General features: G+C 43.6%; 130 protein-coding genes, 9 long non-coding RNA genes, 1 other non-coding gene and 2 pseudogenes across 230 annotated transcripts; 93 read left to right on the top strand and 49 right to left on the bottom strand.

Annotated features, from left to right (window-relative positions):
* Positions 1-3,502: 3,502 nt before the first annotated feature.
* LOC143428895 (LIM domain only protein 3) lies at positions 3,503-29,228 on the bottom strand. 3 transcript variants are annotated; one of them, XM_076904162.1, is made up of 6 exons: positions 29,122-29,228; positions 28,969-29,047; positions 28,910-28,923; positions 28,111-28,236; positions 10,822-10,978; positions 3,503-3,975 (listed from the first exon to the last, which is right to left on the bottom strand). In XM_076904162.1, exons 1-6 carry the CDS (start codon positions 29,202-29,204, stop codon positions 3,817-3,819), a joined length of 618 nt encoding a protein of 205 aa, XP_076760277.1. In that variant the 5' UTR covers positions 29,205-29,228; the 3' UTR covers positions 3,503-3,816. The 3 variants fall into 3 exon arrangements, with proteins under 3 accessions (XP_076760277.1, XP_076760274.1, XP_076760275.1); XM_076904159.1 differs by having other exon boundaries at positions 28,910-29,047; XM_076904160.1 differs by having other exon boundaries at positions 10,843-10,978; positions 28,910-29,047.
* A 68,475-nt stretch (positions 29,229-97,703) lies between these two features.
* Positions 97,704-152,230, bottom strand: LOC143429132 (LIM domain only protein 3). Of its 4 annotated transcripts, none has more exons than XM_076904588.1 (6): positions 152,182-152,209; positions 117,803-117,894; positions 104,950-105,061; positions 104,419-104,682; positions 98,260-98,500; positions 97,704-97,982 (listed from the first exon to the last, which is right to left on the bottom strand). In XM_076904588.1, exons 3-6 carry the CDS (start codon positions 105,036-105,038, stop codon positions 97,827-97,829), a joined length of 750 nt encoding a protein of 249 aa, XP_076760703.1. In that variant the 5' UTR covers positions 105,039-105,061; positions 117,803-117,894; positions 152,182-152,209; the 3' UTR covers positions 97,704-97,826. The 4 variants fall into 4 exon arrangements, with proteins under 4 accessions (XP_076760703.1, XP_076760702.1, XP_076760706.1 ...); XM_076904587.1 differs by lacking the exon at positions 152,182-152,209 and adding an exon at positions 151,584-151,700; XM_076904591.1 differs by lacking the exon at positions 117,803-117,894 and having other exon boundaries at positions 152,182-152,230.
* A 22,849-nt stretch (positions 152,231-175,079) lies between these two features.
* Positions 175,080-187,042, bottom strand: LOC143428753 (uncharacterized). Of its 2 annotated transcripts, XM_076903864.1 has the most exons (8): positions 186,247-187,042; positions 183,727-183,759; positions 182,928-182,993; positions 180,192-180,439; positions 179,827-180,091; positions 179,334-179,727; positions 179,060-179,242; positions 175,080-177,624 (listed from the first exon to the last, which is right to left on the bottom strand). In XM_076903864.1, the coding sequence occupies exons 1-8, from the start codon at positions 186,322-186,324 to the stop codon at positions 175,331-175,333; spliced, it is 3,561 nt and encodes a 1,186-aa protein (XP_076759979.1). In that variant the 5' UTR covers positions 186,325-187,042; the 3' UTR covers positions 175,080-175,330. The 2 variants fall into 2 exon arrangements, with proteins under 2 accessions (XP_076759979.1, XP_076759980.1); XM_076903865.1 differs by lacking the exon at positions 183,727-183,759.
* Positions 187,043-187,851: 809 nt separating this feature from the next.
* On the top strand, positions 187,852-190,800 carry Nup50 (nuclear pore complex protein Nup50). Its single transcript, XM_076904561.1, has 5 exons — positions 187,852-188,012; positions 188,448-188,618; positions 188,688-189,661; positions 189,722-189,862; positions 189,953-190,800. Exons 2-5 carry the CDS (start codon positions 188,451-188,453, stop codon positions 190,257-190,259), a joined length of 1,590 nt encoding a protein of 529 aa, XP_076760676.1. The 5' UTR covers positions 187,852-188,012; positions 188,448-188,450; the 3' UTR covers positions 190,260-190,800.
* Positions 190,801-191,754: 954 nt separating this feature from the next.
* LOC143429069 (protein lin-9 homolog) lies at positions 191,755-195,030 on the bottom strand. 3 transcript variants are annotated; one of them, XM_076904464.1, is made up of 7 exons: positions 194,971-195,030; positions 193,820-194,159; positions 193,447-193,749; positions 192,945-193,362; positions 192,512-192,861; positions 192,184-192,430; positions 191,755-192,103 (listed from the first exon to the last, which is right to left on the bottom strand). In XM_076904464.1, exons 1-7 carry the CDS (start codon positions 194,987-194,989, stop codon positions 191,912-191,914), a joined length of 1,869 nt encoding a protein of 622 aa, XP_076760579.1. In that variant the 5' UTR covers positions 194,990-195,030; the 3' UTR covers positions 191,755-191,911. The 3 variants fall into 3 exon arrangements, with proteins under 3 accessions (XP_076760579.1, XP_076760577.1, XP_076760578.1); XM_076904462.1 differs by lacking the exon at positions 194,971-195,030 and adding an exon at positions 194,734-194,785; XM_076904463.1 differs by lacking the exon at positions 194,971-195,030 and adding an exon at positions 194,352-194,482.
* Positions 195,003-198,170, top strand: LOC143429306 (uncharacterized). The gene is made up of 10 exons (XM_076904841.1): positions 195,003-195,013; positions 195,357-195,569; positions 195,633-195,868; positions 196,856-196,959; positions 197,025-197,183; positions 197,245-197,312; positions 197,374-197,556; positions 197,617-197,750; positions 197,821-197,925; positions 198,007-198,170. Exons 1-10 carry the CDS (start codon positions 195,003-195,005, stop codon positions 198,168-198,170), a joined length of 1,377 nt encoding a protein of 458 aa, XP_076760956.1.
* Positions 198,171-198,311: 141 nt separating this feature from the next.
* Positions 198,312-199,474, top strand: Rtv (QVR superfamily protein rtv). Of its 2 annotated transcripts, none has more exons than XM_076905109.1 (3): positions 198,312-198,535; positions 198,770-198,934; positions 199,018-199,474. In XM_076905109.1, exons 1-3 carry the CDS (start codon positions 198,466-198,468, stop codon positions 199,218-199,220), a joined length of 438 nt encoding a protein of 145 aa, XP_076761224.1. In that variant the 5' UTR covers positions 198,312-198,465; the 3' UTR covers positions 199,221-199,474. The 2 variants fall into 2 exon arrangements, with proteins under 2 accessions (XP_076761224.1, XP_076761223.1); XM_076905108.1 differs by having other exon boundaries at positions 198,321-198,535; positions 198,767-198,934.
* Positions 199,475-199,696: 222 nt separating this feature from the next.
* LOC143429434 (uncharacterized) lies at positions 199,697-203,196 on the bottom strand. Of its 4 annotated transcripts, none has more exons than XM_076905105.1 (5): positions 203,046-203,196; positions 200,532-200,649; positions 200,376-200,450; positions 200,087-200,254; positions 199,697-199,967 (listed from the first exon to the last, which is right to left on the bottom strand). In XM_076905105.1, exons 1-5 carry the CDS (start codon positions 203,088-203,090, stop codon positions 199,762-199,764), a joined length of 612 nt encoding a protein of 203 aa, XP_076761220.1. In that variant the 5' UTR covers positions 203,091-203,196; the 3' UTR covers positions 199,697-199,761. The 4 variants fall into 4 exon arrangements, with proteins under 4 accessions (XP_076761220.1, XP_076761221.1, XP_076761219.1 ...); XM_076905106.1 differs by lacking the exon at positions 203,046-203,196 and adding an exon at positions 202,625-202,666; XM_076905104.1 differs by having other exon boundaries at positions 199,698-199,967; positions 202,925-203,152.
* Positions 203,197-204,813: 1,617 nt separating this feature from the next.
* LOC143429433 (solute carrier family 41 member 3) lies at positions 204,814-211,128 on the bottom strand. Of its 2 annotated transcripts, none has more exons than XM_076905103.1 (9): positions 210,642-211,128; positions 209,562-209,672; positions 209,207-209,482; positions 207,941-208,095; positions 206,957-207,290; positions 206,365-206,659; positions 206,024-206,229; positions 205,781-205,929; positions 204,814-205,686 (listed from the first exon to the last, which is right to left on the bottom strand). In XM_076905103.1, the coding sequence occupies exons 3-9, from the start codon at positions 209,478-209,480 to the stop codon at positions 205,510-205,512; spliced, it is 1,590 nt and encodes a 529-aa protein (XP_076761218.1). In that variant the 5' UTR covers positions 209,481-209,482; positions 209,562-209,672; positions 210,642-211,128; the 3' UTR covers positions 204,814-205,509. The 2 variants fall into 2 exon arrangements, with proteins under 2 accessions (XP_076761218.1, XP_076761217.1); XM_076905102.1 differs by having other exon boundaries at positions 207,941-208,215; positions 210,642-211,126.
* Positions 211,129-223,756: 12,628 nt separating this feature from the next.
* Positions 223,757-231,409, bottom strand: LOC143428992 (uncharacterized). The gene is made up of 2 exons (XM_076904330.1): positions 231,215-231,409; positions 223,757-227,284 (listed from the first exon to the last, which is right to left on the bottom strand). The coding sequence occupies exon 2, from the start codon at positions 227,221-227,223 to the stop codon at positions 223,828-223,830; it is 3,396 nt and encodes a 1,131-aa protein (XP_076760445.1). The 5' UTR covers positions 227,224-227,284; positions 231,215-231,409; the 3' UTR covers positions 223,757-223,827.
* Positions 231,410-239,561: 8,152 nt separating this feature from the next.
* On the top strand, positions 239,562-371,886 carry LOC143429099 (cell adhesion molecule Dscam2). Of its 10 annotated transcripts, none has more exons than XM_076904514.1 (26): positions 239,562-239,741; positions 272,447-272,539; positions 315,829-316,149; positions 317,576-317,737; positions 327,322-327,471; positions 338,965-339,290; positions 344,666-344,915; positions 350,482-350,626; positions 351,712-351,974; positions 353,270-353,431; positions 358,888-359,232; positions 362,346-362,651; positions 362,758-363,057; positions 363,596-363,727; positions 364,084-364,223; positions 364,681-364,844; positions 365,343-365,557; positions 366,382-366,981; positions 367,085-367,354; positions 367,464-367,918; positions 368,089-368,362; positions 368,458-368,616; positions 368,887-369,041; positions 370,380-370,599; positions 371,090-371,180; positions 371,284-371,886. In XM_076904514.1, the coding sequence occupies exons 2-26, from the start codon at positions 272,482-272,484 to the stop codon at positions 371,546-371,548; spliced, it is 5,928 nt and encodes a 1,975-aa protein (XP_076760629.1). In that variant the 5' UTR covers positions 239,562-239,741; positions 272,447-272,481; the 3' UTR covers positions 371,549-371,886. The 10 variants fall into 10 exon arrangements, with proteins under 10 accessions (XP_076760629.1, XP_076760627.1, XP_076760626.1 ...); XM_076904512.1 differs by having other exon boundaries at positions 239,562-240,062; XM_076904511.1 differs by having other exon boundaries at positions 239,562-240,144.
* LOC143429305 (uncharacterized) lies at positions 264,956-268,759 on the bottom strand. The gene has a single exon (XM_076904839.1). The coding sequence runs from the start codon at positions 268,757-268,759 to the stop codon at positions 264,956-264,958; it is 3,804 nt and encodes a 1,267-aa protein (XP_076760954.1).
* On the bottom strand, positions 268,823-270,055 carry LOC143429304 (uncharacterized). Its single transcript, XM_076904838.1, has one exon. The coding sequence runs from the start codon at positions 270,053-270,055 to the stop codon at positions 268,823-268,825; it is 1,233 nt and encodes a 410-aa protein (XP_076760953.1).
* LOC143429140 (uncharacterized) lies at positions 299,250-492,044 on the bottom strand. Of its 3 annotated transcripts, XR_013102505.1 has the most exons (5): positions 491,786-492,044; positions 490,911-491,032; positions 489,744-490,240; positions 481,620-489,647; positions 299,250-299,285 (listed from the first exon to the last, which is right to left on the bottom strand). It is a non-coding gene; the product is annotated as an uncharacterized LOC143429140 (long non-coding RNA). The 3 variants fall into 3 exon arrangements; XR_013102506.1 differs by lacking the exons at positions 299,250-299,285; positions 481,620-489,647 and adding an exon at positions 371,041-371,050 and having other exon boundaries at positions 491,786-491,972; XR_013102504.1 differs by lacking the exons at positions 299,250-299,285; positions 481,620-489,647 and having other exon boundaries at positions 489,722-490,240; positions 491,786-491,966.
* LOC143428786 (actin-like protein 6B) lies at positions 373,701-376,306 on the top strand. The gene is made up of 6 exons (XM_076903910.1): positions 373,701-373,788; positions 373,878-374,072; positions 374,430-374,867; positions 375,501-375,841; positions 375,943-376,038; positions 376,121-376,306. The coding sequence occupies exons 1-6, from the start codon at positions 373,764-373,766 to the stop codon at positions 376,283-376,285; spliced, it is 1,260 nt and encodes a 419-aa protein (XP_076760025.1). The 5' UTR covers positions 373,701-373,763; the 3' UTR covers positions 376,286-376,306.
* Cln3 (CLN3 lysosomal/endosomal transmembrane protein, battenin) lies at positions 378,248-384,956 on the bottom strand. The gene is made up of 7 exons (XM_076904568.1): positions 384,159-384,956; positions 381,795-381,949; positions 380,879-381,037; positions 379,429-379,765; positions 379,011-379,160; positions 378,734-378,874; positions 378,248-378,587 (listed from the first exon to the last, which is right to left on the bottom strand). Exons 1-7 carry the CDS (start codon positions 384,351-384,353, stop codon positions 378,447-378,449), a joined length of 1,278 nt encoding a protein of 425 aa, XP_076760683.1. The 5' UTR covers positions 384,354-384,956; the 3' UTR covers positions 378,248-378,446.
* On the top strand, positions 393,224-394,928 carry Trm7-32 (tRNA methyltransferase 7-32). 2 transcript variants are annotated; one of them, XM_076903790.1, is made up of 5 exons: positions 393,224-393,413; positions 393,484-393,553; positions 393,639-393,838; positions 394,122-394,510; positions 394,583-394,928. In XM_076903790.1, the coding sequence occupies exons 1-5, from the start codon at positions 393,293-393,295 to the stop codon at positions 394,904-394,906; spliced, it is 1,104 nt and encodes a 367-aa protein (XP_076759905.1). In that variant the 5' UTR covers positions 393,224-393,292; the 3' UTR covers positions 394,907-394,928. The 2 variants fall into 2 exon arrangements, with proteins under 2 accessions (XP_076759905.1, XP_076759903.1); XM_076903788.1 differs by having other exon boundaries at positions 393,225-393,413; positions 394,116-394,510.
* Rbbp5 (retinoblastoma binding protein 5) lies at positions 395,638-397,587 on the bottom strand. The gene is made up of 7 exons (XM_076904200.1): positions 397,569-397,587; positions 397,473-397,498; positions 397,225-397,397; positions 396,917-397,145; positions 396,394-396,849; positions 395,902-396,310; positions 395,638-395,839 (listed from the first exon to the last, which is right to left on the bottom strand). Exons 1-7 carry the CDS (start codon positions 397,585-397,587, stop codon positions 395,754-395,756), a joined length of 1,398 nt encoding a protein of 465 aa, XP_076760315.1. The 3' UTR covers positions 395,638-395,753.
* Mrps29 (mitochondrial ribosomal protein S29) lies at positions 397,913-399,620 on the top strand. Its single transcript, XM_076904685.1, has 6 exons — positions 397,913-398,043; positions 398,126-398,449; positions 398,537-398,629; positions 398,704-398,840; positions 398,917-399,264; positions 399,344-399,620. The coding sequence occupies exons 1-6, from the start codon at positions 398,028-398,030 to the stop codon at positions 399,578-399,580; spliced, it is 1,155 nt and encodes a 384-aa protein (XP_076760800.1). The 5' UTR covers positions 397,913-398,027; the 3' UTR covers positions 399,581-399,620.
* Positions 399,756-401,546, bottom strand: Ref(2)p (refractory to sigma P). The gene is made up of 3 exons (XM_076904509.1): positions 401,301-401,546; positions 400,220-401,109; positions 399,756-400,130 (listed from the first exon to the last, which is right to left on the bottom strand). The coding sequence occupies exons 1-3, from the start codon at positions 401,482-401,484 to the stop codon at positions 399,909-399,911; spliced, it is 1,296 nt and encodes a 431-aa protein (XP_076760624.1). The 5' UTR covers positions 401,485-401,546; the 3' UTR covers positions 399,756-399,908.
* Positions 402,861-405,227, top strand: LOC143428922 (glutamate receptor ionotropic, kainate 2). The gene is made up of 8 exons (XM_076904198.1): positions 402,861-403,032; positions 403,120-403,632; positions 403,717-404,030; positions 404,105-404,273; positions 404,354-404,559; positions 404,626-404,715; positions 404,773-404,942; positions 405,011-405,227. The coding sequence occupies exons 1-8, from the start codon at positions 402,861-402,863 to the stop codon at positions 405,225-405,227; spliced, it is 1,851 nt and encodes a 616-aa protein (XP_076760313.1).
* On the top strand, positions 405,910-408,379 carry LOC143428921 (putative glutamate receptor). The gene is made up of 8 exons (XM_076904197.1): positions 405,910-406,075; positions 406,216-406,712; positions 406,776-407,102; positions 407,191-407,347; positions 407,429-407,634; positions 407,722-407,814; positions 407,894-408,051; positions 408,112-408,379. Exons 1-8 carry the CDS (start codon positions 405,910-405,912, stop codon positions 408,377-408,379), a joined length of 1,872 nt encoding a protein of 623 aa, XP_076760312.1.
* On the top strand, positions 412,871-431,341 carry LOC143429103 (uncharacterized). The gene is made up of 6 exons (XM_076904549.1): positions 412,871-412,958; positions 414,528-415,920; positions 429,368-429,604; positions 429,678-430,582; positions 430,668-430,950; positions 431,039-431,341. Exons 2-6 carry the CDS (start codon positions 414,618-414,620, stop codon positions 431,224-431,226), a joined length of 2,916 nt encoding a protein of 971 aa, XP_076760664.1. The 5' UTR covers positions 412,871-412,958; positions 414,528-414,617; the 3' UTR covers positions 431,227-431,341.
* Positions 433,667-436,624, bottom strand: LOC143428956 (uncharacterized). Its single transcript, XM_076904255.1, has 4 exons — positions 436,011-436,624; positions 434,970-435,197; positions 434,685-434,889; positions 433,667-434,573 (listed from the first exon to the last, which is right to left on the bottom strand). Exons 1-4 carry the CDS (start codon positions 436,084-436,086, stop codon positions 434,063-434,065), a joined length of 1,020 nt encoding a protein of 339 aa, XP_076760370.1. The 5' UTR covers positions 436,087-436,624; the 3' UTR covers positions 433,667-434,062.
* LOC143429210 (uncharacterized) lies at positions 438,572-442,657 on the top strand. 3 transcript variants are annotated; one of them, XM_076904713.1, is made up of 6 exons: positions 438,572-438,714; positions 439,757-439,845; positions 440,158-440,346; positions 440,501-440,590; positions 441,065-441,233; positions 441,317-442,657. In XM_076904713.1, the coding sequence occupies exons 2-6, from the start codon at positions 439,770-439,772 to the stop codon at positions 442,368-442,370; spliced, it is 1,578 nt and encodes a 525-aa protein (XP_076760828.1). In that variant the 5' UTR covers positions 438,572-438,714; positions 439,757-439,769; the 3' UTR covers positions 442,371-442,657. The 3 variants fall into 3 exon arrangements, with proteins under 3 accessions (XP_076760828.1, XP_076760830.1, XP_076760829.1); XM_076904715.1 differs by having other exon boundaries at positions 439,757-439,864; positions 440,183-440,346; XM_076904714.1 differs by lacking the exon at positions 438,572-438,714 and adding an exon at positions 439,225-439,443.
* On the top strand, positions 443,385-444,182 carry LOC143429196 (uncharacterized). The gene is made up of 2 exons (XM_076904684.1): positions 443,385-443,661; positions 443,771-444,182. Exons 1-2 carry the CDS (start codon positions 443,397-443,399, stop codon positions 444,130-444,132), a joined length of 627 nt encoding a protein of 208 aa, XP_076760799.1. The 5' UTR covers positions 443,385-443,396; the 3' UTR covers positions 444,133-444,182.
* Positions 444,944-445,708, top strand: LOC143429212 (uncharacterized). The gene is made up of 3 exons (XM_076904716.1): positions 444,944-445,197; positions 445,279-445,427; positions 445,523-445,708. Exons 1-3 carry the CDS (start codon positions 444,951-444,953, stop codon positions 445,706-445,708), a joined length of 582 nt encoding a protein of 193 aa, XP_076760831.1. The 5' UTR covers positions 444,944-444,950.
* LOC143429147 (uncharacterized) lies at positions 446,171-447,063 on the top strand. Its single transcript, XM_076904608.1, has 3 exons — positions 446,171-446,252; positions 446,334-446,468; positions 446,540-447,063. The coding sequence occupies exons 1-3, from the start codon at positions 446,171-446,173 to the stop codon at positions 447,061-447,063; spliced, it is 741 nt and encodes a 246-aa protein (XP_076760723.1).
* On the bottom strand, positions 447,160-448,204 carry LOC143428784 (putative U3 small nucleolar RNA-associated protein 11). 2 transcript variants are annotated; one of them, XM_076903909.1, is made up of 2 exons: positions 448,182-448,204; positions 447,160-448,006 (listed from the first exon to the last, which is right to left on the bottom strand). In XM_076903909.1, the coding sequence occupies exon 2, from the start codon at positions 447,996-447,998 to the stop codon at positions 447,237-447,239; it is 762 nt and encodes a 253-aa protein (XP_076760024.1). In that variant the 5' UTR covers positions 447,999-448,006; positions 448,182-448,204; the 3' UTR covers positions 447,160-447,236. The 2 variants fall into 2 exon arrangements, with proteins under 2 accessions (XP_076760024.1, XP_076760023.1); XM_076903908.1 differs by lacking the exon at positions 448,182-448,204 and adding an exon at positions 448,105-448,134.
* LOC143428997 (uncharacterized) lies at positions 448,415-450,599 on the bottom strand. Its single transcript, XM_076904337.1, has 4 exons — positions 450,574-450,599; positions 450,238-450,478; positions 448,989-450,155; positions 448,415-448,917 (listed from the first exon to the last, which is right to left on the bottom strand). The coding sequence occupies exons 1-4, from the start codon at positions 450,586-450,588 to the stop codon at positions 448,508-448,510; spliced, it is 1,833 nt and encodes a 610-aa protein (XP_076760452.1). The 5' UTR covers positions 450,589-450,599; the 3' UTR covers positions 448,415-448,507.
* On the bottom strand, positions 452,322-455,438 carry LOC143429127 (uncharacterized). The gene is made up of 4 exons (XM_076904582.1): positions 453,899-455,438; positions 453,532-453,722; positions 453,063-453,443; positions 452,322-452,974 (listed from the first exon to the last, which is right to left on the bottom strand). The coding sequence occupies exons 2-4, from the start codon at positions 453,631-453,633 to the stop codon at positions 452,432-452,434; spliced, it is 1,026 nt and encodes a 341-aa protein (XP_076760697.1). The 5' UTR covers positions 453,634-453,722; positions 453,899-455,438; the 3' UTR covers positions 452,322-452,431.
* Pde8 (phosphodiesterase 8) lies at positions 470,864-476,975 on the top strand. 2 transcript variants are annotated; one of them, XM_076904553.1, is made up of 18 exons: positions 470,864-471,091; positions 472,352-472,411; positions 472,570-472,760; positions 472,850-472,909; positions 473,005-473,071; positions 473,174-473,341; positions 473,445-473,659; positions 473,750-473,892; positions 474,165-474,295; positions 474,398-474,493; positions 474,590-474,789; positions 474,893-475,171; positions 475,238-475,364; positions 475,436-475,582; positions 475,734-475,856; positions 476,254-476,383; positions 476,457-476,524; positions 476,715-476,975. In XM_076904553.1, the coding sequence occupies exons 1-18, from the start codon at positions 470,906-470,908 to the stop codon at positions 476,796-476,798; spliced, it is 2,475 nt and encodes an 824-aa protein (XP_076760668.1). In that variant the 5' UTR covers positions 470,864-470,905; the 3' UTR covers positions 476,799-476,975. The 2 variants fall into 2 exon arrangements, with proteins under 2 accessions (XP_076760668.1, XP_076760667.1); XM_076904552.1 differs by having other exon boundaries at positions 470,865-471,091; positions 475,695-475,856.
* LOC143429133 (protein lethal(2)essential for life) lies at positions 480,127-491,245 on the top strand. Of its 2 annotated transcripts, none has more exons than XM_076904592.1 (3): positions 480,127-480,588; positions 483,513-483,764; positions 489,716-490,311. In XM_076904592.1, exons 2-3 carry the CDS (start codon positions 483,513-483,515, stop codon positions 490,172-490,174), a joined length of 711 nt encoding a protein of 236 aa, XP_076760707.1. In that variant the 5' UTR covers positions 480,127-480,588; the 3' UTR covers positions 490,175-490,311. The 2 variants fall into 2 exon arrangements, with proteins under 2 accessions (XP_076760707.1, XP_076760708.1); XM_076904593.1 differs by lacking the exon at positions 480,127-480,588 and adding an exon at positions 491,143-491,245 and having other exon boundaries at positions 483,495-483,764; positions 489,716-489,937.
* A 4,132-nt stretch (positions 492,045-496,176) lies between the features above and the next one.
* LOC143428825 (aquaporin AQPAe.a) lies at positions 496,177-498,246 on the bottom strand. Its single transcript, XM_076903970.1, has 6 exons — positions 498,034-498,246; positions 497,779-497,954; positions 497,427-497,570; positions 497,126-497,359; positions 496,959-497,039; positions 496,177-496,653 (listed from the first exon to the last, which is right to left on the bottom strand). The coding sequence occupies exons 1-6, from the start codon at positions 498,065-498,067 to the stop codon at positions 496,441-496,443; spliced, it is 882 nt and encodes a 293-aa protein (XP_076760085.1). The 5' UTR covers positions 498,068-498,246; the 3' UTR covers positions 496,177-496,440.
* Positions 498,247-498,842: 596 nt separating this feature from the next.
* On the top strand, positions 498,843-500,382 carry LOC143428765 (odorant receptor 43a-like). The gene is made up of 5 exons (XM_076903884.1): positions 498,843-499,636; positions 499,706-499,805; positions 499,892-500,002; positions 500,075-500,230; positions 500,296-500,382. The coding sequence occupies exons 1-5, from the start codon at positions 498,849-498,851 to the stop codon at positions 500,347-500,349; spliced, it is 1,209 nt and encodes a 402-aa protein (XP_076759999.1). The 5' UTR covers positions 498,843-498,848; the 3' UTR covers positions 500,350-500,382.
* A 1,044-nt stretch (positions 500,383-501,426) lies between these two features.
* Positions 501,427-502,998, top strand: LOC143428764 (odorant receptor 49b-like). The gene is made up of 5 exons (XM_076903883.1): positions 501,427-502,220; positions 502,285-502,384; positions 502,459-502,569; positions 502,630-502,785; positions 502,857-502,998. Exons 1-5 carry the CDS (start codon positions 501,427-501,429, stop codon positions 502,908-502,910), a joined length of 1,215 nt encoding a protein of 404 aa, XP_076759998.1. The 3' UTR covers positions 502,911-502,998.
* A 513-nt stretch (positions 502,999-503,511) lies between these two features.
* Positions 503,512-505,110, top strand: LOC143429303 (odorant receptor 43a-like). Its single transcript, XM_076904837.1, has 5 exons — positions 503,512-504,290; positions 504,356-504,455; positions 504,536-504,646; positions 504,726-504,881; positions 504,954-505,110. Exons 1-5 carry the CDS (start codon positions 503,512-503,514, stop codon positions 505,002-505,004), a joined length of 1,197 nt encoding a protein of 398 aa, XP_076760952.1. The 3' UTR covers positions 505,005-505,110.
* Positions 505,111-505,693: 583 nt separating this feature from the next.
* Positions 505,694-507,177, top strand: LOC143428766 (odorant receptor 4-like). The gene is made up of 5 exons (XM_076903885.1): positions 505,694-506,434; positions 506,573-506,672; positions 506,730-506,840; positions 506,918-507,073; positions 507,127-507,177. The coding sequence occupies exons 1-5, from the start codon at positions 505,725-505,727 to the stop codon at positions 507,175-507,177; spliced, it is 1,128 nt and encodes a 375-aa protein (XP_076760000.1). The 5' UTR covers positions 505,694-505,724.
* A 550-nt stretch (positions 507,178-507,727) lies between these two features.
* LOC143429302 (odorant receptor 4-like) lies at positions 507,728-509,223 on the top strand. The gene is made up of 5 exons (XM_076904836.1): positions 507,728-508,506; positions 508,604-508,703; positions 508,770-508,880; positions 508,953-509,108; positions 509,173-509,223. The coding sequence occupies exons 1-5, from the start codon at positions 507,728-507,730 to the stop codon at positions 509,221-509,223; spliced, it is 1,197 nt and encodes a 398-aa protein (XP_076760951.1).
* A 740-nt stretch (positions 509,224-509,963) lies between these two features.
* LOC143429301 (odorant receptor 43a-like) lies at positions 509,964-511,450 on the top strand. The gene is made up of 5 exons (XM_076904835.1): positions 509,964-510,742; positions 510,822-510,921; positions 511,002-511,112; positions 511,177-511,332; positions 511,400-511,450. Exons 1-5 carry the CDS (start codon positions 509,964-509,966, stop codon positions 511,448-511,450), a joined length of 1,197 nt encoding a protein of 398 aa, XP_076760950.1.
* Positions 511,451-512,255: 805 nt separating this feature from the next.
* On the top strand, positions 512,256-513,394 carry LOC143429300 (odorant receptor 30a-like). The gene is made up of 4 exons (XM_076904834.1): positions 512,256-512,770; positions 512,840-512,945; positions 512,997-513,107; positions 513,179-513,394. Exons 1-4 carry the CDS (start codon positions 512,256-512,258, stop codon positions 513,392-513,394), a joined length of 948 nt encoding a protein of 315 aa, XP_076760949.1.
* Positions 513,395-514,181: 787 nt separating this feature from the next.
* Positions 514,182-515,702, top strand: LOC143429299 (odorant receptor 4-like). Its single transcript, XM_076904833.1, has 4 exons — positions 514,182-514,960; positions 515,079-515,361; positions 515,426-515,581; positions 515,652-515,702. Exons 1-4 carry the CDS (start codon positions 514,182-514,184, stop codon positions 515,700-515,702), a joined length of 1,269 nt encoding a protein of 422 aa, XP_076760948.1.
* An 886-nt stretch (positions 515,703-516,588) lies between these two features.
* On the top strand, positions 516,589-518,167 carry LOC143428996 (odorant receptor 43a-like). The gene is made up of 5 exons (XM_076904336.1): positions 516,589-517,403; positions 517,517-517,616; positions 517,692-517,802; positions 517,878-518,033; positions 518,114-518,167. The coding sequence occupies exons 1-5, from the start codon at positions 516,589-516,591 to the stop codon at positions 518,165-518,167; spliced, it is 1,236 nt and encodes a 411-aa protein (XP_076760451.1).
* An 11-nt stretch (positions 518,168-518,178) lies between these two features.
* Positions 518,179-520,663, top strand: LOC143429298 (odorant receptor 43a-like). Its single transcript, XM_076904831.1, has 8 exons — positions 518,179-518,190; positions 518,235-518,362; positions 518,506-518,833; positions 518,933-519,825; positions 520,035-520,134; positions 520,204-520,314; positions 520,384-520,539; positions 520,613-520,663. Exons 1-8 carry the CDS (start codon positions 518,179-518,181, stop codon positions 520,661-520,663), a joined length of 1,779 nt encoding a protein of 592 aa, XP_076760946.1.
* Positions 520,664-521,430: 767 nt separating this feature from the next.
* On the top strand, positions 521,431-523,024 carry LOC143429297 (odorant receptor 43a-like). Its single transcript, XM_076904830.1, has 5 exons — positions 521,431-522,245; positions 522,348-522,447; positions 522,513-522,623; positions 522,731-522,886; positions 522,971-523,024. Exons 1-5 carry the CDS (start codon positions 521,431-521,433, stop codon positions 523,022-523,024), a joined length of 1,236 nt encoding a protein of 411 aa, XP_076760945.1.
* Positions 523,025-523,287: 263 nt separating this feature from the next.
* Positions 523,288-524,997, top strand: LOC143429296 (odorant receptor 4-like). The gene is made up of 5 exons (XM_076904829.1): positions 523,288-524,282; positions 524,366-524,465; positions 524,540-524,650; positions 524,725-524,880; positions 524,947-524,997. The coding sequence occupies exons 1-5, from the start codon at positions 523,288-523,290 to the stop codon at positions 524,995-524,997; spliced, it is 1,413 nt and encodes a 470-aa protein (XP_076760944.1).
* A 512-nt stretch (positions 524,998-525,509) lies between these two features.
* LOC143429462 (odorant receptor 4-like) lies at positions 525,510-527,086 on the top strand. Its single transcript, XM_076905164.1, has 5 exons — positions 525,510-526,327; positions 526,463-526,562; positions 526,643-526,753; positions 526,810-526,965; positions 527,036-527,086. Exons 1-5 carry the CDS (start codon positions 525,510-525,512, stop codon positions 527,084-527,086), a joined length of 1,236 nt encoding a protein of 411 aa, XP_076761279.1.
* Positions 527,087-527,656: 570 nt separating this feature from the next.
* Positions 527,657-529,150, top strand: LOC143429295 (odorant receptor 43a-like). Its single transcript, XM_076904828.1, has 5 exons — positions 527,657-528,435; positions 528,533-528,632; positions 528,702-528,812; positions 528,881-529,036; positions 529,100-529,150. The coding sequence occupies exons 1-5, from the start codon at positions 527,657-527,659 to the stop codon at positions 529,148-529,150; spliced, it is 1,197 nt and encodes a 398-aa protein (XP_076760943.1).
* A 606-nt stretch (positions 529,151-529,756) lies between these two features.
* LOC143429294 (odorant receptor 82a-like) lies at positions 529,757-531,284 on the top strand. Its single transcript, XM_076904827.1, has 5 exons — positions 529,757-530,574; positions 530,653-530,752; positions 530,825-530,935; positions 531,009-531,164; positions 531,234-531,284. The coding sequence occupies exons 1-5, from the start codon at positions 529,757-529,759 to the stop codon at positions 531,282-531,284; spliced, it is 1,236 nt and encodes a 411-aa protein (XP_076760942.1).
* Positions 531,285-531,692: 408 nt separating this feature from the next.
* On the top strand, positions 531,693-533,343 carry LOC143429293 (odorant receptor 43a-like). The gene is made up of 5 exons (XM_076904826.1): positions 531,693-532,513; positions 532,696-532,795; positions 532,912-533,013; positions 533,077-533,232; positions 533,290-533,343. The coding sequence occupies exons 1-5, from the start codon at positions 531,693-531,695 to the stop codon at positions 533,341-533,343; spliced, it is 1,233 nt and encodes a 410-aa protein (XP_076760941.1).
* A 442-nt stretch (positions 533,344-533,785) lies between these two features.
* Positions 533,786-535,444, top strand: LOC143429207 (odorant receptor 82a-like). Its single transcript, XM_076904709.1, has 5 exons — positions 533,786-534,600; positions 534,840-534,939; positions 535,018-535,119; positions 535,179-535,334; positions 535,391-535,444. Exons 1-5 carry the CDS (start codon positions 533,786-533,788, stop codon positions 535,442-535,444), a joined length of 1,227 nt encoding a protein of 408 aa, XP_076760824.1.
* A 540-nt stretch (positions 535,445-535,984) lies between these two features.
* LOC143429292 (odorant receptor 10-like) lies at positions 535,985-537,568 on the top strand. The gene is made up of 5 exons (XM_076904825.1): positions 535,985-536,787; positions 536,863-536,962; positions 537,070-537,180; positions 537,270-537,425; positions 537,515-537,568. Exons 1-5 carry the CDS (start codon positions 535,985-535,987, stop codon positions 537,566-537,568), a joined length of 1,224 nt encoding a protein of 407 aa, XP_076760940.1.
* A 495-nt stretch (positions 537,569-538,063) lies between these two features.
* On the top strand, positions 538,064-539,597 carry LOC143429291 (odorant receptor 10-like). The gene is made up of 5 exons (XM_076904823.1): positions 538,064-538,866; positions 538,939-539,038; positions 539,102-539,212; positions 539,294-539,449; positions 539,547-539,597. Exons 1-5 carry the CDS (start codon positions 538,064-538,066, stop codon positions 539,595-539,597), a joined length of 1,221 nt encoding a protein of 406 aa, XP_076760938.1.
* A 491-nt stretch (positions 539,598-540,088) lies between these two features.
* On the top strand, positions 540,089-541,958 carry LOC143429290 (uncharacterized). Its single transcript, XM_076904822.1, has 5 exons — positions 540,089-540,891; positions 540,968-541,067; positions 541,137-541,247; positions 541,678-541,833; positions 541,908-541,958. The coding sequence occupies exons 1-5, from the start codon at positions 540,089-540,091 to the stop codon at positions 541,956-541,958; spliced, it is 1,221 nt and encodes a 406-aa protein (XP_076760937.1).
* A 324-nt stretch (positions 541,959-542,282) lies between these two features.
* LOC143429289 (uncharacterized) lies at positions 542,283-544,337 on the top strand. The gene is made up of 6 exons (XM_076904821.1): positions 542,283-542,447; positions 542,510-543,309; positions 543,395-543,494; positions 543,873-543,983; positions 544,063-544,218; positions 544,284-544,337. Exons 1-6 carry the CDS (start codon positions 542,283-542,285, stop codon positions 544,335-544,337), a joined length of 1,386 nt encoding a protein of 461 aa, XP_076760936.1.
* A 447-nt stretch (positions 544,338-544,784) lies between these two features.
* On the top strand, positions 544,785-546,356 carry LOC143429288 (uncharacterized). The gene is made up of 5 exons (XM_076904820.1): positions 544,785-545,587; positions 545,675-545,774; positions 545,882-545,992; positions 546,069-546,224; positions 546,303-546,356. The coding sequence occupies exons 1-5, from the start codon at positions 544,785-544,787 to the stop codon at positions 546,354-546,356; spliced, it is 1,224 nt and encodes a 407-aa protein (XP_076760935.1).
* Positions 546,357-546,906: 550 nt separating this feature from the next.
* On the top strand, positions 546,907-548,505 carry LOC143429287 (odorant receptor 4-like). Its single transcript, XM_076904819.1, has 5 exons — positions 546,907-547,724; positions 547,829-547,928; positions 548,037-548,147; positions 548,220-548,375; positions 548,452-548,505. Exons 1-5 carry the CDS (start codon positions 546,907-546,909, stop codon positions 548,503-548,505), a joined length of 1,239 nt encoding a protein of 412 aa, XP_076760934.1.
* A 424-nt stretch (positions 548,506-548,929) lies between these two features.
* Positions 548,930-550,462, top strand: LOC143429286 (uncharacterized). The gene is made up of 5 exons (XM_076904818.1): positions 548,930-549,732; positions 549,817-549,916; positions 549,995-550,105; positions 550,180-550,335; positions 550,409-550,462. The coding sequence occupies exons 1-5, from the start codon at positions 548,930-548,932 to the stop codon at positions 550,460-550,462; spliced, it is 1,224 nt and encodes a 407-aa protein (XP_076760933.1).
* A 548-nt stretch (positions 550,463-551,010) lies between these two features.
* LOC143429285 (uncharacterized) lies at positions 551,011-552,558 on the top strand. The gene is made up of 5 exons (XM_076904816.1): positions 551,011-551,813; positions 551,898-551,979; positions 552,069-552,179; positions 552,273-552,428; positions 552,505-552,558. The coding sequence occupies exons 1-5, from the start codon at positions 551,011-551,013 to the stop codon at positions 552,556-552,558; spliced, it is 1,206 nt and encodes a 401-aa protein (XP_076760931.1).
* Positions 552,559-552,602: 44 nt separating this feature from the next.
* LOC143429284 (uncharacterized) lies at positions 552,603-555,485 on the top strand. Its single transcript, XM_076904815.1, has 7 exons — positions 552,603-552,673; positions 552,793-553,002; positions 553,115-553,861; positions 553,934-554,033; positions 554,111-554,221; positions 554,296-554,451; positions 555,435-555,485. Exons 1-7 carry the CDS (start codon positions 552,603-552,605, stop codon positions 555,483-555,485), a joined length of 1,446 nt encoding a protein of 481 aa, XP_076760930.1.
* A 394-nt stretch (positions 555,486-555,879) lies between these two features.
* LOC143429283 (uncharacterized) lies at positions 555,880-557,494 on the top strand. Its single transcript, XM_076904814.1, has 5 exons — positions 555,880-556,691; positions 556,790-556,889; positions 556,966-557,076; positions 557,151-557,306; positions 557,366-557,494. The coding sequence occupies exons 1-5, from the start codon at positions 555,880-555,882 to the stop codon at positions 557,492-557,494; spliced, it is 1,308 nt and encodes a 435-aa protein (XP_076760929.1).
* Positions 557,495-557,969: 475 nt separating this feature from the next.
* On the top strand, positions 557,970-559,561 carry LOC143428966 (odorant receptor 4-like). The gene is made up of 5 exons (XM_076904265.1): positions 557,970-558,769; positions 558,838-558,937; positions 559,017-559,127; positions 559,208-559,363; positions 559,428-559,561. The coding sequence occupies exons 1-5, from the start codon at positions 557,970-557,972 to the stop codon at positions 559,479-559,481; spliced, it is 1,221 nt and encodes a 406-aa protein (XP_076760380.1). The 3' UTR covers positions 559,482-559,561.
* A 776-nt stretch (positions 559,562-560,337) lies between these two features.
* On the top strand, positions 560,338-561,903 carry LOC143428965 (uncharacterized; annotated as a pseudogene).
* Positions 561,904-562,434: 531 nt separating this feature from the next.
* Positions 562,435-564,096, top strand: LOC143429095 (odorant receptor 82a-like). Its single transcript, XM_076904504.1, has 5 exons — positions 562,435-563,234; positions 563,306-563,405; positions 563,556-563,666; positions 563,737-563,892; positions 563,999-564,096. Exons 1-5 carry the CDS (start codon positions 562,435-562,437, stop codon positions 564,047-564,049), a joined length of 1,218 nt encoding a protein of 405 aa, XP_076760619.1. The 3' UTR covers positions 564,050-564,096.
* A 429-nt stretch (positions 564,097-564,525) lies between these two features.
* Positions 564,526-566,159, top strand: LOC143429194 (uncharacterized; annotated as a pseudogene).
* Positions 566,160-566,644: 485 nt separating this feature from the next.
* LOC143429118 (odorant receptor 82a-like) lies at positions 566,645-568,323 on the top strand. The gene is made up of 5 exons (XM_076904571.1): positions 566,645-567,465; positions 567,676-567,775; positions 567,857-567,967; positions 568,049-568,204; positions 568,273-568,323. The coding sequence occupies exons 1-5, from the start codon at positions 566,645-566,647 to the stop codon at positions 568,321-568,323; spliced, it is 1,239 nt and encodes a 412-aa protein (XP_076760686.1).
* A 493-nt stretch (positions 568,324-568,816) lies between these two features.
* Or35 (odorant receptor 35) lies at positions 568,817-570,364 on the top strand. The gene is made up of 5 exons (XM_076904569.1): positions 568,817-569,627; positions 569,698-569,797; positions 569,857-569,967; positions 570,051-570,206; positions 570,288-570,364. Exons 1-5 carry the CDS (start codon positions 568,861-568,863, stop codon positions 570,339-570,341), a joined length of 1,188 nt encoding a protein of 395 aa, XP_076760684.1. The 5' UTR covers positions 568,817-568,860; the 3' UTR covers positions 570,342-570,364.
* Positions 570,365-570,721: 357 nt separating this feature from the next.
* LOC143429282 (uncharacterized) lies at positions 570,722-574,623 on the top strand. Its single transcript, XM_076904813.1, has 12 exons — positions 570,722-571,524; positions 571,607-571,706; positions 572,071-572,181; positions 572,312-572,467; positions 572,552-572,606; positions 572,776-572,948; positions 572,992-572,995; positions 573,042-573,885; positions 573,984-574,083; positions 574,157-574,267; positions 574,350-574,505; positions 574,570-574,623. Exons 1-12 carry the CDS (start codon positions 570,722-570,724, stop codon positions 574,621-574,623), a joined length of 2,667 nt encoding a protein of 888 aa, XP_076760928.1.
* A 2,885-nt stretch (positions 574,624-577,508) lies between these two features.
* Positions 577,509-579,082, top strand: LOC143429122 (odorant receptor 13a-like). Its single transcript, XM_076904574.1, has 5 exons — positions 577,509-578,320; positions 578,439-578,538; positions 578,612-578,722; positions 578,796-578,951; positions 579,029-579,082. The coding sequence occupies exons 1-5, from the start codon at positions 577,509-577,511 to the stop codon at positions 579,080-579,082; spliced, it is 1,233 nt and encodes a 410-aa protein (XP_076760689.1).
* Positions 579,083-579,763: 681 nt separating this feature from the next.
* LOC143429123 (odorant receptor 10-like) lies at positions 579,764-581,332 on the top strand. Its single transcript, XM_076904575.1, has 5 exons — positions 579,764-580,572; positions 580,692-580,791; positions 580,862-580,972; positions 581,046-581,201; positions 581,279-581,332. Exons 1-5 carry the CDS (start codon positions 579,764-579,766, stop codon positions 581,330-581,332), a joined length of 1,230 nt encoding a protein of 409 aa, XP_076760690.1.
* A 948-nt stretch (positions 581,333-582,280) lies between these two features.
* Positions 582,281-583,979, top strand: LOC143429281 (odorant receptor 85b-like). The gene is made up of 6 exons (XM_076904812.1): positions 582,281-583,059; positions 583,171-583,270; positions 583,352-583,462; positions 583,541-583,691; positions 583,758-583,799; positions 583,879-583,979. The coding sequence occupies exons 1-6, from the start codon at positions 582,281-582,283 to the stop codon at positions 583,977-583,979; spliced, it is 1,284 nt and encodes a 427-aa protein (XP_076760927.1).
* A 400-nt stretch (positions 583,980-584,379) lies between these two features.
* LOC143429119 (odorant receptor 4-like) lies at positions 584,380-585,928 on the top strand. Its single transcript, XM_076904572.1, has 5 exons — positions 584,380-585,191; positions 585,268-585,367; positions 585,456-585,566; positions 585,640-585,795; positions 585,872-585,928. Exons 1-5 carry the CDS (start codon positions 584,380-584,382, stop codon positions 585,926-585,928), a joined length of 1,236 nt encoding a protein of 411 aa, XP_076760687.1.
* An 859-nt stretch (positions 585,929-586,787) lies between these two features.
* LOC143429120 (odorant receptor 4-like) lies at positions 586,788-588,365 on the top strand. The gene is made up of 5 exons (XM_076904573.1): positions 586,788-587,599; positions 587,724-587,823; positions 587,897-588,007; positions 588,080-588,235; positions 588,312-588,365. Exons 1-5 carry the CDS (start codon positions 586,788-586,790, stop codon positions 588,363-588,365), a joined length of 1,233 nt encoding a protein of 410 aa, XP_076760688.1.
* Positions 588,366-589,126: 761 nt separating this feature from the next.
* LOC143428793 (odorant receptor 13a-like) lies at positions 589,127-590,687 on the top strand. Its single transcript, XM_076903926.1, has 5 exons — positions 589,127-589,938; positions 590,042-590,141; positions 590,215-590,325; positions 590,399-590,554; positions 590,631-590,687. Exons 1-5 carry the CDS (start codon positions 589,127-589,129, stop codon positions 590,685-590,687), a joined length of 1,236 nt encoding a protein of 411 aa, XP_076760041.1.
* Positions 590,688-591,403: 716 nt separating this feature from the next.
* LOC143429280 (uncharacterized) lies at positions 591,404-595,160 on the top strand. Its single transcript, XM_076904811.1, has 11 exons — positions 591,404-592,215; positions 592,319-592,418; positions 592,492-592,602; positions 592,676-592,831; positions 592,899-592,951; positions 593,473-593,500; positions 593,559-594,400; positions 594,522-594,621; positions 594,695-594,805; positions 594,878-595,033; positions 595,104-595,160. The coding sequence occupies exons 1-11, from the start codon at positions 591,404-591,406 to the stop codon at positions 595,158-595,160; spliced, it is 2,526 nt and encodes an 841-aa protein (XP_076760926.1).
* A 3,380-nt stretch (positions 595,161-598,540) lies between these two features.
* Positions 598,541-600,480, top strand: LOC143429008 (odorant receptor 4-like). The gene is made up of 6 exons (XM_076904356.1): positions 598,541-598,906; positions 599,334-599,773; positions 599,850-599,949; positions 600,016-600,126; positions 600,190-600,345; positions 600,427-600,480. Exons 1-6 carry the CDS (start codon positions 598,541-598,543, stop codon positions 600,478-600,480), a joined length of 1,227 nt encoding a protein of 408 aa, XP_076760471.1.
* A 1,136-nt stretch (positions 600,481-601,616) lies between these two features.
* LOC143429125 (odorant receptor 4-like) lies at positions 601,617-603,227 on the top strand. The gene is made up of 6 exons (XM_076904578.1): positions 601,617-601,985; positions 602,070-602,515; positions 602,577-602,676; positions 602,740-602,850; positions 602,953-603,108; positions 603,174-603,227. Exons 1-6 carry the CDS (start codon positions 601,617-601,619, stop codon positions 603,225-603,227), a joined length of 1,236 nt encoding a protein of 411 aa, XP_076760693.1.
* A 335-nt stretch (positions 603,228-603,562) lies between these two features.
* Positions 603,563-610,942, top strand: Spg11 (spatacsin). Its single transcript, XM_076903735.1, has 23 exons — positions 603,563-603,678; positions 603,765-604,085; positions 604,161-604,327; positions 604,396-604,752; positions 604,833-605,636; positions 605,732-605,904; positions 605,981-606,255; positions 606,325-606,495; positions 606,572-606,796; positions 606,902-607,093; positions 607,160-607,279; positions 607,346-607,520; positions 607,609-607,832; positions 607,903-608,063; positions 608,133-608,451; positions 608,513-608,681; positions 608,757-609,113; positions 609,202-609,357; positions 609,433-609,581; positions 609,658-609,765; positions 609,846-610,139; positions 610,216-610,535; positions 610,616-610,942. Exons 2-23 carry the CDS (start codon positions 603,804-603,806, stop codon positions 610,815-610,817), a joined length of 5,400 nt encoding a protein of 1,799 aa, XP_076759850.1. The 5' UTR covers positions 603,563-603,678; positions 603,765-603,803; the 3' UTR covers positions 610,818-610,942.
* Positions 610,943-611,651: 709 nt separating this feature from the next.
* Positions 611,652-615,428, bottom strand: Dnapol-eta (DNA polymerase eta). Its single transcript, XM_076904555.1, has 7 exons — positions 615,120-615,428; positions 614,902-615,036; positions 614,625-614,833; positions 614,384-614,550; positions 614,099-614,322; positions 613,879-614,002; positions 611,652-613,806 (listed from the first exon to the last, which is right to left on the bottom strand). Exons 1-7 carry the CDS (start codon positions 615,257-615,259, stop codon positions 612,427-612,429), a joined length of 2,379 nt encoding a protein of 792 aa, XP_076760670.1. The 5' UTR covers positions 615,260-615,428; the 3' UTR covers positions 611,652-612,426.
* Positions 615,429-615,640: 212 nt separating this feature from the next.
* Positions 615,641-618,437, top strand: Nc2alpha (negative cofactor 2 alpha). The gene is made up of 5 exons (XM_076904594.1): positions 615,641-616,016; positions 616,236-616,308; positions 616,425-616,518; positions 616,594-616,773; positions 616,840-618,437. The coding sequence occupies exons 1-5, from the start codon at positions 615,975-615,977 to the stop codon at positions 617,144-617,146; spliced, it is 696 nt and encodes a 231-aa protein (XP_076760709.1). The 5' UTR covers positions 615,641-615,974; the 3' UTR covers positions 617,147-618,437.
* Positions 618,438-619,204: 767 nt separating this feature from the next.
* Positions 619,205-621,336, top strand: LOC143429216 (deubiquitinase DESI2). 4 transcript variants are annotated; one of them, XM_076904720.1, is made up of 6 exons: positions 619,205-619,661; positions 620,348-620,528; positions 620,594-620,666; positions 620,768-620,861; positions 620,929-621,070; positions 621,151-621,336. In XM_076904720.1, exons 2-6 carry the CDS (start codon positions 620,403-620,405, stop codon positions 621,334-621,336), a joined length of 621 nt encoding a protein of 206 aa, XP_076760835.1. In that variant the 5' UTR covers positions 619,205-619,661; positions 620,348-620,402. The 4 variants fall into 4 exon arrangements, with proteins under 4 accessions (XP_076760835.1, XP_076760838.1, XP_076760836.1 ...); XM_076904723.1 differs by lacking the exon at positions 619,205-619,661 and adding an exon at positions 619,757-619,869; XM_076904721.1 differs by lacking the exon at positions 619,205-619,661 and adding an exon at positions 619,799-619,940.
* A 1,473-nt stretch (positions 621,337-622,809) lies between these two features.
* Positions 622,810-637,406, bottom strand: Gek (serine/threonine-protein kinase gek). Its single transcript, XM_076904724.1, has 27 exons — positions 636,592-637,406; positions 636,129-636,313; positions 635,858-636,040; positions 635,489-635,760; positions 635,104-635,403; positions 634,839-634,982; positions 634,625-634,747; positions 634,333-634,541; positions 634,043-634,257; positions 632,970-633,973; positions 632,638-632,873; positions 632,422-632,528; positions 630,870-631,067; positions 629,899-630,062; positions 629,567-629,822; positions 629,171-629,457; positions 628,939-629,082; positions 628,736-628,871; positions 628,424-628,665; positions 628,146-628,326; positions 627,875-628,063; positions 627,607-627,792; positions 627,338-627,519; positions 627,157-627,255; positions 626,884-627,007; positions 626,642-626,799; positions 622,810-626,517 (listed from the first exon to the last, which is right to left on the bottom strand). The coding sequence occupies exons 2-27, from the start codon at positions 636,253-636,255 to the stop codon at positions 626,404-626,406; spliced, it is 5,580 nt and encodes a 1,859-aa protein (XP_076760839.1). The 5' UTR covers positions 636,256-636,313; positions 636,592-637,406; the 3' UTR covers positions 622,810-626,403.
* LOC143429217 (uncharacterized) lies at positions 637,032-640,560 on the bottom strand. Its single transcript, XR_013102511.1, has 3 exons — positions 640,287-640,560; positions 640,066-640,152; positions 637,032-637,457 (listed from the first exon to the last, which is right to left on the bottom strand). It is a non-coding gene; the product is annotated as an uncharacterized LOC143429217 (long non-coding RNA).
* Lin (protein lines homolog) lies at positions 638,183-642,504 on the top strand. The gene is made up of 2 exons (XM_076904719.1): positions 638,183-639,019; positions 639,333-642,504. The coding sequence occupies exon 2, from the start codon at positions 639,509-639,511 to the stop codon at positions 641,291-641,293; it is 1,785 nt and encodes a 594-aa protein (XP_076760834.1). The 5' UTR covers positions 638,183-639,019; positions 639,333-639,508; the 3' UTR covers positions 641,294-642,504.
* Positions 642,505-643,438: 934 nt separating this feature from the next.
* LOC143429145 (protein FAM98A) lies at positions 643,439-646,256 on the top strand. 2 transcript variants are annotated; one of them, XM_076904605.1, is made up of 7 exons: positions 643,439-643,561; positions 643,671-643,719; positions 643,915-644,281; positions 644,367-644,657; positions 644,745-645,043; positions 645,132-645,601; positions 645,707-646,256. In XM_076904605.1, exons 2-7 carry the CDS (start codon positions 643,682-643,684, stop codon positions 645,913-645,915), a joined length of 1,674 nt encoding a protein of 557 aa, XP_076760720.1. In that variant the 5' UTR covers positions 643,439-643,561; positions 643,671-643,681; the 3' UTR covers positions 645,916-646,256. The 2 variants fall into 2 exon arrangements, with proteins under 2 accessions (XP_076760720.1, XP_076760721.1); XM_076904606.1 differs by lacking the exon at positions 643,439-643,561 and adding an exon at positions 643,576-643,596.
* Positions 646,257-646,574: 318 nt separating this feature from the next.
* LOC143429474 (transmembrane channel-like protein 7) lies at positions 646,575-651,104 on the top strand. Its single transcript, XM_076905190.1, has 4 exons — positions 646,575-646,944; positions 647,036-647,265; positions 647,337-647,578; positions 647,673-651,104. The coding sequence occupies exons 2-4, from the start codon at positions 647,088-647,090 to the stop codon at positions 649,575-649,577; spliced, it is 2,325 nt and encodes a 774-aa protein (XP_076761305.1). The 5' UTR covers positions 646,575-646,944; positions 647,036-647,087; the 3' UTR covers positions 649,578-651,104.
* On the bottom strand, positions 651,105-654,067 carry LOC143429483 (ribonuclease H2 subunit C). Of its 2 annotated transcripts, none has more exons than XM_076905205.1 (5): positions 653,965-654,067; positions 653,757-653,870; positions 651,725-651,936; positions 651,337-651,569; positions 651,105-651,235 (listed from the first exon to the last, which is right to left on the bottom strand). In XM_076905205.1, the coding sequence occupies exons 3-5, from the start codon at positions 651,867-651,869 to the stop codon at positions 651,215-651,217; spliced, it is 399 nt and encodes a 132-aa protein (XP_076761320.1). In that variant the 5' UTR covers positions 651,870-651,936; positions 653,757-653,870; positions 653,965-654,067; the 3' UTR covers positions 651,105-651,214. The 2 variants fall into 2 exon arrangements, with proteins under 2 accessions (XP_076761320.1, XP_076761321.1); XM_076905206.1 differs by having other exon boundaries at positions 653,969-653,985.
* On the top strand, positions 652,305-670,777 carry Crmp (Collapsin Response Mediator Protein). 2 transcript variants are annotated; one of them, XM_076905192.1, is made up of 11 exons: positions 652,305-652,550; positions 659,225-659,319; positions 660,117-660,429; positions 661,538-661,717; positions 662,071-662,184; positions 663,428-663,660; positions 664,461-664,797; positions 665,003-665,158; positions 665,293-665,566; positions 665,684-665,762; positions 670,466-670,777. In XM_076905192.1, coding segments are annotated over exons 1-11 (1,821 nt in total). In that variant the 5' UTR covers positions 652,305-652,511; the 3' UTR covers positions 670,467-670,777. The 2 variants fall into 2 exon arrangements, with proteins under 2 accessions (XP_076761307.1, XP_076761306.1); XM_076905191.1 differs by lacking the exon at positions 670,466-670,777 and having other exon boundaries at positions 665,684-667,555.
* On the top strand, positions 654,467-659,126 carry LOC143429355 (uncharacterized). Of its 2 annotated transcripts, none has more exons than XR_013102519.1 (2): positions 654,467-654,993; positions 658,982-659,126. It is a non-coding gene; the product is annotated as an uncharacterized LOC143429355 (long non-coding RNA). Both variants share the same exon structure in this region.
* Positions 662,431-664,000, bottom strand: LOC143429482 (uncharacterized). The gene is made up of 2 exons (XM_076905204.1): positions 663,830-664,000; positions 662,431-662,832 (listed from the first exon to the last, which is right to left on the bottom strand). Exons 1-2 carry the CDS (start codon positions 663,900-663,902, stop codon positions 662,495-662,497), a joined length of 411 nt encoding a protein of 136 aa, XP_076761319.1. The 5' UTR covers positions 663,903-664,000; the 3' UTR covers positions 662,431-662,494.
* LOC143429472 (epidermal growth factor receptor kinase substrate 8) lies at positions 668,297-685,244 on the bottom strand. Of its 4 annotated transcripts, none has more exons than XM_076905183.1 (10): positions 685,093-685,244; positions 676,566-676,639; positions 676,204-676,439; positions 675,625-675,964; positions 674,277-675,490; positions 673,612-673,729; positions 669,782-670,393; positions 669,550-669,718; positions 669,335-669,470; positions 668,297-669,272 (listed from the first exon to the last, which is right to left on the bottom strand). In XM_076905183.1, exons 2-10 carry the CDS (start codon positions 676,609-676,611, stop codon positions 669,204-669,206), a joined length of 2,940 nt encoding a protein of 979 aa, XP_076761298.1. In that variant the 5' UTR covers positions 676,612-676,639; positions 685,093-685,244; the 3' UTR covers positions 668,297-669,203. The 4 variants fall into 4 exon arrangements, with proteins under 4 accessions (XP_076761298.1, XP_076761301.1, XP_076761299.1 ...); XM_076905186.1 differs by having other exon boundaries at positions 669,800-670,393; XM_076905184.1 differs by lacking the exon at positions 685,093-685,244 and adding an exon at positions 684,952-684,973.
* On the bottom strand, positions 681,426-682,585 carry LOC143428898 (uncharacterized). 2 transcript variants are annotated; one of them, XR_013102484.1, is made up of 2 exons: positions 682,378-682,585; positions 681,426-682,306 (listed from the first exon to the last, which is right to left on the bottom strand). It is a non-coding gene; the product is annotated as an uncharacterized LOC143428898 (long non-coding RNA). The 2 variants fall into 2 exon arrangements; XR_013102483.1 differs by having other exon boundaries at positions 682,409-682,585.
* Positions 685,245-685,958: 714 nt separating the features above from the next.
* Uqcr-q (Ubiquinol-cytochrome c reductase ubiquinone-binding protein) lies at positions 685,959-732,385 on the bottom strand. 3 transcript variants are annotated; one of them, XM_076905210.1, is made up of 4 exons: positions 732,376-732,385; positions 686,655-686,683; positions 686,295-686,457; positions 685,959-686,124 (listed from the first exon to the last, which is right to left on the bottom strand). In XM_076905210.1, exons 3-4 carry the CDS (start codon positions 686,443-686,445, stop codon positions 686,030-686,032), a joined length of 246 nt encoding a protein of 81 aa, XP_076761325.1. In that variant the 5' UTR covers positions 686,446-686,457; positions 686,655-686,683; positions 732,376-732,385; the 3' UTR covers positions 685,959-686,029. The 3 variants fall into 3 exon arrangements, with proteins under 3 accessions (XP_076761325.1, XP_076761327.1, XP_076761326.1); XM_076905212.1 differs by lacking the exons at positions 686,655-686,683; positions 732,376-732,385 and adding an exon at positions 686,710-686,735 and having other exon boundaries at positions 686,295-686,472; XM_076905211.1 differs by lacking the exon at positions 732,376-732,385 and having other exon boundaries at positions 686,655-686,702.
* On the top strand, positions 687,402-701,096 carry Kdm5 (Lysine demethylase 5). 4 transcript variants are annotated; one of them, XM_076904957.1, is made up of 18 exons: positions 687,402-687,929; positions 690,793-691,009; positions 691,097-691,257; positions 691,347-691,718; positions 691,800-692,078; positions 692,137-692,629; positions 692,713-692,840; positions 692,925-693,119; positions 694,059-694,519; positions 694,604-694,865; positions 694,948-695,770; positions 695,843-696,051; positions 696,144-696,368; positions 696,469-696,553; positions 696,634-697,034; positions 697,126-697,246; positions 697,342-697,484; positions 699,879-701,096. In XM_076904957.1, exons 1-18 carry the CDS (start codon positions 687,699-687,701, stop codon positions 699,900-699,902), a joined length of 4,830 nt encoding a protein of 1,609 aa, XP_076761072.1. In that variant the 5' UTR covers positions 687,402-687,698; the 3' UTR covers positions 699,903-701,096. The 4 variants fall into 4 exon arrangements, with proteins under 4 accessions (XP_076761072.1, XP_076761071.1, XP_076761068.1 ...); XM_076904956.1 differs by having other exon boundaries at positions 697,804-701,096; XM_076904953.1 differs by having other exon boundaries at positions 687,403-687,929; positions 697,735-701,096.
* On the top strand, positions 704,057-728,737 carry Fim (plastin-2 fimbrin). 2 transcript variants are annotated; one of them, XM_076905170.1, is made up of 4 exons: positions 704,057-704,422; positions 724,771-725,201; positions 725,435-726,653; positions 727,249-728,737. In XM_076905170.1, exons 1-4 carry the CDS (start codon positions 704,372-704,374, stop codon positions 727,450-727,452), a joined length of 1,905 nt encoding a protein of 634 aa, XP_076761285.1. In that variant the 5' UTR covers positions 704,057-704,371; the 3' UTR covers positions 727,453-728,737. The 2 variants fall into 2 exon arrangements, with proteins under 2 accessions (XP_076761285.1, XP_076761284.1); XM_076905169.1 differs by lacking the exon at positions 704,057-704,422 and adding an exon at positions 723,216-723,308.
* On the bottom strand, positions 732,083-733,984 carry LOC143429479 (uncharacterized). Its single transcript, XM_076905199.1, has 3 exons — positions 733,855-733,984; positions 732,640-733,310; positions 732,083-732,350 (listed from the first exon to the last, which is right to left on the bottom strand). The coding sequence occupies exons 1-3, from the start codon at positions 733,883-733,885 to the stop codon at positions 732,117-732,119; spliced, it is 936 nt and encodes a 311-aa protein (XP_076761314.1). The 5' UTR covers positions 733,886-733,984; the 3' UTR covers positions 732,083-732,116.
* Positions 733,985-741,161: 7,177 nt separating this feature from the next.
* LOC143429219 (vitellogenin) lies at positions 741,162-743,557 on the bottom strand. Its single transcript, XM_076904726.1, has 3 exons — positions 743,472-743,557; positions 741,519-742,225; positions 741,162-741,424 (listed from the first exon to the last, which is right to left on the bottom strand). The coding sequence occupies exons 1-3, from the start codon at positions 743,500-743,502 to the stop codon at positions 741,191-741,193; spliced, it is 972 nt and encodes a 323-aa protein (XP_076760841.1). The 5' UTR covers positions 743,503-743,557; the 3' UTR covers positions 741,162-741,190.
* Positions 743,558-744,724: 1,167 nt separating this feature from the next.
* LOC143429221 (vitellogenin) lies at positions 744,725-746,910 on the bottom strand. The gene is made up of 3 exons (XM_076904728.1): positions 746,751-746,910; positions 745,384-746,051; positions 744,725-745,244 (listed from the first exon to the last, which is right to left on the bottom strand). The coding sequence occupies exons 1-3, from the start codon at positions 746,785-746,787 to the stop codon at positions 744,957-744,959; spliced, it is 993 nt and encodes a 330-aa protein (XP_076760843.1). The 5' UTR covers positions 746,788-746,910; the 3' UTR covers positions 744,725-744,956.
* Positions 746,911-751,529: 4,619 nt separating this feature from the next.
* On the top strand, positions 751,530-752,354 carry LOC143428919 (uncharacterized). Its single transcript, XM_076904196.1, has 2 exons — positions 751,530-751,550; positions 751,691-752,354. Exons 1-2 carry the CDS (start codon positions 751,548-751,550, stop codon positions 752,141-752,143), a joined length of 456 nt encoding a protein of 151 aa, XP_076760311.1. The 5' UTR covers positions 751,530-751,547; the 3' UTR covers positions 752,144-752,354.
* LOC143428918 (uncharacterized) lies at positions 752,349-759,134 on the top strand. Of its 2 annotated transcripts, XM_076904194.1 has the most exons (6): positions 752,349-753,126; positions 754,008-754,064; positions 754,142-754,246; positions 754,494-755,218; positions 756,491-756,541; positions 756,637-759,134. In XM_076904194.1, exons 1-6 carry the CDS (start codon positions 753,042-753,044, stop codon positions 757,357-757,359), a joined length of 1,746 nt encoding a protein of 581 aa, XP_076760309.1. In that variant the 5' UTR covers positions 752,349-753,041; the 3' UTR covers positions 757,360-759,134. The 2 variants fall into 2 exon arrangements, with proteins under 2 accessions (XP_076760309.1, XP_076760310.1); XM_076904195.1 differs by lacking the exon at positions 756,491-756,541.
* A 7,595-nt stretch (positions 759,135-766,729) lies between these two features.
* Positions 766,730-767,172, top strand: LOC143429486 (uncharacterized). 2 transcript variants are annotated; one of them, XR_013102548.1, is made up of 2 exons: positions 766,730-766,770; positions 766,838-767,172. It is a non-coding gene; the product is annotated as an uncharacterized LOC143429486 (long non-coding RNA). The 2 variants fall into 2 exon arrangements; XR_013102547.1 differs by having other exon boundaries at positions 766,736-766,770; positions 766,819-767,172.
* Positions 767,173-767,259: 87 nt separating this feature from the next.
* LOC143429488 (uncharacterized) lies at positions 767,260-767,798 on the top strand. Its single transcript, XR_013102550.1, has 2 exons — positions 767,260-767,562; positions 767,689-767,798. It is a non-coding gene; the product is annotated as an uncharacterized LOC143429488 (long non-coding RNA).
* A 2,651-nt stretch (positions 767,799-770,449) lies between these two features.
* Kank (KN motif and ankyrin repeat domain-containing protein 2 kank) lies at positions 770,450-810,989 on the top strand. Of its 4 annotated transcripts, none has more exons than XM_076905179.1 (10): positions 770,450-770,590; positions 791,844-791,953; positions 793,018-793,217; positions 793,571-793,799; positions 804,308-804,426; positions 804,512-804,592; positions 805,468-805,698; positions 806,376-807,625; positions 808,404-809,001; positions 809,086-810,989. In XM_076905179.1, exons 2-10 carry the CDS (start codon positions 791,908-791,910, stop codon positions 809,530-809,532), a joined length of 3,201 nt encoding a protein of 1,066 aa, XP_076761294.1. In that variant the 5' UTR covers positions 770,450-770,590; positions 791,844-791,907; the 3' UTR covers positions 809,533-810,989. The 4 variants fall into 4 exon arrangements, with proteins under 4 accessions (XP_076761294.1, XP_076761296.1, XP_076761295.1 ...); XM_076905181.1 differs by lacking the exon at positions 770,450-770,590 and adding an exon at positions 787,955-787,975; XM_076905180.1 differs by lacking the exon at positions 770,450-770,590 and adding an exon at positions 788,751-788,846.
* Positions 799,637-896,844, bottom strand: LOC143429476 (organic cation transporter protein-like). The gene is made up of 10 exons (XM_076905193.1): positions 896,643-896,844; positions 894,719-895,002; positions 894,525-894,628; positions 894,263-894,417; positions 894,009-894,177; positions 893,574-893,899; positions 893,190-893,494; positions 892,986-893,122; positions 892,868-892,901; positions 799,637-799,647 (listed from the first exon to the last, which is right to left on the bottom strand). Exons 1-9 carry the CDS (start codon positions 896,662-896,664, stop codon positions 892,871-892,873), a joined length of 1,533 nt encoding a protein of 510 aa, XP_076761308.1. The 5' UTR covers positions 896,665-896,844; the 3' UTR covers positions 799,637-799,647; positions 892,868-892,870.
* Positions 811,522-812,775, top strand: Bet1 (blocked early in transport 1). 2 transcript variants are annotated; one of them, XM_076905207.1, is made up of 4 exons: positions 811,522-811,549; positions 811,868-811,945; positions 812,021-812,181; positions 812,268-812,775. In XM_076905207.1, the coding sequence occupies exons 2-4, from the start codon at positions 811,927-811,929 to the stop codon at positions 812,421-812,423; spliced, it is 336 nt and encodes a 111-aa protein (XP_076761322.1). In that variant the 5' UTR covers positions 811,522-811,549; positions 811,868-811,926; the 3' UTR covers positions 812,424-812,775. The 2 variants fall into 2 exon arrangements, with proteins under 2 accessions (XP_076761322.1, XP_076761323.1); XM_076905208.1 differs by having other exon boundaries at positions 811,528-811,549; positions 811,873-811,945.
* On the top strand, positions 813,271-814,956 carry LOC143429033 (putative ribosome production factor 1). The gene is made up of 3 exons (XM_076904398.1): positions 813,271-813,952; positions 814,051-814,315; positions 814,384-814,956. The coding sequence occupies exons 1-3, from the start codon at positions 813,379-813,381 to the stop codon at positions 814,559-814,561; spliced, it is 1,017 nt and encodes a 338-aa protein (XP_076760513.1). The 5' UTR covers positions 813,271-813,378; the 3' UTR covers positions 814,562-814,956.
* Positions 814,725-816,630, bottom strand: LOC143429032 (tRNA (guanine(6)-N(2))-methyltransferase THUMP3). The gene is made up of 7 exons (XM_076904397.1): positions 816,474-816,630; positions 816,278-816,390; positions 815,690-816,152; positions 815,443-815,621; positions 815,191-815,370; positions 814,983-815,120; positions 814,725-814,922 (listed from the first exon to the last, which is right to left on the bottom strand). Exons 1-7 carry the CDS (start codon positions 816,565-816,567, stop codon positions 814,725-814,727), a joined length of 1,365 nt encoding a protein of 454 aa, XP_076760512.1. The 5' UTR covers positions 816,568-816,630.
* Positions 831,020-838,715, bottom strand: LOC143429279 (uncharacterized). The gene is made up of 2 exons (XR_013102515.1): positions 838,534-838,715; positions 831,020-831,204 (listed from the first exon to the last, which is right to left on the bottom strand). It is a non-coding gene; the product is annotated as an uncharacterized LOC143429279 (long non-coding RNA).
* Creld (Cysteine rich with EGF like domains) lies at positions 854,869-856,748 on the bottom strand. Its single transcript, XM_076904664.1, has 4 exons — positions 856,333-856,748; positions 855,459-856,116; positions 855,301-855,396; positions 854,869-855,167 (listed from the first exon to the last, which is right to left on the bottom strand). The coding sequence occupies exons 1-4, from the start codon at positions 856,495-856,497 to the stop codon at positions 854,947-854,949; spliced, it is 1,140 nt and encodes a 379-aa protein (XP_076760779.1). The 5' UTR covers positions 856,498-856,748; the 3' UTR covers positions 854,869-854,946.
* On the top strand, positions 857,097-861,571 carry Alphacop (coatomer subunit alpha). The gene is made up of 5 exons (XM_076903736.1): positions 857,097-857,297; positions 857,496-858,720; positions 858,797-859,744; positions 859,820-860,974; positions 861,041-861,571. The coding sequence occupies exons 1-5, from the start codon at positions 857,218-857,220 to the stop codon at positions 861,275-861,277; spliced, it is 3,645 nt and encodes a 1,214-aa protein (XP_076759851.1). The 5' UTR covers positions 857,097-857,217; the 3' UTR covers positions 861,278-861,571.
* Positions 862,133-875,433, top strand: Hcf (Host cell factor). Of its 6 annotated transcripts, none has more exons than XM_076905174.1 (9): positions 862,133-862,448; positions 862,631-862,850; positions 863,664-864,371; positions 864,447-864,598; positions 864,675-867,587; positions 867,664-867,891; positions 867,962-868,343; positions 868,417-874,548; positions 875,188-875,433. In XM_076905174.1, the coding sequence occupies exons 2-8, from the start codon at positions 862,682-862,684 to the stop codon at positions 868,545-868,547; spliced, it is 4,683 nt and encodes a 1,560-aa protein (XP_076761289.1). In that variant the 5' UTR covers positions 862,133-862,448; positions 862,631-862,681; the 3' UTR covers positions 868,548-874,548; positions 875,188-875,433. The 6 variants fall into 6 exon arrangements, with proteins under 6 accessions (XP_076761289.1, XP_076761288.1, XP_076761292.1 ...); XM_076905173.1 differs by having other exon boundaries at positions 862,568-862,850; XM_076905177.1 differs by having other exon boundaries at positions 862,133-862,850; positions 868,435-874,548.
* Positions 875,136-878,283, top strand: LOC143429480 (uncharacterized). 4 transcript variants are annotated; one of them, XR_013102546.1, is made up of 7 exons: positions 875,136-875,469; positions 875,534-875,795; positions 876,079-876,379; positions 876,450-876,525; positions 876,800-877,019; positions 877,661-877,723; positions 877,826-877,899. XR_013102546.1 is itself a non-coding variant. In XM_076905201.1 (7 exons), the coding sequence occupies exons 2-7, from the start codon at positions 875,629-875,631 to the stop codon at positions 877,930-877,932; spliced, it is 885 nt and encodes a 294-aa protein (XP_076761316.1). In that variant the 5' UTR covers positions 875,139-875,437; positions 875,534-875,628; the 3' UTR covers positions 877,933-878,283. The 4 variants fall into 4 exon arrangements, 3 of the variants coding, with proteins under 3 accessions (XP_076761316.1, XP_076761315.1, XP_076761317.1); XM_076905201.1 differs by having other exon boundaries at positions 875,139-875,437; positions 876,800-876,970; positions 877,826-878,283; XM_076905200.1 differs by having other exon boundaries at positions 875,140-875,469; positions 876,800-876,970; positions 877,826-878,283.
* On the bottom strand, positions 879,046-882,070 carry Ric (Ras-related protein interacting with calmodulin). Its single transcript, XM_076904604.1, has 5 exons — positions 881,804-882,070; positions 881,669-881,725; positions 881,483-881,556; positions 881,192-881,383; positions 879,046-881,124 (listed from the first exon to the last, which is right to left on the bottom strand). The coding sequence occupies exons 1-5, from the start codon at positions 881,943-881,945 to the stop codon at positions 880,882-880,884; spliced, it is 708 nt and encodes a 235-aa protein (XP_076760719.1). The 5' UTR covers positions 881,946-882,070; the 3' UTR covers positions 879,046-880,881.
* On the top strand, positions 884,127-887,058 carry LOC143429027 (protein DENND6A). The gene is made up of 8 exons (XM_076904382.1): positions 884,127-884,276; positions 884,369-884,641; positions 884,718-884,903; positions 884,972-885,219; positions 885,294-885,484; positions 885,547-885,815; positions 885,884-886,096; positions 886,183-887,058. The coding sequence occupies exons 1-8, from the start codon at positions 884,127-884,129 to the stop codon at positions 886,381-886,383; spliced, it is 1,731 nt and encodes a 576-aa protein (XP_076760497.1). The 3' UTR covers positions 886,384-887,058.
* Trnal-aag (transfer RNA leucine (anticodon AAG)) lies at positions 888,459-888,540 on the top strand. Its single transcript has one exon. It is a non-coding gene; the product is annotated as a tRNA-Leu (tRNA).
* LOC143429478 (epoxide hydrolase 4) lies at positions 889,145-891,709 on the top strand. Of its 4 annotated transcripts, none has more exons than XM_076905196.1 (7): positions 889,158-889,218; positions 889,622-889,743; positions 890,312-890,436; positions 890,517-890,792; positions 890,871-891,028; positions 891,104-891,358; positions 891,433-891,707. In XM_076905196.1, exons 2-7 carry the CDS (start codon positions 889,666-889,668, stop codon positions 891,612-891,614), a joined length of 1,074 nt encoding a protein of 357 aa, XP_076761311.1. In that variant the 5' UTR covers positions 889,158-889,218; positions 889,622-889,665; the 3' UTR covers positions 891,615-891,707. The 4 variants fall into 4 exon arrangements, with proteins under 4 accessions (XP_076761312.1, XP_076761311.1, XP_076761310.1 ...); XM_076905195.1 differs by having other exon boundaries at positions 889,199-889,240; positions 891,433-891,708; XM_076905197.1 differs by lacking the exon at positions 889,622-889,743 and having other exon boundaries at positions 889,145-889,218; positions 891,433-891,709.
* A 167-nt stretch (positions 896,845-897,011) lies between the features above and the next one.
* LOC143429473 (WD repeat and HMG-box DNA-binding protein 1) lies at positions 897,012-901,176 on the bottom strand. Of its 2 annotated transcripts, none has more exons than XM_076905188.1 (13): positions 900,946-901,176; positions 900,623-900,737; positions 900,387-900,538; positions 900,190-900,298; positions 899,867-900,109; positions 899,581-899,796; positions 899,227-899,508; positions 898,936-899,152; positions 898,630-898,854; positions 898,339-898,571; positions 898,034-898,276; positions 897,574-897,946; positions 897,012-897,453 (listed from the first exon to the last, which is right to left on the bottom strand). In XM_076905188.1, exons 1-13 carry the CDS (start codon positions 901,020-901,022, stop codon positions 897,098-897,100), a joined length of 2,841 nt encoding a protein of 946 aa, XP_076761303.1. In that variant the 5' UTR covers positions 901,023-901,176; the 3' UTR covers positions 897,012-897,097. The 2 variants fall into 2 exon arrangements, with proteins under 2 accessions (XP_076761303.1, XP_076761304.1); XM_076905189.1 differs by having other exon boundaries at positions 898,339-898,559.
* Positions 901,177-901,537: 361 nt separating this feature from the next.
* Positions 901,538-902,991, top strand: Tom20 (translocase of outer membrane 20). The gene is made up of 4 exons (XM_076905203.1): positions 901,538-901,771; positions 902,092-902,183; positions 902,260-902,433; positions 902,507-902,991. The coding sequence occupies exons 1-4, from the start codon at positions 901,645-901,647 to the stop codon at positions 902,549-902,551; spliced, it is 438 nt and encodes a 145-aa protein (XP_076761318.1). The 5' UTR covers positions 901,538-901,644; the 3' UTR covers positions 902,552-902,991.
* A 1,292-nt stretch (positions 902,992-904,283) lies between these two features.
* L(3)02640 (porphobilinogen deaminase-like protein l(3)02640) lies at positions 904,284-907,202 on the bottom strand. Its single transcript, XM_076905171.1, has 6 exons — positions 906,720-907,202; positions 906,163-906,235; positions 905,650-905,833; positions 905,056-905,326; positions 904,659-904,975; positions 904,284-904,579 (listed from the first exon to the last, which is right to left on the bottom strand). The coding sequence occupies exons 1-6, from the start codon at positions 906,771-906,773 to the stop codon at positions 904,405-904,407; spliced, it is 1,074 nt and encodes a 357-aa protein (XP_076761286.1). The 5' UTR covers positions 906,774-907,202; the 3' UTR covers positions 904,284-904,404.
* Positions 907,203-907,522: 320 nt separating this feature from the next.
* LOC143428828 (uncharacterized) lies at positions 907,523-942,699 on the bottom strand. Its single transcript, XR_013102477.1, has 2 exons — positions 942,689-942,699; positions 907,523-907,977 (listed from the first exon to the last, which is right to left on the bottom strand). It is a non-coding gene; the product is annotated as an uncharacterized LOC143428828 (long non-coding RNA).
* On the bottom strand, positions 908,065-910,195 carry LOC143428826 (BRO1 domain-containing protein BROX). The gene is made up of 7 exons (XM_076903971.1): positions 910,061-910,195; positions 909,670-909,900; positions 909,496-909,591; positions 909,223-909,401; positions 908,967-909,142; positions 908,662-908,894; positions 908,065-908,582 (listed from the first exon to the last, which is right to left on the bottom strand). The coding sequence occupies exons 1-7, from the start codon at positions 910,159-910,161 to the stop codon at positions 908,336-908,338; spliced, it is 1,263 nt and encodes a 420-aa protein (XP_076760086.1). The 5' UTR covers positions 910,162-910,195; the 3' UTR covers positions 908,065-908,335.
* LOC143428827 (lactoylglutathione lyase-like) lies at positions 910,117-912,586 on the top strand. Of its 2 annotated transcripts, XM_076903973.1 has the most exons (6): positions 910,117-910,253; positions 910,322-910,417; positions 910,869-911,164; positions 911,240-911,307; positions 911,394-911,483; positions 912,388-912,586. In XM_076903973.1, exons 3-6 carry the CDS (start codon positions 910,869-910,871, stop codon positions 912,414-912,416), a joined length of 483 nt encoding a protein of 160 aa, XP_076760088.1. In that variant the 5' UTR covers positions 910,117-910,253; positions 910,322-910,417; the 3' UTR covers positions 912,417-912,586. The 2 variants fall into 2 exon arrangements, with proteins under 2 accessions (XP_076760088.1, XP_076760087.1); XM_076903972.1 differs by lacking the exon at positions 912,388-912,586 and having other exon boundaries at positions 911,394-911,866.
* Positions 913,571-916,183, top strand: Glo1 (Glyoxalase 1). 4 transcript variants are annotated; one of them, XM_076904986.1, is made up of 8 exons: positions 913,571-913,664; positions 914,018-914,200; positions 914,276-914,665; positions 914,750-915,031; positions 915,110-915,239; positions 915,313-915,601; positions 915,703-915,920; positions 916,001-916,183. In XM_076904986.1, exons 2-8 carry the CDS (start codon positions 914,019-914,021, stop codon positions 916,091-916,093), a joined length of 1,584 nt encoding a protein of 527 aa, XP_076761101.1. In that variant the 5' UTR covers positions 913,571-913,664; position 914,018; the 3' UTR covers positions 916,094-916,183. The 4 variants fall into 4 exon arrangements, with proteins under 4 accessions (XP_076761101.1, XP_076761099.1, XP_076761100.1 ...); XM_076904984.1 differs by having other exon boundaries at positions 913,637-913,733; XM_076904985.1 differs by lacking the exon at positions 913,571-913,664 and adding an exon at positions 913,719-913,856.
* On the bottom strand, positions 916,890-920,383 carry Xpd (general transcription and DNA repair factor IIH helicase subunit XPD). Its single transcript, XM_076904982.1, has 13 exons — positions 920,237-920,383; positions 920,059-920,158; positions 919,724-919,978; positions 919,413-919,646; positions 919,215-919,338; positions 919,047-919,143; positions 918,838-918,974; positions 918,210-918,739; positions 917,959-918,134; positions 917,610-917,889; positions 917,403-917,513; positions 917,234-917,332; positions 916,890-917,166 (listed from the first exon to the last, which is right to left on the bottom strand). The coding sequence occupies exons 1-13, from the start codon at positions 920,239-920,241 to the stop codon at positions 917,032-917,034; spliced, it is 2,283 nt and encodes a 760-aa protein (XP_076761097.1). The 5' UTR covers positions 920,242-920,383; the 3' UTR covers positions 916,890-917,031.
* Positions 920,604-922,804, top strand: Fib (rRNA 2'-O-methyltransferase fibrillarin). Of its 2 annotated transcripts, XM_076904989.1 has the most exons (6): positions 920,604-920,743; positions 921,124-921,207; positions 921,238-921,473; positions 921,550-921,723; positions 921,979-922,224; positions 922,312-922,804. In XM_076904989.1, the coding sequence occupies exons 1-6, from the start codon at positions 920,731-920,733 to the stop codon at positions 922,480-922,482; spliced, it is 924 nt and encodes a 307-aa protein (XP_076761104.1). In that variant the 5' UTR covers positions 920,604-920,730; the 3' UTR covers positions 922,483-922,804. The 2 variants fall into 2 exon arrangements, with proteins under 2 accessions (XP_076761104.1, XP_076761103.1); XM_076904988.1 differs by having other exon boundaries at positions 921,124-921,473.
* On the top strand, positions 923,059-925,810 carry LOC143429278 (uncharacterized). Its single transcript, XM_076904809.1, has 8 exons — positions 923,059-923,092; positions 923,165-923,274; positions 923,325-923,456; positions 923,932-924,099; positions 924,162-924,446; positions 924,529-924,719; positions 924,806-925,113; positions 925,263-925,810. The coding sequence occupies exons 1-8, from the start codon at positions 923,059-923,061 to the stop codon at positions 925,268-925,270; spliced, it is 1,236 nt and encodes a 411-aa protein (XP_076760924.1). The 3' UTR covers positions 925,271-925,810.
* On the bottom strand, positions 926,498-938,401 carry LOC143428780 (GTP cyclohydrolase 1-like). Of its 3 annotated transcripts, none has more exons than XM_076903902.1 (6): positions 935,073-935,207; positions 934,272-934,555; positions 931,636-931,845; positions 929,407-929,572; positions 928,160-928,276; positions 926,498-927,292 (listed from the first exon to the last, which is right to left on the bottom strand). In XM_076903902.1, exons 2-6 carry the CDS (start codon positions 934,456-934,458, stop codon positions 927,163-927,165), a joined length of 810 nt encoding a protein of 269 aa, XP_076760017.1. In that variant the 5' UTR covers positions 934,459-934,555; positions 935,073-935,207; the 3' UTR covers positions 926,498-927,162. The 3 variants fall into 3 exon arrangements, with proteins under 3 accessions (XP_076760017.1, XP_076760018.1, XP_076760019.1); XM_076903903.1 differs by having other exon boundaries at positions 934,272-934,514; positions 935,073-935,151; XM_076903904.1 differs by lacking the exons at positions 934,272-934,555; positions 935,073-935,207 and adding an exon at positions 938,271-938,401.
* LOC143428920 (uncharacterized) lies at positions 929,757-930,537 on the bottom strand. Its single transcript, XR_013102487.1, has 3 exons — positions 930,475-930,537; positions 930,220-930,322; positions 929,757-929,964 (listed from the first exon to the last, which is right to left on the bottom strand). It is a non-coding gene; the product is annotated as an uncharacterized LOC143428920 (long non-coding RNA).
* Positions 939,790-942,420, bottom strand: Pu (GTP cyclohydrolase punch). The gene is made up of 8 exons (XM_076904987.1): positions 942,355-942,420; positions 941,510-941,685; positions 941,259-941,434; positions 940,831-941,147; positions 940,603-940,749; positions 940,421-940,511; positions 940,088-940,350; positions 939,790-940,004 (listed from the first exon to the last, which is right to left on the bottom strand). Exons 2-8 carry the CDS (start codon positions 941,679-941,681, stop codon positions 939,899-939,901), a joined length of 1,272 nt encoding a protein of 423 aa, XP_076761102.1. The 5' UTR covers positions 941,682-941,685; positions 942,355-942,420; the 3' UTR covers positions 939,790-939,898.
* Positions 942,700-943,124: 425 nt separating the features above from the next.
* On the bottom strand, positions 943,125-957,990 carry Chd1 (chromodomain-helicase-DNA-binding protein 1). 5 transcript variants are annotated; one of them, XM_076904872.1, is made up of 21 exons: positions 956,808-956,947; positions 954,172-954,284; positions 953,049-953,330; positions 951,699-951,887; positions 951,454-951,623; positions 950,754-951,390; positions 950,407-950,614; positions 950,041-950,318; positions 949,193-949,919; positions 948,857-949,102; positions 948,600-948,767; positions 948,378-948,501; positions 948,135-948,292; positions 947,677-948,035; positions 947,304-947,538; positions 946,939-947,055; positions 946,631-946,858; positions 946,217-946,543; positions 945,669-946,147; positions 945,471-945,584; positions 943,125-945,412 (listed from the first exon to the last, which is right to left on the bottom strand). In XM_076904872.1, the coding sequence occupies exons 1-21, from the start codon at positions 956,811-956,813 to the stop codon at positions 945,193-945,195; spliced, it is 5,385 nt and encodes a 1,794-aa protein (XP_076760987.1). In that variant the 5' UTR covers positions 956,814-956,947; the 3' UTR covers positions 943,125-945,192. The 5 variants fall into 5 exon arrangements, with proteins under 5 accessions (XP_076760987.1, XP_076760988.1, XP_076760989.1 ...); XM_076904873.1 differs by having other exon boundaries at positions 943,125-945,400; XM_076904874.1 differs by lacking the exon at positions 953,049-953,330.
* A 641-nt stretch (positions 957,991-958,631) lies between these two features.
* Cdc37 (cell division cycle protein 37) lies at positions 958,632-960,798 on the bottom strand. The gene is made up of 5 exons (XM_076903779.1): positions 960,600-960,798; positions 960,115-960,248; positions 959,586-960,030; positions 959,201-959,506; positions 958,632-959,116 (listed from the first exon to the last, which is right to left on the bottom strand). The coding sequence occupies exons 1-5, from the start codon at positions 960,630-960,632 to the stop codon at positions 958,919-958,921; spliced, it is 1,116 nt and encodes a 371-aa protein (XP_076759894.1). The 5' UTR covers positions 960,633-960,798; the 3' UTR covers positions 958,632-958,918.
* A 238-nt stretch (positions 960,799-961,036) lies between these two features.
* Ints7 (Integrator complex subunit 7) lies at positions 961,037-965,072 on the top strand. Of its 2 annotated transcripts, XM_076903777.1 has the most exons (13): positions 961,037-961,256; positions 961,361-961,680; positions 961,755-961,979; positions 962,048-962,297; positions 962,367-962,440; positions 962,529-962,674; positions 962,751-963,096; positions 963,166-963,425; positions 963,503-963,703; positions 963,772-963,865; positions 963,948-964,051; positions 964,126-964,621; positions 964,716-965,072. In XM_076903777.1, the coding sequence occupies exons 1-13, from the start codon at positions 961,166-961,168 to the stop codon at positions 964,992-964,994; spliced, it is 2,886 nt and encodes a 961-aa protein (XP_076759892.1). In that variant the 5' UTR covers positions 961,037-961,165; the 3' UTR covers positions 964,995-965,072. The 2 variants fall into 2 exon arrangements, with proteins under 2 accessions (XP_076759892.1, XP_076759893.1); XM_076903778.1 differs by lacking the exon at positions 961,037-961,256 and having other exon boundaries at positions 961,546-961,680; positions 961,766-961,979.
* Positions 965,073-965,305: 233 nt separating this feature from the next.
* LOC143428834 (lachesin) lies at positions 965,306-988,098 on the top strand. Of its 2 annotated transcripts, XM_076903985.1 has the most exons (9): positions 965,306-965,453; positions 979,464-979,553; positions 980,639-980,760; positions 983,343-983,528; positions 984,186-984,378; positions 985,602-985,730; positions 985,823-985,942; positions 986,071-986,241; positions 986,711-988,098. In XM_076903985.1, exons 2-9 carry the CDS (start codon positions 979,469-979,471, stop codon positions 987,088-987,090), a joined length of 1,386 nt encoding a protein of 461 aa, XP_076760100.1. In that variant the 5' UTR covers positions 965,306-965,453; positions 979,464-979,468; the 3' UTR covers positions 987,091-988,098. The 2 variants fall into 2 exon arrangements, with proteins under 2 accessions (XP_076760100.1, XP_076760101.1); XM_076903986.1 differs by lacking the exon at positions 980,639-980,760.
* Positions 988,099-988,353: 255 nt separating this feature from the next.
* LOC143429214 (uncharacterized) lies at positions 988,354-989,930 on the top strand. Its single transcript, XM_076904718.1, has 3 exons — positions 988,354-988,629; positions 988,810-989,166; positions 989,538-989,930. The coding sequence occupies exons 1-3, from the start codon at positions 988,421-988,423 to the stop codon at positions 989,914-989,916; spliced, it is 945 nt and encodes a 314-aa protein (XP_076760833.1). The 5' UTR covers positions 988,354-988,420; the 3' UTR covers positions 989,917-989,930.
* A 1,592-nt stretch (positions 989,931-991,522) lies between these two features.
* On the bottom strand, positions 991,523-993,851 carry LOC143429172 (APOBEC1 complementation factor). Its single transcript, XM_076904652.1, has 5 exons — positions 993,144-993,851; positions 992,812-992,986; positions 992,392-992,714; positions 992,159-992,285; positions 991,523-991,760 (listed from the first exon to the last, which is right to left on the bottom strand). The coding sequence occupies exons 1-5, from the start codon at positions 993,849-993,851 to the stop codon at positions 991,660-991,662; spliced, it is 1,434 nt and encodes a 477-aa protein (XP_076760767.1). The 3' UTR covers positions 991,523-991,659.
* A 1,279-nt stretch (positions 993,852-995,130) lies between these two features.
* Positions 995,131-1,042,522, bottom strand: LOC143428714 (neurotrimin). The gene is made up of 11 exons (XM_076903762.1): positions 1,042,408-1,042,522; positions 1,042,226-1,042,303; positions 998,488-998,676; positions 998,027-998,394; positions 997,813-997,951; positions 997,431-997,706; positions 997,233-997,333; positions 996,947-997,136; positions 996,827-996,853; positions 996,630-996,747; positions 995,131-996,565 (listed from the first exon to the last, which is right to left on the bottom strand). Exons 2-10 carry the CDS (start codon positions 1,042,275-1,042,277, stop codon positions 996,656-996,658), a joined length of 1,434 nt encoding a protein of 477 aa, XP_076759877.1. The 5' UTR covers positions 1,042,278-1,042,303; positions 1,042,408-1,042,522; the 3' UTR covers positions 995,131-996,565; positions 996,630-996,655.
* Positions 1,042,523-1,044,258: 1,736 nt separating this feature from the next.
* On the top strand, positions 1,044,259-1,046,088 carry LOC143428791 (uncharacterized). 3 transcript variants are annotated; one of them, XM_076903923.1, is made up of 5 exons: positions 1,044,259-1,044,537; positions 1,044,623-1,044,697; positions 1,045,327-1,045,496; positions 1,045,575-1,045,712; positions 1,045,801-1,046,088. In XM_076903923.1, the coding sequence occupies exons 2-5, from the start codon at positions 1,044,655-1,044,657 to the stop codon at positions 1,046,062-1,046,064; spliced, it is 615 nt and encodes a 204-aa protein (XP_076760038.1). In that variant the 5' UTR covers positions 1,044,259-1,044,537; positions 1,044,623-1,044,654; the 3' UTR covers positions 1,046,065-1,046,088. The 3 variants fall into 3 exon arrangements, with proteins under 3 accessions (XP_076760038.1, XP_076760039.1, XP_076760037.1); XM_076903924.1 differs by lacking the exon at positions 1,044,623-1,044,697 and having other exon boundaries at positions 1,044,260-1,044,537; XM_076903922.1 differs by having other exon boundaries at positions 1,044,260-1,044,697.
* Positions 1,046,089-1,047,914: 1,826 nt separating this feature from the next.
* Positions 1,047,915-1,051,859, top strand: Edc3 (enhancer of mRNA-decapping protein 3). Its single transcript, XM_076903763.1, has 6 exons — positions 1,047,915-1,048,258; positions 1,048,452-1,048,622; positions 1,048,723-1,048,973; positions 1,049,051-1,049,199; positions 1,049,285-1,049,548; positions 1,049,632-1,051,859. The coding sequence occupies exons 2-6, from the start codon at positions 1,048,456-1,048,458 to the stop codon at positions 1,050,223-1,050,225; spliced, it is 1,425 nt and encodes a 474-aa protein (XP_076759878.1). The 5' UTR covers positions 1,047,915-1,048,258; positions 1,048,452-1,048,455; the 3' UTR covers positions 1,050,226-1,051,859.
* A 1,727-nt stretch (positions 1,051,860-1,053,586) lies between these two features.
* LOC143428717 (MAP kinase-activated protein kinase 2-like) lies at positions 1,053,587-1,062,643 on the bottom strand. 4 transcript variants are annotated; one of them, XM_076903769.1, is made up of 9 exons: positions 1,061,998-1,062,643; positions 1,059,730-1,060,018; positions 1,055,329-1,055,468; positions 1,055,187-1,055,251; positions 1,054,993-1,055,100; positions 1,054,796-1,054,894; positions 1,054,630-1,054,705; positions 1,054,352-1,054,562; positions 1,053,587-1,054,227 (listed from the first exon to the last, which is right to left on the bottom strand). In XM_076903769.1, exons 2-9 carry the CDS (start codon positions 1,059,883-1,059,885, stop codon positions 1,053,982-1,053,984), a joined length of 1,101 nt encoding a protein of 366 aa, XP_076759884.1. In that variant the 5' UTR covers positions 1,059,886-1,060,018; positions 1,061,998-1,062,643; the 3' UTR covers positions 1,053,587-1,053,981. The 4 variants fall into 4 exon arrangements, with proteins under 4 accessions (XP_076759884.1, XP_076759880.1, XP_076759879.1 ...); XM_076903765.1 differs by lacking the exon at positions 1,061,998-1,062,643 and adding an exon at positions 1,061,259-1,061,399; XM_076903764.1 differs by lacking the exon at positions 1,061,998-1,062,643 and adding an exon at positions 1,060,120-1,060,340.
* Positions 1,062,644-1,065,232: 2,589 nt separating this feature from the next.
* On the bottom strand, positions 1,065,233-1,070,988 carry LOC143428712 (orphan steroid hormone receptor 2-like). Of its 5 annotated transcripts, none has more exons than XM_076903757.1 (9): positions 1,070,830-1,070,988; positions 1,067,357-1,067,497; positions 1,067,162-1,067,269; positions 1,066,908-1,067,063; positions 1,066,564-1,066,828; positions 1,066,232-1,066,479; positions 1,065,960-1,066,156; positions 1,065,613-1,065,890; positions 1,065,233-1,065,546 (listed from the first exon to the last, which is right to left on the bottom strand). In XM_076903757.1, the coding sequence occupies exons 2-9, from the start codon at positions 1,067,489-1,067,491 to the stop codon at positions 1,065,287-1,065,289; spliced, it is 1,647 nt and encodes a 548-aa protein (XP_076759872.1). In that variant the 5' UTR covers positions 1,067,492-1,067,497; positions 1,070,830-1,070,988; the 3' UTR covers positions 1,065,233-1,065,286. The 5 variants fall into 5 exon arrangements, with proteins under 5 accessions (XP_076759872.1, XP_076759873.1, XP_076759874.1 ...); XM_076903758.1 differs by lacking the exon at positions 1,070,830-1,070,988 and adding an exon at positions 1,068,976-1,069,115; XM_076903759.1 differs by lacking the exon at positions 1,070,830-1,070,988 and adding an exon at positions 1,068,966-1,069,085.
* Positions 1,070,989-1,071,828: 840 nt separating this feature from the next.
* LOC143428719 (microtubule-associated protein 1 light chain 3 alpha) lies at positions 1,071,829-1,073,781 on the bottom strand. 4 transcript variants are annotated; one of them, XR_013102460.1, is made up of 5 exons: positions 1,073,563-1,073,775; positions 1,073,094-1,073,256; positions 1,072,824-1,073,011; positions 1,072,125-1,072,724; positions 1,071,829-1,072,050 (listed from the first exon to the last, which is right to left on the bottom strand). XR_013102460.1 is itself a non-coding variant. In XM_076903775.1 (4 exons), exons 1-3 carry the CDS (start codon positions 1,073,603-1,073,605, stop codon positions 1,072,849-1,072,851), a joined length of 369 nt encoding a protein of 122 aa, XP_076759890.1. In that variant the 5' UTR covers positions 1,073,606-1,073,781; the 3' UTR covers positions 1,071,829-1,072,675; positions 1,072,824-1,072,848. The 4 variants fall into 4 exon arrangements, 2 of the variants coding, with proteins under 2 accessions (XP_076759890.1, XP_076759889.1); XR_013102461.1 differs by having other exon boundaries at positions 1,071,829-1,072,391; positions 1,072,515-1,072,724; XM_076903775.1 differs by having other exon boundaries at positions 1,071,829-1,072,675; positions 1,073,563-1,073,781.
* A 1,367-nt stretch (positions 1,073,782-1,075,148) lies between these two features.
* Positions 1,075,149-1,095,558, top strand: LOC143428711 (dual specificity tyrosine-phosphorylation-regulated kinase 2). Its single transcript, XM_076903755.1, is given in 3 exon segments — positions 1,075,149-1,078,202; positions 1,094,282-1,095,220; positions 1,095,223-1,095,558. Coding segments are annotated over 3 exon segments (2,316 nt in total). The 5' UTR covers positions 1,075,149-1,077,041; the 3' UTR covers positions 1,095,439-1,095,558.
* Positions 1,095,559-1,101,800: the final 6,242 nt, after the last annotated feature.

Genomic DNA, 1,101,800 nt, shown 5'->3' with positions numbered 1-1,101,800 from the left:
AATAGGCGCGGAGAAGGAGCAGCGGGCGAGAGGGCGGGTGCCCAGAGGGTAACGGAAAAGTGTGCAAGGTATGGCAAACGGAAGGAAAAAAATATCCAGGAAGGCGTAGAAATATTTTTATGGCCGAACGGCTGCGAGATTGAATGAGAGCGAGAACGAGGGTAATGTGACAAACAAAGGAGAAAGAGGGAGAAACAGCGAAACAACGTGGAGGGGTGGCGAGAGCGGGTCGAGAGAACGGACAGAGAAAAGAAGGAAAAGACAGAGAAGATTGGTTGCTTTGTAACCCTCTGTACGCGCGATACGCTTACGATGCCGGGTCAAGAGAATAAACGCAGCGGCACCCACACACGCCGCCGCGCGATAACGTATATACCTATCTACGCACGGTCCGGTGGGCGAACGTAAAAAAATGCGAAAACTTTCGCATTTCGTCCAGCCTCCATTTTTATTCGCGTCGCTTTTTCACTCGAGCACCGCGTCCCCGTGAACGGCACCGCCGCGGCGGTGGAGGCCGGGACACGCGCGCTCATCGGCTGGATATTATTTCAGTCGGCGCATATTTCCGCAAATGAATTTTATGAAAACAGTTTTTGCTCTTTTAATTAATCGCTCTTCCGTCGGCGGACCCTCGGCCACCGGAGGCCACCGGAGGCCACCACCCTCGGCCCCCAAACCCTGCCCTGGCACCGCGTGTCCGCCGCCACTCTTTTCGTCATTCCGTCGACTCACGTGGATCAACGGGCCGCGCGCACAGCTTTTAATAATAATATTGTTCCAAGGACCGCGAGAGGAGCGACGATGCGCTCGTTCTTCCCTTTTAATCACGTCCACCGGACGGAATACGATTTTCGGACGGTACCCCGGCCTCGACCGTCACCGTTCCTCTTCCTATCCGTGGAAAAATATAACCATCGCTGGACAATCGACGTCCCCCCATTGTCGCCAAGAAAAATATCTTTCTCAAACGAGATTAGTCGAAATCGAGCCGGAAATTCGTAGAGGGTTTGTTAGAGGATTTAAGCACGATCGACGCCTTCAACTGGGGATGCGATAAAATGCAGTCTGGTTAAGTTGTTCGAGGATATCCCTCCGTGTTCAGTGCACATTAAATCGGTCCACGCGATTCAACAGAAAGTTTCGCCTGTGTGTTCGCGACGAGGCAAAGTGGCGCTTGTACCGACATTTTGTACAAACAGGAATAATCGCCGACCAATTAGACGGAAGGGGGAGGGTTTCATAGTTAGGCGGACGTTCGAGCAGCTAGGTGCGCCGCGGGTAATCGCGGTCGTAAATAACATTTATCGGTGGCCCGTGGTCTAATTGCCAATGATTACCGTGGGCCGCACGAGAAAAATTGCCAATTTACATCGAATGCTCGCTCTTTCCACCACCGCCGCCGCCGTCGTTTCCCGTTCTGGGTTTGCTCAACCCAGACGTTCGCTCGTAGATAAGCGGTTCATCTTACGAAACCGTCGTTCCGTCTTCGTATAGAAAATAATCCATACACCGCTCACCCCTCTCGATTTCTCATCCTAGACGTCGGCGCTCTTCCGCTTTTTGTTCTCGCGGCGGGCACACCGTGAAGAGGGGTTTTCGCGCCCGTAACCGAATAGAGTTGGATCCTTACTCTCCTGAATACGCAATGCGATTTATTCGAAACGTGGCGTATAAAACACAAAGGACCGCGTATGATTGGTAAATTATTGAGGCACGCCGGATTTGTCGGCCAATCACGTACCGGTCTTAAATAATTCAGAGGAAGCGCGAAGGATACGAGGAACGCAGGGAAAATCTCGAGACAGCGACCGGGATTACGAAACATTGACTCTAAACTTACCAAATCGATATTATTCGTACGCTCTTCCGTAACTTCGTTCCCTATCTCCATAGCCGGGGAATCGTGCGAAGGAATACACAAGGTTAACATCGAAACAGTAATATTATTTTAATTAATATTTCTATGATAGAACTATGATACAAAACATATCTATACTAGCGAACGTACACACTTCTTTACGTATTACGTTCGAAGTTTTTACATGCACCGTACACATTGCGTTTAAGACGAAATGGATTAGGTGTTTTATTTTTTTTTTTTTCTTGTTAGACAAGCAGCTTGGTTACATTGTTCGTCGATGGAGCATAATCGATGATGCACGATAGTGTGGCTAGAGATCGCTTTCCACAGTCGCTATTAATCGTAATCTACGCGAGTTTATTTGGTTAGACGTTCGGTTAGTAGTAGTCGTACGTGACGGTATAAGTTCCCATTTTGCTTACTGATCGCCAACGCTCTTCATCCAAGAGAGACGTTCGGCGTTAGGAACTAGGCGCGTACTCGCGAAACCGTGGAGTATCGTGGAAGTATACGTTACGCTTGCTACAGTGGAAACCATACGTCTCGATAGAAAAACTTGGCAATGGCGAACGATCATAGATTCGCCTGCAAACGATTACCTTGATCGCGCAGGTACGCAGAACAAACATGCAGAACCGGTAACGAGGAAGATATACGAGCCGAGGTACCACGTGCTGGCTCGTTCAAGGCGAAAAGTATTCGTTTGCCGCAGAAATAATCGTACCCGACAGACGTACAAGACCTATTATCGTACGAGCGATCGAACGGAACTCTTTCTAGAAGCGTGCCGCCGACAAATCTCCCGGAGCGTATGGCATCGAGGAAATAAAACATTCTCCGCTGCCGCTCCTCTCGTTTCTGATAGCGCGTTGCCCGGCCAATCCGAGAGAAAGAGAGAAGAACTTTCGGCATAACTCAGCCTCGTTATCTGACTCGCAAATAAGGCAACGGAAAAGTTCGCGACATCAATCTGGCCCTCTACAGGGAGATTCGAAGTTGAAACAATGCTTAAGTCACCCCCTAACGTATGAGCCCCAAGGGGTGGCGAGGCTAGCTAGCTGGCTGGCTGACTGGCTGGCTGGCTGGCTGGTTGCTACCGATTCGATCTGCCAACTCGACCTCGCTCACCAATTTCACCCCGTGGCCATTCCTCGAGTTCTACCGGCGGTAGTCCGTTGGTCCGGTAGTCCGGTAAAGCTAGATTTACCGGCGTTGCCCGCAACGGACAGCAAAGTCGACTACAAGAACGGGCAAACTTTGATCACCCCTGAGCATTCGGTTTACCCGCATCGTTTCCCGTCGCGCTCGCTACGCTTCTCCCTCTTTCTCTCTCGGTCTCACCCCTTGCTCGTCGATACGCTGTCCACTTACCATCCCCCGTCGAATTTTTTTTTTCACCATCCACTTCAGCCGAAATTCGAACAATCTAAACTTCGCCTAAACAGCACCAATGATTTCCGCACGCGGATCCGCCGACTCCAGCGACTCTCAGAGTCCGATCGCGTCCGTTGCGTCGCGTTATACGATGCGAAACTTGTCGAGAGACGATACATACAATTTTAATAGTAAATTACCGCGAGTAGTCAGTCCATTCGCCGTTGGTGAAGGTTATCGAACGATTTTCACCGGAATTCATTAGACGTTACCAAGTAGTAAGAGGAAATGTTTACATTCGTGAAGAGATACAGGTTCCTGGGAAATGCGTGACGCGTGTCTATGCCTGATTATTTTGCGACCGTTCGTCTGTTGTCGTTAGAGTTCGTTCGCCTGCGGGCGTTTTTGTAAACGAGCCTCGAACGCGCAAACGGACTCTCGTGACTTCAGTGACGAGCTAACCTTCCGAGTGGTTACTACGATAGCGACAATAGTGATAGAAGACGTTCGCGTGTGTGTCGTTAAACGAATTTGGCAACGCGTTAGCGGTACGATCGACACGCCGTCGCTTACTTCGTTTGTCATTTAGTGTCGTACGCAGTTTGTGCATTGATACCGTTCAAGTTGTTCATCGTGTTCAGAATGCTGTGGGCGCTGGAGCTCGCTGGCGCCGCGTACCCGTTGTGGCTGTGCGTCGTCTCTCCGTTCACTTGCCTCGGAGGCCCTCCAGGCGATATTATCTGAAAGCAAGAAGGTAAGGAAAGTTAGAACTGGTTCGGAGATCGAAATAACTACACGCAGTGCAAATAATTGATGTACGGTCAGTCGCAGTGTCTGCGTACACCTGGGCAAACATCGAACGCTTTGCAACCTCTGCGGATTCGTCGAGGAACTCGATCGAAATTTCCAAAGCGTGCGTCGACCTTCCACGACCGACCGTAAATGAATCTTGCCACGGTGCAGTTCGAAAATCGACGGATCGAAGCGTAGTCATTAAACATTTCTGTGTTTTCGTTTTCGTGTAATGGAACAGGTACGAAGTCAATTTGAATGCGTTAAGCGAATCTAATATAGGGTTTGAAGAAGTGGAAAAGAACTCCCGGTCCCATAATTACATTCGCAATCAATCGACCGGGCAACGCCTTAATCTGATTCGAGCAATTATTCACGACGGAGACTTAAAACTCGGAAGGAGGGAGGCGTTCGCGCGCAGCGAAAGGGGTTGACGCCACTAACGAATTCGTTTTAGACGCGGTGTACTTGTTCTCGTTTCGGCGCGTCTACGGTTCTACTCCAAAAACAAAAGGCCAGAAGAACGAACTTGTATCTCAGCTCAGCCGAGAGCAACTCAACTTGGGCGTTCCCTCCCCCGTTCGTTCATCCCTCCTATCTTTTTCCCTCACTCGATATCCTCTCCTCCTCGTTCCCGTTCTTTCTCTTTCTCCTGCGCCACTTGTCTCCCGGTGTTTAACCGTCTCTCTATCTGCAAGGCATATTCCACCGGGGAACGACAGAGAGGAAGAGAGAAAGAGAGAGAGAGAGGAAGAGAAAGAGTGCCGGTGGGAGCTGCGAGGGGGTACCACGGGGAGCAAGAGATACCGCTAGGATAGGTAAGTGCCCGTTGAAAACTTCAAACTTCGTATCTCTGGCTCCGTTGTTCCCTTCACCATCAGTTTCTCTTAGTTTCGCCAGGCAAAGGTGTTAAATTATACAGGCTTAAAATTCGGCAGACCGTGCCGCGCATCCCCTCCTGACGAGATCCTCTCCCTAACCATGATTTCGCTCCGCGAGAGTTGATCATGCCAACTTTCGCACGATGCGAACGAACTTGCCATTCTCATGATTTCCCTCACGCGCGGCAAACTTTCATGTCCACAAAGTGGTTGAACGGTTCCGAGGGAGGCACGGTTAAGGGAGGGCAAAAATTGTGCCGGCCCTTTAATAATTCTTTCGAACGTGATGCGCTTGAAAGATGCTCGTGAAAAATGTACCCCCTTTTTAATTGGAAAGTCCAAGGTGCAACACGCCGAGAGGGAAATTCGCGCGTAGACTCGGGCCCCAGTAATTAACCCGTAAATAATTACGATAAAAATGACAAAGTGCCGTTGAGGAAAATGCTTTATCACCGTTACAAGGGCGACTTTCTCCTCCCGGCGAAGAATTTCTAAATCTTCTTGCCGCAACGGGAACCCTTTTTCGCCTTCTCGCGAGCGGAGGACCGCGTTTTGCTTCTCCCTTTCACCTCGATACAAACGCCCTTCCGTTTTGTCTCTTTCGCTCCTCGCCTCTCGCTCGCTCCGTTTCTTTCCGCCCCAACCCTGGCCAGAGCCCCGCACGTAATTAAGAAATCTCCGTGGAAGGCTACGGACCGCTGTTGGTCGGTACCACGGGTTAAATTAAGTCTATGACTTATTCAACTTTTATCTACAATTGCCAGAGGAGGAATTACTGTCCCGTGGATTTACTGCCGTCTTTGTAATCAAACTGGCACGCGCTGTGCAAATCGTTTGCAGAGGCACAGATCTCTGGCGCACGGATATAAAACGCGAGACCAACTACTCGGATATGCGTTTAAATAAAAGAACAAATCTCATAATTTTCAACGCTTTCGAATTCTTTCCACGCGTCTTCCACTCTATTTATCGTAACGCCACGCAATAATACCAGAAACAAATAACTCGTCCCCTGTTAATCGTGTCGCGCACCTTCACCGTGCCAGTGGCGAACGTATCTTTACACCTCGGCCACGAATAAGACATTAATCGTGACTCGACGAGAAGGCGAAGGCAGTTTGTAACTGACGGTAAACGCGGAGCATCAGGGGATTCCCGGGGGGTTGTCGGTGGTTGCCGGGAGCTACGAGAATCGCGTGTCATTTGTCCGTTGATCTCCCGCGGCTGGGAACCAGCCAGGTGCGAGCTAGTTCCTCCACAGTGCCGGTTTTCTTAAGCGCAAAAATTAGCGCCACCCTCCACACCATTCTCCGTGCCTCCGATCCTTGCCCGGCTATCCACCGTCCTCGGCACGAGATGAGAATTAGGCACGTCGTTTATCGAAGGAGGATCATTTAGAACAGAATGCCCGGTACCTCGCTATTTTACCAGGGATTATTATATCGCGAAGGATTTCCTTAATGTGCTTCATCATTTGGAGTTCCCAACAGCCACGGAGTTTCTTGCGAAATACAGACTCACCCCTAATGGCCCTTAATTAACAGAAAACACGCTCGTTGCTATCAGTTCGCGGACTTTGCACGAAAAACATTTGACAGACATTTAACGATCTTTTCCCGTGTCTTTTTTCTAAGAAGGAATGATTCGACCAGTAAGTCCATCTTCCATTGCGAGTCGCATAATCGTTACAAAAGAGGGTAGAGACCACGTAGCGTTCCGTTGTTTCGCAACTAAACTCATAATCTCACATAAGCTCGCAAGCTGGGCTTTCCCATGCGAGCTTTCTCTGCGTGTACCGTACGGAGGGCTAGGCGGAAGCTTTACGTGAAATTCAGCCAAGCCCGTTGCATCTAATAGTACGTTCATTAACAAAAACGACGTACGTGCCAATGGTTCACTGGAAGTTCCGTTCCTTTCGTATTTTTTAATTAACTCTCGAAGTGACTTCCCTCTGATGTCGTGGCGGAATCATAGGTAACGCTTTCGTCGAGCGAATCATGCTTCGGTACACCTGCGTCCAATAAGAATGACGTATATTCTGAAGTTTAATCTAATTCAGGTCGTTTGCGCACGTCTCGCGAACTTGCGGGGGTCTAATCGTCTGGAAGAAGTATAGAAGACGTTGTAATACCTTATTCGCCGTACGAATCTCGTACTGCGCATTGATCCTCTTAAATTCCCATGTAGTCTCCGTCTTGGCATTAGCATATTATCTTCCGCAACCTCCTACCCGGCCTCGGGTCCCCGTTCCCCAGTTCCACCACCTTCAACCCTCTGATTCGCGGAGGACTTTGCAGACACTTGAGAGTTTGTTTTAAAACTCAGATAATCGTTTCGAGCGCCTTCTCCCCGGTGCCGTCTCCCTTTCTTTCCCTCTTCGGGCTCCGTTTCGCTCTTTCCACGTCTGAACCTCTTCGCGCCCCTTATCCCTTTCCCGCGCCGCATTCCGCTCGGTCTCAAGGGGAAAATTAGATAAAAATAAGACTTCTCGCCAATTTTTAAACGCGTTACAGTCGTCCCCCCGCGGGAGGGGGCAGATTACGTCGTTCGAACGAAGTTTCAACTCTACCGCGACGCGATAAAAAGGAGCCCTCGAACGATCTTCGAATCGATTAGAAGTTCGCCTGTTCGAACGGTTTCCTGAACGCGTCTAAAGAGCCGCGTGACGCGTTTGATAGATGAGCGCCAGGCCAAGCCTCTTTTCAACGAGGCGTCGCTTTCTTCGTGGAGAGGCAACAGCCGGAGAAACGGAACGAGCGCTCGGGCCCAGGGATACGACGACGGTAATTGAATTTATCGAGGGTGATGACCGTCGTATTTTTTTCCACTCACCCTCCGCCTTTCTTCACCCCCCCATTACCGGTTTACCTAGGATCACTTGGCACGCTCGAGTTATTCGTAAACGCCGCGCAGTCGGGCATTATTTACAAGAGCCGACGCGAGATCCTCTCGGGTGCTACGGGTGAGAAAGATTGGGACAGCTGCCTGTTCTCAGGCAATCAGAAAAACTACCGTCCTCCGCCTTCAGCCGTGGGGCAACTTCGCCATTCCCGTAGCCGCGCGGCTTAAGGAGAGAGTTAGGGGCGGCAGCTGCCACGGCCGGGATGAGCACCCTCTTCGCGGTTTTTAAGAATCTTAACGCCTCCTTCTCTCTCTCTCTCTCTCTCTATCTCTCTCTCTGTCCCCATCCCGCCTCTTTCACTCTCGATTTTGTCAAGTCGAGATAGCGCGACCACTTTGCATTCCGTCGCGACGTCTAATTCCACCAACGAGCCTGCTGTTCCGAGGGTCGAATTATCCTTTCCTTCCTAACTCCTGTTGATCGTCCTTCCCGCCGGATTCGTTCCCACGATCTTTACACGGTTCGATGAAATCTCTTCGAAGAATATCTTTGTAATCGCTCGCAGAAGAATTTAGAGCTATCAATAATCGACTACCAAACGTCGTTTTCGATGCAACGGTAGTAATTCAAAGCGTTGATCAGACGTTATCTAACGCGTCAAACTCACACCGGAAACCAGCTGTCCCGCGAGGATCGTCTTTTCCATTCAGATGCTAAATGTCAAAGCGACAATTCAACGTGGAAATAGAACGATCCCCGATGTTAACCGAGCAGACACCTTCGAGTGTTCTCCGCGAGCGAAGGCATTCACGCTCCAGGAACGACATGTCAAGAGGGATCCATCAGGCTTAGCGTAATAGATGCGCGAACGACATTAGCATGCCGCGGCGATTATTGGCATTAGCCTGACGTCCCGTTATTTCGCGGCATCGGTCATTTATAACCCTCGCCCCGTGAACCCTCCGATGGAATCGATACCCCTAGGCACCCATCGATCCTCGACGTCGCGAGGAACGCGTGAAAACGGTTAGAAAGCTGGAAAGTTTTCTCGGCTCGTGTTCACCGTGACGCTGGAATCACGCTCTAAACGTCATTGCGTGTTAGAAGAAGAAAAATCGCGAGGCGATTGCGACACCGCGATTTATGCGCGCCAACGTCGCGCGCAATATTTCTTCCCGACAGCGGAGAGAAACAATCGTTGACCGTTTCTACTTTCGCACGTAATTCCTCCTTCGGTCGCGATCACGCCGTTCCTGTTACCTTGGCGGATTTCTTTCCTCTCTTTTTTCCTCTCGTTCGAACGCGACGCGCACGCGGATTCCGCCACTTCGTCTCGCGAACATTACGTGCAAACTGATATTAATTGAACTAAACAGCCACGCACGCGGCAGCGAGAACGCGCACGCAGAAGGCCACCGCCGCCACCGCGGGAACATGAACGCTTACGTGGTGTAGAAATAGAGTCGCAAGGGTTAGCAACCCCTGAATTACACGCAGTTCCCTTGCAGGACGGTTAAGGGGAGGAAATTTGCATATTATAAGTAGTACACGCTGCCGAGTCTGATATCATCAGGCTGGGGACCTCGTTATTCTGTGCATGCGTACAATTCGAGCGTGTGCGCCGGCAATCTAGGCTCCTCGACCAGCCTTAAAAGTTTGTCTTGAAACTTCCTTAACGATAGTTTTAAGTAATCATGCGAATCGCCCCCTCGATGGTCAGGGTTTCAAACCGCTGGCTTACTAAAAATGAAGCAATTACTAAGAAAAATATCGACGCGACGGGAGCGAACGATCGGCCCTTTTAGATTGCGATTTGTCGGAATATTTATCGATCTCGACTACTGCGACTACTGCTAGGCTGTAAGGCGAGTTAGGCTGCGGTCGATCGGTAAATATTGCGCTTGGCAAATCGCGAGACGTGACGCAGCCATGTAAAGGGACGTGAACATCCTCGCAAGACGGAGGCCGGATTAAGTAGATCGGATCCTCCTTGGGTCAGACAGGCCGAGGTCCGCCCGTACAGCGGGGGCTTAAGATATTGTTTCGAAGCACGGCTGTTGCCTTAAGATAATCAAGAAACCCAAACGGCTTAACCCGACGACGAGTTCATAATTCCAACTTGTACAGTCCTCTGTAGACTTCCGTGGTTATCGAGAGATATCTTCAACGACACTTGCCGAACAAGTTCCCGTTTTATCTCTCATTCGCGCGCGACGGAATAGATTATCCTATCACCCGTTGGCGAGTTTACTCTTTAGTATTTTCTGTTCGAATCGAACGACATGCTTGAAATATTCCCGCGTCTATCGCGCCTGAGGATACTTTTCGAGACAGGAAAGGGCGGGAGCTTCGATGTCGCGTGAATTTTAGCCGAATAATTCCACTGGAGACGCTGGCAAATCCTTATTCAAAGAGTGAATTCTTTCGCACGTTCCAGTCCCGGTGAAGAGGACGGATCGTTACGGTATGCGATGAGGCTTGCTTAACGGGCGGGCTTAATTAATAAGGACACGCGATATCCCAACTCGTAAGACGATGGCGGGGGCGGTAAAGCATAGCTGATGCCTCGAGGGAGTCCTTTGTTGTCGAGAGGGTCAGGACGAGCGACCTGCCACTTTAACCCACCTTAAGGGGTTACATCTTGAGGAGTTTTCAGCCATCCGGAGGAATGCTCGACGATCGTAATCTCCGACAGATCGAAAGCGGACCGCGTCACGCGGTGGAACGCGATACGCTTGCATGGTCAGCATACATATTCTGCGGCGGAACAGGGATATCGACCACGTTTATAGCGGTATCGCTGTCAAAGGATGTCAACCGGTATTTCATGGGATTATGCAGATCGCGGGACCGCGTAATCGATGATTGCAACACGTGACGGTGTTTTTGATAAGTGCCAGATGGCGAACGCGTAACGACTCACTGTCATCCAGGATGAACTACTCGAGACAGTCTACCGAAAACACTTTGAATTTGCTCGTGAAATATTTGGAATGTAATTCTTCTTAGCCTCTTCCGTTACCAATTATTAAAATCCATCCAGCGAAAGAACACGCGAAATGTTTAATTACCTGTGGCTGGAGATGGGTCACCTGTCTCTTAATATGTGCCAGCGTCGCAGTCGAGGGTGGGTGCACGGCCATGTTCGCGAAAACCAGTCTCTCCTCGTAGTCGGTCTCGCAGAGGATTTTGTTCTCGCACAGGAAGAACTTGTCGCCTATGCAGAATCTGTGAACAAGACAAACGCGTGCCTGGGTTAAATTTTCCGAGGTAGTCGTCGCGACGATCGAGCCGAGTGTACCTCGAACGCGGCTGAGCCTCGAAGAAATTCCAGCTAAGAGTTGCCGGAGATAGGCGGAGTGGTAAAGCGTGCTAATTCCGTTTAAGACCGTTTTCCGTTCTGCCTCGTCGAGGAAATTGCGAGAAAATAAAAACAACCGGCGAAACGGCACCGGTGTCGTAGCTTCCGAGAGTGTCTTCGGGGTCCTTTAAATGTAAATTTCCACTCGATTCGCAGACGCTACATCGTACCTGGATTACCGCCTGGCTCCTTTCCTGCCCCTCGTAGACGTTGAATACCGGAATCGAAATCTTTTTCAACGACACGCCAATGGCACTTTTCATTTTTAACACTCTTCATAATATCGCAATTTAAACTTACATACAGTTGCAACGCGATACGATGCGTAATACCGTGTGACTAGAATATAAAAATTGTTCAGCCACTAACAGTCATTGAGGTTCCCATTTGATAACTCGGAGCGTCGAGGTAACAGTGCCTTAAAATTCACCGTATGAAATCCACGGTATTTTCCAGCGATCCAACGCGGTGCGTGGTATATATACACAGGAACGGAGATCTCGAAACGGTGGCGAAGTACGAACGTGCTTGGGTTGCGATATAAGAGAAATAAGGTTGCTGCGAGGGTTATACGCATCGACCAACTGTCGCCGTGCGGGCGGTGAGAGGGACACGCGCGTAGGAGGCGCCACTAAAAATCAAAGATTTCGCATTTTTCCCTTTTATTGCCGGCTTAAAAGTCAATTTTTTCTGTAACCGCGCGCGAGAACGGGAGGGGCGCAGGAAGGCGGTGGCGTCTTCTGGGTGTCCGCATAAAGGACGATACGCCGGAAATGCTAAAGAACCTTCGAAACGAGGACCGCGAGGGTGGCTGGCTTCCAACGAGCACAATAGATCCGCGCCGTAGACCACGAGGGACTTGAAAATCGTTTTGTCAGGATACCGTTGACGCCTTGAAATTCTCGTCAGGCGTCGTGAACATCGCTCTCCGCGTGTTACACGTACTACGTACAAAACGGGCGATATGACGAGTTCGTTCCCGCGATTTGTCTCTGACGAATGGGACGCCCTAGCTCTTATTATTTAATCCCGATGTACGTCACGTAACCGTATAATATGCTTTGCTGTCCGTGACCTACCGGATGTGCTCCAATTTTAAACGGAACGTTCATCAATGCGACGGTGCAATAGTAATAGGATTTTGGAAACGTCAATCGCGGAACGTGAATTTTTAAATTAATATTCGTTAACGCTGTCCTCGTTTCGTGCAGTTCGATGGATTTAAGCTCTCGACGAAAGCGAACCGGCGACGTGGCATGCAAAATACCTCTCGTACGTAGGTGTAAACGTAGGGGGTGTGTATATCTTAGTGTATCGTAACTCACCGGTGAATAATAAAAGCATTTTTTTTTCGAGTAGGGACAGTACATCGCGTACATACGGGCATTGCGTATTCAACGGATGTGCTGTCCCGTGGTGGGATCCTGTTTGAGTTTTATGTCGGGATTTCAGTCGAGTGGTTTATACCGCCGCTTATGTAAATGCAGACGTGATTTTTTTCAGCACCTACCCGGGGCCACCTGCACGGATATGCAGAGCATTTGCAGCATTCGAAACGAGCCAGCCATCGTGTAACGTGAGTACCACGCAAAAATGTGCACGCCTATTTTCGCGTAGCGTTATCAAAGATCCCCCGATCAAATTTTCCGTACAACCGATCTTTATTTCGCATTTAATCCAAGAGACGGTAGAACGCTTTCCGATACGTAACGCGATTGATAGCAAAGGGGATGATGTGGCGTCATCAAAATTGAATCGAGATAGCATCTGTTCGCGTCTGTAACCGATATCGCGAACAGCGATCACTCTTCGATTTTCCGTACCTTTAATTCCGTTATTTCGTACGGTTGAGACGAGAGAGGACTGTGGGAACCAGCGCGAAGATCGCGCGTAGAGAGCAAACAGGCTGGTTAACGGAGGATGGCAGAAAATAGCGAGAAAACCGAAGAGCGATCGGAACATCTAGCATGGACCGTCGTAAAAAGCAATGCTCCACCGTAACGGGGTACGATAAGTGCCATGGTGCGAAGTAAAATCGATCCCGGGGGCAGCGTCGAATCGTGCGCCATAAAAAGGGAACATTAGAGCGAGACGTCGGCGGTGCGCGACAGAGAGACAGAAGGAGACGCGAGCAACGAGATCGTGGCATAATGGTGTTGTGATTTTCTCAACTAGATACGCCATACAGATTGCCTCCGTGTAATGTTAAACGCTTCGGGCATTAGTGGCGTTAAATGGCGCCAAAACGATCGCGACTACGCGCGTCGCTTCGAGGTGCGTTCCCGAGAAAACATGAATCTCGCGAATTCTGAATCGTTGGAATGCAAACTAGCTGGGTATCAACATTTTTTCGCGATAACCACAGACACGCGATTGCATAGAAATCGGTAAACGACGATGGGCAAAGGGTTTGCGCCGCAAACTGTTATCCCCGCGTCGCGACTCGGGAACGCTGCTAAGTCGAGAGGAAGCCTCCGAGATTCGTAGGCAAACAGAGCGAGTCCTCGAAGCCAGGGGGTGAGAAACCCCAAACGGCAACACTTCGACGGCAATCGAGACCAGAGACGAGGCGGGCGGCGGTGCAGCAGCGGCACGGAGGTGGTTGCAGGGAATAAATTTTGTACCCGATCGCGGGTAGTCCCCGCCGGGGGTGAAGAGAAAGCGTCTATATTCTTGGTAGTTGCTGTTCCTACTCAATTTGCATCAAACTATGGAGAGACAACCACCCCCGCGGCTCGAAGCGACCTCCCACACCAACGGATTCTCGCCGAGCCACCGTTCTAGCACCTGATGGAGCTGTACGACCCAACCCCCTTCGACGTTCCACAGTCGAGACTAACGCGTTTAGCAGAGACTCGAACCCCTAATCAGATCTTCCGCCAGCACCCGGGGTTTCTAAGGTGCTGCTAAGTGTGAAGTTAATGGAGTCAAGACGCTGCTCCTTCGTGCCGAGACGTTTGCCCGGCGCGACGTTGGGCACGGTCTGTTTAAGAAACGATAAGAACGTTGCTTCTCGAGGAAACTTCTCACGCCGCTAACAATTTACGACGAAGCACCTTTCAATCGATCTCCACGTTTTATTTGCGCAATATCAACGTTCGGCTAGTCGTATCTTGTGATATTTTTAGGGTATCATCAATTCGAGCATACTTCGAGTATATCGATAAATATTCCAACCCCCCCCAGTCTGTCTCTCGCGGCGTCACCTCGTATCTGGTCGCTTTATTTCGATAATGGCTGCTTACCTAACGCGTCCTCCTGTTAATTAATTCAGACTGTCGGGGTATCAGGGAACTGTGACGCGCTAATTCGATCAGAAGTGAATTCGCTCGGTTCGGTAGCGAGGGCTGGTAGCCTGCCGCTTCGGGGGGAAGTGCGCTGCCTTTGCTTCCAAGACAGATTTACCCCCGGCAGACAGTTGACGTCGCTATCTAAATGTCGCCGCGGAGACGCGTCGGGACGCCACTCGATAATACACAACGCGACGTCTCGAATCGCGGGACTCATTGTCCGACCCGTACGGTGCACACTGACGCGGAGGTGTTCACGGGCTCTACGTCATGTCACGCGTCCCATCGACGTCGAACCAGGGTCCGGTCGCTCGGCTCAAGATTCCCGAGTGCCCTCGACCGGATCTCCTTCCTCTTCCCGCGTCAAAAACGTACGCTCGCGAGGCGCCAGGCTTCATTTGCCATTCCGTTCGGGCATTCAGCTGTAAATCGCGCGAAGGGAGCATTCGTCTTTCTATTAATTTCTATGCGCCGTGAAATTACGCGGCGTCGACCCCAAGCTATATTAATAACCTAGATTACGAAGGAAATTAAGACGACGATGGGTCGTTGATACCTTTGGGAGCGTGGCTTTGTTGCCACGGCCGAAGGGGTTGAAACGCCGGGATGAAGCTGCGATATTTCTACGCGACCCGCTCGCCGTCTCCTCGTCGTCATCGAGAAACGTCCTGTAATACCCCGTGTCTTATCGAACAATCGCAGGGCATCGTTCTTCATTCCGCGCCAGATGATCATCGTAACGTTCCCATCTACGAAACTGTTCGACATTTTTACGTACACCCGCCTCCGTCGTTCTTTCTCAACGATATTGGTCCGCGTTATGATAATGCGATTTGCATTAATATGTAACGAGCCCGGACAAAAGAGGAGAAAAAACACGTTATCGTAAATATGCGAGCCGAAGAGGCGGTTGCCGCTGTTTGAGGTTCAATCGGCTACGCGTATCGCGAATCGATCGGCTCGTTCGCCCCCGTGGCTGGTGAAAAAAAAAAAAGAAGTTCCAAGGCGAAGCGCAATCACATCAAAGATTATTTCCGCCAATAAAACGAAAGTCGAGTTTCGTTCGATGGGGGGAGGGAGGGTTGTACGAATCGTTCTCGGTCGCGGAACAAGACGAGGGCCGGAGAACCATACTAAGAACGCTGGGAGGGTAACACGGAGAGTGTGCGTGAGAAAGAGAGAGCGAAAGGAAGGGTGAGACTAAAGATAGAATGGGTAGAAGGGGTGGCAGCGAGAGGTTAACCGACAAGCTCGGCAATAAATCTACCGTTCGCCTGGAGCAGGTACTTATCAGTTCTCCAGGATCACCCGCGACATCGGTGACTGCGAGAAAAGCCTGCCGGGCTCTCCTCATCTCTCGAAATTGACGCTTCAGTTCTGAACAAGTCTGTCAATCTCGAACTATCCTCATCGGTCGTATCGTAGCGATCTTCGTTGCGTGAACATTAATATCGCAGACGGTGGTCTGTAAAAATGAACTTCAGATACGATCGTAGGTGCTTAAACTGCAAAATCGTTATGCTCTCTTTCATTTCTGAACGAGCAAAGTGGTTGCAGTCCGCGTAACACGGTTCGACAATGCATAGCTGAGATAGGTAGGGACTGGTTGAATGGAAGGAACGCTCGAACGTTTTCCAGCGTTCCACGCACGCTGAAAGGCGGAGGAATCGCAGCCCCGATTCTACGCGCGATTATCTCCGTTCCACGGACGCGTATTGGTTGGATACGTGGTAGCATAACCGTACGGATGGTCAGCGCGATCGATGCCCATTTCGAAAGGCTAAGCTCCCACTCTGCATAATTGCCAGTTAACGGCAACGAACTATAATGCTCTCGCATCAACGCACACACGCGCGGGCGACGCGCGCGTGCACGCCCGTGAACCATCGATTTTCCCGTTTTTATTTTTCCGCGCTCCTTCTTTTTCTCCTTTTTGTTTTTCATTCTTCGTTCGCTTTCGAACGGCGCGCGGACAAAACGCTTTGGTCCTTCAGCCCGCTGGAAACTGACAAAACAGTTTTCGGCGGATCCGAGCAAGAACTTAATTGGTAGATATAACGAGGAAATCTGCCAATTATGGCAACGGCCGATGGTCGATCGATCTGGGCTCGTAAGCACGTACTCGCGCCCATCGATGGGCATCGTGGAGAAGTACGGCTACCGTACTCCATAATTCCAGATAAACTCCGGCTAATTTGAATGGAGGGGGCCATACCGTGTATTCGAGAGACTCTACCGGAAGTGGAGGTCCGGGGTCCGCTAAGTCGCTTTGGTCTACGAGCTTTCGGGTCGCTAAGGGGACCGGGTTAAACATGAGTTACGTCCCTCGCCAAGTTTCCATGGTTAAGTAGCCCCTGGCAGACTGTGCAAGCTTGATCTTGGGAACATGAAATCTTCTATGTACCGATATCGAGTATCGAAAGTTATCGAGCAGCTATGGTCCTAACCGTAACCCTAACCGGCGGGCATTGTCGAGGTTTCGTTTCGGCTCGGTTCGTCGTCGTTTCGCGACCGAGCTCCAGGCAAGTTGCTCTAGACCTCACGTCTTGTCGTCGTGTTATGGTCTTTCACCGTGTTCCTCGACAATAGACGACGCTTTTTAGCCAGTTTTCGTTAGTAAGGCAACGAGTTTCATTAATTCTCGCGCGAGTCGCGTTTAGCCACGTTGATAAATGAAAATTTCACGTTCGTTCGTCGAGGGACGCGCGAGCGATTCACGTTTCCCATCAAACGCAAGGGAATAACGCGGACGAAACGCGTAGAAGTAAGCGTGCGGGATGTTTAAAAAGCGCTGATTCAATTTTACGCTCGAAAAGAGAACGCGCTGCCCTCGATGCATAGCCGAGTACTGTGGATGACAGGGATACCAGCGATGGTGTTGACGTTCCTGTAATTTGGCTGGAAAATATCCAAATCGTTCGCGTAATTCTACCGGAAACTGTAGATTGTTCCGATCCTGTTAATCCTGTCGTTAAAATCAATTCCAAAGCAGTTCACGCGAGTCATTTACTCGATGCCCGGTGGTGTAATGAAAACGGATGACGGAAACCAGTCGCGACTATTTCGCGATGTTCCTCCTCTTTTCGTGTTTGTACTTTATTTTTTCTTTTTTTTTTTTTTTTTTCGTTTAAAGCTCGTTTCCATCAGAGTCTCGTCCCTTTTCTTCTCGCGGGATAGACAAGCGCGGGATCTTCAGGCGCGTTGTACGAGTCGAGCGTACACCGGAACGGATTTAATAAATTGCACCCCACGGCGGAATAATCGCGACCCCTCGCCGCGGAAGGGTTATGAATGCAAACCCCAAAGTTAAGCCCACAATTAAAGAGATCCGCCAGTGCCGATTTAGCCGGGCGAAACTCATTAGATGACTTACGCGGCGCGTTTATTCCGGTAAGCTTGATCGATTTTACCCTGACGAGCCGTCCTTAAACGAGCGCCCGTACGGAAATAGTGACGGATCCGGCTAGACGGTGTTTTAAATATAACCACCGCGGCTTTCGGGCTCGGTAGACGGCGTGTCGAGACTCCGTGGAATTAGAAGGTAAGATACTTCGAAGGCTTAATCAACAAATTGGTCCCTTAAGAGTTCCCCGGCGCAGGACCGTGAACACGCATAATTCAAAGTTGCACGGGGCCACGGTTTAATTACCAAATCTTGTTCGTAGTTAGCTGCAGGAAGCAACCTCGCGAACTTCTTGGCTCGGTTAATGCGTGCTAGGCCGTGCTTTATTATCATACAGGGAAACGCGTGGTCGATCGCGCGTGTTATCGAAGCTATGCTAACTTGGTTGATACGATTGCCCGTTTACGAGAGAAAAATCGAGGGAGGAGAAAAAACGCGGGATCATTTCCTTATATGGTAACTTACGGGTCCGGTTAACTACCTTATCTCGCTTAGGGCAGCTTGTTTGACTTCTAACGGTGCCTCCTTCTGACCGGTAGCACTTGATAACTGAATATCCTGAATATCCTAGAGGGTAGAAACGGAGAGAGAGAGAGAGAGAGAGAGTTCTGCTGGCGAGGCTTAGCTAGCCTAATCCTTTCTGTGGGTCGGCTTTGCATTAAGCAAAGTCCATCAACTTGGCGTAAAGCTGGCGGAGTTTCGAAGACTGTCCATGGTCGAACATTAACACGGTATTATCCAATAATTGGTGAAAATTTAATCCCCCGGCTGGAGCTCTACGAACGCGAAAACGTTCAACGTATCGATTCCTCGGATTATCCCGACGGCAAAAATAATGATAGACGTACCGCTTTCGTCACGGTCCTCTTTTTTCCGTTCTCTCTGTATCACGGACTAGCCGGTCGAACGTTCGAAATGAGAGGAGGAGGGAAGGGGGTTAATTCTTAGGAGGCAAGTAACGGCCATATTTCTCAATAAACAATAAATCAGCTAGGACGCCGAGTAAGGTATAACGCCCCCTCTTATAGATCGAGTTTCCTCTTTGCTCTCTCTAGTGACACATGTCTTTACTCGCTTTTGCCCTCGGTTTTTCCTCCTTTCCCGACACGAGCTTTCTCTCCGCTCGTCTCCTTCCGTCGCCTTTCGAGTCTCCAAGCCCCATTAATCTATGGTTATCTACGGCGTGCGCCGGATAAGTGCGTCGGAATGAGCCATTTCACCCTTGGGAGTTCGAATCCATCCTGTACCCTCGAAGAGAAGACCATCCATAGACTGGCCCTTGGGCATCCTCTTTTACCCTCGCGATGAGCTGGCCGAAACTTTCGCTTTAACGAGATCATAATGACAATGCCAACTGTGCGAAACGAGAACGTTTTGCTTCCGTGACGGTTTACCGAACTCTCGCAATTCTACGTGTATTCCGCGTACCTGGTATCCTACAAATACCACCGGCGAATAGTAACCCGATAGTTAATACCGCCGTGCGTCTGCCATCTCCATTTCCGACAAAATGAAAAACGCAAATGCAAACCAATTGTAGATTGCAAATGAAAAAAAAAAAAAAAAAAAAAAGGTAGAGAATAAAAGCCCGTTCGAACGAAGGATCGCGATCAAGTTTTATCGCGTCACGTTAGCCGGACACGATCGACGAATTCGAAAACCCTCTTGTAACACCGCAGCGCTTTTCCAACGGTGAATAATGTCGTCGGGTTATCTTTTCACCTTCGAGTCTCATAAGTAAAGCGGAAAGCAGCCTCCCCTAGCTGTCTGTCGGTAGATCCGAGCTAACGAACTAAAGAACAACTTTACTTTGCATGCGTTCGAGCAACCCCTGGCCCGTTCTCCCTCTCGCTCGCGTCCCATCGCCGCTACGTAGTCGACGACGTCGGGCCTGCCCTTATCGCCCGGGAAAGTTAAGTGGAAGAAAATGCGTCTTTCTAAAAACGGGGAGACGGCGAGTAAAGTTGAAATTGATGCACTGGACGGGACCCTGAACCCACTGGGTTTACGTGTCGCCTGGGCTGTTCCCGGGGAACTTTTCTCAAAAAGTTGCCCCCGATGGACAACAATCTATTATCGTGCTTCTAGCACTTTGCGACAAGTCCGTAAAACGGTGGCTTTACTTGTCGGTTCGACAGCGTCGATATCGACGCAGCGTCGATTTATTAAAGGGATTCCCGTGTTTATAGATAAGAAGCAATGAACGGTATCTGGTAATCGCGAACTGTCGTGGAAACGAGCCGAGCCGGGCTAGCTGTCGAGAACCAACGTCGACGAGTACCACGCTCGCTTAGCTATGGCCGCGTTGTTATTGCAACCGTACGGCAAATAGCCGAATAGTCTGGGTTCCCGAACTGACGTTGGACGTGACAAGTGATATTATACCGGAGTCGTCTAACTCCGACGCGGCCCAGTAGATACGGGGTGTCTACCACAGACGCCTCTGTAACTCAGAAACCAACGTGTCACAGGGAGGAACGAGGCTTCAGATTGCGCCTTAGTTTCATTGTGACCTGGCGAAGACAGGCGGGCGAGGATGACGCGTCGCCCCCGTCCCGTTGTTTGGCTTATCGTCCCGTAATTAGGAAACGCGCTTTCGAACGTTTCCCGCGGAACGATCCGACGCGGACCCGTCGATTCCACCGTTGAACGACGGGCAAACACATTTTTCCAGTTAACCGTAACGTCGCGGGCATTGTTTCAACGCGACGCGTGATCGTGACGGAGCATCGGAAACGCAGATTATAAATCGCGGATGGTCGCGGGTATATGGCGTCGTTCGATAAATTGCGATTTTATTATCGCTAATAACCATACGAAATTATTGTCTAGCGATATTTACGCGGAGGCTAACCTCGAGCGCCGCACGTTCGACCGTTCCCGCATGCACGAACAGCGACAGAAGAGGACCGTCGATGTGTGCGCACACACTCGAACGCGATCCCGCGCGAACGGCGGAGGGACACGCGCTTTTCGCGATCGTATTTTCGCCATTATTTACGCGTCCCGTGCATACGGTTTTCGCTTCTACGCGGGCTTACGAATGTTTATCGGCAAAAATTAACGGGCAATTTGTACCGGGCGCATTGTCGCCGGTAATTATTATTTTATCGACGGTCACGCGCGAGAGCCCAACCCTCCCGATCTCTCGCGCCTCTCATTATTTATTGGCCCTCGTATTCGATTCACCCGGCCGCGACCGTCGCTTTGCGAAGAATTCGCTTACCAGTCGAACGTAAATCCGCGCGATATTATCGCGCCACGGCTATTAAAACGCTCGTCGCACTGTCTCGTCCAGCTAATTCCCGATCGAGCCTCCCCCTTTTTTCTCCGCGTTTCTCCAGCCGTGCGACTTCGTCTACGCGGAAACGAAGAATTCGACGACCGATAACGCGTACTGGTTCGATGGTTCGCGGTAGCTCGAGATACGAGTCTCCTTTTTCCTCTTTCACTCGCCACGGTTGCTTTCCCAAAGACCCGGTTCAATTACGTACGGGAACGCGTTGCGTCTCGCTCGAGTAATGTCGCCCAGACGCGCGTACAGCCGGCCGTTTTTCGTAATTGGCTCGGCTGATGCCAAGTCATGCACCGGGAAAAAATTACATTTCACGGCACGCCGGGTGTTGTTTATAAACGCGTGTACAACGGTGCGCGAAAACGAACGATGTTTGCTAAACGCAGCCGACCCGGCTGGTAGCGTTGCACGCGCGGAGGACCGTCCGCGCATCGAAAGGAATTTTTCAACGGGGCTGGAGGAAAGGGATGGCGCCGCGAGGAGTCGCGTTTCGCGCGTCACGCATCGTATGGACGCACTCGATTATATTTCGATCACGGTTATAGTAAATCTAAGCGGGGCAGGGTAGATAGCCCGAGGGAAATCGCATTAATTTCTATAACGACATTCGCCGCGGTGCGGCAATTTCGGTATCGTTTTATCGGCGGCCACGTAACGCAAATACTCTCGTCTATCTGTGCGCGGTCGCTGGCCTGTATATAATATGGCGAGGGTCTTTCGTGTGGGTGTGCGACCGGTCCCCGCGCGTATACACCCGCGTATCTGCCGTCCGCTTCAGCTAATTTCGTGTTTGCTCGATTAATTTCCCGCATTTAACGGAATTTGATGTTTCGTTAATTATTCTGTCGTGCGCGCCTCATACCGTACGCACGCCCGTACACGCATGCGGCTCTCTGCGCTCTCGTTCGCTACTTTCGCATCCACCCGTGTCGGTCCCGTTCGTATCGTATCGTTGCCGGAGAACGCTGCGACCAGCTAATATCACCGTTCGAATTGACAGCTGGCACCGATGTAATTTCTACCGCGCTGCATTTTCCTTCTACCTTCTCCTACTTTTTCTTCCCTATTTTTTGAACGAAACGATACGAACGTCACGATTCTCGTCATCGACGAACGAGAAACATCGTCGAGCAGAATTGTGGGCGAAGTTCATTCATAAAATCCTCGATTAGCTTGTCGTTATGCGCCGAAAGAAATACGAGGGACGCGTCGCTCGTTCCCGGATCGAATCACGTAGGAATCGGTCACGCGACGATGCACGCGATGAAATATTAAAATAGGCAGAAAGCGCCGAGGCGTCGTTAAGGCGGCACGCCGACGTTAACCGGGAGCGGACTAATCGCGACTTGTCAGAGTGATATAGGGCATGTGTATGCCTTATACGCGAGGAGTTTAATGCCCCGTTTAAGCCATGCGAGGCTCAGCTACGTCCATTTTCTAACAAGGCCCCTAAACCGGAGATTAAGCCATCACTTTGCACGAGAGCGGTTCAAAAATCCAAGGATTACGTCTAGACACCGGTACACCGGCGTAAGCGACGGCAACGGCTGCGAATTAATTATGACGCCATGAGCAGTATCTCTTCCGCGTACCCCACTCTCTGATAAGCGATCCTTTTTGCCGCTTATCCACTCGTTGTCCCACGCACCTGAATCTCGCTCGAGAAATTAACATTTCTTGCAAACCAGATTTCTTCCTACCTCCTCGACTCGACGTTGGATCGAGCGTTCGATCCTCTGTAATTCCATTCAACCCTTTGTTCGCGAGGGTTCGCGCGAGCGTGTCGCTCGTTCCTCCATTGAAATCAACGTCGACGCAACAAAAGCAAAGATTCAGCCGCGTATACATGTATGATCGCGGGCCAAGCTTGCAACGTTGCGTAGCCTATTATACGTACACACGAGCCGTTCTCGTTTGCTCGACTGTCGGGGTTGGAGGGCTCGAAGCGGGAGGGCAGCGCGGTGGGTTTTGTAATGGGTGACGGTGTGGGCGCTGGTACACGTTGCCGTGTGTGTACGCGTTTACGTGCTACGTTGCCAATGATTTATGTATACCGCTAATTACCAGCATGCACTGCACTGTTTTATCCGGCGATCATAGTTTTATTAGGCCAACCTGTGCATTGCGGTATTGTCAGCGCCAAAAGCACCGCCGGCGAACAATCCGTGCCGGCTGCGTGAAATGTGCCACGTTCACGGGCTGCCAGCGATCGATTAACGTTTCGCGCAAAGATTCCCAACTATCGAGCATTCAATTGCGACTGATTTTACTGGCTACGAACGAACTTGCCGCTCTGAACCGCTTGGAGCTATCAGCTTCGAGGATCTTCAAGGCGACACGTGTCCATCTTAAACTTCCGATGGTTTCTTTTATTTTAACTTTGGGTAAGAAAAAATTCGCTTCTCGTTTTAATATCCTCCACCCACGAGTCGTACGAAACGCATCCACGATCGAAGGCCCGTACTTTTTTCCCTCGTTCGCTCGGATCGTCATAACCTTTTATTTGGTATCTTCGGTTTAGCTACGCGCCCTTTACCGAACCTGTTGCCATTTGACCGCAATGTTCAATTTCCATCGGTTATCGCGTTCAATTAAACTCGGAGAGTTTTTGGCTCGGATTACCATGCACGGTGCGGGTGCACGCGCGCTGTGTCGCGGTGGCGCCGATGTAACGCGAGGGTGTATTCGTAGAACTGTGAAACGAACGTCGCGATCGACGACCGTCCGTATCCGTACTCTTCGCTTCGTGCACAGAGGGGTGGGAAAATTCCAAACAAGTAATTTCGAATACCCGAAATACGTGACTAATGATGCGCGTGGCGGTAGCGTCGAAACGTATATCAGCTCGTTACGACAGAAGCGAGCAGCGTTCGATTTCCCACAGCCCGACCATCGTTCCTGCAGAGAATCCGTCGATCGTTCAAGTAATTCGATCCCGTGTGTCGCGTGTTTCATTTATAATCGCGCTGGAACGTCTATTACCACGAGTTTGTACGTCCTGTGCGAAATAGGGGGGGAGAGAGAGAGAGAGAGAGAGGGAGAGAGAGGAAGGTGCGCACGGGCGCAGTGTTCAACTACACAGGGCCGGCGTTCGAAGGCGGCTTCGGCGAAGGGGATGAAACGGGTTGTTAAAAGGGGGTGGAACAGGAGGAGAAGAGGACGAGGCGCAGGAAGAGCCGTAGCGATAGGGGGTTGGACGGGGAGGGGGTAGGAAGAGGGGTCTATCGGTGGCGCTACCGGAGCCGGCAACGCGAGTCTAGGTTATCCGGTGACAAAGCTGGTTCGGCTCGTGCAACGAGGCCCTCGGTACGTCGGATTATCACCATTGAAAATGGTGCAACTGAAACCCCACTGTTCGGATGCAGCGGCGCTTGAACGCGATACGCGGGCAAGCTTTGCATCGAAAACCGGAAGCGAATTCCTTGCCTGTCGCGCGTTTATTGGCCGATCACAAAAGTCCGGCCCGGGTGTTGTTTTTCCCTGTTACCAAAATTTCGCTTCTGATCGATGCCTTTGGTGTACGATTACCGATCTGTCTGTCCGGATCCGCCGTGATTTTTCGCCGCGGCCAACACACACACACACACACACGCGGTGGCTGCGCGTAGAGAGAAATTCATCCCCCGCGGTTGGGTCGCAGGATTTTTCTAACAGGAACGATTATCGTCGAAACGATAGAAACAGAGCGGTTCGCCGGATTCTTCCAGCCGGGGTAAAGTCGGATGGTTGTCGGAGGAGGTAAGGCGAACCACCCTCCGGGGGGTTGTAGCTAAATTGGCGGCAGTATATTACCGGTCAGACTCCCGCATTTAATTTGAATATAATCGTGAAAGGAGATCTCAGGAGCTCGAGGGCACTTCGCGACGCAGAACTGCGTGACGGTGACCGGAAGTGCTCCCGGGACACCGGAAACAAAATGGCCGCTCCCTTCTACGCGGCTCGGCTCTTTCCATTGCGCGCGGGCTTCCTACCCGGCACCGGCGTCAACCCCTGCGCTGCTGCTCTTCGGTAGCCCCCTGAAGAGCGTGAATTGGTAACGCGCGAGTTAACTTTACATTGTGCGGCATCGCGGTCGCCACGGTCGAACATCGAAACGCTCGCCGAGCCAAGCCTCTTCGCGTACGGCCGCTCGCGGAACACACGCGGCCGATAACGAGGAGGGGGCCCCGTGTTCGTCGGAAATAGAGTCATAACCAGCCCGGATGATATATCACGCGTATCGTTAATTTCTTGCCCCGTGTTTTCCACATCGCGAACACCGCCCGCTGCGAGATTATCCGGAAACGTTTCTATTAATGGCGGGCGGCGTGACTCGGCCGAGCGTTTCGTACGCGCCTCGGTGGAAGTTTAATGATTTTCGAGTAATTACGAGCCCAGGCGATGACTCGCGTGGGAATGCAACAGAGCAGCGTGTTCGATAAGCGCCGCGGAACAATAACAATTAAACCGGCTTGACACGTAATGCCTAAATACAATATAAGCACGAACAATGGACTATAGCCCTGCGAGAGGGAGGAGCCGTATACCGCGCTCGACAATGCCCGCTGCGCTTTCATAGACAAAAGACGGGCTCGAAGTTTCGTCGGTTGGATCGCGGGACGAAAAAGCCTGTTATAGCCTCTAAGTCGGGATGTTTGAGCAAGTTTAATTGCCGTACGCGTCTGTCTGTCGCGTCGTAATTCTTGCGAAATACTCGTTTATCTCGATAAAATTTGATGGACAGTTCTGTTTCGAATTAAAATAAAAATGATCGATGGCCACTTCGTCGATCTCAAGTAATTAGAACGGGGGATTAGCTTTCTTGGCAATTGTATCGATTACTTTTATTGGTACCGCGAGCCGAACGGAACATACCTGTTAATGGATAAACGGGGTACTTTTATCCGGCTGTACATCTCCGCGGGAGAAGGCACGTAAGTGGAAGAGGCGATCGCGAGAGGGCAAAAGAGACGGAGGGCAAACCCTTACGAGTTTACGATGTACGACTCGGCTTAGGAGCGTATGATTAAACAACTCAGGTGTTTTATGCTCGGCTCGTGGAGATCGCGTGACCCAACGGCCACATCCGTTTCCGCTTTACCTACGGTCAACCGCTTCGACCCCTAACCAATGGTTCGCCTTAAGGGTTGCACGTTACCTTCGACCACGAAAGAAAGTATACTTTCGACGTATCTTTAAGCAGTAATCGGCTTCGCTCGATAGTCACGTGCGCGCTGCCCTAGGAGCATGCCGCGCCGCTAACCTTTGCCCGTGCACCTCCATGCCCGTCGCGTTCGTTCCTCCTTTTTCCCCCCTCCCCTCCTCCTTTCTCCTCTCTCTTTACTTTTATTCCCGACCAGCGCTCGCGATAGGGCTCGCTTACATGGTACAAAATTCTATTTTTAATAGCGGTTTATATTTTAAATTCCGCAAAGAACATGTAACCGGTTCGAGCCGGCGACGCCCGTCCGATTAATCCTGTCTACGATCGCACGAACGTGTGCCCCGCTCTCACGTGTACCTCGTTTGTATCCAAACCAGACGCGCGATACGATGCTGATATCGGTTAAACAGAACCCCGTTAATCCGGGGACGGAAGCGTTCGCAGGGAGAAATGTCAGAGAAATGCCGCAGTCTGACATTAGGCAGGCGAAATGCCGGCGTCGAACCCCTGTGAAACCTCGGGCGCCGGCCTCGAACAAGAACGACACGGTACGCGAACCCCTCTTTAGCTATTACTTTCGAAGCTTTCGCGCGATCGATGCGCTCTCGTTAATTGCGGGAGCATAGCGTTCGACGTCGAATATTCCGCGAATAATTCCAGCTGGGAAATTAATTAATTTGCTAATTTTGGATTATCGGTACGCGGTTACGCACGAAAACGTCTCCCGCGGATAGAGGTGTGCGGGCGGACGGCGGATATTTGGCCCGCGCGCGCCCTCGGGATTCGTTAGTTTTCCGGGGAATTAGTCAGCATGATTTGCATCTGACGTACACCTCGAGGCACCTACACGTCGCTCGCATAGTTCGCCAACTCTCGACTTTCCACTCGGATCTCCTCTGCTGCCTAGATGTCTCAACGGCCCGCCGCGCCAACCCACCCCCTCGCGTCAATTACGCCCGTCACGGCTGGAAATTTCATCGCGCTTCTTCGTTACCGGTATAATGAATCCATTTTTCAGGAATTTCCGTTAGATCGCGAGACTTACAAGCGTCAGCTGTTCCCACGGAAATATCGGAGAGGTCAGACCGTAAGGGGTGTTACGATGTACAGATTACAGTGCATAATATCGGTATAACGCGCGAACGGTTGTTGAGGGACGTGAAAAATTACGTCGCCACGAAATTAAGAAATAATCCGCGCAGGAGTAACGCTGCCAAGGTGGTCGATAAATAATTTCGGCTAAGAGTAACGATTATTCCGTGGGATAGAGGGCACGAAGACGGGCAGGGTGTAATTAATCCGACTTTATTGCTCAGTCCGGCGAGAAAGCGTGACGCTTACTCGCGGCTTCTCGATTCTTGCGCCGATTATCTTCATCCGGCGGATTCCACCGGGGTGTACCGACTTAAACACCGACTCGAGCCAGCTTCGAGCTTAACTTGGTTGTTGTGAATAAGTAAGCGAAGTGTTGCGAAGTGCTGCAGAAGTTTAGCCGAGGCGCCCCCCTCAGGCACACGGCCGGGTTGGCTCGAATTAAATTGTTATACGGATGAGCTGCCACGACGAATACTTCGCAGAAACCAGCGACTTCCCTCACCACCCCCGGGTGTGAATGTTTAATCATCCCCTCTCGTTATATTTAATAAAATAATATCGCTAGAGATAGCGAGGGAGAGAGACCGGGTTTCGAGCTATATACCCGTACCACCGACGGCTACGCGTATAGCCGAGAGCTTCCGTGCACTTCACCCCTCCCGCGTTAATCATTTATACGACGGGTGCAGCAAAAACTGATTAGGAGATGGCGATATTCATAGAACAGAGAACCTGGTGTTAATTAGATATTTGTAAATTGCGCCGATCGTTACCTGTAATTACACTGTTGACAGGCGAAACACTCCAAGTGATAGACGTTCGTTCTTGCCCTCATCACCATCTCGAACGCGGGGATGGTTTTGTTACAGGCAGCGCAGTGACCGGTGTGTCCGAAGAGTCTGCGCAAATAGAAAAACAGGAGGAGGTTAACTAATTTCATTGCGCGAAGGAGCTCGTCGAGTCGAATGTTTTCGGACGATATTGGCCCTCGTTTCTCCCCTTCGTGGGGGGGTGTGCACGGATATTATGTCATCCGATTCGCCAGGACGCGTCCCCGCTGCCGATGACATTAGAGAGGTAGACTTTTAGTTCCCGTAGAATGGGAAGCAATAAGCTTACGGCCACCACGAATATGCCATCCTCAAATATTGGGCCATTAATAAAGGCCACGGAGGTTCGATAGCGGGGCGCTCTTTGCAGACGCGCCACCTGCGCGTGTTCCCTCGGGACTTTGTAATCTCAACACGGTTTATTTGCCCTCGCCTGTTTATATGGGACGTGGGTGTATTCAATAAGGGAAACTCATCTGTAAAATTCGATTTGTTGCTTCCGTACGCGACGTCGAGCCCCGTACGTCCGCTAAACGTCTCCTTTTCCTCTTCGCCGTTTATTGACGTCCACAAGCGCCACGGCACAATGAAACGCGGAACGTCAACGCCGTCCGTAGCAGAATGGAATTATAATTTTACAGATCGACGATATTTTATATCCGCCAATACGTTATTCTGGTATACCAAATGAAACATATGAACAACAGAGGGAACATGAGTAAGAGAGAGAAAGGAGACTCACTTTAGATAGTCTTTCTTGCAAAGTATTAGATTGGACCTCGTGAAAAGCGACGGGCCAACCTCCACCAGTCTGCAGTTGCAGCTGTTGCACTTCAAGCAGTCCTCGTGCCAGAACATGTCCAACGCGTTCAGAAGGTACCTTCGATTTGAGGAGAACAATCTTCATGAATCGTTCGAGCCAGCTTTCGCATGGAATATTTAAGAAACATTTACTTTTCCGTGATCAGCTCCCCGCAACCTCCGCACTCACGTTGCACCGGCCCGTTCTTACTCGGCTCGCTTTTAGTCACGTCCATCGTGGCCTCGTTCACTCTTCGCGCGTCACCCTGGAACAGACCGGAACCACGATCAATCACCGCGGCTCGAAACAACGCTGGCGCAACGAATAACAATAACATCGGGAATTAATACGCGTAACGATTATTAGATCGGCAATCGGGCAATTAATTTTGGCCCACGCTATCAACAGTCGATTATACACCACGCGCAGTGGGGAGGGGGGTGGTAAATCATCGTCTAACGGAATCGAATGAGTAATCGCGTCCGCGTGCTTTTAACAAGTTTCAACGGCATCTGGCACTAGGACGTCGGCTTGTCTATGAGCAATTAGAGTTACAGGTTCAGAATTTAACGGCGCGGTTAGTGCCATCTGCGTCCATCCCCGTGTCGGCGTGGGCGGCTTTCCTCTCCGCCGCCGCTACCCCCGGCCGGGGACCAGTCCGCCTCTTTCTACGCGCGATGCGGTCAGAGTTTAGAATCGAATTAGTTTGACCCTCACTTCTCTCCACTTATTGCGCGTTTAAGCGGCACCAGCTCTGGAAACAACCACCGTCGGGTTGTCGGGCAACGGGTGCGCGCACCAGCCTTCCCGATAAACATTAATTGTTCTCGCCCGAAGACGTATGTATAATCCACCCCTTGCGCGCCGTTTAAACGAAATTTCGGGGCTTTAACGTTTATTTAATCGGCCCGGTTTCTCTGCCTTCGCCCGTTCCGTTATACCTCTCGCCCCGTCCCACCGTTTTCCGCTCGGTTATTGGACCGCGGCAGATATCGTACGCGTTGCCCGAAAAAAAGAGCGCGCAGCGCAAATACATCTGATTGGATATTCGTGCGGTGTTTCGCGTATCAATTTTTATTGCGCGCACGTAGAATTGAGAAATAGAGTTTCAACGTTGGAAAACTGCCGCTCGCCTGAAAGATAATACTGTAACTCAGAGCAGGACGGACACGCGAGTCCGCCCGTCACAATTTAATACCGATCGGCGAGCAGCATAGTTTTTCGTTAGAAATTGAATATTTTTATGACTCCGCGAAATTTTAGTTCGCTACTAGCGCGAGGGGATGGCATGGGATGGCGATTCGAATTATTTTAATAGAAAGGAGAAGATACGTTAAGGAGAAATCGTCCATTAACTAGTACGATACCATCGTCCTGTCAGAAAGGACTTAAATCCCGTCCACGTCCACTGGGACGTTCGATCTCAGCCACCCTGTATATTTACGAGTACCCGCGGATGCTATGAGCAAAGTTTGTGCGGTTTCAATATGTCCTCTCCCCTTAGCCTGGACACAATATTACAGGGACGTTAATATCTTCTATGCGGTTGAGGCTACGAAGCAAATATTAATACCGTGCCTTTGATACGTTAATTATTAAAGACTCGAAATATTAGAAACTCGTGCGTTCGCAGTCGGTTATCGAAATGGTAGCACCGTTTCGATCAGTAGCAGTTTCCGACAGCAAGAACCGGCCGAATAAGTTCTTTTATTATCGAGTTTCATCGCGAAATGCAATAATAGCCGCTTCTTGTTCTATTATTGTTTCGAAACGGGCGGTATCCCGAATTCGATGGCTACATCGGGGCGAGTTAATTAATCGTGTCGAATCCATTGCGTGCCGGCTCGGTTATCGATACATCGAATATGATATAAATAATGGTACAATTATTATGCGTAAGCTTATACTCCTACGAGTGCGGTGATTCATGGAATATCTAACTAGCCAGGTAAATTATGCAAACTATTAAATCCGAATGCGCGCAAAGTTTCCCACATAATAATTGGGCAACGATTCGGCCGCTTTCTCCCCCCCGTACAATTTATGTCGGGCGTTAATATATTTTATTGTTATTGTAGGTTGATTAAAGTCACCGTTAATATGCCGATCGGAAAAGTATCGAAGCTGGGAACGTCGGCTGGTCCCGTGTTACGCGTTCAGAATTCTCCGCGCGTCCCAATCGATGACGCGGTTCTAATTAGAAAACGTAACGCGATTAAATCGCGCGCTCGCGGGCTATGAACGTAACGTTTCTGGGGTACCGGATCGCTCGCGATGCAAAACCATAGACAGAGGAGCTGGTTTCCTTTGAGACCCGAACCGCGAACGCTTATACCCCGCCGCGCGCGTGTAGCAACAAAAGTATTTTCGCGGTAGGCAGACCGGAATTCGACCGCAGGGATTCCTGCGGAGGCGAAACCTGAATACCACCGGCGACCTCGAAAACCTTGGCCGCGACCTCCGCGCGCGGTCGGTCAATTTCCCAGTTCGTTCCGGAATTTTCAGTGGCCAGTCGGAGTCACCGCGGACGCAGGACGCACGGTCACCAGCACGATCGTATCCGGCGGCGAACAATAGGCGAACGCGTCACTAAGCATCGCGATGCCTATAAATAAAAAGCAGCCACCTCGTACGGTTCAGCCGTTTAATTAGCAATTTAAATGTAGCCTTATTACGGATGCGGTTCGCGCAATTGTAGCAACATTAACGCCGGTTATTCACCGATATCGCGGCAGCCCGGTTTTTCGTGCCTCGCGTGGCTTTAATTACTCTGGTAGAAGTTACCATCGTCGAAAAGCCAACGGAGCACAGTGGTAACGGTTCGTTGGAACGTAACCGTGAAGGGTCCATAACGAGAGGTTTCCCTTCGAAAGCCGCTCGCATCGCTGGCGATCTGTTCATCAGGTACGTGATCAGATCATCCACGGACGCTGCTCCTCAAAGCGACGATAATTCGATTACCCCGTACACGTTCGACGACCGCCAACATGTCCTCCAATCGGTGGATCTTCTTGGTTAACCAACCTCCTGAATGTAATTAAATTACTTCCGCGTAATCTGTGCCCGCTCGTCGCAGCGCCCGCTCTTTTCCACGACTTTGTTTAAATACCTTTGCGCTTGCGATTAATTAGCCGCGCGCGGTCCACCTCGTACCCATATCAATTCGTTGTTACGCGCGGGCAAACGGGAATTCTATTCACCTCGCATTTAATTTAACGCCGCGAGTCGCGCTCGACGATTAAACATTCGGAACGAACGGGAATAAGAACGAGCCGGGGAAACGACGGCGAAGAGAGTCGGGGGAAATTCGCTCGGAAGGAAAACCGTGGAAAGGAGGTCTCTCTATTTATCGACGTAACTGGGCAGTCTCGATGCAGTTCTCAAGGCTCCGCCCTCGCAGCATCCGCGACACTCCCAGGGCACCACCTCCCCGGAATCTCTTCGGTTGGAAAAACCAAATTTTCCGAGTTCCCTTCACGCGCGCGTGAACAACGCGATACACACCTACCGCGATGAAAACCGCGTCGCCGCGTTCCGCCGCTCTGAACGCCTTCTCGGCCTCCGCGCGCACCCGTGGAAAAATTACCCAGGCTGCCTTCGCCCGGCCGCGCACGCTTTTGTCTTTAATAATGCTCCTGCGGAAGCGTTATCTTTTACTTTTAGGACGAGAGCACGGGCATCCGGTGAGTCGGTCCATTAATTAGGCGGGCCACATTAAGCCGAGCATTAATATACTCCGCTGGCTGTTTTGTTTTATCCCGCAGGAAGGACGTAACCACCGCCACCCCCTCCGGAGGTTGAAAGGGGGGAGGGGGCGGCCAGGGCGAAGCCATGAGGGGGGAATTATTTCGACGGCGGCAGCCTGCTAATCCGACCTGCCATGCTACCGCCTTACCCCTGGAGACTGTTTAAATTCTGTAAATCGTCCTGAATGCTCCCCCTCGTTCCGCCCCTTTGGCGGACACGCGCCACTCTTGCTCGTTTCCGGGAAATTAAAGAAGTCGGTGTTACGACTCCTCTGCTCGTGATTCTTCTACGGGGGTATCCTTTTATCGCCGAAAACTACTTCGAGTTGAATAATATTTTCCAGCTTCCGTGTGGGTGATCGTTGCGAAGAAATTTAAACGTTAACCGTTGTTTCTGTTTCTACGAAATTCGTCGACGAATCGACTCGCACGCGTGTTTGGGTCAACACTTGGGCGGGGGTGGTCCGTAACGATGTAATTTAACGGGCGAAAGGAATATTTCCTACGGAATAAATCTCGCGTAACAGCGCCAGTGAAATCCTCGTTTACCCGGCATTCAGCCCTTGCTAATGGGGGTAATTTAAGGGATGTTTTAAGCGGGCCACGGCACACGTGAGTCGCACAAAAAGTTCACGTATTACGACCACGGCGGCGGCGTAATCACGCATTAGCATTCCGAACGGTCGGTGTCGACCGAAAACACACCGGCTGAGAACGCCGCTTAAACTTTTGCTCCGTTCCGTCCAACCGCCGACGAAAAACTACCCCACGATTACGTGAAATCGCTCTGAACCGCGGGCAGAGATTTAATGAAATAAAATAAGAGGCTGGCCAACTCGTGCGTTCACTGTTGCTATTCCTTTCTCGAAACAATAACGCGAGTACTCGAATTCGTTTCGCTCACCCGCGTAACTGATAGCGCCAAGAGTCTCTCGAGTATACACCGAAAAATGCTAAGCGGTCGAAGCAGTCATCCTTCCGGATAATTGCCGTCCAAAGACCGTTTAAGGACGACGGAAACGACGGAACGGACAAACGGTCTGTTTAACAAGTTCTTTCGCGCCGATAAACGCGGCCCGTCGTTGTCTCCACTCTTTTTCTCTTCATATTTCCCCTTCTGTCCCCTTCTGGCCAGACCGCGGTTAATGAAATTCTAGTCAGGTCGCGGAATTCTTTCGTCAGGTGGCGATGCCACCTACCCCCTACCCGTGGCTAAGCGTTGTTGGTTTCTGTGTTTCTTTCCGCCTTTTTTCTCCTCTTTCTCGTCTCCCTTCCTCTGTCCCCGGTTTTCTCTTCTCTCTCTTCCTTCCTTCTTTTTCCCTTCAACCCATTCGACTGTCTCTCCTTCCCGCTATCTCTCCATCTCCAGCGTTGTTCCTCCGGTACGGGCACGAGAGAGGGTGGGCCGCAGTCTTGTGGAGTGTAGGGGGCAGGGGTAACGGGGTGTGCGTACGTCGTGGGCGCGGAGGGTCGATGGCTGAAATGGGGTGGTGTGCAGTCAGATTACGCTAAGCTATGCCCGTACGTGCTCGCATGGAAGTTCCACCCCTCACCGGGTTTGCCACCCCGCCTGGGAAAATGTATTTATTGTTGTTTGTCCAGCGTTCTGTATATGGCTACTAGCGGCTGGAGAGGAAGGGAGACGGGGTTGGTGAGCGGGGGTGGAGGTACGGGGGCAGAGAATCGCCCGAGGTTGAAGTTGAAAAAAAATTGCCCGGGGACGACCGCTAGGACGCCGAGCATAAATTTAAGCGACGCTCGCACCTCTCCGCCCACCCTCGCCGATCCCCACGCGATCCTTTCCACGTTTTTTTGCTTTTCAATCCCGTCCTCCGCTTAAATACATCGGGATTACGCCGCGCGGATACGTATCCCATTCGAATGGAGGAGTTCCACGTGACGCGAGCCTCCGAGTGAATTTTTTTCCATCTCCTTCCCGGGTTAAAGCGAACTATCAACCCCCTCCGCCGGAACTTTAATCGCGCTGTTTACCAGCTTTCTCGTTTCACGAATTCGTCGTGAAGGTACCAGCAGCCGAGCGCGGCCACCCCCGGCTGCGTACGTCCGGTTCCTGCCTTTTCTACTAGCCGTGGTCAACGATTGATGGCCGTTCAGCGAACGCTAATTACGCAGATAGGAACCGATCGAAACGGTCCTTATCGTTCAGCCTGATCGGCTGAACGGTCGCGAGCCGATACGTTGTCGATGCCGACGACAAAGGGGCCGTAACTACTTCGGAAACTTTTATCTCGCAGGATTAATGGACGGATTAAAGTATTTGCGGCGGGATGCGGGCTGATTGGGGTAAATCGTGCTGGGATTAGAACTTGATTGGCTAATTTGTAAGTGTCCCCAGCAGTCGGGCACGAACTTAACGATCGATCGGCATCCTCCTTCCACATACGCGACCCAGCGATTCTCGCTTGGGAGACATTGACACGAGCGAAACGTTCTCGAGGACCGTCTTGCACGGAGGAACCGACCTCGTCGGCTATTTTACGTTCCGGATCGCCGCGAATAGCGTGCGAAATAAGGGCGAGCATTTAACGCGATCGTACTCCGAGTACCGTGACGTAGAATACTATAAATGATCTTGACACTCCAAAACTGTCGGATTCGGAAATGGAGTTATACCGGAATTAGCGAGTCAACGCCTTTAGTCTCGACTCTCTAAAAGTGTCTCTCGTCCCAGTGCCCTTTACTCTAATACAAAAATATATTTCACGCTGGATGTTCCTCCGTGCTAATTCGAACTCCATCGGAGTAATTGTCGGAGCGATCCAATTTGGTGAATACTTTATCAGCGGAGGCAGGCGGCTTGTTCCGCCGCTGAACGAAGGACCCTCGTACAGTCCGACTGTGAGATTAGCTTGCCTCCATCTCGAGTGGTCAAGGCTACTTAATGTGCGGTCAGTGCATGCGGCCAGGCGTTAGACTGATTTACATCGTATCCCTTTACCGAAAGCGAGTGCGAGCCAGGGAACTGCGGTCAGCCGAGAGATGTAGCCGGTGATCGAAAGGCATCGATTCGCATGTTACAACGCAGCCGTACAATACCCAATATATTTCGCCACCGAACGAACTAAAAATCCGTGTTCGCGATACGACGCGGAAGCCTGTCTAAGACGAACCTCTGACGAAGACGAATTCCCACTCGCATCGAATGAAAAAAATCGAACGTAGAAAAAAGAGTAGGAAAAGGTATAGAAGTGGCGGCAAAACGAGAGGGTGCAACGCGACGCGCGTTGCGCGTCCTCGCAGTTAGATCGACGCTGCGTCGAATGTAAAGGCACAAAGAGAGATGCAGAGGATACTTGCCATGGACGAAGCCCCATCGCATAACTCACGACCCTTGTTTCGCGGCTGATCGACGTTTCGAAATATTTCCCAACTGAGCGTCCAGACGTTCCACGGTGTCCAGCTTCCTGTCTCCTTACAATTCGCAGACAGTTCTACGCCAGAACCCAGTCAGGACAAAACCGGTCTCCGGTGATGGACTCGCGGAAGATAAGGGAGCATTCATGACAAAGACAAAACGCGCACACCAGTTGTATAACCGCGTCTCCTGCTGCCCGTGTGCCCGCGCTGTGTTCCTCTTCACCGCCTCTTTCCCTCTCCCTCGGCCCTGGCTCTCGCACCCTCTCACCCTGCCCCTACCCTTTTGCCACCCCGCCGCCGCCACTTCACGATCGTTCGTTTGCCGTTTACCGCGACGCCCGCGAGACAATGACGCGAAAACTTTTATTATTAATGTTTCGCGGCAAGATAACGCCAGTTGAAGCGAGCCACGCCACCCTCCTCTGCCACCCCCTTCGCTCGATTCATCGACGTCCGACCAACTCCTGCTCGAAGTCTTCTTCGCGTTTTTGCGTCCTCGTCCGTTTTCTCCCCCTTCCGTCGTAGGGGGATGAAATCACGACGCTTCAAGAGCAGGCCAGGGGACACGAGCCTCGATGACGAATACTCGCTCGTTCGAGCGTACCCTGGAAACGTATCCGTGGCGATCAGCCGCGGGAATTAGAATTTTGACAGCCTCGTTCCGGCGTTATCGTTCGCGAGGGCGGGTTGGAAAACTCGTCGAAAGTTTCCGGAGAAATTTTAGCAACGATTTAATTAGCATTCCTACGAGTCCGCGTAAATCAAACGCAAACGGTATGCAGTCTGGGGGGTGGGAAAAGAGCACGGGATCTCTCTTCACGAAGAATGTTTATTAATTGTTTTCCCTCACTTGCCGACGCGGTTGCGACCGCTTTATTGAGACGGGACGGGATGAAATTTCATTCGAGCCGAGGAAATCGTCAAAGACGGTCTTGGACTCGGCGCCTGTGCCACGAGCGTTCGTTAAATCCGTGCCCGAGCGGAGGGTATGATTAACTCGAGCCAGTCTTGGTTTCGACCGGATAACTCATTCAAGACGGTCTCGCCGCAATAAGACGAAGGTCCGGACACTCGGGACATATTCTCGGTCGTTGGGCGTGAGTTAGGACCGCTCGAGGAACGGTTAGCCGTTAGCAGTTAGTCGGTAAATAACCTGGACACCCTCCTCGACTGCCCTTCTACGTGGATGGATGCGCTATCTTCAACCTTAGACCTTTCTCTAACTTTGGATCGGTTCTCCGGCCAGCCTGGGCGTATTCACGCAACAGTGGTCAGCCGTGGTGACCTCGATCTTGAGGAATTGCTGGTGAATCGCGCTCGAATGATTTGCAGCGACTCGTTACGTATGAAATGTCTCATTTCCACGTGACGTATCATCGCAAAATTAAAATACGCGACGCTCGAGTCCGATGGACGATGAATTCGAAGGAAGAACGCGTCGACGAAGTCTCGAACGATTCGCAACCCCCTGCGCGTTCCGATCTCGAGAGGAATTTCGTTATTGACCGATCGAAGAGTGCAACTCGTTCACGAAAGCGGGAACACTTAATTCGAGTGGTGCTCCGTTAAAGCGATGACAGGAAACGTCAGGCCGCCACCGCGCCCCGTGATATATCGATATTCGCGAGAAGCGTCCGTGTTTAGGGGGCGGAACGGTGAAACGCACACCCTGGGCGTCGGTGGCACGGCCACGAAGAAGGCTGGCTGCTGGTCGCGTGTAAACGGTACTTGTTGATTCTTCGACGAAATGATCGATCGCGCGGAATTACTGCCAAAATACTTGGCCAACCTTCGGTCTGATTAATCTGCGCCGTTTCGAGCGGTCACCGAGCAAACTGGCTGCAACTTGCCAATTACAAATTCGACCCGTTCGACCCGTCCTCGTGAAGTTTGTTCGCCACTCGAATTGGCATATAATTAGTCGTGTCCCGGTATTCTTCTGGTATCGTACCAGTCGACGAGCCATAGGCGTTAATTAACTCTGAAATCGCTAATTTACCGGTGATAATGCACGCGCGCGCGGCTCTCTAACAGGCTTTATGGAGTAGAATGGGTACGGAGAATAATCAGACAGGACAGAGCAGTTAGGATAGCCTGTGAACCAGCCGATAGCGGCAAATGACCATTGCTGACACCAACATCGTCTCGGTGTACGCCTCGATAATTATATACGCGTCTACATAGCCGGGCGAGGAGTGCTATGTCAGCCTTTACTTAGGACTTTAATGATCGGGGCTCGTCGGGTGTCAGCCAGATAACGTAATTACATCAACAAAAACGCTGGAATATGATGAACGGAGTGCTCGGAGTCAGCCTCGATAACCGAACGAGCCACTGTTGCACAAAGATAACGTAAACGCCTCGTTTTGCTTCGATACTACGGAAAACATGGCTGCAATTACGAAAAACAGCGCGAACACAACCGTATGCTCGACGGTGTAGCGGGGCGTCGGTGGACTTTCGAAAAGTCGCGAATGGTAAATGGGTCGATGGTAGCGAGGGGAGGTATAGCTGCCGCTGCGATCGAACTGGCGCCGATCCCGATTTAGATGGAAAAAGAAAGGTCAACCGGAGTTATTGTTTTCGTGATGAATGCACATAAAATAATGAAACCTCGAAAGTACGCCCGGCCACTGGGAGAGAAAAAAATATATCGCGCGTAATACGAGCGACAGCGCCATAGGGGTTCCGCACGTTTCGCGTATGCCGCCACGGGGTATTTATTGTCCGTGGTCAACGGGGAAGATGATACGGCCACCGTGAACCGTCACGGACAAGAGATTCCAACCCCCGGCCCCGGGTACTTCGGATTTATCGCAAGTTTAACATTACACAGAAGTTGGAAACGGCGCGAGGGATTCCGCCGGATATTTATACGGTTTGAATGCACGTACGAGGATCATTCTAATGGTTTTATTATACTGATACCCGCGGGATTTCTTGGCGGACGCATTCGCACCCGCGTCCTCGCCGATCCCGCGGTTTCCACGGGTTCATCGTGCCCGACGACTCAGAAATCTCCGGCTAGAGAAACGCGCGCAGCATTTGAAAACGGCTATTCCTTTTCTTTTTTTTTTTTCAAAGGAAACTGAATTGTAATTAACTAATATTTCTGGATGAGTTGATGACGCGAGATGATAGATAGCTCGCGATACCAAAGAAGGTAAAAGAACAGTTCCAGTTAAGACGTTACTGGCCACTTGAACGGGATCGAAATCCCCAGGAGCCATCCGCTATTGAATTGGAACAGAGGAAACGGAGGTGGGGCCTTGGCTTGAGGCGCGAGTCGGCGGAGGTCCTGGAACGTGGTTCCAACGCATCTTTCCTATCGAGAAGGACGATTTATCATCCCGAACGTTCCATAGGAATATTGAATACGACAAGATAATCTCTCGACACCCTACTTCGTCCCCTGGCCCCTGGTCCCCGCCGCCACCCCCGTTCCAGCCAGCATGACCGACAGCATCCCCGTTTTGCGGTAGCGCCAGTAAACGGTCGTGCTTAATGTACCGCACCGACCGATAAGCCGTTATACCGTCGTGACGTAGCCTCTAGTTTTTGCCTTGCAAAACGCGAACGTGCACCCTTTCTTCGTTGACGATCCTCGTGACAGCGGCAGCAGTCACTGACAGAACTCGTTATCGGCGGCCACGTGTACTCGTCGCGCGCTCGCAAGAGGAAACCACCGCGTATATACACGCGCGCATGAAAAGGGGTCTCCCCCCGGCTCCCTCTCTGTCTCTTGACTCTCCAAATATTTCTGCGTGATATCATCGCTGTTATTATCGCAACCCCAATTATACCGCGGATGAAGTAGAACGCGGCGGCGTAATAATTGAAAATTTTATCGTTCCTCCATTACGGCGGATCTGAAACGTTTTAACCGATACGCTCGCGTGCGTGCAATCTGTCCGCGGCGAACTCCCGCCGCGCGGCATGGCTTTTCGATACGCGGACGTAATTATGAAAATTCACGGCGTCGCGCCCGGAGTTTGCCCGGCCGACGCTCGAACGGGTCTCCTTCGGACCGTGTAGACGTCGACTTATCTCGCGGTTGGAAATTCCACCGGCGAAGATAGCAATCGGCGCGGCTTAATTATGCGGAGTTCGGTCGACGGATCCGAGCAGCAGTTATGCTAATCCGACTTTATTAATAAGGACTCCAGCCAAAGCGGAGATCGTTGCGGGAAACGCGGCTGGTAGCCTTAACCCTTCGTTACCTGGTCTCTCGAGCCACACCCCCGCAAGTCGCTGCGATCTTTCGAGCACCCTCCACTCCATTCTCTCTCTCTCTCCTCTAATATTTTCGCGAGAAGTTCGTCGAACCTTGAAAAATGAATTCACGCGCCGTAGAGAACGTTAGGAAACCCAAGACGAGATGGCGGACGAGGCGCAGGGACGTTTGGAACGACTGATCAGATGATCGGAACAATAATAGTCGAGGGTTGAACCGCGCTCGCCACTCGAACGCGACGGACAAAGGTGCTGTCATCGTTTTGGACGACACGCCGGCGGGCTTTGAATAACCGGAAGTGACACAGGTGTCAGAACAAGTGGATTGTTCTGACAGCCAGTTATCGGGTATCGGCAATTTTCGAATTTATCGGTGCTCGACAAGACCAAGCGATCGCTTCCCCTATTAACGTAAACGCGAAACACACTCGACGCGACAACCATGACCGAAATCGATTTTCACAAATTTTTCAACTCGAACGTATATCTATCCCCAGCTCGACGATCCTAGAATCGCGTGGTAAGGACAATCGATCGCCGCGCGAATACTATGCTTACGGTTAATCGAACGGCTGGTAGGCGTAAGATGGCATCGAACGCGGACGGAATACAGATCTTGTTCCATGGTGGCCTCGCTGGCTCTGCAAACTCGAGGGGGGACGCGAGGGTCGATGCGAAGGGAACGGTGTTAGTTTCCGTGGCATTGACGTTCCACAATACAGGGCTGATGCCGTTGACACCCCCATTTGCAACCCCCGGGCGCAATCTCTGCCGTCGCGGAACTGCGCCCCGAAAGTGCGCCAGGGTGAATCTTATTCATCCCCTTCCGTCGCTCTCACGATATTTCCTGTCGACCTTCGTGCGTAGGTCCGCGAGAAGATTCGCTGCTGCCACTTTCGCGGCTGACTCGGGAGTCTTTCGACTCGTCGCTTAACCACGGAAACGAACCGAGACGCAGGAGAAAAAGTATAAAGAGGAGTTTTATTGGTCCCGTTTTGTCAGGGGCGGCCATCGACAGAGGAAACGGAGCATGAACTCGTCGTCCCCGTGAAATCTATTATCGGCCCGTTTATCGACTCGCGCTCGCAGGACAATGGATAATATCGGCGCGAACCCATCCTCGAACGAGCGGCGGTCGTCGATCGGTGCCGCGTCGCTATCAGTTGTTTCCGGCTCACCAGGCACTTTGGGAAGCTCTGGTTGTCGGGCAAGATGGCGTCCGCGTTCACCGCTCGCGCGCAGATGGTTTTTCCGCGGACGCAATATGCGCGTCGATCGCTTGGCACGGGAAAAATCGAAGGGTCGCAGGGTGGTGGACGCGTAGGATCCGTTGATGAGAGAGATATCGCGCGGAAGTATCACCCGTCGGCCGGCGGCAAGAAATATGATCGCTATAATTTAAATTCAAACGAACACCACCCCACCCGCGTCGAAACGGGCGCGTCCAGCGCGATGTTCGTTAACGCACCGCGACCGCTGTTATCGCGCAATTAAAGGGGATTACGGGGTTAGAATTTTAAGTATCGAATTAACGCCCGAGCGTGGCTCGCGTTCGCGTTAAAATCTCGTCGACAAAGGAACGCGAGATGGTCGGTTCGAACGTGAAACTCGAACGGACAATGGAGCCGAATAATGATCGGAGCCGTCGGTTATTTGTACGCGTGCACGCGTGTATGTACGTTCTCTGGCCGCGCGCGTTGGCGGGAGCAGGCTGGCCACGATACACCATTGAATCGGACACGCCGGTGCTCGTCTCGCGAGGCAGGCAAGAATCAAAGAGCGGAGAGCACGGCGGCGCTCGGTTCCCGCTCGATGATTTTGTTTATACCGAAATCGGCTCGCGGACCGCGGGGAATATTTTTCCGGCGATCCACCCTGCCCCTGGCCGCGGGTATTATCGTTCGCGCTCGGCCCGTGCCGATAATAGGCGGGGGTAGTCACTCGCGTATGATGCGGGCAGAGATAGCGGCGCGGGGGGTAGCGATAGGCGAGAACGGAAAATGCGGCCGGCGACCGAAATCCGGCTAATGGTTTCACTGAATCAAACCAGCGCGGCGGCGTTTAACGGAGCAAACAGACAGAAAATGGAGCGCAACCGCATATAAAGAGTCGATGATAACGAAATGATATATGACTCGGTGCGAATAACAGAGGAGAACCGAAACCGAGCGGGTTTCTACCCCGCTCCCTGGCTATTCCACCCTCGCCTGGCCTCGCCTCTCTCTTCTATTCTACGCGTCGCTATCCGGGCTCTCTCGCCTCTCTTTGCTAGGGGTTACACGGCTCCCTTTCCCTGTGATTGATCGGCTCGGAGATATACCACGGGATATTCACTACGGGATTAAGTGAATGCGCGAACACTTAATAATCCGTATAATATATATCTTTCTATCTTAGCTACGTTCGATCGGGACGTGCGCCCCGGTTCACCCTATCTGCGTACGCGCACGCGTTCCTTTTCTCCTCCTCGCATCTAATTCTAACGCGCGCGCTCCGCTCGTCGAGCGATAAACGCGTTTCGGTTACGCGTACGCCGTTTAACGCGTACGCAACGTCAGGGTGGAATCTGGTTTCGGGAGGCGAACAACGGAACAACGGCGAACGGAACCCCGATCCGGTTCGAGTGTTGACGATACGTTGAATTATTCGGGCGAAACATTTTATGACGCGCTTTACCGAACGCGTTGCCCCGGCGTTATGGCGCCAATAAAACTTAGCTTGTTCTGCAGTTTGTTCTCATAAAAGGTTATTGAGATGAACGCCGGCGGTGCGTGCTCGTGACATCTTGCAAAGTATAAAACACGATTAAGCAAAATAAAGAGCGATAACTTGTCGGTTAATAAACAGACTGCGCGTGAATATCGCGAGGTGTCGAAATTACACTCGAAAACGAGATTATCGGCCGGAATAGCCTCGATAAATATCCTCTATGGTGCGCATAAAATTCCTTCTCGCCCAGCTACCAGAAACTCGCGTGGAAAAAAAAGTTTGTATATATATATATACGCGTTTTCGTCGACGGGCGGCTTATCCGAGCGTCCCGTAATTATCCTCCCAGCCAATGGCGGGATAATTTGATAACAGCTTCGGTTAGTTATCGATTCGATTAGCCTAAAAGTACCATAAAATCGTGGCTGTGCCTGGCGCCTCGAGCCTGTGGCTTCCTGTCGGCGATTAACGCCTCCGAGGCTCGTATAATATATCTTTTAAGGAAAACGTTCGTTTCGCCTGGACATTAAACTGCCTCGTTCCGCTTGGCGGCCATCCACTGGTCGTGTTTTATTGCTCGAGCCAGATTCGATCGTGAGGGTGAACCGTGTACGCGGTCGTGAAACGGAAGTTCGATTATTACGAGCCGAGTCGAAAGCGGACAAGTCGAAAAGCAGCCCCGTCTGGTAACGATTAAGTATCCCGCGTGTCGCGTGTTCACGGGAAGGTAAGTTAATTCGCTGGCGTTACGCGGGTAAAGTGGGCCGTTAACAGTAAATAATACTGCAACTATTACCACCAAACGGCGCTCTTACCGAAGAAATATGGCGGTCGTACAAATCGTGCTTAAGAATCCGAGGTGCGCGGCGAGACCCTCGGAGAAGAATGGAGGCGCGACCGGCAGCAGCAGCCTCCACGGTCCCCCACGGCCGACTCAGACGATTCGTATCTAATTCTCGTCTTTATCGCTTCTCACGCCGTGAAAAACTGTTTTAAACGAACGATCCGGGGAAAGATCGTGTCCCCTCTTTTATCCGGCCGGTGTTCCACTCGGATTACGAGTCGTAGATCCGGCTGTAGAATGGGAACGTGGCATTCGAAAGGTTGTTCGAGACGCCGTGAGACGCGGCGGAGTTTTCCCCCGCGTTCCTCGCGCCACGATTTTCTGCTCGAATTCACGCGTCGATCGAGAGAGCGACTCGCGTTCCCGTTCGTCGTCGCGGAACAGCTCGTCCTCGGCGTGCACGAACCGCCGCGCGATCAACGCGCGGAAACGGTTCCTTTAATATTCAACGTTTGTAATAGCCGGACACGAGGTTTAGGATTCGTTCAATTATTCAATCCCGCCGGCTCGTTAGCTCGGTCTAAATCGAGATCTAGGCTATGTCCGGAATTTCCCGGGGAGGAAATCTAAATTTGCCCCGACGTTGCTTTGAATTTTGCAACGAACGTACACACGAGCCGGGAGCACCGCGATCCGATATGCGGCGGCGGTGCCGATCGGTGAGCCGTTCCAGAAAGGGCTTTCAAAGAAGTCGCGATTGATCGATGTTTCACGCGATCTCACCGCGGCCTCGCGATGTCTTCTATCTTCAACCTGTCTGCCAATCGAACGTAGGTCGCTTAAATCTTATTTACAGGTAAAATTGCCATCGCACAATTTTATCACGCGTTAACGTAAGAGGAGTAAAATCAGAACTGTGAGAACGAGATACACTCACATTTCGCGTGTATCATAAAGGGCGAGGTTCAGCGATCGGTAATTAGGTACGAGAACTTCCACCATCGAACTTAAGCCTGATTAGAACGTAATACGTAAGCAGCTACTCGGTTTATGGAATATTTATTAAACCCCTCGAATATTAATCATCATCTTGTGCATACAAGAAAAACGTATAACCGCGCGACTGTTTATGACTGTTTATTTAAATCACAAAGAACCCAGCCGTCATCGCTGGCGAAAATGAGAAACAGTTACGAATCGAGCTCGTTTCCGACGCGGCTTGGCGTAATGATCGATCTTAGGGCGGCAGCCGTGAGCGAGCACGGGCCGGAATCCACCGGTAGAGAGACTTTAACGCTCGTTTCCAAGGTCCGAGGCTTAAATAATGCATGAACCGGCGGCCGAAATGTGAGCAGCGGATAGAGCCGGAAGGGGAGTAGTACCTTTCTTTCTTCTTTCCTGTCCGTCCTGTCGGAAATGAGAGCGGAGACAGGCAGCGTGGCACTCATCACTGATTCAGGCCGGACGTCCGCCGGCGGAGATGTTGGCTCGGTGTACGCGTTCGTAATTGAATCGTAAGACCTGTCGCGATTTCCCGGCCCCCGTTCTCGTTTCACGTAGGCGCGCGTGAACGGCTCGCTGAGCTCCGTTCCCTCCATCGCGCGCGACTTTCCTGCGGAATTCGACGCGTGGGCGTGTAAAACTCGTCGACGAGTCGATGAGCACGGGTCCCGCTTTGGAACGCGTCGATTAGCAATGAACGATTAGCCGGTCGAGTCTGGTCGACCGCGGTTACTTCTTATTTGTTGAACGGGAAAACGAGCTGGCGGGAAGCGTCTACGTGTCGAACGCCGGAAGAATATCTCATTCGATCGCGCGCGGATACGAGGCACGGGTGAAACCAGGCTGAATGGTCGAGGACGTTAGAGCGGATGATTCGTTTAGGTAGGCTGTGGCCAAGGGACCGGTAGTAATCGAGAGGAGACGCAAGGTGGACGCGAGGGTCGCGCGTTAATTCTCGCCTACGATTGCCTATTAGGCGTTTAATCGATCGGCGATTAAAAATCACGGATTAAAGACGCCTGCGGGAGTTTTCAAGTGCGGCTGACCAAGCTGTAACTGAGTTTCGCGCCGACCCTCCGGCCACGTTGACCAAATTTCTGCTGTAGATAATTACGAGGGTCGGATATTACCCGTGGAACTTTCGGGCAAGGGTCTGCGAGAAGATAATACACTTCGGATGGCAGTCGAGCGTGGTCCGTGCCGCTCCTCCCGTCTTACTTGAACAACGTGGCCGTGCGTAACTGAAAACGCGGTGGAAAATCGTCCGCGGTGGCTCGTTCTTCGTGAAACAGCGATAACGACGTGTTCTCCAACGGCACGCCGCGCGTAATTAATCGGCGGCGCGAGTATAGACGACGCGCGTGGCGAGAGAGCGCCGCTTATTTAGCATAAAATGTAAAATAAGCCGCGGCCACGGGAATAAATTGTATTCCCATTAGGAGCGCCACAGGAGAGCCAGGCTTGGCCGCATTTGAATACGCTTGGATTAAAAATTAAATATTATACCGCGGGATGCGGCGGCGGTGGCGATTAGAGTTCGCGAAAAAACCACCGCGCGGTGGAAAAAAGGGATGAAACGCGCGCGATACACGGCCGCTCCCAGCCGCTGTGAAAATATTAAATACTCGTTAATTATTCGCGATCGGGATTACGATCAAGATAGCGAGCAGCCACATTAAATCGCAACAACGGCTCGCGTGGTAAATTAATGATCAACCGTGTCGATATTTACACTTGTTATTTTAGCTACAGATGCGTCGAGATACTAGAGACGAAAATAAAAGGGTGGAATTAAAATCGAAACGACCCAAAACTTTCCGCGATATTCCTTGGTTCGAACGGAAAGGTGACGTAAATGCGCGCGGCAGCTTTGATTTGTGAGCGCTCGCGGGATCGTATCGCGTGCAGGCTGCACCATAACCATCCCTCACAATTTCTAGGGGCGAACCGTGGTTGCGCGCGGCTGACACAAGTGCTCGCGTATCTCTCGCGAGCTTCTCCTTATTTTCTCTTTTTTCCCTCCCGCTTCTATCTCCCTTGCCGGCGTTAAAACCTCGAGCGTCTCGTCGGGACGGTTAACTAAGACATCAGTCATAATACGCGAGACAACCGGATGCGAAGCCAGAGGTATAAAGGGCCCTCGTAACTTCTCGTTTACCCAGCTTTTGTTTCTAATGCTCGGCAGTCGCGAGAATCTCCCCCGATACGACGGCTGCCTAACTTTATGGCGGAAGATTTCTCTCGGCTGGCGTGATTCGCGATTATCAGCCACGGTGTCGTCGAGCGGTTTCCCTGCGGATAAAAGAATCGCGGCTCGTTCCGACGATCGTAGAGACGCTTAACCCGAGACGTGTTCAGGACACGTGATTAAAGTTAGTTTCGACGGCGGGGCAATGAAGGCACGACTGATTTTCCGCAGGCACCGTTTACCACGCTCGTAAGATAGACAAATGCGTTCTGGTCAGTTGGGATAGGTTCCAGCCCCGCGCCAGAGCGAGCTCGGCCAGAGAGATTTACAAGTTTAGTTAGCAGTGATCACACCCGCGGGACTCGAGCCGATGGGACGCGCACCGCGCCGATACCGGGCATCCACGGAGGTTTTCGCGTTTTGTTCCACCGTTTATCCCCTCGTAACAATGATTTTCCGCCGGCCGCAATCGTGTTTTCGTAATCGCGTGTGTATACTTTCGAAACGGAACGCGGACATTACCCGTCCGTATCCATAAAACGCGTTACCCTAAATCACGCGAGGCGTCGCGGTAGTCCATTTATCGTTATCTCTTTGTCGTTATGGCGGTTCAATATTGCCGCGATATCGGCGAACGTCGAACGACAGCCTCTTCGTAGCGAGGAAGATTCCTTTTCCCGTTCTACCCCGCCGCGGCGACGTCGACAAATCTCGCCCACTCCCTAACCGTTACAGATAGCCGGCCATTAGAGCGTCACCTTTTTTTCTTTTTTTTTTTTTTTCCCACGTAATATGAATGACCGGACGCGGATAAGCCCGGCGGAATATATCGTCGCTGGGCCGTTCCTCGTGCGAGACCGCATTTGTTTGAATTATTTTATATCCCGCGATTTTTTATTATCAGTATCTCGTGCGGCCAAGCGGCCAGGCGGTACGCGTGTACGGAAAATCGGATCGTTCTCGATTACCGGGGACGCGACACCCTCGCCGCGGCGATAAACGCTTCCTGGATTATTTCACCGCGAAATCACGGAAACGCTGCCGTTCGATCGAACCTCGGATTTTATGGTGAACGCGAAGGGGTGCGTGGGGTAGTGACTATAAAAGTAAGAGAAACTTGAATCAGAAACGATGACTCGAACGGTGAAACGGAGAACGTTAAAGGGGGTGGCACGCGAGACGTCAACGTCAGAGTCGACGTCAAAAGGGGTGTTCGCGGTTTCGAAAAGCTCGACGCCGCCACCCTCGTGGCTGGAGAAAATGACGCTCGTTCCGGCGGCCTCGGCCCAGGATCGTCCCGTTTGCCGGGCCAGGGCCAAAACCGCGTCGCATAATGGGAAAATTTGCGTAAACGGCGGGGTCATTAAGCACCCCTCTTACGCGCGAATGTGCGTGGCGGTCGCCGATGTGGAGACGGGGCTATAACTTGCGGTAATACCAACCTAACCGTGTACCCATGATTATAACGCTACCAATTAGTCAAGCCGGCTTAGGATGGCAGCCCTGCCCCGGGACAAGGGACCGTGCGAATACATATACGCGTGTACACCCCTTCTTCGACCGCACGCGAACGTCCACCTAGACGGTCGCTTCTGTGCGAGCCATCGGCTGTAACGTACCCTGTTGTGCTACGCTGGCGCGGTAAAATTCTCGGTTAACTCTAGTCACGCGTCCCTGTGACAATCTCTCGCTCGTAACCAGAGATTTCTTCGTGCTGGACACGCGATTCCTGTCTCCGCTCGATTTCTAGCCCAGTCCTATACGACTAGTTCGAATAGGTTCTTGGGGGTTGTTTAATTAAAGGCAAAGAGAACGCGAAATTGTTACCGCGTTTCGTCTCTGGTAATTTATAGTAATTGACGATAATGCTTGGTAACAGGAGGTGGCAAACAGAGCAAAGCGACGGCGGTACGACTCCGTTACCAATGAAGTTTCGTCGGCGGCTGGCAATGCGTCGTCGTCCGCGCGGGGGCAAGTTTGGTAATTATTTAGCTAAATTGCGAGACAGTTGGCGGCGCACGGTAACATGTGTTCGCAACCGGCGAAAAATCTCTGAATTAATGCTTCGCCATTAATTATGTTTATGAGGCCAAATTGTCTCGGGGAGGCGCGGATGTATGCAAATGTAATTTGCGAATTCGGCGTGTAGGTAAAACAACGCCGCTATTAGGAATGGCGTTTCCTGCACCCTTCGCGTTCCCAGCGACAAATCTACTTCCAAGCACCGTTTTCGACCTGCGCCGCTGTTCCAACGGCTTCCTTTATTAAACAACCGGTCGCGCTATTCCCAACGGCTACCAAAATATAATCGTTTCGACGAGGCCGCGGACTACTCTGGCGTGCAAACGTGGCCGCGAACGTCCACCTCCGTTGGTGAAATCCGCGGGGGGATCAATCCGTCTATTTCGATCAATCCCACCGTGAACGCGAAGGCTCGACGGCAAAGTCAGTCGAGGCTTGCCGATTCGATTAACTCGTTCGTTTGACCGAATCGATTTTTACTTTGTTCGAACCGCGGGTTCTCCTTATCGCGGGCCACGTCGACGGGTATGCACGCTGACGTATTCCGCGCGGCGGAGCGGAATGCGTTTTTTACATCCCCTTAGAGAGAGAGAGGCCAGCGTAAATTGAAAATCTCTACCGGCCTGAGCCGGTAGAGAACCGATCCGGGATGGTGTTTGTTTAGCCGGCGTGTGCCCCTGCCTCCGGGCCAGGGTGCCTGCACGAGGTGGTTCTCTGCCGTTGGCGTCCCATACGTATCAGCTGTTTAATTAATTTTACGTCTCCCGCAAATGAAACGGAGAAATATAATATACGCGATCCCGCGTGTCGATTTAAACCCTTCGAGCGTTAATGCTGCTTGTCCTCGACCCCATCCCGCTGTTTCCTTTCTGCCACCCTCTATTCCCGAACCCTTTCCCCTGACTTCGGTTTCTGTCCGTTATAATTGTCCTTCTCTGCGCGCTCGCGTTCCTTTTCCTTCTTTTACGAACCGTTTATTCTCTTACGATAAATGTTTCCATTGCAAGGGTCGCGTTCTTTATTTTCTACTTTGCGTCCGATCAAAGTCTCTGGTGGACGTTCGAGTATCGGCTGGGGGGAGCTGAAATAGAATTCGCATCCTCGTTCGCATAAATATCCGCGCTCGAATTATAACGCGGCCGATATACATTCATAGGGGGAGAGCCGTTTCGTTACGACGATTGTTCATTTATCAGGGGACCTTGACAAACCCTACCAAGATCCGCGTACAATCCTACCAATCACGTCGGCCACTAATTTCCTTTTATCTTCGTATAGCAGAGCGGCGCCTGGACGGCCTCGTTACAGATTGCATTTTTAATTCCCGTCTCGCTGCTAAGCTTCCATCGGGGGTGGTGCGCGTCGTTTCGGTAGCCAAGACCGCATTGGCTGCCGCGAAAGATTTAAATCGTCCCCGACCGAGCGAATCGATTCCCGTTCAACAACGAGCGGACCCTTAGGGAACCAATAACGGGCGCAGAGTGTCGCTTCTTCGTCGCTCGTCGTCGTGTTTGCGCGAAATCATATCTCATAGGTGACAATTAACAGAATGGCTGGTTTTTATTACCGCGTGAATAGAGCTGGACGATCTAGCGTCGTTTAATTTCGTTTGTCGTTCATGAAATATGTATTGTCATTGGAGAAACATATAAATTCCCGACGAACGCGCGAAACGCGAAGACACGCGGTACCAAAACTATTTTCATCGAACAGGGGTTGAATTACGACCCTCGATCCCGTGGACGACGAATCGAAATAAATAATATAACGCGAATTAATGTTACCCATCCACCGTTAAAGCGACGTCCGCGCGTTTTCATTCGAGGCATTTTTCAAGCTCCTCGCCTCCTCGCCGCGACGCGAGGAATAAAAAACCAGCAACCCGCCCGATTCGCGGCAGCTGCTAATCCACGACTCGACGCGTTTATCGGTCACGGAATCGTGGCTGATCGTCGCAGCTGCCACGCACGGGCTTTCGAACGGGTTTTGACGCGACATCGAAATCCACGCCGGTTCGCTGCGGCTTTTGTAAAGTATGGATTTGAACTAGTCGCGGCGGTGGGCGCCGCGATACGGCTACCTATCGGTTCGTTCCGTAGAACAGCCGCGGGTCACGCTCGATACCCGGGTTTATTAGTTCGCGGTAATAAATCAGAAGGCAGATCAATTTTGCGCCGTTCCCTGATTTCCGTGCCCGTCGGAAAATCAGATATAAATTTGCGACTACGATCGTTGCTATCACGCAACCCCGTCCCGGTCGACAGCCACCGTTCATTCGCGGAGATTCGCCAGATATCGCGACGATGTCATTCGATGCTCTTAATTTCTCGAAGCCTGCCGCGGGGCCTCGATCGCGAAACATCGCGCGATTTGTCCTTGCGTATCGCGATCGAACGATCGCGCGGTCGCTCTCATCGTTCTTCGACTCTTCTCGATCTCGTGGCTCTCGAAAATTCAGTATCGAATATTCGTGGATCCTCGAAACGATTTGTCGGGAGGTAGCATAAGGCGTGGGAGTAAAGACAGATCGGTAGTTTGGAATGTTTTTTGACGGAGCAGCGGGACACGTTCCTGCAGAAATTAGCGTTACCGCGCGCACTGTTGACTAACGATGGAGGGGCCCCGAGTTCACGAGGGTGACCAGGCGGATGGGTTCCATATACATGCATACATATCGACAGGCGCGCATCGATTATATGCTCGATTAATTCGCGGCCGTACCGACCCTTGATACGCTCGTTCGCTTACTCGCCCATTCGTTCGCGCGGGCACGACGCGCGCGATCGATTTCACATGGGAGGAAGCGTGTCGCGGTCCACGCAACTTGCAATTTTTTCATTTCCCGTCCACGACCAAGGCTACACTTAAATCAAACTCGCCCACCATTTACCAGCGAGTTCCGCACGCCGCTTTTTTTCCCTCTTCCTTCCCCCCTCTTGTTTCTCGTCGAAACGATCGCGGTCAATTAGAACGACGAAGGCGATCGTTGGTAACCGTTCGCGTGGAATCGAAGCGGATGCCGGGACAAAATGAACGAGACCGCGAAACAATTCGAGCGATCCTAGATGGAATCTTCTCCCTTTTATCGCGATCGCATTCATACAGCCACCGGGCGGCGGATAGACGAGGCAATTTCGAATTCTAGCGGATCGTCTAGCGGAACAAGGGCCAGGGAGGGGGGCTGTACGCGCGCGGCCATGCGGGATCGATGAGAAATCTCGATCGCCGGGTCGCGTGCAGTTATTTCGGTTGTTCGCGGAGAAATTTCGTCGTTATACATACGCGATGCTCGAACGCATGCACGTAATTCTGAAAGGACCGGGAGAGAGTATCGGCCGTTACGAAGGGATGGATTTGGATTTGGATTTGAAGGGTGGCGCGCAACCGGCGGAGGCAGGGGCGGCACGGTGGATTGGAGGTTGGTCGAGCAATTAGCGAGCCGTCAGTGGCACAGTGGCTGACAGGGGCTATACAACCTACTGGCTGCCTCTACCACCGCCGTCTCTGGCTACAGCATCGTTTCCACCTACGATCTCAACCAGCCACGGCGTATGCCTTACTCAGCCACCGAAGTACCGGCTCGTGTTACCCCTAATTAGAATATCTAACGGCCGATCGTGCTATTACCACTCGTTACTATCGACGTTTCGAAAACCGCTTTGCCTACCTGCTGGAAACGCGCAACTACCGGCCACGCTCTCTACGTGCCTCGCCGCGCGTTCGTTTAATGATCGAATTTGTTGCTAGAGGCTGCCGGATACTTTTTTTCAAGGGACGGCTACACACGCGCACGGCCCTTCGATTACACGGTTCTTTCCATTGACAATTTTTATTTTCCTCCCTTGCCCCGTTCGTTTTTCCCCCGAGCGAAAGTTCGTAAGAGGTTCTTGTTTGTTTTTTCTACACTAATCGATGCACGCCCCTTTGATGCGAACGATCTTTCCCTATTTTTAATTCTCCGCAAATCCTCCGCGATAGGGGTCCCATGAAAGAGGGGAGCGACCGTGCAGAGAGAAGAGTCGCTGTTGAGTCACGGAGGGGTAGCGAATGCAATTATAATTTTAATTTCGATGGTATTTAATAAAGAGGCGCATTGCGCACCGTGCACCGGCGGCCGTCCAACCCTCGAGCCTGCCATACAGGCCTGTACGCGCTAATTAGCAGTTACGGCCCGCAGACCGCACGAATGCATTCTGCTGCTTGCTCGCGCGCTGCCACGTTGCACTTTCGTCCCGAACTCGTTCGCCCCCTTCGAACGCGAACCGGTCCACACGATCCGACGATCATCGAACCGCCTGTCCGCGCCCCATTCCGAGCAATCGCCGCGGCCAGTCGACGATTAAACCTCGTAAACCCATTAGATGCCTCGGAAATAAAATAGCCGTAACGAAGTTACGATCGAAACCTCTGTCGGAGAGGATCGGATTCGCGCGGACTCGATCGTGCCGCGTGCTCAGCGAGCCGAACCGGCCCGTCTGCTAATCGTCAAAGAATCGTCCACAGCCACGTCGCTCCGCAGCCACCGAGAATAATCAGATCATCGTGTTACGCGAGCGTTCTCGTATCGAGCCAGGAGACGAATTCTTTCTCCCCTTCGTCCGCCAACCAACTGTCGCGTCGCGGACTCACGACGACCGCGCGCGACGCCGCTCGATCCCCGTTTCGGTCAATTTGCGTTCAGAGCCACGCGGACACTCGCGGCGATTCGATTATACCCCGACAACGAAGTTTGTCCGCATCAAATGCCGAAAGGCTGAAAATCAATCCGTGCCGCGATCGGTTTAATGGGGGCACGCACCACGTGCCGCGGCCATTACGCGCCCCGCGTCCCGCCTCGCCCTCCGCGGACCCATCTCGACCTCGAGGCCACCCTATTTCACCCCACGCGGACCACCGCCACACGTACCGGCACCGCAGCAGCCGTTACCTCAAGGTACTTATGTGTACAGACCCTCGCAAAAACGCTGTTCGACGATTGCGAGACTCGAGAACGGGTTCACCGATCGTTTCGACCTGTTCCGCGGATCGATCGATACGCATCTTTACTCTCTACGCCGGTGTTCTCGTCTCGTCTAGACAGCTCTCTCTTGGAATTTACACGCGCGACTCGCCATTCGCTGGAAATCGGAACGATTTATAATCATACGTTTCGATGATATCGTAATTGACTACTTTTGCTCTCGATGTGAATCACACGCAGTGGTAACATCCCTAAGGAAGGATCTTCGAACCTACTCCGCGAGTGTACTCTCTCTTCCATCATCTCCACGTTTTCCCTACCGCGAACCGTGACGGTCCGACAATACCGGTGCGCCCACGCACCCCCATATTTCGCGGGTTATCGAGGTGAACTATTTCCAGCGGCGCCGTAACCCGTTCACTTATCACGGTCGACGAGATCGCGGATATTCGGTCGATCGAGGCAACACGGGCTCCAAGATCCATCAATCGGCCCGCAATCGAAGCCCCTTACCCCTGTTCGAAACGTTTAATAACCCCCAGCTGGCCGATCGGGCCAGCGTACGCGCGGGATACGCGTCGGGGAAAGGTTCGAGCGCGCCGCGCCGCGCGTTCACGTTCGCCGCGGTCGGAAGCGAGAAAGAGAGCAGCAGCCGCGGCGGGGGATGAAACGGAACAGGGATGGCAGGCGGTGGCGAGGGAAGGATCGCAGCGGCGTGGGATGAGTTTCGAAGGTGGTGGAGGGACGATCGCGGGGGTTGGGGGCAGTTGCATATGAGCGATTGCCACACACGGCGTGTAACGCCGGCCGTGGCGGCGGCATTTACGTTAATTAAATTTCCCCAGGCCGTAGGACCGATCCTCTAGCCCTCCTCACTTTCACCCCTCCATACCGGCCCGGCATGGCATCAATCATTGCACGCTCAGCCTCACTAGTCGGACTCTGCTATGCCGTAGGATCGAGTCGCCGGAGACTGTTTAAAATTGCTGAACCCCCTCTCCTCTTCCACACCCCCTCCCCCACCACCCCCATTTCTCTTTGCCTTCCCTTTTTTCCGTCCTGCCTTCTCTATCCCTTTCTCTACGCCCGCAACCCCTTTATTTCCAGTGGCACATACCCGGCTCGTTCCGCCAGCGGCGCCTTCCGCGACCTTCTGCTCGCGCCTCGTCACACGAGCCTCCCTCGGAACCTATCATTTCCCGTTAACCACTTCGACGACTATCAATTAGAGGTCGCGCGTCCCGGTGCCACCACGATCGTGGCCTCTTACTCCGGCGGCATGTTCTGATTTCGATGGAAAAAGTGCAGCGTGCTTGAACAGAGGGCACGGACGAGTCTTGATTGGCTTCTGATTGAGGGGCTGCTCGCGGGTGGAGAAAGTTCCGATTTCTCTATTAATTTATGAGAGTTTGTCGAACCCTTTGATTGCGTTTCAGTCGCGTTCCTCTCCCTCAAAGCTAGTCGTGACCGATTTGATTTTTGGCCTTCCTGTTGGTTTATGCGTCGGAGATACTCGAACTAATATTCCAATTATTTTTCCTTTCGCGCAAACAGAAACAGGAGAGAGAAAAAGGGAATCGGACGATCTGCTCCTTACTTAACGGTATTCGAGGGCGAAACGAACGGGAAAGTTGTTCAAGCCTTTGATTGTATTTTGCACGTCCCCTCCCCCACTCGAGGCTGGCTTTGCCGTGTTTCGCGAAATCCGATAAATTCCGGGCTGCAGAGGCTTCGCGTCTTGAAAACTCCCGGCTACTTCTTCGTCGCCCGCCCACCCGCCGGCCGTTCCAATCTCGTAATCGACTTTGCCAGGCAATTCTATAATCCCTTAAACCTAATTAGGGGCGAGTGAGCCACGGTTCAGTCGGAACTCTGGTTAACTCCGCTACAAACAAGAACAATATCTTCCTTCGTCGGAACTTCGTTACAGAGACGGGGGGTGGCTAGCGGGGGCGAGGCGATGGCACAGGCCATGCCACGTCGAACGATCGCTGGCGGATCGTTCTGAGTCGAGGAAAATAAGGTCGCCCCGGAGGATCGCCAGCGGCTGGCCAATGTAATCGCTTGTAAAAATGTAATAAAGGATCAAAGTCTGCCGTTGAAGCGGCTATTACGCGGGACACGCCGTATCGAGAAGAGTGCCTTCCTCTTGAATCTTCTCTTCGATACAGCTCTTCGCGTATCGATAAAGAAGTGGTAGTACCAGATAACGTTAGTATACGTTAAATGGTTCTGAACACTCGAACACTCTTACATTTTACCAAGTTTACTATACTTTTCAAAGCGATCGGTTGTTGGAAATTCACCGTGACTCATCGCGTCTCGCGGCACTTCATCAGGGGTGAATTCTCGGAAGGAATTTAAACGCGTGACATTCGTCCACGGCAAAGGTCCAAACATTCCACCGTAACGTATAGCGTAGCTCTCAAAGACCGGAGGCCTGTACCGTCCCTCCGCTACAGAATGTTCAACCTCGAGACAGGCCAAAGGGGGAGGAAAATATCGCCGCTTGATGCAGTCCGACGAGACGCTCGAGCGCACCCTCCAGCTGGGGCTGGCTGTCTTCGAAGGGGCACTCCTCGGACCGGAGTATTTCATATCTGACTATCAAAGGTGGAGCTTTGTGCAGTTTATATTAAATCACGGCACGGTTACGGGATGTCAATAGACGTGCCTTTCTTCTTTGCGCCGCGATACCCCGTACGAGTCCCGCCGGTGTACCGGCTAAAAGAAAAATTCTATTAAATCGTCGGTCCTAGCTCGGGAAAATATCCGGTCCTGTTATAAGTCCCGAGCGATTATTTTTGCCGTGACCCGCCGAGAGTAATGTCGGAATCGATATTCAACAGCGGCGAAGAATACGGTGATTAATTTGATCACCGAGGCGGCGCTCGAGCCGGTGATTCTATTTTAACAAAAACGACGGAGCTGCCTGCTCTTATCAAGTCGATAGGATACAAAGAATAACTCGTCGAGGGAACTATTCTCGCGGTCTGTTTAAATTGCTCTGTTAATTAAATCTTTCAAAAATACCGGGAATATTGTCGTCGCCGGATAATTGGCGTCCGAACGACCCGGTGTTCCGGGTTGAAAATATCCTGACGGCTGATTTGTTGGACGCGAAATTATTGCAGCGCGGCAGGAGTCGGTACTCGCGCGGTCCCCCGATGATCCAGAGACGCGGATGGCTGCGGACTTAAATCGTGGCGAACGAACCCGTCCGGAATTAATGAATGAAATCAAATCAGTCCCGTTTGTTGATTCGCTGCCGGTCGACGGAGGTAGAACGAGTGCACGGAAGAGCGGGCTCGAAACAAGAGGGGTCCGTTCGAGATTCCAATCGATATGATGCACACGCCCGGATACCGACAGCGTTATTACGTCGAGTGCTATTAAGACTTCCAATTAGTTCGATGTACCAATGCGCGGCTAGGCGCGTTTCATTCAGGGAAATCAGCGGAAAATCGGCCGGTTTGTTTGTAATATTCACCGGGACACGCGGCACAAGTACCGCCGGGGAACAACGTGTTTTTATTTTCCACGAGTCAAGCGCCGATCTTGTTTCCCGACGTTCCCGCCCGTGCGTTTTCCCGTCGCAACAAAAACCTGAATAAATTGGAGAGGATCTAAATAGGCGACTCGTACAATCGATACGTGTATACATATTTATTTATCCCGCGTGTCGACGTGATCGTAGGAAAAGAGCGATGGGTTCGAAAGGAAAGGAGGAATTCGTTCGCTCGACGAAACGCATCGATAATGCCTTTCGCTCCCGCAGGAATCTATCCGAGGCTTATCTCATTTATTACCCCCGCTGTTTTGCTCTCGTTCGACGGTTATTTTACAACCCCAGATAGGGGCGAGTAACGTCTTTGTTTTCACCGCAACATCCACCGGCCAGCGACCCTCGTTCTCCTAGCCAAGGGAACTTAGCGAGATAAGGAACATCGTGCTCTCCGATTTTCCGTATCGCCACCTTCTCCGTTCTGCTCGAGGAGCTTCGCGCGGCACAGAACTGCCACGCCGTAACAGAAGAAACGAGAGCAGAGAGCCAACAATTTTTTTTTTACTAAACTTCGATTCTTTTACGCGGCTGTCGTTTTTTGACTAAAATTTGGCTATCAAAGCGCTGGCGTACACTTAAACAAAACAAGTTTATTGATACGACGCGCGTGTCAATCGGCGAGCGCACTGAATTTTCGTTTCGAAAATACACGCTCGGGTACACAGGGGCCACGTCAACCGATGTCCTGGAGGTAGCGCGTGAAAGGAATATCGATATTGAACCAACCGAGCGAATAAAACACGCGTCACAGTGTTCGACAGGAAGTCATGGAAGACTTTATCTTCGTTACCCCCATTGAAGTTCATTAAAAAACCAACGGAGACTCGTCTGGCGCGTACAGTCGCCCCGATTTTCGACGATAGAAACTCGCGTAGGAACGGCGATCGTTCGTTTGGCATTTTAAAAACAACACTGGACTGAAGGAAATTGAAATAAACCCAGCGCGAAGCGGTGCAGGGAATGCGAGAAATGAATGACAAAAGCGGAGGCAAGTTGCTAGAGAGCGAGAGAGGGACGGGGTGAACTTAAGGTCGTTTTGTTCGGGGAAGGAGATTGGCTTGGAAGAGAGAATACCTAGTTGTTAGCAAGCACGAAGCAGTCCGGGGTTTCTAGATAAGGCGTGGGCATAAACGTCCGCAGATAAGGGTAGTTTGCACCCCCGTTGTGGACAGTTAGCCTTAAATGAGCCGGTGGAGGGGCGGAGGAGACGTGTAAAGGCTTTTGTTGCGCGGGTCCCATCTTCCCGCTTTTGAAATCAGTTTCGCTGATGTCAGTCCGCGGCGATAGCAAATCGAGCGTATCCACCGTGACAATGGGATCTTTCGTCGCGCAAAAAAGCTCGTTCGAGTGATCGATATCGATATTCCGAAATGGCCACGCGCGTTTCTTCCCTCGTGTACCTTTGTACCTTCGCGATGTTTATGCGGCGGCGAGTACGTCGAGTGTGAAAGGGACGGAAGACAGGGAGCGATTAAAAAGGTAAAGAAAAAACGTCCACGCCGGCGGTCCGGTGATTTTTCACGAACGTCGTCCGTACAAAAATCCTGTCTCGCCGTTCTAAATTCCGCTTATCTAATGGGGCTTCGACAGTAATGTGCCGGCGTATTATGTAGAACCATCCTGGCAGGACCATCCCTTTTACGTGGAAGGCCACGAGCAGCGGTGCCGTTTAGCGTCAGATAGCGGAAACGTATGAGGGACGGGGTGAAGCCACCCTTATCTTAAGGGTAGCTACTCAATAGCTAGTCGCGCCGAAATTTCTACCGTTCTATCTTTCCCGTTTCCATCTCCGTTGTACTCTCTTTCTCTCTCTCTCTCTCTCTCTCTCTCTCTCTCTCTCTCTCTCTCTCTCACTTTTCATCCTTTGCTTTCGTTCGAATTCACTTTCGAGTTTCCGTTGAGAACCAGCTAGATCGCTGGTCTCCGCGAAAGGAGGAGGTTTGGAGAAGGAATGCTGCTCATTCGTACCTGGAAGGCACGCGCGCATAATTTAACGTAGAAGACAGTGGAGCTCTAGGCTCTAGGCACCGTCGCTTAGGGTTACTTATACTTCGGTGCGGCTATGTGTGTAATGTGCAGGAGCGCCTCGGGGGTAGGTGCTTGCGGTAAATCTAATAACGTTGTAATGCTGTTACCCCCCTCAAAGTTGGCCCGTAAGTTTCTGCCGGGCCTGTTGGCTCCGACTGCCGTGCCGAGAATTCCTAACGCGTGCGTCGTTTCAGCTGCACACGCATACTTTCGACGGGAAAAGGGAACCGCTACTTTTAGTGCCGCTGTCGACGGATCCGCGAAACATTCGTAAAATTACGAAATTAGAAACGATTCCTCTTTGAGCGAAACAATGTTTCTCGGTTATCAAAAGATGGCTTCAACCAGCGACAGTTTCGATGGCGAAAAATCGGAAAAAAAGAATCGTACGCTCGAATTTTTCGCTGCCCAAAAACCAGAGACGTTAATAACGTAATTCCCAAGACCAAACACATACATCATTAGCGCCGCGGGTGCCGTGAATTTCATTAAAACCAGAATTATCGCATTGACCTGTCGATTGACGTGGTCCCGGGCAACAGGTAGCTGATACGAATTTGCCGACTTTTCCAGAGGGACGTGGTCGAAATCGAAAGAGAGGCGCGCGCGTGCTGAGCCGCGTTCTTCCGCAAATTTCGCTCGGCTCAGCCCCGCTCGGCACGCCGCGGCGGGGTCCACCCTCTCGGCGACGGTTTGTTCGAGAGCCAGCGCGTAGATATATGTCACGAGCCAAGGTAAGCCTCGCAGTCACCCGAGGGTGTTCCGCAAACTATGCTCGCGAAAAGTTCAACACAACTTCATAACATCGGTGTTTCGTGGGAGAATTAGAGGGGGTGAGAAGGGACTACTCGAAGTGGATGGTTCTGGAGTGGCATGGCCCCGTCTCTGGGGGGACCGAGGGCGAGGGGCAGGCAGAGGTAAATTTGTTCTAGCGTGAGCTTACATGGGTTACGTTAAGTACATAGGTGTTTGGGGGTAGTTAGCTGTATCCACCCGCGCACGAACACGCGGCAACTTGAAACGTCCTGTACACGCGAGCAACAATCCTCCTGTGGATTCGGTAAGTTTCCGTGCGGCGTCCGCCTAATAGCAATCGGAAGCATCAACGCCAACGGCTTCGAAACAATCCCCTTGCGCTAGCTGTTTGTCGTTCCGCAGCTGAGCGTCAAATTTTTCACATATTTTTCCGTCCTGCCCGGAACTCGCAGAGAGGGTTGAAACACGGAATCGCTAAAAATACGTTCCGATCGCTTCGAACAACGCGGCCAGTCATAATAGGACTACGGTTTATCGGGGGAAAAATGCCTCTGCCGTTTAAAATCGCAGTACAAAACGACCGGTGACCCGAATCCTATTCTTCTTCCGTTCTCTCCCTTTCCCTTTCCGCTCACTTTTTCCATCCCCCGCCCCGCTGCCCGTGCTCGAACGACTCTTTCTCATGGTACCGACTCGCGTAGATAAAAATCAGTAATTAGCCGGGACCATTATGGCGGCCGTTTGAAAAATTAGCGGGTCGTGGGGTAACCGGCCCTCTGGGCATAATCCTGCATCGGTAACGGCGCATACCAACGTGCATCCAACCTGTCTCTGATTTATACGGGTTTGCTATTAATTACACCCACCCACCGGCTCGCTTCACGCCGAGCAACCCTTCTCTCTGGACCCCTGCACGCGAGCCTCCCGATGTTCTTCCGTTTTCCAGCAACCGTTTTCAATTCTTCTATCCCTTCCAGCCCAGCTAATCGTGAAAAACGAAATTTTTCATATATTTTTCTCGCCGTCACCAGACATCTCGAGAGCCAGTAATCCCCGATATAATATTTATTCCCCATCTTTTCACGTCCACGGGGGTCGCAGTTTGATTTCGCGCCGGTGGACGCGGCTCTGTTTTTTTATTTTTTTTTATTTTTTTTTATTTTTTTCGTTTGTTTGCGTACGAAAGAATTCGAGTCGAACGCGCCGAGCCGAAAATTCCGGCCGGGTCTCGCATCGGTTGTTGTTTCAACTGACGCTGCCCGGTCTCGACGGGCTGCGGCGCAATTAAATTAAATGCTTCGGATTAATTGTTCGAAAGCAGTTAAATTAGTTGCGTTTGTTTTGCCCGATTTTTGCGCAATCTCGCTGCGGAATGCGCGGGGTTATACACGCACACACGTCACACCGGTGGAACGTGGTGTGCGCGTACCGCGTACCAGAGGGGGTGGGACGGAAAATTTTGTTCCGCGGCCGCCTATTACCCATCGCGCGTCCTCGAATCTCGTCGGGGTATCGCGACCGAAAGCGTCGAAATACGCGCGTGCTCTCGCGGAAAGGACACTTAAAAAATTCATTTGCTTGCGCCCGCGCGCGCGCGTGTTCGCGTGCTAAATGGGATTCGCGCGGTTCACACTTTTTCTCCGTTTTATCAAGCGCGCGAGCTCGAGATCGCCCCTCCTCGCTGAAGAGGCTGACACGTTCGACAGCGGGAGAAGAAATTACTTGTTCCATTCGCTCGTCGCTTGAACTCTCCGCCGTCGTTTCCATTCCGCGTACGCGTACGCCAAGTCGCGTTACTGGCATAGCACCCCTGCCAAATTGGCCAACGACTGGCGAGCCAATCCCCGCGGCCTACGAGCCGCATCTTGTAGTGCATCGTCAGCGGCGACGCGGACTCTTGAGCCGCATTGCTCAGATGCTGGCGATGCGTACGAGCGTCTGGCAAGCTTGCAAGTAAACGTACGCTAGACATGGTTAGACTGGCATCCGGCCGCAAGCTCTCAACCTCATTGCGACCGTGCACCCACCCCGTGATCCCGACTAGCTTTCGTGCTTCTCCCGTCGTTCAGTCCGCCGCCTACCACCCACACCCCCTCGCTGGCCCTCTGGCTCTTGGCTTCGCAGACCGATACCGGTCCGCCAGATATCGCATCGTCGAGACATTCAAGACATAACGGGCCGAGGAGAGATATGCATCATTAGGATTGCCGGACAGCCGACACACGCGCGCCCACTCGGCATCGCGTTCCTGTTATCCTTCGATTCTCGATCGGTCGAGATCGCTGGAATGCCGGGGGGTGCTCGCTTCCTAAGATGGCCCGCATAGCCGCGTACGCGTGCCTCCGCGTCTGTCTGTCTCTGCACGCAGCTGCACTCGAACATCAACCATTTCGCTGAACTTCACCTTCGACATTTTTTTCCCTCGATCCCAACGTTTCGCGGGAAACAACCAACTTAAATGTTACCAATCTCTCATTTATTCGCACCGACTCGTTTCGTAGAAACTCGATGCAATTATTTAAACGTCGTACAAGTGAAAGGTAGCGATGAGACGGTATTCAAAGTACCGCGGATGGTTTAAACGACCCGTACACCGTTTCAACCCCCGTTGTCCACGACGAGACTCGTTTCTCGGTGGAATTTTCTGAAGAGACAAACCACGTCTCCCTCCACCCGCGAACATTATCCACGGTGACGTTCGTTCGCGCATTCCTAACACCGAAATTGCATGCCTCCGTGTACGCGTGCATACGGGCTGGACACAAACGAACAGGGTTGTTCAAGCGTCGTGCAGCCTCCGTTCGGACGGGACCGTGGCGAAGGGACGCGGAGGAGGCGAGGGAAGGATTGTACGGAAGGTATACAGAGGGACGAAACGCGAGATACGGGGCAGGGAGAAAGAAAGAGAGAAAGATAGATGGTGATAGGGTGGTTTTGGGGGTGGGTGGGGGTGTAGATACGGTGGTGGTGCCAGTGGCGGTGGCAGTGACTCGGTCGAACGGCTAGGGGTTTCGAAACCGTAATCGTTCTAACCCCGCGCCTCAACGAACTGCCCCTACGCTTCGTACCTGGTCTCCCTGCGCCCACACACCCCCGATGCCCGGTCGCGCGCGCCTCGCTATTTATTGCCCGCACTCGGCCGGTTCACAACATAAATATGTTACACCTACGGCCACACCTATTGCCCACGGCTCGCGAATTCCTCCGCAAGCATCCGGCCGGACCGCGAAAAGAATTACGCGGATAAGCGGATAAACGTTGCTACGTTGTTTTACGCTCGCCGTCCGTTTCTCGTGACCGCCGCCGACTTTTTTCTCCGCTCGCTTCGTCCCCCCCCCACGTGTTCCGGGGTTCAGCGATCACTTTTGTTTCTCTTCGTCGCGAGAAGACATTGTAGTAGAAAATTCTTTTTCCTTCCCTTTTTAATCGCACGCGTTTCAATCAAGGGGTGAATAATTCTGGTTGCACGTGGTCGTAGATTTGTCGATGATTTTTTTTTCATTCAAGAGAGATTATTTAAGGGGGATGTTTGTATAAAAATAATTTTATTAATGGTACGGGGACATTGTCTACTGTCATCTCCGTCTGTTTGAAAAACGGAGCGGCTGTCAACAGCCGCTTATCCAAGAGAAACAGTTTCCCACCACTGAAATCGAGGGTGACGTAAGAACGAACCTGTTAAGGGCTCAACGCAGGGGTAGCGCGAAGGGTCGAGGTTTCGGAAGATAAAAGAAGGACCAACTGTTGAATATCAGCCAGACGCGTCGCCAACGATTCCGACGTCTACCTTCGCTTTCGACTACCATAGAAATCAATCTTATCCGCGTTCTAATATTAACCAATCTCTTACTTACGTTCTCTACGTTTCCCTGGTATCGTATCAAACTTTCTCGACTGCCACTGGCCAGCTACTTCTACGTCTCAGTCTGTCTTTCGGAGCCAGGAAGCGCCAGTGTTCCCTTTTGGTTCGTCGTTGGGCTCGCAACTTTCCTTCTCGGCATGCAGAGCGAAAACAGCGTAACTCGATTCAACCGAAACGAACGAATAATGGTAAACGCGACACAAAAAATCGCGTGCTTCGAGTTTTCGAGGACGATTGAAGGAAAATCGGGAACAAATACTCGATCGCGACGGTTCTCCCTCAAAAGTATACTCGATCGAAGGGCTCGGCTGTCGGGTAAGCGCGGCGCTTAAAAGCTCGACAGCTCCGCGGACGCACGTGCAACTCGGCCGCGTGGCACGTGGTGTTTGTCGGAGTGGCTCGGCTCGAAAGCCGCTCAGCAGAGCTTGCAAGCTCTCGTGCTTTCATTGGCCGATGGGTGGAAACTGCGCATGATTGCGGGTGTGGCCAGAACTTAAGGGGCGGAATAAGCACGGGGTGACGATAGGACATCCCGAAAGGGGCACGTCTTCGTGGGTGTCCACGTTCCCAGAGCTATCCCACCCCTAACGTGCTTTTTCCTTAAGCTTCTAACCAGCGTGAGAACCGCTCTCGCCCGTCCAAGCCTCGAGAACTTGCGGACCGACTTCTTCGATCCCTGGCCCCGACGCTGCCACCCACCGGGGGTAATTAAAGGAAACTAATGACGTCGAAGACTCCCGAGGACACGGGCTCGCTGTTAATGCGACCCGGTCCCCCTGGTATTATTCATCGAACTTCTTGCCACGTCGATGCTCTTCGGTGAACTTTCCAACGGTGCGTTCGAAGGGATCTCGTGGTTGGTAAAGGGTTCGCGTCGCTTGTCAGAGCAGCCTTGAATTTTGAATTTCGGCAAACGGTGCCTCCTCGAGGACGGAAATTTGATCCTGTGCGATGGAATTTTTTTATTTTCTCCACGCGATTCGAATTCATCGCGTCAGATTCAGCGCGTTGCACGTTATCGAACAAAGTAGCGAGCAAGTATCGTCGATCGATCGGACGTATTTTTCTTTGTAGCAACAGGTGGATGTTATTTAGCATTAACGGGGAAAGAAGCGGAAACGAGCGGTGCTCGCGGGCTGTACAAAGCGTTTTTCACCCAGCCGGGGGTTACGGTGTTCGTTAACAAATCAACCGGATCGGGGCGGTCAATGTTTGTCGCGGCCGTGTGTCCGTGGTAAAGCGAAAGTCTAATCACGGCCGACCGATAAATAAATCGGGCTGGCTAAACAGCGAATCAGTTAGGAGGATGGTGTGATTTCAGGGAAGTGCACGCGGCCGCCGTTTCACGGGGCCGTACAGAGAGGGGGCGCAGGGGATTTCCATCACGTATTTACACACGGTATGCCTGCTGATTGGCGTGCACGGCTAGCAGCGTTTTAACGATTTACCCTTAGAGAATGCCATTTGGCCTAGGACGGCTTAACGTCATTTATTATTGATCGTCGTTCACACCGTGTTATACGTAATTCGCTGCTGAACGGTACGACGTCGTTCGAGCTTTTCGCCCGGCACCAACCCCTTTCTCGAAGGTAAGAAATTCCGGATAACAAGTGGCGGTGCGTCGCTTGGTGTCATCCAGCAGAAAATTAACTCGACAAGCGCAGGCTAACGTTAACGACACCTGATTGACGTAATCGCGTAGATCCAGGCTGCGTTACCGCGTCGAGTCTCGAAGCTTTCCTACCCGAGTCGCGTCCTACCCTAAATACGTAACGAGCCACCGTCTCGACTCGTGCTCACGCCAATTATATATAACGTCGTATATATAACGGCCATTGATTGGAATTATGACGCGTGCAAGACTCGACCGATACGGATATAGGCGCGATCGGTGTTTCATAAATTCGCAATGACACACGGCCCGACCGTGAGTGACGCGTCATATATCGCGCGAACGGGCAACATTTATGCGCACTCGCCGGGCACATAATTGCAATTAGAGCGGAATTCATTTACATCGGGGGCGACGTTCGATTTGTTCGGGGAGAAAGCACGAGTTTACACCGTGCGATGGTGCACGCGCGTCTCCATTTATTTCCGTGCACGTCAATCCGTACACCCGCGGCGATGGCCTCCCGATGTAAATGGGATTAGATTAGCCCGGGGAGGTCGCGCGCGAACGCGCCCGCGAATCGTCGAAGAAGATAAAACGCGCGAGCCCGGTTTACATTCCCGCGGTAGACAAAACGAAAGGCTTCGAATCTGGAGCAGCAGAGTTGGACGTCGATATTGGATTTTCCTAAAAGTACCGCGGAATCGTTCTCCACTCCCCCCCCCCCCCCCCCCCTGGTTCGCAAATACCGTTCGATTTTAAATATTTACGCTGTTTCGCTATTTTCCCCGCGCGCACCCTCGCCATTCCGATCGCGATATTTTTCCTTTCACTCCGCGTCGATGGGAATTTATCGTCTGGAACCGTTTTTATGAAAATTAACGCTGTTTTTGCCGGGGCGATCCGGACGAATAAACAAATAAATAAATTCGCCGTGTTTATTATTTTAGAGGAGTCGACCGATTCCGAGCGCGCGCTCGTTAATGCGAACGCGGTAATAAAGGAAAATTCGGGGGTGGGAGCTGTTAACCGAATAGAAAATCAGTGGATAGGAATGAGCGTACGGAAGGTGGGAGATGCGAAGGACGAGAGAGAGAGAGAGAGAGAGAGAGAGAAAAAAAATAAAAGGAAATATATGGTACAGGGCGGTCGTTCTGAAAATTTCATTTCGATTTTTTCAAACACCGCCCACGCGCTACGAGCAGCGTCCGGGATTAAAAGCTAATTCGAGCGATCCAGTTTAATTGAGCGATTAACGGCTAAATAAAGCCCGTTCCTCTCTCTCTTTGGACCCCGCGGCACTCGTCCGACCCTCCGCCCCACCACCTTTTAGAACAAATCGTTCGTGATGGCGTCCAGCACGGTGGAAAATATAATTCAAAGATATTTATGGCTGGATTACCGCTGGAATTGGGTATCTAATATACATGACCGGTTCCGCGGCCCGGCCGGACTTTAACTGTCCACCAGGGGTTTGCGTTCCGCCCTTTTAAAACGTGCGCCGCCGCTCGCAATTACCGCGTAAACGCCGCACGATTACGCGACCGCGCGCCCGCTACCATAAAGCGCGAAAGTTCCCGCGGTGGCGCAATTATTTTGCGACCGAATTCACGCCCGCCGTCTCCTGTCGCGAGCAAAGGGACACGTCTCGGAAAAGGGACAAGAGTTTCCCGGCGGTTCCTGAAAAAGGATTAGCCGCAATTGATAGCCACGAGCGCGGAGGAACGTGCTTGAACCTGGCGTTACGCACCGGAGCCTCGACCATCCAACTATCCGCTTTACGCTCGTTTCGAAAGTTCGCGTGCTGCCCCATTTAGACCTTAACTCGTGTGTCCACCACGTAAACAGGCAAAAAACAACAACAAAAAAAAAAAGAAACAGCAAACGAATGACCGAATAAACTGACGCGAAAGTTCTGAAAAATTCTGAAAAATTCTGCCACTCCCGAGACAACGAGACGACGGGATAAGAAATTTATCGCTCGTTAAGGTTCTCGATCGTTCTCGGGGCTCTTCCCGATTACACAAGGGTGAGGGGGACCGTGGAAGTTGCCGAACGCGGAATTAATTAGAAGCAGCTGCCGACGAGGAGAGGCTGAACGCGATCGCGCAAGGGTAATTTTGATCCCGATCCAGAGTTAGGGCCAGGCTAGTGTCCAGTATTCAACGTTCCGCAGTGTCCGGTGGTTAGTGCCGGACCAGATGTCGCCACGGGCGTGACGTCACTGGTTAACTACCCTTTCGCGACCAACACCACCACCACCACCGCCACACGGCATCGCCACCGTCAACCAACCCGGTCCACCCCCACCCCATACCCGGTACCTTCACCGCACCCGACGGACACGATATACGGGGATGATTCTGATTAATTACCAATAGTTACACAAGCTGACGCCAGGCCGTTGACAACCCTCGTCAACAGCGCGGACCTTGCCTCCCCGTTGGCTATCGGAAATCGCATATCCGATTAACTTCTTCGAACCGAGGATTCCCGCCCCTCGTCCCGGGTTTTGCGAGCGAAAAAGTTCGCGCGGAAAAATCGATGCGAGCTTCGTTCGATGGAGGGCGATCCACGAAGGGCGCTTAGGAGACGAAGAGGAGGATGACCGTGATCAAGGAAAGGCTCGATGATTTTCAAAGACATTTCTCGAGAGACGCAGAGGGGTAGGGGATGAATCCATTTATCGATTCGTCGCGGTTTAATTCATTCAGAGGGCCGCCGGGAAGGATTGTTATGCGAGAAGGGATGAAAACGTGCGAGAGCGCTAGCATCCCCTCGCGAGATGCATCGGGCCACGACCGACCGATCGGACCGCCAATATTTGGCAATTACGAAATATGAGTTTACATTTAATAATTGCGGTAAACACCGGCGGACGCGGCGAGTGGCCACAGGGGGTGGGCCCAACGAGATATGGTCGCACGTTCGTTCGTTCGTTCGTTCGTTCGTTCGTTCGTTCGTTCGTTCGCTCGCTCGCTCGCGTTTGGGGTAAATTCCGATTTACCCTCCGTGATAGGCATTATTCGACGCAGCCCGCGACTACGTTTTATTCGCTCCAACACGCCGCGAACCTCTGTTTCCCTTTATCATCGTCCGCCGAGATAAATGCCCGCCGCGCCCCGAAACTTTTTGTTCACCACCCCCCCGTCGTGTGTGCTCTCGAACACACGCTCGCGTAACCGTGTGCACCCGCACAACAGCGTCCCTGAACTTTTCACGCTCGCGCCTGCCTTCGACGCGTGCATATTTGCTCTTTCTCCCCTCCCCAATTTATCGCGTCTTCTCCTGTTTGTTTCCTAATTCTCGTAGAACCGATCGAGAAACAATCAGAGCGCATCGTTAGGAATGGAATTTGATCGACGAGCGAGGATTTCGAGCTGGTCGCTGACAGGTCGAACCACGCAGTAGTACGCGGCGAGCTTGATCAGCCACGTCGGTCGTGTTAAGAATTGAATTTCTGTGCCGTTAAGCGAACGACTTCGAGGCATGGAATACTTGGGAAACTGTTCTGAACGTGGATCGCGAGATAGCGAAGGATAGTCGCAGACGATGCCAGGCAGCCCCTGTAACGCCTCCTAAAGCCATATACTATTAATGAGAATATGATCGATATTAGCAAACATTTCCCATGGGATGTTTACGCGCGACAGTTCGCGTAGATCGATACCGTATTTGCGATCTGTCGCGGTTATCGACGGCGACGTTTATTCAAATGTAATATCTCGCCCGCCGACGAAGATTACCTGCTTGGAAAATGTGTCCCACAGGTACGCATCGATTTGCCTTTGCGCCTCGCGGAGCCGCTTGTCTCATCCTCCGGCTCGCCTCCTCCCCTTTTTTTCGTATCCTCGAATTACCCTCTCCTGAACAAGCATTGATAAAAAAGAACAGCTCGTATCGGTTTTTTAACGTTTCCATTGGTTCCATCGAATCCATCCACTTTTCCAGATTTTATATTTTCGTCCTCCCTACCCGTGGTAATATCGCGGTTCTTCAAATTTCTATCTTACGCTCGATCACGTGGACTTTCATGGTTCACGGAAATAATTCCACGTTTCTTTTCCCATCGATCGTGTCTTCGCGATTGTCTCCGTAAGCAGACCGCGTCGTTTATTTGCCAAGAACACGAAACAGATTCCGCGAGACTCGAATCGCTGCAGGTTACGTAATTGCTGGGACGACGACGGATTGCAAAGCGCGGGCGAAGATATAAAAAGGGGCTCGATAAGCACGAGACATCTCGTCGACTGCTCGAAGGCTACGGATACATTTACGCCGTTACGTAAATCGACGAGAGAGAACCTTGTCACCTTTTATTCCGCCCGGTTCGAAGCCTCCGCTCTCCCTCTTTTCTGCCTCGTAGACGTTCCTCCGAAGGGCTCGACCGTGCACACCAGCCCGCGCACAGGTTCGCGCGCACGCATACACCCCCGGGAACCCTCGTTCTCCTCGCGTTTCTTTCACCTTCTCCCAGCTCTTGGTGTCCTATACAGCAGTTCAAAAAGTTCTCGAGCCACTCTCGACGCAAGCTGTTTCACCCAAGCATCTCGCGCCTTTTTCCAATTTCTTAAAGAGCTGCGACAATTTATGTGAAGCGTGTTCATAAAGTACCGACCAGCAGCACCGCCGGCTCGCCCGAGCCCCTCGGAAAACCCCGTGTCCCTTCGTGTTCGAGGAAACCTGGAAACCTGCAACTCCCTTCTCACCCCTCCGTGGTAGACTTCTTAAAAGTTACTTGGACCCCGTGTTTCCCGATACTTATTAGCTCCCCCTAGCCGATCGGTTCCTCGCACGTTCACGCGTCGAGAAAGTTTCCCAATATAAAAACGTGTGCGTTCGCGAACGCGTGCGTCCACGTTCGCCGCGTTCGCGGAAAAGCGAAGCTCTGACGAGAAACTGCGAGATTGGTAAAAAATCGAAAATAATCGCGGCAAAGTGTACGAGTGAGCTCGAAGAAACGCGATTCAAACTCGCGCGGAGTGACTCGAGAGTTTCACGATCGAATTTCCAGCGTCCCGTGTTAACAGGACGATTAACGCGATTACGTTTGCACGGTTAGCAGGGGCAGAGTTAAGAAACGAGCTGAATTCCTGAACCAAGATCGTGATCGTATGTGGATACTTTAGGAAATTGATTACGGGGGTGGTAAGGGGGTGGCTAGATGGTTTATTGCTTCTCCGCGACGTGGCAGCACCCGTACCTTGCTACGACGGAATCCATTTTAAAACGGCTCTTTAACCTCGTCGCACACGTTTCGTTGTTTACCTTTAAACTGCACATTTCTCTGCGTCCCCTTTTCTCTCCCATCCGCCAGAGCCGCCATTAACATTTTTACTGCAAACAATATTTCTAATCGCAACGCTATCGTCGCTGCCTAATTACACACGTCTATTTACATCCTCCAAAATCGTACAGGACGATGTTAACGATAATTGATAACAAGCAGGAAGGATTTTCACTCGTTGAGATCTAATCGCGTCGATAAAAGATTCGACGCGTCCCGATCGAAACCATTCGAAGGAGCGCGGCAGGGATCGGGAGGGAAACGAGCAGGCCCCGCTCCCGATAACTCTGAATAGCTAATATCGTGATTTGCGTAAGAGATTCAGCAGGTCGCGATTAATCGCGAGACTTAATGGGCGCGCGCTCCTGGCCGCGGGCTAACCCCGTGAAATCCTCTCATTTGGAATTCCACGGGAAACCCGTGGAGCGTGAGAGAGATAGAAAGAGAGGAAGACCTGCCACGGACAACCAGGGGGACCCGCGTATCACGCGGCGGCGTTTCTCTCCGGTCTATTCTCTGGTCTGCGAGCTGCACGGTCGCTCGAGCGCCGTCAAGAACAAAACCGGACCGGGTTTGCGAGTCGGTGGCCTCCGCGCACCTACACTCCGCTCGAGACTCCGCGTCGGTGGGCCGCGGGGCGTGCCGATAGAGCCGGCAAGGAGGGTTCCTGCTCGCCGCTTCTTTTCCAATTAAAATTCAACGCCCGTCGGACAGGCCGCGTAATTGGCCGAGATCTCTTTAAGCGGGAAAATTACCCAGAAGGGCTTGTCGAGCCGGCGAAGGTTTAACAGTCGGCTGGAAGATGGGAGAAGAGGGTGCGAGGCGGGAGCGGCCGTCCGGTCAGGCATCTCCCTCCCGGCCGCCTCTTGCCCGACACCCACGCAAGGGAGCAAAAATCCCGCCAATAAATAAATTTAAATACATGAATATCAAACCCATCCCCGCCGGAGCCGCCTGTGGCCTGATCGCGCGGCTTTACGGGTTCATCCGCCGCGGATACCGACGGTTCGCCGGATGGAACTCGAGCTCCCGTTCGTTCGACGATACTGTGTTTCTGATACGTTTCCAGTCACTCAAAGGAATTAACTCTAATGAGAAAGCTCATCGTTTCGCTCCTGTAATCGTGCGCCACCCCCCCCCCCTTTCTCTCGTTCCTTAATACCGGGAACGGCTTTGAATCTACGTGAACATTCGAATCGTTGCGAAAAATATCGCCTTGACACCGTCATCGGTGTACGATAAGCTGTGCGCACGACGTACCCCCCGTTTCCAACGTCGGTAATGGACTGGCTATTCACTCGGCACAAAGCCCGCCACCTTTGACGAAGTTTGTTCAAGAACACGTACAACGATTACTTTCATCGAGGTGCACGACGCTGGGCGCAAACGCCGGCGCCGGGTAATTAGCGCCGTCGTGATTCCCGCCAGTCGAGCGACGAGTCGTTTTTCCGCGGCGGAACAACATCAGAGAGGCGTCGTCGCGAAGAATGAAACGCGTGTGTCTCGATTGACAAAGTGCGCCCCGTCGACAGTGCGACGTATCGCGAGGCGAATTAAACGAGCGAGAGAAAAAAAAAAAAAGGATAGAGCGACGAGAACAGAGGAGACTGCCGAACGAAGTACAGAGGGGAGAGGGTGGCACGAAAAAAAGACGAAAGCAAAAAGAAAAAAAAGAAAGGAAACACACAAGAAAAGAGGAAAATGTTCCGCAACAACTCTTGCAACCCCCGTTCGACTCGATCCTCCCTCGCCGGAAGCTCGGATTGCGCCGCTCGCCACTGACGTCACGAGCGTCTCTGAACGTTCCTGTGCCGCCACCCCCCTTGGAATCCCATCGCGCACCCTCTCCTGGCTCCCCGGACATCGCCATAAAATCATGTAATTAGCTGTATACCTCTTGTCCGTATTGCTCTGTCAGTGGCGCGGTGCGGTGCACTTTAGCGGCACCGTGGAAGGGGTGCAGGAGAGAGGAGCGCGAGAGGGTGGGTCGACGTAGAGGAGAGCAGCGGGGAACAGGGTGAGAGAGAGAGAGAGAGAGAGAGAGAGAGGCTAGGCTGCCTCGGGAAAGGGGTACGGCGGGGGACAACCGGGTTGGAGTGGGCTAGGCTGGCAGGAGAGGCGAGCGGGGGGCCATGAAGTACCCGCTAATTAATACCCTTAATTGCACCGACCCCAGCCTACAGCCGCTGCCAGGGCTGTACGTAGCTGGAATGCTCCACGGTGAACTCGTTCCAGCCGATCGTCGCTTCGCTTGTCGTCTTCGACGGACTTTGTCGGTGTGGATGCGCTCCCACTCGAGGCCGGTCGAATTCTATGCCCCGGCTTCGATCCGACCAGCCACGGGTAAGCTGGTTACAAACTGGCTTCCGATTACGTTGTTCAGCTACGACTAAACGATATTCCGCTGTCCTCGTTGCGTCGAGCACGATTTTTCTGTTTTTTTTTCGTGTATTCCTTTGCTTCTTTACGTACACCCTCGCGTATCGAGTAATTGTCTGCTGGTTACGCGCGCGAACGTTCTCCGCAGCTAGGAATCATTTTTTTATTGTCATTTACGTGCGTCGCGTCGTACCGTGAAAGGAATTCGGTCATTTGTTTCGCACGTAATATCCGCACGGTGCGAAAGTTCCCCGTTCCGTTTGTCGTCACGGCGCGGTGCGTGTCGGGCGAGGGCCTCTAAATCGCCGCGACATATTCGCCATCGTTTCGGAAAAGTAGCTCGCTACTGGGCTACCCTTGGGTTCACGGTGTCGCAGGTACAGGTTACGAGGGGGATGGGGCTGAAATGTGGACGAAATCGAGAGAACGGCGGCGGGACAGAAGGGCAGGCAGGGAACGGGTCGTCTCCCATATTGACGACGGCGTTAAGTTATGGCGCTATCCTGGCAACATGTCGCCGGGCTTGTTCGACAAACTTTTCAATGTCGATATATATTTTCCGCAGCCGCCCTTTTATGAGCTGTTGAGCTAGTCTTTCGAACCGCTCAGCCGCCAGCGAACCGATTCACCGTATCGATCTCCCGCGAAATGCCTTTCTCTTTCCGCCGTCTCCTGTTCACGTGCATCACGTGTTCATTGTTCATCTAATTTCTCCGGGGAATGGAAAACAGCTGGTAACATTAAAATCGTACAGTTTTCAATTTTTTTTGTTTAATGCTAAAAGATGCGCCAGGGAACGCTCTTTACAATGCCGTTGGAATTTTTAATCTAGCTGCACGGGAAGGTACTTTTTTTTTAGTTTGAAATTTCGAAAACACCCAGATGGGGGGGTATTTGGCAATTTTTGGGAAATTTTTGTTTGCGTCTTGTATAGTCAGTTCAGTGTGGCAAGAATGTATTCCGACCCCAGCAATGGTCGGCGATAACCGCGCTGCATCCCTAGGAACCGTTTCGACCAGGAGTATTCAGAGCTCTAAGGGTTAAACAAGCAGATTTGATGAGAACGTTCCTCGCGCGGAGCGAAACAACGGTGCAAAAAAGCGAACGGGGTGCATAGGTTGTAATTCGACAAATACCACGACCAGATGTTATGGAGGCGCCGCGTTATGGGGCGTTTAACGAGTGCGGTTAACCAGCCCGCCGGAAAACACCGATGTCGTTCTCTAATATATACGGGTCGCGTTCGTGGCAAGCCTGTCTGAGCATATGTTGCCAGCTTCCACTAGTCTTGGCATCGTTCTTGCCCGCCGCCTGGCCCCGCGCCTCCTATTTCTCAAAGAAGATTCTAATAATCTCCGTTTCTCGTGTCACGCCATAAATAATATCCGGTAATTGCGCGCTAATTAAACGGGAATCGCCTTTTCGCGTTCTTCTCGCGAGGGCGATTTCAGGCAAAATGGGAACGCGGGACAAGCGATTAAGAAGATTCAGGAGCTGATATTATTAAACGTTGGAATCATTTGTCCGATTTTGTAAATTAAAAGAGAAGAAAAAAGAGGAGCACGACGATTAGAAAGATCAGTAATGGGTTAAAAGACTGTGGAAGTATCTCGTATCGGGACGAGGCAGCGAAAGAGTGGGCGGGCCGCGGCGCGGCCGATCGTTAGAGGATCCCTTTATTGGATGTGAATGTTCACCGACATTTTGATAAATTTCCGCGCACACGCGTACGCGCGCACTTCCACCAGACGCAATCAAATAGACACGATTAACGACGCGATCGTTAATTATCGTTCGGTAAATAACGAGAGCGATCGCATTGGCAAATTGTTCGAGGCGCTTTAATTGAACGCGAATTCATTTTCAAGTGCTTCGTCGGTCTGATTTTATCCTTTCCGCGGTGGTTGTTCCTCGTAATTGAATTTTTCACGAGGAACACCGTTGGTCCTCGCGCATTTCGCGACACTTACCAGCGTTTCGTAAACTCGTCAACGCTACCTCGTTCAACGACGAGGCATACGAATACCTGCAATTACCTGGCGACTGATTAAATTTCCTATTCGTCACTCGTTTCAAGCTCGACCGTTGGGCCGCAGCCTCGCAACGATGCGGCGCGTGGTTATTAATTGTTCGTACAAAACACAGGTCCGCTGCCAGTCAATTACACCGCGACCCACTGTCCGGGAAGAAAGATTCGAGTCGCGCGGAACGTACAATTACCGATCGATCGACGTAACACGGTTTGATTCGGTGGCCGCAGCCTCGGAACTCGTAGGCCGCGGCGAGATTACCCCTGAGCTCGGTTTTAATGCGCAAGTGGATTCGATTCGCCGGGTTTCCGGCGTGAAAGCGAGCCAGTGTAACTCCGCTCCGTGTATATTATTAACATGTAATTGAATGGCGTAAGCTTGCACCGGGTCCCTACACGTACACGCCTCTATGTACCTGTACACATAAGGGTAGGGACATATATATCTAAATATACATACATATATATACATATATATATTCCATTGTACGAAGTCGCGTGAGCGCCGCAAGTTAATTAAGAGTCTCTAATGAACCAGCCGCACCGCAAACGACGGCAGGCAGCTCGACGCTGGCGTCTCGATCGATTAATTAAAAATCTTGCACAGCATCGTCGGCAGGCAACGCCGCAGACGCGGCAGCCTCGAAACATGTCCGTCGTCGCGCATGTACCCGGTGAACGTCACCACCAACGATGGTTATTAATTCCGTCGGCCCGCGAAAAATCTGTCCGTCCTCTTTTTCGCCACCGTCTTCCACGCCACCCCCGCGCCGCTACCCCCTGTTTCCTCGTCGCGCCGCCGCCCGCTAATTACGCGGTCCCTGTGTGCGTCGATCCCCCTACCCATCGCCCCTCTGGGACGCGTAATTAACAATCGGCCGCGATTCCACTGCGCTAGTTGTAAACGGGCCGATTAACTCTCGCGGCAACGCTCGGTTAGGAAAGTATCGTCGGGGATTATTGATTCGACGAGCTGCTGGCAAGGATCGTTCGCGGGATTACCGAGACGGTTCCGACAGCCACGCGATCGCGATACACGTACGCGTGATAACGCCGTTTTAAACTTCCGACTTGGTTCGATCGAATTTTGTTCGCGAAATCGCGCGACATTTACAGCAGGGACCGTGCATCGTCGGTCGAACGACGAGGAACGCAACCCCTCCCGGTTATCGTGCACCGGTAGCTAAAAATAAGTGGCGCCTTTTAAACAGTGTCCACAAACGCTTGCCGACGAGCGTACAACCCAGTCATTGTACCCCCGGTGTTTGTACCTGTGCCGTATTATTTTTCCCTTTTTTTTCCTCTAGCAGCCGCGTAATTTCGCGCGAAGGGGGGTGGAAATGTCGATGGTTAAACGGGACGTATTTACGAGGAGAAAAGTGGCAGCAAAGTAGTATCGATCCGGATAATCCTATATAATTGGAACGATAGGATCTGGCAAGTTAAGAGGGTTAATCGCGATTGTCACGCGCTGCCGGACGAATCGATGCACCCGGCCTACGTTTACGCTTGCTACGTGGAACCGTCACCCGCTCCGGCAGGAACGATCGGGACCCGCGCTCGAACATTTTATTGGCCCGCTGTAGCTGCTTAACTCCATAAACTATTATACTTTTACGCGCGGTTTTATCGCTGCAATTTCCAACTTGCTGCCGCGAAGGGACGAAGATGGAACGCGGGGGTCGACCGTGGAATAAGAATCGCGGATCTGGGGGGTGGTGGGTTTCTCCGGCGCCGCGTTGACAAATGTCGCGCTACCAGGAGCCAGCAGTGTAACGAAAGACTTTTGTCGCGAGAATCGCTGTTCCAACGGCGACGTGCGTGGCACGTACACGCTCGTTAATCATTATCGCCTGCTCGTTTGCTTACTCGAGTAGTTGGATTGAAAGTAATCTCGAAAACACAAACGCGGGGAACAACAACTGATACCTTGGTCGCGCCAGCGAGAGAGGATCGCAGCGCGGGACAAACGAATTTACGAAGGGTTTACAGCAAACGGTGAAACCACGCGCTGTTCGGATTTACCTCTCCCTGGTTAACGTCGATTAGCGAGAGAGCGTTCCGACGGGACTCGCTCGTGCGAAAAGCTAGGCGACGCGAGTGGGGGGCTCTTTAACGAGGATCAAAGGTGTCCTCGCGAACAATTCTGACAGCGACGGTTCGGCAAAAAGTGAGAACGGCGATAAGTATGCGAGCCCGCGCCAGAGGGTGAGGCGAGCGACGAGAATGATACGAAGAGGGGGGTGGAAATAAAAGCGGGATGTAGCCGTGCCTAAGCCGAGCCAAATGAAGTAAATAGTCTGAATGCCAGCGGTACTAATTAGTTATATAAAGGGCTCCTTACAGGCCCGTGGCTCGGGAAGCTTATACCGTTAATTAACATACCCGAGCAGGGGTGCCAGCGGTGGCGCCACGGCCGATGCCACTCCGTAAACCAGGCCCTGGAACCGAACGAACAGTATCGTAACAACTTTCACGCTGTCGTTCGAATTCCCTACTTGCACTTGTTATCAATGGTATCTGCTCTACTGAAAAGGCAAATTGGCGCGAGTTAGCGGGCACTATCGCGTCCCTGGTTTTTGCTTTCCACAAATTACAGCCTATCAGTGCGCTAATGAAACTCTATCTGCGTCCATTTCAATAATTCCTTATCGCACGACCGAACATGCACGCCCATCGCGAACGACCATGTTAATAGAATGGTCGATAAACCGAGCATCATTACACGCTGGCTAATTTTACCAGCAGTATCTATTCTGAAGCCTGGAAAGTGTAGAATGTTCATCGTTGCACTTGAAACCGGCTGCAGTCGTTCGGTGCACACTGTTAGATCCTATCGAATAGCGTGATCCTCGTGACCGCGTCGAACCCACTTGTCGTTTGGCTTTGTCAGCCGAGCCACGGTGTATACGTCATAAAGCAACCCCTTTCGTGGCTTGTTCCCCATTCGATCCGTATCGAGAGCGACAAGAACGCGATTTTGCGGGATGCGTATCGTCGTAAAAACTGGCAGTAAGGCGTCGCAAGGTTTGCCAGAACGATTGGCACGAGAAGCATATTTAGCTGGGGATCGTGCGTCGTTCCATTTGTAAATTCTTTCAATCGAAATGTGGGATAATCGCGAGGAAATTTATTGCTCTCCGCTTGTTGTACAGTTGCTCATGAATTATTCCTGTTCCGTATAAATCTTGGACGCGTTTAGTGTATCCTTGGGCTTTCGGAACAGGTTTCGAATGGGACCAGTGGCGCGATTCGTACGGCACTCGTACCCTCAGGGAGCTGTAAGCGCCACTAATCTCTGTTACACGTGGAATCAACGAGGGACGACGCGAGACCGTGGACAACGACGACGGACTAAAGCGAAAATATTTCAAAATTCGCTAATTCTATGTGTTCCACGCGTAGAGACCACAGCCACAGTCTCCCAGCCCGTTACGCGTGTCTACAAATCTGCATAAAGCCGCTTCTCTCCTCCCTTCATCCGCTACGTAAGGCTGTAAATTTCGATATTTCGCGTATTTGAGAAACGGATTTTTTCTGGCCGTGCTTCATGCTTCGCGCCACCGGCAAACGGCCGATATTTATGGCCGGACTTAAGCGTCCGCGCCATACGTTCCAGAGATTCCGCGTTCCGCTCGTCCGGTTAACTTTTTTTTGTCGCTCGCCAATTCTTTTACCCGCCGCACTCCCCCTTAACTCCATCCGTTCTCTCCGCGATGTCGTCGTCGCGCTAATTGCGTCTGCTCGAATCAGAAATGGCCCCGGGAGCAGATTATTGAAATCCAGTTACTAGTTGGTCGCGACAACTCGTTACAAGTTCCCTGGCGGTCGTTAAATAACGGGGACTAGCCGACGAAACGAAGCTCGAGCGACAAACGACCAACTATAACACCGAGAAGAGTTTCCTTCTGTGCGGAGAAGAAAACTGGCCGTCGCAGGAGCAGAAGGGAAGTTCTTTTCCTCCGCGCCGCCATAGCGGAGGAACGATTCGCCGGAAGTTGCGGCCCACGGAACTAACGAGGCCTTAACTCACAGCGCTGCCATAAACGTTGCTCGCAGAAAGTCTGGTCCCGACTCTCGCTTCCTCTCCTTTTTCTACCTCGTCCTCTTCGTCATCCGTCCCCCTCTTTCTCTTGGGGATCGTTGGATAACAATGAGACAGGCCAGCCGTCAGACGAGGGTTGCTTCGCAGTCGTGAAGCGCCGTGGTTGATCGTACACAGCAGCGGGGAGCGTGTAGGTATCAGGCTTTAAGTAGGTTTTTGCGATACCTCGATGCGCGGGAGCCCCGCTGCTGGTCGAGAACGACGGGCAGCAAGAGGCGAACGCCGCCACCGCTTCGAGAGTTGGCATGGATTCAGCCCCTCTTTTGTGCCGCCATTTACTGTACCTAAGAGGGCTCGCAGGGGTGCAATGATCCTCCGCGAGATAGCGGTGTACAATCGTTGAGGCATGAGACGGTCGTCAGGTCGCTGGGGAGGATCAAAAAGCCTGTTGGACACGTCGCGTCGTAAAGGACACCGGCTCTATGCCTCTCCCTCCCTTCTCTCGTCGAGCGAACTACGCCACGGGACGGGGTTAAGCGAGCATCCACGGGGTTAAGTTTATGAATCGACAATGGAGAAACGTCGCTTGGAAATTCGGGTAAACTTGGGTTCGTTCGCGACTCAACGATAACGTCCACCGTTTCCGGTAACAATATTTCCTAAGTTTCGCGAGAAAACTCTCTCGCGAAAGATGAACATCTCTTCCGTCATCGATCGTGATGTCGCATCTTTATAATAACGATAAATTGCCTTCGTTACTAGATAATAATGGAACAGCGACGCGCGCTACGAACGCTGCCCTGTTACCTAATCCTATAAGCCAATTAACAGAATGATTGAATAGGCCGCAATATTAAATATTAAAAATTCTTAGCAATAATAAAATCGAGGTAAAAGCAGACACAAAAAAGACAGGAAAGGATTAAGGAAATTTCAAAGAGATCTGGAATGTGTCGCTAGAACGTTTTAAGGAATACATCTACGAACGAACACGTTGCTCGATGGACGTGGATTGTCGGAGCACCTGGAAATGTTGGGCTGTAAATCATGTTCGCGATCGAAGGAGGATCTTTCGACGCAGGTAACGGGAGCAGGCGACCGGGAACACGAAAGAACGCGAGGGATTAGGGCACGTCGCAGGTACAGGGGGGCGGAATGCTCGATATCCGCGGTGCAAGTCGAAGGGTGCGCGGCTCCTCCGCGCGCGCCGACACATACTCGGGGGCTCCGCGCGCGGTAATCCTGAGTTATGGCGGATTATATCATCAATTTAGCCGACCAGGATCAGGTGCAGCGAGTAGCATCGGCAGCCAGGATATATCCGCGTGCCTATATGGAGCACCGTACACCACCGTTCGCGCCTCCGCTGCGCCACCCCCGTATCGCTCGCGTCCAATGTCCCATAACACAACCATAACGCGAAACAACTTAACGCGCTGCCAACGCCAGAACACCAGCCCCACCAAATCCCCACGGTACCCCTCTGCCAGTGCCATCGCGGCTCTCTTTCCTCCTGCCTGCGCGTACGCGTCGCGGAATACGTCGTCCATTTTTTGACACGTGAAATCCCAACGCCGCGAATTGGAAAAATATCACGCGACAATCTATCCGCTCGCAGTGATTATCCGTGATATCGCGGGTAGGACGGTGGGCAGGCGGGTGCGCGCGGGGCGCATTCGATAATGGGGCTGACCGACGCGACGTAACGAGACGTATTACGGCTTAATAACGTCGTTGCCAGCTCCGGGAATTTACGAAAAAAATAAAAAAACCAAACTATACGAACGCTCTGCAGAACTTGGCTGCTTTTACCCCTATTTCCATCCCTGACGTTCCCGTTAATCCCTGTTATTCTGTTCGAACATCGATGCGCGTGCATACATCGCTGGTACGGTAGCTTCGTGCAGAAAGAGAAAGGGACGCGTTCGTGGGGGACGTAGCGGAAGAGGCGGAGGTCGACGACGACGGGAAGGGCTCGAAGGAGGAATGATATGCCTGTCGTACATTTCCCGGCAGATATCTCGGGGGATCGAGCCGCGACGGCGGCGGTGCAACCGGTGAAAATATAAATCCGCTAAAATATCGAGAGATTAGCGTTCGGACACGTCGCCCGATAGCCGGTCGGGGCTCAGGCCCAAAGCCAGCCCTCTCTCTCTTTCTCTCACTCTTCTCTCCTCTTTATCCCGTTCCCATTCGCGCGTTCAACCCTCTCTGCCCCATCTACGCGCGTCCACACAGGCGTGGAGGAGGACAGCGATAGGCGGTGGTCGTTGCAGAGAGCCAGGGCATCGGGATCGGGCGAGCGCGGCGCGAGGACGCCATTTTTTCTCGTAACAATAATTTGTCGTTATCAAATAAACGCGGGCGTAGAGAGGCCGGGTCGGCTTTGCCGTACGCAACAATAAATGCTGGCGAAATAAAATTTTACTGCCGAATAATATCCGCGGCAGCGAGTTTGTTGCTATTGAATTCCGCGGCTCTGTTCCGTAACGATTCCACGGTAAGCTACGAGCCCCGGAAGCCTCGACGTTGTTCCGCGGGATTTGCTCACCACGGCCCACCGCGAATCCCTCGTCGACTTCCCCCGCGGAGAATTTTCGGCTGTGATTTTTCTTCGCCACGAACGGTTATCCTCCGTTCGTTTCATCCCCCTGTCCGTGTATTCCATTACTTAAGAAATTGTCGTTCTTCGTTACTGAGAATAACCACATAATTACATTCTTACGAAGCATTCTTTGGACACGATGCTTATCAGCTTTCCACTTCGCCCTCGATTCGAATGAGAATAAAATACATGTCGTACGCTTGATGCTCGTTTGGTACTCGGGCATTGTGCACTTCAAGTAGAATAGAGCGTTGAACTCCGTTAAAATAAAGGAATAAACCTGGGTATAGGGTGACGCGAACAAGAGGCAGAAATTTAAATGGGACCCCGCGCGCAATCAGTTTCTAATTACGAGACTATAGCCGCGTCCCCGCGGAAGATCGCGGGCAAAGACGCCGGTGGAAAGGGGGCCTCGAACGCACAATCGAGCCCCTGCCAGTGGAGCAGTTTACCTCGTTGGGGTCTTGGCGGCGTGCACGGAACACACAGAGACGGGTCGAGTCTACGCTCGAGAATAATGTTAATGAAATACAGATATTATCTCTATACAGGGGTCCGTGGCATCCGCGGCTCAACTATTGTCCGTTTCACCGCGTTTCACCTGCCTCTTCCATCCAGCTGTCGCTCGCGAAACAGCCTTCGCGTTGGGGCCAATTTCGCGCGGAACCATCCTGCGTCGCTCGTGACCGGATGCACCGCCGTGCGAGAAGAAGAACACCGAACGAGTGGCGAACGAGTCTCGCACAGGGTGGATGACGGACAACAGTTTCGCTGGGGCAATCTTACGCCAGGGAACCAGCTAAATAACGTGTAAACCACACCGCGCTCGATACGAGAAGGTTATGAACCTGCTCGCTTCGACGATAACGAGAGAGTCGGATAGAGAGAGGAGAGAGTGGCATTCGCGCGAATTTCGACGATCACTGCGTGAAAATTTAATGGCGCGTAAGTATCGCGGCTGTGGAATCGTTCTTCGCTAAGCGTGATTCCAAGGAAACGATCTCGACGATACACGCGGTGAAATCGTTACCAGGAACGTCAGGAATCCTCGACGAAGGGTTCAACCGGAGATTCCCTTCGAACTCGAACATTCGTCTAATAGCTTCCACAGTTGGATAATTTCTTTCGCCAACTGATTCAATCGTAGAGAACGCTCAATATATACATCGCGATCGAAGGATAACCAGTTTTCCAATCGTTCATGCGAACAATTCGTCCTCTGGCTGGCCGTCTGGTCGAAGAGGCAAACATCCGGTTCCGGATGGAGCGACCGATGGGATCTCGTCTGCTCGCGGGTAGAGGGAAACGGGAAATCTCGGACTCGTCCCCGAACGAAAGCGCCCCCGGCGCGGTGCACCGGCTCCGGTGACTGATTTTTTCAAAAGCGGCCTAATTAAAGAACGGCTGACAAAACGTTAATTAAAGCACTCGAAAACGGAGTGCCATTAAAGGAGGAGGGAAGGCGGAGGCGGTGGGAAGACTAGGAAGAGAGAAATTACAAGCGCGGCTGCCGCGCGCATAAAGGAGGACACGGACAGGGCCGGCGCGACGAAGAGGCGGCGATGGTGCGCGACTGTGAAACGGAGGAACGAGGAGGAACGAAGGAAGGAAGGAAACACGGGAGAGGAACGGTGACCGGGGTGGAAAAAGGGAGGGCGGCGAGGGGAGCGTGGAGAAGGGCTTAAAAGTTGGAGTACGTCCGTGGTAGTCGGTATAGCCTGGTTAGGGCGGGCGAAACCAGCCAGCAGGCAATTCCTAACGGCTGGAAAGATATGCAAATGCGCGAAAGGGAGACCTAATGTCTAGCTACCTGGGCCGTGCGCCGGGGTGCAATAATCATTAAAAACTAAAACGCGAGAGAGGCCTGTCTCTCTCTTGCTGGCTTTCTCCCTCGTCTCGATTGTCGCCTGTTCGCGGGGGCCATCGTCGAAGTCTCGAGGCCGTGGATCGGGCTTGGAGAACGCGAACGCGTTAGGGGAAGACCGCGAACGAACCGGAGAGGAGCGAATGGGTTGGCGGAAAGACCTTAGAACTTGGGTCGAGCTTAGGAAGTTGGAGCTTCTCTTCTTGGAAGCGAATACTCGAAGCGGTGGGGCTTCGCGCTAATTTCGCAGTCGCGCGGCGAAGCTGCCGGCGTATCGAGCTACGGCACCCTTGGGATCGTTCAACGTGCACGCGTGTTCGATAACACCGAGATCGATGCAGGGAGAACGCGGTTGACTCTTGCTACCGTTTCCACTATCGTCTAACCAGTCGCGTTGCGTTCTGTATCGCTGGTGCACGTTCCTCTCCCTCTCTCTCTCTCTCTCTCTCTCTCGATCTGACGTTTTATATTTATTTGAACTATCGTTATCGTTTATTGATCACGCAGTACACGAATATCACAAATCTTGCCCCTATTTGCCACACGGAATGTCGAGACACGGCGCCGAAATTCAATCGGACGTGTAGTTCCACGCGTAACAAATTCTATCGTAACGCTAATTTATGAATATTAACCGAACGAGCTCGCTGCATTATTAGCGGTCCAAAGGTCCAATTATTTGGCCAATCGATACGCTGGGAAATTAATAATTGATAACAGAAAGTTAATGTAACGCGCTTTTGGAAATACGCGCGACACCCTTCGTCCTCTTCATTTCCATACGTCGCTCTAACGAGCGAGACGTTAACGAATAACGAAAGAAAAAAAAAAAAAAGAATCGGGAAATAACGTCGCGACGCGGAATTTCGCGCAAGGAAAATACGACAAAAGGAAACGGGATCCGTGGATCGGAAACACGTGAACGCACAGCGTTCGGGGATTAAACCGTCCTGCTCTCTTCCTGGGGGAACTTCATTTAAGAGTCCTTGTTTATAAACTGAAACAGGACGCGGCGGAATATAATTCCGCTTCTAATTACTCTGAGTGCTTTGCTTCTTTCACGGAGAGCGAGGCGTTCCATGGCTGGCCGCGGCAGAAGTTTCGTCCCGGCCGGAAAACGCGCGAATCCGATCCGCCGGCCGTCCGAGCGGGACGATTGTTGTACGGTCGCCGCCATAAGTAAAAACTTAATAAATAGCCGGAAGAAAGATCGAGACAGGAAGTGTGAGCGTGGACGAAGAGGGCTGACTCGAAGACCTGGCGAACAGACGAGGAGGAGGGTGGTTAACGGGAGCGAGAAAGGGGTGAACGAGGGCGGCGAGGTGGGCGAAGAGAAAGGAGAGCCTCCAGAGAGGGAGCGAGAGAAAAAGAGGGGCACCGAACCAACCGGGAAAATTCCCTGATAATTAAGACCGTTTTAAAGAAAAAGAAACCAAACGAGCTGTCCTTCTCCGTTCCAGTGTTCCGCTGGCTCTCTCGGTCGGTATCCTTGCATCCTCGAGGAGGCTAATTAATTTAATTACCGCCTTCGCCAGATTTAGCCCCGCGCCGCCCCACGGATGCCCGACTCCAGAATGGCTCTGTGTTCCACGGTCCTCCGAAGCGGGGAGTACAATGATTCCGACTGGTCCCCGGTTCTGGCTTCGTCGAGCTGGGAAACCTAGCCGCGGGTGGAGGAGGGGATCGAACCGAGTGAAATAAAGAGGAAACGATTCGATCGACTTTCCTCCCTCCCCCTTTATCCGCTCGATTTCTTCGTGCTCGAGGCTCATGAATGACGAAAGCGACGAGAAAAAGGTTAACTATCGAGCGCATATTTATGAGAGAGGCCGCGTCGCGGGCCAAAGGAAACGGGCCGGGGCCTTCGAGGAATTTAAATTAACGGGAGCCACTTACCATTCTTAATTGAACCGATATTCTTGCAGACGCTCGATCCAATTAACACTCGTCCTCCTCCGTGATTCGGTCGTTCGTAGTTCTCGTTTCTACCCCCCTCGTGGCAGTTCGCGAGCGCGCGACCCCTTCGGTCAAAATTGATATCGCGAGCGTTCGACGAGCAGAGGAGCTGTTAGACGCGAGTCGAGGATGCGATAGGAGAAAGAGAGAGAGAGAAGAAAGGAGGGACGAATAGGGGAAATAGAAAAATAAGAAACGACGACCTGGCCAACGAAAACGGGCAACGTTTCGCGTACGCGAGAACGTGTGCGTGTCACACGCGTTTCGAGTGGCAGCGGCGGCGCGCTTATAGACCGTAACGAGTAGTAACGGCGTGGCAGGAGCGGCCCGTTAAATTTAATGTTTATCGACGACAGAGGGCGTAAAATTTAATTAATCGAAAAGTGATTATGAGCAAAAGCACGGAGGCAGAACGCTGATTCTATCGGTCGCGATCAGCCCATAAGCCCACGGATGGCTGGCCATAACCCTTCAAGTCCATTTTACTTCACTCCGTGGACCTGACATAGCAGCCGGCCGCCGTTGTTACGCGACAGCCTTTTCGATTCACTGCCGCCCAGAGGCCTATACAGGACCTAATCGACCCGTACCACCGATTTCCGTTCCCGTCTGCGTCGATTTTTCTACCCCGCCGTTCCGCCAGCTGTTATTATCGGCTGTTTAGTCGCGGCGAAAAATCTCGCGTCGTCACGCGCGCAACTCGCGCGTGAGACTGTTGCTCGAGAGTGATCGAACGATCCGTACAAAGTGGGATGTCGGATCGAGCAGATGGCAATTGACAGAAATTGTTGTCGACGCGATATATTAAAGGAAACCGGGTCACCGTGTCTCTGTCTGGTATCGGGGATTCATTAGCCTCGGAGGAAAAGAATCCATTGGTCACTTGAATAATTCAATTAACGGAGCAGTCGGGACCCCAGCTTTGAATCCTTCTATCAGAAACAATTACGTACTCTTCCAGATAATTTGCGACTTAACCGGCGAGTCTGAAACATCCGATCGTTCATCAATTATTCGCAATCTTAATCCACTTAATTACCGACAAAGCTTCAAGTAGCGGCGGGGAAACATCAATCAATCAATCAATCATCCCCCACCCGGCGTTACCCGCGTGCCCGCCCTCTGTTTCATTTTTATATTCCCTTCTTTTATTTTTATCCTTTTTTTTTCTCTCTATTTTTTTCCCCCTCGCGAAAATGTTCGTTATATTGGTCTTCCGATCGATCGATCGCGCGGCGATCGAAAATATTCCCGCCAATCTAGCCGGCAAATATTGCAATTCATTTTTTCGGCCGGGGTGCTCGAAACGGATATTGTCGGCGCGCGGAAGCCAATAAAAATTATAACGCGGACCATGAAGGATCGAAGTAAATAAAAACGCAGCGGGACGAGAAAGAGTAACGGGCCGATACGCGCTAGGATACACGCGTGTTTACCGTCGAAGGCGCTCGCTCGTTAAGGGATGAATCGGGGCCGCGCGTGACGCGCGCCAGCGGAATCGCGTCCTCGCGATCCATCGCGCCTGCGAGAGGGGCAAAGGGAGGAGGGACGGGGCTAGGCAAATTGGAACGAATTGATTTTCCCCGGCGACATCTATTAAAGTGACGGAAGAGAATCGCGGTATTAACGAGCGTCGCAATATCGAAACACGGCCTCGGCCCTATCGGGCAGCTTTTCGGGCAAATTGGATTTTCGTGAGAAACATTATGACACCCCTCATAATTGCCGATCCGGCCAATATACGCGCGTTTCACGCGCGATCGCTCGTCTAGGAATTCCGTCGCGATCCCAGCGATTTTTTCGTCCCAACTGTTCCTTTTCATTTATTATTTTTTCCTCTGTAGATTAATTCAGGCATCGAGCGATCTCAGCGAAATTGCTCCGTGTCCCAACACCTTTATCGTCCAGATCTTCGATTACTCGTGGGCCATTTAAAACTGGAAAGTTCGGGTGTATCGCGGGGCAAGAAGGGAGACGCCACCCTCATATTAATTCCGTAGGCCTACCGGTGATAATGTCTCCGGCGTGCTGCTCCCAAGGGTGGCGTGAAAGCATTCCGTTTAACGAGGCCGAATCGAGCCGCGAGATAGGCGATCGTCGTACCCGATTACGCTAAGGAGAACGGGTCATTACGTGTCCGCGTCCCGATTTTCGTTTTACCCAGTCCCGAATCTCCCTTTGATTTACGTGACAAGTACCTTTTATTCTATTTTATTTATTACACCGTTGTCTGCGCGACCGTCGAAGCACAGCTATATCGGGACGAGAGGAAGGAAGTATCGGAAGATAAAGGTTTGCACGCGTGTTCCGGGCGGCAACGGATCGAGGAAGAAAAAGAGGAAAATCGATGGCACGTACGGGACGTTAAAATTAACGGCGCAGTAACAAAGTATCGTAAGTCTGTCTTTGCAGGGTGGCTGGAATCGCGTGCAGCGCTGGCGTTCCGGCTACTAACGAACAGCAACGGTGGCTCGTTGGACGCGTACGCGTTACGGCTTTGCAGGGTGGTAATCAAATGCTTAAAGCGCGACCCTCGGCCACGGGTGCGGCGGAAAGTTCAGTCGTGGCGAACGGCAAGCTCGATGATAAATCTCGATCGTTCCAAAGTCAGACGGACTCGTAAATTGATCTTTCTAGTTGTCCCACCGTCTCTCCGCGGTCCCAACTTACCAACGATTCAAGCGTTGAGCCTGGAAATAGTCGTATCTCGCGATCGTTAACGACCGCCAGAACCAGCGGAACGTGTTTCGCGCTCGCGGCACGATAAAGCGCCGCGCAAAGATTCTCTTTTTTTTCCCCCGCGGCTCTCCGCCGTTTCGTAGCGTCGTAGGGAATTATCAAAATTAATCGCGGCGGCTAATTCGCGCGGAAGAGAGATCGAGGACGGGGTCGAAGGGGCGCGGTGGTGGGCAGCGCGAAAAAGTTCACGCGACTACTTGGAGATCGTAATACGCCGGTAATGCCGGTGCTTAGCGGCGTATAAATAAGCATTAAATCCGTGCTTAGGATACCTTAATCTGTATTCTTTTTTTTCCCCGCCCTCTCTTCCCCCGTCGGCCCAGCAGCGGGAATATATTATCGCCCAGGGGATTTTATCGCGGCGGCGATAATGCCGTTAACGCGGGAGTATATACTCGGAAGAACTTTTTTAAAAGGAGCGCGCTAGCTATTTCACCCAGCAGCAGCGCTATTTCTTCCAACACCCCAGGATCCGTTGGCGCCTCTCGGTGTACCGATAATAGACCGTCGCGAGGGAACGGTGGACGACGCGCGACGGCGGAGGAACTCGAATTCGAGGCGACAGAAAGAAAAGCAGCTACGTCGGACGATTTAACCTTCGACGATGCGGTAAGGGGTGCGAGCTATTAACGGACCGTTTCCGTGATGCACGGACGTATCCCGCGCGCTCATCACCGTCCGCAGAGCGGCGGCGGCGGCGGCGGGTAACGGAGCACGGATTTGAATTAGGAGACGGTGCGCGGTACGTGCGCGGAAGTAAGAGCGAGAAGGCTTCGAACGACGGGGTTAGGATGGTAGGTAAGGGGGAGTAGATGTGGTAGGTGGTGCAGGAGGTTGGTTGCTAACGACCGTCGCCAGACCAGGGTTGTTAACTGCTGCCGGGTTCGGTCGTCCCGGGCTGGATGTGGTGGTTCTTCTATGTGGGAAGAGGTTCCGGCGTGGGGCGGGTGTGAGGGTGGAAAAGGGCCGCGGCAGGGTAGAATGGCTAAGCTATTCGGAACAATGTCTTGTTAGGCGGTTTGCTTTGAGGTAATCGCCGGGAAGACCCCGGCAGTCGTTAGACTTTCCCTCGCGGACCTGTTTGTTTCGCGGATAATTGCCCACCGATACTCGACTCTAGTCCCTCGTAAAATCGTGAACGATCCCCGTCGGGCTTGCCACGCCGCGAACCGGAGCACGGGGACGTGGTTCGAGGAGACGAGGATGAGAGACGAAATAGGAGCGGCGCGGACGAGACGAGAGTGGGAGGAGGCGACGAAAGAAAGAGAGCTCGGAGGACGAACGTCCCGGCTCTATTATCTGGGTCGGCGGGGAACGTTTTCGACCGGTGGAATCGTCTTATTACGAGGCGATCCGGCCGTTTTACGTACGAGGAACGGCCGGTTATTGCGTCATTCGATTAGCCAACATATCCCAATTACAGCGCACGCGAGTTGCTGCAAAAAGGAAAGCCTCTGCTGGCAAACTTGATCCGAACCGACGTGAACAGAGAGAGAGAGAGAGGAGGAAGTGAGGTCGTGAAACAGCGAGAGGCGGTATATACGACTGCGAGAGGAAAAAATGGCTCCAAGTTAATTAGCGCGAATTACATCTGCACGAGGACGCGGTAATTACAGATTTTCTATTCCCGACAGCTCGTTTCAGCATCAGAAACCCGTTAAATAGCTTCGCTTAAACGAGACGCATTAACGCAGGTATTCCTCTTTCGCGCGGAAGGGAGCGGGACAAGCGCCGCGGAAATCTTTTCAATTCAAACGACGCGGGGAGATGACACGCGTAAATTGTTCCTTAGAGATAATGTTTTATTTATCCGCGGGAGGAACGGACGACTCGTCAACGAGTCCTCCCGGTAGGTGCGGGTATAACGACGTATCCCTCCGGGAGAACGGCCAATTTCTCCGTTTTCATTGGCGAGTGCGTTTAATAGACTCATTTGGCTGGATATTTTCAACGATATCCGCGAAACGACGGGGCGGCGGGCGGGCGTTAAAATGTCAGGAGCGAACGATAATGGAAATATTGTCGCCACTTTTCTCGTTGATTATTTCCAATTTTCGCCGGCACGCTCCTCAATCGCGCCGCTCTATTGATTGCGCAAACGAAACTCCTGTCCCCTAAATTCGGAATATCGAGGTAGTTTGCATCGACCGCGCGCCCGGCTACGTATCGCCGGCTAATTAGCATGTACCACTTTTCCCTGGGACATACTTTAATCGTTGTGTACACTCGCCGCTGTCCCATTACTTGCGCAAACGTGACCGCTATTAAAATTGAAATATCGACGCGCACACCGTCTCGCCCTCCCTGGCCCTCGATCTTGACGCTGATACACTTTGATCGATTTAAACTCCTCTCACGGTAATTGAAATAAGAACGATCAAACGTTCGATCGCTTGCCTTTCTAATGGCACAAACCATCTCGCTACCGCCGCCAATTAACGTCCAATGAAACACAATTTATATTTCAACTTTCTCGCAGGAACGATATCCTTAAATCAGCCTCTGCCGAGTCCAAACTTAACACTCCACCGGAGAGAACACGAGCATTGTCCTCTGAAATTGAAATATCGCGGTCATTACTATCGAGCCAGCAATTAGTACGCACGGCTAACGCGTTCTCCCAATGGTAATATTCTTAGCTCGATCCTGGGGCCATTCTCCGGTCCTCGACGCTCGTATCCTCGCGGTTTAAGGACTCACGGAAGTGCGAGGTCGCGCAGGAAACTCGCTGGGCGATGGTCACGCGTTAATTCGTACTTTGGGGGCTCACGGACGCTAACTAGCCAGCCCCTAATGCCCTGCTTACGCGCGATAATCGTCTTCGACGAGTTCCACGGATGGACACCAGCCCCTCGATATCTCTCGATAAATCCTGCAACCCCCTCTCGACTCGTTAGTACATTTCTACGGTAGTATACTTCCACGGTACATTTTTCTGGTCCCAAGTCATAAAAGGTCATCGACACGAATATCTCCTTACCCCATCGTGTCAAAAGGAAACATCGTTACGATCCATTTCCAGGCTGGTTTCTTTCCGCGCAAACGTGTCGGAACTATAATTCCTGGCAGCGTAGGCGACGGTTGGCCGGGTCCACGGCCACAGATCACGGGTATCATCCGTGATTCGCCGCAAGATAGTTCATTCTAACGTATCGCTGGATAACATCGACGTCACGGGGGCGATCGTTATTTATGTAATACAATTTATCGATCCTCCGCGAGGCTGAATTATTTGCCCGCAGTCGCGATTTAACCAGCCGAATAATGTATACCGGGTATATTTAGCAGGGAGGGCGGGAGAGCAAGAAGGGGTTCGATGCATCGCGAAGTCGACCGCGACAGAGGATCCTGACCGTTGAGACGGGTGCGCTTCTTGACCGAGTCCTGCGAAACATTCCCCAGCGGCGGCTGACCCGCGCAGGGACGAGACTACTTGATACGCGCGGCCGGTCGATCGTCCTCGCAGCTCCCAGGAAGAAGTTGAACGCGAGTACCTCGCGCTGTACACGCGAATCGTACTCGCTAAATAATTCGCACGCGTCTGCGTGATCGAGCCGGATGGTCGACGAGCCTGGGGCCAACGAGGACACGGAGGCCGCGGAGAAAGGCCAGAAGGAGGACAGAGACGGGTGGAGGATCGGTCAGCGGATGGAGATAGAGGCAGGGCGTGGGAGCGGGATAGAGGGACGAAAAGCACGGCCATTAATAGAGCGCGAAATCCGACGGTCATGCGCCAATCAGCTTTCGTGACAGTGCCGAGGAAACAAGTATTTCCCATCAGCGCAGCGGCGCGTTCGCCGCAGCTCTCGCGGGCACCGCACGGACCGATCATCTATCCGGGATGGCTCGCGAGGCCAGCCGCACCGTTTCGATTCGTCCTCCTTGTTGCTTTCGCGTTTAGCGATCCTGTACCGGCCCGATAGCGGGTATCGATGCACTCGAACAATCCCTCCTATCTCGACCAAGTGCTGTTTTTACTTTCTGTTAATTGATTTTTCACACTCGGTTACACCCTGACGAGGTTGCTCCTTTATGACGCGGCCGCAAACGATGGGACACGCGCGTATCCATGGGAATGGTCCTCGTCGCTGGACTGGGAGCTACGATATTAACGACGCGACACGATCGCGAGGTTAAGTCTCGATTGTAATTGAGACGTTCGCGTGCGGTCTGTACAGAGGGACGGAGGAATCGGTTCGAAGACAACCGCTGGATGTAAGAGAGTTCAGCGACTTCTTTTGTCCAACCAAACGACCAGTCCAGCCTTTCGTACACGGGAACATATAGAATCCCTTTTCACGAGGCAACCCCTCATAAACTTTCTTTCGTACGTTTCCTATCTTCGTATCGCCATTCAGTTACCCTGTCCCCGCGACCGACGCCTCTCTCCTTCTATCGCTCTGCCGATTCGTTCGGATGGTCTCGACTATACGTGACGGTACAACGACACGCTCGAAACGTCGGCGGAGTAGATTTTTCCGCACCTCGATATGATTAATACCCCTGGCGAGATAGGGGTGGGTGGCGAGCCGGTGAACGAAGATGCGAGAGAAAAAGGGGGGTGGTCGTGGAAACAGAACGGTGAAGGAAGTCGGAACGAAGGCGGGAGAGGAAAGAAAAGAAAGGAACGTGGAAGAAGGGTGGCTGAGGGGCGATGGACGGAACGAGGTGGTTGCCGGGAAAAAAGAGGAGGACGGGCTGAGGGGTGGGCGAAGGCAGTCGGGGTAAAAGGGAACGGTTATGGGCCTGGTGGTCGCTTGCCGTACAGCAAATCCCCGTCAACCGCATTCAATTACGATGTTATCGCGAATACAGATGACGGTTATTTCCTTCGGTACACCCTATACGTAACGTTCGCGATGCGGCGTGGCGCGGAGCGGCGCGACGCAGGGCGACGCCGACGTCGCTCCTCCGGCCGAAGTTAAGGCAGTATATCGTGTAATGGTGGGTTGGCCGGCCGCCCGTATGATTGCTTTAGGATGCGCGCCGACAATACACCGGGATAAAGCGACTACGATTTCGACCAACGACAGTTACGCTCGCCACCCTTCCGTTCCCGCACCCCCTCGCGGTTTGATATTACCTCGACGCTCTTCTGGTGGTCACTCGTTCGATGAATTCTTCTTTCTTCCATTCTTTCCGACGATATCTCTTTCGAAAGAAATTACCATACCAAAATCAAGTGTCTATCCGATTATTAAAGATCTCTCTCTCTCTCTCGTCTGATTTTCCACACGAACACAATTGTAACGGATAGTATGCGATAGTTACGAGTACAGTGGTAGAGCGTGACGAGCAACTACCTAATGAGATAAGATCGTCGAGGGTGAAAGTAGGAAAAAATTGGGGAAAACTCGAACGCGTCGGAGCGGTTCTATTTCAGGGATTACGCACAATCGGTACGGTCGATAACCAGAAGCTCGATCGGGTGCCCTAGGTTATCTACCAGGATGGAGAGGCGCCGCGAGTCTCCGCTCCGTCTCCTTCGAGTCGCCGTACGCCTTTCGGGCTTTCGGTGCACGGTTTGTCGAGCACGACGGACCGGCCCACCCTCGACGTTTTCGAGCGATAAAACCTGAAATACGAGCGCCCACGCTGGTCGAACTTCTATTCGCCTCGACCGAAAAGGATGTCCGGATCATAACGCGGCGCGCTCCCGTGCACCCCGTTGCTTCCGTGAGTTACTTTACACGACCGTTTTCAAAAGGAGCCCCGCTGCCTCCTTCTCCAGCTCCTCGTCCCTCAGCCTCGATCCCGCCAAACTTCTCGTCTCGCGTACGTGACACTCCGCTCGTCGCACCCGCCTCGCAATAACAATTCGATTGAAATTTAAGGGGCGAGCGACCGGAACTTATCCACGTTCCAAACAGAATGGACGCGTTCGACGCGTCGGAAGCTCAGCGATCGCGAAACGATATCCCCGCGGATACTTTTGTAGAACCAGCGACACGGCTCGCGCGAGTGGTAACGGGGGTTGGAAGGAGAACGCGAGGGAGATTAATTGGAAGCTTCTTCGAGTGAAACAAAGACAACGAAGCGTGGCTTCCACGGGATGTGGAGGACGAACCAGAGGGGAAATTGAGAGGAGGCGGTGTAAGGGCGGAGGGGAGGATGGTGAGAACGAGACGCGGAGCGCCAGGATGGCCCGGGGGCGAGCTTTTTGCCGAACACATAATGCATAGCGAAGGATGACACCCTTATCTCGGGATCTTTAATTCCGTGGGCCGCCGCGAGGGGGTTGCCGCGTCGTCATTTGTCGGTTGCACCGCGGCTCGAATCAGGGACGGCACCCGGGGTGGATGGATAAAACCGACGGCGCGCTGTTAACATCACCGTCGGCTACGGGGGCTGGAAATTGCCTCGGCTGATTTCATTCCGGGCCAGATTATTTTAAGGGGGTTCTGCTTTTCTTTCCCTACCCAGGAACCACCTAGCCCGCCCGGCACGGTTCCCTATCCTCGTGGCTCCGACGTGATTAATGCAACTTCGGGTGGCAACGGGGCGAGGAGGCGGGCGAAACGCGACAGCGATCGAGAGTCGCGTCACCTTCTGGCCGCGCTCGCGCGACGCCCGATTAATTAATGCACGCTCGAGCGCCGTTGGATCACGACACGAGGAAATGGGGTGAGATCGCTGTGTATCGCTGGGCTGCCTGCGGCTCGCGCCCGGTTACTGACGCCCCTGCTTTGTCGCGCGAATCGATCTCTATTGTTACAAATTTACAAAAATAACGAAAAACGCGAAGCGATCCTTGGAATTTTTGGTCGCGCGATCCCTTGCGAGGGTCTACGCAACGAAGCGAAGAAGGGGAGGTTCGAGGATCCGCTCTCCGCGAGTTTTAAAGAGTCTCAACGTTCTATTATAAAGTCTTCACCGTGCATAATAACATTCAACTCCGTGGGCTGGAAAGCATTAGGGAAATCGCGTTGCCTCCCCTTCGCTGTTTCTTCCTCACCCCTTTCTCGACTTCCCTCCGCTGCATTCCCGACTGATGATACCACGTGGACGACACAGCCTCCGCAAATCGGTGGATCTCGTCACGGTGAGCCGCGATTTCGCCGCGACTTTTTTCTGAAAACCAAGCGGGACGATACGAATAAGGTTACGTCGAAGGAGAGCTGGGAGAGGGGTAGTAAACGTCGCGGAAAGATCCATAAATACGGGAATAAAAGAGAAGAGCGTACGGCGGTTGGTTACGTACGTCTTTCGAAGGCCCTTTGGATGATGAAATGAAGACACGCTTGAAACTAACCGTGGTTGTATTTATAAGAATGTTATATTTTCTCGGTAGTAATGGGAGCCCCTATAGAGGCGGCAAATATATTAATAGTGCGCTAATAAATGATATTTATATACAGATGGATAAAAAACGAGAGGAAAGTGAGTGCGTGTTCGCCTCTGTCGCGCGAATCACTCGTATAGTCTCGTCCTTCCCTTCTAATTTCCTCTCTCTCTCTCTCTCTCTCTCTCCTGTATACGGTTCACCCTACGACTGCCTGCTTCGCAGCGCGTCCTCTTCGCGTTAACTTCGCTTCTTTGTACTTAATCGATTCGGTAGTTTCGAACTGTGGTACCTTATAGAATCACGAGGTCCGACGCGATCAGAGAAATTGCTCCGACCGAGAGGAAACGCGATTCCGTTCCATCGAGATCGAGAAGGAGGGAAAGGTCGGCGAATTTTGTCACCGCGTTCGCTCGCTGTCGGACAAATTCCTCCTGTTCGCGATCTAAGCGTCTCGCTCGCGTGCACGCGAGCGAGACTCGCTTCGTCTGTGATTCAGAACGGATCGTTTATCAGCGCACGCAATGGTTGTCGGATTTTCAGCCATCTTTTGGTATCGAGGTTTCTCTCACCTCGTCGTCGTTCATCGCCTCTTCGCTCTCTTCTTCGTTCTCGTTCGTCTTTTGGCGTTAAAGCGTAAAGCCACGACTAAACCCCTCGCGCGAGCAAGCTCCCGCGAAGCTCCATCGAGCGCGGAATTACCGAAATCGAAGATCGTCTCGACTCGCTCGCGAGGGGCATCGAAAACTTACATCGTTAATCTTTGGTATCAGCCATCGTGCGCGCGTTCCACCAGCGCCTCGTGTATCGAGATTCTTGGAAACGTCTCGAGATTCGTCACATTCGCGTCGTTGCGCCGCGAGTCTCCTCTCGAAGGGGACGTGGCGTCGCCGCGGTTTCAACCCCCGACCCGGCCGATCGGCCGTCCGTTCCTCCGTCTCGTCGAGTCACACCGCAGACCTGTTCCCGCGGGTAGGACGATAAAATTGGAAAACAGCAAACAGTTAACTTACAAAGAAACTCGTACGACGATTCACCGAGCGCGACGTCCGAAACGTCGCCGCGCTTCCTTGACCGGCCGTGCGAACGTCGAATGGCGACGAATCGCGAGTACCCATTGGAAATTCATCGATTGGTCTGCGTATACTGATAGTCTTTCGGTGCTGCAGAGTCGACGGTACAGATATTTACAAGAGACCTCTGCCCACATTCACGCAACCCTCTCACTCTCTCACACGTCTAATCGTTCATCCTCTCGCTAGAAACGTATCTTACACGAATCGCCTATTTTTTTATCATGTTACATGTTGTACCGTATATTACAAGACGTGCGTAAAACGTGCCCCTGTTCACGCGGGACGCGTCCGCGTGTACATGCGATGTGCCCGCGTCCCGTGTGCGGTTCCTATAACGTATCTTTCCATAAATTTATTCATATAATTCGCGATCACAGTGATTATAACCTCTCGACCTCTCGACCTCTCGACGATAGTCTCCACGGAGAACGTTCGATCGTCCGGAACTGTCCGTCGAGTGTCCGGAACTGTTCACGGAGACCGTGCCCCCCTGTTCTTTCCACTCCCCTCGACAAACCATCCCAATTTTCACGCCCCTATCCACACCCACCTACAGTTACGTTTTTTTCTTTTTTCCTAACGCGTCACGTGTCCGTCTCTCCGTTCATCACTCTGGTTCCTCGCGTTCACTTCGTCCTCGTCCGTACATGATGCCTCCCAACTCGCGTTCCGCCTCTCGTCGTTCGAGCGTCAACAGCCTCAATAACCGCTGAGACATCTGAGCTTCTTCAAGGGGGGTGACACCTCGTTTCAGCTGGTCGGCGCCTGCATAGACATCGGCGGCGGTTTCATCGGGCCTAACGCTGGACCCGACAGCCCGTTATTGTTCATGTCCCCGGGAGCCCTGGGACCACCCACGCCTATGGCCGTCCCGTTCACCATCGGTGTGCTCCCTGACATCTGACCCTGCGCACGTAAAATCGTCATTCTGAATAAGAACCAACCGCGAACGTCGTTTCTCTTCCTGTCAGCTACCGACTGAATTAAATAGATTAATTGATACTATAAAAAAGAACATGGTCGAAAGTGCTACGGAGCTTTGGATCGCCTCGCGAATCATTTTTCTCTTGCAGAAACCATTCGATTAAATAAGATAGAGGGATCGATGTGGGACATCGACGTTTCTACGCGCATTGGTACGCACAAAACGCTCGAAATAGTCCAGGGTGGTCTCTTAACTTACGTTCGACACGTGATTATGTTGACCCACCGACTGGCCAAGTCCCTGATGAGGTTGCAGCGGATTGTGACCGGGATGCATGTTCTGGCCAGGCGGCGTCGGCGTCGGCGGCAGTTGCCTTTTGATGTACGCCAGCGAGGCGGGTGTTTGTACTGACATATTGGCGAACGCGAGCCTCTCCTCGTAGTCGTACTCGCACAGGATTTTGTTCTCGCACAGATAGAATCGATCGCCTACGCAGAACCTGCAATCAGAAAACGAGAGGCTACTGGTGTCGCGCCGTATGCAACTCGCGCGTGTTTCTCGGTCACCGGGGTGCGCCACGGGGGTGCTCGAGCTTCCCATCACCTGTTACGTTACAGGTGGAGGAAACCAGGTCTCTCCTCTGACTCGTTTCGCGGTCAGTTTCAGCGTGTCTCGAAAAAACGTTGCTGAATCGCGAATCGTTTTAACGACTCGCGAAAAATGGGACGAAAAAAAAACAGCTGCGAAGCGAAACAAGCAAGCTGGTTCCTTTCATTCGCGATCCACCACGGTCGAGTCGCACCCTCGCTCGCTCGTCGATAATCGCTTGATTGTCGCGACGGGTAAAAAAAATGGAAAAAATAGAAATAAAATAAAAAGAGAGTCGCCCACGCGCGCGCAGAAAAAAAAGGGAGAAACAATGGCAAAGGGCGGCGCAGGGGGTGAACGATGGATAACGAGCGTATCGCAACGTGTCGGACAAATAATTATTATCGGGCTTCTGTCCGCGAGCGGTCTCACATCCGCTTTGATCCCGGTAGGAAATACGAGAGCGAAATACGAGAGCGGCAGAGTCTGGTTCGAGGTAGATACTCTCATAATCGTACGGCAAATAGAATTATCGCGTTGCGCGCGGCCGTTCCCGACGAGCATAGCTTATACCGGGTTTCGCTCGTTTCCCCCATTATACGCGTCGTCTGCTAAATGACGCTGTACTCCGATCCATCTCCTCTTCTCTCGCTCGCGCACCCTTTCCCTCAACCCTGTCACCCTTCCGCCACCTCCCTCTGCCCCTTTCTCGCTGCCTCGCGTTTCTCTGCCCGGCCATTCAGCTGACCGTCACCTGCTGGCTTCCGGTCTAAGCCACGCGAGACGATCTCTCGCCGCGACGACCGGTCTGTCGCTCTCAAGGTGCCCTCTCTCTCTCTCTCTCTCTCTGCCTCTCGTTCTTTCCCTTTGCCAATTGCCTGTCAGCTAACCGCGCTCTGCTATTTACCCTCATCCCCTCTCTTTGTGAATTTTCACTCTCCCTGGCTTTCTTCTCCTTCTTTGGGGGCCTCTTTTCGAGGGTTGGGTTGGATAAAGGGTTGATATTTCGCTGTGACCGTGAGGGTTTGGTTGGTTAAGTTAATTTGTAAGGTAAGAGGTAAGAGGGGTTGGAGGGGTTCGTAGTTACGTATTCGACTGTGACACCACCACCTCGCTACGTCAATTTGTCGCGCGACGATTTCTGAAGACGAAGTGGCCACGCGCTGCAGGGGTGGTCCGTGTTTAATAGCTCGTAGATCGACTCCGAGTTGTCGAGAATTTAAATTCGATTCGACGATATTGAAATTCCCGTACGCGTGCGTTTTCATAATAATACGGTGTGAATACGAGGCGACAAGGACTAACGATTCGCCGGGACATTCTTTCAGCCGCGCCTCCGTCAGCCTGGATCGAAGCAGATATTCCCATAGCTAGCCCCAGCCGACGGAATTATCATGTTGCACGAGTGCACTCGTTCCAGAGCCTCTCTATTATGATCGCGCGAATAATGCCGTGCGAATCCCATTCCTCTAATTCTCGCGAGCCGCGCAGCTGTCTGCCGCGACACGATACCGCCGCGCGATACTCGCCGATTTTCCACTTTCGTCTAGCGTTTTGAACACGCACCGTGCCAGATACAGTTTAATCCCCCCGGTTAATTGTTCCCGTGTGCGCCGCCATTACGTGCCAAGGCTGCCTCTAACCGGCGGAACAAACGGCGAATCAAACTCGATCCCCTTTCTACAATCGGATCATCCCCAATTCCGCCACCCCTTTGTCTCGCGCTACTTCACGCTAAAAAACACCGAAAACCTAACACCCTGTACAGCGTGTCCTTTTCGTACGTTCGCGACGACCTCGAAATCGAGGGGAGAGAAGAACGCGACGTAGCTCTGCGAGAGCGGTCCAACAACGGTGAACCGCAACAGCTCGCTTAAAGTATTAACCAGCCCCCACCGGAAGACGAACAGGATCGCAAGACTGGTCCGCGCACGGAGCGGTCCAAAGACGAGGTTTCCACTCCACGAGCGGTGAAAAAAAATTTCAATCCACGGAGAAGGCTGGCCATCTCGGATCGCTTCCAGTTGAATGTTTAACGAGGGTCGCCGTGGCGCGAGCGCGAGCCTGGCCACGCTCCGTGGACGTGGGTGAATTCGTGGAAAAATCGCACGGGGCAACGGGAAACGAGGCTGAGACACGGCGAGGCTTCCCGTAAATAAGTAAAATAACCGGTGCCAATGCGTGACCCCATTAGACTCGCTTTACGGGGACTCGTGTTCGATGCAGTCTACGACGTTCCCCGGAGCGACGAGGTCCGAGGCTCGAGCTCACCTGCGACGAAATAAAACATTCACGGACGCTCCCCGTGCCTCTGCGAATCCTTTTCTTTGAAGGGACACAGGTTTCTTGAATAAAATTTGCATACGCGCCGCGTCGCAACGGCGCGATCGCGTATCCGGGGATATGTCCACCCGTGCCTGGCGCAGCGTTACCGGTTTAATTTGCTCCGGTGCCACGCAGGGACGAGTTTCCTCCGCGCAGAAAAGAGGATTAAGCTGGGCCGGCTGCCTCGCGTCCAGCTGCAAGGCGTTGCCCGGCAAATTAACCGTATCGGCTACGTACAACCACGAGACCGTGCCACGATTAATTGCTCGTTTCTAGCGCGAGTGTAGGTTTTCGAGGCCTCCGCCGCGCGATCGCAGCTCGATACGACGCGGTGCCCACGATGCGTCCGGCTGTATCCATCGCGAGATACCGCTGTTAGGTAACTCTTGTTCGCGTTATGTAGAGTGATCGAGCCGATAGATACAGCGGTGAAAAAAGTCTCGCGAGACTCGCGGTTTCAACAACGTATTTCGAACTGGTTCCGAACTCGTTAGTCGACTTTATCGCGTCTTCTGTTATGCTAATCCGCGCTACAGGCACCTCCGATGACATTATTTTACGCGGCTGGGTATACAACCGCGTATCTAAATGAAGAGATCTTCTTTAGCTGAATTATCCCGGTGCTTCGAGACGTTTAGCGTTTCACGCGTTTCTTCGTCCCTCGAACGGGACGCGGTCCGTTTCGCGACGAGCTAATACATTACGAGAGAGAACCGGCGCGCGACATTATCGTCGAGGTAGAATGCAGAATTTCAACAAGTTCTTGTAACGATCGTGCAACGGTCTGGCCGATGGCTCGATGCGCGCGTCGCGAGCACGAAGAATTAGGGAAGGTCGAATTAGCGCCGCCACGGCGGCAAACTGCAATTTGTAGTCGACGGGGGCATTAACTGGGCGGTCGTTAAATTTGACCGGACGTCTTCTCGAGAGGATCGAAGAAACGTCGAGGGGGACGCGTATTCCCGCTTGCTAGCCGCGCGTGAAACAGCGTGTACGTGTGCGCCCGTAGGCGTGTGTGCGCGCGAGACAGGAAGCTATCCGTACACGCGACCCAAGGAGGGGCCTTGTGTGAGTGCCCCAGAGTGCGAGAGAGACATCTAATTGGATCGGTAAATCATCCTCTAACCAGGAGGGTGGTAGGCTAGGCACCGCCACCGGCAACCCTTTATTCTGTGTTATTACAGTCTAAAGTTACCCCGTGTAATTGTTGCTGTTTAATTGCAAACTCTAAGTCGTCGCGTTACACGTCGCGGCGCCCCGCGTATAATTGCCCTCCTCGAGTTCGCCCGCTCGTTTTTTACAGGCGAAATAATTGGAAGCGATCCTCCGAACCCCGCCCGCGCCACCGACTCGACGAGCCGGGCCGCGGGAAATATCTAAATCCGACCGAGAAACGCCCGGAATCGTTTCGATCCGGCCCCTCGGTACGTTCGGGGGCTTCGATCAAACGGGAATAATTGGCGAGATTGCTGCTACGCTAAATTACCAATGAAACCTAATCGACGGCAATTTCGTTCGGTTAAAGTGAAAGATGGTTCCGTGGCTCTCGCGGCTTCCACGTTGCCCAACGATTTTTCCTAACAAATTCAGCCCTCGCTCGTAGATCGCGAAGAGGCACCGAACCGCGTTCAACTCCCATCGTTAATTAGGTCACCGTTTCGTTCGCGTTCGGTGGTGTAACGCGTTCAGGAACGAACGATTCCGCGAATCGAGCGAACCGATCGCTATCGGTCTCCGGGTTCGCAGTGAAAGGGCGTGGAGGGGTGGAAGGGTTCGCCAGCGAGCCGCAAGAATGTCGCGTGTGTGCGCAACACCGTGCAGACCGATGGTAGGGGGTGAAATCACGAGGACAAAGGCAGGTTTTCGTTGATTCCGTCGAAGTCGGTTGCGCCGCGGTGAACGCGACGATGCCTTGGGCATGGCGGCGCGGCGGCACCGCCGCTGCCCGTTCGCCGACCCATTGTCGAAGATAGACAATGCCGCGCGATAAAAACGTAAAATTGATGCTCTTTTGTTCGCATTGTTTGAGAAGCTGTACAACGTTTGTCGCACGCCTGGACGAGCCACTGTTATTGGCTCCAAACTACATTCTCCTGTTCCGTTTCGCCTTCTCTATCGGCTCTGCCCGGCCCCGCGCCAACCCTGGCGACCGTACCGCGCGCGTCCATCGCGTCCACCCTTACGTACAATCCCAGATCGCCCGCTCGCTTTTGCTACCCTCGAAACCTTTCGTTTCGTCGATAAGCCAGGCAGCATTGTGCTCCGCCACGGTTCCGTGGTTTCGTCGCTTTACATTGACCGCTACTCTCGAGAGCTTATTCTTCCGCCGCCTAGTCTTCGAGTCACCCTCGCGCCACTTTTATGCGCCTGTCTTTCTTTGTTTCTCTCTCTCTCTCTCTCGTCGTGGTATTGTTTCTCGTTTCTTGTCGTCGTCCTCGTCGCAGCTCAGCCAGCGGCCCGTTGGCTGGCGTTGGAAGGCACGCGAGTCGTGACCACCCGGAGACGACGGCTGGACGAAGTCGCGAAATTACTCGAGGCTCGTTACAGGCGGCAATAAAATTTCACATCCGCGGCAAATTACTCGCCGCTGTGTCCGTTGTAATTTACGCGTCAGATGGCGGACCGGATGACCCTGGGGTGGGGGATCGCTTTGAGCCAAATTGCGGGACTTTAATAAAACATGAACACCGAGAGGAACAGTGGGGAGAGAGCGCGCCGCGGCGGCGGAAAGAAGGGTGATCGCGCCAAGGACGAGAGAACGATCAACGTAGGGATTCGAGCCGCGTTTAATATCACCGAGATCGAAATGACCCGCTAACGAGTTCGCGAAAGTTGTATTACTTTTTCATTTTCGAGGGACGCGAGCACGGTCTACCCTGCGCGTAGAATTGGCTGAACGAGCGACCGCGAATACCCGCGTCCGTCTCATCGACCCGTCGCGAAAGTCGCGAGCTCCATTCGGCATTTAGGGACCGCGTCCCGACTGGCCGCGCCGCGCAATATGATACAAAAATGTCAGCAGTATCTGGATAATTATATAACTGGTCCCAGGGGATCGAGAACAGGCGGGAGGGGCGAACGAGGACGGACGCGACGAGAAGTTGGCCTCCTCCTGCGTAGAATGCTGGCGCAAGCGGAGAAAGAGGTCGCGACGGATAGAGCACGGGGTGATTTCCCAGCTGACCTGTAAAGCAACTCCCGGGCGGACTGTGACTCTCGCAAACCAGTATTCCCGTTTCTTTCCTTTCGTCCTCTGTATTTCTCTCCGTGCCCCGTTCCCCTAACCGTCGTATCTACGCCGTCCACCCACCCCCCAGGCTCGTCTTTGTTACTTTTGCATGCGTACCCGTCCCCTTTTCTTCGTTCGGGTCGACCGTTTCCTTCGTTCATCCTCGACGGGGGGTGAAACAAAGGGGTGGCGAACGGCGCGAGAGCGAAAGAGTTAACCGAGAGACGCGAATGGAAATCGTTTCGAGAGGATTCTCGTTTCGACTAACAACTTACCGATGAGTACACTGTTGGCAGGCGAAACAGTCGAGGTGATAGACGTTCGCCCTCGCCTTCATCACCATCTCGTACGGCGGTATGTGCTTGTTGCAAACCGCGCAGTGCCCCGGATTCCCGAACAGCCTGAGGTAGTCCCTCTTACAGAGGATAAGGTTGGCCCTGGTGAACAGACTAGAACCGACCTCTCCTAACCTACAGTCGCAGCACCCGCACTTCAGACAGTCCTCGTGCCAGAACAGGTCCATGGCCTTGAGGAGATACCTGAAGAACCGACCATAGTTTCCGTTCTTACCGACCAGTAGTCTACCACTTTCGGGGCTGATCTTTCGCCGCGATTTCTCGAGGAAACTTATCCCCTTATCTGACGTTACTCTACTCTTTTCAATATTCTTACGGTTATCTTATGGTTAAGTAAGCTAAGACTGTAGTTTTTCATATTATTTTGCTTCTATTTGTTTCTTATTTCTTTTTTTTTTTTTTTTGCGAAGGAAATTTATGGAATGATATTCGTTGTAACCGACGTCTCACCTTTCCGTGATCGCTTTCCCGCATCCAGCGCATTCCTGTTGCGTGGCGCCATTTTTACTCGGCTCCGTCTTGCTCACGTCCATCGTCATCGTGATTTCGGCTAGAACGGTCTCTGTAACACGTAACAAGAACGTCGACTCGTTAAACCCGCGACATCGTGAATCGTGTCTCCCTGCCATTGTGCAGGCGTAACAATGCCGCCGCGCAGACAGAGCCAGGCGCGTAATGTACACGTATGTACGCCGTGATAATAAGCGTCTGCTAAGTGGCCGACAACACGCAATAACGATCCACGCTAATTGGACCGGTCGTCTGTCGCCGCGCGCTAAATCTCTCGTGCCCGTATCATTCGAAGGATCAACGTTCAACGCGAAGTTTGGCATAGTATTATACTTCGAGGGGCCATCGCCTGGCTCTAATTTTCAATTAGCAGTTAATTAGGACCCCGGCGAGTATCCGAGCGAATTCGTAGAATTTATGGAACGACGAATTCTCGATCGTATCGATCGCTTCGAAAAAGGGACGCGCGCTTCAGAGAAATTGAAGAAGAGAAAAGGAGATTGCGTTCGTGGGGCCATCGTCAAGTTCGAAATAAACGATGCGTCGAACCAGACTGGACCAGTTTGATCGGCGGATACTCGATCCCCGATGCACGGAAACGTAGTTAGGCTCGAGAGCCGGCGCAGCATCCGATGGCCGCGTTTCAAAGATCCACGGCGACGTGGAGACGGGGGACGGCGGGAGCATCGATCGCGGGGAACCGTTCGAACCTCGACGTGGCCCGGCGCCGGTGAGAAGCGGTTGCGAGTTACAAGAGAGCAAGGGAGTAAGAAAGAGAGAAATAGAGAGACAGAGAGAGAGAGAGAGAGAGAGAGAGAGAGAGAGAGGGAAGGAGAGAAAGTAACACCGACAACCACATTCGTAGGAACGAGCGCGTTCTAAAGGCGATCCGAGGGAAGGAGGACGGCCGGCTAAAATGGTGAGTGGCTGCACGGCGTGGCGCGGGGGCTTAATTAATTAGCCGGATACTTTGAGTAACAATCCATTATTACATACAAACATCCTCGGCCCCGGGGCCGAGCTGTAGCTTTATGCTGCTAATTGGCCTTCTCAAAGCTTGGAGACCCGGGCACGAGTTATAAACGCCACTCCTCTAACTCGCCAGCACCCCGGCTCCATCCCTCTCCGCCAACCTCCCCATCCCTCCGTGCCCCTCCGCCGCCCCCACCCGCCATCTGTTCCCTTCTCTCTCCCGCTGTCGCGTTTATCGTCTCCCTCTGGCGAACCGTTTGTCTCCGTTCCTCTCTTTCCCATCCGCCACCCCTCTCCGCCATCCCCCCGTGTCCTCCCCCGTTGGACCCGCCACCAGCACTCGCGCACTTTGCGATGCACGTAAAACCCATACAACGGGGCCAGGCCACGGATACGGATACGCGGAACGCGGCCACACGCACGTAAAAAGCGAGGGTGACAGCGAGCGTGGGTGGTGGGATGCGGACGGTGGGAACGAAGAGGAACAGCTCGACTCGACGGGGATGGTGGGACGGGGGCCAACAGGAGTACGGGGCGGAGGGTCTCGCGGATGGAGGGAACGGGAGATGAGGGAGAAGGAGGGCAGGGAACACACAGGGGGTGAGGCGGTGCAAGAGGAACGACGGATAGCGCTAATAACGCGCTCGTGGCGCAAAAAAAAAAAAAAAAAAAAGGAAGGAGTATAATTGCCAGCCCTCGTGGCAGGTATTTTTCAAATAGGACCCCGTCCGTTAATTGGAGGGCAAATTAAAGAGGCGCCGCGGAGGAAAAAAACATCATCCCTCTACCCGCGTATCCCCTTGGCCCCCTCTTAGCGTGCCCCACCTACGCCTACGGTATCCGAGAGACGCCTCGCGATTCGTCAAACGATCTTGCGTTCCTCCATTTTTTCTACGCATTTATTTTTCCTCGCCTATCCACGCGTCTATCCTCTTCTAACGACTCTCTGCCCGTCGTAACCCTCTCTGCGTCGACAATAGCACCCTTCGATGCCACGTCGATCGACAGGATCGTCGCGGGGTTAGAACGCGAAACTACCGTCAGAGGGGTGGCTGAAAGAATTTGAACCGGGTAAGGGGACGAAGAATTTCGCGCGCCAAGTCGAACTCGCGCGAACGGACGCAGATCGTCCGGAAGAATCGTGACAAAATGAAGAAGGGAATCCTGCGTGCGGTAACGCGTGCCGATCGAACTCTCCGCACGGTTATTTGTCAGGCGCACGCAATATCCAACTCCGTCGCGCGTTATCGTTATCGGTGCCCCGCGTCCCGATATGATGCGCTAGATAAAATTTAATTAATCCCGTCAATTTACTGTCCCATTATTCAGCGACAATGCGCAACGGTGCATCGACGGACGGCTGACCGCGCCGTCCCGACAATTCTGATTTACGCGTTCCCGCGCTACGAGGAGCGTGGAAGAGAAACAAAAATTCTTTGGAGCGCCCACCGCTGGCCCACCGCGCGGAATCGTTCTCGCGCAAGGAACATCTTACACGAGCCGAAGGGACCCGTCGTCGTATCCCGACGAGAACGCAATCGTAAAGTGAAAAGTTGATTTATGGAGGGGTCGCGCACGGGGGGAGGCCATCGTTTCCGCGCCGACTGTCTTTCGTGGTCGAAGAAATCGAGCGACTCGTGGGAGAGCGTGGACCGCGTCGGCTGTAGGGTTGGATAGGCCGGGGATATTCGATCGACGAATCGGTGATGGGAACGAGTTTTTATTCGGTCAATATAAGGAGGCGGCACCCCTGCGAGATTACGAAACTGCCCTAACGGTATTATAGGATAGCGTGGCGGCCTCGCGAGCGATGTCGTCCCGAAATACGCTGTCGCTACGGACACGGGGCTGGCGGCTGGTTTAATAAAAATGTCAAATATAAAATAGCCGGCGGGGACGGACGTTTAGGAAATAAATAAATGTAAAAGACGGGGGTGGGAGGGAACGGTAGGGAACGGTTTTGATGTAGTATAGGGCCGTGCGGGGCGGAAGGGTGGAAGGTATTATTTGAGAGGACGAAACGAATTTGTCCGTAAGAGAATGGGCTTCGTATCATATGTTACTTGGTATCAGGAGGGTTTGGAGTGAACTATTAGATATGGACGTGAAAGAACGCGAGCGAGCTGCTGTACGTACAAATGAAAATTAGCTGGACAACCAAAGTGAAACTCGTCGATCTCGTTTGAATCACCTGATCGCATACCAGTCTCCCGTTTCAGGTTGCAGGACCGCGTTCGCGCTGCAATATTGACACGCAATTAAGAATAGCCTGGTACTTGTCCGGATTCCAGCGCGTACCGAGGGACTCTGTTTAATTGTGTTCAGCGTCGAAGCAATTAGGCGAGTAATTTCACGCGTATCCCTTATCCACTGGTGGTACTCGAAATATTTCGTGGGCCACGCGAGACGCGTCGATCGAATGTAAATAAGAACGTCGATCGAGTCGAGCCGGCGATGATACGAGCCGATGGGTTGGAAGAGGCACGCGAGAAATAAATGCGCGAGAAGGTGAAAACGGCGAGGAGAGCCGTGAGAGGAAGGAGGGCGCGCGCGAAAGGGGTTGAAGCGAAATCAGAACGCACCCTCGTCCTCGTCGAGTCACGTTCCGCATCTTGCCGCGTGTCCTTCCAGCCGTGGATCGAGCGGGTGGCGAGAGAGTATGCACGCACGCGGAGCGCAGGATAGGGCAAAGTACAGGGCACGAGGCGGTGCATAACACGAGGCGGCAGGCACGACTGCAATTTCGGGGTTTAATAATGATCCCAGCCGACGGCTCAAGGCTATATCCCGTGTCATTATACTGTGAAGTGGAGAGGCTGCTAATTAGTCATTAGCGTAGGAAAAAGACACCTTCAACGGGCTTGGTAGGTACAGGACGGGCAGCAACCCCATCCGACGGACGGTGGTGCACAGGTACGGCAAACTTGAGCAAACAGGGTGTAGCTTCTAGCCTACGTCTAATTGGACCCTAGCGACGTAAGTTCTACTAATTGAGACCAGGCCTGTAACTATCAGCCGCGCGACAAGGGCCTTCGTAAATTCGCCGAGGATCGACGGTCGTCGGTGTGCGTGTATATCGTTGCGAGCTACGAGCACAGGGTTGGTTTCGACGCGCGGACGTCTCCTATCTTGGAACACGGTACTTTCGCCAGGGGAAAAAAACAGTATCGCGCGGATTAGCGGAATCTATGGAAGGACGAGGCGAAGTAACGGAAGCGGCGGAAGTTGGAGGAAGAAGTCGCGGCGAGGAATACCTTCGGACGAGGTCGGATTACCACCGCGGAGGCCGAAATTTTTCGTATGCCAAGTGTTTCGTGAACGTCCGCTCGGCCGTGCGCCACTAATTTGCATCGTGTATCTATGCATATATTTCATGGTCTAGAAGTTATTAGTCTCGCTCCAGTAAGCGCGATACAGTTTGCAACCTATGACTAATTGGAAGTCGGTAACGTAGCTGCAAGTTTCGTTAATTGAGACGACCAGTTTAGTAACTACTAGAGAGCGCACGAAGGGCGTTCTCGGGGAAAGGAAATTTCTCAAGGAGAATTCGAATCAACCGGCGAGCCTTAATTTTACCCCTGCTACCACACGCTACTCTGCTTACCTCTCCCTCTCTCTTCGTTTCACCTCCCACCTGCAACCCTAAACGGAGCTACCGCGAACGCGAACGCGTTCGTTCGCCATCGCGCGCGAGATTAACGTTTAATTAAGCATCGCCGCTTAACTACTGCTGGGCCGTGCGTTGATTTCGTCAGTCATAGTTTCCGGCGATATAAAACGAAATCGCCGGCTGATACGCCACTTTCGAAACCAGGCTCGTCCAATTAACCGACGCGGCGCGAGGACGCGCTTAATCGTCGCAATTATGGGCGCCGCCTCGAAATTTCGACCCGCCGCTCGGCAGGAGGGTGGTTGAAGCTCGACGCGAGGGTGCGATCGTTCCGCGCGCGGCGCGGCTCGAACGCCGCGGATCGGTTCTTGATCTTTTAACGACGCTCGCGGGACGAGAGGGTGGTGGGAACGACGCGAACGACGGGGGCGGAAAAGAGGACGATGGCGTAACAAACGCAATCGAGCGATGCTCGACGAGGCGAGCCTTTCTAAGAAAGGTCCTCGAGATCCGAACAACGCGACGAATCTCCGACTGCTGCACGAGAAGACATATAAATTTCACAGCGGTCGCATAACGAATCCGCCGAGGGGAAGAAGAGGCAACCAAGGGACGCGAAGCTGCGCGAGGTGAATGGAGTGGATGGGATAGAAAGAGAGGAGATGGAAAAGTGAAGGAACCGGCGGAGCAGCGGCTGAGAAAGAAAGAAGATCGATAACTAGGAGAGAGAAAGAAGGAGAAGGAAGATAGAAGGCAGAGGTAGAGCCAAATTTTAATTTCACCCCTAACAAGGGAAGGTACGGAGCAGGGTGCTCCTCGGCCCCTTCAGGACCATGCTATTCCATCCTTCAGAATCATTATATCGCCAATTAGAAGATAGCGGAGCTCGCCGACGCCTAACAAGCTTCCTGGGGAGACAGATCTACTCCCAATCCTGCCGTTATACGCGCAGGCAACCATATCGGCGGTGCTGTTTTCGTAGTGAGAGCTCGTTATAAAATATTCTTCTCGCTGCTGCTCTCTGTCCTTCCCTCGTCCCGGCTGTCCACCGTCTCTCCTCGTCCGTGTCTCTCCTATCTCCCTGTTCAGATATTTTCGAAGCATCGCGATAATTACCCAGTAACTACGCTAACGATTATTGTCGCGAATAACCGCGGAATTCCCACCCCTTCCCACGCTGCGCCCGATCGTTCCGCTGTTTATTCAACCTCTATTGAATTAAAGAAACGAAACGAGCCGTACGAGCGAGCCGAGCGAAAGAAGGGGGCGAAAGATCGCATTGGGAAAGGAAAAGTTCCAGTTGGAGGTGATAGTTCTCCAGCGTTTATTTCTAATTTCTTGCAACGTAACTTCTTTCGACGAGTCTGTTCGATATTTTTTCTTTTTTTTTTTTTTATTTCTTTATCCCAGTCGTTGAAAAAGTACAACGCGTACCCACGCGAAACGTTTCCCGTTTGACGGTAGACCCATTAAATCGTCCTCCCAGAAACGAGGATCGCGCAACGCCACCTACTACCCTCCTTGGACGACGTATCGAGAGACGACAGCCTCGCGGCTGCTGGGAAAAGTGAAATGGAATTGTTCGATGGTACGAAGAATACGGGGATAGATAGTAGGTGGATGCGCGCGGATGTCGCCGCGGATAGCGGAGAACGGAATTCAATTTAAACTTATTTTTGTTCCTACGGTTGATCCGAAAAAGTGATCAATTTAAATAAGGAAATACAAAGTAAAATCGCTTCCCTCGATCGATCGTTCGTAGCGATTTTTTCTTATTCCATGCTTCTAACCTTGGTATCGTAGCGTTATTCTTAATCGTCACTCCACGCCAAGCCGATCACTTTAGTGCACGACGTCTGGGATGCTGTCCAAATTGATATGTCGAAGTTCAGGCGAAAATAGATCAATTTTAAGTCATCGTTTTGTTGGTCTCCATTTAATTAATTGATTCTCATGAAAATTACATTCTTTGGAGTATTTTTATCGTTTGCGATATTTCGTCGCTGAATAACTGTATCGTTTTAGTCTAGAAATTATTTTTATTCCGTCAATTAGCGCGATAAGTTTGGAACACCCGCGGGAAATGGCTGACTAACGCTTAGTTCAATCTACTTACGCTCTCTGAATCTACTTACGGGGGCTAAGTCTACTTCCAATCTACTTACAGTAGTTGAATCGCCGCGGCCTTTGTCAGATACCTGTCCCATTCACAATTTCAGGATAGATCGGAAAGACCTAATTTCAAGAATAGTTTCAAGGCGTACATTTATTTCGAAACTCTATTTCCACGCAAACACACAGATAAATAAAAAACATATAACACTCTGAACAAAATCCCAGACTTCGATGACAAGAATGATAAGAGGATGTTGAAAATTCAACAGTGTCGTTCTCTTACGCGCACGTTCGATCGTGGCGATTGATTTTGACGTTTTGAACGTTTATTAGTTTCCATCCTGGATTTATTCGGACCTTCGAGCCGGTTAGCCCCGCAATGTTTGCCGTCCGAAGTCCGAGCAAAATATTTGCGGTGCAAAACGGTCGCTCTGAATATTCCGTCCACGGCGGGTGAGAGGTCGACCCGATGACACAGTGGACGCGTGTTTCGAATTTCGCGATCGCCATTATCGCGGCGCGGGGCCAACATACGCGAGGCCGCGCGAGCGCATATTTATTAATAAGGTTTCTCCATTGTCGGCCGAAGGACCATTCATTTGGCGCGGTCGCTCGCGCTACCGCCTGTAATTAATAGTCGATGCGGCGATAAAACGCGAAATTAATTACGTCGTACGATGAAGAATAGCGCCGCGACCCGACGTGGTTTACAGCGTCCGCGTAATCTCGCCGATGATCGCCCAAATTCGTCGCATCAACGATCGACGATCGTTATCCCCCGCCATTGCCGATAAATTCGTTTCGAATTTTCAACTCCTCTTCACTCGACAATCGTATAGAAACACTCTAAACAATTTCGAAAACGATACGAACATACAGGCGATCAGTGTGATTTCGAAACGACGAGAGTCAGCTTAAGTCGATCGACACCCCTCGCAATCGAGAAGCCACCCCCCTCCGTTTTCCATTTCACCAGTCCCCGCTAATCGGAACGACAAGAATGTTATGGAAGAAAGTTCGCGTACGCGCTTCAAAGTCCTCCCAAGTCGGGGTAAAATCGACGCGGCTCGGCAGCGCGATACACTTTTCTCGGGTAGGCAATATTCATAAATCACCCTTCAGCCCACCCCGGGCATTCTCCTCTGCCCCTCTTATATACGCTTAGAATAAGCACCCCTTTCCCTGATAGAGGGATGCAGCGCCGGGGTCAACTCCCTTCCCCTTCCCCATCCTCCGTCGTGCCGGAGAAAGGCCGGGCAACGACGGCGGGACGAGAGGAAACGAAGCTTTCTGGCGGAAAAAGGAAACTTCAGAGATGGAACGAAAGGGACGGTGGCGAAGGAGAGAAAAAGAGAGAGAGAGAGAGAGAGAGAGAGAGACAGTTAGAAAACGAAGGCTACGGGGCTGTGTAGTCGAAGACGGCGTTACCCCGTGTGCTACGGGACTCGTTGAGAGGGGGTGGTCTCAGATTCTATTAAGATCTCAGTAAGTCTTGTTACACGGAGAGGCCACGCCGCAAATCTCGCAATAAAACAGCCACCGGTATAACACCGATTCGTGTACACCGTCTAGCGAGTCGAGGGGTGGAAGGAGGGTTGACTGTCGGTTCTGGTGCTTGGTCGCGTCGACGACGCCGGCGTCGCCGCCTCCTCGCGTACGTTGCCAAACGCTACAGGGGGTACGTTGCCCGCGTGGACGCGGCACGTAGACGAGCATCGGAAACGGAAGTCTCGGTTAATCCCGGGAGAAAGCCGCGGCAATCGGTTATCCGACCAGTTCCCCTCGAACGACTTTAAATCGCTCGCTCCTTTGATTTAAGCAACCCCTGAACTGCTGGCTGACTCCTGCCAGATTCCTTCTTCCTTTTTCCTCAAACGAGAGAAGGTTTCGAGGAAAAAATCTACGACTCGTAGAGAAAGCCAGTCGGCTAAGTAAATTACATTAAACGATTCATCGAATTGCGGTTGCTCGCAGCAGGGGTTGTCCCAATCGGTGAAGGTGTCGCGTGTTTCGATGAAAGTTTCTCGAGGACTAACGCGGAACCGTACGAACGTACGAGGCAATGAACGCTTAAAAGGTAAATATGAAGATCGATGACGCGAGCGTGGGAAGGAGCGGTTAAGGAGAAGAATCGCGCGCTGCAGAGGATCGAGCGAGCCGGAAGGGGGATGGGATCGGGGTGCCTCCGGGCGAGGGTCCGAAATCAATCAAAACATTAATTGAAAGAGCCGAGAAGACAACGGCGCCCGTTCGGCTAAGGCGGTAGCTACGGATGGTCTTGATAATCGAAAGATATCCTGGCCAATAGCCGGCACGCCCGACCAACGACCATCGACGGGGGAGCGAGAGGGTGGCCAGGAAGCGACGGACAAACAGAGAGATAGGATAGAGAGGGCTACCTACCGGGGAACGAAGTTTCTTTCTCGGTTCGTTTGTGTTTGCCGGGACGTCGAGGAAGAAGCGGGGAAAGAAAATTCGCGGCACGAAGAGTAGGAGACGCGAGGGGGGGACGCGAGGCGCCGATAGCGAGAGCAGTCCTGTCGGGGAGATGCGAGAACCGTTTAACAATGGGAACAAAGTCTTTTTAGACCGGTGACACGAAACGGGACGTCATTGTTCGCGGTTTAGGGCGCGGAAACCCGTCCACCGCCACGCGAATCGTCGCCCTATCGAGGCGGACACGTAAGGTGTACCTCATAACGGATCGTACGTCCGCGTACGCGACCGGGACCGCCGCCCCAGCGGCCGGATGGACCAAAAGGGGAGACAGAAAAATTGTTTATCGGCCCGATAAACTCGATCATTCGGGTCGGTTGATTCGATTCGTTCGTAATGTACCGCAACCGCTGCTAATAGTACACGGACAGTTAATGAACGCGATCTCTATTCAATTGTGGACCGACGTTATTAGTAGAAGCGAGCGTAGCCGCTTTATTAATTAATGAATCGATTTTAGTCGGTGGCCGGTTAATTATTCAACGTCGGTCGGCATTGGCGCAACTGCAAATGGTTCTTTAATGATCGAGAGGGGGGCCAACGGTATTGCGCGTCGCCGCTCGGCCCTGTCCGTTCTCTTCGACCTATTCTACTGCCCGTTGCTGATCCATCGCGCGTTACGTCCGATCGAACAGTTACGCGAAATCCTCACCGGAAACGGTCCGCTGTCCACCGCAATCCTCTCCTCCGGGACCCACGGACGCTCTTAAAACTCGCGTAAATCCTTCATTACCTTGCGTCCGACCAACGAAACGAATTACAAAGTTCGCCGCGCGTGGCCGGTCACGGTTCGTCCGCTAATGGCGAACGAAGGGTGGCAGATGAAAAATCGAGTCGATCTACGGATACGGTGACCTTTCGTGAATCAATTCTCGCGGAAGATATTTACGAGATAGCGAGCCGCGGTCGGTCGAGCCAGCGGGGAGGTATTAGAATGGTCGTGTGTTCCTGAAAAATCTTGTAAATGGGATATCGGGGGCCGACGCCCAGAAGGACTCGGCACTGCCACCTGGCGGAGTGCCCAAGGACCCGCGGGAAGCTTCAATCGCCGTAAAAGCAACGCCTCTGGATGGGAAACGGGAAACGGCGGGGAAAGGGCGAGGGGTTAGAAGTTAACTTAGAAGCTCGCGGGTGGATCGCGTGGACGGGACGAGGACGAGGAACTTGAACCATTGCCTGGGTGGAAGAAGCGAGGGAGATAGAGAGGTGAAAGAGTGAGAGAGAGAGAGAGAGAGAGGTCGAAGAAGAGGAGAAAAGGATATAGCGTGCGATGGTCAGTCGTGGAGATACACGTTCGACCGGTGCACCCGACTTAAGAGGATTACATTTGATATTTCGATCGGGCAAAGTGGCTTTTTATTGGACATTCGCCTCGGAATTATCGCTGACGCGTGTCGAACGACATTACGCGCGGCCGGCATTATTAAATTATATCGCAACTGACGGTCCCCTATAATTTCCACGGCATCGTCGACAGATACCTCGCGCGAGCGTATCGTGCCGACGCCGCCGCCGCCGCCGCCGCGAAACGATCAGAGATCGCCCGTAAAGATATTCAGCTGCCTTCCAAAATCAACCATCGGCCTTGCACCGTCCCTGCACCGCGCGCGGGAGAGGGAAATGAAAAGGAGCCGAGAAGAGGGAAAGTAATTAAACGTTAATTGCGATTTTTATCACGATCCGGTGCGTAAGCGCGGGCACAGGCTGCAGCCGGGCACGGATTCAATCGGAACGAGGGTACCAAGTACGAGGAGACGCGGAGGTTGCTCCGCGAGCTGCAACGGTGAACGCTGGTCACGGCGCGCGTCGCTTCTGCGACAGCGGCATCGGTGGCGGCGCGACACGAGGCAGGTCGTCACGGTCATACTTCTGCTTTTAGCCGGAGCTAATTAGCCGCACCAATTTGTCGGTGTAAAATAAACGTTTGCCTCGCTCGGCCGTCTCCCTAGCTCCAGTTTTCTCAATTTATTTGTGAGCGGCGCGGAGCGCATCGCAGAGACCGGATCGTCTGGCTGTGCATCGTCCAAAACCCGCCTGCTCCGCCCACCCTCTTTCGTCTCCCCGCGGACTTCAAACGAAATAATTAAGTCACTCCGTTCGGGAGGACGACTAACGAGACCGCCGCCCGCTACTAAAACTGGCGCCAATTATTGAAATTCAAACGACCGGATACCCTCGCGTCCCACTCTCTCTCTCTCTCTTTCTCTCTCTTTCTATCTTTCTTTCTCTCTGCTCGAGTGAGACAGCCAACGGACAGCCCCTTCGATATCCGGCCGTATCGGATCACGAACGGAGCGTCTTCAGAGAGAAACACGAACGTCGAGCAGTTCGAGTATAGACGGGAAAAAGTATTTCTGCATTTTATACGCATTCGTATACTCTAACACGCTTAAAGCGACTTGGTAACTGAAAAAAAGAGCTCGTTTATCTCTCGCATTCCTCCGACTTTGTTGCATTAAAAATGAACGTGCCGCGGAGCAAAATTTACGTCGTATCGCCTACGTCCTGCTACCAGTGAGGTACGCGATTTGAATATAAAAAGCGTGTCAATTTCGCGGCCGAAAATAGTGCTCGCATTCTACGGCTCTTTTTATTCCACGGTCAATTGTAGATAATACGGAGTAACCGGTGAACGCAATTTTCATGAATGAAACTTTTTTCTCTTTTTTGTCTGCCGTTCGCAGGAGGGGGATAAGCATCAGGCAGTGCCGCGCGGCGTATCAAAGTCAATTAAAGCGAACGACCGGTGTCCTATTCGTAATAACAAGCGGCATTGTGTTATGAACGCGTCGAAACGTCTCGTTTCGCACGGTAATTCCGGTTGTTGATTGAAAAATTCCAGCAGCCGCGAGCCGCTGGTAATCGAGCGCGCCCCGTCACGCAGCGCGAGCCAGCGCAGCAATGCGCCACAGCAGCATTTGACGGGATGCAGATTAACCTCGCTTCTAAGGAATCGGTATCGTTAACGGCAACCATACGAGCGCGTCGCCCTCGATGCCGCAATTACCAGCGCGGATGAAACGGAAAGGGAACTTGGTGCACGTTAGCGACTAAATATCGCGATAAATCGCGCGAGCAGACGAAAATAAATAAAAGAAATATCTACTGCCGATGGTAACAGGCTGTTGACAAGAGTAACGCGCCAGCATTCGAAACGGCGCGTAATTTTCCACCTTCCATTTAGCCGTCGAACAGTTTTTTCATCCGCCACCTTCCGCCGCGCAAAGCGGATCACGCGGAATTTTATAATAATTTTCGAACGACGAGAATTGAGCGGGAACGAGCGCGCGCGCACGTTAATCGGGACGGTACGGAAAGGGCAAAAGCGGTTTCCACCGGAAGCCTCTGCTAAATTGAACGTGTGATCGCGTTCAAACCTGACCGCTTGGCTCGAAATCGTGAAATTTAAATTCCATGCTTCGTTAACGATTCCTTCGACGAGCCTCTCCGTTCTGTTAGTATAATTAACGATAATGACTCGAGATAAAAGAACGAGGTGGCGAAAGCTACTAAATATTTGCGTATCAAGTGTCACGTACAAATTACCATGTACAATATATACGCGACAGGAATGGCATTAAATAATGTAGCGAGATTTACCTGACAAAACTCGAAGTCGGAGCCAGTTTCTCCAGACACCTTGTAGCGTGCACCGTTCTCCGGAAACCCTCCGTCACGTGACACTACACCAGCTGCACAGAACAACGTTCACTGTTTACCATCAGTGTGCTTCCAGAAAAAAATCGGAGTCGTTCGTTCCTCGAGCAACGGGATATCGATCGAATTTACAGATCTGACAGGTGTCCACGGTTCTGATCGCGAATCACGTTTACTCGATCGCGAAACCAAACATCCCGCGTCCTTTAAACCGTGAACGAGCCAGACGACGACGAACGACAGCTGCCACGAAACCGCCTGTTCGACGGTCGGTTGTAAACTGGCGAGTACCGCGTGCGACAGCGGCACGCCACCGAAAGTGATAAATCCCCACTATCCGAACCGTTCACCCCTTCGACCGCCCCACTCGTTCTCCAACAACCCCACCATTTCACAGTCTCTCCACCCCTCCATCGTTTCCCCTATGTTCCCCGCCAGCCACGATCGCCCCACTCTCTTTCGGTAGCACTCGACCGTCATCGCACCCGTATCCAAACCCGAGGAACTCGCGCGAGCCGAAACCCGTATTTGCACCCGCCATCAAACGCGACCCGCACCCCTTCCACCGTCGCTCCGCAGTCGCCTATCATCGAACCATTCGCGGCTGCCGCGCAGTTTAACCGCTACTGGAGCGGAATCCTCGGGAACGAAGGAGCGAGCCTGCCGCATCGAGTCGATTAAGGCGGTGATCAAAGCCGGCGGTCGTATCGGTTCCGAGTATGTTCCCACGAGTCGAGTGCGGGACCCGATCGGGATGAAAATAAGGGGATCTCGCGATCTGGAGGCAAAGGTTTTTTTTTAAGAGCCCGCTCGAAAGCCCGTAGATTTGACTTGTATATTCGATGCGAGGTTAATTAAAGGAGCGAGTAACGAAGGCGAGGCCATGCGGGTCGTTGGTATCGTAAAGAGAGGGGAAGAGAGAGTACGCGAGATGGAAACGTTTCCACGATGCGCGATTTAATAACCACGCGGGCATCGGTCGTAGGAACAGAAGTGTCTCTAATTACCGTCCTTTCGAGGATAAACCGACGGTGGAATTGCTTTTGTGCAGCCGTGAAAGTGTGCGGCTAAACGTGTGTGCAGAATCGGTGCGGAGAGAGAGAGAGAGAGAGAGAGAGAGAGAGAGAGAGAGAGAGAGAGAGAGAGAGAGAGAGAGAGGGGCTAGTAGAGCGCTCCGGATCGTAACCCGAGTCGAGACATAGCGACGGAGGATTAACCACCGAAGCGGCGTGCTCGCATCGTAGAATTCCACCCCTAAAATCGCCCCTACGTACCCTACCATTCCTCTAGGGTAGGCGAACGCAGGGATGGCATCCCTACTATATGTCCGGCTCGCCCGGCGGGAGAACGCGTCTACCACCCCTACGAGGCCACACCTCCCATTACAAAAATTACACTGGTCGCTGATTTAGTGTTCTGCGCCGGTTCTTGGAGGGTGCCCGCGGGGCGAAGGAGGAACAGAGGCTCCGGGGCCGCCGTCGAGCGCGAGGCGAGGGTGCCTCGTGGGGTCGGGTGGGGACGTAAGTAATGAAAGGGTTGCCGGCGGCTTCGAGAATCACGGAATCATTCGCCAGATTAAATTAGAAAGGCTACGACCTTTTTTCCACTCCCATACCAGAATCCACACCTATGAGCTATCCTGCGAAATGGATTAGGCCATGTTTACTGCCGCCATCGGCGAACGGTCTCTTTTAATTACCAGCTGATTTATGACCGGCCGCTGATTAAATCAGGGAAAAGAGTGGATTACTCCCGCGAAATGACATTCCCGTGAACTTATTCGATTCGCCGTTTTATACCACGGCCCCCTGCCCCCGGTTCATCCCCCTCGACACAGCCCCGTTTCATCCCTCTCGCAACCCCCACTCTGGCGAACGTTTCCGATCGGCGCGCGGCTAAATTTAACGTCCGCCAAGTTTCCGGTTCGCGGGAAACGTACCGCTCTATTTTTCGAATCAGGATTTCGACGCGTCGGTTTACAGTCCGCGTCCAGCCTCTCCCTCTCTCTCCCTCTCTCTCTCTCTCTCTCTCTCTCTCTCGCTTCTATTTTTTTTTCCTCGACCGACCCATCCCCATCTCGGCCGCGTCACCATCATCGCCGCTGCTACACGTACCACCGGCGCGTACAACCGGCCGCGTTCCCGTTCCCTCTATTTTTCGCGAGCACCGGAGAGATGAAATTGGAACGATTGCCAGGTTTCATCCGCAATCAAGAACGAAACCATGTACGTTGAATTTAATTTCGTAGAATGTCGCGTGTTGCTTGCCGGGGCTGGTCGTCGCGAGCCCCGTTGCTCGTTTTTCACCGCTCGAGGACGGCCTCGCGCGTCCCGGGGGTGGCGCGCGCAAAAAGCGTGCCAACGGGGCTGAATTTAAAAGCCGGGGCGGAACAGATCCACGGGGATGCCGTGGATGGACCGTTCGCGAGCGATCGCGAGGCTCGTCGTTCTCGCGTGACGCGCTCGTCGAACGATGGACCGAGATCTAGCGGCCGGCGAGAAGCTCGAACGGACGAACGATCTCGATTTCAGACCTTGGATTCTGGGAATTCGCAGACAGAACGGAGCACGGAGAGATCGGTGGTAAGAGGAAGGTAGGGATAGATGGAACAGAGAGGACGAGGAAGATGGGGAGAGGGTACTAATCACTTCTAGGGACTTTAATGGAGGTTTTCTGTACGCCGTCTACTTTGTCCACGACTTATACTACTTCGAACCGGTTGGAAGTAGAGTATTTGGGAGAAAAAGCAGCCGGAGAGTAGCTTTACGTGTATTAAACTAAACGGCACTCGGCTGGCTCGCTAGCTAGGCTACAGAGCCCTCTCTCTCTCTCTCCACCCTGTCTCTCTCTCTCTTTCTCTCTTTCTCCCTTGTCTCCCGAAGAAACGTTCCGTGTCGATGCCGAAATAAATTCTACGGTCTGCCACCCGCACCCCCGTGTACCCAGACCTATTCGAGTTTCGCCCCGAACGGATTTATTTAGCGTTCGTTAATTAAGAGTGCCCGCGCGCCGGGGGTTTCAACTTCTAAATTCGATCGAGCTTTTCTTCGATAAAACCTAAATTTCCCGTAGTCACGCGAGCTACACCCTGCCCGTCCCGCCCGTAATTGCCCGGGATGTTGCCCCCTGCGAAACACCCGAGCACAATTCAACGTCCGTTTCCGTTAACGAGACCGGCAACGATAATTACGTATTCGTTTTTAAACGCGAACCAATCCAAAGTTCCGCGCTGAAAATCCACCGTCCGTCGCCGGGACGATATCACGCGAGTGGCCGCGTACCCAACTTTCCATCGCGTAACCGGACGAAGAAGGGATCAGAGGGGGTGTTCGCAAAAATTCGACGGCCAAGTTATCCAGGCGACGTTAATGTCCCTCGACGATACGCCCATCGATATCCGGATGAAGGCACCCACGGATCGGCGGGCGTACGAAATACGCGAGCCACGGAGATGTCCACCAGCCCTGTTTTCAAAGTTCCCACTCGATTCGAAGTGCATCCCCCTGTCTCTGCTCCGTCGAACATCCGCCGGACCGATACCACCGAGAGCGTAGAGTGGAGCGCGTGTTCGCGCTCCTCGCGCTCCGCTACCGTGGATTTATTATGCATGGACCTGATGTATCGGACATCGGCTGGACAGCTACGTGGAGCGCGCTCACGGGTCCGCCGTGTGTTAGTGCCGCTCAAGTGCCGTTGCCCATCAACGGAGGTAGACGTTACTCTCAAGAGTGGACCCGGGGAAAGGACGACCGGAGCGAAGGATAAGAAGAAAGATGGTGCGCGCGACTCGCTGCGAGAGTAGATGAGAGTAGCAGTCGGACTACTTCTGGCTGATGCTCCTTCTCCGACTGCTTTTTCCTCGGGTACCACTCTCTCCTCCCTCTCTCGCCTCTTCGCGGACGAGCCAGCCTCTATCCGTCCACCTCGACGATCCTATCCACCGTGACACGCGAACCTACGCACGCGAATCAAATATATTTTCATTCCTCCCGGGTCGGTTGTTAGTTTCAATTATTCGTTAATTACTCGCGAACGGCTTCTTGTGTGTCTCGTCGCGTTTTTGCCTGCGAATCGCGACGATGGAATTCCTATTCGAAGGTGTATCAACGCTTACGAGTGGTCGGGTTTAAATGTTCCGCGGAGGGTTGTCGCGCGTCGACGAGGGTCGCCCGGTTCGCTTGAAAACACGTGTACCCTGTGTGTACCCTCTTAAAAATGCCCACCGTTTTGCATCTCCGCGGGAAAATATTTGTGGAGCGAGCGCTTGGTGCTCGTGCAACTCGATTTTGGTACACGCTACCCCCGTTGTTGTCCGTTGTCCAAACACGCGGGCACCCGAGCCTTCCTCCGCGCGACGGGCAATATTTTTTCGAGCACGAGCACGGAAAACAAAACTGGTCAGTTTCTCGCCTGTTAGGCGACGCTCGTCGCGCGATGTAGGGAAAACAGATCGATTCTGGGGGGAAAAGAGGAATCGAACGATCGTTCCGTGCACCCACGTTCAGAATCGGGAAACAGTCGAACGCCGATACGCGGTCGAGGATTTTGGAAGGACGCGACTCGATGGCATCGATGCTCGCGTGGCACAGATACCGAGAGGAGCCTTTCTGGGAGAGCAGGGGTCCATTAGCCGACTCGCCTGTCTTCTGAGTCCATTACAAGATGAGCCACCATCCCCCCGAACGTCCTACCCTCCGTTTCCAACTTACTCAACGATACGCTGCGATCTATACCCACCGTATAGACGACGCGTTTCTCCCTCTTTCTCGCTCCCTCCTACACCACCCCATCACGCTTCCCGCCTTCCAACCCTACCGACTGCTATCCCTTTCACGCCTGCTCAACTTCGCAATCCTTCTTGTCCGGCCTCTTAATCCTTTTTCTCGCGACTAGATAGCAGGGACGAGGGGGGGCTAAGAAGACATCGAGCGTTTACCTCGCGCGCGTTCGTATAATTTACGCGAGCCTTCTTCTCACCGGATGAGGCTGCGAACCGGATCCAACGGTAACCGTCTCTCAACGGTATTTCGAGACGCCTCGAATCTCGAAATTACGCGCCGATACGGGAACAGTTGTATCGCGATTATTAATGTCCCCTATTCTGCGAATCTCTCAGCGGCCAAAGGACCGAATGAAAAACGAGTAGCGTCGCTCGAGCGGAGAATAACGGGATACAGGACGCGTCGACAATGCCCTCGGCGCTCTGATATACATATGCCAGCGTGGCTAATCGTATTTCTGTAATAGAAGACAGGCGACGAGCGAGTGGCGCAAGGGGTGCCCTAAATCATCGCGCGCCTAAGGACGGATCAGAGGATTACGCTCGAAACGTATACGTGGGAATGTCCACGGTGAAACGGGAGGCTCGCGCGCGGGGGGGAACGGACCCTGGTCCCTTTTCACGCATTACTCGCCATAAAGTATGTACAAAAGAAGAGGATCGTCGGGATCGTGCCGCATCGGCCGCACTTACGTAGCAGCCACTCGTTTCTCGTGGCGGCGGTGCCCGCTTCCGCTGCTACGACGCTCCTTGATTTATTCACCCTCTGAATTTTTTACCGCGCCAACCTTTACCGGGGGCCTCAGCGGACCTCGCTGCCCCAAACGAACTCGTACATCCTTCCAGTCGCCTCGGACACGATGTATTACCGCGCTCCTTTTCTGCCCGCCTTTTGCGCCGCCGTCAAGTCTCCTCGGACAAACCGGGCCAGCCTCCGACACACACACTTCGGATAATTGAGTCCACGCGCGTACGTGCCTCGTAAGAAATTGATGGACACATCGGCCGGGATGAATGGATAGCCGGTGTGTTTAACGAGGAAACGAATCGAGCCCCGACACGCGAACGCGTTATTCCTACAAATGTAATTAGCTCGCTCCACTCTACGAGCTTTGGACCGCCTATCGTAGGGGGGTAAAAAAATTTCTGAACGCTGCTACGATCCACGCGCGTAAGGGGCGGCCCACCCCCTCGAGGTACTTCGCAGGCAGGCAACCAGACCCTATATCGTTGGCTCTGCTTGCAACCAATTTTTACAGGGTAACGAGCGTCTTTGGTTATCGATAAAACGGCTCGATACCCGGTTACGCCTTCGCGGTAAGGAAAGGCTTAACGATAAATCGATGCGGCACGCGCGCGTACGCGGCGCGCGCGCGCGTGTACACGCGATAAAGGCACCGCACAGCCTGTCAATCAAGATGGTGGCGCGCGACGTCGATGCCGGGCGAGCAATAATTTCAAAAAATGCAATAATAGTGCGCGCGCGACTGAGACCGTAATGGATAAATTGCTGAGAGCCCGTCTGTACACACCGATAATACGAACAGGCAGACAGGCAGGCAGGCAGGCAGGCATGTGGGGTGGATGGATATTGCTTAGCGGAGACTGGAGAAACCCCTCTTTCCTATATTATTCTCCCCATCCCCCGTATATTTCGTTCAGCGAGTGCGCCGAGTGACGCGCAAACGTTCAAGAAGTCAACGATGGAGAAAGTCCCGGTTTCACGCTCTTCTTCGACGCTGAATCATTTTTAACAACCCTCTGATGCATCTCTACAAATTGTAAAGCGAGAATAGAAAATTTTCGCGTCTATAATTGAGACACGTTCGCAAAGTCTCGCGGCGGTGTTACAACTATTCGCAGGGACCGAGACTATTTCCATTTTCCATCGAGTCGAGCCGAATGGGAAATAGAATCGAGGGGAATTCGAGGGAATTGTCCCCGCAGCGAGCCCGGAGGCTTGTTCGATTGGGGCGCGTGAAAGGCATCGGTTCGTAGCCATCGATACCGGCGGGGGGCAGGTAACTCGGCACGGCAGCGGTATGAGCGAGATACCCACCCACGCCATTCATCGACAATAATTGCCTTATTGACATTAATAAAACGAGCCAGATACCGACGGGTACGTCATCGGGGTCTATGCACGGGAGCGCACGCGTGCACACGTAGCGCGTAACCCGGTCCGCGGCTACGTGTAAAAGGGGTGAAGCGAACGCGCAGCTGCGACGCGAGGTGATTAGGTGGGCCTCCTCGCGTCTCCCGTTCAATGTCTCCCCGATAAGATAAAGTATGTTCCACGGCCGTTTTGTGCCCGATCAACGTGCCGCTTCAATTTTCCCTGCCGTAACCGCTCCCTTTACGTTCGAAATTGAATCAATCGCGTTACCCGCCTCGCTCCGCCGACCGATCTTGATTGTCTGCGGATTATACAGAGGCGTCCCCCGGACGGAGAGAGAAAATTTAGTCGACGAGAGAAAAAGAGGGTGAGAGAGGGGCTGAGAGAGAGAAGGCGAAACGGGCAATAATGCTCGGTTCGATAAGTCGACGGTAAGAATTCGAGAGTTTAACGCGGGTTCGGCGTACAATCGCGCACGAAACCGACACGGGGTTCGACCTGAGGGAGGCTAAGTAGATGCGTCGATCGTCTGGCGGCGTGATATCGCTTCCGGTCGCGCAGGAGGAGACAAGAACGTTCTTAATACATAAGCGCGGGATACGAGAGAGGGACGTGGGGCGCAGCCGGAGTGCCACCCGCGATGGACGAAGTAATACAGATAAAAGCATAGAATCATAAATAATCCATCGCGCAACGGAACGTTACTTTCGCGAGTGGTTCGCGAACGAGCTGCGATCCGGCAACCCCGTGCAGCCGGTTTTCCATCCCGTTCCGCGGGAACTTGAAAAATCGAAACGCGCCCCGTTGAATAGGAACACACCGCAGGAGTGGCGAGGATGAGAGCCGTAAAGACAGAGGGACGGGGAGGCGGTGTGGGCCGGTGAAACCGTGGCGTATTTACATCGCGGCTTACCCGTGATTATTTTTGCTTCTGGGAGAGTTCGCTACCGTCTCGAGTATAAGCTAGAGGCAGATAATAAAAGGCAGCGGGCACGAGAGCAGAGGAGGTGAAGGGTCTAAACGACGGCGAAGAGAGAAGGGACGCGGGCCGTCGCGATGGAGGGAAAAAAAAAGAGGGGCGCGAGTGCGGGCGGACGGGGCGAAGGGAGCAGCGATATTTCACGGGTTTCGCGTGCGGGCGAACTTTAATAATATTCGTTCCATCAGGTATGGCCGGCCTCATATTAAGTCGGTCCGCGGTGGACGAGGCGCTGCAAGGGGCGGCAGGATGTGACGAGAGGAGAGCCGGAAAAGAGGAAAGGAGAGGATCGTATAGACGGGGTTCGCCTGGGGGTGCGCGCGAGGCGGCCAGAGGTGGCCGAGGGAGCACAGAATGAGACGTGTAATAAAGTGAGTTTTTAATTTCCACCGGTGTGCCGGCGGTTGGCCCCACGAGTAGGGGTAGAAGGCACCGGGTTTGCCCCCGTGACTGTGCCCCCGGCCTCGTGGCCTGTCGGCTAGTATTACTAGATAAATCACCCAACAGGCAATAACCTCCCGCTCTGCCCGCTCTTCGTTCTTGCTTGCTAGCCACCTCTGCCCCTGAATCGCTGCCGTCGACAGCACTGATACGCGCCAGCTTCGTTGTTGCGCTCGCCGCGGAAGAGACTTTGCAAACAATTCCTAATTTCGACTGGCGATCCCACCGTCGATCAATGGAACGCGGACGTAGCGTAGGATATTTCGATTATTCGCGCGGCACTGTGAATTCACCGAGAACGAAACGCTCGGATGTATTCGTCGTTGGAGACTGTGCGTATCGTGTATAAGTTGAAGTCGGAACGGGGAAAAGTCGAAAGTCTGGACGGCGATAAGCGTTTATCTTCGGACGGGACGACGGATCGTCGCTGGAACACGTGGCGAAATCGAAAAATCAATATTTGTAAAGTATGACAAACGGTCGGGCGGAGAGTCGACGAGACGATCCGCCCCCCGTGTGTGACGGAAGCGCCGGCCATCGGGGAGGGTAAAATTTGACCGGGCACGGCCCGCGACCGTTTCCCGGATTCTTCCCAGATAACCTGAGAAAATACAACAAGTTCCCCGGGGAAACGGCCGGGTCAACACTCTTAAGCCCGTCCTGCCAACAAATTAATGTCCTCGGATTACAGAAACGGGCCGTTGGGAGAGATTTTCGTCCGGGGGCCGACGCGAATACGTTTTTAAAATTTACTTTAAACCTGGCTCTCGGCCTGCTCTCGTCCGGTATGTACGTCTAAAAATATACGACAACTCTCAGCCCGATGACAAAACGCACGGGTGTGCGTAAAATCTTCCGACCCAGAGTTTTCATTTTTCTCTCTTTTTTGTTTCGACGACTCTCGGCTCGCCACTTCGATGGAGAGGTGTAAATCCACGGTCAGTCGACTGACACGATCGACGTAGCGTTGCAATTTTCCCGCGACCGTGTAATAAGTTTCTCGCGATCCCATCGCTGACATTCATCCCCGTATCGATCCTCCGACCGTTCGTTTCCTTAACTAACAGGCATAAACGCACGGTTTACGAGCGCCGTGCACAAAAGCGGGAAAGAGTTAACGGCGGCGAGGAGCGAGGAGCGACGGAGAGCCATGAAAACAGGCAGATTAGCGGCTTTAATGCGGCACTTCCTGCCTGTGAGCCACCGCAGAGGGGACGAGGTCTGGCAACTTGACTCTGAACTTGTTCAGAAGCCGGGAACACATCTGGAACGTTTTTTACGTCGCACACCTCCTTCGTCGTCGTCTCACGATATCTCTCGGTCTTCTTCCTCTCTCGCGGTGTCTCCTCGCCGCCCTTGTCTTTTTCCAGCCGCTTTTTTCGTTCTTCCCTCGACCTTTCTCCATAATCGGTACAACGTCGCGAGTTCTCTCGTGTAACAGGCAAAAAGCCAGAAATTACGCTCGTACGTTGGCGTACACGCCGGAGCGTCGAACGACGCGGAGAGATTCTGCGAGCAGTTTCATCGGAGGCTGATCTATCCGTCACGCGGATGAGCAGCGATGAGACGATCAAACGTTCACGGAGTTGGAATTTTTATTATTACAAAGAGACAAGCGACTGAGAAATTTGTCGAAGAAATCGCGCGAACTCGAGCCATCGACCAAAACGGATCGCGTGTACATAGGTACGCGCGAGCAGAGAAAACGAACGAACGAACGAAGCGGAGGAAAGGAACGCGGAAAGAAAGGCGTCCAATTTTCAGGATATTTTCATCCGAATCCCCAGTAGCCGACAATCGTTCATTAACAGATTTTTTCTCGCGACACCACCAGGTTAAATTGCATAGACTCCGTGGGGCATTCAGGGTGTCGGCTCGTCGAGGGGGCGCATTTAAATAAAAAGCGACGGTGGCACCGACCGGTGATATGTCTGTCGTGCTTCCCAGTGTGCCGGGCTATGTACCCGGGGCGGTAGGTAGTACCTCGGAAGCGCGCCGGTGGGGTTTCAGGGGCGTCGAGGGGTGTCGAGGGGTCAAATGGCGGGCAGAATGCGCGGTGATTGCTGGAGGGCCGCATAATTGCACCCTTTGTGGTGCAATCAGCGGCGCAACTTGGCCGGCGCCTACGTCTATCGGGCCTCGTTCTCTCTCTCCCTCTCTCGCCATTTCTCTCGCTCCTCGTCCCTCCCTATTTCCGTCTCGTTCCCATCAGCCCCTTTTCATCGCTGTCTCCGTTACCCCTGTGATTTCTTCCCTAGCCAGGACTCACCCCCGTCCGATTCCCGTGGCCTTAACCAACGTCGACGCACCCCAATCGTCCCTTAAATTCCTTTCGAGTTACTTACGTCGTCGAATGTGCCTATTTCCGAACGAAGATGGATTTTTCCGTCGGCCCGCGGAACTCTATCGGAATTTAACCGTGAATTTAACCCTGGCTCGATTAGGCTGCGCGCCGCGCGGAATATCAACGACCGATGGAAATTCGCGGGTAGCCGTTAACGAACTTACGATTACTCGTTTCAACGGGCGGCGCCGCCTTCGTCCTCTGTGTCGGTCGCGCGTTGCTTCGCCGTCCTCGCGGTGGCCAAGAAGGAAGATACGAAGGGGAGAGCGAACAATTAAGCAGAAACGACATCCGTGACGACGGGATCTCGTCGGTCAAAACATCTTGCCACGGCGATGCACATGCTGCGCGCACGGCTGCCCGCATGTGCGCGTATACAGACACGGGCTCTCGCCGGAGCGTATACCCAAGAGTATTCACAGGAATGTTTATCTTTTCTTCGAGGCTCTCGTATTAATTCGGTGGGGCCGTGTCTGTACAAAGATTAGAGGAAACCGCAGCTGGTCCCCTTCTGCTCCATCTCTCTTTTTTCTTCTCCTCTCCTTCTCCCTTTCCTTTTTCACCTCCCCTGCGCCTCTCCGGTTGCTCTTCTTTTTCCTCTCTACCCGTTTGACGTTCCTCCCTTCTTTCTTCACCGATGTCCATTATGCTCGCCCCGTATACGTGTATACCCTAGCTGCTGGCCGCTAGCGACCGCATTTTATCCGGCTCGCGAACGACGAATTCAAATTCGTCGCAACAGTAGCACAGAGGAGGAGGACGGATCGACGGAATGGAGAGAGGGAGCGAGAGCCGAGAGTGCTGGCCGAGTTTATTTATTTTACAGTAGTTCGGAGGAAACGTCGGCATCGACGGAGCGGAAAGTATCTCAGCGTTTCATCCGCGGCGCGGACTTGGCGCCAACGCGATGGACACGGAGAATGGATTCGCGTGATTGAGAATCACTGGAGCTTTAAGCTGGCGACACGACGATGCCATTACCGCGTCGACCTTCCCTCCCGGTAACACCAGCGCGCGTTCCCTATCTCTCTCTCTCTCTCTCTCTCTCTCTCTCTCTCTCTCTCTCTCGTTTCACCTCTCCGCTCGCCTCATCCGTTGCTCCTCTTTCTCTCGCTCTGCCTACCCCCTTGTCACCCACACCCTTCCACCCTCTGTCGCCCTTTCTCTTACAGGTCTCATACCGCGGCACCCTCTCGACCGTCTCCCTCGCGCCGCCCGCCCCGTGCGCCCCCGAGTCTTGAATTATACAGACAGCGCCACTTAAAATAATACGCCCGGTATAAACTGTGCATCAACGCTAAAAGCTGTCATTTTCTGTAAGCCAGAATTATGGAGATTCCATGGCGCCGTTGCTGCACCCCGCGCCCCTCTCCCCTGCACGCTGGGCCGTCGTTACGCCGTGAAAAAGACGCCGAAGGGAAAGGTGAACGGGGTGGCGGCGCGAGGGAAAATAAATCTAGCCAGACCCGCCCTCCCCCCACGGTGCCGCGGTGGGAGATCCATTAATTTCGCTTTAAACGAGCGATTATTCGGCACTGATAATTAAAAGAGATCTGAACGAACGGGTCCGACGCGGTGGGACGCGGGGACGCAAACGAGCGGGGGTGGGAACGCGTCCCGCGGAAAAAAAATAAAAGGGGGCGGACGTTGTTACGCGGTCGTTAGGTCGGATTCTAGGTGCGTAAATATCGATGAGCACGGAAGAAACGCACGTTCGTTTTTGCACGTTTGCCTTTCGCGTTTGCAATTTTTCACGGCATCCATCCGGTCCAGCCTCGAATCGGAAAACCCTCGATGATACGACGAAGCGACGTATTTTGCCTGTAATTACAGTTTTCAATGGGACGCGACGTCGGAAAGAAACGGACGGTCGTAGTTGGAGAACGCGAGATCCACCGCGTCCGCTCGTTGTCGGCCATCGGCGATCGGTAGAAAAGCAACGGAGCACTGGTCGGGGAAAGGCAGGTAGAGAGAGAGAGAGTGAAGGCAGAGAACTATGCCAGAACTCCGTAGAATTCCGCGACGCTCCGGTGCGCGAGCTTCTTTAATCCCGGAATTTATTAATTACACGGCACACGGTGAGGACATTTATTACGTTGGATACAAACTTCAATTACGCTTGCCATATAAGAGAGACGGCGGCCAGCCTCTCCCCGGGGAGAGGCGAAGCCCGGAGAAGTTCATAGACAAGCGCGGATGGAAATAAAGAAGGACGGCTCATTATCCGCGGCGGTCTCGTTACTTTTAAATAAACTGTTGCCCGCGGATAAAGAATAATCCATCGTGGTCCAGCTGTCAGAGACAGATTTTAAAAGTCGCGCCGTAATGGGGTCTCATTATAACCATTGCTCTTAACTACTAACAGCTAGGCCACGTCACACGAGTAGCTAGACCCGGGGAGTAAGAGGAAAAACGTGGCGCGGTCGAAGGAGGGAAGAAGCACGGGAACGAGGTGGAACAGAAAGAAGGGGAGGGGTGGAAAAAAAAAAAAGAAGAAAACAGAGAAAAGGGGACCGAGCTGGAGGAGAGGGAGGAAGAAAGAGAAGGTGGGACGAGGAGAGAAATTAAATTGATTGCTCAACCTGTTTGCTCGTTACGCTCGTTATGCCCGCGATGTCGATGCGTAGACGCGCGAAAGAAGCTTAAAACGTGAACATCGAGGATTTATCGAGACGCTATTCTGCCGGGCGTACAATAGACTTTCGTCATCCGCGGATGGAAATATCGACGTTGCCGTTGACGTTGTCCGTGTACGTGCACGTGTACGGGACGTGTCCGTGAACGGTGCTGGGAGACGCGAGCAAGCCGACGTTTATTCTTTTACGTGGCACTCTCGGAAAACAGCGCGACGCCGGAAAGAAGAGGGGTTCCGCGCGGGGGTTGGTTGACGGGCGTGAGTTAGAGCCGCGATGTGGGAGGTTCGCTTAATTAGAATCTTCGTTAAGGGGTCGCGTAAGCCCCCCTCGAGACTCCCAGGTAAAAACGTAAGAACTATTTTCATTAAAGTTGCCGGGGCTAGCGGCTGAAAAGTCTTTCGCTTTTGTACGCGAGCGGCGAGTAGCTGCGCGTAAATAGATTAAATCGGCGAACGGGTGTAACGCGGACGGGGGAGGGTGTCTCGTTTCATTATTAATTTACTCTTATTAATTTTCGCTGCTGACGTATTCGACGTCTATGTAAATCGATCGATCCAATCGCATTGTGTCTCTCTCTATCTCTCTCTCTCTCTCTCTCTCTCTGGCCCTGTCGAATTTAGCTACGCGCGATCGCGTGGTTGCGTACGTACGCGAGTAACGTCCATCCAACAGATTGTATGGAAGACATTAATAGCTAAGGACGTCAAGATGGATCGCACCTAACGAGGGACTATCGAGAGTGTAAATCACCGATTTTGGTGAGACGTACGCGCAAAATAGTTCCCTCGGTAACACGCACGGTGAAGCGTGCGCGTTGAAGGAACAATTACGTCAACCGTGAGCCGCTAGATCGCGGCAGGGACAATTGCGAGATCGCTACGTAAACATCCGACAACAATTGCGCAATTGTCACCCCCTGCGAAACTGGTCCCACTAATTTGCAACTGTGTCGCATCCACGTGGCGTGAACTCGAGAATTACTACGGGCCGCGTACGAGCTGGTGGAACCCTTGGAATTTTCGTTAATCAACGCGACGTGCTCGCACGCAACCAACCCCTTGCGCGAAACCTAGCGGAGCGCCTTTCCCGACCAGGTGCGTCGAGACAGATAGCCACCCTCTGCGTCTTCTGGTGCCACGCGTGCGGCGGGGACCCTGTTTCCGGAAGTGCAACCGCCCCTCCTCCCATGGGCTGACGTGAAGAAGAACAGAGGCAGCGATGGATAAAATATAAAGGACGTGGCAGCGCCATTAGTAAAATTACCACTTACCGTGTTATCGATACGCGCGGGCAAGGGTGCAACGGGTATTAGGTAAGCGGCGTTCCGTTCGCCACGGCGGCGAAAATCGGAAAGCGTCGCGCGCAATCCTCATCCCCTACCCTTCCGTTCGCCAATTCACAGAGGAATGTAATTGCAAATGACATCGATCGGCCCGTGAAAGAGTAACTTTTAATACGTTCCAGCGACTATTTTAACGCTCGGCGTTACACTCGATCTCGAACCGAGCGGCGACGATGAGGAATTCGAAATGAATTCCCTCGTTTCCGAAATATTTCGCTCGTCCAATCGATTTATAAATTCGAAATTGAAATTGATGCTTCGCAGGACGGAACGAATGCTTTCCCCGTTGCGCGCTTAACGACACGCTCGAGCGTTCAAAGATCAAAGCCTGTACAAACAGGAGGAGGAAAGGGGTGATGTTTTTTTTTTTTTTAATTAAAAACGACGCGCGAATCGTCCGCGGACAATGAACGAGAGATAAAGATTTACGCGAATAATCGGTGTTTCTCCGGGCTGCGACGGAAACGGCGACGGAAGCTCTTTTCACGTCTTCCGCGAACGTCGCGGAGGACTCGGTTTTCCGTGCGCGCTGTACCCCGGAGTCGTTTCAATGAGCTGTGTCGTAGGAGTAGCGGATGGATAGACGCAGAATGGAGAACTGGCAGGAGAGTGCAGTCACTGATTTAACGCGGAACAATTGAATCCAATTACAACCGCCGCAGCAGCCAGTGGATCTCAATCGTGGCATAACGCGGCTCGTTTCTTCCATTGCCGCGGACACGCCGCATCGTTCGTTGTATTACCTTGATTATGCATCCCCCTCGCCTCCGACCCACCCCCTCGCGCTCTCTTTTTCCCGCCACCGTTGATGCGCGTCACTCTTTCGAGCGTTATCCGCCGACGATGGACACAAGCGCGTGTTTCGCAGCGGTTTTTACAATGTTAAAGTTTTTAAATGCACGCGCGCGTTTAATGCACCGTTGCACACCGTTACGTCAGCATCGTAAAGTCCCCGGGACGCTTTGTCGTGTACTCTGTACTTTTCTTCCTTTTTTTTTATTTTATTTTGCTCCAACCGGCGTATATTCTCGTCCGCGTTTAAGTAGACTTTAGCACCGTCGCTTTACAGCGACGATCTCACCAGGACGTTTAAATCCGCGACGGTATTCGATGCTAGATCGCGTACGTACGTAACCCATTCGTTACATCTTCCATGCGGTAACACGCCCCTCGTTAATGCGAAATTTCAACGACGTTACCAAAAGTTCGACGCGAACTTACGATTAATTTACACGCCCCTCGAAATCAACGTTCATCGCGGTAACCGCGTTACGCGACTACGCGAACAGATTGCTGCTACGTCCTCTTATGTACCACTTTCGGGAACATCTAAATCCAGAGCGATCGTGAACCAGAAGTCTCATTACTTTCTTCATCCCCTGAACACTCGACGCTCTCTCTCTCTCTCTCTCTCTCTCTCTCTCTCTCTCTCTCTCTCTCTCTCTCTCTCTCTCTCGCTCTCGAGTGAGAGACGCGATCCAACGCAACGCGCGACTCGAAATACCCTAATTAGCCCCGCGTACGAGATCATAAACGGCAAACACCGATCCCATCCGAGTTCTCGTCCGCCGTTCGCGGACCGAATCCGCACCGTGGAACGTTTTCACGTTTCAGAGCTGGCCGAACGGTACTCAGGAACCGTCGATACGGTTTACTCGAGTCGTAAACGGCGAAACGGTAGGCCGTAATCGAAATTGCCACGCAATGCGAACCTCGAATGCAACAGCCGGGGGTGGATAACGCGGTATAGCGCCACGCAACGTAATCTGTCTGTCTCAGACTAGATGGCGTGCTCCAGTGGCTGCTCTACCGGCCGCCCCTGGCTGTTCATTAGGGGCCGCATTGTCCGCTAACTAAGTATAGTCACCCCTTCCCACCCACCCCCCCTCGAACCAACCTACTGATCCCCGAGCCCCCTCGAGGTCCGCAAATCCCCATCGCCGATCGCCGTCCTTCCAGTTCGCGCCGCCACCCTTACGATCGCCTTCCTCTTCTTCTCCTACTTCTCCCTCTTTCTCTTACCCCTCGTTGCTTAACAGACTCGACCGCTGTTTGTCTCTCTCGCTTTACGTATTTCTTAAGCGATCTCCGTGAACCGTTTCCGTCTTGCTCCCACGTTTATCGCCCTCTTCGAGTCCTCGTTCACCCCTCTCTGGTGCACTCGCGTCGATTCTACCCAGCGACTGTTCCAGGTAGACAGGTAGCTCGCGTTCTCGTATTCGTTCGATCGTCGATCTTTCTGGGGGATGCGAGGAACGAGGAGATCTCAGGGAGATGGTGGGAAAGGGAATCCTGTGAGCCACGGAGAATCGCAAAGGTTATACCAGCAGAGGAAACCCAGTTCGCCGCGTCGAGGCAGAGAACCAGGACGCAGACGCGGTTGCCCAGCACACGAGTCAGATCGCTAATCCTTCCGCGCGCGAACAAGCGTCAATCAGTATCAAACTACTATGTGCGAGCGCGCCCTCGGAACGTGACCGATATACCATCCGCCTCCTGCTCCTTTCATTTTTCTCGCTTTCATCCAACCCCAACTTTCGTTCCCGAAAAACTGCTATTTTTTTTTTTTTTTTTTACTTTCTACCTTTTCGAGCAATTCCACGCTGCCCACTGAAAGGCGTCTCGCTTCGAAACGAGGCGTTGAAAGAAGAAATAGTTGCACACGTCGTTGAAGAAACATTCGCGCGGTAATTGATGCGAATTAATCGAAGCGCGGTCGCGACTCGAGCAGGAGAGGGTGAGTTCTCGCGCGGTTTCGTACAATGCTTCGTAATAATCTCTCACCTTCTACCGTTCTTCTCCTCCCTCTAAGCAACCCCCGCGGCCGTGTCTGCCTCCTGGCTCGATCACGTCGGATCGCGCGATGTACGGTTCATTGTGTCCAGGATAGAATCCAATCAAGGGGCTGGCAAGCCACTTCGAAGCGGCCGACGTCACGGCCAATCAAACCCCGCTACTCGTGCATGTAAATACACGTTCGAATGGCCGCGTGAATTTATAGCCGCGCCGGCTCGCTGGTTGTCTTGACCTTTCGACCTTGCCCCGGTTGATCGATCAGAAATAAGAGGACTGCGGGACGAGGGAGGTTCACCGTGTTTCCGGTACCGATCGAGCCTGGCGATTATGACCCTTCAGGGGAGAGGTTCGAGGGATGTTTGCCGCGTTTCGCGCGCAGATAGGCCAGAATAATTGAGATAGGATGTTGCGAGGAATCATTATTTTCTAATGGCACAATCAAAGTTAAATAAAGTTGGGAAAGTACGAGTGGAAGAAACGATCAAGTTCGGCAATGAAGTAGCGTTGGATAGGCGGGAAGAAAGGAAGTCGAGACGCGGTATTAAAAAGTACAAACGCAAACATGGGAAAAAGGCATGGGCAGCCGAACGCTAACTCGATCTATCGTCGTCGACGTCGTAGTCGTCGGCCGCTAAATGCGCATTACAGTCGCCGAGATATGGAAATTTAGTTACGCCTACCCACCGTCCTGGAAACACTGTGGGTATTACCGTAATACCCTCCTCAACCCGCTTCCTGCCAAGCTATCCTTCCACCGATGGACAGCCCAGGCCTCTTTCTCTCTCTCTCTCTCTCTCACCCTATCTCTTTTCCTCCCGCCATCCCTTGCTCGACCGTACGACCGACTCGACAGCGCCGTATTATCCAGCCCGTATACCTAACTATGTAAATAGAAGTCAGCGGAAATTGGTCTTTCGAGTCGTGGAACGTGACCTCGCGCCAGCGGCGTCTTAACAGAAAAACCGGCCGTCGATTTCCCATCGACGTATTAGACACGCGTCCGCGCCTATACGATTGCCTTTTGATAGTAGTCGGTCCTTGGCGCCCGATCGGTTCCCCTCGAAATCGATCGAGAGCAGAACCGGGCCGCCTTCGAACGTGACCGATTCGATCATCAGCCGGGGCTAATTCCGCGTCGAGCGGACGGATCGAGAGCGACTACGCGCGTCCGGCTCTTTGTCGAAACAACGCTCGACAGCGGGCACAACAGGTACGCAGGCGGGATTTGCAGAGGATAGAAAACCCGTGCATTATCCAGGCTTATCGTTTTGAAACCGGTACGGCTAGGCTACAGTTTAATCACTTATCGCGGGTCTGCATAAAACATGTTTCGCGTACGTACGTTACGCGACAGGATCCACTACTTAACGGGCCCGCATACACTCGCGCGGGACGCGTTTGTCCCACGTGAAATCGTGCTCACCATTTCTCTCTTTCCCTCTCTCTGCAAATACCATGCCTCCTATAGGGTTATAAATATTCCATCGCGAGGGAGTCCGATCGACAATCGCCGAGGCTCGATGCCGCGAAACCATCGACGCTTTCCGCGAAACACTCGCGGAAAACCTAGCTGGCCCCCGATATCTTCCTCTTAAACCAGTCGGCACGGAACGAACGAACGTGTCTCGCGTGTTTGCCCCGAGTATTCGAACGAACGCGAAGCGCTTTAGGCGCGCACGGCTACGAGGCTGGCAAATCCGCGAACAAAATTGATCTGTCCGACCTCCGGCGAACGACAGGACGTATTATCTCGTGATACGCGAGAATAATAGACGTGGCTGGCGGGAGGGGGGGGGGGGGGGGGTGGAGAGCGAAACGCGAATTGTGCATGTGAAATGCGATACAGAAACGTTTCGAATCGTCGACGATTGTTTGCCTCCAAGTCTCCGCGGGTAACGTACCGTCGCGTTACCCAAGGATTTTCGGTCGACACGTCGGAAACGCGTATCGCATGTCGTTCCTGCCCCGCGTTCCATCCTTCCCGCTCGAATCGAAAAACAACCGTCAATTCGGGAAGACGAAATATCCGCGGGACGGGCGCCCGCTTTAGAACGACTTTTCCGCGGTGACCGATCGGCATACACGTACGTACCCGTACGTACATATCTCACCGTATGTACGTACGTACGTAGAGATGTATGTATACACGTAGGTAGAAGTGCGCGCGGCCAGAAAAGAGCGACCTTCTCGCAATCTCCTCTCGATCCAATATCCGAGTTTTTTGACAGCAATTTCGGTCACGTCCGATAATATATCTGGATCATTAATATAAAGCTCGGACCACACACCGCGCGTCCCTCGCGGGGAAATTGCTTTTCAATCCCCTATACCGCCCTCCCTCTTCCCCACATGATAGGGAGCTCTCCTTGCCACCCCGCCATAGCCGCCGCCACCATCCGTCTTTGGCTCTGCTTCGGTCCCCGCTACCCTGCCGCCCCTGCTTCTTTCCCTCTCTCGCTCGCACCTTCGCTCGAACCACCCTCCACTACCCCGTCTCGAACGACCAACCCTCGCCCCCAACGACCGCCGCCACCCTCTTCTCCTTCGCCTCTTTCGATTTCGATCTCTACTGCCGTTGTTTTATTTCACGAATAGATCGTTCCTCGTAAATTCCAACGATTTCCCGGGGACGATCGCTGGCGCGACGGCTCGCGCGGACCCTCTACTCGGCTAAATACCCTCCGCTCGCGGCCACGCTGAACGCGTTCCGCGACGCGTCCTCGTTTCCGCGAATTTTCCGATCCGAGGAATAACGGATGGATCGCACGCGCGCGCAACGGTCGCCACGAGTTACCCCATTATCCTGCGACGAGGCCCCGCGAATATACTCGGTATGAAAGTGGAAACGTGACTGCGCCTTCGCGCGCAGCCGGTACGAGGGAACGAGGCACACGGTCCCCACGGAGGCACGGACAGAAAAAGTAGAAATACGAATACAGGATACGGGTACACGAGCTATTCGAGGAGCGGCGCAGGGTAAATGGTGGCGCGCGCGCGCGCGCGCTCGCGCGACCGTGTGCATATGCGACGATATAGAGAGAGCAACGGAGAACCGTGCACGGAGCGCCCTCCATAAAGAAGATCCCCTCGATCAGATAAAAAATGTATTATAGCCGCCATGATACAGGTCTCGATACTTCGACGAGACTTCCCCGGGAACGGACAGCGTATCCTCCTCCAGGATTCAACCTCACCCTCGAACGTGACCCTTCCAACCCCCTCCGTTCCCTCGATCACTCTCTCTCGCCCCCTCTGCTTCTCTCTTTTCGTCGTACGCGCGACAGCTTCACCCCTCCCCGCCTCACCTGGAAATTGCTATCGGCCGATTCAACCTCGAATGCAGATCGCTGCACTCTCTCTCGAGTCTCGAGGATGACATTCGACGAAATTAGATTCCGAGGAAAGGAAGAGGAAACACGCATGTCGCCGTCCTCCTCCGCCACCCTCCGCCAGCCGGCTCGAGCCACCCACTATTTCTGCTACGTATCCGCGCCGCCACCCCTACTTTCTCATTCAGAATCCTTTCCTCGGGCACGGACGACGAAAAATCCACTCCCCGCCCGTTACCCGACCAATCTATCGAATTGGATACGACCACGCTTCGCTCTGAAACTCTAAACAATCGCGTGCCACGTTACCCGGTCACCAAGCCTCTATCGGAATAGTAATTTATCCGAGGGGTAGTCGATCGAATGGTCGCTCGATTAAATCGTGTATCGATAGGTGGACAGTTTTTTTTTTGGTTATTCAAGGAGAACGAGAATCAACGAAGTTTGCTGGAAAGGTAACGGATCCTCGAGATAGACGCAGCAGCTTGCGAAACGTTGAAACCAAGAGGCAACGGACGGACCACCGACATCGATAACGTTGAACCAAGTAACGTAACGCTATATCGCGACCGCGTCGTTCGCGTCCGGTCTCGTCAGATCCGATTTTACCTTGTCGAGGTCGAAAAGAGGGGACACCGTGTTGAATGGAATTGAATCTTAGGAACGACGAACCGCTGATATAGAATCGCAGTTTAATCCGCGAGCATAATCTATGCTCCCAAGTATACACTCGCTATTCACGGGCGAATAAAACTGGTTTTACGCTCGCGTAACATCGTGTCGCGACATCGACGCGGTGCGGAAAGAGCAACCGTTGCCATCTCGGATGCTTACGAGCACGATAAACTCGTAGCGCGATAAAAATTTGAGCGACGAGCGGCTGCGCGAACGGAACGCGAGCAGCGGATACGAATTGCTCGGGATCAAGAATGAGATACGAGCGTCCCTTGCTAATTTCATCTTTTCGAGAGCAAGAGGCGAAGCCGCGTGGACAATGGAGGAATATTGAGATAAAAATGGCGGTCGAAGCAAGGGGGACGATGCCTGGAGCGAAGAACCGAGGAAACGGTGCCGCGTGAGACGAGGGTTGGTAATACCGGTTGGCAAAAGGGAACCCAACGGGGATGGCGCGGGTGAGAGAAGGAGGGATCGACCGGGGAGAGCGTTTAATTCATTACGGACATTAAAAAAGTAAATTGCCCCGTGTCTAGGAGAAAAAAGGAGGCGAGATGATCAGGGCGAACGGCGGACATTCGGCCAGGAAAATATTTAATTAAATTCATGACCGCAAGATACGCCTGTTTCGTTTGCGCTCGCTCAAGCGTACGCCCGAAAACCGAAAGTAATTATCTCGGTCTTTCCGTACGACCGACCTCGTCTCTTTTTCGTGGACAGAACGCGGGATCGGCCCCCGTCGATGGATCGTTCCTCCGATATCGCGGAGCCAAAAACGAAAACGTGGAAAAAACCGCCAAAACGAAACGAGGAGGGAAAAAAAACACGGAAGGAGGGCGCGCGAAAAGGAACCGGGGGGGTGGCAGCCAGGTTTCAGTCCACGCGAAACGCTTCCACGCTACCCGCTCTCTCTTTCGTTAATACTTTTTCCATCCGCGTCGCCGTCGTATCCGCTAGAGAAGACAGAACAACGAGTTTCGAGCGAATTAGGCGGATGACTAGCGACTTTCGTCTTCCATCACCGGGCGTCCGGTTCCGTGCGGTTCGCTTGGCCATGCTTGAACCCAGCCGAACGAGGAGACGCAGCCGTGGCACCGAGCATCGGTGCCACGTCGGCGGGATCCACGTCAGGATCGATCGGATTCGCGTGACGAAACGACGAACGGCGCCGCGAACTCGCGGCGATTACCGATATCGACGGGGCCGAAGCAACGAATTAATTATCGCGCACGCGGAACCGTCCCCTATTTACGTTACATTATTTGCCGCGTATACGCGACGCGTCGCGTCCTATACCCCCGGCAAATACACAGCTGAGTGAACAATGGGTTATTACGAACGAGCCTCGTAATCGACCCCCTTATATCATCGCCCTGGCGCGGAGCGCAATCTCATTAGCGGAGATCCACTTTCTGTATTAATATCGTAAGGAATTTACTTTCGAGACGTTACGGGATCGGGACGTCGTCAACTTTACGGGGAGCGATTCTTATACAACCAGGGACACGATCACAACGTCAGATTTAATTGCGCGATAGCGTAACGAAATTACGTGACTACTTTTAATGACTAATGACGAGAGGGGGTTGTCCCCCGACTCGTGGAGGAGGGCGAGTTCGTCTGTTATTTTTCATTTCGAAAACACGATTTCTATCTCTCGTTCGATAACAAGAGATCGTTTCAGACCACCAGAGCCAGTCGCTAATTTTCTCCGGGGCACCGTCGAATCGAATGGATTCCATCGATTTATTAGCGAGCGTGCCGCGTTGCAACGGCGAATAGTTTCGACCGATCAACCATCGCGCGGCAGAGAAAGAATTGCCCGCGCGTGTTGTAACTCGTCGTAACAAACGTTTGTCATCGGTGTCCGCGCACCCGATGCGTAAAATACGCCGCGAGTGGCCTCGCTAGGCTGTGCACCGAAATGCATTTTTCCGTCGAGCAATCCGGAGCGGCGGAAGAAAAACAACCGGCAGCGATCGCGCAATTTAGAGTAAACTTAATTGGGAAACGTCGTTCGATTGGACAGGAAACAAATCAGACCGCTAATCGAACGCGATACAACGGATATTAAGGGATACAGAAACGTAGCGTCAATCTTTCGGGGATAATTCCATCAACTTTGCGCGCGCCACCCCAACGCACCCTCCAACCTTGCCCAAATTTCCTAAAACCGTACTCCGCGTTAAGAACCACCCTCTCGACTGTTATACGGTTCAATTAGCAAAAATTACCAGCGGTAGCGCGATCCAATTAAAAGGCAAAGGAGAAACAAAGGAAGAAAATAAAGAACAATGGCCCCGTTCAGATATAAAGCCGATATCAACCGGATATTCGGTGGATCAGGGCCGCGTATCCGATAAGCCGCGGTCCCCGAAGGTGGCGGAGAACCCTGCGATTGGTGTATCGGCTGCAGCATCGCATCGCGCGTTCCTTCCCCGTGGTATGGGGATGCAACGCGGGATCACCGGCTGACAGGTTCCTAATGGAACCCATAAACAGCGCGCGGAGCACGTTATGTTTTCCAAATGAAATCCCGAAAATTGGTTTTGAGAGTCGCCTCGACGGGGTGGTCGTTCCCACCCCCTCTCCACCCTCTGAACCACCACTGGTACATATGTATGTGCGTACACACGCGTTCCTCCGGTTCAGCCAAGCGCTGCCAGCAACCCGCAGCACCGACGAGCTTTGGGGCTGGCGAACGCGGTCCCGCGTATCGGTCACGGTGAGCGTAATAAATAGTTTATCACGGATCGGCAGCGCCATTACTAATGCCTTTTATCAAACGACCGATTCCATATTTCCAATTACCGGGGAAATTACTTGGGTCGCGGAATCATTAAACGCGGAGAGCCGCCCTTCGAAAAGCGTCGCGTTTAAATACAGGTCGGAGCTATTAATGACAATAAAAGCTCGCTGATTTCGCGTAAGATTAATTAAACGTTCCAGTGTGTATATAGAGAGTGGGCGCGAGTGTGCGCGTAGGCGGTAATAGTAGTATTTCCGGGATCGTTCGCGCTCGCTTCTCGCTCGCGACGTGTGCGCACATACGCACGTAGACCAAACAACCGCGCGAGGGTGCCGTTCCGTCTCTGATTCCTTCTCTCTCTCTCTCTCTCTCTCCTCTCTTTCTCATTTCCTGGTTCCTTTGTCGGTTATACCCCGTGACGAAATTTCGGAAAAAGGTCGTTCCGCGCGCGCGTAATTACTCGGTTTTCTTCTAATTAGCGAGGCGAATGCCCGCCGCTTAGAAAGAGACGCGCGATCGTTTGCGAGGACGAACGGCGCGACGCTAATTCCAAGATAATTGGTCACCGGACCCGGTGAAATTTATGACCGGGTAATTGGTAAAAACCGCGTTTTCCAGCGTTTACCACGCCCGCGCGCGTGCACCAGCGAGAAAGACGCGCGAAGCGCAGTGCTGGCGGAGGACGGCGAACGAGCGATCGGTAATTCGACTTAATGTCATTGGAAATCAGCTCCGCGCGTACGCGTGTTGGTGGGCGCGTGCGAACGTGGCCGGGTATTAATTTATTGTTGGAAGCCAAACGGGGATGGCCGATCGATAATTATAATAACAAGGGGGTGGCCACGCGGAAAACACCAATTGGCCGTTTAATATTTGTTTAGAAATCGACGTTCGATCGAACCACCTGCGACAAGAATTAGCGTTCGTTAATGTATTGTCGACAGGAAGGAAAGGGTGAAAAAAGGAGGAGAGAGAATAAGGGAGATGTGCATACAGGAGGAAAGAGAGAATCGTCTCGCTGGGGATTTAATTCGTTTCGATTGTTCGAAACGATTTCGCTTAAAAAAAAAGAGGAAAAACAAGCGAGGTTGAAGCGGTGATTTTTCAGGACGGGCGAAATTTCGCGATACGCCGACGTGAAGCATCATCTCGTGCCAAGCGCGAGAGGGTCGCGGCGGAAAGAAGTCTCGCTTTTGTTCAGTGAAATGACATTGCGTAATTAGCCGGTTATCTCGCCGTTTAATTTAATTTTCCGTCCGATGACGCTTCTACTTTAATTACAAGCACCACTCGTACGTGCCCGATTAATATTCATCCTCCAATACTCTAATAACGTACTACTGTAATATCGTGCCCGCCGTAATGCCGTAAATGTAATAATAGCCCGATTATCGTCATTTACGCAGAAATAATTATTCCTCCCGTGGAAGCACTCGGTATTGTGCAATAGCGAAAATGGCCGCCCCCGCAACGGGACCGGTCGGAAACGCGGAAAAGGAGTCGAGCGACAGCCAAATTCCGCGGGATATATCGAATCAAACTGCGATAGACCCCGAGTTACACGCGTGGGATTTAAAAGCGACTCTATATGCACACGTAATACGTGCGTGGACGTAATACGCTAGTTGGAAAAGTCGTAGCGTCGCGGGCAGATGAAAAATTACGCTTAGAACCGCAACGGTGTGCCCCTTTGATGGAGACACTCGCCGGTACTTTGTACGATGCACGATAACCGGTTACGCGTTACAGGCATTGTCAATTAAATTTCATTCTCCACCGTCTACTTGGCTCGCACAGAAGACTGGCCGATATTAAAACCGCTTGCTTTGTAAAAAAAAAAAAAAATTACCTCAGCTTGTCGAGGCATCGCGCGAGACGAAGAGATATATACCTGGCCGTGGAGGCTGAAGCGTTTCAACGGCCGATGGAAGTTCGTAGGTAGAGGCTGATCGCGCGGAAAAAGAACGGGCAAAGATTTCACCGTTAACTCGTCGAACGTCCAGGAATCAGCGAGCGTGGTAACCGGTTAAGCGCCATTATTCGACGCGAACGCTCCTCGAGCGTACCGGAATCAGGAACGAAATTTCTTTTTATCGAAATGCACGTGCTCCGATGGCTCCGATTAGAGAGATCGCAGCCATCGGCTGAAAGCTAGCCGACGGACGATATTTCTCGTTTCTACTTGTGTAAACGGCGCCGACGGCAATCTGCGAGAAACTCGTACGTGTCACCCGGAAATGGGCGACGCGCGACATTGAAAGCGCTAACGAGTCTTCGCGGCGGAATATATTATCGGGGAGAAATCGCGCGGACCGCGTCACTGTCGCGCCCGGTAATTTTATTAATCATCCAATTACGGGCTGGCGCCGATAAGCGGGCTTGAAACGTTTCCTTATTGTTACCCGGCGCTCCGTAAATTTCAATGTTTCGCGCGCGCGCGCCAGTCGAGAAAAGAGCCAGGGCACTTCTGGTTGCCGAGCGAGCGAAATGCATTAAAGAATCGCGCCGGGAAAACCCCGGTGAAACTTTCTCATCGAACTCCGTAACTAACGCGCCGCGAAAGATTACTCCGTGGAAGGTTGGCCGTATTTACGCGGCAAAATGGATACGCGGCACCCGCCGTTCGATCAAGATCCCACACCAGCGGAGCCTCGCGAAATTATATTTGATTCTAATCTAACAAATGGGACGGGGATGCAATCTATTTATTTACACTTGGCTTCAACGAACCGCGGTGATAGTATTGTCGGCCAGCCGAGCTCTCTCACCCTCTGCCCTGTTGAACCTCATCGATTTTGCTCGCGAGGGTGGCGCGCCAAGTGTTCGTGCGATTTTTCAATAATACTGACCTTACAGCGCGAGGCTCGAGACGACGAGTGGCTTGGATCGTATTTCAAGACTAGTTGCCTGGTCTCTCAATAGTTTCTTCAAAAAATGCACTTCTCAGAATTATCGTTATCGTTCCAGATTTAAGTGTGAAAGATTTCAGTTAGAATTTACTTGGTTCAACGGAGAACGAAACGGTTGAGGGTCGATGACATCTCCATATCCATTCGTTTCATCGAAAAGTCCCTCGAGCGGTTGACAAGGAGGCTCCATTAAATGCCGTCGCGCGTACCGCAAAAACTTTCGTTAAACAACGCTCGCCACGTGAAAATCGGTAAACTGGACTAGCGAAGAATGGAAGAGCGAACGGTGGAAAAAAAGGGAGAGCCGGAAGAAAGAAGAAGGGAGACGCGGCGAGGCGAGCGAACGGAGCACAAAGCGCGGACCTTTTTGTACGCAGACGCGAGAGGAAGCGCGGCACCGTTCGCTCGGATGTTTTCGAACATCGGCGCGGCTCATTCTTCCCGAGTCGGTTCGCTCGATAAACGAACGAAGGGACAATTGTTTGGCGGTGGAAAAGACAGCTGCTGCTCGTGAGAGCCGGCCGCAGAGAGCGGAGGCGACGCGCTGGGACGAAGTGGCTATTTTCCGGCGACTGGTCACCGATTAAAAATCGAACCGCCCCTACCCGCCCGTCCAAGGAAGACCATTTGAATCTACGATCCCGCTCGCGAGGCTCGCAGCTCGACGTCTTTCGTTCGTGGAACCTGGGCGCGCGTCCTCGCGTCTCTCCATCGCGAGGCCACCCTCCGTGTAGCTCTCGTGGAGAGCACGGTTTGTTACGAGCGGACAAAGGCTTTCGAGACGATTGTGCGGACTAGACGGAGTGTGCGCGCGTATACAAATACGCGGACGGGCCCGATATATTTATACCGTGGCCATTATATTGCGCTCACGGACGCGATCAAAGGGAGAATCAAATTGAACTTGCACTTAAGGACACCGAGGGAGCGAGGCTGCGCGATTATTAATGGGCATCGAATAATGAGAATAATGCTCCGGACAAGCGTACGGGGCCTCTCTCTTGTCAGCTAATCCGGCATGGTTGCTCACTGTCCGATCTATTATTGGAGATCACGTTAATCTTGGTAATGCGATATTATTGCGGTCAACGCTCGTATCGTGACACCGGTATAATCGTCGAAGCCTCCTCTATACGGACGATGGACGCCGTACAGAAATCCGAGACATCGAGCCAGGCCAGGAAACGAGAACGGGCATTAATTACTGACAGATCGAGACGATCTTACGGGTAACCCCGTTGTCCGCTCCAAAAATCAGATTGCCCCGAAACGTTGATCGATCCGGTTCGATTCCAGTGCGCGGCCATCGCCGGTCGAACGCGGCGGAAGAGCGAAGCGAGGGGTTGGAGGGTGGTAAGCTCGAAGGCAAAATTGTAATCTCGCTCGAGTACGAGAGCGTCGCGACGTCCAGACGGAACGGCGCCGGAATATAATTAATAACCTTGAAATCCATCCGCTCGCGGATATACGCGGCTGATAACAAGCGGATCGGCGGCGCGCGTTACGTTGTTACGCATAATTAATCGAGAAACCGATATCGAATTGATAACTAACGGGGCAGTTCCTTTGTTTCGTTAGGAGCGGCGGCGTCGCTTTCAGGCGCGGTCGATCCAATACTTTTATTGATAAATGAACCGGGAGCGTGATTTCTGGCGGGGTCGGTTGCAGGGGAGAGAAGGGATCGGGGGACGTCAGTCGATAGATGCCGTGGCCGATGGACGATAGCCATTGTGGAAGTGGCTTTTCGACGGGGGACGCGAGAGGGGCGAAGGATTAAAGGGAAGAAGAAGGGAGGTTATAAACACGCGTTACGAACTCATTAGTAGGTCCATTAGCAGCGGGGCTAAACACATCCGCGTCACGCCATTATCGCGACTCGAGCTCTAATTAGACCGCTCATTATGTCGCGTTTAAATATTTCCTTACATCGATGCCTGTTCCGTATCTTCGGTGTGTGGCGCAGCAACCCTCGTTACGGGCTCGCGAGGCCCGGCTCGCGCTCGCTCGAGCCGGCCTCTCTCTCTCTCCTCTAACGTCGCCGGCAGCCACGTTGCGCAATTAATCCTACCAATTTACTTGAACATTTATCGCGGCCGCGAGAGGAAAGTGGCCCCGCGCGTAAAGTCGCCGCTGATTCGAAATTAATTGCAAACAGCGTGGACTCGATCACGCTCGTAATCCGCATATTGCGCGTGATTCGAGCGTAATTTGCGATTGATAAACGTCACGGTGACTGACAAGCCCGATTAAATAATAGGAAATTAAAACCGGGGAAACGCGGCAACGAGCTTGGCCAACAGCTGCCTCCGTTTTCATCCGTACACGTGTCCGCACCATACGTTAAACGCAGACACGACGCGAGCGTAATTTCGCGACATTTTTCGGCTAATTCGGCTAACCGAGAATAGTCTGACCCGGAAGGGTGGACGCCACTTGCTTCCGCAGCCGCGAACTTAAGCGCTACGTGGGTATCGTCGCGTTCGTTGCGAACAAAAAAAAAGGGTATTTTCGCTGTCCACTCGACGCGGACAAATTTTGATTTATACGAGCTCCCTTATGACATCGTCGCAAATGGTTGGAAAATCGTGCGACCCGTTAGAGGGAACGCTCCACGCGTACCTGCACGCGCGTATCTGGCGAATAGTTTATATCGAGGGTCAACCATGAAACGATGGCGATAGTGGAGCGTTTGATTAGCATATCGTAGCATCGGAATCGAGTGGGCGCGATCGAAAGCGCGCTCGTTTCTTCCCGCGGCAGCTTCTCGCGCTATTAACCGAGCCAAGATTTGTTCGCGAAAGGATCTCGACTCGTCGATCTCGGCCGGCATGATCGCATGCCCGCGATTTCCCGTGGATTTAGGATAAAGAAAAGCGGGGTAGAAGCGGAGCGCGGGTAGAAGAGGCGAGAAAGAGCCGAGCGACCGAGCGAGGGTAAGAGGGTAAGAGGGTAAACGGTTATAGGGGGCTGGGAAAGGACGGCCGTGAAGTAAATAGGAGTCCTGGCCGTTCTGCCGTAAAATTGTATGTGAAATTGTGCGATGTGTCTTGCGAATTGAATCGCCGGAAACGACATTGATTTTATTGCTTGTTTTCAGTGCTGTATATACACCCGCCGTTCCCCTTTCCGCCGTCGACCTGAAACCGACCTTTCTCCTCCGCCTCCTTTCATCCTTGCCCCTACCTTCTTCCTTCCTTCCTTCCTTCCTTCCTTCCTTCCTTCCTTCCTTCCTGCCTTCCTTCCTTCCTCTCTCCCTTTCTCTCTGTCTCTTTCCTTCTATCCGACTGTTTAAACTATCCGCCAACACACTTTCGACTGGTTCCTTTTCGTATTATTCGAGGAGCGAGTAGATCGCTCGCTGGAAGCGCTACACCGTCGACGAGAAAGAGGGAAAGAGCGGGGTATCGGTCGCAAGAAATCGACAGGAATCGTCAACGCACGAGTGATCTCTGATGCGGTGAATCATGCTCGGCAGGGAAGTTTTTTCGATCGGCGAATCGGTCGGTGTACCTCCCCTCGGCGTAGCGGCGGCGCGCGAATGCCGAGGTCGTGGCTCTGACGGGCGGTTACAAAAAGGAACATGAAAAATCGCAGCCGAGCGAGATTAATTGGGTTTATTAACGCGGACGAGAAAGAACTCGGCCGTATTACCGGGCGAAATTCCAATCTACACCGCACCCAGCCGCGCGAGCTGATATTTTTATAAAAACGATAGACCGGCAGGCTCGGCCGCGGGACGTGGAAGAGTATCGTAGCTGGGTCATGCAACCCGTCCGCGGGTTCCGCCCATAATTTGTTTTCAATGATTTACCACGGGCTAATTGCAGAATGCAGCGAGCGGTAATATCGCTTTGCAGCGTTACGTCCGGGAGCTAGCTATACTTTAGTTTGCAATTTAAACTTTACTTCCTCCGGAATTGATTAGCTTTTAGTAATTAAGCAAGCAACGCCTTGGACCACCCCGTACCCCCGACGATCCACTCACCCACCCTACCACCCCGCCGCCCTGTGTTATAACCCACCGCACCACCTTCACCCTGCCTCTTCTCCTTCTTCGCTTCCTATAGCCTCCTAGTTTTCCCTCTTCACCCCCCGTTTCTGTTCATCGTCGTCGGACACGCACACGTAGACACGTACAACCCCCTCGGATTCATCCTCCTGCGCCTGCGTCCCCAACACCCGCGCGCACCCACTCTCGTACACACAATTCCATACACGCACCCGTACAACAGCCGCACGCACCCACTTACGCGCACGTACGCGAGAGCCCACCCGAACTTCCTCTGCCCTCAAACCTTCTACCGCTCTCGCAACCCCTCTCGAACCCTACCACCCTTTCCGTCTATACACCCGTCTCTCTTCCACTACCATCCACCGCGGCTTCTCTCGTACACCCCTCTTTCTCCTTCCACCTTCGCCTCGTCCCTGTCCCACCGCATTGCACGGATGGGTTTTAATCAACGCTTTACGAGTGCGAGACAGAGGAAGTTAAGCCGAGGAGAAGCCCCGAAGAGTGGTACGCGGATGTGTATTCGCCCACCGGGTCGCGTGTATATTTTTTGACGCGCGAAAACGTAACCCCGTGGTGGAAGCCTCGCGTGTGTTTCCCCGTTGAATCGAGTGCGAAGCAATTTCGGGAAGGAATGCGTTTCCCTCGATACCTAGCGCGGCGGCGGGTATAGCCTGCCCAGACGGGACAGGCTCAACCAATTTCAACTTCCATTATACACCCTTACCCGATTCCGTGGACGTATTTCCAAAGTATGCAAAGCGACTGATCTGGATTTCCATGGTAATCTCGACGCTTTACGCTTTCCCTACCATCCCCGACCTGCCTCGCTTATCTTGTCGCTCTCTTTCTGCCCAACTTTCCTTCCATCTTAAACGTTTTTCTCGATCACGCCAATGATACATCGTCTCGTGACCAGTACTCTCAAGCGCAAATTTAAAGTCTCGCTCTCGAACCGCTCTCGAAACGCGTACAGACGTACGCGGGTGCACACGTATAGGGGTCGCGTCGCGAGTTTCGCAGCAACGCGCGAACCCAGCCACGTGCCGGCTCGACGAATTTAAAAACGCAATCTACGGACAATAGGAGAGAGAGAGAGCGGTTGGACGCGGAGGATAGGCAGACTGTGTAGAACAAGGACTACGTCAGGCAACGATCCTATCAGGGAGAACGATGGGAGAGAGAAATTCCCGCGAACCGATTCCCGTTCTTCGGCGTCCCCGTTCCACCCCGCCGCACCTCCGTCCACGGCGTCGTAAAAATGTTGTTTTTTAATTTAGGGAACGCCGCGAGGTTAATATACGGCTTTAATTCCAGGATTTCATTTAGGGGTTGGTTGCCTCCGCGTTTCGAGCGTCGCGGTGGTGGGAATCGCGCGGGGGAGGGTAACATCAGATACGCGAGAAAGAAGCGTACGCTCTCGAGAGACCGTGGAGCTTGACCACGTTCGTCGTTACGCTTAACCGAGAACGGCCATTCTCTGACGAGCCGAACCGACGAGGCGAAATTGAATAAATCTCCCGCTTATCTAAGCGACGGGGGCAGGGTACGCGATTTCCTAATTGTTTAGAGCGAGCTACGCAATTTCCATCGGTTAATCGAGTGATCGTAATCGTCGAAGAAATTGGTCTCGGGTCGGCGGACGTTAACGCGAGCTTCGAGCCACCCTTCTCTCCGGGCAAGTTCGGCGGGAACGGTGGTCGGTCGCGCTAAGGCAATTAAAGCTCCACCCAATTAATGCCTCGACGGACGCGGCGGGGGTTGCTGGCGAGCGTTACGAGGGCCGCTTTCCCTTCCTCCTTGCCCGCGCACCCTTCCTCGTCCTGTCCCGTTTCTCTTCTTTCTCCGCGGCCCTCCGTCTGGCAAACAACGCCTTCTCGCGCGGAAATTTCATTCGGCCATTGAAACGTAAATGCACGCCGCGGCTGATCGTATCCGCCGGTCGTTGAACAGCGCGGATCGTACGATCCGCGCCTCGGATTTATTTCGCGGAACGCCGAGTCGGCTCGAAAACGCACGCTCCATTCCGCTTCGAGTTACCCCGCTCGATGTTTAGACGCGAGATAACAAACGCGTCGATGGCACGCGTGAAATCTGACTTCGAACGACTGCGAACGATCGTTTCGCGGTAGAAACTAGACTCGAAAACAAGATATCGCGGCTTCTTCTTCTACTGGTGTCAGCTAGAATTCGCTACCAGCGGACGTAAACAACGCGTCAATTGCTGATACGTGCCGGCGTTACGATTTACGCATGCTACACACGCCACGAAGTCCAAACAAAGCAACGCGACAGCCAGAAAGTAACGAACGCGGCCGAAAACGCGGCGTCGCGGTGAAAAACTCGCCCCTGGTGACGTTAATTAAAACGTCCCGCATCGGAACCGGCGTCAACGGCCACGTTGAACATCGCGAGCACCGAGTACGTATCGACACCCCTGCGTCCGCGTCGATTCCAACCCGCACGACCTCCAACGCGCCGACACCGTAATAAGATCTATCAATTGGCCCGTTTCGTCGCATCGTGAATCGATTTCACATGCCCATCCGCCAAATCGAGGGTGTCTCGGTTAATTCTACACGTACGAGGCATAGATAGAACGCGCGGGGTGGTACTCACCAATCGAATGGAAGCAGGATCGCGGCGAAATCCTCGAGCTTCGAGCCACCGTGGGAGACAAGGTACTTCCCTCGATCCTTGGCGCGAGTGGACACTCATGAACACACTAAATCGAACTGGACCAAGTCCTCGAGCAACTGTAAGAGAGGAGTAACGCGCGTGGAACAAGCGCGAAGGACCGACTGACGGAAGAAGAAGAAGAGGAGGAGGAAGAAGACGAAGGAAGAGAACTCGTGGCTGTAAACAGGATGAAAAGAAAGGGAACCAGTTTGATCGGTGGTGGATGACGAGAAAAAAAAAATGGAATAAAGAGAAGTAGAAGAGAGGACGGGTGGACGTTCTCTCGATATCCAACACTTGGAAGTCACACTTGTCGCTTGATATCGATCGATCGAAAGGTACGCGTGCCGCGTAGTCTCGTGCGGTGGGAAGTCGCGGCACGGAAAGTAATTCAATTCATTAGCGGGTATATACGCGGTGTCGTGCACGCGGTGACGTATCGGTGATAGCGTGATAGCGGCGATGTCGGTGGCGCGCGCGCGCGCGTGCCGCGTCCGCCAGGGATTCTCAACGGGATCTGGCGAGGGCGACGCGTTACCGGAGGCGTCGTCGGAGCGGAGGCTGCCGGTTAGTCCGCAACGGCAGCTCACTTCGGAATGAAGAGGGACGGCGGCAGTGGCGGCGGCGGCGGCGCCGGCGACGGTGGCGGCGGCGTCGTCGTCGTCGTCAGTGGTGTACGCGAGGCGACGCGAGGCGACGCGCGGGACCGCTAACCACTCGGCGCACTCTCGGCTAGACTTTGCTCGGCACACTCGTCCGGCGTCTCCTCGTTTCTCGTCCTACAGCCGCCACTCGTCGCTCCATACTGCGACGTCACTTGGCACGTCACCCATGTCGATGCGCAAGCGCCATTGCCCGCGAGGCGCGTGTCGTTTTAACATTCTACCGTGCACCCGATGTACACGCACTTTGTACGCCAGTCATCTTTATCAATCGGAGCAGCCTCGCGACTCGCCCGGCCACGGCTATCGCGATTCCTTCGTTTACGCTGACGGGTATTGCACCGCGTAATTAATGACAAGAGAGCAACAACGGGTAGGTGGAGAACGGAGGGGGTGGAGGGAGGAGATTTTGCTAGTCGAATATTGGGGGGTGGTCGCGGAACGGGGTTGAAAGAGACTAATGATCTTGTTTTTGCGCGACGCGCTCTAGGAACGGTTAGAGGGGATATTGAATTAAGATAGTTAAGCGTTGCGTTTAACGATGTTACGGACTGATAAAGGAGTAACGCTGGTTTTTATATTGGATTCCGGGGATTCTCATTCTGTCCGACGTTCTTTTGTTCTATCAGATGGGGGTCGCGGTTAAATTTTGCTCGCCTGGGAAGAATACGGTCGTCGCCTGTTTCGAATGCCCTGCTGTGTGAATCAGATGATGCCGGCGATTAGTCGTGACGAGCGAAAATGCATTCGAATCGAGCGGACGGTCGCTCTGCCGGGGCCCCGCGATAATTACTGCTAATGTAAATGTTCGTTAATGGCCGTTATTAAATGCAACGCGGCAAAATAGTCACCGTCGGTGTCACGGCCGCGCAAGCTGCGCCCGCGGCCCGCTAACCGGTCCAATTATATTAATTAAATGAACATTATAATTAGCTAATTAAATCAAAAGCATTTCGGTCGCCAGAGCGACGCGGACGGACGCGTTGATTTTCGGCGCGCGTCCGTATTCACCCCTGCTCGCTTCGCGTACCCATGGACGGCGACAAAGGTTTCGCGATGACATTGGTAAAGGCACTGGGTATCGTCCAGCCAGATTTTCAATCGTTTCACAGAGCCAATGGTTTCAACTCGACTCGAGACTCAGCGACGATCAAACTCGGCCACTGGGTGACAAACAAAATGGCAGAACCAGTCGAGAATTTAACGATGCGGAGGATCGAACGCCTCGACTCGAATTCTCCCCCGTTTCCACGTCCGATATCGCGAGGCGAACGCTGCGGTAAACGAACGCGGACTTTTTAATCGAATTCCGCGGGTGGTATCAACGTTTTCCGAAAGAAGAGAACCGGGTCAATTAAAATTAATGGATAGCGTAATTAGGAAAGTCGTTACGCGAGCTCGCGCGAGATACGCTTCGACCCAATCGAGGAAACGAGTTCCTTCTCTCGTCTTTAAAAAACTATTAAAAATCACTGTTGGCTATACGACTGGCGCGAGAATAAACTCCAACCATCTCCCCTCTACGTTCGTTCGTCGTCGAGACGTTAACGCGTTTTCGTTCCATCCGTTTAACCGATCCCATTAACCGGGGGCGGAGGGGGACGCGGAATCGAGGGATGAAAGCGCGCGACGGGACGGGGTAGAGCCGACGAGTAGCATTTCGACTGTTCGTTATCGACGCGACGAGAGACATCGGCGACGACGGGAGAAGAGGTTCAATTATTTTAACGAACATCACGCCGGAACGTCTCGATCGCGTGATCCCTAATCGCGAATAATTGTAAGCCAAAGCCGTTGCTGCGGCTAACGATACGCGTGTACGTAACACACGCGGCCCTCGTAGCCTGGGTATACGTGCACGGGAAGCTCTGCAGGCCAGCCGGTTACAGTGACTCTCGAAAAGCACCTCGTGTCATTAGTATGTTAATTGGTAACGGTCTGCCTGCCTACCCGGCTGGCTGCCACACCGAGTCTCTCCTACACGTACGCACCTCGTCCAGGGCCCCGGCGTGTTTATACGTTAAGATGTTTAATCGCTTCTGTAATTATACTGTCCCTCAAAGGGTTAATTGTCCCATAAACCCATGAATACGTTAACGAGCGCGCCGTGCGCCTCGCGAACATCGCCAAAGAACAAGGAGCCACCGGGAGCCGTCGAGGGGTGCGGGATGGCAGCGAAGCCACGGCGGAGGGATCGACGAAGTTACGCGCGCACACACGCCGAGGGTGAACCGCGCACGGCGAAGAAGAGGGTCGGTAGATTGCGTCGTAATACAGATTTCCGCGGCTCTGATCGTGTAAATAGCGAAACGCGAGTTGTTCCGGCTGGAACGAGGACGTGTACCAACGAAATTGGATAGAAAAAATAAAAAAAAGACAGCAACGAAAACGTTATTTCCTCCGGCGCTTAATGCAACCGACATCGGTGACGATGGCCCGCGAGTAACGAATCCTTGGTAAGTTCCAGGAAAATGGAAGTGTCGCGAAAGAAGCGGCGGCGGTGGGCGAAGGGGCGAGTGCATTGTCACTCCGTTATAATTAAGAAGATAGACTTTAAATCCAGAATGCAAAAGCGAGGAAGATAAACGGGGGCGGTGTAGGACGACAGGAGGGGGGTGGCTGTAGGGAGAAAGCCCGAGTCGTTGCGGGCTAAACGAGTGGTAAAAGACCGGTCTCTCTGCGAGATGTAGAAAGGGCCACGGGACGGGAAAGGGGGTGAGGGAGGCTCGGATGGAAATTAATTCATTACTCTAATGCGTTGAGCGAGAGAATGGGCCGGGAGAGTTGAAGCGTCGAGTGCCAAGTATTTCGCGAAAGATGGATGTCTCGTTTTCATTCCGAAAATTAACACTCTCCGTTACTTGCCAACCGTCCAACAATTTTTTTTCCGCTTCCACCACGCTTCCTGACCCACCTTGCTCAAATTCCGCTCGCTTCCGTCTCGTCTCGCGCCCTCTCGTCGACTACGATGTCCGATCCCTTGCCCGTTTTTTTTATTTCTTTTCTTCGCGTTCGCCACTCGTGCTATTTAATTTCTGCGCGTGAGAATGTATCGTTCCTTCGTGACACGCGTGTAATAAAAAATGCGTTGCGTTTAGGCGATAAAAGTCTCGCGACTCTGTTGGCCTCGATCGATCGAGCTGAATCGGGAAGGCGAGCGCGTTTTAAATAACTTACTTGAAAATGTTAATCGCGGACCTCCTTAGATCGTTCCGAGATAAACGTCGTGGATACGGATGGATAAGGAATCGAGGGGTGGCACCGGGGGCGGGCAACGATAATAATTCCGTTCCGGGCGGCGAACGACCAATCTCCTTTTCCATTTAACATACATCGGTAATAATATCTGACTGGCGGGATCGAGCTCCACCTCTTCCGTTCTCTCTCTTTCTGGTTTTCAGGCTTTCTGGTCCGGAGCACCCGGCGATCCCTCGACGGGCCTGTAGGTGGATAGGAAGCCGGCCGACTGCAATCCGGCTATCAAGCGAATCCGGCGGACAGGCTGAAACGCGGCCGTGTCACAAAGTCGTCCTAAAGAGTTACCGTTGCTACCAATTTAAACCGAATATCGGCCGCGTTTCCACGGATATACGATTATCGACTTCCGTACCGAACCGATCCGGACAAGCTTTACCCGAGCCGCAAGCTTTTGCCCGCCAGTTCAAACAGCCGTCACGGACACGTGTAATTAAATTTAACGCGGCACCCTTCCCCCTGCTGACCTTCCCCGTGACCCACATATACCCCTTACTTTTCCGCCGTTTCCGTTTCCGTCTCGCCGCTGCCTGCGACGACCCACTTCTCCCTGCGCGCGGTTACGGCGCCAGGTAAATTCCTCTCGCAACGCCGCGTTTGATAGTCGAATCGAAGGTGGCCGGACGCGTGGCGAGGCGGCGAAACGGGGTTGAAATCGTGGGAGGCGGAGGGGAACGGTGGATCGCGTATGGAAACGGCGGTGGTAAACATCGTTCATCGATCAGTCTCGAATCGACGGCACACGTGACGGCTCGAGAGCGGATTCGGAACAGGGAAAAGGGAACGTGGAAAAGGAACGAGAGGGGAAAAAAGGCGGAGGAACAGAGGAGAGCGCGCGAGCTGTTTCTAGCGGGACGAGTTACTGGTTCGCGGGAGAGCAGTTACGGACATCGGGTATGCCCGTGAAGCAATTAAAGGGTGAGTTGCGCATTTGTTGGAATTTAAATGCGGCAGTTAAGGAAAATGACACGGTTTGCGCGCACGATGCAATTTATTCGCTCGCAGAGGAGGCGGTAAAGTAGTCCGGTCGTGTCGCGTTCGTCGTTTACGGTTCGATAAAGGAACGAGTTCCGATCGAGGACGATCATTGGGAAACGATAACACGCGGCGGGGCAGGAGGGGGCGGGCGCGCATCGATCCGTATTTACTTTTTTAAAATCGTCGGACGGTCTTGTCGGAAGGAAAGGGCACGCCGTGTCCTCGTCGCTGGTTGGTGATTGCGGATGCCTTCTTCACGGCCCCCGATGTAATTTTCTGAATGACTGCGTAATTAAAACTCTAATTTCCTGCGCTTAATTGACCGGAGTCTTGGTTCTCTCCTTGGTCGGTTTCTCTCGCTCCTTACCTCGCGCTGAGACTACTCGAGCGCCAGTCACTCTCTCCCTGCTGCCTGTCGTCCCTCGCCCGGTCTCGTAAAGCGAAGAACGAAGAAGACAGCCCGCCGTCCTTCGCGCCTTTAACGCGAAAACTTTTTGCACGCCACGTCTTACGAGGTGGCGGTGTTAATCGAAAGAAATTTACAGCTTCGTCCGCCCCGCGACCTCCCCCCTAGACCGATTCCCATTTGCTCGTTTCCCTTTCACGAACCGATCCATCCGAGATTCGAGGAGACGCCGAGAAAACAGGACCGTTGGGCTCGATTAAATCCTTCTCTTTTTCCTTTTTCATTTTTTTTTTTTCTCCTTTCGCTTCTTATTGCCCCAAGTTTTTCCAAACCTGGGACACACGGTAAAGTATACGACCCTATCGCCGACCGTGCCCAATTTTCACGACGCTCGCGTCGCGCCGCTTGGCGAGTGTTTGGATAATTACATCCGTCTCCGCTGGCCGGAGGCAATTATAATTGCCGACTCCTTTCGCAATTATAAGTTTCTGCGAGACTTGGCGTGGCGTGCCAGCGTGCCAGCGTGCTCGCTGGAACAGAGAGAAGGCCGGCTGCTGAGGGTACGAATGCTGGTGGCGGGCAAGGTCTGACAGAAAGAGAGGAGAGAGAGAGAGAGAGAAAGGAGGAAAAGCGAGGGGTCGGAGGGGACGCGCGTTGCACGTGAAAACGTTAATTGGGGTGACCTGCTCAGAAACTAGTTACGGAAGGACTGTACTGGCATTCCATGGACCCCACGCGACATTGAATACATACAAACGCGGCACGGCGATGCGCCGGCCCGCAATTTCATCCCCCGCCTAAGAATTCGTTCCGCGACGATCGTCGGGGTATTCTCAAAATCGTGTCATGGCGATCGTTGCTCCTCTCGCCGGATTGGTATTCGCGGACGGACGCTGGTCTAGTTAAGAACGGGCATCGTTCGAGCGTGGGCGCGAGCAGAACGTTCGTAACGGGCAAATGGTATTGCGAGAGCGGGCGGTGAAATATGCAGTTCGCCGAGGCTGTTTCTGAGAACCACTGCGAGAAGGTGGCAGTCGTGGAGGAAAGTGGAATTGCAAATAAAAAGTCGCAGAAGTAGCGCGTAAAGTATAAGGTAAACCAAAGTAAAAGGAGTGACTAGATGGTAGGGGATAGAAATGGATGTTACTTACTTAGACTTCGGAGCATTTCTATCCCTCCCCGTTCTCACCCGCCTCGGCTCTCTCTCTTTCTCTCCCTCTCTCTGTGTGTCTCTGGTACGGTTCCCTCGCCACGATCCTGCGACTTTTCTCTCCTTCCCACCGGCTCGTTTCTCCTTCTTCCTCCTGCAGCTTTCTCATCGGCTACCCGCGTGTCCCTCCGCACGGTGAAAGAGCTTTTCTTCTCGTTGCTGTCGCGTCTTCCTCTGCCGAGCGGCAGAGGCAACAGCGCTATCTCCTATGCCCCGTAAAATCCTCCTCGAACCCTGACGCACGGCTTCGCCGCGGTCCTTTCCAACTCGTTCAACCACCCCTAAAGGTGTTGGTGAGCTCATTTCAAAGGTGTTCGCCGAGAAACTTGCGGGACTACCAGATTTTCTCAAAGCTAATGATCTTCTTCGTTAGAGTAGCGACGCGCGTACAAAAGGTTCCAATTACGGTACCTAAGGAAAATTACGAAATAACGAGACCACCGTTCGACGCTCCCGGGCACACGGAATTTCGATCTTCCCCGTTAGACGGCCGGCGTGCAGCCGCGCGAGAGAGGTTAACGTTACGAATAAGAAACAAGAGGAGGACCGTCCACCCCATCGGCTCGCCTAACCGATTGTCATTGTCGTCGCGCCTACGAATCCTCCGAGCGCACCGAGTTTCGAACACAACCGAAACTTTTACCATCGCCCCCGAGCGCCGCCACCCACGCGGTTGCTTTTTAACCCCTCGCTCGCTCCATCTCTCCTTTGTAACCGCCTCTCTTTTTCGTGGACGCCGCGATGGAAACGGTGGCTTCGTGGCACGGAGAAGTTAATTATAAGCGATACCAATCTCTCGGGGTTGTTGGGCGGTTGGTAGAACTGGGAAGCCATGACAGCCAATTACCACCCCGTGCCGACCCTCGCGCACGAGCCACCGTTCTCTTCCTCTCTCCCTCTCTTCCTTTCCTACCCTTCCTTCTTCTTCCTCCTTCTAACTTCCACCTCTCTCTGCCGCTCCTTCTCCTTTACTTGAAACTTTCTCTCCCATTCTCTCCTACCCTATCTTCCCTACATCCGTTTCACACGAACGCATCGGTCGCGCGCGTGCACGCGAAACCGTACACACTAACACACACTCCTTCTCTCCCTCTCCCTCTCTCCTTCTCTCTCCGTTTCTCCAACCAGTATAGGAAATTAAAAGACTGGGCGATGATTGCGCGCGGCCCGGCCTGGCCTTTCCAACCCTACACACCCCCTGCCACCTTCAAGCCCTACCCGCAATCTACCGTGCCGGCTTGCCGCCACCGGGAGCCGGGGAAAGAAAAGAGAGAGGGCATTCGTTCTGCTTAGCGAAAATTACGGAATTGGCCGGGAAAAGTGATTGGGATTGGCCCTTTTACCGCGTTTCTCCGTGCCTCGTTTCGCCTCGTTAAACCACCCGAAACGGACACCCTGTTTAGCCTCCTCAGCCGTCTGGCCCGTTTCGTTCATCGGAAGACGGATCCTCGGTTCCTGCGTCTTCGACGTGGCCATGGCCCGTAACAACCCCTCTGAAACGTGCACACTGACGAAACAAAATCACAAACTCGAAACTCCACGATCATCGCGCTCGCGTCCTTCGCCAGGAAACCCTCGAAACAGGCTCGCGGACTAGCTTCGTTGTTCGCCGGTGAAAAAAAAAAAGGAGGGTCGAAAAAACACCCTTGTTCGCGCCTCGCAAACGTTTCGTCCGACAAACAGAGCGAGCCGAATACGCAGAGCGTCCGTCCCGCGGATCGGTTCCATCCATTAGAGGCTTATGTCAGCCGACAATAGGGATTAACCTTCGGGAGAATGCAACGAGAAAGCGGGAACGGCTGCCGTGACAGCGATCGTACCGGGTGTCGTTTTTAAGCCGCTTCCCGGCGACGGGTTGTTTACCGTTCCTGTGAGAAACTCGGGCTCGCCGGTTGCCTCAAGAAAATTCGAGCGACGCGTAGCCTCTGTTGGCGTCGATTGAACTTGTTTGCGGACACTTTATCCCCGCGACGCCTCGCGATATATCACGTTATTCTATTTTATATTTTCTACGGGTGGATCTCTGTTCAGGAGGCTTAATAGCCGGTGTGGCCAATGGGGGAACAAAGGACGAACAACGCGAGGAATCTTGGACAGCGCAACCGCTGCTCGATACCCATCAAGCGAAACGCACGGTTGCGGGTTGGCGCGTTTGGTAGGGTTAGCTTGTTCGCCAGTTAGGTTGAGTTAATTATAACCGATGGTTATCAACCAGTTAACTCCGACACGCCATTACCTCGCTTTGCCTCGCAGCCTCCAGTCCCGGTTGCATCACCGTCCGTGCCTCGTCTCCCTGTGAGTGTCATTTTGACGCGCAACCCCCCTCCGCGATCGAGATGCTAATTTCTTAAACACCGCTGCCGGTAAGGGCGCGTGCACACCCGCGGCAAAGCGTCCTAATGAAAGCTCGCCCCGAAACTTGCCGACGGTCTTTGTTTGTACGAAAACTTGCGAGCTCTTCGCGCGACATCAAAGCAACGGGTCATCGCACTCGAGGATACGACCCCCCTCCGCTTCTTTTCCTCCTCGAGGCTTGACACTTTTTCGTAAGTGCACCGCGCGCGAGCCTGCTCTCTCTCTCTCTCTCTCGAGTGTATATAAAAAATGGAAATCCAAATTTTTCCTTCCCCGTTCGAACAAAAGCGAGGAGAATTGCGAAACGTCGAAGAGCTCCCTAATGTCGCTCGAATCTCAGGGGTGTCTTAACCCTTGGCAATCATCCGAGCACGGCCGATGCTCGCATAATGTATTTGCCAAGTTTCTATGGTGGTCGTAGATAAGCCTAACGAGCGAGGGTATTCGAACGGTGACTGTGGGCAGGAACGCGGAATTGCTTGCTCCCCGTCTGACGCGTCACGGTTAACACCACTCGGAGGAAAGCACCGCAGGTGATTCTTAAACGGACTCGACGAAACAGAAAATTAACGGTCGATCGTTTCGACGCTTTGCGAGATTGTGCTTAGGCTGATCGCTTTGTGGGGGATATCAAAGGATATCAAAGCGGGGCTTGATTTCTTCGCGATGCCTGCCCGCGACGTACCGGCTCCCGGTTACGACGAAAACAAATTACTTCGCGCAATCAACTCTTCGCCAAACAATTTATTTCCCCTGCGACCCGAACGCCGGTGCAGAGCCTAGTTATCTGTTCCCAACAACGTAACAGGTATTGTTCGCGTGTGAATTAAGGTGATACGTCCGCGGAGCCAAGGGATGGCGATCGGGAAATAAATCAGCCCTTTGTTGAACGCGCGAAATACTCGGCGCAAGCCTTTCGCCAGCACCGCCGTGGCGGGCCCAGAAAGGATGGCGGGTCGGAATCGTACGAAAAGTTACTTCGCCTAGCGGAGCACGGATATCGAAGTTAACGGTCGTAGCGTTTCTCGAGAAATCAATCGGAGAATGGCCTCGTTAATCTGGCGGGGTGGTTTCTGGATGCTCGGTTGCTCTTACATCACGTAATAGTATCGGGCCATCCCCCCGTTGGCCTTAACCCCCACAAACCTCGTCCGCGGCAACTCTTCGGACCGAACCTACCCCCCCTTCTCCCCTTCTCTCTCTCTCTTTCTCGCTCTCCGACTTGTTCGGCCTCTCCGCCGTTTCCTGGCTAAGTCTGCGAGTGACTGAGTGGTTATTTAGGTAAGAGCCAGTCTCCCCGCGCAGAACCTGCCACCCGCCTCCGCCTCACCCTCCCGCTTAAGTAATGGTCCCGCAACATATTGTGCAAAGAAAAACTCGCTCGCTTATTTACGCTACTTCGCTCGGCTCGAAATGACGTAGGAGGGGTACGGATTATTTCACCACGGATCGAAGGGAGAAAATGATCGATCGCGATCCAGAGATAGAATTTTCTAACTAGATAGCGTTTCTTTAAAAGTCCCGATCCACTCGTTCCCTGTCCAAGGGTGAGACACTCGAAGCTCGACTACGGAACGTTCTCCAACGTTCAATTAATGGCCGATAGATCGAACGTTAAGCGTCGTCGAGCGCAGATTTGCATCGTAATGCGCGCAACCCCCTCGGCGAAGTTGACGCAACAAAAATAGCATCGATCAGCCGAGGGAGATTCATACGTGCTGCTCTTGCTAATGCCGGTCTATCCGTACAAATAGCTGCTTCTCGGCCGGCATAATTACGGATTAGATGATCGGAAGATAGCTGTTAACTGGGCGCGCGCGAAGGGTCCGGGCAGTGATCGCGGGATGACCGCCACCAACCGGGATCAATCGACGTGCCACGCGATTCTGCACGCACACGCGTGCCGGATATTCACCCGGTGAACGATACTTGCCCGCGTCTCGTGCTTCCCCGTCGCAGAGCGAACCGGCACGTGTCGGACCGTCGAGACACGTGTGCGAACCTCTGCCCAAAATCGATATTGTTCCGTGCCCCTTACAGCACCAGCCGCCACGTATATTATTTTAACGCGCTTTAACCTCCCCCTGTGCGATCCTGGGCCCCGCGAACCTTTGGACGCGCAAATTTGTCCGTCGTACCCGCGTCGCGCCACGGGTTCCCATGACGCGTAATCGCGTAATGATTTTCGCCACGCTCGCGATTTCGTAGATATCGGCTCCTTTTGTGTCGGAGATGGACCTCGCAAGGGGTGGGTTCGACCGTGCACCGATTGGTTATGCGTTCGGAATGGTATATCGATTTTGCGCCACCTCCGGTTTTTTTCCCGACGCCGGCAAGAATTATTAACGCAAAGCACGATATCGGTTTAATCGAAGGTCCGCCGTTAAACGGGCACAAAAGTAATTAACCGTCCCATTTTTCGGATTCGTTTTAGTATTTTCGTTATAACTCGAAACGGATAAGCAGGCTTTGATCGTGCACCGTTCGCGCTGGGCGGTTTTAATTAATTTTTAAATGAGAGCCAACGGGAACGGTGAACGGGCGGTGAACCGGTTGAACAATGGGAGCCACTTAAGCAATAAACAAAAACCGGGGTATGCGCGGCAGCGGCGGCGGCCGATGGAGCAGTCGGAGGGCGGCGGCGACACACGCGGGCAGAGGACGATGGGGTGGAGATGATCTGATTACGACCGCATCATGGGAAAGTCAACTCGCGAACCGAGGGTAGAAACTCGATTCATCCTATCGTATCCTATTGTTGGAACCACCGTCACCGATGCGTGTAATTCGAAGGGATGCAGAGCTAGCCTGCCTCCGCGCGCGTTTCGGCATTAATTTTCGTGCGCGCAAAAAGGTACCACCAACGGCGAGGCGCGCGCTGCGTCGCTCGCATCAACCCCGAATACTCGTTCGCCTATGGAATTCGAACGAAATTCTCGAGCCATTAGCGTTCCATCGAACGTTGCCGCCGTCGATTTTCGAATTCCGGCTTGGCATTGGGAATCGATAGGGATCGAGGGACCGGGTGGCTGGCCAACAACCGATCATCAATCGTTCGCCAGTGAAATTTCGGCAACGAAGAAACACGTGGTGGCCAACGGCGAAGAGTAAACGGGAATCAGACGCATTAGGAGATTCGAGGGGGAGAGGGGAACGTGGAACGGTCTCGCGACTCGGAAGAAACCACGAAGAAAGGACGGGCCACAATGGGCCGTTTATCAAAAGTCGTGATACCGCGCCGGCCGCCGCCTTTCCAACGGCCGCGGTCCATCAATAAAACCAAGTGATTTAGCGAGTCCCTGGCGGGCGAACCCGAATGAGGGGTGGCGAAGCGAGGTGGCTGGAGCACGAATTTCCAAGATAAAGGGGTCAACAATGGACGGTAACCAATGGTTGGTATTCGGCCAGTGTCGAAACGCCGCCTTCCAATCACTCGCCGATAACAATGCCCTCAGTCTGGTTTATAAATCCGCGCATTGTTGCCAACTTAAAAGCTCTCGCGACGCCCGGCGAGAAGAGGGTGAAAGGGAAGAAGGGACCGCGTGGAGGTGAAGAAAGAGGTGACGGAAAAAGGGGGGTGGTAAAGATGGAGAGGTGGGCCGGAGTGCAGGCTAAGACCAGGGAGGAGGGCGAAGGAGAGAGAATCTACTCAAGATCTCAGGCGTTGAAAGCACCGTCGGAAAGGTGGAAGAGAAGGTGAGGAGGAGAGAGAGAGAGAGAGATGCGAACGATGGTAAAGAGGGACGAAGGCGGGGAGCGTGGGTGTTTAAAGAGTGGGAGCGAGAAGATGGTGGCAGAGCTTGAGAGCCGTGTAAAAGCATTGAGAGCACTTTAATGAATACGATTAGGGGCGTTAACTGTGAAGGATTGCCAAGCCGAAGAAAGCACCGCGCCAGGGAAAGCTCCTTTCCGGCGCCTTCGACCGAGCCCAGGCAAAGGTCCTCCTCGTCCTGACGCTCGTTCTCTCCTCGCGTCTCGAGGAAATTTTCGGTCCGCCGTTGGATTGCTCGCACGGATTCGATTCCGATACACCGTGCCGCCGTTACCGTTAAATCCCGTCCGTATTTCCCGGTAATTCCCCTCCTCGTTTACCCGGGGAAGGCTGCGATACGCGCGAAAATCTTCTACTCCCGTTGAACCAGCGGCAACCACCGTTGCGTTTACGACCACGCGTCCGCGTCTTAGAGTTATCGAATCCTCGTCGTTTTATCCTCTCGACAAGTGGTCCCCGGCAGCGAGCCGCGGAGCAATTAAGTTTCGCAGCGGTTCGAGCGAATTCCCAGCGAATTTCAAGGCGTCCGGTCAGGCTGGTCGATTCCGTCGCGCGAGAGGAGCGCAAAGCTGGGAAACGTGCTCGGCCCCGGGACCGTCGTATCGCCGGCAGATGCACTTATCTCCGCGGCTGAATACGATGTCGCGTTATCGGCATACGAACGACAAACCCACTTCCTATGCACATTCTTGTTTCTTTCTTGTCAGTTCAGTCTACCGGGAATAATCTGCCTCATTAGCGTGCCGATAGAAACCCGGGGCTCTGCCTACGCGAGTCGCACGTACGTTCGCTCTTATTTCGCGGCGATGGAAAACCGGCCGGCTATCTCTAATAATTACAGTTAATATCGCTGGCGTAGAACTGTTCTACCTGTCTCTCCTCCGACGCTGACCGCGTATCTACGCGTGTCAAATGCATTGAATTAATGGAAAAAAATAACGGAGCCGTACCACGTGTTTAATCTGATTAATCATCCGAGAGGAGAAAGTGATAAGAACCCTGCGATCGACGTTAGGATATCTATCTTACACCTCGACTAGGATGAAATTGCGGACGGGCGACTGTTGGTAGCAATTGTACAGGGGATTTCTCGGCCGCGCGCAATAATCGCGCCGGTGTTCAATCTCGAGGTTGATCACAGCAACCGGCCGTATTACTTGCGGGCGTCGTGTCCAACTCCATTTCCGGTGGCGAGCGATGCACCCGCGCGTCGAGAGAGTCAGCCCAGCCGCGCGAGCGTCGGGCACAGAGAGGCCAGCGGACACGCACAGGGTCCAACACACCCGCGCCTCCTCGTCATCCGTCGAGGCAGCCGCGTAGGTACGCAAATGCGCTCGTATACGTGCGAACGACGTGACGCTGGGTGCCTGCCACTCGACTCAACCGCTCTAGCTGACTCCACGCAATTATAGATCCCTAATTACGAGCCCGCATGCCCTGCTCGGCGCACCTATCGCTCTCTCGTTCTCGCGCCCCCAACGTGCACCCTTCCCTTCGCCAACCCTAACTCCAAGCCCTCCTCTCCTCGCGCGCTACTATTACTACCCGCGCCCGTATCTCAATCCCTAACACGCGCTCCTCGCCTCTGTCGGCTCCGCCATTCTCTACTTCTTCGCCACCTTCCGTCTCCTTCCTTCTACTTACTCCTCCTCCTTCGAGAGAGCACCGTGATTCCTGCCCTTTTTTTTCCCCACTGTTCCGTTCCACGTAGAAGAGTTCCTCCGCCCACGATCGCTCCCCATCCTCTTCCCCGTCTGCCATATCACTTCAGTTCGGTTAATTAACTCCCACCTCATTAACGGAGCGAACCGTGCCAGCGTTCGCTCTCTTCCGCGAAGAGCGAACCGATCCATCGCCTGGCTCGCATCCCGTCGCGCGTCCCCGCGGTGCAGCTCGTGTTATTAATAATTGTTTTTGACCGACTCTCTCCTATGGCCGATCTCGTCGTTCGGTTACGCGCGCGCGCCGCCTTCGCGAAGGGTTGTTCCGTGGACGCGCGCGCAGGGGCGCCGTGCGGCAGCCTGTACGAGCACTCTTACGGGGAATCTAATTAAAGTTTGATCTTATTACCTCGGAATATAATGATACCTGGTTTATAACGCGTTTAGTAATTTTATGCGGGAGAGGGGCGAGAGCTAATTAAGCGCGTGCACTTAAACCGCAAGCAAGCCCGCCGCGGATGTCTAGGTACGCGTGCACACGTCGTTTCGTCACGTTCGTTTATTCCACGTATCATTTCCCCTCTCGTGCTTTCGCCTCTTTGTCTTTTTCTCATTACTTTTTGCCGGAGCCGCGTGCACACGCGCTCGTACGTCCGCGCGATGATATATTATTGAACGCGCTCGCGGATCGTCCTACGTCGTTCCACTCCTGTTTCAATCCGCTTAGATACGTATTCTAATTAAGCTCGCCTTGAGGATCCGCGCCGCCTCGCGCGAAGCGGACAATGAGCGACTCGCATCGTTTCCGATCCGCTTGTCCACCGATCCACCATCGTCGAATCCGACGAGTCCCAATGAAAGGGAAGCGAACGAAACTCGCGCCAATTAACGCGGAAGGCTTCGATGTCGAGTCGAGCGATCCAAAATTGATCTTGGAAACGTGCACGTCTATACGCGCACCTATATCGCGTCGGAGGGCATTAAAATTCCCTTCGCCTTTTTAATAAAAGAATCAGCGTTCCCCTTTTATTAAAACTCGCGAACGCCGGATTACACGAACGCTTGCACCCCGACACGATCGTTCCCGGTTTCGATCGAGAAACGGCGGGCGATGTTGCATATTGAATCGCGGGAGGAAAAATTGATCGACGACCCAGACGGATTAATTGACGAGTCAAAGAATCGGCTCGCTCGACTAAATCTTTTTCCGGGGTCTAAATCTCGCTCTACCGTGGAGCGCGGATAACGCATCGGTCCGATAAACGAACCGGCGAAGTTTTATACGGTATAACTCGCGCTGTCTCCCGTCGCGGATCGATCCTCTGCAACGTTAATGCGCCTCGAAACATTTTGATAGCCCGCGCGGTTATTTCGGTCTGAGAAAGTACAACGGGAGCCTGGAATATTCACGCGACTGGTTAATTATAAAACGTTCTCCCGTATTAACCGATGGATTTCCGCGACGCGTGAACGTCAACGAAGAGCGGCGGTATCGCGGCTGAAACGGGAATATCGACGAGCCGTGCAAAAAAAAAAAAAAAAAAGAAACAAAACCGATGTCCGTGGAAAAATAAGACGTCGCGTGACGGTCGGAAAATGAGCGAATTTAAATCAAGCCGCGTCCGAGCAGACAAGAACGCGGGCAGCGTATACCGGTTAAACGTGTTCCCAGCGACATTTCGAATCGCCTTAAATATTTATTCCCCGCGAACGCGCTGGATATTTCTCTTTTACATCGCTTTGCGTCATTAACGAGACGGCGTTAACTCGTTTGTGAGGCGGCCAGCTTGATAGCCTTTTGACGATAGCACCGAGCAACACCCGACGGATATTACCGGAATATCCACGGTTTCAAGATCGCTGCCTCGCCAGATGGTGGTGTTGCGCGTATCCACCCTGAACGACGTCGAGTAACCTTGCCCTATCGGTTGGCGAAAGAAATCGCGGCTCGAAAATGCATGAAAAATAGCCGAAGAATTATAGCAAAATTGCTTAGACTCAATTAAGGCGAGTTTATCTTAGAGCCGCGTAGCAGAGTTCGCGAGTTCTGCGTATCAAAGCGAGATAAAAGAAGAGAGCGAGAGAGGGGTTGGGTTGAAGACGAAGCGATCCAGCGGCGAGAGACTGAAAAGAGGAAGGTGGAGAAGGACGAGGCGAGTTCAGTATCCCCCTGCTAAGAGGGTTTGCTTGTATCCCTCGAGATGCGCATACGTCATCCGATTAAAATTAGTAATTAGCTAATTAACTTAAGCGCGCGGCACTCCGGGCTAAGTAAGTTGACCGCCTGATTATGATGCATCGCTCTCGAGTTCGAATCTGCGCGCGAGTTCGCGGTACTCGCGGCATCGCGGACGAAAAGAGCGGAAGGAAAAAAAGGGTGCAGGAACTGGTGATGGAGCGGTCGACGGAAGTAAGAAAACGCGGAGAAAGCAAACGCGGTGGAGGGAAGGTACAACGTTACCACGGACGTCCCGAGAATCGTTCCCGGCGATTTATTTCTCGAGCTAACAACGGTTATCGCGGTTGCCTCGGAGCTTCCTTAAAAGCAAAGTTACCGGTCGCTCTGTCGAACGAGCTTGTAACGCCGCGCGGAAATTCGTTAGCGTAATCGTCCGCGCGAAAGGCGCGCCTCGTTACGTCTCTACGAAAACTCTAGATGAACGAGGAATGGAAGATTATATTAAAAATTGGATAAAAGTCATTTCTGATCAACTATATCGCGAGGTTAAGTAGTCGAGCATCGTGTATGGCGAACCACATCCGTCTCATCTCGCTGTCTTCAACTTAACCTAACGATCCATGGTAGAGACAAAAGACAGGATGGTCCCTCGCTCTTAATTTCTTAGCGAAGATCCGATAATCTCGCAGGTTTCGAGACGGAAGCTGAGTCGGACTGAGCGAGCGTTTACGTTGGCGTCTAGCAGTCTACCGGTGAAATCGTGCGACCGCGTATCGGATTCCGCGTATCTCAGTGCCGCAAATTCCACTTTCGCCGTACGCTCGCGCGGCGGCCGGTGACGTGAGTGGAAAATTGATATATGCACGGGAGTGATATCTGGTGGAAAAGTGTACGGTATCGTGGTATCCGAAGTAGCGCGAGACGAAGGGACGCGCGTCGTCGGGAGTGATTCAGAAGTGCTTTCCCGTGTTCCTTAACTAACCGTTCGTCGGTCCCGTGGACGCGTCGCGTCGCGACGGCCGTACTCGCCCCAAGTAGGGATCGCGACGAGGACCTTTCCATGCCCTTTTTCTCCGCCCCTCGCAGCCGCGCTTCCTTCCGCCGGTACCCGCGCCTCCTCTCCGAGCTTTTCCTGATCTCACCCTCGTCCCGTTCGCGAATAATCGCGCGATAATACCGCATTTGCATCGCTGGCCCGTTCGTTAATGCGTTGGATAATTTTCGCGTGCTCGACGAACGATCATGCGGCACGATTTCTCTATTTACTGATATATATATGGTACCGCGTATCGTATACTATGATGAACGAAGCGGTTCTCGACGTTTCCGTTTTATCGTATAGTCCCAGAACGCACAGGTATCGGTGATACGTTAATTCACTTTTCACTGGTTTCGAGAAGAGCGCGGCGAGAATCCTCAGAGACGGATCCGCGGTTTCGCCCTCTAAGTGACAGTAACGCGGCCAGGATTGCGGCCATTGGGAAGCCTCCGAAGCAATGTATCATCGTTAAAGGATTGTAAAAGATGCGTCGCTGTCTCCCCTTTTCCCAGAGCCCTTTTCCCCGCCTCTATCAACGCCAGTCGAATAAACATTTATTCTCGAAACCAAGGATTACACGCGATCGAGAACAGATAGCCCGAGGGTAAGGTGCTCGGTTGAATTTTTACCCGAAACCCGTTCGCGCGCGTTTATATCCGTACTAACGAGCGAGCGGGGCGGAACGGAGGCAGCCAGCACGATGTTCGATCGACACTGGCCCCTCTCTCTCTTTCTCTCTCACGTAATAGGACCCGTATGTGTAATTTGCCGCGAGACCAGCGGCTGTATCTCGATTAGAATTTCTTTGAACCCTCATAACGCGACATGTACGCGCGGCTCGCTCTCTGTGACCGCGTCTTTCAGGCGAAATCCTCGCGGACCGATGCGGGCTCCCGCCGACGTCCCTCCGCGTCCCGGACTCGTTTTAACGAACTATTAACATTAAATCTAGCCGTGGCCATTAAACGAGCCCACATTTCGTGGCCATCGGAAAAATTCCACGCGGCCCGTAGCCCTCCTAACGAATCCAATATTTCTCCCTATTCTCCTCCACCATCCAGCGTCCCCCTCCGTTTCGCGGAATCTCGTTAGCCGGTGCCCGTTAGCAAAGTGACTGGTCGGGCGAAAAATGAGCAACGGACGAATCAAAGTTACCGCGCATCGATCGAGCCCGTGGAAACGAGCCCGCGAACGATCGTCGACGAGCGTCAACCGGGACCGTCTGCAGCTTCTTCCCCTCGGGACATCGTCGACGGGGCCAGCACCCCTGCGAAGAAACCGGATTGTTTCGCGATGGCTCGCGTCCGTTCTCGCGATCACGGCACGGTTACGAACTTCGAACTACGTTCGATTGGTTGGTTGGTTGGTATTATAGCTGGGCTGTAATTAGTGTACGAAACGGATAGGGGTGCCGGGGCGGAGTGACGAAGGGGGTGGCAGCATACGTGTAATGCTCACGTTAATTACCTGACATGTTTAGCATGCATTACATCCACGTATACGAGGTAGTATACGCCGCGACCCGTACTGGCTGTCTACCTGTTCGCCTGTTACGCTCCAGCTACGGCCTACCGTGTGCTCGCAACCGAACCAGCCGTACGGGCGCCAGGTAATGAGCGAGACGAGCGAATTTTCGGTAAGTTCCTCGCAGAAACTTCAAATTGGAAGGGGCCCGCCGACTGTTACCAAAAGGACCGCGCGTCGTTCCGTTACCGATGCTCTAGTTTCGCTCGGTTCTGCCCCTGCGTTCCTGCTTATCTGCACGACGAATCGGCTCGTTCCGATAAATTATCGTTCCAGTTGAACGTCGCGGCTATCACGCCAGCCAGCCTCGGAAAGTTCCGTCGTTAGAAACTTTCGCCGTGTCCACGTTCAGCTGGACCGTGGCGAGGAGATTCAACGAGTGGACAGATATACTTGCGACGATCGTCGATCTCGATCGAAAGGCGCGAGTCACCTGCGATTCCGTAGAATTCTTTCGCGAACTTCGCAGGTCTATTTGCGAGCGCAACTCGATCAATCTCCACGGAATACAGAAATTACTAGCGAACGGGGTGGAATCGTTCGACGAAGGGAAGCATCGCGGAGATACCCTCGGCGTTGTTTCATAATTGACGAATCGTCTGGATATAAACGCGGCGCGCGGAACAGCGCGATATAAAGATTTCACCAGGCTCGGCTCTCGTTTCAGCGAGCGGAATCCGGTGGAGGAACACGTCCGCGGGCGTAAACGAAAGAACGATTAATGCCAGGCGAACGGTAAATGGTGGACGGGGCGAAGGGTATTGGCGGACACGGGCGGCCGTTACGATCAGCTATCCGAAACAATGCATAGAACGTAGCAGAGAGTGCACGTAACGGAATAACAATTTCCTACTGCATTAATTAGAGGTCGACGAGGCGTGAAATCGAGGTTTACGAAGCGTCAACTAGTTTTACACATCGCGACGGAATAATAACACCGCGACACGGCTAGAATCCCGAATGCATTACCTACACGCCAGCGCGACCGCGGCCTATGCTGGATCGGTGAAAACCAAGGGATCGAGAGAGGCCGGGTGGACCGTAATGATTAACGACGAACGTTAATGCCTGAAATTCGATCGCCGCGGCAGCAATTATTGCGAACGTCCACGGGTCGGTCGCGACGCGTTCGATCCGTCGATGAGACGGGAGACGGTCGAAACTGCTACCCCTCGATGGTGGTGCAAACGGAAAAACCAGCCGTGAGCCGCGTTACTTCGCGGACGCTGTTGCAGTTTTAATCCGGCGCAAAGCCGAACGGCCGTTCGGGAAATTGCGATGTTTAATTGCGATCAACCGTGTAATGACCGGCAGCGGTCAATTAACACTTCGAAGACCGGCGCGGCGGCCGCGCACCCGCGCGCAAAACCGTCCATCCTGCACACGTATTGAACGGGTCACGCGCGTCCACGTAACACGCGAAGTAGACGCCTGGAATTGGCGTTTTTGTTTCCCGATATCAATTTCGGAGCGACGATGAGGGGCTTTTAATTGGGACCGCCGATGCTGCTCGGCGGTGGCGACGTTGCTGATGGCGAGCGAATCGTCCATCGGCAGTAATGGAACGCGATAAATGCAAGTAAATCTCGACGCGCGGAAATTCGTTATCTCATTTCTTTTTCCCTCCTCTCTGTTCGATGAATACGTGGTCCGTACGAAAATTTATCTCCGAGCGAGGACGGCGAATCTTTGAATCGAGGTCGATGGTCTACAGTTGTTAAGTTCTTGAACTTACAATTAAAGTACGTCGATACTTTTTAAATACATATGAAAGTCTAAAATCGTCGTTAAATCGTCGTCTTCGGTTAAAAGATTAATTGCGTAGCTGCGACGTGAATGCAAAAGCGGATAAATTCGATGCAAAAGTGTTGGAAGGTACCGTGACTCGAAGTGCCTTTGTCGTTCTCAGCGAAGATTGCTTCCCGCCGGCGATAGAGTCGGTACAATAGCCCTGCCCGCGTTCGCGGCTCCCTAATCGATGATTCTGGAAGTGGTTATATATTTCACTGCACACATTCTATTACGAAGTTACAATTTGATCGATCGTAGGATGCGAACGTACGTCTCCGACCCGCAGCCCGATTTGAATTTGACGTAGAAAAATGGCATCGACGTTCGTCCATCTGGCGAGAAAACGCTGAAACAGGTGCTCGAGGCTCGCACGATAACTGCCGTTAACAAGCGACTTTATCACCCGATCCAACGTCGTCACTTCCGCCGCTTATCGCTCGTGTAAACCCTTCCGGTTCTAAATATGAACAGCATGAATAAAGAAAACGTGATTATCGCTTCTACCGTGCCGCGCGGTCGTGGCGACATTTGAAAAGCAAATCGGAAAGGTATCGCAAACAGAATGCAAAGCGATCAGTCATCGGGATTCGCGTTTCGCGTGCGATCTCGATGATAAACGATTCGGCGTCCGGGATAAATTGGTTAAAATTAAACTCTGACAGAAACTAACAAAGGAGAAGGGCGTATAGAGAAAGGGTAACGAGAACGGCGGTAGGTACGGGAATGAAGCGTAGAATGGGGAATGGGCAAACAGAGCGCAATTAACGTGCGACCATTAAATATGTACGCGAGTTACTGCCGCGGCACGATACGTGTGTGCCGGCCAGCGCAAATGCATTGGCTATCGAACGCTCACACGGCACTACCGATCTCTTCTTGCATCCTGTTGGCACAGCCGCTTGATTAGCTCCGCCATATTTACATATCATTAGCCGAGTGTTTGTCCGAGTCGGGAATTCCCCTCCTGCATCACCGTTGTCCGTCAATATACGAAATAAAAGTTGTTACGTCGCTCAAAATACCGTGTCGTCAATATCGCCATTCTAATATTTACCTATTCCCGCGCATCAATTTAAAAAAGCGCTTCTTTGCGTGGCTGCGACGGGACGCGCCCGTCTTGCGTATCCGGTCTCTTCAAGATCAAAAATTGGAACCGTCGAACGGAACTTGTCGCAATAAATGTTTGGATTCGGAAATTCGTCATCTTTCACTTTCACTTTATTCATAAAAATACGAATTTCGATCTTGATCTCGTTGCCTACATTGCATTAACAACTTCTTTTCTTTTTTCCTTTTTTTTTTTTCTGTCATTTTATACAACTACTTAAATGTATTGGACAAGCTGGCGGTAGTGAGATTACCGCGAGAGGAGAAACTAAAACGGAATAAATAGATTAACGAACTCGACTGGTCAATTAACGACGTCCAAAATTTCCGATCGAACAAATTAACCCGACGATCACCTCGTGATCGCTCACCGCCGTATAAATCGCAATGTGCGGCACGATCGAACTCTTGAAAGACCCTATCCGTCTATAGCTCGGATTAAAGTATAGTAAATACTGCTACATCGGTTTATCGAAGGAAATGCTTATGAATTGAATAAACGATACGCTAAAAATAATGGTAATATTCTGTCCCGTCGAAGGAAGAAGCATTTACTTCGATGTAAAATGTAAAAAGAGAAAAAAACAGTAGAAGAAAGAAGAACAGAAGAAGAAAGAAAGTAAAAACGACTCTTTCTCTTACACTTCATTCGCAAGAAACTCTATCTCAATCGTAAAGTTTAAGATAGCCAGTTGCTTTAGTTACACATTATCTACTGCTTAACGTACACGCAACCTTAACGTCTAGGTTTTCGATTACGGTAACGCGTTTTGATTATCTTTCCCTTCAACTTCGTCCATCTTAATTTCAATATGGCGACATCCAAATCAGTCTATTGAGTCGTACACGTTCCTCGAGCTTATTCATAAGAAATTATTGTAAAAAGTATCATTTTTAAATTACTATTAAGGCAGTATGGTAATATGACTCGACTTCCGTACCGTAGAGTTCCTTACACCTCGCGAATCGCCCAGTATCTGTCGGATATGTGCGTGTTTCCTACTCATCGGGATCGAAAATATCAACGAAACGTTCAATGTTCAAAGCTCTTCGTAACTCAGTAAAATCATCGTATAATAACTCGTGGTCTTCATCAATTTTCCGAACCAACGTCCAACGCGTCCGATTCCTCCGCAACGTTCACACAAATGACCCTCCGTTAATTGTTCGCCAAATTGTATCATTGAATTGGAAGAAATTCAAACTTGGTCCTCGCGACTTAGTAAAACTACTGCGAAAAAAAATAAAAGATCGAGGAAAAGTCTAATGAACAACAATCAATAAATAAACGAATAGGTAACAGAATCAATAGATTGAGACAACGTTGTATCTCCGTAAAGTGAAACGCGATGGTAGTTAAATTACCATCATTACCGTCGTGTCTTTAGTAAACGTAGTGATACACGAACGACTGCTACGTTTCCCGGGGCAGTATAGAAAGTAGGAACTGCCTAAGAAGCTCGGTAACGCTTACGAGTAATCACTCCTAATCACCCCTTTTTACCTTTAGGTATCCTAGATAAGTAACGGATTCAAATGCAGTACTGAAAATACGCGTACGGATTCGAATTGAATTCGAAGGATATTCGTATGTGTGACCAATCGGTAGGTTTCCGAGAAATACGTAACGTGTTCCGCACGGGGAAAGCCTTAACGTTTAAGAACGAATCGAGTCGATCGACGAAAGGAATAAATGTCAGCAATGAGCATAATCAGCACGTCAATACCACATCATAGTCTAACTAACTCTAGCAAGTGGCAGCGTTGCTGCAACCAGTTTCCAGCATAGCCGACTCGAACTGTTCGAGGACTTGCATACTTTCCGGAGAGACAGCATTAATGCCCAGACGCTCCTTGTACTCGTTTCCGGTTAACCGTCGTCGGGAATATTTGACAGAATTGCTCATCGCTTGTTCCGGGGTATCGCTGTCGCTCGTGCTGCTGCTGCTACTGCTGCTGCTGCTGCTGGTTGAACGTCTACCACTGGATAAGTCTTGTCTCTCGGAATCAGCCTTATCATCAGGAACTGAGACCTCGTTACGGAGCTCCAAATAATTGCTTTGTGCGTTACACAGAGACGCTGAGTCTTGCCGATCCCTCCGATTCTCCGGCACGATTTCAGCGAGAGATTCAATGTGCCTCGTGTAAGTCGCGTCGGTCGATGCGTTGTCGTCCTTCTCGTCGTCCTCGGGTTCGCATCCGACTCTCGCGTACGTGTTGCCGCACTTACGCTCGTACGAGTCATACGAGTCCGCGTTCTTCGGCGTGTTGCTCTTCAGCCCCTCCGCTATCGAGTGCCAGAAGTCGTCGCCGAAAGTAGTGGGCGAAGATGATCGACCCTCGTCTACGATTTCCGTGACCCCAACCTCGTCCCTCTTGGAACTTGTGCCCCTCTTGTACGCTTGCTTCGCTCCGGTTGACGCTGGTGTATACGTCTCTTCCAACTTTGCTCCTCGATCGATGGTGAAATCGTCTTCGAAGGTACTGGACGAAGGCAATTGAACCTCGTCCGTGATTTCCGTGACTTCGAGCTCGTTCATCTTGGCGCTCGTGCCCCTTTTGTACACTAGCTTCACTCTGGTTGACGTTGGTGCACACGTTTCTTCCAATTTCGCCCCTCGATCGATGGCGAAGTCGTCCTCGAAGGTACCGGTCGACGGCAGTTGCATCTCGTCCGTGATTTCCGTGACTTCGAGCTCGTTCCCCTCGGAACTCGTGCCCCCCTTATATACTAGCTTCGCTCTAGATGGCGGTGGCGCGTGCGCTTCTTCCAGTTTCACCCCTCGATCGATGGTGAAGTCCTCCTCGAAGGTACCGGGCGAAGGCAATTGTATCTCGTCCGCGATTTCCGTGACCTCGAGCTCGCTCCTCTTGGAGCTCGTGCCCCGTTTCTGTACTAGCTTTGCTCTAGATGGCGCTGGTATATGCGCTTCTTCCAATTTCACGTGCTCGAAGAACTTTGTGAGGGCACCGCGTTGCGATTGGACCGTAGGCTCGTTTCGCTCGCCTGACTCCAGCTGGTAGCCTTGATGATACAACTGCTGCCGGTCGGCTGAGGTATCTTTGTTAGCTGGGCCGACGTCTCGTGGCTCTCGAGAATTATCGGTGAGGATATAGGACTTGTTATGGCTTGTGAACAATGAGTGGAGAAAACCACCGGTTCTTGCCCGGTACTTTGGACGACCACCGAACAGTGTTGTCTCCTCTGGCTCGCTGGACTTTGCGATTTGTAGTTGCTTATCGGGTTCTGCACTATCGTGGGAAGGCAGTAGGATATCTGTGGCTCTGGCGGATCGCAGCTGATTAATGCCAAATTTATTCCTTGGCTGTCTGGCCCGGGACTTTCTGCCGTTGAATGTCGATCGTTCCAATTGATACTCGGCCGTGATGGAGAGATTCTCTGTATCGATGATACGGTTGAGGGCGGGTACTGCGCGGTTGGTTTGTTTCTTGCGGTTACGACTGGCGAGGTCGGGCAATTGGTTGCCGATGAGCATGGAGGAAACGTTGGCGACAGAGATTTCGGTCTGAACGCAAGAGCTGTAGCCTGATGTGGTTGGCAGTTTGCAGTTGAGCATTGAGGCGTGACTTTGATCTTCGGAAGACTGACTTGCCCTTCTGGCGGCTGGTTCTGTGATTTTCTTGACGATAAGGTATGACTGGTGCTTGTCGGACTGAACACTGGTGACTGGTAGCTGATAGGCGTAGGACACTTGTGGCTCTGTTCTGTCGACATAGGCGATGCTCGATCGGGCCAACTGGTTGAGGACGATAGAGGAGTAGGGCACGGAACTTTCTCGATGCTCGCTGCTAATTGTTGCGGAAGCCCCGACGTCCGACTGGTTGACGGTTGATGTAGGGACACTGTTGGAGGAGATTGGGATGAGGAAGGTCGAGGAGGGAAGTTGGCTGATGCCGATGGAGGAGGAGAATCCCCGCTTTTTCTGCGTTGCATCAACTTTATGAAGTCCAGAAGCCGTTTTATAGATCTCTGCGTCTTCTCTTGCTTTCCTAATAATTCCTGGCGCGTGCGTTGCTGTAGCTGCAGAAAGAAAAAGAAAATTTGTTAGTCGCGTACCGTTGCCTTCGTGAAGTCTGAAAGAATATTGAAACTTAGGATACACATCGATCTGCTATCTGACAATACCAAGACAAAGATGCACATGCTCTCGGAACAGAATTTCACGAATTAAATTCAAATATTTCCCGGCCTCGCGTACCTCCCATACACGTCACATTTAACGTTTCTCGCGTATCGATCTATGCTCGATGACTAACTAGACCCACTAAGACGAGATACATAAGCAGTACATAATTGTAGTTTAAGAAATAAACACGACACATTGAAACTATTGGCTTTTTTTTTCTTTTTCACAGCACTAGAATTGTACGAGAAGGAAGCATCGTGCATACCGTATTTCCACGGCTTAACGAATAAACTTATTGCCATAGACAGTGTAAGAATATGTTTCACGAAATACAATGAACAATCAATCCGAAACAATAACGATCCAATTTGTCGATTTTTTCATAAACCAAAACCACTGTTCCGCTATAAAATAATCGACACGTGTTTGGAAAATAATACTGAAAATGAACAAGAAAAACGTAGAGATCTTGCAGGTTCTCACTGATGAAAAAACAAAAGATGGAAGACATTTGCGTATAATTTCATTAACTGAACGGCATTCCAAATAAAAAAAAAAGAATTATCTGTGAATTTCATTCTACGCAGGCCACAGGACGAACCTGAAGGGACTGGCCGAGTAGTTGTGAGCGTTTTTCCAACTCGTAAACCTGCAATCTCAGATCCGAGTTTCGCTTGCGCAGCTCATATCTTTCGCTCTCTTTCTCCTCTGCAAGATATTTCGCGTTCAATACACGTTGCTTTTTTGTGCCCTATTACTGACGATCGACCAAAAAGTTCTTCTTAATTGCAAATTCTTCTGCTGTATTCGAGGAGCCGGTCTCACTCGCGACACTTCTTCCGGCAGGCTGCTCTCTCGTTTATTCTCTCTGTGCGCTTACGTTCAATAAAGTCTGCGGCAACGCTGCGATACCTCGTTGCACGTTAAATCTAGAAATTGTGGACCCATGTTACACAATTTCCTGCTCCTCTTTCACACAGCGTGTCAGCATTATCTACAAGTACTCTTTCGTCTTACTTTTCGCGCGATACCTTTTCTTTTTAACGCATACATTTAAAACGTACGCTAACTTCTAGTTATCAAGTGTATAACCAAAAGTGCCGGTTTAGTTTCACTTTTATCATTAATATTATTACTTTTTTATTTTCTGTTATTAATAATATATCGCTATACGTCGAATAATGTCGAACGGTGCCGCCACGAAATGAGATAAGCGTGCCACGAACATTCATAAAAGCTAGTGTCTGCAGGAAACAAGAACTTTTTTGTCAATCACACGATCAACGTTACTACAGGTAGATATCTTCTCAAAAGCCAAGGACGATTTACCGAATTCTTCGTCCTTCTTAAATGGCGGACGTCCTTCGTCTTCCTCCTCTCCGTCCTCGCCGTCGTCGATCTCTTCCTCCTCGATTAACGCACATTTAGGGCATATCCTTGGCGGTGCCGGTGATACAGAGTGGCAAGACACGTGGTAATTCGATGCACAATTCTCGCATACAGTTAACGTACCTGTTTCGAACATAAAATTGTTATATACGGTTCAACGGATCGTTGCGAAAGATAGAAACGAAATAAAGCGAGACCGGGACCCCGTGTATACCTGGGTTTCTACAACTTATACAGACTGCTGAATCACTGCTGATCCTCTCAATAGTCAGGCTGGAAGGTAAGCCTGGTATGTGAACCGCCTTGTTGCCGATCGATTGAACGGTCTTTACGGTCGGTACAGGCAGCTGAATTTGACTGGGACCGTTCTCAACCTTGGTCTTACTCGGGAAAACTTTACTCTCCGCCACGTTTCTAAGTATGTTCGGTCGCGTGGTGGACTTTTGAACGGGGATCAAAGATTTCATCACCGTCCTTGAGGTTGGTGGTGACGCTGGTTTCGGCGGTGCAACTTTTACAGGAGGTGGCGATGGCCCGTTCATGCGAGCGGTTGTCTGACGAGTTTGCGGGACATTTCCGGATTGGAGATACGAGTGTCTCTTTCGTTTCTAAAACACCAAAGCAATCGTACGAAGTGTTAACGATATTACAATGCGCATAGAGAATATGCAATAAAAAAATGACCGAATTTCCAAGCGTTCGCCTACCGTTGGTACTTCAAGACTGGAATAAACAAATTGCGGATTAGCGGTACTGCGGCGTTTCCTTTCAGCCCTTTTATTTTGCAGTTCGGCACAGGTAGTAGTGGTAATGAGACCGAGAGCATTCAAGAAATTCATTTTTGCAGTCGAGTCGACTTTACACTCCTTTTTTGGCTCTTCCTTCTCGGATTTCTCGTTGGAATTCTCGTCCATGGAAACCTCGATAACGTCGTCCTCGCCGGAAATGGTCTCCACCGAACTGGGCCGTTCCCTGTGAACAACGATCCCGAATAAAGTATTGTACAAAAGAGCGCTGGCGTGATCCAACAACTCACGTGCGAGCTATTCGAAATTGGAGAACTGGGACTCACTTGATAGATACGGCACGATGACGCGTGGGCGAGGGTACATCGCCGTTTCTAACGATCTCCTCATAGTCCTCTTTCGAACTCTTCGTGGTGAAGTCGTTGCCATCGGTCTTATGCTTCGTCTCATTGTTATTCGTTATGTGATTATTATTGTTCAAGCCGAGAAGCGACGCGATGGAAACTTTCGCCCCGTTCGCGTTCTCCGCTTTGAACGTTTCGACCTCTTTGCGCAGCCTCTGGACAACCTGCTTCTGCGTATTAAGATTGGAAACTATGAGCGTGAGAGCTTCGGTCAATGATGATCGTGGAAAACTTTCTTGGCAGACTGTGTCTGTGTCGCGGATCGTTTTTAAATATGAATGCGTTCAAGTGCACTGGCACTCTCCTATAAATCAAGACAATACTCGTAGAGATGTCGAATGCGTGCTAATAACGTGAACGCAAGAGGAAGGCAGTAATTGTTAATAAATTAGGAGGAACGTATGGCTCGTTTGTTGTTACGCCAAGTCGGTGTGACGTACATTCTGCCAAGAAAATTTTCGACCGTTCCAGTTGCTTTAAACTATATTCTCGTATAGCGTATAAAATGAAAACTTCCAGAAACTCGTCCACGTCATAATTCTTAATTAACATCTGAAAAGGGAGGGCGGAAAATAAAAAATTTGCCCTCGTGAGCTGAAAAAGTATCCCCAGGTATCTTGTAGGTGGCAAGTTAATAATCTTTTAAGTTTCGCCGGACTGGGTTTCCATCCCCTGTATACAACACAGACACCGCCTCGGCGGGGTGACGAGCAACTTGCGAGAAGTTTTCAGAAGTAAAACGTTTAACTTGGAAATACAATGAACAACGATGGAAGAGTGATCCCGGTGAAATGAGCGTAGAAAGCGACAGAAAGACCAGGGGCAGACGAGGAGGATGTGCCAAGGTGGAGGACGAGAGGGTGCGCGAGAAGAGAAGGAGAGGAAAGAAAAAACGCGGAGATTTCGTAAAGAGCTGAAAACGTTTCTGCGGGACATTTTATTGATTGAGCCCCTCCGCCTCTGCCCGGCCCCTACCCTGCTTCCTTTTCACCCAAGTCCCATTCGCTCTCTCTCTCTCTCTCTCTCTCTCTCTCTCTTTCTCTCTCTCTCTCATCTTTCTCCGTCTCATTCTCCCTGTACACCATCCACCCACTCCCACTCTGTGTATCTGTGTACATGTCCGTCTCTTTCGCTCCGGTTCACTCCATCTTTATCCATTTTCTATCCGTTTACGTTTATCTCCTCTTTGCTCCTCGCAGCAATCGACCTGGATCGATCGTTTATTGCCAACAGAGGCAGGGAAAGAGAGAGTGAGAAAGAGGGACAAAACGGGAGAGAGGAAGAAAAATTGCAGACAGAAGAGTCGAGAGGGATGGTGATAGTGGCGATGGTGGTGGTGGTGGTAGAAGAGGCTATGTGAAACACGAGGGTACAAAGGGAAGAGAAATAGGCGCATCCGTGTCGACGGGATTACCGCGAGAATGTTTAGGAAAGGATGCTAGGCGATACCGAAGCGCATCCACCGGAGCCTCTCTTCGGGCTAGAGTTGCCCCGGTTATCGATCGGACGCGTCGATTCGCGAATCCGGAGAAGAAAACGCGTTCAATGCGGATTGGTAGAATTTCACGCGACGATCGCGCGTGCAACGGATGCAACTTGGCTTGGAGATACGATTCGCACCCTTTCGCAGCATTTTTTTGCATTAATCGGATCCCGGAGAACGGACAAGTTTTTCCCCCAACTCCTTCGCAGGGTCCAGCGGAAAGTTTCCCGGTGAGTCCACTAGCTACGTTTCCCGATTAGGTAACGGGATATTGTTATCGAACCGTGTATCCGATATATTGGATCTCGTTACATTCGATCTCGTAATGTAACAGGAACGATAATGCGGTCGAATAGGTTTACGAAAGAGCTGAAAGAGAAAGGATGTATCGTGCGTGAGCGAAGGGAAAAGGGCCTTTCTCTCTCTCTCTCTCTCTCTCGCTTTATCCGTCTCTATCTCCGAGGCGATCGACGAAGTTTGGAAAGGTGGTCGGTAAACTCGCTCAACGAGTTCGCTATTTAATTATAACTGTGCATTACTCATTCTAGCGAGCGTCCCACGAAGAAACTGCAAGCCTGGCGCGCGGGAGGTCGATACAGAGACGGTTGATTCGATAACGTTTGGGAAATTCGTGGCGAATACCTTCCGAAACTGACTTGTCCGCGTTTGGGTGCCCGATTGTGCAACTTCGTAACTCCCGCACCACTAACACACTTCAACTTTCCAACTTTAACGTTGCAAAGGGATGCACACTTTTCAAGCTACCACGCTGCATATCTGATAACGTTTAACACGTATCGACCGGATACAAGATCATTAGGACATTTCATTTCGTGGAATGTCTTTTTCCACGACATTGGTCTCTGCGATGAAAATGTTTCAAACTAAAGTAACAGGATCGCTCTAATTAATATACCATCTGAAACATTTCTCTCTCGCGCGATGCGTCTATCGATCGAGTTAGCGGGTGTTTCGTTTGTCTCGAATCAAGGACGCTGCCTGCCACGATCTCGAAACGTTTCCCTCTACGATCCCCGTCGCCGATAAGGGTATTTAATGTGACATCGTTTCTGTTCGCGCAAAACGGACAGTCATAAATATGGAACGTCCACGGACATGTCTGCCCTGGATCATAGCGAATGAGTGAAACGCGAGGAAATCAATTCTGAACTTACCTGGCACCTTCCCAACGACACGATGTGCAAGTGAATCTTTTGTATCTGACCGAGGATGTCTGTATTCTGTAAAACGAAAGGAAACACGTTTCTGGTTAGAGGTGCGATATACAGATTTTTAAACGCAGAGAGCGTTGCGTATAATCAGGCGCGGGACTTTCTCTGAACAGCAGGAAAAGAAACGGAGGAAACCTGCGATCATCTGCAAGTATAATTTCCTCGGTAAGGATGCACGCGACTATTACAATTGTGACATAACGTTTAGTCATTCGATGGAAAACGGACAATTAACCGGGCCCACGTAATCGATACGATCCGTCGTTGTTCAATCGCGTTCATATTCGTGCGGCAGTATAAATTGAAAGTATAATAGCAGAGACGAAAAACGCGTAACAATAAACATGAAAAATTTCATTTAAACGGCGATACGGTAAACGCGAACACAGGCTGACAACGTTTATGCTATCTAATCGAAACGAGTTAACGATTGCCGTGGAAACAATGGCCGCCGCGTTATACGAATTCGGAAGGGAACTTCCTCCCGAGGAATATCGATAGACGTTTGCCGACAGAAGTTTGTTAGACACACGCGTTTTAACATCCGCTAAATACAGCAAATCAATTGTAACGCCAAAAATAACCGGTGGCGAGGACTCGGTTTCCCTGCAGGCCTCGGGTGTACAGCGAGAGAGCAACGTCGTTATTGCGATCCCTCCGAGTTGCTCGTACATACATACGATCACGTGTTTACGGAGCCTCGGATTGATCCGTAGGATTAGAGGAAAAGTAAGCGACTTACGTTCGGGTCATCCTTCAGCTTGCCCACGCAGATCTGGAATTGAAAAAAAGAAAACGGCAAGATCAGTTAATACGCTTCGGAAATAGGAACGAAACGTCGATTCGTAGCATCCCCGGTCGGTGCACGCTTTTATAAACTCGTCCGCGGCGTCTCCTCTGCGGCGCAATGACGCAATTACCGTGACATTGTGTCTCGATCGTATTGGAGAACGTGTACGAACGGTTGCATCGACGTTTCCAGGTGACTTAAAGGCGTCCTCCTTACCTCCGCGCGTCTCTTCCGAGTTTAGAAATACATTTAAAGGGACCCTCCTGCCGGCGATTACTTTTTCGTATCGCGTGTGCGCGCAACGAACGAGAAAAGGAAAGGAAGATCGTTAATGGAAATCGTATCGGACGCGAATGCAATCGCGTTCTAAATAAAAATAAAATACGCACGTTAGAATATATATACGCGGCGCGTTATTAAAATAAACGCGCACGAAGTATTCAGTGTAGCATATCAGCATATCCCCCCCTCCCCCTCCCCGTCATACACGGCGAGATAAATAGTTTTTAATACACGTTAAAAATTTACGGATAGACAGCATTGCGCACCTGTTTCCCCGATAAACGTGCAACTGAAATGTCTATCGAGCCGTGGACAGGTTTGCCCTATCCGGTTGGCAAATACTCCATGCGCGAATATTGATCCAATATAATCTAATTGATAGATTCGTGATAATCTATCCGACGATTAATGGTCAAGCAACGAGCTAGGGGAAAAAAACGTATTTTTCATAATCACGATACACAATTAACAGGTTCGTTGCAAAAACGATCGAGATCGTTGGAAATCGATGTACGATGTAAATCAATGGAATGCGCGTCCCGAAGTGGTGGCCGATCGAAAATATTCGATTTCGAAGAATTATATAGACCGAACAAGGTCGGTAGAGCAGAGCAGAATGCCGATCGTGCGCCGACAAACTTTCCCCCGTTGCGCATATATCCCTCTAGCCGTTCCTACTATAGTTAATAAAAGTTCGCTGTAAATAGACGAATCGAGTACACGCGTTATGCACGATTCGATAATATCAGTTTACAGCGTCTGAACGTATACATCCGGATCTAGCCGATGGAATTCTGCGACCCTTTGGTCATTTATTATGCATGAACTTACATCACGATAGCGAAGGAGCATTTGGACAAAGGATTTTAAGCAAGTGTTCGCGTCGCAGGATATTGACCAGAACTAGTAATACTTGTTCGGAGCCACGAGTTTAAGCTAGCTTTACTTTGTACGTCGTCCAATAATAAATGCCTACGATAAAAATAATTAGATACATCAAGTGAAAGTCAATTATTTTGTTTGTGAAAACAAATGTCCAAGGCGCGTTACGCGGTCTGATTAAAGTTTATGGTGGTGCTTGAAAGAAAGAACGAACTAGGTGAAGACAAAAGTAAGAGAAGAAGGAAGAGAGAGTATAGGACTATAGTAGCTAGAGTAAACGAGAGGGAGATCAACCGAACAAGTGAGTAACTGAATGAACGAGTAAGAGAGATAGAAACAGAAGCGCACACATATACATAGAGAGAGAGAGTGAGAGAGAGAGAGAGAGAGAGAGAGAGAGAGAGAGAAAGAGAAGGAGAGAGAGAGAGAGAATGTTGGTTCTCAAAGTCATGCGACGCATCGGTCGAAGCACTCTACCAACAAAGGTTAAGGTCTGAACACTCGTTCACCTTCGAGTTTATGTGATTCGTACAAAAAAAATGACCACTGCACGGTTGTAGTATGATTGAAAGCAAGCAAAAGTTCCTTTGGAACTTGTTACGCTTCTTTCACTTTCGATAAGGCGCAACATCGCCCGTTTAACCGAAGAGGGAACACAATTTTATATACAACCGATATAGAAGGGAGAGAGATAGAGAGAGAGATAGAGAGAGAAGGAGAGAGAGAGAGAGAGATTAAAAGTAATATAATTTTATAAAATAAACGTATGCCATATTAGTGACTCGATTTCCGTTGGTGTCTAGCATATACCAGACATCTTTGATCGTTTCAGGAAACTTGAGGGAATCTACATTGAAATAACAAGTTCCGTAAATACAGTATAGGAGGTGTGCATTTATGCACGCGCGCGCGTGCCTGATGCGTACATGCGTTCATGCACGCATTGTGCGTGGGAATGCCAAAGAAACAGAATCAAAAAAAGAAACTGTCGAAAATGTTCAATGGGCATTCGGAGTTCCGAATTTGTTTCGCGGAGTCTAACGCCTTGAAAACAGCCAACTCTGTTCGAAGGATACAATGAAACTTTTCGAGAACTTTTTTTTGCCTTTCCAAGTCGATTATCTATCGAATGTGTTATCTCGATTTTTCAATCGATAGGGGATTGCGTATTAAAAGGAGGAAAAAAGTCGTTGGTCGGGCAAGAATCATTCGTTAACTTACTCGCTCGCTCGCTCGCTCGTTCGTTCGGCTTCGTACTCTCAATCTTTAAATCGTTATCGACATACATGCACAGTCGCGGGGACTCACCTGATGATCGCGTATGGCATTTTTCAGTTTGTTTTGCACGGTCAGTATTTCTTCCTGCAAACTCTTCGATATCTCCATATTTTTCTATCGAAATTAGTCGGTTTTCCTCCCTGTTCAAAAATCCGGCCGATTTTAGCGAGAGAAGAGGAGGACGGGAAACCCCTCCTCCCTCTCACTCTCACGCTCCCACCAAATTGACGAGAGCAGCGGTATACGCTCCGATCAACCGCACGCACGGCGCGCACCAGCCACCAACTCGTTTCGTCCGGCTACCGTAACGACACTCGACCGTTTTAACTTTGAGATATCACCCAGGTAAAAATCTCACAGACACATTTTTTATCGCCCCGTTACGCACGTGCATATGCACACCCTTATTTCACGGCACCGATCGGACGAAACAACGTCGCGAAACCGCGCACCAAAGTGAATTGTTCGCTCATCAACGAGCGTCTGTGCTGCCACCAGCACTGTTGCCTCCGTACACGGACGTGCCAAGTTGCTCGAGTTCCCCTCCCCACCCCCTAGCCCTAACTCTCCATCTTTCTCTCTTTCACCATCTCCCTCTCTTCGTCCCTTCCGCTCTGTTGTGTGCCCAGGGATCCGACGCGCTCCTTGAAAGAAAGTTTTCGCGCCAACCGAATATAACCAACACATGTACCACACGGATTCACTTTCCACTCGATGTCACGATATTCTTACGCGGCCCTCCTCCTCTGTGTTACACGATCGCTATCTGTGAACTGCGCTTACAAATTTACAAAAATACAGGACGTTCAAAGAAAACATTTCCTTGAAGTAGATCTTTTATGATAGTAAACGTTGGTAATACCGACGACTGTGGCGCCACGTACTCGCAATTACGAAACGAGACGCCGGGCTTACAATAGGAGGCGAGTTCATTCTGTGAAACACGGACGCTTGTTATCGAATTTCTGCGCATTTCTAGACACATCTTAACGTAATTAAATTACCATTCTCATTGCGATTTACCTTTATTACTTTCCACGCGAACTCATTTAAAATAACGTAATATGTTTCTTCGTATGAATTCTTTCATTCTTACATCAACTAGAATACCTTGCACTTTTTAATTTTGTTCTCTTATATTACATAAGGAGAAGTATACTTCAGATGTAAATTAAATTCCAATCTCTACGCATTAATATTATTTTTATAAAAAGAGAGAATACATTGAATATAAATTTTAAATCGATTATCTGCACGTGATGGCATATCACGTGATCACTCGCGCATCACATTTTTATAGGCTAGTTTAATAACTATAGAATGCAATATATTCAGTTCTTGATTTATAAAAAGCTACTTACGCGTTAGATGATTTTCATACTTATTTTAGATAGTACAATAGGAAATAGTAGCTAAATGTTCACAAATTTTGCGTTTAAATTATATGCACTGTTTGCGAACTAACAGTCTTCAATCTGTTTAAAATTACTTGAAAAAAAAAAGATTTGGTTACCTTACTGGATGATTTTAGATTTGAAAGGAGTCAATATCATTTGTACGAAACAAATATAATATAATTCAAGACTTAAATTTGCCATTTAACCTTCTAGAATTTGGTCTCTTGTTCCTTGCATCTATGGTACGACCATGATTGAAAAATGCGCACGCGTAAACTGTTAATTCTATCGTGTTCAACTTTGTGCGAGCCTTGTATACTCTAAATACATGTTTTGACAAACCTAAGTATATTATATATATTTCACTTAAACTTTTTTTATACAGAGAAATTTACCTTGGTAAATATTACGATATAATTTCATTTATTTTGCAATTACTTCAAAAAAGTCACTATATTGCTCTTTAACAGTTTGTAAGGTTATTTTGCGAGTGTTCCTTTTATATATTTAAAAGTACACATTTCATTATTTTTCAATATTAACATTATATTATAATTATATCCTTTCCCTTTATTCTATCTATTTAATATAAAAGATATATAAATTATATTTTTATACATTTTTTATAATTCCAATTTCTTCATAATTGATTAAACTGTTAATGTATATATTAGAATTGTATGCTAGTTAATATGTAAATGTGATTATTTAGTAAATATATGTATATTAATATATACATTGTTGCTTAAAATGGTACACAGTTAATTTCCTTGTCTCATTTCCCATAAAAAACAAATGTGTAAGCAAGTCATTTTGTATTAAATGTCTACATAGAATATGTTCGCAAAAATGGCTGGTAAGAGATCTGCAGCTACAGAATTAAATCATGATAATTGGGATGAAGAGGAGAATCCTGAAGAAGCTGGAACGTTTAAAAAAGCTTCTGACGATGTAATGGAAAAACGTGTAGTTAAAAGGGCAAAGCGACGTTTGCAAACTTCAGAGGTAAAAAACTTTTGGCATTTTTTGTATTTTTTCACATAATACATATACATTTTATCAAAAATTTTTCAGGATACCAGAAGTGCATTTGGTACATTTACAGGTTTCAAAACCTCAACTACAACCACAGCACAGACTTCACCATTCAGCTTTTTAGCTAATAGCAATGCAAACACTAATACTAATGATGCCTCTTCAAAAATGGTCTCAAACATAAATAAGTCTCCAATAAGTAATGAAACTCCAAAAAGTAATGAAAATGGTACAAAAAAGAAAGAAAACACAGAGATACAGATGCCAGCTACGGCTGGTACTAAAAAGGCTAATATTGATCAAGAAGATCAAAATATATTTAAAAAATCTTCTGATTATTTTGCAAAATTGAAAGGATTAAATGAAAGTGTAGCGCAATGGATTAAAACTCATGTTGATGCAAATCCGTTTTGCATTTTAACACCAATTTTTAAAGATTATGAAAAATACCTTAAAGACATCGAAGCTAATCATGGAAGCGAGGTAGAGAAGTCAACATCGGTGTCAGAACAAGCACAATCTGAACATACTAACGATAACAAAGAGACTACAAATGCAGGGAAAAAACTTGGAAGTTCTCTATTTGGAGGACCAAGCACAAAATCTCTTTTCGGTTCAACAAACAAACCACTTTTTGGCAATATTAATACAAGTTCTAAATCTGTATTTAGGAAGTCAGAAAATGCTGCAGACACTGAGAAATCTATTTTTAGTACAGATCAAAGTTCGGACACGCATAAATCTGTTTTTGGTAATGTAGACCAGAAAGCTGGTACCAAAAGTATATTTGGAAGTGTGAATGCTGAAAAAAATCCATTTTTGAATAAACCTCCTGCGGCATCCGATAACAAATCAGATGAGCCAGAAACAAAGTCCGATTCAAAATCAACTAGTACTACTACTAATACTACTACTGCTGTTACTAGTTCTTTCGCTACAACAAATGCGACCACCTTCTGCTTTGGTCAAAGTTCTGCAACTAGTAATACATCAACTGGTTTTAGCTTTGGAAGGTAATTTACTTAATTATTTCAATATAATCAGAAAATTCTAACAATATCCTGTTTCTATAGTGTCAAACCATTCTCATTTGGAGCTCAAGTAGCAAAGCCAGAACAACCTGAAGAAAGCGAGGGAAAAGATGATGAAGATGAAGAACCACCAAAAGCAGAATTCAAGCCAGTAAAAGAAGAAGGCGCTATATATGAACAAAGGTACTACACTTAACAACCTTAGTAAACATAAAAAAATAATAACCGCACACTGATTGAATATAACACGAATTATTTCCGTATTTTTTATAGATGTAAAGTTTTTATACAAAAAGATGGTAACTTTACTGACAGAGGCGTCGGAACACTGTTTTTAAAACCAACACCAAACGATAAAACACAATTATTAGTACGCGCAGAAACTTCTTTGGGAAATTTGTTGCTCAATACTTTACTTACCGAAAGTATCCCAACAAAGCGTATGAATAAAAACACAATAATGTTGGTTTGCTTACCAAAACCTGACTCTACACCACGACCGGTACCAGTTTTACTGAGAGTGAAAACAGACGAAGACGCCGATGCGTTATTGGAAGCACTCAATAAACATAAGAAATAAACGTACGTAGTAGAGGTTATAAATACTAAAATTAATGCCACCGAGAGAAAAAATGCAATAAACTCGTATTGAAGAGTAACCGATGAATGTTTAAAGACAAAAACAATTTTGCCATTGTTTATGACTTTACTTGATTTAAAATATCATGTAAAATAGAACTAGAATAAGAAACGGTAATCTTTTGTTTTCTATCACTCGAGATGGATGTTATGATACTATTACTGTAAGTAATGTTGATAGAAGAACGTGTAATTAACAAATAAACGTAAATTAAATTTAGAATATATAAAATACATGCTTGTTATTTAGAACTTGTACTACAGTTATTTGCAAAATGGCAAGTATAACTAATTGCAGTTAAATGTATATATTAATACAAATCCATTTCTCTCCTTACACAATATAAATATCAAAAGAGTAACTTTAAACATTAAAAAGTGATGTTCATATTCCATACTTCCTGTCTCATAATAATTTCTTGCTTTTAAAGAGTGATACATCTACGTAATGTTATATACACATCTAATAAGCTTATATAAGTGATAAGAGTTACATACATTCCTTTGGTGTAACAAATACATATGTGTATGTTTCAAACAATTTTGAAATACGAATAATTACTTGAAAGTATACTTTTTTAAAGCATCATGAATATTTGAGAGTTAAGTATTAAAAATGTTCCCAATATTTATTACATTAAATAATCTGAAGTCTTACCCTTTCTTTACATAATATTACTATAATTATATTATCATAATTATAAATACCAAGTTATATATTATAAATAAAATTGATTAAAAAGATTATTCAAGACTTTTGTGTCGACACAATGAAAAATACCTTATTACTACAAGTAATATGTTTATACTTAAATTACTTATATAATATGTGATGTAAATTTACATTTATTTTATTAAAAATATGAACTTAACTTTTTGGAATCTTTGATAAAAGACATTGATAAAAGATTATTGGTTATAAATAGAAATAAATGAAGGATTATTTCTGATCATTTATAGTGTATTTACAATTGACTATGCAATGTTTGTGCATATATCTAATGTACAGAGTAGTGAGAAATTATTTTTCAATATAATGTATTAATTATATATTAATCTTTGTAATTATTCACAAGCAAGAAAATATTAAATTCTTTTTTACAAAATAAAATCTATGTTCAATTGCTACTTTGATAACTTAATTATAAATTTCTGTTATAAAGTTAATGAAAGCTGTCATTGCGAAATGCATGCTTTATTTACAATAGCCACATTAATTTAACTTTGATTTAATAATCCACAGATACTTAATTTCTTATTGCATATAAATCACAAAGCTGACATGTAAATCTTTTAAACATGAACATTATTAGATGTTTAATGCAACCAACAGCACAGCACATTATTCTAGAAGGTATCTATACGTAAAATGACTTTTTAAAAAATAATTTTAGAATTACGGTATGTACAGAACAGACGTTTGTATTCTAATAATGTATATATATAGGTACTCTTTAATAATGACATAACCTATATAAAAAGATAATAAAATAAAGTTGGATTTTTATATCAAATGTTATAGTATTACATGTTTTATCTATTTTAATATTGTACATCTTTTTAAAGTATCAATGAAATTTACTTTTGTATCTGTTAAGCTCTTTGGGCCATAAATGGTGTTAAAGCACCTCTTTGCCCTAGACCTAATTGAATGTGTTGCATATGTATTTCGACACAATTTTGGAAAACTTGTTGATTTTGCGGACTTAACTTTGAACGTATCTGTTCCATAGTGCCTTGTAACACTTTTAATTCATATGCATTACGATCAGAATCCGACAAACTCTAAAACACAGATGACATTTCGCGATATATTATAACGTTAAGAGAATACCCTTTACATAAAAAATAGAACTTCAAATTACCTTAACTTGAAGCATTAGAGCTGTTAAGTCTGTAACTAGTTGGGTCATTTTCCCAGGTTCCTTATCATTAATAATATTATTTTTGGCAACCATATCTGTAGCTTCCTGCTTACACTTTTCCCGAAGATGAGAAGGAGCTAACATGGCCGCCACACTAGGTTCGGGAGCCATTTCTTGACATAGCTCTTGAACGTCATTAAGGAAGTTTTGCAGAGCAGTATTCATTTTTTCCAATTCAACTACAATTCTAACAAAAAGAATACGTATAAAGAAAACGGAAAGCATTAAATGTAAGATGACGATATTAAAATAGTAATCAGTTAGATACCCTGCATATCTTCTTTCAAAATCTGGCGGAAGTGGTTCTCCAAACGATCGTCTTTTTTCTGCCTCGCTGTTCATCTCTCTTAACTTCTTTATTTTAACCTTTTTCGCGGCCAATATTTTGTTTACTTTAACCATAAATTCCAATAACTTTAAAGGATAACCATTCATTGTTCCACCGATATGAGATTTCTTTGGCAATGATACAGAAGCATTAGATATCAAAGGATCACTGTTGAGACGTGGTGACATTAATTTCATGGCATATGGTGGAGATGGCACGTATTGCACATGTCGTGGTCTAAACTTTTGAGCAAACGAAGCAACACTTATTGTTTCTGGTGGTTCATTAGACTGTAAATAACAAATGAATATATATGAAAATTTGAGATAAGCTTTTAAACAATTGTTTAACTCCAAAATAGATGTATACGCACCAGAACTTCATAATCTGGAACACTATGCGTTCCAAGTCCAGCACGTTCAAATGTTATTCTATAAGTATTATTACTAGTGTCCACGGCATCAATACTTCCAGTGAATAAACCATCTTGCGGTTTTCTCAGTCTTGCTGTAACTTTGGTTCCTATCACCAGTTGTAATGGTATTTCTGGTGGCAAGTCTTTGAAACTATTAATATCCGCAGCTTTTCTCTGTTGTAACATACGTATCTTTTGCCTCTTCCTTTCTAGTTCTCGTCTTTCTTCTTCGAAAAATGACTGTGAACATCTCCGTGGTTTACCCATCATTCTTCTTATCTTACACCATTCAACGCGCGTTAATTTCCGAGTTTTCAATTGCGGAAATGACTCTTTTAAGCAAATCATAAAATCATTGTCACCCTCAAAAAGTGTCCTGCATATAGAAGAAATAAAATTTACCTATTATGTTGTGCTAAATAGTGTATATATATGAATTCACTTTTTTTTTCATACATACTTATCAATGTTACTATAAAACCACTCGTAACAAACCCATTTGTGTGCTTTTGGTAATTTCAATAAATTTCTTAATCTCATACCAATCTTTTGTCCAATTTTACGATCCGGGGAAGAAGGTTGCATTGGTTTATCTGGCTCTTTCTCTTGTTTAATCGGAGTCATTGTAGTTTGTAAAGGTTGACTTAATGTATTATTTTTTCTTGGCTCATTAATTACTCTATTTTGTTTTTTAGCAGGAGAAGGTCTAGGTACTTTTTTAGGAGATTGTTTTGTATCTGGATGCGAAGGATCCTTTTTGATCCTGGAAGATAAATTTATTGGAATGTTACACATATTAACAATTCCTCAAACATAAAGTATTAATTACTTACCTATGATGAGGATGATTAACTAATATATCATCATAAAATAATTTATTTTTCTTCCTGATTCTTGCTGGCATTCCTCTTCGGTTTAAAACTTGTACTGGTTGGCTAGGAGGATTTGGCTTTGGAGGAGGTTGTGTACCTACTCTTTGTAGCCCCAAAGCTGCAGGCCCAAGTTCAGGAATTGGATCAGATTCCTCTGTATCCATGTGAGAATCTGTCGAATTGTTTGAAATCTGTTGATCGTCCATGTCCATTGTGTCATCGTCCATCACTTCAGTTTTGATTTCATCAACTGATGGGTATCCTCCATTTTTCATAGATAACAATGTTTCAGCAGACTCACCTAAGACACATCATTGAGCTATTTATTTCAAATAATATTAATTTTTCTGATTAATTTGTTTTAGATTATGATCAGCCTATTACGATTAATGATCAAAGTTAATATGTTTTAGTGATGCATTTGTAATTGTTGTTTAACTAGGAAAGGATAAGATCAAATATCATTGAGAAATCTATTCTCTAGGAAAGTTACATTTCATGTTGTGTTCAAGATTTGAAACCTTCATTTCATATTACACATAGTAAGTTTCTGTAGATTCAAAACATATAAAAAAATTAATGTACAACACGGCTAATACGATCGGACACAATTACATTTTCGTACGTGTACAGAATATATTCTTTTTCAGTTTGATCAAAACTGAAAAGTTCGAACCAAGATTTCGAAAAGAAACAAGAAATCATTCTGCTCTCAGGTATGGACATAACCAAACTTGTACATAGTTCCGTAAACAGTATGTGTGTACTTATCGTATTAGAATGAAATCTATGGAATAACAAATATTATGAAAGTTATAAAATGTATCGCGAGGTATTTATATCAAAAGTATTGGTTAATAAATGAATTCTCAAACGGTAAAGGTCTTCATTGTCCCGCTTGAATTGTGTATTGGTCATTTTTGAAATTTTAAACCAGACCTTCCTGAGCGCAATTAAAAGACCAACTATAAGTCCGTAAACAACTTTCAAGCGAATGTTATTTATTAATGAAGTAAAATCTAAAACATTGCTTGCTCTTGTACAACCGCTTTCCGTTTTTAATTAGCCCTTGTTATATTAATTTTATCAAGAATAAGTTAACTTTTACTCACTTTCAATCATCTCCGCCATGTTGCTATCAATGATGCATTATGGGTATGTGTTCCCTCGAGCTCGCCCGCTTCGCGGTGAATTTCGTTATTGGTTCCTTTCCGTCGTTCCAAACGTTTTGATTGGCTGGTAAACAGCTTTGAATACTTGAAACAGATCATGTGGTATTTTTAAATTGCACTAAATCGAGTTGCAATTTATTCTATAATAAAACTAAAAAAAGAAATCACCCAGTCAAATTCAGAGATTCAATAGTATATTAAATTAAAACAATAAAATTATACGAGTCCATATTCGCTTGTACAATGATATTTGACCAATGTTATTTCTGTAACTACTAAATTAAATACTTATAGCTTTGAACTTTGCAGTTTTATTTCAATATCAGTACTAATCTGACTATCATGTTTCAAATTAATTTCTTATGGTTATTAATGATATCGTCCGTTGATGCGGACAATATTGTCTCGATCGATCAATCTGTGTCGCCTACCAAATACTGTAGGGAAAAAGAAAGATTAGTAACATCCGAAGAAAACGATGAATATTTACTTATAAGCGCTGAGATTGACGCAATCATTGTGATGGAATGTCGATTTTGGTACGAAGTACTATCTCATTAATTAAATAGAGATCTTGTCACTGTATTTGCTTTATACGATAGCAACGACAAAGAAGAGAGGCAGTCGAAAATATGGTTCTATCAAGATCGCTACAGGGAGAATCCAGAGAAAGAAGTCGAATTGGGAATGGATAATAACGCGTCGTACAACAGAGTCTATTCTACCCCAGAGCTATCGTTAGTAATTAAAGATCTGGCGTTAACGGATGCTGGCATTTACTTGTGCCACGGCGAGGAAGGGCAGGAAACTGAAAATAAATTCAACTACAGAATCGAACGTAATGATTTTAGTTTAATTTGCAAATTATCTAAATACAGGGTGATTCACTACTCATTTATTGATTGCATCCTCCAAACCATCATCCAAACGTTTTGCTCCAGTATGCATGCCTACAAGAAGTATGTACTGCTCCAAGGAAAAACAGCTCTGCCATTTTTGTAAATCGCACTTAAGTTTATGTAAACTTTTTTGTTGCTTTTGAGATGTAGCATCAGCTGTAAAAAGTTCTCTCAGTAGTGAATCACCTTTTATATTACATATCTATTGCCTTCCAGACTTCGTTTCTGCTTGTCTTGACTTCTCTCTGCTTCCCTCTCTCCCATCTTCATTACAGAATTTTAGATTACTGTTGATTAAATAAAGAAATTGCTTAATTTTCGTTGAATCGAGAGAGTAAGATAAATTATATCTCCCGCTTTAGAGGTAAGAGAGAGAAAGATATATATGAAAGCTATAGGAAGGAGTGAGACAGATGATACGGACCCTTCTGCGAAACCCCTGGCGTCATCTCTGTAAAAAGTGCTCAAACTGGTCGCACATCGTTATCGATGGCGAAGTGAACTACTGAAGAACTATTAGTGCCATCTGCTGGAGAAACTCTGAAACTAATTGGGTATTAGTTCTGGTTCTTTCCGCAGAGATGGTGCTAGTAGTCTTAAGTAGTTTACTTCGCCATCGATAACGATGTGCGATCAGTTTGAGCACTTTTTACAGAGATGGCGCAATGGGTTCTTGAGAGGGTAGGCAACATCTGTCTCACTCTTTCTTATAGCTTTTTTATATATCTTTCTCTCTCTTACCTCTAAAGCGGCAGATATAATTTATCTTACTCTTTCGATTCAATGAAAATGAAGGAATTTCTTTATTTAATCAGCAGTACTCTGAAATTCTGCAATTAGATATTAATATAATTTCACGAGTAGTGAATCAGCCTGTTTCAGTTAAATTCTGAATGCAGTTAGCCGAATAAATTTGTTTTATGTAGCAATTTTTAAAGAGCACGGAGTTTCGTACACTGAACAAGGAAACGCAACTGAATGGGAGAAATACCGTGAAATGCATTTAGCATCGGTTACCATGCGATTCGCTGTAAGACCTCTATTAATTTTGCTCCAGATTTATGCGATACGTTTATCAAATTGCCTCGAGATTAGGTTTCGCATATGCGCGAGATCGCTGAAATTCGAGAGGTCGGAATAACTCTGCAGATCATTTCTGAATGGATGCCTTGGGGCCCATGCGAACATTGCGTACGTAAACGAGGCTACAGGACACGTATTGGGAAATGTCGATTAAAACGACAAATAAATATGGTAAGAAGGAGGAATTACTCGATCGAGGGAAATGTTTTAAGATCATGTATCATTCTTATAGACAGTCGCTAACAAGAGCGATTCATTCGTAGTTAAATTTTTCCGGAAGTGTCCCTCGTTACCTTGCAAGTAAGCGAGCTCTCATTACGCAAAAAAATCCGCGCATTCATTACGCTGTGCTTTATTTAAGAGCGATCCTACTGGAAGAACAATTTCCTGGCGTCAGTAGCGCGATACGCCATTTACCAGAATTTATTTTGGAAGAACCGTGTAAAAAGTGTCCTCGAGTGAAAAAGATAAAAGGCCGTCGGTTCAAATACGTTAAACGATTCGTACTTGCAGAAGGAGCTTACCTTACAGTCGTTTGCCCTGAGTAAACAAATTTTTCTGTATCAGCGTAAATACTCTTTCCATCGAAACGCAAACATTCTAGGTCAACGATGGATACGCAGGTATCGTGGAAGAAGGATTCCATTACATTGGAAAAAGGTATCCGCCGATCCTTTCGCAAATTGGATCCGGATGCTCGCGTGATAGTGGATGCCTTTGGAACCCTTTATCTGATAGGTACATCGAGCAGATGAATCATATGATTTTCTACGATATAACACATTCCTCCTGTGCGCATGCATATCAGATGTTTCCACTCGCGAGGAAGGAAATTATACGTGCTACATCGATAAAGTTAACATGATGCAACTAAAAGTTATCGTTATACCTAAAGCTAAACTGTTAACGCAGGGTAAAGTCTACTCGGATGATTAATAATAGCATTAGTATCGGATAACGGAAGTTTGATCGTACCATATACGGTCTTTTATAGAATTTTTACGTCATTTGGGATATCTAGGGTTCATATTGTTGCTCTGTTCATTTTGTTACTGCAGTGGATTAATTTATACATGGAGACAGAAAGATAAATTCACCGTGGCTGCTAAAAAATCTAACGCCTTCGGAGAGGACGAAGAAACTCCGCTTACAGAATGATATGTTCGTGACACCGAAAAAAAGTATTAATAGTACAAATTGTTTACCAATCGAGTCATCGTTCTTGGGACAATTTTTTCTGCCAGGTCTTCTCCGAACAGGCGATGACCTTAAAGGTAGCCGAGTGAAAGGAGGCAGTGGTAGGGACAGCTGCATGGAGTACGTGTCCGTTTCTCTTAGTCGTAGCTTAGTTTCAAAATGGCTGAGTTTGATCATTCCTGTATCTCTGGCCCGGTTCACAAGTGAAGGAATCAATAAAAATTGCCAGCATCAATAAAAGAAAATTCGCGATAGGATGAATTCGAGGGCGCACCATCTCGTAGTGGCCACGATACTTTGTCTGATTCTACTGCAAAACGCAGCCGGTGAGTTCCATGCACATACCACTTATACGTATGCGCATACATAGTGAACAAAGTGATACTTTCACCGCGTAACAGAGCATCCTTTCTGTGAAGCGTGGTGTTTCTCTCTTTTTTTGTTCTTCCTTTAATTGCGAACCCATTTAAGAGCCTCGATGGTGAATTCTGACGAAACAAGACGTTGGTGCTCATAAGTCGCGAGTAGGAGTGTAATTTATCGGTGATCCCTTTCAGAAGCATCCCGGAGATGCGTAGAATGTAGATCGAGGGGAGAATTAGGATCGTGCAAGGATCCTTTCACCATGAATTCAACGCAGATCGAAATGGAGAAAGGTGTCGACGCAGTCCCGTGCGCGTCCGGTTGGTGCAGCAAGATAATCGAACAACACGGTTTGAACAACGGTAAGGAGATTGACGGATGTCGTTAGATATATATATATATATATATAGAGGATCGTTTCATGAAAGAATGTTCTCTCGCGTAGAATATGGTACCGCCACGCAAAGGCTTTGCCTGCAACGAGGTCCTGATGACGGCGAGGAAAGATGCGCACACACCGTGTGGAATTACAAGAAAGTGTACATGTGCCTTTGTTTGGGAGATCTATGCAATGGGGCAACGAAATCGAGCATCTCCAACGGGTTGATCCTTACGGCGCTCTACGCCTTATTTCGATGGTTCAATTGAGATAATCAGAACTGCATTCAATGTATATTATTGTATAAAAAGTTCCTTGTATCTAAGCATATATTGACGTGATATCTTTGATTTCCAAGTGTAGCCAGTAAAGTAACGATCTGTTGTCGAGCCTGAACGAACAAAAAGTCTGTAAAAAAATGTACTCTATTTTTTATTTATAAACTTTGTGTCTTACGCGTGACGATCACAAAACTGAGGTATACATGTTTCGTATAATAAATCATTATTGAACGTTGTACACATATAGATCAGTGAAATGTTTTATTGTATTGACAATGCAGTTCACCACCATTTGTGTACATCATATCTCTGCGATACTGTCGATTACAAACTGTACGTTGCGTTTCTTCCAAAATTTCGTAATAGCAAGCAAAATCGATGTTTTAAATCGTGGCAAATACATACATCTGTATATCATATACGGATACTTTTTTTCTCGTATCGAAAGTGGTTAGAGTCTATCTTCTTTCCTCGATCAAGGTTGTTGGTTAGCCAATTTTTAAGTAAATAAAATTAGTCACAAGCCCCTCTACATCAAGTTTCTATAGAATGGCGAGTTGGGCCTTAAACTTTTCAATATGTTATCGTGAAGGCCGTTGCGTCTCCTTTCTTCTTGATTGTTCAGTACCGCTCTTTCATGCGGAATGTCGTCGAAAAACAGTTCACCTTGGCTGTAAAGATATTTTACAATCTCCATGGCCTTTTCACCGGTCAACAAATACGGGTCGCTATAATCTGAAATATTATTGCAATGTAAATCGAACGTTTCTCTTTTTGCTGTTAGAATTAAACCGTACGTGTCCTTGCATTCTATTAGAGTATTCTTGCGTATCGAATACATATACATCGCTCACCAAGTCCGTTCGAAAAGTCAGGCGTCATGTGCCTCGATTCCCGCGAACTATAACCGAGATCATTGATATCTATTGGCGGAATGAAAACGCCTACTGGCCACAAGGATTCAGCGTTTTCCGGTTTGATGTAAACTGGTGCAGCGTTACCGTTGTTGCGTAAACGCTGCCCTGCGAACAGGTATAAACCGCAAGGGAACATTGATACGAGATCATAATTAAATCCATTCAGTTTGTTGGATCGCGTGCTTTACTCTTGGTACGAATAAAAACGAGCGAAAGAGTACCGTACCGAACTCTTGCGGGCTTCCTGTTGTACTTCGTCTCCCAATAGAAACGTAGGATCTCTGGTCGATCGTCCGATCCCCTGGAAGATAGAAATTAATTTTAATTGACTGTAACGCAAGATTTTCAACGATATGCCGTGTAATTACATTTATGGACTAACCGTCTGTCGTAATACCGTGCTCATAAATATGTGGAGGGGAGATAAATTTCACGTGCACTTTCGAGAGTGGTAAAGCTCTAGTTGCCGCTACCGCAACAAAGAAGATCACCACTTTCATCTGTAATTAAAATTCTCGAATGTTTCCCCGTTTGCCAGGCGCACCGTTGAGAAATGCGAATTCGAGACGAAACTGAAATTAAACTAGAACGTGGATTATTCGCGGTTTCGGAAATAAGAGTCCGCGTAGACGTTAAGGGATCCCTTTTACTATAGAAAGTATCCTTCCTACGATTATAGTATAAAATCAGGCCAAGGTGTTCGAGGTTAATATTTCCACGGCATATCGGAGCCAGGTCACCGAAACAAAACGAAGGAAAAAATGCTGGACCCCATTTACGAAACGATGACGACATCGATGGACCCTGCTGGGAGTGAAGCGGAATTGCAATCGCGTGAATTCTTGAATGGCTTCACCTGACAAAAATTAATTGCAATATCTCAGCGTGTCGCTGCCTAATACTGCCAGATAATCTGCCAGTCAGAAACGATAATCACACACCACGAAGCTGACGTGCTCGAGCGTATCTTGTTACGAATATGTACCAAGATAAGCACCTAAGAAGAGTTTCCGCGGTGGTGATTTGTTTGCGATCTCTAGTCGTGTGTCATCGTCATCGCGATATATATCATCCGGCAGCGTTGAGCAAACGTGGCTCGGGTGTTACCTGTCTGGCTATCACGTGGTGCATTGTTCACAGAAATAAACAATTACCCTTCGACGTGCACGCTTCATGCATCAGACGCGTTTAAAAGCCCAGCCTGAGAGCGATTAGAGAGAAGCAACATCCTCGAACGTTCATCACAGCGTATATCACGTGTATTGTGTTTGCGTTCCTGTGTAGGTGTCTGTTTGTACGCAATAGGTGACTATGAATTGGTTCGCTCATACATGACTCGCAACGGCGCGTCTTGCAAGGGATTACATAGATATCTATTCGCGATTTCGTCACACCGTTGTACATTCGAATGTACACGCTCGTAGAAAGCAAACATCCAAATGCTGTTCATATTTTAGGTGAAACTTTGCTCCAGTTCTACCTTTTGGGTCTCGTTGTCGTTTACCAATTTATATGAAAATTTTCATCCTTCGTTAAGTTATACAACGATATCGGCTAACTTGCATACGTCTCGAGCTCAGCGGCTCGCGGATGAACGCGGTGCATCGTGTCATTGTCGAGCAGCGAACGCATCGTCGATTGATATCTTGGGCATTGTGTTAATCCATAATATTTAATCCCAGTTAAAAGGCTGCCCAATTAACAATCGTCGAGCTGGTAATAATGAAATATCGATCGAGGAATGCGCTGTATGCATGTTTACCAAACCGATGCTGATCTAATACGTAACGATATCACGTTTGAAACCGGATCGCACATTTTCGTTACCCTCACATAGAACGAGTGCACTTGTGCCTGACAAGAGTGTTATTGTATCCACGGTAGACATTCGTGTGTTCAACGGTGCGTGTCAAACCACCCTTTCGCCTTCCTCACCGCTCACCTTCGTTAGTCAAGCGGTGGAAGTGGCTCCTACCAATTCTGGGCTCGTTCTGAGATATCGGAACGAAGTGCACTGGCGACGATGGAAAATTTTTCAACGCCAATGCATATCACATTCTTCGGACGTGCCTATTGTTTCACTTATATGCGCCTTTATTATACTCCCAAATAAAGAGAACCATCGGGACAAAGTAGAAAACGTGAGAGAAAATAGAAGCTAATGTTTTTACAGGATCAACGTGCACCACGAGAATCGCTTTGCATTGAAAAGGTTCGTTTTTAGAAAGTATCCTCTATTCTCAGATATGAATATACGAGGTATTGCGCAGTAGATAATGACAAAAACGCTAAATCACACGAACGAAAGAGATTAACGAGGAAACGAGATCAGTCGAGAAAAATCTCAGCCTCATATTCCTGTTGCGTCATATATAATAAAACTGGCAGCGGTCAATTGAATCAACGAGCGATATTTTAACTACTGACTCTGTCAAGCCGAATTATACGTAGAAACGATAAGCAATAGAAACGCACAGCCTTCGTTCTGTTGTACGAAAACATCTACCATTCGCGTACATACCACTGGCACTGGCACGTTTTCATTTTTTTCTTTCGGTCACGTCGATCAAGCTTCGATGCCTCGACAAAATCATTACGTACCATGACTTTGTAGCCGTACACAAGGAACTGTTTCGGAAAAAAATATCAACAATCGTCGTGTCACTCACCATCGACATCGCGGATAGGTAAACGTGAAATTTCTACCGATGACGCTTAATTCCGTCCCGAATCGTTGCGTTGTTTCGTACACTCGCGCGAAAATAAAATAGAAACGGCGTGGTTCTTCGAAAGGATTTGTGTAGCGTCTCCTGGACACGAACAGGAACTGTTCCAGTTTAAATGTCTCGGGTGAACGTCGCGCGTAGGTTCCAGCATCCCCCTTCTTGTTACGTACCCCACCTGCAGAGACCAAGTTGCGAAGGTTCCTAAGGACTCGCATGGGTACACGGTAGAACTTTCATTTCGGTGAACGCGATGGAACTGCCTTTTATACATTTTGAAGATACCGCGCGTGAGGATGACCAATAGCTGCGCGATTAAGTATGCGCAGTGCCGCGTGTTTCTTTGGCGGGTTGCGAGAGGCTTCGTCAAGCTGCTGCTAGAGAATCTTCGAAAAGGTAAAATATCTCGATTTTCAAACGAAAAATTGTCACATTCTTTGTCACAAGTAACGATCGTTGATGCAACAATGTGATTATTTGAAATGCAATCAGGAATTTGTCACTATTTGTATTTCTTGTCTCTCACTTTCGAACGCTACGTTGGTGCGTCTCACGAAGTGCAAAATTACGTATAACAAAGTACAGTTTGAGGTAATTCTTGTGTAAAATTACTTAGATGGATATAAGATAACTTGGATTTTCAATAATTGTAAATCCAAGTTATTAAATATGATTTGAAAATATGTGTCACGGTTTGCAATCGATATCACGATCTTGTATTGCAAATAACTGGAAAACTTTACAAGATATTGCGTTTGGCTCAATAGTTTGCAGAATGTAACGTTTTCGTTGATATTAAATTGTTAAATGTACATATTTCGTGAATCAAATTACATTCAGCGCCAGATTCAAATTCATTTTAGTATTTGGTGTCATGGCGGCGTAAGAGTAGAACTTGTTTATCTCGTGCATTATAGTTTAATGATATCGACTTAATTTTGCATAGAAATTTGTGTGTACTTGTTTATATACGTAAATTTTGACTATTTTATATATGTAATAATTGTACTATAATATTTACTTTGTATAATCGTATCAAAATTTACGCTAAAACAACCTAACCTTAAAGATGTGCACTACTCGACAAAGTGACAAAGAATGTGTTATATAAGAATAAGTCATTTCTTCTAGTTTTAAGTAGTATGCGATGTGTTGTTTAGAATGTGTATTTGAATTGTAAATGTTAAACATATGATAATACAATTCGCGAATATTTATGAATTCTTTACGGTTGAGTACGGAGTTCCTTTTCTTGCATAGTATATCATGTTTCACTTTCTACAGGAAGCATGTTTGCAAATATAGTATTACTTACGAATGATCTGTATTTATCGTCATCCATACAATACTTCCATCACTTAAATATTCATGTTTATTATCGATATTTGTGTTTATGAATAATTTAGACTGTTAATACAAAACCTATTGCTTTGAAGGTATTAAGTTTTCCTTGTCAAGTACAGTTTTTCAGTTTTATTATAAAAGATATCATTCTAAATCACAGATCGCTATGCTAGGCAGTTTACTATTATTTAAGGGTTATAATACTATGTGAGGTTTGAAAAATGCTATTTTGTTAACAAGTGGATCGTTTACATTGTACTATGCTCTTTGTATACAAACTGTACAGTATTAGAAACAGTTGGCAAGTTTTTGTAACGCATGGCACAGCTAAGCGTTTTAATTTTAAGTACCACTGAATTTTAACTATAATGTGCCATGATGTGGGGTGCGGAAGTACTTTGTTGGCCTATACGTAACATTAAAATTTTACTACATAACTTTTATTGCCATATAAAAAGCTATTAAGACTCCTAAGACTGATAGAACAATTCGAAGTTAATTTTATCTACAATTATTAGACGTTATATACCTATCGTGAAGATTGCATCTAAAATTCCTACTTTAAAAACTATCTACTATTGTACAAGTATGAATACGTATATCAATCAGTGTTAAAATACTGACTAGGTCTTCCATTGATATTAAGAGTACATTGGAGAGTACAATGCGCACAAACATACATAACTAGATTTAAAATACTTCAAATTCAGCTGCCTCGACTATTCTGCGTAATTAAAAAAAATCGTAAAAAAGTGTTGTACACTTAGTGATTTTATGCAATCGTCAGTCGACACGTTAATATTTTAACGATTCTTTTTCGTTTTACGTAGTTACGACTGCACGATCGTATTAGATCACAATAAATTACATCACGACAGAGCATATTGCTCGAGCTAGTAGTTACGTAGGAATCAGTATCATTGCACTTTATTCCTTCTATTAGTGTACCTATTTCAAGACCGATGGCATATTTCCTCGCTGCCCGTTACATTCAATCTGTGTGATCCGACTAATTAACGCGACTAACGTACCATTAAGATGTTCCCTTAGTGAAAGATAACAATCACCTTGCTCTGTTGTTCGATTCGGATCAACCAAATCGTTCCGTAATAACACGATATACTCGTTTCCGCGAAATACCTATCTGGCTCGTTCCCTTAATTAGTGTTGATCTTCGTTTGCCTCTTTCTTTCGAAGTACCTTTTGTATCGACGTGATCCAACGCAGTCTATATTCGTGCCTGATACTTTCGACGGAAAGTTGATATCCAATCTAGCTACTTGAACCGATCTCCTATTTGCCGTACTCTTGATGTATAGTTATTAGGAACCAGAACGCTCCTACTAGGAATATCGTTCCCGAAAGATCGCCTAAAGCCGTCAAGTACGGAATGGCCGAATTATCCGGGTCGATTTTGTATCGCCACATAGCGTGTATAATAATGTGGGCAACGTAGAGTAGCAGCATGACCTGTAACGAAAAAATTACGCGTTTTATCACGGTGGCCTAGAACCTTTCACTTTTTCAATATCCGTTACAACCGATTCGTGGGAATCGTACTCACCTGAAGAACGGCCATGACGAGATAACTGACTACGAAGTAAATGTGCAGCGTAGACCTACCATTCTCCACGTAATCGGCGATAAAGATGAAAATCAGTTCGCCGAAAAGCGCCATGCAAATGAGTATTCTGGCTGTTTTCGCGTACGGCGCTAGAGAACGGGAGCCAACGGTTATTATGCAATTGTGGAACTGCGAAAAATGGTGTAATCGCGTGGAACGTTTAGTTATAATTGCGTCACTTACTGCCTTTAAACAGCGCTGTCCACGGGGCGACGAACATTTTTGATTGCGGCGGTAAAATTCCCATGATCGACGTCTGGTGCAGCGTCGTTGAGATTCGTGATGCTTGCACGGATACTAAATTGCCACCAATTCCGTTTATGATGGGTTGGAAGATTACAAATCCGTTGAATTTGTCGACGACCCGGTTAAGAATCAGACCGCCGAATCTGTGCGAAAATATAACCGATGAATAGGATTTTGCACGACTCGCCTTCAAGGACTGTGCTAAGCGTTTATTAGCGATAACGAAGAGAAGAAGAAAAAAAAAAGAAGGGAAAAGAAGATGAACAAAGTATACGAACCCGCTGATAAATAAAGCCGATAAAACAGGCACCCATCCGGATGTTAAAACGTTTTTAGTGTATTTATTCTTGAGAACCACGTAAACCCAAAATGGCAAGATTGCAAAGTAAAAGCCGAGTATAATGTACAAAAGCCATGGCTCCTGTCCCATTCTCTCGAATAACGCCGACGCGATTGCTGATAGCACGGAGAGTGACACGACGTCTCCGAAGGAAGCAGCCAAAGGTGTAGCCAAATTGTCGGGATTCATTTTGCACCGGTACGAGACCATGATGACGGCGATCATTACAAAATCTGTTGAGCAAGAACGGTAATGAAACTCGCGGTCTGATATAAAGTCGTGTTAAATGTCAGACACGTTCGAGGAAAAAGCGGAAATAATTGAAGCAAGGAACCAACGCGTTAGGCACGACCTTGTCTTTCTTGTAACGTGCAATAGCAACGTAACGTAATAATTTATTGCATATACGTGTGGCTGGCGTCGTTTGGTGAAACGCGTTTGCCATTTGAAAACAGGAAAGATCGACAGATCTCAAGTTAATGTGTAATTGCGGCAGGAAACTGATCTACGGCCGATGATAATGGTTTTACCTAGAATGAAGCAAGAACTTGTGGCGGTGCATACGCTTGCGGTGGCTAATAACAGGCAATTGTCCCATTTGAATGCGTGCTTGTCGCTATTCGTTATCGCGTCGACCACGACTGCGAAAATCGATACCAAAACAGCCGCGACGATCGCCTGTATCTGCACCAACGCGATATTCCCAATAATCATTTTGCCGATCTCCCGCACCCCGTGCATGTTGCCCAGATTCGTTTGCGTGCACAACCGTGAGGCCAGACACATGTCGAGATTGCCTTTCAGCCCCAGCAGCGAGGGCACCAGAATGATCAATTGAGAAACGGCGACGAATACTGGCCAGGTCTAAAACAGAGACGACATTGAATTAACCCATTCAGTGCCGGTGACTCGGCCCGTTGCGTCACACGATGTTTCAATCAGATGACAGTGTAATTACAAGTGTCGGTTTCTGGGATGTGACCATGCAAACAACGCTTTGCCCCGAACGGGTCAAAGGGTTACATTCCACGGACTATTCTTACGAATGGAATGCAGCCCAGGAATCTAGATTGCGTTTCAAGAATTTCTACATTAGCAGACGCCGATGAAATTTTCGAATGTTTGTGTCGAACGAATTGTACACTATGCAGGTCGCGTTGAAGAGGAAACGAGGATCTAAGTAACAAGAAGGAAGAAACGGGGGGAATGGGTGGATAATTTACGTAAAAGATTCTCATCGTATATCATTTCGACGACAGGTAAAACGCGAAGACGCGATAAATACAAAAGACGCTACTGTCTGTATTAATATTATCATCGGGCTATAATAAAAGTGATGCGCGCGATCGATAAGCGAAACGTACTGTCGGAAAAGTACGCGATTTACGATCAGATCGGCGTGCGACTTTTCGATTCCTCCGACATAATCGAACCCGAGACAACGATCTCGTTTTAAAGTCTACATACATCCATCCATCCATCCATACACGTAGTTAACGTTTGAAAGAACGTACCGTGACCTTCGCCAGCACGAGGCCCGCCCCGATGGTACCTATCCCGGCGATGAAGAAAGGCACGGCGACTTGAGTGGTGGTCTGATACCATCTCTCGTTTCTGTACGTGTTGCTGCCATAGCCGGCCGCGTTATTATGATAATCAGGACCGGGATCTGAATTTGCGACGGAAGAGATCGTCACTATGGAACTTCCACTGGAAAGTGATCCACCACCGAGATTGGGCAGTGACATGTCCGTTTTGTTTGTTTGGCCGTTAGGGCTTTTTAGGCCCGCTACCAAGAAATCAACACATCTCACATTGCACCGTACGACATTTCAACGACATTTAACTAAACATCTACCGGGACGTCATCGCGGGTCGCGGAACGAAACGCGCGTCACCGTCGCGTTAATCGTTCCAGCTGCCGGATGCTCTTAATAAATTTCTTTATCGTCGCATTCTGTTTCGCTAATCCGACATCGGGAAGATATGTCCATCCACGATTACATACGCGACACTGAACCAACGAAATGTCGTCGTCGATCGTTGAACCCCGCGACGCCTTTCAGTTACTCCTTTCGGTATCGCGGCGTGAGACCAACGGATAGACAATAATGAACAAAGCTATCGCGCTAAGGACGATTGTTGTTCTTCTTCGATCGTTTTGCAATACGCTCGCTGGCGATATCTACTTATTGTTTCGTGTTTCCGCGGACGGAACACGGTCCGACGGATGATCCCGATCGACGACGCGTACTCGCAATTCCATTACACGATACGCGGTCACGATTAATTAACACAGCATCGTTAATATCGGGTGCGCTGTAACCGAGTGAAGACTTCGATCGCGATTGCCGAACGGTTGCCGAATACACAAGTACGAAGCAACGCGATTCTTTTTCGTTATCTTCGTACAGTCTGTTGCAAGTAAGTCTCGCCCGTGTTAAGTTATCGAGACGATGAGCAAATGTCTATAAAAGTCGTACGGTTTGTGACCTTTCGCACAGGCGATATATATTAAAGTCAAATATTCGAATGCGACAAGATTTATAGTTAAACGTCATCGGTTTTTTCGTTTAACCCATTCACGCGGATTAACGAGCCAGACGTTTGATGCGCGGTCGAAGACAAATCGTGCGGCTACATGTCAGTCGCGCGATTATTATTTCTTGTTATGCACATCTTGTTTGTAACAGGCGCGCGAAATAAATCCTGCGCGAATGGGTTAAACGGCAAACCACTACTCGGAGACTGCTAAACCGCGGATCTACGTATCTGCCTACCTGCCACCTTTTTGACTACGTCAGGTTCCGCCTTGATGTCCGTCGTTGTGTTCATCTTCTTACCAACACCATTCTCTATACAGTCGAAGTTCAACGCATAGTTATCCTTGCCGTTCGACATGTTCTCCCTCGGTATGGTGAACGCGTGATCCTTAATTCCAATGCGGCTAGGTCTGCTCGCTGATCGGTCATCACGATCCGCACAGTCGTTTAACTTTATATCAGTTACGTTCAACAGCGTCGGTTCAATCGACGAGTCCGGAAAAACGACCATACCTGCGATATATTTCCTCGATTATGCGACTAAAAATAGGTGTAGCTTTTACACGGTGCGATATTTGTTGCGGGCACGTACCGAGTTCGGTGTCGGCGAACGATCTTGTAGTATCCCCTTCGAAATTGGCAGAGTCCAGGATCCACCTGTGATATTTTTACGTCCGACCTGCCTATTTCGGTCAGCCTTGATCTGTTCGGATATGTAAAAATTAACAGAAATCCTCGTTAATACCCTTGCTATTTGTTAATCGCCTCGAAGCTTATCGATCGCATATCGATCGATTATCGTAAGATTCTGCTACTTAAAATATAAATATAGACAAATATCGATCCGTGATTTATTTGTTAAACTGATTAAAGACAAGGGGATTCACAGACAGCAGATAGCCGTCTCCCGCTACTATTTTAATGTCGTTGCTCTTGGTCTAGACGTTCTGATAGCATGTGAAACACTATACACGGGATCAGCACAGTATCATTAACGACACAAGGAACTTAGTTCTTGTATTACTATTAATCCGAGCCCACGTGTCGACGGATTTAAATTACGCGCACGCAAAAAAGCTGAGGACAGCTTTGCAGTATTTTACGAGAATCTACTTAGAGGGCAACATTTCATGTGAAATCGGTAATTGTATATTATCAGCGATTCCTTTTACCGGATCATGTTAGATTTCGCGCGTTCACTTTTTATCCCACGATGATAGATTTGCTTGCATTGCCCAGACACGAAACAAAAATTAACGCGATACACCTGTTTGCAGAAGTGAAATTGCTGCTAATTATATTTGACCGAGGCCAGGTACACGAACGTCCCGCGATAACAGCATCGATACCGCATATTTCCGAGTGACATTCTATTATCACCGGATATCTGTCAAGCACGGTTTTTCAAGTAACTATAACACCGAAAATAACGTTTTCCTTAACACTCTCTTATATCGTTATCGTTTAAAAGCCTCACCGCGGTTTCCTCGGTTCGGAGCACGAACTCGTGTTATTCGAATGACCGCTGCCGTAGACGTTTTACGATATCGATAAGTAAAACAACTTACTCATGGGTCAGAAGCAGATAAGCATTAAAAAAAAAGAAAAAAATATGATAAAAATGCAATAAAAACGAATCTAACGCCGACTAAATATTGTAATGTGTACTTACGTAGTAACGATATATTGGAGAATTTGCGCCAGCGTGTCGACGTTTCCTAGTATGTCGTTTATTGTTCCTTGATACTCGATTAACCCTGCCACTTCTGGCTGGTGCTTGCTCGATCTCGTTGTAGAAGTCGCGTGTGATTTCGCAAGGAACTCCTCTCGGCCCGTGATGCTACGTGAGTAGCAAACGAAACGAAAAACTGGTTTCGTCGAGCGGAGATTGGAAACTGTGATCGATGATCGATCCAGCTCGTAGTGAGAATCGTAGACGGGAAGGCACACACAGGAGATAGCGGAAAGCGGGGAAAAAAAAGAAGTAGCAATCGATGTGGAAGGCGCGATGCAGTTTCGCACGGTAAACCCACCACCGTCGTCGCGCGTACTCACTCGACTGTTTGCCTCACGCGGTCGTAGTTGACTGATAAAGGAAGCTTTAGGTCGTTTGTCGGCATTTCAGCCGTTCGTGTGGAGGGATGCGCTCGTGTTGCTGTCCGGACGTACGTACGAACTTACATACGTGTGCTATCTCACGCGACGATGGTGGGAGGGCTTATCGTAAATAGATGTAAATTGTAGATCACTTATTGATTCGCTACATTGCTCTACAAGGATTTTCGTTCGGATTGCAGTTGATTCAGAATCAGCGCCACGCTTCGCGTCACTCTATGCTTCTCTGGTAGTTCCTTTAAATTTCTGTGCGCGTAACAAGTAACACGAATTTCAATCGGTACGGTTCAACCCAATGAGAATGTTCTTGACACGGTGCGAGAACGATTGCTGGAAAAAAGAGAAAAAAAAGTGGAACTGACGTTTCTCAATTATTCTTCTCGGTAACAAGTGGTGAATATACTCGTGAAATCAAGGTTGCTAAGCGCCACCAATTTCGTCTCATTTGCATATTACATACGCGATGGAAATGCAAACACGCGAGTCATCCGAAATACGTTCTATCCACTTTTTCCAATTGCACTTTTATTCTTTTCTCGCGAGCCTTAATGTTTGCGAGGATTTTAAAACCGCTTGTTCTCTTGATTATTGCAATTCTTCTTCTTAATTATCTCCTATTGCACGCTCCTATTGCAGAGTGATTCAGCATCGGGATATAAAAAGTCTGTAATACCGGGAAGTGTTCTCTTTTTTTCCCAACGCGAAGATGAATACGCGATTATTGCACGGTATCAAGCGAACCGTTCGCTCGATATTATCCGATCGAGCGAGCGCTCGGGTGACCGAGAAGATGCATTCATTTCCATTTTACGGTATCCCATGCGAGGCGAACGCGATTGCACGAATGTAAAAACCGTCAGCTGCACCGCGCGGTCGTTTTCGAAGGAATTTCGTAACAATTGGTATTCCGTGCGTGCAATTACGCGGCTCGAATGGGATTTACCTTCCTCTTTTTCGATGACGTCACGCTGGACGATTTGCGAATAGGGAAGTACCTGCAACACGTACCTCGATCGCGTGTTCGTGTAACGTTAGTCGTAAATTTTCTACACCGCATCATCGAATGCTACATATGTAGCTACGAGACGTTACGATCGACTCTTATCGGCTGTTAAAGTAATTGCTCGAAAACCCGGGAACGAATACTATAGATTCTTCTATGCCTTAAGGCAATGTCAGAGTGAAATGACTTTCGACTGTACCGTTAGAATTGAAGGGAATTCGAAATGCTTGCAGTTAGTTTAGATTGACAAATCGATTATAACGCCGTCAATGACGTCCCTGACGCCTGCTGTCGTTTAAAGACGTTTCGATTATCACTGGCTCGCGACCAATCATCTAGACAATGTTATTGTTTTCCCTCGGCTTCTTGCACCACTTTCACTTCACAAATAATTTTATCAGCAAACGAGAAATATATCAGTGGATTTTCGTGGTATTGTGCCAATATAGATAATTGAAAATGTAATCGACGCAGTAATTTGAACTTCTCACGTTGAACATATTGCAATCGATACTGCTTACTGTTACTTAGTTGAGTGGTGCTCGACGATTCATCAGAAATCACTGTTAATCCGCGACTGGGACACTATTCAATGGTGAATCATTTGGAACTACGATTTACTGATTTGTCGCTTTCGATGGGTCTGCCATGTCCGACGCGCACGCGAACCGTCAGGACACTAATTTGACGAGACCGATTCTGTAAACGATAACACCGAAGTGTAGGTCGAGTAGGTGCCTTAATATTTACATTTCGATATGTAAATGCCCTACATTGGATCTCGTTTTCTGTTAAAGGGGTGATATCAGTCCCGCAAACAAATTGAAGCATAGTATTGTCTTTGTTGGTTCGTTAAACAATCGTAGAAACGTATTTCGATTGTGAACGTGTGCGACGAACAGGTCGCATTCGAAACGTTACGGACACGTTCATTAATGTAACGTTAATTCCAATGTTATTTGCTTAGATAACCAATTAATCCCTCTGATATGGTTACCGTGAAATAAACGAATAAACTGTCATTGTTGGTGAAATTTCGCGCATTCTGTTAACCTGAATACTATAATGCAAACAAACTTTATAGCAGCTTTATTGGTGGCTGTAAAACCTCATGCATCCACTTTATACGATTTTCGCGCTCTGATCAGCATTATAAAACGTATCATGCGCCGTTTGATTAGCAAAGACTTTCTATGAGATTACTATACTTGGATTTTTCGTTTTATTTGGCACGACAACAAGTGATAAGTAATTTTCTTGAATTTATCACAGTTTGAGATCTAGATGAATTTACTGTAGATTCCAAAGATTGACACATTCTGTACGTGTCTTTTTTTCGTGAGTCTTGATCATCGTATACATTTTTTTCCAAAACTATTCTAGTTTTTGTTGCAGATGCTATAATTGTTGTTGACTTATTTAATACAAATGGTATTGAAGGCATTATCGTTTTCGTTGTATTATTCTCGCTTAAACAATTACACTAAATCGAAAAAAAACATCGGCTTACTCTTTCAGAGATAGAAGGAAATAAAAATGCACGGTTTCATTGGTATTTCAGAGAAGTACAATCCTGATTTATTACCATTGTTGTCGCGCCTTTTTTTTCCCGTGATAGATATACGAATAAATAATTAGTTTCCCTGTAGGAATCCCAGAAGGTTAAAATTATTCTCCATTTACCATTCTACCCGCATAAATTTTAATTTACAGTCATCGATTTAAATTTAAATGTAAAGTGAACTCTCAGCTGCTGTGTATACGTTAGAGTATTGTATTTAAAATGTTACTTTTTTAGTCCCTGAGAAAAAAAAAGACAGTTACCGCCGACCTTCATTCGAGTGCACGTATATATGTACATGGAGAGGTTTGTTTGTTGCAAATGATGTTAGTTAAAGAGATAATGGAAAGCACTTCGTAACAACGTCAATTATTTTATGAATATGCAATCATGATTAAGTGAAAAGTATCGAATACACACTATTAATATAAATTAATGCGATAGCATGGACTAAGGTAAATTAGAAGATAATGTACGTATATTATTATCGGTGATTGGATTGGTTAAGATACCGGAAATCAATTTCCAAGATTGATGACGCAAACGATCTCTATGTTCGATCTTCCGTTTCTATCGGTGATCATTGTATTGACCTTGTTAAACTCATAACTTATCCGTACCTTTATCGATGTGTTCTTGATTGGGATTCCAATTCTTTGATAACCAACAAGATTGTACACCATTATTATTTAGGCTAAATAACATGTTACAGTAACATGAATCGAACGACGCGTTATCAATTAATTTTTCTCGATATCTAAACTGACGAACGCTGTTATCGATTTTTGACGTAAATAGATAATTATCGATTCGAATTGACGTATGCAAAAGGTACGAACGCGTACCGATTTGGAATTTCGTGATAGAGGAATGGTAAGATGGGGGGTGAAAGAAAACGAAGACGACACCGCTAATGATTATTATACTATATTATTGGACGTATCCAACTATTCTTGACTAACAAATAATATTTATCGACGAACAACGAACTTCTATGAACTTACATCGTAATTTTGATTCTCGAATATTTTGATTTTCGCTCCTTCGATTTTTTTTGTACCCTCGATCGCGTTTCAGAACGATCGCCAACAATTACATTAAAAGGAATGCCAAACATAGTTACAATGAACATTAATACAATGAAATTGTTTACGTGCCGCGTTCCGATCTGCCGAAGGTTCTCAAAAGATATTACTCGCATAGTAACGTTCGCCAAGGTATTGTACATCTAACTCATAAAAAAGAACTCGTTCTCTGGTAGAATCCAATCGATTTTCCTACAAATTGCTTCGTATTAAACTCAAGTAACGAGCGTGCGACTTTTCAGTTCTTTCGTATAAGTTAGGAATACCAATTAGACACGTTGCAAATTATCTTCTTCAATCATTCGGCTCAAGCATATCGCGTTAACTTCAGTTCTCTCACACACGTGTATTGTTGGGAGATACAAATCAGTATTCCATAATTTTCGACCTTGATTAAGTCATCGTTTCATTTTTTTCTATAATAATCTCTTTGCTCCTCGTTAAAAGTAAGTGAAAACGGAAATCGCGCAGAGCAAGGTATAAATATTATAACTTTTATCGTGTAAATACTTATAAGTAGATATATTTAGATGAAAGCATTACATTAGGAACATTCGGTCTGCTGTATTCTAACGTTACGTTACAGCTATCGTTACGCTTAAAGTTATGGATCTCTTTTCACTTTCTCTTAATAAACAGTCGGTATTCCTCGTTTGTTTGATAAAAGATTCTATTGAGTAAAAAAGCTATTCGTCTATATGTTGAAAAAGACTCGTGGCTCCGTCCCCCCTCCCTCTCTTCCCCTTTATTTCTCTTGTAAAAATAATAATCTTGTATATTTTTGATTCTCACAAAAAAATATTTTACTGTATACGTGCTCTTATTCTTTTTTCTCTTTTTTCGCGCGTTATATTTTTTCTTCTTCTCTCCCATTCATCGACGCTGACAATGAGTGGTCGGTTTATAGATTTACGATTACGCCAGACGAATCTAATTGTGTCTTCAGCTTTAATGTCCGCCGTCACAGTTGTTCATAATTACCATACTCGTCTGTATGCGATCAGATAAAATCACGTTAATTTCCAGCGATCACGTTCGTTATGTACACACACTCGCACACCCGCACACGCGCCTCTACTCCGTAAATATACCCATATATTTTAATAATTCGTAATCGAAACAGTGTTTACTTGTACTTCTGGTTCACCGAGTAGATACATTCACTTTAATTACACTATTTTCACCTGTTAACCACTAAGAGAGAAATAACTAGGGGACCCTGAATCGTGGTACTTATCGATCGTAGATTTACCTTAAATACTTGTAATCGCCGTTGGCTGGTACCGTTTAACAACTAATTTTGATTTTCTCTCAAATGACTTAGCCCTCTACGCACGTTACGTATTACGATATCCTTAGGTGTAGCCCCGACGCTTACTCGGTATTGCTTAACTTTATATGTGTACACAATTCGCACAATTCACACACGTACATACACATGCTATCGTGTTAGAGAGACGTACAAACAGAATTGCCAAACGCGTTTAATCGAGATATTGTTGGTCGAGTACTGTAATAGGGGCGTTCCTCCCAATTATAACATTAACGCGTGGCGCAACTTCGATTACTTAGGTAAAGCTTAACTTAGGAACATACGTACGTTTATACAATACGTTAGTAGGAACTTAATAAGTTTTCGTGTATCACGTTACCGTATTATGCACGTCATCCCCGCGCGAATCGTTCATCAATGGTACCTACATATGTACATACACGTTACAGTTCGAACGCCCGATTTAGCTTAACTTCCGTTCTATTTCTTCGTTTTTTTTCTTTTATTTTCTCGCGGCCCTCGAATCGCAATGATCATGACGCACGTTTCACTCGAAACTTAGAAAAGTACGGGATAATTAGCCGTTACGTCACTTAAGATGGTCGTATAATGCGATGCGCCGTGTACACATCTCTGTGCGCTCGGAATTTCTCATTGCGGTTGCGTAACGTTTTCAACCAGAGAGATATTATTGTCAGGCGGTTATTCCAAGTTTACGTAACTGAAAATAACATTTTCTATACATCGTCGATACATGTGTACGCGATATAATATGAAATATGATTGTGGTTCGAAGCGAGGGCGCGAATCGAGACTAAACTGAGGCAGGAAGTAGTCGAGGACTTAGGTGTTACACCTTTTGCGGATAACAGCGACCATTTATCAGTTTCAATTAAGCACCGTTACGTAAAACTGATTTTGGTTTTTCGTGTATGCTAAAAATAGTCCGGGTTCGAAGTTTTGTGTACTATCCGTCTACCGCATATTTTTCCAACTACCCTTTGTACCCTTTCTTGCTTCTGAACGAAAATGCGATACACAGCTTTCAGTTAGGGATCGAATTGGTATACTTTCGTGTTTCCCGTTTTACGCGATTTCATTAAAACGTCGGGAGAAAAAAAGAGAGGAGCGGATAACTGAAAGGCACGTGTCGCGTAAAAGGGGTGCACGCGGATCCGTTCACCCTTCCGGTCCACGGAGCCCATTCACAATGCCCATGTTAATTCTCCGCGTTTTTTTCCGGCATCGACCCTAATTTCACGATTTCGACGCGTTTTACAAACTTTTTTTTTTTCCTCCTTTCCTTCGTTTCCACGTCCCTCGAACCCTTGGTCGCGCGCGTGCGGTGCGCCTCGGAACAGCGGCACGTTCCCATCTGTCGTCGTGGTCGTTCGTCGACAGGTCGTTGGAAAGGAAACAGGGGAGAGGCGGGTCGGTTACAATGGAGTTCGGAAGCGGGCCAACGTTAAGCCAAGAGAGGGACGAATGGGACGGAATCTTATAAAAGATTTCCAAAATATTGTGTAAATCGGGCAGGGGTGCGTGCCAGCTGAAAATTTGGGGTGAAATTCGTCGAAAACGGTAAGCGCGCGACGTGGCGCGCACCCGGCACGCTTCACGCGCCACGGTGCTGCTAAACAAATAAAGGGTTATGGCTCCTTTTTCGCGCGGCCCCTTTTCCAGACTCGTGAAAAACGTACCTTCGAACAATGTCGATGGTTTCACCCCGTTCGGATAAGTTTTTCCCGGATCGCGGATTTCTCCGGGACGACCCACTCTCCCCTCCGCGCTTAGGAAATCGTTGAACTAGAAAAAAATATGGATATGTGTACGTGCACGCGACTCGCGGATAAAGAGAGAAAAAAAGAGCGTGCGTATTTGTCGCGCGGCGAAAAACGAGGGTGAGCTCCATGAAAGGATTCCACGAATTCCGGCCCTTTCATTTTACGCGGGCGCGCGAATTTTTTGTTCAATGTTATGCGATTCTGCTAACAGGCATTGTAAGGGAACTGGGCGGTGATATTTCATTCCTTCGTGGCATGGTTTCCAGGAAGGAGGTACGTTTGCATGAAGCTGGTTTATCACGCTGCTTCGAGTGCATTCAATCCGATCGATGGCAACGCTATGCGTTCACGTTCAAACGCGTCCGCGCGATTCCGATAAAAATCGTGTCATAGGGCGAAATATTTCGCTCTTCCCTCTCTCTCTCTTTCTCTCTCTCTCGACAAAAAGTTACACGGTACGATACGCTCCGGAGGAGATGAAAAATGTACGAGGAACGACGAGCTCCACGAATTTGTCTCGATATTTGTCTGCGGCCGTCGCCGTTGTCTTTGCCAGTGACGCCCTCATTTATAAGATCGAACAATACCGTTTCACGAAAATTCGCTACGTAGCGAAATATTTCGTCGACCCTCGCCCCGGCACGTGGATTCTTTTGATCGTCGAAGACGACGGCCACGACTGTGTGGTAGTGCCGGTGGTGGCGAAATTATTACGGGGGGATGAAATTTCCAAGTTGCCGGACGATAAGGGGAAGAAAGCGAACGGAGGATCGTAGAGGGTAGTGGCGAAACGGGGGAAAGTATCGAAAGTAGGGGAATGGATTCGAGAGGGAAGGGGGAGGCTTTGATAATTGCAATTCACTTCCTTGTCAAGGTATAAGCGGCGTTGCGGTTGTGGTGGTTGATGAGTAGGAGAAACAGGGTGGACCGGGATAAAGGAGGGGTGCGTACGGTTCGATACCTTTCTTAAATTTACCACGAACTTCGAGACGGCACAACCACCACCACGATCACCGTCGCCGCCGCCTTCGTAAATAAATGACGGGGAAACAAAAGCAAAGATCCCGATTATTTTATCCTACTTGGGGTGGAAGGAAATAAGTCGATGAACGAACATCGCCCACATTCGAAGGTTTCCACTCTGACTCTTTATAAAATGTTAGCACATCGTTCTAGCAAAATACGTATAATATTATGCCTCTAAAAATTTCATTGTTATTGGATTCTTAGATGAATGAAATCGATCAGAGATTTATTACACGATCTATTTGTTTCGCTATTTTATTTCTGTTTTTAAAGAGTCAACTTCACTGTTACGTACTGCTTTCTTTAGTTGAGAAAGAACGAGGTAAATTGGTATCGTCTGTAATTAATATCCGAAGGCTGACGGTAATGAAAAATTGGCGGTTCTTTTGTCTACAGGAGGGAATTAGATTCCCCTCGATATATATATTCCCCCGTTTTCGGAGCTCTTGGAAACCGCAAGATGTTATTGATTTTTATACATATCCCCGGTGGGTGTGGGTGGGTGGACGTCCAATTTTCGGTGTGTACGTGCGTTTGTGTGTTTGCGTACGAGAGTAGGGGCTAGCCGTGTGTCATTTACTCATTGGTCGTTGGTCGAAGGAAGATAGGAAAAGTTGCCTTCCGCCTTCCCTTTTCAAACCGTCGACTCCGACCATCAACCGAAAGGAAAACTCTGATATAGCGCAAGCGTTTCACGTCTCTGGATCGCGTTCTCCCTCTCGCTGAAAATTGACCAACCCGCTTTTCCTTTCGTTTGCCCATAAAATATTATCCCTCGCCACACTCACGAAGAATCGTCGAGAAAAAGAAACTCTCTCGCACTCTCGCTTTTTCCCTCTCCCGCCTCGCTTGTCCGCCCCTCATTTTTTTTTCCCTAGATTTCCCCTCAAACGCTATGCCGTTACGCGTATACATGTGGCGCGAAAAAAATTTCCACTGGAAAAAGAAACCGGATACGGTTATGTTTGACTTATACTTTTTGTTCGATAAAGGGACAAAAGCGCGGGACACGCGAGCAATTTGTCACATTTAATTTGTCGGAGCACCCTTTTGTTCCGCGTTGAAAAACTCGTAGGACAGGCGCCTTTTAAAACACGGAACGGTGAAACTGATCGATCCGGCGGACAGACGTCTGAGTAAATTGAATTATACAAGTTGATGTCGTGCAGAGGCAAACGTTAAAAATTTAATGGGAACGTAAAACGGGCTATCGTTTATATTGATGCGAGTACGAAACGAAAGGAAATGAAAATGATACGAAACGAAAAGCTGAAAGAAATGAAAAATGCTTTATTAATTTGTACACACCGCTCTGATCATATCAATGTATAGAAATCAGAATAAAAAAGTGAATAAAAATAAATATACAAAATAATACAAAAATATAAAGTAACAAAAGAAAAGCTTTTATAGTTCGCAGTCTTATATAAAAATATACGATTGATCTTGTATATCAATAAACCATTCGAGGCTAGTTGTATATAATATATATGTTTCTTCGACTATGTCATGTGACTAGATCAGCTTTTGGAATTGTAAACCGTGTCGAAAATGACTAGATGAGCTAAAAATAATTTCCCTAGCCGCGCGGAACACTTTACATGAAACGCTTATCAAAACACCCACGCTCATTTAAATAGTATAATACAGACCATACATTATGTATATATAACCATTTTCTTTTTCATGTACGAAACGTGTCTAGTCTGTGTCCAGCTTAATTTTTATATATATATATATATATCCTTATATTATCAATAATATATATAATATATATATATCAATGTTCAATATAATTTGTGTTTCTATCTTTTTGATTTAAAGGGGTAAAATTTGATTTTGCGCTCAATTACGTTAGTCAAGGCAATAATTGTTCCGGGACCCACCGCTTGCAGTGAAACTTGATGATCCTCGGATGCTAGGATCGTCATGATTTTCTTTCCGTGCAAATCGAGAACGATCCGCGAATATCCGTGAAATTGAATAGCTATGGAACCGAAAACGAGAGCCGTTCTGTCGAGCCACGATGCGGTTAAATCGCGGGAGCACTCGTACGTGGCGAGATACATAAATTACAGGCAGTTGGAGAAAAACCATGACGCCCCCGGCGTTGCCCGATATATTATCGACTGCGAGTCGTTACAATAATTAAAATCTACGACCCTCGTCGCCGCGCACGGGCCATTAAGTGCACAATACGCATAGTTCCATGGGATGCAATTAAGAGGGTGCCGATTTACATGGACGCACGCGTTTTGCATGTCACCGTACGTCCGTGGGGCGAGAAAAATGGACAAAAGGGGGAGAGGAAGTACGGGGAATACGTGCTCTCCACCCGTCTATCCGTCCTCCCTCTGATCACCCTCTTCTTTCCCCTTCTCGTTCAGCTCATTTCTCTGCTCTTGGACTTTTTCCGAAAAATCCCGGCCAAGGTCGTGACCTTTCTCCTCTCCGACCTTCCCACAAGGGGACCAGATGTGGGACCGTTCGCCCGGGTCCAACTCGTCGGCTCGACAATGCCGCTAAAAATTCCGTTTTCCCCAACCAAAATTTCGCCCCGTCCTTCTCTCTCGTTTTCTCTGACCGCTGGCTTTTCTCCTCATTTCCGTACACCCTCCTCACCTTTTCTCAATGGATTCGTAATGGCCGATTCCTCTTCTGGTCTCCCCTCAAAAAGTATGTTAATGCACGCGTGCGCGCATACTAATTCAGACGAATTTTCGCCGGGAAACCCGGGACGTGCCCTGTTAAATGACGCGGGCTCTCTCGAATTTCAGCTGTCCCGGGGAAATTTTTATGGCCACTGAGACAAAAGCTCGGCCGGGCACCGAGACCGCCGTTCTTGCTTCCGATGCGTCATAAATCCCGATCGCGTCCCGGCCTGATGAGCGTTCACAATTTACCGACCACCACCTTCCCCCGTAACGATATTCAATGGGTGCTCGTCTCGCGAGCAGGACGATCCATCGCGTTCCGTTCGAAACGCTCGCGCCGTGGACGTGGTTGAGTAAATAGAGGAAGGTAGCCGTAGACGAGCCGCTTGGATTATTATTTCATAATCCAAGGTCAACATTGCGTGGGCGTGCGTCGAGGGCGGAAATGTAACGCGGGTGTGTTTGTTCATCGTAGGGACCGCGAGGAACCCCAACGGTGCAAGGAACGAATTTTCGGTAGGCGAGTTAAAAGTCGGGACGGCTGCGCGTCTGGCTATCGACTGGACATGCACGCGGTGCCACTGTAAAAACAGCTGTCTTTTAAAATGTTTCGATCGAATGCTCAGTGACCGTAGCTCTCGAGAAATTTGCTAACTCGACTGAAAATACTGCAGGAACGATCGAGGTACGCATCGTTTTTTCAGCGTAGCTCTCTGTTAGTTTTTTAAGTTTTTATTTTATCAACTCTGCTGGCCGGGTAGTTGATTTTTCGAGCGTACGAAAATCGAAACGAAATAGGATGTAGTCGAAGAAAGAGAAATTTGCCATTACGAGGAGAGAGTTATCGTGGTACGAATTGTTTCCGGTACGTACGGACAATAGAAATAAATGGCTTCTAGTCCTCGTGGACGCTAGAATCGCGTTTGACTTCGATTCGATTCGTACATATATGGCGATAACGAAATTTTGATTCTCAGTTTCTTCAGCTGCAAGGCACGAGGTTGAAACAGCATTTCGAAAAGGAACCCTTCACTCTGCTATTTCTTGTAAACAACTATATAGTTTATGTATAGATATACAATCAGAGAGGCGTATAGGTTTTTTAATCGTAGATTTCAAGAAATGTCGAGTGCTCGAGTGGTCGTTCGATGTCTCCCAAATATCAGGGAAGGGATCGATCTGCGTATATTTGATATTCGCGGCTCGCGAAACGCTTTATCGATATTATATTTATTTTAATTCTAACTGCGATGCGTTGGCTGTGTATACGATTGTACTTTTTGTTGCGGGTTATACTGTGTCGACCCTGAGTTTTTTGGCTTTCACTGCTCATTGATATCTAAATATTGTAACCGTAGATTTAATCATGCTCGCCCCTCAAAGTTACAGTAATTACGTTACCACCCTCCTTCTTAAATCGTCGCATTCTTCGTTCCCCGTGTTCTCTATCGTATCTTAACGGCGTCTACTTATAAATACCTCTCTAAATCCTCTTCCCTATCTATCAACTTTGCTCTTATACGACGTATATATATATATCTATATATTTATATATAAAATATTGACTAGCACGATCGCGAAAATGAAAACCATCGGATACGTCACGCGACGCTCGGACATCGAGTTGGCGTCGCGTTTCCTTTTACCATCCTGCATTCGCTCGCAATTCCTGGACTTGAGCAAAAAGCAAAATAGGATTACGAGAATAATTAAAAGGAACAAAGAAAACTGTTTGCTCGAAGTATTAGACACGGTCTAGTATAAGGTCGGTCGCATTTAAAATAGGAACTTTTTTTCGATCACCCGTTCGTGTTAGTTATACGATTATACTATATGTACAATATAAGACGTTCCTCGATCGGAACAGTATAACAACGTGGCATTCAAACGTGGAACCCTTTTTCTTATCCTCTCCACCGTCAAAAGGAGGAATTTTAAACCAGGGTCCAGGTTATTCTGTTGGCCTTTAATCAATTTTATACGCTTTGAATGTTCATCGTAGAAAAAGAAATCATCGGGCAAGCAAGACTAATGATTAGACCGATATTATGAGTATTTTTAAAAACGTACTACTCGTTCACTGTGCGGTAAAGTGCGCGATGAAAATTCCTCAGCGAAATATCCGAAAAGTGGTCACAGTGAATCGTCTCTGTCGGGGTAGTAGTACGCGTATACTAAAAACAGGGGATGAATGGAACACTCCGGATGAGCCACGTATATGAAAAATATATATAAACTTTCGCTAACTATTTCCTTACACGTTAGATAGGAACTAATAACACGTGCTCAAATTGCAAACGCAGAAACGAGTTTGTAAAACTGAGGGTAATAGTTATGGGGGTGGGGAAGGAAGGGTTTCAAGCGGGGCTGAGGGTGAAGGACGCGGTGAGGGCGTTGTTGATCCGCGATTTCACCGGCAGATAGACCAAAGCCGACGCGAAACGTTTCTCAGAGCTGGATTCCTCGCCAGCTTGCATCGTGTCTTGCTCTTCAATCAGGAACGGCTGCATGATGGTCTTGTCCGGGTTCGAATTCATGTCCTGCGGCATCGCGTAGCAAGCTGGCACCTTGTGCCTATTGGCAACGTCCTTTAAACTTTTGCTGAGCTCGGCGATCACGCTGTCGGTTGGGTCGCCGATCGTTTTGTGATCCTTCCTCACGTGTTTCTTAATTCTATTCAAATTGGTCGTCGCGTAACCGCACTGCGCGCACTTATAGACACCCTGAGGGGTAACCTGGACCGCTGTATCGTCCTGTCGTTGATTCCTCACCGGCTCCGGGACGCTCTGATTGGCAGTGACTTGTGAACTGTTCCCTATACGGTCCTCCTTCGCTTCGTGATCGAGTTTCTCTCTGGCCTCGTTCAGTTTCTCCGTGTCCGTAGCTAAATTATTAAGCACCGGGGGTTGAAAATGAGAGAACAGAGTGGGAAATTGGTGAGACGTGAGGAGATGTTGATGCAACATCTCCGGTTGATGAAAGCTTTGCGAGCAGATCGGACATTGAAACGATTTCTCTCCCTCGGCGTTCTCGCGGGAATTCACGTGAGACCTCTCGTGAAGGAAGAGGAACGGTAACACGGTGGTTGTGAAATTGCAATAGGAGCAACGATAGCTTTTCAACTGTTGATCCTCGGTCGACGTACCCAATAAATTGGACAGCACTTGATTCCCGATGCCAGCGTAATCGGTCGACTTCAATTGTTGCGAGATTTCGAATCCGTTGGGTATCTTTAAATTCGAACACTGTTGAGAGCTTTTCGACACCGTGCCCACCGATCTGTTCCCCGATTTTTGCGTGGTTTGATACTGTTGCTCCAATTCGCGCCATTTGTCGATACCCGCCTTACCGTGGTCGCCCATCAAGTGAGCCTTCAGCCACTTAATGCTGCGGAACCTTCTGCTGCAGATCGGGCAAACCTCCGTGAAGTGAGTGAAGTATCTGTGACTCAGATCGCCGAGTTGTTCCGGTTTCAATGCGGCGTCGTCCACGGCGGTTGCCTCATGTGTCTCCTGCTTAACCGAACTGGGCGCACTCTCGTCGACGATGCCGTGTGTGTTGTGCTTGTGCACGCGCAAGAAGTATTTACTGCACAGCTCTTTGTTACAGATGTTGCATATCACGCCGCCGATCTGGGCACCGTTCTCGATCTCGATACCGTGCATCCTTTGCATGTGTGTCTTCATGAAGTACTTATTGCACAATTCCTTGTTGCATATCTCGCAGTAGCTCGACGTGGGCGTCATCGACGTCACTTTCCTCTCTATCGGTGTCTGGCTCGTCGAACTTGAATTGGTGGTCGTCGCGGTGGTGGTAGGCGTGTGAAGCGGTGGTACGGTGTTAGAAATCGTCGGCTGATGCTCCTCGGCTACGTGTCTCCTAAGAGCGTCCTGGCTCGCGTAATCCTTGCCGCACAGGGCGCAGAACGCGGTGGTCGCGGTTAAGGGTGACTTCCCTTGCGGCGAGGACGTCGCGTCTTCGCCCACGGCACCGTGCTCCGTCACCATATGAATATGCAAAGCCGCCCTGTTCTCGCATTCTTTTCCGCACACGCTGCACGACAATCCCTTGCCAGACTTGAGACCGTTCAATTGCAACAGCATCGTCTGCAGTTTTTGAAGATCCTCCGAGATCGAATCGCTCCGTTGGTCGGTTGGCTCCAGCTCGCACTCCTGCCGCGGTGACTGTTGCTCCTCGCTCTCGTGCATCTTCCGGCAATGCGCCTGGTACAGCCCGATCGTTTGAAATCGTATGCCGCACGGTTTGCACTCGTAATCGTCTCCGGGCCGTTCGTTCGATTCGCCGCTACCGGGATTCTCCGTCACGATCAAGTTCAACGGGCTCGTCTGCACTTGGTGCCAAGTGGGCGTCGAGCCTGGATTACTTGGCGATCTCTCGTTGTCCTGAACGACGATACCGTGCCGTTTCATTTTATGCGTTCGCAGGAAGTACTTGTTACAGTACTCCTTGCAGCATATCTCGCAGAACGCCTCCGGATTTATCACGCCCAAACGGCGTAGCCGATCGGCGTTGAAACCGGCGTCTCTTGCCTGCTGAATCGATTGAGGCGACAGGTGTCTCGGCGCTGGCACGTACGTCGCGTCCTCCTGCTCCAGTCCGTATTCCTGTTTGAAAAGCGTCTCCATACCACCCAGACTGTCCCTCGAGGTGTCTCGATCGTCTTCGCTTTGCGACAAATTGATCTGTTGCTCCTGCGACTGATCCACCGACTCCGTGTGCATCTTTTGCTTGTGCTTACGCATGGATTCCTCGTTCTTGAACCGTTTCTGACACAGATCACAGGCCACGGCTGGGGTAGGTGGTGTCGCGGGTGGTTCCAGTTTAACCATGCTGGCAGGAAAGCTGCCAGGGAACAGAGGCCCGGGAACGTTATTGTCCATGACGCTAGGTCCCGGTGAATCGACGTAGATCCCATGCTTGTTCGCTTTGTGCGTCTTGAGGAAATACTTGTTACAGAACTCTTTGTTGCACAGATCGCAGTACGCGTCCGGATTGAAGATCCTCATCGGCGTTGGCCCTAAGGAGGGTCTTGGGATAGGGCTGGTATCCGTCAGAGGGAACGCGGGCATAGGCATGTACTGCGCCAACGCGGTAGGAAAGCCGGAAAGCACATGCAAGTGGTTGGGTAACGCGGGAATTTGGCTCGCCGGACCCGGCCACGACGACTCCTCGTTCTGCGTTTGCATTTGCGCGTGCGATTGCACGTGTTGCCCGGCGGCCAACCAGTTTATCGCGAAGTTCTTCACGCTAAGCAAATTAACGGGATTCTCGGATTGGTCCAGTTGCTGAGACGGTTCCTCTTTGATCACCGCGCCCGGTGAACCGCTTCGACTTTGTCGCGACGCTTGATTCGCGGAACCGTGCTCGTTATCGAGGTGTACGTCCAGCGTTTCTTTGCTATCGAAAAACTGACTACAATACTGGCAGCGGAATTCGTTATTCAGGTTCTCGTCCCTTATCGACGACTGACTCGGTATGGGTGATTGCGACGACAGCTTACCTTCGCTGTCCACGTCCTCGTCCTCGTCCTCGTTCGATTCCTCGTGCAGGCCGCTCATCAAACTGGAGGAGAATCTGACGGGCGTTGTTTGTTTTCGCCTCTTCTTCGGCCCCGTCGAATCCGTGTCGAAACGAAGACGTTTCCTGGCGTCGCGTTCCCCGCAACTCGATCCGTCGCTGTCCAATTCCGTCAACTCCGGTATCGTCGTCTCGTGCGCCATCGTCGAGGACATGTTGCTTGGACGTGACGGAGTCCTCGGACCCGTGTCGCCTCGGACCCGATCACTCGACTCTCTGTCGAACAGAAATTGTTTTTTGCACTCGCATTTGCATCTCTGCGAAGTTATCGAACTTTCACGACGTTTTGTTTCAGTAACAAAGTGAGACCGTATAATATTTTACTTTTGCTAACGAAGATGATCGGATCGATTCATCCTGAAATTTCATCCGTGCTTTTGGTCTTCTCTATGGATCGGTACGCGCGTGCATTGTTTCCGTATATATCATCGGGACTAGAGCGATATACGGCTGAGAATAGAGTTGCCTAACAAGCAGCGAAGAAAGAAGTATACACACAAGTTGACGGGCTTTGCCTCGACGAGACACCCTACGCGAATGGACACGGTCAGAAAAGGGAGACGTTTGGGGAACCTACTATATGACTCATATATACGCCCATACTTTGGGGCTGAATTCGGAGGATAGTACGAATATGCATTTCAGAAGCTCGGTAATTACTAATTGAAGTTGACAGACCCGTGCCTCCTGTCACGAAATAATGGCCAGGTCATTGAACCGTGCCAGCTTCTGCTAGTGGTAGTGCACGCTACGAGGGACAATATCGAAGTCGGATTAATCGAACGTAATGAGAACGGGGCGATGGAATTATGATAAAGAAATTAATGAAATCACCATTTGAAAGTTGCTTACCAGTAAACGAAGTGATCCTCGAAAGGAATTGAAATCAGCCTTGGAACATTTTCTCTTGAAGACGATCCAGTGAACCTTGTCGTATGCGAATCAGTGGCACCGAAACGTCGCAATCCCGTTGAACGTCACGTGGAAGTTTATCGCGCATTTTCACGAAAGAGATCGCACATAAACACCAAGTTTTTTCTCGAAACCACACGTAACCGCACGACCGTAACAGGAAGAATCGTTTCACCTTTCTTTCCTTTAAAGACGTCAAAAGCGTTGGGAAGGCGTCATTGGCACGTGGCATCGGGGAGGGTAGGAAAACCGAGGGGCCACCTTGGGATGGTGCTGGTCAAACGAGCCTCCGAAAGAACGAGCCACTCGATATAAATTTTACGATTTCCACGGACCGTCTCGATCGAACGAGGGGACAGTGGAAGAGCATTTTTACTCGAGGATATTCTTTCGACCGTGCTAAAACTCGACGAAGGGATCAAATTCAAGTGAAGTCGCAGGATGGGCAAACGAAGGAAACAAGGTGGACTCTTGAAAGCACCGAGAAGGGAACAGCCACGTTTGGATGCCCTCGGCCGAATTTAAAGATCTTCAAAAGGTGCTAATCTATGGTCCTCGCACGCTAACGCCCATGTGAACTCTCCCAGGTTACTGTTAGGTGCAGACACGGTGCCCCATGAAGGGCCTGTCACGTCGTTTTTGTCCCTACCACCTTTGGATAGTCACCACACAAATATCCCCCACCACTCTAACGATACATCGTTCGCTAGATTCCCCGAACAGATGATTTTCGAAACGATTCGATCGATCTGGCCGCGATTTATGGATTAAGGGCCAATCATCCTCGATTTATATGTTTCTTATCGAAATTGCAAATGCAGGGTGAATAATTGCGGGTGGAGCAATTGATATTTTTGCATTGTTAAAATGTTTACTTCGATAATTAATCGTATCAATGTTCATTTGTTATCAAAAATATGAGCTTAACGACTGGTTATCGCAAAAGCCACCCTGTAATGCATACATCGAAGTTTCGAGCCTGCGACAAGGACGCAGGATCATTATTCGAAATTTGGATGGCCTGTCAGCCTACGGAAATTGGATTACGTGGGGGTTGGAAAATGGCCCGGGACAGAGGGGTGGAGGGTTGCGATGCAAAACCCGCATTTCTGCGCAACATTTGAGGGATTTTCGAAAAATACGCGTAAATACGCCCGTATGGTACGCTTGTGTGTCCTCGTATATTGTGGAACGGGCTTTGCACCGTTTCTAGCCAAAATTGGATGAATGACAGCGAATGAACGAATGGAAGGGGAATCGAGGGGTATTTCATCGTTCTCGAAAGGGTGTCGAGAAAAACATGTTGTTAGACTGTAGAGAGCACCGTGGCGGCGAGGGGGTAGGAGGAGAGAAGGAAATAACTATCGAGCTTTTGATGCGAAGGGATACCCAGTGAAAGAGGTATTATCGTGCGATGCACGTATATTGCATATGCCTTTTCTTTGCACCCTTAAATTGTTTCGCGGCGCTTGTCGCGTGGGCGTATCGCGTCCCCGTAAATAGCGTTTCAACTTGACAAAATAACGATGCTGCAACAACATATGCCGCGTGTAGCATACGCGGATGCCTGGCGGTCGCAGCTGGCTGTTTATAGAGTCGTGAAACAATGGCACGATAAATTATGCGTTTTCAGTGGGGGCTCGGCACGGTAATTAATATTAAATGCAGAGAATCGATATGATTCAACGAAACAGCTTGTACCAGATTGTTCGTCAGGATATTCAATACGTGCTCGCGTTTTATATCTGTTCCATCGTCTTTGGCTCGCAGCTCGCTTTCCGCTCGTGCGGAATATCTACTTGTTTAATTTGGTTTAAATCACTGGGACGATCGATTGTAAAATCCGCGCAAGATAACACCGCTCACCCGACGCTTACTGAAACGCGCCCAAATAACGATGGGAAGCGGAATTTCTGGAATCGATAACAGGACGGGGGAAGTAAATTATGGAAGTTCCGTGCCGGGCCGTTCGATCATCTTGGTTCTCGAAGTCGGAAAGAAAAGCTCGCGAACTTTTTGCGCCGGTTCCTCGCGTGCGTGTGCCCGTTCTAGGAGTAATGTGCGTGTGCGCGCGTGAGTGCGTTTATATGTGATTTCAGTAGAGGCCTATTGATCGAGCAGCGAACTTCACTGGTCCGCACACGCGCATAAGTCTGCCCGTAAACAAGACAAATATCATCGCGCCAGTACTGAAAATCTATCCACCCACCCGTCCACCCCTCTTTTCTTTAAACGTCCAACGCGAATCGTCGAGGCCTCTTCGACCTTCTCCATCACGATCGACGCCACTGCAATTGCAACATGCTGACATCTAGACGAACTGATTGTGAAAATTTCCGCTTTTAAAATAGAAAAGAAAAAGGAGACGAACTCGAAGAGATATTCACTGGTTCCACCGCGTACGCTGTCGATCTTGTACTTCGATTCGAATCTTCAACATTTATCTATTTTATAAAAATATATGATAAAAATAGCTTCAGGTTTTTTGCAAGACCGATTCTGAACATATTTTAGCATATTTTAAACTAGGTACACGTCAGAATGGATGACTAATCATACTTTTATTCGTGGTATCTTATACAATCAGGCTGGTAAGAGTTTCCTAGAGAAGGATTAAGCTGGTTCATGCGGCCGACATACATAAACTGAGTGACGCGTTATGTTCCTACCTTAAATAACTATGGTAAAAGGTGCGATTCATATAAAGGTGGGGATCGCGAAAAGTTGGATCTGCGCAATGCGTGTCGTCAGATGAACCACGTGGAGTATTCGCATGCAAAAGACGTCGGCGGATATCGGACGGCCTCGTAGTCTTCCTTGAATAGGCAACGGTGCAGGATCGCTTCGAAAAATTTCATATCCGAATAGCACTGGTTTCTCGTTACTCATCGTTAATCTCAGTGAATCAATCCGTAAATTGCAGTATTGGTATTTTCGAGTTACTCAATAGGGGGATAAATTAATCGCAAGATTGCGGAGGTCGAGCGTAAGAATGTGGACGAATGACTGCGTATGTACATTGTTCTATCGAGGAAACGTATTTTTTCCTCGCGAGACTATCGGTCTGGTAATGAAAAGAATATTCTTTGCCTATCAGCTAATAAAGTTTTAATGAACGATCGTATTTCCAACGTAAGCCGATCAATCTGAACAAGAGGTGTCCCGTAATTATGGCGCGATAAAAGATGTGCCCGATTATAATTGGGTTTATGACGTCTTAAGTTCAACACTCACCGTAATCAGTAGCGACTTGGCCACGTGAAGGAATCCGAAATATTCGCTATTGGCTGGCTCCTGGTCATTATCCATTTGATTACTGTCACGATGAGATGATGAATCGTTTTCATTGAATGAGGCACGAGCTCGCGGCTGATAACGACGCCGATAACGACGATAGTATCACTTTATTCACTGCGCACTGAAACACGAGAGAAACATTGGGAAACGTGTGAAACTTCGTCTCGTGTATAGAACTCGAAGAATTGAGATTTTGCAAAATGCGGAGGGGAGGGAAACGACAGCGAGGAATTACGGAAAAAGACGAGCGTCTACGGGGCTCTCTACTACTTACTATTGTTTTGGCCATCGTGCCACGATGGCGGCCATACTTGATATGAGAAAGTATCCCCCACATTGTCCACGGCCATCTACTAATTCCCCCATACACCCCCGCGCTGATTCAACCCCCCCATCCCCGCTACCGCTACCATACCCTCGCTTCTAGTCCCCCCAACGAACTCACCCCTTACTCCATGCCACCCTCTTTCAAAGTCAGGGACGACGTCTTGCTAGCTTTTCTTCGTTCTTTACGTATCCCTCGAATCTTAATTTTTTTACTCTCGCGAACTTTAAGCTCGTTCTCGTCAAATCGACACATTTCATCGACCTTCTTTCTACATCGTCGACGTCTTTAATCTCGTCACTTTTCGAGCGCGAAAACAACGTTAAAACTACGGCCACGATCTCGTAGTTCGTTCTCTTTGGAAATTCGGAACGCGATCGAAATGAATCGGGAACATTGCGATTTCACTATCGGTCAGAACGGAATGTAAGTGTTAGCGAGAGGTACGGAGGAAAGAGAAGGGGGTGCTCGTGGGATAGTAGCCGTCACTGAGAAAGTCTTTCTTCGTTAAGGCACTTCCTCCTCTCTCGGACTCACGCACCTGCACACACGTGCGTTAAAAAAGGCGGGTGTACACACAGCCGCGAACACCCACACGCACAGAGCCGCCGTGTCTCTAAGCTATCACCGTCCTCCTCGCGACTCAGCACGAGCAGTCTTTTACCCCAGTTCACAGTCCTTCGTATAGCCCTAAGGTAGGCCTGGTGAGGGTAAAGGGTCTGAAAGAGAAGGGAGACGGAAGGGGCGGAAGAGGGAAGAAGGCGAAGCGGAAAGAGAAAGTGAAGGAAAGAGGGAACGAGCGGGCAGAGGAGGGTAGCGTGGGGTGGCATTTTTACTGGTCACTCGGAATTCGGTTCCCCCACCACGTGGAATCAGATGACTCTCCCTTCGTCCCCCCTGAACTTTCCATCTGCCTCGACCCTGTGTCAACCCCACTTCAAGCTCTAACCCAGCGACTACCCTCGCGCAGCAAATTAGTTTAGCCTCACGGACAAGTCCGGACTGGTGCGAGCCTCCTCTTAGGAGTTTCCTTCCATTCCACGGGAAATGACGCGCAGAATCTCTCGCGAGATACACTCTCGCACCTACACGAAGGGGGATATTTTTTCGAAAAGTACTCGGGGGAGCCGGTGCGATGACGAGGCGAGGCTTTCACCACCCTTTCCACGCCGCCCGTTCCGATACTCCTTTGCTTGATTTCCTAGCCGGGGATCGCGTTTCCTTTTTCCTCGCAACAGGAATAGGACTTGCTCGCTGCTAGGTTTTACTTACAACCGTTCTCTCGCGCGGGGAAAAAGAAGCGATATTAATCATTTATGCGCGTTACGCTAACGCCGCTTCCGACGTTGAAATCGTTTCGATGAAGTCATCAGATACAGGGTTCAACAAGTGCAACACTTGTATGATAATCCATTCCACGCTATCCAAGCTAGAAAATTACCATACCGCGCCCGGGCGTGTAAATAATTTATAGGAACAACTCGGATTCGTCGCGAAGCACGAACGTTCACACGTGTATCGCGTTCGATGACGCCGCGATCCTTCTCCGTCGCAGTGAAATTATTCCAGCCGGGCACGACTCGACTTCCGGTCCTCTCTTGGTGCCGTTTCGTTCGCAGCTTAATCGCACCGCCCCGCCACCCGTAACGGCGCGTGTCTCGTTCCAAACCCACCTGCCTCGCGAAATGCTTTCTTTCGTTGCCGATCAAAAATCGACGGGATAGCCGGGATCGTGCATAATTTAAAGGATAAATTAGAACGGCTGGCAAGTACCGTCCAAGCGTACGTTAGGGCGTTCCGGTTTGCGGTCGCACGCTCGTCACGCGATTTCGGTGCGGCTACTGATAATGATAATGAAGTTACACCGTAACACCGTATTCGGTGTGGCAAATTAATGATATTACAGGAGGAACTCCGCGAGTACGTAGACCAATAATTTCGGATCGCATGATGCATTTCAATTGACGGTACGCGGCTGCTTCTGCCGGTGCTCGCTTTCCCATCCCTTTCCCTGCGACGTGCTATTTGTTCTTCCTACTTACGGTTGTTACAGTGCGTTACACCGGCAATCGTATCGTTGTTACTCGTAACGATGAGACGGGAGACTCTCTGTAAAATTCCCGAGCATCGAAAGCAAACTGCCACTCATTCGTACCGTATACGGTCTGGATTTGGAAAGAGAATTGGCTTTTTGTTCGACACACTCCGCTCTCCGTAAGTTTGTACAGTGAAAATGAACCGTCAGATACGTTTCTCGAGCACGCGTCCGATCGTACTTCAGTCCGCTTCCCTTTCAACATTTTTTTCGTGCCTTCCTTTTGAATAATCGAATCACGGACGGAAAAAAGGTGGTGAAAAAAGCGGGCGAGTAGCCGTGCTACAGGGACCAATGGCGACGCATGGATAGCCACGGATCCGACGATTCAATAATGGGCGGCTTTTTTTCTTAGCAGGATCGCGTGGACGTGTGCAAGTTGCACGGTGTGGTAGTGGAAAGAGGAACATATAAAATTTCAGTAAAACGGGTATCTCTGAGTGTGATGTACATACGTTTCGTTTGCCATGAACGATACCGCCAGATCCGTGGTTAAATGTTCATTTTTAGCTCGTGTATGTTTCAACAATGATATTTATTTTTAAATAAACTGCCGTTTTGAGGCATCCACAATTATTTCTAGATAACGCAAACGGGAAACGTTTTAAAATATTGCGAGAGATAACGCGGTCTGTTCAATGATCTTGGTATACGCAATGTATATTTATTGCGGCTGATACGTGCGCAAATGTTTCGCTATAAATTATGTGCATCTTTAACATGATAATTTTCAAACGTATTCCACGAGGATTTTGTTATACGTTGGCCCAGTTTTGTAAATAACGATACGATTTCACGCGCAGATGCCGGGGAAATGCGTAACCATAAACAGCCGGGCATGGAAAAAGTCCCTCAAAAAAATTTGCTTTTCTTAGTACGGATGTAATAAAAGGCAAACGTTCGGCATCGTGAAATATAATCACCAAAGCGTCCCGGATCAATTCGGCATTATTAGCTCGAGCCAAAAGAGGGTCGTCCATTACTGGACAGCTGGACAATAGTGGTCTTATATTCGATTTTTTTGTTCTCTATCCCTGGACAGGGTATAGGTACGCTATGCAGGTAATTTCGTGCACGTGATGTGTATTTTGCAGATGTACTATGCAAAATATATCGTAACTAATTTTGAGAGAATTTGAAAAGTATTTACTTTAGTGAAATTGATCCTGGAATCGATGATTATTCAGTTTTCAGTTAAATTTGTTTCGAAGGCATAAACTTATTATTTTTCCATTACTTGTTTCGAAAAGTTAAATTGAAGATAAATTAGTGTAACAATTTTTCTCGGCGCTAAAAAACTTTTTAAAATAACCGAGCGTTTTACGCGAGTGGGTTATGTGATATTACTTTATAATTTTTTTAATAACAGTAAATGATTTTTTAAATGAGTTTTGATGTGTTTGACAATTTATAAGGTGTATAAATACTATAGTGGAGATACAGTATCATTGCAATTCTTTTATTTTGCTAATTAAATGCGTCATGGAATATCTATTACAATTTTCGTGTCACTTTTATCATTATCGATTCGAAATGAAGTGATACTAGAGAAGTACAAAATAAGCCTTATCATCGATAAGGTATAGAATGGATCATTCACCCTCACGAGATTTACACCCTATGCTCTGAAATACCGATCGTGCGAAAGAACTGTGCCCTCTATGATTTAGAGCGGAGAATTCTGAAATACATTTGATATATTTATAAATTTTTCTACGAATAGTGTAATTCTCAGAAAAGTAAATTCCAAGGAGAAACTAGCTTTGTATTTTATTTTGAACAGGATAACGATGCCAGTGGAACATAGTGGTGAACTAGAAGGTCGGCGTCCCGTGGTTTGTGCGGGTCGCGCGGAGAGCGAAGCTAGGTCAGTTAGTGTGAGTCGTCCTCTCGTGCCAATCAGACGTATTGCTGTTGCTGAGGTAAGTTCACAAGCTTGCTTATCGACTATATATTTCATTCTTATATTTCATTGTTGTTTAACTATAATATTCACACTTAATAAATTAATGTTGCGAATCACTATGATGGAGCTTAGAAGTCAAAGGTGTACCGGTGTCTGAACATTTTCGTTGCTCAACTTGTATCGTGTATCAGTATGGTAGGAAACGTTTGTAGATACAATTGAATTTAACTTCTGCTGATTAAGTTCTTCCCTCTCTTGCTGATGATGATTATTTAAATAATAAATATTGAAATAAATGTGTCCAGTCGTAAAAGTAAATTTGTAAAATGTACAAATACGTTCAGTGAAACATTTCGAGTGTTGACAAAGAATAAAGTTCTACCTCTCTTACTTTTTATCGAACAGTGTACATTTGGAAAATTTACTATTACAGACAAATGCAGCATTTTTCTGAATCGAAATGATCGGATTCACCCACTCCTTATACGTTTCCGTAAAAAGTTCCTCGATCAGAAAAATTCATTCCCTGAAGTGCAACGAAATGTATGCCCAGTCGCGTTGTTTGCAATCGTTGAAGTATTCTTTGGAATCGAAACGGAAACCCTTCGGGGTAAAAGTAAGTGCAATCTCCGCGTTTGTTCTTGTCGTGGATAGGACCATAAATCAGTCAAGAAGCATGGTATCGGTAGATCTGTTGCGCGAAAGGGTTGAAAGACAATGAATCTCCCTAGGACAAGGGTAGCGTTACTTGATCCAGTTACTAGCGGTGTTCCTTGAATGATCAAGGGGTTAGCATCGTCACGTACACGGTGCAGAGCGATGATGCCTTTTGTGACGAGGGTGGCAAAGGACAAAAAAAAAGCGCTCGAGCGTGCTTTCATGGGCGCACTAAAATATTCATTGTCTGAAAATGGGCGTTTGTTAGAGTGTGTATAGTCGCTCTGTGCCTCAAGTGGCGAGAGGTCTGAAATACGCTGCGGCCGAGTAGGTGTGGAGGCGTTCTTATTATATCTCAAGGCACGAATCCACCCTAGACTAGGGTTCACAACCCCACAGAAATTCAATATCTTGTTACGCGGACGCGTAATGGGCGTTCTTTCGATCGGTCGGATGATGTCCACGACCAATTCAAAGTCAAGTACCTACGACCGAGCCTCACGATCGCAGAAAGCTAGCCTTGCGACATTTTCCTTTTTCTCGATTCGCGGCTATTCGTACCACCGCTGGAATACTTTTTTAATGATAACGTCGTTCAATAGCGCGCTCGTAGTTGTCTATTATTATTAGAGAGGATGGCGCGAAATTCGTTCGCGCAGGGCGATAATTAGAATCGTTCGGGGTAGGAGTTCTTTTAATTGTGTTCACTGAAATGCGGGCACTGTGCGCAATCGGAATACGATACAGCGTTCGTTCGCGCGCTTCCTATCGACGTAGCAATATTATCAGTGCAGCAGAATTAAGCTGCCTCTGAATGAATTATTCTTCCGTCTGGTAATAGGTCCACGTTACATTCCGCTGGGATTTTATCGAGACGTTTCAATAATCCATGCACTGACGAATCTGCAATTTATTTTCTCCGATACTTATGTTCCTTCGTATGCAGAGAGATATTAACGAAATGGACTGAATCCTGGAATTATTTAATTCGCCGCGTTACGTCCGACTTAGTCACAGCCACGCTTTATACGGGAGTTCCGAAATTATGGAGCTAGTAAGCGGGAAGGACGAGAATACAGAGCAAGATAAGAGCACAGCGGATATAAAGTAACTAAGTTACTCTCAGCGGAGCTAGTTGGAAATTTCCAAATAGCCACGCCAAAAATTTTAAGTTTTCGTGGTAGCCGAATACCCGGTGACGCTGCACGCCCGACTATAATCTCGACACTGGTACAGCAGAGCTTACAAATGCCCGAGGGTGGCGCGAGGGTAGGGCCGAAAAGGGTCGTGTCTGATACGACGTGGCGACAAGGCTTCCTCACGATGAAGCACGTTGTTTCCTCCGAAGAATATGGATTTTATGCATGAATAAAGAGAGGACGAGTTGATGCACCCCTTCGTCCCAACAATTTCCCCCGCCCGTCTGTCTTCGGTCGACTAATTCAGGTACATTGCGCCACTGTCACCACCACTGCCGCCATCGGCACAGGTGGCCAACGATGATGCTGCGTCGCAGCATCTGCACCTGCGAATTTGCATGCACGAGCACGACAATCCGCGTGTTTGCTCGTTTCGCATATTCGATGTAGACCGTGTCAACGCTGCTCTCGCAAACATTTTTTATTCCGTTCCCGTGTGTACATCTTAAGAGGAGGGCTTTTTTTCCACCCGAAATCCTGCCAGAGGTTGCATAATTTTCCGAGAGTCTCATCGAGACTCCGATGCGACATTTTGAGATCCATCTTTTGCATTCTGCGTGTACACGTGCATTTTAATTCCCGAAGGATCGCGTTCTTCGCGGAACCGACGTTAACTCCTAGGCATATACTCTTGATTACATAATTCGAGCGCAATAACGGCGCGAAACGCGAGCCGTATAATTGTAATCGATGACAACGAGCGACCTGGTTCAGCAATTAAACCCGGAACAGCTACGAATTCTGACAGAGCGATTAAAATTTATTAAAGCGACGATAATTGCGTTCACTCCGATGGCAAACGCGCGCGATCCTCCTCAAATTGGAAATCTGCGCCCGCGGCATCGCTGCGATAGCGGCGTTGACGGCTCCTGGTTTCGCACCGAAAAAAAAAAGAAGGAAATCGTTCAGTTTTAACGAGGTTTTTCCGTCGAATCGTACACGCCTTCCTTTACTTCTATTTTTTCGCGATTCCTCATGCAACACGACCACCTGAATCGTGCGAATGCAAATCAACCGATCTGTTGCACCTCGAAGACTTTCTTCGAACACGTAAACCATGCGCGTCGCCTGACAGATCGAGCTGGGTGTCGCCTAGCCGGTCCTGCCGATTCGATTGATTTCCGATTCAGACCTCAGCCTCTTCTTTTCTAACCGTGGATAGACCTACGAATAGCAGATCTCGTGCGAGCGAGACGCAAGGCTCGCCTAGGTGAGAGGCAAACGCGAGCTAAGAGACACACAGGGAGTCGCGTAGAGGGACAGAGATGTAGGTAGACAGGAAGCGAGAAACATAGGGCGGTGTAGGGGTTCGAGGTGAATCTACCCAGCGCAGTGTGTACCTCTATTCAGAATCATGCGGCATGGCTCGTAAATGGAATAATCAGTGACACGAGGGAACATGGAATACGCTGTTGTCCCGGTTCCACCCGCCCCCGCCCCTGGTTTCCCTAACCTCCCGCTTTTCTCTTTGCTTCTTCCTCTTTCCACCGATGCCGTTGTGTCCGCCATCGCCCCCCGCGACTCCCAACCCTCTATGGAAACCATCCCCCTTGGTAGTTGCGGTGATGAATAATCCTCAGATCCACGGCGAGACGGCAAGTTGCCGAGGTTAACAAGTGAAAACGTCAACGACGGATGCGACGAGAGAACCGGCAGTGGGGTAGACGTCGCGGCGCGAGACCCGTTTTCCTCGTTTTGTCATGGCTGAACGGTGACGAAATTCAATTCTCGCCGCGTGCCCTGGCCGACCGCCTGGTAGGTACATTCTTCGGCCCAGCGAAAGCTCGAAATGAATGACTTCTGACCGGAAATGCTCCTTCGCAGGAACGCCGCGTTGCGAAACTGCCGGTTCTGAACGACGACCCCGTTCAATTCCATTGTTACTCGACTACGGGAGTCCCGATATTGTTTCGCGGTCGGGTTCGTTTTCCCCTGTTTTTTGCCGAAAGGATATTGTTGTGTCTTTGGGGCAGAGAGAAATATCGACTGTTGTTTCTAAACGTCGACTCAATATATTAGAAATAGGGTTCTATCTGTTATTTGAAGATTGATTTAGGCGAGCGTGTCGTATAATTTCTAGTAAAACGGATCTTCGATTAATCGCGTGTGCCTGATCGAATTTGTCGCCCTCGTCAATATCGTCTGCGCTTTAAAAACGAATTTCCTTCGTAATCCGCTCCCGACGTGTGTCAAGGCGACGATCATCTCATCAAGCTACTGACAGCAATATCTGGAGAATGGAAACGCAAAATTTCTCACGACTCATCGAAAGGTATAGCCACGTGAGTGGAACGAAGAGAAACGGAGGGAGAACGATGGAAAGAGAACGCGGAAAACGGGAAAAGGTGATATCGTATGAAAACGGAAAAGGAAGGGGCGGAGGGATGGAATGGGACAGAGATAGAGCGGTAACGAAGGATGTGGGAGAAGAAGGAACGACCCCAAAGGAGGGGTTGAACCGATGGTACTTCCAGACGTAAATTGCAAATGTTCCGGAGAACCGGATAATCGGATAATCAGCCAGACTGTTCTGTCTCCGTTTGCCATTTCCAATATCTGCTATCCTCGAGACATCGACCTATGGATCAATGACAAGTTTTATTGTCGGAATAAAAATACTCGCTCCGCTGTACGCGTGCATCCGAAGCTTTTTATTGTCTCGACAGAAAGGATTTTTCTTTCGTCGTAGGTCCCTCTTATTTTCTTTGGCGTACTCTCGTGTTTCCCTTTTTTTCGTAAATCGCAATTATTCCGCGTCTAGGCACACGATAACTTTTGTCAGCGGAGCTCGACGAGATCGTTCTAAATAGTTACGAAAATGTTTCCCTTTCTCGTTAATGACCGTCTTCGGTACGATCTGTCTGGGGAATTGATGCGACGCGCTTGAAAAATGCGAACCAATTATAACCGAGATGGGAAACAATTAATCGAGCCCGTTTTTCTTCCCTCGAAAACAGACCCGCTATCGAATGGGTATGTCACCATAGTTCGGCTCGTTCGATATCGTAAGCCGCAGACCGCACGCCACAGACCGAGCACCGGAAGTCTATACTAACTGCGCTCGCAACAAGACGGTTGATTGGTTACTTGTGTATGTACTTAAATTCAATTCGCCTCTCTCTCTCTCTCCTCCACCAGCAATTGCTTCATTTTACCTCTGGTGAAACCACTTACGAGTCCCACTAGAACTTAACCCCTTTTCCACGATCGATACGTTCACCTTTCGTATGGAATAATTTAACTAATTAGCCCATAAACAGAAATCGTGCGTTTCTCAATTTTTCTCGTTAGAAACTTCGAGTGCGCAACAATTTCCATAAACCACGAGCAAGATAGTTCTCTAAAGGCGTTCCTGGGAGTTAACTGGAGCGTCGAATTGTTAGCAGATTCTTTTCGCATAACCCTCTCCGTTTATTGTCCTCGTTAGAGTCCATTGAAATGCACGCAGCCATAACAAGCAGCGCATGTAAATTACACGACGCGTTACACGTGAATGTGTCGCGGCTGCAGCCTGAGGAATCGAACGGCGCTGATAACTAGTAGCTATTAGCGATAACAACTTCTGGCCAGGACGAATCGTTTTGCATAGCGAAACTGTTCGTAACTGGCAACCGTCCCACAGTTTCAGATAAACTTCTACATCCCCGTTCGTTCGTCGCCCCGTCCGCTTTCCTCGAACTTCCCGCGTAAGCATTTCCTTGTGGTTCACAGCCGTCTCTTCTTTGTCTACTTTTCGCAAAATAGCAACCTGCAACGAATGGTACCAAGACGTCATACCTTGTATCGCTAGTATGTATACTCGACGATCCTATTCGCGAAAGTTCTTACCGGGAAAGGTGCAATAGCATCGCTTAACGTCGCTTTGGAACTTCTCAACTCTCCTTCCCGGACCAGTCGATTCTTTCCTGGCAAGTTTGAAACAATATTTCCGCAGACAGTAGCAGCGGAAAAGAATAGCGACAACTTCCGTTTCTCGCGTTTTAGAGACAGACCAGATACCTCTTCAGAAGGGAGGAAATGGCACGGACTACACGCGATTCGTTTTGATCAACGGGTTAGGCTCACGGTTGTTTCTCTCGTCTTCGCCTCCATATAAACCGTCTATGTATTTTCGTGGTATTCATGATCCTGTGCGTCCATCCCTTGACAGAATATGCAAATAATTGCGTCCCGTACATTTGTTACGACTGTCATAAATTTAACTAGAGAATTACTGTCGTTGGAGTATGACAAGGGTTCGACTACGCAGGTCTCAAAGGGTCGGAGGGGGTTGTGCTGTCGCGCAACTAGAAGTGCTCTCGAGGACTTGTACAGCTCGGTAACCGTGGCCACGGCGAGCTGCGCAATGTCGCCAGAGACTAAACATAATCGATAATCAAAGTGGTATTCCCGATAGATCGTACGTACGAAGATTCCTGCGATCTTCCCTACCTTTGACGGGATAAAGGAAGTCAAAGTCGAACGGGTTGTCGAAACGGGACTAAAGGTAAACCGCGAGCTTTTAAAAGGCTTTAAGAGAGGACGGTATCCGTCTTGGAGGCTCCCTCCGTCGTACAAGTGTAACTTCGTTATGAATATTTAACGGGTTACCTTCGAAGACAAGAATGGAGGAGGCGAATAAATCAGCTCCGCGGCCGACTGCATTGTTATTCGATTTTAATAAGCCGTATTGCGGCTTTGTCTGCTTAAATCAGAGCAGGGGGGAAGCAACTAGTCTGTTTACTTATATTCATGCAAGCTTACTACCGGGTAGTTGAGCGGAAATTCCCACGCGGTACGTAAGCTATCGCGATCTCAAGTTTCTAATTACCAGATGCTATCCGGCGCTGCCAGAGAAACTTGCGATTATGCCAGCGCAATAATCGTTTAAAAGTACTACAGAGCGCCGACCGGAAAACTGTTCGCGGTAATGAACTGCCTCGCCCGCGAATTCCACGTATCGACTGTTACGCACTGCGTCGAAAATCGTACGCAGCCGTCTCTACAGGGGAGGTGGATCAAATCGAAACGGTTGCAGGGAAACGGATCCATCGATGAGATCGCGTTAACGATACCTCTCACGTTTAACGATGGGCTCGCGTAGCTGCAGTTCGGATATGCATCGGATTTAATTTGAAACATATTCGCGATGCGAGACCACAATCGACCGACTTTCAGTAATTTCATGGAACAACGTTACCCGGTCGCTGAAGCGCCGCTCCAGCTTCAGTCTGATAATTAATTGCCGTCCCAGCGATCGCATTTACGTCGCTACTTACCTGAAAGCGTCATTAGTGCAGCCTGGCAGTCTGAGAATTTCTATTTGTCAACCGGTTGTCCCGATGCCACACGATATAACGTTTCGTTATTATCGTGAAATAGAACCTTGCGGCCTCGCCCAGCCGGTGAAAGGACATTTCTTCGTCGTTCTCCAGTTTTTTTACCTGTGCTTCCGTTCCTGTTTTTGATACCTTTGTCGTCCCCCTACCTCCCTCCCAGTTTTCCCTCCCTCTTTCTTTTCCTCTTTGTCCCCATGGCTCCGTATACCTACCGACGGGACTTCGCAACCGTTCCACTCATCGTCTCTTTCGGTTACCGGCGACCAACGCTACCACCCTTCCGCGTTTCTTCCACCCCGTACGCTTAGCTGTCTCAATCGTACGACTTCGTTTTACGACTTCCTCATCTCTCGTCTCCCTCTTTCGCTCTCCTTGGTTTTTTACCTCCCTCTCTGTTTCCATTCGGCCTTCTTCAGACAATGGAAAGCCCTCGCTCAGAGGTAAACGGGAAACGATAGAGAATTCCACGACGATAATTGTTGGAGATTTCGCTTTTATCGCGGGCAGAAGTAGATCTGGACGCGGTTGAATTTTAATCTCGAGCCTCTTTGCCGGCAGATTTTTCCTACGGATCGGCCCGGAAGAATTGCCCTTCGCGATGCCATCTTCCGTAACGCTTTTAATGCACCGGGTATAATAAAGTCGGCCTGTTTCCACGTTTGAACGCGAATCCTCGTTATCGTCCTATCCTACCGTGCTCGTTTTTAAAATACAAACCGTCTTGTTCGAATGGCACACACCGCGTTTTCATTAAAATACGAAAAATACACGGTTATACTCGCGCACCATAATTCCGTATCTGTGGCCGCGCGCGTTCCACGCGCACGCGAAACGCTGCATTTAATAATCCGGCATTTCGAAATTTGTAATTGCAATATCAGGAAGTCCTACATTCGCTAGGCAAGTAAACGCGGCTCTGCTCTAATTATCGTTGATTCCGATGGCATGCGCGCTGCTCAAAATTAATCTGTGCACGAATTCATTTCGATTTTACGTTCGCCAATTAATATTCTACGGGATAATAAAACCCGATCGCCGGGTATACGTATGAAGTGAGCACATTCGAAGTATTAGCGAGCGTATTCATCATGGGATTTCCGAGCTGTTAAGATCGATTTAGATAAAACGCAAACAGCTTAACAGGTCGTACCTGTATACTTATACGTTACACCCAGGGTCGCGCGCGCGCGCGCGTGTGTGTGTGTGTACAGCGTGGATGTTGGTATCTTTTGTTCTCCTGTGAATTATTTCATATAATGCACGTAAATGTAAATGGAGAACCATTGTAAGTTTTATTCGGATTTGCGAAACTAATGTAACAACGTGCGCGTCTCACGCGCGATGCCCGTAATACGTATAAAGCTTTGTAACGCCGCAAGTATTAAAAGTTCTCTGTCTGCCTCGCTTTACCACCGCGCCACGGTACGCGCTCTCTGCCGCTAAGAACGCTTTTAATGTTTCGAGTTGTATTAATCGTGACCATTTCGTGTTTTCGCGCGAGGTGTACTAAAACAGCGGTGAAATTTCGCGCCTTTCATCCCCGATACCGATGCGCGCACGGCCAGCCGACGTCTGTCGAACGGGTTCGACGTGTTAACCTGAAATTCGAATCGTACCGCTCTTTTGTGCGAGCACTAAAACAAATCCCCTCGATCCGCACCCGAAACAATGAATCCGGGACAAAAGCCGCCTTTTATCGCGGCAGCGTGGTGCATTAAACATCGGCTCTTTAAGAATAACAACAACAAGCGTGTGGAGTGTCGGTCACGTGTGCCGAAAAGTTCTCGCGGGCACCGCCAACACTCTCGAATATTAAACGCGTCGGGGCATCGCGATAGCGCAATATGGCCTCCATTGGCCAGTAATTATTAAGAAAAGTTCCAACCCCTCCGCGCGAGGTGCGAGGGTCGCGCGGACGAGATGCAGGGCTGTAAAGGGGTTGCCGGTGCGCTCGAGAGTGCACAAGGGTGAAATTTCGCGCGTACTCGCTTCCATATATACCCTTTACGCTCGCCAGATGCCGAAGGTCGGCAGAAATTAACTTTTGTTACGTGGCTGAGCACGTGAAATTTTCCATAATGCGACTAAGCAAAGCTTCCTTTCCATCGGACTCGCTTCCTCCTTGTTCTGTCGTAAAGAGACGTTCTTTTTTTCTCAGCGAGCACGCGTCAAGTATCGTAAAACGATTTTCTAGGAGAATAGAATGTCACAGTATCGGAGAATTTCGCGTTGAGTGGACACGAAACGTGGCCGTAGGCAAGGAGGAAGGGTTTCAAACGTCTTCTCTCTGAGAACTAGTCGGAACTTCTCCTCGCTCGCGAACTCCTCTGACTTTTGACGGACGATACGACGATGGAAAAATTCATGTCTGTAACTGGACGGACGAAACGTGGGACAAGGTTTAAACCAAACGCGTAACAATGTTTGGCAAGCGTTTTATTGCTTTCCAACATTAACCGATTCTTTCGTCGGGAATCCGGTTTTTCATCGAGGAAAAAGAACCACGCGACGACCAGCTATCCAACCGATAATTATCGGCCGGTTCGCCTTTCGTTTCACCCCTTGACATCCTTTTCTGGGTGAAGCGATGGCGCGAGGCTGGAGTCAGGACAAAACAGGTCTGTACGCGCGCGGCAGAGCGAGGGAAAAGCGCGGTCGAACAGGGACAGAGTATGGAACCGGTGGTGGAGGTTGAGGAGAAATAGAGAGAGGGTGGGCGCAGTACAGGGGCGGAATTTCGCGCGTGCTCCGCTTCATCCCCCTCGGTTACCGCCACCGTTGCCGCTGCTGCTGCTGCTGCCGCTGCTGCTGCTGGATGCTGAGGGTAGCTGGACCGCGCGCGTGAGGTGTCAGTTCTGCGCGCGACCTCTCCCCTGAAGGTGTCAACCTACTCGCGACCTACTCCAAGGTGTTTGCCAAAGTCTCGTGCAACTGACGTGTCTGTCCTCGCGCGTTTCTTTCTCTTTCTCCTCCTCTCTTTCTCTTTCTTCGCCTCTTATTTTCGCTCGCCCTTTTCCAACATCGCTCGCGCTCGGTGTTCACCGTCTCTGTCCGACGTTTTTTCTTTTCATCGAATAAAAGAGAGGAGGATCCAAGTGGACTTTTCTTTTCGAAAGAGGAACAACCGGAAGTTCGGCCGTCCATCTGGCACGTGACACGCTGCACCAGCATTATCATGTTCGCCGGGATGTCCAGAGGCAACAATGTACGTGAACACGTTTCTATCGCCATCGCGTGAACCACACTTTAATCGTTCTCCACGATCCATCGAACTCATTTTTTTTTTTTCTTTCCATCGTTCTCACCTCGTCTCGTTCACTGTTTCCAGTTCCTCTTCGTTTTCTTTTCCTTTTTTTTTCTATAACGCGCTTCTCTATTTTCGTTCTTCCGTTTCGTCGTTAATGAAGACGCAAGCGAGTGGATTATGCAGAACTTTTTTTCGGGACGTTGGATCGATCCCGCCTCGAGCCGGTGGAACGTTTTCGATAAAGCGTTGACTAATGACGCGCGAGACAAAATGTATTCGACCCGTCGGAATTTCGCTCGTTTATCTTGGTTCCACCTCGTGGAGTTTGGCGCATGAACCGCGCGCGTTATCAACGCCACGTAAACGTTAGTGATAACCGACTCGCGGCTCGTGTACATATATGGGCCACGGTTCAGGTGCGTTCGACAATACGAAATTGCCGCGTCGCGATTCCTTCGCGATACACGCCGTTTTCGCGTTTAAACGAAATCGTCTGCTCGATCGTGGTCGATCGATCGCGGTAGCGCTCCTTTAATTTTACGATTCTCACACACGCCGTTTCATCCGCGCGTATCGCAGCGCACGATACTCTAATTTTGTCCTCGTACCATTGAAAAATGCGAAGAGCGAAGTATCGCCAGTTTCTCGTTCGCTTAAGCTTGGTATCGGCGATGTATCATTGTCACGTTTCATTTCTTTTCGGCGGCACGGCGGATTTCTTGAAAGGGGCGCGAGGATCCTCGTTGGCGGACAGATATAAGGGGTATATATCGCGAAAGCTAGTTCCTCAGGTGGCGATAATTCATCAGAGCGGAGTGACTCGCCGGTCCTCGGATGATTAATTAACGTCGGAGTCAGTAGTCCAGCGCGTCACGCCGTTTCGCTTTTTCCTCTAACAATAGGGCCAGTTTCCCAGGCGATTCTTATTAGCCGCTCGAGCTTTTTGTCACGTACCGTTTTACCATACCGCGTTTTTGTTTACGGCTGTACGCTCTCTTACCCTTTCGCTCGCTTTGACCTCAAAACCAACCACGTTGTACCTTCAGAGAGCGTTCCTCTTCGAGGGAAGTTATTACTTTTAATATTCCCCCTGTGCCTTACATGTTTTCAAATTCCGTTCCCTTTAGTCGCACAAAAGGCGTTCTAACGACCAACGTCGCGCAGCCAATAACGCACTCCTCGAGGATTTTAATTTTCGCTCGTCTTCGGACGAGTAACGAGGCGGGTCGACGTGAAACAATATCGGGCGGAGTGCACGATCGTGAAATGAAAATTGAGCTCTCGGATCGAAGTATGCAGAGTTGGTAGGTGGTTTCGTTTCAATCGTTTTAACGCGACGAAGTTAGCATCAATAAATCGTGACTTCGAGAAGCAGTTTGTTACATTACTCCGAGAACGACGCTTGTAAAGCAGTTCGTGCGTTAAGATAAAATCGTCGGCTATTCTGGTGTACGTAGATTTCGTCGTTTTTAGTACGCGCAGCATGCTCGAATATGCTTGAATTATCAGCTGCGATCGTTTGCTCGCGTTCTGCGAGCGTGCAATTATGCAAACGAACGTAAAGGGTTCTCGTGCATTAACCATACGCGAATAGTTGCGCGTAGAAAATTCATAATTCGATTAATGAGCGTGTCCTAAGTATGGCTCTCGCGGGACAGTTCGTATCTCGTCGTAAGTTCCTCCCTTAAAAGCCATCGGGGCTTTACGGAGGGGACGTGCCAGTGGCGACCGGTTTTAAAACAATGAACGTGCAAGTTTCGAACGTCCCGTGCACGGTGAATTTATAGTATATTTCGATATAATGGAGACCCCAGAGAGAGAGAGAGAGAGAGAGAGAGAGAGAGAGAGAGGGAGAGAGAGAGCTTTCGCGGGGTTTCCTTAAATTAGTTTCCTCTCAACAAGCGTTTTCCTTCCGAGATAATTCCGCGTCACGTTTCACGGACAGTCGTCTGGCTAAGTGTTCTTAATTGAAAACGCGTAAATCCTGGAACGGCGCGACGGACACCTAATTCTATTCCGGCTGATCCTCGTAGACAAGCGTGGGCAATTTTCATTTAATCGCGCCGTCGCGGCGGTCTCTCATTGGTAAATGCAGTTAAACGGGGAAACGAAGGAAGAAAGGGGTGGCGAACGGAGCCCGCGGTGAGTCGCGCGAGAAAAGAATTTCCAGCAGCCACTCTTATCCGTAGCCGACTTATAAGAAATGCGAACAACCTACCGCTCTACCTACAGTTTTAAATCAACGCCCATCCCCAGCCCTTGCAGCCCCACTTATTTATTTCCGCTCAATTTCACCCCCAAGCATATTTCACCGTCGCTGGTGGGGAACGCACGATTCCCAGGCACGATGTTACGTTCGCGTGAACGTAATATCGGTGCCTCATTCGAACGACCGTCATCGACACCTCGTGATCGGCGTGCTACCCGTACAAGCCCAACATACCATTCGGGATAGGGGTAATATTTGCGGACGATGAAAGCGTTACAACCGGCCGGTGTACGCCATTCCTGGCCCGTTAATATTCATCGATCAACCGGCGTTGACCCATTATTTCTGTAACTTTTATCGATCGATCGGCGGTCGTCCGGAAACCCTCGCCTGTGGCTGTCGCAGCGATCGCGGGAACGTAATTACAGGGGACGACGGATTAATTAATTCTCTGATTGCGACATCAAACAGCGGGTGCTTCGAGTCGAATGATGGATTTATTAATTTTGTTCTCGTTCCTGGCGGCGCGGTTGAACGCGACACGGGGCATCGCCTCGTGCGGGGAAAATAGGGACAGAGAGGGAAGGGAGAAAAAAAAGTGGGAAAGGAGAGTGCGATGCGACAGACGCGAATAAAAGCTTTCGATGGTGGGACGATCAATGTTACATTCGAGGGGCGAGACGCTCTTAAAACGTCGTGCGTCAAGTGAATCGCTAGTAAAATGTAGGTCGAGCGAAATTACACGTCACTTCTTATTACTCGCGTCGAATGAACTCCGGCGCGCGTGATAGTTTATACATGCACGGTACGGTAACGAACCCGTCGATACCGAGGCAAAGATCCAAATAAATAGCCTCCCACTCCCTCGAGTTTCATATCAATCGCGAGACTGACGCGCAAATCACTCCTCGACGCACGATGAATGAATCTAAATTATGTACGCTCGTCTGAGATCGCGTTCCTTAATCGCTTTCCCCGTTCCTTTCCCCGAGCGACGATCATGCTGCGCGAGCACGCGTACTCGTATTTATCGTCTCAATCTGCACGATATCGAACGATTCGCTCTAAGAAATGTTCGACGCTGTTGATTTAACACGGATTCGATTTAGTGGGGCGTAAATATTACAAGACTACGAGTTAATTATTCAACCTGTACGCACAGTTCGTATATAAAATGGATTAATAGAATTGTTCAAGATATTAGTCTTCATTAGCCCGCTCTATACATATCAATATTCGACGCGGTTCCCCCTCGAGCGTTCACCTTTAAACTCCAACTATTCGAGCAGAAACATTCCACCCATTGCCAGGATGATTTAAGGGCTGGCGGTCGAAAGTGGCGTCTTGATTCGCGCGGCTGTGTGATTAAAGCGATATTCGTTGATTACGAGTGGCACTGTCCGATCTGGTGAAGTCTCCCCGGCGGAGGTGGTCCAAAGGTTTAGTCCCGTCTAGCTGCCCTCCTAATCCCTCTATCTCCGTCATGAACTCTTATCTGGGCTGTTAAACGGGTGGAAGTTGCGCGAACTCGTAAAATAAACACGCGAAGGGAAAGAGGGTGAACGGTGAACGTCTGACCGTGGTAAATCGGTGGCAGCCCCGAAACTCTCGGCGCCCCCGTTTCCTCGTAGCTGTCCGTGACCATTTGCAGCTGAGGCGCGCGCGTTACCGTGCACCGACGCGACGCTCGAGAAGTGGCGAGTCCCCTGGGGAAAGCGGTGCCCGTAGCCAGTCGGTGGCGGCGGATTCGAAGAGTTAAAGGGCATTACGCGGTACGCTCGACAAAAGTTCTCCGTGGGGCCGTGGCGCGGAGAGTGGACACTGCTCAATTCCTGCTCGGCCCTTGAAATTTACATTCGTCTCGGTACGAATATATATGTCCATATACCTCTATGCACATATATACGCGCGTGCACTTTCGAGCACACAAGCTATTTTCCGTTCTCGTGGTCCTCCTCGAGCAACCAGTCCCTCCACCCCGTTCGACCCTTTTCAGTTCCTCCCGGACGCGCACGTATTTTCCAGCCTTGGAGAATAGCAGGTGAGTTTACTCGGGCCAACTTATGCCATTTGCCATTGCTCACTTCCCTTCCTCCTCCCCGTCTGTGTCTGCCGTTTCCGAGTACACTCGTTCTTTAGTCTGGAAAGTTGCTCGGCCCATCTCGAAAGTAAGCCTGCAAAACAAGCGGTGGCTGTTCCCGCTGCACATGCGTGCAATCGAACGGCCGGTTTATTTTGCCGACTGGCTTCGAGAAGACGCTGAGACACGCTGAAAAGTTGCCACTCTGTTAGCAGAGACGACGTCACGGTTGCTTGGTAAACACGGATGACAGCTTCTGGCTCTTCGTGCAGCCACTCTTACGGCTTGATAAAATCAGTGGCCGTTGTCGCGGCGCGTATTTAATTAAAGAGATTCGTCGCCTCGATTGTGCGCGACAAGCGAACGGCACGCTCGACTTAACTTTCCTCGAAATTTGCATTCACGGGGAGCAAAAACAAGGGCGTTGCTCGCGTTGGGCCCCAGTTGGAAGCCTGGATAATTTGAATAGGGAATTTCATCAGACAGATGGATATCGCTGAAATTAGTAAATACTTTCATTTCCTCGGCAGACGCGTGGGAGGACGACGAAACTGGAATTGAACTTTTCGTCGCTCCCGGTCGTAGCTACATCGGTACTTTATGCCAGGGTATCTATCGAACGCGATGAATCGAGAACGTCTTCGAGAATCGGACGAGAAGATAGCATAGCCGAGCGACGACCACTGTCAGGAGTGCTTCTGAAAATCGCGATGAAATTTCGCCTTATCTAAGGAACGGGTCCGAACGAGGGTGAAAGGGGTGACGGAGGCAGAGGCGGAGGGAACAGCCACTGAAACACAAGTTCGCGTTCCTCGCCACTCGACGAGTATAACCTTCGCTCGACGCGGAATTAACCAAGTTATTCGCGAAGATACGGTAAAAGTTGGTAACGGCCCTCGGTCCGGAGTTTTGTAATTTGCGTTATTGTCGAAACGCCTTGGAAGTCGAAAAACAGAGATAGCGGTTCACAGTTCGCGAGTCGGTAGATTGGCCGGGAACAACGGCTTTGCTGCTCCTCTGTTAAATGCATTCAAAACTAATTCGTGAGACATCGACCGGCTCGGAACCGCTTCGAGGGTAGCTGCAGAGGGCAGAACTCGGTTGGACGGAAGCCTTCCAGACGAACGATATCATCGCGTCGTCTGTTTGCGCGTCGATTCTCCCTGAAAATCTGTCGAGTCTTTATCGACGATAAACGACTCTTTTGTACCAATCTTCGTTTAATCACGCGAAAACACGTCCTCTCGAGAATCATCCATAATATCGTCGCAAATTGTTTCGAAACTCACGGCGCGGTGGATGCTCGGTAGTTTGATTTTCAAAACAGCATAATTATCCCATTCAAAGAGACTCATTCACGGATTCCACGGACTACTAACGAAGAACCAAAGGGTACATTTACCCCTTTAAATGATCGCGCTCTTACGCGTCGACGTCAAAGGGACGCCTTGTAAAACGCGAATCAATCCCTAGTACGTAACCAGAGACGGGGCTGAATATTACGAACCGATACCCCGGGGTAAACAATATCGGAAAGCCATGAGAATGTACGAAGTTTCCATCATCAGGCTGTACAACACGTGCACGCGATACGCTCGCAATTAAACCGCTATATCGTAACCGTGTAGGCGTCCCGGGGTTAGCGTAACGTGCCGGTGTCTCGTAGCACGGGGGGGTGTCCTTAGAACGACATACCGTGTCTCTAATATAGCATACCGCGGCATAATGCAGCATAATAAACTCGGAGTAGACGACGTTCTACGGTCCCTGCCCTCTATAGTAGGCATCGCGATATAGCATTATCGGCTTGCTGGCTATAGCGCGTAGAGGAGGCCCGGTTAGCGCGGCATAGTTCCCCCGGTATATCGTATTCTATCCGTTAAGCTTTCCTCGCGCTCAGCCCCTCATTATCTCAACACAATGAATGCTCCCGCCCGGCCGGTATTGGCATTTGCGCGAATTCCAATAGAATTTAATTGGAGAAGATCGGGGTGGTGTGTGCGCGCGCGCGCGTCTGCACAAGCGGGCGTACGTGTGGACGACGCGCGGAAGGCACACACTCGCGGGCTCTCGAGCGAAAAACGAGCGGCTGGTTGGACGATCTGGCTGTTTGCCGTGCTCATCGTCCACGCTTCTCTCTTTCTCCGTCTCTTTCTCTCGTTTCTATTTTTTCTCTTCTTTTTTTTCGACGTTTAATAGGCGAGACGACTATGGTCATTTCGCTGGGTACATCCGCAGTTTCGGCGGAGTTTGAGCGAACGGTGTCAACTCGGCGAGTTTCTGAATCTAGCCACCGGTCTAAACATTATCCGGCACGGAAGCAGTTTAACTTTGCTAATCAGACGGGGAATTGTCGCGTTCCGCGTTCTACAATTGCCGACTTCAACTCTTCTGCGACATGTATCTGTTCGTCGGCGCCAAATTGCGTTACCTGTACCCACGTCGCGAGGACGTACACGTAGCTCGTGTTAATAATTTTCTTGGTCAAAAAGTCGCATCGAAATCGCTCTGAAACGGTTCGATTCGTGGTACAGACGGACGCGCGGTGTTTCTCATCAAAGACGAGATGCATGTCGTCGCACCGTGTACATTGTCTCCGTTCTTTTCGCGACACCTCCGTGGAATACAACGTTTACGGGGGACAATACCGGTTTTCTCGCAGTTGGATGGCTATTGTTCGAAACCGGACGGTTTTCAATGGGACGCGTCTTCGAGGTGGCGAAAATTCCTGCCGTTTGCCGGCTGGGCGCTGGTAACTGGCTTTGAAATCGAGAACTACTCGAGGTCGTTTCTTCCAAGTCGAACTGTCTGTCGGGTCAGTTCGTTTCCACGACGAGCTTTCGATCTCGTAATCGAGAGAACCGGCGACTGGCAGAAACGAGAGGAACGCCCAGCTTTCTAAATACGTGCGAGGAATCGCGAGAGGAACGATATTTAGATATTGTTTGGAGAACGATTTCGCTTGGTCGGCAGCATCGAACGGTCCGAGCTCCATCTCTTCGCTGTTTTTATAAAAACGCCGGGGAAACACCGACGACGACAACAGGCGAGCCTTAATCCACGATGTAACCGCCGCGATGGGCCATTTGCAATTGAGATGAAAGCGAACGAATCTGCAATTCCTACGGCATATCCTTTCGATGGAGAAACGAAATAATGGGAACGGATCGACCTTTGTCGGGTTCGCCCTCTCCCTTCGATCGCGAGCAACGAAACTGCGCCCGGGATTTTTCAAAGTGACTGGATTCAGTATTTACGTTGGCTACCGTCCCCCTCGTTCCCCTCCTGCAATCCCCCCTACCCAACTGGATTACAAGGCAGCTTTACATTAATTGTATAGAAGCGCGGCGTACAATCAGGTTCAGGAATTTAATTTGTTTTCAATTTGCCCGACGTACGCACCGCAAATAAAGCTCCGATGGAACAGGCAAGCGCATCCTCGTGCCTCGCGTTTAATTCGAGCAAAGTATAGAGGCTGCTCGCACCTGCCCGTGTGTGTAATCGTTCGCATCGCACGCTTCGTAGACGCGGTTAAAAGTGTTCCACCGGTGAAACGTATCGAGCGCAGGTTTTGGCCGACGCCGCCGGATCGATATATCGGAACGGGTATAACGCCGGCCATAATTCACTCCCGGTTATAACGTAATCCTTTAATTCGTGCCAATATAAATTAGAATAAGCTCCGATCTGTCCGGGGGAATCCGCCTTTCCGGAAAAATTCTAGCGAGCGCTCCCTACAGGGGCGAGCGCTCGATATCCCGCGGAACCGGCTCGAATTATGATTGGTAGTCGTTCTCGAGAGCCGAGAGGCGTGTAGTACATTGAATCGAGCGAAGATGAATCGTCGAACGTACGCGCTGCTCTGATGTAACGCTTAATAAATTCATCGTTTCTCTGGCCGAGCGAGTACGCGGAGAGGACGCGTTGTTCGAGGGTTGTCGAAGGGAAGATACGCGGCACGGCTACCACGGCCAGGCGTCGGGTTAATCCGCGGAAATGTGTATCGCGCTTATGCATTTATCGGGTGTCGTTCGAAAAGGCGATTACGAGTCGAGGATGAGGCTTTACGCGCGCGTAAATCGCGCCCGTGCATAACTTTTCAGCTTTTTAAGGGGATTATTCGTTTGCCTCCGTGGACCTTCGTCGCTTTCGACGCTCTATATACCCGAAATGCATATCGAGGGTAGCGGTCTCGGTTTATTTGTTCCGCTCATTTGCGTTTCTTCTTTTTTTTTTTTTTTTTGTAACAATTATAATTTATGGACGAATCGCGTTGACGATCTTATCATTTCGTTCGCGGCGAATCGTTTACCAGGGTACGATAATAAATTCTGTTCGTCGTAAAATCCTGCCAACGATAGCATTTTCGAAATGTGATTTATCGCGTTACGTGAATGGCGAACAAAAAGAGCGGTAAATAACTCATTTCGTTTTTGACGTTTCGTTCTTTGCCACGGCCGTGCCCGCGCCAAAAACGTATCGACGCTCGTTTGTAGACGTTTCATGCAATATTCAAACGCCGTGTCGAAACATCCATTTATCTTTTAGCGCGGGGGTAGAACGGGAAACAATTTTCCGTCAGCCCAACGTAAGACAGGGGCCTACCGCCGCGGATAAAACGACTCACGGCCGGTTATCGATTTAAACGTTTTACTACCTTCATAATCCCGCCGCGGTTCCAGAGAGACGTCGACGCCGAGACCTAAAAGTGGATGATCCTCTTCGCGTGCATAAACCACCTTAATGCACCTACCGTGGGAGTGCATCATCGTTCCCTGCAAATGACACCGGCTGTCCATTCGTTTTCTTTTATCTGTGTTTTGTCCATTGTGCGGGCGCAACAAAAGCGTCGTAACGATTTAATAGAAAGGAGCCCCGCGCGTCTTTTGCCGCGTTACTTTTTCTTCCCCCCTCTGAGAATCGAGCCGTACACGGAACCCGTTTTTACGTCCAATTCAACGACTCGATGCCCGCCCGTCGGCTTTCATCGCGTCCAGATTTGAAACGCGCGCGTAACGATCCGCCATTTCGAGGCCGACGACGGGAGGGCTGTTTCGTAACCGGTATCGTTATTAATCCGTACACGCGCGACGATAATGACCAGCCGACGGACAAAGTAGCTTTGACATGGAATACCTTTGAAATCGTGTATTTCGTTCGGTTCTTAATTGCATCGCGCAATGAAACCGAATCCAGCCGGGTGAACGCGAGACGTAAAAATCGATGCAACCGAATCCGAATTATCGCGAAATTCTCGAATCTCAGTGTCCATCGGATTCCCACGGCAATTTTTATCACCGATTCGCCTGGATAGCCTAAAGTACTGCCAGTTTTTCGGCGGAACGAGGTTATACTCCTCGCGGGAAATTAATACGACGGGAAATCTATAATCGAAAATCGCCCGTTCGACTTTCACGGCGTTTTAATGAACCATCCAAATTGATTATTGGACGTAACCCTACACCCGGAATATACTACTACGGTTTCAATGAAACCAGCGTTTGAGTCGGGTTAAAAGACCTCATACCTCTTCGCGTACATAAACCGCCTTAATGCACCCTCGGTAGCAGGCCATTACACCACGCACACCCCTCTACACCCTGCACACCCTCTAGTCTTCCCGCTGACTTGCCTGCGCGTTCGCACACTCGTAGCCGGCTCGCTTCCACACATTAAATCTGGCCATTGATACGGACGAACATACATGGACGCGAGCCATACCCTTTCTGTACCGCCATTCAGTTTCCCCCTTAACGCATATTTACGCTGTATCGACCAGGCTAGTGGGCGAAATTTATACTACCAGTAGCGATACATTATTTCCGCGAACATTAGCGTACCGACGTTATTGCATTCTCGCTGTTTCACCAGGTATCGCGTACAGGACTTCCGCGACAATAGATCCTCGCATACTCTTGCGCGACTTGGCGTGAAAAATTCCCTTTTTTACAGCATCACCGTATGAGGCGTCTCGTACTATATAACCGACGATTATTTAAACTATTCGATCATTTAAGAATGTAGACTTCTCATTCGAACGTCATGTCCTCTCATGTTCGTTCCAGGGGAAATTACTCTCTCGAAACTCGACTACCATCGATAGAGACGGATTGTTTATAGACCGTCCGCTCGTAGTTGATTGCAGGACGTCAGAACGTGGCCCAATATATTTCATCCCTGACGATATATTTTTATCCAGCGTGCCTCGTTTTTCTTTCCTCCCTGCCCCCTTCGTCTGCGGATTCAACGCGAGATTGCATCTCGGCTGTAGCTGCGCTTTTCAACCCCTACTAGAGTGGACCATTCTCGAGCACATACTCGCATGGTACACGCTCTTGCGAGAGGCGACCACTTGCAGCCATCGAATAATCTCGACTGGTTTGAAAAATTTAACCTTGGACCGTTACCAGCTCGTATCCGCCACGACGGGACATAGATACTTTGTCCGCCCCTATTATCCTCTACAGTAGACGCTCGCCACCGACGAAATTTCGCCGCTGGTTGAACGTCTCGCGACGACAACCTGTTCCGCGTAGCCCACATCCTCGAAATTTTCCTACGTCGCTGTTTCACTTCGGCTCTCGCAGCGCATAGGCACACCTCGAGAATCACGCGACGCGTAACGCCAACTTACTTTAGCGATGAGCTCACCCCCGTCTCTGCTAGCTGCACAAAGCTTCATTTCCTGCTCCCAAACTATAAACACTTCTCGAAGTTTCGTTCGCTTTTACGACTTCCTCCGAGCGTGTACGAAGAGTTTCTTAGCGTTTACGTTTCACGTTTGATCAGCGCGGAAGCTAGTTACCTGGCTCTGATTTAATCACAGCGTTCACTCCGAGAAACGGAACGGCGCTTGGATTTTTCTTCTTCCGCAACCACCGACCAGAGCGTAACCCCCATGCGCTCGCGTCGCGTACCAATTCGTTCCCGGTGGTTGATTATATCCACGCGAGCAGCTCGACGGAAGCGATTTCAAACTTTCGCCTGGAAATTCTAACGGCGCGAATAAACGAGCATAAATATTTTCGCGCGACGGCAAGTCGAGACGAGTTAATATTCCTTCTGCTTCTGTATTACGCTCGAGACATTGTTACTGCAACCAGCAGACACCTTCGAAAGTTGAGCGATGAATTAGCTGCATGCGTACTTGTCCCAACGTTTACAACTGCTGTCGGTTCTTCGCGCTGGAAAAAAAGTTACCCCGTCTCAGACGATCGAAATTTTCGTACTTTTCATCGATAAAACACTGGCGACAAATACGCTGGCAAATTCCCCGCTTATCCCGCTGGGTTTCTTTATCAACTTCCGGCTTTTATATCACCATCCAGCAGAGAGTCTCCAGCTGGTTCGACGGTGAACGTGGCCGAAGCACGCGCGACCTGTCCTTCGATATTATATTTCATACGGGGTAGTCAACTCGCATAAAGTTTATTATTTAGACGCGTACAGCTTTGAAAAACGGATATTCCGTGGTAAGTGTAAAGTTCGCCGGAGCCCGGTGCTCTGTTCCGCGTCGGGAACTGTTTACGGACGTTAAATAGAGAATGTCATTCGCGGGAAGTTACCGTGGAAAACTTCGTTCCCTTTCCCCTACGGTGATTTACTTCTGTTCGAAATTTTTTTCCGCCGCTAATATCTCACCGCAAAGTACCAGCCAGTACCTCTATTCGTTAACAGTGTACGCTTTGATATATTAACTTTCTATTCTCCCGTTCCTTCCACCCTCTTCCCTCCTCTCTCGCCGCTATTACTTTTCCCTCGTCGTCGTTAAAATGCAAAACGCTCAGCCGGTGGATTAGAGAAAAACTCGTTACCTCGTGGAACGTTTATCGCGTGTACATCGCGAAATTTAACCGCGCATCAAGCACCAATTACGCGTAAATACTGGTCGGTACAAAGGCGAGTTTAAAACTCGCGGCGAGATTCCGTGCTCTTCTATTAGCCGTTGTACGTTGCGGTGGGGGGTGACCAGGCGAAGGGAAAGGAAGAAGGGACGGAGGAGGAGAGAGAAACGAAATTTCCAAGCAACGGCCAATGGAAAAAACGTTTTCTGCCAGTTTCGGGAATTTAAACGGCGTACGAGAGGCTTGAATTTATGGTCTGTAAAGGCGGCCCGATAAAAGCCGTGCGGATATCTCTGACGCGGCTGGTGGACGCGCGCAATTTCCACGAAATTTTCCGGGGAATTTCGTCCAACGGCCTCCTTTTTCTCTATCAGCTTCGAGTTTATATTTTCGTTCCACGGCGCGGGCCTGACTTCTGCGAAGAAATCCCCGAGGGTACCCTGACGTTTCCGTATTTCCAGGATAGCCTGACAACGGAGCGATAAAGTGAAACGGTGCGGATTCCCCGTGAATGGCCGCAGGCTCGGATTACTGCCGCCTCCATTCGACCAGTGATCTTGCTCGTTGTAAAAATATATTTATTCAGCCCCGTAAACCGAACATTTCTCATCTCTGGCTCTGTTCTTCGCGCGTCAAATCTACGAGACTCCCCACTAATTCCATTATTCGATTCGATCGTTTCGGGATCGTAATGTGAAAAATGGATGCCTCTTGAATTTATGGGATGTTTTAGAGACTCGTACAGACACGGAACATTGACACGAACGGGTCTAAGACTCGTGGAACTAGTCGCAGTCGTTCCCAGATTAACAGAACCTGATACAGATATCCGAGGATCTCTATAATCCAATACAAACGTCATCAGACTTACGGGATTCGTTATGCGCAACGCTGGACTCGTGGGATAGGGTATAAATCGTATCGAACCCGTGATAGCTCCGAAATAGGGTACTCTGTACCCGATATAACATAACATTGATCACTTTGAGCTTGCACAAGTCAATCGGATCCGTTCGAAATTTGGAAAATGTAATTAGCATCAGCCGGGTTTCGTAGAACCTGATTCAGACCATCCTGACTTTCGAAAAGGCGACGAGCGTCTTGTCGAGTTTCCAGAACTCGATTAACGCTATCCCAGATCCGGAGAATTAGAATACGGCCATTCTGCGATAATTATAGAACTTGATTAGAACCGCAACGAATTTGCAGAACTAGGTACGGATCGTCGTGAACTCGCGCGTGAATGGAAAGTGTGTCTCCTGTGCTACGTATGGTAGCGCGGTACCAAAATGGACGACGACATTGGACCGCGCAAAGAAAGTGTCTCCGTATCGATTTAACGGTTTCAAAACTAGACAACGAGGCTCTGCGCGAGGGCAATGCTGTGTAGGGACGTGGTCACAAAGCACTGGTCGCTATACACGGCAGGTATATACATTCCACGCGTAGGGACATGCCACGACGTAGACTCGCCGAAGTCAATTCACGTCCCGCAAACGAGCCTTCACGCGCGCGCTCTAGCCGCGTTCCAATATCTAAGTAATAATTTTAATGAAATTCCACGGCCCGTCGCGGTCTTCGAATTTCAATTCACGATAAATAACAGCTCGCAGAGAAGAGCCCCGGTGGAAAATGTCTGGATCTCCGGGTACACGACCGCCTGGCTGCCGATATATTATTTCGCTCGGTCAGAAAACGCGGTCGAATCGGTCCGACTCTATTGGACGAGACGATGGCGGTATGAGTGGGAGGAGGGGAAAAAAAGAAGGCGGAAGGAACAAGTGGAGTTGGCGGAAATAGAAATAACGCGAGAGTATTCGAGGGAATGAAAATTCTCCGATGGATAATGGGAATTTTTCACGGCGAAGAATGCGGTATCTTCGTGCGGTGAATCGTATCACGTGGCGATACCTCGAACGGTGCATCGACGATTCCGATTTTCCTTGAGTCGCGTTTCGATATTCCAACGAAATGGACGTTATTTCCCGCGCAAACGCGAACCGCATCGCGTGTATGGAATATATCAGACGAACGATCCTCGTCACCGTCGTTTTCTTTCCATTCGAGGATCGTGAGCACGGATCACTTACCTCGATGACTTCCGGCTCCGTTTAATTCGTTTATTAATTGGCCGCGATCGAGCAGCGCGACGACCTGTTACGCGATTAATTTCACGGAAACTTCCAAGGGGTTGAGGGGGTGAAGTCTCGCGGAACGTAATTACAGACGATGTGTATTTGATACGCGACACGCGAGAACATTTTCTCCTCCGGCTTTCACGTTAATTAATATCAGTTCGTTCGCGGCAACGTTACAAGATTTATAGCGCAGCCGAGACCGCGGAAATTTCTCTGACGGGGATCACGAAGCGCCGTAGGGGTTCGCAGGGTCTTGGAGGTAACGATGGCGTCGCGTTGTTCCCAGGGAACGCGGTACCAGCAGGTGGTCCTGAAACTTTGCGTTAAGTCGTTCGACGCGCGGTGCCTTCAATTCCTGTTGCGAAGGTGGAACGTACGACTGGTTATTTTTTTCAAAGCACTCGGCTTCGTTCCTCGCGGCACCGCGCTTTTCCTGCCCGTCTGTAATTCAATGCGCGATGTTACGCCTCGCACGCGCTCATCTTCTCGGCAAATAATGAAGCTCGCGACTTACGGCCGTGCATTATTCAACGCGTACGCGTATTGCTCTTGGATCCTGTCCAAGCTGTTCCGTGCTAACGGCATGGCAATTAATTGCTCTTAATTGGACTTTATTATTGCGAGGACAGTCGAATTTTACATTTCGGTTTCCTTCCTTCTTTTTTTTTTTTTGTTTCTCGCTTCGAAATGGAACATTTGCTGGAAATTTAAGAGGGGGAGTAATTAATTACTCATTCATAAAGTATTGTGCAAGAGTTTCGGGCTATTCATGTCACTGGTCTTTTAATGACAGCTACAGGAATAAATTTTTGTCTACGCTCATTGTTCCACTGTTCATGGTGTGACGATTCTCAAATTCATTCTCAAAGTAAACTCCTGCTGATACATTTTTTTTATGGGCGCAGCCTTGGGAGATGAGAAAATTTTGTTCCTAAACGGACATTTTTCGCGAGACGATTAATTCAGCTCGATGAAGTCGTCGAGAGGGGTAGGAACGGGAGTCGAGGACAAGATCCTTGGTAGTTCGTGCAGGGACAAGAACGTAGCGAGAAAGTATCGTCGGTCCGTTGTAAGCGAGACCCAAGGTGATGAAATAGCTGGTAGAAAAAAGGTGTCGGGTGTGAGAGCGAGACACGGATGAATGAAGGTTGGAAGAGAGGAGGCGCTCCGTGGAGGAGGTCCGCAAATAAGGAGTATGGGGTGGAGAGTTGCGAACCAGAAGAATGCTCTTGACGTTGACAACGATGGAATGAAACTGTCGCTGGAGAACACCATAGTGTCTCTCTGTCCCTCTCCCTCTTTCTCTCTCGTCCTCTCTGTCTCTGTACCTTTCTTGTCGTTACCCTCGTTGCTTGCTTTTTTACCGAGGCTAGGCGTACTAATTTCGTGCTCGCGGCAAATGGACGTAGTCGTGCAAACTTTTAAAAAAAACTTGCAGATCGTCCGCCTGGACGCGCGGCAGCGTTTATGAACATTTGCAACGCGTTCTCGTTCGAGAAATTTCTTATCCCCTTCATCCGTTTATTTCAGCTTCTCGCCGCTGTCCAAAGGGTGGAAAAGAAAGTGGGCAGCTCTTGAACGAAAGGCTCGCGTAAATAATGATTGTTGTTGGATGCATTTATTACACGCGAACGCGCCGTTACGAGAACTAGAACTCGCCCATTGAAGGAATGATATATTAAGTCCAGTTACGAGGCTCCTTTGTTCGTACTTCGTTATGAATTCTGTATAAACAGGGGTTAACACGAGAGATGTGCACCCTCCAGCGTACATACTTACACGTACGGTACCAGCTCGGTTGTCCACTCGTGTGTCACTGGTTGAACTTTGAATATAACGCGAGCACATTAAATTATAGTTCACGGTTGACGCGAACGCGGTCACGCGCGTTATTCGCCGGAGCTTTTCTAATTACGAGCTGGTCTCAATCGTACGAGCTGACTGAGGACCAACCACCCACGCTCTATGGTCGCCCTAAGCAAGATGATTCAATTCGTGGAATTCGACGAAAGGGAGAAAGCGCCTATACGTAACCGCATAGTCGGCTCGCCTAATGGATCCGGGATACCCGATGATCGATAAATCGACGCGTGCAGTTAAAGCGCTTGGTCGATGGCCAGCGATTAGGAGATAGGTAGACAGCCATAAAGTACCGGCTTGGGAATGACTTTATTTTAATAAAGACTCGCTAAATTGCAAAGCACTTTGCTAAAACGATTACGCGCCGGGAAATTGCTTTTAGCGCCACAATTACGTTCGTACGTCGCCTTCCACCGCCGCGATGCGCCGCTCGGCGCAACCGTGAGGCGGGATCCTGGTACCGCGCTTCTTTCCGTTCCGCTCGGCGCCCCTCTTGGCCTTTTACGTCGATCACGTCCCGCGTCCGACACCTTCCTACCATGGATCCTCGTTTTCGCGCGTTACACTGATTTTCCTACATCGCGCACGTGCCTGGCATTCGCGAATGAAACCTAGACTTCCGCCCCGTCAGTCTGATGCGGAATCTCCATCGGAGGATAGCCAGCGAGATAAAGGCTGAGAGTTTTTTGAAAACTTTTTCCACGCGGTTTCTCATTCGATCTGAACTTAAGACGAAGATACCAGGGATTTTTAATTTCTTCCGGCAGGCTAGTAAATCAGCTGGCTCTTTTGATATCGCCTCGTTCGATTTCCGCCAGGCCAGTCGGAGACCTTGTCCCCAGTTCCTCGTAATGGGTCACGCGTTTCACAATCGGCAGTTTCTTCGCGACGGGGAAATGGCACGTCCATTCCCTGTTCGTAAACTTAATTGTGAACGGAGGGAATTGCTTCCCGGTTCCGTTTCATCGGCAGTCGGATAAAGGTAATTCCGCCGTAGCCGCGAGAACAATGTTACCCGACTCGATCCGACCGGGCAGATATACTCGCTGGATGACCCAATCTTCGGACCGGGTCCAAGTCCGTCTTCCATCTCCGGGCTTTATGCACCGTTTCTCGCGAAAACTTCTTTAATCCTGCGAACGTTCGACGTGGGGAGGCGTCTCTTTCCGATATCGGCCACTGTCTGGGGCGAGAGTCGAACGCTGGCGACGTGCAAACCGAAACAAAACCGGAAAGAGCGCGAGCGTTAACCCAGCCGGAAATTACGAAGCTTCAGAGAGAAGAAAAATGCGTCGCTGTTAATTGCGTTTAAATCCCTCGAATGAAAAGAACGGCTCTCCAACAGCCGTGTAGGCTTTTATCGTTATTCGAGCTGGCTTGTCTTTAATCCTGAAAATTAGAGGCCACTCCTCGCGTTTATTTTTCATTATTTTTGCCCCGCGGAAACACTGAAAGAGGATATTAGATAGGAGACGGCGGAAACGGTGGAGGACAGACGAATTTGAACGAGGGTGGAAGGACGCGAGGTTGCATATGACGTTCGAATGCGGGTGAAACCGGCTAGATGGTTGGCTGAAACGAAGGGTTACACGGGAGTGAGAGAGTGAGAGAGAGAGAGAGAAAGAGAGAGGGTGAGTGAGCGAGGGTGGTTGGTCGCGGGTGGTTTCTGGCGGCGGGATCAGCGAGTGTAAGACTAGAATGAGAGGCAGACGTGGCGACGGGGCCGTGAAGCGAATCAAACGATTTTACGCTCCAAATTCCAGCTCTTTGAATCAGCCAGCGTGGAGAAGCTCGTAAGAAATGGCAAAAAGTACAGTTATTTCGTTTCCCGCTGAAGTGCCTGTATTCGTTTCCCCGTATCGAGTCGCTCCTCCTTCCGGCGTCGCGATTGAAGATTATGGGTCAACGAGAAGCGAAACGATGCGTACTTCTTTACTTGCGAACGTGAAGTTTTATGGTGAATTAAATGTTCGTGGTTATGTCTGCGTCGAAGGAAACCTTTCGTCGCTACTCGAACGTGTCCGGATCGACGATTCGCGAATAAATCCCGATACCGCCGATCTATAGAATCAGTGTACCGTCAAACTTGTGTTTCTGGGTACTCGATAGCCGCCAATTAAGAACAACTATCTGTTTCAATTTTTGTAACGTATATTTAACTTCTAAATTACAACTATGTACAAGTATCTCGTGGTAAAATTGATGTGTGTGCTGATGCGTCGTGGAATGAATGATTTTGTAGAACTAACTGAGGGCGAAGATCTGTCTGGTTATATAGAGTCGTCGGGGGTGGTTGGGCTGGTGGAAATGGAAGTTGTGGATCAGTGATTGGTGAGGTCCTTGGTGTGAGGGTGTGTCGAGGTAAAGGAAAAGTAAGGAGTGGGAAAAGGCGGAAAAATGCTAAAAAACATGCGGGTAGGTATAGAAACAAGAGGTAAAGGTAAGTGCAGGTCTGTCGAATCTGTTGGAGCTGTCCATGTGGTCACAGTCTGTTTGGGTGATTTCGAGGGTTGTGGAAGGTCAGGAGATTTACGACACGGTGCATGCTACTGAGATAAGTTAGGGCCAGGAATTGCAAAATGTGTGTAAAGTCACGTACCATCTGAATTTGGCACCCAGATGGCGAAGGAAAACTAAAGACCCTTCTCAAAAATAGCAGCCATTCCGACCGTGGCATAAATCTCGTAATGAATTATGGGATGAGTTTTGAAGTATATGGTTTTCGGGAACCGAACATGCCGGCCCCCGTTGAACTATTGGTTCAACTAGAAGTATGAATGTGAGTATGGAGATGAATGAATCAATCAAGAGGTAGCGGTGCTAAACTTCTGGCGTTGCGCACGATGGTTGTCGTAGAGGTCTTCACTGTGACGGTTCTAACGATGCCATCACGTCCGGGGTGGATCTGGATGATTCTTCCCAGCCTCCATTGTAGTGGTGGTAAGTTGTCTTCTCGAATAACCACGAGCATGCCGTTTTGTAGCTTCTGGTCGTCACGGGTCCATTTGGTTCTTGTGTGAAATCCGTTTAAGTATTCCTTATGCCACCTCACCCAGAAATCTCGTCGTACCTTTTGGATGAGCTGCCACCTTGATAATCGGTTGGCTGGGGTGTTGCTGAAGTTGGTATCAGGTAGATCAGTAAGGGGTTGACCGATTAGGAAGTGACCTGGAGTCAATGCGGATAGGTCATTTGGATCGCTTGATAGTGGTGTCAAGGGTCGTGAGTTCAATACGGCCTCTATCTGCACCACGAATGTGGAAAATTCTTCGAGGGTGAACAATGTCTCTCCTACTACCCTTCTCAGATGGTGTTTCATTGATTTGACGGCCGCCTCCCACAGACCTCCGAAATTTGGTGACCGAGGTGGGATGAATGACCACGCGATGCCCTCTTGTGCTGTCATTGCGTTGACCTTGGCTTGGTGAACGTCTGATTGTAATAGCTCGAACAACTCCTTCAACTGGTTGTTTGCGCCGATGAAGTTTGTGCCGTTGTCACTGTAGATTTGGCTACACTTTCCTCGTCGGGCGATGAATCGTCGGAGCGCGGCTATGAATGTGTCAGTAGTCATGTCGGTGACTACTTCTAAGTGGACCGCCTTGACTGCCAGGCAAACGAAAACCGCTACGTACACCTTTACGCTGTTCCGGTTGCGATATTTCTTCTCCTTGATGAAGAACGGTCCACAGTAGTCCACTCCCACGACGTTGAATGGGCGAGTTTCTGTCACTCGGGCAGCGGGCAGATCTCCCATGCGGATGTTGGAATGCGGAGGGCAGAGGCGGTAACATCGGACGCATCGACGAACGATTTTTCGTACCTGATTTCGGCCGTCTAGCGGCCAGTATCTCTGGCGGATGTTGTGTAGCGTGGACAGAATGCCTGAATGGAGGTTGCGGATGTGTGCCTGTTCAATTATCAATGATGTGATGTGGTGTGATTGTGGAAGAATTATCGGATGTTTGCGATCGTAAGTGAGGTTTGAATTTTTGAGGCGCCCTCCGACGCGTATCAGACCATCTGGATCCAGAAAAGGACTGAGAGCATTTAGTTTGCTTTCCGGTCGCACCCTTCCTTCCTTTAAGTCTTGCATTTCTGATGGGAAACATTCGGCCTGGACCAAATAGAGAATGCGATTGTGTGCGGCCGCCAATTCTTCAGGCAACAGGTCGGATGAGTGGTTGTGTGTTCGTCGAAATCTCAGGCAATAGGCTATAACCCTGGTCAATTTTGCGAAGCAGGAATAGCGGTCCCAGATTTCGTTGGATTGTAATTTGGTGGTCAGACATACTTGCCTTTTGACTTCTGGAAGAGTTTCAGGTTCACTGAGTGGTGAGTTCGGCCACTGATTCTCATCCAGGGTCAACCAAGTAGGCCCGGAATACCATGACGTAAGATGCGTAAAGTCCCCGGGGGACACTCCTCTGGATAATAGATCCGCTGGGTTGTGCTCCGATGGGATATGTCGCCACTCCGCGGTGTTTGTTTTGTCCTGTATCTCTGAGACCTGATTGGCTACGAAGATTTTCAAAAGGGATGGTTGGGTATGTATCCAGTGTAGCGTGATGGTCGAGTCGCTCCAAAAAATTGTTCTCGTCGGTTTGATGTTGGTTGCTTGTTGGACGGAGTGATATAGCCTTGCTAGCGTCAGAGCGGCGCATAGCTCTAATCGAGGTAAAGAAATTACCTTGAGCGGTGCAACTCGTGTGCGACTACACAGCAAGGTACACTGCACTTGGCCTCTCTTGAACGTCCGCAGATAGATGCATGCTCCGAATGCCTTCTCACTGGCGTCGCAAAAGCCGTGCAATTGGATGTCGTCTGCCTCGTCCAGTGTTGTTTTCCGCGGGAAGGCGATGTTGTTTAGCTGACTTAGCTGCGTACGGTATTCCTGCCAGGCCGTGTGAATTGTAGATGGAACTGATTCGTCCCAATGTAGTTTCAGCAGCCACAGTTGTTGTAAGAGAATTTTTGCCTTGACGACCACCGGACCGAGCAGACCGAGTGGGTCGAAGATTTTGGCGATGTCGGATAGGATTGATCGTTTGGAAATGTGGTTGCCGATGGAAGCTGGACTTACCGAATAATTGATGGTGTCTGTTTGTGAGTTCCAGTAGATGCCGAGTGTTTTTATTGTCGCCTCTTGTTCTGATTGGAGAGGGAGCCGTATAGCCGCTTCTGGTAGGCCTTCCAGTAGTGTGCGGTCGTTGGATGCCCACTGTCGTATGTTTATACCGCCTTGCTTTAGTAGTCCAATAACCTGATCTCGGAGTTGTATGGCTTGGTTTCGGGTTTGTGTTCCGGTGATGAGATCGTCTACGTAGAGGTCTTGTTTTAATATATTGGCTGCCAGTGGATATTGCTCTGCTTCATCGTCGGCTAATTGGTGGATGCATCGCGTCGCTAGATATGGAGCAGCGGAGAGTCCGAACGTCACTGTGTTGAGGTGATATGGTTGAATGTTGCCGCTGGAGTTCCTCCATAGGATCTTCTGGAAACGGCGGTCCTCTTCTCGCACAAGGAACTGCCGATACATCTTCTCGATGTCGCCAGTCAGCACGTATTTGTATAATCGAAATCGTAGGATGAGTGAGAATAGGTCGTCTTGGATGGTTGGTCCGATCAGTAGCGTGTCGTTCAGTGACAAGCCGGACGAGGTTTTTGCCGACCCATCGAAGACAACACGTACCTTGGTCGTTTGACTAGATTCCTTTATGACGGCATGGTGCGGCAGGTAGTATCCTGGTTGGTCGTCGGTAGCGGGTGATAAGTGACCGAGGTCAAGGTATTCTTGAATTACGGCTGTGTATTCTTCCCTTAGCGACGTGTCTCGTTTCAGTTTGCTTTCCAATGAGTGCAAACGCTTCATAGCGGTCTGCCGCGAGTCGCCCAATTGATTGTGATTGTCCTTGAATGGCAGGGCTACTACGTACCTGCCGTTTTCTAGCCGTTGTATGTGCTGTTTGAAATGGTTTTCTGCTGCTGCTTCGTCGAGTGAGAGATGTGTTTGCGTTGCGCCTTCTTCTATTTTCCAGAACCTTTCGAGATCAAATTGTAGTTCGGCACTGTGGTATGTTTGAGATGCGGGTTTTGCCTTGTTGCCATGTTCGAGAATGCTGCCGCCGATTATCCAACCTAGCTGCGTCTTTTGCAGTATTAAATCTGTGTTTTGTGTGGTTGATAACTGGATTTGACCTACGCTGAGAAACGATAAGGTTGGTCCAGCTCCGATCAGCATTTGAACCGGTGCTGGCTTATCGAAGTTGGGGTCAGCTAGTTTAATGTTCGCTGGTATTGGAATGTGTTCTCGATTGATTGACTGGCTAGGAATGAGTGTTGATATGGTTTTGATTATATAGAAGGTGAGTGTCTTGCGAATGTTTGAGTGTTTTGATTGAATGGTGGTTGTTGTGTAGTGATTGCATGTGGTATGTAATGAATTTAGTGCTCCTACCGGGACCGAGCAGCGCTTCCTTTGCAGGTTGAGCTTGGTTGCCAGGGCTTCAGTGATGAAGTTGGCTGTGGAACAGGTGTCTAGTAGTGTCCTGCAGTCTAGAAGCGTACCTGTCCTGCCACGCACCTTTATGACTGCGGTGGTCATGACCTCGGCCGTGGTCAGGTTGGCGCTTAGTGACAGGTGCTGAGGGGTCCCGGGTTCCTTGAGTCACACTGTTGGCTCCGTGTCTGTTGAAGGCTCTTCAGTTTCTTGGTGTAATAGAGTGTGGTGCAAGCCATCGCATATCCGGCATTTCATGGATCTGCATTGACTTGATGAGTGACCCTTGCGTAAGCAGTTTGAGCACAAGTTTGCCTGTGCGATTGCTCTTGCTCGTTCTGGTACTGATTTGCTTCGCAATGATTCGCAGTCGTATATCCGGTGTGTGCTACTCTTGCATAACGGGCAGGCCATGATGGAAGTGTTGAATGTATGTTGAGGTCTGGAACGGCTTCTTGTAGCTTCCGTGGTATAAGGTTTTGAGGCTATTTTTGCGAAGGAGGTGGCTTGCCTTGCGTTGTGTTCTCCTGCGTCAAGGTGTCTGGCCTTGTCCATGAGGAAGTCGAGAAGACAGTCCAGTGTTGGGATTTGGTCGGCGACGAGTGTTTTCTCGAAGTCCATTCTTGTCTCCCGATCTAACTTGGGAAGCAGGTTCAAAATGATCACAGTATCCCATGTGTCGACCGGTTCCCCGAGAGATTTTAGGGATTTTAAGTGTTGTCGAACATTGTTGGTGAGGCGACGTATCGACGATGACGAGTTTCGCTCGATGGGTGGAGTTTCTAGTATCAGCTCGCCGTGGCGCCATACCATAACTCTTTTGTTCGCGTAGCTCCGGTTTAGTAACTCCCATGCATGTGCATAATTATCTCCCGTGGAGTCCACTGCGTTGATTGTTTCGGCTGCCTCGCCGGATAGTGCGGATTTGAGGTAGTGAAACTTTTGGGTGTCTGTGAGACATACCTGATTGTCAATGAGGGAGATGAATTGTGCCTTGAAGTTTAACCAGTGCTCAGTTTTTCCTTCGAATCGGGGAAGATCAATTTTCGGAAGCTTCACCCCGTTGGGTCCGCTAGATGTCATCGATGGGGAGATGCATGATGATTGGTTCCCCGTAGTAGTTGGATGCTGTAGTTTTTCGGCTGCTGTAATGAGGTCGTCGTACTGCTCCTCTATGGTCTCTCGTTCTGCTGCTTGATTGCTTGCCGTATCCAGCAATTCTATCGCTTGTTGCACTTCTTCGAACGACTCGAAGCTTTTTGCAAGTCGTTTCACCTTCACCGAAAGTTTGACTGGATCTGGTTGATTTGCGTAGTCGGACAGGTAGTTCTTGAATTGGGTCAAGTGACCCTTGATGATGGCACGCCGTGCGACGAGTTGTTTCATCTCACTATTTGCCATTTTGATGAATTCACTGTTTTATTATATCACTGTACAATTACACTGTGTATCCGGCTCGAAGGACCATAAAATGTACCGTCAAACTTGTGTTTCTGGGTACTCGATAGCCGCCAATTAAGAACAACTATCTGTTTCAATTTTTGTAACGTATATTTAACTTCTAAATTACAACTATGTACAAGTATCTCGTGGTAAAATTGATGTGTGTGCTGATGCGTCGTGGAATGAATGATTTTGTAGAACTAACTGAGGGCGAAGATCTGTCTGGTTATATAGAGTCGTCGGGGGTGGTTGGGCTGGTGGAAATGGAAGTTGTGGATCAGTGATTGGTGAGGTCCTTGGTGTGAGGGTGTGTCGAGGTAAAGGAAAAGTAAGGAGTGGGAAAAGGCGGAAAAATGCTAAAAAACATGCGGGTAGGTATAGAAACAAGAGGTAAAGGTAAGTGCAGGTCTGTCGAATCTGTTGGAGCTGTCCATGTGGTCACAGTCTGTTTGGGTGATTTCGAGGGTTGTGGAAGGTCAGGAGATTTACGACACGGTGCATGCTACTGAGATAAGTTAGGGCCAGGAATTGCAAAATGTGTGTAAAGTCACGTACCATCTGAATTTGGCACCCAGATGGCGAAGGAAAACTAAAGACCCTTCTCAAAAATAGCAGCCATTCCGACCGTGGCATAAATCTCGTAATGAATTATGGGATGAGTTTTGAAGTATATGGTTTTCGGGAACCGAACAATCAGCCTTGTATTTGAAATTGAGTTTAACCTCGTAATTCCTTGTCGACGCGTAAATCTTCGACGTACTCGCGTTAAGAGTTTCGTTAAACATCGCGCAGGGTTATCGCACCCGCCGGCTGTTAGCGTTATTTCGGCTGTATTTCACCATCGGCCGGGTGCGGCCGGCTCCTCCCATTAATGTGCAAAATCGTGTTTGCAATAGTAAAATACAGTTAAGCAAACACAGCTGCGCCGCGTTACGTTCTCTCAACGTAGTTTAATGACGCTGCAGGCGGCTTACTCTCGGTCTCTTTACATCTCGCTAATTAGTAAATATGTTGCGTATTTGCAGTGTACAGCTTTATAAAGCGGCGAGTGCTCGCGCGTCGCGGCCGTTTCCGATGATTTGCACGGCAAACGTTTACTGGTTTGGGGGAACTTTGTCCTTTCATCGTCCTTACGTAATCCGACCTTTCAAGATTTGCCTGTTGGCCGATATTTTCCATGCGCGCAATTGAATTCCGCCAGGCGAACTCGCAATTTCGACACTTCAAGGCCCTCAGTGGCAACCGACACTTTTTTCGAGCGGTAGCAATTTTTAAGCGCGAACGTTCAGCTTCACGCAACACGGCTGAGGTCGTTAACCGTGTCCCTTTCTTCTGGGCCTGGACCAATTCACCGGTTTCGCGAATCGTTGCAGTTAGCGGCGCGCGTACCACGTACACACGTACATTCGTGGCCATTCAGCGGACGAGTCTCGCGGAAAATCGGGGCGAGAAAAAATGTTCAATATTCAAGCGGCGCGCAGGATCGGAGAAAGGAACCGTCCGGGTGTGCGACGAACGGCTACACCCGTAAATAAAATAGAATGCCAGCGTTGTATTTATATTCTCTTTGCGGGGGCGACGATTCCTTTGCCCGTCCCCCGACAAAATTTATCCTTGCTCGTTTTTAAAGGCCCGCGCGATCAAAGCGACTCCCTCGTCCGGAATAAAGAGAGAAAGAAAAAAAAGAACGTTCCCATCCAAGCGCGATCTGTTTCGTTTACACCGATTACGACGTCGATACGCTGTCAGCTCCAAAGTTTCCTCCGCGAAATCCCTCCGCACGGTTTGAAACGGTGCTCGCACAGGGGACTCGTTACGTGTCTCCCGCACGCGTTACGAAAACCAGCGGTAACGAGAATAAAAGCCAACGGGGAACGTAGAAAAGAATAAGAGTATCGACGTGTATAGAGAAACGTTCTCCGCTGGCAGGCACGCATCGCGTGTTTCACGATTATGTACGACGCAGGACGCGCACCGTCTGCGAGGACTTTCATTGAGCGGACAAACCCCTAGGCACGGATTCGAGAGGGAAAAAATCGCCGATACGAAGCGTGGGGGGTTTGGGCACGAAGCAAACGGGAGGGACAGGGGTGGTTTTGGGGGTGGGTGAGAGCGTAGAACGGGCAGTCTGCCAGAAAGGACGGGGGAGAGGCGAAAGGTGGGATGAGGTCCGATCGTGGACTATGCAACGGAATAGAGATAGATGGAGATGGATAGGAGCGAGACAAAGCGTCGGAGAAGAGGGCTGATGGATCGAAGAGAGAAAGACGGGCTAGAGTTGGCTGGGATACGCGGATAGCGGATTGGGATGGATGGGTTGATTGATTGGGCACGCTTGTATTGTTTCAGGAGGAAGCTGAATCGACGTAACGGTCTACGCCAGGATGGCCAGTTGGCCGCTGAGAATCGTAGTTCTGTCCAGCGCCCTCATCCTTGTCCGCGGTAAGTAAGAACACAAATCCTCCCGGTTTCCGCCGGTGGAAATCGTTGCCGTCGGACCGTTTCGTTTCGTTTCGTCCCGTTTCGATAGTCAGCCATTTCGCCGTCCGTAGCCGAGCAATACCGCGAGGTACGCGTCTGTTCTACCAGAAAGAGGGGGTTGAAACGGGAAGTGCGTTTAGCCGGGTAAATATTTGCGTCGTTGAACGCTTAGCGAGAAAATGAGAGAGGCCACCGTGTTTTCGCGAAACAAGTAGATATTTGGCCAATAAAGCGACTCTCCTCGCGAGAGGAATAATTTTGCCATTTGCTGCCACTTAACGGTCGTGTTTAATTCTCCTATTTCCGGAGCACGACTCTCGTCGCGACTCTTAATTTTCCAGAATAACTGGAAAGACTGTTCCCTCCTAATAACTCTCGCTCCATAAATCAGTGAAAAAAGTATAGATTTAGAAACTTAATAGCTTTCCCCAAGTGTTCGAACGCAGCAGCGAGTAGATCGTTTTTCCTTCCGAGGTACAGGTGTTTCTTTTTTATCAAGAGTGGTAAAAGTTATGAGCAGACGAACGATACAAGAAAGTTTTAATATCGCGCAGTCGGCCTTCGTATCGAGTCGAGGTATGTCGGTTTACAGGGTCGGCAGAGAGAACGTGTATTTGCCTCGGTCGTTTTCGAACGCTCTTCCCTCGACAGAGATGAACTCCGAGTCTGTTTGCCGCCGAAGTGTCCAGTGATTGATTTTCTGCCACTCGACGGTCCGTTCGCCGTTGCTCAACCACGTGACGAAAGCACTACCGGGTGTCCGTTTGAATTATGTACGCCAGGCTCGCTTATCCAGAAATCCATCACGTCGTTAATAATAACTTCTCGTGTAATTTGTAAGCGAATCGAAGAAGTGTAACTTCCCTACGGCGCTCGGCTATCCGGCAGCCATCGAACTTTCGTCATTAATAACTTTCGCCTTCTCGAACCGACGAGGCGATCGTTCGTGCCTCGGTCATCGGTTAATAACTATCCAAAGCGTCTACGAAGTGGCAGTAATCGCGTTTCAAGCGAGCGATACTCGTAAATAAAGGTTCGCTACGGGTACCTTTTCCAACCTTTACGTTATTTAAATGATCGTCGCATGGCGAGCGGGACGGAGACTTTCCCGCTGTAATTCGCCGAAGTAATTTCGTTTCGCAACGATCGAGCCATCGAATGATGTCTTTGCCATTCGCTCGTTCGCCCGCTCGCCCCTTTTATTTATCGCACAGCCATAAACGTCCCTCGGGGTATTAAATCCCCGATAAATTCACCGTATTTCGCCCGTTGACAATTCGAGCTCCGCTGGAAAAACACGTAGACATCCGATCTGTGGAAGATACTTGTTGCCGTTGCATCTTCACTCTTGACTTCGGAGTCGTCGAGTTTTTTCAGTTTGGCCTTCGTATATTTCCTCCATTTTCTCGTCCACTATCATAGTTAAGGTCCCTTAAGCAACATTAAAGTAATGCCACGGCCTTCCGCGTAATTAAACGCCGTACTTTGAGAACTGAAACGACATAAACTTTCGAGTCGAGTTTACGAGGGTTGAAAAAGTTAGCTGATATTGAATATCATTGAGAACGCGTTTCAGTGTTGCGCAGCCCCCTCTCGCACCCCCTTCCCTTGACACTCGTAAAAACTTTTTAATCGACGTCACTCGCGAATATACCGTCCCCGTGTTTTCTTGCCTTCTTTCACTTTATCTTCCGCCTCGGACTTGGAGAGCTCCGAGCACTGGGTACGCGTTGTCGCGCCCCTTTCGTTCTCCTCTATCGACCCTCTATCCAGGCAGAAAACGCGGCGGACGCGCTCCTTCCAAAGGAATTCCTTCCTCGGATCTCCGAGAAATCGGCTCGCGAACATCGAACTTGTGTTATCCGAGCCGCGAACTTCGACTTTCGACGGGGCGGCCGCCCGCCGTCAACTCTCTTCCGCCAGCTCTTCTCACCCTCGAAAAGAGAGCGCGAGCGAACGACGAAGGGGAAAGGGACGTTCTCACACAGACGCGGGCACGGCTCGGATACTCGCTTGGAATGCAGGCTACGTGCACGGATCCGGTGGTTGCCAGTCGGTTTCCGACCGTGAGCCATCGCGAAGGGGAAAATAGTGGAGAAGAAGCGTGGAGTGATTTGGAAGGTAGTTGCACCTCGCCAGAGGGGATGGGGCATCGACCGAGAGTGAAACGGCCAGGGAGGGAAGAGATCGGTGGAGCGAAGGAGACAGTGGTGGGAAGAGGATTGCGGGGTAGAAAAAAAAAGAAGGAAAAGGAGCAAAAGGAAGAAGAAGACAGGAGGCGGGGGTGCGACGGTGGTGTTAGCAGCGGCGATGGTGGCTTAAACGAGGAAGGAGGGACGGGGTGCTTTCTTAAAGATGTGAGTCGGGGCGCACTTGTTGCGCGGTGAAGGAGTATGGGCTAGGAGGAAGGAAGGAAGGAAGGAAGGAACAGGCGTGTGCAGGCTCGGGAATCGTGCGAAAGGTGGGGTCGTACGGGGTGGCTCGAGACGGGCAGGGGGACGAAGAAAAACGGCGCGGCGAGCGGAGAAGGAGATTTGACGGTGAGAGTCGCAGGGGGTAAGGCGAGGAAACGATAGGGTGGCGCGGGGGTGCAGATACGGCTGGGGAATCGAATTGATTCTCTTTTACGGGCTCGCGTTACTTTTCTTTACCGCCCTGCGATCCTTACCTCTTGACCGTGCTCTCTTCACAGCCTTTTTCACTCCGCCTCGGCTCTCTCTTCCGCGCCTGTTATTTATTTATCAGCTCTCGCACGTAGCCTTCCTCATCCTCGCGTAAAGGACCACACGAGCCACCGTTTTCTACCTCGCCCCTCGTCCCTTCTTTCTTGGCTCTCTCGCTCTCTGACGGGTCTTTACCATTTTTCCACCCTGGTCGAGGCCACACGACCCGTTGTACCACCCCAGCTTCCATCCCCAATTTCTTTTGCCGGTCGTTCGACAGTGAAGGCCAGGTTTTTCGCATCGACGCGAGGAATCGACACTGGGCAATTGCGCCCGGGGGCCCAAGAAGACTTATTGCGATTCCTAGCGGACAACGGTCCTCTAAGGCGTTCACGATCGATTCTCGTATCGCGCGACCAATCGCGGCGGTCTATCGGTTTATGAATGAGTATCGTGTATCGGGAAAAAAAGTAATGGCCCACTCGGACGATCGATCGCGAGTGGACAACCGAATCGGTTTTCCCTCGTTCTACTCGCGAACAATGGACGAAAAAATAGTTACGCGCGCAACGGTTCGCGCAACGCGATAATTTATTAATTCAAGACGGATTAAGGGTAGGTGAAAAAGCTGAGGGAGAAGAATGGAGCTCTTAAGTTTATTAGCCGTGGAACAAAGTCGAAGGCGCAACGGCTACACCCTCGACGGGTCTGACAGTCCATTGAACTTCCGGCTTGAGAGAATTCACCACGTTACTTATTTATCAGCGTCTATACGTACGTGTAGTGGCCGAAGCCAACGGAAGCCAGTGCAAAGAACCACGCGACTATCACCTCCCGGGTAAAAGGCACTTTCCGCGCGAGCAGATAGAATCAGCCAGCCCGGATTGGATTGGAGCCTCAAGGAAAAACTTATTGGGATTCCTCACGGATATAAGGGTTTCTCAGGGATGCTTTCGTCTGGAATTTTGGTGCGAATCGATCGATATAGTCGCACGGCTTCGTTATATTAAACGAACGACTGACAATTACATGAATAATTTCGCGAAACTTGCTTGTTGCGTCGTGCCCTTCAATCGAGAAGAGTAAACGTGAAAAACGCGTGCGAGTTTCCCAGGAAATTCAACTCGCAGACTTATCGACACAACGTTGAATAAGAAGCGTCAAGTAACTACTTGGATAGAAAGTAGCAATTCCAAGGTAGCCATTCTTTTTTTTCAACCCTCTATCCTCTTTTCCTCTCGAGCTTGTCGCGAGAGAAACGGAGGTGAAATATTTCTCTGTCGCGTCTCGAGCGTCTCGCAAAGAAAATTCTTTTATACACAGCGACTATGCTTCACGTCTGTCTCTTAAAACTTCGTCTCCGTGTCTGAATATCGATGGTACACGGCATGCTTGTAAACATGCACACGTTCGTCGTTCCGCCATTAGTCACGGGAACTTTTTTCCCCCTTTAAACGCGCGAGAAATCTGTCTTCCAACGAGATGGTATTCCGTTCTGTTCGGCTCGTCGATCGGTACTCGATCTTCTTCCGGCAAGCGTGCAGTCGTGTCATCCGGTAAATTCGTCGTAAATTAACATAACACGGGCTTGCGCAGACGCTGGGCCACAACTGGGAAATTTGCTGTGGTGACACCTTTATTGATTTCAAGATAATCGCGGTCTCGGCGTATCACGCGACTTTGCCAGAAATGGCTCGACAGGACCGGCGAACGTGGATATTGTATTCGTGAGTTGGTAATTGCGACTAGGATAGATGTCCCCCCTTCCTCGCTCCACCTCTATTCAACGATCCGTCGATCTATCCAATCGTGAAACCCCACGCTGGAAACTCTCCAACATCATTTAGGATGTCTACATTCACCGTAGAGTTCGATTGGATTTGGTTTTCCGGAAATTTAACTGAGCGTGTGATTTCGAGAAGTTTTACGGGACGCACCCCAGTCGGAACCATTTTCGCGGCCTGGTCACCGATAATCCCCCGATAATGTTTGCGTGGATAAGCGCGCACGCGGGTCTACCACCCCCTCGATCTGGAGGAAGAAAATCCTCGGGAGAGGAGCTCGACGGATTTCCCTCCTCGCGAGTTCACCGGGATAAAGGATTTCTGTTTCACGTGGAATCGAGCAACCTCGTAAGTTCAATCCGAATTTATCGAACGGTTAATTGAAATGAAGCGAGTAATCCGGTTCTCCGGCGATTTTTCTGCCGCGTACTAGTCGGCGAAGAATCCGCCTTTTATCGGGCCGAGCGAACCTTCGAAGCGGCAGGAAACTTTCGCAAAAGAATTCAAATTAGTCGATCCACGGAATTTAACTATCCCATTCGAGGTTCGCTGATGAAATTTTCGCCCGAGAGTATTGAACTCGCCTCTTCTGCCCAACCCCCTGTTTCGCGCCGACGTGTGCCTTATTTTTACACTATCGATTTCCTTCGCCTCTTTGACGTTGGATCTTGCATTATTCAACGATCTCTCCAGCCACGCGCTATTTCGATTCCTCTCCTACACAGGACATTACAGATGCCCGCGTTAATTCCGTGCGCGCTGTCATTATATTTTTCCACCCCCCCTCCTCTTTCGTCGAACATCGATCTCCCGTTGTACGAGCTCGCGTCACGTTAATTATTTCATCCAGCCGCTCTTTGGTACGTCTGCGCGATCATTTCCCGGGTAATCTGATCCGGGAAAGAGGATTTTCGCTGGCCGTCCCTTTTCAGGAAGCAGCCACCGGATCAGCGGGGCTCCATGAACCGTGTACAATGCGTGCAACACCGACGTGAATTATGCTGTTCCAGGAACTTCTGAATTATATATCGCGACCGCAATTGTTGAGGTTCTCCAGACTCGCCCGGCGGATTTAATTAACCGATTTAATTATCGTAAGGCGAGCAAAAACTGCTGGCTACTCGCTTGATTAAACGGAACACGATTTTTACTTGACTAACCGAGATAAAAGATGATTTTCATAGCTGGAAATGTAATCGCAGATGTTTACCGTATTTCCATGATGAATGATAAACAGAACGACAGAGGGATGCGAACGTACAATGATGGAAAATAGCGTGAGAATTTATATGATGACCATTTCTTCTGGCGCAGTAGTATAGCCAAGGTTTTGTCAGACGGTACGTTATCATCGCTCTGCCACTTTTTCCAACCTGAAAAAAGAATTCGAACATCAAGCAAACCGCTCTATTAGCCTTGGAAAATTAGTCGAGGATGCATAACGGGAGGATGTAAAGATCAAGAAGTGAACGACGAAGGGAAACGTAAAATCCAGAGGAGCCGTGGAAAGCGAGGAGGCTCCTTGTAGATTCACGTCGCGAGAGCCATTTGAACGTCTACGCGCGATGTCTCGGGTCTAGTCGTGGACGTTTCCTTTCGCGGCAAGTGTTAAATAAACAAATTTACGGCGAGACGGCGCCACGGCGAAAGAAACGAGGGGTACGTGCCAGTATCAACACCGGCGGACGTTTAGTTTCGCTGGGTGTCGCGGAGTCGGCGCAGATGGCCCCGACACGATCCTCTGTGTTCAAGTGTCGCAGACATTTAACGAAAGGCGACCGTGAAAGAGGCGTCGGGCGATAAACGGGCGTCGTTTTCGCGCGACGTCGAAACGACGTCGCCTGCTACGGGTGCTAACGAAAAGGGCGCGCCTGTAACTGTGCTGCACGGGCGCAACCCTTTCTCCGCGTTTCTGTTGGAGCGCGCGGGGTTTCTCTTCCCCTCCCCGTCCTGCCAACCGTTCCGTCGTCAATTGACAAAAGGCCCAAGCGTACGAGTTCTCCGGCCCGTTAAAAGGGAACCGTGTGATGCACTCATTTATTTTAATTTCTACGCGACCTGTTCAAAGGACGCGGAACTGGTCGCGACTGTCGGATCGAGGGAATTTCTCGTTAATTTTCATATTATGCCAACGGATACGGGCACGCGCGATCCAATGGCTCGTGCGGGGCATTATTGTTCGCGCGGATGCTGCAACTGGCACGCCAGGCGGACGGGGGTTTAATGGAATATTTTTTTTAATTGCCTGTAACGATAGGAGGTCGGTGTTTGCCTTTGACTGGGCAGGTTAATAAATCAACACAAATATTGCTTCTACCGGTGATAAGAGACGATACACGGCCGTTGCGGGCTTTTCATTCGCGCTGGCAAGCCGAATCGATATTCGCGCACGCGAGCAAGGATCGGCAAAGGTTGAGCGTGGCGTGTATATTAAATGTTCGAAATTGCATCACGAGAAAGCTAATACGGTTTCGAGATCGTGGCGTACGTCTGCTCTTTAATATTACGATTTATTCGAACGAAATAAACTGGCCGTGTGGATCAGTGACAAGCCCGGGGCCACCGCGGACATGAACACGCGCGCGTATCCATTCCTGTGTTTCGTAATTGCTTAAAATTACATAATATTAATCATTTAAGCGAACCAGGACGAATGAAATTAAATCGGTCGACGTCACGTGATCTATATTAAATCACCGTGTTACGGACGACCGTGTACGAGCATTTTTCCAATTCAACGAAAAATTCAACCAGATATCCGTACCGATCAACGCAAATTTTATTTCCCATCCCGCATCGAACGACCAAAATTCTGACAGAAACCTCGCGAACGTGAAGTTTATCAGGGACGAAGGGTGTACACGGTGCGTATCGTTTAAACACACACACACACACACCCACGTACACATTCGACTAATTCTAATTCCAAACTGACCTACTACCGGAAGCATACTCTAATATCTTCTCGCGAGTTGCTCTTGGAACGCCGCGAAGGTAGACAAGCACGTAAAGCCGTTAATGAAAACATTTCTCGAATTACGTCCGCTCTAATTCCTCCGTTCGCACCGTCCCGCGATATGTTAATCGCTATCGATCGGTCGAGGAACTTCCGACTCCGCGAAACTTCTAATTAAACCGAAGAATGCCGCGGCTGAAACGAAACGGCGAAGGGTCCAATTCCCGTAGCCGGCTTAGCAAACGTAATTGCTACAGTAGCGCGTCTGGAGGCCCGCCTGTGCACCAGGGGTGGGCGCCGGTGCTCGTTCGGCTAATGACACGGGGGTCATTAATCGCGACGCGAACGCCCGACACTCGATCCGAGCAATTAAGCCGAATTTTTCATTCCTCCGCGAGCGGCGTCGCGCGCGCTCAGTTTCCCAGGCGATCCACGATTTTCATTTCAGCCAGGCGATATTTCATCGTGCCCGCGTAATTTGCAACATTAACGCGCCGCCACCGAGCACCGTATAAATCCGCGCGGTACACCCAGGCCAGCGCGAACCTCGCGGACGGTTCCGCCGCGTGGAGAACGGTTTTTCAAACGACCCCCGCCGTTTAAGCCGTGAGCGTGGAAAAGGGCTGGCTGGTTTTCATACACGCACCCCGAGCCTAGCCGGGCTCTGTTGTTTATAAATTTCCTTTCTAGCTGCGTCGCGCGATTGCACGTTTCACAGCCGTCCCGTTTTCAACGGAGAGTCGAGCGTTGCCCTTTTTGCTCGCGTTTCCGCCGCTAAACTCTGACGTCTGACGGCCAAAGGTCGACGCGGGCAACGAAACGGTCGTTTGGCGAACTCGCGCGATCTTCGAACCGCTTGGCGGCTGGCGAGGGTGGCTACGGGGCTGGCGGAGGGATTCGTCGTCGAAAAAGTGTCGAGTGCTGGCGGGTTACGTGTGCACGTACGTTATGCACGTTTACGACGGTTTTCGCCGGGGCTCTTTGTAATTCGGTTCGCCGCGTTCGCACGTTTCCCAGCGTCCTACATTGTCGGTGCAATTAAATCTAAGTGGGTCGCAATTTGAAAATTCTCGGCACAGCGACGTATTGTTTGCTCTTATTTAACGGAAAGACGTAATTTGTGGCCCCCGGCCGCGGACGAGGGTCCATTCACCGTGTAAATTTTAAGTAAAATACCGGGAATTAAACGCGGCACTCGTTCTGGGTTCATTACAGACCCAGGTCTACGACCTTTTTGCTCAATTATAACGGTACTGCGGATCGATCGTGATTGTATCGAATTTATTTAACTAAATATTGCGCTCGTCGTGCAGATACTCGAATGATACAGGGTGAACAAGGTAAACGTTGGTTAAACTCAGCGCATTTCGTACCGTAATTACAATACGGAAATTATCTGAAATCATTACGTTTCCGCGTAACGCAAACAAAAATAACGAGTTATCGAGGGGCGTGTAATTATTATTGTATGAATGCATCGCACCCTTTGCGATTCGTTGCTCGGCACGCGCGCTCGCGAATTAACGAGGAGGTGGCCATCGAGTTTATCCCTGCGTTTCTATTTCGACTCGTCGTTAATTTCTCGACCGCGCGGCAAGTGACTCGTATATCGATCCGGCTCAATTTCCGTTTCCTCTTTGCCGCGCTGGGTCTTGTAATATGGAAGACGCCCCCGCGACGCTTTCACCAGCACAATCCCCCGGCATTCTCTTCGCGGGACGCGGCATTATTGGTAAGGCATTGAAGTATACCGAGCCCCCGTACAGTGTTAGGCTTTCACGGGGCAACAAAAGCGATTAAACCGCCGTGACACGGTTATGACGTCTGCTACAATAAGCAGGAATATTCAATAGGCGCCGCGGCACCGTGCGCATTGATAATGCTAATCACGTACTTACGTTCGAGCGGTGTTATTAATACGCACGGACGCGCGACATTCTCAGCCAGAACACGCGTGCCTCGAAGCAATTTATCGTACCCAATTTCGACGTCGATGCGAGCTGTGAATAGCAACGCTAGCCGGCAAACGTGTCGCTGCGCCGTGGATCCGATGGATAATTTTTTTCCTTCTTTCATTTCTTCTTTTTTTTTTTTTTTTTGCTCTTTTTCATCAACAATCCCACGACTTCACGGTTCTCGATTCGACGAGGGGAACCAGCCACGCTGCAAAATTTTCTTCCCACGAACGAGCCCCGCCGTAATTGAACGCGGCCAAAGTGTGTCGGTGACACTCACTTAATTCCGCGTGTATGGCCGTTGAGAGGAACTGGCTGCTCCTTTTCGCATTTTATATTCATCTGAAAAGTTTCTTCTCCGCGGTGATACAAGCTGGAATAAATGTACCAGTCAAGGAAAGGCGAGACGATGAGGATCTCGAGCGTGGATCAATTTGGAAACGAAACGTTTAAAACGTCCACGATACAACATTATAAATAATTTTAATTGTCATCTCACTGTTCCGTGGTATGAAATTATGGCTATCTGTCTCGTGGAAGAAAAAATAATTCCATTAATACTTGTTATAATTCTCCACTTTCCTCTTTCCGCTATCTAAATTAGACTGTCCAAGAACAAAAAAAGGAGGAAAAAAAAACAGATTCGAACTATTTTGCATGCTGGCGCTTTTCAGACCCAGAGAGACATCATTAAGAAAGTCGGGAAGAGTTCGTCGATAACGTTTAACGTTAAACGCGATATCCTTAGCGAAGGGGTCGGCGAGTCGAGTGTTTTCCTCCTCGGGGCTTTTCAATTACCTCCGCGGCAAGAAGAAGCCGTGGAAATATAGTTTAAAGGATTTACACCCGGAGCCGGTTTTCACGAAGTTCCCGCCGGCGTGGCGGCCGAGTACGCGCTTCATCCTGGCCGAGTAGGACTTTGTTAATAACGCCAGCGCCACGAGCAGTCCACTCGACGGCTTATTCACGCGTTCCGCCAACTATTACGTTCGCAGCCCGCTGTATATACTTTGCGTAGGGAAATCGTAATGTCCGCGTTGAATTTACGGCTGCAAATTGAGGAAACGAGCAATTGCGCGCTGCCCTCGTAAATGGATATCGCGTATCAGTTTGCGTGCATTTAATGCACGCCTCTCTACCGACGCACGCACGCAGCCATCGTACAGGAACGGTCCGCGCGTTACCGCCCGCGTTTACTTTAGCTGAAAGCATAAACTTTCCGGTTGGCGCTCGCCATCTTAAATTAAATCTACGGGGAGAGCTGCGGAGCGAGTTGTAAAATCGCGTTGCAATTTTAACGGCGACTGCATCCATTTTCGTCCGTTCGCTCGATGTATCCCCGATGCGATGGAGAACGCGTCACGAATTAGCGCTCCTCCTGCGGGAAATACAGAGATTCGCGGTATCGATATTTACGGCAGGGTCGAGCGGCATTAAAGGGAATTAAAAGAAAACGGAATTATACGGAACGACGGAGAGCGCGGTCCCCTCGGATTCCTCATCGCCTCGAGGGGTCTCCGACCCTATGAGTTTCGACTTTTGACACGTTCTGCGTGTACCTGTACGTGTCTGAACTCCGCTCGGCTCTTCGTGTTGGTCGGTTCGTGCTTGTTAACTAGTTAAAGCCATTGTGTTCGTACGACGGAGCGTACGACGACAGCCGAGCCCCGGCTTGCCTGGCGGCGCCCCAGAGACGTATCTGGAGATTTCTGGAGACGCGCGAGCGACGACGTCGACGACCAACGTCGCGCAGTTCACCCAGGAACCGCTGCGGAGGAGAGATGAAACGCGTCGGGAACACGAGCCTCCGTGGGTGGAAAAAGGAAAAGTGATTAGGTCGGGCACGTCACCCTTTCCCCGTCCGCCATCGTTTCTGGCGCACCCCCCGACTCCCAGTCGATAATTAACAAGCCAGGCCAGTCGAGTCACTTAGGCGTGCTACATCGTCGTCTTCCTCCTCGTCCTCGTCGTCCTTGTTGTTGTCGACTTTGCCCGCTCCTCGTCGCACTCGTAATTCCCACCCCTTCTACCCATCCAACCCCTCGATCCTTCTCCACTTTCTCGTTTTTTTTTTCATTCTTTTTTTTCCACGATCCACCTTCGTTCGTCCTTCCCTGTTTCGTTGCACGTCGAAGCCGACGCTGCGAACAGCGGTTTAATTGTTAACGAGAAAAGTTTGCATTTTCGAGTGCAAATCCCCGTGCCGCCATTCGCTGCGCGCCCTTTGCCCTCTTCCGTCCCCTGCCTCTTCTCTCACCCCCGCCAATTCCCCGGAACCCCTCGCCCCTCCGTGTTCTCCACCGCCGCCTGCGTATTCCGGTAACAAATTCTGTGAATCGCGGATCGTTGTCGATCCCTCGGCGTTCTACCACCCCCGTCGCCACCCACGTTTCCCCGTACACAACCAATGGCCGCTGGATCGGCTTTCTCATTGTCCGCCGTGAATACGGCTCGTTTTAACCTCTCGCTCGGCACGATCTTCGTTGTTAGCACACCGGCTGGCTGGGCTAGCGCAAACGAAACGCGCGATCACACCCCCCTCGCCCCCGTTTTCTAACCCTTCCAACGCAAAACTCAGGCATCGTTTTCCGACGCTGTTGCGAAATTGTTACTAATTGGAGCACTGTTTCAACTTTTTCCACTCGCGCCCGTCTACCCCGTGCTCGCCGGAGCTGCTTTAAAATAATAATAAGTTTCAACGCGCGGAAACGTTAGTACACCCGGGGCAATCGCCTCTATCGTTTCCCCTCCCGGACGCGACTCGCGCGGCGTTGTTCGAGTCGACTCGCCGCGGCTTTTCATATCGCGGACGTACAAGGCAAGTCTTCCAATTCGTTGAACCTGGGCATGAGTAGCGAAATTAACTTTTTATGGGGAAATATAACGTTGAAACAGCTAGAAAAGCGGAGAAAGTACCGGGAGGGGGGTTAAAAGAACATCGTTTGGCGGTTCTAACGAGGCCGCCACGCGAGGCTGCAAGGGTTCACGGGAAAAAATCACGAATCAAAACTGAACTCGAAGTTTGTCAGTTTCTCTGATACGTGCATGTGTCAACGGCGCAGCCTGAAAAGAGAGAACGGGTCCGCGTTTTAATTGATTGGTGTCGTGGAAAAACCAAGCGGCCGCAGGCTGGCCTGGTGGAGGTGTCGCTTTTGATTCGAGGACACGACGCCTCTTTGCGCGTCTTCCCTTTTCGGAGCAAAGCCCACGGGGCAAACGGGGGCCCGCCGTGCAGCGGATTTTTCGTTTACACGGGCAGCGCGCGTCTGTTGTGTGCGAACCGCGCGCAATGTCGGGTCGAGTTCTTTGAACCCTCGCGCGCGTTCCCTCAACGCGAGCAACGCGCCGGCTTTTCCCGTTCCGTTGCAGCCTTGCCCGTCGATATCCTTGTTGCTCGTAGCCGTTGCTTTGGATCGAAGCCCCCGAAAATTCAGACAGAAAGAGAGCCGTGGTAGGATAGAGGGGGGGGGGGGGCGACGACGACGAGGAGGAAGCGGAGGATGTCTACTTGGGCGGGATAGAGGGGCACGGTCGATTCGTATCCGGTAACGAGAGCGTTGAGAGGGACGATCCACCTTCCGGGAATACTGGCGAGCTCCGGAACTCGTGTGACGCTCCTCTAGGCACTCGTTAACGAATACTCGATGAAAGTTGCACGCTCAGTCCGAACGCGTATCGGCTCGCGATTTTTTCCCACCCCTGCTCTATCGTTTCTTTTTCGCGGCGAGAGTACGCGCGCACGCGCCCAGCTTCCGCGAGCTTCGACGTTGATACGCTCGTGGGAAAAAATTAATTTACAGCTGCAGGTTACCGCAGCTATCGGTCGAATTCGATGAAAAAGCTTTAGTCGAGCCTGTACCGCGCGGGTGGTAGTGGAAAGGGGTGTCAGGGCGAGAGGAAGAGAGGTCGAGAGAAGAGGGATAGCTAAGAGAAAGAAGGGTGGAGAGAGAGACAGAGAGTGGCAGAAGGAGGGTGCGTCGAGAGTATAAGTGCACCAGAGGGGGTGACTACCGCCGCCATCCCCTGTTCCAGTCGCGAGGGTGGGTTGAGTTTCCTATGGTTTAATTGGGCGCGAAATCATTTCCGATGCAATGCGCGCGGATGCAGCCGCGACGACGAGTAATCATCGTAAAAGCTCGACTTCTCTCTCCCTCGCAGCCGTTTCCTATTTCTTCTCCCGCTGGTCCCTCTCTCTTCCTTTCACCTCGTTCAGTTCCCTACCCCTCGTTCTTACCGCGCTGGGCTCCTCTTTTTTTTTCAGTCGCTCGCCCCGCTCTTCGCGCGCGACCGTCTCCGTTCACAACCTCGTATCCTCGAGAACGAAGTCGTCAAAGAAAAAAACCGCGATCGATACATCCACTGTCACCCGTTACTCGTTTTCTGCTGTCTTATTTTTGTCATCGAGCGCTAACCATCCCCCGCACCACTTCCCAATTAAATATCTCGCGGAATAACGGGCTGCGGAATAACGTCAATTTCCACGTATCCGTGGAAAAGTACTAGTATCGATCCAGTGACGCGATCGCTCGTCGCTGTCGAGCGTAATCAGCCCGATTTGCATTCCAGGAGACGCTCGTTCTCGCGTTGTCACTGACCAGGAATTGTTTGCGCAAGCAACGCGGCGATCTCGAGTCGAACGAACGCGGTCGACGCGGATAATGTCCTCTGATCGTCCATTAAAAATAACCCAGCGAGTTCCACGAACGCGTTGGAATTAATTGAATCGACGCCGTTCCACGGCTATATCGCGATGCTTGCCCGGTTGGTTATGACGCGCAACATCGCGCGGCTTGATCTTTAACCGCGCTCTATCGCGGCCGTGGAACAACGCCGGTTGAAACTACACCGTTCGATTATTTAAATACGTCGCGTGATATGTGGAATCGCGGAACCGTATCTCCGTTTCTCGCGCGGGCAGCGATTATTTTTAAACGCGCCGCCTCGATTTATGAATCCGCCTGCCCGCGCGCACAGGCGGCCATTTAACCAGGCTCGATTTGCTTTTATCGTTGCCGTTCGTTGCGGATACTTTATTCCATCGTCGTTTAATATGACAACGCAGGCCGCGATATCGCGCGCGACTCTCGCGCGATTTCGCAAGGGGGCTGCTCACCCTCTCGCCGCAGAACGGAAACGCACAAATTGCGCGCCATCATCGTAGCTCGTGGATTTCCGATATTTGACAATTTCCGCACCCCGTGACCCGCGCCATTGGGACGTTATTACGGTGCCCATACGCGCCCTTAGTCGATTTAAAATTAATTAATGCAAATGCGAGTGGTCCCCCATGGAATGCTTGCACGCAGAACTGCGGTCGATTGTCGAGGGTGTAATTGCACGAGATTGCGTCGTCTTAGAAGTCCGTGTGTATACCACATCCATAGCGTTCCTAAGCGATATGCCTGTGATTAACACTAATCTCTAGTTCTCTGCTGAAAGCAACAAATTTTATTCAATTAATTCCACTCTCAAAAAATTAGTCAGTCTCAGTCTCTTGCGAGCGATCCATCGATCAGACGCCACGATGCGCCATACATTCGCTCGTCTGGCTTGTTTCACGCTTAATTTCTAACCTGCCTGCGTCGAGAGAAAAAGGAGCCACTGTACCGTGGCCATTTAATCGCGTATCATCGTTCAAAGCGAGACGCGCCCCTGTGCGAGCAGATTGCATCGTGCAGCGTGAACAGTGAACTTCGCGTGTTACCAGAGCGAGTTCGAGAGGCGCGCGTACGCACTGTGCACCTGACGCGATCCAACGTACACAGGTTCGTGTGAACGCGCGTGTATGAAAGGCACTGGCTAACCATCGCGTCCAATGGCTAAAGTAGACAGGTCATAACGAGCTGGACGGTTTTTACGAGCCAGTAGCTTTTCCGTTTCTCGTCCCGCGCTTGTCCTATCGTTATCGCGGTGAACTTGAACGGGAGGAAGGTAAAAGGTCGTTGACACCAGCCGCCGCAAGTGCAAAGGAGGTGGGAATCGCAAAAATACTCGCGGGACTATTGGGGCTGACGGATTTCAATAACGTCGCTATTCCTGGCCGGCTGGGAAGGAGCCACGACGTACCTCGCCGACGCGGAGAGATTAAATTCGATCAATTAAACATATCGAGTTACCCCGAGTCGACGCTCCCAGAAGGAACCCGGGTATATCGATCTAGACACGCGTACACTCGCTCGGATTATATGGATTATAACTCGCGTAGCCGGGTCGTTATTGGACGCGTCAGCGTTCCTTGGAATGAAATTTCTTTTCTCCGCGATAATTATGACCGACCCGGGGGGAGGACGCTAAGGAACGTAGAATTAGCTAAATCTTTGACCGAGGAAGTTCTTTCAGTTGGACAGAGAAATTAAAACCACTCGGATGTATAATGATCGAAACGAGCGTTACGTACCAATGGACGGGAAACCGATAATCAATTCCCCGAAATTAAACCGATTAATTATTAATTTCGTTGATGCACGAACTGATTTCCATTATATCCGCTGAGCGTACACGGTGGCAACTGGTCGTATTTCGCAACCAATCTTGTCGATTTCTTTTCGCTTATTATTAATTTATTCAAAAAACAGTACCTGCTGTTTAATCCCGCGATACCTTATTACCATTTATTATAACCATTGCCGATATCAACGTTCCACCCAACGTTCGCGATCGTTTTTACGAATCAGCTGGGGCTACCAGGCAAATTTCTTTCTCCGGTGGTAACGAAAAATTCAGACTCGATGGTAGAAAGGGTGGTATATACGGTTCGGACCCTCGAAATCAATTCCAACTGCTCGCAGTTACGATCGATCGGTTCGTTTCCCGCTTAATTCGCAGGGCAGCTCGAACAGGGCTCGATCGGGTTCGTACCTGTCTGTCGGTCGAAGAAAACGGTGTTTCCCCCGTCTGGTTTGGCGGGGGGCGATTTTGCAACGTGGTCGGAAACTTGGCGCAGCTGCTACCGTCGCCGCTCACCTTCTCGCCTGCAATTTATGCTAAGTGAATTAACATTGATCTGGCCGGGAAATATGGGTTCGTTCTGGCAGACAGAGGCGCGCTGGTTCCCCCGCATCCTTCCGGCAGTAGCGCGTTCGAATTTTACCCGCGCGCACAAGCCACACAGCCGAGGATCCGCCCCAACCCCCGTGCATCGTACGCGGAGCGTTACGGAGCCTTCGTTCAGTCGGTTAAACGCGAACAGGAACGAGCCATGAAAGGAGGGCGAGCGTGCCAACGGTTTGCATAAACGGCAGCGCCTGGTCGTGTAAAAATCAATTAAACCCGCAGGAGATATTGCTCGAGTCGCGGTTTCGACGAACCGAACAGCGGAGGTACGCGCTCGCTCGTTTTTTAAGGGGATGAAATTTAAACGCACCCCGCTGTATCCAGCTCTTTGCGCTGGATGTAAATTATTGTACAATTGAAACATTGTTTCGCTCGTTCAGTTTTTCATGGAAAAAAGTGACGGACGCAGCGGCTCGTGCGCTTTTCATTCGGATCGGACGAGGAAAAAAAAAAAGAACGCGTAGCGCGCGAAACATCAGAATTTCATGAAAGTTCAGCTCATGACGTTTTCAAAACGAGTGATTTAATTGACCTGGATAATTCGCGCGGGGCACACCGTTTGTTCCCCGCCTGTGATTAGCACAGCAGTCGCGTCCTCGCGCAACGTGTATCCGCGCGACGTCTCGTTTCAGTATCTATTTGACGGTACAAATTGACCCGGTGCACGGTTCAACCTGATCGTTAAAAATTGTCGAGGGACACGGTTGGTTGAGCGCGGCCGAAAGGTCACTGATATTCCTCGAAAGAATGTATATCGCGTCGCATGGAAACCAATTAACCTACATTCCGCCTGACTGCATTTCACCCCGTTGATCCCCCTAATTATTCGCGACAGTTCCCGGTACGTTTTATATTTAATTCCCGCTAAACGTCGCGAGTCCCTCTCATTGGCCATTTCAATCTTTCCATTCACTTCCCCCTGTTTTCCACTCTGTCGTCTATTTGTTATCGCATTTTTCTCTCTTTTCATAGACGGTTTCTTTTTGCTCCTTTCCTCGTTGGTTGATTTTTAGTCCAACCTTGGTGTCCCGTTTGGATCACTTAAATTATTAGTAAAAAAATTTTTAATTTTTGATAATTACTGCTCATAGTTGCATCCAAAGAATACGAACCACCCCTATAAAATACGTGTCACGTGGTATATCGTAGAGTCATCGAAACGACGCAGTCTGTAGGGCGGCTTTTTCTTCATCGAATCGATAACGGATCGCGGATAGGAGGTTGAATCGAGAAAAAGAGAAAGCACCGAATCCGTTACCCTTCTCCACGTGGTAACCGATACATTTTGCAGCCAGGTATCCCATCTGCGCTGGAAATGGCATTTTAAATCGTTCGATCGGCGAGCAGGTTTTACCCGGCTCGGCTGACTATGAGAAAATAATTGTGCGCCCGTACTTTGAGCATCGTTCACGCGCGTCCATAGATCCGGGACGCTTTACGAATTCCCTTTCCGCCCTGCGGAATAGCGCGGGCCAGCGCCGTAAATCTGAACGCTTCCGCCCCCTTTTTTCTTCCGCGCCCGCGTCTACTCGCGTTCAATAGAGCTACGTGGAGCCGATTTACATTGTTCGTTCAAAGAGCGAGAGCCGATCGGTTTCGACTTTGTGGCTGACTTTGACTCGGAATTACGTGAAAGTCGGATCGTTGGGGAACGATAAACTGAATTTATTGTCGTGCGCTGGAAGAGACTCCGTTTGTATCGCGGCACCGCTTCGTTTCACGTGTTGCACGGAGAAAAGAACTTCGCCTGAAGTATACGCAACGTAAACTTTCCCCGTTCACAATGAAACAAAGTACATGGGTAAACGTGGCTCCTCCGCGGGAGTTAAGGAACTACCTGAAGAAACAAGGAAATCAGGGAAACGAGAGGAGGATCTGTTTTCTTTGAACAACCCAGCCAATTGATTCGATTTCGCGAATTATGCAAAAAGGATTTCGCGCTAGGCAACCGAGAGGTAAAGATTACTCGAGCACCCGATAACTTCCCTTGGCGAAAGAAAATTTCATTGGCAACATAATGCGCCCTCCGCCTTGCGCCTCCGTTCGAATCGTTCCTGGTGAATAATTTAACGCAGAATTTGACTTGGGCCAGCTGCGATTTATCCGGGAAATTCGGTCCGCCTCGCGGTTAATTTTCTCCGTCCTTGCTTTTTTTTTTTTCGTTTCGCGTTTCTCCCTCCCGTATCGACTCGTCGTCTCTGTTTTTTAATCAAACAGACACACCGTGCCGCGTCCAATTTTATCGATCGCGCTGTAACAAGTTTCATGAATTTTATTAGTCGAGGGTGAAATGCACCACGGTGACGAACGGAGAGAAGTGTGCCAGATAGGTGGTGTCCGCTCGTGCCCACCTACCAATCGATACCAACTAACACATACCAACGAATTTCCCGCGATTTTAGATACGCTTGCTCGCTCGAAATGAACGCGGCTTTCCGCTCGGAAGAATATCGGCGATGGTACCGCGCTCGCTCGATAGAACACGACCATCGTCCCTGTGTCTCATTAGCCAGGTATTAACCGGGTGTTTCGCGACAGAACCGCGTGCGAGAACGATTTCATTGGTCGAGCGCGTGGCAATTACGATAGAACGCGAGTTGGTGAGAAAAAAAAAGAAATTTAAACAAATCACTCGCGGATGAATCGACGCGCGTTTTTACGTTCGACCCTTCGCGAAATTACGACAATCATCGAGTGATGTATGAGGGTAGTCGGATAATCCATTTCGGGTGAGAAAATTGAATGGCGACGCGAGGGGTGTATAATGGCGATGATTAAACGTTTCGCGATCGCGAAAAATCGCGCGATCGAATCGCTTTTGAACCGCGTGCTCGCGGCTACGCGGTACAATAAACGCGATCTTTAATTTCGCGTATCCGTTCCTGTAATGGACGAAAGCGGATGGCAGCGCTGGCTAATTTATACACCATATATCAAACGGAAATTCCCGTCGCTGGTGACCTCTCTCTCTCTCTCTCTCTCTCGCTTAACTGCGCGTATCGCGTCGATTACGACGGGACCAGACGCCCTAGAGCGTGTTCGTTCGATGAAAAATCGGAATCAATATTTGCCGGATGAAATAAGTGACGCGCCGAATAAATCTGAATAAATGCGCTTCCCTCGCCGGGAACGAGAGGAACGGGTCCAGAGCCCTTACAACCATGGGAGCGGCCGTTCGACGGATTATTCTGGACCGCCGTGAGATATTACGCGTGCGATTCGGCTGCGAAATTATAGGAATAATCGGGGGTGCATGATATTATGCGCGCGTGGCTACGAACAGGAATATCGATTCGAATCCCTGCTAGAATTTATGCAGCCGCAATCCTACGAAAATAAGAATTATCCATCGTTCGACCAACTGAATAATCGTAAATACTCGAAGGAGCGTTTAAAAAAGAATATCTTGTTCAGCAATCTCGAAGAGGAAATAGAAAAATAGAAAGAACTTCTTTGCCAATCTGAGATTTAATTTCATCAATTAAATTGTCACACCTCGTGAAACGGTCTTGCATCGATTGATTAACTCTTTCCAATATCCCTCTTTCGCTCGATCCCATCCGACGAGATTTCTATTCTCTGGCTGGTGAACTTGAATGGATGCAACGTCTTAAGTCGAGCACGGCTGAATTTGATTTTCTTTCGGCGGGAGCGGCGGTAACGAGCAACTCTCCCCTCGACAAAAGAAGGATTACGCGAATACGCGCGAACGATCGCGAACTATATCGTTGTCGGATGAGAAACGAGAGAGAAAAGTAGACGAATCGAGTGCGCGAGCACTTGTAAACGAACGAATCGAGACGATGAACGGTTCACGGGACCCACAGTCTGATCTATCGCGGTCCATTTCGACGCGATCGAAGCGCTTAATTATCAGACGTACGACGAACGCTGGCGCGATTACGCTGACCAGCTTGAAAGTGGTCCATCCGCGAGCCCCTAGGAAATTTGATTCTCATCACGTAATGGGGAGCCAACGTGACGTTGCATTTTCATGAAAACACACACCGTATTTGGGGAATAATTCCGGGGTCGCGTCCACCCTCGTTTTTTCCCTCCTTCGCCGTCCCAGTGACATTTTTCCCTTCTCCCCCTTTTTTTTTTCAGTTACGAACGAAACTCGAATAAATTTTCGCGTTAATGCTCGTTCGACCCAGATAACGTACGCTTACGTACACGTACGTGTACAGACAATGTGCGTCGTCGGTGCGAGACGCGGAACCGCTGGATCGTGCTGGTGAATGCGAGCTGGCTCGTAATGGCCGCTGCGCTTTCTTTCCACCCCCGCTCATTTACACGCGCGGAAGCCCTCGAACGCATCGATGTTTATTAATTAGCCGTTATGGTAACGCAAATGTTGCGTGAAGAGTAGTGATTAACCACCGTCGAGAGTGTATTGCGTAACGGGCAGACACTTCTTGGCAGCGTTGGCACGAGCCTGAGGGGGTCAATCTCCCGTCGAGCGATGGAACGCAACGGTACGAGGGGGTGGCTTTCCAATTATAACGAGTCGCTCGAGATTCGTTCGCGCGGAGAAGGGGCTAATTACAGAGCACGGTCCGATTGAACGTATTGGCGGCGACTTGATCGCTCGGTGGAAAGTGCACGGGCCGTGGGGACTCGAGGTCCGCGTCCCAAAGGGCAGAGGGGATGGTAAAACGCGCACTTACAGTGGCTACGATGGCGCGGCTACGTTTGTAGACGGCCGCTCGAGGGAGTGCGGTAATAATAAAAAAAAAAAATATCAGGAGGATCATCGTGGCTTTTGAAAAAGGGCGGGGTTACCACTGCGGAGGGCAAAAATGCCTTTGGGAGCGGGGCTCTTTGAAACGGGCGGTGACGGGATCCGTGCGATACCAGCGCCGATAAGTCGTGTCCCTCGACGCGTTCACCTCGGAGCGTGTTTCGAAAAACGGAGAGACGGGAGATGGCGAGGAGAAATTGATAAAGGACAGCGGAGGAGGGCAAGAAACGGCGAGTGGCGAAGAGGAGGGGCGCATCGGCGGGACTACAGAGTGACGAGGGGATCGATGCGGATGATGGACGGAGATGGGACCGGGAAAAACTGACGGAACGGATGGCGCTGGTGAGAGAGGAGGCATAGAGATAAATGAAGAGGATAGGGGGACAAAGTAGCAGGAATCAAGCGGGCGAGAAAGAGTGAAATATAATTGATAGGGAGAGAGAACGGTCCGGAAGAGGAGTGTACACGTATGCAAATGGAAGCGAGAAAGAGAGAGAGAGAGAGAGGAGGAGGGCGAAACTGTCGGTGGGGGTTGGTTGAAAGAGGAAAGCATCGATGCGGCTAGGTGCAGTCGGAGGCACGCGAGGGGAAACGTGGTTGGAATGGGGAAAGGAAGAGGGCCACGGCGGGACGGAGAGAGGGATATGTAATGGGTATGCATACGCGCGAGATGCGACGCAGACCCTGGGGACTGCGTTAATTCCGGGGACCTGATTAATCGGAAACAGGACTATCGTGCAAATAGGCGCGAGATAACCCCACGTCGCATCGCCCACCGCGTCCACCCACCTATCTGCGAGCATGTCCTCTCTCTGGCTCCATAATGCATCCTGATGGTGGCTTCGATCGACCCCATTCCTAGATTTAGAGTTAAGTCCATGGGGTATGGGCGCAGCGCGTCGGATCGCATCGATTTAATTACGATCGATCTGTCAAGCCGATGACGTTGCGCAACCAACACCACCCCCCGCCGCCTTCCCTACGTCTATGCCGGCTCTATATATCGCGGGTTGCCCTAAATTTCGAAAATGTCCGGCTCACATGGCTGCGCTCCGGTTCGTTGCGTTCTACCGCGCCTCGTTCCGCCTCGATTCGCCTCGTCGTGTCCTGACGTGCACGCGCGCTGATCCGGATTGACGAGTCCTTAAAATCCTGCTCCGTGCACGGGGAACGAGGCTAGCTGTAAGTGATTTTCCAGCGAAACCCCTGCCGCACCGTTGTCTCGCGTGGTATTTGAGTTGGTCAGAGCAGGGACTCCGCGTCCCAACTTTCTCATGGATTTCGAGGAAGTTACATAATATCCTAATGCATTCCCCGTTCGCACGCTTTATCGGTATCGAACTAATCGCGATAATGGAACAAACGAGTATGACGTGCTTCTTACCTACCAGAAACTCTGTATTCATTCGATGGATCCAACCTCTCCCTTTGAATCGACTTATTTAAACATTGAAACGTAGCGATCTATGAGAAGTAAAAAAAGCTTCCACCCCTTTTAGCATCTTTGAGCGTGCATTTTAAAAATGCACGACCCTTCCCAAAGAGTACCCCTAATTTTTCGAGATATCCACGTTGATTCGAACGTGGATTCCAATTCTACCGGAACTCCCACAGTTATGAACCGTCTGCATTCTCAAAGATACCCATCTGGTTGCGGTTCGCAGACCCGTGCTGGCACACGCGTCCTCGTAACGCCACGGGGTTGAAATAGAGAGCGGAACTGAACGCGAGCTCGAAAGAGCGTTTCGCATGGGAGGAGAAGCAAAGTTTAATTTATTCAGAACCATGTTGTAATTCGTATCGATGGGACCGCGAAACTGTCACGATTGTCCAATTTGATACGGCTTTGGTCGAATTACCAGAAAGCGTCTAGTCGCGTGCCCTCGTCGATGAGAGATGTGCGAGACCTCGAAGAACAATTGTAGCATCATTTTTGGTTAAGTTAAGCTTTCCCTCGATTAATTGTTCGACCACTAACGATCTACTTATTGTTGCTACCGCTCTTTTTTGGAAGGCTCTATACTATTCGTGAAAAACGCGATACCAACGAAAGATATCCACCATGAATTGATCGTTAGGAAAGGGGGAGGGCGGGGGAGAAAAAAAGAAAATTCGCAGACAAAAGACACAAAAGAGTCTGGTGGTCTATAGCCTGTACGGGAACACCTAGTCTCCTCTCGGTTTTGATCCATCCAGCTCGCCGCCTTTAATTATATTCGGAGCAATTAACGATGGATAGAGCACGATGAACAATTTCTGCGGCCAGACTGTATTTACGGGCTGACGGCTGCACTTTGTATGCACGCCATATTTAGACCGACAATTGAAAATAATTTACGATTTACGCGGGCACCATGCAGTTTGTAATTAGAATGCGAAGTGATGTGGAACGCCAGGTACCGATGATGGCCGCCAGACCTGCCAGCGTAAAACTGCCTAAAACGCTCTGGAAGCCCGCCGCGCGTGATTCGTCCCCGTCGAAATTAGAATGACATTTTAGAGTGCCGTGCACATCGCTGAATTTACAGGATACGACCGCGATTTCGCGGCCATCCATGTTCTCAGCGATTCACAGGCTCGTCCAGGATGTTGTTGCGCTTTTTACATTTCGCTGGAACGCCACATTTCCCTCTCGAATCAGCGCCATTGCTGCGAACACTTTTTCAAACAAATTGGGTATAAGAGTGGTTGAACTCTATTTCGCGTAGACGAGGTTCAATGTCACACGTAAAATCGTAATTGAAATTCCACATTTGAAAACAAAATTCGAGCATCAACCGAGATCGTTCTCTCTCCCTCTCTCTCTCACTCTCTTCCTCCATTCGAATCCGAGTGTTTTTAAAGCGAAACGAGTAAAAACCGTTGGACAAAATTTCCACGTGCCCAGAGGACACGCGTTCCATCCGCTGCAGCGAGACGTTAAGCGGAGAAATTAGTCGCAGTTTAACCCGCCGGCGCGAGCATCGCGCGGACGATGGCCCTTATAATACGCTCGTACATTTCTTCGTCGGACGGGTGCAGCGGGGGATGAAAAAATTCCACGACGAAAGCGGCAACGATTATTTCCCGACATTCCTCTTCCTCTGCGCGTTATTCCGCCCGTTTTTCTTCCTTTCATGAACTTCGCCGGTGTGCGACGCGTGCATTCTTTACTCGTTTACCCTTCCGTACGCGTAGCCCTTCCACGTGCGTAGCCCGGTGAACCGCAATTTTATTTTTTCCTACGGCTAAGCAAAGAATTGTTTGCGGATCGGTGTAACCCTTGGTCGCGCCTTTGTCTGGTCCCTTGGTCGACTCTCCCTCCTCTCCGGAGACTCCCTCTGCCTCCTTCTCTCTCTCTCTTTCTCTCTCCCTCTCCAACCCTCTGGTTTTCGCCCAGCGCTCTTTAATACGTCAAGGGTCGCGGCGTTTCACCGTCTGCACCTACGGCGAGACTTGCCTCTACCCGAGGCTGCGATCGATATTCCATTGTATCGGAGCATCGAAGCATCCTGAAGAGTTTCGCTGGCTCGTAACGACACCGATGCTATTATGCTAATTCAGCGCGTCGCTGGAGTGCGGATGCCGGTGAGCGATAAGCTAGGAACATCTGGCCGTGAGTAGCGACGGAAAAAAGAGGGACACGCTTCAAGCCCGGCGCGTCTATGAAAGCAGCCGTGCGCGCGCCCGGGGAAAAAGCTCGCGTGGCAATCGCTCGCGACATTCGTGATTAATTCCCCAGAAAAATAGAACGCGACGGCGGCGGCGACGGCGACGACGCAGGTGTGTCTGGTTAATTCTTTTGTCTCTCGGCCGAGCCGATCGATGCGTTCGAATTGTACAACCCCCTCGGCTCTCCGCCGATTTGTACCTGATTTATCGATGCGTTTATTGACATCGCTCCGTCGACGCCAGCCGTGGACCAAGCAGGAATTATTGACTACAGACCAAAGAATTATTGCCCCCCTGTATATCGCGTATCTCGCTTTCCTCTCGTCTCCCTTATTTTTTCCTACCCCGCTCTCTCTCTCTCTCTCTCGCATTCGCCTTCCTTCGTTGCTGGAATATATAATCGGCTTTACTTGATACGCAAATATTTGTTTTAACGCGGTGGAACGTCGCGCGTCGACGTTCGACAACCGGAAGATGGTATTCTTCGATCTGCGGCGAGCTAGCAAGCCATTAATCGCAGAGATTAACTCGGCTAAGAAGAGGATTAAGAAAGTTACTCCGGCAACGAAGGAACTCGGCCAGCCGCTACTATCCGCTGCTAAGCAGTTTACGGAGGAGCGACCCCGTGATGTCGTCAAACGCTTTCTTCGACCCGTTTTCTTTTTCTCCCGCCTCGCCTCTCTCAAGATGTTCTTTTCCACCCGGCGCTGAGAATCGTAAGAAGGGCTGAACCGTATTACCTTGCCGCGAGCCCATTTCCCGTTCACTGTTTCAATTACCCGGTAGCTCGGCTAATTGTATTTTGCGCTTCATTTTCTGCTCGACGAATCGACGCGTTTTCTCTCACTTTTCCACCGCGCTACGATCTCCCGTAAATCTCTCTCGTTTCTTCGCTACCTCTCGCGCGATAATATTTTACATTCAAACAAACTAACGCTCGATAGATCTTCGTGAAGTCGAACGATCGAGTGTTCCCCCCTCGGAACGATTCACGCGAAACCTTTCCACGGGATTGCAATTAACGAGCTAACGTCGGCGCTCCCGTCGAATGCGAGATAAAGAGGAAAAAAGCGAGCTCCCCAACGGTGCTACCGCGAGGTTAGATACCACAGTTTCTCTGTTCACCGCGACGGAAGAAAATTGGTTCGATCCAGCGTTTGGATAGAACCGTTGGCGATCGTTGATTGCGTTCGTCGAGGGTCGTTAAAAATTCGTCAGACATGAATTTCGTAGAACGTCGAGGGTTCAACGAGCTATAAATTTCTAGTTTACGAAGCGGCCCTCTTCATCGGCAGAAACTTAATCTGGGACGAGTATCGCGGTATCAACGTCTCCGCAATTGATGGGAATTTCAATTTCGCGATCCGCGCGGGGCTCGCCGCTCGACGTCTATCAATGGTATCTCCATCCACCATCGAATTACTTTCCCGGTGAACGACAAAAGGGGGCGGAAAACTAGAAACGGGAGAGCGGAAAAGGCAAACGGCGATTCGCGGAGAGGACGGGGAGGTATAACGTAGATAACTGACAATCCGACAGGCTTTCCGTAAGCTGCTTATGGTAACGATCGGGTCAGCGAACCGAGCTGGTGTACCAGCCAGACTCGAGAACGAGAAACGTTAAGAAACACGCGCAACCGCACGCAAGATCCTCCGGCTTCCAGCCCTATTACCATCCATTTATCGTGAGTTAGGAATCGACGAATCGATCGTGGACGATAATGCCCAGGGCGCGTGGTTCGCGCGTACCTTGGCTCGATCGCACGTACGAGAACGCACACGATCGGAAAGCGCACGGCAGAAGGCACGGATCCATGGAATTGTCAGCCATTCCAGACTCCAGGGATTAACTCGCCCAGGAATGCATTCCTCCTCTCTCTCTCCTTCTCTCTCTCTCTCACTCTTCCTCTGTCTCTCACTCTTGCTGGTTCAACCTGTCCGTTTTCCTCTGTTCTCAAAACTTCCCTCTTTCTCTATCTTCCCCGCCTTTCCCACTTATTCTCCCTCCCTCTCGTTCCCCATTCATTCGTCGTCCTCTCGATTTTCTCGCCTCGCCCCCACCTCTGCGATAAGGTGAAGCACTCGCAGTCATTTTCTCCATTTTGCGATTCGATTTCCGCCGATATTGCTCCCGTCTCGCTAGATTCTTCCATTCGCTCGGATGAAGACGCTGCCGAGGGAAATATATTCATCCGCGTCGCGAAGAAAGGGACGGAGAAACAGGGACGGCGAATGGAGAAGAGGGGGGAGAAGGAGACGAGAGGGAAGAAAGGGAATCGGAGGCAGAAAAATCGGTATGGTTGGACGCGATGCGAGTAGGAGAGAAGAAAGGGCTGGTCAGACGAAAGGGTGCAAGCCACTCGACGATAGGACCGACTAATTTCATCGTCGATGCCATCGATTTTTCCTCTTTGTTCCTTTCATTGGTTCAACGCGTTCTCGCTATCCAACGTGTTCCGCGACACGTGCATAACGCGTCTACCGATTTTTCGTGGATTCTTCTGGCTCGTCTCTGAACGTCGGGTCATCGACGTTGCCTCGTAGTGACTCGCAAGATGCCGACGCGGTAAATAATGTGAAGGATTGTCGTGGATAAAAAAGAGAGAGATAAGCGTACCCGGAAGTTGTGTCGCCACGTGCCCGGAAGCCGATCCAGGGTGCCGTGTCTGGCAAGTCTGTCGCTTGAATGTCGCACGTCAGCACTTTCCGTCGATCGTTCCTGTTTTCCTATTTCGCGTGCCTGCCAAAGGTGTACGATCGAAGGAAACCCTCGCGTCAAAGATCCAGCTACGAAACTCTGGTTACATCGCCTCTTGGCTCGCGAATTCTGTTAACGTCTGGGGAAACCCTGATTTATGGGCCACCCTTGTTTTTAATTTCACAGAAACCCCGGGAAAACGTTTCGTTTCTCCATATAGAATGGTCAGACAAGAAGCTTGTTTAAAATTTCAAATTTCCTCGAACAGACAGCATGCAAATCTAAAGAACCCGCGAGTAGCACAACGAGAAGGTTGCCTGACTCTGAGGCGCTCGTTCCACTGGGCAGATCGGTGGTCATCGTTCAAGAGATATCCTGCGCATCAAGATAATCCAGTTCAGTTCAGAGGAAGCAGACAGGTACACGATGAAACTGCAGAGAATTTCGAAGAACCGAGAACGTCTGGCTCGAGATGATTCATTCCAGCGAGTGATCGTTGACACGGCATCTCCCGGTTAAAAGCTCCGTCGCCGACAAAGTGATCTATCGTTCAATTTGCCCTATAATTCGGGCGTGTATCTGGCTGGATGGCGTTGTCGCGTTCCTTCGACGAGAGAGCCGAACGCGATCCACCGGCGAGATTGAAACGAAATCTAGCGCTTCGAAGTCGATGGCTTCGTCACGGATTGATCCGTCTCACGGCTTTATCTGCTCGCCGATTACACACGCGCCACCCTGTGAGCGACACGCGTGTACGTGTAAGCCTGTACACGCTCGACGAACCTCCCCGTCTAACCGTCGCGCGAGCACGTTGGCCACGATCGCACGATTCACCACTATCAGCCTTTCTCCGTGTACGTGGACAGTCACGGAGGGAACCAATCGGACTGCGCGACCCGGCGAAGTCACGGTGTGTGATTGGTACGGTATTGTGCTCCATAACCAACGGTGAAATTAACCATGATCCAGATCAAACGATCGAAACGGCGAACGCGTGCCGCCCTCCGCCCGTATCCGAGCTACTGCATTGCAGCTAACTTCGACCATCGCGTACGCGAAATATATTCGTATTTATGTTGGCGCTTAAGTCGGATTAGTCGAGCGAAACGCAAGGATAATCGCGATCCACGGCTGCCGATCCTACGACGGGTAACCGTTGTTTCAACTGCCGCCAATTAACGAAAGGAGCCGCGTCGATGATCGAAACTGATCGGTCAGGTTAAAATGCTGGCCAATCGAACGACTCCACCGCCAACACTGGATATTTCTCTATCGAATCTCGCGATTATTTTCTTAGGAGGCCTCGTTACTATCGATCAACCCCTGTGTTACGCTAATTACAGTTTCAATGAACGATAGAAAGAGTTACGCGGTGTGACGCGAGAAGTTGAAGATCAGCCCCAAGAGAGAATCGCAAAGTATATTCAGCGCGAGATAGGACGATATAGAATTCGATACCGCGATACATGGTTCTAGGCAAGAACGATCGAAGGTCTTAAAGCCCCGATGAACCATTCGTCGTAACCGTGGAAAGTGTACGTTCGAGGCTTCTGAACTCGTAGTGGAAGTAACCGGCGTTGAAGCACCCTGTCCGCCCTGTCGCCTGAAAATTCAAGTTCGGAAGTTCGACCGCGGCGGTGTGTTCGACGATTCTCCTTGAAAGTCGATCCAACCCCGAAATCCGGAGCCAGAGTGCTCTCTACCCGCTCCGCCTCGAGACGGTCTTAAATTACACCTGACTGCGGCCTCGGTCTAATTAGAATTAAACGCCCCCCAACGTTTCGCTAAACCGTCCGGTTTAACGGTACGAAACCAGCTCTCGATTTCCACCCCCGTTTCGTAATCAAATACCCGAACGAATCGCTGGCGATCACGTCCTTCCTCTCGTTCGATACCATCGTCGTCATCGTCGTCGCTCGCAATCGAGCGGGTTAATAATTCGAACGGTGGACGGCCATGGGGGTTGACGGGGGTGCGTCGTCCTCGCGGTTAATTCGTCAGTGACGCGCGGATTCCGTGCGCGGGATGATAATGCCGCTGCAACGTGACGGTGCTCTGTAATTAATCGGTTAGGCGCAACGCGAGAATAGAGGGTGGTGCCCGACATAGTCGCAGTGGCGCAACATTTACGCAGCCGATGCTCGCGCACGTGCATTCACGTTCCCCGCGTGGCGAACACCGAGAAGCGCTGGCAATCGGACCACGCGTAGCTGGAACGACGGAAAAGAGGGTGGACGACGGTAGAGTCGAGTGTATAAACGCGACATAAATTGCGCCGTTGCATAATTACGGACAGACACAGGTGTAACGCGTTGGTGGGAGGATGGAAACGACCCCCTGTAACATGGAACGCGTCCAGGGGTTGAAACGCGCGCGGAGTGGTACCACGGTTTTGTCCGTGTCGTCGATGTTCGCCACGTCGATCAACGCGTGACGAGAGAACGGTTCCTGCGCTATTTATTCGCGCTGGTAACCCAAATACTTGACGAATGGTAAATTTCGCGGTTCTCGTATCGCGTGCCTTTGAACGTCCGCGAGAAGTGGTTCGAGTTATTTCGTGGCGCGAAATGTTCTCGCCTTGTTCTCACATTTTTTAATAATACGCGGCACATTGGGAGGCACTGGTCTCGTTTCCGGGGAACGAATGAAAAAGCTAAAATAACTTTGATATCTATTTAACATACCGCGAGGGGTAGCACGTCGGTTCGAAAATGGAGGAAGAACGACGAAAAAGCGGTGTGTACTCGGTGGAACGAGTAGCAGAAGCGTGAAACACGCGCGACGGGCGGTTCTAAGGAAGCTGAGAGAGTCGACGGCGCGAATGCACGCCGCGAAATGACGTCAATGCATAAACGATGCGGACGCATCGCGATTCGGTGGATTCGTCGGTGGTGAAAGGTGACGAATTAACAGCACACCGTCGTCTGTGCGAGGGAATTTGACTGACGTCGACGCGGGCGAAGTTGCTCGACGCCACGGCAAGACTGCACAATATTTGGAATTTTCCGTGTCGCCTCGCGAACGCGAGGCAAACACACACCGGTAAATAGTCGCGTTTCTCGTGTCGCGGAAAAGGGAGACGGTGGCTTGCAATTGCGGCGGGCGCATTGTCGCCGTGTAATTGTCTCTGGTAACGTAGTTATCCGGCTATTACGCAACACCGGAAACGGCTCGCGCAAACGCATCGAATTTTCGCGACCCCCTCTTGTTACGCAATTACCGACTGATCCAAGGGGAAAAAGAGGCAGTAACGAAGGGTGGTACGCGGGCAAGGGACGGTCTGATAATCCGTGCAAATTCCAAGGCAGCGAAAAAAGAAGTTCGCCGACGAGCCGCGGTCGACGAGCGGAAGTTCAGCCTGAATCGCGTAACGGTGTTCCCTCGCGTAAGCGAAATTAACCCCGTTGCCCGAGGCCAGCAGCAACTGCAAACAAGTTTTAGCGCCGAATTTCGCCGTGATTAATTAAGCCGCGTTCAATCGTGTTCCGCGTAGTCACGTATTATGCGCGCTGTTATGCGCGCGGCAGCAGATGCACGAGGGGATGAACTTCGCGAGGCTCGACGATGCGTCACGCCCCGCGACGTTTAATGAGTGCCTTATCAAGTATTCACGAACGCTTGGGGCGAATATTTGCGCGTCGTTTCAGGGATTGTTCCCATACGACGTGCTCCCTTACGTGGCCGGATAAAATCGTACGCTGCATCCGCGCCACGGTCGTTGGCTTGACTCCCGTGTATCCGTTGATACGATATCGATTAACCAGTCTGTTCGTTAAATTCGGACACCTCTCGAGCGAGGGGGTTGCAAAGGGGGTTGCAAAGGGGGTGGAAATCCCTGTTGAGCATCGACGCGCGGAATCGAGGTTTGCGTGGCGGTAATATAAAGGCCAGTTGGTCAAACGCGCTCGACGAAATACGAGCGCGCGACGACGGATACGACGACGAGCCTTCAGAGTCGCTTCTTTGTCGACACGTTCCACGGAAGGGAACGGAATCACTGCGAGCATATTCCTCGCGCGTCTCATTCAACCGACCACGCTTCGCTTCCCGATAGATTCACGCGTTTCACGTGCTTTTGCCGTCGCAGTCGAGCGAACGGCGCATTCTTCCTCATTGCTGGTCGGCATGCGAGCGGTATGGAAAAAAAAAAAAAAATAGGGGAGGAAAAAATGGCAGAAAAAAAGCTACCGTTTATGAGAACCGAGCACTCCTGCTACGTACGCGTCCGCGCGGAACGATAAAAACGCGATGACGCGGAATTACGAGCGTTCAATTTATCGCCGAGCGATGCTTTTCTTCGTTCAGTTACCCGCGACTATCCTCGACACAGTGACACAACCGTCCAATTTTCATTTTTATCGCCGCTAATACTTTTCCTCCACTCGTCTCGATTCGTCCTTTGGTAACGCGTGTAATGAGGGATCCCTCTTCGAAATCCGACGCCACGTTTTTCACCCCTCGTCGCGTGTAACCGCGTCGAGTAACACGTGTACGAGCGTGCTCGAAAGTGTACAGCGCATCACCAGCGGTGACGAGATTGAACGCGTTCCACTGAAAACTGTGCGAGGGGATCTCGAGTGACGTTTACAAAAATGGCTGAGTCCCGCGATGACCGGTGTTACGGATACCGCCGGCTAAATATGATATCACTACGAGGGGAATAAAAAATGAAATGGAAACGCCCGTAGCAGCGAACTTTACGAGTGATTACGAAATAAGTGGCGGTAAAACAAAAATTCACGATCCACGCCCGCTGTTTCTCCTATTTCTATTCATACCCTCGAACTGTTCGTTCGCACTTTTTTAATTTATAGAGTATATTCATCGTCTCGGTTGTTCATTAACGTTGACGCGTAACGCGACTAACAAAAAGCCTGCGAGCGCGGTCAGTAACAGATGGGACGAGCTGGTCGACTTACTTATGGAAACGCGGTATCGCTGAATTAATCGACCTTTTGTAGAGTCGATAATTGGATCGTACGTCCGTTCATCCAGCTCTTGCTCCTTTTGCATCGAGAGGATCAATCGCAGCGACAATAACCGAACACGCACGACTGAATGAACGCGCAAACAATTTCGATCGACGTCGATATAGTTTGTTCTCTTTCTTTCGCGATCTTCCATTACGACGATCCTCGTTTTAAAACATCGCGCTTGACGATTGGCAAGAGGAAACGTCTCGACGACCCAGATCGTTTAATTAGCCGAGCAAGCACTCAATGAACGCAGGATCCGACAAGAGTTAATCCATCACTGAAAACCGTAAAACAATAATCCAACGAGAAACAAAACGCGAATGCACCGTCGCGTCGCGCAAGCATTCTTTCGTACTATATCCGTTTGGAGTTCTCGATGGTAAAGCGAGCACTAAATCGCAGAAAGCTACCGGTTATCGAGTTAGACGGAATCTCTATTGAATTTGCTCGCAAACAAGAAGAACGTCGAGCAGAATTCTCCTTTACAAGAGCGTAGCTCCTCTTAATAACCGTTTTACGGCGGTCCTCACCGGCAGCGACAAACTGCGTTATACGCGTACTAATTTAACCATATTTTCCGGCGTCGTCGACGTCGTCGTTGTCGTCTTCGCCGTCTTCGTCGTTGTCATTCGACGAGTTCGCTCACTCGCGCGAGTACAGGTCGCAGGAAGGGAAGAACGCCCTTCTGAGGAGGGTGCAGCAGATGCACGCGATACGTGGTGCACTCTGCGCCCCGAAATATGTGCATCTACCTAGTCGCAGGTAGTTGCACGCGCGCGGTCGTGTATGTAGACGCGTTCATGGAAAGCAACGCGGGCATAAATGCAGGGTAGACGTCGATGCTGCATAACTGTAAACCGGTGGCGCAGGTGCATCGTGCGCTCGTAGAGCGCAGGAAGCGCCGGACATAAACGTCTTTCCGGCACACACACACGCATATACACACGGTTCGACGAATGCAGGATGCAACGATAGAGGTTCGCGACGATGCACTCTTGGCGTTCTCGTGGATTTCCAGTCTCAAAATTCTGCTTATCAAATCGCCGTTCATACATAATGCACCGATCTCGCGTATCCGCGCTGGATCTCCCGTGAATCTTGCCCGCGCGTTCGGTTGCGAACCGATAATCGGAAAATGCGATACGCAGCCTGATTTTAGATAGAACAACTATGTTGCTAACAGGAATATCGCGTTACTGGTTTGATTCAGATATTCCTGTGGGCGCCAGCAAATCTCTGGGTTGTTACAAACGCACCCCTCGTTCGTATTAGAATCTGACACTGTGGATCTTCACTAAATACCCCTTATTCACGCCTCTCCATTCGCACGAAAAATTCTGTCAGCCCAACGCAACGTGATCCTGGAATTCCGGAAACAAAACTCGTCGATGATGGTCTGGCGTCAGCTGTGCTATCAAATTTGTTGGGTCGAAATAAAGATGAGAGAGCAGCCGCGGAAAAAAACAGAGACAGGGGCTTTAAAAGAGGAAACGAGTGCAGAAATGCTTGGGGTGGAAATGATACGATCCTGAAGAGAGGCAGAGAGAGAGAGAAAGAGAGAGTGTGCGATAAATGTTGCGATCGAGGCGGTCTGCGGAGAAAATCAACAATTCGCTCGCCATTTGGTGAACATGGCCGCCAAGTACGCGCGCGTTTTATCGTCGCGATGCGAATGATTCGGTTATCGTTATTTGGGGATCGTCGACGGCACGATTTCGTTATCGTTTCCCTTTCAACCTTTCAGGAAAGACGCATAGACGATCGAGCGCGTTTCCTCGAAGATCGAAAACGATCGTTTCCTTGGTCGGCAAGATTGAAACATTCTCGCGGTTACCCGAGCGAATTACGCGTTCATAAATCTCTCAAATTGCCCGGACATTTTTCTCGCTGCACCGTTCCGCGGTTGAGCGATGAACTGGCCGCATTCTCGCCCAGAAACATGCAAATGATTTCGAGCGCAGCCAGTAATAACTGACACGACGAAGATCGAATATGATCGATCCCTCTGTTATTGCTACATCGTCCGCGTACAGCCGCTTCGCTCCTCCGAGCGAAGCTCTATAACAAAATGAAAGTTCTTCGATGTTTACCAGACAGATATGTATTGTATATAGATATCTGTGTGGCTGTTATACGTGCGCATCGCGGATCACAGAGTTTCGGGTATTTTGCAATATAAACTGCTTACCGCAGATGCGAGAGGAATATCCAAGAAGTTGCAAAGCACCCGTTCCAGGCTTGCCCTCGCGGAAGGGAATACCGTTGGATCAATTGTTTCTTCCTTCCATCGAATATCCTTATTTCATTCGATATTCGCATGAATTATTCGGTTGAAAAGAATATCGCGACCCACTGGCGATTCAGTGGCGAGAACCCACACTTAACATTAACTAGAAGTCTAGCTTAAGCACTTACACAATTTGCGATCCAATTGAAAGTTCCAAAGTCCTGAAAAGGACTTGGAAAATTTCGACTGAATTGCAAATTACTTAAATCTAGGCACGTAGTCCTTAGCTTGGTATCGTTTTCGAAATGGCAATCTCTCGAAAATGGTACCAAGGGCCCAGGTCCACCAACGAGGAGGTGACTACGCAGGGACCCATCCCTATTTCCCTAGTCCCATCCACCCTCCATTACATACGTGTGTTCTCGGTACAGAAGGTACCGAGGACTGACTCTACTTTAATCATTTAAACCCGGAATCCATAATACATTCTCCAAAATCTAACACAGACTTCAGAAATTGCAGTATGGACTTTACGATAGGGATATTGGGAAAGGGATATGAAGGGAAATTACATACATATACAATATATAAATAAATCTAATTAAAATCCATAAATATATAATAATTAAAATCCCTCGGCGATCCAACGGCGATCCCTCGGCGCTCCATCGGCGCTCCAACGGCGATCCATCGGCGAGAACCTAAACTTAACTGAACTTAACTTAACCTACATTATAACTTAACTAATAATACAATTTGCAATCCAATTGACAGTTTCAAAGTCCTGAAAAGGACTTGGAAAATCTCAAATGTATTGCTAAGGACTCAATGCTAGAACAACCCGCGATAAAAGTATGAATTAGAGAAAATTCTTAATAACGAATGCACAAAATGATGGTCAAATCTACAGAATAAAAATTATTTTAATCGATTTGGTGGTTCTAGCGTTAAATCTACAATTATACTTATGTCTACGTGCGTAGTCCTTAGCTTGGTACCATTTTCGAGAGACCGGTCTCTGGAAAATGGTACCAAGGGCCCAGGCCCACCCCGTGGAGGTGACTACGCAGGGACCCATCCCTAATTTCCCTAATCCCATCCACCCTCCATTACATTCAGGTGTTCTCGGTACAGATGGTACCGAGGACTGACTCTACTTCTAACTTTCAAACAACCGAAATCCATAATACATTCTCCTTACATAGATTTTAGAGATTGTAGTATGGACCTTACGAAAGGGATAATAAGAAATGCCATTCTCTTAAACAAAGTGAAATTTCTAAAATGAATCTACAGACACTTTAGAAAATTTGAAGTGTTCTACGGTACGATATTTGCGATGAAATTAAACTAAAGTTAAGAAAAAATACTAATTCGAGGCAAGATTAAATTCGCGACGCGAGCAAAGCGAACAAGTACCAACGAACCTGCGTTAGATTCTCGCGAGAGGATTCTAACCCGATGGTCCAATACTAGCCACTAGTTGAACCATACCCGACGCGAATCGCGAGCAAATTATGTTTATGCCACGTCTTACAACGAAACAGCTGATACCACGCTCTCCCCAATGGTGAATGCGGCTACCATCAAGAATTCAGCGAGGCTTAGCAGTAGGACGCATTGCCCACCGACGAGAACGAACTTCGCAGACCGCCCCAAGTCGTCTTACAGCAGGTCCGAAGACCCCAGCGACACGGGGTAGGAGCTACTCGGAACGAACCGCGGTGAGCGCGTCCAATGTGCTAAGCCTATACCCAAGTCGAGTACCCAACGGGCGTACCAATCGACAAGGGCTGCGAAATCTCAATGGGCTCCGAAAACCACATCAGTTTGATTGAGCATCGACTATTTCGCTGCGTGGAAATGGAAGACTAAGTCTCGAACGAATAGAAAAGAAAAGAAAAATACGTGAAGCGATTGCACGTAACAGAAACTTAGAATACTCAAGGGAGAATGTAACGCATGTTCATCAGTACTGACTAAACGCGATTATAGAAATGGCTCTCTCACTTTGAATAAGGAAATGGATTACTTTATAATTTTATTAGAAAGGAGAAGATGGGAATAAGGGTGTTACATACATAATATAGATACATAATATACATACATAATATAAAACATATATAATATATATAAAAATATCTATAACTAAGGAGAAGATGGGAAGAAGGGTATTACATATATAATATAAAATATATAGAAAAATAGTTAGAATTAAAATCCCTCGGCGATCCAACGGCGATCCATCGGCGCTCCAACGGCGTTCCAACGGCGATCCATCGGCGAAAACCTAATTTAATTTAACTTAAACAATACCACAATCAATTATACAATTTACAATTACAAAATACAATCCAATAGAAATTTTCAAAGTCCTGAGAAGGACTTGGAAAATTTCGACTTAAATCTAGGCACGTAGTCCTTAGCTTGGTACCATTTTCGAGAGACCGGTCTCTGGAAAATGGTACCAAGGGTCCAGGCCCACCCCGTGGAGGTGACTACGCAGGGACCCATCCCTAATTCCCTAATCCCATCCACCCTCCATTACATCTGTGTGTTCTCGGTACAGAAGGTACCGAGGACTGATTCTACTTCTAACTTTCAAACAACCGGAATCCATAATACATTTTCTAAAATCTAACGTAGATTATAGAAATTGCAGTATGGACTTTTACGAAAAGGATGACGAGAAATGCCATTATCTTACCAGAAGTGAAATTTCTAAAATGACTCTACAAACACCATGGAAAAATTCAAGTGTTTCGCAAAAGGGAATACGATACGGTATGCTAAACTCTACTGAACAGTATAATGACTCGAAACTTTGTAAAAATAAGAATAATTATGATCGAAAGTTACTCTAATCAAAGTTAAAGCAAATAGATAGAAGCAAAAATGCAATTACAATTCGCGACGCGACCGAAACGAACAAGTACCAATAAACCTGCATCACATTCTCGCGAGAGCATTCTTACCCGATGGTTCGACACTAGTCACTAGGCGAACCATACCCGACGCGAATCGCGAACAAGTTATGCCACGTCTTACGTTGAAACAATCGAAACCACGCTCTCCCCAATGGTGAATGCGGGTACCATCGAAATCTCAGCGAGACTTAGCATTAGGACGCATTGCCCAACGACAAGAACGAACTTCGCAGACCGCCCCAAGTCGTCTTACAGCAGGTCCGAAGACCCCAGCGACACGGGGTAGGAGCTACTCGGAACGAACTCGCGTGAGCGCGTCCAGTGTACTAAGCCTATACCCAAGTCGAGTACCCAACGGGCGTACCAATCGACAAGGGCTGCGAAATAACAATGGGCACCGAAAACCACATCAGTTTGATTGAGTCTCGTCTGTTTCACTGCGTGGCGATGGAAAACGGAATTTCGAACGAATAAAGAAGAAGAGAAAGAAAAACTACGTGAAGCGATTTCACGTAGGAGAAAATTAGAATGCTCAAGGGAGAATGTAATGCATTTTCATCAGTACTGACTAATCGCGAACCGACAGAACAATTTGTTCTGTTTGTATAAACGGCGGTAACGGATTATAGACATGGCTCTCACTTCGGGTAAGAGAATGTATTCCTTTACAATTTTATTATAAAGGAGAAGAAAGGATTAGGGGAGTTACATACATATAAAACAAGTAAAACAAGTAAAACAAGTAAAACAAGTAAAAAAATTTATAATTAATATCCCTCGGCGATCCAGCGGCGATCCCTCGGCGATCCATCGGCGATCCAACGGCGATCCAACGGCGAGAACCTAAACTTAACATAACTTAACTTAACTTATACTATAACGTAATTAATAATACAATTTGCAATCCAATTGACAGTTTCAAAGTCCTGAAAAGGACTTGGAAAATAAAAAAGGAAAAGTATGAATTGGAGAAAATTCTTAATAACGAATGCACAAAATGATGGTCAAATCTACAGAATAAAAATTATTTTGGTCGATTTGGTGATTCTAGCGTTAAATCTACAATTATACTTATGTCTACGTGCGTAGTCCTTAGCTTGGTACCATTTTCGAGAGACCGGTCTCTGGGAAATGGTACCAAGGGCCCAGGCCCACCCCGTGGAGGTGACTACGCAGGGACCCATCCCTATTTCCCTAATCCCATCCACCCTCCATTACATTCAGGTGTTCTCGGTACAGAAGGTACCGAGGACTGACTCTACTTCTAACTTTCAAACAACCGGAATCCATAATACATTCTCCTTACATAGATTTTAGAGATTGTAGTATGGACCTTACGAAAAGGATATTAGGAAAGGGATATGAAGGGAAATTACATACATATACATTATATAAATATATCTAATTAAAATCCATAAATATATAATAATTAAAATCCCTCGGCGATCCAGCGGCGATCCCTCGGCGCTCCAACGGCGCTCCAACGGCGATCCATCGGCGAAAACCTAATTTAACTTAACTTAAACTGTACCATAATCAATTATACAATTTACAATCCAATTATACAATTTACAATTACAATTTACAATCAAATTATACAATTTACAATTACAATTTACAATCAAATTATACAATTTACAATTACAATTTACAATCAAATTATACAATTTACAATTACAATTTACAATCCAATAGAAATTTTCAAAGTCCTGAGAAGGACTTGGAAAATTTCGACTTAAATCTAGGCACGTAGTCCTTAGCTTGGTACCATTCTCGAGAGACCGGTCTCTGGAGAATGGTACCAAGGGCCCAGGCCCACCCCGTGGAGGTGACTACGCAGGGACCCATCCCTATTTCCCTAATCCCATCCTCCCTCCATTACATTCAGGTGTTCTCGGTACAGAAGGTACCGAGGACTGACTCTACTTATCAATTTCAAACCGGATTCCATAATACATTCTCCTTACATAGATTTTAGAGATTGTAGTATGGACTTTACGAAAGGGATGATTAGGACTGCCATTTTCATACCCAAAGCGAAATTTCTAAAGTGACTCTACAAACACTTTAGAATAATTCAAGTGTTTCGCAAAAGGGAATACGATGCGATAATCTAAATTCTATGTTTCTATAGAAAAAGATATTGATACTAAGGAAATTAAATGAAAATTAAGAAATGAAGCTAAGTTGAAGCAAGAATAGATAAAATTCGCGACGCGACCGAAACGAACAAATACCAATAAACCTGCGTCACATTCTCGCGAGAGCATTCTATCGCGATGGTTCAACACTAGTCACTAGGTGAACCATACCCGACGCGAAACGCGAGCAAATTGAGTTTATGCCACGTCTTACAACGAGACAGCTGATACCACGCTCTCCCCAATGGTGAATGCGGCTACCATCAAGAATTCAGCGAGGCTTAGCAGTAGGACGCATTGCCCACCGACGAGAACGAACTTCGCAGACCGCCCCAAGTCGTCTTACAGCAGGTCCGAAGACCCCAGCGACACGGGGTAGGAGCTACTCGGAACGAACCGCGGTGAGCGCGTCCAATGTGCTAAGCCTATACCCAAGTCGAGTACCCAACGGGCGTACCAATCGACAAGGGCTGCGAAATCTCAATGGGCTCCGAAAACCACATCAGTTTGATTGAGCATCGACTATCTCGCTGCGTGGCTATAGAAGATGGAATCTCGAACGAATAGAGAAAAAATAAAGTTACGTGAAGCGATTTCACATAGGAGAAAATAAGAATGCTCAAGGAAGTATGCAACGCATTTTCATCAGTATAGACTAAACGCGAACCGATCTGTGAGAGAACAATTATGTTCTACTTTGATAAACGGACGGTAATGGGTTATAGAAATGGCTCTTTCACTTCGGATAAGAAAATGTATTCCTTTACAATTTTATTAGAAGGAAATAAGAAAGGATTAGGGGAATTACATACATATAAAACAAGTAAAAGAATGTATAATTAAAATCCCTCGGCGATCCAGCGGCGATCCATCGGCGCTCCATCGGCGATCCATCGGCGATCCATCGGCGATCCATCGGCGAGAATTTAAATTTAACTTAACTTAAAATCTAGCTTAACTCTATCTTAACTGTACAATATACAATCCAGTACAAATTTTACAATTAACTCGACATTAGAACTACCCGCAATAAAAGTATTTCGATTTCATGCGAACAAAGTAGAATTATAGTTATGCGAAAAGGTAAAAATACTCGAAAGGGAAAGCAAAGAATAGAATATAAAAAGTGAAAAGAAAATTTGAACTGATGCAAAATTATAGAAAATTTGAACTGATGCAAAATTATAGAAAATTTTAAAAATTAATATATGATATCAATTAATATATGATAATATATGATATTAATATATGATAAAACAATCAGTCTAAATGCTTTGGTAGTTCTAGTATCGAATTTACATCAGTACTTAAATCTACGTGCGTAGTCCTTAGCATGATATCGTTTTCGAGAGCGCAATCTCTCGAAAACGTTACCAAGTGCCCAGGCCCACCCCGTGGAGGTGACTACGCAGGGACCCATTCTTTTGTTCACTCACCAGTTGACAGGCAAAACTCGTTGTCAGCTCTGTCCACTGCTGTCCACAATCGTTCATCAGTATTCACTACCCTTGGCTAGTCCATCACTGTCCACCACTGTCCACCAGTGTCTACCAGTGTCTATCAGTGTCTACCAGTGTCCACCAATGTCCATCAGTGTCCATCACTGTCCACCAGTGTCCACCAGTGTCCACCAGTGCCCACCAGTGCCCACCAGTGCCCACCAGTGTTCACCAGTGTCCATCAGTGTCCACCAGTGTCCACCAGTGTCCACCAGTGTCCACCAGTGTCCACCAGTGTCCATCAGTGTCCACCAGTGTCTACCACTGTCCACCAGTGTCCACTAGTGTCGATCAGTGTCCACCAGTGTCGATCAGTGTCCACCAGTGTCGACCAGTGTCCACCAGTATCCGCCAGTGTCCACCAGTGTCCACCAGTGTCCACCAGTGTCCACCAGTGTCCACCAGTGTCCACCAGTGTCCACCAGTGTCCACCACCCTTAGCCTCTCCACAGGTAGCCATCAGAAGCGACCACTCGCACTCTCATCCTGACCTTCTCCCCTCGGCGGCCAGACGGCCAAAAGGCCCTTTACGCTTTCGCACTGCTTTTATACACCCACTCCCACTATAGTCAGGCTCCCACTACCGTCATTCCCCCACTCTCTTCAAGATCAAAAGTTATCAAAATCAATTTGCATACTACAGTAGCCTGTAATTTATTAATTTTTATATATTTATTATAAATTTCTGTTATTTGCAACTTACTGGAATAGAATACATATCTTTTTACAGGTTTTTTACAAATTTAACCTACTTTTATACGGTAATTTTCTATTAATCATCGAATATTTTACTGAAAATTGCATCGTTTGACACAGTCCTCGTAATAATTAACTAGCTATCGAATAAATTAATCTAGTTAACATTGAAATATTATATTAAAATATTTACTCTGCCATGTTATTTTATAATTACAGCTAATACGATCCGGCTCACTGCGCGTAGATCCCTGCGAAACGTTTCATTGATCGATCACCGTCTCAACCCCGTTTATCTCAGCAATCGAAATGGAATTTCTATTCCGTACTGAGCTGGCTGCGAAAATTTTCCGCGCCGATGTATTGATATTTAGAGGTTTATTTCAGACGATTAACCGAAACGGTCGGTTTAACTTACTTTTAAAGTAAGTACCCTTTCAGAGTGGATATCCTAACCGTGCCGGCTTTTAAGAGCGCTCGAGTTCGATGTTCCCCATGGGACGCGTGAAACGATTCCCCTTTCTTATGCAACGACAGACGGAACACCTTTATCGCGCGGTGTTACTTCCGCGCGGATAACGCGCGTATGTAGATCTGGATAAGAACTCGCTCCCGACAAATGGCCGTTCGTTGTTTTTATCGGTACAAAACGACTCAATCAATTAATACTCGACGTACGATCTATCTCATACGTTGATCGATGGCACTTGCAGTTAAAACAAGTTCACGGCACCTATAACTAGGTCGTTCGTATAACAGGAATTCACTGCGAGTCTCCGCCATTGCCTACGATATCTCATATCGAGACGACGTTCCGCGGTAGATTTAGTAATACGAGTCCAGCCAGTAGTTTCAGTTAGCCAGACGCCTTGCAAAATTTCGTTCGAATAAAGTTCCGCTTTAATGGCACTCTGACGTGACCGTTGAAACGCGATACCGTGATGAATGGGGGTGCGGTGCTCCGTAGTAGAGTTTACAACTGCTGCTACGGTCCCACCGATGGATGACGGATTAATCTCATTAAAATATTCATTTACACTCGGCCAGGACCCTCTGCTATACGCGTACGTATATGATCGATCGCACGCCGCAGGCATTAACGGATTAATCGACGTATGCTGAACAGCTTGCCCCTCTGTCCCGTCTAATACAATCGGAGCGCGGCGAACGGCGCAATCACGGCCAGAGGCCATTAACGTCTTCCCAAAAGCCTTCGCAATTTTCCGCGTGTCCGAGCGCCGATCGTTCTAAACGGAACACGCCGCGCGATCCATGTTACAGGACGGGGTGTGGTACTGGATAGCCAGGGCCCGGTGTTGATCTCGGAGCCGCGCTCGTCGGTCGAGTTCTCGAACGAGACCGGGGCAATGATCCATTGTTCGGCCCAGGGCAGCCCCCTGCCGAGGATTGATTGGCTTATGGGCGACGGGTCACCGGTCCTCCCTATCCCGCACATACGCGAGATGCTGGTGAACGGCTCGATGTACTTCTTGCCGTTCGGAGCGGAGACCTACAGGCACGATGTCCACTCGGGCGTCTACAGATGCCAGGCGTCGAACAGCGTCGGAAGGGTGTTGGGCCGTGAAATAACTATAAAGGCGGGTGAGTACCTCTATTTCGCCTCCGTTCCTCCGATTTCCGTCTCTCGCCACTGGTCCCTCGCCCGGAACCTCGACTTTCCATCTAATTTCCACCCTCCTCTATTCCCATCCTCGCGAATCACAGATGGACGAGAAGATGGAGCTTGTTTCGCAGTCGCGACTATTCTCTCGTTTCGATGAGAATCGTTCGTGATATTTCGTGCGTCTTTAAAATAGTCAGAGGCTAGACGAGGGTAACGAGGGTGGGTACGATTTTGCCTCGCGATATCTTGTCGCGGAGCGAAGAGCTTCTTCGCAGAGGGGAAGCAGTGGAGAATTGTTCGAACAGAGTTTGAATGTGGGAAACGCGATGGTAATCCAACGAAAAATTGCCGCGAATCGTTTCCGGGTGTATCGTGGCTCGCAATTACGCCATCGAGCCGCGACGCGACCCCGTCGCGTCCCCGTTTAAACGTGGATGTACCGAGGATTCGAGCGTCGCGTTGCCCGCGGCTATCGAACAGAGGGATATTTAGCAGGCTGGAGCCGCGATTCGGCGCGTAAAAATCGAGCGTACCGCGGTGTGTGTCTCTGGGTACCGACTATATCCGCGTCGCTCGTAAACGTAATCGACCGTTCCAGGGAATGACGTTCTAAACCACGGCCTCGCGGTCGAGGCGGAAGAATGATCGCGGCTGAAGAGATCCGAGCCAACTACATTTATCGCCGCTTCGCTTCCGCCTCGCGGATGCACGGCCTGAAACGCGGCGGTCGTTTACGACTCTAACAAGCGGCACTCACTGCCAAGATCAAGATCCGTCCGCGCACCCTGCGCCAGCCATCCACTCGCGTTCTCGCGACGAACGCCACGAATGTTCCTGCAGTTGGTCGTTTTTAGGCGAGCAACAATCGAGGGCAGGTCCTGCCAACAATCGCTTATCGCGTTTAGCGGCTCGTGAATCGAGCGTGTTTCTGGAAAGAATCGTCCGGCTGGATTACGCGAGACGAGGGGGCTTGGAGGGTGGTTTGCACGCAAGGGGCGGAGAACAGAGATGAAAACGCGAGAGGGAGGCACTAATTACCGAAAGCACGGGTTGCAGACGGGCTGAAAAGCGGCCGTTGTTCGCGTGCAGAATAAAGAGTCTGTAATAGAAAATGCGTGGTACATTTTACGTTTTATTGTTATTGGAGTTAACCGCGAGGGGTGGATGGCCGCGGTTTCGAGTTCGTGCCCATAGGCCCTCTGTTCAATTTCCATGAGCGCCCCCCCTTCAGCGAGCGTCTGCGTGGAATAGTTGGAATTAAAATAACGAAAGCTGATCGAATAGAATCGTCCAGGTATTTCCCTCGAAAACCTTCCCAGTTATCGCTCCCCTTGCTTTGGCAAGCTTCAAACTCGAATAACTCTATTCTCGCCCAGCTAATCTCGGAATTTTCATTTTTTTCAGTGGTGCGTCAGAATTACAACGTCCAAGCGCGAGACGCATACGTTTTCCCTGGAAACACCGGTGTGCTCAAGTGCGAAATACCAACGTTCGTTAAGGAGTACGTGGCAGTCACGTCCTGGGTTCGAGATTCCGCCTACAACATATTCCCCACGCCGAGGAGCGGTGAGTGAAATCGCGGAGTAACACGTGGAGACGCGTTCGACGAACCTGAAACGTCGAACGCGTTATCCTAAAACTAAACGCAGTTCGTTCGAAGGTATTCTTTAACCGTGTCTGCGAGACCGGACCGTACACATTTTTTTATCGCGCACGGCGAGTTGATTTTTCCATTGTTTGCTTAATAATTGGTCGGGTTCCACGGATTGATTGAACTCGATCCGATGATTTTCATCGTTCATCGAACCCGTATAAAGGACGGCTAATTCGGATTTGCCCGCCATCGGTGGAACAAAAGGCCCGATATTTCTCGGACGCGCAACATGATTTAGGTACGCGCTCTCGTTGCGCGCTCGAAAAGGGGCCTTTATCGTATTGCGCACCAATGTCACGTCTCGGTGCGCGCGATCACGAACTTTTTGACGTTTACACTGCCCCGCAGTGAAGAGGCTCGTAAACATGGCGCGCCGATAAAAACGTGGGAGCCACTGATAAATCGGAGCCATTTTTTCGCCCGATTCTACCCTCCTCGTCGATGCACCGCGACTGGCCTCGCGCGCGGGGGTGGCTAAAAAAGTCCGTGTACACGCGCGGATACACGCGCCGCTCTGGTCAATATCCGAGTTAATTAGAGTCTGAGGGGACCGTTCGAGTATCCGCGTACACACATTATCCTGGTCGTCCCCTGCTGCACGCTCTAAACCCTAGATACGCGAGCTACAGTATTGCACGCGAAATGGGGGAAAAAAGGGCTCGCTCGAGCGCACGTGGATGAGTTTACGAGAACGCTGTCGACCGCCAGAAATTACGACGAAAGTTAACGTTAACGATGACTTCAGCGGTTGCGCTTTCTGGACGGTTCCTGTGGCTCTTGGACGGAACGAGGCAGCGGGAGGAAGCGAGGCTAGAAAGTTGGTCCATCGATAGAAGAAGGTACTCGTTGAGCCACAAACGAACGCTGATTGAATACGATGCGCGTTAAATTCTACGACTTTTATCTCACCGCGGTGCTCGACACCTCCGTGAGACGAGCAATTTCTGGTCTCGACCGTCTTCGCCATACTTCGCGAAACTTCCCTAACTTTTTTTCCCTTCCGCCGACATAATGGTCGCATTGTGCTATCCGAGGAACTCGCCAGCTTAGTACGCGCTCTTAGCCGAAACTTTGTGCATTATTGAACGCCGCGAGGCAAGCTTTCGATCGCATCTGGCGATTCGGCTCGAGGAAACATACGGGGGTTGGTGCATGCTAGCTACAAGAACCGAACAATTTTTTCGTCCAACTTCCGTAGCCACGCTTACGGAATTGTTTTAACCTAGAAAAAAATAACCCGCGCAAAGGAAGGACTCGATCGAATAACGAGAGAACGTGCCCCAGGGTCCCTGAAGTTTTACACGAACAACCCCATAAGCGCTACTCCGCTGCTGGCAAAGTCTACTAGGTTAACTGTTTCAGTTCCCCTCGATCGAGCACACGTTTCTCGTGCATTATTTTCTCTCAATTGGAACTAATTTAAGGGACAATATCGAAGAAATTGAAAGGTTGAGAATTAACGCGAGACCACCCGAATCCTCGCGCTTGTTCCCCTCTTTTTTCTTCGTTTCTTCACCTTTCTCTCGGTTCTTGGTCGAAACTCTCGGTTGAAACGGTTCAAGCAGGTTATACCGAATAAACGGGAAGTTTCTCGCATAGGCCACTGGCTGGCTGATCTCCGTGCGACTAAAACTTTTCCGAGTGATTCGTTTTCCATTCAGACACGGCCTTGCCTGCGCTCGCCCCGCCACCACCCCCCGTGCCCCTTCCGTTTCCTCTTCAATTGCAAGATTGGATTTTCCTCCGGAAACGGCCGGGTCGCCGTCTGTTGCCCCTCACGGCAACGCTCGCGCTATTTGATTTAATCCGAACGTTTGTCGTCCGCTTGTCAGACGTCAAGGGCGCGGGCAACGGTGAAGTTTTGGACGCTGACCAACGCGCCAGCAGTTAGACTCCCTTTGTGCGGCCAATTATGCCGAATATCGAGGCTGTGGTAAACGTTTGCGTTCGCTTCCACCCACAAATGTTCGAAGTAACACTGTTGAAAGAGTGGCTGGCAAAGTTCGAGCGTGTTTTCGAAATGCAATTGGAAATTTGTTGAAACGTGGGAACACCTAGTTGATGACTGTGAGAAGACAAAGGTGGAGTCTTGTCCGCGTCTTTGAGATACTCTCGTTTGGAAGCCCAGTCTGACTGAAATCTCCTATAGAAGGTGGAACTTTTGATGATTTAGCTAGCCTGGTTATAATAAGTCAGTCTGGCTCGACAAAGCGAAAGATTTCGCTTTGCGTCTCGATTCTGAGTTCATCGAATCGATTATTCTCATCCTTGTAAGTCCTTCGTTCGGATTACTTTTATATACTATCTCCTTGAAAACTTTGGTTATCCAAGCATTTTGGCTAAGTGTGTAAAACAGAACCAGGTTATCATCATATCCACCATAGACAAAACGTATCGAAGCTCGATACGAATCGCAATTCTAATTACTAATTAATAAGATAGACTCGATAGCCATTTTGCAAGATACAAATTGCCAATAGTCTCCTCGCGCGCTCTCACTTCCACGTCTGTTCCGTTCGTTGCACTCAAAATGCATCTACGTTCATTCGTGACGCTCGAAGCGTCCTCGTTCGACTCGGAACGGTCAGGCTTCGTTCGTTAATTTAACGATGAAACGTAACGATCGACGATGTTGGGGTTGTATCGACGGTTCTCCTCGAGGATTAAAGTGCGGAACATCGGGGGCAGACGCAGCCAAGAGGGAGGATTGCAGCGCTGCTCAAACAAGAAGCGTCCGGCCGCAATGCAAATTCGTCCGGAGCTGATCGTGCCCTCGTGTTACGGGGGTGCCTCGAACCGTCTTCTGCTTCGCGTTACCCCCGTACAACTTCTTCCGCGTCTAACTGCGCGCTTCCGTTGTCGATGAGAATCCGACACGGTCTTCCTTTATCTTCCTCGCCTCCCATTTCCTGCACCCTGGTCCTCCGTCCTCGTATTGTTCCCCTCGTGGATACCGCCAGACCAACGAAGGCCTTCTGTGCACTCGACGGGTCCCTCGATTTAAGTAGATTCCACGCAAAAAGCAGTTACATCGATGCAATTACGGGAGGAGATGCAAAGGGTAATCCTTGAATCGAGCGGAATTATTCTGTTCGCCCTTCCAACGCCACGAATTCGAAATGTTCCTCGAAAGTTGTGAGCGCGTCCTTTCGAGCACGGTTCCCTTTTTTAAATTCCGTTTCGTCTATTCTTCCCTTTTGGGGGTTCTTTTTTCTCTTGGTACACTTTTTCAGGGGCAATTTGACGCGTCGGAAAATTCGTTACCCGGTTCCAGATTTTACGTCACGTAAATCGAAGAGAAAACAGTTCATGACGTTCGGTGTTTGCACGCGGCCTGCGAGACTGGAATGACGCTGAAACGATATCGCAGTGATAACAGCCCACGGCTGTTTTCATTCACAGCACTCGCGAGTTCAGAGAACTTACTGGCTAGACAAACCGAAAGTTACTCGTTTGTAGGCTTTTCGCCCGGGGAGGGCCGCGCAAATCCGGGCTTGACACCTCTCGCACGACCTAATACGACGTGATGAATTTTTGATCGCGGTCGTCCCGATCCGCGAGACACCTATTAATAGCCAGTTCCATCGATTTCAGTATCGCTAATTGGTCTAATGGTACGCATCGTGCAGGATTATTGGATCGTGTTCTTACTCGATGCGTCGTTTTCCTTTCTCAAATTTCTTACACTCGTTTAGCAACTTTGTCAAAAAGTTTGGCATCGCGGATCTCTCCGATATCCTGAACGGTAAATAGACGATGACAGTTTGCAACGCGAACAGCTTAAAACCAAAGTTTTTCCAAGGAGTCGCTTTTCTAGGGAAAGTTTTCCAGAATCGCGAACGCGCAAAGAGCCGCGTGAAAAACGAACGTCGCCTAACAGATATCGATTTATCGTTCTCAGAAAGAACGGGAAACTTTCGCAACAGTTTTCAACAACGTTGTTCGTCTTTCACAGTGTTTTACCGTCTCCCCCCTTTGCTGGAAGAATAAGAATATCTTCTACAATTTTGGAAATCGCGCGTGCTCGATAATAAAAGTTCGAACAGACTTTTAACGAGATATAAACGATCGAATTCGTGTCTGCGCGAACGAATCACGAAAATGGAGATCACCGTACAATTTGAATTCCAGTAAAAAGTAACTCCCATGGGAACGACGCAATAATTTGCTGAATTTTATGAAATGGGATAGAAAAATCGACGCTTTCGTCGACTGTTTCTTCGGGGCGAGGTGAAAACAATCGCATGCCTTCGGTACGGTTAATCGTAATGGCGGACGGTCGCGGAGTTCCGTTGAATGCGCGCTCGTCGAGCGGAAGCTGTCGCGAGACCAGAGAAGGATTTATACGATGAAAGTTGGCGCGATTTAAAGCGTCCGTTTCATCGCGAAACGGCGCGCGCGAGATTCATAACCCCGATAAGCGAACGACAAGACACGAGAAAGGGTGCACAACGGCTCGCGTTTCGAAAATCCCCCGGTGATTTATCGAGTTGCGCTCCGCGAAGGTGCACGTGGCGAACGAACTTTCCTTAGAACCGAGAATCCCTGTTTGTTTGGTACACGGCCCTCTGGAGAACATCGAGAGGTAAATCGAGCACGGAACGTGGTTCAGTAATGGTCGAATATATGAATTACGCATTGCCATGAGGCTCTCGAAACAGAGCCGTCTTTCTTCCTATTCCACGGAATAAATCGAAGTGACGACACTGAATGCAGCTGCTATGCAATTTCTTAATTAAACGCTGGGTACGATCGATTCGATCGAGCTCGATCGTCTCGCCTGAAATACCGGGAGAACGTAATCGAGGAAGAAAATTATTTCGCCAGTCCAATAACGAAGTTTCGCCGTTGTTTTCAAAGGACAAGTATAATCGCGTCTTGAAGCGTCGAGTATCGCGTTGGGTATCGCGTCGAATGCCCAACCCCCTCGAGCGATGGCACTTTTGCTCAAGCAACGAACGCGGCAAATGTTGCTGACGTTTGGGACGTCACGTGCATTCGCAGCTAGTTTGTTGTCGGACAGATGAAATCGTGCATCAGACAGACAAAGTGTTCATTGTCGCTATTACGCTAGCCGAAACGATTATAACAGAACCGCGGGGGCGGCCATTGTGTTTCGCCTGCCGCGGTCCCGGCTTATCATCCCCCGCAGTCCCTCTAATACGATATTCGCTGAAAAATAGACGAGCATGGAAATAAAGAGAGAAGGAGAGAGAGAGAGAGGGAGAGGAAAAAATGGTTCGCTATACCTGGTTGACAATTTGCCGTCGTCTCTCGATACGTCCCGGTAGTGCACGTTAACGCGAACACACGGACTGACGGTATTCCTCTAATATCGGAACAATACGCGTTCACCTGGGGTATTTTCGCCAGGATTAAATGCTCGAGCGGCTAAAAGCTCGCCGCTGCTCGTGCATTCGTTCGCGTGCCATTGTATTCTCGATTTTCGCGTCTCAGCTGGGGAAAAAAAGAGTGATGGCGAAGAGGGACAGGGAGAGGAGACAGACAGGGGAGGAGGGAGGGAGGAAAAACACCGTGTAGCCCCATACAGGACGGATGGCGGGAGGACGTCGAGAGGGTGGGGGATGATTGAAGTGTGCCATCCCTTCTGAAACCAGTGCTTTCAGAATTATTACACCGGCTAAATGGCATTTCAGCTGGTTAATGGGTATTAAAAAACGTTTCATTTGACCCGGCTGGATATCCGCTGTCTCCATTCACTCGTGCCACCCCCGCGGGTTGCAACCGATACGCGATGGACGCGTGCATCGCCCGCCAAGACCCTGTGCCGGGATTAAATCCGCGGAATCGCCATCCCTTCCGACCATCCGTGCCGCCGTTACGTCCCTCGTCGGTTCTATGGGGAGTCCCGTTTCGGCTGAAGAGCGCGCGGCTGGTTTCCATATTTCACCAGCGAGAACCATGGCCAGAGCCGCGTTCTATTCCGTGCCGTGCCGCAGCCGGCTTACTCGAGCATATTATTCCGCGTGTACGTGCAAAAATATTCGCGTGGTCGAACCGAATGGTTAAATCCCGCGCCATCAGCCAAATAGACAGTCTGTCATTCTTCCGTGACCGCCCGCGTGTATACACGTACCCAGCAACCCCTAACGGCGCCAGTGCGTTTTGTGCCGCGAACCCTTTGCTGCCGGTCCATTACTCTTATTAACGCGAAATTCCAGTCGCGCCACTGGCTGATACCAAGTTTTCCGGTCGGTCGACGGAAAGGAAGTGGTCTACCCGTTGACCATCGACTGGCAGCTACATTTTCATGGACGACATCCGCATGGTTTTTAAGAGGGAAACGAAAAACGAAGGGAGACACTTGTAACCGTTAAACGGTGTATTTTCATGGATTCGTAACAGCAACTTCGTTTACTTGTGGAGAACATTTCGTTTGACCGCTTATACGTTGCATTCACCCTCGATACGTTCGCGCACGCTCGTCTGCTGGTCCGCGGGTGTTTATGCGGGCAGAACGTTTCGGGGTACACGTGAAATATAATTAAAATGTATGCAGTTTAATTAAGGAACGCTGAAAATGATATTCCACGTACACGCGCGTACGCACGACAGAGCATATTTCTGTATAAATTCCATTCCGTTATCGGTCTTCTATAAAACTCTATTTTGCATAAATATTCGCGCGGTGCTCGTCATATTTTATTCGAGAAAAAAAAAATACAGGACTACGTGCCGTGGCTGCGCAATTCTTGAAATGGAATCACCTCTTCGCCCGTTCGCGGACGCGTCGTTTAATTTCTCGCGCGTGTCACGCTGTTTAGACGATACCCGTTCGAATGCCTCGTTTCGAGATATCTCTCGAGGGATCAAAGAACGCTCGGCCAGGGGGTGGCACGGAATCGAAGTCCCGCAAGAGGCTGGAATAGTCGCGGGACGCGCGCCGTTCCGATACTTTCGATATTCGGTTATCGGTTTTCTGCCCGTTTGTAGCTATTGTTGGTGCCGCGCGGCCGGTAAATTATTCTGTAGAGTTTATAACGAGCGACGAATCGATTAGCGTACGGGGAGCAGCAAGTGGCCAGCTGAATTGTTGTCGGAGCTTTTTTTTAGCCATCCCACGTTGCGCTTATCGGAGTCGAACCGCGCGCGGGGCGTTCGCCTCTTGAAATATCGCCAGTGGTACAGCCAAGCGATGAGTCAGCCCGACCTGCATCGGTGGCTTGATCCCCTGCAAACTCGGACCATTAAAAATAGTCGATCAGCCAGGCTGGCCGCGCGACGATTTACAACGAACGGAACTTCCCAACGAACGAGACGTTCAACGCTTTCAACGGCTAATTTGCCGGATAATAAAATTCCCCCGTCAAGTCTGCGCGAGACGTATGCAAATAGAAGACGCAACGCGATTCCTCGCGCCCGCGAGGACATTTTTATAGCCATCCAGCTTCCACTCGTTTCCAAGGCAGTCTTTTTGGCGGACTGCAGATCGACCTTAAAGTAACTGGACCTACGTGCGTTACCACTTTCGTCGCGGTTATAACCGGGACGTTTCAACGGCTGGAATTCCGTGCAATTTCCTCGAGAATAATGTAATACCAGAAGTGAAAGAGGGAGAGAGAGAGAGATATAGGAGCAGCAGGGCGGTGGTATACGCGCGATTCAACAAACGACGAAATATTGACACTGGTACGCGAGAACCGGGCGTCGAAAAGCGGATGGGGTCGGGAACAAGGAGCGGTAGAGAGGGATGAGACGATGGTCCGGGACAACGAGCATGAATACTGTATTGGAGCAAATGCAGTCGTTTATACGTCGACGCGCGAACACGCGGGCAAAAACATTTTCGCGCGATGCATTTTCTACCGCATCACGCACGCCATGCACAGGTACACACACACACACACACACAACCGCCTGCATGTACGCGTGCCTCTGTGTGAACTGCGGAGCAGCGTTGAAAATGTTCACGGAAGAAGGGAATTTACGTAATATATTTCGCGTAAGCCGTAGGGGGGAAAAAAGCAGGGAAAATAGCGGCTAAAGCGGCCTTTGTGCCGGGGGTGGCGTTACTCGTGCTACGATTTCGCGTAATTTACATTAGAAGGCGCGGCCCGTATCGTTGCCCCTCTTTCACAGTCGTTCCACTCTCGCCCTGTCGCGTCCCATTCGGCCCAATTGTCCTCCCGTGTGCATCCTGGACTCGAAAACCCATTCGATCCGCTCGCTGGCTGTACCACCGATCGCGAGGATCCCCCGCTATCGATGCCTTGGAGAATAGAGGGCAATGATTAAACCGCGCGTCGTTATTCGTCCTCCCGTCGAATATCGTTGCTTCGTCGAGTCGCGGGATGCGCGATTCGGGATCTCATTATCCCTAGCGAGGCGCGCTGTTTCCGGGATTAACGATCACCAGCGAAGCGTCGATCGACGAGAAGTCCTGACCCGAATCGATGGATGCTCGTTGACGTCATCCAGCCGAAATTTTCACGTCCGACGCCCACTGACCCGGAATTATTTCGATCGCTCGTAATGCACCCTGTCCACTTTTGTTCCTCGAATGGACACGTTTCGGGCGTATTAAGTTAATGCGAAAGCAATACTCGCGAAACATCGTTCCGCCATTTACGCGCCGTTGTACGGGAAATTCGAACAAAGCGGCGTGTATCTGTTAATATGATGAGCCGCGGCGCGTTTGTCTGAAACGGGGCGAGCGAAAGAGAGGTAATTTCCGCGGGCGTGTACACGGTTCGTCGAAATCAATTAGCTTATTTTACGTTTCGGTTTGCCTTTGTGAACGTTTAACTCGATCTGCTTTGCCCGTTTCTTCGTCCCCCTTTCATGACAAATGATTTTACGCGCGCGCGGATAATTATAAAAATATCCGTTTAAAACGCGCGAGAGGCAGGACCGATCTGTATTAAATACAGGCCAGGGTTGTATTTCCACCGCGCGATCGCGAGTTCAGCTCGCGTTCAGGACGCGAGCCGCGCGTTTGACGCACCGCTGACTCGCTGGATTTTTTACGCAACCATCGACCCGCGCGGCCTGCTGTATGAAATTAACCGATTCGCCTGTGTGCATCCCCGCGAGCCACCCCCGGTTATTTCGTTGAAGCGCAGCGACGCGCCGTGACAACCGGGAAATTTTCATTTCGCGCCACCGCTTAATGGCGCCGCGTTGCCCTCCATTAAATGGTCCGAGCCTAGTTTCCAAATCATTCTCAACCGTCCGTCCCAACGCTTCTCGCGCGCGCGCGCGCGCTCATTTTTTATTATTCCTCGATTTACGACACGTGCACCGTCCACGCGGACAGCGAGGAGAATTTTCCATTAAAGAAATTTCCATATTAATGGAAATGGCGGTGCGCGGCGGCCGCAGCGAGGCTCGATTGGCCACGGAATTTCAATAACAAAAATAAAGGAAAGAAACGAAGATGGCGAGGGAAACGAAGGGATGGTAAACGCGGTGTAATATTTAAAACGACGCAGAGATCGTTGTCGACGAGAAGTGGCTGACGCGGTTCTGTTTTCAGATGACAGACATCACATGCTGCCAACGGGGGAGCTCCTCGTGTTCTCCGTGAGCTCGTCGGACGCCCAGTCCAGTTATCGATGTCGAACCGTGCACCGTGTCACTGGCGACACCGTGGAGAGTTCCTCGTACGCCAGGCTCGTGGTGACTGGTAAGTTCTCGCAACACGATACACACCTGACCGTGCGGTGCCATCCATCGCGGGACGTTTGTCCGCTGGTCCGACGAACTTTCGGCACGTTGAATATTTAATAAAGGCAAATGCACGGGGAATTTCACTGGCCACGCTGGCGAGTCGTGCTCCACGACGGGGTGAATCCACCCCCGCGTGACACGGGCCCAGGTGGAACGCTTTAAACCGCGATAATAGCGTGCACCGCGTAGCCTCGGTTGTTTATTTCTTAGCTCGCCGGCGTTGCAGAGAATTCGTAAACTGTTTATGGAAATTCGCGAAACGGGAGTGTACGTCGCATTATCCTCGAGGAACGTTGAATTAAAATCGTTTAATGTTAAAAATTAACTTCAACTGCGATTCTACGTAAGGGGTGCTAAACTATCCGCAAAGATACAGCAGCATCGGCGAGCTCGCTACGTTTTCATGCTTCCCAGACCCGTCGTGATTTAATCTACCATCTGGATATGTACTTCTGCATTGGTGGGTACAGTACCGCGATATTAATTCAATCAATAGTGAACCGTGTATTTAATATTCATGCGCTATTAATAAGAGGATATTGCTATTAGCAACCAATTTATCGTCAAGTTACATATTTCAGTAACGTTCATGTAGTATGTATTATTGCAAATTGACTAAACCGGCCGGATATTCGTGAACGCTGGTATATCTGGCGTAGGTTGCCATTACCAAATATTACCACGAGTCAACGACTCGTGCAGCCCAGCCTCTGTCAAGGCGAAGTCAACGTGGTCCGGCTGACTTCCGGTAGAAGGAATCATGGAGGCGGCTATTAGGATCGTCGTGGAAGCTATTCATTCGCGGCGTGACACGGGATTATCCGGGGAACGTTTCGCCGCGTCTACTTAAACAGAGGCGTTCGTATAACTATATCACGCATACCTTTTGCATAGTAAATCATAACGCATTGTTGCGCATTTCCCGTGGCGGTAGACAGGCCGGCTACCGGTCCGGCGGTGCGCGTGCTCGCGAGCGGTCTGGCTTCTTCATGAATAAATCATGAGCGTCCGAAATGCTAATGGCCGAAACGTCCGCCACGGGTCGTCGACTGTTCCTGCGCCAGCCGGAGTGCTTTCAGTCGTAAACAAAATAGACCGACATCGGTGAAAATACGAGCCGATCCGGCGTTGCGCCGCCAGCTTTTACGCCCGTTCATCGCTCGCGTCCCTCCAGCTCGCCAGTAAATAGGTTATAACCTAATTACGAGTATTGCCGCGCGACGATACTGGACCAGTTCCCAAGTAACGTCACGCGCCGTTTCCCTCCCCGGCCGGGGAGGGTTCTGCCCTGTCGCGATTCTCCTTTTATTAGAAACGGATCCGCCCGTTGTTGACGCGTTTCCTGGATCGGAATGCTCCCGAACGAGCAGGATGTTCGCCCGTAAAAGCCTCTCGCGAATGGTACTTGGACGATCTCTTGCCCCTTGTTTACCGTCTCGATGATGCACTTCTTAATGTGTTTTTAAATTCGACGATCTTCTCGTTTCACGAGGAACAATTTCCATCCGGTATATATAGGAGCAGAGTATCTTGGAATGTTCTGAGAAATTTCAGTGGAGAATTAAAGCGTTCGTTACTGAAGCTGTCGATAAGTTTGATGGGGAAAAAATAGGGGTTGATCCGTCGATGCGATCCGAGCTGTCATTTAAATTTCTCGTTTACGAGGGAATTTGATCGCGGGTCGAGCACCCAGGGGTCCTCTCCTCGGTGTACGGTGTACGCGCCATTATCTAAGCGATCGTAATCAACCCTTGTTAACAGTCTAGTTGCGAGCGCAATGGGTTCGCGGGGCGCACTTCGTCCAACGCCCTGGAGAGCTGCTGATTCATAAGACACAAAATGGGTCGAACGTGGATGAACAGCTGGAACAATGGTTGGCTAATGATGAAAGTGCAAGAGCAGAGATGCTCCGCCGGCTGAAACGGAGAAGACACGGAATCGAATGCGAGATGAACATATTGTTCGTTAGTCGCGCGCTACCTTAGACGGTGAAATCAGTAGTCTGTTGTTGGCGAGAGTACGGTCGAAGGAGAAATTTTTTCGGAGACTCTGATCGTACGCTTCTAGCGCTGAACGAAGAATACAGAGGGGAATTTTACAGCGTCAGCGAATAAAGCAGCGTTAAAAGAATCGAATGAAGGATCTCGAAGGACTTTAGCGAAAAGGATCTGCGCTAATTAAAATAATTGGACCTCGTCAAAGTCTAAAATTCCTTCCCGTCTCGTAACCTAAGAATCGAAAGGGCTTGGATTACGAGGAGGTTACGTTGCGGATATGGAGTTTCAAGTAAATTGAGTTTAAAGTTCGTCTGGCTGTGTTTAACAGGACGTAACATATTCCCTCCATTCATCCCTATTTCCTTATTCAACGATAGCGCCGAGTGAAATTAGATGCCTTGCGAAAGTACACCTCATTTCAGAAGTATTAATTTCACCAGCTATGGTAACTGAATTTGAGTAAGAAATATTTTCTGACACCCTCATCGTTTCACGTGAGATCTCAAGAAATCACCCAAGGAAAATTAATGAGACAATCGGAAAATGGATGAATTTCGCCAAGCAGAGGACCACGTTGCATGGTCGAGAACGCTAATATTCGCGAGCTTCGGTTCGCATCAGTGCCTCGCCATTACGGTACCTGTCAGACCATTTTACCATAGTCACCGTCATTATCAAGCCTAGCATTTTTCGCAAGCTCCCGCACAAGCTGCTCAGCGTCTACGCGACGCTCGAGCCAGCAGCCATGGCGCCATTTTAGGGAGACGCAGCCTTTTAAGCTGGCTGTCCATTAAACAACGCGGCCGGATGAGCCACGGAGCCGTTTAAAACTGGCATTCCTTAAACCAGATGCACCACATTTCGCCCGGTTGGTCTAATGGACCCACGCTTCGATCGACCGCGGATCTCGGCTCGCTCAACCCACGGACGCGGTCCTCTCCCGTTGCGGATGGAGGGACGAGTGGATGATTCCCGTCGAAGAGAAATCACCGTGGAAAAGAAACCCGAGAACGCTTCTTGCCCGCCTCGTTCACCGTGGAAAGTTTAATCTGTACTCCGCGTCGCGTTACGAGTGCTATCCCCCTCGCAATGTTTAGCGTTCTCCACCCTCGCGTGTGTCTACCAGCTGGGGGGGACGCGGCTGTTTTAGCTCGAAGCGTAGCTTTGTTCGGGGATGTTGAAGAATTGGTAAGCGAGGAAACGGGAAGTTCCCGCGTGTTTGCCTCCTGGCTTGACGGAACACGCTGCGATTTTATATTATAACGCGGGGAGGGTGGTCCAGGGGGTTGCTCGTTCCTCGCGATACACAATTTAGCGACACTGAAATAATAGAAAGCAAATATCGTCGATTATTCTCTTCCACGTCGGTGCACACAATTTAAGGGGTAGTAAAGTAATCGAGGGAGAACTATTTACCAATTATTTTCTTACGGTAGAAGTAAAATAATTGAAAGATAATATCTCGACCGTGGTAACGGGCGAAACTGGCTGGCTAAGGAGGTCAGAAACTTTCTCTGGCCGCGCTCGAAATCTCGATTACATTCGAAAAGGCAATCATAGCCGAATGTTGTCTCCGAATACAGGGTAACGTCGACCATCCCCGCAAACCGTCGAATTTCGAAGTTTTATCGGCATGCCCGGAACTTCCCGATTGAATGCCTGTATCGCGATATTCGCGATCAATTGATGATAGCGGACGCAGCGCTGCGGTACGTAGAATTCGATTCCGTGGGAAGTTCAGCGTAGAAAGAAGAAAGTTGAGAGAAACCCGCCCTCGAAGACTTCTCTTCTCCTCCGCGGGGCGTTCGACTTAACCGAGCGTCGAATTAGTTCCGCGGTCGAACAGCTTCCCAGGCAGTTTAGCATCTTCTCTTTTATTGGGCCAAGATCCCCCGGTCGACGCCGTGGTTTTTGCGCCGCGAGGAGCGCTCCACAGCTCGGCTTGGAACTCGCCACGGGTGCCGTGCTCGAAGAAGCACCGTACTTTCGAGTCCTCGGCCAAAATCCAAAGCGTAACTCACCAGCCAGCGTGCTTATCCGCCGTGGCAAAGAAGGGCCACCAAAAAGTTTCACCGCCTCGCTTTATTTACGATTCGACTTGCCACTGTTGCGCGGCGCTCGTAAATGCTGATGGCGATTGGAACCGGTTGTCGAGCGGAATCTGTTGTCACGCGTGAAACGTTTATCGCGTGGCGGAGGGAACGGAAGTTAGCGTGAAAGAGTAGAATAACGATGTTCCCTTGGGCGATGTACAGCGAATCGGAGCAACCGCGTAAATTAGGTTTTTAGTTTATCATCCTTCGGTATTAAGAGATCACGAGGGACTTAAAGCCGCTGTAACAATCGTAATTACGAGGGGTGCTGAACTCGAGGGTGTTGCATCGTGACCTCTCACTGTAAACCGAGGATAATTCAGGATTCTCTAATTCGACACAGTTCTCCGTAACGCCGGTAACGCTGATAACTAATTAACGCGTTAATTAAACGAGGAGAGAGGAAAAGATTCCGGTCTTTTTATACTCGCCTGCGAAGTAAGAGGGAATATATGTTGTACCGTGAAGTTATTTGCATAAAACAAATATGTGTAAGCGTTTTCATTTTCATGCTAGTCAGCGAAATGTTCCGGGAACCTGCCAATGTTACCCTGTATTACAACGAGTATAAAGCGAGCGGAATTAGTTAGCATACAAAGTAGAAGAATTTATTAGCCGAGATGAACGTGGCTCCGAAAATCAGTCCTCGTAGGGAATTCTAAAATTCCTTAAGCCCCGGCCCTACGCGAGGGCTTAAATGTTTGAAGCCAGAGGTGCGCCCTCCTTGGGCTATCCGCGCGAAATATACGCGATACCTTGCAGGTGCACGCGACGTACCGTGGAGAACACCCGCGAAACTTCGCCTGAGAGGGGTAGCAGGAGGTGGGGCGGTTATCGCGATGATAAACGCGCGCGCGTTGGAAATAGTAAATGCAGATTTATCGCAGTTTATTCGCGGGCGTCGGACGGAATGAAGGCGCGGGGGTGGCAGAAACAGGGGTTGGAAGAAGCTCCTCCGGTGGATAGCGTCGGAGGCACACGTTCTCGCGCTTGGTATTACTTCTAAGTACTTTAAAGACTCTGGCAGCCGGGAAAAATGTTGAACTTTCGTAAATCCGTGGAATAAGGCGAGCAGTTTTCTTCGCGGCGCGCTTTTGTGATACCCTCGGTGCCCTTTTTTTGCCGGTCAATGACGGAGATGCTCGAGGATAGGATAGGAGAAAGGGCGGGAAAGATAAAGGGTGGGTGGTCGGAGCTTGGCGAGGGGGTTGGGAGCGGAGCGACGCGGCGGATAGGAAGGAAGCTGAAGAAGAAGGAGACGCGGTAAAGAAAGGAGACGGACGAGGGGGTGGCGGTTGGATATCGCCCTATTGGAGACTCGACGAAAACGCAAAGTACAATCCACAGAGCCAGGATGCAGCCAGTCTGCGGAGCAACGTCGGCAAGAAACAATGCAGCCATCACGGCTCCAATCCGTTCGCTCGCTACCCCGCAATCTTATCGAGCTCAACCTACTTGTATCTCTCTTTTCCACTTCCTATGTAGCGTCTGCGTATCGCGTAACCGTCCCGTTGTGCATACAGGCCCGTGCACACACGTACAGGGGGTGTGCACACGTGTGCGCGTCTACAAAAGGCGAGTGCACCGAGTGTACAAGGAACGGCCCAATGGGATGATTTGTAAGGAACCAGACAAGTAATGCGGGGGGTTGTTCGAATTCCGCTGAAGGACTCGGCGAGCCGAATTGCACCGCTGAAATGCTCGCGGTTTCTCTTTCCTCCACGGCTCCTTGAACCCAACCGATTGTTATGGGGGTATATTTGAATGGTGGATGGGAATCGTGTTTCGGGGGAACATCTGCGAGAGCTAACGTTCTCCTGGCAATTTCCATATTGAACTTTGCTAATGAAGTACCCGCTCGAGGGTGCAATAATTTCGCCTACCGCGCGAAGCGCAGGGGGTTGGTTTACGCATACGGGGTAAATGAAAAAGAAAATTGTAACGTCCGCGATATTCAGTTTCGCCCAGCCGGAAGTGTACAAACGGGATGAAAAAGGTGGGGAATGCAGGGGGGGATGGAAAATGTATACGTTGACGAAGACAAACGACACAGCAAAGCGTCGTTGTATTTTTTACGTCAAAGTATATGCCGCGGTGATTCATTCAGCTAGTGAGTTATTTGTCTCGTTGAGTTTTGAATTTTACACCCGGGTATACCGGTTGCGCATCAATCTTCTTGGGTTTCACACTTCGCCACCGCGAATACGACGCGTTAATCCTCAAGCCGTGAGACGTAGTCGTTAATTTCGCGACGGGAAGGAGCCCATCGTCCACCCGTCGCCGTCACGGCGCCCACCCTCGAACAGTTTTTTGCCAACAGTTTGTTTATTTGCACGCTGTTTTTATACCACGAGGACGCTTCCAGCGGAGAATTTACATCCTCGCGAGCCAATAGACTCGACGCAAGTATATAACACAGCGAAGGGGTAGTAGATAAATACCGTCTGCTGCGAAGTGCAAACCGGAAGCCACGCGGCGCATTACGTCTGCTCGCAGCGGAACTTGGCGAAAAACCAGCCGAAGTAGAAACTCGGTGGAGGAAGAGATTTTTGCCAGCCACCTCCTTCGTTCAACCGCGCGACACTTTCCAAACACGTAAATCTTCCACGCCAAAAGACAAAAGTCGCGGAGGAGGAGGAATCTCGCTCGCGTGCGAGCAAAAAGAGACGCGAGGGAAGAAACGTTCCTCGAAGAGATCCATCGCGGAAGGTATTCCGTCGTCGGTTGGGGGAATCGCGTTAAACCCGGATCCGAAGTAGCTTAATCTGTGATTCTTTCACCAGCGACGGTTCACGCGTAGTAAAGCTGTCGTCGAGCGATCAGGATTAGACGTTAAGCAGCTTTTACAAGAACGCGGACACGTGTTCGCCGTGAGTAACGGGATCTACTTTCCTCTGGCATTGTGCTGCCGGGTAGAGTGATTTTTCCACGGTTCATCCGTCGAGATTGATATTTTTCTTCCCGATACGTGTACAATCATCGTGACGCGACCATTTCCACCGAAACAGAAGAAAAAAAAAAGGAAAAAACCAACGTCTGTCCACGAGCAGGCGAGCTGGTGCTCTCGCCTTGTTCCCAGAGGCAGAGCAGCGTCCTGTTAAACTTCCTCGTGGCATTTGCGCCGCGGTAAATCTTCATTCCCAACGAAAGAGCCTTCTAATCTAATATTCCCGCTGAGTTACAGCTTTGTTCGGGCGTGTACGCGGTGGCCGCCGGCTCCGATATCCGGTAATTTTGACGGTGCGACAGCCAGGACGGGGGCGGGCGGGAAACGAGTTAGACGGTGGCGCGTATAAATCAGAGATATAATTATCCGGAATTGCGGCCGGGCGATACGCAACCGGGAACACGTGTATACGTCTTGCGCGCAAATTGCGCTCGGTGTATCGCGCGTTGTGACCTGAATTCTGAAGCAATCAACGGCTGGCATTAAATTGCACGTGTGCCCCATCGGTTCGAGAGGGCCGCCACTTCGATGACGTAATTAGTCACCGGCGTAATACGGTTGCCGGTAATATAGCCATAATTAATAGAGAAACCCGACTTGCCGACTAATTAATGAAGCCCGAACGATCTACTAATTCACCTCCTCCGCGGAGCGCAGCGAATTCGATGCCCTTTCGAGTCGAACCACCCCCTGGGGGCGAAAGTTTCAAGTCTTCGACATCGCGCGCGGTTTGTCCGCTTCGTATACGTCTGACGTGGCGTGTGCGCGCGTACGGCGCGTGTAGCCACCTTCTTTCATCCCTTGATCGTGCCGTCGTTTACCAGGGTAACAGTTAAGGGCGGAAAATTCACTTCATCTCTCCTCCCTTCGACCAAACTCTCTCTCGCAACCCTCGCACAAAGGGAGGGGAAAAAATATTAACGCGTTACACGCGTTTAAGGAACCATTTAGAGGGTCGCAGGGGGTAGTCGAGGCTGGTTCGTAGCGAGCGATCGAGGCGGAGTTACCACGCGCAAGTGTTCCGCCGGCGGAAAAAGGCGAACGCGAAAAGCGGCCTCGCGTGTCTCGCAACGACCGGCAAGAGACACATTGTACGGCTAATTAGTGGCAACTTTATCACGGTGAAGTTGCTTGTTTCAGGTAAATACATGAGAAAGACCGGGCGCCATTTGAAATTCGCTTTACCAACGATACACACGGCCGGTGTATATTTAATAGAGTCTTAATTGGAGTCGACGGCTCGAAAGGTTTAATTGGACATCGTTCCGCCGCGGTTTCCGCTCCCTTCAGCCCCGTTTTTTTCCCGCTCGTCACTTGCTTCTCTTTCCCCTCGCTCTCTCTCTCTCTCTCTCTCTTTCTCGCTCTCTGGATCTCCTGTTTCACGTGCTCTCGCTCGAGGATCGAGCTGCTGGATTACGAAGTCAATGAGCGATGGCTCAAAGGATATCAGGATGTTCGTTTGAGCGTACCGTCTGTCCGTTTAAACATCGCGCTCCGCGCTACGCTTCATCTTCGATACCGAGTCCGTCTACTTGGCAATCACTTGCCGCTCCAGTCATTAATTAAACTTCTCTCCCTTGTTTAACTTTTTAACCGTCGTGAAACGCCGCTTCCGCGGTAAGAGCATTCCGACCGGGAACGCTTTTTCGAATTTTTTCGCCAGACATTCCCTTTGCCAGGATAATTTAAAACAGTTCGCAGTCGCAGAAAATTTCCTGGAGATTTCTCAGCGTGCACGAACGGAGCAGAGAGACGTAAGATCTCTCTCGTTCGTTTCGCCTCGATGTTCGTTAAACGGACGTCAATCTCTCCTGCAATTTCGAAACTGTTTTACATATTTAAAAATTATGAAACGATACTTGGAAGAGGATTGCAGGCTCTCTATTCTCAGATTAATAATATTCGAAATAGCTACAATCTACATTTATCCACGGCAAGTTCATTCACTCTCAGGTATATCTATACAGAGTGATCGATGCATATTCCGCAGTGAAGGTGGAAAGATTGATTGACAATCTACCCGATCAGCCATTTAAACGGCGAGGAGCCAACGAGGCGTAAGTAAGAACGAGGCACGCGGAGCCGTCGCGACCAGGAAGAGGGTGAAATTATTAACGCGTGAACGAGCCACTCGTCACCGGAGCAATCGATGGGTAGAGCGAACTTTTTCCTTTTTTTTTTCTTTTTTCAATTCGAGCGTCGATCGATCGTCGAAGTCGCGCTTTCTTCCCTCCCGTTTTTCCACCCCCTCGCTTTTTCTCCTTCACCTTTTTTTTCCCCCGTCCCTGTTTTTTTTTCTCCCCACACGCCGGCCAACGTCAACGCGAACGACGCTGACGTTCAGGCGTAAGTCGGATGTAAATGGCATAAAAAGTTTTGAGCGTGCATATGCACGAGCCGGTGCAACCAGAAGCGGGCGTACGAACAAGGGTGTGGTGGCGGGGGCGTTGCTGGAATATGGCAACTGGAATTGCACAGTGGCGCGAGGGAGAGAAAGAGGGACTGTTTGAGAGGCAGAGATAGAAAGAGAGAGAGAGAGAGAGAGAGAGAGAGAGAGAGAGTGAATGAGTGAGAGTGGCAGGGAGAACGAGAGGGATAGAGGGACAGAGTGACGGAGAGAGGCAGAGGCGAAAAGGGAGAGCGAGATAGAGGCGAGCGACGATCAATACGCCATCAGCTTAAATTACAATAATAACGCCGACCAGACAAAGCGAGCACGCCATTATAAAATAGTGCACCCGTAAAAAGCTCTGGCATCGCGGGATACCAATCGTTCGACAAACAACGTCCCGCGTTTAATCGTCACCGAAACTAGAATAAAATGTCCGTTTATCTGAACATTATGATACCTGGGATTAAGAACTCCGATCGATACCAGGGACCGTTTCGTCCGTTACCATCCGGACCAACGGAGGGCCGTCGCCATCCATCTATTTCCCGTCCGCGAAGGGCTTTAATTCCCAAGTTATTTAACGCGGCCGTCGCGATCGATCGCGGACAATCGATTTTAATGGCCGCGCGTCACGGCGTAACACTGCCGGCCGCAAAGTACGCCTGGTATCCGGGAAAAGAAAGCTCGCCGTTTCCGCAACAGCAATTACGCGTGAATATTTGAACGTAACCGATTCGATGTAACGGGTTCTACGCGGACGTTGAAATTATAACGACGCGTACGAGCGGCGTTTCGGTTCGTCGATGGGTTTACGTGTTACGGGATAAACGGCTCGCCCCGTGTACGCCACAGCTTTGTCGAATTAATAATAAAGATCGTTGCCCCGCGGCCGCGCGGCCCCGATTGTTCCGCGTATAATTAAAGCGGCAAAGTAATGTGGAAAATGTGAAATAAACGAGAGAGGAAGGAAATAAATGTAAATTTGCCGAGCATACCTAACTCGAATAATACGTAGCAGGGACAAAAGGTGGTCTTTCGTGGCCGTGAAAAATTGATACCGGGATCTTTGTCTTTTTCAACAAGTCCGCCGAGATTTCTTTCTCCCGCGATACGTCCGTGAGAGATTCAAAATGCATTTCAAGGCATCAAGTGGGAGACAGTTGAAGAAAAATTGATGAAAGAAAGAGTATCCATTCGCATGGACCTGGGTTCTGGCCTCTTTCTTTCCCGTTTTTTTCCTGTCCCGTTTCTTTTTTTTCTCTCTCTCTCTCTCTCTCTCTCTCTCTCTGCCTCATTTACCTCCTCGCCCTTTTCATCGTCACGATTCATTGGCCACTCTCGAGCTCTCTGAAGCACCTCGAGAGCGTACCCTTTAACGCAACCGGCGAATCAAGAACGTGGAAAGTTGATCGCGCGAACCTTGAAATAACACATCAATTCGAAACTTTCCACGGCGAACTTTTGCCATTTTCCGCCGCTGAACGCCGGAGGATTCAGCTGTTCAACCGACCAGCCGATAGTTCCGCGCACCAGTTGGGGTCCCCGGTCAGCGGTTTAGATCGAAACGTTTTGTTCGTCGAAAAACGGTGGACGTGTCTCGATCCTTCTGCCACGTTCGCGTGCAGAACTGAAATCGAACGAGCGTGTCTTCGAACGTTCGTCGCGAGGCAGAAAATTCCCAAAATTCGCTTGTTAAATTCGCTTTTTAACGGTAACGATAACGTAATTCGATGGGGTGGGAGGGGGGGGGGGGGGGGTGAGCGCGCGAATTTACGTCGTTACAAAATCTCGAACCAGATTGCAGAGTCGTTGAGAGATCTCTGGCTGGCTCGTAACAACCATAGGAAGGGTCCTCGAGGACTGCGGGCACTCGAGAATATTCTTGGAAAAATCCCAGTCGGAGATGCCGAGCAGCTTAGCGTGAAATAAATTTATCAAAGACCGCAACTATTAACTCGACGCGAGTTACAATTTTAATCACGGCCCCGTAACGTACAAACGATGTTTCCTTCATTTTCAGATCCTCACAGCCCAGTTCCGCCGAGGTTCAACGAACGTGTCAGCCCGCCGCCGGTACGTACCGGAGAAACGATCGTGCTCTCCTGCATTTCCCAGGGAATACCGCCGCCCATGTATCTGTGGTTCCGCGAGTCCGTCACGGGCACTGCGACGATCCACAATTCGGAAAGGGTGTACGCCAGGGCGGGCGTGCTGGTGCTACAATCGGCCAGGCCAGAGGACGCGGGACGATACGTCTGTCACGCGAACAATACGGCCGGTTCCGAGATGATCGAATTGGAGGTCTCCATTATAAGCAGCCTCTCCATCCACCTGGTGCCTCAACAGGTTAGTTTCCGCTACTTTTCCTTTGATCTCGCCGCTTGTATCGAGCACCGTTCCTTTCGATAGCTTTCTTTCGATCGTTCATCGGATTGCTTCTCTCTCTCTTCGCTTTGACTCTTTGTACGTCGCCTGTCGAATCGTATTGATAATACGTAGATGTACCAGAACAGGTGAGACACGCGATTTTAATTCGTTGCTAGTTTAATTACGACAAGGATGAGGTAAATAGTAAACGTTCGATGTTAAATTTACCTCGCGTATAATCGTATGTACTTTTAGAGCGAGGTAGATCAGGCGTGGTTCAAGTTCGTGGTTTGAATTTATATTAGGTAAAGGCTATGTAAAATTGATGGCTTCGTTGGGCTATAGCTTCAACAGGTTAGTATCCATTTCCCCTCGATTGGATATCGCCAGCGGAATCGATTCCTTTTTATCCGCTCGAACGACAACTTTGATCCACCTTCGCCGTTCGCGTTCAATCGTCGACGCGGAGATGATTATTTATTCGGAAGAAGAAGCTTCGGGAACGATCCTCGAAAAATGTACACACCCTCAACAGGTTCACGGCATGCCATCGAAGGGGGGGTCGATTGGATTCCTGTTTCATCCGCCGCCAGATAATCTCAATCCTTCGAGAAATCTCAGGGGCGCGCTGCCGATACCGCGACACCTCCTCGCCGTTTCCGTCGGTCCCGCGAACTTCCGGCTCCTCGAGAGGGAAGGACGGTCGTCGCGCCGTTCGGAGATAAATTCCGCTGCGACGCGGCTGTACGCTCGAAGACGCTGCAAAAAGGTTGCGTCCCGGTGGTTCTCGATGATAAGTAGCTTCTCTTCATCCGACTGATACCTCAACAGGTTATCCTCTCTTCGTTCTATTTTGTAAACAACTCGACAAGCCAACCGCTGGTTACTACTTCTTCTCTCCCTTTTTCCACGCTTCCGTTCAATGCGCCCCCTTCTCCCCTTTTACCTTCCAGCGAACGGGGGCTAAGGCTTCTCGACGAGCGTCGATTCTATTTCCAGCAGATCTGCAAACTACTTCTGGCGTGGCCCCCGCGCAACGTAACGGTTCGTTGCTCCGCGACTTTGTTAAGTCGATGAGATATCCTGCTGGTTTCTCTTAGCCCCGCGTACAGAAGATCTCTCGAGCGGCACCGGCTCGCGAACGTTTCGTGAATAAATTCGCATCGACTACGGAGACGGTGTGCGCGCGAGTGTCTGCGAGAAGAGGGCGGCTGGCGCTCTTGTTTGCGTCGCCGTCGTCGAAGTCGCAGTCGCGTCGCACTCGTCCTCGTCGTCGTCGTCGTCCCGACTGATTCCCATCGATGTGGATAATTGAGCATCTCGTCGAAGTAAACACGACGTCCGGGTGTAACGGTGGCTCCCATTTATGATCCGTGAAAGGCGGATTAAAGTCTTGGGAACGTCGCGGAGCGGGAACGGTTCGACGAACGCGCGCAAATATCGGCCGAGAGGAATAACTAGCCGCGCACCCGGTGACTGAGACTAGGCTGTTATTAATTAGTATTAACTTCCGTTAATTAGTGGAGCTCGGCTAGGTAGCGGGTGCTTCGAACTCGACGACGCGACGGAGTTTCTTCCTAGTTTCTTTGATCTCTTAACAAGCCCCGTTAATTGCGTTCGCGATGTTCCCTGGGACGATGAACGCGGCCATTGTTACTCCCTGTAAAGGGAGAGCTGAATGATCAGGAATCGATCGACGCCCGTCAGCCAACGATCCATAACGATCGCGCACGAGCGTCGTGTCCATGGACGAGGGCTGCTCGTCGCTGCGCGGAAATCATCGGGCCGCGACGAGGCTCGGATGAATCGCGAAAATACGCATGGCGTGGTGTTAAGCGTGACGAGGCCGATGATACCTGTTCGACCTCGCAAATCGCGTATAACGCCGAAACAGCGAATCGCAGGCGCTCAGGGAGCGGAGGCCCCGGTTTGACCTCCGGGATCGCTGTAAGCGTATTAACCGGGGCGTCGATTGGCCGTGCAAAGCGGAATAATTAATATCGTTCGGAACGAAATGTCAAAGGGGGAGGAAACCCGTTAATCCACTACGTAGCCGCCCTCTCCCCCTCGACCTCTCCGATGTCGATCCGATTTTCGTTGAAATTTTCAAACTTGTCACCAACGATTCGACGTTCGATCACGATACACAACGTACGCAATTCCCACCCGCGGCTATTGTTCCCCGAGCGTTCCTCCTCCGCCCACCTGCCTCGTGAATTACGGAAACGCTTCGGCTGCAATGGCGTCACGAATAAGGCCGCCTGTCGTCACGAGAATTCGTCAAATTCGAGAGCTCGAGTCAAACGAGAAATAAGCGGACGGTTTAGCGCGTGTTGAAATCCGAGGATGGGGTAGCAGGGAGAGGGTGAAAGCGAAGATGCGGTCGGTATGCGGACGATAGTCGGTGAATCTATAAAATAAGGGAATAGGGACCTGGCAAATGGTCCATATCCTGTTGGATGACGTAGACGGGGAACGGTGGTGGCGAGGTCGATGAAATAGCATTCATTCGCCGGAAGCTTCTCGCATAACTTTTGCAGTCATCAGCAAAGAATCGCTTATTGCGGACGGATTCTCTCGTATATTGGCCGCCATTCGACGCCGCTTGCTTCCATTAACGCGGTCGACTTTGCCGTCGCTTTATTAAAAGCATCGACGCGCCTTCGCGTCGCTACGTTTTTTTGCCTGGGCAATTAATTTTCGGTCACCAGTTTCGCGGATAATTCGTGGAGTTAGCATCGGTGAAGTTTATGCTCGAGAATTAATCCCCAGACGGTTTTCGGTTGGAAAAAGGGAAGCTCGTCTCGACGAGCGTCCTTGGGAAGCCAGCGAATCGAGAAGATTCAGCCGCATTCCGGTCCTCGATCCTGGAGAACGAGATCCACGGAAGGAGCGCGTCCCAAGGAATTTATGATTATTTGCCCCTATTTTTCTAGACATGCGGCTGCCCATAATTCTCTCTATTCTCTCGGTCGATTCGCCCGCGCCTGAGGTACTTCGTAGGAAGACATCGCGCCACCCCCGAGATCGCGGTTATATCGACAATGTAAACGTGCCGTTGGCCACCGTAATAACGCGAGGCGACGCGACGCGAGCGCAAAAAACGGGACGAAGACAGAAACAACGGAGACAAAGGGTGTCGAGGTGCAATCCTGACGCTTTCCCAGGTTTGCCCCTTTTTCTTCGCGCCCCTTTCGAGTCAACTCGTTCGCTCGGCTTTAAAGACGCCATCCTTGCGCATCTTATTTCCCATTCCTTCCTCCGGCTGCTTGAATACCGTATCAAAGGATATTTAAACGGGTCTTCGGTTTGAAAGAAAGTTTCCTTTAGGGGTCGTGGAACAAAAGGGGCTAGCCCAGAGCTACGCGCGGGATCCTCTCGACAATATTTAATGGCCGTCCTCGTGGTTCGATTCACCGCGAGGCGAAGGTCCGTCGCATTCTCCTGGCCTTGGACCAGTCTTCACGCCTCGTCACGCTCCGCGATCCGTCTCTCGATCGCTGGATTCGAATGTAGATCCTGATGCCTCCATCGGTTATAGTCGAAACTTCCTCGTCCTCCTTTCTCGCGGATCGCGCCACGCTCGACGTATCATGCGCTCGAGGAATCTCTTTTTCGTTTCCTTTGACGTTCGCGAACCTTTCGAAATTCATGACCGGAGGGGCGCTCGCGTTACAAGAATCCAGAGGCCAAAAGTCTCCATCGTACCCCTCCAACCATATCCACGTATGTCTATCGATGGATCGCTGGTAATCAGGGCGCAGAATCGCCCTGGCCGCGTATAAACGGACCTCTTCAATAATACATAAGACGGATTCCCGGATAGATCAAAGCCCGGCTCCCACGGATCGGTAATCAATTAAGCGACTCAAGATGCATATGGAAATGCCACTAGGCCCACTCCATTCAGCTGTGTTCCGGTATGCCGACGTGGATACGCCACGATACGCGGTCTACCATGTCTGACTAGGTCGAGTCTACTCTACTTGCGGTCGATCGAGCCTCGTTGCTGCGAATGTTTCGAGGTTTTTAACACGCGATCGGCGTACCTTAGTTAGCCGTGAGTAGTTGCACACGATTCTACGTTACATTCGATGCGATTTCTTCCAGCACTTAAATTAAATAATTCAAATAAACTTATTTTTGTTTGGTGATTCGATGAACTCTTTGTATTTTGGAGCAAATGAAAGGTTCGTGTAAAGGATATACTCGTTGATCCTTTGAATCGTCACTGCTTCATATTATTAATCCGCAGGAGGGCTGTTTAACAGGACCCGTTTACCGAGAACGATTCTCGTTAATGATAAATCAGATGTGCCGACAAACTGATCAAAGGTAGATGACCACGCAAACCCAGAAGCAATTAAGCCTTCGAAGGTGGAGGACGAAATACCCAACAGGAGATTCGACTTGCAGGCATGCCCGCGCTTCGCTGGCTCTGGTATTCGTCCCGTTGTGTCTGAGCACGTTAGGCGTTTTCTACTGGCGTTCCAGAACGATTGCGTGCCATCAGCGTTACCCTCTTTCCCGTGACTCCGTCTCTCGACCGTCTCAAAGCTGTTTCCGTCTGTTTTAACAGATTTCCCACGAACTGCTGGCACTTATCGCGTGTACATCGTCTCCATAGAACGCGTTCAAAGTATAACGAGACACGATCGAAGAAGAAACTGTACCTCGCGTAAACCCGCGATGAATGTACAGAACGTCCTATAGCCCTCGTAATTTCGATACTCCCCTCAGGGATCAAAGCGCGGCTCTGTAGCTCGATACTCGGTCAAAGTTTCCAAAATGGAGAAGGAAATTGCAGCGGGATATTAATATACCGATCCCTCGCCCCGAACGGCAATACCAAAGCACGGCCAGGCTATCATCCAGCTTCGTTTACGTGCACATAGCCACGCTCCGTTCCAACGATCCGTCTAACCTGATCCCCGGCTTCGCATTATTACAATTACAAGACACACGTCCCGCCGTGGCCACGGGAATAGGAATATCGCGCGTCACCCTTTGAACGGCGTCGCGTGTCATCGAGCATCGATGACTGGTGGATTCGTGTCTCGTTCGCTCGTTTCACGCGTTCAGGGACCATAGCGTGGAACGGAAAGGCGTTAAGCTCGTATCGGATGGTTAACTTCGCGGAATCCTTTCTCAGCTGTCCACGTACGGGAGAATCGATGTTCACGTTCGAGCGGCACAGCTGCTGTCGAGCTGGCAGATTCCACGGGAAATCGTAGCGCAGCCAACTTTATTCCCTGGCGACGATATTAAGTTTTAAGGACAGTCGAGATATTAAAAGCGACATTTATTGGGGGACGTGCGCCAGCTAACGTCGCTGGAATCGATAACTGTTGCAGGTCACAGTCGACCTGGGTAAAGACGCCGAGTTCCAGTGTTCCGTGACCGGCCAGCCTGCCCCGGTGATCTTCTGGACCAAGGACGGACTACCAGTGAGAGAAGGCACCTCCAGCAGGAGCAAGATCACTGGCAGCGATGGCTCGACGTTGCGCGTGTCCTCCGTGGTGAGGGACGACAAGGGGATGTATCAGTGCTTCGCGAAGAACGACTACGAGACGGTCCAGGCGACCGCCGAGTTGAGATTAGGGGGTGAGTGTGGCGTCAATTTTTAAATTTTCATTCCGCCCCGTTTCACGAGAAACGAACGAGGCATCGCGTGCTCGTTAACGCCCTGGGCCCCGTTGCGCGTAACTACCCTCGCGAAAGTTGAAAATTTAAAGCCAATGAAAATATACGCGCGCACACCTGAAGCAGGCCGGGCCACGGGCTCAGGTTATCGGCTAACTTTTTTTTCTGCGTTATTCGTGTACAACAGGAAGACGTACTTAAAACGTTACGCGGGTGTCTGGCTGGATTAGCGTTTCTAAGCGGTCGTAACCCGGCAACGCGCTGAGTACGACGAGTGCCCGGCGAAGGAAGTTTTATAAAAGTTCCGTCTGAAAATAATAAGGCTAAATTAAAGCTATTACCGGGGCGACTGTTAACCGAGGGCAGGGGCGCGCGCGTTGGCGATCTCTATTGCGAAACTTTCGTACGGCTACCTTGGCGACCTGCCTGCCGCTTTTTATCGGTCGTTCGCGAAAGTAAGTCCGTTAAACGCGATAAAAATACGTATTACAATGACACTTTACCCGGTAGCTCAACGGATAAGTTAAATATTTTTAATTAACGAGGAGGTTCGCCCTCGACAGTGACGCATTGCGCGCGCGCTTCGTTAAACTTCAACCCTTCGGGTAGGAGGACGTTTCTCTCCCGCGACCGACAGAGAACAGACCGAGACGTCGACCGATCGCTCGATACCTCGAATATCGAACAAAGTGTAAAATTTTCTGTACCTTCAGTTTCGTTCAGACTTTCATCCGGAATTTATATCCAGTCTGTTTTTATATCCACTCTATATCCGACACGATTCCACGCTTCGTGTCGCTCCTTTTGTTTCCTAACCGAGATGTCTCTCTCCCTCTTTCTCTTTCTCTCTCTTATTCGAAGCCTCGTCTCTAACCTCGAGAAACCCCTCGTTCAATACGCGCAACCGAATTCTTTCATTACCCGTTGGTCTCTCCCGATCTCTCTGGCGTCGCGGTTTAGCCTATTCTAGAGCGTGGAACCAGTGAAGGGAGTTCGAGGAGGGCGACGCGACAAAAAGGTCTGACGGCGGCGACGGGTGCCTGGGCGGGGAAATAAGACCGTGAACCGAGGACGAGGCGGGCGGAGGAATAAGGCGCAAAGGACGCGGACGTGATGAAGAAGGAAGGACGAAGAAAAAAGCCGCAGGGAGAAGCGTCGAAAGGAAGGGGAAGAAAAAAAAATGCTTAACGAGGGCGATGCATAATGGAGAAAGGAGAAATCCACTGGCTGGCGTGCCGTGAAATAAATACATACCATTTGTCTTAGTCACGAGGGTGGTAAGCCGACGATGCTGCCGCCGCCGCCGGCTCGCGAGCCCCAAAGAAAGAAACGCGTCGCCCCAGCCACCCCCGGCTGGGATAAGCGCGTTCGTTCAAGGTGTTGGTGTCCGTTCGAAATTCACGCGCGAAACCTCGAGGACCAGCGAACTTGGCCAAGGAGCTGGTACGAACACATCGCCTCCCATCCGGAATATTCTGCGAGCGACGTCTTTAAAACTTGGCACGGTACGAAAACCCCGCTCCCACGTGACATAATCCATTACCTTAAACGACGCTGTCAGTCGACCGTCTTAAGTGCACGTACATAACCGTCGACCATTTTCGTCTTAGTGTCACGTATACGCGGCTGAAACATCGGTCGACATTTCTCACCAGCTGGGTGCCTCGACGTCTTCGTTTACCATCCACCATTTACCAACCCCTTGTTCCAGTGGCTACTTCGAGGAACGCGAGAACAGTTCTTGAAAATGTCGTAAAAATTGCGGGGTAGCTACGGTTAATATCTCCTCCTCTCCATTCGCGAGGAATTTCCACGAAATTCTGACTCTCGATTCCTGTCTGACTCCGCGTAAGTCTCGCTCGCGTCATATATTCTAACATTCGCACGTTTCTTTGTTCCATTATCTCTCTCTCTCTCTCTCTCTCTCACTTGATCCAGACATTACTACAAACGTTCCCAAGCCCTTGGCTGGTCGAGCACCCTCCAGTCGTGCCGTAATCTCACGCACTCACGGTCTAAAATCTCTTCTTTCACGCTTTTATCGCTCTAGACTAAATACTCTTTATTCGCGCGTCTGTCGCCCTCGTCGAGCCATCCTTCGCTCGCGGGAGAAATTCTATCGTCCTTTCAACGCGTGACATTATTGCTTCTGACCGCGGAGGATCCCGCTTTTCCGTTTGCTCGTTACAAACCGACTGTACGTGTAAAATACCGTGCGATAACGACTGCGTGATCGACAGATATTAATTAGGACCGCGCTGGAAAAGGAGGTGCGAACGTTCAGTTTTAAACTCCATCCCGTAATTACTTGCAACTATTTTAACGAAGACGAAGGTCTCGTTTTATCCGTCGAACGTCCGTACTTGCCACAGGTATTGAACGATGTCCTCGAACAGCGAGGGGCTGAGGGGGTGGTACGAGCAGAGAAAAGACAGGCGTTCGTTTATCTCCTAGACCGACCACTATTTCTCAGTCGAGGCGTAGCGCGGTGGAAATTTTTAAACGTCGAAAAAAGTTGGAATTTCGCCGATCGCACGGTCCAGCGGCTGGAAAACACGTTCAATTCCCCGCGGTTAATAACTTTCCCTTTCCGTTCGCCGATAAGTCACGACGTTCCCCCGTTCGCTCGCTCCTTTTGTGCGCGAGGACTCGCGGCCGCCTATTCATCGACCGCCACTACTGTCCTTTATAAATAATTCATGCGCTCGCAACCGAACTATTGTAGGATGAGCAAAAAAAAAAAAGAAAAGTAAATGAAGGAAGAGAGGGAGAGGGAGAAAGAGAGAGAGGGGGTAGTTGAAATCGTTCTCGGTTACGTTCTACCTTCCTCTCTCTCTCTCCATGCGTATCGCTTTGTGCAACTCGAAATAATTGGAAGCGGACTAATCCTCTCGCGTAACAAAGGGGAAGAATCAAAGCGGCGAACTTTTGTAACGATGCCGAAACGACTTTGAAAAGGTTGGAAACAGACGTATGTGCGCGCGTAACGTAAAACGCTTCTATCCGCTGCGCGCTTGGTGTGTTTTCTTTTTTCCTCGCCCGTTTTGTTTCTCTTTTTGTCCCTCCCTCCTCTCGCCCCTTTCAATTTATTCGATCGGGGAAACCAGAACGTTTTATGGAACGCACATATGGCCGGAAAAAGAATTAGAGGGAAAGGAAACCGTCGATTTTGGCGACTGGCCAAATGATTCCGTGAGAAACTCTGTCGCGCGAAATTGCGAAATATTTTGCGAAATAACGGGCGTCGCATTTTTCACGGGACCGTAACGCGCAGTCAATATTTGACCACGATCCCGTTTTACTTTTAAACGCGCGTTACAGTAATATCCCGTCATTTTCATAGAATCACGGGCGAGAGGGGTCCCAGGACCTCTTTCGATGCTGGCGGGCGGAATTATTTATACCGCTTTAGCGCGTTTACAGGGCCGGCAATCACGGCACGGTAAATAATGCCTTCCTGTCGAATCACCGAATCGTAAATCGCCGCGTCCCGTGTCGCGATACGCTCTGCCAGCCATCAAGGGATTCCGTCGCGTTTGCGCGCGTTCTAAATAGTTGAAAACGGTGCCCAGACAATATTCGGTGTCATGAATTTTTGAAATCCCACGCAAATTATCTTTGTCGCGAGCGAAACAACTTTACGAGCCAATAAAAGCGTGGAGCGCGCCTCGATTTCGAAAAGTCCATACGTCCCGCGTCCATTACGCGAACCCATCGACCGGAAACACGGTTGCGCGGACGTGTATTCGCGACACGAAGCGTATGCGACGCGAGAAAGAACAATTAGCCCCGCGTTCCACCCACAACGGCATAATGACGACTATATGATCGACTGGTACCACTGGCGAACGTCTGACCGCGCGGACCACTTGGTGCCTCATCAAAGCCGCACGCGCAAAGCCCTACCGGATTCGATCCAGAATCTCTCGTCGTCTCGTAATAATCGTACATTGCTCCCAAACGCTGAAATGGAATTTCCGATACCAATCATCCCGAAACGGTCGAGGATAAAATACGAAAGAAGAGAGAAAATACAAAAGGGACGATCAAACGAGACAGGAGGGGGTGAGAAAAGAATTGCGCTAACCCAAAACGGACACCCCATTCTGTCTCCGATACATTCTTCCCGGGTACCAAGCGACGATATCTCATCGCGTCCTCCTCGTTCCGGTGCAAACAACCGACAAACCGTGCCTGGCTGTTCGAAACGACGCGCGAAACGGGCAGCCGCGCGGCGCTCGCTCGCTCGCTCGCTCGCTCGCTGGAGCTCGAAGTTTTCGATAACCGGTCAACGGGGTGAATGACAGCGGGCGCGGAAGACCCGCGCGCAATAATACGCGGCCTGCAAAACGGGGCGTGGCATCCGGCAATACGGTATCCTGATTTACTCCGTGAGCAAACAGCCGCGCGGCACCGCGCGCCTCGGTTATTGTCGGCTCTATAATTTGGGGTTAATTCACTAGGCGGCACTCGAGTTCAGGCGTCAAACCGCAGATCGATAGTTCTGCCCGCGTACAGGCCTTGTCATGTAAATGTTGCGTGCATAATACCCCCGCCTTGCGGCGAGCCAGGATCATTTCCACGGAACGTATGCACACGCGGACGCTGGGCCGTGTGTGAGGGTTGCGCCCGATGTGTTCGCCTTTCGAGCTACCTGGCTGGTTCCCGATGACCTCGCGACGCGATCACTCCTGCCGTTGGTCTCGAACTTCGCGATGCGAGCTCTGGTTCCAGCCGCGAATTGGTTCTCGTCGCCGCGACGCACGCGTTGCAAAGTTTCGTTCCACGCGAGGGTAGTTGGAAACGAAGAGGGGTGGAATCGAGCCGTGTAATATCAGAGGATCCGCATCAGAGGTTCGCTGGGATAAAGTTTCGTCGGAATTAACCGCATTTCGTTTTCGGTATTGCGTTCACCGCGATAAGGAGGAGGAACACGTGTCCAATTCGCGGGGATAACGGACACTGGCAGCCGCGAGTAATCTGCATGCATTTAGCTGCTTATAGCGTGTGTTGTAACCATGCGCCATTGAATTATTTCGAAATCTCGATGGATTCTAGGCGCATTCCAGCGCGGTCGATTCGCCTGGTGAAATTGAAACACGCTGGTCCACGCGTTGGTAATGTTGCCAGAAACGTCATTTAGTTTTCAATTGCACCGCAAGCGGTCCGCTGAAATGGTGGCGTGGATCGCGCGGACACCCTTGTTGCGATACGCTAAAGAGCGAGAGGGGAAAAATGCGATTTCCCATCGAGACGTGATAAAATGGAAAAACGTGGAATAAAATATCCGATTGAATTACGCGGACGTACTTGTTTCATCATATTTCCCGCCACGTGCTCGACGCGAGTTTTCGTCGAACGAGGTTACCTTCGGATACGTTCGCGCCCCGCGTCGACTTTATCCGCGCTCTCGCTCGCCTTCGACGCCGCTTCGACGCCCATTACGTGGCGACGCCATTTGCATAATTATAAAAACTTTCGAAACGATCAAGAACCATCTCGAATCGTTAACGATTGTGCTCTCCAGACGCGGCGCCCCAGCTTCTGTACAAATTCATCGACCAGACCATCCAGCCTGGGCCTTCGGTGTCGCTCAAGTGCATCGCCACCGGAAACCCGACGCCCCACTTCTCCTGGACCCTGGACGGATTTCCTCTTCCGCAGAACGACAGGTAACAACGTTGCTCTCCACTCGCTTGGTCAGACAAAAGATTGCAAATCAAAGAAACTCAGGTCGTCCGCTTTGTAGCGAGTCTAACGCGCGATCAATAATATCGTCAGTGCCAATAAATATGGGGGTTGAAGCATCGAAGCTGAATGGCAGTATTATTTTCAGGCTGAATTGATCGATATCGTTGATACGCGTATAGACTGCTCCGACCCTATATCACGACGAGTCACAACCCCCGTGCACGTCCATATTTTCCGACTCTATTTTACCCGTTCATTACCAGCGACGCATATTTAATCAAGCGAAATCATCGAATGGCCACGGGTAGCATAGTTTCCCGGATCAAAAATCGATGGATGGTGTGTACACAATTATTATCGGTTATTAAACCGCGGCTATTACGATCGACAGAAAATCAGAGCGGCTTGAACATTATAACGCCCGGTCCCCGGTGGGAACCGATACCACCCCTGCGGGCTTCGATTCTCTGGACCAATTGAGGGGAAAATTACCAATCAACCGGGGCTCAGTCTAAACTTTTTAGAGCCGCTCGATTTAGAATGATAGATTCGACGGTAACGGGCGTTGCGCGCTATTAATACCGCCGTGCACGAGGGGGTGTGTTTGCACCATCTTTTATATCGGCCTCGGTTGGTTTACGACGACGAGCGACTCGTGATCGACCTTGTAATGATTTCGTTAGAGGGGACGAGCGCCCGTGGTGAACTGGGCCTGCCTTTTGATTTTCCACGGTCCACTGGACCAGCAAAGTATCAGGATAACACGGGAGCAGATTCGATCCGGTTTACTGTATTAACCGCATTCAGAAAGTCGAGGCTGGTTTCGAAATTTCGTTTATTCAATTTTCGTTGGTAAATCCACGGTTGATCGATCGCGCGCGTACTTCCGCGGTAGTTCAGACAGTGAATGTATCGTCGAGCGAATTCCAGGCGAAAAAGCGATATCTACCTTTATTACTCGCGAGCGAGAAACGAAATGAGAATTGAACGGTCGCTTGTCAGCGGAACGAAAAATTTGTCAGCCGTACGTGACGTTACGTAAAATATGTCTGACGCTTGCTCGCAGGTACATGATAGGACAGTACGTGACGGTGCACGGTGACGTGATATCGCACGTGAACATCAGCGTGGTGCACGTGGAAGACGGCGGCGAGTATCGTTGCACGGCCTCGAACAGGATGGCCAAGGTTTACCACTCGGCACGTCTCAACATTTACGGCCTACCCCATGTACGACCGATGGGGAACTACGCCGCAGTGGCCGGCGAAATCACCGTCATCAAATGTCCGGTCGCTGGTTTCCCAATCACGAGCATCACGTGGGAGAAAGGTCAGTGATCGTGGCGCACAGCCCAGATGCACTTTAAAGCTGATGCGTCCGAGCATTGAATCCACCCTCATTCTGATCCCACTCGTCGATCCTCGTATCCCCTTCGATCCTCTCCACATTTGCATTACCGCTCGATGGTATCCGCGCGCTTAACTACCTGTTATCGAGAAGATTTATTATGAAACGGCGAATATGGATTCTCGATGCGTCGACGAGTGCAACATCGAATTTCGATGCGTTGTTCCCGTTAAGCTCGTGCATTTGTAACAAAAGTCGACAAGCTCCCGCCTACTGCTTTCCAATTTATCATTAATTCACGGATTTTGGGTGCACCCGCGCGATCAATCATTGCGAATCGATCAGAGCGATCGGATATTAGCGAGGGGCGCACCACTGTTTGCGCGCGTCCTCGAGTCTCGACCTTTCGATCATCGTTACCTTTACTAGGCCACGTTTTCCAACTTCTCGCGTTCCCACGCCGCGGAAAATAAGGATTAAAGCAGGAATTGAAATATTCGCGGCGGGTAAAGAGCCCGTAAATAAGTTAGCGTCCGCGTCCAGCGTTCCCTCGTAAATCTGCCTGGCAAGGAGACGAATGAAATTTCAGAGAAACTGAAAGTACCGTCGGTTTTTCGAGCGGCTTAAATGAACTTTTTCCAAGCGCCAGCCAGAGCAGGACAGAACAGAGAGAGAGAGAGAGAGGGAGAAAGAGGGAACGTTGGAACGAAGCAGAGCTGGTGAGGTTTTATTCCGTCTACCGGTGAAACTCCAGACTGCCACCGCCATCGGAACGGGAACGACCAAGTTCGAGCGTTTCTTTCCCCGGTAATGATGAACCGAACTCCTGTGAAAAGTTTGAAACGGTGCGCACCCCCTAACTTTCTCCCTTTTACGAGCGATGTAGCATAACGTCAGTCAGGCAATGCCTACCTTGCCACCCTCGTCGTGACACTTTCAAAGTCGAGCCCGGTCATCGCGAAAAGCGGATTGAAAGCTCGACAATCAAGCGCGACATCGACGGTTTCACGCGCCACGATCGGGGCGGAACTCGAGGATTCCCTCAACGGCGCGGTGGTAAGTCTTGGGGATGCTACTGTGTTTCAAGTTGTACGAGTTTATCGACGTGTAACGCGGTTTTCAAACAGTATAAAGTGTCCTTATTGTGAAAACATTGTACGATATTAAAAATTTACCTATCCAGACGCAGTCCAACCTTACCTTTCATCCCGTCTATCGACGACGAGACTAAGAATCGACTCGTCTAGCCGAGTAACCGTTTGACCCGGTACCCGCAGACGGGAAGATGTTACCGACCAGTCGACGCCAGGAGGTGTTCCCGAACGGCACGTTGGTGCTGCACCACGTCGACAAGAGCACCGATCACGGTGCGTACACGTGCACCGCGAAGAACCAACAGGGCCGCTCCGACTCTCAGACGGTCCACATCGAAGTGAAAGGTAAAGTTTACTTCCCCCTCCGCCTCTATACTCATTTCTGTCTGCCTCTGTTGCTCGAACCGAGATTCCAATCTGCTTAAATTGGAATAACAGCGTCGCGCGGTGCACGGTGCCTCTCGTCGCTCGAAGCTGATCCGCTCTGTCAGGATTTTCCATCAACAACGAGGCGGCTTCGTTCGCGACGGCCGTCCTTGTAATCGCGAGACCACCCCCCTGTGAAACGCGGCGACGTCGAGTCTTTACCGGGAGAAGTCATTCGTTTAGACGCGTCTACAGGGCGTACGCGTGCGTACGTCGCTCGCGAGGGGTTCAAGTCTCGGGAAACTGAAGACGTTCCCGTTTCTTGGAATTACTTTCCAGGCGAATTCGTTATAGCGTTGTTCCTGGACGCGTTTTCTTTCTTTTTCCTTGAACTTCGCGATAAGACTCGAAGGGAAGTTCTCTGCCTCTCGCAGTTTTGATAGGTTCGCGAAATTGATTGGCTTTGTTGCAATGTTTGCAAATTGAAATTGCTGTCTATATCGTCGAAGCGAATTCTATCCGGCTCGTTTTTCTCGGGGCACGTAAACCATTCCCATTTGTAGGTTTTCACGATTTAGAGTATGTGCATATACATATTATTTTTTCCTTTTTTTTTTGCTATTGAAATGTGGTCAGGGGAAGTGCTACGTGTAAATTCGCACCGCGCTGGACCGACACTCGATTTCGTTCCCTGATAACGCTGTTATTTCAATCGAGGCGTAAAATACCGATATCAATTTTACAAATGTTTAATCGATTCATTTATATCCAGTTGTAGCATCGAATCCGTAAGATTCGCGCCGAGCCGAGCCGTGACTCACAGGCAGGGCACGCGAAGCGTGTCGCGAACCTTTTTAGACAGAAAGAAAAAAAGAACGGGGAAAAAAAAAACAGAGAAAAGTGCGAGAAAAAATAACCAGCAGAGTACCCGTAGACGAACTGCGAGATTGGCTGTGCCATAGGCACGCGTATGTAATCAGCCTCGCGTTACAACTGTGTCGTTCAACCCGGTAGTCGAGAGGATAACGTTGACGCGACAGAAAGAACGATCGTTTCATAAGGGGGGGACACGCACGGGGCGCATTGAAAACGTAGCTCGCGTCGAATCGAACCGGCCGTCCTTCCGGTGGGGAGCCTGAAAAGAAAAGGACGAGCAATCGAACGATAACGATCGATGCGTGCGCCTTTTGTCTCGTTCGGATCGCGATTCTTTATGTAACCATGTAACCATCGATCGTTTCAAAAGCGAAGGAACAAGAGCAAAAAGGAAGTGAACAAAAAAAAAAAATTCGTTCTTCCCTCCCCCGATCCTTGCATCCCTTCGAGCCCTCTCGCAAAGTATAGCGTCGCGACGAGACCCGACCCGACCAAGACGAGCAGGTTGTTCGTTGCGAGGCCGTGATGACGTAAAAATGTGTCGTGATCTCCTGTAATTTTCAGTACCGCCTAAAATCGATCCGTTTAGCTTTCCTGCCAATATACAAGAAGGGGCGCGGGTGCACGTCGCCTGTGTGGTTAGCGAGGGCGACACGCCGCTGAGGATCACCTGGCTGAAGGACGGGAGGCCGTTGAATTCCACGGAGACGACCACCCATCATTTCGGCGAATACGATCTCACGTTGATGATACAGAGCGCGACCACGGCGCATAATGGCAACTATACGTGCGTTGCGAGCAACGATGCCGCCGAAACGTCTCGCACGGCATCGCTATTGGTCCACGGTATGCAGGGACGGGGCACGTTCATCACCCCAGTCGGGAATACATCCACGATCCGACGACATTTCCTCATTTAATAACCATGCAAAACCTCGTACACATACGTACATCCACCCTTAAACGCGTCGATGCTGGGTGATTACGGTGATTCGCGTTCCGTATGTTCGTTTCAACGGTGCCAAAGTGCTTCAACGTTTTGCCATTTAAACCACGAGGCGAGGCTCGAAAGTTGCGGACCTTCATTTTATTTAATCGCAAACTCCAAGTGTCGAATTTCCGTCACGGTAATCACAGAAACGGCATCGCGTACGATCGTCCGCGAACGAAACGTTCGCGCGCAACGTAACCCAGCTGAACGCGACGGAGCGTTCTCCGTTCGTCAACGGATAACTTTCCGGCAGCTGCGCGAACCATTTGCCCCGCCACCCCCATCTGCGAATCTATTTTTTTCTTTCTCTCTCTCTCTCTATCTTTCTCTACCTTTCTCTCTCTCTCTGTCTCTCCCCCTGGTTCTCTTTTTCTACGGTCACCAATTCCAGCAGCGATCGTCTTTTATTTCCAACCCCCGAAATTCCGACAACACGGTTAGGAAATTTTCGTTTCGGTCCCCAGCCCTGCCCTCCTATTCAAAACAGCCAACGAACACGTCGAGACTCGACGTATGATTTCACGCTCTATTTTCTTTCGTTCCTGTTCCAACACGACCGCGGATTCGCGATCTCTTCTCTATTTTTGCGTGCCCCCATCTGTCTCTCTCTCTCTCTCTCCCTCCGTCTACACGTTTCTCCCTCTGGTTTTCACCCTCGCAGCGGTAAATCCCGGAATTGCCGTTGACGAGGTACGCGGAACGGCCGTGAAACGGCCAGGGGAGAAAAAAACCGTAGGAAAAGTGTACCCAGGAATCGTCGATATTAATCGTCACGCCGGTACTCGACGGCAGGACCTCTCGACCGGTTGGAAACTCCCAACTCGGTGTAAAGCACGCAAGATCAATCGTTGTCACTCCACATCCTCGGGCGAGGACTCTGCCTCCCTTTTCTTCTCGCCCCTTCGCTCTGTCTGTCCACGTCCCACCCTCTCCTCCGTGCTCGTTTGCGTGACACACACGAGCTGGTAAGCCGTGTGCCTCCTCTCGCTCGCTCGCTCGCGCGCGCAGCTCTCCTCGTTTTCGTCGTCTGTCGGTAGGGGCGGTCGGCATTAAAAACCACCACCGCCAGCCGTGAAGTTCTCTCTAGACGAACAAATCAGCGCAAGCGGAACGAGCGAACGAAACTCTTGGCCGACGTACGAAACGAACGGCCTAAGGGTGATTTTAACGTGTCGCGTCCTGACAAGCGGCGAGCCGAAACAGCATCCTTGGTTACGCGCGTCGCGACGCGACGCTCTGTGCACCACGCGTGCACCGACTGTCACAATAAATGATCCTCTGATTTTTCTTCTCTCTTCTCCGGCTGCAGCTGTAGATATATTAAGAATCCACCTCGAAGCGTCTAACCCTGGGGCGGTTCGCGTTCGCTAATTAGACCGTTCGATGTTGCTCGCGTAGAATTAATATCAGCAGGGAACTATTTCTCCCCGAGTTTCGTTTATTCCTCTCCGTTTTCCGAGAAGGAAATACCGTGAAGCTTTTATGACGCTGCTATCGCGCGCATCCTTCTATGGTGACGTCAAAACGCCGTACCAATACACGCTGGCACGCGACACACGCTCGCACGTCCGTTCGAAAAAGGACGAAAGCCGGGATTATGCTTCCTTTTTTTTAATTATTAGAGCGTGCAAGGTACGAAACTCGTCACAGAAGCGCGGTTCTCTTTCGCTCGGAACAACGTCACCCGTGTTTATCGTCAAACACGTATGAATTCGTTTTGTTTGTTCGTTTATCGAACTGTCTCGCTGCACGTAACTCGGTTGATATCTTCCTGCTGGCAACGTACACGTTCAACGCGTACACCTGCATCTCTCTGTGTACGTCACATGCAAAAGCCCGCGCAACCCCCGTGCACCACCCCGGTAGCACTCTTTGGACATTAGTCATGTAACGTTGCGCTATCTGCCGCCATACCCCGGGTAGGGTTTCTCAATTATTCTCAAACAACCGCCACGTTCTGTTCTAATACCTCCGGGGCACTGAATATCCCGGTCTGAGCGCGTATATCTCGCCAACAGAGGCCAACGGGCCGAGTTATAATATTATTGTCGTTCTGCCGCATTACGACCACGTTTCCGTGCCACGACCAGTACCAGCTGGCCTGGCGACTCGTGAAATCCGCTCCTGACCAGTGAAATATCCGAGAAAAACGAACAGACCCGCGGTACCAGGTTCTCCAACGGTACCAGCATTCAAGGACGGCGAACAGGCAAGTTCGACGGCGCAGGACGGCTATTGCAATCGACAACGCAACGCGATGAGAGTTCCATTCGTGTACGTAATTATTCAGCTTGCTCGTCGATCGAACGTGCACACGTTACGCATTCAGATTCTTTGTACAATATTCACGTACCTGCCGGACGTTCTGTTTCGCGCGATAGTTCTAGATACCGAACAATCGGTCAGCGGACAATCGATAGATAAACCATTATGTCGAATCGGCTGGGATATAGGTGACGTCATTTAAGTCTGAAATTAGGGCATCAGGACCTGGAGTCTGTCGTCTCAAGGTAAGAAATTTACGCGATCGATTACTCAGAGAAAAAGGGTGGCGCGATTATGGGCGTGGGATTTAATTACAGCTTAAAGCGAACCACGTAGTTAAAGGGTCGACGTTGTTTCGTCGATCCCACTGGATATCCGTGAAATCGCAGAAGCACGGATAATCAGCCGAGTCCTCTAATGTTATAATTGTATTTCATTAATCGAGAGACCACCATAGATTCGCGCGATAACTGTGTCGAAACCGACCACCCCTCCGGTCCCTATGACTTCGTCCATATTAATACGATCTCTATACATACTATATAATGGCATACGCGTAATGACGCGCAACCGAGTTGATAAGCAGCGTTGATGTTATCTCATTACGTTGGCCTGGCGTCCATTACGGGCAGCGTAATGCGCGTGCGACCAGCAGTCGATACAGGCGAACGATAGATTCGCCAATTTCAATAAGGTTAATGGACTTAGGAAGGCGTAATCCTGCAAAGGATATCGGTTCGTGGCGGCATAAAATAGAACTCGCGGAACGGCTACACACTCAGGCCACATCCGACGTTCGCTTAACAGCTTTCTCAACCAGATTACAGCCATGGAAATTCCTTTCGCTCGCCATGTAACACGTACGGAACCGTAATAAGGGAGGAATTCGATCAGCACGTTGCGCCACGGATCGAGCGTTATTGCGGATGAAATTCGCAAAATGCACCCCCGTGCAAGATAATCCGAACCCCGCGCGGCGCAACCAGCGACGTTTCCAAAACGAGCCCAGGCTCGATAGGCTTTCGAACCCCGTGCACGCGATCGATCCTCCAACGCGTGCAACCCCCAACGCGAACTCCACGTTAGAAGAAGCTAAAAATTATCCTCTTTCAACTAATCCACGATGTAAAATGCTATCCACGGATTACCAAACGCTCGTCCATCACTCAGCAACGAAACGACGCCAACGCGAAAGCAGTCGAACAGGAAACTCCTGAGGCAGCCAACGGAAACCAAACTCGCACACGTAATCGAGTACCACACACAGTTTCAATCGTCTTCTCTCTTTTTTTCTGTTGCACAGTTCCACCCACGATAGCCCCCTTTAGCTTTAACAAGGACCTCTCGGAGGGCGTGCGCGCTCAGGTAACTTGCATGGTCGAGAAGGGCGATCCTCCGTTCACGATCGCCTGGTCGAAGGACGGCGAGCCGATCGCCGGGCCCAGCGGTCCAACAGGCTTCGGGAACACCGGGATAACCGGTTCGAGGCACACGCAGACACCCGCCGGGCTACGCGTAACCAACATTGACGCCCATTCCAGTACCATAGTTATCGAGCGCGTCAGCGCTGCGCACACTGGCAACTATACTTGCCTGGCGCGCAATTCGGTGGCCGAGGTCCTATGGACGGCCGAGTTGATCGTTCGTGGTAAAGTAGACCATGAGGATAGCTGGAATAGGCAGACGCACCTTTCGTGTCACTCACTTCGAACGCCACGTTTTATCACGACTCACGTTGTCACACTGTTTCTGTTCGATTTTCTTTTTTTTTTTTTCTTGTACTTTTGATTTCGTTTTCTGTTTTCTTGCACCTGGCAGCCGCACCACTATGTATCGTTGTATAGATACTTGTCGATATCTTCGCCACTGCACTGGCTGGCTCGTTCGGAGATGGTGGTATCTCGAAACCCCACGGTAATTGCGATTGGTACTCGTGGATTATCGATCTGTACAGAGTGTTTGCAATAAAACTTCAGAACGTGGACAGAGTCGTGCGTCGAGGTTTTCCATTATTATTTTGACACGAACAGTTACACGATTGTATATTTTTTTTTGACAATGAAGTCTGTCAACAGTTACAAATTATTTGTTCTATCTCCAAAGTTCACGGTCGCATCGCGTGTATTATACAAGAGAGCACGCTGTTTGTACTTCCCACCCTAATTGTTTTCGCACATTGCTCGCTCTTGCAAATAAAAACTCTCGCGAAACATTTTTCCGTGTCGTTAGCGTCCATTCGAGGCAATTAAACGTTCCAACGAGTCAGCCTGTACATATTTACTCTCTATATTATCACTGTTATCATTGGTATTGTGTAATCGCGTGTAAACGCAGCCGTGCAGCCGCAGCAGCCGCCGCAGCCATTGCAACCGCGGATTCGAAGTAGCATGGGAACGTATCAGCCAGGGTCGCGGATCACTTTGCCCTCCGTTAACTTCCCTTGCGAAGTCGTTGGTACCTTAAACCGCGCGGTCGATCGTCAAGATCCGTGTCACTTCGCTGGAACAGTCGTGTCTCCTCATTCGATTAAACGCAAAGTGGCTTATCGGTAACTCTCGACGACACGTCGATACGACGACGAACACGGACACGCAAGTACACTACACACACTCTGAGGGTAAAGGGGGAAATTAAAAGGACACGCTCACGGGTTAAACTTTCGTCACCAAATGATACGTTTCGATGGTAGTCGCTATGAACCGGGTCAAAAAAAAAAATAGAGAAAAAGAGTGAAAAAAAAGCGCAACTCTGGACCCGGGATGATCGTAAAAAACGAAATGCAGCAGCAGCAGCCGCAGCAGCAACCGCCCAGCCAGCAACGCGACGCACCAACGCACTTGAGCACAGCACAATATAATAGCGTTATCACCCACGGTCACACCGTATTTTGTCTAGTTGTGTATTTCACAGGCGCACAATTTTCTGAAATCGCACCTCTACCCCCGATCTTCGTGCTCGACGAGGTACCGCGATCCTGATGCGTGCCCCTGCTCTCCTAGCAACGCTTGAAACGTCAGCCAACTTGCATTAGAAAGTTCCGTGGGATTTACGTCCACCAGCGATCGCGGTACTCTCCGAAGGAAAGGGATTCTGCATGAAAAGGGCACCCAGCCACGTTTTTGCCAACTTCGGCTTGGGCGTAGCACCAGTTCGTCTTAAATTTGTACGAGTACCAGCAAAGCAGCAGCAACAGCCTCAAGAAGTACCATTTTTGAACGCCGACTCTCGGCTCGTTCACTTCGATCAAGCACACGCATATATGCACCGACACCTTGCGTTTCCACTTTTCCTCGTTCGACCTTATTCCTCTTCGCCTATTTCTCTCTCTCTCTCTCTCTCCTCGGTTATTCCTTGGTTATTTCGTTCAGTCGATTATGGAACACTTGACACCAATTCCAACCGCGAGACGCCAGCCTTATTGTTTCCCCGGAAATTGCTCCCGAACGGTTTCCTCTGGGCCACTTAATCGACAGCCACGTATCAGTTCCACCGATGCAGTGTGTTACGTGGCGGGTAATTGATACGAATTGTTACGGGACGCTTCGAACGGGCGCGGTAAATTTTTATAAACCGAACAACGCTCGCGGTCCCGTAATAACTCGCCGCGCGAGGGAAACCGATGCGCGAGAGCCGCGGGGCTACGAATTATTCGCCACGTACAATCGTGGTCGGTGATTCGAGGACCGAGGATAATTGACCGGTGCAAACATTTGAGCAAGAAACAAAAGGCCTGGTCCCCATCACTTGTATGTACGCAAATGCACAATCACCGCATTGTTCTTAAGTCGAGATGTCCGCACAGCACCGATTTTTTGTACTGCTCTCTATTTCGCTGTGACCCACGCGGATGTTTCACCGTTATTTAGATCTGTCACGAGTCACCAGGAGAATTATTCTCGACTGTCGCACTTGTCCGTTTTTCCAACGCGCACATTCTCACACCCTTTGCCTCGCTCTCTCACTTCTGTCTTTCTCTACGTTAAATCGAGTCTACCGTTCTGGTCTTGTCCTCTCTCACTCTTTCTCTCTTTGTTCCTGTTTCTCTTGCCTGCGTTATTATTATTATTGTTACTATTGTGGCGATCGACAAAGGGAGGGAATTGCCCGCGTCGCGTAGAACGATCGATACGATCCACGAGAGTCCCAGGAGAACGCAGTGCGTGGCCTTTCACCCTCCCTCGGTCGACCGCGCGCGCACCCCACAAAATTACGTCTTTTGTTTCACTTTTGCGCTGAAGTAGGAAGTTGCAGTAGGCCAATTCGAGAAGTTCGCTCTTGCCTCGGCGCAATAAGCTTAGACGCGAACGCACGTGGCATCTGAAGCATTCCTCCGTCCGACCTCTCGTCGAAAAGCGAAAAAAAAAGAAATGGGAAGAAGGAAAACAAAAGAAACACCCACCCTCGGCAACTTTTTCTCTTTCATTCCCTCGTTACTTCCGTCTACTCTTGATCGACGAATTCGCGGTTTCCATACGAAACAATCGTCGCAGCTCGTCGTCGAAACTCGCGGAACTAACGAGCGTCGACTGCGATAATTGCTGCGACGAACAGAAAAAGAAGAGCACGCGAAGGAGGGAAGATAGACGCGGGGTTGTCAGGCGAAGAAGGTCCATTAAAAGTCGACGAGATCGGCAATTAAAATGGGAGGAAGGAACGGGAGGGACGTTGAGATCTCAGATGCCACGGTCGTCGAAGGTGCGCGAAGAACTACCCGCGAAATGGGGCTAACTAACGACCGTTCTGTGTTGCCGCGCGAAACAGTGCCACCCCGTTGGGTGATGGAGCCCCAGGACGTCCGCGCGTCCGAGGGGATGTCGCGGCTGGTGCTCCATTGCCACGCGGACGGATTTCCGCCGCCAGCGGTCTCGTGGCGGCGGGCCAGCGGCAAGAAACCTGGTAATTATCGCGACATCGTCACGCACGAGCATACGCAAGACTTGAGGATACACTCGAACGGGTCCCTGGTGTTTGGTCGAGTGCAAGAGGACCACGAGGGGTTCTATTTGTGCGAGGCGGTGAACGGAATCGGCGCTGGCCTCAGCAAAGTCGTACATCTGACTGTAAACGGTAAGACCAATGGAACGACTGTGTTCAGGATTTGAGCAACGACTTTCGAATCGAAACCGCATCGGCTCGGAGATTGACTATCGCTGTTCTCGATAACGCCATGCAGTGCCAGCACACTTCGTGGACAAGCACCGCAATCAAACAGCGAGATTAGGCTCGAGCGCGTCGTTGCGTTGCGAGGCGAAGGGCGATCATCCCTTGAAGGTACTCTGGAAAAAGGCTGGCGCACACCTGGAACAAAAGCTGTCCGACTATCGATACACGCTGAAAGCGGAGAACACCACCGATGGGAGCATCAGCACGCTCGAATTTATCAGCACCAGTCGAGAGGACAGCGGCAGATACTTTTGCATAGCCTCGAACGCTTACGGCCACGACGAAATGACGATACACCTGTACATACAAGGTAAGACGTGGCTTCCTGGAGATCATAAAATTTCGAATGCAATCGCTGAAGATCTCACCTTCGAGGCGAGCTATTATATTAACGGCGTCCGCATTGTAATGACTCGAACGAATCCCCGGGAAGATCGCGGGTCAATTTTTAGAGATCGTTTTTTCCACGCGACCGATAATACCCGGTAAAACGACGTTATCGTTTTGACGCATCGACGCGACGCAACGAAACAATTTCGATGATGTTTCCGGGTTCTTGGTATTTGCATGGAACGCGTTGCAGCGTCGCGCGTAATTATCGTAATGTATGCCAAAGCGGCGCGCAGCCAGCGAGTCGTCCATTTAATTTAATGCGTTTTCGCACAAGTGCCGGCCGTGCGCTGCAACGACAGACGAGATAATCGCGCGTGGCCAGCACGGGAAATGAAATATGTTTCGGTCGGACGCTCTCGCATCGCGTAACACCCGCACAATGGACGCACGCCCGGCTGCGATAGAGCGCAGTTAACAAATGGAATTTTTTTCGAATGCCCCCCGGCTGCGCGCAGAGCCACCCGATTTCCCGCGGAACCTACACGTGATCGAGAAGGGGAGCCGCTACATCAACATCAGTTGGACCACCAGCCAGGACGGCAACAGCCCGATCACGCAGTACATCATCGAGTACAAAACTGAAACTGGTAACAAAATCACACTTCTTCTCAGTAATTACTATGTGGATACTTTAATTCGAAGTTTGAAATCGCAGAGAGAGAAGACTGTTGAACATCGCACACCCTCCTGAGCTTCGATTTTTTTTTACATTACATGCTATAATAGCTTCTGTAGTTTGTAAGTCGAGTGTTAATCTTTTAAGTAGATTCTTAGATGAGATAATAAGTATGGAGACCATGTCTCGAGACTGAAAGTCTGAGACAGTTCTTCGTGTTACGATAGAGAGAGAGAGTGGAGGTTAAAAAGAATGAGACGTCGAACGATAGTTCAACAGGTACTTCGATCCTCTTCTTCTTAAATAACCCCGCGATTGGTGTTACAGAAGTATGGCACGATCACACGTTTCACATGACGGTACCAGGCGCCCAAGCCCACGCTCACGTGAGCGGTCTTCGACCGGCGGTCACCTATCAATTTCGAATCTACGCGGAGAACGAACTGGGTCGTAGTCAAGCGAGCGAAGTAAGTGCATCGAGGCTTAACGCGCGGCAACGATTGCATCCCTCGAAAACCGCGCTAATCCCACGCGCGATGGGTGCACCCTCGCGAACGACTCCGGGTCCTCCTGCCATTCAGGGCTCGATTTATAACCGGATCGATGTACTACCGCAGCTATAGCCTGATCCGGGTGACACGCTACATCGAACTGCAATTTTCTTGCTCGCTGAATTCCAGCTCGTGCCCGCGTAATCGTCCTCAGCGTGATTAAAATTCCACGACGCCCGCTCCTTATCGCGTTCACGTTCGATCGAACGTAGGACGGGAGCCAGGAATCCTGGACGAGCCGCTCGAGGGTCGCGCAGGAGGGATGGAAACGTAAAAATTTAATCTCAAGTCGCGGCGACGGGTCCCGTCTTTTCTTCTCGTTCCCCTTCTATATTTTATTTCTTTTCTCTCTCTCTCTTTTGTTCCTCCTTAGATTTTTGAAACGACGACGGAAGGGGAGAAGCCGGGAGGGCCGCCCAGAAATCTCAAGGTGGAGCCTGTCAGCTCTACCGAGTTTAACGTCACCTGGGACCCACCTGATCATGATTTATGGAACGGAGAGATACTCGGCTACCACGTCGGCTACAAGGAACATCGGTAACGATCCAGAAAGGGGAAACGGAGCCTTTAACGACCGCGCGTTCAGCTTACGATGGCCCCGGATACGTTTCATTGCGTCTGCTGGGGGCGTACCGAATTCCACGCTCGCGTGTTTCTCGTATAACACCGATATCCCATACTCCGTGGACGGTGTTCTCCAGCGATCGTGATGAATAACCGCAGCCAGGGACCGCGCGGTTTTCCCGTTTATTTTGCGCCGCGAAACATTCGCGTTGAAATATCTGCCGCACGCTCGACGCGTGCAAATCGAACACACGGACGCTCGAATCGTGCCGATCGCGCTCGTCGACGCGTCGAATCGACGACACTCGCCCCGTGTTTTCCAACGTCAAATTCGGGTAAAGAAAATTATCGAACGACAGGTGGAACTAATGCTCAGACGAGGAATAAAAAGTTTCGCGATCTCCTGAGCGTATTTCAAGATCGTCATCGTTCGCGTGTACGCGCGAGAATAATTTAGAACCACGTGTCCAGGTTGGCTGCGGACCAGTACACGTACAGGACCGTGGAGAGGCGAATCTCGACGGCGAGCGTGGCCTTAGGACTGGCGAGAACGTCCATGCCAGGCAGACAATACCAGCTGACAAATCTGAAGAAGTTTACCAGGTACTCGGTGGTGGTGCAAGCGTACAACGCTCTGGGGCAAGGTCCCATGACGCCGGAAGAGGTTGCGACCACCCTCGAGGACGGTAAGGAAACAGCTCCGAACGAGCGCGTTTCTTCACTTTTTTCAGAAACGTTGCGTCCGCCCATGAATTTTCTATGGTCAACCACGAAAAGAGCCGAGCATTAACAGGAAGAGATTTAACAGGACGCGATTCGAGGACGTTCAAAAATTCATGGACGGAATAATACCAGAGGCCGGCTAGTCTGTCAGGAATTCCGCCATGAATACGAACCGCTGTATATCCGGTCGAGTTTCGAATAAATAATAAATTCAGCAGCCCGCTGCTTGGGACTGATCTGCTTGCAAATAAGTTCTTTAATCTCGGAGTCGCGTGAACGCGGCTCGGTTTAAACTCCGTAATGCTCTCTCCCGTGCCGCGGCGGTGGAACTTTCTCCCGGGTAGACCCCGCGTCTCTTGCTGACATCTCGCGATACTCCCGCGAAAAACGTGCCCGATCCAACGTTAAATCTCCTCACAATACAATCCACGGGACGAGTTTTGAAACAGTTCAGCAGCCGAGGCGGAGTTGCGCACGTAGTTCGCTCTGTTGAAAAATTCACCTCCAAGTTAAATATTGGTTTTTGGTCGCTCGAAGGGGTGGGGTGTACCACCCGCGAATAAACCCTGCCGTTTAGCTGGCTTGTTGCGATTTGTCTTGCACGCGAATGAAAAATTGTATCGCTCTCGAGAGGCTTGGTTCGTGGTCTGACAACTTAAATTACCATCTAATTCGATGGAGAGCGTGGCCCACGAAACGGCGCGCGAACGAAGCTTCAGTTCGTCAGAGAATGTCAGTAGAATCTGATATCGTCGAGAGGTAATTGACATCGTTGAAATGCATTCAGTGCCTAGCAGCCCGCCGCAAAACGTTCGTTGCACGGCGTTGTCCTCGCAATCGCTGCAAATCTCCTGGGACGCGCTGCCCGACTCCAGCCTGAATGGCATCCTGAAAGGGTACAAGGTCATATGGGAGAACATGGACGCCATCGCTGAGTCGCCCAAGTCGGAAATGAAGATCACCAGCGCGCTGACCGCAGTGATCCGCAGCCTCGAGAAGTACACCAACTACTCTGTCCAAGTGTTGGCCTTGACCAGAGCTGGCGACGGTGTCGCGTCCTCGCCGTTGTACTGCGTCACCAAGGAGGACCTGCCGGAAGTGCCAGCGGGCGTGAAGGCGGTGGTCAGGTCGGCGACATCGATTATCGTGTCGTGGCAGCCGCCGCTCAGGAGCAACGGTAACATCACGTCGTACAACGTTCATATCCGGTGGCTGAGCCCGGAGGGAAAACGGGAGACGCAGAAGCACACGCTGCCGCCATACCAGACCAGCTACCTGGCGGAGAGCCTGCACAAGAAGATTCAGTACGAGTTCAAGATCGCCGCCATCACCTCTGTGGGCGAGGGTCCCCAGACTCAGCCCATCACGGTCTCACCATCTAGCGAGGGTAAGTTCTCTATCGATCTCTTCACTCCAGTTGTCTTTTCTCATTGTTGTCTTTTTCATTTTCTGTTTCGAGTTGGAACTTGAGTCGTTTCGATGTGTTACAGTTCGAGCGTCGATATACTCGTTTGGCGCGGTACTGGTGGTCCCGTGGAAGCAGAACGTAACCCTGCCGTGTCAGACAGTCGGCAACCCCGAACCATCGGTTACGTGGAAACAATGGGGTCAGATAGTGAAATCGAACAGCAGGATGTCCCTTCTACCGGAAGGATCGTTGCAGGTCATGGACCTCCACAGGGAGGACAGCGGAAATTACACTTGCTACGTGAAGAATCGTTACGGATCGGATCAGATCACGCATCGTCTGACCGTGCAAGGTGCGTAACACCTGAAACGTTGAAGTTGGAAATTGCAGGCTGCCTCGCGCGAATTAACGAGCAGAATCGAGGCGCGCGTAAAGATAACTTGGTTACGTCGGTTCCGCAGTTCCACCAGCGGCCCCGTTGCTTCACGCCACCAGCGCTACCAGTAATTCGATCAACGTCCAGTGGAAGAACGGCGACGATGGCGGCGCCCCTATCAGGGGTTACATCCTCCACTACAAACGGGAGTCCGGCGAATGGGAGGAGGTGAAGGTCTCCCACAAGATCAACAGTTTCGTGCTGTCGCGGCTCTGGTGCGGGAACGACTATCAAATGTATCTGACGGCGTACAATCGGATCGGTATGGGCTCGCCCAGCGAGATCGTGAAAGCCACCACAAAAGGGTCGAAGCCGGACGACTCGCCCAGCAACGGGGACAAATTTATCACGGTGAACGTGTCGTGGATCACTCTTCATCTGGGCATGTGGAACGACGGTGGTTGCCCCATCACGTATTTCGAGCTCGAGTACAGGAAGAGCGGCGAGGACATTTGGACGTTGGTGTCGAACAACATCGAGGTATCGAGATCACGCGAGACAGTTGGATTCGATACGCGAGAGCGACTTCCTCGCGAAGTGATATCATTCTTCGCGGTTGGTCGCTCGTCGATTGCCCGCGGGCAATCGAACGACGTCCGTATAGCCTCGATGCTATGGTAAAATGGCCGTTGCTCGTATTCGTTGTCCAGGTACAAAAGACGTACACGCTCAGCGAGCTGCAATCTGGGACGACCTACGACGTCCGTATAAGGGCGCACAATAACGCTGGCTTCTCGGTCGCCGAGTACAGGATAACGACGCTGCAGCCGCACACCAGCAGCACGATCCCGTCCGTGGAGATCGATCACTTCATTCCTCAGCACACGTCCGTCTATTCCGAGCTGAAGCTGATTATCCCGTTGATACTGTGCTCATTGGCGATCATCACAGCCACGGGCGCCGTGTTCTATTGCTTCCGGAAACGTTAGTAATCGGGGTCGCCCACGATTTATGTACCACTCGAACAGGCACGCCAAATGACACGCGTGCCCGTAACGTTTCAATGACGATGACCGTAGGTCCATTTGTAGGGGAGATGGCCAGCCTACACGACGCCCAGACCGCGGCCGCCTTGGACAATAAGCAGAATATGGAGCAGCGCGAACAGTACTACGCGACCGTGCGGAAACCGCTTCGTTCGCCAATACACGAGATGGCTACCTTGGAAAAAATTCCAGGTAAATAGCGTGGGGAATACCAGCGTGCTTGGAGTGCTTCGTATAATTAACTGATTAACACCTGCTTTGTCGTGTTGTATTTTTGTATTGTATGATTAAATAAGAGAGAGAGTGGGAGAGAGAGAAAGAGAGTTTGATGGCTCGTTTTAGTCACAGCACACGAGAATCTCGAATATTGTTAACAAATGTACAAAAAATGTCTAGAACGTGAATCGTCGCTCCGAAGAATGAATAATTACGGAGAGAAACGGAGTGAAAAATTGATTGCAGAGTACTCGGAGGACATCTATCCTTACGCGACCTTCCAACTTGAGGAAAGCGTGCCTCCAGGAGGTGATAGCCGATGTAATTCCGCGGCGCCACTTCAGACCTTCGTCTATCACGATCCACGTCTGTCCACAGCCGACACTCTTCAATTACGAGAGGTATCGTCCTACGTACAGTTTGCTTTTGTCATTCACCATCGCTTTCCACCGTCCGTGTCTGTTCACCGAGTCAATTGGGAAACACACTTGCGCACACCGCATGTCTGCCCCTTTGTTCTCATCGAGTCCGCCACGTCTAATTACACGAGATAAAAGTTCCTAATTCCACCTCTCGTCTTGATGCTCTCGAACTATGATAAAGTGCATTCGATTCGTACGAACTTTTATCTCTCGTCGAAAAAGCTGCCCCTACCCAAAAGCTTCGCTTCCCTCCCGCCAACGTCGTTGTACATCTCCCCAACGATCGAAACAGAGCCGCAAAGAAACTAATTCTGCACGAAGCAGCAAAAGGGGAAACGTACAAATCCCGCTTTCGCATGTTGCACCAGTTTCTGTTCCAATCGCGTTCCGCATATAGCCCCAATCGCATTCCGCGCGTGCACATCGGCCTTGGCTACGTCGCGTTTGTTTGGAAATTGTCTGGCACGAAGATTATATTTGTACAAGTACATTTCTTCGTACTTTTTTCTCTCTTTTTTTTTTCTTACTTTATTTCCGCGAAAAGCAATCGGGAATCCAGAGACGCCGGGCAGAGCATCGACGCAGACGGCGACGGAATAATTTAGCCGCGGACGCGTGTTTTGTAGAGAGAACGCGCGCGGATCGAGTAGAACAGATGTGCATCATAGAGAATCGATCATTGTGACTGCTGGTCCCACCTTGCTTCGTTTCGCATCTGTCCTGATCAGTCCATCGAGGAACCGCAACACCGACGCAAACGATTAATTTCTCTTACACGTACTGTATACTCGCCATTTCTACACACCTTCTCGCCAAACTCTGGTCATAGCGTCGTCTAGCTGTAGAATAAGAAAACCGTACACCAGTATCGTACAACCGCCAATGCGTATCGATCGTACGATTCTAGAAAAAGGAGACACAGCAGCCGTACGCGGTACCAATCATTAAAGATCAGCGCCATTCGATCTCGTCGTGGTCGATCGGGTCAATAGATCTCCGAATAGTGCTCGTCAGAGACGCAATAAAAGAACGATCGATCATAAATACAATATACCAATCTACACCAATTGGATCGTGACGATTTATCTCGGACGCGTCTCTCGGTACGCGCAACACAGAAAAATCGGTATCGATGGCTCTGATCTGCGAGGTCTCCAAGCTAGCCGCGTAGCACGAAAACGAACGTCGAGCAGGGATACTCCGCGTGGGGATCGTCGTCGCGACTCGCGTTAATTGAAAGATCGGTGTAGCGCGTATCCTCGTCCTCCTCGTGCGATGATGTGCCAGATTCATCGAACCAATTCCGTCTGATTGCAGTCGGATTGCAACCGGTACACTAAGGTGCGCGGAGGCCGTTCGTCCTCTGCGCCATTGCACAAAACGCACAAGGTCAGTCAGGGCAAGTCCGAGTCGGAGGAATACGACACCCTGGGCTCGGATAGCGACACGGAAGTCGGGACCAGCAGCCGAACCGAGTCTTCCAATCACCTCGTCGATTCGCACCACTCGGTGTCTGCGGCCGACTCGCGTGTCCACAGTATGCAATCTTTCATCCTTCTAATCTCGGTTTACGCCTTCTTTCGTCCTCTCTCGCTATTTTTTTTTGTCTTTCTTTATCTTACTCTAACTTCTCTCTCTCTCTCTCTCTTTCTCTCTATCTATCTCTATCTCTGACTCTTTCTGTGTCTCACTCTGTCTGATTCTTTTAATCCCGATTTGAAGCGGGCGCGTTCCTCGTCCCTCAACGTCCTTTCGACCATAGTCCAGAAAAAAGCAAAAAAAAAAAAAAAAGAAAGAGAAAAGGACAGAAAGGAAAGGATCGTCGCCCAGTATCTCCATGCACCGCAGTACCACCGGACGTCCGTTCCCGTTGCCTGTCTATACGTTCATTAGAGTGCACCGAACATAAGAGTGTTTCACGCTTGTTTGTTGTCGTCGTGAGACGTTGGAACGGAATCGAGGGGGATGCTCTCCCGTACAGCCTGTTTCTAATTTCGTTTCATCGTTGAACACCGTTCTGTTCGCAGACTTCCTGTACCATGGACCAGAATCTAGCACGTCTACAGAACCCTCACCGATTTTTGAGAGAAAATCGTTTCCTGGAAGGGGAAGATCCAAGTAAGCAATCACACAGTATCTCTCTCTCTCGCCAAGTGCTTTTGTTAATGCTCGTTTAACGAACTGGTGGACTGAATGCGATTTTCCGTTGCGCTTGGCGAAGGATGTTACAGCTGGCGCGTCATACCAGCGAGGAGACCCGTTCCAACTTCGGCCCAATCTCCGGGCTTGGCAATCCCAAGCACCAGTCGGGCAATTCCTGTTCCAATCGGGACCAGGAGCGTGACGGATCAGGGAACCTGTTCGTCCCCAAGCTGGACCCACCCACGGGCTTCTCCGACGCGTTTGAGCTAAGCGAGGCGGAGTGCGACCTCGATCGCGGCCACAGTAGCCAACGAAACGTCCGTGACTTCGTGATCGCGGTGTAAATAAAATGAATGTAGAAAATCTACGGTGAACCTGCACGATGCTGCGCGAACCTGCGAATACCCGAAAGGAAACCCCATTTTCTCAAACTATCTCGATGTGAAGAAAAGAAAAAGAGCAAAAAAAAAAAAAATGACAGAAAGAAGAGAGAAGCCACCCGCGGTCCGTCTTTCGTTAATTGTCGTCGACCGTTTGCGCGCTCGCAGCGGCCGCTGACCGCGCGCCCCGTGTTTCGTGTTCCTGGCCTACATCGATAGGAAAGTGTCGATCGGTATCCTACGACAGGACAGACGCACCGAACTCGACTATATGTTCCACGACACACTGCCACTTCGTTCGAACTCGCCATGGAATCAGCAACCAAGCGAGATCCTGATGACCGTTCTCGTTTGGTTCTCGAGCGAACCTGCGCGCTACCCCAAAACTCAACGAAGGCCAGATCAGTGTGCTTTCGATCACGTCGATCAAACTTTTTATCGACTGCCACTCGACTATCCTATAAAGGGAATACCGTGACTCTCTACTTCGTAACTCAGAACGTTCGTCGTACCATTTGCTCGAGTTCGACGAACGTGTCCGTTTTGGGTCTGTTCCACGCGAAGACTGCCACATAACACACTCGACTGTAAGCGATCTTCCTCAGGGAAGATTTTCACTGCCCCACGAGGAAAGTCTCCTATTATCTTTATTAAAATACGTAACCGATGACTCGAGTTGTACTTAACTGCTAATACTTGAAGACGCGAATCGTCCTATCGTTAAGACTACGTTGCAGAAAGACATCCGTACGGTTTCATTCTACCGAGTACATATCCCAGCGAGCAATACGCGATTTGTTACGAGTTTACTTGGTCTTCCAATATTTCGTAGATCGTTTTAATCTACTGATTTTTACCGTCGTCCTTCGCGCGTACGAATTCTGCGAGATCCTGGGGGACGTTGCACGCGCGTCCTTCGCACCAGCGTTCCGTTCACGAGCCGTGTGTTGTGTACGTGCGCACGAAACTGCTAAACGGAGCTAGGACAGCGATGCGAAGAATAAAAGATGATGCTTCGTCGTTGCCGTCGATGTCGTTTCACTCGCGTGAAACCGAGACGTTTAGTAGATGATGAGACGTGTCTAGCGTATACTTTAGCGTCGAAAACAGAGGAAAATAAAGTAAACTATTGTCTGTAAGGTGTCTGTAATTACCGTGCTGCTAACCGTGTACGTATTTCTCAGCCGAACGCGCGAACGCGGACCTCGAGGACCGAGGAACGGGTTGGAGAACGCGAAGTTGAATTTCGCGCGTCGATTAACGATCGACGGACCGAGTGACACGCTAAGGAAAACAGACAAGAATACCAAAAAAAAGTAAAAAAAAAACAAAAACAAAAACAAAAAGTAACAAATAAAGTAAAGTAAAACGCAGAGTATTAATGAATTTGTTCGACTGTTGTTTAAGGAGAAACGCACCCACCCGCAGTCTGTAAACGCATGTGTTGCCATCGAATCAGTTTAACCGTACGCAATCAAATCGACACCGCCACTCGGGAACGTGGCGATGATTTTTGAGTCTGAGTGCTCCCTCGTTATGTCGGCCGTCGACCGATTGAAAAACCGGCCGGGTGCGCTTACGAAATAAGAGATATCGATCTGTTGACAAATCGTATACTTTATGATATATGAAACGAATGATTTACCACGAAATTCGTACTATTGTGTTTTTAGACGACTTTAGATTGTTTATATTCTATTTACTTTGTAAAATATACAACACTAATTCCATAATGGAACTCGGCTCGTTTGGCAACTTACTCACCTCTCACTCATTCCCAAAACTAGATAAAACCGTTGACACCTGTACGACACATCTTAGGGAGGAAACTTTTTCAGACGAACGACGAGAAAAGCGTCTCTCCTCGAAAAAAAGAGCGAGGAAGAGAAAAAAGAACGGCTCTCTCTCGCCGTCGTTTTACGTCCGACGAAATAAATCGTTCGTGACGAGAGAGAGAGAGAGAGAGAGCGGCGCGCGTTTGTCGCGGGTTTCGCTGAGAGCTGCCTGATCGATCGTCGATTCGGGTATGCAAAAGGTGGCGAGCGAGCAGGAGAGACGGACGGAGGGCTCGCAGAATCCTCGTTGCACCGAGCACGGGGGTGGAAGAAGGGAGCATGGACCGGTGAGGTCGAACAGGGTTGCTGGGCATGCGCCTACGTTCCTGTCCTCTCCAGATACTATGAGCGGTGGTGTCTACGGCGGAGGTATGTGATACGCGGTCCGCGATATTTCGCCGTGAAAGGAAACGGAACGCGGCTGAGAATTCCTTAAAGCGTTCGGATTTTTCCCACAGACGAGGTCGGTGCTATAATTTTCGACGTCGGACACCAGAGCCTTCGCGTTGGTTATGGCGGTGAGGACACGCCGAAGGCCGAGATCCCGACCACCCTCGGTGTCTGGGAGGAGGCCGTGGACGCGCCAGACGGCAGTCAGAACGTCAGGAAACACTACAACATCGATGTCACGGCCATTCAAGTGCGAAAGAAGGGTACGATCGTTTCTACACCGTGATCCGATTACCGTGAACGCGATCGCTCCTCGCTGGCTTTCTCTGTGACCCTTTTTCCCGCTCGTAAATTCGATTAGAATATGGGACAGTGATCGTGGAAATCGTTTCACTTAATGGCATTAGATATATGATCTCGTTGCTTACCACTACTTACGTTCTTACTCTGGAGACTATCAACAAGTTTGACACGTTTCTCGCGAATGTGCAATCGCACGCAATCCTACCGCGTTCTCGCAAGGTTTCGAACTTACAGCACGATAAATCGCTCTAGTAGCTCTAGAGTTTTTATTGAACGATGCAAGGATACTAACGGTGATTCGACCTTCTCTTTCTCAGATATGGAGATAGTTAGCCTGATGAAGGATGGCATGATCGAGGACTGGGATATGTTCGAGCGGCTGACGGAGTACACGTACAAGCAACGCCTCCACGCTCTCGCGGAACACCATCCGATCCTGATGACCGAGTGCCCGTGGAACACCAGGTTGAAACGCGAGAAACTGCTCGAGCTGATGTTCGAGAAGTTCAGCGTCCCGGCCATGTACATCTGCAAGAACGCGGTGCTGGCCGCGTACGCGAACGGAAGGTCGACGGCCATGGTGGTGGACAGCGGGGCGACGCACACGAGCGCGGTTCCGGTGCACGATGGTTATGTCATCACCCAAGGAATCGTGAAAAGCCCGCTGGGCGGTGACTTCATTACGATGCAATGCAGGCAGTTCTTCGAGGAGAAAGAGATCGAGCTAATTCCCGCGTGCCTGGTCGGGAGCAAAGGCAAACTTCCATTCGTTTCCGCTTCCCTCTTCTTTTTCTTTCTTCGCTGGTATCTTTGGATAGAGAAAAAGCTGCAATACACAAACAGAGAAAAGTAGCGGAGCAAAACGATATGATTGGATTAACGTATCGATGCGGAGATTAAACATTATCTTCAATTAACGCATACCGCGCTAGCCGGAATTAACGTTCCACGGAAAGAGATACTTAGCACGTTCGTGGAACAAAGCCTGTTACAGAGAGCACAAAGGGAGCAGTTAATCCGTTAAACGCATATTTCGAACGATGAACGCGCGCTGTGTGCAGAGCACTTGACTCGTAATGCGTTGATAGCATGCATTCGACCTCCGGTGCGCATTTGCCGCACGCGCTGGACAGATTTACCGAACACTTACGCTCGCTGAAAGAATTAGGAAGCGTTTGGAGTTGAACATTTTTCTCGTCGCTTTCCAGAATATCTTTTTCTCGCGTAACAAAATTATCCTCGCGTGAAACAGAACTTACAAACTTACACTCTGCCACTCGAAACTCTCCCTTCGAGTTCCCCGCTCCTTCTGCAGTCACTTTTTTCTGTCAGATTTCGCTGTCATAGCTCGCAACAGTAACAATCTAACGTGGTAACAAATTTCGCAGATGTGGTTCGCGAAAGGGACCCACCACGCTGGACCAAACGACCTGGTCCTCAGCCAACGTCTTCCTGGTTGAGCTACATGGTTCGAGAGCTGTTGCAAGACTTCCAGATGAACTGCCTGCAGGTCTCTGACAGCCCTTACGACGAAGACGTGGCCAACACCTTGCCAATGAAGCACTACGAATTCCCAACAGGGTACAACGACGACTTTGGTTCCATCAGACTGATGATCCCAGAGGCTCTGTTCGACCCAAGCAACGTGAAAGGTGTTGGAGCCAGTATTTTAGGCGTTGGCCCTCTAGTCACGACCAGCGTGGGCATGTGCGACATGGACATCAGACCCGTAAGCGTCGTTCTATTTCCATCAGCCACGCAACAGAGCTCGAGCGAAACCGATGACTCAAACATCGCGCGACTGATTCATCCGTTCCTCTTCTTTTCCAGAATTTGTACGGAAGCGTGGTGGTCACCGGTGGCAATTCCTGTCTGCAAGGTTTCAGCGAGCGACTGAACCGCGACTTAGCCAGCAAGACTCCTCCGGTGGGTGGCCAATGTTCAATTCGATTTCACGTTCATTCTCGTTACGGTTCGAATGGTGATTTGTCGCTTGCTTTCTGCGCAGAGTATGAGACTGAAGATAATTAGCGCGAACAGCTCGAGCGAGCGTCGCTACGGTGCCTGGATCGGTGGCTCGATCCTGAGCTCCCTCGGGTCCTTCCAGCAGATGTGGCTGTCGCGGCAGGAGTACGAGGAGTCGGGGAAATTGATTCTGGAGCGGTGCGCGTGATCAAAAGCACGAGCGTTGATCAAAATTATCGTTCGTAATTGTTTCTCACCGAGCGTCCAATAGTTTTCGCGCGCTTTACATTTCGTCGATGATAGGGCTCAATGTCTAACGTTAAGTTTCAGTAGCTCTCGAAGCGTAAGAAGGGCCAACACGAGACAATACGAGCGATCAATAATCAAACGATTCCACGCGAGGCGTGCATAGAGGTCTAGGATAATTCGAGCTGCGATTGTTCGTTGTGCCAAGCGTACATCTAACGCTGGACAATCGGTTTTTGTAGGCGTAGCATTCGTGGAGCTCGCTGAAAGGGGAGCTTACATCGACAGCGAGGCGATAATTGAAACGAAGGCGACCAGTTATTTGGTTCGATTGGTACGCGTGTGCAATTGACGGACGCACGCGACGAGCTTCTAAAAAGAGAAACACAGTTCCTAATTGCTTCAAGAACTTCCGTTCGATAATTCGTGTGTAGGTTCGATAATTCGTGTGTAGGTTCACCGTTTATTTCGAACGTAGTCAGAACAAGTATTACACGTTTTATACAGTTTCTCGGTTTCGTTTGTTTCCCACGCTTCTATGCCATTCGTTGATCCTTAATTATTTGTTTTTTCTACTAAAAAAAAAAAAGGAAAAGAATAAAATTAGCAGAATTGCGAACCACAACGTTCGTCCTTTCGAACGCGTCACGAGCAGTTCCAATTCCACAACGACAGATATACGTATATTATGGCGTAGCAAACAATATAATATCCCGCATATAAATATATATACTATATATATATTTATATTTCTCAGTAAATGTAGGAAACAGTATTATCGGTATATCACATATACAATATGTAATTAGGGGGAGACGAATTATTTTGATAGAGGAAAAGTTTGGAGGACCTCCTTCACGAACGCGACGAAGGGTAGTTTCGTCCAAGTTTCCGGTCCTCTCGCGTTTGCTTTGCGATTCGATTATACTTCCGATTAATACTCTCGTGTAAGTCGAACAATCACTTATCGTTTCTTTTTGTTTTTCAACGAGGAATGTTTGACATTTCGCTTGCAATAAAACTCGAATCGTGTTTTTTTACAAAAAAAAAAGGGGGGGAAACGCTATCTAAGAAACGAACATGTAGCTTGTAAGAAATATATAGAGATAATAACACTTAACTCGTGCTCAAATAACGATACGGTGTCGAATCAAGCGAAATGCGAAGTTCGCGTATAAATGTTGGTAGAAAAGAAGGGGTGAGTAATCTTGTCATCGGCGGTTTCGAAACGGTATCTACGAGGGTTGCGTGCAAACGCGTGCGTGCGAAAGGAAAGAGAAAGTGTCGCAAATCGAACTCGCTGTTTCCGTTCGTGAAAAATCAATTTCCAACACGTAACGAGGAGCACGTGTCACGCTAACTATAAATACTGGTGTCGTTCTTCTCATCGAACGAATATTAGGCAACTTAAAAATCTATCAACTATATATATAAAGACGTACTACATAAAACGCACGATTCTCCTGGTTGAATCCCACGTGAACTCAAATCGAAACGAGATCGCCTCGTTCATCCGCAACTTCTACACTGAACGCTCTCTTCTACCGCGCGGTTCGAGCTCTCTCATATTCTAAAACAGCGAAACTAAACCCAACCAGTTTGTAAGATAATCTTGTTCAAAGTCTTTTAAATATTTGTACCAAATAAATCTCAGAACGATCAAACTTATAGCCTAGCTAGTTGAAATTTCTCGATCAGGAATAACGGACGTTGCAAGCGCTTCCTCGCGAACCGTAGTCCGCTGTTTCGTACGTCATCCGTGGTTCAGGTTCGACGAGAAGCCAAACACGTGTAGTCGCGAAGCAACACGACGCGTTTCTTCTTGTTCCCGCATTATCTTTTCTTTTTTTGGCATTTTTCTACGTTTCTCAACAGTGTCTGCCAGTACTCTGGCATTGGAACTCTCGTCGATTGTCGTATTTCGCTGGCGGACAATATAAGTGGCTGGAAGTCATTGTTAACGACGTACGAACGACGTTACGTTCGGCTATCGGCGTTCACAAAGCCGGAAGGACTTATCGTAGCAGATTCGGTAATAAATAACGCGTACACCGCACGACGGTAACGATATGCTCGTGCTATCTCGCGTAATCGTCGTTAAAATACTGTCGTCTAGTTAACTCCTAGCTGCCAACTCGTGGCGGTTGTGGCAATCTGCAGATGGCATTGTGCACGGGCATCGACAGCCATCCAGCCATCGCGATACCAATCGCATCGGACATCGTGGCGATCCCCAATGAAATTTTACGGTCCGCCCTTGGTATCTGTCGATAGAAATGCGAGACGTCATTTTACGCTTGAATAAATTACAATCGCATGTAAATATCGTCTCTGAGACTATCTTTTCTAGCAAGCGCAGCATGACTCATGCATAGATTGCGGGTAATCCGTCGAAGTAAGGCTACGTTACCTCGGTGGACATTCGATAGAACGTGTTCACGTATGCGCCGCCACCCAGAAGGCCTTCCCACAGAACGAACGCGAACACGAGCCAAATGCTGGGCATGTAATAGTACAGCGTCTCGAACAGCAGAATGATGACGTTGACGAACTGAAACGAATACGAGGATGGACGGTAACATCGTGCGTAACTCGGACACGATCGTAAACTGGCGAACAGTCTGTTCGCATACGCTCGTGCGTGGCATCGATAAGAGGGTGGACCATCGAACGCGGTTCCGCTTTACCTGCAAGACAGCCATGATCCAGATTTTGTCGATCGTAACGAGATTCACGGAGGACCGTGAAATGAACACCCCTATCTGATAATCCACCTGAAGCCAACGGTACTGCTCAGCGTGCGACAGCCAAATCCCGTCGAACTCGATCAGCTCGTACTGAAAGAAATTCGCATTACGCGTGACGATAAGAAACACGGCTATTATCTTACACGGTGCATCTACTGGTAATTGTATCTATCGTCAGACTCTAAAACTAGCAACAGGACTCTGTAATCTTATAAGGCGACAGTGTAACCAAAGTCAAGGATCGAAAAGGAATAGAGGGAGACATAAAACAGGGGGTAGCTGCAATACGTATATAAGGTAGTGTTGAAGGATTATGCGAAAAGCTCGAATAGCTCGAAAAAGAAGAAAAAGGCATTACCAATCCTTGGTTAATGAAATATTCGAAGAGGTACACGAGCCCAAGAGGAATCATATACTTCAGCAGTCCTGGTACCAGCGTGATCTTTTCCCTAAAGCTCTTCCTGGGGACCTCGATGATGTGCTCTTGGCTGTCGATGCCGTTCTTAGTGATTGGGATGCTGGCCTGCGGCGGATGGACCAGGATCAACCAGAAAGTGATCCCTTGTATGATTGGTACGATTAACATAAGTAACAACGTGTCTTCGTTGCTTAACCACGTTGTGAGGGCGGCGTACGACAGCGCGCCAATTATTCCGGCGCCTCCAGTACCGGAAGACCATGTCGCGATTACTTGTCTGCGAAACAACGAATCGCTGTTCAGTTAACCGACGATGGCAAAGGTTAAACGGGGGAAGACTCGACGCACAGCTGTGCCGAGCAATGTCTAACAATATGCGCGCGAGCGTATGCGGCTATGATAATAAAAAAGAAGCGAATCGTTATCTGTGTATAAGATTAAGAACGCGAGACTTAAGCGTGAACTCGAGTGTCGCGAAATGTTCAGAGACGATTGTAAAATGCTTGTAACGCACGTGAAACGTGCCACGTGTTTTAGGTGCGGTCGTGCACGCGTTTGTTCCCGGTTGATACTTTCCAACTGGTGGAATTAAATTGTTAGTAACGAAGAGAACGACAATCGAAGGTGGAGGAGGAATAGTACATTGTGATTAAGAATTATTACATATAAGTACAGACGTACCTCGTGCTCGCAACGAGTTTTGTTTTTTTTTTCACAATCTCGTACTGTACTTTTATATGTATATGTACTTTTTTTTTTTTTTTTTTGCTTTATCTTATTTGCGTACCAGTTCTACGACATTTTATTGTGTTCTTTCTACTAGAACGCCGGCGGCCATTATCTTATCTATATTTTTCTGGAACAACGTTCTAAATCTGAACGTTATGATCTTTATATGAGCCGTTGCCATTACATACTTGCATCGACGGACTTTATACATCGTATTTCTTTTCTTTCTCTCTCTACTTTCACTCGTTACTCTTATCATTGTGTTACTCTTTTATCGCTTTTTACGTGTCTTTTATTTTTGCTCTCCCACGCACACGCTGTGTGATCCTCGAGCATCGCTAAGATCAAAGAGACACAGGTAATAAATTATTATCCTGTTCGTGGAGGAATACTGTGTGTGAGTAGGTCGAACGAAAAAAATACGATGCTAGGTTCTACTGAGCAACGTTAATTATTGAAAAAAAAAGTAAAAAAAAAAAGAGAAGAAGAAAACGCGATACACAGAACTCGTCTCTACGCGATCAATTGTTTGACAAAATGGCGAACAGAAAGCGACGCGGAAGAAATGCTATCGATGTGCAGAGAAACGTGAGAAAAGAAAAGAACAACTGCTTTTTCAACGATCGAGAAGAGTAAGGGGAAAGAGTAATGGTATACTTACTTGGGGTACTGGTGACTGTAACTCAGCAGAGTAACTTCACCCAAACCGGAAGAGAGTGACGTTATAACGACGCCCAGAATGGCGAGCCATTCAGTAGTGCTCAACGACACCACGAGGAATCCTGCAGCGGAAAATAACACACAGGTAGCCAGTCGAGCACTGTAATTAACGATTCGATTAATCGATTAGCGTTTCATTCACGGTTAATAGCGGCGTGCCCGCGGAGGGGCACGACGACTCCTGAGATGATCCGTCCCCCGAGAAACCGCGTGTATCGCGGCCGTACAGTGCCCATAGAGAAATCGACGTTCCCAGAAGTGTATCAGAAGGATAATATGCGTGCGACGAGAAGCATATGACGTCAACCGCCTCCTACGCTCCCTTATTTAACAGATACGCGTGTTACCACCCGCGCGTACAATCGACAATATCGTTCGCGTACCGAGTGGATCGAGCCGCTCGAAATTCAAGGCAATATTTACTATTTAATCCGGTTAATCGTGTTGTTACCCTATTTCTGTATTCATTTCTCGAACCATCTATGTAAATACCGCGGTTGCACGATGGTATCAGAGTCGATAAGATAAACCGCGCGTTCTCCATATGTCGCGTAGTCCAAGCATCAGGCTACGTCAAATGTGACTACAAGGAATCTCGAATGATTGGCTGACCACATCGCGATCTCGTTAACTGCGAAAAGCTAATCTCAGAATAGATGCTCGAAATTTGAAAAACCACACCGCCGCGTCGCGTTTCCTGTCGTCCCCCACTCGTTTGGCTCCCCTCACTGGCTCTTTCGCAGTGCTCTTACTGGCTTTTCACACACGGGTTACGCGGACATCGCGTGATGATCGAACGTATCAATGGGTACACAGTTTGGCGTGAGAGAAAATCGTAAGACAGAATGGATACTCACTGTACGTAAAACGGCAGGAACGGTGTGATTATTTTCACGACTAACGAGGGCAATATATCCGCTAGAAGTATAGCGCCAGTGGACAGCGTGTTGCAGGATCGAATCGTGGTGTTCACCACCGTCATCGTACTGTTCTTGAACTCCGTGGGAGAATCCTTTATACAGTCGAAACGAAACCAAAAGAAGAAAGAACAGAAAAGAAAAAGGAAAAGTTTGATTAATAATCGCTTGCGAACGACAAATGAGAGACCTTAAACTCTACGTGCATGTAATACGTTGTACATGAAAGTGAAAATCAGCTTCGTTTACATCGATTTCACGTAAAACGGTTCGCCAATGATTCAGACGCGACCAAAGTAGTTATTGGCATCTCTATTTTTTTTTTTTTTTCACGGACAGTACTACCTTGGACGAGCGGAATATTAATTTCCGCGAGCGCTCGCGGGTTACGTAAGTTAAATCGCGGTCGAAATGCTTGTCGAAGAGGACAGGAGGAGACGCGAGGGCGGCTTACAACACAATACGAATCGTACGCATAGATTTGTCGATGACATAACGAGAATTCCACGGAGCGAGGAATCTGTTCCATCTCGAAGACATAATTCGTCTTAATTGTCCGCTGCTCTAACGAGTTTTTCCCTTCCCTTTAACCCGCCAGCACCGTCGCCTCCTCGCGTTCCATACGCGGCTCCTTATTAATGGCTGTCTCGGTTTCGCCTCGATCGCGAACGAGAATCACGAGGTTGTTAAACGACGTTATCAATCGTCGAGGCAAACCGTCCTATTGAGACGCCACAAAACGAAACGCGGACTAATCAAATTGGCGATGTTTTACAGCCAACGCTTGGGATTCCTTCAGAACGGTACCCGCGCAGATAGCGTGGCTGATTGCACGATCTAAGCCTCGATCGTGACTGTTATCTCTCCACGTCTGCACCGTTTGCAGAAGCTTTTGAAAACGACTGAGAAAGCCGACGAAATCGCTCGCGACGCGGATCGCCGTCCGCCAGCTCGCTTAATCGCGTGACGCGCGGAAAACAACGCGAAGGTGATCGAAGGAACGTCGAGATAAAAACGCGTAAAAAGGATTCGAGCGGGAGCAAACAAGCGGGGCAAAAAAAGACGTTCCATTAACAGCTCGTCGATTAGTTGGCGCCCGTGAAAAATCGATGCCTTATTCAGGCGATCGCCGGAAAACCGACGGACGTGGAGCGTAACGACTTCGATGAATCTCCATTAACGTATTTTAAAATAGTATACAAGCTGCGTGGGTGTCAGCTAAGCCATCCGATCCGATCGACTCTGTCGCAACGTTTTAGGCTTCGTTTCACTATTGCGCGTTACAGAGCAGCAACGAAGTATTCGCCGACGAATGCATTCACTTTAACTCTGGAGGGGTCTAATTTTTCATTCGACACCCATGGATCGTTTTTGCAAACTTTTCCACAGGTCCCGCGTACTCCTTCGTCGATCGTCGCGTCGTCGCGTGACAACAGGAATCCAATCGATACGAGGACCTAATCGGCGTGCTGTAATACGGCCTGACGGCTCGATGATTCATCGTTCCGTATAGAGAGGCTAGGCGTTATTACACGATCGTGTGCACGGCTGAATAGCCTCGTCGCACTTCAGCAACTTCGATTCGATTCGATTCGATTCGGATCGAGCGTCGCCCGTGAGCGAACGCGAGCAGACAGACGTGCACGCGCAACGTCTTTTATCGCATATCGCTTCATCGAGTGGGTTACGTGAATCGTTAATTGCCCCTCGTCGCGGTTTATCGTCGCAGATAAAGAGAAAAATCTCGAAAAACTAGCGAGGCGTCTCGCGACGAAAGTCGAGAGTTCGTCTTCGAACGAGAGCTTCGGGGCGATCGACGCGCGGAACGATCGAGAGGTTTCAGGCATATTTAATTGGGTCGACGACTAGGTCGAGAGGATTCAGGTCGTTAAAGAAACTCAACGGAGCGAGGGAACGCGGACAATGCGGAATTAGCTCGCGGAGAAGCCGCACATGGCGCGACGATACCTGCAGACCGTCACGGTGCATCGTTACCGGAAACGGAGGATCCCGTAGCGTCGCTCGATTCCGCGATACCACCGCCGAACGGACTCTGTCCGCATTCTACGGATATGGTATTACGGTACCGTTAATTATAACCGCGCGACTACCGAGCGGACTTACGGCGTCCCCCTTTTCTTCGTTTCGGCTCGAATTAGGGAAAATTACTACGCGTACAGCTCATATTTCCGAGGAGTACCAATCGTTGCGAGTTGAAATTTATACACGTCCTCTCTATCAGAGATTCGACGCGAAGCGAAGCTGATTCGCCGAGATACGGATTAAACAGCAAACGGTACTCACCATCGTCGTGCCAAATTTGCTCTCGAGGATATCGTGCGCGGCGCTAAGCATCACCACGTATCCGTAATTGTTGCAGAGGCCAAGCACCCAGAAGGCGGCGAGGTTCCGCCATCGGGATCGCACGGCCACCGACTCCTCGTCGAACACATCGTTCGTCCGTCGTTCAGGAACCGTCAACGGTTTGCCCTTCGCCATCTTCAACGGTATATACTCGTGCCTCCTTTTCCGCTCTATCTCTCCACCCGTTTTTCTGTTCCACTCGCCTCTGTGCAATGTTGCTGGCAGATCTACAATCGTCTATCCCCGTTCGCCTCTCTCCTCTCGATACTTCTTTTCCAGCTACCGCCTCTTTTCAGAGCACCGCGGCTAATCCTGTTTTCCTTTCCCACCCCTTTTCTCGGCTCCGTGGGTACCCGTTCTACCTGGCTCTTTCTCTTTCAAGCTTCGATGTACCGTTCCTTTATTAGGACAGGCCTAAATAGGGCACGTGGACCTTCTAAATTTGTTCCAGGTTACTCTGCAGTCAGAAGAACCGTCTCTCTCTTTCTCTCTTCCCCCTGTTTTCAAAGATGACGCGCCACTACCATCGACTCCTCTCTTTCCAGTGCGACCTCACGGCGGTCTTCCCTGTCCCTGTCTGATCGCGGTTCTCCTTTTCGAGCGGGTCTAGAGCAGAGTCAGCGGCGGCAAAGCCAAGCTTCGAGAAACTTCTCTTCCTTTCGTCGCTGCGTGTATCCCTTGCAGCGTGCTCCGCGCTTCCGTAGCCCCGATTCTAGCCCGATTTCTGAGTAGAACTGGACTCGTTACGTGGTCAATGGAAACACGACGATCTCCCTCGCGTAGCTGTGTACTCTATTATTTTCGCTCTCGCGCGGAAGGAACGAATTTCTTCCTTTATGACTTATGTCACGGGTTACGTAAAGAGTCGTTTTATGCTTCTTTCCTCTTTTTTCTCTCTTTTCTCTCGTCTCGCAAGAGTTTCTTGTCGAAGTTCAAAATCAAGGTCCCTCGTGCGATAAGAGCGACGAATCAAGGCTCCGCGAAAGGGAATGGAAAATCCTTCGCGCTGGCGCCTAGTGTCTCAAGGAAATGGCTGAGAATACAGGCGAGGCTATTTATGGTCCCGTGTTGCCTGCGCGCTGTTTTATTCTCGACGATTTGGTCCAACCGTGGACTCTCGCTGCTCGAACGAATCGTACGAACGCGGGAAATTTGAATCGAACCTTGACGATGGACTGGTCCGTTAAAATGGACGGATCTCTCTCTCTCTCTCTCTCTCTCTCTCTCTCTCTCTCTCTCTCTCTCTCTCCCTCTCTCCCCCTCTCTGTGTATATCGATCGGAATTTATGGAAAATTACGTCACTTCGAACCGTGACCTATGCGAACGCAACAGATGTCTCTCCCGCTGGAGGAATGATGTTGAAGTCGATTGGGTTCGTTTTTACCCGAGAGATCCTCCCCTCCAACGTTCCGGGAGAGTCAGCAGCAACGATAGCAGTCGCAGCGGTAACCAAGCTTCGAGAAACTTCTTTCTCGCTTTCTTCACCACAGCCGCGCGCTCGATCCGAGCCGATTCTCGCTTTCTCGGCCGGGTTCCTGGCGAAAAACAAGCGGAATCCGCCTCGTTTTACTCAGGTACACGCAAACGATCGCGAACCAGCTTCGACACTTGCCCCCTTCGTCGTCTGTCCACGCTTTTCTACCTCGCAACGCTCTGCTCTTATCGTAACCGAGTTGCTTATCAATCGACACTGTTAACCGTCCCGATTCGTAGTAGGTCTAAAGATCTCGCCGTCCAAAGGTCTGTCTCTTTATTCCGTATCGCTCTGTCCTTTTTTTCCTTCCTTCCACGGCGATCAATGGCTGATTAGATTTCCAGCGATTACGATTCACGATCGCGTACCTACGATACCTCGCTGAGCGTTGGCAGATCGGTACCTTTGTCGAGAAATCGGCTGACGTCACTGCGATCGACTTCTCGCCAGGGAAACTGTTGAAAAAGTAAAGTCAACACGCGACAGCGTTGATTAAAATTGCAGATTCACCGCCGGCTAGGCCCGCGTATTAACGCACACGCGCGTAATTCGCTTCCGAGGAAGAAGAATTCGCCGAATTTTGCTCGAAACGCAAAAAAGGAAACAGCCAGCACGCGCATCATCGGCAGCTGGTCTTAAAAACCGCGATCGCCCACGAGCACTGCGTCGACGAATGTTGTCTTTTACGTCGAACCTCGTCGATTCGCCTATTCATAGACCGTTCGAGACGACCGGAAATGATTGAATCGCGATCTCAACCGCATACGATGAGATTAAGTCCTCTTTTCAAACGTGATCGATGACTATCGTTACTGAGAAATGAAAAAAACACGATCTACATCTCCTAACAACTTTGTCTGATTTTCATGGCGATCGAAGCAGGAAGAGAGATTCGCGCGAGTGGTTTCATTCCACGCTAAATAAACGAATATCGTGCTCCATAAATCGGATTAAATTGCATTAAAACGACGTCCTTGCGACCGTTTTCTCGTTCTAGGGACGACTAACCATGACACGGCGCCGCTCTAGTCTCTCGTACCTTCCCGAAGGATTATTTCGGTCGAACCGTCGACCTCGAGTCCGACACTGGTCGTTGCGAACCACCAACGAGCGTGAGCTAATCGTTAAATCGTTCCAAGCCTCGATCGCATCGATTTACAAGAGCCATCCATCGAAACCGCAGAAACAGTATATACATCAGTACATCGTTCTTCTGGTATCTCGTTCGACGTCATCGTTCGATACAAAAGGCTATTTTCTTCCTACGCGAAGGCTTATCGAGCTTCCATTGAGCACTGATTCACGATCGCGAACAGACACGTTTTATCGTGCTAGAGATTAACACGCGTCCCTTTCATTCGCGCGGTTCATCGAGCCGTTGGAAGCACAGTTTCCATCCACCGCGTTTCTGGGTCCTCGGCCCAGAGACTACGGCGTGTCTGACAATAATAGTCGTAACCTCCTGTGGACGCGCGAGCGCGCGCTATTGTCGGAAAGGCACGCGATTCGTTTCCACGATAACCGAGTTCAAACCGTTTCGCGGTCAGGCCCGTTTTCTTTTTCTCTTCTCGACACGATCGACGCGGTCGATGGGAACTCTCTTTCTGCCTTTGCCCTCCCCGCGTGGCATCGCCTCCGGTGAATGAGCTCCGTGAAAGGCGGCGCTAGATCTGGCCTGGTCGGCGCCATGACTCATTAACCGTTTCACGGAAGTGGCGTTTTGGAAACGAGCAACAAATTACGTTCGTGATAAGGATAAAGATAGAACGATCTAGAACGATGGATTCCTCAGCAGGATATCAAAGTGTTTGTTAAGTAATCGAGTGGCATCGACGCTGATTGCGACTGACGCTGTGGAAGAGTTCAGCTGTTCCGCGTGTAAACATCGGAAGCTGAAGAAGGGAAACTGAGTCGATTTCGAGTGGTCTGAATGCGAGCCGCTGTCGAGCAACGATTTCACGAACAGCTCGGGTAATACGCGATAATTCTCGACACGCGAGCGTGGAACACAAGGAACGGCGAACGTAGCAGCCAGCTGCTGATGCGAGCGGTGCAGTGTTTCTGAAAAAAGACGAATTCGCCACTCACCTGCACAGGATACGTTGCTCTTGGATCAAGATAGCGCGGTGTTTTAAAACTCTGCGTGGACCCTGACGAAAAGATCGTGACTAAAAGTCTATGGGGAGTTCTCGCGAAAAGAATAAATATCGTTATCACAAAACACAGATCACAGATCGGTAGAGGAGGATCCTGACGAAGCGTATCACAGAGTGGCAGGAACGAGGCTCTCCCTTTTCGATAGTTCCTTCCTCTCCCAACGAAGCTAACCGATCGCAGCACACAACACTGAAGGCTCCCCCTTAAAGTGTCCTAAAGGGAAAATCGATAGTTCCGACACGGAAGCGTCCACGGCTGTCGTGTGTGGTAGCTTCTGGAAGTTCGATGCACCGACGTGACTGTGTTAAAAAAAAAAAAAAAAGAAAGGGTTCGAACGTCTGTACGGTGTTTCCTTCTTTTCTCTCCTTTATTTCTCCTCTTTGAGCGCGTTGTTCCCTCTCGTTCTCCAATCGCCTCTCCTCCCGTTAGCCTCTGTTTCTCATCGATCGACGTCTGCACGCCTCGTAGGACTCGCGATCGACGATGGTGGCTCGCAAACTGGGAAGTACAGACCGACCGACCGACTGACTGACTTGACTCACAGCTGCGATCGCGGCACGTGGTTGCCGCGGCGAGTTTCAGATTCGAAATAAACAAGCTCCAGGCGAAATCAGCGAGTTATACCGTGGCGAACGCAGGCGCGAGCGCTTCGAACCCGGCTCTCGGCTCCGCTCGGCTAGGACGATCGGCAAATGAGCATTCAGCTCGCGTACACTGCCTCCAAAGCGTTCCGCCAGGAGGGACAGAACCGTGCAGTCGACTCACGACCGCCGAGCCGACCGATTCCTCCTCTGGAACACGCTCTTTCCAACCCCCTCTGGCCTCTGCCCCTTCGTCTACCCCGTTACTTTCCTCAGTCTCTTTACCAACGCGTCGTTGGAGGTCTAATGCAAATTTCTGCTTTTACAAATGGAACGCTGTTCGACAGACTTTCGTCGAGGGACGGCTTTAAATGTTACGAATAAGATGATTGATTAGTGGGATGTTCGTTCGTAAATGATTGCGAAAAGTGACACGAACAGTGTCGAGTACGATGTTGTAGGAAGAGAAGAAAATGGAGCAATGGCCAGCGAGCGAAGTAGTCTGTAAAAGGGGTACAGGCTATTATTGCTAGCAGTCGATACGCGGACTTTATGTGCAAGTAGAATGGTCCGCTACGGATCAACTAACTCCGATTAAACGGCGTTCCCCTCGATGGGTTTTTAATCGAATTTTATTAGCCGCGATGCTGTTTTATACTCTCCAATGGACGTTGTTGTATCACTTGCTGGAAATAGAGTAGCCACGCCTATAACGATTACGCCTCGCGACGCGTTTGACTTTTGATCGTGGCGCCCGTGATTCACGTTCTATCAATTTGGCCGCAACGAGCTGTCATTAACCATGTAATGACCACGATAATGACCAGCCGACCAATGATTACCTGATTCCGTCTTTGTGAAACGTTCGTCTGGCCGGACTTACGAAACGCTCGAGCGTTGCTCAAGGGACAGAATCGATCAACGTTCGTGGATAATCGCGAGGCAATCGCTGCGAGATCGAACAATAGAGAAACGATCTATCGAGCAGTAGATTTTGGCCACTGAAGACGCCACTTCGTCCACGATCTGTTTTCGCGAGATCCCACGCCAGGCTGGACACGCCAGCCTTGAGCTGAAATTCGTCTCAGGGTAGATTTCGCGCTCGTCTCGCGATCCTCTCGGTTGCAACGCGCAGGAAACGCAACGAAGAAACGTGAACCGTACCACACGACACCGGTAATCTTTCTTAATTCCGTTTCACGAACCACGAATGCTCAATTAGCGTGTCACTTTCGTGACGAACACGTGCTACTTGTTCTTCTACGTGCGCGTACCTACTGGTTTCCGCAGAGCGAAGGTCAGCCAGCGGGTACACTGAACAATTGTATCGTGGCGTGTCTTTTGCTAGCTGAACCATTAACTCCGTTGATTACAGCGTTATCTGTCGCATACCAGACACGTAGCGCAACGGAAAATCCGCGTACGCGAAAAGTTTCCTGGTACCAGCGTCTTGCCCAATTCTTCCTCCATCTTCTGGTCACGTGAATCGTCGAGGCTCAGATTTAACGTTGAACCTTGTAACGGACAACGTAAGTCGTACGACTTACTGCAGGGTGCAACGATCGTCACGCTGCAAGATTAACGGATGACATTGTCGACTGCTCGTTCGTCGCTGATTGAACTCGCTGACGAATGACAGGATCGAGCGTCGAGGTTCCTCGAGCGCCTTGGAAGGTCGTAATCACGTTTCCTGCAGTTTCAACTCTGCTGCGAGCAGCAATGCCGAGCGATATTAATTCAGAGCGGTGTGCTTCCTAGAGAAAACAGTGTCAGGGTTAAATGGAAACCTTCTTCGTACCGTGCATATCAATATTTCCCTTCGACGGGTTCCCAGAAGAATAATCGGCCACCGTGCGTGGCTCGTCTGCTCGCGAAACGCGTACCATGTTCTTTCCATGAACTCTTCGTAGTTCGTTTTCTACGTGGGACGAGAAACGACACGCTGGTCTCGTCTGATCTTTCTGTTCGGATGACTGCTAGCTCGATCGTCCCTTTGGCGAGTCGATTAACGAAGATCGATGGATTTATCACGGGTCGAATCAATTTTCTAAGGCGCCATTCTTAGACGAGACGATAGGGGAGTTGCGATGGAGATGTCGCTGGAGGCTGCAGTGATCGAGCAGAGATTGTGTCAGACGCGATACGTTTTCGACAATTTGTACTAGATCTTTGTCAATCTTTGTATTACATCGGTCGCAAATTTAATTCGTTGACACGTGGACTCGCGATGTAACGCGAAAGCGTTGGGTAGAATTTGACCACCGTCGTTCTAAGTAGCTCCGCTGTTATTTCAGCGTTCGTTTGAAACGGCGTGAAGTGTCCTAGCACGGGAAGGCGGTCGTTGCAAAATCGCTCGATTAAGGTCACAGTTGATGAAATGTATTAAGCCAATATCTTTTGAAGAAACCAAGCGGCCACGACCGCGCGTTATCAAAAGCATTGAAGGGCGAGCCGAGGATCCCACGCGGCAAAAATAACAACTGGGTCATTTCAGAATTTCAATTATTATCGATACGAGGCAGAGCGGACCTATCGTTTAGCAAGATTGTGTCGGCAACGGCACACAATGGAACGATGTCATTCCATTTGGCTGGGGTCGCGGCTCTAAGATTCGCTCTCTGCCAAACATTATGTAATTCCTCGACCAACAAATTCTACGAATAGACAAGGGACTATAAACGCTCGCTGATGCGATTCGAGGCATGTACGAACATTTATCTCGCGAGGGAAACGGCTCGATTGTTCTCACCTGGATTCGCGGTTATCTATCGTACGCTATCGAGTGAGCAGTGTATTTTAAATGCCTGTACCATAAACGAGATTACCCGTGCAATCATCGTCCATCAAATTGTTGTTGTTTTCCGCTTGTCTCACCATTTACTTCCTTCTCTGAAGCGGAGAACGTGAAAAAGTACCGTGGGCCATTTACTCGATACGATCGTCGACCAATAAATCGTCGTCTTCCATAAAATCCGGCCAGTTGTTGTTCCTCTTTCGTCTCTCTTATCATTTTCGTCTCTTTCCCTCGAGTGGTACACGTGGAAAAGCATCGCACGTCCTTGAATCGAGCTCTGTCGCACGCTAAGTTGTGCAAGCGATCGTTATTTTGTACTAATTAAACGGATTCCTGGAGGGGATCGACAACGAAGATGATTAACGGCGATAACGACGGCCGATCGAAGGAAAGCCGCCTCTTCGATCTGCAATTATTTACATTCCACTTGGTCAAATACTTGTCGAGTAATCGTATGCGCTAAATACCAAAGGTCTCTCCTCAGAAGTCGATGATAATGAAGAGGCTCGTTAGAAAACACGAGACGCGGCGTAAACGCGGTTGTTATTAAAATATATCGATCGTTGCGTCACGATCGGTTCGATCGGAGCCGCGAAAACAAAAACGAGCAGAGACGCCACGCCTCGTTCGGAATTCACGGACGGTACCGCTCATTAGAGGCCCCGTTTCCTCTATCGCGAGGATGCTCGTGAATTATGCAAAGAGCGCAGCCGATGCGCGTTACCAACGGAACCTTATCCCCGCGAAACATCCGCGTATTATCAAACGAAGGAACGCCTGGATGAACGCGGTGGTTGCACGACTCCGTCTCCTTATCGAGCGAATTTTTCGCAGACACGCGCGAAACGTGAGCGACCAGAGGCGGATGACGCGGATGTAATCATCGACGAAAGTTCGAAAAGGCCATCGACGGAAAATAGATTCCGCAACGCGAATCGACGGTTCTCCAAGCGGGCGCGCGGTTCGATTTACGCGCACGGAATCGGAACAGAATTCTTCGCGTTCCCTGAGAATGTGCAAATATGCGTTTACGTAAGATCTCTGCGGTCTCGACTCGCGGTTTCAGGCAAACCTTTCAGGCAATGGCAGGATCCTTGTCCGTCTCACGGAAGGCAGAGCGTGCCTTAATCGTGCGATGTAATCGCGGTTCCATTGGTTAAAGAACGAACGAAGATCGTGGACGATCTTTTTTTTTCTCGTGTTTGTTATTCAAATCAGGCTTTGGGCAAACATGAAACCTTCGTTGCTCGCTGGAAGACGAATCGAACGTTGTCGATCGCTCGCTGAAATCATAAATCACGGATAGAAGGAAAGGAATGCGATTGCATGTGTTTCGTTTTTATAATTGAAATCGGAATTCTTGAATCGAAAATAAATGGAGTAATCGTTGACGAGAGTTATGACGCTTGTGTTGCTTGCACGGATGAGGCATAAAAAAGTGCGCAATTTTGAAATACTTGTTGCGATGCATCAGCGTTACGTATGAAAATAACCGCGGCTGCTGTCATCGCGTCTATTTTTTACCCTTTGATTGGAAAACACGCGCGCAATTGGTCCCAATGAACGTGCGCGCAAAATTTGCACTTGAAAGAGCCTATTTGGCCTTAGTGCGCAATATTTTGCTCCACTTTAATCGCTTCATTTGGCAGCAGCACTCCGTCGAGCATGACGGGAATTTAATAACGCTCATGAAACTGTTTGTGTACCTTGATGCGTTTAACAATGCTGAAAGAAGAACGTTTATGCTCGTACACCAAATAATTGGATTTATTTTTAGCAAAGTTTATCGTCCATCAAGGCCCGGCACATTAATATCATTTCTTAATCTAAGAATTACGAAATGATTGTAGTAATGTTTACGTACGTACAGTGACGAACAGCGCTTAAATGAATATTGAATTTGAACTTATAGTTCGATTAGTGGTACCAACTGCTTAACACTGTATAACTCTAACGTATAGTTCCTGCGAAGATGTTAAGTTTGTCAACCTGTTGGTAACCCAAACTTAACCAATATCTATACGGAGTAAAGAGGATAAATATTATACACATATCGATTGTTTAATCATGGGAAAAACATCGAAAGACAAACGAGATATATATTATCGACGAGCGAAAGAAGAAGGATGGAGAGCAAGGAGCGCTTTCAAGTTGCTCCAAATAGATAACGAGTGCCACATTTTAGATGGTACGTATAGAAAAATAACATCAACATTGACACAAATAATATATAACACTTTGTTTGTGCTTTTGGGGAGGAGTGAACAAGGCTGTGGACTTGTGTGCAGCACCTGGCAGCTGGAGTCAGGTTTTATCACGCAGACTAAAGTAGGTCTTAATCCATTAGACAATGTCCTACTAAGAAATCATACATTGCAAAATATATGAAGCTTATTGTTTATCACATGAACAGTGAGAATTATAAGAAGGCTCTGGAGACAGGAAATGCAACACCTCCAAAAATAGTTGCCATCGATTTGCAAGCCATGGCACCATTGGAGGGAGTGATTCAAATTCAGGGAGACATTACCAATATTAATACTGCAAATCAGATTATATCTCATTTTGATAACGAACAAGCTGATCTAGTAGTTTGTGATGGAGCACCTGATGGTAAATTCGAATAATTGCACTATGTTTACCATAAAAAATTAATTATACAGGGTGATTCTATGTGAAAAAATAAGTCGAAAATGTAGAATAACAATTTTTCATTTGAGGCTTTGTTTTCGAGAAAATCGACTTTGAATTTTCGCCGGGTACGAACGATTTTCTCGAAAACAGAGCCTCAAATGAAAAATTGTTATTCTATATTTTCGACTTATTTTTTCATATAGAATTACTCCCCTTTCGGTTATACCACCAGTTACCGATCACCCTGTATATACAGTTACAGGCCTACACGATATGGATATTTATATTCAATCGCAACTACTGCTAGCGGCTCTGAACATTACCACTCATATACTCAGAAAAGGCGGCACGTTCGTGGCAAAAATATTCAGAGCTAAGGATGTGACTCTGCTCTACGCTCAGCTAAAGATATTCTTCCCTTACGTTTATTGCACAAAGCCGCGCAGCTCGCGTAATTCCAGTATAGAAGCATTCGTGGTCTGTAAGGATTACTCACCGCCGAAGGGTTATAAACCTCACATGCTGAATCCTCTCTTAACGCATAAGCCGTGCGATTTTGACGAGCTTACAGGAATCAACCGGGTCATTGTTCCGTTCGTTGTTTGCGGTGATCTCAGTCAGCCCGATTCTGACACGTGTTATCCGCTGGACGTAAGTTGCTTGCATTTAGGTCTATTTCCCGCGGAAAGTAATGTAATCCATGTTCTCTATCATCTCTTTTAGTACGAGGGAAAAGAGTATACGTACCACGAGCCAGTACAAACACCGATCGCTCCACCGTATCAAGAAGCGTTGTCTTTATTGGAGAACAGAGATACAGACTTCAGAAGGCCGGACGTTAGCGTAGTGGTAGACAATCTCAATTCCATGACCATCTCGGACTTTAAAAAGCAAGCGAAACAGGCGCAGAACACGATAAACGAGAAGAAAAATGAACCGCAGGCCAGCAAAGGGAATGACAGCAACGAAGATGTATTGGAACTTGATAAATTGATGTCCACCGAATTATCTGATAAATCTACTAATGAAGATAACAATAAAATATAAAACTTTGTGTATCATTTCGTATTGCATACCCAGACAATACAGCAATCGCTAGGATTATACGTATTGAAATACACCAGAACAGCACGCGGTGTTGCTCCATTATAAACGAATATTAAAAATGACAAAACTAAACAGTGTATTCGTTTTGATTCTAAAATAGATTAATATGGAACAAAGATAAAAGATTAAACTTGCTCTTTTTACAATTTAACTCGATACAGCGATTATTGGTTGCAAGTGAGAATGTAAAGTAACGTATAATTCAATAGTTTTAGTTTAATTCTTTGTATATCTCCCGCTTCAGAAGTAAGAGAGAGAAAGATATATAAAAAGCTATAAGAAAGAGTGAGACAGATGTTACCTACCCACTCTAGAACCCCTGGCGCCATCTCTGCGAAAAGTGCTCAAACTGGTCGCTCAGCGTTATCGACAGCGAAGTGAACTACTTAAGACTACTAGCGCCATCTGATGCCCAACTACTGAAACTAGTCGGGCATTAGTTTCTATACTTTTTGTAGAGATGGCGCTAGTAGTTCTTGAAGAAAAAAAATTGTATTATGCAAAATTTAATTGTAAAACTTTATATGTGCGTGACATACAAATACGTACCGAAGAATATTTATCTGCATCAAAGTTACACTTAAAACTGAAAGTGTTCTGTATCTATTCGAACATATATAACACATTCTTTATGATCCGAAGGCAACAATTTTCAATGTAAAAACATGTAAAATACATTCCATAGGAAGTAATTGATTTTATAGCATATAATTATAACTATAAAATATTATTGTAGCTTGCAATATGTTTCAAGTACTTCTAGTCATTCTGTACATTAAAAATACTCTTATTTTCCCTTCCTATGTTCTAATCGTGGTCTACCCTTTTTAGTCGTTGGTTTATCTTTCCCTTTATTCAATAATGGATGAGTTTCTGAAAGTAATTGGTAAATAATGGTAAATTAAGTATCGTGGATAATGTGAACGTATCCTTACCGTCTACTGGTGCACCCTGCAATTGAATATCATGAGAACGGTGTTTTTTCACGGGTGGCTCATGTGTGGTTGTTTGATTATCTTCCGAATCCTCCACATCTGGTGATATTGGCAAGAACTGTAGTGACCCGATATCTTCCATCTCCTCATCAGAACTACAGAAAGCCGCAACCCTATCTATAGAGGCAACGTCGACTTCTATCTCTTCATCTTGAGCTTCCTCCCCTTGCACCACAGATTTATCTTCGTCGCTTAAATCGAATTCACTCTCTCTTTCTTCGTATTCAACGTTCTCATCCAGCTCTTTGAAGTCCGGTGCAAAAGCAGACCAGTTCTCCACTTGATTCTGTGCCCAAATCGAAACGACTCCAGACGATATAGAGGCAATAATTGGTCGCACTGGATGCCACTGAATCAAAAAAAATTTTCGAAATGTTACATTACTGTATCGCTTTATTTTATCAGAATATAAAATAAATTAACTACGCTTACGACAACGTCAAGTAATAATTCTCCTTTAGTTCCATGTAAAATTTTTACCAAATTTCCAATACTTTTTTCCCATACGTATAAAGCGTGCTGCCTAGCAGATCCAGCGCACACATACTCTCCATCCCCGGAAAAACAACATTTCTTCCACATGGTTTTATTTACAAGATCTTGCAACTTTTGTATTGGTTCGGGTTCACCATCTTTCCCACAAGCCAATACCTCAGTACTGTCATATACGCGAATTACTCTGTCCGATGTATTTACTAAGAAACAAGAACCACGCCTAGCAAACTCAATACTCTTTACAGCTGTGTTACTAGCAGTGCCTTGCGATATTTTGTAAGAAGCTTTCACGTTTAAAGACTCTGCATCGAGAACTAAAATTCTGCCACGGGCGTTACCGGTATAAACATAGTCTCCTCGACGATCGAAAGACGCCACTATATTCAAATCGCTCTGAAATAAAAGAAGCATTTAGAATGAATGTTACAAATACCAAGCAACGAGATTGAACGCAACATACATCATCGTCAAGAGGAATAACTCTATGTGTACCCTCAACATCAACCATTACCGCTGCGTGTCTCATTGGACATACTAAAAATTTATTAAGATTTCTCGGATGAAATTGAACTTTTAAAATTGGAGAAGGAAATCTATATTTTTGGTCACACTCTCCAGATAGCACGTCCCATATGCAGACATTATTGTCTGTCGATGCGCTTAATAACTTATGTCCATTTCTAGACCAACTAAAGTTAGGAGAAACAATATAAAATAATTAAACTGTATTCATAGGAAATAATAATGGATAAAAGTTAAATCGTTTACCTTAACGAACATACAGGATGTACATGCGCGCTAATGATCTTCGCAACGCCGCGTGTTAGGAAATCCCAAATGACAATTCTACCATCGTTGCACCCCACGGCAAGCAGAGTTCCCCGCTTATTAAATGTACAAGTAACCGCTAACGATATGCAATCTAATGTGCCATCAAACTCCTATTGATTACAAACATTACATCTGTAAGGTACAGAATTACAAAGTGTACCATGTACTTGTAATAAATCTCTTACCTCTGGATAATTTTGTCCAAACGATTCTGCGAAAGAATAAAGATATCCATAAGTTTGTACAATTAAATTTAAGAGTAAACTTCTCAGAATACTCACCTAATAATTCCAAGTTCATTTTTGTTTCACTGCATGTGCATCTATCTTGTAAAACTCGTTGGTGAGAGAATAACAGTTATTGTTTTGCTATCGTGTATAGTGCATACAATCTAACTTGACAATCTGGAAGCTGATGTCCTCTAACCCTGGATTAAATCTCTTCAACATACGTACTAAAATGATATTACGTATGCATAGAAAAAAGAAGTGTAACTTCTATTTTTCTTCGTAGAAATTGAACTTTACTCTGAAAACAGATACATAAAATATAAAGTTAGTAGATGTAGAACTAGTTTTCATAGGAACATTTCGGTCGTTTCATGTAAAATGTGCGGACAGTGCGACAACAAGTACGACTATTTACATTTGTGCTAACCCTAGTGAATACATAACCAAAAATTTTTTATTTTCGATGTGAAAATAGTAATGTTATTACAGTTTTAAAATACCATAGACAATATGATGTCCTGTACCTGTACGTTTATCACAGTAATTTATATTGATACACACTTAAAATGCGAAGACATGTTAATTACAAAAACATTTTATTTTGTTAGATTCGTTATTTAGTAGACTGTACCTTGCAAATGCTCGACGAACGGTAACAAATGCTGTTGCAAAAGAAGTACAAGATCTGAATATCGCACCGTTTCGTATGGTGGATCCAAGCCCTGTGCGACACGATGAAAGTTGTTTGAATAGAATTCATACAGTGCCTCCGGATGTTACAATGTTATTAGAAGAACACATGCCAAGAGAATTATGGAAACAAGTATCAGTCTTTAGAGAATTCAGTATTTTAATTAGGAAGCCTGCAGTTGAACTGATATCGTATTTAGAACAAACAGATTTTACGAAACCTATAAATAAATATGTTCTATGTATCCTTTTTAATGTATCGTAAATAATGTTCATAATTGTACATTTATAACTTAATTACATGCAATTACACCTTCACTACTTGTTAGATGGTAGAACTGGAGTTGGAAAATCAACAACATTGATGCATTTAATTCATTATGGACTTACAAAACAGTTCGTTATAATTTATCTACCATGGGGTAAAATAAATGATAATTAAATGTGTATTAACTATGAAGCATATCCATTACATAGGTTTTTCTCTTGTTTTCAGTTTGTACCTGGTTTCGATATGCAAAAGATACTGTAGAGTCGCCGTTAAATCCAGAGAAATTAGACATACCTACATATGCAGTACGATGGCTGAACTTTTTCAAACGATTGAATCATTTATCGTTATCACAGTTTGATGTAAGTAATAGATGTAATACCATGCTTATTCTGTATTCTTACTTGACCTTACTTAACCAATGTGATTTGTTTCTAGTTGAAAGTTTCTAAAGAATATACATGGCCTCCTAAAGAATGTACAAAAGCTGGAGAATCACTTTCTGCTCTTATTGAATTTGGCATAGAAAGAACCAAATTTGCTTGCGGAGTTGTTGATGCTCTAATAAATGAACTTAAAATGGCTAGTACAGCAGGAAGGTGCAGAATGCTTGTTGTAATAGATGGTTTTAATGCGTTTACTTCTGCCCACACATTAATTCGTGATGATAATCGTGTATATGTACCACCTGATAGAATATCAATAACATCTACATTTTTCAATCTTGTAAATTATGACTGGTGCAATGGTGCTGCAATATTAACGGTGGACAAAAGAGCAAATAAGGTATGTAATAATGTATACAGTATAGTCTATTGAGTAGCTTAACTGATGATATAAAAAACAGATTGTTTTACATTTATAGGAACGAAGGGAGTCTGACTATCCGACATATTTACTTGGAAAAAAAGGATTCGAGCATTTAGATCCATTCCTTCCCATTTGCGTTGAAACTTATTCAACAGAAGAGTTCAAAACTGTTTTAGAGTATTACAAAGAGCGAAAGTGGATCAGAGATATCAGTCCTCAAGGAGAAAAAGAATTGGAATTGTTATCCAGTAGAATCCCACTTGAGCTTTGGCACTTGTCTAAGCCATTATAGTGTAATAATTTTATGTTTAAATAAATTTGATGATCACTAACATGTTTCATTAGTTACATGATTTTCCATATTTATCGTTTATATTCGCTTGCAGATTTTTATTACTACAACAAAAACATTACATTTTTTAGGGCTCTGTCTTCATATTACTTTATTAATACGAATAATACATTGATATGAAAGGAATAATTGAAAAAGTATGTGTTGCAGAACGTATATACGTTACGTTCTTCGTTTAGTTGTATTTAAAAAAGAAAAAGATATCAGCTATGTGTATACTATTATAAGTATAATAATAAGAAATTTTATTAAATTTCTGCTCTTGTGTCTATTTATATGTAGGCTGCAATATTTCTAAGATTTTATTAATGTCACCCTTTTCAGCTGCCACCACATAAGTCAATAATCCACCTTGATTTGAGAATCCCATTCCCATCATCGTTTTAACAGCTTCGTTAATCATTGGATCTGGGTGATATATTATTGTTTCTTTCGGTAATTCGGGATAAATCGTTTGAGTTGCAGATGTCTCTTTTGGTGCTGATGGTGCCTTTGAAAAGAGAGTTTTATAAAAATAAACTCTCTGTTATTCTTAACTATTTTGCAATATTTTATCAGTTTTTCATAAATTTCACTTACATTAGCTGAAACCGATTCAGCAGTATCATTTTTATCCAAAATGGTCCATTCATCTGTGGGTGCTACCTTTGCAGTGGAACTTTCCTGACTCGAAGTTGATGTAGCAAGGCTCTCACGCCTTGAGCTTGTTACTGTATCTGATCTGATATTACCTGCTGCGTTGTCTTGTAATTTTCTTCCTTCACCAGGAAATTTCCTGGATGCATCCTCATCCACATGTGTATCCATAGGTTCTGTATCCATAGGTTCATCTCTCTTTCCATTCTTGTGAGCCTGACAAATATTTAAATTATTGGTATCGATGGTAATACTTATATTTTCTCTGCTAATTTGATAAACTCTGAAAAAGATTTTGAATTTATGTTTGACCTTCCGGTTCAATTTTACCTCTGAAGAATTTGGTCCCTCGTGGCACTCTTTCTCAAATAATAGTGTAGTAATGAAATCGTTTAAAAATGGTATAGACGATTCTATCCATGGAGAAATTCCTTGGAATGTATAGTCACACGATCCATGTTTTCTGTTTGAATGTAGATTATTTTTCTTTAGACCCTTTCTCAAATGATGGAAAAAGCTTTTATTACGATGCCCTATGAATTGTTGTGGCATCCGGATCATATGATGATGGGGATGTTCACCCTTCGCTTCACATTGCGAACATAGATCGTAATCTTCGCATTCAATGCATTTGTATCTGAACCCAGTTATATCATAAGCATTACAACCATCGCAAGTTATACCAATATGCACAACATGTTCCTTCGTAGATTTTTGTGTTTTTGCCTCTTGTGAAGGAAGTTTAACATAGAATGTTTTGACAGCGCTGGTCATTAATTGCATAGCAATCTTATATTCTGGATCACTCGATATTGTAATGTCATCCTCGTTATCTACAATTTGTATTTAAACATTACATAGAATCAAATAGAGTTACTAGTTACTACGCACTTTACTAGTTAATTCGCATACACGTTACAAATAAATAATTATTATTTCGAATTATTAAAGGATCAAAGTACAAAACATCTGAACAGTCTTGTCCATAAATTTTCAAACGGTAAATATTATATATAGACATTACCTTTACAGTAAACAATAAAGGGTTTATCCTTCAATTTGGGAAACAACAGTTGAACCTGTGCACAAAAAGCTTGAAAGCTGTGGTACACTCTTGAAGTTTTATCTACGTTAAACCTACGAATTTCACTTTCGCCACGATTATCATCGCGTAAATGAATTTTAAAATATGTACTCAAGTTTTCCATGTTTAAGGATACACGTTAACGACTTGTAAGTAACACTTTTTTAGATTATACGTAAACTCCACTAGAAGACGAACTTCTCACAACGAACAAATCTTGACAAATTTTGCTGCCGTATGCTGGAATGATTCTACGCCGACCTTTATATACATACGATACACGGCATCTACATCGTCAAACTGGCTTTGTTATGACTCGAATCGATTTCACAAAATGGCGGCTTTGACAACTCAGTAACTTTTTTTTTTCACGTATTTATAGTTACACGTCAAAGATACAAGCAGATAATTACGTTAATTCGCTATTTCGATCAGCTGTCGTTACGATAAGGGCGATTACGCGTCTCGAATACTGTTTTCTACGCGCTGGGATTGAGTTTTCGTAGACACATGAACCGCGCCATTTTCGAATGAAATGCAAAATTCGATAGTCATGTGACCTGCGAAAAGCGATGATTCACGATATACACGTACGACTAATCGCGAGTTTAAACTATCGTTCGCTTATTGCATCATGCCATTCAAACTTTGATAATTGTTTTCCTGAATTTTCCACCAATTATTTAATTTAAATAAATAATAATACTGCGTAGATAACTGATTCCTCGTAACGATACGTAATTCCAATGAATAGTTATGAAACCGCTTCAATTCTAAAAGCGAGAAACTATATAAATTACCTTTACTTTCTATCTACAAAAATCTCCAGCCATATCGAGTAATTCGGGATACAATCGTTTGTAAAAACCGGATTATTAAGATGCAATTTTCTAATGGAATGTAGATCGATACACGTCATTCGTCGAGAAAGACAATGACAAGACGTTATGACAAATTGAAATTAACTTTACGCGCGATCAATATCTCCGCCCCGGATGCTTAGCTGGCGACTTTCACAGGAATTCATTTCGCCATTCGTTGTAATTAATATTTTTTGACGTGTTTAATGTAATTCATACCATAATTAAACAGTTTAGAAGCATCTAATAGGCGCGTCAGAAATACCGACGCGTCAGAGCAGTTTGTTATCCAATTGAATTACTATAATTACAAGTCATGTCGTTCCTTCATTGCACTTTCTGTTTTATCGCCTTATTTTGCTTGCTGTCGCAATAACGTTACATTCTACCCGATGATGGATTAATATCGTACCTAACGTAGTAATCTTCTTAAAAATGCATTTTTCACGTTAGAAGTCCGCATGAACGTTTTCTAAATATTTAATGATCATCCTTGGACGCACTCAAATTATCCAACATAAAAGTACTTGCCTCTACTCGCGAGCGCAGTCGTTTACGTTCCTCGCAGTTTTATGCGCAATAATCGATAATCCAAGACGTATTCCCAGAAAGGAGAAGAGAGGCTGTCAATTTTGACAAGATGAAACTCGCGGTTTATCTCAATCTCATTTGTTCTTATTTTCACTTAACGGGTGCGAAATCGAAATTTGATAGAGAAAATTTCATTCCTGTCATAAAATCGATTCGCAATTATTATTCAACGTCCCCTGTCTTCATCTTACATTGGACAGTCAAGCATATACAATACGATGGTACGATTAAAATGTATACATTTCGTTGTTTCAATTATTGCATTTAACGAGTTAACGTTGCGTAATACGTTCATTTGCGTTGTTTAGATTTGGAAATTAGACACTTATTGTTCACGTGGACCCAGCTTCTGCAACGCGAAGGAATTGCAACTATAACTACCTCTATCAAGAACATCAACGTGCTGATGGAACGTTCCCATTCTCTTCGACCGTTGATCATCCTCTTCATACCTGGACTTGACGCGATGCACGAATTCTCCAATTCTTCCAAGTCATTGCAGATGTCCTCTTTCGTATGGCTCATGATCTTCGTCCCCACGCCGATGAACAAAGCGCGCAATTATTGCAAGCATCCACCGAAAAATCTGTTCAATTTATTGTTCGACACCGAGATGTTGACAATGTGCTACAACGATCCTATTTTTCGTGAATGGTACTCGGTGGATGGGGTCAACATCGATACTTACGACTTGATGAAGGTGCATGCGGAAGGATCATCGTCGCAGACAATCGAGATGTTGACGAATTTGAGTTTGCACGAGAGAAGGAACAATATGAAGGGGAGAGTGCAACGAGCTGTTATTATCAAGGCAAGAATTCGTGTGCACGTTCAACGAATGAAACGATTTAATACGAGATCGCTGAATACTAAAAGTTATTCTTCTCCACAGAGTTCGATATTAGTCACGTTCAAAGATAACAAATTGGTAGGGTATCTTAGCAGAGTGGTCAACGAGCTTCAGGCTGCATTGAATTTTACCCTCGTGATCGCAGCCGAGGAGTTGATTTACGGAAGCTACAATCTGACTTCTAAAAGTTGGAACGGAGCATTTCGTTTGGTAGCCTCGCGAGAAGTGGACATCGGTTTGGCTGGTTTCTCGATGACCAACATTAGGCTCGATTACGTCGATTATACAGTTCCTATCCTAACCACTAGAAACTGTTTGTATTTAAAGCAGTCAGAGATGATGACGGTGAAGTGGTTCGCTTATTACAAGGCACGTAACAATATCACTTTGTTCTCGCCACTTTAGCCATTGATCCTCGTCATTTTACAACTGTATGCTTGCAGACTTTCAGTTTCACTCTCTGGATGTCTATACTTGCGATTATTATTATTTCTCCCTTCATTTTCGCTCTTATAAGATCTCGAGTCGACTCCACGAGCATAACGCGAGGTTTGTTCGACGAAATCGTTCGGGTTTGGGGAATTTTCTGTCAGCAAGGTATCTCTGCTACAGGTGATTCTCAAGTTTCTTCCTTTCGCGGAGAAAATCGAACGCTTAACGTGAACTGCGTTTTTTTCTCGCAGATTCAGAAGTCCCACGGACTTGGTCGTTAAGAATCGCATACTTCACTTTGCTGGCTACCGCTATTGTGATATCCGCAGCTTACTCTGCCTCCCTAATATGTTTCGTGACAGGATACATTCACGATGTACCCATCCGCACGGTCGACGAGTTCATCGAAGACGGTACATATGGTCTGATTGTTGTGAGAGATTCATCCGAGTACGACATGTTCGTCGTAAGTTTATCTGATAACCCAGAATTCGAACACAATATGCTTTCACTTACGATTACGTGTTTCAAGTACTCGAAGGACTCGCTGTCGAAGAAGCTCGCGAAGTTACTGAGGCCGTACGATAGCCTGCCGTATAACGTAATGGATGGATTTCAAAGCGTAAGCGTTCTTTAATGGCCCGTAAATTTAAAGTGTCTACATCGTCTATGCTTGTAGGTCTGCGACGATCCCAAGTTGGCGTTTTACTGTGGCTACAATCCGGAAATGCAGAGAAGATCGAACCTGAACATTCCTTGTAAAATCTACTGCGTCGATATCGGTCGAATAGACAGCCTGTCCCTTATTCTTTCCAAAGATAATCAGTACACCTCGATTTTCAATTACTAGTCAGTATCCAGTCGATACGGTATCGTTGTATCGATCGAATCGCGGCTAAAATTACCAATCGTTACAGCCTGCAGAAGTTACTGAACAGCGGCGTGCTGAACCGGTATAAGAACGAGGTGGAGTTCAAGCAGAAAACCAAGTTCGAAGCAGTTGGTATATTCAGCGTGGCATCGGTGCTGGTAGTCTTCATCTGCGGTGTCGTATTATCGCTCGTGATGGTTATCGTCGAAATGTACGTCAACAGTTACGAGCGATCCGAGAATTTTGTTCGTCCGTTCGATTGAGAGCGTCTTTAACGACGGTGGACGCAAATGCTTCGTCGACGTTACGCGTTTCTGGACGATTTAGAATAAAGCAAAATGTGCATTGATTCTCTGCGTCTTTTATTGGCAAAAGTTGATTAAAGTCTCTGCGTAGCACCCGACTGATGGAACGCGGCATGTACAATGTCTCCCACGTAGCGTACGAGGGACGTAAAAACGTCCACTAAATCATGCCGTGTAAATTTCCCGATGCTAATATACGAACACGTGTACAAAAACGCATCCGTATCGTCGATGATCTTAACGTACGTAACAATACGTACATAACACGTGCGATTGCACGATTGAAGCCATACCGTGGGACATTACGCTCCTAATGAGATACTATCCTCGTCCCTAGATCCGTGGATTCGATAAATACTAACACCCACAGTGTGGTTACAGTTGTTACTTTGTATTTTAGTTCAGTTAGTTACCTAGCATTGGAAACGGCCGTGCGTTGTGAAAGGGAAAAGGATACTATCGCGTTTACCGTTCCAGAAATTCGCGGACGCGAACGCGTCGATGAAAAACGAGCGAGCGCCGACAGAACGTGCCTGTTAGAAAATTAAAGGAAGGCTCGTTCGTCGTGTCGGGTACATTTTAGACCGCCATTCCACCACGATTACTCGATAAATAAACCTATACACCCCTTTGCCGCGATATGGCGCGTATGATCTACTGCACGATCATCGCGTTCCTGTTCCTGCCGGTTTCAGTATTCCTGGTGGATCTGAGCAACGCCTACAATTATATCCTTCTGATTAGAGAGGTTCGCAAATATTACGGAACGTCCTGCATCACGATCATCTATTCGAACAACCATACTGGTAAGTCCTGTTCGCTGCCCTCGAGAGCCTCGTCGAATTTTTTGATTAATCGAAACGCGTGTCTTACTTTCACGTACATAGTCAGCCGATTTATCCGTTGCTTCGTGAAAAGAGGCGAGAGCGAGCGGTTATCGTTTCAGACTTCAACCAAACGACCATGGCTCACATATGGTCGCGGGCTTTCTCGCGGGAAGGCGTTCTGACCATGATCATCAACCTGCCACAACTGTCGCGCGAGGCCAGGATGGCCCGAGGCTGCATCGCGCGGCGCCTGTACGTCGTGATGCTCGTCACAAACGACACCATGAACGAATTCTCGATGACCACCAGACAGATCGACGTGTCCTTCCCCGTTTGGCTGGTGATGTTTCTACCGCACATGGGGGACCCGATGCGGGGCTTCTGCCAGAACCCCGTTGGGAACCCGTTCAATCTGAAGTTCAACACGGAGATGCTGGTGCTCTGTTACGATCGCCCTCTTCTGGAGGAGTGGTACGTGGTCGGAGATAACCGTACGAGGGTGTTCGAGTTGGCTACCTGGAGATCTGGAGAGGGTTTCCGCTTGAAAACGACGCTCAGCCTCTACGGAAGGAGGAACAACATGTTCGGTGAAAAGATGCGTTTATCGGTCGTCGAGGTGGGCGTTATAAGAAATTTTCCCGTTTTTCGAAACGATACGAATAATAGCTTTCGATTAAAGGAGTCTCTGTTCTTCGAAGTGAAGAACGGAGTGCTTTTGCGGTTCTTGGGCCGTGTGATCCAAGAGTTGAGCAGATCGTTGAATTTCACGATCGAATTGACGAGCTTCATGCCTGCGTACGGCAGCTGGGACAAGAGGGATCAGATCTGGACAGGTGTGATTGGCGAAGTGGCGTCGAACAGAGCCGACTTGGGTGTCGCAGAGTTCAGCATGACCAATCATAGATTGAACGCGGTGGACTTTACTCTGCCTTTATTCATGTCGCACAATAGGATCTACTTTAAGAAACCTGATGGCTCGATCGTACATTGGTCCGCCTACCTTAAGGTTTTCCTCCTTAAACAGTACACGCTCTGGCGTATCGATATTGCTACGCTTACGCTCTCTTCGAGGTAGACGCGTTCTCTGTTTTCAGACGTTCAATGTGAAAACTTGGGCGGCGATCATATGCCTGATCGTGACCACTCCGATCCTTTTGACCGTCATAAAGACGAGGGGCGGTTTCTCGATGAACATCCTGGCGGATAATTACATATACGTCTGGGGGATTTACTGCCAGCAAGGCTTGTCCGGTAATTGTTACGCGGAAGGACGCCAGGAACGTACGTATTGCATTTTCCTGTTCACATTCGCTCGCAATCGTTCTGTTACAGTATTTCCCAGCGAGACCTCGTTGCGATTGGCCTTCTTGGCGATTTTCGTGTCGGCGTTGATCGCTTTCTCTGCGTACTCCGCTTCGCTGATCAGTTCCTTGACGGTTTCCACGGCCAGCCTGCCCTTCTCCACCATCGAGGGGTTCGCCAGCTACGGCTCGTACAAATTAATCGCGTTCAAAAATAGCGCGGACTACGACGCGATAGCAGTAAGTAAGACGTAGTATGCTGCTACTATGCATATCTACGGGACTAGTGACACCGAACAAGTAGTGCAGGGGGCATAATTTCAGTCTGCCAGCGACGATGTTGTATTTTCAAAGATAAAGAAACTGCTGAAAGGGCCGCAGGACCTACCTGTCACGACTCAAGAAGCGTTCATGCAGGTATCTCGAAAATTCTCACGAAGGTTCGTAGTATCCGTGAATTTATAGTCTGCGCTTGATTCACATCCAACGATCGCAGGTTTGCAACGAAAACGTGGGGTTCTACGTAACCGAGGCGATAAAGGATGCGATCAGTACCATGCCGTGTGAAACTGTGTACGTCGAGGCGGGCAGCATCGACAACTTGGCACTGATTTTGAATAAAGGCAACCAATACACGGGAGCAGTGAATTATTAGTAAATATAATGCAGCTCTGGTTGATTAGATTACGGTTGCACTTGTGAATGTTCTTGCAGTTTGCAGCGATTCAAGGACAACGGGGTACTGACCAGATTGCAGAAGACTCGAGTTCCTGTGATCACGAGCTCCCACGACAGCGGCTACATCGTCGTCACTTTGGGCGGAATCGCGCCGATTTTGGCTGTTCTAGCTGGCGGTATACTGTTGGGCTGTTTCGTACTGATAACAGAGAAAGTATGCTACCACCTTTGGTGCAATGAGTTCGATAAGAACAGACCTTCTGGTTTGCTTTATCAAAAGAAATCCTTTCATCCCAGAACTTGAAAAGTGTAAGGAACGTCATCTCGTAGAAGATACGTAGGTTAGTTCTAGCTTAGCAAAGGGTGGTGTTTTGGAATAAAAGTTGTTGCGCACAATAAGAACAAGATCGACTCGATCGACGATAAGCGCGTCCAGGATCACGCTTAAGGAAGCAGCGACGGCAAATAACGTGCACGCGTTCGTCGTCCATTGACAGGCTGGTCTCGTTAATGCCTAGTGTATTCCCATTCTACGCGTGAAATCACTTTCACTTATGCCAGAGCAAGCATCGCCAAGCCGCGAGTAATTGGTTGCAAATTTCCGCGTATCGCGCCTCTTCCATGAGCGTCTCGGCTAGATTCAATGAACCTCTCGATCACGATTCCCCCTCGTTGCGTTAATCACCATTGTAGCGCCGTTCGTATCAATTTATGCAACAGGGAGTGCGCAATTTTGTAACGTTTCCAGGCGAAGTGCTTGTTAGCACTTCTGGGAAGAACGATCCGGGCCCCACGATTATTCGCGCAATACCGTTTAAATATCCGGTAACCTTAACTAATTAACGCGCGAGGTAATCGCAGCAGCCGGAAAACGCGGCTTTATTTAAATGGCCGAATATATCGTTGGAGGGTTCGAGGATTGATGTTGTGCAAAATAAATTGGTGGATACAGCGATACAGCGTAATGGCTGTGTAATTACTGACTAATCGCGTTAAACGGCGAAGACACGTAGACTCGTACGAAATGCTTGACCTACAACCTTTCAAGAAATTCACTCACGTGACTATCTTCCCACGTGAGCCGAGCAACGTCTGTCGGTTGGCGAAAACACGGAGCTCCTGTTGCCTTTACCTCGTTCCTCAGTCCTGTCAAATGGGTACGTCTACGTTTAAACGCGCGGTTAAATTACACAGCGTCCCACCGTGGGAGCAGCGCATCCTGCGAAGGAGAAAAATGTCCTTCGTGCGCAGGTTCGAGGTTCGCATCGCAGGCGGGAAACTGGCGAACAGGGGACTGCTCGCGTGTTGCGACGAAAGTGAAAATGGAGCAACGAGGCGAGCGAAATGTTTCCTTCGAACGAATCTGTGCACGGACAGGCAAGGTAGGCCGATCGCAGCCAAGTTGGCACTCGCAGCAACGTACCAGCCGGATACAGACGAGCACGCGCTGCGTTTCCGGCTTTCCGTACGACCGGAAGTGACCTTTGCCTCATTAGGAAAACGCTACACGCGCTCCAAAGCGATCCACTGTCGTTCGAGCACAGATACGGGCAGGAGGGATCCAAAAGAGCCGATCGAATCTCGAATATCAACAGGCTGAACGACAGCTGATTACATACCCATCGTGTATATTTACCGTTTCAGCCAGGACGCCGCTGTTCGAGCGTTCCACGGAAACCGCGATATCCGAGCGGCGTCGAGATCGCGTCGCTCCCCATTCTCGTCGAGGCGGCTCGGATTAGTCGTTAATTCCGAACGATCTCTGATCTCATCCTCGCTCGAGGTAGGATCTCGCGCGGCACTTTTTTCTCTCTCACGACCGACGAAAAGAACCGGACAACCTTGGCGCGAGTCGCGTGAAATGCGCTTCGACAGGAATCGGCCGGCACCGTGGTGACTAACGCGTCGCGGCGACCTGCGTGTTAATCGAAAGCGACGTGGTACTCTCTGGATGAATTCTAGACGACGCGTGCAACGTTACAGAAGACACGAGATCGCGACGAGCGTATAACTGTCATTCGTGGTCCCCGCGGACCGGACGACCTCGAGAGCGATCCGATTCGGATGCGCCGCACCGTGAACGGATCCATCGATCAATCGAACCCGATCGACAGTCGGGCAGGACGTCCTATTTTAAGCAAATCTATTCGCCGTTTAGTCTACTCTGTGCACGTGGCTGCGTGTGCAGCCATTGTTGGCAGGTTGTGTCATCTCTGGGCTTGTCCAGAATGCCATTATTATCCGCGTGTCGCATACCGTCCGGCTACGCCGCGCCGCGTCGCTCTGGCTTTAACAATGATAGCGACGAGCGATTGCTAACCAGGAAACAATAAATGCTCGACGATAATGACTATTGTCAAAGGGTGAACAATGATGCGCGGCGGCGAGCCTGTTTTTCGCAGAAAGTTCCGCGGAGAAATGAAGCCGCACGGTAGTATGCGTATGACGTAAGTACTGACAGGATCTACCACACGGTCAGTGCATAGGTGACTGTGTGCACGCTGCGGAATAGACGCGGAACAGAACCATAATGTCGGACGGAGAACGGTAGAAAGATTTATCCTGCAGTAAGTTGAAGCGTTGAAACGTATTCGCGTGGCAGTTATCATGTACGCGGCCCGTTTATACGATCGGGTATAAATCGTCGATCTTTCAGAGAAGTTGTTACATTGGATCAAGAAACAATCGCTAACAGTAACTTACGCCTGGTACAACTTTATCGAGGGACTGGTAGTAAAGAAACGTCCAGTCGATCCGTTTGTCTCGTAAATCGGTGGCCGCGACTACCGAGGAGCTCATTACCAGGGTCTCGAAATCCGTGGGTGGCTATTAGCCGGTACATTGGCTCGTTTCAGCTCGATGGTGTTCATTTCAGCGGCTGATAATGTTCACAGGGGAACGTTAACGCCACGGGTACGTGTCGAGTGGTTGATGAAGAATCGCGCGCACGATTAAATACCGCGGCGCATGCATGGATCGACGACCGCGTGGGACTCTCGATGATCGTCGCTCGAGCGTCTTTGAATCGGGATCACGGTTGCCTCTCATTCTTCGAAACGTGGCTTCTTACCATTTACGCTTAATTAGGTTCGAATGCCTACGCTCGAGCGGCGTAGGCGACCCGTTGGGTGCATCGTTGGGACGTCGGTTTTGCGAAAGCTTGGCTCGCGCAACGCAGGCCTCGCGCGTCCCGAAGGACGTGCAGGGAAATTCGACAGTTGGCGGGCATCTGGGCATCCTATCCTTTCCTCGTCAATGCCAGCCACGATTGCCCACGTACGTATACCGGGTGTCGCGTGGGTGTATGTACGCTCGTGCTCCGCGCGTGCAACGTAGTGGGGATCCTCTGGTACTCGACTGGCTCGCATGGAAAGGAAAGGAAAAGAGTGGTGTACCTACAGCTGTGCCGTAAACGCGATTATGTTTCGGCGCTGGCAAACCCATTCAGTGCTCCTTACGGCACGAAGGAACTTGGTACTGTCGCCGCAAGCGTCCCGACGCCGCTCCACGCGACTACGTACCCAGTGATTCTGCGGTCGAGTTTCTGGGGACGAGGACAGAAGGGAGAGGAGGACACCGCCGCGGATGTTCCGCGAGAGGGATCAGACTTTAGCCAACGATCACGTGCACCCACGTCTAGTTCCTCTGCTAGTTTGTTTGCTCTCGCCTCTCGGAAAACAGAACCGCGTGTGGACGCTGCTTCCGTACCACGAAAGGTTCCGTGCCAGTTGTTGCGGCTCGATAGTGTGAACATTCCGTATTCCCGATAAGCGTTACGTTCTCGACCCTGTGGAAACTGTGGAGTCTGCTGTTCGTCGAGAAGAGAGGAAGAAAAAAAAAAGGATCCAGAGTGCGCGTGCAGTGCAGCTGTTCCTCTGTGGGATAGAAGAAGCATTCGACGCGGTGAGTCTGATTTTTTAAAGTCGATGCAGTAACCCTGCACAGTTCTGCGTCTGGATCGCGTTGAGGAGACTATAGATAGATTTAATGGAGGAAATTAGATGGGATAAACGATGCTGAACCGTCCAGAATTTGCGAAAAAAGGGGTAATTGTGACGTCTATTTCTGAAAGCCGGTATCATCGTTGCGTGCGGGACAGTTCACTTGGCTGGTTGGCTCGTAATTTGCGTTTAAAACACGCTCCGTACAATTACACAGGGGTGGCCAATATTTATACCCTACAGGAAGCCTTGAAACTTTATCAACGGCACAGCGTAAAAATAGAATATATTTCCTGGCATGCTCGTCGGTTCTCAGCCTCTTATATGGGATCGGTCTAGTTTACCGTGGATGGCTGTCACTAGTCGAAGGAAACGGGTCCGCTAAGTTCTCAACATAAATATGTATACCTCCGCGATCTCTGCTCCACGATAAACCGAGGAAAGCACGAAGGGTTATTGGAGAGAACCGTGCAATTACCTTCTATCCTGAGCTGTGCAAACTCGGCTGGCCCGATACACGGCCAATTAATCTCTAATTGACAATGAAAAACATCAGGAACAGAGGGAAAGCGTTACGCAATCTCAGCGAACCGTAGAAGGAGAATGAAAATAATGATAATGATAATAATAATAATAAAAAGATGGATGGCGAAGATCTCGACGAGGGGTTGATAAAATGGGTCGACGAAGGGTAACTCTGCGGAGAGTGGAGAAAGGGAACGGATGCGTGCGTCGTCGTAGGGAATTAAAGCGCACGATGTTCTTTTTATGAAAAATGCATGAACCATTTTTGTTTCAGAGTTAAAGAGAGTAGCGAAGAGTTTCCGTTGTTAGGACTGAACGGCGAGGCGAGAAGAGCAACGATTCGGACACCGCAGACTGCCGCAACCGTACGCGTTACGAGCATCCTCGCGTCGTAAAACGCTGCGTATAGCGGAAATGGTACGTAAATTATTATGGTTTTCTCTGATCGCGCGGTCGAACGAGCCCACTTCGCGATTGTCGCACATTCGTGCAACGGAAACGACGATAGACCTTGCTCCGGCGATCGCGTCGATAAACGCTTTACGAGAGACAAGACGAGAGGCGGCCGATTAAGGAAAAAGAGTAAGACGATTTTTTCCAACCGTACTTCATCTACCGTAACTAATTGACGAATAGGCTGGCAAAAAGCGGTCGTAATGAGTTACCGTGAACGAAATTACAGATTCAGCAAACACGTAGCGCGTACGAACCAGGGATCGAAGTAAAGGAGGCTGTTGCTGCGTGACGCGTTTCGTGAAACTGTCCGTTCTAACCGGAAGGAGATTTTCGCGTAGAAACGAGACGCTTGCTCCTTGAAAACATCGATTTCTCTCGAGTCGATGGAAAACCGCAGGAGCTGACGAGACGCAGTTACCTTTCAGCGATCGCGAGACCGCAAAAACCTGTATACGCAGTAATGCATGCCGATTCGAGTGCGCGCTAGTAGATACGGAGCGGCTGTGAAAGAAACGATGCAATTCGCAATCGGCTCGACGATAACTCGGTCTCGCGAGGCCGCCTGGCGATCGTCGTCAGCCTCGTTTGCCCGGCGCAACCGCAAAACCATACGAACGCATCGCGATCGCGTCGGCTCGCGGGCCTCGTCGATGGTGGAAGTGTCCGCGGGAATCGAAGGATGATTGCTCCGCTGCTCGTCGTTCCGCGAGTGGAAGACAAAACGCGGAGCGGGTTATGTAACGGGTTGCTCAGCGAACGCGAGGAAGATATTCGCGGCATAACAATTGCCAGCCGATCGACGCGCGTTCCTGGCAGCACGGAGCGCGCGGCGCTCACGATCGATCCTAATGGAACGTACGAACGTAAGTAACCGTTCCGTGTGATCGATCTTGCCGTCCATTTACGGCCGGCACGATCGTCAACTGTCACCCCCGACAACCCATCTCGCGTAATTAGAATGCAGCAAGTTAAGAACGATTAAAATACAGGTAGACGCACCGACGCACACACGCGTGTACGCATCGAAAACGGCCGCGGACTCTCGTATTAGCGACGCGACACCTACACGCCGATGTTACGCGTGTCGCAAGATGGCCGGGTCACTGCCTACACGGTGACACCCACCAACATCTCAGACCGGAGCCTTCGTTGGCGAATGACCGAGTCTCTTGATTGTAATTTACGGCGATTAATGGTTACGCGAGGTGGTCCGATCGTGTGGAAAACGTGCACGATCGCCGCGCCATTGAACGCGATATTCGATCGTTGCGATTCCCATTGATCGAACGACTCGATTAAACGGAGGAATTCCACCGTGACGAACTACCGGTACGATCGACGCGGCCGTATCGATTTGTCGCCGTCGATTTCGATCCGCGTGGCCGTCGAAACGGAAGACCGGCCTTCCCACGACTGTCTCCGTGGCAGTCGCGTTTAATGCGCGTTTAAGCAACGAGACAACGCGTCTGGTAGGACAGCCGAGCGCGATTCTATCGTTCGATACACACTTCTGGATCTCTGTTTTCCCAGGACGGAGGCACGTACGCGGGTATGACTTTCCAATGATCGCAAAAAGTGGATCGCGGTAGGCTGACAGCAGAAGCGGAACCGGTGGGAACGATGGTGTACAGAGGTAGTCTACAGACCGACGATCCCAGGGATGCACCGAAGCTGGTCAGGATGTCACCGCTGAGAACCAGCAGGCCGAGCAATCCTCTGCCCAATCCGCGGGCAGCGTCCTCCGTTAATGGGCCCGTGTACCACGGCCCGTTTATACCGGCAATCGACGTTCATCGGGCCAAATTGATCGATGAAAGACGTTTCGCCCGTGAAAGGGACATCGAGTCCATGGAGAAGGTTATTATGCGAACGACGGGCCTAAAACTCGGCGCGCCGCGGCTGAGGAACATCAGTCAGATACGGGACACCGTGTTCGTCGATCCGGCTCTGATACCCATGGAGAAGATCGGTCGGGTGGAGAGAGATCGACCGCGGACCATAGCCATCGACAGTTCCAGCAGATCGATCCGTGCGCCCAGTTCGATGCTGGCCGATTTGAAGGATTTGGAGAGGCTGAGGAACACGCCGCCGTCCCAGAGGTGTCCCAGAATCGTCACGAGGATCGAGGCGAAGTCCTCGACGCCGAACAGGAAGACGGAGCTCGCCAGCTCAACGAAGGTTCGATCGGATATTCTTAAGATTCAGCAGATGTTCCAAACGCCTGATGGCTCTCCGAGGAGCGCGGTGAAATGCTCGAGCGAGAAGCGGCTGGAAAAGAGGAACGAGTCTGAGAAACAGGAGAGGAGAACCGGCACGGAAATTAATAAAACGAGATTACTAGCTCAGAAGCTGCTGGAGGCGTCTCGAGGCAATCGGGAGTCGGTGAAGGATCGTTATAATAACCCGAGGAATGTCTCGAACGTGAGGGACGGTAAGGAGGCGAACGGCAGAGCGTCGGGTAAATCGTCGCAAAGGAACAGCGCGGATGCCAAGCAGCTGAGGAAAGGAAAGAGTCCTTCCTCGACGTCGGAGGAAGTACATCCGCAGCCACCGGTTCGTAAAAGGCGGGAGTCGAAGAGCAGACGCAACGGTGACGCGAATGGGACTGTTAACGATAGCAACGGAAGGAACGATATTATCAAGGAGGGCTCAAAGAACATAAGCAAAGAAACCGAGACATCGTCCAATTGCGACGATTACGTGGATTCTGCTGCCGCGACAGAAGCACCGAGAACCAAAACGAAGGAACTCGACAGACCGGATATCCTGAACGGATTGCTGAAAGAGTCTGATCAGCAATTAGCCGACCTTAAGTCCGACTTGCACGAGAGGGGAAGATCACGGAGTCACTGGAGAGGATTCGTGCAATCCATGAGGCTACACGACGTGGAACTTCACTCGGACAGCGAGGACCAGCGAAAGGGTGAGTGAGTCAATGTTTCCTATCAGGATATATTGTTCAAATCGCGGAACAGTCTCGACAAAGAGTTTTATCTATTTTATATCGATCACCCCGTTGAAGCCTTTTTTATTGTCCCTAAAGGAGCATTCACGTTCGTGTATAATAACGATCAGCGCACACGAACGCTGTGTCAGCGTTAAGTGAGATTTATTGGAATATCTGCTGGCCATTTCGATGACCCCCGCCGGTTGTAGGTTCCTCGTCCGCTTAAAGGGCCCGGCAGATTGGATTAGCAACGTTTGCCGAGGTGTTTAAAATTACAACCGGCGCGGTGGCCATTAATCCCTTAGCCCAGAGGCACCCCTATTTTTAGACGTAGGCTCTCCCTTTCTCACTCGCGCTGCTAGTGCAGGTCAGGGTAACCGTGTCTCTAACAACATATGTCCCAACATATGGATTCGGCCCAGAGGAACAGACACGTTTGCCTCTTCGCTTTTGTAACGCAACACGAATCATGCACGACGAACCGTACTCGCGAGGCTTTCTAGCGTTGCTCCACTTTATTGGCTCGTACGCGTATACGTATACGTGTACAGAAGTGCGCTTACCCGCTTACCTATCTGTCTATAATTCGTCGCGAAACGAGCGAACTGTTCGCGGTGAGGAGATTTCGAATTCGCCGAGCAATCGAGCACGAATGTGCCGCGTAGCGACTTCTGGTATGCCGCGCAGCTCGTTTTGCCTGCGATTCCAACGCGGTTTTCTCTCGATTCTCACGCCGCCGATCCAACGGATATCTAATTTCTCTCCGATCGTACAGATCATTTGCTTCGATTACGCGATGAAAGTCTCGGGCGGCGAACGAGGAATGCCTGTACGCGTTTTCCTCTCGATGTACGCCGATTCTTATCACACGGGTTATCTTCTTTACACGTGGATTTGTCCTATCTCTGGTTACGTGCTCGTATATCCAGATAGGTGGATGAAAAGAGGCTCGTTCTCCGCTGGCGTTCCTCCTCGAATATGTTTTATCGCGTTACAATTTCGGAGCGGCACTCGTAAAACCTCGACCGGAGATGGGAGACGAGACGGCGGGGTGCGGAGGGACTCCTATTTTGGAAAAGAAACAATCGTAAACCCGGGCTTTCTTCCTGTTCCCTTTAGCTCCTCGCAAGATATATTTGCAGATATGTTTGCGCTGCGATTCAATAAATTACGACACTGTCGTCGGCGTTGAAGATATACGGGCAAGATATACGTCGTTTTCGCGTGTCCCGTTAAATATTTTTTGCAACATTTTAATATCATGCATCATTCGATTCTAGCGCATCGGTTGCACATTGCGGGAAGAGAAAAGAAAAAACGGGAGGGACGAATTTCTCGCGTGCATTCTCGGACGGAAAATTTCATAAATAACGAAGGTGGTAAGCGTACGTGAATGCATACGCGCTTTTACATATGTCTGCGTGTACGTATCGGAAGGCGCAGTGTGTTTATTAAAAGTCCAATGACACGCAATCAATTTTGATTGCCTACCCGAGCTGCCTTTTTTTTTCCTTCCGCGAGCAAATCTTGTTGCACATCGACATTTACCTCGCCGCATATACGACTGAGGTTTGTAAAAATGGTTACGCAAAAAAAGTTGCGTTAATGGTACTACAACGGGTCTTGCGTACATTTCGTATTGCGTCACGATCGGCGAGGAACGCGAGGGAGACGATAAACGTTTATGAAACATTCGTCCCATGAAAATCGCTCCATTCCGAGCATACCTTCGTGTTCTATCGAAGGCCGCGAAATTTTCTACGAATTCATAGAGGTGCAAATGGAACGCGATGCAAAAAGGCACGCGCGCTGACCACCAGACTCCGTGGATTGATTATAAATCCTCCCTGGCACGGTCGCCCACCGGAAGAACGCAGATAACTTCGAAGAACAATAGGCGGCGAACTCGACAAGGATTCTACGGGCGATCGAATCGATCGACGCGCATCGATGATGCATCGCGGCGGTGCCCGACGCCGATGCGCCCGAATATGCCCCCGGAGTTTTCTTTAACCGCGCGAGACAAATTCACGCACGCACGCACGCACGTACGTACGCAACAGAGGCGGCGAGAAGGCCCTTGCCCTTGAGTCTACGCCCTAATATTGATCTGGCGTCCTTCCTGCCCCTTCCATGGTGGCCCATGGTGTGCGTACGTACAATGAAACGCAGCCTTCTGCCCCTCGCCCCTCCAACAGGCCGTAGACCCATCGTGGCCACCGTGAGTCCGGCGTATGGCCCGATGTCGCTCTTCAGTGCAAATCTAGCTGTCAAACCGCCAACACTCTTCGACATCGATCGAACATCGCTCGCAGCCCGCGTAATTCGTGCATCGATATCTGGTGCAGCCCCTCCGGTCTTTTCGCCACCCCCGTTCTCCCTACCACGCGGCTCTCTTTCCTCGTTCCCGTCGATGCATTCTGCGGTCTCCAGTCGCCCGACCACCGGTCCCATGCTCGTCTAAAACGTTCTTTTATTTCATTACAACTCGCACAACTCTCTCGTCTTACCCGTCTCCCGTTTCCCCACCCCGTCCCCGCGTTGCTCTCCGCCGCTGGATATACCGTACGCGTTCCTCCAACCAAGCCCGGTTACACATTATCGAACTTGGTCGATACGCGTGCGGCGTTCCTCGTCGTCTTCCTCTTCGTCCCGTTCCGGCCTGTCGTCGACGTGCCGACCAGCGTCCCCCGGGCGTGCCAAGTTGTTCAGTGCGGACGCGATCACGCGGTCGGATGCACACGCGAGCCAGTTACCCACGGAGATGGTACTCTGCGACGTCTGCGACAACAAAGGTGAGAGATCTCCACTTTGGATAACGCTTGGATAACGCGCGCTAACTGCACCAGGCGGTGGTGCGGCTTAACCTCTCCGCTCGCAAGCCACGGCGAAATTTGACGAGCTTACGTAAGGTATCGCGCGACGGTACGATAAGCTCGAGGCATCGTGACCGAGCCAGACAGGACTTTTTTGAGCTGAATCGGCCAATTTCTTACTTGGGTGTTCGATTCGAGCCGGATTCGATGACAGAGCCAGTCGTTCCGCCGGTTTTTCTCACCGCGTACGTAACACGGACGCCTCGGATCAACAGCGGGGATGAATGGTCGTCCACGTTCGGAGCACGGTCACGGGCCGCCACGAAGCAACGTGGTGGCTCGATACCGATCGATAAGGATTCCGTGTTCTAGCCCGTACCGTGTCTTGTCACGGAACGATATTTATTACGCGAGCAGCCGTTCGGTGAGAGACGCGCGTCCCGCTCCGAAAGGTGAGAGAAACCCGTGGCGAACCCCGTGGTAAATGCCTGACATTTCCACCCTGACGCGTTCAACGGCGTTTACCCGTTACGCGAGGCCCACCGACGTTCGTTCAACCGCTCCGTTCCGTATTCGCCACATTTTTCCATCGCCGGGTTCGATTGAACGCTGAAACTTTGCGCGGCTCTCGGAATAGCCAAAGCTTCAAATGTCAAACCGTTTGCAAGGCGCGGCGTTTTTTACCGAGTCAGCCATCCAGAAACACGTTACGTATCTGGGCTTACCTCCAGTCATGATCGACGAATGATTCATATCCAGCTGTCCGTCTATCTACCTACCCGACCTTCTCGAAAAATATGTCCTATCGCAATTAATCACAATTTGCAACGCTGAACGCGCGGAGGCTCGCAGCCAGATTTCATCGGACGTTTAGCCGCGCTATTGTACACCATTGGCCGCGCCATAAATTCCGTTCCGAGAAGAGTCCGATTAAAATGGCAGACTAAGCGGCTCTGGAGATTACGAGGACCCGACTCGGTGTAAACAAGCCTCGTTATGCACTTAATTACGAGCACTCAAACTGTACGAGGGCGAGAGAGAGAGCGCGCGCACACATGCGTGCAAGAGGACTGTGCTTCGTTATTCGGGGAAATTTTCTCACGCTCGGTGTCTCCTGTTTCGGAGGCTGACTTATTGCGACTTGGAGAAGACGGGAAATCGCCTTTCGAGCGCCTTTCGGAGAACCATGGACGCACGAACCATGGGTTTCCGTGAACGCAATCTGTTTCGAATTTAGGACTCACCCCCATGCGGGGGTGCATCGCGTGGTTCGTGGGTCGCAGCGATTTCAGAGAAATCGCCGGGACTTTTGTTCGACCACTCGCGAGATAGCGGTCCCTCGTTTACTGCTATTTATATTTGCGCGCGATAATGTCGAGTTAATCGATCAAACGCGCGCTTTGTGCGAACGCTGTTCTTTCGACGACGTAAGAATCAGCGGAAGACTCGTTGCTGTTGACCCCAGGCCGTGACGAGCACAGGCTGTCTCAGATGTTTCTTTTACGAAAAACGAACGTTAGTCCATGTACCTCGTATTGAAAAAATGTCCAGCCCCTACGCGTTCGAGTATTGAATGCATTCCACGAGAAAACAGGACAATGACAGAGGATAAAAAAAGCGGCCATTGTTCGTCGAGCAATTAAACGCGCGTTGCTCGCTGTAAAGGGAACTGACGCTAAATCGGGTAGAGAAGAGGAATGGCGTTTCGCCAACAGGCGCCTGCTTATCACCTTTCATTCTGTAGGAAAGGGTTGTTATCGCAGAAAAATTTATCGACCGTGTTATCCTGCGATGGTCGCATACCCGAGCGTCGGTTACCGAACAAGCGAAAAATTGTCTGTTGTGACTTAGTTTGAATCGCGTGCTCCAGTCCTGTATGAATTACGCAATTATTTTCGTTTTATTTAGAAAGCAGCTGATACGTACTCTCTTCGTTAGGGTATAAAGTGTACGCGAGATAAGCGACTTCGTAGAGTAATACGGGCAACGCGACGTTAATTTATCTATTCCAGTGTGAGACTATTATTCTCGGTTAAATAAGGGAATAATTGAAGTTCGATTTCTAATCTAAAATTTATCGATCCCACTTGGCAATTAATTTCCAGATGGGTATACACTTCACGATTCTATCGTTAAGATTGCTTTACAGACAGCTGAACGCTCCAATTGGAAACGACAGATTCCCCGTAATTGGATCTTCGCCAGTGGCATTCCGCGTTATAGCTGTTAGAAACTTTAAAAAGATCGTATCGAGGATTTCCGAGTCACTAACATAGACGAGACGCATCGTGCGTGAGATAGAACGCTCTCAAGAATCCCAGAGCCTCTCTTCGCTCCTCGATCTCGTTTCTCTGCCCCCACGGGCCCTCATTGTGATCGCGTACAAAGTTCCATCGATCGATTTCCGTGGTTTTTTTTCTGTTTCCTCTTTTTCTGAAGTAACATCAACGGGTTCTTTGTTCGACCGTAACAGTTCACGTCCCGCATGACATCGGTCGTCCCAATGACGTCACGGCACGTCGGGTTACACCGTAGGCTAACAAATTGCCATGGTAATAGAGTAATTTAATTCTTGGCGACCGCCAGCACCGAAATTATTACTCCCAGCGTATTCCAGCGCCGGAGCGGGGCGTAATTGACGAAATTTCGAGAAGCATGGCAATAAAGCTCTCCCCAATGGGGGAGAGGCGCGATCCGTCTCGCGTGACAGTTCGCCTGTCGCGATCGATGACCGGCTGGGGAAGACGGTTTCGCTGAAAATCCGCAATCTCTCGAAGTCACGCGACCGGTAATGATACATCTCGCGGTGCGCAAAATGGAAAGCGAGCGACTGCTTAATCGCGTGGCTCCGTTCGCACACGAACGTCCTCGATGAACTCGAAGGACCACCGGCCGCCCTTTGTTCATTTGGAACAAAAGCGTGAACCCGCCATCGTCGGCCAAGTCTGAACGGACGTTTGCTCGCATTGTGTCCGACATGAAAGGTGAAATCGCGATGACTGCCGGTTTCTTCGCGACGGGGTAAAAAGAAGCGAGCAATTCTGTTTTTCGAGCAACGACGCGAAATGATATCGATTTGATTCGTGGAGTTTCGAATTTTTTTCAAACAGGAATAACTGGACTCCTCGGTTTAGCTGTTAGGCACGGCACCATTCTCCGCGCATAAGTAATTGGTTGTCGCTTAAATCCCACCGAAATTTCGCACATTCACCGGAACACCGTTATCCGTTTTCTAGCTGGAACGTAATCGCACGGCAAGTCCGATCGATCGTTCGTAAACGCCGGATGGCCGTCCGTGGACGGACGATCGAGTTCCTACTGATTGAAATTCGGTGTATAAAGATAGTACTTCCTGTCGAATGATCCTGTTCTTTAGTCAGCGAACGTTGACACCGCTGCCTCGCAGGCTCGCTCACGATCGTTGGCGGCCGCTTAAAAAGCGTCGCGCCCGTGCGCAACGAGCCTCGTGCGTCGTACGCGAGTACCTTTCCTTTTCCTGCCTTTTAGCCCAGCCTCTTTTCCTTCTCCTCCGTCGCCTCGTTCTGTCTCTGTTCGTCGATCGTTTCGTTCGTTTCGCGGGACACTCTCGATACGAGAGCAGAGCTCATAAATATTTGAGCAATATTTCACTGCATCGATTGTAACGGTGCCGCGAGAAAGCGCGCGACTCGCAAAGGCCGCGATAATTCGTCCGGAAACGGGGAACAAGGTATTCGCAGGCATTTGCGTCACGCACCGTGCACCCGCACATAATTCGCGCGCTCTTTGAAAACGTCGCGTCCTCTCCCGCTCCGGAACCGCGATACAAAAGGTCATCGTTGCACAACCAGCGATTTATGCATCCATCTCGACTATTGTGACAGAAAAGAAAGAGAGAAATAAAGTCGCGGTTACTTTCGACTACCGCAGTGCACGCCTCGATGCAAATATCGATCGATACAAAGTCAAACGTTGCGCAACCTTTCACCGGTCTCGACAGTTTTCAATTAATTTTTCACATCGAGCCTGAATAGCCGTTGGGACTAGCCGTGAAAGGCATGGCCGTGAACGGATTTCTGACGGCTTTAAAAGCCTGCGTAAACGTCGGCTACGTGACGTTACGCGGAAACACACCGAAACGCGTCTGAAAATGATTTCGAATGGAACTGATGTCGAAACGATATTGAGAAACGCACGTGTAGATGTAATTGGTGAAAATATACTCGTTGCAACGTGTAGCGAATTCAGTCGGAAACGACGATTCTCCATAAAAGTCCGTCTCCGACGGCGGCCATTTTGGTGCATTACGACACGCACAGGCGAGCAAAGAATAATGGATATTTTATTACCCCGCTTTTAAATCTCCGTGACTGTCGTTACTTTCTCGTTAGCGTTCAGCGGTATCTCTCGTTGTAAACGATACTTCTTTAACCGACGCTGAAACAACTGTTAAGCCCCGCGATACTCCATCTTGGCGCGAAAGAGTAATAGTTTCGTAACGATGAAACTTCGCTGCAGTTCGACTGGAAAATGGTGCAAAAAACCGTGCACGCGTGATCCAATTTACGAACTGAACCTTTCACGAAGCTAGCCGACACGTTCGATTCGATCCAGATCTGTTATCGATAGACATGTGGCGCATGGGGGAAATTACCAGCGATTACTGGACCGATTTAGGCGTCAGGATGCTCGCAGGTCCGATAACGCACAGATATAGGCACTGTAATCGTGGCAGCGGCGCCAAGTTGAGAACTCCTTGCATAATTGGAGTCAACGATGCGTGCCGAGTGGCCTCAGCCATTGTCTGCATACAGTTAGCCGATTATTCCACGGACACGTTCTAAACTATTCACGCCGTCGACAAAACTGGTCGCAACGGGTGACATCCAACCGGAGACAGCATGTCGCTCGTACAATATCACCGTAAATTGACTTTTGTTTAGCTTCGTTATCATCGTTCCGACCACCGTTTCGTCTCGACTCTTTTCCTTGAAACATTTCTAACGTGGTAACGAGACCGCAGCATTGATAGAGATTCTATCGATCGCTCGACACGCATTTAAAAACGCCTTTGTCTTATAAATTAAGTCATTCGCTTGCGTAACGGTATAGGTGATTTCCTTGAATTCCACGGTGTTCTGTTTTTAAATATGATTAGTTTTATCACCAAGCGTCGCTTACTTTCTACTGTCGTTGTGACCGAGCTACGGGTCGCGAGTTACCCTTCCGGTTCTCCAACGCGGCTCAGACAATTCCTTTCCATTTTGCCTGGTAATAGTTTTGTAACAACGTGGCTCTTGGTTATTTCTTACAAGCCATTCACGTACGTTGCTCTTATTGTTTCGATAACGTTCAGTCTGGTCGCTGTTCTATCACTTAACCAAACCTCTTCACGCGAGATGAACAAACAACGTTTACGCAGCGATCGAAGCGTTATTATCGAGGTCGAGTAATTGGAATTAATCCACAGATAACCCCTGCTAGAAAACACGCTCAAGCTAAAGTAGCTAACAATAGCGTGTACATAAGTACACGTCGACTACGGTTACGTTTTCAAGCATCGCGGTAGCAGGGACTCGCACAGGCCTGTCGACACGTTTCGTTCATACGACAACGAGGCTAAAGAGGCATACATGCGACACGCGATATCTCGTATCATTGACGAGCACGGTGCAACGCACCGATGATACGTCATCGACCTTGCGCGATGCAAAAATACCAACGATACGCGAGTACTCGTGTATACCGGATCCGTGCCGCTTCCGGAAACGTTCGAAGCGCTCTTGGCGCGCGATATTCGAACGTGGACATCGTGGTAATTAGATAATTACAAAGTCGATACGGAAAAATCGTCGAGAGCAATCAGGAGCGACGAGAGACTAACTCCATTGAGCCATATCTTGCCAGGTCCCAGCGAAGAAAAGGGAAATGGAAGATTGCACAGGAGCGAGCGAGGTATTCGCGGTTTTTATCAAAATCGTTCGACCGTCGTAGGCAAGCGCGATGTTTTTTATCAGTGCCCCTTGAGCACAGTCAAGCTCCAAGCGGATTCTCTTTCTCTCTCCGCTCACAAAACGGTTCTACCGTTTACGCATTCCTCGCAGGCACTAGGCTACGCGTTCCCAACTGCGACTGTGTGTACCTACGAGCCCCTTTTCCCTCTTTCCTTACCACGCCTCGCGTGTCTCTCCACTCCCTCTCTTCGTCTTCCCATTTTCCATGCCCGCGGTCTCGCTCACCCTTTTCGTCCGCCTCTTCCTTCTCTCCCTTACCATCGTGCTCCTGGCTGCCCTTCCTTGTCCTCTCTTTCACCAGCAGACCACTTCTTTGAATAAACGTCTTCGAGCGATTCTGGTCTGCGTTGACGTGTACAAGAAGAATGTTCGCGCGCCAGCCGGTCATTTCGCTCGCTCGCTCGCTCGCTTTGCGGAATCCAATAGCTACCGGACGCGAACTGCCCAGGGAAAAAGGTTTAATTGGGCTTATGGGCGGACTTGATTTATGCGATCGATCTCGATCTATCGTGTCGCGCAAGAATGTCTCCCGCTCGTTTCTTGCGCGGCTCGATCGATATGTCCGTTCAATTTCCTCCTTTCATAACTTTCAATGGCTCCTAGCGAGGTTGAATCGGCATCGTTAGCCACCATGTCGCGTGTAATCGATAATTGGAGCCTTTCCCGCGTGAAACCGTCGAAACCTGCGCGCGGCATTGAACGTTCCAGAACAGCAGATGAACCAAACGTAACGCGATTAATTACGCATTTACATTTTTGCCGATTCATTTCTAAACCGAGGAACGCACGACCTTTGAAAACCACTTGCCTATGCAAACGCGCGAAACGTGGCTGACACGCGTCAAACGGACACGATTTTTGCATTACAAAATGTTTATTGCGCGTTACCTCTCTGTATGCCTGTTCGAAACTGCAGAACGCGATAGAACGACGGCCATGCGAGTCCCCGGGACGAATGAGCAATGAGAGAAATATTCGCTCGACTTGACCTCACGCGCAACGTGTCGCTTTTAATAAGCGACAACGATACTAATTATTCTTATTAAGGCACGATAACAATACGAGTACGCATATCCTCCAGTCGACGTCTCGCACCTCAACGACGCATGTTTCACGTATTTATCGCGTTCCACCATTGCACAATGCTCGATCCATCTTCTGGGTCGTTCAAAGGGTTCCCGTGGAATGCGGGTCAATCCGAATCAATCATCATCGTTCCAACGCGATTCTCCGCTCTTACACACTCAGAAGAGCACTTACAATTACAACGTGCTGCATTTTCACCTTTCGTTCAAACTCGAATCGATCTAGGATCGAAGGCGAGTCCGTCTTGCTTCCCACGCGAGTTACAGAAAATCGTGCGTACCGTTACGCGAAACAATTTGCGAGGCTTGCGAACGATTCGATGGGTACGAGGATTGTTAGACTACAGATACGAGCGACATGGACAGGCCATTCGAAATCGTTGGCCCCCTGGTCGACCGCGTGTCCACCTTCGCGTGGACCCGCATAAAGAACGGCTCTATTCGTATTATTGCAGAAAATAATGCGTCCCGCCCTGACCGTGAGGAGCACGAGTAGAATTGCATGTAGGGTGTGCACGCAGCCGTGATGCACATTAATAGGTACGTACACATGTGCACGCACGCTGCTTTTACCCTCGCACGCGTACAGCTTTCGGGGTTAGCGTGTATGCGACCAAGAGAACGGCGTGTTCACCAACACGCTGCGAAGGGTTCCCACAATCAGTACACAATCGGACTACGAACTGGTGGCATACTCGGTGAACGGAAAAAATCACCGGATTTTCACTTTTCTCTCGAAACCGGAATTTCTTACCGCGCGATCCGTTTAACGTTCGCGATCTATTTCGCCCAGAAACAGCTATAATTATTTTCATCTAAAAGTCTACGAATTAACGATTGTTTAACTAGCACGGTGTTCCTGTTCGTATAATTGGTGTACCATTAAATTGAGATGGTACACCGACTAGCTGGTAAAATCAGTCGTAAGCCGCAGGGTGTTACAGGGGGGTTAATTAAACAGCTCACGATCCGCGAAAGAAATCTTCGTGCAACGAATGTCCAAAGTGAAACGGGAGTGTGTGAAACGCCAAGTAAAATGAAACAGTTGCCGGGTTTACGTCGTGGGACGTTGAGCTTGTAAGTTCTTCCTCGTTAGCACATACAGTGTACTCTTCAGAGACAGCGAGCGCGTTTAACGTCCCTTATCAAGAGCGTAGTGGACCTCTCGATCCATCTTTCGTTACTTAACCGTACATCCACGCGGCGGTAAAAACACCCCGAACCACTCGCTCGATCGGATGCTATGCGTGCTCGAAAGTCGCCAGTCTGTCGCGTAAAAGTGTATCACCGGAAAAGGAATTCCTCGCGTGTCATTCCGTGGTAACGCGGGGTATCCGTGGCGGCGACAAGCCGGAGGGGATGGCGAACGTGGCTCGATAGTTTCTTGAGCGCCACCCTGTATGCACAGGTACGAGGGCCTGCACACGTGTGTACGGTCTGTTACGCACACGTACGTAATGCCTTACGCACACGGGCTAACCGTAAACCTCCAGTCTTTCAGTTCATGTCGAGACCGCGTACAGTGTGGACTCTCGTGGTTTTCGAAATCCCGGCCGCGAGAGCGTCGCCCGAGTTTTCGTTACGTCTGTCCGCCTCGCCCTCGCCATCCTCGCGTATCCATCGCGATTACGTTAGATCGTCGAGACGCGCAGACATCCTGACAGGCATGCTCGCGTACATCCTTGGCTACTTTTATTTTTACGCGGAGCTACTTCGATTAGAGTTGCAAATGCTGGTGCATCCGGAGGAGTACAAGCTGTCGAAGTTCATGCTGTGAAGGTGAAAAAACGAGGAGGAAGCCGGGACGGGGGCCTTGCGTGCCGCGGTGCGTAGGATGGGCTCGTTTCCATCGGCGAAGGATCGGTCAGGAGAACCGCGCGTCGCGTGATTACGAAACGGTGGTGTCCTTGACGATTGTTCCCCCGCGAACCGCTACATGGTGGAGAATCCCGGTTTCCAGTGCAATCGATACTAATTTGCATGGAGCTCGCCGATGCTGGTAAATTTTAATTAACGCTACCACACGCCGGCCAGGAGCGTTGCCGCGGCGAAATATCGGCCTCGCTCCGCCGACGGTGGGCGTTATTCCGCAACAATGAAACCGATAATGAACACCGATTCCCGTTACTCGAGCCGCAGAACGCGTGAAAACGAACGAGAAACTCCGCTTCCGGTAACACGCGTTACTTACGCGCGTTTCGCCCTGGTAAATCGCGCGGGGTGAATTGTATGAAACGTTGAACATCGCGAGGGGGTGCATCATCGATTAGCGCGCTGGATCACCTCGAACAGATTCTGCCGCGCGAATTTCGCTTACAGCTGTTATTATTATTTACATTGATATCAGGAATTCGCCACGAACGGATAGAGAAACAATTCCGCTTAACAATTCTCCGTTTTTGCCTGCGACTGCAACAGCGAAGAAGGAGTTCGACGATACCCCGTAATCGGTGTAGAAAAGAGTGGCAAACAACACAAAGCGCAACGTCCGGCGTTCGCTGCGGAACGAAAAAGGCCTCGCGAAACCGGGCGCATCCGCAGATACGTCGAGAAGTGAAAGTGCATTTTGCAAGATGACTGTAACTCCGGATAATGGCGAGTGCAGCCGCCACCGACGCCCCAGTGTGTCAGCAACGATCGTCGTGGGCAACGGCGCGTTCGTTTCTTCTCTTCTCTCGCCATCGCCGTCCTCGTCGTCGTCCTCATCGTCGTTGCCAACGTTGTCCTCGTGACACGTCGCGGGTCACCATGGATCGTCTCGAGGCGGGAAAAAAACGACGCGCAGTTGGAACCGTGATCAGTCGATTTGACGTAACGCGTAGGATCAGTGACCCCGCGATCATGTCCATCATCGGTTTCCATTAATTATTCATGACGCTGACTTTCCTCCGTCACTGAAGAAAACGACGCGTTGGTTATGCGCGTGCCTTCATCAAGGTCGTTAAAGCTGCAACCCTACAAGGAGGAAGAGGAAGCCGGGGGGTGCACGTCCCTTCGGGGAATCGGTGAAAGGAAAAGGACTCGTCGGTTCTAGCCACGTGGATACTCGAACAACAGCATGGAGACTATATTGAATTGTAATTACGGATGCTACTGAATAGTTATTTTTCGTGTCGCCAGGTCTCTTCGATCGTATTCAGCGTATGTTAAACCTAGCGTTCGCGATACCGATTCGAGGGTTCGGATACGCCCTTATCTGTATCACCTCGAATAGTTGTTCCCTCGATAGCATTATCGTCGCTGCTGCAGCTTTTCCCCAGACAGTTTTTCTACCCTTTCGATCGGGCTCCAACTTTATCTCCGATAAATAGCAACACGCCGTTCCACCTCGTGCGGGCAACAGATAACTGTTTCCTGTCGTTAAGCCTGATTGTTAAGAGGCAGCCAGCTCCTTGTCTCCTCTTTTTTTTTTCGAAGCAATTTTCGGTCGTCCTGTTTCCTTAACGAGCCTCGATGTAGCCGGCTCGTCACGAGATAGCACATCCTGTAGCCGTTAGTCATGCGAGATTTCTTCGCTTCTCTGTTGTAGACCTGAATTTATGGAACAAGAGCATCAGTCAACGATGGAGGAAACTGAGGAGGAGGTGTTCCGTGCAGGAGACCTCGGAGCCTCAAGAGGCTCTGATACAAGGTGGAACGACTCAGGGAGTCATCCAAGCGGTAAGGTCCAGCCCGGCTAGCAGGGAGTCTTCGCCAGCTGCCAAAAGCCTCCAGGATGGCAGTTCGCCGAAGAAACTGTTACAGACCAGCTCTCTGAGACTGCCAGGTGATTATTTGATTTTAGTGAGCATACTAACCGTCACTTATTAAACATCACGCGATGATCGAACTGCGCTCAGGTACTACCAAGGGGATCGCCGACATCCAGCACGTTCTACGAAGCAAGTTTAGCAAGATAAACGCTGGTATTAGAAAGAGGAAGGCCCTGAGCGTCACGGAGGTGTTCTCACAAAAAGACAACGCGTCGAATTTCTACGTTCCCAGTCCCCTGACCTCCTCCAGCAGCCAAAAGTTCGACGACGAGTACGACTCCAGCGAACCGACTTCCCTTCCGCCCTATCCTTTCCACGACAACCTCGAAACCCTCGCGGAGGGCAGCGTGCCGAACTCTCCGAACTGCAGCAGTCCTTTGAACAACGGCAGCAAGACGTTCACGTACACCCAAGGCGGCAGCGCGTACGAGTCACCGGTTCTTAGCCACGACCCAAGCCAAAAGGACGTGTACGAGAACGTGCTTTACGGCAACTCGTCGCCTGGCTGTTGCCCTAGGTCCAGGGGAATGTTGCAGCGTAGCAATTCCGAGAATCGTGACGCTGGCAGACACCAGGATCACTCGTACGAGAACGTACGGTACCAGCGGGGCCACAGGACGGAGCTGACGCAATCCGTAACCCCACATTCCGACAGGCATCTGGCGAGGAGCAACTCGGAGACGAGGGACCATCATTCGTACGAGAACGTCCATTTCCAGAAGAACGTGAAGCCGAGGAATCAGTCCGAGCCGTCGTTCGAGGAGATTCACATACCCAGGGTGACGCCCAGAAGAAGGGTGGCCGACTTCAAGGTCGGCGGACAGGTGAACAATTACTCGAACGGGGCTGGATCGACGTGCGCGAACAAAGACGACGGACCATCCAGCCTGGGAGCTGAAAAGAGCCCTGGCAAGAAGACCACCAGACGGATGAACAGTAGAAGCGTCGCCAATATTCCTAGTTCCTCCAGTTCCGGCTTGAAAACTTGGCAAGTGAGTGGAGAACAGGAAGAACAATCGACGTTTACCATTAAAGACGGTTTCTCCACTGTACGGTCTTTTCTTATTTTTTCCTAAGGGCGCGCAAGACACGGACGAAGGCCTGAATACCGACTCCGAACTCGAAGACATCGACGAAGCTGGCGAGGGTGAAGAGTCGAGATTCTGCACCCTACCGAGGCCAGGCAAGGGTGGCGCGTCATTCACGATACTGACAGCCAGATTTCTCAAGGGTCCTGGACACAAAGGACTCGGTTTCAGTATCGTCGGCGGTACAGACAGTCCTCGTGGGAATATGGGGATCTACGTGAAGACGATCTTTCCTAATGGCCAAGCTGCAGATCTTGGAACTGTCAAGGAAGGTACGTTGCGATTATGTTGCATAATTGTTTCACCATTGCCTGGATCGCGCTTGGAATTAATTTAAATCGCATCGTCGCGTTGTTTCAGGGGACGAAATTTTGTCGATAAATTCGAAACCTCTTCACGGTATGACGCACGCCGAGGCGATCGCCGAGTTCAAGTCCGTGAAAGCTGGGGACGTGGTCCTGCACGTTGGACGTCGCGTGAACAAGAAGAAACGGGACTCCCTGACGTTACCACCGGTTGGTCCAACGCCTCGTCAGCAAGTCAAGTGAACTGTTGATCTCTTCCTATTGCATTCCGCGTGTAAACGTCACGTTTCTACTCCGTATTCAAAAACGCCCCGGATGCGCGTGAATATCGAAGTCTCGACTATTAAGAAAATGCTCTTCTGCCGTTGGCAATATTATCGCCGTTTAATTTCTACCATTTTCTGGTAACACTTTTGGTTGTGTACGTGCGTTTCGATTCCTGGGTGGAAATCGCGACGGAAGTTACGTTTTCCGTCGCAAGGATTTCTGAACGTTCATTGCTCGAGGCCCTTATTTCGTCGGTGATCGTCAGCGGTGCGATTAAGAGGCGTGGAGGATTCGAGATAAACTGTTTGAAACGAATCGACACGACGCTGTTGAAACGAGGGACTTGTACGCGCGTTTATTTCCATGGAAGTGTTTGTTTAAATTTTCATGGAAAATTTCTTATCTTCGGTGATAACAAAGATCGTATCGTCGTTTTGAATCGAGGTGATGGATCGAGAGGTTTCGAAGGGACGTGGCCGAGAAGCTACGAACAAATCAAAAAGGTGTAATCCTATAATATCGTATTCTCTTATCGTACTCGGTGTAACGATATATCTGTATCGGTAATTTTTAATCGTTCTCTCAAATAACCATCAAAGTCACTATTAGTGTTATCAGCTGTTTAAGGCTCTAGCTTTCGTACAGTTTTCTCGTATCAAACTTTTTACAAGCAGAGAGTGTGTATTTTTGGTCGAAATTTACCAACGTTCTTATCCTCGTGTGAGGTCTATTTTCTAAAACGATCTTGATGTCTAATCGAACCGGTGTGAACCGCGGACAGGGGTGAAAAATCCGGGTCCATCGATTTAATAGCCGTAGCGGACGACGATTTATTTTTTTAAGAATCATCACGAAACCGTGAACTGAGAACTCGATACTGTCGCGAAACATCGAACGCGCGTCGATCGTACGCGTCAACGAAAATCGGAAAATGGAAAAACGGGAATGGGGGGGAGAAAGAAATGAGCGACGCTGAAATCTGTGAAATGGCCTGATCGAAGGGGACGCGCGACGTCCAACTTGTCGAACGCGTGTCGCGAGCTCAAGGATCGAATTATTTTTTAAACTACGTACGCATAAAAGAAAAAAGTGTAACGATGATCGCCCAAAGATGAAGCCCAAAAAATATTTTTACTACGAGAAGAATTGATCACGTATAGAACGGAGAGACGCATATCTATAGAATTATATATACATAGAAATATATCTATATTTTAACGGATCGAGCGAGACGCGTTTATTTTAAGGCGAATACATTGTTATTAGTATCTAGTCCATCTGTAATATTCCGTTCGAGAGAGGAACGATTCGGTTCTTTTCTAATTTCTCTTCTTTTTGTTTTTTTACTTTCTTCTCTTATCTCATATAATTATCGATATCGAGAAGATGCGAGCGAGAAAAAAAAATAATTATATATACACATACATATATCTGTACGGTGATATACATATGATTATATATTTCTTATATCGATTTTTCAAGGTGTAACGAAGCGAGCGTAAGCGATCAATAATTAAATTAGACATTAAGGAGCCGCCTGTCGGACGATGTTAGTTCGCGACAAACCAAGACCGATGGGGAACGAATAAATTAATTCTAACACCGCCTGCTCTGTTTTATTCTTCTCTTTTTTTTTGCAGCGCGAGACTCGCTGCATCGCTTTGGCAGCAAACCTCTCTTCTTCGTCTTCCAGGGATCAAAGCGGCGTCAATTAAGTTAGAATTAATTTCTTCACGAAGAAACGCGCGTGCACTCGCGCAGAATCGATCGATAGGGGAACGTAAACAGGATGAACGTGGGGTACTGAGTCGCTTCTTTTTGGCTTTATTAAACCGTATCCGTGTCAACGATGTTACAAAAGTACGATTATTTAAACATTTCTGTCTGTCCGTAATTTCTACCCTGTTACGTGTCAGCGTTTCGATTTGCTTATAATTGGAACTTCGCTCACGATCGCGTTGATCGATCGAATTCGTTCTGTTCGATGCTCCGCGAAGATCTTCCTTTTCAGTGCTCGATCGATGATCCACGAACGTCTGTTTGCGTATCTGCACGCGCGCCCTAGGCAATACGATTATTTTTCTATTTAAAAATACAAAAAAATAAGAAAGAACGAAGGGGACGAACAAGTACTGTCGCCAGACAGCGTGCATACATGTTTTACAATAAGTGTGTAAGTGCAACTCGATGTTATCGCATGCGTACGAACTAATTGGAGAACGTCATTGTATTTTCTACTTACTATGCGGAGTCGAAAACAAATAAATAGTTCACATAATGGAATCAAATTTGCGATCAAATAATCGCATCCTCTACGGAAGGAAACACCTTGCTCCACCTGTTCCCATCAAGTGCCTGTCCCGTTCATTTCAACAGGTATGTAACCTCTGAAGAACCTGCGAGCATCGATCGAATGGTACCTCTTAAAATAATGCTTCGAATGGACAAACTTTCCGGACAGAGAGAGAGAGGAAAACGATCACAATTGCGAGAGATCATTCTGTCGAAGCTGAAGAGAGCGTTCAGCCGTCTCTAAATGAAAGAACGATGCCCTACACCGACCTGCGCGTGTCGTAAAGATCCACTAGGTGATCCTGGTCGTTCGCCGGTGTCTCTTGGTTAGTCGAATTTCGTCGAGAATTAATAACGCGATAAAGAGGAGTAAAGAAATACGAAATAAGGAAAGGCAACGATAATAACTTTGCTCCTAACTCGTCACGAGAATACAACTTGGCCTACGTGTGAGATACCCTAAACTCTACTTGTAAATTTGATCCCCGTTCGATCGAGTCGAGTGAAAACGAGCGCCTCCTCAGATCTCGTTCACGTGCTGATGAATGTTGTACGCCCTGCCACCCCTTCTGGACTCTTTGGGCACCACGGCCAGGCGTTGAGGATCGATCTTCACCTCGTCGATCCTTCTCTGATCCGGATTCTTCGCTGACGCGAACAACTCGGACGGCTGCGAATAGACGAACGTCGTCTCGGCTCCGATCGACTGGCCGATCGTCGCTGAACCCTTGAGAACGTTATCCTGAGCGCTGAGCAGTTGCTTGAACCGTTCGTCGTTCTTCTCCTCCTGGTCCCAGTGGGCTCGCGACGATCTGGAGGTCGCGGACGGGACCGAGCGTTGCTGGTTCGTCTCCTGAGGGTTGTTTCTGTTGGTCAGATTCAGTTTGGGATTCAGATTGAGTCCCAGCCATTGAGAAAAGAAGGCTATGCTCTGTTCAGCGCTGGCTGACACTGCTGCTATCAGTTCCGCGGTGTTTAGAGGGTCATCCTCGTCCTCGGTGTTGTCAGTGGCCTCTGTCGTTTCCGTGATGCTACGTGGAAATTTGAATATACGAATATTAAGGGTGAAAGCGTTTATAATCGAGATACGACGGTAATCGAGTGGAAATTTTTTGAAACTGCCTGTTAAGGATCGTACTCACGCAGAGGCTTCGACCTGGCGCACCACTTGATTGAAATTGAAGCATCCCATGTGGTAAGTGGCCTGCGCTGTGCCCAGCAATGCGGGCTCGATCACCAGACAGCCGTCGTAACCGACTTCCGCTTGCTTGATCACCGTAAACTTGGCGCATATCTGCGCCAGGTCCGACAGAAGGTTCATGCACGTCGGCTTGTTAGCCGCGTCCACTGAAACACATCGCAGTTCGAGAATTATAATTAACTCGTATCGCTGGAATCGAGATCGGCTCGTCTATGTTACCGCTCACCGATTTTAATCGTGGCATTGTGCACGGGGTTGTCGCCGTAGCTGAGGTTCAACGAGACGTTCTGGTCCTTCTGCTTGATGTTGATGCACGCTGGTCCGCCCAGGTCGATCGTGGCCGTCAGATTTAAATCGACGCAGCACAGGCAGTTCGTCGTCTGGCAGAGGCATTGCGATTGCGGCGCGGTCGATCTGCCCACGGCGTCGGGCAGGTCCCAGGAGAGCAGCGTCTCTGTCGCGGGTAAATACAAATGAACGGCGTGAGAGAAACTTGTCGAGAGAAATTGGAACGAAACGAAAGTCGTCGATCGAAAGTCAAACGAAAAAAATCGGCTGCGATTTCCATCGGCTGACACGGTCGCCGTTCTAGAGTTTTCTCCGGACGCGACGTTGGTTGACACCGTTTCGAGTTCCCCCTTGGATATCGCGAGCCTCTACCACCACCGAAAAACCGTACGCGATTCTCCGTTTCGAACGGCAAACCAGACGCGCGTGTCCCCGCAGGTAAGTGTGCCGTGTCGATGAGTCAGAAAGATGTCTCTATCCGTGAACTTTCTCGCGTTACTGGGACGAGTGGAGCCGTGTACAGCGTGTACAGCGACTCGTTCGCTAATCAAAACAACCTAGACGAGATTCAATGATGAAAGCGGTTACTAGTTTATAATTTATTTATTTCTCACAGGCAGAAGACCAGCGTGCCTCCAATACAATAAGAGGAAGAATACGTATCGAAGCGTGCACACACATCATTCAATGAAATAACGAAAGATGAATCGAGCAGACGCAGCGGGGGCCAGGAGAAATCGCGGATTAATCGCACGCACGTTTCGAATCACGCACATGGTCACGTTCAGAATCAAGCCAGCCACGAAGAATGCATCTATTGCCAGGCGAAAACGGTCCAACGTTTGTTTACTCGCGCGTTACAACGGCGAGCACGCCTCGAACGCGTCGCAGGTACCTCCTACGGTCGCGTGTCCGAGGGATGCTGCGAAAAACCGCATGGGAACGTTCGCCACGAAAGCGTAACTGATCCGTCGCTCACCAAGCAGTCCAGCGGAAGACACGAAGGCCACGGCGGTGGTCAACAGCACCAGGATGATCGTGAACCTGACGTCCATCGCGTCGTGTTCCCCAAATGTTCTATCTCGATGCTGAGCGACGAACTGGTCCAGGCGTTTGAACGGGTCGCTGCTGGGAACGGTACGCGCGGACGGAACCACCAAGTCGGAACTGTCAAAAGGACACGCTTGTCGGACTGGCCTCGAGATCCTGTCCAGCAAGGAAGAAGCTTAAATCTGGGCACAAAGCCGGGCGCGGGTCTCGGAACGGCGATCGGCTGGCGGTCGGCACGAAAACTGGCGACAGGATTGGCCACGGCGACGATGAGGTGCCACGCCATTGGCCGAGGTGCGGAGGTAACAACGGGCAAAGAACCTCATCTGGGTGACCGGGTGACCTCCTTCGGCAACCTGGTACCAAGAGAACTTTACGCGACTGTCCTATCTACTGGCGCTCGTCGCTTGTCCGTTCGCAGGCCCCCGACAAAAAGTCGCCGCTCCTCTTTTCGGATGGCCACGGTACCGTTTCGTACACGCCACTAAAAGCGATTTCTTTCTTCCGATTCCGTTCTCTTTTGACGGTTTTCAGTCATCGATTTCTTTCACTCTTTCTCTCTCGCGTCTTCGTGGACTGTTTCGGGGACTTCCAACGGATAACAGCGAAGATTAGCAAACGCGAAAATCGGACGATCTCGTTTATGGATCGTCCCACAGATCGATCGAGAGTTCCAGACCCTCGCTTTGCAATAACGTCTCTTTTTTCTTCTGTCGTCGCTCTTGTAGCCTAGATCGTGACGCGAGCGTAATGACTGCGATACGTGTCCGAGATTAATGAGACCGCCTTCGAGATGAATCCCTTCCGCCTCTCCTAGCAATTATATTTTCATCAGCCGTGCCTTCGGTTCGAGCGTGCTCGCCTTTCTCCGATCGTTCGCGCGGATACGCGAATATTAAACGAAAGGGGAAGGAAAAGCGTGTACGCTTCGATCGTGTTCGTTACGCTTGGACACTCCGGCGAACGCGCTACTTCGCCACAATTACTGTCGCCGTTTCCCAGCAGCATCGGGACGTTATATAATTTATTTCGATACGATTATAATCACGAGAACCGCTGCTGCGCGTCGGCTTTATTAAAATCGTTTATTAAAACCCCGATCGAGCCTCGATTTCCTTTCCTGTTTACAGGCTCCAGGCTACACCCGATTGGATTACGGCTTCGAAACGGGGCCCACCATCCGAACGGATTATCCCGTGACGTTACGTAAAAACTCGTTCCCCTTGATGACCCACATCCTTCCGTCGTTCGCTTCTTTCGTCTCATTTAGAAGCCCGGAGGGTCGTACGTTTTCTTAAAATACACCCGGTTCCACGAATCGGTCCGTTGTATCGTCGACAATAATTGTCCAGGCTACGACGACCCCTGGACAGCTGAATCTCATTGTGGACCCCTTATCCTGTCGGACAACTATTAACCAAGGCAAACCACTCTTGACCACTACTTTCTCCGACCCACTAACCAGGGAAAAGTCCCTCCTCGACAGCCGAAACGCGCTTCTGCTTGGCCATTCGATGGATCTTGTCCATCAAATTAACGTCCGCTCATTATTCTTGGGAAACTCGCAATACACGGAGAAGAATGAACGCTACACGGTTCGCAACTCTTCCAGCTTCCTGGATACGAGCGAACGGAACTGAGGATAACGTCTCGCAGGACTCGTGGAGCTGACGCGCGGACATCTCGCGTGCGAGACAGACGACCATTTTGAAGGTCGGTGAAAAGGTCCGCGTGAATCGTAACGCGATCGTAAAAGAGAGCTGCACGCCGGACGAATGAAGAATTTCCGGCACGCTTATTGTGGATGCACCACGGTCAACTCGCGACCATGTAACTTTATGGCGATAGAAATTGCTACGAAGTGGGACTGGCTATTAGACCACCGCGATTGAGGTTTGTATTATACGTCCAAATAGGCGCGGGTCTGCACGAGCATCTCTAGGAACATTTAACACACACATCCTTATACTTCTGAGTACTGCGATTTAAATGATGGACTCGATGCTCTGATTATCGTTCCACCAAACCGTACCAAGCCTTTCACAGCCTGGCATTACGTGGTTCAAAGTACTGATACGTATTTTTGAAGGGTTGAGACGAATTTTTATGGTAAGATTGGAATGCTGTTACGAACAAGAATCATAAACTTCCCTACCCTCGTTAAGCGATTTCTCCATACTTTCGTGTGAAAAAGTGAATCATCGCGATGCTGGTCGAGAGTAAATCTTTCGCGAAGGACCAGAGACCGGTAGCGGTTGGTGCGGACGTACTTGACCCTGGTGGTACCGGTTCAAGGCTTCAACTTGAAGCGACTTCCGCGCTGGGAGCGACGAAGATCAGGTCGATGGTACTTCGATCGCAGCCGTTCCCAACCTGGTGGGGTATCGTTCTCTTATTTACGTAGCGCATATTAGAATGCTTAATAATCGTAGTCTTGGTCGAGGTAAGTGGTGGTGGCCTGACCGACTTTTAAAGAAACCTTGGGGGGAGTTGGGCGGCATCTTCAGTTAGACATTGGCCTCCGTAAGACGAAGAGTCGGAAAAAAGAGCCGAAAGGTGCGACGAGGAAAGACGTCCTTATCGTACGAGATTGTTTCCTGGATTCTTCCTCATTCTTTGTCTCTATCGCACAGGTGAGTATAAATTTATTATCCACTTTGATTAATTTGCGTGTCTCTCTCTCTCTGTTTTTTTTTTTACCCTGTTCCCAATTCCTTCGCAAACGAGACTTCGAACGATGGTCCTCGATGTTTCGATCTCTTAGTCACTAATATCTCGCGATATTCGTGTTCTTTTATCCAACGCAGATTTTAGTCCAGGTTTCAGTAACGAGATTAAATTTCCTCGCGATACTATCGATCATAATTACTACGAGACGATGTGTACAGAAGGATAGGTCGAACGACGACGCATAGCTACGCGTGCCGATCACCGTTCCTCGCGACGTGACCGCATACTGTTCGCCATAAATGTGATTGACGCAAGTGCGTGCTTCCTGGAGCGGGTTCATCCAAGTACCATTCGAACGGTCAACTCCACGGGAGAGACGTCTTTGACCGTGACCGGGATTTAGGTCAACCGGTCGCAGACGAAGAAGCCCGCACGAGCCGCTGCGCGACCGTCGCCCGAAACCTGAGAAAAAGTCGTTCCTCCCACGTGCTCGCTGCTCGAAATGATTGGCCCCGTCGTGGATCAACCGCGTTTCACCCTTTTCTGAGTTAGATCGTTAACGAGCGTGAACACGTGGCCGTATTGTTCTCAGAGGAGTAGTTGCATCCGGCGGTTCTGCGTGACAGCCGGCGTTCCGTTAGTTTTCCCGTCTTCAGGACCATTTTGCGGACCTCGCGAGCCTCTTCGCGTGGGTAAACATGTATTTCTCGCGCCTAGAAATCATCGAAACGCGTTGGAAGAAAGATTGGCACTGAAATTTCGTGGAATCGCGCGATGAGAGATAGTCAGACGGAAGAAGACACACTGAATGTCGATGCGCTTCGATACGACGTCGTGCCTTTGAGCGAGACCGATTCGTGGACGCGGGAAAAAGCATGGAATACCAATTGCACAGACGACTTTAGCGACTGCACGATGTAGAACCGCGGTAGCGCGTGTCTGTGCATGTTTAGAGAGTTATCTCAGCAGGTGGTAATCACGGGGTCGTCTTATTTTACGTTGCAGGAAGAGCAGAAGGATGCGGCTGTCGGCGGTGATCGAGTTGCTGCTGATTCTTCTTCTGGTCGCGTTCGCCGCTTACGGACGAGTGATCGGTAATGATTTCCAACAGTTCTGACATTCTCGTCGTCAATTTCTTCTAATAGCCTGGCAATCTCGCACGAAACGTCAACCTCCTTGTAAATAGGAAACGTTTAGCCAAGGATTAGAGTTAACGAGAGATACACCTATAATCTCGAAGGATTAAGTCACTTAGTTTAGAGATCCAGTAAAACGTCACTTCAAAATTGAATTCGAAAATTAGACAAGAACGTGTGGTGTACTTTAGATATTTCATCGAGTTAATATTCGTCTTGTCTATGTTAGAAAGGTACATTCGAAGAATGAAATAATTCGTATTTCCGTAGATCGCGAGGGAAATTTGGAAGGAACAGCAGTGAGGAATGCGAGCGATTCCAACGAGAGTAACCTTGGGATATCGACGTTGTCGTTGAAACAAGCGACTGACAACGTCAACAGGTACTGCACTTGCAACGAGAACATATGCAACTGCTGCAGAGACTTCCATATACCGCTGGTGCAACTGCAGGGGCCAGGTAAGCGTTGTGTAACGTAATTAAACATAACAGAACGTGGCCATTAGAAAGCATAACAGTCGTGGAAACGAGACGACGTATGCGTGCCACGGTACACTTACTCCTTCGCGTGTCCATCGAAAAACGTTCAACGAGAGAACACCATTCGTTCCAGGATGCGCATCCTTGCAATACCTGCAAGGCGACAATTTGGCAGTGCAGCTTAGCTTCGGGGACAACATCCTCACCAGCACCATCGTCAGTGGTAAGCGTTCGCGTTTATTACCTTGCTTGGTCATTCATGGCGTCGTAAATGTAATCGTCTTTTGTACGCCTCGAAAGACTCTGAGCGGTCCTAAAAAGCGATTCGCGTGAAAAGTGTGCTAATTGTCTGGCGACTCCGTTCCCAAGCGCCCCCAGAATTCAGGAAACACGAGCAGACTTTCACTTAATATGGCGTAGCCGCAGAAAATATCGAACTTAAAAAGTTTTACTCGATACTAGCTGGGCCGCTTGATACGTGAATGCGAGAAGATCGATTTCTCCTTTAAACTCGTCCGCCGCGAACTGGATGCCACGTCAGGGATAAAATATTCATAACGCGTGTGCGTTCGATCGACTTGCATGCTCGATCGTTCCGAGGTGAAAGTCCCGCATACGTTGAACGAATGAAGGAACCAGTTTCCTGAAAGATTCGATGCTCATCAACGATCAATGACACCCTGCGATGGGTTTTCAGGAAAGAATCCGAAGCCCGTGTGTGTCCCGTTGCCGGGAGGGTTCACCAAATTCTGTGGAAGAGTTTACTCCATCAAACGAGACGCGAAGAATCATTTTAAAGCCTGCCTTGGATTGGAGCTGCAATCGTCGACCGAGATCGAGGCTAGTTTACGCGTCAGTTGCTTCAGGTAAAACGATCTTCTTCCGCTATTACTTTTGTAGTAATTACAGAGAAAAAAGAAGAAAAATTTACGTGATCGTAAACTTACAGGTTTGGTCCTGATGGTTTAAAGCTGCGCCCAGCGGAACCACTTCCGGTCGTCGAGGCGGAGGTCCCAGAAGACGACGACGACGACGACTTCTTTGGTCTAGGCTCTGACGATGACGAAGATGACGATGCTGAGAACGATTCGCCGTTAGCTAACGCGGTGCCAAATTCTTCAGCGGAAGAAGACGAGGACGAAGACGAGGACGAGGATGTCCTTGGCTTTGGAGCGCTTTTGGACATCATAACCGGCGAGGATGAACCCACGACGAAGAAACCAAAAGGAACCACAGCTGCGCCACTTCTTCAGTTCACGATTCCTCTTCTGACGAAGCCCACATCCTCGCCGTTGGACTCTGCCGTCGAAGGCAACGATCCAGGAGAAGAGAACGAATACAATGAAGAACCTACGAACGCAGGTGAAGAAAGTAACACCGAACTGGAGGATCAACCTACGGCTATCGACACGACGGCCAACGAAGCCGATGAAATCGTCTCGCAAGTCTCCAATAAGATAGCTTCGTATGCGAAACCGGAGAAAATACCAACGAAGAAGTTCACCGTGTCGGATGCTGACAAAAAGAAGCCCAGCATCACGAGCACCAGCATCAATGCGATTCAGAACGAGGCGAACAAGAAGAAGAAACCTCTGAGGAAACCAGTAAAGGGTGAGGAGGACGATGACGATGATTTCTTAGGAGATGAACTAGACGACGACGACGATGATGAGGACGAAGAGCTTCTAAGCGACGATGACGACAAGGACAGCGAGGAAGATGATGAAGATGAGAAAGTCGATGCGAGCAATCATGAAAATCACGAGGACGAAGACGAGAAGGCCGAAGTCGATGAATTGGACGACGACGATGACGAGGAGGATGCTGTGATCAGTGCGCTGGTTTACGACGAGAAAGAGGATGGCAAGAAGAAGGGCAAGAAACAGCATCAGGCGTCCGAGGCGGATTACGACGATTCGGATTACGGATTGGGCCTCAGTGGGCTTCTCGCCAGGAGCAGGCATTCGAGGAACAGTCGTCAGAGCAAAGAGATGAAACTGTGAGGCATGCGACAGCCGCGAGATAATTGAAAGCTGCGAGATAAAGCTTATTTCTCTCGAATCCCGCGAAGGATCGATCGACTCTTGGGCAAGGTTTAACTCTTATCGTTGTTGGACAACATTATTAAATCAACGATCCGTCGTTGGCTATGTTAGGGAATGTGGAGACTGATAACTTTTTTCTTCTTTCTTCTTTATCTAACTGTAAGAGTAAAAGAATCGGACGAATCGTGTTCAGATAACGAGCGAAAGGGAGGAATTCTATCGAGATAGATAAAATGGTCCATACAAGGCCGTTGGAGTTATAGATTTAAGGAGAGGCCGATAACACGTGGCAACAAGCGACGAGAAACGTAGAGATAGGAAGTAGAACGTTTATCCCGCACACGATTCTTCCATTATAATTTACATTAAATTAAAATACAAATTTCAGGAAGAGAAGCACGTCGCGGAGCGTTAACCGCGACTACAAGCCATATCGATTTCGCTCGAATTAATTTAATATTATTTAAGACTCAGGCATGTATTTATGCGTATTTATTCGATTAATTTATTGAACCTGTAATATAATAAATATATTAAATAAACGTGAACTGCAAGCTTCGTTTACGCGTTTAGTAGCGACGCGTCGTCCCGTGTCCCTTCGATGCCCCCGGATCTTACTCCCGAGGAAAGTTTATACATAATTGATGAGTACCAAACCTATCGAGGCACGGTCTGATCTCAACCCAATTTCAGTCTTCGGCCAGAACCGATCAGCGACGGACCTTTCTCTTCTTTCCTCGTCAGAATCATGTTGTCCAAATTGTTCAATATACTAGTGTTGCTCCTCGCGATACAGAGTATCTGCAGTGTTACGTCGTTGTTTCATCGCAAGAAGCATGAGATAGGTAACGATTCCTTTCTAACGATCGGCTAAACCATTCAAAGCTGGACAATTAAACGTAATTTCATTCGAATCCAGAGATTAATTTGATTCTCGTTTGATAATTTCACGAAATTTTCACAGATATAAGTCAATACAATTCGATGTACTACGATCCAGTAACTGGGCTTGGTTTGAAAGCGAGATTGGAGTCTTTCGGCAGAAATCCTTTTAATACGAAGATCGCGTTCAGGGGCCTGTCGTGCAACTGCGAAGGGCTCACGTGTAAATGTTGCGGGGGTGTTAACATAACAGCCATTAGCTTCAATCATCTAACGTGTACGAAATTCGTCTACGATCCGGAAGAATTTGCGATTAAAATGACGATTATCATGAACGAGAAAGACATCTACAGCAACACCATCGCGGGTAAGTGACTCTTCTCTGCTAAGAAAAAATTTAACTGTACGTTCACGACCGATACGAACGGATAATTTTTCGAATTGTGTCAACAAGAGACATTTTACGATCGTTACAGCGAAAAACCCACCCCCGTTGTGCGCTCCACTCCCTTATCTGCCGATCGTAAACTTCTGCGTCCGATTCTTCGATATTTATACCATTGGCCGGAACTTGCACGCTTGCATAGACTTGGAGACGCGAATTATTGGCCAGCCGATCCTGGTATTGCATTTCAATTGCGTGAAAATGGGCGTGGATGGGATCTCCTGGACGAAACCGGAGGAGGCGAGCAATCACACCGTATCCGAAGTCCAAGTCAGCGAACCGGAAGTGTACGACGAGGTGGATTTCGAGCAGCTAGACTTGGAGGTTTACGCGAATTACACGTCGACGTTGACTCCTGAGGAAGAGGCGCAAATTGGACAATTAAAGCTGTGATTGCTAGGAGTTAATTGTTAAGTCTGCGAAACATTGTCGTTAATTGAACAATTGGATTCAATTATTCGATGAGACCATTTTTGATGGTAAACGAGAGACTCCGATATTGTTATTCGTGTCTGATTACAGGCACTCTAAAGTACTGATTTTAATTATTCGGTATTTATGTACTTTATTATGTACTGCAAGTTAAGCAACTGTTATTAAATTATGAATTATAAGATTTTTGAAACAAAGATTATGCTCACCTTTTTTACCATTTTCTCCTGTCAGCTCAGCCTTAAAGCTCTGCGTATCTATCAAATGAAACATAGTTTGGTATTATAGTTTAAAAATAAATGACATCCTTTACGAACCGTGGCGCGTTACAGCACGATGTTTTGTCGCGTCCACTCTCGCAATCAATCTTTTGCGGTCTCGTGGCCCATCTTTTTCTTTTCCTTCATCGAATCACCACGTGGCATCCACTAGAAAATAAAATGCGGGTGAGTAACACGAGGCGAACCTAAATTTCTCCATAAAACGAGGTCATAGTGAGATATCCGTTAACTGACCAGTCGAGTTTCGATCGTCCAGCAAGGAGCACGATCCTACGAGGAGATGTCCTCTCGCAGAGACTGATTCCGCGTCACCAGGGACAAGAAATGGCGACCGCCTGGTGGTTGCTCCTCTTCGTCGTTCTCTGCACTCGAGGCTCGTCGCAGCGGGTCGACAAAAGGGCCATTGATTCTGCGACAAAGCCAGGAATATCTGCGAACAACGATGCACTGTTCCAAACAACGAACGGACACGCGAAGACGAGCAGAAAAGAGGCGAGCATGAAGAAGTTACACGAGTTGCTGAGACAAGCGACCAATTCTACCTCGAATGAGACCAGCCAGGTGACTGCCACGCGACAAGGTCCCTGCCAATGCGGAGGAGGCGTTTGTGGTTGTTGCTCCAGACTTTTATTCGATACTTGGAAACAGAAAGCCTGTGTTAATGTGACGTATGATCCAGACGAGTTCAGCTTCACCGCGAGGATCTCGATGAATAACAGAGTTTTGTACACAAGAACCGTGTCTGGTACCGTTTACTCCAAAACTATATCCGTTCGATGACTTTCAGAAGAGGCAAATATCATTCGATGAGTGTTTTATCTTTCAGGAAAGAATCCTCGACCAATATGTGTGCCAGTGCCCAGAGTCCCAGTCGTTAGAGCGTGCGTTCGATTCTACAATATCTATTTCCAAGGGAGAAATATTCATATGTGCGTAAACATGGAGGGCAAGTTCAACGATGTGACGCTGTTCAAGGTAAAACGCGTCTGCTGACCTAAAAGAAAGGGACACCTCTACTTTCATTGTCTTGCACTTATGAATAATGTATGTAAGTATGTACGTACTTCCAGGTCGGACTGGATTGCATTAGATTCGGTGCTAACGGCCTGGCTATGGTAAAGCCAGAGGACGGAGGTGGATTAGGTCAAATAGAATTTTTGCCAGGTGACGACGACGACGATGATGATGAGGATGAGGACGATTATGATTACGACGATGACGACGACGACGACGACGACGATTTACTTGATTTCTGAGGAAACCTAAGATTCTGTTCGTGACAAGTGCAAAGAACTTAATAGTACAATTACGCATCTCTGCTGCCATTACGTGCCGACAATTATTATTTATTGTATTTTATTTCTATGGACGATGTTATAACCCGTTTATTGTAGAACAATCCTTGCGATATTTTTTACCAGTACCGTATTTGTCTTTTTTTCTAAATAATTTTTCATCCTTTGAACTGTGTGCGAGTGAAAATCATAGTGTGTACTATCGAGAAAAAGGGTCGAATAAATAGATATAGTCAAAAGCAATTTCTGTTATTATACTACGATAATTACATCCTGCGGAACAGCCACCGACCCGAGACAATATTGTTTAGTGGAACAACCAATGGTCGATGTTGGTCAGCACAGTCGTGAGAGATGAAACCTGTTCATGTAATAGAATTGTGAATGTGCCGCGGCGAAAAAGTCCATTGAAAGATTCTAAGCATGAATTTCAAAGTGTGCGGTGTCCTGATTTCATTCTGGTTGCATTTGTTTCTTTGCTGGGTGAGAGGCGCGGCGGAAGAAAGTTAGTTCTCCTTGCTTTTTATTCATAGCGATCATAAAGTATAAGTTTCACGTGATTTTTTAAATACAGCACGCGCATTAGGATCTCTTGGACCTAAAGGATTCCTGACGTACAGAACGGTTTCGACTGTTCAACGAGGTTGCATCTGTAGAACATCTTACTTTTGCTCGTGTTGTCAAAGTGTTCTTATTTTATACACTAAAGCTGAGAAAATTCGTAAGTTTTTTAATATAATAATTTTTATTGTTCCAACTATTCGTTTAAAATTTCTTCCACGTTCGATGCAGTTTGCGTTAACTTCACGTATCGAAGTACTGGCTTGAGCATCGATATAACTTTGAATTCTGAGATACTACGAGCCAGAACCTTAACAGATTATAAACCATTGAGGTTTTGCACCAATATACCAGGATGTTACTTCTCGTCTGCCTGCGTAAACGTATTGGAACTTAATGGATTTCCCAGGTATGACACAATCGATTGCAATTTTTTTTTACGAAATTATATAATTTCCACTGAACGTTGTTTGCTTTTTTTTTCTAATTTTACTGAAAGGTCGATTACTGCTTGTCCTCGATTGGAAATCTTCTCCAAGAAACGGATATGGCAATTAAATTATGACTGCATAAGTATATCGACAGAATTATCCACGATGCCAACTAACGGAACTGGAGGAATGACTTCGACAATGACTACTAGTTCAGTGACGATGACGACAACCATGGTAGAAACCGAAGAGACTACTACAGAAGGGGATGTGGAGGTAATAACAGTACCAGGCGAACCTACGACTGTCGTCGATATTGATTAGATAATGATCGTAATAATAAAAAGTAGTACGTAGATCGATTCGTGTAACTTTAGATATACACAAATATTTTCAGTTAGGAGGAAATAAAGGATGGAATAAAAAATTAAGGGTATTTTATTGTCTTAAAATTAAAATTTATAAAATGTATGTATACGCGAAGCGTAAAGAGCGAATCATCGTTTTCGCTCGAAATTCCACTTGTAGACTGGGGGAGTATCTTTTGTTCCTTTGCTAACTAATTTTGGTTTTGCAACTTTCTTATCTTTCAGTGCCCTTTCCACTTCTAATTTTTGCTGCACAACAGTTAATTCCTTTTCTCTCTCTATTCTACCCTGTAACTGCTTGTAAGCTTTCTTTCTCTCAAATTGCATTATTTTCAAGGTTTCCTTCTTTAAGTGCGGAACATTTAGCTCTTTTAATTTACTTAATTTTGGCCTATTTGTGCGTCTAGATATTAATTCTGGATGCGTATCTAATCTTTCAGCGAGATCAAAATTATTGACCTCTGCTGAATTGTCTACAAAGAAAGTATGTTTGTTCTTTATCTTATTGGCTGTATCGATCATGTGTAATTGGCTTTGAAGCTTGTCTATTTTCTTGGCTTCTATGTTTCTTTTGTAACCGATATATCTGATATCTTGGGTTTTCATTAATTGCATCTGTTCCATGGTATAATTATCGTTTTTCTTTTTCTCTTTGTGAACTCCATGATGAATTTTAGAGTTGATCATATGGAAGTAAAATTCATCCGGGTTCTTGTTTAAGGCACGTCTGCGCAAAAGTTTTAAAGTCTGCTCTTTCGTATGATAATCCTTAGCTCTGGCAACATAATCCTTCTTCTTCTCCAAAAGACCTAAATGTTCGCGAGATTTTGGTTGATGCCTCTCGCGATGAGTTTTCTGCGTAGCTTTTGCAGCCTTTTTCCACGAAGACATTTTTAAAGCTAGAGAGGTTAGAAACGTAACACAACATTAACATGACACGAATAATCCTAGATTGATACTTAACGGTATTACAATTTTAAACAGTAGTATTATGTACCTGAATAATATATACAACCAAATTAAAAACAACACGAAATCTCTCAGAATACACTTTAAAACACTGAAGACCATAACCTGAATCACAGTAACAACACAGTGGATCGATGCGACGTCTAGCAGCGTCACAGGAACTACAACGATCATTTCAAATGCTGCCCTTTTATTAACAAAAACAGAGAAACTTGTAGCCTTTACAAAAATAAACTAAAAAACTAGCCAACTCCGATGAAATAGTACAATTAAAATAAAATATTAAATCTACTCAAGCAATATACAAACCAAACCGCTTTAGCGAACGTCCGCAGGCATAGAAATCGAAATATCTTTAAGATACAAGCCTAGAGTTCTCGAATAAAATACATGCTAAAATCAATCAGTAAAATTCCAATTGTTATCGAATATCATTCGGTTTGGGTAGATTGATGCGCCCTATCGGGTAAAGGTAAAACAGTATCGCCGACTGACAACGATCCTTGATGAAAAACTTGCGTCTCCGAGGACACACCTCGAGGAGACGTTAATTGCCGTCTGTTTCGCATCCTCGCGATTGGTTCCCGCGCTTTAATGGCGCTGTACCATCCACGATGTCGTTTCGCGACAGGACTTCTCACTTCGACTGGATGTACAGCAGAGTCTGACTGCCTTACAGGTGCATTTTCAGGAGCGTCTCTCGGTCGTTTTGCTGACCTTTGCGAGAGAGAAGACGCGAAACTTGACAATGGATGGAACGTACTCGAAGTAGAGGGCCTTGAATCAACGTCCACCCTTGGAGACTCTTGTTCTTTATTAACATCCTTAGGGGATCCAACTCCTGTGGAAACATAAAACAAACGTGGACATCTCTTCGTGAGTTTGTCCTCTCGAATACTAGTAAATGCGTACCAGACAAATTTTTCATGACAGTTCGAACTGCGCTGGCGAACGCGGATAAGATCCCACCGGAGTTGTTGCTGTCGTTAGCGCTGCTCGATGAGGTGTTCGAAGCTTTACCAGCAGGACTGTCTGACTCGTTCTGCGGCAAGAAATTAGTATGACTCGAGGCGCTGTAATAACTATCCACGGATATTGCTGAGGTACTGGAGCCAGGAGTGTTGCAGCTGCTGATCGACAGATTCGTGCTGGATGTGATACGCTCCAATTTTTTCAGGCCAGAATTTATTAGATCAGAAGTCGAGAGGGAAGAATCGTTCTCCACGATCACCATCATTACCACTCGCGAAGAACTGGACGACTGTTGGCTACCGTTCGCGTTCACCTTATCCGGACTACGGTTCTCTTTTTCCTGGTTCTTCGCGTTATCCTCGTAAATCTTGATCTGCGATTTCTCCAGCGACTGTTTCATGTCGGACAACGTGTCGCAGGCCTCGTAGTACTCTTCGTTCTCAGTAACGCTGGACATGCCTGTCGAGCTGCGACCGGTACGGTTTTCGTATTCGTCTGAAAATCGAACCTTCTTCAGGGACTCCGACTTCTTCTCCACTTGACACGTCTCCAGACTTTGCGAGTCTGGTAGCATCTCGTTCTCGACGTTCGTCAACTCCATATCGACCACGTAATTATTGTCAGCGTAACATTCGTCCGTGTTATTGCTCTCTTCTTTCTTCATGATACCTAAAGTCCTCGAGTTGCCACGCGGAAGTTCATCTTTGGTCCCGCGAGTTGACGGTAGCGAACGAAATGGAGTGTCCTTGTTACTATCGTGGACAGCAGACGGGCAACTCATGTAATTACTCTCAGAATTGTCGCATTTCGACTTGGTGCTCTGCAAATCGCTACGAGTTAGGTTCTTTTCCAGCGATATGGAGTTAGTCTGCGGTGTCTTCAGCGAGAAGTTCGGGACGTTTGGTGTTTTGAAGTTCAGGCTCGTCTTTTGGCCGTCGATCATAGGCGTGCTTGTGTTTCTGTAGAGCTCCGGAGGCGAGGTCAACGACGCGAAGTTACCATTGCCCTGAGACGACTCCTTTCCTTCTGTAACGAAAGGCGGTGTTCCCAGCTTTGGCTCTGATACCAAGGAATGACGACGACGAGAGTTCCACCACTTGCACGCACCTTTGTTCACAGAAAACATTATGGCAGATGGTGAATTATGAACTTGTTGGCGAAATGAAATCAGAAAGACAGAGATGATTACCAAACGATTCCAGATCTTTGCCCTCCTTGAAAATCGCACCGCACAAACGGCAGTAAAGGGGTAGATGAGTGATTACTATGTGACAGAAGAGCGCTTTATCCTCGATGGACTTCAGTGGCAGCTTCTGAGACGCACAGAACGGACAGTTCGATCGACGTTTCGAGTGCTTCTTCACTTCGTGCTGTTCGCGGCACTGCTCGCAGCAAAATACCTTTTTGCACACGTAACAAGTCCGGTCTGTCTGTTTGGAGCGAGATTTTTGTAACTAATTGGGGGATCGTACGAGTCTCGTTCAAATTGCTGATAAGTGTGACTAGAAAATCATGGAATAAATACCTGAACCGGTGTCATGCTTGAACGAGGTCGCTACACTGCTATAATCCGGTGTTTACCATTTAATTCTAATCAACACGACGCGAGGTGTACAGGGTGATTCATTACTGGTGTGAGAAATTATTACAGCTGATACTACACCTTAAGAGTAACAAAAAAGTTGGTATAAACGTAGGTCCCATTTGCAAAAATGGCAGAGAAAATTGGGATTTTACTGATTGCATCTTCCAAACCGTTAGCCTTAAAAGAAAATGACGAATAATATTGAAAGGAGCAATAAATTTGCTATTATAATTGTCCTTATTTTACACTGAAACCTGAAAACAGGTGAAGTAATAAAAGTTCGAACTTATCTCAGGAGGCAAAATTTAATATCACACTAAATGGACTTAGAAACTGAACAATTGAAAACTATTACTTCTACACAAACAATAACACTAATTGAAAACGATTACATTCAATCTGATTCACGAAGCAAATATTAGTAAACAATAATTATAAATTCAGCAAACAATCGTGATCTCATTATTCGGAACGCTAAAAGAGAAATCACTAATGGCAGTAGTTTTATTATATTTTATTGGATATCTTAATAGTTTTATTGTACTTTCGTGTATATCTTAATAGTTTCATCATAATACATTGCATGTTTTAGTAATTTTATTGCATTTTCTGTCATATCTCAGTAGTTTTATTGCAATTTGATGTGTATTTCCCGCTTTAGAAGTAAGAGAGAGAAAGGTATGTAAGAAAGCTATAAGAAAGAGTGAGACAGGTGATACCTACTCCACTTTGGAACCCCTGGCGCCATCTCTTTGAAAAGTGCTCAAACTGGTCGCTCAGCATTATCGATGGCGAAGTGAACACTGAAAACTACTAGCGCCATCTGTGCAGAAAATACTGAAACTAATTACCGGCTTGTTTCAGGGCTCCTCCAAGAGATGGCGCTAGTAGTTCTTCAGTAGTTCACTTCACTGTTGATAATGCTGAGCGACCAGTTTGAGCACTTTTTACAGAGATGGCGCCAGGAGTCCTAGAAGAGGGTCTGTATCATCTGTCTCACTCTCTCCTATAGCGTTCTTATATATCTTTCTCTCTCTTACCTCTCAAACGGGAGATATAATTCATCTTACTCTTTGAATTCAGTGAAAATTAAGGTATTTCTTTCTTTAATTACCAGAGTACTCAAAAGTTGTGTAATTAAGGTGGGAGAGAGAGAAATCAGCAAAGAGGAGAAAAGAGAAGGGAAAATGAAGTTAGGAAGGCAATAGATGTGTGAGAATTTTTTACAGCGATACTACATCTGAAGAGCAACAGAAAAGATCGCATAAACTTAAGTCCCAGTTGCAAAAATGATTGTTTATTGAAAAAATATATATAAGATTGCTTATAGTTAATTGTGAAACTGGATGTTCGGTTTATATTAATGCTTTATCAATAGGAATTACAAATACAACTCAGTTTATGACTTTTTTTGAATTTTCTAAATAATATAATAATTTTCATAGAAAATAATAATTTTCCAGAGAAACAGGGATCTACAACTGTTTCTAATATATTTGATATATCATTTGTACATAAAACAATAGCTTTTAAAACACTAAGATCATTGTTTCAGCATATATATCGTCAATAATTATACTTGAGGAGGATTTAGGGAAAATATAGTACGTGGAAGGAAAAGTAAGAAGAAATGCAAATATTATAATTTTTTACGCAATATATTTATTCTTTCTTTAAAGGACAGTTTTAAGTCTGAAGTTATGAATCGAAAAACTCCTTTAGTAATACAATCTTCATATTACTAATTTGCACGTTACTCGCACGCGTCTGTGAGAAATATTCAATAAAAGCCACATTTTCATATCTTCAATAGAGTGCCATAAAATGTTCTGTCCGAATAGTTCATTAAATCTGAACTATCTTCTCTGTGCTGTGCCAAAGGCGATGACCACAATGGCTCTGCAGCGTTCGAAACAATTTTCTTCTCTACGTCGTCCCGTCTCGTTGACGAATGCGACTCCAACTTCTCGAAAATATATTTAAGGCCCTTCAGTAATTGACTTTCGTTGTAAGCGTTCGAGGACAGACAGTTCAACGCGACGACTTTGCTTCTGAGATCGTTCAGCCTGACAGACACTTGCTGCAGCTCGTCCTCCATTTTGGATCGTTGCTGCGCCTCCGCGTCCAACAGAGCTTTGTTGCTCGAAAGTTCACCCTTCAGTTCCAAATTAGACTCGATCAGATTCATCAATTGCGACTCGAGCTCGTGAAGTTTCTTTCCTCGACGATAATTCTCATCTTTCGTAGCTGATGCCTCTTCGTCCGTCAGTTTAACTCTTCTATCAAGCCTCTGGATCCTCCTCCAACGTCGATCTCGCATCGAACATCTCGCATGCCTCTTCTGAACGGATGAACAGATTTTTCAATGTCAAATATGTAACGATTGTATTTTCAGTTTGAATTAGAAAGAAATTAAGAGAAATATCTACTTGTCGATTTCGAAGATGTTTTCTGTCCCACTTCCTAGGTCTACGAATCTCATTTTTCAGCGTCTTCCGCCTCCAAACCCTTCGAAATCTCATCTTCAACGTCCTACTGTCCACCATTTCCCTTCTTCTCTTCAATATCTTCAGTATCGTTTGAAGAGCGTTAATAGGAATACGATTCTCAGTCAGATCCAACTTGGTAATCACAGTGTTCGATTGTAACAAACGAGTCATCATCTCCGCGCCCTGTTTAGTGATCCCACATCGCCTCAAGCTCAACGATCTCAACCAAACATCGCTTTTCAACGCGTTAATCAACTGTCTTACTCCAGTGTCCTGGAACTTCATATTCCCATCCAAGATCAACGTCCGCAAGCCTCGTAGCTGAAAAAATACCGCGTATCAACATACGGTTTCGCATTCCTCGTATTAAAAATTGCTGGTACATTGAAATAGTGAGATCGATTCTCACCTTCTGGTCGCCATACTCGTCGCGAGACGGCGAGGAGGACATCCCCCAAATGTTCTGCAACAGGTCAGCCTTCCTCCTCCTCAAGAACGCCGACAGGTGCATCGCGCTTCTGCTCGTCAATCGACAGGAGGACAGATTCAAACTGCAGAGATTTGGGTTGTTCGTCAATGAGCCCAACAGCAAATCACAACCTGGTCGAGAAGGTATACAAAAGAACGAATAATAATCAACACTATTTCATAAAACACCAACGAGGAGCAGCAAAAAGTTATCTGAAGGAAACAGTGCACAGAATTTACTTATAGAAACGCAAGATACAGCAATGATCGTTAATGCACGATTGAAAATGTTAAAAAATAATGCTAACCAGCGTCTCCTATGCGACACCTCGCCAGAGATAGGTTCACCAGCTTCTCGTTGACCTTCAGCCCAGAGCAGAGGATGTTCAGGTACCTAAGCGCCAGTGGAATCCCATCGAGAGCGATCGAGGCGACGACGGGGCTGTCTCTGACGGAAACCGCGACGGCGTCGACGAGGCAGCGCAACAGGAAGTTCGTGTAGACCACTGGCCGTGCTCGACTCTCCTTCCCTTTGCATCGCCTGGACGTGTCATCAATTGCGAATCTACGGTCTCAACATCTCCCTCTCTCTTTCGCCTCGTCCATTATCGATTTATTAGGAAAGCTGTTCACCCCTCGTTCGTACTCTCCAGTCCTCCTCCTCATCCACCATTAAATGTCCCTCCAGACGTTTCTCTTTCCACAAAGAATCTCTCTTTCTCCCGTTTCGTCCACTCTCGTTGGTCCAGGCGATGCGACCTGCAAGCTTAAACTTTCTGCGAGTAGTATCCGAAAGTGCGAGAGCATTTTTTAGGGTGTTAAATTATGCTAGCTAAGCGTTAGAATTCATCCTTTGTGTGGCAATTTCTTATCGTGACGAATCTCGTGTGAATGCAAAAAGATCGAATGTTTTTTAAGAATGTTGGAACGTGGAGACGCTAGGTGGAATTAAAGGCTACTCTAGTTTCCAATTCTAATTAGGTGCGAAGGGAGTTCTAGTTTGTCAAAGCACTCCAATGATCGAGTTTCGTAGTAGTACAGAAAAGTAGAAATTGAAATTGATGATAGGGGTCGAGGCGAAAGAAAAGGGTGTCGAGGGTGTCAAAAAAAGCAATGCTCGTGAAGAAGTTTAAGCTTGGGGATGCGATGGAACTGAACGGGGTCCCCTAACCAAGTCTGATAAGATATCGAATTTCAAGTACCTTAATTATACCGTCTCAATTATTCGAGCGCGATCCCCTCTCGCGACAGCGCCGTATTAATATTTCTCGTTACTCGAATCTCTAGTCGTTCGTGTCAAACTCTCTGGCATCCGGTCGCGTTCGCCATCCCCGGAATTATTCGATCGTTTACACCCCATCGTGCCGTCGAGATTATCGTAATTACCAGAACTTTTCTAGCTTCTCCTCCGTATTCACTCTCTCCCGCACTCGTTTGCAGCGACTTCTGCTATACAGATAGACTCTCGACAGACTTCGATTCTCAGCTATGCTCTTAAGTATCGGGGACCAGTCCCTCAGAGCGACGCGGTCCACGGAAAATCGCAAACAACCCTCTGGTAAATACGCTTGCACTGCGGGTAATGGTTTAACGCATCTTTCTTGGCACAGAACCTTGTTAGAAAATACACGTCTATATGCTAACTGTACGAAGAGTAACGTGCTCCTCTATCGAGCTTTCCTGTTCAATTATCCTCCTTGGGAATCAAATAATTAGCGCCTTTGAAAGATCAGATGTCTTTCTCTATTAAAATATTAATATTAAACTACATCACGTTACATCATAGATACTTAAATTGTTTTTTTTTATTCATTTTTCTTCTTTCATTTTATTATTATTTGTATATATATATATTTTTTTTAATCAATTATGCAAATCACAATTATTCTTATATATATATATTTCTTTTTAATAAATTATGGAAATAATTATTAATTAATTGCTACGAAATTAATACTGAGAGTGGTAACTAGAATTGTAAGTAAAAGATTGAAGAGTACTTTTTGATGGTTTGATGTTAACGAACCTTGTATAACCAACCAAACTGGCAACGATTGGTCCTTCCCACCTCTTTGCTATTTCGCATAATGCTAACTTCGATACACGTTCGCCTCTGGACTTATCATTGCACAAGCTTACGAAAGGCGACACGTTTCGGGCGTGTTTACTGAATTAATTGTACGATCGATCGAAACACATTTAATCTCAGTTTATAAACGTCTCGAAAGTGAAAAACACGACGGTTATATCAGAATGCATCGGGCATTCGACATATTTAATCTCTCCGCCCGCAACTTCACGTCACTTGGAAAAGTTTACGAAGTGTGTGTTCCTGGAACATTAAAATAGTCTCAAAGAATGGATTAGGGCGACAACTAAAAGCAATCTTTGTTTAATATATATATATACACACACAGAGAGAGAATTTAGTAAATTTCGTTTTGTAATTAATTATAGTGCATGCTTTAAATGTACGTACAGAAACGATTAATATACTTTACATTTTATATTGTATGTTAGAATAGTTGAGTTACATTCCAATTTAATTGAAACATAGCGAGATAAGAGTGTGGACTTACTTTCTCGTACTTTCTTACGCTATCTTTTATTCACGAACAGAGAAGGTCTCTGATAATTTCTTTAGACTGTAAAGATTACTTGATTTATTTGAAGAAATGCATGCCATTATGTGCTACCAGTTAAATACGAGTGTTTAATAATATTATAGTCTATTCACCCAGATTTTGCTCGGTTTACCCTTAATTTATTATTAATTATCTCTAGATCGTGTTTTAATACGTGTACACATACATATGACCGCATCAACTGCATTCAGCACGATTACGTGTTTGTTACAATTCGATTATTATTACCGTGTCCTGTGGAGTTAAAATTAGTAACATTTGCCTTTATAAATACGATTATAATATAGACAGCGTTTTACATTAAATAGATAAGGTTTAATATATTAAGTAAATTTGACTTACGCGCTTAACAATGAAGAAGCAAACATTGATGGCTATTTAGTTTCTCCTATACGTTAAAATATTTACGTGTCGAATCGTTAGAATTATTATGCTGATCGTGAATACTTTGGATTTACCTTCTCGCCTTATTAGAAAGATTAATTTGCGTTTCCTCTGAATTTTCAACGTACATGGTTGGTACACCTCGGTTATCGTTTTCTCCTCCAAATTGGTACCAATTCCTCGATACGTGTATTTGAAGCCACTTTTTGTATTTGTTCGAAATACTACAATTTTCTAAGTGGAGTAGTGTTTCTCGTATTGTTTCGATGAGAATAGAGGGTGGTTTTGTAGCAAACAAAAATTTAGCACGTCACGATGATTAAAATGCCTCGTTTTTAAATGCCTCGAAGGTACGAAACGTTAACAAAAAGGTGAACAATAAGAAATCGATATATTTTATTTATCATTTTTTATTCGGTTTTTAAGGTGTTTTACTGAACAATTTTAGCTTTGTTTTATTAATGTTCTTGTGCGTATTAATTGTTGGATCTTCGATGATGATTATCTCAATTCTTCTATCGTTTACTCATCGTCCTATTTTTAATTATTGACGATTATTATTGAAAGGATTTACAGTAGAATAGTTTAGAGATGGTTTTAAGACACATGATTACTTTTCAAAGGTTTACAGTCTTTTAAGTATTTACTGTTTACTTCGATTCACTATAATATTTTAACTCTGAAATTTTTAATCTCACTTTCGTCTTTCTTTAGAATATTATTCGAACAAATTAATTTCAAGGGTACACGTAATTATTAAATGGTGGTGTGGTTTGCAGGGGAACAGTTTTAAACATCAAATTTAACATCGTATTTATAATTTTCCTTGTTTAAAGTAGTCGATTAAACGCAGGAAGGTACTCTTCATTTTATCATATACAGTTCCTAACTTTACAACTTTTAATTAATACTTTTATCGTAGGTAGGTTTATCAATTTTTACCTTATTTCATAGATTACTTTTTTAACTTACATTTCACTAACTTTTATAAGCATTCGAATATATAAATCGATTCGAAGTTCGAACAATTCCATGGGTCGTTCAAATTTATTCTAATCTCTTTCCTTTAAGTTCAGGGGCTAAGTTCTTTTGCAATACAATTAAAAACTGCCTGGTTCCATGGGTCACGTGTGACTTTAATCGTATCGTCTCAAAATTAATCGAGTCAATCGTCGAAGCCAAAAAATTCGTTAACAGAAGACAGAATACGAAAGCTCTACTGCGTTCATAGACTATGTAACGTTCAAGACTCTGCAGCCGCGTATGTGCATCCGATCGAGTGCGTTTAATTTCAATTCAGTGTGCAAGATACAGTTCAACGTGGAAGGTGCAACGAGCGAGAGAATTTGCAAGCGCGTTACGATGAGCTCACAGCCAGAGATAACTTCTGTCAAGAAAAGCCTAAAGCGCCCCTGGACGAATTATCGCTTTGTGCCACCGCCGTGTAAACTTGCAGTGACAATTGTTAAATGATCCAACTATTTACCACGCGCAAATTCTAGATACATACTTGCTTTTAATGCCTTTGATTCGAACCGAGCTTGCTTACGGTTGATCGTCTCTCTTCGCTTCGAATTTATATTCTTTGGTATTTGAATAGATTGGGGGATGTTTCGGGGTGGTTTCGTTCTTTCGTTTGGACAAACACGTTTCAAATGTTTCTGGGACTACAAAATTCTTTCTACTGTCTCCTTGAATTTTATCTTTTGGGATATACGCGACTGGGTTTTAGCTTTTTCTTAGGAGAATTCTTTTAGGGGGATGTTTCGGGGTGGTTTCGTTCTTTCGTTTGGATAAACACGTTTCAAATGTTTCTGGGACTACAAAATTCGTTCTACTGTTTCCTTGAATTTTATCTCTTGGGATATACGCGACTGGATTTTAGCTTTTTCTTAGGGGGATTTTTTTAGGGGGATGTTTCGTTCTTTCGTTTGGACAAATACGTTTCAAATGTTTCTGGGACTACAAAATTCGTTCTACTGTTTCCTTGAATTTTATCTCTTGGGATATACGCGACTGGATTTTAGCTTTTTCTTAGGGGGATTTTTTTAGGGGGATGCTTCGTTCTTTCGTTTGGACAAATACGTTTCAAATGTTTCTGAGGGACTACAAAATTCTTTCTACTGTCTCCTTGAATTTTATCTCCTGGGATATACGCGACTGGGTTTTAGCTTTTTCTTAGGGGGATTTTTTTAGGGGATGTTTAGAGTTGATTTCGTTCTTGTATTTGGACAAATACGTTTCAAATGTTTCTGGGATTACAATTCTTTCTACTGCCTCCTTGAATATTATCTCATAGGATATACGCGACTGGGTTTTACCTTTTTCTTAGGGGATTCTTTTAGGGGAATGTTTGGGGTTGATTTCGTTCTTTCGTTTGGACAAATACGTTTCAAATGTTTCTGGGACTACATAATTCTTTCTACTATTTCCTTGAATTTTATCTCTTGGGATGTACGCGATTGGGTTTTAGATTTTTCTATTGCTTTCTCACTCTGATTTTTGAGAAATTTTATATGTATTACGCATACTATGAACTCGCTAGCATCAGGATATAGTTTTGAATGAAAATTTTACTTGTTTTTTATATTCTGGCTGTCAATGAATGTGCGATTGCTATATAATTTAATTTTTTTAATTACTTTCCTTTTTGTATATAAAAAATATAATTCTATACGTGTAATAGCGACTATTCAACATTTAAATGCTATCTAACTATATTTCCAGCTTTTGATGTTACGTTGCAGAAGCATTTTTAATTTTTGTTAGTTTCTTAACAGAGCCAACGACGTAAATTTATATTAATAAAGGCGGAATGCTTTGATGTTCGAGGGGCCGTTTTAATCGGGCAACTTTCTCTTTCCTCTTTGGTGGATGTTGAAATGTTTATCAGGCATCTAGAATTTCGTTGCTTCTGCGAAACAAACCGGGCCGCAATGTGCAATTGCTCTTCGCCATTCAAACAGCGTACAATATTAGCCTTTCAAATCGAATAATACCTTCAAGGAAATTCTACTGAATGTTTCATAACATGCTATTTAGAGTGGAGCTGCAAACGCATCGCACATTTCTATCGCGCGTTAATTCCAGCACCGTCAAATATCGTTCGAAGTCAAGCGAATTTTAAAAGCGTCAGATAATCTCTTTGCACAATTTAAACAATAAATCGCAGTGATTTCCTGTTTAAATATTAAACACTCAAAGCGCACGATCTTCTTTGCTCAAATGAATTTCTTCCTCTAAATACGGGACGTCTAAAACGTAACGCTATTTCTACCATATCAAGCGGTATTCTCTAAATAATCTACCTCGCACCGTTTAAAAACTTCTATCTAGTCATCTTATCAAGCAATCTATATTACTTCCTCAAACGTCATCGCAATCAATCACTGCCAATTTTCAACACGTTGCAATTTGGCTAACGACTCTGCATCCGCCTCCCAAACATCCTCACGATCAATTTCGCTGGACCATTTATATTACTCTCTAAAATATTGTCGACACGATAAATAACGAGCGTTCGTTAATCTTCCAATCATCACTCTAGAACTCATGCTACTCTCTCTTCCTCAAACATCTACGCCTGCCAATGTTTCACGCGTTCTCTTCGCTCAGAAATCTCCAAATTAAATTTACCAAAAATCTGCTCGAAATTTACTCCTCGAATCAAAGAACTCAAACACGCGATCGAGTCGTAAATCGTGGCGTCACGTAATAGCATCGCGTCTCCGTGATGGTCTTGGTAGCCTCATAATCGCGTTCCCAGAGAGGAAAGAAAATATTTGGCTAGGTGCTCGCGAAGAAGAGGGGCGAAGGCATCTCGATCTCTGGCCTCGTCGTCCTCGCGGGATCGCGAACCTCAGTCAGTGTATTCGAGGCCACTATGCCGTCTGCAACAGGGCCTGTCGTTATTTAAAAACATCGTGCACACCCCGGAACACCGTGTCGCTTGACAATGCATCGTTTGGCCGATCGTGAGTCGGGGGACGTCGGTGAAACTGGGATCGGTTCCGTCGTCGATCGACCGTCGCGTTGAAAACCGTCTCGTCGAGTCTCTTTCCGTGGTCGTACCGTGATCTGGTGAAACGTTGTCGTGAAAATTGTTGCCACACTCTCGTTTAGAAACTGTTCTGGCGATCGAAGAGATCGGGAATGCTCGAAGCTATTCAGGATGAAGAAGATCGGGGAAGATTGTCGGGTAAAATCGAACTGGCGATAAGAGAGATTACGCGTTCTCTCTGGGGAGCTTCCTATCGATGTCGAAACGCGATCTGGATCGCGATCAACCGCGACGGTACTTTAACTTGGCCATCGTCCAAACGGATCGATCGTTCATTGACAGCCTTGGGTACTCGATTTGCTCGCTGCGATACGTGTATTAATTTCGAGACGTACGTTTCTGGGTACGCATGGGTCGTGTTTACAAGCCTCGAGCGCTGTGTAATCCTCGCTGTTACGTATTTCGAGGTATCCGGTGGAATTGGGCGCGTGAAATGGTCGGAAGTCGAGTCGAGTCCTGGGGACGAGAGTCGTTGGAGTGAGTCTCGGGTTTGAGAATTTTTTTCATCGACGATTCAAAGGTTCTCGTGATAAGATAAAGGGAGTTGTGGGTGTTAAGAGAGTCTGGGAGATGTATCTGAGATTTTTGAGCTGGCGATCGTGTCAATTCGACTCTCAGCGTCAGATCGAATGAGTTTATTCGTGCCACGGGTCGATGGATAGTGGTTTCTCTTTCTGGCTCTGTTTTTATGAGACTCGATAGTATAGTTGGTTAATTGAAATTTTAATTAATTGGGTGCTGATACGTTGGTGCGTTTGGAGGACTGTGTTGGTGCTTGGTTCCCTGCGAGTGATACTTGGGGCTGTCATGAAGGGATGTACTCTAAGAGGTCTAATTTGTTGGAGTATTGAAGTTGCTGCGAGGCCTCTATTAAATCTTTTAATAGTTACGAGTATGTTTGCTAAATAATTAATTTTGTCCTTTTATTTCCTGATATTTTGCTAAAGTTGTTGCAATTTTTTCATCTAGCTACTTTTTTACTTTATTGTCAAATGCATTATCAATTTATTGGAGTATTGAAATTGCTGCGAGGCCTCTATTAAATTTTTTAATAGTTACGAGTATGTTTGCTAAATAATTAATTTTGTCTTTTTATTTTCTGATATTTTACTAAAGATATTGCAATTTTTTCGTTTAGCTACCTTTTTACTTTATTGTCGAATGCATTATCAATTTATTGGAGTATTGAAATTGCTGCGAGGCCTTCAATAAATCTTTTAATAGTTACGAGTACGTTTGCTAAATAATTAATTTTGTTCTTTTACTTTCTGATATTTTACTAAAGATATTGCAATTTTTTCATCTAGCTATCTTTTTACTTTATCGTCAAATGCATTATCAATTTTAATAATCTAGCTTCATTTTTACCAAGGAGTTTCTATTAAATTTTCTGTTTCGAAATTTAAACTTAACTACTTCCAGATATATCTCAGAATCGTATTCGATGGGGCAAATATTAATACGCTAACAAAATCGACGGTAACTCTCAACAATATTAAACGCGTACCAATTTTCCTCTCGAGAACGTGATCGGTTTGATCGCACGGTGTGATCGTGAAGGAACTCGTTACCATACAGGGCCGATATATTTGTAATCTCGATGAGAGGCTCGGAACAAAAGTAATTGTATGTCAACATGCCACAGTGAGACTTTAATTAGTGTCGATCAGTGTCGAACATCTTGAAACGCTCAAACTATGCAAAAATCTCACGCTGCTAATCACTGTGCACACCTCGTCAAGTATAATGGAACTCGAATACACTTCGCTCGTACTTTCGTGGTGAGTACTTCTCCACTTTCGATCAATTTCCACGTGCGCTCGTTTCAATACAGAACAGAACCGGAACCTCTCATGAATATTCACAACTTGCAATGCTCCTCCTCGTTTACTCATCCAAGCCAATCCTTACTCAACGCTTCCTGCAATGCACAGGCGCATGTACTCTCGTCTCTCATTTCACGAACTTGTCCCTCGACATTGAACAGGGACGTTCAACCTGCGCACAAACTCGAACACACACGGGGATTCTTGTTCTTCGATTAATTATGCGCGTCACGAGTCGCGTTTCCTGTCGTAAATCGTATTTACTGTGTCACGATCGTTTGCATGCGAAATTCGCGTGCGCCTCGTACGCGTAAACGGTGGCGTTGCCGATCGAGTAACGAATCTCTTTAATCTGTTGACTCTCGCTTTCAATAATTTTGTCTGATCGAATGGAGAACTTAAGTCTCGATGATCGAACCGATTTGTTGCAGAATTGAACGAAGAAGCAGCGGAAGACATGTTGAAGAGGAACGAGGGATCGTGCAGAAGGTGAGGCGGTGCTTCGAGGATGGGGTGCAAGAGTAGCATGTTGGAATGCATTGAAGACGAGGGTGAGACGGAGAAAAGGAAGCGATCTGATACGCGAGACGAGGGATCTTTACTTGGCAAGTTCTCGTTTTCATCTTCTGCAATTCTAACTCTGCACACTGTTCACTCGCTGACGTTTGGTCTTTTCCAATCAAAGTCTCAAACATTCCTGGCTAAGAGACTACTACTTTAGACGAAACATAATACACATAGCGACAATAAACACTTACTCCATAGAACAAATACTTCAAACAGATATAAAAAAAAAATTGCAATCTTCGCATCTCAATTTTCTCGACTCTTTTATCCATCTCACAGGACTCGAAAACCAAACAATTCTTCTCTCAATTTCATAATACGTACAAATACAATGCACTTTTATCCATCTTACAGGACTCGAAAACCAAACAACTCTTCTTTCAACGTCATAATACGTACAAATTACAATGCATCGATATTCTCATCTCTCAGAAATCCGTCTCGTCGATATATTTACCAGTCATTCCCGTGACAGCACGACAGATATCAAGCTACCGTTAAAACTCAGCTACCATTCTCATAACAATTCCACATCCAAATTACAGGGCTCCCGAATCGAACTTCTCGTTTATCTCATCGCGAATCTCAGGGGAAAAAGGAAGAAGAGATTGGATAATAAAGTATCGTCGTGCCCGGTTATTCGAGTGGCGATAATGATCTCGCGATCGGCATTACAGATTCGATAATTACACGTGGCGCATGACGGGAAAGCGAATTGTTGGGCGTCGAGGAGTTTGCGTGCGGGCATACGTGGACGGGGATAAAATAAATTGCAACCAGTTGGGGGGGCGTTCGCGTTTCGCAAAACTGCGGCCTGTGACAGTGCCTCGAGTGAATCGCCTTGACCTAGTCTCTCGCTGTGCTCTGTCACCGCGTATCGTATCCTCGGCTGGAGGCGACGTTCTGCACACGAATTAATCAGAGCCCTGCGGTTTCGAAAAGCGAGCCACGCACTCGAATTTAATGAATTTGTCGAGAGCATCGTCTTCGTTTCTAGGGTGGTGACGATTTTAATTTAGAGACGCGCTTGATCGCGACGCGTTTGCTTGGAACGTGATTTCCACCGATCCGGTTTCATAAGTAATCGAAAGTGTCGAGTATGGGTCTTTAAGACTCGTTTCTGTCCGAGAAATTGGAATTGTGTCACATCGCGATGAATAGATCGTGAATCGATTAAATAGGGGTTCTTTTGGGGGGGCAGAGTGGGTAGATTTAATTGGGGTGCAGGTTGGTTGAAGTGGACGTACTTAAATTTAAGGCGCTCTTCAATCGAAATTGGTTCTCTTTGGAAGCTTTTTAAATGCAGAATATTTTCTCAATGCGCAATTTTCTATTTAATTATTGTTAGCTAATTTGTTATATGAATGTTATCTAATCGTGTATATTGTATTTCTCTCTGTTTTCGTTCTATTTTCATTCGTGAATATCGTCTGAAGCTTTAGAGGTTTCCTTATTTGTATCTACGTACCATTTTGTCAGCGATTATTGGATATTAATTGATCCTTCTACGGCGAAAAGCTATTCTCGATTATCTTCGAAGCGAAATGAGTTGCTTTGGTTGTTTATAAGCAAGAGCCTCGATGCTACATGTACAAGGGTACAATGCCGAAATGCTATATTGACTGTTTGATAAGGCCGCGTATATTTGGGTCGATGGTTACGAATGCAAATCAGACACAGATAATGCCGAATAGCGATTCCGCTCGGACCTTCGCGAGCGTGCAAGCAACTTAACCAGTTATTCAACTCGAATCGTTCAAATCCAATTACTTAGTCGTTTAAAAAAGTAATTAGGTATCAACATTATGAAAACTGCCATTTTTATGGTACATTCGTTGTCAGAACATTGATTTAGCCACTTTTTTACACATCTAAAAACAAGACAGTAGCCATTGCGTGCTGAGTGGGAATTATTCGAGTATCGAGGACCATTAATTGGACACAAATTACGTGGAATTCAGCTGGGTTTTTTTTCACGAGCTACGTATTATTCGTTATTCGTCTCGTAATCGTTGCGATCTCAATCGCAAATGAGTTATTTCTTTCTCAAATAATTCGTTGCTCTTCTAAAACAAAACAGAGCGGCCATTACGAGTTTGGATGTGAGTGTGAAAAGGCTATTATTTCGACATAAATTACGTGGAATCGAGTCGGACCTTCGCAAGCGTGCAAGCAAATTAGCTACGTGTTATTCATTATTCAACTGGAATCCTTGAAATGAAATAGCGACAAAGTAGTCAAAGCTTCTGGAGACGTTGAAAAGTTTGCAAAGGCTCCAGGACGATTTACTCTTCTAATGAATCGATCGAATTCCTTGCACATCTAAAGCGAGACAGTGGATTTCGTTGTAATTAGTGTTGCATGTAAATCAGTGTGAATATATCGAGGGTTACTAGTTGGACAGAAATTACGTGAAATCGATAGGAGAAAACCAGATGTTAACTTCAACATTCTCTCGTTCTATTCATCTCAAAGCTATTTAATTAAAGTAGCGATCGATTTTTGTACAACTCGCAGAACATTCAAAGCTTGCCCTCTCGTCTTTTACTTTTAGCACTGTACCTTTCTATATGCTCAAATTTTCCAAAAGAATAGTGTGAATAGTATTCAGATCAAAGCATGAATTATTAGATTCTATGCACTGCTTCGTATGGTATGGAAAGAAACTAGATGACATTTTTTTTTTTTATATAAAATTATTATTTTCTGAAATTGGATAATTTAATCTGGACTGTGTTCGATTATTTTTGTTCTTCCGTCAGTTGTTCGGCTCGAATCAAGCCTTTAAAGGCAAACGTCTACTCAAACATAAGTTTCATGGTGCAACCTTGTAACCATTTTGAGCGTTCGTACAATCTACTCGAATCGTTCAACGAGGAATATTTATTGTCTCGAATTTTTTATCTCGAATTTCATCGGACTTTTCCTTCGAATTTTCACGTCCATCGTGGTCAAACGAAATATACAATAAACATCATCTTCATTTCTATGCTACGGCAATTCCAGTTACAGGCACATACGATCTCAAACATTTACTCAAACGTAAAGTTCCATTTATCTCATATCTCATCACTTCTACAAGCAATACCTTGGAAAACTGCATACTGTACACGTATAATTGATTAAGAAACAATCCGACTTCCACAATTGCCCACTTCAACCAATTAATAATGAAAACTTCCAAGCCAATTAACATCATCGAAATGAAAGAGCAGGCACACATCAAGCGAACATCTTCAACAGCGAAAGGAAAACGTTATTAGCGCCAGTGTATTAAATCTTTTAAATTGTCGTTAAAATCTACCTCTTCGTAACGATGATTATCAGGGCCATTGCGATCCAATTGTTGGTAAATTGTTGGTAAATTGAAAAAGGATACACGTAATCGTTCCGTTTTCGTCACTGGTCCAAAACTGCTATAACGAGCACTTCTGTCAGCAACCGTTTTACTCGAACGTGATTCCATTCCCGTTTCTTCGAACATGTTTTAACGAGCATACGGCCATTGTACCGCGAGTTTCTCCGGCAACCTATCTCGTTTCTGAGGCCACTCACTCACGAGTAGAATTTTAACCTGCACAATTTGGTTCTGTCGGCCAGTCGTTGCCTTTGAGTCGCGTACAACGCGTCGCACGTGCGCCAATACCTTTTCTCGCCCTCGAATCTCCTAATTGTGAATTTTGCTCTACGCCAAACTCGACACTGAATGGTTTCAAATCGGCTGTATCGTGCGGGAGAAATAAGTGGACGTGTACAGTGCAATCGAAAAAATTAAAAGTAGTGGAGGCTTCAGGGAATCTGACACAGTGCAGTGATTACATTTTTTAAATTGGGCTTTAAGTGCTTCTTAAATAGTTTGGAGGGAATTTGATAGATTTTTCTGAGGGTTTCGATTGGATCTCTATCAATTTAGATGCTTCTGATGAAGATTGAAGTCTATTAAGTATACGTGGCCACTGTTTTGTTATCTGTATTATTCCTTTATCTAAATTATGTATCAATCTTCGATGTATATTCGTCAGCTACTAAACAAATTGGATTTCTTTGCATATTTCGATGAACAGTGAAATTTCGTGAACTCTGAATAACATGAGGGCACTATTGTCAAGATATCGAGTAGTTTGATGGCTAAATTTGATTAATTCATATGGCATCCCCTCCGAACAAGTATTTTTTTCCAAACGAGAATGAAGATATCCTGGATGATATATTACTTGGCAATGGTACGCAATTTTATCAATTTTTTTTCTCGCTCAACTTTCTCTATTATCAATCAAAAGTTGCTCTTAAAATTCACAAACTTCTAACAAATTTTCATGACTTTGTGCAACAGATAATATTTGCTCTTGAAAATTTACTGATAAGTAATCAGCGATCGTAAACTCGAATTATCGCTACTCATCCAAAAAGTATAAATACTTCGTATAATTGGTTATTGATTTTAGTAAAAATTGTCAGCATTCGTTTCGACCCTATACTGGCAAGCTTGCAATCTCCAATTAAGGTGCCCTACTTTCGATCGACTATCTTTAGTCCGCTCCATTCGAATCGAACAATAAATGTTAAACGATCTCGCCATAAAAAGTGAACATAAACTTCGATTTCATTCGCATCCGTTCTCTTTCGACTTGCTCGATGTTTTGTACGATCGGTACTTGCAAAGTCTTTAACTATCATCAACGTGTCCAACTCTATCGAATCAACGATCTTAATCGAAGCAATTTAAATATGTATATTTCTAATGACGTTTACAATAAATTCGTGCAACGAATTAATTCGATTATTGAGATTGAAGGTTCAAGCGGATCAATTCGTTTTGCAATCCAGCCCGTGCAGTCGGTTTAACCAGTGATCCATTGACCTACTATTTTCCTCCCGCGACAGTCCATTGGTAATCTGATTCTTAAACGAACCTCGTTATTGCCAACGTACAGACTAATTGCTCGACTAATGAATCAATTTGAAGAGTCTTCGTTATCGCGACTCGAATACTTGGAAACGTATTAACGTATGAATCAGTCTAACATTAATTCCTTCGATAAACCTTGATAATATCATTCTGCTCTTTCAATTTTTTTCGATGTTAATTAATTAAAACGTAACTCTTTGCGCAGGGAAAGCAGAATACGACATATTGAGGCGCAAATCGTCGTTCGAGGGCATCGAATTTGACGACGAGGAAGGCGCAGATTACTCAACGTTAGTAAGTAAATTTGTTCACAGCAATATAAGTTTGTTTCAGGAAAAGTTCTCCAAATTCTTATCTCCAAATTAGTATCTTGTCACTCTTCGTTACGATTAAATTTCAGCTAACTGTTTTAATGATACAACACGACCAGTGGAACGGTTGGACGATAAATGAAGCTCGAACTATCTCGTCGTATCGATATCTTGATTCTCGTAGATCTAATCAGGGATAACTGCAGTGCAAGCAACGTTCCACTTTGTATTTTTCATAATTAACAAGAGGCAATTGAATCTACGCGTTTCAACTATCAGCGTCGACGGGACGTAATATAGTAATCGTTGCAATTTTGTAGTCAACAAAATGTTCGCGACAAATTCCACTGCTATCTTCAAGATAGCCCGTGATTTTTAATTGTACTTATTGACTTTCAAATTTTTTCATTTCGCACGATGCCCTCTGATAATTCTGGTTCTTTTTTTGGTCATTTGTAACGCGCTGTTTTCATCTATCCTTTTCTGTATTTAAACCATTGACTCGAAATATGTGTCACAGTGCCTGCAACGATCGATATCATTGAACTCTGCCCCCTCGCATACATTTCCACCCCATACTACACACATATACCTTTCAATCGTATACCTTCCAGATAGTAACAGTCTACAATTACATAGCCCCACTTATTAATCCTCTTCCTCTACTGATACGCGGAAACAGGAAGGGAGAAATCGAGCAAGAAAACGATAGCAGGGTAAACAGGTAAAAGAGAAACCAAAAACAAGAAGAAAGAAAAAGTAGGCAAAGCAACCCACATGAAAACGTGCAACGTCAGTCTTTCCCTTTCTCACGAAGTCTTTTTTTACTCGAACACCAGTAATTAACCCTTTTTGCAATAAACTGGAAACCGTTTCAGATAGGACAGGTGGCTGGTTCGCGATGGCTCATAAAAACTGCATCGAAAAATTTCATGGAAACTTACAGGCGAGGCGCGACGAAAGATCATAGACTAATAACGACCTGACCAACTTGAATACTTAATCTGGCGACTGGTCGAGCTTCGATCCTCGAACAAATTATTAACCATCTCCTGCCCCTTTTCAATCTGTTCTATTTTGCGTCCATTCGTGTCTATCTCTTCGTCTCTTCTTTTTTCTTTCTGCTACTTCTTTTTCTTTTTGCTACGCATATATGCTCGATGCATGCCGCTAAGTTCGAGCTTCCTCGACTGCTTGGTCAGACAGGCCGACCATAGACAGGGTATAAGCTACTTGCTGTCTATGGACGGTCTATAAGACAACTGCAGCGCAGCCGGGAAAGCTGGACGAGCGACGAGCCAGAACTGGTATCTTGCACAATTTCTTCGTGGCGAACATTTCTACGTGTTCACAGACTTTTCTTCGTTTAAACGAACCAAATTCAAGGGACACAATTGTTCGATTTTATTGGGAACGCGTTTTCTCTGAGCAAAGTTGCTGTGACGGGTTGCTGTTTGAAATTGGGAGGCTTTTAAGTGCGGATTAGATTCATTTTAATGACAGTAAGTTGCTTTTATGTGTTTTTTGTAGAGGGAATTCTAAATTTTCAATTTTTATGAGAAATTTATGTGCAAGTTTACTATGCTATGGTTTATCTTGGTTCCGCGTTGATTTACTTAGGATTGATTGGTGGAGTCTTTTTTATTAAGTGCTTTAATGAAACGTATATGTTAATTATATTTAGAAGTAGTTATATTTGTGGTAATTTAGTATGTTTAGCATAGGGAACTTTGTGTTTAGAAATACTTTTGATCGGAAAGATTATAGCAAGTTATCGGATAGAAATGTTTCTTTAATAGAAAAGATCTTTTTAATGAAGAATTTGGGAGCACCTTACTTATTAGTAGAAACCGTTAAATAAGGATGGTTTAATTGATAATTTAAATGGTCACTTTCGTTTACGTTTCTTTCATTAGATTCGTGTGAAACTGTTCAATTTAGTTTACCCGGTCGCTGTATCATAAAAATATTTATTTGCAATGGATTAAACATCGCAGATCGTGGCAGATATAACGGAAATACGTTGCGAGAGTCAGCTATCCGATCGAGCAGAAAAACGTAACGATATCGTTTATTTATAATCGATCGGCCGTGACGTGTACAGGTTTTATCGATTGTTTATACAGCCCACTATCAATAATCGTTGGGAGTAACTTTAGTTTCTGTCGGTGGTGCTTCCTTATCAAAGATAGACGGGCTTCTGCTCCTGATAGAGAACGGGAAGGATAATCTCTCGCGTTGCGCTACGATGCCTTCGATTCAGTATCTCCACGGACGTTTTTCTGCAAACGCGTGTTCAGTGATATCGGCGGTCAAACTAAAAACGAGGCGACGCCGTTACTTTTTCTTTAACCGACTCGAGTGAACGTAAAAATCCGATCGACGATGTGAAACGAGCCGCGATCGATGAATAGCAGGAACGGAGCGCGGAAAACACGCGATCAATCGAGCTCAATTCGAAGGATGGATTCGTGATTGACCCTGTGACCCAATTCGTGTACCATTAATTATGCGTAATTATTACCTATCGAGTGCGCGCTGTTCTGATCGATCGTCGGCGATCATTTATGCCAATTAACGTATTTCTCTCCCTCTCTCTACGCGCGCGCTATAATGACCGATAAAGAGCCGCAGCGGCGATCGACGCAGATGCCGATCTACGTCTGCCAGTCGATCGAAGAAACGGATGTCCATGGCGAGGCGTCTAGATCGTGGTACAGTTGGATCTTCGATGCTCTATGCGGATCTGTTAAAATACGGAAACACGTGGTGCCCTCGGTCATTGTGTGGCCTCCACAGGTACCAGAAACTGTTCTGTCACGCGTCATTCCGGTTAGTTTTCAAATTTAGTACGGTTTAATCGGATTCTACGTATCGTCGATATCGTTCACCTAGGGAAAATTCATCATTCTCAGCTCGTTATTAGAATTTTAATGGAAATAAACGACGTATCAGAGTGGAAAAGGTTCTCATCCTAGCTTGTAGGTATTTTGTTCTACAGGGTAAAATTTTGCTTCACGTATCGCGTTTACTTTTTACTATCTGATATTTGTTGGGAAATGCCCACCATAGAGTCTCTAATTCGTCTCGAATCTTTCTTAGTATCAATTCTAAATAGAATTTCTTTTATTACTAAGGGAAACTAGTCATTCTACTAATTCTACGAATACTCTACACCAGTGAATAGATAAGAATTCTATCTATCTCGACTCTGACGCTTCATTTATAATTCTGACATATTTTCTGCTAGAGTAAATGATTCAATCGGGCATGAATAATTTTTATTACAATTATAACGATGTACAGTAGAGAGTTACAGCTTGGAAAATTCGTAATTAATGTCAACTGGTGATCAATTTCGATGGATCGTGACGGGGGTACCTCTCCAGGAAGTGTCTTCGTTTTTCATCATCGCGCAAGCGTGCTCCGTGTTCGAGATACGATTGAAAGCGGTATCGAGGATGACACGAGATCATTTCGAAGCCGATCGATCGCTACCTCGTACTTGGAACGTTTAGAGCGCTCAGAATAAAGACTCGACGATCGGAGAGAGTACTTCATCGAACGACCCGACAATCCGACTGTCAATCAAAAGAAACTTCGATCGAGTGACTGAAAAATGTCGCGAGAGCTCTCTCAATTTAATCGAACGCTTCGTCGAAGCGTTCTCACCCCTTCTCGAGATCGTGGCCAACTTCATCTCGACGCGTTCGCGCGGTTCTTCAGGTTCGTTCGTCGATTTACCGTGACCCTATCATGTATAGGTTACACGGCGATCCCACGCCGTTCAGAATCAAGCGATACGTAGAGTCGAGCACGAATGCAAAGCTCGGATCATGAGAACGATAAAAATTTGAAAGAATCACCGCGCGCACGGCGGCGAGCCAAGGTTTTCAAGGAGCTCGAGTCGACGGAAACCTTCGTTAAGAAGAACACATTAGTACGCGCGTTTTTTAACAATCCCAGCGGATTTAATTCCGATGAAACGAGAAAAAAGAGAATTTCATATATAAAATTAAACGATCGATGTTTCTAATGGGTGTCCTCGTCGCTTTTCAGGAAGGACCGCAAGATATCGTTGCCTATCCGTTAACAAACAGTGTTCCTAGTCTCGTAAAAGTAAGTTGAAGATCTTCTGCTTCCTGCACACATTTTTCTTTGTATTCGATGCGATATAACGATCGTCGGCAGATAAAAGTGTTTGCATTGCCCGATTAACCGCATGATCCGCGCACGATTGTTATTTACCACGAAACGAATTCCCTTGGACGTGTCAGATATTACTGGTCTTCCCAAAAGATGACCAACAAATGGATATTCTCGCGAGCACCTCGAGGCGGCTGGGGTGGAGCGTGTCGGTGGCGAAAGACGCGGAAAAAGCGATCGAGTTCTTCCAGAGCCGGTGCCACGAGCTAGTGATCATCGATCATCGGGGCCAGCAGGCTGCAGAGGCCAATTCGATTTGTAGGTATGGCAAATTATTAATAGAAAAGAGAAATAGCGACACACTTGGCGATTTCTATTTGAATTTTAGTGATCGATTTGTATTCGTTGCAGGGCAATTAGGTCTAGTTCCGTTTACCACAATTCTATTATTATAGCTCTTGTAAAAAAATCGTAAGTAGATGTAGCTTCGTAACTTCTTCGAATATACTTTCTCGTTATCCTTCTTCACTTATTTATTTTCTTCTTTTTTTGGCGAATATCGATAGGTTCCTTATGCACGGGGAGAAAAATAAAATCGTGTCGCTGGATCTGCTGGAAACAGGCTTCAGTAGGGTAAGTGTCTCGAGTATTCTGATGTGAAATTCGATGAAAAATTTATCTTCGTCTGACGCGGAGTTTTTCTTTGAAGTGTACCTTGTCTGGGGTTGGTTTCAGGCTCTGATGGAATGCTCTCACGAAAGAATCCTAATAAACGAGTTAGTTGGTATCTATGCTAGCGCGATACTACCAAGGACACAACTGGCTGCTGCTAATGCGCTGTATTTGGCTCTTGACAGATGCCGTGACATGGTACACGTGACGAACGATAAACATATTGTACAGGTAACACTAATCGACGCAATCAACGAATACACTAAACACTTGTCACCACAGAGGTCCTCTTGACATTAAACTCTGACAGGAAACGATGATTTTCTTGTTACAGTTTGTTAATAAAATTAGCGAGAAACTACTAGGCTATAGGATCGACGAAATCATAGGGAGAATCATCACGGATGTCGTGATCTACGATAACTTTACGCTCATGGAGCAGCATATTAGTAAAGGTCGAGAGTTCGAGGGGAACATGAACTGCAAACGAAAGAACAATCAAATGATCACTATCAGCTGCAGGGTGATACCTTTTTCCATTACCTCCAGGTGAGTCGATATCGATTTTCTTCTATTCAAACTCTTCTGTACTTTCCACTTGCCTATTCTTCCACGTTGTTGAACACATTTTTCTTTCAGAAAACCGACTCACTACGTCTACATATACGACACGACGTATCTGTCGGAAAATATCGGTGCACTAAGTCCATCCCCGTCTCAAATCGGTTTTCAGAGAACCCTTGTGGCTCAAAGGAGAATGTCTGACTTGAAACCCAACGAAGGTATAATTTTCTAACATTTTTTCATCACTTCTCACCGTGTTTATCTATTTTTGCTTCTGAGATTTCAATACACTCGACGATATAAAATCAGACTATCGAAAAGCAAGCTTGCCGCGAGCGGAACTTTTTCGAAACAGCCACGACTAATTCTATAGTTGGTATCGGTATCAGCTATCACAATAAACAGAGAACTAGGACATTTATATTGCGCTTTATTTATACTCTTTCGTTTATCGTCGAGCAAATAACGAGGAATTTTGATTCGACCGTAGGTCGTAGACGAACCAGCACGAGCAAGCTGCACACTCTGCAATTAGAAGCGCCGATTACGAGGGTGATCAGCCTTCTCGCTAACTCGATCACGGATTCCACGTCGCCTGAGACAGCGGAGCAAATCGAGACGGTACACTATTTTCCTCTACTCTTCGATCTCTGATCATCTGACTTTTAAATTTCAATATTCCGTGCGAATTTATTTTTGAATCTAACAAATGTTCAATTCTAGGCAATCGAAATCCTGAAGACTACCGAACTATACGTGCCATCGTTGAAGGAGAACGTCGATCCAGTAGCAACGGACCTCGTTGGAGCTTTACTCGCGGTAATTTTGAGAAAAAGAGCTTTTCATTATTTTTCTGACTATCTTACGAGCGACCTTCTTTATTTTTTGACGTCTGATTGTTATTAATCGACACAGTCACCACGACCGGCATGGGAATCGAGGAAATCGTCGATAGAATCGTCAGCACGGCTCTCTACGACGAGGGTTCTCACTAGTTCTGCTGCGCGTATGCAAATCAGAGGATTCAGGGGTCCTCAACAAATCGCGGAACTTCTGGACAAATGTATGGATTGGAGCTTCGACATATTCAAGCTGGAAGTTTGGACCGAAAACAGGTGACACGATTTATAAGAAAATTCGTGAATCTAATCAATTCTAATTATTACTAAAATCGTACTGATCGAACGAATTCTCGACTGATCGACGGTGATTTTGTAGGCCACTGCTCTTCTTAGGAATGACTATCATGAACCTGTTTCACGTGCCGGCTACGCTTGGCTGCGACGAAAAAGTCATGCAGAACTGGTTGACCGTGATCGAGATGAATTATCAGGCTCAAAACTCCTATCACAACTCGACTCACGCGGCGGACGTGTTGCAAGCCACCGCCAGGTTCATGCAATCGGAAAGACTGAAACAGATCTTGGAACCATTGGACGAAGTCGCGACTCTGATCGCTGCCGCTGCTCACGACATCGATCATCCTGGTAGATCCAGGTAAAGTCGATCGTATTCGTACATTACACACTGAACGTTAACGTCTCACGATCAATTCGATTTCAGCCAATTTCTCTGCAACGCGGATAACAAACTGGCGATCCTCTACAACGATCTGTCTGTCCTGGAGTCGCATCATGCAGCGCTGACGTTCAAATTGTCGTTATCGGACGAGAACGTGAACATCTTCAAAGTGAGTCTTCGCAAGGCATTGATTGTTCTTTCGATCTAGAGGCGGGAAATGATGTGCGTTGCGCGTTGCAGAATCTGGAAAGAGACACTTACAAGGAGTTCCGTCAGGCGGTGATAGACATGATCCTAGCCACTGAGATGACCAAGCACTTCGAGCACTTGGCGAGGTTCATGAACGTCTGCAGCGGGAGGATCTCCGACACTCCACTCCCCAACACCGTAATGTTTCTATTCTCCTTCGTTTTTTTTCTTTTTATTTCTACTTGACGTTAGGTACAATGAGACTTTCTGTCATAGACGTTCTATTAATCTCCCTGAAATCTGAGTGCAGGCTTACGTGGATCCCGTGGATATGTCAGTTGTGTTACAGCCAGAGAACATAATGCTCGTGAAGAGGATGATGATCAAATGCGCGGATGTGTCGAATCCGACAAGGCCGTTGAAGTGTTGCGTCGAATGGGCCAGACGGATCGCGGAAGAGTATTTTAGCCAGGTACTTTTTCGTTTAACGCGTATTGTTTCTTCGATGACGATATCTCGTTTCTTCGCTGATGATATTTTCTTCTTTCGTTTATAATTATCTATGAATTAAAAAGGTAGAGAGAGACTGTCGGGAGAGAAACTGAAAAACGATAGCTTGAACGTTTAGCGTTTAGAAATGGAAAAATTGTAGTGTACGTTTAAAGAAGCGAAGAGTACAAATATTTTTGGAATGTCGTGTAAACGATTAAGATAGAGTAGAATTTGTAATATTTTATTGGGGTGTACGCGTCACCCCTTTTATCGAAACGTTGAAATTCCATCGAGCTGACAGGGCGCGCTAAGTTTTTCTACGTTGAGAAATGTTGCTTAAAAATAGTCCCGTTGAGTTGCGCTGCAATTTCTTGCAGACTGACGAGGAGAAGAAATTGAATCTGCCGGTACTGATGCCAATGTTCGACAGAACGACGTGCTCGATACCGAAAGCGCAAATCGGCTTCGTCGATTTCATTATCAACGACATGGTCGAGGCGTGGGACGGTCAGTGATGCATCCGAGTATTTCTGCTAGATATTTTTTATACAAAAACGCGGTAACTCCGTTTTATTTCCAGCGTTCATCGACATGCCGGAGATGGTGGGCTACATGAGGCAGAATTACGAGAAATGGAAAGAATATAACGTAAGGAGCTTCCAAATCTTCGAATCCTACACGCTTCTTTCTTCAATTATCTCTTCGTCCTCGATAAAACTGCGCTTAGAGATGGAATTCTTTTATATTTAGTTGATTAAAGATGCGACTGAAAAGAATTTGATCAAACTGGGTGGTGGAAAGATAGTTCATCGAGTCATTTCAGTGTCTTTCTTCGCAGGAACAAGGCATAACAACTATACAGGACATCGAGAGGATACAACAGCTCCCTGAACTTCAAATATACTCACATCTATCCTCGTGACCCATGGAAAATAATTGACGACCCTTCGAAACTCTCTTTCGTCCGTCGCCGATCGCGACAGCTTCCCTGCCAGGCGATTTGTAACATATTCGTAATGTATTTAAGGAACAGAGATAACACGACACGTCGTACAGTTGTAAGATTTTTTTTTTAGAAAATACACGCAATTCAACCATCCTCGGTGTGCTCCGTTCGTGACCAACCCTGTATTACCCCGTGTCTTTTCGCTACCTACCCAGTTGCATCCGGAGGCACCTCTCTATTTTCGACTTCTGACACCGCGTAACGAAACGGATCGTCGTCACGCAAATACGCATTTCGTTCTTCCCTCGTTTCTTCTTGGTAAATGTCAAGAACGCGTTATCGTTACGTAGCTTCAAAGTTGAGAATTACGAGTTGGCCTGTCGCCCGTTACTCTCGACGTTCGCTCGAACTTGTACGTTTAACACGTATTATTAATATTGGACCTTTTTAACCGTAAAATCATAATTGAATTTCCGTTTAAATTGGATTAAATCTCGTAAAGGTTTTATAGAACGTTTAAAAGTTTGACGTTCGACTGAAATTTTTCTTTAGGTTAAAATAGTTTTATTTAAGTATTTTGTAAGAAAAAGTATTTACTACCTTCTTGTCCCAAGGGAGGTGTGAGCTGGTGATCTAGAATTGAAAAGAACTCGGATTTTTTTTTTTTTTTTTTTTTTTACGTCGGATTTCACTTTATTATTTCTCTCAGCCAATAAAAGGAGTTGTTATGGTCTTAAACAGTTAGGCGATGTAGTAGTGCTGTTTACGCAAGTTACGGAACAAAGATATATTATATCGGAGTTTTTCTTTTTTGGACGAAAGCAAAAATTTTCTCGCGCGTATATATTATACGTATATACTTTGTCTTGTAATATGTAATAATAATTTTTCATGAGATGTACGACACGCTTCCTGCTGCGATTACATATAGAGAACGGTAATTTTTAACTGTACGATGCCTATCGAGGAAAATCTAACACTTATAAATATTGTTGCCGTAGAATGTCAAGTATATATATGTGTGTGTAGATACCATCGTGTAATTTCGTGTATAATAATATTAATAAGTAATAAGTGGGTAATTAATAATAATAATAGTAATAATATCGTAATAAGTGAATCTAAAGTTAACGGTTGTATCTCTTTCTTTTTCTCGTTAGTAACGTTTATAACTTAAGCAGCGAAGAAAAAAGTATGGCGCTCTCGGTGAAAGCCATTTGGATCGTTGAAGACATTACAATGGGAATTTTCAGTTTTACAAAAGTTCGATCACTAAGTCACAAAAATCAATACAAATATCTCTGGTTATAAATGACTAATTAATAATATTAATAATATAGTTGTGTGTATGTGTATACCACGCAGATTAGCTCCTAGAAATATTCTCTCTCTCTCTTTCTCTCCGTCTAAACACGCGAATAATCATAGTCGTTTTATCCAGTATCAAAGAGACAATTTAGCTCTGTGCTCGTAGCTTAATAATTAATAATGATGATATGGGCAAAAGAGGCAAGAGTTATTCACGCATGTTAATTCTCATTCGATGTGATAATATATAACGAAGTTCGTTTTCTTATCCCTTAGAAACCTCTGATTCGATTACAGATGCCGGACACATAATATTTGAAAAAGTACACGGAAATACAAGAATTATTTGAAGATTCGGAGCAATTACATCGATTACCGTAAATATTTGGTCGGTTACGCGTTACCTAACTGTTTTATTAAAAACTGTTAAGCTTACTATTATAATAGTACCACTATAATGCCGCCATAGTGAGTTAATTACTTATACCTCAAACGTGTTTAATTCAACTTAAACGATAGAAATTATAATTTAACATATCCCTCAAGTATATTAATTATAAATCTACTGTTCTTTCTTTGTATTTTTTTTTTTTTATATCCGCTAACAAGCGCTCTCGCGTGCGTTCTCTACTCTCTTCCGGGTTAAAAAAAAAAGGAAAATCAAAAGCATACTCGTCGTGGTTTTGTTAGTTGCATGAGTCTGCAAATCAACCGTTGTATCCCGATTCGTGTTACAGTGATTAATACGACGTTAGAACGGCGTTAGGATATATATAATCGAATGCTCTATTATAAATGGAATAATAAGTTGTGTTACAGAATATCTCCAAATATTATCCACACTTGTTTGCTAAGTAAGAAGTAAATTCGCCAAATAACACCCTAGCGAGTAACATACACACACTATTCAATAATAATAGAGATTACTCTGTAAACTCCGTAAATAGTCCATCCCTAATAGTTAAAAACACATATCCTAATCGTTTCTTTTCTTTTGTTCTTTTATATTTTTATTTATTTTTTTTTGTTTTTTTTTTTTGGTGACCGGAATCAAGTCGCGAGACTCGAGACCCGTCGGGTTTTCTTTAGCTCCACTTTATTTCACGTTTGTCGCCACCTCGCGGGAACGTTCGTGTGAAAAAAGTGTTTTTTTTTTTTATTTAAAATCCACGCCCTAGACATAATTATGCATCTCGTATAATATGTATGCAATGTATATGTATTATATGCGTTCAGATGTCAAAAGGCACCCCTATCGTTCCGGAGGAACGCAGGCAGAGGACGCGCGCGCGCTTCCTCGACCGTTCGGACACGAGAGACCGGAAACGGTGCTGCGCGCGCGCTAATTCTATCGCGAAAAGGTACACACACGTTAAATATACATTACACATCCGTTAACGGAGATCATTATCGATATCGAGGGAGGAATTTCAGGGGAGCGGCCGCGAGGTGACGCTCGTCGAGCGTCCTCGCGCCTTCCCGAAGTTACCCTTTTTTTCTCGAGGGAGCAGTGACGAGACATTCGCTCGAAGAGCTTCTTCCCCCATACGCTACCTCAGGAACCAGTTTGTCCAGGACATTTCAAGCCTCGCCCGAAAGCCGTTCAAAAAAGCACGCTTGCGCGTTTTTTTTTTTTTCTTCTCTAACGCAGCTCGAACTGGTTAGCTTCCCATCGAAAAGAAATCGAAAGGGGATAGATGTCTGGCGCTGCGCGCGATCGGGTGGATAACCTCGAATCGACGCGTGCTCACCACCTTTGCTCGGTTGTTGGAGGTACGATAGCACCAGCGTCTACGATTGGTCCGAATCGACACTGTTAATTTTACGTTCGAGGATGTAATCACGAGGCGTACACCGAAGGGTGACGTTGGAATAAACGGCGAGTGACGCCGCGTCGTTTTTGGCGAGACGTTTCCCCCCCAAAAGAGGACGATGGCGGTCTTTTGCCTTGGGAAACTGTGCCTTTGCGAAATGAAACGCGGATAGGAATCACACCGACCGATGGACTCCTTTTAGTCAGGGCTTAGCAATGCAGTGTCTCCTCGAATTTCGAAGGGGGTGGAGAGGGATGATGCAGAAGTGTTCCACACAGAGCGTGCCAAAATTATCCAGAAAACAGTGAATCACGGGCCGAGTTTACGCGCTCTTGAAAATTCAGCCCCTCCTCGTTTTAATACACGTTCGATCGAGTGGTATTTCTGGACGAGAGTCGAGTAAACGTCACGTGAACAATCGTGGGAGTATCCGAAAACTCGGTTTCTTCATTCTCGCCCCCTCTGTCTTTCTCTCTCTCTGTTTCTCTCCCGTATGTGGGCGCCTCGAGGGTGCCTATTTAAGCGTCTCGCGTTACCGCGGCTGAATCAGATAGTCGAAATTCGTGTCCCTGAACCGTTTCTCTTCAGCTCTACTCGCTGACTTCTTCTACAAGTGACGAAAAAAGAAGAAAAGGATTTCAAAGGTGTGCGTTGTTCTTTGCTCGAGCTTCAACGAATCTCTTCTCTCACGTCCCCAAAAATCATTGATCACGGTAGTACTCTGATCTGTTTGAAAGCTTTGTGCTGTGCTCGTTAGCCGTGCGATCGTCTCTCGTACCGTCGCATACGTCGTTTCATTATCAGTGAATCGGTCTGCGTTCTTACTTTCGCCGGACGAAGAAAGGGCAAAGGAAAAAAAGAAAATAGGAAAAGTATCGAAAAACGCGTAACAGTACCGCTTACCGTGAAGTATAATAGTAACCTAAAATAGTTGGAATCCTAAGCTGTACTTAAGGACTAGTGCACGACATCTATTGCACGCCTCTTATCCGTCCGAAAGCGTGCGCGTATCAGCTAAATCCGCCGATTAACGTTAGTGTAGAATCTTAAACCTAGGATCGGTTCTATGTCACTTCTTTTATTACTCCTCTTATCCACCTTCACACGTCTCGTGGTTCGATTGTACGACTTGTCGATTTATTTGTTCGCGCGCGTATGGAATGGCGATCGACGCGCGGCGTAATTGCGAAAAAGACTAACACGTTTTAATAGTTCTCGGTTCTGCTTCGTTATTTTTTTTTTTTGGTTTTTTATTATTATTATTATTATTTTTTTTTTAATCAAGAATCATTCTCCTATCACCCACGTATATACGATACACGCTACCTTCCCTTAGTAAATACTAACAAGAGTTTCGCGCATGAATATATCGAGGATACAGTAGAGTTTTCTTTCGTAACGTCGAAATTGTACGGTAGCAATAGCTACCAGTTGGAAACTTAGCGGACTAACTTATCATATTTTAAAGTACGATAATCGAAAAGCATGATTTAATAGCTAAGTGTATATCAATCGTCTCGTAGTTACGATACACCATAAACCCCATTTTCTTCTCCCTCTACGGACAACCCTAAACTTTCCCCGTCCCCAAAGACATCCTAAACGCGTATAGACGCTACGTATTCTTCTTCGTCTTCCTCCTAACAATCTTCTCGCTCCTCTAACTCTTTCCGACGGTATATTATTAATTTATTTACTTTGCGTTCGAGTGTTGTATTTCGATGGTGGAAATTATTCTTATCAAACAGTTTTAATGCCGAGATTACAGATCAAGGAACTTAACGCGATTGCTATGTCCTTCGATCAGAGTTCCGAACGAGTATAAAAACCACATTGTCCTCCGTAACATCTATCGTACCGCTATGATCCAGATCTTAACGTTTCGCATGCGTGATCGGAATATCTCTATGCAGCTTTCCGCCATTCTCTGTTAAATATGCATCGACTACTCCTAGAAACATGGCTCATCACGTCCTCTCCCTAAAAACACCTAGGCTCCTATGTGTAACCTAAAGCTAGAGCAAAAGTTACATTATGCGTATTCGATGGAAATGCAGTGTCTTATTAATTGTTTTTTTTTTTTTTTTTGCTTTTTAGTTATTTATTTACTTCGTTCTATCCTTATCCCTCTCAACACGCCTACAAACTATAGACGACGCGACTCCAGCAACCACTTCTCTTCGAAATTATACATCCGCGTCTTTTCTCCCCTAGCATCGAACTGTTCTTGATTTTTATTCTTCGTCTCTCTAGATCCTAGATAGAAATTAGTTCCGTATTCGCGAGCTGTTCACGTAAAGTCTACTGCGCTCTACCCGAGAAAAATTTCGTCGCTTTCGATGTCACGAATGTCTCTCGCAAGTCTCGTGTGTATTGAGAACGGCATCGACGCGCGCGTCGCGCTTGTTTCGAGTGTCAAATTTTCCCCGTTCAATTTTCCGCCCCTATTCACGTTCGATTGATCAAAATTCGTGACTCTTTTTTTTTCTTCGTTTCTCGTTCGACTCTTTTAATGCCTCGGTTGTTTAGTCGAGTGTTTAATTAGTTCGCGATTTATCTGCAATATGTATATATAGTCGAATTACGTTTACGTCGATGGTGATTATTGAATTGTATATCGCGCTTCAGAGGTACGACGAGAGATAATAGTGTCCGGTTTGCGCTGTCAGTTATCCGTCTCCAGTACGAGAATAAGAATTATTGATTATCATTGCGAAAAAGATTCGAAACGAATCGCTAATAACGGCGTTTTAATATTTATAGCTCCCTAAAGATCGCCTGTTGTGCGTGCGAATAATACTTATTTTAATATCGGATGGAAATGCGCTCGAGGATACGCGTAAACAATAATTTTGGGAGGATAGTGGCTCGTTTGCTTAGTTTAGAATCGAGATATTTTAGTCTATACTAGTCTGTAATTATAGCAAGAACTCTCACGGTGTCTCAGCGATATCGTTTCATAGTATTTTTTCATTTTATGTTGCCTTTGAATTCATCGATTTCCTTCCGTTTCTGTAGATCCGAAAACACCCCTTATTACCCTCGCGTGGATACTAATATAAGTCTCTGTCCTATCTTTCTTGCATCGTTATTAGGTATGTAATTATTTTCTCCTCCCTGTATTAGTAACGTTATTATTATTAATTACACGTTGCACAGAGATGAATCTAGATCTGCAGGATCGTGCCCCTTATTATAGTAGTAACAACACCGACGCTTGCGCGTATGATTTGTTTTTTATCTTTTTTTTTTCGTTTTTGTTTCTTTTAAGCTCAAGTGTGTCTCTTGGACCTAGCGACGTTCATAAGTGAAAACACCTTATAGCCTAAGTCCCCCCAGACTCCTATTCGCCTCCTATTTTAAAGGGTTAAAAGTGTGTTTAGTAATCCTCCCACCTCGGGTATTATTATCATTTTCTGCGATTTCGTTCTCTCGTCTGTTCGCGTCCTGGCTCGAAAAGCAAGAACCGACCGATACTCTCCGCTCGACGCTTCCGTAAACTGTCGAGACGTTTGCCGCTTAAACGCTTTCGCATCTCTCATTTTTATTCGTCTTGAACCGTTTTCAGATGTCGGTGGTGCCGTTGATATTTCGTGATTGGTGGGACGACTTCGATCGACCTGTGTCCCGTCTGATGGACCAGCATTTCGCCAGGGGGCTGAACCGAGACGACCTGATATCGCGGTTCTCCGATCTCAGCCTCGACAGACCAATGCGCTCGATACTTCGCGACAGGTACTACCGTCCGTGGAGGAACGTGACGCGTCACCACTCGAGCGGATCGAGCACGATTCAGATCGACGGCAAGGACAACTTCCAGGTTAGTAGAGACCTTCGCTTCGAAATGATCACCGCCAATCTCCTCGTGATCCCTGGGGTAACAAATCGAATTGGAACTTGCAAAGCCCTAGGAAGGAGTGTTGCACGTTGGGTGGTGAGCGTGGGTCGCAAGATTTCGTTGGATCGTTGGTCTGCTTCTGTGTTGCTTTTCTCATGAATGGTTCGCGGATGATTCACGGATGGCTCTCAGAGGTGTTCCTCGAATGATCGGAGTGGGACAAGACGGGGGGTGTTCGGGTGTTCCATTTTCGTCGACTCTACTTCTCGCTATCAATTTTCCGAGGAACAGGGAACGTGGGAAGTATTGCTGTCGTTAGTATTGTCGTTTTTCTTCTTACGCGAGAATCGATTCAGGTGTTGTTGGTGAGAACTATTGCTTGTGACAGAGAATCGCGAGCCATATCCATAGTTATCACTCGATGGTACCGAACCACACCCATTGCCCGAGGACAATAGGTGCGGTTGCAACTACCCTTTTGTTTCGAGTGGTAACTATGGATACGGGTCAGAAGTGATCCCTTGGAAGACTACTGTTAGTTAGTTTAGATGTCGGATCACCGAATGGAATGATGCCAGTAACCGGTTACCGAGTTACGATTCAGAAAAGTTTACCCTATCGTCGACGAGACTGTCGATTACAGGGGGATGGTTGGTCTTCTGTGTGTATCAACTTCGAATTCGAGACTTTCGCTGGATGGTGTCGAAAACAATTTAGCTGGCACGCGTTCTCAGATGATCTGATCCAGAGGAGGTCTTGATACCGACTGACGCTACTTTTACGTATGCTTGCAACGGATGAGTCTGCGCAGGGGTGGACAGTCGGTCTCCTTCGGTTGGATGCCGATTTTAGGGCTAAGCAAGCGGTGTCTCAAACGTATCGAACTCGTCGGATGTTCCTCGACGCAATCTGGGTTGGTAATTCTTTTACTGGTGGACGCTCATGCGAGTCTTCTAATGGTCTCTGAAAGTTGTCGATCGCCAAGTACGTACATCGTTACAAGAACGTATTATTCGAGGAGGAGCGTATGGCACGGTTCGATCTTAAACTCTGTATCGTCACTGCGGGAACCTTCGTACGTAAACCCTGATATGCAAACGCGTTGCACTGCAATGGAGAATCTGCTAAACGTGATGATCGTTCGAGTGTTGAATCCCACCACCCAAGGGTGGAGGAGAACCCGCACCCTCCCCTCGAAAGAGGGGAGGGTTCGAAAAAAAGGAAAAGTTCGGAGAGAGCCTTTTAGCGCGCGGTGTTAACTCGATTGCAAAACGAAAAACGTGGTCGAAGAAGTGACAACGAACAGCGAAGGCGAAGGGAAGAATTCGATACGCGCTCTCTTTCTCTCTCTCTCTGTCTCTATTCGGTCACAATGGCTGATACTTTCATAATCACTTCTCGAATACCTCGGCTTATTATCGTCAATAAATTTGATTAATATTATACAGTGTGTACTGAAAGAGAATTTGATTCGTTAATTCTGGATGAAGCTTCTTTGCGCGTCTCAAAAATCGTGCGAGCCGCCCAGTCCCGTAGCTACAAATATAATACGCGAATACACGCGCCGCGACTTGGAGCAACTCTACGATTTATTTATTATATACCGATGGATGTTTTTGGAGATTCGTTGAAGTTTTATTTTTTCCCTTCTTTTTCCTTTATTTTACGCTCTATAATTTGTATTGCTGTTTTGTTCGATCGATTTTGAAGGTTCACCGGAAGTCACCTTGACGAACTCCTTGACAGTTTATTGTAGCACCACGAAACGTTCACAACGACTATCCCACGACTTCCGGCGGCCACCGGGAAGTCATGGGATAGCCGTTGTTGGTCTTAACTGTACGTAAAGTTAATTTACAAGGAAGTCGGCTCCGGGTATGCTTGAATTAGAACGGATTCAGAGTATCGAAAACGGTAATTATTGCTAAACGTGGGGTCGAGCGTTAAAATTAGACGTTCAAGTTGCTGCGAGTCGAGGTGAAAGCTTGGAAAACGATATAGGTACAAACAAGCGATTATTTTACGTCGTAAGTTAGATTAGTGAAGCAACGGTGCTTATCAAGAGGATATCGATGAAAAAACCGATCACGAAAGAAGCGAACGTCCAAAAATTCATTGTTAAAAACGGCACTCTCTATACAATATATGTATGTATATATAATATATGTGTTTATATATACGTATATATACAGTTAAATATCGCAAAACGTTGTAGAATTAGAAATGTTGTCTCTTTGACCACGTGTCTAACTGGATAAAACACTTGGAATATTATCAACCTCTCGAGCTTTAAGAAAAGTTCGATGCACGCTTGCACACACTCGTTCCTTTCCTCTATTTCGTTCTCTCTCTCGCTCTCTCTCTCTAATTTACTGCCTCTCAACACCGAGTACAAGTTGCTTTTTACGTCTCTCTCTCTCTCTGTACGTCTGCTTTTTAAATGACCGTTCTGTAACTTAGTAACTGTCGGTTTAATTAGGGATATTACTCGGAAGCTTTTCGTGTAACAATACGCTGTGTTATTTTGATATCGCCGCGTGCTAAATGTTTAATCATTTTTTTCCGTTTTATATACTGGATAGAACTGCTAGACATTTACTGGCCTAATATTCGTGCATTTGGAGTTCTCCGATACAGTGAGCGAAATATTTCCTTCCACTATTTCGCGGATTAACAGTCGATTAACTTAGGCTGAGACAATCTAAAGTGATAAACCTCTCTTTTTTTTTTTACGTTTGTATCGTTTTATCGATTTTTATCATAGGTGTCGTCGATTAAAGTTCTACGGAACGTGTTTTACGCGTACGTTTACGCGTGTGTCTAGGAAAATCAATAGAACGGATGGTAAAGGCGAGACCTCTTCCGATGGTACGAGATCTCGCGGTATCGAATATTATTTTCAAGACCTAAAAAGAAATTTTATTCAAGGGACGTGAGGAAAGGGGTGGGGGGACCGGGATAAAAGAAGCGCATTCGTAAGAAGGGATGGGGGTGGAACGAACGAATCGAGACGCGTGGGTGGAGGGTATACGAAAAAATAGGGAACGAAATACGACTTTCAATAAAGGGTAGAAAGAGAAGGTACTGAAGTAATTGGAACCAAATGAAAAAAAAGTTAAAAAAAAAAAAAAGAAAAGAAGAGAAGAAAAATGAACGCTAACTAAAGGGACCAAGTATCTCTATACTCGAAAGATAACTGAGTCAACGCAACGTTTCAATACAGGAGTGTCGTAACGAAACCGTTTGGTGATCATGGAATTGAAAGCAACTGGAATCGAAGGAGCAAAGTAACAGACGAACGGTCTTAATTTCGGGGGTGTACAATTAAGGAAACGAACGAAAAAACTGGAACACCAGAAGGCCCGAAAACCGATTTCTGTTTCTGCCACTACTGCTACTACTATTACTACTGCTACTGCTTTTCCTCGGTATGTTCTTTTTTGGCTGCATTATTAATTCTCTCCCGGTTGCGACACGCGAGAAGTCTCAGAGATCAGCTTTCTCAGCTCTTTCACTCTCTTTCTTCCTTTTCTTTTCTTTTTTTTTCAAATGGTTCGCAGCACCGCGTAGTGCTGTTAAAAATTCGGAACGTTTTTCGGGACTATTAGAATTTTGGTTGCTTGGTTTGTTCAGACGGGAACCCCCTCCCTTTAGGGAAGAGGGGGGTTAAAAGGTGGATTTCTTTCTTTTTTTTTTGGCTTTTTTATCTTTTGGTGGGATTAAGTCAGGTCTCGAAAATTGCTCTGTTCCGTTTCCAAAAAGTGACTCGAGCGGCGAAAAATCGTTAAAATTCGTAGAAAAAGAAATTTGTTTGTACACTCCGATCGAACACGCGATTATTTCCTGACAGACACGCTTTTTATACCGGAAGTTCCTTTCTATAATCACAGTTTAACCGGCTTTCGCCATTTCTCCTTTTTTCTTCTTTATTTTCTTTTTGGTTTTGTCCGCCCGACAACGCTCCCGGAGGAGCGTCGCGCGCTTATCCTTCTCTCGTAATTGTTCTCAGGAAAGGAATCGTCGTTCCGTTTAACAAACGATGCCAGATATATTTAAGTATTCAAAAGGGACGACTTTTCTCTTTTAAAATCCGAAAAATGGATCGTGTCACGCGGATATCAGTCTTCTTTTGTTTGTTTCGTTATTATTTTTTTTTTTATACTTTTTCTTTTTTTATCTTCGTTTGCAGAAAGAACCGAGATACAAGTGTGGAGAGGTGTGTGGTGGTGTGTCGGTGTTGATGTGTGGGAGCACCCCCCCTGACACGGGGGCGCCGCTCTCGGACTAAAAAACGGCTTTCCCTTAAAAACCTTCGGATCTTTCTTTTCGCTATATATAATAATCTCTATATAAAAATAAATGCTTCTCGAATCATCAACGATAAGAACATAGAAAACAATTCAATACGAAATTTCATGTATATACAAAAATGCAGGCGCGCAATACTCTTTCTCTCTATCTTCCTTTCTTTCTCTCTTTCTTACTCTCTTTATACAATATGCAGCAGCACTCGAGATTTCTCAGGTCTGTGTGTGTGTATTGGTCTCTTTCTAACTCTGCTCGAGATACGAGGGGGCTGTGGTTTGAGGGGGTGGTAGGAAAAAAAAAAGAACAGCGATGGCCTCGGTAGTGCGTATCGCCTACGCGATTTTCTTCTCTTTCTCTCTCTATCTCTATCTCTACGTGTGTTCAACCTTGCGAGACAGCTCCCCGGGTCTCAGGATCACGCGAGGATCCCCCGAGGAACCACGGTTCGCCTTTTCTCCGCCGCTTTCAACGTGTTCCCCCTTTTTCTGTCGCTACTGTGTCAAAGTGAAGCTGCTAACCACGAGATAGGACCGTGTGCCAAAATAATAAAACCGGCGCGTGCCGCGCTTTCCCGGTCGCCCGTGAGAATCTTATGCCGCCAACATGCCTCGCCGCGAATGAAAAAAAAAAAAATAGAACGACATCACACAGGTAGGCGCACTCGGCAGCTACATCTTCCCGGCTTTGCCTCGCACGGCGGCTGGGTTTTTTTTAAACGGCTGCTGAAAATCGGGACCGCGGGATCACGGACGATCACATGAAAGCTGAGTGGTTGGTAAACGGAAGCAGAACGCTTTAGCGACGGGTGAGAAAAAAATGGTGAGAGCTTGGATCAGAACTGCATTTCTCTACGGTGCTCGCATGTCCTGTATGTGACTCCGAAACGACCCTCGTGATTAGAAGCTACTTTGCGGATAATTCGGAAGAACAGATTTCTTTCTCGCGATATTACTTTTCCCTGATCTTTACTCTCTTTCTCCTTTAGAATTCTCGTCGTGTTTACTATTTAATTTACTTTGTCTGGTATTCTTTTCGTTTCTTTTCTTTTTTTTTTGTTTAATGTTTCGCTTTTAGAAACGGTTGTGCGTATGGTAGCTAAGAGAGCCGACTGTCTTTTTTTTTATTTATCGTATCCAACCGGACCTAGATCTTCCTCCGGCCGTGACGAGTACGTAACTATAACTCGAAGTGTAGACAGGCTAACGAGTAATTTATACAAGTATGGTTGTGGTGGTGGTGGTGGTGATGGTGGAAGGCAGGCGAAGCTGCCTTCGCCTGCTTAAAGCAGCGATAACTTAAACGAGGTAGCTTTCTCTCGATGATGTGTAAAAAAGCCTGATACTTAACTGTCGCAATAGAAATGATGATGGCAGAAGTCAGCGGTTTACAGACGTGCGGATGCCCGAAACTGATGTGGAATATTTTCAATGGTCGTGCGGGTCTCTTTTAAAGCCTCTGTGACATATCGTATCGATCACACGTAACATCGTGCTCCCAGAAAAATTATTGTATCCCGTTCGCTCCTGATCTCTAACCTCCGCTCTGTTTTACCTGTTTCTATGTGTTCAGTCTCAATTAATAATCAACATTCACTAAGATAGCTTTGAATTTATATATGAATGCAGGTAATACTGGACGTTCAACAATTCTCACCGGAAGAGATCACGGTGAAGACGGTCGGTAACAACGTTATTGTCGAAGCCAAACACGAGGAGAGGCAAGACGAACACGGATTCGTCAGCAGACACTTCGTGCGGAGATACGTCCTGCCCTCATCTCACGATGTGACCAATATTACCTCGAGCCTTTCTTCGGATGGCGTCCTAACTATCACGGCACCCAAAAAGGTAACGAGAAGGCGCTCGTCGGCGAATCCGAGCAGTGGATTCGCCTGTCTGTTTCGCAAAGCTAGAGAGCGCCTAGTAAAATGGATCCTCTCTCTTTCTCTTTTCTTTCTAGACGTTCGTTTTGTATTTTTTTTTTTTTTTTGTATTTTTTTATATTTTTTGTATGTTTGTTTTATATTTGACTTTGTGTACTTTTTTTTACTTTCAATTCCAACGTTCCGTGTGCCCTTGTTGTAGATATTCGTTTAGAGAAGATGGTGGCGACGATATATTCTCGATCTCAAACTACGAGTCTGCTCTAAACTATAAAAAGAACGTCTTGCTGGATTAAAGACTTTCACGTGGATGAGGCACATTCGTAGAAGTATCAAAAACGTTTTATCTACTTTGATTACGGTATCGTTGAGAACTAAGACTCTAGAATCGATCGATCTACAATGATCCAGCTACGTTATCGCTGAACGACTCGAATCGCGATCGAATCGTAAGCACACAGCCGATAGAGCGAATTAGAAACAGGAATCGCGACTGGCAAAGGCTACTTCGAAGTAGTTTCAAATCGATAAGATTCAACTAACGAGTGCTCCTCATCGATGCAAAAAAAAAAATCGGTACTTTCCGATCCTCTCAGTATTGAGCAGACATCGTGAAAATACGCTTGTATAGATCCTATTAAACGCGGCGGTTACTAGTGGCGACATCTATGTAAGTGGTATACAGAAAAATCATAGTGCAGGCTAGAGTGGCGCTACGTTCCACCATTTTGTTTCCCGGAGAACGGATTCAAAGTTGCACGAAAAGAGTTTCAAGCACAGCGAAATTTTGCACAGCTACGCGTTCGATTTATGGCACTATTTCGTACGAAATAATTCGGTAGCGACACTATGAGCCCTAAATGTTAATTTTCTGCTCACTAATATTAACGTTAAGGTTGTAGTAGGATAGAAATACTGTCGGTTCAACGACCGCTTACCTAATTCATGTATCTCGAAGTGCTCTTCTCAAATTGTTCAAAATGTGAGGAAATTTCGAACTCTAATCAGACCAAATTATGGTTGCGTACGGATTGTTCAAGCACCGACCCCGTAGGGTGCACTATAAAAACAAATAGATAAATAGCCTGGTTGATTCGTCTCGTTCTCTCTCCTCTTATGATCTAACGAACTAAAATTTCTTATGCCCCCCCGTTTGCTTTCTTTTTTCAGGGCGAAACACCTAGCGGAGGCGAACGGTTCATCGAGATCGTGAAAACTGGAGAACCCGCGAGCAAACCCGTCAAAATAGAGACGACTACCGAGGAAAAGTAAACACCGGCCCACGACATATTTTTCTATACTTATCATGTACAATTTAACAGTAGTAATTCGTAACTTTTTTATACGTCAATGTAAATCGTATACGCATATAGTCTGATAAAGAATTTGATACATATCTGAAGAGGCAATAAACATAGTCAGAAAGCGCAAATATGCAAAAATGAGTCGAACACACGATAAATTGTTCGATGTCATCATATATCCCGTCACACAATAAACTTAACCTACATACTCTTACAACTAAACATCACGCTCTCATCGTTATTACTTTTATCCTCCACTAATTACACCTCTCGAACGATCGAACCACAATATAAACTCAACTCTAAGTAAACCTCTCGTATAGTTATATCATACCAATCTCAACAATTGTTAACAATAATTACAGCAACGATATATTATCAAACAGCGATAATAATCCAACTACGGTGAAGCAAAAGTAATAATCGTAAGAGCGTAAGCCTTCAAAATACCCAAACTCAAAAAAAAAAAAAAAAAATGTGTATAGTAAAAAAGGTCTGAGAATACCCACGGTAAACTGTCGCGCTCCGCACCGAATCCGTCTCGTCTACATTTTCACGTCGTGGTGTCAGCAGCCTCGTGGACCACGTAAAAGAAGTGGAGGTATGTTCACTGGTTGGGTGGGTCTTCGGGTGTTCGCTGCGTCCGAACTGAACGAAAGTTTCTTTACGAATGCGTCGAGCCAGACCGGCCGGCCCTCTTATATAGCCGCGCGGCGTCGCAGTGCTGAATGTTCTCGAACATGCACCGGCAGCCGGCGCCTAATGCGCACTTCCTTTCGACCTCGATTTTCGAAAGGTTCCCCAGAAATTTTTCGACGCCCATTTAGACGATCCTGTGCCCCGCGTCGAGGGCTATCCGATCGCTGCGCTGTTTTCGCGGTTTTCGGCGTTCTTTCGCGAAAAACAGCGAAAAACCGAGTATTGATCGGTGCGGCGCCGATGAGATTTCTGGCACGTTCTCTCACCTATGTATACCCCACCATAACAACGCGCACACAAACGCCGTCCCTCATCCTTGTCTGTGCGACGCGATCGGAGCGGGACCGATGGACGCACGATGGAAACGGGTATATATTCCCCCTCGTGTTATTTCGTTGTTTGTTTTCGTCGTTACACGCAGGGGAAAGGGCCATACCCTGGGAACGAGTGGTACCAAAAATCAAGGACAGCCCGGGCTCCGCATCGACCGTGCACGCATCTACGCTTCATTTCTAGAATCTTCAATTCTAGAGCGCCGCGCGTTGCCCCCGCTAATTGCCTCGAACGACGGACGGAAGAATGGAATTCTTCTGCGTTATTTTCGAAGGTCTCCCGCGGAGGCTACGCGTCGGCCTCTAGCCAACGAGGATATGACCTGCGAACAAGCAGCTCTCTCGTTCCTATCGTAAGAGATTAGATTACGTTCGCGTTGGATCGCGAGAGCAGACGGGGGGAACTGGTTTGACGTGGGTGATAAACAACGATTCGATGTTTTCCTTCGCGAGGCTTGTTAATCGAAGGGACGCCGAATAGCGACGCCATTTTGCGTAACGCACGCTTCACGGGTCCGCGCGATTATCCGAAACCATAAATCCGGGTCGTGCAACGCGAATCTGCTAATAATCATTCTATTTTTGGCCAAGCAGCTTTACGAAACGGATTAAGTCTGACACTTGCAATTGAACTATGCCAGTGACTCTGCTGTACTGTTGAAATTATGCTGGGTTAAGGAGAAGAGAACGGGAATGAATATTTTACATCTCGCGTGGAGGATTTAGAAAGATTTCCGTGCACGCCAAGATACGACACGCACTCGTGGCAACAGAAAGTTATCCAAGTAGAATGAGTCTGAAAGTTTTCAGTATTATTCGTCTACTAGCAGTAGACGTCGCATTTATCACGGGCAGAGTGTTTGTAACGTGAATTGTACAAGAAAATGAGGAAGAAACGTCCGTGGAATGAAGGTCAGCTACAGAATTTACAAACAGCTTCGAATACATAATCGTCCTAAGAAAAAGCTAAATCCAAAGAGCGTGAAAACAACTTCGAGCCTCGACGGAGACGCAGCGACGCAGTTACTTTTTAGTAAATACCCTGTATACGACGGTGCTTACCGTCATGCGACGCTGGTCCGCGATAAGGAAATCTAGCTAACCGTGGAAAACGTGCGTGGTTCCAAACTTTCAGCTGATAACGAGCACGCTGAAAAGCAGATCCCGGCTACGCGTTAAAAACCGGATAAAACAGACGGCCGCCTTGAGATAACCTGAAATCGTGGTCATAACATCGGCGCAAGTGACGCAACTGATGGCATCGTGTTTGCAAATACACGTGAGTCACGTCTATAGCGTGAGGACGGGTCAACATTCCGGAGTTTAATGCGGTTGGCCACGAACGGAAAAGTAACGCTAATCACGCGATAATTTTATCGTCCTCGGATCCTGTATCGCGTTCGAGTCACCTTCCGTTCTCGACGCGAAAATCTCCACGCGATTCCCAAAAAAGGAAACCAACGAACGAGATAAAAAAAAAAAAAACAACCAAATCGATACGACAAACAGTCGCAGCGTTGCATTATTGCGCAACACGGGTTTCAACGCGACAGCTGTAGCTCTATCGATTTTCCGTGCGCGTCTTCCGGCCTCCGTGCACGGTATCTCGGAGCTGGAAGGCGCTTAATTGATGCGAGTTTATTCATGGGAACAAGGGCCTGTTGCCAAGACGCTCCGCGTCCCAGCCAGTCCCTTCCCTCCATTATACACGACGCTGTATAATAGACGGGACGAACGAAACGCGAGGATCGACTTCGAAACGGGGGCAACGGTAAAAACGAGCCAGTCAGTCGGCTCGCTGGGCTCGGCTGCTCGTCATTGAGGCGAGAGTACAATGATGACGAGCAGATGCTCGCGATGGATTCGCACGGAAACAGGCGAGGCGAGAATAGAACCGGAACACGACTGGTTGGTCGGTCCCAGCGGCGTCCGAGCAGATGCAGACCGCGTGTCTCCCCTTGCGTTTTCAATTCCGCGCGCTCCCTCAGGTGCACGGGTGCGTGACACTCTCTGGAAGCGACACGGTCCCTGCGGCTCCAACTACGACGCGACTCGTTCGCAACTGCGAACGCGGTAAATTTAGCGTCGCGGTTTATGCAACCTGGAGGTCGCAGGTTATATTTAGAGGCTAGCTGCCAGCGAGTCGATCCTCGCCTCGCGTCTATGCGACTGCGACGCGTTCTGACATTTATAATGCCCACCTCGAGGGGGCCGTTCGCATTCTCGAACGGCTTTTTATCAGCGCCCGCCAGCCTCGATGCCTCCCTTTCCGCCTTTTTCGTCGGACGTGCGCCGCGGCTGGGCATGAATTATAAATCGTTAGGTGGACGAGAGGCTGGTTGAAACGCGTCCAGGTACGTTTTCGTACGGAGAGGGACGAAGGCCGTCGAGAGTGACGGGAAAAATTGAATTAAACGCGAAGACTGCGCATTTCAAGTGCTTCGGTCCGCCCGTACTCCGGAACGTTCTAGGGACAGATGCAGCAGGTAATCAATAGCTGCAGCGGTCGAGTTTTATACGTGTACGTGTATATAAAGAGCAGCGTACCAGCGTAGTGAATACATCGGGGATTTTTGTTTGTGAGCGTGGGCAGACGTGCTTCCGATCACGTACTCCGTCGTTCTTGCTTTAACTCGAAAGAGATGGATTTTTAAATACGCAATTAGCCGTATCGCTGGGAAAATAATCGTTTATCGTTGAACGCTTTTCAACGCGTTCTACGCGGGACGTGAGTTGCGATTATTTCGCGTACGTATAACTGTAGCGACCACGCAAGTTCCATCAATTTTCGCTTACGCGGAGAGATGTGTAGGCAGACCGGAATGCGATTAATGTTTCGCTGCGGTCGCAGATATCCTGGACACTGACTCTCAGTTTTGTATTCCATTTTCTCTCGTCAACGCGCTGCGGTTAAGTTTCCGGTTTCGTTTGCAGCAAGATGGCGAATTAAAAACAGGTCGTTGATTGAAGGAACGTCGCACGAACGGTTCGAGAAACGGGCAATTTTCGAGAGTCATATTTCCAGCGAGCGCGTTAATTACACGGCTGGAATTGACAGCGATTATCCGCGTCGACATTGTCCCTCGCAATAGAATGTCCATCCGTCCGCGGAGAAGAGATAATGACAGGTTTGCGTTCATCTCTGCGATGCACGCGATAAAATTCAACCAGGGAGAGGCGAACTTTTGTTTCACGTCCCGCACTCTCTGTTCCCAGTGGCACCACGATTGTTGTGCATAAATAATGGAAGCTGAGGGACACGTTGCGTGGAAACTTTATCCCAACGGACGTGGCAGGGACAACCCTTTCTCTAACGGATTATTCAGTGCGTTTGGATGTGTCACTAATTGTCCAATAATCGCGTTCGTATGAATCGAGAACGATGTACTGTTCAATTGGTAACAGATTATTTCTTCTGGTAACTCAACCCTTGGTAATAATAAAGAGGCGTAAATGGAGCTTAACATTCTAGAAGCATCTACGCCCCATTATTGATTCAGTCTCCCGGCGTACCTGTAGAACATCATCTGCGCAGAATTCGCAGAGCAAAAATTATATATTGCCACATTGATGAGGATAATTTTAAACTGGAAACCCAGTACGGGGTGTATCCGTGAACGATACCAAGAAGACGTGGGCGTTTTCACTCAGCATTTTTACTCAGTAAAGGAAAGGTCTTTGCGATCTTTCTAGATGGAACTTAAATATATTTGTCGAGTATAAACTTACGAATTTTTTCAGCTAGTCGTACACACTCTTACGCCAATTACAAATACATCGAATCGCCCTATTATTATCATGCATCCTTGCATTATAATACAACGTACGTTCGATAATTTGGATTAAATGCATCGTGACATTATCTGCTCATACACGTAACAACTGCACTAAGAGTGCAGCAATTGATCTAAACATTCACGCTAGTACGATAAGGTAACGAACAGGCAGTGCAGATGATATTTCGTTTTCGAAGGAGCGCGCTAGGACGTAAACGGAAACGAAATACGCGCCATTTTGTAGCATGCAACGACATCCGTGGTAGCGTCCTCAACTATGTGAAACATCACGGAAGATGTTTGCTGGCGCACGATAATATGCGATCGTACCTTAACGATTCTTATGCAGCGATTCTTTCACTTATCATGCACGAATTCGAGCTTCTCTTCTTTGATCTTCTCCAGCTTGGTGTAATTTATATCGTCGTCGTAGTCCGAAGTTGTCCTCACCGCCTTCATCTCCACGAACTCGAGCGAATCGATCGGTTTATCCGGGATCTTTTCCGTGAAAAACAACACGTAGACGTACGTGCCGAGTAAAGCACCGACGGTCGGTCCAAACCAGTAAACCTGAAGAAGTATCGCGAAAGTGGGGAAAAAAAACCGATTATCATCGATATATCCGCCACGTAACCTAATCAATGCGATAACGGACAAGTATTTGCACAACTCTTTTCTCGAAGCTATGAGGTAACCGTTCCAGCCGATAACGGCAACGAGAGAACTCGAAAGCATGGTAACCAACGTGTCCCTTATCGAATATAATGAAGATCGATCACGGCGAATCGTTGGATTATATCGAATAATACTTTACAGAGATTTGCCAATCTCTGAGAGGGTGTTATAAATCATGGCATTCACAAAATTCAGCTCACCCATTGATTCGTCCAGTTCCCGTTCCAGAAGGCGGGCCCAAAAGTGCGCGCTGGATTCATACTGCAACCCGTGTAGGGACTCTAAGGGAAGAATACGTGTCATCGTCGAATTCTATTCCTACTCATAAGTTTTCGATCGCATCGAGCTTCAATAATAAAGTTTTTACCGCTGCTAGTGAAATCCCAACAACAGAGAAACCGAATCTGATGGCAGTGGAATCCGTGGTATGCGCGCATCTCGGGTCCCAAGTGGCACACGCAGCGCAAAGTATGAGGGACGTGCAAAGGACCTCGATCAGAACTGCCTGAGTTATACTGACCCCAGGATGAATGACTGTCACGCAGTGGCCTGTCGATCCGTTCGAGTAGCCGTCATTGAACAACTCGGGCGGTGTTATCATCTGTTCCATTAAAAGCGTCATTGAGTGCGCGTTCGAGGAGACAATTAACTCAACGAGAAAAATGTACCATTAGCAATCCGTATCCCGCAGTGGCTCCAATGAATTGTGCTATCACGTAAACGATGCCTGTTGGGATGCTTTTGACGCCCACGATCACTGCTCCTATCGTAACAGCCGGGTTCATGTGCGCACCACTTATGTGGCCCAACATCTACGGGAGCAATCGTGTCTTTTACCATTTTAAAACCCTTAAAATTCTTTGCCATCTTAAATTTACATCTTAATAAATGCGGTAGCAGAATAAAGCAAGCGATTGTGTGTACTATCTTTCATGTAACGAGAAATGTTTCGAAGAAGGTAACTTTACTTCTCAATGGTTGATTGATTTTTGAAATTTGGGTAATGTTGGTTATTCTTACCATGATGAGAAGATTGACAGTCATACCAAACGCCATGGAAGACTGCAACGCGGGCGGTGGCGTGGGTCCCATGGCACCAAGGGAGCCCATGCACCCGATGAACAAGAGCGCCCCAGTGCCCACCACCTCAGCGATGAACATCGTCGTGGTGCCCTTCTGCATGGCCCACATCGAGCCTGAAAACGTATTTCGAAGCTCAGTTATTTCTCTGACGCGAGTGTTTTCTCGACGAAGATCTGGTTAGGGAAAACGCACTCTGGGAGTCTTTACTTTGGGCGTCCTTCTCCATGATGCACCGGTAAGCCACTAATTAACACTAACTGCTACTGTTACAGCACCGGTCGCCGTAATCAGCACTCGAATTACGCCCGACAATACTAGCGATTGGTGGCCTATCGCGGCTCGCAATGTTAGTTGGAAAGAAATTGTCTTATCGATGAGTGTCAACGATACGTTGCATTCTTCGTCGAATCAGTGCTTGATTATGGGACTCGAGAGGTGTTACAAAAAATTACATGTCTTTGCTATTAAAGTCAAGGCTAACGGAGCCGCACGTGGTAAGGCTGTGATATACGAGTACATCGAATCGAGGTATGAGGCAACCAAGAGCCTTACTATCCTCGTAACAGACATTTCTCTTCCACGATTAGGTACACGTGAGACGGATCGTACGGATGGTTTAGACGTTGCGAAAAATTGCACGCGCATTACCAGGAAAATACGAATAAACGCTCGAGAAATTTCTGCTCGCGATTTATTCATACGAAATGACGAACGATCGTACCTCAAAATGGCCATAGATCATAGCGTGCGCTTTACTTCCGTATAGTTTACGATTCGTTTAAGACGTAATAACGCGGTACTTTGTTGGGACGACGTAAATTTGCTCGAATCTTTCTTGTATTAAAGTTTCTTTTGAGATTGCACGAAATTGTCTGTCAAGAATCATCCCATCGATCTTCCTACGCAAGCGCCAATGGATGCACATCGAGACATCGTGCATAGTCGTGTTCAGTCGTTCAAAAGATCTTCTCAGCTACACACCAGAAACGAGAAGAACAGATACGACCATGAAAATCGAAAACACCTCGAATTACAGAAACGTCCATTACAAATCGGACACTGAATACGTGGTGCACGTAGCAAAGACATTGCTGACGCCAATAGGGATCTGGCCTAGAAACGATTCCATTCCCAATACTGTCATTCTGTACACGCACACAGGCGTGATCTTTTCTCTGGTGTGTTTTCTGCTGGTACCGCACGTGATCTACACTTACTTCGACTGCGAGGATCTTACGAGATACATGAACCTGATCGCAGCGCAGGTATTCAGCCTTCTGGCGGTCATCAAGTTCTGGACGATGGTCGTTCGCAGAAGAGAGATCGCATTTTGCCTGGCAGAGCTCGAGATACAGTACAGAGACTTGGAGTCTGAAGAAGATAGAATCGTGATGATAAATTGCGCGAGAATCGGTCGTTTCTTCACCAAGTTGTACCTGGGCCTCTCTTATGGCGGCGCGTTGCCTTATCACATCATTTTGCCACTGATGTCAGAGAGAATCGTGAGAGAGGATAACAGCACTCAGATACCACTGCCTTACCTGAGCAACTATGTCTTCTTCGTCGTCGAGGATTCGCCAATTTACGAGATCATTTACGTTTTGCAACTAGTCATCAGCAGTATCATACTGTCCACTAATTGCGGGATTTACAGCTTGATCGCCACCATCACGATGCATTGCTGCGGCTTGTTCGAGGTTACCAATAGACGGCTGGGTACCATTGTTCAGCAGGACAAGCGAGGCCTTCGTGATCGTCTCGTTGACGTTGTTCGATGTCATCTGAAAGCAATCGAGTAAGAGTGTTGGTTATATCAAATATTAATAATCGTACGGTTTGATCGCGGTAATTTGCGTTATTGTAGATACTGCGAGACGATCGAGCAAGCTTTGAGCACCGTGTTTCTATCCGAGATGATTGGCTGCACTATTATTCTGTGTTTCTTAGAGTTTGGTATAATTACGGTACATTGAGAAATATTATTTAATTATACGAGTAAATATACGAGTAAGTAAATGAATGGATGAATGGGTTTGGTTGCTGTTTGTAGGAATGGGAAGATCATCAGACTTTGAGCACGTTGACGTACGTCGTTTTGATGACGTCCATTTATGTAAACGTGTTCATAATATGCTTCATAGGTGATCGTCTTAAACAACAGGTAGTGTTTTTTTGTCGTAAATGATTGCGCTAAGTTTTATGATTCTTAAACGATGCTTCGTTTGTGGAAAAGAGCGAAAGAATTGGAGAGACGACGTACTTTCTACCGTGGTACAGCTTTCCAGAGGATGTGGCGAAGAACATGAGAACGATCATGCTTAGAACCAGTCGACCATCGAACTTGACTGGTGCTAAGCTGTTCGATCTCTCCCTTCAAGCATTTTGCGACGTAAGTTTCGATTAAACAAGCTTCGAATTAATAAGAAATATTGATTGCAAATGTGATTATCGTAGGTTTTTAAAACATCTGCAAGTTACTTGAATTTCTTGCGAGCAATGTCCACGTAAACATTTTTAGAAATGTGATTTCGATAGCATTTATTGAAGGTATTCATCAACACTTTGCACAATTTTCGTTCAATTATTCTGGATGAAGAGGAAAATAAGAAAATGTATTTTTAAAACTGATCAATGTGTTAATAATAACATTTATAGCGTGAAACAGTTTATGTATTCAGTAGTATTACCAGCTTTCTTCGTCCACCATTTTATACACGAGGATGCAAATGCGCATGTACGAATGGCGCGTCCCCCATCGCTATAGTACTTTTCCACACAGCTCACTGTTTGCTCGCAAACTATATCAATATGGAATCGAAAACTATTCTGAAAAATCACGAAATAAATATCGCAACTGAATCATCATTAAACATTTCAATATTACATAGAATGTTTAATTTAATGTTTTAATTCTCCCTGGTACACTCTCTTTTCTTTTACTAAGAATTATATAAAGGAAGCAGTTGTTTCAGCGTTCAGAAGAATAAATCAGGAACTAAAAAAAGAAGTTTCTTATTCGCCAGATTGCGTATACGGAAGTTCTATAATTTGAAATCAATTTCTAGACAAACTCAAGTACATCACTCTGCAGTTCAAATGACTGTAGTCTGATGGCAAATTCACGATAATTTCAGTAGAATCGAAAGAACAACTTTGCTACCCTTCTTGCGAGGGACATTGAAAGACAGATTTTCACAGGCATTCGAAAGATCGATCGAAATTGATTACGAAGACTGATCAAAACTCAAATAAACGTTCAGAAAACTTTCAATCGTGCTTTATCCATGCAAAGTGGCGTGCAGACGTACACGTACTTCCGAATCGTTAGGCGAATCTTACCGTGAACACTACTTCCGAGTACAGTATACCATAGAACATGGTACACATTAAGTGAATTCGCTCCAATCTCCTTCACATAAAAATTTCTCGAGATTGGAGCAAATTATTTACGAAGTACGCTACCATAGAGCTTTCCACGCAAGCGCCAGTAACCACCATCCACAAACATTGCTGGCAGTTGCTACCAGTTGATCGAGGTCTCTTCGCGTGTCTGTCAGAACACAGAGAACAACTCAATCAACCACTATGAACAAGGAAATAGAATATACTTCGAAGTATCACAACATTCGCTACAAATCAGATACAGAATACGTGGTACGCGTTGCGAAGATTTTATTAATCCCAGTTGGGATTTGGCCCAGAAACGATTCGTTCCTGGACAACGTCAAGATGTTCGTCCAGACTGGTACGATGTTTTCTCTGATGTGTTTCCTTCTGATACCACACGCGATCTACACCTACTTCGACTGCGAGAATCTCTCGCGGTACATGAAAGTGATCGCAGCGCAAGTGTTCAGCTTGCTGGCGATCATCAAGTTCTGCGTGATAATCATCAACAGAAGGAAGGTGATGATTTGTTTGACGGAAATGGAGACGCAGTACAGAGACGTGGCGTGCGAGGAGGATCGACTGGTGATGGTGAACTGCGCGAGGATCGGCAGATCGTTCACGAAATTGTATCTTGGCCTTTGCTATGGCGGTGCTTTACCTTATCACGTGATTCTGCCGCTGTTGTCCGAGAAAATCGTGAAGTCGGACAACAGCACTCAATTGCCATTACCTTACCTGAGCGACTACGTCTTCTTCGTCATCGAGGACTCGCCCATCTACGAGATGACTTTCGCGCTGCAGATACTCATCAGCAGCATCATTCTGTCCGCTAATTGCGGCACTTATAGTCTGATCGTTGCCATCACGATGCACGCTTGCAGCCTCTTCGAAGTTACCAACAGGAGGATCGAGATGCTTCTTAGAAGGACTGAGAGGGATCTGCATCATCGTATTGTGGAGATCGTTCGATATCATCTGAAAGCAATCGAGTAACTATTAAAAAATTGTATACTAATTGCATGTGTTTGATGTCAATAATCGATGTTATTGTAGATATTCCACGATGGTCGAGCAAACTTTAAGCGTTGTATTTCTATCTGATATAGTTGGGTGTACGTTGGTCATATGTTTCCTCGAATTTGGTGTAATTGTGGTATAAAAAATTAAATTAATAGTTAATTGCGAGAGAAAGGGATGAGTAGCGATATTGTAAGTCACTGATTCCAGGAGTGGGAGGATCGTAAAACATTGAACACAGCGACGTATTTTATTCTAATGACGGCCATTTTGGTGAACGTGTTTATAATATGTTTCATTGGAGATCGTCTCAAGCAACAGGTAATTTTTGTTTCAACATTACTTGTCTCGATTCTTAATTATTGCTTGTGTATCGAGAAGAGCGAGAAAGTAGGAGAAACATTGTATTCTGTCCCGTGGTACAATTTTCCGTATGGCGTAACGAAGAATATAAGAACGATCATACTTAGAACTAGCCATCCAACGAGTTTGACTGGCGCAAAGTTGTTCAACGTCTCGTTGCAAGCGTTCTGCGACGTGAGTAACGAGCATTTTCTAGATAAATCAGCAATTAAGCCTTTGGAATGAGGATTAACCATTTGTCGCAGGTTTTCAAAACTTCAGCCGCTTATTTAAACTTCTTTCGAGCAATGACAACGTGAAGAGTAACGAGAAAGGGATTTTTACGAGATATTTTAAGATATTCATAAGTATACTAACAAAAGATATAATCGCTAGGCATAATCGTTTAATTACCTTGATTAGAAATTAATAAAAATGTAACTAACATTTCTCTTCTTCATTCGATGACGCGCAAATACGTAACCAAAGGGTTATGATCTTCACAAACACTATTTATATGTAACATTTCATACAAACATCTCAATATATTGTTCTTAACATTCTCCACAATTTTTCTCTATCAGCGATTGAAAACATGTAAATCGTGAAACGAAGAAATTGCTTCATCGACAGAACATTTGCTTCGCAGGGAAGCTCATACCGTGCAAGTAAAATCCAAACAGCTAATTTAATCCAATTTACTGATCTATCCACAGAACCTCAGCGCAGGCTATCATTTCTGCAATCCCCGTTCGTACACTAAAATCATTTCAATAATAGCAATTCGACGTTCAATTTGCGTGCACTTAACATTTCATGTATGTACGCACGCGCGATGCGATCGTTGAAACGAGTACGGTTTTCATCGTCCCACATTGTCAGTCGCGTTCGAGCTAGCAATCGAAAGAAAAAAAAAATAAAATGCATCGAACAAGAATCGCTGAGGAGGATTTGAGGCGTTCCTTAAGGCTCGTGCGTCCACTCCTGAGGATCGTCGGCGCCTGGCCAAGGCCATTAGCGTCTCCAACGTCCTCCAAACTCCTAGATCGTTCTCTGATCTTCCTCTCCTATTTCGTTCAATTCCTCGTTCTGTTTCCAAGCTTTCTGTACGTGTTCGTGAAAGAGAAGAACAGCAGAAGGCAGATGAAGATGTTAATGCCTCACATAAACGGTTTTGGTCAACTCTGCAAATACTCGATCCTACTGTACCGAATGAACGAATTCAGGACGACGTTGGAGGATATCAGAGACGATTGGTTGAACGCCAAGGAAGAGAATCGACTGATACTTCGAACGAACGCAAAAATCGGACACAAGGTTGTTTTAATAGTCGCCATGACTTTATACTCTGGAGGTTTGTGTTATAGGACCATACTTCCGCTTTCGAAGGGGAAGATCGTTCTGCCTGATAACACCACCATAAGACTTCTACCCTGTCCGAGTTACTTTGTACTTTTCAACGAACAAATCACTCCGTACTATGAAATCATCTTCGCGCTGCAAGTTCTAGGCGGATTCCTGACTTACACCATTTTGTGCGGCACTCTAGGGATATTCGCGTTCTTCTCGTTGCACATGTGCAGTTTACTGAATATCCTGGTGAACAAGATGTTGGAGCTGACGAATCAAACAGACACGAGCGAGAGAGCTGTTCAAGACAAGATCGCGAGGATTATCGAGTATCAGACGAAGATCAAAAGGTGAACGGATGTGTTCTTCTCTCGTTGAATTTAAAACGATCACGTAAACAGCTACGTGCTTTCAGATTTTTAGCAAAAATCGAACAAATCACGCCGTATCTCTGTTTCATCGAAATCGTCAATCAAACGGGTATGGCCTGTGTCCTGGGATATTGTATCATCATGGTACGACTAACGAATCCTAAGAAAAATCAGTAAGAATGTAATTCTCGTGATTTTTCATGGTATCGTTCGTCAAATTTTAGGAATGGGAAGACAGCAACGCGACAGCTATATTAATTTATCTTCTGATACAAATAACCAGCATATCCATTACCTTCACTACGTGCTACGTTGGCCAACTTCTTATCGACGCGGTATTCCATCGTCTGCTTCTCATAATTGCTAAAAAAAATTTTTAACGCGTCGTCCACTGTGAATTGTCCATTTTAACAGAGCAACAACGTTCGACGAACAGCCACCACGTTGAATTGGTACCGTTTTCCGACGAAAAAGGCACGCTACTTGGTGCTGATGATCATCATGTCGAATCGACCGACAAAATTAACCGCAGGCAAAGTTGTGGACGTATCGCTGGCTACGTTCACCGACGTAAGTATCGGAAGGTATGATTTTTACGTGTATTACACGATGTTTTTACACGCTGCAAAATATGTTTTTTAGATTATGAAGGCGTCAATGGGGTACTTAAACGTGTTACGAGGAGTCGTTTAAAGTGTTACACTCGTTGCGAGAATTTTTTCGTCGCTATACACTTTTAAACGTGTCAGCGGAAAAAGTTCTCGATTACAACAGAGCGTTATGTTTTTATAATGCTATCTACTTATCTTGTTCCATATCAGATAAGTTTACAATCGTCGAAGCCACTTTTTTCTGGATTAATATTTGCAATGTTAATAACAAACGATGGAGAAACATGTATTTCTCTTTGCGAGCGAATTACTTTCACGTTTACTTATTACAGCGGTGATATATCGAAGAAAAAAAAATTCAACTGTACTCTTGTCATACTCGTAAGTATCTACAATTTACGAACACCATTTTTCGAACGCGTAAACCTTCTCATAAACATCGCGACATAGATTATTTATGGTACTTCGTACAATTTCTCTGAGGACCCTCCAACGATTGAAAGACCCCGACAAACATAAAACTGTCCCAAGCGCGTAAAACTCGAGCCAGTAATTTCAAGCAATTTGGTTACCCGTGTCTCTATAGAAGCGTAATCTTCGTGCAATGAAACTCTTTCGATAATAAGCAACCCTTAACATTTGATGCACGCAAGCGCAACGCTGCTCGACGAATCGCGTACATTTTTATCAATCACGCGTCGCCAGTGACACTGCAGCGTTCAACCGCGAGAAAAAGGCACGAATGGCGAACGCGGAGGAGGATCTGAGGTACGCGACGAGGTTCGTGAAACCGATTTTAGGGATGATCGGGGTATGGCCCATTCCAGCTACCTCTTCCTCCTTCTCCAAGTTGTTGCAAAGATTGGAGCACGTCCTCGCGTACTTCCTGTTCTTCCTGATAATGGTACCCAGCGTGTTGCACGTATTTCTGAAAGAGAAGAGCAATAAGAAGAGGCTGAAGCTGATGGGTCCGATCATAAACAGTGGCATGCAGATATTCAAGTACACGATACTCCTGTACCGATACAAGGAGATCCAGAATGCACTAGAGGCGATCAGACAGGACTGGATCAACGCCACGGTGGAGAATCGATTGATTTTCCATTCGAAGGCGAAAATTGGAAGAAGGGTGGTGCTGATCTCAGCAGTGACGATGTACAGCAGTGGTATCTGCTATCGCACGATCGTTCCCCTTTTGAGAGGGACCATCGTCACCCCTGATAACGTCACCATAAGACCTTTACCTTGTCCTGGTTACTTTGGTTTTCTGAACGTGCAACGTACACCGTTTTACGAGATAATGTTCACGCTCCAAGTTATGTCTGGTCTCGTTTCCTACTCCGTGATTGGCGGCACCTGCGGCATTTCCACCATTTTGGTCCTCCACGCGTGCAGCATGCTCAATATCCTGGTGAACAAGATAAAGGCGCTCGTGGATAAAACGGACATGACTGAGGTAATCGTGCGACGGAGGATAAAGCAGATCGTTGAGTATCAGACGAAAATAAAGAGGTAAGCGAAGTTTTGGTTGAAGAATATGTGTTCAGAGGGGTTGATAAGAAGGTTTTATCTATCGAGTTGATATCGCGTCGAGAACCATTGATGAGGAAATGTACACGAGTACTTTATCATTGCGATGGCTTATTGCAGATTTTTTAACAACGTTGAAACTATTATGGAGTACATCTGTTTAACCGAAATGGTGGGCGGTTCGTGTTTGATATGCCTCGCGGAATACTATTTTCTCATGGTACGAAATGTTGCATGTTATAAAATAAAATTCAGGACTATAGAAAGTGTATTTCAGGAATGGCAGGATAGGAACACAACGGCTACGTTTGTCTGTATCATGTTAGGTGTATCGTTTACCTTCTGCGTTTTCATACTTTGCTACATTGGTCAACTTCTCGTCGACGAAGTACGAGACATTTTCGCCATTCTCATTTCATTCACTCTTCGATCGTCAATTTTTATTGGAAAAATTTTCATTGACAGAATAAAATCGTGGGTCAGACGTCTTGCACGGTAAATTGGTATCGTTTACCAGTGAAACACGCGCGGTGTTTAACGTTGGTCATCGCCATGTCCAATTACCCGATGAAACTGAAAGCTGGAAAAATGATCGAAGTGTCTTTGGCCACTTTTACAGATGTAAGTAGAAAAACTGGGATTTTTTTGTGATTCAATCTGTCAATTGTTTCTAGGTAATGAAAATGTCGATTGGTTACTTGAACTTACTTCGCGAAGTAGTTTAAAAATCTCACTGATTCACGTAACATTGTATCGACTCTCACTAGAAGTCATATAGGATATTACTTATAATTTTCGATGAAAATTTCCAAATGTATGTATTTTATGTAACCATGTATATTACTATATTAAAAATAATCCCAAAAACAGCAGACGTTATTAATGTACACACGTTTCTCGTAATTACTCGCGAGAAGAGTACTTGAACTTCGTTCGACCGAGCGCAGAAATGACAGACCCTTTCGCAAAGTTTCAAAACAGCAAAATTGCAAAACTATCCAAGCGATATTTCCATTTGAAACCATGGAAAGCAAGCAACGATCATTCCTCCTGCTTCCACAAGAGAAAATGATACAAAATAATGCAACTGATTTGCTACATAAAACTTCACCATCCAATTTCGTAATTTGCCACTTATAAACACATAGCTGTTTCGCGAAGCGTTCGATACTTCGCTACGAAGTACCAACTTCAACCCCCGGCACAATCCCCAACCCCGTCGTGAACTAAATCGACGCACGCGTGGTCAGACAAATTCGAGCGTTCATCGATGAAATGCCTCGAACGAGGAACGTCGAGGAGGACCTGAAGCAGGCCTTCAGGTTCGTGCAAGCGCATTTAGTGTTTCTCGGTGCGTGGCCCAGTTTCAGCAAGACTCCATTGCATTTCAAGATTCTGCGATGGTGCAGAGTCTTCGTGGTAATTTTCTTGCAATTGTCACTCGTGGTACCAGCTATTTTGTACATGATACTGAAGGAGAAGAACGGGAAGAGGAAAGTGAGCCTGATGGCGCCAATTGTGTTCAGTATGGGCCAAGCAGCCAAGTATCTGACCATGCTGTACAGAAAGAACGACTTTGGAAAGATGTTGAACATGATTAAGAAGGACTGGCTGAACGCCACGGAAGAGGACCAGCACACTTTGCGAGCGAACGCGAGGATCGGGTACAAAGTGGCGTTGCTGGTGGCCATTTCGATGTCTGGCAGCGGTTTGTTCTATCGTGTCATTCTTCCTCTTACGAAAGGCACGATCGTGCTGCCCAATAACGTTACGATCAGATTGTTACCCTGTCAAGTTTACTTCGTCTTTTTCGACGTGCAACTCAGTCCGTACTTCGAGATGGTCTTCACGTTGCAAGTTTGCACTGGTATTGTGAACTACGCGACGCAAACTGGGACCGTCGGTGTCTTCGCGATCCTCTGCTTGCACATATGCAGTTTACTGAGGATTTTGATAGGTAAACTGATCGAGTTAACCAGAGAAACGGATTTTAGTGAGAAAGTACTGCATGAGAAGATCGTGGACATCGTCGAGTATCAAACGAAAATAAAAGGGTGAGTTGTAGCAATTTAATTGGGGGATTAATGTTGGGTTGATTCTTCGAGTAGTATCAGACATCGCGTACGCGTGCAATCTGTGACGTTATTTCAGATTTATAGCCAACGTCGAACTGATCACGCAGTATCTGTGCTTCTACGAGATCGTCGACGACACGTGCATTACATGCATACTCGGATATTGTACTATCGTGGTACGAACAGAAGCGTAGTCGAAAATATGAGTACGATTTTTTAGTGATCTGTCGATTGTGTTTTAGGAATTTGAGAACCATAATTACACAGCTATAGCGATCTACTTCTTCGTGTACGCGTCTTGTACTTCCTTCACTTTCGCGCTCTGTTACGTGGGCCAACATCTGATCGACGAAGTACGCCATCCGACGAATTTTCTCATCGTTACTTGGTATTAAAATTGAACCTTTAATTGGTCTTTTTGTCAGAGCACTAATCTCGCTGAAACGTCGAACACGTTAAGATGGTATCGACTTCCAACGAAAAAAGCACGCAGTTTGGTACCAGTCATCATCATGTCGAATTATCCGATCAAATTAACCGCGGCGAAGTTAATAGACGTGTCACTGGCAACTTTCACAGATGTAAGTAATAACAAGTTCTATTTTTTTTAATATTCTACGTTCTCGTTTGTAAAATGGTTTCCAGATAATGAAGACGTCGATGGGATATTTGAATCTGTTACGCGAAGTCACTTAATATTAGGACATTTAATATTCTGTATAAAATACAAAGCTCATCGATCGTAGTAAAACGCAGTAGGTTAGAATAGATCGCATTTAGCTACAAATATATAGAAATTATCCAACTCGTTTCGTAATAAATGATTTAAACACCGTTATCAAGTTTCTTATCTCGTTATCAAGTGCGACACCCTTTCGTTTGTACTCACCATTATGAGTCTACACGTAACCAATACAGACACTGCAAAATGTGGATTTACATTTATTGAACATTCTAAAACAATCAAGTCGACCAGAATGCAACATTCGTGCTGCAAAAATGTCAGAGTATATCATACATAAACACACTTTTTTATACAATTTTTTAATGTTATCATCACAAAAAGACCGTCCGTCTCTTCTCGCCGCTTGAAACCAGAATTACGCGAGAAATCGTTTCCACAGTGAAACTTTTTCTCCACCAGGGAAGCTCAATTTCGCATTTACTCATCGATCGCGCGAAAACTTCATCCTCATCGAGGAAACCGCTGCGGCGCATGCAAAATTAAGAGGGACAATTCGATCCCCTATCGCGTAACGAGAAATCAGTACGCAACCCCTTCGCCACGACCGCGTCGAGCAACAATTTGATGCTCGATTCGAGTGGCCTTTAATATTTCATGCACGCAAGCGCGACGCGAACCAAGTTGCAACGAGCACCATCTCGTCGCGCTGCTTGAGCACCATTTCCGCTCGAACTGTCGCGCGAAAATTAAGATGGATCGAGAGAAACGCGCGGAGGAGGACTTGAAACGGTCCTTGAGATACGTTCGAAGATTTCTGCGAATCGTGGGCGCCTGGCCCAGACCAATCTCCGCGCCCTTGCGCTCCAGAATTCTGGATTGGTGTTTGATCCTTACCTCGTATCTGATGCAACTGCTGGTCCTGATTCCTGGCTTCCTGCACATCGTAACGAAGGAGAAAGTCCGCGAGAGGCAATTGCAAAAGTTCATGCCACACGTGACTGGCTTGGGTCAATTGTTCAAATACACGATCATCCTCTGCAAGACGAGCGAATTTCGCCAAGTGTTGAACAAGATCAGAGACGATTGGTTGATGGCCACTGAAGAACATCGACTGATCTTGATCGCGAAGGCGAAGATCGGTCATAAAGTGGTTTTAACAATGTTCTACGTTTTATACTTCAGCGGTGTGTGTTACAGGACGATTCTTCCGCTTTCGATAGGAAGAATCGTCCTACCAAATAACACCACCATGAGAATATTACCTTGTCCAAGTTACTTCGTCTTCATCGACGAACAAGCCAGTCCGTACTACGAGATAATCTTCGTAATACAAGTTCTCGAGGGGATGCTTATGTATACGATCGTATGTGGCACTGTGGGGGCGTATGCCGTGCTCTCTTTGCATATTTGCAGTTTACTGACGATTCTGGTGAACAAGATGATCGAGCTTTCGAATAAATCAGACACGAGCGAGGATGTTATTAAGCAGAGGATCTTCGATATCGTTGAGTATCAAACGCGCGTCAAACGGTAAGTTTCTATTTATTTTTTTATCGAGGAGTATAATGAAACATCTTACACGTACGATGCGTGCGTACGGTGATTTCAGATTTTTGAGTAAAGTGGAGGAAATCGCGTCCTATCTTTGTTTCATCGAAGTCGTCTGCGACACGAGTCTCGTGTGCGCGATCGGGTACTGTATTGTCACGGTACGATTGTTGGCAGCGTCGTTCGAATTGCAAACGACGCGACCAATTATTCTCGTAATATATTGCTGATCGTATTTTAGGAATGGGAGCACAGCAACGCGACAGCTATAATGATTTACCTCATGTTCCAAACGCTTTGCATATTCACTACCTTCATGATCTGTTATATCGGTCAACTCATCATCGAGGAAGTACGTGATGGTCCTCTTCTTGTATTTTTGCAACGAGTTTTTTAAAACGTTCTTACTCTGACAGAGCAACAACGTCAGACTGACGTCCATCACGCTGGACTGGTATCGTTTCCCAACGAAGGAAGCTCGCTGCTTAATACCGATCATTATCGCGTCGAGTTATCCAATAAAACTGACGATATGCAAAGTGCAAGAGATCTCTTTATCCACGTTCACTGATGTGAGTATCAGAAATTTGGTCTATGTATCTTCCAAACATTGTACGTCCTGAAAAATATATTTTTTAGCTGATGAAAACATCGTTGGCGTACTTAAATATACTGAGAAAAGTAGCATAGACTCTGTAATAAAATACGTGTTAAACGATTAAAATTGTACACTGTATTTAACCAGGAAATTAAACCGCTAATTTTATTTCCTCTGCACGAAACCCTTTCGCGCTTACTTACCATTACGACGACGATCCACATTGTAAACGCTTCGAACAGTGAGAACTGTCTATTGAAAATTTGTCACATAAAGAAAGAAAAGACTACAAAAAATATTTCCATCTACTGTACACCACATTTTGCGCACGTATCTTCTATGTAGTCGCAATGGAAACTTACCCTCCGGCAGTTAAGAGAATTAGTCGTCCGTGAAGATCGATTCGTGCAGTCCCTGCAACAGAATACAAAATTAAAATGGGTAATTTTATCCACTCTCGCTATAATGGAACAAAAACTCGCAACATTGTTCTCCAACCCTTTCGTACAATTTAATGACGGTAATTCGACGCGCTGAACATTTCATGTACGCAAGCGCAAACGCACCCTTGAAATGGTCCCCAGTTCACCGTGATGGTTAACCAGTGTCCCTCGAACTTTCGATCGCGGAAGAAGAATGCGTCAAATAAATAACGCGGACGAGGAATTGAAGTATTCCTTGCGATTCGCGCGATCGTTTCTAAGGGTGGTTGGCGCCTGGCCAAGACCCACCCCGTCACCCTTGTCCTCGATCGTTCTCCAGTGGTCCATCGTCGTAATTTCCTACTCTATCATAGTGCTAGTCACAGTTCCGAGCGTTCTACACATAATAATTCGAGAAAAAAGTCAGAAGAACCGAATAAAGTTGTTTCTGCCTCATTTAAACGCCATCAGTCAAATGCTCAAGTATACGGTTCTCTTATATCGAACGGACGAGTTCAGAAAAGTGCTGCACGAGATAAGGGACGACTGGTTCAACGCCATGGAAGGAAATCGAGCGATTTTTCGTACTAAAGCGAAGATCGGTCAAAACATGGTGATGGCAATGGCCATAATTATGTACACTTCAGGTATCTGTTACAGAACGCTTCCACTTTCGAAGGGCAGAATCGTTCTACCTGGTAATACCACCATGAGGCTGCTACCTTGTCCCAGTTATTTCGTCTTCTTCAACGAACAAGCCAGTCCGTACTACGAAATAATTTTTATAATGCAACTTCTCGAGGGGATGCTTATGTATACGATATTCTGTGGCACTTTGGGAGCTTTTGCTGTGCTCTCGTTGCATATTTGTAGTTTACTGGTAATTCTCATGAACAAGATGATCGAGCTTACGAATCAAAGTGACGTGAGCGAAGACGGTGTGCATCGGAAGATCTTCGATATCATCGAGTGCCAAACGAAAATTAAAAGGTGAGTTTTCGGTAATTTTGATCGTACGTGTGTTTTACGTACCCGTGCGTATAATTGTATTAATTTTAGATTTATGAACGATATGAATAAGATCACGCAGTATCTTTGTTTCATCGAGATTTTCGTTGACACGTGCAACTTCTGCACGAGCGGTTACTGTTTAATCACGGTACAAGTATTGCATGAGATTCGTCAACGACGAGACAGTCATTCGATCGTGTTTCAGGAATGGAAACAGAGCAATTCGACCAATATTGCGATTTACTTCTCGTTCCAAGCGCTGAACGTTTATACCATTTTCATGATGTGTTACATCGGTCAACTTGTCATCGATGAAGTACATCGTCGATTGCTCCTCTCTTTGACGCAAGTAATTACAGTTTTTATAAGAAATGTTCACTTTTATAGAGCAACAATGTCAGATTGACGTCGGTCACGCTGAATTGGTACCGTTTCCCAATGAAAAAGGCGCGCTGTTTGATACCAGTGATTATTGTGTCAAGTTATCCGATAAAACTTACAGCAGGCAAAGTGGTTGACGTATCCTTGAACACGTTCATCGATGTGAGTAACGAAATGTTTGCTAGCATCGTCCTCCAGTTCTCCAACATTTTAGCGTCCTGAAAAATATAATTTTTAGGTCATGAAGACAGCAGTGGGATACTTGAACGTGTTACGAGAAACCATTTAAGTCGAGGTATCTGTTAAATGAATTAGATTCAACTCTGTATTTTAACTAAAAACGATGTCAAAACGTGTTATCGATCGGAGCGCTTTTTCATTTCACTGTAAAAGTGTTCAAACTACCTTTTTCTATTTTCTACAAACTTTAAATGCATAATGCATTTAACTTTCTTTTCCGATCGGTGAAAGCTTCGCAGACGAAAAGAATCATTAATCGAAATCACAAAACACTAGATCGCCATTATATATTTTCAGCTATTATCATTAATATTAATAATGAACCTCGTTTTCTAAAAACATAATTAATCATACTCCATCAGACACGAAACATTTGCAATAAAGTTCCTCGAGCGATCAGAAAACCCGCTGGTGACACGATAAATCTGTAACCCGCGTGCGGGAGTCCGCGTCGATCGAGCAACCCGACCCGCGCATAGAAACTTCGAACCAGTAATTTCAACCAATTTACTTACCCGTTCTTCGAATTTTTCGAAACGTGTAATCACTCGCGAACGAACGCGATCATCTCAATAAACAACCGGTCGATGTTAGTTTCACGAGCGCTCGAAAGTTCTCAGCACGCACACGTTCACCGCCACCCGTCGATATCGCGCAACATTCTAAATCTAGGGGGTGGACGTTTAACATTTTATAAACTCGAGCGCGATTAGACCCGCGCCACGGCACGCGAGCGTGCCCAGTCGACGGCCAGCATTCGATCCTCGAAATGGCGCAAACGAGAACCCCTGAACAGGACTTGAAACACGCCCTGCGACTAGTGCAACCGGTTATGACGTTGCTTGGCATCTGGCCAAGCGCTGTGGACGCGTCTCTCGCCGCGAGACTCTTACGATGGTCCACAGTGACCATAGCTCTTGTTTTACAATTCCTGGTCCTGGTCCCCGGCATTCTGTACGTGTTTCTGAAGGAGAAGAGCGGCAGAAGGAAGCTGGGTCTGTTGTTGCCGTTCATCTTCAGCAGCGGTCAACTGGGCAAGTATATCGTGATTTTGTACCGCATGAAGGAGCTGAGGGACGCGTTGTTCAGGATAAGAGAGGACTGGTTGAGCGCGACGGAAGAGAACCGCCAGGTGTTGCGAGCAAAAGCGGAAGTTGGTTACACGGTGATGTTCCTGGTCACTATGACCGTGTACACCAGTGGTCTGTCCAATCGAGCGATAATTCCGCTCTCCAAGGGGAGGATCGTGCTCCCGGATAACACCACCATCAGGATGCTACCATGCGCGACTCACATCACCCTCTTCGACGTACAAACGACGCCCTACTACGAGATAGTGTTCGCGCTGCAGGTTTTCAGCGGACTGGTCAGCTATTCGATATTGAGCGGCACCGTTGGCATCTTCACGATCCTCTGTCTGCACATTTGCGCCATGTTACGAATTTTGATCGGCAAAATGCTCGAGCTGACAGATCGCACGGACACCGACGAGAGGCACGTGCAGACGAAGATCGTCGATATCGTTGAGTATCAGACGAAGATTAAAGAGTAAGTGGAATAGGACGCGAGGCTAAACGAGCCGAGTCGAGTCGGATGGGGTTGTTTGCTTACATGTTTTAAGGTGTATAAATGCATTGTGCGCACGGTGTTCGTCACGTCATTTCAGATTTATAAGTAACGTTGAACTGATCACTCAGTATCTTTGTTTCGTCGAAATCATCGAAGACACCAGCTTTATGTGTATTGTCGGATATTGTATCATCCTGGTACGGGCTAGATTAAGGAGTATAGCGATTAGATCGTTCTGTGGCTCGCGTGATTGCTCGATCGTATTTCAGGAATGGAAGAACCAGAATATTACCGCCACGATTGTTTTCATGTGGGTGATGGTAACGTGCGTATGCTTCACTTTCTCCATCTGTTACGTTGGACAGCTTCTGGTCGACGAAGTACGTTTTAAGTGTACGTTATTAACGCAGACTTCGTTTTTAAATGGTCCTTCTTCGTTAACAGAGCGGTAATCTTGAACGCACGTCGAACACGTTGAGCTGGTATCGACTTCCGTCGAGAAAGGCACGTAGTTTGGTACCAGTGATCATCATGTCGAATTCTCCGATTAAACTCACGGCAGCAAAGGTGGTCGAGGTGTCTCTGTCCACGTTCAGCGATGTAAGTATCCACAAATTGTTTTTTTCTACGTTTATTAATCCACGTACGGCCTGCAAAGTATATGTTTCAGATCGTGAAGGCGTCAGTCGGGTATTTAAATATACTACGGACAGTGATTTAAAGTTTATACTCGCTCCACAGTTAGTTAACTGTAGTACGTGAAAGATAGTACTTAGAAATGATAGAGAAATATGTTTTAGACTGTAGCACTTTTTTACTGTATCTTCTAATTATTCAATTTACTTCCCAATAGATATTTTCAGACTAGTCAATACGTTTCGTGGTATTTTATTACTAAAACGTACGTGCGCGTGCAATTCAACCCCCTCGCGAGTGGAACCCTTTTCAAGCTCGCTTAATACATGTTATAACAATGTTGCACACGATCGATGAAAACTTCACAGACGACGAGTAAACGTTTACTGCTTACGCATTGATCCATCCCACAATTTTCGAGCCTGGTTCCTCGCTACAAGTTGCTACCCCTTCGTAAAAATTAGTCTTACCAAACGCAAGCTGTTTAATTTTTCAATTTTCGCAATTTAATCCACGTACTATGTTTAACTCGAGCGTGTTCCGCGAAGCATCGAGCAGTTCATGGTAACACTGCAAAGCAAAGCATACTTCAACCCTATCTGCAATTGAAATATCCATGAACCGTGTCCGCGAGTTCGAGCAGCGTTCCATGCGCTTCACCCCTGAACGCGCGCACGATTGCACGATAATCACAACTTCGACCAGGGTTCCCTGATTCCCTTCCATCGCTTTTAAACAAAAACCACCCACTTCGAAGCTTGTCATTACCAACAACTTCGCCAGTCGCGACACAAATTACGTTACCGCGAAACGGGAAGGGAAAAGTTGTAACGCGTCGAAGCGATACACAGAAAAACACCCTTCTGTCCCCGTTTTCGATTTCTCAGCGCAAGCGCGTAGTCCACTGGGAGCTTTCGACACCGTCATCGATGACCAGTCATCCGCGACCCTTTCGCCCTTCACGTTGGACGATGAACGCGAAGAGCCTCATCGTCGAGCAGAAATCCTGCAACAGATATTACGAGACCGATCGACAGTTCAACATCCGTCTAAACCTGTGGACGTTAGGGGTGATCGGGACCTGGCCAAAGTCTGTCCACAATTCCTGGCGAAAAACTCTCGAGCACATATCTCTAAACGTTCTCTGCCATGGTTTGCTGGCGTTCATCCTAATTCCTGGCGGCATGTTCATCATCCTGGAAGTGAAGGACTTTTACAATCAACTGAAGATCGGCAGCGCACTAAGCTTCTTCATGATGGCGGTGATGAAGTACTGCGTTCTGATTATTCGCGAGGATGACATACGCAGATGCGTGGAGTACATCGAGAGCGATTGGAGGCACGTAAAGCACAACGAGGATCGTAGGATCATGCTGAAGAACGCGAGCTTCTGTCGTCGACTGATTGTCATATGCGGCGCGTTCATGTACGGAGGGGTGGCTTTCTATTACATCGCTTTGCCGCTCACGCGAGGGAAGATCGTGGAAGAGGGTGGGAACCTGACCTACAGAAGACTGGTCTACCCTTTTCCACGTATCCTTCTGGACGCTCGTCGCAGTCCTATCAATGAGATATTTTATACGATTCAATTGCTGTCAGGGTTCGTCGCGCATAATATCACGGTTGCCAGTTGCGGTTTGGCTGCGCTTCTGGCGATGCACGCGTGCGGACAATTGCAGGTTTTGATGTCCTGGTTGGAGAAATTGGTGGACGGAAGGGAGAACGACGGGGAGAGCTTGGATCAGAGGCTGGCTAACGTTGTGGAGCATCACGTTCGGATAATCAAGTAAAACGGAGATGCTCTTCTGTTCGAAACATGATAAATCCGAACGAAAATCTAGTATTCGGGTTTCCACGATTTTTTTTCTAATGTAAATAGCGTTTGTTGTGACGTTTCAGTTTCATTGCTTACACAGAGGATCTTCTGCACGAGATATCATTGGTGGAAGTCGTGGGATGCACTTTGAACATATGTTTCCTTGGATACTATTCGATGATGGTATGGTATTATCGTCAAGTGCCTGAAAATTACTATCTAAACGATTGACAGAGCAATTGACAATTTTTTTCATAGGAATGGGACCCTAAACAACCTGTTAGTGGTATAACGTACATAATATTGCTTGCGTCTGTCACTTTCAACATTTTTATCTTCTGTTATATTGGCGAACTCTTAACGGAACAGGTATTTATAATTTTTGTAAAATTAATATTAAAAATGTTTTATATGAAACGAGAGTGAGATCGAATATTTAAATAGACAGTGAAAGTTGGTGAAAAGTCTTACATGATCGATTGGTATCGAATGCCTGGGAAGAAAAGCCTCGCCATACCACTCGTGATTTCAATGTCTCGTTCGACCACAAAGATCACTGCTGGCAACATCATCGAACTCTCCATCAGCAGCTTTGGCAACGTAAGTGTCGCAGAATTCTTCATAGTTGTCCGTGCTGCAAAATGCAAATTTTTATTATCAGTCCTCGTGAAATATCATAGGTTATCAAGACTTCCGTAACATATTTGAACATGCTGCGACAATTCACGACGTAAGCGTTTCTAAAATGGCATCGACGGTAAACATTACGACTACCATCGCAAATCTCACATAGAACGATAGAAAAGGCATAGATACACGAATATATCATCGACATTCTTGCTTTTCATAGAACCATATTTGATCGTTGATGAAAGAATGATGATTTTAACAGTATCACTTGAATTATTCTTTTTCTTACCGATATTTTTGTAGCGTATACGAAAGAATAAATATAGCTAATGCATAAACCTGCAAGAAACTGATTTACAGCATTTAAAAGGTACATATTGTCCCTCCTGTTCAAGTGAAACAGTTCGTAAAGTTACTTAAGCGTCGTTCCCCTCGCATGCAGAACCCTTTCACCTTCCGCTGCGACAACTGCTGCTTTCAAGGGACGCAAACTTTGCAGACGGGGACAAACTTTTATTAAAAATGGCACAAAGCTGTGTAACTGCATCGCAGCAGCTCTAAACGTTTCGATGTCCCCCAAGCCCTCACTGACAACGTACAAAATTAAACATACTCGCATGCTACTCTCTCAATCTTTGAATTACACTTTCAATCGTCACGATAAAACGATTATTCCTCTAAAAATCAAACAACAAATCGTGCACGAAATCTCCAAGTTATTTCCACGAGAGAAACCCTCCTCTATCGGAAAATGCGCTGCGCATAATAAAGTTGAAAGGGATAATTTCAAGCAATTTGCATTTTCCTATTTCTTCAACCCTCCCTCGAATAGAGTCATGTCAATAACCACATTTTGACGTTACCTACAGTCTCGAACATTTAATATTTCAAACACGCAAGCGCAACGCTGCACCCTGAAACCCACTCTGTTTTATTATCCACCCATTGTCAGTCATGTTTCAACCCTCAAGCTCGACGCAAAAATGCCACGGTTAAGAGACACAGAGGAGGACTTGAGACACGCGACGAGATTCTTAAGGACAATTCTAGGACTAGTCGGAGCATGGCCCATCCCACGCAACTCTTCTTTGGCCACGAGAATCGCGCATAGAATGAAACACGTGATCGCCAACTTTCTGCTCTTCCTAATAATCGTACCAAGCCTCTTCTACACGTTCTTGAAGGAGAAAAACGGCAAGATGAAACTGAAGCTTATGGGGCCAATCGTAAACTGCAGCCTGCAAACCTCCAAGTATATGGTTCTCCTGTCCCAAGGGAAAGAGATTCAGACCGCGCTGGACGCGGTCAGACAGGACTGGATGGACGCGACTGAGGAGAATCGATTGATTTTCCTGTCGAAAGCGAAAATAGGAAAAAGGGTGGTCGTAATGGCTGCGGTTACCTCGTACGGTGCTGGTATTTGTTATCGCGCGATTCTTCCGCTTTTGAAGGGGACGATCGTCACTCCTGAGAACGTGACCATAAGACCAATAGCTTGTCCCAGTTACTTCTTCATTCTGGACGAGCAACGCACCCCAAACTACGAGATACTGTTCACCCTCCAAATTGTATCTGGCTTCGTCACTTACGCGGTTATCTCTGGCTCCTGTGGCATTGTCGCCTTCTTGGTTCTCCACGTCTGCGGCATGCTGACGATCCTGGTGAACAAGATGAAGCGGTTCGCGGACACCACCGATTTGACTGAGGCGTCTGTGCAACGGATGATCAAAGATATCGTTGACTATCAGACGAAGATAAACGGGTGAGTGGAATATTTGTTTGAGAAATATCTGTAACAGAATGCGAGAATATATATATATATATATATATATATATATATATATATATATATATATATATATATATATATATTGCAGTTTGTTCAGCAAACGCTGTTATGTTATACGTATAATATATATTGTCAACAGATTTGTATGTCTCACGTGTTTTATCATTTATGATTTATTGTAGATTTTTAAAAAGAGTTAAGACAATTACGAAATACATTTGTTTGTGCGAAGTGGTGTTGGGTTCGTGTCTGATATGTGTCGTGGATTACAGTATCCTAATGGTAGGGTCGTTTTTAATGTGAATTATGTACCCTAAATCGTTTCAGAAATTCAGGAGCAATATATTTTAGGAATGGGAAAATAATAATATCGTATCTGTCGTGACTTACGTCACGTTTCAAGTGTCGTTCGTTTTCTCTGTTTTTATACTGTGTTACATTGGCCAGCTTCTTATCAACGAAGTACGCCACTTTTCTTTCTTACCCCTCGTCCCTTGATCCGGCTGTTGTTACAAATGCTTCGGTTAGTAGAACGATATCCTGGCGGAGGCGTCGTACAGGATGAATTGGCACCGTCTACCACCGTGGCAGGCTCGCTACACGATACTGATAATAGCCATGTCCAATCATTCGATGACGCTCACCGCTGGCAATGTATTTGACGTGTCCTTAGCCGCTTTCACCGACGTGAGTACGAAGATACGAATACTTTGTCAAATTTACCTATTCCACACACGTGAGAATTGCTTTCTCTCTTTAGGTAATGAAAATGTCCGTGGCATATTTGAACTTGCTGCGTAAAGTCGTTTAGAAAACCACTACGAAGCGTAACATGTTATTTCTCACTAATAATCACATAGGGAGTTGCATTTAAATAAAGTTCTATTTTATTCCACTGAAACACGCACTACGAACACCAACGATCCACCTCTGTCGAGCTTCTCCTTGAGAGCTCTGATTCGTTATCAAACGCGAATTCCACGAACGTGGTTCGAGAATATAAACGTAAATAGTCGTCAAGCCATAATGTCGCATTTGTTATGTTCGACTATTTACAGTATTATATTCCCTACTATCATGTAAACTGTGTTTGCCAACGAAAAGATTGTCTGGACTTGCAATAACATTCAGTTTTCATGGTAACCAAGAATATACCTTTATATTCTATCTTAATATTTAATCTTTCTATCTATCACAAGCGATGAGAAAACATATGCAACCCTACCAGAGATTCAAATATTCGCAAAACATTTTTCAATGATCGAACTACGTCTACTTCCCCCCAGTTGCGTACGCGACTAGTTTAATAATTATACGTTCGTCCCCCTTCGAAAAATCCATATGGAAACCAGTAATTACGATCAACGTGCACGAAGCAGTCTCAACAAAAATTATATCAACAACAAAGAGGAAATTTCCCTAGTAGTAAAGTTCCACTGAATCAAAGCGATGAATAGAACATCACTGTCCTGTCCCCGTGTTCGATTTACCCAGCGCAAGCGCGCGATTCTACGGGACTTTTCAAACCAGTCACCCAGGAACGATCGTCAGTGACTCCTAAACTCTCGACACTCGACGATGACCACGAAAACCCTTGGCAATCACGAGAAACCCCTGAACACGAATTACAAAACCGATCGAAACTTCAACATTCGATTGAACGTGTGGACGTTGAGATTGATCGGCACTTGGCCTAAATCCACGAGTCATTCTTACTTAAAAACCATCGAACACGTCTGTCTGAACGTTCTCAGCTACAGTCTGCTCGCGTTCATACTGATACCTGGCGCGATGTTCATCATCCTCGAGAACAAGGACTTCTACAGCCAACTGAAGCTGGGCAGCGCCCTCAGCTTCTTCATGATGGCGATGATCAAGTACTGTGTCCTGATTATCCGCGAGGACGACATTCGCAGATGCGTGGAGTGCATCGAGGACGATTGGAGGCACGTGGAGCACAACGAGGATCGCGAGATCATGCTGGAGAACGCGAGCTTCTGTCGCAGACTCGTTGTGATTTGCGCTGCGTTCATGTACGGAGGGGTGGTTTTCTATTACGTCGCGTTGCCGTTCACTCACGGGAAGATCGTTGAAGAGGGTGGGAATCTGACCTACAGAAGACTGGTCTACCCTTTTCCACGTATCCTTCTGGACGCTCGTCTCAGTCCTGTCAATGAAATTCTTTACACGATCCAATTGCTGTCAGGGTTCGTCGCGCATAATATCACGGTTGCCAGTTGCGGTTTAGCTGCGCTTCTGGCGATGCACGCGTGCGGACAATTGCAGGTTTTGATGTCCTGGCTGGAGAAATTGGTGGACGGAAGGGAGAACGATGGGGAGAGCTTGGATCAGAGGCTGGCTAACGTTGTGGAACAGCACGTTCGGATAATCAAGTAAATTGAAGATGTTCTTTCGATTAAAAGTGTTAAATGAGATTATAACATGTGTTTGATGCCATTTTTCTAATGTATATAGTGTCCTTTGTGACGTTTCAGTTTTATAGGTCACACGGATGAACTTCTGCAGGAGATTTCGTTGGTAGAGATTGTGGGGTGCACTTTGAATATGTGCTGTCTAGGATATTACGCGTTAACGGTATGATTTTATTGATGATTCGATAGAAATAGTGAATTCAAGCGTCGATTCGTTATTTTTTCTAGGAATGGGACCCCAAAGACCCTGTCAGAGGTCTGACGTATATACTACTACTTACGTCTGTCACTTTCAACATTTTTATCTTCTGCTACATTGGAGAACTCTTAGCAGAACAAGTATTTATGATTCTCTCAATTTTAATATCGCAATTTTTTAGTATGAAACATGCTACCCATTAATTAATTAATATGATAGATAAAAGTGTAAATGAATATTTAAATAGACAGTGAAAGTTGGTGAAAAGTCTTACATGATCGATTGGCATCGAATGCCTGGAAAGAAGAGCCTCGCCATACCTCTGGTGATTTCAATGTCCCGCTCGACCACCAGGATCACCGCTGGCAACATCATCGAGCTCTCCATCAGCAGCTTTGGTGTCGTAAGTTCCACGCATCCGTCTTCAACGATTATCCACGCTGTACAAATACCAATTTCTATTGTAAATTTTCATGGAACACTATAGGTCATCAAAACGTCAGTCGCTTACTTAAACATGCTACGACAACTCACAACGTAATCATTTGCCACATACTGTCGATGACAAACTCGTCTCTTATATTGGGAATTAAACGAAACATAGATTCACGAAGACATTTCTTGTACTTCACCCTTCCTCGAGAGTAACAATTTTCGTTTAGATCGAAGGGAGAAATATAAATTTCAGCGTGTCTAAAAATCAATCGTCCACAAATTAGAAAAAACAAACCCACGAGCGTCTCCGTGCGCGAACTTTGAAAATCGATTCACCCAGCCGTCATTATTCCACTTCGTGCACTCATAATGCATGACGCGAGAGACCAAACTTGTCGGAAGGGTGAAACTAAGCGGAGAAAGTCGCTCTCGTTCACCCTCCCGATGGAAAGTTGCAAATCGAGCGCAAGCGCGACATTATTCACCCATCCAAACCCACATCAAATCGCGAGCATTCAGTCTGAACCGAGCTGTCGAGCATCGAAGATGCAAAAGTCACAAATAAACGTCCAGAAATCCCCCAATATCGACGAGACCTACAAGCATCACGTCCATCTGAGTATCCAATGGAGTCGTTGGCTATTAAAACCAATGGGTCTCTGGCCAAACTCGCGTACCACGTCCCAATTACGAAAACACCTTCGTTGGCTGATAAAAATCGCCTGTTACAGCTTAATCAGCTTCCTCTTCGTCCCCTGCAGTGTATACGCGTTCCTCGAGGTCGAAGATCTCTACGACAAATTAAAACTCTTTGGTCCTCTAATATTCTGCGCGATGGCATTCGCCAAATACTATTCCCTGATCGTACACGAGAACGATATTCGCGAATGCGTGAGACGCATTGAACGAGATTGGAAAAACACAAATTACGTAGACGACAGAGATATCATGATATTAAACGCGAATTTTGGACGAAAACTGGTTATCCTCTGCACGTTCTTCATGTACAGCGGCTTCGTCTTTTATTACATCGCCGTGCCAATTAGCGTGGGCAGAATAGTGGCAGAGGAGGACAATCTCACCTTCATTCCTCTGGTGTTCCCATTTTCGAGATACATCGTCGACACTCGATACAGTCCCACTAATGAGATCGTGTTCTTCGTCCAAATGGTCGCTGGCGCTTTGATGCATGGTATCACGACAGCTGCTTGCAGTTTGGCGGCTGTCCTCGCGGTTCACGCCTGTGGACAGATGCAGGTGTTGATGAACTGGCTGGATCATTTGATCGATGGTCGATCGGATATGAGTGGTACCGTGGATGGAAGAATCGCTGATATCGTGCGACAACACGTTCGAATCTTGAAGTGTGTAAATGGATCTGTCGATGATGGATGAATGATATATAGGAATGGTCTTTAGAAATAGTTTCTCGTTGTTTTATTTACAGATTCTTGACGCTCACGAAGAAAATGTTGCAGCAGATTTCTTTTGCTGAATTTTTAGGGTGCACGTTGGATATTTGTCTGGTTGGGTATTATGTTATTATGGTAGGATGGTTTATAAATTGGATCGAAACGCGTGCGAATTGTACTGGTGATTAGTTGATGTTGATTGGTTGCAGGAATCGAAATCGAACGATATCACGAGTGCAGTGACTTACGTTATTTTACTTATATCGCTTACGTTTAATATTTTCATATTTTGTTATATTGGTGAGATAGTGGCTGAGCAGGTATGTATGTCATTTTTTTGATAAGTTTCTTTGACTTTGAATGTGGTTTAATAATGGAAAGTGTTTTACCATAGTGCAGGAAAATCGGCGAGATGTCGTATATGATCGAATGGTATCGATTGCCAGGAAATAAGAAGCTCTGTTGCGTCCTGATAATAGCCATGTCCAATTCATCGGTGAAATTGACAGCTGGAAACATGGTCGAGTTGTCTATTAGCACTTTCACTGATGTAAGTATCTAATCACGCGTATAATACACATGCAACAAATAATTACAATCTTTATTCATCGAACAGGTCGTTAAGACAGCAGTTGCTTTTCTAAACGTGCTACGCACAACGACTTGAATGTATCTCCATGTGAAAATTTTCTACAATCATTAATATCTATGTCAAAAATACTTTTACTACTGTGTGTATTGAATGATTGTTACTCATCTAGAATATTAATCAATTTTCACACTGTTTACGATATTTGAAGAATCACATTTTATACGGATTTTCGAAAATAAAAACGATGTTGAAATCAGAAGGATATTGTCTACAATTTTAAACCTAAAAAGACATCGTGAAAACGATATCGCGTAAAGCGTTAAAGATACGTGCAACTACCCCTCCGAGTGACATAAAAAATTCCATTCTATTGACATTTCAGAAATCAACCGCACAATTCACGTTATTCATAATGCACAACGAGAGAAACAGCTAATCGCGAAAAGTTCGTTCGCCATAGAGAACAATACTTTATTCTCCCCTTGCGAAGAAGTTGGGGGTAGCGAGCGCAAGCGCCACATTACTTCCCTCGCAGCCATCGCGAAACCACGATCGGTGGCCATCGAGGGATCACTCGATCCGTAACCATGAAAAAACTAACAACGAACGACGCGTCGAACTTCGCGACGAACCACGAATACAAGAGAAACGTGAATCTAAGCATCCAATGGAGTCGATGGATACTAAAACCGATCGGTGTCTGGCCACATTCCACCAGAATCTCGCTAATAGAGAAATACTTTCACTGGCTGATAAACGTAATCTGTTACAGTCTGCTGATTTACCTTTTGCTACCGTGCAGTCTTTACCTAGTCCTCGAAGTGAAAGACGTCTACTACAGGATCAAACTGTTTGGTCCGCTCAGTTTTTGCGTGATGGCCATTTTGAAGTACCATCTGTTGATCCTCCACGAGGAGGACATCCGCGAGTGCATCGATCGCATCGAATGGGACTGGAAGAACATCACCTTCGTTAAAGATAAAGAGATAATGATCGCGAACGCGAATTTTGGGAGAAGGTTGATCGTGATTAGCGCGTTTTTCATGTACAGTGGTTTCGCGTTTTATTACATAGCGATACCAATTAGCGTGGGTAAAGTGACGGCAGCTGACGTTAATCTGACGTACATACCAATGGTGTATCCATTCTCGAGATTCATGATGGACACACGTGTCAGCCCTTCGAACGAGATCCTTTTCTCGTTCCAAGTTTTAGCTGGTGCTCTGATGCACAGCATCACTTCCGCTGCTTGCAGCTTGGCTGCGGTGCTCGCTGTCCACGCTTGCGGTCAGATGGAAGTGCTGATCAACTGGCTGAAACATTTGATCGAGGGTCGATCAGACATGTCCAACTGCGTCGAACAGAGGATCGCGGAGATTATAGATCAACACGTTCGAATTCTGAAGTGTGTAAGAATTTTTACAGATAAATTTCACGATTTCAAATTTTTCTGTTTGACGTTTCTGAGGAGTAGTTAGTATAAAAGTTTTTATCACGCTTGTACGTTTGCAATCCCAGACAGTATCGAATCGAATTTCAGATTTTTGACACTCACGGAAAGGACGCTTCAACAGGTGTCCTTTGTGGAATTCTTAGGATGCATGTTGAATATATGTCTTCTCGGATATTACGTTATCATGGTACGTTATCGTGATAAAATTTGAGTTGACGAATATACAAATTTTTCTGTAGCTTTTTTATATATGATTGTCTCCCCCAGGAATGGAGTTCCAGCCATTTAACCAGCGCAGTGACATATTTCATATTGCTCGTGTCCCTTACGTTCAACATTTTCATATTTTGTTATATAGGCGAACTGGTAGCCGAGCAGGTAAAATATCTTTTACAATTAACAGAGCATCTCTTTCTACATTTCTTTTCCAGCAGTGTCAGAAAGTTGGGATAATGTCGTACATGATCGATTGGTATCGACTGCCAGAAAATAAAAAGCTCAGCTTCGTCCTAATAATCGCGATGGCCAATTCATCGATCAAATTGACAGCAGGAAATATGTCTGAATTGTGTTTAACCACATTTGGCGATGTACGTAGAAAATTACTCAAACTTATCTTCATAAGCCTCTTACTCGACACTAATTTCATTGTACGAACAGGTCGTCAAAACAGCAGTTGCCTTTTTGAACGTGCTGCGAACGTTGACTTGAACGATCCGTAGGATAGAACGCAGTTGAAAGAGCAATTATAACAAATAACGTGTATACGCTAAAATAAATTTGATTTGTATTGTTATATATTCGCTTCACGATGAATTTCTCTGACAAACTTTCTTTCTCACGTATCCTTTTTTTACATTAGCCACGATCCAAAAGAAATATTAAAAATGGCACTTCACAAGCTATCACGAAAAGGTAACACAGTTCATTACAACTTATCGGGAGAAATAAAAGTTTCATCTTTCGTAAATCGATTCGTTCAACCTGTCGTGAAACACTGACACAGTCTCTCCACTGACGATCGAAAAAATCAATTTCTCGACAGAGGCCATCGTCATCGAAGCGCGTCGCTCGCACTGCTGACGCATGAAACTATAATCAACGAACTCAGAGGGGTTCGACTCCCCGAGAAATATTACTTATGCATCCCTCTTCGACAATGAATTCTAACGCACGCGCAATCTTAGCTTGCTTCCAAGCCATTACGAACCACAGTGGCTATTTAGCATCAAACCGTCGACAGTGGTCGAACAGCGATCGTTCAACGCGACATCCACCACGATGGAGCAAGACTATCTGAGAAACGTAAATTTAAGCATCCAATGGAATCGATGGCTACTAACACCGCTCGACGTCTGGCCAAATGCGCGTAAAAACAGCTGCGCAAGAAGATGCCTCTCTGGATTGATTGGTACCATTTGCTACTGTTTGATCAGCTTCGAGTTTGTCTCTTGTTTCATGTTCGTGGTCGCGGAACAGGAGAACGTCAAGGGTAAAATTCGATTGGTTGGTCCATTGATCTTCTTCGCGATGACCTTCGTCAAATACTTTTTACTGACGTTCCACGAGGACGACATACGCGAATGCATCGAACGCATCAAGTGGGACTGGAAACACGCCAGATATCTGGAGGATAGAAACATAATGATATCGTACGCGAATTATGGGAGGAAGTTAGCGACTATTTGCACGTTCTTCGTCTACTGCAGCTTCGCGTTCTACTATTTGATCAGACCAATTAGCATGGGGAGGACAGTGATAGAGGAGGAGAACCTGACGTTCATCCCCATGGCGTTTCCGTTCCCAAAACTAATCGCTGACGTCCGTTACAGTCCTGCGAACGAGATCGTCTATTTTATTCAGTGTCTGACAGGTGTTCTGATTCATTTGATCACAGCAGCCGCGTGCAGTTTGGCTGCTGTGTTTGCAGTGCACGCTTGCGGGCAAATGAAAGTGCTTACGATCTGGTTGGAGCATTTGGTGGACGGTCGTTCTGATACAAGCGACACTGTGGACGAGAGGATCGCGAGCATCGTGGGTCAGCACGTTCGCATATTGAAGTGTGTGGAATATTTGAAAAAATTCTTGCGCGATTTCTGTGGATATTCGAATCGTAAATTTTAGAGTTTTTTTATCGAAGGTTTTGTGCTGTTCCAGATTTTTAGCGCTGACAGAAAAAGCGCTGCAGCAGATATCCTTCGTCGAATTTGTTGGCTGCACAGTGGTACTCTGTCTTATTGGATATTATATTATAATGGTACGAATGCGATTGAAAAATCGAAGTATTCCGATCGCATCGTTTGACGAAGATTTTTAACTGTTACAGGAATGGAGCGAGAACGACATAGCGTCTGTTATAATTAACATAACGTTACTTTCATCGTTCGTCTTCAACATTTTCATATTCTGTTATATAGGAGAGCTCGTCGCTGATCAGGTAAAATTTTGCCACACGATCGTGTTCAATGGTAAAACAGATAAGAATAAAAGTGCATGTCGTGACAGTGCGAGAAAATAGGCGAAGCGACGTACATGATCGAATGGTACCAATTATCAGGAAACAAGAAGCTCTGTTGCATACTGTTCATCGCGATGTCCAACTCATCGATCAAATTTACTGCTGGGAATATGGTTGAATTATCAATTAACACCTTCAGCAATGTAAGTAACGAATTACCTTCTCGCCTGATCTCGAGGATTAACGAGGAACTATCGAACGAGCAGGTCGTTAAAACATCCGTGGCGTTCTTCAACATGCTGCGAGCAATGATGTGAACTTAACAGGAATCTTCAAGCCTTAGCCTCTCGCGCACTATCGACAGCTCGAGATTACTCTCGCACGGTTCAATCAACGTACAGCCTCCAAGAGTGATCGTGATCGATTTATTTCCCAGCATGTCTCACTTGTCCCTCCTCATCAGAAATCCAACATCCCTCGATGTTACTCTCTGAAAAGAAATATACATGTTTAGATTTAAATACATGTTTCCAACATGAATACATATAATTAATAAGATTCTACGTCCTTTGGTAACACGTGAAATTCCTAGAAATTAAGATTCATCCCTCACAAATCGAATCACCTAACCCGCGATCCGTCACGGAACCCTTAACGCACTCGTGCTCCATTGACGTTCGAAAAAATCAATTTGCTGACGTCCCATCGTCATGCAACCGCGATCAGTTCCATTGATAATGCACGAGGATGCAAACTGAGAACCGCAAAGGGTCGGACCCTTTGGGTGCACGTATATAATTCATTTCGCTCACCCCAGTCAACGAAGGGAATGACAAATCGAGCGCAAGCGCAATGTTATTTCCCTTTCAAACACTCGTCGCGCTATCGACAGTTAGTCTCGAGGCAACGTTCGAGTGCAAACGATGCAGAAGCAACAGTCAATCGACGCGACAGCTGCCACGACGGAGCAGAACCATCACAGAAACGTGGATCTAAGCGTCCAATGGAATCGATGGCTTCTGAAACCCATTGGTGTCTGGCCAAATTCCAGTAAAAGCTCTCTGTTAGGAAGATGCTTCTACTGGTTGATCAGCATCGTTTGCTACGGCTCGATCAGCTTCGAGCTTATATCCAGTTTCATGTTCCTCGTCCTGGAGACTGAGAACAACCAGGACAGGATCAAATTGATTGGTCCCCTGATCTTTGTCGTCGTGTCGTTGATTAAATACCATTTGCTGGTCATCCACGGGGGCGACATACGCGAGTGCGTGGAATGCATCGAGTGGGACTGGAGGAACACGCGATACCTCGAGGACAGGAACGTCATGGTTGTGTACGCGAATTATGGAAAGAAACTGGTGACCATTTGCACGTTTTTCGTCTACTCCAGTTTCGCGTTCTACTATTTGATCAGACCCGTTTGCGCGGGTAAAACTGTGATCGAGGAAGAGAATCTGACCTTTATCCCCATAGCGTTTCCGTTCTCGAAGCTGATCGCTGACGCTCGTCGTAGTCCTGTGAACGAGATCGTCTACGCCCTTCAAGCTTTTACAGGTATCTTTATACACATGATCACGGCAGCTGCGTGCAGTTTAGCAGCTGCGTTCGCAGTTCACGCGTGCGGGCAAATGCAAGTGCTGATGATCTGGTTGGAACATTTGGTAGCTGGTCGAGCGGACATGAGCGACCTCGTGGACGACAGGATCGCGAGTATCGTCAGCCAACACGTTCGAATATTGAAGTACGCTACCTTGAAGACTTGAGAATATAGGACACGTTATTTTTACACGCGATGATCGAATCTGAATTTGGATTTTAGATTCTTGGCGCTCACGGAGAAGGCACTCCAACAGATATCGTTCGTTGAGTTTTTAGGCTGCACGATCAATCTGTGCCTCGTTGGATATTATATTATAGTGGTACGCGAGGGTCAATACGTGAAGCTATAAAATGTAATTGAACGTGTACTAATAGATTTTTGTATGTTGCAGGATTGGAACCAAAGAGAGATAGCTTCAGTATTGACATACGCAACGATACTCTTATCAATTGGATTCAATATTTTCATATTCTGCTATATTGGCGAGCTTGTCGCCGAGCAGGTAACGTTTTGCAGTGCAATAGTATAAATTCAGTAACAAATTACCTGAGGGTAAAGAATATTTCACGCGACAGTGTCAGAAAGTTGGCGAGACAACGTACATGATCGAGTGGCACGAGTTATCCGGAAGCAAGAAGCTTTGCTGCATCCTCATCATCGCCATGTCCAATTCCTCGATTAAATTTACAGCTGGAAATATGGTTGAACTGTCCATCAACACATTCAGCGACGTAAGTATCGAATTATTACCATTTCCCGTTCGAATCTGCAAAAGTAACAAAAACGTATCACACATACAGGTTGTTAAAACATCAGTAGCGTATTTGAACATGCTGCGAGCGATTATGTGAACATTTATACAATTCATGTAATTATCATAGACAAATTTACGTATCTGTACCGTTTCAAGCATATAATTTATAGTTCTGTACGTTGTCGTTATTGTATTTAAAATCGAAAGAAATTCATTTCACGGTCTTGGTGAGAACGTTCATTCCATTAAACGATTCGTTCGACAAAATAATCCCTGAATCCACTGGCGTCGACGATCTCCACGAAAGAACGAACAGGATCACTTGTCACGAAATATCGATTCGCACTAGTTGCACGATATTTCGCAACTCGTGCACCCTTGATTAATTAATCCACTCTTCGCGTCGTGGCGAGGCAGTAAAAAAAATTGACGCACGCGCCAAGTTATTCAGCGCATCCACTGTTCGAACCCAGCTCATTCGTTGAACTACCCCCACGAAGTAATCATGGTGAACGCATCCGTCGAGAATGCATCCGTTGCATTCAACGTCGCTCACGATCGCGACTACGAGTATTGCATCCAAGTGAATCGATGGCTACTGAAACCGATCGGAGTCTGGCCCATAAGCGACAAGGCAACGAGTGTCGAGAGATTGCTCGTGAAACTCTTAATTATCGCCTGTCACACGTTAATGATCACCACTTTCGTACTCTGTCTGTTGTACATAATGTTCGAGGAAGTGGCCATGGAACTCAGAATGAAAGCGATCGGTCCCACGAGTTATTGGCTCATGGGCGAGTTGAACTATTGCTGTCTCTTAACGAGGAGCGACGACATCGTCCATTGCATCGAGCAAATCGAACGCGATTGGAAAATCGTTGCCAAGGGTAGTCATCGCGAAATAATGTTGAAAAACGCGAGAGTTGGTCGTTTAATCGCGTGCACCGCTGCATTGTGCATGCACATGGGTGTGTTTTCTTACTACATAACCATGGGTTCTGGAAAAACAGTGTTCAACGTTGGTAACGACAGTTACACGATGTATCGTTTACCTTGTCCGATTTATTCGGACCTGATAGACATCAGATCCAGTCCAACGAATGAGATCTTGTTGGCTCTGCTGTATGTTAATGGTTTCGTCGTCAACTCGATCACAGTGGGTGCTTGCGGATTGGATGCTGTTCTCGCGTTGCATGCCTGTGGGCAGTTGAACGTGGTGGTTTCCAGGATAGATGATTTTGTGAACACGAAAGTGGAGAAGGAGGAGGAGAAGGTTGCTCAGAGGAAGCTGGGGTTTATCGTGGAGCATCATTTGAGGACGCTGAGGTATCGTCTGCGCGTTATTCGAATCTACTGTGCTGATATGATTCACTCGTATCACTAGCACGTTAAATTCGATTGAAGCCTGTTTCTTTTTTTGTATTAAGATTTGTATTGATGTTTATGTGATTGTCTGGCAGAATGATTTTTTTCACTGGAGAATTTGTATATGAAAATATTGGTTTCAGTTTGGTGTGGTACATAGAAAGAATAATGAATGTTATCTGCCTGGTTCAATTAGTGGGATGTACGGCCAACATGTGCATGCTCGAATATTACATACTCACGGTAAGGTTTTAACGAACGAATGAAACGATTGAGACAAGAGTGGAGGTTCGTACGTTGATATTTCTAATTGAATTTTCGTGTGACTAATTTCGTGCGTACGTAACTCGATTTCTCAGGAGAATTCGAAGGAAACTATGGTTTCGTACGGCATTCTATACGTGTCTGTGATCTTTAATATATTTATATTTTGTTACATCGGGGAGACAATTACAGAGCAGGTAAGAAAGTGATATAAAAAAAAAAAGTTTGCTATTAAGCCGCAAGTAACGAACGTTCAACAGTGTAGAAAAGTCGGAGAAAAGGTGTACATGACCGAGTGGTACCAATTGCATTACAAAACTGCTACTAGTTTGGTAATGATCATTTTAAGATCGAGCACAGTGATCAAAATCACAGCTGGAAAGTTAGTCGATCTATCTATAGCGACTTTTGGCGATGTAAGTATCGACACTCACTTCAATATACATTTAATCTATATACACTCCATGTTTCAGGTGTTTAAGACGTCATTCGCGTATTTTAACATGCTTCGTACAGTAGCGATTTAAACGCCCAAAACTACCATTGTTCTAAGTGATTTCTTGTTATAGACTTATTACGTAAAAAATTAAACGCTTATCATTACTCACCGTGCATTGAAATATATTAAACATTCCACACTCTCTTAACTCTTGCTCGATATAATTCCACAATAGCCACGAAAAATTCTAACAAAAATCAACTATCTCGCGTTGTCCAAAACGTTCCTCGCTCCATCGCCAACAGTTTAACCAATATCCCTGTCACTAAAAGAGTGAAGGAACAAGAACAAATAAAATCACCCTATCGTTCACTGAACGATAATCCTCACTCGTGCAGGGTTGATTAAAAAAAATTGCTCGATACGATACAACTGCGACGAGGGCAAAAAATGGCGCACGCGCCGACCTCAGCTAAGGGCGTTTCTACTCGAAGGGGTTTCATTCGCCAAACGGCTATCGCGACGCAATCATGCTGAACTCGTCGGAGCAACCAGCGATACTAAACACCGCCCACGTCCACGACTACGAGTACAGCATTCGAATAAATCGTTGGCTGTTGAAGCCAATTGGCGCTTGGCCAACGAGCAGCAAAGTCACGAGAGTGGAAAGAGTATTTAAAAAATTCTTGAATCTCACCTGTCATTCAGTGATCATCTTCACCGTTGCACCCTGCTTGCTGTACATCCTGCTCGAGGACGTGACCATGGAATCAAGGATGAAGGTGATCGGACCTACGAGTCATTGGTTGATGGGCGAACTGAATTACTGCTGCCTGTTGGCGAGGACCAACGACATCGTCAAGTGCCTCGAACACGTCGAACGCGACTGGCAAACCGTCGCGAAGGTCACGTATCGCGAGATCATGCTGAGGAACGCGAGAGTCGGTCGTCTGATCGCGTGTGTCGCCGCGTTGTGCATGCACATTGGCGTTTTCTCGTACACCGTGATCACTGGTTTTGGGAAGATGGTTTTCTACGTGGGCAACGATAGTTACTCGATGTATCGTTTGCCATGTCCGATTTATACGAAGCTGATGGACGTCAGATTCAGCCCTGCGAACGAGATCGTGTTCGCCGTGCAGTTGCTCTCTGGGTTCGTCGTGAACTCGGTCACGGTGGGTGCCTGCGGGTTGGCGACTGTACTTGCGATGCACTCCTGCGGACAGTTGAACGTGGTGGTCTCCAAGTTGGACGATCTGGTGAACGAGAAAGCGGAGAAGGAGGAGAGGAGGATTGTTCAGAGGAAGCTTGGTTTTATCGTGGAGCATCATCTTCGCACGCTGAGGTACTGTTTTGTTGTCTGATATGGTTTAGTTGTACTACTTGTATATGTAGGAGATCAATTTCACGCGATTCTACTATTCGCACGTATCTCAAATTTTTTATCTGAGTTCTACACGGTTTAATATTCACGGTTTCAATATATTTGAAATAAGAATAATATATTTACATTTAATAATATATTTCGCAAGGACTTTGCTGCTACGAAATGCTATGAGTTTGTAAATGAAAATGTCGTTTCAGTTTGATTCGATATATAGAACAAGTAATGAATCTGATATGCCTTGTTGAATTAGTGGGATGTACGTTCAACATGTGCATGCTCGAGTATTATATACTCACGGTAGGTTTCGACGGATAAAAAATATCAGAAAAGTTTTCAGGTCAGATCATACGTTGATCTGTCTACTTAATTTTTCAGGAGAAGTCGAAGGAGACAGTAGCCTCGTATGGCATCCTGTACGCATCCATGGCATTTAATATATTTATATTCTGTTATATTGGAGAGATAATTACAGAGCAGGTAAGTGAATTATGTCAATGAAAATTTGTTATTAAAACGCGAATAATTAAACCCAACAGTGTAAAAAAGTTGGAGAGAAGGTTTACATGACCGAGTGGTACCGATTGCATCACAAAACTGCCATCGGTTTGGTCATGATCATCTCGAGGTCGAGCACAGTGATCAAAATCACTGCTGGAAAATTAGTTCATTTATCAGTGGCAACTTTTGGCGATGTAAGTATCGAGATGAATTAAATGTACGTTTAATCTGCATATGTTCCACTTTGCAGGTGTTCAAGACATCCTTCGCATACTTTAACATGCTTCGCACAGTGGCGATGTGAATAAAAAATTGCGAATATACAATCGTTATAAATGAACTTTTGTTGTAGACTTTATACATTCTAACAAGAAGAGAAAAGTAAATATTTGTCATTACTCACTTTGTATTGCAGAAGTCTCAACTTGTTTCCAAAAGATTGTCTCTCGTCTCCTCATCACTCTTGCCAAGTAAAATTCCACAGATCCCAAAAGAAACGAAGAATTCCAAATCACAGTTGAACTTGATACTCGAATACTATTTAACGTCCCCCTTCAGACATCTCACAGCACCTGTAACCAAACAAACTTCATCAGAAGAACACCCACGAACCATTAAAGACGCATACTTCGCTCAACGCACTCATAGTCAGCTATTAGATCGCGTGCACGATCGCACGCATTATTAAAACAAATACCAGCGACAGACTAAATCGATCAGCGAGCAGTGCTCTCAAAAAAAACAGAACCACTCGCGCACGCGTTGAACAACTGTCTGGTGCAGTTATTCCCTCGCACAGGACGCACGAACCAGTCTTTATCGCGACTTTGATGAGTGCCCAACTATGTCGAGCGAATGCGTGGTGATAGAGACGAGTCTCGATCGTCGAAGTGATTACAGCCTCCAATTGAATCGATGGTTCTTGAAACCTATAGGCGCGTGGCCTGCGTCACCCTCGACTTCGAGGCTAAAAAAATCAGCTTCGATCGTTCTGAACGTCGTGTGCTACGGTTTCATGTTATCCAGCGCTAGTCTAGCTTTACTGCACATGATTCTGGAGGAGAAGAGCTTCTACGTGAACCTGAAAACCCTTGGACCAGTCAGTCACTGGCTGGTCAGCAGCTTGAATTACACGACTCTGTTGCTACGAAGCAAGGACATACGTTACTGCATCGAGCACATGGAAATCGACTGGCGAACGGTGAGAGGCGAGGAGGACCAGAAAGTGATGATGAGGAACGCGAAATTCGGTCGCTACGTGGCCACGTTTTGCGCTGCCTTTATGCAGGGTGGCGTGTTGTGTTTCTGCTTTGTGACAGCGTTGACCACAGAGGCGATTCAAGTGGGGAACGAGACGAGAATCGTGCACGTGTTGCCCTGTCCCGTGTACAGGGGTCTGTTGAACGTCGACGAGAGTCCTACGAACGAGATCGTCCTGATCACGCAAGTCTGGTCTGCGTTCATCGCCAATTCTAGCACGGTTGGAATTTTTAGTTTAGCTGCAGTTCTGGCTGCTCACGCGTGTGGTCAGTTGAACATCGTTATGATGTGGATCACGGATTTCGTGAACGAAACGAGAGACCAAAAGAAATCAGCAGGTTTTAAGCAAATAGGAACGATCGTCGAGCATCATTTAAGAGCGTTGAAGTAAGATCGTTTAAGCTATTTTTTACTGATTTTCTACTATTGTATTCTATTAATTTTAGTTGTTCATTTTTCCAGCTTCGTATCGTGCATCGAGAATGTCATGAACCGAATTTGTTTTTTAGAATTGTTCAGATGTACTTTAGACATATGCATAATTGGATACTGGATTCTAATGGTACAAATCGAAACTCTATTTTCGATTCACAATCCCTTTTTCATAATTACATTTGCGTGTATTTGTATGCGTGCAATTGTTATATTCTCCTTGTACATTTTTTGCAGGAATGGGCTGACCACGATGTTCAAAATCTGACCACATACGTTGTCATGCTACTCTCAATTTGTTTTAACATTTTCATAATGTGTTATATCGGTGAGGTGTTAACAGAGCAGGTATTGAAGCGTCGTATCGATAGAAACGGGAAACGAAATAGTATCGACGAGTATTAACGGTGGAGATTAATCGAGCGAATTGTTAACAGTGCAAAAAGGTTGGCGAAGTAGTTTACATGACGAATTGGTATTACTTACCCGACAAAATGATCCTCGACTTGATTCTGATCATCGCTCGATCGAGTGTGGTCGTTGAAATCACTGCTGGAAAGATGGTTCACATGTCCATTTACACGTTTGGCGACGTGAGTCTTCCATTCGACCACATATATTTTCCCATAAACTGTAACAATTAAATATAATTAAATATACTTCAAATACTGTACCATTTCAGGTGGTAAAAACTGGTTTCGCATATCTAAATTTACTGCGACAAATGACACAATGAAATGTACCTTCATTCAAAGAATTTACAGGAAAATTTCGAACACTTTAAATATAAACAATATTGCGAATAATTTATATATTATACTTATAAAAACCTCAGTATGTGTAATCACGTTAGTACTTAGATTAAGTCTCCTCTAACTATAGATTCGCACGATTTAACCCATCGTCTATCATAGAGATCTACAAACTAAGACACCAACCCATCCATTTACGTTCACTTATGCCTTCGCAAAGCCCCACGAAAGAACGTCGCATGCTCGTTCTCTAATTCATACGATTGCTATCGACAAGTTCGCGACATATCCTATGCACGAGGCATTCATGTTACCGCAACAAGTTGCTGCGACTAGACGAATTGATCGACGAGTGACGGCTTTAGAAAAAAAAACCGCGCAAGCGTTGAACGAACCCTCGTCTAAAGCTTGGACACACGCGATGCAGAATCGCCCCCTCATCAGTCGCGTTCATCAGCTTCGTTGAGCAACTACCCACGATGACGACCAAATACACGATCGCAGACACCAATCTCGACAACCACATCGATTACAGTCTCCAACCGACGCGGTGGTTTCTGAAACCGATTGGAGTGTGGCCAACGATGGCCACCACTTCCAGATGCGAACGATTACTTTCGATCGTGTCGAATATCGTCTGTTACACTTCTCTACTGTTCGTCGTAATCATCTGTTTGCCACACGCGTTTCTAGAGGCGGACAGTGTCTACGCGAGACTGAAATCGCTGGGACCAGTGAGCCACTGGTTCGTCAGCAGCATCAATTACACCAACCTGTTGTTACGAAGAAAGGAGATACGTTACTGCGTGGAACAAATAGAAACGGATTGGCGAACTACGATTAGGGAGAAGGACCAGGAAGTGATGCTGAGGTACGCGAAATTTGGTCGCTACGTGGCCACGTTTTGCGCAACCTTCATGCAAGGTGGCGTTTTGAGCTTCTGCATTGTACAAGCGCTCAGCACGGAGGTGATTCAATTGGGGAACGAAACTAGAATCGTGCACACGTTACCCTGTCCAGTGTATAAGAAGCTGATGAACGTCGTCGATAGTCCTACTAATGAGATCGTTGTGTTCACGCAAATTTGGTCAGCGTTTATCGCGAATACTACTACTGTGGGGATCTTCAATCTGGCCGCCATTTTGGCGTCCCACGCCTGCGGCCAGCTGAGTATAGTTATGGAAAGGATCACGGAATTTGTGAACGAATCGAGGAACAGAAGACGAGAAGCTGCTCTTAAAGAATTGGGCGTGATCGTCGAGCATCATTTGAAGACACTCCAGTAAGAATTTTCATATTCTTCTTCTTCATTTTTGTGAAATAAATTATTGTTACCATTTGTCGTTATTTTCAGTTTCGTTTCGTGCATCGAAGAAGTGATGAGTCGAATCTGCTTTTTCGAACTGTTCAGATGCACGCTGGTTATATGCATTATTGGATATTGGATTCTTGTGGTACTACACTGTTCTCTGTGGGTTTCTTCTACGATTGTTTCAATTGTTTTTTACTCTTTGTAGGATTGGGCTGACCAGAATACTAAAAATTTGATGACCTGCGTTATGATGTTCATGGCGATTTGTTTCAATATTTTCATAATGTGTTACATCGGTGAAATATTGTCAGAACAGGTACCAAAGTGCCACAGAAACTTTACTTATACTTCGAATGTGTAACAGAAATTGATAAAAATTATTGCGAATTGTTAACAGTGCAAGAAAGTTGGAGATGTGGTTTACATGACGAATTGGTACAATTTACCAGAGAAAATCATCCTCCACCTGATCTTGATCATCGCTCGATCGAGCGTGGTGGTTGAAATCACCGCTGGGAAGTTAGTCCACATGACGCTTTACACGTTTGGCGATGTCAGTTGATTTTCCACTTCAATATTACCGTACGCACACCTGCGATACATGATAAAATTCATTTTTAATGTATCCCAAATATTTCTGAATATTCCAGGTGATAAAGACTGGTTTCGTATATTTAAACTTTTTGCGAAAAATGTCGTGATGAACTGTATCCTTGGACACAATCCACGGAAAGATTTCTACAGCTTGAAACATAACAAATACTACCTATACATTATACATAATTTTTATATTCTAAATATATAGACGTTTTAAAATGAATTTTTAACTCTTCTTCACTTTACTCTCGAATATTTCAAACACACATCGACACAAGAATTATTGCATATCATTATAGCAACAGAACATGAACTAAACTGCAAACAAATTAATATCACTTTTCCCCCATTTGTTTTCACAAGAGCGCAGAAAGAGTTAGTGCACTGCAAACCCTTTCTTTAATTCATACGATTACTACCGCCAGCGTGATGCATGCACCGCTGCGATAACTTGTTGCGACTAGACGAATCGATCGATGTGCAAACGTCTGGAAAAAATTGCACATGCGTTAAGAAACTCCACAGGTGCATCGATGCATGCGATACGAGGCGTACTCCTTTCAGTCGCGTTCACAACCTTCGATCAGTAGCCACGATGACGCGCAAAGGTACGATCGCTGAGACGGACCTCAACAGTTACACAGATTACAGTCTCCAATTGAATCGATGGATCTTAAAACCAATTGGCGTATGGCCTGCGTTCTCCACTACCACCAAACTCGAGAGAATCGTATCAGTCGTTTTAAACGTAATCTGCTACGGTTGCATGGTGTCCGTGTCGTTTGTCTCTCTGTTACAACTACTTCTAGAGGAGGAAGCTTCGTACACGAAGCTGAAAATCGCCGCTGCCCTCACTCACTGGTTCACCAGCAGCTTCACTTACACTACTTTGTTATTAAGAAGCAAAGATATCCAGTTCTGCGTGCGGCACATGGACAGCGACTGGCGAACAGTGAGACGGAAGCGGGACCAGGAAGTGATGCTGGAGAACGCGAAATTCGGCCGCTACGTGGCGACCTTCTGCGCCGCCATCATGCAGGGTGGCATTTTGAGCGCCGTTTTTGTAATCGTGCAGACTATGGAGGAGATTCAAGTGGGGAATGAAACTAGAATCGTGCATGTGCTGATCACGCCAGTGTATAAGAAATTGGTAAACGTTGATGAGAGTCCAATGAACGAAATCGTCCTCGCGGTGCAGATCCTTTCAGTATTCGTCGCGAATTCCAGTACAGTCGGTACCTTCAGTCTAGCTGCTGTACTGGCTGCTCATGCTTGCGGTCAGTTGGGTGTGCTTATGTTGCGAATCAACGAATCTATGAACGCGTCGAGGAATCAGAAAGAAGCGGTTAAATCGAAAGAATTGAGACTGATCGTGGAGCATCATCTGAGAACTTTAAAGTATAAACGAAGACCTTCTTTGTTGTCTTTTTTTTTTAAGATGCTTATAAACTGTTACATTACGAATTGATTTCAGCTTCGTATTGTACACGGAGGAAGTGATGAATCAGATGTATTTTTTGGAATTGTTTAGATGCGTGCTAGATATCTGTCTAATTGGATACCTGTCTCTCGCGGTATATATTTAGGAAGCTGTCGTCGTATTCAATTCTTTCGATGTCTAATTATTGTCCATATTTTCCCAGGATCTGGCTGAGAATAATATTGAGAGCGCAGTGACGTTGTTTACATGTGTGTTGGCGATTTGTTTTAACGTTTTTATAATGTGTTACATCGGAGAAACTCTGACAGAACAGGTACGTGAACTCCTTATTAATCTCAAAATTTAACAATGACTTATTGTATAGAAATTGCATGTTCACTTTTGGTATTTTTAAGAGACAACAGGTTTAAAGATTTTCAAACCTGTTGTTCAGGTATACGTGAAATACGATATTTGAGATATTTAATGAATAACATGAACTAGAACCTACAAAATTATAACTTGATGCGATAAAAATGAAATAAATTTATGAATATGGTATATTGAATAAATACAAAATATTTTCACTATTCCTAATATGCCAATAAAAATTTTTAATAAATTTATATCGACTATATATTAGTTGTATATGCAAATTCAAATTTTATAAAAATGGAACATACGATATTTATATAGAAAGCTGTCGATACGAGAACAATTTTGTAAAAGAGATGCTAAAAATTAATAACACGAATTCTTAACAGTGCAAAAAGGTTGGCGAAGTGGTTTACATGACAAACTGGTACTACTTACCTGATAAAGTGATCCTAGATTTGATCTTGATCATCGTCCGTTCAAACGTAGTGATCGACATCACTGCTGGAAAATTCGTTCATCTATCGATTTACACATTTGGCCAGGTAAGTGTAATCATTGTACGCGATGATTATCCATTACAATCCCACTGTCTTCAATCCAAAATTTTAATCCTCAGGTGATAAAAACCAGTTTCGCGTATTTGAACGTGCTGCGTCAAATGATGTGACATCCATCCGTGACAGAAATGAATCCGTAGATTCCTGAAATCCGAAACAAGAGAAATCACATGTATATTAAATGTACTTTCCGTATTACAAACTTACAGAAGCAACTATCGTGTCTAATTACTCGATACACCGACGAAAACCACTCTAGTCGCTAACCTGTGCAAAGATTGACATCGCAACACGCTGTCATCAAACTTAACCGCCATCATTCAACTTTTCCATCGCGTTTCACAAATAATAATTCCATCAACACTCAAAATCTACTCTTTGCGCAATTATTTCCGATTCGATCCACAAAATCACGCGAACAGCAATGTCGCACGATGACTCTGATGTCTCTGACAGTCTCTTGCAACATGATCGTTCCGTACGCGAGCCACGACTGCAACAAGTCTCCGCGACTACACGGATCGATCAGCGTGCGGTTCTCCACAAAAAATCGCGCAAGCGTTGAACGCGACTCGGCTGTTGCACTAAATATACACGCAGTTCGAGGAATAGCCGTTTCAGTTGTGTCCACAGCCTCTAGTGAGCAGCAACGATGTCGAAGAAAGTAGCAACCCCGGAAGCTACCCCCGAGCTAATCAATTACAGTGACTACAGTCTCCAACTGAACCGATGGTTCCTAAAACCGATTGGTGCTTGGCCAGCGGCACCAACGAGCTCTAAAATGGAGAGATTCATCTCCACAATGTTAAAAATCATTTGCTATGTGCTCATGGTGTCTGTTGGAAGTCTTTGCTTCCTGCATATCATTCTGGAACGAGAGAGTATATACGTTAAACTGAAGACCACCGCTGGTCTCAGTCACTGGATAACCAGCAGCGTGACCTACACCACTTTGTTGCTGAGAAGCAAGGACATTAGATACTGCTTGGATCAGATCGAATCCGACTGGCAAACCGTGGCACAGGAGAAGCATCAAGAAGTGATGCTGCAGAACGCGAAGTTTGGTCGCTACGTGGCCACCCTCTGCGCTGCTTTCATGCAGGGTGGCGTTATGAGCTTCTGCTTCGTGCAAGCGTTGAGTACGGAGGAGATTCTAGTTGGGAACGAGACGAAAACTGTGCATGCTTTACCTTGTACAGTGTACAAGGGTCTGGTGAACACGGACGAGGAGCCAACCAATGCTATAGTCCTTTACGTGGAAATTGTTTCGATATTCATAGCTAATTCCAGCACTGTTGGGACGTTCAGTTTAGCGGCTGTTCTGGCTGCCCACGCTTGTGGACAGCTGGGCGTGCTTATGGTACGAATCACAGATTTCGTGGACTCTTCAAGGGAGCAAAAGAAACCAAAGGCGTTCAGGGAAATTGGATTAATCGTCGAGCATCATTTGAAAACGTTGAAGTAAGACTCTTCGTGTTCATTACCCCGTGCCTATTCTGAAACGAGTTTAACGTACACTGTTCATTTTTCTTTGTGTTAATTTCAGTTTCGTATCGTGTATCGAGAAAGTGATGAATCGAATATATTTTTTAGAATTGTTTAGATGCATGCTGGTTATATGCTTGCTCGGATACTTGATTCTTATGGTACATATTCAACACTTTGTTACTGTGATTTATTTCGCTTCCTTTTTTTTTTTCTTAATTCTGTTTGGTAATTATTTGGACATTTATTGTGAACGTCATCGTTCTGAACAATTATCTCTCGTTTTAGAAAAATAATTGCAATGCTACATATTTAATAGAGCGTAGCTTTTTCTAAATAGAAATTAATTTTATGTTACATTTGCTTAAATTTCTTAGAATATTTTATAATAAAATACAATTGTGTGCGTACAGAATTCAGAACGATGACTTCAACAACATACTTAGTCAAAATCGATTACCCCTATTCCAAATAATTACCCTTTGCGTATACACACGTTTCTCTATACTCAATTGGATACAATTCTTATACGTTTCTAGGATTTGGCCGAGCATAATTATGAAAGTGTTGCAACACTAGTTACATGCACCATCTCCGTTTGTTTTAACATTTTTATAATGTGTTATATCAGTGAAGTACTAACGGAACAGGTACTGAAGTGCAGAGTGAAATGAGAGACGAAATAATACAAAAATTATGCTAAAAATTAATACTGTGAATTTATAACAGTGCAGGAAGATTGGCGACGTCGTTTACATGTCAAACTGGTACTATTTACCCGATAAAATGATCCCAGATCTGATTTTTGTCATCGCTCGCGCGAGCATTGTGGTCGACATCACTGCTGGGAAGGTAATTCACATGTCCGTCGACACTTTCGGCCAGGTAAGTAAACTAATTACCATATACGAGTAGATACACCTGCTTTCTGTCGAATACTTCAATTGCAGGTGATGAAAACCGGTTTCGCGTATTTAAACGTGATGCGGCAAATGGTGAGATGAAATCGGTTATCAGAGGATCGATCCGTAGAATTCTAAGCTTTGAAATATGAAAAATACCTTATACGTTGCATGTACTTTTCATATACACTAATTAATGAGCAATACACAAACGAATATCTTAACAGGAAATTATTTTCTAAACATCCCTCTTCTCCAATCCTCACATCGTCCCCATCGTGCGTTTCAATTTCAATTGAGCTCACAAAATCGCACGAAACGCGAACATTTCCCATCAACTATAACCCGTGCAACTGTCCCTCCCAACACGATCGCTTCGCGTACGAAAAACTACTGCAACAAGTTGCTGGGAGAGTTCGACGAATCGATTAGCGAACAGTTCTCCATAAAAAAAATCGCGCAAGCGTTGAACGACCCTGCTGCACTGATCCACGCACCGCAAAGTGTACTCGTTGCAGTTGTGCTCGCGACCTTCGATGAGTAGCCACGATGGGGACTAAATCCGCGATGAATCTCAACAATCACAGTGATTACAGTGATTACAGCCTCCAATTGAACAGATGGTTCTTAAAACCAATTGGAGTCTGGCCAAAGTCACCATCCACGACCAGGCTCGAAATAATCGCTTCGAGGCTGTCGAATATCATCTGCTACGGTTTCCTGGTGTCCCTCCCGATTTTATCCTTGCTGCATCTGCTTCTAGAGGACGAAACTCTATACGCGACCTTGAAAACCACCGCTGGCCTCAGCCACTGGTTCGCCAGCAGCGTGAATTACACGATCCTGCTAGTAAGAAGCGAGGACATACGTTACTGCGTGCAACAGATAGAAAACGACTGGCGAACAGTGGCTACGGGGAGGCATCAAGGTGTGATGTTGCAGAACGCGAAGTTTGGCCGCTACGTGGCCACTGTTTGCGCAGCATTCATGCAATTTGGTGTGATGAGCTTCTGTGTCGTGCAAGCGCTCACCACGGAAGTGATTCAGATTGGAAACGAAACCAGGATCGTTCACGTTCTACCTTGCACGGTGTACAAGAGGCTGGTGAACGTTGACGAGAACCCCACGAACGCCATCGTGCTTTACGCGCAGATTTTCTCGATATTCATCGCGAATTCCAGCACTGTTGGGACGTTCAGCTTGGCTGCTGTGCTCGCTGCTCACGCTTGCGGCCAGCTGGATGTTCTCATGGTGCGAATCAACGAGTTCGTGGAGACGGCTGGAGACAAGAAGAGGACCGTCGAGATCGAGAAAATTGGGATGATCGTGGAGCATCATCTGAGAACGCTCAAGTAAGATTTCGTCTTCTTCCTGTCTACTCTGACCACGTGCGTCATCGTTAATAAGTATCTATTGTTCATTTCTCGTGTTAATTTCAGTTTCGTAACGTGTATCGAGAAAGTGATGAACCGCTTATGTTTTGTAGAATTGTTTAGATGCATGCTGGCTGTGTGCCTGATCGGATACATGTTTCTTATGGTACATATTCAATACGTTGTTATTCACAGCTATTGTCTGTTTCGTAATTTCGCCTGGCCACGTCTCGATTTGTATCGCATCGCTCACGATTCTTGTATTTATTCTAGGATTTGGCTGATCGCAATTTTAAATGCGCTGCGACGTTGATCGCGTGCCTCGTGGCGGTCTGTCTTAACGTTTTTATCATGTGTTACATCGGTGAAAAGCTGACGGAGCAGGTACTTAAAGCGTTCTGTTATCACGAAAAGATACGAACAGAAATTGTGCGAAGCTAATGGCGAAATTGTTCAACAGTGCAGAAAAGTTGGCGACATCGTTTACATGACGAACTGGTACTATTTACCTGACAAAGTGATCCTCGATCTGATCCTGGTTATTGCTCGATCGAGTATAGTGGTCAACATCACTGCTGGAAAGGTGATTCAGATGTCCGTCGACACGTTTGGTCAAGTAAGTGAACTCTCTGCTCACAGCACACGTGAATCGACGTGCATACCTATTTTCCATAAACATACTTCGTTATTCTAGGTGATAAAGACCGGTTTCGCGTACCTAAACGTGATGCGTCAAATGATGAGATGAAATCGATCCTCAGAACATCGATCCGTAGAATTCGAACGTATAAAATGCAAGAAACTCCATCTGTGTTGCATCTAATCATCGTATACGTTAATGAGCAATAGAGAAATTAGTATCTTAATAACGAAATGCTTATTTCATTACCACACCTTCGACTAGCAAACGTCTCTTCACAAAAAAATCGCGCAAGTTGAACGTTACTCTACTGGTGCACTTTTATCTAGCTTCTAAACTATTTTCTAAGCACATAGAACGTCCATATATCTTACACACTTGCACATTCTACGAGTAGCTCCAGTTCGAACCAAAAAATCCCACGAAACATAACATCGCATGCAATCCTCAGCTCCCACGTTCGTCTTTGCAACATTGTCGTTCCATATACGAGAGACTACTGCAACAAGTTGCCGCGACAGTCAGACTAATCGATCCGCAAGCAGTTGACCATAAAAAATCGCGCAAGCGTTGAACGTCACCCTTCTAGATAAACTAATACACCTAATGCGAGCTATACTCGTTGCAGTTGCTCTTAGAACCTTGACGAGTAGCCACGATGGCGAACAAACCAGTAGTCACAGAGATGGATCGCAGCAATCAGAGCGACTACAGTGACTACAGCCTCCAATTGAACAGATGGTTCCTGAAACCGATTGGCGTCTGGCCCAAGTCACCCTCCACGACCAGACTCGAGATAATCACGTCCAGAATTTCCAATTTCATCTGCTATTGTTTCCTGGTCTCCATACCAATGCTCTGTTTGCTGCATCTACTTCTAGAGGACGAAGAAATTTTGTACACGAAACTGATGAGCACCGCAGGGATTAGCCACTGGTTCGCCAGCAGTGTAAATTACACGATCTTGCTGGTTAGAAGCGAGGACATACGTTACTGCGTGCAACAGATCGAAACTGACTGGCAAACTGTGGCCACAGAGAAGCATCAAGAAGTGATGTTGCAGAACGCGAAGTTTGGTCGCTACGTGGCCACCCTTTGCGCTGCTTTCATGCAGGGTGGCGTGATGGGCTTTTGCGTGATAACTGTGCTGAATACTGAGATGATTCAAGTAGGGAACGAGACGAAGATCGTGCACGTTTTACCTTGCGCTGTGTACCAGGAGCTGGTGAACATCGACGAGGTAGCTATGAACGCGATCGTCCTTTACGCTCAAGTATTCTCGATATTCATCGCGAACACCAGCACTGTTGGAACGTTCAGTTTGGCTGCTGTGTTGGCTGCTCACGCGTGTGGACAATTGGATGTATTGATGATACGAATCGTCGAATTTGTGGACGCGTCGAGGTACCAGCAGAAGAAATCAGCTGGGTTTGAGAAAATTGGGATAATCGTGGACCACCATTTGAGAACCTTGAAGTAAGATTTCTTGTGATTTCTCTCTCTTTCTCTCTCTTGTCTTCTCTGAAATAGACGTCGTTGTTAATGCGTTATATATTGTTCACTTTTCGTGTTAATTTCAGTTTTGTATCGTGTATCGAGAAAGTGATGAACCGATTATGTTTTGTAGAATTGTTTAGGTGCATGCTGGTTATATGCTTGCTCGGATACTTGATACTTATGGTACATATTCAAAGCCCTGTTACTTTCATTCATCTCGACTCGACTAATTTCACTTCACCTCATCCACCTCCGTGTCTTCGTAGTTGTAATTTTATTCTGTCCTTTTAGGATTTGTCTAACCACAATTTCGAAACTGTCGCTATATTAATTACGTGTCTCATGTCCGTTTGTTTTAACGTGTTCATAATGTGTTATATCGGTGAGAAGCTGACGGAACAGGTATTTAAATGTCGTATGCGACGCGATCGTGAGAACGTCATAGCGAACGCTGACAATTCGAATTGTTCGCAGTGCAGAAAAGTTGGCGATGTCGTTTATATGACAAACTGGTATTATTTACCTGATAAAACGATTCTCGACTTGATTCTCATCATTGGTCGGTCGAACATTGTCGTCGACATCACTGCTGGCAAGGTAATTCACATGTCCATCGATACCTTCGGTCAAGTAAGTAAATCTGTCCTCCACGATGCAAATAAATAAACGCATACTTTGTTTAATCAATGAATGAATTATATTCCAGGTGATTAAAACCGGTTTCGCATATCTGAATGTATTGCGACAGATGATGATGTGAAATCGGTACGCAGAAAATGAACTCGTAGAATTCTAAGAGTGAAAATATGAAAAATACCTTATAGATAGCATGTATTTTTCATATACACTGATTAACGAGCAATACACAAACTAGTATCTTAATAGCAAAATATTTTCCTACTTCACCGCATCTCAAAATCCATTAAAATATTTAAAAGATCAATATACCACGTAAATCGTACGAAATGCATGGTAACTTTAATTCGAATCACTGTATCCGTCATCGTAGCTCCTCTGTACACGAGAGACTACTGCTACAAGTTGTCGCAACTACGCGAATCGATCCATGAATAGTTCCTTTACAAAAAAATCGCGCAAGCGTTCAAGCAACTCTGTTGGTTCAGCAAGACATTAGAAGGTACGAGCAATTCAGTTGCGCTTACGACTTCCAATGAGTAGCCACGATGACGAATAAACCCTTGGTCGTACAGATAAATATCAACGCCCACAGTGACTACAGTCTCCAATTGAATCGATGGATCTTAAAACCGATCGGCGTCTGGCCACCCTCGCCCTCCACCACCAAACTAGAAAGAATCGTTTCAATAATTCTAAACGTAATTTGCTACAGTTTTATGGTGTCCATCTCAGTCGTTTGTCTACTGCATCTACTCTTAGAACAAGAAACGTTGTACGTAAAATTGGAGATCGTTGGTGCGCTAAGTCACTGGTTCCCCAGCAGCGTGACTTACACCATCCTGTTGCTTCGCAGCAGCGATATACGCAACTGCGTGCAACAGATGGAAAAGGACTGGCGAACAGTGGCTAAAGAGAGGGACCAGGAAGTGATGCTAAAGTACGCGAAATTCGGTCGCTACGTGGCCACGTTCTGCGCGGCGTTCATGCAGGGTGGCGTTTTGAGTTATTGCTTCGTAACGGCCTTGAACTCGGAGGAGGTTCGAGTTGGAAACGAGACGAGAACGGTGCGCGTTATACCGTTTCCTGTCTACAAGAAGCTAGTAAACTCTGACGAGAATCCTATGAACGCCATCGTCCTTTTCGCGGAATTTTTCGCGATATTCATCGCGAACTCTTGCACAGCTGGAACTTTCAGTTTAGCAGCTGTTCTAGCCGCGCACGCGTGTGGACAATTAGGCGTGATCAAGGTACGACTTGCGGAATTTGTGGATACATCGAGGAACCAGGAGAAAGCAAGTGCCTTTGGGAAAATTGGGACCATCGTTGAGCATCATCTGAGGACGCTCAAGTCAGATCTCGCATCTTCTTCTCGCTTTTTTTGATAATGAATTACCATTCTTGTGTTTGTTATTCATTTTTGCATTCTTTTCAGTTTCATCGCGTGCATCGAGAAAATGATGAACAGAATATACTTTTTAGAATTTTTTAGATGTACGTTGGCTATATGCTTGATTGGATACATGTTTCTTATGGTACATATCCAAAAAGATGGTGTTATATATTTTTATATGTTCTATTTTGTGTCGATTATGATTTTGGTATTTTTGTAGGATTTAGCTAACCATAATGTGAAGAATATGGCGACATTGTGCACATGTGCGGTGTCTATTTGTTTGAACATATTCATAATGTGTTATATCAGCGAAGTGTTAACAGCACAGGTGTTGTATTAATAAAAACAGAATACAATTCTATAAGAACTGTGATGAAAATTAATAGCGTGAATTCTCAACAGTGCAAAGAAATTGGCAATGTGATCTACATGACGAATTGGTATCATTTGCCTAATAAACTGATCCTGGATCTAATTTTGATCATCGTTCGTTCCAACTTGGTGGTGGACATCACGGCAGGAAAAATAGTTCACCTGTCTATTTATACATTTGGTCATGTAAGTACACTTGTCACTATCAATACACATACGTGATTGTATCTGTTTTCAATAAAAAATTGTTTCTATTTAGGCAATAAAAACCAGTTTTGCATATTTAAATATAATGCGACAAATGATACAGTGAAGTACAATTTCTGAAAACTCACCCCGGTAGATTTAAAAAATTTGATATACGTGTTGATAAATGTATGTTGCGTGTACTCTTGATATTATACATTTAAAAAATCCAGCATTCTACAGATTTTCTTTAGATCCACGAACCATTCAGCGCACTGATTAAGAAAACAATACAAAGATTATTACATTAATAACGAGATACTATTGGGCAGCTACACTTCCATCTAATTCCTATATCATTTAATTAATATCTAAAATATCAACACTAACAATTGCCTATCCTGCAAACAGTTCCAAATTAATTCAATAAAAAGCACAAGGAAAGCACTGTTACACGTTGAATCTAACCCGTACGACTCCCCCTGTCGAACACGATCGTTCAGTACGCAATGCACAACTGCAACAAGTTACTACGAAGACTAAACGAATCGATCAGCATAGGGTTCTCCATAAAAAAATTGCGCAAGCGTTGAACGTCTCCGCACGTGAACCAATATATACTGTACAAAGTATACTCGTTTCAGTTGCGCTCTAGACTTTCGTTGAGTAGCTACGATGACGAACGAAACTACGGTAGAAAAATCGAAACTCGACAATTACAGTGACTACAATCTGAAATTGAATCGATGGATCTTAAAACCAATTGGTGTCTGGCCAGCGTCACCCTCCACCACGAAGCTTCAGAGAACCATTTCCGTAATTTCGAACGTCGTCTGCTACAGTTTCATGGTATCCACCTCGATTATGTGTCTCCTGCATCTTCTCCTAGAATTGGAAACTGTGTACGCAAAATTGGAGATCCTTGGCGCGCTTAATCACTGGTTCGTCAGCAACGTAACGTACACCACTCTGTTGTTACGAAGTAACGATATACGTTACTGCGTGCAACAGATGGAAACGGACTGGCGAACGGTGACGAAAACGAAATACCAAGAGGTGATGCTGAAGTACGCGGTATTTGGTCGCTACGTGGCCACGTTTTGCGTGGCCTTCATGCAGGGTGGCGTTCTGAGCTTTTGCTTCGTAACTGCACTGAGCACGGAAGAGGTTCAAGCAGGAAACGGAACGAAAACGGTGCACGTTATACCTTTTCCTGTGTACAAGAGGCTTATAAACGTTGAAGAGAATCCTATGAATGCTATCGTGCTTTTCGCGGAAATTTTCGCGATATTCATCGCGAACTCTTGTACAGCTGGAACTTTCAGTCTTGCAGCGGTTCTGGCTGCTCATGCGTGTGGTCAATTAGGGGTGGTTAAGGTAAAAATTGCGGAATTTGTGGACTCGTCGAGGAATCAGGAAAAAGCAAGTGCTTTTGAGAAAATTGGGACCATCGTAGAGCATCATTTGAGAACATTAAAGTGAGATTTTACGTCTTGTTCCTTCTCTATCTGAAAATTGATTACTATTCTAATGCATTGTGTTAACGTTCGTATTTTTTTCAGTTTTATAGCTTGCATGGAGAAAATGATGAACCGTATATACTTTGTCGAGTTTTTTAGATGCATGCTGGCCATATGCTTGATCGTATACATGTTTCTCATGGTACATATTAAAGACGTTGATATTACACATTTTTATCCACCTAATTAATCACGATTTTTATATTATTGTAGGATCTAGCTAACCATAATATAAAAAATATGGCAACATTATGCGCGTGTGTGGCGTCCATTTGTTTGAACATATTTATAATGTGTTATATCAGTGAAGTATTGAAGGCACAGGTACCAAAAAATGGCCAGAATGGTTTAAATCGAAAGAGACGCGATTATACAAGAAGTCATGATAAAAATATTAATAATGTGAATTCTCAACAGTGCAAGGAAATTGGCGATGTGATTTACATGACGAACTGGTACAACTTACCCAATAAACTAATCCTGGATCTAATTCTGATCATTGTCCGTTCTAACTTAACGGTTGACATCACCGCAGGAAAAGTAGTCCATCTGTCCATCCATACATTCGGTCATGTATGTACACCTGTCAAGGGAAATATACATGTGCATTATTATATCTGTCTTTAATAAAAACACTCTTTCTATATAGGCAATAAAATCCAGTTTCGCGTATTTAAATATAATGCGACAAATGATACAGTGAAATACATTTCTAGGAAACTCACTTCAGTAGATTCGAAAAATTTGATGTACGAAAAATACATTATACATTGCATGTACTTTTCATATTACACATGTAGAAAATTCACTATATTACGGTATTATTTTAAATCCACGAACCTGTTTTAAGCTATCACACTTCCGCCTAATTTCTACCAAAAACTGCCTGTTCCATCAAAAACCCTGACAGCTATTATCCAATTTAATTTATTATCAGCTATATCCAATTTAATCCACAAAGATCACACAGAAAACAATATTGCACTTCGGCTGCAATCCCTGCAACCCTTCCTGCCAACTCGATCGTCCGACGTGCAATAAGCAACTGCAACAAGTTACGGCGGGGATTAGATGAATCGATCAGCAAACGGTTCTCCATAAAAAAATCGCGCAAGCGTTGTAAGTCTTCCCATGTGAACGACTATACGCCAGACCAAGTATACTCGCTTCAGTTGCGCTTTAGACTTTCGTTGAATAACAACGATGTCAACTGTACCACTTGGAATAGAGTCGAATGCCAGTATTCACAGCAACTACAGCCTCCAGCTGAATCGATGGCAGCTAAAACTGATTGGCGCCTGGCCAGCGTCACTTGCCACCTCAAAACTCCAAAGAGTCGTTGCTATAATATCTAATATCATCTGCTACAGTTTCCTGCTAGTCACCTGGATCATCTGTGCCCTGCATCTATTTCTAGAAGTGAATACCGCGTACCTGAAGTTGGGGATAGTCGGAGGGATGTGTCACTGGTTCGTCAGCAACGTAACGTTGACTACCTTCTTGATGAAGCATAACGACATACGCAACTTCGTGGAACAAATAGAGACAGACTGGCGAACGGTTACCAAAGAGAATCACCAGGAAGTGATGCTCAAGTACGCGAAACTGGGTCGCTACGTGGCGACGTTGTGCACGATCTTCATGCAGGGTGGTTTCTTGGCCTACAACGTGGTGGTTGCGCTGAGCACAGAGGAGATTCAAGTTGGAAACGAAACGAGAACGATTACTCGTGTACCATTCCCTGTGTACTCAAAGCTTCTAGACGTCGCTGAGACTACTACGAATGGAATAGTTTTCTTCGTGGAAACTTTTGCGATTTTTGTTGCTAATTCTTGCACAACTGGAGCTTACAGTCTATCAGCTGTTCTGGCTGCACACGCTTGCGGTCAATTAGGTGTGATCAAGGTACGAATTACAGAATTTGTGGACGCCTCAGGAGGCCAGAATAAAGGGAACGTTTTCGACAAAATTGGGATGATCGTGGAGCACCATTTGAGAACGCTCAAGTGTGTCTTTTCGTATTCTTTTTACGTTCTTCGAAAATTGATAACACGTTTAATATGTGCTGTTAATTTCAGTTTCATCGCGTATATCGAGAAACTGATGAACCGAATATACTTCTTTGAATTTTTTAGATGCATGATAGCTTTGTGCATAACTGGTTACATGTTTCTTATGGTACATATTCAGGGCACTGTTACGTGAATTGTTTCTTTCTCTAATTTATTTAATTGCAATTTTTATTTTCCTCCCAGGACTTAGCTGACCACGATGTCACAAACATGGCTTCGTTAGCTACATGCGGGGTGGCACTTAGTTTCAACATTTTCATAATGTGTTATATCAGTGAATTGCTGACGGAACAGGTACCAAAGCAACGTATCAGATCAAAATGGCATAAATTTGATTATCGTACGAACTAATAGCAAACTGTCAACAGTGCAAAGAAGTTGGCGATTTGATTTACACGACAAATTGGTATAATTTACCTCATAAAGTGATTCTTGACCTAGTTGTGATCATCATACGTTCCAATTTGGTGGTTGATATCACAGCAGGAAAGATTGTCCATCTGTCCATTCGCGTATTTGGTAATGTAAGTTACACTAATTCAATTTATGCGTTCGTAACTATGCTTGCCATCCCGCAAAATATTCTAAAAGCTTCTTTCTCCAGGCATTGAAAACCATTTTCGCATATATAAATATAATGCGACAGATAATATAGTGAAAATGATATATATGGCATGGACTTTGAATATTATACGTCTAGAAAGGAATAGATAACGCACTAATTACGAACAAATATAAAAATTAGTACCTCAATGACGATCTATTTTCAGAATGCCACACCTCCGTGTAATTTCTATATTGTTTCGCAAATACTCATCCGACTTTTATATTCTTTTCACATCGAAATATTTAGAATAGAGTTCTCGAATTTCTTCCATTCTGCCACCACTTCTCATTCGATACACAAAAATTCCAACAGCAACAGCAACAGCGACTGTCAACACGATTGTTCAACATAGAAGAGACTACTGCAACAAACTACTCTCGAGTAAACGGATCAACCAGCACACAGGCTTTTAATAAAAAAGCCGCAATCTTTTAGCAACTACGTTCGAACAAAGTATATTCGTTTCGGTTGTATCAGTTTTCTACTCTATCTATTTCTAAAGCACGATAATTTCTAAATGAAACTGAAAATGACCGCACTTGTTAGCTATTGGTTTTTTAGCAGCATGAATTACACCACGCTGCTAAGACAGAGCAAAGATACACGATACCGGATGGAGCACATGGAAGCTAAGGTGACAGGGGTGGAGAACCGGAAGGGGATGCTGAAGAACCCCCAAACTGGATGCTACGTGACATGACGAATTGATACAACTTACCCAATAAATTAATCCTGGACTTAATTTTGATCAATGCTCGTTCTGACTCAACGGTTGACATCACTGCAGGAAAAGTAGTCCATCTGTCCATTCACACATTCGGTCACGTAAGTGTATACCTGTTATAAGAAATATATACACATAATTATATTTGTTTTTAATGAAACATTCTTTCTACATAGGCAATAAAAACCAGTTTCGCATACTTAAATGTAATGCGACAAATGTTATAGTTCTATACACCTCTTGAAAACAAACTCTAGTAGATGTTACGAATTTGATGTACCAGAAATAAAATCCACCATTTTACGGAATTATTTTAAATTCACTTCCACCCAATTTCAGTGGAAAACAGCCTACCCTGTCAACAGTCCCAATTTAACCCACAAGATTCGCACAGAAAGCAATATTGCACATTGATCTACGCGACAGTTCCAGCCAACTCGTCCACCTGACGTGCGATAGACAACTGCAACAAGTTACCGCGAGGGTTTAGACGAATCGATCAGCATACGGTTCTCCATAAAAAATTGCGCAAGCGTTGTAAGTCTCCCCATGTGAACCACTATACGCTAGAGCAAGTATACTCGTTTCAGTTGCGCTTTAGACTTTCATTGAGTAACAGCGATGTCACGTGTACCACTTGCAATAGAGGCAAATACCAATGTCCACAGTGACTACAGTCTCCAGCTGAATCGATGGCAATTAAAACTGATTGGCGTCTGGCCAGCGTCACCTGCTACCCCGAAACTCCAAAGAATCGTTTCCGTTATTTCGAATGTCGTCTGCTACAGCTTCCTGCTGTTCACCTGGATCATCTGCGTGCTGCATCTACTCCTGGAACTGGATATCGTGTACGTAAAATTGGGAACCGTAGGAGCGCTTAGTCACTGGTTCGTCAGCTACGTAACGTACACCACTCTGTTGCTGCGAGGTAACGACATACGTAACTTCGTGCTACAAATAGAGAAGGACTGGCGAACGGTGACCAAAGAGAATCACCAGGAAGTGATGCTCAAGTACGCGAAATTGGGTCGCTACGTGGCGACGTTCTGCACGGTCTTCATGCAGGGTGGCTTTCTGGGATTTTGCTTCGTCACTGCGCTGAGCACGCAGGAGATTCAAGTAGGAAACGTAACGAAAACGGTGCACCTTATACCGTTTCCTGTGTACAAGAAGTTTCTGAACTACGAAGAGGACCCCATGAATAGAATCGTCTTCGCCATTGAGACCTTCGCGATTTTCGTTGCCAATTCCTGTACAGCTGGATCTTACAGTCTAGCGGCGGTTCTGGCTGCGCACGCTTGCGGTCAATTAAGTGTGATTAAGATACAACTTACTGAGTTTGTCGATGCCTCGGGAAACCAGAAAATGAAGAAAAAGAAGAACGTTCTCGGGAAAATTGGCATGATCGTGGAACATCATCTAAGAACGCTGGAGTGAGATTTTCCGTATTCTCCTTTCCCTTCTTCCTAAAATGAATAACACATATGGTTAATATAATAGTAAAAATTAATATATATGTTATTAATTTCAGTTTCATTGCGAGTATCGAGAAACTGATGAACAGAATATATTTTTTCGAATTTTTTAGATGCATGTTTGCTTTGTGCATAACTGGATACATGTTTCTTATGGTACATATTCAAGACACTGTTATATGATTTGTTCCTTTTTCTGACTAATTAATTACAATTTTTGTATTTTTCTCAGGATTTAGCTAATCACAATATCAAAAATATGGCTACATTAGCTACCTGCGTGGTATCGCTTTGTTTCAACATTTTCATAATGTGTTATATCAGTGAACTACTGACGGATCAGGTACCAAAGTATCATATCAGACCAAAATGAGATACATTTAATCGTCGTACGAACTAATAGCAAACTGTCAACAGTGCAAAGATATTGGCGATATAATTTACGCGACAAAGTGGTATGATTTACCTAATAAAATGATTCTTGATCTAATTTTGATCATCGTTCGTTCCAATTTGGTGGCTGAGATGACGGCAGGGAAAATTGTCCATTTATCCATTCGCGTTTTTGGCAATGTAAGTACACTTCTAATTCACCTTATACATACACGTCTTCCTGCAGAATATTCTCAAAGCTTCTTTCTCCAGGCAATAAAAACCACTTTCGCATATATAAATTTAATGCGGCAGATGTTATGGTGAAATCCGTTCACAGAAAATTCACTTGTAGATTTCAAAAACATGAAATACAGGAAATGCTATGATGTATATCGCATGTAATTCGCTTATTATACATATAGAAAACCCAACACGTTGCGTTACTTTAAATCCGCGAACTCATATCGCATTAATTACGAAGAAATACGAAAACCGGTATTTTAATAACGATCTACTTTCAGAATGCCATCCCTTCACGTAATTTCTACATTGTTTCTATATTTGTTTCAACTTTTATCTATTATTATGTCTTGAATTTCTCCTATTCTTCTATCACTTCTCATTCGATCCACAAGAATCGCACCAACAGCAACAGCAACAGTGACTCTAATCCTTTCGACTGTCAACATGATCGCTCAATATTCGAGAGACTACTGCAACAAGTTTCCCCAAGTGAACGGATCGATCAGCATACAGGCCTCTATAAAAAATTGCGCAAGCGTTCGACGACTCTGTTCGAACAAATGCGACGCAAGGTGTACTCGTCTCAGTTGTGTCCACGAGTTCGAACAGTGAACCACGATGACGAATAAATCCATGGTCGCAGAGATGGATCTGAGTCACAGCGACTATAGCCTTCAATTGAATCGATGGCTTCTGAAACCGATCGGCGCCTGGCCTGCATCGTCCTCCACCTCGAGGCGAGAGAGGATCGTCTCGATCTTACTGAACGTCATCTGTTATTGTTCCATGTTGCCCACCGCGATTCTTTCCTTACTCTATCTACTTCTAGAACACGACAGCTTCTACATGAAACTGAAAATGACCGCTCCTGTTAGCCATTGGTTTTTTAGCAGCGTGAATTACACCACGCTGCTGAGACGGAGCAAAGAGATACGATACTGGATGGAGCACATGGAAGCAGACTGGCGAACGGTGACCAGGGAGGAGGATCGAAAGGTGATGCTGAAGAACGCGCAATTCGGACGCTACGTGGCGACGTTTTGCGCTGCCTTCATGCAAAGTGGCATTCTGGGCTTCTGCTTCGTGACGGCTCTGAACACGGAGGAAATTCGTGTTGGAAACGAAACGAGAATCGTGCACGCGTTACCTTGTTTGGTGTACAAGAAGCTGGTGAACGTCGACGAGAGTCCCATGAACGAGATCGTTCTTTTCATGCAAGTATTCTCGGTATTCATTGCCAATTCCAGCACTGTGGGTACGTATAGTCTAGCTGCTGTTTCCGCTGCTCACGCTTGCGGTCAGTTGAACGTGGTTATGTTGTGGATCACGGAGTTTGTGAACGAATCGAGGAAGCAGAAAAAATCGATTGCTTTCAAGGAGATTGGAATGATCGTGGAGCATCATTTGAGGACGTTGAAGTGAGAATTTTCCTATCTTATTTTAGCTTAAAAATTGTTTCCACGATTATGTTACATGCTATTTTCAGCTTCGTATCCTGTACGGAAGCAGTGTTGAATCGTATATATTTTTTAGAATTATTTAGATGTATAATTGACATATGCATAATTGGATACTGCATTCTTGTGGTATATATTAATTACATATTATTGAAATTTCTTATTTTTTTCTGTAATTACACCGTTTAGACTTCTAACATTCTTGTAGGACTGGGCTGATCACGATGTTCAAACTCTAACCACGTATTTTCTAATTTTCACTTCAATTTCCTTCAACATTTTTATCATGTGTTTCATTGGTGAGATAATAACAGAACAGGTACCAAAATGTCGTGTACGAAACGCAATGAAAATTGCACAAGTTCTTAGCGAAGTTGTAATCACTTAATTTTTTACCAGTGCAAGAAAATTGGCGATGTGGTTTACATGTCGAACTGGTATTACTTACCCGACAAAATGGTCCTCGACTTGGTCTTGATCATCGTTCGATCGAGTGCAGTAGTTAACATCACTGCTGGGAAATTTGTTCGTATGTCGGTTGACACGTTTGGCCACGTAAGTCATCCTGCTGTTTCCAATTGATACGCGTCCATCTTCGTAAAACACTGTGCTCTTCCAGGTGATGAAAACCAGTTTCGCATATTTAAACGTGTTGAGAGAAATGACAAGATAAACGACGAACGTACGCATAAAGTATCAACTTTTAATGAATAATACGCATATTTGGATACCGTTTTTATACTATAAATGTATAAGACCAACGAATATAACACTGTTTAGGGTCACACAATTATGGCACATTATTTAAGAAACTGCACGACAACCAATACTCTGACAGTGCAATTTTTTATATCATGAGAAGTTATGAATTAAAAATCCAACAAATCATTCGTATTCATTTATCTTTACTCGTCATAATGATCAAATTCTCACTTCTCGTTATGAATACAGGAAGATGCAATAAATAAGAAAGAAAAATTTATTTTATAACAACGAAATACTGACTCTCGTAAGCGGTCGTCGAGCAATTACGCCACATTTCGAGCATCGTCCTTGAACATTACAAGAGCACGATGCGAAGATACAAACATGAAATGGGCGACCTTCAATTCGTGGTATCGCATTCTCTACAAATAAGAGCTACCTCTCCGTGCTCGAAATTTGTTTTCCTACCTTGCGATACTTACTTGAATTCATTTCACCATATATAATACAACATACTATATCAAGATATGTAGAATGTAAAATAAAGATAGTATTTATGATTCAACAGTCACAAATTCACGCTTTAACAGAAGAAGTCTGCACCAAATGCATCTCACGCGCACCTCCAACTAAACGATCGCCAGCATAAGAATATTACTCTGCACAAATCGTTCTATAGCGTGCACAGAACACTATCCAACTCACCCAACCGTTGCCAGCAACTTCTGAAGGGTACACTGCCGCAACAAGTAGCAGCGAGCGACTAGACGAATCGATCGGCGTCGAATCGTTCAGTGCAATCCGCGCAAGCGTTATGCAAGTCGATGCACTTGCTCCTCCCATTCAAAATATACGATTCAGTTGCTTCCACGACTCCATTCGACGTGCACCATGACACAGAAGACCGCGTTAATGGACGAGAAGCTGAAGAATCCTGGCGAATACAGCTTGCAGTTTAATCGTTGGTTTCTGAAACCGATTGGCGCCTGGCCGTCTTCAGCATCCACTTCGCGACTCGAAAAAATCGTTTCGTTCGTTTTGATTATTCTCTGTTATTCCTCCATATTATTCACAGTAATCCCTTGCGTGCTCTACATCATCCTTGAGGACGAAGATGTCTATTTGAAATTAAGAACGATCGGTCCATTGGCTCATTGGTCTATCGGTGGGGTTAATTACACTTTGCTGTTGCTACGAAGCAAAGAGATACGTGATTGCGTGCAACATATACAAAACGATTGGCAAATCATAACCAAAGAGAGTGATTTACAAGTAATGATGAAGAAAGCGAAAATCGGACGATACGTTGCCGTTTTCTGCGCTGCTTTCATGCAGGGTGGTGTCTTGTGCAACAGTGTAGCTGCAGCCATTACTGCGTTGACTACTGACATTGGCAATAAGAGCAATACTGTACCTCCTTTACCTTGCACACCCTATAAGAACTTGCTCGCGATTGACACCAACCCGACATACGAAATGGTCCTAGTTTCGCAATTCGTCTCTGGATTTATCGTAAGCTCGAGTGCAGTTGGCGCTTATGGACTTGCTGCTGTGTGCGCGGCTCACGCTTATGGCCAATTGAGCATAGTAATGACTTGGATCACTGAATTCGTGAACGATTGGAAAGATCGAAGAAACGTTCCTTATAATAAAATGGGCGCGATCGTTGAACACCATCTGAGGGTGTTGAGGTAAGATCTATTTGAAATTTCACTCGCCATTAAGTAGCCAGATTTTTCTACATGAATAATCGACTGCAGTTTCATAGATCGTATCGAAAGTTTGATGAGTCGAATATGCTTCATGGAACTGTTCAAGTGTACACTGAATATATGCATGATTGGATATTACATCCTTATGGTACGATGAATGGATTATGGGAATTGGTGATATTAATTTTCAATTGAAAGTGCATTGTTTGTTTTAGGAATGGGCGGATCACGATGTCCAGAATCTCACCACGTATTTCATGATACTTGGCTCAATGAGCTTGAACATTTTCATTGTGTGTTACATTGGGGAAGTACTTACAGAACAGGTAATAAATGTATGAGAAATTGATAGTTCAAGTATAATTAATTGGGAACATGGTGAACGTAGTGCAAAAGAGTGGGCGAGGTGACTTACATGACGAATTGGTACTACTTACCAGAGAAACGTATTCTCGAGTTGAGTCTGATCATCGTACGATCCAGTTTGGCCACTAAAATCACTGCTGGGAAGCTGTTTCACATGTCCATATATACATACGGCCAGGTAAGTCGACACGTCGCTTATATTCCAGTGCTTGGATTACCCTGAAATCAATTAATGTTCCAGGTTATGAAAACTGCTTTTGCGTATCTGAATCTGTTGCGACAAGTAACGTGACGAAATATGTATCATTGACAAATTGCCACGAACACATGTAAGTCGTAAAATATAAAGAGTAGTGCAAGTACTTGTTACAATTCCTGTAATGCGAAATTATATGTAAAATATTGTTGAAATTCTCGATTTTTGATAGAAACTATTTTCCATACTCGTACTACAACCATACTAACAAAGTCACTATAAGCTTGTTCCTCCATCACACATTTAATCGTATAATAATTAGAATCTTAAAATTTACGAATTTACCTCGCAACATTATAACCACGTAGTTTCATTTCTGAATCGCCATCTGACTGTCTGAGGTCTTTATCTCACGACATCAAGCTTCGATTAACCGTCACTCTACTCAGCTATACAGTAAAAAATTAGTTACGCGCGCGCTATTAAAATCGCATAGACAGTTGTCAGCAACTTCTGAAAGGTGCTGCAACAGGTTGCAGCGAGCGACTAGACGGATCGATCCCCTGCAATCCGCGCAAGCGTTTTGCAACTCGATACACTAGGCTCCTACTGTTCAGTTGCAACCACGATTCCATTCAGGGTGCAACATGACGCAGGAGTCCGTGCCAACAGAAAAGAACTTCAAAGATCTCGGCGATTACAGTGTGCAATTCAATCGTTGGTTTCTGAAACCGATCGGAGCCTGGCCGCCATCGCCAACAAGTTCGCGACTAGAACGAGTCCTCTCGCTCGTTTTAAACATCCTCTGCTATAGCTTCATACTATCCACCGTGATCCCTTGTGCGTTCTACATTCTCTTAGAGGACGAGGATGTCTACTCGAAGCTAAGAATGGTCGGTCCTCTAGCTCATTGGTCCGTTGGTGGAGTTAATTACACTCTATTATTACTACGAAGCAAAGAGATACGTAATTGCGTGCAACATATACAAACCGATTGGAAGATCGTAACCAGATACAGTGATCAGCAAGTAATGTTGAGGAAAGCGAAATTTGGACGATTCGTGGCCGTTTTCTGCGCCGCGTTCATGCAAGGTGGCGTTCTCTGCTACTGTGTGATAAAAGCGTTCACCACGGTGACCATCGAGATCGGCAATAAGACCAGGACCCTGCGCGTGCTGCCTTGTACAGCGTACAAAAATCTAATCGCGGTGGACACGAACCCTACGAACGAGATCGTTCTTGTTTCGCAGTTCGTCTCTGGGTTCATCGTGAACTCGAGCGCGGTTGGAGCTTTTGGACTTGCTGCTGTGTTTGCTGCTCACGCTTACGCTCAATTGAGCGTGATTATGAAATGGATCACTGAACTCGTGAACGAGTGGAAAGATCGGAAGAGAAATGTTCGCTACAAGATTGGTATGATCGTCGAACGCCATTTGAGGGTGTTGGGGTAAGATCCGTTGAACTGATTTAATTTGCCACCTTGCGGTGTGATTTTTTTAAATAAATAATTAACTGCAGTTTCATAGAACGTATTGAGAATGTGATGAGTGTAATATGCTTCATGGAACTGTTCAAATGCACGCTGAATATATGCATGATCGGATATTACATCCTTACGGTACGCTGAATGGTTTTTAAAAATTATTGTTGTTGATTCTGGAATACTCAAATGTAACGAAGAGATGGTGATAGAAAGATTCTAATATTTGTGTGGATAGTATAAATAATTATGATTGTTTTTATTAAATGTACGTTGTCTGTTTGTCAGGAATGGGTCGATCGTGATGTTCAGACTCTCGTCACATACGCTGTGATACTTAGTTCTATGAGCTTCAACATTTTTACAGTGTGTTACATTGGTGAGGTGCTAACGGAACAGGTAATAAACAGAGAAGGTATGAGAGATTGATAATTTCAGTACGATTAATGTGAGAACATGGTCAACGCAGTGTAGAAAAGTTGGCGAAGTGGCTTACATGACGAATTGGTACTACTTACCTGAGAAACATATTCTCGAGTTGAGTCTGATCATTGTGAGATCCAGTTTGGCTATTAAAATCACTGCTGGGAAGCTGTTTCACATGTCCATATACACATACGGTCAGGTAAGTAGACACTTCATTTATGGTTCCATGTGCTCTTCAATTATTCTGGAAATCATTGGTACTTCAGTACGTGTACTTGTACTCTTGAGATCCATTGGTGTTTCAGGTTATGAAAACTGCTTTCGCTTATCTGAATCTGTTGCGACAAGTAACGTGACGACATATGTAGCTTTAACAAATTGTTATGCAAATCTGTAAATCGTAAAATATAAAGAGTATTACAAGTATTTTCTATAATTTAAGATATGCTGGAATTCTCTATTTTCTGTATGATACTCAAAGAGAAAACGTGAGGTTGTTCCTTCAGCATTGACCGCTTAAAAGTTAGAGTAGAAGAAAATACTCATCTCCATGTCATAATATCAAAACAACGATTATCTGATGCTTGTCTCATTTCTAAATCGTCGACAGACTGTCTATAGTTTCCATTTCACAACATGAAGCATCGAATAAATCTAACATTGCTCGGTTATACCCAACAGAAAGTTTCTTACGTACACTCCATTAAATTCGCATGACTGTTGTCAGTAATTTCTAAGCGGTACACCGCTGCAACTTGTTGCAACGAGCGACTAGACGGATCGATCGACGTCTGGTTGTTCTGTGCAATCCGCGCAAGCGTTATTCAACTCGATGCACTTGTTCCTCCCATTCAAACCAGACGATTCAGTTGCATCCACGACACCGTTCAACGTGCACCGTGACGAACGAATCCGTACTAATGGAAAAGAAATTGGAGAACCTTGGCGATTACAGTCTGCAATACAATCGCTGGCTCCTGAAACCGATTGGCGCTTGGCCTCTGTCGTTATCCAGTTCAAGACTCGAAAGGATCATTTCTCTAATTCTAATCATACTCTGCTATGCCTTCATATTATTCACCGTAATCCCTTGCATATTTCACATCGTTCTCGAGGACGAGAATATCCACATGAAACTGAAGATGCTCGGTCCTTTAAGCCACTGGTTCTTTGGTGCCATAAATTACACCACGTTGCTACTGCGAGGCAAAGACATACGCGATTGCGTGCAGCACATAGAGACAGACTGGAAAATGATAACCAAACCGCGTGATCAGGACGTGATATTGAAGAAAGCGAAGCTGGGACGATTCGTGGCTGTGTTCTGCGCTGCGTTCATGCAAGGCGGTGTCCTATGCTACTGTGCAGTGTCAGCGTTAACCATGGTGACCATCGAGGTTGGCAATGAGACAAAGATCGTACGTATGTTACCTTGCGCTGCCTATAAGAGCATGATCGCTGTTGACACCAGCCCTACGAACGAGATCGTCCTTGCTTCGCAGTTCGTCTCTGGGTTCATCGTGAACACGAGCACGGTTGGCGCTTGTGGGCTCTCAGCCGTGTTCGCGGCTCACGCTTACGCTCAATTGAGCATAGTTATGGCATGGATCACGGAATTCGTGAACGAGAGGAAAGGTCGGGAGAAAAATGTTTGCTTCGACCAAATCGGCGTGATCGTCCAATATCACTTAAGGGTGCTCGCGTAAGTTTCTCTGCGTAGATACGAGCGCGGTCTGCGAGCTGGGATTTTGTTAACATGTCGATTGCAGTTTTATAGGACGCATTGAAAGTGTGATGAGTCGAATATGCTTCATAGAATTGTTCAAATCCATAATGGAAACATGCATGCTTGGATATTACATCCTAACAGTACGTAACTTCTTTACCTCGTTTGAAAATTGTTTTTTTCTGAACAGATGAAACTCTTTTCACAGTTTTTTTTATTCGAGCTATGAAATGTGACTGTTTCGATTAAACGTGCATTGTTTGTTTATTAGGAATGGGCTGATCATGATATTCGAAATCTCACCACGTATTCCATCATTCTTATTTCCATGAGTTTCAATCTTTTCACAGTGTGTTACATTGGTGAAGTACTCACGGAACAGGTAATGAACGTATGAGAGATTGATAATTAAAATATAATTAATCGAGACCATGGTGAACGCAGTGCAAAAGAGTTGGCGAAGTAACTTACATGACGAATTGGTACTACTTACCAGAGAAACGTATTCTCGAGTTGAGTCTGATCATCGTGAGATCCAGTTTGGCCACTAAAATCACTGCTGAGAAAATAGTTGACATGTCCATATACACATTTGGCCAGGTAAGTCTTTACGTTGCCACATATGCTTGGGTTGTTCTGTCTGATATTTCATTAGATACTTGTACTCTTGTAATGCACTGATATTCCAGGTTGTGAAAACTTCTGTCGCGTACATAAATCTGTTGCGACAAGTAACGTGACGAAATATGTATCTCGAACAAAATTCTTCTTCTTAGTATAAGGCGCAAAATATAAAGAGTATTGCAAATATTCTTTATCATTTTTATAACACGAAATTACAGCAATTCAAAAAATTCTCTATGCGTAAAAGTTCAAATGTTCATAACACAGGACAAGCGGTACCAAGAAATGGTACTGCTTGCCGCGTAACAAGAATAAAAGGTACATCTTCCACCCTCGTCAGAGATCAATGACAGACTGTTGCTCTACTGACGTTTGAAACAATCAATTTATTGATATATCCATCGTCATCAAAATCGCATCGGTTGCACTTATAATGCATAACGTTAGAAACTGAAAACCAAGAGGGGTCGCACCCTCTGGAAAATGCTATTTTCACTCACCCTTCCGCGGTAGTCGACGCAAATCGAGCGCAGGCGCAACATTACTCTCCTCTCGAACCGTCATCGGCATTCAGTGTTAAAACAGCATTCGAGCATCGAAGATGCAAAAGCAGAGGTCTATCGACAATGCGAAGTCTGTCACGATGCACCACGACTATCAAAAGAACGTCGACCTGAGCATTCAGTGGAATCGTTGGCTGTTGGAACCCATCGGTGTCTGGCCAAAATCTCACAACAGCACGCGAATACGGAAATGTTTCTTCGGGTTGATCATTATTATTTGTTACGGTTTAATCAGCTTCGAGTTCGTTTCCTGTTTCTTGTACCTGATCGTGGAGGTCGACGACGCCTACAACAAACTCAGATTAATCGGTCCACTGAGCTTTTTCCTGATGTCGTTCACGAAGTATTATTTGTTGTCGCTTCACGAAGACGACATCCACGAGTGTGTCGAGCGCATAAAATGGGACTGGAAGAACGCGAAATACGTCGAGGACAGAAACGTGATGGTAGAGTACGCGAATTATGGGAGGCGATTAGTGGCGATTTGCGTATTCTTCGTTTACAGCAGCTTCGCGTTCTATTATATCGTTAAACCTATTAGTTTGGGGAAAATAGTGGTAGCGGAGGAGAATTTGACCTTCATACCAATAGCGTTCCCCTTCTCGAAATTAATCGCGGACGTTCGTTACAGTCCCACCAACGAAATCGTCGTGTCCATTCAAATTCTGACAGGTGTCTTCATCCATATGATCACGTCAGCTGCTTGCAGCTTAGCCGCTGTGTTTGCGGTGCACGCTTGCGGTCAGATGAAGGTATTGATGACTTGGCTGGAACATTTGGTGAACGGACGCTCGGATATGAGCAACACAGTGGATGGTAGGATCGCGAGTATCGTCAGTCAACACGTTCGGATATTAAAGTGCGTGTAAATTACATTTAATCGTTAACGTGATGATTTAAAAATAAAAGATTCAATATGTGAATGCACTGATCGTCGAATTTGAACTTGTGATTTTTCTGTACTTACGCTTTCAACTTTGTAATTTTGAACATATCACGCTTTTTAGTCCGCTGTTCAATTTTTGAAAGGCGAAATTCTGTCAGAGAATTGATGTTTATGGTATTTCAGATTTTTAGCGTTCACAGAGAAAGCGCTTCAGCAGATATCTTTCGTAGAGTTTTTGGGCTGCACGACAAACCTGTGCCTTCTTGGATATTACACTATAATGGTACGCTTGCAGTTAAGAAATGTGATTGAAGTAAGCCTGTAACAAAAACGAAACCATATACTTCTTTTTTTAATATTATAGGAGTGGAACGTAAAAGAGATAACATTTTCGCTAAGTTACATAATACTGATAGCATCGTTCACCTTCAACATTTTCATATTTTGTTATATAGGCGAGCTTGTCGCCGAACAAGTAATATTTCACTGCGTCTATCTTGATATGTACTAACTTTTAATTACCCAAATGTTAAGAACAGATAATGTTTTATGATAGTGCAAACAGGTTGGCGAAATGACGTACATGATCGAATGGCACCAATTGTCAGGGAAGAAAAAGCTTGGTTGTATGTTGATCATCGCGATGTCCAATTCCTCGATTAAATTTACAGCTGGAAATATGGTCGAACTATCCATTAGCACGTTCAGCGACGTAAGTATCGATTTATCACCATTCTTTATCCAAATCTGCGAAATAACCGGAATACGTTAAATGTACAGGTGATTAAAACATCTGTGGCGTTCTTAAACATGTTACGAGCAATCACGTAACTATTTCCATACCGCAATACTTTATAGTAAAATCTAGATTTGTTGTAAAAAAGAAACTCATATTTCTAAACTAATAAAAATTGTTTACATTATAATACACACTTTTACTCTTGCACTGAAAGTATCAAAGAAATTTCGTTATTCTTCGTCTCTTCATTTTCTAAACTCTAGCAACACACTATACGAAACGAACACCAAGCGAATTTCAACAGAACTTTAGACAAAATTCATACAAACTCTAAACTGAATCCACACCACAGAAATACAAACTGAATTATTTCTAAGGCACGTACACACTGTTCCATGGATCGAATCAACTGGTGGTTAACCGGTGAGTTCAACCGCAGCGGCGACAATGCCAGTCAATTTTGCTGAACGAAATACTGAGAAAAAAAATAGCACATGCGCGATACAGAAAGCTTAAGTAATCGATGTACGACCGTTCTCTCGGCTCGTCAGTTGCGCGTATACTCTCGTCTAGCAACAATCATGACCGTACACGTTAACTCTGCCGTCGATCCAAGTGACAGAGATTGGATGTACAGCGTGCAGATGAATCGCTGGATACTAAAACCGATTGGCGTCTGGCCTAATTCCTTATGCGTCACTACAACAGAGAAAATCAATTCCGCGATCCTCGCGTTAATCAGCTGCTTTCTGATCGGATTCCTCCTCGTACCTTGCGCCCTCTGCACTTTGCTAGACAAGACGAACGATCTGGACACGAAGATCAAAATGATCGGTCCACTCAGTTTCTGCGTGATGGCCGCGATCAAGTATTACATTCTCATCTCGCGTGGCTCGAAAATCGGCAAGTGCGTCGAGGAAATTCGAAGCGATTGGGCTCGAACTCGAGAATTAGATCGACAAGAGGACAACCAGATCATGAGAGACAGCGCGAGGATTGGTCGATCTTTGGTGATCTTCTGCGCTGGTTTCATGTATTCTGGTGGACTATTCTACACCACTGTGATGCCATTGTGCACGAGACGCACGGAAATGATTGGCAACGAGACGGTGAGATCTCAAGCGTTCCCGATCTATCGTGGCCTCCTCGATCCGCGCACCAGCCCCTCGTTCGAGATCGTGCAACTGATGCAATGTTTGGCTGGGTTTGTGATATACTCCATCACTGTTGGGGCCTGCAGTCTGGCTGCTGTGCTCGTCATGCACGCCTGTGGACAATTTAGAATCCTGGTGACGAAATTGAACAAGTTGGTCGGTGGGATCATTGGCGAGAAGGATTTGGACACTCATAATAAACGATTGAGCAACATCGTCGAGCATCATTTGCAGATACTGAGGTAAACGATGGTTTGAATTTTGTTGGATCTCGTGAGGAAGTTTGGTGGCGTCACGATAGACGATTTTCAGTTTCATATCTGAGATCGAAGCGCTTTTGAACGAGATATGCTTCGTTGAACTGGTGGGCTGTACTATGAACATATGCTTCCTGGGATATTATTTGCTCACGGTAATTGGAAGATGGTGATTTAAATACCGTACTATTTTAGTTCCTTGCTGATTTTCTAGGAATGGGAGCAAAATGAAACTATAGGAACGTTGACCTATTGCACGCTGCTTGTATCCTTCACGTTCAATATCTTCATATTGTGTTATATTGGTGAAATTTTATCTGAACAGGTATTTTATTAATTCATGTTTGTTAATCAGTTAGTCTTACCTGGAGTAATTCGAACGAAACGTTCACGTTTTCTATTCCATAGTGTGGAAAAATTGGCCTGTCAGCTTATATGATCGACTGGTATCGCATCCCAGGAAAGAAAGCCCTAAGTCTGATGCTGATATGCGCCATGTCGAACACTTCCAAAAAATTAACAGCTGGAAAGCTCGTTGAACTGTCCCTAAGCAGCTTCTGCAGCGTGAGTAACACACGTTCGCCTTTTCAATGTCTATTCAAGACTACACGATTCGTATCCCAATAGAATGCTCCTACTTTACAGGTGGTAAAGTCATCGCTGGCGTACTTGAGCTTACTCCGCACGCTCACCACATGAGAACACACGATTCTACGAGACAAAATCAAAAGTACAAAGTAAAAAGTCTAGGATAATTAATCTACAAAAATTATTCCAACAACCTTATCTTTCCCATCTGAACTCTGAAACCTTCCCATCACAGTTCCACGTTCGCTACGCTCCACGACAGTGCACGACGAAGAACAATCTTCCACCCACGTATGACTTTGCTCACAGACGCAACCTCATCGCTGGCCAGCCACAAGCTGTGATTGCACCCGCAACATTGTTATCGATCACGAGACAAAAGTCTCATTCATTCTGTCCCGCGCTTGCGTCCCTTCGCGAGCATCCCGTTCCTCCGGCGCCTTCAGCGTCGAACGAGGGTTCAGTCGACCGCGCGCGTCGGTCGTGTCAGCATGGCGAATAAAACCGTCGACGATCCTCCGCGTAACGATCGCTACGAGAACGACATACGCTACGCGTTCCAACTGTGCCATCGTGTCCTCAAGTTGATCGGGATCTACCCTTTCATTTACGTCCACGCGAACAGATCCGAGAGGATCACGTCCGTCGCGTTGATCCTGCTCTGCTGCTGCATCCTGCAATTCGTCAACGTGCCGTTCAGTTACTACTTCCTGTTCTACGAGAAGGATATCAACGTGAAGATCAAGTTACTGGGGCCACTGATATTCTGTTTGACCACGTTTCTGAGGTACGGCTACCTGGGCGCGAAGTGTTCAGCGATCACCCGTTGCATCGAGCACGTGGAGAGGGACTGGAAAGTGTTACGAGACGAGGACCATCGTGGTATCATGATCAGATACGTGAACATGAGTCGAAATCTGCTCGTGATGTGCGTGCTTTTCATGTACAGCGGAGGTTTGTCTTATCACACGATCATGCCACTGCTCTCGAAGCAGGTCAGCGAGAACTTCACGATCAGGCCGCTTACTTACCCTGGTTATGAGGCGTTTCTGAACGTTCAGGAGAGTCCCACGTACGAGATCGTGTATTGTATGCACTGCGTGTACGTTCTGGTAACAGGTAACATCGCGTTGGCCGCGTACGGTTTGACTGCGATCTTCACCACCCACGCCTGCGGACAGATTCAGATACAGGCGTTTCGATTGGAGAAATTGAGGGGAGAGAAGAAGGTGTACGAGCAGGCTCTTAAGGATTGTCTGGCGCTCGTCGTGAAGGATCACGTGGAGATTTTGAGGTAAGATGATCAGTGGCGTGACAGAAAGGATTGTAATAGAGATACGTATGTTTATCAGAAAACAATGGCTGTTGAATTTTAGATTTACCAGGAACGTCGACAAAGCATTGGGCGAGTTATTCTTGATGGAAGTAGCGGTGTCCACTTTGCTAATGTGCTTGCTCGAATATTACTGTATGATGGTAAAAATAGGATCGATCGATTCATTAAATGTCCAACGTCGAATATCCTAAAAAAAAGAGACGAAATCGTTACGATTGTACTACTTGTCAGAGCAAAAGTGAAGGCACCGAGAGCAGTAGCCAATGCGATCGATGAACCAATTGCATTGTAACGTTTCACTCCGTCGCTAACCAATGAAGTTGTGGAGGGGATGCAGAGATGATCTCCCTAACCAAGAGTCCAATGCGGGACTACATAATGGTGGCGGTTGCCATGTCAATCTCCCACCTGTTCGCTCGAGCATGCGTCCTGGAGCCTTCGCTCTTGCTCTGGCGAGCGACGATTGGTCGCAACGAAAAAGCTATACAAATGCATATCTTTTAGGAATGGCAGACTAGCGATTCGATCGCGATCATAACATACGTGATCCTCTTGATCTCGTTCACCTTTAATATCCTGATTTTCTGTGTGGTTGGAGAGCTTCTTCTTGGACAGGTAGTTAGAAGAAGCACGTAGACGTAACACGACTCATTCTACACATCTCTTTATCATCGTCCTTCATTCGATTTTCCAACGTAGATCGAATACTTAACAGCTGATATAATAGACATGAGTGTTGCGCCAGGTGAACGAAATCGCGGACGCTTCGTATGGAACAGAATGGTACAATCTGTCTGGGAATAGGGCTCGTGACATCGTTCTCCTGCTCGCCATGTCGAAACGTCCGCCCAAACTCATGGCTGGGAAAGTACTGGTTCTCTCGTTTACCACTTTCGGCAACGTAGGTCGTACAGAGCTGGCACTGGTTCACTGAATCTACTTGCGAATGAATATTTTTATGTGCTAATGTGTTTTTGGTTCACAGGTGCTGAAAACGTCCATAGTTTACCTGAACATGCTACGAACGGTCACTGAATTCTGATCGAACACGTCGAGGTGCATCGAGGATGATAATTCTGAATTTATGCGACTTTATTGAGCGATCTAAACTCTATTATTAAGTAAATAGTGAAAATTAAACATCAGTAATTTAAAATATGTGTCTGCTTTGATCTCTGCCGTTTCAAAACACCAAAAATACGTAAGTAGATACGCGACAGACTCTTCAGTCCAACTGGGTATTCACACCACGATGCTCTGCTAGAGAAGTAGAAAAACAAATTTCATCCACCCTTCGAACTCGCCACGGATTAATTATTCTCCCTCCTGTTTCTAATTTCAAAGCTGCAAACTTCTCAAGCCACGAAGTTTGTTACTCGCGCGTACGCATTTATTATTCGCCGTTCACTGAATTTCCATCTATAGAACAGTATCCTACCATGCGCTTGCGTTTTATTAATCCTCTCTCGATACAGTGTTCATCGTTCAGTCGAGCAACTTCGTCGATACGATTACGATACTTCTCAATCAAATCAAGCACACGATGAACAATAATTATCAAAGTGACGTAGACAGTAGTTTAAGATATTATCGAATGTTCCTGAAAATAATTGGCGTATGGCCTCTGATTAATGGCTACACCAATAAAATGGAAAATTTAATTTCAATGTTACTGATCGCAGTATGTGTCACTTCTATGTTACTCGTTCTAGTGCCAGCAGGATACAACTTCTTTTATATAAAGGAAATGAACTCGAAGGTCCTGTTACTGGGTCCTGTCTGCTACTTCACAGCCTGTGTACTCAAATACTGCTGCCTCATCCTGAAAGCGTCTACGTTTAAGCATTGCATCAAGCTGATCGAGAAAGATTGGAAATTATTGGAGAACGAGGAATATCGAAGTATTATGATCGATTACGTGATCATCGCCCATAAATTGACAGTGATCTTCAGCAGTCCGATATATTTCATTGGCATGTCGTACACCATCGTTTCACCGTTCTGGTCGAATCCGTATCACATGTCTGACAATTCTACGATCCGACCACTGGTTTATCCTGGACTGAACTTGTTCATCGACGTTTCTGATGCTTTTAAGTACGAACTGATACACACGATGCATTGCATCTACGCGTTCATCTCAGTAACCATCGAATCTGTGTTCGTTGCCCTAGTGGTATCCTTCGTGGCACATGCCTGCGGAATGTTTCAGATTCAAATGACAAGGCTCGAGTACCTGGTTGATAGGACGAAGGACAAGGATGAAAAGGGTGAGGATCTCTTAGCTGTCATTGTCTACGGTCACGTAGAAACGCTGAGGTAAATGTATTAATTAATTATTCTATTTTTTCGTTTTTGAAGAGATTAATCATTAGACTGATTTAAACGTGTTTCTGCACGATAATATATTCTTCTAGGTACACGAAGAGTATCTCGAAAGCGTTGCAGGAATTGTACTTTTTCAATATATTATCAACGACCATCGTGATATGTGCTCTTGGATTCCTTTTCATAGTGGTGAGTGCAAGAATTATTTTCTTCTATCGCGTGTTTAACGTGTATCTTGAGATAAAGGAAATATATCTCTCAGGCGAAGAAGAATAATGACATAGTAGGGATTTGTGCGTACATTGGTGCATGGATTTCACTGTCTTTTAATATGTTCGTTATGTGTTACGCTGGTGAACGTCTGCTCGAACAGGTATCGCGCAAGGTTTCAAAGTTGACTCTTTAATTTACGTTCTTCATTTTGGAATAATGTACTTTAGTTACTTTCTTGTTAGGGTGCGAAATTCGGTGACGCAACTTATAATATCAAGTGGTACAACCTGCCGCAAAAGAGAGAGCTGGATCTTGTCTTATTGATTGCCATAGCGAAATTCCCACCAAAACTTACGGGTGGAAAGATATTTGAGATATCAGTGAACACTTTCGGCACTGTGGGTAATATTTAATCTCGAATCTAAAGGTTTCTTCCCTATTGAGATTTGTATCGTTTCACAGGTAATTAAGTCATCGTTCGTTTACCTGAATTTATGTCAAGCTATCACGGAATGATAAAGATCTGCTACCAACATTTCAAATGAATGTTCAGGGTCAGTTTAAGAAGTACATATATAACTTGAAGCAGTAAAATCACATGTATTGCAATACACTTAGCGAACTATATATCACTATATTGAAACTTCACTCATCCACATGGTCAGCGTGCTTAATCGATAGCAACGTAACACTGTTGGTGCTCCAGCGAACTGGAGTCGTTTATCTCTGACTTCGTGTCGACACTGATTCATTGATTCTACTTACAAGTGAAATTCTTATCAAACAAGAGTGTTTTCGTTTCGTAGCTGCTGAAATCGGCCATAATTTATCTGAGCAATCACTGAACTCTAATCGAAGACGTCAGTGTCTATTAAAGATGAAAATCCTGTATCCACATTATTGCAGGAAGCAATCCAATTCTATTATTAAAACGATCACAATTACTTCATGCGTGTAAAAAAATAAACATTAGAATGTAAAGTGTATTTTAAAATATTGATAGTTCGAAGTGCATACCCATTTTGCTCCCTGTCGTATCAAACAGCAAGTGCATAAGTAGAATAGGGAGAGATGCAGCAGACTGCACTGTCCAGCTTGAAGTTTACACTGCAATGATAAAACAGTGGCGAGGTAAACTGCACTCACCCTTCGAACTTACTACGGATTAATTATTCTTCCCCTAATACGAAGTTTCTAAAGGCAAAATTGCAAACATGTCAATGAAAACGAACTTTATTTGTCGCTCGTGTGTACGCGTGTATCCGCGGATTTATTATTCGAAAGTTCACCACCTCGATCTATAGAACAGTTCCACGAAAAATTAACCCCTTTCGTAATCGTTCATAATGCGCTTGCGTTTCATCAATGCTCTCTCAACATAGCACTCATCGTTCAGTCGAGCAACTTCGTTAGTACGATTACGATACTTCTTTTACCAAATCGAGCGCACCATGAACAGTAATTACCAGAAGGACATAAACAGTAGCTTAAAATATTGTCGAATATTCCTGAGATTAATTGGCATGTGGCCTTTAATCAATGGTTTCACTAATAGAATCCAGAAATTAACTTCGCCACTGTTGATCGTAATAGCTCTAACAAGTATGATAATCGTCATACTTCCTGGAGGGTACAGTTTTTTGTACGTGTCAGAATTGAAGCTGAAAATCCAAATCCTCGGTCCCATTTGCTACGGTCTGGCTTGTATGATCAAGTATTGCTGCTTTGGCGCGAAAGCGTCTGCAATTAAGTATTGCATCGACCAGATAAAGGAAGATTGGAAATTCATAGAGGACGAGGAACACCGTGCCATTATAATGGAGAACATGGCCATCGCCCATAAATCGATCGTCATCTACAGTGCTCAACTGTATCTCTCTGGCATGTCGTATTGCATTATTTTACCGTACTGGTCCGAGTCGATTCACTTATCTGAAAATGCTACGTACACACTGGTTTATCCCGGTTTAGATTTTATCATGGAGGATATCGTCGCTCGTAATTATAAATTAATATATGTGATACATTGTACGTTCGGATTCGTCTCTGTGAACATCGAGAATTCGCTCTGTGGCGTAGTGTTATCCTTCGTAGCGCATACTTGCGGCATGTTCCAAATTCAAGTGGCACGATTGCAGCATCTGGTTGATAGGACGCAGCACAAGGATAAGGAGAATCTTTTGGCCATCATTATCCGTGAACACACGAAGGCGTTGAGGTAACGATAATTAATCTCGTTATTCTATTATCCAATCTGAAGATGCTCCTTGCACGAGAATAAATTATTTCAGGTTCGCGGAAAGTGCTTCGAAAGCGTTGCAGGAAATATTCTTTTTCGACATACTAACGACTACCATCGCGATATGTGCTCTTGAGTATCTATGCGTACTGGTAAATGCAAGAATTTTTTCGTGACATTACGCATTTCATATATACATATCTTAAAATGAAGAAATTACACCTCTTAGGCATGGAAAAGCAATGACTTGGTAGGAGTTGGTACATACGGTGCTGCAAGCATCTCATTGGGTTTTAATATGTTCCTTGTTTGCTACGTGGGTGAAATTCTTCTCGAAGAGGTGTCGCATGACGTTTCAAGATTAACTCCTTCACTGACGTGTTTGCTTCTGAAAAAACATTCATTGTTACTTTCTTGTCAGGGTGAGAGATTCGGTGACGCAACGTATAATATCAAATGGTACGATCTGCCGCAAAAGACTAAGCTGGATCTTGTCTTACTGATTGCGATATCGAAATTCCCACCGAAACTTACAGGTGGAAAAATATTCGAGATATCAATAAACACATTCAGCACCGTAGGTAGCATTCAATTTTTATTATTAAGATAGCTCTTACATTAAGACTTGTATATGTGTGATTTTACAGGTACTCAAGACGTCGTTTGCTTACCTGAATTTATGTCAAGCTGTCACGGAATGATACAGAACTGCTGTCGAGATCTTTTTAACTATAGACTTTTAAAAAGTAGATAATAACTATTAGAAACGTTACTGAACGAATCAGAAAGTTAGAACACGGATTGCTTTTAAACGTACAACTCGAAGCATTAAAATCACCTATACTAAATTCACATAATACAAATTCAAATTGTCCTAGAGAAATTATACACAAATACACTATCATTCACGATCGAGCGATCTCTGTGAACTATCTACCCCCATTCGAGCCGCACTTATGCACGCGACGATCAGTCTAAAGAATACAGCAACCTGTGAACGACAAAAAAAAGAACCCATCCTATTGCACGCGAACCTCACGCACGTGAGGAAGTTCATCGTGCACCTTTATCGAATCGAAGGGACGCGCGCGTGCGTTCTAACAATGTCCCATCGGAAGTTTAGCCCGCGGTTCAGTCGACAGCGTGCAACGAAGCCGTCAGCATGCGTAATCGATCACGCAACAGTGTTGACGGCCAGGTAAAGAATCGCAATTACGAAAAAGACATACATTACACCATGCAGATGTCCCAGTGGCTGTTGAAGTCGATTGGTGTGTGGCCGTTGGTTTACGAGCACACCAGCAGACTGGAGCAGCTCGTCTCAGTTTTTCTGATGGCCCTGTGCTTCTTCAGCCTCCTCTTCATCATCGTACCATGCAGCAATTACATCTTCTCCGTAGACAAGGATATACACATGAAAGTGAAGCTGCTTGGTCCAGTCAGTTTCTCGATGACGTCTGCCATGAAGTACGTCTACCTTGGATTGAAAGGGCCATTCTTCAAAAATTGCATCCAACACGTCGAGAGGGATTGGAGAACAGTGCAGGACCCAAGTTACAGGGCGACGATGTTGAAGTACGTGACGATCAGCAGGAATTTGGTCATCGTGTGCATAATTTTCCTGTACACTGGTGGCATGTCGCATCACACTGTCGAGCAGTTCCTGTCGAAAGAGAGGAATAAAGGGAATAAAACTGTGAGGCCACTGGCTTATCCTGGCTACGACTCGTTTCTTGACGTACAATCGAGCCCTATCTATGAAATCGTGTTCTCCATTCACTGTCTGGCTGCGATGGTCACGCACACAGTAGCGACAGCTGCGTACAGTTTGGCTGCGATCTTCGTCACTCACATCTGCGGTCAAATTCAGATACAGATCACGAAACTGCAGAGTTTTGTTGGATCGAGGAGAAAGCTGGAGGATGGTCGAGATCGTTTTGCTGTCATCGTTCATGATCATGTGCAGGTTTTAAGGTAAGGGTGTTGGAGAGTTGTTGGGTTCGAGAAATTGACGAGGTAAGAGTTCCTAATTTTCCTGTGAGTCTTATGGGATCGATGGTTCATTAGACGAGCGTGTGCGTGGAAATTTTAGATTTTCAAAAAACGTTGAAGAAGCAATGCGTGCTATATGCTTAATTCAAATCATCGAATCCACGGTGAATATGTGTATGCTTGAATACTATTGCATGACGGTAAAAGATTTTGTTAATGCTTCATTGAATTGATGATTTATCGTGAGAAACTTTAGTTGAAAATATTTTTCAGGAATGGGGGAACAGCGATGCGGTGGCAGTCTTTACTTATTTCACATTGTTGATATCTTTCACTTTCAATATATTCATGTTTTGTTACATAGGTGAAGTTCTGTCCGAGCAGGTACTCACAAAAATATCGTTTTATGAGAGGAACGTTTTCAATCCCGTTAAATCTATTTAATAAACCTGTTTAGTGCAGCTTAATTGGTACCGTTTCTTACGAAATCGATTGGTACAACTTACCAGCCAAGGAGGCGTACAATCTAATTCTACTGATCGCTGTGTCACAGTATCCTCCAAAACTGACAGCTGGAAAAATAATCGAACTATCTCTGGATACCTTTGGATCTGTAAGTCACTATTTTCTGAAACAATTTTTACTTTATTTAAGATAAGTGCAAAGTGTATGGGACTTAACGATTTTCAGGTAGTCAAAGCGTCTGTCGTTTATTTAAATCTACTACGAACAGTTACGAACTAGTAATGAAATCTATATTTAATGATATCAAAGATATACTATCTGACAGAAACATCATCTGATTGAAATAATATTTTTAGATGCTTTATTTCATGCGAAATATTGAAATGTATCAAATGTGATTGACTTGTTCTACTTAAATTCAAGTTCTCAACAATCTAGTGACTACAAATGATAAGAATATGAATTCTAAACATTTCATTAGTAACTGATAAAGTTATTGTTTAATATATCATGCGTTTTTAGTATTTATTAATAGTCCTATCCATAATAAAGTTTATATATTGTAATTTGTAGCATTAGCAATATATATTGATCACTTGATAATGTCAACATCAATACCATACACTGTCGTACGAATCATATCACCAGTCACACGTAAACATAACGCACATGCAAGACAACTCAGACGAATACTTCGCGTTAGTCTTCTATTCAAGCCTCACATTTACAATGGCCATCTGTCGAACAAATGTAAAGTCTGAAACCCATAAAAACAGATAGGACCTGCACTGGTTATAGACGGATGCTTGACGACCACATTCTCTGCAAAACACACGCACACGGTGCAGTTCGACATGCATAATTATCGAGTAAGAGAAGCGTGCGCTTGCGTTATGACAATGCGTAAAGGAAAGTTTCAAGCCTGTCTGGCAGTCGTCAGCGTGCTGCGAAGTGGTCAGCATGCGTTTAAAATCATTCAAGGCTATGCACAGTCAGGTGCGGAACATTCATTACGAGGATGACATACGCTACAGTTTACAAATGTGCCAGTGGCTATTGCAATCGATAAGAGTCTGGCCGCTAGTTTACGAAGGCGCCAACAGATTAGAGCAAGCCATCTCAGTCATTGTAATGACCGCTTGCTTCACCCTTCTCTTCTTCATAATCGTGCCATCCGGCCATTACATTTTCTACGTGGAGAAAAGTTTAAACATGAAAGTGAAACTGTTGGGTCCTGTTGGGTTCTGCTTATCATCCACGATTAAGTATTGCTATCTTAGCTTAAAAGGAAGTATCTTCAAACGATGCATCGAACACATGAAGAGAGACTGGCGGGTAGTGCAGGATCCGAATCATCGAACGATCATGTTGAAATACGTGGCCATCAGCAGACGTCTTATCACTGTTTGCGCGGTGTTTCTTTATACTGGCGGTATGTCATATCATACAGTGATGCAATTCTTGTCGAAAGAGAGAAGCAAAAGTAATTATACTCTCAAACCACTGACTTATCCTGGGTGTGACTGGTTCCTTGACGAACAGTCAAGTCCTACGTACGAAATCGTGTTTTTGAGTCACTGTTTGGCAGCTGTAGTTATGTACACCGTTACAACAGCCACGTACAGCTTGACTGCGATCTTTGTCACTCACATCTGCGGCCAGATTCAGATACAGATCACGAAACTGCAGAGTTTCATCGAGACGAGGGAAATGCACGACAATCGCGACCATTTTGCTGTCATCGTTCATGATCACGTGCAGGTTTTAAGGTAAGGAGTGTTGGAGAGTTGTTGGCTTGGAGAAACCGACTAAGTAAGAATTTGTAATTTTTCTGTGAGTCTTATGGGATCGATGGTTCATTAGACGAGCGTATACATGGAAATTTTAGATTTTCGGAAAACGTTGAAGAAGCAATGCGCGCTATATGCTTAATTCAAATCATCGAATCCACGGTGAATATGTGTATGCTTGAATACTATTGCATGACGGTAAACGATTTTACTTTATCATTGAATTGACGATTTGTGATGAGAAAATTTAGATGGAAACATTTTTCAGGAATGGGGCAACAGCGATGTGATCGCAGTCTTTACCTATTCCACTTTATTGATATCTTTCACTTTCAATATATTCATGTTTTGTTACATAGGTGAAATTCTGTCTGAGCAGGTACGCACAGAAATATCGTTTTATAAGAGGAATGATTTCAATCCCGTTAAATCCATTTAACAAACCTGTTTAGTGCAGCCTAATTGGTACCGTCTCTTACGAAATCGATTGGTACAACTTACCATCCAAGGAGGCGTACGATCTTATTCTACTGATCGCTGTGTCACAATATCCTCCAAAATTGACAGCTGGAAAAATAATCGAACTATCCCTGGATACCTTCGGATCTGTAAATTACTCCTTTCTGAAACAAATTTTATTTTATTTAAGATAAGTACAAGGTATGTGATACTTAGCCATTTTCAGGTAGTCAAAGCATCTGTCGTTTATTTAAATCTACTACGAACAGTTACGAATTAGTAATGAAACCTATATATATTGATATCAAAGATATACTATCTGACAGAAACATGATGATTGAAATATTATTTTTAGATGCTTTATTTCATGCGAAATATTGAAATGTATCAAATATGATTGACTTGTTCTACTTAAATTCAAGTTTTTAGCCTTCTAGTGATTGTAAACGATAAAAATATGAATTCTAAGCGTTTCGTTAGTGATTGATAAAGTTACCGTTTAATATACCATACATTTTTAGTATTTATTTATATTTCTATCCATAATATAGTTAGTATATTGTAATTTGTTGCTTTTGTAAAATACTGATTTGCTATTCTACGACACTTTCTCTGTCATCCAGAAGTATGAAATTATATATTATACACACTGTTTATAGGTTGTGGTCCCAGTTAACAGCACGATGTTCTATTATGATGTACACTATTACCACACCGTGTTAGAAAGGACAGCTAGTAAACGAAGAGACATACAACAGAGCGCTTAGTCCAATCTGAAGTCTATAGTGCTTCCTCGAAAGAACAAAACTAAAGCTCCCTCGTCACTTCAACTTGCGATCGGTTAATTATTCCCTCTTCTGATACTAGATCGAAAGTTTCGAAGTTAACAAAACCAGAGGGAATCGCAAACTTCTTTACTTCACCCTTTAACCGACAGGCACATTTTTTCAAAATACAATATTCGTCGTTCTAGCGACCCTCACAGTCTTCTCTCGTATTTTCTCTGCACGCGTGCATTAATCGACATCTGCACCAGCACTCACATTCATTATTTCGCGTTTTCCTCCTTCTTCGTATAGAACGTGCTCGCGCAATTAAACCCTTTTTCTCGAGCCGCTCATCGCGCGCTTGCGTTCTACCCTCTTCAGAACCACGTGCGGTATCCGTAGTTCAGTTGAACACCTGCCCTCGTAAGATCGAAACCCCTCGAATTCGACTGAAACGTGCGATGAACAGTAATTACGAGAACGACGTGCACAGTAGCTTGAAATACTGCCGAATGTTCTTAAAACTGATCGGCATATGGCACTTGATTAACGGTTTCAACAACAGGCTGGAGAAACTCATCTCGATACTCGTTATGGTGGTATGTCTGATTAGTTTGATATTCGTCGTGCTACCTGGGGCATATTACTGCTTCTTCCACGTGAAGGAGATCAACGTGAAGATCCAGATATTTGGTCCGATATGCTACGGCACTTCCTGTACGCTCAAGTATTGTTTCCTCAGCCTGAGGGCGTCCGCCTTCAAACATTGCATCAAACAGATAGAGGAGGATTGGAAAGTCATACAGAACAGGGAACATCGTGCTATAATGATCGACAACGTGATCATCGCGCACAAATCGACCATAGTGTTCAGCGTTCAGTTGTACATCTTTGGCATGTCTTATTGTACCATTTTACCATTCTGCTCGGACCCGTTTCAATTGGCTGACAATTTCACGATCAAACCGTTGATCTATCCTGGTCTAGACTTGTTCATGGACGTTTATGCTTCTCCTACTTATGAATTCATATACATCATGCATTGCCTTTACGCGTTCTTCTCTGTGAGCATCGAGACGGCGTTCTGTGGCATCGTGGCGTCGTTCGTTGCCCATGGCTGCGGGATGCTGCAGATACAAATGGCACGGCTGGATTATCTGGTTGTGGACAAGAAGAGCAAGCGTGCTGGTGGCGAAAGTTTCTTGGCTGTCATCGTCAATGGTCACATGGGGGCGTTACAGTAAGTAGAATCTACTTTTCCTTTTTTTAGAACTAAAAATATTTGTTTTTTTTTTATACGAAACAACGGGGTTACATTTTCAAGTGTTTGCACGTCATTCAATATTTTCAGATACATAAAAAATGTCTCGAAAGCGCTACAAGAAATCTATTTCTTCGATATAGTGGCCACGACTGTCGTAATATGCGTTCTCGAATATCTTTGCACAGTGGTAAACAGTGAAGTTGCTCAATGATCGCGTATGTTTTAAGGCATATGTTTTATTTGTAAAGAAAATTAATGTTCTCTTTAGGCATGGAAAAATCGTGACGTGGTTGCTATTGGAACATACGTTGGTACCTGGCTTTCTTTAACCTTTAACCTGCTGGTAATTTGTTACGCGGGTGAACTACTTGCAGAAGAGGTACTCATAAGATGTATCGAACTTAACTGCTTCCACGTACACACGCTTTATTCGTGCAATTATCGTTCCTTTTAATAGGGTGAAAAATTCGGGGATGCAACTTATGACATCCAATGGTACAACCTTCCGAAGAAAACAGGGGAAGATCTTATACTACTGATCGCTATGTCGAAGCTTCCACCGAAACTTTCAGGCGGGAAAATATTCGAAATATCAATGAACACATTCAGTACTGTACGTAGCAAGTAATTAATCGTAATCTAGAAATCGTGATTAAATTTGTGCAATTTTACAGGTACTCAAGTCATCGTTTGTATATTTGAATTTATGTCAAGCTGTTACTGAATGATTGAACCACCATCGCATGCATCTGCAAAAAGTGTGTGTTTTTTATAAATTGCAAGTTGAATATAAAGTTTGTATCAACGATTACAAGTTTTTGAAACATATAAAACATTTGTTAAATGTTTCTTCATGGTATAATCTAAGGACCAAAGTGAAAAATGCATTTTACTAAGTGTCTGCATATTTTCATAAAATATAATATACAATTTGAAGCATTAGCAAAATATATTGATCACTTCATCACAGAATCATGTCACCTGTCACACGTAAACATAACGCACATGCAAGACAACACACACGAATACTTCGCGTTAGTCCTCTATTCAAGCTTCACTCTTACAATGGCCATCTGTCGAACAAATGTAAAGCCTGAAATCCATAAAAACAGATAGGACCCTCGCTGGTTATAGACGGATGCTTGACGACCACACTCTCTGCAAAACACACGCACACGGTGCAGTTCGACATGCATAATTATCGAGTAAAAGAAGCGTGCGCTTGCGTTATGACAATGCGTAAAGGAAAGTTTCAAGCCTGTCTGGCAGTCGTCAGCGTGCTGCGAAGTGGTCAGCATGCATTTAAAATCATTCAAGGTTGTGCACAGCCAGATGTGGAACATTCATTACGAGGATGACATACGCTACAGTTTGCAAATGTGCCAGTGGTTGTTGCAATCGATAGGAGTCTGGCCACTAGTTTACGAAGGTGCCAACAGATTAGAACACGCTATCTCAGTCGTTGTAATGATCGCTTGCTTCACCCTTCTCTTCTTCATCATCGTACCATCAGGCCACTACATCTTCTACGTTGAAAAAGATTTAGACGTAAAGGTGAAGCTCTTTGGTCCTATCGGTTATTGTATATCATCCGTGATTAAGTATTGCTATATTAGCCTGAAAGGAAGTGTCTTCAAACGGTGCATCGAACACGTGAAAAGAGACTGGCAGGCAGTGCAAGATGCGGATCATCGAACGATCATGTTGAAATATGTAGTAATTAGCAGGCGTTTTATCACAGTTTGCGCGGTGTTTCTTTACTCTGGCGGCATTTCATACCACACAGTGATGCAATTCTTGTCGAAGGAGAAAAGCAAAAGCAACGAGACCTTCAAACCATTGACTTATCCTGGTTGCGACTGGTTCCTTGATGAACGGTCAAATCCTACATACGAAATCGTGTTTCTAAGTCAATGTTTAGGGACGATGATCATGCACACTATCACCACAGCTGCATACAGTATGGCTGCGATTTTTGTTACACACATTTGTGGACAAATTCAGATACAAATAACGAAACTGCAGAAATTGGTTGAAACGAAGAAGAGGGATGATGATAGCAGTGATTTATTGGCTGCTATCGTACACGATCACGTGGAGATTTTAAGGTAAGGAGTGATAATTTTGTTAGAATTATTGAAAAGTTCATGGTTTATTGGACGAGCATATACGTGGAATTTTTAGATTTTCCGAAAAAGTCGAAGGGGCATTGCGCGTGATATGCTTAACAGAAATCATAGAATCCACGTGTGTTATGTGTTTGCTCGAATATTATTGTCTTATGGTAAAGGCGTGCATTGATATCAAATTAATCATTATGGAGATTGATTTAATCATTATGGTGAGAAATCTTAATCGACAGCCTTTTCTAGGAGTGGGAAAACAGCGATGCGATTGCAATATCAACTTATCTTTTGCTGTTACTTTCCTTCACTTTCAATGTATTTATAATTTGCTACATAGGCGAAGTACTATCTGAACAGGTACTTAACAATACAATTCTATTCTCGAGAGAATATCTTCTTTACTAAGTATTTTTCAAATTATCCTGATCAGTGCAGTCAAATCGGCATAGTTGCCTATGAAATCGATTGGTACGATTTATCAACCAGCGAAGCTCACGATCTTATTTTACTGATCCTTATATCACAGTATCCACCGAAATTAACAGCTGGAAAAATAATAACACTATCTCTACGAACATTTGGCTCTGTAAGTCTCTCTACTTTCATAGCAACCATTTCAACTTACAATGAAATAGATAAGAGAAGTGTAATATTTTTTTCAGGTATTGAAAACATCGCTAGTTTACTTAAATTTACTTCGAACAGTAACGCAATGGTAATTAGATCATTTTTTCTTGCACATAGTATTAGAAAGCCTAATAACCGTGTGATTGAAATGATATTTTTTCAGATGCTTTTTCCTCATGAAAAATCCGGAAGTATTTCAAGTGGTAATAACACCTACTTAATTAGGAATCCGAATGTTAGATTTCGTGTAGATAAAAACTAAAATGAATACGTATTTTGAATATTTCTTTTAGCAATTCTATTTATTCTAATCTCAATTTTGCAGTAAAGTTACGATTACAGACATTGTATCATACTTTATTACCACAAGTAATTTTCACAGTGAACATTGCTTCCAAGCTGACTCGATGCACAAAATCAGTACTTCATAATATTTCCAATGCCAAAATTATTCGTCCATAATATGATCTAATTAAATATACTAGTCATCAATTGTAATTGTGGATGCTCGAATATATTAAAAACGAAAAACCTGGTAACTAAGGACATTGTGATTTATCTCACTCTTTTAACAAATCATTTAAAATGTAACCAATACCTCACTGATTACAGAGGAATCTTTAACACAACATATCTTCGCATACTCACAACAAAATGCACATGAACACTCTTTTCATTCTGCAATCTCTTCTAAGTCCCTATTCAATCGTCACTCGCTCACACAGCAGTCTACCCAACAAATATAAAACCTGAGAAACATAAAACCAAGCAAACTTCTGCAGTTTATAGACGGATATATCACCACTATATTGTTGGCAAAACACATGCACACGGTGCAATTCGACATGCATAATTATCAAGTAAAAGAGGCACGCGCTTGCGTTATGGCAATGCGTGGTGAAAAGTTTCAGGCCTGTCTGACAGTCGTCAGCGTGCTGCGAAGTGGTCAGCATGCGTTTAAAATCATTCAACATTGTGCACAGCCAGGTGTGGAACATTCATTACGAGGATGACATACGCTACAGTTTGCAAATGTGCCAGTGGCTATTGCAATCGATAGGAGTCTGGCCACTAGTTTACGAAGGCGCCAACAGATTAGAACACGCTGTCTCAGTCATTGTAATGATCGTTTGCTTCACCCTTCTCTTCTTCATCATCGTACCATCAGGCCACTACATCTTCTACGTTGAGAAAAATATAGACATGAAAGTGAAACTGTTTGGTCCTGTTGGATTCTGCTTATCATCCACGATTAAGTATTGCTATCTTAGCCTGAAAGCAGGAGTCTTCAAACGGTGCATCGAACACGTGAAAAGAGACTGGCAGGTAGTGCAGGATCCAAATCATCGAATGATCATGTTGAAATACGTGGCCATCAGCAGACGTCTTATCACGGTTTGCGCGGTTTTTCTTTATACTGGCGGTATATCATATCATACAGTGATGCAATTCTTGTCGAAAGAGAGAAGCAAAAGTAATTATACTCTCAAGCCACTGACTTATCCTGGATGTGACTGGTTCCTTGACGAACAATCAAGTCCTACGTACGAAATCGTGTTTCTGAGTCACTGTTTGGCGGCTATTGTCATGTACACTGTCACGACGGCCACGTACAGTTTGGCTGCGATTTTTGTCACTCACATTTGCGCACAGATTGAAATACAAATAACAAGACTGCAGAAATTAGTGGAAATGAATAAGAAGCAGGACAATGCTCGTGATCCTTTGGCTATTATCGTCCACGATCACGTAGAAGTTTTAAGGTAAGGAGTGATAGTCAAGTAAACGAGGGTAAGAGCTTTTAATTTTAATATATTTTCTAAAAATATCGAAGGATTATTAGATATGTGGAAGTTTTATATTTTTATACTTTTATGGATACTTTAGATTTTCGGAAAATATCGAAGCAGCTTTACACGTGATATGCTTGACTGAAATCATAGAATCTACGTTTGCTATGTGTTTGCTCGAATATTATTGTCTAATGGTAAAAGATCGTACCATATCTAATCAAATTGCATTTTAGTGATGACAAAATATTAATTGGTAGCGTTTTTTAGGAATGGCAAAACAGCAATGCGATTGCAATATCAACCTATTTTATGCTGCTACTCTCTTTCACTTTCAATATATTCATATTTTCCTATATAGGCGAAGTATTAACTGAACAGGTACTCATTTATAAGATTTTATCGCGAAGGAGAGATCCTTTTACTAAGTATCCTTAAAATGATCATGATTAGTGCAGCCAAATTGGTACAGTTGCCTATGAAATTGAGTGGTATGAATTATCAGCCAGAGAAGCTCGCGATCTGATTCTACTAAACATCATATCGCAGTATCCACCGAAGCTAACAGCTGGAAAAATAATAGAACTATCCTTAAGAACATTTGGCTCTGTAAGTTGCTTTTCTCGTCACAAAAATAACTTTAATTTACAGTCAGTTAATTAAAAAATATGTCATACTTTTTCAGGTAGTGAAAACGTCGGTGGTCTATTTAAATTTACTTCGTACAGTAACGGACTAGTAATGAAATTTACATTTCTAACTCTTTTTAATATTTAACTGAGTAATTAATCACTGTGTAATTAAAATATTTTTGCAGATGTTTTTCAAAGTGAGGAATTCAGAAGTCTCTAAAGTGATAATCATATCAATTCACTTTACAGACATGTTTTAGATTTCATGTAGATTAAGATCGATAAAAATGCATATTTTAAAGATTTTTATGTGCGATCCTCATTAATGCTAACTTTTCTACTAATTTTATGAACTGACTAAAGATACTTACTAATTCTACTTTCCAGTCTTTAAAAAATACTGTCGATCTCGTTGGTCATTTCACTGCGTATACTATTCACTAACTTTTAACTGTAGATGCTGAACATATAAAAAATGAAGATTCAATAACTGACGACTTTGCGATTTAATTCACATTTAAAAAGAAATCTCAAGTTCCACCAATACCTTGTTCCACAGAACCAAGGCACGCAATACAAAACACACGAACACTTTTATCATTCTGGGATCTCCTCGTGCTATACCTTCACTCGTGCACATCGCATCCCATCTAACAAATGCAGAGCCCAAAAAAAAGAAAAACGGGCTATCTCCTGCAGGTTATAGACGGATGTACCACCACTACATTGCTGGCGAAATACACGCACATGGTGAACTTCAGCATGTATAATTATCGAATAAAAAGGGCACGCGCCTGCGTTATGACAATATGCTGTCGAAAGTTTCTACCCTCTCCGACAGTCGTCAGCGTGCTACGTAACTGTCAGGATGTGTGCGAAATCATTCAACATTGTGAGCAAACGGATGTGGAACGTCCATTACAAAAATGACATACGCTACAGTCTACAAATGTGCCAGTGGCTGTTGCAATCGATAGGAGTTTGGCCACTGGTTTACGAAGGCGCCAGCAAATTGGAACAAATTCTCTCAGTCATCCTGATGACCACCTGCTTTTCCATTCTATTCTTCGTTATCGTACCATCCAGCCACCACATTTTCTACGTTGAAAAAGATTTGGACACGAAAGTGAAGCTCTTCGGTCCCATCTGTTTTTGTATATCATCCACAATTAAGTATTGCTACCTTAGCCTGAAAGGAGGGGCCTTCAAACAGTGCATCGAACACATGAAAAGAGACTGGCAGGTCGTGCAGGATCCGAGTCATCGAACGATCATGTTGAAATACGTGACGATCAGCAGGAAGCTTATCACTGTTTGCGTGGCTTTTCTTTATACTGGCGGTATGTCTTATCATACAGTGATGCAATTCTTGTCGAAAGGGAGAAGCAAAAGTAACTATACTCTCAAACCACTGACTTATCCTGGGTGCGACTGGTTCCTTGATGAACAGTCGAGTCCTACGTACGAAATCGTGTTCCTGATTCATTGCATCACGGCGATGATTATGCACACTGTCACCACAGCTGGATACAGTATGGCTGCGATTTTTGTCACTCATATCTGTGGACAAATTCAGATACAGATAACAAAGCTGCAGAAATTGGTTGAAATGAAAAAGAGGGAGGATGATAGTAGCGAACTTTTGGCTGTTATCGTTCACGATCACGTGGAGATTTTAAGGTAAGGAGTGATAAATTGCCAAACGAGGTAAGAACTTGAAATTTTGTTATGATTTTTGAAGAATTCATGGTTTATTAGACGAGCATGTACGTGGGATTTTTAGATTTTCCGAAAACGTCGAAGGGGCATTACGCGTGATATGCTTAACAGAAATCATAGAATCCACGTGTGTTATGTGTTTGCTCGAATATTATTGTCTTATGGTAAAGGGGTGTACTAATATCTAACTAAATGTGATCATTGTGGTGAGCAATTTTAATCGACAGCCTTTTCTAGGAATGGGAAAACAGCGATGCGATTGCAATATCAACTTATCTTTTGCTGTTGCTCTCCTTCACTTTCAATGTATTTATATTTTGCTACATAGGCGAAGTGTTATCTGAACAGGTACTCACCAATGCAATTTTATGTCCACGAAAATGTTTTTCCTACTGAGTATCCTTTACATGAACGTGATTAGTGCAGTCAAATCGGTACAATTGCCTATGAAATTGAGTGGTACCATTTATCAGCCAAGGAAGCTCACGATCTTATTCTACTGATCCTCATATCACAGTATCCACCGAAACTAACAGCTGGAAAAATAATTACACTATCTCTACGGACATTTGGCTCTGTAAGTCTCTCTACTTTCATAGAAATAATTTCAATTTACAATGAAATAGATGAGAGAAGTGCGATATTTTTTTCAGGTATTAAAAACATCGGTAGTTTACTTAAATTTACTTCGAACAGTAACGCAGTGGTAATTACATCACTTTTTCTTGCACATAGTATTAAAAAACTTAATCAATGATTTTTTTTCAGATGCTTTTTCCTCATGAAAAATTCGAAAGTATTTCAAGTGATAATAACACCTATTTAAATGAGAATTCGAATTTTAGATCTCGTATACATTAAAACTAAAAAGAAATTGTACTTTATATATTGTTCTTAGCCAGAGCTTATTTCCAATGCCAAAATTACTCGTCCATAATATCATTTAATTAAACTAGTCTTTCAACTGTAATTGTAGATGTTAGAATATATTAAAGGAGAAATCCCAGTAGCTAAGGACGTTGTGGTTTATCTCACTATCTTAACAAATAATATAAAATGTAACCAATACCTCACTGATTGCAGGCAAACCTTCAACACAATATATCATCGCATACTCGCAACAAAATGCACATGAACACTCTTTTCATTCTGCAATCTCTTCTAAGTGCATCCCTATTCGATCGTTACTCGCCCACACAGCAATTTATTCTACAAATATAAAACCTAAAAAACATAAAACCAGGCAAACTTCTACGGTTTATAGACGAATGCACCACCACTATATTGTTGGCAAAACACACGCACACGGTGCAGTTCGACATGCATAATTATCGAGTAAAAGAAACACGCGCCTGCGTTATGCCAATGTATAGTCGAAAGTTTCTGTCCTGTCCAACAGTCGTCAGAGTGCTGCGAAGTGTTCAGCATGCTTTTAAAATCATTCAACATAGTGCACACTCAAGTCTGGAATGCCCACTACAAAAATGACATTCACTACACTCTACAAATGTGCCAGTGGTTATTGCAATCGATAGGAATTTGGCCACTTGTTTACGAAGGCGCCAGCAGATTGGAACAAATTCTCTCAGTCATTCTGATGACCATCTGCTTCTCCATTCTCTTCTTCATCATCTTACCGTCCGGCCACTACATCTTCTACGTTGAGAAAAATATAGACACGAAAGTGAAACTCTTTGGCCCTGTCGGTTTTTGTTTGTCGTCTACGATCAAGTATTGCTATCTTGGTCTGAAAGGAGGTGTCTTTAAATGGTGCATCGAACATTTAAAAAGAGACTGGCGGGTAGTGCAGGATCCGAGTCATCGAACGATCATGTTGAAATACGTGATGATCAGCAGGAATCTTATCACTGTTTGCGCGGTGTTTCTTTACTCTGGCGGTATGTCATACCACACAGTGATGCAATTCTTGTCGAAGGAGAGAAGCAAAACTAACTACACTTTGAAGCCACTGACTTATCCTGGCTACGACTGGTTCCTCGATTCTCAGTCTAGTCCTACGTACGAAATCGTGTTCCTGATTCACTGTTTGGCAGCGATGATCATGTACACCGTCACCACTGCCACGTACAGTTTGGCTGCGATTTTTGTCACTCACATTTGCGGACAGATTCAGATACAAATAACGAAACTGCAAGGGTTGGTTGACAGGGAAAAGGGACAGAGCGTTTCTCGCTATCCCTTGGCTATTATCGTTCACGATCACGTGGAGATATTAAGGTAAGGCGTGACTAGCAAACAGACGAGGTAAGATTTTGAAATTTTGTTGGAGTTGTTGAACAGTTGATGGTTTATTGGACGAGCATGAATATGGGGATTTTAGATTTTCCGAAAACGTCGAAGGAGCATTGCGCTTGATATGCTTAACAGAAATCATAGAGTCCACGTGTATTATGTGTTTGCTTGAATATTATTGTCTGATGGTAAAGGGTTGTGCTAATGTCTAATTAAGTTTAATCTATACGATGAGAAATTTTAATCGACGGCTTTTTTCAGGAATGGCAGAACAGCGATGCGATCGCTATATCGACTTATTTTATGCTGTTGCTTTCCTTCACTTTCAATATCTTTATATTTTGTTACATAGGCGAAGTGCTATCTGAACAGGTACTCACCAATACAATTTTATTCCAAAGAAAATGATCTTCTTACTAAGCATGCTTTCGATGATCGTGATTAGTGCAGTCAAATCGGTACAGTTGCCTATGAAATCAATTGGTACGAATTGTCAGCCAAAGAAGCTCACGATCTTATTCTGCTGAACCTCGTTTCACAGTACCCACCAAAATTAACAGCTGGAAAAATAGTAGCACTATCTCTAAAAACATTCAGCTCTGTAAGTCTTCCTTTTTTCCTGGAGAAAAAATTTTAATTCGCAGTAAAATGTATAATATTTATTTCAGGTGGTGAAAACATCAGTGGTTTACTTAAATTTACTTCGAACAGTTACAAAATGGTAATAAAATCAATTTTTTTTGCCCACGTTATTAGAAATACCGTGTCACTGTGTGAATGAAATAATATTTTTACAGATGATTCTTCGAAATGAGAGATTCAAATGATAATAACATATATTTGACTGAGAATTCGATTTTTATACTTCATGTAGATTAAAACTGATAGGAACACATACTTCAAATATTTTTGCTGACGATTCCCTTCCATAGTGACTCGATCTAGAGGAATTATTATCTGATTGTACTTATCAATCTCTAAAAATGGTCCTAAAGTCACTTACCTCACACTTAAGAAATAATCCAAAATGTAACTAATGCACCAAATTTACATACACCTAACACACACCCATGAATACCTTTTTCATCCTACGATCCCTTCGCACTGCACTTCCATTCGATCGTCACTTGTACACATCTCAATCCATCAAACAAAACTAAAAGTTACAGATCATAAAAACCATGAACCCTTGCTGGCTATAGATTGTTCCACCACTACATCGTTTGCAACGCACGCGCATAGGGTGCAGTACAACATGCATAATTACCCAGTAAAAGAAACACACGCTTGCGTTATACCAATATGCCATCGAAAATCCTCTCCGACAGTCGTCAGCGTGCTGTGTAACTGTCAGCATGTGTGTAAAACCATTCAACATCGTGAACAACCAAGTGTGGAACATCCATTACAAAAATGACATACATTACAGTCTACAAATGTGCCAGTGGTTGTTGCAATTGATAGGAATTTGGCCACTAGTTTACGAAGACGCCAGCAGAACAGAGCACGCTCTGTCAGTAATTATGATACCCATTTGCAGCGCCCTTCTCTTCTTCGTCATCGTACCCTCTAGCCATTACATTTTGTTCGTTGAAAAAGATTTAGACATAAAAGTGAAGCTCGTTGGTCCTATCGGTTATTGCATATCGACCACGTTCAAGTATTGCTATCTTGGTCTGAAAGGCGGTGTCTTTAAACGGTGCATCGAACACGTGAAAAGGGACTGGAGGCTAGTGAAGGATCCGAGTCATCGGACGATCATGTTGAAATACGTGGCGCTCAGCAGGAGTCTGACCACTGTTTGCGCGGTTTTTTTTTATTCCAGCAGTGTATCGTACCACACAGCGATGCAATTCTTATCGAAGGATGGGAGCAAAAATAACAACACTCTGAAGCCACTGACCTATCCTGGCTACGAGTGGTTCCTCGATGAACAGTCGAGTCCTACGTACGAAATTGTATTCACGACTCATTGCCTCGTGGCGATGATCATGTGCACCGTCACGACGTCCGCGTACAGTTTGACCACGATTTTCGTCACCCACATTTGCGGACAGATCCAGATACAAATAGCAAGGCTGCAGGTATTTGTCGAGAAAAAGAAAAGGGAGAGCAATATTGATCGCGACCCTTTGGCTGTTATCGTTCATGATCACGTGGAGATTTTAAGGTAAGGAGTTCTAGATAAGCAAACGAATTGAAAATATGAAACTTTCTTATACATTTAGGAAGATTGTAAAGTTTATCAGAAGATTTATTAGGTTTATGAATTATATACGTGGGAATTTTAGACTTTCTCAAAACGTCGAGGGAGCATTGCGGGTGATATGTTTAGCTGAAGTCATTGAATCCACGCTTGTTATGTGTTTGCTTGAATATTATTGTCTGATGGTAAATGGTTGTACTAATGTCTAATTAAATGTTATCTTTATGACATGAAATTTTAATTGACAACGTTTTCTAGGAATGGAGAAACAACGATACAGTTGCGATATCAACTTATCTTTTACTGTTGGCCTCCTTTACTTTCAATATATTCATATTTTGCTACATAGGCGAAGTATTAACCGAACAGGTACTTACTAAGAAGATTTTACAGCGAGGAAAGTATTTTTTTATCAAGTATTCTTTAAATGATCGTGATTAGTGTAGTCAGATCGGCACAGTTGCCTATGAAATCGATTGGTACGAATTGCCAGCGAAGGAAGCTCGCAATCTTGTTCTACTGAACGCCATATCGCAATATCCTCCAAAACTGACAGCTGGAAAACTGATAGAATTATCTCTAAGGACATTTAGCTCTGTAAATCTCTTTCTATTTCTCTGTTTCTTTGGCTGAAATAAGATTTATAAAACATGTCATATTTTTTCAGGTAGTGAAAACGTCGGTGGTTTATTTAAATTTACTTCGAACAGTTGCGGACTGGTAATGAAATTTCCATTTTTTACTCATTTTGATATTTAACTGAATCACTGTGTAATTGAAGTAATATTTTTTCAGATGTTTTATCCATAAAATTCAGAAGTATCTGAAGCGATATTTATACCCATTGAATTTATACTCAAGCCTTAGATCTCACGTAGATTAAAATGGATAAAAATACGTATTTTAAATATTTTTGCCTCTGATCCTCTTCGTATTTGCATTAAGTTTACGATACTAGACATTAACACGAAAGCTGGACTAGTTAAATGAATCTACTTACGCAAATTTAACAAATGGTGCAAATATCGTTGATCGTTTCACTGAATATGCTAATGACTACCTCAATACACATTCAGAAAATGATTTAAGGATAGAACTTCGAAATTTTCTATATTATTTATCACTAAACATCAATCCACATGTGACTAACACACAGGAACAGACATCTGTTAATCCGATCTGGCAATGCGATTCGATGGCAAGACTATACCTTCTAGGAACGATAGAAACTACCTTCAATCCAACCTTCCAGCCTACACGATTTAATAATTCCTCGTTCTACTACCAGATTCGAAGTTGCAAACTTTACGAAATAAAATTACAAACTCATTTTCTACCCCCTTAGCCAAGGGCCATAAGAGGACACCAGTATACCGTCACAAAAAACCGCTACCCCTTTTTTTGCTCGCATACGCTCGTCGCGTGCACCCCCGTAACTTATTCGTCGTTCTAATTCATAAAACAGTATCGCGTGATTGAACCGTTTCTATTTTAAACAGCGACCACGCGCTTGCGTTTTATCAGTAGCACCTCGACCCAGTGCTCGTCGGTCAGTCGAACGATAGCTTCGATACGATTAAGGTCCTCCTCTCACGAACGAACGATGAACGACAATTACCGGAACGACGTGAAAAATACGCTGAAATACTTCCGTATGCTCTTGAAGATCGTTGGCATATGGCCCTTGGTTAACGGCTATACAAGCGGACTCGAGAAAGTCGTCTCGACGATACTAATGATCGCGTGTCCGACCAGTATCTCATTCGTTCTACTGCCTTCAGGATACTACTGCTTCTTCTACGTGAAGAACATCACCGTGACGATCCAGATGCTCGCACCGATGTGCTACTGCGTCGCTTGCCTAGCGAAATTCTTCTACCTCGGCATAAGAGCGTCTATCTTGAAGCCTTGCATCGAACGAATCGAGAACGATTGGAAATCGATCGAGACCGACGAGCATCGCGACATCATGACAGGCAACGTGACGCTTGCCCACAGATCAACCCTCGTCTACATGGTCCTCTTCTACTTCGTCGGGATGTCGTATTGCACCTTTCTACCATTGCTCTCGGACCCGTTCCAGATATCTGAGAACGTCACGGTCAAGCCATTGATACATCCTGGCTTAGACTTGTTCATCGACGTTTACACCAGTCCTACTTACGAGTTCATATACTTTATGCATTGCGTTTACGCGTTCCTCAGTGTGAGCATCGAGATAACATTGTGCAGCGTAATGGCGTCGTTGGTCGCCCATAGCTGTGGGATGCTGCAGATCCAAATGACGCGATTGAAGTGCCTGCTTGCTGAGGAACAGAACGTGGCTGATGGAGCTGAGAATCTTTTGGCTGCCGTTGTCACTAGTCATGTGGACGCGTTAAAGTAAGTACAATCAACATACACCGTGCACTATTTTCCTAACAAGCTAATACCAGCCATGATGAAGCTTTTTATTACATTACCACCTGGTAGGTTCGCTTCTGCCGCTCTATACGATGTGAAACATTTTTTTAGCTACACGAAAAATGTCTCGAAAGCGTTGCAGGAAATATGTTTCCTGCAAGTAGTGATGACGACCATTCTGATATGTGCCAATGAGTACCTTTGTATAGTGGTAAATGGCAAATTGTTCAATGATTTCTTACGTTACTTGAAACGAGTGTAGGTATTTTATAATGGAAATTTTAGGCATGGAGAAATCGTGACGCGATAGCTATCGTGACGTACATTTGTACCTGGATCACGATGACTTTTAATATGTTCGTTATTTGTTACGGGGGTGAACTACTTGTCGCTGAGGTATTCTACTCTATCTGAAGTGCAGGGCGTATCCAATGTTTCTTTTTATTTTGAATTCTTTCAAAATCGGAAGATGGTGCAGCTGCACCAACTCTGGATATACCCTTGCTGAAGTGTACTTCTTGTATTTTTGCATTTGCCTAGTTTTAATATTATACTCTGTTATCAGGGTGAAAAGTTTGGCGATGCAACTTATAATATCGAATGGTACAATTTACGGGGAAAGAAAAGCTTGGACCTTATGTTGCTGATTGGCAGCTCAAAATTCGCACCTAGACTTACAGGCGGGAAGATATTCGAGCTATCGATGAACACATTCAGTACTGTACGTAGCATCTAATTCGTAACGATTATAAACTTCAATTTCAACGTGACTTTACAGGTAGTCAGAACATCGTTCGTTTATCTGAATTTATGCCAAGCTGTCACAGAATGGTAAATTTCTACTCCGTTTACTGATAAATGCATCTCTTTTACATATAAAGTATCGTGTTTAAAAATATGCTAATATTTTTAGATGAATGTTACGTAAAAGCAGAAAATATTTGGTGGAACGTTTTAAGGACTAATTTGGAAAACCCAGTTTGTGTTAATTATTCAAGTATAATATGTATGTATCGTTTGACCATGATACCTTTTTAATTGCAACATGTAACCGAGAATATTTTTTATTATCTCATATATTTCATTACATCTAATCAAAATGCGTGAAGCTAATAAAACCGTACAAGTATTTCACTGCCATTGAGAAAGAAAATAATTTCCATGCGTTACATTATCCTAAGAAAAGCAACTGCACACAACGGACCAAACTTTTCGATGTAGGGTCACCAAAAAGTAATTTTAGCTGTATCAAAGCCAACGTAAATGCACATATAATAATGCAAATTTAATAATATACTCACAGATATTGCACAATAATATTTCAATTAAACAAGAAAGAAAGATTTATTTCCAGGACACAAACGTAAACGTTCGTCAATCCAATCATTGCTGAGATCACCATTCGAGATCGTATTCCATACAGTAATCGTCTCGATAGTAATAACATCTAATCGCAGAGCACTTAACCATAGTACCACTCTTCCGTCCCTAGCATTCAGCTCTAGCTGAAACACAAGGCTATAGAACAGACTCTCGTCATTCCTATAATTCTAATCGCTCCCTTCTCCTATCAAACATTAATCAATCTGCAACTTCAATCGTACGCACGCACACGCAAGGTACCAGCAACCCAAGTTCATTACCCCTTCTAATCGATGTTACGCTCCGACGCGAGCAGTCGGTTTCGAGCTGTCCGCGAGCATGCATCTTCTCCAACGCGATCCGATCGATCAACCACCGAATCCCAATTACGAGAAAGACATCGCTTACGTGACGAATCTGAATAAATGGGTTTTAAATTCCATAGGCATCTGGCCAGCCGTGCTAAATGGAAACTACAAGTTTTTACCAAAAATCGCGATCACAGCCAGCAATATAGTGTTGTTCTTCACTCTGATACAGTGCGTGCTACACATCACGTTGGAACAGAAGGACCCGCTGCTGAGACTGAAATTCTTTGGCTTGACCTGCTTCTCGTTCATCTCTCTGATGAAATATTGGGCTCTGATCGTACGGAAACCGATGATCAAGCTTTGCATCGAGCAGGTGCAGAACGACTGGAGGCAGGTCTGTTTCAAACACAATTTTTACATTCGCAGATGCTTTGGCGAAGATAACAGTCTATGATGTAGGGATGTCCGAAGATTTGAGGAAAGCAGTTTAAAAAATTCTCCCAATGGTTACACGCTTCTTACTTTTCAAATCTCTGCTCAAATCTGACTCTTCGTACCTCTTCTACCTCTTCGTACCCTCGCACTTCAATATTTTACGAGTCAGTAGGCAGTTGCTTCCTCCACCAATTAGTTAGAAAGAAATATAGGTGCAGTTAAGAGAAAAGAAGCAGTTGTAAAACAATTGGGTCTCAGCGCGAAATACCTGGTCCACTGTCCTAATAGACGCGACTGTCTAACGTATGAGCCCTGAAACCCCAAAATCCCATTCCTTGCACCTACAGTAAGAATTGTTTGAGAAAAGCGTCGAAACTGTCTGGCAGATAAAACTCGAAAGGGACCGCGAGCTGATGCTGGCGTATGGGAAGCTGGGTCGAAACTTGTCTCTGTTAAGTTCAGTGTTCATGTACAGCGGTGGGATAATCTATCACACGGTGATGCAGAACACGCTTGGCTCGTACGTCGACGAGCATAATCGTACCATCAAGCTGTTGATCTATCCCACGTACAACGCCCTTTACGACGTCCAACGAACACCTGTCTACGAAATAGTCTACGTTCTCCAATGCTTCTGCGGGTACATCTTCGACAGCACCGCGGTTGGTCCTTGCGGATTGACCGCGCTCTTCGCGACGCACATCTGCGGGCAAATCGACATCGTTTTGTCTCGATTGGACGATCTCGCCGCTGGAGAACTCGAAGGAAAGTGTAATTCGTACAGTGAGCTGATAAAAATCGTGGATCATCACTTGGAGATTTTAAGGTATCGATGCGAGCGCAATGTTCCTTCTTCTTTTTATTTAATTTAGTTGAATCTATGGTGTCGCACGGTGTTCTAGATTTTCCGCGACTGTCGAGGCGGTTCTGCGAGAAGTGTGTTTATTAGAATTCGTTGGTTCCACTTTTGTGGTATGCTTGCTTGAATATTATTGTATAACGGTAGGTTTTCGATATTTTTCAATTATGGACGTATGAATTTACGATGTATTTTTCTATTTTCTACAGGATTGGAACGAGAACAATAGGATTAGTCTGATAACGTATTCGTTGCTGCTGATATCCACGACGTTCAATATATTCTTGCTGTGCTACATCGGGGATCTTCTCATAGAAAAGGTATTTGTTTCTTTAATCTTTTAATATCGTTCTTCCCTTCCGTATGGATCACTTGCACTATAGAGTACTAATATGGGAATACACTGCTTCATGATCGATTGGTACCATTTACCAACGAGAACCACCCGGGGTCTTATTCTCATCATCGCCATGTCGAGTAATTCAGCGAGAATCAGTGCTGGTAGCATAATTGATTTATCCTTGTCTGCCTTCGCAAGTGTGGGTCTTCACGATTATTTTAAATATATTACAGAAACGTCACGATGATTTCGTTCGATAAAAGTAACTTTATCTTTGCAGGTTCTTAAAACGTCATTCGCGTACTTAAATTTCATCCGGAGTACTGTTGTGTAGTAATTTATTAACATTATACAACACACAGTTGTAAAAGTGCCTGCTACCATCTAAATATGCGCCTAGAATGTGGAAGATTTGTTAATTAAATATAGTAATATATATTAGATTATTTTTATGTCTTATATTTCGAAGACACGACTGATTAGACAAGTTAATCAAGTGGCAGAAGATGAAAGAAATTTTTTATGAGAAATCACATGGATAACTGGTAAACAGATTGTAAATAGATTCAGCTGAGCGTGTCAAACACTCTGGATTGACTGACTAATGCGCTTGACTCTACTTGCAAGTAGTCGACTCGCTGTATGCTCCGTCAGACAATAGGGATAATGCGATAGTACATGTTTAATCTATTCTCTAGGACTCGAAAAAGTCATTTTACAAACTAAAGATACTTTCGCATTGCATAAATGATCCCTAAGATATAAAAATTAATCGAAAAGAAGAGTCCTTTACGATTAAAGTGATAAAAGAAATCCATTAACTTTGGAGGCCTGTATTTTTTAAACTATTTCGAAATCGAAAAACTGATGACTTAAACCCTATCTATTTCTGCATGGACCACAATATATTCAATACAAAACATTGAATATACAAATGATTTACGTGGGACCACTCGTATGAAGTAACGCATGCGTTTAACCTTACCCACTAAACTCCGCCTTTAAAGGGTTGATTACGCCTGCGTACGACAAGCAGACGTACCTTGTCATAAAGCAAAAAGCTTCTTCTTCTCAAAATGCTTCTTTCATTATCTGTCCAACTGTTAATTATCTATGTCCAACTATCTCAACAAATTTCCCGTGTACATTTAAATATTTTTATACGTATATATAATATTACAGAAACCATATACCATCTCGGTTGAACAAAAGTTCTACTTGTTGCACAATCGTGCATATCACCATCGCTCGTCTCGAACCTCGAAGTTAGACTCTGTATTATAGACGCTATAGCGTCGTCCCTTCGCGTTCACCCTTTCGCTGTAATTGCGAAGACCCTCGCTGCTTCTCTGACCGCTGACTAATTAATAATCAACTTCAAACTACTCGAAGAGATGTACGCGCACCTGATAACTTTCCAATCGATACCCGCGTCTCCCGTGAACAGTCGTCTTTGAGCTGTTCGCGAACATGCACCCCCCGACGCGACGTCAGGGCGATCACGAGCGGAGGAACGCGAATTACGAAAGGGACATCGCGTACGTAACCAAGCAGAGCAAGTGGATCCTCAAGTCCATCGGCATTTGGCCAGCGATGTTGAACGGTACCGCGAAATTTCTGTCGAAGATCGCGATCGGGATCAGCAGTTTCGTCCTACTGTTCGCCATAGTACCGTGCATCCTGTACATACTGTACGAGGAGAAGGACACTATAATGAGGTTGAAACTATGCGGTCTGCTGTGCTTCTGCGTGACCTCTCTGTTGAAGTACTGGGCTCTCACGGTGCGTAAACCAACGATCGAGAATTGCATCGAAGAGGTACGAATTGATTGGAAACAGGTCAGTGAAACGCAGAGATGAACGATCCTAGCGCGAGACTGTTTAACACCTCGATACCTCCCTACTCGAAATCCCTACTAGCAGGTGGAGATCCAGAGGGATCGCGAAATGATGCTGAAATTCGGACGCACTGGTCGGAATCTGACGATCCTCTGTGCCGTGTTCATGTACTCTGGCGGTGCGATCTATCACACGATCATGCCACAGTACGCGATCGGCACGTTAGTCGACGAGCACAATCGCACTATCAAACCGTTGGTTTATCCCACATACAGCGTCCTGTTCGACGCCCAGACGAGCCCAGTTTACGAATTGGTCTACGTCCTTCATTGCATGTGCGGGTACGTGATCTACTCTGTAACTGCAGGTGCTTGTGGATTAGCTGCCCTTTTCGCGACCCACACCTGCGGACAGATTGACATCATCGTGTCGCGTTTGAACAAACTCACCCACGGGGACCCAGCCAAAGGGAGGTCCACCCTGGACGCGCGTTTGATCGAGATCGTTGAGCGTCATTTGCGAGTCTTGAGGTACAATCCGTCTCTGGGTTGTTTAACACGTCGATGAATAGTACAAGGAGATCGATTTCAGATTTTCAGCGAAAATAGAGATGGTACTGCAGGAGGTATGCTTCCTGGAATTCATTAGTTCCGCGTTTATCATATGTCTGGTCGAATATTATTGTTTGACGGTGAGTTCTTTTTTCTTCTTAATTTTTTATTTGAAATTGTGTGAGTCTATGTACTTTCGACAGGATTGGAAGCAAAGCAATACCATTAGTCTTACGACTTATATGATCCTCTTGGTATCCTTGACTTTCAATATATTCATATTGTGCTACATTGGTGAACTCTTGATAGAAAAGGTACGAAGAGAAACAAAAGCAAACTAGCTTTTATATCTATTCGCATTTTTATAGCTATTTATCATTTTTTTTATAATTATTTCTGACTTCTATTATCGACAGAGCAGTAGCATCGGTATGTGTTGCTTCATGATCGACTGGGTTCAGTTGCCAACCAAAACTATACATGGTCTTATTCTAATCATTGCCATGTCTAACAGTCCAGCTAAAATTACCGCTGGTAAAATTGTTGATCTATCTTTATTCACCTTTGGGAACGTAAGTAATTATTAAACAATCGTGATTTTTATTATGTTTCACTGAAAACTATTCTGCCCTCGCAGATCCTTAAAACATCATTGGCTTATTTAAGTTTCTTCCGGACCACTGTTATATAATAATTCGTCAATTATCCTACTATTTTTATAGTATTTCTAGAAGAAAAATAAAAAAATGAATGATACATTACTTCTCATCTTACAATTCGTAACGTTATCATAGGTATCTTCGATATCGACCAAATGATAATACCGGCTATTAATTAAAAGTGAAATTGCGTATCGTTACATTGTATTCATGATTTGTAACTAAAGATAAGACTGGCAGAGGTGACAAAATATGTATGACATAAAATCTTTTACTCTAATCTTTTACCTACAACCAATACCCTCGATCGAAAAAAAATGTAACTACTTTACCATATTTTATGATAGGAATTTTTTCCCTAGTGAAATATTATCACTGAATGTAGCATTTCACACGAATAAAACGTCAAATGATGTTTATTACATTGGACACGAGGCTGATAGACTTTTATGCGTAATATGTATCCTATATATACAATAATAGGTAGGAGACTTTGTTGCATGTTGTTAATAAATTTTTCTGGGTTTATTATTTTCTGCTAAAAGAGATTAAGAAATCTATCGTTTCAGGGAAATTTTCTAACATGCTCTAGAAGCAATATTTAAAAAATGGCAGAGAGAACAACAATTGGAGGCATTCCAGTGGAATGTTTAAGAGGAGAATCCGTAGCGATCTGGACTGGGTGGCGTACATTGAGAGACAGAGAACTTGTCAGAGAAGCATCTACAAAAGGCACTCACATTGATCTTGCCTACCAATGTTTAGCTTACAGAAAGCACTGTTCCATCGAAGATGCCCAGTATTATTTCAACAAGGAAGTAGAGATCTGGATCGTGGAACTTTTAAAAAAACGTCAAATTCATAGGGCTTCTCACATTTTAAATAATATGGTATACTAAATTTAAGTTATTTAGCAAGCAATCATTTTTATCATTGCTTGTATTTTAAACATACTTCTTTCGTAGGACAAAAATCCAGTAGAACATATATTCGACGTTTGTGTAAAGTGTGAAGATCCTATGCTAACGGATTATTTATCAGAATACTTAATAGGCATTGCACGTTTTGAAAGTGAACATATAAATTCGTGGAACATAATGAAAAGTCTTATAAGATACGAGCAAAAGTATAAGTAAGTTTACTTGTAAGGATTAGTTTAATATAAGTGGTATAAAAAAGAACAAGGTATATTTTTTCTAGGATCGAAGATGGTTTAAGCTCTTCTTTGTGTATAGAAACTATCATGAAACTGCCAGAAATTATAAAGCAAGCATTGAGTACTGAATTATACTTTTCTATAGATGAACAGTCCCTTTCAAAGAATATAACTAATAATATGCTATGGGATTATTTGTTATCCAATAATGATATTGAAATATTAAGATTTTGGATTGACTCTTACTATGGTGGTAATATAATAGAAGAATCAAGTGAAATCAATGAAAAATGCAAGTCTTTAATTGCTACTTTAGATATACTACCTAACATGGTTGAAGCTGTTGAATCTTCAAACGCAAGTATTCTTGTAAAAGACCTAACTAAAAATCGACTATGTAGGTATGTCTTCCTTACAAAAAATTCATCTATGTACAGATATATAAATTTAAGTACTTATTCATTCATATCTAAATGTATAGGTATGGGGTATTTACATTTAATGAACAACAGGATTTAAAACTACTATTAGCACGTATCTTTAGCAGTGCAATGACAATGTCTGAATTTCATAGCACATTATTGCGTAAATCATGCAGCATTGATAGGGCTGCATTCATGGAAAGCATTGATAGAGAATTATGCCTTGCACGTTGCTTAAATCAGGTAGACATTCAAGAAGATAAAGTTAAGATTACCGAACTGTACGATGCCATAACAGAAATGTGCGAAAATCAAGGACAATTTCAAGACGCACTGATAAAAGGAATTTTTAGAACAATTTCCTATCTGTCTGATAATGTTAATGAATATTTGAAACAAAATTATTTAGTGGTCCTAGTATTAATATTTTCATACTTGTCTAAAGAAAATACAACAGATAAACAAAACAAAGATATAGCGATAAACGGGAATACGCTAAGTGATATATTTATAAGCAACAATGATTTGCAACTAGGTGTTTATAGCATTTCAAACGAAGTACTTCAGAATACACTGAAACACATACCACTTCTTGAATGTATTATAAAAAACAAACCAAAAAAAGAAGCAACAGTGTACGAATTATTGAATGGTTACAAGAATTTAGATGTTGAACAGCTATATAAATGGCGTTTTAACAATGAACCAATGCCTCAATTTTCTAATGAAACACTTATTAAAAAATATGGATATACAGAAGCATTAACATATGAATATTATTTAAAAGAAGCGCGTCCTAACATGGCTGTATTTAACTTGAAACATTCTCAAGGAAAACTAATTACAGATGTTTCTAGTAGGAGGTAAAAGTAATTTCTAGTATTTTCGTTTTTTATTATTTAAAAATATATGTATCGTTTATAGGAATCTAAAAGAGAAATCTATGTATTGTTTATAGAAAACTAAAAGCGGCCCTATATGCGCACATTCTCGCCTTACGAAATTTAGATAAACCAGAAGTGTTATGTACTTGTGTCTCTTTCATTGAAATATTGGGAATTAATTCAGAAAATTTGAGGCTTCATATAACAGTGGCAAAGTACGTTTATAACGAGATCAATATTCCTATCGGTAATTATGTTCATCAAATATTTAATGAGCTTAATAATCGTAAACACTTTAATATATCGCGCCATTTAATTCACAGGAAATTTATTAGAAAATGTAGTATACAAAAATGAAGATGATTTAAAAACTGTAATGTACTATCTTGAAAGTAGTTTTGAGAAGAATTTCACTGAGAACTTAGTTGAGAATAGTGAACAATTTGTGAACATATTAAAAGTATGGGATATTATCGTACGATTTGCGAGTGCGCACAATTTCCCTTTGCCAGTCAGCTTACTAAAATTTTTAGCAAGTCAAAACCACTGGTTCGAATTTGTTTTAGTTTCTCATATCTTTAATTATCCTTTAAATCAGGTAATAATGTGATTTCTAAATGTACCATTTGAGAGGTAAAAAATTAATTGTTTTTTTTATTGCTTTTAGGTATTAGAAAATGCTAAGCAGTTTGAAGATGTGGTATTAAGAGAACATTTATTAACATGCTTGAATAATAGTCAACTTACAAAGTCTCAGTTGTCTGTATATAATGAACAAAAGATAAAATCACGAGATGTTAGACAATCGCTGTATTACAAAATTGGAGTGAAACAAAGTGTAGGTAATAAAATGGTATATATGTATAACAAATTTTTCATCAAATATTACTCTATATTATATTGTTAAAAAATAGGGCTCTCCTATTTCCGACTCTCCAATATCAGCAGACTCAGCAAGCACTTCTGATTCTCATATCACATATGAATATACTACAAATGATAGTATTTGTTCTCCAGATGACGATCTGTGGTCAATTATTCTCAAATGTCATCAAAGCCCAGATCCACCTGGTGCTTTAATCAGTTCATCTTATCTAACTTTAAGACCATTCCTTGCAGTTTTAGCAACCTGTTATGAGGTAATAATTTAAATATGTTAAGCAATCTTGACAACACAATTATCACTATTAAGATTTCCAATCTTTTCATTGAAATATCTCATTTCAATATATATCTTACCTTAGCCAAGTTCAACTGCAGCATATTGTTATTCATGGATGGTCGTATCCACTGTGGATAAAGAATTTCTTTCTAATTATAAAGAATGCTTGCAACAACAAGTATGGACAGCCAATCAAGTTTCAAACTTGTTAAATGAAATGGTAACATGCGGATATGTTAGTATACTTAGTAAAGGATACAAGATTTTTATGCCTGTAAGTATATCTTGTATAAATGATAGTATGAATCATATGATTTTGTTAATATTATCTCAATTGCAGGAATGTCTCCTCAATTCATTCTTCGAGTTCCTCGTGCAATGTACGAATTATGGTGACTTCAAAGAGTGCCAGCAGAATTTAGTAGATTTTAAAACACAGTGCGGAAATCTGAAATACAATGTATGTGTTAGATATTTAATAACTATACAAATCGAAATAATATAGTAATAATTACATATTCCTTAGAAAACTATGGATTGGAATTGCTCAGATACTTCATACTTGAATAATCTGTACTGGATTGCAATTGTAGCAATTAAATGCGTTGTTTCAACGCTTGCGTATAATATACGAAGTACACACTTACAGATAAAATTCCTCGAACTTCTAATTAGATGTAACTTTTATGCGAGTTTTCCAGGTACTGTAATATTGTACAGAATAACAGTTTACTAATTTTGATAATACTACCACACTAATTAATGAAATAATTTTTTTGTATATTACAGTCTCTGTTCCAAACTTTCAATCGTTTTTACAAATTATCAAAATTCTTCAGAATACTAATATTACATTCAATTTTGCGGCGTCCACAATATCGGACAGCGTATACAATTTTGACACGGAAATTCAAAGATGTATCGATTATTTGTTAAGAGATGAAAATTATGATAGCGCATTAGAATTATCAAAAGTGGCAGGATTAAATTCATCCAAAATAATCTTAGCCCAGGTACCAGTTCATTCTTCGTAGAAGTATTCATATATTTTCTTCTCTTATATTCCCCCTGCATTGTTTATAGTATCGAAGCAAATTTAAGTATTATATGCACAAAAATGACAAGATTGAGGATAACTTTTGGGTAGAATGTGCATTAAATTTCAAAAAATATAATGTATCAAATGAAAAAGCTGCTGAATTTTTCATTGAGCATGCTGAAAAAGTTACTTCTCATAAAGAAAGGTATATATCATGCATTTTTTTTCTCTTTAATCTAGAATGAAAATACAAAAAATGTGCTTGTTTCAATAGGTATGAAATATTGAAACTTGCTTTTGAAATGTTAAAAAGTATTGAAGCAGAGCTGGAAACTATTGATACTTTGGAAATGGCAATGTGGAAATCATGTATATTAGCTAGTCCTGAAAATATACAGCTAGAAAAAGGACCTTATATTTTTAATAAACTAAAAACGGAGTTATTGTCGGGATTAAATGAACTAAAATTTAGCTACACATTAAGTAACGAGCACGAAAAAAGTGCAACTAAAAAGTTAATTGATAAATTAATTGATTTAAATAGATTGGATACTGCGCTGAGAATAAGTACCATTTTTAATTACAAACATAAGGTAAGTTCCAGTTAATTTTAAGTAACTAATAGTTGTAATATAAATTGTTTTCTGTTCACAGGATTTACAAATTTTAATATTATGCTTAAGTTTAGCAGAAGGTGAAATTGCACCGAATGAATTAACTACAGAACAGCAAAGTCTCCTAAAGGTGTCAAATAGAAGCAAACAACAAAAATATAGTGCCTTAAAAACTCGCGGTTTACAGAGATTTTCATCATCCTCTTCGTGTATGTCTAATTTATATTTTCTTTGTAACAAATTAATATAAAAAGCATATAATTATAATAACGTTATCGTTATAGTAACTACTTCAACCAACGTGAATGAAATAAGCAAACCAACGGATGAAAACATTTACAAATTGCAAATGGAATGTTTAAGAATTTTACAAAAATCACTTGACATTTTAGAACATGGACTTGATATATGTCTCAGGATTGTATTATGTTATAAGTTAGCAACACAATTGGGGAAAAGTTATGAGTTGTTGTTACTGTTAAACAATCCTATTCAATTTCTGCAAGAAGTTACACAAAGTGATGTTAAAGATAAGTCTGAAATTATTAGTGACTTAATTACCGCCTACAGAATAAAAAACGATACTATTGCAACATTTCTGGCTGAGAATATCACAATAAATATCAGCCGTGCTGTAGAAGGTATGCATAAGTAATTTCCGTATAATATGATGGCTAGATATCCTATTTATAGAAGTAATATATCAGGAACTTTTTATATCATTTGTAGGTGGACACGAAGATAATGTTTATTTGTGGGGATATTCATTAATTACAAATTTCCATGTAATTATGGAATTATGTAACGACGTTCCACTCCTTGGCTGGCAACTTCTAAAAACTGCAAATAAATTACTTGGTCACTCTCATGGTGAAAAAAGAGATGGTATTATAATAGAATAAATTATCCTCATATTTCTGTAATACTTAGATTAATCATGTAACTTGATCTATCGTTCAGCATTAACCCTGAAGACCGCGGTAGAATTGTTAGTTCGAGCCCATGATTGTTTCACAACTTCCTGCAACATGGAAGGTATAGCATCAGTATTACGTAAATGCCAAAATCTTGCAAATGTCTTGCAAAGTCTTAAATATTGGACGTTACTGGTATGTCATTTTTTTCAATATAAACGAACGAAATTGTGTACGTAAAAATGGTATAACATCTGTTAAATAATTCCAGGTTCGTTTGTTAACTGGTGTTGGTCGCTTTACTGAAATGAATTACATATTTCAAATATTAAAAGAGAACGATCAATTTGAATTTTTACTTGGAAAAGGAATGGACAAGGTTTTCTTCTTTCCTACTCTTTTTCAAATAGACACATGTATAAATAATATATATTAAATATAACATGGAATGTATTATAGGTAACTGGATTAAAAACAGCACTTTTGGAATTCCTGAAGCGCCACTGCCCAGAAAATAAAGACCTTTTTACTTTAGTAGCGCTACACTTTCGATTGTATCATGAAATCGCGCTTATGTGGGAAGAAGAGGCAAAAGATGTGATTAAAGCGTTAATATTAGATGCTACAAAAAACCTTACTAAATTACAAAATACCATTCAACATGAAATAGAATTTACTAAAACGGATGATATTCAGAAACAGCTAAATTTAGCTGTAACTAATTATACTTACGCAACGCAATACTATTTGCAAGTAAAGTATCATTTAACCATTTCATTTATAGAAAGGAAAAGATTATTTTTTCTATACAAATATATGTCTTACACAGGCGGAAAAATTAAATCATGCCAGTCTATGCTCTGATCAAGTACAATTGGTTTCTCTGCAACTTACGCTTCTTAATACAGTGTCTTACAATCAACGAGTAATCTGTATACTGAATTTAAAGTCTGAAGACATCGATAAAATATTGTGTCACAATTTGAGTTTCTCTCAAGCTCTTATCGTTGAACATGCGTATAATCATCATGTGGATTGGGCTAATTTGATTTATAGCCACTGTATATTAAACGGAGAAACGAAATATTTAAAAGATTTTACGACAGTAAATAAACTAACTCCTACTCTTGTACAAGACTGTGTTCGCAGGCGAGTTAATGAAATATGTAATAAAAATGTATTTATTCAAGGATTTTCTGGCTAATTTAATTATCGTTTAATTGTTATAGATATAGATTGGAAAAAAGTATTAATCGCACTATGGCGGATAACATGAAAATATTAATATCTGAATTATCAGACGTGGAATCCAAATACATGTTAGCCAGTCAATTGGGATTCAAAAATATTGTAGAGGGAATGCTCAATAATCCTATGATAGGCGCGTACCTCAAAGATACTGTATGGAAAAAGGGATATAATACCACTTAAGGAATTTATCATTTTTAAATCAAATATTTCCTACAAATATTCATCAAAATTGATAATGTTCATATCTACTTTTTTATATAAACCTTTGTAAATTATATAATCAATAAATTTGTTAATTCTATCTACCCCGACAACTTTATCACAGTAAGAGCACTGTGACGTTACTTGCGCCGCGTGACATCACTTCCAAAGCCATTTATTTTTCCCGCTTTAGAGGTAAGAGAGAGAAAGATATACAAAAAATCTATAGGAAAGAGTGAGACAGATGATACCTACTCCACTCTAGAACTCGTGGCGCCATCTCTGTGAAAAGTGCTCAAACTGGTCGCACAGCGTTATCGACAGCGAAGTGAACTACTGAAGACTACTAGCGCCATCTTTTGGAGACGCGCTGAAACTAGTTGAACATTAGTTCAGTATTTTCCGCAGAGATGGCGCTAGTAGTTCTTCAGTAGTTCACTTCGCTGTCGATAACGCTGTGCGACCAGTTTGAGCACTTTTCGCAGAGATGGCGCCAGGGGTTCCAAAGTGGTGTAGGTATTATCTGTCTCACTCTTTCCTATAGATTTTTTATATATCTTTCTCTCTCTTACCTCTAAAGCGGGAAATATAAAAATGATATATGATATGATGATAAACAACAGAGATTTAAAAGCTCTCTGCCTATTAAAATTGCACAGTATGTAGTATTTATTATTTATATTTACGTACGTTATTTTACATCCTCACTTGCAACTAACAATCGCTATATCGAGTTAGATTATAGAAAATAATAGAAACAAGTGTAATCTTATATAGTTAAATTACATATCTTTTCATTTAAAAACAAAAGAATTCTTTCGTAACTTTCATATTTCTACGCGAAATACCTAACTAGAAAGATTAGTAATGCGTGAAAATATATATTACAAACAAATTGCATCGCACAACGAATCTAAGAATGCATCAGCTTTAACATTGGACGCGTACATACAAAGATATGAAAGAAAATTTGGTAAAATAGTATCGCTGAAAGTTCTGTCACGGAAACAATTAAAATTATTGAAACTCGCCCGTAAATTAATAGAAGCAATTGAGAAAGAGGAAATCGATAAAGAACAAGGTATGATTCTGTTACTAAACATTATTTAGGAATTTGCATTACTTTCATGTTATTTTGTAGCATTTGAATTACTTAAAACATCTAACGAAGCTATAAGAAAAACCATTTATGCATTTCAAGATTCAATGAAATTGTGCAAGGAAAGCATGAGAACCGAATTCGCTAAAGTCGATTGTTTGAGCACAAATCGACTTCTAAATATTAATTTTACATAGAAATACATAACAACTAAAATGTTTAAGGAAATAAGAGAAGACGTTTAATTCAAATATAAAGTTCGTTACATAAACGTACTTTAGATATATCCCAATATCAGTTTTAAGTTAACACAATAAATTTGTCATGGTTTAATTCAAATGATATTAAACGAAGAAGAATACCTCAATTTTAAGTAGACTATGTTGAAAATACATATCTACAGCTCGCTTACATTGTAAGAATTTCTCTACAAATTATAATACATATAAAATTAAAAATCATTGTTCATTAAAATAAATATAACATGAGTTATGAAAGCAATGTTGTTATGGACTCAGAACTCTTGTGGGATTTCAAAATATTCCCACTTTGTCGACGTTTAATGGAACTCGTATTTGCGTCATCTATATTGTCCTTTCGCTTCCCATTTGCAGTTTGCAACATTGAACTATTTACTTCCCATTGCAGACTCTCAGCCAAATGAAAATCGCAATGTTCCTGATATTTTGATATAGGTATCATTCGACGACATTTTAAGCACTCCTTAGAAGGAAGTTTAACCAAATTAAACGAGTTCTGTTTGATTAAAAAACTTGAAATATCATTGCTTTTCTTTCCCTTTGAAGTATTTGTTTTTGATTTAGTTTTCCCTTTTGACGTTTTCAATACAGTTTCTTTCATATTGATCTTCTTATTTTGTGGTTTTATATATAATTTAGCTTCCTCTTGCAAATTTGGCGGTAACAATGCAACTACGCTCCAGTCGATATTATTTAAATCGGGAAAAATTTCTTCTAGTTTTATAGAATTCTGGACGGTAATTGTCACATTTTCATTTAATCCTACACTCGAAGAAGAGGGTCCTTTTTCACTCTCTTTGTTTGTATATTCTTTACAGTTATTTTCTTTAGCGTTTAAAACCAATTTGTCATCAGAATTATCTTTTTCATTATTTTTATTTAAATCTTCGATCTTGATATCCATAATATTATTGTCATTTAATTCGATATCGCATGTATGCGTATCTTTCAATTTACTTTCTTTTGCGTTAAAAGCATTCATAAAAAATGATTCCTTGAAATGATTTTGTTGCAAGGAATCATTTATAGTAGAATTATTTGATTTCTTTTTGCGAAATACTTTTTTCTCATTACGTTCATTCAATAAATGAATCAAATTATCCAATCTTTTAGTAGTAGGTGATGAATTTATTTCTGTATCAGAATGTTGTTCATTTAATACAACACTGACTCTGGAATTTTGTGCAAGGTCCTTGCATTCATTACTTGCTCCTTTTATCTCATGATTATTAGAATTTACGTTAATGATTTTATCTACTTCTAAATTTGTCATTGTTTTGCTATCCGTTTCCAGATGTTTTATCTTATTTGAATTGAAAAAATTTCTAAACTTTTCACTCCCTTTAGCTGGTATAAATTTACCAGCTGACAGACCTAAATATGCAATTGGACATTGAGTATGTTTAGATATGATATCCACGCAACGATTTGCCATCTTTTCTGGTTTATATGAATTGAGGGTGCATGAACGTGATTGACATATGGTAGTCTTATTTTGATAATAATGATAGCATATTGTGACCAATGTTGCGCGTCGTTCGTTTTCTTCAAGATCTTGTTCAAGACGTTCACAAACTTCTGCTGATAATTCTCCAGCCCAATGTCTTAACTATAAGTGAAATAACATGTTTTATGCATATACAAATTCATAATTCACTTATTTATGCAAGTTTTACTTTACCACATCTAGTGAAGTAATAGCCTGCTTTCCTGGAAACTTTTTACATGCTCCAATTGATTTTGATACAAATCGGATAGTAACAGGCTCATTATCTATACCACGAGCAATATTATACAACCATAACCTAAATTATTATATCAAATATATAATTAAAAGATGCAATTTTTGTTAAATTATAAGAATCTTACACAAATTACTTCGAATGAGTAACCTAACATACCCTGTTTTCTCATCAAAACGATTTTGTAAATATTGCAGTGAATACTGCAATAAGTCACCCATAACATTACAATTAAGAGATTCAACAACAACCTCGCCAAACTTTCCTCCAAGATTTCTAACTTTTTTTACTGGTAATTTAGAATACAGCTCTGACACTGCACTTGCAGGAAGTATTGTTTGTCTATTTGGTTTATGCAATCCACATGCCAATTTTGCTAATATCTAAACACATACAATATTAAAGACTTTCTAATCAATTAAAATGGATAGTTCAACGTTTTACCTTATTCTGTGCAATGCCAGCAGAACATCTGAATCCTGTTTTATCAAATATATCAGCTCTTATTTCTTCAACTATTACTCCTGCTATTGCAAGTTTTTGAGCTTGAATATCTTGCAGTTCTTCGAAAATATTTTTTATCCAAGTTCTTGTACCTTCGCTTCTTTCCTCTAAACAAATATAATAATATTATGTATATAAATTTATCTATGAATATAAAAGTACTTAAGAATTTGCTTTTTACCTTCATTATTTTTCCCAACTTCTGAATATCCAACCACAAATGTATTTGAAAGCTGTGTCATTAAACAACTTAAAGAATTATTATTTCTGGACATTCTTTCATCAACTATATCAGTAATATCTAAATATGCTTCATCGACACTAGCACGCTCTATTATATTACAGTGCTTTCTTATAACATTAATAACTTCACGTCCAGCGCTTCTATACCTACAACAAATATGTATAACTTTCTTAAATCATGCAGAAAATAGTAAACGTGTAACACTTTAACAAACCTTGACGTGTCAGCTTTTCCACGAAGACACGGCACACTCGCTAAAATAATATCCGGACATTTTTCTTTTGCCTCTTGACCTCTCATATGTCTCGTAACACCATATTCTCTTGCTTCGTAATTCACAGCAATTATTCTATGAACAGAATATTATTAGTCATTACTTATACCCGTGATCTAATTAAGTAATATTAAATAATATCGACTAAAATATCTTACCCTCCTAGCTGCCATTGATTGTACTGTACAACAGCAAGTGGTTTCCCAAAATATTCTGGCTTAAGTTTTGTTTCGACTTGACAAAAGAAACAATCCATGTCTATTAACACTACAATTCTATTATTACTCGAATTAGTCATTATAAAATAATATATTTATTCCAGCGATGAAGGTTATAGGTTATAGGGTAAAAATGTTTTTAATATTTTTATAACTTTTATCTAACATTTGTCGACGAGCGAGCGTAAATTACACGTGGACGTACAGACATGGTTAAAATTTGACAAATGTAATAAAAGAACAAACGTAAAGTATTAATATTGTACGGTTAATCTAACCGCAAACAAATTCAAGAACGAACGATGTCAATCGCGATTTCCAGAAGTCTAAAATTTAAATTTGTAACTAGTTTGCCGTTCCTAAACTTATATTATTTTGTTAAAATTAACTATGATAAGTAGCCATTTTCAGTCGTCAAGTTTTATGCACGATCAATGAACGTAAATTATCTTTTACAACAAAACGAAAGGGACGTGTTAACTTAATAAAACTAAAAAAATCTGTTGCGCTGCGTTAAATATCAATATGTACAAATAACAATCTGAAATTGCATGCCGTTTAAAACATTTCTAGAACACGTTCTTGTATATAGTTTGTTATATATCGTTCGTTACATTTACGAACGTAAAACACTTTACGAATTATTGAAAATACAGATTACAGATGTCTGTCAAGTTTTGGAACACTTCAATTGGTGGAAATACAATATAAGCGCGTTTTTCTTTTGCAAAGTTTTATTCTTTGCTTTATTTACACGTAACTTACGTAGTGCGAGGTACTAATAGTTTTGTAATAATGCCAAGTAAAAAGAAAAAATACAATGCACGTTTTCCAGCAGTGAGTATCAAAATGCACTGTCCAGTGTGGAAAGGTTTTCTCACATAAAATATGAAAATTTCCCATGAATTACGTGTTTTTAACTGTAACGAAAGTAATGATCGCGATTTGTTTGTAATCAGGTTTAAATAATGGAGAAATGTAGAATTAAACAAAATAGTTGTACAGGTATTAGTTTTTAACAGATACACCTAACCTGTCTTTTGCAAATGTGTTTAGGGTAGAATAAAAAAAATTATGCAGACAGATGAGGAAGTGGGAAAGGTTGCACAAGCAGTACCGATTATAATTTATATCCTTTTTAAATTAACCAGTAAAAATATTAATCTTTTAGTTAGCATATCGATATAATCATATATCTTGTTTACGCAATTACTTTGAAAACATATTCCTTAACCATTTGTATACCTAGAACATTAGAATTGTTTGTACACTCATTACTTACAAAAACTATGGAAATAACAAGTGCCAAAAATGCGAAAACATTGAGTCCGTCTCACATGTAAGCAATTATCAAATATAATAATCAACTTTATCATTTATTTATCGATAATACTTGGATTGAATTTATTTACAGGAAACAATGTATTTTATCAGAGAGCCGCTTTGACTTCTTAAAAGATTTGGTAAAGTCTTTGCCAGATGTGTCAGGACCCGATGAAGAAGTGCCTACACCACCATTGACACCTGCTCCGATAACTACAACTGTACCAAATATATCAATTTGCACGTCTACAATACGACATGCAGAAGTAGGGTAAGTACTAAGTAAGTGCCTGATTTGTTATTTAAAAATCTTAAACATACTGCCATACTTTTATAGAGTTCAGAAGCAGCAACTGGGATTAACTACTGAAGTAAATGTAGATAATAAGAATTTGAAAGATGATGGTGGAACAGGAATATATAATCCAGGTGCAGTTAACGAAATGGTAAAAAGCACAACTGTCCCTCATGTTCCAAAATTTCAAATATCTGTACCTGCGTCATTTCAAATTAGTCAACCAAATTTTTATACAGAAGTTAATCCTATGAATTCAAGTACAAATACATCCAGTGTACATACAAATAATCAGCCAACATCAAATTTTACACACACTGCCAATCTGGATGAAGATTATGATACATAGTTACATTTAAATATTAGAAATACAAATTTAAATTTTAAACTGGGAGAGAAAGAGAAAGAGGTGTTTTACAAATTTTTGTCCAAATTGTTTGCAATTGGTATGCTAGGTAAACGATTGGATTATTTGAACAATTTAGTTACATAAATACATACATATATACATATATATATGTTTCAGAAATGACAAATTTTTTTATATTTTTATATATGTTCTATTAAATTGCACACTTTGTTCAAGTGACAGCAATGAAATGACATATTTGTACTGCTGTACTGTAAGTTATTATGAAGCACTCATGTTTGAAGTACTTTACATTGATGTATACTCATGTATAATAATAAGTGTGAATAGCGGAACTCACACAGCTTCTGTGTGCTTCAATACATACATACGTATTAGAAATAAAGTTAGGTATAGTTTCTTTTCTGTTTATATATTTATAATCGTACATTGTACATTTGCATACGTACAAATATGTTTAATTGTTGAGAATATTGCTAGGTTTATGTTTTTTGTAATATGCAAAAATGTTTAATTACAGCTAATTTAATTTCTCATTCTTGTAACAAGATATATACAGTGGTAAACTTTGTAGTTAAAATTTTTTGTGTATATGCGCACAAGTACAGAATATGCAATTGTTATAAAAAATTATGTATAACAAGACTTTTTTGTTAACAACATTTAACAAAATTAATTTCAAATAATTCACATTATCAATTATTTCTCATTACATATTCATGTATTTATATACTCATTTAAAACTGTGATTTGTGCTTTGCAAAATGTAATAACATACATATTTGTTGTTGGTTTACACACTATGCATAAATAATGTGCATATTTAGATAAAAGTTACTAAATTTTTCATAGTTCAATTTGTACCCTATGATAATGAGACGAATTAGATTGTTAAATACTATAGAATATTAAATTGTGATACTACATCATTCGTTTAAAAAATCACATGCTTAGATCGTTTTTTAAATATGTATAAGTATGAAGTAATGATTGATCATTTATCATAAAAAAGACATTATAAGGTCTCTGTTCGAATGTGTAAATACTTATATAAACAAAACTTTAATTATATATATTAATTTTAAAAGATATTTTCTTAGTATAGTAGAGTAGAGTAAGTGTAAAAATTGTTTATAAGAAATACAAAACATAAAAATAACTATTTATAATAGCTTATTTAGCATATCTCATTTTTATCGTATAAGTATGAAGTATGCTTGTTTGTTTAAACATAGGGAAACATAAGCAATAGCTATTTCAAGAATATGTTCAGCATTAATGAACCAATATTTTGTTTTGTGAATTACACATAATCATAAAATATAATTTTATTTTCATAGGTGAAATATAAAAATTGTAGGAAAAGTATCTAGCTATTGAATATCGCAGCCCTGGATAAATCATATTTATCTAAATATTACAACAAATATCAAATTACATGCATTTTTATGTACTCAAAAGTATATATTCCTAATTGAACATAAAAACTCAAATGAAAGTTTTTAATTACTCTTCCAGAAAAAATGGAAATACATTATTAATTGCTGTTTTTTGATTAATAATGTGAAAGAACTTTAATTTAGGGATAGTGAGATTAATTAAAAACTTTCTCATACAAAGATAATATGTAAATTTATATAATATGATTGTAAATAAATATTCGTACAATTATTCTAATAAGTTTATTTTTGTCATAATGATACGATGTACGTAAAAATAATTTCTTAATACTGACCATAGTTGCGTTCTATTAAAAAATATTTGGTACCTTAAAAGCAATAAAAAGACAATACACATTGACAAACATATTTTAATGCAATATTTATCTGTAAAAATAATAAAATTAAATATGTTTACGTTTTTATTTATATAATCACCTGACCTTCCTCATTACTCCCTTTTTTCTTTAAATTTACATATAGTATTAATAAAATGGAAAAAAAGAATTCACGATAACTACCCAACTGATTCGATATTTGCCTAGAGAAGTTTATTCGAGATCCCTAGGCAAATTGTATTCGTTTCTGGTTATAAACAAATTGTATATAAATTTCTTCGAAAAGCTCTAATCTTAATGAAAATAATTAAGGTTGTTACGTGTAAATAATTAAGTTTGTGCCTAATAATAAATAGTGAACAGTCGAAACTGTTGCGATTAAAACTTTGGATGAAAGTTTTGTTGATCACTTAACATACACCAAGTGAAGAGAAACATACTGACAGAATGTATGCTATTTACGAGTAATTTTTATAATTTTGAATTATTAAGTTTCTGTTAATATCAGTTATTTATAAAAGCCCAGTAATCGGTTCCAATCTATTTGGAGAGACTCGATAAATCATTGTGGAAACACTCACTTGAAATAGTACATCATCTTCATGTATTATTTAATATCAACAATTCTTCAACGAATGTTTCAAGTTTAACATCTACCGTATTTTTTTACGACGAACTCTAAAGAAATGTGGTTGTGCTGAAATCTCAGTATTTTAGGTAATATAATTCACTACAGAATAATCACTTAAGAAAACCTTTGACCTGATGATTCATATTATACCCCCTTTTTTTCTATTGTGAAATGCATTCGTTCTTAGTTTCTTACTCACTGCCAGACAACAACCCTAATAACATTTAAAATATCCTTAAATGGTTTTAAATTTTACAATTTTGCTGACATCAATAAAATAGTGGCAAACCATAGGTCCAATTCACAATATTATTTATTTACATTTTGACTGGCATTGTTATTGTTTAGGAGTTACTGATAATTGAGTAATATAGTGTTGATTATATTATTATTTTTTTCTCGTTGGTTGCCGTATTGTTATTGGAAGAATGCATTTATTGTTATGTATTTTGCATATCATCTAATATAAATTTACGTACTTACAAAGCATGAAGTTACTGATTATTAAAAAATAATTTCTTTTACGTATAATTTTATATGACATAACAACATACAGCATATTTTCATAGCTTTGTTTCATTTGTATAACTATTAGAATAATAATAATGTAAAAAGTAAGTAGATAATTATTGTGCAAACTGTCTGTACTTGTAACATGTAAAATGTTGTTCCATGTCATAATATCGTTTCATTTTTATTTAATTTTGTAACAATTTATGGCTATATTAGCTTAGCGTAGGTCCAGTATATAGCATACGTATTTGCTTATTAGGTACGTTGGAACATAGGTAGTGCTGCTGTTCATCTCAACGAGTACAGATATCTCTATGATGTTTTCATCAGGTCTTAGCTGCAATTTGTCCTTTCCCAGTTGTCTGGGTTATCCACAGGACAACGAAGAGTTAATACCAAAAATGGCTAGAGAGCCAATAATTCTTAATGTTTACGATATGGTAAGAACTGTGGTTTCTCATTTTTACAGCTGTACAACTTGAATAAATAATTTTCTTTGTTCCAGTATTGGATAAACGAATATACCACACCAATCGGATTAGGTGTATTCCATTCAGGAGTCGAAATTTATGGAACGGGTATACGTATAAAATATATTTATATGTCATTGTATAAAGGATTTTGCTCCTTATATTAACGTTATTAAGTAAATCGCATTAACAAATTCATGAATTTATAGAATACGCATATGGAGGTCATTCTAAACCAATTTCTGGGATCTTTGAAATAACACCAAGAGTTGCTGAAGAATTAGGGGAGCAATTTAGATATAGGTTAGCATATCATTTTAAATATATCGATATTAATTCACATTAAGAATATATTCGTTTATCGTTATAGGCAATCAGTACATATTGGATACACAGATTTCACAGAAGATGACGTAACCAGAATTGTTACTGAATTAGGAAAAGATTTTAGGGGTGATCGTTATCACTTAATGAATAAAAATTGTAACCATTTTAGTAGTCAACTTACACTTGTACGTATACTATATATAAATGCGTAATGATTACCTATTGATTGATTTGATATTTAATATTTTCATACATTTATTTGTAGATTTTGTGTGGTCAAGAAATACCCGGTTGGGTAAATCGTCTGGCATACTTTAGTTCTTGTGTACCATTCCTTCAGCGTTGTCTACCGAAAGAATGGTTAACACCCGATGCACTCCAGCACTCATTGAATCAAGTCAGCCATGAAAGTACACCTTCCGAAAGTACATCTTCTGATACTTCCTTGTAACATTTGGCCAACTTTACGAAACGAGGTGGTTTAAAATACCGTAGGAGTTACACCTTTTAGAGAGTTTATGCGGAAACGGAAGTTTATCATGGCAGTAAATATTATCGCCAGGATCATGGTATCCGAGAAACAGAACCGTCAAGACGAGGTACAAATTTGATATTGTACTACAGAATTCCGTTGGTGGTTTAATAACACTGAAAAAATGCCTTTCTTGCAACATGTCGTTTCCTAAATTTTGGACGGCAGTATACAACGGTCGCGTGTGTTCTTTGTTGTATTATATACAGTCAAAATTTAATAGATATATAATTAATAGATAATTATGTATAAATCGAAGGCATGAAGAGACTGGAACTTTATTCATTGATTGATTACGTTATTTTGTAAGAATTTTTTTGTGACTAGAATTTTATACGCGTAATACCTTTATTCTGAATTGTATTCGAAAATTAACACGTGTAAATCACAGTACCAATTCGTTTAAATTATACTTTAGAAATATTCATTGATGTTTTTTTAAACGTTCAATGCAACCTGGTTCGCTTGAATTATTTATGCTCTACGTACATGCGACATCTCTCTGTACAGCTGCCATTAATATTGTTAGGAAATTGAATGAAGAATGAATTTAATATTGACACATATTCATACGTAATAAATAACCGAGTTATTATTTAATAAAATACGTTTTTTCTGCAAGCACTTTAAAAACAAACATATTTATAATTTCGTAATTAGGGTATCGAGTCAACGATTTTGCACCGCATGGATATCGTTTTTTTACGAAGGTGCTCTTGAACTTTTGCACGATACAGAATTAAATATAGAAGTATTATAATTTAAAGCTTTTGCCAGAGTTAGAGAATACAATGAGTTTCTTCGAGTATTCATGGTATAAAAATATTACTGATGTAATGTAATGTTACTGAAACTGTTGTTGACACCAAGTTTATAATGTTACATGTTAAAAAAAAAGAAAAAATGAAAAATTCATAAAGTAATTTGAATATTATACATATAAATAGATGGGAAGGATTCTGTTGATTGTTTCGTATTTGTAAAATATAATACAAAAATCGTGAAACAATTAGTGCCAATCAAATCTTTTCTTAATTTAATCTTGATGAATGATATTAGGAACTCGCATGTTGCATACGACTCAAACACATGTTACCAATTATAAATATGTTATATTAAATATTAACATGTGAATATCTTTCAATGAATTATTTGTAGACAAATTTAGGCTACATAACAACTGTATTCAAAATAACGATTTTGTTATGTATAATGAAAAATTAATTTGAATTGACAAATGATTATTTAATACGTTAATTTTATGCAAAATCATAAAGTATAAATTTATGTTTCTATATACAGCATGCTTGAACATTTTTTCTTAATAATGATATACATATGTGTATTATACTTGTGAAAAGGTATTAAAAATAATTAGCCGTTACCAGTATCTCATAGAACAAAGCATGTTATGTTTTATATTCCTCATTGACAATTGTATTGGTACAACGTCATGAAATAAATTACTTACGCGATATAGAAATGATTATAGCGTAATAAAATAATGAAGTATACAAAGCACAATATACAGTATAAGTACAAAAGCTCTTATGTATCTTTCTATTAAAAAAATGATCTTTTTTATAATGGTATTTAGTTTGTTGTTTCAGTAGGGACTTTCTTCTTACTGTTAATCATTTCTTTTTAAATAATAAACATTCTGACAACCATTATTCTGTCTTGTTAATCGCAATGATGCGCCTGAATATAAATCAGCACTTAATAATTAAGTTATACTCACACCAAATCGAATTCATTAATATGTTTCCTTTACAGAAGAAAATTAAATTATTTTGCAAAAAATTCAGTGTGTAACAAACTCAGAGAGGGGTGTAATTTACCGTAGAATTTGTGGAAAACAAAATGCAAGGGATTATAAATATTATGAAATCTACAAAAAAATGTTTATGAGAAAATCTTATAAACGCAAATGTTTCATCTCCTCGTTATCGTAAAATAACGCGCTCTCAATAATTTACAACTAAATACAATTCATTATTCAAAATGCAAATAGTTGCTTGCAATTGCTTTTAATAAATATCGTAAATAATGCACATATTAGTTATAAATAAGTTCGTAATATAGAATACGCTAAACTAAGTTGCTAGAAAAAAAAGAAGGATTAATAATCAGGTCATTACATGCACTGGTATTAAACCAATGGGATACATAAATCATTATTGTGTGATCGTTACATAAAATATTCTAACAACTCATAAAAAAAAGTAAACTATCGAATCATACAATCTATATATGCATTCGTATGATCGTTCTATTCTCGTGCAGAATGCCGGTCGTACATTTTGATTATGCGTAAAAGAAAAGCATAATTATAGCGCAGTTTTTACATGTTATAAACGACGTATTGAAATTTCCATTGCCACGTATGTGCATACAAAGAAAATAGAACAAAGAAAAGTGATAGAAGATTTAAAGGGTCTAAAATCAAATTGAACTTGCGAGCTTATTTAGAAATTGAATTATTTACAAAAATATAAAATCAATGCTATACAGAGTGACTATTTCTTAGTATGTACTACCTATAGACAAAGTCGATTCAGATACAAGGCAACATAAGACGAATCTTTGATTTTAGAACCCTTAAGTAACAGTGGCGGTTAATAGGCAAATCATTGAATTTCGTCGATAAGTACAATATAACACGTACATTACTATAATTTATAAACATACGATGATATTTCTAGAGCAGCTCTAGAGAATTTATCTTTTAAACTTTACTTTATTTCCGATACGGACAGCAAATACCTGTACTATTCTTTGTTCGATAACATTAACACTTTTCTGCTATTAAAGGTTTCTCCCTATGTTCTTTAATATAAGAATGTCAAACCTATTGCAGTCGATATATATTTTATTTATAATTATATTCTCGTGTCTTATCATTACACGAGAGCGATGAAAACGTTTCAACTTGTTTCTTCTTTCTTTTTTTTTTTGGTATTATACGTTATAGTTATATTACGATAACTTTATGTCTATCAACGATGATTTTTCAGAGTTGGAACTTCAATTTTTCATGTATATTTAATGTTTTTATGAAAATAAAAAAAAACTGCTCGGAATGTAGTGTATCAATAGTTTATCATAACAGTTCAATATTTCATAAACTTCGCGAGACTTTTTTAACTTTTTTCTTTTCATTAAAATTCGTTATATAAATATATGAAAATTTAAATGCAAGATTAAATCTAGAATTATTCTTTACACTCATTTTTGTATTCGTGTATTTAAAAATTGGATCGATACTGCAATTATTGGCTTTTCGCTTTGCTGTACCACTTGATTACGGATACGAAGATAAAAGATTATCCTCAATTTCCATAAATTCTCGTAAAATCATAGAGCAACTCGGGATTCTTGATCGTTAAACATTATTCCATATTTCAACTACTGGCATAGAATCCTGAGATAGTTATGTTGTTCTACCAACTCTTTTTTGTTTCTTTCTTTTAGTATAGTTAGGAAATTTTTATAAATGTACATGAAAAATGTATAATATTTTATACATGAAAACATATAAAACTTGTTATCGTGTTTTCATCTTTGTTGTAATTTCATTTGTTTCGTCCTAGTCTTACATCTATAAAAAACGAACGCAACTGAATTAGTAATCAATCAGATAATACTTTTTTCCGTAACATCAAAATAATTCGTCATTCTTTCTTCTTTAAAATTGTTGATTTTCAACTTTGTTTAATACAAAAGTAATAAAATTATTGAAGTATCGTTTCATAACACTGTTCTCAAATAGCTGCAGTCATGAAAAAAAGCTTTGAAATTTCAATATTTAAGACAATCAATACTTCGTCGTCATTGTTCTGTTCTTGATATTGTTTGCAGTTATTATGCATTGCACTTGCTAATAATACATTTCATCGTCAAATTTTAAATATGCGCCTTTCTTTAAAAAATGAATCATGATTCTCATAATGATACTTATCGTCTTAAATGTAGAAAGAAAGCAGTACATTTATAAGAGGCAAATCAGTTTTCGTTGCAGTAAGGACAAACCGATATTCAACATCACGTTTTAACTGTTGTAAATATAATACTCATATGTAATGTAAAAGTGTTAAGTCACCTGACTTAATAACTATTTATTATTAGCAGGAGCTTCCGATACATTGCACGATTATGTCTACTATTCACACGCTGAATAATATGATGCACCTTACTGCATTATGACGCAATGGAAAATGTTTAGTCATAAGGCATTGGATCGATTCAACTTCCTCTGAATTCATTTGTCGCTAAGAATGATTGATTAAGTATATATATATAATTTACTCGAGAACTATTTTTTTTTATACTTAGATCCAAAAGTAGGTACGATTGATTAATTAGATTAATTTTTTATTGCTAGATAATTTGACTGAGATTTCAATTTTTATTAACTTAAAAACAGTTAATCACGACGATTATAATTATGCAAAATGTCCATGATAAAATTCAAAAAGGAAGATAAACGATACCTACTTCGTTAATATATGGCATCGTAAAGCTGGCTCAATGATTTTCAAACGCGTAAATTATTTACAATAATTTATCATTACATTAACTATAAATTGCCTTGTTAAGTATATATAACTTATTATGTATAAATTCTTGAAAACCAGAAAGTTATTGCGAAATGGTATCAAAAGTAATCTTAATATATTTATTAGAATCTTCTATTTGAACTAAATAATGAACGTGTAACTTTTCAATTCATTTGTAAATGTGAGTATTATGCTTTTTGTTAGATGATTGTAATACAAATAATGTAGTGCACAAGATTAAAAAAATATATTGCACAAAATAAAAAAAATGATAAAGAAAAAAGAAGTGCGATAACTTTCCAGCTAAAAATCAAACACATTTTGTATAAAGATGTTACTATAGGTACTGTAATCCTATTATTCAGGTAGAAGAGTGCATGTGATTACAGTAACCTTTCCAATATTATGAAAAATGTTAAATTAATTTTTATGAATCGTATGAAGATGAACCATGATCATGAGCGGGACTTGGAGGCGTCGATGGATTTGAACTGTTGTTCGAAGCTATTGAATGTCTAGGACTTCCACCAGAGGTGTGTTCCTACATTGTGGAAAAATTTTATGCATTTATGCATTTATTCAAATGTCATAAATCTGTTATAACTATATCCTTATATTTGCTCAGTTCTTTTTTTCTTCTTTTTAATAGAGAAAAGGGTAAATACCTTGTCATGTAAAGATGCGATGCTACCAAGAGAAAGTGGAGTATGCGATAGCAGATGGACAGATTCCGAATCAACTTGGTCCACAGGAGTTCGTGGTAGCGAAGGTGGAGTAGCTGTTGGTCGCGGAGGAGCTGGTCCTCTACGTGATGATGTTGAACCTAAAAAGAACCTATGTATGATGGGAAACGCTTCGCAGAAAATTTAAAAAAAAAGAATGGTATACAACGCTTTTCAATGTGTACCGTTATGCGGAGAATATCCTGAATTTCTAGATATATGAGAACTGAGACGTCGTGTATCGGAAGGTGGATGCCTAGGTGGTAGTGGGGCAGGCTTACTTGATGTCTGAATTGCTGGACTGTATAACTAAAGAAAAGCGTAAATGGATATTTGATGATTTTTATAGATTTGTCAATGAAGTGAATTGTTCTACACTTGTTGTCATAATATCCTGTTCGTTGAAATAAGTCTTATAAACTATACACATATAAAAATGCATTTTCTTAAATTCTTACTCTTTGTTGGCTGCTGTGAAGATGAGAACTACTATGATGTCCACTATGTTGTTGATCAGCTGTTTCGAGGGTAGTTGGCAAATCTAATAATCGTTGAATCTAACATAAAATGTAAAGCATTTTATAAAAAAAATACATACGCTTTTCAATTAGTTAAGAATAAAAAAGTCAAAATACCTACCTGTATTCCATTACCTGGACCCATGTGACTAATATGATTGAAATTTGTAGGAGCGGATATCATTTTGGAGCGTCTGTCAGTAGGACGAACAGACCTATTACCTTCTCTTAATGAAAATCTTCTTCGTGGTCTTGTCATTTGTCTTCCACTTGCGTCTAATGGCGTTAAATTAAGTAGTTCTCCTATTGTATCGAATCAAATATGTATTAACTATAGTAACTTCATGTTCACTGATGAATAATTGTTATAATTTAGTAAAATGTACTAACGTTGATGTAAATTGCTCAGAAAAATAACATGTGGCATATCATTAATGACACAAGATGTTAAAGAACCTGAAGTGTTTAGTGGCCGTGCTCGTTTCACATTAAGTGTCTGCAACCAATCTCCAGTTGTACAGTCAAACACATCGATATGAGTCTCACTATAAACTAGTAAGTAACCTTCGCAGTAACCTGAATAAGAATGAAGGATCACGGATGCATCTCTTTATTATGAATACGATTCTGTATCGAGTCTTTAAAAAAATATACTTACTAACTGCTGTCGGAACAGCAGGGTACATAATTTCGCGGTCTCTACTTTTTCTGCCTTGGCTATCGACATAAACTGCCAATGTATGGAAGACTAATAGGAATTCACCACGCGGCAATTCGATGCAACGTAAAGCATCCACAGCGCTATACGTGAGAAAACCTAAGAGCGTGTTCTCAGAATGGACCAATGCTAAAATATAAAAAAAAATAGTTTTTTGGTCTAAGAAATTTTTTAGTTAATGTTTAATTTATACAAAGTAGAGTCTATTTACAAATAGGGTGATGGTCTCCTAAAATGCTGTAGATAGAAAAGCCGGAAGGATATCCGACACAAAAACGACCTTCAGAGAGAATTTGTAAAGTTTGTGCGTGGCATGATAACATCAAGTCACGTATACGTTTATGACGTGTTTTCGTACGCGTAATTTCATAGATGATCACTTGCGATGCATTCTGAATAAAAAAAGAAAAAAATAATATTAAATATAAAAAGAAAAGGAATAAATACTTATTACATTAACATCCCGTACTGAAAAGAGATATTCCTTGCCTGTTTCTTGATGGCAACACACAAACAATAAGTTAATGGATTGCGACGGACTATGCCTGTTGTTAAAGTTATACACCCCTTAGTCTCTGCAACTTTAATCCATTCAACTTCATCTCCATCTAATGCACGTACTGGAACCAGCCGTACATGACGTTGTTTTCCACTTAAAACTACTATTAATTGTTCTTCTGTTACATATTCCAGTAAATATATTTTTTTGCCTTCTCCCACTCTTGCAATTTCTAAAAACACAATACAAATCAGTTGTAATAATACAATTCTGCCGACTGTATGCTCACGTAAAGAACGTACCATTACGATCTAAATCTAAACAGAAGAGTCCCTCTTCTGTACCAATGACTAGACGATCTGGATCAATAATAGCTCCTGACATCACATTTTTAATAAGCGCCAATGTATTATCTAACAATTCTTTTGCTCTAAAAATCTACAAATCGCAAAAAGTAATATAATCAAATTTATATATACATATAGGATTTATGTATACAACTTACCGTTGTATTAGGAAGATTATTTTTCTTTAGTATTCTATGTAATTCACTCAAAGCAACTACCCATTTTGTTTTTTCGCTTTCAGTGTCTGCAAGCATTAACGTGTGGTTCCTTAAACCGGGTGGTTCTAGCAGAGACGTTGTTATCTAAATAAGTGTAAAATAAATTATAAGCCAGAAGGAAATATACAACGAGATTATAACAGAACAATAAACACAATAATTTAAGAATTACCCTAAATATGCACGGAATGTCTTTTTTTGTAGCATGAATGACATCCGAATCTCGAACAGAACTAACACTAAACTCTTCATCTCGCATATCTAAGACTTGAGACACGTAGACTGATGGTAATGCATTACGGTCTGGTGAAATATCGTAAAGAAATAACTTGAAGTCACAGACAACCACAAACTGACGAACCCAACCCTTTTTCACTCCACCCATTTTTGGCACTTTAACATACCCTTCATAAGCTGTACCTATTCCTCGCGTGGGATCAATACCTAATGGTCGTTTTGCTATAAAAATTATAACAGCACATTATAGCAGCTCTATTAAAGGAACAAGCATTACATATGAAAGTCAGAAGCCCCAGCAATGTTAACTAAATTTTCAAATAGAACTTACTTTGGTCATGTGGTACAGGACACATTGGTGGAACTTTGTCACAACAGGGCATATGACATGCAAAACCACAAACTTCACATACTACTCCTTGTCTCGTTAAACCCACCATTAGTGAAGTACAGTGGTTGCATTTTGTGGGAGCTGAAAATGTTCTTACTAAGAATTGATGAGATTTCGGTTTTGGTTGAAGACTGGTTTGTCCATGAGGTGTTGATGATTTATTCAGAAGCTCGTGAGATAACGGTGATGCTGGATCCTACATTTTAGCGCACATTAAATTTTTAAACGAATACAATTTTATATTTAACATTACCTTCAAATATTTTACTTACGATACTAAGTTCAGATAAGTTGCTTTTACTGCTGGAAATACTTGGGGCCCGATTATCCTCAATATCAGCTTCTACACTGTCCGCACTTCCGTGGCGTGTACTACTTGCTGTTTCTTTCAAAAAATGTTCCAAATACGACATTTGAGATGTGGGACGTTCTAAAACTGAAATACAAAAAGATAACATTAAAAAACAATATACAAAAAAATTATATGTTTTTATATTATATAAAAAATTTAAATTATTTTAAATTAATTTTTAATTAATGTTAAATTAATAAAAGAAAATCTGTGATACTTTTATCTATAATCCATTAACATACAAAATAAAGAATGTAGTAGTGGCGAATTATATATTTTTCTCTCTACCAAATAAATACTTAAGTCAATATAAATTTCAGAATATGTTCTTTTAAGATATTTTAATATAATCACTCCACTGCAATTTACACCACACAAGTTCTGTTAAAGTAGTAATTCGTTATTGTGCAGACAAAAGGTTGATATTCGTTCATCAGCAGAAATAGCCAAGCATGTAATAAAATGTACTAAGAAGTCAATCAGATCAAACAGTCTAAAGGCGAAAACATTCAGACACAACATACCTGTTAATCATTTAATTACAAAACTGAGTGATTATCAGCTAATAAGCTTAACAAAGGATAACCATCACCTAAAATGATGAAAGACTACTGACACTATCCTTAATGAAGAGCAGGGGGGTTGGGGACATCATTATTTTCAACATACAAGAAACACATAATCAATTTTCAGGGTAATAGACATTAAAATCAACACAGAGCTATGTTTTAGATAAGATTAATCTGACACAGAATAATGCTTTCTTTGAGTACAAGTTCCAAAATCTAAGTCCGTTTATGTTCCAAAGAAACATAGCACTGTGTTCCATAATTAGCAGCCCAACTGACTAAGTCAATCAAAATCGCGTTTTTTGTTTGCCACTTCATTTACCGGGTGGCGATACGATGGCGACGGCATTCTGACTGATGAATGTGTTGACGGGAACAAATCTAGTTAATAAGCGACATGTCGTGACGCGGGGAGCACGCATTACTGGTAGGGGTGACGACGGCTGATGTACGATGATGCGTTGGGGTTTGGTGCTAACGATGTTTGGTGATTTGCTTGACGTATTGCTGGATAAGACAGCTGTCACAAATACAGTTTGAAGATGAGCAACAAGAGGCCCCAGACACAGCTCGTTACGCCAATAAACAGAGGCACTTTGTAGTCTAGAAATCAGAATCGCATACCGTACCGGAGAACCAAATTACTATGCTGGATGGATATCCAAATAGTAACGATCTCTGTTATTGGTAACTTAAATATCGACAATTGCTGTAAATATTCTATATTGCATAAACATCGATTATAAATATAGAAGTACTTGAGTACATTATATACACAATGTACACAAAATAATAATCTCAGAGAACGTCATAATCTAAGATTTAAGTGCCTTTATGTTTCTCCGAAATAACAATCAAAAATTGTATCATGTATATTTAACTTACATTTGTAATATCCATGTTAAATATGATATACGTTTAAAATACATCAATTTTCTTCCATAATGTTATGAACGAAATTTATATGCTTAATTATGCCATATTCAAATATTATGTATTGCACTTTTATATTTGTAATTATAACTAAGTAATACAGTTATATGTTTATATTAGCCTAAGGCTACACACCAAGTCTAAATATTCACATTAAAGAAAAAAATTAATTAAAATACCCACACACTGACTCATACCAGTTTAATACCAAGCCATTAATTGAACTAATGTAAAATATAGTATAATAAATAGTGAGTAAGTATCTTTCTCAAAGATTCTATGTTTTTGTATTAAAAGCAAAGAGATTGTGAAATCATAGTAATGACTATAATGGCTTGTAATTATAGAAAATGCTAACATATTACATAACTATAAGTTGTATGCATGAATATGCAATTACAAAGAATCATGTATATCATTCATGCATCTAATGCTTGCAATGAAAATAATACAATTGCAAAGATGTCAATATAGAATTGATATGTTGGAAAAAGTATGAATGCTATATATGATTCTTGTTATAAACTTTACATAACAATTTCTTTTTATTTTTTCTATATGCATGCAAATTTGTTTATTTTATATTTTTAAAAATAATATAGCATATTTGCATCAAAATTCGTATATAAAAATTTCTTGTATCAATGTTGGAATCATATATTATATTTTATAAACATTCAATATATAAATCATATATAAATCATGCCACAACAAAGAACTTAGAATAGTACAGAGAACATTATCTTTATAGAAAATAAAATGAATGTGTATTTATCGCTTAAATAATGTACGAGAAAGATTAAAAGATTTACAAATTACATACATGGCATGTATCACAGCAGTTTGTATAATAATAGTCGATACAAAATTTTTATAGGTACGTAACAGTAAAACTTTTAGGTAATTTCTTTTTGTAACGTTATTAAATGAAATGTACTTACAGCCATCGCCTGTGTCAAGCCTTGCTTGTAATTCTTTTATTTGCATTTCTTTGCGTTTTATCTCGTGCGTGAGTGTATCGAACCGTTGTCTGAAATCTCTTAATTCCCTATAAATACATAATGGTTTACCATTATTGAATCGTATAAGAGAAAATTTAAATGAATGAAAATATTCTTGCTAATATAATTGGTTTCTCATTTTTAACACATAATTACTTTTGAGCAGCAATTAAATCTGAACGTGTCTTCGTAAGTTCTTCAGATATTGCTTGTTTAGCTTGTATTTCACTTTGTAAAGAACTTTGTAAATTCAAAAGCTCCATTTTATCAAGTTTCTGTGATCTTCGATTTCGCCAATTTTTGTCAGCCATCGTAGAACCACTTCCTACGCCACCAACGCCGCCAGAGTGTTTTAAAAATTCTAATTCTTCTGTCATTTTTGTAGCTAATGCCTAATCGTTTAATCGCAAAATTAAATGTAATTACTTGTCATGTTAAGTGATACCAATTTTCAGTTAAACAATACATATACTCTATAAAGGACAAACCTGCAAATATCCTCTAGCATCTTTCTCGTCCGATACCCATTGAATAATTTCGGTGATCTGAGCCTCCCATTGCGCAATAGCTTCTTTTTTATTTCTTAGTTCTTCGTATTCTTCTTCTAATTGACGCCTTTCTCCTTGTATTCTATTAACACTATCGGTAAGAGTGTTAAGTTCTAGCATAAGTTTTTTGTTTTCTTCGACTAGCATAATTTTTTCTCTCTCGTGGTGCCTGTTCAATTCGTTTATCGTTTCCTCGCTATCAGTAATATTTTCTAATCTTGCGGCATCTAATTTTTCCTTGGACAATTGAACCTCCCTTTCCAATAAATCTCTTCTTGACTCAGTTTCGTGCAATTGTTCTTGAAGACTACGAATCTCAACGTTAAACCTGCTCTGTTGCTGATTCAAATTTTCATTGTACTGAACCTCGAGCTTTTCTACTTCTGCCTTTAACCTATTAATTTCTTGCGTTGCCAGCGCATGATTTGCACTCGCATCATTTCCCATGGACCTCTGCCTAATCTTCTCCGTTTCCTCTTGCATTTGTTTGCAATATTCCTCGCTACGTTCTCTTAATTTTCTCTCTTTGCTCGTTTCAGCCATTGCTTCTTCGACACGATTTTCTAACTCCCTGCGCAGTTTTTCGGCTTTTCGAATGTCATGCCGTAAACTATCGACCTTTTGCATTACCACCTCCAATTCTTCTTCTTTATCTCTAACCTGTCTTGACAACTTTTGTTTTTGTTGTCTCAATTCAGATAATTTATCTGTAACTTCGGTATACTCAGCCATAGCTAATTTACGTTGCGTTAATGCATCCTTCAATTCTTTATCCTGCAATTTAAGCTTTTCCTGCGCGTCTAGCTTATCTTTAACAGCTTCTTCTTTCTCTAACCGAAGAGTACGCACTAATTTCTCGAGTTCCCGCAGTTTCGTCATATCGCCATTATCTAAATTGCGCAATTCACGGGGAACTTCCATAGACTTTAACTGTGATTCTAATTCTAAAGATATAAATAAATAAGGACCAATAATTTATGTATTTTGTTGTATATATTTAAATATATACATACCACAGTTGCGTTTAGTAAGTGTATTTATTTCATCCTGAAGTTTTCTTGTTGCATTATTAGAATCCGGTGATATTCCAGGAGAAGAATGACTTATGCTGAGTTGTTTTTTTAAATCTTCGAGCGCTTGGGTCAGTTGTGCATTTTCTTCCTCCAGCAACTGTACGTGTTTATCCTTTTGAGTTACAGCAGATAAACAACCCAGATCTGATATACAACTGTAATTTATAAATACAAAACTGCATTAAATACAGTTGTTTATGTGAAAAGAATAAGCAAAAAATGCTGCTTGCCTTCCTTGAGTGAAAGTGAAACCAACGAATGGTAAATGAAGTGCAGAAAACGCAGAATTTGCTGCTGGTGGAACAGCATCAGAACTGCGAACATCTGTATCATCTACATCAAAGTTTGATGTATCAGTTGGTGACGAAACTTCAGGAATGTAAGGTGCAGTACTGTCTCTAAGAGTATCCCAGTTTACTCCTTCAAACCATGGATGTTTCTGTATTATATAAGAAAGATTAATTTTATCTTCTTAATAATGATAAATGTTCCTCTTATAAGTAAAAAAATACATATCAATACCTTAAAATCGTCAATTCCGTTTTGACCTAATCTAAACTCCGAGCTACATATTAATTTTCTCATTAAATCTTTAGCTTCCTCAGAAACTTCATATATATCATCTACTGGGAAGTCAAAGCAATTCTGAAATTATATAATATGCAAATTGTCATATGTATGCATTACTGCATTATTACTATAATACTATTACAAATAATCCAAGTTGTTTAATAACCTTATGATTCATAATTTTTCCATAAGTTTCGACTAGAGATTCTGCATAAAAAGGTGTCTCTCCATATAACATTTCATACATACAAACTCCTAAAGACCACCAATCACATTCAGGCCCATATTGTCCTTGCCCATCTTCCATTGCCTGTATAAATTTTACAATATATTCTTTTCAAAATACATAAATTATTATCTAATATAATATTATAAGAACAATATTTAAAATATTTATATTATATTATGTAATACATAAAATATGATTTTACTCTTAAGATTTCTGGTGAAATATAGTCTGGTGTACCAACAGCAACATTACTTTGTGCAGTGCCATCTTCAAACAATCGTAAACAAGATCCAAAGTCTGCTAATCTAATGTGACCATTTGCATCTAACAAAACATTATCAGGTTTAATATCACGGTGCACATAACGTAAGTCATGTATGGACCCAATGGCCAGAACCATTTCAGCTATGTAAAAACGAGCCATATCTTCAGGAAGGCGATCTTCAAATTTACTCAACAGTGTCAACAGATCTCCGCCACAGTAATAATCCATGACCAAGTACTGTATAAGATTATTTAAAAAAAAAAAAAGTTTTTTATACTTACAGGAGATAATAATTTTTAATAATATTGGTTATAAGCATTACCAAATTATTGTCATCTTGAAAGGCATAATGAAGATTTGTGATCCACCTACGATCACCATACACCAGTACATCTCTCTCCTCTCTGAAGTATGCAGTTTCTGCACGCTTCAACATTTCCCATTTGTTCAAAATTTTCATGGCGAATACCTTGTCTGAACCACGCATTCTTACAACACATACTTCACCAAATGCTCCTCTACCAATCACTTTTACAATCTCAAAATCCTCTCGTGCCAATTGCAAACTTTTAATGCAAGCAGCCACTGGCTTCACTAAAAGAAGACACATCAATTTTATTTTAATGTAAAACTTCAACGACTCAAAAAATATATAGACTATGACAATATATATGTATATATATATATATACCAAATTCAATAAAATCTGAGACAGTTTTTTCGCGCCGTAAGGAAGAATTACAACATTCATCATATAAGACAAGTAAAATATCAATAAGTGTCTCAATAGAAAATGTATGGCCTACTCTTCCCTCTCCTTGTATGGGACCACCAATGAAAAGGGATTCTAATTGGCGTAACCTTCCCCCTATGCCTAAAAAGATAATTTCCATTTAATTCTCAAAATAACTTGGCTTCTTAGCAATATTACTAAAAATCTTGATATATATTTTAAGATATACCATTGATTGCAAGTCCCTTTGGCATAATATCAGGAGGAGGTTGATTATATTGATGCTGCGATGAATCTGACATGTCTCTTTTTCGAAAAGGCTTCCCCTTACCAAAATCTTTGGATACTTCTGCCATTCTTAATAATATTATTCAATAGCATCTCAAACCACCACATTATGATGTGATGACTATCCTAAAATATTTAATATCATAATCTTTTTATACATCAAATTAAATACGATGTTAATTAATTATTTAATTGATTAAAACATTGTAACACTTAGTTGAAGCACTATTAATTTCAATTAAAAATTAAATATTATTAAACAACATTTAAAAAAATTACTGATTATAAAATGCTATAATATGATATAATAAATGCTATTTGTAGGTACTTTTTTTTTTAACGTTTCAAAGAATAAAAACAAAAATAATCTGTATAATAGGTATAATTGTACACTAATCATTTACCTTAAGAAGATAATTTCCAATAGACATATCTAAATGGGATCACTTTCACTGTTTAAACATTAATTTTGTTTACAAATGTGCAGCATTCGTTTCCCGATCATGTTTACCAGTAAATTATCAACACGCTTACAACTTCCTCAAACCTTATGCAAAGAATGTCAAAAATCAATTCCCTTTAACTTTGCGTGGTATATATGTCCACACACGCCACTATGTGTAAAACAATCGAGTTTCATTTAATTCATCATCGGCCATGGTGCCGGAATTACTCACGTCGGAAATTACGTAACTGCTATAAAGATAGCCAAAATATTTGGCGAAGAAAACACGCAACAAGAGAAATACGTGTAAATAAAACGTACAGACAAAAATAGTGCAACGGGGGTAGGGCACCGCATTCGCGCGATCAGCAAATTCAACAAAATCACCAAGACAACTCGTATCGCTGAAGAAATCGGTATTGCATAGCAGAACTATATACAGTACTTGTACAATGTAATAATTATAAAATGAAACGTAGATAAATGTTAAAGCTCATTGTCCCAATTTCTGGTATAACCTCGTCGCGGCACTACACTCTCATCCCGATTAAATTTGTGACGTAAAATTCCTATCGCATGTGAGAAGGATGTTTTGAGTGAAAGGCTTTTCTTCCTTGCCAATAAGGACCGTTTGCTCGAACAGTTTGAGCATATCTGCCGAAACGACGCGCCCCGCTGTTATATAGGTTTAATTGTTTATTATGCGCACCATTCGATTATCACAAAACATCTTGCATGGCCACCTCCAAACCCCCAACAATTTGGTTGACCCCCTGGCAGGCCCCATATAGGAAAAATATGGCAGTCCTACGTCATTGAAAGTACCTATGACAATTTAGCATATAGATAGGTTTCAGATCGCATAACAAAGCGAGTTCACACCGATGATATTTTTCCATTCGTTCGAGAGGAACGTACTTTCTCCTTTTTCGAACTGTATTCGCATAAATAAACTCGACGATAAATATTTTATTCTTCCATATAATAATTATTAAAGCGATTGTACGTGCGATGAGACAGATGATGTTAAGCATTGTTATAGAAAAATAGAACCTGTGAGATAATACTGTGATAGAAAAATTCTATTACTTATAAATGTTACCTTTTAATTCCAGAATTTCCTGAAAGTAAAACTCATCCGATTTCGTTTCTTAATATAAAGGTAGTTCTTTTAGTAGACGTATATCTCTAAATAAATACATATGTTACTGTAATAATGATACCTTTTATTCTAGCTTATGAAAATACCTTGGGTGTACATGTATATTTATTAGTTTAAATATAGATATTAAATTTAAGAAATACCTTTGGCCACATAATGTACGATAGAATATGAAGCACTTACATCTTATTATAGCGCTATGATCTTGTTATTAACTTTCGTGGGAAATAATGCAGTTTTTACCAGTGTCATCAGCGTGGAATACAGCATAGAATTAATTTGAAAATTTCATACCGCATACATATGATTAAAATAGAAATTCATATGACAAATAAGAATATGCATAAATTTTTGAGCGCTGCAATCGATGCAGAGTTGCCGATCATCTCGTGTATTTATTATACGACTTTTTAATTTTGATTACTTTTATTATGAAAAATTGTAGGGAAGACATTTAAATAATATTTGAGGAGCTTTAATGGCTATCCGGAAGCTATTATTCAAGTAATTACAATAATTCGCACTCAGTACATTGTGGAATGTGCGAGGAGGAGCTACTGTGTTACGCAGCTCTGCATGATGCCACCCGAAAAATACGTAATAAACACGAAGAATTCGTGTCTTATGCATTATCGAGTAAACATTTTACCACTCGACGTGAGATATGAACTGTTTAATTGGAGTAAATTTACGGCTAAACAATATAAATCCGTATTTCTTATTTTTACTCGGTAGCACGTATACGTGGCAACAGAGCAAAGTTGTCGAGTGCTCTGTCACTTCCTAGTCAAAAGAAATTCTTCGGGCACAAACAATAATATATTTACACTGTTAAAATAGTGAGATACGGTGTAATTCTAAAAGAATACTGTCAGATATTTTGTCGATATATTTAACTGTCTGTCAAGCTATTGGAACGGATTATTTCTGTATGCGTATTAACGTATCAACGAGCGTCGGTTTATATATTACATGTGCAACCTGTGTTAAACTCTTTACGGTTAGCATTTCGTATAAATGAATCTGAAAACAAATATAATTCCAAACCTGTTACAACAATGTCGCATTTTAATTAATCGATTAATCACGCCGCGTGAAAAAATATTCACGTACATTCTCGTATGAACGAATATGTAAACATATACATATACTTATTTACATACACCTACGAAGTGTTGGAATTTACATTTTATAAATGTAATTAAAGCAGAAGTCAATTGTTTCTGTAAGTTTTAATTTTTTACTCCTCTTTTAATAATCTCATGTTAATTCATTAGAAATCCTTTAATTATCAACGTTTAGAACAATTATCGTTCAGTTATAAAAATTCTGCTTTGCCATAGTTAAATTGACAGCTAAACAATTCTCACGCATTCATAATACTCTTTCTGAATAGTTAACATAAAACAACCAATGTTTATTCATCATACGAATAAGTATGCTATTTAGCAAAGAATATTTTATTTAATAGAATATATAATGTATCAAAGCCTATTTCAAAGTGATTTACCTTGTTATCCTTTATTTTGTTAATACAGGTTCTATCCGCTGGAGTACTTATGGCTATTGTGTACATAATAAGCTAATGTTGGCTACGTTTCATTTGCTATTTACATGGTATTTTGTCCATTGGATCATTATATGTATTATGAAGATAACCTGATGAAAGAACATTGTAAGCTAAAAGAACAAAGCAGCAATAATAGTGCTGCTAATGGTGCTTTGGCACTGTTATTATTATCCTCCTAATAACACAATGGAGGAGCCAGCAAAGAAAAAGCAACGTATTGAAAATAATGAAGTTGAAAGGGATACATTGTCAGATATTGAGCAGTTGCAGAATAATCTTTTGGCGCAATGCTTATGTAATGTACCAGAGAGTAGATTACGTAAACCATTCACTAGTGCAACAGTGGAAGCTGCAGATGGCACTTTTAGACCTTTGATATTATCAGAGTGGGAACCTGATCAAACCTTAGAATTTATAAGTGCCTTACAGCTTTTATTCGACCTAGCCATTAAACAAAACGTCAGAGGTGTTATGTGCAGAAGAGTGGTAGATGTTTGTGATGCGCTGGCGCGAAACGAGCATGGCATTATAGATCAAATAATTGATTTGTCGTGTACAACAAATAAATTTATATCATTCGCTGCTAGCAGAGTTCTCGCATCATTTTTCATTGTGACAAAGGAAAATATCGAAGCAGCATGGTTAGAACGATTAACACAGTCACTAGTAAATACTCATTCTCCAAGTCAAATGCTATTTACCTTGGATGTTGTGAAAAGAGTTGTTGAACACAAGGATTGTAGCATTCATCCACTTGAGGACACAGATAGTATAGTACCACCGCCACACTGTAATACGATGTCAATCTCAGATGCAGAGAGCTTTGACAGTACACCGGTAAAAGCAATGTGCGTGAAAGCATTGGAATCTAAATGGACTATACTAGTATCAAAATTTGATGCTATCCTAAGTTCATATACACCTCAACATGAATCAGCTGTCATCACATTTCTTGACTTATGGGAGTCAATTATTTCTGTTAAAGCTAACTTATCTGTTATCGACACTAAGCTCTTTTATTCTCAATTGGACAATCTGGTTGTGCTTTTAAACACCAATGTTCCTGGTGTAATCTGGAGACACCTTCTTGGATTATTCAATGAAGTATTATGTTATGGAAGCACTTTGGCATTGCAAGATGTATTACCCGACGAGCCTTGCTCTCTTGCGCATTTAATTGTGAGAGCTGTAAAAGATTGGAGACTATTAGATGCCTTGCCATATCGTCATGGTTCTGGAAGATTTGGAGGAGGATCTGGTGAAGGAGATCGCCCTCTTCTACAGAAGATAGTGCTTTTAGTTTTAAAAAGTGTTGCTGTGACAGTTAAAGAAACACGTAGCGACTCTAGTGACTCTTCATTGAGTTCTGAGGCAGAAGATCTTGATGCAGATATGGCAGTTATCGAGAGAAGCATTAGAGAAGTTTTACGGCAATTGGATCAGTGTGTTAAAACACTAATGCCATTTCATCCTGAAATGCCATTATCACAATGGGTTGTACAAATGTTTCATGATCAAGATGATTTTTTGATCGAAGGCATGGTGTGTTGTTTAGATGTAGCCGTTGGTTTATTTTATAGAGGGCCACCACAGAATGATCTTGGTCATATGCTCAGTCCAACTTTAACTTTCATACAATTTGTACATGCTGTATCGCACGATCCAGATGTTTTATTAGACTTACTTGTTAGTAACGAGACCTGTTTCTTATTATACTTATTAAGATTCCTGAAATATGTTAAAAGAAATTGGACAGAGTTTGTCTCCTGTTGCGGAAGAGAACTAGATGACACCATGACAATATTGATAAGACTTCGTTTAGCAATTGATAGATTAGTATCAAAAGCTTTGTTTCCTTATAACATAAATCCAGTTCTACGTTTGTTAGAAAAGTGTGAGTCCTTCTATGAAGGAAATATAGAAAACTAATTATTTGATTGTATGATGAAATTCAAGATTTTCATTCGCTAGATTGATGTACAAACTGTAAGAATAAAAGCTTTGTTGTGTGGCTTATTTTAACAGCCAGATAATAATAAAAAAAACTGTATAGCCGTGTTAACTTCATTTTGATAAACGACTGAATTATACTACTGTCTCTTGTAGTACTGAATATCTAGACTAATATTAGAGAATTCAGATGAAGGCGATTTTTATTTATTGTATCTAGCAAAATTTTATTCCTTTAGAACTATTGTTGAAGTTTTGCAACAAGAATTATATTTTGCATTTCATGGTTGAAGTATAAATGGGTTGAAGTAGTACAAAGATTAGCTAAAATTATATGCTTCACAATGAAATTGCACTTTTATGGTGCTATGAAAACATATTTGCCAAAGCACCATTGGAAATAAATTTAAAATGTATTCTACTAGAATAATATTTATATGTACACATAAAAACTAAATGTATAATTTGCCAGTCAAATAGAATCATGTAAGTTTCCATTAATCCTGTACATTACAGTACCAATTTTACAAACAAAAACAAAAAATATTGGATGACTTTCATTAAGAATTTCTATTTACAAAAGTACTTCTATACAGCATGTGAAAGTATTCAATTTTAAAAGTGCAGGGTATTAAAAACATAAGATGTATTAAATTATATGAATTTGGCTTCGAAATTCTATGCCAAAGGCATTAATGAAATATTTAATTGTATTTGTGTTGAATCAAAATTTATAAATAAACTTGTTTCAGTTTATTCAATAACTGAAAGTTATAACATGATTTTATGACTTCTCTATTGTGTCCATGTATTTAAATATAAGTGTAAAGTTCAATAGTGTTTATTAAAATGAAACACTGTCACAATGTCATGATCTACTACCAATGTATAAATAACAATATTGTATAATATTGCAAGTATATAAATGTAAAGTTACTGGCAATGTGAATGAAAATTACTGACACTTAAAGTTACGCCAGTATTAATAAATTATTAGCTACACATGGCAATGATTGCTCCTAAGTTATAGTTAAGAACAATATTTGCCAGGATTGTTAATTGGATTTATCAATAAATAGAAATAATTGTATATATTAATTGTAATATTAATTATGCATATTTTAAAATTAACTCTGTAAGTATGTGGTACATGTAATACACTAAAAATCTACATATTTTTACTTTTATAATCATGGTGTGATTTTATTTATCATTTCCCTTTTTAAATGAATCTTTTAATAGCGATAATCATACATGTACAATGTAAATTATGATATAATAATAAAAATTACATGAATATTAAAATATACGTTATGAAGTACTAAATAATGCAAGACAACTTTCAACTTTGTTCAAAATCACAGTTGTTAATTACAGAATTTTATACTACTGCTAATTAAATAAAGAAATTCCTTAATATTCATTGAATAGAAAGAGCCAGATAAATTATATCTCCCGCTTTAGAGGTAAGAGAGAGAAAGACGTATAAGAAAGCTATAGGAAAGAGTGAGACAGATGGTACCACCTCTACTCCGGAACCCGTGTCGCCATCTCTGTGAAAAGTGCTCAAACTGGTCGGCACATCGTTATCGATGGTGAAGTGAACTGCTTAAGAACTACTATTGCCATCTCTACGGAAAATACTGAAACTAATACCCGATTAGTTTCACCTCTTTTCCGGGAGATGGCGCTAGTAGTCTTCAGTAGTTTACTTCGCTGTTGATAACGCTGTGCGACCAGTTTGAGCACTTTTCGCAGAGATGGCGCCAGGGGTTCCGGAATGGAGTAGATATCATCTGTCTCACTCTTTCCTATAGATTTTTCATATATCTTTCCCTCTCTTACCTCTAAAGCGGGAGATATAATTTATCTTACACTTTACATTTAATGAAAATTAAAGAATTTCTTCATTTAATCGGCAGTACCTTAAAATTCTGTAATTAAGATGAGAGAGAGAAGCAGAGAGAAGGAAAGAACAGCGGAAAAGTAGTCAGGAAGGCAATAGATGTGTAATATATATTAATTTTGTATCGGTATCTACTATTTTTAGGGGAATTGTTATATTCCTTATATAAATATACCTTAGACTGTGACTATACTGAATCACCCTGTATATAGTGTATAAATAGTATATATTTGCTGTGCGCCGTGGTATGATACATATATCTCGTATGTGCTATTACCACCTTTCAGTACATTAAAAAATCTCGTGCAATACTGACAGCGCAGCGTATACGGCAAAGAGAGGTACGTATGGCATCTAAATTGCTGATATTTTTATTGTAAGTACACATTATTTTTATTTTATTAGTATGTATTATGTTTTGTAACTATTGGTTTTTCCGTTTAGTCATAGGTTTTATCAAAATGGAACTGAAATTATTGGAAAGGATACGGAAACTTGGGTACGTAACTGGAGGTTATGATTCTACATTAAAATTTCATCCTGTATAATATTTTTAAAAAGTTCATTGCTTACATTTATTTATTCAACTATAATTAACAAATCATTATAATCGTACATTTTTCTTATCTAATAATATGTATATCTAAGCAATTGTACCAATTTTATTATTTAAGTGAAATTTTTTACTATATAGATATAATGGTGAGCTTATAGAGCCCAATAAATTTAAGGAAGCTGTGAAACAAGGGGCGAAGTCACCTGAGTTTACAAAACTTGTAGCATGGTTAGCCGATGAGCTTGCAGTACTGAATGATATGGATGAAACTATTCATGCCATCGTGTCACCGGAAGATTCTAGTTCGTTCCTATTAGAATTAAGCTGTTTCCTTAAAGAATTAGGATGTATGAATGGGAGGTTAATGACTGGCAATGTCAATGAACGACTATCGACTGAGCAAGATAAATATATCTTATTAGACTTTTTGGGAGCAGAATTAAAAACTTGTAGATTATTAGAATTTAGGAAATGTAAAAATTCAACCTCCAAAGCTGTTATTGTTGTAAGTTTTCATTATTAAGATAGGATCAAAATGATTATACAAAATTATATATGTTTATTAAATTATATTTGTATACTTTTTAAAGGAAGAGAGCGATACAGCTAAGGATCTTAAAGATATGCTGGTGGCATTAAATTTTGAGAAACCACCAGATAATATCACTGCTGAGAAACTTTTTACAAGACTGGAAAACAAATTGACTGAAGTATTAAAAACAGCTCCTGCTGAACTTGTAGGACAACCATTAATTACTCATGAATTCTTAGAACGAGATTGGAAAGATCTTGAACATATACAACAAGAGTTACATGATGAATATAGAATGCGCCGTGGTATGTTACTCAAGAGGTTAGACGTAACAGTGCAGTCTTTTCTAGTAAGTTTCTATTGTCAATATTGAAGTAAAATTAGAAAAATTCTTTACAGTTTAAGTAGTATATATGATTTATATTGTTAAAAATAGTGGTCAGACAGGGTAAAAGCTCAAGAGGCTGAATTAAATAGACAATATGGAGATACTAGAAAATATTTAACCACAGAGCCAGAAGTTACATTTGCCGATTTGCTAGCAGTAAGGGATGATATTGCATTAATGGAAAAGACGAGCAATGCAACTGTTAGAAAAAATACTAGGAGTGATATAAACAAAGTTATCATAGGAGCAGTACCAGATAGAGGTGGAAGACCATATGAACAAGAACCACCACCACCTGAAATGCCACCGTGGCAGAAGGATAGAGTACCAGCACCTTCAACTTCTGGGTTAGTTGAAATTAAAAGGACTATCTTTAAGATAATTTAAAATAGATGTGCGTTATGCGTATATGTACATTTTATAATGTTATTTCAGTGGCGGTAGAGGAGGTGGTAGAGGTGGTGGACGTGGAGGAGGCAGTGGTTTTCAAAGTTCTAACGACAACAGGAATTCATATAGTGGTAATAGCAATTACGGAGATAGTGGATTTCAAAGCTCTAATAGTGGATATGGTGCACAAGGAGGAGGATATGGCGGTAAACAAGGAGGTGGATATGGAGGAGGACAAGGAGGTGGATATGGTGGAGGAGGACAGGGTGGTGGATATGGGGGGGGACAAGGAGGAGGTGGATTTGGAGGAAAACAAGGAGGCGGGTATGGTGGAGGACAAGGAGGTGGATATGGTGGTGGACAGAGCGGTGGATATGGCGGCTATGGAGGTGGTCAAGGAGGATATGGAGGACAGGGTGGAGGCTATGGGGGAGGTCAGGGAGGATATGGAGGACAAGGAGGGGGATATGGAGGTGGCGCAAACAATAGTTACAGTGGAGACAACAGAGATGGAGGTAGTAGATTTAATTAAACAAGTAATAAAGATAAACATATCAAATTTTTACATTTATGATTTATTTTGATCAAATTGATGATTTATAATTAATTTCAATATTTAGGATATGGTCAGCGACATTCTTACCCAAGTAATACGCCTCAATCTGATTACAAAGGTGGGCAACAATATCAAAGAGGTGGTTCTAGTGGTAGAGGAAGAGGAGGTAGAGTTCAAGGAGGATGGAATCAAGGTGGTAATGATTCTGGTACAGATAATTATCAACGTGGTGGATATAATCGTGGCGGAGGTCGAGGAGGACGACAATATTAAAATATTTTTGTGTAAATTATTCTTATAATCGTAATGCTAAGAGAAATTTACATCACAATTAATATCAATGAACCTTTACATAATAACTAAATGCTTAATAATTTATATACTTTATTCAGATCTTATATGAACTATAACATCGTTGAAAAAACTAATTATACATTAAACATGAATTAAAAACTGATATTAATTTCATTAGTATTATTTCAATTACGTAATTATTGTGTAGTAATTTATACTTTATATTCAAATCGTTGCTTTTTCTGGCTATGTACTTGTGTTCAAATCTTGTAAATATGCATTTTTTGTACAATAAAAGAAAATTGTCTTTATTTAACTCAGCCATGCAATGGAATATATGAGGAGACAAAAATTGATTAATTCGATTATTAATTGTATAGAATGCCAATTGTATCTTGTAATTGCATATCAGTAATTTATATTTGAGTGTGTATGAATATATATGTATATATACAAATACAACAGCATTCAAAAACAATTTTGTGGTGTCTTTAAATTTATTAACCATTTGTAACCTGCAACTGACAAGTGAGAAATATATTACTCGCTATAAAAATGAATGAAATAGTCATATTTTCAAATTTCTGTTAGCTATGGGTGTGATAAGACAGATACCTTCTATGTTCTTATTGGTTCATGCCTTGATGTTTTATCAGCCGTCTACGTAAACTACACGGATTTAGATATATGGGAAAACAAAATGCCGATGTGCATTCGCTGTCTGAATTGTATTTATTTTACTTTATTCACTTGGGAAAAGTCAAAAGTTTTATCACATAGGAATGGTAAATTTAACATTGGTGTGATTTAATATAACGTTTAAACATTTCGGTGTAATCTACGTGGTAGTTTACAAAACGTTACAACCTACGTGTTATGTGACTCACGGAGTTCAGTGTTTCGTCTGCAAAGTGCTATGATAAGTATTCTTATCAACCTACACAAAAGAATAATATGTATCATCAAGCAATGAAGCATTTACAAAATACTTGATCAATTCATACACAGGTATGTGAATTTGAATCTCAATTTACTTTTGATCTGATATCTTAGAAATATTAAACAAAATCATTGATTATTGTTTTGATCTTTGTACAAGGCTTTTTAGTGGAATTCCATATACAAATCACAATTCATCATCAAGAAACAATATGTCAGGAGGGGAACGAAAGAAACGTGCTTGCGATAGGGGGCAAGGCTGGGAAGAAGCAGGTGCTGAATTTTATCAAGAAAGTTATCCTGCAGCGATTGAAGCAGATTTACAGCAAGCACTGCAAAGAGATCCATCTCACATTGCCACTTTACTTCCAAGTAAAAAGTCTCGTGTTGGTAAGTTTAAGGACAATCAAATTTATGCACGCATGAAGAAGGATATCATATGTTTTACATTTTCATAATAGCAACTGCCAAACGAATACGTAATGACACAAAAACAACATTAAGAAGGCGTACTAGCACAAGATCTCGTGGTACAACTACATCTAGACGTATGTCAACGAATATCCATGATGCAGCTGTATCTATGTTGCCAGACTTATCAGAAAATTTATCTAATGAGGAACGTACTTGGGAAGAAATAATGCAGATTAAAGCTATGCCCGTGTGTATGGCGCAAAAAATACAATTAAAAAATCAGTTGCAAGTATGTTAATAACACTGTTAGTAAAAAAGAATAGAAATATTATAGCGTAACCATTTGTAATGGGAAACTGTATGTACATGTGTATATTTTATAGAGTGCTACAAAGTTACGATTGCAAGGATTTGAACAATTAAAATGGCAACGAAGAAAAGCCTGGCAACAGTTTCGTATTAGAATGAAGGAAGCGTATTCAAAAATGGAGTTATGGAATGATAGCCTTAAAACAATTGGTGGAAATTTTGGAATGGGAATGGTGGCATATTTTTTATTCATCAAGTGGTTGATGTATCTTAATATTCTTTTATTTCTAATTATTTTCTTATTCATTGTGATACCCTCAATAGTATTGGACATGCCAGAAGAAGAGCCGTGCAGTAATTCTACCAATAATTACAGTATATCTTGCTGTTCAGAGTTATATTGGAATATAACTCAAGAAAGTAGTAGTATAACAGACATTATCCAGGGCTCTGGTATTCTAGAATACACTTTCCTATTTTATGGCGCATACAGTCATATGAGTTATGATTCTCCTTGCATGTTCTATAATCTACCGTTATCTTATATCTCTGCCATTATTGGTGTATTTATTTTTAGTTTAGTAGCAATTATTAAGTCAGCTGCTAAAAACTTCAAACAGAGGGTAATCGAAAATGAAGGTCAATTTTATCAGTATTGTAATTTAATTTTTGGTGGCTGGGATTATTGTATACAGAATGGAAAGTCTGCAGTTGTAAAGCACAAAGCGTTATACAATGAAATGAAAGGACTTCTAGAAGCTGAAAGGCTGGAAGAGGAAAGACAAAATCGAACAAGAGAAGAAAAGACGAAATTGTTTCTTAAACGATTATTTATTAATTTGATAGTATTAACAGTGTTAAGTGGTTGTGGTATATTTATTTATTATATATTTGAATTTTCACTTAATCAAGTATCGCCAATAACGGATCAAACTTACAATGAGCAACGTTTATCGTCAAATAAACTTGCTGTATTATTTTTCGAGTTTCTTCCATATTTATCTATTGTCGGTTTAAATTTTGCAGTTCCATTTTTTTTCCGATATCTAGTCACTTTAGAAAATTATAGTCCTTCATTTGTAGTACGTATAACTCTTATACGAACCGTATTTCTACGACTTTCTTCTCTTATTGTTTTGCTCACATCATTGTATAAATTAATTATGGTCGAGGTAAAGGATGATGAGTGCACTAATACTGCTAGTAAACGACCACTGTGTTGGGAAACATTTGTAGGACAACAATTTTTTAAGCTCTATATCACCGATTTGTTTGTTCAATTTTTCATGACATTTTTCGTGAATTTCCCTAGGTCATTAATAGCGAAACATACAGAGAACAAAATATTACGCTTTTTCGGAGAACAAGAATTTGATTTACCTAAGCATGTATTAGATATGGTTTATTTACAAACCATCTGTTGGCTTGGTTTCTTTTTTACACCTTTATTATCGTTAGTCGCAGTAATTGGCACTTTTCTGCTGTTTTATATAAAGAAATTTGCTTGCTTAGTAAATAGCATTCCAACAAGTAAAATTTACAGGGCAAGCAAGTTAAATGCATTTTTTATGTTGATTCTACTAATTTCCTTTATTTTCTCTACAATTCCTGTTGGCTATTCTATTGCTGAAATAGTCCCATCAAAATCTTGTGGGCCATTTAGGCGTTTCAAGTCTGCATGGTCATTATTAATTGTGATATTTGCCCAATTTCCTGACTGGCTTCAATCTATTTTACACTTTCTTAGTACTGCCGGATTTGGGGTACCAGCTTTTGTCATTCTTACCTTACTGTTATATTACTATTATGCTGTGTCAGTAGCGAACAAGCACATGGTTACAGTGTTAAAAAATCAGCTGGTACTAGAGGGTCATGACAAACAATTTTTACTTAACAGATTAAGTGCATTTATTAAACAACAGCAAGATCAGAACAAGTATCATCAAGATCAGACAGATGAGTTAGGTTCATTCTTATAATCAGTGTTATATTATGAACACTGTCTTTTTTTCTTAATAGTTTTAAAAATGCACAAAGTTTGTAAATGTTTAATACAGTCACACATGAACTGTATAGAAATTGTCTAAATTCAAATGTTTTATTTATTCAGTTTAATTAATTTATTTAGATATTCATTTTTGTGGCAGAAAATACCATATATAACTGACTATTAATATAAAGAAAATTATTTCCAATACGTTAAAAATGGGAATACTTAAAAATCAGGGTACAAAATAAAAACTGTGCAATAGTAGAACAAGTTATAGATTGTTTACAATGTATTTCTAATTTTTAGTAACTGTTAAGGAGTTAAGATGGACACACAGAATATTAGTACTAGCTGTAAGAATATCTTTCTTTTTTTGAATGGCAGATTAATGTGATTGTTCTTTTTTCTTTTTCTTTTTTATAGCAACATAAAGTAATACAAACGAATTCGTTTAATTTTATACATAAACATTAGGGTGCTTTTGCTAAAAGAAAATAAAGTGATATACGATGGACCTATTTTTAGATTAGCTGAGTAGTAGAAATATAATGCAGTTGTAAATAGGTTTTGTAGGCTGATCAAGTGATCTTTAGAGATAAGAATACATTTTATAGTAGAATACTGAAAATATTTTGATTTATATTGAAATTTGTATTTCCATAAATTTTATTTTTTTTTATAGTATTTTTATTTATGTAGTTTTACAATTCTAATAGTGATTTTATAATATTTATTATATGCATAACTATATTAAATATCTCTTAAGATATATAAATATATATGTATACAAGTGTTATATTATTAATAGACATTTTTAATGTCTTTTAACATTTAGATATTGGTTTTCCTATGATTTAAGAGAAAACCTTTCTTCATCTTCAACACTGCCATTGTATACATAAAAATAGAATTACTTTAACTTTTCTATACATATATACCATATATGCATATAGAAAAAATTCCAGTAGATACTATGCATGTATTTCTTAGAGATATTTACTGCAAAAAAACTGCCCACATTATATGTTAAATAGTTTTCAGAATGCATTTTATATAAATTTTATACAGATTTGACCATAACAAACAGCTACATATTAGTGTCACATTGAAAACAATTTTTGCCAAGAATTATATTGTAGTGGCTATTCATTTATATAAGTAACAGTCTATTTCTCTGATGACATAAACAGTATTAAAAATAATATAATATATTACAGTCAGTAGAATTATATGTAATAAGAAAATCTTCTGTGTTACAAAAACAAAAGGAAAAAGTAGTAGATGCTTTTATCTTCTCTCTCATTGCAACTTTTATATATTTATAAAGATAAAAAATGAATTAAAAATGTACTATTTATCTTATAAAAGACTGCACATTTTTGAAACGGCTTTCCTAATTAAACCAAAGATTATTTGCGAGGTTCATATATGTCTTAAGGGATTATAAGATGCGTGTTATGTATGACAAAAATATATGCTCATGATATAAAATATGGTTAATAAACTATAATATATATAAAATATATATAAAATATTTATTTTTATCTTTATATTAAAATAGAACATTCTTTATAATTCATTAAATGTATAACAATATTTTGTTCTATTTTAAGGATTTACCTTCTATTACGATTCTGTAGAATGTAGCTGAAAAACAGAATATACATATATTATAATAAAAGATTAATTATATGTATATATCTATAGGAAACATATAAAGCTATATTATTTCTGATATAATAACTTACAGCTTCAGCAATATCAATCCAATCCATAGCAGCTGCTAGTGCATCATTTTTGGATGGCAGTTTATCATAATTCCAATAGGTAAAATGTGAAAAAGTTCCCGTCGAATACAAGTTACGTTCAACATTTTCTGTTTCTGGTTTTTTCTGTTCAACAAACGTTACACCTTTATATCCAGAGGGCAATATTATTTTTTTTCCTTGTAGCGGATGTCCTCGAAACGAAGAGGTATAATCTGCATAAAAGAAAGATAATTATCGTATTTTGATTTTAAATGTTTCACTTGAATCTAACTATTGAAATATTATTTACAATTAAGTAATAGTACGTGTACGTACAATTGTATATGTACTTTGATCGATAATAAACTTATCTCGAGCGAAAACTTACGTTCATCGTCCGTTTTACGAATATAAGGTGTAAAGAACGAGGAAACGTTCGCAGATTCATTACCATAAATTTTGCATGGCATTAAATGTAAGACACTCTCTTTTTCTTCGGTTAAATCGTGTTTTATGTGCAAACGAATAGCCATGTTTAAACGGAAGTATCGCGTTCCATTTAGGCGGGAACAAGTTCGATCTTTACATATAGTTTCTTATCTATCCTGACATAAAGGAAGATCAGTATTTTAAAAAATATATCAATTATATTTATTTATATAAACGTGACAATGATAAATATATATGAATAATTATAGATTCGTATTAAGTTCATAAAATACCTTTAATATTTGTTTATTCATACGTAAACGAACAGACAAGTAATTGTCTGAATTTACGGCAATTGTATTAAATTAATAAAAAATTAAATTCTATATATACTTGTACACATACGTAGATATAGATGTCTTTAAAGTTTGTAATAACATACGTATATATAATCAACTGTGGATAGAGTGGGGATTACCCCCATCCCTGTCGAAACGTGAGAAGTGGGGAGGAAAATTTACCACGCCGTACGACGCGCACTCGTAGCGTCAGTCGCAGTCGATTGTTCGATTCGATTCGATCTTCCGCCTTTTGATTTTCACTTCGGGAAAACTTCGTGCGAGTGAGGCGATTTTTGCGAGTAAAAATAGTGTACTCGTTCAACTTGGTATAGAATAACCCGTGCGATCGTTAAAGTCCAGTGATTCGTTTCTTTTCGGACAACGTGATCTTCCCCTTGATCGAAGATGAGCACGCCTGTGAAGAAGGTACCCATTCACCTGCAGGTTAGTTTGTTGCCGATCTATCTTATTTTTATTTCTGTTCTATCATTTTCGCCGCCCCTTACAAGAGCCCGTTCTTTTGCGTTTAAACGTTACCACGTAAATAAACTGTGTTACAGATTTCTTAATCTCAAGCTTAAGTGGTGCAAACACTCGCTTGTGTGTAGTTAAATCGAGTTTGCATCGTGCGTGATGCTGTGAAATTGAAAGGATTCTAAGCTATACAGTTTTTTTTTCTTTATGTATGAAAATTCAAGATTCTAGTTCGCCCGAATGAATCTTTACCAGCAGAGAAGTATACAATAGGCGGTGCGGATTCCGCAGATCAAGCAAGAGAAAATAAATAAATTCTTCTAGATAAAAGTGGTACGATATGAAAAAAATGTATCGACTTTTAATGCACGTTTCACATTTTACTCGATAGCCTATTTGATATCTAAAGCAGAATTAAAGTAGACGGCGAGCAATCGGTACGATAATTGATATCACGAGAAGGGCAAAAAAAATCCAATGCAGTTATAATAAAGTAATCAATGTCGATAAACGCCCATGATAAACGCCCGTGGTCCGTGTGCAAATGTAAATCGATGTAATTATCTCTGGGACGCGATTAATGCTGAAAAATAAAACCAGCACATCCCCTACGCTCGATATCACCCACCGTGATTCTTTGAGTAGAACAACGTACGCAAAAAATTTCGTATCGATCTGTTTTCGTCTCTAATGGTTAATTCGATATTCATTTACCGCGGTATATCAATTCCTTACACCTTCTCGGTTACTTTTCGCAGTATAAAGCACGTCGCTATTACATCGAAGCTATTCCACTCCAGACTCTTCAATCCGATTTTTAATTTTCACAATCTTAACTTAAACATGTCGCGCATGAGGTCACTGAACTCGCGATCGATAGCGAAGCCGGGTTTAACAAACTAGTTACAATTAATAGAGTACGGTTGCGAAAAAATACAAAATGAATTAATTACCAGCCTTTGTGCAACTCTGACGGTGATATAATCTTGAGAAAGTTCTATAGCTATTATTTATTTATTCTAGTTATTTGTAACCACTTTCGGTACCGATAAATCCCTGTCCCGTTGCCTTCGTTACACCGCAGGCTATAAGGGTTGCTAAATGATCGTAGCTTCGGACACGTGTACAAACGTTCAGTTGGAACATGAGACGTTATGGTAGAAAGTAAATACGTACATAGGATACGGGTGTTTCTGCGTCACTATTAAAACCGAAAGTTTCGTCGCACCATCGCGGCAATCGCAAGGTTGCTGCCTTATTGATCGGAGCGTCTTGGCGCCCGGCATCGGGCTATCTTGCGAAAGGAGCCAACTTATATATATAAGTACATAATACATAATACATATCCACGTGAAACCAATATATACATATTATATATGCTCACGTACATATGTACGTTTGATTTATGCCGTATGCGACGTGTCTATTCAACCGAGGTACAATAAAACCAGATCCATAGTCGTTTTCGCGATACGTCTTTTTATGAAAGAATTATGATTCTTAAATCATGCATCCATAATGAATAAATACTGAATATATGCAATTTATAAAATATCAGTAGAACTATTAGTATTTCTGCGTAAAATCAACACGATTAACGAGCATAAGAGTTTCTCCAAAAACATCATCACTGAATTCGCCATTTCTGTTTTAGATGTAGCATACACAGCGATTGCAAAAAGTATTGGCACACGCCCATATTTTTCGAATATATTTCATTGCCAGTATTCAATTTTTCTAGCCTCGTGGACCCGTAACCGACGAGGGAATGGTTAAATAAGATAAATGCAGCGGTAAGCCAATAAATTTTCCAGTCAATGTGCAAACTTCCTTCCATAATTTTACTCGACACGCATTATCTCATAATACATATTTTTCTAGTTTCTCCGAGCAATTTCTCCGATCGCAAACGATTGTTACGTAATAAGTGAGAATTTCCCAACTGCGATCGATTGCGGGCCCATGCAGTCGGATGATCCTCTAATTATACCGTGTAGCGGCGGTTCTGATTCGGTAAAAGTTTACCCGAACTATTTCGAGCGGCGTGGCGAACGGTCGGCCGCGGTGGTTCGCAGAGTCAATAACGGGAAAAGGCTTTCGTTAGTGCGGCCCGCGAACGATAATTCGTACAACGGTCGGGGAAAATCGTACGGCACTGGGACGTGTACCCCGGCTAGGAGGTACGGGGACGCCCAGGCGAATCAATAGTTCGTCGACACTGCATGTACCAACGTCCAGGCAGAACTCGGAAAAACCACCCGCTGCTCGATTTTATGAGCGTGCACGCTTCAAACGGCTAAAAGGGATAAAAGCGTACGAAGAAACATGGATATCCTCTGTCTCACGTTCAGTGTCTCTGCGAGCTTGCTCCTCGGATCGGGGCGGTTTCCGCGAGCAAAAATAAACCATGCAGGTCGGCCGATGTTTTCGCCTGCGGTTTTTGCCCCGATTAGACGGCACAGAGACGTTGACACTTTGAGCCATGGTCATTGCAATACAGCTACGGTGTTCTGAAGAAGTTTGACATATTTTTCAAGAATCGGTACTTCTTTATTTGAGACTAATTATTCATTTCTATGATTCATTCGATAATATCGTTCAGTTCTCATTTTTTCGGTAATTTTTAATCGAAAGGACGTCATGTAACGCCTACAGGGTACTTGATCCTTCTTTCGGCAATTAATCCTCTTTAAGCTCTTTCAAATTTGGTTGATGTTCTTGTTTCGTTAAACAATATACGAGACTTGGTAAGATAGTCAAAGCTACTTTCTCTTCTCACAAAAAACGAACATTTAAAAAGCATCGACATTCTTTCTGTATACAGATTTGGAGCAGCGTTGAAACTTTTATCGAGAGGCTGCTTTTTACATTCCCTGGAACTTGTTCCGGTACTCTCTTCAATTGAAGAGTACAGAAGACCGAATGAGAAACAACCGATATAAGAAGAACACGGAATTTGAATTCCTCGGAGCTCCCCATTGATTAGTTGGACGTTCTAGATTTTGAATCGTGTTGCTACTGGCGACAAGTGGTTCAACACGCGTCCACTCATTGTCGTCGTGTTTTGTCTCACCGAGAACTTGACGGCAAATTTAGTCGAATGGAAGTCGGTCAACCGAAATACGAATTACCGACATTAATTCTCGTGGCATAAATAGACACTGGGAAGCCAGGTGCGAACCACCGCAGTCGTTTCCGTGGCAGTTTATCGCGAATGGAAATTAGAGCAGCCGGTCGGATCGTTGTTGACCCTATTTTCCCTTCTGTTCTGTCTCTTTTTCTATTTTTTTATACGATTATACAAGTGCAAGGACAATTCATAGGCGGATTGCACTTGAGTATATTCTTTCATGCGTACGTTCTAACACGGCCTCTGATTTCTGGTCGCATGTCTCAACTTCGTAGATTTTACTATTGCAATGCATCGAATTATGCAAATTGTACAATGTTTTTCCATTTCGTATGCAAACTACACTCTAATTTCGTTTAAAAATTCATCAAACATCTCGAGAGATAGTTAAACGAGATATTTTAGCTAAGAAGCTACTTCGACCGACCGTATCGAAATCTAGAGATACCAAGTAACAATCTTCAAGTTTATACCTCGAATTCGATACAACAGAGTACAAGGTTACGTCTCCACAGTGTTGACAACAAGTCCGACTTGTTCAATGTTAGTTTATGCGAAATTGCATTCATCTGGGAAAGTGTTAAGAAAATGCGATACATTGCGTAACGTTATGTAATTGCCCTTTGTTCTTGGGTTGCATTTGCGTATTAAATAGCCGAATGTGTTACGCACCTTTGAAGCTTGTTCGTCCGAATGGAAAAGATAGTCGAAAGCGAATGTTTGTCGAGTTAATCAACAGTCCCTCGTCAGTCAACGATTATGAACCAGCCACCGTGGAGTTCTCTTTGCGCACGGGGGCTGGTCTTCATCGTTGACGGGGAAACCAGTAAGTTTCGCTCCTTAAGCGCGGAGGAAAATCCTTTTCCCACCGTGAAAGCGGTCAATTATCATTTTTCTAGACGCTGGTGCGGTTAGTAGGTTCGCGGTACCCTAATTAAAGAAGAAATCACGTTTTAATTGGTACAGACGTCAACTGGAACGGCGATCGAGTAACTTTGTACATTTTTACGCACGCAACCGTGGACGATTTATCTTTTTCTAGACGGTGTATCGAAGAACGAAACGATCGGAGGAGAAAACGCGATCAAACGGGTTTTGTAGAGTCCACGCGATAAGAATAGACTTGGCGATGGGATCGAATAGGAGTGTAGAAACTGGATTCTCATCTGACCGATAAGATCTTTCATTTAGACGGTATTCGCCTCCCCTACGGACGAATTCGTGGCATGCACCCGGGAAATGTTGGGGATATCGATTTTACCAGGAGCGTACTTCCGAACGGGGGTGTAAGATTTTGGCGTCGCGTTGTCCCGCGCCACTCTTCTTTCTTTATCAGATGTCCTCGGAAATGTGCGATTACAGGCATGTTGAAATCAATACGTGGAATATGTCGTATCACGATTTTAGGTGCTTGATACTTGAACCGATAGATTTGTATTTAATCTTGTAAAGGGAAGAGGGCTAATATTGCTCAGCTACAATCGTCCAATGATATTTTATATGAAGAAGATTAGAAATTTTCGTATAGAAATTCACAAGTATCGCAAAGTGGATATAAATCCGTTCGTCAGTGGTCGGTAGGATTTCTTCTTTTAAAAATCACGCCGGCGTACAGGCAACGTATTTTAAGCTTGCTGTCTGCTGAAAATACCCAACCAGAGACCCTCCAACACATGAAACGCACATGTTCAAGTCCGTAGCTAATAACTATACCGCGAAGATGACAAGGTCTCTGCCCACGTGAACCGCGCGAACGAGATCTCTATATTCGCAATCGTCTCTTTCAGTTCAGCGACGAAGGTCGTTTCCGTCGTTCTCGTTTCATTCACGCGTTCCATCGACACCTTTGCTGTCCTTTTAAATAGCCAATGCGCACCGCATCCATTGCGGAGGGTGAGCGAGATCCGATTTAACGAACTACACCTTCCAGCGACACTTTAGAGAAAGGGCGAGGCAGATTGGGATCGATTTCAGGAAAGCCTCGCCACAATTCACGGTGGTTTAGATCCACCGGCAGAGGGGTTCGAAGCAATTTTACGGGGGCGGAGACCCCGGCCCGCGTGAAGGGTTTGTTGGTGCACGCGTTGCATTACCGTCGAAGAAGGGTGCGTGCACCCCGAATCGGTTATAAAACGTGGGCGTCGGCGGCGACAGCGATGGATTGTCCTTTTTTCCACCGTCCCCTCTTGTGCTCCCTCTGATCTTTCTCCCCTACGCGCTTTTATCTTTCCCCGGACAGGGAAAGCCTTAGGGGTGGTTTGTCGAAAGTCCTTTATGTAGCCCACGAACTCTCTCTGTCTCTTAGACTCCTTTCAATTCCGCGTTGCGACAATGTTTGTACGTTCCGCCCGCTCTTCTTCATGGCCCAGCAAGTGTCAGGTCAGGATCTTTGTTCTTAATTATAGTACTCCCTGTCGAGGTTGATAATTCGTTGGTTTCCAAGGGTTGTTTTCTATCCGGAACTTTAGTGTATCGATCCTCGCTGTCGCCGCTGGTGGGCAAGAAATAGGAGACAGGTCGAGTCACAGGCAAGAGGGGATTACGCGTGTTTCTGTGAAGGAAAGCGTGAAAAGCTCGTGCGAAATAGATGCCGTTTGTACGTCGTTCGTTCCGGAAATGTTGCACGCGTGGCGAGCACGGTTTTCAAATCTGATTGTATGGTAATGTTCGGTCGAAGTGGTTCAGCGAAAAATCACGTTCCCCTTGTCGAATCGTTTGCATGACTCAGGTGAAACCCGTGTATTCTTTCGAATGGAAAGATGTATCGCGGAACGCCACGGGGTCGTACGCTTTATCAGTCCCAGCACATCGCGTATACTGCTCTAAATCTAGCATTGGCGGAAGTGCGTGAAGCGTAGCTTCTATTATATACTGATTGGTATACCATAGCGTGGCGGCAATATACGCACGTTAATCGTCTGCACCGGATGTCGGATCCGACGCACGTTGCAAACGAATATCAAGGACAGTACGCGGGGGGTTCGCTCGGCTCTCAATGGGAAGCAATTTCGTGCGAGGCTAGTTTTTAGGTGACACATATTTACTTTACACTTCGATCCGTACGGATTCTTAACTCGGTTGCTCCAACTTTTGTAAATATTGTGCCAAAGATACGCAACGTGTGAAAGATAGACATCTCAGGTTCGAGTGGATCAAACTTGTACGTCGGTTCTTTTCATCCGCGTCACACAGATCTGTCCCAGAAAAGTTTGATATCGATTGAAAAATTGACCTTCGGCTATCCTCCTCTTCTCTATCGCTAAGGGCTTAGGTAACGACAGGACATCGTTTACCATGCTGTTGAAAGAACGCGATAATTCACGCAGAATGTCCCGGCAAACATTAACTTTAACACAGAATTGCTAACTGCATATTAGCATAATACATGCATAATACACACATGTACCAGCGGGTCTTTAAAGGTTACCATTCGATAGTATTCAGCATTATTTCGCGTTGCGGTTTCGTTTCAATGGAATGCCCGTAAAATGATACAGGTCTGTTCTGTTTTCAGAGCGCACAAAACAGGCTGCTGATTAAAAATGGCAAGGTAGTGAACGACGATGGGATCACGGACAACGACGTTTACATCGAAGACGGTATCATCAAGTAAGGATCGAAACGTTACGTCTGCTTATACGCGTTGGCTCTGACCGATTACCTATGCGAGCCTAATTACATCACCGAGAGTACCACCGTGGAACTGGAACTCTGTCGCATTTGTTTATTCAATGCCTACCAGCCTCGTTTATGGTCAGGCCGATCAGGATCGTTGCGTAAACCGAACGGAGGATGATCTCGTGGACATTCGTAGCAAGAGTGTTTGTTGGCAAACAGACTTTTCGGTTTTACGTGTTACGGACAATCGACGCTTCATTCAGCATTCTCCTCGCGTGTTTGTTCGCCACTTTACGCAAGAGAAACGCGATACACGCCGGCCGTTTTATCAATGAGCAACGTGGAGAGATAACGCGTCGATGGTCGGCGTAATTTGTCAAATGAGCGTGACATGCACTGTCTAATAGGCAATTTGAAGGTGGTGGTAATATCGAGAGTCCACTTTGAGCCGCGTAATTATATACCGCCTAATTGATTCGAGATTGTGAACGATCTGTCTCATTACTTTGCTCTTGAAAAGCAACTAAAGATCGATGTTGGGAGATAGATTTGTAATATTTAACGCGACGTTAATTATAAAATTATTACTTCTATGTAACGCTTTATGTCAACTTTATCATTATTACTTATCACCGTAGAATTATCGTTGTTCTTTAATCGTATCAGCGGATTATCATTGAACAAACTAAACGCGGCAACGACTCGTTACTATCTCTATTATCGAAGGAAACAAATTGCTATTATACGTAATTTTTGATCAATGACTAAATAGAACGTTCTATTTTTAGGCAAATGGGTCGCAATCTGATAATACCAGGCGGTACAAGAACGATCGACGCCCGTGGGAAGTATGTGATGCCTGGTGGTATAGATCCGCACACCCATTTCGAATTGGAGCTGATGGGCGCCAAATCGGTCGATGATTTCTATCAAGGTACCAAAGCAGCCGTTGCCGGCGGTACCACGATGATCATCGACTTCGTAATCCCTAAGAAAGATGAGTCCCTGTTGGAGGCGTACGAGAGGTACCGGGAGAGCGCCGACCAGAAAGTTTGCTGCGATTATTCGCTCCACATCGCCGTTACGTCCTGGAGTCCAAAAGTGAGCCCTTGTATAGAGCGACGCGCGTATCCGCGGAACGGTTCCCGTCTTTGTCGTCGGACAATGCGAAAGAAGACGACAGGACGGCGGATTAACGAGATCGGCAGAGTAGTGGTGACGTTGGAACGGCTACAATTCAACCGGAGCCAGTATGATACAGTTCACACGCCGTTCTCCATTCTGTTTAGTCACCCAGAATGAGATAATTACCGTAACACGAGTCCTTCCTGGAAAAGAAAGCACGCGTAGCCGCGACCTCTTTCTGGCGTGTCTTTTAAGTTCACCGGCGTTATTCCATCAAGTTGGATAATAGTATATGTTAATCTGAAGCGACGTAACGACAAGTTCTGTCCGGATCGAAATAGAGTTTACGTAATTCTTTGACGATCGTCGGAAATTACTAGGAGGACGCGTTACGCTTAATGCTCTCACGGTTCGCGTTTCTTTTGTCGCCCACTGATGGCCAATTAGACGATTGAAATCGACGATCAAATTAGCAGAGAAATTGCATTCGAGAATAGCTATTTCATTATTGCTGTTAGTGCCATTAACTCTTAATCATTCGCGTTGCTCGATTACGTTTTACATATTCTCATCGCGTACTACTTGCTCGAAATAATATTAACTGAAGAAAGAAATCACTTCGGGTGATTAAGAGTGGTCTCAAGCCGTGATATTTAAATGTACTACTATTGTATCGAATTACAATGACCCGACGCGAGTAATTAAGTGTTAAATGAACGATAGTCGAATGGATCGTTAGATTTCAAGCGAGCGTGAAGCTGCGGCCTAGATCCCGATCGATCTCGATCGACCAGTCCTCTCTGCTCGCTGTTCTCTAAATACGGCGATACCGATCTCGCGTCGAACTGGCAAATCGTACGAATTTGGTAGCTGCAACGGTCTCGCTGCGGTTGCATTGTAACTGTAATCGCGATCGTGAATGGAATACCAAGCGATCGATGAGGAAATCGCAAGCGAATCGCGATTATGGATGCATGTAAATCGTCGTGCTCCTTATTTGCTGGCGCTCGTCGGGTTATCCGTCCATTCAAAACGGATTCTATCCCGTTCCGGCGTGCTCACGGTCCTACTCTTCGTTTTGCAGGTCAAAGAGGAGATGGCCATATTGGCGAACAATCACGGTGTGAACAGCTTCAAGATGTTCATGGCTTACAAGGATCTGTACATGCTGAGGGATCCAGAGTTGATCGAGGTGTTCAAGACGTGCAAAGAGTTGGGGGCCATCGCCATGGTTCACGCAGAAAACGGCGATATCATTGCAGAGGTATATATACTTCCACGCCATCCTTATCCACTCTCAGTCACACGATCTTGCCACCAGGTCTTGTCGCTCGGTTCCAAGGACGGTTTGCAATGCAGTCACTGTATTCATTTCCTTCCTAATATCCTGCCATCCTAAGTTTCCACGCATACAACGTCGCAGGCAATATATTGCGATTTATGATGTTCATTAAATGGTTATCCTTGAATCGAGATGGTGGTAGAACTGTGCTGAAATGGTTCAGCGACTGTTACCGTGCTTGGTACTCTATTATCCAGCGAAAATAGACACGATACGTTCACCGTCACGAACGGAGAATCAGGGATTTTAGGTGGGATCGTTGTGAATTGTTCCAGAACACGAAACGTCTGCTCGATGCCGGGGTCACGGGACCGGAAGGTCACGAAATGTCGCGTCCTGAGGAAGTTGAAGCGGAGGCTGTGAACAGAGCCTGCGTTATAGCGAGTCAGGTAAGAACGACGAGGCTGGAATGGACTCTATTTTTAGATGTTCACTTTATATTTGTCCAGCACGCTTGTTTACCCTTTAGAGCACCGCTACTTTCAGAGTCAATGTGTCGTAGTACCCTTTACTAAACTGTTGTTAATGAATGTACTACGCTTTTGTACATTACGTTACATTTACCGTCTAATTAATGACAATATATTTATTTAATTAGAGAGATAGTTAATTACTTTGCTTTAGCTTAGAAGTTCATAAGTTTTTTTTTATTATTGCTCATTTATAAGGAGACTTTCGATGTCTATGAAGGCCGAGACACTAAAACACATATTCTTGGGAATTCTGCATGCTTAGGTCAATTGTCCACTGTATATAGTGCATGTGATGAGTCGCAGCGCCGCAGAAGCGGTGGATGCTGCGCGAAAGCGTGGCGTTTGCGTCTTTGGCGAGACCTTGGCGGCCGGAATTGGCACAGATGGAACCAACTACGATCACAAATGCTGGAACCACGCCGCGGCGCATGTTTTGAGCCCACCTCTCAGGCCAGACCCAGATACGCCGTCTGCGTTGCTGAATATGTTGGTGAAGTGAGTCGAAGCCACCGTGAATCATTTTTCTGGGGTGACTTTGACATCCAGAAGCGCACTGCAGTTGTTCTTCGAAATTACGTACGACTAATATCGCTGTATACGAAAAAAGTAGCTCACGTTTAATAGATGTTGAACATACGTAGATATTTGAAACAATATCCACGTATCGCTGACCGAAAAATGATTTTGGAGTAATAATTACCTGAGGTGATAGATCTGGAAGATTCTGAGGATCCTGTAGGCTACCAGGTTTCATAGATTCCTGGTAATTTCTGTGAGGTCTAATCTTAATAGTACTTACAGTAGGTATTCCATAAGCCTGATGATTTAGGCCGCAATGTAATTATAGTTCCTCGACGTTGCATGCATGCCAATCGTAATTGCAGTCGGTATTACTTTTCCTTTGCCCTATTTCTTTTGTATTCGTATACCATTGTTGTAGACACTGGCACGATTCAGCTGTTCAATGTATAGATGCGAGTTCGTAGTTGTCTCTGAAAATTGTAGCTACGTACGTTACTGTGATCACAGCCGACTCTCGATTTTATACTGCGACGACTAAAAATTGATTACGATTTCTCGATTTTTCTTCGGCTATGGTCACACTTTACACTTCAAGATCGATACTGGTTAATGCAAGACAAGACAATGTCACGTTTAGGTGAATTGTCCGGTGTACGTAACAGCACTGTCGAGCAAGTCCGCCGCTGACGTTGTGTCCGCGAAAAGGTCGGAGGGTGTCGTCCTGTTCGGGGAGACTCTCGCAAGTGCCGTGGGTATCGATGGTAGCGAACAATACGGGAAAGATATCGAAAAAGCCAGACGTTACATTACTAGCCCACCGTTGAGACCCGACTCCACAACGCCTGCCTATCTAATCGAACACCTAGCTCAGTAAGTAATCTAACTCGAAAATCTTTTACATTAATTAGGAAGATGAACGCCGAAGATAACGCAAGGAAGCAACGGCAAACGTTTCCACAAGATTTCGACACGCAATTCGATCTACCCGAATAGATCTGCGTTCTGTGGCTCTTTAATATCCGAGGTTTCAAGTACTTACGCCGAGTAATCACCGAATCGTGCAATTCTAAGAGGTGACTAATGAAGTAGAAAGTAGCAAAGCGAAGATCCATCCAACGCTTCCCACTGTTTATCTCTCCTCAAGTGCTTCGAGTACTTCCCAGTTCAAACCTCTCAACTAGCCATGCGTTTATATATACGTTACGTAGAAAAAAAAAGAAAGAAAAACGAACCTTAACGCAAGAAAGTTGTCGATGGACAGATAGAAGATGAAACATTTTTCGCACCGTCGCGGACCACCTAGACGTTCCTGCGTCGTACGAACATTCAAATGACGGCGATAAATTGCAGCAACAAATTGACACGCACGATATAAGGCTAACTGAACGTAATTTTAATAGACACCGCGTGGGAAGTCGCTTTTATCTCACTGCTGGTATTAAACCTAATTAATTGGGCAGAGGAAAACTCGTTTAAAGATCATTCGACGGTCAGCATTCAATTTTACACGTTTACTCGACAAATCGACTCTATAACGATTAATATATGTAATCGCAAAAGTTATTCTAGCTCGTCGGATGTCAAGGTAACCCACCCGTTATTCTAAATGCATCCTCTTTTAGTTTAAAGTGTATCGTCTCCGCCGATCTCACGAATCATTTTCTCGTCAGAGATGGTCTTCAAGTTACCGGCAGCGACAACTGCACCTTCAGTGCCGAACAAAAGGCTCTGGGTAAGGACGACTTTTCGAAGATCCCGAACGGAGTGAATGGCGTCGAGGACCGGATGTCCGTCGTCTGGGAGAAAGGGGTGCACGCCGGGATAATGGAGCCAACCAGGTTCGTCGCAGTTACCAGCACCAACGCCGCAAAGATCTTTAACTTGTACCCGCGAAAAGGAGTGATTGCTGTCGGCTCAGACGCCGATATAGTTGTCTGGGACCCCAACAGGAAGCGTACGATTTCCGCTCAGACACACGTGCAGGCCGTTGACTTCAACATCTTCGAGGTGAGGTCCGGTCGATATTAAGCTTTAATAAAGCCTTTGTCATCTTAATATCGAGTGCGCATGTCGCGCGGAATTTATTTTCCATCCGTCTTGCCAGCCTACGATATACAGGAAACTTGATCATTAGTGTGTCATCGTTGTGGATACTCAAAATATTCTTTTATATCGTAGTTACCATAAATGTGATACTATTTGTATTCCTTAGGGTATGGAGGTTCACGGGGTACCCGAATACGTTATAGTCGAAGGTCGTGTTTGCGTGGACGAGTGCGAGCTGAAGGCTGTCCACGGATTCGGAAAGTTCGTCGAGACTCCGAACAATGTTGATTATGTATATAGTATGATCGAAGAGAGAGAAAAGGTGCGTTGCCCCTTTCCGTGACTAACCGAAATGTAAACATGGAACGCGACAGAGTACATAAGCAAACAGTTCTTTCTGACTACCAGTTATAAATTGGCTCAAATCGCTATTCCATGGAGACGTTGTTTGTTCAGAGACCACGCGGCGTGGCGAGAACCGATGCCGAGGCAAAGAAGTACGCCGATGAAGACGCGGCCATCGCGAAAGCTAAGGAAGAAGCAAGAGCGGCTGCCGCGGCTCTCGCGAAGACTCATCAAACTAATGGCACTTACGAGAGTCCAAAGCCGAAAATGTTAATCCCTGATTGCATGCCGACGCTGCCAGATTCTGCTGTGGTCACACCGTCCGCGAGAGGACCACGACTGGAGGGGCAGAGAAATTTGCAAGATTCCACTTTCTCCATTAGCGGTAAGTGATTAGAGGAAACAGTGGAAACTGAAGAAAAAGCTGGTTGATTTTTTTATCGAGACCCCCAGTGTCTTCTTCTTTGGTAGAACGGTTGTTTGACGAATTTTATGTTCGCAGAGGACGTCGATGGCGAAGCAAGAAGAGCTTGTATCCGCGTAAACAATCCACCTGGCGGTCGCAGTGCGGGAGGTTTTTGGTAATTTACAAAAAAAGACAGAGTCAAGGTCTGCTTTGCATAATATAGGGATTTTTCCTTGCGGAGAAAAAAGAGGAACGAAATACTTCTTCTCTCATCATTTTTTCTTTCATTCGCATATACAGAAAGCTCATCAGCATTATTTTCTTGTCGCTTCTGCGTGACACTTTCTCTATCAGCCCGCTTTCAGGTTCGCTATTTCACTCAAACCATTAACGATATGTTTTGTCGTATACAATTGACATATATTCCCATCGATCAAGGTCTGTTCCATCAAAGGAGGACTCGGATGCCACCGGTCAGTAGAGTGTACGTTTGTATCTTCATGTATCAAACAATTTTTTCGCTTCGTTATTGCTTCATTGCCCGCTCTCTGTGTACCGTATAAGCTTCATTCTTTGACCTTGGATCGTTCACGTTTCGTGGAAGTTCGCACCTGGTTTCGCATCGTCGACGAAAGTTTGCCTTTTCGTGCAATAGACGTGTCGGTTAAATTTCCAACCGATCGACAGTTTTATTTTTATCATTCGTCCGTGGATTCTTTCGACGAGTGCTGCGAACTTATATACTTTCTGTTTGTACAATACGTTGTTTTATTATGTTTTATACAAATAACGGAATTACGCGACGATTTTTACATGGATGTTTGGACAGCTATATACGCTTTTGTATATTTGAGTGTTTCACAGGAACACTACAAGGTTGCTAGCGAGGAATCATTTTGGTTTTTTATTTCTTAAGAGACTCCGAAGAAATTGCTGTTTTGTACATTTGTAAAGAATTGTTTATATACGTTTGTTTGTTGTTTCCAAGGTCAAGCTTACGAGCAAGTTATTTATTGCATAACTATATATATTACAAAAAAAAAGAATGCAATATTCAAAGTTATTTTTTATGGTTTAGAAACACACCAGGGATTTGGTTAAATTATTATTGGTCTCCTATTATGTACTCTACGTTTAACTATTGTTGGACACTTGTTATTGTGACTTTGGTTTCGTATCGTTTTAATAATTTATATAACACCGATGTACAGCGATCATCATCAGTTTCATCATTGACTTTGATGACGTAAATATTACATGCCCGGTGTACATATTACACGCAGAAGGTGTTTCTCATTTCATCAAGGTTCCCCTGACGGGCAACTGTCTCATGGGCATAATATTATAAATGTATTTTATACGCTATCGTTGACCTTAGAATCGAACACCGTCTCATGTTAATTTCAAGAGGTCAGTCCATGAATCATATCGTTCTGTTTTCTGTCGCAGTCTAGTGTTACATCTCGGTTAATTATATTGTTAATTGTAATGAGTGTAAATATTAAAGTATCCTTAGTTTAACGATTCAATCAATCCTGAAATGGTGATTACTTTCGCAAATGATGATTATGTAACAGCGTTTATAAACTATATACAGAGTTTACATCTTAATACGTAGCTGAAATGGAGATTATATTACAATGAAGTATCTATAGGTTGAAACAAGTGAGTGAGAAAATTAAGAAATCAAAATTTTGCAAGTTTTTGAATCTGTGGTGTGTGATTAATTTGAAAGATTTGTACGGGTTGGAAAATTGCTAACGCGAACGAAGCTAGCTTATACAAATATTAACTGAAATACGCACAAATTCATAGATAGACCAATACGAGCAAAGACGCTAAAATCATAAATTCACAACTCTATGCCGGAAAAGGAATGTAAATGTAATGCATTTGACAAGAACGCACACTTGTTCGCTTATGACTATTGTTACAAAATTTCAAGCGAAAGATATATTTACAACGTCACTTAGGACTAATTTAATTAGACGAGTCATGTGTTACGTGAAAGAAGCAATGTTTTTCTTCAGTTCCTTCACAGCATGACCCTACATTCCGACATTTAACGTGTTACAAAAAAAAAATAATTATTCCTCTACGCTTTTTTAATCTCTGTCACTGAAAAAGTATCTATTATTAATTTTATTAAATCCTTCAATCGCGTACTATTAAATTGTACACGTCTACGAAAGTAAAGTTAACGATAATGATTTTAATAATAATAATGTTAAGGGTAAATGATATTAAACAATAATAATCGTCGCATAATAAATATTCAATACGTAATTACTATCGTGTAAGATGGATGAATATGAAATTTTATGATTATAAGGCTTGTGTGTGAGTTAATGACCAAAAAAAAGAGGAGAACTTTGGTTGCCATTGTAATAGTTACTAAATTGTCGCGTACGACTTCGTGATACACTTTTGGAACGAGTCTTTTAGATCGCATTTAGAGAACAATACCATAGAGTTTTTCAAGTGTAGATTTTGTATCGAAATTTCACAAATGTTTCTAACAATAAGAGTTTCCATAAACGTACGTGCATAGAGACCAGAATAAGTTATTAGAGATTACGGAAAGCAACACGTTTCATTAAATTTTGAAATATTTTATAGTAGATACGTAAACTATGCGTTGCAATTATTTCTCTGAAACATAGTTTCTCTTGTGAATGCGTTTTTTCAAACGCGTTGTTATTTTCTAACAATAATTACGTAGCTGAATGTGTCAACACGATTACGTAAGACTGCTCGGGTCTTGATTAACCGAGAAGCTGTTTTACTCTGTTAAACGTATAACATGGTTTAATGAAAAGCGTTGTCTCCGATCGTTTTTTACAGTTTTTAGACTATTAACGTTTTTTATTGAGTCTTAACATCGTTATCGTATATGTTACATTCGTTCAATGACAATTATCGCTTTGTCTTTGTAAAAAGTTTACGTTACCACATTCGACACATAGATAATTGTATCCATTCGGCGTTACAGCATTTTCACGGTGAATTTATTATCCGAACACGCGAGGGCTTTGCAATGGATTCGCCATTAAACTATAATTATCAATGTGTTCACGTTACGTGACCTCGAGTCGAGTATTCGAAAGAAATGTATAGTTTATCGATATAATAAGTGATACAGCTAGAGTACCTATTTATGTCTGTTATAATGTATGTGATCGCTTAAAATAAAAACCTGACATCAATATTAAAATTGATACTGCCGATCTTTTTTTCATTTTTGTAACGGAAATATCATTTTGTCACTTGATGTGTGGTAAACGTTTCTGAAAGGAAATGAAAGAAGTTCTCTATTGTCGATTGAAATACTGTCCAGGTATAATTAGTATTATGGAAAGAATGAAGAATCTCATTTAAGTGTTTAGTCTATAAAAATACCTATATAACACATATTTACGTAATCTATATGATATTGCTAACAATTTACAAACTCATCACAGAATATTATACGAGATAATCGTAATACTATTATCACTTAATAGTAAATGTAACTTGATATTACATTTCTTCAATGTATCTAGTTGTTAAGGATGTCTAAGGATATGTATAATTCTTATTTCTAACTTTGGCAGATGAGTATTTAATAGTCGGTGCTTCACTTCTCAATTTTGTGCCGAGCTTTCGCCAATATCTGCTTTAACTCTGATCTTCGTGGACTTTTATTCTAGAAATTTAATATGCGAGAATTAGAATCCTGACTCGAAATGCTTCACCTTTGTCGCTCACCTCACTTTCAGCCCGTGCTAACGAAATTTGATTGTACAGCTTGGTAGCTTCCGCTACGTCACAATGTTGCTCCAATACTCGTTTAGATAAATTGAATACCTCCGAACCGGTCATGTCTTTTAGCTGTTTACATGTTCTGAAAGGATTGTGTTTAAATGTTTAATCTACACGCACAGAGACCAACTCGTAGTAATAGAGATATTTCCTGTTTATACTTTTCTGAAAATCCTTTCGCCAATAGCCAGTTCTGTACTTCTCTGGGAGTGGAATACTGGTCCAAGACGGGTTTGCGATTTATACTGTCGGTGTAAGGCTCTCTCTTCTCACGGAATATCATCAAAACTTGTTTCAGTTCCTCTTGCATTTGTCTTTCTGTTTTTATCCCTAAAACAAAACGACGCAGGAATTCAAATAGTTATGTCCGATTAAGAAGAATGTTGATATTACCGCTAGTAGAGTGGTTACTCTTCAATGTGGAAGATGCACTGGATGTAGTCGACGAGACAGAATTCTGACTTTGTAAAGGCGGTGGAGGAGGTGGCGGTGGAGTTGGTGATATTAATGACGTTGACGTTGGTTTAGTCGAAGTTACCGATGGTGCTGGAGGTTGGGTCCTGGGTGGTTCCAATGATGCTGAAAACTGAGTAATTAATAACTGCAGTGGCGTCGGTGCTTGAGTACTTGTTGCTTTCGATAGCGATGGTGGTTGAGTAGTTGATGCTTTTGCCGGTTCTGGTGGTTGAGTAGTTGATACTTTTGGTGGTTCTGAGGGTTCAGTAGCTGATGCTTTTGGTGGCGTTAACGGTGGAGTTAATGGTTTCAGTGGCGGTGGCGGTGGCGGTGGCGGTGGAGTTGATGATTTTAATGGTGCTGGTATTTCCGGAAGATCTTCTTCGTACAAGTACGAAGGTGGTGGATGAATCTCAACCACCTCCGTCAATTCGTTAGGTCTCTGCTGCTGATTTTCAGTAGCGGATGATTCCTTTCCAGTCACATCAGTTTTAATTGCAAATGTTACTTTGTTGCTACCTATTGACGTCGTCTCTTCGGTAGACCCATCTGCAATATAGTTTATATCAATCATAACTACATTTTTTACACTGTTATAGAACATAGAGTATTATTGTACAGACGTAGATGCATTTAGAGACACTTACCCCAAGATTCTTGGAGACCATAATCAGTTAACACTGTCTCAACAGACGATCACATTATAAAGCACAATTTAAGCAAATGCAACGAGGCTACAGTAAAAAATACCGACGAAATAATAACAACAGAACAAAGTAGTTTATTTCTTTCAAATACCCAGATTCACGTTACACTTCCTAGGGTAGGACGAGTATACTTATACAAGTAGACGAGTACAATCTGTAACCGAGTATATTTATTAATCAAGTGATGTACATAAATTACAGTGCAACGAAATACTGGACGGATTGTGATCCCCATCCCGTGGACATAAAAAACAAAAGAATTAAAAAAAAAAAAAGAAGAGAGAACGAAAGAAGAGATTCCGCTCGATTGTGGAGCGAGTACAAAATATATGGATTGCGTGATCGTGCATTCGTAATTTTCTTATTGTTGATTGCAAAGTGTCCCTGGTGTGGAAGGATTTCACGGTTTCATAGAGATTATTCGCACAGTGGTCGATCAGTGACAGGACGACTATTAAGAGTATGCGTACTCCCTAAAAGAGACCGAAAGAAGAATTCTGCAAAGAAGACTTTCGAGATTCTATTTGTAGGCATCGTCGAACAAGTTTCCCCTGACAACTTTCTTAGATCGACTAGTTAGCGTCGGTATCATCGAGAACGGCTCTGTCCATTAATCTCTGCATATAAATAATCCGGTCGATCGACAATAAATCAATAAACATGTACACGATTACGGCGATTGTGCGTTGTCTTCGCTGTTACCGCAAAACTTTACATAATAACGAACCAATGTAATCGCGTTCGTCGATACGTACAGCTCGCATCAAGCGTTTTAATTCCTTCTTAATCGTAAGAACGCTGGAAGACTGACTCGGACGGATAAATTGCGACAGTCCTATATCAAGCTCCCTTTCTGGACTTCTCTTTACAATTTTTAAAACCGTTGATTTTCAACCGATGTTCAAATATCATATATGCGATCTGACTGAGTAGATATATTCTTACAAAATAATTTGAAGCAATCTAACAGAAGAAATCTCAAAGTGTCGTTCGATTCGGAGAAGCCAAGAAGCTTAACTCTTTGAAGCGCAGAGTATTTGATCAGAATCCGAATTTTAAACGTTACTCTACTTTCAAGGTGCATCGAAGAGTTAAAGTCGCTCGAAATTAATCGACGGTCGCGTGATTCCTCGGCACACCCGCGATAAAGGTAACTGAAAGTAAGCCACGTTCTTATTTTTCCCTCTCCCAGTCTCGTCATGCGGGCGATTTTTTGATTGTCGTCGTTTCTAGAGCTAGATTCGATCTCTCGAGTCATTATCATAAGATGCCAGTAGAAGGGGACCCGCGAAAGATCCAACCATTCTTTCTCCTCGCTCATTCCCGCCGCATATTTGTACAAGCTTATTCACACTGATGCGTACAGATACATGCGACGACACGTACAAGCATCGAAAGAGATTTCTGCCGGTGATTAAAGCTATTGATAAAGAATCGCACGAGTCACGACATTGATGAATGTACAATGGCTGCAAGAAGTACCGATAGACCGTTACATTTATTTTACTGTTTATACAGTGATTAATTAGATACGGATACACATTAATAGAAATAGAAGGAATGTTTCTGGTCCCAGTGTATCATTGTTCTCTTAAAAGGAATGTTAGATGCGCCTCGTTCAAGCGTATGAACACGAATAAATGTTTCTTGCAGCCATTGTACATTCACCGACGTGAGAACCAAGAGCGACGGTTTCTGTTATTGTAATTTTATCAATAGCTTCAATTCGACCCCGATGACAAGCTTTTCTTCGCACAGTGAAGCCGAATATAATAATGGACGGACACAGTGGCTTCACCACGGCCTCTCAGCCGAGAACGCAGAGAAATTGCATTAGAGATTCGATCCGTTCGCGGAAGCTTAACCAGCCCACTTCACTTTAACGCCTTTTACGTTACATTCTCCTTTTAAACATAAAACTATACATATTCTCTTTCTCTGTTAGGTATATGTATAGACTAAAATTTGGTTAGTCGATAAATATAAAAAGTATGGTATAATCGTTACAGTCGCTATAAAAAGAAAAGGTACGGTGTTAAGATATACTCGAACACTTCTGATGGACTTCTGATGTGTTGTAAAATCAGTTGATCTCGAGATTTCTTATACAGGGTCAGTTGATTATATATATATACGTGTATATGTATATTAAATAAACGCGATGAAATGTGTCGTTTGCAATTTGTTCGTTAAAAATATAATTTGTTCGTTGATAGTTAATGATAAAACGTATTCCACTCTATTATCTATTCTTCGCTGCAATTGTGTTTCTCGATTGCACTGCTTTATATCTGATAAGGCCACAGTTTTATCATCAGTTCTTTCAAAAGGCTTAGCAGAAGAATACAGGAAAAATATCTGATCTCACCGCGACACAAGTCTTAATTGTACGAGTAGTAGAGCTACGGTGTTAATTTTCAAAGTTCTTCTCGATATCCCCCGAATTAAAGTAATCGATATAAATTATAGAACACGCAAGAAAAAAAAAAGAAATACTTTGGATAGGGTATGAAGAACTTGGAAAAGAAAACAAACGCGTACGACAACAGATATAATCCCTCCTGGTTACCTTGTCCCTATTACGATAACTATTCAACCTAGATATTGTTCGCAAGTACCTCTTTATATATTTATATAATATATACAAGTAATAGAAACACGGTATTGACATACAAAAAAAAAAAAAGAAATTGGAAATCAGAATGACGAAAACAAAATGCACGACTTGTACAGCAGTTTCAGACACAACATAAACGCTGGGGCAACAATATATCCGTTGAATTATTGATCATTTTCAACGTAGCATATTTTATTCCACCAGCCGAAACCGTCGAAGAATAACAGTCTTCGATAGTTTCAACTACAAGAACCCGAGCCGTGAAAACCTCAAGCATCTTAACTCTATCCGCTTGGGTGGTCCAAGTCTATTAAGTCTCCTCGATATCGACGACCACAATATGAAAGTTATCCTTTTGACTCGATATCTCCTCGATCCCTCAAGCAACGGACAAAACTACACGGCTCTTGGCCGCTAGATAGCTTAAAAGTATCGGAATTCACCTTTTTTCCCGAGTCTCTCTTTTCTCACCCAATCGGCGGGCGCTGGCGGTGGAATCGCATGCGTTCGATGAGTCGCTTCCGGTCCTGGACTAGTGCTGGTCCTCTCGATCTCTGAATCCTAGAAATTCAAATAAATTCTTCTAGTAAAATAACATCATATCCACTACAACTATGCTATAATATATTTTAGTAGATCATAAAAATCATTGTTTCAAATTCACTGTTTCCAGCCGCGTCTGCTTTTGCGTTAAAATAATATTGAAAGTTCCGCAGTATTTTCCTCGAAACATGTTTCGCAAATAGCATTAACAAAGTTGCGTGAACGCAAATACGAAACATTGCCTCATCCGTATTATTCGTCATCACTTCTTGCGACATATAAGCAGTACTTTAAAGGATAAAATATTTCCGAATCAAAAAGCATGAGAAAATACGTTCTATGAGTATCATAATTTGTTAGCAAACATATCTTGCTTCAATTGGCACATGTTCCGACGTTTTATATGCTGGGATCTAATAATAGACGAGTGATCCTACATCCGTGCTCGCTAGAACCGCAGACATAGTTTCGCAACGGCAATTACTCTTTCTTCAACGAGGTCTTCGCAACCGTTCTCGCGTAATTGCCTTTCTTTAAGGGCGCAGAAGCCCGCAGCGACTCTCACCTCGTAATTATAGCCGTGCCCCTGCCGTGGGTATCGGCTGGTGTACAAAGGATTGTTAAAAACGTCATTCTCGGTGGAGTGGGATGGGTTGTGGGGCGTGACGATGGTGTGCGGCACGTGCGCGACCTGCCCTCTTGAATTCCTCGCCTTCCACCACTTCCTGCTGTCGTCGAGGATCTCCAGGTACTCGCCTCTGACCACCGTCAGCTCTTTGTCGTTGTTCGCTGTCCTTGGATAAGTGACTTGCACGATCTTCGCGTGTCTAGCTACCAGGTCGTCTAACCAAGCCTCCTGCGCCCTTTCCATGCCCGCTCTGGGCGTTCTCTCGATAGAGTCCACGGATATGTCGCTGTGGGCTCTGGTCTGATCGACCACTCTCTCTTCTCTGGCGTACAACTCGGAGGCAGGACCGTAATTTCTTTCGAAGTACTCGTTACCACCACGCTCCTCTCTGATCTCGTACTCCAAGTAGTCGCTGCTGTAATGGGGCTCGTCCACTTCTCGGTGATTGTAGTACGGGTCGTTTTGTTGTTCGGGGATCTCGTCCCTTTTCTGTTTGTCAGCGTTCAACAGCGAAGCCAAATGATCGTGGTCCCTGTCCTCTGGTATCGGAAATTCAGGGGACCAACCGTCCATGAAGATAGGATGATACGGGGGCACGTGGCCTTTCCACTGATCGCGCGGTATCAGCCACGTGTCGCCAAGCGAATGCCAAAGTTCTGTCTCTTTGCTGGTGACGCAGTTGATCAGCAAGTTGACTGCCTCTCTGGTCAGCAACGGTGACACGACTTTGCTCGGCAGATTTGGATCGTAATTGGTATCGTGCGACGCGTCCACGATTAAAGCCAGCGGTGTGAAGAGGAAGTGTACAAGTTCCGGAGCATTTGGGTCGTGTATGTGTGCTTTCAGCTTCGCCAGTAAGTTGAACGACAACTTGAACTTTTGGAAGATATCGATGAACTCCATTTCCGGAGGCGGTTTCGCCCTCATTGTCAGCATCCCGTCACCGAGGTTCCTCTTTTTCGACTTCCTGTTGCGCCTTCGGCGTTCCAGCTCTTTGGAGGCGGCCGCGGCGTGTTGGAGGCGCGCGATAAATTTCTCGATGTCGTCGAAACAATGGTTCAGGATGGTCACGTCGCGTTCGTATTTGTCGGAGGACGTCGAGGACACCTCGTCGTTGTTCTCCTCGCGGGATATATCGTTTTGGCCGTCGGCTGTGTTTCGGGAAACAGACGCATTAAATTACTGCGTTTCACTTTCATACGAGTCTACGGTTCATGAAATATTCAACAATCGCGAATCGGAAAGGACGAAACGAAGATAAAGAACGGAAAAGAAGAGGTCGTACCATTGTTAGCATTAAAGGCAGACACTTGTTCCCGAACGTTAACCCCGTTCAAGGGTGGTTCCGGCGGTGGTAAAGTGGGAGGCGGTGGGATACGTCCCCTTGGTCCCCTTGGCGAACCACCAGGTACCAGTTTACCCATTTGCAGCATTTTTAGGTCCTCGACGAGGTCCTGGGCCGAGACGCTTTGACACTGGAATATATGCATTTCTGCCCGTTGACCGGAACCGCTGTCATCCGCCACTGTGAAGACGAGAATGTTGTTATACATCTCCATAGGGTCCCTCGACGTGAACGCGGTCGGTTCCAGTATCAACGAGGCTGGGAATCGCTCCATGACGGCCTGCATACGAATTTATCAACGATGCATTAAGTGAAATTGCCACGAGTGTACGTAACGTACAGTAAAATAATTTCACAAATGTTCCACTTCGTATTTCATCGTTCGTCTACGATACTACGAGAAGCCATTACGCTACGGATTCTTTCTCTTTTACGCTGATATATATATATAAAAAAAAAGAAAAAGCCACCGAAGAATTTTTCCGTCGTCTGAGAAGAGAACTGAAGAAGGATCTTTACCCCGGTCTCGTTGTCCATGATCAGCACCCAGTTCCGTTCTAGACGGAGCTGCATCTTTTGGCTCCAGATGCCGTTACTCTTCTCCAGCTGCAAAAGTCGCCGCATGCCATCCGTTGGATAAACAATACCGGTTTCCTTCGTGACCGTGAACGTGGCCAAATGCTCCATCATGTACGTTGGCTCAGAACTGCTTACCCGACCGCCTGATGTGCTCGATGGGCCACTGGACCCTCCATCTAATAAATGATTATTAATTCATTCATTAACGATGTCTATTATTATTTCCTATGTTAAACCTAATTGTCCCAACTAACGTTCAAGAACCTCTCATCTTATTTCTCGTCGCTGTTAAATGAACTTACCCTTGTTATAGTTGGAGGGGCTGTGACCGCTGTTGTAGTACGGCATTGCGACCAGACAATCGTTTACCCGTTATCTGCAACAGATCAGAAACATTCCAGATTATACAAATTGGTATCTCGACGGCATCAAGGGTCTCGATCAAATATTTCCCATCAGAATTTTCGTGCTCCATATGGAACGTGATTTTTCCAATCGTGTCGCGTCGAAACGAAACGACGACGACACCTATAAAGTACAGCCAGCCGCGCGCGGTTAATAACTTAATGACGAAGACGGTCGATGCTTGCACGTCGCTCGTATCGTATCCGGCTACCGGGTCACGGGGACCATACTTGGCGGCACGAAAGCCACCATGTAACCAAAGTGAAATTCCAATGAGCCTAATTCGCTCGCCGGACATGTCGAGAATTCCTTTCGCGTGCCCTCCGCTTATCGTACCTCAGCGTCCGAAGGCGAGATTCGCGCGGACACAATGGGCCAATAAATATTATTCATCGACGAACGCTTTTGCAGAAAACGAGCTTCGCGAATCGTATGGCGCCAAGGCGCGTACGATGGGAAGACGATAAACTACGGAGATATCCAGAGACGGATTACACTTGGTGATGTAAATCAAAACACCGTCCTTCGTGTTTCTTCTTCTTCTTCTTTTCATGCAACATTTTAAGTGCTTTACCGTCTTTCCATTTGTCGGGGAGAGAATTATCTCGAACCAGCTGCAGTTTTCTTACAATCTTTTTTACGTTTGGTTTTATGAAACGTATTGTGTTCCCTTCCCGCTTCAACAGAACCCGTATGAATGGGTCCCGTAGCCATTCAAGTTTCTAACTCTATTTGCATTCCACGATAGACGCTCCGAACTTTCAGTTGCCGGTCTGTTAAATTATCCGTTCCCATCGATTTTCTAAGCGAACTCGAGCCGTTCAAAACACGAGCACTTCCCGTTCCGCGCGATCCTTCTCCTTGATTTCTCCGATTTAATCGTTCGCCAGGGAAAACTCCTATCCCCTGGTCCGTAAAGCGCGCGAGAATGATACGTCTCTCCGCGGGCAAAGAGAAAAACCATTAGCGCGGCTCGACTTTTGCATAGTTAGGCGCGTGGAATGTGAAATTCAGAATTTTGCACCAGACGGGAGAAACCTATCCGATTGGACGCCTCGTTAAACGAGTGTGAACGTCTCGACGTCCATACGGGCGTCGCGCAGACGGTTCCCGAGCAGATGTTGAACAAAAGCTCTCCCATCGATGCGGGCATAGCGGGACATCTCGTTCGCGGAGGTCGTCGATTTTCCGTGCAGAAACGCGTTTCGCTCGTCGGAGGAGTAAGTCGAGGCGTCGCTCGAGCGAGCACGCGTAGGAACCTCGCGCACCCGCGATATCCTTCAACGACCGACCGGATGAAATAGGACAAATTCCCATGAAAGGTGATTAACAAGGATCGCGGAGGATATCTAATTGGCGCATGAATTAAAGCTCCTATCGATGCCCTTGAGTTACGCGCAATCCTTCACGTGTCTTCCCACGTGCTGGGTACACGCGCTTGTTTTGGAACGTATGATTTATTCGAGGCAATCAGCAGAAGCTGAATGCTACCGATGCCTCGACTAATACGATGCTATCCTTGGCTGTCTTGTGAACTCACGGGCTTATCGTTGTTTTCCATCGTTTCATATTGCACTCGGTATTCCTTTAAACACGGAAAATTGATTAAATTGGACATCAAACAAAACTCAGAGGTTAAAATTTCGAAAAGTACTAAAATACTTGAAGTACGGGAAATTAATGAAATGGAATTAAGCAAAAAATTGGATCGCACTTGTTTTAAAGCTACGAAGAAATGATCTGTGAAGGAATGAAACAGCAAATCATAATCGTTCTGTCACAAAAAGCTCCGAACCAACTTTCAGCCCGTATAGAAGGAAATCCAAGTTTCTCTTCCTACACTATTACAGAGGCAACATTCGACGGTTTCTGCCTAATCTATAAGTTAGCCAGATTTCTCAGCCGCGCTCTGGCTAACAGACATTTCCAAATGTTAAACGGAGCAACAAGGAATCGATCGATAAGAGCCCAGCGTGCGGTGATCCCGGTCTTTCCAGTTTTTCTCTACGTGAACGCAACGAAACCACGGTAAAAGCGGCGAGAAAGAACGTAATTAATATTCGAAATCTGGACGTGGAAACGGGCGCCGGTTCCTGCCTATGGATAAACGTTCGTTCGAAGGCGAATGCTTTCACTGTGTGTGCTGGGATTAGGCACGCTGGGAATCCGCATAACGGAAAAGGCATTGTTACACGTTCCTATCAAGTGTAATGATGCTGCCTCCTCTAACTAAAATCGAGGATCCAGCCACGAGCAATATTCTTTTTTTCATTTCGATTCGAAGCTGCCAATTTACACCTACCGGTGTGGGTTTTACCTGCAACACGAATGATCCTACGGATCGTTAACTCTCATCGTAGTAACGCGATTGCGACAGAGTGTCCGTATGAGTAAGAAGTTGTTCTTACACTCGTATAACGTGTTAATAACGCTTGTACTATAAAACGTACCAGTTAAACGTAATTAAAAGCCTGATTTTGGGTAGCACGCGAGTGACTCCTGCTTCGAGCACCTGGACTCGCTTCTTTCATTAATTAATACCATTCAAGACCAGTTATACAACGCGAAGTAGATAAGTGCAACTAAGTAATTAAAGGTTAAAGCGTTAAGGAGCGTGTCTCTGCATAGGACAGTGGAATGCGCCGGGTTCGATCGAGGAAACGGAGGAAGAGCAGATGTGTGTACGAAACGCGGTCGGTTCGAGAACGGGGGCGTCTGTTTAGCGGCCCAATTTCATTTCAAACGTATATGATTTTACGTGCCGGCGGATTTGGGTCGTAAGAACTACATCGCGATCGGTTAATGGCGTTGCGTAACGCAGCAAGATACGTGACTCGATAAAAATGGATTGTATCATCGACGGTGGGAACGTTTGTTGGATTTCCTCGAGATCGAGAGCCGCGTTCTATCTCTTTTACTCGTACGAAGTTTCATCTTTTCCTTTTTTTCATTACCCCGTCTCCAACTGCTCTTTTTATCCGTGTACTATGATCCAGTATCTCAGTGGATATATATCTCTCTTTCCTTCTACGCATGGACGAATCCGCGAGACCCGTAAATAGAGTATCCAACTAACTAGACTCTAACTATCTTCGTTAAATACTTGGTTCAGGACGTGGAACAATGTTTCTCGCGCGATTGTTTTCCACGGCGATGAATAAGCCTGGCAAGGCGCGCAAGGTGATCCGATATCGACGATTCGAGTTGATTATAGGCACGGTTTAGAGCACTGGGAACGATGGAGCAATTCATTCTCCCGGTCGGAGTAGTAACCGCGGTGTAAAAGGTGTCGTAACAGCGACCTAATAGCGACGACAACGAAAAGGGAAGGGAAAAGGAAGGAAGGTGAGTGGGCTTCGTTTATATGCCTCCGGATTGAAGTTACCAATGCGATTCCAAGACTGCGAGCCGGTCGTTCCATTGCGACGCTCTGAATTCCAGATTTCTATCGGTTTTCAAATCCGTTACGTTGCTACATTTATCCGCGAAAATGCTTTGACATTCTTTCCAGGATCTAGGAAAGTCTGCCTCGAGACTTGGAAGAGCTTCGATAGTGTAGGGAGTACACGTGAACAAATATTGTTCTGTGCAAAGTAACTATGCGTCTCGAGAATTTGCATGGAACTCGGAGGAAGTTCGATAGAGGAGAGTGGATACGAAGAAAATGCACTGCGTGAAATAACTGTATGGAATTTGAGAATGAGAGAGAGAGAAAGAATTCGTCGTGGAACTTGGAAGAAATTCGATGAAACAAAGTACAGGTAGATACGAACAAAACACTCGATGTAAAGTAACTATGCAATTTGAGTATTCGCCGTGGAACTCGAGAGAAACTCGATACAACGTAGTACGTACGAACAAACCACTTGACGTAGAATAGCTGTACAGTAAAAATGGTGGGATACTGTTTACCACGGAATAGGAGGCGGGCATCTACGATCGAAAAGTAGAAAGTGAAATATTCTATCTACGATTTACATGCCGTTAACGACCGTTTATCACGATCGAAGATAGGCAGCGGGATTCCATTTCGTTTCACCATGAATCGTAGCGACGGAAATGGTAATCCTTATCGCAGGACGTCGTCGTCTCTTGCTCGGGACTAAATTATGCAAATTTCCGGGAGTGTCGTTCGCGGATACGCGAAAATGAAAATAAAAAGGCGCCCATCGAACGAAATGTCTTTTTGGAATTCGATTAGGCGTCGGCGCTGTTCGAAACATGGACCGACTGAGAAAGAAATATTGAAACGGAGCGCGTTACCAGATTGGTGTATTTACGATACCACGGCCGGTACGCGAGTATAATTGCTTATGAATGTGGACACGCCCTGGGAGAAAAATTCATCCGGGGAATGCGCTGAAGTAACCACGTCCTTGACCGTACTTGACGGAAATGGCATTCAACCTTCTGATGCCTTCTTCTCCGTTGTCCAACATGGAATTCTACCGCGAGGCTGTTGCGTTCCAGTTGAACACCGCACTCTCGGAACTTTTACTTGACTATCGTTCGGAGAAAATTAACAAAACATCTAAGAAGAATGTCTGGAATTTCTGTTTCGAAAACTAGTGAAATTTGTTTGAGAAGGGAGCAGCGTAGACGAAGAACGACTACAATTGTGACACTGTACAACGCATCAAATTGCCATTTGTAGAAAACATCAATTAAACGCCAGCTTAGAAGCTCTACTTTAAAATCCCCTAAAGGGATGATCAAAGATCTTTTATCGTACCTTCCTCACTCTTCCAGATTGCTAATCCAAGACTAAGAATCATCTTCAAAGATTTTCCAATTTTCCGCAGTGTACGTACGATAACAGAGCACCATATCCTTCTGGTACGAGCAAATTAGCCCAGGAATATTGTTCTTCTGGTATTAATGCGTGGACGTGGAAACAGATTTGCAGCTGCGAAGTTTAAATGACACGGAAAAAGGACGGAAAGTCTAGCATTCTCGCGTTTTCTTCTCGGGTGCATACTTGGGACGCACGCGCGCAAGGTAATCGCATCTCTCCGGTTGCATACCACAGGGCGAATTCTCGACGGTGCGTAGACGGCTACACGCAGTCCGATTCTACAAAAGTAACGCGGTAAAATTGATCGTCGCTCTATGTTAATTTACGATAGGTAGAAGAAAAACGTTTGAAAAATTCGCATCCACCTTTGTTAGGAGGGGCTCTATTCATAGGTACAAAACCGCTTTCCTCTTTTCCGCCTGCAGGTTTTCCAGTATTTTTCATTTTCTGTTCCACCACGACGTAACGCGGAACTCCGTTGACCTGTTCGGTTGTGAGCGCGAGAAAGGGGAGGAATTTATGCCGTCGTTAACGTAACGTTCGCCGGTGGTGAGGTGGTTTACAAGCAAGATCGTAAAACCGGCGTCTTCCCGATTTATCATAGCACGAGCAACAAACACTTTGCTCGCATTCCCTTTAATCGCCAGTGCGTGGAATATCTCGTGGCGAAGGTTGTTCACCCTTCTCGAGGGACTAAAATCCTTCCTGATCCGACGAGGTAATGAGGAGCCTTTGATAATGAACGGTGGAAGAGGAGTGCGAAGGAGTTTAGTACGGTAGATTGGGACGTCCTTCGACGTTTTATGTAACTTCTTGGGAATACGCAGGATATATCAGGATTATCTGAAAAATTATCGAAAGCATTCGAGTGAGGAAAATGGATAAATGGAAACATTCAAAGAGGATTCAATTACCGAGAGAAAATAATAACTTGGAACATTTTACCAATGTAATCATTAGCTTTAAGAAGAGACTTAGCTAGTGGAGTATCTGGTATATTGAAAGCTCCAACAAGGCTGTACAAGGACATACTCGTTGCAAGAGTTGCCTACGCCAACTCTCCACCATGCTAAAACAAAACACCTGTTATACAATCCATAAAACCAGGTCAAATTAGATCAACTCAATAAACGATACTTGTTAAAAGTAACACTTCCAGCAGCGCAAATTACTATATACCATTCGCCTGGGAGGCTTCGCAAAAGGCTAACAATGGCTCCCCGAAAGTTTCTCAAAGTTGAATTGCATTAATTGCCCTGAAGGAACCTGTCGGGCCACCTGACACCTGGCCGAGGGTCGTGAAATGAGATTAGACGGCAACAGGTCGAAGCTTTTGAGAAAATACCATTTCAGGGGGGCAGGACAGGTAAACGCCTGTTGAAAGTAAACATATCGTGGACGTACGGCAGTGTGAGGATTGAAAAAGTGGAAAGAAAGTTGCCAATGCGCCTCGCATACCTACTGATCCGCCGGTTACGAACAAGTTTCGCAGTGAATGGACCGAGCGAATGAACTTTTCACTCACTTGCATCCATAGCTTGAATTAATTCCGATTAATCGAAACTTTTCAGCTATTCGATGGTATCCAACCTACGAACGTGTTCGATGCTAATTTTTTTTCATCAATACTTCTTTAACTCTAGAAACTACGACTCTATCGTTGATAGAAGTTGTTATACACGTGTGTTATCGAACACACGATTATTAGATAGGTGAATTCCAATGTACAATACGTTTCTAAGGCAAATGCGATTACTGGTTATCGATACTACAATGACTAGAGAGATAATACTCAAAACAACTTCTAACAACCTATTTTGGTCTGGTCAGGTAAATAGTCATATTCGAACGGATTCGAAAGAATGGAAAGCTAATGTTTTATTGCGATTTTGAAAAATGACGATAGCGTGCACGATGTCGGAGGGTTTATGCGCGATTAGTATAGTTTGGAGAACGTTTAGCTCGTTTAGTGTTTGTGGACGCGCGAGCGAAAAGAGATGCGCATCACCGGTTCTACGCGAGTGCATCTTTCTTCTCCGGAGGAACATCGAAGGTCGTCCGATGCAATATCGGCGGACGCCGGGATATGGTAAATATTTGCAATTTATGTCACGGCGGGCATAATGGTGGACTACGTAGGTATTTCGTAGGCGTGAATTACAGGTGATTGCCGTGTGGTCACGGTGCCATAGACATCTTCGTTTTCAATGGTTCGAGCGTGTCGTTAAGGGATTGCGATAATCATAAAATTCCATTTTGAATTCTACGCTCTTTGCACACTTCCACATAATACTTCGTTATTTGTAATTAAATTCCGTATTTATTCCACGCGCGCGGAATATAATTACGGCGTTATATTTTAGACGATTAAAACAGATTTATAATTTAAGTTATTCACGGGCGAGAAAAATAAGTACCGTAAAAACTTGCGAAATAGCCCGCGTAATTACAACTGAGCGTCGGCTATCAGGCCGATAAGAACATTCGCGCGATACAAGGCAATTTAACGTGACCGTGCCTTTGTCGGGAATAATCGTGTCTCAAAATTGGAAACGTTATCGTTTAACGATAAACAATGCATTTACCAGGATCGAGAGAATGTCTATTGGAAATGTCATGGACGGGGAACCACTTTGTAAAGCGGTGAAGAAATATCTGCTGTTCTTTCCCATTTCCATCATTGCTGACGTCCTATTATTAGTTACTCCTTGATTAATTAGTTACTCCCTGATACGTTTAAAGAAATGATAACTGAAGACAACGAAATATAGAAGAAAGAGAAACAGACTATTAAAACACAATGAATCATCGAGCTTTATTTGAACGTGACGATGATAACGTAGCAAAAATGTTCACTATAATTTACGATTGTTTCCTCCGATACATGCGACGCGTACGTACAAAAAAGCGGTGAATTTAAATACTAGTTGTCTCCGTAACGTTCACGTACTCGACACCGCGAAGTAATCATATGCTACATTTCCATCGTGACTTCAATGTGTCATTTGCATAAAAATTCCTTCTAACCAACGAGTAACCAAGACTCGAGATGAACTCGACGTCTTGTGGCACGTCATTGTTTACCGTACGATTGTATAGCCCCTGCTTGCGTCTCGATAAAGTGCCAGTAGAAATGAAGTTGCACTCGATTAATCCGTGAAAATTTTTATTACCGAGTACACCGACTGTATATAACCCGCTTTTTAGGGGAGGAAAGTAAATTTGTTGAATAAAAACACAGTGTCGATTAGAGAGATATTGCGCCGCGCGTTGTTGGTAACAATATATTTCTTATTCACGTCTATTACCACGATCAGGCATGAAATAGGTATACATACTTAGATATGTACATGTTCAGGCGTTGATTATAATTAGAGACGTGCATGCAGCAACAGGTGTGACCACAACAGACTATTCTTCGCGGGGAGAAATCCACGTCGGTATACTCGGTACAATGACTCCAGTCAAGAAATCATTTCCATAAATACCTTGACAGCAGCGTTTCACCGAGTCCGCTGGATCCCTGTTCCGTAGTTCGGGATCCGTACGGAACAGGTCGGCGTACAAAAAAATTCACAGCTTGCACGACGTAAACGCAAGCGAAATTGTTTCACACGGCTCTTACTTACCTATTTACAAATTTTCACAATGTGCACACACTAAAAGAGAAAAAGAGAGAGAAAAGAGAAGGAGGAGAAGCTTTTGGCAGAGAGCTACGTGCCGATCATGCTCGACTGGAAATACCTGAACGACTACCTGATTGCTCTTCGCCTGTTCACTTCTTACCTGTTTTGCCCAGGTGCATTCCTGATACGGGCTCCCTGATTGGCTAGTTGGTATCTGCGAAATATGGCGTTCAGTTCTAACGGAATCGGATATTTTCGATCCGAGAAAACAGGAAGGTACTAATGGTTCCAAAAAGAATTCACTAACTCGGGATAAAATTTACTGATAATGGCAATTAATTAACCTGTATCTGTATCGCTACTTTGTTAACTTCACGCAACAATAAATTAAATATGAAAGTTAAAGTCAGTGTTACCAAAATAATAGAAAAAAAATGCTAAAAAGGAATGCTCAATACGCATTCATAATTTAATAAAAATTCAATAACAGTAATATCAAATGGGATGTTAAAAGCTGTTTATATATTATCAACTAGAACGTACGTATGATAATTAATTCATGTTTTTGAGCAGATTCAATGATTTAAAAATTTTAAATTTAACATGATGAAATAGGTAAGAACACGATTTTATTCTCTATTTTTGCATTACAAATATGTTACGAAACTTGGAAGTAATCTAAATACTTATTATACCTTGACAACTGTACCAATGAAACAATTTGTTAAAATGAATATATGAATTGCAAATTTTTAGGCTCAATAAACTGTGCTTTAGTATTTGGGAGAAAATGAATATGTAGAAACTTGCACTATCCAATATAGTAAATTATACAAAGTCTCTTAGTATTCAAATAAAACAATCTAACCAATGTCTATATATGTTATTTATATTACATAAATGAGATTGTTGACATTTATTCTACATTTAATTTTACAATCTACACATCATTTTCAAAATCTTTTGGGTTCTTGCGGTGCATTTTACGATTTTCCTCATTTGCCCACACCATTAGCATGTAAGTGCCTCCAAACACTGTAAAATAAAATAAAATATATTGTAATAAATAGGAATATGCAACAGATCATGAAGCAAATCTGTCAAACTATAGAGCCGACATATTCTTATTGTTTTATGCAAATGGCAATATGATATGATTAATGAAATTATCATATTATTAGCAATAAGTAATAAAAGTTGCTTACTAAATCCAAAACGTAAGAAAAATGTTCGCCAACGCTTCATCATTCTACCACCACCTGCCCATACTCCTGCAAAAGCCTTTTGTTCATACGGGCTAAGGCGGAAGAATGTAACGCCTGTCATTTTGGCAAGCCTTCCGAATTTTAAACCCATCTTGGGAAGATTCTGAAACAAACATTACTTTAATCATTCAGAACATAATTAACCATAACCATGAATTAGTATAACTAGTGTAGTAGTTAAAAGACGTCATACAATTCCGAATACAGGTAATTTATGGAAAAGATTTCTTACTTAGTTTTATTTATTAGTGAATATCTAACAAGATAATTGATGGAATTTTTTCAAATTGTAAAACTTACATAATATACCTCCGATTGGATTTCGACTCCGCAGATACCACACGCAAATAACGACTTTATGTGACTATCGTGCTATGCGCATTGCACGGAACTTCAAGTATAGAACTGCTGCTGCGCGTTTGCGTTGTATGTACTTACAGAAGAGCGGTAAATATAAACAACTAAAACAATACAATATAGATTCATATTAATGTATTATAAAGTAATAGTTACAAATATTTGTATTGAAATGAAGTATAGTGTAATTTTTATATTAACTTTTATAGACATAATCTATATAGAACACCTACACATATAACTATTGTCATATTATAGTAGGTTTTATTCTTTTAAATTATTGAATTAAACAATAAAGCAAATTCATAGAATAGATACGCTTCTTTATATGTTTTATTTAATATTTGTGTAAATTAATAACTACCTTCGATTATATAATATTCTAAAGTGCTAAAACTTCATAGGGAATTTGCGTTTTTATCTGCGATTTATTCTATAAAATTTCAATTCGATTTTTCTTTCGTATACCTTAAATATACAATTTCCCTAAAACACCATTGCCAATCTGTCCTTCTACGACTTCTTAAAAATCTTTCGAGTAACCAACAACTTTTTTTCTGTTTACGTTCATAGGATGATAGTAACATTTCGTAAAAGAAAAGAAAAAGAAGACATATGAAAAACTACTGATCCGTTTCTCGATGCAAGGTGGCGCTACTGTTGCATTACGATGAAGTAAGTAGGTATCAAGGGAAGAGGAGGTGTACGAAGCAGGGAATGGGAGGACAGTTGCTCGTGTGCGAGGCTCCGCGTGATATCGTGGATGTTGTGTATTGTGTGTTTTGTGTCTATTGCATACATTGTCAACTACTTCTCACGAGGTATACAAATGCGGTTCGTGAAGATGGTTTATCGAGACATGTTTCCAAATAAATTCTCGCAGCCGGTGACTGAGTAACGGTGTTAGACCTGACGCGAGGTCCTCACCCGCGTTAGGTGCGTTGTGGACCACCTATCCGCGTTCAAGCTGTGTGGAGCACTCAAGTCATGGTATCGAGGTTCGACACGAACTTCGGTTGTGAGGATTTTTTCGGGACTTATCATTGCACCCAAGACATGGCTTGTGATCGTGGTGATTCGGACTTCGAGTTCGCCATACCGCCAGAGGCGCCGGTCTTCGAACCGAGTATCGAGGAGTTTCACGACCCCCTTGGCTACATAGCAAAAATACGACCGATCGCAGAGAAGTCTGGCATTTGCAAGATCAAACCGCCGCCTGTGAGTAGATCTTCCTATCGCGATTACATCAATCTTTTTCTCTTCCTTGCTTTCTCTTTCCATCCCGTTATCGTTAAACAGACGCTGTACGCTTACCATCGGTCTCTTCTCCTCGTTTAAAAGTAAAACGAGCACGAATGGATAATTTTGTATTTTTTCCCTTTACGAACGTGCAGATATGCACGCACGACCTCGTTTATGTACTATGACGCTTCCGTACGGGCATCACAATTGTGACATCACTAAATAAATGAGTTTCTACGTATAATACGCACTTTCGGACAAAAATTTAACCAATGAGTAAAATCAATTTCGCGCAACAACATGTTTTGTTTGGAACGTTAATAGCTACTTTTTTTTCTTGGATCTGCGCTAAAACGCTCGAGACTGGTAAAAGTCGTGGTAATGCGATTAAGGGGCAGAAAAAGCCACGATGTGCAATCCCGAAGGATTTTCATTTTATAGCGTGTTATCACCATTTGCATTGATATTTGATTTTCAACACATGAATGCCGTTCGAACTGGACAGCTAGAAATGAGAGTGACAGAATTTTTGAAAAATGAAATGCCTCAAAATGAAATACTCGGGTTAGGTACTCCTCTCATTGCGACATTAATATCGTTATAGCTAGAAGGTACGCTATGTAAAATGGCCGAGACAATCGAAACAATGTCACCTTAATAAAATGTCTTGAAATGTTTTGGAAATTGTGAATTACAAGCATGACATCGATAGAGAAAGCGCCGAAGTAGTTATCAACATTTCTGGTCAACGATCTTCTTGAGACATTTAGAATATCGTAATATCATCGATATGGAAATCATTTGATGCGTTCTCAGAAATTCCTGATTCGTCTACTCACACATGAATATGATTATACATTTTTGCACATATGAATAGGTGCTTCTTAACTTTGAATAATGTCATATGGCAAGTTTTACTTAGAAACCTCTACGCGGATTCATTTATTTAAGGATTTGTCGATTTTTGTCAATTTCATATTTTTATACGATACAAATCGATACGCAGTGCTTATCAAAATTTTGGAGTCCAGTGTCTTTACAGAAAAGTATTCACATTTCATGAAATACATGTACATATATATTTAGCCTTGCGTTTCTAATTCTGCAAATTGTTTCTTTAATTTGGATCACCATTAGAATCGATTTGTGCCACCATTTTGTTTTCACACGTGTAAAGAAAGATTTTACAATATTAATTCTAATATTATATTCTAATTATGAACCGTGATATAACAGACTTGAGAAATTAATAACAGTTTAAGAATAAATTCAATGCTGAAGATGTTGAGTTTCTTACGTGAATATAATATAAAATGTACGGCCAAAGAAATACATATAAGTGATGATTAAAGAAGGATTACATAAAATAAATATTAAAAGATTTACTACATACAGACTTATGACTTGTTTATAGGGACTTATGCAAATGAGTTTACTGTATGAGACTATAAGATAGATTTTTAATAATACTATTTCTTTTCTATGACATACATCAAGAAAGTAGATTTTTGATACATTTCAAATCATTAATTGCAATTTATTGTTTTAATTTAATTTATTACTTAAATAAATTAGATATATATCAAACTCTGTAGATTATGAAAATACGTACAAATATGGGATATCTAAATGTTGCAAAATTTTCGGACAGTGTTCTGATTCGTAGTATCTTTTTGTTGCATCTAACGGAAATAGAGGTATCATCTTTATGACCGTTAACGTTTTTCTCCCTGCCAACCACTTCCTTAATTTTCAGAACATTGATTTTCGTTGAAACAACTTCTCACTTTGATTGAAAAACCAGCCTGTCTTATCGATCTGATAATACCGTTGAAACGTACTTATCTGAAAATTCATTCACTAGTTAAGAAAATTTATATTTTGTGACGGGATGACGCCATTACGGAAATAACTATGGTCACGACATTAAATGGGCGTCGTATATGGAGAAAATCTTCGTATTATTTATGTATTTTGAACTTGAGTTCTCTCACGTTGCAGCGACGTGCATCAGTTTAATGATATGTTTCATTATGTATCCTACCGAATTAATTAAATTTGAGAATTTCAAATGCTGTTAAATCATCGAAAAATTATTTGCACCTTTATTTTTAGTGCCCACTTTGTCTTTTGTGTCGCGTACTTTTAAATAGTCCATTTTTTAATCTTGCAACTGTATTGCGTCACGGTAGAGATGAAGCTATCAAAGCACTTATCGATTATTTGGATATATACCTGTATATATATATATATGTATATACATATATATATATATATATATATATATACATATACATACGTGTGTTAATGGATTCTGTAAAATAAATTGTTTAATACTTTAGGAAAGTAAAAAATAAATAAAATTAATTTTTCTATCATTCCCTTACATACCCAGCAAATATTAATAAAAAGTTTCTATTGTACAAACTTACATTTTATTAAATTAATTGACTTGTCTGAAGACTTGCAAGTATTACCATATATGTAGATATATTGAATGCAAATTACATTAAAGGTCACAGTAAATAATGTTGTGTAATTTGCAAAATGCATTGTTTTATAAAGTGCTTATTTATATAAATTTGAACATGCAGATGATACTAGGAGTCTCCAAAATTTTTTACATAAATTCATGTCATAATCCTATTCTATAAAAATAAAATATGTGTAAGATGATTACAAATGTAAATATTTAGAAGAGATATTTATTAATAATAACATTTGTGAGATTATATTTTTGGTGACACTTATTCCTCTATTCTTTAATATCTTTTTAGAGAAATAAATATAAGTAATATGTAAGAATCAATTTTATCAATTTATTCCTTTTTTTTCTTAGAATTGGCAGCCACCATTTGCTGTTGATGTTGATAAATTCAAATTTGTCCCAAGAATACAAAGATTAAATGAATTAGAGGCAAAAACCAGAATAAAACTTAACTTCTTGGATCAAATTGCAAAGTTCTGGGAACTCCAAGGTTCTTCTTTAAAAATTCCACTTGTGGAACGGAAAGCACTTGATTTATACTCTCTACACAAAATAGTTACAGACGAAGGTTTGTGATTTTGATATTTGATTATCGATACTTTAATTCATGTTACTATGTATTATAAATATTCATATACTAATATATTATCTTTAGGTGGGATTGACACAGTAACAAAGGAAAGGAGATGGGCAAAAATTGCAAATAAATTGGGTTATCCTTCTGGACGTAGTGTAGGAAGTATTCTAAAAAATCATTACGAGCGGATTTTATATCCATTTGATGTATTTAAACAAGGGAAAATATTGACAGATATTGTAAGCTATTTAACCATTTAGACGCCATTCTTACATATATATTTCTTTCAATTGGTATATATATAGTAACAATGAAATATATTTCATAGAAAATTGAACCAGATTCTATCTTGACCGAGAAAAAGGATCGAGATTATAAGCCGCACGGAATTATATCACGGCAGCAAATTAAACCTCCAACTGAGAAGTTTTCTCGTCGGTCAAAAAGGTTTAGTGGTCAAGAAGAAAAACAGGAAGTGTCTATTAAACAAGAAGATTGTAAGGAGGAATGTGACTCTGATAGTGATTGTAAAGATGGGATTAGGTATAGACACTATGACGATAAGGATAACAGTAAAGAGCTTAAAAAATTACAATTTTATGGAGCTGGCCCAAAAATGGCTGGGTTTAATACCAAAGAAGGAAAGAAATCTAATAAAACCAGAGGTGTAAAACTTGTTTATGAAGTTGATCCGGTGAGTGTATGTCAAATTTTAATTTTTTCCTACTTTTCTTCATAAACATGACAAATTCTCTAATTTATATTCTATATATTTTTATAGTTAGCGAAGTATATTTGTCACAATTGTGGAAGAGGTGACAACGAAGAAAATATGCTTTTGTGTGATGGGTGTGATGATAGTTATCATACATTTTGTCTTATGCCACCATTAACGGAAATACCTAAAGGTGATTGGAGATGTCCAAAATGTGTTGCTGAAGAAGTTTCTAAGCCAATGGAAGCATTTGGATTCGAGCAAGCACAAAGAGAATATACCCTTCAACAATTTGGAGAAATGGCTGACCAATTTAAAAGCGATTATTTTAATATGCCCGTACATGTACGTCATCATATTGTTCTTTATACTATTGTGATATGACTGCAAATATTTTTTACAGATGGTACCAACATCATTAGTAGAAAAAGAATTTTGGCGAATAGTTTCTTCAATTGACGAAGATGTTACAGTTGAATATGGAGCAGATTTACATACAATGGATCATGGGTCTGGGTTCCCAACGAAAACAAGTGTCAATTTGTTTACTTGTGATCAAGAGTATGCTGAGTCCTCGTGGAACTTAAATAATTTGCCAGTCTTACGTGGAAGTGTTCTAGGACATATTAATGCAGACATTAGTGGTATGAAAGTACCATGGATGTATGTTGGAATGTGTTTTGCAACATTTTGTTGGCACAATGAGGACCATTGGAGTTATTCAATTAATTATTTACACTGGGGAGAGCCTAAAACATGGTACGGTGTACCAGGTTCGCAAGCAGAACGATTTGAGCAATCAATGAAATCTGCTGCACCAGAATTATTTCATAGTCAACCAGATTTACTTCATCAGTTGGTTACTATTATGAACCCTAACATTTTGACAAATGAAGGTAATAGAAATTATTGTTAATTGTTATTTAATTACTTATAAAGTACAATATTAGTACTAGCAATATTCGTATTTGATTGTTAGGTGTTCCAGTATTTAGAACTGATCAACACGCAGGTGAATTCGTGGTGACATTTCCACGAGCATATCACGCAGGTTTTAATCAAGGATACAATTTTGCTGAAGCTGTGAATTTTGCTCCTGCTGATTGGGTATACATCATCATTTTAAGCTCTAGTTACTTAAATATTTTTTTAATTGTGTATAACCTATGGGTAATGTCCTATATTTAACAGCTCAAAATTGGACGAGAATGTATAACGCATTATTCAAATTTAAGACGATTCTGTGTGTTTTCTCACGATGAATTAGTTTGTAAAATGTCATTGGATCCAGATTCGTTGGATATTGGGATTGCCACTGCTACTTACCATGATATGCTTCAAATGGTAGACGATGAGAAAAAACTGAGGAAGAATCTTTTGGAATGGGTAAGTGTTATATTTACATATTCTTTGTGCAATATACTTGAATGCTTCTTAAATTTGATACACGTACAAGGAAACAGATGCTAATTTATAAAAAGATATTGAATAACGGATAAAATTGATGTATAATTTATCGATAAAAATTTCATTTATGCAAATTGTTTGTTTAACGAAAATTGATAAAACAAGTGATTGAATTTGTGAAAAACGCGTAAATATTGTTGATATTTGAATGTTATCACCGAAAATCGTTTTCTCGCATAAAACAGATTATAATTCAAAGTGCAGAGCCTAATATATTTAGGTCAAACAGTATAGTATATGCTGAGGCATTCTCTCACCGATTAACACATGCAACGGTACACGCACACGTCGGCAAACATACACAATCGTAACCATGCGGGCACACGCGATGAAAGACGTGTGTGCGGCTGATATTACCAACCATTGGGCATCGTAGTAGAGCTCCATCGTCCACGTTATAATCTTCATTAATGCCTTCGCATATATCGTTATTTTCGGTTAGCTCGTATTCGTTGTCGTTAAAATAGATTTTTTGTGCGATCGTTCTTTTAGTTATCAGCCTTGACTCGTTGCTACCTATTTGGTGTGTCTCTGATTTTGATTATATAACATTTATTGGCGAATAGAGGTTATGTTTTTAAAGCTTTGCCGTGATGCTAAACAGGCAGTAGATTTTCTCCGCTGATTCAGTGATTTTTATGTCTTTCCTTTAGATTTTATTTAAAAAATAGTAATGTTAGCTTAAAATAAATGGTACGTTCGTAAAATCTGTTTCTATCACGAAGTTTATTTCTCCACAGATGGATACATGTGTTTCATTGATAATCTCATTGTGCACTGTAATATTTTATTTAAAATGTAAGAGTCATGAATTGTCGCAAAAATGACTTTTTTTTTCTTAAAAATCATGTTTTTCAGGGTGTAACAGAAGCAGAACGAGAAGCATTTGAACTTTTACCAGATGATGAGAGACAGTGTGAAGCGTGCAAGACAACTTGTTTCTTAAGTGCAGTTACATGTTCATGTCAAAGTTCTCAGTTAGTTTGTTTAAGACATTTCACAGATCTTTGTGATTGTCCACCAGAGAAACATACATTACGTTACCGCTATACTTTAGACGAATTGCCAATTATGTTACAAAAATTAAAACTGAAAGCAGAGTCGTTTGACTCATGGGTGACAAAAGTAAAGGAGGCAATGGATCCAGATAAGAAGAGTGATAAGATTGAATTAAGCGAGTTAAAAGAACTATTAAACGAGGCAGAAAGTAAAAAGTTTCCAGAAAGTGAATTGCTTACAGCTTTAACAACTGCTGTACAAGATGCTGAAAAATGTGCGAGTGTAGCGCAGCAACTTTTGAACAATAAGCAGCGTACCAGGTATTACATCAGTTTTTAATTTATCTACACAGTATGATATTATTTGTACTTGGCAAACAAAGTTATTTAACACTTTTCTCACAGAACCAGACAATCTGTTGAAACAAAATATAAACTCACAGTAGAAGAGTTAACTCTTTTCTACAAAGAAATAACAAATTTATGCTGTGAACTCAAGGAATCTGATGGAGTTAAATTCATACTTGATCAGGTGTTGCAATTTCAAAAAGAAGCAGGAGAACTAGAATCTAAAGAGGATGATTGTGATATTGAACAACTGGAAAAATGTATTGACTTTGGAGATTCTATTTGTATTGAACTACCTCAACTTACACGTTTAAAACAAGTAAATGAAATTATATACAGTGTTTAATTATTTGGCAAAAATATCCTTGTTCTCCGATATAAGTTTTTGTTATTTATTACAGAAATTAGCACAGATACAATGGCTCGAAGAAGTAAAGTCTATTCAAGAAGATTCAAAATCTATACATCGCGATGATTTAGCAAAACTGATCGAAAAAGGAATGACGATACCTCCTCACCTAAGTATAGAAAATACTCTTTCCGAGTTACAGGCTTTAATGCTCGCGATTGATAATTGGGAAGAAAAAGCAAAGTTGTACCTTCATATAAAAAATAGACAAACCATAGCGTCTCTCGAAGAATTTATTCGCGAAGCTGATAAGGTAGAAGCATACTTGCCGAGTTTAGACATTCTTCAGGATACATTGAATAAAGCAAAAAATTGGACGACAATGTTGGAAGAGATGCAAGCCAGAGATTATTTTCCTTATTATAATACGTTAGACGATCTGATTAAAAGGGGTAGAAATATTCCATTACATTTAGACGCTCTTCCAATCTTAGAGTCTACCCTATCACAAGCTAAAACCTGGAAAGAAAGAACGGCAAGAACATTCCTAAGGAAGAATTCACATTATACTTTAATGGAAGCTCTATCGCCACGGATTGGAGTGGGTATACAAGCGTTAAAAGCTAAGAAAAATAAGAGCGAAGATTGCATAGGACCTGTTTTCGTCTGTGATACAAAATTGGATGATTCCAATGATTCGGCCACAATTGTAGCTGCGTTCAAATTGGCTGAACAACGCGAAATGGAAGCAATGAGAAATTTAAGAGAGAGAAACTTAATGAAAACAGAAATAGACGAGTCAAGGTATTGCGTTTGTCGACGATCAAGGTTTGGACTTATGCTCCAATGTGAGCTTTGTAAAGATTGGTTCCATTGTAAGTAATATCTTAATGTTAGTACATATACATAATACTGAAAATATTTATTAAAATAAATCATAATTTTAGCTAACTGTGTACCTTTGCCAAAGACATCGTATAAAGGGAAATTGCCCATGTCAAGAGAAATTAAATTTTTATGCCCGTGTTGTTTACGATCGCGACGGCCTCGATTAGAAGCGATTTTGGCGCTTTTGGTTAATCTACAAAAAATTCCGATTCGTTTACCAGAGGGCGAAGCATTACAGTGTTTAACGGAACGCGCGATGAACTGGCAGGTAAGTTTTACATGAAAACTTGTGTTAACAAATTATGTTAACATAATGTGTAACGATATACATAATATACATAGTATACGTACATCGAATAGGATCGAGCCCGTCAGGCGTTGGCTACAGATGAAATCTCGTCGGCACTGGCAAAATTGTCTGTGCTATCGCAGAAATTAGTGGAAGCGGCAGCAAGGGAAAAGACAGAGAAGATTATTAGCAGTGAATTAAAGAAAGCTGCAAATAATCCTGAACTGCATCAAAGAGTACAAGCAATTGCACCTCTTAGTGGTGTACATTCAGATGATAGCGCACTTAGTACTGCGGTAAGTTTATTTAAGTTTGTATAAACATGTACAATGTTTTAGGATTGTATATCATGTATCTATATTCTACATGATTAAACATATGTACAATACGTTTCAGGATGATGATGACGATGTTGTTACTATAGATGATGACGAGCCAAGTTGTAGTACGTTCAATAGCAACGAACATGCATATTCTTATAGTAAGATCGCATTTTATAATGAAAATAAGTGTTGGAGATATATATAGTGCATTTTATGATTCTCATGATTTCTTTCGCAGTATCTAAAATTCAGCGCAAATCGCAATCAAATGATGGATCCGAAGTTGCGGTTGTACTTTCACAAACAGCAAGGTTACGCCTAGAAGAATTAATGATGGAAGGCGATCTATTAGAAGTTGCATTAGACGAGACACAGCACATCTGGCGCATATTGAGTAATACAAATAGTCCGAGTACCATTCGAAAGTATGCATCGTATGAGGAAGTACAAACAAATACGAGCCAAGACACGAAGGACGTAAAAAAGCGTGGAAGAAAAAGAAAATCCGAAGAGTTTGAGTTACTGAAGAAACTTGGAAGACAAAAGATGGAAGAAAAGAATTTAGCCAAGCGCAAAGGTTTGCAGAAAGAAAAAAAATCAGCTGGTTCCCCAGTACCAATGAAGCGTGGGCCTCGAAAGGTATTGAAATTTGATAAACCTTTCACTTTAAAATAAACGTAATACTTTTTAGACGTCGATTAGTTTGATTTCACTTATATATAAATTCTAGATAAAACGCAAAGAAGGTGAAGATGGTCCGAAGAAAAGAGGTGGCAACAGAAAGAAGACCAAACAAGATACTTCGGACGAAGAAGATGATTGTGCGGCAGTAAATTGCCTTCGACCGAGTGGTAAGAATACTTTCTTTTAATGTGATACTTTAATATAATTGTTTTTTTTTACTGCATTATATACATTTTCATTTTGTTTTTATTCACATTGTTAGGTAGGGAAGTTGATTGGATACAGTGCGATGGAGGCTGTGAAGGTTGGTTCCATATGCATTGCGTTGGTTTAGATCGTACAGAAATCGCAGAGGAAGATGATTACATATGCAGTAATTGTAAAGAGGCAGAGCAAAACTCAACGGTAAGTTAATACTCTAGTATGTATCGATAAAAATTTTATTCGTAAATTTTATCCTTATTTGCAAAATTAATTATTCTTCTTCTATTCTATTTTATTATATGACATTTTAAACATGTAAAGCTTTAGGTATACTTCAGATTCTCGATTTCAGTTGTTCGATATGTTAAGTCTTTTTTATTTGCTACATGTAGCGTATGGTATTATAGTTTTAGTGCAATATTTTTTTTTTTTGTGATGGTCTTTACTGTAGTCAAGAGCGCCAGATCCTCTAGCTGAATCATTAGGCCTGGATGCACTTCTTTCCCTTTCTCAATCTCAGGGGTACCAGGGCACAGATAGCGAAGCAGATATTCAAGAAACAACATCCTTCGTCAGGACTTATTAGCCTGTCTCACCTTGTTAGCTCTGTACAAGGCTAGGATGTTTAACAATTTCAAATCATTTCGACTGTAAAATTACAGTCTGACAATTAATGTTACCTGCAATCATCATTCAGTCAGTTGGTGTTGTTGGTTACCGGATGCCGTTTGAATACTATCGTGAGCGGATATCAGAGATAAAGTATTATAATGTGATCGAATTGCAATCCTGACGAGTGCGAATGTCATTTTTTTTTTACTTCGATTTGATACACTTTGCAGAGCTACACATTTTTTTGTATGTATTATATATTACATTGTATTTAATTTTTTGAGATAAAACAAAAAAAACAGATTTTTTTCAAGAGGAAAATTTGTTGCCCTAACGCAGTACGTTTATTTATATTCGTGTGGAATTATTTTTACATGTTAATGTCTAATGTTGATATAGTACGTCAAAACTATCTTATCTTTATCTGCGATAACATATTATTTTGGAATTTAAATACAAGATTTTCCGATCGATAAAGTTTCTAAATAATACTGCGCGTTGTAGAGAACAGATATCGCGGATGAACCGTGATATACTTGGTGGCTCATATGGGACTTTTGGAAAATCGGTATTTTTGCATCTCATTGTAACTCTTATTTCTTATCTCGCGAGCGAATATCGATAGAACAGAGAGTACAGATTTTGCGAAACCAACGACTGTTAACTAATATGCGTCAGTGCTACTTATAATGCAATTCATGATGTGAATGTATTGTTCTTTTCTTAAGAAAAGCATGGAAAGATGTAAAAGCTATCGATGGGTGGGAAGGGTAACGTAATCTGACCTAATGATTTGGACGATCTGTGACGTGAAAAAAATTTATGGTTGGCGGTAATATATCTGACAAAGAGACGTCATCTTAGAATACTTCTATTTGACAGAAGATTCCGTCGATTTTTCTATCGGCTTTTAATTGTAATGGCGCAAGAGTAAGCGTCAAAATAGTATGTACAGATAGACTGAAATATGTGTGTATTAAGATATAGATATTATACATATATATGTAAGAAAAATAGAAAGGAAGATAGAAATAAGTTACGGTTTGTATAAAAAAAAGAATTGACACGCAGATACATAGCATATCTAAAATCTGCCTTCCTAAAGTAAATGATTGAAAATTCATTGGATTTTGGACCAGAGTGTACAACTTACATAATTTAATTTTCATTTCATTTCATGTTACGTGTTCATCACGAACATTTAGAATATTGTTTTATATGGTGGTATTACTATTACTTTCATTGAAGCATCCATTTGTGTGGCCTAAAGAACAGAAGTGTACATTTTATAACGTAAACTATATTCACGTGTTATTAAAAAATATTTATTTTACGCTTCAAACTGATTAACACATTTCTTATACTTAACAGATCGATAAGTCGTATTTTATTTTCATTTTATAAATTTAATTTTGAAATCTGTTAACTATCTTGTAGATTAAACTTCACTGGACAATGTTAACATTAACACGGTGTAATGCATTGATGTAGCGTAGTTGAAGCTTACTTATTACTTTGTACATTAAAGTATTATAAAAATCTCTAAATAGTATAAAGATACTTACACTAACGATAAGATATATTCCGTAATAAATCATTTCATAATAAATCATTTCATTATAAATGTATGACGTTACAAATACGGATCTCATTCCCGACAAAACAAAGCTGAAAATAAAGGACGAAATACGTCGTTGTCATTAATGTAAAATATATATTACGGGGTGTAATTTGTGTATTTAATGTTGACTCTGGTACAAAACCATGCTTCGTATATTAGTTGATAACTATGTTCTCTAGTTGTTTTTTAATGTGATCGTTGAACTAAGTTTTCTTTTATATATATATATATAAAGTAATTCGTTTTAATCTCGTGCAAATGTGTCATGTGCGTGTCTCTGTCTATTGATGTGGTTTTTTGCACGATGTGCTAAGAGAATCTACATTGTGTAAAAAAAAAACAAAAATAAATTTTTATCGTAGGTTGATCGGCGAAGGGTGTGCTAGCAGTGCGCGTAAGAAATTTTGTATAATTACTTGTTACAGAAAACAAATATCAATCATTGAGTTTCCATATGAGCTAAAAAAAAAACTATATGAATGTATGTTATGTGTGGGACGATGTGACGCACAGTGTGTTTTAGACATTTGCATATCTGAGCATACTGTATGAATCGTAGGTATCGGCATAAAGAATGAATTTTGTTAATCGAACTGTTTACGTTCCACTTTTAAGCCCTATAGCTTAAGAAGAAAGAAACGAATTGTTCGAACTATCGGTTAACAAAATTCGTAAGGAGCTACTCGTAGCGATAAGGGGATCCTGAAGTAGTATGCATCAACCACGATTTAATATGTTACATGTTGGAACAGACTGTAGGTCAAAGAATCGATGAGACATTATGTGTACACACATATATTTTTGTACAGATACAAACGAGGCTCAGTAATCTCTTGGATTATTGCTCCTGAATACGCGGGAACACAGTGAATTTCTAACGATAGTGTGTGTTTTCGCGATTCGGTTACATAAGATACGATTTCATTTGCTTCCTTTCGTAATTAAAATAATATAAACATATGTATACATACGTACATTGGTTACATGTATTTTGTACAAGGTACTTAGAAAATATCATTTTCTATTAAGAGAGAAATATATTAGAGAAAGGTAAAAGGAAAAAAACGATGGATAAATTTGTGTGCTTCATCCAATGCTACACTATCATTAAAAATACATTGTGATTAGTGGCATGGGGAAAAAAGAGATTGACAACTGCGTGATCATTTAGAACTGTTGCATAATGGACGTATTCGAACATTGTAATTTAACATAAAATATTAGTATACTATGTTAACTACTGATCAATGATTCAGGATAACATAAGGCAAGTGCCTACGCGTTTTCAAATTGTACTAATTAACGTAACGAACAAGATTCATCTTTGTTTATCTTCTTGATAATGAGCACAAATTGTTTAGTACTGATTTTGTTTTTCTTCCTTTTCATTAAACGATTTAAGTAACGTGCACTTAATATAGCGGTTAAAAATTCACTGAATCTATACGAGTGACGTATTAACAAAAAAAAAAAAAAACAGAAAGAAAGGAACATGCTTCGACCGAATCACTTTTGTAAATTAATGTTGTAATTAGACGTCATTAGCTTTACATGTAATACAATTTAATTTTTCAAGTGCAGCGAATATTTATTTTAATGTATAATATATAATCTCCTCACTTAATTGGTAGCGTCATTTTGTTAGATTTGCTATAAATTTCATTCGTAGGTTGTATTGAATGAATTATAATTTCATTTGGGATTTTGTGATATCGTTGCATGGTGTTTGCTCATAATAGTCGTTTATTTTCATATCGATTAACATTTAATTGTTGTTCATGATTCTGATATATTCGTTCAATTTTGTTCAATTTATATATGATTATTACTTGGTAGTAACTGGATCGTTCATATTCATATCAATGGCATAGCTAAAAAGTGTTACTTAATGTTCGATACATCGTTGTTATTTAATAATCCTCCTGGTACTAAACTGTTTCTTTGTTTCTTCCTCTTCTGTGTAATAATGCAGAAGAATCAGTATAGAAACGTTCGTGTCAAACGTGTTTTTAGTTATTCAGAACTTCACCTCGCAACCCGAAAAAAGGAACCCTTTCCAATTCTACCAAAAATTTGTATAGTTGATAGAAAAACATTATCACGTATTTCATATTTATTACGTTCTTATCTACTTGTGTGCTTTTGTTCTTGTTCATTCTTTTTTTTTTAATATTTCTACAAAACTAGTTCCTTCAAGAGGAAAACCTAACAAGTATGAGTCCTTTGTCATTTGCGTAATTAACTGTGTACACCGGATACAATGTTTATTTCTTTTACATACGAATGATTTTAGACAGAAATATTTATGAGACAGTAAATGTAACTTAGGGCTAAGTAGCATTAAAGTAGCCTTTATTTGTAAGATTATATCACTTTGATTTCCGATAAAATATATTAAATGTATATGTGTACATGTACATTCAATACCATTAATCGATTTCTTTCTCATCGTCTTATAGTTGAAATAGGAAATAATGCGTTCGAACAGGGCGCATCGCGCATTTTAAAAATTCTCTGTGAAAAACCATCGTTGCGAATCATTCGTGACGTAACATTGTTTAAAAGGGGTCGATGTCCGTGGAAGCGTATTCGTGTAACCGGTGGGAGAGATAGAATGTCAATAAAGAGCGGCGGAACATGAAAGTTAGGGGAGACATGAATTTCTCGTTTATATGACGCACAACGGGAAGTTGAGCAAGCTGGGTCAGAAGAAGAGGTGTTTGTGTAGGGCAGAGCTTTCGACGAGAGTAATATTTCAGACGTTGGAAGAAGGATTAGAAGCGCGAATATGATTTTTTTCCTGAATACTCGAACTTCGTGCTAGGAGCTTTAAAAGAGTTGGACTTGCTCTCTTTGTAAACCGTGGAAACTTGTCCGAAGAAAATTGATTTCATTCTTTATTTTACAAATTGTTTCATTTTGTGTGTACATGTGAGTAATGACGTCTATTATTTTAGTAACGTTGTACAATTCGAATAATTAATTTAACCTTTATTAATTTGAATACTACGCGTGGAAGCGCGCGATGGAATTGCGCACATTGCTTTGTCCGTTCGTTCAGCGATGCATTTCAATATCAAATCAAGCATGAGAACAGACTCCGTGTAGCGTCAAACAGTTGAAGCGAATGACTCAACCAGAACTTTTTGCTCTTTATGTACCTACGTACATCTTTTGCTATGGATGCAAAAGATGATTCACTACCGCGGGATTTCGCGCTCCTTTTCGTCAACTTTAACAGTCACGATTCATCAGTCTTGTCCTTGCTTTCTCGAGGTCCTCATTCGCAACATTATGCATTATCTTTCCGACATTTTTATATTTCCGATGAGTAACTGCATTACACTTTATAATCGTACTTTATTTTCGACAAAGGATGAAGTACAACGGTCATGTCTTCACCTTCGTTGAAAATAAAATCGTTCAATGGTCAACCGAGACCTGATTTATCCAGACATTCCATTTGGTATTTCAATTCGCGTCGGTGCTTAACGATTGGCGAGTGTATCGCCAATTTTATCCATAAGCGATAACGTTAGTAGTAAAAATGGTAAACACGTTAGCGTTTTGAAAAACGAAACCAGGAAATAAAGATAGCGACTGTTGAACGTTTCGTCTTCTTTTTTTTATTTTTTTCATTCATTCTCAAGATTTCACGTAGCCTTGAATTTCATGTACGAATGTGCTTGTAAAATCCAAGAACAACGTACATATCTTTGCTTAAAGATAAACTAGTTTTATTCCGTGAATGATCATCGTAGGTACATACGATCGCTTGTACACGGAAGTCTGCAATATTTCAGTCCGAGTTGTACAATTTTATGGTACGAGGAACTCGTATTTCTGTCACGCGCGCTGAAACAATTTTGCTGCAAATGCGATTCGAAGCAAAAAAAGAAAGAACTTAACTTATTTTACAATAAGTATCTTTTTTTTTATTTAGAATTTTCAGTCCGCACAGTTGGACGATTTAAAATGATGAATAGGGAAGCATTTTGTGGTTCTTGGTCGGATAAAGAAGGAAAATGTGACGAATGAAATCATTCATAAAGAGGATGTCTTTTGTCAGGCTGAAGAGACGCCCGTTTGACAACTTCCGCCCTCAGGTCCTCAAAAGTGTAACGCTTTGAACGCGACAGGGAATAGTTCCCAATAATAGACGCTTTTGTTCCCTCTGATGTAACGTACCCCACGAGACATAAAAAGGGAATGTTGAATGTTAGAATATAATAATTTCGTATCTTAAAATAATCGTTAAATGTGAGAAAAAAAAACGACAATGTTAATACGTTGACCAAATGTCTGGTAAAATTTTTCGTTGGAGATTTTCGAAGGAATTGTGTTCGCGCGAAAACGAAGGAAGAGTCAATAGAGGATCGTTCGCGTATCAAGTACATAAATCGAAACTTTAATTGCATCTGGAGATTTTTGTAAAATTACGACACGGGCCGAGATGTCAAAAGAGTGGCCCATTCGTGGCCGTTCGGCCGTTCTCGTGGGCGCTCGGTCGATTGGCGCGCGCTCGGTTTGGTGTTCGGGTGCCTCAGTATTCGCTGCGACTCCGTAATAGTGGGACGCGTTCCCGCGGTGTCTGGCTGCTTCGTAACCGCGTCGTAACCAGAAACGCGTACGCGAGGTGCGAGAACGCCCCAAGTAACCGTTTTTGTAACTATCCGCGTGTACCCGGTGGAAATTACCGACTCGTGTTGCACGTTTTTCCGTCTGATTGTGCGTACCGCATAGACCGGACGGTAATTAGCAGAGGGCAGGAGAGAGAAGACGAGAAGGAGCAAGAGAAGGGCCACGCAGGGACCACGGAGAAAGGAAAGACGAAAGGATTATATATTCGAGCAACATGGCCACTGCGATCGACGACCGGCAGGAGTTGTTGGAGCAATTTCAGGCGGTGAGTCCTTTTGTCTCTCTTCCTTTTTACCCGATCAGAGAATCTCGAACGATCGAGCCGCGAGACACCCGTTACTATGGCATTTCGTTGATGTTGCACTACGTACAACCCCGGCTTCTTATCGATCGCCGGTTTTATCAGCATGCTTTCGTGGAAACCCACCCTCGTGGGGACTATGCCGGGTGTCGCCGCCCTGCAGTCAGTTTACTCGTTTTTTACGCCAAGCCCTCGCGCAATTTCAAATGTTGCGTCGTGCGTCCTACCGTGTCCTTTTGCGAGTAACGCGCACTACAGCGTAACAGTGCTACGTGCTATCGCACTATAAAGTAGAAAACGCAAGTAATTTACAGTTAATTTATTAGCCTATTGTGTTTTAATACTTTTTTTTTTTTCCTCGATCGAACCATACGTGCATAGTATGAATCAGCGCAGCTCTATGCGGCTGTAACCGAGAATATAAATCATTCTTAATCCGTTTAGGAAAACTGCGCGTCCACGTTTCACGGATGCATTGGCTTACGTCGGCTTCGCTAATTATCAACAATTTTTTCAGATCGATCGAGCGCATAATTGCGTTCGATATCGAGTATCGTGACCCGGTCACTTTTCACTTATACTTCCTTCCGTATATATGCACGTTCACGCACGTGTGATCACTCTCTCCGTTTATATTATACGCGTACAGAACGTGTTTTACGGTGCATGCTCGCGTGCTTGTTAAATAACTCAGACGAAAGAGTTCATTAACTGTTACATTTGTTGTTAACTCGTCATCATCCGTTGCGGACCAACAGACCAACGTTACCGATATCCGAGTTTATTTACATTCCGTCTCGCATTGAAACGACACCAGCATATAGATTAACGGAGCAAAATATGACATTTATTTACCACCTCGGGTATATCATTCTTCGCTTTCTGCGTGCCCGTCTTATTTATCACGAAATTGCTTCATCGTTCCAGCGATAATTTACTTTGGATTTACTTTCCTAACGGAATTAACCGCTCGACCTCTAATTTCCTCTGATAAATGTCTCTAAAATTCCTGGATACCGTTATGCCCATATCGGGAGGAGAGTTTCAACTCTCGAACATCCGTGTCGCTGCACTCTCACGTACAAAAGAAATACCACGCGACCGTGATCATCGCACGTGCCCGTCCTTCGAATACCTACGGTCGTTCTAATTACTCCTCGCCATTACCGTTGAACCGCTCCTTCACGCGGATGTACACGGTTCGCCAAGGTGTGCGGACGCCATTCAGGCTTTTTCGATCAGTTTCGTGGGCACCGGTGTCTCGTTGCCAAGTCGTTCTTTCTTGTTGGTACGAGTTCACTTTTCACGGTTGATTAGCTGACCGTGCAGTCTCGTTTCGTCGAGCTTTTTACTCTCACCATCGTCTCCGCCGGCGGGGATTAATTTGTCGTTTGTAAGACCTTTTTATTTCATATCGATGTACGAACACCTGTACTTGCTTTTTTTTTTTCTTTCGCGATACATATGCATACGTACCTCATTATCGTTTCACATAGCAAACCAGTGAAGTACACTTAGTCTTTCGCGTGTATTGCAATATCGAGCGGTGTGTACATTGTACGTAGAGTCTATAACTGCGTTTACTTTCGGTAGGCAATATCTACGGACGCGAGCTGCATTGGCAAACCAATATCGAATTATTGGTTAATTCTTCTTCGTTTTGTATCGGAAATTCCATTGGAATTTTTTCTCTATGTTACAGCGAGAACAAGTTACGAAACAAGAAACTGAAATTGTATTTTAAAAAAACTTGTTTAGTTTCTGAGCCTCGTGGAGACCACAAAACAACATAAAATGAAATAAAGAGATGACCAACTACAGTCCCCGCTTCCTTTCCTTTCTATTACATCTGCTATGTATCATCACCGTACTATCGATCGAATTTGCAATTTTATGAGTCACGGTTCCCGGCCACTGTTTCGGCCCTGCTTTCTCCTCAATTTATTCGCTTGTGACGCAGGCCACCGTGATGTTTAAGCCAGCAGGATACAATTATAACCGTCCGTGCGGATGGTGCTTAGGAAACGGGATGAGAATCTCCTCGAAAACAATGACCTTGCTCAAGTGCAAGGGAGATGGCGAAATTGCTCCCTTCCGCCGGCATTGTCGAGAAAGTCTTCAATTATCTTATTGATCGCGTTACTGGCGCGAGAACGCAATCCCTTCCGCGACATCCTGCCCGTTGCAGCGTTGCGAAAATGCACACGCGAACATATATCGCGCCGAGGGGTGCTACGAAAGGGGGACCACCCTTGACGGTGGCAAACGTGGGTTTTGGGTGGGCTGAATTTTAGATTCGACTCGATACTGTTATGGTTATTCGAACATTTCAGGATAATTACTAGAAAAGTGTGTTATAATAATCGAAAACATTGAATTAGAATAGTGAAAACTTGGATAGTTATGATTAAAATGAGAATGAGAATGTGAATATTCAAGATTAGAATAGGACGAATATTCGAGTCAATTTTGGAGTATCCTCGTTACGCCATTTATGGGGCATTAAGGTTTATTTAACCTGTTAAAGTTCCTCGAACTCTCTCGAGGCAATTCCTAATAATGATCGAGGCACTCGAACTGGAGAAAAAATTCGTTTTATCAATCGAATCGACCGGAGGCAATTTATCGTCCGGCATGTATAATGGGGTTGCTTGAGTTATTCAAGTAGATCGAGTTCTTGGGGCAATCTCCGACGGTCAAGGTGCTCTCGAAGTATTGGAGTGTTTAACTCGGTTCGAACGGGGTGGGGTTTAACTCGACTCGTCCGTCTGGGGGACGCGGACAGATCTAATAGACTATCGCTCCGCTTCATGTTCTGTCTCGGATTTACTTTTCGGTAGCGAAAGTCGTTAGCGGAGGTAATCGAGGTGGGATTCGTATTTACACTCAGGGGAAGGGTGCTCGAAAGGGAGTGGTAGCAGTCCTCGTCGCTCTAGGGTCCTAAAGCGATTACGGAGCACACCGAGATGCATTTCTGTCCTCGTTTTTCCTCTCTTTCTCGACCGAATAATTAGAACAAAATTATATGGAACACGCAGTACCTGCTGACGAAGTTAAAAAATTAAATAAATCCTCCAGAGCGAAGTAATTCATTGGAGGACTAACAAAAGGCGATACGATTTAAACGATCGGAAATATAGAGAACGTGACCAGCAAAATTTAGTTGCGGCGAGGAAAAATTTGCTTGTGTCGCTGCGTAATAGGCGGAATTCCAGGCGTAGATCAGATAACAACATCCGGAGGAACGATTTAGAATTCTCGAAAGCGTCGTTTCCGCGCGGTCGTTCGCTTCAGGAAGTCCCAGCCAGTGCTTCGTCGGCTTTAAAGTGGTGGCGGCTTTCTTAGCGCATCTAAATCATCCCTCGAGTATGTAAATATGTATCTGGCAATGGTGTTCGCGTTGGCGTGGATTACGACAGTCGCTACGGTACGCGACAAGGGTTGAGAGTCACCCCGTCAGAAACAATGTCGCGAAGAGCATTCTTCTGAGAAGGGTTGCGATGCAGCCGGCAGACCCTACGGATGTATCTTTTCCCCGTTTCTCTTCTCGCCTCCGGCTGGTTTCCAATTAAAACCAACCCGGAAGTCTCTCGATTACACTTTCATTAAGAGTCTTGTCTTCAACTAAAGAAACAGAGATTACTCGTTCAATCTCGAACCGTAAAATTATAAAATACAATTCAGACGATGTGAACTGTAAAACGTGGTATCTACGATAATTGTTTCCGATGATGGAAACACAGGGCACGCACAGCGGTCAATGTTTTTTCCACAGCTGTTGTCAGCGAAAGCAAAACTCGTCGAAGCTGAACAAAATAGAGACACACAATCCGGCAGGAACGAAAACACTTCCACGAATAGAAAGAGGTTCGAACCATTCAATTTCTCCAGTCGCGTTGGTAAAACGACGTGGCGTAAATAAAGGAGCACGTGCTCTAGCAGCCCCCCTGAAGCTTACCGGCACGTGCCGCTCTTTTCTTACCCAGACATCGTGCTGTTGGTCCTTTGCAGCTGGGCAAAAATAGACCATCGACGTTGGACTCCGCGGAATTAAATGCTTACGGTTTACACCGGGCCAGCTTTCCTATTCTCTGCCCTCGCAGCGGGGATGTAAAACGCGCCCTCTCATCCCCTTTTTGAGAACGATCGCGGTACAAGGTTCGTTTTCAGGGGGTAACCCAAATTTCAAGGAAACAAAGAGGCGTTGTACGTTTCCCTCGAACGATATTATAAGCTCGCGACGTTGTTAAAGCGATTGAATACCGTAACGAGGGTGGCAATTAGGTCGTTTAGAATTGGCGATCGTAAATTAGAGGCAGCTTTTATGAGGCAGAACCGATATTTATGATGGGATCGTTTACGTAAAAGTTAACTCGTTTAGGGTGAATTTCAGTGGGGTATCCACGGAGTTTGTTATTTTATTTCATGCATCGGGTGTTTCTCAGCTACCGTGAGATCGTAGCTTCGGACCAAAACTGTTTCATAGTTCCGCGAGCATGAAATTAATGCAGCAATGCGCTATAATGTTCGTGCAGGCGGTGTTACGGGTTGCACGTTACTCGGTGTCCATTATCAGAACCGTGGCTACAATCTGCACACTGAAATTTGTTGATTTTCTGAGTCAAAGTTCTTCGTTTAATTCGTAAACATCTTCCGCCTTATCTTTGTCTCTTATATACGCAATATTATATATACCCGTTAGTTTGAACAGAGAATCATTTTGAGATTAGAGATTCCGATTATTGACCGATACTGGCAAGTATTTAGAAAGTTGAATCCACTTCGTCTGAATTCAGTGAAAGAGAATTAATATCTGTAATATCTTCGTTCTCGTTTCACTGTCTCGTTTGTCATAGCGCGAGATATTTTAATTGCATCGGTGCTCGCTCAGGAATTCCAAAGTCGTGCAGATTAGGGGCTATTTAAAATGTGTCTCGCGAGTATCAGTCGAGATAAAAACTTCGTCAAGCTCGAACAATCTCATAATTTCACGACGAAACAATATTAATCGGTCCGTGGTACATCGAAATTCTTCTCTTTTTTCCGCTCTGGTGCAACCGCGTGGAACACGGTTCGAGTAAAAGCTCGTTCGCAGGCCGACAATGCGTTCTGTTCGAATTGTTGCTCAACGCCGTTGTTGTAATGCCGTGCCTCGATTATTATGCAACTGCACGTCGCTGGAGTAGTAAGTAGTCTGCTATCGGTCGCTTAAATATACGTATGTACCCAAGATCATTACGAAACTAGGCGTTCAGTAGGTCGAGTGGTGTGTCCTATTACGTTTTCCAGTTGTTCACTGTTTAATCATATTTTTCATGTTTTACGAATGGAACGACGGATAATTGGTTATTAAAATCGGTGAAGAAGCTACGAAAGTCGGTTCGAGAGGAACACTTGATTAAATAAAGGGTTGTATCATTTACATACGTGAGTCATTGGTTGTGTATCTAGATAAAAGATTTCGTCCATGACAATCGCACTTCCTCGACGATACATTATCGGAAAGGCGACACGCATTAGTTGAAATTTCTCAGGAACGCTGCGTTTGGTCGATGGTATCGTAAAACGAACTGTGTCATACGTAAAACTTTCAACGTTCCTCGCCTTGAATTCGCTAGCATTTTTTTCTCACTTCGATCGAATTTACAATCATTCATGCGAACGTAAAACTAGGAATGCAAATTTCAGTTGCGTTATCGTTCTGATATTTCTCGTGTAACTAGAATAGTATCACCGGAGTATTCGTTGTATCTGTATAGTTAAGAATCGTACGAGTTGTCATTAATTTTTTTTTATCGGTTCGCCTGTGAGCCAGAGTACCGGAAGGCGCCAGAACTATATGGTATCGCACTGTGATTGGAAAGCGCGTCAAGTTCGACGGTGAATCACTCGTGTCGCTCGTAATTGACGCTAAATACCATGATAATTGCCAGCCTTGAAATTTCCATACAAATGGAGCGTGTCAAAGAACAGGACAGGCTATTCGGTCGATGTTCGACATCGCGATTGTTTTCGCACGTTCTTTATGTATCAGCCACCAAGTAAAAGACCGTGGAAACCATTGACAATCGTGCTTAATCGTTCGAGTGTCACGGACTTTGAGAAATCGAATGAAAAAGTGCCATCCCAGAAAGAATATTTGAGGTTTCTTTGGTTTTACCTAGAAGATGCGTAATTGACACGATTTTGCTGGCTATAGTATCACGTTTTCTCGTTTTCTGTACGTAACGCTACTTTATATGGCGCAATTAAGTTTTAAGGAGGACGCGTACAAGCGTCTGAAGATCCAACGCGATCTCTCACTCGACCATTCATACAACAACACGCGATGCTCGTTTGTACGAGCTTATTCTTCACAAACGCTCATTCTACCTTGTAAAACTTAATGCCGCGTTATTTGTGCTCGTCAGAGAGAGAGAGGAGACGAAAGATTTCTCTCGTTATGCATCCCAGCGTAATTTCACGCCGCACAATGTGTTCGCCTGTTTCTGCGTGCACCCATGGAAAAATGCGTTCATAACTTCCACCAGGCATTTCTCGTCTATGAATGTGCTCTTTATGACGAGAAAACGTATCAGAAACCGCAGCCAGCCGATATTTCCCATCGACGCTTCTGCATCGAATCTCGAATCGATTCCTGCCCTTTTCGACGAACAGCCTCGCGTCTCGATATTTAGACAACGGAAGTCGCTTCATGTCCGACATCGATCGAGTATTGTTTCTATTAAATGGAATGCGATCGATGTCGGTACGTTTTATAGATTAAAACGATCAGGAACGATACTACGATTCTTTCTATTCGCGATAGTTACAGGGACAGAGAGTAATCAAGATTGTCCAGCGTCAGCATGAGCCGCTTGTTTTTTAAGCTCCATCGGCTTTTGTTTAGCTCGCTCGAGCCCGCTCGGTTGTAACAATGACACGTTTATGAATAATAAGCAGAGATGACCGAGCAGTCGAGATATTCGCGGTGCAAAGCTCGTTTCGTTGAAACGTTATACATACGTACTGAATCACTCGAGAACCGTAATGGATAAAAAATATCTCGACATTTTTTTGAAGAAGCCTGTCTATTTCGATGAATTCTTAGTATCGCGTAAGCATTTTTAGAGAATGTTTTAAAATCACTTGGTCACGCGAGGGATGGAATACTTATGGAATATTTAATTTAGACAACATATTTCAAAGCTGATAGGATATGGATATAGTTGTATGTTATTAGATCCACCGATAGGGAGTATGAAAATGCTCTATCCAAGCTTCATTTTCTCACATGAAATAGGGACGGGGGCGAAAGGGTTGCGTTTATAGCGCGCGTGTGTACACGCGTCCTTCGTCGGTTCGGTTCCCACGCTTAGCTCCTTATTACGCCTGTATTTATAATTAATCCTTCCTCCAGCGAGGTTGCAGACTTCCAAGTGCGTAGATAAGGCGCCGACGAAACGAGCTTCCTTCAACGAACAGAGTGTGCGATCAAAATACGAGTATACACTTAGATACGTGCGTTTGAAATAAATCGATGATTAATAATCGCGCGCTTGCAATTATGCGACCGAGTAATGGCTCGAGACGCGATCGAACGGACGCTCTAACGAAGATCGTAAAGAACATTCAATGACGATTTAGATACATACGCGTTCGGTTCTGTTAAGTGAATTTCTGTGGCGATGGCTAGCGTAAACATTTCGTTGGGCTCGTACGCCTGGGAATATCGCGTTTTGCACGGTGACTTGGGAGAATGCCGAACGCTACATCCACAGGAAATGGGTGATTCACGTGAGGCGAACGAGGCGAGAATTTTTTGGCGTTTGAAAACGTGAGGCAAAATTCAGAGGTGCACGCGACGTACTCTTCCTCTCTGACAGCTTTTACGATGAAAAGGAAATTAAAAAATTGGACGGTTGAATAATTGGAATATTTTAAAATTTAATGGCTAGAAAATGTAAAAGTTGGAGAAGCAGGAAGTGGGGTATTGATCGCGAATATTCACCCCGGGGCGACCGGATATTCGTATTCTATAGCGTTTACAAGGAATCTGAGGATCAACATAGATTTCCTGCTAACTTTAACCCGCACACAAACTCCAAGTATTCGCAGAACCTGGCCCTTCATACAAGCAATTTCACGTTGAAGAGAAACAGAAACCTTCCGTGTTTTCGGAGCACGGTTATAACTCCAGGAACTCAAACAATTGACTCCAAAATCTGAACCGAATCTCGCGCCACATAAATCACACGCGTACTCTCCCTCGACCCATAAAAAGAACCGAAAAGCACTATTTTTCCAGTGAAACTCCGAACTGTATTCAGGTTAACAATCATCCGGTACTTGGAATCCTTTCTCACAGTCAGTTCGAACCGATAACGAGACCATTAGAAGACCGGTCATCTGCGAAACAGAGTGCAGCCCTTTCCATTCGATAAGCCTTCGCGCACTCCACCCCTCTGGACGAATAAGGTATCCCGAAATTGATGAGTCAGAGGGCGGATATATCTTCTTACCCTTGTCCCCTCGAAGTTAATAAGTTCGCGTCGAATTACAGATCGCGTGACACTTGTGTCCCCCGTTCAATCTGCGAAAACGCCGGGTTTTGCGTTTCGTCCCGCGAATCAGCTTCGCTAATCGAAACACGACTCTCGAAGCCTGATTGGAATGAAAACGTTAGCGACGGTAGCTGGACTCCGCAATCAAGCCACCGCTAATCAGTCCAGGTGAAACTAAACCCGTACCTAACCTCGATCCGTCTAATTAGCCGGCGAAGATGTTCTCGTTCGCGTTATGTGATTCTCGATCTTCGATCGGTGACTTCCTTTTTGCATGACTATCATGACGAATGTAATTGGAGCGGAGTTCTCGATCGGACATGTGTTATGTTCGTTTAATCGATACGTTTAATCGATACGTTTAATCGATGGCTGACGCTTTTAATTAATTGTTTAACGTACGTTTAACGGATGTACTTGCTCGGAACACGGTGCATCCAAGGAGGCCTCTAAAACTAAAAACCGCTTTCGTATCATCGCCGATAGGCGGTCCTCGAGGCGCAGAGACGTTTCAAGTCCCACGCTGGGGGACCAGATTCTTTCAAATTCCAAAGTCGAGTGGACAGAGCCGGATGTTTCCTCGAAACCGAGCAGATCCTCAAGTTTCGTCGTGGGACGAAAATATTCCCCGGTCCGGTATGCCCGCGGAACCGTTAATCCTCTCGAGCACCGTTCTCCATGTAAATTCCACCTGCGTGGCGGAGCTTCGTCTTTTAATTAGAGAATCGTCGAACAATGGGGCAGGGAAGAAAAAAGCCGACGCAGCGGATTCCCCGGTTCGCGTTCACCAGCGTAAGAAACGCGAATAGAGGGATAATCGAGAGCGTCTATATCCTGGGAATTTCCTCGGCGTTGCGCCGCGCTCATCCGGTGGTTTTACCATTTCCGCGTGATAAGCATCGGAACCTGCCAATATGTCGAAAGGGGGGAAACGATTTCGAATTTCTTGGATGGAGATTGCTTGTCCTTCGCACACAGATACGCTACCACGCGTTCATACTTTGTTATCAACAATCTGCTCGAACTTGTAAGTCTTTAATTTTCGCAAGTGCGATTTCCTTGCGATAATCATCAACGCCGCCATCGTCGATAGGTGAAACGTGCTTTGACACGATTTCGAAGTTCCCAGATGGAAACTTCGTGTCCTTATCGCGTATACACGATCACCTTTTCATTTTTATCTTTCATGTGTTTTCCCTTTCCTTTTCGTTATCCTTAATGGATCTATCTAGACGATCGACCGTGTACCGCTTAATTTCCTCGAATAGCAATACTCTGTTCCCGTAATGTTCAGATAAAGTGGCGATCGTGTATCGTCGTATTAAGGGGGCCCAGGACCTTGTCAGCTGAGTCAACAGTGCAGAGAGACGCTCGTTCACGGTGTTCTCGCTTTTATGCGGAATAATTTCGCGGTCGAATTTGGTAGGCGGATAAATCGTACACGCACACGGAGATAGGGGCTTGTTCGTGTGAAGTCTGGGCAAAGAATACAGAACGAGGAGCAGCGGATGACCGCAGGAAACGAGATCCATCGAGAGAGTCGTCTCAGCTTCTCCGTGTGTCGCGACCACTTTCCGATCGCCATATCTGCCTAACAGTGTACGTGCTTCTACTCTCCGCACTCGGAGAGCATTGTGGCGAACGTTTGATAAATTGTTTTTACAGTACATCCGCTGCCCCGTTACTTACACTAGTTTTATCGCAACTGCAGAGTTTCTACGAATTTCTTTCGATAACTCTTTATAAACTCGTCCCGTTTACATATCAACGCGTATGCATAATCAATCCCGCGATGCGTCTTCCGAGCAGAGTGCCCTGAATCGACGAGGCGCGTGACTCGAGAAGAAAAACGATTCTTCGCGGACACGTTCGAGCATTTTCTTTTTTTTTTTGTGGTCGACGAAAACGTTGACGCGAAACAGGGGTGGCTAGCCGGAAAGGGGCGGGCTGATAGACATCGAAAATAGAGCTGAATTGCGAAAAGGAACGAGCCGCTATCTCGAATCTCCCCGCGGCACCGCGCGGAATATGAATCGACGGCGGGAGATGATCGCGGCGCCCTTTCGAGCTTATCGACGCGTTGCACTGACTCGTTTCTTTTAATTCAGGCTCGCGATCGAGGCCTGCGATCTCCGATTCTCTTTCCCCTGCGTCTACTCGCTCGTGACTCATTTTCGTCTGGCGGCAAGAAACTGGGCCACCATGGAATTCCTCGTCGACGCTTGGAACGATTTCTAAGGTGCTCGCGTTCGCACGAGTCCTTCCAGTTGAATTCAAACGAACGGATATTACTCGAAATTAAAGTGCATTCAATGATAATGGCAGCTCTAATTGCTTTGTTACGCGCGATACGACGAGGAAGCGAAAAAGGCATAAACAAAGTAGTTTAAGTTCAGATAAAAATGAAATACTCGGTTTATCACGAGTTTCTCAATAGTTTTTGCAATATTCTAATTGCGCGTCAGCATTAGTGCAAAGGTGCGCGTGATTAATTAAAAGTTTGCGATTCGAAGAATTTCTGCGAGACTAATAGATGCTAATTAAACGTAAAGATACACGTCAGAGAAGTAGTTTCTTCGAACCGGTTACTTTCCAAAAGTATTAATCATCGAAACATTGAGACATCTTCCCGGAAGGCTTATTCATCAGCCGTCTAGGTTGAATTGATAATCTTCGTACCATTAGCAACATCAGCCTTCGCAAACATCTGTAAAAACTACCCCCATTACTAGCTAATTACTATGGACGTCGCTCCAGAAACACGTTAACCCCGTTTAAACCCTTTTAAACGGCACTTCATCACCTCGCGTTTACCCGTCCGACTCAATTCTCGATGGTCTTCTCGCGTACACTTCGCAGGCGTTCGCTCTGGCTTCATTCAATTACGAGAGCTCGGATCTTTTATGCTTTCCATCAATGTCTCCCGGCGTGGACGTTTTACACGATAACGGAGGTTTCCAGGGAAGGCGAAAGGCCTTCCAGCCCCGTCAGGCTCGCGCGCTCTGTCGCAACCGGAAAGTGCTTCTGAATCGAGCGGCGTTGAATTACCCGACAGCTCCGCGAAACCTCGACGAAACTATTATCCGATGTCACCGGAGTTGGTTACGTAAAACCTCGCGATGTTAATTGGCCGCCAGTAATTAACCCTTTGCCCGCGAGGGACGCGATGCACGCGACTCTCCTCCCACCTCATCGTTGCGACGTGTAATTTGTCTTCCGGAGTGGCATGAAGTCGATCTTTACCGTGAAATTTAAAACCCCACGTAGTAAAAACTCTCGTATTCCTCAGGGTAAGTTCCTCTTTCGCGTGAAAGCGCGCAGCTTACGATGAAAATCGAACAGTTCGAGCGTGGTCGTCACGCGCTGACGGCAGGTCGTGAATGAACGCTCGCGAGACGGAGGAACGCGTCCGAGGGATTCGCGTTTAGTAGCGTGCGCGCGTATAAGGAGGTCCAGCGAACGCATCGGGCGATGAAATGAAATCAGAGGTGATCGCACTTGGAAGAATGCGCGGCTTGACTCACCGTCGACGATCCCCCGGAGCCGCGCGCCCGAGGATCCGTCGAGTCGCACGTGGTCGTTTCGAAACTACCCTGCGACGGGTGGGTATTTCGTTCGGTGATTCATTTCGCCTCTCCTTATTAGGAAGTTGATTCACCGAAATAATAGTAGCTCGCGGTTGTGGAAGCCACGACCGGATCGGCTGTGTACCAGAAACGCGAACATTAGTCACGGAATGTTTTACAGTTCTGAGCGGTTTCGTAAGATTGTTAATGAAACAGTTCGCTTTCCCTGTCTCGCTGCGCGATCGGTGTACCATTATCTCGAACGCGTTTCGCGAAACCGTAACGCGTACCTTGAGCAAACTCCATCGTTCGGTTGCCATTTAACGAGAAAGATTGCACCTCGAGCGAGGCTCATCAGCGTTTAATAAATAAGTTTAAAGCGTATCTGACGTTGGAGCCGCGCCTTTCCGAGTGCGTTCCTCCCAGTTTCGCTCGGGCCTCGCGATAAAACCGCGGGGCTCTGGGATTAGCTAATGGTGCAATCCCCGGTTGGTTTTATGGACCAACGTTTGCGCATACCTTCAACGGTGGAACTGGCCACGGTGAATTGAACGTTACAGCATTTCGTCCCATTTTCCGCGCGCGCAGAAACTAGTTACGACAACGGGAGCGCTAGTAGTCGTAACCGTAGGGTTCAAGGCGTTCTACTTTCGAATTGTATTTATTACATCTCGCGCGCGTGCAGTTAAATTGGAGCACGAAGTGCGTGCACCTTCGTGCGCCTTTCAGGTATCTACAAGGTGGGACTGTTTTATTCCTGGAACGTACCCGTGAAAAATCTGTTCGAGGCGTTTCCAAGAACTTCGAACCGGGACTATTAGATGCTCCAACGAATGCATCTGCTTATTAATTAATTGTACCGGTAATTGATTGGTATCGTTTAACCTTGATCGCGTTGGATCTCACTTTCGCTCGCGTTGTAAATCGAATCACGCGTGAATCGCGTGGCGTGTAACACGGCCAATCGTGGCAGAAGTCCCGGGGAATAACGTCGAGGCCGTACGAACGGGCGATTAATCGGTGCCTAGTGTCCAGAGACGTTGCAACGACTGTTAATAACGACTGCGAATCGATCGTTGCGATCGATGTTGACGCCAGTCCTCGCTCGCTTCGAGGAACCAGTCGGGACTGTAACGCTCGTCTCTGGAATACACGGCTGATGCATCTTGAATAACTATCGCGTCGCATACGTCTCTGCATATGTACATATACGTGCATACGTCCTTCTAGATCCCTGACATTAGCTTGTATCTCGAGTCAGAGATTTTCTTAGACGATCGCGCGCGTTGTCGAGTGTGCAGGGTCAGAGAAGAAGTAGCAGAGAAAAAAAATGGAAAGAGGCTAAACCGTTGCGCAATGGGGGGAACATTCACGCCTCGAATGTCCTTAGTCTTGGCCCAAATTTTTTCTTATAAATGAACGCGACGTACGCTCTCAAAGATGAGATCAGGTTTTAGTTGGAACGACTCGATTCTAGCTCCCTTCGTCCTACAAATCTCCAACGGAAGTGGTCTTTCTAGTAAATTCGGCGATAAGTCGGTTGAGCACGTTGGAATTATGGGATAAGAATAACGAACGGGGAAAAAATGGAAATTGTCGGTTACGGAAATTGTTGGTTGCGCAATTCCTTGGAAATTTTAGTTCGCCTCGCGGTGAACGGGTAGGCGCAGCGAGTGATTTGTGGCAAGGTATCAATGGGATTAGATTAATCGCAGAGCGAGCGACCAAGGAACGGAATGGCAGCAGCGCGTGTATCCTTCTGCTCAGGAACGATTCGCTCGAAGCTGTTCAATTATCGCCACTTGAGCTAACTCCGATGCGACTAGCTAAACTTTTTACCCTCTCGCGGCGCCCATTACGGGATCATTGCCGAGCTTTCAGCGGCCTGTAAAACGCGGCCGTAATTTATTCCGCGTGACGACGCATTGCGTGGCTCGTCGCATATAAATTAAATCCGGTGACAAAAAAAAAGAGGAAAAAAAACGCTGCCAACCGTACCATCGACTGTCGCGATTCATTGCGAAAACTGTTGTTTCGTTGGGTTGCTCGCGCTCGTCGATCCTCGTTCCCTCGTTTTGCTCGATCGCGAGATTTTCCTGCGCGTTGTTACGGTTCGTTGTTTAAAACAACCTCCACAGTCTGGCGACGGGACGTTTGATTAATGACTCCGCTGTGGTTTCTGTATTTTACGTTCAGCTTTGATGGATTGTTGTGGTCCATAATTGGAATCTATGAAGCAAATGGCCTTTTTGAATAACGCGAGGCAAATGTTCTCAATTTTTTTTGTGGAGCAAATAGGTTTGATTGAGGAATATACAAATTGAATTAGGGTGTCCAGATGGGTGCTATGTACGACAGTATTGATTATGATAGTCTGTAAAACTGTAATGGTGCTGCTGATGTATATCTGGACATCGAAGAAAATACACCAGATCATGTTAAACCATTTCTTGCTTTATGTTTATTAGTCTATTATTAACTTAGAGTAATCGATACTTCTTTTCAATTACTACATTTAATCTACATAGAGGCGAGTTTTCTCAACGAGCAATCTACCTCGCTGCAAGAAAAATCGACGGAAACTACGGGGAATAGAAACGAACTGGTTCGAAGGAATTTTACCGTCTAATGTATACACGTTATTTTTTCCGCGTTAGACTTTCAACAGTTAACCTTCGCCAGCATTCAAATTAAGTCTGATTGCGTTTTATCTTCGTCCCCCACGCGATAACTGAACGGTGGTCATCGCGTACACGTTGGAAGGAATGCGTACCTTGCCCACGTTTCGAAAATTCCAGCAAACTGACAAATCGATGCGATGTTCACGCCGCTGACTAATCGACGAACCATTTCCATTACGATCATCGTCATCGATTCGAGAAGCATCATCGTTTTAGCCGCGATCGCGTTTCGCAATTAACAGGCGCGGCTCGCGAATAATGATCGTTTTCCTCGACCGACTGTCCCTCTGTTTTACAAGTCAACATTCGCGAAACGACACACTGGTACACCTCAACAGGTTGCGTTACGCAATTAGACGCGAGTAGAGGCTGTCGCGTGTACGCGCGTATCCGCGAGAACAACTCCAGCTCGTTAAGTCTCTGTCTCGCGAAAGAGCCGAGCTCGTCGCACGTGTTTCACGTAGGTGGAATCTGATCGTGACGTAGAAAAGTCGGTTGTATCCGCTGCCTTGGAATCAAGGAAACCCGTTGACTCAACGATCGAAATCTGGAACACCTTGTACTTGAATCCTCCGTGATCCACCTCGATTTACGACCTCGCCTCATACCGGCGGGGGGGTCCACTTTCTCGCAAAGCAAAAGCCTTTCCTACTTGCGAAACCTTTTATCGCCGGTTTCACGTTTTCTGACCAATTGCCACACCGTAATCTCGCTCGATTTCAAGGCCGACCATTTACGGTTTTATCGCCGGTACTGTTGCCTTTCGTTGGATTATGTTCGAACAATACGACCTCTTCGATGTCGTAAATTGCAATGGGAGGAAGTTGCACGATGGATTCATACGTCCTGGTAAATGCAACAATGCGGCACGTTGGCTGGCTTGTTGAAGTTCATTGGATAAACAACTTCAGTGGGCAGCATATGGCCCGTGGGCTGCGAACTGCCCATCGCTGGTTTATTCTCTGTATTATAATCAACATTAAACGCAACATGCATATAAACGTACGATTTGAACAATATATTTTAGCAAATAAATTCCATTCAGATAGTCTGTTCAATTTTACCCCAAAATTGGCGAGATCCATTCTGATTCTCATTTTCCATACGCGAATACTCGTCGTCACAGTGATACAGGGTGTCGAAAGTCCCTGCCACGGTTTCGAGGGCCTCCATCGAGACGATCGTCCCGTACAAAAACGATAGACGACAGATTCACAAAGACAGACGATCATCTGACAGATTAAGAAATGGCAGGGGTTATTATGTCGCATTAAGGCCAATATCGTTGCTGGTCTCACGTCGAGCCGCGGTCTCCTCTGGCCTAGTCCAGATTGTCTATTAACGCGACGCGTACGAATAACAGCGAGAGGAGCCGGCTCCTTTTCCATGGCGGGTAATTCAATCGTGATTTCGAAGGGTTGCTGGCGAGGGGACCAAAGGGTGGCGGGAGAGAACGACGCAAGGGTGGGGACGGAGCGCAATGCGACGCCGGTGAAACCAGTTCTCAGGATAAAAGCGAGCCAACGGAGAAGTCTGATCCCCGGGTGAGAGCACCCGCGTCTACAGGGTGTCCAGTAACCTATTGCGACGCTCCGTACGAGCGTGTCGAAGCCTCGCGACGATATTTAACGCCCTACCTCTCCGCGACCTTTCCTTGGATATCTTCGCGCGAGATCGCTCGGCGCACCCCTTTCGCTTCGACGCCAGTCGGAGACGCGAATCCTTTTTGGAGCTCGAACGACGATGATTTCACGGAAGCTGGTACTTTTCGTTATCTCTGCAAAGTTTGACGAATTAAATTGAGAGCAAGTTGAAATAGCCTGGCAATATCTTTGGAAAAGTGCTCGAGAGCGTCTCCTATGGAGAGCCAGATTTAAATCTCAGAAAGGCTGCGTTTCATTCCTACGGGAGGCTGGGCTCCTACAACGTGACTTTGTAATTCCAGGCGTATGAGATCACTGAGCAGCCTGGCTACGAAAAACCCGAGAAAGTCATTATGCACGGGCAGGCGGTTTCAAGCTTTTTGTATTCGTTGCCGCGTTCCCTACGGGGGCAGCGCGCGGTACGTTACGAGCGTACACAGATACGAATTACGTATTTGCGAAACGAAATCCATGATACGGTGGTTTTTAAGTTAATTCCGCTTGGAGCCACCCACCCCGTGCGATTCTTGTACGTCCGCGTGGCGAACGCTGGCTCCGTTCTCCACGGGGCTTTTAAATTAAACGGGCTTTGATTAATGCCGACAACGCGGAAGGATATATCCCGTCCACGGTGGGCGACGCGGAGGAATAGCTTTTCCTACGGTGAAATTGTTCGAGGTTGCTATTCCACCGGCTGTTAAAGGGAAAGGGAGATTAGAATTCTCGATGCGAAACGTCGGGCGTACTCGCGCCGATCGATTCCGTTTCTTATGCACACGTTACGTGCATCATCTTCCGGATGCCAGGGCACGGCGATGCGTTTCGTATGCAAAAACGTGTTTCAGACGATGCGCGTGTAGAACAATCGCGGGGGAATCGCGGCCGATCGTCGCACTCGATAGAATTCGAGAAAGCGAAAAGAGAGCCTGGCCGTGCGCCGTTTCAGGCTCGAGTAAATGTGTAACTCTCGTTGCACAATCGACACGCCGTTCTGTAACACGGCGCACGGGGTACACCTTGTTTCCCGTTTCATTTCCCGTCGGCTGCCCGACAGATTTTCTTGCTCGCGCACGCTGCAAGGTTAATATTGAATTAGCCATTACAGGAAGCTGCGCGATTCAAGGGGAACGTTCCCCAAGGGGAATTCCGTCCGAAGTTTCGTGTTGCGTCGAGGGTTGCTCCATTTTGCAGATCGTGCTCTACGAGCGTTACGATCGGACGATTGATTGTCGTGAATCGAAGCGTTCTTGGGTATTCGAAGGAAATTCTATCCTTTTTACAAGAAATCGAGATTTCTGCGATGTCATAGTTGTTGTCAGAGTTTGTTTCATGTGCGAGTGGGATTATTAACGTAGTCGCATTCGCAGAGGAAATACAATAAACCGAGAGATCGTGAGAGGATCGTATGAAGTCGGAGTGAAAAACGAGACTGTTATCGATACCAGCCGCGATATTATTCCACGCTGGTTGGTGGAAAGGTACGATACGCTCGCGTTGACCCGGTTACAAATTACCCACGATCGAAGCTGTTGCATTTTACCGGGTCAACGCGCTCCGCGTGACTTCTCGGTATTTCGAGTGCAACGCCTGGCGGATTAAGTCATCCCGGAGTTATTTTCTTCTGCCTATCGTCTTAACAATCGGAGGTACTCACGTTTGTACGGTTTGGCGCCACACTGGTACCAATTCGTGGAACTCTATATAGATTTCCGTTCGCGTGAATCAGAAAACATAGGAGGGTTCCTTTGATCGTAAGAATTAAGTTTACCGAAAAATTCTTCAAATAGCTCATCGTTATCGTTTCGCGACGAATTGTTTCACTGAAACGTGGGTCAATTATATAGTGGCGCGTTTAATCGCGGTGCTTTGAGGTCGTAAAACCAGCAAACTGCATTAATCTGTTCGTTAAGCCTTTGATCTATCAATACCGCGGAGGATAACAATCAGTTTGTATTGTACCGCGTTAATTTCGCATCACAGATCGTTCTCCTACGTCTATGTTTACCTTTCGTCATAAAACGCTATTTTCGCGATGAACACTCGTCGCGATAAGCGCGAGACAATTAATGAATCGATACAGAAACGACGCGCACACGGTTTTTGCATACAAATAAACTACCCAATAAATAGAAGATTTGATTATCATAGATTATCGATGCTGTATATCGCATAGTCGATAAGATTCTAAGCCTCTCCTATGGAGTTTTCTTTTTTTCCTTCCGTTTTATCGAATACTCGATAACGGAGATATCAGTCGTATCTAAATGTAGCGGTCAGTCGCGCGCGAAATTGCAACCGGGCCTGATTGTCTCTGCCGTGTCTTCGATTCGTCACGTCTCGTCATGGAACTCCGCGAGATCCAGCAATGGGACGTTATAGACGAGTACTTCAAGGATTTCTCGTATCTTTTCAGTCTAGTAAGTACGCAATTTCCATCGGTTTCCCGCTGGTTACCCCGTAACGCCTTTTATGTAAGCCACTCGACTTACCATTGCGAATCGATCGATCGTTGGGCGTGAACCGATCGACCATCCGAAACTTCCTCCGCTACGAATCGTCGAACCGGATTTCTCCATCGAACGTCAACAAGAAAAATGTCGTTCAATAAAAATCTATCTACCGCGTGATCTATCGTTTTATCGATCGCAGCCGTGAAACTTTATCTGCCAGTTGGATCGTTGAAATCGATTGTTTTGTACTTCTTTCTTGTCGAGCAGCAGTTGATCATTGAGTCATAGAGCGGTTTAAACGCGGCGATAAAACGGAAACAATTATCGCCGTAAGTTAGAAACGATTCAGCGGGCAACAGCGAGATGCTAATTAGTCGGTCGTAACACGGTTCCTCGAGACGAGGCATAAAGGACCGTCGATTAACCCCGATACAGTTTTCCACGAACTGGCACCATGCGTGACCGCGCACGATCCGCGATTTCGTTCAGCATTGTTCTCCTCGTGGAAAAAGTCGGCTATGATTGCATTCTTGAAAATCAGCGAGCAGACTTTTATTGCGGGACAGCCTAGATATCGGTTGGTTGAGGTCGAGATTAAGCGTTTCCCTCCGTCCACACGTGGCGACTAAGCCCTCGCACGCTCTCGCTGCGTCGAGCGATTTTTTTTTCCCTCCCCACGGAAATCGTTGCTTCGCTTTATTCCGTTATCGTGATAATTCCGTACGAACGAATTTTTTCGCGACTCTAAATCGTAATGAAGATATTGTTGTCACGTGTAATGATAGAAATTAAGAAAAATCCGTAATACAAAGGATATGATTGTGAACCTTCAAGATTTCGAAACCACTTTCTTGAAGATCCAGACGCGAATTCGAACCGTCTCCATCAAACGCACGCGTTAAAAGATGTAGAGGATCCTTGAAAAAAATATGGAGACTCTGCAAGCCCTGCATGTTCGGGCATTCAAATCACAACCGAGTCCAAAGACGCGAGGAATTCGTGAGAAAAACTCGAACACCCAAACGCTCGAGACCAGAAACCACTTTCCTGACTCCAAACACGAATCACTCAGAATCCAAAGTTTCTCAATCAAGTTCTCGCCCTATAAAGTCCGATGACTCGAAGACAAGTATCCTCAAGAACCGAGACCACTCTCCCAGCTCCAGACACGAACCTCTTCGACTCCTACAGTCTCCCGATCAAGCTATCACATCGAAACATTCTACGAATCCTTGAGAAATCCCGATGTCTCGAAGAAGGCCCATCCTCGAGAACCGAAACCACTGTTCCAAATCCAGACGCAAGCTTTTCCGACTCCTCGACTCAGCTCCCGTGTCCAGAAACTCCAAACCAGAAGACGCGTCCCTCGTCAGTCTCGTCCTTCGACAGAAGAGCCTCCTATCTGAAGGAAGAATGTTGTTTCTGTTAGATCGACGCGAATGGGGACGGTTTCATCAACCTCACGGAGCTGCGAAGCGCCCTGGACATCTGCGGTTTCAAGATGCCCGGGTACAAGGTGCGGCAGATGATCGAGGAGTACGACGACAAGCAAAGGTTCGAGCACAAGGGCCGGCTCTCCTTCGAGGAGTTCGAGAAACTCTGCAAAGAGCTGAAGGCGAACGAGCTTGGCTCGACGTTCAAGCAGTTCGTCTCGAAGAAGGAGAACCTGGAGACGCTCGGTGGCATCTCCGAGGCGTCCAGCGAGGGGACCACGCACTCGGTCAGACTCGAGGAGCAGCTCGCGTTCAGCGACTGGATCAACACGAATCTGTCCCACGATCCCGACCTGAAACACCTGCTGCCTATCGACCCGGAAGGAAAGACCTTGTACGAGAAAGTCAAGGATGGCATCCTCCTTTGGTATGTATTTATTCCGTCTAACGTACAATTGAGACCAATTAGCTTCTTTATTTATACGCTCGCGGTTCTGTAACTCGTACGCAATTACGATGCTCGCGGCAATCGTGTGCGAATTATGTAAACCACGAGCGTACGAATGATCGTTTCGTTATACCCTTGTTATTTACTCGTACCGTTATATCGTTCGATTTTTACTACGGGGTCGCCACCAACGGAATCATTGTCTGTTCCAGTAAAATAATCAATCACTCCTGCCCGGACACGATCGACGAACGGACGATCAATAAGAGGAACCTAACGCTGTACAAGAAACACGAGAACCTAACCCTAGCCCTATCGTCCGCCCAAGCGATCGGTTGCAATATCGTGAACATCGACGCGCACGATCTCATAAAAGGCTCGCCTCACCTCGTCCTCGGGCTCCTCTGGCAGATCATACGAATCGGTCTGTTCAATCAAATCACTCTGGAAAATTGTCCCGGCCTGGCCACCCTCCTGCAAGACGGAGAACGCATCGAGGATCTATTGAAGCTCTCTCCGGAGTCCATACTTCTCAGATGGGTGAACCATCATCTGGAGAACGCGGGAATAGCCAGACGGTGCCACAATTTCCAGTCGGACATCACGGACTCCGAGATCTACACGTACTTAATCAAACAAATCGCGCCAAATACCGCTGGCGTTACTCTGGAGGCGTTGATGGAGCCGAACCACACGTCTCGCGCGGAAATTATGCTGCAACAGGCGGCTAAGCTGGGCTGTCGTAGCTTCGTAACGCCCAGCGATGTCGTCAATGGTATTTACAAGCTGAACCTCGCGTTCGTCGCGAACATGTTCAACAATTACCCCGGCTTGGACAAGCCAGAGAGCAATATCGAGGGCCTGGAGTCGCTCGAGGAGACCAGGGAGGAGAAGACCTACCGTAACTGGATGAACTCCATGGGCGTGGTTCCCTACGTGAATTGGCTCTACTCAGACTTGGCCGACGGCCTGGTCATCTTCCAGCTGTACGATATCATCAAGCCAGGCACGGTAAATTGGAACAAGGTGCACAAAAAGTTCACGAAGCTGCGAAAGTTCATGGAGAAACTGGAGAACTGTAATTACGTCGTGGAGCTGGGGAAAACGATGAACTTCTCGCTGGTAGGGATCGCTGGTCAGGACATTAACGATGGCAACGCGACGTTGACGTTGGCGTTGATCTGGCAGTTGATGAGATCGTACACTCTGTCGATTTTAACGTCCCTCGCGGGCACCCAGGGTAGCACCCTGGTCGAGAAGGAGATCGTGCAGTGGGTGAACTCGAAATTGCAAGCGGCGGGGAAGACAAGCGGGATAAAGGGCTTCCAGGATTCCTCGATAGCGGACGGGAAAGTGGTGATCGATCTGATCGACGCCATAAAACCGGGCTCCGTGAACTACGACCTCGTGAAGGAGGGCGGTACCGAGGAGGTGAGATGTACAGACGGGGCGTTGTTTTCCTTCCTCTTTTCTTTTGCTGGCTGGTCGATATTTTAGAGTCGTTACGAGCGAAAACCCTTTGCGAGTTGTTTCCTGTTTTAACGGCTTGATTGTGCGTTTCTGAGTTACGACCTCGTAAATGTCTCGCTTGAACCTTAGTGGATGCTCGTTTCTGGGCGAGAGGTTTTAGTCGAGAATTGGGTAGCTCGATGGAAAGTTGTGGAGGGGGTTTTCTTTAGGGACGAAAAAAAATTCAGTGCTTGGTACGCATCGATGTATTCCATTGTTTTGATGATGCAGTAGTGTTCTCGACAATTGAAAAACATTCTCAACCATCGAATTTTTAATTAATCAATTTATTGAATTACGATAACTGTAGAAAAATAATTGGCATCGTCAAGGTATTAATGGTCAAAATATACATCTTTTGAATCAACTCCATCCTTCTTAAACGATCGACACGATCGAGCAGACAGCATAGATCAGAGAAGACGATGTCGAGATCGTCGATGCCAATCGGCAGTTCCATTCGCGAGTAACAGATCCGTGTGACTAATTCGCCGCGACTTGGGGTCTTTCGTTGCAGGATAATCTGGACAACGCGAAGTACGCGATATCCTTGGCCCGGAAATGCGGGGCGCGCGTCTACGCGCTACCGGAGGACATAACCGAGGTGAAGCCGAAGATGGTGATGACCGTGTTCGCTTGCCTGATGGCGATGGACTACATCCCGAATATGGACTCAATGAAGCAACAGCAGAACAACAACGTGCAGAACAACAGTCAATAATGTCGTGCCGCGTGCAATTCGGTCCGCTCAAGTGCACGGGAGAGGAACTCTGTCGACTGAGCCGCGGCCATCCGCGGCGCAACTCGCCTCTTACGAGCGTAATAATTGTATATACACCTAGGTTATAGGGTAGCTTGTTTTCCGAAACGAAAGGAACAAAAAAGGAAAGAAACGAAAGGAAGCAGAAGAGGCGAAAAGGCGAGAAGAGAGGAAAGAAAGGAGAGAAGGGAGTGAAGAATCCCTCGTTGGAAATTGCGGTGGTCGATTAATCGAAACGTTCTCCGGGTTGCATGGTTTTTCGACAGGTATCCCGTGCAGGATACAATTTGGAGAACGGAAACGAGTGGTTTCGAGGAATTCTTTAGTATACGTAGAGCGGAAAGTAGAGGAGGAACCCTTGTGGTAGAAATTGTTAGCGAGCTTCGAGACAAGAAACGTCGGTGGATAAGTGGCGAGTGATTGAAAAAAAATCGGATGGATCACGTCACGTTTTAGATAGCACATTTTTTCCCTTTGTTATCGTGCGATACGGGATTCTCCTTCTCTAATCATGTTCACGCCCTTGCATTTTCGTAACCGTGACATTTTTAGATTTGTATAAATCGTATGGTTTCTTTTTTCATTTCGTAACCGTTCAACTCTTTCTCTCGCATTCTATCGATGGTATCCATAATGTAGGAGGAAGATAGGTGTCCAAGGATCACGACGTAGCCGTAATATATCCGGAAACTAAGAGGCCGGAAAATTGAAAAGGTGAAACGAAATAATCGCGTATACCGGATATACGTGGCTTTCAGATTGTCGATTATATATATATATATATACATATATACTATATTTACATTCTTAAATCATTATATATATATATACATTTGAGATGTGTACACGTATTTGATACTGCGAGTGTGAAATATTGTCATAACTTTACAATGACAATGTCTTCGATCAATCAGTCAATCAATCGATCAATTCAATGAAAAAAGAAAATCTCTAGGAGAACGCTAATAATTACGAACGCATTTAACGAACGATAGAAATGAAAATTGCTTTGTAAAGCTTCTGCTAGAAAACCGCTAGAAAGGATTTTAGATGTTCGTCTTGAAGGTTCGAGCCTCTCAAAGAAGCGTAGCAATCTTTGGTGTCGTATTCGCGGACGAACATATCGAAACGTTTAATTTTAATCGAATGATACGTTTTTTAAGTAACGATAATACACGCAATGTTTGAATACACCGAGGAAGAAATCGCAATAGAAAGCAACGATTAAACGAAGAAGCATAGAAGATAGAACTTCCTTTTTTTCTTTTTTTTTATCGATAGATGTGAATTCCAGTTGACTAAAGCTTTTCTTCGCGTTGTACCCTGTCGTTCGCGATGGTTTGAAGATTGAATCGCCCAGACGCAACATGTTAGCCAACTCCATGTACCGTTGACGAAACGAAACGAACGCACAAGGATCATTGTAATCGTGCCATTATTATTATCGGAATCGTAATCGTGATTGGACGCTTGATGCAATATATTAACGACCGGTTCGAACGGAACGTACTTACGTATTTAAAAATGACGATGCCGGAGCGCAAACGAGCGCGTTGACGATCGCTCGATCTTCATGGCTCGATGCGGAGACGTTGTTACCATTTTACGCCAATTACACTGTGCTATACGAGGCAATTTTAAAGGGTAGCTTTCCGCTTTCTCAGTATTTCAACGAAATTACTAGGGAAGCATTAAGACCCCTCAATATAAAAGTAACAGGGTTTCTTCCGCGTTCTTGGGCGCATCCAAACGCGTGGAATACAACATGCAACACTTCTATGAGCCCTCTTGCTAATTTAGAATCTACACGTTCGACGAATAGACTGACGCATACGTTCGCATTTCTTTCAATTGCACGTTGCATGACGCGTTGTATTGTACTCGTTTGGTCGCGCTCTAAAAGCCACAGTAAAATTGGCCAAAGGGCGCAGCGTGGTCAGCGCAATATTCTAACAACGTAGCTATAGGTGATCTGCATCGTGTTTATATAAAAATACATAATCTCTTGACGAGCGACGAAGTAACGCCCGGTTCCTCTTGATCGTACGCGTTTTTTTCTTTTCCACGCGCCCTTTGCGTGCGCGCGTCTCACCGGCCCCGTGGCGTGCGGGTTATTCGAAACGGACGGGATCATTTTTTCGTAACACGAAACGTCATTGGCCGGCGAAGCGGGAAGCCGATCGACTGAATCCGCAGCTTTTTCTGAGGAAACTCTATACGTTACACGCGATTAATACGCGCGACGCGGTCGCGGGAAATTGTACAGCGAATTTCGAGCAACTTCCATCGATAACCTTAGACGAGCGAACTCGAGGGATCTTTTTTATCGCGACTTTCGCGTAGGTTCGTTACGTAAATTAAGATTAAAAATTACTAAGCGATCGTATAATCGAGACGTAGAAAAAAGTTCGAAGAAGACTCGATCGTGGCTGGAGATTCGAACGAGAGTGCAATGCATCGATACTTGGAGCATTCCTACGAATCCGGAAACGCAAAGCGGAGGACACGTTTCCTAGGTAAACGGGATACAGGCGTTTCGTTCTTTTTTAAATTAAGCGCACCTTTTGCAATCTTTTTTTTTAACGTGGAATTTTTAAATCGTACGATATCGCGCGATTGAACGTTACTCATTCCAGAGATAAGAACGCGTACCAGGCTGCATTTGTTCTCACGTCGGAATGTGAAATTACATTCCGTGTGTCCTGAATCGAGGCGATCGAAACAGGGATAAGACGCTCGGGACGCCGAGCAGGTGTTTTTCATTTTTCTTTTTCTCGGATAGTGCACGTTGAGACGTGTGAGTCTTGTTAGAGGGCCGTTTGCAATCTGCGCACATAGATGTAAGATTTAGTCGCGAGAGGATAGACCGCTTTGTATCAGCGAGGCGAGAAAGCTACGGAGAATGGGGAACAGAAGAAGAGAAAACGTGCGCGCACGAGAGAAGGATCATCGATTACGTAATGCTAAGAGGTTTTTCCTGTACTTTTTTCCTTCTTTTTTTGGGTTTTCTTCTTTTTAATCGACTCGTCAATCGATTCTCATCTTACAATGATCGCTGAAGTTAAGAAAAAATGCGTACGTTCACATACACACGATATCCTGTGCGTACATGAACGTGTGTGGGTCACCGTAGACATACAATTTAATGTATCCGTAATTTAAATAAAAAGAAATTTCTCTAATAAGATTCGACGGATACTCCTTTTTCAGGATCTGTGGAAATATCGATACAAAGTGGAGGATGGCATCGTAGCATTAACTTGCATTAGCGTATCAATAATTAATATTATACCAACGCTAATTGACCATGCCTCTACGAACTTGGTGCTCGCAACATGCATTACTGCAAGTTCTTCAGCGGAAAGTAATTGCTTTTGATATCATTTGGCAAATCGCCGGATGCACTACTCGTATGACAAATTCTTACAGTTGATACTACACTTCAAAAGCAACAAAAAAGTTCATATAAACTTATACCCAATTTCTAAAAATGGCAGAGAAAATTGAGATTTTGGATTTTCCAGAGAAACACCAGTTTCACTCATATTATTGATTGCATCTTCCAAACCGTAACTCCTACAAGAAAATGACAAACAATATTAAAAAAAGTTTAAACTTATCTCAGGAGGCAAAATATGTAAATTACGAAAACTTTGATCTCCTATTTAAGTAATTACGTTTAGACGTGGAGGGCAGCAAATTTTATAAGTACTTCTTTATTCACCAAGCTTCCTGATGATATAATCAGTTTTTATTCCGCCGCACGAAAGCAAAGAAATTTGGTGTGAAATTGTGAGAAGTGCAGTTTAAACTTATTAGTCTTACTGTAATTTCTTGTATAATTCCCGCTTTAGAAGTAAGAGAGAGAAAGATATATAAAAAGCTATAAGAAAGAGTGAGACAGATGGTACCAACCTTGCTGTGGAACCTCTGGCGCCATCTCTGTAAAAAGTGCTCAAACTGGTCGCACAGCGTTATCGATGGCGAAGTGAACTACTCAAAAACTAGTGTCATCTGTTGGAGAAACTTTGAAACTACTTGGGCATTAGTTTTAGTTCTTTCCGCAGAGATGGCACCAGTAGTTTTTGAGTGTTCACTTCGCTATCGATAACGCTGTGCGACCAGTTTGAGCACTTTTTACAGAGATGGCGCCAGGGGTTCCACAGCAAGGTTGGTACCATCTGTCTCACTCTTGCTTATAGCTTTTTATATATCTTTCTCTCTCTTACCACTAAAGCGGCAGATATAATTCATCTTATTCTTTCGATTCAATGAAAATTAAGGAATTTCTTCATTTAGTCAGTAGTACTCTAAAATTCTGTAATTAAAATGAGAGAGAGCAGCAGAGAGAAGGAAAGAGAAGTGTAAACGAATAAAGGAGTTTTTCGGAGCTAGGTTTATATGAACTTTTCTGTTGCTTTTGAGGTGTAGTATCAGAAATGTAAAAATTTGTCACACGAGTAGTAAATCACCCTGTATATATCTTTTATTGTACTTTCAGAAAGGTTTTCTATTGTACATCAACAGTTTCTCTATTTCTAATCAGGATCATTGTATTCATAGAGTATCTCTTAACATAGTAGTATTCTTAAACGTAGTCGCGTTCAGTGTAACCCAAACGCAGTTTATTCCGTGGGAAAGATTCTATCCACATCCGAGTTGGCCATGATGCTGGTTTTCGACGGCTCAGCAATTGGTGCCAGTTCTCGTTTGGCCGCTCGGATGTCCCGTAAAGACAGGTTCATGTATTGCGACATAGACGATACCTTCTTCTTGTCACTCGACGTGAAATTGCCCAGCCATGTCATCGTCGAGACGAACTGATAGTCGCTCACGAAGATGCGACTGGAAGCGCTTTCCTATAAGTCACAAAAATCCATTTTAACCACAGAATCTTCATTTCTGTCGCGTAAAATAATATATTTTCATGTTAGTAGCTAGCTTAATCCTTTACACTCGACGCCTTCTCGAACGTTAGCGATGGAAAATTTCCATTTCAATAGAAAGCTCCGAGAAACAGGCATTTTTCCAAAAATTCCAATGAAACAAGTTTAACTTCCTTGTATCTCCTCAGAGGGGATACACAAGTGATATACTTGCGACTAAACTAACTCTTTCAATTTTTATAGAACTCTAAAGATCGCTTACCAGATGCGAATGGAGGTCAGGTTCCACCACATTGTTATTCCCGTAAGATCCAAAGTAGAAGCATGCGAAGTTGCTGCAATTGTTCAAATTAATCGACTTGGCGATCACTATAGTCTCGCTGGGTACTTTGTTCAACTGTGGCAGGGATTCCAGCTCGTATCGATTGTTCTTGATCTTGTTCATCATCCTCTTGGAAGGATAATGATTAACTCCAACCATCACCCGGCATTGTCCAACGGTGGTGTTCTCAACGATCTCAAAGGTTCCATCAGGCACACCATTTAAATCAACCCCGATGTTGAATCGTTCTGCGATCAGCTTGATATCGTTCAGATCGCTCACGCGAACCCGATTGTCCACTATCAGATGGTCCACGCCGTAGTCGTTGAACTTGATCACGAACGGCTCCATGCTGTACAGATGTCTCATCTCTTCTTCAGGTACGTCCACTTTGTTGTCGTTGGTCACGTCGAAGCTCTCTTGTCTAGCGTTCGCTATGTGGCAGTTCAGGCCGTCCGGTTCAGTGGGTCGGCAGAACAGGTTCATGACGGTGCGATTCGAGCTTTGCACCCCGTCGTAGTTCATGGGGACCGAGGTGCTGTTCATCTCAAGTTCGAACACGTACTCTGGACCATACTTCCACGCGTTGTCGTCGACCGCTATGCGGGCAACTGAAAGAAATTGTTCCAACCTTGTCAGAAGCGAATTTACCAAATTTTTAACCCTTTGCACTCGGATGTCCCAATCGAGGTGAAATGGTAAGAGTCTTGCTATCACTGGAACGCCCTTCTGAACGGATCACGGAAGTTGATCTTGATCCACTGCAGCTTTTTGAGGAATACACGTTTCCCTGAAGCTTTCCATTGAAATGGAACTTTTCTATTGCTGGTAGACGTTAAACACAGAGCGCAAAGGGTTAAACGTACACTGTAATCAAAATCCTGCTGTTATTTTAGTGTTCACGAGTCAAGATCACGTATCACTGTCGTTGATGTTAACTGAAAGATGTTGGACCAGCAAAACAGAGTTAGTTAAGTCGATCTTATCGGTTCGTAGCGAATGCCCGTTGTATCGTTTCGATATTTTATTCAACGTTTACAGAGGAAACACCGATCCTCCGATCAGTTACGAATAATCGTTCGCATAAGCAGTTTCCGGGCCCGATTCAGACGGATTGAGGATAAAGACGGCTAAATGGAAAATTGGCTTACCGACCTAAGAAGAACGGGATTAATGAGGCGAGCATGTCGTAGCGCACTTCTAAACTGGTTTAACACTGCTCTTCGGCTTGAAGGTCCTTTTATATCGCCGATGCACTACGACGATCTCGCCGGGTAATTTAATTAAGTCGTCCCACCACGCTGCAGCGCAGTCATTAGGCCGCTGCGACTCCGTACGCGATTTTCGTGAAACTGGGTAGAAGAGCGTCCTCCTTGTTACAATACAGACGTTCGTCAGCAGTCGTAATTACTCATCTCTCTCACTTTTCAGTCGTGTGAACAATTGTCACCATAGGAACGAGCTGTTGAAGAATCAATAACGCAGGATACCGTGCAAAAAGGATAGCATGCTCTGTCGAGGACACTTCCGGTTGCTAAGGTGCTCTTGCACCTTTGCTGAGCAACAAGTAATTGCTCAGCAAATCTTAGCTTCCTGAAGCTTATAATTTTCAGAATTTTTATTGCTAGACAAAGAAATCTCAGCTAATAATTATTCGAATTAATTGAAACAATTTCCTATATTACTTTTCAATGAAATATCGTGGATATATAGCGTAACGATAAGGGTTCCGTTTCAGGTTTTCTGTCGCACGTAACGATAGTTGCTAATTTCAATTGAACGTTATCACTGCACCAGGGATCACAGTGATAACGGATAGTTTGTCAGTCGAAAAATTCGTTTAATTTTCCCGGTTTTTCCGTTGAATGAGCAAGCACTCCATATAGCTTGGGCATTAATAGTAGGTATATAAAATGGTTGAGAATTAGTCGCACGTCCGATAGGAACTTATCGAATGGACGTGGGTTTTAATGCTGATTAGATTTAATTGGCTTACCAACTTGGAAAGAATGGGATTATTACGATGTTCATGTTGTCGCAGCGTGTTTAACTGGCGAATTGCCCTCGTTGCGGTTGTGCACGCTTTGTGGTCACAATGGGAATATTGTCGAGCATCTACTGTCGCGTTTGCATCTCCTACGTACTTGCTAGTGGATACGCAATAATTACGAGAGGTCTGTAATAAGGGAATTAAGATGGAACGGTCAGGAGATGCAGCGATCGAACGATAATCGATCGAAATCACTTCCTTCGTAGAGATATTCGAGGATTTGGGCGACTATAGAATTCGAGAAAGCAATTTAAAGAAAACACAGTTCCTACTTAAGAGTTATATCGTTCCAACGCTCTTCTAAACTTAATCACTGTCCCAATCGACGCGATTGTTGAACGTGCAGACCCTAAAACCTGTAAGTCCCTTTCTTTTCACTTACACCTTCGATATTCTACGATCAAAAGCGCGATCGAACGCAAGCCACTCAATCATTTCAACAACCGCACTCTGTAGTACGAGCGACTCGTCTAGTGCAAGTGTTATTCCATTAAACTCCATACGCAGCTACTGCAACAGGTTACTCATCCACCTCGAGTGAAGATCGTATCGTCAGATTCAAATTTTGAGATTGAAAAAAATGTTTTTTAGTTATGACGATTATCAGGATGAAATTTAGAAAATTTGTGCGAAGTGTAAAGAATAATGTTGAAAATATGCAAGTAGTGAATTGCCAATTGAATGTTAATGATATGCAGAGCAAGGGAAGGGTGCCCCCTTTCGTCTAGGTGCTCTCGATGGCAGATATACCCGCGCACGATGTCACGAAGCGATTCAGACCTCTTGCGGGCGGCAAGTTACGCGCGGTGCAACTTCAAAGTGCAAGCATGTGCATTTGGCAGCCGAGCGGAACGGATCTCAAGGCGCGAACGGGTCACGTTCGATTGCGTGGTGTTGTCGCGCCTTTGGCAACGCGTTGTCGCTGACACTTGTTCGATTAGCCTCTGTGCGATTTGCCTTACCCCTCTGGCTTCGATTTAAACTGCAACTAGTCGCGAATCGACCTTGCTTTTAACTCAGAATCGAACAATCACGAATCTCTGGTTAAAAGGAACCTTCTTTGCACCTAATCGATGAGTCATGCGTTCGCTCGAGGGTGCGTAATCCGATCGAGTTCAGAAGCCTCGATCGTGGCCGTTGACAAGTTAATTAATATCAAGCGCGAGTTAATTTAGCGGTTCACGGTTACGCGAGATAAATCTTGATGGAATTTTGTACTCATTACTTCGGCTGGTTGGTTTAATTTCGTGTTGGAACTGTGTCCATCGCGAGGAGGAATTTCATCCCCCATCGTTATCTCTCTGTTTTCGATCTATCGCAGATAGAGTGTATTCCGTGGTTCTTCGAAAAAGTATCTGCCAACAGCCAGCTGAATGTTTCTGATCTTTTTACACTTGCCCAACGTAGAGTGGAATAATGGTTAAACGGTTGAAGACAGCATTGATCCGCTCGAGAGGAACGCGTGCTTCCTGGAAACGAATGTATTTGATGCCAGAGTGATAATGCGAGTGAATGTAACGATGCTTGGTTGTTTTAAAGGAAGAAAGTCAGTCACATCGATTACATTTATTAGACACAACTTTAACGATCACATTGACATGATATTAATTGTGACACTCGTTTAATCGATACTCAGAAGTTTATAGATAACACTTGAAAGTATATACGGAGACATTGAACGCTGTTTAATATTCATTTGGAAACATTTAACACACAGACGATTGGATAAGACTTCTCGTCGTTTTAATCGAGGATAAGCGTTTGTTTCCCTTCTTTTCTCATAAGATAAACTCTTAATCGCTTCGTATAATTGTAGATCTTTTCACGCATACTACATTCCACTGCTTAATCTACTTTTCTTTTCGTCTATCTTAAACTGTATCAGAGCGCTTTGCTCTTTCTCCTACTTTCGTCTCGCCTTTTTTCTTCAGTTGCATTTCCAACGAGGTAGTTATCTTTCGTGTAACAGGTTCGAGGATTCTTTCGAGAACCAGAAAAATATATATATTCCTTAGGTACTCGATACAAAGTACTGTACAATTCCATGAGTATTACAAAGTTTCTCGTGAGCTTTCGTACGGTCTGTTGCAAGTTTCGCGAGCTGAATTTCAATTTTTATGTCGACGCTACACCTTACGCTAATTGGCACACTCGACCCCATCACAGCGTTAATTCGCTTTCCTAATATGAGCTTCTCTTGTAAAAATACTTTTACGATAAGTTGCAGCTAGGCCACGTTACAATGGAATCATCGACATTACTTTAAGCTACTTTCATTCGTGTACACAGGTAACACTCGTTTATCACTTGATGCCAAGCACAGCAATGTATCGATAGGAAGTAATTAGTAGATTAGAAGCTTACATCCTAAATATTCCATTTAGATGAGGCACATTCGTTAGGTACACGCATTACTTGCACGCTGCATACATATGCAATTTCGCAGAAAAGAACACGTAACATGGGAAAAATATTTCAAATACCACCTAAACATACGTTCATATAAGAGACTTTGTAGGGAGTCCGTTTTGTCGAGGCAAAATATAGATTCCGACCGGTTGTCTCAATTAAATCGGACAACGCCTCTTTGGAATCGAAGATCGTCATTTTTGAATGAAATTAAGAAATAGAATGCAGCTTTTAGCAGGAACATTTTCATCGTAGAATGGTCGAGAGATCGTTACGCAGTTATCACTGTGATCTTCTGCTCGTAAAACACGTATTTAATCATTTTTAACACCTCGCGCAAATTGAAAGAGCCGCAACTGTGCACCGCCACACAGTCGATTCGCATCCTGAGCAGAACCTCTTGCAGCACGATCAGCAGGTTGCAGAAATTCTGGTTCGACTCCTTCGGGTTGTCTTTGCACACCATATGGAACACGTATTTCGAGTTCTCCGGGTCGTAGCTCTGAATTAGAAAAGGGCTGGGTCCCTCGATCGGCATGAAAGGATTCCTAAGCACGCTGGACGTGCTTCCGTTCTCGAACGGGCACGTTTGATCCGAGTCGCAATGGTTCATCGAGGAATAACGAAAAATGTGGATCGCGTGGTGCTTCAACGCGCAATGGTTCTCGCCTTTCAATATCACCACGTTCTTCTTCCGTTCCTTCGCTTTCTCTTTCCTCTTCTCGAACGCATCCTTCTCCAAGCTACTGTTCACGTCCAAGAAGTACCACCTGACCACGTTCCTCGTGGTTCTCTCGATCACGTGGACGCAATTCAAGTATTCGTCGGTCAGATCGATCAGCTGATCGTCGGATGGCAAGTAGATCGGTACCACGTGCCCTTGATCCACCGAGTCGAACCAATTTCCGTTCTCCAACCTATTCTTCGGCAGTCCTCTCGATTGCCAGAACAGTCGCATGATCGCGTCCTCGATGTCACGCTCGCTCCTCTTCGACAGTTGCTTCAATCTTCTCAGATCGAAGTCGAGAAGAGCGTCGTGCGTCGAGCTAACAACGTTCACAATCGTGCGGCCAACCTCGTGGACGTCCATCTTCATAGAATCCGAGAAACGCGTCATGAAAGGGGTGAGGATCTCGGTTCATCCATCGACGGCGGGTCGCGTGTAATCGTACCATGGACTGATCAATTTCGAGAAATCTGGCTGGTCGTGGGACAGCTTTCGAAAGTTCACCACCGTTTTGGATTTGACGATCGTGCGGCCATTGTCATTGCGCATCTGGATCAAGTAGACGGATAGATGCCCTCTGACGATCATACGTAAGATCTCCTCGTCCTCCGACGCTTCCTTGCAGATTGGACAATGAATGCCTCCATTGTATTCGTCGATGAGGAAACTTGTCGAGAGACCGGCTATAGACTCCATCGTTCTGGATCAATTTCGATCATTTTTCGTTTCGCGAAATGAGTTTATGTTAGGTGGAACGCTTGAGTACTTGATGAGTGGTATGGATAGAGTAACAGTTGAGTACTTACCATCAGACAGATCTTGCAATTTGACGCAGCTGTTTGATGGGTTACTCAAACCTTTTTATGGGCGACATTCTCCATCTGCACATTTAAACAAAATTTGCAATGCGTAACATAACTATGATGCTCGCAGAACTTGAATTGAGAAGACTTGGTACCGTTTCGACGTATCTGAACGAGGCTTACCCCTTTGCACTTGGCTCCTTCCTTATAGAGAATTTCCATTTCAACAGAAAACATCGAGGAAACATACGATGGAATAAGTTTAACCATCGCAATCACCCATCAACGCTGATGTCCCCTCAGAATGGACATCCAAGTGCAAAGGCTCCACAACCAACGAAACCAATTTCAAGTACCATCGATACACTCAGCCTACGAACCTACCTGTTGACGACAGCACTCTCAAGCCTGGATCCTCTCTCTGGTTCACCAAAATCTGCTCTGGAACGCACACTGCAGAACGCGCGCGGTCCCCTCGATGGAGAACGAGGAACGATCTCGTTGAACGACTGCGAATCTCGTGGCAGTAGCGGGAAAAAGAAAGAAAACGAAAGGAAAGTGCACGCGATGGGTGTTCGCCACGGCGACGACACCGATGATTTCTGATTTTGGCGGCAAGCAGTTGATGTGATATATAAGCGTTCGCCGGAAGTACCGCAGGCGCAGAGGCACCGGTTGCTTACCACCCAGCAGGCAGGTGGGGGCTTCTACCTATGGTGCGCCAGTCGCTACTTGATGCCACATCCCCGTGACGTATTTGTGTACGGGATAGCAACCGGTGGTAGGGGTACAGGCACCTGCTGTAAGGCGGAAGATGCGCGCGACCGGAAGCGGCCGGCTTGCACCCGGCTGGAAGCAACAGCTAGGGGTTAAACGCACGCGCCAAGCTGCTCATCGTCGACCTTGCACATCTCCGACGAATCGCTCCAATTTCATGTAACCGTATCCCATTTTTATCGTATTTACCGGTTTTTAATAATGTTTGCTTTCTTGTGGCAAAGGTAGAATTTTTGTTTGATACACGCGTAATTACGCGAGCTTTTTATTGAGATTTAGCGAGGTTCCCGGTGAAATTCGGTTTTAATGAGAATTTTTCTGACTCGTCTGAAAAGCACGTTTCTCGTTAATCACTGTTCGATTTTTTCATAAAATTACTCGGTGTTTCTTTGATCCTGGAAGTTATTGACGAAATTAGTAATAGTTACTGTGCTCGACATTGCTTGTCGGCTTGTTTAGCTTTGGAGAGTCGCAGGAAAAGATGTTCATCGATCGAGCGGAATTTGTACGTGGCGTGAAGCCGGGAGAAACAGAGAGAAAGGGTGACAAACGGTGCGTATGACGAACCAGTGCAACATGTTTGTTCATCGTACGAAGGAACGAATGGAGCACAAAATCGCACGGTTTTAATGCCAGTTAAAAACGAAATAACGGGTAATTAAGTGAATCATCAACCTACACGTGTCTATTGGATTTCGATCAAAATTTTTTCCCGTTAAACGCTGTTGACTCGAGCACGTCGCGGATTTATATCTCGATTAACGGAGCGAGATAATTGTGTACTCGGCATCAAATTCAAATTTAATTGTACAGAACACGAATTTCTATCGCATATTTTTACCAATCTGCAAATATCACTTCCGTGTGCTTCTCTGGAAAAACGTGGGAACAACGGACTGAATATCGACGCGTTTTTCTGAGAATTCACTAATTTACACCCTTTGTCAGAACTGGGAGCTGCGGTGCTAACTCAAAGCTTGTTACACGAAGGGTACTGTTAGAGCTCGTTAGAACTTGGTGCCACTGGGTATACAGAACCATTAGATGGACAGAAAAGTTTTGCTTCGACAAGCTTACCTCCGAATAATCGTGTAAAAACGAGATACACGGAAAAATTAATTGTATCGATTGCATAGAGTCTAGAATCCTGTCCAAACATCGCGTTTGCAATCCTTTTTATATACAAGGTCTCGAAAGAGAAACGAAACCAAGCTGTTGATGATAGAAGGATCCGCGGATCGTGTGGAAAGCGTGCTTTCAGATCTCTGTGAAAACACAGAAGGCTTATGTCTGATCTTGAACTATCTCTTCGCGACAGCATTGGAGGAATCAACGAGGACAGCATCCATTTTCGAGAAGCTTCGTCCAGCTCCTTGAGTGATATACAAATACTATTGTACATCAGACGAGAGCTCGAGTCTCCTCGCTCCAGAATCGAAATCACTGCTTGACCGTCGCGAATTCACTCGAGGACACGATAATCGAAACGAAATAAACGCGACGGGTGTCGAAACGAAATCACGCTAATATCCATCGTACATGAGATTTCGTTTCAGCACGCGAAGAATCAGTCAAAGAAATTTCATCTACGACAAAATTGTCTCTCGAATGGTTAAACTGTTTATTACTTCCATTTGGCGTCGATGTGGCATAATATAATAGTATCTTTATACATTTCAGAGTATAGAACTTGTTAAACTTGCACTCGGTACGAGCGATGCGCGTCTACTTTCTCTCACGAATTGTCTCTAGATTAGTGTACGCGTACAAACTGGTCGAGGCAGGGTTGACGATCTCTGGCAATGAACTTCGAGCAGGGTCTATGCTCCTCAAAGACACGCTTATACTCTGATGCATTCGCATCGTTCTCGGCTTGTTCAGCGTTCTCATTACGCCTGTGGACTCTGTGTACGAGTGTATCCCCTTGTGCCAGATGTACATCTGACTGACAGAGGTGCTCTGTAAAACAGATCAGATCGTTACACATCGTAATCAACCTACATAAAATTCATAGCCAATCAGACCAACGTCGTCGGTTCTATAAACTCGTTACCATGTCCATGAAAGTATTCGTAGTCCCAAGACTGAAGTCCTCGTGGTTCCCAAAGAAGTAGATCTTCCTGTTGGGGCAGCTCTTCGGATGTCTGACCTTCTCGATCCTAAGCGCCGCCCTGCTCAAAGGCACGATTCCTGGCCGTTCAAGGTCAAACACGATTTCGTACTCCCCGTCACGACCCATTCCGTTTCCCCTCCCGTAACCCGCCCTTGACACTTTGACCTCCACCTCGCAGTAGCCGAGGTTAGAGTTCTCCATGGTTACGAACCGGTCCTGCCCACTTTCCAGTTCAAAGCCAACGTTCAGCTGGCCCACGATGACTCTTATCATATCCAGCCTCCATCTGGGTATACTTCTCGATACGACCAAGTTCTCGATCCCCTTTGAATTGAACCTGATCTCGAACGGCTCCTCGTCGACGAACCTCTCCCTGATCGGGACGAACGCCCTCGCGTTGGTGCACCTCGGGTCTTCTGGGTCGGGCCTGACGATTCTTCCATTGACGAAACGACAGAGCAAGGTGTCGCTGCCCCTTGGTCGGCATTTCAGCTCGGACGCGATCATCGAGCAGAAATTGTCCCACTCGTGGACGATATTGGCCAGAGACATGTTCACCAGGACGTCGTAAGTGCATTCTGGACCGTATCGTTGCCAATCGGGGGCGATCTGCCGCGCGTGGTCGTCGTAGACGGCTACGTGTGCGGCTGGAACGACAAGGGCCCTGGTTATGCGGGACAGAACGGATCACACGTGCCGACAGATGCGTGCCAGGATGCCTTTGATATCGTCCCTGTACGTATCGGACCGCGTTTACGGTCATTATTGCCGCGCGTCGAATCGATGCTCGTTGTTGCGCCAAGAGTTGGATTATTAATCGCTACGTTGGCTCCTAGCCGAGATTCGACGCTCGAGATTCTCGGAAATGACGATGTTCGAATCGTACAGGAAGATCGATCGCGTTTTTTTTCTTTTAATTTAAGTGGGGACAGATAGTTTTATCGAGATACGTTTTTAATTACGACTCGATGCAACGAGAGTCAATTGCGTACAAGAGGATATTCCACGGAGTATCGAATGCAGTGATAACATCGTTCGCGTCTCTCGTAATTCGCCAGACGCATTTATTCGCAGAAAGAAAATTTGTCCCGGGGAAATTCATCGTTTAAGCATAATATCGCAATTAAGTGCGATATTACAAAGGGTGGCGCGAAATGTATTCTCCGCCTCGTTCTCGGCCAAGGTCCGTCTCGTCGAAGCGCGATCGCATCGCGAACGGATCAAACACGCGGAACGAACATCCATTAATTAGCTCGGTGAAAAGCGTAATTAACCGTTGCGAGGTAAAGCGAATCCGCTTCCATCTGTACGACGAAATTATTTATCCGGAAACACGCGAGCCTAACAGCCTGATATTTTAACGAACGAGCCGGGAGCTCGACGAAAGTCGCCAGACGAAAAGGGAATGATGTTAATCGGTATAAAAAAAAAACAGAAAAAAATTCGCATTGGTGGCCTTAATGTTCGTCCCTCTTCTCGTGGACCGTGGACAAATATATTCTCTCGCGTGCACGTCGAGATCGCTCTTCAGCGTGCACGATAATACGGCTCGCTTTCATGGCTCTCGGTGGTGGGTTGAAGCTATCGTCGTTTTATCGGGAAAATATGACCAATCCTTATAACAACGAGGATCACGCGGTCGAAGAAACAATGGAGTAAAGCTGGTGAATAGCAAGGTTGAACAAACCGTGAACAACGAATCTGGGAATGGAAGAAACGCGACGAGAAAGGAGCAACGTATACGGTAATCTTATGAGAGGGGACACTTTGGCAATGTTAGACGATTTTATTATTATTACTTTTTAATCAAAAAATAAGACGAGGCTAGTGTTATTAAGTGAAGCTCGAGCCGTCGAGTTTTCATTGGTAAAACGAAGCCACGCACGTACGTACCCAGTAAAAATGGTAGAATTATTACCAGCATGACGGACGGCTTGTACTGACGCGACTGATACCACGTTCCATCTATCTCCTCTTTATACGACAGATAACTTGATTCATTACCGTCTCCTTGAAAACAATTTCATTAACGACTGCTTCCGTGCGGATCGTGGTTCCTCCAGACATCTTCCAGATCGCCTCACATGTTTCATATCGTTTTCCTCAGTTTCCGGATTGCTCCGGTCGCGGCACGTCTCGCAGACTTTAATCGACTACGCGACGATCAATTTCAAACGCGTTCCAAGTCAATTGAACGGATTCCCTTTCGTCTTCGTAGCTCTTCGCCACTTACGTGCGGTGCTTTTTACAGATTGTTAAAAAAAAGATTTTTTTAATCCGTTCATTTCTATTATCTTGAGTAGATATATCCATGCTTCGTTCCCTCCAACGCTTCGACGCTTTGCTCTTTTCAACCTGGAACAGCGGTTCTCTGTTATCCCTTCTGTCATCCCGGCCAGAGGTTTTTTCCGTTCGAATTAACGTGCAGTAGGTCCCTCGAATCAAAACTGAATTGACTCGTCGTCGTACAGTCGACGATGTACGACTGTCCTCGTTGAATACAGCCTTGAATGGTCCTTCGTATATTTAGTAGACCCTGGTAAAAACCCTAGTGAAAGTTAACGATTTATTGTCAATTGCTGTTCTTCCACGAAACGTAAATTTGTGTCCCTGAATGCTGTCTGCTTGACACGAATTTCTCTCATTTAACATAAAGATTTTCTAATTTGACCTAATTTTATTAATGCTACCTCTGATGATAGCGCCTGTTTTTATTTCTCTTTACGATAACCAGTGAAATGGGCCTCGTCAAATAATTAACGCATCTCAGGTTCGTTCCAGCCAATTTCAGCGGCGTAAGGGTGGCTCTAATTGTTTTCCACGGTTCGCAGACCGTCGTGGAATAGTCTGCGCAATGATTCAATTAAAAGTAATCGTAGGCATCGTTGCGGTGTACGTTTTACACCAGGTAATGAGGTACAGATGCGCGACAGTAAACGAGGTCCTTGGTTCCTTCGAGAGAATCGAATTATTTAAAGCAGTCGGCTGAGATTAAAGTGGAACGCGCTTCCAACCCTTTTGTTTCTCGCACACGTAAATGGCCATTCTTCTGGATTTCTATCTCCAGTAATTTATTTTTAACGATAACGTCGAATTTTTGTTTTATTATCCTGAAACAGGGAGTAAAGCGGGTACAGTCGGGCGTATTTATATAAACAAAAGATTTCTTTATTATTTACAGAATGAAATGACAATACAATTACACACTATTTACAACAATAGTGATACATGAACTCGATCGCCATCAGACCACGCCAACGACCGTAAACACCGATCCGAATGTCTCTTCATATCACCGATGTTGCATAGTGTTAGATACCCCCCTTTCTCTCCCTCTCTCCTCCCTCGATGAGAATGAAATTACTCAATTTGGCTCGATTAAATCTCCATCGACGAGTCCACCTCCATCGACGAATCCGCCTCCATGGAGGAGTCTTCCTCCATCGAATTATCCCTGAGCCACCTCCCGATGAACATGCTCGCTGGTTCTGGATCCTTTACCTCCGGTGGCTCGTCATCCGCTGGTAGAATCGATTCTAATCTTATGCTGATGTTCTCGTACAAGGTCGTCACCATCCCCTCGGACACTTTGCTGGTGGTCACCACGTTCGTGGTACCGGATATGAACTCCGTGGGCGTGACCACGATGTGACTTTCCGATGAAGTCTGCAATGAGAGAGCATTGTTCCATGGTAGATTAAAAAACGGTTACGACGAGTTGTAAGGGATGCAAAAGGTACGGGTAGGTTCCTGATTAAAGAACGGAGATCATTGGTGGAGATATTGTCACGTCTGAAATACTCACGACGATAGCCTCCACGTCGCTGACTTCGCCAGTGTTCTCCACGCTACCAAAGAAGTACGGCACCTTGTGCGTGCACATGTGAAGATTCCTGATCTTCCTGATCTGCACCAGCTGCCCGTCCTCCAGATCGAACAACGTCTCCAGCACGTAATTACGGTCCACGTGCAGCGCGTGCCCGATCATGTTCCTCTCCACCCTGAAGATCGTGACGCACTCACCCTGCGTGAAGTTCTCCATCAGCTGGAACGTTTGATCGTACTCCCCGACAAGCGTGCCAATGTTCAGCTGGCCTACGATCACCCGGATCATGTCCAGCTCCCGCGGCTGGATGTTCTCGTTCACCACGAGGCTGTCCAAGCCCTGCTCGGTGAATTTGATCTCGAACTGGTCGTGGTTGATCTCGTACGCCTCCTGCCGCGACACCTGGCTGACCGGCACAGCCGGCGCTCTCGGGTCGAGGCTCTCCGTGGCGTAACTGTCCGCTTTCGAGTCTCGAAAATGGCAGCTGAACACTTGAAACTCCTTTGGCTGGCATACCAGCTTCGAGGCGACGTTCAGCCGTATGCTCACGTAGCTACCCTCCTCTGGGATCGCCGTCGAGTTCACTTGAACGTGGAAGGTGTACTCCGGCCCGTGCTTCCATGGCGTGTCGATGGCGACACGTGCCGCTGTAAAACGTGTCCGCGCCTCAGATTAAGTCGATGGATCGTGCGTGTATCGCGGGTCAGTGATGCATCCGTTCAGTCGCAGATTACCGTCGCAGGAACGAGACGAAACGCGAAGAGATCGAAACGAACGAGATCGTCACTGAACGGATACGTCACCGACTCGTATGAATAGAGCTTAACTCTCTATCCGGCGTCGTTCTGTTCTGATATCTCGCGGAGACCGCCGTCGACGCACCGACGCGTCGCGGATCCGCGTCCCGCGCGATCTACCCACGGGCACACGTGAACAGCGAATTGAATGATTGGACCGGTTTGAATTGAACCGATTAGCAGTGTCTTCCCCGCGACGGCTTCCGATCCCCGTAACACGCGTATCCGTGCATCACGCTCGCGCTGCTCTTTATAGTTTTGACTTTCCGAGCGTCTCGTGCGAGAACGATCGGGCATGCTTCTCGAGGCCTTCTCGCCGGTCGATCGATCATTAGCGAATTAAACTGAATCAGAGATAGGTTAGAGGGATCGATGGACGACGAGGAACGGCTTCCTCCTCCTCCTCCTCCTCCTCGGACTCGCTCGTAGGAAGGGTTGCACGCGAACGAAGAACACGAGGACGAGCCGTCGAGAGGAAGAGGCGCGCGCGAAAGAGGAGACGTCGCACCACGGGGAGACACGTCACGTCGCGAGATTCGTATCGCTTACCCAGGAAAAATGGCACTACGTTCAGCACTACGTACATGGTGACACCGTGCAACGTTCAACTACTTTAGTGGAGTAACCGATGTTGGGGTCGCTCTTATACCGTGGCTAAACTGCACTACTGACCTCTTCTTACGATTACCCGGCTCCAATTTACCGAAGCCGGGCTCTCTCTGTCCATCTGGAAAATAAAGTGCGGTGCGCGCGTAGCCCGATGCTGCGGTACCAATCGGGGTCATGAAGGGGCCCTACGCGACCCGTTAACACGCAATTTCGAAACTAGCTGCCAATTACCTCACGTGTCAACGACCGTCGATCGTTCCCATCCTACTGGGCGAGATCTCTCTATCTGCGGATAGCTAATTCTTCGATGATCATCGACTGGTTCCCACTCTCGTAGCTGCGATTTTCAATCATCTGAAAGCTGTGATTTCGTAAATCAATTTTTGATTACCATGGATTCGAGGGGAAGATTTTATCCGTTCTCGAGCGACGCGATAGAGACGCTTTATCGAATCGAATGAATCGCTAATTGGAGATACACGCGAATTTCTTGCCACCGTATAATGGTGTCGAGAAATCGATGAATTACACGCTGCGATACACCCTTGCGCCAAGGGAAACGTGTGATCAGTTGAAACGGATGCTTCGATTAATTACCGACACGAGAAACTGCGTTCCCTCTAATTTGTATCACGCGGGGCTTTCAGACGATTCGTTCAGTAATGATATCTGCGTCTGTTCGATTTGGGTAGATATAATTTATTTTGCAGGCTTCTTTTGTCGACGTAACGCGAAACATATTCTGTGGCCCTGAAGAACTTCTATCTTGACACGTAATCGTCTATGTGTACATTCTTCGTAATCTTCAGCAATCCTCACTTGTTTCCTCGTTCCTCTTCAACTCGTCCCCATTTCTTGCAACTTCCAGATTCATCCCACTGCTCGATCGATCATCATGGATCCACTGTATCGGCTGCGAACAGTTGAGTGAAGAACTTTTAATTAACACGAACAATTCACGAGTAACGATGGAACTATTTGCCGCAACGACACTGTAATTTTTAAGTAATCGGATAATCGAATCGAATGGGGGAGAATTTTGGTGTCAACTGGCGTTAACGCCGAATCGTAGCTTGACCCGTCCTTCGCGAATCATTGACGATACCCGATGGCAATTGGCTACGAGTGTACCAAATAATAACGCGTCTGTATAGGGACAGGGGGACCTAACTGACCTAGGACCCGAGCCATTACGACTAAGATCGCGGATGCTTAGCCATTGCTCAGCTTTTATGTGTTGTCACTCGCGTAACTAGCTAGAAATTTCCACGAACGAATCACTATTTTCCACTTGTCCATTCGACCCTTGATTAATCTATCCGATCAATATAATATTCGCGTTCGAGCGATGCAGAAGTAGCGAGAGGTGCTGTTTGATTGATATTACGTGGAGTTAATGAGTTTATTAACAGAGTCGCCGAAGTTTATCGATCCTCGCCACTCGACACTGTTGGTTTCGACAAGTTCGAAGTCACTTTAACGAGTTTCGCGACCCTTGGCCAAAATGATTTCACTTTGGCGTGGAACTGGGCTCGAGAACGAACAGGGTTTGCGGAAAGAAGGAAAGGAGCGTGGTCGGTAAAAAAATGACAGGGCACTGTTGATAAAGACCTTGAAAGATGACATTTATCTTGTAGAACAAAGCGTAATTTTCTCATCGTCGCGTTGATCAACTAAAATGATCTCGTTTGCAATACTAAAATTAGATGACGTCGACTGCTGGCTTGCTAATAGGCGAAACAATGGTTTTTGTAAATATAAGGAAAGTCAGTCGCACTGCTTGATTAACTTTATTGCTTGGATATGCTTGCGGTCATGCAAGATTATATTTAGGACCGAGATAAATTAAATCAATAGTCAGCAGTTAGTAATCGACAAAAAATACAAAAAATAATATACTTTTTATCAAAATCTTGGTCATTTTTATACGTAATCACTATTCACACTCCTCATTTAGATAAATACAATTTTTTTAAACAATTTCACGTCAGCAAAGTAGATTATCCTGTTTAAAAATCTACTGTGCGTATGGTTTTGCAGGAAGTTCGACAGATTTCGAGAGATGGCGCCACGATGGCGTTAAATCGCACGATACACAAATAAATTTGAATAGTTCTAATAAATACTTAACTTTTCCTTTTCTTTTTGAAATCAGTTTATAGAACGCATCCCAATAAACGCAATCATATCGAATCAATAACGATTTTATAGTTTCCGGTTATTTTTGATTCATTCGTTACTTCAATTAATCACAGGGGGATTCACGAAGCGCGTGCATCATTTCAAATGTAAATATTTATATTGCTTTTGAATCGAACGTCATCGCACAGCGGGAAGGATTTGATTTAAGAATAACTAGAAGTCACTATAGCCATCTTGTGATCCAACATTAAAACTACAAGTCGTCGATCGCAGTGCAGCGTCGATCAATATACAACCTTTCGTGCGACCAGATTTTAGTATGAATTCAAATTCTGCAGACATCGTTAAGGCCATGGTATTTAAAAAGTATTTCGTGATCTTGCAAAATATTTATAATACAACAATATATTTACAATTAATATTAAGTAAAAGCAATATCACTCTCATATTGAGACATGTGATTAGATACGTGTCTTAATTTTATTATGATTTTTTAAGGTCAAGGACTATTCAGCAAGGTTTTTTCATTCATAAATTTTTTCCTGGAATGTATCGTTTACCTTGTGTATAAATAAGAATCAAAACAATCCTCTTAAGAAAACAGTTGCCGTAGTACAGGAAAACTTCTTTGTATTTCATAAACGGTTTCAGGTAATTTCTAGGAAACAGCTAAATTGCGTCTGATCGAAATAATTGTTTGAATAGTATAGTTCCACGATTATGGTTGCAATTGACATAAAAACGGTACAATGCTCCCTATACGAAAATAGGCACGTTCTTTTTCTCCTTTTTTTAGCAATCGCTGGAACAAGTTTCCATACGCAGCTCTTTATTCCCAACGCTCGTCACTTGTTGCTCATACGTGTGTTTACAATATAGCCACATATATCGGGTAATCACGAATCGATTCGATTGCATTCGTCACTGCCGAGTGTCAAGGATCATAGAAAAACCGATGCCTACGAATAACCATGTAATTCCGATGACGTAATCAATTCACCAAATTGAGATAAGTTTTCTTATCGAGTAGTCAGCGTTAGAATCGATCGGCGGAAGTTTGCTATACGAAATGAGTAGGTGATGTTCATCGTCATTTTCAAAGAAATGGAACTATTCAACCGTGCGTTAGAAAACGAGCCTCCGTTTCAGAAGTTGAACTTAGACGGGGGAAAACCAAGAGAGCATCACTATCATAGAAACCCACAACTCAGCGATTATTAATTCTTCCGTATAAGATACACGCGATGCAAACATGACCCTGACCGTATGCCCTTTTTTTTAACTTTGTTGTTTTATTATATTTTATTAATACAGTCGAGAGATAAAAAAAAGAAAGGATTCCTGGTATTCCCGTGATTCTTGGGAAATTCGTACGAAGCTCGGACGATAATTCGAACAGTTATTTATCGACTGAAAATATAAATAAATACAACGGAAAGTTAACTCGCGCAGGGTGCGAAGTATTCGAATGTTTTTCTTTATTTGGTACGCAACACGCCACTCTATTTTTCCGCTGCGCAACGAGTTTTAAGGCAAGTTTGCGTCGAGGGAGACGCTTGGAAGTGGTGCAATTTTATCGACGCGCGCTGCTTTTCTTGAGACGTTAAGGAGGACATCGTTTTCACGGAATTTACTTCACGGTTCAGTACAACGAATAAAGGCCGTGAACTATGTCCGTGTGATAAAATTCGAACGAACTTTATCTTTTAATTAAACGGAAATAAATCATATATAATTGAACGCGCTGTAATCTACCATTTCTGCGTCGAGAAGAATCCCGTCCGGACTCCTCGTCCCTGTCCTTTTTCCTTGCATGGCGTCGGATACGAAAACGGAAAATCGTGTTCAAGACGATGTATTATGTCAGTCCGAAACCGCAAAGAGGCACGTATCGCATGATAACAAAGGACAGCGCCTTTTCACACATGGAAAACGGCAATTATCTGGGGAACAAAAGCTTCGTAGCATCGAGCTACGCGTGAATCACAAATTAAATAGCCGGTTATTATAATTGACCCTGAAAATATTCTACGATTCTGACATCATCTGTTTTCCACTAGCGTAATTGCCGAAAATGTATTCAAGATACTTAAAGCCGGTTATGAACGCTTCGTCCTGGTTCCTTTTCACCTAAATCCGTTGACTTTTGACTGGCACCCATTTCGAGGTCAGTGTGCCCGCGACAATATCGTTTTATTAGTCCCGTACGGGCGTCGGGAAAGATTTCACTGGAATTGAGTTCATCGCCGCCAGGAGAAATTACTTAGTGTTTTAGGTATAAAAATACCAGCGTGGATCCCAAGTGCGTTTCGCCTTATCGTGAGTTTCTTATTTTACAAGATGCCGTATACCCTAGCCTGGGGGACTGGCCGCGGGTACTTGCAGCGATTTCCCGTCGACGTAAGACACGACCGGTTCTGTGGTGGGGATTACGGTATCTGTGGATTTATATACGGGAGGCTTCGTCGCCTTGGATAGATTTAGTTCGAACGGTGAAATCGAACAGTTGGTTCATCGCTAACAGAGAGATACACGTACAGTATATACATACCGGTCTGTGAATCGTTCAAACACAATATTACTTCAAACGACACCATGGTAAGTGAAGTTTACTGTTCATTTATTAAACGTGCGATTCGTTCAGCATCGATAGAGCATATGGTTTTCACGTACTCCTCCCCCGTTACGCGAACTTAAAGTGGAGATTTCGACTGAACGAAACTACGGTCTTCTTGCAGATGAAATACGTAGCGATTTTGTTCGCTGTCTTTGTTTTGGCGCGGTCACAGAGGCCACCGTATGCTGGAGTTAACAAACCTTACCCTGGTGTCCTTCCGCAATTCTTGGACGAACAAGTAGCTGCGAGCGCTGTTGCTGCGAGCGCTGCTGCTCCGAGCAGTGTTTCGACAACTATTGGAAGTCGTGTCGATGCGGAGAACGCGGGTTCGTCGTCGTTAGGATCCACAACGCTCGGTACCACGGTCGCAACATCGACGACGATTCCACCAAACCTACCGGTGGACGCTCTGGGAGACATTGCTTTAATAAACAAAATCAAAACCTGGCCGAGGGAGAAGCAGCCTTTCTGGTACTTGAATTGGCAACAGATTCAAGAACACCGTGGTGATCCGAACAACAGAGTGCAACCGGTTCAAACGCAACCGAACACGAGGTCGTTCTTCGCGGGTTAACACGGAACTGTATTCGTATATCCACGTTATTCATATTTCATTCGAAACCGCATACACTGCCGTCATTTTCTCGCTAGTCAATTTTCACGCATCTTCTGTTTTCTTCTCTATTTTTTTTTTTTTTTTTTATAAGAAATAATCGATCGACGATGAAATTACTTTACCGACGCAGGATTTGATATCCAGTGGATTAGATTAAATCGAATCGAAATGATACGCATATTTTAATCGGGATCGATTAACGGCTGTACGAGCGACGAACCGTGTACTATATTATCTTATATAGAGGAAGAGTAGAGCGTTTGTTATTGTTTCCGAGCGCTGACCGTCTTTTACGAAGAATAAAGAAATATTAATTGAACGAGGTAAGTTGGAGTGCCCTCGAAAGACTCTTTAAATTTCCAATCCACCTGCTGAGCAAGCCACGATCGCCAATAAGATATCAGAACGTGACGAGACGGGACAGAAATCCGAGCGTCCGATTGGACCGCGTGAGTTGCGCACGAGTAGTCGGGTACACGTCGATGACGTCACGGCAGTTCGTCCAATGCAAGCGGTCGAATCTCAGTAATAACCCTACGTGCGTGCCGTACGGCGAAGCGTGGTACTCGTATTCGGGCGTACAAACGCGAGAGAAGTGGTATAATCTCGGTCCGTGAAAGATGTTACCCGACAAGGGCATGCCAGTTGATATTACCGTTCGATAGGTTGTTTCTGGCACGCTACAGAACACGCATCCTCAAATGTATTCGAAGAGCTGGCGTGTCAAGAAAAAGGTTGACCGTACGCGACCCGCCGTACCTGACAGTCCACGCGGCCCGGCCCCAAAACACTTTCGCCTCGCTATATACACGAGAAATCGCATCGTGTTTCATTCACAACGCGAGCGCCACTGGCAATGTCGGGAAGTGACAGCCCAACATTCTTTCACGGCCAGCCCTGGTCCAGCTGGATCGAAAGAATTGGACGAGACAAGCCGTTGAGTAAGTGCGCTGAATCTCATCGAAATGTTCGTTTGCTGTCGCTGCTTCGAAACCGCGACAACGGCGAGCGTCTAGCTCGCGTACCTAACCTCAACTTCCGATGCTCCTTTGTCCGTCGACTTGACGCAGGGCATCATTAGGGCCCGTCGCACGCATTTATTTAAAACCGTCCGCCAGCAATTGTCCGTGGCGTATCACGTACGATGCTTCGCCGGGACGTAGCGCGCATTTTATCGCCCGTTTCCACTGACAAATTATGTAATTCGTAGCGAAACCGATTTGTGAAATACGGAGCGTCGAAATGTTAGCTTTAGAGTATTATAGTACATTCGCATGGATCGCTGATTTTCCCCGACTATTATCTTTACTCAACCGCGCTGTTTCGATAGCTCTTGTTCTAATAATATATGTATACTTGTATTTTTTATATTTGTGCTCTGTTTCTCTTATAAGATTTTTTTTGTTCAAAGAATTATGCATGTACAAAATGTAAACATAATAAACGTTGTTTACCCAGAAGTTTGTGTTTTTTATTTCACATTTCTGCTTGGAAATTGAGTGTAAAATGGTCTTTTAAGGACAAGGTTCAATAGACATCAGGCTAACATTAGTTCATGATTGATTATATTTATTCTTAACACGGTAATTACAATTGTAATATAATAAACTCTTGACCTTTAGATACATAGAACATCAGTCATGATAATTTCTTATTTGTAACACGTTCATTTTATAAATATATGTTACATATACATAATTATGCGGTGCTGGTACATCTTTTAAATTGTACTTAATTAAAGGGGTTTGCTATTGAAATGTCCTTGTGTTATTCGTCAAATTATTTGAACATTTGTTCCATAAGTGGTTTTGTTTTGTTTCAGGCGATGAAGAATCAGAGGCTCAACTTTCCACCTCAGTTACACGGCTTTCATCAGAAGGTAAATAGTCTTCTATAATCTACAAATACATATCCCTTTCAATATTCGCCATACTGACAAGACAATTTTTGTTTCAGATATCGATTTATATGGATTTTGTCCTGAGAGAGATGCCTTTTACACGGTAGTGTGCGAAACCTGCCACGCAATAGTCAAACCACAAGCCCTGATTCAACATATGGGTATGTTACATTGTCACACTACTATTTCTTATTATATTACTACCTACATTTGCTAATCAGATCATGAATTGTAAACGTAGAAAAACATTTCTCAGATAACGTACTATTTCATGTATAGTATTCGAATACTAAACCCCTCACAAGTCGCATTAGAGAACCAATTAATTAGAAACAAAATCAAATCAACTCATTTCAGTACACATAATCAGCTCTTTATATAAAAAACATTCTTCATATTTTATTCCAGAAAGTCGCCATCCCTCCGGCACGGTCAATTTTCCACCCCCTTCCACCCCAATCGTAAAACCTCCGCTGAAGGCACCCTACTGCAAGGTGTCGAAGTTAAAAAAGGCGCAGTCGTCGCCGCAGATCTCGACCAGCGGGAGCAGCAAGATCAATCACGCCAACGTGAAACGGACCACCGAACAGCCGAGTATCTCGACGAGCTTGTCTTCCGCGTCGATACCGATCGTCTCATCCCCGCGATCACCACTCGAGCCCCTGCCGTCGTCCGTACAGGCGTCGAACTCTGCCTCGGGGACGGTGATAGCATCGAGTCCTGTGAAAAGCCCGGGCACAGCGACGACGCCAACCGGCACGGGCCAACCACGTCGGAAGAGGCTCAAAACCGATCGACCGTTGCTCAAGGACCGAGAGTACGACCCGGACAGGCACTGCGGTGTATGGAACGACGAAACTGGGAAACCGTGCACCAGGTCGCTCACGTGCAAAGCGCACACGGTCTCGCTACGGCGGACGGTCAGCGGTCGGAGCAAACCCTTCGACAAGCTCCTCGCTGAGCACCGCGCCTCGAAGGAGATCCCGAGCAGGCCGACGAAAGTGACCGTGACCGGGACGGTGACGGTGTCCTCCGCGCCCTTAACGCCCACCACCTCCGCCTTGACCGTCGATACGGAAGCGCCCAGCTCGCCACCCGTTCTATCGCTGCCAGACACGTACCCACTGCCAAAGGTAAGAAATCATTGTATCGCTATATGGTTTCTTATTTCTGTTTATTCTTATTCAATTGTTCGATTCCTCCTCTGCGATATAAATATCGTTGGTATAGGATTGTACGGTTTGATCCTTGGCATTTCGACGTCCTGTTCTTTCGTTGTTCATTTACTGGTATTATTTCTTGTTTTTTTTTTTCATACGTTGATAGTCGTCGTGATTTCGAGGAGATGGTTTTTTTTGGAGGAAGTACGTATAATGGATGTAGTTATTGGGCAGGATACTTGGAATGATTTGTTCTTTGGTTTAGTGGACTAGAAATGAAAGTTTTTTTTTTTTTGGTCGGTTCAGAGAAAATTGGTTCTGCGTTGGTGATGAATTACTGTTATTTTGGGCCGACGCTTGTCACGCGATCGTTGGTGATTTAGTATCCGTGGGATTCTTTGTGATGGTATTTGTTTAAGAGTTCTGAGCCTTGATGGAAATCCTATTTTAACGAAGCAATGGTGTTGCAACTCGACTTCTTAAAATCTTTTCTATTCTTTCGAAACTTTCATTTCTTGATATTGGTTGATGGATAAAGTAAAAGATATATATATCTTTCTTTTATTTCTATTCGGGTTTACGTTAAATGCTATGGATAAAAACGAACACGAGAGGTAGAGAATTAGAGTCAGTGGTAGACATTCAGAGGATTACGAATAATCTGCTTTGTATGCTTCAAGCGAAACTTTCTTCGACTATTTGAAAATGTTAAATGCATTCTTTGGAATGTAATTCCGTAGCGTCCTTAAGAAATGTACGAACCTTTCTGGGGCCATGACCTGCGATCATCAATTGCTATCTGTTGCATTGCTGTAAAAAAAGAAAAGTGAAACACATGGACCGTACATCGCATCGTATCGATCGCTTTTAAAACTAGTTTCAGTAGAAATAGATTCGAGAGAGAACAACAGGTGACACGATAATCTAGATTGTCGTCGATTAAAATTCGGTCATGCCGTCGAACTCGGTTGAAGGCGTTAGGCATCAGGTATCAATCGATACCCGAAGACTGTTCGCTTTCGTAGATCTCTTAAGACGCATCAGACGGAACATAGCGAGGCTAGAAAAAAGTATGCGAAAAAGAGAGCAGTTTTTGAAAGAAACGAAAAAAAAAGAGAAAAGAGTAAAATGAGTAACGTCGCTGACAAACATGGATCGATCGACGACCCAAGCGAGTCAGCTGCGACAGAGTTGCCCGCAAGCAGGGTGTCGGTTGATACCTGTTTTCTGTTTTTGTTATTGCAGGCTGTTGATTTGCTTTATCGGTGTCTGGCCCCGCATGGCTCCACTAAACCTGTAAGGCATGGTTTCTTTTGGGCACTTAAACGCCAACACAACTCGTACGGGCCCTACGATTCTTATTGCGAGTCGCCAACGCTTCTCTTTTTTAGACCAAGCTCGAAGAGGACTTCGCCAACGAGGAACTGAGGAGCCTGGAGTCGTCGCTAGTGAACTCGACCGGTTCGCCCCAGAGCTCGATGATAGCCCCGATATCCGTGGTGTTGCCGTCTCTCTCACCGTTACCGGCTAACAACGAGGAATCCTCGTCGTCGGTCGCCACGCTGATACCAAGCACAGCATCCCCGGCCATACCGGTGCCAGCAACACTGCCAGCTACGTGTACGCAACCGTCGTTGGTCACGACGGTCCTCGAGGCTGAGACACCGATCGACATCGACCCGGAAGCAGCGATGACCATCTACTCCCCTGTCTACAAGGACAAGTCGAAGTTGATCGTCCAGCTACCACGCTCGAACAATATCGTCCATTCTCCTATATCGTCTATGCCAAGTCTGATATTCGAACCGATCGAGCAGCTCGAGCAGCTGGAGCAGCTGGAACAGCAACACGCCACGCAGATTAACGGGAAGAGACTGAATCACGCGACGACCCATCCGAGTCCCGTTACGCAACGGCAGTCGAAAAGGACCAAACACGATTACCACCAACAGGACCTATCGACGGCGATACAAGTCGAGGCTACGACCACCTCCTCGCCGTATCCTCATTTCGGGGACATATCTTGGTCGAACTGTCACCCGGAGCCACTGGCCGTCAGTCGGTGGCTTCGTATTTCGTCCAGCCGTAAGCAGTACAACTTTAATATTCACTGACATAAGACCCCACCCACTCCAGGCTAAGGACCGTACGCCATGGGCGTTTGTCTACCTCCTCATTTTTTCGAGATCCTTTTTTTCACGATCGTCCTCGTCGCCGTCGTCGATGGTCTAGGTCTGAAGCCTGTCGAGAATGGGACAAGTCTTGTTGCGCGGTGAAACTCGATGTGACGAAAGCATGCGCACGGTGAAAAGGAACGCGCGTGGCAATGTGTCGTACCGTCGAATTTAGATGATATGTTGATGATGATGATGATGATGATGATGAAGATGATGATGATGATGATGATGATGGTGATGACGTGTCCTTTGCATGCTTCTTCTGTCTGCCGATACGTTAAATCTCGAGCAGGAACGCGACAACAGCAAAATAACTGTTCTTTACGTTTTCTTTGTTTTTTTTATACATACCGTGCGACGTCTTTCTTCTACCAGACGACGATCGTTTTTCTTTGAAGCAACACCACCATCAAAGGTTCGTAGGCAGGCTAATCGCATTATTGGATCGCTCACTTTAGGGCTCACACACGTGTAGGACTGAACGAAACGGGGTTTCGCGGACGGAAATAGAAATACGTCCTACAAACCATCTTTTCTTTTTATATATATAGTCGTTTTGCAAAATTTTTTACGATAGTACATATTGAGACAAAGATAGAGCACGGACGCTACTTGTCGAATTCGCAATATCGCCGACGAACATTCCTCGAACGTAGTCGTTCTTCCCTTTGAACCGTTCTTTCGAAAAGCCACGCGAGAAGAATCGCATATCGTGCTTTTACGATGCTTTCGTTTCGATATTTCATTTCTCGTCGAACAATGTATAGATCACCGAGTGATGCGACAATAGCAACGTTAGTTCCCTTCCTTTTCAAGTATTATATTGGCAGTAGGTAGGTTTAGGACATCGACTGAGATATATTATACAATTTCTTTTTCCACGATGTGAATTTTTTTACCGCAAATCGTTGCAAACCTCTCTCGGTGCAGATTGACAATAGGTTCGACTCGACTTGGTCGTAACGCGGTTCGTTCGAGAACAAACGACGAAAGGAATAAAACAGGAAGTTAAAAATAAAATCGAACGCGTTCGAAGCGGGTCAAAGTTCGCGGTTGAATCGTACAGGTCGGGGATTTTCCGCGAAGAGGGAAGCGACGATGACGATAAAGAATGAAATGAAACGACATCGAATCTTAGACGATTATCTCGTTTGTATGCGAGCGTGTACAAAGGATAAAGGATCACGTGACCAACTAATAAACGCAGAAAAAAAGAAACTCACTATGCAGGTACTTGTAACGTAAGGTTTTTGGTAGAAAAAGTAGCTGGCGAATAAACAAGTAGATTTTTTTTTTCCTTTTTTCCGGGGAACGCAAGCTGAGTGGACACGCATTTTTATTCATTGTGCGAAACGCGCGAGAAACATCAGCCAGAAATTTTTGCTTGTACATAACAGTTTACCAGAGTACCATTACGACACAGTCCTCGTGTAAATACGTCTAATAAGAATGTAAATGTAGTTAAAGAAACAGTCGTCGTGGCACAGTCAAGCGGCTGATCATCGAATTGCCCTGCGCGTAGGAACTTCGACATTATTTTCCAATTAAATTTCGGTCCGCGTACGGCAGGTCTCATCTTGTATATACATATATCATAGTATACATATACATATATATATATTTTTTTTATCGATCACGATCTCTTCAACGTTTTTACGTATATACATATATACATATATACCCGCGACCTCAGTACGTACCGTTGTCAATATGGTTTTTTGTCACTTCTACCTATCTTCTTGTCTTTTCCCCCTTCATTTTGTAAGTTGCATCCACGGCGCTTGCCTGTTTTTTCCTACGTGTACAATTGCGTAGCTGTGTAACGCGTTTTTCGACGATTTCTATCTAGTTTCGCTTGTAGGGAAAATTGCGACTGTAATTGTGCGTTCCGTTTTTAAATCGTTGATGAAATTTCGTCAGAATCGTAGCAGCCAACAGTAGCACGCGTAGCTGGATATCGCGATTAGATAATTAGTACGTTGCTGTAAGTTTGCGAGAGAGTTGCAGGAAGATCGGAAAGTCTATCGTGCTAGCATCAGACTTGCCGATACTGTGGGCTCGTTCTCTGTGAAACCACAAGAGGCACGCTAATTGAATTTTAACCACACATTGTTCGTGAGTAGATACAGGAATTGACATACGACTTTTGTCGTTCAGTTCGTTGCGATTAGGGAACGATCTCACTTGAAAATTGGGAAAATCTCTTACGATTTTAGAGAAAAGGATACGCAAGCTGGCAAATGGACGTTGGTAAGATAGACTTTTCAGTCTGGACTTAAGAAGAAGTTCGACAAATTTTCAAGTCGAATTTAACGAGCCGTACACATTGTCCCGAGTAAAATAGGCAACCATATTCAACCACCACCGTCACCATCACCCACCCGAGACGATTTATTTTTGTAAAACAGTGTCGGTTCTAATTTGCGCTGTGCGTCGGTTTCTCCAGCGTGACGCCACACAAGTGGCATATAATCTATGCATATATATATATATACACATATATATATTTACGGACTTCTTATCATAGATTGTGATATTTAACTAATTAACTGATTAGTCAAGGTTATTCTAAATCGTGCGTATATGTGTTAGTGAGAGAAAATGAAACGAATAAATAGGCGGCCAAAACGGGAGGGAAATAGAGGAGCAAAATGAGACCGAAGACGAACGATCGAACGGTCCATTTCGATTTTGATTACCGCCGATCGATCGGAGAGGAGATGTTTAGGGTAGAGTGAAAATGAATTGTTTTGCGCTTAGTTCGGCTGCAACTTCGTCGCCGCCCGTTTTAGGTGAACGAATTCGCTCTGTGTGTCGTGTTTGTAGCGTTCAGGGTCTCTGTTTCGTTTGAAGTTTTCGCTTAAGTTATTTTATTCTGTCGATGAAATGGAACGAGAGAGCGAGAGAAAAAAAAGCGAGAGCAGTCGAGGAACAGCGAGGATGTACAAGAAGAGAATGGTCAGAGAAGAACGAAAGAAGAATTAGTGTAAAGAAAAAAAGGAGTACGAGAGAAGATGAATGGGAGTGTACGAGGCAAATGGTAGATAGAGTAGAACGGAAAACGGGGGTAGGTCGAAAATTAGTCTAACGTAAGAAACAGGGGGGGAAAGAAGACGTGGACGTGCGTCGTGTCGAGCCGACGAAGGGACGTTGTTTTTTCGTTACCGCGCAGTATAAATAATAATGCTAGCGATGTTATTATTACCTGCTATTATTCGAAGACGAGGACACCCGTAGTCACGTCGGTTTTTTTTTTTATTGTTCTGTCGTACAAATCGTTCTTCGGCGACGATCGATCGATGGTACGCTTTCTCATCGACGGTATAAACGACTACATCGCCTTACGATTATAGCCATAAATTTCGCCTTAAGAACTCATTAACGACCATAGTAGCACAGCAGAGGGTTTCTCGTAAAGCTAAGCTCTCCTCGAGCGTAATCCATCGATCGAACGCGCGATACGATTGCGGGAAAGAAGAGGAAGCGGAGGTAGCAATAAATTTGTCGTTCGATACGGATGATCGAGGGTGAAAAAAGATGGGGGGTAGATGACGGTTAAAAGACCGACGTGATCGTATCGTTTCCAATCGTCTGTTTACTGATCTTCTCGGCTACCTGAAACCGTGATAATTTGTACATAAATCGTGTAAGCAATTACCCACGTACCTATGGTATCGAATGAAATCTATATAGGTATATATTATATATATACATATATGAATCTATATATATATTATGAGAATAATTCTATCGAGAAGTTAAAGGGAAAAATAATTAGTGGAGATCGCAGGCGTCGAATGCTGTTAGCCACTCGTTACGGAGCGCGTACCTTAACGCTGTGTATTCGAGGAATACTTACATAGGCCGTATATTTGAACGATGCACGTGTACGCGAATGAATGAATAAATATGTATTTATTTATTTATTCACGTGTTTTATACGTGTACCGCGTGGATATCTTCTGTACATAACAAGTGCCCTGTGCATGCTTGTGGCGCACGAAATGCTGCGTGCATGCGCGATACGTGTATGATCGTTTTTAGGCTACTACTACTACTACAACTACAACAGCAACAACAACAACTACTACTACTACTGCTACTACTATTACTATTTACCACCTACGTACCACACGTTAGTGTTCATCGATCAATGTTATTTCGCGCGAGCTCCAAGTAAGTTACGAGCGGAGAGAGCGGGGCTGTAAATAACGATTCGAAAGCAACAGCAACAACAATAATTAACAGTAACGAAACCCTAATTGAACATTGTACACCGAACGAGAACAGAGAAAAGAAACAGGAAGGAAGGAAACACCGTCTACGATAGTTGACCGAATCTAGGGTGTCTACAAGCTGGAAAAGATACGATCGAATTCGAGGTCACGATCGACGGATCGAAGAGGAGGAAAAGATGATTTTTTTTTTAAAGAGGAAAAAAAAGAAAACTCGCATAGCAATAATACGTAATCCACGATTAAGCGAATGCACAGCAATAATACTAATTCCATCGTTATCGTAATGTAAACGATAAGAGGCGCGTAGTACACTTTCAAGAGGAACACTTTCGTCTTGTACGAAATTATCTGTTCGGTTAGCTTGGGCGCGCGAATTGATTAAACTAGAAGATTTTTATATCGACGCTTCACTCTCCCATCTGCCGTGTCACCTCTATGGTGGAATCCAGGGTGAAGGAAATGGATCTTTCAAATTCCTTTGCACACCGCCTGTGTCTTCTGTTATTTTGTTCTCTCCTTCGACGGTAGAAGAAAACAGGACCGTCCTATGTTCGATCGATCGTTCGATTATTTAATTAAGTTCTTTTTTTTCCTGCTCTTTCCCTTTTCCGTTTTTTGTTAACGAATTAACGATTCCGCGTGAAACTGTGGTGCACCAGATATTTCGTGGCTCGCATAAGACTGAGTACGCTTAAAACGTGGAAGAAAAGAATTATACGTTCGCGACGTGTTTCGAAAATCAACCGGTTAGCAAGGAAATTAGGGTACGGCTACCACTTTTGAGGCTTTCACGTGTAAGCTGTCTTTTTTAGAAGACTTGCCTCGATGTTTTGGAATCATTGCAGCTAATTGGCTGGCAATGCTTGGGAAACGTTGACACGAGTCTTCCAGAAGAGCCACAGTTTACATGCGTAAGCTTCAGCGGCGATAACTGTGGGATATCAGAAGAAAAGAAGCAGTTATTCGCCGATTTGCAGATGTCGTTGCGAAGTTTTCTTTTTTGTTTGAAAGTTTAGAAAAATAGTTAGAAAGAGAGAGAGAGAGGGAGAGGAAGAGAGAATGAAAGAGGTATCGAGTCGGCAGGAAGTACGATTCTGCTTGTTTCCGTTGTTCCGCGTACAAAATGGCGCTCGTCGCCCCATGAGCACTGTAACTTCACACGGAGGAAATAGTGAGAGAGAGAGAGAGAGAGAGAGAGAGAGAGAGAGAGAGAGAGAGAGAGAGAGAGAGAGAGGGAGAGAAAGAGAGTGAGAGAGAAGAGAAAGAGTTAAGGTGAGAACTAGAACAGCTCTGACTTCGTTCATGACGCAAGAAGATACAACAAGATACTTTGTGGCATTTAATTTAAATATACGTTTTATATTTATTTGTAAGTTGATTTTGTTCATTCAGTCCGTCTCACCCTCCAACCATTTATTCGCGCGTGTCTGTCGATCGCCAGGATCGTTATAACTAGCAGGATTGGACGATACGAAACGTACGGAAGTGTTTGTACAAAATTTATGCGCTTGTTTGTATTCGTTACATATCATCGATAAGAGATAAAGCGAAGATTAGGGGAATAGTAACGAAAGAAAGGAGGAAGATCATCGAGCGTTCATCACGCTTCAGATCCGTTGGATCGCTTCCTCGTTTCCTCGATTTTCATTCTACTACATTATATTTATTCGTAATCGTTTCATCTCTTCCACTTATTATAATACGCTATCGGGATTTCGCGCGGAAACATCTTCCTGTGGAAACAAGCGAAAGCGTGCTCTCGAACACGTTCGATGATTTCTCGACGCGCGTTGCGTACCACGGCATGCGTGAAAATCGAATCCCAATGGTGGAATTAAATCAGCTGATTGAAAAGCCTGCTCGTGGCAAGGGCTCGCGGTGAATTCTGCCCTGATTCGCCTGTTCATTAAACGCGATTCCACCGTTCCATTCGGTGTTTAACGCGAGACACACGTGGAGCACATTTCGGGTGTAAAATAGAGGCAGATTGACCTAGTGGATACACGAAATGCACACGATCGTTGTTAACATCAATGAAACATTGTTCGAGCACGCTTTTGCGCGTGATTTCGCGGAATGCAGTGTTTACCGTTCGAACGTGGAACAGTTGGAGGGATCAGGTGTGGAAAGCCTAGCTTTGCTTCAAATTCAGCGCCATTATTTCAGATTTTCCTGCGAAGGGAGAACTGTTTGTAGAATATTTAGACTGTGCGACAGTTAATTTCATGGAAATCGTTTCATTTTTTCTTAAGAACATCGACGCATGTGCGCGTGAGCTTGGTTTTCGCTTGAAACTTTCCACGAGAAGCGGAGTCGATCGGTTTTTGCGGTGAACCCTTGAGTTTAGCGGGGGACGAGGTGCTTCTATTGTATAGAAATCGCGACGCTTGAACGTTTCTTTCACCACGTGGTAGCACTCGATGGGTTATTTTGAAAGCAATCATCCTCCAGCTCGCAGAACTTTTCCTTCGAGAACGAGCGAAGGAAGAGAGGATCCGCTGGAACGTAAAATTAGAAAGTATACTTTAAAATAGTGTGCCGGTCGCCTTTTGAAATCGGACGGCGCACGTTCCCCGACGCTTCCTCCTCGCGATTGTCACACAGAGGAGAGAGAAGAAGAGATTTGCGTTATGATTTAAAGGGCTAGCCCGTAAGGCGTACACGTGTAACGTTGTAACAGCGACTGACTTTGTAAAATATCCACGATTAGGAGCGTCACCCGTTACGCGAACTGTGTACATTCACCCGCGATATTTAATAATAATATTTTTTTATTCATCGATTAGGTACACGTGGACTAATCGACGAAACGATGAAGAAGACGGTGCAAGTCTCGCTCTTAGACATACTTACGTATCGCGATGAAAAATTATGCTTGAGGCCAATGAATGCACTTGAAAAACGCGGATAATCGTTCGCTAGTTGGCAGCTTACGTTACTTGCGCGGTGTTCATTTGGCGCTTGTCCCAACGCGTAGTTACGGCGCTGTTCTAATTAATCAAGTTGAAACGGTTCGAATTGAAAGTAACTCGAAACCACGTTACACGGGATTTTCTTCACGTGGGATATCCTTTCGCGCTTCGTACGGGGCGCAGATTCATTCAGCTTTTTCCCCGCCTTCAAATACAACTTTCAAGGGGATCGAAGTCGACCAGCTTGACTAATGAGCGAACGAGGCTTCGCATCGGAAGGGGAATAAGAAACACAGGCATTACCATGATGTTACCGTCTTCTTCGACTCGTCGATTAATCGTACGTGCATCGGGTACAGAGTAATAAAGCATTATCGCGTTTACTCATCTTATCCATTACACACGCTGTTAGCATCGAGTGAATTGTTCAATCCGCTAACGGTATAACAGGAAACAATTCGTCGGACGAGGTACACGCTGTTAGGGTCTTTCGCGGAGTAGATCGATGTTCAGACGTTCTATCGAAACAGATTCAACGCACTCAATGTTCTCTTTGAGCGTTTACTTTTCTACAATCACACCGCTCTTGTAACCCGCAGGAACATCCTAGGAACAGTCGTCGATTTAATGCATATTTCTATATATCGTGAAAGCGTAGCAGAGTATCGTCGATACTAGGTGGAGTCGGCGTTGTGAATATTTGTAAAAATGAAAGAAAGAAGAAGAAAAAATGGAGGAAGTAATGTGTATTGACACACGCTCGTGATCACGTTTCTCTCAGGTATTTTGCGTGTTTGTAATCTAACGACATCTCTATGTAATAAATTAATCGAGGCTAGAGCTACTCCTGAACGGAAGAGTTTGTACGATGTTAAGAAAAAAAAAAAATTGGGTCCGTTCTCGTGTGTACACGTTACCAGTTTCATTCGCGATCGTCAACGAATCGAATGCTTCACTGCATGCCCGAGAAAGACATAGATTTTTATAGATCACATTGTATTCGAACGGTTCGTCGATCGTACGTGATGTTTCATCGTTCATTTTCGTAAAATGGAGTAACGATAAGATAACTTGTAGGAGAATCCTTGCATGAAAGCGGTAGAATCGTATAAGGGCGCGTGTAGACTGGCGAAGGGAAGGTCATAGGATGGTTTTATAGGTGTTTTATAGATTGTTCTCACGACTGGTACAATTTGTATTGTATGTGGTATAATTTGTATTGCGTACAAGACTATTAATTTATTTTTAATTTTGTAATTAGGAGAAGGATCTCTTGTGTCGCCATTTATAGTGGTTATCAATTAAAATAGTAAGCAATCGTACTACGTTAATTATTGCTCGTCAGTGTATACGATACCTAACGACCCTAAAAAAAAAAAGGAAACGTACCAGCGATACTTACATAAAACACGAATCGTACGATTGCCACGTTTTAAAGAGTAATTTTATTATTCCCCTGTAGATCTCATCTCTATTTCTTCAAGAATACAATCTCAGTGAACCTATAAAAGTTCGATTAACAAGATTTCGTGTCTAAAGAGATAACAAATTAAAATGAAAGGAGAGACTGAAAAGGACGAGTAAATTCCAAAGGATTTCCGTGAGAAACTTCGTTTTTCGGTATCGAGGGAGTCTTCCCTTTGAATGTCGTCAATGGAAATGTAGCGTGATCACTGTGTTTCGTTGGAATCCGAAACCAAGCAGTATTACGAGCGTTCTTCTTGACTCGGGCGCCGGGCAAGCGGCCTCTGCGACGAAATTAGTGAGATTCGTGGCTTAATTTACAAGATTACGTGTGCAACGTGCGCCTGGTGATGCTGGTCAAGCTGATTATTCAGGAAATGCATGCACGAAGGAGTTGCGGAGATGTGTGTTGATTTATTAACGGAGAGAAAGAGGAAGAATGCGTGTACGGGATAGAATTTCGTATTCCGATCAGCAGAGACAGTATTGTTACATCGTTGGTCGTTATATGTGCATACCAAGCTTTCGGAAATAAATGAATCTGAATCACAGTGCGACGTGTCATTTTCTATACGTGCACGACAGTTCGTTTAAATTTTGAATTTAAAGTACGATCGATCGATCGATCGACAAGAGAACGATTATCTTCGTCTTGGGTCGATCGTCATTCGATGGCCGCGTTTCCGGTTCCAAGGGACATCGAACTTGCAAGCGGGAAGACATGCCTCGCAGTTGTGAGTGTAATCGCCAGAACGAACGAGTTCCATGTGTAAAGTGAAAAGACGCTTGGATATCCTCCAGGGACGAAGAACTGGTCCACCCACTGGGAATTCCAGATTTTTCTTCCATCGACCAGCGAACGGAGAGGAGGACAAGAAGCAAGCGTGGATTCTATCGATTCGGAGCATTTCTCGTCGAAGATCTCGCGACGCTAGCGACACCTACAACAGTACAGTCCAGCGGTCTTGAATTCGATGGTTGCGTCGATGAAGAATTCGATATTAAGTTGAAGAAGTTATGCGATTGAAGATTACAAAGTGTTTCCAGATGCTTTTTACTTAGAAGATAGACAATTGTGTTTTGTAAGCTTGTAAAGAATCGAAGAGGATTATTTTGGTAATCGTGTGTAAGCTTAAACTAACCCCAATTTCTCTAGCGATTTCTAAGACGCGCATTGTTCGTTGTGCGCGCTCCATTTTCAAAGTGTTCGTATCTTTCATTCGGAGCACGCGTTTTAAGATAAACCATCCTCTTCCTTCGGCATCGTCGGGGGAAAAAAGGATGGCTCGTTGTAAACAGCGCACGTACAACGATAAATTCGAACGCGTACGCATATGCAACTATATTTATGAATAACGTGCTTCACAGGTAGAGATATCGAGAAGAAAGGGAAAATGCTGTTCGGTATCACTCTGCGTTTATTTCACTACGACTTAATCCTCGTATTAAACGTCGACCGCTCGACAACCGATTCCTATCTGATCCCAACATTCACGGCCATTAGTCATCCTGGAGATCCTAACCACGTAATTATTATCTTCCGCCATTTATTTTTGTTCGAACGCTCGGGCAACAGGTTCTTTGAGGTTATATTTTTTTTTCACAGCAATGTATCTTCTACGATGTGGTAACATGTAAATTCTATTTCGTAGGTTTCACTTCCAAACTGCATGCATAACCAGTTTTATGTAATCGAAATATCCAAATAACGCTCCATCAACCATACAGTAAGTCCTACGTTTCTTTTAATTAATTCAAAAGTAACCATTCTTTGCTAACATCGATTTTTCTTATTTCTCTCTAATCTCAATCTAGCCTTGACGCGTTATGGAACATCCTCGTATCCTCGTCAACGATCAGAAAACCCGAGCCACTGAAATTCTATTCGCTCGCGAGCCTGGTTGAGCGGACGACGGCGAGAATGGAGTTAGGTAAGGCGAAGCAGACCGTTTAATTCGCCGCGGCTCGATTTGGAGTTGGTGGGACGCGCAACAGAACGCGTGCAGACGGATGAAACCGCGCGACACGGTTAATTCACTCCGTTCCTCTGTTCTCCCGTTTCCAGCTGGAGCCCCGTTCGCTCGCAACAAAAGCGTGCACGCGCGCGCGCTTTAACGACGCACGGAGAGGGCAGCGGCTCTCTCCCGTCTCGTTGTACTTCTCTTGTAGAGGTAAAATTAGAGGTGGGCCGTCGTGGCAATTATTAAAATAGAAGAGTGACCGGTGGAGTTCGAGACTGACTCATCTCGCGCTAAAATCCGTCGAGAGGATACGCGCGAGGTGGAAATGCGCGAAATCTATTTGTCGACCCGCGCATCAGCTCCAGCTGGACCCGATCGCGGGATTCGCGCGATGCTCGGGTCATTGCCATCTGCCCAGCGTCGAGCCATCCCTCGTTGGCTATTGTTGACTTTGGCCCTGGACTACGGGGGAACAAATCATCGCAAAGACGCCGTGGCGCGCGTTGGTTATCAGTTTCATCTGATTCCGAACGCAACCGTATACGACGTGACTGGAATTTACGGGCGGTCGGCGTATACATACTTACGTACGTCCGTTGGAGCGGAGCGGAGCGCTCAAGGCGAGCACGCCTAGCCTCCTGGTAAGACGTTACGTTATTGCGGAGCGAGGCTCGTTAACCCCTCGACTGGTAGGGTGAGTCGTGTGCGACGCAAATAGGAATTTCACGGGAAGGGAAGCGGAGTTGGGTCGGGTCGATTCGATTCTGATTTTGGAATGATAGACCTGTTACACGAATATCTTATTAATGAAACAGATTTCGTTTCGAGTGTTTTAATTGATTTTTCGATACAAAAGTTCGCTGTACATTATAGTATTCAAGGAGTGAATCATACCTTCATTGAGCTGTGTTTATAGAATATCGATTTGCATAAACATCTACTTATTATCGAGGAATGACTTCAACCCCTGCGTGGCTTAAGCATACGTGCACCGCAAGTAATCAGACACCGTACTTTGAAAGAACAATGCGTGTCGTTTTTAACCCCAACCTACCAGTCGAGGCTAAAGTTACCTTAAGGTTATAGCTACGCTCCTTTTTGGAGTTTCGTGGAAAAAAGAAGCGATTTTCTCTTAATTAAGAGACAAAACGTTTCCTGCTCGTTTCTGGAGCAAAGTTCCGACTTTATCGGTCAGATCTTCTCTACCTGAGACGAGGGTACGAACGTTCGCAGGCGTTCGAGACTAATCTTTGTGCGGACAGACCAGCTGGCGAGGTTTAGGCGCTGAGCGCTCTTATTCAGGGCCGAAAGATTTGCGAACTGAATAGCCGGTTTCTTCGAAGTAGAACCGCGTGACGTCATTTATTTCTTCTCTGCTACGTTTCTTCCTACTTTTGGCGAGCGCGTTCAAAGGAAACCGGCTCTCTGTTCGAATTTTGTCGCGCGGAATCGGTCACAGGTAAAAATACATTCGTCACCAGGGCACTGAAAGATTATAGCCTCGCTTTCTTCGATTCACTCTTGCGAACCCGCGTCACTCTCTCGACGCTTCCTTTCCCGATCTGTGCACACCTTCACTAACGCAGATCGAGGCTACTTCATGGTAATAATCGTAAAACGATCGGCGTGAAAGCAACACGTTGATGATTACCTGGCCGTGTGATCTCATATCACGATGGCCAGTGGTTACATAAGATCAGATGAAAGCTCGTTACTCTGCTAATTGAATGGCAATTGTGCAACTTGGGCTTTAACTTCCTCTTTAAAAAAAAAAGTGGTTCCTTTCTTTGATAACGCGTTACTCGAGACACTTTATCAACCACTTTTCGACCTATCCATATTCATTCGCCGTTCATAACTATGCATCAGGAAACGGCCATAGTTTTATCATTAATTCCAGTTCAACTGTCGTGCGTATTTCTTTTCGCATTATGCAACAGCCCCGAATAATTATTCGCAACTTTTTGCGGTACGTACCGCAAAAACTGTTTTATTCCTACGCGAGAGAATAATCGAGCATCTGGCGACCGAGGCAAAAGTTGCGAACGCGTCCCTGACCCTTACCTGATCGACTTCTTTTCACCCGGTGGGGCCTACGCGGGGCTTCACCCCGTGCCTCGGAGGTTCCCTTCGAAAAGGAGCAACCTGCCGTCTACCCGTGTGCCTGCCGTCCCTCTGATCTCTCCAGCATCCGCAGAACCGTGCCGTCTCCCTTTCTCTCGCCTCTTTTTCTATTTCGAACACACCGTCCTATCCGCGTCTCCTTCCAACGTCACACGACTGTACACGTCTCTTTTCCCTTGGTGTGCCGCAGCAAGCATGGAAGGGGCCAGAGGCCGAAGGAGAAGGAGAAGAACCAGTCGTGAACCAGAACCGTCGGTCCTCAGAATCTCCCAGTCACCTCTTCGAGTCTGTGCGGGGACCAGCGCGTGGAATTTGTCCCGATCGTTGCGCGTATACGCACCTCGACGCCTTTTGCCCCGCTTCCAGCCGCGCGACGACGATCGCGCCGATCGATCGATCGCGCACCAGCCCCTAATTACCAGCAGGGATGACGACGGGGACGCGAGGCGAGGACGCGGAGGATTGACAGGTCGGTAGAAGCCGATTTCGAGCGGTGCGCATACGCGAAAACCGGTCGCGAGGAACGCTGTCCCACTGCTGGATCGTGACATTGTACCGAAAAACCGGTACCGAACCGGTACGAAATTCTATTGCCGATGCAGTCCGCTCTATTGGTAGATATTATTAGATCGGCAGATAACGATCGACGCCGTTTCGAATCTAATTGAAGGCCGTGCGAGGCGTACGATGTTGCAAATACGAAGATCAAGTTAATTGCGTGTCTGGCTTTAGCAGCGGATAGTATATCGCTTTTATTCGTCGCGATCGAGCAACGCGGGATGAAATGATTCACGGGAGATCGGCTCATACTGATTTCAGTAATTACGATCGTGCAGTAAAATTTTAATTTGCAACGGTTTGCAAATATCGCTGAATGATAACATAGCTCAGGCACTGTATCTTTTACGTTGTCACGGCCCTTGATCCTTCGTACGATCTTGATCATGGGACGACATTCCTTGACCGATTCGCGTAAGCTGCTGTATTTATTTTTACGTTACACGTCGATGAGAGAGGACTGGATAGAGAAAAATAAATGAACGCATCTTATCAAACTTCGCTATTTACTATCGTATAGTAGCACTCATTCAGTATCTCTCCATCGACGTATTTACACGCACCACCCCTTTTTCCAATAACGTAAATCATGAATGAAGACTCGATCTATATCTTATCACCAATCGCTTCATTGCGCGATCGTTGCACAATCGATCCAATAACATTCGAGGCGAGCGCCACGAGCGCGTCGCCAGAGTCGGAAATTCAGTCTTGAAACGCGTAGGAGACTTTCTATCCGTCATCAAGCCGATGTGGATGCTCATCGAAGGACAATAATGCGAAGATGCGTGGGCCATGTTAAATTCCTGCCATCGAATCGTCGCGTAGACACCATCAATTTTCGGTGTCAGAGTTGATCCGACGTTAACGGCGAATTAGTCAACACAGACTGCCGACCGATCGAAGGCAGATCAGACTCAGAAACGATGCTCGACCTATGATTGATCGATCCGTCCGGCTATTCAACGTCCACATACGCGTTGCCTCGTATTTCTCGGCCAATTCGGAGCGCGCTCGCCCGATGATGCGTTCATTAATGCCTTGGTACATGTACAAATTGATTCGGTATATAGGTTATTGCGAATACTTATTCCATAACGCGTGGCATGTACGCGGGTACATACTCGGCTGGTTTCACGTGCAGCAGAAGGGAAGTCAATAACCTGGGCTGCTCTCACTGCGAGCCCGTGGTCGTTGGTTACCTCGCGATAAAGGTACGATAGCCAGCGAACTTTGACGTGTCGATACTCGCTAACGCGGAACGCGATTTCAATTAACGTCCGTTAACCACGACGAATCGAACACGAGTCGTAGATCGGGCGGCGCGTCGCGTGGAAAAGAACCGCGCTTCCACCGCGTGTTTCCTATCTTAGCGTTACGACAGTCCAATTCCGTCGAACGACCGTCTCTTCCGCGTGTAAAACACGGTTCAACGTGTACGTGTCCGCGGATCCAATACCGGGAATCGCGTAGCTGGTAGTTTTCGCCGGTTGCTCGAACTACACCCACGCCCCCGTCCCGATTTGCATATCGCGTTCCGCTATTTCTTCGTGTTTACGAGCGATTCGATCGCTGCTTACATTCCGCACGCGCGTACTGCCGTGCCTGTGGAAACAAGTGGACTTCGGTTACGTGGAAATCCAGCGATAAGACGAACCGCCGCCTTTTGTTGCTACCGTCCCGATAAAACTCGAGCTGAAAGCTCTCAACGTTCGTCCAGGAGGTACGACCAAGGTACGTTCAATCGGTTGCTCGCGATACGATTTTCGCGAGTATTTTCGAAGGACAAACGCGATATCGTGCAAATACTAGCGCGTAGATCGAGTAATGCGCGGCAGAGCGTCATAGTTACATCCTGTCGACCGCGTTAATAGTTTGGTACGTGTTTATTCGTGGATAACGATTACACGATGCGCGATGGTGGTTAATTTAGAAGAGATAAACGTTGAACACATTGTCCCAGATAGATACGGGATTATCTGTGTTAGGCCATTTATGCGTTTCGATAATTGTATCAAACGTGGACAATTCTGTTTGCTCGGTTATCTATAAGTGTAGCCAGCTTACGTTGCGTGTCGCATGAATTTCTGAGATTACACGAAGCATTGTCCTAAAGGCGCCACGAATAACCGACAAGCGTGTTCGAGCATGTAGTCCACTGATTAAGCACGCCTCTTATACGTGCTAATCCTTTAAACGTAGAACGACGTACGCTCACTGATATTTTTAGAAACAATTCACGTCACCAATCGAATTTTACGTCACAAATTGATCGATTCTATGTACACAGCTTGTACGAGTCTCTCCACGTTTTCCTAGCCATTTTCGATGGTCATCGAGATGTTTCCCAACGTCGGTAATCACTGCGATTCGTCAGAGCGCCCAGAGGCATCGGTTATTTACGATTGCCCAGCGTTCTTACGAATTGACACGTCGCTTAGTTCCTTTAAACCCGATGACAGACGCGATATTTATAAATACATGCAACAAACAGCCGATTCCCATCTCGTAACTTATCAAGATCCGCGGCTTTTCTGTCGATACGTATAAGGATACCTGTTCGCGCCGCGACGAACCCCTTTTGCATTTATACGTAACCGTTTCTCTTCTCCTCGTTCGCGAGAGTTGTACCCTGAAGCGTGCACGGCTCCTCCTCAGGCATGTGTGCGCGCAATTAACGCTCGCGCGCGAAGAAGTTACCCGAAGTTATCTCTGATAATCGTCGATCAACCGAGCATTAGACCGCCATTAGCGCGCCACGGTGGATAACGCGTCTGTTCCAAGCGAAGAGAGAGAGAGTTATTAGCCACGTACCGGTCCACGTAATCGCGATCGCTCTTCCCTCTGGTCGAGCCGCTTTTGATACGCGACGAAAAAAATACCGGACCCCTGGCTCTCTGTTACGTGTGGCTTAGTTACGTGACTCCTTTCTAGCTAAAGTGCCCTCGACGAAAGCTCCGCCATCCGCGATGCTCCTCTTCCGGATCGTGCTCGCGATAGAACGAACCTTGCCTTCGCCGCGAGAAGTTTGCGCGAACCGAGGCTACTCTTTCGTGTGTGTTCACGAAGATTGGATAATGAACGGTGTTCGTTCGTTTCGGGCGTGATCGTTCGAAGGGTTCGGTGGTAAAAGTCAGGTAGAAATTCTTGGGAAGTTTTTTACACTCCAAGGGGGATTTTTTTTTATGGAGGCCACTTTTGTGTAGTCTTGTAATCGAGATGAAAATTGGGATGCTTGAGATTGGGTACACGCGTGCACATCGGTGCGTGTTGTCTGGTACGGTTTAAAAGCCGGAAGCCTACTTTGAGAGAGCAAGAAAAAATAGCTTGGTTTTGGTAGATAGTCGAGTTCGATGACCGAAATTAAAAATGGAGCACGCTCATTTCTCGCACATTATTACAGGCTGCAGAATGTTATTCTCGTCCTTAATTGACGAAAACGTGTGTACAAGTGATTATCTTAATTTGTGGTCTCAGAGGGAGCATCGATGGTCCCGCTCGGGTCTCGCGGAGGAATCCTTATTCCGGTTCTCCGACGCTGTTCGAACATGTGCATCCACGAGCATCGTTGCACATGTGCGGCGTTACGTAACTGTTTGTAATACTCATTTTGTTTGACTTATAACAAAGGAGAGTATTTAGCGCATGCCTGTTCTAGTCACTTCTATGCTAATCCAGACACATTTTATCTGGGACGTCAATTGCCGTGACGCGGCTGGTTTTCGCGTAGTACAGAAGCTTTTAACGATAATCCGTTATTATAAAACACAGTAAAAGTACGGCAATTAACGTAGAACCAGAAGAATTTATTTACGCTAGAGTTAAGTATCAGTAGTTTACTAGAAACTCAATATAAACTGGTCGTATATATTCAGGAAGAAAATTATTTCAAGAAAAGGAAGTATGTACGCTGTGGTTGTACACAGACATAAACGTAGACAATTACATTCAAGCAGTGCAGTTAAAACGTTCTAAACACCAGGAGGAACCTCCCAAACGAGGTGAATTTCACCGATCGGGTTCCGTTTCGAATGGAAAAAAGGAAAGAACGAGGGTACGGTGAAACAACGAATTTTCTCTTGATTATCCAGCGTCTGCGAGATTAAACAAATAAATTGCCACGGTAGACAGCGGGCGAGCAGCTTGCAGCCGCTTTCAAGCGTATCTCAACTTATTCATTACCTTTCAACGGCCGTTCGCGTACAGGCTGCCGGAATCCTTATTTGGCTCAGGCTTCGTTCCGAAGCTCGTTAAAGCGACCGTAGAAAGTTCATCGAAAGCAGCGGGCCAGAGTTATCGATAACTCGACCAGCGATTTTCCAGGCTGGCCCCGTGACATTTTCACTTAACCGCGAAGTTACGATCGCTCGCCGGAATTCCATCGTCTGGAGAACGTTCCCACGAGCTCCGCGTCTTCGTCCACGTAGACGCAACAGCAGCAGCTGCATCCGTTATTTAGCCAGCGTAGGTAAAACATTTCTTATTGAACCGTAAGCGATCGTTCCATCTATCTAACGCGCGGTGTTACGATCAGTTTCTTCGAACGATCGTTTCACAGCGATTCGCCGAATCCGAGTCGATTTTTCCCGATTCAGAACGAGGAGCGATCCATTCCTCGGAGATCTCGCGGCTCGATTTGATAAAAGGTGTTCGTTGATGTTTCCTCGAGCGTTGTTTAACGCGGTGGTTTAACGGTTAACGGTTGTGGGAATTTTTATTGGGACTCGTGGCTGACGTTCGGTTCGGTTATCTTGGTCGCTCGTTAAGTATTTCATAATACGTACCGGTGGACAGTGATATCCGAATTAAGGAAATTAATCGGTTACTTTTTACTTAATTGGTTTTTATATCGCATTTAAAAGATGCCTGCGCGGTTGGAATTGTTTCTGAAATGTTTTACGGCTTTATTTATTGACGGAGCGCGGATGTTTCGTCACGTTCAACTCCGCGGGCAATTTAATTATTCATATTTCGTGCCACTGGTCTCTTTAGCGTCTCCTCTATTGTTTTTATCGCTATTCAATTCGTAGTTTTACCGACACGCCTATGCGACCTTGACATTATTGCATCAACCGAGCAGCACGATGTTAATAATCGGCGAGCATACTGGCGTTTCGCCTCTCCTGGGTAGCTATGGGAATAACTCTGGGTATACGGTGCGTGTAACGTCGTCATCCGGCGAACGTAATCGCCTTGAAATACGCTCCGCGAATACGTAATCCGCTCGCGGCTCCGTCGTCATTCGCGAGATGCGCGTTCATTCTTAATTAACCGAACGCTACGTTTGCCGCTCGATTACCGACAGATGCAGACGACAGCGGCGATGTTCCATTTAAATGGCCGCGGAATTTTTCCACCCCCCAGTGCGAATCGAGACAAAGCGCGCACCAATCGAGCCAGTTATAATTTTCTGTTGCAATTTTAGGCGACAATTAGCTTAAACGGTGTCAGAATTCTCTGGAAATTTTTTTAATTGCTCCACGAAATTTGAGGTACCATCGACAACGATTCGCGGATGGAATTAAATACGATAAAACGCTGAAGTCGTTTCACGCGAACGAATCCCCTGAATTGATCCAAACAGGCGAGAAATTTCTCCCGTGTTATTACTTCATATCGCATCATTCCCGGAGAGAATGCAGACTTTTATTTCGCGTGATATCCACGCGTCACGTAGTCGCTTTTATACTCGAGGCATAAGTAAACACGGCCGGATGCGTTTCTCGTGTTCACTTTGCGCAATAAAAGAAGGAAAACGGAACAATGCTCGCGTTCCCTGGCTGTGAAGTAGAAAATCGTACGGTTATCTCCTCGATACGTCTCCAATAAATCCTCCATCATTCAAACACCGAATCGATGCTTCATTGATGTATTCAACGCACGTTCATCGCACCATATCAGGATATAACAAGATGATATTCAATTGCAACGATCGAAAGCATGCAATTTTGATATTTTTCCAAGTTCCAGTCAACCACTATATTTTTCTGCCTCTGGACAGTCTAGTTTTTCCACTCGCAAAGTACTCGCTAAGCTGTATTTTTTTCATCATCGTCATAAGGATGAGGATGCTACGAGAAAAAAAGGAAAAGAGATATAGTAGCTGAACCGCTTATAAAACACAGACTCCCGTGTACGTAATCAGGCCTCAGCCGGCTAGGAATAAATTACCCCTCGCTTAGTTAGCCGATTTTTTCGGTCGTGTTTTGCTTCCTCTCGTGCTCGCGCCCGGTAATTATTCGAACGACCGATAATCGGGCTCAGCGAACCAGCCAGCACGTTAATGCACTCCCGGTATGCGATCTTTTCATTAAATTAGCAACGTTAGCAGGCGCGTGCCACGTTACCAGCCCGCTTGTGGTTCTTCCTCTTCGAGGATTAACGCGAGCACCAAGGAAAAAGGAAATAAGGGAATGGCGTGCGCGTAACTCGAAATGATGCGGACGTTACGTACGCGAAGGAGACTGGTATCGATTAGAATTAATTTCGAGCGATTAAAAATCGAAAGTGCGTTATGACATCGAGTTATCGTCGAAGCGACAATACCTGGAAGTGACGCAATCGTCGCTAATGTAAATTCGATTATCTTATCGTGGACCGTGCAAAGCAATAAGGCGGCGGCGAGCCGCGCGAAATAAATCGCGTTTACCTGCGTGAAGGCAATTCCTATCGCCAGATGGCAATAACTATTTATGCGCGGAGACGAGCTCCGTTTATTACCATAAACATTCGCGAAGCATGACCGGCGAGCTTAAACGAGACGGCGTAGCTCGTGCGAGGAGCTTCGCGTAAATCATCGGCCGTCCGTGGTGCATCGTGGCAACCTAGGGGATCGTAATTTATTTCGCGTGTCAGATCAACGCGAAAACGATCGATGATCAAGCTAGATTACGGTAGCCGTGGTATCATCGAACGATCGTTAATATCGTTGGTATTAAGAGGCTTCGAAGTCAAGCACCGCATTAACTGTCTGTTACCAATTGATCATCATTGGAACGTTAAAAAATATTATTATCATAATTTATGTCGAGTCACTTTCTTTTTATCGATGGTAACGCGAATGCAGCGAGGTAATTCGATTCAGAGTGCACTCGTGTCATTTTCCAATGGTCTTCGTTCTTCGTAATTCAGAAGTACAAAATGGAAATGTTGAAACGATCGTTAACTGGATTACCTCTGACTAGTACGAAAACTGGGATAACCGATCGCTACGCAAGCGTTTTTTTATTTACTGTAACACAATATCGCGAATATTACAATTAGGTGGAAAATCATACTCCAGAAGCGATGAAATTCGCGAACCGTAATTAGCACAGAGGAAGGTAAACGGAGATAATATTGACGTCGAGAATCGGAAGCTGAAATAATTTTATTAATTAATTAGATGAATATTGGTAATCGTTATTGACCAGTTAATCAAATAATTCAACGGCGGTCCATGAGAAGTGGGATAATGACGGGCTTCAGTCATGAAATTCTAATTTTATTAACAGGCAGGATTATAAATACCGAATTGCATCAGGAAACTGTAACATTTGCTCGCGAGGTATTATACAGGAAGCATCGCAATATGTAGATGCAATTTCGTTCAATTAGAATATATGAGAAACATCGTACCTTGGAGAAAACTGGAAATATTTATTAATTTCGGGAGCGTCTGCTTTTGGCTGACATCCGACGATGCACGTTTCATCGAAAATATGAATTGCTGCATTAATTAACGACTGAGAAGAGAAGAGATGATGTCTCATAAAAAAAATTCCATTTTTAAATGAATTCCATTCCACTCGAGCACAATGGATCCTGAGCTGCTGGTGCATGCCGAACGCAAGATGCGCGTCGCATCCTGCCCGCGGTTTTTAGTACCCCGTTCGGTATTACAACCGGGAAACACTCCCACGTACCAATCCCCGGACACTCGTGATCCCTCGTGGCGTTGAAAAACGTGCAAAAACTCAAGCAGGCATAACCGCGATGCTCGGATGGAGCTGGCAGGAGGGCTCGTAAGAGATAACGATCCGCGGTAAAAACGTTAAGCTAGGAAAAGGGGGGTAGATGATAAACGAAAGGGAAGAAGAACGAAAAATCGAGGGGGGAACGTTGAAATTGGCAGGGAACGGAGATTATGAAACAGGATGGAAGGAAACGAGAGGATCGGACGCGGACGGAAAAGACAGAAGTAAGAACTAAGACAAACGAGGTGAGCATTAAAGTTGGAGGCAGAGGGAAAAAGAGAAGAAAGGGATTATGATAAATGACAGGAAGGGGTGAAAAAGGTAGGCGACGATAAGAAAGGACAAAGAAGACGAGATCGCGATGGAGGAAAAATCACCTGAACGCATCGCAGCTGGAAATAGAATGTAGAAAGAGTGGAAAAAGAAGAAAGACGAGGTGGAAGGAGCAAGTAGAGTTGGACCGTAATGCACGGGCAGAGCTAAACGGAGATCCACGGTCGAGATCTGGCATCGAGGTGCCTCGGACGCGTTTCACGTTCGGAACACGAATGCCAGCTAGTTTCGAGCGAAGGTTGCCGACGTTGGTACCTTGCCGCTCTTTACCTTGAGCCGACGATTTAGGTAGGCATGCGAAAATCCGCCTCTCATTGGAATTCCTCGATCCGCGACCGAGAAAATCGACTTCAAGGATCATGGTCGCGCGTTCTGACTACCGTCGCATCATCGATATTTTTACGATACGATTGAGCCGTGATTTTCATCTCGCGATACCTTCGATCATGTCTGTCCTTCCATGCGTCGTTTCGAAATAATAGCAGGCAATCATTGATCCGGTATTTCCTGTCGCGTGCATAAGGAAGACTGGTAGACGATCCTTCGCGAGTGTCTTCCACTAAAGAGCGCGAGGTGCTCGCGAATTGGCGAACGGAATTATCCTCGAAATAAGATGTTCTCCCGTTCCGGATTGTCACGAATGATCTAATGGAATTCGTAAACGAGCCAGTGGCGTATATGGAGAGCGTTGTTCGCGCGAAATGTTCCCGGTTGTCGGTCTTTAAAGCTCTCTTAAAGGAATATGCTTGTATGATCGCGAACCGGGTCGTGCGTTATTCATGTCACACACGCGTGTGCGTAATGTGCATGGGCGAACGAGAAAGGCTGATAGGTGAGCCCACGTGAGCTCTCTTGTGTTCCTTTTCACGTACCGGGTGGAACACTGCGTCACGACCGAGTGGCCGTAAAACGGACGCCTTCTTAGGGCCTAGGTCGCGCGCCATTACCTTGAATCTCGCGCTTCCTCCAAGGGAGAAGTGGAGGAATCGCGTACCCACGCTTGACGTTACAATTCCTGGTATTTGTAGATCAATAGGAATCGATATGGTCATTGTTACACGAATACAAGCAATGAACGTGATATCTGTATCGAACGCAATTAAAGAAACTAAACTTTCGCAACTTCGCGAGTCTTCATCTTTGCAACCAATTTGATCAGAACGAAACAAGATATCGGTGAACGTTTCCCATTTCTGTCCATCGTGTTTCAACCAATATTCCACTTTCTAGTCTCGACTGTTCGATCGCAGAGGTCAATACATCGAGATACTATGTTGCAAGCTAGCAATGGAATTGTCGCGACTTCTCAAACTCGTACCACCATCTAAGAATTACGCTACAATGGAGTAAGATCTCACGGAATGTTTAACAACTACTCGTTTTCAAAACCACTAAAATCTTCTTCAATCTGGTATCTTCAACTAATACCTCGCCAAAAAAAAAGTTAAACTTCCACGTTCACCAGTAACATCCTCAGAACGGAGTAAGGTGTCAGGCAAAGCGTTCTCCAAGCCTTCACACTACATTTCAACCAATATTCTACCCTCAACTCCCGTCTATTCGACTTCATAAATTACCACGTTAATTCAAGTAATATATTTGAAGAGAAAAAAAGCATAAATTAAACTTCCACCTTCGTTAACAACTTCGCCTGCAGACCGAAATAAGCTGTCACCCGAGCGTTCTCCATTTCCTTGTACAGTGCACCGCGGGCAACTTCCGAGCCAAATAACCAGTCGCTCGGCCTTTCCGCTTCCGCGATTCTATCGATCCGTCGAGGACGCAGCTGAGAACGGGCCGTGATATCGACAGCGGGGAAATTTACGTGGTTTCGGGTTCGTGCGGTGATTAAACGGGCGATTCCCTCCGCCTCGCGCCGGGACCAGGCAGATATCGCGGGGCGTGCGCTTGTTACGCCAGGTGTACGAATGTTTCCAGGCACCCCTTACATTTGTTCACCCACACTGGTGCACGCGGTGCGCGTACGAGCGGAGAACACGGCGTCGTCGTGCGTACGCCTACGCGGCTTACGCCTTCGCGGCTCGTTGCATCAGGCCCCGGTGTTACAGGCCCAATAAAGGAGCACTCACACACGCGCCGCGGGTGAAACGAGCCGTGCTATAAAGGAGAAAATAGAGGGCCACAGGGTGGGGGAGAGGGGCACCTAGCGGGATAATTAATTCGCGCGTGCTGAACCGCTCGAAGAAGTCCGGAGGAGAAATTCTCACTTGGATTGCGCAAGGGCTGACCCTTGGCTTTCGTTGTGTTTCTGCTCGAGGGATTATTAATTGATTTCTATCTCGACGGGATTATAATTTAATACAGCGCTGGGAATATTGATTGCGTCACTCGTCTACACGATCCCGCTATCTCGTGTTTCTGTTTCGAGAGGGCCCGTTTCGAATAATCGACGAGCATAAATTTTTCTAAAGTTTGGTAAGAGCGAGAGATCTGTCTGTCTGTCTCTCCGCGTCGATATCGTGGAATGGATTTTCCTCGAGTGAGATATAAAAATGACCCGTATCGTTTATTGTGAACGACGCGATAGATAGTGATGGGTACTGTCGTGAGAAGCTCCTCGTTCGATCGCAGGGTCTCGAACTTCGTGCTAGATGCGGAGAATCGAGAATGACTAGCTGGTAAATGCGATGAATGCGAATCTGATGCGAGTTGTTAATCGCGGCTGGTTACTCGCGCCTCGCTCGCTCGTTTAGAATGAAATATAATTTCGTTCAAGAGTCGTTTCCTCGCCAGTCATCGCGAGAATTGTGCCGCGCGTCCTTCGCGGCTGGATTCCTGCGCGCCGTCGAGTTACAGGGTTAATTGAATTTTCCCGTCGCGGTTACGCAAAAGTGTCGATCGTTAATTGATTTTCGTACGCAGCGTGATCGAGTAACATGGTCGCTGGCCAGGATCGAACATCGCGCGAGTAACGCGGAGCTGAACGCAGGATCGTGATCAGACGAGCGTGTCCAATTTACTTGGGACGCGTGCTCGTCGACGACCGTTCATTATCTTTCGTAGTCATGTCCGATAATGAGCTGCCTTTCCGCGAATATTATAGAGCCGAAATCTCCCTTTTCGTTGCCAGTTCCCCGGTTGACAAAGCGGAGAGCCGAAGTCTGCTCTTTGACTCGCCTCCTTGTTTTCCTCTGATCATTTGCAACTCAATGATCGCCTCATTTTATCCTAACAACTAGTTCCGCTACATCTGCTCCGCGATTAAGCGATTCATTGAATTAAAAGTTTGCTTTAACCGTTAATTTCTGACGATTGGTCTAATACGTTTAATTGCGTCGATCGGTTAAATTGAATTACCAGCAATACGTAATTGTCTGCGAGATAATATAATTAATAGATAGGAAAGGCGTACGAATGGCGGCGAATATTGTTCTGCTCAATTTAATACCGGTCGTTTAGTTACGCAACCCGTTCTCTCAGTAGCGAAATTGATCCAGGATGTATGGACAAGTCCTATTCGCCTCTAGTTACATTATAAATATCTAGTTACCCGACAATACACCCGGTAATAAATTCAATCTGTATCTTTCGAACAATTCCGATCCGCGCCAGGTATCGCTCGTTCGCCGAATCCGATTATTTCGTACAATCTCGATCTGATTAAATGGTCCGCGCTCGCGCTGGCTCGAATTAAAAGATTCAGATCCGTCGTCGCGAACGAGTATTCCATTCACTCGCTAAACGCAGAGTCACACTTGAGCCATGAACGAACGCTTCATCTTGACGAGCGTTTCTTATCGAAGCGAACAGAGATCATGGGTGCACGGACGTAGGCGCGATTGAGGATCCCCGTATCCGAAGTCCAGCCGGCCGGAAGTCGTTCATTTGCCCGGCAATATCTATGCAAAACGGAGTTAAGTCCGCGATGCTCACGGCGCTGGCTCGCGCTATTCGATTTCTTCGCCTGCGGCGAATCGTATCTGCAGAACGACATTTAATACCGACGCAATTGTATCCCTGGCCGTTGTTTTGCTGCTCGTCTAGCACGGTTCAGCTGTAATTGCGCCTCGTCATTTTTCTCGTCATAACTACTTACACCTCTACGCGTCGCCTTCTTTGGCGGCGCATAACGCGCTCGAATGCAAAACGCTCTTCTCACCTTCGTATAATAATTCCTCATTAAATGCTTCTGTCCGATCGGTCGATGGAACGTTGGCGAACGCGGAGAACAAGTGCCGGTGATTTCGAGCCCCGTTTTGTTTCCGTTTCCCTTTTTCTACCCACCGCGAAGAAAGGAAACAAGTGCCTGTCCCATTTGCAAGTCGCTAGGCTGCTTGCACAAGTGTTGAATAAAATATCTGTCGGACGCGTCTTTCGTGTAGCTTTATTTTGTCTTCGGTTGATAAATCTGCAGTCTGGACTTAGATTAACCTAATTCTTGTGTCGTAATTGTGCAGAGCTGGAAAACAATGATTAACAATCGCGCATTTCTTGAATTAAAAATTAATTATTATTCCACAACATTGTAGTATGCGACTCATAATATGTCTACGAATATCTGACAGAGTTCGACAAATTTTACAAAATTTTATTATTTCATTTCTCTGTTACATGTTCCTGATAAAGTAAAAAAAAAAAACAAACAGTATTAAAACGTGACGCATGCACCTGAATTTTCGGAGCAGAACAAGTTCCGATTACTCTGACTCATCGATAGTCGAAGTTGACATTGCGATGCTTGCTATCAACCAGTGGAATGTTTTGGTTAAAAATATGACTGGCTGCCTTACCTATAATTAACCGCGGTCGATAGGTTCAGGAGTCCGTCTAATTCCTTCCGCCGCGAAAATAAAGCGACGCGCGACCACGCGATGCGGTTAAAATTACACGGCCGTTTATTTACCACGCTTGTCCCTGTTATTTCGTATCGAAGCGACGAAACAATCAGATAATTACGAGAAGACGTCGATAAGAACGCCTGATCGAGAAACGAAACGATAAATGGGGTAACGAAAGGGTTAAACGCTTGTCGCGTTGGAAGCAGCACGGAACAGTTGAGAGAACCCGTGGCAAAAAAAGGGTGACATATGGCGCAAATAAAGGGGAAAGTTAGAGAGGAGACGCTTAAAGAGGAAAAACGACAATTTCACGAAACGTATCGAAGAGAAACTGTCCTGTTGTGACACACGCATGAAGACGATTTTGATGAATCCTTCTACTGAAATGTATTATAATACATGGTCGCTCAAAATTTGCAATACCATTACAGAAGATTAGGATAAAAAGATGTAGAAATCGAAAAGTCCAGCTAAATGATCCGTGTAACGACTATTTATCGCGACGGCTATTTAGATCGCATCGATGGATCGCGATCAGCGACAGCTTAATTCTAGCCTCGCCGTTAACGAGCCGCATTCGTGAGTCGCGTCTAATTTCTATTTATGCTCTATTATCGTGCTAAACAAGAAACAAGGGGATCAATTTCACGCTTAACTAAATCGCGCGTGCTGGTGTGTCGCGAAATCGTTGGATCCTGTGGATGGTGGTACATTGTGTCGTGGCGAACGAGCGTCGCCTGTCTGTCGTTAATTAAAGACGGTCAACATTTAGGAGACGGTGGATCCTCGGTGCGGAAAAGTGCGTTCGTTGAAAATGAAGTCCCTCGACTCTCCGTTCAGGTCCTTTGACCCGTTTTAATAGCTCGCGGTCGGTGTTTGCTTTACTTTACGGTCAGCCAAGGCAAATAAAAATGTAATATTCTCGGTGATATTGACGGTACTTTGTAAGCGATCCAACTGGTGCCACGGGGGTAGAAATAATTCAGTGGGGAAGCTGGTAGTTTCGGCGAAACGAAGCGGAACCTCCATTAAACCGAACTCCGAACTCGTCCGCCGCGGGAAACAATTCCGAATTCGTAACTCCGCTAAAGTAAAATATAATCTCTATTATCGGAACTTCTTTAGCCGCCAGAAGCTTCGTTGTACGGGGATATAGCCCTGGCGGAACGATTTTCGTTTGGATTACACTTCAGTTTTCCCGTTAATTAAAGGAATTTTCCTATACACTCCATCCGTGCAATTAGCTATAAATTATTGCACCGGTAAAAGAAGATTAATATGCAGTTTACCCACGGTGATTAAACGGAAAGTAATTAAGGAGCTCAACGAGACGAGCATTCCTCCTCAGGCGTAATTGGTCCGTCAAAGTGTTATGTGGAAAAAATAACAGCTCCTCGTCAGGCTGATCGGTAACGGAGTTCATTCCACCTCGGGTTATTCGCTGGTGTTCTCTGTCAACGGGCAAAAAGCATTTCCTGTTTGTACACGAGACGCGGGAAGAGACAGAAAGACGGGGGGCCGCGGAGCACCGCCGGAGAAGATGACAAAAATACATGATGACTTTCGGTCGTCATCCGGTCCCGCGTGTATTTTCGTGTCGTACGTTCATTGAGAAATGCCGTAATGGGCAAGTGCGTGCGAGCACGGACGCTATTTGCCATACGTGCTTCTGTATCCGCGGATCCTTCGAACCGACACCGTCCATCCACCCACCGTTGAGACGCGGTGCGCGTAGAATAACGACGACGTCGATGGAGGCGAGAAGGAGATCTTGACCTTTGCGCAGCTTGCCTGTGCACCGATTCCCGCGGCTCTGTTATTTAGAGAGGCGTCCGTCTGAATGAAGTGGCGCTTACGAGCCGTGTAAAGAAAATTTACGATTCGCGAGATCCCCGGTGCGAACTTTGAACCGCCTGCCGCTTTACGAGCATCCTCGTCCCCGTTGACTGTTCAAGATTCTGCGTTCCCGTGTTTGCTCAGCAAACAAAGGGCGCGCGTGCGTGGTACGTCGCGTTTTCCGAGAATCCTAGATATTTTTAAAATCAACAGTGTCCGGCAAAAAGAGGACGAGAACTAATAAGAGGGACAATTTGCTACGCGTTGCTTTTAACTGGCAACCAGACGACGGGGTCGCGTGTACAACTTGGGAGGGCACTGATTTTCCTTTGCCAACGCAAACAGCGTCGACAAACGGGAAGAGATAGCTGCAGATAATACGAATTTCTCTTTCTGCGATTACTACTCGGTTGGAGAGCTGGCTGATAAAAATAGATAACAATTAGAGATTATGAGACGTAATTAATTAACTGGGACATACGCGAAGACTATTTGCACAGACGTAAAAACGAGGGCATTGATTCTGCCTTCCTAAATGGCACGGACGCGTGGCGCAGCTGTCTGACACGAAAAGGCTCTATCTACTTAAACAAGTAGTGGCATCGTTTCTCGCTGGGCGGTCACTCTACATCGTCTCAAGCGATTCAAAACCAATCTTCTCTGTACTATGACTATCAAGTAGCAACGTTCGCCAGTGTAACTAGAATTCTAGCGGTAAACGATCTTCTCGATAAGTAGCTTTCCTAGTTCCGTTGTTAATCGTTCGATTGTACCATCGAAAGGCCACCAAACCAAAGAAATCAGCGGACGCAGTTACGCGTATGATTTACGCGAGTCCATGGAAGTTTAAGTGCTTCCTTCAGGATGGTGTGTCCCATGGGGACCCAGTGTTTAATCTCCATCGAGGCGCATCCTCCTCGTCATCTCCGGCGGTCGCTTTGACCGCAACGCGCATGACTTTTTATCTTAACCCGTTCCTCGCCACTCTCCACCTATTTATACACCCGCAAGCGTGGCTGGCGTGTGCTCGTTACTATCTGACCGTACAACGGCGCGGGGTTGACGCTGCCCTTTGAAGAGGAGCGGGAGAAAAAGGAACGGGGAGCAGGGAAAAACTGGCAGGCCGCGGCGAGATGGAATTAAGCGGCGGGAAAACAGGAAATTAATTGCGCCCGTGTCCCGTTAATTCATTCCGCGAGCGTTCGCGCTATATACTTTGGAGCAACCGCGCATCACATATTAATTATACACGGCCGCGTAATTGCAGGCTGCGACTTCTCAGCGAACGATTCCTCTCGCCTCGAGACTGGCTTCTGCGTATGCAGAAAGAAAATCAATGTTGCAATCTCGCCGCGTTAAGGAAACGTTTAATAGTCCGAGCAGAGTAGCAAAAACAGGCTCGAGCTTTTGAAAAGTAAGTCTGCTTCGCATCAGGTATCCTAAGAATCCTAAGCTCTTTAGTTTCTTCTTTTTCCATCGTTTATATGCTCAACGCCTCAATTACTCCAATTGAATAACACAAACAGCGACCAGTCATCCTTTCCTTCGGCTTATGTTCCGAGAACAGTCACCACCCACGCGTTCCAGGCGCTCGTTTCCTCGCGTTCCAACGTGAAACTCGCGGGACTGTAAATAAAACGGCGAACAAATTGCCCGGACAATGGGAAGCACGGTCGTCTGAAGGAAACGCATCGACGCCTCACTGGCTGTTGGCAAAAGGGACTCGTTCGCGGACGCGCCAGCGATTGTCGCGCGATTTCTCGTGCTATTGTTTACGAGCCATTGTACGATGCAGACTGAAAGGATCCCGCGAGTAGAGCAGAAGACGGAGCACGAACGATCAAGGTTGCTCGCGATGGATCCGCGGAATCTCTTATCTGATGAGGAAAGAAGCGCTCGACGCGTCCTCGTATAACTCTTTGTCCCGTGCCGGCACGACGAAACCGATTTTCCTCCGGCTCCATTTCGTTTATCGTTGTGCAAACAACGCAACGTTAATGAGCGCTGGACTTCGTATGGAATAGTACCGGTTCGAACGTGGTCGCGTCTAATAGCGGTGCGCTTCGTTCTCGACGCTCCGCTAACGAGATAATTTTCTAACGATAACGAGGGAACGAGGATGAAAGTGACCGTGCAAGGACATTAACTTGGCGAAGACGAGAGCCACGGTTCGAGTTCTCGATGCGATTCTCTCTTCGTTCCCCGTGCTTCTTCCTTTTTCCCTCGTGTATTTTAATTCCTTCGTCGTCCACGACGAAACCGTGGAATAACATGGAAATGAATACTTTCCTCGGAGACTTCTCATCCACGGACTTTGATCGCGAAACGAACACGCTCCATTGAACAGCGTAAACGGAGCGAGCATCGGTTCAAGTATATGAACGATTTCGTTCCCTGGGAATATTTCAACAGAGGAGAGAGGCAAAGGTAGAGGCTTCTTTCACCGTGGGCGTATCGAGTTTTTTATCGAAGCTTCCTCAGGAACAGTTCGCTGGTAAAGGAGACGCTTTTTAATTTGAAATAAATTACCCGACCGCTGAAGAGACGCGGGCGAGCAATACTATTGCTTGTACGTGTGGGAGTACCAAGTCTTTCGTATATCTTTGTAGAGATGAGTATTCGTTAAGAATATTCCTTTATTAAATACTCTTATTATCACGAGGCACAGAATTATCACAAACATTCCAAAGGAACAATCTCATTCATCCATTTAATCCTTTCAGCTGAATAAATCTTCAAGAATTGATTACTCAGGAAGTTAATTTCTTATTTAAGAATTTCAAGAATTGTCTTACTAAATAATAGTATACTCAGTAAATTCATCGAATCACACGTTCATGAGTTTGCTTCTCCTAGAGGGGGCCGTGCAACGAGATCAACGCTGCAAAACTGAACCTTTAAACCCACCGCACCACCGCTTTGACACCCGGTAACGAGTCTCGTCACGAAAACATCAAACACGCGATATGTTCTCTAAAACAGACCTCGCGGGCGGACAGCGTTATCAGCTCGTCTGCTTATCAGCCGAACAGCGTATCGATCCGTTTAGCATGGAACCAGTGTGCCGATTTCACTCGTAACCACCCATCGGTGGTCTGCTCTAAACCGGACACGGAATTTCCTCGAGGAGAGTGCTTTACGCGACCGGTCGCGGCATCGTTTTCCGGAATTAGGCCACGTTCCCGTGTTCACGTCGCCTTTACTTTCCATCCAACGACGCCGCTCTTCTCCCTACGCCGTATATGTGAGTTGCCTGCCAGTTTGTCCCTTTTGTAATTTCGCGTCGGCTCGAACAAGGCTTCTCCAGGAACAAAGCCAACGCACCGCCTTCGAGTTCTTCTACTTCGTCGTGTTCGATTGGAATTGGAGGGGTGTTACGCGCGAGTTTCGTGAACCGTTGGGGACGCGTCGAGAGGATGTTCGTCGGTTTCGTTGCGTTCGTTTTAGTGGCGATTTAGTAGGGTGTTCCGGAGTTGTGTACGTGTCGTGTTTTATAGTGGGTTTATAGCGAAGGGAGTGGATGGTGAAATATGTGGTAGAAGTCTCGGTTTTGTGTTAACCAGTGGTAAGCTAGAGTTATAGGAGTTAACCCTTTGGAACTTTGTACTCCAAAATGGCTCGGGTTGATGACCGTGGCTCGCCTCTCGAGTGCAGTGTTAAACTTGCATTCAGTGTTGTTTGAATGGTTGCTGAGAAATATTTTGAATTATTTGAGTATCTGGGTACTCGTATTAGTTTCGTAATTTTATTGATTAGTTAGTAACTGTATGTACGAAATTTTGTCTAGTCATCGATGCTGATTAATTGAAAGAAAATGGCAAGTGACAATCGTGATAGGAATCATTAGATACAATTGTATGGGAGTAGATAGTAGCGTTAAAGAAAAATGACTAGCAATATTAAGATAAAGGTGACAGAGCGTTAGCAAGTCGGAATAAAAGCGATCGGTTATATACGCACGTCGCGATCGTGGTTTGAATTTCGATGCGAGTTTTCTTTCAAAGGGATCGGACGAAAGAGTTTCGTTTTCCATCGACGTTACCGAAATTCGACGCAGAGTAACGTCACGCTAAATATTTACAGACTATTTCCATTTATCAGATATCGTTTGCGAACGTTTTACATGGTATATCTTCCGTGATAACGAATGTCATTGACAATGAGTCGTTTCGAAGTGTCAATAGCAGTAGAAAGCGAAGTGTCGTCATAAGTGTCTAATCCTGACAAATGCTTCAAAAAATCGTACTACTCCTCGTCGAATCGCTACATAATTCTATCAGCAATTATTCTTTGCTTCATATTGTACGATTACTTTATCAATTTTCCGTTCGAACGAACGGCTTATCAAGAACGTCTCAAATGGTAATCAACAATCGTTATCGTACAAAGCTATTATACTCTCGCGACGCATCTACGAGTTTCATTGCCGGCGTTAAACGAACTTTTAATCCGTGACAGGAGAAACGAAATTTCGTGGCCGCGAATTCTCAATGGCGACTTTCGAATTCAATGTTTTATCTGCGTACAGATCGACGCTCCGTTCAAAGATCCAAGGTAACGTCTCGTTGCATCAACCTCCATACGCAATGAGCCGCAAGTTTCCATTTCGCGAGGAGTTCGTTTCGAAGAAGTAACCCTCGCCCGTGAGAGGAATACCGGTTCTCGGCAAAGAAAACTCGTGGCGTTTTCCGCCGAGCGAAAACACGGGCCACTGTTCCCTTTTCTCGCTCGCGCGTAGCACAATCGTCGCGCGACGAAACGCGAACGAATCGTGTTTTTATTACGGCTATCGGGTCCCGAATAAAGAAGACTTGGCGCCTCATTAAAAATTAACGAGTTACCGCGGCTGCGCCGATCGGAGAAAGGAGGAAATGCGTTGTTACGTGTGCGCCGTCGAGTCCTTTATTTCACCAGCCCTACGACCTCCACCAGCCGAAGAAGCGTCCCTCCAGTCGATCATGACGTGAATCCTAATTGCCTTCGCCAACAGTGGCTTGGTAAATGTATCACGTACCACTGGCCGCAAAGTTTCCAGGCCAAGTATTAAAAACGACCCGGAGAATTTCGAAACAACCCCCTGGCTGCATAAAATTACCTGCCCGCATAACTTGCGAGCACAAACTTCGACTTTCTTCGGCCACGATTAATTCCTGGCACAACGGATCACGTACAGTCGATTGTAATGCACGATAGATCGCTTCTAATTACATCCAGTCGCTACACCCCGACTATTGCTCGTCTAAATCTCACTTGACTCACTGCTCTCCCTTATCTTCGTATAATCCTGTCAGACGTCGGGTACGAATTCTGTTTTACTGGAAACCGTGACTTCTGCTGCGCTTATTCACGACCAGTTAATTTTCGAGCTAAACACCTATCCAATTATAACATCCACATACGCGATGGCATGCATCATTGTCTAAATATACCCCATAGAGCCACCCTGTATCTGCACGACGCGTTGGACGGATCCCCAGCGCGTTGAAAGCCGTGCAAATCATCCGACAAGAATCTTCACCGGAAACGATAGTAAAAATATCCACAGCAAAGTTGGATAGCTCAGCGTGGAACAATTAAAGTTCGCGGAGTCGAGAAGCCGGGAGGACGTGTTACCGTCAGACCAGAAATCCGGGATACGGAATTAGCCACGGCACAGGACGCCGTGGAAATTGTGCTCAAGCCTCGACTGTGGGCACGTGAAACAGGGGGAAGCATCTCGAGGTTCTTCCATCCCCTTGTCGCGGTTCATCTCGCGGTTCCTCGTCGCTGTTCCCTTCGTTTCTTTTTTTTTTTTCTTTTCCTCTCCCCCCATTTTTCCGTTTCTCGTCAATTATAGGGGTCAGGCTGGAATTCCTCGAAACTAATTGGTTCCCCGCGCACGTCGCCACGGATTCTTTAGCGCTTTATTAGAGACGAGGCCCGAGAGATTTCGCTGGCGGAATCGACGAGGAGGTCGGGGAGGTCCCGAGAGGAGAATTTTAACGTTTGGCGTGATTCTGCCGGTAGATAATGCTGGATATACGACGAACGCCTAATGAAATTACGCGGTACCGAGAATCTCCGTTCGCGGAACAATAGCACCGCCGTTCTCTAATAAGTCTTGACAATGCGATCAGATGGACGCAATAAACGCGCTCTCCCTCGCGAATTTCACTTTATTCAATTCCTCTCGGCTCGTTTTCCCCTCGTGTGCGCGATATCATTGTATAATCGTTGTATAACGAAACCTCTTTGATTTCAGGATGATGCGAGGATGTTACCCTCTGATCGGTGGTGAAACGCAGTGACTACGGTGGTGTAGAAACATGGCTTTGACCGTCGTACCCTCGACCCGCGTTTTCAACGGAAACGGTAAGTTCCTTTGATCGACACAAAATGGAATTACCATAAATACGTCGATAGTAGTGTTACATATTGTTCACCGTATCTTAAACATGATTAATAATTACAGGAAAATGACTTATCTATCGCGCGATTCATCAGACAAGCCAGCGATCGTTTTCACTGCCTCGTTATAAATAAATGAAATATTCAGGACACGGTTACGCGCGCAAGGCGCCCTGAACCGGAAAAACAAATTTCCAAGCAAACGATCCGACTAACGAAGCGATTGGATCCGTTCTACGTCGCTGTATCGTGCGAATCCGTGAAATCATTTGCATCTCTCGTCGAACTGATTTAATTTCAGTTTCCAACGATGCGTCACGACTATTCGTGCGCGGAATGCGCCGAAAAATATAGTTGGAAAATCTATCTCGTATCTCTCGATCTCGTTAGAGAAGTTCATTAAGTCATTGCCACGTACGCGGCGATATCATGAACGGTCCAGCGTGACACATAAACGGGATCCCCACGCTGTACCGGCTAACGAACTTTGCCAGATTATTATTACCGGGCCTCTGGATGGTCGCCAATGGTTACAACATATTTCGGTTTACGCTGAGCGCCGGTCGTTACCCTCGAACAATCAGCAGCATAGGATGGAGCACAATCGATGCAACCCTCCAAAGATAGATCCTTTCTGTCGGGTCGATCGAGGAAAGACGAGACCGCTTCGTCTCGAGTGCCTCTGGGGTTGTGTTTGGTCTAAATCAAACAGCGATGCGTCGAAGGCCTCATGCGCGGTGCATCCACCTTGAAAAACGATGGCTCGATAAGAAGAAGGCCTGCTCCACTCTAATTGGGGTGCTGGTTCACGGGTCTAATTGTAATCATGGGTAGAGGAGCGGTTTGATTTGATGCTCTGTTTGCTTGGAGGAATTATAGCGATTGTTCTTCGAGTTGTAGATTTAGTAATTTATTAATTAAGGATGTAAAGGATCGTGGTATTTAGTCCACGGTGGAGGTATATTGAAAAAGTACTGCGAAATTTTTACTAATATTTATTTTATTTCTTATGATTCTTGGTACACCAGTGGGGACGCAGGCCTACGTTTCCGGTTCGCCTGAATCGAAGTGCCTTTGCTGCCCTTACGGCTACCACATCGATCTGGACTTCGTGCAATACTGCGAGGCGGTTGCAGCAGGAAGTGCCGAGGACAGGTCTAGCATCGAGAGACGCAAGAAAAGGGAACGTCGAAAGCAATGTCAGTCGATGGAGATACTGCTGGGCCTGGTAATTGATCGCTTCATTTCATAATTACACTGCTCGCCCCAACCACCGAACCGGATGCAGAATGCTCCATTCCGAAATTCAATTAAAGGATACTCCTTTCTTTCTCTCCATTTCTCTTCCTTTTCATTCTTTAATAAAACCGTCTTTCACTCTGTGATAATTGAAATCTCTCCTTTCTTTTCCTTCGCCTTTCATTCGAGATACCTCTCCCTGGATTCCCCTGCATTATCTCGGTCGAAGGTTCCACGATGTTCACCTCGAGATGGAATAAAAGACAGGCATAATAAACAGCGAAGATCGACAGCCGTCGGCGAAGGTCGTCTCGTTAAATTCCTTGGTAATTTTAATCGTAGGTGAGCCCAGCCCTGGTCGGAATAGAGGCGGAACTGCCGAAAATACCGCAGGAACCTGCTGCGACGAATGGCGTGTCGACTTTGCCGAGGTCGGGCCACGACAGGCAAGGGTACACGCAGGAATCGTCGGCCCTCGACCTCAGCGACGTCGTGGGTGACTTCGAGGCGACCCTGGAGCGTTTATCCAGGTCGACCAGCACTTCCGATAAACAGGAACGGGCAGAGAACGGTCAGACATATTTATCTTTCATTTTTCTTTTAATTCGATCGTTCCGTTTTTTCATTTCATTTTCGTCCTTGTCCCCGTTTGCACAACACGTTTACACGTTCATTCATAATTGAACGACTGACTGGTGGAATGATGGCATTCTATATAAGTACGCATTTATGCTTTGAGAAAACGCGAGAATAGCATTTGTACACACTCATATTTTCGAACCACTCGCTTCTTGAGTATTTCTTATACTAACGTCGTAATGGAAGGCTGTTTATCTATAGTTGGTGTCTAACGTAAAAAGAAGAAGTATTTTTTCGGTGCAATCGATCGTACTCAAGATTAATTCGATTGGTGAAAGATCGGTTAGAAAAAAAACACGAAAGAAAGAGATCTGATGATTTCACGCATATTTGATTTCCTCGCGCTGAATCCGCTCGGCCATCCTTGGATTCTCTATGGCCCAATGACCTGCTATACAATAATGCCGTAAAGAGAAATGTTTCCTTCACTTTTGAGAGCCACTATTTCACTGAAACGCTCCCGTACACCGGTTAAATAAATGCACGGGTCTCGCTAATGAGTTTCCCCCCCGCGTCGTTAATCACCGCGAGGTTTCCCAACGCGAAATTAATACACTTTTAACGGAAAGTACGATGGCGAAAAAAAAGAGAAGCCACGAGCGGATCGCGTAAGAAGAAAATGAATCTTGCATGCCATTTTTTTGCGAAACGATACGATATGCGATCGAGTATATACCCGGTCGAAGCGATAACGCAACGAAGAATCGTGTAATTACCGCCAGCTCGGAATGCATGCGGGCAATATGAAAATTTCTCTTTGACGATCGCATACGTAGCCTTCGCCGCATATTTAGCCGAGGATCCCTCGTTTCCGGGTTTTCGACGGGCCAGCATTCCGTGCGCCGGAACAGGTGGTCTATTTCATTATCCGTTTAACGGATCGGCGGGCGATCGAGCGAATAAAATTTCTCGCCTGTTAATTAAGATCGACTTCAAACTGCAGACGTCACGACGGAGAATCGAATAATTTCTCGCACCAATTGAATTCTGTCGACGAGCTACTTTTTCTCTGTACATTCAGCGGCAGTTCGATCGGAGAGTCGAAGAAATTTGAACGATAGACTCGATCTATATTTGTACATTTGAAGAATCTCGATTCATTCACAAATAGCGAACTCGCACAAAAGAGTTCTAGCGACGTCTAGCAATAAGAGGAGCGCCCTTTCACTGGAGTACACCTTGCAGATTGGCTCTTATTGAAGATGGCATAAAAGACGTCGCCCGTCGAGGATGGCTTCTCGCGCCTTCAGTTCACCGTCCCCGTGAACAGCTTAAACTTCGCACGGTTTTCGCTCTCGCTCGTAACAAAGCCGGTGGTTTTTGCTGATGGCTCGGTCGACGGGCTCGGTTTGACGAAAACCGTCGACAATCGCGCCGTTTCTCACGGGACCGCGAACTCTATCCTGGGACGTGCCCGATCCGCTCGTTTACAGGAAGATTCTCACGTTTCGCAAGCGGGGGCCCGCTCCTGCTCCCGTTTCCTGTCTTATCGTCCGACAGACAATAGAAGCCTCTGGAAACGGGAAGCGCGTCCTCCGTGGGGGAAGGGGATGGAAACGAGACTGTTTCTCCTCTTTGATTCCATTCTCTGATAAATTGGACTCCTCCGGTGCAAAGTGCAAAATCTAACAATGGGAACTGTGCAAATAAAACCCGTGCTGTAAAACGTAAACCGTTCGATAAAGCAGAGGCATGAAATCCCTTGTAAGTCAAATAAAGATTCGAGGAAAGGCAAATAGGTATTCCCGATTTGAAAGCTCCGAAGGGATAAAGTGAGACCCCGTTGTTCGTAGATTTCGTTAATGGTGTCCTCTCGTGGCTCTCAGGATTATGCTATCGTTGGTCCAAAGGTAAAGGAGGATGAATAAAAGCTTGACCCTTAAAGCACGGTAATATTCAACTCGTTGTCTATTTAAAAAATAACTTGTATTAGGTTAAACGAAGATAGCTCGAGTATAATGAATATCTATAATGATTTTCTCTGTACATTTGTAATTATGATCTGGGAAACATCTGTTCAGCGATAATAGAATAAATCCAAAATATGACTCGAAGGATTCAGTAGCCGTCAACGTTACACACGAACGACATTATTAACCCAGTACTACCACATAAGTTACGGCGAATAAACGCGGTACCGTCCGGTCGCACCGTTAAGTAATCGCGAGGAACGGTTGTTCGATACAGTTTCCGTGGTGGATAAATTGCGATTCGTTCACGCGGCCGTTCATCGCGTAGCCGGCTGTAAATCGCGGTTCAAAGATAGTCCCGGCCGTTTCTTCGCCGGAACGCGTCAGCAAAGTCGTCGGTGCGTGGCTGGAACCACCTGCTTCCGGTGCCAGTGGCGTCCGTTGCGCCGTCGCTTCAACGGCACCTGTGGTACAACCCTATAGCAATAACGTCCTGCACTGGCGTCCTTCTCGTCCATCATCCGGACCCATTTCTCGTGACAACTGTCGGATCTACACGCCAACGGATAGGAATGCCAGAATCGCCATCTTCTCTCTCTGTTTCATCTGGCTGTTCCCCGTTTTTTGCTCTGCGCCTTCGCGAACATTTTCAGAATTCAAATGTCGCTTCCTCGAGTTCTTTTTTTATTCTTTCGAGGTTTGGTTTGTCTTGAAGAGATTATTATTGAAATGGATTCGTTGGTGGTATTAGTCATTTGTAGATAAGGTTCTTATGGTTGAAAGTATTAGTCTGTTTGCGGTTAAGATTTTTTTTTAGGAAGATAATAAGTATCTTATGTTTTCCTTAAGAATATGTGTGAAAGTATATGCAAAAACTAGCAGCTTGATACAAAGTTTGAAAGTACGTGCAAGAAACGGCGAATACCTGCAAAAAACTTACTTAATTAGAGTATTCCATTGATTGTGCGACGTACGTACGTGTCTCGACATCGTGGTGGCAAAAAAGTGCTGGCGTCTTGCATCTCGAAATATCCTTCCAATTTAAACTGTTCCTCTACTTACATAAAACGATTACAAACTCGTCGCAAAAAATAACAAGTCCATTATCCTAATGGGACGAGTACTTTCTCTCCGCGTCGACGTCCTCGTCGGTGGGATTCTAAAGCCGACGAACTTTTCGCGAGCACGCGAAAGTGCGTCAAATCGAAGTAACACGGTTCATTAGCGGGTTCGTCGCGCGCGTGAAACTCGCGGAATAATACAATCCATCGCGGGAGGTAGCTCGCGTTGAAAACTCGTTTCGAAAACGCTTTAGCTCGCTCGAACGAGTATCGAGCGTCATGTTCGAGAGCGGCCGTAACGGCGATGTATAACTGGAATCCAATGAAAGCGGCCGGCTGGCATTATCCTGACATTATTAAAGCGTTAACAATACCGGAGCGCCGCGAGGATGCTTAGAAAGTAGAAAAAAGTCGGATGGGGCTGCCGCGATCCTCTTAATTTCGCTCTTGCGTGCCGTGGATATCAAAGTCGCGCGTACACGTCGCTGGAGATGGTAATTGAATTTTGCCAGGAACGAACAACCAACATCTTGTTTAGCAGTCTGCCTTCAGATTTCCTTTTCGAGCTATTACATTCTTTTTCGTACCATTTTTTATCATCTCTCCGACCACCGATTAATCAGTTCACTAATTAATTTCATAAATTGAAATTAGACATGAAATTAAATCGAACCACCATTAAAATCATAAAGTATACGTATCGTAACTGTTCCGTAATTTGTACCGCGAATGCCACTCGATGTTACAAGACAAGTGGTTAACCGTGAGCACCGCATTTCCCGCTGAATTATTCACTCTAAAACAACCTGATCCTGACTTGGTTTGCTCGCACGTGAAAAAAGGCTTGCTGCCAAAATACGTTCAACACGTTCCATAACGTACAAAAATAACACGTTCATAATGTGGCGACACGAATTCGTCGAGGCCACGGTTCCACGTCCGAAAATACAACTCGATTTACTATCGGAAAAGCGTAGTATCCTTCGACGTAAGAGGAGGGAAGGGTGAACGGGGTGGCGGAGAACGACGGAGGGTTGAAATTAGTTAGATTTTCGTGCGAGACTCGAACGTCGAGGCACTCTATTTAACTCGATTTGGAAGGTATGATGACGTGAGTTCATCGGGAACGCTAAACCATTTTGGTGCAACCTTGTCAGAGCAAGGTGGTCGCATATGGCGGTGTACACCTGCCAGACGGCCTAAGCGTTGCATTGCAACTGCCGCAACTGTTCTCTGAAAGGGCGAGCACTAAAATCGAGCATTTAAAACTGGCCACGATCGATGGGACGACCCGGGCCGGCGATCGTGACAACCGATGGGACAACTGGAAACGCCGTGACACGTGAAAGTGGTGGTCGAGTGAAAATCCACTGCCTACGGACGGTTTAACGTGCACTCGAGGTCGTATGAAATTTTATTCTGCATGGAAACGGCGGTTTTGACTGAACGATTGCGGTACGGTGTTTGTTTATACGATACCCGGTTAATATACTGCGGTCGAGCCTGAGTTTTCTTTTTTCTTTTCTTTTTTTTGCTACACCGCGGTTGAGTATTTTTACACTTCAAAGGAAAATACGAGAGAGAAAAACGTGGCTCGCTCCGATCAACGGTACGAAGATACAACGAGAATAGTAAATACTGCGAACTGCAGCATAAAGGCATCTCTAAATACCGTAACGATAGCAGCATACAAGAGGAGATATCGCAGCTAGGATTTAAATCTTCCAAAGTCCGTAAGAAATCTTCAAATCAATTTATTCCCTGCTATCTAAAGAGACAGATGACAACTCTGAAAACGGTTGCAATAAAATTGAATTTATCGATCGAAATGAACAAAAACACTCGACGATAAGGCGCCATTAGCTTTCGATCAAGGTCACTGGTTATCGATATACATGCGAATCGGCAGAAACCAAAATGTCAGCAGGCGAATCGAAAGAGTCGGAGAGGGTGAAGAGCAAATTTTTGTTTTCCGTGGCGATTAAGAAATCGGACGAGCGTGCACACGCGTACCTACACACGTACACGGCCGTCACGGTGGGCAAAGAACAGGAGAAGAGGCACAATTCCCCTCTCCATTCACCTCTTCGTGAGCAGTCGGAGTCCTGGTTGGCTATAGCCCAGAGTTCGGCGTCACAGTCAAACGCAAACAGTGGCCGGGGCAAAACAGATCGTGGCACGAATGCTCGAAAAACCAACGACGAAAGAGCCCCTGGACACGGCATGCGATCGTTCTCGATCGACGGGATCCGGATCGACGACTGCCCGCCCCTCTGAGCGTCGTTCCCGGGGCGACGCGATCGCAGCGGGATTTTCAACGGGATTCATCGCGCCATACCTCGATCGATCGATCGATGGGCCAACGAACGAACGAAAATATCGATGAACAACGAACTTTCGACGACTCGCAGCGAACAGTGGATCGTATGCGACGTATGGTTCCGAGTGGCGATGATCGGTTTCTAATGGATCAATAATCGACATGAATGGTTACCAGCTCCGTCTGGAGAACGCGGGAAATTGGAGCGACTTGGAGTGCGCGCGGAAAAGCTGAATGTCTTCGAGAGACTTCGTTGGTGAATGGATCGGCTCGTTTTTTCTACTGTGAACAAGTGTTCCATTTCGTTGATTTGGTTCTCGTGAATTGACTGAAGATCGTGCAGTGGTTAAATCCGTCAAAATGGGGGTGAAGAATTTTATTATGAAAAGGATACCCTTTTGCAAGATGAAGGCGAAGAGGAAATACCGTGAGTGCTCGTTCCTTCCTTTTTTTCGATCATTCTATTTTATTTGCATTCATTTTAAATAACAATATATTATATGCTAGCTGGAAAAGTTTCCGTACGAGACATTTAATCGTAGATAGTCGCGTACGTCTTGCGAAGCTTTTGTTTTTTAACGTGATATCTAAAACGCAAACCGATAACGAATTCTTACGTCACAACGATTTTCCTCGGGTCATGTTCTTACGATAATTAGCGCCTACTGCTTGCATATCGCACCGCGTGATCTACTACCTAGAAAATGAATTTTACCTGCTGTCACCAGCGGTTTTTCACACCAAACTACGGTTTCCAGCCATAAATCAACGAACGCTTGCGCTTAAAATATTCACGGAAGCCAAACGTCCACGAAAGATGGCGCTATGGACAAACAAAACTTAATAAAACGATACAATTTAATGTTAAACAATTAGCGACTGGTAGATTCGTGTTGTAACGGCGAGATAAACTTTTTCTCGCTCGAAATATATTAAGTGTCTGGTGAATTATAGACGGGGGGTATGCGCCATTAAGCGTCGAGGATAATTAAAAGATACTTTATCTGTAAGTCGAAGCATACGAGTAATTCATTATCATACCGATATCGGGGAACGCGTGTTACCGAGTGTTCGGTCACTTTGACCCCAGAAATACGTATATCTCCTCGTTCACCGCCGCCCCTCGTGAAAATAAAAGAAGAAGAAAGGAACGAAATCCGTCCGGCAATAGTCGACGGAAGAAGAAAGTGGAAGAGATTTAAATGAAAACGATCTGTCTGTGTGGCATGCAGCAGCTTAATTGGAGTGTTTATCGCCGAATCAGATAATATCGGAATGTACATTGAGATTAGCACGAGCGTAGCAGGAATCGTTCGGAAGCGTCCGTTTCTTTTTCTTTTCCCTTCTCGCCTGGTACGTTGAAGAAATCTTGCCGATTTCTTCGCGAGATTGCCGCACGTGCTCGGCCATTAGCGAGGATTAATTCGCGGCTTAAATAAAGAAAAATGAGCGGGGAACGCGGTGGAAAGGGAATAGGCATCGAGGTGCAGAACTGGATCCTCCTTTTAACGCGACTTTCACGGCCGACATCGACGGTTCGTTACTCCAACGGGACGCACGCTTCGCTTCTAATCCACATGTGCAACGCGCGCGAGAAACCAGCACGTCTCCTCCATATAAAGCGCAACGTAACGATTACGCGCCATTATTTACATGGCTGTTCCCGTATCCTTCGTGTTGTCGCGTTGCTCGACGCGAGGATCGTGCCGAGCCCTTTTAAGGATGTCGCAAACAGCGAGAAGTCTCGACGCGGCCAACTTTCCGTCGAAATTTTTCATAACCGCGATTATAGCGTGCCTGTCCCGTCCATTTTCGAACTTCCTTGAGTCGTACGACAATGCTGCACTGCGGTCGAACCGCTTAAATCGCACGCGAAGGTTGAAGAAACCGTGAATACCAAGGATGACGGTATTAGCCGATCAGGAAATTCTCTATTCGCATGTTATGGCCCATTCTTCGCGCCCCTTCGCACCCTTTTTGAAACCTAGGTGCGATTTGGCGAAAGGAAACATTCATCGTTGGAAAATTTAGCGACCTAACGGGATTTCCACCAGGTTAGGTGCTTGTGACGTCAAGAATCGTGGGTCACTGGTCTCCTGGACCCTTTGAAACCCTCGGTTTATGACGTCCGCGTTAACCATCCTGGCCGTCTATAAAAGTTTCTGACGCATTCTTTGTTACAATATAAAAGGAGCTCAGAACGGTTCCTCATTTTCGACCGCGGAAATAGCTTCGCTACCAGGAATATCGTAAACCAAGCTAGCCATTTGCACACCAGATGCGTTTCCTTTATTGTTATTATTCCTGGCCGGTGCTCGCAAATGAATATGATTTGTTTTGTAGAAAACAGATGCGAATCTATGAATCTGCTGACGCTAGAAGCAGTCAATAACGAGATTTCTTTTTCCGCATATACCTCGTGATATTTATCCAAGTGCATAATGCGTTTCCACGGTGCGTTCATAATCTATTAGAAAATACGCAGTCAGTGAAGAAAACGATTCGTATGGTAAATCGAATTTAATGCAGCTTCGCTGTGAAAATGATTATTTCTTTTTTAGTCACGCTTTGTATAGACGTCGAGATGTTTGACTTTGTACGAGTTATTCCCTTTTAATCAAACGGATTGATAAATGTCTGCTGTCGGTGAACCGAGCACGGGGAGGAAGGATTGCTAAACGACTTCGATACTTTCATTTTCTTGACAAATGGTAGATCAGCTCGGTTCCAAGGCGTACCCTTTGTATGTCAAATCGGCTGTCTCAATAACACCACGAGCCTCGAGATACTCGGTAACTGGGTATCCTCAAAAAGGTCAACGAGGTAGTCCTAGATTCCTCCGGAGCCTCAGCCGCTAAACTTTAAAAAGAAACGTCGAGCTATTACTCCTTAGACGATTAATTTCAAACAGAGAAACAATTCACTTCGATCGCATTTATATCGTAACTGATATAATTGTAACGATCAATCGTATAGTCGTTAATAACAATAATGTTAAGAAGTTATTCTAACTATCATGAAGTGTTCTACACGCATCAATGAGGACTCGAGCGAAGTCCAAGTATACTTCATGCAACTCTAATTGAAGTTTCAACCCCGTTTCTTTGCCTTCCAACCAATTCAGACGTTCCACCAGACGTTTATGTTTATCCTCTCGCACGAAGGTAACGAGTCATGTTCGCATGGTTTTTGTTAGCCAAACTCGACCACGATTGCCACGGTATGCTCGAGTGAACTATTTGACAACAGTTGTCGCAAATTTATCAGGACAAACGACAGTTTCGAATGCGTAAATTTGCGCAGGGTTGATTGGATCGATATGAAGGTAAATTTACACGAAGTCGCAATAAAGTTAAACGAACTTGGCGAGCATTCGCGCTCGCAAGGAGGGAGCTAAATAAAGCACCCACGGATTGATAGGCGAGCAGTTTTTACGACCTCGTCGTATATCTTCCATCGATTCTAAATGGAGCAAAAAAGTGGCACACAGAAACACGATGGACGAACGTTGTTTTTGCAGCCGCGCGTGACGCGGTTCGCGTGCGGCGAACCCTTTGGCATTAGGCCGAGCCCACCGCTCGTGTGTCACGACACCCGTCAAACGCATTCGAAATGCCGCGGCGTCTGGCACGTTTCTTCATTGTCCCAGCCCGTTTCCACGCAGCCACGCGACCCTTTACGCAACAATCAATTAAGAGAAGAATTGAACGACAGCGCAGGTGAACACCGCCGCGATGCCTTGCGTAACGACGCGATCGTTCAGAACGGAGCGCGCTTCGTTGCGGAGGAGGGTTGCACGCGGACGTCGTGCTGGCTGCTCCGTTTAACCTCGCGAGATATGAAAGAACACGTGAAACTTTCATCTATCCTAAATGAAAACGTTATTCGAGATATCTTCATGGCAGCGGACCTTCGTCGAAAAATTTGTAGCATGATTCTAGAGAACTGCGACTGCAATTTATAAATGCATAGTCATGCGTACGAAAGCATGAGGTCGTAAAAGCAAAGAGAGCCTCGTTATACCGTTCAATTTTCCTCCGCCAGCGTGTTCCTCCGTTCTCAACAAACGCGGAACGCCCGCCAGTATATCGCGTGCTCTGTAAAAAGTTTAGTAATTAAACATCGTGCTAAAAATATATCACCATATAGAACGTGAAATATTTTCCACGGTCGTAAAAATATTCTGCAGCCTTTCCACGAGCACCACCGTTTCGTATTTACATTTTCACGTCGAGTATTCCCAGCTTCTGCACAGCATCGGAAATATTTGTTCCCCTTGCCCCGATATCCATTGATGAATCGGACAAGGAGCTTTGGGTATCTCCATCGAAACGGCTCCCGTCGATTCGCCGCGATTTCAATATCCGAGGAAGGCATTATCGTGTCAAAGTATTGCCACGTTCCATAAATATTCATCTCGCGCATACCCGAACAAAAGAGCTTTGCCGTGCTTGCGAAATATGTGCATGAGTTTATACGTTGAATCAATTTGTACATTAACGGCCCCACTGAAATATTCACTCGGCTACGTGTCGAGGAAGGGATGTTGTGTCTCGTCAAACGGCTGGTTTATCGACGCTTACACGAACGCGAGACGAGGGGGTGGTTCTTCAAAAATTCGCCATCGGCAACGAAATATTCGTCCGTTTCATAAAATGTCAATTTACGCGTTGGCAAACTCGATTATGAGGTCCCTCGACGAATCGAGGACTCTTTAATTAAAGGGAGCATACCATTCCGCAAACGCTGAAGCGAAGTATTCGTTCATTTGTTTGGTCGACGTCGCATCGCTCGGATTCCATTCAGTGTTTTTTAACAGAGGACGCAGCACCGACAAGAAGCTTCATTTCGTTACAGCAAATCATATTCAATCCGTTTTCCAGATGCGGCTTAAATTAAATTATGCGCGAATTAAATGAAAGTAACAATTCCGCGCTGTAATTGTGCACTGATTAGCCGGACATGAAATGCGTGCGAGCGTCCACGTAGAGAGATACGTATAATTTGCATTTCGTTTATGAATACAAACAATTGTTATTCGTCCGATACGTTCGACGTGGCCGCCTCGTTTAAATGGAACGATAAATGTAACAAATAAATTCCGTTTCTCTGGTACAGCGAAAATAATAATAACGAAACATTAATTCAGATGGAACGAACACGGCGACACCGGTGCAGAACAATGCGCAAACGGAGCAGACCGGGGGTGATTTTGACAACGCGAGCGTCGGAAGCGGAAACTCGAATCTCAGCACTGGCGCGCTACAGGTAGGAGCAACAAGTACACAAACGAGACGCCAATAGAAATCATATGTATTACGTCGTGACGCGAACCTCTCTGTATTATTTCTAGAACATCCGAGAGCAAATGGCTGCGTCGTTGGAACGGATGAGGGAGCTGGAGGAACAGGTCAAGGCGATTCCCATGTTACAGGTAAACACACTCTCGCGGTTATTTCGCGTCGGATCTGATATGTTTTCCTTGGCGTGCGTCCCGTGAATCACGCCTCTGGCTCTTTCGACAGAGAGACATAATCACGTTTGAATCGTCGCTACGGACGACTATCTCGAGCCTTCGACTCGATAATATAATAAACTCCCCGAGCAAAAGGGCCGATTCTGCAAGGGGGGCACGTTCGTTGTTTGTAGAATCGGACACGCTCTGGAAATATACAGCGAATTTAACGTGTTTCTCTTGGCGCGTGTCTGTCGACGAGTATGAATCACACGTTAACTTCTTTCTATCCGTTGCGATACTTCCGTCAGGTAAGCGTAATTACGTTGAACCGCAATCTAACCACCGGCCGCAGCATTGGCACGTTTCGTGTCTCGTGGTTATCGGTGACATGGGACATTTGCCCGCAAGCAAGCTTTTCATTCACTAGACGTTCAAAGAAAATTAATATGAAGGAATTTAACCATTACCTTCCCACAATCTAGTATTAACGTCTAATTCCTTGACCCTAATTGGGCTCCAAGATCGAAGAACGTCTTGAAATTCAGAAAACCCTAATCACTCTGTAGTTCATAATACACTCTAAACCTCCTCGTCCATTAAGTCCCCGAGTTCACAAAGCCTGGAGCACTCGGATATCCAAATCCTGAAATACCCACAAATCTCAAAGCACCTAATCTTCCACTTCAAAGTCTCTGCTTTCAAATCCTCAAATCTTCCTGCAAAGACGTGGAAAATCCCAAAATAAGTATCGAAACTTCCGCATGGTGAAATCCCAGTACGTCCCACGACCGTACAAACCCGCAGCCACCCCATACGAATGCATCCCTCGTTGATTAGCTCAACCCACGCAGGTGCAAGTATCGGTGCTGAAAGAGGAGAAGCGAAATCTGCTGAGGCAAGTGGACGAGCTGAGGAAAACGAGCCCCTGCAACGAGACCGGGCTTTACAGGCACAGGAGCTATTCGTTCTCCGAACAACACCGTGGCTCCCAGCGAAATCTGAGGAACGCCACCACGCCGACCAGGGACATGGGAACGATGTGCGGCGTGATGACGCGGGACGTCGGTGTTTCGCACCAGCAGGTACGCCGTTGGCTTCCGTTTCACGCCGATTTATCGGCCGCTACGATCTGCTTTGTTTCTGTTTCAAACGCTGAGAGAAAACGCTCCGCCGGGAACGAACAACCGAACCGACGCCAACGAACCGTGGACGAAATTTGCATACCGATGCATGGGTACCTTCTAATTGGCCTCCGCGAAATACCTTGGCCGGGTGTTATTGCTTCTCATTGGCGGGCCCGGTGAGAAAGTTCGGCTGGAAACTCTTTTCGAAGGATGATTCCGTGGAATTAACTTTATGCAATTTCTACTTTTCGATTTTCTTATGAATATGCACGGCATTCACCTTTCTATTTGATTATCAGCATTTGCATGGGAGAACAACTTTTAATTGTTCCTATCGAATGCGTAACGAGTTGATCGTCGAATAGAAAGGATTAATGTAACAGAAAAAGGATTAGAAGTAAGGACGATGAAGGCTCGAAGGATTTTCTCACCGTGCCCGATGATTCGCTTAGATAAATCGAAGGAAACTTCGTGTCGAGACTTCGTTAGAGAACTAGCTGCGCGCCGGGTAATGAACTTTCGTTAGAATTTCCGTGGAAAGATGAACAGCATTCCTCTGATAGGCGATAATAGCGGTCTTATTGAATAGAAAATTTCGCACGATTCATAGTAACATTGTATTGTCACACGATCAGGTTCGGACACGCGATATCGGTATGATTACCAGCACACCTAACAAACAATCGCTGCAACGGAGTCGACTGCAGATCGAAGAAATTGTACCTGAAATGAAAGACCAGAGCGCGTTGTACGACGACCGGACACCGTCGACGCTTGACAAACTCTATTCGAGCGATTCTCGCGACAGTTGGAGGCCGACCTTAACCCGTAGCCAACTGACACACGAGGATGTAGCGCCTGAGACGAAAATGTTGAAGAATCGTTTGAACAGGAGCCCACTTCAGATGGAATCGATACCGCCGACCAGCCCGAAGCTGGTCAGAGAAGTGAAGAAATTTCGCGATACCCCGGTCAACACGAGAAACAGGCTGAAAGATCTGGTACACTGTCAATTCGTGATCGAGGACATAGCGCCGGAAATAAAGAAGGAAGTTAAGAAAAAGTCCTGCGGTACCACGACCAGCTTGACCATGAAGGACGTATTGACGAAAGAAGACGTCGCGGTTATCGTGGACGACGCTCTGGGGATTTACAAGAGCACCCTGATGAAGAACACCGTTTCCAGAGCTTGCCAATGTACCCCAGATCCGCCAGCGATAATCGAGAAGAAGGATCAGATCACCCAAGCGGCGGAACCGTTCAAAATGAGAACAAACGTAGGTGTGACGGTGAAGCCAAAGGTGTCTGAAATTGGAATCGAGGTCAGAACTGGTCCCGGGACTAGGACCATCGCTGTTGGTCCCGATCCGCTCGTTACGCAACCCCTGTCTCTGCACTCGATGAACTCGAAAAGTCATTCGTTTAATTACGGCGATGCCAAGCTGAAACGGAAGACCGCGAAGTCCGTCGGCGTGATGGTCGACGATCTGGTGAAGACCACGACGAAGAGCACGGACACTTCTGGTCTGGCGCCAAACAAACGGGAGTTCGGCACATCGCCGATAAAAAAGAAATTCACAGACGTCTCGGTCGGCGAGTCGATCAAACCGCACATATCCATCTCGTGCGCGGCCAACTATTGCGATAACTGTAAAGAGACGATAAAGAATCTGGCCAAGCAAATTATGAACAACGCTGAGAACAATATGAATCATCAGAACGCTAATCTCGTCTCTAGAATACCGAGGCCGTCCCATATACCGTTGAACAACACTATAGATCATAGAAGACAATTCAAACGGCAGGATACGTATACAAAGATACCATCCGCTGGTGTGATAAGATACGATTCCGATAACAAAGAACAATATGACAACAATAATCGGTTAGTAATTTCTTTAATAATGATACGCGTAATACCTTCTTGTATTCATTCTGCGATTCAATTACCCTTGAACTCAATGAAACGTAAAGATAATTGTTAATGAAACACCTATGCAACTGAAGTAAGTAATATCTAAATGTTTCAGAGGATTCATTCATTTTTTAAAACTTATTTTATTTGCAATCACTTGATGCAATTCACGTTGTATAGATGTAGGAAAATGCACTTGCGCCATCTGTGGGGTGGTGAGATTAGACTAAAGGGTAGTCTGGTAAAAGCGGTAGCACAGAACTTATTTAGCGCCATCAATCTATCGCATATTCAGTGACGATCAAGCGCATGTCTGGAGTTTGTTGGTTTTTCTGACTCCATGGTTGCGCGTCGTATGCGTCATAAGTGTGTTCGCAGAACCAAGCGCAGAGGTCAATTTGTAAATATCGTTCCCGGAGGTCAGTGACAGAGCAAGCGCCCTGATAGTCATCCTGAATTCGCTATGGTAAACAAGTAAGATCGCGTATCCGATCCGAACAAATCGATGCTGCAACAGCAGCAACAGCAACACGCTACTACCCGTTTAGTTAACGATACCGAACTCACCGAAATAAATTCTGCTTGTTTCGTTGAGAAAGGGTAATTGATTTCTTGTACGATGTTTCTCTTCCGTTCGTTCATTCCTTGATCTCTCCGGAGATAATTTCTTTTGTAGCTAGAAAATAATTATTATCTCTCTACATTTCTATATTTTTAACGCACGCACGTTTACCTGTATCTTTTATAGTATCCAACAGTTGCAAAGAGAGAAGGGGAAAGATGAGAAGTCAGAAGAAATATACAATACGGAAAAACAAGCGGACAGCGAAGAGAAGCAAGAGCTCCCGGAATCTGTTCTGTTTCAACCGATTCAAGAGAAACCTAGGAAGAAGACTGAACCTTCAAAGGAGATGCAGGCCGCCATGAAGGTCCTCAACGATAGCCTTAAGAAGTCTCCCAGCAAAAATATATCTCATCAAATGAAAAATGCTATTAACATTATCCAACAAGAATGGTTCAAGGTCTCTAGCACGTTGAATGCCAATCCATTAGAAGTAGAAGATTATCTAGACTGTTTCGAAGAATACTCCAGTTCCTTATTGGAGTACATTGTTAATATGACCGACTCGAGTGGGAATACTGCTATGCATTATGCAGTTTCCCATGGAAATTTTGATGTTGTATCTATACTTCTCGATTCAAAAGTCTGCGATATTAACAAAGCGAATATAGCTGGATACACAGCTGTGATGTTAGCAGCTCTTGCTGAAGTCAGAAATTCCACCCATGCTTCAGTAGCCAACAGGTTGTTTCAGCTTGCTGATGTTAATATTCGAGCAAAACAAGTAAGTACTTTAAATAACTCGTTGGCATTGCAATCATAATTCGTAAGCATACATTTTGAACTTGAATTTCATCATTTCTTTCAGCACGGTCAAACTGCCCTGATGTTGGCAGTCTCCCATGGTCGCAAAGACATGACTCAATTACTCCTGGATGCTGGAGCAGCAGTTAATATTCAAGACAAGGACGGCAGTACAGCTTTAATGTGTGCGGCAGAACACGGACACACGGACATCGTACGATTGTTGCTCGACGCAGACTGTGATCCATCGATCGTCGATATAGATGGTAGTTCCGCTCTAAAAATCGCGCTGGAAGCGGGCAATCGAGATATCGGTGTGTTACTTTATGCCCACGAACGCGTGAACAGAGGAACAAGTCCATATTCGTCGATGAGACGAAGTAGGAGGGGTTCCAAACCGACAACCCCTACCGGACCTTCCCCCTCGGCTCCAGTTAGCCCAGCTCCATCTCGAAGAATTCATCCGTCAACTCCTCTTTCTCTAAACTCCTCAAAATATTCTGCTAAATAATTCACAGAACATTTGAAGACTCCTTTTTTTTTTTTTTTTTATTAATGTTTAATTGGCTAGCCCATAGTTTGAATTTTGTAATCGTATCGTACAAGTAATAATACAATTAGAGTCTCGTGTTTCCTATATTTATTGCTAAACGTGTTTTTTTAGTATTTATCGCCGATCTACGATATACTTTAAGGTATTAATTCGATAAGACAAATAATCATGATCTTGCCTAACGATTCATCAGCCCCGACGCAAGCGTTTAATTTAAGATGTCTATTTAACTGCTCAACTTTGTATACAATTATTCGAGGGGAGTTTCAGAATGTTATTTTGTAAAGTTAGTCGATAGGAAGAGCGCGCGTGGAACACACTGTCGCGCATCGTTAGTTGATAGGAAGGATTTGTATAAAGTTCTGTAAAACTTCTTTCTAGGTGCTATCAGAGTGAAATAAGAATGAATCCATTTTCATTGTTGATAAATTTTATACAATTTCACGAACTAATACGAAGTGTTGATCATCAGAACAGTCATCTCGAAAAATTCGATTTTTAAACTTAGAAACTGTAAAAGTACAAACGAAAATTTGTTATATATAAAAGCAAGTCACAGAGCGAAAGAATTAATTGATGTCTTCCAACATCCTGTGGCACAGAACATTCCAAAAAAAAAAAGAAAATCGAATCGTTAACAAACAATCCGAATTACTTGTCGCAGAAAGTTTTTCTTATACGTACTCTATAACATATTCGACTTTCAGGCCTAAGTTCCGTTAAACCCTGGGGATCAAACTATCAGTAGAATAATTGTGTACTGATATGAATAGAGAGAAAACCTACGATGCTTGTATAACCGATTACATGGTGCACAAATGCGAGACTCGTCTCTCTCGCGATCAATGTTGAATTTATATACGATGGAACATTTGTAGATCCTATGAATGGTCGTTCGATGTTGAAGTAGAAATGTTATAGATGTAAAAGTATAAATATAGCATCCATGGATAACAATGAGATGTCGAAGGGCGTGCGAGGGAAAATCGTGTTTAATAGTTGTTAAAAATTTATTCAGGGTACAGCATATACATAGATTATTACATAGAACAGAGTACGGAAGTGTAATTTCATTTCATACCTCGTTTACGCTTGTTATCTTCGTGTTAGAAATTGGATGTTTAAAAGGTAATCTTATCGTTGAACGTTCTCTTACATAGGGTTGTGAATATTTAGGTGTAACGAACGTATTTAAGTTCAACATCAAAGATTTAGGTTAACATTGTAATGAGTATTCCTAACGTTAAGAATTTCTATTAACGTTAAGTTACAATTGTGTACGTATTAAAGATAGTACAGATTGAAGCTAATAGGTATCTAGGGATCTAGAAAGTAGAAGACTACTTTTCATTGTTTGTGCCTTTACATTTAACATACTGTAATTGATAATAAACTCGAGGAGAAACTGCATAAAATTATTGTATCATATAACAATTTACCAAAAATGAATGTAAACAATATATATATATTGCGTATCAATCGAAAATCGCGTCGTGTTACAAGAATTATATATAAACTCCCTCAGCCTTCGTAAATATATCAATAATTATAGAAAATGATAACATTTGACCTTAAAAAAATCACTGTTCCATAATCAAAGTATATTATCGAGAATATATAAATCTATAAAAGTGTGGATCAATATAATATCTATGCTATTAAAAGGTCAGTAATTCGATGCTATCTCCGTTATCGTAAACAATTGATGTCCATCAATTTTAATACTATTTATAAATTACTCTACAATTACTTATTATATAAAATTCTTGATTACATTAACTATTGTTGATGTAATGAATAATCGCTCGAGGCGCTTAAAATATGAGTCATGTTCAACATCTGAATTGACGATTTTAAATGGACATTCGTGGTTGGCAGCACTGTTTACACATCGTAACGTGACGTTGACATATGTAGTTGCGTTTACTGCTCGTGTCTGTTACATGTTCGTTTCAGTGACAGTTCTTTTTCTACGGTTTGTTATTTAAATACAATATCTATACAAATCATTTAGACAGATCGTCGTACAGTTTACACGTACGATGTAAATTACAGTAAACAAATCCGTCAAAATATTGCACACGTGTTACTCTAAGAATTCGAGCTTGTAAAAGTTTGTTTATAAAACTAACGTTGATTCGTTCGAATATTTTATTGGATTACAGTTAAATATATTAAGGAATAGTACGATAAAATAAATGCTTAACTGTTCATAGGTATTATTGAAAAATGTGTATACTCGTATAATTTTTACTTGATTTTACTAACATGTTGAAATACTTTTGTTTTGTAGATCAGCAATAATCTTCTTCGTCACAAGTGCATTTTCCAACTGCCAAAATTGAGAATAAAATGCGAAGAGCCCACACAAGTAGGTTAACCAATGTTTAGAGTCCACTGCGAAGGTTGATTCTTCCGATGTAGTATCGTTTCATTTTTCTGATAGATTATGCTTACGAACCGGTACCAACGACGAGTCACGATGGGTTGGAAGATGAGAATGAAAGGATGACGGATCATTTGAAGGATAAAATTCATGCTTTAAAGTCGTTGTCGATCGATATTGGAAATGAAGTACAATATCAGGATAAAATGCTTCGTGGAATGGTGAATAAGTTCTCGATATTTGTAATTGTTTATTAAATATAGGGGGAAGGTAAAAGTGTATTGAAGAGGTTTTTCTATGGTTACAGGATGAAGATTTTGAAAGGACTAGTGGTTCGTTAACAGCTTCAGTGTCGCGTGTATTAAGATTGTCCAAGGGGAGCCATGCTTACTACATTTTATATCTAATGTTATTCTCTGTAGCTATCTTTTTCATACTATGGGTAACAGTGAAGTTCTTTTAATTTAAAGACCTGAATACTTAACGTTCATTCCTAAATCACATTATCGCGTACATATGTATAATAATTTCCAATTGTAACATTTGATATTCATATATAAAAGTTGATAATGTAAATCCATTTAGATAGATTGTACAGTTTACTTTTATCAAATTTTGTGTATAAAGAAACATTATAGCATTACATTTAATGTACATAAATTAATCTATGAGAATATGGGGAAATCGTATATTTTGTGTTAATATAACACATATGTACAGATACATTTACATTTATACATATATAAGTATAAATATATTTTCATTAATATAAAATAAGAATTGTACATTTTCAGAGATATCGTTATGAAATACAAGATTCCAGCGTAGAATAAGGAATAATTTCATTCAATTGCTTTATTCAATTCCTATTACATTGATTTATAATTAAAATTATAAGGAATATATATCATAATTACTTTTTAAAAAATCTCATTTTTCCCCGTGGCGTCATCTCTGTGAAAAGTGCTCAAACTGTTCGCACAGCGTTATCGACAGTGAAGTGAACTACTGCGCTAGTGGCGCCACCTCTACGGAGAGTGCTGGAACTATAGCTTCAGCTTTCTCCCGAGAGATGGCGCCACTAGCGCAGTAGTTCACTTCACTGTCGATAACGCTGTGCGAACAGTTTGAGCACTTTTCACAGAGATGGCGCCACGGGCAAAAAATGAAATTTTTATTTAATTAATTATAATACGCGTTCCACATAATTTTAATTATAAATCAATACAAAAGCAATTGAAAATATTGAGAATAATTAAATAATTAAAATATTGCAATGTGACGCGGTTAAGTGTATTGGCGCCTAATCTGTGTGAACCTAACCTGATCTGTCATCCGAAGACACGTGCAGTGGTAGACGCATGTGTTATGAAATTATAGCTTTAAATAAATAAATTAAACGCAAACAGAGCGTCAAAATGAAGTTAAAGAATCTACGAATAAATCCTTTGAGTCGTGTACAAAAAGAGAAACAGGAAGAAGACGAGCCAAGCACTTCAGAAGACAAAACATCGAATGTTATTTTGCCGTCTGACAGCAACTTTAATCACATAAAATGCAAGGCAGTTCGATATCAGAAATGTCAGAAACTAATGAAGGAAAAGATAAAAGCTAAGAAAGCAGCCAAGAAACAGAGAATCCAAGAAGGTGGCCCGAAACAGGTTCCCCACACTATCGAAAGCTTGAGAGAGAAAGATGAAACTACTATCACTGGTGACCTGGACGATGAACAGAATGCAGAGCTCAAAGTTGATTTTGAGAACGACGAATTCGCTGCTTATTATAGGCACGCTTACGAGCCCAAAGTTTTGATTACTTATGCAGACAATCCGACGAGGAAAACTAGAATCTTTGGTAGAGAATTAACAAGGATAGTACCAAATTCTACCTCTCTGTATAGGAATCGTTCAGGTGTTAAAAAGATGGTGAAGAGTGCTATCGCGAAGGATTTCACTGATATTATTATTGTCAATGAAGATCAGTGCAAACCTAGTATCCTTTGTACATACATACATACTATCTGTATCTTTGCTGTATCAAGAATAACATTTTTACTACTTAAATCCTATTTTCCTTATGAAATTTCTTAGATGGTATGCTAATCATTCATTTACCAGAAGGACCGACCGCATACTTTAGGCTAAGCAATGTTAAAATAACACCAGAGTTGAAACGTAGCCATAAAGAGATTTCTGGGCATAGGCCGGAAGTAATCTTAAATAACTTTACTACACGTTTGGGTTATACCATTGGTAGAATGTTGGGAGCATTATTTCATTACGAGCCCGAGTTTAAAGGCAGAAGGGTTGTAACGTTTCATAACCAAAGGGATTACATATTTTTTAGGCATCATAGGTACAATTGAAGGTTTATTCCCGACAGTGGAATCAATTAGGTCAAAAATAACATAAATGATATTACAGGTATCAATTTGACTTGGAAAGAGGTAAACCTAGATTAAGAGAATTAGGACCTAGGTTTACTTTAAGATTGAAGTCATTGCAACATGGGACGTTTGATAGTAAATATGGAGAATATGAGTGGCTTATACAAGGAAGGAGACATGATATGGAAACTAGTAGAAGAAAATTCTTCTTGTAAAACTTAATAGATGTTTTCTATTGCTTAAAAATAAATGATAATCTTTTTAAGAAATATTAAGATTTCCTTTTATTAAACTCTTATAAAATGTCAACTTGCAACAAGAATACTGCAATCCAGTCTCTATCATACGTTAAGTTTAGTTTATTTGTGTCGGAATTTATCAACCGACAATCACTGTAGTGTTACCAGCTTCACCTGTGGTCATAGGTCTTTTTACATTGTGTTTAGGAGTTTTGGGTTCAAATTGCTCATAATGAATATCAGTTCTTCTTAAAACATAAACTGCAGCTTGGAGGCCGCCTATATTAACACCTAAAGTTTTCGTTACACGAAATAAATTCCCAGCTGTTTGTAAGGCCTAGAAAAAAGGAAGCATGAATGATAATTCTAAAGGGAAACGCAATATTTAATAACATACCGTGGCAAAGCTGCGTCTGTCGCACGTGAGCAAAACAGCTCGACCTGTTAGAGGTTTCATGATTCGTCCAAGTTCTTTTAAGAATTGTTTATAAAGTATCCTATTATCCGTCGTTCGTCCACTTCTTTTTCCAAATGGCTAGGAAAAGTTACATGACTTAAAGTAGATATAACATATAATAAAAACGCGTATTTGGAAATTCAATTACCATGTCGGTAACAACGATATCAATAATCGAATCTTTAAAGGGTAATTGTGATACACTCCAATACAATAAATCAATTTTACATTCAGGAGAAGTCGCATCAATATTAGACTTTGTCCTACATACAGCTTTTGGATGATTGTCCCCGCTAACAATGTAAGTTTGAGAATAAGCTAAAGCTGCCTGAAACATATGTTTGATTAATAGGCTGATTAACATAATTGATCAAAGCTAAGATAAAAATTGTTGTACCACCTCTATTGGGATGGACCCACCACCACACATTGGATCAATTATTATATCTCCTGTATTGGGATGAGCTAATCTTAACAAGTTATAGCATACAGTTGCCCTAAGTGTAGTTGGTCCAAAGTTCATTATATTTCTACGGTGTTTAGATTCATGCGTAACACGCAATTGTGTTACAAGTTCATCTAGTCATAGTATCGTATATTATTTTCTGTAATTGGACAACTAGAAAACTATCTTAATTGTTACTTACTGTTAGTCACCTTACAAACTATTTCTAGATAATATCCAGATAAATCTACAAGCCAGAAGTATTTATCCTGCAACTCTCCCCCAACAATTCTGGCAACATCGGATGACTCAAACAGATGTGTACCAGTCCTTTCGCATGTTACTCTGTATCTTAAAATTTCATTTCCCTTAGCATTAGATGGATCTTGACCTCTTTTCTTTTCTCTCTGACTTGTAGGTGTAACAATTGTGTTACATAATATGTGGTCCTTTTTTGCTGAATTATACTGCTCAACAGTTGGATACATCTCCCCTTGGAAACCAGTAATACGCTTCCAGGCGTGTAATGCCTTTTCCAATTTCATATCATTATGTACAGCCTCTTTAAATAATTGTAAATCAGCCTCTTTACTAGTCCCAGTAAATTCAAATTTCCTAACATCTGCGACAAGAAATACATTGTCTATCGATCTCATATCTTCTACCTAAAATGATACTTCGGATAATCAAATTTTATTCATTCTTTTTATTCAATAGTAGGATATCTTTACTTCCTATTAATGTTGTTACAGTTTCACGTGTTAGAAAAAAAAAGAAAGGATCATAGTACTTGTGGAAATTGGCTCCAATCGACATTGAAAAAAATTCTGCCACGTTCCTTGACAATTTTAATATTCTTATTTAATTTCTCTTTGCATTCGTCCACCGTTTGCCATTCAAAGCCTGAAATCATGACGCTTTTTAGGTTACTCCGAGGAACACGTGCTTCCGTTTTTTTTTTCATTCATTTAGAAACATTTAAGTACCTGTATTTACGGTCGTCGCTATCGTAAAGACATTATCGTTCCGTAACGATTCTGCGAAAAGTTTTTGCAAATCTGATTTACTGTCCAGGCTCATATCGAACTTTTTACTTTGTATCTGAATTATTTTCCGCTCCTCGAACACGTGATTATGCACGTGACCAGTGTCAAACTAAATAAGGTCACACGTCTCGTTAATTACATTAACTTGCTATGAATTATTCATTAATTACGAGTGAACAACATTGATTACAGGTCAAAGTGAGTTGTCTTCCGCGTTTTCTTTTGTTCCGTTTATTCTGAAATTTTTATTCCATTTAATATACGAATATAAAATAATCAGAGGAGATGATTATTTTTTAAAACTATTCGAAACTATATTCAAAAGTAATGGAACGCTGAGAAAGACCAGGAATGCGGAAATCTACGTGCGATTTTAATCCACGAGTGAAAGGTGGCAAAAATCGCGCGGTCGCCTAGTATGTTTTTCTGCAAAATAAGGAACACCTCTTCGAACCTCCTGGCCTCCTGGTACAAATTGTCAATTTTGTTGAACAATTTACAAAATTTCTAACATTCTCGAAATGTAAGAACAAATGTTTATCAAATAAACCGCAGAGAACCAACCGGAGAACCATTGAATATTGCGAAACGAATATTTTCGATGATTATATCGATGTTGAAAATTTGTACACGTACATAGAATGTGCACGCGAACGCATACACGTATGTCTATAGACATTTTATCGAGCTGCTTCCAGTCGGAAGAACTACTACTGATACCAAAGTTTTCTGGCGTTTCATAATTCGTTTCGTTATTTATTTCTAGTTGTTTATAATTGTTATTTCCATTGAAACTTCTATACCACACTAAATTATGTTTTTGAATAACAAAAAATAATTGATCGAGTTTTTCTGATGCGCTTTATTTATTTTTCTTGCAGCGAACGACTTGTAGTTGTTTCTTGATATCTCGAGGCAGATAACTGTGAGTGGACTCTGATATTTCTATAATACAATAACGCTGTATCGATGCGATGAGTTATTTAAATATTTCTTTGAATTAACTGACAGAGGTATGGCAGTTTCCTTTGAAAATCGCGAGGGGTATCGTAGAAAACCACTTTGTAAACCCGATTGTTGGGTTTAACGATCTCTCTGCGAGCCGCATGAATATTCACGAGAGCCAGCCGACGTGAGTTGACATTCGCAGTTATCCTCAATTTAATTTCGCTGTATGGATAGCCCGCGAAATCAGTTTCTGCACTTCTCGCGTTGATGTGACATCGAACCTGGCAGAATGATCTAACTTCTACTATATACGCGAAATTATGTTATAGATAGCGCAATAGAAATGAAAAATAAATGAATTAAACGCAGCTCTGTTTTAAGATAAAGTAGTCGGTAATCTTGAAATAAAATCTTTTAGGAAATTAATGCTGCTAAGGTATTGGGATTCAGAGCAAAAGAGAGACTCGTATTTAAGTGGGAATTTGAAATAAGTTAATTAAGCGCTCATCCTATGAAACTACTACTCAACCAGTGAAATACTAGAAACTAACATATCAATCCTATTTGTTTCAGGTATGAACAATCTTGCAGACACGCTTATCTCGTCGATCATGCCATATCAACGCATCTGATAACTCTAGCCCAACGAAACTTCAATCTGTTCAGCGAAATTCCATTTAAGAAATTCGAAGTGCGAGCAGAAAACTACAAGAACCCATTTTGCATCTCTTATATAGACATGTGTCTACTTGAGGGCAGTAATATAACTCTATCGTGAGTAGCTCTCGAGAGTCAAATTTACCAATATATATGCACATACATGCATTGGTAAATTTGACTCCTAAGAGCTACTTTAACTATAGTCTCGTTTTCAGGTGAACGCGAACCCCTGGAATCCATCGCCATCATCAATCCAGTCGACGAAGAGTACTAATTAACACTGCAATTGTACATTTTGTTCCGTACAATTTCCTTAGTAGCTGGCTCTCTCGATGGTAAAAACAAGAAATACTAGACTGACTCTTAGTAAGTACTTATATGTGACTTTAGACCTTCCACGGTCGTGTTAAGGGTATCGTTCATCCACATGGTTGCGTATGCTACCACCCATCTGTCCGTGGTGCACACAAGTACTTAAAATATGTACTTTCCAGTTATTTATAGAGAATCGTCTGGTACCCTGGATTAAGAACCGATCATTAGATGGTTGCAGGCCTCGCAGGGGTAGGTTTCCATCCGCGGAAGGTGGAAACTCACGGAGGCGTCTGCATCCGAGCCCCGGGTCATTTCAGGTCGAAAGTTCGCCGGGCCATACGTCTCTCTATACATAGAAACGATTCGCCTCCTCCTACCGCCACCTCTGGCTTCTCCGCCATCCCCCTGGTCGCACCCGCTTCCACCCTTTCCTCTCTTTCTCGCGCGTCCTGTCCCGCGGACTGACAGCTGAAGCCAGGAGCGACTGAAATATTCATCGGCACAAGGCGAACGAGGCGCGACCGAACGTCGATCTGTCAACCTGTTTGACTATATAAATATGGACTGCCATCGGGTCCCCGCGCGTACTCTATAGATTTATAGAGGCGCGAAAAATGTCCTCGACGCTGGCAATTGTCGCTGAGAGTCTCGCCAAGTTTCGTCTAAACGCGTTTTAACGCGATTACGCGAGGATAATCTGAGGCAGAGCTTTCCCTTTGGTTTTGCGATGTGGGTGGATTTTTTTTATTATCGAGGGATCAATTAATGCTGATAAATTCTATGGATTTTCTAGTCTTTTTTTTTTCAATGATAATGAGTGATGAAACGGAGGGTTGTAATAGATTACGGTTTGCATAAAATGTATGTTACAAAGATTTAGGATTCGATAGCGCGTGTGTACTCTGATGCGAAGCTTTGTGCTGCAGGATGTGTCAGTCGTCGGAGTATTATCAGGGGAATACACTTCCGCGGGTTCCAGGCAACGACAGATCATCAGGATCACTGCTGGAAATTTAAAACGACAGGCCAACTTTCGAGTTCTCGCGAAATTCGCGGAACTATGCTATCAAGTTCACTCCAAATGACACATTTATACTTAAACGCTTCACTGTCCGTGGCGCCCGATCAAATTCCATTTCTCAAATTCAGTTTCACCTTTTTCCGTTTAAAAAAATTCTATGATTATATTCACCACACGCTGATCACCTTTCGCTTCCACAGATCCCATCGTTTGCTCGTGAAACGGTAATTCGATCGCATTTTCGATGGAGGATTTCTTCATTTATCGATAACGAACGCGCTAAATGCAAATGTCTTCCTCACTCTGGCCAGCCTCGCTTATAATGCATCCACGGAAGGGAAGAAAGGGGTGGCGTGCATTCGACTTCGATGGCTGTTTGTTGTCCACGCACGCCGGCCAGGGGATGGCTAACTAGACGTCGAATTAAGCCGGCACTCCGAAACGCTTTTAAAATTTAAATAATGCATCGTTCCCTCGACCCGTCGTCTATCCGCGGCGAAGCGAGGCGAGGCGGCGAGGAATCTCTCATTGTCCGCGTTCCTTCACCTGTCGACCCTCGTTCGCCCGACTTTTTGGCAGTTTTTGAGAAACGCCCGGCCGTCGCAACCTGTTACCATCGACGGGGCCGAGCCGGACGTCGGTGTTTCCGTTGTTTCGCCGCGAGACAACGGAAACGATGGCCCTGGAATGGGTGGCGGTGGATTGAAATGGAAGAAGAGAGGAAAAGTTCGCGCGGCGTCGATCTTGGACAGAAATATCGCGCGCATCCCCCGTCCGTGTGATGTACAAAAACCGGATTCCTCCAGCCGAGCCATCTTCGGTAATTAACGTTGAATTTTTTATGAATTCTATCGGTTTCCACCCCTCGCGCGTCGATCGTGCCCGCCTTGGCAGCGGGAAATCTGATAAACGATATCGATGGCCGTTCTATTTGAATAACGCTGCTCGATGGAACCAGTGGAAATGAGAAAAATTGGGGTGCCGAAAAGAGGTCTAGGAAATATGAAAAATGTCTAAATGGGAAACGAGAATTAGGCGCTAGGAAATTGGAAACTGGTTTGCTGTAACGATGAATCGAATTCGAACTATTTCTGAGTGCCCCTTTTTGGATGGGGGAGGAGTGAGAGAAAAATGGTAAAAGTGTTTCAAGTCTAAAAATGGTAGGAACGCGTACTAGAAATGTATTTTGCAGGAGTATCGTAGGACCAGAGTATAGAAAAATATTGTTGGATGAAACCAAGTGAAGTGTATGGAGACAATATTATACGAATATGTATAATTGTTTGATATTTGTATTTAATGGATTTTAATTGGGGTCCAATTACTGTTGCGTATTGGAAGCACGAATGAATGAACAATATTTAATTGGTTCTATAGAAATTCATATATTTTTGCATTCTTGACAAATTTGATTAAAACGTCTGTTTGTATTCAGTTGTTTGCGACCATATCTGCGAAATATTTTGAACTCTGACACAATAGAGAGAGGAACGATTGATTTTTAGTACGCGAGAAATGAACTAAAGTTCAAGTTTTTGCGTAACACTTCAAGTTGGAGAACGAGTGAGGGACAGTTAAATGGAAAGATGTTAAATACATAGATACGCGAGATAAACGATCGTTTATTATCGGTAGTACGTTTATCGATGCCGGTGTATACAATTAAGCGTAAGTATCGGTCAATCGATCGAGCAACAATTAGCCGGCGATTCGAGAAGTCGAGTGTGTAATTATAATTTCAAAGGAATAATTTCATCTCGTCGAAGAAAGCGGGAGAGAGGGTAGTCGAGTATCGCGAACGGAATTGAATAAAGTACAGCATCGTGAAAGCACGGTCTTTCTTTTAGTTATTTTTATTCGAGCGCAGATCTACAAGCCGAAGCATCAATTTATTTTCAACGTAAATGCCTCGAGATTAAATCGATTCCTTTCGTAGCCTTTTCTCTGTTTTAATCATAGCGGTATTCAAGGGATTTTGAAACGAATGAATTTACAGAAAGAACTACGAATGATGGATATATAATACCGGTTCTATTATTTTATCGTATTTGTACAGTAAATTGAAGACAATTATAATCCAGAAGAATGCTCACAGATAAGATTAACAATAACAGCAGATAAACACTATGATACCAGCAACAGAAATTATTATTAACAATTCGTCATATTGAACATACATGGATACATATAATATTTCTAATTTACATCTCTCAGTGACAGAAACATTATTACTATAACTCCACAATAATTCACAAGTCTGAAATCGTGTCGGTCTCCTGAAGTAACAGGTGTTATCAGCAGACGATGGATCAGTATTGTTGAGCCTCTGCCCTTTCGTGATTATGATTATTGCCCGAAAGCCAATATCGTAATCGAGGCTTTCTGAGCAACAATCAAAAGCATAAAGAGCGTTCGCGATGAACTTCTCGAGGGCGATGACTTCCTCCTCGTCTGCAACAGAGAGAACAAAATTGCTTAGCATAATGTGTAATGATATTTAAGATTATAACGGAATGTTACGGTGGGAATGACGCGGTGGTAATGGAAATTCCATACGGGGCTTTGAAAAGAATTGTAGAAGCTCGAAACAGAGAAAATCGAGAGTACCTGGCGCGCTCGTCAATCTTCCGAGGAACATGATTGAGACGAATGGCCTGGCGGGCCTATCGGATCATAATTTTATTACACGCGGGATATCGAACATATACCTATTGATACAAGATACAAACCGACACTTTCTTCTCGTGCTATTCATTGCTCTTCAAAGGATAGCGATTCACAATCATTCCCGTACAATTACTCGATCGAACCCCAGGCGTATCTCCGATGAAAACTTACGCGACGTTTACAGTAGTTTAGAGAATCCCTTCTATACCGACAGCGTTACAATTTCAAACTCGACGGCGCGAATGCATCCTAAAATATAAAAACGATCGTGCACAACAATCTATCAACAATGGCAAGAAATAATCTAAACTCTTACCACCAGCGAGCTAAGGATCGAGTCTATCGTACAACTCCATATCGACTCCACACACCGATCGAACGAAAATCCCAAAGCACTACGCGAACAAATGAATGAAACAAGCGCCAAGCGACTCTCTACAGACGAGAACGGAACGTACGTACTACAAGATAAATACCACACACGACGAAGTGGTAACTGGAAGTCGGAAGGTTCGCCAAGGTCCGGTTGCGTGGCGAAGCGAGAAGTGTGCCTCGTGGCTGGGAGAACCGGAAGCGGAAGGCGTTGGACCACGACCACCGGAGTCCCAGAGTCGAATGACGTAACTTCGAAGTCGACGGAAGGGTTGCAGGTGCAAAAGGGGTAGGGGTTGCTGGCCCTAGCCGGTGGTGGGGGCGCGTTACGCTTCTGCGCGCTTGGTTATCCTCGCGCAGGGGCTGCGAGGAGGGGGAGGCGGTCGTTCAAAATCGGCGACGAGCCGACGTCCCATGCTCGACGTCCATTAGGATACTCCCGATCTTTGTAATTTGACAATTAGCCGACGGCAGAGGTGGAACACCGTCAGTCAAACGGTTTGATGCAGCGACGGGGTCGATGCACCCGTTGGATGATTTATTTTATTAATTAGGCGACAACGTCGCTTCCGCTGATACCTGCCAACCGGATGTAGAGACCCGTGCATCCTTGCCATCCCGGATACGTTAGGAACATTGATTCCATTACCCTGCGCGCCGTCGAGCTCTCGTAATATGAGTTTTGAAGGACGTCAAAGTGATCTCGTCTTCGGTGGTTATTTTTGGTCCTCTTTAAAGTGCTCTTCGGATAGTAAACAATTAAACGCTATTAACCAGGTTGATTTTAATGTCGCGAAATTCTGAGTTACGTGATTATGGCTACGAGGGTGATCATTTTTGTAGGAACGCGAAGTTTATAATTGTGCTTGTTATTTTTAACTGTTAAGAGAAATGGTACGAGTTTCTATAGATGTCATTGGTGAAAATACAACGAGCATCCGGGGCTGCATAACTCATTTTCGTAATTGGATTCGCAGGAAATGGAGATATGGCTACATTATGCAAAATCTTGGAGGCGAATGCCGTGAATGAGATTAAACTCGTTACGGAGAAGTTCGCATGAAAATTGCAACCCACCGAATCAGGCTGACGCGATGGATCGGTAGGATCAGTTTCGAAAATAATCGAAGATCGTGGCTTCTCATCCTTCCCAGTTATTTACCAACGATTTTACCTGAAGATACATAAAGATGAAGAAGATAAAGGTAGAACAAGACGACACTTGTTATTTTCCGTAGAATTGTCGATTGTATCTGACAGTAAGTTGTAAAAATGTGCAAGCCATCTATTACGGAAAATTACGCACTTCCTGTCGCATTAAGAAAACTGCTCTACGGCTCTCTGTTCCCACTCAAAGAGAAAACGCGAAGTTTCGAAACAGGACGCTATTTCTAAAAGAAGTTAGTTGCGTACGAATCTTTTAAAATCAGAACTCTTCAAACGTACCATCACTGTTTCTATCAACGAGACCATCGTCTAACCGCGATCCAACTCATGCGAGTCGTTAAAACGAGACATCGACCCGTTATCCAGCGTGCTCGATAAACCAATCGCACGGATGCACCCATGAAGAGGAGTTCGTCGGACGTTATCGTCATGTTCCAGCTGGGAAACGTGTATATCCTGGCAGACACACGTGACACGCGCTCTTTATATAGCATTGTTCGAAGAGGAAAAGAGAAGAGGATGCTAGGAGCCAGGAGAAGGTGCATTGCCCTCTCATCCAGGGCCACCGGTTGGTCCAGGATCGTACGGCTCGCCAGGAATCGGCCTAGGCTGAACGGGTTGGAGGCTCGATTGTGATACAAGGTCACCCGTTGCGGAGTGTGAGTAATCCAGCCAGGCCTGGTCAACGACATGTTATGCAACACGGCTGTAATAATCCTTTGGTGTCGGCGGTTCCCCGCGTCTCATCTTCCTTTCTCCTCGCCTCCAGACGCCCTCAGCTTCTCGTCCGCGATCGGCTGGTGCACGCTGGCGTGAATTAACTCGAGCCGTTCGACGTGTAAAACAATGAATAAACTATACAATGGGTATTGGTCGTTTAAAAATGGCACGTACCGATATCTCCATGTGCTTGAGGGGGATGGAAACGGTCGAATATTGATTTGGTCCCGGAAGGTATTTTTAAAAGTTCTCCTCTCGTGGAAGGGGGGACCATGCTTAATTTATGTAGGATCACGAGGACCAGTTTCTTCTGGTATCCGAGCCCTTGTTTCTTAAAATAGAAAAGACCCACTAATCGTTCACCAAGCAAGGTCACAGTTGATCCCACAGATTTATCGAGGTAAATCGTTGTGCTTCTTTTTCATCGACGTAACAATCTTGGCCCACGAGCCGATAAATGGAGATCGATTAATGTTTGAAGGAAGCGTTCGATCATGTACGAGGTGCGTAACGGATTATTGGCTGGATTGCGGTTGGAAAGGACTTTGAAATAAAGTAGACTCCAGTATTTCCCCGCGGATCAGCTCCACTCCTCCTTTTTTAGACACGTAATCCGATGTGTGTCGTGCTTTTAGCCTTGTCCCCGCGGTGGAACACGGGTTTTTTTTACCCTCGAAAAATCCCGCCCGTCGACTGCGTACGCTGAGAAACGAGCACGTGCTGTTCTACTCGAGGAAGAGAGTACTCGAGAGGTGAATGAGAGAAAGAAGAGAAAAAATAGAGAGCGACGCGGGAAGAGGGTAATATACACGAGCCGCTCCGGGCAAATCCGTGCCGTCGGAAACCATCGACGACGATTGGAAGGCTGATAGAATCGGGATCCTTGAACAAATACCTCGAGTTTCGAATGAATTCGCCGTCAAACCGTGCCTAATAGAATCGAAAATTCAGCCCCCTCCGTGCGAGTACCTCGCAGCACCGTTCCGCTCTGAAACCGTATCGCTACGTGCTATCTCGAATTTCAATCTGTAATTTCGTTCCTCGAAGATACATGTTCGTACCCTGGAAATTATATGTTTTAACGGAAGGGAAAAAAATTTGCCCTATATATATATTACAAGGAAGTGTACCGTCTACGATTAAGCTTCTACGTGTCCAATATTAACTACGTTCGCCATTTTTTTAATGCCAACACACCCTCCTTTCTTCAAAAAGATTCCTCAATTTTACGAGAAACGAAGAACGCAAAAATTGTACGCGATAGTAGCGATTCTCTTTGCTCGTTCCTTAAGTAGAAGATCCTTCGTAAAAAGTAGCATTCCAGTGTCGAATAGAACGCGAATCGAAATCCCAGCGAAGCCAATCCGTGGCAGTGATTTCACTGCCCCGGCGTCCTCACCTTTTTCATCGAGTTAGCGCGCGCAGTACGATTGCGAATAGACGGCTGACAGTGACAGATTTGTTCACCTCTCTAAGCAGCTTAGAAGACGTCCCAGCCGGTGGGTAACAGAGAGACGTAGTTCCTGGTTCCCTACAGTTCCATCATTATCGAGTGCCCTTAATTGCTGGCAGCCACGTATGTAGCTACGTCGCCGGATCGCGACGTGCAGCAATAGGAACGCAGGAGAAAGGTACAACTCCAACGACCGATGGAGGGACGGTGAACGAGAGAAGTGGAACGTCGAATGAAACGAGACGCCTCTAGTGGCTTTGAACTTGGAATTGCACCGAGTTGAGAAGCAAATCATGTTCACCGGGGAATCCTCGAACGTGTACCGCGTACTTGCCATCTATAGGGTGGTCCAATTTGCGTGGCTGCGCCGTTGACGTTGAACGTTAACAGTTGCGATCGTCAGCTGCCCTCTAATCGGCTCTAATTAACATATCGATATCGAGCCTGACGCTAAAGACCGGTTAGCGAGCGCAGGCTGATCGCAGCCTACGAAAATCGATCGAACAGCCGATTTGAATGGGGCGGAAAAACGGGAGGGCTTTCGATCTCTGCGTTGCGATTATGATAATTGCACCGCGCGATACGCGATCTGTGCAGCGTTCGTTTATCCTCGACGAGGAATGACCTTTCAATGGAGCCGTTTGATCTCCGCACGGTATATTGAAACGCACGTTCGCGTGTAATTGTGATTTGAAACTGAAAAAAAAAAAGAAATGGGAGGCGGGCGGAAAAGCGGCCCGCGCTCTGAACGGTTTCACCTGACGGCGTGTTTGCGCAGCTGTAACATTTTCAGCGGCTTTCGCCGTTTGAAACTCGGCAAACAATTTCACCGTCTATTAATATAGATAGGGCCGGGGTTGTTGCGTGCATCAAACGGACCAGGCGTTTCGCGAATTTCTAATAAGGGAACTTTGGCTAACCGAACGATTTTTCAGACACCAAGCGTTCCGTACAATTCGGGTCGATAGTTAAAAAGCGTGACAGCGGCAGGCTTTCCCCTTAACTATGCGCGATAAATCACGTTCACCGCAAATCAAGGTAAAGCAAACATCGCTCGAATCGTAATCCTCGACGAGGTTAACAGTTTTTTTTCGAAACGATTTAATATCTCCCCAAGGCGAGCGTACGTCTTCGCAAACGTAACAAGGCATCGTATCTCTTTCGACAACACAATACCGCAAGCCTACACGCGTGGATCCAGGAAGATCCACCGTGAACGCCAACCAGTCACCGTCTGTGCTTCAATTTTCGAACTTAATTAAACTTCCTCCCAGCGATCTTATTTCCACGGGTCAGGAAAGTCGCGTCATTGTCCTGCGAGAGGGGGAGAAGCTACGAAATAACACGTTAACGTCTGTTAAGAGTGGAAAAAAAAAGGACAGAGGTGAAAAAAATGAGAAGAAAGGTCTGAAAAGGCCCCAAGTATCGGGGACCAGGGGGAAGGAACATTAGAACACTATTACGAAGAAACTGCGAGATGGCCAGCGTTGTTTCCTCGCGGTGATGCTGCAGAAAACGAGAGGACGGGTTCTATTATCCACGGTGAAGAAAAATCCTTCGCCACGGCTATCCGGATACCTCGAGGAAACGGTTGAATTGGATTCGTGGAGAGATCCGCGAGAGAGGAGCGTGAGCAGAAGAAATCGAACGGTTCGATCGTGAGAGTGGAGCACCGGAAACGACGAGCCCGCGAACAATCGGCTGATCTTTCCGGTGAGGAAAAATCTACGCCCAATGTCACGGTCGGCTCATCTAAATGGCTTTTCTTATGGTATATCAATTATTAATTATTTTCTACACTCCACGGTGTGGCGAATCGACCTATTAGGTGTAAGAAGCTCGATGAGGTTTCTTTGCCGCGAAATTAAATTACAACTTAACATTTACAGTCCCAGCTCGGTTCATTTCTTTCATAGTTGCACACGCAATGTTAAATTATCGAACTGTCACGGAGGGGAAACGTGGGATAGCTGTCTGGTCCGTGGTGCAGTTGCAAGCTCCTATCGATTTCACGGATTAGCTTGCATCCGTCTCGGCCGCAAGTCTCCAGTCTGTTTAGCTTCCCTTTGTTTCGTAACAAATCAAAAATAATTGGAAGGAAAAGGACGCGAACGCGGTGGAACGGTTTCGCGTTATGAAATACGAGGAGCGGTAAAATAACCTGGCCAAGTCTACTTCGCCTCTGGGCGAGATGAATTCGCAAGCTGTTACCCGCCGCGGGAACGTGGAATTAAAAAGGAGGAAGGAACATGCGAGGGGCACGAGAGGTCCTGTCGAGGCGTCTTCTTAGAGGTGGTCGGTTATCGAGAGCCTGGTTTGATCGCTCATTAATCGGTAGAAAAGTTCATCGGCTCTCTCATCGGCCGGGCATCGTTCGCTTTCTTGAGAAATTCGCGGCTGGCTGGCCACGCAGTTTTTCAGCCAGCCGTGATGGAACAATTACGCTGGCTGCGGTGTTCGCTGCCAATATAAACGACAAACGAGAGGAAAATAATTGTGGCGTCCTTGCTGCTTCTTTTTCGCCTCTGGACGTAACATTGTACGAGGACTGTACGTCTGGACTCGTTTTCTTCCATGTCGATCGCTCGATACCCCGTTCGTCCAGACCGTGGGAGAACAAACGGGGTGCTGGGTGTTTTTAATTGAAGCGGCAATCACACGGTAACCGATAATAATCTGATAGCTATCAGTCCTCTAGTGGAGGCACTTACTTCACTTTAGTATGATGGATATTTGCTTTGGAATTTAATTCATTGGAATTCGTGATTTGCTTAATTGGATATTCTGGGTATTTTACACTCTTCCTGGTGGATATTAAAATAGTTACAAATAGGAGTTTTATAGTTTTATAGTTGGGACGCTGGGTTTAGTTGGATAGCGTGGTTTTGTAACTCCTTTTAGAGAACTTTAGATCGATCAGAAACGAAAAATTGACTGGTCAAGCACGAGAGGGAGAGAGAAAGAGGATTGTGGTCTCGGGTCTCGCAGGTGGAAAGTCCCGGGACTAGCGGCATAATACGGCAAGTCATGATAGCCGATAAACCCTCTACTCCACTGGACGCGCTATAATGGTCACTATAAAAGGGCCCGGAGAGGCAATCGACTGCCTTCATCCGTTTCTCCGGATCGACGCAGAGGAGTAACGAATGAAAAAATCCGATCGACTGTCCCCTCAATTAGGCACGTTTCTATTTTAAGTCAGTCGAACGAATAGCAAAGCGCAAGAATGCATCGAGCGAGCAACGCGAAACCAATTTAACAGCTTATTTTTACAGGTACGCGCCTGTACACCTGTAATTTCACCTGCGCGTGATGCAATTCCCCGCGCGCGAAAGAAGAATCATTATTCAATGACGCGAGTCGCGTTGACACACGATCGAGCGGGCAAACTGAAAACGATCGATGCGTGAATAGGCTCGACTGGATCTCTCGGTATCTCTTAGAATCGCCCGTTCCCTCTTTCCACCAGGAGAAAGAAACGCCTCGCTCTCGAGGATAATTTTCTGTCATTTACCGTGGCACAATGCGATGATTGCTAACGGTGAATAATGGTTTTTCGTGGAAACGAGCTGCCCCGGTGGCGTGGCACGTGTCATCAACGACTGTAAAGATAATTCCCTTGCGTATACGACGGGAAGTTGCGCGAAGGAAACGACTCGATGACGATAGAAAAGTGTACTCCGAAACGAAGCAAACGCGTAGGAAGATTATCAGGCATAAATAAAGAGAAGACAATGCCACGCGGTCGACAGTGGCATCGACGGTGGAAAAGCTGAGGGGAAACGACAGATTCGGACAGCCTTGGAGCATCTGGGAACTGTAGCCCAAGGGAAGGAAGCCGGCGCTTGCGAATGCGCTTAGAAAACGATGTAATACCAAGAACTCCCGGCCTCCGAGAGAGTGGCAATAAACGTAATGCAAGCATCGCTTGGCAAAGATTCCGTGCGGCGAACGCTTAACCCGCCACTTCCTGGGCTTCTTGCGAGAATTCCACGCCGAAAGTAACAAAAGGAATCGAGCGTTGTTCTTTGCCCGCTGTCGTAAAATGTTCCTGCGCGCTGATTTTTCCATTTTTTGTTTTCTTCTTCCAGATGGAGATCACCTTGTTCTGGATGGAGAACGGGGGAAGGCGTGAATTTAAACGATCAGAAATCGAAGGAAACGTAATCGAAGAATTTCTCGTCGTAATTATCCGAATCTTTACACCTCTGAATAAATTACTATTCGTAGTTGTTGTATAAATAATTGAGAACTAGCAAGTTCTGATATTCCGCGAAGCATTTGAAATTCTCGTTCGATTATACGAAAATAATTTACATACTTGAGATACTTCTACCTGTTAAGGGGAACGCTCTACATACTGTTGCTCGTTGCTAGGCTTGGAACACAGTGAATGGGATTGCATCGAATTAGATGCAGTGAGTAATAGAATCAGCTATGTAGGAGCGCCGACTGGCCTATAGCGATACCACAAAGTTCATCGCTCTAGGAGAACAAGTTTCAAGAGCGAAGCGCGGTAAGGTGCGAATTCCGCGAGCGTCCCAACTGTTTCCAAGTCAAGACGGCCTGTTACCTAATTCCAGGTATCAAGACAGTGGGTTAACTACAGTGTGTACAGGGTTAGATCTTACACGGGAACTTGAATACGAAACTCTCGTAAATCGCCCTGCCGTCAGTGGCATTGAATTAATCTAACCGATTAGCCAAACACAGCTTGCGATCCCCGTGCAGGTTCCATCTTCTATACACTTCTGACACGTAAACTGGATCTAACCTTTCTACTCTCGATTTGAATTTGAATTTCGAACACTTTGAACCATCGCGTACAACTATTTTTGCATAACAACTTTTTATATATTTATTTTATATCTCGAGAAGAGGAAACGCTAGAAATGAAATAAAAATAGAGCTAGGTAAAATTGAAAAATTGGGATGGTCTAGCGAACGAACGTTCGTAAGAATTTCATTGCATTTTAGGTGATTAGCCCGCGATATCCTGTTAATTCGGAAGTTCCGCCTGCAGTATGGCAACCGGTCACGCTCCGCTGAGTACACGCACGTCAATTATTCAGGCGCGCGTTCCTTAATTAGAATTTGATTCCCAATTAATTGGATTCACCTGGGCGATAAGGTTGCGTGTTATATATACCCACCTGGATACAGTTAATACGCAGAGCCGCATTGCTGGAAATCCGAAACATTGTCCGCGATCCGGTCCGACGCTGAGTCGCCGGGACGAGTTAAGAATCTGCGGCGGTGGCAGAGAAACCGCGTCTGGTAAATACGAGTCATGCTCAAGGAGCGCATTCCCCGCAGCGGCTCTCCGTAATCCGGCTGGAAACAGAGTCCTGCAAATTATTGCATACCGTTAGATTAAACGGTTCTTGAAAAAAATCGCGCGAGAAACTTATCAGTCAATCCGTTCTTACATACTTCGTCAACTCCTTGCTTCCCATTTTTACAATTAAATTTTAATCCTAGGTAAGCGAAAAACTTTCCAAAGGGAGATTTTGTATAACGAACTCTGATTTTAAAATATAAGAAAGTATCCAGGTCTGAAAATTAGAAAACGTAGTAGTAACACAGAGTGAGAAGTGTTCTATACATTTGTTGCAAAGAAGTCTTTCCTTTAATGAAACTGCAACAGAAACGATACACATAGAAAGGGTATGTTGAGAACCACTATTGTTTCAACATATTAGCCTATTTAACCCAAACGGGAGCTAGGAAAATCATTCTGCAGCGATCCTATCACATCCGTGGAAAAAGAAATGGAAAAAAAATAAAAACCACCCAGCACTTCACCGATTAAAAATTTCCCTGAATACAAGTACTATACTTGTACTCCATTTTCCACGCGATCAAGGAACACAGACTCACCCCGTATACCACACAGCTTTGTTTGCTTCTCCGCGTACCATCTCACGTAGAGACACTCGATCCACGGCAGGGAACATTCAAGATCGCGTACGTGGGACAGGAGACTGATTTTCAAAGCCGCACACCTTTTATTCCGGGGCTAGGAACAAAGTGATGGCTCGCGTGCGTTCGATGGATGTTTCCCAACAGTCCAGGTAGACGAACCTCGCCGCGGGTTTGACGAATTTACGTAATCGGGTTGAGCAACAGTCCCCGCGGTGACTATCAGACTTTTTCCCTAACATTTTTCGATCATTATGCTGATATGGATTTTCTCGACGGGTCTATCACTCAGAACGCAAACTGTTTCCACACGGATTGCCCAACGTTTCTGTGAAATTCGCGGTAACGCGATTCGCTATGCATTTTTCGTTTTCGACTCGTGAGCTCTCCTTTTGTTTTCTGGCTGCTGAGCAAGAGGAATGCAAGATCGTGTTCGATATGGTGGGAAATGAAATTGTTGCGCTCATTTTTTTCTTCTCCCTTTTCTTTTTTGCACGCGCGTTCCACGACGGGCTAGCAGTCCTTTTTTTCCGTGCAAACGGCGGAACATGTGCCACAGAGGACGGTGGTTGACGGATATCGGTAGGGACAGAGTACTTCCTGCGCGGAAACGTTCAATTGGTTCTCTCACGTATGAAATCCGCGACTTCTACGAGGCGGCTGGGCTCTACGTGGACATGAATGGGCGCATATGCACGCCGGATTGGGGAGTTTAAAATTCAATTACACCCGTTGGGTAGAGAATAATCCGGTAACCCTCGCGTCGCAGCCTTCCCCGTTCCTCCCTCTTTCTCTCTCGCACTCTCTCTCTCTCTCTCTCTCTCTCTCTCTCTCTCTCTTTAATGTGATTCCGAACCGTGCGTTCGATATACAGACTCAAACATCTGTACAATATTCGTACACAGTGACGTACAAAGCGCAATATCCTCGATGAAAAAGGTCCCTAAAAAAGTAGAAACCCGTCACTTGGAATTCTATTTAATAAATGTATCGAAAGGATAAAAGTATTCTAATCAGATAATCGTAGCATAAGATATCCATCGAAACGAACATTTTTTTTAGGAATACCTTGTAGAATCTAAGAAACCACTGAAACTCGATAAACTAGCCAACCAGCAAATCCTCCAGTTACAAATAATAAAGAGAGATCAATGAAAAAGCGATCCAAGGATGAAATCTTCTCAACTGACAACATCTCCATGAAAGATACCACGGTTTCGTCAAGAAACCTCGTCGTCGGTGACGTGTGAAGGCCAGTTCTCACCAGAGTCTCAAGACAAGACTACGTCTTAGCCGTAAGAACTCGTGTACGTACACGTTGATACTTAAAAACGCAAAGTCGAACCGCAACGGAGCATAAGTAGTACGAACTACGAAGCCTGAAACCGCGATCGCAAGATGACTTGGCGAAGGCACGAAAGGGTTGCGGATATTTTCGAGGAGGAACGAAGACTCGATGTTTGCTAACTTAATTAGGAAGTTTCACCTCAGCAGTTGCAGTAGCCTCTCGACGTTGAGGAACTCGAGGAACTCGCAAATATCAGATTCAAAATGGACGATGAAAACGGTGCCAGGATACTTTTGCAAGAGGTTTGCGACAAGAAGGTGAACAAACTCGTAACGTTACGAGCTTCTGTTTTCGCAGCTGCGTCTGTCGGGACGCGAAACAAACTGATACTCCACGCTGATACGTCAAAGTATTGAAAAATTTCCGGCGAACGACCGTGGATGGGAAGAAAAAAAGGTGAAACACGAAGCCTTTGAAAACGGGTGAGCGCTCGTTTTCGGATCCGAGGAGCCCTTTCATCCGGGGAATCCACGGGATTTTAAAACGACAATAGAACGGGACCGATCGAACGCACAGAAAATTACCCGGATACCGGTGACGCGGCGATAGGAGGAAAAAAAAAGGAAAAAAGAAAACGCAGTTAGCTATATATTTTTTTCGTCCGTTGATCAGAGAGAAATGAAATTTCCCGTGGTCCTTGGAGGACTCCCCTAACGTAAAGGGTGGGATTGGCCGTGGCGTGCGTCACCATGGTAACCATAGGTCAGGATAGGGATAAGCAACGGTAATGCTCCCTTTTTTTTTCCAGCCAGAGGAACCATCTTGCGAGTGGCTGCCAGCGAGCACACGTACACCGCACACCGATGACGTGAAGCTTTTCACCCCTATATAGTCGAGCACAATTCACCCTTCGACCGAAAAAGAGAGAAAAAAAAAACGTGACGCTTTCACCTTCGAAACTGTTACACTGAAATTTCCACCGTTACTGTTTCTAATCGGTTACCGTCTGCAACGTATCCGTCTCTTTCTCTCCCCCTCCCTTTCTCTGTCTTTCTCTCTTTTACTCTATTCCCTCATTTTTTAAATATATATGTTATGTTGTATATATAAATAATATGTATTTCTTTAACCAGAACAAAGTAACAATCACGCGAATCGAGAGGCTAACCCGACACTTGGTCCGATGAAAGCAATTTATTTGATGAATGCATCCGGGAGAACAATGCGATCCAGGTGGTGTGATAGCATGCAGCCCGTGCAAAGCCTTTTTTTATTTTTTTTTCTATTCTTCCCCTCTTCCCCCTTTCTGCACCCTTCACCCCTCTCGCTCTTTTGTTCCGCGTCGATCGACGGATGCTACACGTACGAAGGTCGAAGATCGTTCGATCCGCACCAGGCGACAAAAAGTTCCGCGTTTAAAGTCTAAATCGAATCCCCAACGGGGGAGAGAAAAATCTGCCGTTTCGAAACGCGAGGCGCGCCTGATTAAAATCGGATTCGTCGCGGAATGAAGCCCCGGTGAACGAAGACGCGGTGAACTCTCCAGCGAGAAACGCTGCTGGTGGATGATACCACGACGCAGCCCTGGGGAAAAGCTGGAATTCCTTTTATCGTATCGCAAATATTTTAATCTACGCCGAGCCGCAAAGACATTACCTGGCTGGCAGAAGCGGAGTACCTCGAGGTGATCGAAGAGAGGAAAAAAAAGGGAAAAGGAAAGGGAACGAGGAGAAAAAACGCAGCGTAGTCGAGGTCTTTTTAACCTCCTTAATCGTATCGAGGACGAACCGAGCGAGGAAAAAATCTTATCGGCTTTTTCAGGCTAGGAAACTTCGCGCTGAGTGAATCACCGTAGCAATGGCGACGCCGGCTATTTTTCTATGGCACCCGTAACAACCGTTGCGAGTGGCTTATGGTATCTGTAGACACGTCTATGAGCGTTTCGTTCTAATTAACTTATCATCGTTTCATTTCTATGCACGGAAAGTCTGTCATTTAAAAAATATTTATTTAATCGTGGCAAATTATTTTCTGTCCCTGAATAAAATATATTATTAGAGTTCAAATAGAAATACGTAGAAAGATTTCTATGGAATATGAGTGAGATTTGTGATGGTGATTATTTTGTTTGTACAACTGATTCCCAGAGAATGAGCTGATAAATACCGTAGGAAAAAGAGGTGATGTGTACTTAATAGCGTAAGGTTTCTAAATGGCTAAATATTTGCACAAATAGCTTTTCAAGTGTTGCTCTACTTATTTCAAGCAACAAATCGTTGCAAGGTATAATTAAACTATGCCGTACTACCAATTACTATACGCAAGAAATGGTATTACTATCTTCAGTATTTGTTCTATATTGCAACTAACTTTTTTATGTTTATAACTGTCTATCGTACAAAATCAATGAAAAAAGAATCTTAAAAAATTGTTTCAACTTTGAAACCTTCAATTTAGAAAATCACTCGAGTACCAGCCCCATTTAATTACTACATTAACGCTCTATTAGCCACGATACCCGTTTTTATGATACTCGATCAATGATTGGAATTCTTCGAACGGAATGCCACGTATTCGATGATTTCACGGAATCGCAACGCCCATTCGCGAGATTCGAACAATGTCGTCCGACATAGTTGAACTCGTCGAGTTCGAAACACGAAAGTTTAGCGTATCAGCTAGTTTGGCTGTGAAAAATGAGGTCATCGGAGGTTGTAAAATATCAGGTGAAATTAGCGAGAGAGCGATAGCGTCGTAAAGATGATTACTGCCAATGAGTCATAGTCGAAACGTGATCGCGTAGTCCGCCATTTTGCCCTGTACCAATTTCTTCGTCTTTTTTTTACGTCAGATCGAGAAGAAGGATAAAACGTAAATGCGACTGCAATTACGGTACTTTCGTTCAAGCCGAATCTCTCGACACACTTGGTGGAACGCTATTGCTCGGAATCGATAAAACCAGAGGATCGTTCGCCGATTCCCTGTAAACACACCTTAATAGTAAATGGAAGAAACTGTTGGGTGGTTGTAAAAATTTCAGATGCCAAGATTTATGCAAGTATTCGAACGAAATAGAAACCAAAGAAACAGTCTAACGTTATAGTATAATAAATATTAATATGCTAAGTAATTAAGTGAAAAATATTTAATAATAACTTAATTAAAATATATTAATTCCTTTCTTTTTTTATTAAAAATCAACAATGGAAATTATCTTTTCCAACGCAAAAATTTATATGGATATTTAACACAGAGTATTGCAACGATTCTCCTTCCATTGCAGTTATTTACTTCTTACAAGAGTCTATGCGATTGTGAGTAAAGGGACAACCTTACAAGCCATCTAGTGACAGAAATGTTAATTACTTAACCTTTCGTACTTGAACCGTGAACCTCAACCATCAATTAGAACTACTTCGAACGAATCCAAAATACAAAGAACTAATTACTTGTAAAGCTATACCAAGAAATTTATAAGGAAATATAGTAACTTTACCGTTAAATTTCATAGAAATGGAAGTCGCGATTACGTTATCTAACGTTTCGTGCGACAGAATCGCGGTGCGTTTCAATTATTCCCGCCTCGGGAGAACGATCATTTTAATACGGAATCGTGAAAGCGATCGAACGAAGGCTTTTGCGGCGGCGACCGATGACAACGGACCGGAACGAAGAAAAATCGCGCGAAGAAAGGTGAGCAAGGAAAGAGGGAGAGAGAGAGAGAGAAGAAAAAAAGGAGCGGCGTGTCGAATTATTCTGGCACAACCGATCATCGAAAAAAGCTCGCTGCCCGCTTTCTGTCTGTCTGTCTGACCCCGTAAAAAGCTGATTTCGTTTTTACGAGTAAACGATCAGCCGGCGTTCGATATTTCACCGCCATGTAAAACGCGGCACCGGGCATTTTTCGCGGATTCGAAAGCGAGAACATTGACCGAGCAGCAAGGTCGTTTGTTCGCCAGTCCACTCGGAGGAAGACATAATTCGTTCGATTCCAAGATAGCGGTATTAATGTATCACCAATTTATAACGTCGATTATTCTTTACGATCGTGGTACGTTTTGATAACGTACTCTATATCTTGATAGAGTGTTGCCACCTTTTACTCGCAACAGTTTCTAATCCGAATTTATACGTAATACTTGAGAAAAAGGAGAGAACACGAAATATCGATATACTTTTAACAACCACATATATATACAGAGAATAAATATTTTTTAAAAACATTCCATTATGAACGTATAGATATATAATGAAATATTTTATAGCAATAAAAAGTGAGATACACAACATGCGATAAATGTGACAAAAGTATAGATAGCCTAATGCTTCCTCGAGGAGTCTTAAAATCATCGAATAAATAATCAATGCTTCACGACGATGCATTTGAGATGCAATTATATCTACGGGCGGATGATTTGAGCGGCTAATTCTCTGCAAGCGATATCGAACGCAGCACTGTTTTTTTTTTCCTTTTTTTTTTAGCAAATAGTCGAGCGCGAACAATTTGAAACGGTATTCGAAACGGAGGCTAGCCCGTCTCTAATTAATTATGCTCTTTCTCTCTCAATTAGTGAGCCGAAAGCACGGTTCAATTATAATAACATGATAATACATGAGCCATGCAAGGTTCGTTATACCCGCGAACGTGACGTCACGTTCACGTGGAAAAGATTCTTTTTATCGTATAATATAGATCTTCAGGGAGAGAGAGAGAGAGAGAGAAAGAGGCGATCGAGAGAAAAGGATACTCGTACAGGAAGGAAACCTGTTAACGTCAATTAAGAACCACGCTGACAGCGCGCGCACGGCGAAATGATAATTTATGCGGGTTGCATCGTGCGAAATTCTATTTATGCAATACACTCCTCGGGAATTTTCTCCTTTCTATTTTTAACCGTTTTCAACAATTTTTTGTTTATACTTCTCATCCACGAAATACTCAATCCTCTTCTAAACATCAAAGATAGATACAACTTGAGAAATTGATGTTCACGATTAAAATCGTAGTCAAAACTTGTCAGAGTATACGATTCATTCGTACATTTTGGAACAAGCAAAAAGCAATTAAGAAATCGTAAATTAAGTTCGCGTTTCCAGTCTTCTAGTTTACGAGTAACAAAAAACAGTATTTATAAGAATATATTATTAAGAATTTAGATCAAGAGAATTATATTAAAATTAAGATGACACAAGTTTCTTAAGTAAAACAAGTTACGAGCTTAAATTCGTTTCGCACGGTACCACAAAATTTCTATTCCATAATTGTTGCTCGCAGATTAGAAAACTAAAAAGTACATTCCTTATGTACAACAGTATCAATTTTTCTATTCAAAATTCATATGTCTTTCCAGTTAGATATTAAAAAGAAGTCTGTGAGTAGCGATTATTTAAAACATTCGCGCGCTGTAGCAAATACCATTTACAGGAGAACGTTATTACGTTAGATAAATTATTAACTTGGCGATACCTGTTCTGACAGAATCCTGCTGCTCCATCGTCTCTCCTGTCATGTTCAAAAAAACATCGTGCGATGTTAGAACGCTGCACGGTTGGTCTTGGTGGATTCCCAATGATGAATTCTCGACGACAGTGGACGTAATTAGTCACAAAACGAGGTCGTTCCTCTCGTATCGAGATCGTTTCGATAGATTCGTTTCGATCCCGCTAAATCGAAGCTGTTTCACGCCGGCACAACACTTCCGTCGATCACAAGCGCCCGTGACGGAATGCTGGTACACTCGTGCCCGATCTTTCTCCTGTGGTTCGTTACCCCCACTACGATGTTTCTTATACTTTTTTAAATTCTACAACACTACGCTGTAATTTACTATCAATTTGTTTAAAACTCATTCGATGGTGCACAAACGCATGTTGTTGATTTGTAACTGGTTTTTTAAATGACACGTTTGTTGAGTATATAAGTTAATTCCTGATGCACTCTAGAATTTCTGATTAAGTCTCTTTCATCCTATATTTTTAATGTGTTCTAACATTTTATAAGTATCTAAGGAAAAAGGTAGTTTTCACTAGCATATGGTAATCACGTAATATTCTATATAACAATTTTTTTAAGCAGATTGTTTTATACTCTGAATAGCAACCGCAAATTTCTTTAATCGAATTCTATGACGTTATATCTTCGATTTTAGTGGCTTGGAAATTAGAACAAGATAGGTTACCTGTGTCCATATTGAAGCGTTTGATAAAGTTCAAGAGATGGTTTTATTAACAATCAGTCTCAGAATGGAAGTAAGAGAGAGTAGTCGATTGGTCCTGAGTTTATGAATGGAAGAGGAGTATAAAAAGAAACAATTTCTAGTGTGATCTCCATATTTGTTCAAATAGCTACATGAACGTAGTTAAGTGGGTGGATACATTGGTCAATCTACTGTCGATCAGTTCTATTCGTTCGATGGGCAGCCTAGACTCGCGCGGTGTGAAATATATTACGTCATCGGGCATCAACCAGCCAATCCGGGAGGATTTCTGATATGGTCACGTGACAATCCACCCTCTACGGTTACTCCTTACCCACGCACCATACACGCGCATCGGTATTACAGGTCCACATCTAACAGGCGACCCTACACAATTACTAGAAACAAAATGGCGTCCCTTACCAGTGACCATTGCTTTTTCTAAGCATTGGTCAACCCTTACAATCGCATTTTCTCCACACGAAACAAAGGTGAAGAAATGGAAATTATTAGGAAGTAATATCTCGTGAACGTATCTTCCACTGTTCTGAAAAATATTTTTTTATTATGTTTCTCCTAAATATTTTATAATACATTTTTTCTGATATGTACATTTAATTTTATTAGAACTAATTATTATTCTTGTATACCTTCTAGATTATTTGAACGCACAAAACTCGAACTTTTAATTATTACGTACTGCATTATATAGAAGATCCTTACAAATCTGAAACCCACACACGTATACAGTTATAAATTGTGTAAAGATGCAAAATAATTGAAAACTTTATCACATCGATGATTATGGTAATGTATCGTTAGAAAGTCAGTGTTGTAGAATAGACCACACCTCCATGCCACATTGTTAACAAATCTTTCCAAATAGGTTTGGGAAGCAGTAAAGAAGCAATCGATAGGCCTGTCCAGCAGCAGCATTTGATTCCGACCAATAGGCTGTTACTCTAGGAGGGTAAAAGGCGATCCTCGTGTCCACCTCCAGGGATCTGCGAGATCAGTATTGTCCACACAACCCCTGGATATTTTTGATCGTATATCAGGAACTCTCAACGATTATTTGACGAGCAAAATGGCGTATAAATATGCTAAATAATCAACGTATTTTGTTCCTGCCGCAACCATCCCAAAATTGCAGATAATTCACTTTTCATTACAAACGTAGCGTATTTTCCGAAATTATAGTTTTCTAACATACATAATACATTAAATTTATACTTTTGTTCTAAAATAACACTAATTTACTATACATTTATTATATACACTTGTAATAAGTTTAAATTAATTTACTACAAAAGTATATATACTGAATGTAAGTACATATTTCTTAAGCACTTATTTTTACATTAGATTTATATAACTCATAACACTCTTAAATGTGAAATATTATTTATTGTTATTTGATAAGTTTAGATCGATAATTTATAACAATTAGCTTATAAGAACATTCTTGTACTTTGTAAATTATTTAAGAGGTACAATAAACGTTCCATCATCTATTAATTAATTGTTTAATCATTTCATAACCCGTATAACACTCCTAAAATAATCCAGCTAAATTTTGTTCATATTCACCTGACGCAAAGTCCACAAAAGCGAACTTTCTAACGAGAACTCAAAAAAATTGGCATTTCCTGCAAAATGACGTCACTTCCAAGAAATGTCGAAATTCTCAGAATTTTCGATGACGTCATTTCCAAGAAGTGGCACGTTCGGATACCTCCTCACATGTTATGTTCTCCTGATACAAAGTCGGATTTTCAAGATTTTGTTCGAAAAATCGGCAATGTATCAGGAGAACATAAGCGGTGAGGAGGTATGCGTGCCACTTCTAGGAAAATGACGTCACTTCCAAGAATCGCCGAAATTCCTGGAATTCTCGATGACGTCATTTCCAAGAAGTGGCAAAACTCGGATACCTCCTATGACGTTATGTTCTCCTGATACAAAGTCGGATTTTCAAGATTTTGTTCGAAAAATCGGCAATGTATCAGGAGAACATGACGTCATAGGAGGTATCCGAATAGTGCCACTTCTTGGAAATGACGTCATGGAGAATTCCTGGAATTTCGTCGATTCTTGGAAATGACGTCATTTTCTTGGAAGTGGCAGGAATACCTCCTCGCATATCATGTTCTCCTAATACAAAGTCCGATTTTCAGGTTTTCGATCGAAAAATTGGAAATGTATCAGGAGAACATAAGTAGTGAGGAGGTATTCCTGCCACTTCCAAGAAAATGACGTCACTTCTAAGAATTGCCGAAATTCCAGGAATTCTCGATGACGTCATTTCCAAGAAGTGACACGTTCGGATACCTCCTCACATGTTATGTTCTCCTGATACAAAGTCGAAAAATCGGGTTCTCGGGTGAAAAATCTGAAAATTGGCAGTTCCTGGAAAATGACGTCATTTCCAAGAATCGCCGAAATTCCAGGAATCCACAATGACGTCATTTCCAAGAAGTGGCACGTTCGAATACCTCCTCACATGTTATGTTCTCCTGATACAAAGTCGAAAAATCGGGTTCTCGAATGAATAATCTGAAAATTGGCAGTTCCTGGAAAGTGACGTCTCTTCCAAGAATTGTCGAAATTCTCGGAATTTTGAGAATTTCTGGAAACGGCGTATTTTCCAAGTATAACGTGATACCTATGCGCACTGTACCAAGGCTAAGCAATATCAAATTTATCCTTGGTAAGGTTTAAATCCGTAATGATTTTTAAGTTCAATCTTTGCAGCATCTAACAGGTGCGAGTTTTAAATCAGCAGTATACAGGATAATAATAATATTTAAAAACAGGATTATAGGACAGGGGATTCTTCTGTTCTTCCATTTATTTACTAATACATACTTTTTATATAACCAGTAACTCTCCAAACACGTTCTATAAAATTGAAAAATATAATTATATATAAATAACAAACTATTTAATAGATTTCTAAACATAATATTCAAATATATCAGTCAAATATTATAGTGCACCTCTTAATTGAGAATGTTCCTACTAAAAGCTATATTATTTCATGTAATGTATAAAAAATTTTTAAAAGTGCATTAAACATTTTAATTTAAGTAACTATTCCAACAAATTATGTATTTGTACTACAAACAATGAAAACCACTACGTGAATCGGTTTATTTAAACATACAAATATCTTCGTTTTATCAATAAGTCAATCGGTAAGCGAGTAGTCAACATTACCACCTAAAAATTTGGTATGGATAAATTACAAAGTATTGCGAGATTCTTGTGGTTCCATTGCACATATATATATTGTATGGAAGGTTTCTCTTCTTGCGAGTTAAGTATAGCATTATAGCCATCTATTGGTTACATTGTCAATTACATCTTTAACTTATTTATAAATTAAAAGATAATACCTACCGATGTATTCGTGTCATACAATGTAATATTATATTGTTATATCTCATTCTATGTTAAGTAAAACGATTTTTATATTATTTTGTATCCTAATTTTTAGAATGCGCTAGGTTAGCAATCAATTATTTCTTTTACTTTTTTTTTTAAAAGAAAGAATTAATGATGAACGAAGAAATTATAAATGTATAATATAAATAAATTGATACCCTACCCACATGACTACATATTTTTTTCAAAAATTAACAAACTGATTTCGAATTATAGTGAAAAGAGGTAATCATCATCGAAATGGTGTTATATGTATATGTTATTTATGATACCTATCTTGTCAATAACAAATAATAAGATAATAATAAAATGAAATATATCAGTTGTTTTAAGAAATAAAAAACTTACCAATGAACCAATAAAATGTAACATTCTGTTTGAAATTGAATATTACAGGATAAATTCCTATTACCCATAGTTCAAAAAATTGTATAGATATATCTCAAAGTATTGCAATAGCCTTGCTCTTCTTATAGTTACTTATTCTTTGTATGACTTCAAGTAATTGTGAGTGAAAGTACAGTATCAGAAGCCATCTAGTGGTAGTACGAGGCATATGATAAACTACTCATCCAATTCTCCCTACCATTTTTAGTACCGCTTACAATGTTATTAATCCAGTACAAAATTATTAGAATAATGTATCACTTTGTACAGGCTACTTTGTGGAATATTAATATATATATATATATATATACATATTATTACTATAAAATTTAATAACCCAGATAACACAGCAAATAACATAACACTTTGAAAAGCATCAGCGTATTACGATGACACCCCCAGGTTCCGTAACGCCACAGGAATATCACCAGTCTACCACATTATAAACGAATATTAAAAATGATAAAACTAAACAGTTTATTCATTTAGATTCTAAAATAGATGAACATGAAACAAAGATATAAGATTATACTTGTTTTTATTATTTTTATAATCTAACTCAATACAGCGATTGTTGGTTGCAAGTAAGAATGTAAAGTAACGTATGTAAATATAAATAATAAGTATCATCACAGTGCTCTTACTGTGACAAAGTTGTGTTGTCAGGATATATATCTCAATAGTTTTATTGTAATTTATTATATATTTTCCGTTTTAGAGGTAAGAGAGAAAGATGCTATAAGAAAAAGTGTGATAGATAATGGTGACCCTACTCTAGAACCCCTGGCGCCATCTCTGTGAAAAGTGCTCAAACTTGTCGCGCACAATTATCGACAGCAAATTAAACTACTCAAGAATTACTAGCACGTCGGTATCATCTGGCTCACTCTTTTCCATAGCTTTCTTATATATCTTCCTCTCTCTTACCTCTAAAGCGGGAGATATAATTTATCTTACTCTTTCGATTCAATGAAAATTAAGGAATTTTTTTATTTAATCAGCAGTACTCTAAAATTCTGTAATTAAGATGCGAGAGAGAAGCAGAGAGAAGGAAAGATAAGCGGAAATGAAGTCAGGAAGACAATAGATGTGAAATATATATCAATTTTGTAGCAGTATTCATTATTTTTAGGGGAATTGTTACATTTTCTATGTAAATATACCTTAGACTGTAAAGTGTAGTCTAATATTCAAATAATACTATTACTACCAGTAAAAATATATAAAGTGTTGTTACATTTTCTATGGAAATATATTTTAGACTGCAAAATATAGTCTAATACTCAAATAATACTATTATTACAAGAAAAAACATATAAGGTGTAACTATACACTGTCCAAAAATTGGTATGGATAATGTCTATATCTCAAAGTATTGCAATAAAGATCTGCTTATGTAGTTACTTATTCTTTGTATAGCTTTAGATAAGTGTGAGAAAAGTAACAATGTCACAAGCCATCTAGTGTTAGTACGAGGCATATATCAAATGAACTACTCATCCAATTCTCTCTATCATTTTAGTGCCACTCACAGTATAACTAATTCAGTATAAAATTGTTAAAATAATTCTGTATCAGTTTGTACGAGCTACTTTGTAGAATTTTATATATACATACGAATTACTATTATAAAATTTAATAAAATACTTCATATGATGAAGAAGTGATTAGTGTTTTTATATCATTTTGTTGTTGAATGCCAACGCGCTATCTCATGAGCCATAGTTAATCATTATTATCTTTTGTAAAAAATACATAAAATTTACGGGATCGTTATTTTGCTATTTCTTTAAGAATTCCCCTTTAGTTCTTTAAGAACTCTTTTTATACATAAACAGGTATATTATAAACGTAAAAATATAATAATTACATTCCAGTATTTAAAATCCTCAGCACGTAAATGTTTATAGTGGATTTAGAATTAATATTTAATTATATAACGGATAGAATGAAATCTTTTTTTTTTTTCTTTTTTCTTTTAACGTGGGAAATCCTCATGGATCCTCTGGAGCTGGGGAACTCCGGGGGTATGCCGGACTCTTACCGGCTAAAACCCCACAGTGACCTTTCTCGGCGCTGCTGGGAGGGGACCGGGAACTTTGGATGAACACGTCCGGTCTCCTCCCGCGCCGGGGTCCACCATGGTGACTGGGAGAACCCCCTTCCCGGAGGGGAGTGTGGTCGACGAGACACACTGCCCCGTCCGAGGTAATGAGCGATGGCTGGGTCACGCAGCCACCGCTTCCGCCCCGGGGAACGCGTGCAATGATCGGTACGATCCCCCAATCGTACCGACCGCGCCCCCCGGACGACGCCCGTGCAAAGACGTGGGGCACGACCAAATAATCTATGGAGTGACTGGGTGCCCCGGGTACGTCAGACCCGATACCACGACCCGACAAATGCCAAGTCGTGGCCCGTGAGGCAGTGTATTTGCACTATACAAAAATTTATATGGATATGATTCCTTACATTATTTACAGTATTGCGAATTATAGCTAATAACTTCTTGTTACTTATTCTTTGAAAGAATTCATACTATTACGAGTAAGATAACGATGTCATAGGCCATCTAATACCAGTTGCTTAAATAATCATAAATATAGAAATTTTTACATATATGATAACTATAGTGATCACAATTGTAAACGCATATAAATAAGATAATATGATAAACAGATATAAAAACAAAATTTAACTTATATTGTATATACATATATACCATTAACATTTTTCGAATGGTAAATACTTTCTGCACATATACCCAGACAACCAGCGATTGTAGCGCCAACGGCACCGGGTGGAACTCTAAGCACTGTGCTAGCACGATGCTGCCTCTCAGTTCTCGTAACAGCACAGGGCTAGCACTGGAGCGACACTGCGTGTCACGGCACTATCAAAGCACGGCAATATAGCACAGGGGCGACACGGCGTGCCAATGACACTATCAGCTCACCATAGTGACACGCGTGGCAGTGGCATAGGCTAATACATACCAATGAAGAAGCTGTTTGCATAAAAATTATAAACGAATATTAAAAATGACTAAACTAAGCAATTTATTTATTTCGATTCGAAAATAGATACACTGACACGAAAGAAAGATAGAAAAACTTCTTTTTATTATTTTCTATAAACTATAATAACTTAATACAGCGATTTTTTCAGAAAAGTCGTTAATTACTTTATCGTAAAAATACATACACTTATTTTATAAATATCTTTTTCAACTCATCGTTAAAAATTCATGTAACAAAGGTATATTTTATATTTAATAATCCTTACAAACGATAAAACCATTTACCACAAGAATATATATGTACCAAAGGAAAACAAATAATTACGTTCAATATTTTCACCTGAAAATTGTGATACGCTAGTAAAGTAAACGTAATTTAATTAGTTCAACATTTTATAAGTAAATGTATCATTTATTACATTTCCTTTAACAATATGCTGCCATCGTATTTAATACTCTCTATTGGCATGAATTTTCCTCACGAATTGAAAAAATGTATATGGCTCTCTCAGTAACTATAAATGTTGGCAAACAACTACCAAAACTTCTGTCAGTACTCGTATGCGGATATCTAATTGATATAGAATTAATATTTAATTATATAACGGAATTTTTCATCCTTTACAAAAATTTATATGGATATGATTCTTCATTATTTAGAGTATTACCAATTGTTGTTAATAACTTGTAGTTACTTATTCTTTGAAGGAATTCATACTATTACGAGTAAAATGACAAAGTTATAGGCCATCTAGTGGTAGTAATATCAGTTGCTTAAATAATCATAAATATAGGAATTTTTACACAGAGGTGACGATTGTAAACACATATAAATAAGATAATATGATAATCGAATATAAAAATAAAATTTAAGTTATATTATATATACTATATATACATATATACTATTAACATTTTTCGAGTAGTGGTGGAATACTTTCTGCAGATATGCTCCGTACGAACGACGTGTTCACTACTGAAAGGACAATGATAAATTTATCATTATTATTATTAATAAGCTATTGTAATTCTTTTAAACTAAATTAAATAAAGAAAGAACATTATTTTCAAAAATAACAAAATATGAAATAGGAACTAAACTCAATAAATACAATAAAAAATAGGAAAGTTTAAAACTTACCCAGGACACAGCAAATCAAATACAATTCAAAAAGCACCAACGTATCACGGTGATGCCTTAATATAGTGATAGTCTTAATATAATTTATAAAGAATCTGAAAGATCCGTAAAAAATTTAATATGGATATATATTTATCTCAAAGTATTGCAACGTTACATTTCTTACTGTAGTTATTTATTCTTTATAGAAGTGTACACTTTAACGAGTAAAAGGACAATGTCACAAGCCATCTAGCGGCATTAATATCTATTACCTAAGCAATTCTAAATATGTATAGTGTTATGCGTCGTATTCATAAGTAATATGAAACATAGGTCAATTATTCAAAGATGCTAGGTTGAGAAAAACCTTGAAGTCTCGGATTAGTATTAAAAAATATGAAAATGTAAAAGAAGTACTGATCACAGAAAAGAGAAGCAAAATAATATATGTACCTTATCTAGTACTACTATCCCCACTACAAGAGCTTAAAAGGCCTCGCATATTTGAATTGATATGAACCCCATATATATATAGCATACCACTGAGGAATAAAATATAATTATATATTGCAGTAGCATAAATTAACACATTGCATTAGTATCATATAGCTTTACTTACATACATAATATTAACATATTAAGGATATATATATATAATAGACACATTAAATCTCTTAAAAATTAGAATACCTATAAAATGATGTAGTAAATAACAAATAAAATTTGTGACGTGGTGACGTCACAAAGCTCGCTCACCCCCCCCCCCCCTGCTTCGGTTAGACTAGCTCGCTGATCACCACCCATGCGAGAAGCGCGACACGGACCATCGCGATAGCTGTATTTGCGAGGAGCGTGAAATACACGATGGTAGAACCTTTCTCCCCTTCCCCCCGTTCTTTTCTCTCTCACTATTTTACAGATTAAACTGGCGAGCTGATGGAAGAAGCGACCCAGAAGACGTCCCTTCAGCGGATAAGAAGACCGCGGGTTCACGGAAGGGCTGTGCGCCGAGGTAGCGTGACGGGCTCGACGGTGGAGGAGTCGGGAAGTGAGCAAGAAGAGACCCTGAAACCCGAGGAATACGATCCAAGGCCCTGCAACGATATGACCGCTGCCATAGTCCATGGAGACGAACAGGATGGTTCTTGGGTGTGAGAAGAACCTCCACCTCTCCCCTGAGCCCATGGAGAGAAAAATTCAAGATGTGCAGCGGACCTACAGGTGAGCCGTGGAAAGCGCGGCGCGCGACACGCGCCGCAGTTCAAATAATCAGGAGGACCCCCTCTAGAGACACCAGAGGGGGCGATCAGGGAAGATCGCCGAAATCCACCGATCGATGCCCCGAACAATACCGAAGCGTATAGCCCTACCCCACCAAGGAGCCCTAAGGAGGATCTAGGAGATCCGAAGACCCCCTGCAAACCTATATAGCGAGCTAGCCAGCGTGAAGACGGACACTTAGCGACGACTTAGCGAGCAACCTAGTAAACGATTGTACGGAACGATTTGGAGGAGAGAGAGAGAGAGAAAGAGAGAGAAAGACAGAGCGAGATCCAGAATTGTTGGAAACGAGAGCGTGAGTCCTTATACGCTAAAGCGTCCCATTTTTCCTGCCGCATTTCTGATATCGCGTATTGTATTTTGTATTGTATAACGGGTGGTGATTCCCGGTCATTCGCGGCGTGTCGTATAACATTTAGTAATCCCGCGTCGAGGCAATATAGAAAGAAGCCGTGAGTTCAGTATCCCGCGACCCTAATTTGCGCACTCGGCTAGAAGTAGTCGAGCGAAGGAGTATTTCGAAATTTCGAGGGTTATCTTGCACCGGGTTTCCCCGGGTTGCGTGGTCTATTAGTTTTTGCTACTTCTTGAGTAGCTGGCGCCCAAAAGGTCCCAGCCTCGCAGCTTCGAAATACTCGCTGGATAGGAAATTCATTGTTCTGTACTTGGCGTTGGCGAATCCGCGGACGGTCGCATCACGCGGATATTCTGTACCCCGATATAACCCCAGATTAAACTTCTATATACCCCCTTATTATTGGTTCTATATACCCCTTTCTTGCGGATTGTAACGGGCAACCGTCACAAAATTTGGCGCCCAATGTGGGGCCCTGAGATTTTCGACAATAAAGTGCTCGCCTCGACGGGACACACCCAGTATAGAAAATTTGAACAGTAACGTTCGAGAGTTGTGTTTACGGATCGTGGTGACCTATCGGGAACGTTACCGTTTTTTTTCCCCTTTGTTGAGCGTGGATCACCACACGCGTTATCGCTGCGGCCTATACAGTTTCAAGGTCGCTATTGTTGACTGCTGGTTGCTAGGTCGGATTCACGGGAATTGGAAGTTTGAAATTAGTCTCCCCGTTAATCCGGCAGGAGAATATTATTTTTGTTTGTTTTTGCGTCCCCTTCGGGGAATTGACTTTTCTCTTTTCTCCTTCCTTTTCTTTCTTTTATTACTGGTTGCTTTTGCTCGGTGGTATATCTTTCCCCATTTCTTTTTTGTGTAATTTGATCCCTGAGGCATCCTGTATCCCCATTCTTTCCCAAATTTGCTTCTCTTTTCCGGAAATACGGAATCGGATAAATTCGCGATACGCATTTGACAATATGGATCCACTTACATTGACCGGGATAACGGCTACTACCGTAACGACGACCGTTACCATGGCCGGGGGATCGGGCACAATTGCCCGCGGTCCTACACCCCCGTCGCCCGGAATTGCGCCCCCTGCTCCCCTGATACCTGCGGATGTACAAGCCGAAATTAATCGTCTTAGATCGCTGATTCTAACTATGAGGAATGTTCGCGATTTGGTTATCGTACGCGATCACGCGAAATTAAATTTGCAAGGTACCCTAGAAGAGTTGTCTGACCGATATTGGCGTCACGAGGCTCACCGTCGGTATCCCGAGATGTCGGTTCCTTGGGATCCGGTGGCAGACGAAAGGGGAATAGCTATGCCACTAACGGTGACCGCGTAACGGGCAACCGTCACAACGTATGTAAATATAAATAATAAATACTACATATTGTGCAATTTTAATAGGAAAAGAGCTTTTAAACCTCTATTGTGTATCATCATATTATATATCATTTTTATATTTCCCGCTTTAGAGGTAAGGGAGAGAAAGATGCTATAAGAAAGAGTGAGATAGATAATGCTGACCCTACTCTAAAACCCCTGGCGCCATCTCTGTGAAAAATGCTCAAACTGGTCGCACATAATTATCGACAGCGAAGTAAACTACTGAAGAACTGCTAGCACTATCTCTGTGGAAAGTACTGAAATTAATGCTCGACTAGTTTTAGTACTCCCCCAAGACGTTACCTACAAAATGTATGTAGGTAATTTTTATTAAACGCGTATATAGAGGGTTTTTAGTCTACACTAAATACACCTTCCCATCGGACGAATATGTGCATCCACGCACTCAAGAGGTTTATACAATAGTAAAGTACACATCACAGACTATAATGTACAATAGAGGGAAAAGATAAAAAAGAGCTTAATCACAACAACTTAGTCTTAATATAATTTAAAGAGAATTCAAACTTCCTTTTTTTTTTTTTTTTTTAACGTGGGGAAATCCTCATGGATCCCCCGGAGCTGGGGAACTCTGGGAGTATGCCGGACTCTTACCGGCTAAAACCCCACGGTGACCTTTCTCGGCGCTGCTGGGAGGGAACCGGGAACTCTGGATGAACACGTCCGGTCCCCTCCCGCGCCGGGGTCCACCATGGTGACTGGGTGGATCCCCTACCCGTAGGGGAGTGTGGTCGACGAGACACACTGTCCCGTCCGAGGTAATGAGCGATGGCTGGGTCACGCAGCCACCGCTCCCGCCCCGGGGAACGCGTGCAATGATCAGTACGATCCCCCAATCGTACCGACCGCGCCCCCCGGACGACGCCCGTGCAAAGACGTGGGGCACGACCAAATGATCTATGGAGTGACTGGGTGCCCCGGGTGCGTCAAACCCGATACCACGACCCGACAAACGCCGAGTCGTGGCCCCTGACGCAGTGTATATGCAATATTCAAAAATTTATATGGATATGATTCCTTAGATTATTTACAGTATTGCGAATTTTAGCTAATAACTTCTTGTTACTTATTCTTTGAAAGAATTCATACTATTACCCCAATCGTACCGACCGCGCCCCCCGGACGACGCCCGTGCAAATACGTGGGGCACAACCAAATGGTCTATGGTGTGACTGGGTGCCCCGGGTGCGTCAGACCCGATACCACGACCCGACAAATGCCGAGTCGTGGCCCCTGAGGCGTTGAGACAAGTCCTCTTACCCTTTCAAAAATTAATGTATGGATATTATATCTCAAAGTATTGCTACTTTACATTATTTACCATGCTTATTTATTCTTTACAGAAGTCTACACTTTAACGAGTAAAAGGACAATGTCACAAGCTATCTAGCGACATTAATATCTATTGCCTAAGCAATTCTATATATGTATAGTGTTATGCGTCGTATTCATAAGTAATATGAAACAGGTCAATTATTCAAAAATGCTAGGTTGAGAAAAACCTTGAAATCTCAGATTAGTATTAAAGATCCCCCAATCGTACCGACCGCGCCCCCCGGACGACGCCCGTGCAAAGACGTGGAGCACGACCAAATGATCTGTGGAGTGACTGGGTGCGCCGGGTGCATCAGACCCGATACCACGACCCGACAAACGCCGAGTCGTGGCCCCTGAGGCGTTGAGACAAATCCTCTTACCCTTTCAAAAATTAATGTATGGATATTATATCTCAAAGTATTGCTACTTTACATTATTTACCATGCTTATTTATTCTTTACAGAAGTCTACACTTTAACGAGTAATAGGACAATGTCACAAGCTATCTAGCGACATTAATATCTATTGCCTAAGCAATTCTATATATGTATAGTGTTATGCGTCGTATTCATAAGTAATATGAAACAGGTCAATTATTCAAAAATGCTAGGTTGAGAAAAACCTTGAAATCTCAGATTAGTATTAAAGATCCCCCAATCGTACCGACCGCGCCCCCCGGACGACGCCCGTGCAAATACATGGGGCACAACCAAATGGTCTATGGTGTGACTGGGTGCCGCGGGTGCGTCAGACCCGATACCACGACCCGACAAATGCCGAGTCGTGGCCCCTGAGGCGTTGAGACAAGTCCTCTTACCCTTTCAAAAATTAATGTATAGATATTATATCTCAAAGTATTGCTACTTTACATTATTTACCATGCTTATTTATTCTTTACAGAAGTCTACACTTTAACGAGTAAAAGGACAATGTCACAAGCTATCTAGCGACATTAATATCTATTGCCTAAGCAATTCTATATATGTATAGTGTTATGCGTCGTATTCATAAGTAATATGAAACAGATCAATTATTCAAAAATGCTAGGTTGAGAAAAACCTTGAAATCTCAGATTAGTATTAAAGATCCCCCAATCGTACCGACCGCGCCCCCCGGACGACGCCCGTGCAAAGACGTGGGGCACGACCAAATGATCTATGAATTGATTGGATGCCCCGGGTTCGTCAGACCCGATACCACGACCCGACAAACGCCGAGTCGTGGTCCCTGAGGCGTCGGTGCTAATATACACTTACAAAAATTTAATATGGATATATTTAATATTCATACACATATACCCCAGAGTATTGCTACTTTACATTATTTACCATGCTTATTTATTCTTTACAGAAGTCTACACTTTAACGAGTAAAAGGACAATGTCACAAGCCATCCAGCGGCATTAATATCTATTGCCTAAGCAATTCTATATATGTATAGTGTTATACGTCGTATTCATAAGGAATATGAAACAGGTCAATTATTCAAAAATGCTAGGTTGAGAAAAACCTTGAAATCTCAGATTAGTATTAAAGATCCCCCAATCGTACCGACCGCGCCACCCGGACGACGCCCGTGCAAAGACGTGGGGCACGACCAAATGATCTATGGAGTGACTGGATGCCCCGGGTTCGTCAGACCCGATACCACGACCCGACAAACGCCGAGTCGTGGCCGCTGAGGCGTAGGAACTGTTACTCACTCAAAAAATTAAATATGGATATTTTCTATATATATATACATATATATCTCAAAGTATTGCTACTTTACATTATTTACCACGCTTATTTATTCATTACAGAAGTCTACACTTTAACGAGTAAAAGGACAAATTGTGCAATACTGGGATGCTTAAAACAATTCAACGTGAAGCGAAATTATTTTAAATTTCCAAAGGAACAAGACAGGTATAACATGTCTTATAATATGCCTTATGATTTTTTGATGCCATGCTTCTTTTGAGTAGTATAATATAAATATATGTAATATATAAATTAATATGTTATTGATAAAACTAATACAATTTTATATTACAGATGGTTGAAATGGGTAGATGCATGTAAAAGATATGATCTATTATCTAAAGGTCCACAATATTCATTTAACAATATTCGTCTGTGCCATTTACATTTTGAGGAAAAATTATTCAGAATTAATAAAGTTAGAGCTAACCTTCATCCAGATGCTGTTCCAACACTATTATTGGGACGTGATACTAAACAACAGTAAGTTTGATAATAATTGTTTGTTTGACATAATTTCATTTAATGATTAAATTTTTTTGACACAATTTAATTTAATAAATAAATTCTTTTCAGAGATAATATAAATGTAATTACAAAACAAAATGTAGCTACAGAAAAAGAAGAACTATCTACCCAGACAACCAGCGATTGTAGCGCCAATGGCACCGGGTGGAACTCTAAGCACTGTGCTAGCACGGTGCTGCCTCTCAGTTCTCGTAACAGCACAGGGCTAGCACTGGAGCGACACTGCGTGTCACGGCACTATCAAAGCACGGCGATATAGCACAAGGGCGACACGGCGTGCCAATGCCTTAATATAGCCGATGCCTTAATATAGTGATAGTCTTAATATAATTTATAAAGAATTTGAAATTCTGTAAAAAAATTAATATGGATATGTATTTATCTCAAAGTATTGCAACGTTACATTTCTTACTGTAGTTATTTATTCTTTATAGAAATCTACACTTTAACGAGTAAAAGGACAATGTCACAAGCCATCTAGCGGCACTAATATCTATTACCTAAGCAATTCTAAATATGTATAGTGTTATGCGTCGTATTCATAAGTAATATGAAACATAGGTCAATTATTCAAAGATGCTAGGTTGAGAAAAATCTTGAAGTCTCAGATTAGTATTAAAAAATATGAAAATGTAAAAGAAATACTGATCACAGAAAAGAGAAGCAAAATAATATATATACCTTATCTAGTACTACTATCCCCACTACAAGAGCTTAAAAGGCCTCGCATATTTGAATTGATATGAACCCCATATATATATATATAGCATACCACTGAGGAATAAAATATAATTATATATTGCAGTAGCATAAATTAACACATTGCATTAGTATCATATAGTTTTACTTACATACATAATATTAACATATTAAGGATGCATATATATAATAGACACATTAAACCTCTTAAAAATTAGAATACCTATAAAATGATGTAGTAAATAACAAATAAAATTATACTAATGTAGTAATTTTCGTTGAAAAATCTTATATGTAGAATCTGATTATATATTTATTATTGTTAAATACATGTAATTCAAATACAATAACTAGTGCTAAAGACTTATTTATGCAGGACCCAAAATATCTACATTTGCTGTTGTATCTTGTACATTACTATGAGCTATCATGTATTCTGAAACTGATATGTATATACCAACAAGTAATCCAATTACACTTGCTATATAAATATTTCGCTGAAAAATTATACATGTAGCTATACAAAGACCAAAGTATGTGGCATAACGAGCCATATTTTCTTGCTGTTTACGGCCCAAAAGATCAGAATCTGCAATAAATAATTTTATATTAAATAAAAATATAAATTATTATTAACTCCATTGTCTCATTTAAATTTTACCATTTTGCATCTATTACATTGACTGTACACTAATTAAAAGATAATTTATTGTAAAACTTACTTATACATAAATTATCTTTTTTGTGGTATCCTTTTGCACATTTTGTACACATATCTGGCCCATCACCCACACAACCATTACAGGCCTTATCACAACCTAGATTAAATAAAAAACATTAAGCATCAAATCATTCTTGGAATATATCTTTCATAACTTACTTAAACATGCATATCCTCCTTCTTTATTGACACAAAATTGGTTTCCAGAACAATATTCATCACTTTTTATACATTCATCAATATCAAAGCATCCTTCTCCATCTACCATATTCCATCCTTTCATACATTTTTCACAATTTTTTGGTCCTGGTCCTTTACAAGGTCCATCGCAAGCAGCATGGCATGTAGAACAAAGTAATTTATTTTCATCCCTATAAGATTCATAAAATCCATTTGCACACTTGAAACAACTATCTCCTTCATAGCCCTTGTCACAAAAGCATCCACCATTTCCTTTTCTAGTGCCAGCTCCTTTGCATTTACCATTATTATTACAAATATTATTTGGAAAACCTGGACATGGTGTGCACTTTGGACCAAAATGATCTTTTGGGCAACAATGTTCTGTCTGTTGAATACAAATATAGTCAAAAATATCCGGATGTGTTTTTTGATGATTGAACCACCAATCTTCTATCTTGCTTTCCAACTCTTCCGCTAAAGCATGACATTGGATTTCTCCACGTTCCACTTCTTTACATAAATGTTCTTGTATTTCTATTAATCTAGTTTCGCTTTTTGAATATGAACCTAATTTATCTTCTTCCCATGCACTGTCACCGCCATCAAATTTCTCACGACTAGTCCTCTCGATACCCTATAAGACAAACAAGTTTATCGTACAATGTACAATAAATTTATATAAATATATAAAAATATATAGAACTCCTATTTATACTTTACATTTATATTTCACCTTTTCTGTGTAAATGTATTATAGCAATGAATGAAAGATGATAAAATGATAGATTTTTTTAATTGTACTTTCGATTTGCAAATTTTTCGTAATTTAGAATGTTTAAAACAAACTCACCTTCTTAAAGCTATTTATTAAAACTTTACAAGCTGCACACGGAGGAAACTTTTGTGCTTTGAGTTCTTCACTTGAAGGTGTTTTGTTACATTTCACATAAGTGGACATATAAAGCAAAATAAACAAACTTAACAAATGAAAAAAGATAATATTAATTTTTCGCATTATTCTACTCAAATGTACCGGTAACTACCTTGTGCAAGCATTCACTTAAAAACTATATTATAAAGGATTGTTTGAACAGGAAATAACTAAAGTGTTCTAATTTATTCTACAGTACTTTGTAAAGGATCATTATTTCATAAAATATTTCAATATTTAGTAAAAACTGGCAGGTTACTCGGATTTTCGCAGATCCACAGCAACACGTCAAACCACGTCAAATGGTAAAACAAATATTTTGCAAAGTACATGCGCGTGCACATTATAATTCAACCAATCCAAATATGCCATATGTTCTTTTTTTAGTCGTCTCAATAAAATACTTATTATTGTATTGATATAAATTAAAGCTTAAATATTTCATGTTTTAATCGATTAGTACAGAAAGAAGAAATTTTACTTCTGCTATTAGAAGTTATATGATACTGTTAATATGGTTCTGTGAAAATTACATGTAATCAATCAATTAATTTAAATTAAAAAATGTAATTATATGAAAGATTTTAAGCAATGATACGAGAATAAATATATTTAATATTATTAATACAAATGATGAAAAACACGTCTCAATATCCATCTATTCAAATACATATACTTCATGGCAGCACTATAGTGACGTGTCTTGATTCGTGTCAAATATATGTTCGCAAGGGTTAGAATTAACTTACTCCAAGCAAGGAATGTTTTTTTAGACGTATAATTTTACTGGATATTTAATAGAAAATGTTAACGAAGTTTGAGACGAAATCTGCTCGTGTGAAAGGTTTATCCTTTCATCCAAAACGACCATGGGTTCTTGCAAGGTATGTCTCTTCATTAGCTATTATTTTCAGTTATTAAATATAATTTCACACACAGTTTCACATTATGAAGTGAAACTAATTAGTCATAGCAAGGAAAAAATATGAAAATATTTTTAATTTCTAATTTACCAATATTTTTCTGAAATATTTAAACTTGGTCAACTATTTTTATATAATAAAATATTCTACATGTTACAGTTTACACAATGGAGTTATTCAATTATGGGACTACCGCATGTGCACTTTATTAGATAAATTTGACGAACATGATGGACCTGTTCGTGGAATCTGTTTCCATAACCAGCAACCATTATTTGTATCTGGTGGTGATGACTATAAAATTAAAGTATGGAACTACAAGCAAAGAAGATGCATCTTTACCTTGTTAGGTCATTTGGATTATATCAGAACAATTGTATTCCACCAAGAGTATCCATGGATTCTAAGTGCATCGGATGATCAGACAATTCGCATTTGGAATTGGCAGAGTCGTACTTGCATTTGCGTTCTAACTGGGCACAATCACTATGTAATGTGTGCACAGTTTCATCCTACAGAAGATATTATTGTATCAGCTTCCTTGGATCAAACAGTTCGAGTATGGGACATTTCTGGATTAAGGAAGAAAAATGTAGCCCCTGGTCCAGGAGGCTTGGAAGATCATTTAAAAAATCCTGGTGCCACAGATTTATTTGGCCAGGCTGATGCTGTTGTAAAACATGTTCTCGAAGGCCATGATAGAGGTGTTAACTGGGCATGTTTCCATCCTACATTGCCTTTAATTGTATCTGGAGCTGATGACCGTCAAATTAAAATGTGGAGAATGAACGATGCCAAAGCATGGGAAGTTGACACTTGCCGTGGACATTATAATAATGTCTCGTGTGTACTATTCCATCCTAGACAAGATTTAATCCTTTCTAATTCAGAAGATAAAAGTATTCGCGTTTGGGATATGTCCAAACGTACTTGTTTGCATACATTCAGAAGAGAACACGAAAGATTCTGGGTCCTCGCAGCGCATCCTACTTTGAATCTCTTTGCCGCTGGACATGATTCTGGAATGATTATTTTTAAACTAGAGAGAGAACGTCCAGCGTACGCTGTATATGGAAATGTTCTTTATTATGTAAAAGATCGTTTCCTTAGAAAATTAGACTTTACCACTTCAAAAGATACATCTGTTATGCAAATACGCGGATGCGCAAAAACACCTCCCTACAGTATGTCGTATAATCAAGCCGAAAATGCCGTCTTAATTTGTACAAGAGCACCCAATAATATCGAAAACAGTACTTACGATCTGTACATGATTCCGCGCGAAGGTGATTCAAGCACTGATGCCGATACAAAACGAGCTTCGGGTGTTACTGCCATTTGGGTTGCCAGGAATCGTTTTGCTGTGTTAGATAGGGCATATTCGGTATGTATTTAAAAATGCATACAACTATATCCTTGCATAATTAAACACATGTTATTTCTTAATTCTTTTATTGCAGTTGGTAATTAAAAATTTGAAGAATGAAGTTACCAAAAAAGTACAGATTCCAAACTGCGATGAAATATTTTACGCCGGTACAGGAATGCTCCTTTTACGCGATGCCGATCAAGTAACGCTTTTTGATGTACAACAGAAAAGAACATTAGCAGAAGTAAAGATATCAAAATGTAGATACGTTGTTTGGTCTAGTGACATGTCTCACGTTGCCTTACTCGCGAAACACACGGTGAATATTTGTAATCGACGATTAGAATCTCTGTGCTCCGTTCATGAGAACACTAGAGTGAAATCAGGAGCATGGGATGATTCTGGAGTATTTATTTACACTACTAGTAACCATATCAAATACGCAATTAATAATGGTGATCACGGTATCATCCGTACATTAGATCTGCCAATATATGTGACTAGAGTCAAAGGCAATCAGGTTTACTGTTTAGATAGAGAATGCAGACCAAGAATTCTACGGATAGATCCAACTGAATATAAATTTAAGTTGGCTTTGATCAATAGGAAATATGAAGAAGTTTTACATATGGTTCGCAATGCAAATCTTGTTGGCCAGTCTATAATTGCATATTTACAACAGAAGGGATATCCTGAAGTTGCCTTACATTTTGTCAAAGATGAAAAGACTAGATTCGGACTTGCACTTGAATGTGGAAACATTGAAGTTGCTTTAGAAGCGGCGAGGTCGCTTGATCAAAAAGCCTGTTGGGAGAGCTTAGCTCAAGCAGCTTTGTTGCAAGGCAATCATCAGGTCGTCGAAATGTGCTATCAAAGAACTAAAAATTTCGAGAAATTAGCTTTCCTTTATCTTATAACTGGTAACTTGGAAAAGTTACGCAAAATGATAAAAATTGCAGAAATTAGAAAAGATGTCTCTGGGCAGTATCAAGGTAGTTTGCTACTAGGTGATATTTACGAACGTGCGAAAATATTACGGGTACGTATTTCTGAAACTTAGTTGGCATTTAATATTTTTGCGAAATTTCCTTTCCATTTCCCTTTGATATTACAGAATTCTGGCCAAGCATCTTTAGCTTACGTAACGGAGAAAATTCACGGTATATCATCTCCAGAAGATGATGTCCAATATAGTTCTATGAGCGAAGAACTTTCTGCTCTCGAGAAAGGAGCAGAGTACCTCCGTCCACCGGTACCAATTCAACAAGCTGAAAACAACTGGCCGTTGTTAACAGTATCAAAAGGTTTCTTCGAAGGAGCGATGATGTCACGTGGAAAGAGTCAAGTAGCTGCTGCTCTGTCTCCGGAAGACGATAACACTGTACCTGCCGAAGGATGGGGCAATGACGAAGAACTAGGAATAGATGATGAAGAAGGCGGGGAAAATGAGAATGTTCCTGAAGGTGAAGAAACTGCTGGTTGGGACGTTGAAGATGTAGATTTACCACCAGAACTCGAAAACACAGCGGTTGCAGTGGAAGATGGCTACTATTCACCGCCAACGAAAGGAGTATCACCAAGTCAACATTGGGTGAACAATTCCCAACTAACTGTAGATCATATACTAGCCGGATCATTTGAAACTGCATTTAGATTGTTAAATGACCAAGTTGGGGTGGTTGAATTCGAACCATATCAATCTCTTTTCATGAACACTTTTGCTCGCGCCAGAACGGCGTTCGCTTCATTGCCGAATATACCGTCGTTGTACGGATATCCTCAAAGAAATTGGAAAGATACGAATCCGAAAAGCGGTCTTCCCGCAGTTGGATTGCATCTTACCGATCTAGTACAACGGCTTCAAGTATGCTATCATTTGACGACTGGTGGAAAGTTCCCAGAGGCGATTGAAAAACTTCAAGCTATTTTACTCAGTGTACCAATGTTAGTTGTTGATACGAGACAAGACATTGTAGAAGCGCAACACTTGATTCAGATTTGCAGAGAATATATCCTAGGCTTGAAAATGGAGACTGAAAGGAAGAATTTACCGAAAGCTACTTTGGCTGAGCAAAAACGGATTTGCGAAATGGCAGCCTACTTTACACATTGCAGCTTGCAACCTGTTCATCAAATTCTTACTTTAAGAATAGCAGTAAATATGTTCTTCAAGTTGAAGAATTATAAAACCGCTGCTTCCTTCGCGAGGAGATTACTTGAATTGGGTCCTAAACCTGAATTAGCGCAGCAAGTTAGGAAAATCCTGCAGGTATGTGCGTTGTCGTACCTAGAATTCAAATATTTAGCAATATTATTACATCTCTTTCTGTTTTAGGCATGCGATAAAAATCCAGTAGACGAACATCAACTAGCATACGACGAACATAATCCATTTTCTCTATGTGCAAGTACATTTGTTCCAATTTATAGAGGAAAACCAGAAGTCAAGTGTCCATTATGTGGTGCAAGTTATTTACCGCAATTTAAAGATACAGTGTGTAAAATTTGCGAAGTCGCGTTGATAGGAAAGCAATGTATTGGTTTAAGAATAAGTTCTGTTCAATTTCGATAAGTTTTTACTATTTTTATGAATTAATAGATTAACCAACGATAATTAATTATAAATTATTACAATATCGTTGTTTTGTAGCTCTTCGATCATGTCAAATGTAAAAGGTATTATATCATTCCAGAAAGTATTGTAAATATCATAAAACATACAAATGTATTGAAGTTTCAGAAAATATTTCCTTCTACCAATTTTTACAAAGCAAGAAAAGAAATTTTTGTGCTGTCCCTACTACTTTATACACAAACAATATGTGTGTATTATACTTTAATAATATGTAATAAAATTGAAGACTAACATGTTTTATCATACTTTTAAGCATAATATAATTTAAGTTAATTTATATTAAGTGATTATAGTTAAGTACATGCTTAATATATTAAACTAATTCTTGTCATAATCATTTGTATAATCATACAATGTTTTAATTATAATCAAATCTATAAATGAGTTCAAATTTGAGATGTATAAGCAATGATTAAACCACATAGAAAACAGCATTTCTTTGAACAATGCTTGTAGAAATTCCTACACGAATAAATAAGTTGGTAACATATCTAGTTGTGTAATTTAACTTCTTTATAATGGGTATTATATGAAAAATAATCGTAGTATACATTCGAGTATACCGTGGAGCTCCATACATTATTTTAATGAAAATTACTACGACTCTCTTATCATATATAATTATAAAGTACTCTCATTAAACTGAACTGTATTTCACGTAATTCTTATTATTATCTAGGGAAGTCTAGTTATATAGGGAAACCTTTATTACATCGTTTATCATCCGTTTGTAGAAATCTTAAAGGAAATATAATGCTACACTTATTTCATAAATATTGTAAAATATTGCAGCAGATACCTTTCAAATGAAGCACATAATTAAAATTATTATTTAGCTATAATAGTAGTTATGCAGGATGAAAAATATATGCATAGTTGGATCATCGATGAGTACTGAGTGAGCACACTAGAAGATATGAAACCAGTGCCGTAAACATCGTGAACGTAAATATACGGTGTGCGTTCTGTGTATACGTGTTACGTTACAGACGTCTTCTAAATCGTGTAGAATTCTCATGATTACTTATCGAGAAGTATTCATCCGACTGTACGTGTATATGAACTCCTTTGTTGAGACAAGTTAGTTAATAAGAAACTATAGTTAAAGGTAGGTTATAATCAAGACGTACGATATTGATAGTGTTAAGAATATCAAGAAGTAGTAAGTTTTCGTTGGGTGTGTGAGCCTTCGAAGTTATCCAAGTTGTCGTACCGTGAACATTGAAGGTACAAAAGTTTGAAGAAAAGGGCACACTAACACCGAAACCATCGGGCGTCCTACTGCTCTAGGGGTAACGCGGTGGGTGCATAGCTGCGCGGTATGAAAAAATGATGTGATCGATGGTCATCATGGCGGCACCCATGCTAAAGTGGAAGCGGATCACAAATCCGTCCGGACCCCAGCCAAGACCCAGACATGGACACAGGGCAGTTGCTCTTAAAGACCTTATGGTCGTTTTCGGCGGTGGAAACGAGGGCATTGTTGACGAGCTTCATGTCTATAACACGAGTAAGTTGCTTCCTTACTGTGCGTCTTTCGCGCCGTTCTTGATGATTCCCGCGATTCAAGATGGCGGCATACATTAACAAAACGGTCACCGGCCGGATCACCATGAAAACCGTGAATTTTGTTTATGTCAGATGCGTTATCATCATATATTTCATATACGTTGGCTGCACTTTCGCTCTACATGTCTTTTTCAGTATTATTTGTTAGACATTGGAGTAATTTTACATGTAGAATTAGTGCGATCTGTCATTTTTCATGTTTATACGCACGGGAGCGGCCATTGCTGTCTTATACGCCCCACCACGGTTTGCAACGCGCCGCGTTTCCCGTCATTCCACGTTAACGCTTCACCTTTCCTTCTCTTTTTTCCTTCCGTTCCTATTTCTCCTCCCACTCTTTCGTTTTAGGTTTTCACATCTTTACCGTATCATGAATGCGCACGGCATTTCTTTTCCTATGTTGTCAACAGTTATACGCCTGCGTACTGCAACGAATATGTTGTACTTAATTTTGAAATGCTTGCCTTGATGAAACACGCTGCTTAGATTAGATATAATTTATAACACAAAAATAACATATGTATGATGATAATAAAGTTAATTTTAACTGAAAGTGTAACATTATTTTAAATATAAATAAAAGCAGAGAATAATATTTAATAAATTTGATGTTATGATTTAATTTTTTAAGTTTATTAATGTTATTTTGCGAGTTTAATTAAGCTTTTGTACCTTTTTATTTTCTTTTGTTAAGCAAACGTTTATAATTTTTTTGATCAATTTAATCATCAAATTATATTTTCATATTTTGCAGCAACAAATCAATGGTTTGTACCATCGACAAAAGGTGATATTCCACCTGGCTGTGCAGCATATGGATTTGTTGTTGATGGGAGCCGTATCTTGGTCTTCGGTGGTATGGTAGAATATGGGAAATATTCGGATGAGCTTTATGAACTTCAAGCAGTTAGGTGGGAATGGAAAAAACTGAGACCAAGACCACCAGAAAATGATCCTCCCCCATGTCCCAGATTAGGGCATAGTTTTACCCTTATTGGTAATAGGGTTTTTCTTTTTGGGGGGCTAGCTAATGACAGTGAGGATCATAAAAACAATATACCAAGATATTTAAATGATCTATATACCCTTGAACTACTTCCCAATGGAGGGACAGCTTGGGATGTACCACAAACACATGGACATGCACCACCACCCAGGGAGTCTCATACTGGAGTGTCTTATACAGATAGTAAAACAGGAAAAACCTGCTTAGTGATTTATGGTGGTATGAGCGGCTGTCGTTTGGGTGACTTATGGTATCTTGATGTCGATTCTATGACTTGGCACAAACCAGTAGTTCATGGACCTATTCCATTACCACGTTCTCTTCATACTGCCACTTTAATCGGCCATCGAATGTATGTGTTTGGAGGCTGGGTACCACTTGTTGTTGATGATGTTAAGGTTGCAACACATGAAAAAGAATGGAAATGCACAAACACGTTGGCCTGTTTAAATATAGGTAAATTGACTTTATATTTGAGAACTATCTTAGAGTGAGAATTAATTTACTATAATACAATAAATATTCATTTAGAAACTTGGACATGGGAGCAGTTGACAGTTGATACCCTGGAAGAAAATGTTCCTCGCGCACGTGCTGGTCACTGTGCAATTGGAATGCATAATAAACTTTATGTATGGTCCGGTCGAGATGGATATCGCAAAGCTTGGAATAATCAGGTTAGGGTTAGTCCTTATGATTTATTTTTAATTTAAGAGCGGTTTTATCTGTTATACAATACAATTTACTTTTTATTGATAGGTTTGTTGCAAAGATTTATGGTACCTCGAGGTCGGTAAGCCATCTGCACCATCTAAATTGAACTTAGTTAGAGCCAGTTTGCAAGCATTGGAAATTCAATGGACACCAGTACCATCTGCACAATACTACGTACTGCAAATACAAAAATGCAAACCTTCAGCGACGACTGGAACATTTCCTGCAGTCAGCACTCCAGCCAGCACACCAGCAACACCTACCACGACATCGGCAATGGTTACTCTTGCAACTGATTCAGCTACATCTTCACCTGTTACTGCTGTTCCCGAGCTTCCTCAAACTCCAACCCCTGTTAGACCGTCCATACCTCCGCAGACTCCAGTCCGAGTTCAATCAGCTGTACAAAGCCCAGTTCAGAAACCACCAGTACCATCACAAAGCGTAACAAAACCATCGAGTCCGATGACACCGAGAGTAGCCGGAAATCTGATCAGAATTCGTTCTCCTTTAGTTACAACAACGCCAACAGCAACAACCGCTACTACGGAGCAACCACCTACTCCTAGTACTACAGTGGCAGGTCAAACACCAGCTGCTATGTCAGGAATTGCTGCATTAGCGGCAGCAGCTGCGGCTACACCGAAAATAAGTATGAACAATGTACCGATTCTTCCGCAAACTACGGCAAATACAATAAGGATGAAGAACGTACAAACTGGCCAACAAATACGTTTTGCCGCGCCTGGAGCGACAGTATTGAGAACTGCTTCAGCGCAACAAAGTAAACAGATCATTCTGCAAAAACCAGGCCAAAATATATCTGGTCAACCACAGATCGTACATCTTCTTAAAACGGGGCAGGGAATGGTTGCAACTGTGCCCAAAGTAAGCCTTATCCCCGGGAAACCTGTGCAAGCAACAGGTGCGAAGCCACTTAATCAGGGGCCGACAATACTGAGATTAGTAAACCCAAATACCGTACAAGGTTCTAAAATAATTACGACTATGAAAACGTCTAGTATCGTAGCGATGAGTAAGGGGCAAAATATTAGCGGTAAACAAACAATAATGATTACTAAACCTGGTGGCAATGGTGGGTTGGTTGGTCGTAATCAAATAATAGTAGTTACAACGGGATCTGGCTTAAGAGCTGTACAAGCCGTCACCACGTCTCAAGCTGGTAGCGGTCAGACGACAGCTAATATTACGACACCCGTGAACGTTTTACCTTTGTCAGCTACTAATCACGTAACAAATCAGCAAGGAGTAAAAATGATCGTTGTCTCATCCGGAGCTATGGGAGGTGGAACCACTGGGAAGCCTATTACTATCACAGTTCCGGGTCAAGGTGGTGTTCCGAAAACCGTAACTATTGCTACTAAAGGAAATCCACAAGCTATCTTTAATCCTGGGAAGAGCCAGATTGTCACAATGCCACAAATACAAAAAGCACCGGAGACTGTGACAGTATCTGGTAAACCTGTGACATTACAAATGTCTGGTGGAATAGGTGCGAAAACGGTTACATTAATGCCTACGAGTAGCACGATAGCGACTACAAGCACATCCGAGACAATAGATACCAGTAAAATGTTGTTCGTTCCATCGCAGAAGCAACCATCAGCTTCGTTAGCATCGACGTCTGATGGTCCTGCAACCACTGATGCAGCGTTGGCTGCATTAGCTGCAGAGGCGGGTTTAATTGATCCAGTACAAGAGCCTTCTGGTGATCTGTCTTTCATGGTATCCGCAGACGATGGTGGAGCAGGAGATAATAAGATGGAAGATAGTTGTAACGGCGATGAAACAACCACTGCGGCTGCGTTGGTTTCCCAAATGGGAGCTGGTGAATCAATGCAAATCGATAGGGAAGGTAACTTTTTAATTCCTCAAGTCGATGGTCCGGCGGATCTGCTTCTGTCTGATGATGATGAAGAAAACGATAAGATTGATTTGGCGGAGGATTCCGCTTTAGAGAATCAAGAAGAATCACAAGTGGAAGATTCTACAAATATGGAGCAGGATACAGATGCTGCGCCTACAGAAGCCGTACATATGGAAGATTCTTCCATGAAAGACCCAGAAGTATCGTCAGAAACAGCACCTGAACTTCCTGTTTCCTCAACCTCTGCGGAAGATACTCCAGTAGATCCAGAGCCCTCTATTGATGTCCAACCAGATGAAAATGAAATGCCTACGGAAGTAACCAATGAACCGGAAGCAGCAAATGAAAGTGATATGCAAATAATGAACAGAACGTCAACAGAGGAAGCGCAGACAAAAACTGAGATGTCTAGTATACAGGATCCAATAGAAGCTTCGTCAGAAGACGCCTCTATGCCAGATGCTATGGAATTACCGGAGAACGAGGAAAGTGAGCAAATCGAGAATAGTAGTATGAAGATAATGGCAATGGATACGTATACTTCTGATGCTGCAAAGTCGTCTGTCCCGGAACATTTATCACCCGAAGATAGTATATCACAGCTTTCTCAAGAAGATAATCAAGTTGTAGAAAAAATCAAGGATGAAGCAACGGAACCGTCAATAGATCTTCCGGAAGGAACTCCAATGGAAACGTTAGAAGACAACGATGAGCCAATGGTCACTGATACTTGTTTAACTCCTGCCAATGTTAATATTCCAATCACAACGTCTATCATGCAAATAAAGCTAGAACAACCTGATGAGCCAATGAAACAGGACAAAATTCCCGAACCGCCCACGTCATCTATCAGTGCCGTTGCGGTCCTCGAAAAGGAAATGGATATTGTGAAACCAGCAGTTCCCGTAAAGATGGAGATAAAAGAAGAATCTATTAAAAAGGAGAATTTGAAACAGGAAAAAATGAATGGTAGTAGAACGGAAAACGGAGACGATTCCACAGCATTAACCACGTTGGCTACTGCTGCCTTAGGTTCAGCAGAACAACCAATGAAAATAAAGGCTGAACAGGTAAAAATAAACGTCTTATTATAATAAACAGGTAAAAATGAACGTCTTAAAATATCCTTCAATATTTTTTTTACAGACTGAAAAAGAAAAGAAAGAGGAAGAATGGTATGACGTTGGAGTAACACAAGAATCAAGATTTACCGTACAACATTATTATTTACCTGGTGATGAACCATTAGATATAACGCAACCATTAACTATGGATGTTTTTGAAGGAAGAACAAAGGTTCCCCTAGAACAAGGAACCATTTATAAACTTAGAATTGCAGCTGTGAATAGCTGTGGACAAAGTGATTGGAGCGAGGTAGATAAAATAATTATAAAAGTGCTGATATTAACATAAAAATGTTTAATTTATAAAATTCTTCTTCGAGGTTTCTGCGTTCAGGACGTACGTTCCGGGATTCCCCGGAGCGCCTAGCGCTATAAAAATTAGTAAAACGGCCGATGGTGCTCATATCTCATGGGAACCACCGCCTAACAGAAACGATGGACCCATCTTGGAATATTCTGCTTATATAGCTATGGCAAATACTGCGTCGAGTAATAACGGAGAACCAAAGACAACGTCGTCGAATTCGAACTTAACATTCACGAAATTTTACTGCGGTACAAATAATTCCTGTTCAGTGTCTAATAGTTCCCTTAGTGCCGCTTACGTTGATACTACACGAACACCGGCCATAATATTTAGAATAGCAGCACGAAATGTTAAAGGATATGGACCAGCGACGCAAGTTAGGTGGTTACAACAAGGTAGGTACAGTTTTTCTCTCTAGTGAGATTAACGATAATCTTAAAAATTACAAAATGTTCATTTCCGTACTAGCATCTGTATCGTCATCAGATCCAACTAATTTCATGGAGAACAACCCCCAAGTGAAGAGGCGCGGTGTAAATATACGCTTACAAGGAGGCTCCCCACAGAAGAAGGTGAAACTAAAGAGACCAAGTAGCTAACTTTTCGTGAGCCTGTTTCTCCTTGACCTCTTACAGCCCAAATATCCAAACAGCGCTATTCATTATTTAATTTCCGCTGGTACACACGCCTAACAACGATGATGAAACAGTATATTCTTCGAATAAGAAACAACGTGACATACGAGCAAATGAAATGAATGCACGATATGTAGGAGCGACGGAAGAGGTGTCCATAGCTACAATTGAGGTATAAACATAAGGGTTTAAAAAAAAAAAGAAGTATTTTAAGTGTTCTATATATGAATACAAGGTCTTTCTATACTGCGTTTTCTGACTCACCGTTATTCTCCTATTCCTTCGCGAAACCGCGACATTTTTTCTGTAAAGATAACACGAGTACTGTTAATAAACGGCAAGGTGGTTATTTCGAAGTTTAAACAAAGTTTTTCCACGTTTATAAGAATGCTTTCCACGAATGTCGTAACATATCTATGATGACAACACTTGCATCACTTATGGTACATATGATTTCGTACAATATTGACCACCTTCATTTTTTACTTTTCATTAGATAAATTTAACAAAGCTGTGCAAATAAAAATAAAATAGTGAAATAAAATATTTGTTCAATTTATACGGAAGGTTAATCGAATTTATTTTAAATTATTCATATTTGAAATTCTTTTAATATTACTGAGCTATGTATACGTACAGATTTTCTAATATAGTTTAGAAGTTGGAAAAACTTCCTCATTACGTTTAAATATTTATTGTAAATACTGTGATTGGAAATATTCTCTTCATTTTATTTAGGATTGTCCTTGTTGAAATTTTTTTTGAAATTTTGCAACGCGATGCAAGTGTGAAAGAAATTTTGTTATTACCATCTTCTGTATAGAACATCGGTGCTACACTTTATTCTGATTATACTTTTGTTACTGCCAATTGCAAAGAAAATATGGAATCAATGTAAAAAAAAGAAAGGAGCACGTAGTGTAAAATTGTTTTAAATATAAATTTGCGTTCGTAATTTTGTTAATGTTTTCAGCAACAAATGAAAGATATTTTGTAAAGAAAAAAAGGAGAAAATATAAGTTAGTAGAATTGCACGTATTATTCGTGATAAAAGTTTAAAAACTTGGTTTCAAAAGCGTTGATATATTTTGGAGTATAACAAAATTTGAAAGAAGTTAATATTTTTATATGGCAACGAAATAATTATTTGTGTGTGTGAATAGTGTATCATTATAATATATTATGTCTAATGTAATGTTTAATCTTTTAAGATACTAAGTCAAGGAATTAATATAAAAAAAAACAAAGAAAGAAATTTATAGAAAAAGTAAATAAAATCAGTCACATGTCAATTTTTCTAATAAAAAGGAAGCATCTCTTTAGTTCGTCTGAGCATAATATATTTTAGTTCGTATCATTAAACAGCTTTTAAAATTGAGGTTGAACAAGGCCTATAAATCGTAAAAAAAGTTATGAATATAGTTCATACAGTATAATTAGATGGCTTGGGGCTATATATGTTGAATCTGCAATAATTTAAGCGCACATTATATTTTTAGATTATGAATACGAACCTTCTGTTACTTGCTCGTAGCCTAAGCATTAACGTAGCGTTTTAATATTTTAAGCTACAAATTTATATTAACAATACCCTAATAACTAGCATATTCAAGATGTGTTAAGAAGTCGAGACAACCCAAAGGACTAATAACTTTGCATTGATTTGCCGTGCTATTTCGAATCGAATTAATTTCTTTACAAATTTCAAACTAACACATTAAAAAGAGGAAACAGAAATTCAATTACAGACTGTTCTGTCTAAAGTTTACGCGATATTATAAAATGCTTCTACGACTAATTGATAAAAGTTATTAGTTCGTTTATCTTGTTTTGTAAGTTTTATTGACAGGAAAATAACACTAGACCGTACTGGAATATCAGTTCATACCTATTATACATATTCTGCAGATGAAATAATTTCAAAATGTACGTATATGTGGTATAATGTTTTGTTCCATCCAAATGTATTGAAATATTATCCATAATATCCGAATATACTGAGGAAAAAAAACTATGAATAAATATAGAAAAATATATATATATATCTTACATGAAATATTCGTTATTTCACTGTAGCGACTTTTATAACGTGAATGTGTACTTACACTGTAGATACATGCATCTTTAAACTAACTGTAACTATGCTAAAAGTACTAAAAAAAAAAGACATTAAACTTCATTTTATCATACCAGTAAAAGTGTTGCAATCTGTTTGCTGTATACCTGAAACTTGTGAACAAATTTATTGCTTCAAATTTCAGAGATTCTTTTTTCTAAGTTTACGGCTAACTTCCTTTACTCATTATTAATTAGGTAGCAGAAAATGAAAATGTAGAAAAGAACAGAAAGGATAAATAGAATAATAGAGTAGGAAGTACTTGATTCTACTTCCATTATAATAATGTGTTATAATATATTGCATTACATACTTCAGCACTATGTTTCGCGTGCTGCCTTTCTGTTAATCTTTTATAACTTTTGGCAGTAACGAAAGCAAATATTACACAGGCAGTGAGATATAATTTTCTCGAAATATTTTATTACAATAAACAGGGCAAGAAAATGAATACTGCCTAAGACTTCTGGATGTAAATCGTGTACATTCGTAAGAAGACATTAAAATCAATCTCATAAAAGACCAACACGATCTACATCTAAAGATCTCTTAGATAGTATTGATCGTAAGAACTTGAGCCGTGAAAACTTGGAAGAACATTAGCGGTTAAATAAATATAAGTGCAAATAATTATAATGTTTTTTTTTCAACGCATAAACTATGCTCGAAACCTGTCAATGGTTTTCAGAAACATATAGTCGAAAGTAAATCGTAATGTTCCAATTTTTCGTACTATTTTAACCATCTAATAAAAAAGAGAAAATGGTATCACACCACGATTTTACTGTAGAGTCTTTCTACGTGACTAGATCATGAAACCACACAATGTAATTGCAATGTGCAAACATGCGTGAAATCTAAATAGTTAGAAAGTGATTTGTACGCGATAGAGAAATTGAATGAAACGATTACGTGACGAAGTTCTAAGTGACCTCGAATTTGCTGCGAAGTCTCATAGAAGTTAAGCGTACATCACGCAGAATAGACAGTATTTAGTATTGCACACAATCTGCAATCGTACTGAATAATTATAATATTTGTATTTTTCGATCGAGTTTCCGATAGCCTCGTCGTGCACGGGACTGCGAGGAATTTTAGAACTGTGTTTTAACGATAAAATTCGCATACGAGTAATCCTTTCGAGATAAGATACAACAATTTTCATTGGTAATCAAGAATAATGTATACGAGAAAAGTAATTGTAAAATTCACATAGTTTCAATTTTTTGAGACCAATGATCTTCACAAAAAAAACAAAGATAAAGAAATTGAAACGCTACTTTCTCTCGTGGATTTCCTTTGGAAATTTGACAAATTTTGTAATTAAATCAGTCGAAAAGTATCACACGTTTCTTAAACTGAACTTAAAGAAAAGTTAGTGTGCCTAATCGCAAAAAGTCAGTACGTAAACGAATAAAAAATAAAAAATTAAAAGAGATACTGATCAACGTTTACAGATTGTAATTTTATACCTCGATATATAAATTTATATTCATACAGGCCGTTGTGAAGCGAACGGTCGTTAACGATTAAAACATTACAGACGTTTATAGATAAAAATGCCCTACTTTTTAAGATCGATTCGTCACTTTTTATAGGAATCATTATTTCGAAAGCCAATTACTATTGTATTTTATAGAATTCTATTAGAATCGAAATAAACGACGAAATTAACGATGTGCGATTTGATGACTAAGAGATCATTCCTTTCATCGATGAATATTCATAATTCACGTTAACGATTAATTTATGACATCATAAAGAAAAAGGATACTCTAACGTCATTTTAAACATTCTAGTAGCACGATGGTCAGCGTTAAATAACACGCAGGCTCATTTTCATACTGGTTTATCTTCTTCCGGCTTCTATTTCCGAGCATCATACCACATCCAATTTCGAGTGTCAATCGCTTCCCTATAATTATACGATACTGATTAAGTTATAGCAAAATGGATCTGTTAATTAATATAAATTCGTTGATCGATGAATGAGAGCACGAGAGTTTGGTTGCAACTTCGTAATTTGTGAGAATAACGGAGAGTGAACAAAAGAGGACACGCAAATTTCTGTGCAATATTTTTACATTTTACGCAAAAAAAGATGATGTATTCTATAAACAAATGTCGAATTAATCATGTTAGCGTTGTTTTTATTACAAACGAAACGAGGTGAGAATAGAAAACGACTCCGTGAAACACATTTTGCATTTGTTCACCATATCGACCGATTAATTGACTAAAAATAAGAAAACGTGGTATTCATATACACGAGAATCAACATAAAGTTATTCTTAGTAGCTAGCACAGATGTATCTATACACAGAAAAAACGGTACCTTTGTCTCTCGTTTCCCTTTTGTTCGGAGAAGAGAAGAAAGCATATTCTAGTTACGCGATGAACGAAAGGGACGTCGAGAAGTTATCGATTTTTCGACAATAGCTTAAACGATAACATCCAATGCATTTCTGGTGAATATTTTTCACAGAAAATGCAAAATTTCTGCGCATCTCGATGTTACTACCACGTGCTTCGTTGCATGTGGTATCCGTTGCGAGCATAAGTTCGCGTCAGCGAATCGCTCCGTATGATACTTTCATTTGATGTATGTATGTTAAAAAACTTATTAATCGATAATTATGCTGTTTCGAGAAGGGCTGCTGTATAAAAAACGTCGTGGCTTCGAAACACTTTACAAAATCATTAATTATAGTTAAAGACAAGGAGAAATCTATTGCTCAACTACTCAACTTCATACTGCGTTGTGTTCAATTAGATAAATTTATATGATATGCAATTCCGTATTTAAAACTGAGAAACAATGATGATATAAATGGAAAAATTAATCTATTTGTTCCGCGTCGATCAATTTCGAAGCAGCACGATTTTCGATCGCTTTAGATTATATACATATGGAAAAAGAAAAAAAAACAAAAATATGGATGGAACGTGTCCCGTGTGTAACATGTATGTATGTAAATACGTACGAGTGTGCGGAATACTAATGTACGGCCGTTTGCAACAATAGATTATTTTTCCACGTCTAGCTCGGAATGTTTCGGATCTTCGACGAACATCCATGAGGCTAGATTTAGAACGTAAAGAGAAGTGAAAAATCGACAATTCACGGTCGACATGTTTCGCATAACGATAATATACAGATGCCGACTGGGATGTCCGGGAAGCGCATATTACATTTATCATATATTTTATTTTCGTTCAGACGTACAGGCATAGTCACTGAACGTGGATGATAGAACAGTAACGATGCCTATATAATAACTTGTGTGTATACGTTATGTGGATCTTTTTTTTTATATATACATATATATAATTACGATCACTTTCATAAATGAAAAAAAAAAGATGCGTACAATTAACGCAAGACCAGATAATAAAATGATACCAACATTGGCTGGTTCGTATTTAATTAGAATAAATCTGTTTTAATTTTGTCATTATAACTCGATCATTTTCTTATTTCAATCGAGGCTACAGGTACATTTACCAAAAATATATTTTCAGAATAGCGTAGTTCGTACAGAGAAAACAAAAAAAAAAAAAGAATGATACATCAAGTTAATTGTACTCGAGGATGTTAAAAATTTAGTACTTGGCGGGAATTAATTTTCAAGCGATTTGCATGCTTGTACAATCTTCTCTTTTTATGTTATCACATACCATCGATTAGTTGAAAATAGTTTCGCCTGTTTCTTAAAACAAGTAATCTTTTAGTGAATCGTGTTACGATGGATTTGAACGTCGAGTTTGAGTGTAGTGTCTCTTGGCGTTTGAGTTCATTACGTGATCGCGCTGTTTTTCACTCTATTCAACTATAGATTCTCTTCAATGGTAGGGTAAATTAAACATATATATATTATATGTAATAAAGAGAACAGAATAAATGTATGTAAACTTATGTGCCTGTGCACATTTTTTCATGAACGTCATCCCAAACATAACTCTTGATTTTACTGTATTTTTTTATTATTTAAATAGTAATTCGCAATACAATAGTTTATTCCAAATGTTTCAATACTGACGCTAAAAGGACTTATCAAGCAATAGATTTCAATACGTTACCTCAAATTTGTGTTACGTATTATATCCCATTCAATTAGTAACAATTGGCAATAGATACGTTAAATACTTGAATACATCATCTTATCACTTACGATAGCTGAAATGTGCTAATAGATAGTGAGCAAATTCTCCGATTCCCGGATGCGCAGCAAGGTAATTTAACTAAGGAGATGTTCGTAAGGATAAAAAGTCGGTATCCTGTTAAAGTCGTCTGTTCGCATGTATGTATTTGATAGCCTACCATTATTTTATCCTTGATGAATACATATATACCCGTGTATATGTCTAAAATGTGAGCATGCGGTCTGACCATGTACTTGTATGCATTTCAATGTGTACGTGTGATTGCTGTGGTTAGTCGTCGCTGTTAGTTCTTTCAGCACGATGAATGCACCGTATTGATTTTAGATCGTTTTAACACCGATGTCACGACTACCAATAAATAAATGAATTTATTCAATGTGCATTAAAAACGACGACACGTCGAAATATAAACTTGATCATCATTTTTTCTGACAAAATGCATGTGCACCGCTGTCAGTACCGGTAGTGTTGATACTAGATACGCCCACGACTAACCAAGTGTGTTTTCTTTCACGAAAGAGTTTGTAAGAATCCGTCAAAAGACAGTCTCGTATTCAGAGAGAAGGTTAAGAGAGTACTATCATTTTCAGTCATTTGGAGTTAATTGTAAGTAATGGATTTTATGAGGCTTAGAGTTGTCCGCTTCTTCACCTTGGTTTTTTTCGAATAGACGTAACTGTCATATAGTGGGGATTGATTTTTCATACACGTGCGAGTTGTGCAACGCACATGTGTAACTGTTAAATAAAATATAATAAATAAGGAATGGGAATTGACAGTATGAGAGTCGGAGGAGGCCGATGTCCTCCCCTCCTCGTCGGAGGACTTCTCGTCGCTTGTTTAATGCTTATCTGCAACTGGTGGACTTTATCTTCTGAAAATATTGAGCTAGTCAGACAAATCGACGAACTAAATGAACAACTTAAAAACAGGTACCTAAACTTATTGTAAAGTACAATCTTCTGCCAGTATAAGTCTACATACTATCTGTTTTAAAAAATAACTTTTGGGTTATCAATTTTTTACAATTTTCTCCATAGTTCTAGTAAAAGTACCCACACTATATAATTCTTTAAGAATTATATTAACTTGAAGCATGCAAAATGTCACTGTTTTCTTGATATTTCTGGTTTTACAGTTAATGGAAGGCTTACAGCAATACATGTGTTTATCATGGTGGATTATATTAATATTCATATTAAAATTATGTTTTAGCGCTGAAGAAAGAGATCAGTGTGTCACTTTGCGTGGAAATGTAGAACAAAAGTATAAGCATGCGGAGGATGAAATAAGGTTGTTTCGTGTGAGTTTGGATCAACAAGCAGAAATAAAAAAGAAAAACGATGAGTTGATATATAATCTTAATACATGTAAAGGTGAATTGGATTCATTAAATAAGTTAGATGCTACTAAAACTGTAACATTGGAGACATTAAGATTAGAGAAAGATAAATTCAATACAGAGTTGGATGCAAAACGAAATGAAAATAAAAAGTTACAAGAAGAAGTAGAACAGGTACAAACTAAAGTGTAATTTTAATTTCATGATATGATTGAGAATATTTATAATATTTAAATCTTTTTAGCTAAAGGATGATCTCGATAAAGCTAAACTTACATGCAACCAAACTCCTCAGAAAAAAGTTGATATTCTTCCACAACGTAAGTCACAATACTTTACATATCTCTCCAATTTTATTCCATTTTGTACTATTGCCATTCTGGTATTATGTGAAGTAAAATTAAAATTGAAATAATTTCGAAACATTTATTGCTTTATATTCCAACTTTTCTGACCAATAGTTTTCTAAATCATGCTAACATATTCAGGATGTTAGTCGTCAGCATTATACAATGCAGCTTTTATCTTAACTTTCGATTATTTATTTAAGATTGACTTGGCATTATATGATATTTTGGCGTTTTGCCAATTTAGCAACAACTTCGGTAAATAACAAGATTCAGTTGGGTCCTGTTCCGATATCAGCTGTAAAAATATCCTTAGCCGGTGATCGTGGTTTGAAATACCATGGAATTCCGATACTTCCAAAAGATCCACCTGGCGCTATGCGCCTAAGTCCTCGCTACTCTGTTACAATGCTGAAAGGTAGTGATACTTTTCTCCTACCTCAGGGGAAAAGAAGATTGTCACAAAAGTAAAAGCAGCACTCATACAATAACTCTGTACATAAAAGTCCATTGTATTTTTTGATGCATCTATTTATCAGACTTTTGTTGTTAAATGGCTTTTCTAATAAACATGTTCCGTTGCTTAATTACTAGACATATATAAAATGAATTAAACTATGACTGAAGAAATAAGTTTTTGACCCTATACAATGTATAAACATACTAATTTAGGTTAAAAACAATAAATTAAGGATCAAGAAAATATAGTCATTTTAAATTATATGAATAGAAAGAGTACCACTTCTGATACAAATGATTACAGAATATTGTCGAAAGGTTTACTTTAATTGTGCTTCTAATATTTACTCTTAAATTTGATTCAATGTTACTTGTATAAATATGTAAAGAAATAAAAAGTATATCAGTATTATAAATATTAAATACATTATACAACATTTTCATTTATTGTTTAGATTTAGAATGCATCATAAAATGCTGTTAGCAATGTATGTATTTGTAAACTAATTGGTGAGGACTCACTAATACCAGGGGACTACTAAAATGTAGCATTAATGGTTATTTGTACAATCAACTGAAGTTGAAAATTTTTGTAAATAATTTTTACTATTTTATTTTAGAGTAATGATTTAGTTCAAATGATTTTCAGCTGATACAAGTTCCAAACATCAAAAGAATAATGATTCAAATGAAGGCAACACTCCAGATCCTGGTAAATATTTGTTACAATTTAAATATACATCATTTATCATATTTTACTTGTTATAAAATTCTTACTAGATATATGTGATTAATTTTTTTACGATTTATATAGAAAGTAGTAAACCTGGAAATACAGGAACCATGGAAGCAATAGAGAGTATTAGAGATCAACATATGAAGGATGGAACCAATGAAGAAAGACTGACAATGAATAACTAAAGAATATTTTGTTCAATGAGTAAAAAGAAAATATGTTACACATTTATTAAAGACAATTGGATTGTAACTATTCTATGAACAAAGAACAGTTAAATGCTCCACACAATTCATAATCATTCCTTTATGAGTAATGATACGAGTCTAAAATCTATCAACTTGTAATATTTTATAGTGCAATTATATAAATCAAAAACAAAATAACAAAAGGATTCTGAACTTGTTTAAGTACCATTTCTTGTTTCTTTTCTATGTAAAAATTGTTTCAACTTTTTATTATTTAGATAATTTCGCCATTATTTTCTAATATCATTATATTTTTTTATTAGAGTAAATGTAAATAAGCAAAACAGATGTTTTCTGCTATTCTATTTTATATCATTTCTATTAATAGAAATACTATAAAAATTCGGTAATCATTAAATGTAACTTAAATAATTATTAAAAATAAATCTTTACACGATAACCAATATATATTAATTGTAAACCTACCTAGCTATAAAATAGTATATAATACTATTATAAGTTCCTCATATTGAATATGAAAATGTATGATACAGAAATGGAGTATTTGTCGATTAGGGCCACATATATTTTAAATACAAATTACAATTTGCATTTTGTTATCTCCAATTAATGCATTACAATATTACAACTCGTACACATCAAATGTATATCAATTTATTGCTCAATATCAAAATGAGCATATGTATTATGTGCGTATTTTAAAATTTTTCTTATTAAAATCCTTAGGATAGTATACTTCATAAATTTATATTTCGTCTAATTATTTTATTGTATTGTCATTGTAAAATGTGTTTCTTCTGTACTTTCTCTTTTGAATACAGAATTTTAATTTAGAATATTATTTATATTATCTTTAATTTTTAATGTTTGTATATGCTTAATTTAATTTAAATGTAATATATGTAGCATACTTTATGTTTCTCTTCAGGAAACATAGTTCTAGGAATTTCAATTTCATATAACCATATCATATGTTTCTAAATTTTCGTTTCTTTTCTCATGATTTATACTGTATGTTTTTCAGTTTCCAAACGAATATAAAAACAAATATAGTAAGTAAATAAAATAGTTGTAATCTCTTTTCATTGTAATAAATTTTGGAAGATTAAACACATTTTACATAATACATATATTATATAGAATTCGTATTATATATTCAATCGCTACATACAGTTAATTTGTAATTGTTAATACTTCTGTGTTGGTACAAAGCTATTATTCATGTAGTTAATTATCAATTTTGACAATAATACTTTATATTCATTCCTATAAAATAAATGGTCGGTTTATGTTATGTGAGCTAATAAAATGGATTAAATATTAATAATCAGTTTATCTTATTAGTAAACTGTTTATAAAATGTTATAACAAATATAATATCAACATGTATAAATATTTATAACGTATGATAAACATATAAACGATCACGTTTATCTCTGCTTGATCAAAATTTATAACTGTGTATGTAAACTGTAAATTATTGCATATTTAACAAAATGCAGAATTTGACTAGGAAACATTAAGTAACGACTAGACGTTTAGTACATAAACTTACATTTAACCATTTCTTTTTTTGTATGATGACTATTTGCCACTGTGGCTTTATTTTTTTTATATTACCTACCATGGCAAACTACTTAGATTATATTATAATTCTATTCACTTACAGCTAAACTTAATTAATCTGTAACATATACATGCTCTAAAAATGAAAACACGTATTCTTAAGCTGCGCGAGGTAAAAATATTAGCAAATATGAAAAATCATGAAAATAGAATCTTTTACCTGTATGCTATTAAAATTTTAATTTCATTTAGGAGCCGTTTTTTGTAGTTATTAGTGATTTATAAACATAAGATTTTTTTTACTTACTATAACAATACTCATTGTTAATATTATCTGTGTAATTTAAAAACATAAAAATATATCTGTATAAATACTCTTTTCATTTAGGGAAATATTTTCTTAAAGTTTTTCAGTTTGTGCGATTTTTTAAATATATAACAGTATTGTAAACTTTAAAAATTATTATAACTTTGCTATATACCTGTGTTATGATTTAATTTAATATAAAATCATTTTTAATTATTATCTGCAGAAATTAAATTAGCATAAATAATTTTCAGTTGTAGAGTATACATCGTTAATTACGATTGTGTAACAATTATTTAGTGATATAATGCTTTCCATACATGTAACACTTACAAAATATTCTGCATTTACAAGATTTTTACTTAATACCTTATGCTGGTTTAACGTTAAACATTAAATTCTTTGGTCATGTTAAGTAATAGTTGTATAGATCAGTAATTAATATTTCAGAAGAAAAAATATTAAGTGGTCAATGTTCTGTTAATTGAAGAAAACAAAAGTAAACTAGTCCTAAAATAGTTAGGCATTACAGTGCAATTATTACAATTACTGTTTCTTGTAAGATATATCATAAATAATATTAACAGCCTTTTTAATAAATAATATTGATGAATAAACTACCTGGAGACAGAGACTTGTGGACGCACTATTATTTCTATACTAAAATCTCTTTCAAAAATCATATCTCTGTTGTCTATATTATTTTATATTTAACTTGTTCCGAATGGTAAAAATAATTAAATCCACACTATGATTTTCGTAAGAAGACTATTGGACCATACTGGAAGCTTATTATCGCATTTTTACGAAAATCATAGAATAATGAATTGCAGTCTATACTTCATGTCTCCATTCCTACATTTTCAAAATATAATGGGGTTAAAGATAAGGCAGTGAGATGTTAGTGAATTAATCCCTAGACTAGGGAGACATATTATGAAATATAAAAAAATCATTAGAAATTTTTTTCGTTGTGATTTGCGGAACTTCAAACTGCTTATAGCTTGCCATACTCTTTCGCTTAAAGAAAAAAGCTACCAAAATAATTCAATTTATGGAGAATAATGATGATTGTTAATATGTCTTTGTTTTCTTCTAAAAATGAAAGCAAAAATTGAACGAAGCCGCCACCAACGGCTATGTTTACGCACGGAATTTCTTGACCTCTCTTTAGCTCGAATTTGCCTGACTAATGAATAAAATGCATCATCTATAAATTGTCTAAGAGCAGCGGATGTTTCATAAAACGGACACCCGAGCTGTTCAGCAAGTGCTTTCCCTTCTTCTGTGGTTACCTGTAAATATAGGCATTATGCAAAGAATGTCGATACATTCTAGCTAAGATGATGACTGACGTTCTACCTTTCGTTGATGTTGTAAGTCAAATTTATTGCCAACTAATACCAATGGTATATCTTCATTAGCTCTTACACGTGTTATTAATTTCCGATATTCCAAAGCTTCTTGAAAGCTATGTCTATCAGTTACAGAATAACATATCATAAACCCTTCCCCGCACCTCATGTACTGGTCACGCATAGCTGTAAATTCCACCTGCGTATGTATCAACAAACATGCTATATGAAAAAAATTACAATAAAAGAAGTTGAATTCTCTACAAACTCGCATCGCACAAGAATAGTAGACTCTGACCTGCCCAGCTGTATCCAATATATCTAAAAGCGCAGCCTCGCCGTCTATGACTGCCTGTTGCTGATACGAGTCCTCTGTCAATAACAAAGAACATTAAATTGCATATTACCCTGAAAGCTAACAAACGCTAAAGACACAGACTTCAAACTTCTGCCGCATCAGCTTAGAAGAGACGTGTGCTCTTACCTATTGTCGGATCGTGATAATCAAGAAAGCTATGACTGACAAACTGCAATGTGACGGCTGAAAAATTAACGTTTCCCTTCTGTACACGAAAACGTGACACGTATCGCGAGCAAATTCGGATACAGATCGCCGTACCTGATTTACCAACACCGCCGTCACCCAGAACAACAATCTTGTAGACCCTAAGTCCACCCCTGGTAGTGGGCTGCGTGATTACCGGTACGTCATTCTTGCCGTTCAAGGCCACGCTCTTATCCTGCAGAATGTCAGCTGACATCGTTGAGAAATTTCTGGTTACCGGTAACCTAATGCTCGCCACAGCCACGGCACACTCGCACTTTTACGAACTGGCTGACATACTTGGTCACGTATCGGAACACGCGCGTAGACACACCCATATCGGCTGTTAGATGGGGAAAGATACGGTGCATGTTTGATCGCGATTGTGGCCCGCTGTGCTTTTTCTGGCAGCCCGTGAACGAGCCGCGCCGTCGTTTAATGCCTGGAATCGATGATTTTTACAGTTAGACACAGCATGGCTGGTGAGCGCAGGCTGACGACCGTGCTTGACAGAACGTGACAGCCGCGAAGATTAAGCACGCGCGCGGTCCTTCGTCCAGGGGTGTATTTATTGGCTCTACTGTTAGTATACAGGCCCGTTCGTATACATTATACTACATTACGACTTCGATTGATATTGTAAACAGTTTCACTTAATGTTTGTCAATAATAGAAATCACTCGATAAATGATCCTTGATTCCTAACAGAGTCTATTAAAATTTTTAAACTGACACGATACTTTCATTCTTACTTGCAATTATTGTAAAAAAGTATATTCGTTCTTATAATTTTGAAAAGGATGCGTATGTTTTATTGTAATCGTGTTGCAAATTGTAAATTTTAATCGATATGAAATATACCGGTGTAATATGCATGCGTAGAATTGTGTACGCACATCATCGATAAAGGTTTTCGTATAATATACGCAAAAACTTCTTTCATGATGTAAACAAACATGTACTCTTGTTATATATGTTCTACGGAATTCATTTGTATAATACTTTATACGATTGTAACTTAATATTTTCAATTAAAACCTCAATTTGTATTCTTGTTATTCTAACTGTTTTAAAGTAAAGGATGCGGTACCCACATCATAAAACTGATAAACATTGTATACATATAATCTATATATGTTACCCTTTTCAAATATATCGAATTCATTATCATCATTATTAACAGCTGCAGTAAAAAAATAAGAGAATAGAATGTTTAAAAAAATAATGGTAAATGATAAAAACATATTTTTTCTTTTAAGAATTTATAGCTGGACAATTTCAAAAATGAAAACTTAGTAAGAAAACTTATGGTTTAAGTGTTATTTGTAACTAAAACTCTGAAACATTTCGAATAATGTGTAAAGATCGAAAGCGAAATATATAAGTTCTACATCGGTTTTGCGATTTGGGTATAGGTAGATGATCTTATGATTAAAACCAACATAGCGTCAGTACCGCTATGGTTTAATGTTACAGGTATAGGATAGTAGAGAAATCTCTCGTGACCGAAGTGCGAGACAAAACAGTGTCGATTAAATCCGTATATATAAGTAGCATGCCTTTGATTTAACGTTACCTGACAATATTCACGTGTTCAGATAAATAAAGTATTTCAAGATACGTACATGTTTGGTTTCGGAGGTTATAACTATTGTTATAGACACCGAACATTATGAAGACTTTCTCCAATAAAGCGAGACCGAACGTTGAGTACGTGCATACAGAGATACTTTCGTCGAGGAAAAGTACTGGTGCGAATAATACCGATGACCATTTCATTTGCCACACCGTCGTTTCAAAAATCCAACTGACATGTTTGATAGATTATTATTATCACGAGATAGAAAACACGTGGGCATTTTAACGGTTGTATGTAAATAGCGAATAATAATAATAATGGAATAATCGTAACGCGTAATGTCCCTCGTTTTTGATACCTGAGTTTTTTCATTCTTCGATTAACATTTCCCCCTGACACTTTGTCCCCCGATTACCCAATGGTACAGAGCAAACTGTAGAAGTGGATTGCATGTTTTTTAAATATTGTTAAACAGGGTAATGATATAGATATATATTTATGCTGAAATGAGATAGAATAATGAGATTATTAAAGTCCAAAAGAGATGCTTCCTAGAAGACTATTTTAATGGGAAAGCACGGAATAATGTGCATCTTAAATGAAACCGTGAGTACTTGTTGGTAAACATAGTTAACATATTTTACCACGTGCAGGTGTGTTATCACTTCGACTATTATTTTTCAGATACACAAATTCCTTTGTAGGAGTTACTGTAGCGTATTAATTTATAAGATGAGCAAAAGTCTTTGAAATTGTCATTCAATAAGGTGACATGTCCTTTACTATGTACACGTTGCATTGAAACCAAATTATTATAAAATGTCAGTTGCCTCCTGTTCAAAAACTAGGAGAATGGATACTGTGAATAACGAAGAGGAGATAATATACGAAAAATGGGAACGTTTTCACAATTGGGTACATTGTGTATGCATTGTTACGTTTGATCTTGAATTGGGCCAAGCTATAGAGGTATTTCTTTTGCGATGTTTTACATTCTTTCTTTTATGCAATATTTTTATTTCTAACTATTTTAAGAAAGGAAAAATATTTTTGTTACATAGGCTATATATCCATCTCATATCAAATTATCAGAACAAGAGAGGTCTAATGTTTGTTATCTTGCTTTTCCTGACTCCAACTCCGGTTGTATGGGAGACACACAATATCACGTCAGAATAAGGCAAAACGGAGCTGTTGTTCCAGAGACTAAAGCTTTAAAAGAATATGATAGGAGATCTCCTCCGTTTTTACAGTGCGATAAAGATTATTATTGGGGTTACGTGTACTTCCGCCAAGTGAAAGATAAATCTCTTCCAAGAGGATATTTCCAAAAGGTTTATTTGATATAATAAAATAACAAAGATAAAGATGTGAGATTTTAAAACATAAATAATTTTATTTGTATACTAGAGTATTGTTATAATTACCAAACTGCCATTTGTGAATCTCTTTGGTGAATTATGCGCTTTGATCGGACCTGAATTTTTTGAAATGGGCAGTGCAGTAATGGAAGCTATCATAAGAGAAATTGACCAATGGCCTCCTCCAATACCTGGTCAAGTAGTGCATTTACCACTTATAGGTGTTTTATTTCAGGTAAAAATGAGTAGATCAAAATTCTAATATTTTATCTATATTCTAATCTCTTATTGATCATATTTCAGACATATATTCCGAATCAAAACTATAAAGCAACTGTACCCACAATTGCTGCCATGGATCATGCGCCAAATTTCCACGCGACACGAAGACTAATTTTAACATCTGCCTATGAAAGAGATATGTTTAGAAGTTTAGCTAGTGTTGTAAGTTATGTACATTTATTATGGGAATTAGTATTACTCAGCGAACCCATTGTTGTTATGGCTAGTTCACCTACTAGCTGTTCTGAGATGGTCCAAGCCCTTATCGCGTAAGTATTTTATTAGATTTTATTACAAAATATGTGAAATAATTGCATTAATATAATTAAAGATATTTATTTAGAATGATTGCACCATTAAAGTATTGCGCTGATCATCGACCTTATTTTACAATTCATGATTCCGAATTTAAAGAATATACTACAGATGCTCCATCACCACCTGCTGTAATACTAGGTGTAACTAATCCGTTTTTTGCTAAGACTCTACAGCATTGGCCTCATATTATTAGAACAAGCAATGGAAGTTATAATGGTAAGTTCTATGAAACAAAATCTGAGCAGTGTATTTTCCATGTGAAGTTTTCCATGTTTTAGAGAATCAAAGGTACAAAATAAAGAAATCTGAGAACCTAAAAGTATTGGACTCAAAACCAGGAGTATATACGCAGTATAAACCGTTTCTCCAAAAGGATAAAACTATATTGAAGAAGTTGTTCAGAGGTATCCAGACGAAAAGACCGGGGGAAGTGCAAACCGCACTTTTAAAACGTCATTTAATAGAACTAACTGAAAGTTTTATGATACCTCTTGAGAGATATATTGCAAGTCTTATGCCACTTCAGAAGGACATATCACCTTTTAAAGTAACTATCATTTTGCTTGTTTCATTTCGGAAGAGTAGGAAATAGAATACATAACAATTTCACATTAGGCTACGCCCATACCTGAACTGTTCAATCCAGACGATTTCCTGGCTACTTTAAGTAGCGCCGGGCCGCAATTGACCACAGGTATAAAAGGAGATTGGGTTGGATTGTATAGACGATTTTTTCGTTCACCTAACTTTTCTGGCTGGTTTCACACCAGATATATGGAATTATCACAAAAGTTACAAGTCATACAACTCGAAGCACTATCACAAGCGGTACATATAAGATGAAACTCTGATCTGTCTCTTTAAATTCCGGCTTGTATTCTTTTCACTCTTTAAACAAGTTAATATCGTTGCAGGATTTAAAAACTTGGGTGCAAGGAAAACAAGAGGTAGAGTTGGTAGATATGATTCTTAGAATTCGGCAGAAATTAGAAAAGACTTATATTGATGAAGTACCTATAGGCAATTCTGTAAGAGAAAAACTTCAAGAAAGAATAAACGACATCACCCACACGTTACCAGACGATCTGAAGGATATTTTGAATCACGAATCTTGACATTATGATTACTGCATTCATTTTAAAACTCGTTGAAAGATGTTTTCATTCGAAGTGGTTTAAAATCATCACCGCGTTACGACAGGATTACGTTTAAATAATGTTTCAAAAATTGCTCTCTTTGTCGATAAACAATGAATAGTGGACACGAACGGAAATCAAGTACTTTGCGAAAAGTAAATTCATCGTTGCTCGTAATTTTATTCTCGGTTCCGTATTCAAATACTCAAATATATTACAGGACCGTGCGTTCTTTTTACATGTAACACGAAACGTGATACAAAAGTCAATAACGGTGCGTAAAATATTTCATAGGTGCAACTAAAGACTTCTGAGCTCACATTAGCACTCCTATGTTAATGAAATGTTAGGCATATATGTATATATATCGCGATATTTTGTTTTATAAACGATTCTGTCATTTTATAATATTTTACAACTCATATACATGTTATATAACCGAGTTTCTTCCTAACATTGTTCATTTAAATAACTCTTAACGATTCTAATTTTTTTCTTTAAACATCCAAAGAAATATTTTCTATCATAAAAGGTATCATAAATTGAAATCATGTGTGAATGTAAGAAGGGGAAAAAGAGAGTACTTCTATATGTACATATGTATGTGTTTAACTTGAGATCTGTAAATATTGATATAAATGATAAATGTAATAAAGATTTATTTTAATAATATTCTTTTACTTGTACATGTTACAATCACTTCCTTTCTTATTAGGAGAAATTACAAGTGTATGAACTAAAGATTGCTATGCAAATTAGATGGGAAAAGTTAATGCCTATGTAAATGGTTCTATTGATAGAATGTTATATGATTTTATTATACAAAAAAAGGGAATATTCAGTAAAAATGATTCCTACATTTGCGAGAGCTCACACGCATTAATTAACAGTAATTATATAATTAATTATTTTATTACTTCCATTCATTACCCGTGGCGCCATCTCTGTGAAAAGTGCTCAAACTGGTCGCACAGCGTTATCGACAGTGAAGTAAACTCCTGAAAACTACTAGCGCCATCTCTACAGAAAGTATTGAAACTAATGTACGACTAGTTTCGCATCTTCTCCGAGAGATGGCGCTAGTAGTTTTCAGGAGTTTACTTCACTGTCGATAACGCTGTGCGACCAGTTTGAGCACTTTTCACAGAGATGGCGCCACGGGTTCTCGAGTAAGTTGGGTAGCATCTGTCTCACTCTTTCTTATAGTTTCCTTATATATCTTTCTCTCTCTTACCTCTAAAGCGGGAAATATTCAAGAAATTGCGATAAAACTACTGAGATATACTAGAAAATACAATATGATTACTAAAATATACAATAAATTATGGTAAAACTACTGATAAATACAAGAGCTTACAACAAAACTATTGAAATATACAATAAATTACAATAAAACTTAAGTTTTATATAATGCAAATATCATACATCAATTACTTCCAAGTTCGAATGAATCATTGCTGATGGTTTCGTTTGGAAAATTTATCTACTATAATTATAGGTTCAGGAACTTTTGTTCTAAATCAGTCTAATTAAAACTAACCTATGGCAGCCATTTGCTTCTAATTATTTACTATATCATTTTTAATTGCATCGTATCGCTATTTGATGCAATTAATAATAACAAATGAAATAAATAGAACCCGGGTCTCACCACGTGGAGGTTGCTGCGAATGGAAACCCATCTACTCTCCTTTTCTACAAGATATTATTAAATAAAACCTCCTTTCAATGTACATTTGCAACAAGTTCGGTGTTTGATCCCTATGCAAACGCACAATGGAAGGAGTTTCATAAAGAATATATATATTTAAATATATAACACAAAGAAATAAATTTGCTTTACGATGCATCTGCTGCTGCACGTAGGTAGTACGTAGGTAAGCAGTAAAACACGTACGTTGTTATGAGCTGTAATTAGTATCATAAAGTGCATATACATGAATCGTAAATGTTCGAAAGAATCAAACTTTCGTTTAAATAAATTTATATTTATAACATTCTTAATTAGCTGAAATTTTTTTGAAATAAAAGTTGTATGGAAGGAGTAAACATCTGGTAGCGTGGCCGAGCGGTCTAAGGCGCTGGTTTAAGGCACCAGTCTCTTCGGGGGCGTGGGTTCGAATCCCACCGCTGCCAAGTTTTTTTTAAATTTTGCATAGTATTTCTAAATTTCTTAATTGGTGTACGCACGCATAATTATTATAAACTATATTATACTTATTTCAACAAAATTTTCGAAAAAATGTTATTATAATGTTACTCTCGGTTTTACCAATATAAATAGATTGGATTTGGATAGTCACCCTTACTGTCAAATTACCTTGTTTTTAATCTATGTTATGTCGGTAACGTTGGAAATTACGCTAAAATGGTAGAATATTTTTTACAAAATTTTAGATCTTGTCTTTTGAATTTCCAAAAATCTTTCTCATATACATTATTCTTTAAAATCTCAACCAAATCAAGCATGAAATGTTTTCGAAAATTTCGCTTGTGATTTTTTGCACAATCGATAATTGAGGGAACTTTATATTATATAAAAAACCGGAATACTAATCGCGCGAAATAGTACAGATTTCTAATCTCATTTATTATTTCATTTTATTACACATAAAGGTATAAATAACATTTTACCTTGACTACGTTCAAAGAATTAAGCAGGTCCAAGAAATCTTTCACGTACATCGTAATATATTTTGTCAAGTCAAACTTCTAGGAACATTTGATTGTGGACTTCAGTAAAATTCATGTCGACGTTGAGTATAAATCCAAGAAGAAGATAACTCATTTTTCATGATGACCTCTACTCTGCGTGTATATAGAGATGAAAACTTTAGTCAGTAATACGTTGTCAACATTACTGAAAGCGCAGACTTTACGCTCCATATTTGATTAATTTCGTGATATCGATTTGTATCCTTAAGTAAAACATAAAAATTCGTTCTTTGTCGTGATTAGAATATCTTTAAAACGTATCTATAATAAAACGTGTGCTGTTGTATAAAAAGCAGAATTAGAAAGTTATTCGATTGTGTGGTGTATGATTCAAATACAAAGAACGTGAAGTTCTGAATATTCCTTAAATTAATTTATGGAAAAAGTGTTTCTGCTTACCATTTAATAATCATGATTACAAATGATAAAATCATTCCTGTATCGACTTTGGAAATAGTTCAATTGCATTTTCTCTCGTTTGTATATGGATTATATTTGATAGTGAGAAGATTTTTCAAATGGATCTGGGATCCCAAAAAATTTTTCATGATGCAACAACGAGATAAACCTCCGCCCTGTCTAGTAGACAATAACTTAGGAATTCATTCTTATGTAAAAATCAAGGTAAATATATAATTAGCAGTTTTATATTTTTGTGAGGCTTGTATCGCGAAGTTAAACGCCGAATAAGTGTAATTCAAGAAAAAATGTATATATAGTTATAGTCGACCTCTGATAACTCTTACCGACATATACACGTTAGTCTGATATGGATACACATTCGATTTTGATCAATGGATATGATTATACTTTTTTTAATGGATTTCAAACAACTCGGCTAATTTTGCTTCCAAATCCTCAGATTAATATCATTTATGGCCTATCACTGTTATCATCACTTCATTTTTCACTACCAGTTAAGAACATTTCTTGACATACATGCACACATACATACATACATACATATACATATAGGATGAAAAAGATATATTAAATTTGATTAATAGAGAACTAAAATATTACATTATTATAAAATTGTTATAACTAGAAAGCCCAACATACCTTCACAATTTAATCATATTGTAAGGATGTAATTAAATAACAACAGTTATTTAACAATAAAAGTATAGAAAAATGTAGAAGTCATAGATATAAGAATCCTAATTGTACAAGCTTTCATTTCTTTCTATAGAATGTAAAGTTCCATTATGTTGAAGCTGGAAATAAAGACAGACCATTAATATTACTTTTACATGGATTCCCTGATTGTTGGTTATCCTGGAGAGAGCAAATTCCATGTCTTGCAAAACATTATAGGTATAATTCATTTTTATATTAATATTCTTACCAAATTACGATACTATTGATAGTTGTAACAATTGCATTTAATCCTCTAGAGTAATTGCAATAGATTTAAAAGGATTTGGAGATAGTGATAAACCAGCAGCTAAAAGCTCTTACAAAATTCAAGTTTTAATCGAAGAACTGAGACAGTTTATCTTAACTCTTGGTGTAAAGCAATGCAGCATTATTGGTCATGATCTTGGTGGACTTTTAGGATGGTATATGGTGGCAGTATACGGAGATATGATTTATAAATTTGTTGCTATTTCATGCCCGCATCCTAATTTTTATTGGAACAGAAGGCCTGGAGATTCTGTGTTTGATTTAAAGTAAATTCTTTTGATTTATAAGCCTTTCAATAGACATTATAGGATATTTGAATTTGATATATTTACATTAATGTTTAGATGGATACATTTCAGTAGATTACCATTTCTTCCTGAAATTGATGCCCTTAAAGAAGATTTATCAATCATAAATGATGCATTCCAACATCTTTGTCTAAATGATGCACATACTGAAAAAAATTATGTAGAAGCTTACAAGTATGCCTTTAGCAGGAAAGGTAAATGGATATGGAAACTTTGATCTTTTATGCATAAATAAAAGGTGACATACTTAGTAAACTTATCGATTACAGAGGACTGGACTGGTGCGATCAATTATTACAGAAATCTTCCTTTTATAAGACTTAATATAGATACTTGCAGCCAAATATCCACCCAAACTTTGCTTATAATTGGCAATATGGATCCAATTGTGGCAATAGAAAATATTGTACAAAGTTCCGAGTATATTGAAAAATTCTATGTAAAATTAATACCACAAGCTCAACATTTTCCACATCAACAAAAACCAGATATAGTAAATGAAGCAATCCTGAAATTCTTTATGGGTAAGTTAAATTATAAACATTGATGAATATGTACATTATTATATAGTGCAACAGTAAACAAATTATGTTTTTAGGCACAACAAATCATATAAAAAAAACATCTGCAAAAAGTAGATCTTCGTGGTTCACATCCTTGAACCTTGCTGAGACTGTCAAGTATGGTAATCATATGTTTGATGCTGTTCATAAAAGGACTAATGGTATACTCAATGTACTACCTAACAAAGTACTTTATTTAGGTCAAACTACAAGTTAAATTAGACTACCACTTCTATTAAAATGAAAACCCACCAAAATTCAATTTTACTAATTTTATATTTATATTCCGAAATAAAGAGCGATATTTTTTCTTGCAACTAGAATGAAAATATAATACAAACCTCTTTTTATCATTCAACATATCAACAATGTGATTGAGTACTCTTAGTTTGACCATATAAGGTACTTATAATTACTCAATATTCTTGCTTCAGTGATTGTTTGAATGTACAAATGTATAAAAGGCTGATGTTGTGTTTAGTTACATATTTTCACATATATTTTATATCAAAAATTTTATTATATCATTTTTTATCAGCCATATATATGCATACATATTGTCCATTGTTTATTTAATGAGTATGTAATTTTTATTTAGAGTATTAAAGTATACGTATAGATCTACTAGATCATAAGATACATTAAATGCAAAACTAATATTTTATAATAGGTAGCATGTATATAAAGTAATCTCTTGGAAAAAATTAGAGGAAATTTATTATATTAAATTATAAATTGAATTGTAAATAATAGATAGAGAATTATTTTTAATAAAATATTATGTATGTTTAATTAATAAAATACTTTTTTTGTAGACTGTAACAAATAAATTAAATTATTACTTAAAAATTAGCATATACTTATACAATCATAACTTCATATTACTTCTCAATTATAAAACTTATTGAATTCCACTCATCCTCTAATGAAAACTTTATATTGTATCATAAAAAAGAATGGCTTAAAATTAAAGAATATATTACCGTTATATTTATATAGATATTGGAAAATTGTTGTACACTCAGACCAGAGGGTTGGTAAATAGAAAACTAACCTATCGATATTTATCATTGCACAAGTTCCTATGTGAAATGTAATGTTACAAGAAAATGATTAAGACACGAGAAATCAATTTTGACGTTTTCATGTTTTTCTATAGCTGAGAATATGTTCCTTACAATAAAAACAAGCCCTGATAAACCAATTTTACGATACACATTGAAATCGCGTATTGTTTTGTCACATGTAACTAAAATTAACCTCTCTTTATACCAAAACATGTCGCACAAGATCTCATGTAAGCGTCAATAGATCAGTGTCTATCTACCAACGTACCTACGTGTCCCTTCCACTGCAACTATTTGGCCAATCAGACCTTCGCTCTGAGGATGGTTAATATCACGTGCCGTTTCAAAATCGGTGTACAATTATTGGCAGGATCTGTTTCAGTGTTTTAACGTTTTTTCTCTTATGTTATTTTGTTTCATTTCTCTTTGTTTGTTTCCTGCAATGAAGTAGAATACAGGTGGTATTTGAAGATAAGAAGTAAAAGCAATAATATGTAATAAAATTACAAAACTATATTTACATTCCAAAGGTTTCACCATCTTCAATAGTTTCTGGTAACTCACAGTTCATTGTTTCTGGTAGCAGGAAACATAACAAAGCACCAATTAATGGGGCAGTTCCAAATATTAGTGGTGGTAACCAAGGTTTGATCTTTCCCTAAAAATTAATATATATATATAGAGCATTGTACAAAAAAGAATGTAATAAAAGTTAAAAGTATAACCATTGTTGCAATGTATGGGGCAATCATGCTTCCAATCCTTGCACAAACACTTCCAACACCAACACCAACGTTTCTAATCACAGTTGGAAATGCTTCGCTGCTATATAGGTATATTGTTGGGAAACTGAGCGACATTCCTGCGATACCCAATGTAGCTAATAGTACCGTAAAACTTGAGTTTGATATCACAATAAGCAAAAGTAAACTTATAGCAGATAAAAGATTTCCGGTTATTAAAATCTTTAAACGTGATACGCGTGATATCATAAATAAAACTGCTATTGTACCAGGTATTTCGACAGCAGCTGGAAATAATATTATTGAATTTGAAATGTATATTTTTCCAAATAAAAGTCGCAAATAAATATTATTACATAGTCTTACCTGACACAGCAACATTTACGTAAATATTACCATCAATGTAACCCATGTATTGTGCTAATCCAAAAAAACAAGTACCGCACATAAACCAATTAATACATATACAAATAGTTTTTAATCTTAGATTAGGAGTCCTGAACAGATGTGTAATATTATATTTTTCTTTATTTTGTTTCGAACGAGCTCCCATGTTATTTTCATATGTTTCAATAGCTGTTTTGACGTTTTCTACTGGTATTTTATTTCTGCCAGCTGCTTTCAGTAATATTTGTTCTGCTTTTGATAGCTTGCCAATAGCGAGTAACCACCTCGGTGATTCAGGTATAATCCTACAATTTAGGAAGATTTTTCTCTTATATAAGTATAAAGTAAACAAGTTGTTTTTACATTTACAAACCAATTAGATTACAGTAATGTGTACCATTAAATACTACATACCAATAATACGACAACAGAAAAAGTGATGGTATTGAAACAGCCATTTGAAAACCATCCCATGTATGTGTTAAGTATGAGATTAAGGGATTCATTAGATGTCCTAATAAAAATGGAACATGAAAAAGGACTGACATAACTGAACGCCATTCCACTCCCACAATCTCCATTACTGTAATTTACATAGATTATTTTAACATAATTGTAAATTTATGTTTTATATCCTCTATTATATACACAATTTATGAATTACTTACATAAAACAAAACTAACAAGCATAGTACCGCCTGTAGCCACAGCCGAAATAAATTTAAATATTACAAACAATTCAAACCATGGAACAAATGCAGTTATAAATCCAGTTAACGACTGCAATCCAATAGCAATCATCAAAGGCTTTTTCCTGCCAATTCTAAAAGAAAGTATAAATTATATTTAGTAGTCTGCTTCATTTTTTACTTACATATACATATATATGTATTTGTTTCTCTTATTACATTATAAAAACATTCAGCATACCGATCAGCCAGGATGCTAAAGACTAAATTACCAATAAGAACCCCAAACATTATAGAAGACTGTACAAAATTTGCTAACTGTTCTCGATCACAGACCAAGTCCCACTAAAATTAAGTCTGTATAGTAATTTATGGATTTTCATTATACCTCAAAGCTTATACATTTATATATAAAAATTCAAAAATTGAAATTACTTGTGTTATGATACTCTCTTTAAATATTCGCTTGTCGTACTTAAAACTAGTACATTTCTCCATAGTACCGTTCCCTACGTCTACGTAGCATTTCATTATCGTGGATTCATTAGTCATTGATATTGGTGCAGCACATGAAAAATTAGTTGGAGGTGCAAGAAATATAATAGAGAGTTGATGCCAAGCTACCGGGAATTTAACAAGGGATAGTGCTACAGCAATAACAATATGCCATGGGCCCATCGTACCCATAGCATTTTGTATCACATCCAATGGTACGTGACCTGAAAAAAAATTAATTTCTATTAGTTACATCCAACTATTGTTAAATTGGAATTAGGTGAAGAGCGTGCCATCATCACTTGCCATTTGAATTGTATTTACCGCCAATAATTACTTTATTATCGACGGATGGAAAATAATAAGTTCCCATTGCTCGTTATTCGTGTGAAATCTTTATTTATTTGTAATTTTAATATTGTATATTTTTAATTTTATATACATAAATCGAAGATATCTTATATATTTTTTATTTTAAAATATATTATATATACGCTATACGTATAAAACTAAATTCGATGGTGTCGATAAAAAATGTTTATAAATGTTTTATTCCACAGACGAGAATTATTATTAATAGTATCATAAACATGTAAAACTGTTGCAACGTGTTAATATCATTGAACATGGTTGATTAATAGTATACGAAAATAACTGTAACGTGCAACTTTCTAAGTGCAATAACGGTATTCAGGTGACATACATGCATTACTCGAATTACCGTAACACAATCTTGAGATCGGAGAAAATTTATCTGAATTAATGACTTTTATAGAAGTATAATTTAAAGCAAGCGTAGTTCAATATTCATTTATAATATGCGCTAATATCGTTATTTGTTACAATCGTAAGTTTAATTTTCAATTAATTATATTTGCATTGAATTTTGGTGCATGTAAATTAAAAACACTAGGTGTAAATGCAAGAAGCAAAAATAAAAGTTTTTCATAAACATTTCTAAATTTCTGAAGATTATAGATCCTTTTCTTTTTAATCGTACATGTACGATGCATAGTATCCGATATTGAACAATTTGTAAAGATTTAAGTACACAAGTTGCATGGAACTTGCATAACTAACAACGTAAGTAGCTTATTAATAGATCATAGATAAAACATGTGTGTAAACAAATAGTTATAGAAATTTAAATTGTGTCGCGTATAATTTATAATGCACTATATAGAATGCGATTGAAAAATGAAGAATTTAATGTTTTATAGATTAATTACACAAGATGCCTTATTTTAATCTTTGTACGTAATTATTTCAGAAATACTGCTTTGTTTATTGTGCATGAAAATGATAGTTTACTTCTTCATTAACTCTCTCAAGTTCCGATCGTGTGTGTGTGTGAGCTTAATCTACCAACTTATGTATGTCACACTGATTTCAGAACATTTGCTCATATACGTAGTTAAAATCATGAATTATTACCATTTTAATTAATGGAATTTAAACAGAATATGTATTTTTTATAATTCATTTATATTCGACATTGCAAGAGGTAATAAAGGTAATATATTTTTGAAATAAAAGAATCGGAGCCAAGAGGGAATTAAAAATCCGCGACTGTCCCGGGGAAACTGGGACATATGGAATTCCAACATATAAAGAGGCATCTTTTGTATTTAAAAATTGTTATTCATAGCACAAGTCATAATTTTCAACTGTACATGTATAAACATTTTTTAACTTTCGAGATTTAACGAATAAAAATTTTCAATTATTTCTTCGCATGCGTACCGCGATGATGCAATTGAAGACGCGCGGATTGTACCACTGAATTGAATGTATATTTAGACCTGATCGCGTTTGAAATACTAATATGAATAACGTAGAAACTTGCCAAATATTATTAACTTACCTTTCATCGCTCTTTCAAGCATTATGCACACGAACTTTTGTCGGGAATTTGTTTCACTCTGTGCGATTACTACCGCCTCGCAACACTCTACATACTGAACAAATGATTGAACCCTTCAGTTCATGTTGAGAGACTAAAGCAAACTGAAGTCCTCCAATACAGTACTTTATCTGTTTTATCGACATAGATCATGTATGAGATAAAAATAAGAATTTAAGAGATATTTACTTTATCAATCTCAACAAATCTCTGATCAGTTTTATTTTCCTTCATTTTTGTAATAACGCGGACAAATTAAATACAAACGCAAATAAGTAAAATGTGTTCGAATAAGAAACTTTAACATTTGATATGTGTTGTGTAGTAAAATTGTGACTAATAAATATTAATTACACGTGTACGTAAAATATAAATCTAAACTTTAAAAAAATATCAAATTTATATCTTAATACTATTTATTTTTCAAATGCAAATGTACGAAGCATTTTATTCGATGCTCGTTCTGATTCGTTCTTCTGTTCACTCTCGGGGCTTAACTTTCTTTTTTTCGATTCCGAGAGATCCGAGGCATTGTTATTTCGTGAACTTGTATCATCCTCTTTGTACCTTGCCAAAGCAGTTTTTGTTAAATCAGCAGGATTTAAATTGGGAAATTCTTCTTGTAAACTTTTTTTATTCTTAGCGTACCAACCAATGAATGTTTCTTTTTTTGGTACACCTTTTGCCGGTTTTGCTTTTAATTTTGAAGGTGCTGACATTGATGCTGATAACTTTTGCGGTTTCTCTGGTGTTATATCTAACCCAGCCAATCCTATTTTACGTTAAAGATGAATCTTAATTGAATAACTATTATAAAACTATTATAAAGCTATTGTAAAGCTATTATAAAACTATTATAAAATGCAAAACAATCATAGACTATAAGTAATACCTTTAGTTGCTGGTGAATTTCCACTTTTTAAGAAAGGATTATTTCTTTTTATCGATAATGCTTCATTCATAGATAATGGTTTAATCTCTACATCTGACTTCTTTGTAACGTTCAATGAAAGTGTAGACTCTTCAATATCATTATCCACTAATTCATCATCGTTTTTATTAATATCTTCATTATCGTTATTTACATTCTCGTTTTCCTTCTCATTTTCTTCCTGTTTTGTGTCAGCAATCGATTCTAATTTATTTGACAAAGCCACCCGATTTATCCTCCGTGCATACTTAATTGCTAATTCTATAACTTTTTCCGATGCTATTTGATCGCACAGTTCTACTGCCCGATACTCCAAATTACTTCGGCAAGCATGCTAAAGGAATACAATTTAATAAAAACGTTTACATATGCGTGTATATGATACAAATGAATTAAGAATAAACAAAGTAATTAAACGTACCGCAATAAGAGATAGCACTGCCTCATTTTCTTCTAGAGGATTAGTTCCCAATCGCCACAATTTTAATTCCTTCTCAGTTTTTTCATTTTCAAGTTCGCAAAGCGGCGGAGTTAATGATACTTCATTAATTACAGGTCGTGGAGTAGTGGGAGGATAATGACTTCCCTTGCATAGAACACAGCGCGCGATACTTTGTTGTTCGCTTATTCCGATTAGAAAGTAATGATCCGCTTTACCTTTGGACTGTTTTAAATTTATCGATGAAGCATAACGTTCTAAATAATAAAATGCAATATAATTATTACCTGTTCACTCAAATCACTGACAACTTTCCACAGGGAAGATTTTTTACTATACACTTTAATAATATCATCGGCATCCATTATCGCAGGAGATCCAAAATCAGTCATTCCTAACCACATCAATTCCGACGAAGGTGATAGTGGAAGACATAACGTTCGACTATACAAATTTATACCTCGAATTTGAATTAATAGTAAATTCATACATTGGTCGCCCGATACACCTGTTAAAGTACCTTCATTTTATTGAAAAATTGCTATAAGATAGAAGAAAAAAAGTGTAAAAAAGAATACCTATTCCAGTATGATAAGCAAGTACTAAATCATTTTTAAATCCATTCATTGCAACTACAGGGCCCGGAACGGCTACGATTTCACGTTGCGTACCACCTACAGTAAAGATTCTTAAGTGTCTTTTGGACGTTGAAAGTGCTACGAAATTATCACCAGCCGCAATGCAGTGTCCTTCTTCATCTTCAGATAGATCTAAAGACCACTCTTTATTTCCACTACCCCAGCCTATGTTTTTTTTTCATAGATTAATTTAAGTTTTTATAAATTAGTTTAAAATAATTCAAGATAATTATAATTGGTATCAACCTTGCAATGCTATTACAACAAGTTTGCTACGCGTATCAACGTTTGATGGGCAATTTAATGCAAGTGCTTGTGGCGATAAAGCAGCTATTGTATGTTTTAAATAGTTATTAATGTGCATACTACGATGGATTGTCACATCATGAAATTCCACTTCGATACTAGATTCGTCTCCGTCCTCAGAAGTAAAACACCTCACCATACCTGTGTCATTCCATACCTAAATGAATTAACGTTTCACTATATGTAATTTTCAAAATTATACTAATGTTACATTGAAAAAAAAAACTATACCATGAAACGAGATAACAAATGTGTTGGAGATGAACCAGGTTGAAACGGTGGTTGTAAATGGATTTCAGGTACAATTGCATTTGTATCCTGCTGTGATTTTACAGATACTGCATCTGAATAACTTTTTTGATCATCGTCGAGCTCTGCTAATGCTTTAATCTTATTTAATGAAATAACGTTTTCTCCATCATCATCTTCTTCTGCAACATCAGTATTACTATCTTTGATATCTCCGTTCGTTTCAACATTCAATTCGTCAGTTGTTGCACTATCCAAAACAATCTAAATGCATAAAAAAAATAGAAAGTATTTTTAAAATTCTAATGGCAGTTAATATGTCTTACACGTGCTTACCACATCAATACATCCCAGTTGACCCGAAAAATCACAGAATACAATTTCATCCGATTTATCAATATTCCAAGCTAACGCCGTAATTTTAGACTTCTGTTGATGTTCAATGTAACCAATTAGTTCCTTAGTTTCAACATTCCAAACAATTATTTCTCCACATACTGAACTAGCAGCTAACAATGTGCCACATTCGGAAAACTTACATATGTGAAGTTCCTGTATTGAAAATAACATTACTGCAGAACAAATATTGTATTAAGTATGATATTTAAATGAAAGAACCTACACTTTTTATATTAATACATTTTAAACGAAATGATTCTTTCCATGAAGATCTTTCAATTATAATAACTTCTTTCATACTAGGATATGCAAGATAATTTCCATCTTTAGGGTTGAACGAAGGTACAGCATATACTTTTGCTGTAAAAAATGAATTACATTTGGGTACTACATTAGGCCAGATATGTACAACACATTTTTCTTTAATATTCCATACTCGTATAGAGCCATCTGCACTCGATGAAGCCTAAATAAAATAAAATTTATGGTAAAAACTGGCAATTTAAAAAATAAATGTACAAACATAATTTATATAATATATTTTACCACAAACTCTTCTTTTGGATCCAAAGATAAACCTAATATAGGAGCTTCATGACCTAACAGATCTATATTATTTGATGTATTAATATCGGTCACTTGAATTCTCATATCACTACAAAAATGTAATAAATATTAGACATTGTTTAGAGTACCATTTTACTTCACCACAAATATGATAGTTATGTATATATTTCACATACCATCCTCCCGATACTATAAGGTTACTGTCTTTTGTTGTTGCTAATGCTGATACAGGTGCTGAAAACCTGGTAACTATTCCTTCCTTTTCAAGATCTGGGTAATTAAGAATTTGAACTGTATTATTATCATTGCCAACAAATATTTTGCCGTCCTGAAATTACAGAAAAATTTACAAGAAATTATAAACTCTACGAGTACATAGAATTATACGATTATTTTCCTGTAATATTTACACCTTTGATACTACTGATATGGCTTGTTCTGCGACACAACTTGCAGCTGGATCATCGTCCATTAAATTTAACCAGGATCGAACATCTCCATCAGATCCGCAAGTGATAAACCCTCTCCTGAAAGTATAAATATACCTCTTTTAATTACATCTCCTCATGTACTTTGTTTAGTGCTTTCAAATTTTGTTCATTTTTCTTTACAGATTATAAACAAAAGAAATAAATAAAAAATATAGAAAGGTAATATGAAAAGTATTTATATTCAAATTATTGATAAATAATATCCTAAGAGAATAAGAAAAATGTTCATCATGTTTTTCCTTACTTTTCACCGGTAAAATAACAAACGTCTGTGTGCCCTTCTGGATGTGCATAGCGCATGGGTTTTTTTATTAATGGCATGTTTTAAAACAAATTAATGTTAAAAACTTTATAAAATAAGTTGCAATGTAACAACTAGCTCGCTGGATTTCTCATTACGGTCTTGTGATCATTAATACCCGTATTTTGCCGCGCATTCTCAATCTTTACGCATCAGTTACATATTTTTAATTGGGTTTATGCATGCACGCATGTACAAGTATCAAAGATTTACAAGTTTCTCTTAATTGTTATTTTTAAATTAACTATAAATGTGTACGCATGAGAAGAAAATAATGTTTAACGATATGTGTATGTATATTAAAAATATATACATGTGTGAAGAACATTATGTAACATAGGAAAAATGGTATTATATTTGTAAGAAAATTTTACAAAAAATGAATCGTATAGAAGCATATTCATATAAAGTAAAATGTAAATATTTAAATAATTAGTAGAGTTGTAATAATTTTAAGTATTTTTTATGAATCTAGGGAATTTTGTAAGGTTGATGTATCATTCTGGCAGTAGATGTCGAAATAATATTTCTCTTGCTAAGTTCCGTACACTTGCTAACAGACGCAGCCTTCTCTAAGGTGGCCTAGGTGCAATGAGGAGTTTGTAAATTTCGTCATTATAAGACACAAATTTCTATATTAGAATGACCATGATTTCAAAGGCTGCAGTGGGTATTGCTGTTGGCATAGCTGGAATATTTGTTGGATATTGTTTTTATTTCGATCAAAAGCGTCGTAGTGATCCAGATTTCAAAAAGAAATTGCGTGAGCGTAAGTGAAGCTATAGTCTTCTTGGAACGCTGGTTTGTCTAAACCATGTGATGCGTGTTGCATCGATTTAACTTACGATTTCACGTAAAGAAACACTTGTAATATTTGTCAATTGTTTTAATAACAAAGATCGTTGATAAAAAAATTATCAACTACTTTCAGAAAACCATAGTTACGTTTCATAAAATTGTACATTTTTGTTAATTTGTTGCAATACATGAAAATGTTGCAATACATGATATTTTTATATATAATTTGTATTGTGTATCTGTACTAGATGTATTTAGACTAAATCTAATACTATTATCTTACACTTATAGGTAGAAAAGCAAAAAAACAGTCTCAAAGTACTATTACAAAAATTGAAGACTTGAAGGATCATGAAGTTATACAAAGATTTTTCTTACAAGAGGTTAATATCTTTTCTATATTGCACAACTTGTTCCATGTATCTATTTCTATATTCCATGATTACTAATACATGTCAGGTCCAACTCGGAGAGGAAATGCTTACGTGTGGCGATCTAGAAGGTGGAATTGAGCATTTAGGAAATGCAGTTGCAGTTTGCGGGCAACCTGCACAATTGTTACAAGTTCTTCAGAAAACACTGCCACCACAAATTTTCCACCTTTTATTACAACGATTACCAGCTATCAGCAAGGTATGTACTTAAGTAAATTCCTTTTAACGAGATTAAATGTTAAAAGGAAGATTTTATTCTTCGCTTGTTACAGAAAATCCCAACTCAAATTGCAATGGCTGAGGAAGATGTTGAATAAAGTACTATATAAATTGCGTTGAATATTTCAAAATAAAATCTAATTAGTAGAAAGTGTATGCTTTTTTTGATAATGTAGACATTTGCGTGGCTTTAATCTGGTTAAGTATTCTTTAATTGCACGTCTTGCTCTCCTTGATTGAACTTCCACAGTCCTTGATAATTATATATTATCAATCAAGAACATGATATTGTTCATCTGTATTTCAATTTTAAATGAGGAGAATTTTTTTATCAATTTCTAACTACAATCAGTTGCAAAATTATATTAGTTATTTACAGCATTTCAACTGCCACTGCAAAGTATGTGTTAAGTAAAGTGGCAGTTGATTGATATACACAATATATAGCATACAAAATCTAGAATGATCTCTAGTCAGACAAGACTTTCTTTATATCTCTTTACATGATATGACTGTAATAAACTGTTCATATTTGTTACATGTTTCACAATTTTAAAAGAGAGAGAGAGAGAGAGTGAGAATGAATGCAAAAGTGGAAAACATAACTAAAAAATAATTGATCTTATTCTAGAAGTTAGTAATTTACTTGGTCTTAAAAAATTTTAGAGTAATAATGCATTAATTGTTCTAGTATGTTAAAATATATTATATTCCATCTATAAGGAATTAATACAAAATGTGATCTTAAATAACATGTTATTTCCTGGATATAATTGCATCGGCTGCAGGAATACTGTTATAAACTATATATTCATAATGGATATATTTTATAAAGTTTGCACAACACTATGCAAATGTGTATTCTACCATGTGAATATGAAATTAATATCCTTATAATGGATGTATTATAAGCATATATGTACATGATATTATTTTCAGCAGTACTCACACATATACCAAATACTCTTTAGAATTATTTTTTGTATAAAAAAATGTTCTATTCTCTTATAAAACTAAAGGCAATAAGAAAAGATCGGTTTATATCTTAGTATCAAACAAACACTGTTTTTCTGAAAAATTGTATCATATGAAATAAAATGAATCAATATTATTAATATAAGTATTATGGTTTTTATGGGGTTCAAGATTTTATAGTACATATATAATGAAATTTATTTAGTTATAAAAAGGAATATGATTAACAAATTTTTATTATTTTTTCGTATGCTGTAAAGAGTTAAAAGCATCCCTTGTAAGAAAATATTAATTCAGAACTAAATTTTAGTAACACGCGCGTAAGTCATATTTTTTTTTCATTAACACAAAGTGCAATATACATTTTTTCGTACTCTTTAATTCCCCTCAATATATATTAATTACAGAATATACAATACTTTACAATATTTTACAAATATTGTTTCTATAATTCATTAAAATATGTAAACACTTTTTTTATATTTCATGGTATATATTATAAATATATATTTTTTTTTAACATGATACTTATATTAACATAATTAGTTTTCTTGATAATGATGTTTCTTTAAAAAGAAATAGATAATATTTACAAATGTGTATGAAAGCTGAAAGTATAGCTGCACTATATTAATCATTTCGTTTAAAAAATAGTATAACAATATTCTGCATAACACCAATATTAGATTATGGCAGTGTATAAAGCTTTTACATAAACGACATTTAATATTAATTAGTAATTATTAATTCTATACATTTTTTACATCTGAATGAACAGCCAGAATAATTTTAAATATACATATCAAAAGACTAATTTAAATTATGGTAAAGTGTGCCAATAATGTGCTATTTTACGTAAATCATAATTTGTTGTATTTTAATTAATAGTTATTAAAATTAAAAATTGTTAAACGTGTGTACCGAAGACGGTTTCATCATCAAGAAAAACTAATTTCTGCATTGATATTTATCAGTATTATTTTGAGTTTAAAACTTCATTCCTTGCTTGCGCCATAACATCAAGAGCATTTTTCTCTATGAGATTTTTTGCAAGATCTTTACCGAGTTGTTCAGCATTAAGAAGACTTAAATTGCGCACTTTGCCAGGGACAACACTGCAGTAAAGACGTGGTTCTTGAAACGGACATTTCCTGCCATATAATAAACAAAAGTTGATTATCTGAATAATTTTCACCATATTCACTTATAAATGTAAGTGTATTTACTTACTTTGGAGGTTCTCCATCGTCATCGGGTAAATAAAGTTCACTTTTCACAGTGTCTTTGATAAGTGTCTGTCCGTCTAAAGACCACACAGCACCAGTAATTGTTAGGTTCTTATCGTTTAATGTTGAGCAAACTGCAACTGGTGCTGAACAACCACCACCTAATGTTTTTAAAAATGAACGTTCACATACACATCTTAAGGTTGTTTCAACATCGTACAGTGGTTCTAAGAGAGATAATATCTTCCAATCTGCCTCTCTACATTCAACTCCTAATGCACCTTGCCCAATAGCATATAACGCTTCCTCTGGTTCTAATAACTATAAATATCAAAAGATAATGTAAAAAAACTGAAATTTTATACCATAATTTTGTGTGTAATGTTACAATAAAAATTTACCTGACTTATTCTATTTTTCCAATTCATTCTTTTCAAACCAGCAGCTGCCAAAATAATTGCTGCAAAGGGTCCATTTTCATCGTCTAGTTTTCTTAATCTAGTATTTAGATTACCACGAATGTTTTCCACTTTTAAATGCGGCATATTTCTGGCTAATTGAGCTGATCGTCGTAACGAACTAGTACCAATAACACTACCTTCTGGTAAAGTAGATAAAGTCTTATCTTTGTACTTTTTAGACATAACAACTGCATCACGTGGGTCTTCACGCCTGTATGGGATTAAAATCATAAAAATTTATTTTAGGAGTATATTACATGCACCAGATACTGTAATTATATTTATGCTATTAAATGTAAGAGAAATATTAAATGTTATGAGTGAATATTGTATGTAAAAGTAACATATTCAACAAATCTTAGCCAAACATATTTTATGTATGCAATGTGCTTCTTTCATGAATATGATAATTTTATTTCAAATTTAAATTTCGAATACGTAAACTACGATTTTCTGGGACAGTGGAGCTTCAACAGAATGTTAATATTTCTCAACTAAATGTTACTATTTCATTGTCCAAAGATTTATGCTCACTTTAATATTGCACCCAAAGCCATTCCTCTTGGTAATGATGTTGGTAAATCTTTCAAAGAATGTACCACAAAATCAACACGACCATTCTCAAGAGCAAGTTCTAGTTCCTCGGTGAACAAAGACTTCTCCCCGATTTTAGGTAAAGATTTATCCAATATCTTATCTCCTTTGGTAGACATCGTGACTGAAAGTTAGAAATATTCGGCAAATTAAAAGTGTTATTATGCATCATTCAAGAGTCTAATAAAAATTTCAGAAGAAACAATATAAAACTCATCTGTGCATAAATATGCATATATAAAATAATATGTATAGGTATACCATGTACAAATATAATACATATTAGATTTATATATTACATAAGAGCTTTAATTTTAAAATATTTATAAATAAATATAAATGCATTATAATAAATGAACATTACCTAGATCAAATTTTGTAAAGATATTGAAGATATATTGAAGGTACATAAGTATTGATATATTTTATATAAATATGTATAATTTTACTCACCTATTTGGAATTTCTTTTCTGGATGATGCACTTTTAAACATTCTATTACATATTTTGTTTGAATCAGTGCCAACTAAAACAATCGTAATCAAATAAAATATTTAATATAAAATATTTTTTTTATTGGAAACAGAATTTATTTACTTTTGAAATAAACAATGAAAATTTGCTATGGAAGAAAATTGTTTACTATGAAATAAAAATGAATAGTAAAATATTGTAAAATACTTGTAAGGTATGAGATGCTTGAAAATTCAACACTGAAATATGCTGACTAATGGAGACTTAACAATAACAACTGTCACTTATAACATTGTGCAGATTATACGTTATAGCACTTAAATTACAGATTAGACTTAAAAGCGATAGATGATTTGCCGTTCTTCGTATCAAGTGAAGAATTCGCATTTTGCAATAATAATAGCAACATTGTACATTTCTTATATCTCTGGTCAGCTTACAATTATTACGGCGCTGATTAATATTGTATTGTAAAAACGTGGCAAAATCAAATTTTCACTTTCCCTACAGAAAAACGAACGCACTTGTACATTTACCTCGCTTTTTCGTGATCCAACTCGGATTACGTCACGTGTATCCGTGCTCGTCATCACGGTAATTTAAATATTTCGTTCTCTTTGTACGTCAATTACAATGTAATATTGTTAACAATAATTATTATATAACAAGCTTATCCTATCTCGGAATGTGGCAAATACATATTACGCTCAAAGGACAAAAGAGAAACTGAATTAGGTCAAAGACACAAACGACTTTCACTATACTTGCAAGTAACCCCTAGTACGTAATCTCGATATTAAAAGAAAAAGAGAAATTTATATTTCGGAATTCGTAACTGTAGTATGGAACTTGGAAACTTATTTCACAGTTACTGACACTGCAGCAGAACGTGAGTATATTTAATCGTGCATTGTTTGCGAGGAAACTACATCCTCGTACAGGCCATTCTTGCCATATAGAACATTGACGAAAGCGATGCGACTGGAAGGCACTGACTGGAATTACTTTGATACGTGCCGACTATATAATCATGAATTGAAAAGGCTGGTACAGACCATACGTTTTTTAATGCGCATGACGAGCGTATACATTCGGTATACGTAGCGCGACATCTGAAAAAGTTTCAGACTTTAACGATTTAAAGTCGATACTCGTATGGGCTTTCATTTATGTTTTGTGGTAAATTAGTTACAATAAATTTAACAAAAATCGCAACACAGTTTTTCATAAATATATTCTTATTAATAATAATAATATTTATATTGTAATATTTGATAAATATATTCTTGAATAATATATTCTTTATTTTGCAAATTTTAATCAACAATACACTGAACAAAAACTTAATCTTCACTTAAAGCCATGTATGTACAATTAAATATACTGTGGTCGATTTTAATACATGTGTGAAAACAGTAAATGTATTGCATACAATATAATTTCACTTTTATAGCTGCAATAAATATAAGACACAACTTCAAAGTACATTCTTTTATATTCACAGTCACAGACTGCTGTACAATGTTCATAATTATATGTTAGTAGACTACACAAGATACTTCTTTGGAAAAATACATCTCATACAAACTTTTCGTATAGAAAAACGATCATGTTTCATCATCATATAAAAATTCATTAAAGATAGTTCTTGTTATTGTTCCACATAACTTTAACTTCTAAAACATTGACTAGTTTGTACAGTAATCTAAATATAATATAAATTTATCTTCAGAATTCATCAGAAACCTTTTCCCAGTTTTACGGAATTAAAGTAATAAGAATATTAAAATCACACTACATAACAGCACTTAGACATATTACATTGCACAAATGTAAATTATATACATTAACAAAATGAATTAATATATTAATAATATATAAACTAAAGATATAATCTATTAATATATTTTTTGCATGTGAAAGTATTATTTCTGCTTGTCATAATAATATATGCGATAGCTCTTAATTAAAAGTTATAATTGTTTATGTATTTAAATGCTAATTGAATACTGAATCATCAGTTTGCAGTTTACGAAACACGTGCAAATTTTTCCAAATAAATTACGCATTAGCCTTACAGTAGCATTTAATGTTATAATAAAACGAAAAGCAGCGAATTTAATTTACTACTTGCATTCTTGCATTGAATCATTTATTGCAATAGACATCCGCTTGCATTCTTTGGATCTTTGGTGCTTTGATGAATTGCATCCTCTTTAACAGGAGGTAAATTTTGTTCTTTTTCTATTTTTGCAGGATTTAAGCCGGATAATGTTCTATACACATCCAAACTCCATATAGGATTAGGCGATTGCATTTGAAAATCAATAGGACTCACTAAACCAAATGTAGCTTTTGTATCCAATACTGGAACTTCTCCAGGTATTAGGTGATGATAACTTTAAAAATACAAATTGTTAAAATTAAATGTTATTTAAGAAGTTGTACTTTAAAATGTTTTAGATGCATGGTGCTCACATTAAACCATTCTCGCGATTACACTTATCAAGAGTAAGCTTCACTATAGGTGCTAATCGTTTAAATACAGCATGTTGATCTGGTTTTACCCTCGGCGCTGGCCCATTTATTTTTCCATACTCCTGGCACAACATTTTTGCTTTCTTTAAACATGCTTCACTCTCCTGTAAAGCTTTTATTGCTTCTCCACATTTATCCATAGACAATAAATTCTCACCGCAGTAATTGTATGCCTGTAAAGTTCAACTGTTTAGGAAATTTTGATTTTCTTTAATATTTACTTATTAATTTAATAATTCGCTTACATAAGATTGGTAAAACATTGCTTTGAATTCTAAGTATTTAATCCATTGAGCCGATATCTCTGGTTTAAATGGACGTAAAGTATTAGCAGCATCTAAAAATAATTTACTTGTTTCATTAGCTAAAGCTGATATTAAACTGGCGTTATGTTTCAGTTCCACTGCTCTGGCCACTGTCACTGTAAGAAATAAAAATTTACATCGATTAGTACCTAAGCTGATACAATAATTTCATTGCAATTTTGTTTAATTATGCAACCTTCTTGTGCCTCTGCTGTACATTGATTCACGTATGCATTTATTATTCTTGGATCTAAATCACTTCCTAGCGGCGATGGGTTCGCTAATTGTGGCAAAAATTCTGTTTGCACAAAAGTAAATATTCCTGCCGCCCGTCTTAGCATAGTGTGTACATCTTTCGCTTCGTTCATATTTATACTAAATTACATCATCAGTGGATGATAGTTTTTATGTTATTGCTTACTTTGTACTGTTAATATATCATACTATATTTTAGTTATTTTACACTTACTCATCTTTAGCAGCAATCATTGCGGCATGTTTCATAAACCAAAGTCCTATGTTCATACTCATATTAGCTGCTTCATAAACAGAATCAGCACTTGAACTATAATAGAGGTAGTTTCAAATTATACATCAAGTTTATACATATCTTTGATTAATACAAACAAAAAGCATATATTACTAGGTATTTGTTCCCAATAAAGTGTGCGTCCATTTGTATACGATAACATTTCTCAGTTTGCTAGGATTAGGTCTACCAACGTGTTCAGCTCGTTCGGCGGCAGTATTTATTTCCCATATAAAACCATACAACAGGCTTAAATAGCTGTGAAAAGCTGGCTCTATGGTGTCGCTTGTATTATTTGGATTTTTTATCAGTTCCAAAAGACGATTTCTTGATAACCTTAGATCACTGTAACGTGACAATTGTAACTATACTATAATTTCGTTTATAATTTCAATGATTTTATATTTCAAATATTTATAATTGCAAACAAACTTTTTTATACAAAGTATATAATAACAATTAATACGATTAGGTGCAATTAATAATTTTCATAAATATAGTTAACCTGCATAACTTTCTCGTAGCATCGGTAGGATTATTTATTTTTAATTCGAATTTTTGATTTGTGGTGGCTTTCAGCACGTTCCGATGAAACCAATGTGCCATTTTGCTAATAATTCGTGTCGAGCTGCCGAATTTCGGTAATATCCGAATACTTAAATACAATCTGCTCGATTTGACAGATAAGTGAAATCAAGGTAAAGCAGACAGCACAACACAACTACATGAACGTTATACTCAATGAAAGATATTCCACTTTTTCCAGAGATTGCGAGTGCATCGCGCAATTCTACGCACATTTCCGCTTCGTGTGTCAGCGTGAAATCAAGTGACGGTCGTCATACTTATTATTTCCCAAAAGGTAAAAATCGAGAAATAATATCCGCATAACAATACTGATAACATACTTATGTATATAACAATATATTAACAAATATATAATAGTCTTATGTCATTAGCGGTACGACGATATTATCGTAAGAACAGTCAGAAATTAGTTATCTAACCTAGATAGTTTTGGTAAAATATATAATATTAATTTCATTTCAAGTTTATTATGATACTTCTCTGCGTTTTCAAAGTTTCCCGTATACCTTTCACTCGTTTTTTTCATTTTCCCGTACGTATTGCAAAAGTATCTTCGGGGTTAAATAGTATTCTTGAGAAATTAGCGATATTTTATTTACTGATCGATAATTCTGAATGATAAGGGAATTAAAAGAGACTGTAACATTTTTTTCTTTCTGTAATTCTTCTGTTAATTCGTAATATATTAACGATATAAATTTCCTCTACATATTGTTCTCTTTTAGATGGGTGAACTCACAGGACTAACAAACTGTGAGGCACGTGAACTTTGTAAAAAGCCTGATCCAGCAACAAATGGTTACATAATGCAACAAACGATGTATCGTATTAAAGATCCGAGGAAGTCGTTACCTTTTTATACTGAAGTACTTGGTATGCAGTTATTACAGAAACTTGACTTCCCTGAAATGAAATTTTCATTGTACTTCTTGGGATACGAGGACGCGAAGGACATACCTACTGACAAAAGAGAAAGTATCGAATGGACATTTAGTCGTAAAGCGACTTTAGAATTGACTCAGTACGTCTAAAAGTTATATAGCGATTTAAGTAATGAATGTAGAATTATAGTGTAATTTTGATTCTTTATTCGTAGTAACTGGGGAACAGAAACTGACCCAGATCCAAAGTATCACAATGGAAATACCGAACCTCGAGGATTTGGTAATATATTTTCTGAATATTAGATGTTAGTTTAGTGATATAATGTACAAAAATTTCATTACAACATGTTTTATGTTAATGTATAGGACATATTGGAATCACAGTACCTGATGTAGAAAAAGCATGTGAAAGATTTGAAAAGTTAAACGTGGAATTTGTAAAAAAGCCTAACGATGGTAAGATGAAAGGAATTGCCTTTATTAAAGATCCGGATGGTTATTGGATTGAAATTTTAAATCCAGTCAATATCGCAAATATAGTATCGAATCAGTAAAATATTTTGCATGGAGTAATTTCTTTCAATATCCGCAAATGTATAAATTTCATTAAACACAGGAACAATCAGAAATAAAACCAAATCATTTGTGTATATGTATACATATTTTATATATGTACATGTACGTGTTAAGATTGTAATTATTCATATTTATGTATATTTTATAGCACTTGTACATTATTATATTACATTGTGTTGTATGTATAATTTATGTATAATATATGTAATATTCTTTGGTAAACGTATTCTTTGGTAAATAAAATCAAAATATTTATTTTTCAATTATCAATTTTTCGTAAAAATCGATTTGCATAAGTTTACCCATGTTTTATACATGAATTCAGTTTCAAGCATAAATTTATTCTATTTTACTATTGTTTGTGTGTGGAATTCGAGCGAATGAAAAGTACAGAATATTATTATTGATTCATTTACACATGTACAGAGTAATTTACTCAAGATATAATCTGCGTTCACAGGAACTCACGTAGATTAATCACTACTGTTGCAAGAATTGTATACGATTTCTGTACAGGGCAGAAGGTACCATAATTTCAATCAGATATGTAGGAGTTCTTTAGAAATTGATTAGTAATATCAAAATAGATAATAGATCTGATCATGACTGATTATTATGAGTAAAAAAAACTTAACGAAAGATCTTTACAGATGCTGCTTTGTATTTAGTTCCATGATAATTATTTGTAACTTTAATCGCTTCTATCAGTTTTTTTCATTCAATCCTAATCACACATACAATAATTAGTCATTATAATGTGTTTCGTTATTTATGTATATTTTAGAAGCCTTTTACTTACATGGACAAGCATGAACTTTCCAAAGTAACTGGATTTATTTGATAAATGAGTGATAAATCAGTTTAAACCAGGAACATAAGAGATGCAGACAACAATGGATGAGAGATTAATTGTTTGACCATTTAGTTGGAAAGTTCTCATAGCAAAATTTGTAATTTAATACAGAATTAGGGCAAATAATTAATTGACAGTATTCCCAGTTCTCCTATTATCGCAATAGTTGCTAGGAGAATTAAAAATTCCTGAAGTATTAGTTACCAACTCTCCAAACGTTACAACAAAAAACTTGGAGGAATATTTTAATTAATATTATACATTATTTCACATATGTATTACAAATAGGTTTATAAAAATGGTCTATATGCATATATATATATATATAAAATTTAGTTGGTAAGAACGCTTCTGTGCTTTATAAATTGTTTAAATAAACGTCTTGTTACTGTTAATTAATTATTTAATTAATTAATCAATCATCTGTCTTGCATACCTATCATAATCGAACAACATTCTTAAGCGAGAAAAATTCTGGAAAGAATACCTTCTCGCATATCATGTTCTGCTGATACAACATCCAATTTTTGTTTTAAGTAATATGTTAATACAAGTAAAATATAATTAATTTTTACTTTACAACAATGCTTATAATTATACTTATAATATAAAATTTCTTGCTTTTACTATTAGAAATAAATAAATTAGAATCATGGAGGTTTCTACTCTCCCTTCTGTGGTACCTGTAAAAGGGGAAAGTCCCATTTATTAATTAATATAGTTTGTATGAAGCATATTATATTTTATAAATTATTATTACCAACTACTATGTATAACATTACTAGAGAGAGACTAGACTATTTCTTAAATTATCTTAGAACTACTAGCCTTAAACTATCTTATTCTAATTTGCTTCATCTGACTTAACCTAGATGGCACCTCGTGACTCTTTCGCTGCTGATCGTCACAGAAATAAATTTTTTATTCCTACACACATACGATATAATTTGAGATATCATTGATATAAGAAAAATTAGAAAATAAAACAGGAGAACGTATTTTAATATTGATTCCTTAAAGTGGTGATTATGATATGTATGGTATGGTCTGAATGGACCATCCTGTACCCAAATACCTATAGTATATACATACATACGTATCTATGTAGTTTTTGCAAACCTATATGTACATACGCACCACCATATATAGGAATAGTACTATTTCATTAAAGTATGCGAGTGGAGTATCTTGCATCACAAAGTTCCTAGGTACCTTAACACTATACAACAGAGAAATGTCATATTACTGTATATGACTTTTAATTTTGATTAAATCATGTCTGTATAACCGCTTATATCTAACATAAGTATCCTTCCAATAGTATCCGGTGGCTTTTTCTCGTTTATATCATTAACATTTTGTTTGTCTCATAATTTTCAATGATCTTCTCTTATATTGAGGTTAGGTTTCAAACCGGGACATCTTTAGTGTACTTATTATTTAAAATTGTATTAGGAAAAAATTAAGAATAATATATTTTGATTCGTGTTTCTGAAGTAAAAAGAATATATGACTCGAACAGATCGAATGAATAAGTATCATTGAAATCTGTCTGTTTTAGTATGGTAGAAGATAAGAAATATGAAATTGACAGCCGAATTGAGTGTGACGGATATCAAGGTACATTGAAATATGTTGGTCCTGTTGGTGAAACTAAAGGTTTGTGGCTTGGCATAGATTGGGACGACCCAGCTCGTGGGAAACATAATGGTACATATGAAGGAGTAAAATATTTTAAAGCTAGGTAAAACCTTATATAAATATACTGTTATATTACAGAATAACGAAGTAAGTAAAGTATTTAATTGTCTTACAACAGGCATCCCACATCAGGATCGTTTATACGTCCGGGTAAGGCAAAATTTGGAATATCTTGTCCAGAAGCAATTAAGATTCGTTATGGCCTGATCAATGATGAATTAGCTGGCATTGATAGGGATACATTGATGAGTTTACAGAAGGATATCAATGCTCCCTTTTTTGAAGTTGTTGGATTTTCTAAAGTAAATAGAAAGCAAAGCAAATTTGATCAATTAAAAACAGTATGGTTGAGAGAACAATATGTTAGTACTGCTGGTAAGCCGGATGAATTGAAAGAATTGTGTCCAAATTTGGAGGAGTTAGATATATCTAAAAATCTAATAAATAGCTGGCAAACTGTAGCAGATATCTGTTGTCAGCTTCATTGTCTTGTTCGTCTTAATGTGAGGTAAACTATAAAAATTTCTAATCAAGAGTTTGTAGATAACAAATAATTGTTACTGTCTTCTAAAAATTCTTATTATCCATTTAGTGAGAATTATTTACCAATAGAAGAAAATATGGAAGTATTAAAAGATTCATTTCTTACGGTACAATATTTAACTATGGCTAAAATGAATTATAATTGGTTTGATATCCAACGATGCATGTGTATGTTTCCATCTCTTCAAGAAATTTCAGTTTACTTTAATATAATCAACATCATACAGAAACCATTAGAGGATGATAATTTAATGAAAATATGTAAATTAACACTTGAAGGAAATTTCATATCCAGTTGGGATGAAATTCTTAAATTGGGTTCACTTCCATGGCAAGTTATAACAGCTTTGATTACATATTGCTAATTGTTAATACGAATGTTATATTGCAAGTTGTATATATTTTACAGCTTAGAATATCTTAATTTAAATTCAAATAAAATAGACAAAATAAGATTTCCAACTAGTGAACCAACAGCAAAAACTTCAGCCTTCTTTAATTTGCAACAATTACATATATCACAAAATAACATATCAGAGGTAACATAAATATCAATGTACTATACAGATAAATTATTTGAAAATATGATACTCAAATATTGTTTTTTTGCAGTGGCAATCTATATCTGAATTAGAAAAACTTAATAATTTAGAAGATCTGAAATTCAGAGAAAATCCAATTTTAAGAAATGAAAATTTAGAGACTGCTCGTCAGTTAATAATAGCTAGAATTTCAAAATTAAAATCATTAAATGGTACAGAAATTCTGCATGATGAAAGGCGAGGTGCTGAATTTGATTATTTGAAATTATATTTAACAAAGTGGATAGAAACTGAAAATAATTCTGAAGAAAGGAATCAATTTATAATTGAACACCCTCGATATCCGGCATTAGTTGAAAGTAGGTGAAGGATATAACAGTCTATTTATTACGAAGTGGAAAATTAGTTAAAAAATGAATACCTTTCCAATTAATAATTATATCTCATTTGAAATATTTAGAATGTGGAATTTCTGATATTCCTTCGTCCAAAACAAAAGTGGAAATGGTTTCTAATGTTATAACGGTAGAATTTGTATGCCCTGATCATCCCAATCAGCCTAGAGGAATCAAAAGAAAACTTTTAAAAGATATGGAAGTTCAAAAAGTTATTGGTTTGGCACAGCGACTTTTTAGAACTGGAGGAAAAATACCAAGACTCTCATTTATACAACCAGATGTAATTATAATACTTTATAATTTATATATATATATATATATATATATTAATTTTTATAATAATTGTATGTAATTTTTTAGCTTTCTAAGGATGAAATACCTTTAGATAAACCGCTTCAGGAACTCAGCTATTACTCAATACAGGATGGAGACCAAGTTATTGTAAGATGGTGATATTAAATGAATTGTTTATAGATGTAATTGTATTTTGTACACTGTTAAGACTTCACCACTATACTTTGTTATTAAACTTTTTTAATTGCACTGCTATAAGTTTCGTATCCCATTTGTAATTTACGACATATTAGTTATTTTTTATTCCCCTCGTGATTAAAAATTTTTTTATATATTAATTCCTTTGATTTATTTTATAGTACTGTTAATTAAATAAACAAATTGCTTAATTTTTATTGAATAAAAAGAGTAAGATAAATTATATCTCCCGCTTTAGAGGTAAGAGAGAGAAAGACATATTACAAAGCTATAAGAAAGAGTGAGACAGATGCTAGCGACTCTACTCTGGAACCCCTGGCGCCATCTCTGTGAAAAGTGCTCAAACTGTTCACACAGCGTTATCGACAGTGAAGTAAACTTCTTAAAACTACTATCGCCATCTCTCGGAGAAGAGGTGAAACTAGTCGTACATTAGTTTCAGTACTTTCTGTAGAGATGGCGCTAGTAGTCTTATGTAGTTTACTTCACTGTCGATAACGCTGTGCGACCAGTTTGAGCACTTTTCACAGAGATGGCGCCAGGGGTTCCAGAGTGGAGTTGGTAGCATCTGTCTCACACTTTCTTATAGCTTTGTAATATGTCTTTCTCTCTCTTACCTCTAAAGCGGGAGATATAATTTATCTTACTCTTTCTATTTAATGAAAATTAAGAATTTGTTTATTTAATCAGCAGTACTCAGGAAGGCAATAAATGTGTAATATACAGGGAAAAATATTCTTTATTATAATACTTATACAAAAATTAATAAATTTTTATACATGCTATAATACATATAATATGTAAAGTACAAATTATGGTATGCTTTTACATACTATATATTACTGTATTTGTCAAAAATGGCACAAAAAATTTGTTATCAAAAAGATATCAAACATGTTTTAATTTTGTTGCGCCTTTTCTTCAATTTTGCTATACTCTTCTTTTTCAAGCTGTTCTCGCGTTAACAAGGACAATCCCAATTGATTCTCACGAGTGAATGGTTGGGCCATTTGTCGTAACCATCGTTTACTTATCTAAAAATTACAATCAACAGAGTTATCAGCAGTATCTGTACTAGAAGTCTTGAATCTGGAAATTTACCTGTACAGCCTCCTCAGTTGATAAATTACATAAACTATCAGTCAAATGCTCCTGTATCCATTTTGGTAATTTACTTCGTTTATCTATTCTTGAAAATCTCTATAGAATATATACTTTGTTAAAAAATTATATATTAACAATCAAAATTATTCGTGATAACTTTTAATACCTTATCCGCGAATACCATTATACCATAATCCGTCTTTCCTCTAATTGCTCTACCAACACATTGTGCTGCGTGTCTCATTGCATCGAAAGTTAGAAAGTCATTTTCTCTTATCTATATTAGTAATATATATACATTTATTTATTACCTCAATAATATTAATGAAAGCAATTATAAATTTGTGTCTTATAATTTGATTTAATAACCTACTTGAAACTGATCACGAAGGTATTCTAATCTTGCCTTTAAAATACGTGATTGTGTATATACATATGGAATTCCGAACATCAAAACGGCTCTTCCTAAGTGGTGATCAAAATCAACCCCTTCCGATACTTTACCACGTGCTACTGAAAGCAGCACAGCACCCCTTCCATTTTCACAAGCTTTTATATAATTTATAAGAGCTAAACTAGTTTCTGCAGAATCTTGAGTTTCGATAAAAAGTAGCTTGTGCCTTTGAAGTTGATCAACTACACCTTGATCATACCTATAATGATATATAAATATATCTACAGTTTAAGTATGTAACAATAAAGAAGAACTAATGAATACAAACCATGCAGCAATAACAGACTCCATATATAAGTAGGAAGTAAAAAAGCACACTAAACCATCAGGAACTGTAGCAGCGAATTCAACTAGTAGTTGGCCATAATTTCTTATGACAGCTACATCTTCTCTTGTTTCATATTTCGATGAGATCGCGACTTGATCATTACCTTTTGCTACGATCTGATATTATTTCAAAATTAATTTGATAATTTAATTGCAATTTAGAAAAAAACGCAATATTATACACACACTTACCATAGGTAAAAGACAGGGTCTAGCTAATGTCATAGTAAATGATGACATTATGACTGGATGGAAGTTTAAAATTTTAGGATACATGTCTAATGGGGATAATGTTCCTGATGTAATTACTACTGACTGAAATCTATCAAATATAGGTTTCATTCCAATTGATGAATCTAAACAACTGAAGTGAAGGATTGGATTCAAAACATTAGGCGTTTTGTCGTCAAATGGTTCGACTATAATAGTAAATCCTTTTGTATATGTAGAAACTAATGTCGCAAGATGTGTCACTAATATTATTGGTGAGAAATCAGTTAAATCGCTTATCTCCATAGTGCGCAAAAGAGAAGCCAATCGCTCAGCACAAAATCTTAATGGTTTACGTTCTATTGAAACTTTTGCTTGGACATCCCTAAGAAATGCAGCAGGTGATTCTTGAACTACGTGTTGTATACGTAAACGTGTTTTCAAATATTCTACAAATCGTTTTAAAAAACTAACAAAATGTTCTGCATTTCTAATATTTCCAGGGACCACTTCTATAACATATATATATGTACATCAAATTTAAAATGTAAATTATTTCATACTTACAAATAATATAAATTAGATTTTTTATTCAGAATTAGAGGTATACCTTGCAAGACTTCATCCGGTAAAATAGGATTAGCCAAGATTATATCAGTTTCTCTTGCAACATGTGCATCTTTTAATCCTTCTACTAATCTCTCATATTCTTCTTTTAATTTGTTTATATCATCATCTTCTTTCATTCTAAATTACCATTACATTAGCATTTTTTATAACAATTATATTAATATTATCTAATGCATTATTTAAACTTACTCTGCTACTGTTTTTTCAAGAAGCTGTAAATTAGCTGAACTTTTTTCCAAAGTTCTTCTATTAATTTTCACACTCATAGAATCAATACATACATTATCTAAAATAAATTAAACAATTAGAATCTTTATAATTCTCACACTATGTAACTATATATTAGCTGCTTTATACCTATGTTGTGAGCTTCATCAAATATTACTACAGAACTTTTGCTTAATTCTTTAGACACAGTTTCTGCAATTTTAGGATCTAATAAATAATGATAACTGTACACCACAATTTGGGCATGTAAAATCTAAAAGTTACACAATATAGTTAGCATTCTATACTATCTTAAAATATATATTTTAATTTTTTTAATATGCTTACTGTGAACCTTGCAAGAAAATATGGACACCAATTACGATCTCTTCCATACTCTTTCAAATCATCAATAGAATATATGCCTGGTGGCATAAGTTGCTCTTTGCCTTCCAGATCGAATCCTTCATAAAAAGTACAGATTGGCGTAGATTCATCATAGTTGTGTCTCTCACGGATATACGATGCTGTGAGAGAATGGCAACGTCCATCGACAATTTTACCTTCGCGTTCTCTGCTTACCTAATTCACACACATTGCTAATATACTTAAGCACATGTACAATGGCTATAAAAAGTCTACATGGAAAATGAACTTACTTCTGGATGAATGCACATATTCTTTCTTGAACTAAGAACTAACCCAACAATTTTCGGTTTACTTTCCGTTTCCTTTTCGTAATAATCCATTAGTTTCTTTAACTCCTCTATTACTTTCTCTATCTCCGGTACCGTACGGGAACAATAAATTAATTTTGTAACATCCAATGGATTCTCCAACATGTATGCTACAATTAATGATAAAAGAGTTATGGTTTTGCCAGTGCCTGAGGGCATTTCCAATAAACAGTGCCCCTAAAATTGTAAGCGAACAATTTGTACTTTGTAACAAATAATAGAAGATCATAATAAAAAATTGTACAAGATAAACTTACTTTAGCATCCAAGCCTCGTTTGAGCTCGAGCATGTACGCATATTGCTCTGGATAAATGTAATCGTAAGGAAAATATACAAGTAAACCGTCGACGCTGATTCTGTAAACAAAAACATCTAGTTAAAATTTGTATTTCAGGAAGCTAGAAACACCTTGTCAAATGAATGTTTATACTTACTTCATATTTCTATATTATCTATTACATAAGGAACGACTATTATTTATTGATTAACATAAAAACCATAGAAAATTTGAGACACATCGGTGAGGTTATATTTGTAACGTTATTTCAAACTAACTACAGTGCACGAAGGCGAACGTGTTAGCCTATACATAATTGCGTTCATAAAGCAGTATTATTTTAACAACAGACAAAACATGTTAATTATGAAGAAGGTATCATTAAATGAATTTTGTTCATTTTATTGAGATTTGATAATAAATTATTTGTAACTTTGTAGAGCATTGTTGTTTGTGATAGTTTTGCGGTATTAATCAATATTTAAACATACGATACAGATTTCATTCGTTATACCGATTCAAACCGGAAGGAGCTAGCATATATCCCTCACTTCCGCGACGATTTGGCGTCTGTGATACAACACGTGTGTAGGGAGCGAATTAAAGATTGAAACAAATTCATCATAAAAATTTAGGCATTTAAGTTTAAAAATGGGAAAGCCAGGTAATTAATAATCATTTAAATGTTACTCTCATATCTAATTCCTCGTGAAATAAAAAATTTTGATTTTACTACACGATTCGTACGATCTGATATGTTACAACAATTATTTATTCTAAATTATTAAGATATATAATTGCTCATTGTATAAGACACATGTATTTGTCTTTCTAAATGCAACTACTTTTCCTAAGAATATATAGACCATTCTGTCAAACAAAAGGCAATTTTTGTGTTTGTATGATACATTTTATTTTAACCTATTTCCCTGCAATTTATGTTTATTTTTAAGTAGAAGCATTAAGTAGATCGAATTAATTCAAATAATGTAAAATTATTTGATAGCCTCCAATAATTGTGTTATAAAATTTATTTTATTACAGGATTTTCACCAGGCGGTGGTGGCGGTGGATTTAGAGGAGGTAGAGGAGGTGGTCGTGGTGGAGGAGGTGGTCGAGGTGGAGGCGGTGGACGGGGTGGAAGAGGAGGAGGAGGAGGAGGTGGACGAGGTGGTGGCGGAAGAGGCGGTGGTACTCCACGTGGACGCGGAGGTAGAGGAGGAGGAGGAGGAAGGGGACGCGGAGGAGGTGGTTTCAAAGGTGGCAAAACCGTCGTCATAGAACCACATCGACACGAAGGGGTTTTTATAGCTAGAGGAAAGGAGGATGCATTAGTTACATTAAATTTAGTACCAGGTTCAGAAGTGTATGGTGAGAAGAGAATAAGCGTTGAGGTACATAAATCAGCTAACATAACTTGTATTGTACAATTTACGATGTACACAATAACTAACGAAATGAATATTACAGGCAGAGAATGGTGAGAAAATTGAATACAGAGTGTGGAATCCTTTTAGATCAAAATTGGCTGCAGCTATACTTGGCGGTGTAGATCAAATTCACATGCCTCCTGGAAGCAAAGTTTTATATTTAGGTGCTGCATCTGGAACTACAGTGTCACATGTAGCAGATGTTGTTGGTCCGGTGGGTTTCTATGAATGTTTTCTTAATAAATATAAGTTATACCATGCATACATTAGAGCCAGTTTAGTGCATTATTGCTAGCTTGGTGTCGAAGTTATGCTATATAAATCACATGCGCGTTTTTTTCATTAAGTAAAATGTATTATCGTTTACTTTAAAAAAACGCGTGTACAAACATACAACTATTTTATTTAATGCATCTTTTATATAATTACAAATAGCGTTTTAGATTTCATTTATCTTGTTCCATTTTAGGAAGGACTTGTATATGCTGTAGAATTTTCTCATAGATCTGGTAGAGATCTTCTGAATGTTGCTAAAAAACGGACAAATATTATTCCTATAATTGAAGACGCAAGGCATCCACACAAGTATAGAATGCTCATTGGTATGGTGGATACAATATTTGCTGATGTGGCACAACCTGATCAAGCCAGAATAGTAGCTCTGAATGCCCAATATTTCCTAAAGAACGGTGGACATTTCGTTATTTCTATTAAGGTAAATATACGTTATTTTTTTAACTATTATTTTCATCGTAAATTGTTTTCGATTTTACATTTATACGGTCCGATTTATTTCTTTCAGGCGAGTTGTATAGATTCTACAGCTCAACCCGAAGCAGTATTTGCGTCGGAAGTGAAAAAATTGATTGCTGACAAATTGAAACCACAGGAACAAATCACATTAGAGCCATATGAAAGGGACCATGCCGTTGTTGTTGGAGTGTTTAGGCCGCCACCAAAAAAAGCTACCTAAGATCTATCTATATGTATATATATATATGTTTTGTTTAATTATAGAGATCAAATCACAATTCAGCATGATCTTCAGAATATATGCAATAAGTTTTAATCGCGAATGAGAAGATAAAAACTATCTGTAATATAATGTAAAGTAGACAAGTATTACACGGATATAATATTTGGACATTTTCTATAAAAGGAATTAACTTCATTATTGTACCTGTACAGTTAATACGCGGAAGTTACACCTCGTACATGTACGATTGTTTAACACAAAGTTCATATTTTAAATATTACATGTGATCACTTATACTTTCATACAAATAAAAAAAATTTAGTAAAATATATATAGTGAGTTTACTTATAAGTAACAGATGAATTTCTTTACCCTTTTTTATAATCGTGAAAAAATATGTCTCGTATATATATTTAGTACTGCAAAAACAACTGAAAGTTACTACATTTACATAGTTTTCTATTCAGATAAATTAATCAAAATTAAATACTAAAATTCATATCTAAATTAACCAGTTAATTTGATTTATAATTACACTTTATAATCATTATGCATCATATTTAATAAGTAAAAATGCCACGTTCACTGCTAAATACACCCAGAAACGGTAAAACATTGGATCTTCTCAATTTCATAAATGATTAACCATAACTACATAACGACAGACAACTATTTTTAGGATATGTCATTAATGAAAGCCATAGATTATCAAACAAAACACCTATTTTAAAAAAATCGTTAACTACAGCTCATAAGTATAATTCAACCACAAAGAATCAAGATCGTTTAGTAGGAGGGGCAGATGTGCCCGAAGAAAAAGAAGATGTGTCACATCCAAGAGAAGACATTGTGGTAGAAGATTCTGTCACGGCGGAGGACAAAGCATCCACTATGAAAACAGAAACTGGAGCACCTACTCGTACAGCTGGACCATGTTGTACTTGTATGGGATCAGTGCCAGGATCAACAGGGTATAGATAATCATTTTTCACTGGAAGACTGTTACAATCTCTGGAGAAAACAAGTTATAATAAATCGTACCGGCATTGATTAAATGTAATATTTGTATAAAATGTTGTTTCGTAAATGCAGTGATAAGAAGGTGGATGAAATGATCGATTATGTGCATGAAAATTTGCAAAATGCGGGTAAAGCGTTGGCCTCTTTAAGCGAGAACTTTGAACACGAATCAAAGGTTGAGCCCTGTACGCAAGTAAAACCGTCATGAAATTGGGAAGATGAGGGTACAATAAACAAAGTCACTCAATAAGAATTGAATAATACACTAATAAATGAAAGCGATTGCATAAATGAAACTGTCGTTCAAAACTCCCAATTTCGTAAACCGATTAAATTCTTACTCCTTTTCAAAAAGACTTTAGTCTAATATTCAAATATAAAGTAAGTATTAAGTGATACAGTAAATTGAATTTATTTTTACAAAAGTTAATGTTCGCTGATGTATTTGGTCGAATACAACAATGGAGTGGTTTGGTTCAGAGTAAATTAGACATTTGCAAGGAAGAACTCGAGGCATTGCGTAAAGAATTGATAGCACGAGCTTGTGAGATCGACAATCTGAGGAAATTATTGGCAGAATGCGAGGAACGTGAGGCAAGTTTTTCGATTAAAATTTATGTTGCGCTATGATTTTTAAAGCCATGAATTTATTACAGAAAGCAATTGCGACTACTCAGACAAATGTGCAAACCAAACCGACAATACAACTTCCTGTGCAAGAGGAAGTAGTGAAGATTGCAAATGAACCCGTTGTAATAGATGAACCTATCGTAGAAGAGCCGAATAAAGAAGAAGTGGTTCCAACAAAACATATAGAAGATAATGTCGAGGAACAAATAACGTCGACAATATACGAGCCTCAGCAATTAGAAATTCTTTGTACGGATGCAGCTATTCAAGCAATTATGAAAGACAGAGATAGAATACGGCAAGAAATGGAGGTATATTAAAAACTCATTTTAGTCATTAAATTCATGTGTAAATAAATTGAAAGGTAATCAACATTGAAATCATCTAAAATAGCTTGAAGCTGAAATAGCAAGACTTCGTAAGGAAAATCAGCGCATCATAAAGGAACGTGCGGAATATGAAAATGCGATACAACGAGCGTTGCTACGAGGTGTTTCGTCCTTAAATGTTGAAGCCCTAAGAGTCTTGCGTTGTCCTCCGATTCCGTGCTGTACTCCTTGTGCACCTTGTCCTGCTTCCGCTATGTAAGATTTAAAATTCCGTATCTCCTAAATAATTTAATAGTTTATATCTAAACAAAGGTAATGTTGACTCAAAGTCTCATTCATAGGGACTCGATCGCTTCATGCAAAAAGGACGATCCATCAGCTTTGATGGCTAAAAGTTGCGTCACTCAACGTAGTGGTAATGGAAGGAATGTCATCCGCGAGCAAGGTTGTCGTACCCTGAAACGACCTTGTGCTAGTCCATGTTGCCCAGCTGGGAAAAGTCGAAGATCTGTGTCGAACAACAGCTTGGTATTCCTTCTTCATCAGGAGGATACAGGAAACGTTTGCGCCTCAAATAATACTCTAATGCCCCGGGTTTGCGGCGCACCTGCTGTAAAAAAGATAGAAATACCACCGTGTCCCAGATTCAGTAAGTATCAAAATTAATTTTTCCACTACTTAATGCTTATAACTATTGTTTAGCTGTTTAACTTTTATGTTAATGTTATCCGCCAAGCAGTCATTTTTAAGCATCGCGGCTATTATAAGTAGATCATTTATCTGTGTGTTGATTTGTAGACATATGACGATGTGCAACGCAGGGGGATGAGATTGTTCCTGGAAAGAAAGATTCTTATTACAATGCAATGTTGAGTTAAAAATTGTCTTTCACGAAGAGGAAAGGAAGTGAGTGATAACAGGGATTTCAAGTAATCCTTGTGCAACCATAAAAAAGATGATATCGAAAGTATAAATATAACTTTATATAACATCATCAGAAAAATATTATAAATATTAAACATCCATTCTCATAAATAACATTAAAATCTTTTTTCATCGTTTAATGTTGCAAAATAGAATTGTGGAGGACATAGCAAAGGTTACGCAACATCGATTGAACTTTAAATGTATTACCTCAGCATCGCTGGCGCATTTTAATCTACGCACTTCACGGAAGTTCAATGAATGTGTGGTAAAATTATTAACTTCATATTTTAAAGCAATATCTGACATGATATCTTAAACCCAGTAATATATTTCGCATACTTTAATCTTCGAATCAATTGTTGAAATTAACTAGAATAATAATAACCGGGCAATATGTGACAAATTGTTAACAGAAAATATTAAAAAATATAACGTACACCTGTTTTACTTCTTGTAAGTACTAAACATTAGTGCATTTTTTTTATAATGTAATAACTTACAATAGTTTAAGTTTCAAATAATTTCAATCATTTAACAAGATGAGCTAATTATCAGCAATTAATTCGATAAGATGAAACTATTATTTCTATAAAGCTTTTAAAACTCTTAATCGCTCTTTAACGCACATTGTATGGCTGAAACATTGTGCGTTGGTACTTTCACTTTTCTTTAAGAATTTATGTATACAAAATCTTTAAAAAAATATTTAAAAAACATTAAGTCTTCCAGTAAAATTATTTAAATAATTTTCACGTGATTCAGATTCAAAGTAACAAGAAACTGTAATAGAGGGGCAGAGTAGAAAATGTAAATTTTTAAACTGTTTCCTGTTGTAAAACGTATGGCTGATAACGTTTTACAAACTAGAAACAATAACGAAATCGAGAAAGGATTTATCGTTTGTTCGTCATTGAGCAGTTGGTTTCGAAATATAAAAGGATTACCTGTATTTCTCAATCGGCACGATCTTTTACAACGCGAACACCTCTCAGTTGGAATCGCTGGTATAGAATCTAAACTATGTATTGTCATAAGTAACGAGGCCGTTAACTAAGCAAGTGTCCTGTTATTCGTTCAGTTCATACCGATAGAGAAACTTCGATCTTAGATTTTCTTAACTTTATTTTCATGAATAAACGCGCGTTCTCTGAATATATTAATAACATTACGAGAATATTTGCAAAAAATAATAACAATCGATTGGATAATTACAGCTGGACCAGCAGCGTGGTAATGTTATTAATATATTTTTAAAAGTATCAAATCCCTAACGAAGACGTCACATGCTTTCTCAACTAATTACGAAAATGTTTCCGCGAAACAATCCGTGAGTTCTTTTTAATTTTCTTCGTAGAACTTACGTAAAGTTCGCGTGTGCAACTACCATATTGTCTCTGTCTCATTCGATCAGCAGTTTAAAAACGTCCTGTTCAAAAACGTCTTAGACAACATCAGTCAATCTTGTTAGTTGCTCTCTTACGTTAGTTAACAAGACTATCCCGATTGTATGACCAAGTCATTAAAATGAACTATTATTTTTCATAACGTTTTCACGCGTATAGAATCATATCTCTATAAAAAATAGGAGGAATGTTGGAAAGAAGCACGTCATCGAATCAACTTCTCTCTTTTTTGGACGTCCTCTGTACTGAGGTAGCGGTATGACAAAAACGTTGGTATAATTGCAGGGGGACCGTCCTTGGTACCCTAGTTTCCTTGGCCGATGATAAAGAAAGGAAAGAACTGCCTTGAAGATTCGACAGAAAAAGATTTACTTGTTGTGAACCAGATTGAGGAATTCCTCGCGAGTCTTTGGGTCGTCTCGAAACACGCCAAGCATGGTAGATGTAACTGTCTTACTGTTTATTTTCTGCACGCCCCTCATCACCATGCACATGTGCCTGTAATATGAAATAAAAAATTGTGTTTTCAATTTTTTGTCCGGTAAACGCTGTTACATATTGACTAATCAATCATTGGTATCTCGTCATTAGAAACGAGAACAATTAATGCACACGGTGCATTATGTTAAATAGAATTCAAGAGCTTGTTACGATGTTTACTAACAAGGATACTGTTACTTAATATGCATGAGTTACTAACTACTTTAATTGAGATGCATTACGACATACATACGTATATTATTAATTGTACTAGAAGTGTGAATGTGATGTCCAGCCTCGGACTTACGGAAGAAGTGAAAAAAAGATATCATCAAGGACGTATTAATCTCATTATCAGCTTCTTGATTTTAAGCTGTTAAGTCATCATTTGACTCTCGGGATCAGTTTTAATTACAAATCAACATCGCGCTTGTTTTCTTCTACATTCAATCTGTTTTTCAATTTTAATTGCGTGCAAGTTAGAAAATCAGCGCGTGGTTAACGATTAGGCAAATTATTTCAATAATAACAATTACGATGTTTGAATTATTGAACGTCAGTGTGATAATTAATGTTAATAATTTAGACGATTATTAATAATACTGATTCATTATTTAACACAGATCTGTACATTTTATTTACAAGTCGCGTATCCGAATCAGAATAATCATAATCATTTATACGTGTTTAATCTGATAGTCAAACGTCTCTTGATCAAAAGAATACGCTCTAATTCCTCACTAAGAAATAGTACGTTACAAATGCAAGGTTCTATTCTTACGTAAAATTAGTCCTTGCGAAAATCGTTGCTCAAGCTGTGAGCGCACTGAAATGAAACTAAGGGAGAAACTAAAAGAATTTCATTTTAAATATAAAATTACATACACTCCCTCAACAACTACAGCTACTCCAGCTGGTTGCACCGCTTTTGTCACCGCTAGTGCGATTTGTTTCGTCAGACGTTCCTGAACCTGAAGACGTCGGCTGAAGATCTCCACGATTCTAGAAAAAATCGTATAAAAGATAAGAATAATGATATAAATACTATATATTTCTGTAAAAGATAAGAATTAATTATGGAAATGCTTATTTATTGAACAAAAATTTATCTAGTGAATGTATATAGAATCGATTAAATAGATGTAAAACAAATTAGAGTTATTTTTACGAGCCTGGCTCGAATGTCAGAAAATCTATTCCTTGCTTATCGTTTGAAGGCTAATGTTAAGTTCATAATATTTAACAGGCAAGTGAATACGCCGATTGAGCTTAGCGGTGCGTGAAAGTGTACGGCGTGCCGATCACTACCAGTCGTATTCTTTTCATTCTGCTTCAATATTCTTTCAATCAAGGCCGTAACTCTACTGTCTGTGCAATTTGTTATCTTGTAGTTGTGCAACAAGGTATCAGTATTGCCCCGCAGTTGCACTCTATTCATGGCCGTTTTTAGCAAATTTTATTCACATCGTTGTTATGTAAATATCAGACCACACCAGAAGATACTTGGATTGTTTACATTCGGCAGTGCTTCTAATTAACAGACAAGCATTTTTACAGTGATCTATCCATGGTAAAAAAGATAGTCGACTTGGAAGCGAAAATACACAGTTCGGATTAGTTAAATAACATTACTGATAATGTGACTGATTTACGTTGCTTGAGGCCAACGTAAACAGTGTAAACGGTCGATCAATGAAAGTGTTTGACCAAATTGCAATCGTCACTGTTCAATTAAAGTGAACTGTGTATGTACTTTCACCTTTGCTACAATTGTCTCTCTGCCAGTTCCGTCGTGTCGCAATCATAAGTCTAAGAGAATACGCATCTTACATTTAAAATAAAATCTTTATCGTAGAGCTTATTAAAATATAATCCCTGTTTCTAAGAACAGCGACGCGTAATAGAGCGTAGCGTGCGATGACAATTCGAATCAGGCAATCTAATTGATCGTCAGTAAATAATCTGGTTCCGATTTATTCGATTTCTATGGAACAAGATTGTTAGCCGTCTTAATTTAACAGACGATTTAATCGATCGCTCGAGATTTAATTGCACCGAGGCAGCTTCTGGTTACGCGTGTTAATCCGGTTCTCACCGGTGTTGGCCTTCTAATCAAGAAAATTGCTCTTTACCTAGCTAATTTGCTGAGACCTAGGATCTTCTTACAGGGCAGATAACCAATCGAGACTTTCCCGTAGAATGGTACCAAGTGGTGCTCACACATGGAGAACATCTCGATGTCTTTCACCACGACCATCTCGTCATGATCTTCGTCGAACACAGCATCGTTTATAACGTCTGTAAAACAACGAGTATGAATTGTAGTAAATCGATAAATATTATACTTATTCGTAAGCGTACAAATAATTGATATGTTTCTCTTTTGCAAAATTTTTTACGTATATATTTGTAAGTTAGTTATTTTTTTCTTAGACTGGGTGTTGAAATAAATCTTTGTTCAGAGACGAAGAGACAGAAAGAAGAGACGATTGTCGTTTAAATTGTTCTACGAAAGAACATCTTGCACATGGGTTAAGGTCCTCACGATCTCCTAGCTGTGATTTACTCGATATTGACCTACTTACTACAACGTTCGCAATAGTGGTGGTGGGTGTATAGGTATGAATCGGTGGTTGGTAGATGTCGGTGGGTAGGTAATGGAGGGTGCTCTTCACGGTTTCCACGGCAACCTTAACAAGAAACAGCTTCACAATGACCGACAATGATGAAACGAATTCGTCCCGGTTAACCAACTGTATTTTTCCATACGTAATAAGATTCTACCGTCCGCTACGAAAAAATAATTCTTTGAATCCCTTCTAACTCGACGGAGTGATAGGATGAATTCGAAATCTCGGGTGTACAGAATTTATTCTGCCGCTTTCGCGTGTACATCCATCTACGCGAAGCAACTGGCTTATGCAATTTCCTCTTTTATTTACTACCTTTGAAGCGGACGCTCAAAGTGTGCAGTTCAATTTTTCGTCTCGATGATTCAACACGATCAATCCTCGACCGGAATTCAATGGATTGTACCAATTTAACGGACTACGGAATCCGTCTATGTATTTCTTTAATCGTGAATAAAAAAAGATTCAATTGTGAACATGTTTCTGGATAGTAAAAGAAACATTTTATCATTTACATCGTTTCAGATGTTTCGTTATGTAACGCTTTTACGCGATACAACTAATCGTAACAAATAAAACAATGTTTATTGATATGAACACCACTTGCAATGATTTATCGTTCGCATTTTTCATTGCGATTCAATGATATTTGCTAATATTAACGAGTGCTATTTATACATACGATACAAATGTCGTGGTTCTTGTGCAGATATTCGGGTGCATTTTCAGTATAAATTCGGCCAAGCTTATCGACGTGAATGAAGGTAAAGAGAAATTGTCAGAGAGGAATGATTTTGTGGAAGTGGCTGGTGGTGGTGGTGGTTACATCGGTGGTAGGGGGTTAAGCTTTTGCAGGAAAGTGCCCTGGTCTCGTTTCAGATTCATTGGGGTGAGCAGAACTACCGTTAACCGGGCTTATCTCGAGGGTAGTTTCATTCTAGAAGGAAGAAAGGCTAAGTCAAAGTGAATTAAAGCCTCCCCAGCACCTGTAGCTGCTGCTCTATGTAAGCGTCTCAAGACATGGAGGGTCGCACCATTTATTGTCAGCTACTTAAAGCGATCAAAAGCAACGTAACAGACGTACCAAGTTAATTTACAACGAGTTCCTAAAATGATAAACAAAATTATGTAGAGAAAATGAGAATTAATTTTCCTTTTTAACTCGAAGCTGTATTGAAAAAAGATGCATTGAAGTTCTGATATTGAGCGATGAAGTGTAAGGAAGAATAGTTGATGGCTGTACCGTGTCGTTCCCATTTTATTCAGCTATTCGCGAAGTCATAATTGCCGGGAACAGTAATAGTTTTACCGTGGCGCACGACAAATGGAAGGAAAAGGTGAAAGGCATTCTTCTCGGGCTATCGTGCGTCCCTGAGACCCATTTATATCGTGAGCTTTACGCTCTCTTATTCCGAATCGTACTTAGGTCTTCCTCTCTTTTCTCCCGTGACGGATCTCAAGTAACTTCAAGTAGGGAAAGAAAGAAATGGGCGGCACTTTCCTCGAGTAGGTGTATTCATAGTTTTTATTCCATCGACCGTATCGTTAAAAGGAAATCGAATGTCCACATTATTTTCAAATAGATGAGGATACTCATAACAAAATATTTTTTTTGCAAACGAGGAACATTCTATTTTTTGTTGAATTTGTCAAGGAAAAATTATACTTTATCTTTTTCTTTTTTAAACGTGCGATACTAGCTTCTCTCATAATTTCGTAAGAGAGACTTACCGTCGATGCTTTGATCGTAACCCTTCGTGAAGAATAGCATGGCTTTTGCGGCACGTTCAGGAGTTTTTAAAAGGCCAGGTCGATCGGGGTCCTCGCCAAGGGAACCCAAAAGTAGCCTGTAACTCCGTGACATTTCCGGTAGCAAAGCTTCGCGCGTGGGCGGTCTATGATCTAGCTCCAGATCGTGGTGAAATGTACACTTTTCGTGGCCTAAAAAAGGCAACAATTTTCGATTATTCCTCTGTAGTTGAACATTTCGAGTTACTGAACTCTACGAACAAATTACTTCTACATTAAAATAATAATAATAATAACTGTTACATATAAAAGAGTTGGATACAGACGATGTGTCATTATTGCTTAGATCTTATCTCGTTTGCTTATGAATGCTGCTCCAATTTTTCAATAAGAGACGAAGCAAAATACATACAATGTACAAACACCGTTATCTTTGGCACTGACCCGCGATAACTGCACGAGAAGATTCATAACAAATAGACTCATTCGAGACTGATGAAAAAACCAAATCTATTTCCTTTACGAGAAGTATATCTGTAGCTCGTGTTATCGTAACACCTATACGCAACAATCTATAACTTTTAGTCTTTCATTAACTCTGTCAACGCGGAAAAGAAATTACAGAAAAGTTTTTCTAGACGTTTACTGAAAATGAATGTCCAACAACGATCATTATGCTTATTCAGAGAGTAGAAAAACATGAAAAAGATTAGAGCTGTGACGATGAAACGTAATCCAAAGCGACGCGAATGACAATCTTATTGTAATACAAATTCTACGAACGAGTTTTTTCTTATTACTCTTATTCTTTGCCTCGTTTCTTTCAAGACTCGTAAATATACGTATAAACGATCGGCATTCCCATTCACGATTACCATAATGCTTTAATTAAGTCACGGATATCGATCAACCGATCGATCGAGTCTCGTGCAGCCTGGCATTAATATTTCAAAGGCAATGCGACTCGCGCTAAAGCTTCGCCGTTCGAACTGTGCCGCTCCATAAGTGTCACATTTTGCCGAACTTGTTGCATAACGATTAATGACGGCGTTAGAACGATCTCTATCGATAGGGATAATTTATCACTTGTATAACGTTCCATTTGCGAGCAATCTAGAACGTATTAAAGCAGAAAGAGCCACACCAGGCTTCTCTCCGCGTGGATAGAGAAGCGGAAACTCGGAAGGATATGATCTGGCGTTGGAACTGATCTATTCACAGATGGGAAACTAAGTTAAAGGAAGAGATCTTCCTAAACGAACCGTATCGTGTAATTCAATCGAGTGACGATGATACTAGGTCTGTCGATGGTGTTCACGGTCAATGTACATCAATTGCGCATACTTGCTAAAAATGATTAACCAAGTTAAACTGTTATGCGTGCTCTAGATCAGAAGTTCTCTTAATATATCTTATTGAAATGCACGTGTGCACACGTGTCGCAAAACAAGAATTTTTGTTCTCTGATGCGAATGTGTTAATTTCACAGAATTCGTTCAGGAAAATTGCCATTATTGCGCTTGGAAAGATCCGAGTAGAAGGTGACGAAGACCGTTTCATCGAAATTGATACCGCGTCAAGACTTGGGAAATTGCACGATAAAGCAACTGCAAGAGTTTTCTACGTCTCCCCACTGAAAAAGTGGTTCTCTGTTTTCAAAAACTCGATGGTCACGTTGCAAGGAGGACCATATATTCGTTACAGTTAGACGTCACGTACGTATCATAACTGTACCCCAGGAGTTCCCAGTCTGTTTATCATTTCAAGATCAGCAGGTACAATTGACCCGGAAACGCGAACTAAGGCGAGAGCTCCCCCCAAATCCTTTTCACGGGCCGCGGCTTTTGATCAATGATAGGAACGTTGCGCGGAATAATGTTAAAAGTCGGTCGAACATACGGCGAGAACAACGAAAAGTGAATGTAATGGTTTCATTCGAATACGTATTAATTTTTTTTTGTACAAAAAAACTGCTACGAATGAGTCACAATACAATTCAAAACGAGTTACGTAGGTACCATTTGTTTGAGCAATCGATTGGAAGCGCAACAAATGGCAAGGACTCTAATCGCTTTGAGAAAGTTTAAGTGTTCCTTTTTCGAATTTAAAGATAGAACGCATTGAATAAGAAGAAATTAGAGACAGCTATGGAATGAATGTCAGTATCGAGGCATAATTGAGAAGTTAGTGCCACTTATAGCGTGCAGATAACGCTAAAACTTTAATGGGAACTATAGCAAAGTTAGAAGCTGCTTGTTACGTCTGTCAACCGCGAGCAATTGTAACAGACGAGTTCGTGAGGAAAAAACGAACGGCGATTCTGATTACAATCCTGATAATATTTCGAAAGTTCTTTAAATATCTTTTTCTCTCGTGTTTCCCAATTGAAAGTATGTTATATGCTTGAAGTGCGTATAAACCATTGTTATCGATTACTCTTCTTCAATTATTGTTGTCGAACCGTTCTCCGTACTTTGTTGAACGAACACATGCATACTGGTTCTAATTGATGACCCAATCGGCGTTAAGGTGGAACTGTTTCTTGGATTAGGTAAATTTTACAATGATTTGGCAAGATTGCTAATTGGAGAATTGCTAAATTTTCTTAGGAATGATACCTGGCGTGGTGGAGGTCCGCGGAGTCCTGGGCGTTCCTGGCACGTCCAGGTTGTCTTCCTCCACGTTCTCTGTCCAGGAAACAGTCCTGAGTGGTCCAGGCTTTTTTATTAACATCTTCCGATCGTCCTCACCGTCATATATACTTAAATCCTTAATTTTCGCGCACTGACTGGAAATCCCGTTCATGATTGTACCTCTCGACTCTGTCCGCCACTTAAATTAACAATCGAGCCTCGTCGCTTCTAAATTCGAGACGATCCAACGATGTAAAACCACGGTGGTTCTAGTAAAATTTATTCAAGACGTCTGAAGGAATGTTGATAAACGAAATGTAATCTAATAAACGCGTAGAAATTGAAATGATTAATGCCAAACGTGCCGAGTTTAGATAACATATATGTACACCATCGAACAATTTATTAATATTACCACAATGGCGGCTTATTTTCGTGGTGTCGTGGTAAAAAAGCACTGGACAGTACCTCAGTGTCAGAATTGTATGTACGTGTTCTGCTCGGGACATGTTGTTGTGTCAGTAATTCGACGGTGATGATGAAATAGCCTGTTGTTTTCTCTGATGGACGAAAATGCTTGTCGTTGAAAAAGTACAGTTCGATCGTGGCAGTATCACCGAGAGGCTATTCATTTTCAAAACTGTGGGACCACGCTAGAAATGACGCGCGTTTCCTCAGTTTGATCTCGAATGCTTCTACCACGTGATCCATGAACAATACATGTGTAAGTAGCGCTCGGCACGTTTCAGCAAATCGGATTCGAGCGTCAAACTAAATGGAACTTACTCGCAGCCGGATTCAATCGGTTACTTCACGTATAACTTTCGCAGTTTCGTTTTTCTTCGTTGGTACAGCAGTGATGGAAATGTCGTTAAGACACCGAACAGTTCGGCTTTGTTTTCGTTCTTTGGTTACTTTGTCTGTTGTCTCTGTTGAAGATTGAACGTTCGTGCTAGCCGGAGAGCGGCCACGGTTATTTTTCAGATAAAAGGAGTGAAACGAGAGGGAAAACAGAAGAGCGACAGCGGGTGCCGGATTCGAGTTCTGGGTGAGGAGAAATAAAATAAAAAAGAGAGCGGTCAACAAGTCCGAAAGGAAATAAAGGACCGCGAAGTCGCTCGGTCGACTGACGCAGTGTGACTGAACCGACGGAACCGTGGAGAGTGCGAATGTCCCCTATTGGTCTTCCGTCTCTGTCGCTCTTTCGCTCTATCGTCGTTTCTCTCTACACTGCACCGTGTCCGCCTCTCTTTTCTCGACGAATTTCTTTTTTTTCGTTCTCGCTCTTTTAGTCCCTGTTTCTTTTATCTAGAAACGGCGACGGTAGATTCTGTCCTGGTGTCACGTTCGATCCCCGAAAAGCAAGCTTCCGCGACTGATGATCAGAGCGTCGCGTCACGTTCGATATATATCGAGAGAATGCAAGTGCATGGTGAGAGTGACACGGGAGTGAGAATGCCTCCCCCCAAACGAATGCGATCCTCCCGCTACAGTGTTCGAGAGGGAAATACCCGGGTTTATCCCAGACCATGTACTGCGGGATGTACAGTCTCGAGTGACAAGTAGCGCCCCGATTGGCGAAAAATGTCAAGATATCTGTAACCGAGCGAGGTCGACACGGCACACGGTTATGCTTTTACAACGTAAAGTGCCATGAGATTTATTACTTTCATATATTCACAGTTACAATTGTGTTCAGAACAAATGTAATAATGGTTTAATGTCAACAAAAGAAGGGCGAAAGAAAATGAAATCAAGTCTTTGCAAATTAAGTCTTTCCAGCGACTAGTGTCGGATAGCACATATGTATGTATCGTAGATGACCGTGGTATATCAAATTCGGAGTAGTAAAGGAACTAGGAAATACAATTCACCGAAATGATTTAGCACAATTATATATGTGACCAAAAGGCACAAAAAATCTATCCTTCGTGCGTCTTCAGAGCGCGAATCTACGTCATCGTAATTTCCGAGAGACCGGTTCCCCGGCGGTTACCTTTTCCTTCGATTCACAGGATTCTTTAAGGCTGCAAACGTGTTCTCAAGACTTATCACTTATTAAGACGTAGGCTTTTCCTAATACGCCTTTGACGCACGCGTCAGACGTCCATTTCACAAGACTCTCCACGATCGCGATTTTTGTAAATTCCTTCTTTCCCCTGTAATTATTCCCGAAGACGTAAAACCATCGTTAACATATTTTCATTTTTGTCGGGCGGGAAACCCCTTTAATAGTGTACAGACGTCATTGAGTTAATATGTACCTTGTACAACCGCTCGTTTTTGGATGCAACGCAGTGACATTGAAACTATCCCTATAACACGATTTCGATAATATGGCACATTATAAGTATCGTTTGTTGGAGATAATTAAGAGCGGCAACGACAAAAGCGATGATAGTGACGTGCAACTCGCCATTCCCTATTTCAGTAATTAAGTTTGTACGTTGATGAGGCCATCATGGTATTCCAGTGAGGCTATTAAACTGCAAGGAAACGAAGATAGGACGAGGAAGTTACCGTACATTATACTTTCCCATTATACTTTCCTGTATCAGAATTCTTCAACTTGATCTAGAACCTTTATCACAACTAACCAATGTATGCATTTTCTATATTTGTATTTTAAACATAATAAAAAATCTGGTTATAACAAAGTTCGCTTAATAATCTCATGCAACATAACTCGAACGAACTCTTCTCATTCAAACATATCAATGGATAATGTAAAACGTATCTTTGCACTATACAATTAATTACTCTTATTGCACTGAATTAATAGGAATGTAAACTCTTTGTTTCATGGAAGAATTGCAAGAAAGAATGGTGTATTGGATCACGTTACACTCTGTACTACGATAACGTATCTATCGGGCTGTACAAAAGCAGGTATGTCCCTCGTCCATATTCATAGTTGCACTACTGAAACTCGCCTGAGTTCAGCTGACCTTCACTACTTGCAATCAATACAAAGCTGCTGGTTGGTACATCGTGAAGATACATCGATGTTCGACAATATCCATATAACGTACTTAATGAGAGAAAAAGATCTTATTTCTAACAGGGATCTACTCCGAAATTCACGAAGGACAAACCTGACAATCCACTCTGGAAATTTTATTAGCGTTACCCAAGCGGCATAATAAGCGTGAAGTTTTTTTGTGCCAGAATAGCGGTCGCATTGAAAACGATGAAAAACTGAAGGAAATACGATCGTGTAGAGAATCAAAGTGTATCGGTGAAGAATTCGAGGTCATTCTCACGTAACAACGATGGCGAATTAATACCAAAGGAATCATTTGAAACGCGTAGTCATGAAAGCGAGAGCAACCTAGCAATAGAATAATAAATTAATCACGTAATAAATAATGTAATTAAAATACTAAATAATCATTGGTGATAGTTTGTATAAGCAGAAAGTTATAGAGATTTCTTTTTCCTCTATATCTTCGTCTGATATCGCGGTACCCATATCTTCTTCTTTACTGCAAGTTTGACCCTAATACAAAAGGCAGCTGGACACTCGATATCATGCCCTAATATCATTTTATTGATATCTAATATGATCGACACGATAAATCTACGGTAACACGACATCGAGCCGTGTTGTAAAAAATGAATGCAATAGATATGAGGTGCAATTCCTCAGGGACACCACATGGCCGTTCTGGACCAATGATCGAAGAAGTACCGATTGTAATTAAATTATGAAACTGTCACGAGTTCTACCTAGCATATTTTATTTATTATTCATTGGTAATAATTGCAATTAACTTGTCTTATATTTCATTTTTATGTATAATTGACTTCTTTGTCAAATTGTCAGTATCAGAATATGAAATATACGAAGAAAGCTAAAAAATATTAGTAAACTGGTTTAAAATTGGTGTAAAAGATAAACTTGCAGTTATCTTGTAGAAAGGAAGAGATCAGTAAATCAATTGCAATATAAAAGTAAGAATATACTCTTAAGAATAGACTCACCACCGTTAAACGTGCGATCCATTTTGCCTTCAGGGTGGTCCTCGATGTCTTCTCTCATGAAAGTCTGGGGTTGTTTGGATAGTAGTTATATCGCGCGAAAAATAAAAGAACTGCAAATAATAAACAGAATTTTTACCGTTACAATTGTTATACTACGATAGTTTCGATTATAGGACGGGAAAAGCTTGGCAGTGATAACTGTAGAGGATAAATGTCGTTTGGCAATGATTCTCTTTCGAACAAGAGACTTATATATGTAGCTATTGAGGATAAAAAACCTTTGTCAAGCAGAATCCCCCTCCATCTCTTGCCAGTTTGGTACTGTAACAGGAAATGTACGAGCATTAAAAACTACGTTTCTAAACAAAGGATAAAAGTTAAGGCTTAAACAATTTCACTATGTATATTAAGAAAAAATAATTACATTGAGGACTTAACTAAAATATGGTATTTCCCAATTTTTATTTTGTTGACTGTTTTGGGATACTTGGAATTCCACTTGTTTCTTGCACTCTAAGCTGAAATAGTCCAACTTATTGTTCATTCTAAATTATAACGCTCACAACTATTAATTTTATCATAAAAAACTAACACATACATGTCATGATTTAAAAAAAATAATTAATTCATCTTTTTATAACATTACATAAATAACAACTAACTTTATGAGAAATACAAAACACTAATTGAAATATTGTATAACAAATAAGTATTCAATAGTTTAGTTACATAAACTAATCGTATTATATTATCATCTATATTTAAAGATGAAACGACTAACATTATATATTTATGACCAACAATAATTAAGTAGAAACGATTCCTTTCATTTTTTCATACCAAGATTGGATTTAAATATAGATTTAAATTTACTTCTAACAAAAAGCAGTTTTATTAAAAATGTAACATAAATGCTTAACATGTTTTCAAATATATATAAATATACATTCAAACTATGTAAAAAAAGCATTAATATCATCTTATTCACCAAGCATAAAAATATGTGCGTTATATTTGCGGTGCATTTGTTTTCAACGATTGAAGAATATATGTTTTTTTTTTATATTATACTTTGGATCCTAATATATTCCTATGAAAATAATAATATATTTTGTATTAAATTATTGTTGTAATTAACGTATAAAAATAATCATTTCATATTATGTAATAAATTATAATAATTAAGAGTATATTCGCGAATATATTAATTTTGACGAATAAGTACAGAAAAGTTAAAATGCATTACCACAGATGAATATATTCTGTGTATATCCTTCTTTTTAATGTTTATATTTTTTAATATTATTGATCAGTATATTTTATTTGTGTATTAAACGCGTGTTTGATATACTCTTTATATTAAAGCAAAGCTATCATATCTGTCGTTTAGCTTACAAAATTGCTTAAAAAAATATAACCTTGTTTGTAAACCGCTTTAAATGCGTTTATACATAAATATTTTATAAAAAATATTTATCTCGAATGTTAATTATTGGGAAAATTGAAAGTAGCAGAGTACCATATTTAAATAGTTACAAAAAACAAAAAAAATGCAACATTCCATGTTCTACATATACTCGTTTTCGTCGTAATATAGTAGAGTTGTGCGTGTATGTATATCCACGTTTTTACTTTTCAATGGAAGAAATAACTTCGAATTTGATGTTTTTCTTAATTAACTCTTCAATTAATGATGTTTTGTTATATGCTGCGCCAGGAGAAAATATACCACCGCTAAAATAATAGAACAAAAGTATAACGCGTACAGCTTTGCGAGCAATAATATGCTATGTATTTAGAAATATATACAAACGTACCCTGCTGGCATTTTATCAGATTCTTTGAGAATTGTTATTGCAGAGAGTAATAACATAGCGCATGTAGCGCCGTATCCAGGATTATCACCACTGACTTTAGTAATCATCACTTTATTTGGTGGAACCTTGTGTTTATCGGTAGGTTCAGTTAATTTTTCGGTCCATCCTTCTGCTTTAAATTTAATGGAGAAATGGGTTTCTTCTAGTTCATCCGGCTTACCACCTTCACGACTTACATATCCACCAGAGAAAAATGAAGGATACTAAACAGAATTCAAAGAAATTTTATAAGATATCTTTTTTTCATTTAAAGTAATGTAAAATATAATGTACCTTCAGTAACAGGTTGCGGCCAAATTCACATTTTGATAATACCGCAAATATTAAGCCGAAAATAGTAGTAACCAAAACCGAGAAAAGAGACCTATTATTTGGAAAGAAATTATTTAATATACATTTTTTATTCCTACCATTAGTTTGAAATAAGTTATTAACAATCTGGATATGAGGCTTACTTATATGTGATGTAAGTTTGAATTTGAGCTGGTCGTTGTTTATATTTTTCGTATAAAAATCGTTGGGTACGAAGAGCTACAGAACGATCGGCTCCTGGAAATATCATGGACCATTCACTTGATATGGGAGATTTATGAACCAAACCCCTATAACAATTATTAACATTCAAAAATGTTATTAAAAAATGAATGCATATAACCATGTTATATAGTTATTAAATTGTCAACCTAGTTTTTAACTTTGGCAGCATTTGAGGTAATTTTTCTGGATAAAGTTTGGATCGTAGTTCGCGTAACTCATTGGAATGTGCTACACCATAAACTGCTGATTCGTATGTTCCATAATGTACGAGAGCATTATTGACTTTTGCAGTTGTCCAAAGGCTTAGGTAGCTTTCAATAGAATTGACATCACCATTGAACTTTTGTTGTGTAAAAATTACACCAAGGTCACATGGTATGCTATCAAATCCACAAGCACTTACAATGTAGATACCTGCTTCTTCAGCTGCTTTATTATATTTCAATATCATAGTTTCCATGTACTGTAATTTATTAAAAAAAAGAAATAAATAACATAAAAATATATAATGTGAAGGAGGAGATAGAGAGAGAGATAAGTAAAAGTTATTATTTAAAAATATTCATCAAATTACTTGTGGTTCTCCAGTGACATCAACTTGATGAGTACGTGTGGCAATACATGCTTTGATAATTGGTTCACCATAAAATCTATATGGACCACAACAGTTAACAAGTACTTTAGCTTGTGCTGTCATTTGCTTCAATGATTCTTCATCTTTTAAGTCAGCAATCAATATGGGTACATTTTCTGCAAAAATTAATTATATCATCTGAATGACATATTATTGAATAAAAATTATGTTTTATTTCAATTTAATGCTACCAATGTCAGGAGCATATTCTTTGACAACTGCTTCCAAAGCTTGCTTCCTGCGTCCAGATACACCAAACTTTAATTCTTTTTCTTTGGCCAATTGCGCGGCAACTTTTACAGCATACTTTCCAGTGAAGCCAGTAGCTCCAAATATCACAAAGTCTAGTCGTTCATTTGCCATGATGCTGGTAAAAAAGGTATAAAAAGATGCATGGTCATTCCTTTGCTCTTACATATTACAGAGATCCAAAAGAAATTAAAAAAGTTCTAAGTTTTATGTAGACGATCAAGTATGAAAAAGTAGAATATATATACTTTATAAGCTGATTCAGCATAAAACGATAAGAAACCAGATTCAATTTATGCAAGAATAATGTATGTTCTTGTTCGAAAAGAAAAACAGCAAGTACAAACTACACTGTTTACAAGTCTGCTGAAAATATAATATTGTAAAATAGCTTTTTTCTTTGCCACAATAAATTGTTCTAATTGCACGAATCGCGTAGAAAATTGTATAAGCGTGAGAATTTATTCTAATGAATTCAAACAGAATACATGACCTACTGTAAACATTATCAATAAATTATTCACGATTCTAATTTCTAAGCGCTGTAAAATTAAAAAAAGGAGTGATCGTTATTCGTAAAATTATTACCCTTGTATATGTACAGCAAAATAGTTGAAAAGACACACCTTTATAATACTATGGATCTTGAATGTCGTCAGAGCGTAACTGTCAATTCGCCGGTAATATGACGTAAATGAAATAAAAACACTTGAATATTTCTTACATTTTTCACTAAATAGTTATAATTAAAAGTTTTAGATTATTGTGTATAAAATATAATACATACCTCGTGAATCGTAAAAACGTTCAGCAGAATCTTTCCACCGACCTTTCCTCGATACGTACTTGTGCTAAACTTAGCAAAGTTAATCTCTCTTCTACAATTGTACCTATATATATATATGTGTGGTATTTGTAGGTATAAGATCGAATCAGGACGACTGCAGACTGGAATTGCGCTGCGTAAGAGATCATATTATATAATATATTCTCAAATCATATACAATTTTTATGTATATATAGAAAGAATATATATGCTTTGTATGGACGGATGCTTACCTGGATTGCCTTCCCACCGGCTAATCGCGACAATGTATATATGAGATTGCGTCGTATGTAACACACATATACAATCCTACGCACTATACACGCATGTATCTATAGATAGCATACACTGTGACTGTAATGTTATATTTAAGTTGAATTTACAAAAAAACTTGTATACTTTATTATTTCGTATATTAATATATCGTGTACGAATTTTGAAAGATATAAAATTCAAAAGAATATTTATGGTTGTACAGACATAATATTATGAAGAAAAGTGAATAATAAAATATTAACAAACGCGACCACTGTTATATTTTCATTATTTAAATACATATTTTTCAAAGAATTTTATTCTAAAAAGTGATTCCGGCAGATAGACAATTAAATTAATTTTAAAAATCCTTGCCAGTAATAGCGTTTATAACATTACGTATATGTTACGAAAAACTTTCTCATTCGTGTTTCCAAATGTAATAAAGTGTGTCACTGTAGTCCTCCAATATCAAATTATTCTACTACATCATTTATTTCTCTTAAGTTTATATTTACAACATATTTTTTGTTTTATTACTCGCAGTCTGTATTCGGCTAGTAATAAATTATAAATAGCTCACTGTTTAGAATATCACCTTGCAATTAAAAACCTAAACTAGCAGATTTCTATTGTAGTGTAATTTCAATGCACTTTTTTTTATACATATGTACGTAAGACACACGTATCGTTAACGTAATATACAATTCTGCTTCGATCTGGCCAGATATCATACGTATATATATAGTATTATTTACAGAAATGCACGCTAAAATTGTAAAACTTTACCATTAATAAATTCATTTTATGTGAATAAAGTAATCTATAAAATAAGTTCTTTTTTTTATTGTACAGTCTAATAAAGGCATATCATTTATTCAAGAAATAATTTTATGTAATAAAAAAATAAATTACGTTATTGAAAATGATTCATACCGCTCACATGACTTTAGGTTCAAGAAAATTAATGCATATAGATACAAAAAAGCTTGACTTTCATTCTTTATGAATATAAAATTTGCAAGTATTTGTTTGCAGAAACATAGCACAATTAATATTGCCCATGGCATTCTAACAGATAGACCATAAAGTACAAGGTTCTCGTAGAATGATGTACTTTACAAATTCTTACCATACTTTCCGATTTAATCAAGAAATATTTTTCATACTCTTTTAGAGGCTTCGATCGCCGAATAATTAAAAACTCGTCTTCATTCTTTTTTTTTTTTGTTACAATGTTAAGAGTTATTTTCAATCGCGTTTAACTGAAGCAAAACTGAGTGAGCTAGTCTTTTGTTTATTCTTTCTACACGAAAGCAGAATACTATCTTAGTAACTTCGTAGTTAAATATACATTGAATATAACTATTGTCTTATGCTAATATTTACAGTATTTCACATTGTTTCTGATAGAATACAAAACTATGGTACTTTAAAAGAATGAACGCAAAAATAGAATTCTTATCTACCTTTTCAATTGCGAAAGTATAAATTCTATAAAAGAGGAGAAAGTTAATATTTTTTTTCTCTTTCAAGAATGTAATTATCTGTTGGCAAATATCATATTTGTCGTTTTCTTCCTAATTTTACAATAAATACATGTGTATTAAGACAGTGCAGCTCGCGTGCACTGTGTATCATCACAAAAAGATGTCACGATATTCTACAATATTTCTTTTGATGTGAAATTTTTGTGGATTTTCAGTTAATAGAAAATTTATATAATGTCGACTAATTTGTACAATTTTACATATACATTATGGTATAAAATAAGACGTCGGTACTTTAATATCTATTGCAGTGCAATAAAACATTGACCATTGTACGATACATTGTTAAATCATAAATCAATGATAAAAGTTTGAAGACGTATATGTTGAAACACAATATAGTTTGAATTAGTGAATAACTGTATACAAGCTAAACATCCATTGAACATACATTACCAGTATCGAAAAATGCAAAATATGTTACATGCGATTTAGGAAGGCATACACTTTAAATCACGAATTTTTAACACTGTACGTAATAATATATACTACAAACACATTAATTTGATTTTAGTTCATTATCAAAATCTTGCCATAATAATTGCACTGTAATAAAATAAGTTCAATTACGTAAACATAATCCCTTATGAGTGAAAAAAAAATTAGTGAATAGAAACTTAAAAATTCGACATCATTGCTCGTTTTCAAAACACATTCGACATGTATATAAAAAAAAGAAAATTTCAATTATACACTCAGAATGCGTATCGATTCATTATTTTTGCACAACCGCTTCTCAGAAGTCTTGAAAAGACCATTCTCGATCATGGTAGAATTCTTTGCATATTTAAGTAAGCATTGGAATAGATTTTATACATAGGTACAAGTCACAAGTGGTACTAAATCACAGAATAAACTGTGTAAAAGAATTTAGCATATAGCCACATTTAAGTGAGCATAATTTCTAATGCTCAGTCAGATAAAATAACAAAAGGCTCCATCGGAATTACAGCCGTTCAACAACACATTCGAGAACGGTAACAAGGAAGGAGCACTAGGAGTTAGCATTTGGCGGTGGTGGTCTTCTATCATAATCTCGTCTATAATCTTTGTTTGGTCGCCAATCACTAGGGTAACTATCTCCAGGATAACCACGACCTCTAAAATGGCTTGGTGGAATATCAGACGGGGGGTAACCACCACCGCCTCCACTTCCATAGCTTCCTGGACCATATCCGTAACTGGGTGGTCCCGATGGATATCTATAATAATCACTGAACACGAATTTTATGAACTTTATTTTCATAAAAGATCCTACCATTTATAACTTACCTCCGTTTGTCATTCATGTGCATGCCACGATCACGATCTCTGTCTCGGTCACGGTGATATCCACTAGACATTCGACCGTACGAGTCAAAACGATCACGTTTATGATCTCCGAATCTATAAATTTTAATTGACAACTTAAATCGAGTACAATATTAAAAAGTAATAAATATTATGGTTTTTTTTATTCCCTGATTATACCTTCCATCTCGAATATCTCTCCCGTCACGGGATAACCAATGATCATCTTCTCTACTTCCGCTATAGTGTCCACCTATATTGTAACTACCACTATCTCTCCTAATTCTCTCATCTTTGCTTCCACTCATTCTATCTATACTTCTGTCACTATGTGCTCTGTCTCTATCTCTATCACGATCTCTGTCTCTCTTCATGTCCTTGTGTTTCGACTCCTTTTCTTTATGTCGCGGAGTATCCACGCTATTAGTGGTACTTGATGTAGAATTTGGAGTTGAGGTAATGGGAGTAATAGTGATAGCACCAATAGTAACTGTGGATGTATTACTGATACTGCTTACAGCTGATATAGCCGAGAGATGTTTCTTACTCGGTGTACTACTACTATTTGAGTTTTCTTCCATATCTTCGATTCTGCGCTTTTGCAATCTACTTTCTTTAAGACTTTCTACTGCTTTTTCGATATGTTTTTCTGCGTGTTTCTATAAAATTGGTTGTATTAAAATGATATCAGAATCCAATTTGCCAAACAAAGAAACCAATTATAGTACCTTCGCAGTTCCCGATTCTTCTTTCTTCTCTGGGCTAGATGTAGCGCTTGTATTACTTTCGCCACCCTTTTTCGTCGCATGTTTGTACAATTTATAAAGTTTCTTTGCATCGAATTCTGTAAATTTAGATACAAAATACCATAAATTACTTCTCCATTCTTTGATTTGTTCAGGATCCCTATATTCTTCTAAACAAGTATTAATTTGGTTTCCAATTTGTACAAGACATTGTCTCGTGTGAGCAACCTGTTCAGCTTCACTCAAAGATTGATCAGGTCTATCCAAAGCCTTCAGTGCTTTTTTTACTGGTCTCATTTTTTCTTTACACTATATAATGAAATGTATGATTAAAATTTCGAATCACTACCCACATTTTTTATATGTAATCGACGTGTGCTACAATTTGATGCTAACCTCGTTGAATATCGAAGGGTCCAAATCTCCAAGAATATGAAGAGCTCTTGGTTCATTGTTAGCAGTAAAATGCATAGGACCAGCTGCTTGTTTTGTTCTTTTAGCTTTTTTATTTTCCTTTCTCTCCTTTTTCGATTTCTTTTCCTTCTTTTTTTCCTCCACCACATCTTCAACTTCTTCTTTAGTTTCCTTTTTTACAACAACCTCTTCTTCTTTCTTTACAGGTGGCTTTAATTAGAGAAATATTTAAATGTTTACCTATAGAACATTTTTAAAATTTAATAATGTGAACGTATTAGTAAATTTACCTTTTCCACTTTAAGCTTCGATTTGCTTTCTTCACCTGAACTATCATTTTCTTCTATGATCTCTTTTGTAATTACATTTTTTACTTCCTTTGGTTTTCTTGGTTTCCTTGCCTTGGTCTGAAATTATTAGCGAAATACAGTGAACCATAAATATGAAATTAACAATACCTATATACGTATTTCAAAATTGTGGGTGGGGAATTTATAGTATGAAAGTGTGAGGATCAGTATTTATTCCAGAAATTACCTTAAATTGATATTCTGATTGCGGGATATGGATATAGCCCTGTCAGGGTACAATAAAGGAATGAAGGAAGTTTTTTTAATGGAATACATTCTTTAAAGGCAAAGTAACATCTTCTTACCACTCCTAACTTGGAATCGATTTGTTTCTTGAGTACTTTTAAAAGATACTCAGCTCGAGCATTTATTTTCTTTAGCTGAAGCTTACTACCATTTGGAAAAAGCTTGTCGCCTAGTTTTAAATTACTATCCATTTTTATAGCTTCCCAAGAGCCCATACCGTGCTGATATATACCTCTTAAAAGTCTAGAATCATCTTCAGTACTCCAATCGCAATCGAAATTTGCCGGCTTTAATCTGTAATAGTAATTAGGATGAAGTAAATATATATATATATATATATATATATATATATATATATATATATATATATATATATATACATATGAAAATATTTTTAACTTCGGCAAAAATTTATATAAAAAATGTGCTTACTTAATATCAATATGCCAATTACATCGTTGTTCAGAATCCGATGGCAAAGCTTGTTCTAATGGCTCTAATTCTTTAACGGCAGCTGAGAAAGATTTCGCATTAACCATAACACCACCAATTTTAAATGTAGGACCTCTGCCTCTCTTACGGCCAGGACCTTTACCCTCTTCTTCACCCTTATTTTCCTTCGCTGTACTCTCAAATTCAGATAAACAAGCTTCACATCGAGCTTTCAGCTGATCCCCCAGGAAACGTAACTCTGACATTGGTTTCTCTTGTAGTTCTGCATCTGCTGCGATGTCATCTAATCGTTTCAACGGCGCAGGAAATTTTTTATAGCTTTTAACAAATCTCCGTATCTATGTAACAAACGAATAAAAATGTTCGCATTAACATATAGTTATGAATATTATTATACGATACAATGGTTAATCAAGTATATAGGAACATAAATATACCTCAGCATCAGTAAAACTTTTTATATTTTCCCGCGGCGTAACTCTTGGTCTACCTCTCTTTTTAGGACGTTCATCGTCACTACCTTCAGCCTCACTTCCAGAATCCTCGCCTTCATCGCTATCATCGGCAGATTGCTTTTTTCGTTTCCTTCCCCTTCCTTCATAACGCAATAAATATTTAGTGAGATATATGTATAATAAATAAGTTATACTATAATAAATATTATCTTTATCATGATATACCTTCACTTTGATTAATTTGCTGTAATGTCTTCCGACTTCTTGGTGGTAAATATAGATCTTCCATTTCTTTCGATTTCTCTTCTTCTTCAACTTTCTTTCTGAAATTTTCTGGAATAATTTCGGCCTAAAAGCGATCCGATCGAAGATACAGTTAATAATTACCTTTTACAGCACGAAGAAATATTACGAAATATATTTAGTGCGTAAGAAAGAGAAATTTACCCAATCTTTACTTTCATCGTCATTGTCATTGGGTTGATTGACGGGTTCGGATTCTTCTTCAAATGCGGCGAAACTAGCTACTTTGAATGCGGATAATAATTCATCTCCTACCGTCGAAGGTCCCTCGTCTCTCGTTTCTGCTCTTCTCAGAATTTCGTCAATATCGCACTAATTACATAAAAATAATAAACTTACATCTTTTTTTATACTTTTATACAATCTCACTTAGAATAGTTTAAATTCTTTAGGACAATTACAGTTGGCTCTTCGTCACCATCTTCTTCGTCTTTAAATAAGTCTTCAGCACCAAATTTTAGAATAGCATTTAAATCTTCTTTGTTAAATGGATTGTTATTGGTTCCTGCATTTTTTTTATCTAATACTGTACGACCAGTTGTATCCATTCGTTGAATCACAAGATGATCCAAAACCATTTTTTGCTTTGCTCGTTCTACTATCTCCTCTTCTACAGAATTTTTTGTCACTAGACGATAAATATTTACCTATGTAAAGTAAAAAATTTTTTCTTATAAAAATGTTTACATTTTAAACGATATTATGTCTGCACGATTAATATTAAATATTAAATGAACCTGATTTTTCTGCCCAATACGATGTGCTCTGGCTTGCGCTTGCAGATCATTCTGTGGATTCCAATCTGAATCGAAAATAATGACTGTGTCAGCGGTGGCAAGATTAATACCAAGACCGCCTGCTCTCGTCGATAGTAAGAAACAGAAATCTTGTGATCCTTCTGCATTAAAATGATCTAGTGCTTGTTTCCGTAGCTCTCCTTTTATACTTCCGTCTAATCTTTGGAATGGAAAATGCCTCTTTTGTAGATATTCGCCAAGAATATCTAACATTCTGACCATCTGACTAAATATTAACACCCTGTGACCTGTCTCACGTAATCTGACCAACAATTTGTCAAGAAGAACCAATTTTCCAGAACCGCGGATCAGTTGCTGTAAGTAATCCTCATTATTTTCCTTTCTTTCACTTTCGGTAGGCTTTGTGAGAAAAGCATGATTGCAACATTTCTTTAATTCAATAACAATATTTAGAAATGTCATAGTAGAACCCTTAACACCTTTTCGTAAAGCGTTATAATTTTTGGTTAAGATCCATTTATAATATTGTTTTTGTAAAGACGTCATTTCTACTCGTAATATTTGTTCAACTTTAGCTGGTAAAGACTTTTCTACATCTTTCTTAACACGTCGTAAAATAAATGGTTCTAATTGCTTGTGCAATTTGGAATATCCTTTCTGAGCCGCGTTATCATGCTCCTTTTCAAATTCTTCCCATGAATTAAATCTATAAAAAAGAAGAGAATTCTCATGAAAAAAATATTAAAAAGTCATACACCATTCTAGTATATCATTAGCTATATACATTTCATGTAACGGTGATAATATTTATATAAAAGTAAACTAACTTAGCGGGCATTATGAAGTGTAGTAACGCCCACAGTTCTTTCAAGCTGTTTTGTAGTGGAGTACCAGTTATTAAAAGTCGGTGATTCGTATGAAACTCAGCGAGTGCTTTGTACAAAAGAGAATCATCATTCTTTAGTCGATGTGCTTCATCTACTAACAACACGGCCCAATTTAAGGCACCCAAAAATGCTTTATCTTTAAGTACTATTTCGTATGTGGTAAGTATGGCGTTAAATTTTAATCTTTTTGAACTATAACACCATTCATACTCTCTAATCTGAAATACATGTGTAAAATGTAGTAAATATGTATTGAATACGCCAATTTCTCCCTTTAAAAGAAAAAAAAATAGAGATGATACATACAACATTACGGGAAGTAACATCGCCCAGATATGTAACGAAATTCATATCTGGTGCCCATTGTGACATTTCTCGTTGCCAGGAAGTCATTGTTGAAAGAGGAACTACTAGTAAAAATGGCCCGTGAAGCTGATGCGTGTGGAATAAATAATAAAGGAAGCATATTGTTTGTATAGTTTTACCAAGACCCATTTCGTCTGCTAAAATCACACTGTAAATATAACAGAGTTCATCACAATAAAAAGTATACAGTTTGATGAATCCTGGTACATTGCATAAATTTAATCCATTAATCCTTTGCGAACCGGACAGTTCGAAGTTAATCATAAGAAAAAAAAATAATAACCTACCTATTTTCTTTACACCAAGAATGAATCATCCAATTTAATCCATCCATTTGATAATCTCTAAGAACCAAGTCTCGCCCTTTTCCCATATATTCTGGTTGTCCCTTCAACTGATGGAACTTGGGTCTTGATTTAAGAACTTTACAGTGTTTGCTTGGTGTTCTCTTTGACTCTTCTCTTTCGCGAAATTCTTTGATCTTTTCTGGCCATTTCTTGATAATAAGTGCCCCATCTTCCCATGTAGCCTCGGCATATGGTAAACTTTCCCACTTACAATAATAATCTGGATGATCTGAATCGGGTTTGTTATATTCCGCAATAATTCTTTCAACATTATTGTAACTCTTTAAGAGATCTTGTTGAAGTTCTAATTGACATTCAAAATAATCTATATCCTCGGGTCCAGCATAATCTCTCCATTGTTTAATTTCCCGTTCTCGCTTAATAAAATTATCTAACTTTTTTAATCCTTTTACTTTTTGTGCTTTTAAAGATTCTTCTGATTCCCATGTGTTATGTATATGAGACCATCCTTTCCACTTTATCAAATACTGCATCTCAGTCTCTTCATTAGATAAATCCTCTGGATTTGGATCCCCATTCTCTTCGACTGCATAAATTGTAGTAACATTGCCTGTAACTGAAGTACATAATATAATAAAGTATTTAAGGCAGAGCCATTTAAACTACATTGAAGACCAACCTCCTTTTTTACCAACTCTTTGTCCCAAAATCCGCTCAATTGTTTCTGCATTGTCAGGTTCTGCAGTAGCTGTGCTACCTTCATCAACTTCTACAAGATCTTCACTGTCAGTTCTCTCTTCACTTTGTTCTTTGTAACTGATAGCAGTCCCTGTTCTTCTTGTTACTTGTCTAAAATAAGAATTGACTTAGCAATACAAATGTCACATTTATCATATTCTATTCATAAAAAATTAAGCTGCATACCTTCTGTTATCATCACTATCGAAAGAAGAATTTTCTGATGACTCCGAAATTTGTTTCTTCCGTGCTCTAGCTTTTTCTTTCGCTTTCTGCGCGGCTCGTCTATTCAACGATTTACTAGGCGGAGGTCTTCTGCTTTCATCATCATCAGATTCAGAATCTGAACTTTCCGAATTCCACGAATTGTGTGAACTATAAAAAAAAAAGAGAAAGATTGAAAATGTAATATGTTATAATGTTTATAAATACATATGGTTTTTATTTATCAATAATAAGTAGAAATTAAGTAATGTGATTTGTACAACAAGTTATGCTCTTTAACCGAATAGTAATCATCAATGAAATCTAAATTATTTTAGAAAAATTTAGGAAGAAAAGTGATTAGTAAATCAACTAATGAAGTAATGATACTTTTCGTGATGAATTTTACTTACTGTTTACTACTACAAAAGAAAAAAAAAAGATCACTATATTTTATGTTATAATAACAGTTCTTGCATGCAGGTAATTCAACACAAATTCAAGTAGATTCTATACTTTCCCATTATATATGAAATACACAGAAACATGGATAGGTAAAGAGCACAAACTTAAAGATATAATGAATATTAAGATTGTGTAATGCAATGCAACATTTTGTTTAGCAAAACAAAATGACAAACACACAATAGTGCTGTGATTGAAAAAATTGGTTGAAGCACAAAGCTTTTAATGAACACAATTTTTAACATTAAAAATGAAAACTATGAAAGCACACTGATACATAATATATGTAAGAGAGACTAGTGCATACATAAACTATAACACGAAAGCTTCAAAGAATTATTATTGCTGCTAAAGTTGCAAATGGTACAAACCTACTAAACAGCAGCTACTTATAAATTATGTGTAATCTAAAATGCTGAAGTTTTGTCACTCACTATTGAAATTATAAATTAAATAATTATAATTAAGACTTGTTACATTTTTTATTTTATACTATCACCGCTGTTATTATTATTATTATTATTATCATTATTATTATTAATATTATTTTGGATATTATTCAATACGTAGTGAACAATTATTTATGTACATTTTAATACATTATACATTTAAAAAGGAATTTCGTTTCTTATATTTAAGTATTAAAAAGTATTACAGTATTTTTAATTTGTATATACATCATAAATCCATCAGTTGTCATTATTCGAGAAATGTAAATGGAAATCATTAATTATTATTAGATAAAAAATACAAGATGCATTCGTATTTATTGTCTATCCTTTCAAATCGATAATAATTAATTTAAAGGATTATAGAATTTATAACTTGAATTTCTGATAATTACTTGAGTTTCTTCGTGTTACTTACCCCTTTTTCTTAAATTTCTTGCGACTATCGCTATCACTTTCACGTTGCGTAGCAAGCCTCTCGGGCTCTTTCCTAGAACGGCCGGATCTCCTGATTCCATAAATGTCAGGATTCTTATCCCATTCGCGACTAGACTCATTCTTAAGCCTAACTTTTGTTTCTGTGCTGTGATTTGAACTTTTGCTCTGGAAGCTATCGCTTTGTGCAGGTGCATCCGACTTCTCAGACTTATCAGAATCAGAACCTGATCCCGATCCGGAACCGCTTGAAGAGCTAGAGTCACTGCGTTCGCAGTCAGGCAATGTTTTATTTCACCATCATTCTTCATACAATTTATAGTATTGCAGTTTAAAATATATTCAATAAAATAGAAAAATCTTAAACGTCTCTAAAATGTATTCTTATACAACGGCCCGAATTGAACGAGAAAACAAAGAATTAAAACGAGTAAAACTGTTTTACTCCTAATAAATACCAAAACAGTTGTACATTTGATTCTCTGAATGTATATTAGACTCTACTTATACGTATCAGCTGATTAAATCATGTATCAGTATTCCAATATTCGTGTTTAAAATCTCTCCCTGTTTTTATCTTTTTTTATTCATAAATCTATATAAACATACACTATGCATAATTCGTTTGGACAAATTATCATAACAAATAAAGTAATGAGTAGAAGCAGTAGAGTACTACCTTACCTAGTGCTTAGATTATTTTAAAAGTACAAAAAACAGGTACTATGTTGCATGAGTAACAGAAACTTGTAGATTGTGCTTATATAAAATCCAAGGGATACATTAAATTAGCATGATTATCAAAGCAATGTTAATGCTATATAAAGCTATAGCAATACACAAAGTTAAATGATATCAATCTCAAATAACCTCTTACATATCAGAAAGCCAAAAACATTACATAAACAAATGATACCACATATAGTACCATTTAATGATCAACTACTGATTACTATAGTTGTATAGATAGAAATGGTATATATTTATAGCTAAATAAAATTATTGAAAGCAGTGTACTGTGTATAGATACATTGCAAAAGATTAGATTGATGTGTATTGGACTTTCTGAAAGAAAGAGATTAGGTAACAAGTAATCAAATACCCACCTTTCTGATCCTGAACCAGATCCTGTATTGCTCCCTGAAGAAGAGCTATCACTCTTACTTTCATTTTCAGAATCAGACCCAGATTCTTTACCAGACTCAGACTCTAATGTTTTCTGTAATTTAATCAGACCAATCTAGCATTGTTTCGTTTTTCAAGAATACATAAGTCGCAGTGTGTTGTTTGGAATAGTTTTTATCCATTAATTGTTAAGATAAACATCTATTTCATTGTGTAATTTTAATTGTATGTAGGTAACAGCCGTTTGAATACATCTTAGCATCTCTTTCAGATAATGGCATCACGTATTTTCCATTGTTTTGTTCATTTCCAATGTTCAGAATATAACTTATACATAAATTAGCAGTGCCATCTATTAAGAAGACTTCTCCACCATTTTATGATTCTTGACCACCATTTTGTAGTCAGAAACTCCTTAGTTTCCAGACTCATAAATGTACCATTCAGTGCACTTGAAGAACATTTAACTTTCTATTCTTGGATAACATTTACGTATGAATTAACAAACAGTACAATTAAATGTTCATTTCAATATGAATCGCATAATTGATCAAATGAAAAAAAGATAGTTACTTACAGTATACATGCAAGAATGCCTTTGCATCTTGCAAGGATAAATTCATCCTTTAAAAATGAGTTCTCAACTTTCACAATAACAAATACCCAAAAATTTTGAAGAGTTTCGTTCATTCAAATATTTGCTATGTACTGTACGTATCTATCTAAAACAATGGTAGTAGATGTTCTGTAAAGTTACCTGTAAATGTAGCTAGTGTAAGGTATAATGGGTATTTTAGAATAACATAATTCACCATTTAAGTACTATATACATTTATTGAACAATTCAGCAAGTACATTATAAGCAACACTTGACTGAACTCAAAAATTTACATCCGTTTCTTGAATAGCATACACCTTACTATATCACAGAAAAACTGTATCCATCATAATGTTTGTACAAGCTATTGTCAACTTTATTATAAGAATAGTATTTAACCGCGCACATAAATAAGAATTCTGTTAATATTAAAAAGCTAATGAAAGTGAACGATACCAATTCTATACTGAAGGAAACATAAAATAGAACTCTGTTGTGTGAAGCACAATGCTGTTTTGAAAATAATGATTCTATTATCACCTTACAAAAACAATTTATATCTAAAACTATGTCAACAACATGTGTTTCATATAACAGAGACAACATTCTTATAGTTGAAAAGTTCTTATTTCTTTGATATACAAACTAAACCCTTACATGAAGTAAGGATCATTCTATAATACAGCTGTTAATATATATTGCCATTGTGTATCATAGTCTCATTTCAGATACTATATACTATTTCATTCATTAATAATGACATAAATAGCAATGACTATTTTTTGTATCTAACAGAAATATATTTCTTTACACGATATATGCATAACAATTATATCTCTCCAGCTTGAGAATAAGAAAATTCTAAATTTTTTCTCCCCATTAACATTTAAGCAATATATGTATGTGTATTATCCATCTATAGTATTGAATAATCATTTTCTATTTTGAAATGAGTTTGTATTTGATTCTGTTACCACAGATCTTGGTAAAAATACATTATGCCATTATTAGGAGGAATACGTTACATAACTATAAAAAAAAAAAGTATGTTTCTCTAAGGAAAGAGCATAAAAACATTTCTCTGATTATCTTACGTATTGAATGAATTTTAATAGAAGTTTTGTTTCATACGTCCTTGACACATGTTCTTGTTGATATGAATCATTGACCCATTTAATTGTATAACATACTTTTACAAAATTCCATTAAAAATGATATCCAAAGTTATAAATTTATGCCATTTGCAAACACAAAATGAGTGTATGGTATCTTTTAGTTGCTAACAAATTCAAGTTTTGTGAAAAGCATTATGAATAAATGAAGAATTAGACCTTTTCCACAATATATAAAAATTCTTGAAATATTAGAGAAATCTCTGCTTCCTTTTAAAGGAAAAAAACTGTCAATATCTCAAGTATTTTCCCCATGAAAAGCACTTAATTACCACAACTTTCTCAGATGATTGTGCTACACAGTCTCAACCATAACGCAGAGAATGTGCATCATAATCTTTAGGCTAAATTTGCAAAAATGGGTCTATTTTAAATTTTTGAATAAGTTTGGGCTCAAGGTAGAGGAGAATGTAAGGAATCATTTTTGACGAAAATTGAGGTGGAACAATGGTATTTTAAGTGATAAATGTCAAATTGAATGAATGTAAACAAACTTATAGGTTATTAGGAGGCTGGAAACTATGTAAAATTGCAGAAAATTATGATTTAGTAGAGACAAGTCCCTGAGCTCTTAAGGTCGGTAGGACCCCGCCCTATACGCAGAAACCTTTTAAACAAAATTACGATGATTTTTTTCATTTTTACAAGCATTTTTCTACCAGTAGTTCAATGAAACGCATGTGACAACGCGATTTTTCCCTACTCCAAACAACACCGCGGCTACATCACGCAAATTGATATTTGAAATAACATTGACGATCATATTAACAACGAAAATAAACAGTTATTGCTAAAAAAAGTTGAAGAAAAGTTGAAACTTAGACAATTTTCGAACCCGACCACTCACCTGCATCGTTCCGTCTGCGCGTCGCACCGATATCTCGATATTACACGCACCACGCACAAAATCACGTTAATTCAATGATTAAACTACCGCGTATACACGTATTCGTAACGTTAAACGACTATTGATGTATAAAGTCGCGACATCGTGCAAAATTATCGAATTTTCACGTACTATATGGTCACGGGCCTGAGCTTGGCCGCCATTTTGTGAACTCGACTCGTTCTTTCGCCCTCCCCGTCCGTCCTCCTGTCTATCGTCCCATCATGCAACGCACGCGCGCTCCTCCCCTCCCCTTCTCTCATCTACACCCCGCACTAAGAAGAACGCCCCATAAATTTAATCAAAATTTATATACTTCTACGAGTATATTGCAAAAATCTGATAGAATATGTTGCTTGAAAAAACACCTACTTAGATATTAAGCTTTGGTATACGAAACATAAGGGAAAAAAAAACATTTTCAGGAATTACGTTAAAACGTAGTCGCAAAACGGAAATCGTTGTATGACAGCCATTTTGATTACTCACAGAAAATTTTACCCAGAATGCCTGGCGACAGTTTTTCAATTGCTCTGTATATGCGCAATTACAGTGATCGGAGCAAACCAAGCAATGAAAATCATCTATGCACGCGGTTTATATTATCTCTTTTCATTTATTTTACTCGAAATGTACGTCGAATCGTGTAAGAAAATTAGCATTACACTGCAGGAACATTGACTTGGATAAATTCACGGACCATATATGATAACCTTGTCAGAAAAAAGTTCAACCAAGAATAATGTTTGTAAGATATTGTAAATGCGCAATACCATATTCGAGCTCAGAGACTTCATTTCATTCCTTACAATGTAATAATAAAACTATGTATGATGAAAAAGGAACAGTGCACAATTATATGAACGTCAATGGCGTCACCATGCAAAGTGAATAAGCAGATTTATAAAGCAAAATAATGTGTAAAAGCTATCGTTTTCCATCAGAATGGGTAGAGATGAATGCTAAATTTAATTGAAATGAAATAGTGGAGTATTGAATATTTTAAATGTACAAAAAATGATAACTAATAAAAGAAATAGTTTTACCCGGTCCAATGAAAACCAGCTTGTATTTTCGCAGGCGATGAAACTAACGTATTATGACGAGAATAAAAGACGAAAAATATTACCCAGACACCCGTGGCACGTCATACCGGAAAAGGAAGAAAAGCCCACCAATTCGATATACGATTATTTACAGTTTCCGGTTCAGAATCGATTTCTCGAAATATCGTATATCGATATCTCACATCACGTTTGGCGCCTAAAATGAATGTGTAAGATTAGTTTAAAGGAATCAAATGTTAAAAACTAATAAATTTATATATACATATACATAAATTTGAAATATATTTTAATTTTTAGAACTATGTTTTTTTCTGATCCTGATACATGACCGTGCTGAACTTAAAGTTGATTAGTATTACAATTAACGTAAATTGTATATGTTTAAAGTTGTACATTTATCTTCAGATTGCAGACACAAAACAAGGATCGAAATAATATCTGCAACAAAATGCGTATTCTATTAAATGAATTCACAAAGAAATAAATGTACTTTCTTTATTTCCATTACAACGTTAATTTGTCTATAGTATTTAATGTACATATAAAATAACAGAAAAAAAAGAGATAAAAGGTATTTACGTAATTCTTTCCACAACAGATCAAAGTTTATATATATATACATATACATGTAACCTACATGTATCATACTTAGGAGATACAAATATTAATACTTGAACGTTTACATTAGAAGTAAGTTTTAGTTACTCAGTGCAATATATAGGGGATAAAGTGTATCATATTTCACTACATAGATGTTGGATTTAATTAACAATTTGTAAATATATTCACACTTTTTATGATAACTTGCAATTTATGTAGTAATTCAGTCTTAAAGTAACGCAAAGTATAACGATAGTATAATATTACGATAAGAAAAGCGAACGGAGGTAAAAATTTCGTTCTCATTGTCCAATGACAATATTTTATTGTAACATATTCATGATACTAAAGAATGCTCGCATAAATGAGTTATGAAGGTCAACATATGTAACTTATATATACACGTTACTCGGGATCGGGCACAGCTTCTGCATCTTCCGCAGATGCTTCTCCATCTATTAATTCCTTAGCTTTTGCATCAGGTACCCAAAGGCCACTATCGACACATCGTTTCATATGATACAATGCTTCTTTTGGCGGCATCTGTGCCAATGTTTCATGCAATAAGGCATGGTCTTGTGTTTCAAAACATTTTTGTAAAGGCTAAAAGTAACGCATTAATATTATAGCAATCATCTGCTACATTAAATAAGTAATAAAAACTATGTATGATGGATTCGTTTGTACCTCTGGGAGGCTTTCAAAGACTTCAACTGGATCGAGACCACCTGGGCCGCGACGTGCCTTTTTTTCTTCTTCTTCAGCTTCTTTAAGAGCTTCTGCTACTTTCTCAGCAGTTCTCTTACGTATTCTATCTTTAAAAGCTTTTAATTCATCTTCAAAGGACTTCCTATATTCTATTTCAGCGTTTTGAATATGACTAAAGAAGGAACTTACACATGCTCTAGGATGAACACCTAATTGTTTTGATAATTCTAGAATGTATTGCACACATATGCACTGATGAGCAACATGTTCCATTAAATTATGTTTCTAAAATTAATAACATATTGATAAAATAAGATCTAAATAAATAAATGTACTTGTTACAAGCATTTGAATATATTCTTACCTCTTCTATTTCTAGATTAATACACCAAATCACTAAATAATTTGCAGTATTTTCACATACTAATTGAGGATTTTCTGTCAAATAATTCTTGCTATCATCATACTTTCTCAACATACCAAAGTGTTTTAATTTACTTTCATTTTCCTTTACAAACTCTTTCATTCGCTTTTCCTTTTCTTCATCCGACAGGCCGCTGTCATCATCTCTATGCGGCAGCCTTTTATTAATTATAGTTTTTGCAAAGCCATCTTGACCAATTGTATCAACATTCCAAGGTGTCAATTTTTCTTTTTTCTTTATTTCCTCTTCCTTCTCTTGGATCTTTTTCTCCTCCTTCTCAAGTTCTTGTAAAACATTTTTTAATGCCGTTAAATCAGCCGAACACTTTCGTTCACGTTCTAGTTTTGCCAATTTTTCCTTTGTGTCTTTTAATTTTTGCGAAGTCCTACAAATTAATAAGAATTTTTGAATTATTGAATCACAAGACTTATATACATTTCTATATACTTATATATAGAACTTAACATACTCTGCTTTCTTTCTTTCATGTTCCTCTTGCTCACGCCTCCGTTCTTCCATTCTTTCAATCCTAGCTTGATGACGCCATCTAAATAATGATGGTGTATCAATGTTTGGATGAGTATCGTCCTCATCGTCTGAAATCTGGCAAGTATAACTATTTTAACATCTTATTTGTTATATATACATATATATACTGTTAAATGTTTTCACATTCAATACATCAATATGCATACATCTAATCTTCTAACTATAAAAATTTAACATTTGTCGTTACAGTATAACCTTACGTCGAAAATCGTATATCAACTTTCTGCGATTTATGTGCACAACAAATATATATACAAAGAATTTTTAACTAGTATTATAATTGGCATTCCTCGTTTTGATAATTTACGTTTTTCTAAGAAACATAGATAGAAAGAACACTCGAAACTTCTACTACCACTCTAGAATATTCTACAAGCACGTACTGAACCAAAACTAAATTCTTACTTCGATATCTTTCCATTTGCTATAGTCTACCATCGTTTAATCCTTCGAATACACTTTTTTATTGAACAACGTATTTGTACAGAACCGATTATATTAAAAATGTAACTTATACAGATAGTACGTTTTATTCCTTTCAAAGTATCAACACAATGCCTGTACTTGCTGAAGTTTAATTGTCAACTGCGCTAACGTGAATACAGATCTTGCATTGGCGCGAGGAAGATCGTCGTTCGATGTAACATATCAGTGATTCTCAACTACTTCAATTATAAACCATTCTCGCTATCCACAAAGAATTAAATCATATCTGATGTATTTAACTTGTACGAGTTGAAAGAATAAAATATACATTTTATCTTATTTTATTTAGAAAAATAATTTTTTTTGGAACTTAACACTCACATAGCCGCATACTTAAGGCTGTATACATTACAATATGCGCACGTGTTGGTCAATCATAGTGAATTTAGTATTGTATCGTACTCGAGAGTTCCATAATATTTTCTGATGTTCGCTGGAAATATTTCATTAATCCTTTATTGAATGAATTTTATTTATTGAGGAAAATGATCAGCATACGAATGAATGCGTTTAACGATACAGGGCTTGGTGAACCAGAACAAGATGCAAATACTGCACTCATAGAATTGGATAAAGGTGTGTTTACTTTGATATGTCATATAGTAGTCCTTATGATATAGAAGATTTAAATGGACATTATTTTTAATTATATCTGCAATTGTCTTTCCGCAATCTTTCAGGTTTACGTTCCACAAAAATTGGTGAACAATGCGAAGCCATAGTACGGTTTCCTCGATTATTTGAGAAATATCCGTTTCCTATACTGATAAACTCTTCTCTCTTAAAACTAGCCGAAGTTTTTCGCACTGGAAGTAACTTTTTACGTGTTTGGGTTCTCAGAGTATGTCAACAGAGCGAGAAGCATTTGGATAAAATTTTAAATGTTGACGAATTTGTGAGACGTATTTATAGTGTGATACATTCTAATGATCCTGTAGCTAGAGCTTTAACTCTACGCACGTTAGGTAGTGTAGCTGGTATTATACCCGAAAGACAACAGGTAAAACACTACAACAATTCTTGTACTTTAATTCTTATATGAATTAAGATAAAATATTTTCTAATCTTTCTAAGGTTCATCATAGTATAAGAAGATCATTGGATTCTCATGATTCGGTTGAAGTTGAAGCTGCAATATATGCAGCGCAAATGTTCGCTGCGCAATCCAAGTTATTTGCTGTGTCTATGTGTAGCAAAATATCTGATATGATTAGAGGTCAAGCAACACCAGCATCCATGAAATTACAACTTATACCTATCTTACAATACATGCATCATGATACTTTCACAGCTTCAATGGTATATAAATATGGTATTGACAATCTTTACATGTATACAAATATTTTTTTAACTATAAATTGTTAAAGGTAAATGAATTGTGTACGGAACTTCTTGCCAGTTATCCAGCAGTTGAATTTGTCAGAGTTACGTTAAGTGCTTTAAGCACTTTAGCTTCTGCAACATTAATTGATATTCCACAACAAGTTGTACTTTTATTACGTTATTTGCAAGATGACCCAAGATTAACTATTAAGCGTCATGCCCTGCATCTATTGCACTCTTTAGCCAGAAGAGGAGCACATCTGTGGCCTCAAGGCGCCCTTAATAATTTGATAGGTAAAGATAAGTTAATTATTATAGTCATAAAAAGAGATATTCTATGAATGCTAATATATTACATTTCAGAAAGTACTACAACACTCCTACAGGATGGTGCTGGAAATAAAGATCTTCTTATTCGAACGTTAGATGTAATCGAGGTCCTCAGTGATTTATAAAACAGTAATGAAAAAATATTATCTTAAGTATTGAGATGCACAAATAAATCTTTAAAATTATTTATTTTAGGTACTTAGTCAGAGTGCAGTAACGTGTGATGCAAACAGGGAGGAAGGAAATCCTCTCTTATCACTATGTGTAAATGCATGCTACTCTCCTGATCCTTTTATCGCGGTAAAAGCAATTACTATTTTAGCTCGAGTTGCTTGTTACTGGTATGTATTTAACGATTTTTTATCTCTGATTTGAAGCAAATTAGATCACATACATCTGAACCAATAATTTTTTCAGTTATGAGGAAGGTTTACCAGCCTATGGGATACAAGATATCGCGTCTTGCCTTGAATCTTTAATTGTACTACTAGCTTTAGATGACAAGTATTTACGTCAGTTAAAAGTTTGCTTACGTTCAACGGTAAAACTGTGCCGAGCGCAACCTAATCATTGTTCGATATTTGTTGATGCAATTGGTAGTACGCTATTTAATGCTCACACAGAAGGTGGTCAAAGTGAAAAGCAGGCACTTGCTTTATGTGAAGCACTAGGTGCTATTGGAAGTATAGGAGAAAACACACTACTTCCGCTTCTGCCAGACATATTAACGAAGCTTAAACAAACTGTACATGTGCATACAAAGGTAGTCATCATTGATATATGTGCATATAAAATAAAAAGTTATTAAAAAGTATGCATTTTTCTACTAAAGGTTATGTTATGTACGCTACTTTTTCAAATGGTAGCTGGAGGATACGAATGGAACGCGGAATGTCTAGAAGCGGTAGAGGAAGTTATACAAAATATAGATGGTTGGGCCAAATATCGAATTGCACGTAGTGCCGCAAGATACGGTCACCATACAATAGCTACTCAGATATTTAGAAGCTTAAAAGAAACAGTCGCTTCTGAACAGTTACATTTTTGGTTGTCCGGTTTGGAATTAGTTACAAAAGCTGAGAGTTACCTAATGTTAATTTCATTTTATTGATGGTAACTAATTTTTTCAACATGTTCTCTATTTCTTACACTTATACTCCTTTTTATAGGGAAAAGACTGAGGAAGTAGAAAGCAAAGCAAGAGTTCATACTGTAGAGAAGTTAAATGGTGCTATTGCGCGATATGCAAGTGCCTGCGCATCGTTAAAAGCTGCTAGTACACCGTTACGAAGCTTACAATTTGCTAGTGAATACTCAAAGCTACGTTGCGAATTTCTTCAAGCCATTGTACAACTTTTACATTCGTGCAGGTATTGTGAATATAAAATCAGTATATATTCTAATTATTAGAGACTATATAAAAGCAATTCTATTTTAGATCTCTCTGTACAGCTCCACCACCCGCTATTACGTGTACAGTAGTTCTTACTACGAAAGATGATCTCCAACGGTATGGTCGTGTTACTAACCAGGTAAATTCTTTCTCTTTATTAACATATTTAGTTGCGTTTTAAGCATAATTCTAATAAAATTATGTATATTTATGTTTAATAGTTGAGGAAATCAGCTCAAGAATTAAAAAATTGTGCAGAAAATTATCAAAAACTTTACCAATCAGCTTTTGATGCTGATCCCGGCTCACTGACTAATATACGAGCGTATCCTTTGCAAATCTAATGAGATTTCTTAATTTATAGCTTTAGTATGATTTTCCATGACTTACCGTATATAGACTACAGGAAATTTGTCGTTTACTAGTGAACAGCGTCGAACGTGTTTGCGGCGGTACAGGAATCCAAACCTATCATCAAAGCGAGGTCAATTTCAATTTTGGCGATACCGTTGAAATGCGTCAGTTAGCTCGTTGCTGCACAGAGCTACGTCGTCTAGCGCCTACCTATATAGGTGAAAATAAAGCAGCAGCGCTTAGTCATTCACGAATAAACTGTTTAGTCTCGCAAGTGATGTTATTAGCTGGGACAAAGATGAGATTACCGATGCCTCGGTATTATTTCCAAGCCTTACAAGCAACTAGCGTCAAGCTGTCGGTTTCGCCGCAACCCCGTGTTCTCGGTGAACCAGTGTCTGTTCCTCAGGGAAGTCAATTGGCGTTGAAGGTCGAAGGTGTACTGCGACACGGCCGACGGGCTTCTCTTTATCGTTCCGTTGCTGCTGTTTGTATTTCTATTTCTACCACGCCTCCGTCGAAAATTAATTCGGACCAGAAGGTGCGAATTAACATTCCTTCTAATCAATCACTTGCTGTACGTTTACTTCGATACCCGACAGGCATACTGAACGAGTAACAATTTTCATCCGCAGGATTCTAACGCGAACGAGCTACAGCAAACGGTTACACCGCATCGCGATTTCTTTGCCTGCGAATTTTTACTTTCACTGGGAAGTCCGGGCTCGACTACAACGGCATGCGCAAGTAACACCAATAACGTGAACAATAATATGAACACCGGTGGTGGACAGTATCAAGTTACGGCAAGTGCAAGTATACTCGACAAGGATAGCAACGTGTGGAAGTGCGGCCCGCGTTCTACGTTACAAGTCAGGGTCCACGAAGAACCAGCCAAGAGAAAATTACCATAACAATGTGTTCATATAACTCTCATTATAATACTGTTTGTATGTTTTAGAAATATAGAAGAACAAATTTTCTTTATTTAATCGAAATCATTATAGTGTCTTATATTCCTCGCTGCATCCTCCTATACGAAATTTCTCTCCTATCATACGGTATAGTTTTAAACTAAGCGAGACACATATTTTCGTTGATCTCACGACTCGATAATAGATCGAGTGGAGGAGTAGCGATAGTCGACGTATGAGTGGACGCGCCGTGAGAAAGCCCATAAAAGGGAGATCGCGAGGGTGTTCGGCGCACAGTCGCGCATCGTCTGTCCGTTAGTACGGTACGCGCCACTTGTCGCTGTTCGTGCTGCACTCGACCCGAGCATCATCTCGAGAAGAGCAACAGTTATGCCCTCAGATCATCGTGTCATTGGCTGATAAGCTCCAAAATTAAATTTCGTCACGCGTCTATACGCGGTAAGTGTAACATCATTCATCTACTTTAATTCCGCGAGCGTTCTGTGCGATTGGCGTAGTGTAGTTAGCGGGAAGAAGTTTATATCAGCTAGATTTAACTGGCAGTATATCACGTTTTTATTGGAATTTTTTAAATTGTCATTCCGACGGGGCAGATTTGTTATTATGAGAGATTCGCTAATTTATTTCGCCAAATACGGTGGTAATTGATATCTTCTACAATTTATGGTCATCGCCCAACGATGGACTTAATAAATTGAACACGATAGGCAGACGGGTAGTTTAAAATCTAAATAGCGCGTGATAATTTATATTCCATTGCAATTAATTTGCGTTGTTAACTTAGAACGTTGAAATTTGAAACGCCACCAGAGGAGAAACTGGAATTCGATTCATCGCAGAATAATTGTCATTATTATCGTGATTAATTTCTTGAGGGATTTCTCGAATTGTACGACGCCTCTGTTCAATTTAAGTGAACGCACAAAGTTATTCTATTCTACTATTCGAAATTAACATTCCGTGATAACCAGAGATAATTAATACTTCTAGAAAAATTTATCAGCCCGTACATTTATGCCAATTAACTAACATGAGTGTCGCTTTTAAGCGATTACGCGTAACGTGAAATCGCGCTCCTTTTCCTGCGATACCAAAAGAAGCTGTGCGAAGGCTCTTATTCAAGAGCGGCACAATATCGTTACACCTTCTTGGAAACTTACAAAAGTCGTACATACACGCGTATCATCACATAAATGCTATTCGTTTACGAGGAGAAAGAAAAAAAAAGAGGCACGTTTCCCCGATTTTTCAAGTGCTCGGATTTTTAATAGTTACAGACACTCGAAAAAGTCCGACGATATTCTTTACATAAAATGTCTGAAAAGTATTCGCTGAATACTAAAATTTTACAATGGAATTAGTCGTCAGGGTAGTGGTTACCTCACTCGAGTACGCGATTTAATTATCTCGAGGATAGTACCGACCTCCGTACAAACGAAAATTTCCTCCCACCGCCATAGTCCTCGCGATTTATTTGAACGTCGCCCTCGCTCGAGAGGTGCACGCTCTTCGCTTCTTTTCCAATTACCTTCGCACATGTCCCGGGAATGCTGTTATACGCTTTTGCCATAGGGATGAAGACTCGCCCGGCATAATGTACAATGACTATACCGTGCCGGCGAGCACTATGGTACTAAGCATTGCGGTTTAAGCTGCACGCCGATGCACGGGCGCCGTGATTCGAACTGCGCTCGCAGCCAACCGAGTAGTTGTGCTAAATGGTTCGCAAACTAATGTTCAAAATTCGGGCAATGTCGCGATGATAGTGGAAGTGCGAGATCGAGAAGTGGAGGATGAGGTGGAGGAGGAGGAGGAGGAGGAGGAGGACGGGGGTTGCCCGGGTGGGAATGGGAACAGTGAAATAGAAGGGGCGGCGGGACAAGCGAGGGAGAGAAAGCCAGAAAAAGAGAGGGTGAGAGGGGTGGCAGTAAGCGATGTCTACGAAGTCTTCCTTAGTTAAAACTTTTCAAGATTGAATTAAATAAAACTGCTACGATGTTTCCGTTATCCTGCCTTCTTTTTTTCCCCCTCTCTCTACTCTGTTTTTCTTTTTGGCTTTCTCTATCGAGCAGCGTTGCAACGAGACGACTTTCGGAATAATTAATACGAGAATACGGGAATCCGTGAAATTCGGGGATTGACATCGATGGAAGTAATAATGTACGCGTTCGGTGTTGTTTCTTTTCTCCCTTAATTATGTAGTCGCGCGCGCGAAATAAGGGGGGAATTTTTATATTTTTATAGGGGGTTGATAAATTCTTCCTGTCCGTATATCGTTATGTACCCTGTTGAACGCCTATTGGATTTTATATAGTTGTACCGGGAAATGGAAACAAGGTTCAGTTTATTTTTCTATGCATAGCAAATCTCATTTCCTTCGTACATATGCGTATGCGAAACAGATATCTTATTCCCATCCGTGCAATCAAAATAGGAGATTTTTAGATATTCCTCGGCGCGGATGTACAATAACGCGAATGTAATTCTTTGATTTGAATTGTAGTCGCCCACGTTGACAATCCGTCAAACGTATCTCTGACGGTTTTTTAACAAATAGACTTTCGACTTGCATACGCGGTATTGAACGTCTTGCAATTTTATGTTCCCGGGGGAATGGAGACGAATGAAAGGTAGTGCATCGAAAGGTCTATGTTCCACCGCAAGTTTAAGTTCATAACAGTTATATCCTGATTTATGAGCATTCTGATTTACGTCTATGCTTATTGTTTTCTCGCCTTGCCTCCTTAGCCGGGTAATTGCTTTTGAATCTAGAACCAGTGTTCTTTACGATGCGCTCTGAAAATTGAGCTTATTTTGTTAACATCGCATCGTATCGCGTCAGTTCCTTCGAACAAAAGAATACGTCAAGAAGATATATTAGGAACTATGTAGATACAGTGCCGGGGGTTGCAACGAGAACGTGACCAGCATGATATTGTATTTACACAAGGTTAATAGATATTAAATCACAACAGGAAATTGTCGGAAAGCAAAAAATCGCATAACAGACATGAAGCACGTAAAACGAATGACGTAAAAAGCTTTGAAAGTTGTTATAAAAAAAATAAACCGTTTTTTTTCGTTCCGCCATTCTACGCGGCCAGTTATTCTCTAATTAAAAGGTGCTTTAATTTCATCGAGTTTTACTACGATGTTCGTTCCAATACGATTACATTCATCGACGCAAACATAAAGCCCTTCAAAGGCTTCAAATAGTGCAGCCGATAAAAAGCAATTCGTGAAACAAATTCGAGGAACGGAATTCGTAGTATAAACGGAACCTCCGAAAAAAAGGGAGGAAAAAAGGATAGACAAAAATGAAAGAATAAAAGCAAGGAGAGAGAGAGAGAGAGAGAGAGGGAGAAAAGGAACAAATTTCCGATGATCCTCGCTTAATCGACGGCGTTTCCCCCGGCACGCTGTGAAAATCGAACCACCTTATTGCAGTCCACTTCTAATTTCACCAATGGCGCGTTTGTTTCTGCACCCTTTCATTGCACCACACGTTGCATCGTGACGAGGGATGTGTTATATAGAGGAAGTGACGAAAGTGAACGACAGGGATAATGGACAGGTTTAGCTAGAGTGGCTTTCCGTTCTGTAGAGGCATTTGTTCCCACCGACAGTAACTCGTGCCCGTAATAAACATGCCATGCCAACAGATTGACTGATGATACCGTTCGCCGTTAGATGTTATTGGTTGCCCCTATTACCTTTCACCATCGACTGCTATTCAATATATCCACGAGTGTTGGTAATTATTGCAGTCGCGCCTCCCCCTTTTTTTGTTGCCTTCCGCCCGCCCGCCATTTCGTAACTGCAAAGATTTATCTCCGAGGGAACGCATACCGGTGCGAGCGTTGAAAGCGCCGACGGGGGGATGGTTGGAAAAAAATAGAAGTAGACGGAAACGGAGGTTTCGCGCGGCGGCTGGTTCCGTGGCTGAAGTGACGATAGTTAGCCGGAAGTTGGAACGCGAGAGCAACCGGTCGAACTCAATTTCGCCCACGAAAAGGGAGAAAATGGCGAGATCTCGCATTACGGAGTCGTATCGTGTCTGATTAAATAAGAACGACAAGCAGGTATAATTAGGTTCCCTCGCAAACCAACGGGAAATGAAATTCCTCTTGAATCGAGCTTCCTACATGGCGCAGGATAAAGAAAAAAAAAAAAAAGAAACAGGCGAAGGAGAGGAGAAGGAAAATCCCGATGCGTCGGTGCTTGCGCCGTAACTCTTTCAAGTCCGAATCATTCACTGCTTGCTTATACTTGGACAGAAAAGCATAGTTCGCGTTACGAATTTATATTGTATCTCTCGCTCCGCTCGAAATTTCTTCCCTTTTCTTCCTTTTTTTTTTTTATTCGGTCTGTAAGAACGGTTGAATGCTTTGGCGGTGGTTCGTCGCCAGGTTGGGAAAGGGACCTCTTACCGGCATTCAGGGAGAACAGAGAGAGGAGAGAAAAGCACTCGAATCTCGGAGAAAGCGCAGTGCGGGAATGCCCTCGGGCACGATCGTCATTATCATAATTTTTTCTCAATGTCGCCTAACGAAGGTGACACTGAATGCGTAGAAGGCGTGCGTCGCGCATCGCGGCAAACAACAGCCCAGGCGAAACAGGTGGGGCAGGCGGGGGTTGATACGAGCGAGCGAAAGGGGTAAAGGGGCACCTGGTGTATCTCTCTGTGCACGGCCCAGCCGCGGGGTGCAACTTAATGAGCTTCCTGTGTTGGTTCCGCTTGTAGCGCATAACTCGCGTCTCTCACTCTTTCGTTTTCGTCTTTCGCGTTCTCCATCATCGCTCCTATCTACCCTTCGGGCTCGCCTCGTGTCTGATCCTCTCAAAATCCGACTGCTAAGCCGTCGTTTAGGATGCAGACGCTTACGATTGAAGGTAATTCGTGCGTAACGTCTGTTAAAACACAATCGTACCGGTGGATGTACCTCTCTCTGTCTCTGTCTCTTTCTCTCTCTCTCTCTCTCTCTCTCTCTCTCTCTCTCTCTTCCTCGAGGATTTTATTACTGTTTCCTAACATTCTTGTTAAAAAATTTGTCCGTTTCGAGCTTTCCAACCCTGTTTCGCAGCATCCTTGTCTGGCAATTATCGATGGTTCCTTTCAGCACGGTTCGCGGTCTCTTCTACGCTGAATTACGTTCGCGTGAAGGAGCTTCGCCAATAATTTGCCTCGCACTTGACATATTACTGTATTAGAATCTATAGTGGTCTATTTCCGCGTTACCACGGTTGATGTACGCTATGCTTGATCGGCCTATTGTATATGTGAAAATTCGATCGATAGTACGGTCATGCTCGTGTGCTGTGTCACGAACGTTTCGAAATGTTTCGAGACCGCCCGTCATTTCTGTAGGTTTCTCTTTGACCACGATCTGTACACGAATCCATTCGAGCCTTATTATCCCGAGGGTATCGGTAGAAACATATTCGATGTCGGATAAATCCCTAAGCGTCACTTACAGCAAGCTGTGAAACAAGAAACCCGCGGCCTTGTTGAGTGCTACGTCGCATTATGAGCCAGGTTTGTCGCCCCTAAGCCCCTTTACGTATGTAGCTTTTTCTGTACTAATTTCCCGAGAACCGTGTTTCGCTACCCTCCAGGCAGCCGGTCTGATTCTCTTGCCTTTGATTCTAAGGCGTTCTAATCTCGTTTAAATTAACAAGTTTTTAAGGATACTCGGTAAGTGGCAAGGTCCATTTTTGCCTCGCCCATTTTTTTGTTACACGTTAGTTTCCTTTTTTGTAAACACCAGTATCAATTAAATTTTCCATGCTTGGGTGGCGCATTTAAATACAACTCGACGAATCGTTGATTTAAATCTGATCAATATTAATGTAGCGTATTAAATTGCCTGTTACGAGCAAACACGTTTGAATACCATTCTGGTATTAGGACGATACATGTTACAAATATTTGTGACATGGCACGGTCAGCAATAACCGCAAGAATCTCTGCTCCCGACATAATTTTCGTCAAGGTATTTCTGCATCTCGAACTCTCGCGCACCCCGGATAACGCGCAGCGTAGAGTGCAGCTTATGCAAAATTATTGCTTAACAAATATATACGAATGCGGAGCAACATTACTTCTGTGCGGTTTAATGCGTTATATTAACCAATTGAATCAGTTCGAGCGGATAATAACATTAATTAATTAATACAGTAATATCTGCAAACAACCCAGTCTCGTTGCAATATCGGCGCTCTATTATGCTAGAGATTTACTTTTCAATGCGATATCGTCGCGATTATCAAAACATAATTTTCTATCGACCTATAGAATCCGTGGCACGGGCAAACATTTTCTTCCGTAAGCGATCCTTTAATACAACGACCGCAAGCTTCCCTTCTACGGAGATAACTCCGGTCCACGGAGAGCCGAAGGATCTTCGAACTCTCGGAGAATTTCCAGGGCTATGCATGCACGGTAACCCAACCAGTGTCATAATTGAATCTATGAGAAACACACTGCGAGTCAGATTAGAAGCTCTACGATGGTTTCGGCACATCTTGACCCCTCGGCATGCATGCACGAGCATCGTCGTACACTGTCCCTACGCAGCAGTTTGGAAACTGTTCCCTCGATAAACACGGGGCCACCCGGTGAATACAAATGTTCCGCCGCGCGAATCGAGAAGAAAGCGCTATTGCTATCTTCTCCTGAAGAGATTAATGAACGCGTCGCTCGTGAAAGTGGGCATCGCGAGACAAGACCGTGATTCCCGCGAGCGAAAATGAAAAACCGGAAACCGATGTTGCTGCTATAGCTCGGCACTCGAAACCGCGAGAACGGTAAAGGGTCGCCTACTCGAAACGAGTATAATACGTTTAACGAATGTAACTCGCCGCTGAACAATTATTACAAACGTTGCGATTGTTATTCCAAAGCAACTTTGTTCGTCGAGGGATGGGATTGTCGGGGTAGTAGCGAAAATCTATGTAAAACTGTACGCCAGGATAAAACAATAGATGAATATCTATCTTCATGACTAATTAAAATGTGGTGAACGATTGGCAATTATTTTTTGTCGCGTAAATACTGACGCACGTATACGTCCGTATAAATCATAGAAATCAGGTTGTCGAATGTTCTCATCTTTCTCCCCGTTATTTCGCGTCGAAACACAAAAGTCGCGCGTGGAAAAAGAACGAAACCAGTTGTTTTATCGTTGAGCGCAGCAACATATTTTTATCTACTATTTGCGTACTCGTTATTTCACATTGATTACGCGGAAGTGTTTAATGAATACATGATTTGATTACACAATTTGTTTATCAATTAAAAAGTTATAAACCCAACGGCTCGGGTTGCTCGCGATCCGGATAGGAAGCCGCAAATAGAGTACCCGTTCGCCGACGCAATTTCTTCCCGCGTGCGATTATACAAAGTGACTGGCATTCCCATCGGGCACGAGATTGGAGCATCAATTCTTAAAATCTATTCATCCGATATTTTCCTGTTTCCCGTTGCATCCGAACTATGGAGCCAATGTCACGATGCTGGAAATTCCTCGTGCCGGAATTCCACGCAGTCACGACCAACCCCCGTGCCGTAGGAGGCGGTGGCACGAGAGACGCGCGTGGCAGGTCAAACCCCGCCGGCACGTCTTTAAATCGCGTTCCATGTAATTCTATCAATCTTGTTTGACTTACTTTTATATGGACCTTGATCGGGCGAGGGCTTGGGGGGGCCCACCGTGCATAGGCGAGATACCTCTTCCTCGCCCGTTGCCAGTGATCGCGTGCCTCATTTCCCTCGATTCAATTTACGGCGTGACGGAAGTGTATAAGTGAATTTCGTACCCGTCCAGTGCCGAGCTGGTGTAATATTTTCCGCGCCACGCTCCGCCGATATCCATGACAGTGGCATGGTAAATGCAGCCCCCGAAGCCGGGCGTGAGGGAGGCAGGAGAAGAAGAGAATCGTTCACGAAAGTCGGAGGTCTCGTGGCGCGCACACGATCTCGAACTGTAGCGTGTCGATGCTCCAGAAAGCAGAAGGCGAAGTCAAGGTGGAGAGCCAACTTTACAGACAGTTTAAACCACAATCCTTAAGTTCCATCGTCCCATGAGAGGGAGAGAAAGAGAGTAGCGAGAGAGGCGGAGGGGGGAAGAGGGGCTGGGATATAGGCGAGGGTAAACCAGCGGGGAAGCGCAGCACAGGGACCAAGTTCCTGTGCAAACCTAACTGCGGCTATTACTCGGGTGGCAGTCTGTGCTCATCGATAGTCAATTTGCCATTTCGTGGTACGTTACGTGTGCTTCTGTTGCGTTCCGTGGAACGATCCGTTGCTCTCTACGCTGGATACCGCGGAAGTTCGTACTACGTTCGATCGATAACCACCGATATATATCTGGGCTACGTAAGACCTATTCGAAGATCCGATTTCACGGCGGGGCGAAATCATTTTTCATTTCTTTCTTTCGTTCGATTTCGTCGGGAAGGGAAATGATTAAGGAAAGACGCCTCCGTCGGCGGGCAAAACGACGGGCGATTGAATGGTTCTCTGGAAACGCGGATGCCACGTCCGCGTATCATAATCCAACGGTATCTCATCAAAAATGAAATATTACCGTCTGACTATTAGTTTACCACGCGGGCGCGTATACGGTAACGAGAGGATGAGGATGAAAATTGCTTTTGAGTAGCCGGTTCGGATCGACGGGTACCGTGGCAAATTTAATAAAGCGAGAATTTTGCTCCTCTGTGGAAGTTAGAGAGGCCTGCCTGTTCCCTTTTTGTAACCCGCTGCCAGCCGGGTGCTAATTATTACTTCTCACGTGAGACGGTTACGCACGCTCGTACGTGCATGCGAAAATTTCAACGATGCCGCATCATCGCTTCCCGTTTTTTGTTAACAAAAGAGGCTGTGACGCGGACCCGCGGCTTCTACTCGTGCGTGATTACGTTTCCCAGAAATGCAACGAGTTCGAACTATCGAAGTTCGCTCGATGAAGGGTGGCATCCGATGCACCGGGCGGCCGCGCGCGTGTCACCCTTCCCGGTTGGGTTGAAAAAAATTTTATTTCTGGACACGCGGGTACGCACGGACCCTGCCCGCGCTGATTAAAGGGTATATCGAATTCACGTCGAGCTCTTTATCCTCTCTCTCTCTCTCTCTCTCATTTTCTATTTCTCTCTATTTCTCGCTCTTTTCGTCGACGCGTGACACATACAGAGCTTTCGCCGAGCGACTCTACATCATCCCAGCCTGAACTTTCTTCCCATTGACCGTGTCGCCCCCTTAATGGCTTATAGAAACTTTCACGATATCCCCGTATACGAGGAATTTCAAACGTTCTCTTAAGTGACCGAACTTTTATCGCGAACGGACTGGCTAATCGATAGTAAAGCCCCTGAGTGACTTTTCCGAAAATCCCCGAGTATCCATATCATTGGAGCAGACTATAGCCGTACGACTGAGAGACGTTCGAACCGGTTTAATCGATGATTCAATGCAAATTGGAATCCATATTTCCGCGCGGTAGTATCGTTACCATCTCGATCCAGATTTTCGGTGTCTAACGATTACCAACTGGCGAAGACAAAACAGTCGACTTTTGCCCGTAAGGAAGATTAAATGCCACGATCTCACGTAACCCTTACCACGGGCAATAACGTTTCGAATAACGCCGGACCGACGTACGTATCGAGTTCGGTTTGAACTCCGAAAACTTGCTTGCTCCTACTGGCAACGGTCGGACTTTCATCGATAGTCAATCGCCATTTCCCTGTACCTTTTCGGTACGTTAACGAGCGGCGGGTGAGGGTAGGGCGAAAGCCAGGGGGATCGTGGTGGAAAATGCACGGATAAAAGGAGCCGTGGAAAGGAAGCGAGAAGGCGAGCGTGGAAGATGGGAAGGAACACACCGGGTAGAGGGCTACAGTTGCACTTTCCCAGATCACTGGAGGCTACCAAATGAATATGCCGGCGAACTTTTGTTGCTCGAATTAGGGCCGAGGCATTTTAAGGAATAAAAAATTCCCTCAATTAAGGATTATAGGTCGTCTTACAGAAAGCGAGTCGTTAAGCCCTTTTATATACTTCGCAACCCGAGTTGAATCTAATCGATTTCCACTTTATGAAAGAGGGATCCGTGTAATAACGTTTCCGCGTTCAATGTAAATTTCGTGACCGTCGGAACGGATTCGTAATAATGTTTGATTTCTTTGCGTGGAACAACATTGTTCGATGGGGTTGCGCGTATGCCGCGAACCCAGACATTTGAATCGATCGAGATGCCTACTTAAGTCGTATTAACCAAATGCCTGATTCGCAGGATAGTCTGAATGTGGTATTTAGCTGGCGCTGTTGCAAGTGTACCATGTAAACTGGTCTAATGGAGGTACGGTACGGTCATGCAGAAGTGTACGCATTATCCATCGGTAGCTGCTCGAATCGCAATCGAATCGAATTACGAGTTAGTAACACTTTGTCACGGGTTTTGCAGACACACCTGGCACATATCTGACCTTTGGCCCTGCTGCTAATTCAACTTGGTCGTTCTCCAAGTAATACGGGATTCTAAAAATCGATCCATCGCAAACCGCTTTAAAATGAAAAGGGAGAGAAACAGAGAGAGAAAGAGAGAGAGAGAGAGTGAAACACTTTGTTGTTTCACCTCTTTCTTCCCTTTTCGCGCGGCCACCGCGAAAGATTCGCGGCATTTAGTTAGGACGAAGGTTGCTTGTTCTTGCTGGCAAAAACGAGGAACGCGAGGGGTAAATCCGGTGAGAAGATTAGCCGAATGCAAAGGAACCGGCGCTCGACGTACTAAGGAGCTTCGACCGAGGGAATTCGATGAGAGTGCTCGAAAAGCGTGTACAGTTTTTAAGTGTACGGAAGAGAGCGATGCCGGGGAGAAACGCCACGGGGAAAGAAGCGAGGGGTCGAAAGCAGGGGAGGGAGAACGCGAAGACAGAGAAGTAGACTCCCGAGAAGAAAGTGGAAACTCGTAAGTAATAGCTCCGACAGCAAACCTGGTAAAATGAACGGATAGACGATGCCATGGAACGACTCTTATTTCCTTTCGCGCTACAGAAGTCAGGATAGCGAAGGAAAGAGTGGAAAAAAAAGGGATGAGAGTGGAACAGCGAAAAGCCAACGGTGGGAAAGAGGAGAGGCAGAAGGATTCTATATAGACAGGGGTGGAGAAAACGAAAGGAAAGGCGAGCCATGGTTGCTGCCGTGCTGTGTGTGTGTGTGGAACAGCCGAAGTTACCTTTTCTTTTTTCTTCCCTTACATTCTTTTTGCCTACACATCTCGGTACTCTCTTACCGAGGCGTTCTCCTTGTACTGCTGTGGGTGTCGGTTAAGCTCTAACGTTTAAGACCTCCGAAACAGACTTCGAGGCTCCCCAGACGCACTTTATGCGACCGAAAACCCCGGTTCTTTACCGTGTGTGAAATATTTTTTACTCTGTTTACCCGTGAACGTTGACCGACTTAAATGAAACGAGAACACAAAAATATGTGAAGATGATAAGAGAAAGTCTCCTACTATTTTTACTCCATCTCAAAGTAACGAAAAGAACTTTCGAATTAATGCTGGATTACATGAACGCGAACGGATATACTTTCCGCGTAAAAGGATGCGTACGTACGTGTTTGGTAATATTGGACTTTTCCTGCACGTCTACCGTACATCGGAATATTGATACACGGCTAGTAATTATGCATGGAGAGATCATTTTACGTGATATTCATAGAGGAGATAGTAAGAGAGAGAGAGAGAGAGAGAGAGGGAGTGGAGAAGAGAAAGAGACAAACTTTATATGCAGAATCAAAGATGCTTTTGGTAACCAAACCACGTCCAGCTTCCTTCGAGTCAGAAGTGGCCAACAGAACGGTTCATTGGATCCTTCAGAGAGACACTCGTTGGCTGTTATTCTCTCGGTAATACAGCATGCAATTCTGGTGCGCGCGTTTATAATACTCTGCGCATACACATCGGATAGACGTGCAAATGTATGCCCTGCGCGGGAATTGGTGTTTCGATGTTTAATTTGCTATGGTACAGCTAATGACGGATATTCAAAAGATCGCGAGCGACACTGTTTCCCATTTAATTATAATCACGCCCGAGGTAAATAGCCACGTACAAAACATCTGGACCCTATATTGAACACGTCACGAGATCGAGATACCTGAGAAATTCACTGCCGAATAATCGAAAACAATCATCGAGCCGTGCACGATTTCACAATAATCCCCGCGTTACTTCTCTCGAGTGTGTGCCCTTAAATAAAACGCGATGAAAGATTCATGCAAACTAATTAAGAGTCCGAGGGAAAAGAGGGAACGATCGCGAACAATATTTGTACGAGAGCGCGGGTAGCTACGGTTTAGCCGGCCTCCGCGTTACGATCAAATTCGTCCGTTTACCAATCGGACGGTAGTCGTAATTTCCAGCACGATTAATTGCTCGCTTTTCAGCTCGTCGGATTCTTTCTTTATTTCCTTCTTTCGCGGTACCATGAAATGGTTGTTAATTGCGCTTGGCCCCTCGCGAAACAACCAACGACGCAACCATTCGCCTTCACGGAATCACCATGCGAAAGTGTAATCGCTAAAAGCTTTTCTCCCCTTGTCTCGGTTACGATGTTGTCCTCTTGTAAATATTGTAAAAACAACGAAAAAGAGCCAACAAAAATAGTGGTCGCCGGCTGATGTCCGCGACTCGACTTTCCTCGTATTTTCGCCTAAAAAGCTGCAGTCCAGTGGAACGCGATGCACTTTCGCAGCACTGTTTAACAGGAATATGTATGCATGTCGGCCGTCGTGGTTCACAGCGTCGGTGCTACTGTAATTTTCGTTCGCCCGTGGTACGTACGAGGAAAAGCGCGGGCGAATTTTTAAAGGTTTAACTTCGTACGAACTCGCGCACTTTCATTTGCTACCCCTCGACCTCTACCGTAGGAACGTACGCCTACCGCTCCGTTTGTCACCGACACCGCGCCACCCTCTGTCCATCTCTTTCGCCGCCCAACACCCCTCTGTTTATTATACGCGAAAGAAATTTCTTTCAACGCGGTACATACAATTTTTAATGCGCGACAATTTAGCGCGATAGATTTTTCGACGTCCGTTACTCGTTAAACGCACGTTACACGTGATCATTACACCATTAACTGTCCGCGATGGCGAGCAAACAACAAACTGGGTAGCGGAAATAAAGAAATAAAAAGTGTTAATAAACAAACGAGGAATGTGAATAACCTGAACTGTGGCGTTACCATAATTAAAAGTCACGTGAAACGGAGTGTGTTAAGCGCGGCGGTAATGGCGCCATCGTGGTGCTCCAAGTGTTAATGAAACTTCCCCCACAAGCAATTAATTATAAATTCATTCTATATCAGGATATCGGCCACTTCGCGTGCTTTTTCCCGGTTCCCGGGCCAGCTACGATAGCTTTCCGCCAACGTAACGTCTCACCTTCTGGGAATCGCGGTCGATCCGTGGCCGAGCATTAAAAATATTAAACGCGTGTAATCTCCGGCTACTTTTCAACTTTACCGTCCCACACTCCCGTTCGAAAATCCGCCCTTCCTCTCGCCTCTCATCGTTTGCCTCCGCGGAACCGGGCGGTTATTTAAGTTAAACGGCACACAGCCGCAGCGTAATTTTCAACGACGCAAAGAGAACGTTGCCCGAAGTCATAAAGGGCCAGGGTTCGACGCGGGCGAAATTTTCATTTGACCGGCCTCTACGTGGAAACGTTCGCTCCGCTCGCGCGATCCGCGCGAGTGTGCGTATTCCGCGCGGGCCTCACCTCGATGGGGGTGGCGGCGGCGTTGGTGGATACTAGGCGAAGGGTGGCAGCTGAAAAGGGAAGAGCAGAGGCAGCAGGCACCCACTATTCGAGTATTATTGCGGTGCTGGCTGCTGGAGGGTGAGGACGGGATATATCAACGGTTGGCGTTTATGTGGCGACCAACTGTCGAGTTAATATTCACGCGATTCAGCTTGACCCCGCACCGCCCCTCACACCCTCTTTGAACCTGCTTCCGTTGGCGGCCATGCGAAATTCTTGACTTCGCCCTTCCGCCCGTCACATTATGCGTCTTCTCCCCGCTGACCTTTTCAGACCAATTGATACGTGCACGCTCCTGTGTACGTTGGTACACTGTTGTCTCGCGTTAGAGAGGAAAGTTATGGGAATTGTGTTACCCGTTCTGCCGGGCGCCAGCGAAATCAACGGATTCTGATGTTAACTCCCTGGCAATCTGGCACCTTTTGTTTCGCGAAAGATGAAACAGGAATGATTGCGATAATTTATTTATCGTCGCACGCTGCGGGTTTAATTCTTTGGTAAATAATATAACGAGAGAACAGGATGGTTAGTTGGATGGTAAGTTGCGACCCATAAATTATATTCAGAGAGATAGATTAATCCGTTCTATCGACTAAACAATTAATCGTTTCTGTTGCAGTACGTATGGCGTATGGCCTGCTCTATGGTATGGCATCGCGGGACATTGTTCTTTGCTTCTTCCTCGCCGTCTTCCTCTACTCGAGTTTCGGTAAGAATCAAACGAGATGTTGCCTCTTTAGAATCGCGAGTGGCGGGTACTCTTCACCCAATTACACCGACCGTGGGGGCGGGAGCAAGAAAGAACGGTTAGGGGCGGGAGGGTGTGGGAATAAGTTTGAATTGGTTGGAATGCGGGCACAAAAGTTACAAGTTTTTTAATCCCTACAAAATGATACGAACGAATCTCTTGTATCCGTAATAGCATCGTGCCGTTCTTTCTTTCTCCTTCCCGATGTCGTTTCCTTGCTCCACTTTTCGCTAAGAATCAAATAAAATGCCCCCTAAAAGCACTATCGGAAGTCTCCGTAGCTTCCGTAAAAGCATTCCCGCGCGCACCGTCGAACACAGGGCGGAAACACTATACAAGCATCGCACGGCTAAACGTTTCCGTGGCTTTTGTTTCCCGCCCCGAAATATTCGTTTGATATCCAATTTCTCGTTTCATCGTACGTTTACGTGCGACAAAGGCATAAACGCCCGGCCTCCGATTCGTTTTTACCATTTTTACCATTCGGCCGCACGAAACTGTCGTTATTTAATAAGGTGTCAGAGAAGTTGTGCCGCGCGCGTTTTGATATGGTTAATAAACATCCCGTTACCCGGTTCGTTTCGTTTTTTGCCGTTCCCCCTTTCAGCTCTCGTTCTCTCTGTCTTCCTCTTTCTTTTTTAACACCCCGGAATTCAATGCCACGCGACACAGAAAAAGCACATCGAACGAGGAGAGACTAAATCTGAATAGCCGGCGGAAAAAGAATTATTGCCCCATAACTTCACCGCGCGTACAGTCGCCATGAATCTATAGAGGCGCGATATGCATGACGAGCTAGATTAAGCTGGTCCGGTTAGGAGAGATGTAAAAGATTAAAGAAATCAATATCGAGTCGGGCGGATGAATGGAGAAAGGTAAACGTCCAATGAAACTGCACGTGCTGACGGTATCACTTTAAAACTTTCGGCTAGCCGGCACATACGTAGTTGCCCGGATTGTTTTCGTTCGAAACCGTACACCTAAGTTAATTACATGTAAAGTTGGCGGATCATTAATCCCACGATCGTTAATTATACCGGCCATAGGTCAGGCGATGCCAAAGTCCGAGGTCCAGCCAGAATTTCTAGCACTTCTGGAGAACCATACGGTCATTCAAGGTCGTGACGTCTCCTTCACCTGCGTCGTTAATCATCTTCAATCTTACAAGGTAATTGCATCCACCTGTCGGTGTAATTAGTAAGTCGATTAAGGGCAGCTCGGTTGGGAAATCGTAAGTAACAGCCTAAATCGCGCCTAATCCTGTAAACAGTAACCGTGACTCGGAAACGGAGCAGCGTTTTATTGAACAACGTGGCCATCGTTGCGTAACTTTGGTTAACCATGTGTGATACACGGAGCGTGCCAATATTTGCATTTTATATCGACGGTATGCGCCGAACACAACGAAATACGGGCGTGTGGGTGTTGATTATGACAAAGTACGTAGGTTTGCACTTTCGTCGGTCCGCACACACGATCAGCTCTCTCTGTCCAGAGCTCCTTGCGGGATCGGGAGCCCCGCCGAGAAATTCACTTTCGAGAAGAAGTCCAAGTTTGATTGCGCGCTCGAATCGACAATCGCTTCTATCGCGAGATGAAACGTCTTGGCACGTGTTCAGAAGATTTCATCCTGCCTTATACGCGGGATGGTAAAGGACACAAGAGTGGCGGGGAAGAAGAAGAAGAAGAAGAAAAAGAAGACGAAGAAGAAGAAGAAGAAGAAGTGGGAAAAAGTGGAAGCATGGGGAATCCGAATGTTACAGCGAGCAGAGAGTACCCGGGGAAAAGAAAGGAAGCTGGAAAGAAGAGACATAAATCAGAGTCGCTAATATAGCGTGCAACATGAATGGTCCTGATTTTTGCTACTTGAAAAGCATCGTGTCCTTTCCCTTTCTTCTCCTGGCTTCAGCCGTCTACTTTTGTTTCAAAACTACAATAGCTTCACGTCAAAATGCTCGTGACGGGGAAAATATTATTACGCAAACAATTTTTCGTTCCGAATACCGGAGACAAAAGACAGATATCGGGAATCGATTATGTTCCACGTCACTTCGCCAGTGTTATGCGCTAGGGATCAAGATATTGCGAAATTCAGTCGGAAAAACCGATTCGTTCAGAGTAATTACTTTAAACGGTCGCGGCATCGATCGGTACGCGTTCGTTTCAGCACGGCCAGAGAGGAACGCATTCGCCGGTCCAATGTCATTCTAAACGTGAGAGATATAACAGATGCCTGTACGCGCGCACCGCGCAGGGATTCGGTCGTTGAATGTTTGCGTAAAAAATTTTTTTCCACCAACAGGTAGAATTCTCTCCTGTCTGACAGAACAGGCGAACGGTCCATCAGCGTTATTTATGCACATCTTAAATTCCATTGCCGCTGGATCAAAATGGCGCTTTTGTTCTGCCGATTTAAAAGCCCTTTCACCCGCTCAATGGAACCGTCGTTTGAAATACGACAGATCGAGCACGCAGGAAGTATGTTCGTACCAAACGGGACCAACGGGAAGTACACGAACACCGATTGGAATTTGAATCCCGGAATCCAATAACAGTGTTCACTCACTTCCGCCACGATCCGCAAGTAAATAATTACGTTTCAGCAGGGTTGAACGTACAAATGAATTTTCAGATTTACATAACGAGCTGATCCCGATCGGTCAGATCGTAATCGATGTTTAGAGGGATAATCGTCTAGTTTATGTTATATCCACGGTAAGAGAAAGCGACTCGGTCTTTTATCCTCGAGTAATCGCAACGATGCCCCGGTTTACTATCGATATTGTTCGTCCCGAGGAAGCAACAAATGGGGAATAAGAGTTGAATTACGCCGTAATTCGAGCCTTTTTTCTCTCTCTTGCTCTCCCTCTCTCTCTCTCTCTCCCAGTTACTTTCTTTTATTACAGCATAATATTTACGTTCCAAGTCTTAACGGGCGCATTTATGTTGGAATTCATGAATACAGAAGGCAACGGGAAATCGGAGAGAACATTTTACGTTCGCACAGGGAGAAACTTGTTCTCGTATATCGCTTAAAATATGTAATTCGCGCGCGTAAATAATTTTCGTTTATCTTAACGTAACAGCCTGCGAAATGTAAACTCTTCTACACTTTTTGTTCTCTGCGAACGTGTAACCATAATGCAGGCAACAAAAAAGGGATCCATGTTAAATGCATTCCATCCATTCGTATCACGAGCTCTCCCCTTTTCAAGCTTTGAAAAATCCGTCCGACGAGAAGCGTTTCTTTAGAAATTTATTATTCATAGCTCGTAAACGATTACAAGGTACGCGGGGGACGGGTAAACGGGAGAGCGTAATAAGAAGGACCCCTCGAACGCGGCTGCCCTAACGGGGTAGGTTTAACTGTCTAATCAAGAAAGTAACCAGGCCACTAGTAACGTTCAATAGACACTAAAATGGCAGCATCTGGAATTCGAGTGATCAGTCTTGGTACATTCAAACGGGGGAGGCATTATTCTTATTGCACCACCCTCCGTCCCTCAGAATCGTCCAGAACGTATTACTAGAGAGAACCTACGTACAATATATATTGTGCTCTCTCCCTCTCTCTATCATCTCTCCTTTTCTCTTTCACTAACTGTTGTAGACAGAACAAGAAGCGTCATCCATAATAAACTAATTCTAGAACGACGATATCATAAGGGGTGGGCGGCGTAAGTAATGCAACCGCAAGTCGCGGTGCTGAAACTGCGAGAACGTTCATACCCCCGTGATTGTATTATGCAGGTTGCCTGGATGAAGTCCGACTCGAAAGCTATCCTAGCCATTCATACGCGCATGGTCGCTCAAAATCCACGGTTGTCTGTCACTCACAACGGACATAACACGTGGAAACTGCATGTGACCAACGTCCAACCGAACGACTCTGGCACGTACATGTGTCAAGTTAATACGGATCCTATGAGGAGTCAGGTTAGTATGTTCGTCTTTATCTCTAGTTATTGAATGTTCACAGCTTTCTCTCCCTCTCTCTCCCTCTCTCTTTATACATGCAGATACGCGTTATAATAGAGTATTGTAACGCGCTATATGTCGAGCGATTACCATTTTTTACCTCCCCCTTTCTATTCCGTTTTTAATCGTCCCGATATTATATACGATACAATGCGAACGGAGGGAAGTGAGTTAATAGATAACGTTGCTGCATTACCGTCGATTGGACGTAACATGGTTGACACGTCGAAAATATTACTATCGAAGGGATAGCCTGGTGATAACATCGACAAAATTGAACACGAAATTTCGCGCGGAAAGTCGAGTGAAAACGCGAGTGGAATGAAAAGAGAGGGGAAAATATATCGGGTTATTCGTTTCGTTGTACCCCCAGTTATCGTTACAACTGGTAACCCATTGACTCTGGCTGCGTTTTTTCGCCGATGGAAAACCTAGATTAGAGAAAAGTCGGCATCGCAGCAGTGGTATTTGTTGAGGCACGGGTCCGCGAGTTAAGCTTGATTTAAATGTTCGAGAGGGAGAGAAAGGTGGAATGGACACCATGGGTCAGGGGGATCTTCGCCACGGACAGACAAATGGTAGTATATGAGATGGTCTCTAACGACCTTTGCGCAGACGGGACACATGAAGGTAGTGATACCACCCGATATCATGGATTTGGACGACTCGGCCGATCTCCTAACGGCTAAAGAGAACAGTGATCTGCGACTACGATGTCGAGCCACGGGGACACCAAAGCCAGTGGTCACTTGGCGGCGGGAAGACGGACGAAATATTACCCTCCGAACGGAGCACAGTGTTCAACGAGGTAACGTATACGAAAATCAATATTTTCGACAATCACTGGACAGTGTGTACGAAATATTCCTTTACTCTTTCTATCAACGGCAACATTCACAGTAGTAATTACAAGTTAAAGGCTCGGGGTATGTCTCTAGCATATCTCGACTGAAATTTATTATTGTCGACTGATTAAATTAAATTATCGTGGCTACAAGTAGGTCGTTCTACTTGGCGTCGCTTCGAAAAAGATATTTTTAATAACAGAGAACAGGTCGCAATAGACGACTACTATTTTCCGTCGTTATAATTGAAATTGTCCCGGAAGATAATTAGCTCGTATTCTCACTATTAAACGTTAAAAGTATTCCCGACTTGCATGGACGAATAATTTTCCGGTGATGATAAAAAATGCATGAGGGCACGAGTGGGACGTTGCTCAAGTATTTCGATGCATTTTCGTCCGTCCAACGAGATGTTCGTGGAACGTATCAACGTAAAAGCGCGAACCCGTCTGGTCCATCGCGTTCCGTAGAAAATCAGCCAGCCGATTAGCCTTTCTAACAGTGAGTGATGGATGTTGACTTTACATATATTTCCTCTTCGCCGACCCCATCGATTCGCATACCCGATTGCAATATTCGCTGTGTACACCTCGCCGCGGAAGTGTCTACCACTCAGAATCTATATGGTGCCCGGCGATCCGACGATCTTCCCCAAAACGTATCACGGGGAAGTACTCTCGTTGTTTCGGCCCCCTTAATGAGCTTCAAACCGCGGTCCACCCTCGTTTTCCCCCATGGACGCGTTACACGTTCCGCGGAAGCCGCAATAAAAACGATATACGGAATATTAAAGTGGAATGCGATTAAGTACCCACGTGAGTCATGCAGATATTAAAAGAAGAACGGAATTTTAAAAACCCTCAAATAGACTAAGAGTAGCCATTAAATCGAGCATAGGATAAAAGTACCTAATATTTGCAATTCCGACTGGGGCCGAAAGTTTCGTCGAATTAGGCGCTGTACCATTTACTGAAACATTTATTCGATTAAAATGGAACGGAAATTACCGTCTGGTCTAAATCAGTCAAAGAAGGATGGAAACGTTGGTACAGTGAAATCATTGAAATAGAATAAAGTTGTTACCTAAATTGGGACATCCTACGGTAGAATAGAAATATGCGAATATAGTACTTGTTCGCATTGGTGTACGAGATTTCGAGTGACCCGTTGAATATGCCCCGCGCAGTAAAATCGTACGAAGGGGAGCAGCTTCATTTGAGGGGCATTCTGCGGCAGGAGATGGGCTCTTACCTCTGCATCGCGTCTAACGGTGTGCCGCCGACGGTCAGCAAGCGATATTACGTGAACGTGCGATGTAAGTGAAGCGTGGCGCGGCCCGTTAAATCGACGGGCCACTGCCATCGAAGAAACTTCCAAATGATTAATTATGGTTTTCTCCTGGCGCAGTTAAACCGCTGATTAAAGTCTCGAACCAATTAGTAGCGGCACCTGCTAACAGCGACGTCGTTCTTCATTGCTACGTCGAGTCCTGGCCGAAGGCTCTGAATACATGGTACAGGGACGATGGTGAGCATGTAATATCGAAACCCACGTGTTATTTCTCAATGTCGTGTGTACCCTTCGTGGACGAGCGTTTGCTCGCCCTGTAACGCGAACTACCGCCACGTTCCACGAACTATGGCGAACGGTTGCAGGTATGAAGTTATTGTCCGACGAGAAACACGTTCTAACGGAGCTTCCGTTGAACGATTACGCGTATCAATTGAACCTGACCATCAAGAGATTGAACAGGGATGACTTTGGCAGTTACACCTGCGCCGCGGAAAATCTACTCGGCAAAGCTGAAGGAACGATAAGGCTTCAAGGTAACTGTAATCGACTTTATAATTTACAATAGAGTTAGAATCGGTACTGCTCACGCGTTTGGTACCGTTACCCGTGGGAACCAATTATATTCGATGATATATCTTGCTCGTGTATAGGATTCGATACCAGTTACCGTTTCTATGCTGCGGTAACAGCGTTGAAAGGGTAAAAGCTTGCTAAGCTCATTTTTCGGAACCTAATTAAACGTTCTGTGTTTTTCGTCTGTACTCTTGTAACGATTGCTCCGAAATATTTATTACAACGCGAGGAACGCGAACAGGCAGATTTGCACGGTAAATAAAAAAAGGTGGCTTCGTTAGAAGAGTACTTTATAATTTTAAACAACGGTTCCACGAGGGCCCCATCAAGCGATAACTATTTCGAATTCGCAAACTCGCTTACATTTCTCCTAATGACCGTTCAACGTGACGGCGTGATAAAAATTCAATTCGCGCATAATGTTTTCAGAGTTGCATCTGACGAGAACTACCTCGGTACCCATCCGCTACAACACGGAACTCATCGACAAGTACGGACCGAAGAAGCAATTGGAAAGAAAAGGGAAACACTACACGTTCGGCTGGGAGGGGGGTTCATTGTCGAAAAATAACGGGAATACGGGTCACACAGCGTCCGTGCTGAAGAGGAACAGTTCGAACGCATTGATGGATGTCACAGTGAAAAAATCAAAAGTTTCATCATACCCGGCTCCGGCACCTGCGCCAGCGCATTTTGCACCGACCCAGCAGAACGTTCAGAACAGCGTCACGTCGCCACGACAACACTCGCGATTAAACTGCGTAGGATTAATGTTCGCTTTCCTAGTGATAGTGATCTGTAGCTGGTAAACAGTCGGCTGTTTCGTATGTACGAAAGAGTACAAAATCACCTTTCATCGTAGAGATTAAAAGTAAAGGCGAAAACCACCCCCTCCCCGCCGCCCCCGAAAAAAAAATTGGGGTGGAAAGTGTATCTCGAGAGAAGCTCATTTTATCCTAACTAGGCGCTCGTCGTATTTTACGTTTGACAACTTGTACGTTTCGAATTTGTACGGGAAACGTCGTTTGTACATCCTTTTTATCTTCCTATCCAGAAAATCGTCAGCGACGCGCCTGTCGTGTAGTAAAGTGCACGCACAATCTTGGGACTATAGGTGTTGTTCACTATAGGTGTGTGATGATTATGAGAAGCGCATCCAGTGTACATCGTTCTGTGGTGTAAATAACGAAACGGTTTTTATGACAATAACTGTAGCTGTATACGATAAATCGGTAGAACAATCATCGACCACCGATAAAGATGATATCACACGTTTCACTCTGATCGAACAACGCGATTGACTCGGCGCGAACGTAAGCGGGATGAATAGGGTAAATTAAATTGTCCACTTTGCTTCTGATTCTTTCGCATCGATCGCGTTGTTCGACCATAGTGGGCCGTGTTATTTCGCCTTAACGCTCGTAGACTATCGTTGTTGACGGATATACACGAGGAAAGCATGTACCTTTACCAAAATCGATGGATGTTCGTTTATTATACTCGATATCTCGTGCAGCACTGCCAGAACAGAGAGGTACAGTTATTTTTGAGCGAGCGGAAACGTTAATTGTGTATATATATTTTGCGCGTGTGCATGTCGAGGAGAATTGTTGAGATAAAAGTTACGAGGAGTAAGTTGATTTCTCCATTGCTTTTTTCACGAATTCGTTCGAGGGAATCGGTTGCCCAGGCATGAATGTGATAGAACGAACGAACGTAATCCACTATCGCCCACTCGATCATCGGTTCGTGAAACGTTCTCTATTAGCAACCAATGAATGTATCGTTTATCGATGTTAACGTCTGAGTTGTGTATCCGTGTATATATGTACGACAATAAACGTTGTTTTTACCATAAACTTCACTATCTGCAATTCCTTTCATTCTTTTCCTTACGCACCCTTAAGATCATTAGAAGATAATTTCAAATAGTACGATCATTTTTTTTCTACGAAACAAGGAACAGCCTCTTCAATCGAATACGCAACAACTGATTCTCTTATCAAAAGAGGAAAACGTAACAGGAAACGAAGGATACATCGCCTACGCGATTCAGTTGCGCATCGCACGAGGCATCAGGAATGTTCAGTTATTAAACGCTCGTGTTTGGCGTCGGTTCGTTTCTATCAAACGTGAATCATGAAGTATCTTGTAAATGCGTGTTTCATTTTTCATTTATTGGCAAGATTCGTGACGGGTTCGAACAATTGCGAGACTATTACCGAGGGTAATGATAAGCATGTATCGTTCATCTGCATGGACCAAATGAATTTGAAGGCATTAGAAAAGGCATGGACCAATACGACGAAGATACAAATTTCAGATTCGAGAATACCTATTATCCCAAAGTAAGAGAAACAAGATTCATATTATTTAAGTATGAGGATTTTATCGTAAATCAGAGTTAGGGTAAGAAGAGTAATATTAAACTATAACTAGAGAACAATTAACATGTGTACTGATACTAAGACAAAAGATTAAAAATGAAATAACTATTGAAAATTTAATGCACGTCGTGTTGTGCGTAGAAATAGCTTCGTAAAATTTGGAGCAACCCTGAAAACTTTGGATTTACACGGATCAGGCATACACATCATAGAGTCTAAGGCATTCGCAGGCCTAACAAAACTGGAAAACTTACTACTGTGGGGAAACCAATTGAAGACCGTAACGGAAGATTGGCTTACGGGCATGTACAATTTAAAAACACTCGATTTGTCGTTTAACAATATCGAGGTGATCGACTACCGTATATTTACGCTGTTTCCCAAATTGGAAAACTTCTACTTTGATTACAATCAAATCAAATTCATCGACTACACTATGTTCGCGTATCTACAAAACCTTAAAAATGTCAAGTTCGAGAAGAACCCGTTGAGCTGGGGGTGAGTATTTTCAGAACTCCAACGTTTCCCGCAACTTTAAACGAGTTGCAGAAAAATGTGAGACGCATCTATCTTTTTTCTCTCTCTACCTCATTATCAAGCGTGCATGTAAAAACTGCATACGTGCTTCTGATTACGAGAACGGTATAAGCGAAAAAAAAATTTGAAAGGAACAGTTGAATCTCTTTGCTATTCTGTACTATACGATTCCATATCACAAGAAGATGGAATCGTCTTTCTAAACTTTGGAATTCTTTTAGAAAGACAGTCGTGTAGTTTTTAACGTACGTAAATGTGAAATTCGAAATACTCTAGTATGAAAGAAAACTTTTATCTTTGAGGCGATTTATTTGTCTTTTCATAATTCATAGATTCCGTGCACATTTAACATGGCAATTGGAGAATCAACATGTTAAATATAGCGAAGACTGGGAAAATTGGAGGTGGATGATAGTCGTCATCAAAGAATGTTCGGAAAGTGGCTTGTATGGGGATATACCAGCAGATACAATACTTGATTGTGTTGTTGCAAAATTGCTGGACTACACGTTCGAAATATTCTCCACGAATATGATACACGAAAACATTGACTGCACTACGAAAGCAAGGCAGCTGACACTTTGCATGAGACCCAAAAATGCGACTGGTAATACGGACAACGAGACTGCAAGGAGAATACTTGAAGATTACACAGCGATCCTACCTACAATGATAAGATCTATGTCCAGATTTTCGGTACCATCATTCTAAAATGTTTTAAATCATAAAAAAAAGATAGTGCTGTAGAAGAGTTAGCTGTATGTTGCTTGAAGATATCAAAACAACCGGAAGTTAGGTATGAGAAGAAAATTAGCTAGAGCACGATGTATCTGATCTATTGTATATTTTAACCTTAATAAAATTCAAAGTTATAATTTTTATAATTTATTGAATACTGTTCGCGATTTGAGATGGTTCCTTGTTAAAATTGTAATTAAATGGATTATACGAAACAATGTCTCATGCACAGGATGGTAATGTATACGCATATACATATGTACATAGAAATGGTAAAATATTTAATTTATATGTAATATGTGGTAAAAAAAATGGTTAAAAAATATCAGCATGCAGATGTTGTCCGATTGTAACGATATACAGGCTCGAAGGTCGGAATTTGAAAATTCCAATTTCATATTCAGAAACGATCGGATATTTAAAGCAAAGGATATGCAATGAACTATGGGATGGAAAAGATGAAAACTGGAAGCCAGAGAAAATAAGGCTTTGGCTTCGAGGATTTTATTTGGAGGATAACCGTATGACTTCCGATTACAAATTAAATTCGAAAGATCGAATAATGTTGGTTCTAGACGATCGTTATTATAACAGATATTGAAAAGGAGGTAAACGTTTTATCGTTTCTTTGGTTCCCAAGAAATATTCCCACGATCCCTGATCACATTGGACGTTAATGAAACGTTTAATTTTAAAAGTGTGTAATGAACTGCGCCAAGTTTTAGCACGGTTACCGAAGAACTTCGAAATTCAACGACTATTCCCTTTTTTTCCTTCGTTCCTCAACTGTTCGTTAAGCGTAAGATTTTTAAAAGTTCGAACAGTTCACGCGACAAGTTTGAGACTTAAAAAAAAAATTCAAACATCCTGATAATCTTGTGAAATCGACTGATAAATTAAATAGGAAAGAATGAAGTACAGTACGAAATTTATTTCTACGTTGTCGTAAACTACAATTTTATGAATTGCTCATAGACAACTAAATATGGCACGTTTCTTATTGTTTAGTAAAACTTGATTGAAAACACATTGATGCAATTCACTGAACTAAACATAATACGTATTTAACATTGCTTACGTACAACGTTGAACACAAAAATAAATAACTATATATCAAGATCGGCAATGACTATATTAATTATTAAAGATTATTATCATATTTTCGATTAACTCGTCGATAAATAAAGTATAATTTAACCAATAAGGATATTTTTTCTATATTAAAATTAACCTCAGGAACATGTATATAAAATATTAAGTATTCAACGTAGAGAACCTGTGATTATCAGATTTTCTAAATTTCATCCCTTATGTTTCAAATTTGCTTCGAAAATATGCTTATATCAATCAACTTCACTTCTATAGATCCCGCAATTAATATTTTCATTTCATTTAAAAGATACCGCGATATTCTACAATATTTCATGCGAGTTCTAATAGAACGTGTTCTATATTGTAAACAGGGGTTATATTAGAAATATTAGTACACTTAAATCAAAGTTTTTATCTAGGCACGTTTCAAAAATTCAGTTAAAATTCAGTTAATTCGATTATAAGAGTTTTTCACTAAAATCGTAACAGAAATGTAAAAGTGTGAATTCGAGTTCATAATATTTCTTAGGTATTTTTACCATCATGCTCCCGGATCTCTACGTTATAAGTGACATCAATGATCTTTGGTCGACCATAAAGGCCATTTTACAAAAAATAGTTAAACTAATTATAATCTATTTCGCTACTCCAGCTGACTGGCGAATCAACCACAGAATTAACACTTACCTTTCGTTCCACGGAATAGTGCTCCGTTTTCTGTAACGCTATTTAAAAACATAAAAAAAAAAAATTATCATAAATACCCGCTAGTTGCAGCACTATTATTTTGCTGACTACTTTTCTGCCTATAAACTTATAAAAAAATATAAAAAAAACATAATTTTTTAAATCAAAATCGATGCTTGGGTTCTGAATACGTTGTGTTACAAAGAATAAAAAGTATAGAAATCAGTTTCCGTGTGCAAGTAATTCGAAGTATTAAGAGAAAACATTGGAAACTTCAAGATAAAGTATTGTTTGCCCTGCGAAGGCTGGCATCCATTACATTCGTCGAAACAAACTACGTATCATATTACGTACAACAGTCTTCACGCGAATTCGAACGCAAAAGATGGCTCGATTTGCTTTTTATTCATAGAAAATATTATCGTTTGGTACTCACCGCAATTCTGGAATGTGGCTATTGATTGGTACACTTTCGTACATGCAGCGACAATCGCGTTTTGTCTTGTTGGCAATACCTCTCCGTCATATTCGAACAGGACGTTGTTTTCTTTAAAAACACCTATCTAAGGAAAAGAAGAAAACAAAAATCAGTAAAAACAGAAATTGAGAAAATAGAGTATCGAGTAACCAAAAGTGAATACGAGCGTATATAATCTTTCGACGCCTTACTTTGCACATAAAACTCGTTCCAGATGCTGAACGTAAGCAGTGGAAAGAGCAAGTAGCGTTAAACTTTTCTCTAATGAAGTTTTGCAAAGCAGTCATGTGCATTGAGGCTATATCGATTATGTCGTTGGCGTTCATGTCCACAGAACACTTAAGATTGCACTTTTTCGTTGGTGCGTGTTTAGCGTGGCTTTGCTCTTGTCTATGTAGATTCGATTTCGCTACAGCTTCGTTGATACATCGTTGTCTTTCCAAGATCTTTGTCGCTCCGATTGGCTTCGCCCAACGGATCTCCCAACCCTCGCACTCCGCCACGCCATTACGTCCTATTCATTTCATCGTTACATTAGTTTTTGAATAAAACATATGAAAAATTATTCAAAAGGAAATCCAAGCAATATATACAAAATGGTCAAACTTTACTTGTCATAATATTCATTGCAGTTTGTGCTGCTTGACGATTTTCGTAATGTATAAACGCAAAGTGATTTATTTTCTTTAATTTTAGGATTGGAATTTGCGTAGTACTCTGGAAGATATCTCGAACTTTTTGCTGGGACATTTCCAAAGATAAATTTCGTACGAACAGAGCGGTCACCTAAGAACGGCATGCGTTAAAAATTGTATTCAATACGTAATTAAAGCAAACAACATATTATATCTATAGTACATATTCAAGATTTTTCCAATAACATACACTACTATACATTAATACTGTTTCTGTAAGAATATTTATCGAATGATGTGAAACTTACACTTTTCATGATATCCTCGTCAATTGGATCGCCAGGTTCAGGATCAGCCCAATCAACCGCAATTTCATGGTCCCATAGCATAACCCTTCCAGGTATCAATTTGCGTCTTGCCATTGCAGCGGCTCTATGATCCTTAAACTCGACGAAGATGAAACCGCGGTTCAACGTCTTATCTTGCGCAGATGGGTACAAATAAATGTCGGTAATGCCGTCGAGGATCTTCTTCAGCTCTTGCATAAACTCCTCTTTGCTCTTATTCTTGGGAACGCCGCCGAAAAACAGCCGGCAATTATCGACCGATTTAACGACACCGATCCGATGACCAGGTCTTATTTCAAAACCGTCAAGCATCACGCACGCGCGTTTCGCGTAATTCGAATTTTCGAACAAGGCGAACGCATATCCGCGGGTGGATCCGGAAAAATCAAGCATCAAACGTAATTCCATCAAACGACCGACCTTTTCGAGCATTGGCATCAATTCATCCTCGTAACAATTACGCGGCAGACGACCAAGGAATATTTCGGCACCTTTTACGCGTTGTTTTTCTCCACGGACGATCTCTGGAGCAGTTAAACGTCGTTGTCCATTCTCTTGCACCAATTCATAATTCGTTTTCTGCAGCATCTCCAACAATCTGATTGTCAGCTGGTATTCTCCCATAGTGGTGTCATTCGACTTGGCTCGCAGTTTCTTTGTTGCATTCATTACGGGTCACTTCCGAAGTTTGACTATAAAGTAAACGATGAACGAACTGTCGTGGACCAACTGACCCTTCTAGACTTTTATCTTTATCCCCTTCTTGCTTCCTCCTACCCCCACGAACAGCCAGAATTCGCAGTAATGTGCGTTAACTATATTTCTCAAATGGACCAATCGGAGTGATCGAGTGTCATAGTCAATATAGCTATCGTATAAGTACGACAAAGGAAAAAAAGATAGGGAATATACTTCATCTGGACTATACTTCATAGATACTATACACACTTCATTCGGGCTGTATTTCGGCGTCATTGTGTGTATACTTTGTCAGAACTAGATATCATCTTACTTATAAAACGCTACAAACTCTGAAACAAACAACAAGCAGGTATGTATTACATCGTTAGCCTTTCGTTTATTTATTTCTTATGATTGTTACACACAAATGATTTATTCCTTTGCTACAAATGATATGTACACGTATGCGATTGATATCAAAGAACTGAAATTGAAATATCGAAAAGAGTTGACAATACTGTGATCAAGTTAGATTTATCCAATTATTATTGATCGTGCGTTGCACATAATTTTTAATTGTCTTTTATTAATATAATTGTATACTGAAAATGAATATCATCCACTTATAGGACTCCTATAACCTGAAATATCGACTGTGCAAAAAAGCCACAGGTTCGTTATGCCCTCTATAATTCAAACGAAGAATTTAAGAATTGCGTTCAATCCCAAAGCTGATAAAGTCGTATGAAGATTTGTGTGAGTAAGTTTCATGGATCAATTTTACGTTCAGTAATTATTAGTTCTTAACAATGCTGCAATTTTCACAACGTATTTCAACGTTATTCCTTTTACATAAAGTATGATTGATTAATTACTTATATTTTAGGTAGTTCAACGATTTATTTTTAAAAATGTATTGTTTTAAGACAAAAGGTTCTTTTTAAAATCTATGCTGCATCTATAACAATAGAAATGGCATTAAAATATTAAAAAGACATGCATGCATTGTAGAACATATAAAATCTAGCTTTTTTGCATTATCGCCATTTCAACCTCTTGTATTATAATCCACAAATCAATAATACTACTGAATTTACCTGTAAATTGTCTGATATTATTGATTTGTACATTATCGCTCAAAAGATTTTAGTTAATAGTTCATAATAGATCAACCCCATTCTCTGTTTGCACTACTTATTAATTAACAATATTGACTGTTGTCACCCATTTTCTAGACACAGTAGAGCGGTAATTTAATCAAAACATATCGCAGAACAATAATTTGCTTAATCTTCTTAAAAATATATAATTACATATAACTATCGTATAGATCCAAGTTTAGTTTACTTAAAGTATAAATATAAAATAGAATCACTAAAGTAATTCGCCTATGAACTTTAATTCCAGAAGGTAATAAAAAATTTCTTTCAATAGTACTCAGGAAGTACTGTTAATGTGTTTGAAATTATGCAACAAATTTATTATCAAATGAATAAATGCAACGAACGCTATACAGAAGTAATGGTTGTCATTTACAGAAGGTCAAGATAAGCGTGATTGAAATTTTTAATAATTAACATTTACGTATTGTGCACCATCTGTTGGAACTGTTTGCATTTTTTGTACATATAACGTTTATTTGTTAATCTATCGATTGTAAGGTCTGTTATAAATCATTGTAATGACGTGTATCTGTACTAAGATTACCAAGCTATTTTGGGAAACGGTACATCACTCTTGCACTCTCAGCATTCATTCATGTCCACGCATAACATTGAAGACGATTGAAAATATTATAATTATTTAAATTGAAAGCACATATAAGGAGAAAGAAGAATTTATCAATTCTTACAGCGCATTAATTAATATATGTGCATTCAACCCCTCGCGTTTTCGTCGATTTTCTACGGCGAATCTTAGTAACATTATTTCTTTGCTATTACACATTAGGTACCTACACGTCCTTCGTTCGCGCACGAAGGATGGCTTATCAGTGCCGCTTTCAGTGAGAAAATAAACTTGCGTACATGGCACTAAGCAACATCGTAGAACACGGATCTCTCTATTAATCTTAAACATACAAAAATAAATTATAATAATAATCATGGATCTCTGAACTTATACACGTACAATGAATACTATATTATATGTATACGTATATATATAATATATATAGATATATAAATATATTTTAAAGTACAGTATCCCTTACAGTTACTCCTGATTCAGAGTACAATTAAAATGCTCTTTTTTTAGTAATACATGCCAGAACATCTAGGAGAATTACCTCTCATGCATACTCTGAATAATTTTAAAAGTATTCTTTTATACATAAACAATGCCCGCAATTAAATTTTCATAATAGTTTGCAAATAGTTATACAATTATAAAACGTGTATACGGTGTTTGTCAATTGAAATACAGTAAAGTGATAACGTCATCTTTTCCTGTTTGTACCATTGTCAAATTTTTCTCGAACAACAACCGGGAACAACAAATTTGTGTAACGTATTTCCGCACATATCATTCTTTTACAATGGAACACATTAATCATTTAGCGCTCGCTTAAAATAAGTATAACTAATACGTTACTTTAAGAAATATATATGTTACACCAGCAACGTGTGGTTCTCCTAGACATTCTTGTTTCACTAATCCCACCATTGCAACTGCTGGTGTACGCTTTGGCTGCAGCAAATTATCTGTACAAATAAAATTTTCCAATTTTTAACGTTACATTCACATCAATTCACATTTCTTACATACCTATATAGCTTAAGAAGTTCGGTAAATTAGAGGCTTGTAAAGGCACAGGACGAGACGACTAGGAATAATGTTACAAGACTTAACGCGTGTTGAGATGCACTATCTGACGGTGCTTTAACTGAAAACACAATAAATATTCATAAGAATTACGCTCATTTACAAACAGAAGTTACTACACAAGATATTGCGATATTTACCATTCTCCGCCTGTTGATCTTCATATTCTGCAAAGCAATCGGAAAAAAAATTTCAGTGAATACCAGCAATCTTATTCCGCAACGAATAAATTATAATTATTCATATCTTCGTCTTCTTACCTCCTACAAACGTATGGGGTGCAGATGGTAGCGACCACCCAAAATCATTTCTAGCCAGAAGAATCGCTTCGTACGATCCAGGCTGAAGTCCTTCGATCACGTGTTCGACGGTGAATTGATTTCCTTTACCGTTCGTCACTGTTGGCTTCAAATCGGTCCAGTTTTCGTCTCCTTTACGACGATACCGTAGCTGTAAAAATTTAGTCGACACCATTGCACATTATATATATTAAAAGCATTAATAAATAAGCAGGCACGATAGAAAAAATATTTAATTGTAAGTTACCATGTATTCAGTAATTGGTGAATAACTTTCCAGTTGCCATTTTAGAATCAGTCCAGTCTTTGTCATCTCACCACCAGAAATGATCGCTTGAGAAGGAAGACCTACAAAACAAATTAAAAAGTGTATACTCTCTCTCTCTCTCTTTAAATTCTCATATTTTTATTCAATTTCTTCTATGTGAAAAATGAAGGATGTTACCAGTAAGGGAAATAGTTTTCTCCGCTTTTCCTAATCTGTTTATTGCAACGCATGTGTAGTTGCCTAAGTGTCCCTTTTCGGTGTGCAAAATCTCTAGGATATGTCGAGTTTTGTTCCCTTTGATCTCTATGCTGCCTTTTTTCGGCGTTACTTCCTTTTGGCCCTTGAACCATGCCACTTTAGCATGCGGATGAGCGTGCACTATACACGTTAACCGCGATTCAATTCCGAGCCCGGTGTACACCAATTTTTCCTTGGTTTCTATTTCAGGAGGATCTACGAAAATAAATAGATTTTTTTTATTTGATCGTCACCGTAACTATGTTTAAGAATAGAATTAGTAGGTTATCGTAGCGATGCAACGATATCCTGGAGTTCTTACAATTGATAATGACGTTGATCTCCTCCACAAGTGGTTTATCCTCACCGGTCTCGATCAAACATTGGTAACGGCCCCCATCGCGTCTCTTAACGTTCGCAATAGTTATGTAGTTGCCAGAAGCATTATGGACTGGTGTATTCTACGTTGAACGAAACAGAACGGTAAGACTGTAAGTTAATTCAGGCAAATATTTATAATAAAGATCCTATCTTACCTCATGGTACCATTTTACCGACCGCGTTGGTTGTATCCTAGTCTCGCAACCAAGGTTAAGGTCTTCACCAGCTTTAAGTTCCACAGTTTTTCCGGGGCTGACGTGAATCGGGGGTTCCCTAGGCGAGGGTGTCGGGGGTGGTGATGGTACCTTCGAGCCTTCAGCGTCGACTAGTACCCTGTGTCTAATTGTGACTGGTGGAGTAATTAGAATACTGCACTCGTAATTATCAGAACTGTCTTTCGGGTTGGCATTACGGATTTCCAATGTATTATTAGGAAGTCGGCTAATGTTGCTGCTGTTCGTCTCTCTATTCGAGTCGTAATATAGCAACTCGTCGTTTTTCCTCCACGTTACTGCATATTGATCTGAAAATATATAAAAAAGCTTCGTAAAATTTGTGGAATAATTAAACAAATGTTATCATAAATTATACTGTTACATTACGAATATGCACAGACCTGCATCTTTCAGAGTGCAAGGCAACCAAATGGTGCTTCCGGTCCTCACGTGAAAATTTTCAGGCTTAGACAGAATTTGAGGCGTTAGATTCGGGTCCTGGTACTCTTCGACTTCGTCTTCATTGTAATCGGATGGATCGTCGTCGTTGTATTGTAAATCCTCGTTGCTCTTAGCCGGTTTACACCAAACTGGAAGTAAAGAGAATCACGCTGTGTATTTAATTACACCAATTCAATGGTCACGTTCTATTACATCGATGGTGCACCCTTTTCATTAAAAAAACCCCTTGGATCTCTGCCCTTTTGTTCGTTGATCGTGACTTTCGCGCGCCTTGTTAGTACCCGAGAGACTAAGTAACTAGGAAAGTGAGTAGAATTTCTATCCCGCACCGCGAAGCACGAATGCAAAACACGTGATTTCACGTTTGCGATCGATCGCGGTTACAACAGGACCTTTAATGTAAATGTCATTTACAATTCACCCAGTAAAATCCATTTGCTTCGCCGTTTCGGTGGTCGACGCGAATAGGGTATATAAATTTGAATTTTTTAAAGATACGATACAACAAAGTTAACTCCTCGTACGTAGAGATAAATTATGATCACGATGGAATTTAAAAATTCCATTTATAAAGGCAGATGAAACTAACTACTGAAACAGCGCTCTCGTTTAATTTTAATGTCCCTACCACAGAAAATGTGGTTAGCGAGTTCCTACGTATAACTTCGAAAGTATCGAAATAATAATAAATCTAACGATATCACCGCGGAACATTAATTATCCGGGATTTGTAAATTTCGTACAGTCGCTCGCTTGGAGTTAAAACAGCAAGCGATAGAAATAATCTAGGCATCGATAATGACCCACTAGTACTGCTAGTTTAAACAACTTCCATCCGCTCAGATTGATCTATTGTTGTGAAACGAGCGGCCAACAGCTGTTACCAATTCCTTCGGAAAGGATACGGATTATTATTATTCGATGATTTATTTCTCAGGGCGGCCTCGAGCAGCATTCGGAAAGAAGGACGCGGTACGGTTGAAATTAGATTTCTAGTGCACGGTGTACGCTTAATTTCAGGACAGAGTATGTAAGCACACCGTTTTCTAATAATACTCGGCCCCCATACCCGTCGTTCTTTCCCAACAATGCCCTTTCCATCGTCCTCGCGTATAACTTGTGCCTTGGCTGGCCATCGTTACCGGGCACGGTTAAACACGAATAATAAGGAACGCCGATGAAACGGTAGAACGAACGAAATAAGAGGTCCACACCCTCGCCGCTGGCTTCGTGTCTACACCCAGTTTACCCCGTTTTCAGCCACGTACAGTCTATGCTCCTCCGGTTCGATTTTTAACCAGACGCACCAACCACACCCTTATTAGAGAAAAAATGGCCGCTTTGCCAAAGGTATATACGGTGGATATAATTCCGCTGTGTTGTTCGGACGCAAACGTCCCTTTCATTTCGCTATTGGACGCTCGAGAGACAGGTAACAGGGAAGGAGAGTTGCCCCACTTCCGGTCCCCATTCCTGGTTAAGCTCCGCGATCACGAGAGCACGTGTTGTCGGCGCTCGAGATCTCGCGTATCCTTTATTACAGGCTTCGTGGATTTATGCTTGGCTCGAGAACAGTTAGTTATAGAACAAGTTTGTAAAGCTTCGAGATGTAGGGCGTCGCGAAACACCACTCTGATAAGAGTTGATTACATTTGCGACTGAATTCTTTCAAAGGCTCCTCTAAACCCTTTGCTTTATCGATCGAACTCGATGGCTTTAGTTAACGAAGGCCGTTAAAATATAGCTCCTGATGGAACGCATCAAGGTTGAAATGCACAATTTATTTATATAGATGATTGTGTAACGAAACGATTGTATTGTTCGCAGGAAAAAGTTCAAGTAGATCAAGATTGATCCATGAATCTAGGTTAATGGCTGACTACCGCGCGGCAGTTCTGTTTCTACTTAGCCTGCAACCCCTAGCTGCACGACACCGCATCGGCTTCCCTTGGCAACAGGCTACGAGAGACGCCACGGTGTCCCATTGCGCAATTTACCCTCTCACCATGGATGCTCGCCGTCCTTCTCCCGTTTTCGACGACCTCCGTCATCGAATCGAAGCCGAAGCTTTTCTCAAGGTATAAAAGTCAAATACGAACAGCTACTAAAGCGAACATACGCGATCCAGTTTCGTTGAGCAACATCGTTCATGCAACGAAATTCAACATTGCTAACCATGCTAATTATGTTGCTTCGGAAAAATGAAGGGTATATACGTTTGCCTTCGGTGACATCAAGAGTTTACCAATAATCATTCCATCTTCGAGTCTTTGGTGGAGAATTCGGAAAAGGTTATTCGATCGAATTTTAACGTTCACCCACGTTGCAACTAAATGTCGCTACCTCGTGAAAGCAATAACTTTAAATCTTCCTGGGCGCGATTTACGGCTGTCCTTCGCGATAATATTGAATTCTAAATCTTCCGTCTTCCTCGAATTTCACCGCGACAGGGACAAAGGACATCTCGACGGCTCGATCTGTGCATCCGGCATCCAAGGTGAAAGAGACTGCAATACGCAATGCATCATAAACCAGGCATTCGAGTAAACGCAATAAAGCCGCGTACACGCGAGAGAGGACGGCAGTAGGTACAGTGCCGCGCAGCTTCATCCGGGGAGGTCTTGCGAAATAAAAAAAATATCCCGCCGTATATACCTTCCCCACCTTCTATGTACCTCGTTCGCCGCCACCTCCGCCGTTTCACCTCGTTCCTTCTATTAGGATTCGAACGGCGGCACGTAACGAACACGAAAGAATAACGGACGTGCCTGAAAACCGTAAAACCGTTTTGCATTTGCCGCACGCGTAATAAACGATGATGCCATCCCCGACGACATGTCCAAAAAAAGGACCAACCTTATGCCTGCGATTCATTCTAACAGTACAAGTCATCCTGTCTCCGCGTTGTCCTTACGTGACCACGTTTTCTTACGTGTCCACCACGGCGTTCTGCGGTTGTTCGCTAGCTCTAGGCCAACCCCCACACACAGATTAAAAGGATAGAGATTGTAAATTCGCGAGAGGCAAGAGCTATGCTGACCATTCGCAACGGTACCTGCCAAATGCCGGGTAGGTTCCGAAAGTTTGAATTTTTCGAGGGGTGATTCATCCTTTGAAACATTGATTAGTTTTATTTCACGTCTATTAGATATAGTTTAGACAATGGACAGTCTTTTCGTGTTCCTGCAAGTCATTCAATCTCGATTTGTGAATAGGAATGATACGATCTAGAAACGGCTCGTTGAAACGGACGAACATCATTAGAAATATAACGAGCTTTCTTTTGTAGACGAGGAGATGCATTGACGGGAATCGAGCGATCGAGATTTATCGATGCAACCGGCACTCCTAGCACCTTGTAACAGCACGGTGTACAAGCGTAGAACAGTCGTAATTGCATTACTGTTACTCGTACATCATTTTCTTTGTTCGAGTCGTTTTCGCCTGCTTTTAATCGTAACTGGCTACCAGTTTCCACTTTTATTTACTATTACGTGCACGTGTTGTACGTGGGGTGTTTTAAGGCAGCACGTAGGGAGAAGGGTACTGTGTAATTGCAAAAACAGCTCCGTTACGTTTGTTCAGATGCGAACCGTTCGATCGCGGTTTCTCTTGCTTCCACGAAAAAGAGGATCATGCACCCATACGAGGAACATGACACGTTGGTCTAATTTAAAAGTATGACCAGTCGTGTGGTAATCATTGTGAAATACCCGAAATGCCAAAGCGTGGTAGTTCTACGTACTCCGTCGATATCGTATTCCTTTCGCGAGCCGGTTATTCCCGGCATAAATTTAGGCATGATTAATAATAATGTAAAATACGATCGGGCGGTAAACCACAATGAAATCATCGTTATATTTCAATCGAACACTCAGACATATTTGAATTCCTATATATACAGCATGAGTCACTACTCGTGCGACAAATTTCTACAGCTGATACTACATCTTAAAAGCAACAAAAAAGTTCATATAAACCTAGGTCCAATTTGCAAAAGTGGCAGAGAAAATTGGAATTTTTGTTTTTTTCAGAGAAACAGGAATCTCACCCGTATTATTGATTGTATCTCCCAAACCGTTAGTCCTTCCAAGCCCTTCCAAGAAAATGACAAGCAATATTGAAAAGAGTAATATTAAAAAAATACTTGATACACACTTTTCTTTAGAACAACTCTTAAAACTGGTAACATATTTCCTATAAGTTGCACTGAGATGTTTTACTTGAAGTCATGTTTCATACATTCTATAAAAATGTGAAAGGTTAAAATACCAGGAGACGGTACTTTGCAGATGATATGAAATGTCTTGCTGAGAAACACAAGGGCGTCGTGTAATGATTTCAAGTTCTTCCCTTATCGATCCTATCTTCCACCCTCGGGGAACCATGTCTGTTTGTCTGTCAAATCTTCTCTTCCCAGCGTTGCCCCCATGGGGTAAGGAACTCGCCAGGCTCAACTTGCGTAATATAGTTATCGTTCCCCGGCGTTTTCGTAAGGCAAACACGATCATTCTACCCAATTATCATAATGCTCCATAACCTGCGAACATTCTAGTCGGGTTCCACGAAAATTGTCCGTTCACCTGACTCCGCAACGCAACACCTGACTTGTCATGCTTCACGTTTGAATCAGCCATGTGCATAATTATCAGGGGGCAGGAATCAGGAAATCGAACCAAGTCGTTAATTTGCTAATCTATCGCGTGACTATCGTGCTTTATGGTTGATTAAACAGAGGAGGAAGCGACTGGATAGAATCTCGTGAGGACATCAGCGAACGCGACGCAGTCGAAGAACAATCGAAAAGGTTCGCGATATTTAAAATTCAGAATTTATCCTTCGAAGGCTGAGGTTGCCGGCATTCGATGGATCACGAATGTTGAATGGGGTGACGTCACCTCTTGCATTCCCTCACGCCTTAATGGTTATTATTGCTAAGAGGCACGCACTCTTATTCCGAGAGAGAACCTTCTTGTTTCACGTATGCCGTGGTGAACACGTGTGGGTCCGTAAACATCGGCCCGTTCGTTCGTGGGTGCGTGTAAAATACCACGAAAAGAGGTGGGAGGTCGCCGATGTTTGCGTGCGTACGTGCACCGGGGAATGTGCAACGCGATATGCAATGTGCGTGTGGTGTTGGAACGTGGATAATAAAATGGGGAGTGCCATTGGCCGAATTGTCCCGTGTTTGTACAGCGTTGGTGTTAAACGCGGCGGCGAACCATCCTAAAAAGTCTCTTCGGCGTGCAATCGAATCGCGAGGTCAGCGATATCGTTCGTCTCGCGTTTGCGAAACAGTAAATGTCGAGGACAATGTTTCCGATCAAGTGGAATTTTACCGAAGGAACGCATCGCCGTCGTCTTTCGCCGCGCCATATACGGGGGATCGCGAAAATCTTCTCCTACGAGTTTAGCTACGGTGGAATCGAATGAAACAACGGTAATCCGAACAGAAAGCGGTTCGACGAGTTCGCGATCGATTAACGAGCACGGGTAAAAGAACCAAGACGTTTCAAGGTATCCTCGGAAGGGATGGGCTCTTGATTAACCGGCGGGCATCATGCTAGCGTTACTTAACGAAACGTAATTGTCCCCGTCGCAACTTTCGCGAACGCGCGTATCCAGAACGATCCTACGATCGATGGCAAGAATATATTTATAGGAAGCAATTAATACGATTCCGCCTAATAATAATGTCGAAAGTCAGGGAGAATTCTAATTCATCCGAACCGATGACTAATGGTCTAGTTCTCACGGCGTCGTGTTTCAGGCATTGCGACAATGCGTCCCTCTCCCTAGTCCCTCAACCTTAATGAATTGCGTCAGGCCTTTTCGAAGGAAATAGAAGAAGCAGCCGCCGTCCTCCTCGTCTCGATCGTCAACGCGAGTCTAAAGGAACCAATTGCGCAACCACGGTCCGAGAGAGCCACCCTGTCGCGGACAGGCGACGATTCGAAATAATCCGTAGATTGCAGCCGGTTCTCACCACGCGAAAATAACCGTGCGCGGCTGCAAGGGATATAACGCTTCGTACGCGGTGAAATAGCAAAAGGGACGGGACATTGCGGCTGGCTAGCTGCCAAACGGGAAGATAACATAGGATCACAGATGCTCACGCTCGCTCTCTGCTTGTTCGTGATCTAAGAACCGGCCCAGAGCGGCCGTGTGTACGTCGGCGAACGGAGCGGATCAGAGCGGAGCAGAGCCGAGCAGAGCAGAGCGGAACCACGAAGGAGATGCGCGGCTACGCCCGGATTCTTTTTTTTTTTTTTACCAAGTCCATAGCCGCCTGATTTAGACACAGCTCCGTGGACCGAGGAACGGGCTCTCGCGCTCCAGGAACCTCCGTCAGTTAGCCTCTGCTCCGATTTCGCCTCTAGTACACACCAGCGTTCTGGGGATTGCATAGGCTAGGAAATAATTTACGCGGCTCGTCTAAAGATAAATTCCTCGGGAATCCTTAATGGGAGGCCACAAATACTTTTCCCCCTCGAAATTAATCGTACAGGCGGCCCCGAAAGTGCGACAGGGTGACTCTCGCGTGAATTAGGTCCCCGAATGGTCGACTTCATCGTGATCATTCCCTTTCTAAGCCATTTTCTTGCGTAGGAACGTTACACGAAGAAATTTTAACCCAGAACGTTTTTCTGCCATTTTTATTACACCTATTTTCTAAACGCGACTATTCGTTAAGACTTGAAAGAGGTCGTATGAATTTTTTATTGAGAAATGCGTTGGACGTGACCCCATTATAGTGGCGAAATGGTATATGCACGTAAAAGTTATTTGCTCGGAAGGAAAAATTTCCGGACACATGTTCCTATAACATTTCTTTTTATTTTTACGACACGATACCACAAATAGACGACACGTTTCAGTCGCACTCCGGCTGATATGATCCTTCCCGTTTGAAAGAGGGGCGCCTAGTGTATTGTAGAAATTATTGAAGGAAAGAAAAGACTGTAATAAAGGCGTAAAGGGAAGTGCATTTGCCAGGAAGCTCTTTCGTTCGAGCGTAAAGCGTAAAAAGTTCCTTAATAACTTAAAACGCGGCTTGGTTCCCGAGGCCTTCGGTATGCCGGGGCAAGCAGGATGTGGTAATTATTTGCTGGCCGCGTACTCATCTCGCGTTAGTAGGCGAATGTCAACAGTTTATCACTCTTTATGTAAACGGCGACTGCCTTGCTCATACGGTTGATGAATATGGGAGAGCTTAAATCGAAATTTACATTGAAAGACGCTAGTTTAAAGAATGTTTGCGAGGTCGAGTGCTATTCAGTATTTCCAACGACACTCGCCGCCATCCCTCTACCCGTTTTAACGTCGCTCGAATGAAATTAAAATGGTTATTAAAACGCAACTGGTTTCCGAGCCATCTTGTTATCCCTCCGTGTAAAGTAGAGAGTTACAACCCATAAAACAAACTTCTTAAGATAAGCATAATCTATTGTAGTGATCACTGTATCGTAGGAATTAGTTGGAAATAAAAAGTGAACGTTCGCGAGCAATAAAATCACCCTAAATGCTCGTAAACTTTTTACACCCGTAACGATATCATTTTCTAATTAACCCTTTAAGCAGGGTCGAACGGAACAGACTCGAGCGAATCATCGTATACTAAATAGATACTTGCCCCATCCTAGACATGTTACATCGCGCACTCTGCCTTGGGAATCTTATACATATTTGCGTTTTACGTGAATTCCGTAGTTCGTTGCACCCCGCGAATGCATGAACATTCGCGATAACGTGGACGCATCGCAGAAAATGTTCAATTATTCCTTCTCACGCAATACGAATAGGATCTTGAAAGCATGTTCATCCTTTTTCCCAATCGAAACGTTATAGACGCAAGATTTGGTAACGCGATACGACGAGTATAAACACGATGAGGGAAACCAATCAAGGGTTTTCAACAGCGATATTCGCCCTCGCGGAACGACGAACTTGAACCACGGAATCGATCCGGTAATCCGGTCACGTAGACGTTTAACCCTACGCACGTTCCCCCGGCGCAGGGATCTAATACTTTCCCTTGTTTGGAAACGATGTTTCTGGGAATCGTCACCGTCCGCCCGAAGAAACCTACGCGTGCATTTCGAGAAATCTCCTGTAACCGCGTCGAACCAACGTCGTAAACCTATAAAAATGGCTGTCCGTTTGATTTACGCCGACAATTACACGCGGACGAGCCGTAGGAGCCATTGTTGCGTTCACCGTTCTCGATCCTCGCGTCGTGGATCATCCAGTAACGCATTGTGCGAGATATCTTCTCTCGTGCCCCGGAGGATCTTTCCCCGAGGACACGGTTAAACGTCTTTAAACGATGAGTCACTGGTTCTTCTCCGAGCGAGGAGGTGATCGCGTTATGTTAAACAGAGACGAGTATCCCGTTCCATGAATGGCGAAAGTTCAGGGCGTCATCGAGACTACGCTCGATTAGCCATCGGATACATACGAGTTTCATTTCTCTTTCGCTTTTTATGGTATTTCGTATATGTCCACCGACGTTTCGCATAATAATATTATCTCGCCTTCGTTACCATTGATATAAGGCGTCATATCGTTCGTAGCCTCGGATTACACCTACTCGGCAACCGAAATTCAATACGTGATATTAAGAGTATGCGAATTTCGTTTCAATTTTCAACACGTTGCAAAACTACAGTATCGTTCTTCCTTTTTAATCTTATAAATTAACATAATGGAATTTCTTGTCTGAAATATCCTGACAATTTTTAAAGGATTGCGCCTATATATACACTGTATACCGAGGTAACGCCGCCATTATGGTGCACGCGTCCAGCATTGCGTTATGAACAAACACGAGCGGACAGTTTCCTTTGCTCTAGTAATTAGTGCCAATAGTTGATAATAGAGTACGATGTGCTTCTCCTCTACGCAATATTGACAAGTCGTCGGTAGATTCATTTGCGCCAGCTCACTGAATCTCGACCACGTGCCACGATGTAGTGCAACGTCACAGCGAAATTGTCGTTTCACCGCGCTGAATTAGCTACCCTTAATTACAATGATTAAAATTAACGTCACAATTAGAGTAACAAGCGTGCATAACCCAGCCTGCCGTACATCGTTAGTCATCTCTCGTGCATCTTACATAGTTTTTTATCTATTCTTCATTCATAATTCACGTCGCTTCTTTATCGAGTTAATCGCAGCTCGTCCCGTTGCTAATTAAAGCACAACGTTATCGAGCGCATCTTCCGTTGAATGACGTTTTAATGCCTCAGTTGAAACGTTTCGTTTTAACTTTCGACGGTGTACAATCTCGTCTACATAAACGATCCTCTGGTACGATATAATTTCGGTGCGGGTCGTCGTCGCTCAAAGACGAAATTGGAGCACGTTTTGTTTTCTAAGAAAACAGGAAGTTGCCTGGCCCAGTGGTCCGGTTGCACTATTCGTGTATGATATTCTACGATCCCGACATTTCTTTACCGAACGAAGATGTAAATCGTAAAAAAGCCGGCGGCCACGACTCAATAAGCCTACGGTTAGTCACGGTTGACCCACTTGCAAGTGTCTTCGGTAAATCATGAACGAGACAACACACGCCACTGGGAACACGGTGGATTTCCGTGAATCCTCAATGAAGCCGACGAGCCGTGACTCGTTTAGATAAGCAGTCGCGGTTCCTTGACACTGCGAATCGACATGTATGTACTCCGTCCCGCTCAGACGTGTCGAACGTTCATGGACCATATTAACCGCTACTGGTTACCTGTTTCTAACGCGAGACTTCGCCAACCCACGATATCATCGAAGACTCCTATCGGGAAATTACTTTCTCGACGGATAATCTGAAAATCATACGCTTCGAAGAAGGAACCATGAAATGAATCTAAATAAATTCGAAAAATGGAACGATTAAACAATTCTATTCGATGGAATATCAGGTATCAGAATGGTTTCGCACGAAAGCGAGTATTTGCTGTTCCCATAAATCTCGACGGATTCTTATCGAAAACCGCGTGACAGATTCTTTTTTCCTTTTTTTAAGTCAGGTAGCTAGCCTGTTACACGAACACTTCCACAAAGACTCAATCGACCAGTTTGTCGAGTTTCGTATATGGAGAGGCAAGCCTTATTGGAGGAGTCCAGGTTCCCTCGGCAAGGAAGGATAAAGAGATGTACCGATACCTATCATGGCTAGGATCGTAAAGAGTTCTATTGACCTTTCCCGTTGCCGCGCGAACCAACGCAGGACGACACCTTGAACTTGATCCTTGGGCTTGTCTATTATCTAGCTCTCGAGAAATAACTCGAGTATGTTATTGATCCATTTAACTGTTTATGGCGCCAAAGGGTTTGGCTCTCCTTCCGAGTACGGGCAACATTAATTGACTGGTCCAGTCGGAGTTACGTGCATCGGCAGAGAAGCGCGTGCAGCCTCTCCTTGGAGTGCGCAAGCAAACAGGGCCGAAGAGGAAGAAATACCAGCGTCTCAATCGATTTATGATCGCGCGCCAACATTGACCTTTACCGTCACCGCTGCGAATCCTCGTGCTCTCCCAGACGTGTAGTTAGATCGAGATCGTTCCGTTTATCTGTCCGCGTTCCCTCTACCCGTATCGTGACGTGTCTCTACCGCGAAGGCTCTAAACTGTCGGATCCTATGTACATCGGTTTCGTTAACGACCAGTCGTAAAATTGTAAATGCACATTCGTGGCGAGGTGAAGTAACAGTTTCACACGGACAGATAACAACGGACGGGAACGCATATTTTTACGGTTGTTCCCCGCGGTAGTGAAAAAGGAAAAATGAGTGCCCAACAATGGTTAGATAACTTTATTGCGACCGCTGACGATAACTCGAAATTGTTGCGCATTATTGGCCGTGTAACTGCACCGATAACTCCGCGATGTATCATTTCAGGGACAAATGCCGATAATGCAACGCACGGTGGCCGCGTGCAAAAATAACGAATCAACCTAACCCAGACGCACACCGTGTCGCACCGTGGATCTTGTTAACCACTTTCTATTCCCCGTAGAAGCCGCGAAAGGAAGAAGGCGCCGGGAGCTCGGTGCCGCGGCCGGTTTCCTTCTTCCTTTAAATCTTAATCCCGGCGGGGTTTGTTCAGTTTTTCGTCCGCCTTCTAAACGAGAAGGTCCCAACAGCCTCTTTTGTTCCCCCGGGGATATGCTCGCCCGCCGCTATAAATCACCCTCGCGGCGTACTCCAGGCGCATACATTACGCGGGTACAGCCGAATGCGCTTCCGCTTATGCAACCAGTTGCGCTTACGCGGCGGGATCCATTGTGCCGTCGTTCACATTTACATCTTGAGAATTTGCCCCGTAGTTTCCAGCTCATTCACGGGCCGCACAAACGAACCGCATTCATGGATCCCGCGTTTTCCTAATATGCTCGGGATTTACGTAAGCACGCCCTTGAATTATGGCGCTTATACGGGGAGTACCCATTTCCAGTCTCTTCCCGAGCTTCGCGACTGTTAATCGAGTTAGATGGAACCTTTTTAGGAATGGTCTGTGAATTTCTCGACTTCGTGCTCCTCTAATCTAAGATTCTCCTTCTGAGAATCTTAATTAGATGAATATGTATAAATAATGTCAGTTAAATGTAAAATCTTGTCGTGAACTCTATATATTTCCATGCTCGGTAACGCGTGCAGCGCGTCTGATGAGATTGGATTGATCTAATCGAGAGGAAAGCTGAAACGCGTCGATAAAATTAATGAAGTTTAAACGGAGGGACGGGACTCCTTCCTATCGTGTCGTACGCGGGAGAAATCTTGCACCGAGTCTCTCGCCCTTCCATTTAAATAATTCGTTCAACGAGCTCCTTTAATTCGTCCGCCTGAGAGCTCCAGCGTCTTTCACGTGCCATCCCAACCTCGGCCCGTAGTTAGTTCGTAGTTGCTCTTCGAACAAAAGTCTTCCGAGATGCGCCAAGTATTCCGTAAATAATTTTTAAACGCTGCCGGTATCCAGGTCGCTTTCCTTCCGCGAGGCACTTCGAATTTCGCCGCGCTAATACTCTCTCTCTCTTCCTCTCCCTCGCCCACGTACCCTTTCAAAAATTTCGACGGTCCGTCGTCGGATAAGGTTTGCCATTAAAAGCGGGCAAATATTTGCCAGTCGCTTTTAAGTGCTCTTCATCATCGTATCTCGTAACATCCTGACCCGTTCAGGTAGAGGAACGGTAAATAAGGAATGATTTCAGAATTCCAAGGCGCTAGTCACCAAGTTAAACAGACACTCTCTTTCCCTTCTCTCTGTTCCGCGAGGGCTCCTCCGTTGCTTGTTATTCATCGTCCAATCGACGGTGCAACGCGCGCGATCCAATGGAGAAGAAGCTTTGGTAACCGAAGAGAGTTTACCAACGGGGTATTTCCCTCTGTCACGAGTGTTCCGTCCAGAATTTCGGAATATCTCAAACGAAATTCTTTCGAGTGACATTATCGTTCGTTTCGTTCTGGCAAATGCGACGATCACCGTCAGTTCCGCAGGCCACCGTTTATAATGGTGACGTAATTACTTCGATCCCACGCACGGCGTCTCGTAAAGCTGCGCGAAACGTGCATGCCATCCTCGGCATACGACGATGAACACGTACGAGCATACGTGTATCGGTTGGCAGGCATTGGTACGGTATCCATAAACCACAAGGGGAAAGTTATGCGCTCTCGGAATAGAGGGTCGCGTCATCCTGATATCCGATACGGCAAAAAAGACATCCGTAGTACAGAGCGATGTTAGTCCGATTTAGACTCGGATTAATTGGTCCAGCGCAAGCTGTTGATAGAGGGCTAATAAAGATCGGAGCGTAAAAAGCGCGCTTTGATATCGAACGTTAGCTTACGCCTCGCGACGCTGACAGCCAGGAAGCGATTCGTTTACCATCCATCTTGTCGTTTTTATTTCCTCGCGATGCCAGAAAATTATACATAATTAGCTTGTTAGCCAACAAGTTGCGCTTGAAACGTTACTTCTATAGCGGAGCTTCAATTTACGCAGACCGTGTTCCACATTATCACCTACTCCTCTATTATTACCTACAATTTCCCCCTCGCCGTTGGTGCAAGTAAAATAAACGTTACGTTATGTGGCGTGAAACAAAAAAAATAGCTCGAACGCATACGTCACCTCGTTGCTGATTCATCGGTGGTATCGTGCGATAACAAAGCATCGGGAAATCGTTTATAAGACGCAATAAACGTGTTATCGGAACAGACATCGAAGACAACCCGGCTTTTCAAACGTGTTAATAAACATTCAACTCGCGGCGCTCGTCAATTCGTTCTCCCGTGTTCCGTTACCATTCCGGTCCGCGTCTATCTAGCCTTAATTGATACAGGCGTTAAGAATTTACGACGAGGCTACTTAAGGAAATGCGTGCGTCACCAATTAAACCTGTCAGCGGTTCGAATAAGATGATCGCGCAACCTCTCGAGTGGTCCAACGACAATTTTCACCGCGAGTTCCCCCTTTCACGCGGGTACACACGCGCCACGCAATGTCTCTCCTCTCACTCGATGCCACGTGCTGAACTTTCCCCATTCTACTGGCACGGCCGCTTGGGAAAATGGAAGATCAGAGACGTGGCTCGAATTGACGCGTCTTCCCGTGCCAGCCGTGTCCTTCCTTCCGTCCGCGTGCAACCAAAATGGCGCCTGTTAGAAACACGTTTACACGGGAGTAAAAGGGAGTTACGCGCGTAATGACGCGAGTTGGTTATATCTGGGTACACGAGGATTAGAGGCAAGGTAGAGAGGGTCGCGAGCGTTATTTTCGATGGTAAGTGCGCGACGACCCGTTGTTCCGTAGGCCATCGACCCGAAAACTGGAGGAACTAATGAACGACGCTCGTTTATCCGCTTAACAACGGCAAAGTTCGCGGCAAAGATCGCTCGAGCAACATCGTTTTCTCCCTTTCCATGAATGACGCTCATTGTTGGGTAATTTGAACGCGCTTCTTGTGCAAATACAATTGGAGAAGGGCAAACGACTGCAGGATCGATCGATGATTAGCGGTTGCTGATAAATTCGTGAGCCGAATGGAAATTATCTAAGTCACGATTAGAGTGACTCACCGCAGGAGAGAGGGTATCTATCTGGTTAGACGCGAAATTAAAAACCGATAGAGAGCAGAGTGATCGGCGATTAACTCGACGAAAAACGTAACTCGTCCACGGTCACAAAAGGCACAATAGGACCACGTACGACGGCCTTAATTGATCGGCATAGGAGAGCGCACACAAGGGAAAAACCGTTAAACACGGTCGTGCGGAGCGGCATGAAACGATCCGACGCAACAATCGGATGTGGGACGATTCGAACAAGAGGCCCTTTCATCGTCGATTTCCTTGTTTTCACGTGGCGGTTGTACGTTTCCACCCACGAACCGGCGTACACCGAAAAACTCGCGGTGCGTGACGCCCCGATACACGTACTCTTTGCCGTGTGTACGAGTGTTGTATCGTCGAAGGCTCCACTGCATTTTTAACACCCGCCACGCGAGTTTGCACGTGGAAGTAGGCCCTATTATTAGAAGCGGTGGAGAATGTACAACAAAGGAAATGGAACCACCCCCGTACCCCTCTCTGGTCTTCGATGTTATTTTGTTCGGGAAAAATTTCCTGTCAAACAACGGGGAACTTGCTTACATCTGCGCAAGCGTTTCCTTGATCGACCAGAAATTCATTTAGGTATACGAATTAGCGTACGACGATAAATTGGAAAAACCGAAGGAAAGTAAAGGAAATGGAATCACCTCATCCGAGGTGTTCGATGTTGTTTCGTTTGGAGAAAATTTTCTATGAAACAGCGTGGAGACCTTCGTTACATCCGGACGAACGTTTCCTCAATCAATCAGGAATTTACTAGATACATAAATTAGCGTATACGCGCGATAATATCGAGAACATTGTGTAACAGAGTCATTAAAAGTTTTTGCATGGATAATCATCGCGATGATGCCAATTTTAAAATTAGCCCTCGCAAATCGTTCGCACGAGAGCGTCTGATCGAAATCTGAGGATGATGAGAGGACGGTAATTGATCATCGTTATCGTTAATTAGGTTGGCACGGTTCAATTTCGTTTCGAGCGAAATGCTCGAACGAGGCAACTGTTTTGCATCTCGTGTTCCAGGTTTCACTTTTTATTTGAATCACAGTGTCCGCGACTTTTCCTCAGCCCTTGTGTACTCTCGCGAGAGGGTTCTCGATCGGAATCCGCGATCGACGGGGTACACCGTGCGCGGGATCGTACGGCGAGATCGTTAATTAGCTTACTGAAACCGATGATATCCGTTTAATCGCGGTTCGGGGAAGGGAACTTTTCCTCGCAAAAGTGGCTGGCCGTTGCGTGCGCGTCTATGTAAATTATGCGCGCACTTAGACCTCTGGCGATAATGCAAATGGGGGCAATGCTTGCCTTGCCAATGCCGGAATTCAGTAGCCGTAATAGTTCCACGGATTATCGCGAACGCATCCTCGAGGCTAAACTCGGTGCCTATCCTGAATCGAGCCCTCTTATATTTCCTGGCTAACGTTACTGACTTTGGGTACGCGTAACGATAACGTTAACCTATTTCCATGGAAATCGTTATTTTACCAGAAGATTGCCTTGTCGTGCAGCCACGCCGTGATTACGGCGTTTACCATGATTCGTCGCGTTTAGCGCAATTTACAAATCACACACGAATCTCTGATCGTGTACACAACCCTGTACGTATATCTTCGGCAACACTATCGTTAGAGCATTCCTTTCGCCAATAACGGCAGCTGATAAATAGGCGCCGGAGCCTAGCCCCTCGCTCTTGTCAACGTCCGTCAAGGGGCAACGATATTTATGAAACCCACGGCGGAATTCTCATTACCCGAGCACCCGCTGTACAAACGGACACGCAAACATCGATTGCTTAGCCTGTTAACGGAGATTCGACGGGCGGCGATGCCGACAAAAGTTTCGTGCGACAATACGCGCGGACGAGCCCTGAAATTTTAAGCACGCGCACACGCCTAACCGCGGAGTTAAACAAGCAGAAAAACGAACAATGATTCAGGTATAGAAACGGGGGACGAGGCGAGGCAGGTGTCCGGAATAGCATTAGAATCCCTTGTTCCTTCGTGAAGATCGCCCTTATCCAGCTGTGGCCTACTTCGTGACCGGTGTCTACCGTACTTTAGAGAACGACGCTGCCAAGCATCGTTAATGCGGTGAGTTATTGTATCGGCGACGCGGCACGCGAGCTCCAATTTCCGTCGAAACTCTTTCCGTGGGCTCACGAAAAACGGGTTACGCTGATAACGTTCGGACGGTGATAATACTTATCTCACGGAATTATCCGCGCATCGACGATCGATCAATCCCCGCGCTTCGACGGCGGCTACCAGTTTCGGCCTGGTTTCGACCTTTCTCTTTTTTTTCTCTTTCAATTAAGGATGTCCATCGAAGGAACCGGCCGATTCGATGTAACGGCACTCACGCGACAGTTAATTTCCGTGTCTCGTGGCGAAGGATCAAATTGAATTACGGATTCTGGGTTTCGTGTAATTACTGTCGCGCAGATTGGAGTTCCGCACGAAACAGCGTAATTATTAGGGCTTCGCAGACTCGATGGCTCAGAAATCTACCGTTGGATAGATAGAATTAATGATAGATTACGTCGGAGGCTTTCTTAAATTAATAGGGAGAGGTGTCCTATCGGTGAAGGCAGTCCTTCCCTCGAGTTTGATTAACGGTGAAAGGATCGTTTTCTGCATACGCGTGTACTTAACGACTCTAGTCGCGTGTTTACTGGTCAACTTCGACACGATTGAGTGTACGACAACGAAAGCGGCTTTAATTCACCGCTGACATAATTTTCCCTGACCCAGAAACAGCTAAAATATTCAATGTGCCAGCGACCCTCTTCGTGCCTCCGTGCCACCATTTTCCAGGCGTTCCTTTCCAAGGCATGCTTGAAATATTTAATTGCAGTCGACATATAAATCTCCCCATCTTTTCTCTTCCCACCCGCGGTTGAGGCGCGCGGTCAAGTCCCTTCCAGCGATAAAGTTGTACGCATCCCGCGATAGAGAAAAAAGTTCGATGATCCACGACAGCGGGCGCGGGTGAGGAGAAAAAAAGTGCCAGATAAAAGAGAAACCGATAAAAGACAGCATCAAAGAAAGACATCAAAGACGACGATCTGCCCCGTGATCCACCGTCGCGGTCGTAACCGAAGCGTTTCGCGAATTATGCGTTGGCCGGGCGTGTTGGCCGAGTCTGGTCGTCACCCAGTGTGTGCCAAAGTTACACACGCATCTTGAATCGTTTCCTAGTATCACGTGGCGCGGCCAACTAAGCACGTGCGTACACGCGGTGTACGTGGACGCGTACGGGCCCGAGAGACCGCTGCTCTGTATTCGTCCGGTGATCCATCGTCTACGCCTGAAAATTCATCTACGCGTTCCCGTGGCTAGAGGAAGAAGGAGGAACGAGCAGTGGATGGAGGGGTTGGTAGAACAAGACGAAGAAGAAACAGCACGACGACGGAATGCCGCGGCCAGTTCAACGCCCTGGGTGTCTTCGTCTTCCCGTGATCCCAATGCACCGCATCCTCCTGCCCGTTGCATGTTGCGCCGCCGTCCCCTTGGAAATAATGGCCGCGCTGTCGCTAAACCCGACCGCCAATGTCCACCGAATTCTCCAGCTACGTGGAAACGACGAGGAACGACTATACTCGTTCGAACGGCCATCCGTTCAACGGTGGTCGAGTGCCAGCGGTCGTTGATGATTCATGGCGATCACATCGCGTGGCTACGCGCACTATCCAGACCATTGTCAAGCATTCCGCGATGTGTTTTATTAAGGGGATTTGTAAGTCGATGAGCACCTTCGATTATACGCAAGCTGAATAGCGGAAGAGGACCTCAGGGTACGTTGGTTCCCACCGTTCTGTGGTCCCACATCAAAATTTCGGGTCTAGCATCGGGACCATCGTCTCTACCCTCATCGATGTAATTGGTGGAAGACCGTGGAAGCGAAAAATCACGATTCGTTGATCGAAAGTTGAAGACACAAATCTGACTCCTCGGAGAGGCTACGCGTTCGCTCACAAAGGGCAACATCGGCCCGCAGACGCCAATTTTTATGAGGGGTGGTTCTCCGAAAAATCATACACGAGTTTCATAAGGATCGGTGTGCGGGCTCGATATGGCCCGTTGTCAGTCGAACAATAGCCTCGCGAGAAATCTTTGGCAGAAAGGAACGACCAAGATGAACAATGGCCAAGAGAAATGTCCAATATCCGTTTCCCACCGGAACGTGCAACGGTGCGTTTCTAGAAGGCAAAGGCATGCCTATTCCGCCTGGAACTATGGGAGGTCGATGCCGTTTCAAAGTGACGGCTGGTTACGACACAACTCGTGACGAAGTTTAATGAATCGAGAGCGCGTTATTCGCGAGTCAATTCGATAGCCCGTTAGAGGGTTGGCCGCGTACATCATAATAATTATACACGGCCACCCGTTCGATCCTGGCTCACGTTTGTAAACCCGCGAAATATAACGGGCCCGGATAGCGCCGCGTAGAGAACGAGCATACTGATGTGTAAAATTTGAATAATTATCGGCGAGAGATTCGTTCGAACCGCTTCGACACGTTGCCCCTAACATAATAAGCGGCAGGGCTCGCGCGAAATTATGGCGCGCTAATTTTAATACTCGTAACCGATGGCGGATTTACAATTCAAAGTTACGCGCTCGCACCGTGCGACATTCAAATCACGAAGACGCTTTTAGCGCGGCTGGTGACAGTGATTCCTGTTCGATCTCCACGCTCGTAACACGCTTTAACGAGGGGTTCGAGTAAAAACACGGAACTGGACGGGTTTTCTCTATCTTTTTCTTTTTTTTTTCTTTTTGGACGTCGCCCATTTAGGGACGCCCTTTGTACACGAGGGAATGAGTTGTCTCCTGATTTTATCACGGTTTACGATCTTTATAGCCGGGCACAATGGCGAGAAGAATTTAATGCTAAGGGCTTGAAAAGCCACGAGAGAGGGAAGGATGATGAATTATTGAATGCCGCCGCGAAAGTGTAAATTCGAGAGGGCGAGACGCGTTCCTGGCTCGATGACAATGCAGCCAGCTGTGGCTTTAAAAATCCTCGCCCGTAGAGAGGCGAGCGTGCATTCTTCCGAGCAGGTGTCCCAGCAGGTTAAAACGTAGTACCTGAGCCTCTATCCGCCGGTAGAACGGTCCGTTAGTCGCGCACCCCCTGGTCTAATTAATTGCTGTTCACCGATCACAACACTTTGAGAGCTTCCAGTGTTCTACGATACACGGTACTACAAATCTGCCTGTCGAGGGCGACATAAATCTTGTCTACACGTTTCCTCGATTAAAGCTGCTGTCGTTTCTTCGTCGCCACCGCTTTCGATGTTGAGTAATGTCGGCTTGGCTAGTTCCGATACTCCGTGTAACAGTTTCTCCCCTTTCGAGGGTACTTGGGAACGTGATTTCAGAAATTCACGATAACCAAGCCAAACAGAATAAAATATTACCGATTCCAATTAAAAATGCTTCCTGATAAGTTGCCGATCGTACTTATTATATCAACATTAAAGAATCTTCTGGGTTATCTTGTTTGATATATGATTAAAAGAATGTTTCGAAATCGTCGGGTCTAAAATTCGACTAGTTCCCTGGATTCCGTACAAGTAGACTGTGATCCTCTATGGGATTATCATTTAATGACCGAGATATATATACGGAAACAGTTCCGAAGAAGAGCACTGAAAGAATCTCACGCAGCCACGTTATTAAACAAATTCCTGAAAACTGCGGATAAAGAAACACGCGGAACGACCGAATAACTTTCATTCCGTCGTTACGAACGACGTGCGAAACGTGTATAAAAATCCGCATGGCGCGACGATATCTATGTGGAGCGGCGAACGTTTCGCCGTTTAGCCCAACAATTGCCGCGCGAAACGTGCATACGCGTAAAACGATAATGAAAACGGCCAGCAAAAATGTGGGTAATTAAAGTCCAAGTACGAGGCGACCGCTTCCCAAGTGACACTGCTCGTTTACTGTCGTCGCGACCTCGTTTTGCATCGACGTGCCGGCGCGGTTGAAAACAATTTATCGCAAAAATGCCTCGAACGTTGTACCCTCGATCGGATTCCAATCGCGTGCCATCGAGCCTACAAAGGAAATACCACCGCCCAAGAACAGGAAACCGTCTCGCGGCCCGGATTAACCGGCAGCGCCGTCTCTCTGAGGCCAACCTATTCATCCCTCGAAAGATAATTAGTCTCATTCCCTCCGGCCTATCCAACGTCGCGACACTGATAATAAATCCCCCCCGAAAGCATGTGAGTAAACGAAACGATTGCTTGTCAACGGACGTAGGTGATGTAGGTCCTTTGCTTGGGTCTGTTTTAACGATTACAGCCGCAGCGAAAACACCCATAGACAGGGGGGTCTCCACGGTGTGCTGTGAAAAGTCTACAAACAATCTGTGTCGGGCACGGGGTTGAAGAGAGGGTTCCTGGTCCCTCACTCGTGGCGCATAACCCCGTGTCTCACGGACGCTATTCCGGGCCTGTTAAAAGTGGCAGTTTACAAAAGTTTCCGGCGCCCACCTCGCGCGTAGCCCGCCATAAAGATAACGAGAGGAAGGTGACGGAGATATGACGCACGGGGGTGAGAGGATTCGAAATGCGTCCGATATTGTCGGATACAGTGGATAACACCGGTCCCAACAGGAATCTCGACAGGTACAACAAGATCTGACTAATGCTGCTGTCGATAAACAGCACCTTTTCTTGCACTTTCGATGCATCCTCGCGTCCCGTCTCCAATACGGATAACGACGCCGCGTAAGCCTCGATAACGGTAGGACCCGCACTCTGTATGTCTGCTCCGAGTAAAATATTCGTGGGGAGATATATTCCACAAACGATGCCGAATATATAAGCCCGCCGTTAGGTTCGAAACGGCCACTTAGACCGCGAAAGTGTTGGTTACATTTTACTCGCGGTCGTGTACGCTCGATAAGATCTGCCGTCGCATTCCGTCCATCTATTGTTGCGTCCCGTCATTTGTTAAACGTTGCTGTACGAGAGAGGAACGGAAAGGAACGGAACGGGGCGAATAACAGAACGCGCCAGGAGAAGGCGCGAAGGAACCCGGAGTCGACTGTGTCGGGCTCACGATCTACATCGTCATCGAGATAACGATATACTCCATCGAGAGCATACCGTGGCTGGTACTTGCACACGTCGCGACGAGTGAAAGTACGATGCTGCCGCCCTGGGGCTTTAAGGCGAATTTCTACGGTTACCTTTTGGTCGAACAAAATCGAAAGGAAGTGCTGAGCGAACAGTACTATCGAACGTTACAATGGTAGACGTAACCGTACGCAATTTAAATCGCCTATTAAACGCGCCACCTGAATATTCGGTCCAGGCGATGGTCAAGAATAATCGAGTCGTTATCAGATAAAATGGTACATCCTTGAGGATCCTCGATGTCGTTCAACACCACGGTGAATCGTGTAATTTCGCCTTAATCGAGCGTCTTTTCGCTCCGATCGGAGCAAGCCATTTAAATTCGCCAACCCTTTAAAATCCAGCTCGAGAGAATGGAGTTTCGTTGTATTCCGCGGATCTCCGCGTTGCCAGGTTATCACGACCGACAAGCTGGATAGACGCCGCTCCTATTTCGAACGGCGGTCGATTTACGACGGGAGAAACGTTTTGATAAGTCGCGAAGGGGGTGTGTACGCGTCCCTCGCATATGCATGATTCTTGAGACGCCAATGGGATTGGAACGGCGCTGCATATTCATAATGCCTCATCCTCGAGAGCACGTGGCGGTAAAAGCACTTCAGACTGGGGCCGGTAATGCGCATCCAACCTGTATCGTAATGCACCGACTGTGCGCGGGGTGAACAAGGCGGTTCGGACAAAGAGAAAACGTCTGGGGAAGATATCTCTCGGCGGAATACCACGGCAGGATCTCCCTTCATTTGTCCGCGCCTACTACTCCACGGCGACGTCCACGAGGAAGCCTTTAAGACGGCTTTTTATCTGGCCAGTGATTACACCGCCAGTGGGCACACGGATTTCGAAACCTTTCGCGCCATGGTCGCTATCGCTTTTTCGACAGGTACATTCTTGTCTGGTTAGACGGGTTAGGTTTCAACCTATCGCTGATAGCTACTGAAAAGCGTAGAAATACGAAGACACCTGATAATTAGCCTTCTAATGTCGTGGACCTGTTGGACGGCATTTTCGGGATGAGTCAAAGTTCACGGCTCTAACTTTACGACCAACGAAAAGACGGTAATTGGTTTTCGTATCACCGTAAATGGTTTAGAACAGTTAAAGCGGGTTACGGTATTGAGATTTGAACTCTCTTTCGCAGACGTGATGTAATAAAATGATCAGGAACGGATTTAAATTAGTCGGTTGCGAAATGTATTAAGCGGGCATTAAGTAAGTGTCGAGAAAACGACAGAAAGGAGTGATTTTTTTGCGGTCCGAGTTACTTCACGTTACCATGCTTGATCATAATGATTCGTTCATGGGAAACGAGATCTAACTGGATACTAATAGTTTAGTGTGAAACTGGCTCGCAAGTACCACAGAAAGCGTGGCTGAAATGAACCAAGGCGCAGTTAGGCGAGAAAATAACGTACCGCGATAACCACTGAAATAAATTCCCCGCCGTCTGCTTTTAATCGCCTTGATAGTTAACTTATTTGCCCCGTTACGCTGCTTGTAAATCGATCGCTTGAGAAACCGCTAGAGTACAGAGCGAGCCAGAGTGTTATCCTCTGACAATGACTAGGAAAATTCAATCACCGCAATTCATAGATCTTTATTTGCAACGGCAAGCCTTTCAGTCCTTCCAGCAGATCCACGTCAACCTCGAATGGACGATTTTAACAACGCATTCCGAGAATGAAATTGTCATTCCTTGCAGACCAATAAGGATACGGTATCGATGAAGAAAATTTCGTCAAATTATTAACAACTTCCTCCAAGGATTTGCCTCGTTGAATCGGTTGCAACGGAATGCCAAACCTGACACACACCGCAAAGGGTTAATCGTTACCCCTTATCATTCCTCTACTCGTAATGGACAATCAACGGAGGGTAGTAACGTATCGATCGCTCGCGCGAACGCTCGGGCAAGCACTCGCGCGGTCAACAAGAACTCGAACCTCGCGCGTGTGTAATCATAGTAATTTTCTGGTGTCGACTAGCCAGCCCTGTCGCGCTCTGGCTTTTTAAACGGCGCACCGAGACCGAAGAATCTCTGGATCGCTGCACATGCAACCGGCTGACGTCGCTGCAGCGGCAGCCGGTGCATCGACGAACGGAAAAAAAAGGAACAAGAGAGGAAACATCGGTGAGACGAGGAAAACGGTATCTAAGGAAGAAAGAAAGACCATAGGCGAGGTTGCCAAGCCGTGTTTACAAACGCAAAGTTCACCAAAAGATTCTTATGGTTAAAGAGCGACTTCGAATCGCTTGGTCTCCGATCGTTTGGAATTTGAATGAGGTATAGCCTTCGTTGCGTAACCGTGCGTTGCCATTCGTTCCTCGTTAATTTGACATCAACTGTACGTAACAATTTCCGTGCGGAAAATTGCTGATGATTGTTGAAACACGATGAACGATCGCGAATACATAAAGCTATTCATCATGCTATATAAAGAGATCCTAGTGATTCATTCGTTAATTATTCCACATCTCAAGTCAAATATATGCATATGTATGATCGGGTGTTAAATTGATTCAATCTACATCTCCTTGTTCGATATGGAACAATCTACTGTCGACCATGATTTCTGGAACACCTTGTGTACCCATATTATATGTATAAATACACGAGCATCATATATATAGCGAAGAAATAATTAAACGCGACGAGATCTCGTCGAGATCGCGTGCACACGATCAAGCCTACGAACACAGGCACTTGTTACCACGGACTCGTTCGATGGAGCATCGATCTCTCGAAACGCTGGCCGTTATTAACCCCCGCTAAGGTTCAACGGAACATGGCGTGACCGCACGAACGTTCACCACGGTTAGGGTGTCGCATAATTACCAAATCGTGTCAGCGCGGGTATTTGAAGTTTTATCGGGATTGCGTACACGATACGCGTGTATTCTCGTGCATGAATCAGGCGAGCCAGAAATACCGTTGAAAGTTCGGCTTACTATTGGACGGCTGTTTGAAAAGTGGGTCGCGTTACCCGCCGGCCGGCCAGCTCGACGTCCAGGGATTTAATATTCGACGTGTGCGAAATTGTTTCGAAAGTCCGCAAGAGGCTGTGTATCGATGGCTGTCGCGAATTTCGCGAAACAAGGGACCGCTTCTCCTCGTTCGTGACACGCGAGCAAGAGGTTGGGGCCTCGCGACTTTATGACACGAATACCTCTGCCAGCCGCCGCCTCGAGTCACCGTTTTCACGCGATTGCATAAGTGTCGAGCCTTCCGCGAGAGGATCGAAATTCGCGACTTTCGATTCTCACGAGACTCTCGAGTACAGAAATAATTAGATGGTTGGCTATTGGCGCACACGTACGCTCCGATAGCAACTGGCTAATGATATCGTATTGCGAGCATCGTACGCGCGAACAGCCTATTACCTTGATAAAGTTATTAAGCTATACCTGCAATCAAACGCAATTATTCATTAAACTGGAGGGAGACCGTGCATCTGGTTTTCCAGGAAACCCTTTTAAATTTTTCCTACGGACCGTGAACTTTAATCACGATTCCGATCTCATCGTGAGAAAATCGCTGGAAACATTGGTATCCACGTTTCATCGACAACTTCCCTCTCGGGTATCCGCGACAAATGGTAGCGATTAATTCCAAGGTATCTGGTGAATTCCTAACCCAAGATCCTCTGTTGAACAGCTGTTACATAACAAATACATAGAGGCTGCTGGAGTGAAACGCAGCCGCGTATGAGCGAAAGCTAAGTCAACAGAGATTCGCTTTCACGGAAGTCGTATCTTGCCCGCGCCCACATCGTCGCGATTAATCTTCCTTCCCCATATAAAAAAGTTCACGATGTGGTATAATCTACCGTTTGTTGGTTGCGATGCACCGCGCGCAAGGGTGTGCTATCACCAGACGTGTAAACATCTTGTACCTGAAATTTTCTAGATCCACGATAATCAGGGTAAACAACGGCGCGACGAGACGAGAACCCCTGTCTGATATCAGGACCTCTCCTCCACCTTTTTCGTTACCGCTGTTTGTACCCTTCGAACCAAGTTACAACCAGACGTCTGCGACCGCGTCTGTTTAAGGTTGCGCGTATTGCACTTTTTACACGGTCGTAAATTTCGCGGAAAGATACGCTTCGAGATCGGTCTGCGAGATGCTCGTGACCTCGCCGAGGTGGTCACAATGAGAGCCGTGTCCCTGGATGCGTTTACCTTGCAGGAGTACACACGGTAAAAACGTAGAGATTGTACACTACGTTCACAAATAATCTTTTTTATTTGCACGAGACGTTACGTAACGTGGACTTCCGTTATATACAGGAAGCGGCTCGTATGGTTTTTTTTTTCAAAGAGCTGTATTGTTCGCGTTAGATTCTCTTCTAGATGATCTTTAACTGTTCATCGAGAATTAAAGGAACATGTAAATTGGCGATATTTGCTGGTTAACTGCTATGAACTATCAGTGAATCACTCGTCCTTGATATGAAATCCTACCATAGTGCGCAGCATAGTAGGTAGTGGCAATACACACGAAGACTGGGTGGCGTCGCATCCAAGTTCCTCCGCGACGTTCGAATCTTACGAAATGCTTTCGAAACAGTGTACGCCTTTATGAAAGTCATCTTTGACGATGTTACAGCGCAGAATCGTACTGACAGAAAGGATCGGTTAATAAATACGGTGAATGCATAATGGTCTCGACTTTCCTCCTACTCTCCCTCTCTCTTTCCCGTTGCATCCTCGACTACCCTCATCGACTTCGTAACTCGGACTCTTAATACCTAGATTAAGGTTGTAGAACGGGCTGGTGCCGGTAGTTTTCGACCACCCACAGCCTCTGAATCTCTATTTCTTCAATTTATTCCCGGCGCGAGTTTGACGTGAGTCACTCGGGGGGGAGAAAAGTCGGCCGTGTTCCTGTTCGTTCCATGAAAAAGTGAAGCCCACGCGCTCGTTCACGATGAAAAGCGACGAGAACGCGTACGAATGGCAGATGTCAGTGACGTATTGTCTGTGTACGCGGATTTAGCGATAGTGGTGAACTCTTCTCCCTTTAACGGAGCCGCAACAGCCAATTTATAGTTAATTAGCGAGAGTGGCAATAACGGCACACAGTGGCGTGTTGTTGCCGCGTCGGAAGGGGAACAGAGCCAGAGAACCGGGCACGAACCGTGTGCGTCAAATCACATGCTAAGGGACAGTCTGATTAAGTGCCAGCCGTGGAATCCTCTTACTCAACCGGTTCATGAATGAGACACGTTTTCTCGATGGAGGTGTTCAGGGGGCTCTGAACCGCGGCGGGAACAAAAAGGGGCGGAACATCTGGTTTCAAATTTCGAGCTTGCGTGAAAGTGCTTTCCGCGTTAGTCTCTTTCCACCAAACAACCGTTACGATTGTTCCTCTCTTTTTTTTTTCTAGGTCGGATTTAAAAATCCAGACGAAGAGAAGAATCGCGTTGCAATCGAGGCGTGAAGAATCGAACCGGGGAGGAGAGGCACGCGAGAATATCGCGAGAATAAAAAACGTTCTCGGACGATTCCATTCAACATCATTGAGAAGCACGTGACCTCTCGGCCTTATTGTCTTTGATCGATTGACGCTCCGATAGACAACATGAATCACTCTTGTGTCGTAATAGCGCGAACGCAATGCGAATATCGTCGATAAGCAAGAACAATGGTAGAACGAAAAGTAACATCGGCGTAACGATAATATCCGATTCACGGTTTACGCTTATATATAGAATTTTATATCGATACCGACGCCAGGCGAAACTCATTCATAAAGTCGCTCTCCAATGTTAAATGATTCAAGTGCAACCGTGAAACGCCTGCTAGACGAGTTCGGAGCGGGAAGCCAGAGTGATGCAACCAGTACAGAGACACGTGTGTATCTACGTTACCAGTCGTCTTGTTTTTATCAGATGATATTCGTTTTATCAATCTCCCCATCCGAGTGCCCGACGAAACGTCTCGCGACTGAATTTCGACACCGTAATATTTCACATTCCCCTTTGCTACCCCTTGGTACGCGTTGCCTCGAGGAATGCACATCATCATCGTCATCATCATCATGATCGTCCGGGTAGTTCGAGCTAGCCAACCGACTCGGACCTTCCTAATCAAAGCTAGGGCTGCCGGACTGAATTCCACGAGGGTCTATGCTCCCGCTATCGTTTCCTCGTACCTACGCGCAACACGTTCCCCAGCCAACCCCTCGTTAACACAAAAAACCCTTTAGCGAGCCTCCCATGGCGCTGACTGGGTTCGACGACTCCGTAACCGTGAACTGGACAGAGCTAGATGACGGACCTCGAGAGCGTGGAAAATGGTAATATCAAACTAACCGGGCGGGAAAAACGGCTCGCGGCCTCGATATTTTACGAGACTGGCTGGAGCTTCCGCCATTGAAGTAATGAACGCGTCTATGGGCGCAATTAGGCGAAATTATACGCGGCGACGCGTGCTCGCTCCCTCCCGGGTTGGAAACACGGGACGCGAATAGAGGAAAAGGGAAACCGTGCACGATTTTCGCCGAGCACTCGCCAAAGCGAAACGGTACAAGAGTATATTTATAGACGGCCAGACAGAAAATGGCTCGGAGAAAAGAGAGGGCACGTGTTCCCCGTACTCGGTTCAATTAATAACCGTCGGGGAAGCAATGAAAGTGAAACAGCCGAGCTATGGTAATCGCCAGGGATACGGTTCGTTCGCCAACCTACAAATCTATCAAGGACGCGTGTCGATGACTGTGTGCCCCGCTCTTCCGAGTAGAACCGATCGGTTACTCGTCCGAAGATTACTCCATTCACTGTTTCCTCTGATTCGTTTCTTTACGACCGTTCGGCTAGTACGTCGAAACCATAATCGTGTTCATTGCGCGATACTATTATTAACCACTTGTGCCGGGAATTGATTCACTGATGCCGCGTGATCAAGTCGTTCATAATAATTGGATCGAACCGGAGCTATAAGCAACATCACCGCGAGCTGTAGCCTCGCGCGTTATTTCTAGTTTTAAGACAAACGACCCCCGTCATTCCACCGTTCTCGAGACGAATAACCATCGACGCGCGTAGTACGTCATTCTAGCGCGAGTAGTCGAAGAGAGCTGCTCGTAAACGGAGCGCGGAGCCAGATCGAATTCGATGAAACTGGAACTGTGTCGCGAGCGAGCCATCTGACTCTCGTTCCGCGCGATTTAAACGCTCATGGAACCCCCTGAAAACGCCACGACGCCCTCTCAGGATCGAAATATTTACGGCCTTATCGACTTCCCTCTGGAATGGAATAAAAAATGTCCCAGGATTGCCACCACTCTGCCACCTGGGTCTCCGATAAGACCCTCGAGCGTTCGTAGAATGCTCTGGCCGGAACGAAGAACGGCGTTCGTTCCTGTCCGCCCTGCCGCGTGAAGCCGCGGAGAAAAATCTGGTCGATGCAGTCAGCTTTACTCAGCGAGATGCGGTCGGGGCTTTTTTCTTCTCGACTTTGTAACACACCATGTGCGGGTGCCGTGGAGCCCTGGACCTTGATGGGCTTGGCAACCATGGCAACACCAGGCTGCAACGGCAGCGTTGCCACGAGGTGAACGGACACGTGAATGCAAAACAGCCGCGTTCAGGGCTTATTGGTCTCTGTGAACTAGCAACAAACGGACCTGCGCAAGGTGTCGCAATTACCAACAGATAAAAAGACCAGCGTTATTCCCTTCATTTTTCCCTCGTCGTCTCTTTCTCTTTCGAACGAGGTACGTCTCGACGCGATGATAAACCGAACTCGTCTCTTTGATAGCCAAGCCGGCCTTGAACTTAACAACCTTGACCCCCGTGGTATGCCAGGACGGAACGCGGCGGCTGCATCGCCAAGGAAAAGTCTCCGGCGATGGTGAACCATTTGAAATTTTTAGCAGCCTATCCGTCCAGGATCTGGCAACCTTCGGGGTAAAGGACTCGCGACGCGGAGACGTCGTGCTACGATACAGTGACGCGGAGAACAGGTTACCAGCTTTCTGAAATACGATCTAGATCGCATCAGACACGATCCTAGCGGAGTTCGTTTAGCTTCGAGTCAAGGCATTTAAAGCGAGTTACTATGCAAAGTACGCGTGATACTGTTTGCACGCCCGTCTCATCGGTTTCAGACGATTTGCTTGCGACACCATTTTGGCACCGCCTACTGCAGAGCTCGATGAGAACATTGTCCAATTTAAGGCCGTGCCGGACGAGACCTCGATATCCGGTTTTTACCGTCACACCCACTGGGATCTTCAAAACTAACGCGTTCGACTAGTCGGCAGTTTGGCAGGCGAGTTGACATCGCATGTGTGTAACTCGTTCGATATTATAATTTTCCGTTGATCCACTGGACAGATAAGAAAAACATCGAAAATCTCTGATGCACGTACCGTATCTAGAATAACGGTGGAATGTTAGGTTTAAATTCGTGTGGTTGCCTAATCACGTTTAACGTTAGTGAAAAGCCAACGACTTAACGTCGCTTGTCAAGAAGCATACGAAAAAAATGACCTAAAAACATGTCTCTAATAATGTATGACTCACAAGTTATTCACTTATCTATCTAACCCAGGGGTTTTCAGGCTACGACCCAAGAAGATATATGTATCCAAGCGGTTGTTCCACCCTCGCCGCTGCGGTTAAGCGCAGTTGATACACTTCTGCGAACCCAACAGCTTGTAATCTACGGTGTGATCTAAATGCACCGTGCGACAATTAAATGTGGAAACTTCCCTGTTCCGCATTTAAAAACATGCTAATTTCTCCGGAAACGAAGGGAAATCTATTACCATATTTTTATCCCACGATCGATTTTCCTTTCATACCGTTAAAGGAATTACACGAATCGGAATACGTGCTTCATAAATATACGCCTCCGTTCGATACACGTTCTAATCGAGGAGGCTTTATTCCATTAGATACGTGTCAGACGTCGTCGATAACTATTGGAAATATCCGCTTCCAGAGTTTGCGAGTATGCGACACAATCGAGCGATTCAATAATTGCAAAAATCTTCTCTCTGACCCAATTATACGATCCCGCGCTATTGTCGCGTGGAAAACGGGCGCCGGTCTCGATTGCCCGATTAACGGGGGTAATAAAGAAATGATTAATTATAGGATATTATCGGGCGGGGGCAGCGTGGAAATGAAAATAGTGTAACGCAATCACGGCTGATAACAGCACGAAACGAGATGAAAACGTATATTTACTGGCCGTTACGTATTAATTAAACCGCGAGCGCACACTTTAACGGGGCATTGAACGGTTGACTGCTCTTGTCTCCTCGGATAATGCTTGTGTTTATAACGATATTGATTCGTTAGTGGCAATGGGTTACGAGTGACCGATCGGAACGCTAACGCACGGAGATAACCACTCTTCTTCCACTGCAATATATTCTTCTCCATGGTAATTAACACCAGCCGCGAGACATAATTCGCGGCTGTGCCCGTTTATGCGTTGAACCGAATTTTCACTTTTAGAGAGGGCGTCATCTATTAAGCTTTGGAAACGAGTGGTCGCAGCAGGTGTAGAGATATTCCAAACCATTCCTGTATAAGATTACGTGTTCTTTTGGAATGAATCCAATTACCAACGCTGCGGCGTGTACAGGTATGAATGGAGGCTATGCACTATGGACGTTTTTTCGAATCCCTCCGCGGTGAGTCCATTTCTCAGCCAGTATAATTAATAGCCTTTATCCAGGGACAGTTTCTTGCGTCGCAAGGGTTTATTCTATTCCTGAACGAGTCTCACGCGTAACGATCGTCGAACGAACCATTCGAAATAGATTTCTCTCGACTTTATAGATACCCTAATCATCGAGAAAAAATTCCCCCTTATGTAACGCGCGATGCCAGTATGCGAGTACTGCTCTGCTTAATTAACCAAGGACAGTAATATAAAATTAACCACTCGGAGCGGCAGTGAACCGAGACCGGCTCGCAATTTTAGGACACATCCACAGGTCGTGACATCATCATCCGAATGCTCGATATTACTTGCTAGCCGTTCCGATTGTACGGTGCGTACACATATGCACGGTGACATCATCGTCCGCGAGGGGTTCGAATGGTTCGGTTTGATCGATGATTACCGAGTTGTCCTTCAAAAATAGATTCATCCTCTCTACGAAGCGAAACGAAATCGTAACACGACACCGATAAACGACGTCCCTGAGGAGCATCGCCGGAAGCTTCTACGCGGCAAATGAAATCATCCCTCGGAGACGTATCAAAGAATATCCTCCCCCTTGCCGTTTGCGGGAAGTTCCCGGTTGATTGTTGCCGCGGCGAGGTTTTACGTATTAAACGGTGTCGTCATACATACAGAGTACATATACTTGACCCACTTGATCGGCTGTTGCAAGTGAATGAGGATATTCACGCTTAGCAACGGAACGAGGATGTTCACAGTTAAGCCCGACGGTAAATCTGATAATCCAGGCAAATATCCAGCAATCAAGGTAAGCGGGACAATAGGTCGACTTTAATTTGAACAAAAAAAAAAAAAAACAGAAGGAAAAACAGAAAAAACTCCACGCGATCGCGCAGTTTGTACGAGCTGTCTGAGCGCAACATACGCGATGCCCGACGATTTAACGATGACATTTTTATCACGATGGATCCGTATCGCGTGGATTACGTCGAAACCAAGGTGGAACGAAGATTGTATGCGCGTATGCAAGGACACACGGTACGAAAGAGCGGAAATGAGGCCAACCGTTTCGTATTAGTAGTTTACGGCAATACAGTCGATCTGCATTGCGCGAGGACAGGGTAGCCGGCTGGCGATGGACGTGGTAGCGGTGGCGGGTGACACTCGACGGTGGTTTAACCGGAAACTGTAAATTTTCGTCGGCGAGCAATTCCGATTCACCAGCAGACCGCGGGTGAAAATAACATTCCCTCGTCAAAACGGCTGCTCGTCAAGTTTATAGGATGACGTCACTTATCCACCATCTGTGGGGTACTGTATTTTGTGCGCCTTGCGCTTCTTTTTGCCCGAAATCCTGCTTGGCGTTCTCTCTTGCCTTCTGGCTCGCTTGTTCACCGATCCGTCCGGTTTTATACCCCCTGTTCTCATGCCGCCGCGTTCGACCGAGCCTCCGACTTTTTTACCGCGATAGATTCAATTACGAAACCCTTTCCTTCCTTGCACGCCCTTACACCGTTTTCTAACCACCGTACGCGCGTTTCCTACGTTTTGCATACTTTTTGCGGCAATGATCGCGCGAAAAAAGATCACCACGCGGCGCGCAGCAGCTTCTTGTTAATTAACTTGTCAAGAACAGATGGTACGAGACAAAAACGTTACCTGGGTATTTAACGTACGGATCTCCGCGATGCTTGGAGAAAAAATGAGAAACGAATTATGCAAAGCAGCCTCTAATATCAATACGGAACGTTAAAGGCTGCAAAAACGAGGCTGGACAAACGATCGCTTCTTCTAACGACCCCCCCATTATTTCGGAACGTGAGGAGAAACGAGCATACTTGACCATACCTGACCTTCCTCAATCGCTAAAGGATAATGCAACGCGTTCCTTCGCTTTCGATGGAATTTTTCAACGATCCATGCGTAGGCGTGCACATCCTCCCATGAGACGCGTATACGTGTTTTTCTCTATAACAAGTCGGCTTTGAAAATGTTTCTGGCTCTCGTTCGAAAGGTACGACTTACACGAGACCGCTTCCGCGATAATAATCGCTTTAAATATCCCCCGGTCGATGATTAAGTGAGCCGCAAAAACGTGACGGTTTCGAGAGTATGTGCGTTTAACTGTTCAAACAATCTTGACGATCTCTAAAGGCGTGATTAATTACTCGAAACCAACGCTGTTTGATTCGACGCTGCGCAGAGTTGAAAATCAATCACTGTTTCATGACGCCTGCAAAGTAATTCATTTAAAGGCCATGTCTCGCGGGAAAGGACAACATCTACGTGCAACGATCGTGTCAAGAGCGAACAATTTGTGAAAGGAATACGAAAAAAGGCAAAAAGTAAGCAAGAAAAAAATAAGAAAAAAATGGAAAAATATTGGAAAATGCACGAGTTTATCGTACAAACGATCCCACGTCTTCGCGTTCGATTTGTTAGACGTCACCGAGAAAGGAAGAGGAGCAGGCGAGGGTCGAGAACCAGACTGGCTCTCTCTCGACCCGAGGAGCAAGAAAACCGTCTCATCGTCTCGCCTAATAACGGTTCTAGCGTCAAAGCAGCCAGCGTTGCTTCGTGATTTCAAAGCCTGCACAGGCCCTGGCTGTGTAGTAATCGAGAAAGCCTGCTAGGGAGAAACAGAGGAGAAAAGACGGCGAGATGAAAGGGTACTGCGGCAGCAATTGCGCGTACGTTTCGAGCAGTTGACCTATTCAACTCTTTATTAGATGCAGCGCCGAATTGCTCTCCGTCCTCTCACCGATGGCCCACCAAATTCTTTATATTTCCCTTCAAATTTTTTATATTCTCAAAACAACAACTACGTTTCTTTGTATCATTTAAATATTTATCTGCCCTCAAAGTAGGACAGGAAATATCGTATGCTAAAAACCATTAGAAGCGAAAAAGACCATAAATTTTATGCTTTCAACGTTGAATAGACTCTGCGTAAAAATACGCGAAGAAAATAGAAGCAGTTTGTTTTTTTACCGTTTATCAGGTTCGGCCAAGAGATTAGCGTCGTTTACGTTCAACTATATTTAAAAATGAAATTATGAGGAAACTACTTAAAAAGCTCGCAATTTGCTAAGAGATAGCCTTCAACAAGTGCATTTAATCGAGGACATCGACATTGTCGTTGCGGAAAAAAAGTAGAACGTTTCGCCCAGTGAACCCAAGGTCCCGCCAGTGGTGGCTATGCACATTAGAAGAGGTAACAAGAAAACGCTATAAAAGAGGGATGTAAACGTTACTTCAACCTTAACAAAACGAATGTAACACTGTTTCTAACGATTACCTAATGCATGGATATGCAAGCGCATTTCACAATGCACATACAGGACGAAAGCATTGATTCCATCTGATTGACGCAAACGCGACGCGTGGCCGTCCAATGAGGAGTAATACTACTTAGATGGCTAGCTGTGTCATGCGTTCACATTAGTGAGGCAAGATCAACGCGCCTCTCGTCTGTGGAAATCTGTGCACGTAGAGTCACGCGGATTTCGCGGGCAAATTCGTTCAATGCTAAGTAAACTGTACGGATAATTTATGCCCACGAAACACGGTGACTCGGTAACATACTGAGTTAAGTAAAGCCTACAAGCATCGCGCATTTCTGCTTGATACATGCGAGGTCTCCGACTGGTCACCGACAGCGTGTGTCTAAGGAAAGCTGTTTCGCGCTGAAAAAAGCAGACATGCGACGCGACCATTAGGCTAATCCAACTAATCCAACAGAAATAAGACCGATAGAGTTAAATATAACGTCTAGATGAAAATTGTGACGTTTAGAAGAGCGTTCCACGTATGTCGAGATGTGTCGCCGAGGTAATTAAAAGCGATGTAACGACGTTCGTGCCGCAACGAGGCGCGGTATATTGGCGTCCTTGATTTATTACAACTGGGAATTTAATTCGAAGCGGTCGAGCTGTTTAACATGCATACGAATCATTATGCGGGAACTCATTAACGCACTACATAAGGTTACTCCAATGTTACGTTAATGTCAAGGACGCGGAAGGTTGTCTCGTTCGTGGCAGTGGTTTACGGTTAGGAAAGTTTATGGTTAAGTCGACGTTGCACGACGGTTTCGGGCCTCTCGTCCGGTCCAAGTACTCGTTCAAGTGTTCGGAGCACAAGTGGCCTAAAATTGTTCCAATTAATCTACTTTCAGCCGGGAATAACCTTACAGGTCGCTTCAGAGGTAGATTAATGAACCAAAAAGACGATTACGGTGTGACGTAAGAAGGTGATTAACAAACAGACCGTGGAATATCCTGGTAACGTTATACGTACTTCAAAAATCATGCCGATGGGAAGCGAAGCGATTGATGTAAATGCATTAGGCGCTAACGCGAGTTCGTGTAACCGAACGGCGATAAGACAAACACGGTATCCATAGATAATTCCATCCGTTAACCCCATTTGATTGGACCATTTATTCTCATCTACGCGAACATGGAACAAGAGACGAAATAGAGTTAGGGACGGGGGAGTGGTCCGATCGGCGAAGAAGACACCCCAATTAATTGTAATTGTGTTCCCTTGATCGATCCTCGTGGCTCTCGATAACGTCCACACCAACGTCGCGATATTCAGTTAACGCCACCGAAGAGGAATGAGTAATCACCATCCCCCGGTCTCTTGTTTCGTCCAGTGGCTATCGGAAACAACGATAGAGTATCCGTGTCAACGTTGTAGATATCCCCGGTCGCCATTTTTCTCCGTTTCTTTCCCCCTCTTTTCATATGGAATATGATGCATAGGATCTTCGTTTATTCGTATATCGGTTATCGGCTGGCGCGTATCGCTAATTACACGAACTACTTAGTCGCGATATCTCCGCAATAAATCCGACTGCTTATTATCGTTGGCAGACGTTAGGGGAGACGAGAAATCGAGGGGAAATTGTTCCGCGAACGCGTCTTCCCGCGTACGATACTACCGCAATGCTTCCTCGATAACTTGTCGCGACCAGTTAAATTCTGAATGAGTTCGTTGCGTTGAAAGAAGGTTCGCCTCGATTAACGAACGGCCAAGAGACGAAGAGACCGGTCTCGTTGTACGATCGAGAGAGGGGCGAAAGGGCCAAGGGTGGAGCGAGGATAGGGGATCGATATCGGCGGGAAGGCTTAGAGACGCTTCTCGTAATTAAAATGAGAACACGACATTTGAATTCTGGTCGAGGCAGAAGCGGTACGGAAATAGAGGAGGAAGAGACGGAGAGACGTATCATTAGTAGTCCGACGACTTCACAGCGGTGACTGGCATTCCTTTCTCTCGCGGTGAAAATCGTGCTGGAACCGAACGGACCCAGTCGGATGCGTCTCTCGCTTCTTTTCCTTGATGCTTCTCGGTCTTTTTGCTTTCCTTCTCTTTTTTTCTTTTTATTTACCCGCTCTCACATGTGCCCCGAATCGGGTTATAGCCTTGAATGACCCTTTCTTTCGTTTGCGCGAGAGGCAGGAAAAAAGAAGTCGTAAGGAGCGCGCGGAGTAATATCAAGAGGAACGTTCCTCGTCAACGATTATAATAAATGTGGGCGCGGGGTCTTTTACTCCTTCACAATGTCGATCGAGTAACCCATTCTTCCCGTCGAACTGGTCGCGCGGATAGAAAAGGAGATAGATCATTCCGTGGGCATTGGAACGAACGACTGGGAACGGCCAGAGCTCTTTTGTGCCAACCGAAGAGTGAATTTGTCAACGTCTGTTTTGTGCGCCGCGGTTCAAATCCTTTGATGCAAATAGACCAAAGTCGACAAAGGAACGTAACGCGCAGGAAAATGGAAAGCACCATGCGGTCCTGCGATAAAAGTTAACAGCCTTCGACGCGCGTGTCAAGAACGCGTAATTATACGATCGAAACCCTGATCTCGTTGATAATCACACGTTAAGCTTTCGTCCAAGTGACCTAGCATTTGTTGAAGAGAAAAATTCAAATAATTACTTTCTTAATCAAGGCAAGAATTGATCTCGAGTGAACAAAATATTTATTTCAGTTTCGTTTACATAACTCGATCGATATTTATCGAAATCGACGGTATCTAATCTTGAATCAAATAAGACCTCTGAGAAGCAATAACCACTTTATAGTGAATATGGGACCCAGAGGATCAACGTGAAAATAATAATACAAATAAGAATCCCGATATCAGTGAATGAGTCGAAGAAGATGGAAATGGAATCCGAAACGCAAACTTCGATATCGCAAGTAACCAATTTAACCTTTGTCTCGCCTTGAACGCTTGTACGTAATTCCTGGCGATCAATTGCAAAGAGTCGACGATCCATTAGAGTCCGTATAAGTCATCCGGTCGAACTTGATCTACTACTTTCGAATAACGTCTCGACCATTACTTTCATTCAATTGAACGCTCAATGCGGAAGCGAAATTCGTTTCATCACGCGCTATCGCGTATCAACTTCGCGTTTGTCCCTAAATAACTGCACCGTCCGTACCACCGGAAACGGCCAATGGATCGTAACCTCGTTGCTCCAGAGCACAGTCTCCATCGAATGAAAAGAGACGAGTTTACGCTGTGGCGATCCAGTTTGATTAATTAAAATACAAACTATCAATGGTCGAGGATATAAATCAGTAGAGGGAAATATTTGAACAACTTTCGCTGAAGCGATAATCTCTATCTCGGGTGAAACCAGTCTAGGAACCGTTTGAACCGATGAGGGTTCGCGCGCCCTTCGAGCAGCGTTAAGATCAAACGAACTGCGGTAAAAAGGAATCGTCAGTTAACGTTGATGGATCACAGTAATACGTCGTGGACGCAGTTCTACCTTCACGTTCGATTACCGTCGCGTGGTAATTCGTCCGTTAAGCGATGGGTCCAGGCAGGATACCGTATAGGACACAGAAGGGTGGTAAGGCCACTCTATCCGGTCACGCTCTGCGACCGGAAAGCCGGAATAAAACCTCCCGTCACTGTTTCGCGTACCATTAGCTAATCCCTATTTATAAGATATTATGTTATGCTCGAGTACACGTGTGTATCGTGGTTTCTAGGCTAGAACGGGACGGAGGATGAAAACGAACGAGAAACAGAGAAATGATGCGCGAGAGCCGTTCACATATGTGCAGCACGCGTAAAGCACACGTCGATCGTTGAAACGGCGCGCATGAACGAAAGTATGGCGACTAAAAATACACGAAACGGTCGAGATAAGTTACCGAGCCCTAAACCCGATGGTGTCTGGTGGGCGGTTTATTAATGGACTCGGATTACTAGAAATCAAAATTATCGTGGGCGTTCGCCCGGTGCGGGTGGCACGCGGCCGGTCCCCGAAACTATGAATCGGTGATTCTCACAGCAATTGAGACGAAATTTCTAAAAACCCTCCTCCTCGACTTCGACTCGATCCAAACGTTTCTTCGTAACGTGGAATTTACGAATCGAACGCGCGACGACACGTGATCCGGCGCTACGTCAACCGATAACGTTTAAAATAATAAAAAAGTCGTCGAATGGTATCTTGGTAAATAGGAACGGCGGCCGTAGATATGCGAATATTGTAATGTGACAAAAAAGCAAATAGAGAACGTATCTGCGAGCTGTCAAAACAGTAATCCTTCTATATTTTTCCGACGCGTTCTTACGTAATTTTGCAGTGACCGGCGAACGTTGCTATGATATCCGCGACGTAGTTTATTTGAACGATCCTGATCTCGTTTATCGTCCACCTTCTCTCCCCGATGGCTGCAAATAAAACGACGCTCGTAAATCGTCCAACGATCGGGACTTTTCAACAGGTTCGTCCTATTAAAATTCCAGGACAACAGCTGGACACAGGATGTTAATGGACCCCGGACCCGCCTCCCTTTATAGTTTCAACGAATCCGCTTAGAAATGATAATAAATACGGCCGGATTGCTCACTGGCCTTTAGCAACCTGACGTCAGAAGCCTTTTGTACCGAGCCCTGGTTCGTATTCCTGTTAAAATATATATGCTAATAGCCCGGTGGATAATTGAAACGATCGTACGACGAAGAGAACGAGGGTTTGGATCGAAGTTGGATCCGGTATGGACTGTTGAAATTCCGTGGCTGCAAGTATGCACGTACGTTGGACGTGGCATTCGGCGATAAATAAAACAGGAAAGGATTCTAAAGGCTCTGCGTTGGATCGAGGCGAAGAATTACGAGGCACAGATCCACCGGCGCTCGGCCTAAATACGAATTGGGAACACCGAAATCGTGTCTCGGGCTAGGCTACGCCTGCTGCTCGGAAATAAACGCGAGATCATCGACATCCGTCAACGTGAACGTTTAGAACAACCGTGTGTTTCTTAAGAGGCATTCAATTGACGTGAACTGCACCAGGCATTAGATTTCTGTGGCTCGGACGACGGGAAATCGAACGACGTATAGAATTCGCGATTAGCTTGAAACAATGGACAGGATGGATATATTTCGTAGATAAAAGAGATACCTTCGTTGTTATCAGGCTACGTACTTGAAATTGTTGTACGAGAAGAATTCGGTTGCGCAATAACGGCGGTCGTTTCGTAAAGTTGATTATCTGGCATCTCCTGTGGAGCAACGAGTCAAGGGCAACAATAGAACAGGATTCTGATTATGTGCGATCCGTTATCGATAGACGAAAGGCTTGTTCAACATTCGCGGTCCGTTCTTTCGACATGTTTGTCACTAGTTTCGTTTCGGACTCTTCTAATCGGCGATTAATCATTCGCCAATTTTGCCGCTGAACCGCGGCGTACTTAAGCGCGCGTTTAACGAGCCATTCGATAAGATTCTTATGTAAATGTGTAGCACAAGAATGGCGTTATCGTGGCTCTATCCACGAGCGGGGAAAAGCATGTCGATGGCTCGTACGGGAAGCGACGTTACTGACGAATTCGTTGCGCAACGCGAAATAGAATCGATCTAATTTTAAAACGAAAAACAACGAAACCTTGAATGCATAATTTTAACGCTCGAGACGGCTCGATTTCCTCGTCTGGTTTATCGCCACAGGGAATTGTGCCGGCTCGTAAAACGTCGACGAAAAATATTGAAAGCATCGATGAAAAGATAGACGAGAGATTCTAGGTAAAAAAATTCCTCGGCCAGAACGTGTCCGCGTCTCGGTCTACCGACTGAAATCACGAGACCTTTTCCCGTGAAAAGAAGGCACGACAATCTGGCGTCAAGGTATCGCGTTTCTCTCGGGCTACGCGAGTGGGCGATGCAGGTATACCGATTAATACTTCTTCGTCTTCTTCAGCTTCTTCCTTGCCGAGTTTTCCTTGAGAAATTCCGAGAAACTCGGAAGATCTCGTTCTCAGCTCGAAAGGTGGCATAGGCCAAAACCGTTTTCTCATGCGGGCTGACCTCTCCTGCATGCCACCTCTCTTTCACCCTCCCACTCCGGTCTCCCAATAAGGCTCAATTAGTTAATTACTCGGATAAGCCGGGGGGATGTACGTGACGTAATCTTTGATAAGTGTTCGTGCGCTACTTGCACGCTCACCACTGGCCCCGTTAATTTCCAATGATCGTGTGCCTTAAGCCATGCGATTAAGTCGCCCCGCGAACTATACAACACCATTTACACGAGCCACCCAACTGACCGATATATCAGCACCCCTTTTTACCCCTATAAGCCACGTACAACAGTGTTTTCTTTTCTCCAACATCGCAGTGTTTTCTTTTCTCCTTCATCGTTGCGACGTTATTACCGTTCCGAGCAAATAAACTCCAACTTCGTTTCTCTAGCTGAATTACGAAATTACACCTCTCGTTGCGTACACAGGCTGGAATCCGAGAATTACGAAACGCGCTCGTTAAAATCAGGAAGAGAGCCGATAGACTTCGTCCCGGAGACGTATCACGCTTAGAAGATTTGCATTAATTCCACGCTTTCGATTCCGTATCGTGCGGTCGGAAAAGAGAAACGATTTAAGGGGAGACGACGGGACCTTGCAGTGTCTCGTGCGTTGTGCAACAGCGGCGTGTTTCATGGCTCGTATGATAACTACATCGTAAAAACAACGTAGGAAATACGCAGAGCAAAAGAAATATATGGCGCGGTTGCTTTATAATCAGCGCATTAGCACACACGGTCATGCATAATGATTGACTGGTCGAGTGATTAATTTTTCCATGGAGAAACTACTACTATATACTACTATATACTACTATATACTACTCGTCGCGATAGTATTCGTCAACCATTCGGACACGATCACCATGAACGCGTGTACTCGTGCTTCCCCGCACGCGTTTATTCACTCTCCAACTGTTGCTGCTCCGATTCATGACTGACGCGATAAAAGGAAAACCTTAAAACGCCACCGTCGCCGCTAGATTTCCTGACGGCACAATGTTTACACATGACGATTCTACGGTGTTTTAATATTGTATCAGGGATTGTCGACGTTTATCTCAGAGACCATTGAACTCCGATTTTATCAGGAAAGGATTTCCACGAAACACTCGCTGAGAACGCTCGCTTCAGTGCTTACAACAAGGAAAACTGGAAACGAAAAAAAAGACGAATAGTTACGATGTACTACAATTTCCTTTCCCTTTTCTATTACTTTATGAACTCGCACAATATGACCAACACTCTGCCTCGTGCTTCTTTTCAACTAAACGTTCCATGGTATATAGAGTCCCTACCGTGCCTAACTACCAGCCAAAGAACTGCATCACGTACGAAACGAGTTGGACCATAGGCACGGTATTAAGGATAAGAAGAAGCCGCTCCTATTATTAAGGAAGAAATGGAACATCCTCTGGAAGGGCGTCGGGCAAGCTTTCCGACCGGACCAGTTACCAAAAATCTGTGAATGCCATGCTGGACACGGGGCAACCTTCTCCACCAACCCACGGACCATCTGCCCCCGGTCATTCTCTTACCTGAAACTTCTCTTCACCTGGCGTCCCTACCACCTACCCTCTACACCCCCACCCGCCGTGTTACTTTCGTTTATCTTATTTCCGAACCATTCAGCAGCTCCTCCGCCAACTACTGCCACCGGTTCTTTGTGAACCAAGAGGAGCCTACGCCCCGCGAGATATCGGAGACAAGCACTTCTCTCTCGCATACTTTTTCTCAATGGAATTTACCAACAGCTGGACCATTCCACGAAACCAGTGGATCTCGACTACTCGCGCGAAGCAACGCATCTAATCGGAGGACGGGGTGGTCGATCGTATTCCGTGGAGAACGACCGTTCTACGTTTTAATTCCTGCGCGTTAAAATCGAACGAAACTCGTACGAACAAGTTAATCGCTCGTTCCAATGGCACTCGGCCACTACGAGAATCGCAAAGTGAACTATGCCGTTCCTACGGTAAACTCGATTTCTCGCGCGTTTCGCCGCGTAAATAAATGCATGCCGATCGAGCGTTAAATACACACGCTCGAACCTACACCGGAATGCAGTATACGGGGAATGTTAATGAAACAATTAACCAACGTTGCTTGGCAAGCGGTTGGCCCTGGAATCGAGGGATAATTCAACGTTACGAATCCCAGATGTACGAAGAGAAGCGATCCTCCGCATCGTGGCTATTTATCCGATGAGAATTTACGCCCCTGAATCGAACGAAAGCTCTTCTTCATGTTGGTTCGTTAGACGCATCGAAATATCAATATTTCTCTACCGCCGGCGTGGAGTCTTCGTTTAAGTGAAAAAAGTTCGAGTTTGTCAGACATTTCGTCGGCCGAGGGATTCGTTGCGAACATTAATATAAGCGTCCTAATCGAATAAAGTAGGATGCATGCTGTTAATATATGAACAATTTGCACTGTAATATTAAACGACCTTCGTATCTTAATATATAGAAAAACATAGCTGACCCAAAAATTCGTTCAATTATTTTACCAGCGCACACGTGCTAATAATTATTGTTCGACGGTGAAATGTCGTACATTATTATTCGCGCATACGAATCGTACAAGTTACCAATTGATCATATTTTTTGCGCGTTAATTTATTTCAATACCGCACAGCTGCGTAGGCTGTAAATTAAATTGAACCGTGTGGCGAGTAACGCATGAACGAAATTATAAACGGTAAAAGTCTGTTGTCACGTGCCTTGTACATACATTCATTAGATTAAAAGAATTGTGAAGCGAACGTTGAAAAGGACTGAGAGCAAATATTGATGTCCTTAACTCGATGCCCTCCGCGCCGTAATTGAAAGTCGGCGTAATTATAGGTTTATCGACGCAACGGGTGTGCTTCCCGCTAAACTAGCGCACGAGGAAGAGTAATTAAGCTTTTTTAAGACACGTAATTGTTCCTTCCGCAACGAACGATTACTCGAGTTGATGCACGTCGATGCAACCCGCAATGGTAGCTATTGTTGCAATTGCTTATACGGAGCGGACGGTGAGGTAACTGTTAGTTAGCTGTGATGCATGCGGAATTATCATGCGAGCGGATTAGATCCTGCGACTTTAGAGTTTCCTAGCACGCTCTCTCCTCGTCGCCTACGCCAACGCGCACACTCGGCAAAACTGGCGTTAAATCTAAAATTAATTAACGCGATTGAATCCCTTCGATAGCCGTGGCACACTCGTTAACCGCACGGAACAACCTAGAAACACGGTGGACGAATTTACGATAAACCTGAGGAACACTGGTAACGCCAGATCGAATTGGAGTACTCGGTGACGTTCGAAAACGATCCATCGATTTATCGCGACGAAAAACGTCCAATTCTTCACCCTCTTCGGTAACGTTACATCAAACTACGAATAAACGGAAACTAAAGAAAAGAGAAACTCACCACTCGGAGCAAGAAGTATCACGAATAGACCAACAAATCGTAAGGGATGCATTTCGTCTGGCCTTTGTCTCGGAGGCACTGTCAACAAATGGCACGATCAGCACTGCTTTCGCCGATTAAGTTTTCAAACTTTATTTCGATTCGTACGACGTGTGCTTAGTCAAAATTTGACGATCTTACACCTTTACGAGAATGTGGCCGTTAAACTGAATTAAGAACCGTACGTATCCACCGATACGAGGTGGATACCGAATACAAACTGAGAACGAACGCGCGTGGTACCCGAAGAGCGGCAGAATCGGGCCCACGGTTTTTTTCTTGCGCTGGCCGGCTGCGCACTGGCCGAACGTACTGTACGAACGCACCTACACGACTGCAATGGTTTACGTGTGTGCACTTGCAGGGGTTTATAGAAGCGCGCGCTTATACGAAAGGCGGGTACGTATTGAATGGCGCAATGTCGTACGAGCACCGAATCACTTCGCACACGGTTGTTAAAATGTATTAATAATATCGTGTCCTTTACCTCTTCCCTCCCTACTACTCGAACTTTTAAAACCAGTTTAAGTCACGTTACATATGCATGTCCTTCCATAACGCATTTTACTTTGTCTCCTCCAGTACCATTATGTGGACGTTACCTGAAATTTCAGATTTCACGTTTACATGGAGAACCTTTCTTTAATGTTTCTTATCGTACTGGTACCGTAAAGATGTAACTTTCTAACGAATAGTTTAGATGCTATGAATTACATGGAGCAAAGAAGGGAAAACGAACGGATGTTTTAGAAGAAATCACGGTTAAACGTAAATCAATGCGCGCAGCCAGATGAAAGCACGGATACGTATCGAATATCGAATTTATATGTGTACAGAGTCCCGAGCGCATAAAGTAGAAGCTCACAGGCGCGTTCATGCGTGCGTGAGGCGCATGTATTTGCACATTACTTTCATCGAGCGCTTACCTCTTTCGACTCATCCATTCACTTTGTCATTGTGCATAAGACGAAGAGTAAAGAGCATTCACTTCTCCGCGTGCCTTTTTTTCTTTATGCAAATTAAAAAAAGGGAGCCAAGTGTTGCGTACATCGACACTTCCGATTACACAGTGTCGATTTACATGCATCATCTGAAAGAAGTGATCATTGTTTTAAATTTAGCAATTCGCGTAGAATTTCCTATGAGAAAAAATGTACCAATTTTTAACAGGAAAAGTTCTGGCGTAATGTGGTTATGACAATGATACATAAAAATACTATGTAATCGTAATATGACTTATCAACCAGATGACTCATACCTGTAAAAAAAATTGCGATGATGTCATTTAAAAAACTTCTGACTAATACATACATTTTCATTTGAATAAGTTATACGTTATATCTTATTCAATACATCTAAATATAAATTAACTGAAAAATATAAAGTAACTAATTTTTGTAATCGTACATTGAATTTATTTAAGTTGCTAAGAGGAGAAAATAACAATTTTAAGTTTCGAAGAATACATTTTCCAAGTCTACGCGACAAGAACTACGTTCATTTCCTTGCTTTAACCGCATTTTACACAGAAATCTGAGGGACCTTTCCGCGATAAAGGAACATTTGAATTTTAAATGTTTGATAATACGGATAAAAAAATATTTGAATTTTATATCTGTTAGTTGAGCAGAAGTCTCACGCGTTTCATTTCCCTTTTCGCGATAATAGACAAACCATTTACCTCGTGAAAGTATAACTGTAAGCTTCCTTCGTATATTTCATTTCGACGTTCTGTCACTTGCATTACAAAACCTTTACTATTTCTTTGTTTTTTATACATTATAACTTAAACAATATATATGAAAATAATGTTACGCGCGTGCATGCATAACTTTGCAGAGTAACCTGCAAGAAAAGGCTCAAGATCCAAGTGTAGCCATCTGACGATGATATCGCGAAGCTGGGACGTGATTGTTTTATATAATTGCACGCTGTACGAGTTGCTAAGTGTAAGAAAAAATGCCGCTTTATTACTCGCTGCGGAGAAATATTAGTGTCGTGATCGTCAATACGTAAATGCAAACAGAGAAGTGGGAATAAAAAGGATCGTAATAATTTTCCAGTATAACCGGAAGAGTGGACTCTGATTGGCGAAGGGTCGGCTCTGATTGGCCGGTTTCGAAACGCTTGTAAGTCCCGCTTCGAAATCCGGATGCGTTGGGGAACGCAAAGGGACAAAGGACGCTGTCGCACGCAAGCAGATAGACGCCATGTTCATTTGTCAACGGACGTCAAGGTGTGATCATCGGAAGGAGCGAGGTTGCCTCGGAGAAGTAAAGGGATATCAAGTGGTTATTATCGAGTAATTCGTCCAAGTTAACGTGTATTCGAAACGATTCAACGGTATGGCCTCTTCAGAGTCGCGTAAACGTAAACTGGAGGAATACGAAATGCAGCTGTTTAGCTTCCATTCGAGAGCCGTGTATAATACTTGTAAGGCGCCGCCGTGTTTCACTTGAATGCTTTTCAGATTTTACGGCATTCTCTTTGTGTCGAGCAGCATATTCTGATCGTTGGACGGGTGCACTCTGGTATCATGTGGATTTGATCATGACTAGAGTCACACTCGTCCATTGCTTGGAGTACTTTCACCGGCCGAAACGGACCAAGTTAATCACAGACTAACGCTTCACTTTTTCTCTTCTCTTCTCTTCTCTTCTCCGCTCTTCTCATCTCTTTCTTTCTTTCTTTTCTCGTCTCTCACGCCACAAATTGAAAGAGCAAGCAAATAAATATTGTCCTTGAACCAACATATGTATCGAATTGCACTTACATTTTCTTCTGTTTTGTTTTCTTGTGGCTGTTTTATTCAGATGCTTGAAAATAAACTGAGAAAAAAAAAATATATATATATATATATGTGCATATAGAAATGTAAAAAATTGAGTACACAAGTAATCGTCTATCTAACAGACATTCCAATTCATTTTTCAAGTAAAGACTTGCTTTATTAACATTTTATTATACTTGAAATGTATGATTTAATAATGGAATGAGAGTAAAGTATAATTAAATGTACAACAGTAAAAGCTACATAAGGGTTCTTTTTAATTTTTCTGTAGTGGAAAATATTGTGGGTGAAAGGATTCATAGCACAATTAAAAAGTTATGCGAAACAATTGAAAAGACATGCAAATTAAATTCCGACAATGTAGCCATACTTAAGACAAATCAAAAGCAGTTAGAAAAAGCGTATTGTAAAGGAGCAAGACCACATTTAGAAAGTATTAAGGTAATTGTATTGACTTGTAATATAAACAAAGAGGCAATAAATATCGTTTTATTATATATGGAAAACCATTTTGTTTAGAATGTTGTTGATAAGTACATTACGGTGCCTAACAATGTTTTATTGGAAGAGGATAAATATCAAAGGACACAGTATAGTGACACAGAATTTGAAAGTATAAAACAAAAATTAGAAGACTTGCAACAAAGAGCAAAGAAAGTATGTATCTGTAATTACTTTTAAACATCGATTTGAAGTAATTCGATAATAATTGACATAAGTCTCTAATTTTGTACATACATTATAGGCTACTATTTTAAACTACGTACTACAAGAGGAATTGGAAGTTTTAGAACAATATCCTACTATTCAAGAAAATGTTGATAAAATGTGTAATACGATAAAAAATGGTTTAACGTGTTCTGATATAAATGAGAAGATATATCAATTAGTGGATGATTATAAATCGTTTTCTACAAGTATATTTGATACAACAGAAAGGACAGAAAAGATGAAGTACAATACAGTAGATAATCCAAAGTGCATAGATATTGATTTAAGTACTTTATAAATTAAAGAAACAAAGAAGTGGTTATACCATTCATTTGGAAAAGAAATTCTATTTATTCGAAAGCACTTCTTTGGACAATATGTAGATATGTGTATTGACATTCTGTGAATGTTAAATGTTGCTCATATATATTTTATACTTTTTTAAATGTTCTTCCAAGCGAATCAATTATATACAAAAATGTATTTTTACAACTTCAATACATGTGTCTCCAGCACATAAACATACATATGAAACAGAATCTTAAAATATCTCCAATCATAAAATTCTTAGAACAGCACTTGACCAAACACCTAACAGAAAGATACGACCCTTACTTTTATATTGGAACAAGTTATTTATTTTGTATACGTTATTTTTATTTTATATATTCGTCACAGCTAATGCGAAACTATGCTTAAAAATTCAAAATGCATCTGTTACAATAAAAAATGCTGTTATATACGGCATAATGATCTTAAATCATTAAAGTCTCATTAAGAAAAGCGTATGAAATGATGGAAAATACAGAAAAATTTAATAATTATAGATATGCGGTTAATCTGCCGTTGACTCGTTTCACTTCCATCGTAAGGTCACTTACACGGCTCCCTTCTCCCTAGGTACACGAAGGAGGGGGTACAGTACACCGACCAGCAACCCACAGTTAGGCCTCTTTCACATAAGCAACGGGAGCTTATACACGCTCGCCAAGACAGGAATCTTTTTTGTGTCCACTGTGGGTTCTTACGTGCCCGTATAAACTGGCATTCCCGGTTTCAACGTAGCTTCTTCTTTTCTGCTTGCCTTGCTACTCGGGTATTCAGTTCCCGTGCGTTTATGTGGAAGAGACCTTAGCGTACACTAAAGCGAAACCGCTTCCCCGTCAAACTTTGTAGTAGTGGGCCACGTTCCGGTGGGGATGTTTGCTTCGACGTTTGATAAAGGTTTTTAAGCGGTGTTTCGCCCCGTTTTAGCATGTATAATAAAACAAAATAGGGTGTACTATTATAATTCCCTTCGATTCTCTCATCATTAATTAACTATTTGATTTTAAAGTTAGATTTCAATATGCTTATTAATATTACAAACGTTTTTTTTTACTAAAAAACTAGTTAAGCGTCATTTTTTACATCCTCGTCGGAAATACTATAGTATTTTTTACTATTCTCATGCTGGTTTATGTATAAAATCAAATTGTTTAAGCAAATATAACGATTTTTATAAAATTACATTTTTTATTACCCGTGGCGCCATCTCTGTGAAAAGTGCTCAAACTGGTCGCGCACCGTTATCGACAGCGAAGTGAACTGCTGTGCTAGTGGCGCCACCTCTCGGGAGAAGGCTGAAACTACTCGGAAAATAGTTTCAGCACCTCATCAACAGATGACGCCACTAGGCTTTCAGTAGTTCACTTCGCTGTCGATAATGCTGTGCGAACAGTTTGAGCAATTTTCATAGAGATGGCGCCACGGGTTCTAGAGTAGGGTCTGTATCATCTATCTCACTCTTTCTTATAGCATCTTTCTCTCTCTTACCTCTAAAGCGGGAAGTATAAAGGAAATTGCAATAAAACTAATGAGATATACAAGAAAATGTATTAAATTAATAAAATATACAATAAATTATAATAAAATTAATAAAATATACAATAAATTATAATAAAATTACTGAAATATATAAAAACTTATGATTAAACTATTAAAATATAGAAGAAATTACAATAAAACTACTGAAATATGCTCGAACTTACAAGAGCAACTTCATAATGCTTCATTTGCATTTCGTGTACAATTCTTTGTATATTATCTTTTAAAAATGTGTATAATTCAATGTAAATTATAATTGTGTTTTGTTTAAGTATTATCATAGCAGCGAACAGCATGAAAGATATTTTGAACATTTGAAAATCTCTAGTATTTTCTTTAGTAAAAGATCGATAGCACGAAAGATGAGTTAACACCGTGGTATGCCTGTTCCTCGTCTAGCGTGTTGAGCATTCCCTTATAAACGTTGTGGGGTTAGAGTAAGGATGAAAATACACAAAAAATTTAAGTTCGGCATTCCATATTAATGAATGTTATCGTCGTATAGTTATTACTCGTCGAATCTTGAATCGATTATAAAATTGCCAGGCGAAAAATAATCGAATATTCTTAAAGATACATTTGCATTTAATTGTCTGTACGTTCAGTTCGCAGTTTTCAATTTTCCGGTTAGTACTAATTTTTCTTCTATTTCCGAAAAATGAATTAAAAAAACTTATACCATGGTTATTATATTTTATAAATAGTTTTGCTACTATTATTTACATAAAATAATTCATTTTTATGAAATTGAACACTCGCAAAAAAATATACATGGTTATCTTATTAATAAATGTTTGTTTTTCGATTAATGTATTATAGTTAAATGATCAGGATGTCACAACAATTTGTGGGTTGTACAGTTTCTGTAAAGTGTTTCCCAGAAATTGGAACTTATCAAGGACAAATACTCGATTTCAATAAAGATTGCATTATACTTTCAAAAGCTTTTTGCAACGGTGTACCTCACACTTCATCTGTAGTTGTTTTAAGGTACCATTTGACAGAGATATTTTCATAATCTCTACTATAATTAATGAATTTAAGCGAGCGTATCTGAAAGAATAAATTTCCTGTATTTTTAAATGTTTAGTGCAAACGACATACTCAATGTGGAATTTATATCGATTAATGAAACAGAATCCAGTACCAATGATAACAATCAAGCGCAGAACAAAATAACTGTAAAAAGACCTATTGCAAAAAGAGCTGGCAGATCTTTCTCCGAAAGTGTTTCATCCTCTGTTCAATCTTCATCGTCACAAACGCATCCTAATTTAAGAAAAACTGATACCAGTTCTCAATGCACTATAGAACAGCCTGCAAATGGAAAAGTTCCACTTGGTATAGTTATGAAACTAACATATTTGTTGTATCAAACATATATACAAATTCTAAGTAATGTTAATTTATATTTTCAGCTGAGTGTGCCAGTAAACCTGTACAAAAACGATTAAGTCATAGGCAGAGAGTTTTGGAACGCGATGAACACACATTTGGTACTCCAATTGATCAATCTTTGAATCAAGATTTCGATTTTGAAAAAAATTTAGCTTTGTTCGATAAAGAGGTTTGTTTTTGTAATTATAATTTCTGACAGGGAAATAGGGTAGCTACATTAGAATAATATTAAAAGCGGCACACCCTTTTTATAGGCTGTATGGCAAGAAATAAATTCTCTGAAACCAGATATTATAAGGCAATCAGAGAATAATAAGGGAGCCAGTGGAAGATACAGGCACGATGAAAATGTTATTGTTTCTGAACCTACAGTCTTTAGACAGATAGTGATATCCTGTGGGGCTAGTGAAAAAGAATATGTGACAGACAATGGTTTAATAATTCCTAGTATAACTCTTAATCTTCATCGTCAATTAATTGGAGCAGCAGATCGACTGGGAATTAGTTGGGAACGTCGGGTATGTGAAATTAAAAGATTATAATGAATATACAGAGCATCCCAGCAACAATTTTTGCAGATTAAATTAATTTGAATTATTAGGTGGAACTTCTTGGTCGTGCTGGCGCAGAGATCATATTACAATTATTGGGTGGTAGTCGTCGACTTAATCCAAACAATGCACACCAATGGCCGACGGTTGTTGCACTTTGCGGACCTCACCGTTCTGGTGCTGCAGGTGTTAACTGTGCCAGACAATTATCCAGTCACGGTGTTAAGACAATATTATTTGTTGAAAATTCCGAGGATGTTTTCCTTTTACAAGAGTTGTCTTTGTATAAACTAACAGGAAACAAGGTAGAGACTAAAGTAAAGAATTTGCCATCGGTAGTCGATTTGATACTTGTTGCACTTTGCGATGAAAATTCTCCGAAAACGATCGCACCTATAGCAAGGTGGGCAAATAGTAACAGAGCACCTATTTTAGCTATTGAGCCACCAGCTGCAGGAACACCCGGTATTCTTAGCAAATTTAGTTTAGTTGGGGGATTACCATTGTCTCATAGCGTTGACAATGGCAGATTATATTTATGTAATCTTGCACTGCCAAACAAAGTATATGCAGATGTCGGTATAACATACAGGTCTCCTTTTGGACCAAAATTCGTCATTCCTTTGCATTCCAATAATTCTTAGCAAATTTAAAAACGAAGGTGATGTTGCTTTTAATTAAAAAATGTTTTAATTGAGAATAATTTTACTTATATGCCTTGCTGATATAAATTTATACGTATACCGCAAAAGTAATCGAATTTATTTAATAACGAATATCATGCAGAATGCAGCATGTAATGTTATCATATTTGAAGTGTAGCCTATGTATAAACTGTTGTAATTTGATGTGCAAAGACACATGTAATTGTTCTTTTAAATGTGTAAGCATACAGTATGTACATGAAATTAATATAAAGAAAGGATAAATATACGGTGTTTGGTTTTGTAAGTTACATGAAAAATTGGATCCTTTTAAATAAATATAATAAATTGAAGTGAAACTATATAGTATATCAATTCTTAAATATTATAAGATACAAGAACTTCACGTATTTGCTACACGTATTTGATAAATTTTAAAGAATATGGTGTTTCATGTTATGATACGCGTATAATATTCCTTTTACAAAAAATATAATCACATAAAAAATTGTTCACATATATTTATATACATATATACATAAATCGTCTCACTTTTATTTATATATTCTGTGGGGACTTATTAATAACGATACTATAGAAATAGTAAAGAAAGAAATACTAATGAAGTGAAGTAAATCAGACACAAAAAGTACATTTACTGAAGATTAGAAACAAAAGTTTCGTTACTTCAATTCATCAATATTCGTTTCCAAATAATCTATAATCTTACACACTAATTTTACAGTAAGCATCTATTAGCAGTAATAAGAAATCAACTATATTTTTCATAACTTGGGATATATTGACATATAAAATTTGTAAAATACTTGTTTATTAAAATTGTCCATTATTTAAATCTTAAATTATATTTAAAAATTATATACAAAAAAATCACGTTAAATTATTCAGGGCACAAAGTAAGTCACTATTGTTATAGAAATTTACGTGTCATTTTAAAAATAGAATTTAATGAAACATTTAATTTTTCAGCTCTTTTAGCCTCCATTTATTTTTATAAATTAGGGGTTGAAAAATATTTTTATCGCAACGAAAAACGTACTCGTTTTATCATGCTTGTACCCATTTTTACTGAATAATATACAAGATATAATAGCGTAAAAATGGTAATAATTAATTGTAATAAATGTTTGTATATACATAAGACTTATTTTAATCATAGGTAGTTTAAGTAAGTTATTTATATTTTATGTGTAAATAGATATTTATATATTTTGGAAATTAGACTTGATACTTAATGATGATAAATTCTGTAACCAAAATCAATGACATTTTTCAAGAATTATTTGGATGAAAAACTTTAAAAATGTAACGTGAAAAGCCAGAAAGAGTAGTATATTAATCATACATTGATTCAATCTAGATAAAATAAGTATAGAAAAAAGAAGTTTGATATATTATCTAATGATGACACAAATTCTTATATTTATACTACAGATGGCAAGGGGGGACAACAACAGTTGGAACAATTAAGGTTTTAACATTGCTAGTACTATGTATTTTTTAAATTTTTTGTAACTATAGTTTAATGAATTTTTACAATAATTCCATTAGTGAAATAATATGTTTCAGTACAATACTAGTTACAAGTAATAAACAGATTTCTAATTAAATAATTAACTCTCTCTCTCTCTCTCTCTCTCTCTCTCTCTCTCTCTCTCTCTCTCTTTCTATCTATCTCTATCTCCCTCACTCATTCTCACTTTATTGATTAGAGACATATACTGTATATTTATTGTCAAATTTTATAAATGCAATTCAAATCAATAGACTGAAATCCATTACAAAAATCTTTCAATACTGCAGTTCAGCTCGAATTAAAATTAAACTTGAATATAAACTTATTAATTGTGTATTCTCTAATAATTCTAATCTATAAAATTGTACTATATCTCAGTATTATCAAGTACAACAATGTAACAATTTATTAGATGTATTATTTAAATCTAGAAAAGTGTTTTGGAATTGTTTTTCTTTTTAAGTAAGATCGCATTAATTTTCACATATATACAAAATTGATAATTATTATTATTAGTTTTATTATTTTCAATAAAAGGTAAGAGCTGAACCATCTTATGATGTTTATGTAAGAAAAAGATTTATTTCCACAATTCTAAAGTGTTCTATATTATATAATGCATAGTAGTATTTTAACATTGGATTTAGAACTCAATATGTTTTACTTTAGTAGAATTTTAATTTGATAATGCATAACTGTGGAAATAATTGAGGCCTAATTATTTCTTTTTCTTGTTGTTCATCAGTTACGAGTTCTACTTTTAACTAACCTTAGAGCTACTAGTAATATGAATAATGATGACTTCAGTTACATCTATCTTATTAAAAATAGTTCATACATATAGTATTTACATTCATAACATATCAGTCGTTTCAGAAGAAACAATGATTGATACACTTATGAGATTTGATCACCTCTCGACTTAACTATTAAGTCTGAATCTGCACCTAATTGAAATATTTAATTAGGCTAGTTCAACTTACACTAAACTAAAAATTGACCTCACGTTGATTAAGGCATTTCCTTTTTAATCTAAATTCATTTCAAAATTTTTATTCCATAATGTATCTAAAAAAATATAATATTTCTACATTTGTTTCATAGTATGTATGAATATCTAAGTTTTATTTTTTGTTGTAAATTTTCTTTATTTCAAAAATTAGGGTATTATGGTACGTATTCTTTTAGTGCCTAAGACATAATTAGAGTAACACATGTCAGCACCTTGTAGCAATTATAAGGATTCTTACACATATTCAGCCTCAGTCAAAATATCACTTAAAATACATTACACATTTTTGCATTATTTGCCAACTGAATTCTATTTTTATAGTTTGTATGATTTGCAACTGTACAAGGATAAAAAAGCAAGAATGTGTTGATAAAAACTTATATAATGATGTAAAATGTTTCCTTTTCATATGTCAATTACGATAAATAAAAATCGTACAATAATTTAAAAATAATATATAAAATACAGCTGTACACGTTAACGATTTTAAGTCTTGTAAATTAGTGTTCAAGTAAATAAGAAGAAAGTTACTTGTTGCTGTGTGAAACATTTGTTCATTTTAGATAACAGACCTACATTATGAAATTTAATGTTTCATTTAAAATCGAAAAATATTTTTCATAGTATAGAGTCCTTTTTTTTCAATATGAATTTATAGTATATATGTAGCCACCAATAACAAAATATTTTCTTATTAATGCTTCATCAATAAATATAAACTGTAATAAACAATTATATTAATTCATTTCTGATCCTGTTGCTTATTTTTCTGCATTATTAAATGTCCTGAAAAGAACTATCACTTTAGTAGAACACTCCAAGTGTTATTTTTTTAGTTGCAATAATAGTATCTTCGAAATTAAAATTATTCAATTATAACTATAAACATTTAAAGATCAGTTTCTCCAAATCGTAAACAAATGTGTAATATTGTGGTAAAAAGTCATGCATTTTGTTATTAATTGTAATAGATCATTGTAATCGAATTTGTATTATCTTTTGTATATGGAACTTGCATGTGAGGTTATGCGCTTATTATTTCTGCGTATATACATGTACTTGTTTTTCAGGACTATTCTTCTTTGTATTCTCTCATATTTAACACTATATAGAGCTGTCAGAAAACAATTCGCATTGTAATTATACTATACCTAATACATCTTCGTAGAAAAATACGCCAGCGTTCGCTGGCTCTCAGAACGACTCCCTAGGATGCTGGCGTAGGATTAGCTGTCGGTTTCGGAGGTACAGGATTTGCCTGTTTGGCTCGTCTACGTTTATTTAACAACGCATTGTTCGTGTGATCTAATTGTTTCAAACTGGCCGTATCGTAATCAACACGCATCGTAGCTAACGACCGTGTCATTTCTTCCTGAACTTCCGGCCAGAGTTCTTCACCTTCTCGGAGTACACGTCCGGTATGTAAAGGCGTGGGGGGTACTTCTGTGTATTGCTATATGAGAAACAATTGTATATATAATATTGTTATATGAGAAATAATTGTACATATTGTCCTTTACAATCATGTAGTATTGCCCCCCATATATTAAAATAACAATGAAACAATAAGTTCTTACAGCTATCCACTTGTTGCGCATTACTTCGTCAATCTGCAATCTTTGAGCTGGATCTGTACACAACATACCCTTGATAAGATTTTTCGCCTCCGTACTCACATTAGACCATTCAGGGGCTGGAAATTCATATTGGCCTAATCGAATTCTTCTCTTCATTCCTGGTGAAATTGCTAAACCATGATTACTATAAAAGGGCGGGAAACCACATAATCTGAAAGATATATTACAAAAACCAAGTTGCACAAGCAATGCAATTTAAAAATGATATCTATACTTACAATATATACATTATAACTCCAAGTGACCAAATATCACAGCTTTTATCATATTTTTCTGGTCCCAAAACTTCTGGAGCTACAGAGAAACAAAAAACATTTGTGCTTATCATTTATTCTATATCCATACTTCATAAGAAATAAAATTATGATGTTGAATATAGCTTACCAACATAGTATGGTGTGTAGCATGGGGTTTGTAGCGTATCTTTCGAATGCGTTTCTTTCGCAAATCCGAAATCAGTCAGTTTTAGTATTCCAGTATTGTCTAAAAACAATATGTACAATACGTTATTAAATTTATAACGGCAAATATTAAAATATTCTTCTATAATCACTTTACTTTTAATACATCGATTCACATACCAGGTTTGGAATATAATAGATTTTCTGGCTTGAGATCCCTGTGTGCAATATTCATATCATGCAGGTGCTTTACAGCAACACAAATTTCATACATTATTTGTGCAGCTTCTAAATCAATTACGCAAAGTAATTAATATTTATTACACACTTTTAGATTAGATATACTATTTAAAAATTGCATTAATTGATTTTACCTCTTTCTGTGAAAGCACCGTCCTGCCTATCTTGTATTCTCTCGAACAGTTCCCCTCCTTCCATACTAAAAAAAATCATTAAACATGCATTTAATTAAACCACGTTATAAAATTTTTCTGTGCAAATATTTTGACAACTTACCATTCCATAACGACCAATAAACATTTATTTCCACTATAGGTGTTTTCGTATACATCTTTGACTTGCACTATGTGCTTACAATTTGATGCTCTCCAATGCAATTCAACTTCTCGCCGTGCTTTAACGCAATCGTACAGTACCTGTAAGTAAAAAGATGCAATAAAAATTAATAACGAGCATTAAAAAGTCCATGCGCAAGAATTGAGTACAGTTTATACAAATTTCAAGAATATGTAATTAATGTTCAGCCTTGAATATATATGATGACGTAATTGGTTAAGATAAAAATGAATAAAGATGAGAAGTGAACGTCGTAAAGTATCGAACAATTTTTAAAGTAAAAATATACGTAATTGTACGAGACGGAACGTAGGAATTTCGTACTGTTCTTCCGGAAGCTGCCTGCGAGTACAAACTTAGGCAACTTGTATATACATTCGCTTTAAGAAAGGCTGGTGAATGACCTAAAAACAGCTGACGTCGTCGTTAAATCGATAAAACTTATTGCATTATGCAGCAATCCGCGACCTAACATTCTTGAGCTAAGGTAACAGAGTCTACAATCAATAGTGCATACATTCATAAAAAGAATATAGCACATGAATTTCGATGGGAACTGTTAAAATGCGGCATTAAATGATATATCCCACTACAATTTTCATTCCCAATATAAACTGCCAAAAACGCGGTGTGCATATACAATTCGAAATAAAGAAACGACGGAAAAAATGTTTCACGGCTGAGTGCAGTATTTTTAGAGGAACGAATACATTGGTCGTTCTAAAAATGCAATTAAAACCCGAGAATCTGTCTCGAAAGAGTCAGAACTGATTTCGGTTTGCAGTTGCAATAAGTTCATTTGCACTTAAAAATGTAATTACAATAAGCGAAAACGGTGAGTCTTATTGCTTTCTTCTAAATTAAATTTCATTTTTTCAAGGCAATGGAAAATTGTCCGATTTGCGTGTGTCTACACATTTGCAATGATTCAACATGCTGTAATTGTTAACGAGCTCCAATTCGCGCAAATTCCCACGATTGTCTTTCACGTTCTCTCTTAAACGATAAATACATTGTTCACGCGTTTCGTAACGTAACGTGCAATCGACATTTCGTATTATTACGTGATAATGAGATTAGCGCAAAGTGACATATCCATTAGTACAACGAGCATCAAGCGCACAAACGAACTCGTGGAATTACCGTTGGTAGAGTCGTGATCAGATTATGCTCATCAGCCATGCTATTTTACGTAAAAAAGGAAACTCACAACGCAGCTCATTTATATGTGACGGGAGCGCGTGTGAAAATTTCCATTCGAATTATCCTGTTTCTTTTTGTTTGCCTAACGCTAATTATGCAAACTATATAATATTTCCATGTAATATCGTTTGAAAGAATGATCTGTGAAACTAATGAAATCATCTGCAAGATGATGACGACACGCATAAATTAGATTGTCTCTGTTGTTGCCTTGTAAAGGCGATATACTTGTAGGATACGTTCTCTAACTTTATTCAAATACATGGAAAATATGCAGAGAGCCATTAGCATTTGAGAACACCATAAAAAAAAGAAGATAACGTACTGCAACTCTAAAGTCGTAGCGTTCTTCTCATGTACTTAAGGGAAGCGAATCATTTTTATATAAGGAATCGGCAACGATATTTCCGTCACTGATTTCTTGTTATTGAGATTCTACTGACGGATCACAGAGATACAGAAAACCTTCTTTCGCCCGTGAACGAAGAGATAAAAATTCAAGTATTCTCAGAATGCTACAGCCAAGGCAAACAAAGAGAAACGTAAAACGGTGGCGACAACGAGCCGACTAACTGGCTACGTGCGACGCAAGTGGTAATCAATCAACGAAAAAGCAAATTGGTAACGAGAAAACTGGGTTGGCACCGCCTGCCTCTGCCATGACGTACGCAAATGTTATCTTTCTTATAACTGCGAGAAGTTACGGGAGGAAATATGATTCCATAACTTTCTCCAGAAGTATGCCTCCTGGTACTTTTTCTTGGATTACCAGAATATAATACACACGTTGATGTACTGTTTACCATAGAACAGTTCACTATCCCCAACCACCATAATTCAATAATAACAAGCACTGTCGAAATTATGATCATTATAATCAATGTGTAACAAGGACGTTGAACTAACTTTCTCTGTATGTAATTAAAAGAAATTATGGAATCATATAATAGTGCGCATCGAAAGTATTCGGAGATCGTTGTACAAAGATAATTACGAACGATGCTGTCTGAACAATAGAATTATTATCTTTGCTGTCGGTACAATGTGATTTAAGCGGTTTCTCTAACTTATATGGCTCAATTCCAATTATATTGGAATGTGTGTACGGTAATTTAACGTAATAAATTCTACTTCAATTTCATGCTTACTAACTGTTAACTCGAAACAGATCGTTTTATAAAAATTCTACTTTTTTTTATTTTTAGTTCAGAATTCCAACTATACAGAATAATAGATGGTTACATGGGCATATTCTCTATATATTTATCAACTGGAATTAATTCTGTATCTCCCATCTATAAATGATAACGTCATATGAAAGCGACCTATACTTTCGCAAAGTACACGTACGTAACATTTATATTACGTGAAATAGCAAAAGACTATAACATTTCGTGACACCTGTCGAGCTTACAGGCATCTGACTTATGACAAGAGTGATATTAATTTTTCAATCTTGGACTGGTCGAGGGATCGATACCTTTGATAACGTGAATAATTTGAAGAGAGCATGAGATCATCGATTCTATGTAAATAGTAATATACTTTCGTTTAAACTTATCAAACTATACTTGTGTCCATTCAGTTAGACATGTATTCCCATCTAAAAGTGTATGTTTAGTTTCTTATCTAGAAGAGAAAGAAATAAGTTAAATGAATTTTAAGTGATTTATATTAAATTAATAAAAATGGTCAAAGAATTGAATGTCGCAAATATTATTTAAGAAAAAAATACAATATCTGTGACATACATGTTATGTGCGGGATATCGCACGCTATACGTACGTAATCGGTCATCGACATGTATCTGCATCTTTAATCGATACTTCTTACAAGATCTATACTTTAGTCCAAGTTAAAAAAATACCACGATATGTTCATTTTAACAATTGCATTATTAATTCGAATTGTTTGTAAATTTTTCCTCCAACTGTCTACAACATAAGTAATAAAATTATCACGATTTAAAAGTCATCACCAATTCCACCAATATTCGCTACCAAAACTTGACAATTAATCTACCTAGCATTCAAACTACAATTCTGTGTTTAGATGGCAAAACGTGATATGCTCGGCTGTCCTAAAGATTAAGACACGTGCTTTCCCCACGTGTCCAGTTGATAAAACATACCTCTATGTCATGTATTATAAAATTAGGAAAACCACATCTCGTGTTTTATCATCTGACCGTGAAATTACACTTCGTTTTAGGTCTCTTTAATATTTCATGGAATTCTACGCGGAACCGCGAGCCAAGAATAACAAATCGACCGCGAAAACGCAGAAAACACCAAAATTTTTCCAAGGTGATATAGAGAAAATAAGAGGCGAGCAGGCATCGAGCGGTACACCGCATGGCCGGAATCGTCGAATGGGAAATCACCGGGTATAAATAGAGGATGACTCGCGGTCTGGACTCGCTTGGACATCGTTAGCCGATGATCATACTTTAACACCAACTAGATATCGATACATCTTCGATCGACGGATCCTTTAATACGCGCGAAGCGTGTACATTTTACATCGCAGAAGATTCATCGAATTTATCCTTGAACCGTCATTCTGTATATTCCAAAAATAGGTAACGGCAGACGTGTGTTACGTTTGAAGGTAATAAAACGTACACTTTTACACGACTATTGATAAGAGTCTTGCTAAATTACGTTTATCTCGGTCGGTACAATAACGTTCTCTGTATGGTAATATAAAAAGTAATATATACGTCGTTTTTCTATTTACACGTGTCGATTAATCACTAGTACATGCTGCTTTTGTAATCGCATGCTCGAACACATCGTTTTATTCTTCGTGCGTAAAATTTCAATTAAGCCTCCTGGCTAGTTTCGTCTCGTACCGATGAAAGAGGAAATAAGAACCAGGAGCTTTGTTACACGACAATAAAGTTTCGCTGTCATTTCCAGGAACAAAGGGAAACGGAAGAACCAATTGTTTCGATTCTTTTCAAGTGATCTTTTTCGTCTGTTCATGTTCTATTAATATTAAGTCCGCTAACGCTTGCACTTTGTTGCATATGCGCAGACACATTGGAGGAGGGCTTCGCAAAACAATTAACGGAAGTTGAATAAAAAGAATAAAAATGACCGATTCCACGGAAGAAATCGTTGATCATTATCTCACCTTGAGCGCATATTTTTCCCTGGTGTTTTTATCATAACATTGAACAACTTTTCCGTTTATGCCAAGACCAAGCACATGATTACTAATCTCGTAGTCGTCGGTGATCGGTGTGACTTTTGGTAAACGGGAGTCACATCTCGTAAGCGTATGTTCCATGGTTTTCCGTTTAGTTTCCACAGCCGAAACCTCCTTCCCTTTCGTCGGCACCGCGATCTCCGTTTCCGCTCCTCGTTTCCGTTTTCCTTTCTTATTCTCCTCGTTCTCCTCGCCGACGGGCCTCTTGCACTTTCTAAAATGGTAATCGATCGTCAGTCACGTTCTCGTCCCATGAGGAACGAGGGATTCGTATTTTCTCTCTTTCTTTCTATGTCAAGTAAAAAAAATGAATACACCAACAGTAGAAGAATACAGAATAAATTGAAACACTTCATGAGAAATGCGGTAAACTACGACGATTCGAGTAGCACGTTGATAACGGAAACCTTAGAATGATAGCATGTCCCGTACTGTCACTTATGAGGCGCGACGCGCGTATGTCAGTAGTCTGTACAGGTGAAAAAAATATTCGACAATGCTATTTTATCGCACGCAGGGAACGGCGCCTATTTTATCTTTAGAATTACCGACGGAACCTGGTTCGTATCTCTTTTAAAAGTCAAGCCTGTATTAAGGAACTACGCGTCACGAGGCACTAGACACGACGATACTCGTGCGAAAATTACAGGTTATTAATTGTTTTTAGAAATTATCTGCAAATGGATTTATCGCCGATCAAACGCTACGTGCTTCTTACAATATATTATTATTCGCATGTGTTATCAACTTGACATCGCCATACAAACGGTTAATTTTGCAACGGTGCAATTTTCAATGTGTGTAACGCGTAAACCTTTAAAGCTACGTGAGAATTTACCGAGTGTGAAGAAGATTAACTTTAGAGGTACTGCAATAATTAATTAATTAATTATTATAATAAGAGATCAGATTGATTTACCGTACAGTTTACACGTATTTGGATGAAATGCATATAGTTATAAAGCACGTATGCGCGTAGCTTTATCTATTACACAACCACTTTTAATCGATCGAAGTAAAACTATAGTGTATAGTTGAACACATAGACGGTTGGTGCATTTTGAAATTATCAGTAGACTATTCCAATCGGGTGCGTCCAGTGTGTGTAGCTTCTTTGGAGATGTTGTTAAATAGAATAAAAAGCCAATCGAAATGATTAATCGGTAAATTAAAAAAAATAAATACAAAAATTATGAATCAGCGTTAAAAATCAATTGTTAAAATCTCATTATATAGAGATAGAAATTCCAATCGATATGAGGTTAAATAATAATATGCAATGGTTATGATTGCAACGGATAGAAATGTATATACAACAAATGATGAGGCATAATGTGGTTATCATAAAAACGAAATTGTTCCAATGAATCGTTAACGGCGATACGGTATTATCGTTCGAATAATTTCGAAACATAAGTATCGAAGGAAATTAAAATATAATGTATGATAGAGACCTCCAAAATGTCCACTTGGTTGCCGATTTCGGCATTTGTGTAGCTTTCTAACGGTTCGAGAAGTTTTTAATCGAATCGTTGAACGAAGATAAAAAGCATCGCCTTCCGGGAGAGCCGAAACTCCGAAGAATTCTCAGAGGTAACACAGCCGGTAGCGGTGGGTTATGGATAAAGCTGTGTGAGCTCCGCGTCCTCGAACACAAAATAAGAATTTGTTTCTAATTGTAACTCAAAACTCGATATCCGAAGAATAATCGCACAGAGAGAAGGCCAGCTGAAAACCGAAGATAAAAAAACTCATGAAACTCATCCTCAGTAATGAAACGGTGATGATTGTCGATGAAAAGAAGCGTGCAAAATAAAAAGTAATTATTAAAAAGCGGTATTGCGTGTGTATGTGGCGGGGATATACGCGATGCAGTGTGTTTCTTAAATATATTAATTCGAACAAATTGAATCGCACTTTTGTTACTTGCGTAACACGACAAAGATTCGTAAAATTGCCAGGATAAACACACTGAACAAAATACAAAGTGGCTCGTCAGTGATCTATTTACATAAACTCGTATGCATCGCCAAAGTCACCATCTATATTTTATCAGAATCCACTATCTCCACAGATATACTTGAATATGACGTATACAATAAAATGTGCATTAAAGATAAGGCATACTGGAATTCGAAAAAAAAACAGTAAAAGAATTTTACAATACATAATTGCCTTTGCAGTTTAACATACCTGATGAGATGTTTGCTTCTTTTAAAATAACTTTCCCGCCATGAAAGTTTTGTATAATTTTAAAAACAAACACCACAGTTATAACATTTCGTTTCACACTATCATGGGAACACTTAATTATGATTTCTTACGAATTATCCTTGATATACGTCATAACACTGATTCACAATTCGTACCGTTATGAATGTGTCAAAAATAGTGTTCACAGATATCCGAAACGTAACTTTCCTTCCTTTTTCTTGTGTCTCACGTAAAAAAAGGCAAAAGTTCCATGGAGGTGTGTCATCCGAGTTCGAAACGATCGAAGCGATTGGGATACCTGTCTACCTGCCGTAGAATAGCCGGTTTTACACAAGTATTAAAATATTCGGTGACGCCGTTGCGAAGTGAATTTTTTTGTTACGAGGAACGCAAGAGTAGGAACCTTAACCAAACGCGACTTTTTCCATAACCATACTTTCCGTGCATTCGACCGACCACTACTGAACTCAAGACCACTGAACGCGACTCTGACTTTCATACGAAAAACCAATTCACAAACACTAGTAGATACAGCGGGTATGGCGGCAAAGCGCTCTACAAGCAATCTTAGGATGTGACTCACTGCACAGGGACGACTCTATGCTAAAACATTTCAGGTTCCTGCGTCAGCAACTACTCCTTCCCCACCCTTTATTTTTACGACTTTCGTCGTGTATATTTTTTTCTGAAATATTTTTGTTTTTAAAGCTTACATCAGACACACATACATACACACGCGCGCATGCGCGCGAATAAAATAATTATAATGATAATCATAAGCTAATAATTATTTATTTTTTTTTCAATTTAATTATTTTATAGTATACTACAATAATTAAACATATACGTATATATATACATCATTTTTCGACGTAATAAAACTGAAGGGGCAACAATCTTCAGGTCTCTTGCATTTTTATCACTTACAATATAATTACAAAATTATTATATTTCATATAAATATTTCTTTTTCATACAGGCACATGTTATATTTACATATATGTAGTTTCATCTCAAGATATAATTTTTAACAGTATTGTCTGTTATTAAGCATTTCGTTAAATAGAAATTGTATCACACAAAATACAATGAATGCCAGAAGGTAATTTTCTATTATGATTTCTCATTGAACATTATAAATAATTTGTAATGCAGTGGATAATAATTTCATGTATTAAAAAGTTAGTATCACCGATGATGCTATAAAAACTAAATTATTACCAATATTGTTATCGGTTCAATGCACTACAGTGCCGTTTTACGAAAAAGATATCATCATTCTTAATTAAAATACATAGTATATACTATTGGTATTTCCTAAGAATTATATCAGATTTTAGTGATCATGTATAATTTACATGAATATCTGTAGAAAGAGAACGTATTGTGGTTTAATCTTTGGATTATCGAATTAGAAAGAATACTTATGTTTAACTAAATATTAAGCACTGCTAGAAATATTGTACACACTTATTTAATTACATGTTTATGGAAATATTAACCAGCAGAAACTTTTATGAATATTAACAAATGTGAATAGTTTAAAAATACTTAACAATTCGTTTCGGCATAATCTGGAAAAAATACCGATAGTCTAAATATTAATAATATTAAATACACAAGATTATTATTTTTATCCTAAAAATACTAATGTTATTTTACTGTTCCAGAATTATCAACATTACATACAAATAATATATATATATATATACTTATTATATTCTAAGTATATATATATACTTATTATATTCAATATTATATGAATATAATTACAATTAACAGCAAGATATAAAATGTACATTTAATTAAGTAACGCGTACACACTTATTTTTTTGCATCTCTTTTGAAATGTGTATGTATGTGTATCATGTACATCATACATGATAAGTATCCTGTGTTTCATAAAAAATATATTTTTATTGTCCCTTTTGAAGTAAGTAATACTCGATGTATAATGAATTCAATCTATAAAACGACTAATTAGTTTTTCAGATTACAAATAAATTAGTACTATTTTCTCTTTCAAATTTTGCATGAATGAGTACTATTGCACGTTTGAAATTTCTTCCAAAGAAAAGTTAAATAAACAATGCACGTTTTTCTACTTAATCTACAATGAAACAACCTAGAGATATAGCGCATTTGTTTATGATTAATTTCTAAAAAGAATAAGTAAAACGTGTGCATATTCCGACACATTTGCAATAAAATTACGATATCCTTGAGACTATTTTTAATTAGAACGAAACATACGGTTCGTTTGTACTAATACTTATATAGACTTATGTTCGTTTCTTCAATGAAATAATTTATGCTTTGTTTAAAAATACTTTAGTTCTCTGGTTTTCATCAAAACTAAGATAATAGTTTCTGTCGGACGGAAAATGCAGCGATACTACAAAGCTAAAGAAATACGATAACATTGTTAACGTTTTGATTTTTCTTTAATAATTTCAACGTATACGCAATTAAATGTTTCCTCTTTTTCTACTTGTATAACAACACTGAAAACGTGGTAAAAATGGTCACGTTTATAGCTTTTCAATACTTTCTTTTGTATAAAAATAATTATAATTTGTTAATAAAAAATTTGAATTTTCATAAAGCGAATTTAATTCTTACTAATTTGGTTAAGGGCTACTGTACCTTCGCTAATAATAAATTATAAGTATAGTAATATTGCCCCTCGTGTATTTTACATTGTATGCCAATACAAAACTTTCCAGGTATATATTTTCATTTCTAAATTTAGTGCTATATTTTCTTCCATTCGTAAATTTTGATTAAATGACAGCCAATGAATAAATTTATATTAATAATTATAGTAATACCACTTTTTTGAACAACAAACATACCATTTTCCACTGCCGTTTCTATCGATATCTAGATTTTTCACCAATACAAACATGTATATAATATGGAAAGTTTTGTACAAAAGGCAGTGAATTTTTAATAAATAAAAAAAGGTTTAACATCAGAATATTGTAAACTAGACATTACATCTGATTAACAAGTTAAAATACATCTACCCTGAGTTTCAACAGCTCTTTTTAAAGAGAGGCATGTAAGAATTATAGTTCTTTTATGAAAAATAAACATCAACATTGCCTCGTTATAGTTTTCTCTTTTTCACTTTCTCAGTGTATAAAAATATTCAAGGCTTTCAACACTAACGTATATGTATATATACATACACCCGTTACGTATATATATATTTTATAGATATCACTTGTTTAGGTCACGACTTACATTGCACAGATAGTAATTGTCACCCCATATGACTTTCAGGTTCAGCTTTGTAATCTTGCATAGTAAGAATATAAGGCACAACACTAGCTACGCTTACCCTACCGATAAGACCTGCAAAGAACAAGTCTTCCAAGACTCTAGGGTTAATTGAACGAAGTGGTGCGAGCCTTAAAAGAAGGCGAGGTAACCTGTCGGATCCTACACGTTGTTGCAATTCTGCCCACGCGGCTTCTTGTAAAACCTCAACCTTCTTGCGCCAGACACCGGCTAAGATATTATCTAGAATATAAAAATATCATTGTGAAAATAAACAACCATTATAGGGATAAATTATTTCTTACTTACCAGCACTGAAAAGCGTTAACGCTTTAAGGTACGCGTATTCAACAGAATCTACTTGTAATTTATGGAGTGAACTAACGCAATCCTGCAGTCTACATATATGCTCAGTGACAGATTTTACTTTACTAGCTGTAATTTTTTCCTGTGCGATACTAGCTTGTAAATGATTTATTATTGATGTTAGAATACTTGGAAGAGATAAAGTATATGCACATTGTGCAAGGCCTAAAGTAAAGAGTTGTCCCCAGGAACTGCGCACTAACGTTGTTTGAACTTCAGATCTATAAATATAAATGATTATATCCAATATTCGTATTCGTGAATCTATCGATAATCGTGTGGTAACGTACGGTAATGCTTGAAATGCAGGAATTCCCCGTGCCCAATGAACTGACAAAAAAAGTAATCTAGCAGCACTCTCACAAATATAATGTATTGATAAGTACGCAGGAGCCGGACTAGGAGCTCTTAACTCGAATAAGGTATGTCTTTCTGAAATTAATTGTCCAGTCCACTCTTCCTCTGGCTCACTTGAACCATTAACACTCTGCAACAGAACCAGAAAATGTTGTGCATATTCCTCTATATTACAAATATATTATTTAAAATAAATGAAGCATACATCTCCGATAAGTTTAGCCATACTATCCAGTGCATGTGAGATAAGTAAACGTTCCCTTGCTAAAGTTAATGCATCACTGAGGTCACTATCGCTACTTTGGTCTTCCACACTAGGACTTTCAGGCTGCTCCCAAGTTGGAGGTGTTTCAGACACGGGTTGTTGCGGTTCTGGTTTGACTCTCGGACTTCGGTTTCCTACTTTTGTACCTGCTGATTCACCTAACATTGGTTTTCTCTCATGTTGAACAGCTGTAATATATTACAGTGCTATGTTGATAATTAAATAAAAAAAAAAAGTCAATGTGTTACGTTCCACATTTTAAATAAACTTACAGTCGCTTCTCATCCCCATTGCAAGACATTTCTGAAGTCTACAATACTGACATCGATTTCTGTGGTGTTTGGTAACTTCACAACTTTTGCTACCTCTACATTGATAGCCTAATTGTTTTCGAATACTACGTTTAAAGAAGCCTTTGCAACCTTCACAACTTATTGCTCCATAATGTCTTCCACTAGCCCTGTCTCCGCAAACTACACATAATTCCAATGACAGCCCCAAACCTAAAGTACCTCGAACATCTCTCGCTAATTTTACCTAAAAAACATCGAGATATAAAATACGCGTAAAAAAAATATGATAACATAAAAATGAAAAAAATAGGAAAAAATTCTACCTCTACATCGACATTATTTAAATGCTCAATTCCAGAGTGCAAGTGAACCATGCCCGCATGAGGTCCCAAATTACGAAAATCTCGTCCAATTTTGTGATCAACTTTGTCATCGTGCACAATATCGACATGATTATTTTGATCTCGTTCCATGTCCCTCTGAAAGTATATGAAATAATAAAGGATCGGTAAGAACGTATTTAAAAAATGAATCTGCTACTTCTCATTAAATAAAACTTAATATATTGAAAATATACCATAGCAGGGTGATGCGCTAAATTATGAAAGTTTCTCCCTATATTCTGGTCTATTTTATCGTCGTGCAAATTATCAATGCGATCATTTTGATCAACATCCATATCTCGCTGAAATAAAAATGAAAATTGATTAGTGAATATTCTGGACAATATACAATATACAGTTTTTAACTAAATTAATAATCTTCAAATCACCTCTATCTCAACATCAGTTGCATGATCCACGCCATGGTGACGCGATAAGTTACGAAAATCCATTCCTGTTTTTCGTTCCTCTTCGTTTTCATTTATATTCTCGTGATCGCGTTGTTCCCTATGATCTCTATCCATTTCTCTCTGCAAACAACATCGAATAAAAAATATCTTCGTGTTGAATTATCAACATCAATAAGATTCGTATAACTGGTAAAATATTTCTGCAATGATGTCATGGCACGTATGTTACGTATTTTCTAAACAATCAACAACCAATTACTATATAATGGATACGATAGACGGCAACTTCGTTAGAATTTCATCAATTACGTCTACAAATACAATAGAAAAAGGGATAACTGAAGCATTTTATTTATAGATCATACTCATAGATCAATATCTTTGCGCTTTTGTTGATATTTGTTTCTCAAGAAAAAAAAGAACCAATATATATTTACTATCTTACATTAATCAAAAATAAATACAACTAAATGAATATTCGTTTCATAATGTTTAGACTGTGATGTAACTGAAAGAATGCATCCTCTAAAAAAATTGCTACGATCATTGCATAACGCACGGATATTAGGAGTATTACAACGAGTAGGGTCGGATAAATCGTGATCATGTACAGTCTGATTTCATCTAGATAGATAGAACATATCGTTTAAAAGGCCTAAGCATCAGCACGATATAAAAATGAAAACTGGAGCATTTGCCGCCCGCCCCTACCTGCCGCAACCCTTTCCCCCTACCATTTTAAGAAGTGAAAGAGATGGTCCCGAGTTCTTCGGTTCGTAGGTTGCTACGTGGTTAGGCGCATGCCAATACTATAGCCACGCTATACTGGCTGTCATAGAGCGAATGGTCCATTTCCATACACTCGTGATCCGACTTCGTCACCGCTGTCAGTGAAGTAACACGAGAAAACGGCGCCTATACCGTTGCTCCAAAATAGTTTACATTCTCATACCTTGCGTTCGCGATGCATCGTACCGCCAAACCGTACTCTCCTCAACCTTTCTAATTACGTTAAACTTTCAACTTAATAGTCGTGGCTAGTTTTTACAAGCGTTACATTGTAGAACATAAATTTCCAACGAATACCAACGCGTATACATCTTTGTGATCAATAATATCATACATATCCGATTTCACGGAAGTGTCATGCTTGAGATTCAACAACGTCAGTCCATTTTGCGATCAAGAATTTCATGATAGTAACATGACACCTGTCGTCTTTTTTTCAAACTCGAGCCATTGACCCGTTTAGACACGTGTCACCATAAACTGTTAAGAAATATTATCGCTGGTGCCTTTATCACTTGTGTTTCATAGATCCTATCTACGATGGAATTTCCTGCGTCACAGCGGGATTGTTAGTTAGACCAAGGAACCAAAATATACTATTGATGTGTAAAAGGTCAAATTCCCAGCAAAAATGTATCAAAAACCATGATTTCGTGGTAAACTCGTTATTTTCATGTTTTATATGTATAAAAGTATTAACATCGCCTCGAATATCGCGTGACATCAATTGCATTTCCTTCACACCGACTTTAGAAAACACGCGACGTGTCTTACATTTAAGTTCGAGGACGGTACGCACAATACACTACCTGTTGGGTCGACCTGTATCACCGCATTTGCGTGTGTCGGCGGTGGCGCTCTCACAGGTCACGCACAGTTCTGAAAATATAACGTAGCTAGCCACGCGGTAATACGCGCGGAATATATTCGTATCCCGAGGAAAGAACGCTTCAATGAAACCAACGACCAAGTACAGAGAGAACAATACATTCGTGGTATACGAAATCGTTTCACTCGGTTCGGGCGGTCACGCACAAAAACACCACGTCGAAGTTTAAAGGCAACCTTGCGCAGGTGAACGCAGCCAGGCCGTTCGCTGTACTGGCAGGTTGGCAGGTCACTCTCTTGTGTGCCGCCAAGACACACCGGCCAGGTGCATTCTCGCCCCGCTTGCCTGCTTTTCTACCTGAGCGAGAGCATTCGCCGTGGAGGACCGCATAGTGGCCTCTCGCCGAGCGTTACAGGTTATGTCACGTAATACACGCCCGCGATGACTTATCGGTTGAGGCTCGAGGTCGCGACGTCGATCGAGAATAGGTCAAACACGAATGTTAAAATGGCGAAAATGTGCATGTGCCATCTGATATTAAACTATATATTGCTCTCTCAAGTACAGGTATATTTGAAAAATCGCCTATTCTTTTCGAATGAATGAAATTGAAATCTACGATTATTACTTTGTTCATTTTTGGAAAATATTACCTACATTATAACACGAAACAGATTGTAGATGTACCTTATTGTTGACACCAAAACGAAAGGTAGAAAATACATGATTTTACAGAAATTTTAATTTCACATCTTTGCTATTCAAAGATGTACATTTATAGTTTAAAGAATGCAACAAAATAAATTGATCTTTTTTCCAACATACACCTTATATCTGTCAATAAAAATAGATTTAAATTTTAATAAAAGACTCTAGATAAATACGGTAATGATGTAATATAATTTTAATGAAATCGACATAACGTTTCGATTTATTAAAAATAATAATATTATTTTTATCGTTTGAATCGGCGTTCTCTAAATATAGTATATGTATTACGTTGGCTTATAACCTTTCGAATGGTCATTCCAAGTTAGCTAAAGATTTCTTGGAACAGCATCAGTGAAGAAGAATAGTCATTCGAGTGTAATTATTTCTATACGACCGGACTTCACAGGTAAAGGTCGCTCGTGGGTCCGAAGGTTACCTCCTACCTACTTGATCACCGTATCGACACAGATTTATCTTGTAATCCTACTCGCTGCATTCAAATTGTTTAGTAATCGCGTATCATACTTTTTCTTTTTGTTCACCGTAATCAATTTTCTGAATATCACGTGCGTCATTGTTTGAAGGAATCTGTAATGACGTCAATAATTTTGTACTTCGGGATCAAAAATATTGCTACATTTTTTGTAATTTCTGTATAATATACATATCTACATTCATTATTTTGGCAACCATATTACGAAATAAACATTGTAAACTTGTTTTCGTTTCTAAAACAGTCTTATATCGTTAACTTTCAAGTCACTTGTACGTATTGTAAATGCATATAACATTAACGCTTAAAATGTATTTACAGACAAAGCAACGAAAAGAGTCGCCAACAAAACAATCTGATTATCAACAGAGTTTCAAGATTTCACGATGGCAATGACAAAAATAACATGATTGCTATTTTATCATTAAACAAGTGTAATGTTTCATTTACTAATATTCTATCCATGAGTAAGGAGGCAAATATTTAGCACTATGTAGTCTACGAAAGAGAATATGCACAGATTGGTACGATGTGGGCGAGCCAGCGTTCGAGATTTCATGCATCGTTATCGACGAAAGGATAACAAAAAGCCAAATATTTAGAAGTAAGTAACATTCTATGGTGTCTTACCTTTATTATTAACAACGAGGACAGATTTGACTACACGTCATTTGGACAGTTCATAGCAACAACTAGACTTCGTCAACCATCCGTGGGTTAGAGTTCATAACCTCCTCTAACCTTTACCTTTTCTTTACCCCTTTCCCCCCCGTGTCCAGCCCCACCGCTTACCTTTATGCCCACCCGACATTGCATCTGGTGCCATCGATACGCGGTTGCATACAGATCGACGATTTCAAACCTGTATAGCAGAATTTGTACGTCACGCCAGTTCCTCGGCAAAGTTACGAACTGCTTGCAGGAAGTATCGCCATGATGGTAAAGGAAGTTGTCGCGTAACTATCATTTGCATTTAAATTTCTTCATACAATCCTCCATCTAATAATATAAAAAGGTGTCAAACTGGAAAATATAGTTACAAAAATTTAAATTTTAGCAGTATGAAATGAACTAACAATTTGGATGCACAAATGGCTTAGAAAGTAAACTTTTGATATTGCAAAATGTTCTTTATTGCAAATAAGTTTTTAATACATAAATTCATTATACAAGTATCAATAAAGCGTGTCATTAATATTGTCAATATTTATAATAACTTTATTAATGTTATCTATACTACTACGATTCTATTTTTATTGAAATATCCATCAAATCACTATCAAAGTTTTTATAGATACTTAAAAATATTTGCAGAAAGCCCTGTTTTTCTGTTATTTTAACAAATTTAACATAACCAAAGTATTTCAAGTAAATTTATTAACTAATATCAGAGATAACTTACTTTTGTGTATAAAATTGTTTTGCTCATCGATACGACCATGATCGTTATGTTCTTTCTTAGATACAATGCCAGGTACTTTTGTTTCTTATTTAATTTACTTCTATGAAGATCGAATATAAGTGCGCTTGTAACTTTTCAAATTCAAGATGTAACTGAACTTATTAATGGTCACAAATTGTAAGTATTAAATAGTAGAATATATTAATTACTAAGTGCATAACTCTACGTACCACTTAAAAACCATTACAATTCAAGTGAATTTGATAATGCAAATATATTTAGTGTAATAACTTTATCACATATCGATACACATAGTATGTTCTGTAATTATATGCATGAACACTTTCATGAACATTCCAGTACCTTGCAATCAGAACTTTTAGTTGCAAGGAGTATATTCGTTTATAGGTATCATTGTGAATAATTCAAAACAATTTTTCTTTTACTTCCTAAAATTTCATATACCTATTAACAGTCTAGATTACGCAGCATATATGTGCATAATAAATTAGAGTAATGATACCTTCAAATGTAATATCACTTCTTATACAATTCAGATAGTAGTAGCAAAGATGAAGATACAGAATTATATATGTGATTGCATTTTTGTTTGTAAATATAATTTACAATTTTTACATACGTAACTGGCCACTACTTGTTATAATATTTATACAATATACTTTTTTTCCGCATATGTTTGTAGTTCATTACACTCATAAAATGAGTGTAGAAGTGAACAAATTGCTATTATCAGCATTAATTACAAATATTGTATAGGTAATCATCTTACCTATAAAAATTGATTTTCTCAAAGATGTTTATGACTGTTCAAATATCATCAAGAGAAAGTACCGCCATCAGCAACAAAACTAATCTTAGATTTTAACTTATGTAAATTATAGTTGATGCATACACTGAACGTCCAAAGCACCATAATAATTTTACACGTAAATGTCAATCTTGATTGTTCTGTTAATTATTTCAGCAGGTACTGCAAGTCGATCACAAAGATTCTGCATACTCAGTTAAAGGCAGATGTAAGTTATAATAGATCTAAAATTTTTCCTATGAGTCCTTAAAAATATTTAGCACATGGTATATCCCAAAAAAAGTTTGCTTTTACCTATAAGTGAGAATATTTAAAGCGATTGGGATATGTTAATCATAAATATCATTATCAGGTATACATTTGCATTTGAATAATTTAAATAATTATACTTACTTTTAAGCTAAAGTGATGTAATAACTCAATGTCCAAATACTTCTTGGCTAGCAAATACAACATAGAGAAAGCCGTCTGCATCTTGTTCCCTCTGATAAAGTTGTGCCATAGTCATGCTACCGCTTGCCATACTTCTTTGGTTTACTAATAGAAAAAAAGCCTGTGTTGGATGTAGCTGCAGTCTACGTCTGTTAATGAAAGGTATTATCGATTATTAATTACATGCAGAAGGATTTCTTTAAACAATTCATATAACATTTAAAAAAATACCTAATAATTTTTATGAACTCTGCCACGGTCAAATAATCAGGCACCAGAAATTTGGACCTGTCCAGTACAGGTAACTGTTTTTCTCCATAATATCTTTCAACAATAATAGGTATTTTATTTGGATGTTGTTGCCTAATTAATTCTACATCAGCAACTCTTTGTGCTAGATTTTTTAAAAGAATGTTTTTTAATTATTCACGCCTTACAAAAAACAATGCAATGTTCTTAGTTATATTTTTCAGCATATTATATAATTTATTAAAATATTAATAATAAATATATGCTCGCGCACGGATAATCAAGCTGAAGTTACTTTTTCATAATCTCGCAACAGTGTGCGAGTGAAGTTATCATTAAAATAAAAGTAAACTAAGCTGTAAAAAAAGTAAATACTTTGCAGTTTGTTTAGTTTTTTATTTTAATTCGAAGTATAACAGAATTCTGGTAATACGACGAGAATTATTCTTACCAAACGAACGTCTTTCTTTGAATGACTTCGGTGTTAAATTCATTGTGGATACACTATCTTATTACGACGTATTTAAAGCGATATCAGAGCTATGAGCGTACAAAAGTATTCTTGACGAGTCAAAATAACGCCTGTCGCTGACTGTTTTCAGCTTAGGTTAGTTTCCAAAGACAATAATGATAGCATATGTTCCCATTGGTATGTGCTGCCCTCTTGAAACTTGACGTTGCTTCTTGATTTCAACCACTTCTTCCTTTTATTGTCTTTTTAAAAACGAATCTTCTTTGTCACGAATTACACAATAGACAGATAAGGATTGAACGAAATTTATGTACACGATATTCATAACGTTTATTATAAGGTATAAAATTCACCCATATTATGATCATAATTAATTAGAATTAAACAAATTTGACAATACAAACGATTCATAATTGAACGAACGCAAAATATTATTTAATTGCATCTCGCGGGATAACTTGAAACTAGCGGAGAAGAGGCGTGCAGCCATCTACAGTAACAATTTTATCTATGTTCTCCCCTTGGCTTCGAAATAGGAATACGTGCGGACATCTGTGCGTGCGGCAAGCATCAACCGTCTGTAAACGTGAGAGTGCATGCGTGGGTTTCGCAGCAGGCGTTTCTTTATGAATAGAGAAACGGTGGTCCCACGTTGAGTGCTTCGTGAATCGATGAGTGTAAATTGCTCTGTGAAAATTTGTGCCGGAATCGAGTAAAAAAACATTGGTGTTATCAAATGCAGCGAGAGAGATGCGTATCTGCCGCTCGTCGGAATTGAACGTACAACTTGCTTGATACACGCACGCCAGGCGTCGAGGATAGGAGAAGGGGCAATAAAAACATCTGTGAACTAAATATATACATATAGAAGAGCCACCGTAGGAATGAGAGACAGTCGCGTCTAGATCACCGTGGAAATCACGATGGAGGGATCTTCACCACCGGAAGCGTCATGTTACGTCGCGCTTAACCACTGAGGATTCACGAAATATCTTCTCGTGCGGTATCGTTTTTATTCGTTTACCGGGATCGAAGGCTAGATACACGCGATACCGTGCATCAGTCGGCTGGTCTGGTCGTTCATCCGTTTCGCTGGTCGTCTACCCCTTCTAAACCGTCCTGACACAACGTTTTTTAACGGGGGTATAAAAAGAATAAACATGGTGGCGGCGTGAGAGAGACAGATAGGGGGAGTAAGAGGTGGAAGGAGAGAGAAAGAGAAGTCAGCCAGCCAGTCAGCTAACCAGCCAGCCAGTCAGTGTGCCAGAAGCGACGAACTTCGTTTCGCTTGCTGTCTTTGTCTCGATGAAAGAAAAAATAAGTCCATCGTTCCTGAACATCCACCCGTTTTATTTTTTTGCATTTATCCATCTCGACGCGAGAAGAGACCGGCGAGAGCGACAAGTTTCTACGATTAATGCTCAGAGGACGTTTCGGTTGTAAACAGTTATCAAGGTGCGGCCACGTTCATCGTGTTCGCGGTGTTTGCTTCGATTTTCAAGCGTGTGAGGTCCACGACCGACCGTCTGAGAAATTCAGTGTCTCCCCGAGGATGATAAGACATGTCGTTGCCCGAGAAATTCTACAGGATTCGATGCCGCTGACGACCGACCGTTCCCTCGAATGTTTTTTTTTTGCCAAGAAGATTCGTTTCGAATTAATATAATGTGAATGATCTTAGCGGCCAAGCAAGGGGAACACGCTGCCCGACGTAACCCTTTGACGCATGTAAATAGAGCATGTTCATCCGATTAGACGAATAACTGCCCGAGAAGACTTGATAAGTTGTTCTTTTCTAACAGAAATTCATTACGAAATCGAATTCTGCATTTAAAAACAATTCCAGTGTCGCATCACCGATGGAAAAGGCATTCACGATGGACCGGATCACTCTTCGTCGATTATGGGAATAATTATTCAACCAGGATGTATCCGGTACGTTTGGATCTATTCGACGAATAGCTTGACTCTAATCGCATGGCTCTCCTCGATAACCGTGAATCATTACGCTCCAAGAAAGGTGAACTTTGTCGAGTGTTTATCGAGCGAAGAACGACGGCGTTGTTATTTCGACAAAGGTTAACATCCGTTCTTTCCGTAGTTTTGTTGGTTCGAGAATAGAAAAAAAGTTCAATGGAACGAAGTCGTCCGAGCTGGCCGGCCCGGTGCCAATAACCTCCAGTTAGAGAGGTGGTAGACAGTTTTCGCACGATCCGTTTGCCCTCGTGCGCGCGATAGATTATAAAATTAGACGTTCGAAACTTCGCACGAAGGTAAAAGGAGCAGCCCGTCGTTTCCATGCGGTAAAGAAGGTGGAGACACTAGCTGATGGCAACGAGCAAAGGGTCAAGCGTCGAAGGGAATTGATACAAGTCGGATGAATAATTTCGAGGGGGGTAGACAGCTGTGCGTAGTCGGAAGTGACGTCAGTCGTGTTGGGTTCATAGTTCCTTTTATTTTCCCCGTTCGGTGCGGCGTACAGAGGCCGCGTGCCAAGGGGTGACGACGGAAGCGACGAGAAGAAAAAGAAAAACATCGAGCAAGAGAAGAAACACGACGGCCACCACCGGTTTTTTTCGATGAACGATCGTCACTTGCGCTCGCCACAGCGAAAATAATCATCACCATTTCTAGTCTACTGCATTTATAAACCGAGAAATCTTTTCTTTTCTCGACCAATATTTTTAGACGATCGATTGCATTTCCAAGCTGCACGTGCGACCGCTTCGTCGCCATCAGGGATCGAAACGTGTATTGATGCGCTTCTAACGAGTTAACGATGCATATTTATCGAACGTGCATCGCCAGTTTGTGTGCTTCGTTTTAGGAGACTTTGTAATTTCAAAGTTTACTAAACAGTAATCGCACGAAGAGGGCAAGAAGAGAGGAGAAAGAGAGAGGGAGATCGATAGAAAGGGAAAGAAAGAGCATTTCACTTATTTTATTTCAGGCGCAGAGACGAGAATGAGACTGAAATTCAAATTACGTTAAAGTCTTTTAGTCGATTAATTTATTTGAGGCGAACAAATTCGCAAAGAATAGTTGCGTGATCGGGAAGATCGACCAAATTTACTCCTATATTATATATATACATATTATATATAGATATACAATGAACTGATATTGATATGTAAACTCTGAGAACAAGAGAAAGATTTAAGTAAGATGAGCAATAACGATTGCGTTTAACTAGCATATTAATCTAAACGAACCAATATGTTTTTTATCCAAACGACAATACATTGTGACACGTTAGAACAAATATTAATAGTGAACAGTACGAAGGGAAGAAGATATTGAAGAAACAAGCTGTTTGCGATCGATGCATTTCATTTTATTCAATCGTATCGGTACGAGTAATCATTCAATGGTTACTTGTTTTGCTCCTTACAATATTCGACCAGCTGGTCTGCCCGGGAGGAAACACACGCTCCTACATCATCGTCAAATGGACACAAATGACTAGCTTAACTATACCAGCGAGCACGTTCGAGATGTCCCGGTCTAAGCCAAAACCGTTCGTACCCGGGAACGCGATCTCGTCGCAGACGTACAGCACATCGTCGAGCGAGAGCAATCATTTTCCACCGCTGAAAGGTAACGCGTTGGCCCTGAAGCAGTCCGCCAGTGAGTCGTTGCCTAGCTACTTGACACGGTCCAGTCATATGGCCGGCGCTCACCTACCTAGCTTAAGCTCTAGCGCCAACAACAGTCTGCTCAGTCTGACCGGGAACTCTGACAGCTTGAACCTGAGCCTGAGCTCGCACACAAGTCACAACTCGAGTCACAATTCGAGTCATAATTCGAGTCACAACAATTCCAGTCACAACTACACCACGCATAATTCCAGTCATAATTTCAGTCACACCGCGGCACACGACCCGCAGTCGCACACGCAGCCGAACAGTCAGCCGAGCACTGCGTTGGCGGTGAAGAATGGCTGCTCGAACGCCAGCAGTATGCACGAGCCGAAGACGATCAGCGAAACGCCTCACGTCGTGCTGAAGTTGTACAAGGATAAACTGACGCCGTTCGAGCGCTACGAAATATTGAGGTATCGGCATGTATACTTTATCGGAGCAAACGCGAAGAAAAGGCCGGGTTTGCTCGGCATGCCTCACAACAGTAGCTACGACAACGAACATGGTTCCTACATCCACGTGATAAGTGATCACGTGGCCTACAGGTACGAGGTGTTGAAGGTGATAGGGAAAGGGTCGTTCGGACAGGTTGTGAGGGCGTACGATCACAAGAAGCACGAGCACGTCGCCCTGAAGATGGTCAGAAACGAGAAGAGGTTCCATCAACAGGCGGAGGAGGAAGTGAAGATATTGAGGAAGCTGCGTGAACAAGATAAAGACGACAAGATGAATATCGTTCACATGTTCGAGTGGTTCACTTTCCGTAACCACATGTGCATCACATTCGAATTGCTCAGTATTAATCTGTACGAGCTGATCAAGAAGAACAAGTTCAAAGGCTTCAGCATGCAACTCTTGAAGAAGTTTGCGCACTCGCTGTTACAGTGCCTCGACGCTCTCTATAAGAACAGGATCATCCATTGCGACTTAAAGCCGGAGAATGTTCTGCTGAAGCAGGTGGGACGAAGCGGTATTAAGGTGAGCCACATACATCGAGCTACATTTCTACTTTTTAAATATATTTCATACACTGTACGCATACACATTCTTCTATGAATCTTCAATATGAATCTAGGTCACAAATGATTAATCTATATTTAAAATCCCCTATATTGTATTAGAGAAAAATATTGCTCCAAAGTTGTTCTTTTGTAAGCATCATCGTCTCCTATTATTATAAAAAACCTACGCAAGTATCGATTACTTTTACAATCGAACGTCATGCAAGTTCCTGTTCGTAAGACATCGCCGCGCCGTACCGCCGATGTTTTCGATCGTTTCCACGGCGTCTTTATTCCAGGAGGGTAAACAGCCGTCTTTCGTGCCAATATCCAATACATTGTCCGCTCCACGGCGGATTTCTTCGGTTTTCGTATTCTGGGATTAACCAACGGGACTCCTCTCGACGGACAAATAACACGAGCTCGTCGTTAGCGTGAATATTGGTAGACATAAAGTAGAATAAGCGCGACATGCTGGCTCGCGTGCTCGTGATATGCTTTATACGCAACATGCGTCGTACAACTTCGTGTACCACGTTAAAACACATAGAATTGGTATGTCGGTGTACCAACACAAAACATGTTCCAAACCGTGTTTCAAAACCATTTACTGTACATGTAGTATGCAATTAACATATTCAGTGTCCGAAATCATCAGTAATTTCTCATTCGATCGATTGTTCCTCTGCAACACTAGTGGCATTCAATTTACCACTGAGAGCGCTGTTTGGGCTCTGGTTTTCTCTTGTTACCCCCTTGAAATTTAATCGCGTTCATGTGCATAGATATATGGATACATTTAGCTGTACACGTACTGTCCTTGCCCTCTGCAATAAGTTCTGGGAAACGTGTACACGTCCAGGGGTACCGTCGCATTATCTCCCCACAGTGGTCTATAGAAATTGCACGCAATATCATGAACTTTCCGACTGTACAGCCGCTTTCTTCGCGACCTTGCGAGGCCAAGCGCATTAAAGGTGTACGCGTTTCGCTTTCGCTTCGACGCTCGCCCTAACTTAGCTAGAGCTAACCTAGCTTGGAATTATTAACAACGCGAGGACTATGATACACAAGGGGTTGGTCAGGGGTAAAAATAATGATGCTTGGAATGTTTGATTGAGTATCACGCGAATAAAGTGGGAAGGGGGTATTTATGATATTACTAATGGAATTAATATTGGGATAACCGAAACGAACAGCGCAGGATTTTTTTATAATTCTAATAGTACTTATAATTAGCTAGTTGGTTAATCTCAAACCGCAGATATTAATTATTGAATATTCCAAGCGTAACTAAATAATACACTGCACTGTTGATAAGTCGAAAAGTCTATCACCCGTTTCCCCTGATACGTAATATTATTGGCTCTAAATCGATTTAATGAACCGAGGGAAAGTGGCACGTATATCAAATCGGCTCGGAATCGAAATTAAGCTTCGTTACCTACCGATAATAGTATTCATCAGTCGCCCAGCGATGCTCCTTCAATCAGCCGGGTCGAACGTTCAAGTATTATCGGATATTTTGAATAAGGTCACTAGGAACGGTGTACTGCGAGGCGATCGAGCATCTCCCACGATCAGTCGAGTGTGAATCGGAGGTGAATGCGGGAAAACGAGTCAAATTTCCGCGAGATAGAATATTCATGCTGAACTTGTTGCAATTCGATTTCCTCCCTCTTTGTGATACGCAGCAAAAAATTCAATACACGTAAGGAATATTCTGTATTGTCACCAGTTTCCCCTCTACATCAGCGAAGGAAATGGTTTCTGAATTCCTCAGAAATTTCTTAGGAATGGTATGTTTAAAAAGGATGTTTGATCGTTTCCTTATCTCAATTTTATTCTCTCGATATTTAAGTCTGTTTAATGCATCTTGTCCCTAATATTGGTTTACCGTCGTGCCAGAATGTTCATCAATTTTTCAGTTATCAGTCCGTTGAAGGAAACGCACAGTGTTAGACGTATTTCGTTTAATTATATTCCCTCCTCTTGGTATTCCATTGTTGCTGACCCGTCTGATGGCTCATTATCTCGTTTCTCTTTCAAACCGCTGTCTCTCCGGCGCTATGGAGATTGAAAGCAATTTATTCGCCTTTTCACGAAGTTCCACAGAAGAGCAATCGGTTGCAAGACGAACGCGTCGCCGCAACCTCGTAAATTAAACGACACGATGCGCTCCGGTCAATAAAGGGGACAAAACTAAAAGGGAAAATGCGTGAACGATGTATATTCCGTGGTTACAGGAAGTTAAAGTTTTATAGCAATTTGCTTGTGGTGATCAGGATTAAAGAACTTGTATCTACGCAATTTGTTGCGCATCTACGTGCGCTGGGCGATAGTGTGGGCACTATGAATCAGGTTTTATGATTACCCGTTAATATACGTATTGCAACATATTATAATTATTCCCATCAGAGGCACCGTTCCTGTAGCGTTCGATGGTACGACTATAAATATTGAATAATTGCTCGTGTAAAGTCGATGCCTTCAATTTTCTCATCAGAATCTATTTAGATTCTTTATTTTTTCTTTGCCCGACGATCACGGCTTAACTATACTCTTACGCGTTTTATGCGCATTTTCAGCTATACCGTAGTACATAAGCTATAAAATTCCGCTGTTATAAACTAAAATTCAATCGTGATAATTTAGAGGCAAATTGCGTTCCATTAAAGAGCGTAATCGTTGGAGCCCGGTAGATAGTAAACGAAAATAATTCTACGGGGAATATCTTGTTCATCGCATGCCGTCCATTAGCTACGAATCTCTAACTTCCGGATGCCGCGTGTGAATCATTGATGACAACGATGCCACGAACTTCTTGCAAACCAGTGATGAGCAATCTTTATTCATCTCCACTGGCCATACTATTGGCACATCGGAACTTTACTATCCACTATTGAAACTGTAAGGCTTGGATTCAATATTGTATCCTGTTAAACACGCAAATTTTTCGCTTCAATTGATCGAAGTGGGTCGCGCGAGCAACGTCAATGGGCCGCAAGTTGCTCATCGCCGCGCTGAATGATATAACACCTCTTTGAGCGGTGATTGAGCTGAACGCAAGTTCAACGCAAGTTCAACGCGATTGGACATCAACGAGGCCGCTTTCTGCTTGTTACAATCGTTCAGACGAGAATATCGCCTGTCGCTGATTGCGAGTGTAGAGGAGAAACTCCCTGTTATTCGCCTCGCGCGAGAAATACGAATGATCTCACTTTCCAGTTCGCATAACCCGTGACGGTAACAAGATCGAGTCGGAGTTTTCCAGCCGGTTCGTTCCGATTCGATAAAAGCGCAGGAAGAACGCAATACGATCGTACTTTGGCAGACTTTCGCGCGGAGGTGGCTCACGATGCACGTGCAATTCCAACTGACATTCGACGTTCGTGATGCCACAGTCTCGCACAAAACTCTAAGGACAGTTGTCCATCTGGCGAGAAACGAAATGGTTGTCGAGTGACGCGATGGAATGTTATCTTGCTTGAGATTGTTTAGGCGTACGGTGATTGTAAATGTGTCGAAACATACCCACACGTTCTGGCAAGGCTTTATTTTCTTCAATTTTACATTTCATTTCCAGAAGTGTACAACATTTGTATCCGTCTGTTCCAAGACTTTCAATTGAAGATACAGTACTCCCAGTATACCTGTCCGATCGATAGGAAGCCCAATGTATCCATCATTATGTCCAGTAATCACCTAGATGGGCTTTGGCTTGGCATCAGCCAGACTACCGTTACTCATTGACAGAAATAAATATTTGACATATGCCTCGCCTACGCTCTGCCCTCGAGAACGACCAAAAACGAGGGTTTACGGATAGCCCCTAACGGTGGTCTACCCCCCGCGGAGGAAACATCGATTTGCATAAACTCGATCCTCCTCGATGGGGCTAGGGACAGCCGATTAATAATCGTAGTGCAGGTTTGGATACGGTGCTCGATAAGGGATGGCATGAATTCGACGAGACCCGTCCAAGTGTCCATTTACTCGTAGTTAGAGAGAAGCTCGTGGAATTGGCGCGTGAGTAGCTGGGCGCATCAAAGAATTGGCAGGTATTGCGTCACTGGTGTTGAAGTCTCGACGAAAGTGGGTGTTTCGGACCGGCGAACCCTCCGCAGTCCCTCGTTTTTTCTCCATATTTCTTCCTCTTTTTCTCTCTTCCAGCGGAGCAATCGGGTATCCGCCACTCAAGCGGAATTATCAGTCGGTTCTCGTGTTCTTGTCCCGAACGAATTATTTTCCAAACGGAAGATTGCTTCGTTAAACAAATTAATAATGAAATAACTAATGCGATAGAAAAAGGGAAGAGCAAAAATTAGGTGTAATTGAAAGGTAACAACCCCGTGTGAGATTTAATTGAAACGATACTCCCGATTCGATTGAGAGGAGGAGAATTTGTGTCGGGAGACGGTTAATTAGTCGTAATGTTATTAAGCCGACTCTTGGTAAAGGGTTCATGAATTCGATACGAGCAGTAAGTACCTATTACTCGTAGTTACTCCACGGATATTGCGATATCGGACACACACGCTCGTCGGTCTGTCCCTATATCTCTCTAGCGTTGATTCAATCGATGCACGTGGTAGGTGTACAGTGCTATAGAGGTGCGTGTACACGTTTGTACGACTTAATTTTGGCTTTCGTGTTGCACGAGAGAGACGCATTAACTGTTTCCATTGAATGGGAGACCTTCAAGGAACGACACTGACAGCCTGTATGTGGTTCCTTTACGAGTTACACTAGACTTGCTACGCGTTGGACGATAACGCGCAATTAGGTCAGAGCAATCGGTCTCTGAGCGTACGCCGCTTTATCTCGAACCAAAATATACGGCTTGTAATCACTAGACGTCTGGCTGGTAAAAATAAAGACAGGACAACGCTACTGCGGTTTTACGGCGGCGTCTGTTGCTCGAAAGGGAAGCAGATGTTTCCGAGTAAAACGAATCCTTAAATGCACGCTAGGTGCACACACTTCGGACGATTTCTTTCCCGGTATTATTTCCGAGCGAGACGCGAAACAGCAAGTCGGAGGGACAGAACAAATACACGCTGCAATTTCGAGGGACATTATCAAATAAACACCAACAGACGATCAGGCTCTTAAAACCGAGAGTGGATATTTAAACGAGTCTAATCCAGAAACGAGTAATGCGTCACGATTGTACAAATAAGAAAGCAACTTTTCCCTTCCTAAATAGGAACTAGAACGTTACGACTGTAATATACGACGAGTAGTTAACTCGATAGACGGAATCGTAGAATCGAAAGGACTGCCTCGAAGACGTTCAACGGACGCGAACATTATTGGAACGTCAACGAAAATATTTTCTTCGAATATATCAATTTGAATGATCTTCACGTGGAAGTTAGATCTTGGTTGTTTCTACGGTCGTATCTTAACGGCTCTCCTCTCTGTTTAAGCATTACTCCCACATTGTACGTCTTCACTTCGCAGCCTAAATATAATCTACACGGTCGCTCCCCAACGTCTATTTTTGAGTTCGTTTCCACGACAGCGTTTCCCTTCTTCCGATAAACAGGACGACCGATCTCCTTTTCTTCTCCCGTTTCGTGCCTTCTGCCATTTTTCCCTTCGGCTCGCCCCATTCCCGGCTTCTTTTTTTGTACCTGCTTTTCGAAAGTTTCCCTCGGCCGTAGGCTCCCGGCCGACTGTTCAAAGAAAACTTCGCCGTGACAATGCTGGCCGGAATAAAGGGTCGAGAGAAGCTGTTTTAAGGGACGCCAGGTACTCTTCGGAAAGTAATTTCCAAACTGGAAGAAACTGGGCAAACCGTCGAGACAATGCTGCCGTCTGTCTCGATTTATTTCCCCCCGTCGATAAGCGTCCGCGATGATTTATTTATATTCCATTCGTTCTCTCTTAGCGGTGTGTTTGATTTTCTTAGATTCTATTCGACGTTATCGATTGTCTTTCTATTTTCACACGAAACGTTTCTTTTCCTCATCCTAAAGATACCTTTATCTTTTCAGTTTACTCAAGTTCAGGTTGTTTCGAAACACGGCGAAACCAAGCTTCTTCTACGGTCCCATGATTATCACTTGTTAAGCGACGAAGAGGTGGAGGAAAGGAAAGGAATTCATGCTGACCACATCCTGTGTATGTTCCGTACAGACGGCATTACATTCCGAGGTGTCTTAAATAGCTGTGGCCGCAATTATGTGGAAAACAGGATAAATATATTTAAATGAGGCACGGCCTAAATGCAATTGGCGTGGAGGCAGCAGGAAGGCGGCTCGATGGCACGAGGAAGATGCACGTACTAGCGAGAGCTGGGTCGTAAAAATAGGGAACGAATAGGTTCCTCTGTTCACTATTAATAGTCCGGTGCGTCGATACTCGTCGTCTTTAATCCAGGACTCTAGTTTATCGGAAATTTACGTCATAGCCTAGACGTGTTGCAGCCTCAAGAATAGCAGTCGCATTTCGTACCTCGTGTCCTCGGTTATTTACTTATTCACCGAGCCCAACTAGCACGTCTAACCAAGTTTACCGTCGAAACATAAGGATACTCAAGCGCATAAATAGATACTATCGTGTTCAATTTGAATGAATGAATTTTAATACCATTCACTTAGCAGGTTTCATGATTGAGCCTAATGAGTATCTGCACCGTAATTACGATTCCGCTACTCCGTTTTACGGTTTGTTACAGTGTCCGTGAACACGTGCGTACAGTGTGCAGGTCAGTGGACTCCGAACGCTAGGCAAAAATAGCAGGGGAAAGTAAGGGTAACGACACGTTCATTTTTTGGCACATGTCATATCGGGTATACCATCGCGATATTCTCTACAGATACTCTCAGCTTTATCCCAACGATGTTTTTCAAACTTATCGTACGCGTGTTGTACACCGTTGCGTCTTGTTAAAACCGTTCTATTCGAGCGACGACCGTGCACGGAAGCAACCTGGATATTTGCTCGCGTCGTTAATGGAAAAATGGGCGAAAGCGTGAACGTAAAATTGCAGCGTGTGCAATCACTGCTTGCGTTGGTACCTGGCAACCGTGGTTTCAAGATACATATATTTCTTTTCTTTTTTTTTTCGGAGCAACCAGCAAAAAAATCATTTCCTAACTCGAACAGCGTGGGAACCGAGTTCGTTGAAATTTTGCAGACGAATTAAAAACTCCTTAATTACCGTGTTCGGCTTTTAATTCGTGTACAGGTGTTTTCTCGGTCTGCACTTACGGAATTGCAGTAAAAATAGTTCACCGGTCTCGTTTTAATGCAGCGCTCAAAATAATTAGTGACTCGCCAGACTCGAATTACTTTGTCGCTCTCTGTAACCTGCCTCTTTTCGAAGACTTTCTGCGAGGGTTCAACCCGGAACAGCCGGTACTCGTTTCGGTCGTGCACGCATCGCTTACCACCGTTCTCCATAACCCGGCGCGTTAGGGCGCAGAACTTGGGCCAGATACTCGGACGCCTAATTGTTTCGTGCAACCTGTAATTTCAAAGCCATTGAGATGTCTGGCTGGTAAATAAGATGCGACTCAAGATTCAATAAGCGCACGTGTGCATCACTGTTTAGCGTTTCGATAGCTGAATGAACGGCTCCGGCTCTTTTCATTGTTCCGAGGCTAATTGAGCTGCGCCCACTTGAAATGTCGTTACACGAGCGATAGCACTTCCGTGGCACTTAAATCAGAACGTAAAGTGGTCGCGTGAACGTTGCTTTCCACGTGGTTTCTGTACTTTACGGTCATCTTTAAACGGTTTAATCGTTTAACAACCGTCGAATCGGCGCACGCTGTTGCTCGCGTACCCCCTGAAGAAATTTTTAAGATATTTATTTATCTCGGGCTTGTGTGGTTTAAGGCACGATCGGCGAAAGCGATCGTTTTATTTGCGTTCGGCTCTTTCACCGGAGAGCGAAGATTATGGGAATACACTGGTGGAATAACTTGTTTCGTATTTACGAAAATCTTGTTCGCGCGTTTTATGTATACAACCGTTTCTCGTTTATTGTACTTTCGTTTACCGTATAAAGTCATGTCGTTTGCAATCGATTCGATTCCTACTATCTCTTTGCATAAATCATTCAACTTGCATTTAAATGCAAACTGGTCATACGTATATTAAAAAAAAAATGCAATATATGTTAATATAGTTTCAAAAGAATCGATAATATTAAATATAGATCAATAATTTTTGAATGAAATTTTCAGGAAACGATTCGAAGCCATAGAAATGAAATTTCGGTTTGATAAAAAATGGAGTTTCAATATTTTTCTTCATTCACGTCCGTTCAGTTTGTGTCGCACGTTAACGGAACGAGCGACGATCGGTGAATGAATCAAGATTGTTCATTGTTTCACTTTAATCGAGCATACGATGTTAGACTTGGAACGTCACCGCAGACCTGCCTCTGGCACTTCCGCGACTCGGAGACCGGACCGGTTTTCCACGGTGGATACGAATTGCCCGCTCGTCCTTTTGCTGCCTCCTCTGTGCACCATAGCACAGCAGCCAATACACGTACACGTACCGTTCGAGCCGTTGAAATTCTGTTTCGCGGACAAAACGTTCATTTACACCCGTTTGCTCGATATTTCATGTTTCCATCGCGCCGCTTCTGTTTCATAGACACGCGGTCACGCGTGGATATAGTTCTTCCAATTTTCCACTGGCAGTCGGCTAAAAACCTGCTGGCTTACATCTGGCTTCGCGTAATACTTGGCATCTTCATGAGTATCGTAGTGTTTTCTTTGTAAAAAATTTCAAGTTTACTTAAGAACACCAGAAATTAATTAATTTTCTGTATCGTTACAGGCTCGCGTTTTAGCGAAAAGCCTTCGACCCGTTTATTCCATCCTCTAGCTTTTAGAGCAGAGATAAGTGATCGTACAGCGTCGTCCCTGAGACCATCCGCGATAAATGCGCACCTACAACCGCTTATACGTCTGCTCCATATACATAATATATCGTTCACGACTTATGCAACGATTCCTCTCTGTCGTGATAGATAGAAGGACAGGGTGGACAAGCTAAAAGAGAGTAAAGGGTCGGAAGAGGGAGAGAGAGGAGACCGTAGGAGATGCCTACTTTTGCACGATGGACTCTTCCCCCGACGATGTAGGAGCTGATCGTGCGTCAAGTGCAACGTCGCGTGACTAACGGAAATAGAAGGACTAAATTATGCCGGAGGGCATAATTGAAAATTAATTGGGCCTCCTCGGCTTGTGTTTTCCGCGGGATTGGGAAATAAGAGCGGCTCGATTGCTTGAGGACGTTCAACGAAGACATCCAGGTCGACGACAACCACCGAGACGCCAATGAGGACAATCCTATCAGCCTGGTTAATTCTCTTCACCCTTTGCCCGGTATATATGTATGCTATCGTCCGTATGTGTCTGGATTAATTTATTTTTGAGAAGACGTAACTCCGCTAAGGGAGATCTAGACCATCTACGATGCCATATAAATCAAAGGATTTGGTCCGACATTCATAAAAAATAAATGTCACTACAAATCGGCCATACTGTCCAGCTATTTATGAGCGGTGTAAATTCCACAGAGCCCACCCCTATCGGCGGAAACTAGACGTCAGCATCAGCCTGTCCTCGTTCGATCGACCTAAGGACGAGTCGCTTTCTCCGGTCGAAACGATGAATTTTTAAATTAGTCGCAGGCTCCTTGATTGAATCGTCCAAAGTAGGCCACCGTCGGCTAAGAACTGGCTGGGATTCATCGCGAAATCCTTGGCGTCGTATGACACGGTTGGTCGCGGAATTTTCGTAATTGCGAGAAAATGAGATACCCAAGGCGAAAGAACTTCCGTACCCGGAGGTGATCGCGTTTCCTATCGACTACCGGTTCTCCAAGTCTTCAAATGAAATCGTATCGATGCCATTGCGGTTAATTATCCACCAGCCTTACGTCTTCCTGCAAGCACGGAGGATTTTCGATAACAGGTATTGGGCGTTAATCAATTTCTTTCAACACGAATCTCTCGTTTTCTTCCCTTCGTCTTGGTTCGACAAAATCGCGTAATTGACGTCACCGGAAACAATAAATCTGCGTGCTTTCGCGACGAGAAATTGCATTTCATAAACGTCGCCTCGGCGAAAGGTATATTCTTCGTGACACGGAGCTTGTATCTCCATGATTTAATATTTCTCACGAATTATCCCGCTGTTATGAGAGCTATTAATTATTCGCCAATCATCGACGGTTTAATAGATGGACAAACGCAGCGAGACGTTTAAAGTATGAATGATACGGGTATAATTGATATTCGTTTTCAAATATGATCCCTTTTTCCTTTTTTACCTTCCATCCTCGTTCTTTAAAACGCAATTTCCACTTGACCATTGTTCCCGCACGTACCTGCATATTAAAGCATCGATTATAAGCGAATGTGGGAAGCGTGCGGGGAGGTGGTGAAGGGGGTATGAAGGTGGAAAACAGAGCTCGTACGTCCGAGAGAAAGAATGGCTCAAACTGACGCCGGAAACAGGCCGTGTGTATCCTACAATATCCGGTTTTGCCGCCGTCAAGAGCACCCGCGCGACGTTCACAACACCGTCACGGTTCGTTAAATATTGATACCTCAATTTTATGTTCACGCGGATACCGAGCAGATCTATAGTTCTCGTTTCGTTGCCGTCCCGTCGACGAATCGTTACGCAAAATATTTCAAAAGCCACACACCCCCCAGCCGTGGTCGCTTCCGCATTTATCATCCGTATTTTCGTCTCTATTATTACGCTCCAAGTTTATTTGTCTCGCCGATATTCCATTTGGTTTTTATCCTATTTCTTTTTTTTTTCTTTATTCCCTCGCGTTCGGCGCACGGGAAATATGGAGTGGGTGTGGTGCTCGTTATTTTTATTTTCTATTCTTCGACGACTCGCGTAACGTGATCAAGAGCTCTAAATATCGTAAAGGGGTTTTAATTAATAACTTCCACAAGAGGAACGATGTTGTGTTAGTCGAGAGATTCAGTTTCGGGAAATATCATCGTTTTGAGAATAAATTGGAAGCAGTAGCGGCATCGGTAAACGGTTGAAGAACGATGTTACGGCTCCTGCTATTTATCTTCATTAACGTAATATTTTCGTTCGTTTGAAGGCTTCCGTTTCTGTCGAACGGTCTTTCCGGTAACCGCGGACTCTGACTATGCCTCGAACTTTTCACCGAACTATTTTCACGAAATAGCGTTCGCAAGCCGTTCCTCGATAATTCGCGGACAAGTTTCGTGTTAATTATAAGCTGTTATTTTATTTGCATCCTCTCTGTGGTTAGCTTCCGTCTATTTATTTGAATTCCACGTAATTGAGTCGCATTCAACGTTCTAATATGAATATAATAAGGCGGGGGGAAATTAAAATGCTGCGATACGCACGATGCTTAAATACGATAGGCCATATATGCGTGTCGATTGTTTCCCGAAGATGCAACACCGGCGAACTATAGGGGTGAGGTAGCTGAAGTATTTCCGGTCAGACGTAATGGCCAGACCTTGACAATAACTTTCTGTTGTTCACCTGCGACCAACCTGCAGGTACAACGTTCGATTTTGAAGCGAATCGCGCTCGATTTAATCTTAAATTAATATTCATAAACGTAAAAAAAGCATGAATTGCAATAGTATAACCTGATTCCACGCAGCCTGGTTCGCGATATCGATCTTTTTTGCGGTGAAAAAAGTAATGCAGCACTGTAACTGCTGCGTTGTTTCCCATCGTACTCTTCAATTTTTTTGTTTAAAGCTCGCTAATTTTAGGGTACATACGAAAGAGGTTGTTGTTAGTATACATATCACTTTTTGCCTTAATTTCATGTCAAAGGATATTTCTCAAAATTAGGAAATTGCTTTAGGATAGCGATGACTCGTTTATGGTTGAAGGGTCTCGTGGATGGTTTAGGGTGTTAGCTGTTAATTAACATGGCACATTGAAGAGTTTATATTACCAAACTTGGTATCGGGGTATGAAATTGTTCGCGTAGATAACGTTACAATTATTCGGAGTAATTCATTTAATTTCTTGATTGCATCGTTGCGCAACACGAAGCGTTAAGTGTAGTACGTGCAGAATGTCGATGTTAATTAGCATTTTTGTTCAATTTCCGTAGAATACATCGGGCTAACGAAGTAGCAAAAAAAAAAACACAAAAATGCCAGATCTTATCGCGTTCTCAGGCGGGCAGGAACTCTGCTTATCGATCGCGACTCAAAAGCAGTACCCAGAAAACGTAACGAGCTGGCCACATTGGCTTTCCCTACAGTCGTTGAGGGTGACTCACTGTTCCCTGTAGTTATCGTCTCGGGGGAGAACAATTCAACAATAAAGTGGATCGTCCATTTACATAGATTCCCAACGTTGTTTCTAGTACACGATACCAGTTCATTTTCATTCAGATTTCTATGTAAACATTATTCCTTAATGATAAATTCTTTACTAACTTGAGAAATACTGATTCCAGATGAATATATGTGTATTGGAGAGAGAGTATATAGAATGTACGAATTCATTGGGTCTGATTCGGATGTATGTTTGACGTTGGACTATGTGGAGACTATAAGCAGTCCCGAACGGTACGCGTGGGATTTGATTCAGATCACTCTGGTTCGCGTAGAATCGATAGGGACAATGCAGAAGCCAGAGTAATGGAATAGATAGGTGATGAGATGGATCTAGAGATTCAGACCCACCTGGTTGGATCCGAGAGATTGGATGAACCCAAAACCCCGCAGGATCAAGACCGAGTCCAAGGTGGCCTATATGGGTTCCTACAAATCCTGGGTTTACTCGCATCGGTTTTTACGAGTCTAAGGCGGTCTATATGGGTTCCGAAGAGCCTGGAATACTCAGTATGGTATCTCTAATTTGGAGCAGCTTCATCTTCGATGGTTTATATCCATACCTATGCAGTCCGGGTAATCTTTATGGATTTATTATCAGTGAGAGATATCTTTGTGCCAGTTTCTATAATCGTGACGCTTCTATGCTCCCGCGAAACATATAAATGGTAGTTTTCAATGGAATACGTGAATGATAAATGTAGAGAAACACTCTAATTACACGTGCATTGAGCTTGCGCGCAGAGGAAACATTTAATCCGACTATTCTCGCTGCTACGACTCATTACGTGGACCGTTCCCGTTCGTGTCTTGGTTTTGCGGTATAACGTTACAGCCACGTGTAAAATCACGGTAACTTTATGTACTTATTACACGTGTAGTCTCCCCTGACTCACCGTCGATCAATATTACGCAACGGGTTTTTGATTAAAGTACGCTTTTCCGTTATCCGACTCAAGGCGAATCCGAGTCGCCTGATTAAAGCCATAATCATAACAGTTTCAATTGTAATATCGTCTCGACATCGAACGCGTACCACGTGCCGACTGCATTTCTGTTTCCGCGTGCATCGAATTCCTTAATAGTCATCGAATTAAATGCCCACGACGATCCTTGACCTTACCGCGCGTTCTACCGCATTACAATCCCTGTCTTCGGCCGTTTATCATTACATACGGGTTCATATATCAGCCAGCGCACTCGTGTTCGCGTTTGTGCTCCAGAAATTAATAGCTCCGCCTAATTTTAGCTGGACTATACTACACAGGCCGAATACACGCGATACGTCGCCTTATCATTGTAAACTAGCATTTCTATTTCTATTTTTACGCGAGATAATTGCAATGTGCAAGCTTGTCACACGGTACATACGTATTTCGCGGTAGGCAAAATAAAGTTACGACGAATGTCAAGGTTCGTCGAGGACCTCTAGTGCGATTAGTAAAAACAGCGCTCGATCGACGGGTGACACACGCTCGTGTTACCGTACATGCCATTGATTACGGATATGTCAAAGGTGCACCGGGCTTTGATTGAGAGTTCCTTAAAACGTTTACCCGGTTTAGTGTCTCTCTCGAGACCAGATTTTATCGATTCCTGGCTAAAATTTCAATTCCCATGTTTCTCGTAAAAAATGCTACCGATAGAATACGGAATCGGAGTCCTCCGATGTCTCAATCGATAAACGCATCAACCAGACACTCGCGCGATGTTGGACATAATTTTATCTTCGTTGGAGAGAGAACCAATTTCAATTTAGTCGGTGGCAGACTTCCCCCGGAGGGTAGAACAGCGCCAGGAAATCTTGAACGACAGATTTTTTCTGATGGTTGTTGTAGCTTCGCGTGAATAAAGTAGCGCGTACAGGCACCACCTGTTACTTCGAAAGCTAAACAGCCGCTCCAATTAGGGGAACGAGCTTCTTTTTATCGCCGTTCCCGCAACGGAATGAAAGGGAAACCGCGAATAAACATTTTTCCTCCGTGTATCTTGTTTCGTAGGGGCTACGATAAAGCGTACCTCGAGCGTTGGGTGGTTCCTGACCCCTTTCTCGAAAACGCCTCGTATATCTTGCGGTGTACTTTATTAATTACTCGTCAAACGATCTGATAATTGCAGACCACCAAGAAACGATTCCTGTCTACCCTCTACATTAAAAAAAACGACGATCTTATCAATGCCACGCGCATTAGGAAAGATGAGTCTCGCGATTGTTTCGTAATCCAATTTTCCTGCACACTGTCCCCGCTCGAGGTAAAACGTAGGGTGTAATGAATGAGAATCGATTCCCATCTGCGACTAGAGCTACATCGCAATCCATCGCGATGAAATTTCAATGAACGAAAGGTGGTACATCATGAATTAGCGGTCCCGTTACAGGGTAACACCGTACCCGTGGTAAATTAGGAGCACAGCCGGTTCCCGGGTAGATCGCAACGCGCAGCCGGATGCTCGCGGTTGTTTACATTGTTTCATAAGGTAATTTCACGGTAAAAGCGCGCGCGGGTGCGATGTACGATCGCTGAACGAGACAGGAGGCCCACATTTCGACGTGTGCTTTCTGCTAGAAGCAGGACGCCCGTCCGGGGGGCGGCTTCCATCAAAACGCGCGCCCTATGCGGAGCTTCCGGGCCGGTACCCGTCAAAATCGATCAAGTGTGTCACATTCTATTTTACGATGACGCGATACACCCGTGGCAACTCGATCGAGTGAGTCGTTTCGCTCGGCTCTCGACACGCATTGTGTGCGACCGTGTACCTCTTATCAAGGGAACGAGGAGAAGATAGTTTTCACGTGAAAAATCAATATCTTTCCCAGGCAGAGTGTGCAACATCGCCAAGTCGCCGCGCTCATGCGAGAATCGTTTCTTTCTTTTCCTTTTCTTTTTTTTTTTTTTAAAGAACGTGTGTGCGATATCTTGCACAAGCAGGAGTAGTATTTGCAGAATGATCGTTTAGATACCGACCGACAATATTGTAGCTTATCGAGACGTGCATAGACGCTGGTTTGCCAATAAACTGTGCGGATCAGTGTTAACTCTGGATATACTCCAACGTGGGCTTTCTGTTGGCCGCCACGCACGAGCCGTTCGTTGTTGCCCGAAATATTAAAGTAGGCCGGTTTCAAAAACAGATATGATCGCACAAAATTATCCGCTGCCTTGGTCAATTCTCTTTGACCGCGCGTTCTAGCCCGTGTTACGTGCGAACGTCTTAATAATTTAGAGAGATAGAGACGGCCAAACGTTGATCAGTATGTGTCGCGCGAGAGTGACACGAGACTCTATTAACGACACTGTCTCGTTGTCGGATAGACGTATTATTTTGTCACGTCCCGCTGCCAAATGTGCTGTAAACGATTCTCGGGCTTTGATTTCATGCAGAACACGTACAATATTCATGATACACTTCGGACGGTTCTATACGCGAGATTTCGGAGCGAACGCTGTCGCGGTTTGCGAATGAATACGGTATTCCATCAGCGTGAACGTCTGCCTTGGATCTTCTGAAATTATTACGGCGGTATCGTTTGCACTGGCAACGATAGTGCACTTAATAGTGCCCATCACTATGATTTAGTCTTATTAAAATGCTGTTACAATGTCTCTACATCGCGTGCATACGTACTCTAATGCACGATAGTACACAACATCTACTAAAAAACTCTTTATTTACACGTTCTCGTGTGCTTATCGATAAAATTACTTCTGTTCCAGGTGATAGACTTCGGTTCGAGCTGCTACGAGCATGAGCGCGTCTACACGTACATCCAGAGTCGGTTTTATCGGGCGCCGGAAGTGATACTTGGCTCGAATTACGGCATGCCGATCGACATGTGGAGCCTCGGTTGCATCTTGGTGGAGCTAGCCACCGGTTTCCCGCTATTGCCAGGCGAAGACGAGGCGGACCAGCTGGCCTGTATGATAGAGCTGCTAGGCATGCCGCCACCTCATCTGCTGGGGTCCGCGAAGCGGAGCAGGCAGTTCGTCAGCTCAAAGGGTTTCCCGCGTTACTGCACCGTCACAACGAAAGCCGATGGTTCGATTGTACTGAACGGCGGTTTCTCTAGGAAAGGAAAGGAACGCGGCCTACCAGGTTCCAGGGATCTGAAGCAAGTTCTGAAGAACTGCAACGATCCTTACTTCCTCGACTTCATTCATCGTTGCCTGATGTGGGACCCGGAACAACGGATGACGCCTGGCAAAGCGTTGAAGCACGTATGGCTCCATCGTAGGTTACCCCAGCTTCCAAAGAAACCGAACGAGGCATTACCAGCGTTATCGGCGACCTCCACGCCTCCCACCTTCGCTTCCGTCCTTCGTACTTCCGCGTCCAGCAGCAAGAGCTCGACCAAATCGAACACACTGCAGAGCAACATCACCGAGAGCACGACCAAGGCGAAGCAGCTGAACGACCTCATGTCAAGCATTTACGCGGCGCTGCAACGTAGCGACGGGGAAAGGGGGCGAGACAGAGGAAGAGGGCAACCTCAGGTCTCGGCGAATCATCAACCGACCACCGGCAGTCATCCATCGCTGAACTCCGTTAGTGGTGACGCTAGTAGTGGTGGTAGCGGAGGTGGTGGCGGTGGTGATGGTGGTGTTAGTGGTGGTGGTGGTGGTGACGGTAGTAGCAATAATACTAGTACTACTTGTAGCAGCAACAACAGCAACGGCAGCAGCAACATCAGCAGGAGCAGCAGCACGGCGGTCATCAACTGCAAGTGAAACAACGGCAGAGTAATGATTCATGCGAATCGCACGAATATCGTGGACCTATTGGAGAACCGGTCCATTTACAGAACAAATTTAACAGATGGAGTGTAACGTTCCTTCAGTGGATCGAGACGGTGAACAATTTTAGCGAGGATTAGCAAGGACACTCGATAAGCCGAGACGATTTACCAAAATACGAGATCACCCTTCCTCTTTTTTACAACATTTACCGCGATCGATTTTGCCACGATCGCTCGGTCTCGTATCTCGTGGCCACGTCGGATGATCCTCCATCTCCACGATCATCTTTCCAACGCCCGATACAGGTGTTGTCGAATGCCATCGAGATACGTACTCTAGTGTTCCTGCCTGACGTAATACAGCCTCCCGATACTTCGAGAGGACACCTACGAGTCAAAGGAGCCAGGGTGGCCTCGTCTTTTTGACCTCCGGATACTACTGTGATCTACGCGATATATTACTAGGGGGAAAGAAAAGAGAAAACACTGAAGGGGTTAAAGGGAACTGGAAAATCGATCGCGATACCTCGAATCGTGTACCTCACCTAGTTCAGCGACGTTACTTCACGTTGCTCGTCGATTTGCTTATCCAGAATCCATTTCCCGTCGCCGTTAGCTCGAGAAAAGAGGACGTGTACGGTCTGGCCGCTTAATCGAGGACGATTGCTTTTGGTGTTCACTTTTGTGGTCGACCACTCGATACGATTCGCAAAGATGCCTCCCGTTACATATATATATATTACATACATACATACGTTTATAACACGTTACATGTATTCGTTCGTTCGTATCTCTGCGTCGCGTTTGCGTCCTATTATCGCAAGGGTAGAGGGAGGTAGAGGACGACCACGAGGTTATTGTGCCAAGGGAAGCAGGGGAACCAAAGATTTGCGCCACGTCGATGAATCGATTCTCTAGAGGTGAAGAGGTAGTCGAAGGGTTTATTCAGCTGTTTGGGGGTGGTACCGCTGGTGGGTAGGGTGTAGGGAGAATCGGTTCGGCGAATCTCGTTCGGAGAGATACCTAGACATTATCGAAGCGCCGCGATAACAAGAGCCTTTCACGTTCACCAGAAATCTAATAATCAAAGGGCATCTGCCTCCCTGAATAGAGTCATCTGAGATGCTTTTTAGGTCAGAGGATCCCTTCGCAATGCTATCGATATCGAGTAGGATAGGTTGGTTTTCTATCTGGCGGACAAGTGTGCGCTGATTAAAGGAGGTCAGACTGGTCTTTCAATTCGAACGAAGCGTCAATCAAAAACGGGACGATATTGCGGAAGACAACTGTTTTTCGCGGTAGCACGAAGGAGAAGCTGTTCGCTGCGACATCGGTTTCGTAAAATTGAAAAGACAGAATCGTGCGAACGTAACGTACGCTGTGTGTTTGGTTTTCTCATTTTCGCGTTTCCTTTGATGGTCGGAACGAGCATTTTAGCGGCGTTAAATTCTGATCGTATTATTGTCAATGACTTTTCGCTAATGAAAACAAATTACGCAGGGAATGAAAGTTGATGAATCAACCTCTGCCGGCTTAAAAGACATACGCCATGCGTATCCAATAATTTATGCATACATTACAAATATATGTGGTATCGGTAATAAAAAAGGAGAAAGAGAGCCAATCGCGGGTGACGAGGGCAAAACGAGTGGCAATAAAGCAGCCAACGATGAAACGTGACGACCTGTAGAAAGAAATGCAGTCGAGGAGTTTAGTATGAAACGAATAGGGGGGAGGATACGAGGGTGTAAGCAGTAAGCCACGGAGATTTTTTTAAATCGTGATACTGAACAGGATATCTTGTGATATGGAATTTAGATGTATTGGGGTTCCACATTGATGAATATAAATAAAAAAGTATATATATATAGATATATATATATATATGAAGTGCGTATATATAATACATTATAACGCTAACTAAGAGAGAAGAAAAAAAGTAAAAGACGCCACGAATATAAAGAAACACGTGAGAAGTAGCCAACTATAAGAATTTCGTTACAAGGAGTGAGAATGAACGGTCTCGTGAAACGTTGCACGATACGAATTGTACATAGTGATATTTTTACGATTCCTTTTCCTTTCTTTTGTGATTATGATCATACGTATCTTCGTTCCCTTTTTTCTGCCTTTTGTTTTTATACTTCCACCATCCGTAGAACACTGCGAACCGCTTTTCATTCATTTCGCAAGAGAACGAACATCGGTTCGTTTTTCTCGTTTTTTTACCTTTTATTTCGTTTTCTTTTTTTACTTGTATAACGTAAACACCATGCAAAGGTTCATCCATACGCTGATCCAGAAACGTGCAGGAAACGTATACATCGCCGACCGATCCTCCGCGATCGCGTCGAATTTTTAAGTAGAACATTAGCAAGACAACATCCGCGCACTCGTGATCCATGATCGATCGCTAATATCAGTGCCAATATCTTCCTACATAAATTCGAACGCTCGTTTTCTCGTACATTCACACAATCGATCACAGCGTATCAATTACGATCCTAGTCTCACAGTCGGCGAAAATTTCAATAGAGCATTCTTGTCGTCGTCGTCGTTGTCATCATCATCATCACCATGTCGCGTTCATCCAAGAAATATGATAATGCGTTGGACATACAGAAACGCGTGTGCTGCTGTTATTATTCTAAATGATAACAGCACTTGTTCACTGACTCGTGCAAATTGACGAAAAAAGGAACGTGTTGAAAGCTAGACGCGAGTAAAACGTGTATCATTTACTCGGTTCGTTTTCTGCAATTAACAGGTGTAGATTGCTTGAGTGTTTCTGTTCAACTTAAATTAATCGATCACTCACTGTGCTTTACTGTGATTAAAAGACGTTGTTCACGTTCGTTGTCGGTGCAAACTTCGGCTCAAAATAATTATGTGTATACCTTATCGACTGATCTCGAAGAAGATTGCGTAGAAATTTGTTCAGGATCATCGTTTTTTTTATATGCGCGAGGGGGAGAGAGAGAAAGAAAAGGAGAGATACCTATATAAATATGTACGATAAGTGATTAGCTCTCTCCACACTTTTTTGTATATTTCTCTTCTTCTCATCTTTTTTTTAATTGCTTTTTACTACTCATGCAATGCGTCCCGGCGCCAATGAGGTTTAAGTGATAGCTTTAGGCTTTTAGTGTACACGGGCAGGATATAAGCGCAGACGGTTTCAAGGTCGAGGTTTTAACTCAAGGCAAACGAGGGTGTGTTTCGATTGTCTGGAAGGTATGCTCGAAGATTCCTCTTCTCATGGAAGAAACGAACAATAAAATAAGTGCATATATATATAATACATTTTCGTTGCTCATACGCTTCACCCTTATGTTTCAAGGTGAAACTACACACGATTTACTTTGACGATTCAGCAGGACTGAAGGCAAACTCACCGATGCAAATTGCCATTTAATCGGGGTGTTCGATCAAATAGTGATTTCCACCGTTCACTCTGCTTTCAATTTTGTGAGACCAACCGCATCGTTTGGTCAAAGTGAACCGTGTGAATATATCTTTACTTTATTTCACGTTCGCCACTGAACTTCGCGTGTGGAAAAAAATAATCCTGAGGATGTTCTGGTTGTTGATCGATTCATTACTGTACATACTGTGAAAATTTTGTAAACTCCGAGAAACGAAGCAGCCTTAAACGACAATGAAGACACAGATTTATGCCTGTAAGATCGAGACTGGCACGACCTCGATGTATCATATTTTATAAGCTTGGCGCGAGCTACTCGGACGGTGAAACGTTCTGAAACGACCCAAAGCCGACATCAAAGCTGCCCATTAAAAATAAACACCGCCACGGATTTTCGTGCGACATCCACCTGGCGGAAATGCATATTAAAAGCTCGACAACGTGCTGTTTCTTACCCCTGCGCCTCTGCATCTATCCGGCTTGTACGAACGCGAGAATGTAGGACGCGGCTGTGTTCAGCAACGGCACGCGACAAAAGGCTCGCCCTGGGGAGAAACGGTTCGATCGATCGAAAAAAAAGGAGCAAGAAACGGTCGGTAGATTTTTGCATTTCTAACTAACAACGGGCTTTCCCATCCCCTGTTCATCCTTCGTCGTCGGCTCCGAACGGCTCACGTTGAGCACGAGCAGATAGAGCGAAGACGCGTAACGCTAGAAGTCGCACGAGAGGACGAGCACAAATCTCTCTGGTGGCACCTTGGTGTTAACGTAACAGAACGGAGTAGACGCGAGATGAAAGAGACGCGCCCGAAGATGCGTTCGATTGATTTAAAACGTGATTTACTTCTTTCGTAATATGTTAATCGTGGTGCTTGGAGAACGAACGACGATTGCGTTTGTAAAAGTATGTCGAAAAAACGTTATCCGGCTGGTGCGCGAGTACAGGTGACACAGCGTTAAAATGCTTTTATTACGCGGCTGCGTATGTAATACGCGTATTATGGTATGCCCTCGATACACGATAAATTATATGTATATATATGTATATACACACACGGGTGTATTCAGTGTATAATGCGCGCGACAGTGTGTTGCATCATGGTATATTTTGATATGCATATTGGACGCTCGAAGAAAGTGGTTTGATCGGGAAAACGCGGTCGAAGTAGTATCGTTCTTGCGTCTTGAGCGTATTATGGGTCTCAAATCGGTTTATAAATTGGAAACTCCGATGATCTCTGTTCCTGGCCGAATCTTTGTCTGGGGAAGACGCCGTGAATCATCGCCGGGTGCATCATCGTGAGAACAATCAGGTAGACGGAAATTGAAACAAAGCAATAGGAAGATGTCTGAACATACTGACCATATTGTAACATTACCTTGATGTTTATACACTGTACTCTGTACTTTTTCAGTTTTAGCAAGCGAGACTGTAAAAACGCCAACGAAAACGAAAACAATAAATTAGAAGATAGGGGAAACGTGGGAAAGAGAGAGGAAGCATACGACAAAGGATCTTAACGAGACTGTTATAACGATATACGTATATATCTGTACCTTGGAACAAGAATAACCATTGTCGAGAAGGTAACTTTTTGAGATATCGGCTTTCGTGAAATGAGGCGAACTTCAAAATGATTTTAGGAACTTACACGTAGACGTTCGTTCGTAACTGAACTTTGATAACGATTGATTGTTCCTACAGCGAAAAGATTAGTACCAATCATGCATCTAATGGCAACATACACAGAGTTCCCATTTTTTATATCAGTTATTTTTGCTCTGAGGTATCATAACTCATACATACACACACATGCAGTGGCTACAAAAAAAAAAATGCCCAATCAGGCGCTTTTATAGAATTTCACGTTCAACTACAGTAACGCAAAATTTTTGTAGTCATATGAAAGTAACATTAAATGATAAGAAATTTGTACTCCCGGACCTAATTAATCGGTACACAAATGCTAAGAGACATACAATAGTGTACTAATAGTTTTTGTAGCCAATGTATATATTTGTATATATTTGTACGTCGTAAGCTTTTAGTAACTTTGTACGGTAATTAAGGCATCCGCAAATTAATCTCCGAGGACGCGCAGGATTTATCGAACCGATCAGCGCGGCGTGGCGGCTCTAAGTTCGTTGAACGCTGCCGCCACGTTCCATGACCTTACCTCCATCCGATCTCGCCATTCCGGTGAATCTCGGTGCTCCTCTCTTTTCCCTATCTCTCTCCCTTTCGCCTACCTCCGGTCGTCATCGTTCGAAAAGTGAAACACGATTGGAACCTTGCTACGTTTTGCTCCGTTTCTGCCGCGTCTTTGCCGTTTATCGTCGTCGTCACCGTCGTATCGTGTCCGTTCGCAATTTTTATCCCCTTCGATCGAGCATGGCCCTCGATCCGTGGTATCGCACCGCGAAGCAGCATCCGTCAGGTGGAAATTCGTGTATTTAAACGCGAAATTACAGGAAATCGCACATCACTTTTCCGCTGAATGACTAATTGAACAAAAGCAAATTAAAAGCAAGGCGAACGGTGTAAATTACAATACGATCGAACGCTTCGATCGAATTGCAATTGGCGTTGCTCGTTTCGCTCTCGATCTTATATTTAATCGACCGTTGGTTCAGCGAAATTGAACCGTGTAATTTCGCCTTTACTGGTGGCCCACGCAGAATTCACCTGAAATGCGGGGACTAGAGAGGGAAAAGGAGTAATATCGAAGTAAAATATTAAGGAATTAGTGGTAATCGATTTAACTTGTAATAATAGATAAGAGACGAATCGTATAAGGAGTTTGACGTTAATCGAATCGAAGTTAAACGAGAATGAAACGAATAAAGAGGGATGAAAAGGAAGGAGGAATGAATTAACGCCTGGGAACGCAAGGAGTGTACGAAAAAGAAAGTCAAATAAGTTGTGGAGCGTCCCGCCAATCTTTTCTTCGTTTATATACATATCTGTTTTCTTTTCCCTTTTTTTTATTAAGTTATACAAGGACGATATGTTTCGATGCGTATTTATTTTCATCCTCTCGTCCCTTTTCCGGAGGGAACGATCAATTGATCCTGC

The sequence above is a fragment of the Xylocopa sonorina genome, chromosome 11 (assembly GCF_050948175.1).
Source record: "Xylocopa sonorina isolate GNS202 chromosome 11, iyXylSono1_principal, whole genome shotgun sequence".
Lineage (NCBI taxonomy): Eukaryota > Metazoa > Arthropoda > Insecta > Hymenoptera > Apidae > Xylocopa > Xylocopa sonorina.
Note: the sequence above shows the minus strand (reverse complement) of the source record. Positions and strands in the feature narration are given on the sequence as shown.

Excerpts from the sequence above, each read along its gene's own strand:
- LOC143428895 (XM_076904159.1), bottom strand. The coding sequence starts at position 29,204 with ATGGACGTGACTAAAAGCGAGCCGAGTAAGAACGGGCCGGTGCAACGT. Across the intron at positions 28,237-28,909 it reads TGCAAGAAAGACTATCTAAA|ACTCTTCGGACACACCGGTC; the intron begins GTGAGTCTCCTT and ends CTATTTGCGCAG. Across the intron at positions 10,979-28,110 it reads TGTCAACAGTGTAATTACAG|ATTCTGCATAGGCGACAAGT; the intron begins GTAACGATCGGC and ends TCTTGTTCACAG.
- LOC143429132 (XM_076904591.1), bottom strand. The coding sequence starts at position 105,038 with ATGACGATGGACGTGAGCAAGACGGAGCCGAGTAAAAATGGCGCCACG. Across the intron at positions 98,501-104,418 it reads TGCCAACAGTGTACTCATCG|GTTCTGCGTAGGCGATCGAT; the intron begins GTAAGTTGTTAG and ends TTCTGATTGCAG. Across the intron at positions 97,983-98,259 it reads AACATAATCACGTGTCGAAC|GGTCAGATGTCAGGGAGCAC; the intron begins GTAAGTTAAGAG and ends TTACGTGCGCAG.
- LOC143428753 (XM_076903864.1), bottom strand. The coding sequence starts at position 186,324 with ATGGAGATATCGAAGAGTTTGCAGGAAGAAATACTGACCGTGCAAAAC. Across the intron at positions 180,092-180,191 it reads CATCGTGCCGTATCTATCAA|GGAACGGCCCAGTTCGGTGG; the intron begins GTGAGTCCCAGT and ends CGTTGTTCACAG. Across the intron at positions 177,625-179,059 it reads TAAGAAGGACGAAGAATTCG|CTACAGCAACGCACGCGCCA; the intron begins GTAAATCGTCCT and ends TTCTTTCTGCAG.
- Nup50 (XM_076904561.1), top strand. The coding sequence starts at position 188,451 with ATGTTCGCAAAAATGGCTGGTAAGAGATCTGCAGCTACAGAATTAAAT. Across the intron at positions 188,619-188,687 it reads GACGTTTGCAAACTTCAGAG|GATACCAGAAGTGCATTTGG; the intron begins GTAAAAAACTTT and ends AAAATTTTTCAG. Across the intron at positions 189,863-189,952 it reads GGCGCTATATATGAACAAAG|ATGTAAAGTTTTTATACAAA; the intron begins GTACTACACTTA and ends TATTTTTTATAG.
- LOC143429069 (XM_076904462.1), bottom strand. The coding sequence starts at position 194,776 with ATGACCAATACACAATTCAAGCGGGACAATGAAGACCTTTACC. Across the intron at positions 194,160-194,733 it reads GGACAATGAAGACCTTTACC|GTGAGTCTGCTGAAACATTG; the intron begins GTTTGAGAATTC and ends GATGTGTCTTAG. Across the intron at positions 192,862-192,944 it reads TTCCAGATTATGAAGTTCTG|TCTAATGAACCACCAGAAAC; the intron begins GTGCGTATACAT and ends TGTTATTTACAG.
- LOC143429306 (XM_076904841.1), top strand. Across the intron at positions 196,960-197,024 it reads CGGTTACCATGCGATTCGCT|GTTTCGCATATGCGCGAGAT; the intron begins GTAAGACCTCTA and ends CCTCGAGATTAG. Across the intron at positions 197,313-197,373 it reads TGTCCCTCGTTACCTTGCAA|AGCGATCCTACTGGAAGAAC; the intron begins GTAAGCGAGCTC and ends GCTTTATTTAAG.
- Rtv (XM_076905108.1), top strand. The coding sequence starts at position 198,466 with ATGAATTCGAGGGCGCACCATCTCGTAGTGGCCACGATACTTTGTCTG. Across the intron at positions 198,536-198,766 it reads TCTACTGCAAAACGCAGCCG|AAGCATCCCGGAGATGCGTA; the intron begins GTGAGTTCCATG and ends GATCCCTTTCAG. Across the intron at positions 198,935-199,017 it reads ACAACACGGTTTGAACAACG|AATATGGTACCGCCACGCAA; the intron begins GTAAGGAGATTG and ends TCTCTCGCGTAG.
- LOC143429434 (XM_076905104.1), bottom strand. The coding sequence starts at position 203,146 with ATGTATAAAAGGCAGTTCCATCGCGTTCACCGAAATGAAAGTTCTACC. Across the intron at positions 200,255-200,375 it reads AGGAAGCCCGCAAGAGTTCG|GGCAGCGTTTACGCAACAAC; the intron begins GTACGGTACTCT and ends ACCTGTTCGCAG. Across the intron at positions 199,968-200,086 it reads TGACTTTTCGAACGGACTTG|ATTATAGCGACCCGTATTTG; the intron begins GTGAGCGATGTA and ends ATAATATTTCAG.
- LOC143429433 (XM_076905102.1), bottom strand. The coding sequence starts at position 209,480 with ATGGTCGTTTTTCCGGACTCGTCGATTGAACCGACGCTGTTGAACGTA. Across the intron at positions 207,291-207,940 it reads TCGTGCTGGCGAAGGTCACG|ACCTGGCCAGTATTCGTCGC; the intron begins GTACGTTCTTTC and ends TCTCTGTTTTAG. Across the intron at positions 206,230-206,364 it reads TCGGCTTTATTTATCAGCGG|ATTCGGCGGTCTGATTCTTA; the intron begins GTTCGTATACTT and ends ATTTTCGCACAG.
- LOC143428992 (XM_076904330.1), bottom strand. The coding sequence starts at position 227,223 with ATGTCCTCGACGATGGCGCACGAGACGACGATACCGGAGTTGACGGAA.
- LOC143429305 (XM_076904839.1), bottom strand. The coding sequence starts at position 268,759 with ATGACCACCGCAGTCATAAAGGTGCGTGGCAGGACAGGTACGCTTCTA.
- LOC143429304 (XM_076904838.1), bottom strand. The coding sequence starts at position 270,055 with ATGGCAAATAGTGAGATGAAACAACTCGTCGCACGGCGTGCCATCATC.
- LOC143429099 (XM_076904514.1), top strand. The coding sequence starts at position 272,482 with ATGGCCAGTTGGCCGCTGAGAATCGTAGTTCTGTCCAGCGCCCTCATC. Across the intron at positions 272,540-315,828 it reads CGCCCTCATCCTTGTCCGCG|GACGGGGTGTGGTACTGGAT; the intron begins GTAAGTAAGAAC and ends TCCATGTTACAG. Across the intron at positions 327,472-338,964 it reads CGCCAGGCTCGTGGTGACTG|ATCCTCACAGCCCAGTTCCG; the intron begins GTAAGTTCTCGC and ends CTTCATTTTCAG.
- LOC143428786 (XM_076903910.1), top strand. The coding sequence starts at position 373,764 with ATGAGCGGTGGTGTCTACGGCGGAG. Across the intron at positions 374,868-375,500 it reads GTGCCTGGTCGGGAGCAAAG|ATGTGGTTCGCGAAAGGGAC; the intron begins GCAAACTTCCAT and ends CAAATTTCGCAG. Across the intron at positions 376,039-376,120 it reads TAGCCAGCAAGACTCCTCCG|AGTATGAGACTGAAGATAAT; the intron begins GTGGGTGGCCAA and ends CTTTCTGCGCAG.
- Cln3 (XM_076904568.1), bottom strand. The coding sequence starts at position 384,353 with ATGGCGAAGGGCAAACCGTTGACGGTTCCTGAACGACGGACGAACGAT. Across the intron at positions 381,038-381,794 it reads TTCCTGCCGTTTTACGTACA|TGCTCGACTGGCTACCTGTG; the intron begins GTGAGTATCCAT and ends CGTTAATTACAG. Across the intron at positions 378,588-378,733 it reads TCTATCGAATGTCCACCGAG|ATACCAAGGGCGGACCGTAA; the intron begins GTAACGTAGCCT and ends TTCTATCGACAG.
- Trm7-32 (XM_076903788.1), top strand. The coding sequence starts at position 393,293 with ATGGGAAAAACATCGAAAGACAAACGAGATATATATTATCGACGAGCG. Across the intron at positions 393,414-393,483 it reads CGAGTGCCACATTTTAGATG|GAGTGAACAAGGCTGTGGAC; the intron begins GTACGTATAGAA and ends GCTTTTGGGGAG. Across the intron at positions 393,554-393,638 it reads GTTTTATCACGCAGACTAAA|TGAGAATTATAAGAAGGCTC; the intron begins GTAGGTCTTAAT and ends TCACATGAACAG.
- Rbbp5 (XM_076904200.1), bottom strand. Across the intron at positions 397,398-397,472 it reads TTGGACAAAATTATCCAGAG|GAGTTTGATGGCACATTAGA; the intron begins GTAAGAGATTTA and ends TGTAATCAATAG. Across the intron at positions 395,840-395,901 it reads GCAGGGTGCACCAGTAGACG|AAACTCATCCATTATTGAAT; the intron begins GTAAGGATACGT and ends AATTACTTTCAG.
- Mrps29 (XM_076904685.1), top strand. Across the intron at positions 398,630-398,703 it reads TATAATTTATCTACCATGGG|TTTGTACCTGGTTTCGATAT; the intron begins GTAAAATAAATG and ends TCTTGTTTTCAG. Across the intron at positions 399,265-399,343 it reads TGGACAAAAGAGCAAATAAG|GAACGAAGGGAGTCTGACTA; the intron begins GTATGTAATAAT and ends TTACATTTATAG.
- LOC143428922 (XM_076904198.1), top strand. The coding sequence starts at position 402,861 with ATGAAACTCGCGGTTTATCTCAATCTCATTTGTTCTTATTTTCACTTA. Across the intron at positions 403,033-403,119 it reads CAAGCATATACAATACGATG|ATTTGGAAATTAGACACTTA; the intron begins GTACGATTAAAA and ends TGCGTTGTTTAG. Across the intron at positions 404,031-404,104 it reads AGTGGTTCGCTTATTACAAG|ACTTTCAGTTTCACTCTCTG; the intron begins GCACGTAACAAT and ends GTATGCTTGCAG.
- LOC143428921 (XM_076904197.1), top strand. The coding sequence starts at position 405,910 with ATGGCGCGTATGATCTACTGCACGATCATCGCGTTCCTGTTCCTGCCG. Across the intron at positions 406,713-406,775 it reads TGCGTTTATCGGTCGTCGAG|GAGTCTCTGTTCTTCGAAGT; the intron begins GTGGGCGTTATA and ends TTTCGATTAAAG. Across the intron at positions 407,815-407,893 it reads CTCAAGAAGCGTTCATGCAG|GTTTGCAACGAAAACGTGGG; the intron begins GTATCTCGAAAA and ends CAACGATCGCAG.
- LOC143429103 (XM_076904549.1), top strand. The coding sequence starts at position 414,618 with ATGGTGTACAGAGGTAGTCTACAGACCGACGATCCCAGGGATGCACCG. Across the intron at positions 429,605-429,677 it reads CAGCTCTCTGAGACTGCCAG|GTACTACCAAGGGGATCGCC; the intron begins GTGATTATTTGA and ends AACTGCGCTCAG. Across the intron at positions 430,951-431,038 it reads TCTTGGAACTGTCAAGGAAG|GGGACGAAATTTTGTCGATA; the intron begins GTACGTTGCGAT and ends GCGTTGTTTCAG.
- LOC143428956 (XM_076904255.1), bottom strand. The coding sequence starts at position 436,086 with ATGGACGTCAGGTTCACGATCATCCTGGTGCTGTTGACCACCGCCGTG. Across the intron at positions 435,198-436,010 it reads GTCTTCCGCTGGACTGCTTG|AGACGCTGCTCTCCTGGGAC; the intron begins GTGAGCGACGGA and ends TACCCGCGACAG. Across the intron at positions 434,890-434,969 it reads CAATGCCACGATTAAAATCG|TGGACGCGGCTAACAAGCCG; the intron begins GTGAGCGGTAAC and ends GATGTGTTTCAG.
- LOC143429210 (XM_076904713.1), top strand. The coding sequence starts at position 439,770 with ATGCGGCTGTCGGCGGTGATCGAGTTGCTGCTGATTCTTCTTCTGGTC. Across the intron at positions 439,846-440,157 it reads CGCTTACGGACGAGTGATCG|ATCGCGAGGGAAATTTGGAA; the intron begins GTAATGATTTCC and ends GTATTTCCGTAG. Across the intron at positions 440,347-440,500 it reads GGTGCAACTGCAGGGGCCAG|GATGCGCATCCTTGCAATAC; the intron begins GTAAGCGTTGTG and ends CATTCGTTCCAG.
- LOC143429196 (XM_076904684.1), top strand. The coding sequence starts at position 443,397 with ATGTACTACGATCCAGTAACTGGGCTTGGTTTGAAAGCGAGATTGGAG. Across the intron at positions 443,662-443,770 it reads CTACAGCAACACCATCGCGG|CGAAAAACCCACCCCCGTTG; the intron begins GTAAGTGACTCT and ends CGATCGTTACAG.
- LOC143429212 (XM_076904716.1), top strand. The coding sequence starts at position 444,951 with ATGAAGAAGTTACACGAGTTGCTGAGACAAGCGACCAATTCTACCTCG. Across the intron at positions 445,198-445,278 it reads GTACACAAGAACCGTGTCTG|GAAAGAATCCTCGACCAATA; the intron begins GTACCGTTTACT and ends TTTATCTTTCAG. Across the intron at positions 445,428-445,522 it reads ACGATGTGACGCTGTTCAAG|GTCGGACTGGATTGCATTAG; the intron begins GTAAAACGCGTC and ends ACGTACTTCCAG.
- LOC143429147 (XM_076904608.1), top strand. The coding sequence starts at position 446,171 with ATGAATTTCAAAGTGTGCGGTGTCCTGATTTCATTCTGGTTGCATTTG. Across the intron at positions 446,253-446,333 it reads GAGAGGCGCGGCGGAAGAAA|GATCTCTTGGACCTAAAGGA; the intron begins GTTAGTTCTCCT and ends CACGCGCATTAG. Across the intron at positions 446,469-446,539 it reads CACTAAAGCTGAGAAAATTC|TTTGCGTTAACTTCACGTAT; the intron begins GTAAGTTTTTTA and ends CGTTCGATGCAG.
- LOC143428784 (XM_076903909.1), bottom strand. The coding sequence starts at position 447,998 with ATGTCTTCGTGGAAAAAGGCTGCAAAAGCTACGCAGAAAACTCATCGC.
- LOC143428997 (XM_076904337.1), bottom strand. Across the intron at positions 450,156-450,237 it reads CAAAGATCTGGAATCGTTTG|GTGCGTGCAAGTGGTGGAAC; the intron begins GTAATCATCTCT and ends CTGTGAACAAAG. Across the intron at positions 448,918-448,988 it reads TGTCATGAAAAATTTGTCTG|GAGTTGGATCCCCTAAGGAT; the intron begins GTACGCATTTAC and ends ATGTTTCCACAG.
- LOC143429127 (XM_076904582.1), bottom strand. The coding sequence starts at position 453,633 with ATGCACCTGTCGGCGTTCTTGAGGAGGAGGAAGGCTGACCTGTTGCAG. Across the intron at positions 453,444-453,531 it reads ACGAGTATGGCGACCAGAAG|CTACGAGGCTTGCGGACGTT; the intron begins GTGAGAATCGAT and ends GTATTTTTTCAG. Across the intron at positions 452,975-453,062 it reads AACATCTTCGAAATCGACAA|AAGAGGCATGCGAGATGTTC; the intron begins GTAGATATTTCT and ends TCATCCGTTCAG.
- Pde8 (XM_076904552.1), top strand. The coding sequence starts at position 470,906 with ATGACCGATAAAGAGCCGCAGCGGCGATCGACGCAGATGCCGATCTAC. Across the intron at positions 472,761-472,849 it reads GAGGCCAATTCGATTTGTAG|GGCAATTAGGTCTAGTTCCG; the intron begins GTATGGCAAATT and ends TATTCGTTGCAG. Across the intron at positions 475,172-475,237 it reads GATCATCCTGGTAGATCCAG|CCAATTTCTCTGCAACGCGG; the intron begins GTAAAGTCGATC and ends ATTCGATTTCAG.
- LOC143429133 (XM_076904592.1), top strand. The coding sequence starts at position 483,513 with ATGTCGGTGGTGCCGTTGATATTTCGTGATTGGTGGGACGACTTCGAT. Across the intron at positions 483,765-489,715 it reads ACGGCAAGGACAACTTCCAG|GTAATACTGGACGTTCAACA; the intron begins GTTAGTAGAGAC and ends ATATGAATGCAG.
- LOC143428825 (XM_076903970.1), bottom strand. The coding sequence starts at position 498,067 with ATGGAGAAGGACGCCCAAAGTAAAGACTCCCAGA. Across the intron at positions 497,571-497,778 it reads CTGTCAATCTTCTCATCATG|ATGTTGGGCCACATAAGTGG; the intron begins GTAAGAATAACC and ends TTGCTCCCGTAG. Across the intron at positions 497,360-497,426 it reads CGGGATACGGATTGCTAATG|ATGATAACACCGCCCGAGTT; the intron begins GTACATTTTTCT and ends TTAATGGAACAG.
- LOC143428765 (XM_076903884.1), top strand. The coding sequence starts at position 498,849 with ATGAAAATCGAAAACACCTCGAATTACAGAAACGTCCATTACAAATCG. Across the intron at positions 499,637-499,705 it reads TGTCATCTGAAAGCAATCGA|ATACTGCGAGACGATCGAGC; the intron begins GTAAGAGTGTTG and ends GCGTTATTGTAG. Across the intron at positions 499,806-499,891 it reads TAGAGTTTGGTATAATTACG|GAATGGGAAGATCATCAGAC; the intron begins GTACATTGAGAA and ends TGCTGTTTGTAG.
- LOC143428764 (XM_076903883.1), top strand. The coding sequence starts at position 501,427 with ATGAACAAGGAAATAGAATATACTTCGAAGTATCACAACATTCGCTAC. Across the intron at positions 502,221-502,284 it reads TATCATCTGAAAGCAATCGA|ATATTCCACGATGGTCGAGC; the intron begins GTAACTATTAAA and ends ATGTTATTGTAG. Across the intron at positions 502,385-502,458 it reads TCGAATTTGGTGTAATTGTG|GAGTGGGAGGATCGTAAAAC; the intron begins GTATAAAAAATT and ends CACTGATTCCAG.
- LOC143429303 (XM_076904837.1), top strand. The coding sequence starts at position 503,512 with ATGCATCGAACAAGAATCGCTGAGGAGGATTTGAGGCGTTCCTTAAGG. Across the intron at positions 504,291-504,355 it reads TATCAGACGAAGATCAAAAG|ATTTTTAGCAAAAATCGAAC; the intron begins GTGAACGGATGT and ends ACGTGCTTTCAG. Across the intron at positions 504,882-504,953 it reads CGCTGGCTACGTTCACCGAC|ATTATGAAGGCGTCAATGGG; the intron begins GTAAGTATCGGA and ends TATGTTTTTTAG.
- LOC143428766 (XM_076903885.1), top strand. The coding sequence starts at position 505,725 with ATGATCGGGGTATGGCCCATTCCAGCTACCTCTTCCTCCTTCTCCAAG. Across the intron at positions 506,435-506,572 it reads TATCAGACGAAAATAAAGAG|ATTTTTTAACAACGTTGAAA; the intron begins GTAAGCGAAGTT and ends GGCTTATTGCAG. Across the intron at positions 507,074-507,126 it reads CTTTGGCCACTTTTACAGAT|GTAATGAAAATGTCGATTGG; the intron begins GTAAGTAGAAAA and ends AATTGTTTCTAG.
- LOC143429302 (XM_076904836.1), top strand. The coding sequence starts at position 507,728 with ATGCCTCGAACGAGGAACGTCGAGGAGGACCTGAAGCAGGCCTTCAGG. Across the intron at positions 508,704-508,769 it reads TCGGATATTGTACTATCGTG|GAATTTGAGAACCATAATTA; the intron begins GTACGAACAGAA and ends ATTGTGTTTTAG. Across the intron at positions 508,881-508,952 it reads GCCAACATCTGATCGACGAA|AGCACTAATCTCGCTGAAAC; the intron begins GTACGCCATCCG and ends TCTTTTTGTCAG.
- LOC143429301 (XM_076904835.1), top strand. The coding sequence starts at position 509,964 with ATGGATCGAGAGAAACGCGCGGAGGAGGACTTGAAACGGTCCTTGAGA. Across the intron at positions 510,922-511,001 it reads TCGGGTACTGTATTGTCACG|GAATGGGAGCACAGCAACGC; the intron begins GTACGATTGTTG and ends ATCGTATTTTAG. Across the intron at positions 511,333-511,399 it reads CTTTATCCACGTTCACTGAT|CTGATGAAAACATCGTTGGC; the intron begins GTGAGTATCAGA and ends TATATTTTTTAG.
- LOC143429300 (XM_076904834.1), top strand. The coding sequence starts at position 512,256 with ATGCTCAAGTATACGGTTCTCTTATATCGAACGGACGAGTTCAGAAAA. Across the intron at positions 512,771-512,839 it reads TGCCAAACGAAAATTAAAAG|ATTTATGAACGATATGAATA; the intron begins GTGAGTTTTCGG and ends TATTAATTTTAG. Across the intron at positions 513,108-513,178 it reads GTCAACTTGTCATCGATGAA|AGCAACAATGTCAGATTGAC; the intron begins GTACATCGTCGA and ends TCACTTTTATAG.
- LOC143429299 (XM_076904833.1), top strand. The coding sequence starts at position 514,182 with ATGGCGCAAACGAGAACCCCTGAACAGGACTTGAAACACGCCCTGCGA. Across the intron at positions 515,362-515,425 it reads GACAGCTTCTGGTCGACGAA|AGCGGTAATCTTGAACGCAC; the intron begins GTACGTTTTAAG and ends CTTCGTTAACAG. Across the intron at positions 515,582-515,651 it reads CTCTGTCCACGTTCAGCGAT|ATCGTGAAGGCGTCAGTCGG; the intron begins GTAAGTATCCAC and ends TATATGTTTCAG.
- LOC143428996 (XM_076904336.1), top strand. The coding sequence starts at position 516,589 with ATGAACGCGAAGAGCCTCATCGTCGAGCAGAAATCCTGCAACAGATAT. Across the intron at positions 517,803-517,877 it reads GCGAACTCTTAACGGAACAG|ACAGTGAAAGTTGGTGAAAA; the intron begins GTATTTATAATT and ends ATATTTAAATAG. Across the intron at positions 518,034-518,113 it reads CCATCAGCAGCTTTGGCAAC|GTTATCAAGACTTCCGTAAC; the intron begins GTAAGTGTCGCA and ends GAAATATCATAG.
- LOC143429298 (XM_076904831.1), top strand. Across the intron at positions 519,826-520,034 it reads TATCAGACGAAGATAAACGG|ATTTTTAAAAAGAGTTAAGA; the intron begins GTGAGTGGAATA and ends GATTTATTGTAG. Across the intron at positions 520,540-520,612 it reads CCTTAGCCGCTTTCACCGAC|GTAATGAAAATGTCCGTGGC; the intron begins GTGAGTACGAAG and ends TTCTCTCTTTAG.
- LOC143429297 (XM_076904830.1), top strand. The coding sequence starts at position 521,431 with ATGACCACGAAAACCCTTGGCAATCACGAGAAACCCCTGAACACGAAT. Across the intron at positions 522,448-522,512 it reads TAGGATATTACGCGTTAACG|GAATGGGACCCCAAAGACCC; the intron begins GTATGATTTTAT and ends TATTTTTTCTAG. Across the intron at positions 522,887-522,970 it reads CCATCAGCAGCTTTGGTGTC|GTCATCAAAACGTCAGTCGC; the intron begins GTAAGTTCCACG and ends GGAACACTATAG.
- LOC143429296 (XM_076904829.1), top strand. The coding sequence starts at position 523,288 with ATGCATGACGCGAGAGACCAAACTTGTCGGAAGGGTGAAACTAAGCGG. Across the intron at positions 524,283-524,365 it reads CAACACGTTCGAATCTTGAA|ATTCTTGACGCTCACGAAGA; the intron begins GTGTGTAAATGG and ends TTTTATTTACAG. Across the intron at positions 524,651-524,724 it reads GTGAGATAGTGGCTGAGCAG|TGCAGGAAAATCGGCGAGAT; the intron begins GTATGTATGTCA and ends GTTTTACCATAG.
- LOC143429462 (XM_076905164.1), top strand. The coding sequence starts at position 525,510 with ATGAAAAAACTAACAACGAACGACGCGTCGAACTTCGCGACGAACCAC. Across the intron at positions 526,563-526,642 it reads TCGGATATTACGTTATCATG|GAATGGAGTTCCAGCCATTT; the intron begins GTACGTTATCGT and ends TGTCTCCCCCAG. Across the intron at positions 526,754-526,809 it reads GCGAACTGGTAGCCGAGCAG|TGTCAGAAAGTTGGGATAAT; the intron begins GTAAAATATCTT and ends CTTTTCCAGCAG.
- LOC143429295 (XM_076904828.1), top strand. The coding sequence starts at position 527,657 with ATGGAGCAAGACTATCTGAGAAACGTAAATTTAAGCATCCAATGGAAT. Across the intron at positions 528,436-528,532 it reads CAGCACGTTCGCATATTGAA|ATTTTTAGCGCTGACAGAAA; the intron begins GTGTGTGGAATA and ends GTGCTGTTCCAG. Across the intron at positions 528,633-528,701 it reads TTGGATATTATATTATAATG|GAATGGAGCGAGAACGACAT; the intron begins GTACGAATGCGA and ends TAACTGTTACAG.
- LOC143429294 (XM_076904827.1), top strand. The coding sequence starts at position 529,757 with ATGCAGAAGCAACAGTCAATCGACGCGACAGCTGCCACGACGGAGCAG. Across the intron at positions 530,575-530,652 it reads CAACACGTTCGAATATTGAA|ATTCTTGGCGCTCACGGAGA; the intron begins GTACGCTACCTT and ends TTTGGATTTTAG. Across the intron at positions 530,936-531,008 it reads GCGAGCTTGTCGCCGAGCAG|TGTCAGAAAGTTGGCGAGAC; the intron begins GTAACGTTTTGC and ends TTCACGCGACAG.
- LOC143429293 (XM_076904826.1), top strand. The coding sequence starts at position 531,693 with ATGGTGAACGCATCCGTCGAGAATGCATCCGTTGCATTCAACGTCGCT. Across the intron at positions 532,514-532,695 it reads CATCATTTGAGGACGCTGAG|TTTGGTGTGGTACATAGAAA; the intron begins GTATCGTCTGCG and ends TATTGGTTTCAG. Across the intron at positions 533,233-533,289 it reads CTATAGCGACTTTTGGCGAT|GTGTTTAAGACGTCATTCGC; the intron begins GTAAGTATCGAC and ends TCCATGTTTCAG.
- LOC143429207 (XM_076904709.1), top strand. The coding sequence starts at position 533,786 with ATGCTGAACTCGTCGGAGCAACCAGCGATACTAAACACCGCCCACGTC. Across the intron at positions 534,601-534,839 it reads CATCATCTTCGCACGCTGAG|TTTGATTCGATATATAGAAC; the intron begins GTACTGTTTTGT and ends ATGTCGTTTCAG. Across the intron at positions 534,940-535,017 it reads TCGAGTATTATATACTCACG|GAGAAGTCGAAGGAGACAGT; the intron begins GTAGGTTTCGAC and ends TTAATTTTTCAG.
- LOC143429292 (XM_076904825.1), top strand. The coding sequence starts at position 535,985 with ATGTCGAGCGAATGCGTGGTGATAGAGACGAGTCTCGATCGTCGAAGT. Across the intron at positions 536,963-537,069 it reads TTGGATACTGGATTCTAATG|GAATGGGCTGACCACGATGT; the intron begins GTACAAATCGAA and ends CATTTTTTGCAG. Across the intron at positions 537,426-537,514 it reads CCATTTACACGTTTGGCGAC|GTGGTAAAAACTGGTTTCGC; the intron begins GTGAGTCTTCCA and ends GTACCATTTCAG.
- LOC143429291 (XM_076904823.1), top strand. The coding sequence starts at position 538,064 with ATGACGACCAAATACACGATCGCAGACACCAATCTCGACAACCACATC. Across the intron at positions 539,039-539,101 it reads TTGGATATTGGATTCTTGTG|GATTGGGCTGACCAGAATAC; the intron begins GTACTACACTGT and ends TACTCTTTGTAG. Across the intron at positions 539,213-539,293 it reads GTGAAATATTGTCAGAACAG|TGCAAGAAAGTTGGAGATGT; the intron begins GTACCAAAGTGC and ends AATTGTTAACAG.
- LOC143429290 (XM_076904822.1), top strand. The coding sequence starts at position 540,089 with ATGACGCGCAAAGGTACGATCGCTGAGACGGACCTCAACAGTTACACA. Across the intron at positions 541,068-541,136 it reads TTGGATACCTGTCTCTCGCG|GATCTGGCTGAGAATAATAT; the intron begins GTATATATTTAG and ends ATATTTTCCCAG. Across the intron at positions 541,248-541,677 it reads GAGAAACTCTGACAGAACAG|TGCAAAAAGGTTGGCGAAGT; the intron begins GTACGTGAACTC and ends AATTCTTAACAG.
- LOC143429289 (XM_076904821.1), top strand. The coding sequence starts at position 542,283 with ATGACTCTGATGTCTCTGACAGTCTCTTGCAACATGATCGTTCCGTAC. Across the intron at positions 542,448-542,509 it reads TTGCACTAAATATACACGCA|AAAGTAGCAACCCCGGAAGC; the intron begins GTTCGAGGAATA and ends ACGATGTCGAAG. Across the intron at positions 544,219-544,283 it reads CCGTCGACACTTTCGGCCAG|GTGATGAAAACCGGTTTCGC; the intron begins GTAAGTAAACTA and ends CTTCAATTGCAG.
- LOC143429288 (XM_076904820.1), top strand. The coding sequence starts at position 544,785 with ATGGGGACTAAATCCGCGATGAATCTCAACAATCACAGTGATTACAGT. Across the intron at positions 545,588-545,674 it reads CATCATCTGAGAACGCTCAA|TTTCGTAACGTGTATCGAGA; the intron begins GTAAGATTTCGT and ends TGTTAATTTCAG. Across the intron at positions 546,225-546,302 it reads CCGTCGACACGTTTGGTCAA|GTGATAAAGACCGGTTTCGC; the intron begins GTAAGTGAACTC and ends TCGTTATTCTAG.
- LOC143429287 (XM_076904819.1), top strand. The coding sequence starts at position 546,907 with ATGGCGAACAAACCAGTAGTCACAGAGATGGATCGCAGCAATCAGAGC. Across the intron at positions 547,725-547,828 it reads CACCATTTGAGAACCTTGAA|TTTTGTATCGTGTATCGAGA; the intron begins GTAAGATTTCTT and ends TGTTAATTTCAG. Across the intron at positions 548,376-548,451 it reads CCATCGATACCTTCGGTCAA|GTGATTAAAACCGGTTTCGC; the intron begins GTAAGTAAATCT and ends ATTATATTCCAG.
- LOC143429286 (XM_076904818.1), top strand. The coding sequence starts at position 548,930 with ATGACGAATAAACCCTTGGTCGTACAGATAAATATCAACGCCCACAGT. Across the intron at positions 550,106-550,179 it reads GCGAAGTGTTAACAGCACAG|TGCAAAGAAATTGGCAATGT; the intron begins GTGTTGTATTAA and ends AATTCTCAACAG. Across the intron at positions 550,336-550,408 it reads CTATTTATACATTTGGTCAT|GCAATAAAAACCAGTTTTGC; the intron begins GTAAGTACACTT and ends GTTTCTATTTAG.
- LOC143429285 (XM_076904816.1), top strand. The coding sequence starts at position 551,011 with ATGACGAACGAAACTACGGTAGAAAAATCGAAACTCGACAATTACAGT. Across the intron at positions 551,980-552,068 it reads TGCTGGCCATATGCTTGATC|GATCTAGCTAACCATAATAT; the intron begins GTATACATGTTT and ends ATATTATTGTAG. Across the intron at positions 552,429-552,504 it reads CCATCCATACATTCGGTCAT|GCAATAAAATCCAGTTTCGC; the intron begins GTATGTACACCT and ends CTTTCTATATAG.
- LOC143429284 (XM_076904815.1), top strand. The coding sequence starts at position 552,603 with ATGTACGAAAAATACATTATACATTGCATGTACTTTTCATATTACACA. Across the intron at positions 553,862-553,933 it reads CACCATTTGAGAACGCTCAA|TTTCATCGCGTATATCGAGA; the intron begins GTGTGTCTTTTC and ends TGTTAATTTCAG. Across the intron at positions 554,222-554,295 it reads GTGAATTGCTGACGGAACAG|TGCAAAGAAGTTGGCGATTT; the intron begins GTACCAAAGCAA and ends AACTGTCAACAG.
- LOC143429283 (XM_076904814.1), top strand. The coding sequence starts at position 555,880 with ATGTCACGTGTACCACTTGCAATAGAGGCAAATACCAATGTCCACAGT. Across the intron at positions 556,692-556,789 it reads CATCATCTAAGAACGCTGGA|TTTCATTGCGAGTATCGAGA; the intron begins GTGAGATTTTCC and ends TATTAATTTCAG. Across the intron at positions 556,890-556,965 it reads CTGGATACATGTTTCTTATG|GATTTAGCTAATCACAATAT; the intron begins GTACATATTCAA and ends TATTTTTCTCAG.
- LOC143428966 (XM_076904265.1), top strand. The coding sequence starts at position 557,970 with ATGACGAATAAATCCATGGTCGCAGAGATGGATCTGAGTCACAGCGAC. Across the intron at positions 558,770-558,837 it reads CATCATTTGAGGACGTTGAA|CTTCGTATCCTGTACGGAAG; the intron begins GTGAGAATTTTC and ends TGCTATTTTCAG. Across the intron at positions 559,364-559,427 it reads CGGTTGACACGTTTGGCCAC|GTGATGAAAACCAGTTTCGC; the intron begins GTAAGTCATCCT and ends GTGCTCTTCCAG.
- LOC143429095 (XM_076904504.1), top strand. The coding sequence starts at position 562,435 with ATGACGCAGGAGTCCGTGCCAACAGAAAAGAACTTCAAAGATCTCGGC. Across the intron at positions 563,406-563,555 it reads TCGGATATTACATCCTTACG|GAATGGGTCGATCGTGATGT; the intron begins GTACGCTGAATG and ends TCTGTTTGTCAG. Across the intron at positions 563,667-563,736 it reads GTGAGGTGCTAACGGAACAG|TGTAGAAAAGTTGGCGAAGT; the intron begins GTAATAAACAGA and ends TGGTCAACGCAG.
- LOC143429118 (XM_076904571.1), top strand. The coding sequence starts at position 566,645 with ATGCAAAAGCAGAGGTCTATCGACAATGCGAAGTCTGTCACGATGCAC. Across the intron at positions 567,776-567,856 it reads TTGGATATTACACTATAATG|GAGTGGAACGTAAAAGAGAT; the intron begins GTACGCTTGCAG and ends TTAATATTATAG. Across the intron at positions 568,205-568,272 it reads CCATTAGCACGTTCAGCGAC|GTGATTAAAACATCTGTGGC; the intron begins GTAAGTATCGAT and ends TTAAATGTACAG.
- Or35 (XM_076904569.1), top strand. The coding sequence starts at position 568,861 with ATGTACAGCGTGCAGATGAATCGCTGGATACTAAAACCGATTGGCGTC. Across the intron at positions 569,628-569,697 it reads CATCATTTGCAGATACTGAG|TTTCATATCTGAGATCGAAG; the intron begins GTAAACGATGGT and ends GACGATTTTCAG. Across the intron at positions 569,798-569,856 it reads TGGGATATTATTTGCTCACG|GAATGGGAGCAAAATGAAAC; the intron begins GTAATTGGAAGA and ends CTGATTTTCTAG.
- LOC143429282 (XM_076904813.1), top strand. The coding sequence starts at position 570,722 with ATGGCGAATAAAACCGTCGACGATCCTCCGCGTAACGATCGCTACGAG. Across the intron at positions 572,182-572,311 it reads GAGAGCTTCTTCTTGGACAG|GTGAACGAAATCGCGGACGC; the intron begins GTAGTTAGAAGA and ends GTGTTGCGCCAG. Across the intron at positions 574,084-574,156 it reads TTGGATTCCTTTTCATAGTG|GCGAAGAAGAATAATGACAT; the intron begins GTGAGTGCAAGA and ends TATATCTCTCAG.
- LOC143429122 (XM_076904574.1), top strand. The coding sequence starts at position 577,509 with ATGCGTAATCGATCACGCAACAGTGTTGACGGCCAGGTAAAGAATCGC. Across the intron at positions 578,321-578,438 it reads GATCATGTGCAGGTTTTAAG|ATTTTCAAAAAACGTTGAAG; the intron begins GTAAGGGTGTTG and ends TGGAAATTTTAG. Across the intron at positions 578,952-579,028 it reads CTCTGGATACCTTTGGATCT|GTAGTCAAAGCGTCTGTCGT; the intron begins GTAAGTCACTAT and ends AACGATTTTCAG.
- LOC143429123 (XM_076904575.1), top strand. The coding sequence starts at position 579,764 with ATGCGTTTAAAATCATTCAAGGCTATGCACAGTCAGGTGCGGAACATT. Across the intron at positions 580,973-581,045 it reads GTGAAATTCTGTCTGAGCAG|TGCAGCCTAATTGGTACCGT; the intron begins GTACGCACAGAA and ends AAACCTGTTTAG. Across the intron at positions 581,202-581,278 it reads CCCTGGATACCTTCGGATCT|GTAGTCAAAGCATCTGTCGT; the intron begins GTAAATTACTCC and ends AGCCATTTTCAG.
- LOC143429281 (XM_076904812.1), top strand. The coding sequence starts at position 582,281 with ATGAACAGTAATTACGAGAACGACGTGCACAGTAGCTTGAAATACTGC. Across the intron at positions 583,463-583,540 it reads GTGAACTACTTGCAGAAGAG|GGTGAAAAATTCGGGGATGC; the intron begins GTACTCATAAGA and ends TCCTTTTAATAG. Across the intron at positions 583,800-583,878 it reads ATTTGAATTTATGTCAAGCT|TTTGTATCAACGATTACAAG; the intron begins GTTACTGAATGA and ends TTGAATATAAAG.
- LOC143429119 (XM_076904572.1), top strand. The coding sequence starts at position 584,380 with ATGCATTTAAAATCATTCAAGGTTGTGCACAGCCAGATGTGGAACATT. Across the intron at positions 585,192-585,267 it reads GATCACGTGGAGATTTTAAG|ATTTTCCGAAAAAGTCGAAG; the intron begins GTAAGGAGTGAT and ends TGGAATTTTTAG. Across the intron at positions 585,796-585,871 it reads CTCTACGAACATTTGGCTCT|GTATTGAAAACATCGCTAGT; the intron begins GTAAGTCTCTCT and ends TATTTTTTTCAG.
- LOC143429120 (XM_076904573.1), top strand. The coding sequence starts at position 586,788 with ATGCGTTTAAAATCATTCAACATTGTGCACAGCCAGGTGTGGAACATT. Across the intron at positions 587,600-587,723 it reads GATCACGTAGAAGTTTTAAG|ATTTTCGGAAAATATCGAAG; the intron begins GTAAGGAGTGAT and ends TGGATACTTTAG. Across the intron at positions 587,824-587,896 it reads TCGAATATTATTGTCTAATG|GAATGGCAAAACAGCAATGC; the intron begins GTAAAAGATCGT and ends AGCGTTTTTTAG.
- LOC143428793 (XM_076903926.1), top strand. The coding sequence starts at position 589,127 with ATGTGTGCGAAATCATTCAACATTGTGAGCAAACGGATGTGGAACGTC. Across the intron at positions 589,939-590,041 it reads GATCACGTGGAGATTTTAAG|ATTTTCCGAAAACGTCGAAG; the intron begins GTAAGGAGTGAT and ends TGGGATTTTTAG. Across the intron at positions 590,142-590,214 it reads TCGAATATTATTGTCTTATG|GAATGGGAAAACAGCGATGC; the intron begins GTAAAGGGGTGT and ends AGCCTTTTCTAG.
- LOC143429280 (XM_076904811.1), top strand. The coding sequence starts at position 591,404 with ATGCTTTTAAAATCATTCAACATAGTGCACACTCAAGTCTGGAATGCC. Across the intron at positions 592,603-592,675 it reads GCGAAGTGCTATCTGAACAG|TGCAGTCAAATCGGTACAGT; the intron begins GTACTCACCAAT and ends GATCGTGATTAG. Across the intron at positions 595,034-595,103 it reads CTCTAAGGACATTTAGCTCT|GTAGTGAAAACGTCGGTGGT; the intron begins GTAAATCTCTTT and ends ATATTTTTTCAG.
- LOC143429008 (XM_076904356.1), top strand. The coding sequence starts at position 598,541 with ATGCATCTTCTCCAACGCGATCCGATCGATCAACCACCGAATCCCAAT. Across the intron at positions 598,907-599,333 it reads TGCAGAACGACTGGAGGCAG|ATAAAACTCGAAAGGGACCG; the intron begins GTCTGTTTCAAA and ends ACTGTCTGGCAG. Across the intron at positions 599,950-600,015 it reads TTGAATATTATTGTATAACG|GATTGGAACGAGAACAATAG; the intron begins GTAGGTTTTCGA and ends TATTTTCTACAG.
- LOC143429125 (XM_076904578.1), top strand. The coding sequence starts at position 601,617 with ATGCACCCCCCGACGCGACGTCAGGGCGATCACGAGCGGAGGAACGCG. Across the intron at positions 602,677-602,739 it reads TCGAATATTATTGTTTGACG|GATTGGAAGCAAAGCAATAC; the intron begins GTGAGTTCTTTT and ends TACTTTCGACAG. Across the intron at positions 603,109-603,173 it reads CTTTATTCACCTTTGGGAAC|ATCCTTAAAACATCATTGGC; the intron begins GTAAGTAATTAT and ends CTGCCCTCGCAG.
- Spg11 (XM_076903735.1), top strand. The coding sequence starts at position 603,804 with ATGGCAGAGAGAACAACAATTGGAGGCATTCCAGTGGAATGTTTAAGA. Across the intron at positions 606,496-606,571 it reads AAATTGGAGTGAAACAAAGT|GGCTCTCCTATTTCCGACTC; the intron begins GTAGGTAATAAA and ends GTTAAAAAATAG. Across the intron at positions 609,766-609,845 it reads TTGGAAAAGGAATGGACAAG|GTAACTGGATTAAAAACAGC; the intron begins GTTTTCTTCTTT and ends AATGTATTATAG.
- Dnapol-eta (XM_076904555.1), bottom strand. The coding sequence starts at position 615,259 with ATGACTAATTCGAGTAATAATAGAATTGTAGTGTTAATAGACATGGAT. Across the intron at positions 614,834-614,901 it reads GGAAAAGCTGACACGTCAAG|GTATAGAAGCGCTGGACGTG; the intron begins GTTTGTTAAAGT and ends TATTTGTTGTAG. Across the intron at positions 614,551-614,624 it reads AGTTGGGAAAAATAATGAAG|AGGAAAGAAGCGAAGGTACA; the intron begins GTAAAAAGCAAA and ends ATATTTGTTTAG.
- Nc2alpha (XM_076904594.1), top strand. The coding sequence starts at position 615,975 with ATGCCAAGTAAAAAGAAAAAATACAATGCACGTTTTCCAGCA. Across the intron at positions 616,309-616,424 it reads AGCAGTACCGATTATAATTT|CTAGAACATTAGAATTGTTT; the intron begins ATATCCTTTTTA and ends CCATTTGTATAC. Across the intron at positions 616,774-616,839 it reads ATACGACATGCAGAAGTAGG|AGTTCAGAAGCAGCAACTGG; the intron begins GTAAGTACTAAG and ends ATACTTTTATAG.
- LOC143429216 (XM_076904720.1), top strand. The coding sequence starts at position 620,403 with ATGATGTTTTCATCAGGTCTTAGCTGCAATTTGTCCTTTCCCAGTTGT. Across the intron at positions 620,529-620,593 it reads TTCTTAATGTTTACGATATG|TATTGGATAAACGAATATAC; the intron begins GTAAGAACTGTG and ends TCTTTGTTCCAG. Across the intron at positions 620,862-620,928 it reads GGGGAGCAATTTAGATATAG|GCAATCAGTACATATTGGAT; the intron begins GTTAGCATATCA and ends TTATCGTTATAG.
- Gek (XM_076904724.1), bottom strand. The coding sequence starts at position 636,255 with ATGGCAGAAGTATCCAAAGATTTTGGTAAGGGGAAGCCTTTTCGAAAA. Across the intron at positions 634,258-634,332 it reads TTCACTTTCACTCAAGGAAG|TTGTATATCAGATCTGGGTT; the intron begins GCAAGCAGCATT and ends TATAAATTACAG. Across the intron at positions 630,063-630,869 it reads CGCCATCGTATCGCCACCCG|TTTTAGAACGTCCCACATCT; the intron begins GTAAATGAAGTG and ends TTTGTATTTCAG.
- Lin (XM_076904719.1), top strand. The coding sequence starts at position 639,509 with ATGGTGCTTTGGCACTGTTATTATTATCCTCCTAATAACACAATGGAG.
- LOC143429145 (XM_076904605.1), top strand. The coding sequence starts at position 643,682 with ATGGAACTGAAATTATTGGAAAGGATACGGAAACTTGG. Across the intron at positions 644,658-644,744 it reads TAACAGTGCAGTCTTTTCTA|TGGTCAGACAGGGTAAAAGC; the intron begins GTAAGTTTCTAT and ends TGTTAAAAATAG. Across the intron at positions 645,602-645,706 it reads TGGAGACAACAGAGATGGAG|GATATGGTCAGCGACATTCT; the intron begins GTAGTAGATTTA and ends TTCAATATTTAG.
- LOC143429474 (XM_076905190.1), top strand. The coding sequence starts at position 647,088 with ATGTCAGGAGGGGAACGAAAGAAACGTGCTTGCGATAGGGGGCAAGGC. Across the intron at positions 647,266-647,336 it reads AAGTAAAAAGTCTCGTGTTG|CAACTGCCAAACGAATACGT; the intron begins GTAAGTTTAAGG and ends TTTTCATAATAG. Across the intron at positions 647,579-647,672 it reads AATTAAAAAATCAGTTGCAA|AGTGCTACAAAGTTACGATT; the intron begins GTATGTTAATAA and ends TATATTTTATAG.
- LOC143429483 (XM_076905205.1), bottom strand. The coding sequence starts at position 651,869 with ATGGCTATTCGTTTGCACATAAAACACGATTTAACCGAAGAAAAAGAG. Across the intron at positions 651,570-651,724 it reads TCGTAAAACGGACGATGAAC|ATTATACCTCTTCGTTTCGA; the intron begins GTAAGTTTTCGC and ends TCTTTTATGCAG. Across the intron at positions 651,236-651,336 it reads GGATTGATATTGCTGAAGCT|CTACATTCTACAGAATCGTA; the intron begins GTAAGTTATTAT and ends TCTGTTTTTCAG.
- Crmp (XM_076905191.1), top strand. The coding sequence starts at position 652,512 with ATGAGCACGCCTGTGAAGAAGGTACCCATTCACCTGCAG. Across the intron at positions 659,320-660,116 it reads ATCGAAGACGGTATCATCAA|GCAAATGGGTCGCAATCTGA; the intron begins GTAAGGATCGAA and ends TTCTATTTTTAG. Across the intron at positions 660,430-661,537 it reads TTACGTCCTGGAGTCCAAAA|GTCAAAGAGGAGATGGCCAT; the intron begins GTGAGCCCTTGT and ends TTCGTTTTGCAG.
- LOC143429482 (XM_076905204.1), bottom strand. The coding sequence starts at position 663,902 with ATGGATCTTCGCTTTGCTACTTTCTACTTCATTAGTCACCTCTTAGAA. Across the intron at positions 662,833-663,829 it reads CGATTCGGTGATTACTCGGC|AACAACTGCAGTGCGCTTCT; the intron begins GTAAGTACTTGA and ends GTAATTTCGAAG.
- LOC143429472 (XM_076905183.1), bottom strand. The coding sequence starts at position 676,611 with ATGCCGTACTACAACAGCGGTCACAGCCCCTCCAACTATAACAAGG. Across the intron at positions 675,965-676,203 it reads TCATGGACAACGAGACCGGG|GCCGTCATGGAGCGATTCCC; the intron begins GTAAAGATCCTT and ends ATTCGTATGCAG. Across the intron at positions 669,273-669,334 it reads TAGCACGGGCTGAAAGTGAG|AATAAAAGTCCACGAAGATC; the intron begins GTGAGCGACAAA and ends TTAAATTTCTAG.
- Uqcr-q (XM_076905210.1), bottom strand. The coding sequence starts at position 686,445 with ATGGGTTTAAAATTCGGAAGGCTTGCCAAAATGACAGGCGTTACATTC. Across the intron at positions 686,125-686,294 it reads TTTCTTACGTTTTGGATTTA|TGTTTGGAGGCACTTACATG; the intron begins GTAAGCAACTTT and ends TTTATTTTACAG.
- Kdm5 (XM_076904953.1), top strand. The coding sequence starts at position 687,699 with ATGGTATCGAGGTTCGACACGAACTTCGGTTGTGAGGATTTTTTCGGG. Across the intron at positions 687,930-690,792 it reads GCAAGATCAAACCGCCGCCT|AATTGGCAGCCACCATTTGC; the intron begins GTGAGTAGATCT and ends TTTTTTTCTTAG. Across the intron at positions 697,247-697,341 it reads AAATTGCCTTCGACCGAGTG|GTAGGGAAGTTGATTGGATA; the intron begins GTAAGAATACTT and ends TCACATTGTTAG.
- Fim (XM_076905169.1), top strand. The coding sequence starts at position 723,234 with ATGGAACTCCGCGAGATCCAGCAATGGGACGTTATAGACGAGTACTTC. Across the intron at positions 725,202-725,434 it reads AAGGATGGCATCCTCCTTTG|TAAAATAATCAATCACTCCT; the intron begins GTATGTATTTAT and ends TGTCTGTTCCAG. Across the intron at positions 726,654-727,248 it reads AGGAGGGCGGTACCGAGGAG|GATAATCTGGACAACGCGAA; the intron begins GTGAGATGTACA and ends CTTTCGTTGCAG.
- LOC143429479 (XM_076905199.1), bottom strand. The coding sequence starts at position 733,885 with ATGCTCGCCTCATTAATCCCGTTCTTCTTAG. Across the intron at positions 733,311-733,854 it reads ATTAATCCCGTTCTTCTTAG|TTGCCCGCATAGCGGTCGAC; the intron begins GTCGGTAAGCCA and ends AATTTCTTTCAG. Across the intron at positions 732,351-732,639 it reads CTGACCTCCATTCGCATCTG|GAAAGCGCTTCCAGTCGCAT; the intron begins GTAAGCGATCTT and ends TGTGACTTATAG.
- LOC143429219 (XM_076904726.1), bottom strand. The coding sequence starts at position 743,502 with ATGCTGGTAATAATTCTACCATTTTTACTGG. Across the intron at positions 742,226-743,471 it reads AATTCTACCATTTTTACTGG|CCGCACACGTAGCCGTCTAC; the intron begins GTACGTACGTGC and ends TTGTCGTTCCAG. Across the intron at positions 741,425-741,518 it reads CGAATACTTTCATGGACATG|AGCACCTCTGTCAGTCAGAT; the intron begins GTAACGAGTTTA and ends TCTGTTTTACAG.
- LOC143429221 (XM_076904728.1), bottom strand. The coding sequence starts at position 746,787 with ATGTACGTAGTGCTGAACGTAGTGCCATTTTTCCTGG. Across the intron at positions 746,052-746,750 it reads CGTAGTGCCATTTTTCCTGG|CGGCACGTGTCGCCATCGAC; the intron begins GTAAGCGATACG and ends CACGTTTTACAG. Across the intron at positions 745,245-745,383 it reads GCGACGTGGAGGCTATCGTC|ACTTCATCGGAAAGTCACAT; the intron begins GTGAGTATTTCA and ends CTCTCATTGCAG.
- LOC143428918 (XM_076904194.1), top strand. The coding sequence starts at position 753,042 with ATGTCGGGAAGTGACAGCCCAACATTCTTTCACGGCCAGCCCTGGTCC. Across the intron at positions 754,247-754,493 it reads AGCCCTGATTCAACATATGG|AAAGTCGCCATCCCTCCGGC; the intron begins GTATGTTACATT and ends ATTTTATTCCAG. Across the intron at positions 755,219-756,490 it reads ACACGTACCCACTGCCAAAG|GCTGTTGATTTGCTTTATCG; the intron begins GTAAGAAATCAT and ends TTGTTATTGCAG.
- Kank (XM_076905179.1), top strand. The coding sequence starts at position 791,908 with ATGGCTTTGACCGTCGTACCCTCGACCCGCGTTTTCAACGGAAACG. Across the intron at positions 791,954-793,017 it reads CCGCGTTTTCAACGGAAACG|TGGGGACGCAGGCCTACGTT; the intron begins GTAAGTTCCTTT and ends TTGGTACACCAG. Across the intron at positions 793,800-804,307 it reads ACAGGAACGGGCAGAGAACG|ATGGAACGAACACGGCGACA; the intron begins GTCAGACATATT and ends ACATTAATTCAG.
- Bet1 (XM_076905207.1), top strand. Across the intron at positions 812,182-812,267 it reads ATAAAATGCTTCGTGGAATG|GATGAAGATTTTGAAAGGAC; the intron begins GTGAATAAGTTC and ends CTATGGTTACAG.
- LOC143429033 (XM_076904398.1), top strand. The coding sequence starts at position 813,379 with ATGAAGTTAAAGAATCTACGAATAAATCCTTTGAGTCGTGTACAAAAA. Across the intron at positions 813,953-814,050 it reads TGAAGATCAGTGCAAACCTA|ATGGTATGCTAATCATTCAT; the intron begins GTATCCTTTGTA and ends GAAATTTCTTAG. Across the intron at positions 814,316-814,383 it reads ATATTTTTTAGGCATCATAG|GTATCAATTTGACTTGGAAA; the intron begins GTACAATTGAAG and ends ATGATATTACAG.
- LOC143429032 (XM_076904397.1), bottom strand. The coding sequence starts at position 816,567 with ATGAGCCTGGACAGTAAATCAGATTTGCAAAAACTTTTCGCAGAATCG. Across the intron at positions 816,391-816,473 it reads AGCGACGACCGTAAATACAG|GCTTTGAATGGCAAACGGTG; the intron begins GTACTTAAATGT and ends TCATGATTTCAG. Across the intron at positions 815,371-815,442 it reads GTGGGTCCATCCCAATAGAG|GCAGCTTTAGCTTATTCTCA; the intron begins GTGGTACAACAA and ends CATATGTTTCAG.
- Creld (XM_076904664.1), bottom strand. The coding sequence starts at position 856,497 with ATGCGAAAAATTAATATTATCTTTTTTCATTTGTTAAGTTTGTTTATT. Across the intron at positions 855,397-855,458 it reads AGGAGGATATGCATGTTTAA|GTTGTGATAAGGCCTGTAAT; the intron begins GTAAGTTATGAA and ends TATTTAATCTAG. Across the intron at positions 855,168-855,300 it reads AAAAGATAATTTATGTATAA|ATTCTGATCTTTTGGGCCGT; the intron begins GTAAGTTTTACA and ends TATTTATTGCAG.
- Alphacop (XM_076903736.1), top strand. The coding sequence starts at position 857,218 with ATGTTAACGAAGTTTGAGACGAAATCTGCTCGTGTGAAAGGTTTATCC. Across the intron at positions 857,298-857,495 it reads CGACCATGGGTTCTTGCAAG|TTTACACAATGGAGTTATTC; the intron begins GTATGTCTCTTC and ends TACATGTTACAG. Across the intron at positions 858,721-858,796 it reads TGTTAGATAGGGCATATTCG|TTGGTAATTAAAAATTTGAA; the intron begins GTATGTATTTAA and ends CTTTTATTGCAG.
- Hcf (XM_076905174.1), top strand. The coding sequence starts at position 862,682 with ATGGTCATCATGGCGGCACCCATGCTAAAGTGGAAGCGGATCACAAAT. Across the intron at positions 867,892-867,961 it reads GACAAAGTGATTGGAGCGAG|GTTTCTGCGTTCAGGACGTA; the intron begins GTAGATAAAATA and ends TTCTTCTTCGAG. Across the intron at positions 868,344-868,416 it reads AGTTAGGTGGTTACAACAAG|CATCTGTATCGTCATCAGAT; the intron begins GTAGGTACAGTT and ends TTTCCGTACTAG.
- LOC143429480 (XM_076905201.1), top strand. The coding sequence starts at position 875,629 with ATGGGAATTGACAGTATGAGAGTCGGAGGAGGCCGATGTCCTCCCCTC. Across the intron at positions 876,380-876,449 it reads TACAAGAAGAAGTAGAACAG|CTAAAGGATGATCTCGATAA; the intron begins GTACAAACTAAA and ends AAATCTTTTTAG. Across the intron at positions 876,971-877,660 it reads CTCTGTTACAATGCTGAAAG|CTGATACAAGTTCCAAACAT; the intron begins GTAGTGATACTT and ends AATGATTTTCAG.
- Ric (XM_076904604.1), bottom strand. The coding sequence starts at position 881,945 with ATGTCAGCTGACATTCTGCAGGATAAGAGCGTGGCCTTGAACGGCAAG. Across the intron at positions 881,557-881,668 it reads TTATCACGATCCGACAATAG|AGGACTCGTATCAGCAACAG; the intron begins GTAAGAGCACAC and ends TGTTATTGACAG. Across the intron at positions 881,384-881,482 it reads TATTGGATACAGCTGGGCAG|GTGGAATTTACAGCTATGCG; the intron begins GTCAGAGTCTAC and ends ATACATACGCAG.
- LOC143429027 (XM_076904382.1), top strand. The coding sequence starts at position 884,127 with ATGTCAGTTGCCTCCTGTTCAAAAACTAGGAGAATGGATACTGTGAAT. Across the intron at positions 885,220-885,293 it reads ATGGTCCAAGCCCTTATCGC|AATGATTGCACCATTAAAGT; the intron begins GTAAGTATTTTA and ends ATATTTATTTAG. Across the intron at positions 886,097-886,182 it reads TCGAAGCACTATCACAAGCG|GATTTAAAAACTTGGGTGCA; the intron begins GTACATATAAGA and ends ATATCGTTGCAG.
- LOC143429478 (XM_076905194.1), top strand. The coding sequence starts at position 889,531 with ATGATTACAAATGATAAAATCATTCCTGTATCGACTTTGGAAATAGTT. Across the intron at positions 890,437-890,516 it reads TGTCTTGCAAAACATTATAG|AGTAATTGCAATAGATTTAA; the intron begins GTATAATTCATT and ends TTAATCCTCTAG. Across the intron at positions 890,793-890,870 it reads GATTCTGTGTTTGATTTAAA|ATGGATACATTTCAGTAGAT; the intron begins GTAAATTCTTTT and ends ATTAATGTTTAG.
- LOC143429476 (XM_076905193.1), bottom strand. The coding sequence starts at position 896,664 with ATGCTTGAAAGAGCGATGAAAG. Across the intron at positions 894,629-894,718 it reads AAGAGAGTATCATAACACAA|TGGGACTTGGTCTGTGATCG; the intron begins GTAATTTCAATT and ends ACTTAATTTTAG. Across the intron at positions 893,495-893,573 it reads CGTAAATGTTGCTGTGTCAG|CTGCTGTCGAAATACCTGGT; the intron begins GTAAGACTATGT and ends TATTATTTCCAG.
- LOC143429473 (XM_076905188.1), bottom strand. The coding sequence starts at position 901,022 with ATGCCATTAATAAAAAAACCCATGCGCTATGCACATCCAGAAGGGCAC. Across the intron at positions 900,299-900,386 it reads CTTATAGTATCGGGAGGATG|TGATATGAGAATTCAAGTGA; the intron begins GTATGTGAAATA and ends ACATTTTTGTAG. Across the intron at positions 899,153-899,226 it reads ATTTGTTATCTCGTTTCATG|GTATGGAATGACACAGGTAT; the intron begins GTATAGTTTTTT and ends TAATTCATTTAG.
- Tom20 (XM_076905203.1), top strand. The coding sequence starts at position 901,645 with ATGACCATGATTTCAAAGGCTGCAGTGGGTATTGCTGTTGGCATAGCT. Across the intron at positions 901,772-902,091 it reads CAAAAAGAAATTGCGTGAGC|GTAGAAAAGCAAAAAAACAG; the intron begins GTAAGTGAAGCT and ends TTACACTTATAG. Across the intron at positions 902,184-902,259 it reads AAAGATTTTTCTTACAAGAG|GTCCAACTCGGAGAGGAAAT; the intron begins GTTAATATCTTT and ends AATACATGTCAG.
- LOC143428826 (XM_076903971.1), bottom strand. The coding sequence starts at position 910,161 with ATGGCACATTGGTTTCATCGGAACGTGCTGAAAGCCACCACAAATCAA. Across the intron at positions 909,901-910,060 it reads GCTACGAGAAAGTTATGCAG|TGATCTAAGGTTATCAAGAA; the intron begins GTTAACTATATT and ends GTCACGTTACAG. Across the intron at positions 909,143-909,222 it reads TACAGCAGAGGCACAAGAAG|TGACAGTGGCCAGAGCAGTG; the intron begins GTTGCATAATTA and ends TATTTCTTACAG.
- LOC143428827 (XM_076903972.1), top strand. The coding sequence starts at position 910,869 with ATGGGTGAACTCACAGGACTAACAAACTGTGAGGCACGTGAACTTTGT. Across the intron at positions 911,165-911,239 it reads GCGACTTTAGAATTGACTCA|TAACTGGGGAACAGAAACTG; the intron begins GTACGTCTAAAA and ends CTTTATTCGTAG. Across the intron at positions 911,308-911,393 it reads TACCGAACCTCGAGGATTTG|GACATATTGGAATCACAGTA; the intron begins GTAATATATTTT and ends GTTAATGTATAG.
- Glo1 (XM_076904983.1), top strand. The coding sequence starts at position 913,836 with ATGATCTTCTCTTATATTGAGGTTAGGTTTCAAACCGGGACATCTTTA. Across the intron at positions 915,240-915,312 it reads CACAAAATAACATATCAGAG|TGGCAATCTATATCTGAATT; the intron begins GTAACATAAATA and ends GTTTTTTTGCAG. Across the intron at positions 915,921-916,000 it reads TCTCATTTATACAACCAGAT|CTTTCTAAGGATGAAATACC; the intron begins GTAATTATAATA and ends GTAATTTTTTAG.
- Xpd (XM_076904982.1), bottom strand. Across the intron at positions 919,144-919,214 it reads TGATGAAGCTCACAACATAG|ATAATGTATGTATTGATTCT; the intron begins GTATAAAGCAGC and ends AATTTATTTTAG. Across the intron at positions 917,333-917,402 it reads TAATGGTATTCGCGGATAAG|AGATTTTCAAGAATAGATAA; the intron begins GTATTAAAAGTT and ends TATATTCTATAG.
- Fib (XM_076904988.1), top strand. Across the intron at positions 921,474-921,549 it reads AGAAGAGAATAAGCGTTGAG|GCAGAGAATGGTGAGAAAAT; the intron begins GTACATAAATCA and ends TGAATATTACAG. Across the intron at positions 922,225-922,311 it reads ATTTCGTTATTTCTATTAAG|GCGAGTTGTATAGATTCTAC; the intron begins GTAAATATACGT and ends TATTTCTTTCAG.
- LOC143429278 (XM_076904809.1), top strand. The coding sequence starts at position 923,059 with ATGCCACGTTCACTGCTAAATACACCCAGAAACG. Across the intron at positions 923,093-923,164 it reads GCTAAATACACCCAGAAACG|GATATGTCATTAATGAAAGC; the intron begins GTAAAACATTGG and ends AACTATTTTTAG. Across the intron at positions 924,100-924,161 it reads CAGAATGCGAGGAACGTGAG|AAAGCAATTGCGACTACTCA; the intron begins GCAAGTTTTTCG and ends AATTTATTACAG.
- LOC143428780 (XM_076903902.1), bottom strand. The coding sequence starts at position 934,458 with ATGAACGGGATTTCCAGTCAGTGCGCGAAAATTAAGGATTTAAGTATA. Across the intron at positions 931,846-934,271 it reads GCGGACCTCCACCACGCCAG|GCCACGAAAAGTGTACATTT; the intron begins GTATCATTCCTA and ends TGCCTTTTTTAG. Across the intron at positions 928,277-929,406 it reads GGTCTCAGCAAATTAGCTAG|AATCGTGGAGATCTTCAGCC; the intron begins GTAAAGAGCAAT and ends GATTTTTTCTAG.
- Pu (XM_076904987.1), bottom strand. The coding sequence starts at position 941,681 with ATGGCAAATGAACGACTAGACTTTGTGATATTTGGAGCTACTGGCTTC. Across the intron at positions 940,512-940,602 it reads CAAACTTACATCACATATAA|GTCTCTTTTCTCGGTTTTGG; the intron begins GTAAGCCTCATA and ends TCCAAATAATAG. Across the intron at positions 940,351-940,420 it reads GCCGCAACCTGTTACTGAAG|TATCCTTCATTTTTCTCTGG; the intron begins GTACATTATATT and ends AATTCTGTTTAG.
- Chd1 (XM_076904872.1), bottom strand. Across the intron at positions 949,920-950,040 it reads CACTTCATAATGCCCGCTAA|ATTTAATTCATGGGAAGAAT; the intron begins GTTAGTTTACTT and ends TCTTTTTTATAG. Across the intron at positions 946,148-946,216 it reads AAGAATCGGGAACTGCGAAG|AAACACGCAGAAAAACATAT; the intron begins GTACTATAATTG and ends CCAATTTTATAG.
- Cdc37 (XM_076903779.1), bottom strand. The coding sequence starts at position 960,632 with ATGGTAGACTATAGCAAATGGAAAGATATCGAA. Across the intron at positions 960,249-960,599 it reads GCAAATGGAAAGATATCGAA|ATTTCAGACGATGAGGACGA; the intron begins GTAAGAATTTAG and ends TATACTTGCCAG. Across the intron at positions 959,507-959,585 it reads TTAATCTAGAAATAGAAGAG|AAACATAATTTAATGGAACA; the intron begins GTAAGAATATAT and ends TATTAATTTTAG.
- Ints7 (XM_076903777.1), top strand. The coding sequence starts at position 961,166 with ATGATCAGCATACGAATGAATGCGTTTAACGATACAGGGCTTGGTGAA. Across the intron at positions 961,980-962,047 it reads ATACTTTCACAGCTTCAATG|GTAAATGAATTGTGTACGGA; the intron begins GTATATAAATAT and ends AAATTGTTAAAG. Across the intron at positions 963,426-963,502 it reads AAAGCTGAGAGTTACCTAAT|GGAAAAGACTGAGGAAGTAG; the intron begins GTTAATTTCATT and ends TCCTTTTTATAG.
- LOC143428834 (XM_076903985.1), top strand. The coding sequence starts at position 979,469 with ATGGCGTATGGCCTGCTCTATGGTATGGCATCGCGGGACATTGTTCTT. Across the intron at positions 979,554-980,638 it reads CTTCCTCTACTCGAGTTTCG|GTCAGGCGATGCCAAAGTCC; the intron begins GTAAGAATCAAA and ends TACCGGCCATAG. Across the intron at positions 985,943-986,070 it reads TACATGGTACAGGGACGATG|GTATGAAGTTATTGTCCGAC; the intron begins GTGAGCATGTAA and ends GAACGGTTGCAG.
- LOC143429214 (XM_076904718.1), top strand. The coding sequence starts at position 988,421 with ATGAAGTATCTTGTAAATGCGTGTTTCATTTTTCATTTATTGGCAAGA. Across the intron at positions 988,630-988,809 it reads AGAATACCTATTATCCCAAA|AAATAGCTTCGTAAAATTTG; the intron begins GTAAGAGAAACA and ends TGTTGTGCGTAG. Across the intron at positions 989,167-989,537 it reads AAGAACCCGTTGAGCTGGGG|ATTCCGTGCACATTTAACAT; the intron begins GTGAGTATTTTC and ends CATAATTCATAG.
- LOC143429172 (XM_076904652.1), bottom strand. The coding sequence starts at position 993,851 with ATGAATGCAACAAAGAAACTGCGAGCCAAGTCGAATGACACCACTATG. Across the intron at positions 992,987-993,143 it reads ACGAGGATATCATGAAAAGT|GTGACCGCTCTGTTCGTACG; the intron begins GTAAGTTTCACA and ends TGCCGTTCTTAG. Across the intron at positions 992,715-992,811 it reads TGCAATGAATATTATGACAA|GACGTAATGGCGTGGCGGAG; the intron begins GTAAAGTTTGAC and ends TGAAATGAATAG.
- LOC143428714 (XM_076903762.1), bottom strand. The coding sequence starts at position 1,042,277 with ATGCATCCCTTACGATTTGTTGGTCTATTCGTGATACTTCTTGCTCCG. Across the intron at positions 998,677-1,042,225 it reads GATACTTCTTGCTCCGAGTG|TTTGGTGTAAACCGGCTAAG; the intron begins GTGAGTTTCTCT and ends CTTTACTTCCAG. Across the intron at positions 997,137-997,232 it reads CACCAATTACTGAATACATG|CTACGGTATCGTCGTAAAGG; the intron begins GTAACTTACAAT and ends AAATTTTTACAG.
- LOC143428791 (XM_076903922.1), top strand. The coding sequence starts at position 1,044,610 with ATGGCCTCTTCAGAGTCGCGTAAACGTAAACTGGAGGAATACGAAATG. Across the intron at positions 1,044,698-1,045,326 it reads GAGAGCCGTGTATAATACTT|TGGAAAATATTGTGGGTGAA; the intron begins GTAAGGCGCCGC and ends ATTTTTCTGTAG. Across the intron at positions 1,045,713-1,045,800 it reads TGCAACAAAGAGCAAAGAAA|GCTACTATTTTAAACTACGT; the intron begins GTATGTATCTGT and ends CATACATTATAG.
- Edc3 (XM_076903763.1), top strand. The coding sequence starts at position 1,048,456 with ATGATCAGGATGTCACAACAATTTGTGGGTTGTACAGTTTCTGTAAAG. Across the intron at positions 1,048,974-1,049,050 it reads AAATGGAAAAGTTCCACTTG|CTGAGTGTGCCAGTAAACCT; the intron begins GTATAGTTATGA and ends TTATATTTTCAG. Across the intron at positions 1,049,549-1,049,631 it reads GAATTAGTTGGGAACGTCGG|GTGGAACTTCTTGGTCGTGC; the intron begins GTATGTGAAATT and ends TTGAATTATTAG.
- LOC143428717 (XM_076903764.1), bottom strand. The coding sequence starts at position 1,060,160 with ATGAAGTGTTTCAATTTATTCTGTATTCTTCTACTGTTGGT. Across the intron at positions 1,055,101-1,055,186 it reads CGGTGCTTTCACAGAAAGAG|AAGCTGCACAAATAATGTAT; the intron begins GTAAAATCAATT and ends TAATTGATTTAG. Across the intron at positions 1,054,563-1,054,629 it reads GGAGTTATAATGTATATATT|ATTATGTGGTTTCCCGCCCT; the intron begins GTAAGTATAGAT and ends TATATCTTTCAG.
- LOC143428712 (XM_076903756.1), bottom strand. Across the intron at positions 1,065,891-1,065,959 it reads CCTGCATTTCAAGCATTACC|ATCTGAAGTTCAAACAACGT; the intron begins GTACGTTACCAC and ends TTATATTTATAG. Across the intron at positions 1,065,547-1,065,612 it reads GTTAACGCTTTTCAGTGCTG|ATAATATCTTAGCCGGTGTC; the intron begins GTAAGTAAGAAA and ends TTTATATTCTAG.
- LOC143428719 (XM_076903775.1), bottom strand. The coding sequence starts at position 1,073,605 with ATGAATTTAACACCGAAGTCATTCAAAGAAAGACGTTCGTTTG. Across the intron at positions 1,073,257-1,073,562 it reads CAAAGAAAGACGTTCGTTTG|CACAAAGAGTTGCTGATGTA; the intron begins GTAAGAATAATT and ends TAAAAAATCTAG. Across the intron at positions 1,073,012-1,073,093 it reads GAGTTCATAAAAATTATTAG|ACGTAGACTGCAGCTACATC; the intron begins GTATTTTTTTAA and ends TTTCATTAACAG.